This window comes from Tursiops truncatus, chromosome 11 (genome assembly GCF_011762595.2).
Source record: "Tursiops truncatus isolate mTurTru1 chromosome 11, mTurTru1.mat.Y, whole genome shotgun sequence".
NCBI lineage: Eukaryota > Metazoa > Chordata > Mammalia > Artiodactyla > Delphinidae > Tursiops > Tursiops truncatus.
The window spans coordinates 35,334,599-36,488,031 of record NC_047044.1 but is presented as its reverse complement, the minus strand read 5'-3'; the positions used below and the strand labels follow the sequence as shown (position 1 = coordinate 36,488,031).

The following is a 1,153,433-nucleotide window of genomic DNA, read 5'->3' as shown; positions in this document are numbered from 1 at the left end:
CCTATTTGCAACAAAGCTTCGTAAGGACTTTAGTCTTAACCTGCAGTACAATTGAAATTATTATATTCAACGTAATCCCATTACGAGAGCAATACATGTATTTCATTGTCTTTAGTTAAGTTAGGCTAAGCTATGGTAACAAATTCCAAAATTTCAGAGGCTTAACACACCAGAAGTTTTATTGCCCATGAATCAGTGTGGCTCTTCTTCATGCAATCATCCAAGACCAAGTTTCTTTCCATCCTAAGGTTTTATCATTCTCATCAGCCTCTGCAAGTAGTCAAAACAAGAGGAAAGAAAGCATGGAAGAGGCCAACCTACTATTGCAAAAGCCTCAACGGGCTTCCCTGGTGGCACAGCAGTTAAGAATCCACCTGCCAATGCAGGGGACGTGGGTCCGAGCCCTGGTCCGGGAAGATCCCGCATGCCAGAGAGCAACTAAGCCTGTGCTCCACAACTACTGAGCCTGCGCTCAGAGTCCGCGAGCCACAACTACTGAGCCTGCGTGCCACAACTACTGAAGCCCGCGCGCCTAGAGCCCCTGCTCTGTAACAAGAGAAGCCCGCGCACCACAACAGAGAGTAGCCCCCGCTCGCCACAACTAGAGTAAGCCTGCACGCAGCAACGAAGACCCAACACAGCCAAAAATAAATAAAATAAATAAAATTTTTAAAAAACCTTCAGACGAGAATGACACATATTATTTCACATATTTATAAATTTCACATATTTAGCCATATAACTACACTCTAATCACGAGGGAACTAACACAATCTAAATATGTTCATTACTACAGTCTTACTAATATAAAGGGAGAGAATGATTTTGGAAGAAAGAGTCTCTTAAATATTTATACAAAATTTAAACACTATAAACTATACTTAAAAATTGTACTTAAGACCATTCCTTAGAGATAACTACTGTAAAGGGTTGTTACATATTCCAACTTATTGTATTCATATGTGTAAATATATTTTAAATGAGTCCATAGTGTGCCTAACATTTTTCAACTTTAGGATAAAATTTAAAATTCTTAATATGGCTAGCAAAATGCTAAATAGACAACTTCTTGGCTTCCTCTTGCCATCCGTCACTGCACCCAGCCACATAATCCTTTCTTCTGTTCTTAGAACATTCCCATTTACATCTGCAGTTTCTCTGTCTGGAACCTTCCAGTTTTTTCAGGACTAGAGCCTTTCCTTTCTTCAGATCTCAACTCAAAAGTCATCTTCTTAGAGAAGACTTCCTTCAGCACTGATCTAGGATAGTATCTTCAATACATTGACTCTATCTCATCAACCTATTTAATTCCTCTTTAGCATTTATCACAGTCTGAAATTATCTTATTTATCTTCATTAGGAGATAAGTTCCAAAAGAAAAGGATGTTTCTGTCAAGTTTGGTTTGTCTGGTGTATAGAATGGTACCTCGTATACAATAGGTGCTCAGTAAATGAAAGAGTAAACAAATGAATGAGTGGTTCTATGACTTTGTAACAAACCAACTGAGAATTTAGTGGTTTAAAACAACAATGATTTGTTATTTCTCACCACTCTGTGGATCGGGAACTCAGGCAATACCCATCTCAGTGGTTCTTCTGCCCTAGATGATATTGACTAGTTTCATTCAGAAGCAGTTGCAGTCAACTGGAAGCTCATCTAAGAGCTTCTCAACCTTCAGAATGTCTCTCCATGTGCTGCTAATCATTCAGTCATCTAGCCTGGATTTCTTTACATCACGTCTGCTGCGATCCAAGAAGGGGAAATGGAAGCTGCAGTATCTCTTAAAGTTTAGTGTAAAAATCCCAGAATTGCACTTCCACCGCAGTCTGTTGGTCTAAGTAAGTCACAGTCTAGCTCACATTCAAGGAGAGAGAAAATAAACCCCCTTTCTTAGATTCTGTGCATGTACAGTGAAGGGAGCAAGTATTGACAGTCATATTTGGAAGCCATATACCATATACCCCAGTATATGGAAATGCTGGCATAAAAGATATCAACATTTTTAAATCGATATTGCCAAACGGTCTACAGACAGGCTAAAAATACTGTTTTGGAGTCTGCCCTAATTTGCTCAGCAACCCTCTCCTGGATGGAACATACTTTGATTCTTATAGATCAATGAAAAGGAAATTTCAAGTCACAGAAAAACCAAGCTAAATCAAATGTCTTCAACCTGTCTTTAGTCCAAATTAAGCATAATGTACCTAAATTATTTGAACATGAGCACTCTGATTTGGGATTTCTGACTGAAGGTGGGAGTCCACCCCTCTGAAGCTTCCTGAGCTCCAGAGATATTAGAAGGTAAATGAGGAAAAAGGAGAAGAGGTGCTCAGATCCATTATTATTTTCCCTGGACAGAGAGTGATGCTGCCGATGAAATCTAGCCAGGGTCCCCAGCCTTATTCCCTTTAGCCATCTGCTCAAGCAAAATCTCATTAGAGGAGCTTAGCTAAGAGATAAATGCTTTTCTCTCCATTAAGTAAGGTAGGTGGGCAATTTTCCTGAACAGTAGAGACTCGAGAATGGGCTATAGATTTGTTATTCACTCTCCCTATTAGGAGAGGTGAAGATATATACTTATAAAAGAGCTCTCAACCTAGTATATATTAGATTCCACTGGGAAAAATGTTTTAATTAGTAGTGTCTGTGCTCCACTCCCAGAGATTTTTACTTGATTGGTTGGGGGTATTTTCTAAAAGTTACCAAGGAGTTTCTCACATGTAGCCTGAGTGAAACCTCTACCTTAGAGTAAAGAGTTTGGTAACAATTGGAAAACTTCACTTATAAACAATGTCTATAGTATTGTTTTTCTCCAGACCCATTAAAAGAAAAAAAAATTTACACAGCTGACATTAATTAGAGATTCTCCTGAAAAATTCCCCCATAGCAAATATTTGTTACTCCTACCCACTGTGTTTAAAAGTGTCTATTTCCTCACACCCTGCCAACATTAGATATTATTAGTATTTATTTTTGCTGCCTTTTGTTAAACTAAGTAGAGACAACCACTTAAACATTGTTTCAATCTGTAAATATGTATAGAAAATAAATATACACAATAACATTTTTACTCCTTTAATTCTTTTTTTTTTTTTTTTTCTGCGGTACGCGGGCCTCACACTGCTGTGGCCTCTCCCGTTGTGGAGCAAAGGCTCCAGACGCGCAGGCCCTGCGGCCATGGCTCACGGGCCCAGCTGCTCCGCGGCACGTGGGATCCTCCCGGACCAGGGCACGAACCCGTGTCCCCTGCATCGGCAGGCGGACTCTCAACCCCTGCGCCACCAGGGAAGCCCCCTCCTTTAATTCTTTAGGTTAAAACTGATGCTACAAATCTTTTGCTTGTAATAAAGCAACATGACCTTTGCAAGTCACTTAAATTCTCTGTCTCAAATTCCCTGTCTAAAATAAAGGTAATAATATAGATTTCAAAGTGTTGTTACAAACATTTAGTGAAATAATATATGAGAAGTGCTTAGCAGAATGCCATACATAAAGCCAACACCCATTAAGTGATAGGTGTTTTCATTCTATTATTGTTGTTACCTTCTGCTATATATATTATGAGGCACATGTTATCATTTGATAATTCATTTCATATTTTCATAGATAAATGCACCCTAGTCAGGCTTTGTCTCCATCATTTCACAAATACTGTTTATGTCAAAGTCACCGATGTCTTACATTAAACAAAATCCTGTCTGCTCTTTTCTGATCTTATCAAAGAACAGAGCCTAGTATTCAATAAGAATTTGTTCAATGTATACACAAACTTATTAACTCTCTTTATGACAGAAAAACTAAAACTTGAAGAGCTAGTGCAAAATATCTCTGGGCAAAAAAATAAGAGTAATCACTTTCCCTGAAACTTTGCATACATTCTTTTATTACTTCTAAGTAAATTTGTCAATCAATTAATGTTTATTCAATTGCGAATTCAGTGCTGTCTGGAAATAAACAACAAAACATTAGGCATGATCCCTAATATCAAGGTGTTTTAAATTTAGATGAGACGAATAACTATACATAAAAAGTTAACTACCAGGCAGCAAACATTAAATGCTAAAGAATGACACAAATATGAATAAGAAGAAATAGGTTAAGATTCAAATGCATGTACTTCACAGGATAATAATCAGGAGCAGTTATTTTTGTTTTCTTCATTGTTGAAATGTAATTCCATTTTTTAAAGATTTTGATGCCCAACCGAATATGTAATCTGGTAACAAAATTTTGAGAAACCCTTAGAAAACTATTTCAGACAATTCAGGAAAAATAAAAACAAAAATTTTAATGATGCTTATTAAGAAAAATAACTAAATTGAAGTCATCTTCAGGAGGATTAAGTGTTTGGGAGAGGGAAAAGAAACCTGTGCTGTTTTGGGCAGAAATTGACACATTTGGTTGTTCTGCCTCATATACATATTTGAGGAATTATTTGAAAGCTAATTATGTATTTCATAGTTATAATTTTAAAATAAAGAGTTAATTGCATATTCCTAACTGCAGAGATTTCTACCACATATGTGTGTTTCCCAAAAAAATAAATTTTTTTCTTCAGAGTAACTGTCTCTGAAGTCATGACTCTTGAGGTGAGTCTAAATAATGCAAATCAAAAAAGTGATATGATTTTTTAAAAAAATCATAGTGTGGCTAAGCTTATCAGATTAGTTTATTGTTTGTTAGGAAGATCTGAGGTAATATAAGCTCATCAAATGCCTAGAGAAAATGAAGGATGCTGTTACTGGGGAAAAGGTCACAGAAAAGGGAAATGTAAAAATAAATGTTACCTACTTTACACTTTTGAAAACAGCTGGCCTGGTCATCCACCAACAGCAAAGTTCTTTAATTATTCTTGAAAGAAATGGCAGGGAGGGTCAAATTTAAGTATAACCTATCAGCAAAAGACAACAGTCCTCAATTTTCCATGAAAACAATTCAGTAAGATGTAGTCTTGAAGTCATCCTGTATGGCCATATCACCATGGTAACCTCCAGCTCAGTCTGGATGACGTCTGCAGAGCATAAGAACATTCCTTTAAACAGAGAAGAATGCATGCAGGTCACACACATACAAGCACGATGCAAGAGAATAAAAGATTCATTTACAGGGAAGTGCAAGCTGCATGTTGTAGGCGCGCAAAGTTTGGATAATAAAACCTTTCTGAGTCTCTTTTCTTACATGAGGCATGCAAAAATTTAACCCCAACTACTGAAGCTGGGAGCATCTCCGATATGGCAAGAAGAAAATACCTATAAAATAAAATGTGAGTAATAGGGGGATATTTTTCCTGGCTACATAATCCAGAAAGTTAGTTTCCCCACCCAAAACCAAGGTGGGAGAAATCTGATTTCTCCTCTGGAGATACAAAACACCTTTTTTTGGAAGCCATGTACCTCTATTCCCAGGCATTACTGTCTAAGGCATTAGTGAAATATATTTGCACATAAGGAAAGCTGCATTTAATTCAATGTTAACGATAATACATTTATCCATGTGAGAAATAAGCACAGACAAAAATAGAAATAATAACAAACACTTTTATAATGCTTATTATTTAATAGACACTTTACATATATTTACTTTCTTAATTCTTCCATCAACCCTGTAGTATAGGTGCTATTATTTTCCCTCTTTATAGACAAAGAACTAAAAACACAAATAGGTTAAGTAATTTTCTCAAGGCCACGCAGCTAATAAATGACTGATCCAGAATTCAACCTGAGACAGTTTGGCTCTAGAGTCTGTATTCTTAATCACTATGATAAGCCTATATTACCACACAGAATTCTTTTTTCTTTAGATTCAAATGATAAAATGCCTCAAGTCTGCTGTTGTGTTAGTTACCTATTGTTGCATAAAAAATGGTTTAAAACAATAAGTAGTTATTATTTAAAAGTTTTTGTGAGTCAGGAATTCCGGAGTAGCTGGGCTGAATGTTCTGGCTGAGGGTTTCTTCTGAGCTTGCAGTTAAAATCCTAATGAGGCTACAGTCACTTGAAGGCTTGGCTGGGGCTAAAAAATCTGCTTCCAAAATGGCTCATTCTCATGACTGTTGGTAGAAGGTCTCAGTTCCTTACCACCTGAACTTCTCCATCTAGCAGTTTGGTTAGCCTTAGCACATGGCAGCTGGCTTCTCCCAGAGTGAGAGTTTCCCCCAGAAGAGAGAGCAAAACAGTAGCCAAACTGTCCCATACCATCACTTCAGGCATAATCTATTGGTCACACAGAATGCCGTATATTTATGAAAGCCATACACAAAGGTATGGGTATCAGGAGCAGAGGATCACAGGGAACCATCTGGGAGACTGCTGATCATAACTGTAATTTGAATTTATTTGATTAATGCAAGGCAGGGCTGGGACAAAAAAAAGGCAAGTGAGGTGTCTATGGGGTAAAATTTAAGGAGGCACCAGGGGCCTACCCTGCACTTGTGTGACCCAGAGAAGGAGTACTTCTGTATGTTTTGTTCCCTAGGCACCTTTCTTGCTTCACCCTAGTACCAGCCTTGGTACAAAGGATAACAGGTTTCCATGTTTTAATTTACTATTTTTCCAATTATTTAGTACTGTTGGTTTGCACGTTCAGGGGCTTCCCAGATGAAATCCAAAATGGGCCCTCGTACAGAGAGAGCATGGAGAGCGGAAGAAAGAGACAGACACTCCAGATTGGTAGGTGGCGGATTTATTAAGCAAAGGAACGTGAGGATTGACTTGGGCACTGCAGAATGAGCAGATCTCTGCTCCATCTGCCAGAATCTTAAGAGTTTATACAGAGGCCTTAATGTGGTTCAGATAAACACTTGGTCACGTGGTCTCAACAACACATTGTTCTCTCAAGGTTTGCTCCATAAACACTCTAATATTGTGATATTTGAGTTACATTTATGCCAGTTTTTCTGGGGCAGTGGTTTATGATCTTACCCTAAAAAAGTTAAAATTACTTCTTCATCGTGAATTACAGCATAATTTATTCAGACTTTGCAGTGTTTGCTCCTTTGTCCTACAAAACTCTGTCATCATTTTTAAGTGCAAGAATGTGACCTTCATTACTAATTGTAATCTGGCAATAAGAACAAGGACTAAATTTCATTTTTTGAATTTAATTTTGTTTCATTGAACTTTATGAAAAAGGGATAACAAAAAATTTATGAAGTAAACAATAGTATAAAGTAGTGACAACAACAAAAGAAATAGTTTATCCCTACTCTGACATATAAACTTCTTTTTTAACCCATTTTCTCCTAGTCATGGTCTAGTTGCACACAATAAATCCCAGCAAAGATATACTTGTTTGGTTTTTCACTTATATCCTAAATATTTATCTATGTATTATGCACTAACCTTCTCTATATGCACTATTGCCACATAATTCTTATATCATTTCACATCTTGTTTTTAAAAGCGTCTTATTTCAGAAAATTTCAATCACATAGGAATGTAGAGATATTGGTCTAGTAAACCCTTTTACCATAACCCAGCTTTGACAATCATCAGTCACCTAATCAATTCTAAATCAGAAACTGTTCAAACCTCACGAAATTAAATTAGATACTTAACTTGAAAATTAAGTTTTTAAAGCATTTCTCAACTCCATGAGAGACTTTCACTATTTTACTGGTACATATGAGTAGCCTACCTCACCTTGAAAGGATACTTTCCATGGACTGAACTGACAACTAGACAAGAATGAACCAAATGTCTTTGAGTTGCCCAAAAGGCTAGACTGCATTAGAAAATTCCAGACTGTGTTATATATATTTTAATAGATGCAAAATCATATTAGAAGAAATTGAAAGTCACCCCAAATTGAAAAATAGCAAAGCCTCTAGAATCGTCAATTAATGGTGACTTGTTTTTCTTTTTCAATTGCTTCAATCATTGTAAAAAAAATAATTTTTAAAGAAAAAAAGTTTGAGAAATGATAAATCTGGAGAAAAAAAGAAAAAAACAAAATGTATTTTGTTATCTGAGACCTGGGGAGAGGAGCTATTGACTGCCGAGTTCAATTAAGTTTCAGAGAAGAAAGTCAGAATTAGCAAATCCTTAACAAGCCACTCTGGCAGGAAGTTAATTTTTGATTAAATAACATGATTATAGAGTGAGGGAGCTTAATTCATAGGGAGATATTGGATGATATCCAAATATATTACTTATTTCTGAGAATTAAAAAACAACTTGAAATAGCATGAAATGATCTTTTAAATAGCATTAAGATAACTTAAGAATTGATAGCAACTAGTGATATCTACCTAATACTTAAATATTAACTATTAGCATGGGTTTGGCAATGTAATTCATACTAATATATTTTTAAACTTTTGTTTAAAATATGGCAAAGAAGTTTCCATTGTTGATTTGAACACACATAAAATAGGTAACAATGAAACCTACACTCCAGAGAGTTGATAGCAGCTGTAAAAGGAAAACTGGACTAGGTACCAAAAGATTTAGATTTTAGCTTTAACTCTTTCTCTAAATTCTTATATATTTGGACCTCAAAATAGTTTGTGTAAAAAGTATTGACCTGAACTAAGTTAAATAGATGATTAAGCTAAAATTAAAAAAAAGATTCTCTAACATATGCAATATAAAAGGATAATAATTAAATGTACATGGTAGTTCTGTTTAAGGTTCTATTTTCAAATCAGAAATTATAGAAAAGCTCCAAATGATCTGTCTGTGTTGAACTTATATTCAGACAGGGGGAAAAAAGTATATGTTACTGTATAATAATGTTACTATATAATATCAACCAGACAGGCTTTCTTCCAAAGCATAAAAATACAAATACATACTCAGCATAACATAGCCATTCTAATATACATTACTAATTATCAGATATGTATTAACACTGCTTGATATACATTTCGTTGTAAATCCAATTTATATTCTCCATTTGTGATGCAGCACTTATTGAGTCCAATTATTGAACTTTGAGCAACGATTGTAACTAGCCTGGATTATTTGATACACTCTGGGACAAGGCCTATTTCACTACAGATTCTGAGTAGGAAACAGAAAATACTCTAGATCTCAAAGCGTAGTCTCTGGTTCGGCAATCCGGCAACTTCTTATATATTGATATGCTTGGATCCTACCCCCATGCCTAATAAACCAGAAATTCTGGGAGTGCAGTCAGGTCATCTATGTTTTAACAAGTCCACCAGGTCACTCTGAGTCACACTAAAGTTTAAGAACCACTTATTTTATTGTAAGAGTGAATGAAATACAGGTTAGGTGCTTACAGAATCATTGAGAAGGCTACAAGAGCAAGCTCTGAACAGGGTCTCCAGAAATAAAGAACAGAACAGAACTGACTCTATGGGAATGACCACCTCTGGGTCCACTTCTGGAACAACTGATCTCAAGAACATATGCTGTACCTTCAGGATGCTGAAACTCAGAAACCACTGTTACTGTGCCTCTCAGTACCAGAAGCTGTGGAGTGGAGCCTGAGACGCAGCAGCACCTCACATCTCCATGACTTTATTTCTCACAGAATAACAGTCAAAGCGGACAGGAAGATTGCCTCTGCCTCCCAAATCTGACACCAGTGCACATGGAGAGATCCCCTGTGCAACTAGAAACATGGCTACATGGGAATAACTTAGTGCCGACACTGGCATCCAGTAGGCATCATAGTTCAATCACTACCTGGACATGATCTATACTGTTTTGAAGTACGTAACTAGCATTATCATTTGGTTTCATCACGGTCTTAAAGCATAATTTAAGAGCTACCGAGGAAACAAAGGTTTAGAGGCAATTTAAAAGAATTTTAAAAGAATCACAAATAATTTGCTATGCGTCATTATCATCATTTATGAATTTGTACACTTGCATTTTCATTGGCTAACTTGAACAAGTAAAACAATGCCCAGCTTTACCTTGGGAAAACACACCTAAGCAATTTACATAAAGATGACAAATAGATAATTGATTGATAGATAGCAATAACTTACATTTGTATAATATAGTACTTTACTCTCTATACACTATAATTGAGGTAAGTAGAGTATAATATATGCATTTTCATATGAAGAAACCAAGTCTCAAAATTATAGATTGCCACACGATCGTAGCTGAATAATAAGTAAAAGAACGTATGTCTGGGCTTCCCTGGTGGCGCAGTGGTTGAGAGTCTGCCTGCCGATGCGGGGGACACGGGTTCGAGCCCCGGTCCGGGAGGATCCCGCGTGCCGCGGAGCGGCTGGGCCCGTGAGCCGTGGCCGCTGAGCCTGCGCGTCCAGAGCCTGTGCTCCACAACGGGAGAGGCCACAGCAGTGAGAGGCCCGCGTCCCGCAAAAAAAAAAAAAAAAAAAAAAAAAAAGAATATATGTCTTCTAACTCCTAGGCCAGTGTTTATTCCAACACACTTTAATGCCTGACTATATGTCCTCTGAGAATTCTTACAACACACAGCATTATAGAAGAAAATGGGTACTGAGCCAGGGACAGGAAAATAGTGTGAGTGCAGGGCAAACAGGAACAAAGCAGGGGCCTAAGGCTGAGTTTTAAATAACGATCAAATTCAAATGAAACCGTTGCAAATCTAATACAATTCTAGGTATATTTGTATATCCGTCAAGATAGGCTTAGCTATGCTGAGATAACAAACAACCTCAACATCTGAGTGGTTTAAAACTATGAAGGTTTATTTCTTGCTCCATTAAGGGATACATGGGAACCCTAATCTGGCATATCTTCATTCAGGAACTCAAGCCAATGAAGTAGCCATTAACTGTAACACTGTAGATCATCCAGCCAGAGGAAGAGAACACTCCAGAGAATTTCTTACTGGTAGTTAAATGACGCACTTCACTAGATCACACGTCACTGACCAGGAGACAGCACGTGGTCTAACCCAACTACAGCGGAACTAGGAAGTGCAATCCTGTTACATGCTTGCAAGGTGGAAAGAAAGCTGTAAATACTTGGGAAATAGAATGAATGTCTACCATAATGTCAAAGGCAAATTAATAAAGGAAGTTTTTATCAAGAACTTGGAACTGAAGGTCAGAGACAGCCAATTAAGATAGATGAAGCAATGTTGATATAAACTTGGTATCTGTGAGTAACCATTTTTCCATTATGGTCATAGGGAAGTAGGAGTAGCCAGTCTACAAAGGAAAAAAAATGTGAGGCAAGTGTTTAGAGCAAAACAGAGAAAAGTGACAAATTATAGATCAGGGTCCTGATGGCTTTCTTGATCTTGACTATAAGTGATTTGAGACCCCTTAGCTGCTCTTGAGTTCCACTGGGTAACTCAATATATATCATTACAGTTCCTGTTTTTCCTAAATTCACTCAAGTTGGTTTCTGTTTGCAATCAATAGAATATTAATTAAAGCAATCATACTAATTATTTCCATAGTATTTCTCTATCAAGTAAAATGCAATATAGAGTCCAACCAATATACTAGTTTCTCACATTAATGGGCCTTACTTTATTTTCCCTGCCCACAACATACTGATACAGAAAATTATTTTAATCTGGAATTGCTATCACAATATTAAAGAAAGGAAGATAATGGTATTAAAGAATTTGGATATTTTTCTCAAAGTTAAAAAATTGAATTCCATTAATCTATATGAACTCCAATGAAAATAAATTGTAAATTTTTTAAAGTGTTTTGCCAAAACAGAAACAAACAATTACGAGATTTTTTTAAGAACTGACAAAGTGCCAAATGACCAATCAAGTCATCTAAAATTTAAAATATTAAAATAAAATTCATATCAGCCAGAGAACGAACTATTAGAATGTATAATGATATTCAGAGAAATGGAACACTGTTCAACTCAAGCAAACAAAATGTTCAAATTCAGAATGACATGTAAATTACTCCTACCAGTGAAAGTAGAATATATAAGAGAAAATTCCTAAAGTTCCTAAAATTCTTAACATGATTCTTCCAGGAACATTTCGTAACAGCTACATATGTCATGTCCTTGAGTGCAGCTGTGATCTTCCATATATTCTCAAGTTGCAAAGTGACAATTGTGGGACACAACCCTTTTTTTGTTAACTTTATATGCAAGAAAATCATTTGGTTCATATTGTGAAAAAATTAGACAGTCATGAGTAAAGGCTGTCAGATAGTCCAAGCTGTCAACTTGGTCTAAACATTTCTGAAAAGACAAAGTAATTTGACCAGAACTGCCAAAAATGTGCAACTGCTTTAAGTGCATGCTTGAATAAATATGAAACAATATTTGGATTTACTGATCAAAGATAAGATTTTGTGTTACATTTATAAAATTTCATTCAAAAATGTTTTCTCTTAGTAAGATAGCCAACAGTGCTTTTAAATATCAAACACTGGAATCTATTTCTTCAAAAATGCAGCATAAATAAAAGTATGATATTAAACACACAAAGGTTAAGTTTGATGATCTGAAGTAAAACACATACTGCCTATGATAAGATTGTGATTCAATCGTTATATCTTCCTGCATAATCCCCCTAATTTGTAGCAGCAAATCATACGTGTCTAAGCACAGTATTTTACAATATTTTTCTTTTCTATTTACATGGGTTATAAAAATTGTGATTTTCTTATCATTCATCATCTGTAGTCTCAAGTAGATTCAAAATACTGACCAGCCATAAACATTAGTAGACAGAGACCCAGTGGTGAGTGGCTGTCTGCAACATGGTGGTATTGATTTATTTTAAAAATAGTTGAGTGTCTGCTCAGTGCCAGACATTGTTTTAAATGCTTGGGATTCAGCTAGGAAGATGACAGGCAAGGTCTCTACTTTAGTAAATGTTAATAACTTGTTAGAAAGATATTTTAAAACAAACAAAAATATGGGATATAAGTGCTATGAAGAAAAGTTAAAGAGAGTAAAATTACAGACATATAATGCACCAATGCCACTGCTCAGGACTCAAATTGGATATTCCAACAGCCTCTTTTAACCTCACTTCATAACCTCAACATTAGAATATTTGTTTATCTGTAGCGTGTACACAGTAATAACTAGTTTTCCATGTAAAACCATAGCTTAAAAAATATATTTATTAACATTAGCTTGGTTTTTCCTCAAAATGGAGCAACAGAAACTCTTTTATACCCATTTTAAAATAGAGAAAATGAGCCTCAGGGACCTTAAATGGCTGGCCCAGGTCTATGTGACATGCAGGGACTTGAACTCAAGTGCACTGAAGAAAATTTTATTGCAATTCTTTGCTATGTCAGGCACGTGATGGATATTATAACAATGAATATGGCATATCCCTGACTTGAGTGTTTTATCCAGGATATGGTTCACTGTTCTTAATCCCTGGGTACAAACACTAAAATTAACCTGGAAAAAAATCTAACCCATAGAAAACATAGGATCCTCTGAAATAAGTCAGAGGCTTAGTCTCTGTCAGTCTTCCTTCTGGTAGATGACTGTATCACCTCCAAACCATCAGAGATTGCATGCAGAAAATTCAGGTTTTCCATCTTAAGATTGAACCTTCCTTTTTACAATTTATAAATATCACCAAAGATAAATAGAAGAACCAGAGAGCAAGCTCGAGAGAGAACATTAGCAGAGACATCCTTGTTTTCCGCACGCATGACTGACATAGTCACACTGGAAGACTGAGGTGGGGGTTCCCACAGCCCTAGTGGTCATCAGCAGAGTTGTACTCAGCGTCCTGTGCAGGACGACGGAAGTGGCTCTTCTTTCCATCTTAAATGTGATTTGATACAAATAGCTTCTCGGGATCATTGATGTGCTAAATGGCTTTAGGAGAAATGGACTTAGAAAGCTAATTGAGAGGCAGTCCAATAGATTTCCCTAGAGGTACACTAGTAGATTTTCATGATGAACAGTGTTGCTACAAATGGAAGTGTTCATGTTGGTGATAAAAGGCCTAATATTGGCTAATGTCCACAGTAGTACAGAACAATCAGCAAATTTTTAACAAATGCTTTCATTTATGCCTCCAATAATATAGGTGAGGTTTGCAAATCAAGTCTTCCTTGACTCAATGAATTCATGTTATTAATAAACATGAAAGTATCTTTTTAAAAGTATATTTGACTTTATTGTACTCTATATCTCAGGGAAATCTCTTACATATATATCACTTGTCAAAACATTACAAATTGCATAAAACAGCATTTAAACATTAGAATTAAAATAGTAAAAGGGGAATAATTCACTATTTTTAAATTCAATTCTCTATCCTCCTCTCAGAATTATCTAATGGATATGGCTAATTACCTTGGAGAATATGCTTCTATACAGTTTTCTTGCACTAGGACCCTGGTTGTTGGAGATCATTGAGAGGATGTGACCACTGCTTGACCCCAAGCTGGCTCTAGGCAACTGTAGACTCCCCAACCCCTTCCCTGTTTTTAAAATGTCCATTCTGCATACCGTTCCCAGAGCAGTTTTCAAGAACAACGCCTTGAGAGAACAATGTGTTGTTGAGACCATCTGGACCGTGTACCTGACTGAATCCAGTTAAGGCTTCTATAGAAACTTTTAAGATTCTGGTGTGTGGGTGTGGAGATCTACTCATCTTGCAAATACCCAAGACAAGCCTCATATGTAATTTCCCTTGCTTATTAAAACTGCCACCTACCAGGACTTCCCTAGTGGCACAGTGGTTAAGACTCCATGCTCCCAATACAGGGGGCCCGGGTTCTATCCCTGGTCAGGGAACTAGATCCCACATGCATGCCGCAACTAAGAGTTCACATGCCACAACTAAGGAGCCGGCAAGCCACAACTAAGGAGCCTGTGAGCTGCAACTAAGACCCAGCACCACTAAATAAATAAATATTTAAAAAAGAAAAAGAAAATACAGATCTCTCTCAGGATAGCCACAGCTTTATTAAAAAAAAAAATGCCACCTACCAACCTAAGTGCTCATAAATGGATGAATGGATAAAGATGTGGTATATATATACATATATACGTGTACAATGGAATACTAGTCAGCCATAAAGAAAGATGAAATCTTGCCATTTGCAACAATATGGACGGAACTGAAGGGTATTATACTAAGTGAAATAAGTCAGATGGAGAAAGACAAATGCCATGTGACTTCACTCACATGTAGAATATGAAAAATGAGCAAACAAAATAAATGAACAAACCGAACAAAAACAAACACATAGATACAGAAAGCGGAGTAGTGGTTATCAGAGGGGAAGGGGATGGAAGGCAAAATAAGTAAGGGGATCAACTGTGTGGTGACAGGTGGAAATGAAATTTTTGGTGATGAGCACTCTGTAGTGTATACCGAAGTAGAAATACAATATTATACACATATATAATACATAATGTTATAAACCAATGTTACCTAAATAAAAAGTAAATTTAAAAAAAAGAGAAAAAAAAGCTGCCTCCTTTTGTGTGTGTTGGGGCAGGGGGCATTCAGATTTCACCTGGGAAGCTTCCAAAGTCACAAACCAATGCCAGTCAGTCAAGGTACAAGTAAATGAGGACAAGACCCCAGGAATCTGTATAACAATTTTGTTCTCAACAATTCCTTTCAAGGCTCTCATGCAATCCTGACACAGGCCAGACCCTTGTGTGGAGCCTATTGTGCTCAGGGGACATGGCCATGCATGTGCTGTGAGCCTGGTGCATAGAGGATGCTGGTTCTCAGGCAGCCCGAACACAAGCCCCCAGCGTGAGCACCTGTCCCCAAACAGCAAGGATAATCTCCCAAATTCAAACTCATGGCTTAACAGAGCTTGGCACTGTTGGAGCACTCCATGAATACCTATTTAATTAATTAACTAATGGTAAGGGAAAGTGGCAGAATCCAAAAAGTGAGCATAATACTGTCAAATTTTAAAAGCAGCAAAGCAAGAAGAGTCAAGAAAAGATGATGAGACTTTCCTATTTAATTAGGATGCCTTTGATGAATCATAAAATGTGCAATATGCTGAAATCATGTCAGTTTAGACTGACTAAAGGGAGTCTACAGTACATAAGCCCCACTCCCTTGTTCTCAGATAGGTGAATTTCTCAACTTTCCAACAGAATGGTTCTCTCATCTTTTTTCGAAAACCTCCAGGGACAAATGATTCCACATCATCCTGAGCAGATTGACATGAAAATTTCATGAGAATAAACCTAATGGTGTTAGATATAAAATTGGTGATTAATCACTGTGCCATCTTGAAACTTAATTTTTCTTACTCTCCTAGTAAATCCTTTATAAGGACTCTTTCTATTTTTTTTTATGAGTATGTTGAAGAATTCACACAAAAGGTAGAATTCTCACTTCCCTTTAATTTTTACAAATAATCTTAGAACAATTCAGGTAACTAAGGTTTTGGGGGGAAACAGTTCTTACTTGTACATAAAGAACTATTACATGCTCCATTTTTCTGTAAATAATTCCATTGGCTGGATTAACAAACACTGTCACAAAAACACAGAATTTTTTTAAAGCCATAGATCACTGCATATATATTTACAAAAAGCCATAAACAAACATGCATTTCTCCTTATTAGAACTTAAATAGATGTTCGAACATTAAGGCAGTGATGATTCTAAAACATAATGAAATTCTAAGTTAAGCCTTTATGTTTGTTTTGAAACCAATATTCATAGGCAACTGTGACCAAAGCAAACTTTTATCTACCACGTTGAGTTCATCTACCCAGGATATGTTATTTATCCACTACCAATAATTCTTCTACAGAAAGGAATTAGTAGCAACACCATTGATTTACTTTAATGAATTCTTAGGAGTGCTTCTATTTAATTTTTATTTATTTTTCTGATAATAATAGAATTGTAAATATAAAAATTAATATCTATTTTATTTGTAGAAATTTTGGAAAACTGAAAATTATGAAGAGAAAAATAAACCACTTGTATTCCTGACAACCAGCATTCCAGCGCTAAATTCTCCTTATATTTTTGGTATATTTCCTCTTGGACATTTTTAATTCACAAATGTAAGTAAAATTAGGGTTATTTACTGAGGGTATGTGTGTCAGTAGCTATATGTCTATACACAGATACACAACATATGTTTAAACAGTTTTGCATCATCATTCTTAATGAGACATTAAGTCATTTACACAGCACACAATATATACTGACAACAAACAGGAAAAAAATGTGGCGCAAAAATGAAATGGATATATCAAACTCAGAGTAATAGAGTTACCCTGATAGAGCTTTAAACTTAACACTAAGCTTCCTGGCTTAAAAAAGATTTGATACAACAAAATCAGGTCTACCTCTGCTATCACATAACAAGTGGCCCACAGGGCTTTTGTAACCTTTGCTTGATTGAATTACTGCTACTGAGAGATTCAGTGAAGCATATTCTACTTCACAGCAGTCTCCATCATTCTGATATTTACAAATATCAACGAGCAGCAGCCTGCAGACAAAATCTTTCATTGGAATAACAAAGCTTTTTCAAAATATCCAATATAAACTAGCCCCTTTATAAGTTCCTGCTAAATCATCAACCCCCTTTTATCTTACACGTTTGCAGTGTTTTCTAATTTCTTACACTTTAAGGAAAGAAGCACATCAAAAATGTTTAGAAACGTTATTCATTCAAGACTTTCCTGTGTTTATCTGTATGTTCTAGCATTTTTTTTTTTTTTTTTTGCGGTACGCGGGCCTCTCACTGTTGTGGCCTCTCCCGCTCTGGAGCGCAGGCTCCGGACGCGCAGGCCCAGCGGCCATGGCTCAGGGGCCCAGCCGCTCCGCGGCACGTGGGATCCTCCCGGACCGGCACACGAATCCGTGTCCCCTGCATCGGCAGGCGGGCTCAATCACTACGCCACCAGGGAAGCCCCGCTCTAGCATTTTAAATGAGTGCTCATGTGATCAAAAATAAGTGACAAAATACTAAGGTTATTAACTATTCTACAGTCACTTTCTCTGAATTTTTCATGAGTTTGATTTTCAAAAATAAGTTGGAATTACATTTACTCTACTCCATACATTATTTCAGTTTTGTATTATCTGCATTGTATGTATAAATTTATGCCAAAAATTATCCTTGTTCAAAAGAAAATTTAGGTTCTTCTCTAAACTATGTGACTTCGGCTGAAAAATAATAATAAAAATAATAATAATAATTTAAAAGTGGGAATTCCCTGGTGGTCCAGTGGTTAGGACTTCATGCTTTCACTGCCGAGGGCCTGGGTTCAACCCCTGATTGGGGAACCAAGACCCCACAAGCTGCGTGGTGTGGCCAGAATAATAATAATAATAATAATAATAATAACAATAATAAAATTATGTGACGTATGGTAAGCCAACAAATATTTAGGCAAGTTTTGATTATAGGCATAAACTTCTAATAATAAAGATATTTGATGGAATAAATATTTTGAATTCTTAAATTTATTCCCTAAATCAGTAAAAGAACACGTTTAAATAATTTTTAATTCCTCACTAGTAAAACAGTACCTTGTACACCCTCTGCTGGCTTGAAGAAATAGTTTAACTGTAAAAAGACATTCATATATTTGTATAGTAATCTAGCATAGAAAAAACAGAAACACTTTAAAGGTTACATAAAGACTTCAACTATAATAATAATTCAAGTAAAAATAAGCATATTTATTCTATTTCAGGCTAAAAAATTACAGTTTAGTATCATAAGAAGTGAGTGTTGAAAGAATATTAACATAAGATCACAGTAATCAAAACAATTTGAGGCAGGCACAAGAAAAGACAAAAAGTGTAGAGTAGAGCATCCAAAAGAGTGTATTAGGGATTTAATAAATGACAGACATGACAGTTTAATCAAGTGGGGAATGAGGACTTTGATAACAATGAATGGTGACATAATTAGTCACATTTCTGGAAGAAAGCAAAGATTAAACCTTTACCTCTGTACAAAGGCAAGTTCCAGATGAAATTTTAAAACTTTAAATATAAACTCTAAACCCATATAAACACTAGAATAACATTTTGGAAAATTTCGTAGCTCTCGATGGGAAAAGACTTCCTCAACAAGACAGGAGATTCAGAAGTTATTAGGGAAAAGGTAGTCATATTTAACTACACATACATTGTCATAAGAGGAAAACACCATAAACAAAGTCGAAGGCAAGTGATTTGGGGCAAATATGGCAACAGATATGATAGGTAAAGACATACATTCCCTCAGACACAAAAAGGGTTTATAAGTTGGTAAGAAAAATACAAGGAACCTAATAGAAAAAAGAAACCAAAGTCTTACTCCAAGGAAATTCATAAAAGAAGAAATCCAAATAGTCAATAAGCATACAAAAAGCTGCTCATCCTCCCAGGTAGTTGAGAAAAGTGAAAGTGAAATGCAGCCTCACAGCTGTTAGAATTCCTATTATCGAAAGGATGAGGAATAACACGTGTTGGAGAGGATATGGAAAAAAGGGAACCCGCAGACATTGCTGGTAGGAATGTAAATTGGTGTTGCCACAGTGGAAAATAGTATGGAGATTCCTCAAAAAATTAAGAATAGAACTGTTATACGACCCAGCTATTCCACTTCTGGGCATTTATCTGAAGAACAAGAAAATACTAATTCGAAAAGATATATGCACCCCTATATTCATTGCAGCATTATTTACAATAGCCAATATAAGAAAACAACTTAAGTCTTCATTGATGGATAAAAGGATAAAGATGTGGTATATATACACAAGGAAATACTACTCAGCCAAAGAAAGAATGAAATTCTGCCATTTGCAACAACATGGATGGAACCTGACAGCGTTTTGCTAAATGAAAAATGTCAGACAGAGAAAGACAAATACCGTATGATTTCACTCATGTGTGGAATCTAAAAAAAAAAAGAGGAACAAACAAAATAAAACAAAAACAAACTCATAGATACCGAGAAAAGACTAATGGCTGCCAGAGAGGAAGAGGGTTGGTGGGTAGGTGAAATGAGTGAAGGGTGTCAATGTATGGTGGTGGATGGTGACTAGACTTGTGGTGGTGATCACTCTGTAGTGTATACAGTTGTTGAACCATAATGCTGTACACCTGAAACATAAAAAATGAAAATGAAATGCACAGTGAGGGTTACAAGTCATTAATAATATAATTATCTTCAGCCTCGTGCTAATTAGCAAAATTTTAAAATACAGTAACATACAGTGCAAGCTGCTTCAGTCTTTTAAAAAATATTTGGCAATATCTGTAAATCAAACACACACACACACACAACTTTTGATGAAGTAATCCTACTTGGGGGAGTCTATCCAATAAAAATAAAAGTGCCACAGTACAAACATGTCAGGCCATGTGTTTAGTGACATTTAAGGTGATATATTTGTAATGGCAAAAAATAGGGAGCGTTCAAATATCCATCAAAAAACTTTGGTACAGTCGTTCTCTTATGCAGTTATTTAAAGGAAGATGTAATTATATGCATATATATTGATCAGAAAGAGATATGTATTGATCATAATGACTCATTAAGATGAATTTAAGAAAAGCCATAACAGCAATAGGCTTTTTATATACAATTTTTTATGTTTGTGTGAGCATAAAAGACATTGAGGAAGAAAAAGAACTAGGCCCTTTAGAGTAGCTACCAAGTGGTAGGAATGAAGAGGGTGGGAGCGAATTTTAACTTCATTTATATATCTTTGAATTTTTAATTAGTTAAAATGATTACTAATACATTCATAATTTGAAATTTTAATAAAGAAGATAAAATTGAAAAGAAAGAATTAATACGAAGTATTTATCTTTCAGGACATAAAGTACATTCTGTACATATTTAAGTTATAGGCTCTATCTTAATTCCTCTTTGTTTTTCTCCCCTTCCCTCCTCCCCGCCCCTCAAAAAAGTAAAAGAAATTCTATCCACCCAGCAGTGTGTGTCCATGAAATATGGGTGGAGAGAAGTGACAAATGGCAGGGGAATTTCCAGTATGGAGTAGAGGAACAATGACACGCCAAGCACACATATTTGAGAAAACTCCCCAAGGGGTATTGAACCCCAATCCCGTGCTGAGAACTACAGTTTTACAGATTAGGTAGGGAAAACCTTCTCCTCAGTTGCTTACCATGAGTTTCACTGGCGGTGGGTGGGGGGGACTGGCTGTGATCACAGGTGCCAGCAATACTGACTCCCAAATAGCTTCAAAATTTTTCTAGAAAAGTAGTGTAGTATTTTTTTCTCATCTTTGGCTGCACATTAGAATCAACTGGGGGGCAAACAAACAAAAGAATAGTGTGTGCATGCTGGTTGAATCAAAATTTTGGTATTGAGGATTGTTCCTCCTCTGCTAGTACTTTTTAAAAGCTCTCCAGATGATTCTGAAGCACAGGGGGGTTGAGACCATTAACAGGGTTAAGCGCCTTAAACCTAGTGCTGAGACAGTTAACTAGAATCCGCTGCATGCCTCGGCCAGCCTGCCTGAAGGAGGTAAGAAGATGGTTGTTGCCAGATAGAAGAGAATTTGAAACCAGGAACTTTAGACACACTGCTGTATTTTTTTTCTTTCCATTAATTTTTAGAAACAGTTTTACTGAGGTATAATTTGGGGGCTATCGTGAATAATGATTCTTCTATAAACTTTCGTATCCAAGTCTCTGTATGGATATATTGTATATTTTTTCTCTGCTTTTTAAGTAGATACCTTGGAATAGACTCACCAAATTGTATGGTAAGTGTATGTTTAACTTCTAAAAAAACTGCCAAATATTTCCAAAATGTCTGTACCATTTTACATTCTCACCATTAATGTTTGAGGATACTGAGACAATTTTCATGTATCTTTCATGTTTCTGCACATTTTGTGAGCAGAGCAATTGACTGATCTCTTGTCTCAGGCTATCTCTTTTTAAGTATCTTCGTATAGTGAACAGCCTTGAAAAAGCCAGGAGCACGTTTGCTTACTACCTAGCGTAATAAGATAATGTCTTCCTCTGAGGCAAAGATCAGCAGATTTGAAGATTCAATTTCAGAAGATTCAGATTCCCTAAGCTTAGGGCTCTTGAGCTGTGATAAATGTCCACTGCACTCACAGCATCCCCTTGGCCCTTACTGCCATCACCCTGTGGAAATTAGGGCTCAGGGACCTGATGCAGGAAAATAGTACTCTGGCTACCACTATTGTTTTAAGTGATAAACTGTCGTTTGTCTCAGAGTCAAAGGTCTTATGTCTTCTGCCAGCATCCACAAAATGTGGAAGGCTACTTTGTTAGCTTTCATGTAGGGTGAAATCTCAGCCCTTTCATGGTTTTTGGCAGAGAGTTCTAGTTTCTCCACATCATCATCAACCCTTGGCATTTTCCCTTTTGGATTTTAGCCATTCTAATAGGCGTGATTTTAATTTGAATTTTCCTAATGACTAATTAAACTGGGCATCTTTTCATGTACCTATTGCCATCCTTATGTCTACTCTGGTGATGTCTTTATTCAAATCCTTGCTCCTTTTTTAATTGGGTTGTTTGTTATTATTAAGTTGTGGACGTTCTTTATGTATTCTGGATGCAAGTCCTTTATCAGATATATGATCTGCAAATACTTTCTGTGGCTTGTGTTTTCATTTTCTTAATGATGTCTTCCAAAGAACAAATTTTTTCATTTGATGAAGTTGAATTTATCAATGCTTTCTTTTTTGGATCATGCTTTTGTTGTCATGTCCAAGTAACCTTTGCCTAAGCCAAGGTCACAAAGATTCTCCTGTGTTTTCCTCTAGAAGTTTTATAGTTTTAGCTTTTACATTTAGACCTATGAGCCATTTCAAGTTTTATATAGGTCAAGGTTTTTTCTTTCTTTTTCTTTTCTTTGTGTGTGTATATGTGTGTTTGTGTGTGCATATGGTTATCCTATTGGTCCAGCACCATTTATTGAAAAGATAATCCTTTCCCCATTGAATTATCTTGTCACTTATGAAAAAAAAGCAAAACCTGATCATTTCTACATAGGTCTGTTTCTGGGCTCCATGCTATTCCATTCATCTTTATGTCTATTCTTACGCAATTTGCAGCATCAATAAGTGGGAATCTGGTTTTATGGTCTATTTGATAATCTCTCCTCATTCTGATATTTTTGGTTGTTCTAATAATTAACTACTTCCATTCATCAGTCTTATCATCAAATGATAATTTCTTATTTCCTTTCATATTTTCTTGAGGGCTCTGCTATACACTACATACAAAAAATTGAGACAGTCTCAGAGACTCATTGAAAGGGACTATACCAGGTAATCTTTTTAGAGACAGACTCATGGTTACAGCCTTTGGAGTTTAAGTGAAAATTGCTCAGACAATTTTTAGGCAGCCCGGAGGACTGGATTATGATTTTCAGGAATCGTTCTCATTCAGAAGCAGAAGATTTCAAGAAAACAGATCCAGAAGAACAGGAATTAATTACATAGGATCAAATACACTAATGAGGCATATTTACTTGTGGTTATTTCTTTGGACATACTGTTATTATTATTTCTAAATATCTATTTTCTGATGTGTTTATGAGGATGCCTTTCCTTTTCTTATTAATCCATTTCTAGCCCTCAATTTAGTAGACTATGCTCTTGTAAATTGAAATGAAACCTTTAGAAAATGATATCTGAGTCTCACTGACCTCTAGAATTTAGAAAGAGATGCTTTCATTGAGTCTTACTATTCATGACAATTCATTTATTTCATAGGTTCAATAAAAATCCATCTTTCATTTTACCCGGACACATTTGACAAATTGACAGTGCAACCAAGGTCATAATAGAGTATTATATTTGATAATATGTCGCAGAAGCTCACCATTAAGGAATAAGTGTTTCACTTCACATATGGAACCAATGTCCACAACATACTCACACCAAACTGAACTGGCATCTATTATATGAATTACAAGATCCCAGTCCCAAACTGATAAGAAAAGTCACTTCCTGGTAGGCCAGGGCTCTTAGACTATTTGGGTGATTTCAGAAAGAGAGTTCACCCAAATTCATAGGGACTGCAAGAAATCTTATACAAAGAGACTTTTGTGCTTGGTTTTCTAGATTCAAAACAAAAGAGCAAATAAAGATTTTAAAAGTCCAATCCTATATTCCTTATGAAATTTCTAGATAAAAGTTAATTTTCTAAGGGCTTCCCTGGTGGTGCAGTGGTTGAGAGTCCACCTGCCGATGCAGGGGACACGGGTTCGTGCCCCGGTCCGGGAGGATCCCACATGCTGTGGAACGGCTGGGCCCATGAGCCGTGGCCGCTGAGCCTGCGCGTTCGGAGCCTGTGCTCCGCAATGGGAGAGGCCACAACAGTGAGAGGCCCAAGTACCACAAAAAAAAAAAAAAAGTTTATTTTCTAGCCTAAATTTGCTCAACCCTGTATTTTCTATGAGCCTTTATTAATTAGCACTTCTCAGTACAGTAAGCCTATGTAAATAATTAGGTCAAAACACAATGACACCAACCATTTTTGTGGTTAGGCATAGTCTTTGGAGATTACTTATGATCATACAAGGACAATGCTTGAGAAAAACTGTCTAAAATTTGGAAATAAGATGATGGGAGAGCAATATATCCTTTCAATGTCATATTGGAATATTGTTTAACAGAGAAATCCAAAGAATATTTTATTACCCAGAGAAATCAATAATTCTGTTGTTTGTTTGTCATTATCACCTATCAATTAAAGACCCAGACCGTATGATTTTACACGGTAACTTGTGTATGTTTGTCTTTATTTTCTTTCAGTAGAAAATATAATCCCCCAAATTATAGTTTTATTGCTCTGTAGGGTATTAACCAGTTTTGTATCTAACCAGAAAGCTTATTTGGTATTATTTTTCCAATGACAACCCAACATCTGTTCCTTTGAATAAACTTAACCTTCTTGCTAGTTACCTCATTAATGAATTGAATACATTTTTACAAGTATTCATTCGATATTTTATGATAATATTCTTAAACTTTAGAAAAATATACTCTGACATGTCCATGGCACAAAACTAGAACTCTTGCTCTAGCTGATTAGGGAAGTCAGAGAAGTCTGTCCATAGAATTGATAACTGAAATTCATTTATTCATTCAACAAAATATTTATTCAAAAGACAATATATATTTTAAAAATATTTATTAAACATTTACCACATACAAGGCTCTCTTCTAGACATTATAGATACAGTGGTAAATATGGCATACCATTTCCCTGCCTTGAGGAAACTTATAATATTCACCTGAAGAGACACACAGTAAATAAAATAAATAAGATACATGTAAGTTAGTGATAAGTTTTAAAAAATAAGGCAAAGGAGGGAGATAGGAGATATGTATTCGGAGGAAAAGATTGCAGTTTTACTTCTGATAGTCATTGTAGGTGATCTTTAATAAAGACCTAAGGAAAGATGATTTAAACTCTTAAGATTTATTAAGGAAAGAAGTCTTTTACTATACATGGACACATACACGTATATCTCACCATTCACTATATTATAAGTTAAAATCACACAATTTCAAAATATTTATTTAAAATTAATGAATAAGATAGAGAGGCTTACATGCTAACATAAGTAATGCAGTTTGTGAAAAATAACTATTTTTTTAAAAATAACTATTTTCTAAAATAAAAAACAATAAGAAAAATGGCATTACTCCATATTTTTGCAAATCTCTTATTTTTTTCAGACTTAATAAAAGGCAGTTGGGATCCCATATATGTTTCTGTATCCAATTTGTTGCAATATGTTGTTTTGGTTGAAGTATATGAAGGAGTTCCTGCTTCACATATATATATAGTTGGGGAAAGAAGAATTATTTTAATAAAGGCTTTGGGGATAATTAATTTAATTTTTAATAATGGCTGTGGTTAGCAGCCAGTTAAAATTCCACACCTACCAGGCTGGCAGCCTCCTCAGTAATAAATACATTTCTTAGAGCTTTGATGAAGGAAGTATTCTCAAGTATCCATCTTTGGGATATGGTTGGAAGGGGCTGAGTGGATTCATTCCAACGTTTCTGTCTTTTTGAGCCTTCGGACTTCTTCCTTTAGAGTATACCAGCAAAGGTCAGGCATTTCCACGTGTAAAATGTGGGTTATTGATGAGTCCAGGCTTCAATGAGCCAATTCATCAGATTATTAACAACTTTTCACATGCTTAGGCCAATATATCAAATTTCATATTCTGGCTGAATGCATCCATGACAGTGATTCAGCCTGATTATGCCTTATATTTTATCCTCCTTGGTCTAATCCCTTAAAATCCACTCCCACACCCATTCTTTAGTTTCTTGCCAATAAAGATTGGAGAGGTCCTGAACTCCTTTGGGTGTGTGGGCCATCTCCTCATAGAGCAATCCTCGTCCAGAAGGAGTGATGGGTGTGTTGTGAGGGGAGTTAGTTTGTGATGGAAGTGCAGTCATTGAAAGGCTTTTATGCAGAGGAGTTTTTTTTTTTTTTTTCCTCTATGTCTTATATTTGAGTGAATTGATGGTGGTAGTGGGGAGAACATCAAAGTTCCCAGCTTCATCCTTGCTACTCAAATGACCCTTTCTCATGGTTTAAAACTCCACCCCTTCTGCCACCAATACTTTTCTATCAGTGTAAGAGACCTGGCCCACTTGAGAATTTATTTGAATTCTGAAATCCTCAGAATTGGACCTTGGACTTGGTTCTCACCCTCTGGCCATAGGAACTCCTTCGAGACTTCTTTTTAAACTTTCTAATCATCCATGCCAGATATTTTTAGTTTTCAACTGTTCATTTGCCACGTATATACTCTCTAGGGCCATCAGAAAGAGCCAGGTGACACCACAACTTTTATTATTATTATTTTTTTTTTGCGGTACGCGGGCCTCTCACTGTTGTGGCCTCTCCCGTTGCGCAGCACAGGCTCCGGACGCGCAGGCTCAGCGGCCATGGCTCACGGGCCCAGCCGCTCCGCGGCATGAGGGATCTTCCCGGACCGGGGCACGAACCCGTGTGCCCTGCATCTGCAGGCGGACTCTCAACCACTGCGCCACCAGGGAAGCCCACCACAACTTTTATAATCACTGTTTTTGCTATAACAACTGAGTTTTACATCCACTTGAATTCCCAATACTGTTGCCTGCCCATATACTTCATCACATGCTAAAATAAGTGATCATGTGAGTAATCATAATGTCACTGCATGTCATGGATTACCCATGTCCATTCCCAGCACTCCTCAAATATGTGAGCAATCTATTTCCAAAATTTGAAGTTCTGCTTCCTGAGACCAATTTGGGTACCAGTTATTATACCAGTCAAGGTCCTGGCAGGAAACAGGTGACATAAACTGGAGAAGAGGTTCGTAAGAAAACTATGTACACAGGTACAGGCAAGGTGTAGAGAAACCACAGGATATGATTTGATGTCATTTCCAAATTCTTACCCTCCCACCCTGCCCTTAGGACTTCATTTCAGTATGTCACACAAAATACAAATTTGGAAGTCATCCAAGATTATCCCTTTTCTATTACATCCCACTTTCAATTAATTAAGTACATCTAAAATAACTGCTCTTCCCTACAACATTGTTCCTACCTAGTGTGGCATCACGGTTCAATTCTTACTGAATCATGAGAATTTTAGTACAACATATATTGCATATACAGGAGCATCAGGAGAGGATGTTAAAAAATAAGAAAGTAGTAGGTCATGGAGAAATCCATTGTCATAATGAGGTCATTTTCTTTAATTCATAGCAAAAGGAAGAAAACGGGGTTAGCAGAGCCCTTTATATTTTTATATTATTTGTGTTGTCACAGTTGAACACTCAACTTGAGAAAATGCATTAATACAACATCAGCACAAAAGATGTGAATTTTAATATGTAGCACATCCAATTACAGCACTACAAAGAGAATTAGGAGAAAAGCAGCTATAAACATCCAGCTGCAGAGTTTAAGCAGTCTCATGCTGTGACTTTAGATAATGCAAATTTTATGGTCTCATCTCATTTTAGAAAACAAAATGCATTATATTAAAGGTCAATCTGTATTATAACCGGGGAATTATAAACTGTAACACAATTCAGAGAACATATAGACTTTGTTCTTTATTTTGATCAGTATTACTGGGGAAATGTTCAATTGCATTACATGAGATGAAGAAGGCCAACCTGTCTAAAGGTCTCCCTATCTCAAATATAGTACCATTTATTAACTATAAAGTATCGGGGTGAAACATGTCCACAGCTCTCCCTGCCTATGCTGTATTGCCTGTTTATTTATGTTAACTATTATATATATAACTACGTTAACTACAAAATGTGAGGGTAAAGAATAACGATTGGTCGCCTACCTGTGTTGTAGTAACATTTGTTAATATAAAGTGTGGATTGTTACATTACTTACAAATTAAATGTAAGCTAAATTCAAGTTTTTTACTTAGTCCATAAGGGATTCTTCAGGCCAGACAGCCTTTGTACAATTGTCTAGCTTTGGTTCAAAGAGGACTTATCTGTTAGAAGAAAAGAACAAACGTCATGTGTTCCAGAAAAGGGCTCATTAAATCTCAGGATGATAGCTGGACATTTTTGTTATTCTGAAATTAATCATTACATTGTTAATGGTTCTTTATATGCACAGGAGGGGAATAAATCAGACTTAAGAAATACATGGTCCGGATCCCCATTCTTCCTGTAACCTATGCCCATCAAACCCACATTCCTGGGTTCCTCAATTTGGATATCCATTCTTTTTTTTTTTTTAATTTAAGGAACTTATAATTCCAGAATGTCATTTTGAGACCTAATGTTAATTGCTTTCAACAAAAACAAACAAAAAAACATATTTAATGAAAGCATATTTCCTCTCTAGAATATCTGTATAAGATTGAATCTTCTAGAGAACCGAAAGTTTCTAGAAACATACTACAATATATCAGGATATTATTGAAAAGGAATGTGGTCATTATTTTGCTTCTTTTTTTTTTTTTTTTTACTGAAGTATAGTTGATTTATAATGTGTTAGTTTCAGGTATACAGCAAAGTGATTCAGATATATATATATATATATATATATATATTCTTTTTCAGATTCTTTTCCATTATAGGTTATTATATGATACTGAATATAGTTCCCTGTGCTATACAGTAGGTCCTTGTTGTTTATCTATTTTATGTATAGTAGTGTGTATTTGTTAATCCCCAAAGCCTGATTTATGTCTCCCCACCTTTCCCCTTTGGTAACCGTAAGTTTGTTTTCAATGTCTGCGAGTCTATTTCTGTCTTGTAAATAAGTTTATTTGTATTATTATTATTTTTTAGATTCCACATGTAAGTGATATAATATGATATTTACCTTTCTCTGTCTGACTTACTTCACTTAGTATGATAATCTCTAAGTCCATCCGTGTTGCTGCAAATGGCGTTATTTCATTCTTTTTTATGGCTGAGTAGTATTCCATTGTATATATATATATACCACATCTCCTTTATCCATTCATCTGTTGATGGACACTTAGGTTGCTTCCATGTCTTGGCTATTGTAAATAGTGCTACTATGAACATTGGGTTGCATGTATCTTTTCAAATAGTTTTCTCCAGATATATGCCCTGCAGTTGGATTGCTGGCTCATATGGTAACTCTATTTTTAGTTTCTTAAGGGACCTCCATACCATTCTCCATAGTGGCTGCACCAATTTACATTCCCACCAGCAGGACAGGAGGGTTCCCTGTTCCCCACATCCTCTCCAGCGTTTATTATTTGTAGACATTTTGATGATGGCCATTCTGACTGGTGTAAAGTGATACCTCAGTGCAGTTTTGATTTGCATTTCTCTAATTATTAGCAATGTTGAGCATCTTTTCATGTACCTGTTGGCCATCTATATGTCTTCTATGGAAAAATGTCTATTTAGGTCTTCTGCCCATTTTTTATTGCATTGTTTGTTTTTTTGATATTAAGCTGTATGAGATTAATATCAAAATTAATCCCTTGTTGGGATTTTAGAAATTAATCCCTTGTTGGCCTCATTGTTTGCAATATTTTCTCCCATTCCATAGGTTGTCTTCTTATTTTGTTTATGGTTTCCTTTCTTGAGCAAAAGCTTTTAAGTTTAATTAGGTCCCATTTGTTTATTTTTGCTTTTATCTCCATTATTCTAGGAGATGGATCCAAAACAATATTGCTGCGACTTATGTCAAAGAATGTTCTGCCTATGTTTTCCTCTAGGAGTTTTATAGTATCTGGTCCTATGTTTAGGTCTTTTAATACATCTTGAGTATATTTTTGTATGTGGTATTAGAGAATCTTCTAACTTCATGCTTTTACATGTAGCTGTCCAGTGTTCCCAGCACCATTTATTGAAGAGACTTTCCTTTATCAATTATATATTCTTGCCTCTGTCATGGATTAATTTACTATGAGTGTGTGGATTTATTTCTGGGCTTTCTGTCCTGTTCCACTGATCTATATGTCTGTTTTGGGGCCAGTACCATACTGTTTTGATTACTGTAGCTTTGTAGTATAGTCTGAAGTCAGGGCGTCTGATTCCTCCAGCTCTGTTCTTCTTTCTCAAGATTATTTTGGCTATTCCGGGCATTTTGTGTTTCCATACAAATTGTGAAATTATTTATTCCAGTTCTGTGAAAAATGCAATTGGTAATTTGATAGGGGTTGCATTGAATCTGTAGATTGCCTTGGGTAGTATGGTCATTTTAACAGTATTGACTCTTACAATCCAAGAACATGGTATATCTTTCCATCTGTTTGTTTGTCATCTTTAATTTCTTTCATCAGTGTCTTAAAGTTTTTGGAGTACAGGTCTTTTGCCTCCTAGAAATAAATTCCTAGGTATTTTATTCTTTTTGATGCACTGGTAAATGGGATTGTTTCCTTAATTTCCCTTTCTGATATTTCGTTGTTAGTGTATAGAAATGCAACAGATTTCTGTGTATTAATTTTGTATCCTGCAACTTTACCAAATTCATTGATGAGCTCTAATTGTTTTCTGGTGGCATCTTTAGGATTTTTCTATGTATAGTATCATGTCATCTGAATCCAGGTGTTGGAGCTTCATGTTTTTTGGAGCCAGTTACACAAAGTGATTTTTTTTTTCTATCTCCCATTTGTACAAAGTACCATTTCAAATTAATTAAAACAAAATATCCTTTCTTTAAAAACAGTGGTAATTATCATAGCTTTATGATAAAACAATATAATTAGGAGCTTTCATCTTTCAATAAGCCTATGTAAGAAGGAGTTGGAAAAAATAATCATATTTTTTTCACTCTCTTTCAGATCTGAAAGATATACAGTACTCTTTTTCTATATTTTCTTTCCATTAAAATTGAATATTTGTGTGACCCAAAAGAGTTTTTTTAATTTTTTAAATTTTATTTTATTTATTTATTTTTTTTGCGGTACATGGGCCTCTCACTGTTGTGGCCTCTCCCGTTGCGGAGCACAGGCTCCAGACACACAGGCTCAGCAGCCGTGGCTCATGGGCCTAGGTGCTCCACGGCATGTGGGATCTTCCTGGACCAGGGCACGAACCCGTGTCCCCTGCATCGGCAGGCAGACTCTCAACCACTGCGCCACCAGGGAAGTCCAAGAGTTTTTTTTAAAGCACAAAAAGGAATACTTTGTAACATCCACCTGATACACATTATGGCTTAGTTTAACATAAAATGTGTTATGAATTTTTGTATAGATATTTTATGTAAGACAGAAATGTAAAGAAAATTTTATTCAAAAAGTGGTTAAAGGTTTTTATACACAAATTTCATTACATTGTTTTTCATTTTAGGATAGTCATAATCTAAAAGTCAATAATTTGCAATTAATTAGAAAATTATGGCTCAACATTATTAAATATTATTTACCTATAAATAATTAATATAAGGATTTATCAGACTATTTAATGATATAAAAATATGTTTGTAATACAGTAAGTGGAATATAAGACACTATACAGGGAAGATGTATACCAATGCATTAGTAGTTCATAATTTTACATAGTTTTCCTTTATAAAAAATCTGCATTTTCATCTGACTCTAATATTATTTAGGGAAAATCTATAATATTCATTTACTTATACATTTTTTTAAATGTACTGCTGCTTGGCTTATTCTTTAGCATAATTCATACTGTACAAAAATTTGTTGGCCACCAGATAGCTGAGAGAACCCTTTTGTGTATACATCTGATACTGGAAAATAAGAAAAGACAAGTATAGATAGTTCTTAACTATAATTTTTTTAGAAACATGTTATATGTGAGTTTGATAATTTTGACTATCTTTTCTTCATTTTTATAATTGTAAATGAGTCACTGGCTTAAAAGAAACTTTCATCAAATAAGTAATGAATATCATTCCTATTTGGAAACAAGATGCTTGAATCAACTGAAGTGCAATTTTGAAAACTTTTTTCACAAAGAACAAATTTTGAGGAATTTATTTGTGGTGAATACTGTTCTCTGTATGAAATGTATGAAGCATGGATTGCACATCAATTTATTAAATTTGATTAAGGGAGTATATTACAAAGAATGATAATTTCCTCAATGGAAAATGGCAACAATAATAGTGTTTATCAGAGGACTGATAAGGGGAGTAAATGAGATAGTGTATATAAAGATCTTAGTATAATTTTGGGCAACTGACTATATTTTATTGCAAACAAGTTGATTTAATCGATGTGTAACATCTCAAAGAAAAAATGAGATACACAATATTAAAATAATAATTAGGTAACTTACTATGTGTCAGTTACCAGTATAAGTGCTTTGTATGAAATAACTTACTTATCCACTTAAATTACTCTATGATTTACATATTATATCAGGTCTACAATCTTGCAGCTATAATTTTGAAAGGCAAAAGTCTCTGAAAACTTTGTTTTGTTTTGTTTTTCACACAGGCAAAAATCTGACCTGAATTGATATGAGGCTATTTTTATTCTTGAATTATCTCTTAGTTTGAATATTTATTCATTTTGCTGCAGTAATTTTAATACACTGCTTGAATCCCTACTGTGACTGTTATGTAAATATATGGTGTTTGCACTGAATTACCTATCTAAAATCCAAAACATTCTGAATTTGAAACACCCTTGGACCCAAGGGTTTTGGAAAATAAGTTATGAACCTATATTATCATGCTCATTTTACAGAAAGGTAAACTGGGGCACAAAGGCAGTAGTTTTTTTGTAGTGTCACACAGCTTGTAAGGAGTAGACTTGTGATTAATTTTCATGTAAACATTTAACATGGTTCTAAATGGTTTTCTCATCATTTCTTCCTTTTCCACTGACTCCAAAGTCTGCAAAGATTATACTGGTCAACCAAGAAGAGTCAGTTGAGACTAGACATTAATTTATTCAAATGTGTGTGTGTCATGGTTACTCCAAAGTGGTGCAAAATGCTGTGCCAGCATGTACTATCCAAAAAAAACCCAACTGTGGCTTACTGTATAATAATCAGTCTGAAATGTGGAATTACAGGGTAAGCAAATTTTTCAAAGGGCTTAAATATCTGTCTTGATTGAAATTTCACAGATGGAATTTCTAGAGTTATCCATGTAGCAGCTTGGGGTAGATGTTAGGAAATTGAGTTTCTGTCTCTGGCTTAGAAACCAAATCGTTGTGTGACCTTGAGTAAATAAGTAGTATTTTACTTCATAGATTCCCACTTCTAAATTATATTTAGAATTCTGTTTCTATGAAGTATAAATGAAATAAATGTACATGAGTACAGTTAATTGAGCCATTTTTAGTAAGGCCTAAAAGTAGTATTTATTACTATTTCAATGTGTAATCTTGAGGCAGTTTGTCCCATTTCATAGTATCAGAAGCCAAACTCGAAATTGTCATCTACGGTGTGTCCCAAGATTGAACATTTAAGCTAGTTCTCCAACTCTTTAATAACTTTTTAAAAAGTGGCAAAACAATAATTTTGTAATCACAACTCTAAACATAAATTCCATCCTTAGTCAAATTGTAAATATGTAAGTTGATAATTCAAACATATTTGTTCCTGTCATACTTTACATAAATTATTAATGTTCCCTGGCTTTAGGCATTATTGGGACAGTAGAATACTGCGAACTCTTAAACTATTTCAATCAAGAGCAAAGACCTATTCTCTCCTTTCCCACTAGATTAGTGGTTTCTCATTTTGAGAACAATATGTATTCCATTATTGCTAAAACTTCTTTGTATACAAAAAGGTTGTTGTCATGACTCCTGTGGATGGCTTACTTTTTAGGCCACTAATGTAAAAACATTCTATTAAATCAAATAATGTGGATAAGCCTTCAGAGTTGATGATAAGAGTATACACCCTGGGAAGCATATAGAAATATCCAGAATTATGAATTGTTAATCCATATTGCAGAATATATCTCAAAAAAATAATTTTAAAGGGCTAGGCATGGGTTGCTCTAAATTTTAGGCCTCTCTTCTCTGATTCAAAACTTAGATTTGTTTTTTTAATTAATTTGTTAATAAAGTATATCAAAAATAAATTTGCTTGGAAAAGCAGTTTGGGGGTAAATGTAATAAGTGAATTTAGCAGTAGTTTATCACTTTTTAATAAAGGAAGCAGTTATTGTGAATGTTTACAATTTAAAATGATACACTGATACTACGCCAAATTATATGTAGATTAGGAAAGAAGAAATCCAAACTACTCTTCTCAAAAAGCAAGCATAAAATGCAGGTCACACAGATATGCTAATGATTTTAAAACAAAGTCAGGTTTTAATCTACATTTAAAAGCACAAAAAGTCACCTTCAAATCCTACTGCCATGGTATTAACTCAAGCAGAATTTCTAAAAGACTTTCTCATAAGGATGGCAAGTGGGAGTAAATGGTATTAAAGATCTACTTGACTTTTTCCACTTCTATGAAACCAGCTCCTTCTACTAGTTTCTGTATTTCTAGTGTATTAATATTACATATACTATAATAATAGTATATGATAATAAAATAATTTTAGTATGCATATGTATAATAATAAAAGACCAAATATAGGAGGCTCTCACAAAAAAAGTTTGGGGGGATAAGAAATGGAGTTAGGTCTTCTATAACCCTGAGATGGTGAACAGTCTCTGTTCCATATTAGGAAAACAAGATCTCTCAGTGACGTCCATTGGATGGCTATATCTGGATTGGTGGGTTAAGTAAGCCCTAGGCTGGTTAGAGTGTTTGTATGGTGCCCGTTTTAGGATTCCACCATCAAAGCACCTCTGCATTATATGTGATTTCCCCAATTTGGGATTATGGCATTTGGCTGCCTCTGCTTTGTATGTAGTGTGCCCAAGGTCAAAGTTCATCTGTCCCTTCTTGTGGTTATCCCTCTATCCCAGAGGAGAAAGTTTGACCATAGGAATTCAGTCTACTCTGGCATAGAATCATCTTTGAGTGTCACTATATATCAGAGGTTTAGCAAAAGCTGATTCATTAAGATAACAATTTTCTGAAACCTATACAACTGTACTGTATTACCATAAACACAACTGCAAGTAGAAATTTTCCTTGATCCAAGCAAACCTTCTAGCCAGTGATGAACTAATTTTGGTGGATGGACTATTGCTTTGCCTTCACTAATGGATTCTGTACAATCTGTAAGGTTGACATAAGGTAGGCTAAATTTCTAAGCCTAATCAGCTAACAGGTAACATGCAATAAGCCCTGGTTTCACCAACCTGATATAGGGAAGAAGGAGTTACTCAAAATCAAACCTTAGAAAACTTGCACTGAAGACCCTTGGTATTGTATCCCACTATCATTTTTATATTATTTTTTATTTCTTGCTTATACCTGAAAGTGACATGTATTTGTGTTGATCATTATCTATTATTGTTTTTAGCCTCTGAAATTGAGTTGTAACAAAAGTTGTCCCCACTTAGACCTCATGGCCTGTGTGGGTTTTGATCAGGTAAATTGGGCCTCTGCAGAGAAACACAGGAAAGTTTTCCCAGACCTCATATGGATCATGGTCATTGGGGACTAGAGTAATCACAGATGCCTTGCATAATAACTAGAATTACAAGATACTGATAGCATGGAGATATTCAGTAAAAAAAAAACAAACAAATTTCCCATATACCCAAGTGTTTCTGCACTAAATGCTATTGCAAAGGCACAGGCTAACTATAACCATGTATTTCGAATACACCAAGAACTGCATATGGTTAAACTCAACTATGCTGAAAGAAAACAATGATCTAGTGATATTTGGGTTAAATGACCAACAATACCAGAACAATAATTACAAAAAGAGAATGATGGTTTTAAAGAAATTCATTCAGCTTTCTTATTTTGTCAGTTTCAGGCATGGGCTATATATCCATTGTCATCTCCTTGGTTCACAGTTCTTGGGCAAAGTGACTGCTTCTTGTCTGCTTCTGGAGACTTTTTTGACTCAGCCTGTTTAAGGTCTCATGTGAGTAGAAATCCACTGATTTGGTAGTTGGTAGCTTGGTTGGCAGTTTGCTTGCGCTGTGAAACATGAGCCCATAATAAGAACAGAAATGGTGTTCAGTAATGTTGAAAAGCATTTTCAAATTGATATGTGTTATGGATTGAATTGTATCCCCCAAAAAGGATATATTGGAGTCCTAACTACCAGGACCTCAGAATGTGACCTTATTTGGAGGTAAGGTCTTTACAGAGGTAATCATGTGAAAATAAGATAATTAGGGTGAGTCCTAATACAACTGGTGTCTTTATCGTAAGGGAATTTGGAAACAAAGGCATGCACACAGGTAGGACACCACGTGAAGACTAGAGTTTGCTAATACATGCCAAGGAGCCAGAGCTAGAAGAAAGACGTGAAGCAGATCTTTTCCTAGTGCCTTCACAGGGAGCATGGCTCTTCCAACACCTTGATTTCAGACTTCTAGCCTCCATCCCTGTGATGGACAATTCTGTTTTTCAGAAGGTTGGTCTGATTGCTGTGAGTCAGCTGTAGCTGGCTTAAATTGAGCAGTTATCCATCCGGAGGTTTGATGGGGAAGGACGTCAACTTGGTGGGGAGAGAAGCTTCTCATACAGCTGGGGTGGAAAAGCTGCTCATTTAGCATGTAGCCCTGCAAGGACATTGCCGTTGGCTTTTGGTCTGCCTATGTGCTTCTATTTAATAACCATTTTTTTCTTTGTGAGTTTTGAATAGCTTCTACTAAATCATTGATATTGTTCCCACAGTTAGTCAAAATATCTGAAGAAGTCACAAATCCTTTAGGTTTCATGACATTTCAAAATCATGAGCAATTCTAAAAGCATATCTTTTGTCTTTTGCCACAATAAAGGCTTCAGTCAGAGCTATTAATTCTGCTACCTGGGAAGATCAAATATTATGAAATGGAGCCCCTTAATGGCTGCATTTTCAGCAGATACAAAAAAAGAGGAGGCCTTTGTAATTTCTGAAATAAAATCCATCTATAAACCATATTAAATCAAGATGAACTAAAAGGGGTTCTGTAAGATCAGTCCTGGGCATGCTTTCCTCAGTTATTGCTAGAGTCACATGTTTCCCCTTCATCCTGAAAAGAAATCAAATTACAAGAGTAAGGTTTGAACTATGTTAAACAGTGATGTGTAAGAGAGATAAAAAGGGCTTCATAAATGGAAAAGTTGCTGATAGAGGAATCTTGAGTGTTGTGTAAAAGTAACAATGATTGTTCAGCAGGTGCAAACCACAGAGTCAGTGAGAAGCAAACAACATATTAGCAGAGGCTTCAACCAGTCTGACAGCTGCTGCCGAGTTCTGCAAGCATAAAAAGTATGCCTCAGTTACTAAACTAAGGACTAGCTTAAGAGAGGCAACCTACAGGCTCCGGCGAGCTAATACTCCTAATATATCATCCTGTCTCTCGTGAACAAAAGGAGAAGGGTTCGACATGGTTAGGGGTACCCAAAGTGGGGGATTGTTGAAGAGAAGCAGTGAAAGCAGAGAAAGCTGCTTTCACTTCTGCTTTGCATGGAAGAGACTCAGGAATTGTTGCTTTAATAAGTTCATGAGAGGACTGAGCTACTTTTTTTTTTTTAATTGGGCATTTATTGCTCGCAATAACCAGTTAATACCCCCAAAATTCTTTTCATTGTTTTTTAGTTTAGAAAGTTGGTCAAATGGAATCATCTCTGTTCTGGTGAATGGAAAACATCCATGGCTGACAGATTCTGACCCAAATAATTTATACAATTTCTTAACAAAATTATAGCTTTTTTTCTACATGGTTTGTAAAGCTTTTCAGCTGATATTGAAAAGAGCTATATGAAGTCTTCTTGTGAACTACTTAGATTAAGAGGGCACAGTAATCTACATATTGTACAAGGATGAACTCTCAAAGAAAAATTAAATCCTTTGTTTAGACTGACTTGTTTAGATGGAAGGAAATATGAGAATTCTGTAAATCCCTGAGGTATAACCATCTAGATATACTGTTAATTTTCCCACAAAAATAACAAATATTAACCATCTTTATCTATGTGTCTAGTAAGGAAAGCTGCATAGAAACTGACCACTGTGAAATATTTACTTTTTCAGGGACGAAGGACAGGGCATATTTGTGTTGGGAACTACTAGGAATCTAGGGATCACAATTCTATTGCTCACCTTGAGATCCTGAACAAATAGGGGTAGCCTTTTCTGATCGGTTTCGTAACTGGCTGTGTGGGAGTACTGCAAGCACTAAGATGTGGCCATCCTTATTCTAATAGACTCAGAGGAATGAATTTTATTCCTGAGATTTCTTCAAGTTTGAATGGATACTGGGATGACCTCAGTGGGGGTTATAAGGATTCATTTGAATCTTAGTAGGTCATTTTCCAATATTCTACTCACGTCAGTAGAGTCAATATTCTATTCACGACTAATCCAAAAAGTAGAAGGATGCTCACATTGCACCGGAGAGGACGGTACATGTGAATGAACTGCTATAACTTGGGTTGTTCTCATGTGGTGCCACCTGGCAAACCTTTAATTTCATGATGTTGTTACAGAGCAAGTCTCAAGTAAGCTTGCTGGAGCAGAGGCACACAATGGAAATTTGTAAAACTTGCAAGACTAGTAAGATCATAGATTTCAATGTCTTTTGGACGCAACCTCCCCAGTTATTTTATTAGTACTCCAAGGAACAGGTTGAGATAAGTGGTGAGATTTAAAACAGAAAACGAAGCATCCTCATTGAAAGGCCTGCATACAAATAGATATAACGCAGACAGTGCTGTATCTTGAATGTCACTGTTGGGTCCCTAATTTGACTTCACAAGCCCCTTTCTCAGTTTCAGCAGGCAGCCACTTTTCCATTGCCTTAATCTCTTTAGAGATGTCACATTTCCTAGAATGTTTTATACCTACCATGTGACTGAACCATTCCCTCCTAGGCATTTACCCAAGAGAAATGAAAGCATATGTCCACACAAAGACCTATACACAATGTTCACAGTAGCTTTATTTGTGGGAGCCCCAAACTAGAAACAACCCAAATGTCAATCAACAGGCAAATGAATAAACAAATGCTGATGCATCCATACCATAGAGTACTTAGCAATAAAAAGGAACTATTGATAAATGCAGCAACACGGATGAATCTCAAATTTGTCTGACTGAAAGAAGCCAGACAGAAAAGAGTACCCAGTAGATAATTCCAATTTTATAACATTTCTGAAAATGCAGATTATCTATAGTAACAGAAAGCAGATCAGTGGCTGCTAGGGACCCATCTGGGGAGCCCCTGATAGGATTGATGACAAAGGGCCATGAAGAAACTTTTGGAGATACTGGTGATGGATTTGTGATTGTGGTGTTGGTTTCATGAGTGATTACATGTGCCCAAACTCACCAAATTATACATTTTAAATATGTTCAATTGATTATACCTCAATATATCTATGTATGAAACCCAGGGTCACTAGGCCCATGAAGTGTGCATCTCTGATGTAAGGCTCTCAGCTCCGTGGGTGACTCGATCAAGTGTTCTCAATGGCAATTATCCAAATACTTAAAGAGAGCCCAGTGTTAAACTGCCAGTAAAATGCAGATGTCCCACATTTTACTATAAATATTTCCCTTTCAAACTCCTAGGGAGAAAATAAAGTCTATATATTAAATTACCTTTCAAGTTAATGTCCAAAGGCAAAAAACTCAAAACCCCAAATCCAATTCTCTTGCCCTTATAAGGTAAAAGTCCAACAAGTCCCTTCCAGTTTCTTATTTTGTTCACTCACAGCCAGAAATGTTAATGCCTAGATGGATTCCTACAGCAGCTGCAGCCTGTGTGTTTTACTTGGAAATGGATGTAGCTCATTCAGCTCCTCAAAAGTTAATATTAATTCAACATCAAGTCTATGGTGTGTCTCAATTTTTAAAAGGTCCAAAGAACAGAACATCCAAAGTAATTATAACACTTGCCTCACACTCACCAGATTTACACAGCAGTTATCCTGGACAAAACTATGTTCCCAGAACCCAAGATTTGTTATTGTCAAAGACAATTCATAGTACAAACTCTATAGTAGAAACTCATGGGTCTGTAGGAAGGAGAACTGGGGATGGCTTCAGCCTCATCATAATGCCAACCAGTTTATGCCAATTGTCAGGGGTCCATGCCCTGCACACTTCAAATACTGGAAGAAATTTTTCAGCAAGAAGTTAGATTTATCACCATGCATTTAGCATGGCACACTGTATCTTCTCTCTGGCATTTCAAACACTGATAGTATCTTGTATAGATTTGCTGTGGTGCAGCCCCAATCACAGGGTGTCATTTGTGGTCCTGATCTTTCCTATCTAGTATTATCAAAATCTCTTTATATTCAGAATTTGCTCTTTTACACTGCATTTTATGACTGGCATGATTTATTTATTTACTTATTTATTTTAACATCTTTATTGGAGTAGAACTGCTTTACAATGCTGTGTTAGTTCCTGCTTTATAACAAAGTGAATCAGCTATATATACATATATATCCCCATATCCTCTCCCTCTTGAGTCTCCCTCCTTGTACTTTTTAAATGCAGAATGCTCAGTACAGTGGGAGGACTTACCAAAACCCTAATGCAATATTGGGCTGCATCTGTTACCACTTATAAAGGATTGCACGTTACTATGCAATGTTTTACAAATATTATTGCAGTTCTTTTGTTTTAATGATGATAACCAAGCCTTTCTCATTTTACAGTGATTGCAAGGAGGCAGGAGAAGCAGTATTCCAGTTCTTTCGCTTGGCTCACAAACCTACCAACAGAGACAACACTGGTAAGGTCCAGTAACAATGTTCTTACATGATAGGGTCCCGCGGAATCTGGAAAGCTTAATTCCTGCTGTGACACTGCTGGGTTACCATCATCATTCAAAAAATATTACACTAGCAAGCTATGTACATCCACTTAAGGAAAAGATTATAAATATCAAACTCTGCTTTATAAAGACCTCACTATAATATGGTGGGGGCCAAAGGTAGAAACCTGCTTACAGGTTTCTGGAAAGACCATCCCCCTATAAAATGTACTTAATTTAAAATAAATTAAAAAGTCGAAGGGGAGTCTCTGCCTCCTTCACCATTCCATTACTATGGAATTTCAAAACTGTAATAGTTGATTGCTAAATTTAAACATTTGATTGAAATGATTCGTTGAAAGCTCTGCTCCCTTATTTTCAAAACACTTTATTTCATCTGAATTTCATATGGTATAAAAGTTATTACATGCTTGAACCTGTTGCTCAAATAGCAGGTTCTTTCAGTTCCTTTTTTTTTTGGCCATACCAAGCAGCATTCGGGATCTTAGTCCCCCGACCATGGATGGAACCTGTGGCCCCTGCAGTGGAAGCGTGGAGTCTTAACCACTGGACTGCCAGGGAAGTTCCCTCTTTCAGTTTTGAAGGCCAACCTTCATTCAGCAGCAAGAAACAAATCATATATAATGCAGAGCATATATAGAAAATTTTCTTTCAGAAAAACAAAAAATATTTGGACATTTTATATTTAGTATAGCTTAGCAATCCAGTCTGTGTTGACAAATTTAGTTAACTGTTAGGAGGGACAGTACATATACAAGAGAACTCATTAGCCAGCATATATTTTAACCCTTGATTAATCAGGCAACATGTCTGACCTAATTTTTTTCTTGTATTTTTTTTAGAAGATACTCCATTTGTAAATTCAAGTTTGGTTGCCCCTTTTTAGTCTTTTTGCTCAATATTTTGAACACTTCCATTTTCTTCTTTTTGTAGCGCCTTTGAGCTTCTTCTCTCTCTTGTTTTCTCCTCTCAAATTCCTGAAATTATTAACATATATAATTTTCGTTAGTAACAAACAATAGATATTGTTCAATAATTTTGTTGAAATAGCTATCACCATGCAAACACTTCAGGTTTGTCTTATATTTTGCAAAATGTGAGGTGTTACTTGTAAGTGCAGCAGTGTACCCTCTTTGCCGCTATGATACATGCTATGCCATAGAATAATGTAAAGTTAGTAAACAATTTTAATTATTTGTATACAAATAAAATTAAAGCACAAAGAAGGCACATTTATTTAATGGTTTCACATTTAATTAGATCCACTGAAGAGTCAGAAGTGACGTTAGAGGTTATCTAGTCCATGTAACACAAATCATTTCCAGAATATCTGGTATTCTTTTAAATTTGCCATCTGATCCAGATTTAATTCAAGAAGCATTTATTGACTACAAGCTATATATATGTAAAATATTGTGCTAGGTATTATGGTTTTGATTATTTAAGAATTAATCATGCTCATTTGACTTGCTAAGATAAAGACTCAAATTCATTGGAGTTTAAAGAAAAATAATTTGAAGTTATATAAACCTGAAAATCACTACTTGAAATACAATATTCTTAAATATAAAAGTTAAAAATTCTTAAATAATGCAATATGTGAACTGTTTTTCAGTTTCCCCTGTAATGCATATAGCCCCCAAATGACACAGCCTTACATTTGTATGGTGACATAATTAACAAAGTGCTTTCATATACGTCACAGCATATTCCATCCTTTTAAAACTTTTTATGCTAGGATTTATCTTCACCTTACAAATAAAGGGCTGATGCTCAATTTTCACGGTTACAAAGATGTAACATTTATATATACATAAAGGAAGTTTTTTTTGAAACAGTAAATGTTTTTCAGTATAATGGTCCATATTCCATCTGGTATACTATTTCCAAAGGTGGCAGGTATCAGAAGGTTGGTTAAAAAAATGCATAATCTTAACAAACTGTGAAACAAAGGTCCAGTTTTTCCATGGAGAAATGTTTCTGCTTTACTCTAGTCTGCCATCAGTTTAAGAATAATCATACGAATTTTAGATGTTAAACTTCCAGATTTCTTAATTACACGATTTGTAAAGCTAAGACATAAAAGAAATTATATGTCAGCACCATCTTTGGGGTATTTTTGATCGATGTGCTCTCCTTTTTAAAGTGATAGATTAATATAGCTTCAATATAAGAAACAAGAAACCACAAATAAAATAATTTTGTTGAAGCTGTGGATACTTTTGTTCTGCTCATTTGAAAAAGGCTGTTATAATTTTGGGTTTCTGAATGATAACAAAGTGTGGTAACTTTTTGCTAAGTTAATCTAGTAAGGTTTTTAATAAGCAAAACCAACTCTTTAATGTAAATTTATGAAAATCATCTACATTTTTAAAAAATTAGTAGTTCTCAAATTTTATTACGCATAACCTCTTGAGGCACTTGTTAAAAAAAAAGCAACTATCTGGACCTTACTCTTGAGAAACACTGTCCCAGATGCTCATATTATTAACCTATGAGCAGTACCTTAAAATCCTATTCTTGACTACTACTATCACCTCTCAAGGGTAATATAAACAAACAGTCAAGGAATCTGAATGTTGAAATTCTCCAGCTCTTCTCAGATTATTCATTTACTCAGCAAATACTTACAGAGGGCATACTATGTGCCCCATATTAAGAAGAAAAGCTTACATTTACCCTTAGGATAAAGGAACATGAATCTAAATATTTTAAAAGTAGATCTTACTTGTCTCTTAGCAGCACGCTTAGCTTGTATCTGCTCATACTCTTCCTGTGCTTTTTGATTTGATGTTTTCTTTTTATTTTTCTTTGGAATAGTAATGGAACTTTGCAAGATAAATGAAAACAAATCACAAGTATTAAAAATAATATAACCAGAATTATGACACAATTATGTCAGACAGTATTTGTATAGTCAAATCTCACTAATGCAACTTAAGGGGTGGGGGTGAAGAGAATTTGAAAGAAAGAAGACATTAATTTTATTAGTAAAATGTCCAAATAACATATTAGAAATTTTGTTACAGCTTTCAAGATATAGAAAATAGTAAATGGAAAGTCTTGGAGAAATATTTCACCCAGGGAAAATACAGAAAGCTCTGAAAGATCTGAAAATGTTTAAAAACAGGAAACCAGCATATGAATGGTAGAAATGACAGACTGAAAAAGGCATTAATTTGAAGGACGTTATGAAGGACCTTGGGGGTGTACATGAACTTTAACCCCAAAGTTCTTTGACCAACTTGTCTCTATTCCGTTTCATTTATTTTTTTAATTGCAACCAAGTCTATGTCCTCTTGGAAAAAAAAAAATCCAAGTTAATAATAACAGTAGTAGTAGCAGTTAAAACTCATGTAGCACTTCCCATGTATCACATGCCTTTTTAAATACCTATATAAATGAATTCATTTAATCTTCACAACATCTGAGATAGGTCTAAGATACCATAGCGTGTAAATAATCCATTCTGGGGTTGTACAACATGGCAGCTATAAATTACATACTTACTATTATTATTTGCATTTTAGAGGACATTGGGCACCAACATATTAAAGCCAGCTCCAAAGTCCACGATGTTAAGCACTACACTATAATACCTCTCAAAAATTAAATTATTTTTAAAAACATACATTAATAACAGGAGTTAATCATGGTCCAAGTAAGTTAAATGTACTTGAGAGGCTGAAACCTAAAACCCAGGTCTCTTAATTCCCATTCCATTACTTCTTCTATTAAGCCTACCTGACAATTTATAGTCATTTAAGCTAACATGAAAGCCTCCATGAAAATATTTTCACATAATTACCTGTGGCTTCTAATATGCCTTAAGAAAAATCTCAATTAATACAGAAATTGTTCTATAATCTCTTTCCTAAAACCCTACTTACATCTACAATGAAGAATTTCAAAAGATGGTAATACATACTTTATTCTTATGCTACATTGTTCTTCTGGATGAGGCTGCTCAATGCTACAATGTTCTTCAGACAAAGCCTGGTCAGTGCTACACTGCTCTTCTGGCAAAGGCTGATCAACTTGTTCTTCTGACAGAGGCTGGTCAACTTGTTCTAACAAAGACTGGTCAGATTTTCTAAGCTGCTTCCTGAGTCTTTCCTCTTCAGCTAAATAGAGATGTTTCAGATGATCAGGGTACCGATCCGTGAACTGGGATTCCCGTGAGGTTTTAGCCTTCTTTTCCTTCCATATCAATTTCTTGTAATTTTGCTGAATTTTTAGTTTTCTTCGAAATGCAAAGCCTTGTCCTGTTGAAGAATATATCAGTCATGAATTACTTTCTGAGAAAATAATTTGCATGAAAAATGTAGTAGCTAAATTAAAATTAAAAACTTTTTATATCATCACGTTTAGGTGCTAGAATTACATTATGTTTTGCTGTAAAACGTTATTTCAAGAAAACAAGTTTAAGCTAATGGAATGAACAGTATACTGGTCCTTTGCAAAAAGACCAGGCTAACGGTAATTGTGCAGAACTAAAGAATCTCAAAGAAGGAAAAAAGAGTAGAGTGTTGCACAACTCCAACTTATTGTACTCACAAACAGATTTCTTAATTCATCTAAAACACTTAACCTAGGTCTTCACTAAATACCTCCGGGAAAAAACCCTCGCATCTATTACCTTACGTTAGAGAAAATACGACTGATTTTCTAAAGTAATTCAACGCAAACAAGGAAAGACGGTGTATGACTTTCTCAACAGCAATTATCAGAAAACTACCTATTTAAGATTTATACATTCCAAATGGGTTTTTTAAGTACTTACAAACAGCAAGACAAAATGAAAAACACAAACTAAAACGAAGCAAACACAGTAAGAGAAGACTGGAGGGCTCTGGGGTGTTTGTAATCAGCAAGAGTGTGGGGCAGTACATTTCCGGCCTCGCCTTCTATCCTTTACCGTAATACATGCACAAATGGACTCATAGATTCTCTCTGCTTACGGTTTCACGGAGAAAATGTAGACGAAAAGAGTTCTCATTAAAAAATGGGATTAAGTCGAGGAAAATGTTGAAAGATTTAGAGCAACACTGCCTCGCCTCCCCATCCAGAACTCTGAGACGCCCACGGCTTCAGCAGATTTAAGAATAGATTTCTCTGCCCCAAGTACGGCTCGGTCTGGTTCCTAAATCCTTCCCAGCTTGGGCGGATCGCGTATCCTAAAATTTCGCAGGCCCGAGGACTTGTAAAAGGCTGCCTTCTTACATACATACCCTCGCGAACGCTCCCCGCGAAGGCCTGCGGATAATTAGGTCGCCACGTCCTCCGTTTCATATTCTTATTTCTGAATCCGACCAGTGAAACGCCTTCGCCACGCGACCCAAAGCTCCCTGTCTGCCCCCTTGCTGCATGCCTTACCGGCGCCATGGCACACCAACCGCGGCGCCAGAAAACCACAACTGGCGCGGTAAAAAATACGTCATCAGGCAGAAGCAATCAGCCGCCCACCCACAGTCCAGATCGGAATTCTACTTATCCGGCCTATACTTTCCACTGAGCCCTTGCCTTGCGGCCACGTTTGCACCACCTACAGCCCGGGAGGGTGGGCGTCATGGCGGCTTCTGGGCCGCTCCCGGTGACCCAGGACCTGTCCACGTTGCATGCCAAGTTGCAGGGGCTGCTGCGGTTCCTGAGGGAAGCCCTGTCCATTTCCAGTGCACATACGGTGGACTTCTACACAGAGTCCGTGTGGGAGCAAGTGGTCGACTTGCCCCCGGAGACAGTGCTGGCGGTGCTGAGATCGGCGGCGGAGGCGGAGGCCCAGCCCTCGGAGGCGCGCCTCCAGGTGGAAGCCGAGAGTGGATCAGGTGAATGGAGGGTGGGCGGGGCGTTCAGGAAGGCGGAGAGACATCCCGCCCAGTGAAGGGTGGTGTACCGTAGCGGAAGTCGAGCGGAAACAGGTACGCGGCGGGACTGGCACTGGCGGGGCAGGGATGCGCTGCCTGGTAGCGAGCGGAGCCCCTTCTCCGCTTCCTGGAGGCGTGCGGCTGGACACTCCTCCCGAATCCCTTGTCTTCCATGGGTGCTTGTGTATTTCCACAGTTTAAAGAGAGCAAGAAACATTGCTAGGACCTTTCTTCATTTAGTAATTAAACAATCATTTTCTTAACTGGAGGGGAACAGTGCTTATAGATTGCATGTGGAGCACAGCAGAAGATAAATCAACACCTAACAATCAAGATCATTTCAAATGGTGATTATAGCCGAGAAGAAAATAAAACCAGTCAACTGTGATAGCGACTGTGTGAGGAGGCTGCTTTCACCTGGTTGGTCATGAGCATGAGAAGGCGCCGGCTGCAGTGAGCCGCAGGAAGGGATTTCAGGCCCACGGAATCGCGGAGGCCCAGGACAGGAAAGAGCGGGGTGGGTTGAGGTTCAGATGCCTGAGTGGCTAAAGCCAGGTGCCGGGCAGTGGCAGGTGCGGCCAGGGAAGTAGGCAGAGCCGGATCGCGCGGGGCTCTCTGGGCCTCGGAAGGATGATGGGTTTGAAGTAGGATGAGAAAGCTTTGGGCAATTTAGTCAATATAGTGCCTTAATATACTTTACATTTGAAAAGATAACTGTGATAGTTATTTGAAGAACAGACTAGTGGGGCAAATCTGAGAGGCCAGTTAGAAGGCCATTTCAGTAATACAAGGAAGAGATGAGATGATGGTGGGCTAGGATGGTAGTACTGAAGACCGGGAATATTTGCTATCTCTTTTGAAAACTGTTTATAAAATATCTACTACTGAAACTTAGATTCTACTAAGGCAAGTACATTTTGGAAGTAGTATGATGAGAAGACACCAGCAGGATCCTGGGATTTCTTCTACTTTGTTTCCAGGCGGTCCCAACCTTGCCCTTGCTGGTGAACTTTATTCACTTGAGCATTCTCTGAAGGCAAAGCACCGCTGGGGGGCCTTCCTATGATAGAACTTGGTAAATACTGGTTTCTTTAAAGTCACTGTTTATTGTTGGAAAGTTAGGCACTTTTTTTTTTGGTCGTTAACACAGTTTATTATTGGCACACTTAACAGTAAAGCATACATAAAATCCAGCTGTTTTATAATACACGGAGCCACTGTCTTTACACGTATAGAGAAACGCATTAATATGCAAATGGGAAAATTAGTTTTTTTATAAAGTTTCACATAAATACACTGGAATTGCTCCCAAAGAAAAGTCCTCATAAAAGAACCAGGTTAGGGCTTTACAAAATATTATACAGGAAATATACTATGAAAAGAAACAACAGTCAACTCAGATACAACAAGAAAAACACAAAAGAGTTTCAGATTTATTAAACTGCCCACAAAATTAATGGATTACATGGCTTGAAAATATTTGGATCAACAGAAATTTTACAAACGCCTACATTCTCAATGGGCCAAGTGCCTTTCTTGACATAAAAATCTGCCTTGGTGCCTTTGATGACAAAAAGACATTTCTTGTTTCAGCACTCGGGCTCGATTGAACCAACTCAGGATGGAGGACCAATTGACATTAGCTCGGCCATAAATTACCCTGCTGGGCCCTCTTAGCTGTTACCCTATGAAAGAAAAGGTGAAGGGGGAAAAGAAGATAAAGGTACATTTAAATTACTTTCCAAAAGTGGATTTTTTCTTTTTCTTTTTTTACTGAAACAAGTAACTCTCAGATGCAAGTCAAAAAGCAGAAAATATTTTACAATATTAAAAAGTCTATCTGTAGTTGGGTTCGGATAGAATGAGATCCTGAGCACTGAGGGTTTGTTAACAATATGGCGTTTGTTGGATGGTTGGGTGGGGCGGGGGGAATGAAATTAACAAATGTGGTTAAAACCGAGCCAGGAGAAGCCTAGCTTTTGCTCTTATTTTAATTACGATTACTGCCAGTATCTGTGTTACCTGTGAAGGCCTCCAGGGAGGGGTCATGGAAGTTTATTTGGAATGATCCTCTCAATTAAAAAAAGAAAGAAAGAAACTCAGATCCCTGTGGTTTAGAAATAGTTATTTGCATGGAAAAGTTTTAATGTCTCTTCCTTTCTCTGCTGTGAGTAAGGATCTGAAATAGTGATTGTAACTCACAGGGGCTATTGACAGTGGATTCCGGAGCTGGTCAATCTTACTGGGAAGCTTGGGGTGGGGGGTTTTCTGATTTGGTCTCTTGAGTGGTGGGAGGTTTGCTGTTCCATGGGCTACTGTTCCCCAGGGCTGGTGAACTGGTGAAGTCTTCCTCGTCGTCCATGCCGTTGGCTGCATCATACTGCGTGTTTTCTAATCTATTGATTAGCCTTTTGTCCTCATCCCCAAACTCCCCTCCCATCAGAGTTGGCTCTCCTACCACCATCAAATCCTCTGAGGAGGACTGGAAGTGACTCCTTCAGGGCCCCTCAATGCTTCTCCTTAAATTGGCCAGAAGGGGTCACTGCTGTTGAATGACACAGGTCTCCATTCCTCCCAGGGTTGAGGCTGCAGTTCGGGATCGCTCCTAGCCCAGGTACCTGACTGGACAGACTCAGGTTGGCAGCTGGCGTCTTCTTGCCGCCCGTGCTGTTGGCAGTGTTCCCAGTGCTGCTGCTGGAGGTGCTGCTGGTGGAATTTTTTTCTTTTTGTCTGTTTCGTTGTCGGTTGCCTTGTGGGTTCTGGCGGCGCCACCATCCGCCGCCACTTCTGAAACAAGCAGGTCTTCAGGCAGTCTTGTGGACTGAGGTTGTAAGTTTTATGTCTGGACATCAGTTCCTGCATTGGCTCCAGTATTACACACAACCTGAGGTAGTTGACTGTGAAATTTGTTAGCCCCATCCTGGTGTTTTTGGACAGCTGATCCAGGACTTGAGGATCTTGTGCATTTATGGCAAGAATGCTTCTTGGGACTAACTCTCTGTATTGTCTAATGGTAAAGTGCCATGTTTTTATTCTCATGAGATCATCAAAGGTGAACTCCAAGGTCAGTCTGCCTTCTGTACACATCTTCGTAAACATGGGCTTCCCGTGCTGGGTGACCATCGCACGCTGTCTCAGTCCACCGTGATGGATGAGCTGTGGTAAGATTCTTTTGAGTGTTTGAGAATGTAATACAGGTCAGTATTACAAACACAGTGCTAAAGTAACGGGGGATGAGGGTCCTGCCGATAGCTGCTAGTGTTGGAGGGTCTCCTGCGGAGGCAGGGGGTTGCTGTGGCACACTGTGGGGACAAGGACCCTGGCGGCAGAAGTTCTGGGAAGTACTCCTTGGCGTGAGCCGTCCCAGAGTCTGCCATTAGCCCCACCAAAGAGTCGGGTAGGCTCCAGTGCTGGGTCGCCTCGGGCCAAACAACCAGGCACTTCTTCAGTTCACTCTCATAATGCCTAATACCTATGATAACATGGCAACTTAAACTCCAAAAGAGTTTAAGATCGTGTCTGTCCTGCTGTATTCCAGCACCTAGTAAAATACCTAGCATGCATAATTAAATACTCAATGAATATTTGTTGAATGAGTTAACGAAGGACTCATTCTGGCTTCCAAAAGAGTAAAAGAAACTAATTAAATATGAAGCCCAAGACTTTCATATGGGTTTAGCCTAGGCTTCATACAGTGAAAGAATTAGATTGTTTACATATCCTAATAATAACAATAATAGGATTAATTGATATTTACTATTTTCCCTGCAGTGTGTTGTTTGTTTGCATATTTTCCCTTTTAATATTTACATTAGTCTGGCAAGATGGGTTCTGTTTTCCCCATTTGTGAAACTGCCAGTTGAGGAGGTAATATACTAGGGGCACAGCTTGTAATGGAGATGCAAGCCTGGGTCATTGGACTCCACAGAGTCTGAGGTCTTTACCACTGTGATAAAGGTTTTTCTGGATTATTTAAGATTGAAGTACAAAGGGCATTTATTATCAAAACTGATATTTTGATGACATGGATACATTTCTTATGTTTTGTTTTGTTTTTATTGTTTCCCCTTCAAGAATGTAAGAATTGTTTTGTTCACTGTTGTATCTTTAGTGCCTAGAATGGTGCCTGGTCAGAGTAGGTGGTTGATAAATATTTGATGAACAAATAAATGAATAATGCCACTTATTTGTTCTCTCAGGTAGGAACAAAATACATCTTTTGAGAAACACAACCAATTTTGTGTCAACTCAACAATAATGGAATCTAGACTAGATTATTCACTTTTGAAATGTCTCTGACCCTGCCGAATTTTATATACAAGTTATTCAATTGTACAAATGGTCTGCCACCTCCAGTATTAAAAATAATGAATTTTTTATAATATATGCTTGTAAGGAATATTAATTTTTGTTTATGTAAAGATTATGTAAATATGGACATTTTCTCCATTACTATATGAAGTCTATTGTTTGTGTCAGAGTATTTTTTTCTCTTTGACCAGATTTGTATCTTATTAAAGAATTGTTAGTTTCTCTATAAGTATAATTTAGCACTTAATTTTTATACTGTTGAGTCAGACAGGGTACAGATTCCAATTCTACCAGCTCTGTGACCTTGGGGAAGTTTGTTCATTCATTCATTCATTCAGGGAACATTTACTTAGTGTCTGCTGTGTGCCAGTACTTTTCTAGGAGCTAAGGAAATAGTAAATAAAGCAAATAAAAATCCTTATCTTCACCTTGCTTGCATTCTAGAGGGAACAGAGATAATTTTTTAAAAGTGCCACAGAGAAGAATCAAGTAGCAAAGAGAGGAGTAAATAAGGGGATGGGCAGGAGGAAGATACGTTTGCAATTGTAAATAGGTTGTCCTAGCAAAACTTCATGGAAATAACTCTGGACAAAAAATCTAAATAAGGAGAAAATGGAGTCATGAAGCTATCTGGAGGCGGAGCATTCCAGATAGTGAGAACAGGGAGTGGAGAGGCCCTGATGTGGGAGCAGGCATGGTGTGATCAAGGAGCAGCAAGGAGACCTGAATGGATTTCCATTAGGGTCTCACAAGAAGTGTGGTTTTCTGCCAGCTTGATATGAGGAGTTACAAATGCACAGTGTGTGAAAGTACACTAGCATATGTTTGGCATAATCATTTGGTATTTTATGAGACCAAGTTGTTTCTGAAAATCCTCAGTGTAGCCATTTCAGTAGATTTCTCTTGCCAGGTGATATTCTGGCCTGGTCAGAATCCTGAAAGTTTCTTTTCCTCTGTTCATCTAAAAAGAACTAGAGAGAAAACAGTATTAATTCTCCACAATTAAAAAGGAAAGATGGTGAAAATAACTATTTTAAGGGCATAAATTATGGGTGTTGTAGTTTGAATTGTGTCCCCCCCAAATTCATAATTCGAAGCCAAAAACCCCAACGTGACTATATTTGGAGATAGTCTTTAAAGAGGTAATTAAGGTTAAAAGAGGTCAAAAGGGTGGTGCCCTAATCCAATAAGAAGAGGAAGAAACACCAGAAGGGTGCACACAGAGGAAAACTATGTGAGGACCCAGTGAGAAGGCAGTTGTCTGCAAGCCAGGGCGAGGGGCTTCACCGGGAACCAGCTAGCTCCGCCAGCACTTTGATTTTGCACTTCCAGTTTCCAGACTGCGACAGATTTCTGTTGTATAAGCCACCCAGCCGGTGGTATTTTGTATGGCATCTTGAGCAGACTAATGCTATGGGCTTTGCAGACTGACTGCCTGGTTCAAGTGCCGGCCTCACCACATACTCGTTTGGTTAGCTTGGGCTGCAACTCTGTGTGCCTCAGTTCCTCATCCATAAAATTGGGATAAATAATTATAGTACCTACTTGATGGGGCAGTCTGAAAGTTACGTGAGTAAATACATGGCAAGCGTTAAGCGGAATGCCTAACAAAGAGCAGCACTTAACCCACGCATTCACTTGACTCATGTTTACTGAGTGCCTTCTACCTACCAGGCCCTGTTCTAGACCCTACTGTTATGCTACTGAACACAATAAAATCCCTGCGCATGCGGAGCCTATGTTTTAGTGAAGGTTGATACCCAGAAAACTGTATGTACACGCGCACACACACCCCACTCGTTTTCCAGGAAGGGAAAGTGAAAAGTGGTCTATCTGAGGGAAGAGTGTGTCGGGCCAAGTGAATAGCAGGCACCAGGTGGGAACGTGCTGTGTGTGCTGGGAGCACAGCAGAGCCATCCAGGTGAGACTGATCAGAGATGAGGTTTGAGTAGCGGCCTGAGGCAACTTCATGTGGGACTTGCAAACCATACTGAGGGCTTGGCTTTTACTGAGTGGAGTGGAATGCTCTTCAAGGACTTCATGGGGGGGTATGCTGTGTGATTTATGTCTCAGAGGGATGACTCTGGCTTCTTTGTGGAGAAGGTGAGGGTGGAGGAGGTGAGGGTGGAAGCAGGAGGACAGGATAAGGCTATTAAAATAGTCCAGGGTGGGCTTCAGGTAATGGCTGCTTGAAGAGGTCAGGCAGTTCCTCCAGCAGGTAACAATGACAAACACTGACCGGATTATTAAAAACTATTGGAAGGTTCTGGAAGGTGACCAAAGGGGGACAGAAATACGAGCAGAGTTTGCTGTTGGAAAACTGCTACTGATTGGGAAGAACTGTGAACTCATGACTTTCTTGCTGGGGGTGCTCCAAACCCCCCTAGATCTGGCAGTCTGGAACGACATTCTTCCCAGCTCAAGATGGCCACAACAGAGTTCAGAGATGAGAGCAGATGGAAATTTAAGGAGCACATTCTGGAAGGAGGGCCACAGAAGGGCTGAGATCTAAGATGTGAGTATAAACTCTGGCTAAAACCCTGGATGAAGTATAGACACACACCCCCTCCGAAACACACACACACATGTGCACATGCGGGCACGGGAGACTAAGAGAATCCAGCAAAAACACTGATGAAACTAGGGGGATCGTGAACCCTTGAAAGACAGAGCTCCTGGCAAGATGTGCAGACTTGCTGCACCTTTGACAGAGTATATTCCCCAAGCTGTGTAGACAGCTTGGGTGGCAAAAATCAAAAGACTGATTGAATTTCTGTATCAATGGGCAGAATTCAGGGCTGGCAGAGTAACTGGAAATTTAGGCTGGGGAGCGTTGGAAACAAATGTAACCACAGAGAGGATGAGCCCCCCAATCTGACTATCAAATCCACCCAAATCTTCATCTGCCTGCTGAACTACGCAGGCTCAGGGATACCCTCAGGGGGCAGGCTAATCAGCAACTGAGCAGAGACACCAGCTGCTGCTCACTGAGGGGGAGATAGATTTCAGTCTGAGTCCAAGCAAGTTCACTTCTTAGTAGAATAACAACAACAAAATCCTTAGAAAAACAAAATAGATCCACTACAATAAATTATCCACAATTCTGCTTTTCAACCAAAAACTACTAGATGTGCAAAGAAACAGGAAAGTATGACTCATACTCAGGAAACTGATTCCAAGTGAGCCCTGATGCTGGATTTAAGTAGCTGTGTTCAGAGAATTAAAAGAAAGTGTGACCCAAGGGGGGAGAAAATGAGTTAATAGGAGCCGATACTGATTGGGCTCAGATGTTGGATTTAAGTGGCTATCATAAATATGTTCAAAGAAATAGAAGAAAACAGCCTAAGAATTAAGGGGAAACACAGTATTAATATTAATTATACGACCTCCCTTATAATTGTTTTCATTGGAAGCATACACACTCATTGACAATTAAATCGTTACACACGACCTGTTGCTGATAACACGCTCTCACACAGTTTCTGTGGGGTAGGAATTCAGGAACAGATTAACGGATGGACCTGGCTTAGGGTCTCACGGTTTCACAGTCCACTTGCTGGTGGGGCTGCAGTTGCTGAAGTTGGTTGAGGTTGGGGAACTTGCCCCCACAATGTCTCACTCACATGGGGGGTAGTTGGTGCTGCCTGTTGGCACAGGGCCTCAGTTTCTCACCATGTGAGCCTCTGTGGGGCTCCTTTCATGAAGGCCGTTGTGTTTGCACGATGTTCTTGTTTTTGTCTGTGCTCAGTCATGGTTGTGGACTTCGCATGGTCACAGACTTGGTCTGATATTGGTGTACTACTGTAAACGCTTTCATGTTTAATAGGGAAGAGTGTGGTCTGTGTGCCGGCGCCAGCTCCACCCCAGCTATAAGCTGCTATCTCTCTGTCACAGCTGATTGTTATTGTTGTTATTTTTTTCCTTTTTCACAAGTGTATTACCAATCTTACAAAGTTGTAGTAAAGCTGAAAAATGATGTAATGTGGCTCCTAACATAGAACTGGGAGTATAGCATGGATTCAATAAGTTGTGGCTAATAAATGATGAGGGTTGTGGGAATGATGATGTTGGTGGTGATGGTGTAATTAGGTCTTTCTTTCCTTGGAAAAAATAAATTGTCAGGAACTTCTGGAAATGTATGTGCTCCTATAACACCCCATATACTCTCCCATATCAACACAGGTCATCCTGTTGTCATCGTCCACTGGCTTGTCCCTATCTGCAGCTAGATTATAAACTCTCTAAAAACAAAAGTACAGTGTTTGCCTTTTTCAGTTTTGTGTTCTTAGCACATTGAACAGTTTCTGCCATATAGATGAGTAAATTATTCTTGAAGATCGAAGTGAAGCATAGATCTATAAAGAATGTTATTGAAGGTACCCATGGAAATATGGTACTGAACTAGATAGCTATGGTGTGGTTTCTGTCCATATTATGTTTGTCATCATTGTTTTTGTATGACTTGATCCAACTCATAGGTTTTTTAACTTAATTTGCTATTCTTTTCCTGTGTGAAAATGCAGTACTTCATTCAGTACATTGAAAATTACAGAAAGATACCATGAGAATCTGGAGATAAAATCAAGGCAGGCATCATTTCAGGCTAAAATTTCTGAAAGTTTATCACATATATGGGTGAGATTAACCATCTGCAGAAAAAAGCCAGTAGTGATAGCTTCTAAATACTGATAAAACGAACAGTCTCCTATATCTCCTCTCAAGGATTAAGATTTTGTTTTCCCCACTTCAAGGGACCTAGGCTGTGTCCTTAGGAAGTAATGACTACATATATAAATCTGTAACATTCTCAAGTGAATTATCTTTTGGTCTTCAGGAGTTAATTGGTCTTCATAAGTATAGAAAAATCTTCCAAAAGGCAAAACGGAAGAGATTCTGAGTTAGGATAGCCAAAATACTTTATGAAACCAACATAGATCATGACTACACAGGCCACTCAAACAGCTACCCAGCTTGATTAAAATTTTCTTTAAGAATATCTGGCTTTATTTGTTCTAGTTGTAATTCTAAAATTAGGAGACAGTGTCTCATCAAATGAGTGATATGCGTTATCTCAATGTAAAGTAATAAGTTTATAAAGTCAGTTTCTTGTAACTTTGCTTAGAATCAGTTGTGGAAAACCTATTCAGCTCTCAGGAAATCCAGGTTTCTGTGCCTGCAAAGCCATCCTCTGTGACTTTGCCAAAGCCCAGGGCTGCTCTAAGACTCTTTCAAAGCCTCCAGGGCCTCTCTTGACTCTCTTCTTTCAGCTTCTTGAGGCCCATATGCTACTTCTCCTGTTTCTTGTTATCGCAACTTACATGATCCTTACCAGGATTGGGTGCTGAATAAATGTTTAGAATTGGTTCCTTTTGGTGAGCATCTGCATAATTAATTTACTGTCATTTTAATTGAACAACACAGGAAGTTTTTGCCTATGATAGATTATTTTGTTGCGGTTTCTCTTAAAGTATTTTTATTGCACCTCAATAAATTAAATTGCTTCTTGGCCATTCTAAGTATTTTTTTCTTGGTGGTGGTGATGGTGGTGATTATGGTGCATTGAAATTGTGCTCACATTTAATTTGAAACACATGAAGCCAGAAAGCATGTTGGAAATAGAAAGTGAGAACAACAGAGAAATAATTAGTGTCGTCTGTTTTACTCTGTCGTATTTAACTTTTATCCTTTCACTTTCCATATGTATTTTCCTGAACTCTATTTTCCCTTTTTATATTTTTCTGGGTCTTTTTAGCAGACTTCAAGTGTGGAAATAATTTCATACAACAAAAAGATAGTGGCAACTGTCAGCCCAGTTCCTGGGTTGCTACTGTAATTATGGGTAAGGGTGACAAAAATGCAAACAGATCTTTGGGAACTCAGGATAATTTGTCATCATATTTTATTTATTTGATATATATTTGATATATATAAAGTGCTTTCCGATTGTTCCTTTTAGGTAGGGCCATTTAGAACTTGAACTTATATTCTAGTTTTTAATGGTTACCCCCCCAACTTCTGATTTCCCCCATATCATTCAATTATTAAGAAGTTTAGTAAAACAAAGTTCATGAAGATTCCTCTTATCTATGGCAATTTGTTCCCTCATTCTACTTAAATTATGCTTATATTTAGCCAATCAGAATAAATGTGTCTTCTGTTTGTTTAGATATTCACTTTTATGTTGCTTGGTACTTTAAATTATTTATTTATTTTTGTTAGACGGGCATTATCTAAAAAACTCAGACTAGTAACTTAGACCATCAACAATAAGAGAGGATCTGTTTAGTACTAAAAATACTGGAGAGAAAAGTGTAATCTTTTCAAAGTTAGATTAATTTTAAAACTATGAAATTTATATTAAGAATTAATAGCTATCTACCAATGAATAAAAGAATAATTTTACGTTGTTTTAAATATTTAAAATGATCTCTAGAAGCCAGAGAAAAAATACTTAGTTGAATTGTCTGTTACAATATTAACATTGGGTAAAGTAAAAGTTGAGGAAGAGTAAAAGATAGTGATTCTTAATCTCTTAGGTCACAAATCCCATTAAAACGCTAATTCAAATGAACACTATCATACCTCTTCCTTAAAAAGAGGCATATATGCTCACATAGATGTAAAACTTTACAGATAGCTTTCGGTGATTCATAAGCTTCTTTAGCTCTTAGACCTCAGGATAAGAACCGCTGGTTGAAAGCATTATTAGTATTACAAAGCTCTTTGACTTCATCTTGCTTTAGACCAGCGCTTGTACTCATTCTTCTTTTTCTCGTCGCTTTTTGTTCCTTATTATGACATATATTTTCAAACATTTCTTTAACTAATCTTTATGAAGTTCTGAAACTTCCCTTGTGAGGGGAACTGCATTTCCGATATAGCTGCAGAGTATTAGACTGGTATCTTCAGGCAATACCAATAACAATTACTGAAAATGAATTCTTCCCTCTTTCTTTTTTTTTTTTTTTTTTTTTTTTTTTTGGGTACTCGGGCCTCTCACTGTTGCGGCCTCTCCCGTTGCGGAGCACAGGCTCCGGACGCGCAGGCTCAGCGGCCATGGCTCATGGGCCCAGCCGCTCCGCGGCATGTGGGATCTTCCTGGACCGGGGCACGAACCCGTGTCCCCTGCATTGGCAGGCGGACTTTCAACCACTGCGCCACCAGGGAAGCCCCTCTTCCCTCTTTCTTGATCATTAAAATCAGAGTGGCGAATGTAAGGTTTAGGTGGGCATTTTATTTGTTTTTTCTCTATTGCAGTCACCTTAAATAATGGTCCCTAAAGAATAAAATTGATCTGGTTTTTATGAATTATACACATCATTTACAAAAATTAAACAAGTAAAGAGCAAGATCGGAGCAAGATCTGCTGGAGGTATGGTAGGAATTAGAGAAAGTGTATATTTAATGCAAACTCCTCTTGCAGGTTCCTTTTACTTGGCACCTGATTATAACTGAATTCAGTTGAGTAGAATAGACACACATCTATTTTGTGTTAATGTTGGAATGTAAGTAATGGAGTTTAGAATAAGAATAGCAGATGAAATTAAACTCAAGTTAATGAAATGTACAATGGAAAGTACAATTTTAAGAGACAGGTGTGACTTAATTTTACTCTCTCAAAATCCCTTATTAGTAATTTAATTTTACTTACAATTACTGTTTATCTGGGACAAAAAGTCTTTATTTTTCCTGCCTCAATAATAAACAAACTGTAAAGTCTTTTTTTATTCTTGAAAGCCTGGAAGTCTAGGCCCAAGTCAATGTGTGTATAGAAAGGAAATACTGGTCTTCTCAGTAAGAGATCAATGGCAGCGTTAGTTACTAAGATACTGCCATCCTTGAGGCACTGTGGGGCAGTGAAGCCTGCCGTGGTGTTCAGAAAATGGCAGCGAAAATAGGAAATGAGATCTCTGAGGTGGGAACAAGAGAAGAACAAAGAGATTGATTTCATAGCGCTTACTGGTCTGAAATAGGTTCGTTTTTATTCTTTACAATTATAAAGCAATTTTTAAAGTTTTAGAATCTAAAATTTATTTTGTATTTTGCTAACAAAATCATATTTGGTTTATTAAATTGAATTTATTTTTCAGAAAATGTTTACAAATATTTAATTTATTCTTCAGTGCTTCTAATTTTAAATGGAGTTTGAAGTTGTGGAATTTCTAGTAATCTATCTCTTGGTTTTGGTTATTTTCTGAAAATAGAGACTTCTGATGTAGGAAATTAAAACACTGTAGTAAAGCAGACTTGAAACTATATTAGGTCTTTAAGGCATGGTCAGGATTATAATCTATCTACTGAATTTCACTTCAAATTTAGTAAGAAATATCATTGGTAATAAAATTTCTCCCTTGAGCTTTCAAGCTGATTCTAGGACATGGTGTCCACTGCTAACCACTGGGCTCCCAAACACTGAGAAATTCTTGCTTTCAACCTACTTACACTGTAGAACCCAGTGCTGGCTGTTGGACTTGCACGTTGTGTCTCAAGTTGCAGCTTACCTGTCCCTAGTCATGCTTTCATTCTAACAATTGAGGGCTTGCATCCAACTTCCAGAGCCCAAACTTCCTTTCTCCCAGCAGGCCCCATGTTTAGAAACTGAATGTTTGTATTGATCATTATTTCAAGTTCTTCTCTAGTAGCCTATATGGTATTCTGGGCCTAAATATTTGAGTATTTTCTGCCCCACATTCTTCCAACAAAGTCCCAAGTGCTGTGTTAGGACACTCAGTTACTTAATTCGGACTTTGTGCTTTGGGAGTTGCCTCCTATATTCTAGGCACTGTTTTAGGATGGTGTGTGTGTGTGTGCGGGTGTGTGTGTAATTAAATACTTACATGTATATATGTATACGTACATATTTAAATATATGCCTATGTGCATATATATGTGTACTCCTTAAAATACTGTAAAGGAGATATTTGCCCCCATTTAATAGATGAAGATATCAAGTCTTAGAGCAGATAAATAGATTGCTCATGGCCACAGAGGGAGAGGCAGTCTGAGAACCAGAATTCAGACCGAGTTCTTGCTCATTCATTTACCCATTCATTCATTGAGTATGTACTATGACAAGCATCATTCTAGGTTCTCAGGATACAGCAGTAAACAAAAATATGTCCTCTTGCATGTTACTTACTATGTCAGATGGTGATAAGTGCTATAAAACATTGATACAGGATCAGTGAGGAATGAGAGTTGAGTGAGGTTGCAGTTTTAAATAGGGTTGTCAGAGAAGTTTTCACTGAAATGGTGACATTTGATTAAAGACCTAAAGGAGGTGAGAGACAGAACCATGAAACTATCTGAGAGAAGATGGTATCAGACAGAGGAAAAAACAAGTGCAAAGACCTGAGTAAGCGCATCCCATGTGGCATCTCAAAAGAATTCTAACTGGGAATTGCTGAGCCCTCTGGAATCCACACTGAACATTCGTGGCCCACATGCCTTGTAAGTGATAAGACACTGTATCCCGTAGATGAATCATGAGTTGTTAACAAATTAGCTTTATCAGGTTCAGTTATTACCTTGCACATCGTAGGCATCCCAGCATTGTTTATTTTTTAACAAGTTTATTTTTTATATACCAAATCAATTTTCTAAACTTCTGTTTCTTTGTATGATATTTTTATTTTCCTTCAAATTAAACTATGAAAAGGGTTTGTTAGAGTAGTAGTACTGTGGTTAGATTTTCCTGTTTTTATATTTAATTTGATTTCTGTAAAAACTTAGTTAATGTGAAAATGCTTTTGAAATGGTTCCGTGTGATGGAACATTCAGTGTAATGTTAATATTGGCACAATAAGGATATGCATATCAATTTTTGTTAATTATATCATTCTTTCTAAGAGCATGGTTTACATGTTGAGATAACATTCATATGCAGCCATAAATTATGTTGGAGCTTATGCAAAAAGTTTCCTAGCACATAATGGAGTAATATAAATTGACTTATTTTAAAAAGCAACAGTATATATTCTGTTTCTTCCTTAAATAGATTATAGGGTTATGGATATACTTAAACATTCATAAAATTTAATATATCCTATATATAATTTTCATAGTTCAGCAAGACAGCTTTAACTTTTGACTGAAGTCTACTAAACAAGTATAAAAGATTGAAGCCTAAAGTCAACTGTTGGTAGAAGCCAAAGCCTTAAAATGTATAATTAAACTTGCATTGAATATAAGTAGATTTCCATTTTAGAAAACATGTTCAATTCAGCTCAACCAGCACTTACTGAGCATTCTGCTATGGGAGTTCTATTGATAAGGAAAAAAATCACTACTGCAGTAACACTGGTGGTACTAATAGAGTTTGAACCGCGGCGGTGATGGGGGGGAGGGGGGTCCCAAATGAAAGACATTTTTACATTAGGTTTAATGGGTGACTGGATATGTGCATTGAGGGTACAAGGAGCATTTAAGATAATGTAGACTTTTAACTTCGGTACTGAGTGACTGATGACACTATTAAACAGGATAGTAAATAGGAAAAGGGAAAGGTTTGGTGAGCTTGAGAACTTACAGTTCAGTTTTGGGCTTTTTGAATTGGAGACATCTGTAGGACATGTAAAAGTGAGTCCATAACATTTCGGTGTCCTTGTGAAGATTGTTATTAAGAGGGCACTGTTGACTTCTTCTTGAAATTCTGGACCATAGGACATTTTTAGGGTGTGTGATAATAACAGTAGTGACCTTTGCCCTAACCCCTGTAACACAGTTAAACGTCAGAATTTAGCACATAATTGTATTTTATATCACATTCTAAATGTTTTAAATCACTTTTATCTCACTTTGTGATTGTAAACATTAGGGCTGAGATGAGGTTTTATGCTCTTCTAACAGGCTCCGAAGTACTGTTGAAGTCCCTGTAGTGGCCTCAGTGAAAACTACTACCCCAGAATCTTAGAATTTGTTTCTCTCAGTGTATCTGGTGATGCTACAGTAGTAAATGTATTGAGGAATTGCTTTCGTTCATCCCTTCATTGATTCCCTACTTACTGAATACCTGGTATATGCAAGGTATTATTGCCTTACAACTGGGCGTGAAACAGTAGGGATACTTTGTTTCTAGAAATAGATAACTACAACAACATCTTATCATAAAAACTTTTAATTTTCTTTTCAGAGACTTATCAGTTGTTTTAAATGTAGAAATTACTCTTTTTACTTCATGAAATCTTAAAATCACTTCTGGTAAAGAGGGAGGTGTTGAGGGGAGTGAGGGAAGTTCAAGAATTAAGAAGATAAATGAGTTTGAAACTGTCTTAAAGATATTACCATGTATTGATCTCTGCCAGAGGGAATTCTTGTTAGACCTGATTCTGACAGTCAGTCTGCCTAGCACTTTTTTAACTGCTGTCTTTCCTGATTTCATTTGTTACTCACTGCAGTGGCATGTTGATCGAATGTGGGAATTAAGAACAAGGTCTGCCCACAGCCTTGGTTCACATGCCTTGCTACTTAGTGTTTGTGCGAACCTGGCTAAATTGCAGCCTCTCTAAGTTTTGGTTTCTTCCTCTGTAAGTGGGGATATGAGCACGATGTAACTAGCTTATAAGTTCGTTCCATTAAATGTCAACTGTTTGGCACAGTGCCTGGCCCATAGTATATGTGCAATAAATGTTAGCAATAATAGTGGTGAGATAATTGTGAATCCTAACAGTACTCTGTCTTCCTTAAAGTGCTAGATAATATTCAAGTAAAATACCAGACATTTAGTTTTGAAAATTTTTTATTTTAGATGTCAATATTATATATTCATTGATTGTTTCTATTTTATTTTTAGCTTTGAAACATTATTATTCATTTCTCTATCTTGAAATTTTCATAATCCAACATGTGTATGTATAACCTTTCTACCTTTCCTTGTATATTGATCTCTGCTGTAAAAAAAAAAAAAAAAAGCATAGGGATATACTGGTATCATATTTAATAGAATTAACTTCTCCCTTGCCTCTCTGGTGCCTTTGCTCCCTCATGCCCAAATAACCTATCTTGTAAGAAACTTCTGTGGGTGTACAAAAAAATAGGAGTAAATAGAGACAGAGCATGTAATAAAGCAGAACAAGTACTTCCAGTAGAGGGAGATATTGGCAAAACAATCAAACTGCAGAATATGCAGGTGCAATGGGTATCAAATTTAAAAATGAAACTTTCCCTGGGTAAAAAATTTAACTAATTAAGAATTTAAGTAATAAGTTGGGTAACACTGTGGTTTTTATTTTGCTAGTTGCCAAACCCAAACTCAGTGTGCAAGTCTCTGGGAATGCACTATGAGTACTACGGATACTATTACCGTTAACCACGGAACTTTCCTCACATACTGTTTCAGAGATAGAAGTAAAGACAAGATCATTGACACCTCTCATCTCTCTGAATCTCTAAAAATCGCAAGTAATGGAGGTCATAGGCTGGATCATTTGAAAACAAAGTTACAAAAGCTATATTTTCATAATTCAAAAAGATTTTTTTCACAGAGTTCTAGACTATCTGAATAAACTGGTGTAGCCTTAAGTGACATAAACCAATGGACTGAATCAGAACACTATCCTTTTTATAAAAGGAAACATTGTTAAAAATTTAATATCTTTGCAGTTTAGATCTCCAAATTTCTGAAATTACTAGGAGGCCTATAATTAAAAGCAAATTAACAACATTAATTTGGCTTGGATTGGAATTTTTTCAAATATTTTTAGTAGGATAGTTAAATTGATTTGAAGCTTTACTTTTCCAACAGAAACATCACATTTCTTTCTGTTGGCAGCACTGTCCAATAACTGACTACTATAATAGCCCCTCTGCACTTTGAAATTTACTACTCTTATTCTATCACATGCTAAGAAATTGCCGCCCTGGAACTTGGGGATGTTGAGACTGCCCTTAAACCTGAGAGGCTCACTTAACAGTTGACTGAGTTTTCCCCTCTGTATCATGCCTAAATATTTTGATGTGGATTTTATTACTTTTTGGCTGCATTAGTAAATTCAGTTTGTAAAATGTCGAAAGAACTTTATATAATACACAAAATGTATCTTAAATAAACGCACTATAGTAATCTTGTAGTTTAAATTTCTATTTAATAGATTCAGAAATGGAAGTTATACATCTCTGCTGATTTTCTAGTTAATTAATTTGGTAAACATTACTACCATCAACTTAATAGATATTAGCTTTCAAAAGGTACTGTCTTAAACATGTAGTTTTTAGTTATTTAGCATTCTGCAAGCCTTCTTCAATTTTCTTTTAATTTTTGCCAGGGAGCATCATTGTTTTTTGTGTTTAAGTAGGTTTTCATAATTTCATAGGTAACTTTGGAGTTCTTTGAACTACTAATACGTATCAGAATGCCTTTCTTTAAACCTTCATAAATACATTAATATGCATTAAAAATGGCTATAGGAAAATGAAACTGAACAAATAAAAAGCAAATCTGTACTGATGTGTATCCATTAGAGTAGTTAAGATTATGCTACAGTAATAAGCCTAAAAACTCAGTGACTAAAAACAATGAAAGTTACTATTCATGTATGCTACATGTTCATTGTAGTTTGACAGCAGTGATGCCTTTGTTGTCGTCACTTGGGGACTCAGGCTGAGGCAGGTTCTATCTTGACAATTGCAGTTCTGGGCAAAGAAAATGTAGTGACTCTTTTGATATTTTTAAAACTTCTGCCTGAAAATGGCGTAGTTCACCTTGGCGAGATGTAACCACATCTGAGTTCAACAGGGTGAATGATCCTCACGCAGGGAGGGACACTGGATGTTGCAAACAGTGTGGCAGTTTACTCTTCTAAAGTGAGCATTCAGCAACTATCAGCAGTTTCTGTATGAAGCTTAGACAATGTCTGGTTTGAAACTGACTATGGGAAGAAAGTGAACTGTTTTCACCTAATCATAACCAGATTACTTTTAGAAGTTGTATTGACAGTGCGTTGAACACATATACACACACGCCCACACAATTCTACATGGTCCATATGATGCAGGAACTGTTTTACAATAACATTTATACCATTGAGAATATTGCTGTTGTTCTACATGCAGTGTGCACAGGGAGTAACGACATTTGATGGACTGACCTCCTTTAAATTCACAGTTGTACGTCAGCCAGGGCCATTCATAAACTTAATGAGTGCATTACAGTTTAGCACGGTTTTAAATTTCTTTCTTTCTTTCTTTTTTTTTTTGGCTTTTAAAAACACAACAAAAAGGCCAAATTTTAATTTGGAATCTAAGTGTATAATGGTATAGTGTATTAAAGAGAAAACTGGCTGCTACAAATAGCTAATAGTTTAAATAACAAATATAATGGAAGCATTAGTGACATTGCCAAAATTCACACCAAAATGAATATATTATAGTTTGTTATAAGATCGGTGATTTTTGTTTTTTGTTTTTTAAATCTCCAACAAATTAGCTAGTGATTATTTATTTTGTTGCTAACAATTCTTTTGATCTTGATTTTTTAGATATTACTGATTTTCCGAAAATATTTTGTGAAACTTCCCAGAAGCTGGTGAGTGTGGAAGCCTTCGCTCTGGCTGCTAAATATTATTCTGTACAAAACTTGGGAATATGTACTCCTTTTGAACAGTTGCTTGTAGCCCTTCGTGGAAATCAAAAACAGAGAACTGGTAGGTGTGTTTGTGTGTGTGTATGTATGTTTTTTAGGCATTTAGAAGCAATATATTGTTCATATATGTATATATTTCCAACATTTTCTTAATTTATTGTTAGACCTTATATCATGAGCCCCGATAGACTGATTTGTTCTAAATGAGTAGGTTTTCTTATGCACCATATTAAACAGAAAACTTAGGTATACATCTCCATATTTTTTTCCTACATCATAGTCTAGTTATCAGTCTTTTCTTTTGTAGTTAATTGTTTTATATTTCAAGGAACATTTTTAAGAATGTTATATGAGTCTTTTCATTTTATTAATTCAAATTTGATTCATAGCAGCTAAACTAATAGAGATCCATCTTACAGACCACAGTAGGATCTCTATTATTTTCATATTTAATTATAGAAAACATGAGCATCAACTGATGATTCTTATTAAGTTTTGTTTCTTTAGTAGCAGTACTTTAATTTTGTTTTATTTTTGTTCAGATGGAAATGTGAAGCCAGATGAGTTTATGAATTTGAAAAAATCTCATGAAGTTCAGGCAATGTCAGAGCTCATCAGCAGTGTTGCTGATTACTGTGGAATAAAGCAGGTAAGAGTATTTCCCTATATATTCATGTGTTTAAATTATTGCCATTTTGGGGGGTATCATTCAAATTTCCTTTTCTACTATCACCGTCTAGCCTTTAAAATGTCATTAAGTAATAGCTGATGTGAGATGTCACATCACATCTGATCCTTTAAAAATGCTCTCATTTCCCAATATACTGCAATAAAAACAAATTTATACTAAAAATAAGATATGACTGTTAATGTTTTGCCACAAATTTCACTCTCTCCAGAGTAGATAGAAGCTATGGTAATTCTCTTTTTCTTATGTTGTAACTCCAGTTTGAGGCAGCATTATGAAGATGGCATTCTGCAAAATTGTTTACCACTAGGTGTTCTCAAGGACCTGGGTTACCATGCTGTGGTCTGGGGCACCTGCCTCATTATTGTAACATAAAGAAACTTGGATTCTTTCATAGTGTCAGAATTATAATGCATTCCTGTTGTAAAAAATAGCCTTTATGAAGGGTAGTAATGTCTGAAAATAGATGTTAAAATAAAATCAGTGATTGCCTCCATTGGCCTATAAAAATAGTAAGTTATTTTTCTTATCCCTACAAGAACATCTATGGGGGTAATGGAGGATTTTTTCCCTTCTTCAGTTTTTATTAGGTGTTAGAATCTTTTCCATGTATTCTTTCAGACTTGTGGAGAGTTTGAGATTGATTAGAAAATGATCACAGCTTGGGCCAGGCATGCAGAACCACTTATGGCAACATAGATCTCTAGAGTAGGAACTAAAAGGCAAGAGCCGAGGTAATAGTTTTCAACCTTTTCTCCAGTGTATCATATCTAAGCAGTACCTATCAGGATCGGTAACGGGCTCACCATGACAGTAATACTCAACCGGAGTAAAAAGGGCAAGTACACAGTAAAATTTAACAAACTGCTGCTGTACTAACACATGGATGAATATTAGAAACATAAAAATGGTTGGGAAAAATAAGCAATTTACAGAAGACTACGTATTTTATGGTATCATATTTAAAAAGCTCTTAAGCAAAATAATGGTATATTCTTAATGCAAAAAATATATGCAAAAAAACCATTAAAGAAGCAAGGGAATCATAAACAGTAATTTGAGAATAGTTGTTACCTCTGGTAGGGGAAGCAGGGAGATGGGATATGGAAAGACAACATAGTTACATGAAATGGAAATACTAACATTCTAGTTCTTAGGATGGCTGGTGGGTTCATGGTTATAGCAGACGCTACTGGAGGCCTTATTCAGAAACTCTTGGGCCTCACCATTTCATGGTGTGCCGGGCTGCTTTCTACCTGGCAGTTTCTACATTTCTTTTCCTGTGGGTTTTCTCTGTCTGCTGAAGCATGGCACTGCCTGCATACAAGTTCTGGGGATTAATTCCTCCCTGTGAGCATCCTTGACTAATGACTAACACACGTTGATAAACAGATACATCAACTCCTAGACTTTCCAGGTGGGGTGACTGAGGTATGTGTTCTACAGTAGCTCTCCAAGTTTCTCAGTGTGATTAAACCCAGGTTGTCCTAAAGTGGTATTTTGCTTAAGAACATACCATTTATTGGGCTTTCTTCCTTTCTCTTTTTTCTCTTCTCTATTTCCCTGTCAGTGTTTTCTTCACCTCCCAAACAAATCACTTATACTTAAATCTTTGAGGGGTATTTATTATTGTGCTTTATAACTTTACATTTCAACTACATTTATTCTTTTATTTATATGAAATATTACACAATAAATAACTTTAAATTAATAAAGTGGATTTATTTTATTTCTAAAGTGCAGAGAAAAAAATTTGAAATAGCATAATGTTTCATGTTAGACCTTCTCTAAGGGAACTTTTTTCATAGTGATGGAGATTGTTTCTAGTGAGTGAAAAAAACCTGTATTAAAGACTTACAGGGTCTTTCTCTTGAAATTACTTAATAGCAATATTTGATTCTCAAAATAGTTAAGTTTGAAATGTATGACGTGTATACTATTTTTACTTTTAAAAAGCAGATTTAATAAATGTAGTTTTCATGGGGATAGTTGGAAACCCAGATAGTAAAATCTTAACTTTACTAGTGACCAAAAAGAACTAGAGAAGAAAAAAAAACAATTGGTTTTTGCCTCAACCACATTGCTCCCTACATGCCAAAAACCTTTGCCTCTCTCATCCCCATTACCAAGGCTTCTTACTTCTTAATTTTTATTTCTAAAATATGTTCATTCATTCACACTTGGATGCATGCGTTCATTTATTAAATATTTCTTTGGCTCCTACCATGTATCAGGTGCCGTTATAGATGCTGAGGATACAGTAGTAAACAAAACAAAACATATCTTTGCCTTTATGTCATTTATACTCTAATGAGGAGAGATAGATAATAAAATCATTATAAGTATATTTTATTGTATATGTTGATATACTTTAAGGAGAAAAAAAATAAAAAGGAAGTAGCTAATTCAGGGATGGGGTATTAAAGCTTTTGATTAGGAAGAGAGGGGCAAGTAAGGCCTCATTGTAAAGATAGCATTTGAGTTAAGACCTCCTTCAAGAGGTAAGAGAGTTATCCATTAGAATATCCGGATAAAAAATTTTTTAGATGGAGGGAATAACACATTCAGTGGCCCTAAAGCGGGAATATACTTGGTGTATTCTTTCTTTCTTTCTTTCTTTCTTTCTTTCTTTCTTTATGGCTGCGTTGGGTCTTCGTTGCTGCGTGTGGGCTTTCTCTAGTTGCGGCGAGAGGGGGCTACTCTTGGTTGTGGTGTGAGGGCTTCTCTTGTTGTGGAGCCCGGGCTCTAGGCACGTGGGCTTAGTTGCTCCGTGGCATGTGGGATCTACCCGGACCAGGGCTCGAACCCATGTCCCCTGCATTGACAGGTGGATTCCTAACCACTGCGCCACCAGGGAAGCCCCACTTGTTGTATTCTTGAAAGAGCCAAGAAGCCAGATTAACTCCAGTGGTGAGAGCAAGGACAGAGTAGTAGGAGCTGAGGTTGGGGTGGCAAAAGCAGGTCATGAAGTTGTAGAGTCTTAGAGGCCGTTGTGATGATTTGGGCTTTTGTCCTGAATGAGATGGGAAGCCGTTGGAGCCACTGGATCACTCTGACTGCCGTGTTGAGGAGTGTTATGAAGCAAATATTGGGTTGGCCAAAGTGCTTGTTCGGGTTTTTGTAACATGTTACGAAAAACCCGAACGAACTTTTTGGCCAAGCCAATATTTCCATTACCTTTGCACTCTTCGCCATAGTCTTTATAACATTCAAGCTGGTCCTTTTCAGAAATTAGCTCATATGTAAGCATGAGCTTCCAGAGTTGAGGCAAAAAGCTTAGTAACAAAGGAGGTTAGTAGCAGGAGATAAGTTTAGGTAAGTGATGAGAGATTTTACTTAGAGGCGTGGTATGATCAGTCTTTGTTTTGCTCTCTTGAAAATAGACTCAAGGAGGGAAGGTGAGAGCAGGGAGATCATTGAGGAGGCCGTTGCAATAACCTAGACTTAGAGTGCAATTGGTATGAAATACCCTTGGTAAGACTAGGGATTTTTTCATAATTCAGGTGGAGGGTATGAGAGAAAGAAAGGAGTCTTGTTCTCCACCTGGGTATGGAGATACTATTAACTGTGATGGAGAAGATTATGGGAGGGGTAGGTTTTACAGAGACTATCAAGAACTTAGTTTTGAACATGTTAAATTTGAGATGCTTATAAGACATTCAAGTGGAAATGTTTAGGTACACTGTTGGATATGAGTATGAAGTTCATGGTAGAATTCCATACTGGAGTTATAAATTTGAAAGTCATTAGCTTATAATAGTAGTTAGATCTCCAGGTCAGTCAACAAAATATAACTCTCCTATCTGAAGTATAGTACCATACTAATACTAATATTAAGAAATGTAATCACTATGTGTAGCAATATTTCTGTGAGAAAGTCTTCTAAGCAGAATTAGGAAACAAGGAAGATACCTCCCACCAGGTATTACACTGGAGACTCCTCTATCTTCAAACCTATAAGATGATCCAGGAAGGAAAAGACCGTTGAGAATAAGGGGTAAGAGATCAGGATTGTGGAGGTTTTGCTACTCAGATAAGAGAGTTTGAAGGCAAAAATATGTATGATTTATGTAACCTTTAATTGCAGAGTTTGCCATTCTCTTGCTAACACTGTATATATTACTGAAAGGCCAATTTGGAGAGGGATAAAAATCAGTTTGGGTCAGTAAGATATAAGTGAGCTGATAGATTTTTCTAGGAAATTTTGCCTATTACTGAAAAGGGTTTCAGATATTATATTGTGAAGACATGATTCTTAGATTTTCCCCAGCCATCTTGCAACCAGAGGAATTACAAATACGTTGGCCCAAAGGCCATATGTGGTTGAGCCTCTGGTTAGTTCAACTACTCTACTGCCAGATTTCTTAAGTGAGGTGAGAGTTTTCTCAGTGATGGAAATTTGATATTCTGTTACTTGCAGCCAAAATTTTCCTCATTCACAAGTGGAATCGTTATATGCAGATCTGGGAACAAACTCAATTACCTCTTGGTAAGAAAACATCTGTATTGGGGGGAACAAATGTCCTGGTGCTTACAAGCAACCCATTGGTTGCTAGCATTAAGCTGCCATTGGCATCAGTGAATGTATTTTTGTAGAAGGAAGGGAATGGAGAGCTTTGCTTTCTCTAGAGATTCAGATATGGGGAAATTGATTAATAGAATTTCTACTCTATAGCCCTTGTATTCATGAGTATGGTATCTTCAGTTAGATTGTAGTTCCTTAGGATCAAGATATATAATGCTTCTGTATTTCCCATAATACCTAGCCTAGAGATTAACATTAAAAAGGGGGCATAGGGAATTATTTGTAAGCTAGACATCATTTATTGGAGTTTTACCTATGAATTGCAATTTTGCTTGAATTGAAATTTTTGAGGATTTCATTGATGATATGCATTATTTCAAATATAGGAAATTTTCCTTGAGTGGCTCATATTTATGTCAGGATTTAATTGATTTTAGGAATTAAAGATTAGATATGAGATTAGATAATGATTTCCTATGATAATATTTCTGTAATCCATTTATTTCTTATGAAATGACATGACAATACAGTAAACAATCTTGGTTATTTTATATGTCTTTTATCATTTTTAATTTTATTGAGGTATAATTTATATATTCACCAATTCTAGGTGTACACTTTGATGGATTTGGTAATTGTATGCAGTTGTTTAGCCACTGTAATAAAAAATATTTCTGTCACCATAAAAAGTTTCCTCATACCCTTTTGCAAGATATTTCCTCCTCCATTCTCAAGGAATTACTGCTCTGCTTGTGGTTTTGACTTTTCTAGAACATCGTATAAATGGAATCAAATAGTATGTAGATGTTTGTGTTCGTCCTTTAGCGCATAGTTTTTAGAGTCATCAATATTTTTATGTGCATTGACTCTTTATTCCTCATTTTTGGGTGTAGTATGCTGCAGTATAGATACACCACAATTTGTTTTTCTATTCATTGGTTGATGGATATTTGAGTTGTTACCAGTTTTTTTGGCCGCTATGAATTTATTCACATACAAGACTTTGTGGACATGTTTGCATTTCTCTTGGGTAAATAGCCCAGAGTGGGATTTGTAGGTTGTATAGTATAAGTGTATGCTTTAACTCTATGGTAAACTGCTGATGTTTTCCAAAGTGACTGTACCATTTTACATTTGTGTGTATCTCATTATGATTTTAGTTTGCAATTCCCAAAAGAGTAGTGATATTGGGCATCTTTTTATAGTGGTCATTTGTATATCTTCTTCTGTGAAGTGTGTGTTCAAATGTTCTGCCCATTTTTTAATTGGTGGCTTGTCTTATTATTGAGTTGTTAGAGTTCTTTATATATTCTGGATACAAACCCTTAGTCAGATATATGTTTTGCAAATATTTCTTACCCTTTTTAACTATGTATTTTGAATAGCAAAGGTTTTAGTTTTAATGACGTCCATTTTTCAATTATTTCTTTGTAGTTTATGCTTTTTATGTCCTACATAAGAAATCTTTTTCCCTCCCAATGTCACAGAGATATGCAGGAATTAAAGATATGCCTGCTTGGCATATGACATGCAAAAATCTTTTTTTCCCATACAGACATCCAGTTATACCCACACCATTTGTTGAAAAGACTATCTTTTCCTTTGAATTACTTTAGTTGTTTTGTCAAAAACCATTTGACTATATAACTGTGGGTCTATTTCTGGACCCTGTTTATTCCATGGATTTATATATCTATTTTTATACCAGCACTACACTATTTTGATTACTGTAGTTTTTTTCTTATATTTTTGCGGTACGCGGGCCTCTCACTGTTGTGGCCTCTCCCGTTGTGGAGCACAGGCTCCGGACGTGCAGGCTCAGCGGCCATGGCTCACAGGCCCAGCCGCTCCGCGGCACGTGGGATCTTTCCCGGACCAGGGCATGAACCCGTGTCCCCTGCATCGGCAGGCGGACTCTCAACCACTGCGCCACCAGGGAAGCCCTGATTACTGTAGTTTTATATTGATTCCTGAATCAGTGTAAATCCTCAAATTTTTTCTTTTCAAAATCGTTTTGGTTATTCTAGGTACTTTGCCTTCTCATATAAACTGTAATATCTGCTTATGAATTTCTTTTAAAAACCCTGCTTGGATTTTGATTAGGATTGCATTGAATCTATATGTCAGTGTGGCAGAATTGCCATCTTAATATTGAGTCTAACTATTTCATGAACATGGTATATCTTTATTTAGCTCTTTTAAATTTTTCCTATGCAATGTTTTATAGTTTTCAGTGTATAGGTCTTGCATAAGCTTTGTTAAATTTATTCCTAGATTTCTATTTGTATGCTATTTTAATTCAATTGGTTTTAAATTATTTTCTAATTGTTTTTTACTACTGTGATGCATATGTTCTGATGGTTCATTATTCATTTCTAATGAGCTTGTATCTTGACACATTGCTAACTTGACTTACTAGTTCTTTTAACTTTTGTATGCATTCCTTAGGATTTTCTACAGATACAGTCATGTCATCTATGAAGAAAGACAATTTTACTTTCAATATTTATGTCTTTTACATCTTTTCCTTGACTTATTATTATACTGCTTAGAACTTCTCTTAAAATGTTGAATAAAAATAATGAGAGTTGTTGGTTTTTAATAGTAATCTAAAATTAAAAAAAGCATAACAGATTGTATAAATTATACATTCCTTTACTTGCTTTTTAAAAAGAATATCACGAATGCTTTCTATTACCATCTGACTAAAATCCTTTTAATTCATTCTGGTTTTCTTTAGATAATTGACCTGGGTTCTGGAAAAGGCTACCTAAGCTCCTTTTTGTCCTTGAAGTATGGCTTAAAAGTTTATGGAATTGATTCCTCAAATACCAATACTCATGGAGCTGAGGAGAGAAACAGGAAACTGAAGAAACATTGGAAAGTCTATCGTAGGCGGTCAAAATTAGATGTCAATGGACTGGCATTACAAATGACAAAAGAAAGGAAAGTGCAAGATGAAATTAAATTTAAAGCCGATACTGAGGGAGTATGTAACAGCAGTACTGCAAATCAAGAAAAGATGTCGACCTCGGACTTTCTGGAAGATTTTTCAGGCTCTGTAATTTCTAACATCAGAAAACAAATGGAAAACCTACATGTTTACTCACATCGAGAAGAAAATTTGTGTTTTGAAAATACCTTTTCTCTTAGGGACCTTTTGCCTATTAATGCCATAGAACCTACTTCTTCATCCCATATACCCAAGAGAAAAATGTCTGAAGCAAATAAAGAGAGAAGAAAAATGACATCAAAGTCAAATGAATCCAATATATATTCACCTTTAACATCTTTTATCACTGCTGAGTCAGAACTACATGATATTATTAAAGATCTGGAGGTAATTTTATTTTTTTAATTCCTTAATTTCATTTATATATAAAGGCTCTAAGACATAGAATTAAGTTTTAATGGTAGCTTATTTAACCTGCGTATCTTATTTGAGTACATTAATATAAAGGACCAAGAAAATAAAATTATATTCAGGCTTTCATGATTTCCACAGCTGTCAAAATCTGACAATCTGACAATTATGATTTTCCAGAAGGGAGTACCCTCCACTCATTTGTAAGCCTAAATTAAACAGAAGTACTAATACAAAAGCTAGTCAGCTAAGTTCTCGTTATACAATTTATGAGTTGTTAAAATTCCAATCCAAGAAAGCTCTTACATTTTATTTAAATTTGAGGTAAAGATGTACCTAGGGCAATATTATGTTTAATGTTAGCCTTGGTAACCAAATTTGCAATTTTCTTGAGCAAGACCAACTTCTGTGTATTCTTAAAAAATTTGAACTTTTTCTAAAGTACAAGTATGTCAAGTTATGCAGAGATAATATATCTTAAAGGCAATATTGTATGTGAAAACAATATTGTAGAGGAGTTTTTAGAAATCATTTGGCCTGACTCATTGTTTTAAAAAAACAGGGTAGGCTTTGAAGTTATAATATTCTACTCTTGTTAAATTTTTTGAAAATTCTTCCCTAAAGAATGAATAAACAAAACATACCAGAATTCTTTATAAATTTAAATCCTTGTTTGATAGCTAACCAGTGTTTTGTTACTTTGTCATTTTAGAATGGAGAATTTTTCTTTTTCCCTGATATTTCAGGATTTCACTAATTATGGGAAACCGGTTACTCCTCATTAATTGTTTTTCCTATATATGAAATCAGTAATTAAGTTATAGCTTAACCTTCTGTTAGGGTTAAACAGCCCCAATTACTTTAACCTGACTTAAAAATGTATATATTTTTAGAGCTTATTATCATATATTTATGTTTTTAAAAGTCTTCTGGAAAATATATGATCAAAACAATACGCAGACTTTTATAAGAATTTGACTTATAAAAGATATGCTGGAAGATTATTTCTTGGGTCCTTAGTTAAGTAGCAATTTACTAACCAGAATTAACCAATACCTCCCATCTCCTCCCCTCTCCACCCTACAACACACACATACAATACTTAAATATTTTACTGTTAGGATAATATGCTGATTGTGTATTTTTGTTTGCCACCTGCTGGTATTTTTAACTAACCTTGTGTGATGAATACACTGAAAAATGAGGTTAAATATTTTGGTGTTATCTTTAGGGAGAACTAGCCTAAAAGAGAGAGATTTATGTCTTTGTTATCTACCCTTAATTAGCAATAAGTCCTTTCTCTCTGAATTCCTTTTTTATTTATAACATTATAATGTCTAAATAAAACCTACCCAAACTATGTAATCATTGAGAAAAGCAAAATAGTTGCACAACACTCCAGAAATTGTGCTTTGAAGAGAATGTTGGTTGAAGCGACAGAATGTTCTATCAGGTTGAAGCAACTTACAGGTACAGTTATTTTCTTTAGAAAGGTAACACTTCAGCTCTGTCTGTGTCTACATTATATGGGCTAAAATCACATTTTTGGTAAAATAACTTAAGTGAAAAAATTGTATTTGTTCTGAAGATAGTTATAAAAATATACTTGATTACAACTTAATGTCTATTATTTTGAATTTATAACATGATGATGATGATGTAAGAATAGAAGACGTTTACTGAATTTTACTGGATGCCAGAGATTGTACAAAGTCATTTACCAGTATTAACTTATTAAAGTCTTGCAATAACCCATTGAGGTGAGATACTATTATTAGCCTCATTTTACAGAAGAGGAAACTAAGGAACTGAAGAGTTAAAACAAACAAACGGTATATTGATCAAGATTCTGTGAGTCCATGCCTATGCACCCATTCTGTATGTGTATACATCTAAATTACGCTTTGGGCAATTAGGAGAACATTTCATAGAATTTTTACATAAAATTCGTGTTATAAAATTTAGAACAAAAGCTTTATATTGAATTTAATCTTGTCATATTTGATGCAGTGAATGAACTAAGTAAACTTTTGGTGTTGGAATAAAAATGCCTACTTAGCAACACTTAATTTTTTTTTATCACAATGTTTTATAAGTTTCGATGGGTATGGGTGAAGAAGTGAATTTTAAAAATTGACTAGTAAGGTATTAATGTGTCTCAAATCATAAGTTTGTCCTAGTAATGCAGGCTACGTTGTATTGATCCAGCGTTAATTTGAGTAGTCATTAAGCAAATATTAGTTGTAAAAGAAACCAGAGAAAATTCAAATAAGTAACCAAAAACACTAGAAAATCAACTCAAAGTTATGTCAGTTTTGGAAAAAGATCGGTCGTTTTGCCTTTAAAGGCAATAGTTATTTGTTATGAAAATAAAAGACATACAATACTTTCTAGGTAAAATTTCATCATTTTAAAAAGCTCTACATCTTCTAATAAACACTTAAATGTTTTTTAACCCTCCTTTTAATTTCCAAAATTTATTTTTTCTTCTCATTTTTTAAGGATTGTTTGATGGTAGGTCTGCATACTTGTGGTGATCTTGCTCCAAATACTCTGCGAATATTTACTTCCAAGTCTGAAATCAAGGGAGTTTGCAGTGTGGGTTGTTGCTACCACCTCTTATCTGAAGAGTTTGAAAACCCACATAAAGGTACAAGTTCTTCATATCCCATAATTTTATTTATTTGAGCATAATGGCTGCTTTGTATCTCTCCTTTTTTTGTTGTTGACATTATTGTCACTTTGAATTAACATTTGAGATAATATCTGATATTCTTGCAATATTAGAAATGTTACATCAAATGAAATTTGATGAACTATCACTTGCGTTGTATTTCATTATAGATTTTTTAGTCATAGTATGGTCTTAATGAATGCCAAAAACTGCAAATATGTGAAATTTTTGTGTGGTGTATTTTTAGAGAACTTCGGTTTAAAAATATTTGTAAGATATACATTTACTAAGGTAGTAAAGCTAAGTTATTTTGTCATAAATATAGAATGGACAAGGTTTGTTTTCATTTCCAAAGCCTCAATTTTGTAAGGAATATTGATATTTGTCCCCTCAAAAAGTTTCTTACTGTAGTTTGAAGGGTCAAAATACTATGATTTTAAAAAGCTAGAAAACTGTGCAATTGTATGAAAACTGTGCTCCCTGGGCTGAGAAGGTGGCTGAGGAGCAAAGTACAGAGTACGTTGACAGGACTGAAAGCACCTACAACCCTTCATCCAGAGCAGCTCCTGAAATTCCTCTCTTTGATCCATTTTATATGTTATATCTCTTATTAGACACATGGCTTCAAAACCACAGGTTCAGGTTAGATGGTTATCTATTAATATTAGCAGTTCTCTTTTCTGTTAGTTTAGTGAAGTGTTTATCAACATCCAGTGTCCCTTGCTAAGAATTTTTAGGTCAGGAAGTTGTGTGAATATAGATGGTATTGCTTGCTCTTTTTCTCAATTTTAAAACCCAGATGACTGTAAAAATTTCATTATTTGTCATTTAGTCATTTCCAACAGGTAAAAAAGATGAAAATTGCCTGCCTGAAAATTGCCTGGGTGAAACAGGTCATCCTTAAAACTGGCAAAGGTTTTTGGGGAAAAGAGTTTAATTGAATTTGAATTTTTTATGTCAGGGTTCTAAAAAGTATCTTTTAGGAAAAGTACACAGAAGTAAAATTGTCCATATATAGAGATACACAGAGTGAGAGAAAGAAAGCAAATTGGCAAAAAGTTAACAATAGTTTAATTTAAATGAAGAATATATGTTTGTCATGCCATTATTTCCAACTTCTCTCTGAGTAAAAAAATTTTCAAGATAAAAATTGGGGGGAAAAGTGAACCTAAAAAATTATTTATTCTAAAGTATATACCCAAATATTTACATTAGTTTTTAGCCCTTTTTGTGCATCTTTCCTAAAAGAAATGAAAAAAAAATACTTTAATACAATCACAGTTTTACAGCTTTTAAAATATTAAATGCAAAGTGTTTTCCTGGATCAGCAAGCATAAAATTTTGGGTAGGGAAGTTTTTGTTCTTAGTTCAAGAGCTTCCTGTTCTATAGGTACAATGAAATGGGTTTTTTTAATAATTGGCTTAGTTCAGGGTAGGTGTAGCCACTTGGTGTGTCTTTCAATTCAAAGATACTGTCTTACAGTGTAAGATCTTTAATTTCAGGTGCCCGCTTCCTTCTTTCACTTTATCATCATGCCCCCCCAAATGCCTTCCCCTTCCAAAGGGCCTCCCTCTCCTCTTTAGGTGATACATCTTAAGTCTGCCATCTCTGGTTGGGCTGGACCCTTGCAGCCATTGCTCAGTATCGTCAGGTCTCAGACCTAATCTCTGTACTTTACACCATGAGTGGGGATCCTCTCTTTTGGCAGCACGCTCTGTTCTCTGTCACGCACATTTTTCTACATCTGACTCTCCTTCTGGAGTGATCTCCAGAGCTGGTTCTGCTGGCTTGAGATGTTTATTTCTTCACTTACATTTAAATCAAAATGCGTAGTGTGCATGTGGCTTATGAGTAATTTTATCTATTCTCTGTCTGGTTTTTGTTGAGTATGTAAAGAAATTCAGATTTAAGTGGCTGTCGTTATTTTATGACAACCAGGATATGTCACTGGTACATTTTTCATCTGATGTCTGGTTCTTCAGTTCTGTTCTTTAAGGGGGTTGGCAGAAGCTACTTGCCAGGGTAGGAAAAAAATTAAGAGAGTGACCAGTTGCTCCTGTGCCTGTCCATTTTCTGTCAGTCTTTAGGTACCTTTTTTTTCCCTAGTCAAATAGTTGTTTAATATTCTTAATTATACTTACTTATAATGTGTTTTAATAAAGTGTAAACAGACATAAGGGAAGATATATATTTTTAGAGCTAAGTAAAAAGATTAGAGAGAGACGTTTGGGTTATGAGACCACTTTAGTTAACTTTTCTAACACACTATTGCATTAAATTGTTTAGAAGAATTTATTGACCAGGTGTTCAGACTGAAATGAGAAATATCTTTGAATAAGGCATATTCAATAGAGAGGCCTTTGCACGATCTGAAGGAAGAAGAAGGGTTAGTGCATCCACATCTTCAGCCTCTCCCACTTCGTTTCTGCCATGGAAAGATTTGATAGATTTATGAGTAGAGTGTAGACACTAGTTTTTATTCACTTTTGTATCTTCAGAACTAAGCACATTGCCTCAAACATGGTTCATGTTGATCAGTGTTTGTACAATGTGTGTTGAATAGATAATTGAGTGGCAGTTACCTTGTTCACTGCATCGATAGGATGACTTTGGGCCCAGGACTCAGGCAAGAAAAAGTGTTGGAAAGGTTTGTTAATGACAGTGACTGGCAGCCACAAACTCTCATTTTCCCTTCTTACAGGCAGAGTTAATTCATGGAAAGGCCTTCCTGTCAAAAATATCTTAACCATTGAGAATCATTGAGATTTTCAGGTAAACAATACTAAGCTTAAGTGGTTAAAGCTAATAGTAATACCTTAATGTTATTTGATTTCCTCATAAATACCTGAAAAGAACAGAGGGCTGGGAACCTTGCTTGTCAGAAAAGCAAAGAGTAAGCAGGAAGAAACAGGACTCAGTGATATGATGAATTAGGTGAAGATGTATGCAATGTGAATACCGTCAAATACTTTGGAAGGAAAGAGTTGGAAAGCCAAGAGATAGGAGAAAAATAAGTGATAGGAATAACAAAAGCAACCTTGATTCATGTTGCAATTTTGCCTAGCTTTGGACTGCCACATTTTCTCATCTCAAAAACCAGCTGGCAAAAGTCACTCCCTTCTCTCTTTCCTACACGCCTGTTTCCATTTTTCTTGCCTTATCTTGGCTATAGTAAAAGGAGAGAAGATATGAACCATCTCCTGCAATTTGTATAACAGTGTTTCTCAACTCTGGCTGCCCAGTTGGATCGTATATGACAGTTTCGGTGTCTAGATGCCTGGAACCCACTTCTGACCTTCTAATGTATAATCTCTAAGGGTGGGATTTGAATATAAGTATTTTTAAGAGCACTATAGGTAATTCTGATGAACAGCATCATTGAAAACAAGTGTTTGTTATGGTTCCTAAGAAGACAGAATTTTAGAAGATGTTCTATAGAAATATATTCAAGGTTATTCGTAGTTAAACTCTCCCATGCAGAGACTTAGGTGGACTCTGCTCATGTGCTCGTTTGCATATCCAAACCAAAGGCTGAACCCAGAAGGGTCCACAAGGGTATATCAGAGTCTAGAGTGCAAAGTAATTAACCACCCCCCCAAAAGTCCTTGAAGCATAGAGCTCAGAGTGAAAACCCGGGGAAACCAAACGTAGAGGGCATAAATGCACAATAAAGTTAAGGTTTAGAAACTAGACAAAATCAAGGAGAGAAATGTAGAACAAGAAAAGAATGTCCAAGATAATTATTATGAGCACCACTAGAATTTTGATAGCTTAACTTTACTGATGAGCAGTGATGTCTGTGTGTGTGTGAAGGCAGACAACAGCAAACAGTTTGTTCTTTGTCTATTTAGCAGTGACTGTTTGCAAAGATGGAATACGGATGTGGTCTTATTTTGTATATACGGCATATGCTATATAGTCCTAGTATTCCTTGCTAAAATAGAAATCCACCACTGTACAGATCATTATATTAAAATAACTAACTTATAGGACAAGGTGTTCGCATGGACAAGGTTAGAGTATTTCCTGTCATATGTCTAGGACTAGGTTCCATGGAGTTATATTTCTGAATAATCAAGTATGGTATGTGTCTCTCCCTTCATATCTTACACACCTGCCTCTAACCCTCAGTTTGTTTGCACAGCTGTTTTTAAGTTTGGATTGGGGCAGTGTTGCCCTTTGGGATGTAAATTTGAGTTATTAATAGTCCAACATAGTACAGTAGAAAAGTCTGGTATGTACACTGCAACTTTTTATGATGATGTGTACTATGTAAACAATATGTGTTTTACATGAATATGTTTGCCCAGTACGCTGTGGTAGACCATAGAGGTGGTCTGTCATGAATGTTAATTTTCAAAAATACCTCAAAACTCTCTGAGCAATTATGAATACCAAAGTTCTACCATATGTTTTAAAAACTGCTTTAAATATTTATACATTATAAGCCAGTAGTTCCTAGGAGAACACGAAATACCAGAAACAGTATTATTTAATGCAGTGCTTTATAGAATATATATGTTTTCCCAAGCTTGACTTGTTTCAGTGTTTTGTCTTAATATTGATTATCATTATCATAATTAATTTGAAATATTGATATTATATCTTCCCCCTGAAGTTTGAGAGGGAACTTCTTTTGGTTGTTTTTCCCATAAAGGTAGAAACATGCTGAGCAAACACTACTGGTTACCTATCCAGATCCACATCTCTCTTCTTCCTTGCTAACTGAACTATGATTTTGTTCAAGCATCAGTTATTAGGAAGATTGAGCCCTGCTATAGCCTCAGAAATACATGACTCTCAATCTAAATTAGTTATGGTAATTCCATTTATTTAGGAAAGGATATGAGACACAGTTCTTATCAATGAGGAGCATATCTACTAGAGAGTTTCCTGGGAAATTTTTTTTTTTCTGTTAAAAGTGAACACAAGACAGAAGCAGCGCTTTTTTTCTTCCTCTGGACTTTATCACGTGTATGTGTTTTTTCAGCCTAATGTGTCAACCTGCTATGTATTCTGTCAGAAATTGATGTTAGTGCTGTAACTGAGTCATTCAGGCCCAGTCCGAAGAATGAATGGTAATTTTCTTTTCCTGTATGTTTATATGATCATATCTGAGGCCTAGGAGTGTAGCACGAGTAGAGAAAGAGCTGGGGTCCTAGAAAGTCAGATCAGGTGGTTTCATAGAGCTTACTGAGTGGCCTTAATAGGAGCTCCTTCTAGAAGCAGCCCTTGTCTGGGCAGAGACTTGTGCTTGGTCTCTCCCTACCTCTTCCCAGCCCAATGTCAGGGAGTCTGCTAATATCATTAGTGCCTCCAAATACTGCAGATCTGCAGAGTCAAATATGAGTGGTGTAACCCTTGAAAGCCTATGGCCTACCTTCATGTTTACCCCGGCCTTAATGTTTTACCGGGGAATTAAGGTGATCCTCAAGGGGCCCTCCATCTCCTTTTGTTTTTTTAACCAAAGGAGGGCTATAGATCATCTTGTAGTGGCATCTTTCAATCTGGTCCTGCCATTTCTGTATCAAATAGAAATTTGTTAAGGGGATATGATACCTTTCTTACTGTAAATTGTTTCTCAATATGTCACCAGTAGGAATTTTAAGGGAGGAGGCTAGATTCTTATATAGTCATCTTCAGTGTCTTTTAGAATTAACAATTGGTTTCATTGCTTTAAATTTAGAGGTACTTCACCTGGAAAGGTATCTGGATGTTGAAGGAAAATACTTTGAGCATGTTATTTGAAATTGTAACATACTGCTTAAAAATAAATGTATCTTATATTTTGAGATCTTTTGGATATTCAGTATATACTGTTAAAAACTCCTAAGATAGTATTAGCTAGTTATTATCAGCATTACACCATGTATTGTAGCTACAGAAAGGTATGACTAATTTCTTAGTCAAGTAAATAGCAGTGAATTAATCTCATCATTGCAGCAGTGCACACAATTGCTGTCTTTTCAGTAAAGATTTAACAGTATTTTCGATCTCATATAATATGTATTTTATTAATCAAATCTCTCTGTTTGCTTTCATCTTTTAATGCTAGAAGTTTGGAGGATGTAGAAGAATAAAGTGTGGTTTCTTTTTTCAAAAGAGCATGTGCTTTACTTCCATTTCCAGCCGTGTATGATTTTTCTGAGGAACTCTCCTGCTATAGTTCAGCTAGACCCTGCCTAAATTAGAACATGTATTTTTTTAAGCATTGCTGACTCTACAAAAATAAGGGAAATCTCCCTGGATCAAGAAAAATCAAAACTAAAAAATTAAAAGGAGAGAAGGGGAAGAGAGAGGAAGAGGAGTTGAAACTAGAGCAGGGAACTGTGAGCCATAAGATAGCAGATGGTATTGTCTTGAGGCAAATGCTGTTCCCATTGGGATCTAGAGACTAACATTGGGCCCCTACATGGTGGGGGAGCTGGACCTGAAAAGCTCATACTAAGCCATGACCTTGAATGAGACAAGGCAGTCTTCCGTCAGTCCCGTGCCGAAGCAAATTCAAATCTTTGTGGGGGAATACTTCCCAAATTCTGGCCTTTGGAATTTCTACTGATTAAAATCTACCAAATGTAAGCTCAGAACTTAAAAAAAAAAAAAAAAAGGTAAATCACCAAATCTGGCTGGCTAGGTATCCTGCCTGCACCTCACCCCATTCAACTAAAAATACTGAATGTAATTAAATTTCATTTCTTAAAAGCATTGAAATACTGGAAAGATACATAGTATTTATCAGGTCAATATACAGGAGAAGGTAGGAGTCCACAAAGATGATGGAAATGCTGAAGCTACTAAGGGTATTTGTATACCATGGCAAACTTGAGCTTTGGTTTCAAAGCCCTGCAAGGAGTGGGTTACAGATGATAAAACTTGCACTTAGGCAAACACAGAGAGGAGTCCCATAGGACAGACTCTCGTAAGTTGAGACCACAAGGATAAGGACTAAAGTTAGAGCAGCTGTAGTAGAAATAGAGTAGATTGAAACATTTAAGATTATGTAGGGGAGTAGAGATAAAGGAGAAGGATTGTCAAGGACTATTATCAGATTTCTGTTCCAAGCCACTGGGTAGGTGATGGTACAGCTTACATGATGGGAAAAACTAAGGAAGGACCAAGTTTCAGGGCAAAGTTTTGAACATGCTTAATAATTTGAGATAGCTTTATATATGAGTGATCATATTTGGGGGAAGTTTTATAAATACAGACATCTAAATACATGGAAATGGAACTGTTGTAGCATAATCACATAGGATTTATTTTTCTCTTATTTTCCTAGAAAATCTGTAAGGTAGTAGCTGACATTGGTTCATATGGTTCAAGGGTGTGAGGGCCAAGGTCTCTGCAGTTTTATTGGCCTTTCACTATGGTTACATAATGGCTGCTGCTGCTCCAGCCATTGTAGTTCAAATGGAAAGAAATATGAAGATGGAAGAACTTTTCCCATGTGAGACAGCATCCTTTAAAGAACTTCCCTGGAAATTCTACCCAACAAGTTCCTCTCCTCCATAGGCCGTCTCTAGAAGGCTGGGAAATGTAACCTCCTAGATGGGCACACTGCAGCTCCAAATAAAATCAAGATTCTGTGAGTAACGAAGAAGGAGAAACTGGATATTGGTAGGCATTTAGCACTGTCTGCCTCTGTGTGTGTGTGTGTGTGTGTGTGTGTGTGTGTGTGTACACACATGTGTAATATTAATGCATGAATAGGTCCCTGGAAGGGGGAGAGTGGTAAGGAGTGTGGGTAATATAACAGTATTTACATGTAACAGAATGTAATCATATCCATTGTCCTCTTCTTTCTTTTAATAATATAACTCCTCTTAGTTTTAGTAGAGCAAACATCACCGAGACACACAGCTAGAGTCCCTGTCTTCCATGTGAGAAAATTCAAGCCAGTAGAATGTGAGTCAGATAATGTGTGCAATTCATTTATTTGTTTATTTATTTATTTTATTTTTATTTTTTTGCGGTACGCGGGCCTCTCACTGTTGTGGCCTCTCCCGTTGCGGAGCACAGGCTCCAGATGCTCAGGCTCAGCGGCCATGGCTCACGGGCCCAGCCGCTCCACGGCATGGGGGATCTTCCCAGACAGGGGCATCGGCAGGCGGACTCTCAACCACTGTGCCACCAGGGAAGCCCTGTGTGCAATTTATTTAAAAGGGAGCTGCTTGCCCCCCTATTTTTTTTTTCACTCTTCCTACTGGCTAAGGAATAACAATCACCTTGATACTAAAGTTGGTAGCTAACTCTTCAAGGATGTCAGAGCAGCCTGACCCATATGGGTCTCTGGATAACATGCTCTATACTGCCTGCCTCTCTCTGTACTATGACAAGAGAAAAAGATTTCTATCTTATTTAAAGACCTATGTTCTAAGCTCTTTTGTGGTACCCTATCTAGTACAGGTAGATCTAAGGTCTTGTTCTGAATGCTTCTCTTTTGGTGAAACTTTTACCTTGAGACTGTAACTGTTGGGCACTATGAATATACAACAAGCCAACAATAATTGCAACAACAAAGAATAACAAATTTTATATATATGAATATATACGATTTATAAGTGATTTCTTAGAGGTAAGAGAAAAAGAGACTATAAGTGTTAAAAGAGCTATTCCAGCCAGAAGGTAAAAATTATTTCCTGTTAGGAAATCAGGAAGAGCTTTGTGAAGATAGTAACTTTTGAATTGAGCTTTGTGGGGTAGGATTTAGGTAGACAAAAATGTGGAGAGGGCTTCCCTGGTGGCGCAGTGGTTGAGAGTCCGCCTGCCGATGCAGGGGACATGGGTTCGTGCCCTGGTCCGGGAAGATCCCACATGACGCGGAGCGGCTAGGCCCGTGAGCCATGGCCACTGAGCCTGCGCATCAGGAGCCTGTGCGCCGCAACAGGAGAGGCCACAACAGTGAGAGGCCCGTGTACCGCAAAAAAAAAAAAAAAAAAAAAAAATGGAGAGGAGCATTCCAAGTATTAGGAACAAGGTGGGTTAAGGCATGGCAGGGCACTCATTGGAGATGGATGAATATTCTAGGTGATAACCTGATTCATATAAAGTACAGAAGTGTGATATGAGGTGGAAAAGAAAAGCAGGAGTCAGTTCAAAAAGACCTCATATGGAAAGTCCATTTTGGAAATGAGAATTTTGAGCAGAACAATAACATGACCAAAAGCAGAAGTTGTTAAGGCCTGTGATTTTTCAACCATGAGATTCACTGGGACGCTAGCAGTGAACAGTGGGGAAACCTGAAATCGTGGGACCAAGGCTAGGAGAACTAATGCGAGAGAAGCATTCACCGCAAAGGAGGTAGCTAGCTGCTGATGCTGGTATTCAAAAGGCAAACTCCAGTCAGATATGAGGTGACATTTATCATCAAAGGGTCTTATTTGAAAATTGGAGCACATGCAGGAGGAGTTTCTGATCAGATGTAAAACTACACATGATGGTTAATAAATACTATGGCAAGGGCTTTCTCTGGCTCTCCCAGTATATTGACTGACGTTTGGACAGTGAAAATGAAAGAGTTCTACTTAAAAAAAAAAAAAATGATGAGCATTTACTATGAGTGAAAAACTATTTCAAATATAATACTTTACTTTTATTAATTACTTTATTCCTCATAATACGCTGCAAAGTAATACAGTCATTTCTTGGTATCCATAGGGGATTGGTTCCAGGACCCTTGTGGATACCAAAATTCATGGATGCTCAAGTTCCTTACATAAAGTGGCATAGTATTTGTATATAACCTACTCATATCCTCCTGTGTACTTTAAATCATCTCTAGATTACTTATACCTAACACAATGCATATGCTATGTATATAGTTGCCTGGTGCACAGCAAATTCAACTTTTGCCTTTTAGAACTTTCTGGAATTTATTTTCCAAATAGTTTCAATCCATAGCTGGTTGAATTCTGTAGATGCGGAACCCATGGATATGGAAAGCTGACTGTACTGTTATCATCATGTTCATTCTCAGATGAGAAAACTAAAACACAGAGAGGTTAAGTAACCTGTCTAAGATCACACAGTTAATAAGTGAAGGAGTTAGAATTTTAGCCCAGTCATTCTGGCTTAGATTCACACTCTTAAAACTCAGAGCTGGGGTAGACGGATAGGATTTGGCCTCTGGGGAGATTCTGTTAAATTTTAAACCATCAGGGCTATAACCCAGTGTGTTAGCATTCTGAATGGTACCAGTTTTATCAGAGGAATAGAATCTAAATGAGAACCTGAGACAAAATTATAGGCAGACTGTGTGGGCATAAATAGGGGTGAGTAGGGGAAGATGCTCTTCAGGGAGTACACAAATGCTAGTTCTTCCAGGGTACAGAATAGAGGCCAAGCACTAGTTCTAGCCCTCACCTGGCTTTAAGAACAGTGCTCCTTAAATATGGAAAAGCTTGGTTAGTTTGAGTTTAGCAGCTGGGTCGGGACATTGATTTGCAGAGACTGAGACAGTTTGGGGATCGGTAAATGTGTACTGTGGGTTCAGACAGTTCCCGAATCCCTGCCTCCCTCTCTTCAGTTTTGTGCTCTATAACTTGTTCACAGTCGAATAAAGTGACCTGATGCTGTTTTCCTTCTCTGGGATATGGTTAGGCTGAGTTGTCTTTGAGTGTCCCAGCTCTTGTAAAGTGCTCACCTTTCATCTGAAGGAGCAGCATTATCCTTAAAGTCCTTTATTTAGTGTTAAGGTTCAGTAAATATAGGTACTCGTAAGATAAATGTGGCATCTCCCACTTTTTCTATAAGCTGTCTTTTTATGCAGATATCAGCTATTTTGTTTATTAAGATTTTATTAAATTGATGTGACTTTAATAATTCTATCCTATTTTAATTTCTCCTTTCTTTTTTGCTTTATTCCCTGTACTACATAATTAGCTTTTGTTTTTTTACATCTTTATTGGAGTATAATTGTTTTACAGTGGTTAGTTTCTGCTTTATAACAAAGTGAATCAGTTATACATATACATATGTCCCCATATCTCTTCCCTCTTGCGTCTCCCTCCCTCCACCCTCCCTATCCCACCCCTCTAGATGGTCACAAAGCACCGAGCTGATCTCCCTGTGCTATGCGGCTGCTTCCCACTAGCTATCTATTTTTACGTTTGGTAGTGTATATATGTCCGTGCCACTCTTTCACTTTGTCACACCTTACCCTTCCCCCTCCCCATATCCTCAAGTCTGTTCTCTAGTAGGTCTGTGTCTTTATTCCCGTCTTACCCCTAGGTTCTTCATGACATTTTTTTTTCTTAGATACCATATATATGTGTTAGCATACGGTATTTGTTTTTCTGTTTCTGACTTACTTCACTCTGTATAACAGACTCTAGGTCCACCCACCTCACTACAAATAACTCAATTTCCTTTCTTTTTATGGCTGAGTAATATTCTATTGTATATATGTGCCACATCTTCTTTATCCACTCATCTGCTGATGGACACTTAGGTTGCTTCCATCTCCTGGCTATTGTAAATAGAGCTGCAATGAACATTTTGGTACATGACTCTTTTTGAATTATGGTTTTCTCAGGGTATATGCCCAGTAGTGGGATTGCTGGGTCATATGGTAGTTCTATTTGTAGTTTTTTAAGGAACCTCCATACTATTCTCCATAGTGGCTGTATCAATCTACATTCCCACCAGCAGTGCAAAAGGGTTCCCTTTTCTCCACACCTTCTCCAACATTTATTGTTTATAGATTTTTTGATGATGGCCATTCTGACCGGTGTGAGATGATATCTCATTGTAGCTTTGATTTGCATTTCTCTAATGGTTAATGATGTTGAGCGTTCTTTCATGTGTTTGTTGGCAATTTGTATATCTTCTTTGTAGAAATGTCTGTTTAGGTCTTCTGCCCATTTTTGGATTGGGTTGTTTGTTTTTCTGTTACTGAGCTGCATGAGCTGCTTGTAAATTTTGGAGATTAATCCTTTGTCAGTTGCCTCATTTGCAAATATTTTCTCCCATTCTGAGGGTTGTCTTTTGGTCTTGTTTATGGTTTCCTTTGCTGTGCAAAAGCTTTGAAGTTTCATTAGGTCCCATTTGTTTATTTTTGTTTTTATTTCCATTTCTCTAGGAGGTGGGTCAAAAAGGATCTTGCTGTGATTTATGTCATAGAGTGTTCTGCCTATGTTTTCCTCTTAAGAGTTTGATAGTTTCTGGCCTTACATTTAGGTCTTTAATCCATTTTGAGCTTATTTTTGTGTATGGTGTTACCGAGTGTTCTAATCTCATACATTTACATGTACCTGTCCAGTTTTCCCAGCACCACTTAATGAAGAGGCTGTCATTTTTCCCTTTACATTCCTGCCTCCTTTATCAAAGATAAGGTGACCGTATGTGTGTGGGTTTATCTCTGGGCTTTCTATCCTGTTCCATTGATCTATCTTTCTGTTTTTGTGCCAGTACCATACTGTCTTGATTACTGTAGCTTTGTAGTATCGTCTGAAGTCAGGGAGCCTGATTCCTCCAGCTCCGTTTTTCGTTCTCAAGATAGCTTTGGCTAGTCGGGGTGTCTTGTGTTTCCATACAAATTGTGAATTTTTTTGTTCTAGTTCTGTGAAAACTGCCAGTGGTAATTTGATAGGGATTGCATTGAATCTGTACATTGCTTTCGGTAGAAGAGTCATTTTCACAATGTTGATTCTTCCAATCCAAGAACATGGTATATCTCTCCATCTATTTGTATCATCTTTAATTTCCTTCATCAGTGTCTTATAATTTTCTGCATACAGGTCTTTTGTCTCCTTAGGTAGGTTTATTCCTAGATATTTTATTCTTTTTGTTGCAATGGTAAATGGGAGTGTTTTCTTGATTTCACTTTCAGATTTTTCATCATTAGTGTATAAGAATGCCAGAGATTTCTGTGCATTAATTTTGTATCCTGCTACTTTACCAAATTCATTGATTAGCTCTAGTAGTTTTCTGGTAGCATCTTTAGGATTCGCTATGTATTGTATCATGTCATCTGCAAAGAGTGACAGCTTTACTTCTTCTTTTCCGATTTGGATTCCTTTTATTTCCTTTTCTTCTCTGATTGCTGTGGCTAAAACTTCCAAAACTATGTTGAATAAGAGTGGTGAGAGTGGGCAACCTTGTCTTGTTCCTGATCTTAGTGGAAAAGCTTTCAGTTTTTCACCATTAAGGACGATGTTGGCTGTGGGTTTGTCATATATGGCCTTTATTATGTTGAGGAAAGTTCCCTCTATGCTTACTTTCTGCAGGGTTTTTATCATAAATGGGTGTTGAATTTTGTCAAAAGCTTTCTCTGCATCTGTTGAGATGATCATATGGTTTTTCTCCTTCAATTTGTTAATATGGTGTATCATGTTGATTGATTTGCATATATTGAAGAATCCTTGCATTCCTGGGATAAACCCCACTTGATCATGGTGTATGATCCTTTTAATGTGCTGATGGATTCTGTTTGCTAGTATTTTTTTGAGGATTTTTGCATCTTTGTTCATCAGTGATATTGGCCTGTAGTTTTCTTTCTTTGTAACATCCTTGTCTGGTTTTGGTATCAGGGTGATGGTGGCCTCGTAGAATGAGTTTGGGAGTGTTCCTCCCTCTGCTATATTTTGGAAGAGTTTGAGAAGGATAGGGGTTAGCTCTTCTCTAAATGTTTGATAGAATTCACCTGTGAAGCCATCTGGTACTGGGCTTTTGTTTGTTGGAAGATTTTTAATCACAGTTTCAATTTCAGTGCTTGTGATTGGTCTGTTCATATTTTCTATTTCTTCCTGATTCAGTCTTGGCAGGTTGTGCATTTCTAAGAATTTGTCCATTTCTTCCAGGTTGTCCACTTTATTGGCATATAGTTGCCTGTAGTAGTCTCTCATGATCCTTTATGTTTCTGCAGTGTCAGGTGTTACTTCTCCTTTTTCATTTCTAATTCTATTCATTTGAGTCTTCTCCCTTTTTTTCTTGATGAGTCTGGCTAATGGTTTATCAATTTTGTTTGCCTTCTTAAAGAACCAGCTTTTACTTTTATTGATCTTTGCTATCGTTTCCTTCATTTCTTTTTCATTTCTTTCTGATTTGATCTTGATGATTTCTTTCCTTCTGCTAACTTTGGGGTTTTTTTGTTCTTCTTTCTCTAATTGCTTTAGGTGCAAGGTTAGGTGGTTTATTTGAGATGTTTCCTGTTTCTTAAGGTAGGATTGTATTGCTATAAACTTCCCTCTTAGAACTCCTTTTACTGCATCCCATAGGTTTTGGGTCATCGTGTTTTCATTGTCTTTTATTTCTAGGAATTTTTTGATTTCCTCTTTGATTTCTTCAGTGATCACTTCGTTATTAAGTAGTGTATTGTTTAGCCTCCATGTGTTTGTATTTTTTACAGATCTTTTCCTGTAATTGATATCTAGCCTTATAGCGTTGTGGTTGGAAAAGATACTTGATACAATTTCAATTTTCTTAAATTTACCAAGGCTTGATTTGTGACCCAAGATATGATCTCTATCCTGGAGAATGTTCCATGAGCACTTGAGAAAAATGTGTATTCTGTTGTTTTTGGATGGAATGTCCTGTAAATATCAATTAAGTCCATCTTGTTTAATGTATCATTTAAAGCTTGTGTTTCCTTATTTATTTTCATTTTGGATGATCTGTCCATTGGTGAAAGTGGGGTGTTAAAGTCCCCTACTATGAATGTGTTACTGTCGATTTCCCCTTTTATGGCTGTTAGTATTTGCCTTATGTATTGAGGTGCTCCTATGTTGGGTGCATAAATATTTACAATTGTTATATTTTCTTCTTGGATCGATCCCTTGATCATTATGTAGTGTCCTTCTTTGTCTCTTCTAATAGTCTTTATTTTACAGTCTATTTTGTCTGATATGAGAATTGCTACTCCAGCTTTCTTTTGGTTTCCATTTGCATGGAATATCTTTTTCCAAACCCTCACCTTCAGTCTGTATGTGTCTCTAGGTCTGAAGTGGGTCTCTTGTAGACAGCATATATATATGGGTCTTGTTTTTGTATCCATTCAGCCAGTCTGTGTCTTTTGATGGGAGCATTTAGTCCATTTACATTTAAGGTAATTATCGATATGTATGTACCTATTCCCATTTTCTTAGTTGTTTTGGGTTTGTTATTGTCCGGCTTTTCTTTCTCTTGTGTTTCTTGCCTAGAGAAGGTCCTTTAGCATTTGTTGTAAAGGTGGTTTGGTGGTGCTGTACTCTCTCAGCTTTTGCTTGTGTGTAAAGGTTTTAATTTCTCCATCAAATCTGAATGAGATCCTTGCTGGGTACAGTAATCTTGGTTGCAGGTTTTTCTCCTTCATCACTTTAAATATGTCCTGCCAGTTCCTTCTGGCTTGCAGAGTTCTGCTGAAAGATCAGCTGTTAACCTCATGGGGATTCCCTTGTGCGTTATTTGTTGGTTTTCCCTTGCTGCTTTTAATATGTTTTCTTTGTATTTAATTTTTGACATATTGATTAATATGTGTGTTGGCGTGTTTCTTCTTGGATTTATCCTGTATGGGACTCTCTGTGCTTCCTGGACTTGATTAACTATTTCCTTTCCCATATTAGGGAAGTTTTCAACTATAACCTCTTCAAATATTTTCTCAGTCCCTTTCTTTTTCTCTTCTTCTTCTGAGACCCCTATAATTTGAATGTTGGTGCATTTAATGTTATCCCAGAGGTCTCTGAGACTGTCCTCAGTTCTTTTCATTCTTTTTTCCTTATTCTGCTCTGCAGTAGTTATTTCCACTCTTTTATCTTCCAGGTCACTTATCCGTTCTTCTGCCTCAGTTATTCTGCTATTGATTCCTTCTAGAGTTTTTTTAATTTCATTTATTGTGTGGTTCATCATTGTTTGTTTCATCTTTAGTTCTTCTAGGTCCTTGTTAACTGATTCTTGCATTTTGTCTATTCTATTTCCAAGATTTTGGATCATCTTTACTATCATTATTCTGAATTCTTTTTCAGGTAGACTGCCTATTTCCTCTTCATTTGTTAGGTCTTGTGGGTTTTTATCTTGCTCCTTCATCTGCCGTGTGTTTTTCTGTCTTCTCATTTTGCCTATCTTACTGTGTTTGGGGTCTCCTTTTTGCAGGCTGCAGGTTCGTAGTTCCCATTGATTTTGTTGTCTGTCCCTAGTGGCTAAAGTTGGTTCAGTGGGTTGTGTAGGCTTCCTGGTGGAGGGGACTAGTGCCTGTGTTCTGGTGGATGAGGCTGGATCTTTTCTTTCTGGTGGGCAGATCCACGTCTGGTGGTGTGTTTTGGGGTGTCTGTGGCCTTATTATGATTTTAGCTAGCCTCTCTGCTAATGGGTAGGGTTGCGTTCCTGTCTTGCTAGTTGTTTGGCATAGGGTATCCAGCACTGTAGCTTGCTGGTCGTTGAGTGAAGCTGGGTGTTTGTGTTGAGATGGAGAACTCTGGGAGATTTTCACCATTTGATATTATGTGGAGCTGGGAGGTCTCTTGTGGACCAGTGTCGTGAAGTTGGCCCTCCCACCTCAGAGGCACAGCACTGACTCCTGGCTGCAGAACCAAGAGCCTTTCATCCACACGGCTCAGAATAAAAGGGAGAAAAAGTAGAAAGAAAGAAAGAGGATAAAATAAAGTAAGATAAAATAAAATAAAGTTATTAAAATAAAAAGTAATTATTAAGAAATAAAATTTTTTTAGGTAAAAAACAAAACAAAACAAAAAGCGGACAGAGAGAATCCTAGGACAAATGGTGAAAGCAAAGCTATACAGACAAAATCTCACACAGAAGCATACACATACACACTCACAAAAAGAGGAAAAGTGGAAGAAATAATCAATCTTGCTCTCAAAGTCCACCTCTTCAATTTGGGATGCTTCATTGTCTATTCAGGTATTCCGCAGATGCAGGGTACATCAGGTTGATTGTGGAGATTTAATCCACTGCTCCTGAGGCTGCTGGGAGAAATTTCCCTTTCTCGTCTTTGGTCGCACAGCTCCCGGGCCTCAGCTTTGGACTTGGCCCCACCTCTGTGTGTAGGTCGCCGGAGGGCATCTGTTCTTCGCTCAGACAGGACGGGGTTAAAGGAGCAGCTGCTTCGGGGGCTCTGGCTCACTCAGGCTGGGGGGAGGGAGGGGTACGGAGTGCGGGCGAGCCTGCGGTGGCAGAGGCCGGCGTGACGTTGCACCAGCCTGAGGCACGCCGTGCGTTCTCCTGGGAAAGTTGTCCCCGGATCCTGGGACCCTGGCAGTGGTGGGCTGCACAGGCACCCAGGAGAGGAGGTGTGGATAGTGACCTGTGCTCGCACACAGGCTTCTTGGTGGCGGCAGCAGCAGCCTTAGAGTCTCATGCCCGTCTGGGGTCCGTGCTGTTAGCCGCGCCCATCTCTGGAGCTCCTTTAAGCAGCGCTCTTAATCCCCTCTCCTTGTGCACCAGGAAACAAAGAAGGAAGAAAAAGTCTCTTGCCTCTTAGGCAGCTCCAGACTTTTTCCCGGACTCCCTCCAGGCTAGCCGTGGCGCACTAACCCCCTGCAGGCTGTGTTCACGCCGCCAACCCCAGTCCTCTCCCGGCGCTCCGACCGAAGCCCGAGCCTCAGCTCCCAGCCCCTGCTCTCCCTGGCGGGTGAGCAGACAAGCCTCTCGGGCTGGTGAGTGTTAGTCGGCACCGATCCTCTGTGCGGTAATCTCTCTGCTTTGCCCTCCGCACCCCTGTTGCTGTGCTCTCCTCCGTGGCTCCGAAGCTCCCCGCCTCTACCACCCGCAGTCTCCGCCCACAAAGGGGCTTCTAGTGTGTGCAAACCTTTCCTCCTTCACAGCTCCCTCCCACTGGTGCAGGTCCCGTCCCTATTCTTTTGTCTCTGTTTATTCTTTTTTCTTTTGCCCTAACCAGGTACGTGGCGAGTTTCTTGCCTTTTGGGAGGTTTGAGGTCTTCTGCCAGCGTTCAGTAGGTGTTCTGTAGGAGTTGTCCCACGTGTAGATGTATTTCTGATGTATCTGTGGGGAGGAAGGTGATCTCCACGTCTTACTCTTCCACCATCTTCCCCCTCTCCCATAATTAGCTTCTTATTTTATTTCTAATCATTTTCTGTGTGGGCTACATGGGCACTGAGAGAAAGGAGGTTGAGAAAGCTTCAGGATGAATTCTGCCTGTAATGTAGAGGTATGTGACTTCTGAAGAGCCACATCTTGGAAGGCAAGCGAGTGGTTAACCATACCTGTATCAATTTAAATACTTTCCCCTACAAATAATAGCAAGTTTACTTATCAGTGGCATAAGCAATAAAGTCATTATCTCACATAATCAGCAGTCAGGAGGTAGCAGTTCTAGGGTTGGTTCACTGGCTTCCTGACATCAGGGCACTGGGCTCACATCTAGACTTCCCTCTCCGGGCTACAGGGTGACGGCTGCAGTTGTAAGCATCATGTCTTCATGAGAAGTAGGTATGAATTAGAGCCTTTCTTCTCAAGCATCTCTCTCCTTTTGTCAAGGAGGAAAAAAATCCGTCCAGAAATTTCTTAGCAGAATTGCCTCATGTCTCATTGTCTAGACATAATTCACAGGGTACCTTCTGGCTGCAAAGGAGTCTGACAAAGTGAATATTTGACTTTTTCAGTTTCTGTTTTGGGGCAAGCAGAGTAGACAGGCGTTAAAAATGACTGTTGAATAGCTTCTAAAAGGATCTGCAGAAACATCCTTTTTCTTCTCCCCCCACCCCGGCCCACCCTACCAGCAGCTCCTTCCTTCCTTCTTCCCTGTCTCCTCTCTCTGTGTCCTGATTTTGGGGGTTGAGAGGAATAACTCTCTAAAGGAGAGGTGCAGTGATTTCTCCATATATTCTTTTGCTTTGGTACCACCACATTATTCAACCATAGGTTGTTTAGTTTTTCTCTCTCATGATGGACTCTGAGCTCCTCTAAGAGAAAAAGCTTATCTTTAAAATTTTTCTTTTAATGCGTAACACTCACCATAATATGTGGTATTATAGTAAGTGCTCAATTAAAGAAATGGCATGAAATGAAATTATAAATTAAGGAAAAACTGATTCAACACTGTTTAAAACTAAAGAAGGAACAAAAGTATTTGATAAGACATCTTGAGAAAAAATAATTATGTTGAAATAAGTAGTTTGAGAATTAAAGGTATTAGGCTGGCTTTGCCCTTCATAGCAAAGTTAAGAAACAGGTTAGGGAAGTTTTACATTCCAGAGATCACTAGAGCAAAATGATGAAAACACACTACCCTGGTGAGATAGAGGTCTTATTGAACTTTAAACCTCTATAACCTCAGATTATAAATTATAACTCCTCTCTTTATTATTCCTTGAGAAGAAACAAAAAGATTACAGATATTCACCTATTAACTACAATATTTTTTTCTCCCAAGCATGTTATCTTTCACCACAAAGCATATGATGACCACAAAGTTGTAAACCGTGTTCTTGGAAGAAAATTGTATTTGTTCTCTTGATTATAGTAGTGATTCTGCATTTGTTTTACTCAGACCCACATTAAATATATTTTATATCACTACCTAGTATGTATATAGATAGATAAATAGATAAATAATACTGGTACTGAACTTTTATTAAAAAGTACTTTTTATTCTTTTTAGTTAATATTTGTTCTTTGAAAGGTGTGTGTGCTGGTATTCTTTATTCTATTTCTTCCTATTGTGTAAAATATTGATCACAATCCACTAAATTAATTTCATGATCCAGTAGTGGGTCGTAGCCAGTGGTGTGACGCTAAATGTGTTAATGGTTTGCTCCATCCCTGAATAAAAGCCCTAATATGTAGGGTTTCCTGATTTCCATGATATAAATACACCCAGTTTGGCCAGTTTCAAGCTATCAACCTGTTGTCACTGAATGCTGAACTGGGAAGAGATGACACAATCTCTCTCTCTCTGGAGCCAACTTCACTGCACCACTGGCTTTAACACACAGTTTGAAGTAAACATAAATTTATGTTTGTTATATGTAAGTGAATTAGTTGTCTTGTTGATGCGAGGAGAATGTTGCTCTTTATGGTTGAGCAGGTATTCCTGCCAATGGGGGGAGGTTTGGTCGATGCATGATGCAGATACACAATGCACAGTGCAGGGAGAGAGGAGGCCAAAGGACAGAGAAGACTTTTTTATGTTTAACTTTTTCTTGTCTTGCCATAAAATACAAATTTTATTTCACAAGAGTATAGGTCTGATTTACATAGTTGAATTATATTTATCCTTTTAGTTTTAATATATTCAAGAAACTGGTAAGATATGAATGCTTCAGAAATCTGGGCAGTTCACTATAAGTTCAATATGCCTGTTATCCTTAGATAATATTTTGAATACCATATACAGTTAACCTTATTTAAAGGCTAAAATGAATATCAAGAAATTTTCATAGAATTGTGCTATAGCCTTGATGCTTATTTTAAGCTATAACATTCTAAGGTGAGAAATAAGTTTCCGAACTTTTACAACTAAAATTCAAATGTTATCTTTACTTGAGAGTGTGTCAGTCTCTACCTGGCAAGTCTTCAGATACCCTTGAAGAGTCTTTGTAAGGAAGCCTAGGGAGTCTTAGTCAATCCTTGAAAAGGATAACAAGGAACAGAGACTGAACTTCAAAACAAAAGGGTTGGTAAATGATATATATTTGACTTAAAAAACAATTTTTTTGTGTGAGAAACTATAAGCTGCCTATCAACGTAAATTTTATTTTTATTTTTATAAAGCATTATAAAAATGACACAGATGCATGTCATACACACAAAATTAAATTTTAATAAAGTACTTTGTACTGTGAATAAACTAAAAATATTAAGCATTTATTTATTTACCTTTTAACATAAGTAATACATAGATATATTATCATTAATAAAAAAATTCTGACAGTATACAAACATGTGCAATAAAAAGTTAAAGCCCTTTTTTGGCATCACTACCCACAGTGACACTGCCTTCTCATACTTCTTTCTATGCATGTACATATACAAATACATATATGTACAAATATTTAGGATTTAAGATAAATGTAATGATTCACTAATTCATTTGCCTATTCTTCTAACAAATATTTATTGCATGTCTACAATGTGCCAGGTACTTTTTTAGGAGCTAAAGAAATGGAAGGAAAAATGTTCCTGCTGTCATGTCCTGTCATTCGATCCTAGTGGGTAGAGACAGCAGAGTAATAAGCAAATAGATAGATAGATAGATTTATATCTATCTATCTGTCTATCTATATCCTAATATATCCTAATGTACCCCCTGCCCTGCCTTTCCCCTGTGGTAACCATACATTTGTTTTCTATGCTGTGAATCAGTTTCTGTTTTGTAAATAAGTTCATTTGTATCATTTTTTTTTAGATTCCACATATAAGTGATATCATATTATACTTGTCTTTCTCTGACTTACTTCACTTAGTATGATAATCTCTAGGTCCATCCATTTTGCTGCAAGTGGCATTTTTTCATTCTTTTTTATGACTGAGTAATATTCCATTGTATATATGTACCTCATCCTCTTTATCCATTCATCTGTCAGTGGATACTTAGGTTGCTTTTATGTCTTGGCTATTGTAAATGGTGCTGCTATGAACATTGGGGTGCATGTGTCTTTTTGAATTAGAGTTTTCTCCAAATATATGCCCAAGGGTGTGATTGCTGGATCATATGGCAACTCTCTTTTTCGTTTTTTAAGGAACCTCCATACTGTTTTTCATAGTGGCTGCACCAATTTACATTGTCACCAGCAGTACAGGAGGGTTCCCTTTCTCCACACCCTCTCCAGCATTTATTATTTGTAGAATTTTTGATAATGGCCATTCTGACTGGTGTGAGGTGATACCTCATTGTAATTTTGATTTACATTTCTCTAATAATGAGATGTTGGGCATTTTTTCATGTGCCTATTTGCCATCTGTATGTCTTCTTTGAAGAAATGTTTATTTAGGTCTTCTGCCCATTTCTTGATTGGGTTGTTTGTTTTTTTGATATTGAGCTGTTTGAGCTGTTTATATATTTTGGAAGTTAATCTGTTGTCGGTTGCATTGTTTGAAAATATTTTCTCCCATTCCGTAGGTTGTCTTTTCATTTTGTTTATGGTTTCCTTTGCTGTGCAAAAGCTTATAAGTTTGATTAGGTCCCATTTGTTTATTCTTGCTTTTATTTCTTTTGCCTTGGGAGACTGACCTGAGAAAACTTTGGTACAATTTATGTCAGAGAATGTTTTGCCTATGTTCTCTTCTTGGAGTTTTATGATGTCATGTCTTATATTTAAGTCTTTAAGCCATTTTGAGTTTATTTTTGTGTATGGTGTGAGGGAGTGTTCTAACTTCATTGATTTACATGTGGCTGTCCAGCTTTCCCAACACCACTTAATGAATAGACTGTCTTTTGTCCATGTATATTCTTGCCTCCTTTGTTGAAGATTAATTGACTGTAGCTGTGTGGGTTTATTTCTGGGCTCTCTATTCTGTTCCATTGATCCTATGTCTGTTTTTGTGCCAATACCGCACTGTTTTGATTATTGTAGCTTTGTGGTATTGTCTGAAGTCTGGGAGGTTTATGCCTTCAGCTTTGTCCTTTCTCCTCAGGATTGCTTTGGCAATTCTGAGTCTTTTGTGGTTCCATATGAATTTTAGGATTATTCTAGTTCTGTGAAAAATGTCATGGATAATTTGATAGGGATCACATTAAATCTGTAGATTACTTTGGGTAGTGTGGCCATTTTAACAATATTAATTCTTCTAGTTCAAGAACATGGGATATCTTTTTTATTTCTTTGAATCATTTTCAGTTACCTTTATCAATGTTTTATAGTTCTCAGCATGTAAGTCTTTCACCTCCTTGGTCAGGTTTATTCCTACTTTTTTTTTTTTTGACACAATTTTAAAAGGGATTTTTTTTTTTTTTACTTTCCTTTCTGATATTTCATTGTTAGAATAAGGAAATTCAACAGATTTCTGTACGTTAATCTTGTAACCTGCTACCTTGCTGAATTAGTTTATCTGTTCTAATAGTCTTTAGGGTTTTCTATATAGACTATTATATCATCTGCATATAATGACAATTTTACCTCTTCCCTGCCAGTTTGGATACCTTTTATTTATTTTCTTGTCTGATTTCTGTGGCTAGGACTTCTAATACTATGTTGAATAGAAGTGGTAAGAGTGGGCATCCTTGTCTTGTTCCAGATTTTAGCAGGAAGACTTTCAGCTTTTCCCTGTTGAGTATTATGTTGGTGTGCATTTGTCATAAATAGCTTTTATTATATTGAGATACGTTTTCTCTATACCCACTTTGGTGAGAGTTTTTATTGTGAATGGATGCTGAATTTTATCAAATGCTTTTTCTGCATCTATTAAGATGATCATGTGGTTTTTGTCTTTTCTTTTGTTGCTGTGGTGTATCACATTGATTGATTTGTGTATGTTGAACCATCCTTGTGACCCTAGGATGAATCCAACTTGATCATGGTATATAATCCTTTTTATGTGTTGTTGCATTCAGTTTGCTAATATTTTGTTGAGGATTTTTGCATCTGTGTTCATCAAAGATACTGGCCTGTAATTTTCTTTTTTGGTAGTATCTTTGTCTGGTTTTGGTATTAGAATAATGGTGTCTTCATAGAATGATTTTGAGAGTGTTCCCTCCTCTGCAGTCTTTTGGAAGAGTTTGAAAAGAATTGGTATAAGTTCTTCTTTGTACGTTTGGTAGAATTCCTCAATGAAACCATCTGGTCCTGGACTTTTGTTTGTAAAGTTTTTTCTTTATTACAGATTCTATTTCAAGTCTAGTGATAATTGTTCAAATTATCTGTTTCTTCTTGATTCAGTTTTCATGGGCCTTATATTTCTAGAAACTTGTCCACTACTTCTAGGTTGTCCAATTTATTGGCATATAATTGTTCATAGTATTCTCTTATGGTTTCTTTTTTGTATTCTGTGGTATTGGTTTTTATTTCTCCTCTTTCATTTCTTTTTTTGTTTATTTGGTCCTCTCTCTTTTCTTCTTGGTGAATGGCCAGAGGTTTGTCGATTTTGTTTATCCTTTCAAAATCCCAGCTCTTGGTTTTATTGATTTTTTTCTAACTTCTTTGAATCTCTATTTTATTTGTTTCCTCTCTGATCTTTATTATTTCCTTCTTTATGCTGACTTTAGGTTTCATTTGTTTTTCTTTTTCTAATTCTTTTAGGTGGTAGGTTAGGTTGTTTATTTGAGATTTTTCTTGCTTTATGAGGAAGGCCTATGTTGCTATGAACTTCCCTCTTAGGACTGCTTTTGCTGCATCCCATGTGTTTCGTATGTTTGTGTTTTCATTGTCATTTGTCTCAAGGTATTTTTAAATTTCCTCTTTGATTTCATTGTTGACCCATTGTTTTTTCAGTAGCATGTTGCTTAGTCTCCATGTAATCATTTTCTTCTCATTTCTCTTTGTGTGGTTGATCTCTAGTTTCCTGTTGTTGTGGTCAGAAAAGATGCTTGAACTAATTTCTGTCCTCTTAAATTTGTTGAGGCTTTTTTTGTGAAGGGACACTGTTTTATATGAAGCAGTCAGGGAAGACCTTGTTGTTAACATAACATTTGAGCAGACATTTGAAGGATGAGAGAGGGACCAATGCATTTATTCTGGAGAAATAGTGTTCCAGGCAGAGGGAATAGCAAGTAAAAAGCCCAAAGGGAGGAGCTTGCCTGCCTTTTTCAAGGAACACTGCAGACACCAGTATGGATGAAACAAAGTGTCAAGATCAGAAGCTGGGAGATCAGTTAGGAAGCTGATCTAGATGAGAGATGATGGTGGTTTAGATCAGAGAGGAGCAGTAGAAGAAATGGTTAAACTCTCAATATTATTTTTAAAGTATTGCTAGCAGAACTTATTGACAGATTCAATGGGGGTGTGAAGGAAAGAAGAAAGCCAAGTGTAATTCAAAGATTTTTGGCCTGAAACAATGGGAAAATGGAGTTGTCATTTAGTGAACTGAATACGACTGCTGAAAGAATAGAATTGAGGTAGAAATTGTTTAGTTTTGGACAGGTTGAGTTTGACCTTCCTTTTAAAAATTCAAGTGTGGAGGCTATATTATCAGTGGATAGATAATTCTGGGTTTCTGAGGACAAATCTGGGTTAAAGATAAATCCCTGAGTTATTAACATATAGATACTAAGTCTGAGTGAGATCACTTAGGGAGCAGAAATGTTGAAAAGAAGTACAGAGACTGAACCTAGGAATATTCCAAAGGGGTTTGGGAAGATAAGGAGGACCAGCAAGGTGACCTAATAAGGAAGAACAGTACAGTGTTGCTCTCTTACTTAGCAATGTATCTTGGAGCTCTCTCCATTGTTAACATATATAGATTTACTAAATTTGTTTAATACAGGACAAAGTATTCCTTGGAATGGATGTACCATATTCTATTTTGCTTCTGCTATATTGATGGTATTTTTTTTCTAATTTTCTCCTCTAACTATAATTTTTATCTAGTTCCGTAGTCTATCTGGATTATTTTTGTTTATTTGCAAAATGGTTTTATTTTTATATTTTTCTGAATGCTATTTATTGAATAATCCATGCTTTCACACATTGATAGGAAATAACACCTTTCTCAGATAGTGCATTTTTAAGTTCTCTTCTTTTCCCTTAATCTGTTGGTTCCTGTGATAATACTATACTGTTAAAATTACTGTAGTTTATTTGAACCTTTGAAATCCAGTAGAGCAAGTTCCCCAAAGTTCTTATTTTTCAGAATTTTCTTAGCTAACCTCATTCATTTTTCTTTTATATGAGTTTTACTTATTTATTTACTTTAAAAAGAGTGACCATTTTACTTCATTGGTCTGTGTAAGACATACAGATGAAATTTTATATTTTTTAGTGACCAGATATAGGGTTACTGAGTGAGTTTCCCCAAAGAAGAGATTTCAGTCACAAAGGGCTCGCTAACTGCAGCTCATTTATTGTCTGGGCTCAGCAATGGAAGCCAGGATATTCAGTGCACGTATGGTGAACAATGCCAGATAGGAAAGTCGAACAATAAGGCTTTTGTTTCGTATTTTGCTAGAGTTCTTTCTAATATTTCTAGTGTAGATGCGAAAAGGGTAGACCATCTTTTAGAGAAGGAGATAGTTAATATTTAAAAATCTTATTTAATATTAACAATTAGGAAGCATTTTAAAATTTGATGATGAAATATTTTATTTATCCAGAGATCTTGGCAAGAGGAAAATTGAAATGTTGATCACATCAACAATTTAATAAGGCTTAGGTAGAAAAGTTTACTTGAGTCTTCATTTGGGATTAAAGTATATGTGGTTTACAGTGCAAATTCATAGAAAAGTTGCAAAATGTTTTATGCTTAAAAAGAGTGATTTTTAAGTTATCTCATTTTCTTTATAATGTATAGATCAAAATAAACATTGCTGACCAGATTTAAAGTAAAAGCTGATTTTTTTTTTTTTTTTTTTTTTCGGTACGCGGGCCTCCCACTGCCGTGGCCTCTCTGGTTGCGGAGCACAGGCTCCGGACGCGCAGGCCCAGCGGACATGGTTCACGGGCCCAGCCACTCCGCGGCATGTGGGATCTTCCCGGACCGGGGCACGAACCCGTGTCCCCTGCATCGGCAGGCGGACTCTCAACCACTGCGCCACCAGGGAAGCCCTAAAAGCTGATTTTGATAATTTGTGTGTCAAAGGAGTTTTAGAGTCAGATTGTTAAAGTCCATTAAAAAAGAAAAAAAGCCTGTTGGGATTTTTATTGACATGCATTGAACTTAAAGATCATTATGGGAATAAATTATGTCTTTGATATTTTTTTCTCTTTGTAACATAAATTATCTTTTCATTTATTTGGTTGTTGTTTCAGATATTTGTGTTAATCTTGCCCAGTTTTAGTTTGGTTTATTCCTAAGGATTTTGTTGGGTTTTTTTTCTTCATATAAGAAATATTTATTGGGTGCCTGACACATGCTAGTCACTATTCTAGGGACCAGGGGTACAAGATTGATCAAAACCAAGTCCCTGCCCTCATTAAGTTTATCCTCTGATAGAAGGCATCAGGGAATAGAAAAACAAATAAATAGATACATAATGTCAGGTTATAAACAGGAGAAAAACTAAACAGGGAGAGGAGGGTCAGATATGTGAAGAGTAAAGCAAAATCTCTCAAAAATCACTTTATAGGGCTTCCCTGGTGGCGCAGTGGTTGAGAGTCCGCCTGCCGATGCAGGGGACACGGGTTCGTGCCCTGGTCTGGGAAGATACCACATGCCGTGGAGCAGCTGGGCCCGTGAGCCATGGCCACTGAGCCTGCGCGTCCAGAGCCTGTGCTCCACAACGGGAGAGGCCACAGCAGTGAGAGGCCCGCGTACCGCAAAAAAAAAAAAAAAAAAAAAAATCACTTTATATATTTTTTCCCTATCTTTTTTTCCTATCTTTCAATAATAGTCATTGTGGTTTTAAATAAGATAGTCTAAAACCCTCTATATACAAAGGTATAATGTAAGTTGAGATTAATAATTTAGGTGACAAAAATTTGTCTCTAACAGCATAATACATAATAACAGCATAATGTTTATTTTTCCTAGATAAAATTATATGTCAGATTTCATTTAGGTCTAAAGAAAATTTAAAAGTGTGTATTTTCAAAGTAGAGTGAGGACATGTAGATAATCTTGTTTCATCTGTGTAATTCTGTTGATTCAGTTCAACAAAGTTCTGTAGTAGGCAGCAGAGGATGTATGATAAGTGAGATACTCTCTTTCCCCTTAGGGAGCTCATGATGTAGTGAGGAATTTACAAGCAATTACGTAGAACTTTCTTGCTTGTCTGAGAGTGATATATTCGTGACCTATAGATTTTAATCAACTACAGATATGAATTATTGAAAAGATGAATGAAGGAAGTAATGAGTGATGGATGTATAAACGAAATGCTATTAAGACTAGAAGAGAGAGTAATTTTTCATAACTAAGGGATAAAGGAAAGCTTTCTAAAAAAGGTGACATTTGGTCTTCATTTAGAAAGATGAACAAAGAAATTAGGGCCAGATTATGAGAGTCATGAATGCTATACTGAGGTCTCAGAATATTATTCAGTGGAAAGCAAAGTATACTTTGTTCCATAAAAATATTTTTGAGTGTTTAATGCAAAAGAGTTGCATACATTCATTTACATTTCTGAAAAGTAGTAATTTTTCGCATAATAGAAGATAGACTGGCATGGAGCTAGATCAGGACAGGGAGACTGGTTAGGGAGTAGTTATAAGAGTCCAAAGCAAGGATACTTTAAATAAGAACAGTAGGAGGAGACAACAATTTACCAGGCCTTTTCAGAGATAAAACCAACTAACATGGTAACCAATGGTAGGGAAATGTGGTAGGGTCAGGGTAAGGGTGGCAGTGAAGGCTAAAGATGATGGCAAGGTTTTAGGTTGGTTGACTATATAATGATATATCATTATGGGTGAAGATCAGACTTGTGGGCTTAGGAAATGAGTTTATTTTTGCATATTTTTCATTTTAGAAATGTTCAGCAAATAGTTTAAAATTCTTACATCAAAATCCAGAAAGAAGTTCAGACTGAAATAATGTGGGAATTAAATTTAAAGGAGTAGATGTAATTGCCCAGAAACTGGAGTGAGATATCTACAAGCCAAGGATTGCCAGCAACCACCAGAAGCTAAGAAGAGGCAAGCAGAGATTCTTTCCTAGAGCATTTGGAGCAAGCATGATCCAACTGATACCTTGATTTCAGACCTCTAGCCTCCAGAACCGTGAGAGAATACATTTCTGTTGTTTTCAGCTACCCAATGTGTGGCCATTTGTTATGGCAGCCCTCTGAATGTATTACAGGGATCATGAGTACGTATTGAGATATGGACAAGATTGTCTAGGGAAAGAGTATAGATAGGGCAAGAGTTCAGACTAATTTTAGGCAATTTAGATAGACTTAACTATGCCCAAATTTTACTTTAAAAAGCAGTAAGACCAGGCAAATGTGATACTTGGTTACCATACAAAATTTTTAGTACCCATTACATTCTACCTAGCCGCTTCATACTTTTGTTTACCAGATGAAGGCATGTGAGTTTATGAGCCTTTATTCAAAGAAGTATAAAAGGGGCTTGGGGAATGAGAGGATTAAGCCTTAAGAACATTTAATAGACAGAAAATAATGAGCTATCAAGAGGCTGTGAAGAGCATTAGGCCACAAATAAGAGAGAATGATACCATGGAAGCCAGATGAAGAGAATGTTTTAAGGAGGGAGTATCAGAAGCTCTCGAAAATCTACAGTAAGAAAAATACCCATTGGGTTTGGTCTCAGATGCTGGTGATGATGGAAACAAGAGCTGTTTGAGTGGCCTTTGTAGATCTTTTCAGAAAGATACTGTTACTCTTAATATAGAGGAAGGACAAGAAGGCAAAAAGAAAGGGAAAAAGAATTTTTTAGCAGGTATTACATTTACCCAGTCAAGAGCTAATGAAGATTGAAAACGAAAAGGAGATATAATTAAGAGGATGCGTATATAAGAACTTGGAGATTAAAGGAGAGAAGAATAAAAGGTTGTTCTAAAATTCAAACTTGTTTAATTAAGTGGATAATATTATTAACACAAGAAGGAAGAACTAGTAGAACATCTACATTTACAAGAGTAATGTATTTCTAAAGCCAGCAAAGACTAAGAAACTGGGCATATATGCAGAGAAAACCATAATTCAAAAAGGCACATGCACCCCAATGTTCATTGCAGCAGTATTTACAGTAGCCAGGTTATGGAAGCAATTTAAATGCCCATTGACAGACAAATGGATAAAGAAGATGTGGTACATATATGCAATGGAATATTACTCAGCCATAAAAAGGAATGAAATTGGGTCATTTGTAGAGATGTGAGTGGACCTAGAGACTGTCATACAGAGTGAAGTAAGTCAGAAAGAGAAAAACAAATATCGTATATTAACGCATGTATGTGGAATCTAGAAAAATGGTACAGATGAACCCATTTTCAAGGCAGAAATAGAGACATAGATGTAGAGAATAAACGAATGGACATCAAGTGGGGAATGCCGGGCAGGAGGGTGGTGGGATGAATTGGGAGATTGGGATTGACATATATACACTAATATGTATAAAACAGATAACCAATAAAAACAAGTAATATCTCATGTAAAAAAAAAAAGACTAAGAAATGAAATAGAAGAAAAAAACAAGAGGCTTCATCTACTCCAAAATTATCATTTAAAGATAGCATGAAAGTGCTCGTAAAGGAAAGCAACTTGATTCACTGATAAGGAAGTTTAATGCCCAGTTTAACTAGATTTGAATATAAGTATATGAACACAGTTAAATAGAAGACCGAGACTTAACAATAGAAATGGTGAACACAGTGACTTTGATACAGGACGTAGAAGGGAGCCTCATTCTTCACTGCAGTCAGAATGAAGCTGGTGAAATAGATTCTAAAGATTATATTGAATCAGTATATGAAAGGCTTTGTTTGAGGGTGTCTCTCTGTATCAGTTTTTTGCACTTGTTCTCTTACAAATTGAACAGCTGTGAGGCTACTGTGACCTCAGTCAAAGAGGAAACTGTGACGCAGACTCAGAAAACTTCAAGGTGATTACACAATCATTGGGTTGTCCAGAGGAGTGAGTCTTTAATGTGGTTTCACATAGCCCTGAGCCAAGGCTGGCAATTGCTGTAAACTGCCCTAGGACCTTAAAGTTCATGGGTGTTTTGGATAGAGATTTGGGGAGCCATGTGCATGGAGTAAGACTGCCCTTCAGCTGTCCTTCACACTGTTATGTAGTGTTGAAGGGAGAACTTTCTTACACACAGGTTAAGGGCACCCTTCTGTAGGCCTTCACTGTGGTGGCAAAGAGAAGTTTTATGAGCCCTAAGGAAGACAGTAACCCTCCTCCCTACCTCGTCACCTTCATCAACACAAGTTAGGGAACATGCTTGCCATCTTTCAGCCTCCATTTCTCCAGTGACAGCCCTGTGTGCTCAGTTTGTGACTGCTCCCCTGCTGGCTTCCATGCTATATCATCTGAAATCAAGAGGAATGCCAGGAGTCCTGTGTATCCGTGTCTGCATCTTCCCTTTATCAACTGTCAAGGCCAGAACTCTGTATTCCCCTGAAAAATTCCTTCCTCCGCCCCTACCACAACACTCACAGCTTCACCACTATCTCTCTAGGGATGGTAAAGACCAAATCCCATCGTGCCTTTGATCCCCATTCATGTCAGCCCTCACCAGAAACCCTGGCCTCACGATTCATTCCTGATTTCTGGGATTCTCATCAAATGTATCTCTATATGTCCTTTGTTCTGACTAGTCTTCTACCTCTCCTCAATTCCAAAATTTTCTGGAATTTGGTCATTCATTACTAAAAGTGTCTTTATCTGCAGCCTATTCTCTGAAAATTCCTTTACTGTCTAATCAAAACTTAGCTCTTTGCTGAGGAAGCATACTTCCCATCCTCATCGAGCAGTGCATTTTTCTGTCTCAGTTCCCTTGTATGAGGTAATTAGCCTCTCGATTGCTACTTCAAGACTGTATGCATCATCTAATGCTGTTTCAGAAATCACCACAAAACTGAATGGCTTAGAGACAGAATAAATTTTATTATCTCTTACAGTTTCTATAGGTCAACAATTTGAGAGTAACTTTGACATGGATTTCTTAGATTTTTTTTTTTCCTGGAAATAATATACCCCTTCCATTGTAATATATTTTCCAGAAATACTCTTCCCATTTCAATCTAATGATAAGTCATAATTTTTCTCAGTCAGTTTTTTTAGATTATTATTGGCAGAGGAAATTTCTACCTGTTTTCAGACAAGTAGACCTGCTTTTTTCCTGGCAACATAAGGTGAATTGCAGAGCAATGATGGCGCACTAATTATACTTTTCATTACAAATGCATTGCTTGTTTCTTAAGTGGGATTCTTTTCATGTTCTGTAGTAAGTTGACTTTCATTTCTTCTTTTCCCCTAGTAGAAATTTATTTTGTAGGTATTTGGTTGGGATATTATAAGTTGAGAAATTGCTGGCTAATCATTTTAAATGGTAAAATGTTCTGGTATTATGTTTTTGGAGATTAACTGTATCCTGTTGGAAGCACTTTGTTTGTTTTTCATTGTCTTCCCCTAATATTTACATGGCTTGCTTCCTCGTTTAAATCTCTGCTCAAATATCACATCCTCAAAGACTTCTGTATTAATTAGGGCAGAAGTATTCAACTAGTGTGCTGTGGATGCTATATGGGAGTTCCCGGGATACTGCTTCCTTCATCCCATAGGTTTTGCCTCAACACAGTTATCTGTTTATTCCACTGTGATGTACAAAATTTGCCATATTCCCAGAGGGCTGAGCTACAAAAAAAGTTTGGGAAGCATTAAGATAAAGATTTAGGTGCAAAATGGGTTCAAACCCAAAGTAACAGTGACTTCAGCAAGACAGATGGATATTTCTGTTTCAGTCCAGAGGTAGACAGAGTTAGTAAGGGAGCTCTGCACCAAAAAGCCTTCCAAGAACCCAGAGTCCTTCTATTTTGTTGCTCCACCATCTGCTTGCCAACATGAACACATTCGAGGGATGAAGTAGAGTGGAAAGTGTGGGGGAAAGATCATGCCCCCCCCCACTCCTCTTTGAGCATTTGCACACATCATTTCTGCCCTCATCCAGTTAGCCAAAACTTACCCTCTAGCTATCCTAGTGACTGCATGGGAGTCTGGGAATTGCAGTCTTTAACCCGAGCAGCTGAATAGCCAGGTAAAAATTGAGTGCTGTTACTACAAGGAAGAAGGAGAGAACAGATGGGGGAAGGGAAAGAACTAGCTGTTTTATTGGTTAGCACTTTTCCTAACACTCTCAATAAAAGACCACAACCCCATTTCTCTAGCCCCTTACCCTTTACAGTAAAGTTTAGATATTTCTTTCTTCAGTTGTAAGAAAAAAATTGAAGTACTTAGAGTAACCCTTTGATTTAGCAATAATCATGTTTCAGTTAAATCATAAAGCCTTCAGTAAAACTCAAACTGCTGTTTCAAGGCATCTTGGAAATTGACAGAGAAGTAGTCCAGGGTCCCTAGTTACTGGATAGGCTTCAAGGGCTCCATGATTCCTGGGCACTTGTAAAGTGAAATTGTTTATATAGCCTGGTGGTTAAGAGCATGGCCCCTGGTGTCAGACTGCCTGGGTTTAAATTCCAACTCTGCCATGTGCTAGATTTGCAACTTAGGCAGTTTTCTTAACCTCCCTGTGCTCACTTTCTCTATCTGAAACATGAGAATAATAGTGTACCTATTTCACAGAATTGCTGTGGGGACTAGTTAATACATTTAACGCTGTTAGCATTTAAAGCTAGTTATTACATTTAAAGCACTTACAATAGTGCCTAACAATATTAAGTGCTGTATAAATACTAGCATTATTATTATTTATATTCCTAGGGCAGGGTCAGTATCTTCCATCTGAGTATCAATAACGTCTATTGTAAATCTTACTTTAATACCTGAAAGAAATCACTATCACAGGCTTATGATCTGCATGAAATTTAAATTTTCTCTATTTTAATAAAAAATCATTTGACCTTTCATAACACAGAAGTTTATTTAGTGGAATCTACCTCAACAGTATTTTCTTTTAAAGCATTTTCTTGTTTTCTAGTTCCTGTTTTACTTAACCTAATAGAAAATTTATATTCATCTCAGTTATCTTTTAATTGCCACAGTTTTGATAGGCTTAAGCTTTTCTAGACTTTAATTTAAAATAGATATTTTTTTTTTCCTTTTGAGAAACCCTGTGCAGTTAATAGTTGTACATAAGGGGCTTACACATCTGCAAGTTGCACGTGTAACTCTGTTAGTGAGTTGGGCGGCAGATACCTGTGATTAAGCAGAAAATGTTGATTTTTTTGTTGTTACTCGAACCATAAATGCAGTTGAGCCAAACTGAATCACAGTTGAAAATCTTACAGCCTGTCAAGGGAGTGAAAAAATAAGAGCCTATACAGCTGTTCATTTTCTGGAAAGTGAACATCGTGGCTGGAAAAAAAATTGGTGCTTCAACATTGTTAGGAATGAATTAATATTGTTCTATAATAAATTGCCAAATGTCACATTTAATAAACCATTTTATTAGAAAGTCGGGTCAGCAGTAAATGCCCAGTATCTCATTACTTATCTTCTGTAGTTACACTGAACATGCAAAGTATTTCCATTTTAAATTGCTTTTGCTAAATATTTGAGAAATAATTTTGGCAAATTGGTTGGTATCAGACCTGGAGCTTAAATACAAAACAGCTGTTGTTGAGAAAATACCATTTTCATAACATTAATATGCTTTTAATTAACATACTGGAATGAACTGTTAAACATTACCACTTACATGTTTAACTACTGTTTGACTTTCAAATGACTGATTTGCTTTCTCAATAGATTATTTACTTTAACTAAAAGAGGAAGAATTTTATTTAAATAATCCGTATTTTTATTCCGTCTGCAGAATGTACCCAAGAAAAGTGGGGATTTCCAATGTGCCACTATTTAAAGGAAGAGAGATGGTGCTGTGGCCGGAATGCCAGAATGTCAGCATGTTTGGTATGACTGTTTTTTTTCCTGGACTTAGAGTTTTATCCAGATGTTGCAGAATTATATTTATTTATTTTTGGCTTCATTAAATGCCAAATTTTGCAGAGTGTCATAATTAATGTTTTTGTGCATTGCAAATTATGAGGAAGAAAATGACTTACCTTTCCAACATTACTCTGCATGCAGTGTGATAACAATTTATAATTATACTATAATTCTACATTATAGTACTTAATTTCTTAATATAATTACTTTAATTATCATATAAAATGTACCAACAACGAAGTCTTAAACACAGAATTACTGTAGTGCTTTATCCACAGCTCTGTGGTATGTTTGTGTTTGTTTGTAGCAGATCATTTGGCCTCCTAATTTTTTATAAAATGGGAAAAATATTATTAAGCTACCTGGGATATGAAGTAACTATCTAGTTAAGTGAAATCTTTATTTAGCTCGTGTCCTTAGACCTAGAACACTTTAGCCACAGTCTTCTCTGTTTGTGGTGTTATGTTGGTTTAAAAAGGAACAGATGCCAGTTAAATGGTATAAGTGGACTTTGTCATCATAAATTTAAAATATAGCTTTTAAAATAATGTGTGTAATGCCCAATCCCAAGATAAATTAACTATTTTGTAGTCATTATCTCAATATTTTTTATATTGCCAGTAACACAGCAATATAAAAAAGTGTTCTAGTGTTCTGGGTCACATATCTGAGAATTAACTTCGAAATCTTATTTATGCTCAAATAATGATTTCCTTTTGTGAGTCCTCTTAAAATACTTTTCTGGGAATTTGGCTTTCTTTCATTATATTTGTAAATGATACTCATTTAGGGTCTTGTTAGAATGGGAGGTCATTCTTGGAATGACTTGGTTCCCAGAATGCTGGCAGCTTATACCCTCTAGGCAAGAAACTGAAATGGTCTTTTATAGGGAATCTGATTAGCCTAAGAGAAAAGACTAAAGGTATTGGCATTAGGGATTTCACAATGAAATAGGACCTTTGTGGTGAGATCCACAATTAAAAGTCCTCACTCATAAGCACAGTGCTTCTAATCAAGTTTATGATTACCACATTTTAATTATCAAAAAGCCAAGAATCACTAGTTGTCTAAGAAAGTCTAACATGAAAGAAAAGAGATCAGATAAACAAATAGAAGAGTAGCAACTTGGAGGAAATGGATACTATCCAAAGTAAAATAAAATAACTATTAGTATCCCTTAGAAAATAAAATGATATAATATATCCACAAAATAAAAATGTTTGCTATAAAAATAAACATTCAACAAACCAAAAAGAAGAGTTTTTGAAAAATAAATTCCAGAATGTAGAATTTGTCAACCGTGCCACACTTAAGAACTTTGCCTGACCAATGTCAGCTTCTCATGGAATGCCCCTCTCCTAAACTCTATCCCTGTCTTTGCTCACCTTGACTTCTTTTTTTGATGCTAATCTAGGAAAGTCTAAGGAACATATTTCTTTTGGTGCATCTTGTTTTATTGCCTTTTGCTCCATAACTGACCTTTTCTACAAATATTCAAAACTTAAGGGGTTGAGAGAGAGACACACAGAGAGAGAGAGAGAGAGAGAAGTATACCTTTCTGGTGACACTTTCAGATAAATTGTTAAGGGTACTAACCAGAGGGGAAAATTTAATTACATTAGTGCAATCTTGTCAGCATACTTTTAGCCTGATAAAACTGTAAAATATTTTAGATTAGTATGAAACGAACACTTGGTATATTTATTGGCCAAGAAAAATTATTAATGTTTGTAAGAAACTGCTTATCACCTACCTGATTATCTTTTATTATGTAATCAGAATTTATCATTGGTATTTCTAAAACAAACACATCAGCAACACATACCAAAAGTAGTCCTGAGTTATATGAGATTTTTATTGATGCCAAATCATTTACTATTAAAAACTTTTGTATCTTTATTATCGATAGTTCGGCCTTTTAGCAAAGCAAGTAACACAAAAATTTAATCTGAAATGAACACAACCAGTACTGTAAATGAAAACTCAGTGTTTTCTTCAATAACATACTTGTTCTGGGCCTGTTGCTACTTAATTTAATACAAAAATTATATAGTAACTATCTTCTGTATTCATAGCACTCTGGTTCTTGATGTTCATGAAGGTATCCTTGAAGTCAATGGAAAAATTACATTTTTTTTTCTTCAAGAAATTTCTTTAAAGCAAGCTTTTATACCATGAACTCATTTTCTCACTAGCTCTTCATGGTGTGAGGGCATGAGAAGTAAACCGGGGTTCAGAAAACAAGTTTTTAGTTCCTGTTCACCTGCTAACTAGCTGTGCAGCTTGTGTCAAGACCCTGCCATTGTCAGTGACCTCGTGCATCTGAGAAAATTGCACTTGGGATAATCTGCACATTTTCTTTCAGTTTTAAAAGTACACGATTCAGCTGTATCTAAAAAGTATTATTTATAAAGACATAGCCATCTGAAGCAAATATGAGTACTTTAAATGTGAGTAGGAAGTATATGCACTGTTACATTTTACTGTTTTTCTTTATGTTTGAAATATTTTCTAAAGAAAACTTTAAAAATAAAATTTTAGCTAAAATGTTATATCTAATTTAGTTATAAAACAACGTAGGTGTAGAAATGCATGTCTAAAAAATTGAAAGTTTCAGAAGGCCCTATTCCATTTTTAAATTATAACAAATCCTTTCATGTATGTTAGATTATGAGTATTTATGAGAAATATTGGGAAAATTTTATAAAATATTGGGAAAACTTTATAAAATTTTATAAATATTGGGAAAATTTTATAATTTTTTTTTTATAAAAGTGTTTTGAATTTTAAATAAATATCAGTGTAAAAGCAGCTACCTATAAAATTGCAAAAATATGTATTACTTTCTCTTACGGTGACTTGATCATATGTGAATTTGATTTGAATTTGACCATGCAGACCAAAAATATATGTACTTTTCTAAACTAAGATTTCAACTATAATCAGTTCAATATAATCTTGTTTAATAAAAGATGAAATTATACGTTTATAAAAAATTGGAAGAAAGTAAGTTAAAAAGTAGTACGTATATAAATATGTTTATGTATGTCTATAAATAATAATAGTTTTGGATTTATTTGATTGTTTTAGCTGCAATAAAAGTGAGCCAAGAATATGTCATTTTCTTTCTTTCCTGTTTTCTAATTCCTTCTAAAATTCAAGGAGTGTATACAGTTGGGGTGTGTATGTGTTTGTGTGCATGACACACGTCCATATATCAGCCCTAAATTATACAAGTGTACCAGTTAACATTCCTTAATGTTATTAACACTTTTAAGTGTATAAACTTATATGTTATCATTTAATTAATCTTTTTAAATGTCACTTTTACAAGCCCTTATACAGTGTGTTTATAAGTCTTATAAGACAAGACTAAATATATCAGCTGTCTTTGTCTTATTTTTTTCTCCTTAAAGGCACTGGAGCGCGTTGCAGTCGGCCAAGGGGTAAGTGAGCGTTTTTACTCTAATCCAACTGATGAATGTGATAGTTTTTCTCAAAGTACTCTTCATACTTGACCTGCTGATGAACCTAAAACCTGATGGATTTTTATAAGTATCACCTGTTCTTGTCACCTATTCATATTCAAACTTATACATGTTCTGTAAGTTTACTTTAAAAGAGAATTTACTTTAAAAGAGAATTCTCAGGAAAAGTAAATTGAACTTTTAGGAAAACTTCCACATTATACTCTTGTACTAATGTCTCATTTATTCATACTATATTAAACAGTCTATAAATATTTCTAAAGAATGTTATTACTGACTGTCAGGCTTTTATGGGCTTAGTTCAAGCAAAGATAAACAAGGTATAGCATTCAATTTATTTTTTAACTATAGTCCAAACCACACATTTTAGTTGGTTGTTTTTTAACTTTCTTCTTTACTGACTTCATTAGTCATTAGCTGCAAAAACCAAATGGGTTTTTACATATAAACAGATGTTAAGTGTATCCTTCACATATTCATGTAATTGCCTTTTCCTCTACCTTAAGATTTATGAAACATATTAGGAATTTTAAAGTATTTTTTTAAGAGTTCCTTTTAAATTTTTCACAAAAGTTTTCTTATTGCCCTAAATTTTAGAAATTTCTCTTTTGCTTATTTTCAGGGAGGATTAATATGTCAATTTGAATTTTTAAAAATAATAGTAGCATAATAGTAGCAACAAGTATCATTTACTGAGTGCTTTCTCTGGGCCAGACACAATGCTAAGAATTTTGTGTGGTTTTTTTTTTTACTCATTATACCTATCTGAAAATTGATAAAAACTGATTTTTTAAAGGCATTTGAGCATATTGTTTAAGTGTGTAAGCTTTAGTCTCAGACTGCTGGTTTGCATCAGCAGTCTGCTGGTCTTCATCAGTTACTGGCTTAGTGATCAGAGACACATCATGATTTCTCCATAGCTTAATTTATCTGTAAAATAAAAAAATAATAATAAAAAAATAAGAGTAACAATAATACCTTCCTCATAGAGTTTTTGTTAGGATTAAATGAGTGAAAGATGTAAAATGCTTAAAACCATGTCTATCACATAGTAAGTGTTCAATAAATATCAACTGTTGTTACTGTTACAGGTGGTTAATAATTATGATCATGAAAAGAATACCTAAGTTTAACACAGAGCTTACCAAAGTACTGTTCAAAGTTTTCTTCATCAATTTCTTCATCAATTCTTCATCAATTCTTCATCAATTAAAGTGCTGCATACATGGCCTGTGAGATCGGGACTATTATCCCATGATACACATGAGGAAACTGTTAAGTAGTGAACACTGAGATTTGAGTCTCTTGACTCTGGAGCCCTAGCTCTTAACTACAGTACAGATCAAAATAGTGGTTCCTTTGGGGTCTGGAAGAGGAAAGAGCCTTAATCATAATAGTGCCCCAATGCACTTGTGCTCTGTTTTTCAATTTCCCAAGGCCTTGTTCATGTTTACAGTCAAGCTTATGAGTTGGGTATTCCCCAGACTTACATGAGAACATGATATACAGCAGAAGTTTAGTAGTGCATTCTAGCTCAGTTAATTGCAGTGTTCTTTTAGCTTAGTGCCCTTTCCACTAGACCTGTAAAATGCATGTCTAATATATATATACACACACAGACACACACAGACACACACACACACACACACACACACACACACACACACACACACACACATATATACACACACACACTTTAAGGGTGTACTCTTTCTGCTCCCTCCCATTTTAAAATGCATTAAACTGTTAAGTTGATTTATCACTTGTGAAGGAAAGAAAGTAAACTCTGAGCCACATCTAGCTTATTCCTGGAGTAGTCAGGCACAGGCTGCTTGGGGGATGTTGACTTCCTTCCCACTTACCCCCATCTGTATTTATCAGGATGGATAGTCCTAGTTATTCCAGGAATGCACATTCGAAGGCACTTCATAACTCTCCTTTCTCTTAAGAAACAGCTGTAAAGCTCTTATTTACTCAGGGTAACTTGGGAAATGATGATTTTATTCTATCCTGTTTGTGTTCCTCTGTGCATGTTCTCTTGCTTAAAATTTTTTTTATGTTCTCTTGCTTTTTGTATGTTCTCTTGCTTAAAATACATTTCTTGGTCTTTTTTGGTGGCCTTTCTACAATCAGTTTTTTGTTTTTTTGTTTTTTGTTTTTTGCGGTACACGGGCCTCTCACCGTTGTGGCCTCTCCCGTTGCGGAGCACAGGCTCCGGACGCGCAGGCTCAGCGGCCATGGCTCAGAGGCCCAGCCGCTCCGCGGCATGTGGGATCTTCCTGGACCGGGGCATGAACCTGTGTCCCCTGCATCGGCAGGCGGACTCTCAACCACTGTGCCACCAGGGAAGCTCTACAATCAGTTTATAATAACAATATAAATATACATTTATTTCTAAATTATTTGGATACCATTTTACATAATTTTTCTAAAAGGCATGGGAAAGGAGAGCTTTATTTTTAAGAGTTTCTTTGCTTTCCTAAATGAAAGTATATGATAAAAAAATGAATGACACCCTATCCCTGCCAAAGTGTCAGAGAGGCAAAATAGCATCATGACTTGGTACTACTGGGACATCAGAGCTAGGCTTCTTCAGTTCAAATAACAGCTTGACTATTTTTAGGAGTTTCATATAAAATTTACATAAAAATGAAATTCCTCACAGGGAGATCAGCTCAGTGCTTTGTGATGGGGGTGGGATAGGGAGGGTGGGAGGGAGGGAGACGCAAGAGGGAAGAGATATGGGGACATATGTATATGTATAACTGATTCACTTTGTTATAAAGCAGAAACTAAGACACCGTTGTAAAGCAATTATATTCCAATAAAGATATTAAAAATAAATAAAAATCCTACCTATTATAGCTAATCAACTAAAAAGTTAAGAACTTTGTCAGTCATTTATAATACTAATATTTCACTTCATGTAATAGTTTATTTCCCAAAATGCCTTGAATTTCAGTAGAACAGTATAAGAGTAGGTGTTAATATATGAAAAGGGATTTCAGCATTTTTGTGAGAGAACTGAAAGGATTTGGGGAAAGTGGGGAGCAGATGATAGAGATTTGGGGTACTGAAGAAAAAAATTACTCAAGATGAAAAAACATCAAATGGAAAATATATCTAGAGAGAGGAAATTCTTAATGAAATGTTTGGAGAAATCTTCAAGAAAGGAAAGTTTAGAAATCAGATTTTGTCTCAAGAAGTTGTATTTGGAAAGAGATTTTTCATAAGGAGTGTGCCTTTTGAAGGTTATAAAGTTCAGTGTGAGCACTCAAGTATGTAATTGTGTCTGCTTTCATTGAGTTATTTTAGGAGTTGAGTTGGGGACTGTGGTATCCCTAACACCGTTTCCTACTGTAATCACCCTCCTCACTGTTGTGAACATCCAGAGAGGATATAACTTGTGTTGTTCAAAGTGCTCTGTCAAGACCCTACAAGTCAGACATTCTCCAGTGACTTAAGAAGGCAGTGCCATTGGGTGAAGACCCAGGAAATAATTGTTGACCCTCGACTCCCAACTTGTGGTTTTTTGTAGTCTCAGCACCTGGGGCCCATAGTGTAGGAACTTGATGTTAGATGGGGGAAAGGGACAGTAGAGTAGGTTTTCTGCCTGAGCACACAGGCAAAGTTTTATTTTCTGTTAAACTCCACCTGAATCCAGATGTGTTCTTATTGAAAACAAATGGAGATAACAATTTGGGGCTCAGAAGGAGAATAGAAGTTACAAAAGGATAACTCAGTGAAGTACACATTCCACTGAACTCTATCTTTAAAACATTACCCATAGTTGGAGAGTTTTTAGTTTTTAACTTACTTGACTTCTCAAAAGCATTCAGTATTGCCAGCCTCCCTCCATATTTGCTCATTTTTCCTTTTTTTTTTCGATAATAACTTTGCATGGAAGCAAGGTGGTTGTTACTGATATCTCTGTTGGATGGGGATGTGGATGGAGTTTTGGCAACTTTTTGTATTTTCTTAGTTTAAAGGTACCTCTTACATTGCTACAGTGAAGCACTCTTTCTTTTATGTATAGTACTTTTTTACCTTCTACTTTGAAACTCTTATGCGTCATTAGGGACCTTCTCTTCAGCCATTCCTTTTTTCCTACCTCTGCACCTTCACGGACACTTCCTGCCTCTTTTTCCCCAGGAAATGAATTCCTGCTGAGACTTCAGTCTCTGATCTCATGTCCTTTCCAAGGCCCTTCTTTTCAACTCTGTAGTAGCAATGCTGTGATCTTTTAGGCCTCAGACATATTTTAGTATGTCCTTACTTAGGGTAGTACCTTCTCTCTCTGGCTGTGAATCCTTGGTAATATCTCTAATCCACTACCATTAGGAAAGATGCACATTCTTATCTCTTTTGCACACATCCTACATGTCTGCTCTCTTATACAGGACTGACTTGGTTGGTCATGAAGTTTATTTCTACGTTTTTAACTGATAAACACTCCATTTGGGACATTAGCTAATTTTTCTTTGATTATTCCTTTTCTTCCTCATTCACTACCACTTTTATAGTTTCTTCTATTTTCTCAATGAGAACTAGCCTCCAAGTACATTGTAACTTAGAATAGAAAACTTATAAAATTATCCCCTATGTTTAGCAACAAACTCAGGTTTCTAACATTCACTTATGGTTCTGACTCTCAAGTATTGATTTGATTTCTCGTTTTTATTTGTTTCTTATGCTCATATATATCTGCATTTTTTTCAGCTGCCTACTGAATCACTCTTCTATCGTGCCGTACTTCAGGATATTATTAAAGATTGTTATGGCATCACCAAATGGTATGATGATTTCATTTCAATAAGAATAACTATCCTGTATTATAAGTGAAGTGACTTTTAGTTTTCAGGTGAATTCATTCAGGGTCATTGTTATTAGTAGAAGAAGCTTTGAATTTGAGCGTGATTTCAGTAAGTAACAAAGAACTATGCAGCAACCGTATCTTAGGTTAATCATTATTAAAGTAAGGGTTCTAATGATTCACTTTTGTCCTGAAAGGTTGTTGTGATGATAAAGAAATATATGTAAAATGTACTTCAGAATTTGAGAAATATTGAAATGTTATATGTAAGTAATTCAGTGAATATAATATTATAATATGAGCAGAGGTTATATTTAAAATATTTCACAACCACTACAGCATAAACACTTAACTAATTAGAACAGATATCAATCTTAAATAGCCAGTGTGGCCATTCATGTCTCTACTGGTAGAATAGTAGCCTTGCATATGTTTTGTTTCTGTTTTTCCCAGATAATGGCTGCCTATACAGAAAGGCAAGGATTAGGAGAATTTTTCATAATATTTGGTTTAACAACTGCCATACTCAAGCATACATCCGCAGTCCCTTCAAGTTTCATGAATGTTTCTTCGTACTAGTTATCGTTTTAGGATTCTGATTGCCATTTCGTTATAATAGGATTATTCTTCAAACTAAAATAGGGTGGTTTTCAAGTTCTCAAAAACAAATCCAAACTTATTAACAGAAATAGAAGCTATTTTCAGATTAGGTATAATTTCTCTAAGAAAAATAGCCTATTTTTTTACTAAAAGAAATTATGACATACAAATATCTACATATACCATTGATTTTTTTTTTTGGTGGTACGCGGGCCTCTCACTGTTGTGGCCTCTCCCGTTGCGGAGCACAGGTTCCAGATGCACAGGCTCAGCGGCCATGGCTCACGGGCCCATCCGCTCAGCAGCGTGTGGGATCTTCCTGGACCGGGGCACGAACCCGTGTCCCCTGCATCGGCCGGCGGACTCTCAACCACTGCGCCATCAGGGAAGCCCAATATACCATTGATTTTAATTGTCATTTCTATGTAGATAACTCCCAAATCTGTGTCCCTATCTCCATTCTCTTTTCCATATATTAATCTTCAAAATGTCTGAAAGTGAATTTCTCATGGTTTCCTGAAAACTGGTTCCTTTCTCTAAACTCACCCCAAGATGCTAACCTTGTTGGAAAAAGTCACAAAATTGTGCAAATTCATGTCTACTCAAATATTGACTGCCTGCCTTCCTTTAAGACCTCAAATCTGTTCATTACTGTGTTTGTTGTTCTCTTGATGACCACTTAAGATCATCTACACCCTTTTCTGAACATTTCTTCTCACTTAAAAATTCAAACCTCTCCAATCCTCCACATTCCTGCCTGCCTTTATTACTCAGTAGATGTTATTTAAAACTTCTTTGATTCCAGATCTTTATTGAGCTTTCAGCCATATTTGATCATGTAATAATTGTTTTCTCCAAACTCTCTTCCTCATTGTCTTCCATTAAGCTGCATTCCTCTAAGTTTCCTTTTCCTACCTTGAACTCTCATCTGTCTTCTGTAAGCATTTTTCTTCTTACTCATCCCCTTGGTATATCCAGAAATTCTCTAGTGTTTTATACTTAGCTGCTCTCTCTTTATATTTCCTCTTTCTCTTAACAGTTACCCTCACAACAAATAACTTAAATCATGTATCCAGCTCCTACGTCTTTTTTGAAGTTCAAATCTCTATTTCTCAATATAGAGCAACAGCTTCTGAACAGCCTCACTTAAGTACCTTAAGCACCTTAAAAATACACCAGATTCAGCCACAGCCAAAAAACAAAGTCAGCTTCCCACCAATTCTGTTCCTCTTTCTTCTGTCTCTTGACTTCTTTTGTCATTTCTGGGGAATTGCATGACCATTATCAAGCTTTAGAAGTCTTAAAATCATATTTGATTCTTTTCTTTTCTCATCATCAAACCACACATTCTAATTAGTTGCCAAGACTTGCACATGTTATATTTTTTAACCCAGTGGTTGTTCATTGTGGGGCAGGCAGCCTATCAGGTTCTGAATGCATAGGATGTAGTGTCCACACAGGAGTCTTCCATGTTCTAGTCAGGATGGCATGTGCAGAAACCAAAAAAATGATAGAAACCTGTTTCCAGTAACAGCAGACTAAGTAATTAGGGCTAACCCTCCTTCTGAGAAAAACTAAAAATGCTAGAGATGTGTATATATGCAAGTGTGTGGTGTGTGTGTACAAGTATGTGTGTTTGTGTGTATGCAAGTATGTGTGTAGTTAAATTTGTTATTAATTGGTTTGAGAACATCAGAGACTATCAAGGAAATTAAAAATTACACAGCAAATATCTAGGAGAAGATGGAAACCAAGAGAAATGAAGCCAGCTTTTAGGGCTTCATTTTCCCCCAGATGCCATTTCTTAACTACGGAAAAGGGGAATTCCCTGGCAGTCCAGCGGTTAGGACTCAGCGCTTTCACTGCCCAGGCGCGGGTTCAACCCCTGGCCGGGGAACTAAGATCCCGAAGCCGCGCGGCTCGGCCCAGCCAAATTAAAAAAAAATTAAATTAAACAGCAATAACAACAACAAAAAAGAATGATCAATAGCAGCAATGTTTATGAGAGCAAAAGTCTAGGAATGAAAATTTCATTAATAGGAGAATGGATAAACTGTTGTGGAATACTGTGCCATAGTGAAAATGTATGAATTACAACTACATGCATCCAAGTGGAAGAATGTTGTGAATCTAAACGCTATAGAAAAATCCGTATATAATTTGGAAACAAGCACAAACGGTATAATTAATTCAGGAATGTAAATATGTGGTAAACAATCAAGAAAAGCATAAGAATGATAAACACAAGCAATATTCAGTGGTATAGTATCCTATGGGAGGGAGGACAACTGAGTGGACAAAGTGATGAGGTGGGGAAGATGAGGGGCACATAGGAATTTCTAGAGACTGTTAATGTTCGATTTCTCAAGTTTGGTGTTGCATATAAGTGTTCATTTTATTGACATTCTTTACACCTTATACATAGTATTTTGTAAATACTTGTTTGTGTTCAACAGCAGTGAAATTATAATCTCATTTCAGGCAACACCCCAGGGTTAGTTGAACTACATATTATACTCCTAGTATCTGTTACAGTCACCTCATTATAGTAATAAGGAAAATTAAGATAAAGTGGTTAAAAGCTTGTCTTAAGTCATACAGCCTAAAAGAACCAGAGCTAGGACCAAATTCATAGTCCACAAAAGTTTTCTTTTTGCTGTCCCATGCTTCTTTTTAGTTTAAATTCTTTGGGATATTTTTAATATGAGTGGAGTTATAGGTCTCCTTGTATTAGCCTTGTTAACAAGATTAACTTGATTGGAATCTCTGACCAGCAAGATTACTAAAGACAGAAAATAAGATCACTGAATTATTTCTTCTGCATTTTGTTTAGCTTTTCTTGCTAATTAAATAAATTGTCTTCAAGTGATATACTGTTTCAGACTACTTGAAATATTATTCTGAAAGTTTCTTTAAGTTTAATTGTTTATATAACATAAGATTAGAAGTAAACTTTTTTCATGGACTTAAAAACTGTAGCATTTTTACTCTATTGTAATTGTGAATCCGCATTTAACACTTATGTTAAAACTCAATAATTTATACAATTTTTAAAATGTTATAATTAGTCCTTATCTGGAAACTTTCTAAGGGAATAAAATGCCAAAGAAAGCATTTAATGGGATATGGGATAAAAATCCTTTAGAACACTTCAAAAGAGAGCAGAGAAATTGATGTGTATACTTTACTTACTTTATTATTCTCTTTCATAATGAGTACTGTAAACAGCTGTAGAAGAAATACATAAATTTTGATGAATTAGTTTAACTTTCATTTTGATTTTGCAGTGATCAAATAGGTATGTGAAAAACCAGATCATGAAAACTGGCTCACCAAATTAAAGCTACTTATTTAGTCCATAATGTGTGGTCAGATTTTCAGGTCTGTATCTTTTAAATTGAAGAGTATTTTGAAGATTTTTGTAACTTCATTAAGTGATTGCCATTTTCAGCAAAATTTTATGTTAAGTCTTAAGAAATACTTAAAGGTCCTTTAAGTCTTTCAGTAGGTATTAGCGTAAAAAACACAGTAAATAACTTCATAAATATTTTCTGATGATGGAGAAACTGAACTTTGATACTTTCTGTCCTTCATGTGCTTATTTTTATTTAGTATATGTCTACTTTACCTTTCCTATAATTTCCTAAACTAATGTTGCTTCTTTGGAAAATGCTACAAGGAAACCATGTTCTTACAATTGTATTTTGGGGAAAGCATGTGGGTGGTGTTGGATTCACTTGAGTAGAATTTTAATTAGATCTAGTGCATTCACTTTTATTAAAAGAAAGAATACTGATTCCTTTTTAGCATGCTAACCGTGCTTTATTCTGACAGAGGGCCCCCTTTTAATCTGTTCTTCGAGTCCCATCATTTATCTTTCAGAAACAGTTATGTCACTTTTCTCACTTCAAAATGTTTGATAATTTCTCTTCTTTATACTCAAAAACTAAAATATCCTTATTATGGCATTCAAGGCCATTTCTAAGGTGCCACTAATGTCCTTTCCAGACTAATTCACCACCCCATTCTTCCTTCTCTGCACCTCAAGCAGCTGCCCATGCACACTGTTTGTACACTGGATTATTCATCATTTCCATGCAATTATTTTTGGACCTCGTATGCTTCCTTGGAGCTCCTTTGCCTACCTGAAATATTCTCCTCCCCATTTCTGCATCTTTTCTTTCCCTGACCTCTGGCAGGTGAAATCCTAGGCATTCTTTAAAACCCAGTTTGGAAGACACCTCTGGTACCTTTCTCTTCTCCGCCTCACTCTCTCCTCCCATAGTACTTAGTCTGGGATTCACTGCTCTTATTGAATCTAAATGTACAATGAGTTGTTTGTGTCTGCTCCTCTGCCACCTGGTGAGCCCTGGTGGCCAGTTTTCAGCTTTATTAATTGAAGTCGTCTATCATAGTGGTTAAGAGCACAGATTCTGAAAATCCTCTTTGGAACCATTTTCCCGTCCAACTACTATCCCATATCTGTTCTTTCCTTTACTGGAAAACTCCTTGAAAGCGCTGCCAGTTTCTTTCCCATTTCACTTGGATTCCAGTCAGACCTTACTTCCATCACTCCAGCAAACGCCCCTTTTCAGGGGCACTAATGACCCCATGTGGCTAAATCTCCTGGTCAGTTCTCAGTCCTCAACGTACTTAGCCTGCCATACGTATTTCACACAATCTACCACTTTTTACTTTCATGTGCTAGAGAAAGTCCCTCATAAGATAGTCACCTTTTTCTTTTTTTTTTTTCCAGTTTATTTTGCTGACTCCCCTTCCTCTTTCAGACCTCTCATTTTTGGAGTGCTTTTTTCTATCAGTTCCTACTACCTAGGTGATCTCATCATGTCTCATGGCTTTCAGTACCATTTATATGCTGGTGAATCTCAAATCTAGAGTCCAGTTAATAACAAGCGTATTCTTCTAGTTGCTCAGGCCAGGATAACTTTGACCTCTCTCTCTCACACTGCCTGGATCCAGTCCTTCAACAATTTTATAGTCTGTCTAATTAAATATATCTAAAATTCTACCACTTCTTAACCATCCTCAGGGCCACCACCCTGGTCAAAGCCACCATCATCTCTCATGTAGATTATTGTAATAACCTCCTAATTGGTCTTCCTGCTTCTATTTTTGCCCCCTAGAGTCTGTTCTCCACACAGTAGCCACAGTGATCCTGTTAATATTTTTAAGTGAGATCTTGCTCACTGTCTTCCCATGGTTTCTTATTCACTTGGAAGTAAAGCTAATATTTTCACTATGACCTACAAAGCCTTATATGATGGAGCTACTCATTATCTCGCTGATCTCATTTCTACTATTTTCCCGTTTAATGTCTGTACTGCTTTCCTTGGTATTACTTGAAAATACCAGGAACACTTTCTACCCCAGAGCCTTGCCACATAATGTGTCCTCTGCCTGGAATGCTCCTCACCAGATATCCACATGGCTAGTTCACTCTCTTTCTTTAGTTCTTTACTCAAAATTATCATCTCTATGATATCCACCATCACTCCTCTCTAACATTTCTTATCTGCTTTCTCTCCTCTGTCATCAGCTTCTCATTAGCTCATATTGCCATACAGTTAGTCCCCTACATACGAACGAGTTCTGTTCCAAGAGTGTGTTTCTAAGTCCAGTTTGTGCGTAATTGCAACAAAGTTAGCCTGGGTACCCAACTAACACAGTTGGCTATATAGTACTGTACTATATAATAGGCTTATAATACTTTCCACACAAATATACATAAAAAACAAACAAACACAAAAAATAAAACATTGTTAATCTTACTGTACAGTACCTTGAAAAGCACAGTAGTACAGTACGACAGCTGGCATGCAGGGGCTGGCATCGAGTGAACAGGAAAGAAGAGTTACTGACTGGAGGAGGGAGAGGAGGTGGGAGATGGTAGAGCTGAAGGATCATCACAATGGGAGACAGAGGGCGAGCTGCAGTTTTACTCACGCCTGGCGTTGATGGCACAGGTTCTGGTTCCTTGCTGGATTCAATTCTATCTACCCTCTTGAAAAAATGATCCAGTGATGTCTGAGTAGTAGCTCTTTCTTTCTCGTCCTAGAAGACATTATAGGAATGGATCGCATTCTGAACAGCTGATGCAACCTTTGTGTACCATTCTACATTCAGGTCCTGTGCCTCAGAAACGGTAACAGTGTCTCCTCAAATAAAGAAAATCCCCTTGCGTTCCCTGCGACGTGAATCTCTTCAGTTCTTCAGTTACTTCTTCTTCCTCTTGTCACTCCACTCTCGATTATTTTCACCTTTGTTTCCATCATTATCGCTTGGCGCTTCTTAGCAGTACCAGCTACATCACCGCTGCTTTTACACTTGCTTCTGGACATCCTGGGCTTGTAATAAAGATACTGTACTACTGTACTCTATACAGTACTGTATAGTAAAATACACAAAAGCACAACCACTTGTAGAGGATTCACGCACATGACAATGTACGCCAGACACATGAACTAACTTACGTGATTGGACAGGCAGACTCACGTTCAACTCTTTATCGTTTGGTCATGTGACAACCACCACATAGTAGATAGTTTTAGGATATAGAATCAGAAAGAAGTTTTGTTTGGCGTGGGGATTTCGGTTTGCTTGCTTGGTTTTTTCAGACAGAGAAACTTGAGCATTTTCCGATGATAAGAGTAAAGACTCAGTGAGTAAAGAGAAGTTGAAGATACATCAGAGGAGGCAGAACAAGATGGCATCCAGATCCCTGATCTTAGGCATTTTCTTACAGAAAGCAATTATATTAACTATATTAATTATATTAACTAACAGAGAGAAGGATTTCTATTTATCTTCACACACGTCAGCAAAAATTAAGACTGCAGTGATTCTGTGATGTCATAATGTATAACTGTAAAAGGTAGACTCCAAATCTTTAGCGTTAAATAATGAGAAAAATGCAATAGGCACTTACTAAAAATTAAAATTAAAAATGGCATTGCCCCATATTCCATTCATTAACGGTCCTATTCTTTGCTTTTACTTTCTATATAGGTAAGTTTTGAGATTTTTTTTGCACCTGTCTCTTGTTTCTTAATTACTAGAATTGCAGTATTTACCCTTAAAACTATAGACCCTCCTAAAGTCTGATGAGTGAAATATTCTTTTTCTTGTAGCTGCAAAAGAGCAGACTGCATTCTACATCATAAACTCTCTTTACAGCTATTATTTTTAAGAAGGTTGATTTGTAAGACACCCAGACTTTAGAGATTAGTGCCATGTCCTGCAAAAGTAACCTTTTACCTCCTAAAGTTCTAAAAGCCTGATTCATTATACTAAATCTTGTGTTGCTTTGGTAATAACATTTAAATTGACATTCTGTTTCCTGTAAAATATGCTTTTTTTTTCCTAAACCAAAATGGACTTGTTGGTACTTCCCTTCTCCTTCTATACTGTGAAAGTAATAAAACCATTTTTTTCTGAATTTTTTAACAACAGCACTCTATTTTTAAATACAGTCTTACATAGAACCAAATAAATTTAATAAATTTTAGAAAAGGACTTATTTCTTACACAATTATCCTTTTCATATTTTATGGAAAATTGTAACCCTTTAAAGTACCACTTTGGAGTCCTTAAGGAGAACAGTTTTAAAAAAAATTGTTGTAACCTATTTCTATATTTTACATGTTGGCCTAATTTTAGTATGTTACTTTTGTAATTTTATCATTTGTTTTATCAGTTGCTGTTCGCAGTACTGTTGGAAACTGAGACATTTTGAAACTTAATTCCTCCTCTAAGAAAGCTTACCCTAGTCCATTCCAGCAGCTAAAGCACTCCCTACTCTGTGCTGTATTCTGAGCACCATCTTGTGCTTATCACATTGAATTATAGCATTTGTTCACCTGTCTTCCTTTATAAACTGTGGATGATTCTACCCCTAGAACCCAGCACAATAACAGGAAAATGACCTCCATTCACTGATTGTTTGTCAGACACTGAGCCAAGCATGGTACATACATAGACTCTCATCTTCAACCTTCTACTGCTGAACAAGGAGAGGCAAAGAGAGGTTTTTAAGTGGTAAATACGTGGTAGAGCAAGGAAGCACACTTATTTCACTCTTGAGTTCACATGGAGTCTGCCTATTTCTGTTTGTCTATAACACAGATGTAGACATTCTTCATCTGCAGTTTAACAATATCAAGTATAAATCCTGTTGAAGAATTGTGCCAGAGTTAATATTTAATAGTAGTTAATATCCCAGACTCTGAAGCCAGACTTCCTGAATTCAAACTGTGGGCAGTTTACTTAACCTCTCTGTTCTTTAGTTTCACCATCTTTAAAATGGGGATAATAGTGGGACCTACCACATGGAGTAGTAGTAAGGATTAAATAAGTAAATGCAGCAAAGGACTTAGAGGTCCTGGCACATTGTAAACATGAAATAAATACTAACTGTTATTATTTGTTTTGTTTACATTGCACTATTCCTTATATATTTGTTCAGTAGTTCTCTCTATATATATTTTAAATCACATTTGATTATTTGTATAGTTAAGCCTGCCTTCCTAACTCTACTTGATTAGCAGATAGATCTATTTACTGTATTAACGCATTTCATGTTATAGTCTGACTAGATGTTTTTGTTTCTACAAGCTGCAAGAGATATTTATTTAATTATTTAATCCATTTATTGAGATCCTGCTATATTGGAGCATCTATGCTAGGCACAGGGGATATAGTCATGAGCAAAACAGGTGGAAACTCTGCTCTCCAGCTGCTCAGAGCAGTGATCTCAAACATATTTTTAAATTTCACATCTCTGTCAATAAACATTCTTGAGCATGCACCCCCAAAATGAATACTTAATTATTTGTAAGTGATATATGTGTCTTTCTACTAGTCTATTGTATAGATTTTTAAATAAACTGAAAAATTGAAAGTAAAAAGGTAAAGATAAATAGAAATTAAAATTCTAATATTCTCTTTCCCTTGGGGTGTGTTCACCCCTCTTTGGAGTCCACTGACTTAAAATAAAGACAGACACTCAGAGAAACAAAAAAGAGTAAGCATGTGAAGGAATAGTTCTCTGTGTCAGGAGCCTAACTTCATCTGGGAGGCCAGTGAAGACTTTCCTAAGGAAGCAACATTTAAGATAGGATCTGAAAGGATGAGTTTGGGATTCCCTAGGCAAAAAGATTAGGGGTGAAGTGTAACACAAATAGTGTTTATAGACAAAAGCATGATGTGTTCAAGACACTAGAAAGACTGTCATTGTGAATGGAGAGGCAGCGTCCTAGGAGTGTTAGAGAGGTTGTCAGAATGGACCAGGTGGTACAAGGCTTATTATATACTATGTTAAGCATTTAGATCTTAATTCTAAGAGTCATGGGAAATTCTGGAGGAATTTAAGGAGAAGTAACATGATCAGATAATCACCTTTCTAGTTCTATTTGGATGATATTTTTCTCCCTTACTGGTTGCTGCTAAAAACAGGTCCAAAATAGTATACCTCAACAAAGGATTTGAGGGACAAGTCTTATGTAGCAAATTATTGCTTAATACACTAAAAGTAATCTAATAATCATGTTGTGAGATTTTGTAACAGAAAAGGGGTAGTATATTCTGAAAAGAAAAAGTAAGACGAGGGCAAATAAAATTTTAAATGTTTCTCTTATTTTCAAGCAATCTGAAATACAAAACCCAGGAAACAAGTCGATACCACCTACACTTATACTGTCTACTGTCTTTAGCTTACAATGGTTAGCACTTTCCTGTGAGCTTCTCACTCTGGCTCTTTTAACTTTGTAATCGAAGAAAAATCCAAATGATAATTCCAATTATGATAAAAACAACAATCATGATAGCAAAAAAAAACAACTCACATGGTGGCACAGTTGTGAGCACCTTACGTGTGTTACCTAATTTCATCCTCACAGTGACTTTACAAAATTGGTACTATTAATATCCCATTTTTATAAACAGGGAGCTAGTAGGTGATAGAGACAGACTGGAAGCTACACTCTTATCTACTGTGCTCTGCTTTCTCTCTTAAGCTACTCCATTAGGTGGTGATAGATGGTATAAAATAAGAACCAGGGGCTTCCCTGGTGGCGCAGTGGTTGAGAGTCCGCCTGCCAGTGCGGGGGACACGGGTTTGTGCCCCGGACCGGGAGGATCCCGCATGCCGCGGAGCGGCTGGGCCTGTGGGCCATGGCCGCTGGGCTTGCGCGTCCGGAGCCTGTGCTCCGCAGCGGGAGAGACCACAACAGTGAGAGGCCCGCGTGCCGCAAAAAAAAAAAAAAAAAAAAAGAACCAAAATCACTATCTCATGGGAAAGAATTGCTTGCCCCTCTGGATTAAAAAATAATAATAATAAAAGTTTAAAAACCTTTTAATATGAGGAGCAGGAAGTTAATATTAAATGGCTTTTTTTCTTTTTCTGGCTACACAGTTTATCATTTCAATATACTGTGATACATAAGATGTCCATATCGATTATATGATATCTCTTATATATAAATGTGTAAGATCTGAGAATTACACAAAAACTAATAAAAAATATAATTTCTGTTTCCTGGAACCTATACCTTTTCAAATGACTATTATTTCAAAGCAGTTTTCTGAGCAGGAAAGTGGTAAATGAAACTGCTCTTCTAACAAAATAGCATGACAATGTAGGCAGGAGTGAAGGGACAAACATCAGCTTTAATTAGGAAGTAGCTGTAATAATTAGGACATGAGGTAATAGCAAGTGTAATTAAAGTGGCCATCTAGAAGTGGAGCTGAAGTTGTATATTTGAGGTATATTTCAATGGAAGAATTGGTAGAGCTTCGTGTCTGACTAAGCATAGGGATTAATATTTATACTGCCAACTCTGTGGCGGCCTGGAGGGGTGGGATGGGGAGGGTGGGAGGGAGGGAGACGCGGGAGGGAAGAGATGTGGGGGCATGTGTGTGTGTGTAGCTGATTCACTTTGTTGTAGGGCAGAAGCTGACACACCATTGTGGGGTAATTGTACCCCAATAAAGATGTTAAAAAATAAAAAAAAAAAAAAAAAAAAAATATTTATACTGCCAAGAGTAAATGAGCTTTTATTCATTGTTTTTGATACTTGGAGGTGGTAAATTTTTTATTCTCTTGATTTTTACATTATACTTAAATACAACCAAAATTGTGAGATGTGATAGTCCAGCATTGCATTATTTAAATTTAAAACCATCTCATACTTTGTTTATGCTGTAATGAAAATCTGCAGGGCATAAATGAGATCAAGTCAGACCCTACTCAGCAGCATATGGTGCTTTTCCAATGGCTGGCATTGAAGTTCTGTTTGCATGGCTGTTGGATGTCACCACTATTAGCAGGTGTTGCCATGAAATGTGCACTGTAATGTTGAGCCAGTAAAGTGAAAATGTGCTTTGCAGCACAATGGAACCTTTCGAAATACCTATAGTTCCCTTTAAAAATGAGACTTTTTTAATACTAAGTTTACAACTTCTTTCTCATAGTATTGTCTTCATAATATTGTCTTCCACTGTTGTATGGAATTCTCAAAAGCAGATCCCGAATATTTTTGTAATATGTAAACTAAAAGTGTTCACAAAAATATTACTACATTATTATCACATGTGGAGCTTGTGCCATATGCACAGAAGATATTTAAAAATATTTCATGACTGAATTTAAAATCATCTATAATTTAAATTGGAAAAACTAAAGAGTGATTTAATTTTGTTTTGCAGTGATCGGCATGTTGGTAAAATTTATTCCAAATCCTCTTCCTTTCTGGATTATGTCAGAAAGTCTCTAAAGAAGCTTGGATTAGATGAGTCCAAGGTCAGTATATGATTACCCATTGTTTTTATAAGAAACAAGAGAACTTCTATGGGGTTATGAATTGAGATAATACAAAATTATTTGCCCTCTACTTTTCTCTTATTCATGAAAAACATCTAAATTATGTTGAAACCAAACTTCAGTTACCTTTATTCCAGTTCACCTTTTCTGTCAATATTATACAGATAGTTTGCTGTTGTACACCTCCAGAGTGATTCCCCTTTCAGGTTTATTCAAGTAAAACTGTGTCAATTTTCAAATCAAAATAGACTTAAAAAGCAAGAGCAAATGGGAATTGTAAGTACATCAGGAGACGATGGTTTTAATTTTAAACTGCATGTATTTAAAGGCTGTATAACCCATTAAAATTAAAAATCTTAAATTCAAAAACCCTTTGAATGGGAGAATCCTGGAAAGTGGTAATGTCATAGAAAGCCCAGGGTAATAATTGAGAACATATTGTTGAATACACAAAAGGTAAGCTGATGGACTAGTGGTAATAAGTAGTCTAACACTGAGAAAAAAATAACTCTCAACATGATTCAGATGAGTTATTAACTAAAATATTAAGTTGAATCTGGATCACTGTGGTATTTTGAATTGATTATAAATTGAAATAAAGAATAAAATAGTTGGTTAAGGAATGGTGATTAAGGTGGTTAAGGTTTCTTCTTGAAAGAGAAAAATTATACAGATATGGTTAAGTTATATCAAAGCCAGAGGGTATTATTATTTATTGTACCAATTATCCATTTACTCCCCAGTTGCTTTATTACTTAAAGCAATTAGACTGGTACGAATAAGTTTCCTCCTCTGTAAAATAGCTCTGAAAAAGCATTTCTAATTCATAGGATTTAAGAAAAATTAAATGAGGTAATAGACATAAAATGCTGAATACAATGTACATAGTAAGTGCTAACTAAATAATACTAGTTTTTATGATTCTTATCTTTGTATATGTACTACTTATAATAATACAATTGATATGACTCCTATAAACATTTTTATTTAGTCACCAAAATGAAGATCCTTCTAGTCTTGCATAAATAAGAATAGACAGTGTTATCTTAGTTATTTTATTTCTGTTTTTTAAAATATTTTTAATCAGACTGGTCTTCCTTCCAATTAGTCTTTCTTAATGCATATATTTACGTCATGTCTCAATTCCGCATCTTACATTTACTATCAGGAACACAACCTAAGCATAATTTTTACAAATATAGAGCTAAGTTTTTACTTAAACTAAAAATGTATTATCCTTTGTCAAAAACCAAACTGTAAAAATCCAGAAAGAGTGTTACTTATTTTTCGTGATGGCTTTCTCTTCCCAGGTTTGTCTCTAATAATAACCATAGTAAATGTTTCTTAATATGCTTATTATGTTACTGATTAGAATATTAATAATAGCTAATATTTACTAAGCACTTACTATATTATAGTTATTATGCTAAAGACATCATAACATTATCGCATTTACTCTTCACTAAAAGAGTAAGATACTATTATTATTCCCAATGTAATGATCTAGAAAGAGAGGCTTACAAAAAGGCAAGTCATTTTCTCAGCGTTGAAGAGCAAGTGGCAGAGCTGGAACTTGAACGCAGATTCAGCTTACATCAGAACCTCCACTGTCAACCACCACTGTACTGAGAAGTGAAATTAAAAACAAAAGGAAAAAGACTAATGTAGCTAAGTATCACCATAAAATATCAGTCTTAAATGATTACCTTTATTAGTTAGTAAAGACAATTAATAGTGCCCTGCTGATTTTTCTCTTAAAACTATTTAAGTTCATTGAAAGATAAATATGTTGAATAAAATGGGTGAGGAAAAGAAAAGGAACAAGAAACCCAAGCTGGAAGGGGAGGAAAGTACAGAACCTAATAAGGCATTTCAAAGGTAGGGGGGTGAGAGGAAGCAAATAGATGAGTACGTGTTTTGAGGGGTTTTTTGTTTGTTTTTATGTTAAACAAGAGGAATTGAGAGTTGTGTCTGTCAGGCCAGAGTGGTTGGAAATAGGATAAGTTATTAAAACCAAGCTTATAGTTCTGATATAATACAAAATCCTATTATTTTTCTCCCACATTATGAAATATCAGTGCTAAAATGAAGATTTTGACCACAAACACAATAAGAAGAGATTTATGAATAGTTTTATTTAAAAAATGGAATTAATTTTCACAAGATTCTAATTACTAAAAAGTATCAAAACCGCTTAAATTTAAAATATTTGATATACCAAAGTGTTTAAAAGATCTTTGACTAAATTTATAATCATTTACTAACAAACTTTTGTATATAATTGAAAGTGTGGTGACTACCACTGATGTGTTTCTGATCTCTCAAAGCACATCTCTTCATATTCAAAACTATGTAAGCAAGTGAAGTGCCTAGAAACCTCCTAACATGCTCTGATACTTTCTTAGTCACAAGAAATCATGTAAACATGAGGAAAAACAACATTCCCAGACAAATCATCATTCCAAAGACCAGAACAGAACAGCATGTGCTGAATATATAAGTGGTTCATACACAGCTTAAAATATCAATCCATAAGCCCTGTAGTCAGCTGTGACAGACAGCACTGGACATTTTCTCTTAGAGCAGGATTTTGTCAAACTCAGCACATTTGGATAATTCTTTATTGTGGAGAACTAACGTGTGCTTTGGAGGATGTTTAACATCTTTGACCTCTACCCACGAGGTGTCTGCAGTAGCGCACTAATTGTAACAATCCAAAATAAATAAATTTTTAAAAAATCTCCAGACATTGCCACAAATGTCCTGGGGGTCAAAATCACCCCCAGTTAAGATCCGCTGTCTTCAAGCATTTGTCATTTTAGTGATTCCATTAACATTCCCATTACAGACCCCATATTATCTTAAAATGCCATGTTACACCAAGAAACATAGAGTGGGGAAATGGGGAAAAGCAGTGATTCTGTTCTTATATTTTGAAGACTTTATCAAAATGATCCCCTCCTTGATTTTTAATTTTTTATAGCCTTAACCGTTTAAGGGTGATATTGTTTCACCCCTGCATAAGATACAGTTCTGTTTAAGAAGAGTGTTTAGATTTCACAGCAAAGCCAAGCCACTGAAAACAATAAATTGTGGCAGAACATCAGCTACCTTATATCTGCAAGTATACTGTTTATAATAGATGGACTGCTTAGAATGAAATTTTACAGTAATATTCTTTGTAATTAAGTAAAGTTCAATTACTTCTTTATAAAATATTTTAATACAACTTTACAGTTGTCTGAAATAACGAAATCCTAGTGATTAGCTTTACCTAGACCTTAAAAAATATTTTTAAATTTTATCTTCTGTTCCAAACTTTGGCATCTCACCAAATTTCAGAAAACCTTTAAAATTGTATTTAAGTTTTCATATTCATGGTCCACAGCATTTTTTTCTTCTTTTGTATTAATTTTCTCTCTTTCTCCTTCCACATGCATGTACTGCACACACACGGATACATGAGCGTACACACACACACACACACACACACACATACACATCCGTAAATTTTTGAAGCATCAAATTTTAAAAGCAGCAAAACCACTATTGCTTGCTAGACAAAGAACGAGCTGGAGCATTTGTCCATAAGAAGGGGAAATAAAAGGAGCTTATGTTCTAGAGCTTGCATGTATGTGTGTTTGTGTGCTGTATACATATGATGAATATTCAAATAAATATTACTCTCAGATATTGAGAATGAAATAGACAATAAAACTGGTGATTTAACAGGAGTGGGGTGTGTGCTGTTGAATGGACAAAGTTGAAAATCACTAAGATAGAACCTTAGTGGAAGGGATAGAGGATAACTCAGAAAATTATCCTTAAATATTTCTCCAAAACAGGCCAGCAAAAGCAAAACTTTTGAGACCAAAATCATTTAGTTATTCACCAGCAAACATTTATTTTGAAGAATCTCCCATGTGCCAAGAAGAGTGGAAACTCTGGAGCTACAAAGATAATTAAGACATAACCCATGAGAAAAGAAAACAAGTAATTATAGCATGAACTTACAATGTTAGACATATATTAAGTATGTATGCTTGGAGTGACTCACTCTGCCTTTAAGATTTCTCAGAGGACATTGATGCCTTAGCTTGGTTTTGAAGGGTACATAGGAGTTCATTAAGCAAACAAGGTGGGAAGGTAGGGAGCAGGGAATTTCAGGTGTGTGTGGTGGGGGGAATAGCTTGTACAAAACCACAGAGAGTAAGAAACATGATTCTGGACTCAGCACAGCTGGAGCATAAAGCAAGTAGAGGAGACAGTGGTGAGAGATGAGGCCAAAGGACTAGGCACATGTGGAGAGACCAAATAAACTGATCTTTGGACATTAGATCAAAGATTAATTAGTAGTAATCATAATCACTAGGTGGTTTCAATGTAAGTGGGAGGGCAACAAAAAATACAAGGAGCTCATAAACTTCCATGTAGTAATATTCAGTGGTTCCTCGGTATTCATGGGGAATTGGCCCCCCACTGATAACAAAACCCAAGGATGCTCAGGTCCCTTATATAAAATGGTATAGTACCATTTTATATGGTATAGTCAGCCCTCTGTATCTGTGGGTTCCACATCTATGGATATGGAGGACTGACTGTATCCAGAAATGATCTACGTTATATGAGGTCATCTGACCCTAAAGAAACAGCGAATTCCTGATACAGTTTAAATATATATAGGAAGCCTGTCATCTTTGGTGATATGCAAAGAACATGTGCATTATTCCCATAAGTAAGTTCCTGCTGCTTTTTACAGCCACTATAATAACACAGGCATACCTCAGACTGTGGGTTCAGTTCCAGAGCACCACAATAAAGTAAATACCGTAATAAAGCAAGTCACGTGAATTTTTTGGTTTCCCAGTGCATATAGAAATTATGTTTACACTGTACTTTAGTCTGTTATGTGTGCAATAGCATTATGTCTAAAAATATAATGTACATGCCTTAATAAAAAATATTTTATTGCTACCCTCTTGCACTGTTGGTGAGAATGTAAATTGATACAGCCACTATGGAGAACAGTATGGAGGGTCCTTAAAAAACTAAAAATAGAATTACCATATGACCCAGCAATCCCACTACTGGGCATATACCCAGAGAAAACCATAATTCAAAAAGACACATGCACCCCAATGTTCACTGCAGCACTATTTACAGTAGCCAGGACATGGAAGCAATCTAAGTGTCCATCAACAGACGAATGGATAAAGAAGATGTGGCACATATATACAATGGACTATTACTCAGCCATAAAAAGGAATGAAATTGGGTCATTTGTAGAGATGTGGATGAATCTAGAGACTGTCATACAGAGTGAAGTAAGTCAGAAAGAGAAAAACAAATATCGTATATTAACGCATATATGTGGAACCTAGAAAATGGTACAGATGAACTGGTTTGCAGGGCAGAAATAGAGACACAGATGTAGAGAACAAACGTATGGGCACCAAGGGGGGAAAGTGGCGGGGGTGGTGGTGGGATGAATTGGGAGATTGGGATTAACATGTATACACTAGTATGTATAAAATAGATAACTAATAACCTGCTGTATAAAAAAATAAAATTCAAAAAGTAAATAAAAATACTTTATTGCTGAAAACTGCTGACCATCATCTGAGCCTTCAGCAAGTCCTAGTCTTTTTGCTGGTGCAGACTCTTGCCTCGATGTAGGTGGTGCTGACTGAGCAGGGTGGTGGCTGCTGAAGGCTGGGGTGGCAATTCCTTAAAATACGGCAACCATGAAGTTTGACCCACAGATTGACCTTTCACATTTTCTCTGTAGCAGGCAATGCTGTTGGATAGCATTTTACCCACAGCAGAACGTCTTTCAAAATTGGAGTCAATCCTCTCAAACTCTGCTGCTACTTTATAAACTAAGTTTATATAATTTTCTAAATCCTTTTTTGTCATCTCAACAGTCTTCACAGCATCTTCACCAAGAGTAGATCCCATCTCAAGAAACCACTTTCTTTGCTCATCCATAAGAAGCAACTCCTCACCTGTGAAAGCTTTATCGTGAGGTTGCAGCAATTCAGTCACATCTTTAGGCTCCACTTCTAATTCTAGTTCTCTTGTTGTTTCTGCCACATCTGCAGTTACTTCCTCCACTGAAGTTTTGAACCCCTCAAAGTCATCTATGAGAGTTGGAATCAGCTTCCTCCAAACTCCTGTTAATGTTGTTATTTTGACATCCTCCCATGAATCATGAATGTTCTTACATCTAGAATAGTGAATACTTTCCAGGATGTTTTCAATTTACTTTGCCCAGATCCATCAGATGAATCACTATTTATGGCCTTACAAAATGTATTTCTTAAGTAAGACTTAAAGTCAAAATTACTGCTTGATCCATGGGCTGCAGAATGGATATTGTGTTAGCAGCATAAAAATAGCATTTTAATCTCATTGTGCATCTCCATGAGAGCTCTTGAGGTGCATTGCCAATGAGCAGTAATATTTTGAAAAGAATCTTTTTTTCTGAGCGGTAGGTCTCAACAATAGTCTTAAAATATTCAGTGAACCATGTTGTAAACAGATGTGCTATCATCCAGGCTTTGTTGTTCTATTTATAGAGCACAAGCAGAGTAGATTTAGCATAATTCTTAAGGGTCCTAGGATTTTTGGAATGGTAAATGAGGTCAGCTTCAACCTAAAGTCACCAGCTGTTTTAGACCCTAACTGACAAAAGAGATTTCAGCCTATTCTTTGAAGCTTTGAAGCCAGGCATTGACTTCTCCTCTTTAGCTATGAAAGTCCTAAATGGCATCTTCTTCCAATATAAGGCAGTTTCATCTACATTGAAAATCTGTTGTTTAATGTAGCCACCTTCTTTAATTATCTTAACTAGATCTTCTGGATAACTTACTATAGCTTCTACATCAGTACTTGCTGCTTCACCTTGCACTCTTATGTTACAGAGACAGGTTCTTTCCTTAAACATCATGAACCCACCTCTGCTAGCTTCAAATTTCTTCTGCAGCTTCCTCACCTCTCCCAGCTTTCATAGAATTGAAGAAAGTTAGGGCCCTGCTCTGGATTAGACTTTGGCTTAAGGGAATGTTGTGGCTGGTTTGATCTTCTATCCAGACCACTACAACTTTCTCAGTATCAGCAATAAGACTTTTCTTTTCATATCATTCATATGTTCACTGGAGTAGCACTTTTAATTTCCTTTAAGAAGTTTTCCTTTGCATTCTCAATTTGGTACCACATCCACCTACCTTGAGTTCTAGCCAAGGGTATATCAGCAGCCTCATTCCTACCATCTACTGGTGAAAATAAGGTCAATTGCTAACCTATCTTCTGATCAGGTAGTGTGTGGGTAGAATCTCTGAACAACTATGTATCTCTCATCCAATCATACGACCCATTCCCCATGAAGTTGAAGTCTGGTCCACCTTTGTGTACCTGGACCCCCTTATATAGATCTATAAAAAGATGATTTTAATAAATAAATGGAAGAGAAGAGAAAAATCTTCCATGGAAAAGAATTCTAAATAATTTATTTGGATATTGCACCCTCACTCCTTAAGTGTGGGCTGCAAGTTGTGACTTTCTTCCAAAGCATACAACGTGGAAAGGGGAAAAGGAGGAACATTACAGTTAAGAAACCTGACAAATACTATCTCGGCCAAGTACTCAAGGTCAATATCTACAGTGATAAATCATATGGATAGTATGTACCCTTCATATGATGTGAGGAATATCATACTTAATTCTGTAGTCTTCCTCTCAAAGCCCATATAGCCCCAGTCTAATTATGAGGAAAACATCTGACAAATCCCAGTGAAGGAAGATCCTACACTGTGCTTGACTGGTACTCCTCAATACTGTCAAGGTCATCAAAACCAAGGCAAGTCTTGTGAGTCAACTATACTCCAATAAAAAGAAAAAAGAAAAAAAATAAAAGGCGAGTCTGAAAAACTGTCACAACCAATAGGACTAGATACAATGTAATAAACTGGATGGGATCCTGGAACTGAAAAAGGACATTAGGTAAAAAGTGAGAAAATCCGAATGAAATGTAAACTTTAGCTAATAGTAATATATCATTATTGGTTCATTTACTATAACAAATAACTGTATTGTAAAGTGTTAATAATAGGGGAAACTGGATGTAGGGTATATCTAAACTCTGTTATCTTCAAAATATCTTTAAATCTGAAACTTCTAAATTATGTTTATTTTTTAAAAATAATGTGAGCCAAGCTAATGTTTATTGAACCTTTGCTTTGTGCCAAACATTGTGCTAAAAGCTTTGTTTATGTTATCTCACTGAATGCTAAGGATGACTTTATGAAATGAATAGTTATCCTCATTTTATAGGTAAGGAAATTGAGACATAGGTTAAGTGGATTTCTTAAAGCTCAAATCTAGGAAATTGGGGAGGAAGGATTCCAATGCAGTCTGTCTAACTGTAGTGCCAATGCTCCTTTTTGTCATATCCATATAACTTATTAACAGACATTGAGTTCAAGAAGAACGCTTAGCATTTTTCTACAACTAGTGTTCATCAGACAAATAAGCCTACAAGGAAGAATAAAGAGAAAACTCTGTGCTTGCCAGCAGACAAAATAAATGTACTTCTAAAGCAGATTGAAGAATTGAGGTTTGAAATAAAGGCAGAAGAAACTCAAGGAATGATGAATCTACTGAAGCATTTAAAGAAGAGATGCTTATATCCAGAACTTTGATTTTTGAAACTTTTGCAGACAGGATGAAGTTGATCGAGCATTTGAAGTGTGTTGAATCATAGGACATATACTAACACAGGGGTCCCCAACCCTCGGGCTGAGGACCGGTATAGGTCTGTAGCCTGTTAGGAACTGGGCCGCACAGCAGGAGGTGAGCGGCGGACGAGCGAGCGAAGCTTCATCTGCCGCTCCCCATCGCTCCCCATCACTCACATTACCACCTAACCCATTGCTCCCATTACCGCCTGAACCATCCACCCCCCCACCAACCCCCCTCCACATCCGTGGAAAAATTGCCTTCCCTGAAACCGGTCCTTGGTGCCAAAAATGTTGGGGACCGCAGATCTAACACATAAGCTGTATTGGAGTTAAAATGTCAAAAAAATTGTAAGAAAAGTAAGGGAGAAAACCTAAAGCTCCTCAATATGACTGCTCCTTCACTGTCTCTCACCCAGTTTCTCTTTAGGACTGGATATCTCCCTGAACCTAAATGACAGCTCACTGAGCTAAGGCCCTGTTATACAGCTCAACTAATATTAATCCCTTTTTCTCGAGTCTAGGAGATGGGCAGCAGGGAGCAATGGAATTCATGACCAAAACTCCCAACTGCCATTCAATGTGCACTTCATCTTGTAAGTTTCCATGTATGTCCTTGCCTAAGTATGATCTACACTCAGGCACTTCCTCAATTCTGATGCCTCCTTTATCTCTAGGATGCTTGCCCTATCTTGGCTCTTACTGGATTTAACACCCAATAATGTCATCTGTAAAATAAGACCATGAATATACATATGTTACAAATTGATATTAGAATTAAAAAACAGTGTCTTCATAAAACTTCCATAGATTCTCTGATCTAATCTTATGAGATACATATTAATATAATTATATCCACCAAACTTTTGGTGTAAGAACAAGGCCATTTATTTTGTTTTGTTTTTTGCACACAGCTTTGCATATAGTTTTACAAGTTGGATTTCTACCTTAACGTCTGTCCATCAAACATACCTGTAATGCATAGTTTACAGTATCCAGCTTTGGATTAATCAAAGTAAAGCAAAAGACTTCCACTTTTTTTTTTTAATAGAAAAGTAAAGGTGATGTTCTCACCTTTTCTCTTCAAAATTACACAAAAGCAACAAATAAAAAGAGAAATAGAAACACAAACTCCTTTTTGACAAAATCAAAAAGCATATTAAATCTCAAACCATGTACATTATGAAGTACAGTGAAGGTAAAGAAGGATGCAGAAAGATGCCAAGAGAAATTGCCCAGGTTACAGATCACCAACAAAACCAACAATATAGTTCTTTAAAGTAGCATATCCTGAGGAACAAAATCAACAATTCCTAGTTTGGAGCAAATGCAGTTGATGACCAGGGTGGTGCTTCTTGGTTTGACATAAAGGGGAGACAGAATATTGGAGAACCCAAGGAGTCACATTGAAAAACCATGTTTGTAGGAAGCAGTATGCTGATGAGGCAGGATTGAAAAAAGATTGTGAGTTCTGAGTTGTCCTGTAACTGCTGATCTCACATGACAGGACAGAAGTGAAGACTAAAGGCTATAATTCGAACACATACACAATTTTTTTGAGATGAGAGTTTTTGCTGGCTTGAAGTGCAGACCTAGATCTAGTCCAATATACTCTACTGCAAAAATTTGGTCCAGGAGGTACTCATTTGATTCAAAGATGGGCAAAATTTTAAAAAGGGTTGGAGAGAAGGCCATAATCTGCTTGGGTTTTATACCAAAGGGGAGATCTTTTCTGGAAAGCTACACTAGAAATTGGATGAGACGAAGCTTTACTTGTCACTGTTACCTACCCTTTTGTATTTTTTGAACTCAAAAGAAATTTCATGTAATAGAAAAAGAATAGGGGCTTTGAAAAAATATTTAGATAGTTTCAAGGAAATCTGAATACAAATCCTTTCAGATTTTGGACTCTCTTTATTCAGTCTTTCATTTGTTTTGACCACATATAATTTGAGAGCAATTCCTTCTGGTGACGTTCCTTAATCAGGCCTTTCACAGAGGCATTCAACTTATAGAGAAACAACTTTGCCTTTTGTATTTGTATCTCATTGGTTTTGTAATATTTATTCATGTCATATTATAATATAACTGGAATAACAAGTTTAAGAACAAATACAATTAATTCAGTAGGCATAAAGCTCAAGTGGTGGGAACAGAAACATGTAAATGATCTAGAAAGTGGCCTACTAGCGACAAAGGTTCAGTGTACTATGGGTGTCATATGTTTTAGAGAAAAAAACAGCAATGCTTGTTGATGGATTTGTTAAGTGGATGTTAGAAGAAATTACCTTAAATATGAATATATGTCCTCACTGTATTCCTTTTGCCCTTGAGTTATTCTTTAGGATATATAGTTTTAGATATATTGTTTAAATTTTAATTTTGTTCAAGAACTGTTTATTGAGCTCCTACCTACTGTGCACCCCAAGCATAGAAACAAGTGAAAGTAAGCATTTCATCACTACTTGTTGAAATCAAACAAAGTTAATAGGCTGTTATTGGTGATTTTACTTAGGATATACTGAATAACCTATATTGGTACAGAAGATTTAAATGAAAGAATTTAGTTATATTGACTTGTTTCATGGATATCCTTAGAGCTCTTCAGACACCTAAGGTTGTTTTAAATTGTTATGTTTGTTTTACTTTAGGGTATGTTTGATTAGAAAAAAATATTTTTAACTGTTATTAAATTTATTATTGTTATTTTATCTTGAAGCTGCCAGAAAGAATTATAATGGACTACTATGAGAAGTACAAGCCTAGAATGAATGAGCTGGAGGCTTTTAATATGGTAAATCTCAGAATTAAACATACTAAATTGAATATGTTGCTAGACTTGAGTAGGCTCCTATTAAATTTTTTTATGGGGCCAACCAATCTGTGTTGTTTTTCTCTTAATGTAGAAAAACCGTTTTGGATCATTTCCTATTTTAGAACTATATTAGGTGTCAGTAATGTAATAAAGAGAACACATGGTAGATTTCTCTTAAAGTGTATTATAAATGCATGGAAAGAAGTTTTAGAGTTCTTTGAACACATATTGGTCTCAATGCAGTTATTTCACAAGCATTCCTTTTAATGAATTTCGTTCTTAGTACCCCTTTAAAAGCTTTCTATCACATATGTATGATTGCTTTTGGATTCTATCCCAAAGTCACTCAAAGGACATTCTTTTCCTTTTACTGTTAAAGAAAAACTTTTGATCTCTGAAGTATTTATTTTCTGAAGATGTACGATGAGTATTGGAGCTTTGGCCTTACATGAGTTTCTGTAGATACATTTTCTTAAACAAGTGTTAAGCTAGTATTTTTGTTTGTTTTAAAGTACCACTGTCCTATCTTATACTTTCTTTTAGTTGAAAGTTGTTCTGGCTCCTTGCATAGAGACATTGATTCTTCTGGATCGGCTTTGCTACCTGAAAGAGCAGGTAAATTATGTTAATTTTAAATGCATAACAAATATATTTATTAAACCCAGTAATATGGATCTGCTTATAACTAGGATAACATTCTTTCACATAAAACTAGTAAGATAATTTTTCTCATTATATTTTCCAATTCTAAATATTCTTTCCATCTCTTTTGAAACAAAAACATATGTACAACAGATGTTTCCAGCAAAGCTACTATAATAAAGTTTACATTCTTTTAATTTTATGGTAATTACTATACAGTAGACGATGCACACAAACCATCATATATGACATATAGTATAGCTAAAATTAATAAAGCCAAGATGTAAAAGATACCATTTTTATGCTTCATTTTATAAGAATAACCTTTTAATTCACTTTTGAATTTTTGGACATATGCACTCTGCAGTTTAGAAATTTCCTTCTCATCAGTGATAATTGCTTCTGTTTTTTTCACAGTCTTATTTGTTTTATCTTTGTTGAATGACCAAAAAATATGATTTTTTTGTTATCTTTGGGAAAAATGTGTTTTTCAGATTCTACTCTATGATCAAAGTAATGTTTTTGAGCTCTTTAAAATTAAGCCCATTTGTGGATTCAGCCTTGTTTCCAGTATAAACTCTTTATTTTAATAATTTTGTTTTATCATATGGAGAGCTTTATTTCTTTTCAGCAAACTACTTGGAACAGATGGATTTTAATAATTGGTATTTTTATGGAGAAAGGCAATTTTTAAATATTTACATAATTATGTACTTTCCTAAGCTACTAACTAATTCAAAATCACTGGAATCTTTTGGTTCTCAACTTGTTAGTTCACAGAATCAGCCTTATTTTACTAGGTACTCATCATTTCCCTTTCAAAACAATTTCCAGTGACCTAAATAAAATAGGTAGGCAAAACAGTATGCGCCAAGTTTAACAGATTGGTAACGAAGTGATAGGAATCACATAATTGTTCATTTTGTTAATATTTTAAATAATATTTTACTATTATAAAAGTAATATACACTTACGTTAGAAAATTTAAAATGAAGAATATATAAAAAATTGAAAGTAATGACTATCTCACCTTTCAGCATTAGCTGTTAAATTATTGATGTTTTTTAGAGCTTCTAATATATGTTGGTTGCATGTATATGTATAAGCATATTATTTCTACTTTAAAATTGGAATAAATTGTAAATGCAGTTTTGCATCTAATTTCTTTCATTTGTTTTATTTAGAATTTTTCCATCTCATTAAATGTACTACAGAAGCTGAATAATGTTTCATCATATAATTTATTTAAGTAATACCCAGTTGTCTCTAGCCACTTCCAGTTTTTCACAATTGCAGCAAGGAGTAGCCTTGTGGTTCACTCTCTATGCATATCTTTATTTCCTCAACATAAATTCCCGAAGGTGAATTTCTAAGTGTTAATTTTATTCAACAAAGAATAATTTTCTTTTATATAGTTTGTTTTTCATGTAGTTTTTATGTTCCAGTATGTAGTCTAACATCTCTCATTTTTATCTTCAACAAGTAGTTGCCTATTTAAATCACTTACCAATTTGCAGGATGATATTGCGTGGTCTGCACTCGTGAAGTTGTTTGATCCTGTGAAATCTCCCAGATGTTATGCCATTATTGCACTGAAGAAGCAGCAGTGATTTCAATTGAAGCAAGGTATTAGATGTGTCTGTTTGTGGAATCAATTGCTAATTTTGCTTTTCTAAACATTAATGCCATGTTACATAAAGATTTGAAAAAATTGCTATATATTTTAAATAGGCAATAAAACAATAGCTAACAACAGAATGCCTTAATCCATTTTCCATTGTCCAAGCATACATTAATTTTAAAAAAATCAAGAACTCATGAAAATATTATAAAAGGATTTGACCTACATTTCTGAGTTAGTACGTCTATAGGACATTGTAATCTGAGCCTTGTTTCCTGTTCAGTATTTGAGACCCTTGCTATTTGCTGCATATCACATTTTGACTTTTTACCAACTTAAAATCAGATGAAAGGTATAGGTATAGATACAGTAAAACTAGCTGGTCCTGAAGATCATTAGCATTTTCTTTCACATTTTGGAAGGATTTTTCATGTTATCAGGAGAGAAAAAGTCACGCTTAAATAAATACCCAGGAAGCAGGCCAGACATAAAAAGTGCTTAATATAAAGCATATTTTATACTGTGTTTTAATCTAAATTACATAAGGAAATATTCTGTGTCCTTAAAGGAATATGTGTCTTATAATTAGGATATTCACTTTAAGGATTCTTGGGGCTATTTATCTTACTAAAATAAAGGATGGGTTGTCACTTTATGAATCATCTGGTACTCTGTAAAAAACCAATCTAGGAGAAGCAGGAGTGAATAAGAAAAGACCCACACTCTGCCCAGTATGGTACAGAGTCCTTTCATTAGCAGAAAACTTGAGGTTTCTAATACACACAGAAGAGATGGACAACTGGGAAAAAGCTTCCTTGATTCTCAGCTAGCGACTGCATAAAATTCTCCCAGAAGAAGAAGTAACTGCTTTCTTAAATTTTAGAGTCTATACACAGATGAGAATAATTTTTTGCTTTGGGTTGTGTTACTGAGTTTGTAGCCAATATATGTGTGAATGATCAGGTGCTTTGTATACCTAGTACAACACTGGGAAAATTAGCCATTTTTTAAGTTTTTTATGCTGAAAACTTTAAACATATCCAGAAGTGGAGAGTAGAGTATAATAAATCCCCATGTACTCATCACAAACTTCAGTAATTATAAACATTTTACCAATCTCGTTTCATCAGGACACACATGAAAGTGCACACAGACACACATTTGCCACCCATACTCACCTTCCCTGGAGAATTTTAAAGTAAATCTCAAGCAATTTGTTATTTCACATAAGTACGTAAATATATATTTCTAAGTTAAGGATTTCTTTCCATAATAATCTATTACTTACCCTCATTCACATTTCCGTGATTAGCTCAAAATGTCTTTTATATCAGTTGGTTCAATTCAGAATCAAAACAGGGTTCACACATTTGCATTTGGTTGATGCGTCTCTTTAGGTTGCTTATTTTATTCTATTTTATTTCCTTATGTTGTTTGCTATATGAGTATCTAACTCAGGAGCAGAAAACCGTTCCAAGCCTACCTTCTTTCCTTTCATAATTTTAACTTCTATGTAAAATTTTAAACTTTTTTTCTGATGCCCAAATATTTATATAACATTCATTTCTCCTTATAATAAAGAAAAAAAAAGAACCTTATATAGGTAAAGCTCTACTTATATGGGTAAAGAGAAGTGAATTACAAATGTTTTAATACCAAGGAACGTATGTAGTAACTTCCTAGTGTTTCAAAACATTGTCAGAAATTGCATTTACCAATTAGAGCTTTCCATTTTTTATTAATCAGAGACAAATGTGAGATTCCAGCATCTAATCAACATGAGATGATCTGTACAGTCACACTGAGATGATAACATTTCAGCAGAAAGCAAAGAAATACAATATTTTGGTAGGGCTTTATACACGTGAATCCCTGTTGCACTGTTTGTAGACTCATCTCATAAAAACCGCTCTTGGAGAACTCGTTTACAAGTTGAATGAAAGAGTGGTGCATTAGCAGGAGCACCAGTTCTGACAATTACCTTCTGGGTGAGTTAAAGCAAGACTCTTAATATCTCAGAGCCTCATTTGTAAAGTAGGGTTTTATTTAATATTTATTTTATAAACATTTATTGAATGCCTACCATGTGTCAGAGATTATGCTAGGTAGTCACTGGCAGTATGGAGGCAAACAAGACGTGTCCCTGTCCTCAGAGTTCAGTGAAGAAGACAATAAAATTACTAATTACAGTAATTAGAACTATAATTACTGAACAGGGCTGAGAGGATCAGGGCATAGGATTCTTTAGAGTATCTTCAAATCAATAGACTTAGGGGGAAGAAGGACTCAGTAATATTAGTACCGTAGTTTAGATTCATGTGACTTAAGTTGTTTTGTGTCCTTGCCTAAGTCACTTAACTATTCGGTGTGCCTCAGTTTTCTCATCTGTAAAAAATAATGTAAGAATAGAATTTACTCATAAGGTTATTAAGAGGATTAACGGACTAAATATATGTTATTCAACTCCCCCAAAATATCTCCAGCCACCCTGTTAATCAAGCAAAACTAAATTAGAATTCTCTTCAGCAATAGAGGACTTCCCCTTGACAGTCTTGACTGTCTCTGAAGGAGGAAGTCAGGAAAGCATATTTATAAGATTTGGAAGTCTGGGCTCAAGGAGCTTAAGGCAGCTTTTTTAAGGTGGAGAACAGACTGGGATTGGGGAAATTTCATGACGTAAGTTTTATGGTTAGTATCTATAGCAAGGTGAGGGTCTTGAACCAAGTCTTGATAAGTAAACTGTTGCTTGATAAGTGAACTCTCTGCCAAGGAAAGCAGATTGTTTGTCTGAGATAAATTAATATATGGGAATTTCCTGAAACAAACAATGAAGTTATTTATTGGTTTACAGTCTTATCTTTCCTGGGGAAAGTTTTCTTGCAAAAAACAAATAAATCATGTTGAAACAGGTGGTCTCAGTTCTTAGACCCCATAGCTCTGTCACATTATGCAGATGGTTGCGGTTCTCCATGTAAAGTACTTAATTCCTGGCACATAATGCATAATATAAAAGCAATAGTTGTGTTTTTTAAATGTCCTAGAGGGAGAGAAATGGGAACTTATTTATAAGTTATGACATTGATTTTGTAGGGGAAAAAAATGTGTTCTAGATTCTAATCAGACAACTTACAAATGGATTTTTAGTGTCCCCATTCAAAATTTGAGGAATTGTCCACATTTAAAAGTGGATTTGATTACTGGATGAAGAACATTACTTTATGCTCAGTAGTATGTTTCACAGCAATTTTGCTTGCTGACATAATCTGTCATTTTAAGATTAATATTCATTTTTAGATTAATTTCTAACAGTGATTGCTCTGTATCTATAGGTATAAATGCTGAGACTTATGCAAAAGACCTCCCACACTACATGTATCTGTTGATCTTTAATTGGCGTTTCTAGCTACTGTGCATAATAATTATTATTATTATTACCCTCTTTAACATGCATAGTTATTCCAAAGTCTTTGTCATGAGGCATGAGGTTTCTTTTTTTCCTGGATGGCTATGAGCTAAATTGACTGCGTTTTTTTAATACATGTTTGTTTGTTTTTTTTAATTGAGATATAGTTGGTTTACATATTGTATAAGTTTCAAGTGTACAACATAGTGATTCACAATTTTTAGAGGTTATACTCCATTTATAGTTTTTATAAAATATTGTCTATATTTCTTGTGCTGTATATCCTTGTAGCTTATCTATTTTATACATAGTAGTTTGTACCTCTTAATCCCCTACCCCTATCCTGCTCCTCCTTCCTTCCCTCTCCCCACTCACAAACCATTAGCTTGTTTTCTATATCTGTGAGTCTGTTTCTTTTTTGTTATTCTAAACAAAATATAAACTAGTGAACAAATATTCGCTAGTTTGTTTCATTTTTTAGATTCTACATATAAGTGATAACATATAGTATATGTCTTTCTCTGTCTGACTTATTTCACTAAGCATAATACCCACCAAGTCTATCCATTTTGTTGCAAATGGCAAAATGTCATTCTTTTTGACAGTTGAGTAGTATTCCATTCCATATATATGTGTGTGTATACACATATATGTATATGAATAGTACATATATAAATAAATATATGAAATTTCCATATGCTCTATTTTTTTCCTTCCAGTTTCATTGAGATATAATTGACATACAGTACTGTTTAAGTTTAAGGTGTACAGTGTAATGATTTGACTTACATACATCATGAAATGTTTATCACAATAAGTTTAGTGAACATCCATCACCTCACGTAGATACAAAATTAAAGAAAGAAAAAAACATTTTCCTCGTGATAAGGACTTTCAGGATTTACTCTCAAAAACTTTCATATATAACATATAGCAATGTTAATTATATTTACGTTGTGCACTATGTTCCCTGTTACTTATTTATCTTATAACTGGGAGTTTGTACCTTTTGACTGCCTTCATCCAATTCCCCCTCACCCCATCCCCCTCCTCTTGTAACCACAAACCTGATCTCTTTTTCTATGAGTTTGTTTGTTTTTATTTGTTTTTAAAGTATAATTTACCTACAGTTAACACTATGTTAGTTCCTGTTACACAACATAGTGATTTGATATTTCTGTACATTTCAAGATGATCACCATGATGGCTCCAGTTATTATCTGTCACCATACAAAGATAATGCAGTTATTTTTTTAATTGAGGTATAGTTGATGTACAATGTTGTGTTAATTTCTGCTATACAGCAAAGTGATTCAGTCATATATATATATATATATATATATATATATATATATATTTCTTTTTTTATCAATATATTCTCTTCCATCATGGTTTATCACATGATATTGAATATAGTTCCCTGTGCTATACAGTAGGACCTTGTTGTTTATCCATTCTATATATAATAGTTTGCATCTGCTAACCCCAAACTCCCAGTTCATCCCTTCCCCACCCCCCCACCCTTGCCAACCACACTGTACATTTCATACCCATGACTCATTTGTTTTGCAGCTGGAATATTGTACCTCTTAATCTCCCTCACCTATTTCTCTCCCTCCCTGTCCCTGACCCACTCCCCTCTGGCAACCACCTGTTTGTTGTCTGTATCTATGAGTCTGTTTCTGTCTAGTTATGCTTATTCATTTGTTTTGCTTTTTAGATTCCACATATAAGTGAAATCATTCAGTATTTGTCTTTCTCTGTCTGACTTACTTCACTTAACATAATATCTGCCAAGTCTATCCATGTTGTTGCAAATGGGAAAATTGTGTTCTTCTTTTATGGCTGAGTAATATTCCATTGTGTGTGTGTGTCACATCTTTCCATTCATCTCATTCATCTACTGAGGAGCACTTAGGTTGCTTCCATATCTTGCATATCTTGGCTATTGTAAATAATGCTGCAGTGAACACAGGGGTGCATTTATCTTTTCAAATTAGTGTTTTTGTTTTCTTCAGATAAATACCCAAGAGTAGAATTGCTGTATCATATGAAGTTCTATTTTTAGTTTTTTAAGGAATGTCCATCTGTTCTCCATAGTGGCTGTGCCAATTTACATCCCCACCAACAGTGCACGAGTGTTCCCATTCCTCCACACCCTCTCCAGCATTTGTTGTGTTCTTTTTGTTGATAGCCATTTCTGACAGGTGTGAGGTGATATCTCATTATGGTTTTGATTTGCATTTCCTTGCTCATTGGTGATGTTGAGCATCTTTTCATGTGCCTTTTGACCATCTGTATGCCTTCTTTGGAAAAATGTCTATTCAGATCCTCTGCCCGTTTTTGATTGGGTTGTTGGGGGTTTTTCTGATGTTGAGTTGTATGAGTTCTTTGTATATTTTGGATATTAACCCCTTATTAGATGTATCATTTGCATATATCTTCTCCCATTCAGTAGGTAACCTTTTCATTTTGTTGTTAGTTTCCTTTGCTGTGCAAAAGCCTTTCCATTTGATGTAGTCCCATTTGCCTATTTTTGCTTTTTTTTTTGTTTACTTTGCCCAAGGAGACATATCCATGAAATATTACTAAGATCAGTGCCAAAGCTTACTTCCTATGTTTTCTTCTAGAAGTGTTATGGTTTCAGGTTTTACATTTAAGTCTTTAATCCATTTTGAATTTATTTTTGTGCATGGTTTGAGAGAGTAGTCCCCTTTGATTCTTTTGCGTATAACTGTCCAGTTTTCCCAACACTGTTGAAGAGACTGCCTTTTCCTCATTGTATATTCTTGCCTCCTTTGTTGGAGATTAATTACCCATAAAAGTGTGGGTTCATTTCTGGACTGTCTATTCTGTTCCACTGATCTGTGTGTCTGTTTTTGTGCCAGCACCATACTGTTTTGATTACTGTAGCTTTGTAGTATTTGGAATCAGGGAGCATGATACCCCCAGCTTTGTTGTTCTTTCTCAAGACTGTTTTGGCTTTTCAGGGACTTTTGTGTTTTCATACAAATTTTAGAATTATTTGTCCAAGTTCTGTGAAAAATGCCATTGGTATTTTGATAAGGTCCCATATGCTTTAAATTTAAGAATTATACGTCTAAATACCTTTCGAGTCAAAGAAGAAAGTGGAAATCAGAAAATATTTTGAATAATAATGAAAATAATTGAATTATAATTTTTCATTACAGATCATTGTAATTTTCATTACAAATTAGACATCAAAACTTGTAAGATGAGCTAAACCATGATATAAGGAACTATTAGCTGTGAACACATAATAGCAAAGAAAAAGACCGAAAATCAAAAGATTAGTAGTTAGTGGAAGAAAAACACACAGAGAGATAATTAACACCTCTAAAAGTTGGTTCTTAGATAACTAATGAAATTGACACAACTCTGAAAGAGTAATCATTTAAAAAAAAATAAAACAGTTAAATAACTAAGGAATATAAAAGGGAACATCACTATAGATCCTACAAAAATTAGAACGGTAATAAGAATATTATGAACAGCTTTATACTGATAAATTTGAACATTTGTGTAAAAAGGAAATTTTTCTCAAAGAAATGCAATATGCTAAAATTGCCAAAAGAAGAAAAATAAAACATAAATAATCATATAACTGTTATATTGAATCTGTAATTAATCCTCTATTAATTTCCTACATCTCAATAAAAGTACTTTGTGGATGTTAAATGTAATTCAGTTACCTACTATCTTGTTAGTTCGCAACTATGCGACTATAACACTTAAGGTTGGGAGAAAGATTTAAAAGCTGCTGATAGTTCCTAATCTTCAGGAGTTCATAATCTAGTCATTGAAACACATATGAGAGGCATATGGAAGAGTTAAGAGTTAGATAATGACATTTGGGAGGAGAAGAAGAAAGTGTCTACATAAACACACAATGCTTTACCATGAACCATGTCCTAGATTGTTGACTTCTGTCCCATTCTTCCCCTTAATTATAGTTTCCTTTGGGTTGTTTCTAAATGTGGTCAGTAGAATGGCTTGTTTTCGTGGAGGAGAGGACTGTTTAAGAAATAATCTGTTATGTGCTCTGGTTAACGTGTGACCAAAGGAACTGAAAGTCTCCAAACCTTCCCAGATGATTTGTACTTGGCCAGTGATACTACTGGCTACATGTATGGGAATTTATTAGTTGATGTATTTATCTCAGTGGATTTCCTCATTAAGTTTGCAGATGTTTTTTCAATGAAAGACCTTTTTTTTTAATTGTACTGTTTTTATCAGAATTTTCCAATGAACAATCCAGAATAAGAGAGTTAACACATTTCAGCACAGAACAGAGTAGCGTGTATTTAAAATTCATGGGAGGAAAAGCCTTTAATTTGTACTCAGACAGTTATGATTGAACATGTTGGATTTTAGAAAAATAGAGGCAGTATGGAAATTCCAACCTGAAATTCAACACATTGCTTTCCATTTAGTCAACATGGGGTTTGGTGTGCATCAGTTAATCATGTTGAACTAAATGCACATGTATTCAGAGTTAGCTGCCCTCTCAGGAAAGAATCCACTCTTCTAATACTGCCACAACTCTTTTAAGAAAATTAGTTGATGGTGGTTTTCCATCGAGTAAACTATACTCAAATAATGTGTTTCAAGGAAAGATAAAACAATTCCAGATCCATTTGATTATGACAACAGACATCTCTGGTGCTCTGGTGACTTCAGACTATTTCCAATTTTAGTAGACAATATAACTGTGCAGGTAAACCTCTGTGAATAAAGGCATAAGGGACAGATTTTTTAATCATAAAGAAAAAATGTTAGTGCTCTATTTCCACTTTAATCCAAAAGGAAAGGAACTAAAAATAAAATTGAAGGCAAAGGAAAGAGTTCACTTTTAATGTATAGGATGTTGACCATCTTTTTATGTATGTAAACAATGCCTTTAAAGGCTCCACATTTACATTCATGTTACCAGCTTATACTATGTTTGGGAAGTCATCCCTTCACAGCAGGTTTTACTGTACTGAAGAGTGATATTTAGTAGTTTTGAGGATCGGCATTTACAGTGTAAGAACTGAAAGCTTTTGCAAGGTAAATGATTTTCTTGGATAACTTTTCTCTAATTAATAGCAAATACTGTCCGTTTCTCTTGAAAATAGACAGATCTGAATTTTTAAAAGTATGCTTCATATTTTAGATCTCTAGCGCAGTTTTTTTTTTTTTTTTTTTGCGGTACGCGGGCCTCTCACTGTTGTGGTCTCTCCCATTGCGGAGCACAGGCTCTGGACGCGCAGGCTCAGCGGCCATGGCTCACGGGCCTAGCCGCTCTGCGGCATGTGGGATCTTCCCGGACCGTGGCACGAACCCGTGACCCCTGCGTCGGCAGGTGGACTCTCAACCACTGTGCCACCAGGGAAGCCCTCTAGCACAGTTTTAATATACGCTTTTGTTAATGAGATTCTTGGTAATGTGTTTTCATTCTAATAAATTGGTTGCAGATGCTTAGAGAAGAAAGGATTTCATTAAAATTGCTGCTGTTAATAGCATACCTCCTACCTTTAAGATTAATGAAACAATAGTAAATTCAACCAATATCTCCTTACTGTTCTATTATTATGAAAATTAAAACTTTATATCTCTTGGAGCTTTTTTTAGTTAATAAATAAAGCAGTGTTACAGAGCTTCTGAAGGTCATAGTAGCCTGGTGGAGTTACATCAAATACACATTTAATTTATGTCTTGATTTTTAGATTCTAAACTGTCTACAAGATGCAAATGAATAAGAAGGGTAGGATAGCTGTTTGTCAGGGCCAAAATAGAAATGCCATCTAGGAAATAGAAGACGAAATCTCTCTGACTTTTCCAGAAACAGAGTATATGTGTTTCTGATCAAGTAAGACACATAAAGTCCAACAAAACTTTATTGAACATCTATAAACTGGTGTTTTCACACTTAACCTCAATTCTCAGAACAACAAATTAATTCAATAGCATGTATTAGGGATATAGATTGTTAGTATCAAAACAGTAATATACACCCAAGGGGCAAGCAGTAATACTTGAGAACAGTTCACCCATTTTTCATTCACTCTAGGGTTTAATTATTATCTTGAAAGCATAATGATTTCAGTGCCCAGTGTCTGCTTACAGACTTCCTTTTTGTTCTTTCCTTTTGTCTAACCCTGTGATCTCCAGACTTTGGTGGGCCAAAGAATTAAGGTGTATAGTACTATATTCAAAACTAAACAAATAACCATGTAAATGTATTTGCTATAAAAATGTGTTACAGGAAACACATTTAAGAGATCTTTCAGCTCACTCTCATAGACTTAAGAAAAAAAGATTCAATGATAAGAATCCCATTGACATTCCAAATAATGTGTTTTGTTTTTACTACTTTGGATAATAGATTCATACTTGGCTTTTATTGTCTTGTAAGTATATGCTAAGTTAAAATCAGAACTTTGCAATTTAAAGTTAAAAGTGGCAGCCCGAGGCCACTTTTGAAAGAATTGAACACCAATGATAGTGGTTAGTTTGTTTTGTTTTTATATCTTTATTGGAGTATAATTGCTTTACAATGTTGTGTTAGTTTCTGCTGTACAACAGAGTGAATCAGCTATATGTATACATATATCCCCATATCCCCTCCCTCTTGCGTCTCCCTCCCACCCTCCCTATCCCACCCCTCTAGGTGGTCACAAAGCACCGAGCTGATCTCCCTGTGCTATGCAGCAGCTTCCCACTAGCCATCCATTTTACATTTGGTAGTGTATACATGTCAATGCTACTCTCTCATTTCGTCCCAGCTTCCCCTTCCCCACCCCGTGTCCTCAAGTCCATTCTCTATGCCTGTGTATGTATTCCTGCCCTGACACTAGGTTCATCAGTACCGTTTTTTTAGATTCCATATATGTGTGTTAGCATCTGGTATTTGTTTTTCTCTTTCTGATTTACTTTACTCTGTATGACAGACTCTAGGTCCATCCACCTCATTACAAATAACTCAATTTCGTTCCTTTTTATGGCTGAGTAATATTCTATTGGATATATATGCCATTGTATATATATGCCAGATAGTGCTTAGTTTTAACTTACTTGGGAAGATCAGTGAAAACCAAGAAGCTTCCTGCCCATGATATTAATTTTAATTTTAAAATAAATCTTGGGACTTCCCTGGTGGCGCAGTGGTTAAGAATCCACCTGCCAATGCAGAGGACTCAGGTTCGAGCCCTGGTCCGGGAAGATCCCACATGCCGTGGAGCAACTAAGCCCATGCGCCACAACTACTGAGCCTGCGCTCTAGAGCCCGCGAGCCACAACTACTGAAGCCCATGTGCCTAGAGCCCGTGCTCTGCAACAAAGAGAAGCCACCACAATGAGAAGCCCGCACACTGCAACAAAGAGTAGCCTCCGCTCGCTGCAACTAGACAAAGCCCACGCGCAGCAATGAAGACCCAACACAGCCAAAATAAATAAATAAATAAAATAAAAAATAAATAAAAATTTTAAATAAATCTTAAGATAATTACTAAAAATAAACCTAAAGATAATTGCCGGGTGCGTCGGGCTGCAGGAGAAGATGGCGGTCTCCACAGGCGTTAAAGTTCCTCGTAATTTTCGCTTGTTGGAAGAACTTGAAGAAGGACAAAAAGGAGTAGGCGATGGTACGGTTAGCTGGGGCCTGGAAGATGATGAAGATATGACACTTACAAGGTGGACAGGCATGATTATTGGGCCACCAAGGACAAATTATGAAAACAGAATATATAGCCTGAAAGTAGAATGTGGACCTAAATACCCAGAAGCACCTCCATCAGTTAGATTTGTAAACAAAATTAATATGAACGGAGTAAATAATTCCAGTGGAATGGTGGATGCACGGAGCATACCAGTGTTAGCAAAATGGCAGAACTCATACAGCATTAAAGTTGTATTTCAAGAGCTAAGACGTCTAATGATGTCCAAAGAAAATATGAAGCTTCCACAGCCACCAGAAGGACAAACATACAACAATTAATTTTAGTGGATTTAAAACTTGTCTTAAATCAACAACCTTCTATTCATGTTAATGTCTTGATTAAATATCACAATGCAAAATACCCACACATTAAGTAAGATAATTCCAGCTGGTAAACATGACCTGGACATCTGTAAGAGTATATTTAATATATGTACACCCATTATGTTTTCAGGTAACAGGAGGAAAATTCAGCACAGTTTTTTTTCTTGTTAAGGCACCGTCATTTAAGCATGAACCTGGAGTACTCAGAGTGGAACTCAGGTTTCCAGGTGGAAGAACAGCAAGAAGTGTCAGATGGCTGTGCAAGCAGATGTGTTTCTGAAGAGAAAGCCCAAGAAGGAAAACCCAGAATGGCGTGCTCTCGCTTAGTGAAAGAGCTTCCGTTGAAATGGTCTAAAGTGGCAGGTACAATGAATATTGTCACAAAACGTGTTCATTTTCGAAGCGGTATAGGTGCTGACTACTAGTAGTATCAAAAATATGTTCAGGATTGTTTTGATACCTGTATTTATAATAAAATTGTTGTGGGGAGGTGGACGGATTTCCGTTACAAGCTGTTCCTGGGTGTTCCATGTACCAGACGCGGTGAAGAGTTGTTTACAGTCTTTGTTGGACAAACCATGCATTTACATTTAAATGAAATCAACAAAAAGGAAATAGATATATGGATATGTGATTTTGAGATTAACGTTAGTCTTAAATTGTAAATAAAATGTGGAATGTGTCCTCAAAAAAAAAAAAAAAAAGAAAATTGCCAATTATTAAATACCAACTACTTTGACATTTTATATATCATATATACAAGGGCCACCCCAGAAGAATCAGAGAGGGGGTTTTATAAAGAGGCCTGTAAATGAAATTTGAAAATTCCAAAGAAAATTTTAAAAACAGCGAACTAAATAGATGACCACACAGCATAATGTTAGGACAATGACATTCCAAAAAGCTGGTGGGCATATAGCAATGCTTAAAACTTCAACATATGAGTTACAGAGTATATTTCTTAGTTACCAGTACTGATCTTTCTGGACACCAGAGTGATAAGCTAAAATTGTAAGAAATTATTCCAGTATGTAATAACACTTCTTTTTACATTGAAGTCCACGCCAGTGGCATGCTTCCTTGTCCAAAAATTAGCTTCCAGCCATAGAAATAATATGAGAAGCAAAGATTAAGCAGGAGATTCCCTGCATCACCTTTTTTTCCTCAAGTAAGCTGAGCTTAGAGTTGTATTATGCAAAATTGCACTCTGCAGACCAACAGCATCAGCATCACCTGAGAACTTGTTAAAAATGCAGAATCTCAGTCCCTACCCCAAACCTACTCAGTCAGAATAGGTATTTTAAGAGACCCCCAAGTGCTTAACATTTGAGAAGACAGCCTCTTTAAGGCTCCTCTGAGAGAGTTTTATGCCCAAGAACACAGAAGACCCTGCCAGGCCCCTTAGTATCTGCTGCATTCCCAGGTTAGGGAGCATGCAAATCCCGAGGGTGCTCACTCACAGCCCTGCCCTAAATGGACCACATCTTGCCTCATGCTCAAGAGGTCTGTACCTAAGAATATTAGACCTCCCTCTCTTCAGTCACTGCCGAAGAATAAATACAAAGGAGACCAGAATTTCACAAATTCCTTCTGCCTTCAGCTGACATTTTTTAACAGGCATTACTGCAACAGGACTTGTTAATAAATTTGGGGATTGAATTGTGGGGTTTTTTGCAGCCATTTCTCACAACTGACTAAGGCTATGTCTTTTCAATATAATGTAAAAGATTTAGTTTGTAAGTAAAATTTAAGAATGTGAAAATGTTCTGTATTATCTGTATATTTACCATAAAACTGTAACATATATATGAATTAGGAACAACTCTTCAAAAGGCCTTCATGTCTTTTGGTAGATGCTCCACATTTTATTCCGTGTATCTTTTTTTTTCTGTTTATCTTTTTCTGTTTATCTCTGATTATGGTATCTTTCACCCATGCGATCTTTTCATATTAATAAAGATAGCAGACCAGTTGGCATTGGAATTTTCACAGAATTTATTTTAAAAATCAAGATACAGTGAATCTATTGAGGCAAACAAATCAGGTTCCTGGGCTAAACCTCAAATTGAGTTAACATACAAGCTGTCATTTTTACAAATCCATGAAAAATAAATGAGGAATTTGGCTCTCGAATAATATGATCATGCTATTTAAAACTCTTTACTTTCTCTCTTTTGGTTTAAAAAAAAAATGAAGAAAGTATAGTTAAATTACTCACATTCCCACCACCAAGTAGTTATTTTCAGTCGGTCCAAATGCATTTATTGTTTATATCTGCCTTAACAATCAACATACCATTTATATTCTGCCTCTTTTACTTAATATTATGTAAGAAACATTTCCCCATAATTCTATACTGCCTTCATCGTGATCATTTTTAATGACTTAAGAGTCCATCCTAATGACATATACTCTATTTACCCATTATTTTATTGTTGGACCTTCCAACCTCTTGCTATTGTTCCTAAGACTGTTGTGAATACATTTGAGCATATGACATTCTCTTCTTCAATCATTTACACTGTATGACTACATTCCCAGAAGGATAATTGCTAGTTAAAGGTTGATAATACTATTAAGTGTATCATACACATTAACTATTTAGGAACTCTGCTTTTTTCAATCCAGGGCCAAATTTGGATTTAGTTCTTTTCATAAAAGCTGCCAGCTTGGGAAATCATTGATGGTTAAACATAGAATCCACAGACAGCTTCAATAACAATGAACTGCAAACCCTGAATAGGCTCCTGCCTAGATATTTGTACATAAAATATAAGGAAACATAGGCAAGCAATCTACTAATGACTAGACAGAAATCAGTTCAGATAACTGAGGTCTACATAAGTGTGCCAATAAATTAAATTCAAAGATACCCTCCAAAACTGCACAAATGACCATTCACCAAATATAAGAATAAATACAGGGCTTCTCTGGTGGCGCAGTGGTTGAGAGTCTGCCTGCCGATGCAGGGGACACAGGTTCGTGCCCCGGTCCGGGAAGATCCCACATGCCGCGGAGCGGCTGGGCCCGTGAGCCATGGCCGCTGAGTCTGTGCCTCCGGAGCCTGTGCTCCACAATGGGAGAGGCCACAACAGTGAGAGGCCCGTGTACCGCAAAAAAAAAAAAAAAAAGAAAAGAAAAGAATAAATACAAAGAACTTTTCTATGTGCCCCATTTGATTATTAAAAAAATAATAATAACCTACAATTTAATCTTTCTTGTAACCTCTGTTTTTGTCTTCCCCAAAGAATCCACCTCCAGTCTAGTAAATGCTAAAAGCACACAGTTTAACTGAAATTATGAGCAGCCACAGAAGGCCAATTTAAACAGATGTCATAATCAAAACAAATTTTACCCCACTTCCATGTATTAGTTAATAGATGTCAAAATGGCCAGCTTGACAGGAAGAGAAGAAGGAGCCACTTCAGTTACAGATTTCATGAAACCCCCCAATAGTTCCTCTTATATGCAGTCCAAAGGTGTTGCATAAGCCCCTTCCTGGCACGTAGGGATACATCATCAATTTCTCTGACAGTTTTGGAAGTCTACTGTTCAAATTGCTCTTTCACCATTGCAGCCTCCGTGGAAGCTTCCAGTATGTTAACATAATTCCAGATTCACTGTTCTCAAGTGTGTTGGCATCTGAGAGCTCTCTGAAGGAGTCTCCTTGAGTAGCCAGATCTGTTTTTAAAATTTTAGAGGTTACTCCAACTTTATATTTCTCTTATATACCTACGTACCATTATACAGAGTGTCCTTGGCAACTACTCAAATTTTAAAAGGTTTTCAAAACTCCAAATGACATGATGGATTATAATAATAATGCCAACTAAATATTTATTGAGTGCCTACTCTATGCTAGGTGCTGTTCTAAGCACTTTGTATTTATTAACTTACTTTATAATCTTTATAGCAATCCTAAGAGGAAGGGACTGTATTATTTCTGCTGCTTTACTGAAGGGAAAATTGAAATACAGAAAGGTCCAGCAACTTGCTCCGAGTTGGAGGAGGCATGGGAATGGTAAAGTCAAGATTCACATTCAGGCATCTGGCTTCAGAGTCTAACTGCTTAGCCACTACAGATGCTGTCTTACTTCTTGATTATTTGAGGGTCTTCTGTGTTGGTCTTAATGATTTGGTTTCCTCTTGAGACAGTCAAGATATTGGTGGATGCATAATCCTATAAACTTCAAGTAATTGATGATTTCTTGGTTGTCCTGCCCCTAAAGGACAGGTCTCATAATCTACCAGTCAGATGGAACTGTTTTTGCAAATGGCAGGAAAAATATTTGTTTTTTTCTGAGACACCTAAAAAGAGTTTCATTATTAAAATGAAGGGAAATATGTGTACAACTAAAATCATAGGTAAAGTGTTCTTGAATTTTCTGCTCCAAATAGTAATAGATATTTGCTTTATTTTTTTATATTGGAAAATTAAAGCTGAGAGTTAAAATCACTTTTTCCAAAATCATCTAACTAAAACTGGGAGGTACTAAAACTCAAAATAAATGACAATTATAGACAATATTCAGAGAAGGCCACTCAGTGACATGTCTGGAACAAGACAGACAAGCCCATTCTCAACATCTCTCTTCTGGCTAACATGTAATTCCAACTTCATAGCAGTGACTGCTCTCAACCCACTTTAATCCTCCTGCCTTCTATGTTAAAAAAAGAATAAGTAAGACCAGTTATTGAATTTCCCTAGCTTTTTGACAACCTCCAATTCAAAACTGGACCTCATGTTTTTAAATCCTTCCTACAACCATGCATTACAAGCCCAAATCCTATAAGAAGTTCCTAAAAACTCTCTCTTACTGAGACAACCCCCCATTCTCCTGGAGTGCATGCCCCCCGGCTGCGGTCAGCAAAATAAATCTAGTTCGGACTACAGTTTTGTTCTTAGTGCCCTTTGGTTGATGGGCTATAAAAGTTTCTAGATTGTTTCTCTAGGTGGAAGGTGGTGCTAAAGCACACTGAAGAGCAATATTGGGGAGAAAACTAAAAATTCCATTTCAGATATGTTGAGTGCAGGATACTTTTGAGAAATTCAAGGAATATTAAAGAAACACGGGTCTAAAAGGGTCTGTAGAACAAAGGGAAAGCATGGATACAAATGTAGAAGTTATCAACGTATAGATGGAAATTGAAGCTAGAACATGGATGAGATCACTCAGTGCAAAAAGCATAAGGAGAAAAGAATGGAGAAACTAAAACTCCAATATGAAGTTTCTGTAGAGAAGTGTGAACAACAAACGCGGCTGCGAAAGCACATCCAGAGATAAAGCAGAAGGACCAGGAGCAGATCATCATGTGAATCAAGGAAGAGGATATCTCAAGGCCTATGGAGTAACCAATGGTTGGAAGCATTTGAAAGATCCAGTAAGAAGAGAACGGGGAAATTCCCACTGAAGTCCATCATCGACATTTTTTGTGAAAGATTTTTCAGAATTTTGATGGAAGCGGAAGCCAGAATAAATGGCCGTGGGATAAGTATGAGGTAAGCTAAGTGAAGGAAGAAAGAAGGGTCTTCCAGGAGGAGGGACAGAGTGATAGTGCTGTAAATAGTGGTTAAAAGAATGGGTTCTAGAGAGAGACTGAGTTCAAATCCCAGTTGTGTGCCTCACTAGCTGTGTGACCTTAGTTAGGTTAGTTAACTTATTTGTGCTTCAGTTTTTCCATCTGTCAACCGGGGGAAAAACAGTAACCACGTGCAGTTATGAGCAGAAAGAGATCAAGTAATAGAGATCCTTGTATATAGTAACGTCTCAATAAGGACAAGCAACAATTATTGCAAAAACATGAGAGAGCATGACTCCATTAGGGGCTTGAAAGTTGTTTAATGTGAATGGTGAGTATGGAGATAAGACCAGACAGCTTGACAGGGTCCTAGGCCTGGAAGCCGTGAATGACATGCCAAAGAGATACATTGCCTCTCAAGGCATAAAAGGTTCATTGAGGGAGTTTAGGAAGAGAGTGATGTGATTATAGTTCTAGTTTAGAAAAATCGCTCTGACTATATAGCCTACAGGATGGATTGGAGTAGAATCAAGCTGAAGGCTAGGGCAGCAGTTAGGACCCCATTTCAAAAACCTAAATGAAAAGAGATAATGCCTTGATTAGGGCAGCGGAAGTAGAAATGGAAAAGTAAAAAGTTAAATCAAGGAGGTAAAATTATCTTGACTTGGTTACTGATCCTATATTGTAGGTGAGACAGAATGAAGTCTAGGATACTCACCCTTCACCTCCCCTCAAGTTTCTAGCCTGGGTGACTAGCTAAGTAGCACAGCCATTTACTGAGGAAGAAAGTCTAAGAAGGAACAAAGGTCTAAGGGGTTGCTTATTGTTCAATTTTGGATATGCTGTGTCTGATAATACCCACATGTTGAAGATATCCAATATGCAACCTGGAACCCATAGGAAACTTTGAGCTGAAGATCTATTAATGGTTGTTTAAATCATGACCATTCAAGGGGTTACTGAGGAAGAATATCTAGAAAGAGAAGAGTATTAAAAAAATGTCATTCAGAGAGATTAGGAAAATAACATTAGTTGACAACAGACAAATGCTAAATCTTCTTGGGAATTTCTTAGAAGACGAATGATGGCAACTGCTATAGCCAGCTAACATCCAGCTTCTTTTATTCAACAGTGGAGAATTTACGATGAGACGGGGAGTGGGGACCAGGGGGAAGGCTAACCCCTCTCTCCTCCACTCAGCCTCCCAGCCTCTCCTCACGGTCCATGTGATGTGAGAAAATAAGCATCCGGCACTGGAGAGATTGGCAAGTGGTTCCTTGAGAGTTAACCAAGCTTCAGGGTCGTAGGTGTTTGGTGAATAAGGTGATAGTATAAGGTCGTTGGTTTTCTCTAAATAAGGATTTCCAGAAGCCCTCGGTGGAAAGGACCACAACAATGGGGGAATGAGTGAGAAGGGGGAAGAACACAGTAGGTTACATGTAAGAGCATGAGCGGACAAGATGATGGGTGGTGTATGTGTTTTGTCCACTCAGGAAGGATGGCCAGGTGAAGGCATGTAGTCCAAGCTTTTGGTATTTCAAACAGAGGCCATGAGAGGCTTCCGATGGTCACTTTCTGTCTCTGTGCGTGATAATTACCTCATCCCAGGCAGTAGATGTTGCACACCAGCCCAAGTCAAACCCTTTGCCTTAACTTGTTGCCTGGTGAGCTCTGCTCACGTTTCACAACCCATCTGAAATATCACCTTCTCAGGAAAAACCAGGACTCTCATTGAGCACATAATGGATATTGGCAGGATATTAAGCAGTTAGTGGGAAAATGATCACACTGAAACAATAATAATAATAACATTGAGCCTTGAGTTGGGAAGCCTATGTTCTCTTCCTGGTTTTGCCACCAAGTATGTGACCCTGGGCAAGTCACTTCACCTCTTCAGGTCTCAGTTCCTTTATTTACATAATGAGAGAGTTTATATAATGAGAGTCAATGAGAGAATTTACATAATGAGAGTCAATAAGTTCTATGATATTTTATAAGTAGCCCATGACACCATGGCCATCGCTAGGTTGAGGGGCAGAATGCAGACTGAGTGGGCTGCCCAGAATGCTGGTAGGGCTGACAGAAACCCCTGCTAATAGATCAGCATTACAGATCATTCCAAAGAAAGCTATACCATAAAGCAAGCCTACTAGCAGCCTGGCTTTCCTTGGTGTGCTGCCCTCAACAGCAGAACCTGCTCAGTCTTAAAGGACCAGGACAGTTACCCTACTTTGGATTCTCTATGGGATCTTTTTAGGTTATCTCAGAATCTGCAGGATCATTCAATTATCAGTTAACTCTTAGGGAGGAGAGAAGTGAAGGAGTGAAGGGAGTGAAGGAGGAAAGACTTTGCGGAGTGGACTTCAGTGCCCTTTGCCAACCTCTTACCTTTCCTACAATTTACCCACATCACTTCTCCTTCCCTCCCTCCCACGGTCTTATTCAAAGGGATCCCTTCTCCTTTTTCTAAGGCTAGTTCTGTTGTTTGTGTTCATAGGTCCAAACCTACTGCTCCAGTACAGAACAAGGGCAAATAACTAAATAATAATCATATGTTTGAGAAGGAAAGGACAACCACCACTAGACTGTGTCCTGTATCAACATCACCGCCCTTCCTTTATATTATAAAGTTTGAGGTAAAGATCCTGATTAAGGGGAAGCCACAGCTCTATGTCTCCAGTTCCTTCCCTCATTCACTGCCAACTCACAGCAGCCAGATCCCTCCCCCAATCCCAGCAACTGGCAACCACATCACCAGATCCACAGGATCCTTTCTTGACTATACTACCGTGTCTGCCATTGTTGGGGAACCCCTTCCGTAAACTTTCTAAAACTACAGATGTCATTCAGCCTAAGTAACCACATTTTTTTTCTCTTTGCCCATATCTCCTGTCAAAGGGGTGAACACAGACAGCCATGTTTTATACCCAAGACTCTCAGGACTGCAGGTGATGGGAGCATGAGTACACACCTGGTCAAGGCAACCTAGATCCTTGATGTGACCTGAAGAAAGGTTAGACCTATCAGATTCTCCCTTTCTCAGGAGTTTGAAATAGACAAAAGTATGGGGTGGAAGTTGAAAAGTCATGGTATATAAAGAGATTCTAGGGGCAGTGTTTGACCATGTGAAGCCAAAGTTATGAGGGTCAGAAACTGAATGAGCAGAGAAAGAGGTCATTAGAGAGAAGAGATAAAACCAATACACAGAAACAGGAAGGCCATAAGATTCAGGGAGATGGAGAGAACATCTGACCCCCAAGAGTTGCTTCCCAGAAGCCAAAAGAGCCACTGCTCCTAGACTGTTCTCCTTCCACTATCTGTTCTCTCTCTGCCTTCTTTGAAGCCTTTTCTCTATTTGTGCTTTAAACTCTTAGTCTTTTCCATTGAAGGCTCTGTCCTTGGGCCTTTTTCATTCTACACACTTTCCATGGGACATGGTCCCGGCTTCCAAAAGGACCTGTATCTGATGATGCTCAGATCTGAATTTCTAGGCTATCTCTCTAGGCTACCTCTCTCTCCTGAGCTCTAGACCTGTTTATTCATCTGCCTGATGGACACTGCCACTCCCATGGGCATTCCACCAGCACTTCAAAATCAACATGTCTAAAATTAAACTTCCGGTCAAACCTACTCTTCCTCTAATACTCCTTTTCAGTGAAGTAAACTTTCAGCTGAAAACTATAACCACCCTAGTGGTTATAGTTTATATATATATATATAGTTTATAGGTTATAACCACTATACCCTCCTTCCAATCCATTGGAACATTAAGTCATGTTCATTCAACCTCCTACCTTTCTCCTCACTACCTCTCCTCTCCAGTCCCACTGCTACTAAGTTCAGAGCCTCATAACTGCCCTTTGGTTTCCTTGGCATGAGTCTCCTACCCCTGCTTATAACTCTTCTATGGCTTTCCAGTTTTCTGACAGGAAAATCCAAACTCTTAAACAGGGCGTCCAAATCTTCCATGATGCTTCCCTTGCCTAGTTCATTCGTATAGTCTTTCTCTGCACTCCATCTAACCCCAGTTTCAAATGATCCAGACTTGCTGCAACTCCCACGGCATCTCAAGTGTTGCCTCCATCTGGACTTTGCTCTCACCGATCCTTCTTCCAGGAAGGCTAGCATCCCTTTCTCTTCCTGCCAACACTTTCCTGTGTTCTCCTTCAGTATTTATGAGCCTGCCCCCACATTTAAATACTCTTCTTTTATTATGCCCCAGTGGTACTCTGCACAGATGACTGTGACATTTATCGCGCTTAATTTTAAAATGTTTGTATTCCTCTCTTTGACCTAGAAGGGCAGGAAATCGATCATTTTTACTGTTTGCCCTGTGCCTAGCAGTGAAAGCGTTCAGAGCATGCTGGCGAGGAAAGGAAGGAAATGAATACACTGATCCTCCAGGGGGAAGGAAACTAGCCTATCCTCTGAGAGAATCGAATAATGCCCAGTAAGTGAAGCCATGAAATTTTATGGTCATAATTTAAAATGTCCTTCAAAAAGAAAAGAAACAACAAAAAAAAAACCCTCTCCTACAGAGAGCAAGAAAGAGCACCTTCCTCTTCCTCAGAAAGTATAATATCACTTCAGCACCTGGAAGCAGGAACCCCTCAAAGATAGGCAGCCTGTTTCCCATAAGGATAACTGAGCAAGATGAAGGAATTTCCTCAAGTAAACAGAAACCCTCAAAAATATAAAGATTTTTCATCTACACCCCTATCTTACCAAGATGCGTGGGTGGAATTTGCTCCATTTAGACCCTGGTAAACAAAGTGAAAAATGGAGCCCATCACAAAGGAATGGTCCCAGTGCCCCAGCAGACACAGGCAGGAAAGGCTCTGTCCCAGCTGCCAACAGTGCTGGAGAGTCAGTTGGTCCCTCACTAGCTGAGCAGCCCCTGCTGCTGGCCAGCTGAAGAAAGGCTTGAGGGAATGTCTCTTCATAATTAATCCAGGTGGGAGAAGACCTCTATCCCTCTAGACTGGGTCCCGTGGGCTGAAGTGTTGAAGGAGAAACTGGGATGGTGAGTCTGTCCACAGGTGTCCCTCCCATTTGTACCATGGTATCTAAGCACGCTCTCAGGTACCACTCACTAGTCCAGGAGGGAAGGAACCGACTGAAGCCAAGGATGCACACTGAGAGAGCTCTTGGGTGGAAGAGGCGCTGAGGAAGGCACAAGAAGTGGGGAGGGGCCCTTCCGGAAGGGCTGCGTCAGCCAAGGGCTTTGCACCTGGTAACTTCTGTGGGGGGAAGAGGGAGCCTGAGAGAAAGAACTTTCGCCTGCCGGGATAAAATAGTAAATGCAAGCTGAATATTCTCATCAAGAGTGGGAAGCCGCTTGACTTCTGCATGCTGAGAAGGATTGTCTTCCGGACACATCCGGGGGAGTTGGAAGGCAGGCCATGCATATTTCCCCCGTTGGCCATTCCTCTGCCCCAAGGCTGCAGGCAGAGGTAAGTTTCATGCTTGCACAGGTTTCCTCTGTGTGAGTCTCTTCCCATTCTGGTTAATGCTTTCTTGTTCTCTAGGTTTCCTCATATGTGTCAATTCCTGTGAGAAGCAGTGGCTGATATTCTGCCCACACTTCCACCGCCACCCAGGCGAGGAGTAAGAACATCATCTAGGTGGCTGCCATGTGGAGAGCACATGAACAGTACGTTACCAGGCCTACTTCCTTATCTGCCTGCAATTCTGGGCCGAAATGACTCAAAGGCAGGAACCGTGAGAAACACCACTGAATCTCGATTCTGACATGGAGCATTGTTCAGTCTCACATGTTTAATTAAGGTTTATTGAACCTTTATAATACAAAATATGTTATATATCATAATTGTATATGGTATAAGATGAAGTAACCCAAAGATTGTAATATTGCAGTGTTCTAAACTGAAGCATAAAAGACGCTCTGAATGGACCTCTCAGGCTGGACGACAGCCTAAGCAGTAAGTCTATGAAATGGGAATACAGAGGGCAGAGCTAAACCATTTCTGTGCCAGAGACCCCTTGGGCCCCTTCTCAAGCAATGTTTTTTAACATATAGTAAAATACATCATTTGACAAAGGAAGCAAATCATATAGAGATAGTTAACAACAGAGCTTTTAAAAATGATAATTTAGTAATATGTGTGTTTATTACTCATTGAATAACAAGATCAAGTAGCAGTTCTAAAAACTACTATGGGGACTTCCCCGGTTGTCCAGTGGTTAAGAATCTGCCTTCCAATGCAGGGGACGTGGGTTCGATCCCTGGTCAGGGAACTAAGATTCCACGTGCCACAGGGCAACTAAGCCCACATGCCACAACTAGAGAGCCTACGTGCCATAACTACAGAGCCCACGTGCTGTAACTACAGAGCCCACATGCTCTGGAGCCCACTCAGTCACCACAACTAGAGAGAAGCCCGCACGCCAGAATGAAGAGCCTGCGTGCTGTAATGAATGATCCCATGTGCCGCAACTAAGACCCAACACAGCCAAAAACAAACAAATAAATAAATATTTTAAAATAAATAATAAAAACTACTATGATTTTGAAGTAACAATAGATGTGAGCAATATTTGAAGATATTGGCCATAGCTGTAATGTGACATGAAAATATCTGCACCTTCTATTGGCAAGAGCTTCAGGTACTGCCAGTCATACTGAGGTTTTTTGTCCACATTTATAATAGAAGGAAACACTGACTTTCAATCAGAGGTTAGTGAAAATAAAGAAATAGGTTGTCTCCAAGATCCACGATCATGGATGCCCTGAATTCTATCTGTGGATTCCCTGGGTTCAGTGTACCCTCTACCTGTAGAACACAGGAAAACAGACCACCTAAAATAACAACTATGAATAGCAATTCTTCCATATTTAGAGGAATGATATCTCCCCAAATCAGTGTAAGCCTCCACCTACACTATATGATAAACAACTATTTCAGGAGTGCTTAGGTTTATGAAGGATATCAGTATTCCTTTATATATTTAAAATGTAAAATTTTGTAAGGCTTACTATAAAATTATAGTAATCAAGAGTGTGATATTTGTTTAAAGACAGTTAAATAGGTGAATGGAACAAACTAATGAGTTAAGAAATAGGCCCACATATACATAGGTGGTTGATTTTCAACAGAGATGTCAAAGCTATTCAAGGGGGAAAACACTCATTTCAACAAGTGGTGCTAACAAATAATTAGGTATCAAAATGAAAAAAAAAAAATCTCAACCCTTACCACGTATCACATACAAAAGGTTACTTGAAATGGATTTTAGATCTAAATGTAAGAGAAAACTAAAAACCTAGAATAGAATGTAGGAGAAAATACTTTAGTTAAGGAACGGTTCCTTAGGACACAAAAAAACAAACCATAAGCAAAAAATCTGACAAATTGGTCTTCATCAAATTTAAAATGTCTGCTCTTGAAAAGACACTTAAGAAAATGAAAAGCAGGATACAGATTGGTAAGAAATATTTGCAAAGCACGTTCCTGATAAAGAGCTTATCGGCAGAGTATGTAAATATTAAAACAAAAACTCAGCAAAAAGAGAGGCAAAAGATTTGCACAAATATTTCACCAAAGAAGATATGCAAACAGCAATGAACACATGTAAAACTATTCAACATGATTAATCAACAGGAAAAGATGAATTAAAAGGAGATAATCACTACACACCCATTAGAATGGCTAAAATTAAAAGGATTGATAATACTAACTGTTGGAGACAATGTAGAACAACCCGAGCTTTAAAGATTGCTGATGGAGATGCAAATGATACGGTTATTTTGGAGAACAAATTTTCGGAGAACAGATTTTTATAAAGTTAAACATACCATATGACCCAACAATTCCATAGATGTTTCCCTAGGAGAAATGAAAACAGAGGTCCATACAGCAAATGTTAATTGTTGCTTTATCCATAGTAGTCAAAAATCCATCAACAGCAGAATAGATAAAAATATTGTGGTACATTCATACAATGGAATACTTCTCAGCAACAGCTAGCAGTGAACTGCTGGTACCAGCAACAACATGGATGAATTTCAAAAGCATTACAGTAAGTGGCTGAGCAAAATAAGTTAGACACCTGCTGTACATGCTGTATTTATATGTCATTTGTACAACATTCTAGAAAAGTCAAAACTGTAGAAACAGAAAACAGATCAGTCACTGGTTGCCACTGGGCTGTGGGTGAAGGGAAGAATTGCCTACAAAGGGGCATAAGGGAACTTTCTGGGGTGATGAAAATATCCCATATGTTAATTTGGGTGGTGAACACACAACTTGCGTGTGTGTCAAAATTTATTGAACTGCACTTTAAAAGGGTGAATATTATTGCATGTGACTTGTATCTCAATAAAACCCGACTTTTAAAAAATTCTAAAGTTTTATCAAAGAGAAATGATAAATGATATTTTGTTACTAGAGCTAAATTGTCATGTTAAAGAATCCAAAATCAGGATTTTCCACCCAAAATGAAAGGCACTTGTCCGTACTCTAAATACAGAGAGGAACAGATGTATTGGCTCAGTATCTTATTGGTTTTGTATGCCATTTGGAAATTGGATTGTTTTGACAAATTACTTGCTAGCCAGGAAAAGCATTAAGGGATTATTTGTCCACTGTGATTTCAGATTTTCCCTAATGATAAAATCATTTGAAATAAGAGGGCAGCCAAAGTAGTTTTACTCAGGGAGATATTATTTCATACATAGACATGTCAGAAACAGCATAAGCAAGAAAAGGAGATTACTCCAATTTTATTTTAACTTCAAGTGTTATAAATAACAGCAGCAAACAATTTCAATGCTAAATAGCACAAAATTCAGATTTCCTTTTAAGAGCTTCTCAACTTAAAGACTTGAAATCATTTATTAATGTGGGTGTTGTAAACTTCACGTTGCAATTTGAATCTTTACTTCTCAATCCATTTTTTTAATAAGTTTATTTATTTTACTTTTGGCTGTGTTGGGTCTTCATTGCTGCGGGCAGGCTTTCTCTAGTTGCAGCAGGCGGGGGCTACTCTTCATTGCAGTGCACGTGCTTCTCATTGCGGTGGCTTCTCTGGTTGTGGAGCACAGGCTCTAGGTACACAGGCTCTAGTCCATACTTCAGTAGTTGCAGCACATGGGCTCAGTAGTTGTGGCTAACGAGCTCTGGAGCACAGGCTCAGTAGTTGTGGCGCATGGTCTTAGTTGCTCTGCGGCATGTGGGATCTTCCCAGACCAGGGATCGAACCTGTGTCCGCTGCATTGGCAGGCAGATTCTTAACCATTGTGCCACTAGGGAAGCCCTCAATCCACCTTAATACCTACTTTAATGCTATTTGAGGATACCATCAGATTATATATCGTTGATTTTACTTGTTTATGGGCTCTAATGTCTTCCTACTGTTCTACAGAACGTTTTACTTTAATACAATTCTATGTATTTCAAGAATTTCTTTGCAGATAAGTGGTGTGTCCTTCAATAAAGCAAAGAAAAACTTTAAAATCTTCATTAAAGCAATATTCTTCATTTATTTGTTCATAGAACATTAACATTATCTTCCTTATCTAGAAGAGCTTTTTTCTCAACTACAGTTCATAGGATGAAGACCCACCACTTATTTTAAATGAGCTTCTGTGTAAATATCAAATTAAATGAATTAATATTTACCTTTGTGCTTTTTAAAAGTATTGTCATAACATTGGTTGTTTTAATGCACTAGCGGTAGATAGTTTAGTTTATTTTTATATTCTATGGTTTTTTTTTGCCAGAAAGACTAACTAAACTGCTAGATTAGTGCATATTTTTATATTTTTCTGCAGATATACTTGATCTCTGAGTAATTATTTGCTGTATTCACATGAGGTTTATTCTTTTGTATCTCTAGGTCTGCTGCCATCTAACACACTAGCTGCTAGCCACGTGGGATTATTTAAATCAGTTAAAATGAAATGAAATAAAATTAAAAATTCAGTTCCGTGCTCACACCAGACAAATTTCATGTGCTCACCAGCCACATGTGGTCCGTGGCTATCCTATGGAGCATTCCCATCATCACAACAGTTCTAGTGAACGGCGCTGGTCCAGATCAGGGTCAGAAAACTTTCTTCTCGTAGGGCCGGATAGTAAATATTGTAGAGTTTATGAGCCAACAGGCAAAACCGGGGTTACTGTTTAGGCACTTATATAACCATTTGAAAAGTAGATTTATTTTAAAATGGAAAAAACCTTCTTAACTTGCAGGTGGTGAAAAGCAGGCAGTGGGCTGGAGTTGAGCCATAGTTTGCCCAGCACTGGTGCCAGTCATTCAGTCCTTTATCCATTAAGAACATCTTTTTTGAACAGATCTATGTTTTAAGTGCTGGACTAAATATTAAGTTTAGCATAGTGAACAAGAGACATAGTCTCAGCTCTCAAGGAGTCCAGAACGTTAACAGGAAAGGCGCTACAACAAAAATTACACAATTAATTAGTCAATTATTATAATTTAACAAATAAAATGAAGGAGCTAAACAGGATTTTATGAAAGCAAGTAACAGGGGAACCTAAACTGGTGTAAAAGATTGAGTTGATTCTAAAAATTATCTGCAGCTAACATTATAGTTTTAATGTATAGCAACTATTTAGACTTTCCAGCTGACCCATGTGAAGAAAGCACTGTAAAAATTAATAAATCTAGATAATATTTCTAAGTGGGCTGATGTTCAAATATATTAATTCTTACATACCATCTGTTTTATATGTGAATGGTAGAAATTATATTTGCTAATATCACATTTACTGATGTTTGGTATTTTATTTTCCTCTACTAGCATCTTTTATTAGAATAAAAGTGTATAAATTAAATGCTTCCTTGTAACTAGAAAAACTTGCCATGGACTAACTCCCCAAATGGCCCCAATTTTCTATTAATTCTTTATATCAAAATTCAAATTGAACCCGTTGTTAAAGAAAACAATGTGATGCATATAAACCTAGGCTACTTTGACAGATATTTTTTTAGAACATATGACTTCTTTTCATTTATGAGAACTCAGTATACATAATCAGCACAACAAAACAAAATAAAAATATCCACTATACTGTCTTCCCGTATAATGGCAGTGTTTCTCAAGATTATATTTGATTTTCTGAGGTCTTTATGGCACTTTGCAGCTCTTTTAAATGTGGCCTTTTTTATGGTGGTGTCAAGAGCTTGCTGTAAATCTAAATATTTAATCACTGAGCACGTGAGAGAGAGTTGAGTGAGCAGAAGCCATTCTAAATTGAGCACACACCTTGAATGACAAATAGGCCAAACTGAAATTGTTTATAGATTAAATCATGTGCCTTATATCTGCTTTGTTTCAATAAATAAACCCCAAACTTAAATGCAGCTGATTATACGTCAAGATGAGGACAAAGGGGATAAAATATTTCCTAAAACTCCATTTTCATGACATGGAGTTTAATTCTTCAATTTCACTGAAATTAACAGATCCTGCTGACTCAGTTTTAAGCTGTTCTTTTATGATGACAAATGATGTACAGCAAGAAACTAGAATTTGACCTTCCCTTCGCAGCTTCTTAGAACAGTGCATATTAGGATAATGCCAAGAATAGTGGGGTTTAAAAACAAATTTAAAAATCGTGACTGAATCCATCAAGAAAAGATTCCATATGTGACTCACTAGCTGCAGCGCTGCTTTTCTCTCACCTTTGCACAGTTTCAGCGCAGAGCTGCTCTGTTATTCTGTAACGCACTTCATGCAAAAATTAAGGATTCTGGCTCCCTCAAGGCAAATGTCCTCAACTCATGTTTACTGAGTAAGAAGAAGAGTCATATCTATTTAACTCAGAGTGTTGAAGGCCTAGCACAGAAATCAGGTCTTAATGTCATCGGGGATGGAGTCAAATTGACAACTGGCACACATTTTCCTCGTGAACCATGGAACTTCTAGGCACCCAATGGTAAATCTGTAGATGAGCTCCCCCTGTGCTTCCATCTGAGGTTCCTTCAGTCTCCAGGAAGGAGCTTCGCTCTGGTTCACTACACAGCACCATCACTGCTGAACCCGGTGCCCTCTGCTGGTTCCCGTTTGCTTGAACTTTTGACACAGGAATTGGTGCTGGTGCAGAGGTAGACGGGCATCATAATCGGCTGCTGGAGTCATAGGAGGTGATGAAGTAGGAGGAATCGGCCGTCTCAGATCTGCTCCACCCTTCATTTCTGTATAGAATCTGTGTCAGCTGGATCCCGATGTCCCAATCCTGATTCTTGAGATCTCAACCATATCAAAACGTCTTTGGGCACAACTCAGGTTCTCTACTTGCATTTCAAATGTTCCACTGTTATCATCTATCTCTGAGACCCTCCATGTTTCCCTTTGATTCCTCTAGCCCCAGAAGAAAGCTGAAAGATTTGCTAGGATCTCTTTCCCCCAGTAGAAGCTCTCTGGCTCAGCCAAGATCAATGCTCAGACCTTAAAGAAAATGATGGCCAACAGCTGCCAGCTTATTTCAGGAAGTGATTGTCCTCTTTCTGGAATTTTTGTTTATGCCATTTCCTTACTTTCTGATATCTTTTAAAATATGTGCTTTTTTTTTGTAGTTTATTTGCCCTTTTTTTGGTGGTTGCAGTAAAAGTGTTGGTTTGCTGTGACCTACTACATCCTGCCCAAAAGCAGACCTATTCAAGTTACTTTTAAGATGCTGGTATATGTCTACTCGACCTCATTAACACCTCTGTTCTGTACAGCAAAGGGGAAACCTGTGACAAGGTAGCTTCTTTGGTGAGGGGTTAGAAATGAGTATAAAAGTATGCTTTAGGGCTTCCCTGGTGGCGCAGTGGTTGAGGGTCCGCCTGTCGATGCAGGGGACGCGGGTTCGTGCCCCGGTCCGGGAGGATCCCACGTGCCGCGGACCGGCTGGGCCCGGAGCCATGGCCGCTGAGCCTGCGCGTCCGGAGCCTGTGCTCCGCAACGGGAGAGGCCACAGTAGTGAGAGGCCCGCGTACCACAAAAAATATATATATATGCTTTATAGAGTCTGGAAACAAACTCTAATCCTTTTCATTGGTATATATTTTAAAAGATACAACCAAGAGACATAAAACTTCAAAAAAATCAAAAACACACAAAAGAGCCAAAGTTGGGCGTTGTCCAATTACAGTGACCTATCTTTTTTAACACAGGAATTCCTAATGTCTATTTAAATATAATTAATATATTGTATTAATATATTTTATTATATATATTTTTATTAATAGAATGTTTAGGAACTCACTTCCCACACTCATTTCTGTCCTTTCACACTTGGAGTAGCAGACTGTCAACTGAGGAAAAGATGGAAGTATGTTACCTGTGTTCACACATCCCCATCTGTCCCCTGACATATACATACACCACCCACACGTGCATACACAGATGGCACTAATGGCAAGTAAATTTTATCAGCCTACCCTATTCTGTTGTTTGCTTAAAGGGCACAGATTAATACTCTTACCAGTTCTGTGGGTTTTTTTTTCAAGTAAGCTTTTTATTTTGGAATAATTTTAGGTTTACAGAAAAGTTGCAAAAATGAAGTTCCCGTATACCTCTCACCCAGTTTCCTCTAATGTTAATATCTTACATTCAGACCATGCATTTGTCAAAACCAAGAAGCCAACATTGGCACATTAGTATTAACTCCAGACTTTATTCAGATTTCAATAGTTTTCCACTAATATCTTTTTGTTTCATGATCTAATCCAAGATACCATATTGTGTTAAGTGTTTTGTGATTGTTTTTTCAATTGATGTTTTGTAAAGTTTCGCATTTTCTTAATTCAGTGTCCTGTTTGTGCTTCTATATAATCCTTTAGTTTTCATTTGGGAATTGTTTTGAGTGCCAAAGTGTCATGTTTTTCATACTCCAGACTCCTAGGTAGGCCTCTGAAGACAATTTGTCCTTTATTTATGACACTATATATTAAAGTAACTGAAAATATTCAAAATAATGCTTACTTTGTGCAGAGTCCATGAACTCCAACTGGAACACATAAACGTCAAATTTGAGCAATAAATTTTGATTGATTTTGAAATTCCATTTAAGGCACTATTTTTCTGTGTAGAATCTCATGGAAAATATTTTAAAATATTGTTTTATAAAAAATTGTTTCCTATGGGATCTGAAAGTTCTTTAGATAGATTTTTCATAGAATGTCTAAACGATTTAAATACCATTTCAGATTGTCAGAGTGACGGATGTTTTTAAATTATTTTATTAACAGTGATTTATCACTCAAGTTTACAGTACTCTGAACATCATTTTTTTTGCTTCAACTGAACAACTGGCATTTTTCTGTTTTGTTCTTTTCCTTGTTGTGTACTCTACTCTGGAGCACTTTCAAATTTCAAAAAAGAGCTTTTATTTGGGGGCCATCAGTGAATGGGCATGAGCCATTGTATTCAATGAAATAAGCATTGTGTGATTGAAGAATAACTAAGGGGATGGATCATGGTTCCATTAAAAGTACCAAGATACTCCTGGAAAAGCTATGAAAATATGCTCTTCCATTAAGGAAAAGCACTTATCAATGCTGCCAGTCCTGGTAAAGATTGTCTACTAACATAAAGCAGACATTTCTTGTAACATACATAAGGAGGGCATTAGGCTTGATCACAGCATAAGTATCTGACAGGTAGGACTCGGACATCTGAAGGTAACTTTGTAGCTCTCATCAACTACAGTTGACTGCAAAACTTGGCACCAGTTCAAGGGGGCAGCCATGCTCTGATTAAAGGTCTGGGCCTACAGATCCGTTTGGAAAGGTTTCGCATTAAGATGATTTAGCCTAAAGAGAAAATTACTAAAGCATGGGTCCCACACTGGTGACTTGCAATCTTATTTTGTTTGGCCCAGACAGTGTGTTTTCTCTGTTTGTTTTTAATATTTGAATTAATTGCTGAACTCTGAAATGTTGGGAGGTCACACTACCAAAATCTGGATTGCCCTTATTTCTACATGTCAGTAAGAAGCTAGAGGTGACGAGCAGGCCCTTTCTCGATGGGGCACTTCCTCTCCAGCCACACACAGTCCTCACCACACGTGATTGTCTCCTAGCCCTTCAGCTGCCAGTTACCATCACTCCTCACACAGCTGTTTTCCTGTGATGAAAAGGCTCTGTTTCCACGGTGCTCTTCAAAGTAAGAAAAACAGCTGTGTTTGAGAAGGCAGCGTTCCTCATTCAGCGATGCTCCCAACCGGCCCTGAGGATATTTGACCTTGTGACCCTGGGTAAAAAGGTGAGGTCATGTTCACCAGAAGGTAACATCCCACTACCCTGACTTTCAAACTGGAATTGAGATATGAGTCCAAACATGGTGATTTTTACCTTTAAATGACTTTTCCCTTATCGCCTGCAGTAATGGCATAGTGGTTTTATGCCCAGACACTGCAGCTAGACTACCTCGGTTCAAATTCCCACTCTGCTACTTATAATAACGTACGCTTAGGCCAGTAACTTAACCTTTCCATTCCTCAGTTTCCTCAACTATAGAAGGAGGAAAAAGATAGCACCTACATCACAGAGCTGTTGCAAGGATTCCATGAGCCAGTGTGTGGGAGCACTGGAACCAGAGGCCGGTTCGTGTAATGTGGCATTAGGATTAGCTGGTGCAGTTGTACTCACTTTCTGACTGTGCTAACGTGTAACTTATTATACGTGGCTCACATTGCCTCCTAAGTTATAACTCACCCTGGTGTCTGATCTCCACCCACGCTCTGCACCTCCAGGGGTCTGTGCCAGCTCTAGGGTTTGGCGGTGCATTTCCATTTGGAAGGAGGTAAATAAGACAGTGAATAAAATACATTCAGAAATGATAGGGACCTTAGAGACCACCTAGTCCAAGGGCTGGCAGACTTTTCCTATAGAGGGCCAGATTGTAAATATTTTGGCTTTGTGGCCAGATGGTTTCTGTGGCAACTACTCAACTCTGCTGTTGTAGCCCAAAAACCGCCATAGATACAGAATGTATGGGTGTGGCTGTGTTCCAATAACTTTATTTATGGACACTGAAATTTGAATTGCACTTACTTTTCACATATCATGAAATATTCTTCTTTTGATTGTTTTTCAACCATTTAAAAATGTAAAAACCATTCTTAACTCACAGACCATAAAAAACAGGTGGAAGGCTGAATTTGGCTGACCCCCAGTCTAGTCCCAAACTTACAAACTCCAATGCTTTCACCTGGGAATTTTTGGTTGAAATGTGAAGGTACCAGGCCCCCACTCCAAACCCACTAAATAAAAATCTCCAGGTGGTGGGCAGTGGAATCTTTACTGTGAACATGTGTGTGATCCCCACCAGTGTGCCTCTAGGAACCATACTTTGAGAAACTACCCACGGCCTTCCAATGAATATGGAGACTTCATGGCCCTCTTCATAGATCTAGAAATGATTTACAGAGGTTGAATACAACAAGCACCACATTGCAAAAGTGAATGGGATCACTTGTGACCTAAATTATTTAAATGTATTCCTTACATTCTTTTATTTTTTTTTTTCAGAGTCTCCTTTTCACAAAGGTCATTATTTCCTTTTACTGTGTTGGAAGGATGTGGTATCATCTTGAAATTACCCTAAAATCACTGCACATTAGAGAAATCTCATTTTGTGTTTTTTGTCAATGTAAGAACATGTGCATGTTTATTGACATCCTTTGTGGTGACAAAAGAAGAAATCTGAAAAAAATTTAAATGGTCTAGGGAATAAAATCTGGGGATGCTTACTTGAAATTTTATGCCACTATGTAAAGAATGTGGGTTTTTTTTGGTTTTTTTTTTTTTTTTTTTTTTTTTGCGGTATGCGGGCCTCTCACTGTTGTGGCCTCTCCTGTTGCGGAGCACAGGCTCCGGACGCGCAGGCTCAGTGGCCATGGCTCACGGGCCCAGCCGCTCCGCGGCATGTGGGATCTTCCCAGACCGGGGCACGAACCTTTGTCCCCTGCATCGGCAGGTGGACTCTCAACCACTGCACCACCAGGGAAGCCCTAAAGAATGTGTTTGAGCTCACATCCCTGGAGGAGGGATGTTAATCACATACAAAAAAAAAAAAAAAGCAAGAGACAGTAATGTGTACAATATGATTCCACTTTCATTAAAAAAGGAAATACACTGAAGACACTGGTTACCTCAGACAGATAAGAATAGAGGGGGAAATGGAGGATGAAGGACACAACTTTTTCTTTAAACATATCTTTATCGTTTGACTTTTTGTAGGAATAATTTTAAAATAGAAAAAATTTTAAGTGAAAATTGGAAACAAAATTTTGAATAACCTTGATAGCCTGTTTGTTTGGGACAGGAAGCCATTTCCCTGATGAGAAAGAGAGGTCTGCTTCTGAGAGTCACCAACTTGGACAAAGTGGAAAATTTTAATTTATAATGTGAATCTGGCTGCAAAATCACACAGTTATCATCTTCTTTTCCCAACTTAGGTCAGCAGTTCAAGAGATCCTTTGATGTGGAATTCCATGATATAAATCTCATCTAAAGTCAGGTAGAACCCTGACTTTGAACAAACCCCTGCTTTGATTAAACAAGAAAGAGGCAACCCATTCTGCTTTTCTGGTCTTTACTTTTAATAGAATATAATTTTAATACTTTTAATAGAGTATAATTTTAATAAGAAGTCTGTGGTTTGTTCCATTACAGAAAGTTTCTTAGAAAAGTAATCTATCTAAATAATTGCTAATTATACAGCTCCTGTTAGACTTCCACTTTGCCCTGCTATTTTTTCAGCAACAGATTTCTTAAGAATTGTGGAAAGCACTGTTATCAAATGCTAGTCTAAATTATTCCATCTCATTTGGACACAGCTGTCATTTCCATATAATTATATTTGAGCATTAGATAACTAATGCTTTCTGAAGTCGAGAGAAAAATAGATGAATCTAATAAATCTATAAAGGAATTCCAAATTAAATATACTCAAGTTCAAAGTGAAAATTACAAGACAAAAAGGGGAACTTCTTTTTTTAATTGCAACTTATCCATTTGTTCACATGCCATTTATTGAGTGTTCACTATGTCAGGACCTGTGCTAGTAAATTTATATGTGCTATCACTCAAAGGGAACAGCTCAGAAGAGTTAAGTAACATGCAGTCACACGCTAATAAAGGCACAAGCAGTGATTTAACACAGGTATGTATGTACGGACCTGATATTTAACAAACATGGTAGCTCGGTGCCGGGCACTGTTCTAGGTAGTTTATGAATATTAATGTATCAAATCCTCATAATAATTCCAGAGGTAGGGACTTTTTGTCCATACCACTTATAGGTGAGTTCACACACCCAGAGGGAGGCTAAGTGAATGACGGAGCTGGAGCTCAAACCCAGCCCAGACCCCAGAGGCCATGCTCTAAACCTCCCCACTAGATGGCCTCGTCTGTCCTACAGGCTTTGTTGCCCTCTGCACTGGTCTGCTTAGGAAGGCAGACAGACTCATAAGGGCAGAAATGGAGTGAGTTGAGTGCTGAAGTCAACAACAGTGGCCCTGTAGCATTTGGAACTCTGTCATATGAAGTGACTGAAAACCCAACCCAATGCCTTCAGAACAAAAGGAGGAGAGGGAATTTATTGTGTCATGCTTTGGACTGAATTTTATCCCCCCAAAGCTCCTAATGCGGAGACCCTAACACCCAATGTGACTGTATTTGGAGATAGGGCTTATAATTATAAAAAGAGGTAAGTAAGATTAAATGAGATCATAAAGGTAGGGCTCTGGTATCATAGGATTAGTGTCCTTAAAATAAGAGACACCAGAGACCTTTCTCTTTCTCTCCCTCCCTCTTCTCCCCCTTCCCCTACCCCCTTCTCCTCCTCCTTCTTCTTTCCCTCCCTCTCTCTCTCTCTCACTCTCTCTCACACACACACACACATGCAGACACCAGCATAGAGACTGCCTGTAAACCAAGAGCAGAGGCCTTCAGGTGAAACCTACTTTGCTGGCACCTTGATCTTGGATTTCCCAGCCTCCATAACCATAAGAAATAAACTTCTATTGTTTAAGTCACCTAGTGTATGGTATTTTGTTATGGCAGCCTGAGCAGACTAAGACACATTATGGCTCTGAAAAGTCCTAGGGCTAATCTAGTTCAGATACAGATGGATTCAGGGGCTCAAATACTAATATAATACTCTAGCTTTTTCTCTCTTGCTCTCTCACTCTCTCTTGCTGTCCCTCTGTCCCTTTCGCCCACTCTTGTTCTTCTTTCCTCTGAATTGATTTCATTCTTAGCTCAGCATCCTCTACATGCCCCCACCCCTCAAGCTGACTGAGCAATTCTAGGTCACTAGCTGATCCTAATGATTCTGACGCATGATCCTAATGAAATCCCAGGGGGAAGAATGCATCTCTTCACCCACAGTTCTAAACAGAAGGGTTGCAATCAAGCCTTACAGGGTTTGCTTGGGTCAGATACCGATGCCTGCACCAATCACTATGGATTGGCTAAGCCTGAGTTACATATCTCCCCGCCGGAGCAGGCAGCCTGGGGTCAGCCCCTTTTGAACTATTGGCTGTGCGTGGAGGAGCGTGTCTCCCCAGGAGGAAATCAGGATGGCGGCACCAGGAGAGAGAAGGGACGCCAGGCCAGCAATGCCAGTAAGTCCACCACAGTGTTTGTTATTAACCTTCTACTAGCTCACTAATTGTCAACAGAGTCTGTGCAGTGAAATGACTTGGGGTTTGTAAAAACTAGATGCCAGAGGCTTACCTTCAGCAATTCAGATTAGATGCTTTGTTCAGAAGCCTTTTGAGGATGTATGGACCAGAGGCTCTGGTCTGAGATACTCTTCTTTTTTGTTTGGTAACAATGCTGAGATTCAGTCTTTTCAGATACAACTTATTGGAAACTAACAAGAATGTTATGATTAAACATGTATTTGGTCTTTGTCCTTGTTTCTGTCACAAAGCTTCTAAAACTCTTGAATTTCCTAAGTGATAAGGGTGATAAAGGTGTCTTAATATACCTAACAAACCCCTCTCAACCACACCTGAGTTTATGTCAATTAGGTAAATTTTGTAAGCACTTAAAGATGGTGCTGGTTGCCAGGGGAACCAACCCAGTGATTAAAGGGTTGGAGATTTCAATCCCACCCCACCTCTGGGGAGGAGAGAGGGACTGGAGGTTGAATCAATCACCAGTGGTCAGTGATTTAATCAATCACACATATGTAATAAAGCCTTCATAAAAACTGTAAAGGACAGCGTTTGGAGAGCTTCCAGGTTGGTGAACACGTGGAGGCTGGGAGACAGTGGCACACTCGCCATTTCTCCATACCTTGCCCTACACTTTTCTACCTGGCTGATCCCGAGTTATACCTTTTAATTATAAACCAGTAATCTAGCGAGTATTTCTGAGTTCTGTGAGATGCTCACTGGAACTTCCAATCCATAGCTGGTTGGTCAGAAGCACAGGTAACAACCTGGGCTTGTAACTGGCATCTGATGTGGAAGAAGGGGGCTTGTGGGACTGAGCCCTTAATCTGTAGGAGCTCAAGCTGTTCTCTAGGGAGGGTCAGAATTGAGTTGAAGTGTAGGCCATGCAGATGGTGTCAGAGAATTGCTTGTTGGTGGTGTGGAAACCCCCCACGCACACGTTAGAATTGGTGACCAGAATTTTTAGAGATACTCCCAATTCAACCACTTTTTAATGTTTGTGTAAAATTCGCCTATTAAAATGCAGCTGTGTACCAAAAATGACATTCCCTTTCCTAAAAACTAGCAAGTAAAGGAAATAACATTGTCCTTTGAGAAACAAATTATAAGATATACAATCAGTGGATTCGAGTATAAATCTGCAAAGTAAACTAAAGGAGCCAGAACAGAGCTTAAGTCCAGCAGGACAACAAGCATGCAATGCATTCTTATTATTTTACTTTTGTGACTTAACCATTTATGCGTGGTGCTGAAAATATTTACTTGCAACAGGAAAAAAATTACAGTGTGTTTTTCATCCACATGCAACTTTCTCCTCACTGCTAAATTTGCTAACTTTAATGGCCATTGATACCATATCCCTTTATTTCTGGGTATTGTTTCGTTGCCTGTGTGAGAAATAAGCATGGAAACAAAATCAAAATGAAACAGAGCAGAGTACAAAAGAAGAGAAGAAAGAATACAGAGTGTGGGAAAGCTGGGAAACCCCATTCTGCTGAATTTCCTAGCTGAAGAAGCAGCCTGGACATTCATAGAAAAAAAACTGGATCTCATCTGGGATAGCAGTTGTTCAGTTTGTGGGAGTGTCCAAATATGTATGAATACGCGTATTAACAGAGGAGTGAACTCTTACTCTGAAACTGCTGGGGAAAGAAATGGAAAGGAACGTTTAAGTAGAAGTAGGAAAAGAGTTGCGATACCCTCTTAGCCGTTAGCAACAGAAAATAATTCTGGCCTTACATTTAAACAGAAATGGAGTTTTTTTTAATGAATAAAGTTTAGCTCATAGAAGCACCATAAAGCCAAATAACCAGGCTTAGAATGTGGGCAGAAACAAGGTCAGACCAAGGCCGAAATCATGGTACAGGCCGGTGCGACGAGATCGCCGCTGCTGCCTTCATGGGAATCTGGACGGTGCAGCTGGCTCGTCCAGCCCTGCACACTGGGTGTCATTGTCACATGCATTCCGTGGCCTGTTTTACACAGTCAGTGTAAACTGTGACTTCACGAACAGCAACTCCCTCATGTAAAGAAAGTTAATTGTAACCAAATTGTATTTAACATCTTAAAAATGTGCAATTTATCAACATCTAATAAAATGAACATACTTATATTTTATCACCCAATAATTCCACTTTGGAGTATATGCCCTGGTGAAATGCACTGAGTGTGCACAAGTATCTACACACCCAAGGATGTTCATTGGAAAATAATCGTCCTCTTCAATTTTTTTTTAAAATCAGTGCCTTAAATGCAGATTAGAAGAATGCTTATCAAATGGCCAAAGCTGGGATAGAGAAAAAATAATTTCTAAAAATCAGTCTGAATCAGAAGAGAGATTTCAAATATTTTCAGAAGCCTGGAACACTAGGGTAAAACTGACAAAATGGAGTATAACAAAGTACATTTTTTCTTGCTTCACTTTTTAATAACCAGCTGTATGAGTACAGAATAAAGAGGACCTGACTTTGGGGGCTATTTCCTAAGAAAATAACTTGAGACGTCTGAGTTGACCACAAACCTAGTATGCACATTATATGATGGCTAGAGTAGCTCTGCTCTCAGGTTAGATCCAGCCTTGTGTTCAGTTCAGGAGGAGGGAAATTGACAAACCGGAGAAACTGCAGAGGAGGGAGATCAAGATGAGAAGTGTGATACATTATATGAAAAAGAATAGAAGGAGACAGTAATATTTAGACTGAAAATGAATAAAGGAAGATGTAACTGTTTTCTAACATTATGTGGAAGAGAGGAAAAAAACCTGAAAATCACAGAATTTCATGATCTGTGTTCCTCCAGGGGATAAAACATAAACAAATGGATAGAAATTACATGAACGTGGATTTTGTTTTGATATAAGGATAGACTTTGTAGCATCTGTAGGTTTCTAATAGTTTAATGAGGCAGTGAGTTCCTTACTACTGGAAGTAATGATGGCTCTCTTTTTATTGGATCAGAGATTTTAAATATTTAAACTTGTTAATATTCTTTTGCATTCAAATTTTTTACTTTTCAGATAAGAAAATAGGCTTTCAGAGTAAAGAAAAAAGAACACTAATAGCTTGGTGAATATTCTATATTCAAGATTCTTTATCTAACTGATCTTAATCAGAAGCCATCAGATTTAATTACAAAATAACATGGTTTCTGTCTCTCTCTCCTTTTAGTCCTCAGTGGGGCTGTTCCTTTCCCTATTTGGATGGCATCCTGGGCCGGCCTGTGACTTTACAAGTTCTATTTAGTTAATAGTCCTACACTCACTTCAAGTCATAAACACAACCTAATTTATGATTTAAAACATGTTATTAAGTGTCCATTGACAGATGAATGGATAAAGAAGATGTGGCACATATATACAATGGAATATTACTCAGCCGTAAAAAGAAGCGAAATTGAGTTATTTGTAGTGAGGTGGATGGACCTAGAGACTCATACAGAGTGAAGTAAGTCAGAATGAGAAAAACAAATACCATATGCTAACACATATATATGGAATCTAAAAAAAAAAATGGTTCTGAAGAACGTAGGGGCAGGACGGGAATAAAGACACAGATGCAGAGAATGGACTTGAGGACATGGGGAGGGGGAAGGGTAAGCTGGGACGAAGTGAGAGAGTGGCATGGACATATATACACTACCAAACGTAAAATAGAGAGCTAGTGGGAAGCAGCCGCATAGCACAGGGAGATCAGCTCGGTGCTTTGAGACCACCTAGAGGGGTGGGATAGGGAGGGTGGGAGGGAGGGAGATGCAAGAGGGAGGAGATATGGGGATATATGTATATGTACAGCTGATTCACTTTGCTATACAGCAGCAGCTAACACAAAAATGTAAAGCAATTATACTCCAATCCCTGGGGACTCCCTCCCAGATCCCTCCGCTGAAACCCTCTTACCATGGGCTGGGCCGCAGCTTTGACTGAGCCTCTCCATCCTGCTTTAGACATGTGCCTGCCGTCTCCTTTCCCCGCGGACCGTGTACTCGAGTGGAATCCCTTTAAATACAACCGCAGGCTGACCTCACAGCCATAGTTTCTACAACTAGTCCCCACGATCCGTACACCTTAACTTGATACTGGGCAGGTGCAGTTACTGCCCAGAGGCAACTCTCTGCTCTGTTGTCATCAGCTGCTCTCACTCTCTCAGGCACGCTGTGGGCTACAGTCCCTGCCGCCCAGGAACACCTACCGTACTCTCTGAGTGGTTCCAGGGAAGCCCCTCTCACCAGGCTTGCCTTGGGGAGGCTGCACAACCACACCCCTCCCTGCCGGGGGAGGTAAGAATGCAGCTCTCACCCAGGAAAATCTCCTGATAGGCCCTCTCCAAATCCCAGCCCTTTTGTTGTTTTCATATCGCTGCTCTCAGTGAAGGACCCAGGTAAAGGGCTCATAACGTCAGTGGACTCGAGTACTTTCTTTCCAATGGACTCGAGAATTTTGCATTTTGAAGATCTATTATATCTGGTAGCTACCATACCTTGGTGCCCTGGTCAAATTTTTAAATTAAACATCCCTATTATACTCATTTATTCCCCTCGACAAACCCATTTGATAAGCCTCAATATCCACATTTTACGGAGAGGAAAAACTGAGGCACGGAGAGATTAAATAATTTGTCGAGACCATGATCATACAGCTTGTAAATCGTGAGACTGGATACTATAAATGCAGAATCTGTTATCCACATGTGCACCATACTGTGTTGGGTTAGCTGGTTGTGTTGTGTAGAAGAATCAAGCTACATGTATCATTTTCCTTGTGGGAGCAAAGGGAGGAGGATTGTTGCTGCTGCACTGCTGGAACCAAACATCAATTTCTAATTAACGTAGTTCAGTCAGTGGCTGCTCAAAATCTCTCCTTGGAGGAGCAATACATCCTGACGCATGCAGCCAGAGAGCAGCTGCATATGTATGTTATTCAGCCAAGTTAGCTGTTGGATTTATATGACAAAGGATCACAATAAACAGTTACTGAGCACTTACTAAGTGGCACTCACCCGGATTCTTTCATCCTTTCCTCATAACACAAAGGTAGTATGTTTCCCATTTTACGGATGAAGAAAGAGAGACCGGAGGAAAGGCACTGGGAGAAAACACCAAAGACAGAAGCCAGACTTCTCGTTCCTGTTCCATCTCTCGCTAGTGCTCAGAGTTTGCTGATCCGATTCCATGACTTCTTAGGGCCATATTTCTCCTCATCTATCAAATGGGAAGAATAACGTACATCCTATTTGCTTTGTAGGATCCTTGTGGTGTCAAATGGGACAATGGGTGGGGAAGAACTTTCAAAACCAGAAAGTACTGTCCACATTCAGGGAATCATTATGACTACGTGATTCCCAGCCTGCTGCAGGTAAAACTGCAAACTCTGCCTTTGCCAAGGGTGGCAGGACAAGGACCACAGTGCTGTTGTCCAACATGCATGGCAGACGAGAGATTGTGTCCTGAAAGTCGTTTAAACAGAAGGAAAGGTAACATAATTAAAACAAAGCAAACCCCTCAGAAATAGTGTTGTAGGGCTGAGACAGGGCCCGGCAGAGAAACCTTTGGGATACTTGCATTGCTCTTGAGAACTATTACAGAGCTTGAAAATGAGAGCCAGGTGGAGGAAAAGGGAGTAAGGCCACAAAAGATGAGCAGAGAGAGAAAAGAAACACAAGCTCACAAGTTTGGGGACAGTGAGAATAACAATACAGAAAAGTGTTTTTAAATCCACTCAAAAATGACCAGCGATTCTAAGATATGACTGGATGTTTGCAGAACACAACAGCTGCTGCATTCCACAGTCTAGAAGGGAAATAATGGAAACTTTCTTTTCTCTTTTCCAACAAGACATAACAGAGGCAGAGCTGATGTAATTAATGAAAAAAAGATGGCTATTTGAAACAGTGAAGGCGCTGAACAACAGAATGGAATGGAAATGAGGCCCACATTTAGGGACAATTCATTATTTATCTGCTGTTCTTTTTTATGTTCACCACGTTCTGCTAATATTCCTCTCTCCAGGGAGACTACCAAACCAGGTTGGTTAGCGATACAAGCATGAGCAGTTAGACGCTATGATATAAACTGCGGGTAGATGGAGTTATTCCTTGAATATCAATTAACAGAGTCCATCCAACTTAAAGACTCTTACAATTGTATACTTCAACTTAATGGATCTGTTTTCAAATTCCCTTTAATGGCCCTTCTGTGTCCATAATATCTACTTTTCCAGACATCCTTAGTAGAAACCATTATGGACAATGTATGTAGAATCCCCTAAGGAGAGCATATGGAGAAGAGACTGTGGATTGCCAAATTTAGCAGCTCTGGAGAGAGTGTTTTTGAATTAAACTTGAGTCTATGGGGATTACAGTTCATTTATGACTGGCAAAACATATCTTCCGCATTCTGAAAGATAAATCCCACTGATGTACATGTGGATTTCACAAGTGTTTCTCAAAAACCAGAAGACAAAAAGAAATAATCTTCCCACAAAATGTAGAAGTTCTATAATAGTTTGGAATTATGATAAGTCACATGTTATTTTAGCCATAGTCTTACTGTCAAATAGGGGATTTTGTAAGTGCTATACGAACTCTGACCTGAGGAAACTTGGTTCAGAAGTTGCATGCCTGAGATGTTAGGGTAAAATGACCGTTTTGAAAAACTTAAAGGACTGACAAGGCAGTGACAACAGTCTTTGGTGTTTTAAAGATATGTAAAAAAATTTCAAAAGTTTGGGGAGGGGGGAACCAGAGTATTGTCAACTTTTTCTTTTGCCAAATAAGATCAGTTTTAATTTTATTTTTACTTATTTTATTCCATTATTATCTTTTTCATAAAAAAGATAATTGATAACACAAACAAAACGTTTAAAGTGCAGTTCTTTAAATTTAACGTACTTAGCTTCATGAAAAATCATCTTGGTTTATCGTAGCGTTCTGATTTCATGGTGGACCAGGGGAAATACAGTAGCAAACCAGAGATGGTCTGAGGAGCCACAGCTGAAAACCACTAGCCTGACTCACTTCATTAGCACAAGCTAGTTCTCTATCCTAAGCAACCATTAAAATCTAATTCAAAAACTTCCAACATCCAGCAAACTCCTGTAATTTAGGGCAAAGTGATTAAATCTTCTAGTGGATGTTACATTTATTGGAGAATGGTGTTTTATTCTGTACCCATTCAATAAATTTCTTGAAAAACAATTTCTTTTTTTAATTTCCATTTTCAAGGACCTGATATAGCTAGGATTTTACCCATCTTCTAATAGTTAAAACTATTATCTTATCTTGAAATGCTAGTAAACTTTTAACTTATATGCACAAAATACTCTTAATTCTAGCTTTCCTTTTTTCATCCTGAATAAAAAAGCTTTTTTAATACTCTTTTTTATAGGTTAAATCAAACCATGAACTCCATGAAACTACTAAGATTGCTTGTTTTTTGGCATTGTCTTGTGTTTGTGTTAGATGTCTAACATTAAATGTTCCTATGAGTGAAGAATTAAGAAGCCTTATTATTCAGAGTTTTTTTTGTTTTTTTTTTTTTTTTTTTGGCTGCGTTAGGTCTTTGTTGTTGCACGCAGGCTTTCTCTAGTTGTGGCAAGCGAGGGCTACTCTTCCTCATGGTGCATGGGTTTCTCGTGGTGGTTTCTCTTGTTGCAGAGCACGGGCTCTAGGCGCGCGGGCTTCAGTAGTTGCGGCATATGGGCTCAGTAGTTGTGGCTCACAGGCTTAGTTGTTCTGCAGCAGGTGGGATCTTCCTGGACCAGGGCTTGAACCCATGTCCGCTGCATTGGCAGGCGGATTCTTAACCACTGCGCACCAGGGAAGTCCCTATTCAGAGATTTTTGATGTTGCAACATTTCTAAATGGAATTTGGCCTATTTTAAAAATAAGTTTATTAATTCTGGTGGAGCACATTTCTTACCGTGTACTTAATTTTGAAAACCTTGATTTGGGATACTTATATTCAAGCACACTGAGTTCTTTTTCCCACCTGTTTGAAAATTAATGTTAGTACCCCAATACTTTTAGGAGAAGAAAACTAGCTAAATCTTTCCTCTGGCAAGATCTGTGAGCAATCATCTTGAGTATTAAATTATTAAAGGCCAGGGAAGGAGAGTGTAGTTTTTTTCCTCCTTACCCTGTTACTCTAAAAGCCAACATATGCTTAAATTCTATCTACACAAACTAAGCCTAAAATCCCAAGCCAGGTAATCCACACACGAAAAATATTTTTTTCCCGTGGGAAATTAACCTGAATCCTGGAAAGTAGGTCTAGGGAGGGGAAATGCTGATGAAGAGACTTTCACGTTTTTACTGGTATCAGTTCATGAATGTTTGAATTTTTTTTCAACAAGCTTGTCTTCCTTTTGTAATAAGTAAAATTATCAAGAATTGTTTTTGAAATCTGAAATCTGTGTTTTCCTGACTCTATAGCAACTATGCTTTCATTCTCAGAAATAAGTAAAACACAGGTGGGAGGTGAGGGTCAAAACCCAACAGGTTTCTTGAACTGAAGAAATTATTGAATATAGAATTTGAAACTGCATTAAAGCTAGCAGAGATCTGTTACTTTTCTTAAATATTTCCTCTTCAATTCATGCCAGTAATTTTCCCTAGACCTCACAAAAGCAGCAGCTCTTTGCTGAAATTGTCAAAATGACTTTGGCTACATTATTTGAGAACCAGTAGAGGTCGCCATGTACCATGTTCTATCATTTTAGGGGGAGGAAAAGAACTGAAAATCTGATTGGTTGGTAAAAACTGCACAAAGGGGTCAGAAGTTTTCAATATGAAGCTTTTCTCTTGGAAGCTTTGCATAATTGAATCAATATTCAAGTCAGGAAAAAAAAAGTATAAATACAAATAATGGATACAAGATGCTGGTGTTATAGAACTTCAAAACACAGAATTTCTTAGAAATTACATTAAAAATTCTTCTAGTTGACTTAGTTAATACAGATCCTTCTTTATGTCAAAATATTGGGACAAAAACCTCAAAAAGTTATCAGTCCCAACATGGTAAAATCCGTATATTTGTAAGTGGCTTTGTGGGCTCTTTCTACCACTATGTTTGGAATGCTTAAAAATCTCAAATGCTTGTTTTTGCCCCCAAATATCCTGTGACTTTCATTCTGTATGTTAGATTTTTTTTTTAATGTATTAGTTTTCTCAACTAACAATATAAGTTACCCTGTCACAGAGTTAGTATAACTAGTGGCTATCACAGTTTACAAAGAATATTGACGCTTGATATGTAATTACTGCTGCTGGGCTTCCCAAAGATAGTTTAAAGTTTAATTTATTTTCTTTAAGGCATGATTGATTTGTGAAGAAAAGACATAGTTTGGAGGTAGAATGTATAGATATCTTGAAATAATAAAAAATCAGCCCTTGGGAATTCCCTGGTAGTCCTGCGGTTGGGACTCGTGCTTTCACTGCCGGGGCCCAGGTTTGATCCCTGGTAGGGGAACTAAGATCCCACAAGCCACGCAACATGACCAAAAAAAAAAAAAAAAACCAAACCAGGCTTTTGGAAGAGAGGATAAGGGAATAAGTTTAAGCCTGGTAATTCTAGAATAGACAAATAGGTAGATATATAGGGATATGCAACTCAAACTAGGGAAATTTTTTCCTATAAACAATTTTCTCACAGAGAAATGATTGCTTCAGAAGTTAGTAAGCTTACCATTGCTGGAAACTTTCAAACAGATTAGATACTCACTTGGTGAGAAATGTGTTAGTGATTTAATTTCTCAGGTTTGGGTGAAAAGCTGTATTAAACTTCTAAGAAAAAACAATTTTAGTTCTTTAAAAATTTTTTTATATTGGTGACAGTGTTATATTAAAATTGAGTGATATTAGAATAATGCTAGCCGATGTGACAAATAAGTCTGAAAATGTTAGTGGCTTAACACAACCATTTCTTTTGAACTCAGGTACTGGTCCAATGCCGTTTATTGATGGTTGGTGGTTGACTTTCCTCTATATGGAGATTCAGGGACTCAGCTTCTGTCCATCTTGTGGCTCATCATCTCCTAGGGCCTTGAAGTACTTTGCCTCCAGCCAGGGGAAGGGGAAAGAAAGAACAGGGAATGTACACCTACTTCCTATCTTATTGGGGAAATGACACAATTACTCCTGCTCATATTCCATTGGCAAGAGTGAGTCATACAATTCCATATAGATTTAGGGAGAAAGGGACTTTTCCACCATCCATCCCTTTCACCACTAAACATTTGTGAATGCCTTTCTTCTTAGACGTGAAACAAAATCATTACCCCTTCAAGGATGTCAACTCAGAGTTACACTCAGTAATTTCATCCAACTCAAAGTTCAGAAAATTTCAATGACGTATAATCCTCTCCATTAGGTATGAATGTAACTCTTCATCATCCGGTATCTATGTCTGTTTCCTAAAGTAGATTGCATCATTGGCCCAAATCATGACCACTCCTTGCATCTGCATCGTTTGCCATGTAACTTTACAGTGTCCACTCATTGTGGGTGAAAGGTTGCACCCACACTTTGAGCTCAGTCACATGACTTGCTTTGACCAGTGGGACGGTAGCAGACAAGTTGTAAACAGAAGCTTGCCCTCTACTACTAACATGAGAACATGCTCAAGGCTAATCTACACAAGGATGAGCACACACGAAGCAGAGCCAATTGCTCCAGCCAAGGCGTCCTAGGTTATTGACAGCTAGCCAAGCTTCAGATATATGAGTGAGCTAAGCCAAGACAGAGCCACCTGGCTAAACCTCAGCTGATCCTAGACAGGTGAGCAATAAAGATTTAATGCTGTAGGACACTTAGGGTTTTGTAATGGTTTATTGTGCAGCCTTATTGTGGTAATAGATAACGGATAGCTTTCCCACAGTAGACTTTCAGCACTTAGTGAACAGAAACTTTATTGTTTTGTTTTCCTGTTTGTAGTGTGGATAATATCTATTAAAGTGCTTTTCCAAATTGGAATTCAAATTTTTGTTGAGCTCAATTTCATATATCACAAGATTTAGCTAGAGAATATGCTTGAAATAATGTCAAACATAAGCATAAATCACTTTTTATATAGTTCTAGCACTTTTAACTTTTCAAGTCACTTTCAGATCTCCTTTCATTTGATTTTCATAGCAATCCTGATGTAAGGTAAAACAGATATTAATTCTATACTACTATCAAATCTCTGTGACTGAGTGACTTGGTCTGATGACTATGGGTTAACAACAGAACACACTGGAATCCATATCTCCTGGCTCCTAAAATCTGCTCCCACTGCTGAATAGGCCTCATTAGAGAATTAAGGACACAAAATTTCCATTGCTATTCTATGATAAATATAGTTGTGACATTTTTGCTTCATCAGTGGATAGTTTCAAGGGTAAGCTTTCTTCCTTCAGAATGATCCCAGCTTATGCCTGTTCTCTCTAATGGAATGCTAATGCCAGTATTTTCTATACCAATTAGAGGAGCTGAAGAACTAAGTGATTGGTAAACAAGAATTGGATGTAAATAAATTTTGGCCTATAACAGAGTTTTTCAACCTCAGCACTATGGACGTTGTGGGTTAGACAATTCCTTGATCGGAGAGGAGGGGTACCCTGTTCCTTGTGGAATATGTAGCAGAATCCCTGCCCTGTACCTAGTGTATGCCAGTAGCGTTCCCCAAGTTATGACAACTAAAAATGTCCAGATATTGCCAAATATCCCCCCCACCATTGAGAAACATGGGTCCACAGATTAAATGCAACCAGGGTTTTACTAGAGTGTCAGATTCCTTGGACATGAGAGCTGACATCTAAGGGATGAGTTCGTGCAACCTTTTCATTTTATAAGAGAAGAAACTACACCCAAGGGTTATGATGCAAGGCCATAAGCCTGATTAATGCCATGTCTTTTGACACAATTCAATCATTTCATATGCTGTATATCTGCTCCCCTGTACTCTGCAAGTGCAGTCTCAGAATTTTGAATAGCCCATTCAACTTCTCATTCCTGTTCTGGGTCCAGGTGATGATTTATTAGCCTTCCTTTGGGTTTCCATAGGAGCTTGATCCTACCCAGACAAGGTCACAGGTATATTCTTAACTGACTTCTCTTTTCTACCTCTTTAATTCACTCACACACTTGACCATATTTGCCATTCTTCCCCAGGCCAGACCCAAGTAATAGTCTTTTTTTTTGTCTCTTCTTTTCAATCTGTATTTTTAGGCCCAGCTCTCCAGCTGTTCCCAAGATGCTAACTTCTTTGACTATCCCTAGATATTATCTTCTTTTTATCCTTTTCCTCTTTCAGGCCTTCTTTGAAAACAACCTTGACCATTCCACAGTTATAGATCCTGGGGTACCAACTGTCTCAAGGAAAGGCCTCCTACAGCCAAGAGGACCTTTTCGACACAAGATCTGCATATCTCCTTTCATTCCCATCACCCTCCCAAATCCCCAATCAGATATTCATGAGGCATATTTTCACCTTAAAAGACGAATTGTCAATTTGTCCTTGGACTTCTCCATTGCTTTCTTTCTGAATTACTTGTACGTCCTATTCCAGCGCACGAACTCTCCCCTCACTCCCCACTTGCAGCAGCTCCTCTTTCTCGTCATTGCTGTGGGGCACAGGGTGTATTTTCTATCCCAGTCCCTTCTTTTAAACATGTAAATGAGCAAAACAAAATAGCTCTCTATCAAATGTGTATTAACAAATTCAGTCCTTTGGGAATGCTGCTCTAAGAATTGGGTGGAAAACAATTATTTGATAAGGGTGCAAACTACAATAAAAAGTCCATAATTGAAAACTAGGTATCATAGTATTCAAAGAGAAAAATGTCATCTATTTGTATTCAGGAAATTGACTCCTTTCATTCTAGCTTATCCAGAATATAATCTGGTTTCCAATGATTATGTACTAACCAGTTATAAAAATTTGCTACCATGTGGAGTAAAGAGAAAAAAATAGCATGCCACGGAGCATTCAGGTAAAAGGCAGTTGGAAACTATAAACTCATCACTTCCTTTAAGAGGGGTTATTCACTTTCTTTTAAAATTATCTTGATTTATTTAAGAAAAAGATGAAGGTAGGGAAAGATTTGGGAAAGGAAGAGACTCAAAAATCTCTGTAGAGATTTTAGCTGGGGCAAATAAAAACAGAAAAGATTTATAAGTGAGGATGCAAGGTGCTGAGCAACTTCTGCTCCAGAAGGAGCCTTAAAAAAGAAGCTGAGTCCAAGATCTATAAAAATAAGACGGAAGGGGGCTTCCCTGGTGGCTCAGTGGTTGAGAGTCCTCCTGCCGATGCAGAGAACACGGGTTCGTGCCCCGGTCCGGGAAGATCCCACATACCGCGGAGCGGCTGGGCCCGTGAGCCATGGCCATGGCCATGGCCGCTGAGCCTGCGCGTCCGGAGCCTGTGCTCCGCAACGGGAGAGGCCACAGCAGTGAGAGGCCTGCGTACCGCAAAAAAAAATAATAATAAGACGGAGTATATGGGTATATATAGTTCTGAATGTCCCATTAATATGGAGTAGATATTAATAAATATCACCTGGAAAATTTAAAGTTTTAATTCTCAGCTCTGATTTCAAGTTTCATACGGTTTTCTTGATTTCAGGAAAAGTAATTTCCAAGCTTGAGGAGGTTCTTTTGGCTTGCTGTCTGGATTAGAAAGGAACAGTTTTTATACTTATCATATAAGCAAATAATTTTTAATGAAAACATCTTTTCAAAAATGTACTCACAGCTATATGTTTTTAAGATACCTACTAATGAGAATTTTATTTTAAGTAAACATTGTGCCTGGGTCTAGGAAACCACAAAGTGTAGAGGAAAGTTGACAGTGATCAAGTAAATTTAGGCTGTGGTTATGTGTTTGTACGTGAAAGTTGGCTTTGTAAAATTTAGTCGGTTTGCCTGTATTCCTCTTAATGCTTCATGAAAACATGATGGTCAAATAGTATAATTTACTTCTCATTTTTTATTTATTTGTGAGTATTGGCAAGAGAAAACATGGACTAACCAGAGCAGGCCTCTGATTCTTCCCTCTCAGTAGTTGCTAGACAGCAGGAGGCCAATCAGTTACCCATGGCCCCAATATTGCCCTGTAAATAACAAGCAGGACACTTCAGAGAAACATACGACAATAAACATTGATTTCTTTTGTTATGAGTACAGGACTTGGCTGGTGTCTGCAGATCTCAGCTGGGCTCAGCCAATCTGAATTGGTCTTGCTTCTGCTTCTTCAGCCAATTGGAAGGCTAGCTAGGAGCTGGTTCTTCTAGGATGGCCCCAGCAGGAGCCACTCTGCTCACCCCCAAGGTTTTCTCACTTCCCTTTAGCAGGCTAAAGGGACTTACTCTCATTGTGGTGGCAGGAATCCAAGAAAGCAAGCAGAAGTGTACAAGGCCCCTTGAGACCTAGGCTCAGAACTGGAATTACTTGGCTTATGACAACATACTTATGACCAAAGCAAGCCACAAGTCTATAGCCTGGAGCCAAGGCTGGGAGACAGACTCCAGGTCTTCATGGAAGGAACTGGAAAGTCATATCTCCAAAAGGGTGGCAGAGAGACGGGTAGAAATTGAGACAGTTTTTGCAACGAATCCACTACACGGAACAGCAACCCTGGTAGAAATGGAAACTGGAGAGGGAGAGTGTATCTTAAGGCTATATTTTCTTAGCAAGCACCCTGCTTTTATGTACATTATATATTTATTAAGGGAGGTGTGATGCTATCTCCTTTGTGGCACACTCGCTACTGCCACTATTTTATATTTTAAAGCACCATGGAAAAATCAGACAAAGCAGTTTAAGTTTTGGTATATTTTAGTAATTCAGGACTTCATTTATCTAAGCCAGTTTCTCCACTACCACTAGCCTCATATTGTGAATCTTTTCTTTCATTTGTCCTGCGTACATAAAAGTTAGGGCTTTTTTTTTTCTTTAATCTTTCCATGGAGAGCGTGATTATTGTCTCTCTTGTTCGTGTGTATATACTTCCACTAGTACTAATTCTCCTTGGTGATAAAATCTCTTTTTCTGTTTTTTTCCTTCCCTTAAGCATACATTCCTCCTCCTTACGACAGCAGCACTTTGATTTTTCTATGGGGAATTACCCCTCTTCCTTTTCGTGAAGACTGCTTATGGCTGTCAAGATATAGGGACATAACTCAAACCAATGGCCCCTCTGCCCAGGGAATTTTAATACTTGGTTCCTTGGCGCCTTCTTTAATTCTATGAATTACTTCATAGCTTTCCAAGAAATTTCCTTTTGCAGGTTATCCAGATGTGTTTTCTGTTCCTTACAATCAGGGAACACTGAAAAATGCATCTCTTACATTTTACTACATAGGCGCTTTCCCTTACCTGCAGTAATTTACAGTATATTGTTATCACTCCAAGTTCTTATCTATGGAGTATAACTTAGGTATTTTTACCTTTAAAAAAAAGGGCAGAAAGGTATTGAATATTTGGATGGATGAGCAGCCATAGGAGATGTTGGAATGGGGATCATGGTGGAACATATAGTGTCTGTTTATATTTATTGACAATAAAATGAAGCTAGAGATAGTAGAAGGGGTGTGATCTTTGAAGCTAGACAGATCAGGGTTCTAATTATAGGTTAGCTACATACTAGATTACAGTCTTGGGTAAGGTAAAACATTTAGTTTCTTAACTATCAAAGTGTGACATAAGATTTTATCATAGTAATCCTAGTGAGAATTAGAAATAATATATAAAGTGTTTGCCACATTGTAGGTGCTCAAGAATTTATAAGTATTAGTATTAAGCATATACATAGTGAAGAATTAACTTTACCCAAAGAGCAGTCTGTCCTTGTCCCTGCTCCTGGGAAGTAAACTCTAAACCCATGGAATTTCCCGTGTAATAAGAAGAACTTTGTTATTCATGGTGGGTCTCTCAGAACACACCTGATATTCTATGGTAATGAGGTGTCTCCATCACCCTGGATACTTCATGTTAGCAAGATGACTTGAGATGGAGTCTGGGCACACTCAGACACCATCCATCTGATGAAAGGATTGAGACTTTGAGCCATGGGTTACCAGCCTGAACTCTGGGGAGTGGAAAGGAGTAGACACTGAGTACAACCACATGGGCAGTACTTCAACCATACCTATGTAATAAGGTGTCAGTAAAAACTCTGGACACTGAGGCTCAGATGAACTTCCTGGGTTGGCAGTACTTCATGTACAGATTACCACATCTCGATGCTGGGAAGGGTAAAATGTCCCTGAGGACACAGAAGCTTCACTTTTGGAGCCCGCCCAATCCCAGATTCAGCTCTGTGCATCTCTTCCTTTGGCTGGTTTTAATATGTATCCTTTGGCTATAATAAAACTATAATCACAGGTATACCTTCTTCCTGAATTCTGTGAGTCATTCTAGTGAATTATTGAAACTGATGATAGTTTTGGGAAATCCCCAAACTTGCAGTTGGTGTCAAGTCTTGAATTGTCAGTCTGGAAGATTGTGGCCTTAACCTTGAATGTGGCTAATTCTGAATAGCATATTTTATTCAACCAAGTGAAATGAATGTTACCTCCTTGAAACTGAGAAAGAAAATTTGGTTTTTCTTCTAGGCATCTGGGAATGGTAACCGGAAATTAGTTGTATTTAAAACATGCAAATACAAGTATTACTCTTGTAATTTAGTGCATGTAGTATATGTTACCATTGTTTTATTTTGGCAAATGTTTAAAAAAAAAAAAAAAAAGCCAGGCTTTCTAGGCAGGATGGGCCAGGAACTACCCTCAGCCTCGGCTCTGAATTAATTCCCCCCCACCTGGACGGTAGCTTGTGAACCCTCCTTGTGATTGTGGCTTTTCTTGAGAGGCTGTCAGCCCCACCCACCCACCTCTCAGTTCCTGTGCTGTTGGCCGCACAGCTTCCAGGTGTCTGCTCCTCTGGTGAGACGGGGCCAGGAGATTCTCTCCTCAGCTCCTTGCCTGGGTGGGCAAGTCAGGTTCTAGGGCCAGCAGAAATCCTCGTTTGAGGGTTCCATCAAGTTCCCTGGTCAGAGTGCTGCCGCTGAGCAGAGCGGCTGCTTGGGACTACTGCTTGGGCACTGCGGAAAACCTTGTTGGAATGTGACATGTTGTCACTTTGGGACCATTGTCCAGCTGCTCCTGACTTGGCTACATGAAGGCTCAGACTGTCCCAGTCTCTGAACTGAAGAGAACCAACACTATTAGCATATTTCTCACCACTGTGAATGCAAGGTGATTCAATGAGAGTATCAGGAGGACATCTATAAATCCCAGACTGGCATGTGCAAGTTCTGAGGAATGATGGAATAACCCAATGTATCTGGGTGACCTTTGGAGACAGCTGAGACATGGCTACAACAGGGCAGTGGCTGACACCCAACTCAGCCCATCTTCTCTAGCCGTGTGGCTGATAGGGTCTTGGTGCTCTGGCCGACTGTCAAACCTGAGCCTCTGAGCTGGGAGAGCTGAATTCAGGACACTGGTCCACCAGAGACCTCCTGGCTCCATGTAATATCAATTGGTGAGAGCTCTCCCAGAGATCTCTGTCTCAACACTAAGACCCAGCTCCACTCATCGACCAGCAAGCTCCAGTGCTGGACACCCCATGCCAAACAACTAGCAAGACAGTAACACAACCCCACCCATTAGCAGAGAGGCTGCCTAAAATCATAATAAGTTCACAGACACCCAAATCACACCACTGGATGCAGTCCTGCCCACCAGAAAGACAAGATTCAGCCTCATCCATCAGAACACAGGCACCAGTCCCCTCCACCAGGAAGCCTACACAAACCACTCAACCAACCTTACCCACTGGGGGCAGACACCAAAAACAACAGGAACTACGGATGTACAGTCTGTGAAAAGGAGACCTCAAACACAGTAAGTTAAACAAAATGAGAAGACAGAGAAATACCCAGCAGATGAAGGAGCAAGGTAAAAACCCACCAGACCAAACAAATGAAGAGGAGATAGGTAGCCTACCTGAAAAAGAATTCAGAATGATAGTAAAGATGACCCAAAATCTTGGAAATAGAATGGAGAAAATACAAGAAATGTTTAACAAGGACCTAGAAGAGCTAAAGAGCAAACAAAGAAATGATGAACAACACAATAAATAAAATTAAAAATTCTCTAGAAGGAATCAATAGCACAATAACTGAGGCAGAAGAAAGGACAAGTGACCTGAAAAAATAGTGGAAATAATTACTGCAGAGCAGAATAAAGAAAAGAGAATGAAAAGAATTGAGGACAGTCTCAGAGACCTATGAGACAACATTAAACCCACCAACATCTGAACTATAGGGGTCCCAGAAGAAGAAAAGAAAGAGAAAGGGACTGAGAAAATATTTGAAGGGATTATAGTTTAAAACTGCCCTAAAATGGGAAAGGAAATAGTCAAGTCCAGGAAGCACAGAGAGTCCCATACAGGATAAATCCAAGGAGAAACACACCAAGACACATATTAATCAAACTATCAAAAATTAAATACAAAGAAAAAATATTAAAAGCAAGGGAAAAGCAACAAATAACATACAAGGGAATCCCCATAAGGTTAACAGCTGATCTTTCAGCAGAAACTCTGCAAGCCAGAAGGGTGTGGTAGTACATATTTAAAGTGATGAAAGGGAAAAACCTACAACCAAGATTACTCTACCCAGCAAGGATCTCATTCAGATTCAATGGAGAAATTAAAAGCTTTACAAACAAGCAAAAGATAAGAGAATTCAGCACCACCAAACCAGCTTTACAGCAAATGCTGAAGTAACTTCTCTAGGCAGGAAACACAAGAGGAGGAAAAGACCTACAAAAACAAACCCAAAACAATTAAGAAGATGGTAATAGGAACATACATATCCTTAAATGTAAGTGTATTAAATGCTCCAACCAAAAGATATAGACTGGCTGAATGGATACAAAAACAAGACCTGTATATATACTGTCCACAAGAGACCCACTTCAGACCTAGAGACACGTACAGACTGAAAGTGAGAGGATGGAAAAAGATATTCCATGCAAATGGAAATCAAAAGAAAGCTGGAGTAGCAGTTTTCATATCAGAAAAAATAGACTTTAGAATAAAGAATGTTATAAGAGACAAGGAAGGACACTACATAATGATCAAGCAATCAATCCAAGAAGATATAACAATTGTAAATATCTATGCATCCAACATAGGAGCACCACAGTACATAAGGCAAATGCTAACAGCCATAAAAGGAGAAATCAACAGTAACACAATCATAGTAGGGGATTTTAACACCCCACTTTCACCAATGGACAGATCATCCAAAATGAAAATAAATAAGGAAACACAGATTTAAATGACACATTAAACAAGATGAACTTTGTTGATATTTATAGGACATTCCATCCACAGACAACAGAATACTCTTTCTTCTCAAGTGCTCATGGAGCATTCTGCAGATTAGATCATACCTTGGGTCACAAATCAAGCCTTGGTAAATGTAAGAAAAGTGAAATCGTATCAAGTATCTTTCCGACCACAACGTTATAACATTACATATCAATTACAGGAAAAAAACTGTAAAAAATACAAACACATGGAGGCTCAACAATACACTACTTAATAACCAGGAAATCAAAAAATACCTGGAAACAAATGACAATGAAAACACAAGGACCCAAAACCTATGGGATGCACCAAAAGCAGTTCTAAGAGGGAAGTTTATAGCAATACAGTTCTACCTAAGGAAACAAGAAAAATCTCAAACAACCTAACCTTACACCTAAAGCAATTAGAGAATGAAGAAGAAAAATACCCAAAGTTAGTAGATGGAAAGAAATCATGAAGACCAGATCAGAAATAAATGAAAAAGAAATCAAGGAAATGATAGCAAATATCAATAAAGCTAAATGCTGGTTCTTTGAGAAGGTAAACAAAATTGATAAACCATTAGCCAGACTCATCAAGAAAAAAAGGGGGAAGACTCAGATCGATCAAATTAGAAATGAAAAAGGAGAAGTAACAACTGACACTGCAGAAATACAAAGGATCATGAGAGACTACTACAAGCAACTCTATGCCAATAAAATGGACAACCTGGAAGAAATGGACAAATTCATAGAAAAACACCACCTCCTGAGACTGAAACAGGAAGAAATAGAAAATATAAAAAGACCAATCACAAGCACTGAAATTGAAACAGTGATTAAAAGTCTTCCAACACACAAAAGCCCAGGGACAGATGGCTTCACAGGTGAATTCTATCAAACATTTAGAGAAGAGCTCACACCTATCCTTCTCAAACTCTTCTGAAATATAGCAGAGGGAGCAACACTCCCAAATTCATTCTACAGGGCCACCATCACCCTGATACCAAAACCAGACAAACATGTCACAAAAAACGAAAACTACAGGCCAATATCACTATTGAACATAGATGCAGAAATCCTCCACAAAATACTAGCAAACAGAATCCAACAGCACATTCAAAGGATCATACACCCTGATCAAATGGGGTTTATCCCAGGAATAAAAGGATTCTTCAATATATGCAAATCAATCAATGTGATACACCATATTAACAAATTGAGGAATAAAAACCATATGATCTTCTCAACAGATGCAGAACAAGCTTTAGACAAAATTCAACACCAATTTATGATAAAAACCCACCAGAAAGTCAGCACAGAGGGAACTTACCTCAACATAATAAAGGCCATATATGACAAACCCACAGCCAACATCGTCCTCAGTGGTGAAAAACTGAAACCATTTCCTCTAAAATCAAGAACAAGACAAGGATGCCCACTCTCACCACTATTATTCAACATAGTTTTGGAAGTTTTAGCCACAGCAATAAGAGAAGAAAAAGAAATAAAATGAATCCAATTCTTAAAAGAAGAAGTAAAGCTGTCACTGTTTGCAGATGACATGATACTATACATAGAGAATCCTGAAGGTGCTAGCAGAAAACTACTAGAGCTAATCAATGAATTTGGTAAAGTAGTAGGATACAAAATTAATGCACAGAAATCTCTTGCATTCCTATACACTAATGATGAAAAATCTGAAAGAGAAATTAAGGAAACATTCCCATTTACTATGGCAACAAAAAGAATCAAATACCTAGGAATAAACCTACCTAAGGAGACAAAAGACCTGTATGCAGAAAACTGTAAGACACTGATGAAAGAAATTAAAGATGATACAAACAGATGGAGAGATATACCATGTTCTTAGATTGGAAGAATCAACATTGTGAAAATGACAGTACTACCCAAAGCAGTCTGCAGATTCAATGCAGTCCCTATCAAACTACCAATGGCATGTTTCACAGAACTAGAACAAAAAATTTCACAATTTGTATGGAAACACAAATAGCCAAAACAATCTTGAGAAAGAAAAATGGAGCTGGAGGAATCAGAATCCCTGACTTTGGACTATACAACAAAGCTAAGGTAATCAAGACAGTATAGTACTGGCACAAAAAGAGAAATATAGATTAATGGAACAGGATAGAAAGCCCAGAGGTAAACCCACACACATATGGTCACCTGAACTTTGATAAAAGAGGCAAGAATATACAGTGGAGAAAAGACAGCCTCTTCAATAAGTGGTGCTGAGAAAACTGGACAGCTACATGGAAAAGAATGAAATTAGAACACTCCCTTACACCATACACAAAAATAAACTCAAAATGGATTAAAGACCTAAATGTAAGACCAGACACTATCAAACTCTTAGAAGAAAACATAGGCAGAACACTCTTTGACATAAATCACAGCAAGATCCTTTTTGACCCACCTCCTAGAGAAATGGAAATAAAAACAAAAATAAACAGTTGGGACCTAATGAAACTTAAAAGCTTTTGTACAGCAAAGGAAACCATAAACAAGACCAAAAGACAACCCTCAGAATGGGAGAAAATATTTGCAAAAGATGCAACTGGCAAAGGATTAATCTCCAAAATATACAAGCAGTTCAATATCAAAAAAACAAACAATGTAATCCAAAAATGGGCAGAAGACCTAAACAGACATTTCTCCAAAGAAGATATACAGATTGCCAACAAACACATGAAAGAATGCTCAACATCATTAATCATTAGAGAAATGCAAATCAAAACTACAATGAGATATCATCTCACACTGGTCAGAATGGCCATCATCAAAAAATGTACAAACAATAATTGCTGGAGAGGGTGTGGAGAAAAGGGAACCCTCTTGCACTGTTGGTGGGAATGTAAATTGATACAGCCACTATGGAGAACAGTATGGAGGTTCCTTAAAAAACTAAAAATAGAACTACCATACGACCCAGCAATCCCACTACTGGGCATATACCCTGAGAAAAACATAATTCAAAAAGAGTCATGTACCATAATGTTCATTGCAGCTCTATTTACAATAGCCACGACATGGAAGCAACCTAAGTGTCCCTCAACAGGTGAATGGATAAAGAAGATGTGGCACATATATACAATGGAATATTACTCAGCCATAAAAAGAAACGAAATTGAGTTATTTGTAGTGAGGTGGATGGACCTAGAGTCTGTCATACAGAGTGAAGTAAGTCAGAAAGAGAAAAACAAATACCATATGCTAACACATATATATGGAATGTAAAAAATCAATAAAAATGGTTTTGAAGAACCTAGGGGCAGGACAGGAATAAAGATGCAGATGTGGAGAGTGGACTTGAGGACCCAGAGAGGGGAGGGTTGGGCTGGGACAAGGTGAGAGAGTGGCATGGACGTATATACACTACCAATTATAGAATGGGTGGCTGGTAGAAGCAGCCACATAGCAGTGGGAGATCAGCTAGGTGCTATGTGACCACCTAGAGGGGTGGGATAGGGAGGGTGGGAGGGAGACAGAAGAGGGAGGTGTTATGGGGATATGTGTATATGTATGGCTGATTCATTTTGTTATACAGTGGAAGCTAACACACCATTGTAGAGCAATTATACTCCAATAAACATGTTGAAAAACAAAAACAAAAACATTTTTAAGGACCTTCATTGTTCACATGTAATCTAGTCTCCCAAGATTCTATCCTCCTTTTCCTAATGTCTTATATTCTTAAATCCATTAATTCTACCAATGGGATCTTCAGAAATATAACACTTATATATGGAAAAAGACATATTTTCTGGTCTTAGGCTGCTGAGAAGAGTAGAATCTTTCTGAAACTTACCTGTAATAATAATGATCATCATTTAAGTAGTGTCTGTCATACGCCAGACACCATGCTCATTATTTTGTGTGTACATATTCTAATGTTTATAACCAGCCTGGCACATATTTATTATCATTCTTTTTTAAGTTGTTGATTATTGAACCCAAGAGAGACCTTTCTAAGAACCTGTTGATTAAGTGAAGCTAAGTTAATAGACTTACTGCAGTAAGGGAGAACACCACTTTGACATAGTCTTAAAGGAGTAGGGAAGAGTATTTACAGGGTTTGGAGTCTGTGATTAAGTGGTTTAGTGTGGTCTTTCCTTGCAGGAAATTTATTGGAATTGGGCAAAGTTGTTGCATAATAATTCAAAATTAGAAGACACATCAAGATGAAGGTTTTAAAGGAGTCTTTATTTATTTATTTTTTTAGAAATGGTGTAAGGCTTTATATATTTTTTAAATATTTATCTATTTTTTTATTTGGTTGCACCAAGTCTTAGTTGCAGCAGGCAGACTCCTTTTGTTTTGGCATGCGAACTCTCAGTTGTGGCCTGCATGTGGAATCTAGTTCCCTGACCAGGGATCGAAGCCAGGCCCCCTGCATTGGGAGCATGGAAGCTTATCCAGTGCGCCAACAGGGAAGTCTCTTAAAGGAGTCTTAATAGTAAAATTTTCTGATAAATTAGTTGTTTGCTCAGATGAGTAATCTATTGTTCTGTTAGAAGAACTGCTGGCCAGAATAAGCAAACTCTTTGCCCAGAAAACTAATTTGCAAGAATTTCCTAAAGCAAAAAGTGAAATTATACATTAGTTTACATTCTTATCTTCCTGGACAAGAATTACCTGAAATAAATAGTTAAGTCATATTGACAGAGTTGGTCTCAATTTTCAAAAATGAGGAAATTTAGTAATTTTCCAAGGACTACACCCAGAACTCAGTAGGTCTGAAGTCTCTGTTAATTCCACAGTGCTAGGTTTTCCCTCAAAATATCTTTATATATCCCTGAAAATAAGACTGCACGTAGCCACACAACTTCACCACCAAGGCTAAGAACTATTAAAAATGATTAAAGAAGGCAATTTAGGTGATACAAACAAGCTTTATTTAATACTTCATGAAGTGGACAGTCTCCATTTGCAGAGCAGGAAGGCAGGGGATAAAGTAGCAAGCATTTAAAGAGGAAAGAACAAGGGACAAAGAAGAGAAAACTAGAAAATGAATAAAGAACAAAGAAATAAGTAAAAAGCCCAGAGTTGGTTTGGCATTTGAGGAATGGCTTGTTACTGAATCAAACTTGGGTCCCCTTGCCTGCACAGAACAAAGCCAATCTACTGACACAAGATCGTGGTGAAGGAAAGTACAGTGTTTATTGCAGGGCACCAAACAAGGAGAATGGGCAGCCCATGCTCAAAAGACCCGAACTCCCTGATGGCTTTCAGGCAAGGTTCTTTTTAAAAAGTGTTAGCGGAGAAGGTCGTAGAATGTATGATCAGCTTGTGTACCTTATTCTGATTGGCTGGTGGTGAGGTAACAGGGTGATGTTTCAAGTATCTCAATCATCAACCTTCTGATTCCAACCAGTCTGAGGTCTATGTGCTTGTAGGTCAGCATATGATCGCCATTCTCCACCAGGTGGTGGTGGGTCTTAGTTTCTGCCGAACAACTCAAAGATATGCATCCGATCGTTACCTATATCCCTTCAGGAAGAACTATGAGTCCTGTGACTCTATTGTTCTAATCATTAACTGCTTGAGTCTGCTCTTTGGAACTGAGGGAAGGTCTGGGAGACTGAAGTTATTTTCTGCAGACAAGAAATGGGGTACACAGAGGGGCTTTTGTACCTGGGGAGGCCCCATAGGGTCCTGCTCTCTTTCAATCCCCTCTTTTCTTTGCTCTTCCTCAGTTCTGAGGGCAACAGGGATGGGACAAGAAAGGGAGTAAAGTTTTGAATAGAGAGATTAATCATAAACTCAGTGGAGGAGGTCAGTTTTAGGGGGACTTGGTTTCAGACTGACTGGCTATAGTGTGTTTCTGGTCAAGCAGAACATTTATAAGGACACAAAAATTATCCAGATTTTAATTTGCTGACGTGGCATTCTTGGCAGGACAGCTCTCTCTTGGGCCTTGATGGTTATTGCAACAGAACTAAGGTTGCCTACATCAATATTACTTTACTATCATTTTCCAGGAAGATAATGCTACAAACCAGCAAATTACTTCATTGGTTTGTGGAGGAGGAAAATTAATTTTCCTTCTACCCTTCTGAGTTATTGGTTGAGAACCCCCTGTAATAAAAGACAGATTCACATGAGAAAAAACATTTTTTTAATTACATAAACACATAGGGGAGCACCACAAAGATATGAGACTCAACGTAGCCAGACAATTGAGACTTATATGTCATCCTGAGCAAAGGCAAGGGATAGGGGAATGAGGCTTCAAAGGGGGAAAGGCCATTCCTGGAAAGGTGAGAAGAGCAAATATTTGGTAAACAAAAGTTATCCTGCCAAGCAGATAAGTCTCTCAGGTAAAAAGATTATCTCTGGTAATAAGTCTCTTCCTGATACAGGCCCACCTTCTAATGTAAATTTCCTTTATAAGTATAGATTTTCCTTACAAAAGCCTAACTCTACTATGTTTTCAGAGCTTTTCCAGTGTCTGCAGTTTCTTAAAAATAATCAGCACAAAATAATCCTTATACCAAATAAGCATATTAGAGGGGTGGGGGAGGGCACATTCTGCTACTTTTCAGCTTACTTCAGGGACTTCAAGAAAATTCATTCAGAAAAATAAGCTATTCAACCAGTCGCCTTCTTAGGACAATAGCTTGCTCATCTGGCAAGCTGCTTGCTGATGAAATAATCGGTTATTCATCAAGAATCATATTCATCTCCACCTGTCTGTGATTACCAGTCTTAAACTATTTATATCGTGAAGTTTGCCCAGTCCCGAAGAGATCCCTGACTTGAAAGACTAGGATTAAACCACAGGAGCCCAGACTTTAAACCCCTGTAAATATCCATCTCTGACCTCTTCCTTCAGAGACCCTCTTAAGACTCTATCAAGGTGATACTCTCTCTAACAGTAAGGACATAATAATATAATAACAACAGTAGATAATGGCCCAGGTTTGCCTGATCACCAGGTTATTCTGGTGGTTATCTATGTCTTTTGAGAGTTGGCAGTTGACATCCTTCAGGATCTGACATTCTGCCTTATGGGCAGGGGCTGTTTAAATGAATGGTAAATTATAAATAGAGATACCACTTGACATAGTGCACCATGGGTTACAAAGCACTTCAACATACATCACTTGATTTAATCATTAAAAGAACTACTTGAGGTAGATATTGTTATGATGCTTCCTTTAATCCTTAACATTCTCTTATAGGTCAATAAACAAAAGCTCAGAGAGAGAGGCCAAGTGCTTTGGTAAAGATCAAATAGCAAGTAATCAAGATGGGACTTGATGTGTAGATGGCCGTACCATAAAATCTTTTTTCAAGTTGTTTGTATTCAGTGCTCCCATATCAAGAAATCTCTCTTTTGTCCCAATATCCTTGCCCAGTTTTCCACTTCCAGATATCTTCAGAGCACCTGTTCAAAGTTTCCTCACACCGATCTGCTATTTTTGCTTCTTTGACTCTTCTAATCACCTCTTCTCTAGGAAGCTTCCCAAGCAGATCATGGTGTGACCTTCCGTGGTTTGTAGTTAAAAAGTTAACACTTTCTTTGCTTTTTCATATTAATGTAGTTTATTTCTCCTAATCTATTTGAGGTCCTTATCGTCTAAAAGGCAGTCTTCCTAACTAAAAGGGCTGCTATAACTTCCTTGATAAAAGTATTCAGGCTTCCCAAGTCTCTCAAATGAAAACAATCTCTATGTGAACAGGGGTTACTGAGCCATCGACTGACACTGAGATTTAGCTTCCTCTTGAATGTCATGACACATCATTGTGCCACTACCATTATGACCTCAGGGGCCGCTGCTACAGCTTTGTTGGATTATTCTCAGCCAGAGACACAGGAAAAGGTTCTCTAGGTTGTGTTCTGCACATGGGCTCCCAACAAACTGAGCTAATGTTGGTAGAAATACAGCTCACATTCCCCTGGCCAGCCTTACCTGCCCAAAGGGGAGTCCTTTTTCTAATTTGCACAAAGGCAGCATGTAAATTAGTGAGGCTCACATGCCCTGAAATATTTGCCTAAGACTTAACTAAATGAAAATACTAGGGAAAGTAACTTACTACTGAACAATCTAGTACATAAATGTATTTCCAACTTGCACTTTTCTCCTGAAAATCTTCCTCTTGACCTCTGGACCAGGATTCTCAACAAAGACCACATGCCCCTAAAACAGAACAGCATTTCAAACCTTTCTAGAGTCCTTGGGCAAGGAAAATGGGAATAATAAGGATATATTATAAAGACTCTGTGAGAAATATGGAGTTTTTAATATCATGCTTGGCACATAGTAAGTACTCAGGATTGGTAGCTATAATTATGATTCAGTAGCCTTTGACTTCACTTTTCCTCTTTATCATGCCCAACTCCATATTCAAATTCATCAGTGAAAAGATTAGACTTTTAACACTAAACAGAATTTATATGCCTTTAACCTGACTCTTGACCTTGAATCTTAACACAAAGAAATAAACATACCTTTCTTCTAAGAAAATAAAACATGAATAATATTTATAAAATATTTATAGAATACCTATGAAAGAGCATTTTCACATATAATGTTGGAGTGTATATACTAAAAGTACTTACTAGATATACATGTTATTAAAATGCCCATATCATACCAAAACAAAATTTTAAGTGTGATAGATTTTTATTTTAAAAATAAAAGCTCTTATGTGTATAATGCTTCTTTTTATAACTGCCAGCTGTAATCCACCAAGAGTCAGGGTGCCTGGTCATTTACCAGGACAGAATTCAGACTCTCTTAGAAAATATGCCTGTCCCCTTTGACTTAGAGAAGGCAGGCAATCCTTCCAGACATGTCACCAGCCTAGGACTCATTTCTTTCTCCTGCTTGGAAGGACTGATAGCATCTTGTGATTACATTTGCTTGTTGGTGCAGCCTTTTATAAAGAACTAAAGTGTGCCACGGAGTGTCATTTAGACTCAGTCAAGCTGGATTGATATAAAGTAGAATGTGTTAGAGATAAGAATGGAGTGATATTTTTAGATCTTTTTAAATTTAAAAAGCTTTAAGCCACCATTAGCACATTCATTAAAGTAGCATTCAATTATGAGATGGGTTTTTATGCTTATATAATATATCAAATTAAGCAGAAGAAAATAACTTTAAGACTTCTTATTTTAACTGGCTTTACATTTTACAGGTTTTGGAAAAGTAATTCTTAATTTTTCAATTAATCTTTTTATTAAGGACTCCCTGTATGACTGGCAATTCACTGAATACTTTGAGAAAAACTGAGATTAGTCTAAAGTAGTGAAGACATCCTGTAGGGGGTCGCAGTTTTCTTATTCTACTTGGAAACAAGCCTGGACCCCTATCTTCTTCTTCATCCCTATTATCTATCATGGTGTAGATGAGGGTCCCATACCCAAAAGCCCAGGGAAACCAGATAGGTAAATAAACAAAGGGACATGTGCCTGATATCGTAGTTGTTACTTAGTTCCAACCAATTGAAATTAAAGGCCAACCCAGTTTGAAAAATCTGCATATTTATGGAAATTCTTTTCTATTTTTAAATGTTGGCAACTAATTCAAATTAAAAGAAAAAAGTATATTCTGTAGGTCTATTCTGTGTGGGCCAGCACGAAAGTAGCTATGATCCAGAATCAGAGCATAACCTACCAGGTGCAACTCTGACTTAGAGTGAAATGAAATTAGAAGACAGAAATGTTAGAAGCATTAAAAGATAACAGGCAGAAAGAAAAAAAGTATACTGAATTCTTTGGTTACAAATGACATAAAATTCAACTCCAATTGGCTTATTAACGGGGGACCCATTTATTATCTCACCTAAGTGAAAGATCCACATGTAGGCAGGGCTGAATCTAGCAATTCAAACGATGTCAGCATCGTTTCTCTCCAGTCCTTCCCTCATCTTTCCAAGGTGTCTGCTTCATCCTTCAGGGTTTACATGGTGACCTCAGTATATTCAGGCTTGTCCATTAGAGTTGAAAAGTAGCTGCCATGTTCTAAACTTCACATCTTCTACCTACACACATCACATCTTCTACCTACTGAGAGATGATAGGTTCTTTAGCTCCTGCAGAAGAGAGAGTAAATTTCTCCTTCCATAAAGGGCAAAATGTGTCTCTTTGTATGTAACTACCTCCAGTGAGGTTGTGGGCCCTACCTTGGACCATAATGGCCAGGAGATGGAATCACCATTTAACTTAAGCCACTGAGAGTTTCAGGGGCTTCTCTGGAGAACCCAACCCAATAATACATAGCTGAGAATAGCAAGGGTAGTTTCACACCATTTTCTTCAGGGATTACTGCTGTAGGGAAAGGGAAATAGAATCACAAACAGTAATTATACACCAGATTAGGGGGAAGCTATTAAAGAAACTGAAAGTAAAATACAAATTAGTAGGAAAAAAAGTAAGAAAAGTTAGTGCCAATAAATGTGAAATCTTCAATGTGGAAGGTGTGGGATCAAAGGCAATTGCTACAGGGAAAAACCATGTAAGAACAGAGAATACTTACTCTGAAAGTGCTAGAAGAAAACATGGAATAATTTTTACTTTTATAATTTTGAAGTGAGAACTAGTTAACATACAAAATTCAGAAGCAATAAAGAAGCAAAATAAATTTAACTATGTAAAACTACAATAACACAATTTTATTAAAAATAAGGTAAGTAACAAGCTGGTAACATATATGCAACTCCTATGACACACAAAGAAATAATAGCCTTAATCTTTAAAGAATACTTACACATCAAAAGAAAAGATAAACCCAATAGGAAACTGAGTAAGAGGGAAAAAATATTAATGAGTATTAATGAGTGTGATCAATGAGTATTTAAGTGATACCTTGATATTTCACTTTGTAGTAGTTTAACTCCCTTTAGAGGGCAAAGGTGACTTCAGTATACAAATCTGAAAGAAATGCCTTTTTTTTGTTTTTTTGGTAAGACTATTAGTGAAAAAAGTCTAATATTCTGTCTGATAAGAATTTGTATAGAAAATAGCTATGAAAGGTAAATAAGAAATGTAAATCAAAAGAAGCAGATGTTATTTTTTTATATATTAGATCAGCAAAGATCAAAAAAGTTGGTGTTATACAATGTGGCAAAGCTGTGAGGAAACAGACCTCTTCACTCATCCTTGATGGGTGCAATCTTTTGAAAGGACAATTACCAGCATTGCTCAAAATTTAATTGTACTACTTTACTGTTACAAAATTTAACTTCAAGGATTATATGTGTCAATGACTTTCAGTCAGGGAGCACCAGGAATGCACATGTAGTTGAACTGGTTGGATTTATGACTCATTATAGCAAAGTAGAAGGGAGCCACAGGGAGCCATGAGGTGCCTCAGTAAGAGGGTTCATTTCTAACTCCCTGTTATAGGATTTCAGCTTTGATTGGATGCTTTTGGGGAGAGTCAAAGGAAGTGAGACTTTGAACTAGATTGGGTGCTGTCAGAAAGTCAGGATAAGTCTATGACTATCTCAATTAATCTTATCTAGAGGGAGGGCAGACTAGAATGAGGCTAAAGCTATAATTAGTAAAGAAATAACAGCCAGTCTTATTAAGTGGAAGAGAGGCTGCTTGGTATTTTGTGGTGTTTGTACAGTGACCTTGTTTTTGTCTGTGCTTAGAGAAAATTACGAAGTGGTCTTGTTTAGACTAATTTTATCACGGTTTCAGAGTGATCTTGTTTGATGTTGATGTTCCATGAAATTGTTTATGTCCAACAGGAGAATAATATGGTCCAGCTGTGAGTGCCATGCCAGCTTCAAACAACAGAATCCTATCTGTAAGTGATATCTGGGCTTTCTTTATCTTTCTAACTTAAAACTATACTTTTACTTATACAAAGACATTTATGTACAAATATGTTCAATATAGCAATACTTATAGTAAAACATTCTAAATATTTACCAGCAGCAGAAAGGCTAAATCACTGATTATTATAGTTATATACTGGGTCACTATGCAGCTTTGAAAAATGGTGTAAAAATGTGCTGATAGGAAGAATTCTAAAACATTGTTAGGTGATAAAAGCAAAGTATAAAATAGCATTTGTTTCTGTTTGTGTTGAAGGTCATTAGGGTTGTTTGGTAAATATTGTTTCATCCCCCTTCCAGGATAGGAATATATTTCCTGATCTTGTGTTTAGACAGGGCTATGTTACTAGTTCTTGTAAATGAGTTATCAATAAGACATGAACCATTTCTGAACTGTAACATTTAATTGTTCATCTAAGGTCCTTGGTAACTCTCTTCCTTTGTCATGGCTACTGACAATGGTCCAGATGAGGGTCTGGATCCCAGAATAAGAAAACCATGAATCAGAGCCTCAAGTTGACCTGCAATAGAGACACAACATGAGAAAAAAAGCCTTATTGTTTAAGTCACTGAGATTTGGGGATGGTTAGTAACCACAGCATAGTCTAGTCTATCCTGGCGAATACAGTATTAGACCAGAATTGGAGTGCTACAGTGAAAAAGGGGGGTGGGAAGGGCTGTGGGATGAATTGGGAGTTTGGGATTGACATATATACACTACCGTGTGTAAAATAGATAGCTAGTGGGAACCTGTTGTATAGCGCAGGGAGCTCAGCTTGGTGCTCTGTGGTGACCTAGATGGGTGGCATGGGGAGGGGAGGGAGGTCCAAGAGGGAGGGGATATATGTATACATATAGTTGATTCAGTTCATTGTACATCAGAAACTAACACAACATTGTAAAGCAACTATACCCCAATTAAAAAAAAGAAGAATATGTGGCATTGGGTTAGGGGTTGGGTGATGATCAGTGAGAAAACTTTTATCGGAGGCTGTAAGGAGGAGGGTCCATATTATTCAATAACAAAACACATGGTAAAATTGTCATCAAAAAAATTATAAAGCAGTTAATATACCTATTAGAATTGAAGTCTTAGGGGAAGAAGTTGAAAGACAAAATGTTAGTAGCAAGTGTTAGTTTCCATTGACTACATTTGGCAAAGTATTACAAGAAAGACGTAAGCTCAGAATAGAATTAGCTGTTTCATAAGCAGGAATACAGTTGCACTTTCAACAGGTAGTTTCAAGCCATCTTTTGTTTCAGAAAAGTTCTCTTGATTTATATTTTCTAGTATTTTTTATCTTCCATTGCTTTAGTTTTTGTCCTCAAGATCCCCTTTTATATGTGTGTTTAGTCTTCTTTGCTTGTCATCTATAACTATCACTGTCTCTCGAATACTTTTTAACACCTTACTTCTTTTTCATTTTTCACCTTTTACTTTCTATTTCTCTTAAGGCATTCATTGTGTTTATTAATTCCTTCAGGTTTATTCTTCAATTCTGAAATGACTTTTTCATTTATCAATAATTTTTTACATTTGTGAGCTCAAATCACAAATTTTTCTATTTCTTATTCTGTTCTCCAATTATCTAATTTCTAAAATTTTAGAATTAAGATTTCTGTTGTTTCATGGCTATTAATATTTTCTTAAATCATTTTATCTTTGAAGAATTTGGTTACAGTTTTCATCTATTTTTGTGTTCAAATTCTCCTGGCATGCCTTCATTGTCTGTAGGGATATTATTTTGCTCTTTAGTTTCTTTCTTATTATAAAACTGTCTCTTTATAAAAATCCTTTTCTGTTGTGCTTTTCATTTGTTATGCATTTTTCTGTATTAGAAAGGGAGGAATCAAGATAGCTTTCCTAGAATCATAGCTCTAGATTTCCTTCTGTAATATTCAAAATGTGTTCAAAAACAAAAGTTGACATTTTCCTGAGATCTGCTAACTCTGGTTCCTTCTCCCCAATATTTTCTTGAACTTTTTCTTTTAGTTTTTTCCTATTGAAGTTCTCCTCTCAGTACTTTTTACTTGATGCAAGATTTGATACTGGAAGGGAATTTTAGCTGATTACTCTCAAAGGTTTATAAAGCCCAGATTTGTCCAACACCATCATGCATACCATGGTCCCTTAGCTCACACTGTGAATTAAGGTCTGCAGTTCTCCCTCCCAGTTCCAGCTGCTAGCCTCGAATTTTCTTGATGAGTTTACCAGTGAGTACCTGCTGGTAATTTGGATACTTTTTAGCTCTGGAGCCATCAGAAATTTTTGTCTTTCCTCTGCTTTCTCTCATATCACTGTTGAAATGGTGTGAGTCTTCTTGGTGGTTGTGGTTGGTCTTCACTTGCTCATATTCGGGAGTTTATAGTTAACCTAGTGGTAGATGTTGTCCATGTGTTTTAGGTTTTGCTGTCCTAGTCTCTATACTTGTTTATATGATGAGATTTGGGGAAATTTAAAAATTCTGCCACCATCTTCCCAGAGTCCTCTACCTTGAATGTTTAAACACCTACCTTTTTGGTTTTATGCTTTTAAATGTTTTTATTCTTTCTTAAATATATATTTTATCATATTTTTATATGTTCATATATATGTGTATGTGGGTGTGTGTGTATCAGTGCAGTCACGTGACATGTTAAATGGAAAAAACAGTGTAAATTTATGATATGCATTCCAACTTTGTAACTATTGTAGGTGACCCAAATCTCATTTTAATTCTTTAGTATCCATATTTTGATCTCTAATCTATACGCACACATGTGCACACGCGCACACACACACACACACACACACACACACACACACAATGAGGACTCCTTGAAAGGTAGATGATGCCAAATTTTAGGGCAGAAAATAAAATCAGTATGGACCTGGGCCATCTGTTTATTTGTACTAATTTCATAAATAAGGAAACTGAACTCCAAAGGTTGTTGCTAGACACAAGCATGCTTTAAAAATGTCAGCAGAAAAAAAAAAAATGTCAACAGAAGTGCTGAAATAAAGGGAAGCAAACTACAGAGACCCTTACTAGTCAAATTTATACAGTTTGAGCATTAAAATAAGTTTAATGATAATAATTCTTGTGACAATTATAATAGCTAAACAGATTGAATATAAGAAAGTCTAGAAGTTCCTAATAATACTCAAACAAGAAAAGTTTATAGAAGATCACCAAAAGTTATCACAATATACAAGAAGAGTGTGTCTAATAGAATATACTTCATATTTTATTGATCCAAATATATAAGGTGTTAACATACAAAAGTATTAACTAAATATCTATCTATAAAGTTTAGGTATATACTTTCTTTGATCAAAAGAGTCCATAAGAAAGCCAAGTTATCTCAGCAAAAGTAGATTCAGTAACAAGAAAAGGAAAACCTGACCAGCACATGTAATTAATCAGATTCAAAGGGTGTCCACAGCTAATCAGCTTCACTGGTCACATACAATAATCAAGTAAAAGGAGGGTTCAACAGTGTGTTCTAAAATGATAAATTAACCAAATGTACAAAAGAGTAAAGCTGACTATGCAGACACAATCCCTCATCTCCTAGGAGCTGACAATTCTTGATGGTCCAACTAATTAAAATAAAATACTAATAAGAAATATAGAAGATTTTAATAGTTCTGACAAACCACACTAATGTATCAACATGACAAGGCAATGGATAGGATAAAACTTAGAAGAATTCCTTACCTCTTTGAAAGCTACCAAGTCTCAAAAAATTAAAACTTTTATAAACAAAGCAAAAAAATTAAAAGCCTCACAATGTAATGATTAGAATTTTATTAGAGAAAGGAATTTACTCCAGATTAGCAGCCTAGAAATCACCTTAGAATGCTCAGCCAGAGCCATGTCTCAACCAAGAATTAAACTTTTCATAACTCGTAACAAAACCTGATTAGGCTGAAATGATACCATTTTCTTAAAGATCTGGTAAGATTATCAAAACCCCATGTAAGAACCTTAATGGAAGCCTAGGAAGATAAGACAAAAATATAATAAAAAGAAAGACAAAATAATATATTATATCAGATTATACTATACTATATATATAATAAATATAACTTTATTTCTGGCTTTAGAGTAAATATGTTTATTAATTTGTAATCATTGTAGTAGTATGTTGTCTATTTTTAAAAGGTGTTTAAGACATTGAAAGTAACCTAAAATATAGTGTTTGGAAGTATCTGATAAAATATAAAAGTTTGGGGAAATTTGCTAAATTCTTAACTTTGTTTTATTAATTTCTTTAAGTAGTTTTTAGAGGAATTTAAAAACTGATTATTTACTATAATCATAAGATTAGTAAATTAGGTACTAATAAAGCCAAATATTAGTGAGTGTTACTCTCTCACATAAAGGGCCATGATATAATAAAAACTATTGATAATATTCTAGTCAGGGGAAAGCAGAAATTTAAAAAGTAAATGAATGAGTGAGAAAATTTCAGGTAGTTTGAAAGAAGCAAAGTAGAGGGATGCAACAGAGTGTTGGAGATGCATTACTATGGACTGGGGTCATGGAAGATCTCACTGAAGCTGTGATGTTTGGGGTGAGACCTAAATGATAAGAAAACACCAGTCCTGTAAAGATCTGGGGGCAGAGAGTTCTAGGCAAAAAACAGCAAGAACAAGTGTCCTAAAGCAAATGTCCTTTGCTGTATCCAAGACTTAGAATGAAGGCCAGCATGGCTGGAAAATAATGGGTGAATGTCAGAATGGTAGGAGAAAAGACCAGATCATGCAGGGCCTTGTGAGCCACAGTAAGAGGTGGGGATTTTATCCCCAGCACAGTGAGAAGTCATTGGAGGGTTGGCTGCAAAGGAGTCAGGAACCAATTAACTGTTCCTATTTGGGGAATAGATTGTTGGGGAGCAAGAGGGGAGGATGGGAGGTCAGTTCTCTCTTTACCTGGATCCTAGTTCAAGTACTCCCTTGTCCCATGAAGTCTTCCCTGCTCACCTGAATGGAGATAACATCTCTCTTCTTTACACTTGGTAACGCTGCATCACTACTGTCTTATGACATTCATTATGTTCAGTTTTGTATTTTAGGGAGCTGTGATGTTTCATCTCCCCTTGAAAATCTTAGGATATAAGTTCCTACAAGGTAGTGACTATACCCTGTGTATCTTTGCATTTGTAATAGAGCTTAACTTGGTGGCTAACACAAAATGGATATTATGTGAGGATGAAGAAGTAATTTATTTTGCTTATGGCAATACATAGAATCAATTCAGCTACAGCCTATATAACTATTGAAAGAATTAAAAGATAAATGACTGTTGGTTTCTACATTAACAGAGCATGAAGAAGGTGGGGGGAAAATATGTCTCAACTTTTTATTCAGGGCCAAGTCAACATCTGTTCTGGATAAAATAGAGAAAATATAACTGTTTTAAAAACTTAAGGGTTTAATTAATCTAGGTGGGGAAATGGGGTTGGAAACATTACTGTCAGTTTGACTGACAGAGTTCCTTTGGAAAAAAAATGAAGAAAGAAGCAAATAGCTTCTATATTCTATGTTGTTGGTAGAAAAAGAAATTCAGAAAGCACATCATGCAGTATTAAAGGGACAGAATTTCATACATCAGAAGAGCATAAGCTGTACCAGGGAAGGCCAGGACTAAGGAGAGGTATTGGGGTCAGCACAGAACGGTGAGCACGGGTGAGAAGGAAGAAGACTTCAAAAGTGTGTGACACGAGGGCTACTAATCCATTAACCATGTTCCGAATAGAAGCAGAGGAAATGCATCAGGTCTATAAAACCACTAAGTTATAAACTTCTTTACTTACCTGGGGAGAACTCTGTGAAGTTGGAAAAACAGTTTTAGGGGAAAAAAAAAAAGGAATATTAGTTATCTACCTAAGCTTTGTATTTTGTAGGTGAGGAAATGGCATTGTAGAAATATGAAACAACACACTGAGGTCACACAGCTAAGTAGCAGAAATACTGAAATGTGAACCCAGATTTCCTAATTCCAGCTCTTTGCTCTTGCCAGTATATACTCTGCAAATTGGGTGGTTACAATCCATTTCCCCTTATTTTTGTCATAGCACTTTAAATTTTTTGGGGAGGTGGTTGGTGGGGATTCATTCTTGCCCTTGTCTGTCATCTTCAGGGACTGTTGGTCAAGTTGTCCCCCAGCTAGGGCTTGAGTATATGACCAAATGCTGACAAATCAGACTCATTCTCTGGGACTTTGAATCCTGAACACGCTGATTCTAGGACAGGAAAACTGATGGAGCTGAATCATCGCAGAGGTGGCAAGCTGACAAGCCTGTCAGTGAAATTCAGCTACTTGGATCCCTAGAGCTACTTCATTTTTGCTCCCAGTGAGCCCAGTTCTTTCACTTTTCCTTCTGTTTTCAAATTATCCCACGTTATTCACATTTATTATTTTTTTTTATTATATTGTTAAAGCTCTTGCTTAGCATAGCAGAGTCCATTTCTTTTCCTTACAACTCAGAAGCTCTAATTACTACTCTGCTTCTAGGAATATAAACGTGTCAGGACATGAGATGAGAAATTAAAGAAACAGTGAAAAAGGAGAGGAAATGACCGAACTGAAGTTTTACAAATAAGGCTGAAGGAGAATTTCAGATTAGGGTGTACATGTATTCATTCGTGTAGATTTAATACAGTTTTATTAAATATCTAATCTGTGTCCAGCAGCGGTGAGATAACAACCTGTGGGTATCCAAATGAATGGAAATAAAAAGATCCCACAACACGTCAGGGACTCAATATGTGAGCTGGACAGTCAGATGCAAAGAAAGTGGGACCCACGAGTGAGGACTAATAGACTGGGGTCAGGAGCAGTCAGAACAGGATCTACAAGAGGACTGAGCTACTTGGATCCCCAGACACTCCTCATTCTTACTCCTGAGCCTGGTTCTTTCACTCTTCCTTCGATTCTGGAAATTCTGAAATTGATTTCTGCATCTGAGTTCATAAGCAGCATGAAGAACAGAAGGCACAGAGATTCCTTGACTGTCTTTCCATCTCTTACCTGGGCCTTGAAGCTCTATTAAAATGTCACTGGAAAAAATGATCCAAGAGACGTGACTAGAATTCTTGCCTGATGTTACATTTAGTACCCCCGAGCCAGACAGTTAAACTTGCTAGGCCTCAGTTTCCTCTTCTATGCAATGAAGAAACTGCACCCACTCTGTTTACCTCCTGAGTTGTGAGAAACACATGAGAAAATGGATGCAATGGTTTAGTAAATTGAGAAAAAAGACCAAGAGAAAAATGTTACTTTCCCTTCAGCATCGTTTCCAACCATTTCTCTCTCAGCCACGGCAGAGCGAGAAGCTTTAAAAAAACAGTTAGCTAGGGCTTCCCTGGTGGCGCAGTGGTTGAGAGTCCGCCTGCCGATGCAGGGGACGTGGGTACGTTCCCCGGTCCGGGAAGATCCCACATGCCGCGGGGCGGCTGGGCCCGTGAGCCATGGCCGCTGAGCCTGCGCGTCCGGAGCCTGTGCTCCGCAACGGGAGAGGCCACAGCAGTGAGAGGCCCGCGTACCGCAAAAAAAAAAAAAAAAAGAAAGAAAGAAACAGTTAGCTAAAGAAAAGGAGATTGAGATAGTGTTCTGGCTTCAAAGGCCAGCCTTCCGGTTATGTAGCTCCTAGAAACAAGGACAGAACAGAGGCTCTGAGAAGAGTTTTGACAAAAATTAAAGTGCAAGAAAGGTATACCATGACTGAGAAATTGCTGGAGTATTCATTCAGAAAATATGTGTATTGCCATGAGAAATCATTAGTTTGAGGATGAGAATATATCTTTTATTTCTGAATCTCATGTCTCTAGCTTATGTTTATCACAAGTAAATACTCACTGAGTAAATGAATGAACAAAAATTACTCTGGCCTTGACCCAAATGCATATACTTGCCCACTGTGATACTCCTGTCTCTTAAAGTAGTGACATTAATGTGCTGTTCAGAAGGGCAAACTAGTTACAAAGGTTTGCCTATATCCTTCTGGAGTTTTGTAATTTTACATCACTGAAGTAAAATGATAGAAATACAGAACGAGAGAAAAAGACTGGGAATAAACTAGTAACAGTAAAGGTAAGGGACCAACACTTTATTAGGAAGTTCAATTCCATGAAAGCAAGAATGAGGGAAAGAGAAGTAAAGTAGGGAAGGAGGAGTCAAAAATTAAAGTGGTACATCTCTGAGCTGGCCAAACGTTAAATCAGGCAACTGATTTCTTGGCTTCAGAGAGATCTTCAGAGAGGCCATGTGATCTACTATGTCCCAGAACAGTCCATAGTCAGGGAAGATGAGAGAATTATTCTGCTAGCCTTTTCGTGTCTCAGGTCTCTCTGTTCAAGCCCTCCCCACATCACAGCACCTCAAGATTGTGTTACCCATCTATCTGGGAAGGTTCTGGAACATCTATAGGTTCAGTAAAGCTACTTGGTCAGGTTCTTCTTGCCAGCACTGGCACCATGGTTGGGCCTCTTTATACTGTAGTTGTAGCAGCAACTGCAGCAGAGACCTGGCTCTATGACTGTGGGAATGGATTGAGCCATTGGTAGGGGTGATAAGGGCAAGAGGCCAAGCAGATAACTAAGGCACACGGGGAGAACAGAGTGGCTGCATGGATCTGAAGGAGTACTTACACTGAGTCCAGTATAACTCCCGAACTCCTTTTTCAGGAATTTACGTTAGCCCAACAAAGCGAGGGAATAAATGTGAGAGGCAGGAAATAGAGAAGCAAAACTGAGGATTAATGAAGGGGAAGAATGACAGCTACGAAGCAAGGCTGGAGAGCAAACAATGCATAGTGGAGCCGAAAAATGGAGGCCCTTCTATGAAAGATCTTCATAAAAATATGTTTAAGACATGATAAAATCAAATTGTTCAAGAAAAAAAGAAAGGCAATTAGAAATTCCAGAAAGCAAAACCAAATCAAACAGTAAATTCCAATAACTGATTGGAGAGCTAGATATACATTCTAATAACCTTGAAAATCTAAAAGTGAAAAGTGTAAGTGTTAGAAGTTAAGCTAAGGTAAAGATTTGAAGAGATGAAAGAAAAGGTAGTGACACTCATTTTCACCTTACAAACTAGGGATTTGAGATGTTGGTGATCAAAAAAATGAGATGAATGAACATTAAGTAGAATTATTTCAAGTGACTTTAAAAAGTAATTTGACTGTACATTCCTAGCAGGATTTAGTCTAAGAACAAAAGAAAATCATGAAAAAGCATTGGACAGCATTATGTAATGATATTTTAAACTACTAATTATATGTTGAAGAGTAGAGAAAATAAATAATTGTGCTAATGTCTTTGGGAACCAAGGTTTGTAAAATAAGAAAGAGAAATACAAAATCAATGAAATTAACTAAAAGCCAGGTACTGTTTTTATTGGAATGTCAGTACACCTGATTTATTTTTATCTTGTTAAAAATAACAAAATATAACAGCTTATTTCATACCTTTCTATATTGAAGAGGCCTAGAAACAGTGACAATCTATAAAAGAACAACCGCAGTGCCCAGATTTTGGTCTCTAAATATCATCTCTCTAAAAAGATCCAAGGATCCTTTTTAAACTGGTTCCATGTCTGTGACAGGACATATACAAGATGATCCTGAGATATCTTGTTGGACTAAAAGCAAGGAAACTATCCAAGACTACAGGAGTCATGTCAAAAGGTCTCAGGAGCCAACTTGAAGAAGTTCTCACTGGTATAAAATGGAAAATTGGGCATCGAAAAGAGTAATGATCACACTGTTTAAAACAGATCACATATGTTAAAAAAATCCGTGAATCCTTCATGATACTAAAAACAAAAAAAGGCAACCTCATTGGTTTGCTAGAGCACCACCTTATTTTTCTGAAAGTTGGTAAATAAAGGAAATAAATCAAGAACTTACCTGCCTTTCCTATACAAACCATGTTTCAAGGTAACAAATAGTTAATGTGGAAAAATTCTTTACAGTAGAACAGATAATTCAGAAGACATAGGAAAATTAAGAAAGTGAACATTTTATAATCCTTAGTGAAATAACAGATCTGGTCAAAGATCATCAGTGGCTACTAAACCCATTGGGTAAATGTTGATGGGGAACTTTATGATAGATGGAGTAGACTGACATTCCCTGGACCCACTAATTAATCTTCTCATCACTCAAAGAGGAGTCACCAGATCTGACGCCTCTTACTCTAATATGATATTATAGGATGTACACAGCACCATCCATGAAATATTATTGCAAAAAATTTTTTAATATGAATTTAATTAAGCCTGTAGGTCTAACTACCAGTTTTGTAGAAAGCATTTTAAAAACTACTTATTAACAACATTATGACATTACACACCCAATTCAGCTATTTCACGTTTCTGTTTTCTGTTTCTGCATGTGAGGAAAAACTGCTAGTTTGAACTACCATGGAAACTATATAATTATTATTCTCAAGGATTACAAATACTTTGTTCTTGAAGTCCAAAGTGATCTCAAGAAAGGTATCTGAACTTCATTCATTTACTTATTCAACCAAGATTTATTGGCCATCTCCAGGCCCAGCGCTGCACTAAGTGCTATTGATTCAGAAATGCACATCAGAGTCTCTGTCCTGGATTTGCTCACAATTCCCTCAAAATCTAGGACTCCATTTTTAGAGATAAATTAACTGAGCAGAGATATTTGGAAGGGAGTAATGGAGAGAGCTCTGACCTAGTTATCTAAATATCATAGTTGGTAAAGTAGACATTAGACATGACCCAGGGCATTATTAATGAGAACGTTAAGAGTTTTAATTTTGGAAATTGAAACATACGTTTTTGTGTTGCATCATAACATGGCTTATTCTCAATTTGTTCATGGCTTCTTTGAAAGTCACGTTTATATAGAATTGCTGGAATTAAAAGAAAAATCAAAGTCTTTAGCATTTAAACATGAACTGTTTTAAATTGGTTGGCAGGTTATTTCACTTACAGATTTTTTGTTTTAAAAAAACTATTGCAGATAAAGGGTTTGGGGATGAAAGTCAACCAGAAGAGTAATAAATATTTTGTGTCATTAGTCAAAAATGGTTTTCTAGGCGAGTCAGCTGATTCTTAAATTTTTAAAAAGAAGAATAATCGAATCTCTGGAATTTTATTCTCAAATGACAGAATTCAACAAGGAATTTCCTGTAGTGGTTGCTTTCTTCATATCAAGCAAAGAGATTATATGCAAGTTTGTCATGTAATTGGAATAATATGTCACCTTTGTAGAGGGACTTGAGTTGCATCATTCTGTCCAGTAAGCATTTTTCTATCGTCTTGGCTGGGGAGAAAGCTCAGGAGAGTCCCTAGTCTTTGAAATAACTTTGAAAAAGAACTTTTTATATTTTATAGAATACATATTTCAACAAATTAACTAGAGTTATGAGAGTTTGGAAAAATAGGTCCTCTGATATTCCTGGGGTTAGTGAGAGTTTAACTTGTTTTTGAAAAGAGTCTTTCTGTTTTATTGGCCCTCTGTGGGCAGCTTGAAAGACTACTTCTGCACTTAAACTTGTATCAAAGTCTCACTTTCAGAGGAAGAGACCAATGTAGCCATTTGAACCTGGCAAAAAGAACTCTTTAACTTGCCCTGAGGACAGTGGCAAGAAGCTAGAATGTAGAGAAAACAATTAGGACACCAAGAAATGGACTTCCTGGAGATACTCTGAGCAACTGTATGGGAGATTCTTTCAAGAGAAAGCTCTGAACAGGGGATGTGAATATGGTAATATAGATTGAGATTATCTCCCAGCACCCCTGTTCTGGGAAGTTCTTCTTATCTCAGTTCATCCCCTTGGCCCTATCTTTGAGTACCTTGAATCTTAATACTTCTTGGTATCCATGTTTCTTGCTACATACACAAAAACTCAGAGATAACTGGCCAATAGGGGAAAAGGAGGAATAGTGAAGCAGAGGCATAAAAGGAGGAGAGAAAAGACATAGAAAATAGAGAGAGAGTCCTGAATATTGGCATGCTGGACGATGTTTAACAATCAGTTCCCTACTTAATGAAAAAAAAAAAGGGACTAATTGTAGCATTGGCCAAAATCTATGGTATGAATTTTTCTACCATGGCTGATTCAAAACAACTACCAATGGGATGTTACCAAATGTGAGTTGGAAAGAGACTCCTAGTAGCACACCGTTATATAGTATTTCCAACATACAGATACAATAAATCTAAATAATTTCAGGAGCCTATATAATAGTAAAATACAAATAGATAATATTAAAATCAGTAAGAGTAAAAAAAAATTAGGAATTGGTGAGACCCAATTATTTAGTATCTAAATAATGCAATTTACTTAACTGTAAGTTTGTTTAACTTAATTTTTAATAATGACTGTGTTTTACAACCAACTTACAAAATTCCTAAATTTAATAATCGTCTCTGGTGATCTGGTAGGGCTGTTTCTGGTACACCAGTGGTCCTGATGGTATATTCATGCCTGGTTTCAGGTGTCTTGTAAGTCCAGCAACCCCATTTTCGTCCCTGGCTTACCTAAGATAGCTCAGTGCCTTTATAATAGGTCTCTCTCTCTCTGTTACACATAACTCACCTTGGATTTTGGCCATTTGTACCACAGGTAGCTGTTTTACTAGGAATTGCATCTCACTACAATTTTAAAGAGAGTAGGAAAAGGAAAATATATAAAAGACGCCGCTAACAGCGTTTCCTTTTTGCTGATGCCTTGTGTAAAATATTGTGGTTAATATTTTGAAATAAACTAACTTCAGTTTCTTTTCCTCATGGTTTCTCATATGGATTATCCTCCCACCATCCAGGCAGCCACAGCAGCTTTGCTTATGAATGCCCTCAGGGCCATTGAGAATATAACTGAGAAGAAGGCATGGTTCATCTTCAAGTTTCAAATTAGGCCTTTTAAAAAGTCCATGGTTTAAGCAATAGTCTTGAAAACAAGCCTTTCTATTATAGAAGCTAGTCTTTTTTGAGTAATAAAACGTTTTGATGATTTCCAAAGCTTGAGATCCTTGGAGTTCTCAGAGCACAATGTTTATGCATAAATCAGAGAACGAGCAGGGAATCTGTGACAGTGTAAAAGCGATTTTCTATCTCCGAGAGATAGGGAAGTTAGGGTAATAAGGGAGAATTATTAAGGGCATGGCTAGACTTTAGATTGTGGATCCCTGAAGGGTGCTCATATGTTCTACATTTCTGGAATGGGGTTGGGTGGGTAGCAGCATAATGAAAACGGTGATAGAAACCCAGAACATATTTGAGAGGCTCCCAGAATATAAAAGACGACAGGTTTCTGCAACGTACTGAGCAGTAAAGTAGAATGCCTGGGTCTAAAGGCAGCCTCAAAGATTCCCCGAATCCCAAGGAGAAGGGAGGAAATGCTGAGAACAGTGGTTTGGGAAAAGCCTAATAGTAGGGGGAATCGATGTACGACCAAAGTTCAAATTAACCGGAGGCTACTGCAGCACTGAGACTCTGGCAGTGACTGTTACAGAAACCAACTGCTGTTTCCAGACACATTGAATTGCCCCTAGCAGAGGCCAGGAAGAACAGAAGATGGTATTTGGATCAGAGGTAGCAATTTGCCAGTACTGGAGTTACCCCTGGGAACTCATAGTGCTTCTACAGAGTACAGGCGAAAGAGAAAGGGATGAGAAGCACAGTCTGAATTGACTGAGTAACCTCGAGGTGACTGTATTTCACAGTGAAAGTGATGGAGTTCTCCTGAATTGGTAAAATTTTATTATCTACCTTCAGTACATACAGGTCTTGTGAACAAAGTTACATTGTGTTGTACATAGAGAAACTTAGTTTTACTTTTTCACACCTGAGAGTCTTCGAAAATAATTTTTATAAGTACTTCCCACTAAAAATTTCTGGTTCAGTTTAGGCTTAGGAATAGGGATCAGAAGATCTGAGGGGTTTTTATTCTTATTATTTTTTTAATTGAAGTATAGTTGATTTGCAATGTTGTGTTTCAGGTGTACAGCAAAGTGATTCAGTTATACATAAATATATATATATCCATTCTTTTTCAGATTCTTTTCCCTTATAGGTTATTACAAAATAGTGAGTATAGTTCCCTGTGCTGCACAGTAGGTCCTTGTTGGTTATCTGTTTTATATATAGCAGTATGTATATGTTAAGATTTAGAGCTCAGGTATTCCTTGCCCCATTTTATACCTTGAATTCTACCTAAGAAAAAAAGTGGAGTTCAAGAACAACTGAGGCACGCCCTCAGTTTGTCTATGGGATTTACCAGTTGCTGTGAGGCTATATTCTATTCATATAAATATATAGGACTCATAAATACCTGTTGGGGCAACAGTTTTCCCCATACAGTTTTGATATTTCCATCAACATTTGAAGATTGGAGTAAGTCCAAAGTGAAATTTAGGATTTGTCCATTCTAAATATTTTATTCTGAATCCAGGATTCAGACTAAAATTTTGTTTTGCTTTATTTAAAATAATATGAATTTTTTAATATTACTATAATTTCATTTGCTTCACTTTCATATTTTCCTTTATTTAATTCTATATATTCAATCATTTTTATCATTTGTTTAGTAACATAGCATTTGTAACCAAGATATATTTTTTGCTTTAAAGCTAAAGACTGTACTGAATCTCTGTTAAACTCTCAGTTGTTAAAGCCAAATCTCTAAAACATTTCATTTTATAAATACTTAAATATCCCATTTCACAATTTCTATTAAATGCATAAATGAGGTTTTTGCAGTGTTGGCACCAAACACTGTCCATTGAAGTAAAAATATTCTTCCAATTTTCATTATTTTACTCCAAGGTCTTATGATATGTTATTTGATTCTCTACAAAGTTTATTTGATAAATGAGACTAAATAAAAGTTTATCAAGAAAATAAAGTGATTTACATCATCCAGTGACAATTGAATACAGTGACTAACACAGTGCTAAATTAAAACATCTGGAAATTTTGCTAAAATTTTGCCTGGAACTCTCAACTTTCTCCCTAACCTTCCTCTAACATCATCTGTACAAAATTCAATAAGATTTTTATGTCATTTTTCTCATTAAAACTGTTCTTCTCAGGTAATAAAATTAGGTTATTTTAGCTCTTGTTCTTTCTAGCTTTACAAGATCAACAAAAGTACTAATATATATATATATATATATATTTTTTTTTTTTTTTCGGTACGCGGGCCTCTCACTGTTGTGGCCTCTCCCGTTGCGGAGCACAGGCTCTGGACGCGCAGGCTCAGCGGCCATGGCTTACGGGCCCAGCCGCTCCGCGGCATGCGGGATCCTCCCAGACCGGGGCACGAACCTGTGTCCCCTGCATTAGCAGGTGGACTGTCAACCACTGTGCCACCAGGGAAGCCCTAAACTATATTTTAAATAATAAACTTCAGATTTTAAATAAATTATTAAAACATTTTTAAGTGAAACAGTTGAAGCTTCATTAATAATTTAAAATTTTGAAATTCCATTGTCTCAATATATGTTTTCTGAGCATATATTGTTAATTTATATACATACATTATTCACTTAAATATGGATTCAACATAAAGCTCTCCTATTATGAATTTCCTGGGGAAAAATTGTTTCAAAGATTAAATCCCACTGAAAGTTATAGTCTAAAGACATAAATTTAGAAATCAAATTGTTCTATTAGTGAGGTAAATTTCCAAAGAAATGAAAGTACAAAACCTGTAAGTTAAAATCTAAGGGAATTAAAATTTAAAATCAAATGTACTTGTTCCTATGAATTAAAATTCAAATAAATTAAAACTCAGGGTCAAAAAGTTAATAGGATACAGAATATTCTAACAGTTCTAGACCAAACAATTTAGAAAATAAGGCAATCCCCAGGCTTGATGCAGTCTACCAAACCCAGGCTCTAGTGTTATCAAAGACCATAGCAGAAACTCAAGCACTCATGAGGAAGAAAAGGAGATACAGAGAACTTCTTGTATGTTTCAACCTCACCAGGTGAGAATCAATCCAATGTCAGCCACTCACACACAGTCTGTGCCTAGGGTCCTTAAACTTAGTTGCAAGAAATTTCCCATTTAGAGATTAATTTTGGTAGTATGATTATACCACAACTGGCAGGAAATTAACCTATGCATATGATTTTCTCTCTCAGAGAGTGACATTTTTGACATCACTGCCTTTTGCAAGTTCAGAAATTTCTTATGGTGGTAGCCCCAGTTATCAGGTCTTAAACTGAGACCTTTCTGCATGTTTAATACTGCTTAATTTCCTTTTACTCATTGATCCTGGTGTTTTTGGTCCTCCAATGCTGAATTGAATATAACATAAATTGTATCTGCCCACAAAGACTCTATAGCCAATATTTTCAGTCCTGCTACAGAAACTTTTGACAATGCCTCTTGCTGTGGAATTGCTTAAGTCAAAGAAACTTGCCTTCTGGGAAGATTTCTCCTTTATCCTCCGCATTTGTTTCAGCAGAAAAGTCATCCTCAACCTATTCAAATATTGAAGCTTCTCTTGAGTTTATAGTATGTACCTCTTGGGTCTAGGGTAGGGTAAACTAATATCTCTGCTATGTGCTCCCAAGACATGGAAATTTCTCACAATTTTAATGTGCTGAACATGAATAACATTTCTCTTGTTATTATATCTTTTTCTACCTCAATTGTCTCTCAGTTCTTTTCAGGAAGTTGAATCTGCTTTTTAAATAGATCCTTTTCTTCTCTAACCAATATAAAATTAGTACCATTTACAAAATCTCAAGAGCTTGGTTTTTTTCGCTATTACTCTGCTCTCTGGACAGACATTTATTTATCTAACCATTTTTCATAAATTTGGTTCAGTGAGGATCTTTCATAATAAGAAATAGGAAATGAGTGAGCTCTGGTCCTGCCAAAGCAACTATTTTTCAGATAAGTCTTGGCCACCTCCGTGTCTGTGAATTGGATATTCTCACCCAGGAGGAATTCTCCCAACAGACCAACATCTGTCCAAAGCCTGACCTTGGTCTATTATTTTCCAGCTTGGCTTCCCTTGAATAATTCTGTTGCACCTTCTCTTGGAATCTCAATTACATAAATTTCTTAATCTGGTTCCCCCAGGACACAGGCAATAGTTGTTGCTTCCCCACACAGAGTAAGAGTTTCATTTCACTTTGATCCTCTGTAATCCTTTGAATATTTTATGATGGTCCTCTGGTCTTCCTTTTGCAGACCAGTGCAATTTATTTTAACCATTTCGAACCGCTGTCACAATCTTTAAGGGGTAATTTCCAGAAAATTCTTACTGTAGATGCTAATTGTGATTTTAACAGGGTTTCCTTCTGTACTGCATTTTCCTAGATTTCTATCCCTTCTGGGGAAGTGTATTCCAGGAAGCTTTCTGAGAACTTGTCTCTCTTTCTTGGCTAGATTCTGTCATAACCCAGCACAGTTTTCAGTTAATTAGTCAAATATGAGCCCCAATCACATTTTTTTGTTTGTTTGTTTGTTTTGGGTTTTTTTGTTTCTTGCGGTAAGCGGGCGGGCCTCGGGCCTCTCACTGCTGTGGCCTACTCCCGTTGCGGAGCCTGTGCTCCGGATGCGCAGGCTCAGCGGCCATGGCTCATGGGCCCAGCCGCTCCGCGGCACGTGGGATCTTCCCAGACCGGGGCACGAACCCGTGTCCCCTGCATCGGCAGGCGGACTCTCAACCACTGCTCCACCAGGGAAGCCCCCCAATCACATTTTCAGAACGGTTAGAAGCATACTTATCTCCCCTGTGCTTTTATCTCTTTCTGACTTAGCCTTCATCATTTTTCCATTCCTATCTCTCTGCTTTAAAATTTCAACTTCCTCCTAAGGAAAGAGTAATTCTCCCTCTAGCTTAATTCTTGGTTCTTATCTTGCTGATCCCTTTCTGATAATAAGACTGAAGGATGTTTTTTAAACTACTCTGGTTTCTCCTTGATTTCCTGAACAAAACGAGTTCCTAGAACCAGAATATTCCAGGCACAAGACTCTCAGTTACTTTAGTCATTTTAGAAGCCTGGAACTCTGTATGGATACCAAGTACCCCTGTATGTGTGAGTTAACACTTTGTATCTCCAAAATCTAAAGACGAAGTCAGAAAACATATCTTCAAGTCCAAAGCCAACCTGGTACCACATAATTGAAGAAACATTTAAGGGTCTGTAAACAAATGGCTTGAAGGCAAGGAGTTAGCCCATCAACCTGGGGCAAAAATCAGGTTTTATAGGTTCGAAGCTTTATATAATTTTGAGGCCCCCTTTTAAGAAAAGAACACAAAAGTTTGGGCAAAATTAGATAAGAAAAATATATAGCCACTGAGAATGAGAAAAAAATCACAGTGTATAAACTTTTAAAATCTGAATAATGTCACCAAATCTAGAAAAATAGTATATTTTATTAATTGCTTAAAGCATCTTGGTAATAATTTTCTCTGACATTTTTAGTGGCATGCTTTTTGATCGCCTCTTCTTACGATAACGATACAGTCACAGAATTTTCTATAGAGAGTATAGAAAGATAATTCAGCCTATTCTTAGGTTGATTGAATTTTTTTTATTCTTTATAGAACCCATCAAATACTTTACTTCACACACAGGTATATTTAGTATTCATCATACTGCTATGGAGTTGTGGTCTACAGAGAGGAGTTCTGTTTTATTATTTTCTACCTGAATGCCATCAATATAAGAAAAACAATGATTACTAGGTATATTTATGAAATGTATTTCTGATGTTTGGGAACTTCCATTTTGACCAGGGATTAATGAGAAAGGAATAACTGCATCTAATTTTCTATGTTTATAGGTGGAAGAATAGTTCACATGTCAAGCCTTGTTTTTCTTCCTCTGCTCACATGTTTCTGTTCTATCGTGATATGAACTTTGGGCCTGCACCTTTGTATATGTTTGCTTAGTGAGTCAGAACAGTGAGCACTGAAGAACTCCCAGAAGTTATTCCTACCCAGGGATTACAAGCAATAACTTCTTTGAAAGTGACTATGAACCACATAAATATATCTCACTAAATCCAATTCCAGTGTATCTCCAAATCAATTACCCTAAGCAAGACTCCAAAGCAGCCTGCAACAATTTGTCAAAAGAAGCAGTCTCTAAGCAACTGCAGTGAAAATGTCTTAATTCTCAGATTCCATAAAAAGTCATGTGAGCATATTGGAAGGGGCCCATGCAACTGAAGGGCCCTGAAACAAAAACTTAATTAGCTTCAGAATGAATCTGCCCCTCTCCTCTGCAGTTTCTTCCCGGGGTCCTAATTGGCAGTTGAAAGCACAGGAAAATGGCACAGAATCCAGGGCAGCATAGCTTTTCTCCCTTACCCAGGTCTAGCCCAAATGACTTGAAGCTAGAAGAAATAGAACTCTTGTAACTCACAGAAAACGTAGCTGCTGTTTAAAACCCTGGCTTACCTAATTTATCTAATAATGTAAATAGAAAATATTTCTTTGGCCTCTGTTATTCAAAAGTTATTCATCAAAACTCTGCCCAGGCCACACCATCTTAGGGAAGTCGATACCTGCATATTTCAAGGTTAAACCAAAGCAGCCTGAGACTTGAGTGTGCTCTCCTAAGGCTGATTTGGCTGATATTAAAACTGCCTTTGCTGGTGGATAAGGCAAACAAGGCTCAGTGACAAGCCAAGGTGGGAGGAAAATCCTCACCCAAATTCTCGTGCTCAGTATTATTTTGATCCTCAAATTCCACTAAATTCTGTTTCTCAAGCTCCCTGGTTATCAAAGACGCTGGGGCAAAGGAAAGGCATAAAGAGGTCTCGACTTTCTAGCTTCTCTTAGCCTAGGTTGCTCCCTGACAGAAGAGTCTGACATGTGGGTTTGCAGGCAGATACTTCATTCCTGGGAAGTGATTCTAGAGAATGGTAGTGAAGGCTGAAGACTGAGCCCCTGACATGAAGGAAAGTCCATACAACAGTGCTTTTTTTTTTTTTTCCTATATGATACTATTTATATGTGGAATTCAAAATCTAATACAAATGAATGTATATACAAAACAGAAATAGACTAATCTTAAATTGTTGGATATCTAGGTTGTTTCTAATTTTTCAGAATTATGAAAATTCTTGTAGAATAATCTTTGTGCATCCTCCTCAGAATAAAGTCCTAGAAGCAGAATTGTTGAAGAGTGCATGCAATTTTAAGTTCTTTAATATGTATTGCTGTAACAGGGCATTCTTGAAAAGTTCATGACTGGGAGCAAATGGGTCTTGATCTCATTTGGAACATATGCAGATCCATGTAATATACACCTTAGAACCGTGCCCCAGAGAGAAGGAAGTGTTATCTACCAGCTCCTGTTCCCCCATTGGTCAAAGAGCGTTAACTTCCTTGCACATCATGTTGTGTATGCATGAGGGCAGGGCATACGTAATTGGCATGCAAGCTTGAGTGCTAGGAGAGTTTTCTTAGGCATCCAAAGCTGTAGAGTTTGAGAAGCCCTGGGGCAGAGAGTGAGAAAGGAGTACAGCTGAGGTGAATTGCTGTCAGGGTACACTTACACAGAGCTGGTTACTGCGGCATGGCTGGCATAAAAGGAGGGCCAAAAGGATACGAGGCTGCCCACAAGAGGTATCAGACCCACTGCTAAAGCTCTGAACCAAGAAGTAGTTTAGACAAACTGGCTGATGGGGGAAAGCACCACCTTTTTTTTTTTTTTTTTTTTTTTGAGGTACACGGGCCTCTCACTGTTGTGGCCTCTCCCATTGCGGAGCACAGGCTCCGGACGCGCAGGCTCAGCGGCCATGGCTCACGGGCCCAGCCGCTCCGCGGCATGTGGGATCTTCCCAGACCGGGGCACGAACCCGTGTCCCCTGCATCGGCAGGCGGACTCTCAACCACTGCGCCGCCAGGGAAGCCCAACACCACCTTATTAATATTAAAGGTGATACTGAAAAATATGGCTTAGGTGCATGGCCACAATGTACCTCCTTATATTGAACCTCAGACTTAGACACTCACAGGTGACACTTGGCCACCACTGAACTTCCCACTGGGGTTTGCCCCTACAAGACGCAGCACGAAGGAACAGAGGAGAGTGTATGCTTCCTGCAGGCAGCTGTCTCTCAAAAGGAAGAGCGAGATGTCGGAGTTGACTGAGCTGCGCATGCTCGACCCTTTGTCCAAAGGCTCATGCAGAAGAGGGAGTTGTGGGGTTGAAAGAGGGAGAACGTTTCTGCCAGTGGCATTTTCTTCAGGAGTAGGGAAGAAGCATTCCTTTCTAGCAGGGTATTATCCTTGTTTAAGATTGTTCTCCACCAAGAGGAGAGCCAGGTTCACATAGGGTTTAGGAGAGAAGAAGCATGGAGGCACTACCTCTGCCCCCGACCAAGGAAAGCAGTCACCTGCGTGGCTCAGCTTAGCTCAGCCCTGGAGCGCTGCACTGTGCTCTAGGGCCAAAGCCTCAGAGTGATAAGGGCATGCACACAGCATGGGCTTGTCTTCTTGGTGACCTCTAGGAAAGGGTGACTTGTGGAAGGATAAGACGGGGTATTCAGGGTCTCAGGTCCTTCCCTTCTCTTTCTCTGTCACCAACTCTAAAATAAATTACAGCCATCTGACAGTCAATAAGTGGTCAGAATTTCCGGATTAAGGGGGTAAACTCAGAATTATCCTTTAGAAAGAAAGGAGGAAAGTCACAAATATTTCTTGGCCTAATATGTATCAAGAATAATATTAAGTGTTTTACAAATTGTCTCCTTTAATCCTTACAATAAAACTGTGTTTTATCAACTTAATTTTACAAATGGGGAAACTTATACCAGGAGATACTGGAAAACTTAACAAGTGATAAAACATTGAGCTGAAATTAATATTGTTTGACTCCAAAACCTATATTTCCTAAACTTTATTATATCTAATATAGGAACATTAAACAGTATTAGTATGACCTTTTCCCTATTAAAAAAAAAATCCCAAATGGATTCATTATAAAGGAAAGTATCTTTTCCTTTCTCTCTCCTCAAGTTGCAATATCAAATAAACTTTTGACAAAGCTGGAACTCCCATTGCATGGGGTTGTTTCCATATGCAAGAGTCTGGGCTTAACATGCTATGTAATTATTTTCAGGTTCTAAAAATAAAAATCTCGTGCCAGTAAAGCACATAGGGGGAAGTTTTCAGTCTTTAGCATGAGCAAAGAGCCTGAGCACTTAAATGACATCTCCAAAATTCTTAACATTTCCAGACAACTGAAATACTAGTTCATACAGCTCATTTCTAGTTGTCAAAATTTCACATTGCCATTAACGAGAGGCAATGAATGCAAGATTCTTTTCTGAAAATGCTTCATGTGTTAAGAATCACTCAAGAATTCATGACATAGTACGCCCTTGTACTTTTCCGGCCATAGAAAGAAAATAAATTGAATTGTAATGGTAACTATAGCTATCTCTAGCTACATTGTAAGCTTGTCTGCCCTTCTACAAGAAATTTTCACTTTGCAAGAAGTTTTCCAATTTATTTTACTGAACTGTTGAAGCAAAAGCAAGCATATCTGAGCTTTTTATAAAAGTTTAAGCAAATTTATTTTTTTAAAAAGAAGAAAGGAATATTGCTATGAACCTATATTCTCAGAAAGAACCCAAGAAGACAAAATAACACAGCAAAGGCCAAGGAAAACAAAACAAAACAAAACAAAAAGCCTGGGAAAAAGTTTAAAAAAAAAAGTCAGGCACAAGTCCAAAAGCATGATGGAAAGGCAAATTTATCCCTTTGAAGAAATGAGAAAAGCAATAGTTAATCCTCAATTTCCTTTTTCTGACCTGGAGATAAGGAATCACACAAGTATCAAAAAGGCAAACGATAAAAGACTACGATTCATCCCCAGCATCCCCTTCCCTTTCAGTCCTTCCCTGATCTCCCTAAGCAGAACCCACACCCCAGCTTCCTCCTACCCAAGACATGCATACCTCCACAATTGCCAAGAACAAGGCCCTGGGCACTCTTACGTTTGGTGGTCCCACCCCACATTATAGCAAACATTAAAACACATCCAGGGACTTCCCTGGTAGTCCAGTGGTAAAGAATCCACCTTCCAATGCAGGGGACATGGGTTCGATTCCTGGGCAGGGAACTAAGATCCCACATGCCGCAGGGCAACTAAGCCCGTGCACCACAACTACTGAGCTCGTGCACCTCAACGAGAGAGCCCACGTACCGCAAACTACAGAGCCCACATGCCCTGGAGCCCATGCGCCACAACTAGAGAGAGAAAACCCACACACCTCATCTAGAGAGAAGCCCGCGCGCCACAACGAAGAGCCCACACTGCAACAAAAGATCCTGCATGCCTCAACGAAGACCCCGCGTGCTGCAACTAGGACCTGACACAGCCAAAAAAGAAAATAAATAAATGTTAAAAAAAAACACACATCCACATCCTGCAAAGTTGACATGATTTATTAATAGTTACCTTTTTGGAGCACTTACTTGCTGACAGGCACAGTCAGAACACTTTATGCCTGTTCCACTGTCAAACCACCCTATATGTAAGTGTTATAATTACCCATGTTCCACCAGTACGGAAAAAATGACTAAATAACTTGCCCAGGATCACATAACTAGGAAATAAGAGAACCAGGATTTAAGCCTAGGGCAGTATTATTCAAAACATCATAAACTATCACTAAACTATCATGACATAGTGGTATGTTCTATAGGTATTTAAATAAATATGTATTTTAGTTTTGCAGCTGTCTTTTCATAATTTGGAGCCAGTGCATTTTTTTTTCAAGCATCGTAATGTTTCACAGTCCCTTTAAAAAAGCCTATGGTCCCTTTGTTCTGTTCCTATAGTGACTATTAAGTAAAACAACAATACTTCCCTTATCACATCATGTTTTTCTTCCTCACCTGTCTCCCTTTCTAGAATGTCAGAAGTTAAATAGTACAGTGTCTTACACAGAGAGGCATTCAGTATGTGTTTAACAGTCAAACTGAAGAGTGGCGATAGAAGGGAGAAGAACTTAAAACTGAGTCATTTGCTAAGGACAATTTGCTTAAAATTAACTCAGGGTTGGTATTTGGAGGAGGGAAGTGCTCTAGGGAAATGGCCAATTAGCTAATCATGCAGTAATAGGGAAGGGGGTTATTGAGGCAATGGCTTGGATATCATGTTCCCAAATCAAGCTTATAAATTCAAAAGGAAGGTTATATTGAATATTTTCCTAGAGAACTTCAAAAAAGGGAATACATAATCCCTCAGAAGTTGGCCAACAGGCAGATGATTATAATTAACATCTCTCAAGGGGTCTTATATCTCTAATATTTTGTTGTCACATGCTTTGAAATTTATATTATTTGTATAATACCAATATTTAACCCCATAATTGTATTATATCAATTATAAGTGTTTCATTGAGCCCACAAATGTTATATATTATTTATAGCAGGTCATTGTCTTTTCACTTATTTGAAGCCATATCCTATATCTTTCAAACTCAAAGGATATTGTTAGAAATAATTCAGTTACCTTGTTAAGGTAATCATAGAGACTCAATAGTTAAAACAATTTGAGTCGTATTTATTCAGCTTCAACTATATGCTTATCATTGGTTCAGAAGTGGGGAAATACACCTCTTACTATTTTGATGAATGAAAATATATATGCATACCACTCAGTAAAATAACAATGTTAAAACATACCATCACTGTTTATATGAATGCTATAGAAACTAAGGGTCATAGAGGAAAGAGTATCAAATTAGTTGGACTGAAATTATTAAGGATGATTTTCCTGGGGAGAGCAACATTGCAGAGTTTTTTTTTTTTGATTATTCATATATATTCTTATCCTTTTTTTTAAACATCTTTATTGGAGTATAATTGCTTTACAATGGTGTGTTAGTTTCTGCTTTATAACAAAGTGAATCAACTATACATATACATATATGCCCATATCTCTTCTCTCTTGCATCTCCCTTCCTCCTGCCCTCCCTATCCCACCCCTCTAGATGGTCAAAAAGCACCGAGCTGATCTCCCTGTGCTATGCATCGCAGAGTTTATAAGCATATGAATTTTAAAGCCCAAAAGACCTGGGTTCACATCAATTCCCACTACCTATTTTCTTTGTGACTTTGGTCAAAGTTATTTAATATCTCATGTCTCAATTTCCTCACCCATGAAACAGAAATAATAGTCACTCATTGAGATATGATAAAGATTCAAATGCGACAATTACTGCAAAGCACTCAGAATAGAGTGGGGCTCATCCAAGGAACTTATTAATGATGTTGAGGTAATTAATGATTAATGATGTTGAAGTAGTAGTTGCTGTCATAGTCCCAGTCTTAGCAGCAATAGTAATAATAGCATAGCACTGGTAGTAGCAGGAGCAGTATTATTGATAGTAGTAGTAGTAATGGGAGTCATAACAATAATCAGTTGAGCTGAGTTGTGAATATCAGCAAAGAGTAGAGGAGAGAACACTCTAATGGTGACAACAGGATGGACATAGATTAGGAAATAATTATGAGTGTTTATTTTTATCAAAATATAGTTGATTTACAATGTTATGTTAATTTCAGGTGTATAGCAAAGTGATTCAGTTAAACATATATATAACTGGGTGTGTATATACAGGTATGTATATATATTCCTTTTTAGATTCTTTTCCATTACAGGTTATTACAAGATACTGAGTATGGTTCTCTGTGCTATACAGTAGGTCCTTGTTGGTTATCTATTTTGTATACAGTAGTGTGTATATTTTAATCCCAAACTCCTAATTTACCACCCCCCCTTTCCCGTTAGGTAACCATAAATTTGTTTTTTTATGTCTGGATTGTTTATTTTTAGATCAGTGAGTTCACCTGAAGTGTAAAAAATGATTACAAAATAATGGGAAATAAAACTGAATAAGTAAATTAACAGTTGATTGCAAATTAGTAAGACCAGTAATTTTCTTTTGTTTGGAGGTGAGAGTGGGTGGGTAATCATGAAATACTTCCTCTAATAATCTTCAGTTGTCATTGTGATGCCTCTACCTGGCTGAATGGGATGGAGAGTAAGCTATTATCTTGAATGGAAGGAAAGGAATATTTGAGCACAGTTTTGTTATCTCTCACTTAGTAGTCAAAGGAATAAGAAGGAACCTCGAGTAATTTAGGCTGAGGATGCAGGGACATTCTCAACCATTTGGAAGCGTGCTGGTAGATATTTCCTATTATTCGTGTGATATCTTCAAATCTCTTTTGGATCATAAAGATTCCTGAGGGGGAAAATAATGTAAGAAAGCAGGACTTGCAGGGAGCTGGAAGTTTCTAGCCCAGTTAACAAATAACTTTATGCAAAATAACTTTCACACTAACAAGCAGCTTCAAAAGCAGCTGGCAGTGGTTGCCATGCTACCAAAAGTGAGCTCTATGCCTGTCTTCAGTTATTTCTGCTTTGGAGGGTATTTTGTGCCATTTGTGCCTCAAGGAAAACCAGGCAGTCAAGGCTGGACTGGGCTGTTTGGTTCTCTGGGAAAAGAAGAAAAACACAAATCACTGCCCAGGGGAACAGGGCTCATTAGGAGACAAAGGTGACAGGTGTTTGCTCTCTGAAACGACTAGTAGCTATAGAAAAACTCAGCTGTGGTGGATTTCCAGTACATGAAAGCTGTTAGCGGAGGGCAGATAGAACAGACTGAGAAGGCAGGGTGCAAATAGTGTGACCAAACATCCTCATTTGCTTGGGACTAAAGGGTTTCCAAGGATTTCAGACTTTTGATTTTAACGCTAGGACAGTCCCGGGCAAACTGGAATGGTTGGTCACCTAAGTACAAGCCGAGCCTTATTTTCTGGGCAGGTAAAATCTTATTCGATGGGCAGCAAAACCATATGCTGAATGTAGATGTACTAGCAGAACCCAGAGATGATGCATCAAACTAACACTTAAACCATGAGCCATCAGCGGGTAAAATCATAAAGAGTCCACCCGAAGTCACCAGTTGCTTCCTACATAAGAATAAAGAGATGTGTAACATTTATTGATCAGTAATGATGAATCTGAGATAATATTCAAGAACATAATAAATTGTTACTTCTTGATCTTGAACAAAATTGCCCTCAATCACAAACTACCAAGTTACTGAGAGTGAGTCCGTTTTCCTTTTTTGCTAGGGAGGCTTAATATCATAGTGACTGTGCTCATGGGACTTAATATAAGACAGATCTGGCTTCAAATTTTGGCTTTATTGCTTTTACACTGTGTGATCCAAGGTAAATTTCTTCACGTCTCTGTGAATTAATTTCCTTTTCTGTACAATTATAATACCTATTCCAAAGTGTTGTAGAAATTGAAATTAAATTAGAACAGTAAATGGAAAATGAGTAGTCAACAAATAGTGAAGGCTCTCTTGTTTAGTCTACTTTTCTCTTGGCTCTTCTTTAAGTCAGGTTTCAATCACAGATAATAGAATCCCTTAACCTACTATAAACAGAAAGGGGTTTATTTCAGGGAATTCGGTGCTTACAATATCTTTAGATGTACTGAGGAACAGGTTCCAGGCTGAGCCCACAGAGCAGATCCCCGATCTGCAGAATTGTTCTTCTTCTGCTATAATCAGGAAAGCTACCTTCACTTCTGTAGGACAGCTAAAGTAGCACGTTACCTGCTAAACTGGGAAGTTGTCCCTACAGCTGTTGGGTCCAGAGCCAGCCACTTCTGCCATGATCTATGCCTGCAAACTGGCTATCTCACACCCTGATTCTCTTCCCAGAGAATTCAATTCTGATTCAGTGTTTAATGAGAACATTTCGTTGGTGAAACTGAAGTCATGTGAAGAGCCCTAGCTACAACGTTGTCTAAGAAGTGTGGGTTTGTTCAGGCTCTTAGGCATTGGAAATTACTTCAGTTGAGCTAATCCATAGCTTCCACCACTGCTCTTATAAAATGGTTAGTTTTATGTGTCAACCCGACTGGGCTAAGGGATGCCCAGAAAGCTGGTAAAGCTTTATTTCTGGGTGTGTCTGTGAGGATGTTTCTGGAGGAGATTAGCATTTGAATCAGTAGACTGAAGTAAAGAGAGCCACCCTCACCCATATGAATGGGCGCCATTCAGTCTGTTGAGGGCCTGAGCAGAACAAAAAGGCAGAGGAAGGGCAAATTTGCTCTATTTGCTTGAGGTGGGAAGTTCATCTTCCCCTGCCTGTGGAAATTGGTTCTCCTGGTTCTCAAGGCCTTCGTACTCAGACAGGGATGTACATCACTAGTTTCCCCAGTTCTCAGGCCTTAGGACTCAGACTGAATTACATCATTGATCCTTCTGGTTCTTCAGCTTGGAAATGGCAGACTGTAGGACTTCTCAGCCTCCATAGTCACATGGCCCAATTCCAAATAATAAATCTCCTATCTATCTATCTACCTATCTATTTATCTATATGCTGTTGGTTCTGTTTCTTTGGCGAACCCTAATACAACTTCTGTTTTCCACAGTTAATTACACAAATGAGCAAAAACACTTATAACCATGCGTTGGAATTTGAGTAGAACCTTTCCAAGATAAAGCAGTCCTTGGGTTCTTTGGTTTAAATAGGAGAGATTCTTACTCTAAAAACATGTTAAGATAAATTTTTTGCACTGTGCTAGTGTGTGCTCATATCTTTCTGTGATATGGGTTTACTGACTTCACTGGTACTCTTTCTCCCTTGATATTTGGCTGAGCTTTGAGTACGTCAAATCCAAAATTAAGATCAGGGTAGAACTCAACAGCCTTCTGGGAAGCAATCATACGTTCCCAGTAACCATGGTCTTTGTCAATGATAAACAAGAACTCAAGAAAAGAGAATGTAAATCATGTCACCAAAAAACATTTATCTGGCTTCTGTTGACATGAGCATCTTGGCCACTTTTACTGACTAAAGTGGCCTTATCTACAACATGCATTCATGCTGCTCCCCTCTGCAGAAATTATCATCCAGAAGGATTTCAAAGTAAAGAGAAATTTATGTTTGAGAGTTGTAGCATCAGAACTTTATGGGGTTATTTCTAGAGGTAGGAGGTCCTTAGAGATATATTGCCAACAGCAGAGACCTCATACAGAAGTCAGAGAACTCAATGATTAGCACTGTTTTTTATTTGTAGATTAGAGGAGTGTGATGTGAAGTGAAGAAGTCTGTAGGGGTGCAGCTCCAAATTTGCAAAGCAGGGGCTGAGTTGGAGGATAATTGGAAGCAATAAATGTCTTTGGGGGTCCAACCAAGAATGACCACATTTCTAATTGAACCATGAGCCTGGAAGGTACTGTTGGTGTATGTTAGCCATTTTCCTACCTCCCAACCTTCATTATCTTCCTTTCCTTCCAGCATCCTCCTTCATCAGCTTCCTCTTGCTCCAGAAACTTGACTAATCAGGTGCAAAACTATATGGTCGATCAGTGTCTATTTCTTAATAATTATCTGTTGTTGAGTTGAAAGTTCCACATTGGCCAAAGAACTTTGCAACTCTTCAACAAGGTAATTGCCTTGCTAAAGGAGAAGATGTGAAAAAAAGAACAGAGAAATTTACTTTTTCTGAGTAAGCTAAGATCATCATGGAGACATGTAAGAAAGGAAAACAAATGGAAAAAATATATATATATATTTGAGTGACAGTTTCATTCTGAGCAGAGGCATACATTTGACATCCTAAATCACAGTTGGATATGACAATGAGTAGGATTAATTAAGCATCACCAGTCAAGAAAACAATAGGAGCACAAAAAAAATTTTAAGGTTATGCATATCTTCCAGTTAATAAACTTCTCTCTAGTGTGTTATCTATTTAAAGATGTACCCAAGTCTTTTCTTTGAATTCAAAAGAGTCAGTGTTTAGAAATAATGATTCTACAATGCAATGGCTCTTGAGTGCATGTAAATGATGTGTGGTTGCTCCAAAGAACCCTCATACCAGGTGCAAATGACAGACACAACAGGCATGATGACAGAGAGTTTTTGTAAATAGCAACAGGAGGGTTACTTTACTAAGGGTTTCAGCATCCACAGCTGTTTCCCTTCAGCTGATGTGACTGAACTACTTTGTTAACAGACCTTATAATACTCTCTCTGATTATGTTACTCTCTCTCTCTGTTGCATTTTTGAGTATCAGGTTGATACAACACTGAAAAGGGATATTAAAAGATTCTGATGGAACCTAGAAAGATTTCAAACTCAGTGGTGTTTGCTAGGTGCTATGCTTTTCTCTGTTGTTTGTTTTAACTTAAATGAAACATGAAAGTTTCAGAACATGAAAGTCCTTCAAGTGTTATTTTTTACTGTGGAGTGAATGAAATTTTATTTGAGACCTGCGAAGTATACGGTTCAATTGAATTTGGCAATGACACAGTCTTTGTTCAGGGATTTGAGTCAAATCACTTTCATCAGATCGATTGTATTCATGACTGAGATTACTTGAGTTTGCTTTTGTTTCAGTATTTGATACCACGCATGCTGACGTGTTCTCTAGCAGGGTTATTGTTGGCCATAGAAACCTGGGTCAGCGCTAACAATAGCAGACCCCTCTGGATGCGTGGTTGAGTGTGCTGATTCACCATCTGAACTGGTAGAGGCTCTTCACGTACCTAGGACAGCACTTATGTATTCAAAATGGTACAAAGTGAAGAGTCAACATCAACGTTTAAAAACAGCATTTATCATCAGCCAGTTAACAGAATAAAATGCCTAATATATCAGCGCTGACTAAAGCAGATTGCAGTATGACTTGCTGGATACTGATGATTCAGTGACATTTTCCCATGACCTGGTGATGAGTTATTTCTTTGCTAGTTTTATTAAGGTTAATAAAACAAGGAGGATGGATCCCACTGAGATTAAGGCTTTGTGAAGGTGAACAAAAGACCACTAGCTTCTGAAATACTGTGAGCATATATATTATTCTTTCCTCAGTAAATTTATGTTTCAATTAATGAAAAGACCCCAAAAATATTCTTCTTGAACTTAAGCTATTCTAAGATTCAATTCAGTAATCTGATCTTTAATGAAAATTAAAATTTGAACTCAGGAATTCTGAAATATTAAGAAAATATCTGTTCAGTGATGTCCAAGGGATGACTGATGTGTTGAAGACATGTGGGAATATCTATTTTCAATTGTATACTCTTAGTTGCTGGAAAAATGCTAATCAAAATTAAGTTTAAGTGGTTGCTAAGCATCATGTCAAGGTATACACTTAATATTTTTAAGGGTTATAAGGAAATTTTGGACTTCAAGCTTACTCTAAACCCAAAAGGGGGTAATCTCTGATAACAATTTAAGCTTTAGGAAACCATTGACACGCTATAGTCATTTCCTGATACTTTCTTTAGGTTGCCTATAAATTTCTTTGTGACCAGCAGGGTCCAAAGACACTGTAAGATGTTCTATCTGCTTCACAGACACAATCTTTCAAAAACAAGATTCATCATCTTCTTCTCTAAAAGCATCCATCCTCTGAGTTCCCTAGCCTGGTAAAAGTTCTCCAAGTCAGACACCTAGACAGTATCCCCGATTCCACCCTTAATTCCTCCCCCACCTACAATCCACCACCAACTCCTGTCAATTCTAACTCTTAGGTATCTTTTCAGTCTACCCACCTCTCTTAATACCAATGCCCCTACTCTAGGTCACCATTGTGTGCTCCTGGATTAGGGCCACAACCACTTAGTGGATCTCCTTGCTCTTAATATTTTATCCCTTTGATTTTCCACACAGTAACCAAAGGGACTTTTATAAAACTCAAATCTGCCATGCTTCTCTTTAAATTCCTTCACCAGTTTCCCATGTGTCTTAGGACAGGGTCTACACTCATTGTAAAATAAAAGACGTCCAGTACAGCCTGCTACCTTGCCTATAAATGTGAATTTTGGCCTCCAGATTCTTGTCCATGCAATTCCATATGCACAGAAATAATCTCCTCCCTTAGCCTAACTTTCACTAGTCCTTCAGTGGAAGGTGTCAGCTGTATTATTTTTCCAGGAATCCAGCCGTAACTCTTCCTCCATCCCCACATCAAGGTCACTGTCCTTCCATTGTGTATCCACAGCACTCTGTGCTTATTGCTCCCAAGACACTCTGTATGGTAATTACCTGTTTATCTGTCTGTCTTTGTCCGTTTGATATAATCTCTCCAAAGAGAGAAACCTTATCTCCTCTATATAGCTCCAGGGCATAGACATATCTCATACCTTGCACATAATGGGTGCTTAATCGACAATTGTGGAATGAACTAATGGTGTGAAAATTGAGTTGAAACAATTTGTGGTATATAATCATCTAAATAATCTTTTAAAATCACTGTAAATACATAGCAGAATGGAGTAATATAGATTCTTTGAACAAGGGACTTAGGAATACATGGTGTCCACCTCTAGAAGTTTACATTCTAAAGTAAAAATTTGACTGCTAGCCATTCCAAAAGTTTGTGCTTGATAACAAAGCCATCTATGAAAATGGAGTTAAACATATCTAACCAACAGTTGCATGAAACTTAGAAGGGAGCCAAGGAAAGCAATGAACAGTTATTAGAGCACAATATTATCAGAACAAACTGAGTTCATGTCTGGGGCTCTGTTACTTACCAGGCATGTGATATTTAGTTAATTAATCTCTTTTTTTTTTTTTTCTTCTTTTGTGGTATGCGGGCCTCTCACTGCTGTGGCCTCTTCCGTTGCGGAGCACAGGCTCCGGACGCGCAGGCTCAGCGGCCATGGCTCACGGGCCTAGCCGCTCCGCGGCATGTGGGATTTTCCCGGACTGGGGCACGAACCCGTGTCCCCTGCATCGGCAGGCGGACTCTCAACCACTGCGCCACCAGGGAAGCCCAATTAATCTCTTTTTAAACAAGGATATGGTGATCCCTGCCTCATGGATTATGGGCAGTATTAAATCAATATTATGTATGTAGTGTTGACAATGCCTATCTTCTAAATTGGGAACTTATATTTATGTCATAGCACTCTACTTTCTACCTCAAGCACCGAGCCCATAATAGGTATCCATTAAATCTTTGAGTAATATTAAGATGACAAAGTATTAACTTGCACAGAATCCTAAAATTGGTATAAAATGACAAGATGGGGAGGGAGTCACTTAATGTCAGCTATCCACAGAAAAGTTTCCAAAGAAAGTTATAAACTTTCTTGCCATGAATGTCAATGAGAGTATTTGAAATTCTAATTTTAAAATGTTTTCCATTAATTTTTCAGCAAATTTTTTGATTCAATAAGTTTGAAAATCATAGGAACTTTCCAATCCATGGACTGCCCTAATAATTCCAGAGTTGAAGGACAAGCATACACCTGAAAGGCTAGCCATATAGTACAGAAACCTTTATAGAAGAAATATACTCCTTTCTTAAAATGTATTCATTGAACCCTTTTTGTCCTTACATTTGGTCCCAGGCACTGCATTGATGTTAAGAACGCTAAAGTGAACACTAAACATTCTTGTTTGCAGGAACTAACAGTTACATGGCAGAGATGGACAGATATACTGAGAAACACTACCATGTGATAAGTTCAGTGATAAGAGTTATACACAGATGCAGCTGTGTGGCTGTAGGTAACTTGGGAGATACTGCCCTAAGGAAATGTGTCTACAGTGGAGTCCCAGTGTTGTCCAATGTTGTGGAGGGGCACGAGGGAAAGATATTCTGGACATAAGGGGAGGTGAAAATAGTGTGGTGCGTGTGCATGTGTGTGTGCGCGTGCGTGTGGGTGTGCGTGTGAGTGTGTGTGTGCGTGTGCGTGTGGGTGTGCGTGTGGGCGTGGGTGTGCCTGTGGGTTGCATGTGTGTGGGTGTGGGTTGTGTGTGGGTGTGGGTGTGCGTGTGCATGTGAGTGTGGGTGTGGATGTGGGGGTGGGTGGGTGGGGGTGGGTGTGCGTGTGGGTGTGTGGGGGTGTGTGTGTGGGTGTGTGTGTACTACAAGGTATACAATGCTGATGGAGTGGCCAGAGATGAGACTGGAGAGAAGACAGGGGCCAAATCCTGGAGCCCCTCAAACGATATGTGAAACCTTGGACTTTATTCTGAAGGCAATAGGGAACAGTGATATGTTTTATGCAGAGGAGTGTTGCCAAGGACATCTGTGCATTTTAGATAGAGCATGTATTCTGTAAATCAAATGTAGAAGACATTAGAAGCTTCCTCCTCTCTGCTCCAATAGGAATTTATACATAACGCTTATCAAAATATTTTGTAAATCTATTTGCTTTTATTATTTTCCCTAGACCTGTGGTTCTCAAACCTGAGTATAGATCAGGATAACCTGGAGGTGTTGTTAAAACACAGATTATTAGGTAAAGTTGGGAGCCTGATTTTCCATTTCTAATGAGTTCCAGACCGATGTTAATGATTCTTACCCTTGGCCGTATTATGAATATCCCAGTTTTAAACTATGATTTTGGCTTACTTATTATTTATCTTTGTTTCCCAAACATCTAGTCAAATGTCTGTTACTGAACAGGTACTCATTAACTATTTTCAAATAAACGAGTGAAGGAATGAAAAAATTCCAAGTACAGGGTAAATAAATACATTAAGTAGAATAATTTTGTTTTCCTCTTCTTCAGAAATTACCATAAAGGATAGAGGTGCATATGTTAGTATAAACTGTGGGAGAAAAAACAAAGAATAACAATAATAATGGTAAAGAAGAGAGCTAAGTTAGGAATCTGAAGATCTCCATTTGCTTCCAGTGCCTACGTGAATAGAGTATCTTTGAGCAAAACACTTTACTTTCCACAGTACTATATCCGTGCCTTAGTTGGATGATTAAGTGGACATTAGCAATACTTCTTTGAATAGGCCCTTTGAAAAAAATCTCAGAATTTATTCATATAAAGCCTATTGAATTTAACTTTCATATAATGAATAGTGCAAATTGAATAAAAGTTCCAAATGTACTACAGCAAGCGTTCTCTTACATCATGTCCATAAATTCTTTTCTACTTGATAAATTATCTTAAAAAGAAACTCTATATTCATTGTAGCACTGTGCTGTGCTTCATAGGTGAATGCTTCAGTTACAGACTATACTTCATATGGGTGGATTCTGTTTTGATTCAGAGGGTGAAGGACCCACTCTTGGTGTTTCTTTTTCCAGGATGGGTCATGTTTATGTCGAGTAATCCTTTCTTTCTCACTTTATACACAGTGACTAAATTTTCAAGATGACAGGAATGCTTCACTACTGCTATATATAGCCGGAATTTTTTACTTGGTTAAGAATGAAATCTGCTTATCGCATAGTGTATTCCAACTAACTAGAATCAATAAGCAGAGATGCAGTGTAATCTCTCAGTTAAAATATTTTTGACAAAAATTCAAACATCCTCTTGGACATTGGTGTGAATTTACCCACAGTACTAGAGTTCAGATAATATCTCATTCCCTGAAATTTAATCTGGTTCAGGCTCTACCCACCCAGATAGTAGAAAGCCCAACTTAGTCTGTTTCTAGAAGATACTTCCTCTTCTCTTAAAATTATTAAAGAACAGGAGGATTTATAAAATCTAGAAGAGGAAAGACTTTGGGTATTAAGTCCATAATGGTCATGATTTGAGATTCTTTTCCAATCCACTGAAGAGCAGCTCAAACCCACTTCCTCCCGTAATGGCATCCATTCCCAGGGTGCCAAGCTCAACCACTGACCCTAACATCTATGGAGCTGTCCACAACTTCCCCCCACCTTGAAGTCCTTGCGCTTCAGGTATTTCCACAACAGAGCTGACCTACCATCTCTGCCAGATCCTTCAAGTCTCAGGAAATACATTCTACCCTCTAGGATTATATGACTCCCTTTTTCCCAATTTGAATCACCAACCTCCACCTTGCCCTCTCTCTAATCACTCCAGGTTCATTCTCTGATAGAACTAACTCTGTAATAAAGGCTACCTTGTCACCTAGTTCATAGTTTTCCTTTCTTAAGGTGTAAAGCCTTAAGTCTCAAGACTTTCAGTTTCTCGTCTACAGTGAACCAACTTCAACTGGGATTAGTGCAGTGGTCTCCTAGTAGCTCTCCTTGCTGCCTCTCTCTTTAATCTACTGCTCCTTTTGTATTTGCTCTAGGTAATCTGGAAACATAGAACTGATCGTTTTAGAACAGTGGTCAGCAAAACGATGATCAAGTGCACAGGTCAAACCTGGCCTACCTCTTTTTAGATTTTTTTTAAACCATCCTAAGCTAAGACTTTATTTTTACATGTTTCAGTGATTGAAAACACATTTAGTTAAAGAATAACATTGTCTGGGATGTAAAAATTATGTGGAATTCAAAATTCAGTGTCCATACACCCAGTTTTCTCGGCACATAGCCACGTTCATTCATTTGTGGATTGCCTGTGGCTGCTTCCACATGACAATGGCAGAGGTGACTAGTACACACCAGCTGGCATGCCAAACCTGATATATTTACTAACTGACCCTCTACACGAAAAGTTTGCCAACTCTTGTCTTTGAGCACTGTTTGAAAACCTTCAGTGAACCACATCACTCAGTAAATAAAGTCCAAAGCCATGGTCTTCCCCATGAAGTACCATAAACCTGTTTATTACTCAGCCCTCCCTCCTCCTTCCCTCTGCCTTTCACAGTCTCGACATCCAGCTTTCCAGTCACACAGTCCTTACCATTCCAAAAAATGACCTTGATTTTTCATTTCAACTCACTCTTGCAGTGTTTCTTTTTCCCCCCCATTTGCCTGACTTATTTCTATTTATCTTCAAGACTTAGCCTAAATATTGTATTTAATCGAGTTAGAAACGTCCTACTCTCTGATTTTACTCCCTCCTAATTCTATTAGATGACTCATCACATTGAAATACATACAGGTGGCAAACATTAGCTTTGTCGCCTAGGGTCCATTCCCTCGTCTCGTGACATTAAGATCCTGATTTAGGTTTTTCTAGCCTCTACCTCCTTGCCTCCTGTGTAATCCCCACCACCTGGCTAAGCCAGTGGGTGCATTCCATCCACTTAGCCATAACGACTGCTTCAAAGTACACCCAGGCCAAGCAAATCGGACCTAGTAAGGTTCGAGTCCAGGACTTTTGTCCTCCTATGACGTTATTTGGTTTCTGTCAACCTCTCATCTGTAGGACAAAGTAAAGGCAAGCACAAGCCTGAAATCACTGGGGGCAGTGAAACATCTGGTGACATTGTTTGAGCCCCAGATGAAGCCATACCTGAAACCAGAGGGCCCCTTGAACATCTTGGTGACCTCAGTTAAGATCTCAGTAGGAACTCTTTGCTTGAACTAGTTTGGGACAGGCATTCCATCACTTGCAGCCAGAGGAGTGCTAACTGACACACTGTCTGCTTTTTCTCTAAGACTCACCCCTGTATCCCTGGCACATGCTTCTCTCCCTGACACATAGGATACACTCACTACATGTTTGTGAAATAAATTATTTTTACTTTCTTATGTTCCTGACCTGCTTGGAAGTAGGATGGAAATGTCCCATCTCCTGAAGTTACGTGCCGTCACTGCCTTCACTTTACCGCTTATCTACTTCAGTGGTTTTATCTGGGCTCGAGAGCTGACCGGCTCCCGAGTGCTCTCTTAGCTTGAACTTGAACTGCGATTAGTTCAACCTTACTGACATAGGCACAGGTTCTAGACGCTTTCTCTTTCAAACATCATTCCTTCGTTTCTGGTCTCAATGTTATATTCTTATCAAAGCTGTAAGATGCCTAAAGTAAGAACATGGCCTTTAAAAGTGTGTGGTCCTAGGCTGGAATACTGGACTGTTACATAATACTCATGATACCTTAGATATTTCTGACTCCTCCTTGTAAAGTGAAGGGAACTGTATCTATCTTAGGTTGTAACAGTGAAGGGAAGATTGGCACAGGCCTAAGCACAGTCACTGGTACATAGTTAGAACCCAATACATAGTTTTATTATTTTAATATAAAAAAACCTTGCTTTTTATGTTTTAGATGCAAAGCTTGTGGCATGCATTTAAATTTTTATAAAGAGTTAGATTTTTTTTCCTTTGAGAAGTGGGTGTTTTTAATTAAGAATGATTTTGAAAAGGAAAGTCTGATCCCTTTCAGCTTCATTGTATTCAATCACTCTAGGTCATTTTGACATTGAGGCTGATTAATATGCTTACACATGTGAATTAATAGTTCAGGCTCTCGTGTGAGATTGTACACTTTCAGAGTCAAAATAGGTTTCCAAAAATCTAAGTAATATCATAACTCTAACTCCAAATTGTATAGATCTATGCATTGATGCCTTATGAAAATACCTAGAAAAGTTCATTGTACAATATACTTTTAATCACATTTATTCCTCTTTCTCTCCTCTCCTCTCCTAATTTCTTTTTTCTTCCTTTCTACAAAGGATCTGAGGAAGAAGAAAATATTGTAAAATTCTTTAGAAGTATAAAAAATTTCAAGTAGTATTACTTAAACTTAAGTAATACTCTGTAGGCCAGATTCCAGCAAAAACTGCCTCTCAAAAATACTTGCCCCTGGACTTCCCTGGTGGCGCAGTGGTTGAGAGTCCGCCTGCCGATGCAGGGGACACGGGTTTTTGCCCCGGTCCGGGAAGATCCCACATGCCGCGGAGAGGCTGGGCCCGTGAGCCATGGCCGCTGAGCCTGCGCATCCGGAGCCTGTGCTCCGCAACAGGAGAGGCCACAACAGTGAGAGGCCCGCGTACCACAAAAAATAAAATAAAATAAAATAAAATAAATACTTCCCTGGTAGTAAAGTGACCACTACCACTGATCTGGAACCCCTATTCCACTGCTAAATTTATAGAAGGCCAAATCAGCAATTCCACCACACCTTTTCCTACCTGCCACCACGGCAGAGACAGAGTTGTGGATTTTCTTCTTAACAGACACATCCAGCTGGATGTAAATGATTAGCATATAAGTAATTCCAAAGCAAATAAACGTTTTCCATAGAAATTTCATTGGAAAAGAGACCTCTTAAACATTTGCCTTCAAGGGTAATAAATCTTTGAATTTACCAAATCGCTTAGCCAGCATGCATTAAAGGCATTTTTGTTTTGTTTTCATATGTATTATTCTTGCAATGTCTAGGACTGGAAATGAAATATGGATTCCTGCCAAGGATTACAGGGAAGGGGATTGTGTGGGGGCATATATACATGTAACAAGACAAGGAGGTGTTTCAGGTGAGGATGACACGGACCGGATAAAAGGCAGGAATACATTGTTTACCAGAAGGAGATATCTAACCCCTTTACAAGGCTTTCTTCTGAACCAGAAACTGGCAAAAAAGAGAAATAGAAAAAAAGAATACATAAAATTTAGGAGTTGAGTAATCAACAGTCACCCTTAAGTTCAGAAATGCCAAAGCTGTCCAAAGTCAAAGTTAAATGCTATGTTCCATGAAAATAGCTGTGAAGATGATTTAGGAAACTGAGCAAATTATAGAGTTTGTACCCCTCATTTATTCACACTACTATTTGTATTCCATTCCAAGGCCAAATTATATTCCTTCGCACATCAGTTCATTGATGTCTAGACTTTAAAATAGTGCTGGCTTCAAAGCTCCAAAGTTTAGCTTTTGATTCTCAAAGAGGTAAACTATCACAGACTGCCTTGAGTATCATGCATTCTTAAAATTCCCTCTGGTGTGTTTGATTATCCTTTAGTTCAGTGACTGAATATCCTTGTCCTACCTGAGATGTAAATGAAGTCGATATGATGTCTCTTTTGCAGGAGTAACTATAAATGCTGTTCTCTTACATTCAATTGCTTTGATCTCTAATAATTGCATTAAATATGTCCAGGTTATAGAGAGTTAATAAAGAATAAAGGATATAGGAAGCTTCAATAGGAAAAGTGGACTCTTAAAGGCCCAGAATGTTTCTAGTTCATCTATTTTTACTTTGGATCAGATTATGGAAATGAGACCTAGAATCACACAAATATTAAAACCTAGATAAAGCTCATGAGATCTGACCCTAAATCCTTTCACCTCTTGCAAAAATAAACTCAATTTCATAAAGGGTCAGACTGAGCTTATAAAAAACTCCCCGGGAAGCCAAAGATGAATTAGCTTTGGGAAAGTAAAGGCTCTTTAAGACCCCACCACACTTCCCTCAAGGTTTGTTATTGTCATATAAACTTATTTCTTTCCCTTTTCATGCCCTTTCCCCTACACCCTTTCTTCCAAGCCAGACCTTTGAACCAGCTTGCCAGAGAGGAGGTTCGTGTTAGAGGACAAAGAGCAAATGTTGCTTACGTATAATCTGCTTTCTGGGCTTTAGAAACATATTGGAGGAAGGGAGAAGGGGAGAGTGTGTTTTGTATAGTGTGAGGTGGAGGAAGAGAAAAAAGATGGGTGAGAGAGCAAGAGAGAGAGAGAGTGGCAGTGATGCCTGGAACAAGCAAGGCCTTAGTGGAGGATGGTTGAGAAGCAGACTTAGAGGAGCTGGACCTTGGGCTTAGGCCACCCAGCATCAGCAAACCTACCAGCGTTGGAGCCACAGAGCTGCCTGCCTGCAAAAAGCCAAGGGGGCCTGGATGGTGATTTCTAGCTTATTGATGTGTCCTTAGTGCCTAGAACAATGCCTGTCCATTAGTAAGTTCTCAATATTTGTTGACTGAGTGAATGAATGAAATCAGTGGAGAACATCATGAACTGAAGTGAACACTTTAATTTCTGAGGCATTATATGTTTCTTGAATTTTTGTGGGATTCTGAGGAATGACAAGCACCCCTCCCCCCCCCCCCCAAATAGTGACTTATATTGACTTCCTACCATCCTGGCAAGATGGAAGTTCAGAGTCAGATTTAATTTGATTTCTCTCACAACTACAGTTTTGGAGTGGAATGCATACCCATGCAAAGGTGTCTCCATGGTTGCTTCCATGTGCTGGCTATTGTAAACAGTGCTGCAATAAACACTGAGGTGCATGTATCTTTTCAAATTATGGTTTTCTCCAGATATATGCCCAGGAGTGGGATTGCAGGATCAAAGGGTAGCTCTGCTTTTAGTTTTTTAAGGAACTTCCATACTGTTATCCATTGTGGCTGTACCAGTTTACATTCCCACCAAGAGTGTGGGAGGGTTCCCTTTTCTCCACACCCTCTCCAGCATTTATTATTTGTAGACTTTTTGATGATAGCCATTCTGAAATAATGCCATTTGCAGCAACATGGATGGACCTAGGGATTATCACACTAAGTGAAGTAAGCCAAACAAAGACAAATATCATGATATCACTTATATGTGAAATCTTAAAAAAAAAAATGATTAAATGAACTTATATACAAAACACAAGTAGATCCACAGACATAGAAAACAAATTTATGGTTACCAAAAGAGAAAGCGGGGGCTAAGTTAGGAGTTGGGGTTTAACATGTACACACTACTATATATAAAATAGATAACCAACTAGGACCTAGTGTACAGCACAGGGAACTACACTCAATATTTTGTAATAATCTATAAGGGAAGAGAATCTGAAAAAGAATATATATATATACACACACACACACATATATATAACTGTATCACTTTGCTGTATACCTAAAACTAGCACAACATTGTAAATCAACTATACTTCAATTAAAAAAAAAAGAATCATAAAAAAAATGCATCCATGGGACACTAAATTCTACAGGAAGAGTCTTCAGAGCCTCTTGATCGCCCTGGGAGGGCAGATCCAGAATTTTCACTTATGTGGTATTTCTGAGTCTTAGGGTTGGCCATCTAGTTAGAGAAAGAGGTGAGATGAATCATGAAGCTGCATTTGCATAGCATTTCTCCTATGATTAAGGAACTACCAACCATGCATAAAAAAACATAGAAAAGGGTTTGTTGGAAATGGGGAAGGGAGGCTAAAGTTCTCTCAAGCCACCCTGGGGGCCATCAATGCTTTGTCCTACTTCATGGAAAGATACACACGTGTTCTCAAACACACAATCACACTTGAACACATACACATGCACGCACATACAATGGAGTATCAAACCTTTATCCTGAATATTTTTTATTCCGCTATATTAATAAAACCCTGCTGAACTGAACTAATTAAGATGAAAACAGTGTAAATTAGTTTAAGCCTACTTTAAAGATATTTACCAGGCCCCAGCCATGGTGGGGTGGGGCTAAAAATAGTCCCCAAAATGTATACAAATGACCATTTCTCAAGTATTTGAAATGTTTTATTAAACATTAAATTAAATTTATATTTTAAAACTCTCCCCTCCACTTTCACAATATTTTTATTGATGGGTAGCTCAAGTCACCATTTAATGACCACAAATTCTCCACCTGGAATAAGTAAATGAGTTTCCACTGATTTAGTATGTTAAAATTAGTGCCCAGAATAGTAAATAAAGGACTGAGAATCAATGGGTCTTGAGCCAAATATGGTTATCTTCAAATTCTACTATATGTGTCCCATTTCTCAAATATTTATTGGAAAGCATGCTTCTGAATATTTCATTCATGTTATGAAATCCACACATTAACACACATGGACACTGGTTAATTCAAAAACACTGAAAGAATTTATGTTGTGCTCTTTGGTAATCTTTTTTAAAATTATAATTTCCAAATAAAATAGGGTAACACCAGATAGAGAAAGCAAAGATCACTGTATCACAATGTTATAACCTCTGCAGATCTGTGGCTCTCTTTCCTATTACGTAATAATTATGGGATGACAAATCATTGACATACAAGTACACAAGCAATAAATGGATAGATACATTATGTATGCTTGGGTTCAAAGACTAGTGGAAACCCAAGCTAGAGTATGAAACTGGTATTTGTAAATATCAGTAACAAAAATTCAAAAGGAACATGCAATGGTATATGCTTAAAATATACAGCCAAATTTAGACATTCTCTAGTAGGTCATGTACGTTTTTATACAGTATTTTGTTTTCATAAAAAGAAATCTGGAAACACATAAAAATAGGAAGAAAAAGAAAAGAAGGATGTGCATAGCCCTACCAATCTAAACACATCCAAAGTTAATATTTTGATTAATTTCCTTTGCCGTTATATATATATTTTTATATAAATTTATTTATTTTTGGCTGCTTTGGGTCTTCGTTGCTGCGTGCGGGCTTTCTCTAGTTGCAGCGAGCAGGGGTTACTCTTCGTTGAGGTGCGAGGGGTTCTCACTGCAGTGGCTTCTTTTGTTGCGGAGCATGGGCTCTAGGGCACACGGGCTCAGTAGTTGTGGCTCGTGGGCTCTAGAGCACAGGCTCAGTAGTTGTGGCACACGGGCTTAGTTGCTCCGCAGCATGTGAGATCTTCCCGGACCAGGGCTCGAACCCACGTCCCCTACATTGGCAGGTGGATTCTCAACCACTGCGCCACCAGGGAAGCCCCTATATTGTTTTTAAGGCATATTTGTACTTTATGTTACATCTTTTAAAATTTTCTATAATGTAATAAGCATTTTTCACATTATTTATGCTTTTCATCACATTTTAATGGTTGAATAATATTCTGTTTAGTTGATATATCATAGATTGCACAACTATTGTCTTCAGTACTTCATAAGCCTTTTAGAGTTCTTTGTTGTATATATTTCATGTTAAGATGATATTCTCCCTATCTCTCTCTCTCTCTCTTTCTTTTTCTTTCCCCTCTCACCCTCTCTATCTCATTATTGGAATTAACAATAGAATTTTGTGCTCTTTTTGTTGTCTGCATTTTGGTTTCTCACCCGTAAAATGCAAAGGGAAAGATGTGTCCCCTTAGAAGAGAGCTTAACAAACCTCAGTGCATAATAAGCATTCACTAAAGATTGTAGGATAAATAATTGAATGAATTAACAAATTATGACAGGAAATTCCTATTGGGCTTTAATTGTTTGAATTAGGAGATTAGAGGAAGAACAGCATACCAGCATACTTCCCTTATTTCCATTCTGACTCCATCCCATCCTGAGCTCTGTCCCATGGCTGGTCACCATCCATCTCTATACTCACCTCTGCCTTCTCCTATATTCACTTTGGATTTTAGATATATCAATGGGGAACCCTCCAGAGCAGCATGCATGTACTCAGAAATGATGAAGTAAAGTGAATATTGTCCATTCCCTTAAAAAATTAGCTAGGGGCTTCCCTGGTGGCGCAGTGGTTGAGATGCAGGGGACGCGGGTTCGTGCCCTGGTCCGGGAAGATCCCACATGCCGTGGAGCGGCTGGGCCTGCTGAGCCTGCATGTCCAGAGCCTGTGCTCTGCAGCAGGAGAGGCCACAACAGTGAGAGGCCTGAGTATAGCAAAAAAAGAAATAAAATAAAAAAATAATAATAATTAGCTAGATCCTGTCTCTTCTCTTTCCTCCTACCTGAAATCTAAATTCCATTATTTTCTCACTGCAGAGAACATGCACAGCTTTCCACTGGTTGTCCTGTGCTCCTCAAACTAAGATATCAAATGTTCCCCTGATCCTGGCTACATTTCTTTCAGCTAGAGACATTAGACAGGTGATTTGAGTTACTATTCTAAGTTCATAACAAATGTTTTATCACAGTTGCAGCTTCCCCCTTCTTAGATTGCTAAATTATAGCTCAAAGTCCCCAGCTTCATATTATGAGTCACATTTATCATAATAAGCTCCTGTATGTAAAATATGCCATTATATCTACTATTACTTTATCATTTCGAAGAAATTCATGTGTAGGAATTTGGGCCTTCCTTCAAGACGAATTTCTTTATTAGGCTGTGGTTATAAAATGCAATCAATTAGCAGAGCCTGCTATCATCCAACCATTAAAATGTGATGCCCGAGGCTTTTAAATTGGCTCATTATTATCTTTTGATTCCTTTGTAAATACAGTTTGCCATTTGAAGTGCTTTGCTAATTACTGGGAACCATGTTCCATTTCTGCAAGCTGGTGAAATATAGAGTTCTTCACTGAAATGGAAGAAGGGTAAATTTGACTCTTCAGCATTAGGATAAAATTGATGGGAAAGATGACTTGATGGGCTAGTTGCAGCACAGAGACTCTACAGACTGACAGATACTATGCCTGTTCCTCCACATAGACCAATGCTTCTAAAGCCTCATCAAGGGATCAGCTCTCACAGATACATAGGGTGGTTTTCATAATGTACATTTAGGATCTCTGACACCAACCCACTGAATCAGAATCTCTCTCATGAACACGAAGTTTGAAGAATTATTGCAAAAGGATTATAAGCTTACAGGCTCTAAATTGAAAAAAAAAAAAGACAAAAATAAAACAAACCAAATATCCTGTGTTAAAGCTCTTTGGTTTTTCTACCTACCTTTCTGATGGAAGATGTTTGAAGATCACAAACTTATTTTTAGACTCAATTTATCATTGACTCATTGACGATTTTACCAATCTAGAAGGCTAGTGATTATGCCATTCAACTTGTATAAATATTAATGGAATTTATGCACAATGTACAGATATTTAAAATATCTTCAAATACCAAGAGAAGGAAAATGCAGTGTATTTCCTTCTGCTACATATTTTCATGCTGTGTGACCTCAGCTGGGATCTCACAGCAGCTCAGAAATATTTTCAGTCATCTGAAGGATTACCTACCACTTCTCCACAGCTGTTTCTGCCGACTGTTCCTCCATCTCTCTGAGCATCTGTTTCTCTCTCCTATGTGTCTGAGAAACTGGAGGCTGTACCACATGAGTGCTTCCAACTTCCCTCCTCTCCAACCTCAACATTTCTCTATAGCATTGTATTGCCTCTGCACCTTGTGTGCATGGAAAAGAAGTACTGTCTTTCTTTCTTAAGGTTAATCCTGCCAGAATCCTAAAACTTTAAGTCTTTTTGAGATAATAACATATAGGTTTCAGGAGGAAGAATGATTCCTGCTGCCCATGGGCAGATGGAGGCAAGAGAGAGATGACGGAGAGTACTGGGAATAATTGTGGGGTGAGAGGGTTGAGATATCAAAGGAGAGCAGCTGAAGGGACAGGTGTGGATGACAGGGTACCTAGAAACCAGGACGAATCACAGGACTGAGTATGCTAGGATTTGAGAGACCAAGAGAGGCACCAAACCTGAAGCCGTGGAATGAGAACAGAGCTGCAATAGCTGAATCTATAGCCAAGTGGAAAGATATTACAAATCAAGGATGGAAATATGTCTAGCCAGAGCAGCCACAGGGATCAAAGAATATAAGTGTAAATTGTGCTGAAAGCCTTTTTTGTCATTGGTGACCCAGAGGTTTTTGCTTCATCCTTTTAGGTTTTTTAAAGTTCCTGTCCTTATGTGGCTGAAGAGTTTCTTAAGTCCTACAAAATCTTTCTATCTAAACCCTTGACCTCATCGTCTCCTGTCTTTTCCAGGATGCTACACTATGTCTGTAGAATATGAAGAGGATGCTTAGACTACAGGGGATATCTTCTTTTCCTCTTGTTGATACTGCATCCCCTTTGCATAATCCCCAACCCTTGTTGATGTGGTTTGAACAAAATTGGCCTTAGCTCCTGGCTCCCAGGATGAGCACATAAGTCGAGTCTGGCCAAAGTACCACATCCCTCTGGTCCAGTGATGGTTCAAGGATGGTGCATGACTCAAGTTGTGCCAATCAGAGATGATGACCTTCTGCCTCAGGACTTTTTTTTCTTTTTAACATCTTTATTGGGGTATAATTGCTTTACAATGGTGTGTTAGTTTCTGCTTTATAACAAAGTGAATCAGTTATACATATACATATGTTCCCATATCTCTTCCCTCTTGCGTCTCCCTCCCTCCCACCCTCCCTATCCCACCCCTCCAGGCTGTCACAAAGCACCAAGCCAATATCCCTGTGCCATGCAGCTGCTTCCAACTAGCTATCTACCTTACTACGTTTGTTAGTGTGTATATGTCCATGACTCTCTCTTGCCCTGTCACAGCTCACCCTTCCCCCTCCCCATAACCTCAAGTCCGTTCTCTAGGAGGTCTGCGTCTTTATTCCTGCCTTACCCCTACGTTCTTCATGACATTTTTTTTTCTTAAATTCCATATATATGTGTTAGCATACGGTATTTGTCTTTTTCTTTCTGACTTACTTCACTCTGTGTGACAGACTCTAGGTCCATCCACCTCACTACAAATAACTCAATTTCGTTTCTTTTTATGGCTGAGTAATATTCCATTGTATATATGTGCCACATCTTCTTTATCCATTCATCTGATGATGGGCACTTAGATGTTTCCATCTCCTGGCTATTGTAAATAGAGCTGCAATGAACATTTTGGTACATGACTCTTTTTGAATTTCGGTTTTCTCAGGGTATATGCCCAGTAGTGGGATTGCTGGGTCATATGGTAGTTCTATTTGTAGCTTTTTAAGGAACCTCCATACTGTTCTCCATAGTGACTGAACCAATTCACATTCCCACCAGCAGTGCAAGAGTGTTCCCTTTTCTCCACACCCTCTCCAACATTTATTGTTTATAGATTTTTTGATGATGGCCATTCTGACTGGTGTGAGATGATATCTCATTGTAGTTTTGATTTGCATTTCTCTAATGATTAATGATGTTGAGCATTCTTTCATGTGTTTGTTGACAGTCTGTATATCTTCTTTGGAGAAATGTCTTTTTAGGTCTTCTGCCCATTTTTGGATTGGGTTGTTTGTGTTTTTGTTATTGAGCTGCATGAGCTGCTTGTAAATTTTGGAGATTAATCCTTTGTCGGTTACTTCATTTGCAAATATTTTCTCTCATTCTGAGGGTTGTCTTTTGGTCTTGTTTATGGTTTCCTTTGCTGTGCAAAAGCTTTGAAGTTTCATTAGGTCCCATTTGTTTATTTTTGTTTTTATTTCCATTACTCTAGGAGGTGGGTCAGAAAGGATCTTGCTGTGATTTATGTCATAGAGTGTTCTGCCTATGTCTTCTTCTAAGAGTTTGATAGTTTCTGGCCTTATATTTAGGTCTTTAATCCATTTTGAGCTTATTTTTGTGTATGGTGTTAGGGAGTGATCTAATCTCATACTTTTACATGTACCTGTCCAGTTTTCCCAGCACCACTTATTGAAGAGGCTGTCCTTTCTCCACTGTACATTCCTGCCACCTTTATCAAAGATAAGGTGTCCATATGTGCATGGGTTTATCTCTGGGCTTTCTATCCTGTTCCATTGATCTATCTTTCTGTTTTTGTGCCAGTACCATACCGTCTTGATAACTGTAGCTTTGTAGTATAGTCTGAAGTCAGGGAGCCTGATTCCTCCAGTTCCTTTTTTCGTTCTCAAGATTGCTTTGGCTATTCGGGGTCTTTTGTGTTTCCATACAAATTGCAAAATTTTTTGTTCTAGTTCTGTGAAAAATGCCAGTGGTAGTTTGATAGGGATTGCATTGAATCTATAGATTGCTTTGGGTAGTAGAGTCATTTTCACAATGTTGATTCTTCCAATCCAAGAACATGGTATATCTCTCCATCTATTTGTATCATCTTTAATTTCTTTCATCAATGTCTTATAATTTTCTGCATACAGGTCTTTTGTCTCCTTAGGTAGATTTATTCCTAGATATTTTATTCTTTTTGTTGCAATGGTAAATGGGAGTGTTTTCTTGATTTCACTTTCAATTTTTCATCATTAGTATATAGGAATGCCAGAGATTTCTGTGCATTAATTTTGTATCCTGCCACTTTACCAAATTCATTGATTAGCTCTAGTAGTTTTCTGGTAGCATCTTTAGGATTCTCTATGTATAGGATCATGTCATCTCCAAACAGTGACAGCTTTACTTCTTCTTTTCCGATTTGGATTCCTTTTATTTCCTTTTCTTCCCTGATTGCTGTGGCTAAAACTTCCAAAACTATGTTGAATAAGAGTGGTGAGAGTGGGCAACCTTGTCTTGTTCCTGATCTTAGTGGAAATGCTTTCAGTTTTTCACCATTGAGGATGATGTTTGCTATGGGCTTGTCATATATGGCCTTTATTATGTTGAGGAAAGTTCCCTCTATGCCTACTTTCTGCAGGGTTTTTATCATAAATGGGTGTTGAATTTTGTCAAAAGCTTTCTCTGCATCTATTGAGATGATCATGTGGTTTTTCTTCTTCAATTTGTTAATATGGTTTATCACATTGATAGATTTGCATATATTGAAGAATCCTTGCATTCCTGGGATAAACCCCACTTGATCATGGTGTATGATCCTTTTAATGTGCTGTTGGATTCTGTTTGCTAGTATTTTGTTGAGGATTTTTGCATCTATGTTCATCAGTGATATTGGCCTGTAGTTTTCTTTCTTTGTGATATCCTTGTCTGGTTTTGGTATCAAGGTGATGGTGGCCTCGTAGAAGGAGCTTGGGAGTGTTCCTCCCTCTGCTATATTTTGGAAGAGTTTGAGAAGGATAGGTGTTAGCTCTTCTCTAAATGTTTGATAAAATTCGCCTGTGAAGCCATCTGGTCCTGCCTCAGGACTTTTTTGAAGCCAATATAGAGAAAGTAGAGCTGAGATATGGAGAGAAACAAGAGCCACATGAAAATATTTGAGTCCTTGACCTAGTTCTGCCTGAAACCAAGACCTGTTTTTTCTATTATAGGAGCTAATAATTTCCCTCTTTTGCTTAATGAAGATTTAGTTAGGTTTGTTTAACTTGAAATAGAAAGTCATCTAATCAAAATTAAAATGTGGTATAATCCTAGTAAACAACCAGGTATTTTCAGGGGAGGTATAGTCACAGGCTCTCCAGATAATATTGTGTTTCTGTGATTATTCAGGATTATATAATGTTCAACCCTCTGTCTTTCAGCCTGATCTCTTTTGGATTAGAAGGTTTCTTCCTTCCTCTGGTTGATATGTAAAATTTGCATATTGTTTGTTTTAATCCTATGCTATTCATGAGAGACAACCCAAACTAAATGTTGTTCAGTGAATATTTTATTAATACCCAATGTCTCTTTGTGGAATAATTCTTCCTTCCTACTTAGCCCAGTTGTTTTAGGTGGTGCTGACTCTACCCCAAGCACCAGGTGCTTGGGGCACATGACTCAGATCAATCCAATTAGAAATTTCCCTGAGACTTTTGCTGAAGAAAGGATTACCCCATCCTCTGATATTGCCAGTTATAAGTATATGTAAGTCTAAAGCTGTCCGTGGATATCTTGGGGGCACTCAATGCATATATGGGATTGAGCCTATCAGAGAAAAGCAGAAATTAGAGATGGAGAAAAGGGAGTAGTTTAATGAAGACATCTTTGAACTTGGATTTATCAATGTCTAAAGTCATCATTGCTTAGACCTCCCAGTCACATAAGTGAACAAATTCCCATTCTTTGCCCTAACCTGGTTTACGTTGGGTTTTTGACACATGCAACCAAATCTTGACTAACTATACATTGGCATCAAAATGTTGATGCTTATGGGTTAGTGTCAGCTGTCACAAGATTCCAGAAACTCTTGAGAAGAGGTGAGGCTTCTGAAATCCCATGTCTCAGGATTTGCTGAGAAGATACTAGTGACTTGCTGACTTCTATGAAAATACAGTTGGTTGTTACAGTGATGGAAGGATGCAGATACTAAGAGAGGATTTTAAAATATTTTTATATAAAACCTGAACTGGGGAGGAGACATATCTAACACAGCCCTGAAAGTCCTCTGAACATCATGGCATTGCTAGAACCTCTTGAGATCTGAACTACACTGGTCTTGGTTTCTCTGTATTGTGCAAGGATTTGAAAGGGTCAGCGTAATTGTTAAGAGATGACAGACAAACATGATCTTGGGTCTTTGCTAATACTCAGTGCTGGGTGACGAATTTTGGTACCCCCTCAGCCCTCTAGACTGCCACATATACTCTCCAGGGATTTTCCCTCTACTTTGTAACCCTGAAAAAATATAATGCATAAGTAATAAGGCTAGGCTTTTAGGTTTTTTCTTTTCCAATATTTTATTTTATATTTATTTTTGAATTTTATTTTATTTATTTTTTATACAGCAAGTTCTTATTAGTTATCTATTCTATACATATTAGTGTATACATGTTAAACCCAATCTCCCAATTCATCCCACCACCACCACCACCCCACCCCACTTTCCCCCCTTGGTGTCCATATATTTGTTCTCTACATCTGTGTCTCTGTTTCTGCCTTGCAAACTGGTTCATCTGTACCATTTTTCTAGATTCCACATATACGTGTTAATATACGATATTTGTTTTTCTCCTTCTGACGTACTTCACTCTTATGACCGTCTCTGTAGGTCCATCCACGTCTCTACAAATGACCTAATTTCGTTCCTTTTTATGCCTGAGTAATATTCCACTGTATATATGTACCACATCTTCTTTATCCATTCATCTGTCAATGGGCATTTATGTTGTTTCATGACCTGACTATTGTAAATTGTGCTGCAATGAACATTGGGGTGCATGTGTCTTTTTGAATTATGGCTTTCTCTGGGTATATGCCCAGTAGTGGGATTGCTGGATCATATGGTAATTCTATTTTTAGATTTTTAAGGAATCTCCATACTGCTCTCCATAGTAGCTGTATCAAATTGCATTCCCACCAACAGTGCAAGAGGTTTCCCTTTTCTCCACACCCTCTCCAGCATTTGTTGTTTGTAGATTTTCTGATGATGCCCATTCTGACTGGTGTGAGGTGATACCTCATTGTAGTTTTGATTTGCATTTCTCTAATAAGTAGTGATGTTGAGCAGCTTTTCATGTGCCTCTTGACCATCTGTATGTCTTCTTTGGAGAGATGTCTATTTAGGTCTTGTGCCCATTTTTGGATTGGGTTTTTTGTTTTTTTATATTGAGCTGCATGAGCTGTTTATATACTTTGGAGATTAATCCTTTGTCCGCTGAGTCTGTTGCAAATATTTTCTCCCAATATGAGGTTTGTCTTTTCGTCTTTTTTATGGTTTCCTTTGCTGTGCAAAAGCTTTTAAATTTCATTAGGTCCCATTTGTTTATTTTTGTTTTTATTTCCATTACTCTAGAAGGTGGGTGAAAAAAGATCTTGCTGTGATTTATGTCAAAGAGTGTTCTTCCTATATTTTCCTCTAAGAGTTTTATAGTGTCTGGTCTTACATTTAGGTCTTTAATCCATTTGAGTTTATTTTTGTATATGGTGTTAGGGAGTGTTCTAATTTCATTCTTTTTCATGTAGCTGTCCAGTTTTCCCAGCACCACTTATTGAAGAGACTGTCTTTTCTCCATTGTCCTTGCCTCCTCTGTCATAGATTAATTGACCATAGGTGTGTGGGTTTATCTCTGGACTTTCTATCCTGTTCCATTGATCCATATTTCTGTTTTCATGCCAGTACCATATTGTCTTGATTACTGTAGCTTTGTAGTAGAGTCTGAAGTCAGGGAGTGTGATTCCTCCAGCTCCGTTTTTCGTTCTCAAAATTGCTTTGGCTATTCGGGGTGTCTTGTGTTTCCATACAAATTGTGAAATTTTTTGTTCTAGTTCTGTGAAAAATGCCATAGGTAATTCGATAGGGTTTGCATTGAATCTGTAGATTGCTTTGGGTAATATAGTCATTTTCACAATATTGATTCTTTCAATCCAATAACATGGTATATCTCTCCATCTGTTTGTGTCATCTTTGATTTCTTTCATCAGTGTCTTATAATTTTCTGAGTATAGGTCTTTTACCTCCTTAGGTAGGTTTATTCCTAGGTGTTTGATACTTTTTGTTGCAATGGAGAATGGGATTGTTTCCTTAATTACTCTTTCTGATCTTTTGTTGTTAGTGGATAGGAATGCACGAGATTTCTGTGCATTAATTTTGTATCCTGCAACTTTACCAAATTCATTGATTAGCTCTAGTAGTTTTCTGGTAGCATCTTTAGGATTCTCTATGTATAGTATCATGTCATCTGCAAACAGGGACAGTTTTACTTCTTCTTTTCCAATTTGTATTCCTTTTATTTCTTTTTCTTCTTTGACTGCCATGGATAGTACTTCCAAAACTATGTTGAATAATAGTGGTGAGAGTGGACATCTTTGTCTTGCTCCTGATCTTAGAGGAAAGGCTTTCAGTTGTTCACCATTGAGAATGATGTTTGCTGTGGTTTTGTCATATATGGCCTTTATTATGTTGAGGTAGGTCCCCTCTATGCCCACTTTCTGGAGAGTTTTTTTATCATAAATGGGTGTTGAATTTTGTCAAAAGCTTATTCTGCATCTATGAGATGATCATATGGTTTTTATTCTTCAATTTTTTAATATGGTGTATCACATTGATTGATTTGCGTATATTGAAGAATCCTTGCATCCCTGGGATAAATCACATGCTGATGGGTGGGGCTGGGTTCCCTCCCCCGTTGGTTGTTTGACCTGAGGCAACCCAGCACTGGAGCCTACCCAACTCTTTGGTGAGGCTAATGGTGGACTTTGGGAGGGCTTATGCCAAGGAGTACTTCCCAGAACTTCTGCTGCTAGTGCCCCTGTGCCCATGGTGAGCCACAGCTGCCCCCCGCCTCTGCAGGAAACCCTTCAACACTAGCAGGTAGGTCTGGTTCAGTCTCCTATGGGTCCTACCCCTGGGTCCTGATGTGCACACTACTTTTTGTGTGCCCTTCAAGAATGGAGTCTCTGTTTCCCCGATTCTTGTCGAAGTCCTGCAATCAAATCCCACTAGTCTTCAAAGTGTGATTCTCTAGGAATTCCTCTTCTCATTGCCAGACCCGCAGGTTGGGAAGCCTGATGTGGGGCTGAGAACCTTCACTCCAGTGGGTGGACTTCTGTGGTATAAGTGTTCTCCAGTTTGTGAGTCACCCACCCAGCAGTTATGGGATTTGATTTTATTGTGATTGCACCCCTCCTACCATCTCATTGTGGCTTCTCCTTTGTCTTTGGATGTGGGGTGTCTTTTTTGGTGAGTTCCAGTGTCTTCCTGTTGATGATTGTTCAGCAGTTAGTTGTGATTCCAGTGGTCTTGCGAGAGGGAGTGAGTGCATGTCCTTCTACTCCGCCATCTTGAACCAATCTTCTCTCTTTTCCAATATTTTAAATTTCACATAAGTATCTACAGAGCTCTTATTGAAAGACCAAAAGATAGATTCAAATTTATTCTCAATTTTCTAAAATTTCCAAACAATGACACCCTGAACTAAATATGAAACATCATTTGTGAAAATTCTGAGTTTCTATAGAATTTAGATGTTGCTGAATTTCTTAGAGCAAACTTACAGCTCAAATTTTTCATATAATATCACATCTGAAATGGTTTAGTTCCTTGTTAATCACCTATTCAAATGGTAGTTTTTATAATGAAAACTATCATGATAAATTCTGAAATGTCATACACTTGGTGGGATAAATTTTATGAAGTTAAGATTTGGGGGTACGTTTTCATCATTTTCCCTTTTTAATGAGTTTTTTATAAAACGTATGTTATCTTTTTTAAAATAGCAATTATATTAGGAATCAAGAGATGAGTTCTTGCCCTGGTTCTATCAGGTAATCCTAGATGAGAGACTTTACCTCTATGAGCCAGTGTTTTCAGATGTAAAATGCAGGAATTGGACAAATTGAGCTCTCGAGTCTTTTCCAATTTTGAGTCTATACTTTTATGTAACATAAGCAATTCTTACAAATAGGAATTAGCAGCTATTAATAAAAAATTTTTCCCTATGCCATAAAGACAGATTCAGTTCTAAAACTACTTGGCAAATGCATTATTAAAGCGATTGTTTAACTAGAGGGAAGACGTGATAGCAAATGTAAATGTGCTTTGTTGGATGTTACATAAGCTACTTCTGGGAGATGTTTTAATTCTTGGACTTGATGACACCACTAGAGGAGTTGGATCCTTGGCCATGTTTCTGTAAATGAAAGACTGGAATAGACTCCTGCTGTGGTGGGCATGGAGATGTTCTGCCCAGATCCCCCTCCAAGAAAAGACTCACTGCCCAACTGAGGGGAATGAGGTCAGCCAACAGCCTGAGGCCGCCAGCTCCTTCAAGGACAGCCACGGCTGTCTGGAGACACCGTGCCTGTGTCATGCTCCTTCTGGGGACAGATTGACTTGCCTGACCAAGTGGGCTTCTGAGGGCTTCAGGCAGGACCCTCCCCAGGCACCACGTGCCCCAGGGCTCCCTGCTGGGTTGGCCAAGGCTTTTCCTGTGCCTCCATCACAGCTTTTGCCTTTTCTCTTTGCCCATTGCTGCTTCCTCCCCTTTCCCTTCATGAGTGCTGATCCCTTAGGAATATGTTGCTCCCCAAATTCCATCTTAGCCTCTGTTTCCAGGGAACCCAGCTTTGAACACTTGTAATTAATTTAGAAATGACAAATTGATATATTGATCTTTTGTCACACATGAGAGATGATGGGATTAACGCCCAATTCAATATTAACAATGGTTGTTTCTAGGTAGTGGGATTTTTTTTTTTTTTTTTCCCGGTACGCGAGCCTCTCACTGCTGTGGCCCCTCCCGTTGTGGAGCACAGGCTCCGGATGCACAGGCTCAGCGGCCATGGCTCACGGGCCCAGCCACTCCGCGGCATGTGGGATCTTCCTGGACCAGGGCACAAACCCGCGTCCCCTGCATCGGCAGGTGGACTCTCAACCACTGTGCCACCAGGGAAGCCTGGTAGTGGGATTTTTTAAAAACTTTTTTTGTACTTATCTGTATTGCTTCAATTTCTCAAAAATTATGAACAAACACAATTTTTACCAAAAAAAAGTCATTATAAAACAAGAATAATAAACAAATATGGTATTGATTCCACAATGGGATAAGAGAGGTAAGGGATGAATACATAAAAAGAGAATCAGCAGTAGATTTTAAATCAGAATTAAATTGTATTTATTTCTGACTTTTACTACAACTAGAAACTTTTTAAGATTGCTGTAGAGTGTTCCCAATATTTGTATCTCATGTTAGTTTTCTTATAGAAATTAATACTAAAGGTGCTTTGAGAAAACTGCGTACACTGAACCATTTTACCAAGATATAAGATAATCATACATACAGTGTTGCTATGGATGTAAAAATGTTTAAGTTTGACAAAGTACACCTTTCTTCTGTTTATAAATCAAATTTTGTCCATGCTTTGAGAGGGCTCATGTTGATAACTAGACATATTCTACCCAGTGTGGTTGGGCATATCTAATATTTTGAACAGGCAATAACTTTTGAGATTCTACTTATCTCCACAGATTATGGAAAGAAGTTGAACAGAGATAGCCATAGGGATTATATAACATAAAAGTCTTTCTCAGGCAAACCTCAGATGTTTAAAGTTTTCATTAGGATGAAATGATGGCCAGTTGGTCCTCTCAGCCATGATCATGGTTCCTATAACATTCTGGATTTCCAGAATCTTAGCCAATTGCTATAGTCTCAATCCAACCAGGAGCCATTCTCAGCATGACTTTTGAGTGTTTTCTTCACTGCTAAACCAAACATTGACACTGGCAAATGAAATCCTTTGGTCTTAGGTGAGAGTAAGAAGTAAAAATATCTCCTCAGCTCTATCCCTAGAGTGTTACTGTTATCCACTAATTAATAGAAAAAACAAAAAAAACTTTGTTTTCCAAGGGCTACAATGTAGAATTCTGACAATAGTTTGGTAAACAACCATCATACAAACTTTTCTTTCTCCCTTCCTTCACCAACACAATTACCAATGTAACCTTTCTCTCTCCTCCCAACACACCCCTCCCCAGAATGTAAAGGGCACTATAAAGATCAAATTCCCTTATATGAAAACTTCTTATAAAGACACACACACACACACACACACACACACACACACACACACACACACACATTTGTTTGAAATAACATTTGATGAATGGACATTCCCACTACAAAGAATGCAAACTTTCTTCATATTCATTTGTATGAGGTTTTTAACTGCTTGTTAAAAATAGACCAAGTGAGAAACAAAATCTCACTAATCGAAATGGATGGGCTCAGAGCAAGTGTCCATGGTCAGAAACAGTGTTTCCAAAGGCAGGATTTGTTAATGTCTCACTGTAGCCACATTTACCAGGCTGCAGCATGTATGCAACAGCTTCCCACCTTTACAAAAGTCAGAGTAAAGCTGTGCCCAGTGGGGAATAATAGCAATAGTTCCAAGAAGTGGTGTTCCAGAGCTCTAAAGTGTATCTGAGAATTCAATGAAAAGTCCCTACCTACAGGTGCTGCCCTTAGGGCCCTCGCTCTTTCAAGAGCCAGGAAAATGACCAACCATCTACAGGGCTTTGTTTTCCGGGTGTGTTGGAAGACAGTGGAATAATGAATAGCAAACCTTACTGGTGCCAGAGCTCTGTCACACAAGCCTGGCATCTGGGAGTCTGGTGTTTTCACTTGGAGCAGCTGTGTAAGTTTGGAAAGACATTCCAGTTTAACGATCCATTAACCCCTGCTTAGGGCCACATTTTAGTATGAACATTTTTTCAGGGATAAATAAGTGTTGAATCCTGTTGAACCCAAGCCCAGACTGTGCTAAAAAAGAGTTGCACTAAATAATCTTCGAGATTTCACAGACTCACGTACTTCGAAGCTCACATTTTGAGAGGTGCTGGCAGTTATCTTGATAATGTAGTTAGAGTGGTTTGCAATGCTGTGCTTGGTTCTTCTGACGTGTTTGGGGAAGACATTTAAGTAATGCCCTTCACTTAGGATGTGCCTGATCTTTATATGAATGAGGAAATAGTTTTACAGTTCCCGTGAACTATGATACGGAAGACTGTGCCTTTTTAATTCATTCAACAAATATTTGCTGAGCACTTACTATCCCGAGCACATTATTAGGCACCTTGGATTGGGCAGTAAGGAAAACAAAGTCCCTTATTACTCCTATAGTTGCACATACACTAGAAGTGTCACTTCTACACTAGTTATAAGTCATAGGCGTATGAAAAATAGCAACTGGGAATCCTAAAATATTACTTAAGTCCTTCAATTCTTTGGACCCCTTATAAAGAATAAATTTATCTTTTTTTTTTTACTCTTAAATTTTTGCACCTGTTCCTCCTTACTTCTGGAATATTATCATCCCCGTCTTTAATTTTCAAAATCTACTGGTACATCAAAGCCCTATTCAAAACTCCCTGCTCTGTGCCCACCATCCAGATTCCTGAAGGTAAAATGTATTCTTCTTCCTCTGAGCCCTTAGAGCAACTTGTCTGAACATACCCTAGGCATGATGTATTTATTATATATGACCTATCATCCCTCTCTCCTTCGTATCCTCCCAAACATCCAACAAACTCCACATACACATGATCACTGAGACTCAGTTGGCATAGTCCCATTGTTTTGGGTAGATATATCATAACCTTTACACATCAGTCTAGATCCTAGACTACCTAATTATTCTACATAATTTTAGATTGACATTTTGTGCCATGGTTAGAACAAGATTTGGGGCCATCTATGACCTATTCTTTACCATTATCAGTCAGGATGAGTCAGGAAAGCAGAGCCCACATCAGATAGCTTGAGAGTGGGTGTTGGAAGAGCTGAAAGGTCTACAGACGATAGTGAGGCAAACCTGAAAACAGCAATAGCAAGAAGCTAAGGGAAGGAGGTGGGGTTAACCAAGCCTAAGAGTCGATGTCTCCTGATGAGAACCAGACCTTGACAGAGGCTGTCCAACGTGAGCTTGTACCACAGAGCGAGCAGCTGTCTGGTGGGAGCTGCAAATATGGAGAAAGGGCTGTTATTGCTAGAGAAGCTACCTGAGGTAGAGAGGAGAGGGAAAAAATACCCTGGCTTCTTCGTCCCATATGCCGGTCTCTAGCCAATGCCTCCCACTGGTAGAAAGCAGCCTGAAGCAGCTGGCAAGGGAGTCTGAGAAATAAAGTTGGCAGGGTTCAGTTACCTGCAATACAGAGCAAAGCAAAGAAAGGGTGGATAACGGATTTGGAGACAGTCAAATCATTAGCACAGCCTGCTGAATCAAATATTAACTGCATATGCTCTCTTCAAATGATAGATAATTGTTTAGTTTATGAATATTGTGTCTTCCGTTAGAAGCCTATTTGATTATAAGATCTTTGAACACGGACCACTTCTGAGCTATTTGTGAGCTAGACTAGTCTCAGAAAATCATGCAGTCTAGTGTGGGTTATTTCCACTGTTCCTCCATCTTCTTTTTCAAGGTTTTCTATAATTTGGTTTGCTCTTGTCTTGGGTTACTTGCTGTGGTAGTACATACAAGTCTTACTTTGGGCAGATTTGAGTTTTCTTTCTCCTTTCTCTGTCAAACGCCATCTGAGAACACTTGATAGTCTACCGCATAGAAAAATATAAATAGCTAAGTGTTGGTAGTAAGTCTCCTAGATCGCTCTCAATTATTCTCATGTACTGGAATTCACACTCTTGGGTAGTACCATCTGCTCTGAATCAGAGTTCAAAGTGGAAGTGATCATGTGTCACTTCGAAGGTTAGGTCACAAATAGTGAGGCAGCTTCACCATGGTCTCTTGGATTGCTTGCTATGTGGATGCCAACTGTCACACTGTCAGGACACTCATGCAGCCCAATGGCCCATCTGGAGAGGGGCTGAGGCCAACTTGCCAGCCCTGGAATGAATCACCTTGAGTAAATTCTCCAGACCCAGTCATGCCTTCGGATGACTGAATAAGCTCCACCAGAAATTCGATTGCAGCCATGAGAAATCTTAAGCGAGCAGTGCCTGGCTGAGCCCTTCCCAAATTCCTAATCCTGAAACTTTATAAGTATAATAAAGTTTGGGGATAATTTGTTATGCAGCATTAGATAACTGGTGACTTTTGTTACTATTTTCGTGATAGTTCTTCAAGGTTTATAAAGTTGATGCTTTAATAATGTTGATATTCCCCCATCTCACCGTACTTTGCAAGTTGCACACTAAATTTCTTCCAAACAAATTACATTCATTCTTATATTAAACTTGGGAGTTAGGTGTGGTAATTTTTTAAGTTAACGTTGTCTTACATGTGAGGAAAATGATACTCAGAGTTTAAAAACCTTGCCCAAGTTTCCTCAGCTGCTGAGCAGCAGATCCTGAAACCAAACCTGTCTTCCAATCCTTCCACTGTACATTACTGGGGATTTCCAGCACTCGAGCAAGGCAAATATGGAGACTTGGGGTCGGGACTTTCTTTTTGTTTGTTTTTTTTTCTTTGCGGTATGCGGGCCTCTCACTGTTGTGGCCTCCCCCGCTGCGGAGCACAGGCTCCGGACGCGCAGGCCCAGCGGCCATGGCTCATGGGCCCAGCCGCTCCGCGGCATGTGGGATCCTCCCGGATCGGGGCACGAACCTGTGTCCCCTGCATCGGCAGGCGGAGTCCCAGCCACTGTGCCAGGGAAGCCCTTGGGACTTTCTGATGATCCTCAAAATTTAGAATGTGTGTACCTGGCTGGTCCACCTTTGCAAGTAAAGAATCAAACGTGACAACACAATGTGCAGCTGTGGAGCTGACCTATAGCGGTCAGCTAGGCAGGAGTGAGCTCTAGCTGTTACTACACACAACTGCTCTTCTTCATTTCCCTGTCTACTAATACTTTCCAGACCCTCACATCTAGGCATCTTGAAAATCTAGTTGCAGCTTTTCTTTTCCAAGGATTTGGTTAAGATTATAGACATATGTGCTTGGAATGTCCAGACTCTGTGCATGTTACAATGTGTTTCTCATTTGTGATTTTTACTGAAGATTTCTAATATCTAGAACAGTCCCATAGGCTCCAAGACACTTAACACCAAGGCCTGTTTGATAATGAAGACATTTTTTTTCTCTGACAGCCCACAGTAAATGCACACACCAAGATTTTCTGCCTGTTATTCATTTCATAAATATGAAAATTTGCAATCCCTGCAATACATTTAGTTTCATGTCCTTTGTCACTTTCCAACCTTAAATAGCTAATTTCCTGATTTGTTCCAAGTTGGGCACTTTAGACAGAAGTGGATTTGCCACTAGGTTGTGAAGTCCAGTGTGGGTGACACAATTACACTCCATTGCCTCTTCTCCCAATACCCTGAATGCCTTTACTTACAGGAAATCAGATTCAAATAAATATCAAGGGTAGCATTCAAGGGGAAAAGTCACAAAATGATGTCTTGAAAGGATTTTTTAAGAGCAAGGCTTGGCTTAACCCGTTTACTTGGGAATGTCAGTCTTCTTTGCCTAGAATAGTGATTAACCACCTTACCTGCATCTTCGAATCACCTGGGAAAGACAGTACCAAGCAATGATCCGGGTCCTACTTCAAAGCAATTAAATTAATTCAGAATCTTTGCGATGGAGCTCAGGCATCAGTATTTTTAGCCAGTTCTCTAGGTATTTCCAATATACAGCCAGGGTAGGGAGTACTAGCCATAAGTATGGTTCGGGGGTTGACTGAAGACAAGAGAGCCTTCCTACTTTCCCCCCACCAGCTTGCTTTCTGGTGACGATCTGCTTCAGGCAGCAGGCACCAGGGTTGGAAATGACCAGGTCTGTCTCATAGGCATGCTTTATCGTGGGGCCAGTACTGAGCAACACACCAGAGGTTTATGTTTTCTACCTTGCCCCAACAAAGCTTGATCTTGTTGACCTGAAATAGATTGCCAGCTATTTCTCCAGCAAAGATGGGTTCATTCAGGATCAACAAAAAATTGCAATTTGGTGTCTGCAACCATGTAAGTACCCCCTCCCCACCACCCCCTTATGGCAAGAAAAGGAGAAAGCTCTTATAAAGGGGAAAAGGAAGCTGGGAGGACTGTAGCAAAAAGTCCATGGCTTCTCATTGGCTGAGTCCTTGCCAGGGAAGAAGTCTTTCTTCTTCCTGTTGGGCTCTGCTATAATCACAGGCTGTAAGAGCTCCCCCTTTAGTCCCCTGATTGTATTTAATTGAAGTTTCTGTTTAGTGATTTTTTACAGTCTTAAATTTCAGGACACTGTACAAATTTTACTGGCTCTCTTTGCCTTCATTTCCCCCCAGTCGTGTGGATAAAGTTATTGTGAGAACACAGTACATCTTAGTTAACAGGTTGAGGGCAGTGACAATAATCACTGTAGCCTGTGTTCGTTGTGGCCGCATTGTAGAAGTAATTGTGTTTAATGCTGCCCATGTTTTAATAACAGGCAGCCTATCATTATAAGCGAAGTTGATTGTTGCTTTAAAATGACTCCCATGTGCAGGCTCTTGCTGCGGCCTACTTATTTAATCCTGGCAGACACTTACATGCCTGTATGGATCACTTATAGAAACCCCACATTGTTTCCTCTCCTGTGAGAAAGGCTTTAGAGCGCTTTTCCTAAACGTCGCATATGTTATCAGTGGGTTCACAGATAGGTCATCATCCCCTTTGACTTTAAAAGCTCTAAATGTAGTGATCTGTTTTTCATAATTCTTTGTGTTCGAGTGACTATACAGTAATCCGCCCATAACGGATGTTTAACAGGTGCATAAAAGAAAAGCGTGCAAATGTCTTCTGCCTAATTTCCCCTTGTAGATGGGCAGTTTTTCTCCATTAGAAAAAGGCAAGTCTGGTTATAGAATGGCAAGACTATGCAACAGATCCTTTTCTGCATTGTGTCACTTTCCAGAATTTAGGAGAAAGAAACAGTATAAATCCTCGAACATGAAAATTATATAAGCTTCAGCTTCTAAATAAGCCAAAGCATGAGAATGACAGCACGTTAAATGTAGCTGCCTTGGGAGTGCTGTATCTGAACGGTGGGCAGAGATAGTTAACCTCGGCTTATATGCCAGATTCCTTGGGCTAATTTAACATCTTTCAGTGCCTATATTCATTTTGTTTTCCAACTCATGTACACTGGAGACATATTAAAATTAGAAAACTAAATTGTAAATATGGTTAAATATGTTTCCTCTAAAAAATTTACTTTAAAATGTTTAACATTCAAATCCACAAACATGTTTTGGGATGTTCAGGATCATAAACAGAAGTACTAATAGAGATCAAGTGGTGATTTATTACCTTATTCATAGTTTTCACTTTAATATATTAAACTGAACATCTCAGCAAGTAAATATCAATTGCTTTATTTGCCATGCCCACTGCAATCTTACACTATCTGTGTAACAAACATAATAGAAAATTGATTTTTCTCTTTTTTATGAAAAAAAGATCAATAAAGATTAAGTACAGGCTAAATAGATTGAATAACGGGATTTGACTCAGGGCAACCATTAGCTACGGAGAAAAGGAATGTTATATAGAGAATTGTGTAATATAATAATGGTATCCCCAAATCCCCCCATAGCATGGTATTAATGATATTATTCTTGCTTAAATTCACAACTAGAAGAAAAAAAACAGATGAAAAACAACTATATGGTTATGCATTATGGTTAATGGGTTTTTTTTCTGTGTGCCTATTTATGGAAAGTTTTCTGTTTTTCTGATAATAATCCTTTTAAACCAAATTCCTACAGAGAAATATATATATATTTCTTTGCATATCAAAAATCTGGTGGAAAGAGGACATAGTTTTAGAACTCTTATGGTTCTAAGAAAAAGTCTTGTAATCAATGACTTTTCTTGTGCTTGGTTAAAAATAACAGGGGGTAGTTTGTGTTTTAAAGAGATATCACACACACCCCATTTTAAAATTTTGTTTCACTGAGTTACACATATTTATTGAGCACCTACGGGACCAGGGATTGGAGACAGTGAAAGTGCAAATATGGTCCTTCCTCCCATAAATATATTTTCTATAGAGACAAACAATAGCAAGTAATCAAATTTATAAATGAGATAATATCACATGGTGGTAGGAGTTATGACAAATAAAAGCATAGCGTGATGGGCAGGAGATACTATTTTAGATAAGGTGGAGAGGAAAGTCCTTTTCAAGAAGGAGATATTTGGGCTAAAACTAGAATGTTGAGAAGGAGCTGGCCAGGCAAAATTGCAAAGAAGCTTGTTTTCAAACAGGGGAACAGCAAATGTAAGGGCCAGCAGGGAGCTGCCCGGTTCACCGCACAAATCATTGTTTATGATGTCTGTTTGAATTCCATTTGGAATTAGAAGAGAAATGCTGCTGTAATCATCAAAGCATGACTTACCTATGAGGTCAGTCAGTACCTGTCCTGAGAACAGTGATGATTTGCATTTAATTGGCCACTTTAATTTTCATATCCTTTAATTCAGCAGACAATTTGCAATTTTCTGTCCAGCAAAATCTCCCTAACAAATGTAGCGTACATATGAGAGGAAGCTTCTGATTTATCATTCAAGTCATTCAGGGCCCAAATCACAACCTTTTTTTTTCTCCCCAGTAAAATAATATAACCAGTTCACTGCACTGGCTGAGGGCTTTTCAGGACTCCATCCATCTTACAATTGCCCATTTCAACAAGATTTGGCTGTCCCCCATCTGCAATATGCATTTTGTCAGGAAAACAATGCCAATTCCACATCAAACAACACAACCGTGACAGTCATGGAAGGGGACCATACCCCCAACAACTGCTAATAGGTCCTTTGCACTGCTGTTAGAATTTTTCTTAAGAAAGATCACTTTCTAACATTAAAGCCAGAAACCGTAACTCATTAACAAGAACGAGAGACTCATTTGTTTTTTAGTTAAAAATGAGATGAGAATGTGTTTCAAAGGAATGAAAGTCTAAAGTAAAAGGGGGGAAATGCAAATAACAAAGAAAACCTGTCTTCAGAAATTGTAGGCAAGCTGTCTCAGCAGGAAAAGGGAAAATAAGAGAGAATAAAGAATTAAACGTTTTAATGCAGTTTCTGCCATTAAGTCATTACTGCTTGTACTAATTCAACGGTATTATGAATGCAGAGAATTATAGCGTATTTCCTCCATCATAGGTGTGTTGTGACACATAAGTAATGAAAAGTAAAATGTTATTTAGCCACTTCCTAAAACATGGGAGCATCCGCATTTATACCTCAATAATTCCAAATGCTTCAAAAGTAATTAAGGGATATCTATAAAGACATAGATTTATTATTATACTTTCAAAGGTACATTCTCACTTAATGCAATGAATAACAAAGTTCTTCCATGCAGAGTTTATACAAGGGTCCAAAATTTAGGAGTATTTGTAATTAAGAGCATTGATTATGTGAAAAGTCTCATAGAGTATTTATAAAAATTTAATCTTCTGAAATCCCTATATATTTCCTTTATAACCTTAAAACAAATTTGGTTTTGCATTTAGATACATGTAGCAACATACAAAAATAAACTCCAATGCCCATATTTCATAATTTTGAATCTCACCAATGTGAGAATGTCAATCACCACCCATATATCGAGTGGCCGTATTTCCAGAACTAAAATTAGGACAAATAATAGAGTCATAAATATTGGAATTTTGAAGACCTTAAAAACAATTTTTAAGGAGAATAGGTCTAGCTATTAATCAAGACTATTCATCAACCCCCAGGACACATAATAGACACAAAGCAATATGGGGTGCTGACCCTCCATGCAGTCGAAAATTCAAGTATAATTTACAGTCGGCCCTTTGTATCGGAAGTTCCTCTGTATCCGAGGATTAAACCAACCATGAATTGTGTAGCACTGAGGTATTTGTTATTGAAAAATATCTGTGTATGAGTGGGCCCGCACAGTTCAAACCCCTGTTGTTCAAGGGTCAACTGTACTTTAGTTTTTAGGGATTTGACCTACACTTTCAAATTTTCAGCCGGATTGACATACCCTTTCATAAATTCATATTTTTCTATATCCTGGCCCCAGTCACTAACCTTCACCTTGAACTCCTTCACCTAGTGAATTCCTCCTCATTCGTTAAGTCCTGGCTTAAATAGCAACATATGTTAAAATTAGCTCAACTATACTCCAATAAAAATTTTTTAAAAACTAAAAAAAAATAAAATTAGCTCGTCTGCTGAATGGCTACTAAGTGTCCAATGGCTGCTAACATTATCTCACTTATTATTTGCAATAAATTTGTGATATTTCTCCAATAAGAAAATACAATAAATTGTTTAATGCAAGTGCTCTCAAGCTACCTGTGGTAAAGAACCATTTTATTTTTATTTGCAGCCCATCATTAACCAAAACTTTTTAAAATATAAAAGTAAATAAAAATATGAAATGAAAAAGGCTATAAAAATACAAGCCCCAATTTATTTATTATTATACTGAACAGACAGAAAATCTCTCTATCAATCTGCTGTTAAGTTTAGAGATTCTATGTTTCTGTACTTTCTCAAAACTGACTGAGAACACACACTTCTTGGACCAGCTCTGATGCACGGACATCAGAGCAGCCCAGTTCAGCAACGTGTTCTCAAGTAGCAGGTCAGGATTCTTTTGACTCCAAGGTTTTGTTCTGAACTTGTAAACCATAAGACTTCCTTCCACACTTCAGAAATCTGGACAAAACTGTCAATAGGCCCCGGTGAGAAATGCTTTTCTCAGATGCCATTTCACACTAACTCTTGCCTCATTTCCTGTCCCCATGCTAACCTTTCTCTGTGTGAAGGACAGTGAGAACATTAATTAAGGAAGTATTAAGGAAACGCAGCCACAAGGGTGTGGTCCTATGACTCAAGAGAACAAACTAGAGCCCTGTCCTCTAGCCAAGTTATTCAGTCTTAGATAAGCCACAAACGAAGCATCAAGTTCTTCTGTCAGGGTGTCCTCTGGAGTGAGCTGTCTGCCCGCTGCTGTTTCCAATACTCCCCATGACCTCAGTTACAGATTTCCTGTAAACAGTTGCCTGAAGGAGAACACCGACAGTTCTCTGAGACTAAGCAATAATCTATAGCACTGGGAAGATTTTAAAAATGAAAATGTCTCCCAGAGACAACTAAATTGGCAGAAGCCACGTACTCAGTTTACATTTCGAAACAGAACAAATGACTTAGACCAGAAACATCTACATTCAAGTCATTTCCCTGTCTTCAGTATACTGTGAGGGATCTAGTTTCGCAATTTCCTCACTAAAAAGCCTATTGTGGTGTGTGATTCTTTTTCCCCCCAAAGTAAATGTGTGACCTGCCTCAAAGGTAAATACAAGTGTTCAAATTTTAGAAGACAGAAAAGTGTAACATCGTTTACTGTTTGGTTCTTTCTAATCTCACTAACAGTTTTAAAAAAATCTTAAAGGGGCTTCCCTGGTGGCAGAGTGATTAAGAATCCGCCTGCCAATGCAGGGGACACAGGCTCCAGCCCTGGTCTGGGAAGATCCCAAATGCCGCGGAGCAACTAGGCCCGTGAGCCACAACTACTGAGCCTGCGCGTCTGGAGCCTGTGCTCCGCAACGGGAGAGGCCGCGACAGTGAGAGGCCCGTGTACCGCGATAAAAAAAAAAAAAGAGGCCGCGATAGTGGGAGGCCCGCGCACCGCGATGAAGAGTAGCCCCCGCTTGCCGCAACTAGAGAAAGCCCTCGCACAGAAACGAAGACCCAACACAGCGAAAAATAAATATAAAAATAAATAAATACAAAAATATTTATAAAAATATAAAAAAATAGGTCTTTTTTTAAAAAGACCTAAAAGAAGAAATACATGGCGAATATCTAAAAAAAAAAAACCTTAACGTCCTGTTTCAGTGAGTCATTTTAATTCAGAATTTAATACACACAAACTATTAACTTCAGAATCTAATAACTTGCTATAAATATCAATTGCTTCCTTCCCTTGAAACAGCCAAAACCTAAAATAAACACTGAAATATATTTCTGACACATTGAAAAGCATGGTGGGGGATTTATTGTCATTTACACAACTGAATATTATCACAAAAGAAAAGGTCGGTGGATAGATGCAAGTAATTTGATGTGGGTCGCCTGACCTAATGATTAATCAGGCCCTGAGCACGTGTACTGACTACTGCACCCACCTTTACAATTCTGTCTCTGAGCACACAGATCTATACTTCAAATAGAAGACCAGCACAGGGCAACAACCTCCCCAATCATGACATATTTGTAAACTGTGATGGAAGAAGAAGCTTTATTCTGAAGTCAGCTTCAAAAAGACTATTGCTGGCAACAAATGATCTTGTTCGTGGTCTCTATAACTGGGTTACATTTAAAAATGTGGTACCATTTTCACTTATAGAGACCACCAAGATAATTTTAGCATGTTCTAGAATGTTCTTCATTGTTGTTATTTTAATTATGTACATGTTCCACTACCTGAGATGGGGCTCTGGACATGCTACCCCAAAACATGGAACCTTGGCATATTGAAGATTTTAAAATGAAGGAGTTTAAGAAAACAGCAGAAGCAGGAAAGTCAATGTGACCTTCCTCACTACTTCTCCCCTGAAATGGGTCATAAAAACCTCAGGTGAGAGGTGCTCTTCCTATCCCCGGAGGAAAGGAGGAGCATCCTTATCTCCAAAAACAGGACTCTGAGAAGAATCTGAACAAACAGGCCTCGCTAAATGTCTCCAGTTTTTTATATTTACCTTATATTCTTTAACTTATCATATTCCTCCACGACTGTTGCTGATGAAAATAAACAGTCACTAATAAGAATAGAGTTTTATTTGAGCAAACTGAGGACTAGCCTGGAAGCCTGCTTCCCAGATTACTCTGAGAAACTTCTCCGGAGAAGCAGGGTTTTCTGCACAGTTTTTTATCTGGTCAAAGAACGTTAAACACGTCAGGATTATATTTCTTCAAGCTTTCAAAAAAAAAAAAAAAAAAAAGGAACAGTCCAGCATATACACAGTAAGTCAACATGGCCTTGACACCTGGGAAGGGAATCAAAGGAGTACCAGTATTGGCGTCTCAGGAAGAGAGACATTTAATCTTTATTTTTAATATGGACCATCTTTACTTTTGGTCATGTGTTCTTTCCTCTAATAATTAAAGCAGATGTACAATGTATGTTTGATAGGCCACAAACAGGCTATGTTAGCTAGCATAAAATTCAAGTTAGCTCAGATATAAGCCAGAATGACTTCCCCATACCTCAGTATGTGAAAATTTCTTTTATCACTGTCCTTTCTTCATCAAACCTAGCATAAACGCTCATGCCTAACTGCTTTTGTGGGTCTTCATTTCCTATGAAGTCTCCTGTGTCACATAAAACAATTTTTTATGCTTTTCTCCTGTTAATCTGTCTTTGTCAGTTTAATTTTCAGACCCAGCCAGAGACTTTAAGAAGGTCGAGGAAATTTTTTTTCTTTCCCTACACCTGATTATGGCCAAGATGTTGGTTTCAACTTCGGCTTTTCCTTTTTTTCTCTCCATTCTACTACCGCATGAGACAATAATTCCCTCTATCCATTATCAAGTCACTGCTCAGTGACCTGGGATAAATTTTCCAAATTGAGGATTACCCATTCTTTTCCTTTTTCTCTTCTGCTTCGTGTCCTTTCACATTCTAGTAATTAATCAATACTTTCAAAGATCCAGTGGAAAGTGGGGGAGGGGGTAATGAAGTCAATTCTGCTGCTTATTAGGAATTCTCATAAAGTATAACAGAAACCAAAAGCTAAAGTGAGATTTTTCTCTGCACTGCCGCCACATCATTAGCATGAAGAATCAAGAGCTAGCTGAACACTGATAAGTGAGCCAGTAGCTTAGAATTGTCCTGAGGCAATTTTCAATTTTCTGGTTCCTTTCTTTGTAAGTAATTCTCTTCTCTATAGATGCACTTAGTATTGCTTTCACATTTACCCCTCTTTCAGGAGAGTAGGTCTTCATCCTTGTGTAGCAAAGATTTGTAGTATTTCTTTTAAGCTTTTTATCAAGACCTCAAAAAAACTTGCATCTATAACACATATTGTATTAGTTTGGATTTTTTAGTTGTAAGTAACAAAACAGCTTGAACTAGTTAAGGTGCAAAGGTTGATTTATTGGAAAGACACTGAAGTGTCTCCCGAAATGAAAATAACTAAAACAAACAGGATGGCTCCAGAGTCAATGGGAACTAAAAATGAAGATTCTCCTGTAGCATCTCTCTTTTTTTTCACTTTTTCTCTGGATGTTGGCCTTCTTCTTTCAGGCTTTCTCCCTGGAGAAAGGACATGGTCGCAGTGACTTTGGGGGGGTCACACCCTTAAGGTTCCATGACCAGAGAGGACAGGGAACTTTCCCCATAAGATATAATTAGAAAATCTGGGGACGGACAACGTTCTGGTTCAGGCTGGTTATCTTCTCATTCCCAGCCTTATTACTAATCAGATGTTATTGGGGAAGTTTCTTTTTATCCTTATTAGTTGTTTTTTAAAACAACTAATACGGATAAATTTTTTTAAAATATTTTTATATTACTTTTTTTTAACTACAAAGCAATTTTATTTTGTTTTCCTTCCAGTTTTATTGAGATATAATTGACATACAGCACTGTATGTTTGAAGGGTATAGCATAAGGATTTGACTTACATACATCATAGAACAATTACCACAATAAGTTTAGTGAACATCCAGCATCTCATATAGATATAAAAGAAGAGAAAAAAACATTTTTTTCCCTTGTGATGAGAACGCTTAGGTTTCACGCTCTTAACAACTTTCATATATAGCATATAGCAGTGTTAATTATAATTATCATGTGGAACATTATATCCCAAGTGCTGATTTATTTTATAACTGTAATTTTTAATCTTTGATAGCCTTCCTCAAATTACCCCTCCACCCCATGGTAACAACAAATCTTTTTTTTCTATGAGTTAGTTGGTTTGTTTGTTTTTGAAATATAATTGACCTACAATGCTATGTTAGTTCCTGTAATAAAACTTAGTGTTTGGTATTTCTATACATTTTAAAATGAGCATCATGATTAGGTCTAGTTACAAAATGTCACCATACAAAAACATTGCATAGTTATTGATTGTATTCCCCACGCTGTACATTTCATAACTGTGACTCATTATTTGGCACCTAGAATTTTGTACCTCTTAATCTCCCTGGCCTATTTCTCTCCTCTTGTCTCCCTAACCTGCTCCCCTCTGGCAACCACCTGTTTATTCTCTGTATCTATAAATCTGTTTTTGTTTAGCTGTTTTTTCATTTGGGTTTTTTTAAATTCCACACATACAGTGTTTGTCTTTTTCTGTTCAACTTATTTCACTTAGCATAATATCCTCTAGGTCCATCCATATTGTCACAAATGGCAAGATTTCATTCTTTTCTATGGTTGAGTAATATTCCATTGTGTATGTGTATATATATATATATATATACCTTATCTTCTTTATGCAGTCACCTATTGATGGGAACATGGATTGCTTCCATATCTTGCCTATTGTAAATAATGCTTCAAAGAATATTGGAGTGCATGTATCTTGTCTAATTAGTGTTTTTATTTTCTTCAGATAAATCCCCAGGAGTGAAATTACTGGATCATTTGGTAGTTCTCTTTTTAGTTTTTTGAGGAATCTCCTTACTGTTTTCCATAGTGGCTGCACCAATTTACATCCTCGGCAACACTTGTGTTTTGTTGTTGTTTTGATCAAAGCCATTCTGACAGGTGTGAGGTGGTTTTCTCACCATGGCTTTGATTTGCATTTCCCTGATGATTAGTGATGTTGAGCATCTTTTCATATGCCTGTTGGCCATCTGTACGTCTTCTTTGGAAAAATGTCTATTCGGATCTTCTGGCCATTAAAAAAATTTTTTTTTGATGTTGAATTGTATGAGCTCTTTATATGTTTTGGATATTAACCCCTTATTAGATATATTGTTTGCAAATATCTTTTCCCATTCAGTAGGTTGTTTTTTCATTTTGTTGCTAGTTTCTGTCACTGTGCAAAAGCTTTTAGTTTGATGTAGTCCATTTGTTAATTTTTGCTTTTGTTGCCCTTGCCTGAAGAGACTATCCAAAAAAAATTACTAAGACAAATGAGAGTACTTCCCTATGTTTACTTCTACAAGTTTTATGGTTTCAGGTCTTATGTTTAAGCCTTTAATCCATTTTGAATTTATTGTGCGTGGTGTGAGAGAGTAGTCCAGTTTGATTCTTTTGCATGTAGCTGTCCAGTTTCTCCAACACCATTTATTGAAGAAGCTGTCTTTTCCCCATTGTTTATTCTTGACTCCTTTGTCATAGATTAATTGCCCATGTAATTATGGGTTCATTTCTGGGCTCTCTATTCTGTTCCACTGATTTATGTGTCTGTTTTTGTGCCAGTACCATACTGTTTTGATTATTGTAGCTTTGTAGTATAGCTTGAAATCAGGGAGCATGATATCTCCAGGTTTGTTCTTTCTCAAGATTATTTTGGCTATTTCGGGTCTTTTGTATTTCCATACACATTTTAGAATTATTTGTTCTAGTTCTGTGAAAACTGTCATTGGTATTTTGATAGGGATTGCATTGAATCTGTAGACTGCCTTGGAAAGTATGGCCATTTAAACAATATTAATTCTTCCAAACCATGGACACAGTATATATTTCCATCTGTTTGTGTCATCTTCAATTTCTTTCATCAGTGTCTTATAGTTTTCCAAGTACAGTTCCTTTACCCACTTAGTTAGATTTCTTCCTAGGTATTTTATTGCTTTTGATGGAATTAGAAATGGGATAGTTTTCTTAATTTCTCTGATAGTTCATTGTTAGTGTGTAGAAATACAACATATATCTGTATATTAATTTTATATCCTGCAAATTCACTGAATTCATTGATGAGCTCTAGTAGTTTTTTGGTTGCATCTTGAGGATGCTATGTATCATACCACGTCATCTGCAAACAGAGACAGTTTTACTTCTTTCTTTCCAATTTGGATTCCTTTTATTCGTTTTTCTTATCTGATTGCTGTGGCAAGGACTTCCAATACTATGTTGAATAAAAGTGGCGAGAGGGAGCATCCTTGCCTTGTTCCTGACATTAGAGGAAATGTTTTCAGCTTTTCACTGTTGAGTATGATATTAGCAGTGGGCTTGTCATATATGGCCTTCATTATACTGAGTTATGTTCCCTCTATACCCACTTTGTTGAGCGTTTTTATCATAAATGAATGTTGAATGTTGTCAAAAGCTTTTTCTGCATCTATTGAGATGATATGATTTTCATTCTTCAGTTTGTTAATATGGTATATCACATTGATCAATTTATGGGTATTGAACCACCCTTGCATCCCAGGGATAAATCCCATATGATCATGGTATATGGTCCTATTAAATTATTGTTGAATTCGGTTTGATAATATTTTGTTGAGGATTTTTGTATCTATGTTCATCAGTGATATTGGCCTGTAATTTTCTTTTTTTGTGATATCTTTGTCTGGTTTTGTTGTCAGGGTGATGTTGGCCTTGTAGAATAAATTCAGAAGAATTCCTTCCTCTGCAATTTTTTCGTATAGTTTGAGAAAGATAGGTGTTAACTTTTCCCAAAATATTTGGTAGAATTTACATGTGAAGCTATCTGGCCCTGGACTTTAGTTTTCTGGGAATTCTTTTATTAATGACTCGATTTCATTACTGGTAATTGGTCTATTCATATTTTCTTTTTCTTCCTGGATCAGGCTTAGGAGATTGAACATTTCTAGTAATTTGGCTGTTTCTTCTAGTTTGTCCATTTTATTGGTGTATAATTGCTCATTGTAATCTCTTACAATCCTTTGTATTTCTGTGTGTTGCTTGTAACTACCCCTTTTTCATTTCTGATTTATTGATTTGGGCCCTCTCTTTCTTTTTCTTGATGAATCTGACTAAGGGTTTATCAATTTTCCTTATCTTTTAAAAGATCCAGCTCTTAGTTTCATTAATCATTTCTAGTGCTTTTTATCTCTATTTTATTTATTTCTGCCCTGGTCATTAAGATTTCTTTCCTTGTACTGGCTTTGGGTTTTGTTTTTTCTTCTTCTAGTTTCTTTAAGTGTAAATTTAGGTTGTTTATTTGAGAGTGTCCTTATTTCTTGAGGTAGGCTTTGATTTCTATAAATTTCCCTCTTAGGACTGCTTTTATTGCTTCCCATATATATATATTTTAATTTTAATACCTTTATTGGAGTATAATTGCTTTACAATGTTGTGTTAGTTTCTGTTTCACAACAAAGTGAATCAGCTATAAGTATACATATATCCCCATATCCCCTCACTCTTGAACTTCCCTCCCATCCTCCCTTCCTCCCTATCCCACCCCTCTAGGTCATCACAAAGCATCAAGTTGATCTCCCTGTGCAATGCAGCAGCTTCCCACTAGATATCCACTTTATATTTGGTAGTGTATATATGTCAGTGCTACTCTCTCACTTTGTCCCAGCTGCCCCTTCCCCACCATGTCCTCAAGTCCATTCTCTACGTCTGCATCTTTATTCCTCCTATGCCACTAGGTTCAGCATTACCATATTTTTCGATTCCATATATTTGTGTTAGCATATGGTATTTGATTTTCTCTTTCTGACTTACTTCACTCTGTATGACAGACTCTAGGTCCATCCACCTCACTACAAATAACTCAATTATTTTTCCTTTTTATGGCTGAGTAATATTCCATTGTATATATGTGCCACATTTTCTTTACCCATTCATCTGTCATTGGAGATTTAGGTTGCTTCCATGTCCTGTCAATTGTAAATAGTGCTGCAATGAATATTGTGATACATGTATCTCTTTGAACTATGGTTTTCTCAGGGTATATGCCTAGTAGTGGGATTGCTGGGTATATGGTAGTTCTATTCTTAGATTTTTAAGGAACCTCCATACTGATCTCCATAGTGGCTGTTTCAATTTACATTCCCACCAACAGTGCAAGAGGGTTCCCTTTTCTCCACACCTTCTCCAGCATTAATTGTTTGTAGATTTTTGATGATGGCCATTCCGACCAGTGTGAGGTGATACCTCATTGTAGTTCTGATTTGCGTTTCTCAACTGATTAGTGATGTTGAGCATCCTTCCACGTGTTTGTTGGCAATCTGTATATCTTCTTTAGAGAAATGTCTATTTAGGTCTTCTGCCCATTTTTGGATTGGGTTGCTTGATTTTTTTTTTTTTTTCTTGCGGTACACGGGCCTCTCCCATTGTGAAGCACAGGCTCCGGATGCGCAGGCTCAGTGGTCATGTCTCACGGGCCTAGCTGCTCCGCGGCATGTGGGATCTTCCCAGACCGGGGCATGAACCCCTGTCCCCTGCATCGGCAGGCGGACTCTCAACCGCTGTGCCACCAGAGAAGCCCGGGTTGCTTGATTTTTGATATTGAGCTGCATGAGCTACTTGTATATTTTGGAGATTAATCCTTTGTCTGTTGCTTCATTTGCAAATATTTTCTCTCATTCTGAGGATTTTCTTTTCCTCTTATTTGTAGTTTCCTTTGTTTTACAAAAGCTTTTAAGTTTCATTAGGTCCCATTTGTTTATTTTTGTTTTTATTTCCATTTCTCTAGGAGGTGGGTCAAAAAGGATCTTGCTGTGATTTATCATAGAGTGTTCTACTATGTTTTCCTCTAAAAGTTTTATAGTGTCTGGACTTACATTTAGGTCTTTAATATATTTTGAGTTTATTTTTGAGTATGGTGTTAGGAAGTGTTCCACTTTCATTCTTTTACGTGTAGCTCTCCAGTTTTCCCAGCACCACTAACTGAAGAGGCTGTCTTTTCTCCACTGTATCAAAGATAAGGTGACCATATGTGCGTGGGTTTATCTCTGGGCTTTCTGTCCTGTTCCGTTGATCTATAGTTCTGTATTTGTGCCAATACCATACTGTCTTGATTACTGTAGCTTTGTAGTATAGTCTGAAGTCAGGGATTCTGATTCCTCGAGCTCCGTTTTTCTTTCTCAAGATTGCTTTGGCTATTCAGGGTCTTTTGTGTTTCCATACAAATTGTGAAATTTTTTGTTCTAGTTCTGTGAGAAATGCCATTGGTAATTTGATAGGGATTGCATTGAGTCTGAAGATTACTTTGGGTAGTATAGTCCTTTTCACAATGTTGATTCTTCCAATCCAAGAACATGGTATATCTCTCCATCTGTTTGTATCATCTTTAATTTCTTTTATCAGTGTCTTATAGTTTTCTGCATACAGGTCTTTTGCCTCCTTAGGTAGGTTTATTCCTAGCTATTTGATTCTTTTTGTTGCAGTGGTGAATGGGAGTGTTTCCTTAATTTCTCTTTCTTATTTTTCATCATTAGTATATAGGAATTAGTATATAGGAATGTAAGAGATTGATGTGCATTAATTTTGTATCCTGCTACTTTACCAAATTCATTGATTAGCTCTAGTAGTTTTCTGGTAGCTTATTTAGGATTCTCTATGTATACTATCATGTCCTCTGCAAACAGTGACAGCTTTATTTCTTCTTTTCCGATTTGGATTCCTTTTATTTCTTTTTCTTCTCTGATTGCTGTGGCTAAAATGTCCAAAACTATGTTGAATAATAGTGGTGAGAGTGGACACCCTTGTCTTTTCCTGATGTTAGATGAAATGGTTTCAGTTTTTCACCATTGAGAACGATGTTGGCTGTGGGTTTGTCATATATGGCCTGTATTATGTTGAGGTAAGTTCTCTCTATGCCTACTTTCTGGAGAGTTTTTATCATAACTTGGTGTTGAATTTTGTCAAAAGTTTTTTCTGCATCTACTGAGATGATCATATGGTTTTTATCCTTCATTTTGTTAATACAGTGAATCACATTGATTGACTTGCATATATTGAAGAATCCTTGCATTCCTGGGATAAACCCCACTTGTTCATGGTGTATGATCCTTTTAATGTGCTTTTGGATTCTGTTTGCTAGTATTTTGTTGAGGATTCTTGCATCTCTGTTCATTAGTGATATTGGCCTATAATTTTCTTTTTTTGTGACATCTTTGTCTGGTTTTGGTATCAGGGTGATGGTGGCCTCATAGAATGAGTTTGGGAGTGTTCCTCCCTCTGCTGTATTTTAGAAGAATTTGAGAAGAATAGGTCTTACCTCTTCTCTAAATGTTTGATAGAATTCACCTGTTAAGCCATCTGACCCTGGGCTTTTGTTTGTTGGAATATTTTAAATCACAGTCTCAATTTCAGTGCTTGTGATTGGTCTGTTTATATTTTCTATTTCTTCCTGTTTCAATCTCAGAAAGTTGTGCTTTTCTAAGAATTTTTCCATTTCTTCCAGGTTGTCCACTTTATTGGCATATAGTTGCTTGTAGTAGTCTCTAAAGATCCTTTGTGTTTCTGCAGTGTCAGTTGTTACTTCTCCTTTTTCATTTCTAATTCTGTTAATTTGAGTCTTCTCCCCTTTTTTCCTGAGGAGTCTGGCTAATGGTTTATCAATATTGTTTATGTTCTCAAAGAACAAGCTTTTAGCTTTATTGATCTTTGCTATTGTTTCCTTCATTTCTTTTTCATTTATTTCTAATGTGATCTTTATGATTTCTTTCCTTCTCCTCACTTTGGTCTTCTTTCTCTAATTGCCTTAGGTGTAGGGTTAGGTTGTTTATTTGAGATATTTCTTCTTTCTTGCAGTAGGATTGTATTGCTATAAACGTCTCTCTTAGAACTGCTTTTGCTGCATCCCATAGGTTTGGGGTTGTCGTTTATTCATTGTCATTTGTATCTAGGTGTTTTTTTATTTCCTCTTTGATTCTTCAGTGATCTCTTGGTTGTTTAGTAGCATATTGTTTAGCCTCCTTGTGTGTGTATTTTTCCAGTTTTTTTCCTGTAATTGATATCTAGTCTCATAGCATTGTGGTCACAAAAGATGCTTTATACAATTTCAATTTTCTTATATTTACTGAGGCTTGATTTGTGACTCTAGATGATGTGATCTATGCTGGAGAATGTTCCATGAGCAACTGAGAAGAAAGTGTATTCTGTTGTTTTCAGATGGAATGTCCTATAAATATCAATTATGTCCACTTGGTCTAATGTGTTATTTAAAGCTTGTGTTTCCTTACTTATTTTCTGTTTGGATGATCTGTCCATTGGTGTAAGTTGGGTGTTAAAGTCACTCGCTATTATTGTGTTAGTGTTGATTTCCCCATTTATGGCTGTTAGCATTTGCCTTATGTATTGAGGTGCTCCTATGTTGGGTGCATAAATATTTACAATTGTTACATCTTCTTCTTGGATTGATCCCTTGATCATTGTATAGTGCCCTTCCTTGTCTCTTGTAATAGTCTTTATTTTAAAGTCTGTTTTGTCTCATGTGAGAATTGCCACTCCAACTTTCTTTTGATTTCCATTTGCATGGAATATCTTTTTCTATCCACTCACTTCCAGTTATTATGTGTTCCTACATCTGAACTGGGTCTCTCGTAGACAGCATATATGGGTCTTGTTTTTCTATCCATTCAGCCAGTCTGTGTTTTTGGGTTGGGGCATTTAATCTGTTTACATTTAAGGTAATTATTGATAAGTATGTTCCTATTTCCATTTTCTTAATTGTTTTAGGTTTGTTTTTGTAAGTCTTTTCCTTCTCTTGTGTTTCCTGCCTAGAGAAGTTCCTTTAGCATTTGTTGTAAAGCTGGTTTGGTGGTGCTGAATTCTCTTAATTTTTGCTTGTCTGTAAAGCTGTTCATTTCTCCATCGAATCTGAATGAGATCCTTGCTGGGTAGAGTAATCTTGGTTGTAGGTTTTTCCCTTTCATCACTTTAAATATATCTTGCCCCTCCCTTCTGGCCTGTAGAGTTTCTGATGAAAGATCAGCTGTTAACCTTATAGGGATTCCCTTGTGTGTTATTTGTTGCTTTTCCCTTGTTGCTTTTAATATTTTTTCTTTGTATTTAATTTTTGATAGTTTGATCAATATATGTCTTGGCCTGTTTCTCTTTGGGTTTCTCCTGTATGGGACTCTCTGTGCTACCCGGACGATTGAGTATTTCCTTTCCCATGTTAGGGAAGTTTTTGACTATAATCTCTTCAAATATTTTTCTCAAATATAATCTCTTCAAATATTTCCCTTTCTTTTTTTCTTCCTCTTCTGGGATGCCTATGATTCAAATGTTGGTGCATCTAATGTTGTCCCAGAGGTCCCTGAGACTGTCCTCCATCCTTTTCACTCTTTTTTCTTTATTCTGCTCCCTGGCAGTTATTTCCACCATTTTGTCCTCTAGTTCACTTATCCATTCTTCTGTCTCAGTTATTCTGCTATTGATGCCTTCTAGAGTATTTTTACTTTCAGTTATTGTGTTGTTCATCACTGTTTGCTCTTTAGTTCTTCTAGATCTTTGTTAAATGTTTCTTGTATTTTCTCCATTCTGTTTCTGAGATTTTGGATCATCTTTACTCTCATTACTCTGAATTCTTTTTCAGGTAGCTTGCGTATTTCATCTTCATTTATTTGGTCTTGTAGGTTTTTACCTTGCTCCTTCGTCTGTAACATATTTTTTTGTCATTTCATTTTTTATTCTTTTGATGGGTGGTGCTGTATTCCTGTCTTGTTGTTTGGCCTGAGGCATCCAGCACTGGAGTTTGCAGACAGTTAAAGGATAGAGCTGGGTCTTGGTGCTGACTTTAGGACCTCCGGGAAGCATCACTCCAATTAATATTCCCTGTGGTGTGACGTTTTCTGTTAGTCCAGTGGTTTAGACTCAGAGCTCCCACCACAGGAGCTCAGGCCTGACCTCCAGCCTGGGAACCAAGATCCCGCAAGCTGCATGGTGCAACAAAAAAGAAAAGAGAAAGAAAAAAAGGAGCAGTACAATATCAAAAAATAAAAAGTAAAATAAAATTAGAAAGATAAAAAATATATTAGGAAAAATAAAAATATAATTGAAACAACTGCAACAAGGAAAAATAAAACCACAACAGAAAAAGGAAAAAAAAGGGGGGAGGTGTGGGGGGAACAAGCCAAAAGGAGAGAACAATAACAAAGTATAAAATAAAATTAAAAAAATAAAAGATTTATTAGGAAAAATATAAATGAATCAACAACAATGAATCAACAAGGTAAAACAGAATTCCAATCTAAAAGAGGAAAAAAGAAAAAAAAAAAAAGGCTTGGCTATGGGGCCGGAGTTGGAACTTAGTCAGGGGCAGGCTTTAGGGTGTTGCAGGACCTAGGTGGGTTGGGGGGTGACAGAGCGTGGTGACAGGGGGGTGACAGCCAGAAAAGGCCTTGGGGTCAGGACCTAGGCAGGGCAACGTTAAAGTGTGGAGTTGGGCCTCTGCTTAGGACCTGCACAGAAGGGGAGAGGCAGCACATCCAAAGATGGGCCTCTGGAGTGTGGAGTTCTGGAGTTTGGAGGTATGGCCCTGGGTGAGGGTGTGTGGGTGGGGTTTAGGCCCAGCACATTGGAGGGGGTCGCCAAGTGTAGAGGTAGAGCCCTGGGTGGTGGTGTAGGGGTGGGGCTTGGGCTCTACGTGGCAGGAGGGAGGCTCCGAGGGCCGAGGAATAGGCCTGGGAGCCCAACTGGCTCCCTGATGCCTAAGTGGACAGGGAAAACGCTGGCCGCGTTCCCTTCTGTTCCTCTGCACCCCTCCCCCACTGTCTCCCCCAAGGTCTCCCCCATCCCTGCTGGACCCCTAACAGTGGGTAGGTTCTGCTGGGTGTGGGAACTCCTCCCCTCCCCCAGCCAACCCTCAGGGGTGCTGGTCATGGAGGTCCAGCCTTTACTTTTGCTCCCCCTTCCCTCCCTCCCACTCCCTCAGGACCCACGTGGCTGGAGGGGACCTCAGTGGGCAGAGGATCAGGCCCAGGATTTCAGCAGGTTCCTGTGGGCCCAAGAGGACAGGGGAAACCTGGCCACACTCCCTTTTGATCCTCTGTCCTCCCAGTGGTCCCCCAATTCCCCCTTTGGTCGTGGGATCCCTTCCCCTTCGCCAGCCGCTGAGAGGGTGTGCAGAAAAGGGAACCCTCTTGCACTATTGGTGGGAATGTAAATTGATACAGCCACTATGGAGAACAGTATGGAGGTTCCTTAAAAAACTAAAAATAGAATTACCATACGACCCAGCATTCCCACTCCTGGGCATATATCCTCAGAAAACCTCACTTCAAAAAGAGACATGTACCACAATGTTCATTGCAGCACTCTTTACAATAGCCAGGACATAGAAGCAACTTAAATGTCCATCAACAGATGAATGGGTAAAGAAGATGTGGCACATATATACAATGGAATATTACTTAGCCATAAAAAGAAACAAAATTGAGTTATTTGTAGTGAGGTGGATGGACAAAGAGTCTGTCATACAGAGTAAAGTAAGTGAGAAAGAGAAAAACAAATACTGTATGCTAACACATATATATGGAATCTTAAAAAAAAAATTGGTTCTGATGAACCTAGGGGCAGGACAGGAATAAAGATGGAGACATAGAGAATTGACTTGAGGACACAGGGAGGTAGAAGGTTAAGGTGGGACAAAGTGAGAGGGTAGCATTGACATATATACACTACCAAATGTAAAATAGATAGCTAGTGGGAAGCAGCTGCATAGCACAGGGAGATCAGCTCAGTGCTTTGTGACCCCCTAGAGGGTTGGGATAGGGAGGGTGGGAGGGAGTCACAAGAGGGAGCGCATATGAGGATATAGGTAAGCATATAGCTGATTCACTTTGTTATACAGCAGAAACTAACATACCATTGTAAAGCAATTATACTCCAATAAAGATGCTAAAAAAAAAAAAAACCAAAGCAGTGTGCCAATTGAAGAATAAAGCAAGGAAAGAGAAGAAACTAATAAAAATGATTAAAAAAAATAATAATAAAGTACAATAAAAAGGGAAAAAACACAGGACAACAGAAAAGCAAAGCAGAAATGGAAATATAGTAAAAAAAAAAAAGAAAAGAAAAATATATTAATGCAAAAGAGGAATAAAATATAAGGGAAAAGAATGCAGAACAACAGAAAAGTAAAGTAAAAATAGAAATGTATAAAAAATAAAAATATGTTATAAAACATGGAGATCCCAAAATACTAAATAAACAAAAAAGACTAAAACAACAACAAAAAACAAAAGAAGAAAGAAAAACAAACAAACAAAAGCTCGAACCAACAACGGAATGAATCAAAACATAGTAAAATTAATTATAATAATTATGTTTCCCTGGGGTCTCTGCTGTGAGTGTCCTTGCTCACTCTGTGAGCCACAGCCCACCTCCGCCTCCCCAAGAGGCTCTCCTCTGCCTCTGGGCTGGTCTCTAGACCTGCTGTGGGCCCTGTGGGGACCACTCAGACTCTGATCTGGCCCAGTTCCTGTGTGTGCTGCCCCCAAAGTCCACAGCTGCCAGAGCTAGACATTTTTCATTTGTGGGAACACTCATTGTCTACTCAGATATTCTGTAGATGCAGGGTCTACCTAGCTGATCGTGGGGATTTAATCTGCAGCTTGTACAGCTGATGGAAAGATTTTCAATCTTCTTCCTTGGTCACCCCATCCCTGGGGTTCAGCTTTGGTTCTATCCCCACCTCTGCATGTTGTCCACCCACAGAAGCCTGGTCCTGAGGCTGCCTTGGAGGTCTTGGATCACCCCTGTGAGGACCGGATGCAGAGGTGGTATGACTGCTTGGTTCATGGGAGCCCCGGTGGTGCCAAATGCAGGGAAGCTGGCGGTCATGGGCACAAGAGATATGGCCCTACTCAGGGCCTCTTCTGGGGGAGCTTCTTTTATTGTCGTCAGCACGCGCCAGCATGTGAGGAGAGAGAGGCTACAATAGTGGCTCCTCACCCTGCGTGTGACTCAGCAGTAGCGCCCTGCTCCCATGGCAATCCAGTCTTCCTCCACAGGTACTCCCGGCTGCAGATTTCCTCCCTCCTGTCCCCCCAGTCCATCTCCCTACATCCAACCACAGCCCCTGCTCTGGGCCTCCTCTTCAAGCCCCACGCACTACCCTCCAGCCCTATTGCACATCTGAGAACACACCTCCCAGTCCAGGGCACGTAGGGCCAAGGTACGGACCATCTGTGTATTTCCCACCCTGTCCCATCTGCCTCAGATGGGCTGCTTCACCCTCTTCCAATGGCCTCAAATGCTTCCCTTCTGTCCTAATCGATTTCCCTGTGGAGAGGGCGTTTCTGCAAATTAGGGAATCTCTCCTCTGCTTCAGCTCCCCCACCCCCAGTGTGCAGGTCCGGTTCGGCTTCCTCTCCTCCTCCTTCTCCCTTCTTTTTCTTCCGTCCTACCCAGTTTTCTCCCTTCTTTCTTTCCATCCTACCCAGTTATGCAGGGATATTTATAGTCCTTTCCGGCATCCAAGGTCTTCTGCTAGTTTTCAGCCAGTGTTCTGTGAGAACTGTTGCATCTATAGATGTATTCCTGATGCATCCGTGGAGAGAAATGAACTCCACGTCCACCTACTCCTCCGCCATCTTGAATCTCCATCTCCCATAGATTTTAGCTTGTGTGTTTTCATTTTCATTTGTCTCCAGGTATTTCTTGATTTCTTCAGCGATCCATTGGTTGTTTAGTAACATATGGTTTAGCCTCCATGTGTCTGGGTTTTTCTGCAGTTTTTTCTTATAGTTGATTTCTAGTGTTACAGCATTGTGGTAGGAAAAGATGCTTGGTAGGATTTCAATTTTTTAAAAAATTTACTGAGACTTGTTTTGTGGCCTACCATGTGAGCTATCCTGGAGGATGTTCCATGTGCACTTGAAAAGAATGTGTATTCTGCTGCTTTTAGGTGGAATGTCATATATATATATATATATGACATATACATAAATATATTCCTTTTTGGTCTAATGTGTCATTTAAGTCCAGTGTTTTCTTATTGATTTTCTGTCATTCTGCCTGGATGATCTGTCCATTGATGTAAGTGGGCTGTTAAACTCCTCTACTATTATTGTGTTATTGCTTTTGATCTCAATTTATCAATTTTATTCCCTTTTCTATCACAAATTAAATAATGACAATTTAAACTGTGGCACTAATTTCAGTAATATATTAGATCTAACTTATTGGAATGTTTACTGTGTGCCAAGCTTTATGATAAGTGACATGTATATAACCACTTTTAATCCTCAAAGACTATGAGATGGGCCTTAGAGAGAAAGTGGAAAGCAACCAGTTTCCACTGATAATTGGTAGTCAAACAATGGCTTTACTACTGAAACCTCAACTAATTATTGTTGAAGTCTCAGAGCTGAAACAATGATCACATGTTTTTTTTATATAGAGAGTGCCAGGTTTTTAGCTTTTGTTTCATTATGCATGAGGTAAAGACCTCTGGCTATTCATAAAGTTCCATCTCTCTTCTTTGTGGACTCACATGCAGCTAGACTACATTTCTAAGCATTCTTGTAAAGTGTAGCTAAGTGATTAAGTTTTAATACATGGTAAGGGATATGTGCATCTTCTAGACCCTACCCACAAGCCTCCCCAATGTGCACGCTGCTCCAAGCTCTTTCCTCTTCCACTGGCTGGATGGACACAGTGATAAGGCATAGAAGAAGGTGGACCAGAGAAGGACAGAACCCAGAGGACAGTTACTCTGGCTACTTGAGTAGCTGCCCTGGACTGTAACATGAGATTTCAAAATCTATTTTTTACTACAGGCTACTCTACCCTAACTAATTGAACACATTAGAGATTTTACTTTGTATTTTATAATTAATTTTATAAACATATGCAGTTTTTTTCTTGTCACTAACAATAAATAAGTAATAATACATAATTAATTAATTTAAAAAATAGGAACATGTCTGGCTGACTGATTTAGAGCAGTTGTGCTCCACAAGCAGGGAAAGGAATCTTTTAAACAGACTTCTCTGTAATTCAGCCAGCTATGCATTTAGAGAAATTTTCTGCTCTAGAAATGAAGACATGTCTTTACGAAGCCACCTATCTTTTCATAAGCCTCAATTCTTACCATTAAAATATTTGTTTCGAGGAGGAACTGAGTCATATTTTAAATTTCTTCTCAAGAGCAGTATTATTAGCCCCTATTCCACAAATGAGGACACCGTATTCACTTTCTGTTTGTGCTGTAAAAAAATTGCCACACACTTAGTGGCTTAAAAGAGCAAAAATTTATGATGTTACAGTTCTATAGGTCATACTTCTGATGGGTTTCATCAGACTATATCAAGGTGTCTCCAGGCTGGCATTCCTTTCTAAAGGCTCCAGGAAAGAGTCCATTTCCTTTTCTTTTCCACCTTCTAGAGACTGCTCACATTCCTTGTCTTGTCAATCTCTTCCTCCATTTTCAAAGCCAGTAATAGCAGCTTTGAAGTCCTTCTTATACACCATCATCCTGACCTCCTTTCCTGCCTCCCCCTTCCACTTTTAAGAAACCTTGCAATTACATTGGGCCCACATTGATAATCCAGGACAATCTCCCTATTTTAGATTAGCAAATTTAATTCCATCTGCAAACTTAATTCCCCTTTGCCATGTAACCTAACATATTTACAGGTTGCAAGGATTTGAACTTGGACATCTTTGAGGGGCCACTACTCTGCCTACTGCACTACCAGTGTTTAGATTCATTCCATAACTATGTTTGTATCTTTGCTACCTGTCCTTTAGCGCTTCATTGCTGATTAAATTAAGTTCATTCTTCTATCTCTTTTCACTAAGATAAATCTTTTGGTTTTGGTGAAGAATGCTTTGTTTTAAAAGAATTTGATTTTTTATTAAAGTCTTCCTATGTGGCTAACCCAACTTTGTGACACAGATTTGATTAGTACACAGATACTGTGAACCACATCTCTCCAGGCTTTCAGAACTTTTGACCTTTTATTTATTTATTTGTTTGTTTGTTTAATTTTTTGGCTGCATAAGGGATCCTAGTTCTCCCGCCAGGGATCAAACCCATGCCCCCTGCAATGGAAGCCCACAGCTCTAATCACTGGACTGCCAGGGAATTCCCATAACTTTTTTTTTTTTTCCCCATAACTTTTGACATTTTAAACACCTCTTTCCTGAAGTAAAATGAAAGTCTCCATTCCTAACGGGGACACTTTCTCCCCAATGGCAGAAATAGAAAATATGCGCCTATGTCCACTCTCGGCCCCAGATCCAGTCTCTGCTCTTGTTTGTCATGCATTGTTTGTACAAGAAGCTGGCCCCTGTGGACTATAAATCCCCGGCTTGCTTACATTTGGCTTCTAAATGTGTTCAACCAATGGGAGATAAGGGTGGAAAGAGAGAGAGCATAGAGTATTTTTCCCCTGCACCTTCCCTACTTTGGCACTATATTTACATAGGGCTGATTCCACATTCCTCTTTAACCATAGCTTTCACTGGGAGGCCCCTGGTCCGTCTTTTCCCTTTGGTACTAAGGGTAATGGTCTCCAGCTGATGTTGGTCTCTGGCGCATCACCGTCCCTTGTTTGTTTCCTTCATTTGCCCATAGGAACTTCTATGAGAAGTTTTTCAACAAATCTCTCCATTTGAAATGAATCCTGTTTTCTGCTGGAACTCTGACACAATATCCCCAGGCAAATGTTTTTAAAGGGCATTTTTACCTTTTGTTAATGGTAAAACAAATAGATCTGTTCAATGGAGCTGAAAGTTCTACTTTGATGATATATAAAAATAGCCATGAAGAAAGGAAAGGAGGTAGCCAGTAGGGTTTTCTGCACTCTCCCTCTTTATGCATTTTGGCTCTCACCCTCATAGTATGTAGTTTCCTCATAGAGATCAGAACCACCCATTCATTCATTATTCAATATTTATTTGAAATAAAACAGTGGTTTTATTATACTGGTGTGTGAAACAGACAATGCTGGATCTTATAGCTGAGTAGGAGGAGGTGGAGGGAGACAGTCCTCAAATAATCAAACAAATGTACAACTACAAACTGTCTTACCTGTTTTAAAAGAAAAATAGAGGACACTGTGAGCATGGAAGTAGGGGTGCTACTGACCTTGGAAGGGGTCATTGGAAGCTTCCTCATGAAGTGATGTATGTGCCAAGGTTTGAAGGAAGGGAATGGTAACTCAGAGCAGAAGTGGGAATAGGTAAAGCATGTAGTGTGGTTGTAGGAAAGTCTCAAGCAAAGCACAAAATGTACAAAGGCCTTGAGGAGACATAGAACTGAACAGTTTTGAGAAATCTAGAAACCATTGAAACTGGATTGTAGGGAGCAAGGAGAATGGTAAAAGATACATGAGGAACACTGGCCAGGATTTTGCATCCATGGTAAACATTTTGGTCATCATCTCAAGAACTGTTGGAGGCTACTGAATGGTTTTAAACAGATATGTGATGACGAGATGTATGTTTCTGAAAAACTCTGGTTGCCACAGAAAGAATGGTTTGTCAGAAAGCAACAGGCATGAAGCTAGCAAGATAGACTGTTTCTCATCTAGGCAAGTGATAATGGTAGCCTGAACCAGGATGGAGATAGTAGAGATAGAGAAAGGAGGATAAATTTGAGAGATGTTTGAAATTGGCAGGGATTTGTGAAAAATAGAATATGAGGATAAGGGAGAGGGAAGTATCCAGTATGGGCCCTCAATTTCCAGATTATCCAACTGTATGAGGTTTTTAATGAGACAGGAGCAATTGGAGGAAGTCCAGATTTAGAAAGGGGAACAGCGTATGTTTCCTTTAGGACATGCTCCTTCAATATGACCTTTATCATATTGTATTTTTTTCTGTGTGGTAAGAATACTTAAAATGAGGCCTACCCTTTTTATAAATTTTTAAGTGTATATACACTATATATTCTATGTTGTGCAGAAAAAGAAAAACAAAATCCTGAAATTCATATGGAGCCACAAAAGACCGAGAATAGCAAAAGTAATCCTAAGAAAGAAAAACAAAGTTGGGGGTATCACATCCTGATTTCAAGATACGTTACAAAGCTGCAGTAATTGAAAATAATATGGTACTGACATAAAAACAGCTATACAGGCCCATGGAACAGAATAGAGAGCCCGGAAATAAACCCATGTATATACAGTCAGCTGATATTCAACAAGGGAGCCAAGAATATACATGGGGAAATGGTGTTGAATAGTACACATTCAACAAATGGTATTGGGAAAACTGGATATCCACATGCAAAAGAATGGTAAGACTTTTAGACGAGACACCCAACTAGTTGAATCACAAAGTAGAGGTACACAAAATTCTGCCTCTTTGAAGCGAGATCTAAGCATGAGAAATATAAGGATCTTTAGAGAACAAATAGTGGTGGACATTCTGAGTATGGAGGAGAGAGAATAGAATGAGAATTGAAGATGACTTTTAAGAAGTTTAGAGTTTAGCAAAAGTGGGTATTGTGTTTAATCCGGGAGATATTGGATGAAAGACATATGCTTTAGGAAAATTTATTGAAGGTTTTAGTATTCCTTGACTCTCTATCTTTCAATCTTTCACCTAAGTTGTAGCTATACTACCCTTTTCTAAAAAGAAAATATTCTTCTTCTCTTTTTCTGTTCTTTACCTGGTTGAAAGAAAATTAGTCAAAAAAATCATAATTTTTTCCTCATATTCCAAAGAAAATAAGTATTTCAATTTCCTAGCATTTAATTGTTACTTTAGTAAAATAATCCAAATTTTTATTTTCAAGCTTTCAAATGGAGTTTCCTTTGCAGTGGATCTTAATTTTGAGATGTCACGGACCTTTGAGAATCTAATGAAATAGTAGACCCTTGTCTCAAAGGAAAGTGAATATGTCCACCTCTAAAATTTTGTAATCAAATTCATGAGGCTTAGGGATCCCCTGAAGTCCATCATCCAACATAGATTCCCTAGAGATAGAAGATTAAATCCTCTTGCTCTAAGAAACATAGAAAGAGTGTTTTGCTCTTTTTGCCTTAATTTTAATGATACAACAGACTGCTTTGATTTTGGGTACATTAGGTATTTTTTTAAGGACTTGAATTCCTGATATTTTACATATGTTTTGTTTCAGAACTCATGGCTTTTAATGATTATACATTTTGATACTTTTCATGACATTGAACTTCTCCACAAATGACAAAATTGAAGATCAAAGACGTTTTGAAGGGGAAAAAAAAGCAAACCTTGATTTCACAAAAACTATCTCTAGAGAATAACTTTCAACCTGATAAATTTTCCCTTTGGCAAGCAAATTATTTGTTCCTTATGCACAAACATGTTTATTTGATTTTTTCTTATTCTTTTTCCATGGAGGAATACACTGAAACTAAGCTGCACACACAGTATGAGAAATATTTTCTAGACCTTTATCTGAAACATAACAGATTGTAAACACAGTAATGTAAGACATGCAAAATTAATGTCTCTGCTTTTCCCATAATTTTTTAATAGCAACAATTCTTCCTTCTGATAGTCCCTTAACTGAGACTGCAAAGCCACTGGTTTTTATTGCGGTTTTTACTTCTTGGCATCCCATTTTATAGCAATATATTGATGTCTGTTGGCTCTCTAGCTGCAACGTTACTATAGATGTAGAAGATTCTTCAAGATATGCGTATAGTCAGAAATGCTTTATTCAGGTCCAGACCAGTTCTGGCCACTGTTCCCCGGCCCCTGAATAAAGGAGAATTCTATTACCATGACCCATGCCTGGGACACAACAAGCCCTCAAGAATTAATTGCTGCCACTAACCAAGCCACGTGTGACTTGGTGATGGTCAGAAATCTGACTCAGGGTCACAGCAGCAACCCTGTCCTCTCACAGTTGAAAGGCGGGGGGGGGGGGGGGCACCCTGAGAAGCATCAGGTTGGTGAGACCGGCATGCTTTATTAAAACATTTCCTTAGAAAGATAGCCTTGTGGGCTTCCCTGGTGGCGCAATGGTTGAGAGTCCGCCTGCCGACGCAGAGGACACGGGTTCGTGCCCCGGTCCGGGAGGATCCCACATGCCGCGGAGCGGCTGGGCCCGTGAGCCATGGCCGCTGAGCCTGCGCGTCCGGAGCCTGTGCTCCGCAACGGCAGAGGCCACAACAGTGAGAGGCCCGCGTACCGCAAAAAAAAAAAAAAAGAAAGAAAGAAAGAAAGATAGCCTTGTAATTGAAATGAAAATGAAGACCACAAGATTTCCCAGGCTCAGCCTTTACAAAAGGAAGTGGAGGGGCTCTCAGAGTTGGCAAGCAGAGAGCTTGTGAGAACAGCAATGGAGGCAGAGATTCACGGGGCTAAAGAGAAAGCAGAACAAGCTGAATGCTGTACTCTTGACCGCATGCAAAGAATATGCCAACATTTAATTTTCCCACCTAAATATGATAATCCAAACGGAGGGGCAGGCAGAGGACTGCCAAATCCGTCCATATTTTCAACTTTGCTTAAATATGTGTTTTGGGAATCATATACGAGGAGCATAAACAAAGTTCTTTCATTTTTTTGAAAACCTTTAGATTCTTCAAGTGCAGCATTAATGCAAATGCCTGTGGTAAGAATTAAATACAGATCCAGCAACATTTTTGTTTTTTTGTGGTTAGCTCTGAGGGCTATGGAAAGGTGGTCCCAAGAATTTGAATACTGGGGAATTTCGAGACGGACAGATAGTAGATCCAAGCATAGATATGCAAAGTCACCTAAAGTGGTCCATTGTTTCAAGGTACATGTGGAGTGGTGGGGTGGAGGTGGGGGGAGATACCTACAGGAAATACTGACTTTTTTATTTAAAAAAATTTTTGAGGCTTAAAACAGAAATTTATTTTCTCACCATTCTGTAGGCTAGACGTTCAAATTCAAAGTGTTAGCAGGAATGGTTCCTTTTGAGGGGTTGAGAGGGAAAATCTGTTCCATGCCTCTCTCCCAGCTCGGGGTGGTTGCTGGCAATCCTTGGCGTGCCTGCGTAATTCCAATCTCCTTCTGTCATGGCCATCTTTCTTTTGTGTATCTGTGTCTTCACATGGTATTCTATCTAAATCTGTCTCTCTGTCTCTTTTATAAGGACATCAGTTATGGTGTATAAAGTGTCCATTCTACTCCAGCATGACCTCATCTTAACTAATTACATCTGCAATGACCTATTTCCAAATAAGTTCACACACTAAGGTTATGGGAAGGACATGAATTGAGGGGGCAGGAGACACTATTCAGTCCAATACGCGTTCCCTGACTCTCGATTTAAAATGAGGTGCACTATATATTTAGTTATGGAGCTGTATCTATAAACATAGTCACGAGTTATTTATTACTGCCAGTGGTGAGCAAGGTACTTCATTAGACCACATTTCAAGCACTGTACTCAGTTCTGGGCACATCATCCCTGAGAGGGAATGTAATTGAACCAGGTTGTGAACATGGTTATGAAGATTTTAGAAGTAGTGTTATATGGGAAATAACTGGGGTTGCTCTGTTGGAGAAGAGGTTTGGGAAGTCATCATATCTCTCTGCAGTAGGACCCGCCCTTCAGAGGAGAGGTAGTAAGGAAGATCCGATTGTAAATTACATAGATCACAAGTCCGTACTCCTGTGTGTGAGAAGCAGGGTGCCACCTTTTGGGCGGGTGGGGCTGGGGGTTATCCTTTTACATTAAACCAGATCCAGCTTCCATCTCTCAAAGGACAGGGGATACTGACTTTAAATACTAATGTAATTACAAAAAGACTAAGTCAGTCAGACTATGAAGCCACTGATCAAACTTAGAAGTACAGAAAAAGAAATGAAAAAGAAGTACAGAAAAAAGAGAGAAACTGATCATGTTAATAACAGCTAAAGTGTTGAGAACCGAGTGTGTGCAGCCACAGTCCTATTTAGTTCTCATAGCCATCCAATTATTTAAGTACCAAATTAGTCCTATTTTATGGATGAGAAGACAGAGGCTTAGTTGCAGCTAAATAACTTGCCCTGGCCACACAACTAAGTGATGGAGTATGAGTTCTAATACAGACAGTCTGGCTCCAGGACCCATTAGCAGGGCATTCTCGGATAAGGAACAAAGATACCTGCCTTCAAGTGTCCTGTTTTACTGCGTGCCTGTGGTTAGAGTGAGAGAGGTGTATCGGGCAATCTCATCCTGATGCCTCCAGCATATATTTCATTCATCATTTTTTTCCCCAGTTTTGCCACCTTTATTATTTTTTTAATTAAAAAAATTCTATAGTGGTTTACAATTTGCAAAAGTTTCACACACATAATTTCATATAATCCCAAAATAACTTTTTTCCCTGCTACTGCTACGTTGCCCCTCTCTCCTTCCGTGTCCCCACTGGTAACTGCTAGTTTGTTCTCTATATCTGTGAGTCTGCTGATTTTCTGTTTTGTTCACTAGTTTGTTGTAGTTTTTAGATTCCACATATAAGTGTGTCATACAGTATTTGTCTTTCTGACCTATTTCACTTAGCATAATGCCCTCCAAATCCATCCATGTGGCTGCACATTACAAAATTTCATTCTTTTTATGGCTGAGTAGTCTTTCATCGTCTATATATACCACATCTTCTTTATCCATTCATCTGTCGATGGATACTTAGGTTGCTTCCATGTCTTGGCAATTGTAAATAATACTGCTATGAACATTGGGGTGCATGTATCTTTTTGAATTAAGGTTTTTGCTTTTTCGGGTAAATACTCAGGTGTGAAATTGCTGGGTCGTATGGTAGTTCTATTTCCACTCATCATTTTTTATTTACTAATTGACAAACACTATCGAATAACTTTTATGGGCAAAACTGTGCAAATCATTGGGATACAAAATCATGAGTAAAAACAGATACAATTCTTCATATCACGGAGCTTACAGATGTAAGACAGCAATGGTGACAAACGCTAATGGTGAAAAGGTAAAGACAAAGGTAAATGGGGCCAGGAGAGCCTAGACCAGGGCAATTTGTCCAAGTCAGTGAGGCCAGTGAAGCATTCCTTGGGGATGCTGTATGTGAACCAAGATCTGAAAAAAGCTGTGAAGCAGTGACTCCGTGAAGAAGGGATGGTCGCATGAGGGCGCTAGAGAGGAGGAACTGCGCATGCCGCGTTGCTGGGGCTTGGGAAGCTACAGCAAATAAGAGACCCAGAAACACCAGGCGGTGGGAGCTGTGGGGCTGGGGCACGTGGAGGAAGATGAACTTGGAGAGGGCCACTGAGACCAGGTAGAACCTCAAATGGCATTTCGGAGATTTGTATCATGTGTCCCAATAGCAGTGGGAAATCATTGCTGGAGGGGGCGTGGGGTAGTGATAAATGTTCTAATAAACCATTATAATTATAATATGAAGGATCAATTGGAGAATGGAAGCATGGAGATCAGGGAGGCTATTGTAATTGCCCAGGTGAGAGATGAGGGTAATTGAAACACCATTTTGTTGACAGTGATACATTGAAGTATAGACGTCGGTGAGATTTTTTTAGAAGCTAGCATCAACAGGACTTGGAAAAGAACAAATTATGAGGGTTGTAAGGGAGAAAATCTTATCCAGGGCGACTCCTGCGATTCTACATAGTGCAGCCGGATAAAGGCAGTGCCGTTCGCCGAGACAGAACCCTAGGAGAGATGGTTTTGACGGGAAACTTCATGAGTTTGTCTGGGAGATGTGCATATTTTGAGATGCCTTTGAGACATTCAAGGGGAAATGGCAAGCAGGCAGGCAGATAAAGGGGTTGCAACTCGGAGAAGAGGTTGAGGCCGAGATACAAATTTGTGAGTCATCTGCCTCTATTCCGTGATATAAGTTATGTGCGTGGGTGAGATAGCCTGGAGAAAGATACAGAATAAGAAGAGGGCCAGGGAGGAAAGCTGGAGGATGTCCAACATTTATTCCAACCCCCCATCCCTGGTTCCTGCCTTCCAAGCAAACTTCAGATTCAAGGTGAGCTAACTCCAGGGAGAGAAAGCCCTCACGCTGGGGAGATCGAGTGGCCTCAGCCCTGTGCCAGCATTTCCACAACATAAATTCAAATGTTCTTCCTGAGAATGATGTTGATTCTCATGTAAATTTGCACACGAGGGGAGAATGTACAGATTGTGTGAATGAGATGTTTGTATTTTAAATTAGTGAATTGGCACTCTGCTGCTGTCTCCCTTTTGTACATTTCAGATACGGTGAGTCAGTCTCTCAGAGCCCACAGGAAAGAGTCTCAGAGCCTTGGTCACTTTCAGAGGGACACATCTGACCAAACTCTCCCTCCTATAGACCCCACTTTCAGCTCCCATGGTAGTTATTTTCACATCTCAGCTTTCAGTATCCATGGAGCTGAAAGCAAGATGCTGCTCTCTAGAGATTCTGGAGAGACCCAGACCTTGAGTAAGATGGAAATGCTTGGTTAATAAGCATTATATGAAGTTCTAGGGAATCAACACGAGGTATGAATTAGTAATTGCCTGGCAGTAAAGACCCAGTTTAAGGTAGAGATTCTGAATTTGTGGAAAACCTGGATTGCACTATGACATGAACTTCTTCCCCCAAACCAAGGAGGCAAGCTTAATTTCTTTATTGTGGCCTCTAGATGTTCTTTTTGAGAGAAAAGCAGCTCATTGTTAAATAGTTAACAGGGATTAATGTTTACAGTAGGGAAGTATAATGGACAAATCTACTGTATTTTGGTTTATTGTTTTCTTGTCAAAGACATTTTGTTTAAAAAAGCTCTTCCCTAATTTTGGTCTTTAGAACATGAATGTATGTTCATATCTCCATAATTAGGTTCACATTTGACATATTTTGCTTTTAGGCCTTTTGTTTTGGGCCATGCAATCAAATTATATCTTACAAATAAAAGTATAAATAGAAGCAAATGTAGAAAAGGTACTTAATCTCTTTGTACCTCAATTTTCTCAACTCAAACAAGGACAATAATACCTACAGAATGGGGAAAACAATTTTCTCACTGTCCTCACATTTCTGCCTAAAATAAAAAATAGAAACTTCTCTCTCTTAGATATATTGGCTTAAGGCTTTCTGCTCTTCCTTTCACCTTTCTCATTAGCTTGTCCCCACGGGATGAGAAGGAATTTATATAATTGGTGAAATGAAGAGTGTCTGGCATCCACTAATCAACCCATTGTGCTCTGTTGGGCAGGGATAATGTGTTAAAGCTTGGTGTACATATATGGGCTTTCTCTCTCTGCTCCTCTATTTTGGTTAGGGTAAAGCTAGCCGCAGTAACAAAGAGACCCCTGATGTGTGCTGTGGCTCAGTTACAATAAAGGTTTATTTCTCTTTCTATAACAGTCCAAGGCAGGTGTTCCTTGTTGCCGGGGTTAGAGGGGAGTGCATTTCCAACACATCGTGATTCAGAGGTTGAGAATCCTTTCATCTGTGGTTCTGCTGTTCTCTAGCCCTGTTGTTACCTACATCCCACTGGAAGAAAGTGAAAGACAGTGAGGAGGGACAAAAAACCTTTCTTAGAAGCCTTGGTTCAGAATGGCACACCTCAGAGATTTAGGTAAAAATCCAGTAGTTTCTCAGGTTTTCGGCCTTTTGGCCTCTCTGAGCTTGGTGGGCTTTGAGGCAGGTGGTAATTCCCCAGAATGCTCTGGAAGCCCAAATTCATAAAGTGTGAGTCCAGAGATCTACATCTGGGCTGTTATATGAGGAGGCCTCTTCTGGATTCAGGGTTAAATTCTCCAGTCCAACTTCACAACATACTGGTTAAGCGCCCTCTCCTGAAGCCAGAGTTTTGGGGTTCAAATACTGGTCTTCTACTTACTATATGTCCCTGTTTCATTCCTTTGTAGTCAATCTCTCTCTCTCTCTTTTTCCATTTCATCCTCTGTGAAATGAGAATAAAAATAGAATATACCTCAAAGCATTATTAGGAGATTAGTTTAATTAATCCCTATAAATCACTAAGTAAATGCTCAATGAAAATGAACACTTGTTATTACTAGTAAGATCTTGTTTCTCTCTGACTTCTGTCTATAATTTCTCACTTGGACTGAATGCAAAAGGAAGAGAGTCACATCACTGATCATCTAACACTTAACCTTCAAGTATACCTGGCACTGTGCCTGGTACATGCTAGATATGATAAAAATAGAAAATATTACAGATTTTCTGGTTTTTATCCTCCTCAATTTAGGGCCTTAATTTTTTGTTTGTATTTCATTCTGTTTTTAGTCATAACATGTGGTGTCATTCTACTATCATTTGTAGTCTATAACTTCCTCTGTCAGAATGCTTAGACTTTTCAATTTGAATTTAATGTGCATAGATTCTTCACAGATGGCTCTTCACTTGGTTTCTGCATATTTCTTAATTGATTTTCAGCCATGCTTGTAGACTATCTCTTGTATCTTTAGTAGTCGGGGATCACTGAACATGATTTTTTTTTCTATGTTTTAATTGAAGTATAGTTGATTTAAAACGTTGTTTTAGTTTCTGGTGTACAGCAAAGTGATTCAGTTTTATATACATATATATATTCAGTTATATATACATATATTTTTCTTTTTCATATTCTTTTCTATTGTGGTTCATTACAGGATATTGAATGTAATTCCTGTGCTATACAATAGGACCTTGTTGTTTACCCATTCTATATATAATAGTTTGCATCTGTGAACATTATTTTTAACGCTCTTCTTTCTCTGCTGAGTTAACATAAATCTTCCAGGGAAGCCTATTACTTTCTTCTGTGTCAACTCTTCTGATGCACTGCACAGAGTTCCTAATCTCCTCCACACTTAGAATCAGATTCCTCTTATTCTGTACACAGATTCTCTTTTGCTGATTTTCTGGGAATAGCCCAATTCACTCATTGGCTAACTACCAAATATTGATCACCTTGAATGTATAACTTGTGGAGCCATAATGTTATAGGGTGACCTCAGCTTCTTATATTTGTACAGTGCCTCCAACTTCACAAAGTAGTTTATCATCTAGGATCTCATTTAATAACCAAACAAACCCTGTGAGCAAGTACCTCAATTTCTGGATAAGCACACTAGGTATCTAGGAGGTTAAGCAACTTTGTCAAGATCACCACTTTGCAGGAGCTTGGGTGCAATGCGGGAGTCCTAATCCCATGTTAGACATTTCTTTCCATTTAAATACTCTTCCTTTGAAATCGGTAAGCAGACACAATGTCAGATTTCAGCTGTGCTATTTTATTTATCTTTTCCCTCCAGTTTCTGCAACTTTCAGACGGGATTAATAATATTGATCTCTAAAGATTTCTGTGAGGTTGGCCCCTAGCAAGAATTCAATCACTGCATTAAAAGAAAGAAAACAGAAGCAGAAGACAGGTTAAGTCCTCAGAGAGAGAGAGAGAGAGAAACATAATGATTATGAGAGACTGTGCTTTGTTCTTTATAATTTTCTATCCCTTCCCTAGATCTAAGAAGTTATCCAGGGTCTTTGGGCTCCCCTGTCTTAAGGGGAGTTTGTGGGACTAAAAGAAAAGTATCTGAAGACAACTCCCACTTCCTGTCTAAGTAGTAAATTAAAATATGTTGGGACTTCCCTGGTGGTCCAGTGGTAAAGAATCTGCCTTAAAATGCAGGGGATGTGGGCTCAATCCCTGGTCAGGGAACTAAGATCCCACATGCCGTGGGGCAACTAAGCCCGGGTGCCACAACTACTGAACTTGCACGCCTCAACTAGAGCCTGTGTGTCGCAAACTACAGAGCCCATGCGCCCTGGAGCCTGAGCGCTACAACTAGAGAAGAGATAACCCACACGCCACAACTAGAGAGAAGACCGCACGCCGCAACAAAAGATCCTGCGTGCCTCAATGAAGATCCCGTGTGCCACAACGAAGACTCGACGCAGCCAAAAAAATAAAATTAATTAATTAATAATAAATAAATCTTTAAAAAAATAAAAAATTATTTTAAAAAATGTTTGCTGGGCTTCCCTGGTGGCGCAGTGGTTGAGAGTCTGCCTGCCGATGCAGGGGACACGGGTCCGTGCCCTGGTCCGGGAGGATCCCACATGCAGCGGAGCGGCTGGGCCCGTGAGCCATGGCCGCTCAGCCTGCGCGTCCAGAGCCTGTGCTCTGCAACGGGAGAGGCCACAACAGTGAGAGGCCCGCGTACCGCAAAAAAAAAAAAAAAAAAAAAAGTGTTTGCTAAGATTAAAGTCTTATGGGATTAGTAGGGATTCTCAACCATTTTCAACCCACTCCCTTGCAGTTCCTGAAGGAAGTGACAAAATCTTAAAAAATGCATTGTGGATTCTGAAGGTTTGAACATTTGGCTCTGAGATTTGGGCACCAATGAGATTCTTAGGCCCCAAGCATGGCAGAAAGGCTGCTGACCTTCAAGGGCTCACATGGGCTTTTGGCAATGGGAATTACCTGCAGCAACCATGACAGGTTGAACATGAAGAGTTCCTCTTCCATTTCAGACAAACACATGAGCCACGAGATTCCTCAGAGAGCCCAGGGAAAAGAAGCAGCTGTCCACCAAATGACTGTGTTTTAATCTCCAAACAACCCAGTGCGGTAGGACTCCAATTAGGTTTCTTTTTTATTTGAATTATTTAAACAAGGTGATGTTCCTTACATACCTTGTTTGGGGAACTAAGATTCTCATCTACCAAAATAGCATTAGAGGGAGAGGCAGGAGGGAAGAGAGATTTATGCCAAATGTGATAGACCATTGGAAGAGGAGAAAAGTCTTCACCTGAGAGAAGGAGAGAATGCCAAAATATGCCTGAAGAGCAGGAGAACTGAGGGGTTAAATGCCAAAGGGCAAAAGTCATGAATTCCCATGAATCCTTTTAACCCTCCTGAGGGGAGCTACCATAACTTCTGCATAATAGTCACCTACTGGACAACAATTGAGCAAGTGCCTATATTCTTAGAAGATTGGCTTAAGCAGTGGCATCCATGGCAAAGTACCAGAGGGCAAAGATAACCACCTCATTTTTGCATTCCTTGATGATAGGAACTCTGCTACATGATACTCATCTTTATACCGCTAGCATCATGTGAAAGAATGTACTCGAAACTTCCCTAAGCACACGGTGGGTTGAATTATCTAATGAATCCCACTTTCCACAAGAACTTTGGGACATCTCTTACAGATACTTCACTATACATTGAACAATGGCCCAGGATTTGTGTAGCAGAACTAAATGGGCCGAAACTCCCACTATCATTTTATATCTTTGATAATCTGAAGTTGTGTCTTGCTCAGCCTAAGTGATCACTGTTTACAAATCCAAACTCAGAGAATACAGATTAATGTTTATTTGCTTTAAAACAGTCAGCAGGACACAGAACACATAATCACTCTCCATCTGTTTCTTGATCACACAAAAAATAACAAGCGTCCTCCTTTTGAGCCATAGTTCTTTTATGTGCATCTGGTGGTAGAGAAAAGGAATGTGTTGCCCTCTGGTTTATGATTCCATTTTAGTAACTGAAAAAAAAAGTAGGAAGTCTGTGTATAAATAAGTAACTATAGCATGTTTCTCTCCACTGTTGGTACTCATCACTTTCTAATAGAGTTAATGATTTAACATATGCTATTATTAGTATATGGACTTTATCACAGAAGCCAAGTGTTTTAGAAAAAAAAAATCAAGGCTTAAATTGATACTTTATTTTAAACTACCTCTTGTAGAGATAAATGCAGGGAAAGGGTGCAATAATTCAGTCCAGTGAACACTTACTATGTAACCACTGGGTGCCAGCACTATTTTGGGAATTTGCCTTTAACCATCATAAAAGAAGAAAATGTCTGTGTTCTTTTCAGTCTACTTGGATATTTGCAGGCCATTTGAATTTTTTAAAATCTTTATGCTCAATGTAGAGGTGGAGGAAAATGTCAAAAAATATGCATACTTAACTGTGGTCAGAACATCATTCTTATTTCTTCTCTGTCTGGAAATGGAAAAATAGACAAATCATTTTATTATTTAAAGAAAAAAACTATAAAGATTATTTTGTGATCAAAATACCTATTTGGCAACAAAATTTTGGTATTCTTAAAGGCAGGAACCATATATTAGGTAAAATATATTAGCATCATGCTATTAGCATCATGATATATTAGCATCATTCTAACAAAAAGTGTTTAATGTACAGCTTTTGTGGGCTATTTTTATATACACAACACAACTGACAAAAGCGATCAGTCGATAGTGTAGTCATCAAGAGGAGTCTGTCTGATGCCTCTGATGAACATGTCTGGGAAATCTGGAAAGCTCAAAATAAGTATAACCAGGATGTCTTTTGAAAATTAATAAACAAGTTGTGGTAGCGTGAAGGAATATGTTTAAGTAAATGAAGAGCAGTTGGGAATACTTCAAAAGAATGGTTTTATATTTATTTATTTGGCAAATCTCTAACTTCTGCACTGGCATTGTATAGGAGAGTCTCTTTGCTCTCCTGATCACAACTTCTCACACGTCAGACGCAACAGCTGTTTTAACCAGCACATCAACACAACCATTCCTGACAGAAAGTGCATTCGGACAGTGAATGTAATTGAAGCTGCAGAATTTAGAGAGACAGCGTACCATTGACCAACTGGAAATGTGGCCAGAGTATTGCAGGTAACATTTTTCTTTAGAAAAAGGGATATATCGCTGCACAAAGCCACCATCAACTCAGCTGAAGTCCTTCTCTCCCAGGCAGTCCTCTGTCTCTCCTCATAATGTCTTGTCATGGGCTAGGATGGTTCAAAAGTGCCCTGCATGATCTCTGAGTGCCATCTTCTGAAAATGTACATTTTGCATACAGCCATTTTCATAGTTTATAAAACCAGATGTGTACAGGATACACAGGGAAAGATAAATAACAGAACAGATCAAATAGTTGGGTTATAGTATGGTGAAAGGATTAAATAAAATATTTTTATTTTACAAATTAAAAGTTTAAAACAGATCACTTGATAATTGGATGACTTATAACCTTACTCGAGTGATGAGCATTTATAGAGCAGGTGTTATGCAAAGGACCGGAGCAGGAAAGGAATGAAGCTGTCTTTCAACGTTTTTACCTCAAGGGAAATCTCACAGAACAAACAGCAGAGATGGATACTGAGCCAACAGATGACAAGAGGACTTGCTCCATTCTCTGGAAAATATGATGATAAGAAACAGATTTCAGCTGTTCCTTAAGTTTTCCCTCTATTGGACAACAAAGCTGCCAAGAAATGAGGATACACAGATTACAACACACACAAAAACCCTCCACCTGCATCACATCCTGACAAGTCACAGTATGTCTATGATTCAAGTACGGGAGACCTACCCATGAAGCAAAATCATCTTCTCCTGTGAAATACTGTATTCCGTAGAAGAATCAAGCAAAACAAATGAGTATTTCTGTGACATTCTTTAGAAAGCAGCTCAAAATGCCTCTTAACATCGGTAATCAGAGGCTCACATAAACACTACTCTAGAAAGTAGAATCCCACTTTCACCCCCACCAACAAAAACAGACAAATAACAACAACAACCAAAGCTAAGAGAAGTTAGGGACAAAGTTTTGTTACCCTATTGTAAGTACATATTATTTTTCAGTTCTTCTGATATAAAATGGAATTTAGTCCTGCCCCTAACATTCGCGGAGCCCAAGGCAAGAGTATAAATGGAGAATAAACACATATCATCTACCTCTTGAATCAAGCAAACAGTTTTCCTTTTGTGACAAATATACTTTCACAGCAACAAAATTGAAAACTATGTGTAAAGTTCTGTTTTTCCATGTGACTGAAATTTGGCAAAATACCAAAGCTGAATGAATTTAATTACTGTTGCTCACATTGGGTGTTCACAGTGATGTTTTGGTAAGTCATAAAATAAACAATCGTAATATACACATTATTATACGTTTTCTATAATATTATTTCCTTGTATTCGTGTTTCGTCCCAGCAAACTCATTAATTATGTTTTTGAAATCAAGATTTTTACATAATTTTTTTCCTAATAACAGTAATGATCTAAGGAATGAAATATGCAATTATTTTTAAAGTGTACAAAAGTTGAATGTATTTTCATCAAAACTATATAAATTTATGTAAAAAAATAAATACAAATTATTTTGTTTTCAAAGTAAATGATATTTCTTCTAAAATACTCATAAGGAAAAATACAAATTATAATTAGTAAATATAAATACTTTAAATCAAAATGATTTAAATAAATCTCATTAAATAATTTTATAAAAATCAATCAATTAATAATCCCACCATTCAAGGTTCCTGTGGCTGCCAGTGTAAAGAGTCGGTATCACATTTTATTACTATACTTCAAATATAAATATGAAAGAAATGAATTGTTTAATATTCCACAACATTCTTTAGCTGCCATGTGCAAGAGTTGAGACTATCACACTAAATTTGTGAGAATGGCAAATGGAAATATATAAAGAAGCAAGGTGCACTGGGACCTAATCAGCACAGCAAGATTGAAGGTGGTGAAAAAACTGTTACCATGAAACAAAAATTTCCCCCAGCTGTTGGGTGACTTCATAAGGGGACTCTCTTGTCCAATATACAGAGTCCGAAGATGTTTGATGAACTTGGGCTTGATTCCAGCAGGTATGGTTATGCGAGGAGACCCAGTCCGCTGAGTGGGAATACAGCCAAAGGAGTCCATAGGCATCAGGCTTTACTAGAAGTCAAGAGAGGGATGGAACTGTGGTTTCACATGATATATAGCAGAACCTCCTTGAGTAGCGGGAGGGTCCAGGTAACAGAGCTAAGCCTCCAAAGACAATCCTGTCAAAACTAGGCAGGATGTCAGGGCTCCAGCCAAGTGGGCCTGGGTGCAGGGAAAAGTTCTACATCCAGATGGGTTTTGAAATGATGAGAGAAAACCAAAACAGATGTCTGGATACATAGATTCAACCAACATAACCAGGGTGAGGGGGAAAGCACTGATTCAGTAGGCAAATAGAAGGGGTGAAACAGGAAGCATGAGGACCCCAGGTTCCCTCCACTTGCTGATGGTGCAGATGTATTTTCTGCCATGGTGAGAATTGTTCCTGGTTTTGGCTGAGGTCGAATCTGAATGGGAAGCGCATTTGTGATTATCATTGAGTGCAGCTCAAGAAGACATTGGCTGAATAATTTTAAAGTAGTGCCACGGCATGGCATACTTTTTTAAAGTGCATATATGTGATTGTTCGGGAAATTATTTTTTCTGGTTTTAATCTATAGGTCCAATATATTGGTGAAATTTAATTTATTTTTTATTTATTTTAATTAATTAATTTATTTTTGGCTTCATTGGGTCTTCATTGCTGCCTTCATGTGGGCTTTCTCTAGTTGTGGCGAGCAGGGTCTACTCTTCGTTGCAGTGCACGGGCTCCTCATTGCGGTGGCTTCTCTTGTTGCAGAGCATGGGCTCTAGGCACGCAGGCTTCAGTAGTTGTGGCACGTGGGTTCAGTAGTTGCAGTGTGCAGGCTCTAGGGTGCGCGGGCTTAGGTAGTTGTGGTTCGCAGGCTCTAGAGCACAGGCTCTAGAGCGCAGGCTCAGTAGTTGTGGCGCATGGGCTTAGTTGCTCCACAGCATGTGGGATCTTCCCGAGCCAGGGATCAAACCCGGGTCCCCTGCATAGGCAGGTGGACTCTTAACCACTGCGCCACCAGGGAAGTCCCATAGAAGTTTAACTATGATGACAGTTTGACCTGATATTTATGAGTAAATTTCCTATTAAAATATTATACAAGTTTTCATTAATTTAAGTGAATGTATATTATAAAATCAATTTTGTAAAATCTTTATTATACATCTTAAGACCCTTGAAACTGCTTTTCCCTATGAGTCCATCTGGGGTCTCATGAGTTTGCTATTTCCTTAACATGGGTGGCTTTTTTGACAACGTTGAATGGCTGAAATTGTGTGCTGCGTATTTAGTATCAACTATAAAAACATATCTCTATTATGAAACTATGCTGATCCATGGATCAGCTCTGTCCATGAAAATGCAAATTTCTGAATAAAAAATCTTTAAAGAAAGACAAGGTATATTCTTTCATGTCCTGAAAAGTAATTCTAGATTACATTCTAAAGATGGCTTTCAATTCTGTCAGTAATACTGATGTTATATGAGATTTCGAAAAGATCTTTGGATTTGGAATTCGGACTTCAAGGGACTGGCAAGGAGAGTGGAGTATTTGCCTGTTCTTACTGACTTTTACATTCTAAAGGCTTTTTTGTTTTTATATGACACAGGAGAAGCTTAATCAAGGAGCCAAGTAGCCACTTAGATCTGGAGGCTCTGCGCTCTAATAACAAGCGGCAGTTAGTGAATCAGAGGAAATGGAAGCTACTTTTATTGATGTTTTTCCTGAAAAGGTCCTATCATAGACAATATTTTAGCTCCACTGACTGATCTGACATAGGAAGTGATCTCTCCTAAAAAACCACTTGGGTGGTAGCTCTATCTGATATTCAGGCAAACACTTTGATTTTCACTGTAGTTTCATATCATTTCCTGCTAAATGCATTAGAAAAATAGTAAACAGATTAATCTTCCTCTAAATACATGATCTATTTTGCTGAAATAATTCTGCCAACAGTCAGCTTATTGAAATAAGGGTTGGTATTACCGAGATATGCTGTAATGTGTATTTTTAAAATATATTTAGTAGGGTAACATTAAAAAACATATACAGTGAATAGTAATTCTTAATTCCAATAATATCTGACAACTTGAAATGACATTAAAAGAGGTACTCTGCAAGTATTCATTAATTATCACTTAAAGTTGATTTCCCAACATCTCTTTCTTTTTTTAACTGTGGTAAAAAACACGTAACATGAAATTTACCCTCTTAATAATCTTTAATTAATTAATCTTAATAATCTTAATTTACCCTCTTAATCTCTTAATAATACAGTACAGTATTGTTGATTACATGCATATTGTAAGACAGCAGATCTTCAGAATGTTTTCACCTTGCATGACAAACTCTGTACCCATTGAAAAGGAACTCCCCATTGCCCCCTCCCCCCAGGCCCTGGCAACCACTCTCAGCATCACTTTTCATGAATGATCCTTTATTTAATATTATACAGTTCTAGAATTTTCCAAAAGTATCTATGCATATTATTAAGAATTTTTGTTGTTGTTGTTTTGAGTCACTTTTACTGAGTAATTGTTTCCAGAACCTTGAACGCTTTCCAAGGATGGATAGCCAAGTTTTACTTCTTTGTTACCTGTTGTTTCTGTTATAAAAAATATTTTTAAGAGGTGATTTTAATAAGATGAAGAGATAGGAAATGTAATTAGTACATCTTTGTGTATATGTTGTATTCTGTAATGTCTGTATTGGGCCTCAAGGTAAAAGGCTAATTTTTCTCTATCTATAAAAGAGTTTAAATAGGTATTTCTTGATGTCTATCTGTGCAGAGTGACATCCCCTCACTTGGCTCTCAATACTAGATTGAGAGATAAAACTTCCAACAGTGAGAGTTGGTCCATTCTCTGCCTGAAATGGCTTCTTCTTTAAAATATATTTTGGGAATCCCCTGACGATCCAGTGGTTAGGACTGGGCACTTTCTCTGCCATGGCCGGGTTCAATCCCTGGTCAAGGAACTAAGATCCCACAAGTGACACAGCGTGGCCAAAAAAATAAATTTTTTTTTCTTCTAGTTTTTTTTTTGAGACATAAATAACATACAGTACTGTATAAGATTAAGGTGTACAGCATAATGATTTGTCTTACATACATTGTGAGATGATGATCACAATGAGTTGAGTGAACTTCCATCATCTCATATAGATACAAAATTAAAGAAGTAGAAAAAGAATTCTCCTTGTGATAAGAGCTCTTAGGATTTACTCTCTTAACAGCTTTCATAGATAATCTACAGCAGCGTTACTTATATTTATCATGTTGTATACTACATCCCTACTGCTAATTTATCTTATAACTGGAAATGTGTACATTTTGTCTGCCTTCATCCAGTCCCCACTTCCCCGACCATTTGCCTCTGGTAAGCACAAATCTGATCTCTTTTTCTATGAGTGGTTTGTTTGGTTTTGAAGTATAATTGATCTACAACACTATGTTAGTTCCTGTTATATAACTTAGTGATTAGATATTTCTATACATTCAAAATGATCACCACGATAAGTCTAGTTATCATCTGTCACTATACAAAGATATTATATAGTTATTGACTATATTCCCCACATTGTACATTTTATATCCTTGACTCATTTATTTTGCAACTGGAAGTTTGTGCCTCTTAATCTCCCTCACCTATTTTTCTCCCCCACAACCCCGCCGCACTCTTCCCTCTGGCAACTACCTGTTTGTTCTCTGAATCTATGACTCTGTTTCTGTTTTGTTAGGTTTGTTCATTTGTTTTGTTTTTTAGATTCCATGTAAAAGTGAAATTATACTGTAACTGTCTTTCCCTGTCTGACTTATTTCACTTAGCATAATACCCTCTAGGTCCATTCATATTGTCACAAATGGCAAGATTTGTTTCTTTTTTTTTATGGCTGAGTAATAGTCCATTGTGTGTGTGTGTGTGTGTGTGTGTGTGTGTGTGTGTGTGTGTATGGGTACATATATATACATTCCACTGTGTATATATATACATACAATGTAATATTATTATATTACATTATTATATTATTTACTACATTATTATATTACATTATCACATTATTACATATTTGTACAATATATGTAATATTCCATCATGTATATAATATATATCACATTATATTATTACATATATGTGTACATATATACACAATGGAATATGTATATATTATATATATATATAAATATATCTCACATCTTTATCTATTTATCTGTTGATGAGCACTTAGGTTGCTCCATATCTTGGCTATTGTAAATAATGCTGCAGTGAACAACATAGTGGTACATTTATCTTTTCTAATTAGTGTTTTTGTTTTCTTTGGATAAATACCCAGGAGTGGAATTGCTGGATAGTATGGTAGTTCTATTTTTAATTTTTGAGGAATATCCTTACTGTTTTCCATAGTGGCTGTACCAGTTTACATTACCACCAGCAGTGCAGACGGTTCCCTTTTCTCCACATCCTTGTCTTTTTAATAATGCCATTCTGACAGGTATGAGGTGATATCTCATTGTGGTTTTGATTTGCATTTCCCTAATGATTAGTGGTGTTGAGCATCTTTTCACGTGCCTGTTGGCCATCTGTATGTCTTCTTTGGAAAAATGTCTATTCAGATCCTCTGCCCATTTTTTTTTTTTTGCAGTACGCGGGCCTCGCACTGCTGTGGCCTCTCCCGTTGTGGAGCACAGGCTTCGGACACGCAGGCTCAGCGGCCATGGCTCACGGGCCCAGCCGCTCCACGGCATGTGGGATCTTCTCGGACTGGGGCACAAACCCGTGTCCCCTGCATCGGCAGGCAGACTCTCAACCACTGCGCCACCAGGGAAGCCCCCTCTGTCCATTCTTAATTGGGTTATTTGGATTTTTTGATGTTGAGTTGTATGAGTTCTTTGTGTTTTTGGACATTAGCCCCTTATTGGATATAGCATTTTCAAGAATGAATCTTAGCTACTTGGTGTTCTCTGTAGGAATTCACTCCCACTGGTGTTTCTATTTTTTATATTCCAAATTCTTCATATCCTGCCCCATATTCAGTAGCCATCTGGACTTGCCTTCATTTTTTGTTTGTGCAAAACCTAAACGTGGTTGTTTTTGCATGGCCCATGAGTCTATCTCCTTTGATTCCATTATTTCACAAAAATCTCAGCAGAGCAAAGAAAACACTTCGAAGTCCTCCCCAAAGATGTTCTTCATCATCTTACAAAGGGCTTAAAGAAAGAGAGAATCGGAAAAAGTCACTTCATTCTGAAGATGGTTCTCAATATTGTTAATAAAATGGACATCGTATACAATTTTAAAAAAATAAAGGCTCTTGGAACAAGACAGGCATGGTATAGAATCCTGGGTCATCATTTACTATTTGTGCCATCCTCTAGCGTAAGTTATTTGATATCTTTGACCCTCAGTTTTGTCATTTGTGAAAAGACAATAACAATACCTATCTGGTGAGACAGAGAATTAAGCTACCTAGTGTATTTAAAATAGCTGGTATAGTGCCGGTAGACAGTAGGTGCTCAACAATATAAACACGTTTTTTTTCTCTCTGTCCCTACATCAGAAACCCAGTTTAATTTGGCAGTATGTAAGAGAGACAGTAAGGGAGACGGGGAGGAGGGATAAAGAAAAACAACATATTCAAACAAGGTAGAATCATACATGTGGGCAGCCACAGAGCTTGGCTTTTAGTAGTGTTATTTGGGCAGTGGAATTGTCACATGTACCCAGAGCCAGGTTAAAAGATGGGTCAGCCAGGCAGTTGTCCAGTGCTATGATCCATTAGGGATATAAAATCACAACTGAAATAAATTGGAAATGTAGTGCATATTTGACTCCTTTCATAACTGGCAAGCTGTAAAGATTATCCCTTGAATTGCAACTCAAAAATCCCTTTGGGTCAGAATCAGCCTATCTTGAAATGTGTATTTTTGTAGCCTGCTTCTGTAAGTAGGGAACCTGGTGCAATAACCCTGAGACTGAGGTCTGTCGTTCCTGTCAGCCGAAAGGGTAAAACTGACTACAAAACATGATATGTGCTGTTTGCTGAGAACCAGTGATTTACAACTAAAGTTTAGACACTGTAAGATGTTTCCAAAGATGTTGTCTGGTTCTGAAACCTCACAAAAGTAAAACGGATGATAGAACAGGAACCACAGAAAAATGGGAAATGTTTTGTTGGCATGAAAGTGTGAGGGGGGCAGGGAATTTAAATACTAGAAAAAAAAGACTTGTAACTATATCCATTAAATCACTTATCTCTTGTGAAAGTTGGTGATTAGTGCAATCCAATGACAGTATAGATATGAGTGATAATCCCAGCTAGGTTAAAGTGTTGTATCACTTTCAAAGTGTACAATAATTTTTTCATTTGGAACACAGAGAAAAATACATGTTGAACAAATATTTTAAGGATATTGGTTAGAAGGAGTGATACCAGCATATCTTTTTTTTTAAGTTTTTAAAATATTAATTATTTATTTTTAAAAATTTATTTATTTTATTTATTTTTTGGCTGCATTGGGTCTTCATTGCTGCTCATGGGCTTTCTCTAGTTGCGGTGAGTGGGGGCTACTCTTCGTTGCAGTGTGCAGGCTTCTCATTGTAGTGGCTTCTCTTGTTGCAGAGCATGGGCTGTAGGCACATAGGCTTCAGTAGTTGCAGCACGCGGGCTCAGTAGTTGTGGCATGTGGGCTCCAGAGAAGCAGGCTCAGTAATTGTGACGCACAGGCTTAGTTGCTCTGCGGCATGTGGGATCTTCCTGGACCAGGGATTGAACCCATGTCCCCTGCATTGGCAGGCGGATTCTCAACCACTGCGCCACCAGGGATGCCCGATACCTGCATATCTTAATCATACGCTGCCCATTTTACTAACTGGTATCATAGACCATAAGTATTCACTCTACTTCTCATTCAAAGAAACTCACTCAGGAAACAGATACGATTACATTTACATACCTAAATGCCCACATATACCTAATCACATACTAACATATAAATAGAATTAATAAATAAATCAAGAAGAAGCGAAAAAAAACAAGAGCGAAATTATAAGGGCTCATAATAACAAAGGGAAATACAATTTAAAATTTCATAATTAAATAGAGGTAAGGAACAATTTTGAAAAAGAACAGTTGTAAGAACTACACTACCCAATTTCAAGACTTATAAAGCTTCAGTACTTAAGACTGTTTGATATTGGCATAAAAATAGACAGAAGGATCGATGGACAGATTATATGTTCAGAAAGAGACCTACATATATGTCAGTGAACAAAGATACAAAGGCAATTCACTGAGGAAAACAGAATTTTTAACAAACTGTGCTGGAACAATTGGATATCCAAGGGCCAAACAAAAAACAAAACCCCAAAACAAAAAAAAACAAAAACCACCACCAACAAACTTTGAGCCATACCTCATCCCATATATAAAAACTAAGTCAAAATGGGTCATTGATCTAATTCTAAAACCACAAATTACAATACTTCTAGAGGAAAACAGGAGAAGATCTTTGTGACCTTGAAATAGGCAAACATTTCTTGGATCCAACACCAAAAACAAGATCTAAAAAAAAGAAAAGAAAAGATAAATTCAACTTAATCAAAATTAAGAATTTCTGCTCTTTGAAAGACACTGTTAAGAAAATGAAAAGACAAGCCACAGGCTGAGAGAAAATGTTTGCAAATTACTTACCTTACAAAGAACTTATATTTTAAATAAAGAACTCTCAAAATCCAATAAGAAGAAAACAATGTAATTGTTTCAATGGGCAAAAAGAAAAGCAGAGAGATTTGAAGGATATAAAGGACCCCAAGCACCACTGCTCTTTTGTAAATTAAGAGGTCCTCGTGAGAAGGAAGGGGACAGTCTCTAAAAGCTAAGAGGTAGGGAATTCCCTGTCAGTCCAGTGGTTGGGACTCCCTGCTTCCACTGCAGAGGGCATGGGTTCAAACCCTGGTCAGGGCACTAAGATCCCACATGCCACGCAGTGAGGCCAAATAAATAAATAAATAAATAAAAATAAAAGCTAAGAGGCAAAGAAATGGGGACCTCAGTCCTACAACTGCAAAGAACTGAATTCTGCCAACAACTGAATGAGTTTGGAAGTGAGTTCTTCTCCAGTGCCTCCAGATGAGAGCTCAGCTGTCTAAACCATTTAATTCCCATCAAATGAGACCTTGAAATGAGAACACAGTTGAGTCATGCTGGACTTCTGACCAGAAAACTGTGAGCTAATAAATTTGTGTTGCTCAAGCAGCTAACGACAATGAAGAAGGGGGGTGGAGAAGGGGGAGGGGGAGGAGGGGAAGAAGAGGAAATGACTTGAACAGACATATCACCAAAGATGTATGGGTTGAAAATAAGCATATTAAAAGATGCTCAACATCATTAGTATTAGGGAAATACAAATTAAAACTTTAATGAGATACTACTACACACTTAGTTGGATGTCTAAAATTAAAAAGACTGATCCCATCAAGTGTTGGCAAGGATGTGGAATAAATGGAACTCTCTTAAGCTGCTTGTGAGAATGTAAAATGTTATAACTACCTTGGAAAAAGTCTGGCAGTTTCTTAAAATATTAAACACTACCAATCAAATGACTCAGCCATCCCTCTCCTGGGTATTTATCCAAGAGATACAAAAGTTTATGTCCAAACAAAGGCTTCTCATAAATGTTCATTGCAGCTTTGTTTGTAGTAGCCAAGAGCTGGAAACAATTCAAATGTTCATCAACAGATCTATGGATAAACAAATTGTGGTATAGCTATACATATAGAATACTACTCAAAGAAAGAGATGAAAAGAAATGAACTACTAAGATGCACAAAACATGGAAGAATTTCGAAGTAATTACGCTTAGTGGAAGATAGCAACACTCACCCCTGAAAAAGTACATAGTGTTATTTCCATTTATGTAAAATTCTAGAAAACGAAAATCCATCTCTCCTGACAGAAAGCAGATCAGTAATTGCCTGGGTCACACGTTTGCAGTATAAATCGGGGGAGACACTTGGCCAAAATTATCAAAGGTAGTGGATCATAACCTTCCAGCCTAGCACTGGCATGTGATTAACTTCAGGCAGGAGGTGTAGAGGAATGAGAGGCTCTTGACCCAGGTTCCCATTGGTGCTCAGCTTGGAATTGATTAATTCAGTGGTGTCATCATTTGTCCATTTCAATCCAAGGACTGCCTCTCTGGAACTGACTGCCAAGAAAATAAATGTCTTAACTTTGAATCTACCATTGCAGACAACCTGTTTTCTTATTAGTTTATATATCTCAGGGCAAGATCTTCTTCACATGTGGGAGGGTGACTGTTGTTTTGTGCACTGAGATTTAAATCCTTTTGTTGGAGCAAAATATGCAAAAATGAAAGAATAGAATGAAAAGGACAAAAAGAAAGATGAAAGACATAAAGAACATTTGGAAAGAAAATTACAGGATGGTGGAAGGCTATATGTAAGGCCATAAATATATCATTTACTTGTAATTATTAAATTATTAATTAAATTTTAAATTATAAATTAAAAATTATTAAATTATAAATGTTGAGATATTTATTCATTCAAATGGGCAAATTAATTAAATCTATTGCAAAAGTTTTAAATGCATTGATTTTCAGTCATTTATTATTACATGAATAGGCCAAACGGCAAATAGACTTTCTAATTATTTAATAGGAATAATAAGTGGATTAAACATGCTTTATGATGTGCAAATTTGTAGTGGCATTTTTAACATAATAATATTAAGTCACTTTTATAAATGCTTTACTTGGTTTTCCAAATTTTAATTTACATTAATACTTTCATTATTGTGTTGGAGTTTGGGTTATGCTTAGCCCAATTATTTTTCTCATAGATGGTGTGGATTATGTTAGGAAAAAGTCTATGCATGCTTTGAATACATTTATTCTTAAAAATGTATTGTGTGTGTGTATTGTGTTGTCCAATGTAGTAGCCACTAGCCAATGTCGCTATTTACATTTAAATTAATTAAAATTAAACAAAATTTAAAATTCAGTTCCTCAGTCACAGTAGCCGTACTTTACGTGCTCAGTAGCCGCATGTAGCTGATGGCTACCACACTGGGGAGCACAGGTATAAAACCGCCTTTCCAGAAAGTTTTGCTGGATGATGCTGTCTCTGAAGAGTCCATATTGGGCTAAGCATCAAGGCAATGTTCATGAATAACTGGTTAATTTACCTAAGGTCCACCTCAAAACTAGTCTTCTACCTACTCTTTGATTTATCTTTTATTTTACAGAATCTGAGGCTTATCAAAACTCTGTTACCTAAATTCTGTGCCATTTTCAAGCCGTTAGAATATTTTTGATCACTGTTTATACCAGTGCATGTGAATGCATTCAGAGAGATTCTATGAAGGAGGCTGTCCTTGCTTTTCTTGATTGAGTTTCTGAATTCTATCATTAGCCTCATCATCTCTGCAATTATCCATATCTGGTTATCAACATGTTATTTCTACACTCTTCTTCCTCCTCCACCCGGCACCCTGTGAATTGGAAGATTCTTAAAGTGATCTTTATTTTAGTATGGTTTTTTTTTTTTTTTGCGGTACGCGGGCCTCTCACTGTTGTGGCCTCTCCCCTTGTGGAGCACAGGCTCCGGACGCGCAGGCTCAGCGGCCATGGCTCACGGGCCCAGCCGCTCCGCGGCATGTGGGATCTTCCCGGACGGGGGCACGAACCCGTGTTCCCTGCATCGGCAGGCGGACTCTCAACCACTGTGCCACCAGGGAAGCCCAAGCAGCTGGTTCTTAACAGCCCTGGGTTTGTGGCAGCGGCGACAGGATCTCTTTCCATGGTTGCATCGTCGTAATTATATTCCTTATGGATCACAAGTTTGGGGATAAAGCGATGTTACATTTGTAATGTCTACAGGGTAGCATTTTAAGGTATGTTGGGAAACATCGAAAGGTAACATGTGTAGCCGATGCATTTACTGTCGTTAGTTAACCAAGCAGCCCTGGTGACTCTTTCAGCTCCCTGACCCACATTTCATCCACGCTCTGCTGTTTTTCTCCTGCAGGGTTATTTCCTGAGTAAAGCCCAGAGCTTATGAGTCCCCCAACAGAGAGCTCTGTTCTGACCTCCCTGAACAGGCAGTTTTACCTGCTGGGCTAGTGCTTTTCTGCTTCCTAGTCAATCTGTTAAGATTTTAGCAGGAGATTCTTGGATACCTTTTCACAAAACATATGGGAGATTGTAATTACTTTGGCCTGGTACATTTTTAGAACTGAGAGAGCAAGGAAGAGGTGCAAATCTTCTGTTCATAAATAACCAAATCTGTGGGCACTTTAAAAGGCATTCTAGGCAGCAGGAGAATTTATGTGCCACATTTCACCCTTGGCACACTTTACAAATGAATTGTTCAAAGAGAAATTATATTAGGACAAATAGAAATGCCGACCAAGACCAGATGTGGATTTTTAGTTAATATTTATGCAACACCCAAAGGGAAGATAGTATTGCACAATAAACTAAAAATGTCTTAGGCAAATAAGGAAATCTTTACCCCAAGGAACTGGCACTGCAAAGGTATGAATTGTACAACAAAGGGCTGGAAATGCAGAACAAATGCAGGGTAGGTCGGGGCAACTATAAAAAATAATTCACTGAGGAAGTGGTGAGGTAGCAGATGTGTGGAACCTACTTGGGGAAAATAAAGGCTTAGCACTTTTTTGGACAGTCTGGTGTCTAAGGTAGAAAACTCAACTCAGTCAGCCTAATTTCCTTCATCTGTGGAGAGAAACAGTAGCTTTAAATAGAATATATATGTGTGTGTATATATATATATCTTTTTTAATTTTTAAAATACATACATATATATATATATATATTTTTCAAAACCCAGGCAGCAATCTCACAATGGGTAAGTATACCTTAATAAATTAAATAGCAATGTCCTCAGGTTTGAAATAATCTGCAAGGAGAGTGATGACATCTTTACATCTTTAATCTGATTTCCCCCCCAAAGTTGTTCAAGGAAGGTCAAAGATGCAGGCATTGGCTGCTTCTCAGCCCTTGGAGAGCAGTGTGAAAAAGACTAAGGCTTAATGCCCTGGAAGAATATTGAGACCCACGTTAAATTATAGTAGGAAAATTTGTTAAAAGCAGCTGGATTTCTCAAACACAGCTGGATTTTCAGCCTTCCATTCATCAGGGATGGCAAGACGTGCCACTTTGTGGCATTTCTCAGTCTCCTGTGCTTCTAATTTAGAGGAGTTGGGGGGTGGGGGGGAAGAGAAAAGGAGGAGGTGAGGGAGGAGTGTAGCAAATATTTCTTTAAATCTGTTGGCTCCTTGAGAAAGAAGACAGCTCTGGAAAATGCTTACAAGCTTTCAGCAGACTGAACCCACGTGTCTCTCATGCTTTCTTGCCTCTGATTCCTTCCTCTTAATTACTGAAGGGAGCCGCCTGTGACTTCACACCACTTCCACTTTCCTGAAGAGTCAATGCGTTCTTAAGAAGTTTTAACCTACTTCCTCCCTCGCTCCTTTGTTAATACTTTACTATCTTTAACATTGACAGTTAATCCGTTTACCCTATTCTCTCATGATGAAAGTTTGTGGATTTTCAGTGGTTCTACAGTTTCTGCTGAGCACATTTACTTGTTCATTAACTGTGAACTTGTTTTCTTCTACCTGTCCAGATGTTTATAGGTGCTGGGCATTACATGGAAAACAAGACTGATAAGGTCCCTGGCCTCTTGGGACCACAATTCTGGTGGCGATTCCAGATACTAATGTGTACTATGAAGAAAATAATGCAGCCTGATGGGATAGCGATTGCTGGGGGAGAGGCTACTTCCTAAAGTGTGGGCTGGAAAAGCCTTCCTGTGATGACCTTTGAACTAAGACTTGAATGCTGAGAAGGAGCTGGAGAAGGTCTGGCTAGAAGGCATTCCACGTGGGGGAGAAGAAAAGTGTAGATTCCCGAGGAGCAGGACGTCTCTGTGGCTGGAGCACAGGAGCAGAGTGAGACGGGCGAGAGTCATTGGGCCGGAAGAAGGGCTGGCTAGCTGTGGTAAGGATTCGAGTTTTATTTTATGTATAACAGGAAATCATTGAACAGTTTCTTTTAGCAGGGAGATCATAGGGTTTCAAAAGGATCCTCCGTCTAATACCTGACGTTATGACTGGCGAGGGGTGAGAATTGCAGGAGTGGAAGTAAGGAGAGCACTTAGAAAACTTCTGCATTTGTCCGTGTAGGGAACGTGGGTAGCTTGGATTAGGACTGGAGTAGTGTGGATGTGATGGGAGTATGTTTTGGGGGTAAACATCTAGGTGTTAGTTGACAACCTAAAGGATAAGAGGAAGTTGGAGAGAATAATAATAATAGTAGTAGTAGTAATAAATAACAGCTACCATTTCTATTGCATTTAGGACGCTTCTAGGTGCTTTACACATGTTAACTACTTTCATCTTCATAATAATAGTGCCCATAGATAGGTATTATTATCATCACTGTTTTATAGGTGAGAAAACTGAGGCACAAAGAGGTTAGGTGACTGACCAAAGGTCACCCAGATGGTAAGCGGCAGAGTGGGGACACAAACTCAAGCATCTGATTCTAGAGGAGCGTGCCCTTCTTCCAGTGTCCTAGGATCAAGTATCAACATGTAAGTGCAGTGGAGGGACACAGAGGACCTTGATGGGCCAATTGATACGATTTTAAAAACTTTTTTGACAGTGAGCAGAGGTTATGGGGTTAAAAAAAAAAAAGGCAAAAGATCAGTCCCTGCCTTTAAAGATACAGTTCCCTCTTATGTGCGTTTACTTATGTTTTTTCCCAGGGCACAAAAATGGGCCCTTCGTGCATGGCATAATAGGTATAATAAATATTCATAATTTAAAGATGTTGCTTTGTTTTGCAGACACCCAAACCACGGTATTTGCTTTTCAGGCCACTGCCAGACATCCGGGGGGCTCAATTTCTTGCCGCCGTTTTGGAGAGCTTGCTGGTTAGGTGCTGCCTTTGGAGCTATGGCCGAGGTATGGGGGGAAGGGGGGGGAGTCAGCCCTCTACATGTCTCTTTTCCATGCATTGTGGCTGCCATGCAGCAGGGGGCGCTGCAGTAGTGTTCATCGCGGTCCCGGGAGCCACTCGTCCAGCCAGAAAGGGGCCAAGCCGGGAGGAGATGTGGCAGGCAGCCCACGGTCCTCTTTGGTCTTGCAACTTTAGTACCCAGAGCTCGTTCTACACAGACCATTCTTCTACACCATATTTCATCAGGTTGGACGCCTTCCATCCAGTCCTGCATCCGGGCGGAAAGGAAAGGGCATTAGCTTCCCGCCTTCCTAGGTGTAAGGGTAGCGCTGTACTCGGTTGTACAGGCGTCTCTTCTCCGTGTTCTTGGGGTCAGCCTGACAGTTACCTTGAAACCACGAAAAGCTCCCGCTGCTGCGGGGTATGAATGTGTGTGCGCTAGTCTTTCTTTCCTCTTCGGGGGTCCTTTCTTTTTAACCTGACTGCGGGAATATTTCCCTCCCCACACGTCTCTCCATTGACATTCGGAACAACGGTCGGCTCGGAGCTGAAATTTCTCCCTCCTAAGACACCCCTCAAGCTCTCCAACGCCCCCCCCCCCACCCCCCGCACCGTTTCGGTTCACACACAGTGAGGGTGTGTGACAGGTCGCGTGTGTGTTTGTGGCAACCAAGTCCGCAGCACTCGCCAAACCTGTTCTTCCTCTCCCGGTGCCCAGAAGTCTCTCCAGCTGACCGGACCTACGCCTGGCAGCGCTTGGCACACGATCCAGTCGGTGCTAGGCGCCGCCAGGCAAGAGCGGGGCGAGCGACTGCGTCCTCCTCGGTCTCGTTCCTCCTCTAGCTGCCCCGCCCAGGGCGCACTCCAGCTACCTCTTTGGGCTGTCTTCCAGCCGTCGCCCCTGGATTCCCTGGGCTTCCCAGAGTGAAATCGAAGGTGAAAGAAACAAGGGGAGGGCGGGAGGTAGGGAGGAGGAGCCTCCGGCCGGGGGGGAGTGTGGGAGGAGCCTTCAGCCCAGGGGGTAGCGTGGGCGGAACCTTAGGGGCGGATCTGGGTGGAGAAAGGGGCTGGGCAAACCCGGTGGAGGGTTGGCCACGCAGGCGCGGGGGGCAGCTCCGAGAACCCCACGCGGGAGCTTCTGGAGTCTCCAGCCACCGCTTCTCACTTCATTGGAGAAGGGACTGGGGCCGGGAGGGGAGCTAATAAAGAGTGAATGAGCTGCAGCCGCTGTGGCGGCCGGAGACTGCCCGAGCGGCACCGGAGCGGTGCGACCGGGAGGCGGCGAGGGGAGGCGGTTCGCCTTGTCCCTCCCACCCGCCCTTCTCTCTCTCTCTTCCTCCAGCTGGTCTCAGAGCCCGGCTCGGTCCGGTCCCTCTGTCCCCACCCCGCACTCTTCCACCTCCTCCGAGTCCCACTCCTCACCTAGGGCGCCCTGCACTGCCATGGGTTAGGGTGGGGGTGCGAGCCGCGCGAAGGACTAGCCCTGTGCATCCGCCGGGGGGCGCGGAGCCCGAACGCCGCTCGCCGCTCGTCGGCGCAGGGCATGGGGAGCGCGGTGTGAGCCCGCACCCAGGGAGGACGCAGGAGCTGCGGAGACGGGCGCCAGGAGGAGGAGGAGAACGGTGGATTGGAAGGACCCGAGGGAGGAAGGGAGGGTGGGGAAGCGAGGGAAAAGTGAAGCTGGGAGGAGAAGGCGGCGGAAGGTGGGGATTGATGCTTCTGTTTTTTGTTGCCGCTGTTGCCCTCGCGCTGGTAGCCGAGCCGGAGGGAAGGCGGTGGAGAGATGATTGCAGAGTTGGTGAGCAGCGCTCTAGGGCTCGCTTTGTATCTCAACACACTGAGTGCGGATTTCTGCTACGATGACAGGTAAGGGGGTGAGAGGAAGGGGTGGCGGGCTGCTTGGGGACTCCGCGGTAGCTCTGAAGCTTCCTGCTTTAAGGTTCGAAGTGCGTCTTGGGGGGACTGGTCCAGCACCTGAAGGTTTAGGAGACGCGTAAACATCAACACCTAAAGCAAACGCCGGGGACGCGGGCGCACTGGGCGGGCTGAGGGAGTTTGGGTTCCTAGTTTGCAGCAGGTTCCTCTCCCTTGCTTCTAGGCTGTTGGCAGACGCTTAAGTTTCTTAGCGGAAATCACAGCAATTTGGGAAACTCTTTAATGAACGTATTAAAAAATAATCTTAGGTATTCCATGGTGCAACAAAAGCACATTGAGCGATTTTATGTCTGGACTGGAAGGAAGCTGCTCCCCGTCCCCTAATCTTCCCTGTAATGTTTCCTTCTATTGATGGGACACTTTTATTTCCTGAGGTTAAAACACACGTTTGACAGTTGCCAAAATAGTGGAGAAATCGCATTCTATTTCAACTTTCCCTTTTGACCCATGGTGTACTTTACTTTGAGCCAGGATAATGCTGCTGTTCATCTCTTCCGCTCCCCCGCCTCCCTCACCGATCGATGGAGTAGCACTTTATAAAAGCCTGGGTTTTCGTTTCTGTTTGGGAGTTTTACTTTAGACGTTAGCGATTCTTTTGTGCTAATTGGGGAAGAAGACGCCCCTAGAGACTGAAGTTGTCTTCTGCGTTTGGGTTAGTTTGGGTGGCTAATGAGACCTGAACTGTGTTGTCAAAGAAACTGCATCGATTTCTGGGAAATGTCACAGTTGTGCTCGTGTCTCTACCTATTTTTTAAACGTTGTTAGTGTTTAGAAACTGATGAAAAGCTCTAATAGCCATTAGGGAAAATTGCAATTTGTGCCTTTCCGGTGACTTAATCTGATTACAATTAAAACAGATGCATAATTAAAATATATTAGGGAGAACATCACGCCTGGCTAAACTTATTAACCGTCCTGGGGTGTTTCATGCTCCATTGAAGTTAAACCATCCAAAAAGTGAGCACAGATTTACTTTGACAGCTTTTCAGCAGCCTCTCTGGGTTATGGAAAGTGAATGGATCCTCAGGGTCAGGGCGAGGCAGTGAGTGAACTTAAGTGAAGTGGTTGATAGTGAGGGGAGAGGAAGGCAGAATTTTCTCCCGGTGGTGCTTAGCCATATTCTGTATCCTCTCGTGTGCCCACTCTCCAGCTAAAAGCATGTTCATGGATGTATGCCTCCAGTCAGCGAATCTTGGTTCACACCCACATGTCTGTTATGAAATCCCCTGATAATAGGTACAAGAACATCCAGCAAACCCTTCTTAATGCATTTTATGTAGTGTCTATCAGAGACTGGTTGATAGGAAGCCACTGTTACACATAAACTTTTCCTCAACTTTCAAGCAGTGTACACATTTCAGCAGTTTTGCTACGTGCTTCGAGAAGTAAATGGTCTGTGTGTAAGAGTGAGGTGAGCTGCTTCTGTACCCTCCAATTTTGTGTTACTCTGCACCTGCTATTTCTAGAATATTGGCAGGAAAAGCTCTTGCTTCCAAAGTTGGGTGACTTTTCACTAAAGCGAGCTCAGGGAAGAATCTGGGCAGTTACTGGCACTGTTGGGGACAGTTTGAAGAGTAAGCATTTAAACCAATGATTTAGGACTTATATAAAAAAGCAACTTACTGTCATACTGTAACTATTGTAGAACCTTGTGCTAAATCAAGCAAATAGCATGGTGTGGCTATTCTTTATTGCTGTCCAGTTCTTTCAAAAGTACATGTCAGAAGAAACTATCCTAATAAAGATTAAGGCTGGAACTAAACTACATTTGCATGTACATTTCTCTGTAGACTTAATGCTTACTTTGTGTTCTTTAATGATCAGTCAGAAGTGTTAGTGTTGTAACTCGGCAGAATGGTGTGAGTGTGATGATAAATTAGTTGTGCTTTGATAGTTGGCAATTGTTATAAGTTCTTTACCTACTATAGATTGAATGGAGCGTCAAAATTCCTGAGTTATACCTAGCTGCATAGATGAATTTAATGTGATGATTTGCCCGTATCATCTAATTGATAGCATGCGCAATGTGTGACATATAGACAACATATACCATTATGATGTTGAAGACCTGTAAATATACATTATACTTAGTTACAATTTGAAAAGTGTATTTTACTCTAATTTTCTTGGTAGCAGAACTGCATATGCAATCACGTACTCTTGAGAGTATGAGATCTTATAAGTGCCACACTTGGTTTTTATGAATCCTAGAAATTATGAAATATGTATTAATAGGAGCATGGCACATATTTGGTGTCTGCATACCATGTGCCAAGGTTTCTGTCTCACAGCTCTAACTCGCTTGTGTGAGAAGCAGGGAAAAAAGCTGGGGAGTCAAGTGGACACTGTAGGATGATGATAATGTGTTTATTTCCACCACTCCATTTCACACTACAAAGACTCAAGTGTAAAACTTTGTTTGAACTGCATCTGTGGCTTCTGCCGCAACACTGCCCACTCCCCTTCACCCCACCCCCCAACCCCCACCCCCGCCCACCCTAGGAACTTTTGTGAAATATGGTTCTGCAAGGAGAGGGCAGTGCTGGGAGTGAAAGGGCAGTTCAAGGAAGGGAGGTGGCTCTTACGCTCGACTTGCTTAACTAAAGCAAGGCTCTGCATTTTAGCTGAAGAACCTGGCATTTACTGTAGGAGGGCTTTCTATTGCTTCAGCCTAAACATTATTGCTGTGGTACTTCTCCAAGTTATCATTTCTTTTAAATGTAGTGCTCAGGTTTACTTTATAAACTATATATGTAATTATATTCAGTGTTTGATGTAGCTTGGTTGAGATTAAGTGGTAATCTGAAACCTTCTTCTAGCAAAATCAACTTCCCAATGGTAAAATTGAATATTTTACAAGTGTTTCTGTGCTAAATGTAAGACTATGGCTCTGACGTGATGAAACAAACAGTAGAAGAGTAGAATTCATCATATCTGATGAAAAAGCATATACAGTTTCAGCTTCCTCCCCTCTCCCCTTGCCTTCAATCTAGTAAAGACTGTACTGAATCTTAAATTGTGGTTAGAGTAAAATTGGAATTATAAATATGCAGTCTTTGCCAAAGCTGAAGTCATGCTGCATGTGACTTTGTGAAGGACTGTCTCCCTTTCTGGAGAAATTTGATGTTAGGTCAGTGGGAAAAACTTGCTGACCCCGAATTCTCTGCTCTCTTCCATATTTGTCGAGGATAACATTGCATCACTTTCCCTGCATCCTCTTTAGAAGTCCTGCTATGTTTTGCATGAAGATAGCACTAAAAGAAGAGTCAGTTTACTTCAAAGCAACAAAAGTAAACTATAACTGCTGTTTCATAGTGTGATTTCATTTGGCACATATCATCTAATTGACGGCAGGCCCTTTGTGATAGATAAGTAAGGACATAATGCACCGAATACATCTTTTTAGTCTCATGTGAGTAAAATAATGCATTAGTTTAAAAAAAAAAGGCAATTTGAGTTTTTGAAAGTGGGAAATGCGTTTGTGGCTGCTTTGAAATTTTTTTTCCTTATTGCCCATTCTGCAACTGTTAAACTCACCCATGATCATTAACCTTACCTTTAGGTGCCTTAGTTATTGGTGTGCAGTAATTTTGTGAAATTTGGAGAAGCAACTCCACAGCAGGAATTTCTACTCTTGAAATCAAACTTATTCCAAACTTTCAGTAGCACATCCCTGGTTTAGTTATTCATTTAGGTGTAAATGTAAATCTCAGTTTTGTAGAAACACTTCTTAAGGGTTTTTTTTTTTTTCTTAATGTTATAAAGAGTTTGGTTAACAGTATTTAAAATGAAGGAATAGAGGATTTAAGGTGTATTGACAAGCTTTTTAGAAAAACCTTTTTTTTTTTTTCCCTGAAAATATTCAACTGTACTTTCTACTTGGTCTTTTAGTGTTATTATCATTTTGGTTTTTGACCTGGTATAAGAATAGCTTGTGAAATGATCAGTTCCTCTAACGTCTCTCTGAAAAGTTCTCTCTAATAAACTTGCCTTGGACCAATCTGGGTTTGTTATCTTAAAATTATAGTATGTTCAACCACTGAAGGCATGTCTGGTATTTAGTAAAAGCATGTTTAGAAAGAATTACTATAAAATCAAAGTAAATAAGGGAGAAGTTTGCTTTGTGTCCAAGGTTGTCTCTTCAGGTCTTTATTAGAAGAAGGTAACGTGTACAAGAGTGTTATTTTACTCTCATTTCCTTCCCCGTTGATAATGTACTAAAAGAAAGGCCAGTGGGTACAGTTCATAGTTTATGAAATATTTTACGTGACATTTTATTTTCTAGCTAAGTTTTGATTGTTTAATCAAATCTATGTGGAAAAGGTTCATTTTGCTGTTTGAATAAGTACATCTCTTAACAGTAAATTAAAATTAAAATTCGGTGAAGCAGGTATGGACCACTTTTCCTTACCTCCATCGAGCTTGTCACATGGGGTTTATCCTAGCAAATGACCCAGATACAAGCACTGAACGGACATGTGCAAATGCCGTAGGGGAAATTGCTTGCCAGCCATCTGTCTCTTAGTTTTTCTCATTTATAAATACACTGTATTTGGGAGAGGGGCTGCATTTATTGCACATTATTAGTTTACATCATCTCATCATCTGCACTTAGTTTTTCAGAGCTAACGTGTCCCTACAGTAACACTGAATTCCCTGCTGCTATAATTCTGAAATAGCTACAACCTTTTGGATTCCATGTTAACGGCTCTTAACATGAGTTAAGAGCCGTTTGTCTTCCTGATCTCTTTGTTGCTGTTCAGTGCGCTAAAAGCACTTGTTTAAAATGCCCTTGATGGTGCAGCTGTTTATCATAGGCGAAGGGTATGTTTCCTCTAAAACAGGCACCTTCATAATATTAGGAAAGGACAAAGTTTACCCTTAAGGCACTCCAATAAATCTGTGGCTGACAAACCTACTTTCTTATAACTTCATTATTCTCACCCAACATGCTTTCAACACAGTAACATTCATCTCTTAAATTTTTTGGTCCTCTCTCAGAAGCTAAGTCTTACATGAGCTTTGGGTCCTTCCTTTAACGGCTTCACAAAAGTGACAAGTGTGGCAGCCTTGATGGAAAGGACAAGTGGGTTGCTGAATGTAACAACCTTCCCTCTATGAATAGCTGTCCTCATTAAGAGCCTAGCTGAAAAAAGTGGAGAGGCCTATCACCAGGAACTACCTCCTGTTTTTCATGGGATGAAAAAGGCATAATACTTTGAATCATTACAGGTGTAATTATGCACAATGCTAGATGATTTCTTTGAAGATTTGATTTGTATGTGTTTTTGAGGAATAAAGGACTACATTCATTAATTCACTAATTATGAACACCACTAGACATGGGCTTCCCTTATATACGGTGCCTAATACAAACAGCAGCTCTTCCCCGTTGTCAGTAAGCGTCCCTGTCCGTCCTTTCCTACCTGTACTTTACCAGGTACTATATAGTGTTTGAATCTGGGAATCTGATGATAGACATAAAAAAATGCTGATAGCTTGTCCTTTAGCAGAATTTCACTTGCATTGACTCATGTTTGTTTTGATTGATACTCATATTTTTAAACTTTTATTGGGATTCTGTTGGCTTCTTTCCCAGAGCATCTCTGCTGAGGATCCATGGTTGGTGGTTTGAATTGGACTTTTTCTTGATCTGGTGCTCATTGGTACTTCATTCATATCTGTGGAAGCTTTAGAATACCTTTCCCAAATGGCTCCTTCCTAATTGTTCAGGTCAGTTGTTTTCCTTGGAGGTCTGCAGGGGCTGAACCCTTTGAGTTAACTAGATTTGCCTTGACTGGTCATAGGGATTGAAGACTTTTGCCTCAGAGATTATTTTGGTTGTATTTTCTAGGCAGTTAATTCCAACAAGATGCAGCACTATCAAATTTCTATTGATCCCTTTTCCTCCACTCTGACAGTTTAGTTTTTCAGTTACATTTGTCAGTTTCTCTGGTACTCAAGGTTTCTTAGAATAAAAGTTATAGATGTTCGTTTCAGTCTTTTAGAAACTTTTGGGAATTACAATTTTGGGTTCAACCGTGAGCTTTTTTCTTTACAGGTAAGTAGGAAAGAATTGAGTAAGCCTATCTATTCAGGAGAAATTTGAAGAAGGCGGGAACACTGAAATGATTTGCTTTCAAGATTCTACATTAAAAGTTTCTGTTGTGTTTTGAAAGTAATTTATTTTATTTAAGGGCACTTCATAAGATACAGTTAATTTGAGTAACTAGAAATGATTGTTTTAAAGATGAGATGGAGAGAGATTTTGACTTGCTGATGTCTAAAAAATTAATTTGGAAAAGAGATTAGAATTCAAAACCCTAACTCCACCTTTAGATTCCATTTTATCATGGAAATAAGTGAAATTATATGTACATTTACTTATTCCAAGACTATAAACATGCCGCGTTGCTTGAGGGCAGTGCTACTGTATCTGTTTTAAAAGTACCTTAGTACATGGCAGAGGAGATGCTGTTTGCTTGTGATAAACTGGTGTAAGCTTTCGTTTCTTGATTTCTTTGCGGCGGCATTTTGTGATATCAGGGTGAGGCAGGGTCTGAAGCGTGGCACAGCATATAGTTATTGTCAAGGAGACTGACTAAATTACATGATTTCTCAAGTGAAACACACATCAGTGCCCTTGGAATAGCAGCTATGTGGTAGGTACTGTGTCCAAATAAAATGTGTCTTTCCCTTTGTCTTTGATGACTACTCTTTATTTCTGTGGAATTTATTATAATAAATGTGTGATTATTCCTCAGGAGCATCAAGTTAAAAAAAAAAAGTACGAGTTCACTATAGTCTTACGATTATGGTTTAACTAGGAAACAGTTGTATATTGTCATTACAGAGCCGTTTGGGAAAAGGGGGGGTAAGGCTGGCAGCGGTGTTGTTCCCCTGGGGACCATTCTCATTGTTTTATAAACTATCTTTTGTGTGTCTCTGCCCTCCTAGCTTCAGGTTTTTAAAGGTATTATAAATACTGAGACTGCTGCTTTGGGTTGTAAAAGATGTCTTAAGGTAGAATACTTGGGTCCGAATAGTTTGTCAGGTGTACTTTCAGAATAGGATGTTTCTCTCCTCCTCCAAATGATTAACTACAGGACTGCTCTGCCAAAGAAACTGAAAAGAGCTCATTTTGACAAAGCAAGCTTCTAATGGCAAATTTTCCAACTACAAGTTTGTGGAAGAAAAGTTCTCCGATGATGAAGAAGTTTAATCAGGCAAAAAGACAATTTTATTTGCAGAAATAGGCCCTTTAGTGGGAGACAATTACTTCTAACTGATGTGAAAAACTAGTATACCTGAAAGCATTTGGTAAACCTTATTTAAAATAGGAAGGATTTTCTCGTTATTCTATTGAAAGAAAAAAACAACGGAGCTGAGTTTATGTTAAAGAAATAAGGTTTTACAATTTAACCCACTCTTATAGGGATATATAGTGACTTAACCAAAGAAAATGAATTTGAGATTTGAACAAAAATCTATTATAAAGACACCAGAGTCCAGCCTGAAATTACCAACTATAGTTTGCCACAGATATCTAGTCTTCTATTTAAAATATCCTATTTAAGTGATCTCTTTTGGTTTCCTCCACCTCTATATTTTTAAGAGTCTTTGTATTGTTTCTTTTAGAAACAGTGGTGTTTTTGGCTTTCGTTCCATGTTGAACAGAAAATAAAATTTCACTGTTTTAAAACCTCTTGTATGTCATTAACATAAAGTAAACCATTTCTGTGAGAGAGTATTTAGTAGCTACTTTTAAATTCAGGCCTGATATGATACTGAGGATGCCGGTGGTAGGCCAGGGGGCTTTAGACCTGGTCCTCTCTCATAACCCCGCACCTCCACACCCTACCTTCGTCCTTTGATATGGATGATTACCTTTTAGAAAATCTTTTAAAATGCAGTTCAAATTCTCAGTTTCTTTGAACCAGATGGATATTTTGGTACCTCTCCTAAAAGGACATTTTTGAGCTGGGCCTCTTGTTGGATCTCTTTCCATCTATGTATATGTATATATATTTCTAGACCAGCACTTCCCAAACTTCAATCTACCTGCACATCACCCGGGCTTGTTAAAATGCAGATTCTGCCTGGAGTGGGTCTAAGAGTCTGCATTTCTGTCATTCCCAGGTGTGATAGATGCGGCTGGTTCATGCAACGTACACATCAGTTCAGTGTGTTTTACAGATATTCGGAAAAGACTGCCTAAATTCCTGTATTAAAAAAGATTTAGGATAATCTTTTATATCTCAAAAACGTATGAGTTTAGCCATTTTATGTAATCTCTCTGTTTTGTTTTATATTTGTTCAATCATACATCTTTAAATTGATCTTAAGAGTTTAAGATATTGTGTACATTTTGAAAAGGTAGAGAGCCTGCTAAAATCTAGGAGATGCTCTCTATTGAAATATCTGTCACCAACTTGTATTACAATATCATCTTCTTTGTAGTTACTATGGAGACAGATGTTGGATTCTGAGTTTTACAAATAAACTGATAGGCGGTTGCCTTAGGCTTATGACTTGAATAGATGCTGATGCCTAAACTGAGTCTATAGTCAGTGCCTTGATGAGTTTGTACTTTTGTTGAACAATCCCTTGTAAGGAAACTTGGCTTACACTGAAGGAAGATTATAGACGTCAGGCAGGTGGCAAAATATAGGCATTAGGCAGCTGAGAGTAGGAAAGATAAAGATTTATTAATGACATTCAGGCACTGGGCGATGCTACTGGGTAAAGGTATGTCAACATAGTATTAGAAATGCTTGGGCCCTTTGACTTTTTTAACCTGGTACACTATACCTCAGCCTTTGGGCACTTTGGTGGATTTCTGAATAGGTGAATACCACACATATGTGAAGTTTTACATTCCTACTTAGTAGAAATTTTTTTAAAGAACTTATTTTAAAATAAGTTATAATTATTTCTTTCTTTTTAAAACACTGTACTCTGTACTACAGGCAGTATTGTGAAAGAACACTGGGCTAAGATAAAAGAGGAGTCTTGGAAATAACACTTTATTAACTAGTACTTGAGCTACTAAGCCTCTAAAACTTGGTCTTGTAATTGGTCAGGAAGTGCAAATGATGATAACAACTGCCAACCACAGAGTGAGGACCAAATGGAATAGTCTGGTGAATGCTTTCTGTGTGTTTAAAAAGCCGCATGATGTTACAATCAGATGTAGATGGTGTTGGACCAGAGGATGAATGACTCAGTTATCCCCATACATTAGCATCTCACTGTCTTCTCCCCTGAGAACAGGACTGTGTTCTACTCCATGTCCTGGCTCACTTTTTCGCTCGGAGTCAGTGGTTGAGCTCCTTTTGTCTCAGCTTCTGTTGCCTCTGCCCCATCTCCGCTTCTCATCTCTGTCCACCCTTTTGGTCAGCTGTCCCTGGTCTCACCGTAGAAGCAGGTTTTGCTCTCCTGTATTTCTTTTCTGCTGCTTTCCCTTTGTTTCTGGTCTCTGTGCTTATTTTGAATAGATATTCTGGCCAATCTGAGCACTTCTTTCCTTCTGTAGGGTAAAAGGACCAATTGCAGTGCCTCGGGTGTGAATAATCTTTGGTACTCTGGTTCTGCTTGGCAGGGTATATTGTTACTGGGTACTCGTGATCTCTGTCTTCAATGAAACCCCTTTTCTTTTGGGAGTATGTTCAGATTTAGAGCAGTTCTGGCAGTCCAGTGATTAGGAAAGATAGACGTCAGATAAGCTGAAGTTTTCTTGCATTGAAGTGTTTGTGTTAATCAGTGGTGTACTGAAAATCAGTAGCAAGTGTGCTTAGCACATGTACTAGATGGTGACATCTAATATCTAAACCTGGTGATACATTTTTGTAACTAATTAGAAAATGTATTTTTTCTTTTAATCCTTTCCAAGCAACAAGGTGGCAAAAAGTAAAAAGACCACAAGAGTTTTGGAACCAGATAAATTAGGGATCTAATCCCAGAACTGTTACTTGCTAATTGTGTAATTTTGATTGTGTTACTAAAACTCTTCTAGCCTCTGTTCCTGTTCTATAGAATGAGGATAGTAATACCTAGAGTTCTTGGGAGAATTTAATAAGTTTTATAAAATGCCTGGTACGGTGGTGTCTGGGATACTTATTAAGTATTTCTCTTGATCAAGAAATTATTCATTAACTTTATAGCTGATATTTTAAAATCATTATATAATAACATCTAAAAATATTGTAGAGCACTTAGGGAATTTTCTTTAAAGCCAATATTCAAAATTTAAACTTATTTCCAATAATATTTAACTTGGTATTGCAGATAGATTTAGTGTCACTGAAAAGTTCGGTGAAGTATTTTAAATAATTACTAATTTAAAATTTTAATTTTCATCTTGGGTTATAGGTTTGAAGAAATGATGTTGAAATTTAACCATTATATATACACATATGCATGCATACACACACACAAATTTTGCCAATAAAATGTTTGTGGTATATACTTGATTAACTGTATAACTGAATCACTTTGCTGTATACCTGAAACTAGCACAACATTGTAAGTCAACTACACTCCAATAAAATTAAAACATAAAAAAATTAATTGAACAACCAATTTAAAAAAAAGTACATGCGAAAACCAGAACTCAGATATCTCCCATCTTCTTCACTTCAAGTGACTTTCTTCTTTAGATTAGATAATACTTACTGTGTGTAGGAGCGTAGGCAAAATTATGATTTCTTAGTATCTTATAAGAATTGTTTCACTCTCTGATATGTAGCTTAGATTTTTAAGGAAAATCATTGTTTAAGGACATATCTTAATATTGTTATTCCTTATTAATATTAATAAGAAAAATCTTAATGAAAATATGGAGTTGTTTTCAGTTATGTTGCAAAAGATAATGTTGAATAGAGAGTTAGCCCAAATCCCAGGAATACTTTTTATATATCTTTTGTTTTACAGTGAGTAAATTGGATAGAAAAGCTCTGTTCTTTGAAGCCTTTTCTGGGAAGCTTTTTACTCTCTAACTTGCTCTCTTACCAGGACCTACAACTCACATTAGTTTATTTACAGGTAGTTCTGCATTTAAGAATATTGATCTCTTTCTTGATTAAAACAGATCTTTTACATGTTTACTTACCATTTGACACTAACATTTCTGGCTTTCTCCCCCACTCCCCCCTCCCAAAAAAAAAAAAAAAAAAAAAATACTTTCCCCCTCAAAGTCCAAGTAAGCTTAGCATGTTGAAGGTTTACTGTATTGATAACACGGTTTCCTCTTTAAAGTCAGAGTGAGGCTCTAGTGATCCTCCAGGGTCCTTCCAGCTTAAAGCAGGTCACAGTTATAGGGTTTAGGGTTTGGGCTCATTCGCCTATGAAATATATATGAAATTGGCCATTTGGAGGCAATGGATAATGTTTTCAGTAAGTAGGGATCTGATGTTTTACAGTGAAAATGAAAATGAGGCATTAATACAACAAACCATATCGACCAAACGTGTTTTTACCTCAGCCGTGGTCATCATTTTCTTCCTCACGTGTTACCTTCTTATTGGTTGGAATCTTTGTTACTCTGTTCCTATTGATAACTAAATTGTAACAGCAAGTGGCAAGCTCCTGAAAAGGAGAGCACTTTTGGTTCTTGTTGGATAGCAGCCTAGTTTTCTCTAGTGCACATCTGTTCCTTGAACATTTTTAGAATGTTCAGGTGAAAATTCACCCAGTGTTTTAGTAAACCAGATTCTGTTACTGATGGGTTAAAAAAAAAATCCGTCATACTGTTTTAATTTATTAAAGGGAAACGGCAAATGGTTTCTGTACTATGGCTCTCAACTCTCTGGGATTAATTTAAATGAGTACAAGAAACAATAATTCAGGACCTTATTAAACATGCCTCAGCAGTTGATTTTTAAGACTAAAGAAAAGACCAACAGCTGAATTTCTCCAGGGTGAGGAGTTGGATGGAAAGGAGGGGTTATCTACTATGAAGGAGAAGGTTAAGTTTGGCATCCCTATAAATGAACTTTGGTGAAACTGAGAGGAGTTGACTTGAAGAGTATTTTGCCCCTTTCTTGTTTATGATACAGTGCTTTCCTTTTATGGTATAGAGGAGGGATCATTATAGAGAAATTGGGATGACCTTTCTTCGTGTGGGGAGAACAGAGGCACTGCAGTGGAAGATGGGTCATTTTGATTGGTACCTCTGTGGATTGGAACCAGAGCAGCGACTGATTGACAGCTTCTTGAGGTTAAATCAAGACAGTTTGTTAGAATGGAAATCCTCTGAATTCAGCTGTATTTGTGGAAAGTAGGTCTTTGGTGTTTCAGAAAATTCTGTGGTAGATTTTGATTACATGCTGAATTTGGGGTGTGTGCTATAAAATAGCAGTTAGTTTGTACTTTTTTTAAAAGGCAGTTATCATAATAAATACCCAGATGTTCATCTTTGTGTACTTAGAATTTGCATTCTGAGAATTTATGATTTTGGGGAGAGGGTTGGGTTTATTTTTCAAACTAAAGCCTGAGAGAATTAGCAAATTTAATGTTAAATTGGACACTTTATTCGTATATGTAAACCTTGTAGATTTAAGGTAGACCATATATGCTATTTTAAAGTTAATATTGTTTTCAATACTAAGAATAATCTTGAGTTTAGATTTTCACTTTGATTTCTTTTTATGTCATCATTATTTATGAAAACTGGTTGAAAATGAAGATCAAAGATTTCCTGTAAAACCTAAGATGTGACAAGAACGTTATTTACTTTAAAGTTTTCTCTAAACCGGAATAAAAACTTAAACACAAACCAGAACTGAGCCAGAATGTTTTTTCTTGGAACATCACTGGGAATCTCTGTAAAAATAGAGTAAATGCTTTGCATGCAGCTTACCTACTGCATTTGAAGAAAATCTCTTGTGTATGTCTTCAGGCTATTTGTGTGTTCAGAAAGAGTTTACCAGAATCAACTGAAATTGGTAGAAAGTGGCCAAAGTAACACTGTAGCTATAACTTTATTGAAAACCAGAATGGTATTCTCTGTCATAATCTTGAGTAAATGGAAGCTAATGAGTGATTTCTTTTGTGAAATATTATCAGTTTTCCTCCACTTAAAGGAGATTAATTTTATTTTAAGGATTTCTTTTCCCAAGAAAAATCATATCAGTTCCTGCTAACTTCTGTCAGCATTGATTTTAGAAAAAAGGAGATGAATAGAAATTAAGAAAGCAGCAAAACTGGTAAAGAGATAATTTCCTTATACACATACCAACCAAAAGATTTAAGGATACTTAGTAATAACATTGTAAATTGTTTTGTGTATTCTGGTCACTTACCTCAGAGACCAGAAACAGCTGTTGTTACTAGACGTGATGGAGAGAAAGAAAAAGTAAGGGTATGTTTACCATTTAAGTAACCTGATTTCTGCAAATTACAGTATAAAAATATGATAATTCTATTCAAAGTTTGGGAGGAAGATTTGTTGTGGTTTATTTTAAATTCAGGAAATCCACTCAAATAGACATTCGCCTTTGATTTAAAAGTGTTAAGTCATTCTTATCTAGAAGTGTGTTATCTCCCAAGAAAGCATCAGTGTGGGATGCTTTCAGCTCCTGCCATTCCTGTGTTCCTTTAGCAAGCATTTGTAAATGCTTAGCTGTGTCAGGAACCATGTTTAATATGGGGGGCACTGACCCTGAAGAAGATGTAGTCCATAATTTCAAGGATCTTAGAGTCTGGTGGGGAGACCAAGGAAACAGACAGTTTCCCTAACAGGGAGACATGCTTATGATTGTGAGTACGTAAGAGGGGCACTTGACCCAGACTGGGAGGGAGGATGAGGGAGGTACTTGTGAGAACTGATTCCTGAAGAACAAATAAGAAATAGCTTATAAAATGAGGGAGAGGGAGGATTATTTGGGGGAAAAAATGTGCAGAAAGAGAAAGGCATGGTGTCCAAAGAGCAGGGCCTAAAGCTAGAGTAGAGGGAAAAGAGATGAATTGGCAAGGTAGGCGGGAGCCAGATCGCTGGGGGTCTCGTGTTCCCTGATGAAATTTGGAGAACTGTCTGAAGAAGGGTGAAATCCAAAGCAGAGAGACCAGAAAGGGGTCCATTATAGGATTGTATTGGAGGATTTGTATTCCTGTTCGTGATGAGGGCTAAAATAAGGTAGAAACAGAGGTGAAAAAAATTGGGGTGAAATAGAAAGGAAAAGGTGAAGAAAAGTTGATGTCACTTGGTGACAAGCTGAATGTGGAGGGTTGTAGGAGAGGGACTTTTCTCAGGTTTCTGTCTGGAGCAAGTGGGTGAAAAAGGAAGCAGACATGTAGATCAGTTTGGGGTGAAAGATGGTGGAGGGATGTGCTTATTTTCCTCAGTGAGTAAGAAGAAGCAGTGAGATGTCACAGCATGGAGATGCCGTGGGTGCTTTGGAGTTTGGCATGCCTGTACTGCTGCTTTGAATTGCTGCTAAAACATTGTCATCCGCCCTTTACTTTTGCTAGCATGTTTTATTTTGATAATAAGGTTTCAAGTGCCCAAAGCCCAGTTCAGAAAAGGTAGAACCTCTTGCTTGTCTGAACCTAAGAGCCCTGAGGAGGCCTGAAGACTTCATTTCTTTCTCCATCTCTTGGTCTGGCCATCTTGGTGGGCATTGTGGCCAGTGGCAACCTAAGATCTCTTCCCTAGCTCTCCCAGAATGCTCCAGAGGGGATCTTAGTTATCCTGACTTAGGTTACAAGCTCGTCCATGAAACGTACCTCTGGTCTGGCATTCGGAGTGAAGAGGAAGCAGGTTTGCCTAGCCCATGCCGTATGCAGTATAGGAAAGAGGGCGTTGATTAGAAGGAAGGAAAAGGGATTCTGCGAAGAGGGGGAGACCACAGATGTCCATGGAAACCATGATGTCCACTTCCGGTCTGTTCATACCCTTAACCATTTGCGTGCCAACTCGATCATAAATGCAATCTCAGAAGTCATGTGGCCTTACTTAGTTATGAGGTGGTCACACATATGAGGTAGAACGTTGATTCATACGTGTGTGTGTGTGTGTGTGTCTGTGTGTGTGTGTGTCTGTGTGTGTGTGTGTCTGTGTATTCTGGACTATCATCTAAATTGGGAGTAGGCACTACAGCCTGTGGGCCAGTGTCCCCTGTAGCCTGTTTTTTGAACAGCCACACCCATTTGTGGACTTGTCTCTGACTGCTTTCTCTCTACACTGGCAGAGTCGAGTAGTTCCAACAGGGACCTTGGGGCTCGCAAAGCCTGAAATATTTACTGTCTGGCCCTTAACCAAAAAGTTTGCCACCTCTGATCTAAATGGAAACACATACCTTTAAAACTCTTCCAGCAATGATCTTACTGGTCCCTGAGAGCAGGGGACGATCTTACTGGTCCCTGGGCCCTCTCAGGGGTTCCGTGACATTTGATGGGAAACACAGGTCTAAGATACACTTGTTAGGAGTTAAAACTCAAGGTCAGTCTTACAGATGTAAAATGTTACTGACTTCCCTTTCTCTTGGATGACACTATAGTGAGTCCTCACCGGTGATTTTTGATAGAACTTGGCAAACTGCGGCCTGTTTGTCTAGGATAGCAGTTAAGTGACTAGATGGCATGGATGCCACATGTCTGCAGTCGTTTGTGGGTTTTGTCCTAACTCGTCCCTGGATCCTGAGTGAGTTCGTGAGCAGTGGGTTTGCAGGCAACAATATGTCTTTGTGAGCTGGTGCCCCAGCCCCTGTGCAGCCTGGCAGTCCCATTGGGCCTCAAGGAAGCGCCCACTGCTTTCATCTCAGAGCGGCCGCCTAGGGAACGCTGCCGGAGCTGTTTGTGAACCTGGCTCCCCTGCCTCTGGAGCCGCAAGCCTGCCGTTTCCCGGCAGTTGTTGCCCAGCTGTCTGCTGCTTTGTTACATTGTTTCAGGCTTTGCTTCAACCTGCTCTCCAAGTGTTTTGCTTGACCTCCCCCCCGGGTCGGGTCTGGGCCTGGCTTTAGCTCAGCCCTAAGCAGCTGTTTGGTATTCTTCTGGTATCTAGTTCTCATGGGGTCGGCCCACTGGTACTGATTTTCTGTGATTGAGGTTTTGGCACCTACGAAGTGTCTGCGTCACTGCTTGGTTGTTGACAGCCTCGTCTTGATGCTTTTTCATTCTCTGGGCTCCCCAAGGGCACCCTTGATAAACTGTGTTCAGTAATGTGCTGGCTTTTTTCTTATTGGCAAGGAAAAAGGCCGTATGTTTCTGCTTTGAACTGGATTGCCATCTTACACGTTCTTTTAGAGTCTCCACTTGTCAAATGGTTGCGGTTTGGACGTGGTTGTCCTCAGGTAGAAAGATCGGTGTCAGGACCAGGGTTGCCTACTGCAGGATTACATCTGATTCTTGAACTTTTCAGGAGTCTTGTTAACTTGTGAGGCTAGAAGTGTAAGATTTAGAAAGCAGTCATACCTGGCTTTTCAAAATTTGTATCTCGAAGGTTGGTTTGCAAATTTAAAATAATAGATAGATTAATCCTTACTGAGTGGAAAATGCTGCCTTTGGTATTATTTTCAATAGTTAATTTGAAGAATAACTAATTATGTTTGCATGTGAAATGAACTTGGGAGGCCTGATAAGTAAGTAGAATACATTTTAGCCAGTAGCCACCTGTTCTGCTTAAAAACACCACCAAATAACCTGTTCATTTGATTTTCAATAAGGACCTCTTAAAAATTCTTAATTCCTAAGCCAGGTAGTAAACAGTTTCTGTGAAAGCAGACGTCTAGGTAGAATGGTTTTGACCTGGAGCTAGTGAAATCAATTAAAAAACATTAAGCTAGAAGGGACACATTAAATCAACCATATATTGTAATACTTGTTTAAAGGGTATCACAATATTCTGAGTTTGGGGAAAGTTCAATCCTAATGTTAAATTTTATGAGTAGCTATGTAATATATATGCATCTATACGCAATTCTCTACTTGCCATAAGCCAAAGAAGAAACAATCAATTTACAAATAGCACAGAGGCAGTAAATTTGTTGGCAGCAGTTCTAGGCCTGTTGTAATTCTGTAGTTTTTTTCAACATGCAAGTGGTGAATTGATGTTGCTCTGAGCCAAATATATGGTGATATGTGAACGTGTCCGAGCACTTACATTATGTAAGGCTTGGAGGTATTTAGATATCAGTGAAATACTTTATGGGAGTAATAGGAAAATGTGTACTGTTGAAATCATATCCATAAAATCAGTGTTTATATTGAAGTTACCCTCCCAACTCACATTTCAGATTTAAGGGTTTGGCTCGGTGCTGTGTGATCAATTGAGACACAGTTCCCAGCTGGCAGGGGTTCATGTCTGAATCTAGACATCTTATTGGCTCTGCTCTAATCACATTGATCATTTTGAGCTACATCAAGGAGAATGAGGCTTCCAACATGGGTACCCTGTTTTCTTCCACAAAGTTCAAAGTACATTACAGTCTCCCTCTTAGTTGTTCCTCTTTTGATCCGGCTGTCGTAGCTTGGGTTCTTTCTTCTTTTGCTTGGATCCTTGCTTTTGCCAGCATGCTTCTTTCTTTTCTAGGCAGCCCAGTATTTCCATCTCAAGTCATTTCCAGCTCGCCTATTGTGTACTTAACTCAAGATCTGAATGAATCATGATCATTATGAACATAATACCTGAATAATGCATTAAAAAGAGAAATATTTAGAAGTCTATTTAATTCTCCAGGGGAGTAAGAAATTGAGAAAATGGGCTAAGTATTTCTGTTAATAAAGGGAAGAAAAATCAAGTATGATGGCTCATTGACTAGTGGGAGTCCTTGAGTTTATTCCTCAATTTTTTACTCTCTGGCAGTGTTACAGGGGGCAAGTCAGTGACTTGTCTGAACCTGGGCTTGCTCATTTATGGAGAGGACAGTAATTCCTGATCTCATAGGGTTGTCATGAGCATGAAATCCAGTTCAGCTTCATACACTTTGATTTTCTGTCTAATCCGTCAGGTGCTCTGTTAGTGGAATGGCATGCAAATGGCGAAGCGTATGGATTCATGGAGGAAATGTCAGGTTTTTAGAACGATGGAAACTTCAAAACTGTTACTGCGGAGTTTTGCATGTGTCTTCAGCATGGATAATGGTAGATGAAAAACGTCAAGCTGCCCAGGTTGTTGATCAGGAGGGAGTAGGCAGGAGGAAGTAGTGTGACTTAACGTGGGGTTCAAAGATGGACTTATAGTAGTCTGAAGATGGAAACTAGGGTGAGGGCCATGGTGCTCTAGCTGTTAGCTTCAGATCTTCTGGGGCCATGAGTTCTTTTGAGAAGAAAGTAGGCTCTGATTTTGAGGGTTACGTGGAGAGTGGCATCATACTGGCAGTAAAGTTATAGAGAATGGTAAAGCTATGTGGGATATAAATAGTATTTTGAAAAACTCCATAAAGATATTTAGGCATGAAGTAGATTATTATATCTTTTATTTTTTTAAATTTTAAAAAATTTTTGGCTGTGTTGGGTTTTCGTTGCTGCGCATGGGCTTTCTCTAGTTGCGGTGGGTGGGGGCTACTCTTCCTTGTGGTGTGCAGTCTTCTCACTGCAGTGGCTTCTCGTGTTGTGGAGCATGGGCTCTACGTGCGTGGGCTTCAGTAGTTGTGGCAGGCAGGTTCAGTAGTTGTGGCTCACAGGCTGTAGAGGGCAGGCTCAGTAGTTGTGGCACATGGGCTTAATTGCTCCATGGCACGTGGGATCTTCATGGACCAGGATTGAACCCATGTCCCCTGCATTGGCAGGTGGATTCTTAAATGCTGCAGCACCAGGGAAGTCCCTATTATATCTTCTTAAAAATTAAATTATGTGCAAAATATCATAGTAAGTTCTTTACATATTTCATTGCAGTTCATCCTCTCAATCCAATAAGGCAGTTATTATAAACATGGAAACAGGCTCTGTGAGGTTAAGTAATTTGCCTGAGGTCACTGGCCATTAAATGATGAGTGAGATTTGAAACCACACATGTCTGTCTCTGAAGCTCAGGCTCCTGACCCCCTCTATGAAAGCGTCGGAATACACGAGAGTTCGGGAGATCTGAAATTGAATCCTGTTTTTTCCCACTAACTGTGTGAGATTGCACAATTTACTCAAAGAAGTCTTTACTTTTTATTACCCCATCTTGTTATTGCAGGGTACACAGAGATGCATTTGAGTGAATTCTGCTTTCAAAGCAGCTTTTTTTTTGTGTGTCGTGGATCCCTTTGTCCATCTGTTGAAACCTATGGACTTCTTCCTAAAAAATTGTATTACTTGCATAAATTAAACATATAGAAGCCCCCAAATTGAAATATATTCATCAAAATACTAAAATAGCAAGTTATCGTATAGTGAAATATATCCTTCTTTATTAATCTATTTAATAACAAAACCAGGTGGTAGATCCATTAACTGCCGAAGTGGTGATGAGGGTAAATGATCTTTTGAGAAATTTGCAACAATTGTACTGTGATAGAAAAGCATCTGTGATTCCTACTGGTGATGAAATCACTGCCATGGTTAGTTGCCTTTATTCAGAATTAAAGGCATTGCTAAGTTTCTTTACGACTAGTGAAAGCTAAGATGTACTTTTTTTTCCATCCAAGTTCATGGACTCCTTAAATTCTCTTTGTGCATTCCAAGATGAGAACAGGATAAGAAGACACTTATTAAGGTCCTGTGAGGAAACATTGCAGAAAAGAAGGATCATCAGCAGTATTGAGAGCTCTAAGATTTCTTGGGCTTTCATCTCTCTAAACCTGGAAGAGTTTGGCTGGAGTCAGTAGCTTGAAGCCTGGGAAGGGACGTGGAAATTCACAACCAGAATCCACCATCAACTTCCATTAAAACCCCTAAGCTTGGATATGGGGAGGGGGAAGGGTGAGCTGTGTCAAAGCGAGAGAGAGGCATGGACATATATACACTACCAAACGTAAGGTAGATAGCTAGTGGGAAGCAGCCACAGAGCACAGGGATATCAGCTCAGTGCTTTGTGACCGCCTGGAGGGGTGGGATAGGGAGGGTGGGAGGGAGGGAGACGCAAGAGGGAAGAGATATGGGAACATATGTATATGTATAACTGATTCACTTTGTTATAAAGCAGAAACTGACACACCACTGTAAAGCAATTATACCCCAATAAAGATGTTAAAAAAAAAACAACCTAAACTTGTAGTTATCCAATACGGGATCATATAGGCTAACAAAATGTTGAGATTTTGTTTTGTCTTGGGTTTTGATCAATAATTACATAAACTCAGGGGTCTTAGCACTGAGTAGCTTATGTTTGTCAGAAAATCTGATTGTTAGCTTTGATTTTTGGTTAAAATTGAAAGCTGCATTGTGAAAAGACAAAGTTAGGTGTAGAAACTATTTGAAAGCCAGGCCTTGGATTGAGTGCAGGTGGATATACTTAAAGGGCCTGTGGAGAAAGTACTGGAAACTGCTGATTTGGATAACCTCTAATACCTCTTTTTAACTCTGATTCTTTCACCCAAATATCCTTGATATTTATGGCGTATTGAAATAAGTCTAGTTTTCCGTGGATTCTGATGAAAGACGTGAGAAAAATGAAAACAGATGGAGAACCTGAAAAGTAACTCTTGGTTGATTGACAGTTAATGTGGAGAATGCTTTAGAAAGGAAATGAAATGTTGTCTCCAGCAGATGGAAGTGTGTAAATTTTTCTTTCACTTTAGAGCTAGAATCACTGTGAGTGGTATTGTTTCAGAATCAGAAAAATAGAAAGAAAAATGGTATGGTTATCATCACAGGTAGGGGGAACAGAAAGGGTTCACATTGTTACTAAAGGCTCATGCCCAAAAGAAAAACCTCCCCTCAGAGATGTGGATCTTACCCCTTCTTCCTCTTTCTCCTCCAACATCCTTTGTCCTCAGGGAGCATGCATTACCTTTATCATCTTCCATTTTCCCTCCTCCCTTCCTGTCCTTTCATACCCTTTTTCTCTTTCCTCTCCCCATTTCCTCTCGCTGCTTCTCCCTTTCCCACACACCTTCCTCTCTCCTCCATACTTTCCCCACCCCTACCCTTCACCAAAGTCAAGTGATGCTGAACTTGGGCTCAAGAAGAGCCACTTCACTGAGTTGATGGCACTGTGAGAGCTTCTTTTTGAGTATTACCTCATTCAGCTCCGGACAGAGAAGGTATCTCCAAATCATGCTTGGTGATTCATGACCGGGCATCTGATTAACAAAGTGATACTTGAGCTGAGCTTTGGGAAAGGCACATGGCTGTCTCGGGGGTGCTGTGAACTGACTAGCTTGCCTGAAGCCCTAAGACTGTCTCACACATTGAGAAGACCGCAGGTTGTTCAGAACGACCAGTACCAAGGGCATATTTGGGAGACGGGCCAGGGATGGAAATACAGAAGTAGGTAGAAATCAGATTGTGATGGGCCCTAACGAGCTCAACTGAAAGCTGGGGGGGGCCCTTGAAGGAGAGAGAGATGATCAGACTTGCATATTAAGAGAGAATCCTCTGACAGAAGCAGGATGGATTGGAGGAAAACACCACCGAAGGTAGAGAGAACAGGTAGGAAGCTTTTGCACTAAATCAGGAAAAAAAAATTGAGAACTGTGACTAAAGCTCAGGGAATGAAATAAAGAGGCAAATTCAAGGGAGGGAAGAGGACTCTAGAACTTGCTGGCTGGATGTGAGAATGGGTAGGAAAGAATGAAAGAATTTGTGGAAGTTTCTGAAAACTGTCTGGATACTCAGAGTGTTCTCTGCATGAAGAGACTTAGGAGGAAAGCAGTTTTGAAGGGAGAGTTCATTTTTGGACATGTTGAATTTGAGGCTCTGCTGACATAGAATCTGTAGTAGACGCAAACCATAGTAGGGTATTAACTACTTTAAGTTAGCGTATTGTGCCTTTGACATGAGCCAGCCAGGGTTCTAAGCACTTTACGTGGATTATCTCATTTATTCCTTATAATAGCTCTGTGAGATACAGGTAAGATCATTGTGAGGAAAATGAGGCCTAGCAATGTTAAGTGATTTTACGTATTTAGAAAGTGATAGAATATTGTGTGATTCCATTCATGTGAAATGCCCAGAAAAGGCAAATGTCTATAGAAAAGAGAAAGTAGATTAGTGGCTTCTTGGGAGTGGGAATGGGATTAATGCAAATAAACATCAGGGATCTTAAGAAGATTGTGAAAATATTCTCAAACTGATTGATCGTGATGGCTGCCCCACTCAGTAAGTTTACTAAAAATCATTGAATTGTACCCTTGAAATAGGTGAATTTTATGATATAAAGTAAAACTCAATAAAGCTGTAAAAGAAAGTGCTTGGAGTTGGGATCATTATAAATATTTTATTTTAGCTGTTGTTTTCACTGGACTGTAAGAGAAAAGCGCTCTTAGAGGTATAAGGCATGTCAGAGTGCTTCAGAAACGGCGCCCTGAAAATTGTGCCTGGACTTTAAAAAAAAAAAAAAGATGTTTTTGTCTTTTTTTTTTTAATGCCAGTCTTTCAGCTGTTTGCTTGTTTAGGATCTGTGAAGCATTTTCCTGTTGCCTCTTGTGACTTGCTGTTTCTGGTCTCCTTTGGGGTAATGTGCAAGATGGCTTAGCTGGCTTCTGCCTCCCCCAGATTCGCCTGTACTTGCTCCCTTCCTTCTATATTCAAGATCTGTGTTAGGTACTAGGAATTAAAAAAAGAAAGAAAAAGAAGATAATTAAAATATTCTCATAACTGGCATTCTAAAATTAAATAATAAAAATGACTCCGTGGGACTCTGAGTCTTCCCTTAGAGAAACCAGGAAAGATCTCTACAGGATTGCTCCTGTTTATTGGTCTTGGTTTGTTTCTTGTCTCATGGGACTTGAACATAAGTAGGACACAACCTTGTTTAGAAAGTTCACATTCTGTTACCATCAATGCAAAGGGTGCCTCGTGACTCTATTAGTGAAGATACCTCTAAAGGATAATGACAACAAAAGCAATTACTTCCTCCTCTCCCCCTTGCCACTCCCTCCCATATCCGATCACATTATTATCATTTAGTTTTATTTTTGTCATGATGAAAATTAAATTATCCAATATTATGTAAAATTGAATAGAAGAGGGATACTAGGTGTTTTGGTTCTTTTGCTTTATTTCTTTTGGAAAACTCGGTGTGTAAATCATTTTTCTTTTTGTTGTTGTTGGTCAAATGAATCCAGTTCTGAATGCAATAGACTTTTCTGGTAAATCTTTGGCAAATCTGGTACATCTTTGGGCAAAATGTCAACTTTTCGTTATATTTTATTACACAGAATGTAAGTATTGTGTTCTAAGGAACAAGCTTTTACTTCTAATCATCTATTCTTATTTGCGCCATCAGAGAATGGCACAAATTGCTGGTGGTAGAATTAAAAATGATAATGGTGCTATTATCAGAATTAGTGGACGCTTGTCAAGTTTTAATGGTGCATTCATATTTGGATGCTTTGGAATATTTGGTAAATTGTTTCTGCGAGTGCCAGTTACCTGTGGGGACAGACATATGTCAGGTGCCTGGGTTTATCATTGAATCAAGTAGAGTGGTCTTTAAGGCTGTGCACCACAGTACCCTGTGTTGCATCATTCATTACGTAGAAAATGAGGAGGTTTATACGTAGGACCGAGACTTAGTTATTGAAATGCCCATGAGCCTTTTCTGCTTCTCATACAAGCATTGTTCTTTACACAATCTGTTGAGAAATTAACATATTCGTATTTAAAGCATCACAGATGTAAGGGTGGAAGATGAGAGGGTGATTTAGAATGCTGGGGTGTTTGTATCCATGAGGAATTTATCACCCCTACCCTGGTATGCCTGGAAGTTGAGGACCTTAAAGCAATTCAGTGATAAAATTCTTCACCACCTTGTGAACCTGCTCCCAAAGCAAATTTATTATCTGCTGATTTTACTCCTAAGAGTAATAGGTGAAGGGTAATTTTATATTATGTACTTTAAGAGACTTATCTTAGGCACCTAAATTGAGCAAATAAAAATCTGCTCTTTAAAAAATTAGAAACAATTGGAAAATCCAAAGCAGGAGATGAACAACACAAAACACTTTGAAATCTTCAAGGGACCTCTTTTAATTATCCAGAGGGCATTCATTCAGTAAATTGTTTAGCACTGACAATATATCAGGCATTTTGTACATTTCTGAAGTTGTAAATTGGCAGCCTAGTTTTTTGGTTATTCTGAATTGTGTTACAAAAAAATAAAAAGCAAAGGAAAACGGAACAAAACAAAAAAACAGTAGGTAGCCAACATCTAAGAATTAGGACACTTTACTCCCCGGTTCATATTTACACCTTTCTTAATTTAAAAAAAAAAATTAAAAAGAATTTGACAACTGCGGGCTCATATTCCTGCATGGAACCAATTATCAGGAGCAAAAGAGTGGCTGCACCCTCATTACCAGTTTTATAGATGAGACAATTTAAGGAACGCTGTTAGGCAGCATCCCCAAGGACACAAAATGGGTTGTTGTGGAGTTAGATTTCAAACTTCATATAATCCAGTTAAAAACCAAAAAAGCTCCTCTACTCTTTCATGTTGCAGAGTATTGTGGAAGTTGCAAAGCAAAGCAAGATAGAAACTAATATTCCCTACATGTGGCAGTGCTTTAAATATATCTGAGCTTTCCTAGTATATCCCAACAATAAACCTGTAAATCCAGGCCAATGTTTTAATTCCCAGGTTTCAGAACGGGGAACTCTGGAGGCTCAGGGCATAATTTACTTATGGTCACAAGTCTGCTAAGTGACCGTGTTGGATTAGAACCCTGGTCCCCTGGCCTCTGGTGCTGGAGCTCTTGGTACACAATGAAGGTCAAGAGTTGGCCAACAGTTTGAATATAAAGCCTGAACTCAGAAAATGTGTAATTCTTAAGTGTAGTATGAACCATATGGCAGTGCCATTTTGTCTATCAAGAATGGTCAAAGATCAGCAATTTCATGTGGTTTAGTGAGTACTTCTAAAGAGATCCACCTATTTATTGTGATTCTTTTTTTTTTTTTTTGACTGCATTCAGTCTTTGTTGCTGCGCGCGGGCTTTCTCTAGTTGTGGTGAGCGGGGGCTACTCTTCATTGCAGTGAGTGCGTTTCTCATTGCGGTGGCTTCTCTTGTTGTGGAGCACCGGCTCTAGGCGCGTGGGCTTCAGTAGTTGCAGCATGTGGGCTCAGTAGTTGTGGCACATGGGGCTTCGTTGCTCCGTGGCATCTGGAATCTTCCTAGACCAGGGATCGAACCTGTGCCCCCTGCATTGGCAGGCGGATTCTTTTTTTTTTTTTTTAACATCCTTATTGGAGTATAATTGCTTTACAATGGTGTGTTAGTTTCTGCTTTATAACAAAGTGAATCAGTTATACATATACATATGTTCCCATACCTCTTCCTTCTTGCATCTCCCTCCCTCCCACCCTCCCTATCCCACCCCTCTAGGTGGCCACAAACCACCGAGCTGATCTCCCTGTGCTATGCAGCTGCTTCCCACTAGCTATCTACCTTACGTTTGGTAGTGTATATATGTCCATGCCACTCTCTCACTTTGTCACAGCTTACCCTTCCCCCTCCCCATATCCTCAAGTCTATTCTCTAGTAGGTCTGTGTCTTTATTCCCATCTTACCCCTAGGTTCTTCATGACCTTTTTTTTTTTCTTAGATTCCATATATATGTGTTAGCATACGGTATTTATGTTTCTCTTTCTGACTTACTTCACTCTGTGTGACAGACTCTAGGTCCATCCACCTCACTACAAATAACTCAATTTCATTTCTTTTTATGGATGAGTAATATTCCATTGTATATATGTGCTACATCTTCTTTATCCATTCATCTGTTGATGGACACTTAGGTTGCTTCCATGGCCTGGCTATTGTAGATAGAGCTGCAATGAACATTTTGGTACATGACTCTTTTTGAATTATGGTTTTCTCAGGGTATATGCCCAGTAGTGGGATTTCTGGGTCGTATGGTAGTTCTATTTTTAGTTTTTTAAGGAACCTCCATACTGTTCTCCATAGTGGCTGTATCAATTTACATTCCCACCAACAGTGCAAGAGTGTTCCCTTTTCTCCACACCCTCTCTAGCATTTATTGTTTGTAGATTTTTTGATGATGGCCATTCTGACCGATGTGAGATGATATCTCATTGTAGTTTTGATTTGCATTTCTCTAATGATTAATGATGTTGAGCATTCTTTCATGTGTTTGTTGACAGTCTGTATATCTTCTTTGGAGAAATGTCTATTTAGGTCTTCTGCCCATTTTTGGATTGGGTTGTTTGTTTTTTTGTTATTGAGCTTCATGAACTGCTTGTAAATTTTGGAGATTAATCCTTTGTCAGTTGCTTCATTTGCAAATATTTTCTCCCATTCTGAGGGTTGTCTTTTGGTCTTCTTTATGGTTTCCTTTACTGTGCAAAAGCTTTGAAGTTTCATTAGGTCCCATTTGTTTATTTATGTTTTTATTTCCATTTCTCTAGGAGGTGGGTCAAAAAGGATCTTGCTGTGATTTATGTCATAGAGTGTTCTGCCTATGTTTTCCTCTAAGAGTTTGATAGTGTCTGGTCTTACATTTAGGTCTTTAATCCATTTTGAGTTTATTTTTGTGTATGGTGTTAGGCAGTGTTCTAATTTCATACTTGTACATGTAGCTGTCCAGTTTTCCCAGCACCACTTATTGAAGAGACTGTCTTTTCTCCACTGTATATTTTTGCCCCCTTTATCAAAGATAAGGTGACCATAAGTGTGTGGGTTTATCTCTGGGCTTTCTATCCTGTTCCATTGATCTATCTTTCTGTTTTTGTGCCATTACCATACTGTCTTGATTACTGTAGCTTTGTAGTATAATCTTAAGTCAGGGAGCCTGATTCCTCCCGCTCCGTTTTTCGTTCTCAAGATTGCTTTGGCTATTCGGGGTCTTTTGTGTTTCCATACAAATTGTGAAATTTTTTGTTTTAGTTCTGTGAAAAATGCCAGTGGTAGTTTGATAGGGATTGCATTGAGTCTGTAGATTGGCAGGTGGATTCTTAACTACTGCACCATGAGGGAATTCCCTACCATGATTTTTGATATGTTTTCCTTATTGTTTATAGAGATTTAACCTTTCATAGGAAAATGGAAATAGGAAGTTTGGGGCAAGTTTATTAAGATGCAGTTCGAAGTTGTGGATCCAAATAAGCATACAGACTTAGGATTTAGACCTGCAAATACCGCATTCATACCCGTTCTGGATTCTGGCGAGTTTAATCCTGTTGATTACAAATAGGAAGCACCACTTTTCTATTTTGGCATATATATTCAGAATATTGCGTGCTTACTACATTTGGAGTGATATGGAGCTTACTATATTTCTGTGGCTTTTTGATGATTATATTTGAAATAAGCCTGAATCATAAGATACATTAACAAGATAAATAAACAAAGACTGCAAATGAATAAAATATTCATTTAAAAAGGTTTTACAACCATCTCTCTATTTTGCAGATAGTAGACATTCAGGAAATATATTTAAAGAATGAATGAAAATATCATGTAATACAGGTACAATTAACACTGGGTGAATGCTTTTTCCCTGCTTTATACCTAAATTACTCATGTAGTAGTTTTCTTTGGGTCTGATAGAGAGAACATGATTCTGTCTCTTTTAATTATGATGTCATAATGTAGGAGAAAGAGCACAGCTTTGGTGTCAGGTAACCTTGGGTAGTGTTCTGGTGCCATTGGTTTTCTAACTGTGTGACCACAGCAACTTATGCTTTCTCTTAGATTCTCATTTAACTGCATCATGGAAATAAAAACATCTGAATGTTAAGAAAGTTTGAGCTGAAGTGTGTAAGTTTCCCAGCAAATGGTACATGCTAGATAAATGGTAGTTTTTATTATTTTTGTGGTTTGTTGAAAAGATTTTTATGATGAAATTTCTATAATTAAAGTGATTTGAATTTTGAGGTACAATGATTAGTTTACCTGATCTCTAAAATTGCACACTTTCTGCTCTGTTTTCTTGTTTTTGTTTTTTTTGGCAATAGCTTTATTGAAATTTAATTTACATATCATACAATTCACCCATTTAAATTGTACAAGTCAGTGTTTTTCCCATTTCTGTATTTTTAATAAAAATTGTATATATTTTAGGTGTATAATATGATGCCTTGATATATACATACATAGTGAAATGATTACTATAGTCAAGCCCACTAACATATCTCCTCACATATTACCATTTTTGTGTGTGATGAGGGCACTTGAAATCTACTCTCAGCATTTTTCCAGTGTTCAGTACAGTAGTAAGTATAGTCATCATGCCTGTACATTTGATATCTACACTTATTTGTTCTACGTAACTGCAACTTTGTACCCTTTGACCAATAAATCCCCATTCTCCCCACTACCGCAGCCCCTGGTAACCACTAATCTACTTTCTGTGTCTGTGGTTGGACTTTTTTCTTATTTTTGGATTCCACATAAAAGCAAGATCATACAGTATTTGTCTTTCTCTGTCTAGCTTATTTCACTTAGCATATATTCTCAAGGTCCATCCGTGCTGTCACAAAAGGCAGGGTTTCCTTCTTTCTCATGGCTGAATAATATTTCATTTTATACAGATATATATATTTTTCTCTATCCATTCATCTGTTGAAGGGCATTTGGGCTGTTTCCGTATCTTGGTTACTGTGAATAATGCTACAGTGAACATGGGCGTGCAGATATCTCTTTGAGATCCTGATTTTATTTTCCTTGGATATATACCCAGAAGAGAGTTTTTAATATATTCCCAGATCTGTGCAACCCTCACCACAATGATTAGAACATTTTAATCGCTTCAAAAAGAAACTCCAGGGGCTTCCCTGGTGGTGCAGTGGTCGAGAGTCCACCTGCCGATGCAGGGGACACGGGTTTGTGCCCTGGTCTCGGAAGATCCCACATGCCGCGGAGTGACTAGGCCTGTGAGCCATGGCTGCTGAGCCTGCCCATTGGGAGCCTGTGCTCCGCAACAGAAGAGGCCACAACAGTGAGAGGCCTGCGTACTGCAAAAAAAAAAAAAAAAAAAAAAGGTAAATAAAAAGAAACTCCATATCCTTTAGCTATAACCCCCTATGCCCTTATCCCCCCGTCCTATGCAACCATTAATCTTTTTATATAGATGTGCCAGTTCTAGACTAGTCATATAAATAGAATTATATAATATGTAATCTTTTGTGACTGACTTCTTTCACTTAGCAAAACGTTTTCAAGGTTTAACATGTTGTAGCATACACCAGTACTTCATTCCTTTTTTATGGCCAACTAATATTTCACTGTGGATTCCATTGTATGGATACACCAGATTTGCTTAGCCATGCATCAGTTGGTGGACATTTGGATTGTTTCCACCTTTTGGTGATCGTGAATAGTGCTGCTATGAACATTCCTTTACAAGTTTTTGTTTGAGTACCTATTTTCAGTTCTTTTGGGTATATTCTTAGGAGTGGAGCTGCTGGTAATGTGATAACTCTGTTTAACCAGTTAAGGAGCTGCCAGACTATTGTCCTAAGTGGCTGCACTATTTTACATTCCCACTAGCAGTCTGTGAGTGTTCCATTTTCTTCACACCTCATCAGTACTTGTTATTATCTGTCTTTGTCGTTCTTGTCCTTGCCGTGAATGTGAAATGGTTTATCCTGTTGTGGGTTTCACTTACATTTTCTTGATGACTAGTGCTGTTGAGCGTCTTTTTATATGTCTCCATGTCATTTGATTATGACTTGTGAAGAGAGCAAAAACCTAATTTTTGTCTTGTCTTGTCCACCTCCTAATGGCTGAGGTGAGGGTTGGAGGGGGAGGATTTGTTTGAAAGCTCAGCAAAAGATAATTTAATAAATGTTTCTTATCTCTGCTGTGTTTTAGCTGTAAGTAGATCAGGAAAGGAAAGCAAGAATAAAACTAATTGCTCATCAAGAGAGGAGTTAAATATAAGTGGTTCCGATACGCATTTAAATTAGATTACATTTAATGAGAGGTTTTCTAAATGGAGTTAATTTGAAAGGACACACAAGTCATTGGGTTTAATCTGTGTACCTTCCAGCAAAATGGCTAGAATCCCTCCTCTCCCCTCCAGTTTCTGGTAAGTAAAAGTTACTCTCCAGAAGAGCATTTTATTTCTTTGTTTCCCATGCTTTCTGTGAGTGGCAGTGCTGGGTGGGTTCACTAATGTATGCCATCCAGTGAGAAGAAACTCATGCTTGTTTAGTTTTCATCTGGACCAGAAAACATGGGCATTTTGACAAAGGAGCAGAGAAAGTTTTTTTTTTTAAATAGATTTCTGCTTACTTCAGTCTTCATAATAGCTTCAATTATGTTTTTTATTTTCTGTTTCTTATTTTCTGAATTCCACAAATTCTCTTTTGGTACTTTGAGTATTAACATTTAAAGAATTGAGAAATGACTTCTTTATTATAGTTTCCTACTGAATAGAAGCTATGTCTACAATTACGCAATGAACCATTGTCTGAAAAAGACTCTGCATCCAACAGTTGACTATGAGGTAATTTCTAAAAATTGTGAAGAGGACAATTGACTGATTTTAGCAAACTCCTTGGAAAAAAAATTCCAAGTTAATTTTGGTGAGAGTGACAGAAATAGAGATTAAAATATGCAAGCTATTTAAAGTTATATTGAAAAGTCATTGCCTTGCTCTGACTAAATTTCTGAGATTTCTGTGATGATATGTGTGACCATTTATGTAGGATGTAATATTTTTTTCAAAGTGCTTTCCCATCCTCTATAGTGTTTGACTCCTCATGAGAACTGTGTGGTGTAAATAGGCCAAGCAGTTTTTTTTTTTTTTAAACATCTTTATTGGAGTATAATTGCTTTACAATGGTGTGTTAGTTTCTGCTGTATAACAGAGTGAATCAGCTATACATATACCTATATCCCCATATCTCTTCCCTTTTGCGTCTCCCTCCCACCCTCCCTATCCCACCCCTCTAGGTGGACACAAAGCATGGAGCTGATCTCCCTGTGCCATGCGGCTGCTTCCCACTAGCTACCTATTTTACATTTAGGCCAAGCAGTTTTGTCCTCACTTTGGAGATGAAGAAATTGAGGTCTCAAGATGGTAATGACCTACCCAAATCTGTCTTCTGGTTACAGCAAGGATTAGAATCGGGGTCCTCTGACATAATCAGTGCTTTTTCTCACACATTCTGTGGCTGTTTTCGCTTTTGCTGGATTGCTGCTGGAAGAACTACAAGGTTTTTTCCTTTGTGTATTTTGCAAATTGGTCATCAGCTCTCCCAACTCCTGCCATTATAAAGACTCTCCTAATGAATTATGCATCAGCATTTGACTTAAGAAAGAAAAATCAAAGGACTTGGATTTAAGTAGTATTCTCACATGGAAACATACTACTTCTTAAATGTTTTTCTTCTCCCCTAAAATTGTTTGTGAAAGAATGATTTAAATACTAATGTGAAACCTCATATAATGTTGCCACCTCAAGAGGATGTGATTTACTAAGCTGTGGAATAGAGATAGTTTCAAGAAAAATTAACTTCAGCGGCATTAAAAAAGTCTATGCTAGTTCTTTCACCCTGATTTTATCGTGTCAGTAAAATCCATCCTAAGAAACAAAGCACATTTTGACAAGCATCCCTCACTTTCTTCCTCTTGTTATAATCCTTTGAATGTGACATGTTCCATCTAGCTCATCTGTAAGACCGTAGGTTTTTCATGTCCGGTGTTCGTTCATTGCATCTTCATAGCACCTATCACAGAGCCTGATACATCGTAGGCATTCATTAAATACAGGCTGCATGAGTGAATTAGGATTTATAGCCATAGAATTGAAGAGAAATCTATAAATATAGCAATTATGACACCTCAAGTCTTATAATTTGGTGCAAGAGTGGGTTTGAAGCTGAGAGTTTACTGGTACGGTTAACTTACTCAGAAGCGGGATCCTGCTTGTGAGGGGAAAGCTTGTGGCATGGAGGTTTCCATTTGTTTCAATTTAGGAACTCCCACTGCAGTTTTCTGCTCCCTGTTAGCTGTGGTTGTGCAAGGCCTTCTGGGAGATAGGATCTAATATGGCCTTTTGTGCCTTACCAAACCAAAGCACAGGCTGGAGTACATTACAAAGCATCCTAGGACTTTTGAAAACGCACCTAGCCTGCTCAGTGCGCTGAAAGGCAGAGTATAGGCTTTCTTGCCAAGTAACCATTTGAGTGCCAGCCTTTGTCACTTACAGCCCGAGATATTTCAGTTAATTTCTCTGCGGTCTGATTTCCTCATCAGTAAAATGAAGACACAAAGAGCTTCTGGATTTGTTATAAGAATCAATTATTCTTATAATTTATTAGGAGAATTAGTGATAATAAAGGTGAATTGCCCTGGGGAAGGAAAATCTTGTCCAGTTTCCTTCTGATGTAGCTCAGTTTTGAGCATTGAGACATGCAAGCTAGACTGGAAATTTGGAAACAATCATTTATTAATGTTGGAGTCATATGAAAGTGCCGTGGTGTGCATTAAGAATCTATCATTACCTTAATGAGGAATGAAGGGAGATTGGCTATTTACTCAGAGCCTCTCATCTGGCAGTCTTAAATAGGAAGGACATAACAATTACGTTACTTGTTAGACTTGAAGGAAATAAAATTGTTGGATGGAGACTTGGAAAGAGACTGATAATCAATTGTCAGGCTTATATTCCATCATACATCTTTTAGAGGTAGAACTGGTATGACTCTCTGAGAACATACGGCTATTATTGAGTGACGTTATCTCATATTTTGTTTCTTGTAGATAGCAGTATCCATTTATACTTATCTAGGAAAAATATTGAGTGACTTCATGACCTTTGATGGTATTATGCTTGTACAATAAACATCTCTCTGCTCTTGGTGTTGAGGAGATGATACCCGTGAACCATAGGGAATCAGGAAAGGCAAAGGTCATTTTAAGCTAATGAATTTTTGAGAGCTCTTGCTATTAATTATCAAAAATTTCAGAATGTTTTTTTCTAGGGTAGGAGAGCAGGAAGGGAAATTATAAACTAGATTTAGAGCAAGAAGCCTTTTTCTTGATTTAAAAAAATGTTAATAAAATGTCTTTTTAAAAAACCATCAGTAGAAAATATTTTTGGAATACATCCAGATTTAGAAATGGAGTTGGGGGAATTATTTTTTCAAAAGATCTTGCTAATCTGTGTATTCAAAGTAAGTTTTCTTTTTACCAGTCACTTTTCTAGACTTTAATTTTCTGTCAGCTTCCTAATAGCTGGAGGTGTTTTCATTAAGTGTGAATTTATTTGTTCTGAATATTAAATTTTCCTTTGATCAGGTTGCTTTAGAAAACTGAAATTATGATTTATGGATTTCATTTTTTCAATGAGTAGTTGGCATGATTTGTCAAGAAAAATAGTTCTGGGTCTCTTTGCCCTTAACTGGAAGTGGTCCCCAGTTGTTTATAGCGCCCACAGATTGAGATTAAAAACACAGGGAAAGCCATAGATGACTGAACAGTATGTGTGAAGCCTACCTCCCAGATGATGATAATGAGATGGTAATGACAGTGCGATTCTTTTTCCTAGCAAAAAAACATTGAGTTTTTCACATGTGCCAGGTATTGGCCCAGGCACTTTACCTAGACTTCCTAATGACCCTGGCGGAAGGTTCTGTTGTTACCTGTATTTTACAGATAAAGAAACTGAGGCCACCAGATGTAATGTAATTTGCCCAAGGTCACGTAGCTAGAAAGTTGCAAAGGCAGGATTTGGGCTCAGATAGTCTACTTTTAACCAATTATACCATACAACCTTTGAATTGCTCTGTATCCTTAGGAAAGTCCCTTTTCTTGACTGATACACAGTTGAGTGACCTGTTAAATAAGGAAAGTCTGATGTTTTCTTTGTTTGCCCTCTAATTCTGATCTTTTATGTTGGTTTTCTTAAAACAATTTAAAAACAGCACTTGTAACATTTATTTTCTTTTTTCCCAGTCATAATGCTCATTATAAAAAACAAACAAAAAATAGAGGAGTTAAACTGTAATTCTACTACCTCAAGCCTATCATCATTCTTAACCCTCTGTTATATTTGCTTCTAATCCTTTTTATATATGTATTGATTTATCTCTTGCACTAAGATTAAACTACACTACTTATTCAGAGCCATTTGCATTCTGTCTGTTGGGCCTTTGAATTTTCCAGTTTGATTCTCAATAAAATTGGTGTGAACGAATCTTCTCCAGAAATGACTGTCTCATTCTCAACACAGGGGATACACAACTTAAAAAGAAATCTAGTTTTAATTCAAGACTTTACCCAGGAATCTGAGGGGTGGGGGAAAAGATCACTCCATAACACAGCTCCACTTGAAAGCACACCAGTGACAGGATAGTCCAACAAGTTAAAAAAAGGAAAAGGAAAAAGAGAGAAAGGGAGGGAGAGAGGGAGAGTGGGAGAGAAAAAACAAAGTGGCAGAACAGAATATTAAATTACCATACAAGTTATAGCTGTTAAGCACTTTTGTGTTTGTTATTTTGGCGTCTCCTTTTAACACTTGAGGTCGAGTTTTGAGAACCTAAATTAGGAATGTAAAATACCTCACATGGTGGCAGAGCCACAACTAAAGATGTGGTCTTCATTTTCTTTTGATTCCTGCTGGTACCGGGAAGTCTCCAGCATTTGGAACACACACATCAGAATAACTGGAAATACCAGGCCCTCTTGTCCCCTCGCAGCCACCATTATCACTTAGCTAACTGGACTGCCTGCTTCTGGGCTGGCCCGCTGGTTTTGAGAACTTTGGTAATAGAGATGGAGGTCCTGCTCAGTTTCCTATTTTGGGTACCCCTGGAGCCTGTTAAACAGTAGGAACATTATTACTTAACACTGGTTTTGAGATTATTTGACTTGCTTAATTTTTATAACAAGTTTGTTTTTATTAAAGTAATCCTCCTAATTTGAAAAGTCAAAGGTACTGTAAGACTTTTAATGAAAAACAGAGCCTGCCTCATCCACTCCCTGTCTTAGAGTTGTGTTTCCCCCAATCAGCTACTTTCATCTGTTCGAGTTCTTCTCCTGGATGATTATCTGTGCTGGAAAAATAAGAGGGCGGCCCCAGGGCCACTTCTCAGTTATGTGCCCTAGGAAAGAAGTGGTGGTGGGTACCCAGCCCACAGCTCTGTCCACTTAAACAACGTTGTTTCAGCAGCGACAGATTTTCGGGTCTCCAGTAAATGCTCTCAACTATTGCCCGTTCTCTTCAACTCATGTCCACTACAGAGATGAACAATCTTAGCCTATTGATTGTACGGCTTTATATATGTCACATAAATATTCTTCAGTGAAACCATTAGAATTCTAATGGGCACACTTGCAAAGTGAGATCTGCTTGGAAACAGTGAAATAAAATTTTCTAGGGAGGTTAAAAAAATGAAGAAGTGCGGTATACAGATATCCATATTGCCTTTCCAAGTATATAAGTTGTTCTGATTAATGTGTTTGCACATGGAAAGCTATTGCATTCAGAGGAGCTCTGCAGCTATTCCTAGTAGCTTGTGGAGAAGCAGACATCTTCAATAAGGTAATTATTTTAAGTGCATCCGTAGCTATGTAATGCGCACATATGTTCGTAATTACAGTTGGCGAATTTAGAATCAATTCCCAGAGTTATCAGTGTTTATATATTCAACACATGAAAAAACAATCTATTGAATATTGGCTGCTACCTTTACAAATGTGCATTGTTTCAGAGCTTGCAAAGCACAGTACTTGATAGTTGTCCCCACTTAAATTTGCTGTGTAATATGTAGCACAGAAGATTGTGTCGGGCAACCTAACAGGCTTATCGCTGAACTGAGCAAATGTGACTTTGTAGGTTGCCAACGTGGGGCTCCAGAGTGTCTGGCCGTGTGGTGGTAAGGCTTGGCATGTAGGAGTTCAGGGTTTTTCCTCATCTTTTTAAGAAAGAAAATTATATGTTAGTGAGTACAGTAATATTTTCAGTAAGGAGAAATAACATGCTGTCAGGATATAATTTGTGAGAAGTGTTTAGTAGGTCATATACAAATTTTAGAACAGTGGGGATATGGGGCTAAAAATTTATAGCTGTGCTCTTAAAACTGTAGGCATCAGAAGTCTCTATTTAAATCCTTGGTATATGTATTAATTTGTTTACTTATCAATTTGTTGAAAGTTTCAGGCTTGAACTATAAATAATAGGCTTCATTTTTGGCCAAGTCAAGAAAAAGAACAAATGTGGGATTTGGCAAAAGTAATATCTTAGCTATACAGTTTAGTTATGCATGTGTACTGCAATTAGACTGCTGTGTATTCAGGAGCTAGTAAACCAAGTTAAGTGTTTAGCTGGCAAGGTTCTATTTTATGAGGAATAGTGTGTGTAATAAATGACTAAATGGCTCCGCTTTAGTTCTTGGATCATGCTAATATATGCAGAAACAACATAGAGCCAATTCCTGATTAATAGAAAGTTTAATTTGTGAGTCATGAGGGCTTTCTCTTTTTCTTCGTTGTTCATTGCCTCGCCCCCTTCCCCTCTTATTTTCATGTCAACTGGGAGGTAATGCTTAGAAATGTTGGGGTGGGAGAGCAATGGAAATTTATTTGGTAGCAATTGTGGCTGTTATTTTTGGAAGCTAAGAATTGTTAAAATGTTTTGCTGGTGTTAAATTTCAGGATTTATTTTTTATGTATTTGAAAAATTATTCAGCCCTCTTTACCAAAGTCAATTTCAAGTTGACACTGGCTGTGTAATACTGGTTCTGGAAGTTTAAAAATCTCTATCATGCTTTACTATAGATTCTTATACAGATTTTTGTCGCAGTAAATGTCTCATTGGGGCTTTTAAAAAAATTTATTCTGGCTACTGTTATATTGAAGTGTAGCTATAACCTCTTTGCATTTTGGTTCTCTTGATCTTAAAGTCTCAGTGAACAATTGAACGTGGTAGTTACTCACAGATAGATGAGCGCTAATTTAGGTTTTCAGCTGTGTGGAAGCATGGCTTATCTGTATTTTTGTAGGTCACACAATTAAGTAATTTTATAGTTCTAATTCAGAATATTCCAGCACCTACCTAAAACACTGTTAGCTGGAGCTGAGGATATGCTAAAATATAGATTCCTCTTGGGTGCCATCCAAAAAAGGTTAATTGCCCTAAGAGGACCTTGTAAGGGAATTTCAAAGCATGGATACTAATACCAGAATCATGATAGTGGGCTGTATTTACATAATTATAACAATTAAAGGCTTTGACTAATATATTAAAAAAAATCTTAAAAAAATTTTTTTTTTTTGAAAATCACTTTTAAGATGGAATTTATAGTAATGGTCCCTTGTATTAAGGAGCTTTGATCACACTGTTGGTGGGAATGTGAATGGGAACAACGTATTTTCTTTCTTTCTTTTTTTTTAAAAAAAATTATTTATTTTATTTTTGGCTGCGTTGGGTCCCTGTCGCTGCATGTGGGGTCTCCCCAGCCGCGGCGAGAGGGGGCCACTCTCCGCTGCTGCGCCCGGGCCTCCCATTGCGGTGGCCTCTCTGGCTGCAGAGCACGGGCTTCAGGCGCGTGGGCTCCAGAGCGCAGGCTCAGTAGTTGCGGCGCACGGGGCCCAGCTGCTCCGTGGCACGTGGGATCTTCCCAGACCAGGGCTCAAACCCATGTCCCCTGCATTGGCAGGCGGACTCCCAACCACTGTGCCACCAGGGAAGCCCCCAAAATTTTTTGATTTTAATTTTTCTTAGCATCTGTTTAGTTGCTTCACAATACTTTCCACTGGTGAAGCACTTTCCCTATTCATTATGTTTACATAAATGCAGTTAAGAAAGCAAGTTGACTAATAGAAATGCAGTTAAGAAAGAGTGAATATTGGAAAATATCATTTATTTTAAGTGTGCTGAATTATAAATAGTGAATTCATTGCTGTAAGGTGACAGTAGCATATATGTTTAAGGATGACAAAAATCATCACAGATTTTAGTGCTATTTGAGTTCAATAAACATGTATTGACAGCAGTTTCACTTCTGGGTGTATATCCGAAAACAAAAACAAAAACAAGAACACTAATTCGAAAAGATACATGCACCCTAATGTTCATAGCAGCATTATTTACAGTTGCTAAGCTATGGAAGCAGCCTAAATGTCCATCAATGGATGGATAAAGAAGATGTGGTATATATATCTACACACACACACACACACACACACACACACACACACAGGAATACTACGCAGCCATAAAAAAGAATGAAATTTTGCCATTTGCAGCAACATGAATTGACTTGGAGGGCTTTATGCTAAGTGAAATAAGTCAGACAGAGAAAGACAAATACGGTATGATATCACTTATATGTGGAATCTAAACAACGTAACAAGAAATAATCAGACTCATAGATACAGAGAACAAACTAGTGGTTACCAGTGGGAAGACGGGGGAGGGGCCATAATGGGGTAAGGGAGTGGGAGGTACAAACTATCGAGTGTAAGATAGACTACAAGGATGTAGTCTACAGACTACAACACGGGGAATATAGCCAATATTTTATAATAACTGTAAATGTAATGTGTTCAAAAATTGTATAAAAATAAATGAGATTACACACATTAAAAAAAAACATGTATTGAGTACCTACTATGTTACTAGGTATCACGATAAGTATTTGGGATTAAAAGATGAATACATACACAGTGTTCATGCCAGCTCCCTCCTTTGTGTAGAATTTAGGGTTATGGATGGAAGTCAACATTAAGCAACTAATTCAGTGATTTGTTTTTCTTTTTGTGTGTGTGTGGCTTTACCTTTCTAAGAACTGCTTATGGGCAGTCAGTCTAAGTGATTAGGTTTACTTCTTACTTTTTTCTTCTTGTAAATGACATGCCTTTGAACATACTTCTCTTAGAAAATAGTTTTTCTTTCTTTTTTTTTTTACATCTTTATTGGAGTATAATTGCTTTATAATGGTGTGTTAGTTTCTGCTTTATGATAAAGTGAATCAGTTATACATATACATATGTTCCCATATCTCTTCCCTCTTGCGTCTCCCTCCCTCCCACCCTCCCTATCCCACCCCTCTAGGTGGCCACAAACCACCGAGCTGATCTCCCTGTGCTATGCGGCTGCTTCCCACTAGCTATCTACCTTACGTTTGGTAGTGTATATATGTCCATGCCACTCTCTCACTTTGTCACAGCTTACCCTTCCCCCTCCCCATATCCTCAAGTCCATTCTCTAGTAGGTCTGTGTATTTATTCCTGTCTTACCCCTAGGTTCTTCATGACATTTTTTTCCCTTAAATTCCATATATGTGTGTTAGCATACGGTATTTGTCTTTCTCTTTCTGACTTACTTCACTCTATGTGACAGACTCTAGGTCTATCTACCTCATTACAAATAGCTCAATTTCGTTTCTTTTTATGGCTGAGTAATATTCCATTGTATATATGTGCCACATCTTCTTTATCCATTCATCCGATGATGGACACTTAGGTTGTTTCCATCTCCAGGCTATTGTAAATAGAGCTGCAAGGAACATTTTGGTACATGACTCTTTTTCTCAGGGTATATGCCCAGTAGTGGGATTGCTGGGTCATATGGTAGTTCTATTTGTAGTTTTTTAAGGAATCTCCATACTGTTCTCCATAATGGCTGTACCAATTCACATTCCCACCAGCAGTGCAAGAGTGTTCCCTTTTCTCCACACCCTCTCCAGCATTTATTGTTTGTAGATTTTTTGATGATGGCCATTCTGACCGGTGTGAGATGATATCTCATTGTAGTTTTGATTGCCATTTCTCTAATGATTAATGATGTTGAGCATTCTTTCATGTGTTTGTTGGCAGTCTGTATATCTTCTTTAGAGAAATGTCTGTTTAGGTCTTCTGCCCATTTTTGGATTGGGTTGTTTGTTTTTTGTTATTTAGCTGCATGAGCTGCTTGTAAATTTTGGAGATTAATCCTTTGTCAGTTGCTTCATTTGCAAATATTTTCTCCCATTCTGAGGGTTGTCTTTTGGTCTTGTTTATGGTTTCCTTTGCTGTGCAAAAGTTCTGAAGGTTCATTAGGTCCCATTTGTTTATTTTTGTTTTTATTTCGATTTCTCTAGGAGGTGGGTCAAAAAGGATCTTGCTGTGATTTATGTCATAGAGTGTTCTGCCTATGTTTTCCTCTAAGAGTTTGATAGTTTCTGGCCTTACATTTAGGTCTTTAATCCATTTTGAGCTTATTTTTGTGTATGGTGTTACCGAGTGATCTAATCTCATACTTGTACCATGTAGCTGTCCAGTTTTCCCAGCACCACTTATTGAAGAGGCTGTCCTTTCTCCACTGTACATTCCTGCCTCCTTTATCAAAGATAAGGTGACCATATGTGCATGGGTTTATCTCTGGGCTTTCTATCCTGTTCCATTGATCTATCTTTCTGTTTTTATGCCATTACCATACTGTCTTGATTACTGTAGCTTTGTAGTATAGTCTGAAGTCAGGGAGCCTGATTCCTCCAGCTCCGTTTTTCGTTCTCAAGATTGCTTTGGCTATTCGGGGTCTTTTGTGTTTCCATACAAATTTTGAATTTTTTGTTCTAGTTCTGTGAAAAATGTCAGTGGTAGTTTGATAGGGATTGCATTGAATCTGTAGATTGCTTTGGGTAGTAGAGTCATTTTCACAATGTTGATTCTCCCAATCCAAGAACATGGTATATCTCTCCATCTGTTCGTCTCATCTTTAATTTCTTTCATCAGTGTCTTATAATTTTCTGCATACAGGTCTTTTGTCTCCTTAGGTAGGTTTATTCCTAGATATTTTATTCTTTTTCTTGCAGTGGTAAATGGGAGTGTTTTCTTGATTTCACTTTCAGATTTTTCATCATTAGTGTATAGGAATGCCAGAGATTTCTGTGCATTAATTTTGTACCCTATTACTTTACCAAATTCATTGATTAGCTCTCGTAGTTTTCTGTAGCATCTTTAGTTTTCTTTAGCATCTTTAGGATTCTCTATGTATAGTATCATGTCATAACTTTGTACCGGCAATGCTTCTTGTTTCAAACTGATTTTCTCTGGCTCTTCTGAACACTTTCTGAGGAATCATTGACCTCTTCGATTTCTGAGGAGGAAGGACTCTCTACTGTCACAGTCACAGGAAATTCTGATGGGCCTTTAAGATCTTGGCCATGTGATCTGCTCCCTGCCATGTCAGATTACATCTTGTGACGTTTACTCTCTTAAGAGTGATAGAGTTCTTTACACCTTGACAAATAACTGTCTCACCCAGCTGTGGCTGGAAGAAGCTCTGGATACAGATCAGGGGCAGAGGGTGCTCAGGAGTGGCGCCCAGTCCACCAGCAGAGGCAGTCGGCTTTAAGTCCCGCAGGCCCTCCCACAGGAACGCGCACAAGGTGGGCAGAGGCACTGAGTCCTGCAGCGCGCACAGGTCCTCACAGCGCGGGAAGAAGTCGGCCGTGGTGTCGCAGCGCAGCTTCACCGAGTGATCATGGCCCAAGCGTGGCCTCGGGGACGCTGGCTGCGGACACGATGCCCGCACCCACCTGGGGGCCCTGGCTCGTCTTCTGGCCCCTCGGGCGCTCCCTGCCCCGCGGCTTCAGCCCTGCAGCGTGCGCAGGACCCGCGTTGCAGCCAGACGACGCAGGGCCTCGGGCCCCAGCTAGGCCATCCCCTCCATGCTGCGGTCCTGCACTGCCTCCCGCGGCGCATCACCAGCCTTTGGCGCCAGCCTCCAAGTTTTTCTTTTTCTTAATTGAAGTAAAGTTAACATACAATATTGTATTAGTTTCAGGTGTACAATATAGTTATTCAACATTTAAATACAAAATGATCACCACAATAAGTCCAGTAACCCTCTGTCACCATACAAAGTTATTACAATATTATTGACAATATTCCTTATGTTGTATCTTACATCCCCATGATGTACGTATTTTATAACTGGATGTTTGTACCTGTTAATCCCCTTCACCTATCTTGCCTCCCACTCCCTCCTCTCCCTTCTGGCAACCACCAGTTTGCTCTCTGTATCTATGAGTCTTTTTGTTTTGTCTGTTTGTTTGGGTTTTTTAGGTTCTACATATAAGTGAGATCATATGGTATTTGTCCTTCTCTGACTTATTTCACTTAGGATAATACCCTCTAGGTCCATCCATGTTGTCAAAAATGGCACGATTTCATTCTTTTTTATGGCTGACTAATATTCCAGTGTGTGTGTGTGTGTGTGTGTGTGTGTGTGTGTGTGTGTGTAAAACATCTTCTTTATTCATTCATCTATAGATGGACACTTAGGTTGTTTCCATATCTTGGCTATTGTAAATAATGCTGTGATGAATATAGGGGTGAATATATCTTTTTGAATTAGTGTTTTTGTGTTTTTCGGGTAAATACCCAGAAGTGGAATTGCTGGATCATATGGTAGTTTTATTTTTATTGTGGCTGCACCAATTTATTTTTTTTTAAAATAAATTTATTAAAAAAAAGAGGATATTTTGTCTATCTTCTTTGTGGGGCATACAATGCAAAAGTCATTCTATATCTAAAGTTGTGTAGTTCTTTATAGATTATAAATTGAAGGTGAGATTATATCCAAGTAAATATCCCAAGTTTGCATAGTTGTGGAACTGGTCTTTGAAATGTGTGTTCCTTCAATTACATAGCACGGTATACAGTGGCAAAGTTTAGCCCACGAATACTGATTTAGGGCCCATGTTAGACGTAAGTTGCTTCTTTTTCATCATTACTGTCAATACCTTAAATCTTTATTGAAGAACTAGTGTGCGAATTCATTCATCTCTTCAACATCAGCTGTGTGCCTCTGACGTGTCTGGCCTTGGGCAAGTCACACCAGGGTGTGTGGGTTAATCCCTAGGCCTTGATAATAAGGAGCTCAGATGAACAATTATCTAATTGCCATGCTTTGTAATATTATGATGAAGTTATGCAGGGGTTGATATGTAAGTTTTCTATTGCTGCGTAAACAGTTACTGTAAGTCTTAGCAGTCTCAGCTGTGTTCTCTGCTCACAGTCTAACAAGGATAAAGCATAAGAACCAACTGGATTTTTATCTGGAGGCTCTGGGGAAGATCTGCTTCCAAGCTCATTCTGGTAGTCGACCGAGTCCAGTTTCTTGTGGTTGTGGGTCTGAGGTTCCCATTTCCTTGCTGGCTTTCAGCTGGGGGCAGCGCTCTTCAAAGCCAGCAATGGCGTGTTTAGTCCTTCTGTTTCAAATCTCTCTGATATCCTGTGTCACCAGCTAGAGACACTCATTGCTTCTGAAGGAAGGGCTCATGTGATTATATTAGTCCCACCCATACAATCACCCTTTTGCCTTGATCACAGCAGTGACACCAGGGGGCAGAGATTGTGAGGGTCATCTTAATATTCTGCCTACCACCCTTGTTACTGGAAACAGAAGAGGAACACCAAAATCCAATGAGAGAGGTTTAAGAATGGCTGTATGGGGTTGACGATTGCTGAGCCAGAGGAACATGTACTTGGGTTAAAGTCTAGGTCTCTGTTTATTGGCTTTGTCATTATTATCCCACCGATATTTACTGAAGGCCTGTGTTAGGAGAAAGTCACTGTCAGAGACTCGTTTTCCTCAGTCATAAAATGAGAAGAGTTGTATTTACCTTGAAGGGTTCTTGTGAGAATTAGAGGTAATATAAATAAAGTACCTGACAAAGAGGGGTGCTCATAAGTGGAGGTATCAAGAGAGTATATTGGAAAGAGTCTGAGATTTGTTGCAGGTGGCAAGGAAATATTGACATAAGTTAATTCACACATTCTGTCCTTCATTCAACAGTTATTTATTGAATCCTAAACAGCAGGCTGGAACTAGGAGGAAGTGAGGGAGATATTTGCCTCAAGCACAAAATTTTAGGGGCAAGGGGTAGTGCCAAAAACTTAGTAATAAGGTAAATTATACGCTAATTTAATATTTAAAAAATCAAATTAATGCCAAATCAAAATAATGAACCAAATATCCAAATAAAGGCAGAATCAGTAACCACTTGTGCTGAGCCATATTTCAGTCTGAGGCAAAAGGAGAAGTCAGCAGTGTAATACTGTTACTGAACCAAACTTAGGTCTGCTCACCCATGTGCCAATCTACTGACACCAGGTTGTGGTGAAGGAAAGAGCAGCGTTTATTTTAAGGCACCAAACAAGGAGTCTAGGCCGCTGATGCTCAAAAATCCTGAACTCCTGGATGTGTTTCAGGGAAGCATTTTTAAAGACAGGGTGAGGGAGGGGTGTCACAGGGTGTGTGATCCTCTCATGCACAGTTCTCTGCTTGGTTGATGGTGGGGTAAGAGCGTGGTGTCATAGGGGTTAACATGATCAATTCTTGGGCTCTAGCAGGTCTGGGGGCTACGTGCTCATGGTCATCATGTAGTTAACTTCTTCCATTCAGTAGGAGTTTCAGTATCTGTAAAACAACTCAGGAATGTGTATCAGATACTGTTATCTATGTACTTCAGGGAGGAACTAAAGATTCTGTGATTGCCATATGGAGGATTTACTATTTTAATTGTTACCAGTTCTCCTGGCCCAACTGCTACTTTTGTTACTACCTGTTCATATCCTTTCAATCATTAATTCTTGAACCAGGCTTTTGTGACTCGGGGAAGGCCTGGGCAACTAGCTTTTCTGCAAAAAGAGACAGGCAGAGGACATAGAGGGGGTCTGTCCTGGGAAGGTCCTATAGGGTCCTGCTCAGTTACAATATTGATCCTGTGTTTATTTAAACTTTTTTTTTTGCATTAACTTGATTTTTAAAATATTGTGTTAATTCCTTTATCTTGATTACTGAGTTTTAAGTTTTGCACCTGAGATGAAAGCCTTTCTCACCTAACCCTAGCCCAGGCCCTGCTCACTCAGTATAAGTCTTTTCTTTTCCATTGAGGTACCTCGGAAGTGAGTGATAGAACATAAATGGTGAATAAATGGTACTGAAAATTTAATCAAAGTTAAACTTCACTTTAAATATTATTTTGACTACATTTAAATATTATTTTAGGTTAGCATTCTGGCATTCTCAATATTCTTCCATTTCCTCATTTATTAAAATAATTACCAACAATTGTCAAGGTGATTAACTTATTTTTTGACAAACATGTCCTATGTATACAAACAGAATTTCTTTTGTCTTGGAGTTGCTTTAAACATCTTCCAGTATCAATAAAGTACCGTGAGAATGTTCATATAATGAAAAGCCTGCTAGTTTTGACTTTTTAAATTCATCTTTGATTTCAGTGGCTTTATAGTCATCAGTGTTTTTAGCTGTTGCATTCTATTATGCATGCTTTCCAGTAATATAAATGGTGAGGGCCACTGCAACATAATATCAGAATAATTTTTTTTATTACAAACCTTTACCCCACTGTGCTTTTCTTCCTTGGCCTTGTCTGAAGAGGCTAACATTTTCTACGGTCTGGGCATTATTCCCATGATGGATACTTAGTCCCGTGATTGCTATATTACTGCTAGCATTTTAACATTTCTGAGAAGTACAAACCAAGATTGCCACTTGCTGTTTTGACTGTATTCCACACAATAGACTTTACCTAAGAATAGACAGTTGGAAAAGGAAAATATTGGTTGCTTTCAGCTAATCCAAGATGAAGTCTTTAACTTGAAGGAACGTTCCAGCTGCACAGCCTTTAAGATCTAGTAGGGAGATGTATTAATCTCCCTTTTACCTTACAGATGAACAAATGCTCCACTTTTATACACTAATGTATCCGTGATTTGAGACATTCTTAAATCATATGAAATGTAAGCAACTAAAGATTAGTTAGAATTTATGTCCATTCAAAGAAAATGTCCAAGGGGAGGTAATATTGATTGATCCATTTAGAAATTGTGCTGAAGGGTGATAAGCTTTGAATGACTAATGCCGTGAGTCTTTTCCCTAATAAAATTTTGACTAGAGTTGTAAAATTATGGTATTGTTTAATCTCCATCCTTTTGAGAAACTTAAAATCACATTGATGTAACGATAAAGTTGAATGACGGTAAATATAACACTAATTTAGCCAAATAGTTTCTTCCTGTGTTATGTCCAACTGAACAGTCTAACGTGTGTTTTTTTTAAATGTCAGGTCTGAAATGACACTACAGGGAGAGTCAAGTTAATAATTAAAATTGTTATGTGCAACTCTGTTTAGAAATGAATTTGAACCTACACTCAAAGCATCCACACTGGGAGACTAGACAGTTCTGTTTACTGCTTTAGAGCAACCACTCTGTGGGAAACTTTTAAAAATAGCCATATGATTAATATATTTATTTAAAATGGCAGGCAGCTCTGCCTGCCCCAGGAAGGGAACAGGAAGTAGATGCCACTGTACGCAACATAATAGGCTTGCCTCTAGGCTTTGTTTATATACATATTGCAAATAGTTCAGGAAATAAAAATGGTTAAATAGTCAGAAGTTAAAGATGAAAAAAACACAGAACTTTCCATCCACAGATTTGATTGATTGTGAAGAAATTTGAGGTTGATTTAAATCTGTGATGCTCAAGCTTCCTGAGAGTAAGCCACAAGCGCCCTATTGAGCTTTTCTGTATGCATTTTAAAGAGGGAATATATTACTCTCGATACCAGCGCCCAAAGGAAGACTATTCCCTGATGTCCTTCAAAGGATCACATTCAAAAGAAAGCATTTTAGGCAATGATGTGGAATAATAAATATATGTTGGGAGAAGGGAAGAAAGTGCATTGGTGTGGAAAGCAAGCTTTCAATTCTCAACTTTCCTAATAGTCATTTACAGGAGACATTGAGTTGCTCTGGTATTTTTCTTTTTGCCTCTCTTAGAAGTTTCTAAGAGTTCCAAGTTAAATAAAATACTCTAAGTCATTTGATCTAATATAATTAAGTACTTTTTTTTTTCTTTTCTATCCATTTGCAAGTTTGCAAAGGACAAATGGCAAAAATGATTGTGTTCCCTTGAATTAGTACGCCAGGGACGAGCCTATATTATCTTTAGTGGATAAAGGGGAGTGTCTTCTTTATTCATAAAACTACATCTTTCCCCAGGGTGAGTTGTTGGCCTGGATGTCATGGAGGAACTGATTTTTATCCTATGGTTTTAGCTGCTTTATCAGACTTTCTACCTTTCAGTTAGTTTATGAGAGTATTTCTTGTGATTTTGATTAAGAAGCGTGATCTGTTGCCTTTTAAATTTTGTGATCACTTGCTGAATACAGAGACATTTGCATTCCAAATCAACACACTAAGAATTGTTAATAGTTACTTACGTTCTCTCTTAAATAGATATAAGCAACGGGTTGGCTCTTGTGTTCATTTTAGTTTCATAGTATTTTTCAAGTTTTAATGTTGTATGATGAGTTTTATTTAAGACTTGGGAACATTTTCCTCTGACTCACTTGGAATAAATTGTCTTTTGACCTAGTAGGAAAATGTAAGATTGAATATGTTCTCATTCATATGGAGTGAGAATTCCAGGTCACTCACCACCAAATATTTAAACATTTTGAGGCTATTGTGGCAGAGCAGAACCAACTATTATTGTTAGTTATTTTAATGTCAGTGATAGCTGTTTTGATCAGTGATGAAAACAATTAGTAAAATGATCCTTAGTAAGTCTTCACTTTAGTTAATTAAACATGATACATAGAAAGTTAATAAATGCTTGTTGTGTGAATGACTGTAGCAGTGATTGCAAAAATCATAGTGGCCCGTGTCTTAAACAGTGTCAGTTACGTGTTGAACACTTAAATAAGACACATCTCTGCTCTGTAAGAGCTCAGATTCTCCAGACTCTTTGTGGGTAGGTGTGGCCATATGACTTTGTTCTGGCCAATGGGATGTAAGTAGAAGAGATGTGTGTAACTTGATAGACCTCATTTTCTTTCCTTTTTCCTGCTGGCTGGAGTGTAGGTGTGGTGGTAGGACCAGGATGGACCAAAAACCAGATGTTTTGAGTTGAATATAGCAGAGCAGCAGGATAGGATTCTGTCCGGGTCCTGTATTATCAGGAATCTGCCGTTTCTAGCACTGGACCATATATTTATGTAGATGGAATGAGATCCCATCTTGTGTGCGTCACTATTATTTTGGAATTTCTATTTATTTTTGCTGAACTTAAATATAATGAGATACATTTCTTAATCATTGGTCAGGAAGCCATATAGGCTAAATCAACTGAATAATGGATGAAAGGGCCATCTGTTAGGAGTAGCTGGCGTGTAATTAAGGCAAGTGTCCAAGGTTGTCTATCTTTATGTGGATAGGAGAGGCTAGATAGGGATCTAGGAGGAATGACTCAGAAAATCTTAAAGGAAAACAGGGGGTGTACTGGAAAGAGTACAAGAGGTGGCTTTACAAAATGTGTATCATAGAACCAGTATTGTTGCTTACTGTCCTTCGAGCCATAGTTCCTTAAACTATGAAAGTGTGACGGATTGATATAAAGATGAAATGGAACATGTGTGGCAAGTTGCTTTGTAAACCATTTCCTGGCTAATTAGTATACTGAACACATATACGTCATGGGATGAAATCATAAGGCAAATTTAAATTGTGCTTCCTACTATCCATTTAAAATGTATTCATGGGACTTCCGTGGTGGTCTAGTGGTTAAGACTTTTCCTTCCAATGCAGGGGGTGCGGGTTCGATCCCCGGTCGGGGAGCTAAGATCCCACGTGCCTTGCGGCCAAAAAACCAAAACGTAAAACAGAAGCAGTATTGTAACAAATTCAAAAAAGACTTCAAAAATGGTCCAGATTCAAGAAAAAAAATCTTTAAAATGTATTTAAAGGGCAAAGTTTATCCCCCGTTTTTAATCAAAATTCTAGCAAGTCCTCTGACTTTCTGGTACTAGAAAGCCTTATAACCCCTTTGACCTGCAATGAGAGTCTCATTTGGGAAATAAATCCTCTGCCTTTGGTGGACTTTGCTATGGAAGGGAATCTGCATTCTGGACAGGGGGGGTGTGATGAACGTTCATTCATTGCACCTATTAGTTCTAGGCTGAGGATACAGTAAGTAACAAAACAGAGAGGAACCCCTGCTTCTTGGAGCATACGTCTTTCTTCCTTTCTGTTTCTCCTCCTGTCTTCTGTCAAAGACTGTTCTGAAATATAAGAATCGTGTAAAGCGTCCACAGGAAAGTTCTTTCTGTGTGTGTTGTGGATTCACACTGGCTTTGCATACTTGAGACCTAGCAGATACTCAGAGCTGAATCATTTTCTTATGGGTGTGTCTCTGGATCCAGCAGAGCCTTCCCTGCTGGGATCTGCTGACCACAGCTCCCCTGGAGTGTTTTGTGCTTCCCTCTGGCTGACACTTTCCCCTCAGCCTTTGTTTTTTTGATGGTCTGTGTCACAGTCTCTACCGGTGACCCTACCATGTGGACTTCTGAAGAAAATTCAAAACCTCTCCAAGCTGGCTCGTCCTTCTGCCAGACCTGCTGCTGATCCACAGGGAACACTTGCCCATCTTTGACCTCCCTTTGGAAAGGGAAACCATCGGTGCTTCCCAGGTACAGCATTGTCATGCCGCCCCAGGCCGCCTGATATGTCTCAGGTTAGGGACACCACTAAATGGTGACTTCCAACCCTGAGACAACATAACAAGCTTTGAATGTGCCCCTGAGGTTCCTCTTTCTTGAGGTGAAGGAGGCATCACTTTCCCCCTTTTTCTCCTCTCTATTACCCGACACTTTTGTGCCCACTACATCAGGGACGGGTCAGGTACTTCTGTGATGCACACTTTGAAATTTGCATTTTAGTTTGCACCTCCCTGTGTATCTCATATTTATCATCTGGGGCCTCGACCAAAACTTATTTTAATATCCAGTTACACCAGCTTTTCAGAAGTTATTTATTTGTATTCCCCCAAGAGGGCTTTCCTAGGGGTAGCTTTGATTGTTTTTTTTTTTGAATTTCAGTGCATGGTTAAATGACTCAAACTCAGTCCAGATGTGCAGAGAAAATGAGAGCTTTTTTATTACTCTGTTAACTGATCTGGCCTTCCTTGCTTCCTGGATAGTAGGGAAGGGAACCACTACATAGTCAGGTAGAAGAAACTTAGTCCAATGCAATTAAGTCATATCTTTCGGTAAAATGGGAGGCTCTAGGTTTTGCCTTCCTATCTCTCTTCTCATCTTCAAGAAGTCATTTGGAGGGACTTCCCTGGTGGTCCAGGGGTTAAGAATCCGCCTTCGAATGCAGGGGACTCAGGTTCGATCACTGGTCGGGGAACTAAGATCCCACATGCCGCAGGGCAACTAAGCCCGCGTGCTCTAGAGCCCATGTGCCACAACTAGAGAGAAGCCCGTGCCACAACTAGGGAAGCCCGTGCACCACAATGAAGAGCCTGCAGGCTGCAACAAAAGATACTGCATGCTGCAACAAAGATCTTACGTGCTGCAACTAAGACCCGAGGCAGGGAAATAAATAAGTAAATATTAAAAAAAAAAAAAGTCATGTGGGTATATGGGAGAGAAAGTGAGACATTGGATAGAGGGAGAGATGCGGTCCTTAGATCTGTATGGATCTGTATTAGATCAGGAAAAGTGATTGCTAAGATGTAAGTGGTTCTGTCTTTCTATTGAGAGAACCTGGACAGATCCCTTTGTCTGGATCCTAGTACTGTTCTTCCAGTCTACATATATTTCTTAGCATTTGCATTTCCCTTCCTGGGTCCCATAAAATTCTGGGTCCACTGCATACCATGGGGAGGTCATCATGAGCCTAGTATGGCCAGAGGGGATTGTCATGCCCCCAAATGTTTTGACGCTCCTCTTAAAGCACATCCCTTTCCCACTGAGTGCAGGACCACTGTACTTGACTTTCACGAGCTCTTCTGTGCTCTGCATCCTTATGACCAAAATCCTTTAAGATAGAAGCAGACTTTCATTTACTTCCTTCTGGAGACTTCACCTATGTCACGTCAGCTTCCTTTATGTCTTCAGCCTCATGACTGAGCCTAAATGACACAAGGCTAAGCTTAAATGAGACAAAGATGTCTTTCAAGAATATTGTAATATCTAATATTTACATTGTATGCCATCACTACATGGTAGATTGGAACATGAAGCAACTGGATAGTCCAAATGAGACAAAATTAGTTTAGAAATAGCTGACTTCTAAAGAGGATGACTTTCCACTGTATCCTGTCCATTCTTCATTCCCTAGATCCAGTCTGTTTTTATTACCACTCGCTCATCATCCATCCCTGACCATGTGACCACCTTGCCTCTAGTATTTACCCATTCTAGTGTATTGTGCTTGCTTCCTATGTAGACAGTTACCTTTCTATGACTATTTTGACTGTCTGTACCTTTTCACCATCTTTATTATGAAATCTGTTCTGCAGCTACAATAGTTGCTATGTGGCATTTGGCTGGTTAATTCTTTCTGAGCCTTGGTTTACCCACTGGTGAATAAGGATAATAATACCTGCTTCATACAGTTATTGTGAGGATGAAATGAAAGAGCAGATATATAGCCTTTAGCACCATGCCAGGTAAGGACTACCAGGCACTCAGTTAGTGGTAGTTTTTATTATTCCTTTTCATTGCTTCCCAACACAAGCCTTCCCTTTCAGCTGGAGTGGTAGTGTTAGTCTCTTAAACATTTCGTGTCCAACTTTGCCTTTAGAATTCATTGCAAGTCTTATTTATTTTACTGGTGCCTTTCTGATAGTTTTATTTCCCAATAATCTGCCCTTTCTTTTAACTACCTTAACACTATAGAAAACATAACTCTCATAGCACCATAGAAGATAGGACTCCTTAGTCACAGTGCATTGTGACTTATGTATTTCAAGTGTATATTTTGTATTTTTTCTCATTGTTTCCAATTAGTTTCCTGTTTTCCATGGTTTTCCTTAGCTGTTTCAACTAGATAGTATGCTCCTGGAGAGAAAAGTTTTGTTGTCTTTTTGCCCTTTTTTGTAAGTAAGCAAGCATATATTAAGTGCTTGGTAACCAATTGTTCCATAATATTTTTTGGAAATTTTGACTTTGACTACTGTTGACCAGCAATAACTATTAAATGACACGTGGTAGACTTGCATAACCTTCTTTATGGAATATCTATCAAAAATAGTATTTGTGTGTTTGAGAGAAATATTAGCAGATATTATGACAACCTTCTGAAGTGTGAACTTTTAGTACTCATCAAAGGGCGTAAGAGTCAAGTACGGTTTCAGTTTGAAATGCTTTTCTTTGCAAACAATAGGAAACCTGTCTCTGGAGACTTTAAACACATAAGGGGTTTATTTTCCCCAAATAACAAGAGATTCGGAGGCCAGTGCTGGGGGCTGCTCCACACTACATACCAGGGCCAGCCTCTCTCCTCCAGCATCCTTGGCATGTTGCCTTAGATCCTCACCATGTCTCTTCATTCTTGCATGGTGGTTGTTACCCTTCTAAGGGTCAGGTCCATATTCTGGGCAGAGAGAAGTGGAGGGAGCAAAGTGTAGGAAAGGGCACATCTGCCAGGTATTTAAATTTTTTTTTTATTTTATAGAGGCGTCATAAACTTTTATGGAACTTCCACCTGCAAACCTCTACTTACATTTCCTTGCATGGAATTGTGCCACATGGTGACCCTTCACTGGAGGGTGGCTGGGAGCAGGGGGCTGACGGGGCTTGGGGCAGACACCAACAGCATCCCACCCAAATATTAAGCAATAGCTTAAGTAGTTATCTTCCCAACTAAAGCCCCATTTTTTTTTTTTTTTTTTTTTTTTTTTGGGGTATGCGGGCCTGTCACTGTTGTGGCCTCTCCCGTTGCGGAGCACAGGCTCCGGACGCGCAGGCTCAGCGGCCATGGCTCATGGGCCCAGCCGCTCTGCGGCATGTGGGATCCTCCCGGACCGGGGCACAAACCCGTGTCCCCTGCATCGGCAGGCGGACTCTCAACCACTGCGCCACCAGGGAAGCCCCAAAAGCCCCATTTTGAAAGTGCCCTCTACTAGGTATCTCTCAGAAAAAGTAACTTTTTAGGCTAATGAAACTATTAATTTAACTTTCTGAAGGGGCATTTATACTTTTTTGGGGGGGATTCTGATGCTTGTTGGCTTTGTTTTTATTGTCCAAGACTGTCTGCAAAAGATATTGCAATCTCAGGTTTGGATTGGAGAAATGCTTAGAATATAAATCCAGTTTTATTTCTGGAAGGAAAAAAAAAAACCAGTAAGGCATCAGTGAGCATCTTGAAAGACATGACAGGGATTTATTTTCCCTTCTGTTCATGTGTGTGCCCTTTAATTTTTTCATTCCTCAAGCAGAGCTCAGGCAACCCCAAATTAAAGCAGTTCATGCCGTGCCGCACATGATGATTAAATCTGATCTGGCTGTTCTAGAGATGGACAGATAACAGTGTTGCAGAAAAACCTTTTTTGAATCTGAAAAGACGACTGTCACGAAGAATGCTCTAACTCCCATGTGTTACAAGATAAAGTTAAATTAGATCAGCTGAGGTCCTTTGCAGGTAGCGATCCCTTTAATAGTATTTGATATGTGTCGACTGAACAGAAATCGTGTCCCAAGTGAAGTTTCATTATCCATGGGAGCCTGTTGTAAATACCAGGGTGTTGTGATGTGTGTTTAGCTAATTTCATGTCCTTTCGAAGCTGCTCTTCAATAGCTTGAAATGCTTATTACCAGTGTGCATTAGCACACAAGAACCTAGGGAAAACACCACTTGCCCTTTGGTAATGGACAAATAGATAATAGAGGAAGATGGGAATTAATTACCTTTATGCAGATGTCACATCAGCCTGCAAAAGAACAGGATTATTTATGCTTTGGAAAAAATACCATTTTGTTTTCATGAAGATGCAAAGCAGACAAGTAGGGGCTCAAGACTAAATTATTTGAGTTGATATGAATTCCGTGGCTTATTCAGAGCATCTAGGAATATAGTGCATACTTTTTAACCTTCCCCCTTTTTAAATTTAAGAAATACTGCAAAATGCTTCAGCCTTCTGAATTAGGAACTGTGGCTGAATGATTTGTTTCTTTTGTCCTGCTCTTTACTTGGGCCGTCTGTTTGCTTGTCGGCACTATTCAAGGTGTTGATCCTAAATTGTATTACTTATTGGCCCTGGCTGGAGAGGACACTACTGTGCTACTGAAAGCATTATGAATCTTTGTTGAGAGGTCTTGCTTTTACATTAGAAGTTTCTTCTGGTGAAACAAAGAGCTTTAATTATAACGTTAGAAAAAGGTATGGGACACTGGAGATTTGGAAATAACCAGGAATTGTATGTTCATTTTTTTTTTAACATCTTTATTGGAGTATAATTGCTTTCCAATGGTGTGTTGGTTTCTGCTTTATAACAAAGTGGATCAGCTATATGTATACATATATCCCCATATCCCTTCCCACTTGCGTCTCCCTCCCACCCTCCCTATCCCACCCCTCTAGGTGGTCACAGAGCACCAAGCTGATCTCCCTGTGCTATGCGGCTGCTTCCCACTAGCTATCTGTTTTACGTTTGGTAGTGTATATAAGTCCATGCCACGCTCTCACTTCGTCTTAGCTTATCATTCCCCCTCCCCGTGTCCTCAAGTCCATTCCCTACGTCTGTGTTTTTATTCCTGCCCCTAGGTTCTTCAGAACCATTTTTTTTCTTTAGATTCCATATATGTGTTAGCATACGGTATTTGTTTTTCTCTTTCTGACTTAATTCACTCTGTGTGACAGACTCTAGGTCCATCCACCTCACTACAAATAACTCAATTTCATTTCTTTTTATGGCTGAGTAATATTCCATTGTATATATGTGCCACATCTTCTTTATCCATTCATGTGTCGATGGAACTTAGGTTGTTTCCATGTCCAGGCTATTGTAAATAGAGGTGCAATGAACATTGTGGTACATGACTCTTTGAATTATGGTTTTCTCAGGGCATATGCCCAGTAGTGGGATTGCTGGGTCATATGGTAGTTCTATTTGTAGTTTTTTAAGGACCCTCCATACTGTTCTCAACAATGACTGTATCAATTTACATTGCCACCAATAGTGCAAGAGGGCTCCCTTTTCTCCACACACTCTCTAGCATTTATTGTTTGTAGATTTTTTGATGATGGCCATTCTGACTGGTGTGAGGTGATACCTCATTGTAATTTGGATTTGCATTTCTCTAATGATTAGTGATGTTGAGCATCCTTTCATGAGTTTGTTGGCAATCTGTATATCTTCTTTGGAGAAATGTCTAATTAGGTCTTCTGCCCATTTTTGGATGGGGTTGTTTGTTGTTTTGATGTTGAGCTGCATGAGCTCCTTGTAAATTTTGGAGATTAATCCTTTGTCAGTTGCTTCATTTGCAAATATTTTCTCCCATCCGAAGGGTTGTCCTTTAGTCTTGTTTATGGTTTCCTTTGCTGTGCAAAAGCTTTTAAGTTTCATTAGGTCCCGTTTGTTTATTTTTGTTTTTATTTCCGTTTCCCTGGGATGTGGGTCAAAAAGGATCTTGCTGTGATTTATGTCATAGAGTATTCTACCTATGTTTTCCTCTAAGAGTTTGATAGTGGCTGGCCTTACATTTAGGTCTTTAATCCATTTTGAGTTTATTTTTGTGTATGGTGCTAGGGAGTGTTCTAATTTCATTCTTTTCCATGTAGCGTCCAGTTTTCCCAGCACCACTTATTGAAGAGACTGTCTTTTCTCCATTGTATATTCTTGCCTCGTTTATCAAAAGTAAGGTGACCATATGCGTGTGGGTTTATCTCTGGGCTTTCTATCCTGTTCCATTGATCTATATTTCTGCTTTTGTGCCAGTACCATACTGTCTTGATTACTGTAGCTTTGTAGTGTAGTCTGAAGCCCAGGAGTCCAATTCCTCCAGCTCCATTTTTCGTTCTCAAGATTGCTTTGGCTATTTGGGGTCTTTTGTGTTTCCATATAAATTGTGAAATTTTTTGTTCTAGTTCTGTGAAAAACGCCATTGGTAGTTTGATAGAAATTGCACTGAATCTGTAGATTGCTTTGGGTAGTACAGTCATTTTCACAGTGTTGATTCTTCCAATCCAAGAACATGGTATATCTCTCCATCTATTTGTATCATCTTTAATTTCTTTCATCAGTGTCTGATAGTTTTCTGCATACAGGTCCTTCGTCTCCTTACGTAGGTTTATACTTAGATATTTTATTCTTTTTGTTACAATGGTAAATGGAAGTGTTTCCTGAATTTCTCTTTCAGATTTTTCATCATTAGTATATAGGAATGCAAGAGATTTCTGTGCATTAATTTTGTATCCTGTTACTCTACCAAATTCATTGATTAGCTCTAGTAGTTTTCTGGTAGAATCTTTAGGATTCTCTATGTATAGTATCGTGTCATCTGCAAACAGTGACAGCTTTACTCCTTGTTTATCGATTTGGATTCCTTTTCCTTCTCTGATTGCTGTGGCTAAAATTTCCAAAACTATGTTGAATAATAGTGTTGAGAGTGGGCAACCTTGTCTTGTTCCCAATCTTAGAGGAAATTGTTTCAGTTTTTCACCATTGAGAACAATGCTGCCTGTGGGTTTGTCATACATGGCCTTTATTATGTTAAGGTAAATTCCCTCTGTGCCTACTTTCTAGAGAGTTTTTATGATAAATGGATACTGAGTTTTGTCAAAAGCTTTTTCTGCATCTATTGAGATGATCATATGGTTTTAGTTTGTTAATATGGTGTATCACATTGGTTGATTTGCGTATATTGAAGAATCCTTGCATTCTTGGGATAAACCCCACTTGATCATGGTGTATGATCCTTTTAATGTGCTGTGGGATTCTGTTTGCTAGTATTTTGTTGAGGATTTTTCCATCTATGTTCATCAGTGATATTGGCCTGTAGTTTTCTTTCTTTGTGACATCTTTGTCTGGTTTTGGTATCAGGGTGATGGTGGCCTCATAGAATGAGTTTGGGACTATCCCTCCCTCTGCTATATTTTGCAAGAGTTTGAGAAGGATAGGTGTTAGCTCTTATCTAAGTGTCTGATAGAATTTGCCTGTGAATCCATCTGGTCCTGAGCTTTTGTTTGTTGGAAGATTTTTAATCACAGTCTCAACTTCAGTGCTTGTGATTGGTCTGTTTATATTTTCTATTTCTTCCTGGTTCAGTCTCAAAAGATTGTGCTTTTCTAAGAATTTGTCTGTTCCTTCCAGGTTGTCCCTTTATTGGCATATAGTTGCTTGTAGTAATCTCTTATGATCCTTTGTATTTCTGCACTGTCAGTTGTTACTTCTCCTTTTTCATTTCTACTTCTGTTGATTTTAGTCTTCTCCCTTTCTTTCTTGATGAGTCTGGCTAATTGTTTATCTATTTTGTTTATCTTCTCAAAGAACCAACTTTTAGTTTTATTGATCTTTGTTATTGTTTCCTTCATTTCTTTTTTATTTATTTCTGATCTGATCTTTATGATTTCTTTCCTTCTGGTAACTTTAGTGTTTCTTTGTTCTTCTTTCTCTAAAAGCTTTAGGTGTAAGGTTAGGTTGTTTATTTGAGATGTTTGTTGTTTCTTGAGGTAGGATTGTATTGCTGTAAACATCCCTCTTAGAACTCCTTTTGCTGCATCCTATAGGTTTTGGGTCCTCGTGTTTTCATTGTCATTTGTTTCTAGGTATTTTTTGATATCCTCTTTGATTTCTTCAGTGATCTCTTGGTTATTAAGTAGTGTATTGTTTAGCCTCCATGTGTTTGTATTTCTTACAGATTTTTTCCTGTAATTGATATCTAGTCTCATAGCGTTGTGGTCTGAAAAGATACTTGATGCGATTTCAGTTTTCTTAAATTTACCAAGGCTTGGTTTGTGACCCAGTATATGATCTATCCTGGAGAATGTTCCATGAGCACTAGAGAAGAAAGTGTATTCTGTTGTTTTTGGATGGAATTTCCTATAAATATCAATTAAGCCCATCTTGTTTAATGTATCATGTAAAGGTTGTGTTTCCTTATTTATTTTCGTTTTGGATGATCTGTCCATTGGTGAAAGTGGGTGTTAAAATTCCCTACTGTGATTGTGTTACTGTCGATTTCCCCTTTTACGGCTGTTAGCATTTGCCTTATGTATTGAGGTGCTCCTATGTTGGGTGCATAAATATTTACAATTGTTGTATCTTCTTCTTGGATTGATCCCTTGATCATTATGTAGTGTCCTTCTTTGTTTCTTGTAATAGTCTTTATTTTAAAGTCTATTTTTTCTGATATGAGAATTGTTACTCCAGCTTTCTTTTCATTTCCATTTGCATGGAATATCTTTTTCCATCCCGTTGCTTTCAGTCTGTATGTGTCCCTAGGTCTGAAGTGGGTCTCTTGTGGACGGTATATGTACGGGTCTTGTTTTTGTATCCATTCAACCAGTCTTTGTCTTTTGGTTGGAGCATTTAATCCATTTACATTTAAGGTAATTATTGATATGTATGTTCCTATTACCATTTGCTTAATTGTTTTGGGTTTGTTATTGTAGGTTTTTCCCTTCTCTTGTGTTTCCTGCCTAGAGAAGTTCCTTTAGCATTTGTTGTAAAGGTGTTTTGGTGGTGCTGAATTCTCTTAGCTTTTGCTTGTCTGTTAAGGTTTTAATTTCTCTGTCGAATGAGATCCTTGCTGGGTAGAGAAATCTTGGTTTTATGTTTTTCCCTTTCATCACTTTAAATATGTGCTGCCACTCCCTTCTGGCTTGCAGAGTTTCTGCTGAAAGATAAGCTGTTAACCTTATGGGGATTCCCTTGTATGTTATTTGTTGTTTTTCCCTTGCTGCTTTTAATATTTTTTCTTTGTATTTAAGTTTTATTTTGGAATCAAACATGTTCACATGTGTATATTCCACACCATCCCTGAAACCATTTGTTTGGAGTTGGGTAGGACCCCTGCCCTTGCTGTGAGCCTGCAGGGGAGTTACTGGGTAGTCTCTTTCAGATTTGACAATGGCAGGGCAGCAGAAACCTGTCTTAGAACTACAGGGTTTTTCAGTCTCCTCAACTTCTGTTATTTCTGACCTTTGCACTCTTGAATAACCAGTGAGCAGCATCGTTTACTTTCCCTTCCTCCCTCCCTCCGTCCCTATTTCCCCTGCCTCCTTCCCTACGTCCGTTTTCTTTCTTTCTTTTGAAGGCCTGCTCTCCTCTTTCCTGTAACCCTCGCCATCTGTACTCTTCCCGCAGTAACTGCAGTATGTTTCAGTATTGCACTATGCTCCCTCACTCTCGTTGATTCTCACCCTGGCCCTCCGAACTGCATCCCCAGAACTGTTTTTGATAGTTTGATTAATATGTGTCTTGGTGTGTTTCTCCTTGGATTTATCCTGTGTGGGACTCTGTGTGCTTCCTGGACTTGATTGACTATTTCGTTTCCCATATTAGGGAAGTTTTCAACTATAATCTCTTCAAATATTTTCTCAGTCCCTTTCTTTCTCTCTTCTTCTGGGGCCCCTATAATTCGAATATTGGTACGTTTAATGTTGTCCCAGAGGTGTCTAAGACTGTCCTCAATTCTTTTCATTCCTTTTTCTTTATTCTGCTCTGTGGTAGATATTTCCACTATTTTATCTTTCAGGTCACTTATCCATTCTTCTGCCTCAGTTATTCTGCTATTGATTCCTTCTAGAGAATTTTTAATTTCATTTATTGTGTGGTTCATCATTGTTTGTTTGCTCTTTAGTTCTTCTAGGTCCTTGTTAAATGTTTCTTGTATTTTCTCCATTCTATTTCCAAGATTTTGGATCATCTTTACTTTCATTACTCTGAATTCTTTTTCAGGTAGACTGCTTATTTCCTATCATTTGTTTCATCTGGTGGGTTTTTACTTTGCTGCTTCATCTGCTGTGTGTTTTTCTGTCTTCTCATTTTGCTTATCTTACTGGGTTTGGGGTCTCCTTTTTGCAGGCTGCAGGCTCGTAGTTCCCGTTGTTTTTGGTGTCTGCCCCCAGTGGCTAAGGTTGGTTCAGTGGATTGTGCAGGCTTCCTGGTAGAGGGGACTGGTGCCTGTGTTCTGGTGGAGAAGGCTGGATCTTGTCTTTCTCGTGGGCAGGACCACGTCTGGTGGTGTGTTTTGGGGTGTCTGTGGCCTTATTATGATTTTAGGCAGCCTCTCTGCTAATGCGTGGGGTTGTGTTCTTGTCTTGCTAGTTGTTTGGCATGGGGTGTCCCGCACTGGAGCTTGCTGGTCATTGAGTGGAGCTGGGTCTTAGCGTTGAGATTGAGATCTCTGGGAGAGCTTTCGCTGTTTGATATTACGTGGAGCTGGGAGGTCTCTGGTGGACCAATGTCCTAAACTTGGTTCTCCCACCTCAGAGGCACAGGCCTGACACCTGGCCGGAGCACCAAGTCCCTGTCAGTTACATGGCTCAGAAGAAAAGGGAGAAAAAGGAGTGAAAGAAAGAAAAATAATAATAAAATAAAATAAAGTTATTAAAATAAAAAAATTATTAAAAATAAAAAACTTAAAACGTAATTAAAAGAAAGAAAGAAAGAAAGAAGAGAGCAACCAAACCAAAAACAAATCCACCAGTGATCACAAGTGCTAAAAACTATACTAAGAAAAAAAAAGAAAAAACGGAGAGACACAACCCTAGGACAGATGGGAAAAGCAAAGCTATACAGACAAAATCACACAAATAAGCATGCACATACACACTCAAAAAGAGAAAAAGGAAAAAAATTTATGTATCTTTTGGGAAGTCTGAGGTCTTCTGCCAGTGTTCAGTAAGTCTTCTGTAGGAGTTGTTCCTCATGTAGATGTATTTCTGATGTGTTTATGGGGAGGAAGGTGATCTCCACATCTTACTCCTCCGCCATCTTGAAGGTCTCTGTATGTGCATTTTTAAAATTCTTTTTCCTCATTTGCTCAGTTATTTAGCTTTTTATTCTTAGCTGGCATTTTCCTATTGAAACAACTAATACATAGTCAACATTTTATCCATCTGGCTAACAGAGTATCTGCTTTGAGGTCGGTACATCACATTTCTGTTTCATCTTGAGTGCTAGGGCTCAGTTAATGGCAGCATTTAGCATCATGTGTGTTTTTGTCTACAGGGTAGTATTTTACTGAGTTGAACAAATATTTATGGGATGCATCATATTTCAGCACTTATGTGTATAATGGAGATACAAAAAATGACTGTGGCTTCCAGCTTTGTGAAGGGACACACACATGTACATATCAACACACACACACTGTAGGTGGAATTCTAAAGATGGCCCTCCTAGGTTCCCATCCCTTGGCTATTCAGTAAACCGTGAATCCAGGCACTAGTATGAAGGGATTTTGCAGATGTAAATAAAGTCCTAAATCAGTTGACCTTAAGATATGGAGATTATCCAGATGGGCCTGACCCCAGAAGGTGAACCCTTTAAAAGCAGAGAGGGACTTCCCTGGTGGCACAGTGGTTTAGAATCCACCTGCCAATGCAGGGGACACAGGTTAGGTCCCTGGTCTGGGAAGATGTCACTTGCTGTGGAGCAGCTAAGCCTGTGTGCCACAACTGCTGAGCCTGTACTCTAGAGCCCACGAGCCACAACTACTGAGCCCGTGTGCCACAACAAGTGAAGCCCGCGCACCTAGAGCCTGTGCTCTGCAACAAGAGAAGCCACCGCAATGAGAAATGTGTGCACCACAGCAAAGAGTAACCCCTACTCGCTGCAACTGGAGAAAAACCCACATGCAACAACAAAGACCCAACGCCGCCAAAAGCAAATTAATTGATTAATTTAAAAAAAAGAGCATTTTCTCTGGCAGTGGCAAAGGAGGAAGTCAGAGAGATTCAAAGCCTGAGATAGACTTTACTCACCTGGCCATTGCTGGTTTGAAGGTGGAAGAGCCATGTGAAAAGAGGTGTGGACAGCCTCTAGAGGCTGAGAGCAGTTCCCAGCTGACAGCCAGCAAGGAACTGGTCAGTCTTAGAATAGCCAGGAAACAGAATTTGTCTACCAACCTGAATGAGCACAGAAGTGAATTCTTGCCTAGAACCTCCAGATAAGAGGCCAGTGTAGCCATCACCTTGGTTTTGGCTTTGTGTGAGACTCTAAGCAGAGAACCTAGCTGAGTCATGCTGAGCTGCTGACCTACAGAACTGTGAGCTAATATATTGGCCTCATTTTGAGCCTCTGCATTTGTGGTAATTTATGCAACAATAGAAAACTAATACACGTACAGTTAGACAGGGTGGTCCTCTCCTCTGTGCTAGGAGATGTTAGAGATATGGAATTAATTTCAGTTTTCAGGACACCAAAAAAAAAAAAGAATTGGATCACATTATCAGAGTTTTAGATTTACCATCAATATTCTAACTGTACACATGAGGAAATAGAAGTCCAGAGAAGTTATGAGTTTGTCTAAGGTTTTAGAGCTAGCTAGAGGCAGAGCTGGGACAGGCACTCATATCTGGATTCAAGGTTCAATGTTGTTTCCATTATATCTCACTGCGGTGCGTAATGAATTCTAGCTTTAAATTGGAACCAAAGTGCAAAACCAGATAATGGCAATTACTCTGTCATAATGCCAAATGTAAGGAAGGAAAGGAATAGGACAAAAAGGTAATTTCAGGAGACCATTGTTATTTTTTTCCCTAAAGATTCTAAAGCATGGAATGAAGTATAGTGTACATGCTTGTGACTTGTTTGTAAGCCCGCATAAGAACATTGACTCATTCAGTGGAGTAGTGTTCCTTTTCAAACTGAGCCATGGCTGAGCTCTCCCAGTGACTCTGCAGTTATTTGATGTATTTTTTTGCTTTAAACACGTTTAACACTTTCTTTTGAACATTCTCAGTGATGGCAGCTGCTTTACCCTTGAGGGTTTATTTGATATTGTTTCCAAATAGCTTTTGGGTTGGTTCTAATATGACAAATCAGATTTGGTAATCAGTATGAATAATCTAATGAAAATCAATCTGGGTAATACGTAAGAAAATTGGTCTGGGTAATATAAAAAGAAAATACTGCTATCGTGTACTAAGATGGACTTTCCTATTTGTTTCTTAAATCTAACGGACCATAGTTTTAAAGAAAGTTTAAAAGTCGTTCGCAACAGTGTTCACATGACTGGGGTAAGTACCCAGTTGCTTCTGATAAGTAGTTAAACAGAACATGTGCTTTGGAGAGAGTTGAATCCTGACTTGACAACTTTCTAGCTGTAGGATCCTGGGAGAGTAAACCTCTTCAGACCCTGATTTTTTAATATTTAAAATGGAGACAGGAGCATTAACTTTATGTCTGCCACATAGGAGCTACTCAATAAATGAATGAAATGAGTGGATTAAATATTAGTTATGTAAAGCTCTTACATATAAACCTTATGCATAGTTTGTGCTTAAGCATAGTTTGTTTTTCAAAATGTTATTTTTAGTGAAAGTTAAATTATATGTTCAGGTTTGATGGCTAAGAGTAGCTTCTTGTTTTACTTGAACCCAAGAAATAGAATTCCTTTCTTTGTTGATTTGGTGCTGAAGCTGCGTAGAGCCTCTTTGGTGGTGGCCTGACGTGTGTCTGCTCATTATGGGAGGTAGACTGGGCTGTTCTCTGTTTTTGTAACCATCTTTTCCCTCTTTTCCAGTGGACCCGTGTTAGTGTGGGATCATTCTGGCTTCTCTTGAGTGTGCCAAACTCTTTTTTTTTTTTAGATTGAACTATATTTAACATGCTACATTGTGTAAGTTTAAGATGTACAACATTACTGATTTGATGTAGTCATAGTGCAATATGATGGCCATTGTAATGTTAGCTAACGCCTTTATCACATCACATCATTATCATTTCTTCTGGTGTTGGGAACAATTAAGATTTGCCAAACTCTTTCAACTTGGACTTGCTTCCACTTTAGACACAAATATTCATTCATTAATATTACACAGTGGGAAAATACCATCTTTGTTGTCCCCCTCAACTTACATTCTAGTGAGAGAGACAGATGAAAAACCATTTTTTCTTATCACAATCTACCTGCTCAGCCTTTCTCACCTGAGTCTGAAATGTGGGCACAGCTCCACCTTGTACACCTGGTGCTTTTTTTGTGTATGTATAGCTGCTGAATTCCTGACTTTGGGGCCCGGCTTCAGCACAGAGAACTCAGTGTCTCCATTCCTTTCGGCCAGTTCTGATGCTTGTGTGATGTCACCATACACGTATTTGTACTTTTGTTTTCCTTCCCTTTAATCGTATTTGGTTCAAGTTATGAAGTGCTTCCGAAGTTTTATATCATTGAGCTCTAAAAGTTAAAACCATTTTTTGAAACAAAGAATGATGGATGTTAAATACTTCCTGTAATGCTGACCCAATCAGGCAGGCTTCTCTTAGGGACCAGCATGCATGATTGAGATGAAGGAATGAGACAGCCCTTGACATCCTTTCCTCATGTCTTTGAGAGGTGACCTGACCCAGCATGGGGTTTGCCATTTCCTAAAGGACTTAAAAGACCCTCCTGGCAATCATCACCCCATTCTCCCCACCTACCACCCCCAGTGAATAGAGATTATATTAGAAATAATCATGATGTTAATTATTTTATAATAATAGCTGGTATGTATAGAGATTTTATTTTTTTAACCTAAGGCTAACTGCTTTGTATGAATTAGCTCATTTAATTTTCACAACAATCCTGTGAGGTAATTATAGCTATCATCAGCCCTGTGAGATAATAATCACTATTATCAATCCTATGACTTTAGAGCCCTCATCTTTTGAGTGTATGCTTGTTTCTGACACCACACAAAGTGCTTTATCTGTATTATCTTTCTAGCTCCTCACCACAGCCTTCTGAGTTATTATCCCACCAGTGTATAAGCTCTATGAGGCCAGTGACTTTGTTTTCTCCTTCTGGGCTAAATTCTAGGACAGCAGCTATTATAGTGCCTGGTGTACTTAGTAAATAGCTATTGAATGAACAAATTTGTAGTTTTTGGATGAGGAAACTGTTAAAGAGAAGTTAAATAACTTGCCCAAGGTCAAGTGGTGAATCTGGGGTTTGCACCCAGGCAAGTATGACTTCAGAGCTGTGATCTTTACCTGTGTTCTATGAGAGTTATTTTTTGTTAACAGATTTCTGGGATAATGTTAAATTCTGAGGCACAATGTTGCATAATTCCAGGTTTCTGAAATTAAAAAAAAGTATAATGTTTTGGAAACTGCAAAAATTTATTTCATAACTGTCATAAATCATCTCTTAATGGAAAAGTTATGGGTTTAGAAGGACTGATCTTGAAGAAATCATGAAAAATGTGTGTATTGCTTATTTACGGGAAAATAGGACTGTATAGGAATATATTAATATGTATGTGAATGTATATGACTATATCAAGATTCTGTGACACAATGTTTTTAGTCTGTTTAAAGAAGGAAAAATTTAAAGTATAGTTTTAGCAGATTTGCCAGTGTTTTGCATAATTAAATATGGATTTTCAAAATTTATTGATTTTAGCACCTACCATTATTCCTAATGCTTTTTTTTTCCCTTTTAGAAAAAATATGTGGAATTATGAACACTTACATTGTATGGAGTGTGAAATATGTTTTTGATACTTACATATTTAGGGCATCTCCAGACAAATAGTTTTGTGTTAAAGGTTGAACAGAATTCCAAGGTATTTCAGAAACAGATTGCGCCAATTTCCACTGCTTCTAGAATATTGTGAACATATACTTTATTCTAACCAATATTATTGGCTATTGGTTTTCAGAATTATTGCAGTTTTTACAGGGGAAAAATGGCATTCCATTTTAACTTGCAGTCTGTATTTTTTATGAAGTTAAGTATTTTTCCAAATTGTTAACTAAATACACTCCTTCGTAGACTGTCAATTTTTTCATTTATTGGGAGTTCCTTTTTTTTTTAAACTCTAGTTGGTTACCTTAGTCGACATGAGTAAACATCTAGTATGTAGAACTCTAAAGAAACTAAGCACTACAGTAGGGCTTTGCTTTAAATAGGAGCAACGACCTTCATAAATAATAATCTAAGACTTTGGGGAGTAGGTTTAGCAATATATTAAGGTTTATCCCTCTGTCTTCTCTTTATCCCTGTTTGTAGCCGTGCTGTGGGGTAGCACAGCTGGCTCTGAAATCTCCCACATCAGGTGCTACTGTCTTGTTGTCATTAGACACCCAGGTTCCAGGCACCTGGATCATTTGTTCCTGCTGTCCTTGAGGGCTGCGATAGTGAGGGTTTCTCTCTCCAGGTATTTTCTTCACCTTTCTGAATGAGCTCTGTTCTCTTAAGCCAACAAGTTAGAGCCCTATACCTGGTTGGCCCCCTGGCTTTTCTATTCCAGTAGCCCTCAGCTACCAGATATACAGTTGGTCCTGTAGGCAGCTTATCTTTTCTACTCATTACTCGTGCCCTCCTACCCTCAGGAGCCAAGTAACTCCACAGATTAACTGTGTAGAGTTTTTTTGTTTTGTTTTTTTAACAAAATGTGCAAGGAGGAAATCACTTATTGGTGCGGTCTTGATATTGTCATGCCAGTTTGCTCACTGAAAACAGAATAGCTTTTTTTTTTTAATGAAGGAAAGAAGGGAATTCTCTGGCAGTCCAGTGGTTAGGACTTCGTGCTTTCACTGCTGTGGACGCGCGTTTGATCCCTGGTTGGGGAACTAAGATCCCGCAAGCTGAGTGGAGTGGCCAAAAAAAAAAAAAAAAAATTAATAAAAGAATAAAGGAAAGAAGAAGTTTTGTAAAAGCAAAAAGACCAACCATGTGTAAACATTCTTTAAATGATTTCCTCATTTGTGGCTTTACTGAGTGTAGGGTTAAAGTTTAAAAGTAGGGGCTTCTCTGGTGGGGCAGTGGTTGTGAGTCCGCCTGCCGATGCAGGGGACACGGGTTCGTGCCCTGGTCCAGGAAGATCCCACATGCCGCGGAGCGGCTGGGCCCGTGAGCCATGGCCACTGAGCCTGCGTGTCCAGAGCCCGTGCTCCGCAACGGGAGAGGCCGCAACAGTGAGAGGCCCGCATACCGTAAAACAAACAAACAAACAAAAAAGTTTAAAAGTAAATACGATGTTATTATAACAAGTGTTTACGACTAGTTTTATGTATTGGCCACTGTTTTATATATTGAGTGGCTTAGTAATTTTAACTGGAGGAAACTGACTAGGAAAATAGTCATTCATTTCTGTTTGCTGAATTGAGAAGAATCTATAAAACAGGGAAACTTCAAGAGCTCATTTCTTTTAAAGAAGGTTTGAAAACTTTACACATAACTTCTGAAATTTAGGCCTCTCACGTGAGACAGCCAAAGGCATAATACATTCTCTGTGAGACCCAATTGATTGTGTGTAAAGCTGTTCAAATTTTCAAAGGTCTTCTAAAATGCATTTCTAGTTTTTAGATGCAAAAGTTAATTGATTTCAAATGTCAGCCTGTGTCTTGTGTCGATGAAACTGTTTGGCCCTCCTAGGAAAATATAGGTAAAAATAAATTGTACTATATAAATTAGAAAAGCTTGATGGAATTAGAGCCATCATTGAGCAGATTCTCTCGGGAGTCTTAGTAGGTCACGTTTTGCCATGCCGGAATCCTGCAGTCACATCTGTGAAAGGGACAAATGGAGATGTCACCAGAATGAGGAGATTGAGATTTATGCCTGGAGTCCACCCGTTTTTCCAGGAGATACCCCCAGAGAATGACATCTGCTCGTATTTCCATTATTCTGCCTTTTGTTTACCAGATAAATGGAGAGATGATTGAGAAACTAAGGCATTTCTTTGACCGTAGTAATCAAGAGCAATTGCATTGTTTTAAACGCACTCCTTTCTTAGTGGCTTCCAGAAACAAATATTCTGTTATTGATTTTCTCACCAGTAGTTTAATTCACTGAGTTCAGAAAACTGTTATAAAACAAAACACAAAAACCCATGGGGCATTAGGCTTAGCAACTTTGTATTATAAGAAATGGACAGCCCTCAGTTAAAACAATAGATAGGCTTTGCTAATTTATTTGTAGAACAAAGCTTTGTAAATTAAGTATTTGGATTGTACTAGAGATACTTTTCAAAAGTACTTCAGCTGAGTCAGTTCCTGTAATGCTGTATCATTTTGGAATGTAAAATGAATTTATGTGGCCTGGAAGTTGGATTTTCTTGTATTTGATTTTCTCAAAGTACAGTACAATTGCACTTATCTCCTTGTGAACAGGAATGTTTGAGGATGGGTTAAAGGAGCTATAGAAAGCATCCCAGAAAAAAATGTCATGAGAGACATAATTATTTTCCAAGTACTATCTGTAAGCAGCTTTCACAAGTCAAAGCTTCCTCGAAATAAGAGATTACAATCAAAGTTCATCTGTATACTATTGTGTTTGGAGTGCCTACCAACATTCCAACTTGCAGTCGCTTTGAGGGGAAAATTCTTCAGATTCATCAGTGTTGTAAGCCAACGTAATTTAAATTCTGATTACAGAGGCGTCCTTAGGCAGGTAAGTTGAGCTGCTCAGTGCCTCTTTTTTTCCTTTGTTCTTTTAAAGTTTGGAGCAGTGGTTGATTATGGTGGGTATCTATTATTTGTGCTTCTCCAGCATCAACATCAGTTTCCCTTTCTCCTCCTTATAGTATCTGGAATTTCATTTGGGAAACCTCTCCTCGTATATTCTGTGTAGTTCAAGAGGGGCTACCTGCACCCCTCCCCTTGCTATGATGGACAAGGGACCCATCCACTGCCCACAGAGACTAATTGATGGCCAAGTAACCAATATTGGTCAAGTGAGACTCAATTCTTGGGCTTTCTGTTGCAATTTTTGGAAAGGAGACTTTAACTTTTTTCCCTGGAATTTCTTAGCATGTAGTAAGCAAGATAGTCTGGTGTTGGTGGGAGCTCCCGTCATTCCTGAGGGGAAGGCAGAGCTTGAGCTGGAAATACAGACTCCTGATAGCTCAGTCTGAATATCTTATCAGTTATGTGAGCCAGTGAATTCTCTCTCTCTCTCTTTTTTTTTTTGTAAACCAGTTTGAGTTGGGTTTCTGTCCCTTGTACCCCAAATAGACCTAATTGATTCACTCTTATTAATTTAATGTTGGATCCACCTTCACCCTCAAAACTAACTTGGTGTATGTATTGTCAACTGAAGAAAAATGCACAACCTTTAAGGTGCAAATTGTGTTTTATTCGGTACCTTACTGAAGACTATAGCCTGGGAGATTGCCTCTTAGATAGCTCTGAGGAACTGTTCCAAAGAGGTAAGGGAGAAGCCAGGATATACAGGAGTTTTTGCTGGAAAAGAACCCCCCAAAAGCAAAAAACCAAAACAACATAAAGAACAAAAAAATGTAGTTGAACATCAAAAGATTACTGCTAGTCACAAAAACAGACATCTCAAGTTAATGATTTTATTGCTTTTCTATGTATGCAAGAGTCTGGGCTCATTGAAATTATTCCTTAGATATGCATCTTAACTCTCTAGGGCCAGTATACTGGGTTTCTTTGTTTTTTTTGGTCAGTAATTTAATTTTTCTTAAAAAATAAAAATGTGCTTTTTTATTACAATACAAAAAGTAAATTACTAAAGGTAAAATGGCATAATAGAAAAAACCAAAACTCTTACATCCATGCTCACAAGTGACACAGGTGGCCTTTGTCTATTTTGGGAGACAGGGTTACAGTAGCTCATAAAATGAGTGGAGGAAGCATTTCCTCTTCTTCTATTCTGCAAAATAAGTTGTGTAAGAGTGGAATTACTTGTTCTTTGAATGTGTGGTAAAGTTATCTCTAAAACTACCTAGTCACAGCTTTATCATTTCCTTATATTTTCTTTGTTTTTTTTTGTCTTATTTTTCTAACTTCTTAGGTTGGATGCTTGGTATATTTTCTCTATGTACTAATAAAAGTATGCAAGATTATAAAAAAATTGAACAACCCAGCCCTCCATGTCCCTCCCATCTATAATGATTTACAATTCCAAGACTTTGAGGTATATGACACACTTCCAAGGACAGAGTAGTCCTTGATTAACAAGAGTAGCTGGGTTATTAGTCTGTGTCAAAAAGTTAAGGGGAAACCCTGTATTTTCTTTATAAAAGAAGAGGTTGGGTGTGCTTGGAGCAATCATCCTGCCAGCAAAGCTGTGGGAGGATTTCACCTTACTGATGTGGCCTTGCTGTTTTTGGCAGGTATTACTGCTTCCAGATTTGGTCACAGCATGGGACAAAGGGATATACAGACCTCCTTCCTGGCTTTGAATAATTAGCTCCAGCGTAGTAGTATCCTGAACAGTGATGGGATATAAACAAAGCAAGCAGATAAAGAACCTGGAGAGATTTGGCTTTGGGGAATTATTTAGCAATCATCACCAGCTCTGTTGAATGTGGAAAAATTTGTGGATTTTGATAGCATTTTCCTTTGGCCTAACAGCATTTGTTTTTTTTGTTGAAGGGAATCAACCACATAGCAGAAGTGATAGCCCTACTGCTTGTACACACAGATGGGCAACTAGCAATCCAAATATCACACTGTTATAGGAGGATTCATGCAAATGGCTCTAACTTAGCCCTTTGTCTTCAAGGGCTTTTTCCTTCCTGTGAAGAAAATTTGAATCCTTGTGTTAGCGGTGGTAATAAAAACATTGCTATTTTAGAAGCTTTATTTTACTTAAAACCTTGTGTTTTTTAGTCCAGGTTCTTTTCCTAAAACAAACCCTGATTTCCAGGGATAAAAAGAAAATGCATGGCAAACCCCAAATATTCTGAGTTTTGTCCTGGCTTACAGTGTGTAGATGACCTTAACTTTATCTAATATAGGTGTGTTCCTGCAAAGCTGAAAATAAGTCGATCCCATTTTCCACATAGTTGAAGAGCTTGCAGTTTCAATAATTTTACTGGGACTCTATTAGGAAGCCAGTGAGAGCCTCCTCTAGTGAAAGTTGGGACATGCTTAGCAGTCGTCGTCTCTGGGTATCCACTGGGGATTGGTTCTAGGACCCCAGGTGCTCAAGTCTCTTATATAAAATGATGTAATATTTGCATATAACCTACACACATCTTCCCTTATACTGTATGTTAAATCATCTCTAGATTACTTATAATACCTAATACGATGTAAATGCTACGTCAGTAGTTGCCATTGTGGGGCAAAATCAAGTTTTGCTTTTTTGGAACTTTCTGGAATTTTTTTTTTTTTTTAATATTTTCAATGCACAGTTGGTTGAATCCACAGATGCAGAACCTGCGGATATGGAGGGCTGATTTTATTACTCTATTATTTGTTGTGATGTACTTTGTTCATTTGGTTCATTGCTTCATTTGTGTAATTGCCTTCTCTGGCAATTTGCTCATGAATACTAATCTCTTTAAAATATTCATATTTGATTAAATGTGCTTGAATGTTTACAGAGTTTTTCATATAAATTGCCTCGCCTTCTTTATAGCAACGTTAAGGGGCCAGCGGTTTATTAATGTTTCCGTCAGTCAGTCACTGAAGAGCAATTTGAGGCTCTACAAAGGTTAGGAAATGTATTCAGTGCTAGGAATCCAACTTGTACAGTGCTTATTATCATAGTTCCTGCAGGAATAAGGTTGCTCTCCAAACCAAGAAAATGTTTATTAACGATTTGTCATTAATAAATGACTCCTTATTCATGGATCCCTCTCTGCTTAATCCTACCAGCACCTCTGCTCTTTGGCATCAAGTCGATAAGTCTTCTGCTATCTTCTGTGAACATCTCAAAATCTCATGCAGATGCAATGCAAAATGAACACAAATTAGACATCTTGCAAAGTATTTGGGATTCCATGAAGTTAGTGGAAGTGGCTCAGTAAGATCTGAGTGAACACGTAAACCCATAGATAAATGGGGGTATAAAAGGATTGGATCAGGCAATTATCACTACGGATATGACAAGAGAGACCCCTCAGAAGAGTATGATTGAAATATCAAAGGATTAGTCAGTAGTCTCTAGAAGATCCAAATTCTTGACTACTTTGGCAGAAATAGTGTTTTCTAAGATTTTACTGTAGTGTAAAGTAAGACTTGTATGGTACTGTTGTCACTTTAAAAAATACAAATTTTAATAGTTAAGCAACAAGGATATACTATATAGCACAGGGAATTATAGCCATTATCTTGTAATAAACCATAATGGAATACAATCTACAAAAATACTGAATTAATGTGCTGTACACTTGAAACTAACACAATATTATAAATCAACTATATTTCAATAAAAATACAAATTTTACATGATTTTATATTCCTTACAAAGGAATATAGTAAAATATATTTAATTACTGCACCCAAATCCCATATTTCTGCTTTCACCAGGAAGAAAACCCCATCCAGAATTTTGTGTTTATTCTTCTTCTGGTTTTTCAAAAGTAGTTTTATTATGTATGTGTATATCTCTCTATTTACATTTTTGTGGTTTTGAGCTTTATAAAAATGATATTGAGCTCTATAAAGCCTTTTGTCATTTGCTTTTTAAAAACTCAATGTAATATTTTAAAAATCATCCTTGTTGTGATATGTGACTCTCTTACTGATTTATACTACTGTATAATATTCTGCAATATTACTGACAGTACTAAGATTTGGTATGGCTCCGTGGGAATTCATATATTTACAAGTGTGAATATAAATTGGTATAAAACTTTGAAAAACAACTTAGCATTAACTTATTAAACTATTTGTATAGTTTCCTTCCTAGGTATAGATCCTAGATCTAGAATGATAAATTTGAATTATAAATTTTATAAAGTTATCCATGACAGTGTTAATAAGTGTTATAAGTATAGTATAGAAGGTTAGATGTGTGACTTATAACTAATATTGTTAATGTGAAAATAAAACTGTGGAATAATTATTTTCTATTCAAACACCAATTTAAACTCAAAGCATATTATCCCTTATAGTAAAAATAGATTTTAACAATAATAAAACACTGAAGATTAAGATAATTTTGGTTAGTTTAGCATTATTTGATGTAAATATATATCCAGTAGAGCTTCCCATCTGCTAAATATTTACCATGAACTTGACTTGAGAAATGCAAACCGTTGTATAAGATGTCAGTGTAGGAGATAGCGTAGCCATAAGGGATGAATCCTGGATTGGGTGTCAAGAATTGGAATCTATACAAGTGCTTCACCTCTCAAGCTGCATCTGATCTTAACCTCTTAACATCAGTTTCATCATTGGTAAAACAGGCGTGATGATATTAGACTTGCTTCCATGGCTGTATGTCAATTAAGTGAAATAGAATATGGGAAAATTCCTTTAGTGACAAAGTACTGTGTAAACCACTTACTAGTATTGTTACCATCACCGTTGTTTGAAGAACCCTGCTTTAGGAAGCAAATCCAGATCACGTATTTTGAACATTTATATCAAGAGAATATGTCTCAGTGGCCTGGTGTATATTGAAACAGCCTTCTTTAAAGAATGCCTTGAACCCTGCTTAATACCTAATCTTGCTTTTATTTTGTTACATAAAATGAGCAAGAAGCTGTCTTAAGAATTTAAAGTAACTTTTCCTCCTTCAAATGGATTTTTTAAAACTTATTTTAGGGCTTCCCTGGTGGTGCAGTGGTTGGGAGTCCACCTGCCGATGTAGGGGACCCGGGTTCGTGTCCCGGTCCGGGAAGATTCCACATGCCGCAGAGCGGCTGGGCCCGTGAGCCATGGCCTCTGAGCCTGCACGTCCGGAGTCTGTGCTCCACAACGGGAGAGGCCACAACAGTGAGAGGCCCGCGCATTGCAAAAAAAAACAAACAAAAAAACCCAACTTATATTAAAAGAGAGATAAGATTCCATTGTAAATTTTGAATAATTCTTGCTCTTTAGGGAAAAAAGTCCCAAGGATTATACAAAAACACTTTTATGTAGTGAGAATGTACTGTAATATTGAAATCTTGATCCTATGTGTCAGTAGCTATCTGATGTGATTAGTATATAAGCACTGAGTTCTACTCAAATACTGGGAAAATTCCAGTACTTGATTGATATATGATAAACTTTGTTAATAATAATTTAAAAATCTTGCTGTGTGAAAAGCTGGAAATATAAAAAGTTAAAAAAATGGACAAATTTTCCAAGCTCTGGTAACAAATAAGAACCGTGCCCTTTTATAGATGACAACCCCAAAACTAGTTTGTAAATTCTAAATGACTTATAAATGTCAACTCCAGTTAATGCTTGGGTGAATGAATGCCTGTGGATTAGAAACCTGGGAGTTGATAGATAAAGTGATTTAGATAAATGTGAGGGTGTTTAAACTTTTGGTGCTCCTCTATGCTAAATGCAAACAGTATTATTTTAACAGATTTTGGGGTACTTCACTAACCTAATTTTTAGAGAAGTATATCTAAAATAACTATATGGTGAATGGTGATGCCACTGGATTATTTCTTGTGTTTTGTCCTTTCCTAACTCTAATTTTTTCATTATTCAAGTCATTCTATCTCTTCTGTCTAAACTCGGGTCTCAGAATTAGAAAAACAAATTATTAACCAAGTAAATTTGGGACATAACTAATTTATATTTAAAAAAAAAAACCCAAAACCTAGGTTTTCTAGTTATTCTAAAATGTGAAGTCAGCATTTTTGAGGTGTTCTCATTTAGTTGAATCTCTACACAGATATTTGTAGCATCTTCCTAGCAAGATTTCTGACATCATTTGGCATTATCTTTTCAGCCAGTGTAAAAAAACACACAAATGCATATTCTCAGATTTTCATTCAGTAACTATATTTTCATAGCTTTAGGAGAATATTAAATCATCTACTAAAATTATTCCTCACTGGACTCTAGCTTGCACTGTGCCTCACGTTTCTTTGGAGAGCCTTCAATGGCAAATTGGTAGTTTGAAGTCCAGGATTCACCTATAAAAGGGACATCTTAGTTTGAGGATACAGTACAGGGAGCAGTAAGGAACATGGGTTTTTGTCTCAGGAAGATGAGTTCAGGTTTTATCCTTGCCACTTAAGCAGCAATGTGATCCTGATCAAGTTTGGTAACTTCTCTGAGTCTCCATTTTCTAACCTCTGACAGAGGGAGTGTAGTTTTCACTGTACTAAATGTTAAAGGAGATGCTGATACAAAGTGCTTACCTGTCCGCCTGGCATGTCATGATGCTCGGTAATGATTCATGAGGCATGCCACCTGATCAGGTAGGAGAAATTGCAGAGCAGTGAGGGCTGGGGACAAGTACTGTGTTGGCTGAAATGGAGATGGCTCAACAGGGAGAAACGTGCAGTCCAAGCTGTGGCCACCCCATTCTCAGATTCAAATAAGTATTAACTTGAATCCCTGTCCGGCATAGGTTGGAATTCCCTGTGACCTTACTGTCTGTAGGGATTCACAGAAGGCTCACATTTTCCTAGTTGCTGCCAACTCTAAGTTTCTGCTTTTGCTGTGATCTGGATCACATTACACATTGTGTCTCCTACTTGTGGTGTCTCTTTCCCACCCCCTGGCAACCCGCTTAGGTGAAGTGTTCTCTTTATTTCCCAGACCCCTGCTGATGTTAGTGCTCTGGACCTAGACTTAAATGAAGGTTTGATGTGAGCAAGGGGGGTTACAGTACAACGCAGCAACAACTTAAAACGGACCCTTAGAAATATCAGTCTTTTAAAGCCCCTCAGTGATTACTGCTCTGGGAAATGTTCATTCATTGCTTCTTTTGGCTTTGTACTCCGGGACTGGCCATCTACCAGATTGCTGGCCGTCTTCTCTCTCCTGGTGACCTCACTCATCCTCATTCTCCCAAATGCTTGTGCAGGGCTACTGCAGAGCTCTTTAAGTATTTTGTCCCAAAGCATCCTGGTCTTCACCACATACATAACACCAGACTTATTCCCCAAACACTGTCCCGAGGGGAATGCTGTGGCCACTTAACCTCTTTATTTCCTTTGATAAGACTTGAGAGATTGAATATAAGGGACAAAGAAGAAAGAGTCAACAATGAGTACCGGGGGATGAGAAGAATAGTATTGCCTGCAATGCAAAGGGATAACTGGTAAAGGAAGCTGACATGGTATCTGAATATTCAGGAACTCTTGGCCATGTTGGACATTTTCATCAGGCTAGATTTAGAATACATAATTATCTTTACAAGAAGTAGGCGAAAAATGCAACTTTGGAATGGCAGATAGCTGCAAAACCTATTTGCTGTTAATTGTGGTTCCTCTAAGAAGGAAGTGAAGTGCAGGAACTAAGTCAAAACAGTATAACGAGAGTGATCAGTTACCGGGCAGATGTTTGTCTGCTCTTCCCGGCTTAAATAAGGATCATCACAGGAATTGGCACTGAGTCTACACCATCTTTTTTCTTTGGGGCTTTTATTTGTTGAAAAACAGGAAGCTGGGAGAGACCTAGTAAGTTGGTTGGGATTCTTCCCAGCAATAGGAGTGTGTAGTCACGGATAAGAATACACATTTGTCCGGATGTTCCAGGAAGCCTACAGTGTAAAGTGTGCAGCCCGAAGGCAGAAGGAGGGGGTCGGGGAACATCTGAACCCTCCTCAGCCCTGTGATGTAGGAAACTAGTGGAAGGCTGGAGCATTTTCTGAATCAGCACTGAAAGCCCAGACACAGAGAAACTTCTAAGCCTTCGTGATCCAAAGCAGCAAGAGGCTTTTAACTCTAAAGCTGTCACAGAGTCCTAGGCCACCAGAACCTGGGCCGGGACCTGAAGCTCTTTTCTGCATCCAAAGGAAACCTCACCCCGAAGAATCCCTGTCTACGATATTGAGCTCAATGATATTGAGGCCCACTGAGTTTGTGAACATTGTACAGTGTTTGCAATTAAAAATCTGAAAAATCTTGTTTGATAATCTCTTTTTTGAGTGCTTTCTTTTGCTAGTTAGATTCTTTCTAACTTTTCTTCCATTCTTTTTTTCTTGACAAATACTTTTTGAGCCCCACTGATATGACCAGGATGAGAAAATAGTGAATACGATGACAGGGTACCTGCTTTAGGAAGCTAATAATCTACCTGGAGGAAGGAGAGAACCCCTAACATGCTATCTGATACAGACTAAATTTTAATACATATTTATTGAATGAATGATTAAATACCATGATACAGAAAGGTGCTGTGAGTATGTGGGCAAAGTGTGGTCTTTCAACAAAGTGTCCTTGAGCATTTATGCCTCTTTACTGTTGTTTCACTGGGGTTTTGTGAGAGAGCAGAGGTAAATAATGTGTTTTCACTTTGCTGTCTTTAACAAACAGCCTCCATTAAAACAAAAAAACATAACACACACGTCTGTTTTTCTACCTTCACGTGTTGATGTAAAAACTATGCTAATAATTTTCCTATAACTAAATGAATATTGTACCTGAGACTAAAACCAACAGAAGTACCGGGTGATATATTAATACATTGCTAGAGTCTGTATACAAGTGGTTTTTTGTTTGTTTGTTTGTTTTTGTTGTTGTTGTTTTTTGCGATACGCGGGCCTCTCACTGTTGTGACCTCTCCCGTTGTGGAGCACAGGCTCCAGACGCGCAGGCTCAGTGGCCATGGCTAACGGGCCCAGCCGCTCCGCGGCATGTGGGATCTTCCCGGACCGGGGCACGAACCCGTGTCCTCTGCATCGGCAGGCGGACTCTCAACCACTGCGCCACCAGGGAAGCCTTGCAAGTGGTTTTTGTATTTGTTTTCATGAGTGAGATCGGACTGTGGTTTTCTTTGTTTTAAGCCGTATGTGTCAGGATTATGCTAGCATCATAAAACTATTTGGGAAGTTTTTATGTTCTCTGAAATGTTTTATATGACACGAGTATGTGTCCCTTGGGTTTGTATGCATTTATCTATGTAACCATCTTGGCTTGGTGCTCCTCAGAAGGTATTTCATTGACAGCTTTTTACTGCTTTTGTGGCTATTGATCTGTTCAGTTTTATTTTTCTTCTTTAATCATTCATTTTTTTCTTTTTTTCCTGGAGAGTAATTTATGACTTTGAGTGTTTAAAATTTATTAGGATAAAACGGTGAATAGTGTTTTCTTAAACCTTGAGATAACGTTGCCATATTTTTGTCTGTCTCCTTTTTATTGAATTGTTTTATTATTTTATTTATCTTTAACAGACATGAGCTCTGGGTATAAAACATTTTCTTAATTCTCAAAGGGGTGTCCTCAGACCACAGGTATTAGAACCACTGGGATGCTAGTTTAAAGTGGACAGTCCTGACCACTATCCCTTGCAGGTGAGTCTATATACCTTTTTTTTTTGCGGTACGCGGGCCTCTCACTGTTGTGGCCTCTCCCGTTGCGGAGCATAGGCTCCGGATGCGCAGGCTCAGCGGCCATGGCTCACGGGCCCAGCTGCTCCGCGGCATGTGGGATCTTCCCGGACGGGGGCACAAACCCGTGTCCCCTGCATCGGCAGGCGGACTCTCAACCACTGCGCCACCAGGGAAGCCCGAGTCTATATACTTTTAATAATTTCTCCAAGTGATCTCTAGGTGCAGTAAATTTTGAGAACTACTGATCTAGAGGGTTTTCTTTTTCATACTTTTGCTTCATAACACTTACTCATGGTTGTACTAATCAGTTCTACAATGTTTTTTCTATATTCTAATGAATGTCTGCCTTGATTTTTATGTTAGTTTTTTTCTTGTTATATTTCTAATTTCTGTAATTGAATGCTTATTTACCTTTTTCTACTTTAGAGTGCTTAGAAATGAAAGGTTTTTGTTATAAATTTGCCTCACTACTACTTGGCAACAAAGCATAGGTGTTAATTTTATCATTATTTTTTAATGTTTTTTATTTTTATTATTTAATAAAGTAATATTTAATTTGCACGTTTTTAATTTATACATCTTAAGGTAATTTATAGTTTCAATTCATTGTGATAAAGGAAAGACTTCCGTTTTCAAATGTGCTGATTTTTTTTCTGTTATAATACAGGATTAGTTTTAAAAGTACTCCATAACAATCAAAGGTGTACCTTTTATGGCATATAGAACTTAATATATATTTGTTAAAGCAACCTTATCAGTTCTAATATTCAGATTATCTGTATATCCATTTCTTTTGCCTGTGTAAATGGAAAAAGAAAGAGGTCCCTTAATATTTCCTTCCCTCCTATGTTTCTACATTTATTCTCTTTTATTATGTATTTTTAATACTTTAGTTTTTGCTATGTGAAACCTCTCTAATTTGCAAATTTTTCATTCACACCTCTCTAATTTGCAATTTTTTCATTTACATTTACCTACCTTTAGTAGGTAATGCCTACTGCACAGATTTTAGTCATGCTCAAATGCCCTATGTAAACCTTCTTGTCAGTCTTTACATTTGTTCAATAGGATAGATCATACATATGTATGTATCCCCCTTCCTCCTTCTCGTCTTCCTCCGTCTGTACACACGCTCCCCTATTTACCCATCTGTGTGTATGTGTATCTTCATTTGTATTTTATCTTTTCATTCTAAGAAATTGTCTTTAAATATTGGAGTATAAGTCACATATATTGCCTTGACTAAATCTGTGTCTTTTTCTCTCATGTAGTTCAATGCTCTTGATGGATTATTTTTTAAGTTATTTGAGAGGAATGCTCATCTTTTTTAGTTTCCATAATACCTACCTTAAGTTTTTAAAGCACAGGAACATATATTTTTGTATTCATTATTAATATAAGAAAAGATACATTAGTATCCTCTTTTAAAACTGGCAATATTTACTCAAATTTACTCTCTTTTACCACTCTTCTCCCTCTATTTCTTTTTGGCATTTTATTATTCTTTTTATGTTTTCATGTATTTATATTTTTTCTTTAAAATTTTTTGTGTCTTTGCATTCTCTTTTTTTAAAAAAATTATTTATTTTATTTATTTTTGTCTGCGTTGGGTCTTCGTTGCTGTGCACGGGCTTTCTCTGGTTGCCGCGAGTGGGGGCCACTCTTCGTTGCAGTGCACGGGCTTCTTATTGTGGAGGCTTCTCTTGTTGCAGAGCACAGGCTCTAGGCACATGGGCTTCAGTAGTTGCAGCACACAGGCTCAGTAGTTGTGGCTCGCGGGCTCTAGAGCACAGGCTCAGTAGTTGTAGCGCACGGGGCTTAGTTGCTCTGTGGCATGTGGGATCTTCCCAGACCAGGGATTAAACCCGTGTCCCCTGCATTGGCAGGTGGATTCTCAGCCACTGTGCCACCAGGGAAGCCCTGCACTCTCTTTCATGACCACATTTACAATAGCTATTTTTTCATCTCTCTCTTGACTCTGTATGTGTATAAATACCACCTTTGTATACAAATATATAAGGGCCTTTGCATATCTGTCACTTTTTTTTTTTTTCTCATCACAAATGAACAACCTGTGTATGCTAATCTTGAGTTACATACACTGTTGCTTCCTTGGCTTCTGGGAAAGTTTGAAGCCAGTCTATTTGTAGTTTAAACATTTTTCTGTCTTGATGCTTTTAGGATTCTTTTTTTAATTCTTACACCTCAAAGATGAACTAGGATATAGCTAGACCTTGGTTAGTTTTCATTAATTTTGCTGGTGTCAGTCATTACCTTGTCCTGAGTCCTCAGCTTTGTATCAGCCTCTGAAAGTTTCTTCCTCCCAGATGTTTGATATTTTCTTCCTTTTCCTTGGTCTGTCCCTCCAAGGTTACCGGTAGGTTGGTTTCCGTTCTTTCTGTGCCCTACCCAGCTTTCCCTTCTTCTTCATCTGATTTTTCTTTCTCTTTTCCTTGGGATGGAGGAAGTTTGTTTTCACTGATTGATTCTGTTTATTTCTTCCTGTGAGGATTTAAATTCTGGTATTGAATTTTCAGTTTCAATAAACTACTTCCTAAAGAAACCCAACCACCTTTAAATCCTGCTGCTTTCCCAGCCAGTCCTATATAAACTCTCATTCTAGACTCTCAGACCTGGTTCACAAAGACCATGTTTTCTCAAGTGGTATTGAAAATACAAAGGTGAGTTTAAGAATTTGTTACCTGAAGTAATTCTGTTTCAGAAATAAGTTTTTCTTTATGTTTTAAAGTTACTTTGTGTATATATTTTTTCCTGCTGCATTGTCTTTGCAAATGGAGAGGTCTGTTCAGAACCATAGTGTACCTCACTGTCCTGTCCTGTAGGATTTCCATGAGGCTCCTTCTCTGAGAACTTGTGCTGGGGAATGAGGGGATAAAAATCAACACTATAGGATGAAGGTTTTAGAAGTTAAAGGAGAAGCAGAGAGGAAGGTGGAGCTCTACATAGTCCAGCAGAGGAATGTTGTGTCTCCTTCTTTCCCTCTGCTGTTTGCTGTGTCTATAGTGTCCGAATACACACTTAGTATCTGTGTTTTTGCTTTGACCTCGGAGCCAGGTTTGAACTATGACTGTGTCTCACCCCCTTTCTGGTACTTCAGCTCTTTATAGAAGGAAAGGCCCTAGGACACTTGTTTGGCTGTGTGAACAGTGGGCCTCCCAGCACAGCTGCTCTGCGTTACACTGAACAGTGTGTGCCCCATCTGCCAGGGCCTGTCCACACTTCCAGCTCCCAACCCTGCAACTTAAGATGCATCAGTGGAATTCTGCAAAACCTGCTTTGTGTACTTCCTACAGTACTGGGTGGGTGGTTTTCTGGTGGTGTGGCCAGTTTTTTAGGTCTTTAATGTCTTTTTAATTAGGTTCCTTATGCAATATTTCTAGAAGAAATTCTGAAAGTTTCTGGCATCTTGATAGGGGTGCTTCCTTAATTTATAATGTGGATGCAGGATTTTCTACAGTGGTATATTTATTGGTCATTATGGTTGAGGTTCTGAGAGCCTAAAGTTTTTTTCTTTTTTTTAACATCTTTATTGGAGTATAATTGCTCTACAATGTTGTGTTAGTTTCTGCTTTATAACAAAGTGAATCAGCTATACATATACATATATCCCCATATCTCTTCCCTCTTGTGTCTCCCTCCCTCCCACCCTCCCTATCCCATCCCTCTAGGTGGTCACTAAAGTTTCTTGTTTTTGTCTAGATCAGAACCAATCGAGAGAGAGTATGGGAATCAGGTGGGGATCACACTCTGCTTAATTACCGATAAAGCTCTTTGAATGCAGCATAGACTGTGACCATCTGAAGGACTAATACTTTTTCTTTAACAAGGCTTCCACACCCAGCCACAAGCAACATGGGCAATCAGAGACCTATTCTGCCTGGCTGCTGGGTGGCCTAGAGAACATACCAAAATATACAATCTCTGCAGGCAAGTAGATCCCAAAGCAGACCAAGGAAGGACTGACCCACCCATGCCTAGCTCCATCCACAGTTCACCCATCCATCAAGTTCTCTCCATTTCTCTAAGGAGGACCAGTTGAGGGGCCACGAGAGTCTGGCAGTGTTACTCCAGTAGCAGCGAGATGTAGCTGTTAAGTAGCTAAGAGCAACTACTGAACAATTATTATGATGACCTAGAAGTTATATATGTTCAAGCCGTCGTCTTCCCTAGATATTTCTGGAGGGTAAAAGTGAGAAGTGATGTAAGAATATTTATTTTTCATGGGCTAAGTTTTGTTTTCTTTTAACGCAGTCCTTCCAAAATCTGAAGAACCAAGATGCCTGTATTCTGACTTTTTATTGAAAATTATCTATGTTACCCCAAGTATAAAATTCTACTACTAGAGTTTAATTTTGTGTGTGGATGTGAATTCCATTCGCATTTAAGTATCTTTGAGTAATTTATTATCATACCCTTTATAAAATGCGTAACTGCAAGCCAGGTTGTGACTTTTACTTCAGTTTGCCTGGGAAATAATAAACCTTCCAGTCTGTGAAATTTAGTATCCCATTTAATACATTATGACTGCAGTAAATGGTTGGGCAATTAAATTTCTTCAAGGTATGCATTTGATGAGTTGATTTGCTTCTAGTAGCTCTTGGTCCATTGTTTATAAGGGTATCTGAAAGATTTAGGGTTTCAGATTTTCAGATACCTATTATGTTTCACTCTGTCACAGGATGTTGGAAGAACTGAGTGCTCTGTTTTAGTTCAGCAAGATTTTTCTGTCCGTTTGAGGGTTCAATAACTTTCCTCCATAGAGTATAGCCTACAAAAGAGGATATGTTATTCCTCAAAGCAAGGTAAATAAACACAACCACTGACCTTTAGAATAGCTACCCCTGAGCCTTCCCTTGAGGTAATTTTTTCATTTGTTCAAGAAAGGCCAAGGGGGAGATTGATTTGCCCTAAGCACTTAATCTAAATGGGCCCATCACTCTGCCCTACTTTAGGTGGAACCTTATGGTTATCTAAAATTGCCTTATTAATTTGTTTTCTTGTTTATTATTTCTCTGCTCTATCAAAACCTAAATTGTCCTGTTAACCAAAGTATTCCTCGCTGGGTTCACAGTAAAGGGTCTGTTGAATGCAAGAAAGTGAATTTGCCTAGAGCTTATCCCGTAGGGCAGAGATCAGAAATCCATGGCAGGATCTTGCCAGAGGATATTTGTTTGATACATTCAAACTTTTTTTTTGTTTTTTTTATTGTTTTGTTTTATTTTGTTTTTTCCCCTTTGAATTGAATAAGTTAAACATTTATAAATTTGGTTTTAAATAAACACTTGAGTTTCCGGCTTCCCTTGCAAACTTGAAAGAGCTAGCAAGCCTGACCTCACATCACCACGTGGCATCACCAGCAGGACTGGTAGTGACTGTCACATGTTAGACAGAGCACCTTTCTTTTTTTCTTAAACCTGCTTGGCCACTGAAGGCTTAGGAGTTCAGTACCCTTGCTTTCAAACAAGTCCTTAATTTCATTATAAATAAGAACAAATAATGGTTTGGCTTAAATGCAATACTTTTGCATTTGACAACAATACAAATTATATTGACATGGGTAAGAGAAAGATAAATAATTGAGTAGGACAGAGAGGTTATAAATAAATAATGAACAGTAGAAAGTGATAAGCACTATTTTAGTGGAGCTCCATTACCTGCATTTAATTTGCATGAATTCAAACATCTAGAATGTTGCAGGATAGAGAGAGGGAGGCTGGAAGGGGAGTAGGTAGGTAAGGAAGAAAGGTAGGTAAGCTTAAAAAGGGGAGTAGCAGTAGATAAGGAAAGAGGAAGAGATGCTGTTGCATGGGTTCCTCTGTACTGCATTCACATTTGCACCAGAATACCTGTGATTCTCACGTTAGTTTCATTCACATTGTGTCTCTCCCTCTGCTGCTGTCAATTGAATATCTAAATGTGGATTGTTCTTACATTGCGGCCCTTAAATGTAAATATGCTGCTGCATTTGGTGTTTAACAAATCAGGAATGGTGTTGAACAATTGGGAATGTGTTTCCAACTTGGGAGAAAAACTGGCTTAGGAATTACTGGTCTTCTTTGTACGGGATTCTTAGTCATTTTGATGAAACTAAATTTTTGCCTTATTTGCTGACCTAACCCATGCAACTTCTCTCTGTATATTTAAATTGCTGTGGCATACCAGAGGAAAGAGGGCTAACTTCTAGGCTGCAGGATCTGGAAGTATTTCGTAGAGGAGATAGTGTTTGAGTAGAGACTTGAAAGATGGTGGAAATGGAACTCCATCTGGACTTGTGTTTCCAATACGGTAGCCACTGGCCGAATGTTCCAATTAATTCAAGAAATAAGGAATTCAGTCCTCATTGCACTAGCCACATTTCCAGAGCTCCTTAAATTCTCTTGACTAGTGACTTATACAGTGCAGAACATTTCCATTATTGCAGAACGTTCTACTGATGGTTCTGCTGTCTAGTGATGGTAGACATAGGAAGTAGTTTACATCATTGCAGGAGGTAGAAAATTTTGACTTCTGTTAAGGTGAACAGTGAATAATTAATTTAGAGTATTTCCTGTCCCCACCCTCCCTACCCTCAAATAAATTGAATTCTTTTCCCCCTGGAATCAAAAGCTAAGCCAAATAATGCTAATTCCCCAAGAAATTGTGGAATTTTATAAGTATTCAAATTCTCTGCTGGGTCTTTGTTTTCATTAATCATCTGTTGAATTATTCAGCTGTTGAAAGTGATGCTGGGCTAGGTGAGGATATTTCTTTCCTAGGTGTAAAACAAAGAGGCAGGGTAATTACTGATTACTTTAGAAAATTGTCCTTGTATTTCTTTATTGACATAGGTTTGAAAGAAGGTGTTTTTTTGTTTTGTTTAGTTTTAAATGTATTTTGGTATTTTGATGTATGTGTAGATTATAGTTTTTCTTCATATCATTTATATGCCACGTGGTTTTTATTGATGCAAAAATTGAGCCCAAGTGAAAATGTTATATGTTGCCTGGTTGTTTCTAAACTCTCTCCCACACGCTTCTCCCCACAGTTATTCCTGAGTTAGTTATATTGGTTGTCACCAGGGACTACCAGCTTCTGTGTCTTTTTGGCAGTTTTAGAGTCTTGTTTCAAATGATATACAGTTCAAAGCTTGGCAGTGATCTGTTACTGCTCGACCTAACGTTCTTTTGATTGTATTGCAGTTTGTGATAAAATATCTGTTGATTTGTGATAAATAATGAATATTGTTTGGACTGTTGGAGTTTCCTAGGTAGTGGTTGACGTGTGGAGGACGAAAGAAAACTTTTCTAGCATGTAATTTATCCACAGCAAAATGAGAAGGGATATTTCTTTAGCCAGAACATTAATGCTTGAGCCCTGAAGTGGCCCCTGGAGACCTTTTTTTTTCTTTTTCCATTTTCTTAAAGTAGATGTTACCTTTTCTTTTTCCCAGGAAATTTCAGAGATGAGAATTTTAGGGAAGATGTTTCTGTGTCAGAATGAAGAGTAATCCCTTGTTGTGCTGTTATACGTAAATGTATTTTTTAAGTGTGAGAATTGCATTTTTTTAGAATTGGTATTGCCCTGCCAATGGTTAGGAAGAATATTTCTTTCATCCAGGATATCTTTACCTTTTTCCTCTATTATTTTACCTAGAAATGAAGAGACATGAAGAGAACAGTTGATATAGTCATCAATTTATAGATTGAAGGTGCTATTTTATTTATTTATTTTTTAAAAGATCAGTTTATTTATTTTTTTATACATTTATTTATTTATTTAATTTTGGCTGCGTTGGGTCTTCACCGCTGTGCGCGGGCTTTCTCTAGTTGTGGCGAGCGGGGACTACTCTTCGTTGCGGTGCGCGGGCTTCTCATTACGGTGGCTTCTCCTGTTGCGGAGCACGGGCTCTAGGCGTGCGGGCTCAGTAGTTGTGGCGCACGGGCTTAGTTGCTCCGCAGCATGTGGGGTCTTCCCTGACCAGGGATCGAACCCGTGTCTCCTGCATTGGCAGGTGGATTCTTAGCCACTGCGCCACCAGGGAAGTCCCAAAGCTGCTATTTTTAAAATAAGCTGAAGTAACAGTGACCTCAGGGTGATAGAAGTTTATTTTGCTTTTACATAAAAATTCCTATCGAAGGCTGATAGAACTCCTTCCATCCTCAAGACTGGGCTTTTATCTCATTTCTTAGACGGCTGCCATGCCCTCTAGCACTGTGTCTCCACTCAAGGCAGTACTGGGGAAGAGGAAGTGGGTGGTACCACTTTCCTCCAAAGGCAGGACCTGGAAATTGTCCTTATCAATTCTACTGGGTCCCCTTTGCTAGAAATTGATCACATGGGCACAGCTAGCTACCAGGGAGGTTGAGAAATAGTCTTCGAGTCTTCATGTCCTTGGCCCAAACCGGGTGTTCTGTTGTAAAGCATTAAGGGGAAATATATCAGTAACAGCATGGTGCTTCTGCCACAAACCCTCTACTTGATTTCCATTCAACTTCCAAATAAACTGTGACTATTGCGATTGGTAAGATTGACCCCAAAATGCCATTAATAAATAGGATTTTATTTCAGGGTTGATTTTGCTACTAATGAAAATATTAATTTAACCATAAGGAAAAAAATTAAAGCGGGACTGCCTGTTTTTTAGGGCCTGAATCGAATAATTAGAAACAGGATTCCCATACTCAGGAGCCACGGGTGAGGGCCTAGAAGAGTAAACCTTGTGAGAGGTGCAAATGAAGGGAAACTTAAGAGAGAACTTGAGCTGTGATTATAGCTGATTTTAGGTCTCGTGAAGTACATGGAGTTCTAGGTAACTAATAATGGTCACTGAACTCTTTCGCAATCTCAAAAAGAAAAATATTTTTACTGGAGAATAAAAATGTTCTGCTTGAGGCCAGCCTTAGTCTCTAGTAGCAGTAAAAGCCTGTGATGTATAATGATGCTCATATTTCTTCCTTTTTTAATAACACTGTGGTAGGGAATGTAAATGTACCAAGTCATATCTAGTAGAAGGAGACAAAACTCAGCCCGTTTTGCTTTTATGCTTGATTGATTTTTCTCTGACACATTTATAATCTTTCAGTTTCTTTAGTCTCAAGTTGAGGGCTTGGCAGATTTTTCTTTGAGAGGATCGTGTTCTTTCCTTTTAAGAGGAAACATAATTTAGGAAAAAACTGGAAATGGGTTGTCTATATGTGTGTGTTAAACCCTGTTTCTGGTTTTACCAAGAAAATTAAGTATGTGTATGTATAGAGTATCCCATTGAATTGAACCAACTTTTATTGAGTTTCCAGTGATATGTACATAAATATCAATATTAGCTAATGTTTGTTAGGAATGTCTGGGCTTATTCATGTTAGCCTTTCCTATAGTACCTGTTTTATGTTTAGATTTTTTTTTTTAACATATATATGCTAAACATAACGTAGCACGGAGCAAAGAGAGGAAAGGGCCAGTATCGGCCTTCCTGATGGTTCCTGGGCGTTACCAGGTGTGGTTGATACAAGTCCCCACGGAATGCTAGCGTCCTGTTTCCACTCTGGGTGTATCCTAGTTTTGAGGTCACCTGGACATTTTATTTTTGTTTGTTTCCTGCTGGGGATTTAGTTTAGATACTAAAATCTGTGGCACAAAGGTGCGTCATGTAAAATAAGCTTTGAAAAGTATACCTAAAAGTGTCTGAAAGTAGGAGCCAGCCAGCAGGCTTTGATCTCTTGGTTCCCTCTTCCTGTGTGTGACGCAGCTCCAGGGGTGCCGTATTCATAGTGTGAATGGTGCCCCTTAGGGTTGTGTAACGGGAAGTCTTCCATCACAGCCTTGAAATTGCTGTGTTCATTGTAGTATCTTCTAGCTAGAAAGACTTTATCGTTTATTGTCTAAGCTAGATTTTGAGAGTGAAAGGGGGCATAATTAATAACTACAGCAGAATAGCAAACACGGACTCAGATTCTTCTAGAAAACCAGGCGCTCACGGTTCTCCTGCTTGTAGCAATCAGTATATATACCACTTGGTTGGTTATTAAAATAGGATAAATAAGCTGTTCTGTTTGAAACATTTCTGTTGACATAATAAGGCAGTGAAACAAAGGAATCAAAGTGAAATATCCTAGGAATGCGTTCCTCTTTCCATACTGTGTAATGTCTAAAAGAAATCTTCAGAGGGTGCATTTATTTTTTTGTTTTGTGGCCATCTTTACAAAGGATGCAGGAAGTTCCACTCCTTTATGTGTTTAAGTCCAAGTTTCTCCAGCTGCTGAACTGTTAAATTCATGGTGAATCCTGGTGAGGTTTTCCCAATAAAATGTACTGGAGGCTATTATTTAAAACGTCTTTCTCAAATTCTTTAAATCTGATGTTGACTCGCTCACAAGCTGCCAGTTGCAGACTTACATGCTGTCTCGTTCCAAATGCTTTTTCTTGGCTTTGCATCTCTTTAGGTACTGGTTCCCCAGCTGAATGTTTCGCTCTTGCAGATTCCTCTCTTCACTGTCTCCAAAATTGTTGATGTTCATAGTATTTTCATTGTTTTTCAATAGAAAAGCTTAGCTATTTTCTCTCTTTCCAGATCCTTCCCATTCTCCAAATGGTCCCTTGTATCGGGGTCCCTTTCCTCTGTCTGCTTTCTCTATGGGGTTGTACCATGTTGAGAAAGTGAAGTGAGAATGAGTTATATTAGTGTTCTAGAATCATGTCCCAGATCCATCCTAAAAAGAGTTGTATAACCTTTTGACTCATTTTTACTTTCAGTAAGTTGGGTATAATATAAAATCACTCCTTCATTCAGTTACAAGGATTAGATTTGGTAATACATGGAAATTACTATATACATTGTATGATAGTATATACATCTTCATCATTCTTATTCCCGTCCCTTGTTTTTTGGTCACATTTGTTAGTGTCTACTAATTATTTTATGTAGAAGAATCTTACTGCCCCGATGATATTTTACATAGTTTAAAAGCAGAGATGGTATCTTACAATGTTTCATTATCTCTCAGCCATGCCTAGAGAGCTGTGATGGGCACGTTATTAAATATTGAGCATTCTAGGTCTGTCCAAAGTCTTCTCTCTTCTTCAGCTTCATCTTTCTGAAGAAGTTTGAAATAAGGCTTGCTAAGTATTAAACTGGAGAGTTCCTTTTATTGTGGTTGTCAGTCACTTAAGAATTCTTACACTTCGGGCTTCCCTGGTGGCGCAGTGGTTGAGAGTCCGCCTGCCGATGCAGGGGACACGGGTTCGTGCCCCGGTCCGGGAGGATCCCACATGCCGCGGAGCGGCTGGGCCCGTGAGCCATGGCCGCTGAGCCTGCGCGTCCGGAGCCTGTGCTCCGCAACGGGAGAGGCCACAACAATGAGAGGCCCGCGTACCACAAAAAAAAAAAAAAAAAAAGAAAAGAAAAGAATTCTTACACTTCAAGGCTGAGTAGCTCTCCAGGCAAGCAGTGTGGCTGAGGACATTCCAGACAGAGAACATAGCACGATCAGGCAAAGAATCCTAACATCGTGGCAAAGTGGAAAGTGTAAGGAAGTTGGAAATGGTTGCAGTGCTGCATAATTATGTTGGTAGTGATGGGGGCGAGGTGGGAAAGGTTGGCAAAAACCAGATGCTGACGGGTTTATGGTAACCTTGCCAATGGTGAGATGCTGAAGGATTTAGGCAGGGGATGTAAAATATCAAATAGGATCTATTAAATAGATTATTCTAATGTAATCACTCATAGAAGATAGCAAATAAGAATATTTCACATGATAAGCCTTTCAGATGTAACTCACATTTATTATAATGGAGAAACTTAATATTCAGGGCATAGCTGTACATTGTAAAACCTGCCAGGATGAGCTTATGATGAATATCTCTGTTATTCATAAAGTATATACTAGAAGGGGCTTCCCTGGTGGCGTAGTGGTTGAGAGTCCACCTGCCGATGCAGGGGACACGGGTTCGTGCCCCGGTCCAGGAAGATCCCACACGCCGTGGAGTGGCTGGGCCCGTGAGCCGTGGCCGTTGGGGCTGCGCGTCCGGAGCCTGTGCTCCGCAATGGGAGAGGCCACAACAGCGAGAGGCCCGCGTACCGCAAAAAAAAAAAAAAGTATATACTAGCAAGTATAGGTTGTACTGTAATCAAGAATAGTGAAGGTGTGACAATAGATGGGATCTTTCAGCAATTTCACTTAGCGTAGCAATGAAACAAAATAGCCACATTCTTAGGATGTTACATGCAGTAGTTCCAGCATTAATGGAGTCTCACTGATCACATTTCTCCTCCAGAGTAGGGGTTGTTCCTTGAAAGATGGATAAGTTCTTTGTAAGGTTCCTTGTAAGTTCCTTGTAAGGAACTTCCTTTGTAAGTTCCTTTCTGAACCATTTATCTGTAAATATTTAATTACCGGAAAGGTTATTTTGACTAGTTATCTGCTCTCCGTCTTTTCTGTTTCCCTTTTAGCACATCCACACCCACTGTAAGATCATTAATGAATTGAGCAAAGGACAATATAAGCATTTGCCAGTATCTGCTTTTTAAACCTTTATTTTAAGTGTTTAATGCAAAACTGCTGCTTACCTGTCTGCTTTGAATAATCTTAGAGTGAAGGAGAATATCTTGCTCATTTTCATTAATCAAATGAGTTTAACTGATCTAACATCTAAGAAAAGTAGTCTTCTCTAGCTTCAAAGAGCAATGAAATGACTTCATTTTTCCCTTTTGTGAAAAATATAGAGTAGATGGCTTTGAGATAAGTTCCCTAAAATATCAGACTCAGTGCTGTTTTTTGACAGCAATCCCTACCTCTTTTATTGAAAGTTCATATAATACAGATACTATTGAATACATGGTATAAATTCTATGTATTATACTGATACCTTGTGATATGAATATATAAAACGCATAAGTAGCATGTAAGGGAAGTTCGTAAAGTTAATTTGCACATTCTTTCACAGTCAAATGGAATGACGGAGAACGATTAGGAAATGTACTGTTAAAAAAGTATCTTAGAAACATAAACCAAAAAAATAGTGTTTTCCCCAAGAGAAATTTGAACTAACATTTTTCAGTTTTGTGATAAGAATGTATCTGTTTTCTCAGAGAATGCATGGGACACGAAATGTACTTACATATTCGAATAAAAATGTTCTATCTCATCTTCCTTTTTTGTTGTTGATTTTTCAACATATCAGAAGTTTTTTTTTTGTAAGTAGAATTAATGGGCTTTCTGGCTGCAAACAATTGTTCTTAAGTTGCTGTCTAGTTGGAGGAGAAGTTTCTTAGGGTTGTCTCTCATTTGTTTTTGTTACAAAAACAACTTTCTGTTTTAGAAAGTAGGGCTAGAATAATGAATGACTAATGAATGTTACATTTTATTTTGAGTTTTTTGAACTTCTGTTTCTTTTTGTGTTATCTTGGAAAAATTTTGCCTTTACAGTTATAAATATTTTCTGACCTTAAGCAACTTGATGGCTGATATAGAGTCTATTCTCATTCAGGACAGCTAAAACTTTCCCCAAGTTGGCTATGAACAAAAGTAGGATTAAAAGAAAAAAAAAAAACCCAACAAATCAAAACAGGGCAGGGGATTATGGTTGATGATCAGATCAAAGTTAACAGTGTTCCAAATGCTGAAAATATCTCTCTCAAACTTTTCCAAATCAAATTTCTGTAGTTATCTTGCAGTAATTTGAAGAAGGAAGGGTTTTTACTGCTTGGAGAATGAAAAAACCAACAGTCCCATAGTACATTTTGAAAAAGGGGTTCTTTGTCACTTTTGAATAGAGGATGTGTGTGGAGTTTGTTCTTTATTATTTTCTTCAACGGAAAAAAAATTCAACAAGTTGGCAGTTAGCTGCACCGATTTCCTCTTTGTGGTAGAAATACTGGGATGTCGTGGGAGAAAACCGCTGCCCATCTTAACATGGATGCTTAATTGTATTCTCTAATTCTTCTTAGTTACCATTGCAATGTTCTTAGCTGCCTTTTATTTGTTGTTTCTCCTGGACAGAAGTGATTACTAATTATTGCTGCACCGAAGAAGTGGGCCATTTGGTTTTCTTTTCTTTTCTTTCTTTCTTTTATTTTTTAGGAGACAAAGTGAAAGGAGGATTGGAGGTTTTCTGTCCAACTGCTCATCCCCTACATGCCTGGTCTGCTTCCCTAATTTGCATGGGCACCTTGGGCATTGTCCTGTGGGACTGGGGTACCTCGACCTCGTCTTTAGTTTAGTGACCCTTGTCATCTTGCTGTTCATTCGTGGGGCCTGTTTAATGCTAATTAGTCCTTCAACCAGTTGCTGTTTACAACTGTGTGCTTTAGAAAGCAGGGCCGTCTCCAAAGACCACATTGGTGGTCTTAAACTGAACTACTAGGATTGAAGACCCACCACCCCCGGAGAAGAGCCTCTTAACATTTCTATTTATTTTGAAATAAGTAGCAGTCACATCATTAACATAAATAAACAAACAGTGAAGAACTGAATTTTTGGCCTCAATGCTTCTTAATGATGGACAGATGCTCCTTAGGAAGCTGCTTTAATCCTTAGTCTTTAACTCTGGGTTCCTAAAAAATAGATGATCTCAGCCTCCACGTTAACACCGCGGACCATGAATATTGGATAAAGGTATGATAAGAGTGCTGAAAAAGAGAGAGCAGGTTCAATGACCTCAGGTTTAGGAAATATTTACAATATGGTTATCTACTGTTTGATGAAACTGATTGAACAAAAAGAAAAAATTCTGTGGACCTCATGCTTGGTGTGTGTTTGACCTTGGTAAATATAGGCCCCAGAATTTATTACTGGCTTTATTTGAAAGACACTGAATCTGCATTTCAGCTGAGAGTTCTGTGCACCTTCCTGGTGCTTGGCTAATGGAAGGATCAGGAATGCGTTACAGACCTCTTTGACCAGCACTGCCATTCTTATGGACGTCTTATGGACGTGTTGACTGAAGCCAGTGCAGGTCAAAGGCCTCTCCTGCCACCACTTAGGGGTGCTGGTTACAAAGCCACATTCTGAAACAGTCTGAGATCAGTGTTTGGCATAGTCACTGAAGCGCACTGTCTCTGAAAAGAGGACAGTGGAAAGAAATCTGTGTCCTGTGGCCACTGATATTCTTTATCCTTTCCTGACGAAGTATGATGTAGATGGCTGTTTAAAGGGTTGGGATTCAAGGCTTGTGTGATACACAGTACCTCTGAGTTACTTCTGAGTAGCCTCTTTATTCCTAATTTTGATAGTGTGACATATTTATTGCAATGAAATTAACAAAAAATATTGAATGCCCCTTTATGTACAGAAGTAGTATGTGGAGTTTAGGGCGGGGGGGATGCTTCCACTTCTTCTTTCATGAGTGCAGTAAATCTCATGTTGACAGGCTAGTTGGCTTGATAAGCTTGTTTATGCAATTTCTTTTACAATGAAGATTGGGTAATGCTTAATTGAAGCATTTTTGATTAGAAATGCTTCAATTAAGGGCAAATGAGATTGGATGCTAAATGGATTTGAGTAACTTCCTGGATTTGGGGGAAACTTAATAGGCCCTAAAGTAAGTAAGGCAGGTCATGTATTAAATAAAAGTCCTTACTTGGTTCATGGCATGAGAAGACAAATCTATTGTCTAGTTGTAGGGCAGGTTTTTGGCTTTTAAGTAATATTTTGGTAGCTCTTTCTACAAGAAGTTGGATGTGTGAGTGTGTGTGTGTGTGTGTGTGTGTGTGAGTGTGAGTGTGTGTGTGTGTGAGAGAGAGACAGACACACAGAGACAGAGAAAGAGAAGGGAAGAGGGAGAGAGGGACAGACGGACACTGAGTGGTCCTAAAGCCAACTTAAAGATCCTCCCTTGCCTCCTGCCCCTCGGCTTTGTCTCCTTCTCAAATACAAATATGAAGCGGGTGGATGGAGACAGACCTCCTTTTTCGTTGGCTGTGACCTGACACTAGGATATTTGTAGCTCAGAGAGTAGAAGTGTGTCCCATCTGTGGGATTCTTTTTTTTTTTTCCATCCGTGGAATTCTGATTGTGCACTTCCTTTAGTAGGTCACTGATTTTCTTCTCTACCTAAATTCACGTTCTTCTCAGTGAGGGACTGACACTCATGATTTTTAACCTGGCTGGATGAATGGTTATGTTGTTGTGAAAATCTGGGGGAGGAAGGCTCACTACCAAGTTATCATTTCAGGAGGAGTATAATTTACTGTTGTTTTTCCAGCACTTGAAGGATCCTCAAGGAGATGATTTTTGTACAGGGTACAAACCTCTAGCACAGGCTGGGGAAGGGGACTGAATCAACCTCACGTTGTCCTTCCCATTTCTTGGTTTTCTCAGCTGTTAAAAACTGGGACTGCACCCCATCTACCTGCTATGTCACAGAGCTGAGAGAAGTTGTCATGAGATAATGTTTATAACAGTCCTCTGGAGACTTTAGAATGGAATACACAAGGATGAGGCTCTGACTACAGCCATTTTTGACATGAATTACCCTCAGCCGACAGGAATAATATAGAGTAGGCCTGCCTGTATGCTAGTAGTTATTCTTCCCTTGTTTGACCAATTTGCTCTACCATTCCAAAAATATTTTGGAACACATGTACACTATAAATACTTGGAAAATACATTATATACATATAATACTGTAGTAATATATCTTGTATATGACAAGCCTATAAAAATGGAAACTAAAATAAAGAGATACAGATAGAAGCCTCAATATATTTCTCCCATACCTAGTTGATTATCTTGTACCAACGTTCCTCCTTGGGAGTATGAAAACCCCCTTTAAAGGCATTGTTTAGGGCATTGTACCCAGGAGAAGACGGGCTGTGTTGTAGAAGGACTGCATATTTAGAAAGTAGAATGAAGTTGACATGGTACGTTAGTGGTAAGTGTACCCCCTAGGTGGAGTTGGGTGTTCGGTCTGACGTAATTGCTATGCTCCTGTAGCTTGATAAAATTCATGTTTCCTCCTACCCTGTCAGAAATTAATAGAGGGCCACAATTTGTTCATGGGCCCTGGTGTCCTGCTTCACTACCAATGGCCTGGCTGATTTGGTGGACATTAAAAGGAAGCAACACTCTAGCCTTTCTCTCTCTCAAGTATCTTAAGGCCACCTCACTTCTTTCTCCCTCCAGCTGTAGACCAAGGCTGACTTCCTTTTGGATTCTATCTGGAAGTTCGAAAGTGGTTAGGAAATGTGAGGTTAGCGTTTTGTCAGGGTAATTCCATGCTTCATTTATTGGTTTTTGGTCTTTAATTTTCCCAGCAAATATTCAGCTAGAGTTAACAGCATATTAATTTCCTTAGTGGAGAATATCAGCTCTATTGCAGAATTCTGCCCTGGAGCTTTCTGTGTGTTATCGATTTCTCTTCTGCGTGTGTGTGTGTGTGTGTGTGTGTGTGTGTGTGTGTGTGTGTGTGTTTTGTTCCAGTCACATTAGATTTTTCAGAAAATAACCTAGGTTATAATTTTTATGTCTTCTTTATTTTCCATTTCCATTTGGGAATGATAAGAGTGAGTAGTCGAAGGCTCTTACCTGGCACAGAAGGGAAGAAATTTACCCTACCTTCCTTGTGGTTTTTGTTTCTCTTAAACCTGCAGCGATGGAGGATTCATCAAGATACAGGTCAATGGGAAAGGACTCAGTTTTACTTTGCAAGCTCTCCTTAGGGCCTGAAGCTGCTAGAGAACTTCTTGAGCACCAAAACATTAGATGGGGAAGATGCAGAGAACAAATTCCATTTTGCTTTGATTTTTGTCAGAATTGGGAAATCTATTGGAAAAGGAATTCCCCTGTCCTGTGCTTAATCCTGAGCCCTCTTCTTCTTTCTCTTTGTATCAGCTATTTTAATTTTTAATCTAAAAGAAAAAAAACTAGAAACAAAACAAAACAGAACAAATCAGAGCATGTTCTTCTGCACTGGGATGTGAGAATGTAACTTTTCTTTTCTTTGTGTCTTGTGAATATTAGTTGGTTTACCAAGTCACTGGCAGTAAAGCGCTTTGCTTTCAAACAGAGCTGGTTCATTTCTGCAGATGTTTGTTCACTCTCTGATAGGTGGAAGGCCCTGGGTAGGAGTTTATGTCTCTATTTCAATTTGAGATTTATGTAAATATTAAAATTCTGAGAGAAGGCAAGACTGCTTTTTATTGTATCCTCTCTGATTTTTAGATTTCTTTCCAAGTTTTGGTCACTGCAGAGACAGTCTTTAAGGTGTTTCTGAATTTTTTGCCTGTGGAGCAATATAGAAAATTAAGCCGCCCTGATAACCTGACTGTTGTTTGGCTGATAGCTTCTTCTGATTTCCTTGTGTTCTGTTTGCTGAGGTTTCCTTTCTATTAAGAAGCAATAGATCAGATGGTTCTATATGTTTCTATCTCTACGTGTGCAGAGTGTTAGGAAAAAAAAAATAAGCATCTAAACTTCTACTTTCCTTCTTCAAAGGAATTATAATCTAGTTGAGAAATTATGACATATACACCTGGAAAGGTAATTATCTCCCCCTCCCCAATTTTAATTACAGTATAAGGCAATAATGGAAAGATGTCACAAAGTGTAGTACACTAGATATTGCCCAATAAATTGTAGTGGTTCTCACAGTTCAGAAGTGAGGATTATTTTATTTCTTTCATTGCCGTCATTTTATTCATGTTGACACTGAGATCAGTGGTACTGAATTAATTTCCTTCAGTCGGTACTTTGAGAGTCATTTTCACCAGCTGGTATTTCTGATAGGGAAACAGATTTTGGTTACATTTTTGGGGAAAAAATGAGCCTCTGTCATTATTTTGAAGTAGTGCCGATGATGAGTGTTGAAATGTGGACTTTGCTGACTCTCATGTACTGGGGATTCCTTGATTAGAATATTGCTTGCTACATCTCTTCTTTTTGTCTCCAGCAGTGACTTATTCCATCACATTTGAATAAGATGTCTCAGGCCCCTTAGAACTCTTCCTGAGAGATTTTCCTCTGTCTCTGTGAGGACCTTGGAGAGGGAACAACACCAACTCCAAGGGATCCTGTAGATTTTTTTCTTTCTAAGAACATTTTTACTCTTCAGTTATGCTGTAGTTGATTTATGTCGATAGCATTTAAAAATGAATTCCTCGTGCAGTTTTCTTATCCCAAGCTGGAGAAAATGGAAGGTGCTTCATTTTTTTTTTTTATTTGTCCTTATTGTGCTGTAGAAGACTATATAACAATAGAGTTTGTGTTTAGCTCTGATGCTGTTCTGTTTGCCCAGTGACCTTCATCTGGCTGTTTCTTTCTAACACGTTATGTCTTGGTTGGATGGTGGGTTTGTACATTTTAATGATTATACCCAATGAAAACCGGTAAAAATGTGTTTCCTTTTCATATTTTCACTATCTACCAGGCGAAGCAGTTTTTATCATTTTCTGTATTCCTGTGTTTTTTCCTCCCAGAGTTAATTTTAGGTGGTCTGAGTTGCATGGGACGGCTGACGGGTATTATTTATGAAATGTCATTGGACTTATTTTCTGCACTGAATTTCCACTTTATGTGTAATACCTTTTTTTGCTACTTAACTGTTTCTGAATTGGAAAGGAGATACTATTAAGGAATTGTTTATAATGATGTTTAGACCTTCACTCTAAAAGGGTTCGAATAATACAGAATCCATCTGTAAATGTAAATGAATTTATATTTTTCCCTGTAGTGTTAGGATTTGCTAAACCTTCCGAGACTGCTCTTTGCTAGATTTGCTTCTTAAGGTCTTTATCTTTTACAGTTATCTTTGAGCTAATTTATTTTATCATATCGGTACAGGTTTATGTGTATATAATTCTCTTAGCTGATTAAAAACAGGCATTGAACATTACATGTCCTTAGAGGAACAGTGGGCTGAACTTGTCTTTCCTCGCTCCCTTCTGATAAAGTGTGTTTCCTTTTTTAAGAGAGTTAAATGTGCTTTCCCAAAATGGCATTTTGGTGTGAGATAGGAATAGACTAGCCAGTGTCCCAGTAGTGTTCCAGTGATTTCTATACAAAAAGTCTGTCATGGGTTTCCTGAAAAAAAAAAAAAAAAAAGTCAGGTCTGCTTCTGTATTTCAAATATGACTTGATAAAAAAAAAACCCTTCTATTATTATATTATTATGTAACATTTTAGAAACATCTTTTTGGTAAAGTGCTTTTTATTTTGGGAAAGAATAGTTTATAGAAATATTATTCTGGTACAGAGATGACAGGACAGGACTTCTTCTGACCCTTTATATAGATATTTGGAATAAGGAAAATAAGTATTTTCCCACGAATTCAATGAAAATATTCAACATTCTTACATCATCGCAGGTACCTGTAGCTACCAGCAAACTTCAGATTAGATGGCATATATTTATTGAGGACGCAGTTCTCGGGGTTACGGGGTTTGTTTTTAATAGCAACGTTTGGTAGGCTGGGAACTGCAGGAATGTGCGTAGCGGGGTTGCCAGGGTGCGGGATTGGCAATGCTGGGATTGTAAATATATACCCTTTCCCCTTTGCAGTCTACCCACACCCCTCCCACCAGTAGGTCCCCTTCTTACGTGCTCCTTTGTGTCTTGCATATGTCTTTTTACCTTTTTACAGTTTGTTCAATTGCAGTCTCCCTAGTGTGATGAGAAAAAGATTACTAGCTTAGTTTGCTTTCCTTTCCTTCCTCACATCTCTCCCAGAGCCTTTTCATGTTCAAGAACTAATGTCTCCATCTTTTCCAGCTGGCACTGTAGGGACTCTGGAAAATGTATGTTATAATTATGTCCTTAACATCTCACACTGCACTAGCCGTGAGCACTTAACTGCTGTTGGGTTCTTGGCCTATTCTGTGTCTCCTTTGCTTAGAATTCTGAAGTTCTAGACCCCTGCAGCTTTTCCCTCTCTTCCCTTTCAGAGCCAAGGAGCTCTGAATTAACTTTTAAAGGAAAGCCTGTTTCCTATTTCTGTCTGTCACCGGATGTTCCCAACTCACTGAGGGATGCTCCTTTCAGGTGATAAAGCGTTTCCTTGTGCCAAATGGCTTCCTAAAAATCTCTAGATTCATTCCTTTTGTCTTTTTGAAACCAGCCACTGAAACATGGGGTAAACAAAGTTAAGCGTTTTTTTGTTTTGTTTTTAATCTTCCGAATGGCAGGTGTAGGAAGTAGGGTTTTGCCAAATGATCAAGAGCATCCAGAGCAGTCTGGGGAGAAGAAGAATCGCCTCCTTCAGGCTCTAAATATGCGTCTGCTGAACTCCAGAAGTTGTTAATAAAGAGGGAAGATCCAGTAGGTTTACGTATACTATTATGGTCAAGAAACATTTGAAATAAGAAATAAACAAACACGTGTGGACTCTATACATAAATATTACTATGGTATATTAATGGCATTAGCAACAGGAGCAATGAACAGATTCGTTAAACAAACTTTGTCTTTCCATCTAATATGAACAGTATTGACTTGAAGTGCAATGCCATACCTGATTCAAAATTATGTAGAAATATTGGCTGGGTCAGTCTCTCTACTAAGATATGCAAACAACTCTGGTTCTTGATCGCCTCTGAAGAAACAGCAGTGATGAAAGAAGCCAGGGAATCTAAAGAAATCTGTGCTGTTAATACTATAGAAAGAATTCTGACTGATGGGCCTTTGATTCATCTTCCCTTCTTTGAGTGTAACCTTGAGTCTTTTGTGAGATCATGATAGGAATGCGTAAGAGTTTGTGATAGATTATGCTTTCCATTTGCTTTTTATGTTGCATTGTATTTGCTTTTCCCTGTGGAGTAGGCAAGGCAAGTATTATTAATATTATCCTTTATTTTACAGAGGAGGAAACTGCTCAGAAAAATGAGTGAACTACCCAAGGTCATGCTGTCAGGGCCAGAGTACTGTGCTTATTGATGTTGAGCCCAAGACTTTGTGACATTTGTGGCGGGATGGGTTGGGCTGGTAGCAGTTAGTTTTCTCTCTGGCTGTAGTTTCCTGTTCCTGTTTGAAAGATTCAAGATTTGAAATTTCTCTAATATTAGTAGCTCGTTTTGCTTTGGTTTGGAATTGTCATTTGATAACACTTGATTTTTCCCCCTCTCATGGGTCCTCTTTAGAAGAAGGGGATGCTGTGTGACTACAGGTAGGTAGTTCTGTTTCCTTTTTCTCTTGCATTTTTCCCCCTCTTTCTTGAACCTTCCTTCTTAAGACATTGGAAATTGAAAAAGAAAGGAGAGAAAAAAATCTCAACAAGAATAATTTCGGTGACAAAATGATGTGAGTCACTGGGTGTGGCAGTCCTTTGTACAAATATGAGTAAAGTAAGGAAGTGGAAATTAAGTAAATACCATCCTGTCATCATTTGCTTTATGCTTATTTTTTCTCGAGGCTGTCAGGAAGGGTGAGCATATCATTACATACATTCTTGCGTAGAATGTAATTTATCTTCCTCTCCAAATGGTAGGGGCCCGAGAGAGAGATTAGTCTATTCATCCATCTGGCACTCCAGTGAAACACCAGAAATTCTACCTTTCAAATGGCGTTGAAGTTTTAAAGTTTTTTTTTTAATAAAATGATAAAATACTAAAAAAAAAAAAAAAGAAGAAGAAGAAGGGGATGCTGACTTTGCTGAGGAGAAGTAAATTACTGGACCAGGTTCAGTGTATTTGAAAAAGTTCCTTCTTTTCTTTCCCTCCCTGCCTTTCTTCCTTCTTTCCTTCTTTAGACAGACAAGTCGGGAGAGGAATATTATCTTTGATTTTCTAAAGATACAGAGTGCTTGCCATGTAGTATATGCACAATTCATCTTTAAATTATGATAAATTAAAATGTGCTGAGTATCTGAATCAGACCACAAAGCATGGTCTATTTTTTGTCAAGTGAAATTAGTATATAATTTTTTGTCAAGTGAAATTAGTATATGTTGTGCAGTCCTTATAATCCCTTTGTGATTTCTGCAAGTGTGCTGTATGTTTACCTTTCATTTAGCAGGGCGCCTTTTGACTGATAGATACACACGTACATAAATTCACACAACCATTTCACTGTTTAGTTACAGGATAGCTGTATGGGTTAATAATTCTGAATAGTTTCCACGATGTCCTCATTACTTGGTGTTTACACAAATCTGACTAATGGTATGTAAAGGATAAAATAATATTTTCTTTTTTAGGATCCCCTCTCTTTCACCTTCTAGGTCTTGGGTTCTTAAGCTCTCAAAATAATATTTAACATTTGTAAAGGACTTTGTATTTTGTGTAGTTCTTTCATTTACATGTCTCACTAATCTTTATCCCAGGATAATAAAGTGATTGACTCAGTCGTTTTTTTTTTTTTTTTTAATTAAAACACAGCTTCAGTTCTAAATTTAGGCACATATTTACTTTGAAGATAATAACATCTAAGAAGCATTATTTAATTAATGGTGATGGAGTTTTCCAATGAAATGATACAAATTCAATTTATCCTTAATATTTTAGATGCAGAGGAACATGCTTTCATTCTAAATGACTAAATTAGTATTACTGCCTCAAATGACACTTGATTTCCCTTTAAATGTATTCATTGTAATAAGAAATTAACGCATGAGGATTTGAATTTTTACACGCCTTCTTCCTGCTCCCCTTAGAAATGACTTAGGAGTTAGTAATATGTCTGTCGGGGTGGGCATGGGAGGTTTTCAAGTTGGAACACTGGAGCTCATTAGCATCTTCCAAACCCCAATGCTGTTTTGTTTCAGATAGATTTATTACACTGTCTTTCTCCCCAATTCACTGCAGTGTGTGAAGGCTCAATGGGAACAAACAAAAGCGATATGTAACCCCTGAACCAATTAGCATCGCTTACGATGTTCTTAATAGGCTTAGCTACTGTATATGAGACTTGGGAAAATGACTTGACTTTTATGCTTGCTTGATCTCTCGGGGAGGTTTTTCAGTGTCAGCTGCTTTGTAGCCACAATGTAAATTTCACGTGTTTGATTTCCAGCTTTCTGATAGAAAACCTTCTTTACAATTTGATGGCTCCAGGGTGCCATAGTCACTCACTTGCAGCTGTTCACTTATTTGCACAGGGTCTGTTGATGCGTGAGAAGAAGGCACATGTGACTTGGTCCTGGGGCAACTGTCTGCCCTCGGCTGGCGTGTGGGACAGGGCACAGCCCTGCAATTTGTTCAACTAGTGCCGTCGCCTGGGGCGCACGCCTTCTTTCTAGCGCCTCCCTTTAGCCTTTGTCCTCTGGCTTTGGTTCCCCTTTTGTTCCCTAAAGGTATAAATGATTCACGTTTCCCCTCTTCCACTACATCTACCCCCTGACACACAAAAAGGGGAAATAAATTGAGGTATATCGTTAGTGACATTTCAGGAACAGGCCAAGCCCTGCCTTGCCTACCTAGAGAATGTTGATTCCACAGACAAATGGAGGACTGACTGTACCTCCTGTGAACTCAGCTGTTTTACATTTTAAATAAAAGCGTCTACAGTTTTATTTTGTGTTATGTCAAAAGAGTTACTTGTATTCCTACTTTATATAAAGGATTCTATTATGAACATAGGAAAATGATCCTTCAATTACCGTAATATATGATATTCCAATTTGAGGAGGTGAATCTAACCACCTCTTGACAGTATATTTGTTACAAGATTAGAGTTGGAAGACAGACTTGCCTTAGTTACTGACTGGTTGACTTTAGCCACACTACTTAACTACTCTAAGTTTTAGTTTCTCCATCTGCCAGAAAAAAACAAAAACAAAAAACAGTAATCATGGGATTCTCGTGAATATTCACATAAAGCTACTGTTAAGTCTCTGCCCTGTAGTAAGCATGCCAGAGAAGGTAGCAATAATGCCAAGAGAAATCTTTTGGAAAAATAAAAGGAACCTAGGATCCTAAGAAATGTAAGGCAACTTGGAATAGTTCATTAATGAATCTCTTGAAATGGAAGAAGTTGAGAAAATTATATGGTAAGGCAGCCTGTTCATTCCACAAATTCTCTCTACAACTCACCCACATCTTCATATCCTGGTCCCGTATTCAGCCTAGTGTTTGTATCTGTAAGGTCGAGATTGGGTTGCCTTACATGAATGTTGGCTTCCGCAGGTTTATGGCTGGGGAGCATGATTCAATAATTTCCCCTGCTTTCTCCTCTTATGTTGTATCCGTAGATACAGCAGTTTTGTCCTTTCAGAGGTAATAAGATGTGCTAGAATACCAGAGTGTTCTGAGCACCAGAGCAGTGCCAGCCACACAGAAGACACCGAGTGTGTGTATCTGAGATGAGTATGAGAGGCCTCCCATGAGCCTTTTAAGTTGTTGGATTTTAATAAGATAGTACGGAGAGGGTGGTTGTTGGAAGGAGAGGGTGTCTGTAGCCAAGGTGACCTGGCCAGATTCTTTGCCAGTATTTTCTTGAAAGCACTGAACATTAGAGAGGGGTAATGCTTACTGAATAGAGCTGGTTACTAAGGTATCTGGAAACAAGGCTGAAGAATGATTTTATTTGCTATTCAAAAAAAGGACTTTTATAATAGACCGATACCAGCTGAAGGGGCTGGTGGTAAATTGAACTCTTTGGCTTCTGGTTTTACTAGTGAAAAAACTTCAGGGAAAGCTAGTGGGATTTATTTTAATACATATAACGACCACTTATTTCCAGTCCTTTCCATATATTTTAACTTACTCAACGGCCTCCTTTATCGTTTGGTGAAAAAAATTGATAAAATTAACTTCAGCCTCTTCTAGCAATTTAAGTAGTTGGTCTAAGAATAACTTTGTTGGGGTGGTTGGGGGAAAAGCGTATTCTGCAGAGCACATTTAATAAAGTGGTACTAAATGACAGATGTGTTCAATTTAATGTGTCTTTCTGAAGTTAGGCATAATTCTATATATACTAAAAAACAGTATTTTAAGAAGTGATATTTGTAATCTATGTAACCACTGGAGAATAGACTTTAAAATAGTAGCTGGCAAAACATCAAGGTCCTAGTGTATAGCACAGGGAACTATATTCAATATCCTGTGATACATCATGATGGAAAATAATATTAAAAATGCATATATATACTTATGTTTGTATAACTGAACCACTTTGCTATACAGCAGAAATTAACACAACATTGTAAATCAACTATACTTCAATTAAAAAGAAGCAGGTGGCAAAGAATTGTAGAAGAGTAGTATACATTTAGTTGATAAGGCAAACTTAATTTTGTGAGGGAAAAGTGGCAAATCTATTTGTGTTTAATTTTGAGTATACATTAGATATATTTCATTCTTTATCTTTCTTTACTAGGGCCATGTTAATGTAGTATATTTGAATAATACAGTATCATTTGAAAAATACGGCGATTTTATGAGTTAGAGCCAAGGTGATGGGGTGTGCAGGGGTTAACCGAAATCTCACAGCAGTCCAGAGCCATTTCACGTCCCGGGTAATCATTGTGTTCTCTTGGTGTATGGCACAGTGGGGTAATGAAGTCCAGGTCTGGGTTTAGAGCCTGTGCTTCTTAGTAGCCCTGTGACCCTGAGGAATATGATTAACCTCTGAGAACCTCAGTATACTTATTTGTTAACTGTTCATCATAGTACCTGGCACAAAGACATCACTGGGGAAAAAAAAGTTCCTTCTATTTCTACTGTATTAGATAGTGTATTTGAACGTACTCAGTATTTAGCATCTAGCCTAACAGATGCAGATACATAGATGTACATTGAATTCATTTAGTGTCTTACCTTTCCCTGTCATCACTGCCCTCACACACCCTTAATACAGCTAAATACCTATATTTACCAAGAATATGCATTCCACTAGATTGTCAGAGATTTTGTTACCGGAAATAGAAAAAACAGCTTTGGAGTCACGGGAGGACTCCTGCCCTGCAGTCCTCTCTTCTGCTCTGTACTTGGGGTGTCCCTGGCTGACCTCAGGATCATTCCTGTATCTACTGAGGATATGGCTACATCTGGGGGTGCCCCACTGTTCAAAGGCATGCTAAGCCCAGAAAGGCCACCCAGGATCAGTTTCAGCATTTTCTTCAGAGACCTTATCTGAGTTTGTAAGTATCATCCTCATCATCCTCTTTGGTGAAACCTTGGTTGAAACTTCTGCCCAAGCCCCTTTCTTTCTAGGCTATGTCCGTTAAGAAGCAATGTGGCCTAAAAATCCAGAGCAAGTTAACTTGGGAGCCTGGGATGTAACTGCAGGTTCTGCAGCTTGCCAGCTACTAGTTATGACCTTGGGCAGGTTACTCCTCTAAGCCTCAGTTTCCACACCTGTAAAATGGGGATATAGGACTTCTGTGGTGGTGCAGTGGTTGAGAGTCCGCCTGCCGATGCAGGGGACACGGGTTCGTGACCCGGGTGGGAAGATCCCACATGCCGTGGAGTGGCTGGGGCCATGAGCCATGGCCGCTGAGCCTGCGCGTCCGGAGCCTGTGCTCCGCAATCGGAGAGGCCACAGCAGTGAGAGGCCCGTGTACCGCAAAAAAAAAAAAAAAAAAAAAAAAAGGGGATATAAAAGTTTCTGCTTCACAGTTCTGTGAAATTCTATTTGAATCATCATCTGGTTAGCTATAATCAGATCACAATAAAAGTTAGCTTTAATAATAAAAAATTATTATTTAAGATATGTCTGTGTAATAGGAGGCTACATGTTGGTTCATGCTGTGATTTAGATCAAAAGAGTATCTGAAACAATCGATTTAGTTGCCTTTCAAACTCAAACTGTTTACACTATACTGTTCATATATTATATTGTTTATTATCTTCCCTGCTTTGTTTTCTGCAATACTGATTGCTGTTTTTCATAACATTAGAGATGTTCTGCAAGTGATTATGGAGTTTTTATTTTTACCATTGGAAAATAATTTGATGAAATATTACTTCCTGTAAAGCCTAGGTGCTGCTGTGAGGTTTTGTGTTGCTAATTATAATTTCAATAAAAGGGGTGGAGGCTGTCTTCTCATTCGTTGTTCTATTCACGAAGGCAATCCTTATACTTCTGTAGCATAAGGAAGGAGACAGTCACTCTTATGGACTTCAGAGAAATAGGCCTCCTTAACTGGATAGGTTAACCATCCTAACCGACCTCCTTAATACGTTGTTAAAGTGAATAGGCTGGCCAAATTTCTTGTAGAAATCACCATGCGGTAGGCTGATACGTGGTTGTTTCAGCATCACTAGCTGTTTTCTTCAAGTGCCATCATATATGTTCGTTGCTGTGTGAAATAAGGTCTATGGAGACAAAAAAAAAAAAGTCATGTCAGAAACGTACGTGAAAACATGCCTCAGTACCTTTGTTGTCCACTTCTGTGCATTGGACAGTCAATCCACTTTCTAAAATAATAGGCTGTAGTTCATCAGCCTTTGAAGTATCTGACCGTGGCTTGCTGGCTTATTCATATATTTAGTACATGTTTTTGAAGGGTTTTACATAGACAGAACCAGGACAATATTAAGTCATTTTAGGCTCGGTGGGAAGATTGGATCATGTGATTTATATGAAATGCTATGACACTTATAGTTCCTAGGTACTGTGGCTATCTCTAAATTTTTGTTTGCAAAGCATTTTTTTCAAGAGTAATCCTTCTTCATATAACCGATTTAATTTTTATTATTAAAAGATGTAAAGGTTTTCTCCTTAGAGAAATTGTGACTAATGAACAGCTAGAGGTAAAGAAAATATACATTTGAAACAAATCCAAGCAATGATGATATTTGCAGGCAAAATTTTGTTTTCAAGAGCAATGATCTCTGGTTGAGGCACTCAGAAAAGCCCACACTGCATTCGTAACTCCAGCAAAAAATATCATTCCTCCCTGATATAAAACACGAGGTCACTCCGTTCTGTCAGCCTGTGCATCAGTCTAGCTGAAATGCGAGCTTATAAAATATTTCCATGGGAGAATTGCTACCAGGTAATTAACTTATCTGTAGTAGCTATCTGTAATTTTGAAACTTACCTAGACTTACTACACTCTTGATAACACTGATGAGAAATACACTCAGTGGTGAAAAATGAACTCAGTCCTGCAAGCCAGAGTGCAGATTGGTACAGGCTGATGATGCAAAGCCTGCCTTGTTCGGGAATCACTTGGGTCCCCCTTCCAGGGTGCCTATTGCAGGAAGAGAGGCTGTGTCCTGCTGTTTCCCAGAGGTGAGAAGTGAATTTAATATACTAAGAGGCATTTCCTAGGGAATACATGCAGAGGTAGAATGGAAATATGGTCTCTTATTTGCTACTATGGCCACATGTCTTTTAAATTTTTGGAAGCGGGGGGCTGTATTAGTTTCTGAGGGCTGCCGTAACACAGTACCACAAGCTGGGTAATACAGGAAAAAGACACCTAGTTCTAGAAGACTGAAATCAGGCTGTCAGCAGGGTTGGTTTCTTCTGCGGGCCATGAGGGAAGGATCTGTTCCATGCCTCTCTCCTAGCTTCCAGTGATTTGCTGGTTTGCTGGCAATGCCTGGCATTCCTTGGCTTGTAGAAACATTCCTCTGATCTCTGTCTTCATCTTCACATGGCATTCTGTGTGTGCGTGTGTGTGTCCTGATTTTCTTTTTGTATAAGAACACCAGTCATATTGGATTAGGGCCTACCCGAATGACTTCATTCGGGTTGAACTTGATTACCCCTGTAAAGACCCTATCTATCTTCAGACTGGATTGCATTCTGAGGCACCAGGGGTTTGAACTCCCCCATATCTTTTGTGGAATAAAACAGCCCAACCCATAACAGGGGTCCTGATGGTGAAGCCCTCAGTGTTACTTACTGGGGCATTGTATCACCAGGGAGCGTGGAGGAGAATCATGGCGAAACTTTAAGCAGCACACGTACCTGCAGTCAGGCTTGTTTTATGGTCAAGAGTCTCAGGTCAAGTCAAGTTCTCTGGCCTTTTATGAGACCCACATAGGAATAAGTAATAACATAATAACGATAAAGCAAATAAATATAAACAAATAAAAATATAATCTATGTTTGTAGGTATGAAGCAGAGAGGTTAAGAATTTAATGTGGCAACTACTAGCTGTGTGTGATCGCAGGCAAGCAGTTAACTTCTTGAGCATCAATTTCTTCATCTGTAAACCAAAGGTAGTAATAGTATCTTCCTCACTGTGGATTGCTTGCGGATCGAATCAGATAATACTCTTAAACTCTAGGCACAGTGCCTGGCCTGTAGTATGAGCACACTAAAGGGCCGTTCATAAGAAGGCAAACAAAAAGACCCACGGCCCCTGAGGATGCTGGGAAACAGGCATTTCCCAGAGTGGAAGGAAACATCTGGCTTTTTACCTCGCAGCGCTGCTCACCTGCGTCTACTACAACTCCGACTCTGCCACGGTCTCTGTTCTCTTCAACTGTGTGTCTGGGCGCTTGATCTTAGCACTTGGCACCCAGCTGGACAGCAGGCTTCTTCTCTTTCAAGTTGTTTTCTTTGTTGTGTTTTCAGAGCTCATATTTTTGTCATTAAAGCAGATTATTGGAGGAAAAGGGGAAAAAAGTATAAACGTCAGAATTCACTTAAGCTCTTAAAATAGTCAAAACTAGTTAACACTCCCCTCCTCCAAATTTTAGAGTTCCTACACTTGAGAACTTGGAAATGTATGATTCTCATTGATGAAATAATAAAGATGTCATGTCCACACTTTTTGCAGGGGTAAGGAGAAAACAGGGTTTGTCCTTGTTGAATTTTGATTGGTAGAGTCAAATCATATACAAACACATTTTTCCTGTTAGCATTTACTGGGAAATATGGAATGTGTTTGTGTGTAGTTTAGAGCTGTCCCAGTTGGTTGTAGATCATTTTTAAACAACAAAGAGGGGGTTAAATCATAAACACACATTGGCATGGTTAGAAAGCAAGTGCATGGAAGTGCTGGGTACCAGGCTATATTCTTGTAAACTTTGTGTATTTTTGTATCGCTGTATTTATTTTTAAACCTTTTAAAGGGGAAGCAAGGGTTTTGACAACTTTCAAAATATTTGACCATCATTTTTAAGAATCTCTTATATGCAAGGCTCTATGTGCAGGGCGGGGATGAGGACAGCTTGCAATGTAATAAGGGACATAAGGCAGTAGGCTGAAGGCACTTGAAGGAGAAGAACTGATTCCCAAGTGGGGAATTCAAAGAAACTTTTAAAGTTTTTCTCCTTGAAGGATGAAACTGATTTTGACGAAGACAATAGGATGAAAAGGAGGGAATTCCAAGTAAAGTGCATGACGGTACAGAAAAGTGAATTGCTTGGTTTGATGAATAAACGTTAGAGATAATGTTGGAAAGGCAGAATGAGAATGGATTATGGAAGCTTAGAGTGGCAGGCAAGTGGGTTAGACCTTGTGGTAAGGAAATAAGGAGCAACCTCTTTAAGGAGGCCCTGCAGTAGGAAGGCTAGTCTGACAGTGTAGAGAAGATGGTCTGGTGATGCGGAAAGCCTTTAAGGAGCTTCTGTAGTATTCCTGGCTTATAGCCATGAGGGCCTGAATGTTGTTAATGGAAGCTGGAATGTAGAGAGAATGGCAAGGTGTGAAATACTGTAGAAGTATTATCAGCAGGACTTGATGCAGGTTAGAATATGAGACAGAGTCAAAGGTAGCCCCAGTGTTTTGATCCAGGGTGTCTGGGTACCATTAGCAAATGTCAGGAATATAGGAAAAAGATGTTAAATTTTGGATATGTTGAGTTTGAGTGGTCATGATGACATCATGACATCCAGATGCACACACCTAACAGGTTGGAATTAGAAATATGAAAGAAACTCTTTTGGTGGAAAAAATATTAGACTCATTCTCATTGACAAGATAAGACCATTGAGTTCTGTGGGGTGGTAAGTCGAAGAAAACAATATAGTTAAAAGCTTTCTGGTTTAAAGGAGGAAGTGGAAACAGAAGAGAAGAGAAAATGAGCTTCTGAAAGCAGAAAGAGGAGTACAGCTTCACAGAATAGTAGAGGAGAGGCTTTTAAAACAAATATAGTATACAATAGCATTAAATGTTTTTGTGAGTTTAAGGAGGTTGGCCACCTTTTAGAAAACAGTTTTGGCCCAGATGAGGGGGGTCCAAGTCGAAGTATATGGAGTTAAGGAGTCTGTAAATGTTAAAAAAAATAAAAACTGCTTATACTGACTTTTTTTCCTTAAAATTTACAGGAATTTCTTTGGTTGAAAAATCAACCCCTTTCAGTTCAAAACAGAGCCTTAATACATAGGACTGATTGAGATGTTGTTTGAAGCAAACAGGAATGTGAAGGTAGATCTTCAAATTCTAAATAATTAATAGAAATATTCTAAGAGACAAATGTGCTGCCTCACTCAACATAACAATTTTTAAACCTATGAAATATCATGTAAGGAGGTGATTGTGTTCATTGCCAAATGATTTTTCTTTTTATAAAAGGATTCACCCAGGGTTCCTTTAATTAGGTATTTTACCCAGTTCACTTAAGTGTTAGTTTCCAGACCATTAACTCCTTGACAGAAGACTGGAGGGGCAGAGAAGCTTAAACCGGAGTGTTAGGAACAAGCCTCTATGGAGGCTTGTTCATATGGAGCAAAACAGAGGGATAACTAGTTCCTTTTGGCTCAGTGTCGATTGGTGGGAAAATCTTTCCTTTTCGTATCATGTGTGAGTGCTACCTCTATGAGATAAAGTAGATATAGTTCAGTCTCAGTTTCATCTGTGACATACGCACCAAATGTAGGCTTAGATGTGCCAGAAGGGTAATGTGAGGCAAAGCCTATTTCTGTGACTCCATGTAAATAACATTCCATAAATGTGTTCTTGGACCTTAGAGCAATAATATATGACTTCTGAACGTGTGACCAATTGGATGAGGGTACAGAAGCAGCATCATATGAGGCAAAATCCACCTTCCCTGGAATAACTAACAAACAGAAAATACCCAGACTAATTTATTCTAGGAGATCATAAATAGACCAATGACAGAATATTGGTATACTAGGTGTTGGAGTCACCCTAATACATAGATTTATATTGAGATTTAGGCTAGAAAGGAAGTGTATGAATTTATGTGAATATATGAGTGAGTAAAACTATTTAAAATATAGATGGATGATTAAAAGCAGAATTATCCAATTTATATGTGTAGCTATCTGAAAGTGAGTAGCCCATTCTTAACTTATAATGGGCTCTAAGAAATGTCAAGTTTTATTTGATAAAGACTTGGATAAAATTTAATTAGATGTAGAAATTGACATCTCTAGAGTCAGTCTTCAAAAAATGGTTTGTGGCTTCTTTTCTGGGGATTAAAAGGCAATAGAAATTATTGATATAAATTGAACTAAAATTTTCTTAAAATTCTTGATACCTCAGAGATGATTAACTAAATTACCTAAAACAACATGAACTTTTTTGAAACGCTTCAGAAAAAGCAGTGGATGGTAATATAAGTAGTGTACATGTATCCTTTAAATTTTTTTTCCAGAATTTTTGATATTATGCTTGCTTGAAAAATAGTTGGCAATATAATTTTATTTCTACATATAGTAAGATAAGTTAATTACAATAAAATGACTTCTATCTGTACATTGCTTTGTAGTGTTAAAAGCTCTTTTATGTTTATAATCTTATTTAATCTCTAAAATTCCTAGATAAGGAAGGAATTATTGCTGTTGGTTTGTAGATATGGAAACTGAACTGGAAGATCAAATACATTAATCATCAAGCATTATACACTCTCATTCCTTTCTTTGTTTACTTATTTATTGCTCAGATACTCACTGATCACCCTCTATGTGCCATGAGGTTCTTTTTAAGTACTGGAGGCAAAGCTTGTACTGAGTCCTTTATCTAGTCCAGTGTTCTTTTCTGCTGTTATTTGCTGCATCTCAAAGGTATTAATAGTTCAATATTATAATTTAAGTAATCCCTTCTTGTCTATTTTGTTCAGATACTATAACAAACCTTTTTACTAAACAGTTTCTAATTAGTTTTACTTTATAATAGATATATTTTTTTCTTTTCTGTTAACACTTTTGCATATAGGTGTTCTATAATCAACTGTGTTTTTCAAATGTAAATTTGTATAAATCAAAAGTTTTGTCCATTACAATATCAAATTTTACTTAAGCTTTTATATAATCTCTCTCTCCATTTGGTATTAGCCACCACTTTCAAGATTTTTTACTCTCTTTAATCCATTACTCACTGATTTATTTTAATGAAAAATATCTCAATTAACTTTCTATCCTGAATGAGAGAAAATGATTGACTCTGAAATTATTCATTTATAAACCTGCCAATATTTAGAAATAGTAAATGAAAGCATCCATGGGGAGAAGTAAAGAATATTAACAGCTAGTTATCAGTAATATACAGTGGCATAAGTAATATACATTGGAAGAAAATTCCAAATCTCGTTCAATAGATTTTTCTTGAATGTCTACTCTGTATCATGCTAGGTACTTTATAAGATAAATAAAAAGAAAAAGCCTCAGATCTTTCTTTTAATGTCATTATACCCTAGCTGGGAAGAGATTCATTGTATATTATATAGCTAATATTACAAAGGAGAGTGAAACAAGCGCAGCAAGCTTTTTGACTGCACAGAAGAAGGAATGCTTCAGTCCTCTGGGTGCGGTTTTGGTAGGTTTAAGGAGAGAGTTGCATTGGAACTCGTTTTCAAGGAGGAGATTTTCTGTGGGGGAAATGGACACCTTGAGGTGGTGCCACAGAATGAAAAAAGCACGGAAATAGTGTAAAGATATAGGATGTAAATGGATCTAGAAATAGATTTAAAAATCAGTTTTATTGCTTTTAGACCTTCTCACAAACACTTATTCATTTGCATTGTTTCTTACTTTTTGAACCCATGGTCTCTGGGCATAGATAGGGGCTGCAGGTAGGAGTGGATTCTATGTATGTAATCAGTTGCTCCATGACAGTTGCCTGGAGCCTAGTGGTTTGGGGGACTGGAATGTGAGAGAGAGTCGGGGATTCATGTCAGGGGTGAGTAATAGACACGAAGTAATCCTTTCTTACAAACATTCTCTGGATTGGTGACTTTGAGAAGAAACATAGGAATCCCATGCCCGGGATGTACAGAATTTTCTTCAGCTGTCTTTTGTATTGGGTAGAAATGTGTGTGAAATGGGTTTGTATAATTTGTATATTATCTAAATTAGGCCAGTCCTTTCCATGTACTTTACCTTAATCTCTCCATTTTGGAGGAGCTGAAACTGAGAATTTATATGCAGAGTGTTTTTCTGAAGAAACTTGGAATGCTTTGGTCGTGTGTAATGATATTTACCTGTGTATACGAAGAGAAAATGTCGCTCATAATCAAAATCTATACCTGTTTAATAAGAGACAAGTGAAGTATAATCAGTTGTTCTTACATACCACTTTCTTTAAAAAAGTAAAAGTGGATGTTTTTTCCCTTTGCTGTGGCCAAAGGAAGCTTATGCTGATTACTGTCAAATGTTAGAAGATTTTGATTTTCCTTAAAGTATCATGGATAAGATTTTAAATTGTCTTTCATGTAAAAGGCGAGGGTACATGTACATATGAGTTCCACATTACAAGCTGCTTTAGTTTTAAACAACGTAGAAATTAACTATAATTTACACTAATACCAGAACTATTAGGGAAAAAACTCAAACATTTCACACGTAACATATTGATCTCCAAATTGGGTCCATAACATCTTCTTTAAAGCATGGGAAATTTTATATTTTCCAACAAGACTTTTATAGAATGGAAGTCAAATGCTTTTCATTCATTTTATGTAGGAAGTATTTATTGAGCACCGACTGAGTACTTCTACACATTGTGGTACAGAAAAATCTGCCCTCATGGAAGTTATATTCTAATGAATTAGTGAGGCTTGGTCAATTTCCTTTATATTTATATTTCATAAGAATGATTTTTTTTTTTTTTTGGCCGTGCCATGCGGTATGTGGGATCTTAGTTCCCCTACCAGTGATCAAACCCGTACCCTCTGCAGTGGAAGCGCAGAGTCTTAACCACTGGACCACCAGGGAAAACCAATATTTCATAAGAATGATATTAATTTGGCTGCTTACTATACATATTTCTTAAGCTAATATTATGTGTAAATTATAATCAGTGTTAGAAACAATACAGATAGGAAAAATCAGTGTAAATGGATATGTTATAAGGAATACTCAGGGAAAAAATTATTTAAATTATTATTTTCGAACAAAGGACAGGTCTGAAGTTTCATATGTTTGCAAATTATTTTAGAAACTCAAAATACAGTTTTTTAAATTGCAGTGGTAAGAGCTCGTGTACATTTATCTGAATGAAGGAACCATTTATACAATGATATTAGATCCTTGCTATAGGAAAATTACCGAATGTGGGTTTTTTTTTACTTTTATTTTTATTTATTTATTTTTGGCTGCATTGGGTCTTCGTTGCTGCGCTCGGGCTTTCTCTAGTTGCCGCGAGCGGGGGCTACTCTTCGTTGCGGTGCGCGGGCTTCTCATTGCGGTGGCTTCTCTTGTTGCGGGGCTCGGGCTCTAGGCACACGGGATTCAGTAGTTGTGGCTCGCGGGCTGTAGAGCGCAGGCTCAGTAGTTGTGGTGCATGGGCTTAGTTGCTCCGCAGCATGTGGGATCTTCCTGGACTTGGGATTGAACCCATGTCCCCTGCAATGGCAGGCAGATTCTTAACCACAGTGCCACCAGGGAAGTTCCACTGAATGTGTTTTGTCGAGGTCTATTTGAAGTTTTCTGTAGCATGCTCTGCTTCCTAAGCTATTTAAACATATCTGAAATTTTAGGAGATTGTTGATGCCTTAATTTTTCTTCCTCAGTGGCTACTATATCTCCCTGAAACATACTAGAAACAAAATCAGTTATTGTAGTTGTCTTAGACTCTCTGTCATTGGATGTTATTTTAGCTGCATCTCTCTCAGAGTGATTATATGGAGAAAATTGATTCATAAATCCTTAAGTTCCTTGAGAATTAAAGAGAAACTCCATAGGAGGTAAGGAATTACTTTAAAATAATGGCCAAACTGGAAATCTGCATGTATCACAGCTAGTCTGTTTAATGGAAAATGTCAACAGACTTAACTAATTCTTTTGAATGGAAGGGGCATTTAAAGTGACATCAAATCGATGTGAAATGTAGACAGAACTAAAATCAAGTGGAGTTTTATTAACTTAATCTACTGGATATTTTTCTGTATCATGTGGAATAGCTTTGTCAAAGACAGTTATGATAAAATTTTTGAGGCTGTCCTTTATATGTGATAAAAAGTCATCTCTGGGCTCATTGAAATCAATGAACACATTAGATTATAAATCCTTGACTGGCTTGGTCTGTTTCCCTCCCTCCCTTTTTTGCTTTCTTTTATTCTTCCTTATTTCTTTTATAAATATCTTGTAAGCCTGTAGAAAAATATTGAGAATTAGGTGTTTCTTTTATGCAAGAAATGTGACTGCTTTAAGGCATGATTTTTTTATAACTAAGGACAAATTTTAAGAAACAGTGCAATCGCTTATAGTCTCTATCCCTAGAAAAACAGTTTTCATTTTTTATTATTAAATTTAACTGGTACATATAATTTACTTGATTGCAATCGTATTGTATACCCAATTTTATCATTCTGTGGAAACTCAAAATTTAACAGACATATCAGACCAGTACATTCATTTATTCTCTAGCCTCAATGTAATAATGTTTACTATTATCTTTTCCTTAAAATGTGTAGGAACTCAACTACATAGTACTTAGGGCAATATATATACTTTAAAATTTCCTAGCATTTCTGGCAGATGCTATCCAGTTTCTGCTTGAATGCTTATGTGTATGGGGGACTCACTACTTTGTAATAGTAGGCTGATATATTCCTGGGCATCTTTAATAGTTGTTCTATTTTTATTAAGTCAAAAGATTCTTTCCACTACATTTTCCCTTATTAAGCTTTTCCCTGTGAAGCCACACAGAGGTCAGCTATTCCCTTTACAAGTGACAGTCTTTCAGATATTTCAAGACAATGGTCCTATCTGCACTTGAACTTTTCACTTTCAATTTAAATATTCCATTTCCTTTGTTCAGAAGTTTCTTATTTGGCTTTATTTTTATATCCTTAACCATTCTGGTCACCTTTCTCTTGACATATTCCATTTAATCAGTACCACATTTAATTAATATGTGGCCCTAGACTGAGCACTATACCATGAAACTACTACTTCCCTTGATCGATCAACTATGTTTTTGCAGTTTCATAAGTTTTTCTGGCAGCCAGTTTACACTACTGGGCTTGGTAAAATTTTTTCCTCCCAGCCCTACTCTTTCAAGCTATATTTCCTTCTATTATCTTATCTATGTGCAGTTGTGTTTTTAACCATCATTTATTGAACTCCTATGTGCCAGGTATTCTAGTAGGTGCTAGGAGATCATGATGATCCAGATGTAGTACCAACTGTATTTGCTGGTGTCACAGTACACTGATTACACTACCAGAGGGAATGGGGAATGGTGACGATGATGATGACGATGATGATGATGATGGTTGGCAATTACGGCTACTTCCCAGGTGCTGGTACATTTAGCTCTCACAACAATCCTTAAAATACAGGTATTTATTATTATTCCCATTTTACAGATGAAGACACTACGGTTTATAGAGATAAAGTAACTTGCTGATGGTCAGCTAGTGGTTGGCAGAGCTAGCTTTAGAATCCAGATGATTCGCCTGCCAAATCCATTGTCTTAACCACTCTTCTGTAACTCCTTGTTTCTGTCTTAGCAGTTTAAGTAAGGGGAAGATTTTGTTTTTCAGCATGAATGACCAAGGCTTCTTTGAGGAAATTAGCCTTTGAGGGAGATGTTTCTAGCTTAGAAAGTTATCACCAGGTAGAGCTACTAAGATGGGAGAGTACAAAGCATCGAAGGTGGTATCCTGTTTATCTAGTTTGGCTATAATGTGACATACGCATAGGCATGTTGAGGACAATAAGATAGAAAAAAGACTAGAGATCGATTGTTGAGGACCCTTCATGTCAAGCCAAAATAAGTGTGTTTTGTTGGCAAGTAAAAGGAAATTATGGATGGTTTTTGAACAGGTATGTTGCATAGTCATCTCACGCCTTGACGATATAATCTTGATGTAGTATTTAGGGAGGAGTAGAAAGGAAGCATGTAGAAAACAATCAGATGGGAAACAAATTACGGCTATTTCAGTAATCAGACTAAGAGGTAATGAGAGCCAGAATTACCAGTTATTACTGAAAGGAACAGAAAGTAAAGAACAGATACAGAAGACAGGGCATTGCTTGAATTGCTTGATTTTGAAACCAAATCAAATTGGAGTCAGCAAGAACTGAAAATGAAGATGCTGCTCACAGAACTAGTCATATGTGGTTGAGGAGTATTAAAAATGTTGAGTTTGAAGTACTGCTTGAAATCCAGATGGAAAGATCTAATAGGAAATTTGAGAATCAGTGATATGGAGGAAAAGATAAAAGTGGAGATGTTGTTAGTGAAAAAAATTCAATTGAATAAATTTAACGATCCAGTTGGCTTTATTCAATGATTCATGAATTGGTCAGCGTCCCATCTAGAAAGTAGAAATGTGGTCCTAGGAACTATACAAAATGGAAGGCTTTTAGGGATAGAAGACAGAAGGAGGCTGAAAAAGGAAATTTCTAAGAAAAAGTGGATTGTTTCAGGCAAGGTCACTTTCCTTTGGGGGAAGGGCTGGGGTCTGTCATGCAGATTACTTCACTAGTGCTAATCACTTAATTTCAGATTACCTGGTTATAGGTCACATTTCTGGGATAGGCTGAAACTATAATTAGATTAGATATTGTCTTGGTTTGTTGACCTGGGGCTCAGCACAAGTGACTCCATTCGGGACCTGTTATTTGTTTCTTTTTTTTAAACATGTAAACCACTTTTAGACGTAAAGGGGTAGATGTGAAACAGTGTATGAGGGCATGAAGGAGGGAGGGGACATGACAGGTGCTCCTAAACTTGAGATGACCAATGGGATTTTCTGAGAGTAGTATGTGACAGATAACAGCGTGGCCGTTTTCTTAAGGACTTTGTATGTAATTTCAATTAAAGCTGTTCATTCATGCATTTCCTGATTTTTATGCTTCGTTCCATGAGTGGATCAACCTCAAACACTTCATTACGAGGACCAGATGCTAATTCCATTATCTTTGCCAACGTTTCAGATTTTAGTTTAAATTTAACAACCGGATCCTTGTCTTATTATCATTCCTTTCATCACTTGGCTGAAATTTGTCATGGTTATTTCTCTGAACTCTTAACTTTTGTAACCTGTAAATTCTATCGTCTCTTCTGATTCCATATGCCTAATGTTTCCTTTCTGGTTAGCATCTTGTAGCCCACAGTCCTATGTATGCTTTACCATCAGGTAGGCTGCGTCTACTGATTTCATTGAGGTTGCTGTACATGTAAAGCATTGTAGGATATCTGTATGGCAAAATGTAGCTTGATTTATATTGTTTGGAAATGATTTCTTTGGGATTTCTTGTGTGGTTTTCAAAGTCTTAGAAACCCATGGCCTAACGTGCCTCTGGCAACCAATCAAATTTATACTGATTAGTGAGAAGGTTATTGTATTGAAAAATATTTAAAACCATACTCTTAAATACTATGTTTTTACTTTTCCAGTTTTTAAAGACACAATTAAGAATTCCCTTGAGGCTTGATCCAACCTTACATTTAACATTGGAGAGAAAAATGTAGCTCCTCTGACATTTAGGGTCAGGAATTGAATTCTCTATTATCCTTGAATTTTAAGGGGATCATGACAGTCAATCCCCATTGTGCGAAATCTCTCTTTCAAGTTGTATTGATGTTGGCAAGTGTTCTGCTGAAGATAAATACGTTGTTGCTTAGTCTAGTCCGGGAAGAAGCAGGAGTGAAAGTTTGGAGGCTAAAACATTTAATTCATTGCACAGTGAAGGTGTGACCCAGCAAATTTGAAGAGCCCCATATGCTTCAGAGTGACACGTTGAATCAGTCTGAAGGATAATACTGCCCATTCCCAGGAGAGAGGATGGGCTCCATTAGCTTCCATCATACAGGATGATTCTTCTCAGGTGCCTGGGTTGAGGCGGCAGTGAGAGTGGTTTAATTTGAGCAAGTCTTTACCTCCCTTTACTTCCTTAAGGATTCTAATAGACCTATATTAACTTCATCTCTCTTCCCTCTGTAAGCAGATGGTGCTCATCTTTATTTCCATAACTGAGCATAATACTTGATAATAGTAGGCATATTGTATATATGAATGAACAAATTTTGTCTAAAAGGAAGTTGGCCCCTTTAAAAAATTTTGTTGAGTTGAATGTGCTGGTTATGCTTTCTCTAATTCTTCATTTTAGAAGTGAACATGGAAATTTTCCATTCTAGTTGCGAAAGTATTTATAAACCTTAAGACATTAAAACGTTAGGACATCAAGAAAACCTAAATCATTCCAGAATGACCAAACATAGTAGCTCAAATTCTTTTAGTGAAATTAAGCTTTACTCGTGAAGAATTTATTTAAAATTGAAAGGCATTTATTTGATGCACATATGCAATCCACATACTCTATTCCCATCACCCTAGAATCAGGGGTTCCTTTAATACTCATTGACTCCTTGAGGGCCACAGTGTTTTTAAGAGTCCATCAGGAAACCTCCAAAAACCTCTTGATTAGATAGTGCCCTGGTGATGGTTTTAAAATGTTGTGACCTCTGAGACCCAGTATGAGTTTGTAGTAAGTTAGAGTGTATGTCCAGGACAATAGACTTTCATCTTCCTGCAAGTGTGTGGAGTGGCTCTGTTACCTCAGGACCACTAAGAATCTGCTGGCTTTACTTCAAATAACATTAGGCTGAGGTTAAGACATGTTATTTTTAACATGATTAAAGAAGACCATTTAGGTGATACAAACTTTATTTAACACTTCATGAAGTGGAAAGTCTCCTTTCATAGAACTGTAAAATGGGGCAGAAAGTTGGTAGCTTTTATATGGGATGAAGAGCAAGAAGCAGGAAAACATAGAAAATATCTGATTGGCTGAGGTCACATAGTCAGGCTAGTTTGGGGTGAGAAGGCCCAGAATTGGCCTGGCATTTGGGGATTGGCTGACTGGATATACCGAATTTCTGGTCAAGCAGAGCATTTACAGGAACACGAAAGCTATCTAAGTTTGGGTTTGCTGACATGGCACCCTGGGCAGGAGTGGCTCCGTCTTGGGCCTAGAAATTTATTTCTACAGATGAGAGGACTGTTTTGACTGTTTGTTGTTTCTAAGAATGGAAACGGCAGGCTTGCAAGTTAGTAAATTTCCAAGTACTGGAAATATTTAGTAGAGATAGGAAAAATTAGAGAAGATTCTAATTGGAATCTTGTCTTGGAAGAAAGATTGGGTAAGATTTTTCTAGGCAAATAAAACTTTTCTTCTGCTTATTCCAAACTAGAAATAGTTTAGGTTGAATTGCTGAAGTGGACAGAGAACAGTATATGAACATAGGGGCACAAGTTAGAAGAAATAAGAATTTTTCTTTCTTCTATAAAAATCAATTTGGTCCATTTTACCTGGTATCTAAGAAGTTTTCTCCTTTCCCTAAAACCGTCTTGTATTTATTTCACTGTTATGTAATATTCTTTTGGGAATTGAGCCTGTAGTTCAATAATTCTGTATAATACGATTTGGCCTATGTCATGTAATAATTCTTGAATGTGGGTCTCTGTACATGGAATGACAAAAGGCCATGTGTGCTGTTAAAATCTATTGCCCTTGGCAAAGGAAAAAAGAATCACTGCATGTGTGTGTGTGTGGGGGGTGTGTGTGGGGGTGTTTACTACCAGTGACTTGTTTGAATCAAATTCTTCACACTTATCCATTAGGTCATTTGTGTCTTTAGTCATTCAACTTTGTCTTATTCCTCAGTCAGCGTGCACACAGTGAGGTAATAAAAGAAGAAATTGGCATTTCAGTTACTCCATAATAAGGACTCCCTTATTTCCAAATGAACCAAGTTGATTAGATGACTGTGATACTGTTAACTTTTTAAACTCCCGATCAGTTAGTTGCCTTTTGCCTTTCTGCAGTAGAGAAGATAGAAATTCGAGTGTAAAATTTTTCATTATCACAAAGATCAACGTATACATCCAAGAACCACTGGCATGTGCCACCGGGCTTGAGCCTACCAGTGAGAAAATGCAGAGAGGCAAAAGGCAACTGATTCTGGAATTTAAAAAAGCAACAATTACTAGGGTCAACTAATCAATTCAGGCTCATTTGGTAGTAGCGGAGTCCATATTATAGAGAACTGAAGTGTCAGTTTCTTCACTGGTAGGTTCAAGTTTGGTGGCACATGCCAGCCATTCATGGGTGTGTAGGTTGACCGTTGTGATAATAGAAATTTTTAGGACTCTAATTTCTATCTTCTCTGTCTTTGGTAGCATTTTCTGTATTGTATCAAGCAGCACATTTTACTTACATTTACACTTTAAAGGAAGAAATGAACTGGAGCTTGATTTTAAGATGCAAGTAAAATTGCTAATTTTTCCTTGTGTCTCATCATTCAGTACTTGTATCTCATCTTTTCTTCTATTTTCTTCTGAAAATAATTTAGCATTTCTTATAGAGTCTTAAGTTTTAGACTTCCTAGACCTAAGTTTTAAGTTTTTACTTTATTCCAGTAGTTTTCATAGACCTGCTAACTGGCTCCTTTTTATATTTTAAGTTAATCAGTGAAGGAAAGTAGAACTCCAAATACTTCCAGATGATGAATATTATAGAAGAGTAATTTCTTTTGTCCGTGTTCATGTTGTGGTCTTTTCTTCTCAATATAAGTTTTCCGTAGTAAATCTTTGCAAAATTAAAACTGTTTCTTATTTATGGGAGGTCTAAAAAAAATGATGGATGGCTTAACTTTTAACGCTTCCATTGTTTTCAAACATGTAACGAAATTTTGCCTAACTCTTCCCATGTGCTTGGCCAGATGCCGTAGACCATGACCCAGTAGAAAGGTTAATTGCAGGGTTCTCTAGATCACTGGTAACAATGATCGTAGATGTAGGTGAAGTATTTCATGTGTAAGTGTATCGAGAGAAGGACATCCCCCGGGTTGATTGTCAGCATTTTTAGGGTTCTTTGAATCTCTGTAATACTTAGTATGGCAGTGCTCACTAATATCTGCTTAATGAATATGATGTTAAATAGTGTTCTAGTGTTTTCAACCATCATTTATTTGCTCTCTCATGTTCAGCCTCTTAGAATTTTATGATGACAGATCCTGAAAAGAGATCTGTTTTGAACCACATGAACTGCAAGCTAATTTAATTTAATTTAATATGAAAATAAAAAGTGGACCATTGGTTGGCTAAATGTGCAGCCGTAGACTTCATCTCGAATCTGAAATCGTTACAGTGGATAAGCTTTCTTACCACTGTCATGCATTTTTATTATTTTTCACTGTGCTGTATAAAAATAAACTTACAGACCAAATTCACAGTAAGTGTAAAAAGTTAAGATCTAACTTTTTCTAAATAATTCATAAGAATTAGTCTAGTGGGCATCCCACAGTGTTTAAGGAGTGTTTTACATAGTTTTTAGGATTACTTATATTTCATTCTAAATGTGAGGAAAATGCTGGAGTCACAGCATCTTCAGATGGTCACCTAGCCCCTGTTTGCATGCTTTCTTTGAAAGGAAGAAAGGAAGATTACTACTTTAGGACACAATTTTTTCCATTCTTGAACAACTCTTAATTATTAAAAATTTTTATTTCAATTCAAAGTTAATTTTCTTCTTCATTACTTTCAACATTAATTTCTCATATGACATGGTGGCTCTTTTATCAGACTTATCTCTCATTTTCTAACCCTGTAGATAACATGGTTCCTAGATCCTTTATTCTTCTGTTATTCTTTTAGATAATCTCCAGTTTATCATGGTTCCCTTTTTATCCTTGTATTTATTAAATGAACTCATTCGAAGTGGGTATATGAGTGTGTATGTGTGCTTACTTATTCATTTCTTTATATTTAACTTATACTGTTTCTAGGGATGTAAAAAACACTGGGTAACCTCAGTTCTTTTTTCAATTCTGTTTTTTTCTCTTTTTTTTTTTGGTAACTTTTTTTGTCTTTTTAGTAACATTTAGTAACATTATTGGCTTTTATGATACTTCTAGTTTTTCTTTCTTCTCTTTCGTATTTGAATTTTTCCTTTATAAACATTCTTTGATATACTATTCTTAATAGTAGCTAAAATTTAACTAGTTTTCTTCACTCCTTTGTCTCTAGTTTCCTAATTGAATTCAGTAGAGGCTATAGAAGATGAAATTTACCCTGCTTAGCGCCCTTCAGAAAAGTAGATATTGCAACCCCCTTTAATAATTCTTATCTTTGTTTAACAGTTCTCTCAGTAAAGTTTTCCTCATTTCTTTTTTTTCCTTCTAGTTTTATTGAGATATGATTGACATACATCACAGGTTAAGTTTAAGGTGTACAGCATAATGATTTGACTTACATACGTCATGAAGTGATTACCACAATAAGTTTGTGAGCATCCGTCACCTCATATAGATATAAAATTGAAGAAACAGAAAAAAATTGTTTCCTTGTGATGAGAACTCTTAGGATTTACTTAACTACTTTCATATGTGACATAGAGCTGTGTTAATTATATTTATCATGTTGTACATTACACCCCTCATACTTATTTAGCTTATAACTAGAAGATTGTCCCTTTTGACTGCCTCCATCTAATTCTCCCTCTTCCCCATCACCCCCCACCTCTGGTAACTACAAATCTAATCTCTTTTTCTATGAGTTTGGTTTCTTTTAAAGTAGAATTGATCTACAACACTGTGTTAGCTCCTGGTACACAACAAAGTGATTTGATATTATGAAAATCTCCATTTATCATCATTTGTTTTGAAATGTAGTATTCAGAACTAGACACTGCTGATGACCTATTACTAAGAAATATTATTTTTTATATTACATATGTTTTATATTATAGTTATTACTATATATTATATATTACTATTTATTTTTAGTAATTCACCTTATGTATGTAAACAGATTATTTTTGCAAACAGATTATAATATGGATTCTTAATAACCTTGTGAATAATGAAAACACTCATGTTTTCTGCTATTAAACCAGAGCTCCCTTGTCCTTTACTGGTGCATTTGATTTGTGGGTCTGGATTCTAGGTTTTTATATTCAAGGACATTAAATATCATTTTGCTTGTTTTGGTCCTTTTTACTAGTCTGTTGAAAATGTTTTGGATCTTGACACAGCAAACAGGAGAGTGAGAGCCTCCTTAAATGTTGTGCCTTAGGTGTCTCACCCTAATTCTGGCCTTGATTTCCTCTTGCCTTCACCATTTTATTTTCCTGGAACTAGAAGATTCATGACCCCAAATTGAAAATATTGTTTTAGTTAAGTCAATTCATGATACTAGTTGCTATTGCTAATAACTCTTTTAAAGGTATTCTTCTGGTTTTCATATAGTGTTATGAGAAAAGGTATTAGCCTCTTTTTACAGGAAATGAAAATGAGGCTTGCAAGAGTAAGTAACTTCATTTGCACACTCCTCTAATCAACAATATATTCATTCAGCAATTCATTTACTGGACACCTGTTATGTGATAGGAACATGGAAGTTTTCAAAAGTAGATGTGGCCTCTGCCTTGTACCTCTTGCAAGGTGCTATAACATTTTCATCAGAAGTGCTCTAATACAATGGAATGTTATTCAGTGCTAAAAAGAAATGCGCTATCAGGCCATAAAAAGATATGGAAAAACCTTGAATGCGTAAGCGAAAGAAGTTAATCTGAAAAGGCTGTGTGATTCCAAGAATCTAACATTCTGGAAACAGCAAAACTGTGGAGGCCATAAAAAGATCAGAGGTTGACAGGGGTTAGGGAGGAAGGAGAGGTGAATAGGCACAGCACAAAGGATTTTTAAGGTAGTGAAACTATTTTATATACTGTAATGGTGGATACATGTCATTTTACATTTGTCAAAACCCATGGAATGTACAGCACCAAGAGTGAACCTTGATGTAAACTATGGACTTTGGGGGATAGTGATGTCTCAGTGTAGGTTCATTGACTGTAACAAATGTACCACTCTGTACATGATGTTGATGTGGGGGGACAGTAGGTATATGGGAACACTGTACTTTCTGCTCAGTTTTGCTGTGAACTTGAAACTACTCTAAAAAGTAGTATATAGCCTATATTTCTCCCTTTTTTGGGGGGAGGGTCTGCAAAGATCATGAAGGATTTATGAAAGACTAAACTAAAGCTCAAATGCCCTCCTGACAATGTATTCCCTGTGTATACAAATCTAACCTTATCAACCTGTAATACCAAGGAAAATGTTCCTGGATTATTTTGTGACAAACTTGATTTCCAGTGAACATCTTCAAATTCCCAGTAACAAATGGAAAATTTGACAGTGTTACTAAAAATAGGTGACATCTGAAATAGTTTTATTAAAATGCATGTGGCTCTCCTACTGTGGTGTCGCTATTTTGTCCTTTGTACAGCAGAGCACGTTACAGAGTGGGGTGTTTTTATTTTCCATGTGGTGGTATAGCCGTGACCAAACAAATTAGCCTCAAAATCCTTACACAGTCTGAGAGTGAGCCAAAGTCTAGAGGTAGGTGTGGGAGAAAACGTTAGAAAAAGACAAAAAAGAAGGAGGATGGAGGGGGAATCCTAAAAGCCTTCTTTGAAATGATGTTAAAAGAAAGCCTAGAGTATTCTGAGCATTTTTAACTTTTACTTCAGTGTCCTTTTATGGAACTGAAATTAACCTGTTCATCTACCACGTTGTTGATTTTGGGAAATGACATATTCCATAAATTAATTCTCTTATTAATGTTAGCTTTTTTTATTCTGAAACATTAGCAAATTGGTGGGAAATCCTTACAAAATATATTCCACACTTACCATCAAAATTGAAGTATATTGGATTTATTCTTTCACATGACTCAATACCATCATTGTGATCATTGCATATTGTTTTTTGTTTTAATATGTAGACACATTCAGAAACTCGTTGTATGTATAGGAAAACTTTTCACTACACAAAGAGACCCCAGACTGTTAGTTTGATTTTGGTATTTAATAAAAATTCCTTAATACTTTTTCCTTCATAATTATGCTGCCAGCTGTTACTTCTTGCTGTTCGTATGAGTACTATACCAGGCTTTCCACATTTCCTGATTTGTTAAAACCAAATTGCTGTGGAATGAAAAATAAAAGTATTTAGGGCTTCCCTGGTGGCGCAGTAGTTGAGAGTCTGCCTGCTAATGCAGGGGACACGGGTTCGAGCCCTGGTCTGGGAAGATCCCACATGCCGCGGAGCAACTGGGCCCGTGAGCCACAACTACTGAGCCTGCGCGTCTGGAGCCTGTGCTCCGCAACGAGAGGCCGCGATAGTGAGAGGCCCGCGCACCGCGATGAAGAGTGGCCCCCGCTTGCCACAACTAGAGAAAGCCCTCGCACAGAAACGAAGATGCAGCACAGCAAAAATAAATTAATTAATTAATAAAAACTCCTGCCCCCAACATTAAAAAAAAAGTATTTAGTTAGTATTTTTAAGAGTGAGTGGATAATCAGTGGCATAGATATTTTCCTTGGCTCAAAGAAGGATGGGTAAAAACCTGCAGTGGGAGAATATACTATTATTTGTGGATTTGGACCTTTGATAGTTCTAATGTTGGCTCCCTTTCATTATTTCCGCAGAGAAGACACACGTAGCCCTGGCCCTGAGAAGGGGAATGGGTAGCTATTTCTTCTTTTGCTCTGATGTTCTAGTCCTGGGTATCTTCTTGTACCAAAGAAGATGGGTAGATGTTTCTTATCTTTGCCTGTGTTCCAATCTTGAGTCTCTTCTTCTAATTTCCTCGTTCCTCCACTCTGTTTCTCTCTTCCCCCTGTCCTCCCCACAAAAAATAGAGTGAGGAAGAGTAACGTGTAAATATTAAGTGCTGGTCTAGGTGCTAGTTGTCATTCCATTTCTTAAATAACGGGTATTCTGTCTGCATCTTATAATTTCTGTTGCAGAGACTTGACCTTTAAAGAGAGAATACATAACAATTATGCAACAGGCTGGCTGAGTACATTAGCAGAGCCCAAGACCTTTTGCTAGTGAGTTTGGTGGCCAGACTAGGTCAGAGTGTGACCTTGATACACTAAAAATGTACATTATTAATTATAATAATTTGGTTCAAGACTGTTCTATAACTCACCTGTTAAAAGTGTCTGGCACATAGCAAGCACTCAATAAAAATGTGTGAATGAATAGCAGTGAAATGCTAGTTAGGTATTTGGGTGAAAATCAACTTCTGTCACATGTAGCCGTGTCTGCAGAAAAGGAATGCTGCCAGTATTTGATAAAATGAAAAGATACAGAACGCATTACAAAGAAATTCATAGGAATTTCATGCCTGTAAAAATTTGGTGAAATTAAATGGCCTGAGAAATCACTTTCCACTAGGTTGTTAGAAATGAATGGCGTAGATCCTATGTTTTGTGATCGTTGAAATTTGCATTTGAATTTTAAGTTTTCTAGTTAAGCCAGAGGGAAGCTTATTATTGATGAGATTGTTTTCAGGAAGTAATCTATTAAAAATAGATGGGTGATGTAGAAGCCACTGTATGTGTTTCATTATGATTCAGCCCTTCCTTTGACAGAAGAGATAGGAAACTACGAAAACTTTATTTCTTACAGAGTCAGAGTTGTTTTCTGAAGTTGTTTTATTTGAAAAAATTTTGGACTTATTAATAGCACTGGAAACGGAAGATATTTATAATGGGACAAAGACAGTTGGAAATGTGAGGTGGGTTGTCCTCTTTTCTTATTTTCCGGCTGAACCTGAATGGGGAGGGCAGGAAGGACTCCCAGATACAGTCAGCCATGGGAGTAGAGACTTGCAGTCAGTGAAGAACCAAGACACATGGGGGAACAATGCTGCTGTTTTTAAAGTAATATCAATTTCTCAATTCAACTAAGTGTTTTCAATGCTTCACTGTTAGTTTCTCTTGTCACTGGTGCTTCCTTTTCTGCTTTTCACGCATTTTATACATAATTGCTTCCTTTCCTAACCCCTTCTCTTCTGAGAGTCTATCTCTCCAACCTGGTAGGATGAAAAAAACCCTATTATGTATTTTAAAAAGAACCACCACCACAACAGAAGAACACTACCAAATAGATGTGTATATTTACATAATGCTATGAAAACATAGTTATCCAAATCATCGAGATACTCTGAGAAAGACTTAACCTGAAGAAATGGAAGTTTTCCTATAATAAGAAATTTTGTTTATTTTGAGTTTTATATTTAACTTTCCTTAATAAACCTTCCAGTTTGTTCACTCTGTAATTAAAAAACCAAACCGAACCAAACCAAACCAAACAAAAAACCCCCCACCAGGTTGCTGGAGATAACCAGGTTTCTTCAATATTTAGTGAGAGAGTACACATAAATAAATAATAACTAATTGAAAATTTCACCACAGGTTCAAAACACTTATTTCAGATTGCTGGTTGTAGTAAGTTGAGAGGAAGTGGTAGATGATTCTGGTTTTGGGTACATTTACATATATCGAGTTGATCTTCAAACTTCATTTAAAAAAAAGATGTTTAAGCAAATTCATTAATCTACCCTGAAATATAATTTGAATGTCTTTTCATCCCATGAAGGAAATTGGTAAATGAGTACATGTTTCATTGTGGTTTGAGCTTTCATTACAGTACTGTATATCTTATACTCATCCTGGTGTAGCCTTCCTTCTTATGAAGATTATAGATTAAAAAGATAATTATGAAGGAAGGGAGTATACTGACATGCTCTCTGCTTCCGTAGTTAGACCCCTAGAAGACCGTGCTAATGTTGTCCCAATAATGGCTTTACTAAATATGTAATCTTCTGCTTTTTAACTTTGTGCTACCTTTTTATCTTTTTACTCCACATCTCTAAAGATTTTTCTTGTTCGCTGCTAAGTTTTAGAGCCCAGAGTATAATTTTTATGGTCTGCTTAAAAAAGGTATTTTAAATTTTGCATTCCATTTCAAATCACTTACTCACATAGAAAGACTTGCAGAAATGGAGAGCCTCAATTATGTTCATATGTAATTATACAGCAACATTTGCTTCAAATCATTGCACGTCTTTGGTGGGAGTAGAAAGTATTTCTTAATTACTGGATGGACTGATTTTTTTCCTCTGGTTGAATATACGTGGCCTTCCTGATGAGCTATTTGAAATTCTCTCTTACATGGCCATCTAACATGCAATCTTGTTTACTGGGGTTTTGAATATCTTTTTGGTGACCAAACCTGTAAGAAGCTTTCAAGCGTAACGCCTAAAGCCCTGTGTGTATTTGTGAAGTATTAGTGCCTGCAATTTGACCTCCTTTTTTCTGAAAATTTACTTATTAGATCAACATATTTCATCTTAAATCTTATGTATCCATTTTAGAGCTAAAGAAGAGTTTAAGGATTCCCAATTCCCTTACTTTACTGATGCAAAGATTCGAGTGTAATGATGCTTAATGATTTGCATAAAGCAGTTCTTAAAATTGCTGACATTATGACTTCAATCCAACACTGAAATTTTATTATGTGAAATTATAAAATAGTTAGGTCTAGTAATATATCAATAAATAAATGGTCAAAAGGAATATTAGGAGTAAGATGTAAAGTATCAAAGACATTGGAAGTTAGCTAACCATGATGTCTTAATTAAGGAGCAATGTTAAGCTGGTTTGTTTTGTATAGAGTTAAAATCTGTAAAGGTGTAATACCTACTTCTTTTCTCTCTTCTGTAGGGAGGAGGGCAAGAAGGTGGTAAGTCCTATTAACTAACCACTTACCCTTTGTCAAGCAGTTGAGGAAATGGTTCTCAGTGAGTTAAGGAAATGGCCCAAGTTCACTCCGTTAGTAAGGGACCAAGCTGAGAGAGGTCTCGTGCTTGCTGGCATTCAAACTTTTGTTGTTCCTTGCATCGAATGATATGGCCTTTAAATATAAGAGGGAAATATGTATGCAACTTCTGTGAATTTTGGAGGTATGATTTAGTTTGAATAACCCAGGTTAAATTTTATCCTATTGTATTATAGGAGGATAGATCAGAGATATAGAGTTTTATGAGAAGGTGAGGAAGTTTCTTATGGGGGCAAGGTCAACTAGTAACCATGCCTTTGCCTGATATAGCACAAGGATGAACATCTTAAATGCTTTCAATTTTTGAAGGGCCTTGATATACTCTAGGGAAAAATATTCTTTGTAAAATAGGCAAATATTTAAGCATTTATCAATATTATGAATGATAGACTTTACTAGGTTGTTTAGAGACAAAAAACATTATAAAGGGTTTTTTCTGTCCTCAAAACGTTTGCAATTTAATTGGGGTACACTATCAGCACCCATAGAACGCTTGGACCATGCATGTAGCTCCCAAACAATGCTAAATTAGCTAGTGCACATCATGATAGGTGTTTCAACTTGAAAAAAAAATGAGATGTTAAGATAAAACAATCAAGAGACTGAAATTCATAAAGTTACTATTTTCAGGGGCAGTCATTTGGGAAGTTGTGTACTGCCTAATACAGTGATTAAAATACATGCAGAAGTATTATCATTTATTGAAAAGCAGTAGTGTTCTCAGTAATCTTCAGGAAAACAAAAATGGGAAAAGTAATCAGAACTTGTTTTCGAACCAAATTATAGTCATGTGAGTACTTTGATGAATAAAGTTTAATGTGCAGTCCAAGGGTTTATGTTATTTTGACAATAATGTTTTTTAGGTGGCATCAGGATTCTCCAGGTAAGGCAGTACTTCTGAAACACTTAATTTCCTGGCTGCGCTACGGTTTCATCAACCTTCTTTAGTTTTTGTTCTTTTGTTTACGATTGAGAAATCAGAGACCTGATTCAGATAGGCTTTCAGGATCCTCACATAAATCCAGTCAGAACCAAACCTACTTCCTAGTGTCTGGCTTATTTTCATGATAATACTGTAGAAACATAGAGTGATAGAATTCGAAGGAGACTCAGAATCAGTTGTCTTGATCCCTTATTTATATAAAGATAAGAAAAGGCCTTTTCCTACACACCTCATGAGTAGCAAACCAGGGATTATCTGCTGAAATTTTGTTTATTTGAATTTTGTTTAATGAGTGGCATTTAAAAGAGAATTATGCCATCGAAGTTTTTGGTTTTTGTGAATATTTTAAAAAGTATTTTACAAGTGAAGAGATCATTCACTTTAAGAAAAGAGGCATCAAAGCAATCCTAGCTTGGTGATAGAAATCAGTACTAATAAGCATGCCATTAGCTAATTTTGGCAAATATCACCCCTAATTGATCCATATTTTAAAAAGTTATACATAGACAACTTAGTGCTATTTATATATAATTATTATTATTTTTTACTCAACCTCTTAAACCTTAAGATTACATGAGTTCTTTTTTTTTTTTTTTTTTTTTTTGCGGTTCGTGGGCCTGTCACTGCTGCAGCCTCTCCCATTGTGGAGCACAGGCTCTGGACGCACAGGCTCAGCGGCCATGGCTCAGGGCCCAGCCGCTCCGCGGCACGTGGGATCCTCCCAGACCGGGGCGCGAACCCGTGTCCCCTGAATCGGCAGGCGGACTCTCAACCACTGCGCCACCAGGGAAGGCCCTACATGAGTTCTTATTTGTAAAGGTGGAACAGTGCCTGGCACATACCAAGGGATGTAAAGGCTTTGTTAAATAAGTAATTCTGGATGTTAACTAGACTTATTGTGGTGATCATTTTGCAGTATATACAAATATCGAATCATTATGTTGTACAACTGAAATTAATATGTTATATGTCAATTATACCTCTAAATAAATAAATATTAAGTATATAATAGATGGTGATACGTGATCTATGCTTTCTAGTTCTTTAGGGAGAGGAGATAGGAGAAAAAATTTTAAATCCCAATGTTCTGAATTGCCAAATTAAAAAGTGTAATTTAGGGGTTTCCCTGGTGGCGCAGTGGTTGAGAGTCCACCTGCCAATGCAGGGGACACGGCCTCGTGTCCCGGTCCGGGAAGATCCCACATGCCGTGGAGCGGCTGGGCCCGTGAGCCGTGGCCGCTGAGCCTGCGCGTCCGGAGCCTGTGCTCCGCAACGGGAGAGGACACAACAGTGAGAGGCCAGCGTACTGCAAAAAAAAAAAAAAAAGTGTAATTTAGAAATAGTAAAGGGTTGATCTTTTATAATGTACATAGTTACCCTTAACCTTTTTTCTGACCTAATTTTTTTTAATTCAGTTTATGTCATTTGCAAATAGAATAAGATTAACTGTCAGTGGAAATACAGACTGTGTACATATCAGGCATATCAGGACAGAATAATTATAGAGCATTCACGTCATGAATGAGAGTATTTGTAAGAGTCATTTTATTTAATGATGATGATTGTCATAATGTTATATTCATGTTTCTGAGAAAGAAAAGACCAGAATGTGTCCTGCAGAATTTGTACTCTATCGAGGTGCCAACGCTGCATTTGAATTTAAAATTGTGTCTTACTTGGCACTTGGTATTGTTTGAGATTTGTTTACTCAGCCAGCATTTACAGAGTGTCTGCTGTGTCAAAACCTATGACAATTTCCCTTGCAGTATTTTTATTGGTTTTGAGAAGTTATTTGAGCACCTAATATGTTTCAAGCATTCTTCCAGGATATAGGAATATACTGGTGGAAAAACGAAGCATAGTCTCTGCCCTTCCAGCCCGTTTGGTCTAGTGGAGGAGAGGATCATTAAGCAAATAATTATCATTGTGATGGGTGTTATAAACATACAACAAAGAGACTTCATCTACTCAGAAATGTTAGGAAGGTTTCTGAAATCAACTTTGAAGCTGAACTTTGAAGGAGGAGAGGGAGTTTGCAAAGTAAAGGTGGATGGGGTTAAGATTAGGAGGAAAAGCTTTAGAGGGTCTTTAGAAAGATACCTAGGGCATTATGAACTCTGTAAGAGAAGCGATAAAAGTCTGACGTGACTGAAGGTTTGATATTAAGGGAGAACTGGCCTCAGATGTAGCCGAAAAGGTGAGCAGAGGCCGTGTAATCCTGAACTATGTAGACAGTGTTAAAGGTTTTCTTTTTTATCCCAAGAACAATGGGATGCACTTAAAAATATTTTAAAGCATGGAGTTAACAGATGAGGTTTGCAGATCTGCTGCAAAAGCAACCTGACAGCTTTTTTTTTTTTTTTTTACCCTCTAAGGGGAATCTGTTTCCTAAATGTTGAATGCAAGATGGGAAGGTTTGAAACAGCATTTTCACAAGCTAAACTGTATGGTCTCAAATTGAATTCTATTGTGTTTTATAATTGCACCTTTGTGTCTCTGCCTAGCACAGTGGCCTTAAAGTGTTTATCGATCTAGACTTCCCTTAGCCAATATAAATGTCTGCAGCATAGGTGAACTAGCTGTTTAGGGCCTCATTGAGGCACATTATATCTTGTCCTTCAGTGTTGAGAACAGTGTTTTGGTGATACTGACACTAATTTATAAAATAACTTAGAGATAATGTTAGTAGAACATCAGATAACAGCGGTGCTTTCCTAAAGAACAGTATGTCCAGTAGCCTTTTTTTCTTAACATGCCATTTTACCATGCCCTAATAGTCTCCCAGGATATGTACTGTGTGTTTTCAGGTTTATTTTTTTCCCTATCTAGTGCATAATTGGAAGGCTAAGCAATAGCTTTGAGTTTTATGTGTTAAAAAACCATGTCAAGCAAAAAAATTGGAAATGATCTAAATGTCTACCAGTACTCTTGGGTTGTAGAATCTTCATTCATTGAAATGCTCTGCGTAGTTACAATGAAGAAGTTGTATTGATATGGGGCAAATCTCAGACACCTGTTGGTTGAAAATGTATGTTGTAGAATGAAGCTTAGTTTATAATATATTTCAGTAAGTTTTAAGTGTACACAGAACAATACCATCTATTTTACATGGAAAATATTTAAGTGGTAAAAATATAAAAACACGGAAACATGGGGTAAAGAATCATACTGACTTCAAGATGGTGGTAACTTCTGAAAGGGAAGGTAAGGAATAGGCTAGGGATAGGTTAACAGTAAACCGTAATTATATCTTTTTGTTCTAAAGGAAAAGCCTAATTGAAATAAATAATACAAAAATTGAATATTTGTTAGTTCTAGATGGTGAGAGATATATATGAAATATCGAATAGATAAATAAGGCTATTGTCAGTTGCTTTGACTTTGGTAACCAATAACAGCTGATTAAAAGTGCATTAAACTATAATAAGTTTATTTATTTATTAAGAAGTCTGGAGGAAGGTGGTCTCAGGGAAGGTGGTCGCAGTTCCTCTCCTGGTTTTTTTTTTTTTAATATAAATTTATTTATTTATTTTTGGCTGCATTGGGTCTTCGTTGCTGCACGTGGGCTTTCTCTAGTTGTGGCGAGCGGGGGCTACTCTTCGTTGCAGTGGTTTCTCTTGTTGCGGAGCATGGGCTCTAGGCGTCCAGGCTTCAGTAGTTGTGGCGAGCGGGCTCAGTAGTTGTGGCGAGCGGGCTCTAGAGCGCAGGCTCAGTAGTTGTGGTGCACGGGCTTAGTTGCTCCACGGCATGTGGGATCTTCCCGGACCAGGGCACAAACCCATGTCCCCTGCATTAGCAGGCAGACTCTCAACCACTGCACCACCAGGGAAGCCCCTTCTCCTGTTTTAAGGTGGCTGCAGCTCCACACATCACATTCTCATAAGAAGTCACTAACCTGGGAGGGGAAGGGATGAGGAGTGCTTTTCTCTCTTATCAATGAGAAAATATTTCCCAGAATAGTTTATTATGTCTCGTTGACCAGAGCCTGGGCTAAGTCCTCTCATAGTACAAGGCCTGGTAGATTGTAGGTTCTTAATAAATATTTGTTGAATGGATTTATCTTTAGTAAAGGGCAATGGGATTGTCACAGTAATTCTGTGAGGTGTGGGTTTGTGCGTTATCTTTATCTTCAGGCCAAAGTCTTTATCGATGATGTACTTTTTTTCTGAAATGCTTAGTATAGAAATGTTCATAGTTTTTTTGTTTGTTTAAATGAGCCAAAAGGGAGTTGAGAGATCACTGGTCTCAACCTTTTTTTTCCTAGATGAGGGAGTAGATGTTCAAACAGGTTATGGTAGTACTAACAGTGAAAGTCCTAGCCCTCGATTTCTGCTCCAGTGTGCTCTCTCTACCTCTCCCTCCCTCCCTCTCTGTCTGTCTCTCTGTCTCTCTCTGTGGACACTCAAACAAGGTAACTGGCACCGTGAATCTCCCAAAGGATCGTACTGAGAACTTTCAGTGAGGCTGAAAGATGTGTTAAGAAAAGTTTTGAGCTGTATAGAAGTCCTCTTGGCTCCTACAATTATTGTGTCATCACTTGCCTAAAATTGGACTCGTAGCTCAGGGTCACCTTTATCATTGATAGGAAATGGCTTGTATAGAATATCTTATGTGTGCAGTACCCAACCATGACCATTTTGAAGCGACCTAAAGATACGGGTGAGCTCCTCAGGCTGGATAACGAGTTTAATAACCACTTCTCTTCATGGAATCAAACTTGCTTGGTCTTAATTATTTTTTGTACTCGCCATCTAGCCAAATTCATTTCAAGTGTGACGTTACAAAGAAAAAAGATCCTAAAATGTAACTTTGCAAGCTGAGTTGTCACACGGCAAAATTTCTTGCCAGACTTGCTCCATCATTCCTTCGTTTTCATCCTAGCCAGACGTGATGTACGTTTTATTTGAGATACAGTTGCTGTTTTTAATTATGTGTGCAATTCTTTTATAAGTGGAACTTGTGCTACACATTTTCAGGCTGAATAAATAACATACTACTGTGGACTGTTTCAACAGTTATTTTTATTGTAAATGTTATCTTTGTAAGTGGCTTAAAGTACCTCTATGTTTTGTCCTGAGTGATAATTTGTCCTACATTATTGCCTGGGGTATATCTTCTGTAATCCCAACAGCATTTCTTTTGCAAAGCAGTGGTGAAGTTTTATTAAACTCTTATTAATTTATGAGGCTTAGACAAAAAAAAAAAAAAAAAGAAAATCTACTGAAAGGCACAAATCTTCACTACAAATAAATTGCATGCCAGTGGCAGCTCCTAATTCAAAGCAGCTTTTGAAGCCTAGCAAAAAGTTTTAAAATTCTCTGAATTATAGCTTTAACTTAATTTGTCATTCAAAGAAATGAAACCACTTCTTTAAAAGGAGGAAAGAGGGATGGAGGACAGAAGGAGATGTAAAAGGTCTGTCTTAGGAAGCAAATGTTTTAGTTCCAGATTTGCAGTCCCAGTTCCCTGCTGTTTCCAGCCCCAGTGGAAATTGAATATAAAGTTTGGGTCATGGTCAAGGAAGGCGCTGTCCAAGAGATTTAATGCCATCCAAAGACTGTCCAAGATGGCTTCAGTCTAGCACAAAATTCCGTCTAATTGTAGTTAGACCTGGCTGCTTTCTCTTAGTGGAGGTTTTCCTCTTCCCTTTTTGCCTTCTTTTCCAAAATGTCAATAAACTTTATGGAGTAGAACATATAATGCTGCCATATTTTCTAAAGTGTTTTTTAATGACCAAGTTGTTTATCTTTTAAGGTAGCAAGGTGGAAAATGTTTTGTTCCACCACAGCATAATAAATCAGGAAAACCAGCTGGAGAAACATTTGTCAACTAAAGTAGGTGCTAACGCTGGGTGAGAATCCCCATTCAAACCCTGATCATGTGTGAAGAGCCTTTTTTTCAGTTTATGGCAGATAGTTTCAAAATTGCTAGTGAGGCTACAAAGCAGTGTCAACTAAACGTAAGTCTGCTAAAAGCTTCTGTGTTTTAAAATGTAGGTAGTTTGGGCTCTGAGAAGTCTCTGCTCTTTGTTGAGAGTCTCTCAAGGTAGTTGTGGAAGGAAAGCAGTTAGACACATTTCTTTTTCTCAAAATGCTTCTTTATTCATTGAGCTGTTTCACTCTCACTAAATGTATGGGATATTGCCAAATAAGTCTGTAAGGAAAGCGAAAATCCCAAACAAATATGCCAAATATACAGCTGTTAATCTGTTTGCTAATTGGAATATTGATAAATTCAATAATGTATTCAAGACTTTTGAGCTCAACTTTAAGAAAAGTTAATGGTGACCAGAGCTCTGTCTTGACACTTAAGGCTGTTGTCCATTATATGAATAATTGGTTTCCAAAATGTGAGGCAGATACAGCCAAGTCAGTAGGAAGCCTGGGAAATGTTTTTCCATTGTCCGCTCTTAAACAAAGCAAACAAACACAGCAACAATACCACAACTATACCAAAATATGAAAATTACCCACCAGGTCTCTTAAAGGGGATTTTCAAGGCTTAGAGATAGGGGGAAAAAATCTCTAAGTAGAAAAATGTATGCACTTTTGTAACTGAGAACTTACAGCGGTGTGTTTAAGTGTGGTATGTGTGCTTCTGATTTTAGGAGGTATTGACCTAAACATTTGATTTTAATGTTTATTTTAAGGGTTTTTATGAAAAATATGATTAGCATATCAGATAGTCCATGGATATCATTGCTAAGAACAATATTACTATTCTAATATTAACCCTCATCTAATATTATTCTATCATGACCATCTCACCTCTGTTTTTGGACTTCTGTTGATGGAGAACTCACTAACCCCTAAGGTGGAGTGTTCTATCACTAGAGATATATCTAAACCTTCAAGTTCTTCCATGTAGCTCAACATCAAGCTGTTTGTAATTCCATGATCTCTGTCTGTCTTCATGGAAGACTTCATGGAAGTCTAAATTCTTCTTTGGTGTGATGATAATTTGAAGAAATTTATTCTCTCTTCTAAGTTGGAGAAATAAGCCTTTTCCAAAGGCCTTTTTACTTGGAGAAATAAGTCTTTTCTAAAGTTCCCAAAGTGACGCGGTTCCAAGATCCACATGTTGTTTGCGTCTTTGAATGTTTTCTGGTTTTAAGGTCTCTTCCCAAACGGTTCCCTAAAGTTAGGTAACCCTGGGTAATTGACTTAATCATTCTGAAGATGAGGATATTAATTTAAATCTTACAACATCCTATAAAGTAGATGGTGAATTTGAATTCTTCTGTTATAAAGTCTGTCACAAAAACTAATTAGTAAATATCTCTCATCACTAATTTTTTTTTCATTTTTTCTTTTAAAAAGCATTTTATTGAGATATAGTTCACATACCATATGACTCACCCATTAAAGTATACAGTTTAGTGATTTTTACTTGATCGTTCTTATTTTTATTGTTAGTATGTGTAATAGCAACAGTCAGTAGTAATAGTGATAATATCTCCCTGTAATATATAATAATACTGAGATGTTTCGAGTTTATTTTATCCTTCTTGTAGGTACTGTAGCTTTTGATTATGTATTGTATTTGTTTTTACTGAAATCTGAGTTTGCATTTGATTTCCTTTTTCTTTGGTGGCCACCTTACACTGACTCATTGAGTTTTCCTTCTTTCTAAAATCTCCAACTATTTTTCCATGCATATGTAGCTGACTCACATCTTCCCATCCTGTAGCTCCTGGCTTTGAGCCCAACTTTAGGTCTTAGGATCTAATCCTTATCCCTATTAAACTTCACTTTGTTTATTTCAGTTGGTCATCCATTCTGTCAGGATCTGTTTGAATACTGCACTCTGTTAATCTAATCATCCCCCTGCTTAAAATAGTATCAACACATTCTTTTTTTTTTTTAATTAGGCATTCTTTTCCATCTGACTTTATTTCCCTCATTAGGAATGGGATGCATACTCATTGTGGCAATCATTGGCCAACTAAATCACTTCTGTTGAGACGCTAATATTTAGCCAGTTCTCACTGGTTTGACAGTTGCAGTTGATAGATAGCTATTGCCTCCTGCCCCCCTGAGGCTCTTCTCTTCCTTGACCATCTTGTGCCCTCACCCGAGATCACCTGGACCTCCCCAAGGACCAACTACTTAAAGTTTAATGCTGAACATAGCAGAGACCCTATAGAACCCTGTTGCAGTGCTGCCCATTCTCTAGTAGTTGATAATATTTTGAATATCATCCCTGGGTATAACATAACATATGTGAAATCCACAGCCATGAACTGACCACTTACCTTAATTACAAAGTCTAGTCCTCCAGATTGTATTTGAGGCCCAGGAGGGATTTTAGAGGGAGTTTTGAGTGATAAAAGCTGTGTGGAGCTTTGCTATAAAAATTGTTCCTCTCCTTCAAATCAGGAAGAGCTTTGGGATTTTCTTTGTTCTAACCTATCACCCTATTTTCCACTTTACTTTGTCTTATCAGAGTGTTGCTCCAGCCATTTGTATCATGTTTTCCTTTGGTTAGTATAGAAAATACGAAATGATGGTAATTTTTGTCAGTTTGTATGCACATATAGACTGTTGACTTTTGCTCCTGTGTGCCTATGGAGATGGAGTACCGTGTGCACTTTAGTCAGGAAATAATTTTCATCACCTTGTTAATATGCTGGGTTAAGCCTAGCTAAGTGGGACACCGTGGTAGGCAGAATAAAGGTCTCCCCAATATAACCACTTCCTCATCCTCAGAACCTGTAAATATGCTGCCTTACATGGCAAAAGAGACTGTAAGGGTTTTAAAATGGGAGATTATCTTGTGTTATCTGGGTGGGCCTGGTGCAGTCATGAGCGTTCTTGTATTGGAAAGAGGGAGGCAGGAGAGTCAGAGTCAGAGAAGAGAGGATGGAAACAAAGGTTGTGTGATAGAATTAATTGCTGGCTTTGAGGATGGAGAAAGAGCCCGTGTGAGTCCAGGCATGGCTTCTGTCAGCTGGAAAAGAAACTGGATTCTCTTCTAGAGCCTCTAGAAGGAGCACAGTCCTGACGTTGGTTTCAGTCCAGGGCAACCCCTTTTGGACTTAAGTCCTCTGGAACTGGAAGATGATAAATTTGTGATTTTTTTTTTTTGCCCCTAAGTATGTAGTAACAATAGGAAACTCATAATCACATTACATTACGATAACAATAGGAACATAATACAGACACCGATATCACCTTTTTTGCCTATAATGAAGGTTATCTAGCTTCAGTTCTTGCACTGATAAGTACAAGCCAGAGGACAGAAGAAACAAAACCGTTTGACTTGACTACCTTCCTCCATCATTGTTGAGACGGGAATGCTTGAGATTTTGTGTGGCTGGTGTTCCCTCTCGCAAATCTACTCAAAATTTTCTTCTACTCTGCCACCTTTTCCTTTTTTTCTTTTTCCTTTTCCTCCTCTGGTTACTTAGTTTCTAATGTGTGCGATATATACATTAGTCAAAAGGGACAACAAATAAGACCCTGTTAGATTAAAAATAAAAATAGAAGTCAGTTTTCAGAAGGATCTTTTCACAAAAACTCTAATACCTATTCTTGAAGTCCCCCCTTGAGATGTGATTTGGACGCTGTCTGCTTGTCACAGAAGCAGCTTTTATTCTTCATGTGAGTTACACTGGGAAGCTGGCTTGCCTTGGGGTAAACCATCTACAGAGGTCTGCTTGGTGCAAAGTAAGTACTAAGGCTGAAGCTCAAGAAATAGGAGGGATTTAAAAATTAAATGACTTGATTCAAGAAATGTGCAATAGTGACTTCTCAGTAGAGTTTAAAAATTCAATTAATTTTCGTCAAAGTTGAACTCTAGAAGTGGAAAAACTATAAAGAATAGTTTGGCATGATTTTAATAGTCTGTTTTCGAAGTTGTTATTTAAAGACTGGAAGGCTTTTTGGTCAAGAGAAAAGTCAATATATACAGGACGCTCCACGGTGAAATCCTTTCTGTTCCAGACAGCTTTCTAGTATGTTACACTAATTCAGTAGCATTTAGACCTTTTTGTCAGTGCCGTGAGTTGCAAAATAAACGGTGTTGGCCAAAGGGAATTGACTAAAACGCAGTTTGCTGCTTTATTGTACATTATTATTCTTCAAGTATAACACAAGTTTTTAAAACAAGTTTGATTGGTTTTGTGTGTGTGTTTAACTGTAAGTGAAATGGGGACAAGGGCCTCCCCCGTGCAGAAACTTCATGACTGGAGACATTGGAGTTGCAGAAGTAACACTTGAACACTAGTCCAAAGATCTGATTTTTTCCCCTAATTCTGCCCCTTCCTCGCTGTGTGATCTTGGATGAGAGTCTTTAGTTTCTTCACTAAAAAGATGGGAAAAGCAGTTGTGACATCACGTGATGCATATAAAAATACATTGAAAACTAGAAAGCTCTATACATATGTTAAGTCATGTTGGTTCTTAGTAAACTTCCTCATCATTCGTCTCACCTCCTTCAGCCACTTTGGGGATCTAGAGAGAGTCACAAGCTAAGACAGGCTGGTGCAACCAGTATTGACTTTATTGTGGTGGCAGCATGGATGTCACGATGTCCACACACTTGACAACCATGGCTTTGTTTCCTCTGTTATTGCATCACTCTCCTAATATCATTTCCACCCTCAAAACTACTAATGCACTGTAATCAATGTAAAAACAGTATTAGTCCCAGAGTAGCTGTGTGTGAGCATAATGTAGATAATGAAACTCTGGTTTGGTTTGAAAGTTAGGCTTTTGGTGGCGTGTACTTCCTACCATGATGATCATTTTCATGCATGTGGAGCCCATTAAGTGGTGTTGGAGCTGGATTCACAGTTTAATGCGCTAACACTGCATCTGTTTCTACCCTGATGATAACACCTGGATCAGTTTAAAACTGATGTAGAAGTTTAAGATGTGGTGTAGTTAATTTCTAAAACAACTGTTGATCTTTATACGTGTGAACCCCATGGTCTTTTACATTCCAGATGAATTCACTGCCATTTGAATTGATACCTGTGTGTGCTTTCAGAATGGGAAATAAAAAACACATCCCTTCCCCTCTAGGAGCTTTATTTGCACTTAAATTCTGAGAGGTGACAATGATGAGATTATTATATTTTTCCTTTTTTTGAGGGGGATGGAGAGGAAGATGCCTTTATGTTGTCTTCCTGTAACCTATTTCAAATGATGTTCATCCAAAATTAATAGGTGGTGGATGATTTTCCTTTCTGCTTTGTCAAAATGCATGCATACAGATAGTCTAAGACATTGATGATGCCATGAGTAAGTCACTGATTCCTCCTGAGAGCCCTGAGATGCACAGGTATTAAAAATTAAAGTAAGGTGATTCTGTTGCTGAGACTACATGCTTTATCTCTGTGACTGGCTAAAAGCAGAGTGCCAGTTCACTGGAGCTTTGAAAAATGACTTTTCCCAATGACCTATTGCCTTTTAAAGACAGCAGAGTTTGGAGTTCCTTTTTAAAGTGGTAAATGCCCTTGGAGGGTTGTAGTACAGTTATATTCCCATTAGAAAGATTGAACTTCTCTCCAGGATGCCCTCAAAAAAGAAACCATTAGAAGGGAGGACTGATATAGCATTTGGGGCTGCGTATTCTGTTATCCTCCCCAAGGCAGCTTTTAATGTTAGTTTTTCAATGTGAAAATCCATGTGCTCTGAGTGGAGTGACCATGACAGAGTGTGTGACATTGCTTTTTTTTCACAAGGTGATTATATTTCTGATCTTAAACTTTTCTAGATTGTCTTCCAGGCCATCACAAATTACAGCCAATTTACTGCCCACCTGCCTAAGATTGGCTTATATGAAGAATATAAGGGGGACTTTTTCAAATACTATGTTGACTTTTACTTTTTGTTAGCAAAGATATAAATGGTTTAATATATATTGTCCTGCTTTTTAGAAGTTGCTATCTTTGAAAACAATGATGTGTGTGTGTGTGTGTGTGTGTGTGTGTGTGTGTGTGTGTGTGAGTGAGTGATTAGAAATGCCTGGAGTAATCCTTTTCCTACTTTGTGCAAGAAAAAATAGGCCTTGGGAAGCTAAAAAAAAGAAAATTTGCGGATCACATTATAGTTTTATTAGAATTGGTGATCTTTCTGTCCAAAAGAAATACCCAAGCCTAGCTTCTTTGATGATATATAACTGTTGTCCTTCCTATGAGGCTGCTTCCCAGAATATCCTAATTAGGCTGTGCACTATGACATATGTCCCGTGACTCTTTTTCTTTCTGTTACGCTTTTTGGTCCCCTCACTTAACCTTACTGTCATCCATTCTTCCAGACGAGTTAGACCGCTGTGACCATCATTCTTGCGCTCTTAGTTTGGCTAATGGGCTTAACTTATGATGAATACAGGCACAATTTCAGGTGGCTGTGGTGGGGAAGGAGGAACAAAGGACCTGAAGAATATGCTAAGAGAAAAGATAAACGATACTGAATGCTAGATGGAGTGCTCTGTTGTGGAGTGTATGCTATGGGGTCCAGGAAGGCAAGGGAGGTGATTCATTGTGGTAACCGTCATTTCCGAATCAACTACTATGTGTCAGGAGTTAACCTCCTTATCTTATTTAATTATTATTTTATCTTCACCAGGAACAGCAGTTTATAGATGAGAACACTGAATCATACAGTTAGTATGTTCAAGAGGAAGAATTTGAATTGAGATTTGGCTGTCTAAAGTGTGTGCGTGTGTGCGTTTTATACTGAACATTGATTTTAGGAGTTGCTTCAGATAAAAGATGTAGATTATTTTTTTACAGACTGGAGTGAAAAATTAGATCCGTTATGCTTAGATTCCTCTGATTAAATAGTCTCCCATTCTTACACTTAGGTTCTTCTTGTTCGCTTCATTACTTGTGAATTTAATTAGCATGGATACTTATGAGTTGAAAAGAATTTTCTTTTATTGGCCATGGACAGGGTGACAGAAACTATGTTTAGTGAAGGTTTTGGGATGTCTAATCTTGTGGAGGATTTAGCAGTCTTAAATACAGAGGACTAAAACAGACCCTTCTCATATCCAATTCTTCCAAGTTTGAGGATTCGGGTACCATCAAAAGGGTAAAATATAATACCATGCTTAAGAGTCTTAAAGGGACATGTTGGTGCTTCATAATTTGTCTGTTTATAACAAAAGCTCTGAGAGAGCTAACAGTTTCATTATTCATCGTAAGTATTTTGAATGCCTACCGTTAATGATTTATTTAAAGGGCCACAGCAGAAAGTGTCGGGGCTTCCTGAAGTTTGATTTATTTCTTGATCATTAGTTTGGTCAATGAATGACATCTATATTAGAAAGTACTGTATTTTGGAATGCCAATAAATTTTAATGGTGGGGTTAATATCTTTCTCTCCTCCTTCTGGGATGAAATATCTCTTGCCTTCCATGTCAAATTAGAGGCTTGCTGGTGGTTTGTGGACCAAATGTTTGGGTACTTTGTGTAGGCTCATCTGTGTTAGTTTTAAATTAGAGTGTTTTTCCCCTTGCCTATCTGTTTTTCATCAGGGCTCGTATATTCTTGTGTCCAAAAAGACTCTCTGATTTAGCTGTGAGGCTGATTTTATTGTAGGGATGTCTGTGTATCCTGTCATCACAGGCAACCCTGGTGAAACTTCCCATGTTGTGTGTGTGTGTGTTGCTGCAATATGTTTAAAGTCTGATCTTTCTCAGATGTATGTGTGTGTGTATAACTTTTATGGCTGAAAAGGGATGCAGGCAGCAAAATTTCTGACAGAATATGTTTTCTATTATATTTTGTAATATGAAATTATAGGTTCGTTTTTGGCTTTCATAAAGCTGCCTTTTTCACCCGTCACTGGGAGACAAGTAACACCTTCCTTTGACTCACGTTTTCCAAGACTCCTTAGTGTTAAAAGAAGACTTTCTTTTTGAAATGCAGAAATTAAAAGAATATGGCACAAAAACATTTTTTATAGCTTTATTGAGTCTTGAGGGCAGATATATGGATTCCAGACAAAATGCAATAATAGACTAGGATTTTACTTTCAAATCATCTTACAAACACTTCTCATGGGAGATTTATTGTCCGTGTGGAGGCACAGGGCTGCTTTGAAGGTTAAATGGAGTAGTTTGGAGAACAGTGTTCAAGGTCTTTCTCTGCCTCTTTATTTTTTTTAAATATATTTATTTATTTTTGGCTGCATTGGGTCTTCGTTGCTGCGCGCGGGCTTTCCTTAGTTGTGGCGAGTAGGGGCTGCTCTTCGTTGCGGTGCACGGGCTTCTCGTTGTGGTGGCTTCTCTTGTTGCAGAGCACGGGCTCTAGGCACGCGGGCTTCAGTAGTTGTGGCACGTGGGCTCAGTAGTTGTGGCTCACGGGCTCTAGAGTGCAGGCTCAGTAGTTGTGGTGCATGGGCTTAGTTGCTCCGTGGCATGTGGGATCTTCCCGGACCAGGGATCGAACCCATGTCCCCTGCATTGTCAGGTAGATTCTTAACCACTGCACCACCAGGGAAGTCCCTCTGCCTCTTATTAAGTATGTGCTCTTCTTTAACTAACTTAAGCCATCCAGCGTAGTTTTCTATTTTATAGCAGTATTGTGAGGATAATATGAGATAACGTGTGTGTGCTTTGTAAGCTTTGTGATCTCAGTGTAAATATGAAGTAGCACTTGTGTTTTATTACGTGTGTTTAGTTAGAGTTAATGCCCCATTGGCATGATCAGGATTTTTTTTCCCCTCTGGTAAAGCATGTAGACAAATCCTGGCAGAACTAAGAATAAGATACCTCTTAAAGTCCTATTTATACTCACAAAGCAGTTCAACCCCTGTCATCAAAAACAGAGTACCAGGGCTTCCCTGGTGGCGCAGTGGTTGAGGGTCCTCCTGCCGATGCGGGGGACACGGGTTCGTGCCCCGGTCCGGGAGGATCCCACATGCCGCGGAGCGGCTGGGCCCGTGAGCCATGGCCTCTGAGCCTGCGTGTCTGGAGCCTGTGCTCTGCAACGGGAGAGGCCACAACAGTGAGAGGCCCGCGTACCGCAAAAAAAAAAAAAAAAAAAATCAGAGTACCAGACATAGTATTGGACAAATATAGCTTTTGTGTGAAATCTAGTTTCTCTGTAACTCTGAAGGATAAACAGGAGAGTGTATGTAATTATGTACAATGGTCGCTATGGTATAGTAGGGTGTGTTTGTTTCTTAGGACAGCCATAACAAAATACCACAGACTAGGTGGCTTAAACAATAGAAATTTATTTTCTCACAGTTTTGGAGGGTGAAAGTCCCGGATCAAGGTGTAAGCAGGTTTGGTTTCCCCTGAGGCCTCTTCTTGGCTTGCAGATGGCCACCTTCTCATTGGTCCGCACATGTTTTTTTTCCCTTGCACGTGTGCCTCTTGTGTCTCTTTGTGTGTCCAAATTTCCTCTTCTTATGAGGACACCAGTTAGATTGCATTAGGGCCCAGCCTAAAGGCCTCATTTTAACTTCATTACCTCTTGAAAGCTCCAATTTCCAAATACAGTCACGTTCTGAGGCACTTAGAGATTCAACATAGGGCTTTTAAGGGGACACAATTCAGCCTGTAACATAGGGAGGGCAGTAGACAAGGAACTGAAGTTTGGATTCCAGGGTGGGCGGCTCTGATCTGTGCCGATGCAGTTGTCTCATGCAGGACTCCTAACTTGTCACGTCTACATCTGCTTACTCACGGGGCGGTGACAAGGATTCAAGACAGTCGTGAACATGAGCACATTTGGTGAAATAGAAAAGCATGATACAAATGCAAGGTTGTATTGTATCATGGATACCTGTGAGGGATACATTGGCAACATGTGGAAAATTTTAAGTAGAAAAGACAAAGGATCATTGCAAATATTTGGCTAAAGAAACCTCTTGGCTAGTCTGTTTGGCTGAAGGAGAGGCGTGAATAAAGAAAGGTGATTTGGTTAAGACTTAACTCAGAGAAGACAGGAGTTAGGCTTACAGATAAGCCCAACATCTGGATGATGTGGGTGAATATCTTCCCATCTCCCAATGGAGCCTGTTTTCTTAAAGCCTGTTAGTTTCTTGGTTTAAAAAATTTCCCCCTACCTTCCATGGTCTGGCAGTGAGAACTCTTAGTGGGTTTCCAAGCAGTATCATAGCCAGAAGGCACTTTTCCTATTTACCTTAAGTGAAGATTCTATGACACCTCCTCAAGGATGTGATTCTTTTTTGTTTTTTAAGGTAATACTTGAGTAGTTGGGAAAACTTCCATGTACTTCAGGATATCTGTTCTGAAATTTGTACAGCATGTTTACAAACATAGGCAAGTATTTTAATTGAAAAAGTGTATTCTCAGCTTGCCATGCCTACCTATTTAGAAGGCATTTGTGTTCTTAAGCACAAAGCACATCATCTTTTATTCTGTAAAAACACATAGAACAAGACCATGCACAAAATAGGTGTTCTTAGAATCTCATGGTTACACCTGTGCTCTTGTTCTTGGACTCTGGTGTCCAATAGAGCCCAGTCATATTTGAAAGCTACAATCTCATATTCATTTCTCATCTTAAAAAAAGCAAATATTTGTAATATTTTAAAAATAGAATTATAAGGAACCAGTCATACTTTAAAACATATCACTAGTGCTCAAGACCCCATTGTAAGGGAAACCTAGTATGAAATGTAAGAAAACCAAAATTTTTTAATCACCTTTTTATAGAACTATGAATTTATGAAAACCTGTGAAACTGATTGAAATTCATAAATTATATACAGCAGTGTACTAAAGTGGTTCATAAACTTGGAGTTTATGGAGTGAAAAACTTTGGGGAGTGAAAAAGCTTCATAGTACCTCTTCCAGTGGTTACTAATTTCAAGTCTGGAAAACTAGGAATAAAGATATTTTCATTAAGCTTTTAAGTTGAGACTGATTTAATTTAGTACAGCTTGAAGGAGGTGAATTTAAGTATAATATTTGATGTTAGGGTGGCATGATATGGATATAGTGAACAAATACTTGTGTGGAAAACATTAATATTGTTTTTCATCATGTAGATTGCAAGGCAGTGAAAGATATTTCAAGTTGTTAAGAAGCTAATATTAAGGTAGAGGATTATTTTAATCAGTGAAATTAAATGCTTGGAATATGGTTTTTGTGATTATCTCATGCTGTTAGTTTTTGCTTTAATCTTGTCAAATGCTTTTCATATTAATACTTTAAAAACATTTTTAGTAACAGAAGTTTTAATTGTATAATTTTTTAAAAATAATTTTTTTCATTTTTTTTGGCCACACCGTGTGGCATGTGGGATCTTAATTCCCCCACTGGGTACCGAACCCATGCCCCCTGCAGCGGAAGTGTGGAGTCCTAACCACTGGATCGCCAGGGAATTCCCAGAAGTTTTAATTTTAAATCATGAGCTTTCTTTTAAATGGATTATTAATTTGTTCTCAGGGTTACTTAAAGTTTTTTCTTGACCATTTCCTGTAGAAACTCCGAAAATGGCAGCATTGATTTATTTGGGGAACTAAAGACACTTCTTTGGCCAAGGTTCATCCTTTTCATTTTCTCCCACTAAGACAAGAAGAGTGTCTGGGCAAACTCTAGACTTGGGAAGCTCTAGAGAGTGAATCCGAATCTCCAGCAGCTTAGTTCAGCTTAGTTCAGCTGCAGCTGGGGCCACATTTAATCAGAAAGCTTAGTTTTCTTTGTTTGGGGGTGGGGGGAACTGGAGAGGTTGCTGTGTCAGATGTAGCTCATAAAGTTCCTTTATTGCTTACAGGAAAAACTCCTAAAGGGATGGAAGAGGAGTCCACTAAGGATATTCCTTTAGTTACAAGGCTGAGCATTCTCAGACTTACCTTCTCACAAAGCGAGCAGTTACTCGGGGGCCCTGTTCCTTGGAAGTCTGACAGCAGGCTCTTTGTTACTCCTTTGGCCTCTTTTCATTCAACATCTAGACAGTGACAATCACATTTTTTAAAAAGTGCCAGTTGCTTAGGAAGTCATCATCTCTGCCGTTGAAGGGTTTACAATTTAGTAGGAGGAGATCAAGATGGAAATAAGTTTAGGAATGTGTTACATGTGTAATGATAATTTCATGCCTAAAGTATAGTGCCTTCCATTTCTGCAGGGACCAAGAGAGCGAACACCGAAGTTTATTTGCCCTACCTGACATTCCCCTGTGAATCCGAAATGCATTGCTTCTTGCCAGACTAAGACAGGCTGTAAGATGTTACAATATATCTCTCATTTCCCTACCCTGGTAGCTAAGTATTTGCATATTTACTGGAGCTTTCTAAATATAATGGCTTATCCCTAAAGAGAGACTCTAATGGAGGGATTATAGGTTAAGTGGGAAATGTGTGCCAAAGACATTTGGGTAAGCCAATTAACCTGATGGTTTTTCTCAGTTAATTATCATTGAGTGAACAGAGTTTAGTGCCCAGAGTGAGTGAACTACTTTTAGATGCAAGTGATAATTCCCTATATACTTAAAACAATGTAGAATTTTTCTCAAAGGTGAGTGCAGCTTATCAATACCAATCATTTCTAGTTAGAATTCAGTTCATCAAATATATATTGAATGCCTACTATGTGCAAGGCTCCAAAAGATAAATAAGATACTGTTCTGTGTCTTAGGAGCTAACAGTGCATTGGGGAGATAAAGCAAGTCCTAACAAGCTGAATCGGACCTGAAGACCATTGCAGAGCTCGATGTGTAGCCACATGGCTCTCCATCCCATGAAGGACAATAGTCCAAGACAGAGTAATGCCAGTGATTCCTGCCACTCCATCCCTCAAACTTCACTCCAGCCAAACCAATCTATTGCATTTTTTTCAGGTCCCAAGCTCACCACCTTCTTCTCTCCTGCCTCATGGTCCTTGAAAATATTGCCCATCAGTCTGGCAACATCCTAACTCCGTTACTCTTTTGCTTAACCCCTTCCGTGTATGTAGACATGCTTTCCTCCAGGAAGCTCTTGAGCCGCCGACTGTCGGAAGTCTGTTCTGTTCTCCCAAGGCAATCAGGATTTCGTGTCAGAGAGGTATTTATCATACTGCAGTGAAATTGCCTCTACACATCTTTGCCTCTTCTACTAGGCTGTTTCTCGAAGTCAGTGCATCTGTTTTACTCACCATTCTATCTGCAGTGCCCTTTATAGTGTCGAGCCCATCACGGAATGAATGAATAAATGAGTGAATAATTTTCTTAAGACAGAATCAATCCATTTTGTTGAGTTGTGATTTTCAATAGGGTAGAGAAGAGGGACTGTTAAAATGCCCTGATTTCAATGCATATATTTCCTCCTACTCCTTCTGAAATGTCTTCCACATCTCATCCCATGTAAGATCCCTGATGATGGTAGTAAGAAGTCGATGGTATTTTTTCTTTTTTTTTTTTCTTTTTGCGTTACGCGGGCCTCTCACTGTTGTGGCCTCTCCCGTTGCGGAGCACAGGCTCCGGACGCGCAGGCTCAGCGGCCATGGCTCACGGGCCCAGCCGCTCCGCGGCACGTGGGATCCTCCCGGACCGGGGCACGAACCCATGTCCCCTGCCCCGGCAGGCGGACTCTCAACCACTACGCCACCAGGGAAGCCCGAAGTCAGTGTTATTAATGGGAATGTGTCAATGCGCAATGTTAAAATCGAGCCGATTTGCAACAATAACTAGGAGAGATTTTAGGGGAGACTGGGGCATCACAAACGAGCATTGGCAGTTGAAATGTATCTGGACAGATGTAAACTGGTCAAAGAACAGCAATCCAGGCAGAGGAAGGAAAAAAATGATCTGAGCGAAGGCCTAGAAGCTGGGAAGTTCGGTTGACATTAGGATGCATATAGAGGAGTAATGGGAGATTGGCCTAGAAGTCATAATGGGGTTGGCTGTGAATGCTGGGCTGGGAAGGGTGTTTATTTTGGTAAGAAATAGGATGTGATGAGGGATTCTTGTGAAGCAGAGTGATGGTGTTAGGCTTATACTTCAGGAGTTATATTTCAGGAAGTTTCTCTATCCACAGCATGTATAATAGATCAAAAGGGGAATGAAAGCAGGCAGGGATGACTAGTTCAGTTTTACAAATATTTGTTATGTGCCTAATACGTATTGGGCATTGAAGAAAATATACTCTTTCCATGGGGGAACTTTGAGCCTAATGAAAGAAACAGAATAATAAACAGGCGCTTTTAGTAAGCCTGCTAAGCAATAGGGGTAGGAAATGATGGAAGCCTGAATGGGGGCGGGGGAAGGAGAAAAGAGAAGTTAGAGGTGAATTTAAGGGAAACTTGCGAGTTGGATTTTTCTCTGAGATCCTGACTGGCGTCAACATATCCTTAACCAATTTAAAAGTAGATGTAGGAGCAAAGAGAGAAGGACCCCTCATGCACAACCGCGGTGTCAGTGGTGGAAGAATGATGGTACTTAATGAAGGGCTTGTATGAAAAAGGAGGTGGTGTGTAAGGAAAATTATTTGGATTCAGTCTTATTCAGCTGAAGATACTGAAAGGGCAACTAACAATATTGCTTGATAGTTACACGGTGCTATTTTATTCAGCAGTCTTCTGGTTGCACATCTCAGAATCAAACTAGTGTATTGGCTTATTGGCTTATTTAGTTATTGGCTTATTTAGCAGTGTTAGCTTCAGGCACGACGGGATCCAGCTGCACTAAGAATTGCCTCTGTCTCCTTGATCTGGGTTTTTTGTGTTGGCTTCATTCTTAGGCTCTGTCTTCAGGGAATCCTTTAGTAGCCCTAGGATTTCATCTCATTCTTAAAATAAGATGTCCTTTCCCAGTAGATTGTTGGAGCTGTTTTGACTCCAACTGACCTGGCTGGCTGCTAAGTCAGTTCTTGTGGCCAGAAATGAGGATGGGGGGATATAGTACGCTAACTGGCCAAATCGAATGATAACCTTTCATCAGGAGGTGGGGATGACAGCTTCACTCTATGCACATGGACTGAGGGTGGATGTGGCCTGTTCTCAGAAGGAAGAACAGGACACTGTTAACTAAGAAGAAGGGGTCTGGAAAAACCAGTCCATGACACCAGGCTAAGTAATTTTTCAAACATTTTAAGTTAACATTGCCTCATTTGATCTTCAGCACAACAATCTGTGAGAAGCGTTGTTATCTACCAACTGTAGGTAAAGAAGCTGTGCTTTAGAGAGGTTAACTGGCCAAAGGTAAGACTCTGGTGTTAGTAGAGGAACCGGGATTGCATCATTCAGGTATGGCTGTCACCTGGGGCAGTGCAAGTGTAGGCTTGTGAGCAATACTCAGGCTGGAGGCGTCGATGGAGAAAGCATCTCTTGAGTTGCAGGTGTCAAAGATGATGACCACAGAGGTGGAAAGTGTAGAGAGAGGGGAGGTCAGGAGACAGAACCGAGAGAAACATCCACATTTGGGAGAAAAATCTGAAAGAGATGCTAGCCAAGGGGAGTTGGAAAGAAGTCAAAAAAGATAGGAGGGGAATGGGAGGAGTAATGTGTTAAAAGACCCCAGGTACGACTTCATAAATGTTTATTATTTTGTGCTGAAAGTGTCATAAAAGCTTAAAGGAATTTTAAGTGAAATAGGACCATGGTACATAGATTTTTGAAGGCTATATATATATGAAGAAAGAGTACTGATTTTGCACTGATGGCTAGCACTAGTTGTTTGGTGTTAATGGTGATAATACTAATAATGACAGCAGCTGTCATGTGTTACATATATTACATATAACAATGTGCTTTTTGCTTACTAACTCATTTCCTCCTCAAAATGGTCCTATAAGGCAAGTACAGTTATTATCCTTATTTTGCAGATGGAAAAACTGAGGTACAGAGAGATGGAGTAACTCCGGTCCAGTTGGCTCCAGACTCAGTGTTCTTAACCACTGCATTTCACTGCCCTTTCTGGGCATAGATTGGCGTGCTTGGGTAGCACTGAAGCAGGGCAGGTTAACAAAGGCCATGCTCTTTCTTCTTTCTCCTGTGGAACAAATTTCAACCCAGCACCTAAAAGAAAAAAAAAATTTTTTTTAAATATAGAGTTTGGCCTTTACTTACTTTTTAGTAGAACAATTTGAAAGTACTTGGGAAGAGCGTGCCATTTGATGTTTGGAGAATCTAAGCATCGTTCCTCCTCTGAAGGACTGATGGCCATCATTTTTGTGGGTGCTCATGACTGAAAAGGTCGGCGGACAGGAAAAATAGTGCTGAGAGAAACCCACACAAGGACAGTTGGGATTGGCAGTGTCATGTCCTTCATCCGTTTTCCGTTTTACAATAGCGTTGGCCTTTGTCAACATTTTTTAAAGGAAAAATCATGCAGCAAAAAACAAAGAGCCACAAATGAACAAAACTGAACACAGATGAAGGCCTCCTTGAACGCTTGAGAGACTGGATCTTTTTGCTTCAAAAGACAGTCTCTTGGGCCTGTGTTCTCTGGAGAATTCTGCCTACAATTGTTTCTTTTCCACACCTGCTGCTTCAATGTTCTTCACCTTTCCTGGAGTGGAAAATTTCCCAATTCCTTAGTGTCTTTCTGAATTTTCAATACCCACTCACAGAAGTAACATTAGAAATTATATCAGCATGACATTTTGTTTTGAGTTAAGCCTTTTCGTTGGCTGAGAAGTAGCAGGTTTCCCTCTTTCAGTTTTGGACTTGCATAAGAAAACGCAAATAGATGAGTATCTATTATGTTGAGTGTTGAGCGACTACCTTTACTTCTCATTTTGCTGGCAGATTATCCAGATTCCATTAAATCCCTTTTGGTGTGTATCTTTCTTAATATGATGTGAAGGATGCGTAATGCATCCCTTATCACTGACTTGCATGTGTGACATGACTTATGTACTAAAGCCCAGTGCAATTTCGTCTTATTTCTTTTTCTTTTGCCGTAACATTTATTGAGTAAATAAAAACCTGGCTAATAGTAAGATAATGCCCATCAGAGAATTTTATCAGACTGAAGTTTCCCTTAGTGCAGTATATTTTGAACATGGGTGGGATGTTCCTTTGCTCTTCTATTATTTTATTGACACTGTTTGCCTTTAATTCTTTTCTACAGTGTAAATTTAGGGCTGTGCCGCATCAAAGGTTTTTCTCACAATGAAATTATGAGATTTGTTAGTTTTGTTCTTTGTTTTGAAATTCTTGTTTCATGAGAGTTAAACGCATAGTATATCTTGTTGTTGCTGCAGATTACTAGATTTATTGCTACGGATATAAGAAATTCTGGCAGCTTTGAACAGATTTTTAAACGTGTGCTTTTTTTTTTTTTCCTTTCCCTCAAAAAGTCTTTACAGAATTAGTTATGGAGCTGAACTAATAGCATGTAGAAAACCTGGTTTAGGGAACATGCGTCTCCATTCTATAAGGATCTGCCACTGAAAGGGTGAAGTATTGTCCTAAACAAAATGTGCTTTTCAGCTTTTCTCGCTAAATTAGCCAAGCCTTATCCCACAGTGCTTTGCTGTTGAACTTTCTGCTGCCCTGACTTTGATAGTATGAACGTTTCTGCATTGATATTAGAGAAATGCACATCAATATCTAAGTTAACGTTCAGTGGAGGCCAGTTGGCTTTTCATTCTCAATGGCTTGAAATCAGCTCTAACAACACTGGCAGTTTGGCAGTTTTTCATATTTCTTTAAAATTTTAATTATAACCCATCAAGTCTTAAGCAATTACTTCTGGGGTAGACTCTTGATGAATGTCATAACAGGGTGTTTTAGTTTAATGGATCCAGACTAACATCTGTTTCTAATATTTTAAAAGCCAATTTATATGGAAATTCATTTATACACAGTCAATACACGGAGCCTTGTAAAAATCAAAATCAAAATGGAAAATCAAACCACTGTGATATAGTAGGTCTTCTGTTAACAAAGGATTTCACTGATGAGTAGATTCAGCTGCGCTAACACCCAAACTATTGCAGCTTAAACAAGATAGCAATTTATTTCTCATACTCAGGTAGTTTGCAAGGGCTGGCATGGTCTACCATGACAGGGACTCAGTTTCCTTCAGTCTTATTGCTCTGTTGGCATGACTTCTATTCCTAAGGACACCTTGTGAGTCATGATGGCTGCTGGAACTCCAGCTATTACATCTGTGCTCCAGCAGGAAGGGGGTAGGGGTAGGAGAGGGAAGGATACTAAGCTTTTTCCTTTTAAGGATACTTTTTTCTAGTAGTGCATAGCACTCTGCTTATATTCCACTGACCAAATATTAGTCAGTGGCCAAATACTAGTCACAGGACCATATTTAGCAGCAAGGGAAGATAGGAAATGATAATTTTTTTGTCCAGAAGACATGTACCCAGCTAAAAACTAAAGTATGGGAAAATGGAGAACATAGACACTGGAGAACTGTCTGTAACATTGAATACTTTTTAGAACCTGATTTTGACAGACTTTCTGCCTTTTATTGAGCATCTAGAAAAGTCAGCTCGTTTTCATAAGTAGATAATATATACAGAAGGACTAGCATAGTGTCTGGCAGAGTAGATAACCAACTACTATTAATGTATGTTGATGTCTGTTTTAATTCCAGCCCCCAGATGCACCTAATTTCAGAGGTTGTGGGTCGAACTGAATTTTATAAGGGGCTTTTTGTAGATTAGAATACAGTCTTTGTAGAATAATAATAGCAGCAGCTCACAGGGCCAAGGTGTTCTTTGCACTAGGTCTCCAGAACACTCATGTATCTGCAAAGCAGTGTTCTTTGCTTTTTTACACAGTAGATAAATGAACAATTACAAGGGTTAGAAATGTGGAAGCTCGGGCTCCTCCCCAGACCTACTGAATTAGAACCTTTACATGCCTGATAATGAGATCCCCAGGTGATCTGCATGTATGGGAAGCATTGCTCTGGGCACAGATGTTCTACCTAAAATTTATTTCTGCTGGGGGCGGGGCGGCTAGTCCTTGCTGTAAGCGTATCCCCTGCACCAGTATCACCTGAGACTTTCTAGCCAACACGCGGGCAATTGTTTGGCAACTGCTTTGTTGAACCTTAAGAGTTAAGCCTTTAACTCTGCATTTATTCTTCAAAGGTATTTGCATTCAAACAAGGAGGAAAGCTTTTGAGGGAGAGAAATACAACCTTAATTGCGGATCTAGTAAGCCATTAAGGGGAGGATCTGAATTCAATCTACTTGGAAAGCCGGCTCCAAGGCTCGTTTGCATTAATCACGTATACCTGGAATCCCATCATAAAGCCACGTGATGACAAAGCCACGTGATGACAAGGCTACAAAGGAAGGCAGTGTTTTAGCAGTATGTTTTAGCAGCGTATTTCCTTCTCTCTTTCTGCATTTTACATTAGATTTCTGTTTCGACATTTTATTTTTTAGCCGTGCTATCAAGACTAATCAGGACCTTCTCCCAGAAACCCCATGGACCCACATTTTCTACAATGATTTTTGGGGGACGCTGCTAACCCACAGCGGCAGCCACAAGTCCTACCGGCCGCTCTGCACTCTTTCCTTCCGCCTGAACCATGCCATCGGAGGGCTGAATCCCTGGAGCTACCATCTTGTCAACGTGCTCCTGCATGCAGCGGTCACGGGTCTCTTCACGAGCTTCTCCAAGATCCTGCTTGGGGATGGATACTGGACCTTCATGGCTGGCTTGATGTTTGCCTCTCACCCCATCCACACGGAGGCGGTGGCAGGAATCGTGGGCCGGGCCGATGTGGGGGCCAGTCTCTTCTTCCTCCTCTCCTTGCTCTGCTACATGAAACACTGTTCTACAAGGGGCGCCTCGGCCAGGACCTGGGGCTGGTTCCTGGGGACAGGACTGTGCGCCGGATGCAGCATGCTGTGGAAGGAACAAGGAGTGACGGTCCTGGCAGTTTCAGCCATTTATGACGTCTTTGTCTTTCACAGGCTGAAAATGAAACAGATCTTACCCACCATTTACAAAGTAAGTGATTGTTGGTGCTTGAGCATTGGATTACTGAGTCCTCTCCTTGCTTGGTCCCTTTTCCCCATTTAAAAAGCAAATGTGTTCCTCTTCAAAGAGAATTTAAAGTAAGTTACTTTTTGATCTTCGGGAGGTGGAAGTGTCCTCTCTGACCTTTCCCTACTAACTGGGTGTCAGTCACGGATGATTTTATTTCTCAGGTTTCTTATTTTCATGATTTCCAAGGGGCTAGAAGGACAATTCTGCCTTGTAAAGAATATGCATCTTTATTATTTATTTAGTTTTACTCCTCGATTTCAGCCCAAATTCCCTGTAATCCAGTAAATTGCCTCTAAAATGTGTTTGAAAAAAATAACACAGCTGATCATAGAGCTAGATGCTCGACTCTGTCAAGAGGAAATCCTCTGCTATTTGTTAATATTACTTTTCCTGAGCTGACTTTGGAAAACAACCCTCTCTGCAGTGCACTGGGAACTCACATTCTTAAATCATGAGTCATATTCACCTTTCCCTGATGTAGTATATAAGAACCGAAGAGTCAAAACAGAAAGTGGTTATTGTAAGTTTTGCCCTGAGGCCAATTAAGACCTTTGCTTCAGGGCTTAATATGTGTTCTTCTGTATTCCCTTAGTGGTTGCAAAATGCAATGTCGTCTGAAGGTCACGGAAGCACTTTCGGATCCCACGTACTTAAAGAGAACTGAGCAGTTTTCTGCTGGTGTGTTTGGGTGGACCAGCACCTCTTGAGAAACTGCCTCCTTCCCATCTCCCCATCCTCCCTCTCTGGCAATAAACTCACCCTTGGGCTTCCCTGGTGGCGCAGTGGTTGAGAGTCTGCCTGCCAATGCAGGGGACACGGGTTCGAGCCCTGGTCTGGGAGGATCCCACATGCCGCGGAGCAACTAAGCCCCGTGAGCCATAATTACTGAGTGTGCGCGTCTGGAGCCTGTGCTCTGCAACAAGAGAGCCCGCGATAGTGAGAGGCACACGCACCGCGATGGTGGCCCCCGCTTGCCACAACTAGAGAAAGCCCTCGGAAAAAAAAAAAATAAAATAAAAATAAAAAAAAAAAATAAAAAAAAAAAAAATAAAATAAACTCACCCTTGCTTTAACTTAAGTATAAAGGCGGAACTTTGCCAGTGTTTGCAGACCTCAGCCATTTTCTAAATCATGGACCACAGCCAGCTCCTCCATCCTTTTGGACACTCTTAAGCAAGGAATTACGGTTTAGGATACTGACCCTGAGAAAGCTGTCAAGTTTTCTAGTTTTTACCACTTTTTTCTCTCAGTTCTTAATTTTACTTAAAATTCAATTGGGAAGAAATTGAAATAAAGAACAAAATTGAGGGAAATGGAAACATTTATTTATTTTATTTTTAAAATATATTTTTAATTTTTGGCTGCGTTGGGTCTTCGTTGCTGTGCGCAGGCTTTCTCTAGTTGCGGCGAGCGGCGGCTACTCTTCGTTGTGGTACATGGGCTTCTCATTGTGGTGGCTTCTCTCTGTTGGGGCGTATGGGCTCTAGGCGCGCGGGCTTCAGTAGTTGTGGCACGCGGGCTGAGTAGTTGTGTCTTGCTGGCTCTAGAGCGCAGACTTAGTAGCTGTGGCGCACGGGCTTAGTTGCTCCTCGGCATGTGGGATCTTCCCAGACCAGGGCTCAAACCCGTGTCTCCTGCATCGGCAGGTGGATTCTTAACCACTGCACCACCAGGGAAGTCCTCGGAAACATTTATTTTTAAATGACTTTTTTTTTCTTTTACATAGGAGGCAGAGTAATTACTGCTGTGCCTCTGCTCTGCAGGGAACTCCAGTATCAAGTGCTTAATGAAGTTCTTTTGTGATTTCGGTTAAATGCTGAAACTTTAAAAGGGAACTCTGGTTAGAGTTTGATGCTTTGCAAACAACATATGGTTTGAAAGTCAAGCTTTTAATTTCAAATCAATTTTAATTAGTCTCTCAAGGAAATTTAGGGAAAATAATCTTTTTCTTTCCTTTGAAAACCATGCCATCAACAATAGACAGTTTTCTTGTTTTACTGGAAATACAAATAGAGTAAGTGTAAGTCATGGTCCGTGTCCTATGCAGGGTGAAAACTATTTGCGGATGCAGACTGGGTGTTTTAAGACCTTGTGTTGATAGCCTGTGAAACACTGTGGTTTCTCCTACAGAATTTTCATGTTACCATCTCATGAATTAGGAAATTACCTTGGTATGTCAATTCAGGACTTGCTTTTAGGACCTTTGAAGTTCTCTTCTGAGAAATTTTCAGGTCTGTAAGCCTGTTTTCAAGGATTAAGTTGCTGATTGATCTCCTTACTATAAACATGTCCCATGCAGTATTTGGGACATACTTATAAGAGAAGACTATCCTTTGTTCATCTGAAATTAAAATATAACTGGGCATCTCGTATTTTACTTGGCAGCCTTACTCATGCAACTGCTGCTTCAGAAAACGAGACATGCCACTAGTGCAGGGGAGAAGAACTGTTCTCTCCATCGGAGTTCTTTGGCTGGGCTAATAATCAAATGGCCGTAAGACAGATTAACAGGAGAAAAACAGATTTAGTTTTGTACCTACAGGACCCCCTCAGAGACAGGAGAAGCTCCTCAACAGTTAGGCAGTTGAGGTTTCTATGCCATCCTGAGCTAAGGAAAAGGGGGGAGGGGTCTGGAACTTCAGAGGAAGGAAGACGATGCACAGGAAGACAGGACGAGCAAATGTTTGCCACGCCAGACCAAAGAGTCTTCCTTACGTAAAAAAGTTATCTTTGGTAATAACTCTCTTCCTGGCACAGGCTAACTAAATCCTTTTAGGCATTTCAGAGGGAAGTAAAAACTTCTTGAGTCTGTTGGGCCTTAATTGTCTTTCGCTCCGTATAATCCACATGCCAAAGTGGCACATTCTGTGGCAGCCTGCCCCGAACCCCATCACTGTGAAGGAATTCGTAAGAGTCGAGAGTGTGAAGTCCCCCGCACTATGGGAAAGGACTTAATGGCTTTGAATGTTCAGTGTCTTGAGAAGTTTTCAGATGGAAACTTGCCCAGGCTGTCTGGCAGCCACTGCTTGCGGGCAAGGGAAGTGGTCAGGGCAGCAAAACCCTTCATCTGATAGCTGCTATCTCAACTTAGCTTTTTCTTTCACTCTTAGGCTTTGGGCCAGTGAGCTTAATGGGGACATTGGGATAACAGACTTTACAGATCCGTAAGGAACCTTGAGACCATCTATGCCAGTCCCCTTGTTTCCAGCTGAGGTGTAGAGAACCAGAGATGTGAAAGTCACCCAGAAAGTGGTGGAATCACTAGGACTAGAAGACGTATTTGTAACTGTCTAGTGATCTTACACTGTGAAGGTGTGAAGATGAATAAAGAAAGTAGTCAGATGACTCCACAGTAGAAAAGAAAATAATGGGCATTGAATCTTAACGTGCACTGGCTGAGTAACTTTGGACTAGTTCAATGACCTGTTTCTTCATGTAGAAATAGAGATAATTAAGGTTCTCTCCTAGAGATGTTAGGAAGATTATGTGAAACTGTAGAGTGTTCGTTGTGAACTGGGTACCCAATATTTGGAAGTCACTTAAGGCACATTAGTTGAAGGGAAAGAAGAAATATCAGTGGAAATGTAATTCTTTATCTCAAGAAAGAGAAGGCCAAAGGATACATTTCTACTAGTCTTTAAACACGCAGTGGTTTGAAAGCACATGAATTAGGAGTCAACTAAAGCTGAAGCATGAATATTTAAGCAAAAACTTTCATTTCGAATTTCATGACCATGGGGCTTATAAACACTGGCATAGATTACATATGGAAGTTATAGAAAAATTCCATGTTCTGTCTGTAAAATAAATAGATCTCTCTGCCTGGGGTGAGTTAGAAGAGACTCTGAAGGAAGTGGATTAAAAGACGTTTCAACCTTAAACGAATAATCGTCTTAAATGTCTTACTAATTAACTCTGCATCGGAGTTATCATAGTTGGCCACATGAAATAAACTTCCCTGCCTTATTAAAACATAACTTATATATAAACAGAAAAATCCAGTGCACAAATGTTTACCTCTATTAGGCAAACTAGAGAACCAGCCAGATACTCAAAAATCTAAAGATGGTGGTCCTACAAGCTGGAAGTTATTAAAACCAGAGGAGCAAGGCTCTCCATTCTTATAGTTTTGTCCGTAATGTTTTTCTCATAGCAGTCACACTCAGCTTCTCCCTTCACATTTCTTCGGAAACGTCAGAAGTTAGGCCCCAAAGTCAAATGCACACCAGGACCAGGCAGAAGGGCCTGTGGTGAACTAGAGGTTATGCTCTCGCACTCGTACTTCTCTCCATCCCATTATTGCGATAAGAAAATACAGGTTTCAGTTTCGTAGAGGTTAATATTTTTCGTAGAGGTTAATATTTTTCTAATTTTTGTAGAGGTTAATATTTTTCTAATTTTCAGTTTCTAAGGTTAATATTTTTCTTTCTTTTCTGTTCTTCCCCTAAGACAGACATCTGTATTTTCTATGACATCTCCTGTTATTTATTATTGGTTACTAGTTTAAGAACAAATATGCCCCGTTTGGGCCAGACGATATCCTTGGGATGACTGAATCTGGCCAGAAGTCTTGGCTGCCGTTTTTTGACTTCTCAGATTCCTGCAAGGGATACCCATGTCCATATGACATGTAAGTTTTTTGTAGTTCTGCAAAAGAAATACGAAAGTTTTTTCTTCGATGAAGTGTTTGAAAAACAGTAGGTACCCAGAAAATCATAGATATTTTATTTAGTATTTGGTAACCATGTATAGTGTTTATATCTGCCAGGCACTGTTCTGAATATGTCAAAAATATTAACACATTTAACTTATTTAGTAAATGCCTATCAAGAGAGTAATATGACTTATGAAATAATGTGGTTGAATATAATATGAAATAAGATAGTTTTCAATAGTTAGGAAGATTTCTAAGAAAACAATATAAAATCTTCAGGAATGTGTATGAACAAAATTAGAGTTCCTAAGTATTTTTTTGAAAACTGTTAAATGTTCTAGATCTTCACTTCAGCATCTACTTAATATGTTTCCTACATTATTCTTGGCATCTAGTGCACCATTTGGCACATAGTAGGAACCTAGTAAATTATTGAATTCGTCCTTGTTTAAGATTGACTTTTGAAAAGGATGTGCCTGCAATGGTGAAGTGAAATCCTATACTCTCCCCTTTCTACAGTGAGGATTTCATTACTGGTTAGTGAGTTCTGGAAGGTAGGATTGGAAGAAATGCATGTCAGAAAAATGTTGAAAAATGAGTTTTCTTGACCTCTCACCAAATGATTATTTTAGCCTTTCTTAGATGATTTTCACTTACTTTTTTTTTTTTTTTTTTTTTGCGGTACGCGGGCCTTTCACTGTTGTGGCCTCTCCCACTGCGGAGCACAGGCTCCGGATGCACAGGCTCAGCGGCCATGGCTCACCGGCCCAGCCGCTCCGCGCGGCATGTGGGATCCTCCCAGACCGGGGCACGAACCCGTGTCCCTGCATTGGCAGGTGGACTCTCAACCACTGCGCCACCAGGGAAGCCCCTTCACTTACTTTTTGACAGCGTAAAACTAAGTAAGGGGAGTGGGGAACCCTTGAAATACACACTAGCCTTGCAAATAAATGCTAGACTTTTATCTGCCCACAAAATATTTTACAAGTCTCCCATGACCCCAGGAGGTACATGGGTAATAAAATCAGTAAAGGCAACATTTTTCTTACTTACCCAACATCAGTCATTTCTTGCCTAGTGGCCATTTTCTGTGCTTATTTAACATCTGTTAACTGTTTTAATGTGGAAACATCTTTTTCTCCCCCCCTTATTAGCCTCATAATCACTTACTCAGTTACAGGTGGGGAAAAACATTTAAAAAGGAAGGAAATCTGAAAGCGGGTGTAACAATTCTAACTATAGCCCAAAATAATTTGGAAAAATGAAGCCCTTTGAGTTTGATCTTTTTAAAGACTGTCTCTAAAGATGGCTGCATTAATTTTGCTGTGGTTGCTTCCAAGATGTGCATTATCCGGACAGCCTCCTTCAAATAAAATCTTGCTGCTGTATTTCATGTAAACAAGATAAAGAGACTATATTATTAGAGAGGGAAACGGGAGGCATTGCCACTTTCAAAAAACAAGTCATCTCTGTCTAGAAATAACTTTATTTTAATGCGAAGCAGGATGTGTTTGATGGAGGTTGCCTTTGTTGAACAAGTTTACCTTTATCTTGGGTATTATGTAAGCTGGGCTCTACAGCCGGGTGCAGTGATCAGACCCACACTAACAAACAGTCCCATATTTCCAAACCATTTACAGGGTTTATCTTGAGAATGGTTTCCGAGGGTTAGGGCTTATGTTCTGTTGAAGGTTTGGGTTTGTCGCTGTCGGAACACTGAAGACATTAAACGTAGTGCTTCTGTATATCAGACTATTTTGTGTGACTCCCCGTGTACAGAAGAGCCAGCGCATAGCCTGCAGGTATTTGCACATTGAATCCACATGTGTTTTTTTATTTGATTAGCTGCTCGGATGACATTGGTGGAATCTGTTATCATTTATGTCCCTGTCCCTTTTCTTTCTAGACCAGGTTGTGGTTTTACGTAAGATGTGACCCTCATATCCATTGCCTTGAATGAAATAGGATATATTTGCCCTTTCTGGTTGTCTTTAATCACCATCTGTGCCACTCCAAGTAGTGTTCCTGCTTTCTGAGGATTGTCTTTTCCCCCATTTGCCTTACACTTGACTTTGTGAGAATCCAGATATAGCAAGAGACTCCGATTCCGATCACAGTATTTCCTCGCATTATTGAAACTGGAGGACTGTTTGTTATGCAGCTGCAAATGAATCTGGATTTCCTTCAAGTAAACTTGTTGTAGCATTTAATATTCATGACCTGTAGTTCTTTAAAACTTTGAACTGCTGCGAAGACCGCTAACCAGATAACACCACAAATAAAGTCGAGGTTCAGAAATATTTTACAATTCAAAAAGCCAAAGATTAATAGGGTATTTTATTCCTGCAGGTTGGCTTCCTCGCTCAGCTGACTTAAGATGATTCTGTATTCTATTTGTGGTTTAGTTTCCAATTATTTAAATTTGGGAAGCTGATTACCCTTGCAGGTTTCTGTAATGCTTGCATTAGAGTGTTAATACCTGGGACAGTGTTCTATTCACAAATTATGATTGTTTTTTTAAAGATTCATCTTTGTGCAAGGCATGGTGTTAGGTGATGTGGGGAATCAAATATGAATCGAAAAAATTCTGCCCTGAAGGACGTTTGAGAGTAGTAGGAAGTGGAGAATAGTGCCTGCAAGTATAGAACTGAAATTCAAGCTGAAGAGTGGTGAGGGCTGGAGGGGAGGCCCTGGGAGCATTAGGGCGGCTTAGAGGAAGGGGAGGTGACTTTCAGCTGAAGTGCCTTCAGCAGCAAAGGTGTGGGAGGAGGACCCCAAAGGATTCTTGGGATATGGGCATTTATAATTGGACAGACGAGGAAGAGTGGAGAGCGGAGCCTGAGCATTACACAGAGGGACGCTCAGAGGAAGTTACTGAGGAGCACTGAGCAGTCCTTTTGTTAGATACCCAGAGCACCAGGACCTGGAGAGGAAAATGAATCAGGAAAGGTAGACTGAGACAGCTACTGGGTCTAACGACGTCGGGGCCCTTTAAGATGGCTTGTCACCCCGACAATGATGGGAAGTGATGCCTGGCTTTCAAATGTGCTAGCCCTTGGACTGGTCCATGGGAGAAGCCCAAGAATGTATAGGCCAGCTCTTCTTGCCTCTTGGAGAACTTTCTTTTCTGTTCTTCCCCTAAACCTTGGGGAGAGAGGGTCCCTTGGGTGATGAGATTAACGACCAGACTCAGGAGTAGAAGTTGCATCTCATTCAGTGAGTGTGTCTCCTATCAGTGTTTATTTCGTTCTTCAGCATTTAAAAGAAAAGCAGTTATTTTCTGAAGGCTAATATTGTCGTACTTTTTTCTCTGTAATATTTGGCATATTATTATATACTCCTAATGAGAAAAACAGGGAGTCCTTAAGGGCTCTTTCCTATGTCCGTTCTTCCAGTATTCCTGAAACGTGTTCAGATATTACTGTGAATGGCCACAAATACAAATCCCTCTTTGTTTTGTACTCTTTCACAAAGGAAGACAGAAAAAAAAATTTTTACAGGACGGAATAAAACACCCTATCAGCACTAAATTTCAACCAGTTAACTGAGTACACTGTCAGTGAAAATGACACGCAAATTGGACCTTGTGATGAATAAATAATGAGTCTCATTGAAATCATCTCTGCTGTTCTCGTAACACTGTCTGGGATGCATATTACATCACTTGGCTCAATTTTCGATAACCTGCTGCCTCAGAGGAATCCAATTGACTGACGGGATCTCATGACTATCAGGTTACTCATATTCAGCTGGGTTCTGTCAATTTCACAGAAAATGATGTGGTTTGCACAAATTTGAAATCCATTGTCATTGCCTAGAAGTCAGATTCCTGTCTTAAATGCCTGGAACAATGGAAATGCTAATTTAGTTTTGATTTCTCAAATGAAACTTAAGCTATAGAAAGCCTGATTTCCGGAGTACATTAGAGATTCCTTAAAAGGTGTGAGCAGGGTGGGAGGTGGGTTGGATAAAACTGAATATTAAATCAAATTCTTTGATCATTAGAATATCTGTGATATGTGATACTGTGGTAAAGGTTGCATGGTGTGATGTTTTATTTTTTATATCCAGTTTCATACCTATTGATCACAGTATTCCTTTCTTCAAAAAGGAAAATAAGAAATCAAAAGGGAAGAACAGCACTTTGTAATACAAAAGTCTGCAGTGATTTGGTGCTAGGAAGGTCGATGTGCCCTTGCTCTCAGGGTTTGTCTTTACAGCTCTGCAGCACCCAGATGGCTCCTGTATGCTCTGTTGGTCTGATTACAACTCTTGCATCAAGTGAAATAGCATGAATTCAGAATTTAATACATGTTTCCTCGGTAATTATGGCCTTGATTAGTGAAGTCAGTGTTCCTGTTCCAGAGGACACTTTCTTTCTTTCTCCGCATGTTTGTTCATTTCACTTCAGGAAATCAAATAAAATGCAAAGATCATAATGCTTCTCTTTGGTATAATAGGGGAATCTGCAATACTTGCCTTTGGGTATATGGTTGTCGTTTTGCTTATAATTAATATAAGATTCAAAGAAAACAGCAGGGACAATATGAGAAAAATGAAGGACATGTAAAAACAAATAAATGACTCTTAGCTTTTAGTATATGAAGAAATGGACGATATATCTAGAATTTCCGTTAATGTATTGCTGAAGATAACTACATACCAAGTACATTTAATAGTCTTTGATTATATGCAACATCATTTGTGACTGCTTAAAAATAATTAAATTTTATGTATTTAAAAACAGCAAAAAAGAAAAAACCTTAATATTTTAATTTTATGAATTTTGAGTCATTATACCTGTTAGCAGTACCAACCCAACCTTTTGAGGGCATTGTCTTAGTTTTTAATATATAAGACACTGAGTCCCTTCCCCCTATAAAAGGGTGTGTGTGTGTGTGTGTGTGTGTGTGTGTGTGTGTGTGTGTGTGTGTGTGTGTTTTGTGTTTTCTATCAGAATACATGTTTATGTAATGTACTCGGATTATACCAAAGTTATACATGAATGATTTGAGTGTATTTCCATAATTTTTATGAAATGGAAAGCTCCAAATTACATAGGATTATTTTTTTCTAATTTGAAGATTCAGGCAAAAATTTGCCAGTTTACGTGTTCCATCGAGTGAAGTTTTTTTCTTAAAATCTCATGAAAGGGCTTCCCTTGTGGTGCAGTGGTTGAGAGTCCGCCTGCCGATGCAGGGGACATGGGTTCGTGCCCCGGTCCGGGAAGATCCCACATGCCGCAGAGTGGCTGGACCCGTGAGCCATGGCCTCTGAGCCTGCGCGTCCGGAGCCTGTGCTCTGCAACAGGAGAGGCCACAACAGTGAGAGGCCCGCGTACCAAAAAAAAAAAAAAAAAAAAAAAAAATCTCATGACGTAGTGTGATAAAAAGTTAAATATATCTAATACTATAAAAGCAAGTGATGTTCACTTTGAAGAACGACTTGGTGATTGGCTAGTCTTCTCACGTATAGGTGCAAGTAAGGCTATTTTGGAAAGGCTGTAGGACTGGAACATGCAGGTTTAGATTTAAATGATATGATTTTAGATAAAGTACTAAATGTATTGAACATCAGTTACAGGGTCTGTGAACTAGGAATATAACATTTGCCTTGCCAAGTTATTGCCAGATATGAATATAGTAGGTGTACACTCTTCAGCTAAGTTCCTCTTCTATAGTACTATCATGATCATCAGCATTTTACTGCATTTCCACAGCATTCCAATAATAGTGAACTTTTTGTCTGTTGTTTTACAGAGCTCTCAATTAGCATAGCTCCGGCTTTTCTAGTGGGATGCAGGGTGAAATGTCAGTCAACTTGTTTGCTATCCTCTTCACCAATGCTGACAATTTAAAGAATATTGAGAAGAAGACCTTTTTTAAGGATCATTTTTCTGAACAACACGATTTGATCATTTATCTTTTGTTTGATTGAAAATAAGTACACATACTCATTCCTTAATTTTTCTCCGTTGATAATATGTTGCCATCATCTCATACTTTTATAGCCTGATTTTTCCCCTTCAGGCTCAGGATGGTGCTGTTGCTTATATATATGAAAGTGGAGGGGAGCCGGGCCTTTTCTGGTCTGCTCCCCCCGACCTCCCTGTTTCCTGTATATTTCCTTTTGGTAAGGTTTATAGTAAGGAAGATTAGTTCAGTAGCTGCAATAGCTTGCAGCGTTCAAGTCTCATTCTTTGGAGAAAGAGGAAGCAGTTATCACCTAAGGGTGAATGTGCATCTCTTTCCTCCTCCTATTCTTCCCCGGCCTGGCAGCCAATATTGTGGCAGCTGATTCCAGAATCTTTTATAAGAAACCTTTTCAGGGAAACGTTGAGGCTGCTTTTTGCTGCTGTTATTGTTGCTGTTCCACAGTTTAGTTTATTTCCCTACCTCCTAGGGAGAGCAGAGTAAGCAAAAAGTTTTATTTTTAAAGCATTCCTATTTTCTGGCTGCCAAAAATTTTACGAAATATTTCAGACGTCTTAATAACATTCAGACCAAATTATTTTTACAGAAACTTAAATCTGGTAACTTGGGCTTGCTGAGAAAAGTCTATAGGTAAAATTAGTTTTTGATTTCAGAAAATTCAGTATTTAAAAATCTGGTTTAATTGGCAGGTAATAACAGGGCTGGGTGGGGGGTGGTGACTAAAGATTAGGATTCGTTATGGGTTTCCAAACTGGGATGGTCATCAGCCTCTCCTGGGGAAACTGTTTTAAACCAGAGATTATAGCCCCAAACTGGAAGCTACTGAATAATAATATTTTGCTCTGCTTATTTTTAGTTTTTTTTTTTTTTTTTCTTTTCTTGCGGTACGCGGGCCTCTCACTGCTGTGGCCTCTCCCGTTGCGGAGCACAGGCTCCGGACACGCAGGCTCAGCGGCCATGGCTCACGGGCCCAGCCGCTCCACGGCATGTGGGATCTTCTCGGACGGGGGCACGAACCCGTGTCCCCTGCATCGGCAGGCGGACTCTCAACCACTGCGCCACCAGGGAAGCCCCATACTAATTCTTAATAAGTATTATTGAATATTGTTAATTACTAATGATGTTAATGATTAAGAAGGATGGAGTCAGGGGTGAGATACATCTAGATTTTAATCTCGGTACCATCAGTTATTACTTGTGTAAAATTGAGCAGGTGCAGAGTTCTCATGAATAAAATGGAGATTCACTCGCCTATCTCCAAATTCAGGATTAAATAAATTAAATGTGTTTATCTAATATATCTGTCAAGTAGAAGTCCTCAAATAAGTGGTAGCTATTTTTTTTTTTTTTTTGTGGTACGTGGGCCTCTCACTGTTGTGGCTTCTCCCGTTGCGGAGCACAGGCTCCGGATGCGCAGGCTCAGCAGCTATGGCTCATGGGCCCAGCTGCTCAGCGGCATGTGGGATCTTCCCGGACCGGGGCACGAACCTGCGTCTCCTGCATCGGCAGGTGGACTCTCAACCACTGTGCCACCAGGGAAGCCCTTTAGTTTGTTTTTGAGGTGTTGAGGGGGAGCTGGTGGAGAGGTAGCAGGAAAGAAACTACTATTTATTATTTATTTATGGCCGCACCTCACGGTTTGCGGTGCACAACCTTCAGGATCTTAGTTCCCTGACCAGGGATTGAACCCAGGCCCACAGTGGTGAAAGCATCGAGTCCTAACTACTGGACCACCAGGGGATTCCCAAGAAACTCCTTTTTAAAAGTTCCTGCTGTTGTTACCAAACCCAGGTTTGTTTACTTGCCGCTCATAAGCCAGTAATTCAAGAGGCAAGTGTCAGTAGAAAGCAAAGGTGCTCTAATCAGAAAAACTGGCAATCTGGGGAGAAGGTCGACTTGTGTCCAGAGAGCAACTCTGAAGATCCTGCTCAGCCATGGCAGTTTTTATTTATTTATATTTTTAATTTTTATTTTTAATTAAAAAAAATTTTTTTAATTAATTTGTTTTTGGCTGCATTGGGTCTCCGTTGCTGCGCACAGGCTTTCTCTAGTTGTGGCGAGCGGGGGCTACTCTTTGTTATGGTGCGTGGGCTTCTCAATGCTGTGGCTTCTCTTGTTGTGGAGCACAGGCTCTATGTGCATGGACTTCAGTAGTTGTGGCACGTGGGCTCAGTAGTTGTGGCTCACGGGCTCTAGAGTGCAGGCTCAGTAGTTGTGGTGCACGGGCTTAGTTGCTCCGCGGCATGTGGGATCTTCCCGGACCAGGGTTCGAACCCATGTCCCCTGCATTGGCAGGCGGATTCTTAACCACTGCACCACTGGGGAAGCCCAATGGCAGTTTTTAAAGGGAAAAAATGGGTGAGTGGGGGAGAATCTCAGTGAATCGTCAAGGCAGGAGGTTGGGTTCTGCATCATTCTTCATCGTGTGCAGACTGGGTGGCTGTCTCTTCAGATGTTACCTTGCACGTGTGATCTATCTGCAGGATTGCTAAGGGAGCTATTGCGGGTAGAGAGCTAGTCATTTTTTAACATATTAATTCTTCATTCTTCTTTTTAACTAGGAGAAAAATCAACAGGTTAGACAGGGCATGGTGTGCATTCAGGAGAGCATAAGTCAGGGGTTAGTTTCAATTGCTTACTGATCTCATTCCTATAATTAGATTCTTTTACTGTTAAGAGGGGAACAGAAATGGGCAAACAGGAAAAGGGCAAAAGAGCTGATTTCACTGTGATTTTGATGAATAGCTTGGTTTGGGACCCACTGGTGCACATCGAGAATCTGATACCCCATACAATATTATTAAACATTATAAGATATTCATAAAGACACAAGATTTTGTGGCTGGAGAAGGATATTAGAAATTACGTATCCATATGCTACCCCATCTCTTTTCACAGAATTTGGGGCCCACAGAAATTAGTCACAGGATAAGTCAAGCATAGAGTTGGCATGGTACCTCGTCCTCCAGGTCCAGTGCGTTTACCACTGTGCACATTGCTTCCCTGCCTTTAATTTATAAAAAACTTGTTACTATGGAAATACTTTTCTATTTGCCACTTTAGACTAGAGACTTGTAATGGACTGCTATGTACCATCCCTCAAGTATGTCATTAATTAAGACTCTGCGCTTCTTATTTCACCCTAGGTTCTTTCTCTTTTGCTGTGTTAATAATTCCAGGGCACCTTTTGAAATTGAGTTGGTTTGTGTTTTGTTACTGTTTTCCTCCCTGCCAGGCCCATCTTTTTCCTATCCCTGCCCCTTCCTCCCCTACCCCCCTGAACTAGCTTCACTTAAGGGCTCAGATATTTTCCTTTTGCTATTTTAGGGCTCCAGCTTGATTTAAGCTTGCTTTCAATAGGAACACATACTTTTGTAGCTATGAGAAGCTGAACACAAAGTGACTAAAATCAGAGTGTTTTTCTTCCTGATTTGGTTAATTTCCTTTACTAACAGGATATTATGTTTGGAATAGGTTACCCCTCAATAGAGGGATCTTCTCTTTGAGGATGCTGAGTCTGAGGTTGGTCTAGAGGTGGAGAAGTAATAAGTACTGGGGCACCTCCTTTTTGACACCCTCTTCCAACTCTCCAAGGTACCATGGCTCAAACTTGGAGAAGAAAAGTTTTAGGCATTAGCAGTAGCCTCATCAGCTTGGTGTATCATCGTTCACCCTGGTGCTTGCAATTCCAGGAGTGTGGTGGACACAACTTGTGTCTTAAAGATGCTTAAAGTTTCTTCTGACCATATGATATGACTTTAGTTTCTCACTGTTGGGTGAATATTCGAATGAGTGACAACCCTAATGTCAAAAGTGAGGATGGTTCCAAAAATGAAGGTAAAATTGCCAGAAAGGAGAAAATAAAGAGGTGCCAATTGAAAAATGGGCAGGCTGAGTGAGAAAAGGGCTGAATTTAAGCTGTCAAAGCAACAGCCGAAAGTTTCTGGTTCTTGGACAGGGTAATTTGTAGTCTTTGATTCTTTTGCATTCTGCAGTATAATCTTCTCCATGGCTCTGCTGACTTCCATATTCTTTAAAGAGGAAGAGAAATACCCAATTTGAATTCATTAGCCTTCATTTGCATATACACAGAGCTGGTGGTAATTACGATAACAACCACCATTGATCAAGGCTTACCGTGGCGTGCTAGCAAAGTGTCTTCTGTGCATTTCTTTGTTCGATTCTATGAGAGTAGGTATTATTAACCTCATTTACAGATAAGGAAACTAAGGTTTATAGGAGTGAAATAATTTGCCCAAGGATTCAGAGAGTGCCTAGGGGAGAAGGGATCTCCTTCCAAAGTTTTGACACCAAAGCTCATGGTCTTTCCATTATACTGTTTTTGTACAAGTTTGATTAAAATGGAAGATGCAAATAGGATGATGAAAGAATCAACCGCTTTCGTATTACTTGGTTCTAGGACCAAGGCTGTTTACCTGGAATAGCTTTAAATACAAATAACCTGCACTTCCACATGCAATAGCTGATTTTATGTGTGCTAGAAATACAAAGATGGATAATATATTATCCCAGTCCCTAGGAAGTAGAAGACATGTACAAATTATATGACTCTGCCTTAATGCTAATAGAATTTCATATAAAGTGCACACGTGTCTGACAAATTTATTTAGTCTGGTGAGGGAAGAGTCTTGAGTGACAGAAAAGCAGTGGCATCTCAGTAGCTCTGCTCATCCAAGATTTTGTTCTGTTCTTAACTGTTTTTAGAAACATTTCATGTGGGTGCATTTAACTTGGGTTCAGAGTCAACTTCCATTTTTTTTCTCCCTCAATACCTGTCATGTGACTAGAAGTTTGCTAGATGCTTTCTTATTTTTTCATTTTTTGAAAAATAGGTACTGAGTGTCTTCTAGGTATGAGGCACCTTTCTAGATGTCGAGGATAAAGCAGTTAAGAAAACAGACAAAATTTCTGTTCTCTTGGAATTTACATTTGTTTTCTAATTTAACTGTCACGGTGACCCTGTGGGGTCATTATTTGTACCCATTTTACAAGAGATTGAGTGAATTCCCCCGAATTGATTAGCATGCAGTGAAGCTGGACTTCAAAGACAGTGCTAACTGTAAATCCAGTGATCATTTCCAGTGCAGCACATTATCTTTCCTTTGAGTTCCTTCAAGTAAATGTGGCCTGATTATTTAAGGTATTATATGAGTAATACTGATTGTGTGTGTGTGTGTGTGTGTGTGTGTGTGTGTGTAGTTGGTTTAGAAGCCTCCTTTAGAACAAGGGCTGGATACTCTTTTTCTTTTGCATCTTCCTGTCCCAGAAGAGAAATACTCATTGAGTATTCTGAGCTTGATCATCAACATCCCATTGGCTTGCAAGGGCATAGCATGTCCGCCATGGCTTTGTCCTACACTGAACAGATTTGAAAGAGAGGCCTTGTACATACCTCCTTTGAGGTTGGACTGGGTTAGATTTGCTTCTGAACCTCCTTATAGCTCCTCTCCCTCCTCTGAAATGCATGGTGTTTCTCAAAAGCATGCAAAAAAGAATTATCTGGAGTCAGTTCACAGTGAAACATTTGGTTTGGCTCCGAATTTCATATTGCCGCATCACTGCTAATCAACCTTATTAACTTATTTACGCGTATAGGCGATGCATTCCTAGTGGCTTTATAAAAGAAAAGATGAGTCTGTGATACAGAGGTGGTTTTATAATTCAGGTTAAAAACTTTTTCCTGTAAATTTCATTAAAATTATAAAACAGCTTAGAATAACTAGCAATGTTGTGATGCCAACAAGTGCCTATGTGTCTTAGTGGGTCCTACCCTGCACAGGATGTCAGGTCTTGTTGGACGAGGATCGTAAAGAGTGTTTTTGGAATCTGAGCTTTCCTCTATTTCTATAAAAAAGGGCTCTAAGTTCCCTGATGCAATACCCATAACCTTTGAGGCCAGATGTAATTCTGTTTTTTTAAAAAATTATTTGGAAGTAATGGTGCATAAACTCTGTATTAGATAACACCCCCAACATGGCAGCATTTCAAAGTAAGAAACTTTTAGTATTTCTGAAGGGAAATATATGAATATTTACAATAAATGGCATAAAGACTGTAAATAGCCTCATGTCAGTTCACGTTGGGCTTTTTTTTGTATTTTTTGACAGTTTTATTGAGCTACATTTCGCATGTCATAAAATTGGTCTATTTAAAGTGTATAGTTTATGTTGGTTTTGAGTGTGTTTACCAAGTTTTTGCAACTGTCACCAAAATCTTAATTCCATATTTTGAAATTAAGAATGAGGGAGTTTGGACCTGTAGTTACTGTTTTTAAAAGATGTAGGGTTGTTGTTGTTTTCCCTTTTTTTAAAAAAAATTTTTCACGTTTAATAAGATCTGTAGAAAAAAGTTCTGACCTCAGTCCATGTAGTTGATTAAAGTCTGACTGAGACTCCTGCCTGTTTTCACTGGTGTCTTTAATATGCTTGCCTGTCTTATTTACTGTTTAACAAATTGGTTATGGAGTTTGGGTAATCAAGGTGTCTTCCTTGGGGTTATGTTTAGGTCAGAATGCTTAGATCCTTATTTTGTTTTTTCAAAATTATGATAAATTGTAGGCCCCTACATAAATGTAATTTTCTGCAGTAAGAATCTGACATCAGTGTTTGATTGCTTTCTTGACTGTGTGTTTTGTACATGCAGCCCTTGGTTCTTGAATGAGTAACAACGGCTTATCATGTAAATAGGAATCGAGATACTTCTAAGTCTTTTCCATATATTTGCCTCTCAGTGTGTATTACATATGTCTTACACATGCAGAAGTAATTGTGTTCTATTTAAGTGCATGTTATTGACTTTTTTTAGCTGTGACCAGGGGTTTTATCAAAGTGTAAAGGTGCTTTTAAAATCTAAGATAGATCCAATTCCGTACCTTTACTTTTTTTAAAAAAAAGGAAGCATATTTTTAGACAAACTAAACATATTTAAAGATGGAACAGAATTTGGAGTATTTCTTTACCCCTTTAAAGAAATGGCCACCCTAAAATATGTCCCAGCTTATTTCCTAGAGGTAGATTTACTTCTGAGCAGCTTTAAAAGAGAAATAACATCAAGTTAATTATGGGAGAACGATTCTATAAAAATTTAATATGCCATTAAGACATTTGCTGATTTACATCAGACTTAACATAAAGGTTGTTTGAAGCTACACCTTTGCATCCTGCTGGTGGCCTTTTTCTGGGTTAATTACATGCGAGCCTCTGAAAAATGTTAGACATTTGAGAGAAGTTGTGATTTCAGAGAAAAGGGAACACACTGTGAAAAGTATGGCCATGTGGCATAATGGCATAAATCCTGCAGCTCTAATCAGGAAGCCTGGGTTCTCACAGTTTCTGCCACTACCCGCTTGTGTAATTGTGGACAAGTCATTTAACCTCTCCAGGGGTTATTTTCCTAATATGGGAGTTTCTGGGGATGCTTCAAGAACCAAATTATATCACACTATTTTTAATCATAATTTAAAAAGTAATTTTATTGCTAATCTTTTTTTAGTAAAATCATAACTTTCTCTGTCTTTGAAATAATCTGATTGGAAAAATGGAATTATTATGCAGATATTAAGTTCTTCATTCATTGCCAGAACAGAAGATTAGATCCCAAGTACTTATAATAATATTTTTTGAGGACCAAGCATTTATTGCAAACTGAAGTGAGCTCTATGTTTTGTTTCACCTTTCAGAGGAATCTATTTGTATTAAAATATCTTCATATCTCCCTTTTATCATGATGATTTGAAGTTATTTTTTTCATTATCTTCTAAACTCAAATACAGTTAACACTTGGTTTTCTGAAATGGATTCTCCTAGAAGTCCATCATACTTTCTAGTTCTTAATTCCCTATTCTCGTCCACATAATTGTTTCCTTATGTCATTTCACATGAGCAGTACTGTCATTTTAGGCCCGGAATTAGAAATTGGCTTTGATCCTTTTTTCCATGCAAGAAAAAGAGCATGTTTTCTTGAAATAACAAGTTGAATTTGCTATTCTCTATAGGGAAATTTTAAAAGAAAAAAAAAAAACAACTAAAAGAAATAATATTGTCTAGTGTCAAACAGTGATCTAGGGGCTTCCCTGATGGCACAGTGGTTGAGAGTCCACCTGCCGATGCACGGGACACGGGTTCGTGCCCCGGTCCGGGAGGATCCCACATGCCGCGGAGCGGCTGGGCCCATGAGCCATGGGCCTGCGCGTCCGGAGCCTGTGCTCCGCAAAGGGAGAGGCCACAACAGTGAGAGACCCGCGTACTGCAAACAAACAAACAAACAAACAAACAAACAAACAAACAGTGATCTAGACTGAGAGCTTGCCATATTGTATTCTCTGTCTCAGAGGTCAGCAAACATTCAGCGTCAAGGGCCAGATAGTAAATATTTTCCGTCATTTAGACTCCATGACAACAGTTCAGCTCTGCTGGATTACTGCAAACAACTGGATGTTCTGTGTTTTAGTAAAACTTCATCTGAAAAGCAGGTGTGCACTAGATTTGGCCAGTAGGCTCTAGTTTGCAGACTTTATCTAGAACCTTAGCTGATACACACACCCATGTGATTTAAATCATACAGGCTTTCCAGAGAGACTCTTATCCAATTTCGGGATAATATCTTTATAGTGGTATCATTCATTCAATTTCCTACAAGTCACATGCATTATACAAAGGAATTTCACATTCATTTTTATTTTTATCTGGATCTTTAATACTTCTGTCAAGAGGATATTAATCTTCTTCCTTTATAGTGGAGGAAATCTAGAGTGGTGAAGTTTGCCTGAGGTGACCCTGAGAAGACAAATCCTCTCTTTTCCTGTTCTGTATTTTATCCAAGTACCAGAGAGCTCACGGAGCAGATATCTCCTATCCTGCTTTGTGTTCGTGGGCTCTCCTTTACCCTATATTTTGAAAGTAAATTCAAGTCCAAATTTAGCACTCTTGACTATTCTCTGGACACCAAATTCATTCAAATTAATCATGCAAAGTAAACTTTGGTAACAATTCTCCCCTAAAGGAAGCCCAAGTAAGCAGAAGGTGGTTTCCAAGAATAACCAGCTCTAGAAGTTCATAGCAGCTGTAAAAATATATCTTCAGTAGAAATTTAGCTTGTAATATAAGGGTACTTGAATTTTTCTTTTTCTGCATCTTCCTTAATTTTTTTTTTGCAAATTATTTAGAAAGAGATGTTGAGGATATTTATTTATTGCTCTTAATACAAAGGTCAAGCGCTTTTATTGTGAAGGGGAGCTGTCACTGGAAGAAAATTGAGAAGTAAATACTGGTTTCATAATCTTTTTTTCTTGGCTGGTGTTGTTACTGGTGGTAGTGGAGTGATGGTGTATGTCTTACTGTGTTTACGTCCCTAGTAGTTAAGAAGTTATTTGCTTTGGCAGTGATTTTTTTTTTTAAATAACTTGGTGATCGATGTGTTGGTGCCTGTGACATAGTTCAGTTCGGCGGTAGTGGAAAGTTTGACAATGTTATATTTACTGTGTTATATAATTCTCTCATCCCATCTTTTAGAAAACTGGCCATTTCCTTCTGTCTAAATGAGGAGCACTTGGGGCAATCAAACATCATTAGAAGTATTGGTTGAGAATTTTAAAAATCCAAGATAACTAAATCTGTAAGGATCCGTGTGAATTTGGCAACTCTTTTCTTTTCTTTCGAATTCATCAAGCCCAAATCTCCAGTTCTGAATGTTCTGTAAATACATTCTGATAAGTAACGTATGATTGTTCTTTTTGAGTGCAACGTTACATTTGGCCCTTTTCAAGGTTATTTCAGATTTTTTGGCGATGATTTGTAATATTTTCGCCCCTATCTTAATGAGGCAGCTGGTTGCATGAGAGAATGGATAAATAAAGCCTGCTGTTTTAATAGTGCCCTGACCTGGACATTCTGATCCTACCTCTTTGTGTCTCAGTACATCTCAAATCTAGGGTTTTTTTGATGATTGAATGAGTTACTATGTAGAAATCTCTGAATGCCTAGCACACACTAAGTGCTCCATTAATGTTAGCTGGTTTTATTTTTATCCGTTTTAAGACGGTTATTCTTCTCTGCAAATTGGCTGATTTTAAAGTATGTGCCATAAGAACATATGTATGGTTTTTCCTGTTATTTTTTTTTAATATATTTTTTTAGAAGTCAGAGTTCATTAGAGAATTGCAGTAAATGTGAATATTCTGATACTATTATCTAACACTGCAAAGATGTTAGTCCATTTTTATATTCATCATTTGCTAAATTTTGTTATTCTCTATGTATGACACTAAACTAGGAAGTGACTGCATTTTCAACAGGAATGTTTAGAAATGAGATTAAAAATAGCTTCCTCCCTAGGACCATAGTCTTCCATCACTGGGAGGTATGCAGTTACCTAGAAGTTGCTCACATCCCACAGTAGCATCCTTTTGAAGGAACTAACATTGCTGTTTCAAGAATATCCATCCCTCATACCTGTAATGCGCCTTACGTTTGTCCAGTGTTATACTTTTTTTTACAAGCCTTCCTAATACTACAGATCACTTCCTGAAGACCTCAGAAAGGGAAGTGGATATTTTAAGGCCCTTCATTTAGAGCTGATGATGCCCAGAGGTTTTTTTGTAATTTGATTACTTGTCATCTTGTTCAGGTGAACTTACAAATCTAATGATTAAACGTCTTGTCTTCCTGACTCCTTTTCTCCCTGCCTCCTTCTCTCTGTCTCTCCCTCTCCTTTTTTCTTTTCTTTAAGACACTATATTCTTCTCCTATTCTTCATTGATTAAAAAGAGCCCTAAAGATTAGGAACTTGACCTGGCTTCATGTTTCAAATATATTTTAAAAACATTTGAACTTTTGTCTACAGTAAGGAAGACAGGCCTTATTAGCTACTGGGACCTTTAAATGCTTTACCATTGTTCTGACTCCTGAGTTAATATAGTATCCACCAGGAAAAATAAATGGTTTGTTAAAGAAGGTATGGACAGCGACATAAATATGTAAGTTAAAGAAATGAGGAGCTGCACTATCACCTAGCCATGTAGACTTCAAAAAATCCTGGGGTAAAGAATCCCCTCTCCGTATTGTCCTTTATAGATATGTAGACTAGAGAGATCAGATTGGACAGTTTGATCATTATATCAAGATTCTGGTGTATCTAATACTGCACTCACATCTGCCCTGCAGCTCCCTTCAAGACTGCTGTCTTGGTTCATTGTTCTTTTGTTCATTCAATCAGTCATTTACTCAATCACTCACATGCCCATTCATCCATCTAGTGTTGAGTGACTGCCCTGTGCCAGGTGTTGGTCTAGTTGCTGTGGATAGTTTTCTTCAGTGAAGAAAACAGACAAATCCCTGTCCTCTAGGAGCTTGTATTCCTGGGGGAGCAGTGACACTTATTTCTGAAGAGTGTGATAATCATTAAGATTATATATGCTTAGTGTCACTTCGGGCCTTAACAACTTAGACTTGACCTTTACAATATATCTTTCATATATGGTACAAATTTGTAAGACTAGAGAACTTTGAGAAGTCAGGGATTAATGTAGCCAGGAGAAGTTGGGGATGTCTTGTGGAAGAACTGGAATTTAAACTGGAGGTGATGGAGAACATTTAAGATAGTGTAGACATTTAAGACATTAGGTAGATGGATACAAATTTGTTTAATGAGACTGATACCTGGGGGAATTTTGAAGTTTTGAACAAACGAAAAAAGAGATCAGTATTACTTAGGGAGGGAGGAGTCAAGATGGTGGTGTGGGAAGATGTGGAGTTAGTGTCTCCCCACAACTAGGGCACCTGCTGGCCGCTGGTGGGGGACTCTGACCCCCAAGGAGACGGGAGGAACCCCAGAGTGAACTGGTAGGACAGAGGGGGACTGAGGGGGGAGGGGAAGTGGAGGCCAGACAGGATCGGTGCCCCCGAGGGGGGGGAGATCAGGAGAGGTAGGTGGGAGGGACTCTCCAGGAAGAGTGGGAGAGGAGTGGAAGGCGATTGCCTTGGCCCACTTGGGTCCAGGGAGCCTGCTGAGCTCCCAGGCTGATACCCTGCCCTCCAAACCCCCCTCCAGGCCACATGGGTCCTTGAGGGCATAGGAGGGAGGCCAGGGATATCAGGAGGGGCCCTCTGGGAGGAGTGGGAGAGGAACAAAGGGCTATTGCCCCGCCCACTCGGGCACAGGGAGCCTGCTGAGCTCCCAGGCCGGTCCCCTGCCCTCCAAGGCCCCTTCTTCCCCGACCCCTCAGCTGCATTGGTCCTGGGAGCATAGGAGGGAGTCCAGGAGAGGCAGGCCGGAGGGGCTTTCCCAGACACCAGACTGGAGGAGCAGGAGAGGAGAGGAGGGCGTTTGCCCCGCCCACTTGAGCCCAGGAAGTTTGCTAGGCTCCCAGGTGAGGTCCCCTGCCCTCTGAGACCAGGGGTAGGAGGCATGCCGGGGCCCCTTCTGTTCCTTGAGGCTAAGCCCCAACTCCACAGCCCCCAGGGCCTTTTCCAGCCCTGTGGGTCCTGAGCATTGGCCCCGCCCACCACCCAAACCTCACCCTTGCTTAGGCCCCTCTCTCCACAGCCAAGGCCTCCCCCTCCCCCCACCATGCTCTTTTCTTTTTTTTTTCCCCACTCCTCCTCTTTTTTACTATTGTGCTACTGACGTATCTTCCGGTTGTTGATTTATCTATATTTTTATTTTCATATTCTTGCTAACATATTGGTTAGTTTACTAGTCTAATTTTATTTTTTACTTTGTTATTGTTCTCTCTTTTTTTTTGGCCACCCCATGCGGCTTGTGGGATTTGCGAGCCCAGGGTCAGGCAGAAGCTCTTGCCATGGGATCTCTGAGTCCGAAACACTGGACTAACAGAGAACCTCAGACCCTAGGGAATATTCATCGGAGTGAGGTCTCACAGAGTTCCTCATCTCAGCACCAAGACCCAGCTCTACCCAATAGCCTACAGACTCCACTGTTGGAAGCCTCAAGCCAAACAACCAGTAAAACAGGAACACAATCCCACTCATTAAAAAAAATTAAAAAATGAGATGCCAAAAAAATATGTCACAGATGAAGGAGCAAGGTAAAAACCTACAAGACCAAATAAATGAAGAGGAAATAGGCAATCAACCTGAAAAAGAATTCAGAGTAAGATAGTAAAGATGATACAGAATCTCAGAAATAGAATGGAAGCATGGATTGAGAAAATACAAGAAATCTTTAACAAAGATCTAGAAGAACTGAAAAACAAACAAACAGAGATGAACAACACAATAACTGAAATGAAAAACACACTAGAAGGAATCAATAACAGAATAACTGAGGCAGAAGAACGAATAAGTGAGCTGGAAGACAAAATGGTGGAAATAACTGCCGAGGAGCAGAATAAAGAAAAAAGAATGAAGACAATTGAAGACAATCTCAGAGACCACTGGGACAACACTAAATGCACCAACATTCAAATTACAGGGGTCCCAGAAGAAGAAGAGATAAAGAAAGGGTCTGAGAAAATATTTGAAGAGATTATAGTGGAAAACTTCCCTAACACGGGAAAGGAAATAGTCACCCAAGTCCAGGAAGCAGAGTCCCATACAGGGTAAACCCTAGGAAAAACACACCAAGACACATATTAATCAAACTAACAAAAATTAAATTCAAAGAAAAAGTATTAAAAGCAGCAAGGGAAAAACAAAAAATAACATACAAAGGAATCCCCATAAGGTTATCAGCTGATTTTTCAGTGGAAACTCTGCAGTCCATAAAGGAGTGACAGAATATACTTAAAGTGGTGAAAGAGAAAAACTTACAACCAAGATTCCTCTACCCAGCGAGTATCTCATTCAGATTTGATGGAGAAGTCAAAAGCTTTTCAGACAAACAAAAGCTAAGAGAATTCAGCACCACCAAACCAGGTTTAAACAAATGCCAAAGAAACTTCTCTAAGCGGGAAACACAAGAGAAGAAAAAGACCCACAAAAACAAATGCAAAACAATTAAGAAAATAGTAATAGGAACATACATATTGATAATAACCTTGAATGTAAATGGACTAAATGCCCCAACCAGAAGACACAGGCTGGCTGAATGCATTGAAAAACAAGACCCACATATATGCTGTCTACAAGAGACCCACTTCAGACCTAGGAACACATATAGACTGAAAGTGAAGGGATGGAAAAAGATATTCCATGCAAATGGAAATCAAAAGAAAGCTGGAGTAGCAATACTCATATCAGATAAAATAGACTTTCAAATAAAGACGGTTACAAGAGATAAGGAGGGACACTACATAATGATCAAAGGATCAATCCAAGAAGAAGATATAACAATTATAAATGTTTATGCACCCAACATAGGAGCACCTCAATACATAAGGCAAATGCTAACAACCATGAGAGGAGAAGTCGACAGTGACACAATAATAGTAGGGGACTTTAACACCCCACTTATACCAATGGACAGATCATCCAAACAGAAAATAAATAAGGAAACACAGGCTTTAAATGACACAAGAAACCAGGTAGATCTAATTGATATTTATAGAACATTCCACCTAAAAGTGACAGAACACACTTTCTTCTCAAGTGCACATGGAACATTCTCTAGGATGGATCACATCTTGGGTCACAAGTCAAGCCTTGAAAAATTTAAGAAACTTGAACTCATATCAAGCATCTTTTCTGACCACAATGCTACGAGACTGGAAACCAATTACAGGAAAAAAACTGTAAAAAAAAACACAAATTCATGGAGGCTAAACAGTGTGCTACTAAATACCCAAGAGACCACTGAAGAAATCAAAGAAGAAATTAAAAAATACATAGGGACAAATGACAACAAAAATACGATGACCCAAAACCTATGTGAAGCAGCAAAAGCAGTTCTAAGAGGGAAGTTTATAATGATTCCATCTCACCTCAAGAAACAAGAAAAATCTCAAATAAACAATCTAACCCTACACTTAAAACAGCTAGAGAAAGAAGAACAAAGAAAACCCAAAGTCAATTGAAGGAAAGAAATCATAAAATCAGAGCAGAAATAAATAGAAATGAAGAAAACAATAGCAAAAATAAATAAAACTAAAAGCTAGTTCTTTGAGAAGATAAAGAAAATTGATAAACCCTTAGCCAGACTCATCAAGAAAAAAAAGGAGAGGACACAGATCAATAAAATTAGAAATGAAAAAGGAGAAATCAAAAATGACACTGCAGAAATACAAAGGATTATAAGAGACTACTACAGACACCTATATGTCAATAAACTGGACAACCACAAAGAAATGGACAAATTCTTGGAAAGGTACAATTTTCCAGGACTGAACCAAGAAGAATTAGAAAATATAAACAGACCTAACACAAGTTATGAAATTGAAACCGTAATTAAAAATCTTCCAACAAACAAAAGTCCAGGACCAGATGGCTTCACAGGCGAATTCTATCAAACATTTAGAGAAGAGCAAACACCCATCCTTCTCAAGCTCTTCCAAAAAATTGCAGAGGGAGAAACACTCCCAAATTCATTTTACAAAGCCACCATCACCCTGATACAAAAACCAGAAAAAAAGTATCACAAAAAGAAATTAGAGACCAATAATCACCGATGAACATAGATGCAAAAATCCTGAACAAAATACTAGCAGACAGAATCCAATAGCACATTAAAAGGATCGTACACCATGATCAAGTGGGATTTATCCCAGGGATGCAAGGATTCTTCACTATGTGCAAATCAAATCAATGTGATACACCACGTTAATAAATTAAGGAATAAAAACCATATGATCTTCTCAATAGATGCAGAAAAAGCTTTTGAGAAAATTCAACACCCATTTATGATAAAAACTCTCCAGAAAATAGGCATAGAGAGAACCTACCTCAACATAATAAAGGCCATATATGACAAACCCACAGCAAGCATCATCCTCAGTGGTGAAAAACTGAAAGCATTTCCACTAGGATCAGGAACAAGGCAAGGATGTCCACTCTCGCCACTCTTATTCAACATAGTTTTGGAAGTCCTAGGCATAGCAGTCAGAGAAGAAAAAGAAATAAAAGGAATCCAAATTGGAAAAGAAGAAATAAAACTGTCACTATTTGCCAGTGACATGATACTATACATAGAAAATCTTAAATATGCCACCAGACAACTACTAGAACTAATCATTGAATTTGGTATGGTTGCAGGATACAAAATTAATGCACACAAATCTCTGGCATTCCTATACACCAACAATGAAAAATCAGAAAGAGAAATTAAGGAAACACTCCTATTTACCACTGCAACAAAAAGAATAAAATACCTAGGAATAAACCTGCCTAAGGAGGTGAAAGACTTGTACTCAGAAAACTATAAAACACTGGTGACAGAAATCAAAGATGACGTAAACTGATGGAGAAATATACCATGCTCTTGGATTGGAAGAATCAATATTGTGAAAATGACTATACTGCCCAAAGCAATTCAGATTCAGTTCAATCCCTATCAGGCTACCAGTGGGATTCTTTACAGAGTTAGAACAAAAAATCTTAAAATTTGTATGGAAACACAAAAGACCCCAAATAACCAAAGCAATCTTAAGAAAAATGGAGTTGGAGAAATCAGTCTCCCTGACTTCAAAGTATCCCACAAAGCTACAGTAATCAAGACAGTATGGTACTGGCACAAAAACAGAAATATAAATCAATGTTACAGGATAGAATGCCCAGAGACAAACCCATGCACATATGGGCACCTAATTTATGACAAAGGAGGCAAGAACATACAATGTAGAAAAGACAGCCTCTTCAATAAGTGGTGCTGGGAAAACTGGACAGCTACATGGAAAAGAATGAAATTAGAACACTCCCTAACACCATACACAAAAATAAACTCAAAATGGATTAAAGACTTACATGTAAGACCAGATACTATAAAACTTTTAGAGGAAAACATAGGAGAAACACCCTTTGACATAAACCACAGCAGGATCTTTTTTGACCCACCTCCTAAAGTAACAGAAATAAAAACAAATGGGACCTAATGAAACTTAAAAACTTTTGCACAGCAAAGGAAACCATAAACAAGACGAAAAGACAACCCTCAGAATGGGAGAAAATATTTGCAAATGAAACAACAAAGGATTAATCTGAAAAATATACAAAGAGCTCATGGAGCTCAATATCAAAAAAACAAACAATCAAGTTAGAAAATGGGCAGAAGACCTAAATGGACATTTCACCAAGGAAGACATACAGATGGCCAAGAGGCACATGAAAAGATGCTCAACATCACTAATTATTAGAGAAATGGAAATCAAAACTACAATGAGCTATCACCCAGGCCAGTCAGAATGGCCATTATCAAAAAAGGTAGAAACAATAAATGCTGGAAAGGGTGTGGAGAAAAGGGAACCCTCCTGCACTGTTGGTGGGAATGTAAATTGATACAACCACTATGGAAAACAGTATGAAGCTTCCTTAAAAAACGAAAAATAGAACTACCATAAGACCCAGTAATCCCACTACTGGACATATACCCTGAGAAAACCATAATTCAAAAAGAGACATTCACCAGAATGTTCACTGCAGCACTATTTACAATAGCCAGAACATGGAACCAACCTAAATGTCCATTGACACATGAATGGATAAAGATGTGGCACATATATACAATGGAATATTACTCAGCCATAAAAAGAAACGAAATTGAGTTATTTGTAGTGAGGTGGATAGACCTAGCGTCTGTCATACAGAGTGAAGTAAGTCAGAAAGAGAAAAACAAATACCATATGCTAACACATATATATGGAATCTAAAAAAAAAAAAAAATGGTACCGATGAACCTAGTTGCAAAGCAGGAATAAAGAGGTAGACATAGAGAATGGACTTGATGACATGGGGTGGGAGGGCGAAGCTGGAGCAAAGTGAGAGAAGCATCGACATATATACAGTACCGAATGTAGAATAGTTGGCTGGTGGGAAGCAGTAGCATAGCACAGGGAGATCGGCTCGGTGCTTTGCAATGACCTAGAGGGGTGGCATAGGGAGGGTGGGAGGGAGGCTCAAGAGGGAGGGGATATGGGGACATGTGTATGCATATGGCTGATTTGTTTGTTGTGCAACAGAAAGTAACATGGTGTTGTGAAGCAATTATACTCCAATAGAGATCTATTAAAATATATATTTTTTTTACTTAGGGAATTTTGAAGTTTACATAGTAAAGATGGGCCAAATTTTGGACAGCTTTGAATACTAGGTCCACAACGTTGGAATGTAATAATTATTCCTGAATCATTATAGTTTCTTGTTACAGAGTAGTGATTAAAAATAGAAACAAAGGGATCAAGCTCCTTGCCACAAACACAAAGGCAGATGAAATTTGTGGTCCTGACCTCAACCAAATAGCTCTCTGTCCTTGGGGAACACATTTAAACTCTATGGACATCCATTTCCTCACTGCAGAAATAAGCATTGAGGAGATAATTTCCAAAGTTCTGGGATTTTACAAATAGAGATTTCTGATCTCTAGACCTCTTCTAGCATTTACCCATCTGTGGTTTTATGAGCCTCTACTGTGGAAGTGATGGTCTTTTATGTTGGATAACACCTGGAGGTTGGAGAGCGTGAGAGCAGGTTAAGGAACCTGGCTGGTGAAGGACTGGAGATGGTGGTTGAAGAGTGGGAACTGTGTGGTTTGGTTGGGGGGAGGGGGAGGGCATAGCACCCTGGACTTTTAAAGGACGTAACTTTTTTTTTTTTTTTGCGGTTCGCGGGCCTCTCACTGTTGTGGCCTCTCCCGTTGCGGAGCACAGGCTCCGGACGCGCAGGCTCAGAGGCCATGGCTCACGGGCCTAGCCGAGCGGCACGTGGGATCTTCCTGGACCGGGGCACGAACCCGTGTCCCCTGCATCGGCAGGTGGACTCTCAACCACTGCTCCACCAGGGAAGCCCTAAAGGACATAACCTTGAGTCCTAGTTCTTCTACCCATTAGCTCTGGGATTCTGACCAACCCATTTAGTCTGAGTTCCACCTACCCTTTTTTGTTTTTAATTTTTATTATTATTATGTTTTTATTTATTTTTGGCTGCGTTGGGTCTTTGTTGCTGTGCGCAGACTTTCTGTAGTTGTGGCGAGTGGGGGCTACTCTTCATTGTGGTGCGCGGGCTTCTCATTGAGATGACTTCTCTTGTTGTGGAGCACAAGGCTTCAGGAGTTGTGGCACGCGAGCTCCAAAGCACAGGCTCAATAGTTGTGGCCCACGGGATTAGTTGCACCGCGGCATGTGGGATCTTCCTGGACCAGGGCTCGAACCCGTGTCCCCTGCATTGACAGGCGGATTCTTAACCACTGCGCCACCAGGGAATCCCCCACCTACCATTTCGTAAAATACAAATTCACAAAGTTTACAAACAAGGTTTGAGAAAAAATCCCTTGAGATAATATATGTAAAAACATTCTGTAAAATGTTTACTAAACCTTCATAATTAGTGTTACTCCTACTAATAAATGATTTCACCCCGCATTTCACAGTGAAATATAATGACAAAATAGAATGTTGTTTTCTAGGCACTGCTCTCTTCACTAGCTTCCGGGGCCTCATCTGGGAGGGATAAAATGACTTAACAGGTGTTTGAATTCATTAGGCAGTTACACACAATTCTTTCTTTCCTCACAATATCTGGTCTCTCATGGAAAAATAGAATGGAGCTTAGTTTGTACTCACGTTAGCATATCATTTGGATGACCTGCATTTGTTTAGATTATTGAAGGAACAAGATAATGTGGGTTGATTTGATGGTCCAGAATAGAAGAAAAATGGATTTATTGAGAAATATGATCCTCATTGTAAAATATCTGGGGTGTTTAGTTTAGGAGTTGTTACGGAACCTATTCGAGAATGGAATTTCCTGATACTCCTTAAAAGGGAATGCTTGAGTCACAGAGGCTAAATAAAGACTCAAGCATATCCTGTAATTTTTATTATTTTCTGGCTACCAAAAGTTATAGCACAGTGTTACTATACACTGTGGGTTTTATTAATGTTCGATTTGCTCGTGGCATGGGTTGCATGAGTTTGTACACTTCTAAGTGTTGCTGGTTCGTTGCTGTATTGAAGGTGCCTAACTGGTCACATTATGCGGGGTCAGGGATAACTAACGTGTTTGAACAAGGGCATGTTAAGTATGGCGCCGGAAGCTGGAGCAGCCCAGTCAGGTATTTTAACCAGTCCTTTCCACTTGCCCTTTGCTTCATCCACACTTACTGAGTACCAGTCACACACCTGGAAAAAAGCTTCTCGCTTGTCTCCCAGCAGGGTTCTTGGGGCCAGGAGCCAATCAAAATGATTGACAATTTAGTTCGGGAGCATCCACTAAACCACAACTATTAAAGCAAGACAGAATTCCCATAAGACGAATGCTTTTTGGATCTAATCCAATGATAATAATCTATTAAACCAAGTTGTCTAATCTTATGAGTTAACTTGAAAAGAGAAGTGGGTGCAGGGTGAATTGCAAAATGTTTGCACGTGTAAGTTCAATTTATTTAATTTTAAATAATTAGGGCATGGCAATGATTAGTGCTAATTGGAGCTGTGTTGGGCTGAAAGAATTATCCAAATATGTTTTGAAGACTCATTGAGAGATTTTTGCAGTAAATCTTAACTCTAGGATTTTTTTAAATTGATATTGCTAAAAATCAAAGATCTACATCTTAATAAAAAAATACCAGATTTTAACCAGACTTGAAATCTAGTACTTTAGTGATAGCTACAAAGGCTGGACGTGCTTAAAAAGGAAGATTAATGGGGAGAGTTTTAATGGCCCTCAAAATAGGTATTTAATAAATGCAGAATTCTTTTTTTTTTAAACTAATTTGAAGTAAGATCAAACTTTTGGGTTGTATTGAAATCTTATTCAAGTGGAAGACAAATACTGCTATAGTTACGTGGGTTTCACAGTTGTGAAATTCCTTTCTGTTTCAAAATCTTCTTGTGAAGCTACCTGTGAACTTTCTGAAACACCTTAGATCACATATATAATCTTTGAAAGTTAGTATATGATTAAAATTTAATTTCAAATCTCACAATAAAAGAGGGAAAAAAAAGAAATCAGGTAGGTAATATTTACACAAAAATTCCATCTGTTTAGATTGGTAGCCACCACCAATGGGCTCCCAAAATTGCATTGTGCTAAGTTGCTAAGCTTCTGGCAAGAAGACACACTTGGAGAGGCCATCAGAACAGAATCTGAACTGAAAACTTGCTAGTATTTTCGTGTGTTCTCAAACATCTGGCTCATGGCCACTTGGCAGCTATATGAATCATTTCTGTGTCTGCATAACATGAGACATGCAACTAGTTTATTATTCATGAAGTCTGTATAATCGAGGGTCACCCTTTTGATGATTAATTTCAGCTAATAAAATCACGCATTTAAAAATGCTTATTTGATGGTACAAATATTACTTGGTGCTCTTAGAAAAAATCTCCCACTTCTTTATAATAAGTATTGCCATCTAGGTTTACTATTTACTTTCCAGAAGAACTTCACTTTCAGAGTAAAAAGATGCATAGACGTTGAGAGATGACTGTTCTTTTCATGAGAACTCAAATTATATTTTTCGTCTTTTCTCACATCATCCATCCCTAGACTCAAATCTTGTTTTTCAGGTATTTTCAAATAACTAGCCTTAGGTTACCGCTGATATCACTACTTTGCTGCTCCTCACATCTCTTCCTGTATTCAGGGGAACAAACCAAATAGTCCACCCAAAAAAGATTTGAAAGTAGAGGGTTTTTTTTTGGTTTGTTTTTTCTGTAGTAGATTCTAGTAACCATAACTTCCCTTCCTACTCTGATCACTTGAAAATCTGGCATGGGCACTTGTTTATTCTGTTTTCAGTTAGGCAAGGATAAAGGGGAGGAGAGGTGATGACCCCAGTTCTCCTTGCTTAGTAAACCCAGAATGTTCTACTCAGGTGTTCTTATTGAGAATTCCAGTTCTGTTTAATTCTGCTCTGAATGACTAATAATTATAATGCCTAAGTATGTGCCAGAGTGTTGTATGGGAATTTCTGAATGGTTGTAATCACCAGATATTGAGAGATGAATTTTAAAAATTGATGGATGTTTTCCCAAGTGAACATTTTCTAAGACTCTAATTACTCTACCTCAGTTTCCCAATCAAAAAAAAAAGTGTTATTGCATACATCAGTGGGTATTTCGCAAATATAGACAAAATCCACATGAGAATTATATAGATAAAATGCTACATTTTTATTTATTTATTTATTTATTTTGCTGTACGTGGACCTCTCACTGTTGTGGCCTCTCCCGTTGCGGAGCACAGGCTCCAGACGCGCAGGCTCAGCGGCCATGGCTCACGGACCCAGCCGTTCCGCGGCATGTGGGATCTTCCTGGACCGGGGCACGAACCCGTGTCCCCTGCATCGGCAGGCGGACTCTCAACCACTGCGCCACCAGGGAAGCTCCATTCATCCATTTTGACATTGAATTTACTCTTCATATTTAGCAGAAGACAGGTGTAATTATAGAATGGGAACACATTTATTTCTATGTAAAGACATTAAGCATTAAATTTATGCTTATTAACGAACACCTACCTACTAGGTATGTATGTTGTTTTATATATATATGTATATATATACATATATATATATATAAAATCTTCCTTTTCTTATTGGTGTCTTTTGTGTCTTCACAGGAAAACTCCCACACTCATTAAATAGCTGTCTTTTCTCTTTGAGAGAAGATGGATATCTCTTGGCCTCCCCACTGAGTGAAGTCTCATTATAATTTGTCTCTTTATGTTTCCAAAATGCTGGACTCACATGCTTACCTCATTAATGAGACTGGAACGCATCTCATAATGGCTGGTTTGTCTCACTAAAGCCACACAGAGTTAAAAGAATGTTGCTGTTTAATCCATTGGTGCAGGAAATGCATTTGCAATGCAGTTGCCCATTTGAGGAGAAATGGATAGAAAAAGAGGTCCTTTTCCACATTCAATTAATTTGGGGCTCTTTTATTTTGATTTCTCCCCCTATTAGGTGTCATCTTAAAGTATAGGCAAAGGAGCTTAATAAGAACCAAAAGTGTTTTGATAGAGAGGTGTCTTCTTTGGTTTAAAGCTTTTTTTGTTTCTCAGGTCACGAAGACTATTTTCTTCACATATTTTCTTCATAAAGGCTGGATTGTTTCATGGCTAACCTGATTTGACCATAGCGCACTGCCTGGTGGGAAGTGTTAAACCCCTTATTTTAAGCTAAACAAGATTACTCTGAAGGCTGGCATTCAGGGGCTAGCTTTTAGTATAATGGGATAGGGGTTGTGGCACACCCCTTGCAGTTTCAGTAATTGAACTCTTTGGGTACTTCAGTTTCTAATAGTTAGCTCTGGAAGCAGCTTGCCATGGGTACACAAGGAATTGCTAACTGCTTGATTTCCCCATGTTAGCTTAATGAGGAAGACTGGGTCACCATGCCAACCAAAACACCCTAGCTATGTGTTTAGAAGCGTCCTTTCCTTAATATTTGCTTCTTGTTTGGGGGTTTCTAGTAAACTACAGAAGCTGTAGAGTGTCAGACAAAACCCAAACAGGATTTGAAATTGGTATATCATCTCTCATACAATCCATATAAACAACTGTGGTCATTTAACCTGAATTAAATGGTCATTTACTTCATTTTGTTTTTCTATCCTTTTAATTCTGAAGACATGTAAAATGTTAATAGGCACTTATGTTGGTGTTAATTGTCAGTTATTAATATTTCTTGGCTCGTAGGTTTCAGATATTGATCTATCAAAGGCCATCTATTTAATTTTGTTTGGTTTCTAGCAGCTTTTATTCTAGTAACAACCGTTCTTTAAAATAGACTTTATTTTTTAGAACAGTTTTAGGCTTACAGAAAACTTGAGTAGAACAGAGTTCCCGTATATTTCACATACAGTTTTGCCTATTATTGACAGCTCACACTAGTATAGTATCTGCGTTACAATTAATTAACCAATGATGATACGTTGTTATTAAATAAAGTTCATAATTATTTCAGATTTCCTTCATTTTTACCTCATGCGCTTTTTCTCTTCCAGGATGCCATCTAGGATAGCACATTACATTCATTTGTCATGGCTCCTTAGGCTCCTCTTGGTTGTGATGGCTTCTCAAACTTTATTTTTGATAACCTTAACAGTTTCGAGGATTCCTAGTCAGATATTTTGTAAAAATGTTCTCTATTAGAATTGGCTTGATGTTTTTTGCATGATTAGACTGGGTTTATGGGTTTTGAGAGGAAGCACACAGATAAAGTGACATTTGCATCATGTAATATCAAGGATGAAGGGTACATGTTATCAACATGACTTATCACTGTTCAGGTTGACCTTGATCATTTGGCTGAGATAGTGTTTTTCAGGTTTCTCTACTGTAAAGTTATTCCCTCCTGCTCCCCCTTTTTCATATCGTTTTATTATGTCATTTATTTATCAGTATGGACTCATGGATATTTTATACTTTAGGTTATAACCCAATACTAATTTTACTGCTCAAATTGTTCTGGCTTCGGCCAGGAGAGCTCTTTAAGTAAGCTCCTATGTCCCTTTGGCACTTTGCCATATCCCATGGGTGGCTGCCTGAGTGTGTGTGTGTGTGTGTTGAGCACTTTCTTACTTTCTAGCACTACAAGATGCTCCAGGATCATCTTGTATATTTCCTGCTCCAGTCCTAAAATCAGTACATTTCTCCAAGGAACCTTGGTTTCTTTTATTGGAAAATGGTATTCGAAATCAAGATGTGAACACTAGGTAACACCTTTTAAGGAATAAATAAAACAAAATTTTAAGTAAAATTAAGGAGGTGTTTTCAAGTACGCCTAAATAAAAGAAGAATAGATAGTTGTCTTAGGTTTCTTCTCTTTACATCACATTTAAAGACTATTCTAAATGTCCATTTTTACCAATGTTAGCTAGTATCATATATATGAAGAAATATGAGAAGATTTCAAATAGGCTAATAGTTGTGGTTATAATTGAAATAAGAAAAAAATCCTGTTGTTTCTGGTGGCTTTTTACTACCAAATCGATCCAAATATATTTGATTTTAAACTTCAGAATATCCTGTGTCATTCCTTATATCAGATACATGAAATACGCTTCAACACTCTGGATTTTTATATAACTATACTCTCCCTTGATGAAAACCTTGTTGGGTAAGTTACAATCTGGTCTAAAAAAATCTGTATATTTTCATCAGTGAATTTCAGTCTATAACTGATTTTATTGAGATGCTAAATATTTTTCTGGACATGTGAAATACTTCCTGATAGATGGCCAAACTTAACAAAGTATTATGGTATATTGTAGAGTCAGCTTGAATAAATGAAAAAATTCCTTATAATCTAACGTGTTAAGTATCTCACCAACATACTTTTTTTTAAATGCCCTTAGTTTTTAAATTCTTTCCTCGCAAAGACTGGATATGCCCACCCATTGAACCTCTTTATAGCTTTTGAAATACCAAACATTAAAATTCTTTTATCTTGTCTGTTAGTTGGTATGGAAAAAAGTTTCTGATGTTGTATAGAGGGTAAGTATTAATAAGGAAACCCATTTTTCCTTCGAAGGGAAACAGAACTACCTGACAACTTGGTTATGGCAAAACTTTGATTAATCACATGAATATATTCTAGAAAAAAGTTTCTAATTATACTTTTAGCCATGCATTCCTTCTTGTCACATATTCAGAAAAATCTGCTTTTGTATTCGTGTTTTGGAGCGAGTCTCCAGTGAGAACTATTTCAGAAAGGAGGACAGTGAGGAGAAATCCTATATTGTTGATAAAGTGAAAGCTTATGACTTCAGTGATGAATGGTGGATACAAAATAGGGAATGCTCGATTTTTGTTATGTCTGGATAGCCTTTTCTCTCAGTTATTCTTATAACTTTCAGATACTGATTTTTATCTACGTTATTATTACAACTCTACTATCATTGCCAAGGGCTTAATTTGGAATTAAATGGGCCTTATGTGTAAGTAATTTATTTTCATTAGTTTGCCAAAAAGTGAGCCTCATGATGGTTTTAATACTCTAAGGCAGAATGTTTACATTTTTCTTTCATTGAGTCTAAAATAATCCTTTTCAGTTTCCTTTATGTCTCACAAATTGTGAGAGCAGAAGACAGTATTGAAGTTGCCATCATGAGTGGCAGTTTTCCTTGAATAATAGAGAGAGGGGAGCTGTTGTAGTTGATTTTTGCTTTTCTCTTGTATTATTTCTTTAGTCAAAGACTCCCCATAGGAGAAAATCACCACAGGGCTTCTATAAAGACATCACCACTAATTAATATGGCAGGGTCTTCTCATCAGCTTTGCCTTCATATTTCAGGTGATGTGTGGGAAAGACTTTTATGTTCTACGATAAATTTCTCATTATTTGCTTAAGCTGTAGCTACATTCTTGTATTCGATTAGTGTGTCCAGAGAATACAGATAAAATTGTCAACCATGCACTTTATATTCTTAGCGGATTTCCATTCTATGATTGCCTATGTTTGACAGTTCCATAAAAATCCCTGTAAGATTTTGTGATTAGCAATGTATAATTCTTTAAAATGAAATGGAGATTAGGTCTGATTCCCCTTTTTATGTTAAAGAAGAATTTTTAAAAAGATGAATGTATTTGAACTTTTAGAGAAATTAGACTTTCATAAAGCAGATTTACATCATTTTGTAAGTAAATAGTGAATTAAACCATGAAGGAACCCTGTCCCTTCAATAATTGACATAAAATGTGTCTGATAAGAATTTTTTTAGTCGTGCAATTTCCCATTTCTAATTCTACTTTTGAAATGAAGCTGTAGTCAGAAAACTGTTCCTCCAGAACATATGTCATTGCTTTTGTGTGTACTTTTCATGGAGAAAGATTGAAACAGGCAAAAAGTGTTATGCTATAAAGGTGACAAGGCCAAGTTTCTGTATATGATGACAACAAGCTATTTTTAAATAGCCTTGGAGTTGTGCAATATTGTTTAATTTATGAGGCTTCATAAGGGATTAGGAGTGAGGATTTATCATAACAAGATTCAGAATGTGTGCGATGATAGGTATAAACAGACTTTTGGTTTGAGGGTCAGAGTTAGTTTAAGAATAATTTATTTGAATACCTACAAATGTCAGAGTGTGTATTAGCTTCTGGGAATTCAAAGATGTGTCAGTGATTATACCCCAGATATAAAAGAGTGCCTTGGGGTAATATTATCATAATTTTGTATCCCAACTAGAGTGCATTGTGAAATTAAGAGATTTGCTAGCAAAATTAAGGTAAGGATCACAAAATAATTGTAGATAGATTGAATGCGGACACGGAAAAGTATTTTTTAATGAAGAAACAATTATAAAATTATAGCTACCGTAAATACTAAATATAGAAAATTATAGGAACTAACACATCAGATACTTAAGTACCTATGACCAGAATTTAGATTTGTTAACATTATTTGCATATTTCAAAAAAAAATTTTTTTTTAACCCAAGAAATATAAGTTTAGGCACATCGAATTGTCAAACCTTGTTTTTTACAATAAATTTTGGGAGGCTGTGAATAAATAGCAATTACGCAGAAATTTGAAGCCCCCTTTGTCTCTTATCCATCAGTCCATCTCCCTGCCCTATCCTGTCCCAGAGATTTCATCATCTCATGTTTGGTGTAATTATTTCTAGACTGGGAAAAAAACAAAAACAAGCTAACAAAAAACCTTTACATATATATGTATGCATTTGTGAAAAATAGATGGTATTTTTTCCTGAATAGCCAATATGGTTTTATGATACGAATATTTTACACAATGATTATTCACTAGTCATGTTACTTTAAAATGATTTGGTTTGTCTTAATTGCTATATAGCATTTTTCATGTTGATATATATTATATATAGTTTATATATATAGTCTTCCTTTTTTTTTTTTTTTTTTTTTTGGCTCTACGCGGGCCTCTCACTGTTGTGGCCTCTCTCGTTGCGGAGCACAAGCTCCGGACGCGCAGGCTCAATGGCCATGGCTCACGGGCCCAGCGGCTCCGCGGCATGTGGGATCCTCCCGGACCGGGGCACGAATCCGTGTCCCCTGCGTCGGCAGGCGGACTCTCAACCACTGCGCCACCAGGGAGACCCTGGTCTTCCTTTTAATTACCTTATAGATTAGATTATATGGTCATACCATAATTTATTTTCATATTGCTCTATTGAAATTTTTAGCTATTTCCTTGTTTTTGCTTTTATAAATAGTGCTGCATTAGATGACATTGTATTTAGATCTAAGAGGTTTTGTTAGAGAGTAACTAAATCCAGATTACCAAATGATAGGGAATACAAATTATTAATTTAACTAAACACTTCCAAATTTTCCACCCAAATTGTACAATTTATGTTTTTCACAATGTGCGATAGTTGTCATTTCAACACAATTTCAGGGACTTTAATATCCAATTCTTTTTTTTTGTTTTTTCACTTAGGTTCATTTGAAATATATTCTTTTCACTTCAGCTTTCATTTTATTAATGAGATTGAGCATCTTTTCAAATGTTTATTGTTGTCTTTTCTCTGAATTTCCTGTCTGTAGTTTCACATCTGTATTTACTCTTGGATTATTTGCTTTTTGTGGTTCATACTTAGAAGTCTCACTTTTTTTTTTTCTGAGAACAAACCCTCTGTCTTCTGAATGTTGCAACAAGACTTGAATGTTTCAACCCTGAATTCTACTTATTCCAAAGACCTCAATTCCTTTATAGCCTGACTTTCATTTATTATGCTGAGTTCAATTTGTCCCAGAGACTGAAAGCAAGCATTATTTATGTTTCATTATGGTTTCTTCATTTAGAATGAGGAAAATATGCCTTAGACTGTGAAATGAAAGCCAGAGTCCAACAGTGTTTTTAGTGGTAGTAATAAGAATTAGACTTGTGCAAATATGTGATGATTCTCAGCCTTGCCTATATTACAATCTCCTATGGAGATTTTAGTCAGACTAGGGTATCAGTATTTTTAAAAGCTCACAATTGATATTGATGGTCCTTTAGGTTTGAAAACTATCATTGAAAACACTAAGATTTTTCTCCTTTCAAAGTATTTTTCTAGGCAGAGTAGAATACACAAAGCTCCAAGAGCACATGGGCTCTCATTTCTTCTTACAGGTGTATGTCCAGCACATAGAAGAAGAGTGTCTGCCACATAAAGCAGCCTTCATGATGTGTTGAATGAACTGATTATGCTTTTGCTATTAAATTTCAATCATTTTCTAATGCTCCCAATCAAAGGTTATACTTAGATCATGTTTAAATTTCCCAGCCTTTGGAATTCATCTTCTATATGTGGTTTTGGCTTTCAAGTCAAAACTTTACTAGTTTTGACTTTCAAGTCTATGGTGGCAGTTCATCAGAACTCTCATGGCTTATCTTTGAAATAACTGTGTTGAATCTATTTGACGCACCAAGCCAAGAACAAAACATTGCAGAAATGCTAGGCTAATTGTATGGTCACTTGGCTCCTAGTTGTAGCTCAATAAAAAATTGTTAATTTGATTTAATCCATAAATCAGAACGTAAGGATTAAAATTAATAAATAAAATCTTTTCATGCTTTTTTTTTTCACCTTTTAAGGCCATCTCCACAGGAATAGTGAATGTGAGGTTAGAAGAGAGATTTGGTTTTATCAGAATCCCATTTTTATAGGTGATAATTTTAAACAAAATTCTGTGAGAAGGCATTAAAGAGACTTGAAAGTTGCAATTTCAGATTTTGGCTACCACTTTTTTAAAGTATCAGCCTATCACAAGGCTTTAGAAACTCTTCTACTTTAAACATTTCAACATCAATTTTCTTTTACCTGTTAGCTCAGTTTTCCTTTAATAGTGTAATTTATTTAGCCCTTGTAGACTTCACCATTATGGCAGAATGAGTGTATGGAGCATCTCACTTCACAACCTTTATGTCTCTTGATCTTAGTTATTATGTCAGTTGTTTAAATCAGAGACTATATGTGAAAATGTTTTAAAATGTAAAGTACTTCATGCTAGTATTTTATTTTTATGCTTTTTCATTTTTCTCATTTTCTCAGCACTTAGCCTTCTTATATAGTATTTATCGTTGAATAGTTTTCATTACTCACATTTTTGTTTTGTAGTTTAGTATATTTAAATATTCTTCCAGCATTATTAAACTAGAATCATTTTATCATATCTTAAATCTTGTTTTATTTTGATAGAAATTTATTAAAATTCAATATAATGATGCTTTTATTAAAAATTAATGGATAGGGCTTCCCTGGTGGCGCAGTGGTTGAGAGTCCGCCTGCCGATGCAGAGGACACAGGTTCGTTCCCCGGTCTGGGAGGATCCCACATGCCGCGGAGCGGCTGGGCCCGTGAGCCATGGCCGCTGAGCCTGTGCGTCCGCAGCTTGTGCTCCGCAGTTGGAGAGGCCGCGGCAGTGAGAGGCCCGCGAACCGCAAAAAAAATAAAAAAATAAAAATTAATGGATAGGGTAGGTTTGCCTTATGACATTTCTATATTTAGGAATCAGATAGAATTATGTAATTATTAAGGCTAACTTCTTCTGGAGTTTCACGCCAGCAAAGAAACCTGATTAATTTCCCTCCCCAAGGTTCTCTTACTCCCTTGCTTTTCTTGCCTGATTACAGCTTGTTTTTCGTAACGCCTTCTTCCTTCTGCTCATCCTCTCTGCTTACCCCCACCAGAAGATTCTGTAATAGAATGGCCCTAATTACACTTAGAACACTTGGTTAATACTTAGTTACAAAATGGACTTTGGTACAAGTTCAAAGTTGAATTGTTTTCCAAGATCTGTCTCCTTTATGATACCTTGATACCTGGCCTCATTTGTCTTTGACAAATGATGTGTTTCTCTCTTGCATAATCTAAGAATACTCAGTTTCGTGATTGATCCAACAAGTTATTACAACTTTTAACATATGGTTTTATGCGTTTTTTCCCCTAAAATAAAGAAATTTTAGGACTTTTGCTAGGTAGAATTTCAGGGGAGCAAAAGAATAGTTTGCAAAAGTTATTCTTAGATGAAAATGAGTCTTCAAACATTGCATTTTGATAGGGCAGACCTGAAACTGAAAGTTCGGTGATGAATGAACATATTACTCCCCCAACCATTAAAAATTCCATATAACATTACATGAATTAATTTTGAGCAGAAGTCTGCCACAGATGTTTTTAAAACACTGAGGCAGTTAATTCTGTGAATTTAGTGTTACTGTGATACGATATTAACGAACAATTTCTATTTTGGGCATCTTGAGTCTGAGGTACCTAAGGTGTCTATGACTGTGCCCAACAGGCAATTGGATAAATGACCATGGAGATGAAGGAAAGTTAAGGTGGTGTCATTAGTATTTACTAATAAATTTTAAAATCACGATCCTTGCTGAGATTATTCAGTTCAGAGTAGAGATGGAGCAGATAGATGATCCATGAGGAGTTCTGTGGCTTCCAGCAATTAGAGTTGGAGTGAACAAGGGAGAGTCAGAGGAGGAGAGGCCAGTGACAGTTTAATGCAGACACTGTTTCAATAGAACTTGTACATGCTCAAAATATATTGTTTTGTGGACTAAGGTTTTTTTCTTTTCTGGGTGGGTATAATTGACATTTAACATTGTATTAGTTTTAGGTATACTACATGATGATTTGATACATATATGTATTGCAAAATGAATACCACAGTAAGTTTAGTTAACATCCATCGCCACAGACACAAAGATTTCTGTTTTTTTTCTTGTGACAACAACATTTAAGGTCTATTCTCTTAGCAACTTTCAAATTTGCAGTACAGTGTTGTTAACTATAGTCACCGTGCTATACATTACATCCCCACGACTTATTTATCTTATAACTGGACGTTTTTACCTTTTGACCACCTTTATCCCTTCAACCATTTTGCCCATCCCCCCAACCCCTGCCTCTGGCAACCACCAATCTGTTTTCTTTAATCTATGAGCTCAGTGTTTTGCTTTTTTTTTTTTTTTAATATTCCACCTATAAGTGAGATCATACAGTATTTGCCCTTCTCTGTCTGATTTATTTCACTTAGCGTAATGCCTTCAGGGTCTATCTGTGTTGTTGCAATTGGCAGGCTTTTCTTTTTTATGGTTGAATAATATTCCATTGTATATATGTCCCACATTTTCTTTATCCATTCATCCATTGATGGACATTTGGGTTGTTTCTATGTCTTGGCTGTTGTAAATAATGCTGCAGTGAACAGTGATCATGGGTGTGCAGGTATCTTTTCAAGATAGTGATTTACTTTTCTTTGGATAAATACCCAGAAATGGAATTACTGAATCATATGGTAGTTCTATTTTTAATTCTTTGAAGAGCCTCAAAAATGTTTTCCATAGTGGCTGCACCACTTTACATTCCCACCAATAGTGCAAAAGTGTTCCTTTTTCGTCACTTCCTTGCCAACACTTGCTATTTCTTGTCTTGTTGACGATAGCCATTCTAACAGGTGTGAGGTGATATCTCATTGTGGTTTTGATTTCATTTCCCTGAGGATTAGTGATGTTGCGCACCTTTGCCTATACCTATTGGTCATCTGTATATCTTCCCTGGAAAAATGTCTGTTCAAATCCGCTGTCCATTTTTTAAACAGATTGTTGTTTTTTTCTATTAAGCTGTATGAGTTTTTTATATATTTTGTATATTAACCCCTTACCAGACACATGACCTGCAAGTATTATCTTCCATTCAGTAGGTGGCCTTTTTATTTTGTTTGATGGTTTCCTTTGCTGTGCAGAAGCTTTTTGGTTTGATGTAGTCCCACTTGTTTATTTTTGCTTTCGTTGCCTTTTATAGATTGTTTTTTAAACTAAATATTTGGCATATTCTTTGCATGGTTCCAAGCACATTTCTGAATGTCTGAGGAAGATAGTTTTATATAATGCCAGAATGTGTGCAGTAAGAGATCACATTAGCAGTGGATCATTAAAGTTGGGATATGGTGTCCACCCTTCCCCCTTCCCCACTGCTTCTTCAGGACTTAAATTATTTGAGGTCACTAAATTCTTATTCATGTTGAAAGAGTTTGCCAGAAATTTCTCATTAACAGGGATGCCCTTTGGCCTTCCTCTCACAATTTGCTGTCTTTCTCTTGAAATAAGTCCATCATTAAAGTCATTTTATTTTTGAAAAGTTATCGACATGAAAATTTTAGGATTCACGAGGAGTCTTATTAGATGTTTATTGTCACTGATGTCACTGAGAGCACAGGGTAGCAGATGAAAACCCAGTTTATAAATTCTGCAAGGAGATTCAAGACAATTAAATGGGGACTGGCATAGACATACCATGGTTTTTACTATCCGAAAGTAGATTGTTCCTGTGAAACCTTTTGCAAGCTGAAATGGCTTAAAGCAAATAAGCTATTACCTGAGGGCACATCTTGCTAACTGGATGTACCAGGTAAATCAAGATAAAGTGCAAATGCTCACAGAAACAGTTTAAAGCTCTGGCAGCTTGATGCTGAGTATAGCTCCTGGGGAAGGAGCTTGGTGGTGCCACTCAGTGGGGTACGCACTGCCTCTGTAGGTGGCTCCCTGCAAAAACAAATGCTGAACCTACTTTCACTTTTCACCTTTTTTGTAAAAGTGAAAGTCCTCTTTGCATGTTTGTTGTTGTTAATGAACATAGGTACTAATTTAGGTCTTTTGTAAAAGCAAGGTGGCATAAAGTGAGCTTTTGAAAAGCCTGTAGCTAAATGCGATTGAGGCATGCAGAATCCTGTCATACTCCATATTTTTTGGCATGTCTGCTCTTTGTTTTCCCCAGAATCTAAACTATAAAATGAAAGAAGACATTTATTAGATGTCTACTATATCCCATATACAGTGCTAAGTACTTCCACTTTGTAGTCTTATTTTGACCTGACACCAGTTTCGAGAGGGAAATGTATTCAACCCGTTTTATAGAGGTCAAGAAATTGAAGTTTTGGTTATTGGTATTTAGAGAGGAACAAGAAGAAAGGATACTCATCAAAAGTTATATGCAGAGTAGAATTCCTCCATTTTTTTTAAGCTTACGATATCTGTAAGCATGTTTAAAGGAGATGGAAACGAAGTCATGTATTTGAAACCTAATGCTCTGTTTTTAGTTGTCCATTTATAGTATTTTTCATCTCTAAGTGTTGTATTCCTATGTTGTCTTGATGATGATCTTAATTTTTTTCCCCCTCTCTTTTGGTTTCAGAGGAAGAACTTGTCCCTTTTCCTCAGCATTAGTTTGTTAACTTTCTGGGGAACTTCCCTTTTGGGTGCCCGTTTATACTGGATGGGAAACAAACCACCAAGCTTTTCCAACTCTGACAACCCAGCTGCTGATTCGGATAGCCTCCTGGCTCGCACACTCACCTTCTTCTACTTGCCAACCAAGAACCTTTGGCTGTTGCTCTGCCCAGATACCCTCAGTTTTGATTGGTCAATGGATGCCGTGCCTCTGCTCAAAACAATTTGTGATTGGAGAAACCTACACACTGTGGCCTTCTATACTGGACTCCTCCTCCTTGCCTACTATGGTTTGAAGAGCCCAAGCGTAGAAAGAGAATGCAACGGGAAATTTGTAACAAATGGCAAGCAGAATGCAAATGGACATAGCTGCCATTCAGAGGTGGAGTACCGGAACTCAGAGATTAAGCCCAGCTTTCCATCCAAAGTAGAAAATGGCATTAAAAATAATGTGTCACAGAGAACACGGCTTCCTTCTACAGAGAACATTGTTGTTTTGTCTTTGTCTTTGTTAATAATACCCTTCGTTCCTGCCACGAACCTGTTTTTCTATGTTGGCTTTGTAATTGCAGAGCGAGTACTGTATATTCCTAGTATGGGCTTCTGCCTCCTCATTACAGTGGGTGCGAGAGCCCTTTATGTCAAAGTCCAAAAGCGGTTTCTCAAGAGCTTGATTTTTTATGCTACAGCTACGTTAATTGTTTTCTATGGACTCAAGACGGCGATCAGGAACGGAGACTGGCAGAATGAGGAAATGCTGTATAGGTCAGGGATAAAAGTAAACCCAGCTAAAGGTAATATTTTATTTGATGCTTTTGCCTGGACGGTTTACTTTTTCTGCCTTTTTATATCTTTGCTTCTTGCCTTAAAACACACAGTATTAAGGAAGAAGAGGTTCTTTTACTCAATACTTATAATTTTTGGTTTTTTTTAAGCGAGGGAGCAGTACCATTATTTTAGAAACATCCAGCATTCCATATTTGGAATAGGGAAGTGTTTTCGTATGTTTCTGACTATACTTGTCCAGAGGAATTAGAGCTCCTATTGTGTAAAAATACTATCGTAAGAATTTAGAAAAAGGCTTGGTTTCCACATTCTAAAAAACTGGCACGGAGATCATCTCTTTTCATCATGCAATGAAAGTCAGGTTATCCCACATAAGTATAGTTTAGCTCTTCTGTTTTCCAAGCACTGCCTGAGGAAATACCACGAGGCTTACACTGATACCTTTAAAAGATTTGGAGGTAAGGCCACCTCTGAACCTTGACATGGTGTCTGTAGGTATCAGTGTGTGTGCGTGCAAGTGTGAGTCACCCTTAGCTTTGCAGAGACTAAATAATCTGGGTATTGCCAAGCAGTTCTCATATTCTTATCTGAAAGTCCTTAAGTCACTTAAGGAAATAAACTTTTCACTATACAAGGAGAAGATGGAGCATATTTTTCATTACTGCTTTTGATTTAAAAAATTATTTTAGTAAATCTCAGAATCTATTGCTTGAGTAGAAAGTAGCCTTTAAAGCATAAATGAATAGTCAAAAGCTGTTAATTCAGTGATCTCTCTGGTTTAGGCAATGAATGATGAGAGAAGCTAGAGAGCAGTTGAACGAAAATAAGTGTACATTTTAAGTGTAGAAATATATCTTAGTGAATAGTGCCAAAGAGTCTTGTTCTTCATAAGGCACTTTTGAGTGTTTTATCCTTCAAATTATGGTTGCTTGCATAGCATTTGAACTGGGCTTTTTCCAACACATTTCTGTACCAGTTATTCAAATACTGAATGTGTGAAACTCTTCCTAATGAATGGAATGGCCTGCTGATATGTATCAGGATATATATATCCAAAGATCTAGATGCCCCAGAAACAACTCTGACATCCCTATCGATTACCAATTAAGTCAAGAGTTCAGTGAACCACTGCTCATTTCTTTCAGCCAAGGGACTAATTGTTGGTACTTATAATGCTTAATAGATTGCAGAGATGTTAATGGGAGTAGAAACATTAAAATTGAGCTAATACAGAGCATAGAATTTCTCAATTCTCTTGGAAAAATCTTTACCATGTGGCTTTTTAGGTAGTGAGTGCTGCACAGTTTATGGAATGCCTGAACCCCGATCTTGCTGTAAAAATTGTTGCAGTCAGTTCTCAACAGAATGCTTTTGAGCTAGTTTTTCTTCACTGGTACATGTAAATATATAAAACAAAGCTATGTTGCTAGTTTATTTTCCTGCTGTTTGAAAGAGATACACAGTAAGGAATTAAAAGAAAACGCCAGCATATTAATTTCATCACAGGGTTGTTCTAAGGATTTGTTAAATGTATTGGTTAAGTTTCAGGTTAAGCCACTGTAACAAAGAGCCGAGATAACAGTGGCTTAAATAAGATAGAAACTTTATTCTTTCATGTAACAATCTAAGCCTGTGCAGTCCAGCGCTGATAAGATGGCGCCGTGGGTTTTCTGGATCCGTGCTCCTTTGCTTTTGTTCCCTTGCCATCTCAGTAGTGTCACCCTGTCCAAGTGGTCCAAGATGCCTCAGCATCACATCAGCACTTCAGCTAACAGGAAGAGGGAGAGAAAGGGCAAATGGTGGGTGTTCCCATTCTCTTTAAGAGCGTATCACAGAAATTGCCACACCATGCTTGCTCCCAGACTGTTGGCCACACCTAGCTACAAGGAAGGCTGAGAAATGTTATCTTTATTTTGAGAAGCTAAGCACCCAGCCAAATTTTATTAACTCTTGAAGAAGGGGAGGGCAGATACTGAGATGCCAGTGTGATTAGCAGTCTCTGTCCCAGAATAAGCAAAAGCATTTCGTAAATTCCTAGATATTTTCCAGCATTAGCTACTGTACTGCTGACACTATGATTCCGATTTTGCTGAAGTTATTTTGGTGACATGGTTAAGATGACTGATCATTTCTTCATTCATCCATTCACTCAGTAAAACAATTATTTTTTTAAATTTATTTATTTTATTGATTTATTTTTGGCTGCGTTGGGTCTTTGTGGGCTTTCTGTAGTTGCAGTGATCAGGGGCCACTGGTTGCAGGTTTCTCGTTGCAGTGGCCTCTCTTGTTGCAGAGCACAGGCTCTAGGCACGCGGGCTTCAGTAGCTGTGGCACATGGGCTTAGCCGCTCCACAGCATGTGGGATCTTCCCGGACCAGGGCTCAAACCCATGTGCCCTGCATTGGCAGGTGGACTCTCAACCACTGCGCCACCAGGGAAGTCCCCAGTAAAACAATTATTAAGCATGTCTTTGGTTTCTGATATACTTCCATGTCTCCTTCTTAGTACTTAAGAAGTGCTATAGTATTTAGGTACTCCAAATTTTATTAGTTAAATGAGTACACAGCTGACCAATAGTATAAATCTTTTGAGACATCAGAAATTGAATTCCTGAATAATGCCCCCTCCCCAACCTGCGCCCCAGCCAGCTGCTTTACTTACAGCATTTGCCATCTCAGTTGGTGGCAACTCCGTTTTCTCAAAAGCTCTGACCAATACTTAGGAGTCTTCCATACCTCGTCTTTTTCTTTTGCACCCTACCTGCATTTCATCAGCAAATCCTCTGCTCTCTCTTCAAAAGCACATACAGAACTTGACCACATTTCACCACCTCCACTGCTAACATCACGGCCAAAGTCACCATCATCTTTCATCAGATTATTACTAAAAACCTCTAAAGTAATCTCTTTCTTCTATTTTCTTGCCTTTTAGCATGCTTTTATGAAAGTCGGACATGATGTGTCAGGTAATAAGAACTTAGGTAAATAGGCTTAATGTGAGCTTTAATGTTAATCTGGCTCTGAGTTGGGCGTCGGTTTAATGTTTGCTGTAGCTACATGTGCCAGAGGCATTGTATTTCCCTGGTGTCCTTGTTCTTGTCTCCTCTGTTGTCTTTGGGCTTCCCCAACAACTCAGAGTCTGTATTTTGCATCTCTCTCCACTGTAAATTCACCGTTTTTATAATGGAGCCCTGTAAGTGTGTTGGTTAAATGTAGGAGAAGGGAAGTGTCCTCTTATTTGGTGATTAAATCCTGGTGCCTCTGGGCTGTAACCTTTATGAAAGTTTCTTAGCTTGCCCTGTGTCTCCTAATTGGGACAGGAAGGCCAGAGGGGATGGGAGTGATAGGGATGACTGTCCCCCGCAGCTCTGGGTAAGGCCACTCCCCTGGAGAGTAGACCTTTGTTATGGAGGGGGATCAGGGCTTATTTCATAACATTTATATTTCTCCTCCTCTTGTAGAGCCAGGAAGGCCTGTTTCTTGGCTCTTCAATGTGAGAATGCGGGTCCCTGGAGGTAAAACCCACAAAAGAGTAGAAGCCCCTAAGACCGTGGCCTCCAGGAGTTTCTCCCTCTTACTGAAGCTCTTCCACAGCTCAGCTTCCAGCAACTCCTCTCAAAATCGCCAGTTACTTGTTCCTATCAGTTTCTGCTCCAGGTAATCTCATCTCTGCATGACTGGATTTTCCAGTCTCTCCAGATTTCCTGGTGATGGTTTGCCCAGTGACCTCAATTCACTGATGGTTCCAAGAAAAGCCATTGGTTTTGCAGTTCCTTTAGCATTTTTTTTTAAATTTTTATTTTATTTATTTATTTTTTGGCTGTGTTGGGTCCTCGTTGCTGCACGCGGGGTTTCTCTAGTTGCGGCGAGCGGGGGCTACTCTTCGTTGTGGTGCGTGGGTTTCTCATTGCGGTGGCTTCTCTTGTTGCGGAGCATGGGCTCTAGGCGCGCAGGCTTCAGTAGTTGTGGCACGCGGGCTCTAGAGCACAGGCTCAGTAGTTGTGGCACGCGGGCTCTAGAGCACAGGCTCAGTAGTTGTGGCACACAGGCTTAGTTGCTCCACGGCATGTGTAATCTTCCCGGACCGGGGATCGAACCCATGTCCCCTGCATTGGCAGGTGGATTCTCAACCACTGCGCCACCAGGGAAGTCCCCAAGAAAAGCCATTGGTTTTGCAGTTCCTTTAGTGTATTCTTGTTGTAAGAATGGGAGTGATGAGTTCCAAGCTTTTTACACGTCTGAGCTGAACTCCTGCTTCCATTTTTCCATCCTTAGCATCTGCCTGCCATCAGCAGCCCTAATGATTCCTTTGAAACGTAAGCCAGAGTATGGTGTTCACTGCCCCCAGTCCTCTACTGGCACCCATTTCTCCCAAAGTCAAGCACACAATCAGAGACTTGACACTGTACATCTCCCAGCCTTGCCATCACTTGCTTCACTCCAGCCCTACTGGCCCCCTTTGATGTGCCTTCTCTATCCCAGATAAGCCCGTGCCTCAGGGCTTTGGCACTTGTCATTGCTTCTTCTTGGAATGTGTTTCCCAGGACAGTCTCACCTCTATCTCCCTCACCTCCTCTAGGTCTCCAGTCCAGTGTTGCATTATCAGTAAGGTGCTGTATGTAAAACTGTCAACCTTTTGAAAAATTGCAACTACCCCTCTGCTTCTGCCTTGTCTAGCATTCCCTATCCTCTTTCCATACTTTGTTTTTCCCATAACACTTAGGACCGTTTGACATACTATATTCTCCATGTTTCTGTGTTTATTGTTTGAATGCATTGTCAGTGTCCATTAAAATGCACGACACAAGAAGGCAGGGAGTTTCGCCTTTTTTTAATGCTATATATGTAGCGACTAGGACAGTGCCTGGTAGAGAGAGGGCATTCAATAACGAATACACTGACGAATAAACTTTAGTCATAATCCTTCTCCTGAAAGAGTTTAGAGAACCTGTTTCGAGATAAAATGTACGTTCATTAAAGGAAGAGAAAGTGTAAAATACGCTGTTGATACACCAGGTACTGAGGCATGCTCCATAATAAGAGGGATAGAATTGGGAGTGGAGTTAGTTTTGGATTCCACGAGTGCCTTGTGTGACATACGCTTCCATTTTGATACAAGGCAAAACTTTTAAAATCCAGGTTCCTGATTTTTTCTGTTTATAACATGCTAATAAATATAGTTCCGGCTACAGTGACTCCTTTAGCTGTTATGAGACTGGTCGTAATCTTCCTTAAGGTAGATTTTTCTGTCTGTGATGTTATTTGAGCCTAGCCAAAGATTAGAAACCCTTTAAAGCCAGTCTTATGTAAGGTTGTCTGAGATTACAGTTATTTCATTGAGTTAGTTTTTCTTTCCCTCCTTTGAAAGCCTTTGCAAATTTTGGAGTTCTTCAGTCTTCCGTGTACTTTAACAGAATATGATTTTAAGCCTCATGAAGCATTATACATGAAAGCTGCTGCCTTCAGTAATTGGTCCTGCAGACAGCTGCCAGTCATTAACTGATTGGATGCAAATGACGATGGGTAGAGCCTGTCACAGTGACTGTGTTGCTAATTTATGGTTTAAATCTGGATAGTGGAGAAATGATAGCTGATTTGGACTATGTAAACTACAAGTCCTACCTCATTATGTGGTTGATAATGTCAGGAAAATACTAGACATAGTTGATTACCATAGTTTGCTGATTTCACAATAACTCTTTGCATTTTTGTGCTTAGGAAAAAGGAAATTTCCTTTGATGACTGCTTTAATGAGCAAGCCACATAATATATAAAAGGTTTTTTTTTTTGAAGCGTGTGTTTAAAGCACCGTTTTTTATAAACTATTGATTAACATTTGCTTGAAACAAGCATTTCTTAGTTCATTACAAGGTGGTTCAATGTACGATCACTTTCCTTCTTGGCCTCTGGCCTCATCTAAATCCCCGTGTGTCTTTGGCTCTTACAGAATTTGGCACCACTGATTCCTGCTCTCTGGCTTTCAAGGCCACTCCACAATTTTGACTGTCTCTCATTTTCCACAGCTGTCTCTTGTATGGTTTTGTCTCCTCCCCAAACTGATTCATTCTGCAAGGTTCTGTCCAAAGACTGCCTCATTTTCCTTTCTCTATAGAATCTAGACCACTACCTGGGATATAGTGCCGGGTCAATAAATGTGTCATTGAATTTCTAAGTTACCTTCCCCATGACTTCCTATCTGTGTGGGACTTCTCCACCTGGGTGATTTGTCCACATCTCAAACTCTTCACCAGTCTTCCCTAAAACCACCTACTCACTGACGTCCTTAGTGATTCAGATCATAAGCAGAGACTAACAAAGTTATTATAGATAAACAGATCAGTGGGCACATATACATAAAAAAGAATGATAACATATAGGCAGCATAGCTGGTGTGCTAAAAGGCATTTACATTTTTTCAAGTTATAGATTAAAAATCAAATCAGCTCTTTAGAATGGTTGGTTTATTAACTCTATATCAATTTGCTTTAGAGAACACGACTATGCTTTTTAATTGTTTGGAAACAATTTCTTAAAATGATTAGGAACAATGAAGCAGCGTTCATCCACGGAAAATTTAACAAGAAAACATTTACTTTAATGCCTTTTTCTAATGTAAGTATGTGAAATGATAGATATAAAAGATGTGTATATACTGATGCAGGTATTTGAAACTCTTAAGGGTGATTACTCACACATCCTATTATTCGACGCCTCCTTATGCAAATGACAAATATTGCCCATTTAGATATAGAAAACCAGAAACTGAATAGTTGTTTCAGCCATGCAACATTTGACAATTTTTCTTTTTTCCTGGATTTCTGTAAAATTGACACTTCAATTTCAACTTCACATGGTTGCAGATTTCAAGAACCAAGTATGTGGAAGGAATATCATTTTATGAAGAAAACAATTCATAATTTAAGTGAAATCTAAACCTCTTAAGTCATGTGAAACTTGACTAATTCCTTGTGGATTTTATGGTCTAAGTTTTTGGTTACCTCTAATTGACTGTCTTCTTTAACTATGGTAAATTGCAATTAACCAGCTAGCTTTGAGATTGTGTAATAAATCTTATATTTCTTAGCTAATTTGTCATATTACTTCTGAAGATGAAAAATTTTCAAAAGAGGTACAGATTTTTATGAAAAGTAACATGAAGCAGTTAAGTCAGGAAGGAAAACCAGTATAATATCTTATCAGATTGGCTAGCCTGAGTTAAAAAGCTGTAAAATAACAGATTTTCATTTTTAACAGATATGGTAGGAGATAGCTGGGAAAAAGCCCCCTAAAAGGCTGATTGAGAGAAAAACAAGGTGAAGTGGAATCAGGTTTCCAGAGGGTAAAGAAATTCAGTGTTTCTTCTCAATTCGTCTCTTCTGAGTAGAAAAAAGAAATATAAAATAATGGGACTGACAAGAGTAAAATGAAAATGTCTCATTGGCTCAACCAAAGGATTTAAACAAGTAAATCTGCTAAATTGTTAAGGCCCCTTTTAAACATTTGATTCTTGAGGAAATGAATTACGGTTGTTTCTCAGTTGAGATAGAGTAAGTCACAGTAGTTCAAAAGCATGTGGTTTCCTTGCCTCTAAGAATGGAGTAACACATAAATCTTTTCTTTGGTTCCAGCTCTAATGGCTGCAAGTACAGTTGTGTAGGGAAGAAGAAAACAAAAAAATAAAACAGACCACAACAGACTCAGTGAAAATGGTCCTACGGTGTTTTACCAGTGAAGTAGGTGACGTACTGCTGTTTCTTTGGGATTATCCGTAACAGAACTTTTAGAATCTTTATGGGTTTTTGAAAACCCTCAAACCTAAAATTAGTGTTGCCTTAGATTGAATATATTTACCAGTGGTTATATTTCAAAGGAACTGAAACTCACATATAATTAAAATAAGTGTAAAGTTACTTTATTCTGATTTCTGTATTAGTTTTGTATTTGATTCTTAAAATGCTCTAACATTTCTTTGCTTTTTTTTTTTTTTTTGCGGTACGCGGGCCTCTCACTGTTGTGGCCTCTCCCGTTGTGGAGCACAGGCTCTGGACGCGCAGGCTCAGCGGCCATGGCTCACGGGCCCAGCCGCTCTGCGGCATGTGGGATCTTCCCAGACCGGGGCACGAACCCGTGTCCCCTGCATTGGCAGGCAGGCAGACTCTCAACCACTGCGCCACCAGGGAAGCCCTCTTTGCCTTTTTTTTTTAATTAAACATATGTGAAATATTTCATTCATTGAGAAATATATACACATACCTCATATTTGAACTACTTAAAGGATGCTACTAAAACATGCATTTTGCAGATTAAGAGAAAGCTATTATCAGAACCTCCCCCATACCTCTTCTTATTTCACAGTTTTGTTTCTTTCATTTGTGTTCTCTTATTTTATGCTAGAACCCCCATTACAATCTCAAACAAGAGTGATGACAGCAGGATTTTTGTCTTATTCTTGTTTAAGAAAGAATGTTTTAAATATTTCACCATTAATTATGTATATTTTATAGGTTTTTCAGTAGGCAGCTTTTATCAGTAGAGTTTTCCTCTTATTTCTAGTCTAAAATTTCTTTTTAGGAATTAATGTTGATAATGATATTCTCCACTCAATCTATTTATGTTAATAGATTTTCTAATGTTGAACCTACTTTGCATTCCTGGAATAAGCCCCAAAATTACTTATAATGTTTTATCAAATTTATATTCTTCTAAATTTATTTTTCACCCGTGTCCCTGGGTGAGACTGGCACTTCCCTTCAGGGGGTTTGAGTTTGTTCGGCTTCTCCAATTTGACCTTCCTTTTGAAGCCGACTAAACCCTAAGCCCTTTTCCTCTTAGTTTCACAGATGTACACAAGGTGAGTACCATCTTCAGAACTGTTTAACCTTCTGGATTCCTGCTTTCAAGCAGTCTCTAAGCTTAGGGATTGCCCTTACTTTCCCATCAATTAATACATTCATGAACAAATACTTTGTAATTTCTGTCTAGCATGTGTTCTGTGCTAGGAGGCAATCTCTGAACATCGAGTTTCACTGTACTGTCGGAAAGAGAAACACCCAAGAAACATCCTTCAATCTAGCATCTATTAAGGAATGGGTTAGCTACATTAGAAGTTAGAGTTTGAGAATAGAGTTGTTGTTTATGACATAGAAGATAGTTTTGAAATTTTAAATTCTCCTTCCACAAGAGAACCAAGTTGCCCAAGTAAGCTAAAAAGTGTATTAGAGCACTGTCTTAAGCAAAATCAAGTTACAGGTATTTGACCCTTATAAAACACAGAAGGGTAATGTATATTTGTTTTCTGCTGTAATATAAACTTGCAGATAATGTCACAGATACAGCAGATTTTCAAGAAGACAAACACACATGTTTTTTAGTTTTACCCTTATTACACGTGCACACCTATTACTGGTGATGGTGGAAGTAAAAGAAAATTCCAGTTAAGTCTCAAGGGATTATGGAAAAATCTGAGATGTTCCAAGTCGTATAATTATTGAAAAAGACTTGGATGTAGAAGACTGTTTATATATAACTCTATGGGAGAAACAAAGTGTGAGCCCTATTTTTAATGCATATGGGTGTTAAATTAGAAATCTCTCCTCCGTTTAGTGTTAGTTTTTAGTTTAGTGTTAAATTTATTTCTAATTTAAAAATAGGAATATTACCATCCAGGGGGATCTAGTGGAAACATATATGTGCTTACTAAAATATAAGGACCAAACGCTAAAAGATATGATTTAAAAATGATAATATTATTTACCAAGCAAGACACTACAATCCAACTTGATTAAATAGTAGAGAGAAACAAGCACAAACAAACAAACAAAAAACCTTGCTCGAGGGCTGGACTCTGTCAGGGGCTTTGTTGTGTCTTGTATTTAGGAGTCGAAATCCCAATGATGTTAGCTGCTCTGAACATTTATTCAGTCACCTTAAACAGCATAATTCAGTTTCTCTATGTAAAACACCATGGGGTATTATATTAAAACATTAACATCTTTTTTGGGAGTAGTGTAGGCATACATTTTAATTGGGAGAACTTTCTCTCTAGGAATTGGAAGTTTAGAAAGAAGGAACTGGATTAGATATGCAATACAATAGCTGAGAGTCAAATTTTGACAAGAACAGATAACTGAGGTGTCAAAGAACTTTTTTTTCAATTCTTTCCCTGGATGGCAGAGGAAACTTGTAGTCTTGTAATGTTTGGGGCTCTGCATATTACAACTGGGAGTTTGTATAATAAAGAAATGCGATAAACTTTCTTTCTTCTCTTCCTCTCTTTTCTTTCCTCGGGAAAAGAGAGTAAATTTCTCAAATTATGTATCACGAGACTACCAGGAAGGAGCAGGAGGTCTGAGATATGTTGAGATAATATCTGGTTTTACTTTATCAATTGGCTTATTCTTTTTTTTTTTTTTTGCGGTACTCGGGCCTCTCACTGTTGTGGCCTCTCCTGCTGCGGAGCGCAGGCTCAGTGGCCATGGCTCACCGGGCCCAGCCACTTCTTGGCATGTGGGATCTTCCCGGACCAGGGCACGAACCCGTGTCCCCTGCATCGGCAGGTGGACCCTCAACCACTGCGCCACCAGGGAAGCCCGGCTTATTCTTTTTGAGTTTTACAAATAAGCTTTGGTGGTTTGCAAAACTGGTATAGAATACCTCATTTCTCTACTTAGTCTGTTTTCATATTATCTGAATATTTCCCAAGGACAGCTTCAAGTCGTGTTCACTCTAGTGGTTAAAACTGAATGCTGTTGTCCATATTCATGTGAGTGTTGAAAACAATTTTCAAGTAGAGGTAAGTTTCTGGGTTTACATAAACAAAGCATGAGCATATTAATTAATGCTATTGTCCAAATCCATGTGTTGTGTGTTTTTCTTATCTCCAATCACTATTTGAAATTACTTTTGCTCTTGCAATTCTATTATTAGGAAGCAGTGGCACAAGATTTTAAAAATCTCTTTTGCTTTTACAGTATAAGACAATGATTTTGAGAAAGTTTTTTTGGGCAGGTGATACAGTCACTAAAGTTCTTTCTGTGCCATACATTTGGGCTCTGTGGTGCGATTCTAGAACCAAGAGTCTTAAGTGGTACTTTGATCAGAGACCTGCCTTGCTTTGATCATGGCTGTTGGTTCCCAGCTCATGTCTAAATTGAGCCTGGAGTAGATATTTACTTTTGAGGTTTTTAAGTTAAAAGTTTAGACTTAAAGAAGTATATCCTAACCCCGATCCTGATGATTTCATAGGGAAATACAGCTTCTCTGTGGGTTTTAATCAACCTAAAATGTAAATCCTCTGAACGTCAACACCACTTAGGACTCATGGATGGAATATAGGGGTTTATGCCTCTGAAACCACATATCTAGTCATAATTTCTAGTTGGTAATATTTATTAAACACTAATATGTATCCAGTAGATGTGTTTGGTGTAAAAGAGTCTTTAATGGCCTCTGAAAATTCCCTGTTGGGATCCAGTCCAGTTAAGATTAGAGCTTCAGGAAAGTGGGCCAGCCCTTCTCTTTCTCATAGTGCTCAACTGATGTGAGAATGTCATTTTAGTGCATTCACCCTTCTGGTTCTTCCTGTTTATTTTACCCCTCTATGTACTAGCTTCCTTCTGCTGTTTGGAAGTAGACTTTCTGAGTTGTACGTTTAAGGCTGTTAAATGAGTAACATCATCCTTTGTTTCAATATTGTTTCTCAAGTGATGCAAAAATGCCTCATGCAAGTACTGGCTGCACAGCCTTTGAAGAACCCTTATCTATTTGTCCTGTAGCAGCAAAAAAGGCAAAGAAAATTAACCTCCCTCTTTTTTTCTGTTGTTCGTAGTTAGCTGAAAGTACAGAAGAAAATACATTAAAATAATAGTTGCCCAAGATTTGTGCATATAGAAAGGTAGTTGATATTTTTAGAAATTTATTTAATAGCTAATTTTTCTTCTCATTAGCATTCGTAAGTAAATATTTTTCTACTCACATAAATATTTTATTCTTGATACTTGTTCTTACTGATCATTTTTCACTTTTTGAAATGCTGTTTTCTCTAGTTATTAACTCTACTTTTTCCATGTTCAGCACTAGGTGCTGAGTTAAGAGTGACTGTTAAAAATTAATATATTGGACTTCCCTGGTGGTGCAGTGGTTAAGAATTTGCCTGCCTCACGGACCAGTACCAGTCCGTGGCCCGGGGGTTGGGGACCCCTGCTGTAGTGGACTTTTTGTTTATAACAGCCCCTCCCAACTTTCCCTTCTCCTCAACAAAAAGTTTCCTCTCCTTTCTTTGCTGGACTCGCATGTGGTTTGCTATAGTTGTGTGTCTCGAATTGCAGTTGTTTTCTGCTCCCAAATAAACTTGCTTTTGCTTTGCTGGTATTAAAAAAAAAGAATCTGCCTGCCAATGCAGGGGATACAGGTTCGATCCCTGGTCTGGGAAGATCCCACATGCCGAGGAGCAACTAAGCCCGTGTGCCACAACTACTGAGCCTGCGCGCTGCAACTACTGAAGCCTGTGCGCCTAGAGCCTGTGCTCCACAACAAGAGAAGCCACCGCAATGAGAAGCCCGTGCACCGCAATGAAGAGTAGCCCCCGCTCGCCATAACTAGAGAAAGCCCGCGAGCAGCAATGAAGACCCAGCACAGCCAAAAAATAAATTTTAAAAAATTAATATATTGAATATATTAATGTAATATAGCGTATAACATGGTGTCCTGATGGATGTTTGAGATATACTGCATGTTTATCTTAGGAACTGATTTATTTTTAATAAAATGTAATCTTTGATTTTTATTATTTTTCTCTTCTTAAAACTGGCTTTGAGAGTATTTAATGTTGCTTTGAGATTTGTTTTTCTTGGCCTGGATTTGCTTGGCAGTGAAATCCTCAGTAGCATGACCATAGATTCTAAATACAGGAGATATGCTGTTAAAGGGTGTATCTAACTTGTTATGCTTTTTATGGAGGATGATCTATTAATGACATATTATTCCTTTTCCATAGTAATGTACTTTGCAGAGTTCTATTTTCTTATTGTCTCAGTGATGCTGGAGTTTAACTTGGGCAAGCATTGTTACACCTGTTTTACAGATGAGAAACTAAAGGAGGGGTAGAATGCTTAGGGAGAAAAGGCATGGTAAGTAGGACAGATTTTGCAGTAAGGTAGATCGGGGTCCTAATCCTAACTCAGACCATGAATAGCTGTTATTATCATCCTTAGAGTGTCAAGTGGCTGATCTGTATAGTGAGTATAGCAATACCACTGTGTGGGACAGAGTGTGTGTAGCACCCTAGCCCAGGGTTTGGCCCATATTACATGTTTACTTACTACTGTTAATAAGAAATAGGAGAGTCCAGTAATTTACTTCAGTGTACCCAAATCTAATTGTTAACAGAATTAGAACTAAAACCTTAGGTTTGGGATATTTTGGTTTATGTCTCCACATCAAATTTCCTTTTAGTGACACATAATAGGAAACTAACCTGGGGCCGTTCGATGGCAGGGACCCATCCAAATGATGACAGGATTCACTGTGAGATAAAGTAGATTATGAGATTGGAGTGTAAAGGAACAAAAGAGAGAGCTAAAGAAAAAAAAAAATCACTTCTCTGTTTTCCCCCTGGAGTTGTTTAGAATTCCTGAACTCTTGCCCTTTCTAAAGGTTGTTCGTCTTTTAGAGCTGAACCAGACTCAAATGATACCAAATATGTCGGAGACAAACTCTAAGAGATTCTTTGGTTCTATTATGTTCCTTATATGAAATCAGAAGTAACTCAACTACTCTGTAGAATTTACAGTCAACCTATGGTAGTGATTGAACAGCCTCATAGGCTAAGAGATCAGCCAGATGTGAGGAATTTCTGATGAGTCTTTACTGAATTGGTATGTCTTTTGTATAAATAGGGTCACTCTATACCAGTTATATATTCACCAAGTGTTTTAGATTGACAGTGTAATAGGCCAAAAAAAGGGTCTGTTGGTAAGATTTGAGGAGAGCCTCAAAGCTCAGATGATTGTAAATTCTTCCTTGTCCAGTCATTATATTTGCAAATACAATTGTATTTGCTGTCTTCATGTATAATGCTGTGGGTTAGTTAATCAGAAACTTCACAGAGAGCACATTGCTATCAGATAGGAACATAAAGAGATTTGTTTTCTTTTGATGGAGAGGCAATGGGAAAAATTTTGAGCACAGTTGGGAAATGAAAGAGTGAAGGCTTCCACAGGTGAGACCCAGCTTCACAGACCATGTGTGGTACTGATAGCAGACACTGAACTGTGGACCTGGGGCTGGCTCATAGTTAGTCAGAATACAGTAGAGATTGCAGATGGTAAAACGCTAAGGAATAACCCTAGATATGTTAAAACCAAAAAACCTGCACTGAACTGTATATGTGGATATTACAATATGCACATAGATAGCGTAGTGACTAACAATGCTGTGAAGACAATGTTAACATATCAGTGGAATACTAAATTTTATCTTTTCATTTTTAATACTTTTTTCCCTTATTAGGAATAAACTTATTTTCAGGTCCGTGTGAAGTAACCAAAGGTAGGGAAATGAGAAATAATTGCATATTATAAAATTGCTCTAATTAGAGTGTAAAAGTGTATAGTATGTGTATTCCGGTATCATATGAATCATAATCTTTAAATTATGTGTACTTTTTCCACTTAACATTTTAGCCAGGCAGTTTTTTTTTTTTTTACCCACTTTATGTTCGTTTCTATAATAATCCAAGGTATAATTACCAGGAAAAATAAATTCTTGTAGGCTTATAAGGGCTCATATTTCCCTGGAGTCACTATCATACAATTAGTAAAAAGCCCAGGCTACAAATGTTGACTCCCTTACAACGTTTGTTAATGGATAGAATGAGAAATCATTCTGGTTAACAAGGAAAAAAAAACCACATTCACATTAATTTTAAGTTTCATGCAGTTGAGTGGCTCTTTTTTCCCCTCCTTCTACTTTCTTTCTCTTCCCTTTTCACTGAGATTAGAAATTTTAACGTAATTATCCTTTATATTTTAAAATGACATTTATTTAACTTATATCTTTAGTAACACCATTTTTGGAACATATCTGAAGTCCAAGTGTTCCATAGTGATTAAAACAAGGATTTTGGAACCAAGCAGACATAACTTTTAGCTCGGTTAGCTTTTAAGTGTCACTTTCTCTGAGGCACAGTTTCCTCATCCAGTACAGGTACACTAGGCACTCCTGTATTTATTTCCTTTTGCTGCTGGCCTGGCTTAGATAACTGGCAAATTTCAATGTTTAAACCTTTTTTGGGGGGTAGCATTCTGATTTCAAACAAGTAACTTAGAATTGGAGGAAGCAAAATTTAGGATTTATCACCTTATTTTTTTTTTATTTTTATTTTTTGCGATACGCGGGCCTCTCACCGCTGTGGCCTCTCCCGTTGCGGAGCAGAGGCTCCGGACACGCAGGCTCAGCGGCCATGGCTCACGGGCCCAGCCGCTCCGCGGCATGTGGGATCCTCCCGGACCAGGGCATGAACCTGTGTCCCCTGAATCGGCAGGCGGACTCTCAACCACTGCGCCACCAGGGAAGCCCTATCACCTTATTTAAAACAGTATTAAATGTTTCAATTTTGCCAGATCTTTACATAGAACTTGGTGTTGATATAGGGACTAAAGACATATATTAAAGTTCTGAAGTAAAAATAAATTACAGCTGAAGGCAGAAGTCAAAAATGGAGTCCTTGCTGATTCTGGTGGCTGTGTTCACTGCACCAATGGAATGGAAATGCTGGTATGATAGCCCTGAGGCATGACTGCATGCCTGAATGTTAAGTAGCTGAAATTTGAATATTAAGAGATTCATTCATCTTTTTCTTTTAACATCTTTATTGGAGTTTAATTGCTTTACAGTGGTGTGTTAGTTTCTGCTTTATAATAAAGTGAATCAGCTATACATATATCCCCATATCTCCTCCCTCTTGCATCTCCCTCCCACCCTCATTCATCTTATTAGCTAATTTTTCAAAGAGTAATGCATGCCGTAATCATAAAATTATTTAAAATTTTTTATAATCAATGAATATAAATATCTCCAAACTTTTAGTGTAAAGTAAAAATATCCTTGAATGGCTTCCTTGGTGACGCAGTGGTTGAGAATCCGCCTGCCAATGCAGGGGACACGGGTTTGATCCCTGGTCCGGGAAGATCCCACATGCCGCGGAGCAACTAAGCCCATGCGCCTACAACTACTGAGCCTGTGCTCTAGAGCCCGTGCTCCGCAATAAGAGAGGCCACCGCAGTGAGAAGCCTGCGCATGGCAACAAAGAGTAGCCCCCCCTCGCCACAACCAGAGACAAGCCCGCGTGCAGCAACAAAGACCCAATGCAGCCAAAAATAAAATAAGTAAAATTAATTAAAAATATATATATCCTTGAAAAAATTGCTCAAATCTCCCTGCATTGATTTTGTGAAATATATCAAGTGCTATGAAATTGCAGTAGTTAATTTACAGTAAGTTTGAATTACTTTATGAACTTAGAACTGCTGTATTTGAATGAGGGCTTTGAAAAATATTTGGAGGGATTCATTGCTGTAGATCACTTAACATTTCCAGAAGGGGCTCACATTTGATTTTCTCTTTAGAAGAACTTTTGCAAGATGGGAATATTTAATTGTTTTTCTGCCTTTCAAAGAACATAAAATGAACTGTGGCAGATTGTGGACGAAGTACAAGAGAAGCTTTCCTTGTGAGTTAAGGTCAAGTTTCTTAGTAAGTGGATACCTTTTAGATGCAGTTAAATACCAGTGTGAAGGGCCCTTGAGATATGAGTTATTCTTGCTTCTTTGCTTCCTGACTTTGTTTAAAAGAAAAATTTTGTTTTCTTTTTGAAAATAAAATAACTTTACAGATGAGATTTCCTAAAGCTTATCCAGTGATACCTAGAAGCATCTGTTTGCTTTTCCTTAATATAATCATCGTATATGCTTAGTCCTAAGAACTAAGTCAGGTACTTGTTAAACAATGCTTTTTAAATCTCTTGTCACATGTAAGGCATCTTCAGGGCACTTAGGAGTCCTTGATAAATGTACCTAAATCCGCAGTATCTTTGAGCAACAACCATTTATTTACATAGGTAGACTCTGTTCTCTTTCCATTGCATTAACTAGAAAATGTGACATTTAAAATTCCATTCCCAAAGAAATGTAAAACACTTAATGTATTGTTTGGCATTCATTTTTCTGTTGTATAGAAAATACATTATGAAATATGGGTACTAAATAGCTTAGTTTGTTGTTCCTGGAGTATTTTGTCCCTACCAGTTCTGAGGGGATGACTCATTTGGATAATTTATCTTGGTTCCGTATTATACTCTAGTCCCTCAATTAAATATGTGTAAATATTGAGTACTATAATACGTGATCTACTTTGTATTCTGACTCAGTATTGAGAGGGTGAGATTTCGATGCCTGGAAACAGATCTGGTTCTCTATTGTCATTAACTTTGCAATTTAAAAAATTAACTTCAGTTCATACATCAATGAAATGGGTATAGTAATGGACCTCAAAGGTTATTTTTGTGTTAAATAAATTCTGGACCCTGTCAAGCATATAGTAAACTTTAAATAAATGAAAGCACTGTTATTTTTATTTTCCCAATATACATATATTTTTATTCCTTCTCCACCTCCCCTTCTCCCTTCACCTTTTCCTTCTCTTTTTCTCTACCTAGGCTTGTAGTGGTGCACATTAAGCCCATGAAATGGGACAGTAGTCCCCCAACAAGAGCAGCTTCTTATAGTATAAACTGTGTCAAAAATAGGAATAAAATGAGTATTCTGAATATTTTGAAATACTGTTTGTTGGGAAAAACTTTCAAAAATTACATTGAGATTTTAGGATAAACTGATTACATTTTTTTAAAACTTCAAATAAGTGCTTTATTATCTACAGTGCTTTAATGTGTGAATTGGATTCATCTGGGCACACTATTAAAATATAGACTTTGAAAACCTAGATACATTTTTTTAGGCTTCACTCACAGTTTCTTGGAAGAATTTCAGGGATTTTATTCCAATCAAACTGTAGTTTTAAAGGTCACTACAGTGAAATAAATGCATCAATAAAATATATGAGATTAAAAATTTAAAAAGTATAAATGACATTAAATATTAATGAAAATACAAGATCTTTAAGTTATGTTGGTCCAAAGTATAATTACCAAGTGAAAATTTGAAGATAATCTCAAACATCTGTTTCGAATTATCGTAGTACAAGAAAAAGTTTAGTGAATGTTAAAACCCTTTATTCCTGAAGTAGGGTATAGAATAACCCCATCTCTATTTTAAAAGAATGTGAAGTGTGACCTTCATTTTCCTTTTGTCCATTCTTTCCTATCCTCCCCTCCCCTCCATTCTCCTTTTCGTCCCCTGCTACCCAGCTGCAGAAGTTAATTATATTCCTCAGTTTGCAGCCAGTTTTCAGGGTGATCCCTACAACTTTCCTCTCTTTTATTTATGTATTTATTCCCTTTTATCTCTATTCCTAACTTGAATTTCCCTTTGCATCATAGGTAACGGCTCTAATGTACTTGATTTGCATCCTTAGATTTATAATGTACCCTTGTAAAATATGTAGTGATATTTTGGGTGGGAATGAATTTTTAATATTTTTAAAAGAATGCATTAGATATTTTGAATCTTCGTAGGCTTTTCAAGGTCCATTCATGTTACAGTATTTACACGGAATGTGCTGGTCCTCACTGCTGTATAGTAATCCATGAAGTTTATGTCTCACATGATACTCCCATGATGGACAGGTCGATTATTTCCTACTATCAGCCAACACTAAGAGGCTTGCATTAAACATCCTCTTAATGTTCTCTTAGAATTTCTCTGGGAGTGGGATTGCTGGTCAGGGATTATTCATGACGTAGTCAGTAACATTTGCTGATTTGACAGAGTAAGTACTGTCAGATGGCAGAATGCAGTGGTTTCCCCAGGCTACAAGGCCCCCGACAGTGCACAGGGTCCATTCCACATGCCTACCAGTATTCGGCCTTATCCAGTTTTCTCATTTTTGCCAATCTCAAGTCTCATTGTTATAATTTGCATTTCTCTGGGTTACTAAGGAATTTGAGTATTAGTTAAAATTATTTAATGTATTCTAGAATTTATTTTGGTTTCCCCTTTTGTAGATTCCTGTTCATATCCTTTGCCCATTTTTTTCCCCCGCTGTTGGATTTCTTATTGCTTTGTTTGGAGTTCTTTTTATTTCTAAGTACAGTTCCTTTTTGTTTAGATGTTTGAAATATCTTCTCCTGGTGTATTAATGCATGTCCCTAGTGTCCTTCAATAAGTAGAAATCCTTCATTTTGAGATACTCAAATTCATCAATTGTTTTCCTTTTTGAGTTCTGTTTGGAGGTCTTTTTAAGAAGCCACTTTCCCTTCCACAGAGATAATCTATATATTCTTCTGTTAGCTTTACTTTTTCACATTTATCTTTTAAAACCATCTGGAGTTTACCTTTGTATATGGTGAATATGCTATAAAGACCCAATTTCATTTTTCTCTTCTATTATGGTTATTAGAATACATTTTTTTCTTGTTAATAAATTATGCTAAAATATTGATTGGAATTATATAGAATTTATAGATTAATTTTGGGAGAATTGACATCTTTATAATGTTCAATTGTCCCATCCGTGAGCCTTGGAATATTTTTCCATATTTTTTGAGTTTTGGTTTGGGTACTTTCAAGTCATCAGACCAGCTAGGTGTAAAAATGGATCTGATATAAAACAGTTGACTTGGTTGATATGATCAAATTTGTCAAGTAATAGGAAAAAAAAAAAAAACCCTAAAGCTACAGTGATTAATTCTGTAGGTTAATTATATAGATTTGAAATCATCACATTAGCCCTTTTAAGATGTACTTTTTATAGTTTATTTTAATGTATTTTCCTTTAAATTATAATATATCTGTAAAAACTAGATTTTAACTGGTTTATATGTCAACAATGGTTTTTTTTTCCTACTTTTTGTTTTATCACTGAAACATGAACAACTTTTGTGAAAAGGTTACTATTTAGTTGACTACTAATAGGATTTTTAATTTTAGGTTATATTCTGTAGGGTAGCTTTATATTTTTAGAAGTAATCTTTAGGTTAGCATTGGGTTCTGGTAGCATTGAAGCAAAAATCAATAGTATTTAAATTTAAATAGGCTTAGTCTTGTCAGCTCTTACTTAAAAACCTAAACTCTCTTTTGGTAAACACAGTACTAAAGAGCAATTAGGAAGAAGGGGTTTTGAAGAAGAATTGTTTTCATATTTGAATGTGATGAAATCCTCTATGTCGGTGCCTTGCAGGCAGAGACCAGAAGGAACACACTGGTAGTAAGGAAGTTGGCTTAACTACTCCTTGCACTGAAGGAATCTCATTATATGCCCTGTCATTGGATTTGGATTTTGGTTGGGTGATTTGGGAAAGGGTCTCAGGAAACAGGGGAGTCCTCTAGATCGGATGCTGGGACAATTCTATCTATGCCTGGTTAAAGAAGTATTCGTTTAGCAAGAGACGGGGTTGTTTGGTATTTTGTGGGTTGTACAGTGCCCTTTTTCTTTTTTGTGTTTAGTAAAATTACGAAGTGATCTTGCTTGGTATCATTTACCATGGTCTCAAAGTAACCTTGTCTCCAGCTGTTTTCCTGTTGTATATGTACAACGGAAGAACAGAATGGCCTGTTGGTGAGTGTCAGATGAGTTCAGGACATCAAAGTCTACCCTTTCTTTCCTCTCTCCCCTACTCCCTCTTTCATCCATAAGCAATTAAAATTGTTTAAAAAATCCGTACTTAATTTGGGAATTTTCTTCTTTTTGTAGTTACCTAGGGCAATGACTTAATCATAAATACGTGAGTGATTTCTGTTTGGACAAAAGAAACTTAGTAACATGCTGTGGCTTTGCCACAGATAACTTTACTGATGATTTTTAATTTATAAGTTGTACTCTTACTTTGAAATAACCATCTCCTCTGCTGCCTTTCCCTGCGGAAGCCATCTTAGATTCTTTGCTCTTACTTTTCCCCCTACCTGGAATCGCTGGTCTTTGCAAGACTGCTTCCTTATCCTCAGTTTTTAGAGATAACACCCATTTCCCTATTTCTAAGATATCCCTGTTTAAATTAGCCTCATTCCCTCCATCTTACTTTGTTTTATATTGTTTGTAGCACTTATCACCTGAAGTTAATTCATTTCTTCTATTGTGTGGTCCTCCCATCCCCACTCCACTCCCCACTTCAAACATAAGCTGCGAGTGGGTGAGAACTTGTATGTATGTACAGTTGTGCCAGCCCCCAATAATGTTTCTGGCACAAAATAGGTGCTTAATAAACAAATACATTTATGAATTAATAAATGAACCACTAACCAAATGAGTAAATGTATATTCTAGACATAATTATGTATTTGTTGACTATTAACTATTAATTGGGCTATAAGTACTTGAAAAAATGTCAATCAGTTTCTCTGGAAATATGCCTTAATATTCAAACTAATTTCTTGCTATAATTTTTTTTCATCATCTGTGTTCATAGACTATGGGTAAGATGGGATAGCATTATAATGATGTTTTCCTGGTGCTTAAATTACCAGTTGGATGCATTGGCTATTAGAAGTTTCCATTGAGCCATACTTTGTTATGTTGGTGGTGGGATGGGGGGGTTGGATATAAAACACATAGGGTGTTTTGCCTATTAAATTTAAAGATAATCATAATTCATTTTACTATATGTTTTTCATACTTTTTATTTTTTTAACTTTTATCTTTCAAAAAGATAAGGATTCAATTTTCTATGGACTCATAGTGCTAAGGCCTATTCGTAGCATGTGAATGTTGGTTTGCAGTGAAAGATGAAACTTAGTGTGAAAATATTTATTGAGTATTTGCCACGTGGCAGGCACCATCTTAAACACCCTACATATACAAGCTCATTTAATCCTTGTCAACAAACCCAGGAGATATTATTCTCCCCCATATTACAGATGAGTAAACAAAGGCACAGAGTGTTAAATTACAGGCAAATTTGGGATCGAAAGAGGTACACATTTTTATGCATTAAAAAGAGATGTCTCAAAACCCCTTTCATTCTTCATATACAGCTATTAATTACCCAAATAAATAGATCTTGGCACACATGAGCCTTCTCATCCTCATCTTCTAGTTGGGAGGGACTCTGATTTCAGGACCCGACACTCCATCTCCTTATGGGAAAGAAAGAAGACAAGAGAAGCACCCAAGTTTGAGGGATAGGTCTGTTTGAGAGCCATGCTGTGTGGGCAGCTGTTAATGGAGTGTCTTCTAATATTGAGAAATCATGATTATTTGGAGTGAAACGTAAAGGGTGTACAGAAAATGTCAATTTTTAAGTGTAACTGTGTGTGAAAACACTGTTACTGATTTTACCATGTATGAATTTATTAACAGGAAGGGTATAAAAGAACATTATATGTGAATAAACCATATATACTTCACTGTTTTAAGAAGCATAGTGTTTACTGATACATTCTGATGACTATTAAGCCTTTTTATAGCTTTGATATACTTGTTATCTTCTTTTTATTCCCAGTTCTTCTATGTCATTTATCAGTATTTTTGTATTTGAATGAAGTCTTTATTTTAAGATGATTTCTTACAGTTTCTGGTTTAGTAAGTGTACAATAATTTCAGTCCACGAAGACCCCTACCAAGATTTGAAAGAGCTTCAAGTCTTTGTAGGTGATCTTAAGATAACATAGTTCTTGGCCTTATGATGAACTGTATGTGTATATCAGCTTTGAGACATAGTTTTGTTTTAGGCTTTCATTGTATTTAATCCCCTAGTTTGATGAAATGTTGGAGTACAAAGGAAATAAATTTGCTTTCTTAAAAATGTTTTATGAGAGTTTTTTCTCTCATTGTGGTACTTCCTGACGGCCTGATATTATGTCATATATAATTGGAATGACACTCAGCCTGAATACTTTTTTCTCTTTTTGGCAGCATGGGGTAACCTTGGAAATGTTCTCAAGAGTCAGAGCAAAATTTCTGAAGCTGAAAGCGCCTATAGAAATGCTTTGTATTACCGAAGCAACATGGCTGACATGCTTTATAATTTGTGAGTATGCGTTGCTTTCTCTGGTTTGGTTCATCTTTGAAACATGTGGCAAGAGGGGCTATTGATTTAACTGCTGGAAATGGAGATGATGGTAGCTGATATTCTGAAATAGTCTTTTCATGAATCATGCCTCTGAGATCAGTAAATGGATGGTATATGTGATCTCTGTTTTGGGCCACATCATTGATATTCATGTGTATTGATATAATATGGCTAGGTTTTTTTTTTTTTGAAGTACTATGCCATATAACATAAAAATTGGTTTAAATGCTTTTAGCTTTTTGTTTTAAAAAGTTCACATCATTAGTACTTGGTTGTGCTCATAAAATAAGGCTGCTATGTATGATACTCTATGTAATTGATATCTTGATTTTTAATAATAGATTTTATCCTCTGTTAAAGAATTGCTGGTGTCAAAGTATATATAGAACATGTACTAAACCTGGGGAGTTATCAAATAAGATAATGTTTTTCTTTTATTTTTCCACCCCCTCCTTCAACGGTAGTGAAAATTAGGTTGGGATAATGGGATAATTTAGAATGCCTGTGTATGTTGGGTTAGAAAAATCCCTGGGGAAAAATCTGTTCTGTTATTTGAATGGAAAGCCTCAGGGGGTGCAGTTAGATGTGAGTGGATAAATGCAAATTAAACTGAAATCCTTTTTCTGTCTCTTGTATTTATGACACACTTTTATTTATTAGTAATAGAAACTTAGTCTAAACTTGCTTGAACACAAAAGAGAATTTATTAAGCCTCCATAACTGAAAATCCTTGGGGTTGACTAGATGAAAGCACAATTAGATCCAGGTGTTTTATTATGTTTCGGGTATTTGTCTCCATTTTGTGTCTTTGGTTTCTTTTGGGTTCACTCCTTTCTCTGTGGGACTCTAAGTTAATGAAATGACTCATGCACCTTTATGCATATAGACTCAGTCTCTGAAGGACTTGTCTTGGTGTCTATATTAATCCTGGAAAAAGATCTCTGACTGACCTTTCTGGGATCATGGATCGATTCTTAAATGAAACTTTGGGCCGTGTGTCCGGGGCTGTAAGAGCCCTCCATTGACAGTGCCTCTGGGGTTGGAATAGAAAGGAGGAGGACCAGTTCCCTGTAGGAAGGGACCAGGCATATAAGATGTCTACTGCTTGTGTCTGATGACTGCTATGTAATATTGACAATATTAAACTAATTTGTCAGCTTCATTTTTTTTTTTTTTTTTTTTTTGCGGTACGCGGGCCTCTCACTGTTGTGGCCTCTCCCGTTGCGGAGCACAGGCTCCGGACGCGCAGGCTCAGCGGCCATGGCTCACGGGCCCAGCCGCTCCGTGGCATGTGGGATCCTCCCGGACCGGGGCACGAACCCGTGTCCCCTGCATCGGCAGGCGGACTCTCAACCACTGTGCCACCAGGGAAGCCCCTGTCAGCTTCATTTTTAAGGTGCCTTTGTGTTCTGGTTATCTCTAATCTTTTGTACTGGCTAAATCTAAAAGTGCAGATGTAAAAAAATTTTTTTAAAAAACCACCAAAATATCTAGATTTTTAAGGGAAAGCAGACAAGATGAGCTCAGTTTAACTTCCTGTTTGTACATTTACCTTTTCTTTAACTTCCTAGACTTTAACCCTGGGGTCTCAGTCTCCTGGCCTATAGTCTGAATTAGGTCAGCATGTGTTTTGTGTTGACCTGCACAGTGTTCAGTTTTCTCTTTTTTACCTGGGATGCCTTCAGGTGGAGCACTCCCTCTCCAGTTTACACACCCCTGATAATGGGATGTGTTTCATACTTCATCATTTTCCCCGGTCTGCTATGTTTCATACTTCATCATTTTCCCCAAAGTAATTTGAGATTGCATCTTTTTCTTTATTTGAATGGATATATCTAGATACAACTACAAAGGCTTTCCCCCCATGTCTTCTTCATGTAAATAATGTGATGTTCCTATATTATTGATTAGTATTGATTATTGAATAGTATTTTTATTTCATGAAAAAGAACCTTATCAGTTTGACAAATTTACACAAACATTCTTTTTCTTTTTTTTTTTTTTTTTTTTGGCCTCTGAAAGTAATGTTGTCAAAGGGAACTCTTGCCTTGCAATATGGGATGCCAGTTTGCTTCTGGTGCCCATTCTTCATACATTGTCAGGGGAGAAAGTAGCTGAACAACCAACATCTCTTCTTTGAACTTGTTTTCCTCTCTCTCATCTATAGCCACTGGTTGAAAAGTTACCTACCTTCTGGTGTTACTTGTTGGGCAAGGGTTGAAAGAAAAAGGAAATGTGTCCAACCAGGCTTATTCTTTGCTGAGAAGAGAAATTTATTCAATTAGATGAATATACTTTACATGTAATTTAAAAGCTGCATCTTATAACTTACTCTGTGGATGCATATGTAAACTGTGAAAGCATATAGATACATCTCCCTAAATCCTAATGAAAAATTCTTGCTGAAGAAGCGGTTATTAACAATATTTGGTTTCTTCCCCCCTATTAGTAGGAAAAGGGATATGGCATAATGCCATTTATAGTTTCAAAATCATTTTACTACTGTGACAGGTTTTTTTAACTAAACTGTTGGCTCAAGTAGAGAGGCCTAAATTCCACAAGAAATGTCGGCAATAATTTTGAAGGATTACATAACCCATGTGGTTGACAGAATTCTGATACATAAATAATTATGTTTCAAAATAGGTGAGTTATTCAATGATTTTTTTTTTTTTTTTTTTTTTTTGCGGTACGCGGGCCTCTCACTGCTGTGGCCTCTCCTGCTGCGGAGCACAGGCTCCAGATGCGCAGGCTCAGCGGCCATGGCTCACGGGCCCAGCCTCTCCGCGGCATGTGGGATCTTCCCGGACTGGGGCACGAACCCGCGTCCCCTGCATCGGCAGGCGGACTCTCAACCACTGCGCCACCAGGGAAGCCACAATTCTACTCTTAATAGCAATAGATGTAGTACATTTATTGCATAACCTTATATTTAACCTTTTATTCATATTATCAAATTTATTAAAATTCAGTAGTTCCCACAAGTAATTTTAAGACCAGGTTTGACAGATCTGCCTTATGATGTTGGTTTCTCTTTTCAGGTATAATAAATTCTCAGGGACAAAGCAGATGGACCACCACTCAGTGATTTACACTGTCAGATCTTATAAATACGTAGTCAACTTTCAACCTTTTAACTGCACCACCCACTGCCATTTGAAATACAATTGATTTCTCGTCTGAAAAATGCTCTGTTCTTTCACTGTTATAGATTTGTCCCAGTCAGTCTGTTCCAATTGCCACCTAAACAGGGAATTCAATAGAGCATTGAATATTTCATTAGGCATTAGATTTCAGAATGCAGATGATAAATGTAATGTGGTTTAATCAATTCTTGATTATCTTACATAACAGATGGGATTATTTCTGTGGATAATAGAGATTTTGCCATCATAAGTTGTCATTTTTGTTCTGTGAGCATCTAAGTAATCATCTAATCTGAGAAGCTAGGAAAGGAGCAATACAATAAACTAATAAATGTAAGGGAAGTAAAAAGAAAATGTTAATGAAGTAGAATATGGAGAAATAATGGGAAGTAATGAATAAATGTAAGAGCTTTTTCTTTAAAAGATCAACAATATATGGCAAAAGTAATGGACAAAATAGAAAATCTCAAATATACAATACAGCACTGAGAATGAGAAAGGGCCTGCATCCAGACGTGTGGAAGCTTAAAATAACAAAAAGTTATGTATATGAAAGTCTTAGTAATATGAATACTTTTCTGGGAAAATATAAATGATTAACATTAGCCCAAGAAGAAATAGGCATTCTGAATCAAAAACCTTGGAAAAATTTGAAAACCATATTAAAGAATTTTCTCTCCAAGGAACCAAGTTAAGGCATTGGAACAAGTAAGTTCTATCAAGTCATTAATCAAACGGTATTTCTTGCATTAGTTACACTTCTCACTTATTTTTGTGAAGCTAGATAAAACTGACAGCAAAAGGTCTGATGATATATAAAACCAAAACACAAAAGAATAACGACAACAACAAAACTCAAAAAACAAAACAAAAAGCAAACAAGCAAGAACAAATAACAGAACCGAAACAGGCCAATAGACTTATGAATATAAATGTAGACATATCTTAAAATTAATATAGTGGATGCAACAGCATATTAAAGATTAAAACACTACTATCAGATGAGATTTATTCTAAGTTTTATAGTGGAGTATTCAATACCACAATTCAATTGCTATACTCTTTCAATTTAAAAAGTCAGAAGAGGAAAAAAATTATCTTTTCTAGAAGTGCCAGGAAGGCTTTCGATCAACATCTGCCTCAGAGAACAAGACATAAATAAACTAGGAATAAATATTCTACAACATAAAGATTATCTGTCTAAAGTTATAGAAATACCATATTTGATATTAAAGTACTATGGTCATTGCCATTCATATTCAGCTTCATGAAGTAGTGGCAGTTTCTTATTGGTCATTATATCTCTCCATATCTACAGGAGTTCTGACTATATTTGTTGCTTTTATAAATGAATTATGAAATTCATATCAGAGCAGAGGAGATTCCATTTGTCACTATAAGTGGTAAGATTAGTAATGGGTATTAGCCACATTCTTTGAATTGTGTAAGTATATGTTGATCATTGTCATTAAACAATTCTGGGTTATGACAGCCTTCTTGAATTAGGTGTCTAGAGTTGTTATCTTGAAGTTTCAGAAACAAAGACATTTATGTTAGCGTTAGTTTGTGTATTAGTTTCCGTAACAAAGTACTGCAAATTAGGTGGTTTAAAATAATAGAAATTTATTATGGCACAGTTCCGGAGGCTAGCAGTTCACAATGAAGGTGTCCACAGGGCAAGCTCCCTCTGAAAGCTTTAGGGGAATCCTTCCTTGCCTCTTTCCTGTGGTTTGCTGCCATTCTTTGGAGTTCCTTGGCTTGCAGCTGCATGACCCCAGTCTCTGCCTTTGTCATCACATGACAATCTCCCTGTGTAACTTTGCCTTCACATCCTCTTATCTGGATACCAGTCATATTAGATTAGGGGCCCACCCTTGTTATCACATTACATCTGCAGTGATCCTTTTTCCAAGAAAGGACATATTCTAAGGTATGGGGGTTACAACTTCAACATACCTTTTTTGGGAGAGACATAATTCAACCAATAGCTGCCTATTGGGAGCTTCATTTTAAGAGGCAGAGTGACACATAGTGGTACCATTCTATCTATCCCCAGTACCAAGCACAATGTCAAACACATGAGTTTTTAACGGGGGGGTGAGGATTGAGGAAGCTAAACATTTGCATAGAATTTCAACAAGTTTATATATCTCATGATGCCGAGAACTCTGTCTTCAAAGGAAGTAATATAGGAGGATAGAGCAGTGAGGGAATGTGGGGTGCAGAGTTGTCACCATAGATCTAGTTCTAATGAGAGATTTTTTTGTTTGTTCAGGACCAGCTTTTGAGGACCCTTGAGAGGTTAGAAGGATCAGAGGTTACAGGGTGGAAGTGGTGGGACTATCTGATAATGGGGCGGAGCCATTCCTTGAATCCCCGTTGAAAACAAGGCATGAGACGCCTGTGGAAGTGAGGTCTGTAGAAATGAGGGGGAAAGTAACCCTTGGCCAAAAGGCTAGAGTTCAGGGCAGGGTTTCCTGCCAAGTTCCATGGATGTGTGTATGTATGTGTATAAAGGATGGAGGGAGGTGTTCAAAGGATACCAGGTAAGCAGACTGGTCTCCCAAAATAGACAATTCAGGAGAGGCTATCAAACAGGAGGGCCAGGAGGTGCTTGCCATGTCTGATATCAAGTGAATGGGACTGAGAGATTTTGGTGAAATTCCATTGGCTTGGGGTCACCAGAGATCTGGATACACAACTCATCTGGCCCTTTAGTGATTCCTGGAAGGAGGTGAGACAGCTTGCAGGTACCTACCTACCTGTTCACATGGCAAGAGCAAAGTCTAACACTTACTGCATACTTTCATTTTGTTTTAATTGATCATTTTTACCACTTAATAGAATCTTGTTGAAAACTTTGAAGCAGTACTGAAGAATAAGCAATAAAGCATAAAAATTATTATTGCATTCCTTACACATCTTTTTCCCTCCTCTAGTATATTTTCACTTTTTTCATAAGCATTTCTATATGTAGTTACAACATGTAGTTATACAAGCATCCTTTTAACTTTTTCCCCTGTGTATGTCAATCACCAGTGATTTTTTTACTTCTGGATGTATATACTAATGTGTCATAATTTTCATGACCGTCTCTGCTTTCATTAACATTACATTGTTTCAATTGGGGCCGTTACACAGACAGCATTAATAAACGTCCAATGGAATGGTTTCAAAACTATGTTGCTTCAAAACCGTGTTTCCGTAATTACCAGTGGAGTTTATTTTGTTTATTAGCTCTTTGTAATTTTCCTGGGAATTAATTGTTCAGGTTTCTTGCCTGGTTCTTTATTGAGAAGTTTTTCTTGTTGATTTGTGGGGTTTAAGGTGAAAATGGGTCCCTCCGCCGCACTTACATGTATAACACAAACATCTTTTCTGCAGGTATTTTCTCCTAGTTTTTGCTTGTATTTTTACTTGTCTTATGATAATCGTTATTGTATATAACTTGAATCTCTCTCTCTCTATATATATATATAAAAAAATCCACAGACCCTTTCCTTTAAAACCTCTGTAATTTTGTGTCTCTATGAAAACCATTCATAGGCTAATATTTTCTAAAGTTATTGTCCATTTTTTGAATAGTTTTAGAATTATTTTTGGTTTTTAGGTACTTAGTCCACCCTGGATATATTATTTTTTGTATTAAGGTATTTTTTTTTCCAAAATGAAAACTAATGTCCCCATAATAATTTATTGAATGCTTCACACCTAGGCCAAGTTTGTATATAACCCTGGAGTCATTGTCATGGGCTTTATTTTGGTCTTTCGGTAACCCACACCGAGAACAATTTGTTTTATTTACTGTAATTTCTAGTATATTTTATATTTTAAGGCAAGTTTCCCATTCTTCTTATTTATTTTCAAGCAATTCTTGATTATTCCTCTGTGTTTTGTCTTTAATATGAACATGATCATAGCCTTGTTAAATTGCATTTTAAGTCTGGAGTTTTAGTTGGTTTTCCAGTGACTATATGTTCAAGTGAGGTAAACTGACGTGGTTATACTCTTCAAGTTTCCCTTCTAGATATGTGTATTTTTACATTTATTTCAATTTTTAAATTTCCCATATTGAAAATACTGTATTTTGGTTCAAAAAGGCCTCACATATTTGAGGTTGATTTATTCTTTTCTTTTTTTAAACATCTTTATTGGAGTATAATTGCTCTACAGTGTTCTGTTAGTTTCTGCTGTATAACAAAGTGAATCAGGTATATGCATATGTATATCCCCATATCCCCTCCCTCTTGCGTCTCCCTCCCACCCTCCTTATCCCACTCCTCTAGGTGGTCTCAAAGCACTGAGCTGATCTCCCTGTGCTATGCAGCTGCTTCCCACTAGCCATCTATTTTACATTTGGTAGTATATATAAGTCCATGCCACTCTCTCACTTCGTCCCAGCTTACCCTTCCCCCACCCCATGTCCTTAAGTCCATTCTTAACGTGTCTCTTTATTCCTGTCCTGCCCTTAGGTTCAGCAGAACCGCTTAAAAAATTTTTTTTCAGATTCCATATATATGTGTTAGCATACAGTATTTGTTTTTCTTTTTCTGACTTACTTCACTCTGTATGACGGACTCTAGGTCCATCCACCTCACTACAAATAACTGAACATTGTTTCTTTTTATGGCTAAGTAATATTCCATTGTATATATGTGCCACATCTTCTTTATCCATTCATCTATCGATGGACACTTAGGTTGCTTCCAAGTCCTGGCTATTGTAAATAGTGCTGCAGTGAACATTGTGGTACATGACTCTTTTTAAACTATGGTTTTCTGAGGGTATATGCCCAGAAGTGGGATTGCTGGGTCGTATGTTACTTCTACATTTAGTTTTTTAAGAAACCTCCATACTCTTCTCCGTAGTGGCTGTATCAATTTACATTCGCACCAACAGTGCAAGAGGGTTCCCTTTTCTCTACACCCTCTCCAGCATTTATTGTTTGTAGATTTTTTTGATGATGCCATTTCTGAATGGTGTGAAGTAATAATTCATTGTAGTTTTGATTCCATTTCTCTAATGATTAGTGATGTTAAGCATCTTTTCATGTATTTGTTGGCAATCTGTGTATCTTCTTTGGAGAAATGTCTGTTTAGGTCTTCTGCCCAGTTTTGTATTAGGGTTGTTTGTTTTTATGATATTGAGCTGCATGAGCTGCTTGTATCTTTTGGAGATTAATCCTTTGTCAGTTGCTTTATTTGCAAATATTTTCTCCCATTGTCTCTTCATCTTTTTTATGGTTTCCTTTGCTGTGCAAAAGCTTTTAAGTTTCATTAGGTCCCATTTGTTTATTTTTGTTTTTATTTCCATTTCTGTAGAGGTGGGTCAAAAAAGATTTTGCTGTGGTTTATGTCATAGAGTGTTCTGCCTATGTTTTCCTCTGAGAGTTTTACAGTGTCTGGCCTTATATTTAGGTCTTTAATCCATTTTGAGTTTATTTTTATATATGGTGTTAGGCAGTGTTCTAATTTCATACTTGTACATGTAGCTATCCAGTTTTCCCAGCACCACTTCTCCACTGTATATTCTTGCCCCCTTTATCAAAGATAAGGTGACCATATGTGCGTAGGTTTATCTCTGGGCTTTCTATCCTGTTCCATTGATCTATATTTTTGTTTTTGTGCCAGTACCATACTATCTTGATTACTGTAGCTTTGTGGTATAGTTTGAAGTCCAGGAGCCTGATTCCTCCAGCTCCATTTTTCTTTCTCAAGACTGCTTTGGCTATTCGGGGTCTTTTGTGTTTCCATACAAATTGTGCAATTTTTTGTTCTAGTTCTGTGAAAGTGCCATTGGTAGTTTGATAGGGATTGCATTGAATCTAATCTGTAGATTCCTTTGGGTAGTATAGTCATTTTCACAATATTTATTCTTCCAATCCAAGAACATGATATATCTCTCCATCTGTTGGTATCATCTTTAATTTATTTCAGCAGTGTCTTATAGTTTTCTGCATACAGGTCTTTTGTCTCTTTAGGTAGGTTTATTCCTAGATATTTTATTCTTTTTGTTGCAATGGTAAATGGGAGTGTGTCCTTAATTTCTTTTCCAGATTTTTCACCATTAGTGTAGAGGAATGCAAGAGATTTCTGTGCATTAATTTCATATCCTGCTACTTTACCAAATTCATTGATTAGCTCTAGTAGTTTTCTGTTAGCATCTTTAGGATTCTCTATGTATAGTATCATGTCATCTGCAACAGTGACAATTTTACTTCTTCTTTTCCAGTTTGGATTCCATTTATTTCTTTTTCTTCTTTGATTGCTGTGGCTAAAAATTCCAAAACTATGTTGAATAATAGTGGTGAGAGTGGGCAACCTTGTCTTGTTCCTATCTTAGAGGAAATAGTTCCAGTTTTTCACCATTGAGAACGATGTTGTCTGTGGGTTTGTCATATATTGCCTTTATTAATGTTGAGGTAGGTTCCCTCTATGCCTACTTTCTGGAGAGTTTTTATAATAAATGGGTGTTGAATTTCTCAAAAGCTTTTTCTGCATCTGTTGAGGTGATCATGTGGTTTTTATTCTTCAGCTTGTTAATATGGTGTATCACATTGATTGATTTGCGTATATTGAAGGATCCTTGCATCCCTGGGATAAATCCCACTTGATCATGGTGTATGATCCTTTTAATGTGTTGTTGGTTTCTGTTTGCTAATATTTTGTTGAGAATTTTTGCATCTATATTCAGTGATATTGGGCTGTAATTTTCTTTTTTTCTAGTATCTCTGTCTGGTTTTGGTATCAGGATGATGGTGGCTTCATAGAATGAGTTTGAGAGTGTTCCTCCCTCTGCTATATTTTGGAAGAGTTTGAGAAGCATAGGTGTTAGCTCTTGTCTAAATGTTTGATAGAATTCTTCTGTGAAGCCATCTGGTCCTGGGCTTTTGTTTGTTGGAAGATTTTTAATCATAGTTTCAATTTAAGTGCTTGTGATTGGTCTGTTTATATTTTCTATTTCTTCCTGGTTCAGTCTCTGAAGGTTGTGCTTTTCTAAGAATGTGTCCATTTCATCCAGGTTGTCCATTTTATTCACTTATAGCTGCTTGTAGTAATCTCTCATGATCCTTTGTATTTCTGCAGTATCAGTTGTTACTTCTCCTTTTTCATTTCTAATTCTGTTGATTTGAGTCTTCTCCAGTTTTTTCTTGATGAGTCTGGCTAATGGTTTATCAATTTTGTTTATCTGCTCAAAGAACCGGCTTTTAGTTTTACTGATCTTTGCTATTGTTTCCTTCATTTCTTTTTTATTTATTTCTGATCTGATCTTTATAATTTCTTTCCTTCTGCTAACTTTGGGGCTTTTTTGTTCTTCTTTTCTAATAGCTTGAGGTGTAGGGTTAGGTTGTTCATTTGAGATTTTTCTTGTTTTTGAGATAGGATTGTATTGCTATAATCTTCCTTCTTATAACTGCTTTTGCTGCATCCTATAGGTTTTGGGTTGTTGTGTTTTCATTGGCATTTGTTTCTAGGTAGTTTTTTATGTCCTCTTCGGTTTCTTCAGTGATCTCTTTGTTATTTAGTAGCGTATTGTTTAGCCTCCATATATTTGTATTTTTTTTAGTTTTTTTCCTGTAATTGATATCTAGTCTCATAGCGTTGTGGTCGGAAAAGATACGTGATACAATTTCAATTTTCTTAAATTTACCAAGGCTTGATTTGTGGCCCAAGGTATAGTCTATCCTGGAGAGTGTTCCATGAGCACTTGAGAAGAAAGTGTATTCTGTTGTTTTTGAATGGAATGTTCTATAAATATCAATTAGGTCCATCTTGTTTCATGTGTCATTTAAAGCTTTTGTTTCCTTACTTATTTTCATTTTGGATGATCTGTCCATTGGTGAAAGTAAGGTGTTAATGTCCCTTATTATTATTCTGTTACTGACGATTTCCCCTTTTATGGCTGTTAGCATTTACCTTATGTATTGAGGTGCTTCTATGTTGTGTGCATAAACATTTACAATTGTTATATCTTCCTCTTGGATTGATCCCTTGATCATTATGTAATGTCCTTCTTTGTCTCTTGTAATAGTCTTTATTTTAAAGTCTATTTTGTCTGATATGAGAATTGCTACTCCAGCTTTCTTTTGATTTACATTTGCGTGGAATATCTTTCTCTATCCTCTCACTTTCAGTCTGTATGTGTCCCTAGGTCTGAAGTGGGTCTCTTGTGGACGGTATATGTACGGGTCTTGTTTTTGTATCCATTCGGCCAGTCTGTGTCTTTTGGTGGGAGCATTTAATCCATTTACATTTAAGGTAATTATCGATATGTATATTCCTATTCCCATTTTCTTAATTGTTTTGGGTTTGTTATTGTAGGTTTTTTCCTTCTCTTGTGTTTCTTGCCTAGAGAAGTTCCTTTAGCATTTGTTGTAAAGCTGGTTTGGTGGTGCTGAATTCTCTTAACTTTTGCTTATCTGTAAAGGTTTTAATTTCTCCATCGAATCTGAATGATCATACCCATTCAGATGGTATGATCTGAATGGGTATGATCCTTGCTGGGTAGAGTAATCTTGGTTGTAGGTTTTTCCCTTTCATCACTTTAAATATGTCCTGCCACTCCCTTCTGGCTTGCAGATTTTCTGCTGAAAAATCAGCTGTGAACCTTACGGGGATTCCCTTGTATGTTATTTGTTGATTTTCCCTTGCTGCTTTTAATATGTTTTCTTTGTGTTTAATTTTTGATAGTTTGATTAATATCTGTCTCGGTGTGTTTCTCTTTGGGTTCTTCCAGTATGGAACTCTCTGTGCTTCCTGCACTTGATTGACTACTTCCTTTCCCATATTAGGGAAGTGTTCAACTATAATCCCCTTAAGTATTTTCTCAGACCCTTTCTTTTTCTCTTCTTCTTTTGGGACCTCTATAATTCAAATGTTGGTGCGTTTAATGTTGGCCCAGAGGTCTCTGAGACTGTCCTCCATTCTTTTCGTTCTTTTTTCTTTATTCTGCTCCGTGGCAGTTATTTCCACCATTTTATCTTCCAGCTCACTTATCTGTTCTTCTGCCTCAGTTATTGATTCCTTCTAGAGTATTTTTAATTTCAGTAATTATGTTGTTCATCATTGGTTCTTTGCTCTTTAGTTCTTCTAGATTCTAGTTTAGTGTTTCTTGTATTTTCTCCATTCTGTTTCCGAGATTTTGGATCATCTTTACTATCGTTACTCAGAAGTCTTTTTCAGGTATGTTGCCTATTTCATCTTCATTTATTTGGTCTTGTATGTTTTTACCTTGCTTCTTCATGTGTGACATATTTTTTTGTCGTTTCTTTTTTTTTTTTTTTTTTTGGTGGGTGGGGTTGTATTCCTGTCTTACTGGTTGTTTGGCCTGAGGCATCCAGCACTGGAGTTTGCAGGCAGTTGGATAGAGCTGGGTCTTGGTGGTGAGGTGAGGACCTCCGGGAAGCCTCACTCTGATTAATTTTCCTTGAGGTCTGAGGTTCTCTGTTAATCCAGCGATTTGGGCTCGGAGCGCCCACCACAGGAGGTTGTGCCTGACCTCCTGCCTGGGAGCCAAGATCCCACAAGATTCTTGGTGAGGTTAAAAAAAAAAAAAAAAAAAAAAAGAAAGAAAAATAGGAGCAGTACAATATCAAAGAGGATAAAACAAAATAGAATTAGAAAGATAAAAATTATATTAGGAAAAATAAAACTATAATTGATACAACTGCAACAAGGTAAAATTAAACCACAACAGAAAAAAGAAAAAAAAAAGTGGGTGGGGGGAACAAGCCAAACAGAGAGCACAATAACGAAGTATATAGAATAAAATAAAATTAGAAAAATAAAAGATTTATTAGGAAAAATAAAAATATAAAAGAATCCACAACAACGAATCAGCAAGGTAAAACAACTCTAATCTAAAAGCGGAAAAAAGAAGGAAAAAATTAAAAAATAAGCCTTGGCTATGGGGGCGGAGTATAGGCGGGGGTGGAACTTAGGCAGGGGCAGAGTTTAGGGTGGGGCAGGACCTAGGCCGGTGAGGAGGTGACGTTTGAGCATGGGGCGGGGCCTTGGCTCAAGACCCAGTAGACGGGAGAAGTTCCTGGGGGCGGGGCCTAGGCTGGGTGACATTCAAGCATGGCGTGGGCCCTCTGCTTAGGATCTTCGCAGAAGGGGAGAGGCAGCACTTGGAAAGGAGGGCCTCTGGAGTGTAGAGTTCTAGAGTTTGGAGGTAGGGCCCTGAGTGTGTGCGGGTGGGGTTTGGGCCTAGCTTGTTGGGGGGGGGTCTCCGAGTGTAGAGGTGGGGCCCTGGGTGGGGGTGTAGGGGCGGGGCTTGGGTTCTGCGTGGCAGAAAGGAGGCTCCGAGGGCAGAGGATTCGGCCTGGGAGCCCAACAGGCTTCCCAGGGCCTAAGTGGACAGGGAAAGCCCTGGCCCATTTCCCTTCACTCCCCTCCCCCACCATCTCCCCCAGGGTCTCCCCTGGCGCCGCTGGACCCCTAACCATGGGTGGGTTCCGCTGGGTGTAGGAACTCTTCCACTCCCCCAGCCACCCCTCAGGGGTGCAGGTCCCTGAGGTCTGGCCTTTACTTTTGCTCCCCCTTCCCTCCCTGCCACTCCCTCAGGACCCACGTGGCTGGAGGGGGCCTCGGTAGGCAGAGGATCAGGCCCAGGATCTCAGCAGTCTCCCAGAGGCCCAAGTGGACAGGGGAAACCTGGCCACGCTCCCTTTTGATCCTCTGCCCTCCCAGTGGTTCCCCAGTTTCCCACTGCAGGCGTGGAATCCCTTCCCCTCCCCCAGCCATCCCTCAGGGGCCCAGTCTCATCCTGCCTCCACTTCTCCTCCCCCTTCACTCCCCCCAAGCCCCACTTCCTACCTGGTTGCTGGGGTTTTTTTCCCATCCCTTCAGGTGTCCACGGTCCCCCTGTGGTGCCTGGTAGGTGCCCTAGTTGTGAGGAGACGCGAATTCCATGTCCTCCTTGTACGCCATCTTGACTCCTCCCTGAGGTTGATTTGTTCTTAATTTTTTCAAAAAAGTATTTTCGCTAATGTGAATTAGAACTTTTTTTTTTTCCCTCATTACACTTTAAACTGGTTGAACCTGATTATTTAGATTTTATTTTTTCAAAAGATGCCTGGTTCCAAATTTTGTTGTTGCTCTATCATATATCTGATTTTTAGTCGAAGGTTCTTTCTTGGAATTTTCCTAAATATGTTATATTCTTATTTGCTGGGAGGCCTCTGCACATGCTATTTGTTTTGCCTGCAACATTCTCTACTGTTTTCTCCTCGTATGACCTCTTTATACCCTACTCCCTATCCTTGTTGCCTAGCCTGATACTTATACATATCTATATACTTCTCTGGAAGGATTTCTCGATACCTTTCCTATTTTCAGAGTTGGAAGAAAGACAGTTGCTTCCAATTGTCACCATAATACTAATACTAATGTCATCATAAAACTAATACTTGGCTCTTTTTAGTGTGGATCATATTTACATATGCGCTCCCCTTAATCACAGTGTAATCTCTTTAAGGCCAGGGAATGTTTAGGTACCATTCCATCCCTAGTACCAAGCACAGTGCCAAGCACATGAGCTTTAAATTATATATATGTTGATTAAGAAAGTAATAAGTCAGTTAAACTATGATTAATAAACTAATGAATGAGTTAATAAACTATTAAATGAGTTGATTAATGAATTCACTAATGAATGAGAATAAATCAACAAAGTTCAAGTTGGCTCGACAGCATTTCCTGCCCATTATATGTAGCCAATCCACTTCCTTCTCAGCTCATGTTACTGGCCATGTTCACATGTTTGACTCTTCATATTGATTTATTCCACAACTTTTTCCATTATACATATCTATGAAAAAAGTCACTGTCCAAAAAACATAAGAATAGTAAAATTCCCTCCTATCGAGCCTGGTTATTGTATACATACTGATGTGGGATAAGGATTCTGGAATATATCATCTGGTATCAAGACTTGAGTTCTCCTTCCCTTTCTCCCACCAAACCCAAAGTATTTTCTTTGTTACAAACATATTGAAAACTGTTTTTCAGAATTGGTAAGAGAAGATCATGGATGTTACATAATTGGATAACCAGCCAAGGGATGTTTCAGCACAACAACTTCTGATCTTTTCATTTGTTAATCAGAAAAAAATTAAATAGTAACTAATGAAGCCTATACGTCTATTCTGATTTATTAAAACTGTGGTGCTTCATGGTTCTTAAAATAGTAATAGTCCCTTTACAATCCTACTTGAGATGTATATAAGTGGCTATGCAACTGATTTCTCTTTATAGAAACACATTATTTAAATGTGTCTTTTAGTAATTTTCAATTCTAATTTGTAGACTTCCTGTAACATTACCATGTCTACAGGAAAAGTGGATGAACTAAGTATATAAGTGTAGCCTTTATTGAGAATATTTTCAAAAGTAAAAATTAGTAATTATTTGAAACTAGGGCAAATTAACCATGCTTCATGATTTCATCAACCGTTTATATGCATTTGAACATGTAAATTCTTGAGTATATTTTAGCATTAAATTATCCATTCTTGAATTTTGGCCATGCTACACTATATTCAAGAAATTTGGCCAAGCCTATCAAGATTCCAAGATAGATTAAGGCAAGAGAATTAATATATGATGACCTGCACATCTGTAGGATGGTAAAGAGGAAGTCAGAAATAATTTAATTTCATAACACATCCAGGTCAATTAAAAAAGAAAAAAATCACAAGATGAAAAATTTTTTATTGCAGGTTTTATAGTGTAAAGCATCATACGTAATTATTAGTTCAAATTACAAATTGTAGGTAACATGAAGGCTCATTTTACAGCATTCAAATATCTAGTGAGTTTTTTGCAAGTAGTTTGAGGGAAGGAACAATCAGTTTAGGTGCATGGGGTGCTTAGTTGCCTGGGGTGATCAGTCCCAGAGCAACCTACTTATATAATAAAAACACACAGAAGAGTGACAGAGTTCCCCTGTGGTAGTAGTGTTTTCATGGGATTTCCCCCACTATACTGTCACAGGTGCTAGAAGGACTCAGAGTCCAGTCAAATCTGCATGAGAATCATAAGTCTGTTCGGTAAGCATATGTACCCATGTGTTAAAATTTGTTAAAATTTAAAATTTAAATTTAAATTAAATTTAAATTTAAAATTTGTTAAAATCCATGTGTTCAATTTATAAGAACATCAGGCTAAAGAGTATTGGATGGATTAATTTATAATGACATTAGTCTAAGACAGCCTGATGCTATGAAACCTCTTGGCTGAAGCTCTTCCTTCCTTGGAAAGTGCTGGAATAAGTGCTGTTGGCATTTGCCTCTGTAAATCCCCATTTACAGACCTTTCTTCCAAGTCACACCACCTCTCTTTCATGAAGACTTTTACATTTTGTACTCAGTGGTTGTGTTAATATAGTTAAACAAGTAAGCACTTCATACCTGCTAGCTTCATGGCCATTTTCTTTCCACAGTTCATTTTTTGAACACTGGTTCTCTGATTCATTGTGAGTTGATTTTACAGTCTAGCTTTCAAGGTGAAATCTGTTTTCTTGGCACTCTAAAATCCCCAATGCTGATAACACCTATGTCAAACATCACTAATTTTCACCCATTTATGAGATGTAATGACCAATTATAAAGTTTGATTAATACTGATTATATTTTCTGAGTACATTTGTATATATGAACACATTTGTAAGTTTGTGTATTGGAAATAAGGATTCATTACTTCATTCAACAAATATTAGTGCCTTCAGAGTGACAGGTATTCTATTAGATGGTAGGAATAAGCTGACAAAGAAAGTATAGTTTCTGCCCTCAAGTAGCTTGAAGTTTGGATTTAAAAATATGTTAAGTAATATAAAGTAATATCTCTTCTAAGAGAGAGATGCTTATATTATTATGAGAAGGCAGGGACTTAACTCAGGCTGGAGAAAAAGGAAGAATAATAAAGAGAAAGACAAGAGGAATCACACTTGAAAGACAAATGAACAAGGTTGTTTAGGGGGGAAATTGTACAGTTTTGGCTACGTAAGTTTCAGATGACTCTTGGGCATCCACGAAGCAACTAGAACGTGTTTCTGCCACTCATGAGAGCATTCTGAGGTAGAGGATGTGGATTTTGGAGTAATTATCTAAGTGTGTAAATTGAAACTGACTGTCAATAATATGTGTGTGTGTGTGTGTGTGTGTGTATGTAATATGTATAAGGATAAAGGAAAGAAGGACCATGGATGGAATCCTGGGAAATACGAATATTGAAGGAGCTTGGTAGAGAAAGTGGAACCATAAAGTGTGCTCAAGGAGAAGGAAAGAAGCCCAGGGTACTTTGATGCCATTGAAGCTGATGGATAGGACAGTAAGAAGGGAGAAAATGGCCAAAGATCATGTACTGTAGAGAAGTGAATTATTTCTATGAGGTTTTTGTGTCCCTGTGGGGGAAAAAAAATAGTGGCATCAATCATGGGTCTAGAAACTTGGAAATATTATTCACTTCTCCTGAATGTAGTAGAGAATAACATTTTGCCATCACAAAGCTACAAGATATCCTAGAGAATAATTTTATCCTATGAAATCCATGGACACAATGACCAAAGAATTGAAATTCACACTAGGAGCTCCTTAGGGACTGGGGATGTAATTTATTTATGTCTTTATTTCTAGCACATAGTGAAGTCCTTGACACCTTCTTGGTACTAACAAGTGCTTTTGGATAGAATTGAATTAAACCACTTACTATTTCACACTCATTTCTTTTATAGCAGTGGAAACTACACATTGTGGTACTGGTGTCTAGGATTGCTTGCTGGAACTAACTGTTAAACTTTGCCCTCCCCATTGCAACCCAAAGTAAAATTGAGGGAAATCAGAATCCTTTTAGAAATTGGAGTCTGGCAAAGCGAAAGAAGGAGATTAAATCATTCCTATGCTTGTTTGTGTTATAGGTTTTCTATTACAAATGTAGTTTTAAAATGGCATTGTATGGGTCATGCTTTTCTATGTAGAAATACTCATTCAAAATTAACTGTATAGAGAGAGTTAAACTATTTTCCATGTTGGAAAAACGATGAAAGGCATTTTTCTGAAATCTCATTAAAATGGCCTTTAAGGGACTTCCCTGGTGGTCCAGTGGCTAAGACTCCACGCTCCCAATGCAGGGGGCCTGGGTTCGATCCCTGGTCAGGGAACTAGATCCCACATGCCACAACTAAAGATCCCACATGCTGCAACTGAAGATCCCGTGTACCGCAACTAAGACCTGGCGCAGCCAAATAAATAAATAAATATTTTTTTTAAAAAAATGGCCTTTAATTTCATAGTCATTTTTATCCAGAGCACTGCAGGTAAATTTGAAGACATGTATTAGAAAGCCTATAAAAGAGGTTTATTAAGAAATTCATAATTGCATCCTGTTTTAATGCCTTTTGTTTGGTTTAACTTTAAAACTGATTAAAAGTTGCTCAAATGGCCAGAAGCATTTTTGTTGTTGTTCCTAAAATTATGTTCATGTGGAAAGTGAAGGCTGATAGGCAGCAGAATTTCAAATAAATTAATTTCAGTTTTCTCAGAAGGAGGTTTTGCACTATGAAAAAAAAAAGTGTCTTTTTTCCTCTACTCCTGAAAAAACTGAACAGATGTAAATTTGTTATTTGAGTAGTTCCGATCAGTCCTCTGCAGATTTCCAATTACTATGACTTAAGAATTATTTCCTAGATACACCAGGAAATACAGTAATATTGTCTTCCATTTAATTTATTTTTTCTCTTACACAAAACATAACTGATTTTGCCTGTGTTTTGGAGAAGTTGCTTAAAGTATAATTGAAGTTGGAGGCCATCTGGGTATTCAGATGATGGTGAATTTTAAAAATTAATATCTTGTCATCTGCTGCTTATTTTTCTCTTATATGTTATTCATATAAACATGTACTAAATTATTACTGTGGCTAAATTATATCTCATATCACTCCTTTCAATTCTTTGCTTCAAACAATTGCATGGGGCTCCCCAGATGCACTATTTAAACTGCAGCCCCTCCACTGCTCTCACACTCCTGTTCTCCTTTACTTAATTCCTTTTTTTTACATTACATTTATCACCTTCTAGTGAACTTTATAATTTCCTATTTAGCTCTGTATAATGGTATTAAAATAAATACAAATGTATAGTTTATTTTGTATATTGCTAACATGTAAGCTCCCTGAAGACAGGGTTTATATATATATGTCTCCTAAGTGCCTAGCACGGTGCTTAGCTAACAGAAACAAGCTCGATAAATATATGTTGTATGTATATTTATGTGTGCTTTCCACGATTTAGGTACATCCATTTTCCTTAAGCTCTTTGTGTGTGAAGAGTGCATCAAGGATTATTTCAGAGACTTGCCTCCCTGCTTTTTCTTTCTTCCTCTGTCCCTGTTTACCTCTGTAGAATCAGAGACCGAAGGATGCCCTTTCTCTTTACTCCTCCATTGCTTGCAATTACAGTGCCCCTAAGTTGACTTTGCCCCAGGCACCCTTGTAGTTGGAAATGACTAGATAGAGGTTGGATGAATGGCAAGAGGAAGGAATGATCCCATCTTGCAGTTCTGATAATAAGGAGAACACTGTGAGGAAATGCTCGCCAATCATCTAGAGAAGAACAACCAGATCCAACCTGGTCAGTGTAACCACATCTCATCATCAGACTCAGGAAATGACAGGCAGACACTTTTATTAGAGAATAGAAATTTCAGGTTAGGGGATTAATCTGAGCTGTCCTGAAGTCTAAAGGTAGTCCAATTTTGAACGCCGTTTATATTCTGTGAATAGCCTTTGGTTTTTCATTTTAATGACTGTGTGTGTGTGTGTGTGTGTAAAAAGCAAGTGGCGTTGAAAGTATTCACCCATTTTTCTCTTCATTGAGCACCTCAGTCCCCAACTTTTCATCATTCCGTTCAGATCTTCTGGCGCTCCGCCAGCTCTTTTTCGTTGTCTCCAGCCACTAATTTGCCTCTGGTTCCCACTGCTAGGACCTGTAAATGATGACTCCTGACACGAATAGATCCTTGCTCTCTTGACCCTTGAGTTGGGTGAAGGGACATCTCTTCTCAGCAGCAAAATTAAACCTGCAAGGGCAGTTTTAGGAACATTGTTATAAATGGTGTTTTCTTTCAGTTCTTCAAGTACTGCAGGATAAGCCCATGAGTGAATTGTTTCTAGGTTGTAAAATCTATTCCAGGCCAAAAGAGATAGGCTAAGACTTTCGTTTTTGGAACTGCTCATGCCTGTTCTTAAGTTAGAAACTGCTGGTTTGACCTAACACCTATTCCTGCTGGTCTGTGAGATACATGATACCTTTTCCTCTTTCATAATTTATTGCTTCAACAGCAGACTTTTGTTAGAGCCCTGCTGTTAAGGGACAAAGAAAACACCCACTTTGTTGAACATTTATGTTTAAAGTGAGTGCATTGCACTAAATCACTGTGTGCCCATGGGAACATCTCTAACCCAAATTATAACCATATCTGTGACGGAATCAGGCCCTGATTTTTTTTGGTAATATTTTTTTGAGTGTGTTGATTCCTGTGGAATTCACAAATGTTCTTTTTTTTTTTCCCCCAGTGCCTGAACAAACTAGTTTTAAGTTAGGTTTCCTTCTGTGGACTTCCACAGTGCATCAGACTGTATCATGGTACCCTGTACACAACTTTGTTACTGCTTTTTAAATTATCTCTCTTTTCTGCCAGTCATTAAAATCTCTATAATGGCACTTTCAAAATATATTTTGAATGAATGAATGAACAAATCAAGAGTCTAATTACATTGACTTTTACTGAGCAGGTCAAGCTTTGGCGTACTCCTGTATCCCAGCGTGGGGTTCCTCCACAGTGATTGTACACCATCCAACTGATAAATATCTCTCCTTCAAAAAATGACATAATAATTAGTCATCGATTTTGGATAGCCCCTGTAAATAGCAAAGAATAAAAGCAAGTCTGTATATAGGTTTAAAGTTCCATCACTGGTGGTCAATGCCTTTGTCTTAGGTATGCTTTAGTTCTTAATTTTACTTGTTTCAAATCACAGAATTCTCTTAGAGAATGAGGAAATATTTGAAAGAGATTTGACTATGGTCCCAGAAAATATATATGGACCTACCTGAATAATATTTGTTTTTGTGGGGAGAAAAGGAGTGGGGAAAAGGGAAAAGTTTCATTTTTTTAAAAATTTAACTCTCACCTTTGTACCACGGAGGCAGCTTTGTGAAATATTAAGGGCATGGGTTTTGGCATTAAACAGACTTGGATTCAGATCTCCCATTTATTGGTCCTGCACTTGGTCAAGTTGCTTAATCCTTGTTCTTCATCTGCAAAATTGGGCTCTGATATCACCTAGTGTTGTAGCAAGGATTAAATAAAGTTCCTGGAAACTTGATATAATTGTATAATAAAAAACTAAAGAGTTTGTTAGCTGTTAATTTCATTCCGTTTCTAACAGCTCACAGCTCTCTTGTGTGAGGATACTGCTCACACTCACTGGTAAACATTTCCATTAAGAGAAGTAGGTCTTGAGCACAAGAATAACTCAGGGAAACCCCTTTATAAGTTGTATTAATCAGAGTCTCCAGAGAAACTGAACCGCTAGTGTGTGTGTGTGTGTGTGTGTGTGTGTGTGTGTGTGTATGTGTGTGTGTGTGTGTGTATGTATATAGTAAAGAGATTTATTGTAAGTCATTGATTTATGAAATTATGTAGGTTGAAAAGTCTCATGATCTGCCCTCTGCAAGCTGGAGACCCAGGAAGGATGGTGGTGTAAATTCCAGTATGAGTCTGTAAGCCTGAGAACCAGGATTACTGAGGGCAGATCAGTGTCCCAGCTGAGACAGAGAGAAAGAAATCTTCCTATTCTCTTTTTTGTTCTATTCAGACCCTCAACAGATTGGATGATGCCCACCTACAATGGGAAAGACAATGTGCTTTACTCCATCTGCTGAATACAATGCTAATCTTCCTGAAACATCCCCACAGACATACTCAGAAATAATGTTTAACTAGTGTTCTGGGTCTCCTATGATCCAATGAAATAGACACATAAAATTAACTATCACACCAAGTATATTGGTTATGATGCATTTCTTGGTGAAGTTGACTTGGCATTGGAGGCTGTAGTTTACCCACCTTTGAAGCAAATCCAAGATGTTTATATATTGCGATGGGCATGTATAAATACAGAAAGAGAGAAGAGAAATTTGTTGATACAGAAAATGGAAAAGCACTGGGTATATGAGCAGGAGAGAGAGGGCAATTATAAATGCTTAAACTAAGAACAGGTACATATTCCCAGTGGACTAATATGGGAAAAGACATGGAAAGACATGTGAGTTGAAGCCTGGCAGCTCTGAATTTGAGTCTCATCTTAAGACTTTCCAGTTGTGTTATCATGGGCAAGTTGTTTAATTTCTATCTCTGATGTTTTCATATCTCTAAAGTAAAAAGAGTAATAATATTTTAAATTGCTAATTTTAATTATGAAAATAAATAATATGGAAAACACACATCGAGTGTTAATTCTCTTTCTTACTTCCTCTTAAGTGCTATTTTTTAACTAGGAAATTATATTCACACCTATTATTATTGTATGACATGTAGAGGAAAATATAGCCGTAATTATATATTCGGAAGACAGGTATAAAGTGAATTATGCATATATTAATATACAGTGTAGTCTGTGTATCCCAGATCCAACAAAATTAGCTATGTAGATTTGAGTAGCCATTCCGATTTGGGGGCTCCTTATTTGTAAAATGGGGATTATACCTTTATAGGTTTATTGAGAGAATTACATAAGATAATAATCGTGAAGCATTTTGTTCAGGACGTGTTACAGAGTAGAAGTGGACTTATATGGGATAAAGGCTTATTTAGATGGCATAGTCCAGGCTCTAACTCAGAAGAAATATCTTCGTAATGAATGCTCCATTTAACTGAGTCTTCATCTATTTTTCAGACATGGTACTATAGTGAGGATACATTTCTCTTTCTTTAGACCCTAAGCAAAAACTAATTTTAAAATAAAGTTAATAAAAGCTACAACTTGTTCATTTTCCCCCTGATAGGAATTGATGAGGTTTTTAGTAATGTGTTGGAAATATAAAACAGTTTTTTGATTGGATGCCTACTGCCCCATATTTGATAGGTTAGAATAAAAAACAATCATCTTTATGAAATAGGATGTCATTACTGTACTTTATTCAGTTGTCAAAGTCTAAACAAAATCCAATTTAGAACAAATAAACAGGTCTGTGTCAAAAGAAAGATACCAGAGAGGAGGCTTAACTGTATTTTCTGAAACTGTATTACTTGGCAGTTCTGTGACACTTAGAAATGATACCCAGTGAAACGGGTTTCAGCTTTGGGGAGCTACGTAATAGAATCCTGTGTGCGCATCTGTCTAGTTCACGTCACATGATTGTTGTCTTTTTCTCCATCTCCATTTCCATTCTTCTTCATGCAATGAAAGTATGGAGCAGGGAAACAACTTGCTCATTGCTCAGTGGGATTTAACCTTTTCAAGAAGTGACATCTTTTTATTTTGCTCAGAGTACATACAGTATATAGTTATCATGTATAATAACTTAGCAGTAGTTTAAAATTAGTATCCAATTAAATTATGCTTTTTGTAACAAACATATTATTATTCTAATAAATTGAAATTGTGTGTTTTAAGTAAAAAGTTAACTGTTTATATTCCCTTTCTCTCTTAGTGCTTTTCTAGTTTAATTAAAGAAAAGGAGAGAAGGAAAGTTGAGTTTATGATTTGAGAAAAAAAAATATGAGTAGAGGGAATTCTTTTGCGTGGTCCTCAAATACAAAATCTGTTATCCTAGGGTGACCTGAAAGCCATAGATGTGCCATGTGAGACCAGAAAATTTATATAGCTTTGTCTCTGGAATCTCCCGTGGAACTCAAATTCAATCACTTATATCTCACTTATATCTTTTTTCTGAGATTAAAATCCTACCTATTTCTATTTCATGTGATAATGCCTATGAATTTGCTTCTTTCTAGTTATTTGAGGATTGAGAGGATTAACTGAAATGCTTTTATATTAAAAAATGCTACTAATGTCATCACTTTTTTGGACAAAGAGTGATAACTCTGACCACTCTGATGTCTAGACATTTAATTTAAGAGTTCTAATTTCATGCCCCTATTACACTCTAAAATTGTATAAGTTTAATTGAATATTTTAATTGCAAATTTCATACTTGGCAAATTGTCTCATCTGGTTATCACTCAAAACCAGACAACACATACTTTATATTCATTCAAATATAATTAATAGAAGTTTTCCTTAAAATTCTCTATAAGAGCCATACTTGATATTACATATTTTAGTTTTTAAAAAAACAAAAGAAAAACTAAACAAAACAATGCATGTGCTTTTATATGTATCTATTTTTTAAATTTTATTTTATTTATTTTTTTATACAGCAGCTTCTTATTAGTTATCCATTTTATACATATTAGTGTATATATGTCAATCCCGATTCATCACACCACCACCCCCCGCCGCTTTCCCCCCTTGGTGTCCATACGTTTGTTCTCTACATCTGTGTCTCTATTTCTGCCCTGCAAACCGGTTCATCTGTACCATTTTTCTAGGTTCCACATACATGCATTAATATACGATATTTGTTTTTCTCTTTCTGACCTACTTCACTTTGTATGATGGTCTCTAGATCCATGCACATCTCTACAAATGACCCAATGGAATATTACTCAGCCAAATAAAGGAACAAAATTGGGTCATTTACATGTGCTTTTTTATCAGTAGAGAAGAGGATAAGAAAGTAAGTGGTAAGAAATCCCAAATAACATTAGCTTAAACTAGTTAAAATTGTATTCTCTGTACAGAGAAGTCCAGAGGTGTGCAGTCCCAAGGTCATGGGAAATTTTTATAAAGGGCTCAGTTTCTGGGCTCCTTTCAGTTTGCTCTCTACCATCTTCAGAACAGGGCTTTTCTCTACCATCCTCAGAACTGGGCCTCCACCTATAGTCAGCAGGACAGAGGAAGGGTAAGGGAGAACATGCTCCCTCCTCTTTGAGGACTTTTCCTAGAGGGCCTCTGGCTACTGTGCTTTCATTTCATTGGATAGAATTTAGTCACATGACCAAGACTCCTGTACTGATTGATTCTGGTTCTTTGTATGTATTCAGTGGCTTGTGCATATTAGATACTTAATTTCTAAGCTCTTGTGTCACCCTAAACCTTGGCATTACTGCAGTTGATTCAAGTAGTAGTAATTTATTCATTTTACTTACAGCTTCTGTTTTTAAAAAGGACTTTGAGTTTCATTCCAGGATAGTCACTTGAGATTTTTGCCTGATACCTATTTTATCAAGCAAGATTTGGGGGCATTTGTGTGTTATGAGTTTGACATGCTGTAAATTATCACTTCTGTCTGATAATAGAGATTAACGATTTATGTTTCCAAATATCCTATTATGAACATAGACTAAAAGTAGGCATTAATCTTGGAAAAACAGAAGAAATGCAACTGTAATGCCACTTCACAATTAAATTATATAAAATCTCATTATTAGAGTCATCAGCTGAATTAGCAAAATCAGTTATTAAATGTGAATTAATGCAAAGTTTGAATATGATGCCAAGCCAATGCCAATTAATGTCAGTTGGGAAATTTCAGAGGCATGAATACTTTAGGAAAGCATTGAACATCTAAAACATATAATGTCTTATCTCTGAGGAAAGAAATCTTAGTTTCAGAGTACCTACATGTGTTAAAAGATAATCAAACAAAATAAAGTTCAGAAAAAATGTCTCAATTTAACATGAACATGATGTTTTTGTTAGTATTTGGACCTTAAGGATTATCAATTATTTTGTGAACCATTGCCTGTAAACATTAAACTATCTGATTTATTTTGATGACTAAGAATTTTTGCCCAGGGAATAACCAAACAACTTATTACTGAAATATTCTCAATAACATAATCTTAATTTTAAGTTGTTTTAGCTTTTCAGTTTCCAGAAGGCTTCTAACATAGATCGTCATTTAATTTCCATGAAGCTTGTCGCTACTGCTACTGGTAGATTAAAATGCTATCCTCTGTAACTTTGAGTTTTCATAAGCATGGCGGCCTGATCTGTCTGGAACTCCATTCCCTGCATGCTTGCCTTCCCTACAAACCTCACCTGACCTGTCATCGTGGAAAAGTGTCCCTTTTGTGGGTTCCCAGAACACTTTATGCTTCGTTTACACTGTATTGTGAGTGTTTGATCATCTGTCTTCACCATGAGATAGTTCATTCAAAAAATATTTACCTATTGTTTGGTAATCTTATTCTCAATGTTTAATATGGTGTAGGAGTGCCACAAATTATGCTTTAATGAAATTGAAAGAAGAAAGAAAGCTACTATCCTTTAGTATTTCCCTGGTCTTAACAGCTCTTGGCTCTGTAAACCACATCCTGTTTCACCCATGTTCTGAGTAAATGTCCGCTTAGTTTACTGCAATTCATATTCTTGAAAACTATACTTTTCTTCTGTTTACTGCAATACATATTCTTGAAAAGTATACTTCTGATGTGCTTTATTAATACCAATATTCGAACATGTCGGATCTCAACGATTTTTAAAGACCTTTGTTTGAACCTGAGGCAAAAGGTAGGTCTACTTGAGGATTTGTATGTTTTGACAGTTCTGTATTGAGGGCAACCTTCTACAAAGAGCCACTGACATTTTGTTTGTATGTACTGACAGCAGTGGGGAAGGGCATGCTTTTTAAAATAATTTAGAAAATTTATTTTGTTGCCTTTTTAAATGAAAAGTCAGTAGAAATGATGATAGATTAGATTTTTATTGAAAAAAAATAATTTATTCCCTGTAGTTTGCTTTTTTGCATTCTGTATTCTCTACATAGTTCATGTATGTGGTTAGCAGGGACATGAGGACCTTATGTTCTGAACAGATATGTTGCAGTTAGTATGTATGAAATGCTAAATGTGGTTTCTTAACCTCAGCACTATTGACATTGGGGGCCAGATAATCTTTGCTTTCGGGGGCTGTCTTGTGTCTTCTAACATGTTTACATATTTAATGGCATACCTGGCCTCTACCCACTAGATGCCAGTAGCATCCACCCACTTGTGACAACCATAAACGTCTCCAGACATTGCCCAATGTCCCCTGGGAGACAGAGTCACCCCTGGTTGAGAAACATTGTACTAAAAAATGCTCCCCTTCTGTCTCTGTCAATATTTAGAATCAGCTAGGGATTTGTCTGCCTGTTTACACTTAATGTTTGCATTTAACTCTGTCCAATCCACTGTTACCATGGGTTTGACTGGTTTTCATTTATCAAGTATCTGGAGTATTGTGATTTTTATTTTTAATGGTATTTTAGAGAAAGGGTTGTTAGGGGAGATTGGGGTAAAGATGGGCAAAACTTTTGCAAGAAAAAGAAATTCTACACACTTAATGGTAATTCCTAGAAAATGGTCAAAATCAGGTTAAAACAAACTGAAAGGATTTAAGGGAGGGCATTTTGTTGTTTTTTTCTTGAAGTAAAGTGGTCTTCTGGAATTTAAGTGTTACAGTGAATAGTACTTCTTGTATCCAGATGTGTTTTCTTCCTTTGACTGTAACAAGTATTTATTCTTTCTGTTTCTCCAATTTGTATTCTTCACTGGCTGCTTAATTTCAGTGACTGTGGTTCTGAAAGATAAATCACTGGGGGAGAAATATGAGAAGTAAAAGATTTGAATCTATTAAAATACACTATAATATATCCACCTACACACAGATACATAAAAGTGACCCAACCATTTATTATTTAGAGATCAATAACATTTTTTCAATTTCTCCCCCAAAAGACACTTCGAATTCACATTCATCTATAGCATGGGCCAGTTTCCTTAATTGTAAAGCAACTTCACATAACATGAATAACACTATTTCTTATTAGATTCTAGCTTGATGGTATATTAAAATGTGTTGTTGTTTTTAATATACATAGAAACCAGAAGATTTTATTGACATGATCAGCATGTAAACAAACTGTGTCATCAATTTTAAACAGCTGTGGAAAAGCCTTTGGTATGAATGGTCTATTAAAATACAGATCTTCCTTTACAATCGGATTGCTGGGCTTGAACTGTGGCACACTTCTTGCTAGCTGTGTGTCCTCTGGTGTGTTGCAGAACTTTTACTTGCCCCAGATTCATCATCTGTAAAACGAGACTTGTAATAATAACCTACCTCATAAGATTATTGATGAGTAATAAGTTAATATATGTAAATTAAGTTAATATATGTAGCACTGTAAGTGCCAAATAGGTTTAGCTGTTGTCGTTGTTCCTATTATTACAACCACAACTATTACAATGTGAAGGGTTTCTATCCTTCTATCCAGTCTTCAGTAAAGTAAAGAATGGGTTCTATAAATGTGGAGAACAGCAGTAATAGAAGCTTCATTGTTACAGAGCTAGAATTGACCCAAATTCATCCTGAGCTGTCAAAATGGCGTTTGGATTCCTTTTCAGAGCATTAATTCAAATTCATATTATCCAAAATCTGAAGAATTTTAGAGCAAAAGGAAACATAACCTAGTACATATGCATCTAGACTTGAATTATCTTCTCTCTTCTCTTCTTTTTTTCTTTTAGAAAGAGCATGGGATTTAGTATCAGAGAAACTGTGTTCCAGTCCTGGCTTTGTCGCTTGTTAACCATAAAACCTAGGGTTAGTTGGTAAATTCCCCGTGGACCTCGCTTTCTTCCTGTGTAACATGGGGCTGATGATGACACTCTCTACTGCTGCTTACTTTCAAGCCTCTGCCCAATGGCACTTGCACTCCGTGAACCTTCCTTTGTCCATTCCTGAACTAGAGCGGTGTTGCTCCTCTGTGCCCTATCATAGTAATTTTCCACACCATTTATTTTCTTATTTGTCTCCCTCAATAGATCGTGCATCCACAGGAGAGTGCATCTGTCTTGTTCACATTTGCAGTGTGCATACTAGAGCATAGTTGATGCTCAATTAAATCCTTAGCCATGAGAAATTGGTCACAATAGCCGTCTAACTTGGACTCATTCCGTTGCTAACTTTATTCAGATGATACAGAGGATGATGCTCTCTAATTCAAAGAGCCACTTTATATATAATCCTGGAGACTTAGCTGCTCCATCCCTCTGTGTGACTAGTTTCTTCCAAAGAATGAGGCAGGCTGGACAGGATTGTCTAGGTGTGGTTATCATGCTGTATCTTATGAGGTAGAAAATGACAGGACTGTAATACATCAGTATGAGGGAGCCCATGAGGCTGAATACATCATTTTCCAGGTTTATGGGCTTTAGGTACAGTTTCAAAGATATACATTCATCTCCTCATGTTCTTTTTGTCTAGCCTAACAGCATATTTGTCCTTTAGGAATGCCATTATGTGCAGACTAATTAGTGGGCGATTGCAGTTATTTAGGTGACAGGAAAGGTAAAAAGGGCTCTGCCAGATCTGTAAAAGTGAACCTTGAGGGGCCAGAGTAAAGAGCCTTAGAAAATAAAATAAGAATTGGTAGGCTTTGGAAACTTTTTAAACCTGGGATTTTGAGGGTAAGTGAAAAGTCACGAGTGATAACCAGGTTTCTGATTTTAGCAACTGATGTAAAGGATGGTTCTAATTGTTGAGGAAAGATTTTTTTCTTCTTTTATCTCTTTCATTTATCACCTTATTTTTGAGTGGGAAATATTGCTTTCAATTTTTGGATGTGTTGGTTTTGAAATTCCAGCTAATAAGCACCTAGATTGATGTGGTTGAGTAAGCTGTTGAATTTTCAACAGATCTGGATGTCCGGAGAGAGATCACTAATTTAGAATTGAGAACGGTCAGCATATGAGCTGCATGTATGCATGTTGTCATGCAGAGACAGTACTTACCAAGAAGGAGAAAAAAACAAAGTCCTGGGAAATACCGACTTCTTTTAAAGGAATATATGAATAAAGATACACATTTCTTCATTCTTGGAAGGATAGTCTCAGGGATAGAGAATAAGGAAGACTGGTTTTCCAGAAGCCGAGGAAACACAAGAGTTTCAGGAAGGAAAATGGGTTTAATAGTCACAGATGCTACAGTTGAGTAGGTGATTCATACAAGCAAACTATTTTGGGAGTTTGATAATTAGTGGAAATTCGATTATGACATTTCAGCAGAATTCTGGGAAAGAGCCTAAACTGGATTTAGGGGTAAATGGGATTTGAGTCATTGGACATGTGCACCACAGACTATCCTTAAAGGAAATCTGACTTTGAGGGGAAGAACGACAGTAAGAGGTAGTTAAGAGGTGGATGCAGGAATGATAAGGTGGTAGGGTTTTATCTTCCGCTCTATGCTAAGAGGCACACAAACATTTTTGTAGTCTTAAGGGAAAGGAAATTGCAGTGGGGAAAAAGATTAAAGATATTGGATAAAAAGGGGCTCGTGGAAGGACTTTAGTTCCTAAGGAAAGTAGGAAGACTCGGATTAAGATGGATTTCTCCTCTGATGACATTGGCCTTGTATCAAAGAAGAAACACCTCTCTATCTGAACCTCAAAGGAAAGTGACAAAGACAATTAAGGTTGTAGATATGTTTCTGAAATGAGATAATGTGTATGAGCTTAGCTAACTGGAAAGCATTTTGTCAAAATTATTTTTATAAAGAATATTACTCCTTTTTGGAAGATATGTGAGTGTTCTTTCTCTTTATCAGTTTTACTTGCTTCTAAAGACAACTGAACTTTTTCACAGACTCTTAAATGCAGCAGGAATCCTGCTTTGTTTTTCCTTGTTCCTAGCAACTGAAAAGTACACTTAACAGCAAAGCACATCAATTTCATTATCAAATTGTTGCTCTAAATTTTCTACAGATATGTACATTTCTGTGTATATGTAACTGTTAATGTGGTTTGGAACAGTTTCATTTATTCAAATGGCTCTTTTAACAAATAATAGAAATAATGAGGTTAATATATGCTAATGACACAAGTGAGCAAACTTTAATTTCAAAATGATTTACTTCATTATTTTTCAATCATGCCCATTAAGTAAAAAGCTGAGTACTTAGAAATACTCTACAAAATGATAAGTTTTTATCAGTGGCCTTCTCATTTTGCAAACCTCCATTTTACCGCCTTTTGGAGGCCTCAGGAGCTGGCAAATGGAATCTGCAATTTGAGGTTCATGACAGTAGTACTCGGGTCCAAGAGAGGTGCCAAATGTCTGTAAGACACTTTGCTGATTATATGAGAATAGGGATAGGCCAGAAAGCCCTCCGTGAGAACTTTCAGAACTTAGTCCAGTTCCTTGACACTGTATTTTCACAGACATGCTTATAATTGATTCTCACTTGTCATGAGGGCAGGGCCTGGAAATGCTGGGATAATCCATGTGGCCACGCACTGCCGGAGGAGCCTCCTAGGGAGGCCCAGAGTCTGAGGGTCTGTAGACCAAAGCATGTCTCACAACAGTGAACTGAAATTCGCCCAGTGTTCTGATATTTAAGCTTATTTGACCAAATCCAAATAATAAGGAAATAACAATGTGGTTGGTCTTCAGTCTTTGATGGAATCTGATAAGATTCTGACTCTATACTATTGATCCAGATTACCTTTTGCCTTTCAAGCAGTCATGGGCCAATATTTCCCAAGCAATATGGCCAGTGGGAGAGGCGTCTCAGGTTTAAATGTATATATGTATATCAGGGCCTTAGACAGGTTTCCTTTCTGAAGTGATGAAAAACTGCATGCTCCAAGGAGAAATCCAGGTGGTTTGTAATTCTAGTGGTAGAGAAAAGATTGCTGGAAAAGGGAAATTTCAGTAGGGGGTAAAGAGCTTTTTGAAATTACTTCTTAATACTTTCTAATGTAACGTACATGCAGCTGATCCCTCTCTAGTATTTTCTCTCCTGAGTAATCATTTCCTTCTATTTAGAATTTATTTTTATAGTACCTCATCATTTTTATGGCCCCATTAACCATTTTTATTTTTGAAATATAAAATGAAAATTTGATTTTATGTATAGTAATACAGTCTTGTCTCCAAATTTCTGTTTTGCTCATGCAGAGGGTTACTTCTACAAGAGAACAGCAGGTTTGCAGAAGCACTACATTATTATAAATTGGCGATCGGGAGCAGGCCTACGCTGGCTTGTAAGTAACATTCAAGTCCTTTTAAAATATCCCTCCCTTCCCCTCCCTTCGTGAAAATGGTGATTTAAAGCCTCACAGATTAAAAAACGTGGTAACTCTATTTCTGAATACTTGCCAATCAAATGATGAGACTTTAACAATTACATCTCTCTCAATTTTAGTATTTTGGTGCCTGTTTATCATGTTAATATATTAAGATAAATATAACTTTTATTCATCTAGATATTAAGCTCAAAATATTCTGACTCCTTGAAGGCAGAGACTCTTACATATTTTTTTTCAGTGACACCTGTACTTCTTACTACATTGTTGTTCTTTTGTATATTTGTTCCCTGGGTATTTATTTCTTGGTTTTCTTTTAAAATCAGAAATAATGCATAGAAACAAAACGGAAGTAAAGATAACTTTATTGTTTCCATAGTATACATCATCTTCTCAACATTTGTATTTCCACTTGTCTCCCCTCAGCTGCATATTTAAACACCGGGATTATTCTAATGAACCAAGGAAAGACGGAAGAAGCTCGACGCACGTTCCTGAAGTGTTCTGAGATCCCTGATGAAAACCTAAAGGACCCTCATGCCCATAAGAGCTCGGTCACCAGCTGTCTGTACAACCTGGGGAAACTCTATCATGAGCAGGGACACTATGAGGTCAGGCCAAAACCTCTGCCTTATTCCTCCCCCTTGTTCTGATCTAGTCTCAATGTTTTCTACCTACAATCTCATTGTAGGGACACTGATCATTTAAGAAGCTCATAAGTGTTTTTATTAAAAGAGTTTTATGGTGAAATTCTTTTGGAAAAAAACTCTGCTCAAGCAAAACTTAATGGATTTCTTCACTGTGAATTTCTCAGCGTAATTATGACTCCTCAGGAAAAGGAAATAACATGCATTGCAGCTCAAGCTTGTTTGCTCACCATCTCTTTGATTTTACAATTCAAGACACATTATTATTTTTATCTATATCCATTTTTTGATGTTAAAAAATACATTTTTGTACTCTGCGTATTGAGTAAATGATTTGATATAAATCCTACTCGTTTCTTTTCATTCTTTTTAAAACAATAACCCAGTGAAAACTAATTTTATTGTGTTTTTAAATTGGGGAGGGGGAAAGGTGATGGAGACAGGGTCTTGTGTGGGAAGTTGGGAGGTTGACCCAGTCCTGTGTTCCCTGTCTCTCTCACGAAGCCTGCCTGCATGGGTTTCTTCTCTCCCATTCAGTATGGCTCCTCCCTCCTCAAATGACACCCACACACACTCTTACACGATGTATTAAGATTGCAACATGAGGGTGAAAATAGAATTTTAAAAATAATTGCATTTAATGATCTCAGTAGGTCTCAGTAGCTAGAAGATTCGTTAGTCGATATTTTATTTAGATCCTACTTGATTGCCTGACTTGAAGTACCTACAGATTTTAGATGACTGTGGGTGACTTCTGGTTATTTTATTGCATAATCTATGGGAACTGAAAAATTTATATTGAGAGAACAATAGTAACATTTGACTCCTTGTTAAACTGATTTTTATATGACCTTCTTCACGGACTGGGTTGAATATTTTTATTCATGAAATGGAGGCAGTATGATATCAAAGGATGGCTTAATTATTTTCCTCTGAATACCATTTAGAAAGAGCAATGGAAGATTTTAATTTTGGAAGGATGTTGTTATTTTATTTTCAGTGACTAGCCCTGTACTTTAGCTCTTTTTCTGTTTCTTAAATTAGGATGCACTTAGTGTATACAAAGAAGCAATTCAGAAAATGCCAAGGCAGTTTGCCCCACAGAGCTTGTACAACATGATGGGTAAGTAAAATAGTAATATTTTAATTGATATTTCAGGGACCTATGGAAAAATTGAAACCTGTAATTCTGTTAAATGGAATTCTAATGAATCATTTTGTTAATCTTCACTAAAAAAACCCTGTTCACAATTGAGTGTCACATTCAAATTTTTACAAAGCATACTTATTCTAAGAGAAATAAATGTGTTAACATAGTGATTTTCAACAATTGGCTGGATCCCAGAGTTGTTCAAAAGGGGCTCAAAAACTGAAGCGGGTTTTGAGTGTTAGCTAGACCCTAGAGATTGAAAATGATGAATAAAGTACATGTAGATTTTAATGAATTTATGAAATTTGTGATAATTTTTGATCATGTTATTTTCTTAATCATAATGTCCTCCTCAAAAATAAACATTGCTATGATGTAGAGATTCATGGTTTTGATGCTTATAAAAAAATGTGAGCAACTGAGCCAACTTGTATGGTTTTCGCTGATAAAGGCTTAGATCTCAAGAGGTTTTTTTCAGGGTATTATTTTAGAGTAAAAACAATACTGTGAAGAGTGTAAATATCCTACTACAATTATTCCTTTTTCTACATTGAATAATTAGCTTAATTTTCTTATTAATCAGAAAGTATGTACGCTAGGGCATTGATTTTTCTAGGTACAAGAGGTCAAGAACTAGAATTTCTAGTAAAATAATCTGCCTATTACCTGCAATTGATCCGTGGCAGCCTTATAGGAAATTGTTACCACAGCTATTTGATGGTGGACACACCTGAAAATTGCCTATTCAGTATGTGATTCTTGAAAAGAATCCCTAAAGTTTAAGATGTTCTGCTGATTGATTAACTCTGCTGTTTCCAGATAAGGGGTTACTTTTGTCCTCAAATCAAATATTTCTTTTTCTCCGAACAACGAATCGCAAACTCAGATTTTCCTTTTTCATTAAACTTGGTTAACTTGCTTAGTATTTCTAGGCCTTCCTCATGCATATAAACTAAATGTGACTACATGATCGCTAGGATTATTTTATGCTTTTATATTCTGTGATTTGAGGCATTTGGTAGTAGCTGTATGGCTCTGAGTACACATATAAAATCCCAAGTCCTCCCAAACTAGAAAATATATGCCTGGCAAGGACACTCACTTCTACTTTTTTTTAAATAACAGAAAATTCAGAAATAGTTTAGAGCTATAACAAGGCACAGGTCAGTAAATAGAAAAAAAAAAAAGATTTGGGAGAGGTTTATATATTCATTCCTTGTCTCTGGGAATCCTGACATTTAGCCTGGACAGCAGTAGGGTGATTTAACGCTCGTGTTAAAGACGACACTGGAGTAGTTTTAGTTGCTATTTCTTTTTCTCTTTGGTATAATTACTGAAAGGTAAAATCTAACTTCCTTAAATGTACTTTTGTCTTTACCCTCTTATGAATTAAAACCGCGCCTTTCACTATCTAACATTTTACCATCGATCTAGCCACTCAGGTGAAATTTACATGTCCATAAAGTGTGTACCTAGATTTATCAGTTGAATTAACCTTCTGTGTTAGTGCTGGATGGTTATTCATTTCAAAATGAATATTGAAAGAACTGTGTTCTCTAGTTTTGTCTGAGCAGGCACAGTGGTTTTAGTTTATAATTTTACTTTTAACGCTAATGCTTGGGAAGGACTTTTTCCCCAATTTTCCTCGGTTATCAGAGAAGACATCTTTCTTTAAATTAGGAAAGGATTCAGATCCATGGCAGCAGACTGCATATGGCATTTTTATTGTTAATAGGAAGTGTGGTATTCACTATAGTTAATGATTTGAGAAAATTCATTCAATTATTTTAAGTAAATACATTTGATTGAAAATTCAGCTGGTACCTTGAGATCTGTGTCTCATGTGGTTACACAGATGCTGAGCACAAACAGGCAGCAAAAGATAAGTGTATCCCTGGGGTGATTGCTTAGTCCTTTGTCTTATTTTCCATTATAGAAGGAGGGAGCCGCTTTGCCCAGACTCTGCAAAGCCCTCTAACAACTTGCAAGGGGAGAATCCCAATATAATTTATAATTCCAGATTTCTGCCATAATTATAGTGGCTGCCTTCTGTTTAATTTTATGTGACGGTCTGTCAGCTGACTAGGTTTTGTAGTTTCAGTTGTTCACAAAACTGTAATTTTCTCCGAGAATGAGTTCACCTCCTAATCAAATGGGTGAAATCCTCTGAGTGTTGGCTTTAACTCCTAATACATTTTGATTAGCCTCCATTTGACAAGAAAAAAAAATGGCCCAGGAGATAAGCCGCCCTATCAGTTCATCATTTTCATTAGTCTGTCAACATGTGCTGATTATCCTATCAAGTTTATCAACAGCCTTGAATGTGTTTTCTAATTCTCACATTTGCATATTATTGGTGCCCTTTAGGGATCAGTGATGGATTATAACGTCTGGTGAGATTTAGCCTGCAAGTATTCATTTTTCTCACGGCTCATTCATTTACCCCTTCAAGACCACTACCCCCAAGCACTTGCATGTATATCTGCAAACATTGTTTATTTTCTTTTATTTGGAAGTTAGGAGACATAAAGGAATAGGTATGAAAAAATACAATTATATTTGAATGTTATTATTACTTTAATAACTCAATTCATTGCAGCTGCTTAAAAAAACAAAAAAAACAACAAAAAACCCCAACACTCCAGCCCTTTGCATTTTCCCTTCCCTTGAACATTTTATGAAAAACATATCACTCTATGCTGCATGCCAGTACTTGACTTACCCTGAACATCGAATGAGCCTATTTTTCGCATTTGTGTATTAATAGAAAATAACAAGTTTGATTATCGATTATTACTTGCTTCCCAACTTAAATTTTTCTATATTTTATTGTAAGACTTAGTTTTTATTGTGATAATTTATAAGTAAACTTAAAAGTCTATTTAAAAATACATTCTCATTATTCTCTTTGATTTCATAGGATCAAGGTGATTGAGTAACAATAATTGAGGAGTATCGTCCCATCCAAAATTAAGTGAATTTGCAAGCATGTACAAATCATATTTTAAAAGACACTATATATCACTTTTATAAACAAAAATTAAAGTTTCACCTAGGTGGCAGTTATAATTGGTAAGGTATGAAAATACATGAAATGTTAAGAGGCCAATCACACAATAACTGTTAAAATTGCTCCTAGCCAGTTGTGGACCTCAGTTTCCTCTTGAGAGAATGGGTTGGATTCAGTGGAGATTCAGTATAGTCTGAAGTCAGATAGCCCAGGTTCAAATTATGGCTCTGACACTTAACAGCTGAGTGACGTTGGGCAAATTACTTAACTGAAGCCTCAGTTTCCCCATCCATAATGTGCTTGTAATGGTAGTGTCAGTTTGAGGATTGAGTGAGATAATGAAGGTAAAGCATGTTGGACCAAATGCCCAACCTAGTAAGTGTTTCGTGACATTTACCTTCCGTTGTAATCATTATCCTTTCTGTAGGCTTTAAACTCCAGAAGTCACTCCTTGTATATTCTCTGGCAGTTCTTTCTGTATTTACCAATATAAATCTGATTTCTCTATAGATACAGTTTTGACGTACTGATGGCCTTGGAGTCACCAACAGGGATTCTGTTTAGTTCTGTCCTGTCTAGAATTGCTGCGTTTTCTCTCGAAGTCCATTTCCCTTTATCTCTCAACAACCACAGTCAAAATCCATCTTTTATCATTAACTGCATTAACCAAAAGTGAAACAGCGTACTTAGTTAATGCCCAATTAATTTAATTCCATTAATAGAGTATTCCCTTTAAATTGAAATCGTCATATTTAGGTTAGAGTTTCTTCTCCTTTTCCTGTCATGACATACTTTTCCCCTAGACTTTGTCAAAATTATTCTTTATTCTGACACCTATTGTAGGCCTTTATTGAATCTCAATTTCTCCTCTTTTCTTCTCAAATTGTAAGTGATTTTTAGAATCATAGAATGTTAGAGACGGAAGATTCGTATCTTTAAAATCCTCCTAACATAATCTTTTTACAAGCTAGAAATTAACACTCAAAGAGTTAGGTTGATCTGAGCCTGAACCAAGATGGCAGAGTAGAAGGATGTGCTTTCACTCCCTCTTGCGAGAACACCAGAATCATAACTAGCTGCTGGACAGTCATCGACAGGAAGACACTGGAACTCACCAAAAAAGATACCCCACATCCAAAGACAAAGGAGAAGCCACAATGAGACGGTAGGAGAGGCACAATCACAGCAAAATCAAATCCCATAACTGCTGGGTGGGTGACTCACAGACTGGAGAACACTTATACCACAGAAGTCCACCCACTGGAGTGAAGGTTCTGAGCCCCATGTCAGGCTTCCCAACCTGGGGGTCCAGCAACGGGAGGAAGAATTCCTAGAGAATCAGACTTTGAATGCTAGTGGGATTTGATTGCGGGACTTTAACAGGACTGGGGGAAACAGAGAGCGCACTCTTGGAGGGCACACACAAAGTAGTGTGTGCATCAGGACCCAGGGGAGGGAGCAGTGACCCCATAGGAGACTGAACCAGACCTACCTGCTAGTGTTGGAGGGTCTCCTGCGGAGGCAGGGTGTGGCTGTGGCTCACTGTGGGGACAAGGACACTGGCAGCAGAAGTTCTGGAAAGTACTCCTTGGCGTGAGCCCTCCCAGAGTCTGCCATTAACCCCACCAGAGAGCCCAGGTAGGCTCCAGTGTTGGGTTGCCTCAGGCCAAACAACCAACAGGGAGGGAACCCAGCCCCACCCTTCAGCAGTCAAGTGGATTAAAGTCTTACTGAGCGCTGCCCACCAGAGCAACAGTCAGCTCTACCCACCACCAGTCCTTCCCATCAGAAAACCTTCACAAGCCTCTTAGATAGCCTCATCCACCAGAGGACAGACAGCAGAAGCAAGAAGAACTACAGTCCTGCCGCCTGTGGAACAAAAACCACATTCACAGAAAGATAGACAAGATGAAAAGGCTGAGGGCTATGTACCAGATGAAGGAACAAGATAAAACCCCAGAAAAACAACTAAATGAAGTGGAGATAGGCAACCTTCCAGAAAAAGAATTCAGAATAATGATAGTGAAGATGATCCAGGACCTCGGAAAAACAATGGAGGCAAAGATTGAGAAGATACCAGAAATGTTTAACAAAGACCTAGAAGAATTAAAGAACAAACAAACAGAGATGAACAATACAATAACTGAAATGAAAACTACACTAGAAGGAATCAATAGCAGAATAACTGAGGCAGAAGAACGGATATGTAACCTGGAAGACAGAATGGTGGAATTCACTGCTGTGGAACAGAATAAAGATAAAAGAATGAAAAGAAATGAAGACAGCCTAAGAGACCTCCGGGACAACATTAAACACAACAACATTCGCATTTAGAGGTCCCAGAAGGAGAAGAGAGAGAGAAAGGACCCAAGAAAATATTTGAAGAGATTATAGTTGAAAAATTCCCTAAGGTGGGAAAGGAAATAGCCACCCAAGTCCAGGAAGCGCAGCGAGTCCCATACAGGATAAACCCATGGAGAAACACGCGAAGAAACCCAGGAATCAAATTGGCAAAAATTAAAGACAACGAAAAATTCTTGAAAGCAGCAAGGGGAAAAACAACAAATAACATACAAGGGAACTCCCATAAGGTTAACAGCTGATTTCTCAGCAGAAACTCTACAAGCCAGAAGGGAGTGGCATGATATACTTAAAGTGATGAAAGGGAAGAACCTACAACCAAGATTACTCTACCCAGCAAGGATCTCATTCAGATTCGATGGAGAAATCAAAAGCTTTACAGACAAGCAAAAGCTAAGAGAATTCAGCACCATCAAACCATCTCTACAACAAATGCTAAAGGAACTTCTCTGAGTGGGAAACAGAGAGAAGAAAAGGACCTGCAAAGAGTTAATTTGATCTGTTTAGGATTACACAGTTTGTGTTAGAACCAGAAGTGTAGTTTACTGATTTAAATTTAAATGCTTTTTGTATTCAGTCCTTCTGTATTGCCAAAATTGGCACATTCTTCACTATGTCAATATAGCTTATCTTTACCCATTTAAAAACCAGCATATATATCTATATGTAGATATAGATATATAGATATATGGATATAGATATCATTCCTTGTCCAAATATATATTAAAAACCTTTTCATCTTAAAAGAATGAAACACCTACAAAATTGTGGTTTCATTACAGATGCATGAAATGCAGGATATTAAAATTCTTTTAATGTAGGTTAATTTTTAACCACCCTCATTTTTTCTCTTCTTTCTTTGTAATTCTTTATTTCCCTTACTATGTATACTTAAGCATTGCTTTTGAATAATCCTAAGAGATTATGGGAAACTAAAATAGGCTGTAGCTTTCAATTTTATCAGTTTGAGCCATTCCAATCCCAAAGGTCATTTTAAGCCTATTTACTATTTAATATAAAATTACTTGGCTTTCTCAATGCAAAGTGATTGTTGGGTTTAATTATAATATATAAGCAATTTAGGCCATTTCGTCTTGGTAATATATCTCGAGAACAAAAAGCCACGATGTATTCATGGAGTAAGAATCTAGAGTTACAGCCTTGGCGTTGCAGTCTGCAATCACTGTGTTTAGAATAACCTCTGTGTGCAAAAAAAAAAAAAATCTTTAAGTCACAGGTCCTGAGTTAGGGGGGGCGTATAGTGGTGGCAGGATGAAATGGAAATAGTCCATATGGTTTCTGCTCTCATAGAACTTTGTAAGTGATTTCACAGTTTGTCTAGTGCTCTTTAGTATCTTTCCTTAATAAGTAAATGCCTATAAATGAAATGGATAATTGTATTACTCTAACCTCGAGAATATTTTGTTCATAACTTTGTAGGCCTACTATGTTGACTGGACCAAACAAACCAAAACAAACAAAACAAACAAAAATCTCAAGCTTTTTTTTTTTTTTGATGTGACACTAGTGTCACAATTTGCACATATATTTATATATCCTTGTTCTTTAAAAAATATGTGTCTATGGGTAACGTGCTTTTATCTTAGGGAGAGGTTACATTCTTTCAGGGGAATTCCATGATAATGATCATTGCTATTTATTACCTCATTTGCCTTTATTTTGATCTTACCATTTGATTCTCTTATTTCTGATAATTCCTAAATCTTTTTTTATACACATCCCTGTTACTTATGAAATCCTAGCTCATTATTAGAAAATATATTTTCCTCCATCAGCCTGCAACTAACAAGTCTTTTACTTACATAGGTTTAAAATTGACAAGATGCTTTTTCCTCACATTCTCTCATAAGAAAGAAGGACTCTTTTGACTTAATTTTCAGTTTTGTGAAAACGGCTCTTCAATTATGAGAGATTTCCCCAATTTCATTGAGCTAGTTAGAGAGAATGGTGAAAGAACCAATAAATAGGAGACACAGTGAATTTATTATAACGATTTTTAGAGTAAAGCGCTTGTCCAAATTTTAGAATTTGTGTTTTTGAGAAAGAAACTTGTGGAATGAAAAAGTTTTGTCATGAATGGCTACCAGGGACCTTTAGATTCCTTACTCTCATTTAAGTAAGAACTGACAAAGAAGATGTCAAATGTACCTCCTGACAACAAAACACAAAAATTCTCACTTGTAAATTTATCCTAACTCTACTCGAAGGATGTATACTCTATGCTGAATTCAGTTTAGTAGGTTGGCTGTCAGAGAAGTCTGCTTTTCTCTCAGCCTCTGTATGGTTGGTTTTTTAGTGCATAATTTCTTTTTGTTGGATTTTTCTAGTGTGCACATTTGTGTGTGTGTGTATGTGTTGACCTCACTTTGTTCCAGAATATATTTAGAATAGAAATATTCAGAGTAAATTTTTGATAGGTCAGTTACATGCTTAATGTCTTCTTCTATGACTGGTGGTTCTAAAGTGGATTGCTCAAGGCATTTAGCATGCTGACTGTGAAAGAAATGGTTTTTAACTGTGTGAGATTTGAACTTCACATCTTTCAAGTGTGGAAGCATTAACACTCCAGTAGTGTTAAGCTTTTTATACCACCTGCTTCCCCTATTTTGAGTTCTGGTGATTTTCCTGTGATTGCTTCCATTGGCGCTCTTGAAAATCTGTGCGTCAGCCCTTCAAGTATGATACGACTGTATAACTGGATTAGCCATTGATCTGTGTACCTCTACAAGAATATTAACTTCTAATTTTTAAGATAAACCTTTTCACTGCATTTTCATGTTTCATTCGTCAGAAAGGACAAGACCAGGAGAAAGGATAAGACCAGGGCCAGGAGATTTTAGAAATTCATTTTGTAAGATATGGAGTCAATAAGATAAGGAAATATGAGCTTTGGGCTGTATATCAAAAAGAATAAATATATGAAATGTATGTACACAATTTGCTCCTAAAAGTTCATTTCTCATTATAAAACTGTAGTGGTTTATTTTTTTTTCTTTTTACCATTCACGCTTGATATAAATTCTCCATTATGTACTATGGTTACAGACATTAATTTGCTAGGCATTACATACACTACAAAGGCCAGCCTCCAGTTCAGCTGCATTAAATAGGTAATATATTTTGTTTAAAGTTTCAATTAAACCCAGGACCAGAAGATATATGGTCCCTGTGGGGAGTTTGAACATTTTCATGCCAGTGCTGGGATTGCCTAAGGATCATGCTTAGGTCTAGATGTTGCTTGCTTTCCTGGAAATACGATATGAGACAGTTGATTATATTTCACTGCTATTAAAACCACACGAGCCCACCTGTTACATTAATTGATACTTTTGCCAGTTTAGTGGTAAAGGAAAAGATTGAGACTTAAAAACTTTATTTTTAAATTGAGTTATAAGGAAATGAATATATTCAAATTAATACCTAATTATATCCTTATTCTCTGATTCCCAAATAATTTCAATATGTTCTGCTTGAAAAATATGTTTTCTGAGGCTTCAATAGAAATAAATGAGAAAAAAAAAGTGTATATTTTACTCTCTTATTGGGCACTATCCACGGAGTGAATCTTTTACTCGGTAATAAATATGGGCTGGATTGTTCTCAGAAAATTAAAGTGATGCTATGTTATACTTGGAAAGTTAACTAAATTTCGAATTCTGACATTCTTAAAAGATGCCAATTTTGATGACATTGAGATGAAATGGACATAATCATGAGGAAGAAGAAAATCTTGTATGAAGGATACAATCTTGAAAATCAATGTCAAGAAAACAATAAATTGTTGCACATATTTAGAATAGGCCAGTAATACAAATGAAGTTAAAAATTAAATACATTACTAATTGTACATACTTTGCTCTGTGTGTATTTATATCGGCTTTTCCTAATAGGTAGGGAAAAGTTGTTTCCTACATGAAAATCTTATTTAACTCCCACATGAACTGTTACTTAGTTGTGATTTTATTTACACTGAGTGAAGCTATTGTCATATTCAAATTGAATAAAGCATTAAAATAGAACATGCAAAGTTTTGTTCCAGATTACAAGTCTTTTTTTTGCCAACATGTAAATTATGAGTATGGGGTTCTGTGAGCTGTTGTAGAATCTTATTTTTAAGTATTCATTAAAAATAGAATGAATTTTTAAATTTTTGATATATCTTAGTAATTAACATTAATATAAAAATTTATAAAATATATTATTCATTACATATTATAGAGACATATTGCTTGATCCAGGAATACATATGAAATGTAATCCTAAGAAGATGTGTATAAAACTGAAAATGCTTTTATTATTCTATTCTGATGTCTTCCTGCAAATATTTATATCCTATTTCTCTGAATACTATTATTTTCATTAATTCTTTCCAAGCTAGTATAACATTTACTCATTCTTTTTTCTTTTTTCTGGTGTAAGCTTTGGGTTTTTCTAAACACAATTTAGAAATTCCTTGCATATATTTTTAGTATTCCCTAAATATTTCAGTTGTATTAAGCCGTTTTATTTTATTGCATTGTAATTCTCTTGACGACAGTATTATATTTTTTGGGAGCGGATCATCACCTCCAACATACACAGGGACACACAGACACACACACACACACACACACAGTCTCACTTTCTCTTTTTTTGGAAAATCTGAACATTTTATGGGATTGTCTCCAACATTTGTTGACTGATTGCTCTTAGTGATTTATTTCCTTGAAAACATAAAGGAAATTGATTAGCCTAGAGAACTTCAGGATCCCGAGTTGCAAAAAGAGACATAGTAACATAGGCTTCTGGCTATTTTCCAAGTTAAATTTTGATGGTACATCAGATGTTTCCGGTATATAACAGTAGGTATTAGGAACCTTTTTAACTTTCACTGAAGTTTAACCTCTTTCTTCATGATTTGTGTTTTTACTTAATGAAACACATTTTCATTTTTTTCCCCTGCATTTCCTCTCTTTGCTTTAAAACTACCCTTTCTGGCTTCAAGGGTTTCCCCTTAAGTTTGGTGCTGTAAGAACTTGCTAAAGAATTACGTATTGAACCTTTTCATAACCCTCAGTTTAAGACTTGGATTATATTTCATTTACTTCCAATCACTCCGCCCCAAAGGAAGAAGTTATAATTGTTAAAGTCTGTTGTCAGATACTAAGTAGCCTTCCTAATTTCTGTAATCATTTTAATTTTTGTCTTTGTCTTTGCCTGCTCTGTTCACTACCTCTTAAGGATTTCCAATCAGGACTAATATATCTAAGGTAACTGGACTCTGTCATCTTTATGATACCATAAGGCTGAGGAAGATATTAGGATGGAAATACAAAAGATTCACAAAATTTGACAGCCAATAGTTACAGCAAGTTTATGACATAAATAAATAAAGGCCAGACTCCCTAATGTTTCTATGTTAATGCTAATACCGTGAAGTAAAAAGTGAGAATTAAAATCACAGCAAGTTAAACTCTTGACATAATAGGCTCCTGATGTCATGTGGTTCTGTCCAACCTATAGATTCTAGAAAAAGAAGTTACTTGGAAATTTTTCTTCAGTGACATACTAGGCAAAAATGTAACATCTAAATTCAAGTTGATACATAATGTGATCAATTATTTCTCAGATATTTATCAAGACTCTGTGGAGCCACTTCTGAACTTAGGTTGGAGGACAGATAAAGAGATGAAGTGTTTTCTCTTGGGCTCTACACATCTCATAGTCTAATTTAAGATCAGGAAGATTATAATTGGTGAGGTAAGTCCTATAGATACATTAAAAAGATGGGGGACAGACAGGAGTTGGAATAAATGAAGAATTAAGTATAATTTTAAATAGGAAAAGTCAATTTTGTAAAAACTGCCATCTTTACTTGATCCCTGGATTATAATTCAATAGCAATAAACATCTCAAAAATGTATCAAAAATTTGACAAAATCATTCTAAAGTTTATCTGGTAGACTTAACAGGAAAATAGAACCAAGAAGGTTTAGAGAAGAATAATGGGTGAGACTTGCTGTACTTGATATTAAAATATTAGTATCAATAGAAGCTACAGTAATTAGAGCAGTGTTGTCCTGGCATAAAAACAGAAAATCTGACTAGTAGGACAGAATGGAGACCCCAGAAACAGACCAAAATTTACTAAATCTTTATAGATAATAGATGTGGAATTAAATATGATTGAGGGAAGGGAGTTTTTATAAAAGCTGATCTGGGAGAACTGATTAAATGTTTGGAAACAATAAAATTAGATATCTGCCTCACACCATATGGTAAAATGTATTTCATGTGGAATAAGTAGCTAATTTTAATAACAAAACTATATAAGTAGAAGAGAATGTATGTCCCTATAATGGAGAATAATTTTGTGCAAAATAGATAGTGATTAAACTACAAAGGAAAAGTCAACTTGATTTGCATATGTAAAAATTAAAATAGTCTGAAATGAAAAGCTATTACCATCTTTTGCCTATTATAGGGAAAAGATAAATGTCTTAATTAAAAATGGTTTAAAAAATGGTTTAAAACCATTAAACAGTGACCCACAATTTTAAAAAATTGCTGGTTAAAATCTTATTTAAAAAATTTGTGAAAATATATGCATTTCATTAGTTCAAGAATTCTATATATGTATTCTAAGATAAGATAAAAATTTTTTTAAAAAAGAAGGATGATAATTGCTGAAGTAGGTGTAGTACCTGCAAAAAAATTGGGAGGGGAATTTGAATACACAAAAAATTGATCTTGAATGAGAAAATACAATTTTGGAAAATTTATCATATTTTTTAATATAGTTTTAAAATGCTAGAAGGAACCTAAATATTTAAAACTAGCAAAATATTTTACTTATAATTGATTTTTTTCAAAATATAAAATAAATTCTGGAAAAACACCAAAACTTTACCAATCACTATGAGTGATGGGATTCATCTGATTTAATAAAATTATTATCTTTCAGATTTTCTACAATGAGTAGATATAATGTTAATAATTAGATAATAAATATTTTTAAAAAATTAAAGGATTAATCAGGACTTGGGCTAGTCAATCTTGAGTAGATCATCTAGAAAATCCATGAATATGACAGTTCCTTTTTAAACTAACTAGGATATTGTCACTGGTTTATGAAATGACTGTAAATTCCTGGACAGTGATGAATCTACAAATGATTATATAATTTAGGGGATTAAGGAGTTATTTAGTCTTAGCCCCTCATTTTGTGGATGATAAACAAAGGTCTTGTCAAATAACCTGTTTGTCTATAACCATACAAAGTTTTAATGCAAAAGTAAGAATTAGAAACCCAGACATCTAATTAGTCTTTTGGTATATAATTCATAATTCTGTGCTACATCATAATTATAAATAATTTCAACAGGTAGATGGACAAACCAAGTTAATCAATCAGTTAATTAAAATGTGTTTATTTCATTTTAAAATTATGTGGCAAAATTAATTCCTAAGGAAAGAATTAAAAGTAACATATAAAAAAAAATCATAAACTTGAAGATGGGTAAAGTGCTCATTAAAAGAAAAATGACCAGCACAGAAAAACACTACTTATAAAAACCATCAATATAAGACTTGCCTGGTGGCACATTGGTTAAGAATCCGCCTGCCAATGCAGGGGACACGGCTTCAAGCCCTGGTCCAGGAAGATCCCACATGCCGCGGAGCAGCTAAGCCTGTGCGCCACAACTACTGAAGCCCGCGCGCCTAGAGCCCGTGCTCTGCAACAAGAGAAGCTACCACAGTGAGAAGACTGCGCACCACAACGAAGAGTAGACCCCGCTCACCGCAACTAGAGAAAGCCCGCGCACAGCAACGAAGACCCAATGCAGCCAAAATAAAGAAAACAAAATAAACCTGATATCTTAAATGGAATAGAAGCATTTCTTAAAAATGGAATGATTACGTGAGTGACCAGCCAAGTCCTTAAGCTGGGAGAGCTTAGAAATTAGATAGATTACCATAGAATGCCTGACCTTCAGGCAAAGTATCCTAAAACACTTGCAATATTGACAATCAGATGCTTTCACCATATCAGCAGCAGAAAGCCTGCTAGAAATCATGCAGGGCTATTTTCTGAATGCTCCTATTCTTTACAGGCCAGAAAAACGCTATAACCTATGTGAGCCCTTTTACAAAGGTAGCATTTCTCCCCAGTGTGCTGGTGTCACTGTATTTTACAAACATTCTTCTGAAACTTTTAGAACTTCTCAATTTATAGCTAGGCACATGCAATTCAGTGTTGTTCACACCTTTTGCACTCATGTTCCATTGTTCACTGTGATTTTGCTCATAACCACTTACCATCTGTTTTATTATTTACTTGATAATTTTCTTCATTCTAAAACATATCTATGAAATCACATTTTTAAACACAGATTAAATGTAATTTATAAGTACTAAATTAAAAAAAATTTTTTGTGTTTCATGTGCACCTAAAAATCAAACTTTGGAAAAGACTGATAAATATATTTCTCTCAGAAGATTGTAAGTACCATGAAGGCAGGAATGAATGATACCTCATTAGCCTTTAGGTTTACCATCATATGCATTATCCATGTTGGCTAACCTAAATTGATATGCAAGATATGCATTTAAGAATTTTTTTTTTTTTTGCCTGAGACATGTGGCATGCGGAATCTTAGTTCCCTGACCAGGGATCAAACCTCTGCCCCCTGCATGGGGAGCGTGGAGTCTTAACCACTGGACCACCAGGGAAGTCCCTATTTAAGCATTTTTAAAAAGAGATTTAACAATTACTGTAAGAATTGAGAAAGGGGTGATTACTTTTGGTACATGTGGTCAAAAAAATTGTAAGTTGGGGAGGAGGGATAGATTGGGAGTTTGGGATTGACATGTACACATTGCTTTATTTAAAATAGGTAACCAACAAGGACCTACTGTATAGCACAGGGAACTCTGCGCAATATTCTGTAATAACCTAAATGGGAAAAGAATTCAAAAAAGAATAGATACATGTATATGTATAACTGAATCACTTTGCTGTACACCTGAAACTAACACAACATTGTTAATCAACTATACTCCAATATCAAATAAAAATTAGGGCTTTCCTGGTGGCGCAGTGGTTGAGAGTACGCCTGCTGATGCAGGGGACACAGGTTCGTGCCCCAGTCCGGGAAGATCCCACATGCCGCGGAGCGGCTGGGCCCATGAGTCGTGGCCGCTGAGCCTGCGCGTCCGGAGCCTGTGCTCCGAAACGGGAGAGGTCACAACAGTGAGAGGCCCGCGTACCGCAAAAAAATAAAAAATTAAAAAAAAATAGGGAATTTGGAGGGTGGAGGAATTGCATAAGGTGGTCAAAAGATACAAACTTCCAGTTATAAGACAAAGACATACTAGGGATGTAATGTACAGCATGATGACTGTAGTTTACACTGCTATATGACGTATTTGATTAGGGAGTACATCCTCAAAGTTCTCATAACAGGGAACAGAGCATTATTTTGTATCCATCTGACATGATGGGTATTAACTGACCTTACTGTGGTAATCATTTCACAATATATATGTCAAGTCATAATGCTATACACCTTAAACTTTTACAGTGCTATATGCCACTTATATATCTAAATGAAGCTGAAAAAAAATAGGGAATCTAAACTGAATCTTAACATAGAAATATATTCTCTTGAGCAAGGGCAGGAGAAACAAAAGGTAACACTAGCAGATAGGGGTAGTATGTACCCCTACATGCTCTATTCTTTATCTGGTAGCTGGAGCTGTCCAGTAACCTGAAACATGAAAATTGGTGAGATCTGGACTCTTACATCATCAATAATCCAGCTTTCTTTCCTTTAAGGAGTTAGTCTTTGCCTGGGTTATTTAGATTCAGGGCTTTTTAGGGAGGAAGAGTGACATTATTTGTTCTACATCTGAAACTGGTTTATATCTGCCTGAAGCCAGCCTGGAGACATCGAAATCCCTTTTGTCTGTGAATGAATTGGAAGTAAATCTGGGTGATGAACCTGATCACTACATCATCACACTGCAGATCTTTGAATTCTTACGAAAGTACCTCTATTATGTCATTTTTGTGTGTGTGTATGTAGGGTGAGAAAGAAAAATAGTCATCATTGCTTCTTTCCTCCTGGGTAGTATAAACATTTTTTTTTCTATTATTGTAAGTTAAGAAGAATTATAGTACCAGAGAAGATGACTTAACCCTCCTCCCTCTACCCAATTCCCGATCAAGTATCTTCATTCCCTTTCTTATTGAATTTACTGAACTTTCTTTTCCTGTGGCCATTTCCTTAATGGAATTTTTATGATTTTAATATTTTAATCAAGCTTGAAGGATTACATGTATACCATTCTCTCCTAACTGAATCCACTGATGGCATTTTTTGCAGTTATTTTATCCCTTCTCTAATTTTTATAGTATTTGGACAGAGTGGAATAGTAGAAAGAAAAAGAGAGGATCCAATCTAAATCCTGAACGTGTCATTTGCTTGTTTTTGAACACTGAGCAAGTTGGTTAAGCTCAATAACCCATAGTCACTTCGTTTGTAAGATGAGACCAATACTAATTAGAGTGTAGGAATAATGTAAAAAGTATAAAGATAATGGGGGGGGGAGTGGGATGGAGGCCCAAGAGAGAGGGGATATATGTATACATATAGCTGATTCACTTCATTGTACAGTAGAAACTAACACAACACTGTAAAGCAACTATACTCCAAAAAATATATATAATACTTTAGTAGGTATTCAATAAGTAATAAACTTTATATAGTAGGTAGCTTGATGCATTGGCAAAAAGTATGGGCTTTCGAGGCATTCACACCTTTTAAGATAGGATTGTTAACTGTTCAAGTGACTTATTATTCCTGTACCTTCCTCCACATTCACAAATGAGTGTTCTAACCCCTTGTATGAATTAGAAATGAGAAATATGAGGATCCTACCTTGGCAGTGCCAGGGAAATAGCAAGTACTTGGGCTTGTATTGTTTGTTGCCTGAATCTTTATTGAGTTGCATTTTAAACACATTTAAATTCATCCATGATCATTTTCTTGCATTTTAGGTTTTGCATCTTGATTTTATTACCACTTTTATGGGCTGTTTTGTGTTAAGGTTAACCTTAGGACTAAAGTACATCTTATATGCTACATATTTCCATCTTAATAATTGAATAAAGTATGAGGCAGAAACGTTTTTAAAGGTCAACCATGGATTATTATTGCTCTTCCTTATTCCTTTAATTCAATAGAGAAGCCCAAGGCAAAGTGAAATGAACTTGATGGCCAGTGTGTCATAAGCTAGAAAACAATTTTCCGTGAGTGAGGCAGAATATAATTTTCACCTGAGCTGGAGACTTGGAAAGTTTATGACTGTTCACTACCAACAGGTTAGCAATGCACTGAGGTCAGGTCGTCCTGGGTTTGAATTGCAGTTTTACCACGTTCTACATTTATGGTTTTGTGTGTTTGATTTAGCCACTGTGCTTTTCAATTTTCTTATCTGTAAAATCCAGGTAATTAAGGATGTTCCGTAATTTAAAAAATGAGATACATAAGCAACTAATGTAGAGATTGAAAATATGTTTCATCTCATAAACCTAATTTGAAAAGTTAGTTAGTACTGGCTGAATGAGGGTGATGCGTTAAGGCCCCTTGTGGGGCTAAGTGAGAAAACATTCTGTGTGCCCAAAGGTATAGAGTGGGAGGAGTGGCTGCCTGTAAGTCAGACATCTGCTCCCTATAGCTTGCTACCCTATTTTGTAATAAACATTCAATGAATGTTATTGTCAGTGTTATCACTGAGATGCACTGAATGGTTACATGAAGTTTTTCTAAGTTGTAATGAATAGTACCTAAGTAAGCTAGTTATTTACATTTTTCATATACTTGCCAAGATGCATTATGGCATTATATTTCTTATTTGTGGTCCTTTGGTATTTCCCCACCTCAAAAGCTTTACAACTTAATAAGTTACTTGTGAGTTCTTACTGAACAAAAGAGTTCAACCTAAGTAGTTAGCAAATGAATAATATTTCATTTCAAAATGAGTTTTAATCATGATAGATTTCTGACTTGGAAAAAAATAGTGCACTTTCTGAAATGATTTTTTAAAAATCAGACACTTAAATATAAAGATATGAATCTCGAAAGCACTCTGGAATTGGGGTTCTCCTGCACTCTCTTTCTGTAGAGGTAGCTTACCTGTTACTATTCTACAAGTTAGTTGAATTTTTAATAAATGAAAAGTAGAAGCCATATTAAATGCAATGATTGTAGAACTTCTAAAAAGTGATCTATGAGCACTTGAAGACCCAAAGTAGAATTTCAGGTCAATTCCAAACAGAACCTATAATGCAGACCCATCTTTCAGCTCTAACTCTGAAATTAGTATGTGTTTTCTTCTGGCTTTAGAATCCCTTTTAGAGATAAATAGTTGGATTTGGTTTATCATTAATTGCTTTACAATTGTGCATCTTTTCTGTTATATAAATCATATCTAGTATCGTTTTAGTATGAAGAAGTGGTTCACTCTCCCTAAGGAAAATTACTATTTGTTTTGTTTGGAAATATTTATTAGTTCAACATGCCAAAAAGAAAATTTATGACATTGTTTCACTTATTAGGAGATATTATAATTTAAAAATATAATTATCGCAGAAACATGTAAAAAATTTTTTAAATCCATGCCTAATCCTACCACTCTAACAACTATGAATATTTTGTATATTTTATTCTAGTTTTTGGTCTTTGCTTCAGGATTTCTTGCATCTCACCCTGAGCATTTGATTAAATCTAACCAAATTCTTCTTAAATGCGAACACATTTTAAGCTTTAGGAAAAAAATATTTTTTTGAGCTATCATTTTTATGATAATATAGTTTAGTGACTTTTCTCAGAACTAGAAACACATAGATGTGTGTGAGTGGTACCTACATTTTTATGCATGTTACATATAATTTGTCACCAATATTTTTACTAACCGGTCAAGCAAAGGGCACTCAAAAGGTCAGGAGATGCAAATCAATTCAATTCATCAGACATATTTCTATTGACAGCGCTGTGCTAATGCAAAAAGAATTTGATTAAAATAAAAGGAAGCTAGCTCTTCCTTTGAAGCAAAGGTGTACAACCAGTGTGGGTAACACATTTAGGAAAGCCTCTGATTATTCCTCTAAATGGAAAAAGCCATGATAATTATGATTAGTTAAGCTATAAAAGTCTGCTTGAAAAATAATGCAGGTCACCAGTCTGTTGCCTGGTCTCAGAAATTAAGTAGCTTCAACATTTGCAGTGTTTATTATAACTATAATATTTAACTTAAATACACAAATCATCTTAAAATATACTTTTACCATCAGGTGTATATTCTTCCATACTATGAGCATAGAAGTGAGAGGGGGATGATAATAAGCGGGCAACTGATACACTTTTGGCTTTATTTCCAATTTTTTTCTCTTGCTTGGCTGTTAGTGAAATGCTATTTGGTGGGCAAAGTTTGTGTAATTTGAAAGTAACAGCTGATGGCTGAAAGGCCCTAGACTAGCTTTGCACATGGTGATGGGCGTGCTAAATAACTGTCATATATTCACTGGATTTTCCAAAGGAAACTGGTAAATTTTATTTACTCATTAAAATATAAAATGCAAATAATTTCTGAAAAAAACTAAAATCTAGCACCAATGCTTAAACCCAAATATTTTTAACTCCTTCATTTAATCTTACTTTTCTCAACAAGGGTGTCAACCTTAGAGGGTAGGACCTTGAACTTCTGTTGTCTGGGTCCTGCATAATACTCTCCAATTAGTAGTTATTCTGTAAATACTTGAGTGTCTGAAGGAATGAATGAATGTGAATAAAAAAGAACAAATGATTGTACATAAGAAAGACCCAACCTTAAAAATAAAAAAGAAACGATGACAAAGCACATATTCTTGGGAGTTAGATGTTTCTAAGTTAAAAAAAAAAATCAAACCTTTATCATGTACTGCATTTTTGACTTTTAGGCATTTCACTTAATTTCTCCAAACACAAGTTTTCTCATCTGTGAAATAGACATGATGGTGACTTTTGGGGAATCAAATGAGGTAACGGATGAGAGTACTTGCCACAGAATCTGAAAATGTGTGGAATATAAACAGGATGATGTGATCTGTTGCAAATGTTCTTGCAAAGCTGTATCCTCATACTGATTTTCATGATTCTCTTGCCAGGTGAAGCATACATGCGACTAAGCAAGCTCCCTGAGGCAGAGCATTGGTATATGGAATCACTGAGATCCAAGACCGACCACATCCCTGCTCATCTCACCTATGGGAAACTGCTTGCTCTAACAGTGAGTAACTCCCTTTCTCACCCTTTAGAAACTGGTTCTGCCTATGCAGACTGAGACAGATAGGGTTTGAGGTACTGGTTCCTGGCCAGTTAACCCAGATTGTTAGGATTTCATGATGATAACACTAAGTTAGAACTCTGTACAGAAAAATATAGAAAAATGCATTCCTTTGGCTATGGGGTTTGCCATAGATAAAATATGATATGTATCCTTGATGTAACTTAATTGAAATGTATAAATGGAGAACTCCAAATGTGTGATTATATAATGAACTTGTCAAAATAACAATATTTGTGTAACGACTATGTTCTCCAAGCCAGTGTTAACCCCAGATTGGCTATAATGTGGAATTAAGTCTGATTCTTTCCAAAAAGCCAGCATTATATAAGATAACTGCGTGTGTGTCCGTCACTGTCACCTAGAATTCCTACTAACTGGAAATCATCCTGTAAGAGAAGTGGAGCCATCGTTTGGCCACCCACTATGTGACAAGCTCTCTTGGCCACATTTCTGTGAAAGTGGTATTATTCGAAGCATAAGAAATTGTTGATATTCTACCTTTGTGACTTACAAAATCTGTAATTTTATGTGCCGCAAAGCAATGTTAATGTTTTTATTTTATACAATCAGGGATTGTTCAAAATATTTAAGTAACTTTTCACCCAGCTAATAAATGGTACAACTAGCCTCAATCCTGATATGAATCTCTTATCTGTGTTATTTTAGTTATATCCCTTAATCTCTCTCCAATATTACTAAAAATAAATGAGCACTAGCAAAACGTAGAGCAAACGGTCAGGAAAGTGATTGCTAAGTGAATTCATAGAAGCGTGTCTTATAATTATTTTAAAATAATAACATTTTTATTTCCCACAGAAGATGATAAGCTAAACACTTAAAAGTATTATGGATCCATTCTAAGATACCACTAAAATGTTACTAAAGAGATTATATAGGCAGACTAAGTAACCAGAAAACGTCCCACTAAAACATATCTAGATATGCCTAATGAACTGCAACAGATATGCTCTTCATGCATGGCTGAGCTCAAGGTGTAGAAAGAGAATTTCCAGGGGATGGAAATGAAGCAGTAACTAAACACCGGAACAGTAAACAGTAGGCTGTTCCTACAGCTGATTTGGGGTAGTTTACCAGTTGCAACAACCCATGGGAAGGAGCTTATTGTTTGTTTTCCTTCTTGTTGGAATAAGAGACAAAACCTTGGACCAACAGAAAGCCAAGATTTAGATGCCTAAATAAAGCAGGAAAGTTCATATCCTCAGTGAAAGGATAATGTAGAAAAAGTTCACATACTGATACAAGAGGGCAGCATGAAAGTTTGTCTATCTCAGCATGGAATCTGAAATCTTTGCAGAGAATTTGTTACTATCATCCTCCCTTTGCCAGGCTTTGGGTTTTCGAATTTACTTTACTTGAATGATCAGGGAATTCCTAGGCCAAGAAATTAAAGTCAGTCCAGTAAAATCTCTAGCTGAAGACATTACTGAAGGTGTCCTCTGAAAGAACACAGTTAAATCTAGAAGGAGTTACTAAGTGGGGAGCAAAAAGACTGGGGAACAAAGAAATGGTGTAAACTTTTACTCAATAAAACTATTGAGAAGGAATAACCTCACAGGAACAATCAGAATGGGAGGGGAGATGAAATTTAAGCTGATTTTTGGAAGTCAGAAAGTAGAAAGAGGTATTACAACTGATTCGTCAGAACAGAGTAAACCACCATCTAAAGGGAGTTTGGAACGGGGTAACAGTGAGAAGAAAGCTGGAGAGACTCAAGACGTGGCGGCAGCTGGCATAGAAGAGAGTGAGTTAAGGAGTATAAAATAGGGTAATCAGTTCTAACTTACATATGCGGCAGTCAGGTTTCTCCCCATGTGCACAGTGCTAGCCAGCAGGCACTCACCTCTAAGTGGGGAAGGGATGCTCACGGTGGTGGAGCAGTTGGGTGAGAGAGCTCCATGACTCAGGAACAGCTTGCCCAGTCAAAGGTGGAATGCAGAGGGGACTGAAAAGAGGATTGACTGAATGTTTTCCAGTGGAGTACTCAGATTGTCAGTACCGCTCCCCTGGCACCCACAGAACACAAGCTACACAAAGTTCATACCCCCTCAGCAACGCATATACACACACCTCCCCTCCCAAGAAATGGTTGCATTCTTATCTGGAGAAACTGAATCACTGTAGGGAAAAGATTTCCGTATACCTACCTTTGGAGGTCCCTGAAAATGAGTAGCTCCCAAACCAGACAAACAAAAGTGACTCCAGTCCAGAAAGCGTACTTATGCCTAAGGAGTTCATTCAGCTCTTATTACTTTTAAATAACAATGGGCAACCAAGGACCATCAGTCATATTAGGAAAGCCTCAAATGTAAAAGATTGGAACTGAAACAAATGATTAGCAAAAGGAAACTGAAGGAAACAAAAGAAAAAAAAATCCTTAGAGATGGTAATATAGCATTTTGTGAAGTGCAGGATGACATAAAAAATAAATAATGAAAAAACAAGAAAGAACTTTTAGAAGTTAAAAAAAAAATGATGGCAAAACAATTGTCATTTGAAGTATAAGAAAATAAAGGTGAGTAAATGTTTTCATACCTAAACATAAAGATGAAGAAAAAATATATGAAAGAAGAAATTATGAAATAAATTAATATGGGGGCCCCCAAAAAGAAGGAACAGAGAAAGGGAAAGAACATTACTTAGAATTGGAGGGTATAAGTTGCCGTTTTGGCCGTCTATAGGATCATGATATGTCTAGTTTAATCAGTTAGAAAAAAAATATTTTACCTTATGAAAACCTGATAGGCTGATAATTCGCACAGCTCCATATAAAAATGGAATTCATATATAACTTGGGCCTCAACTACTGTATTTGAGATGTCCTTATAGAATTCAAATGGAAACATTTTTGATTAGATTGAGAAATGGCCACCTTCAAAGAAACTAAAAGTTTCAAATGCCTGATTTACCTCCCCGCCAAAAAAATCATTTAGGAAAAAAAAAAAAAAAACTGAATGCTTAAATGTACTTAATTCTGAATATACCTAGATTGTGACACTAGTTTGGATATAGAAACTACATGTCTTTTAAAATTTTTTCCTTCTTCTTTACACGCCTGAATTATTTAAGTTTCCTGTACCAAAAATATGGTTTTCCAGGCTGCTTTATTTTTCAGAAGGTATTTTTAAAAACAAGATTTAGCAGTTTTAATTTACTGAAACATATGGAAGGAAGGGAAGGAAAGACATGTATTACAATCAAATTTTAATCCCTCCCCCCCCAATCAAGAGAACTTTCATAGTTTCCGACTTGCTGATTAGATGAAATACAAATCCTATTATGGAATGGCTTAAACTCAAAATGCCAAAAACTCCACAACCATCCTTAACAGTCTCTTTTTGAATTATGAGATTTGGCAAATTTCTGATCCCAGTGGATTGCTTTTGTCTAATTTTGGGTTTCTTGGCCTGATAATATGCCATTGACTTAACATGGAATTGGCAAGGTAGAAAATGCCACACGTTTGACTTCTGAACGCTTTAAATATAAAATATTATAAAATGGAATTGGCTATTACTCTCAAGGGAAGAAGAATAGAAATGGGATTGTGTTTTTACTGTTCCATCAAAACTGACCAAAGGCAAAATATGTAAAACTGACGTGCAACAAAATTAGACTTAGACTATAGAGTAGGACTTCATATAAAGAATTATATTTTTCTGAGACAAATTAGACAAAAAATTGATTATTGGTGCTTTTATTATAGCCAGTGGAATGATTCACTCAAAGCATTTTTGTACAAAATTTTCTTTAAGAATTTGTAGTATTTAGAAAACTTCAAAAAGATTTGGAATTTCCCAGAATGCTCTGACAAATTCCATAGATCAAATCCTTTTTTATTTCTTTGGCAAAAATGTCCCTTTCCTCTCTCTACCTGTTCAAATTTTATTTCCTCTGTGAAGTCTTGCCTGAGTCTTTCAAGCAATTATTTTTTTCCTTTCTCTGTGCTTCCATGGCACTGGTTTCAGTATCTCTATAATAGCAGATTTTAGATTGAATGGCAGACATAAATCTATGTCTTTTTACCCTGGACATGGGACAGGGACTAAGTCTTAACTTACCTTTTTATATCTTTAGCATATGGCTTTCAGTATCTTGATAACTATCCCTGTACCCTCCTTTTGCATTTCCCTTGTTAAGTTACATAAGGGCTGGGCATAGGTCATTTTTCCCCCCCAGTTTTATTTAGATATAATTGACATATAGTACTGTATAAGTGAAAGGTATACAGGGTGCCTGACTTGAATATTTCTGTTTCCCTAGCCTGATTCTCATGTCCTCATTAGTCCCTTCATTTTGTCAACACATGTATTGAGATTTGTTAATCCATGCTAGGCATCACTCTAATTCCCAATGATATATACTGAATAAATGAATGAGAGTGGCATGATTGTAGAGTGGATACAGTGTAATCTTCTAAGACCCTGGAAGGGGAGGTGGTCACAAGAGGATTGTACATCTCTTGAGTGCCTGTGATTGATAAATGTTATTTCATGAAGCTTTACAACGAGTACTGTCCTCTTTTTATAAATGAGGAAACTGAGCTTCAGAGATTTAAGGAATGTCCCCCAAAATAAATAAGCTACTAAATAGTAGAATTGGATACGTCCTCAAGGATTTCTGAATTAGCATCATTAATTTTCATTCTATATTAAATAATTTTGTGTGGAGCTTTTTCCCCCCTTTTATACTTGATCAGAGATTCTAAAAGGAAGTTAGTGCTCCTGCCTCCCCATTTTTTTTTTAACTAAATTTATTTTTTATTTTTTGGCTGCGTTGGGTCTTTGTTGCTGCACGCAGGCTTTCTCTAGTTGTGGCGAGCTGGGGCTACTCTTCATTGCAGTGCGTGGGCTTCTCACTGAGTGCATGGGCTTCTCATTGCGGTGGCTTCTCTTGTTGCAGAGCACGGGCTCTAGGCACGTGGGCTTCAGTAGTTGTGGTGCGCAGGCTCGGTAGTTGTGGCGCACGGGCTTAGTTGCTCCGCAGCATGTGGGATCTTCGCAGGCCAGGGATTGACCCTGTGTCCCCTGTATTGGCAGGCAGATTCTTAACCACTGTGCCACCAGGGAAGTCCCATCCCCATTTTTTATAGCTTATTTTTGGACATTACCTCTAAATGCTAGTTTAGTTTGAATGGGTAAATGCATTTTTATTATTAGGCGTTATAGGTCATTAACTAAGAGTTTTGGCTATTGGCAAAACTTTTAACTTTTAACATTAACTTTTGTCTATTGGCACTTTGGGGTCCTACATTACAGCTCAAACACAAATGTTCCAGGGTACCCTAGAGAATAGTTAGTTCTGCTTTAGGGTCACTGGTAACCTCCATGGTTACATATAGTTGGGCCTGGGTGACATCTCTTTAGAATATATGGAACTTTCATACCAATGTCATATCCAATTAAAATACTAAATACAAGCTGTCTTTAAAATTGATTTATTCCTTGTTTGAACTTTGTTACCTAGGGCTAGTGCCATGAATTTAAAATCGGGCATGCATTAAGAGAAAAGAAGGAATAACATTTCCATTATTATGGTGTTTCAGATGGTTTTATAGTTGTTTCTAAACCCGTGTGTGTTCTCTAGTTGTGTGTACATCCTTACTTTGATTTTTTTTTTTTTGGTCCTCCTTCCTTTTGTCTTTGTTCAGTTTATTTCAGCCAAATATTTTACAGTTTTTGTGAGCCAGTAAAATTAATATTGACTTAAATTGTAATAAAAGCAACTTGGCTGTTAGCGTATTTTCCAGATTTAGGTTAGTAAAAGAGAAGGAAGGATATGGGAGACTCTGACAGTAATTCTTGATACAGCAAACCTTTATTTTGGCTACTGTATGGAAATACTGAGCCAGATTTCTGTGTCTAGCCAAAGTTAATTGGGCTACATAAAACTCCAGTTGTGAAAGTACTTGAAGTTCCATGGAAAATTTCCATACCCCAGGCTAAAATGGTGTCAGTGTAGTCTATCTGGAGCGCAGCGCTGTGTGTTTCCTTGGGCCTTTTGTCATAATCATTACTATTTAGAGCTGAGATTATTTTTCCATTTGCTCCTCTTTAAAGCAAAGCTCTTCCCATTTTGCACGTTGACTAACATTTAGGTTCCTTTGTTTTATTATAATCACTGCACAGTCATGTTTAGATTGGAGGGAGCAGGGAACAAAAAATTTTCCTGTGACTCTCACTGAATGATTATTACGGATATATACCATTGAAGTTGCAAATTTATTCCGTGAAAAAAGAAGGCATATATCACATATATCATGCTACTGAAATACTGGATAACATATAGGAGAAAATTTAATTTAATATAGTGCTCAGCTAAACATTTTATATGAAATTGCCTCATCTAAACTAAATGATTTAGCATTCTGGACGTTATCATTGTATTATTTTTACTCTGAAGCATAATGAATCTGATAGTTCTTTTTTATGCATTTTGATATACAGAATCAATCTTTTTTTTTTAATTGAGGTATCTTTATAGAATCGATCTTGTAATTACACTATTTGTTGCCACTGAGTGACCTAGGAATCCAAGTATCTCCAAAGTATTCCAGAGTTTTATTCTGCTTTTTATGTCAGTTACTAAAAGTCATTGTTACAGATATTTTCTTTTGCCGGAAGTAACATTATGCTCAGAAATAATATTCTCAGAATAATAATATTCTCAGAAATAATAAAATCAAAATACTCAAATTCTCAGTCATTGAAGGTCATGTGGAATAATTCTACCTGCTTTATATCTACATATCATGATGCTATGTTTGAAAAGAAATGTTAGCTTTTTACTTAGGGGTAGATAGGATGCTGCTGCTTTGAAACTAACTTAAACTTCATTGTTATTTTGTTTGGTTTCTGTATTTGGTCTGTAGTTAACATTTAGTGCAATTTAAATAGCCCAGCAAAAATAAATAAATAAATAAATAGCCCAGCAGACTCAGGCCTCAAAATCCCCCAGGACTGTGCTATCCCATGTTATTGGAGAAGCCGTATGCCCTTAAATATAGCTTGGCTTTCTTGCAGGACTCTAAAAAGGCAATCCTTTATAAAAACCTGAATTCAATATACATTTTCTGAACCTGAACGTTGTGTCATGTTCTGTAATAAACAGTGGTGATACAAAGACCAGCAGGGCGTTTCTTTGGTCTCAAGAAGACCTCAGTGTATTCTCTTTAGGGGAAATTATAACAACTATCTATAGTTGCTTCAGTGGTGGGCTACCATGCTTAAGACTGGTGGAAATAGTTTTTGTTTCAGAAAGGACAATTATGTAGGTACCTTAATGTTGTTTTCTTTTTAATTTTTATTAGAGGCATGGGATTCCACACCACTTAGTAGGTATAATTCTCCCACTTTGCAGTCCTTTAATTTGTTACATGAGCCCATTGATACACGAAATGACTTGGCGTCACGATTTCCAGCTTGTTATCCTTTCTGCTACATCATGTTGACTCTCCTGTCATGTAATCAAGCATGAACACATTTTAATGTGAGCTAAACTCTGTTTGTAATTTATGTTTTATATTTTCCTAGTTCGATCATTGTTTAATAGAAGACATTTTGAGTATCTTTCCTTGTTAAAACAGCATCCTTGTCTAAGCCCCTGTTTACCTTTGAAAAAAGTGGTACTGACCGCATACGTTTTCAAAAGCAAGTATCTTTCCTCCCAAGGGGTTGGATCAACACTTCACAAAAAAAAGTTGCCTATTTTTTCCTGTAGCCTCTGGTTGTGTATACATATATTCATACACACAGATATACACACACACACAGAGGTATATATATAAAGGAAACCACGTGTGTTCTAAGATGTGACAGTTTTCATTTTTGCAGCCTCGTAAATAGGTTTATCAGCCCATCCATGAACATGTTTACAAACCCATGACATTTTGGTCATTCCCCCTTATATTCATCTACATTGCATATGAGGCCGCTTGGGCCTCAGCAGCCTGAAGCATGACATCTGCAGACTTGTAGATTTTATCCTTAGTTTTTTATTAAAATTATACTTCTTCCAAACAATAGTTCATTCTGAGTTCAACTTTTTTTTTTCCCTGAGACCTGAGCTTCTAGGACCATCTGAATTTCTCATTCATTTCCTATCTCCCTTGACATCAATCCTCATCTCTTGCTTTCCTACCTAAAAAGAATTAAATATTACCTACAGGGTGGCCCCTGACCCTGCCGCTTCTGTGATCAGGTTAATCACAGTATTTCCTGTAGTTAGCTCGTACTCTTTATCATGCAGTAAACTAGACATTGTGAATATGCTATTCTAATATTTCTCACATAATCCCACGATCTAGGTACCTACTCTAGAGATGAGGAAACTGTGGTTCACAGAGGTTCAGACCTGTGTCCAAAGCCTCTTGCATTATACTCGGTTTTTCTGAAAGCTGTACTTAAATTTCTCTTTAACCTTTTGTTAATTATGATCAAATATGGATATATGTTGCCTTGTGCGCATAAACGCCTAACTTCAAAATGTGTAAAAGTTGATTTTTAAAGAAAATCTTTATTCAGTTTTTAGATTTTCTTATAATGCAGTTCTGAAGTGAAAAGACAACTTCTATGTATATCATTAAATTAAAGAAGGATTTTAACATGGGTAATTCAAAAAAGGATTTAGGTATCTATATATGTGAAGTAACAAGAAAATAGTAATAGTGAAGTTGAAAGTTGAATTTTTAATTTAAATACGGTTTACATGGTGTACCTTTTATGGTGTATAGTTTCTCTTGTATTTTAAGTCTTGAAGGAAACATTATGATATTCCAAACTGAAGGGGAGCACGAGGTCAGATGCCTGAGTGAAGTGACTGCTGACCTTTACCTGGTTAACTTTTAACTGGTAGATAGTGAGTTGAAGCCAGAACACCTGAGCACATACCGGCCTACAAATTTATTTAATAAATGTATTTATTTCTTCTCACAGTGAAAAGCATAATTCCTTTAAAAGACTTAAAATTGCAGGACTCTTATTTCTGAGGTGTAATTGAGGCTCTTTGTCAAAAGTGACAGGATGGCGTACGTTCTTGAGCTGACACTGTAATTCAGTGTGCATTGTAGTAACAGTACTTTAGGTGAGAGATGGTAACATGCAGGAGGATTGACACTTAATATGACCCTTTGGTCCCTTTGACATTAACCATGTGGCACTGGGTTTAAGATGGGCACTGGCCATTAAATAATGCCATGTATTATAATGCCATATAATGGAAAAATAGGTAGTGTAATTGGTAGATGTAATGGTCAGTCTGGGAAATTTTTGTCCCTGAGCAATGGAACTGAAAGATATTATCCACTGTAAAGTTTGTTCTATTTCTCATCTGGGGGGATGAAACAACACTAGCTAGAAGAAGAACAGAATTTCCATCTGCTTGAATCAGAAATTTACTCACTTTAAGCAGAAAATTACTGATCAGGAGTATTTTATTTTAAGGTATCTTTGCATATCTCAAGGAGATTACCTCAGTAGAGGTAAAGGATTAAGTTGAAATCTATTGCTTTGGCTAAAGGTAGTTTTCCTGAAGGTGTCTGTTTTTCTCTTTCCACCCAGGATGTGCATTTGCCACAAGTGGTAATTATCTTCTCCACTCTGTTTCTACTTGTATGGAAGAGGGGTCCTCCATCCTCTCCCCCTCACCACTTCAACAGTTCTCAACCTATTTATATAAATAACTGTGTATACATGGCACTTATTAAATTTGATACCTTTTAATTATAACAAAGCTGATTCAAATAGTAATGCTACATGACAAGGATTGCTTTTACTTGATTATAAGATGGGGAATTTCAAATATGGTGAAGTTTAAGGGTACCAAGAAGATTTTACCACTGCCATTATTGCTTTGATAGTTTCTATTAAAGCAGTATTCCCAGAAGGTACAAAATACGTTCCCCGAGTGTATTCCATAGACATTAGCACGTCTAGGTTTTCCTTAGAAAAAATTAAGTAAGCAAATAGTGTGGGAGAAACTGTAATAATTTTCCTAGCTCAGAAGTCTTCTTTGTCTGAAATTAATACTCTAGCTTTCTTTTGATTAGTGTTAGCCTGGTTTATCTATATCTGTCCCTTTGCTTTACCTATCAGCATCTTTATATTTAAAGTAGATTTATTGTAGACAGCATATAGTTGGGCCCTTTATTATTATCATTATTCACTATGACAATCTCTATTTTTTAATTGGTACATTTAGACCATTCATATTTAGAGTGATAATTGATATATTTGAATTAATATCAACCAGGTTTGTAACTGTTTTCTATTTGTTACCAAAGGCTTCTTCCTTCTCTGTTTTTTTTACCTTATTTTTTTTATTGTAGTAAAAAAAGAAAAAAATTTCTATCATAACCATTTCTAAGTATATAATACAGTAGTGTTAAACTGTGTGCACATTGTTTTGCAACAGATCTTGCAAAACAACTTTTCATCTTGTAAAACTGAAACTCATTACCCATCGAACAAGTTTTCAGGTTTTCACTGTTGAATATGATGTTAGCTATAGGTTTTTCACATATGGCCTTTATTATGTTGACATAATTTCCTTCTATTACTAGTTTCTTGAGTGTTTTTTATCATGAAAGGTTATTGAATTTTGTCAAATGCTTTTCCTGCATCAATTGAGATGATCATGTGAATTCCCTCAGTTTTTATTTGTCCAAAAAGTCTTTATTTCTACTTCACTTTCTAAGGAAAATTTTGCTGGATATAAAATTCTAGTTTTGTAGTTTCTTTCTTCTCTCAGCATTTTCAGTGTTTTACTCTACTGTCTTCTTGCTTGATGGTTTCTGATTAGAAGTCCAGTGAAATTCTTAACCTTGTTGCTCCATTGGTAAGGTGTTTTTTTTTTTTCCCCTCTGACTTTAAGATTTTCTCTTTGCCTTTAGTTTTCTACAGTTTTTACATACTCTGCCTAGGCTTATTATTTTTGGAATTTATCTGGCTTAGTGTTCTCTGAGTTTTCTGAATCTATGGTTTAGTGTCTTTCATTAATTTTGGAAAGTTCTCCACCATTATTACTTTAAATATTTCTTCTGCCCTCTTGTCTTTCTTCCCCTTCTGATATTCTAGTTACTCACGTGTTACATGTTTTGAAATTTTCCTATAGTTCTGGGATGTTCTGTACGTTTCATTCATTTTTCTTATTACATTTCAGTTTGGGAAGTTTATATTGACCTATCTTCAAACTCATTGATTCTTTCCTTGGTCATGCTGAGTCTTCTGTTGATCCCATCAAATGCATTCTTCATGTCTGTTATGATTTCTAGCATTTCCTTTTCATTCTTTCTTAGAATTTCTCTCTGCTTACATTACACATCTGTTCTATTTTTTTTTTTTTTTTTTTTTTTTTGCGGTACGCGGGCCTCTCACTGTTGTGGCCTCTCATGTTGCGGAGCACAGGCTCTGGACACGCAGGCTCAGCGGCCATGGCTCATGGGCCTAGCCGCTCCGCGGCATGTGGGATCTTCCCGGACCGGGGCACGAACCCGTGTCCCCTGCATCGGCAGGCGGACTCTCAACCACTGTGCCACCAGGGAAGCCCTACACATCTGTTCTTGAATGTTGTCTACTTTTTCTATTAGAGTCCTTAGCATATTAATCATAGGTATTTTCAGTTCCCTGTCAGACAATTCCAACATCTGTTTCATATTCCAACATCTTATTATGATTCCCATGCTAGCTTTGTCTTTTCGGACTATGTTTTTCTTTCCTTTGGTCATGCCTTGTAATTTTTTTGTTGAATGTTGGATATGTTGAATTTGTAATAGGAATTCAAATTATTAGGCCTCTAATATGAAGATTTATGTTAATCTGGCTGGGATTTCAGCATTGTTTAGTGTTTGTTGTAGCTATTGGTGCTAGCAGCTTCAAATTTCTCTAGTGTCCTTGTTTGTATCTCCATCTTGGTGTTAGGCTTTCCTTAATACTCTTTCTCAGAGAGACTGTGTGTCTTGAAGCTGTTTCAGGTATACTTCAGTATTATCATACTGGAGCCCTGTCGTGGGGGTGTTAGGTATGGTGGAGGGGGAATGTTCTATAACCATTCAGTTAAATCTCAGTCTTTGATTCAGCCTGTGTCTCCGTCCCATGACCTTCACACGTTTTTCTGCTTGTAGAGCTACCCCCTCTCACCACCTTAGATGAGACAAGAAGGCTAGAGGAGGGCGAAGTCAGAGAGTGCCTTTTTGCCACAGCTCTTTGAAAGGCTCTAGTAAAGTCTTTTACCTTGGAGAGTCAGGCCTTTGTTATTGAGAAGGCTCTGGATATATTTCACAAGGATTACTCTTCTTCCCTTGCCCTCACCAGGAGGGGATCTTTTTTCGTTCTCCACTATGAGAACCTGGTCGGGTTCTTGGAAATAAAGACCATGAAAGAGTGGGACCCCCCCCTGCCCCCTCAAGACTGGCCTTCAGGAATTTCTCACTCAAGCTAGTCCACAGTCTGCCTCCAGCAAGTCATCAAAAGTACCCCTTAAAGTATGCCTACCTGTTCATGGCTCCATTGGTTGCTGCATCAGATAAGCAGATCTTGACTGTGACTGTCTCTCTATTTCTGTTTCTTTATCTCAATCTATGTCTGAATATACTGGGAATTGCAGGCATTCATGGGACGTGTTGTGTAGTTTTGTCTTCCTGTGGCTCGAAGAATAATGTATGTAGTAAATGCTCAGTAGTTATTTTCTTAGTATTTCAAAGGTATAGAAACAGATGTTTAGAAAAAGATATTTGATCACATAGCTTGCCTCCCTTCTCCATTAGCACTCCATCACCTTAGAGGGGATGCATCCGTAATATATGAACACTGGCTCCAGATTGCCTCGCATGTTCTACCACTCATTAGCTCAGTGATCTTGGTTATGTTATTTAACTTCTCTCTATCTTATTCTGCCTGTTTGTATAATGAGGGCAAAAGTATTTCCTTCTTGAGAGGGTCCAGAAGTTAAGTGAGTCTAAATGTATTATAAAAGCATTTAGAATACTGCCAGGTGTGTATGTTGTAAGGATTCAATAATTGTTAGCAATTAACAGTAAGAACAATATCATGATTCTTATTCAGTAAAATCTTTATGTCTTTGTGTGACATGGAACATTGTTTATTATTTGGCCACAGCCTTTCTCATTAAACCTCATCAGCCATTATCCCCCCACAATATAAAACTTCTAATGGCTCCCTAAGTATGTTAAGAAAGAATCTATTCATTCTTTGTCTTTTCCAAGCATGCCACTTGCTGCCTTGGCCTAGAATATCTTTTTCCTTTATCTCCACTTGGCAAAGCCCTATCCATCCATCCAGTTTCATCTTTAACACTACGTTCCATAAAACAGTGACTGATTCTTCCACGCAGCCTTCATGCTTCTCTTCCAGGGTTCTTACTGCACGTGAATATCTGGGATAGCTGAATACTAATGTATTAGTATTGGTTGCTTTTTGTAGGCGGTGAGAGTAGAGACCCTGTCTCTTCATTACTATTACTAGCTTGGTGCTTGGCATATAGTTATTCAATAAATATTTATTGGATGGATGTAGATGAAATGACTCTGAAGCAGAGATTGGCCCGGGTCACATAAAAGTTTTCTGTCAGGGCATAGCACTGACACATCACTACCCTTCCCCACTGACTTGATTCTTCTGTTATCTGTGCTCTCATGAAAGTGGCTCCATCACCTTCTGTTACTGTTAGTCATTTTCATGTCTGTCTTCCCCACTAGACTGAGAGCAGCTCGGTCTTACTCATGTTTTTCAGATGCCAAGGGAGGGTCTCGTACAGCAATAACTATTTGTTGGACACATTATTTCAGTGTTGCACGGTGGAAGGAGATGGTGAGAGAAAGGAACAATAAAAGTTTGAAGGAATAAATGGCAAGGGGGTTATACAAGTAATTAAGAAGGAGAAAAAAAGTGATGTTTTAAGTAGCTTCAAGTGAATAAAAAATATAAGAACTTATTTTTTGTTCTGTTGGTTAAAAATGTCAAAGTCCTCAGCCTTAAAAAGGGATTAAAGAGTGAATTTAAAGGGTCAAATAATTGGATAACAACATTTTGGGGAGTGAAATTTCTTTCTTTTTTTTGTCTCAGTAAAAATGATATGGTAATCCTACGAATATAGAAATCCTGATTACTGTTGAAAGATAGAAATGAAAAAACACAAAATTGAATATATTCCTTTATTTTTTTCTGTTTGGTGACATAGTGTAGCATGATCTTCTGGCTATGTGTTTTGCTCTGATAGCCTTGGAGTGTAATCTCAGTAGAGTGCATAATATAACTCATTCATTTCAGGGGACTTTGTAGAATTTCATGAACAGTGATAGTGATGATAATGAATATGTGCTCTTCTGACAGGTATAATAAAATACAGATAATCCTTTGGTTTTTGGGTTTTTTTAACTATTGAGTATCATGTATGGCAGCCAGGAATAATAATATCTTTTATATAAACTATCATAATATCTATAATTTTAGTTGAAGAGGCAGCTTGATACATGAATTTGATTGGGCTGGCGAGCAATATGAAATATTTTCACTGAGAACTGATTAGGTTGAATTTACACTGATGATGACTATAAAAGAAGGAAGCTTTTCTTTTCATGGTTTTGCTGTAGTTTTGTTGAACTTCACTTGTGATGTTAGAAAGTATTAACACAATCTCACTTATTCAATTTGAAACAAATAGTAAAATAGCTACTGTACTAAAAGACATTTAAGAAATCTTTATTTGAAACTCTGAGGAATTTTTCTTTTCATAATGACATCTCAGATATCCAAATATTTGTGAAATGAATGGATTACTATTATTCTTGTAAGCCTCCCAAATCTAAAACAGTCACTATCCCAGAAAGACTGAATATTTCCTGTTGTATAAATCTTTCTTAAAGGTAGTATGATTTATTTTAAGTGACCCTTGTTTAGGCACTTAACTTAGTCTCCTTATGCTTTTCTAACTTCATTTGATCATTAATCTAGTAAGTCCAGCAACACCAAAAACTGTCTTTTCTACTCTGTGTCTTGCTTATCCTTCAGTACAAAAGCTATTTGCTGAAAATAATGTCTTCTCTGGGTGTTGTCTGTACTTCCTTTTATTTTCCCTCCATTGCCTATCCAGTACTTCTTATTTCATTATTATGTTTTTAGAAACAAAATTTAAAAATATTAATATGATAATCTTTGGCATTTACTTTGAAAAAGAAGTGTGAAGAAAGACAGATCTGAATAAAATGATATTTTGATTAACTCAAGTTTTGCTTCCTGGAAATACCAGGTATCTGAATATTGCAATAGTGAAGAATCAGCTATAATTCTTCTACTTTCTTATTGTTCTAAGATTGGTAACAGCTTAAGCCACACTAACTAGTTAACATGAGCTTGCCAAATCATGTCAAGATTTCAAAATGAAAATGGACCTTTTGGAAAGTACATATTTCTGAATAAGGGGAAATATATTCTTAAACTGTCGCCAGTATTTATATGGGTTTTCCAGTTTGATCAGAAGTGGTCGTAAGTACTTTTCACTGTAACTTCAGTTTCGAGTATTTTCCCTGTTTTCGCTTTTCTTCAAATTCTCTGAACTCAAAGGCAGTTTTTGCCTGTGATATTCTAAGACATTCAAGAACAAGAGATAATTTGGTTGTTAGCAAAGTATTCGGGATCACAAAGTTCTTAATGTGGGTGTGTTACAAGAATGCTGCTTAAAATACATGAAAAATAGTCATCTACTTCCATGAGCCACCTTTGAGTAAATGGATTTAGGTATAAGAGGTCTAGTTAGGAGGAGAACTTTTTCTTTGAGTGCCAACAGTGTGTTGCTGTGCTATGCTTTTAAAAATGTATTTTACTTTGTTTAATCCTTTTAAGATATTGCATGAGAGCTACCGCTGTTCCTGTTGCACAGTCATCATGACAGTTTACATTTGTTGAGCACTTATTATATACCATGCGCTGTTGTAAAAGCTTGACATGTACTGTCTCAGTTATAAACCTTATCAGGAGGTATCATCTTTTCTCTATAAGGTGCTGAATTTCTGGAGACATTAAACAATTTGCCCAAGTAGCCCGGCTATTTTAGGGATCGTTCTTGAGGAGATGATCAAACTCAGGCCTACCTGATTCCTAAGCCCGCAATCTTTCCTCTATGCTGTTGCTTCTCTTTTTATAACATATCTATGCTTATTGAAAAATTAATACCACTTTAAATGATTTAGTAATTTAATAGCTTATATTTTCCCCCAAGTCTTCAAAGTGCCATGTTTGTGTTTTTCATGGCATGGGACCATATACCCCAACGTGCACATGTATTCCATTTTTAGAAGTTGAATAGGTCAATATGTTTCTTCCAAAGGCTGCTTTGTATTTATAGCAGTCATGCAAGGAGTGTTCCACCACCCTCCTATAGACTTCCGCATGACTTTTAAAGATGCTCTTGTGATTGGGAGTGTCAATTCAGCCCTTCTTGAATCTCACAGATAAACCTGTCGACTCAGGTGTCAATTACACAGCAGACTGTGACGAAGACAATTTGGGAAGTTGATGTCTAATGAGTTCTATGCAGCCTTCATGGCACATTTTTCCTACCAAGGTCAAGAGGGTCTGAGATGTTGACAGTGATAATTTAGCCCTGAGCTGAACCACTATTAAATTTTCTGTCTAGAGGCAAAGAAGTGCAGACTTTCTATTTTCCATCTCCATGTCACCTCTGTACTCGATTTTTTCCTGTTAGTGACCCACATCTTCTTGTGACATTATGCATTTTCTCTTACTGTAAGAAACAGAAAGAGAGAATCTTATTCTGTGATAATGCCAAAACCCAAGTGTGTGTGCTTCTTACTTGCACAGTATTCTGCTAGGACTTGGGAAAGATCCAGTTCGGCGATATGCTTGTCATATGTATTTATACATACAAACTTGTTCTGCTGGTAATGTGCCAGCCTCTGACCATTTGCTCTGTGTGTGTGTGTGTGTGTGTGTGTGTGTGTGTATTTTTCCCATTTTTGCCTAGATTAAAGTTTCCTGTAATTGTATATGTACTACCTCTGGTCACTTCACACTCTAGAAATTAAAGTGAATAAGCATTGCATACTAAACAATGCTGTTTTCAATAGATCTTTCTTTCTTTGTAAGTCACAGATAATTATTATTCACAGAAGGTGGCTCAAAAATCATTAGACTGACAGAAGGTAGAAATTTGGTAACTGGAGTTGTTAAATAACCTTATTTTCTCAAATAGATGTGTTTTGAGTTGGTTGATATCAAATGAACCTTTGTAAGCTACAGGGCCTTTTAATGTTGTTAAAACAAGGAACATTTTCTCCATTAGACTGACTTTCTAAACAATATTCTTAATTTGGATCTTGTAAAGAGAACTTGTAAGTCACCAGCACTTGGACTTAGCAGGTAGTCTGTTGTCTTGATGCTTGGCCAACTTTTCCTCCATCTGTGAGCCAGCTGAAGTATGCCACCTCTTTTACGAGACCTCCCCGAACTCACTCAGGCACAATAGATGCCTTGGTCTCTGTTTTCTCCTTATGTAGGTTGCATATGTCTAACGAGAGCCCTTTCGAGTATGATCTTGCGATTGGTAAACGCCCACTTCCAGAGTTATCATATTATTCAGTCTAAAGAGTAGGAGTCCTTTCATTATCCAGTGCCTGACACAATGCTAGGCATATAGTAGATACCCTCTGAGTACGTGATGAGGGATGGATGGGTGGGTGCATGAATGTATGGGTGGACCTACTCCATAAAGCTCATCTTTAAACAACGTAATGATTCCTGGTAGTAAAGTTCTGAACCAAGTCGATAATGCAATACCACAAACTGTGAAGCCGGATTGTCTCTGTTTGAACCCCAGCTCTGCCAAATCAAGCTTCTGTGCCTTGGGCAAGGTACTTAACTCCTGTGTCCCTCAGTTTCTTATTCTGTAAAATGGATAATAATAATATCTCAGGTGTAATATGAAGATTTAATGTGACGATACAGAGAAAGCTCTTGGAACAGCGCCTGGCACATAGTAAGCTGCTCTTATAATGTTTCTGTTCTTATCATATAAGCTGTAAAGACAAAGTAAAATTGCAATGTGCTGGGACAACAGACACCCAGAAAAATCTGTTTTGGGGAAGCAGAGATGAATGGAAATTTCATTACTCTTGACAAAGATCACATGGTCTTGTGCTGTGAAAGGATGTCTTTGTTCATGCCTTCTTTGTTAGGAGTGGGGCAGGGATAGAAAGCTGAGATCTCACCGATGCTGCTGATGGAGCCTCCTGGTTTCATCTTCTGGGACATCTCAACGTCATAAAGCCATTGTTGGGCTCGTCTGATTTAGGTGAATACTTCTGAGAGGGAAACAAGAATTAGGGTAACTATAGAATATATGTTCAAACCAGGAAGGGGGTGCTGTTATTTTTCCACTGGAACAGTGGACATAGACAGAATAGTTTCAGGCAAACCAGAATTACTTCCAAGAATTACTTACAAAACCAGAAGCACAGTATACACAATCAATATGTATGTGGTCTAATTGGCGTAAGAACCTTTCTAGGACATTCTGCCTTTGATAGGCATCTTTACCTTGAAAGTCCTTTCAGAAGAAGATAAATGGATCATTTATTCCAACTACACTTGTAAGTGTAGTTGGAATAAATTAGTAGTTGGAATAAAATAGTAGTTGAAGCTACTATCCCCAATCTCAGTGTCGGCTGCCTGGATCTGGGGGAAGGCCAATTCCTTTTCTCTGTCATGGATTGGAAGGCAATGGAGGCAAAGGAGTATGACATGAATTAAGAGCTTGACTCTCCTTTAAGCTGAATTTTTAACCAATGATGACTTCCCTGAATTGAATTCCATTTTTTAAACAGAGAATCGTAACCAGTAGAGTTCAGTTAACCCAGGTCCTTTGATTGGCAAAGGAGAAAAATGAAACCTATCCAAATTAGGGGTTTTCTGTGGTGGTTCACCTTCTTGGTATGAGAACCAGATTAGAACTCAGGTTTCTGTGACTGAATCCAGTGCTTTATTCAGCACCCTGGTTCAATCACCAAAGAATTTTGCGTCTAAATAAATTAAATAACCCTCTATGTCCTTTACTGCTGAAGATTTCTACAAAAAAAAAAAAAAAGTATAAAATTAGGGAATTATTTACATCTGGCTTTATCCTCTTGCGAGAGCATTTGCATTTGAGAGCCAGTGGCACCCTGCCAGTGACAAATGGAGGCACAGAGATTGCCTTCCCATCATCCGCTACCTTTTATGGTGTCGAGGGATTGCTTGCTCTCCTTTGTGACCCAGCTGCAAAGCAGCTGTTGCTGGGGCTCCTGCTTTTCCACTCTCACAGCGCAGCTTTCCTGACTATCCCCATGGGGTTTAAACTTCTGCAGCACGAGTGTCAGCCCTGAGCTCTGTGAGCCAAGGCCAGCTCTGTGGGGACCAATCAGCATAGCCGCTTTCCAGGCTGTTGCTAAGCAGTTTGGGCTGGAGTGATCCAGCAAATTCTCATGACAAGCAAGAAGCACCCATTTGCACAAACAGCGCAAGAAAACGGTTGGCGCTGTTGCTAATAGCTAAGATTCAGGGGCTTTCCAATGGCACTAATTCCCTAAATGGTGATCACGTGGACCACTTTATCCATCTAAAGTTTCCTGTTGGAAACTATTTTCTACGAACTTGTGGTGCCGTCTTATGGACCACAGAAGGCTGATAAAAATTGTGGCTTCTTTTTTTCCCCTTGTATAGAGGAGGTGTTGACAACAGTGCCAGGGATGACATTCTGGGTATCACTCGGGCCTCATGATGTAATCACATTTACCCACTGAAACCTACGCCCTCATTAAGGCAACAGGACTTCCCAATGAGAGCATGCGTTTATGAAGTGCGTTTTGAGTGTTTGCTTTTCCAAGATATTTAACGTTTTCATGCATTTATGACCACCTACTATGCATCTGGCCCTTAGCGAAGTGTTGACTAAACAATTCCCCTAAAATGGTTTACAATTAGAAGAGATTACATGTGGTAATTAGAGTACATATGGTAAGTGTCACAACAAAAGCAGGAATCAAGCGCTGTTAGGGCATCCAGGAGGAAAAGACACAGTTTAAAGAATTCTGGACTGGTTTAAATTTGGCCATGACCAAATTGGAAAGTTACCTAAGAACTCTAGAAATGGAATTTTGAGGTTTTCTCTTCTAATTTTCAATTAAACTAAGAGGGAAAAAAAAAGCCCTACACATTAATTTTTATGCCCAGTTGTGATTTATGTTTTGACTTTCTGTTTTCTTTTTCAAAACACTCAATATGTCTCATTCCCTTCTGCTGACATGGTCACTTTCCCTCCCCTTCAGAGCCAGACTATTGACTGAGGGTATCCATTTCCTCGCTCCACTCCCCAAATTCCCCCCCACTCCTTCAGGCTTTAAGACCTATTATGCCATAGAAATACACCTTACTGAACTTACCAGTGATCTCTGTGTCATTAAATCCACTGGATATTTTCAACAATTGACATAATTGACTACTTCTATCTTCTTGAAATACTGTTTTACCTTACCTCAGGCCTCTTGAGTCAGCCTAACAGACCACATCTTTGACAGCTCAGATGTCTCAAAGGTACCTCAATCTCTACAGTTCTCAGAATTGAGCTCATGATCTTCCCCCCCTTAATCTGGTCTTTCTTTTTCTATTATTTACCAGCTTTGTCTCAGTTTCAGAATCAGAAACCTAGGGGTCATCTTTGTGACCTCTAGCTCACACCCCATCCCTCTCTTATCCATCATGTAATCCTATCTGTATCACCTAAATATCCCTCCTGTCAGTCCACTAAGCTTCATCTCCATTATCAGCCCCATCACTCTCTTTTAAAAGCCTGGATTAATCTGCCCGCATCCCTTCCAGTTCCCATTACAACCGTTATCCACTCAACCCTCAGAGCGATATTGACAAAACAGATAAGGACAAATTCCTTCACGTAATCTATTCGCCAGGAGGGCTCTAGCCCTCCGACCTTTTCACATGGCCTACCTCTACTCCTTCTCTCTGTCTCCCTCATCCTGGGCTCATGCAGTGTTTTTGCTACAGAGGTTTTACCCTTGCTGTGTCTCTACTTCAGATACTTTTGTCTACCCTGCAACTAGATCATACAACTAGTTAATCATACACAGCTCTCAGATTGTTAGAGCAAGCAGGAGTTCTTTTGGAAACCTTTCCTGAATACTTCAACTAGTTCTAAGTGAAATGTACAGCCCTTATTTGTGTTGTACTCCTAACAGCTACAGTTTTGGACTCTTCATGAGGGCAAGGGTTATGTCCTTATTCACCATTTTCATACTAGTGCTTAACACAGTTCCCAATAAATATTTGTTGGATTAAGGAAATCAACGAATAAATTTAATGAACTGCTGAAAGTTCATTGTTTTAATTACAAACAGATATTTTTCTATTTGTGAGTCAAAGATAAATTTTGTGTATTATTCTGAAGTCTAAAAATAGCTGATTTTGATATTTAAAAATGATTTACATAATTTTAAAGTAAATTTTAGGATACATTTATCTGCAATTTAATTACACATTTGATCCAAACAAAATTTCTACTTACTTCACTGCAACTTCCTTAGACATTTTAATAAAATATCTGAATTCCCTTCTCATAAATTGATATTATGGATGGAGAAGAGTTGTGGTAAGATGTTGTCTTTAACTTGACTTTGACTTTAGTACAGCAATGCAATGTAACAGCCTAAGCAATTTGCCCAGATGGAGCTTAAGATGTGGTTGTAGCCTATCAAATTAATTACCTTCCACTGAAATGTTATTACAGTGTGTGTGGATGACCTCTTTAAGCTTGAAGGGAAAATATACAAGTGAACAGATGTAGAAAGGAAGTAAAAACTTGTTATCTAACAAGAAATCTGAATAAGTTAAACACCTTCAGTTATATAATGTTTCAGAAATTAGCTATTTGTATTTATACCTTAAAATCTAACTTTTAACTCCTAATGTCAAAGCTGGGTAGAAAGCAACATAGAATTTAATTTTTATTAATCAAATATTTTAAATATTTATGGAAAGCAAGCTACTTATTTTAAATAGCTATTTAAAATCTTTTTTCTTCTTTTATTGAAAACATGATTGAAATAGAAGAGTTTTTTGTTTCTGCCCTTTTTTTGCTTTCCTCTTGGCATTCTTCCAAGTTTTCTTTTCCTTTCTTCTCAGGGAAGGTACTAGATATCTGGTGTTCTTGCCAAGCCTTGGTCTGTGACCTCCTTTCTGGCCAGTCTTTCTAAATTAGTCCTCCATACTCTCCTGCCCTAGCATTTCAATCAAACAGAACATACCCAATCCATCAGTCACCTATCTGCGAGATATTCCGAACCTAACCACATCTCACTGTTTCCACTTCTTTCACCCTAGTCTTAGCCATGGAGTATTAATAACCTCCTACGTGGTCTCCCTGTTTTCTGTGCCCCCTACAGTCAGTTTTCCAGCCAAGATCTCCAGTATTTTTGTAAGAATATGTGAGATCATGTTGTACCTCTATTTAAAATCCTCTGTCGTGTTCCTTCCTAGTCAAAAGAAATTACAGGGCTTGCCTCAGCAGCATGTACACTAAAACTGAAATGACACAGAGAGGATTAGCATGGGCCCCACGCAAGGATGACACACATTGATGAAGTAAGCGTTCCATATATTGTGCGGTTCCCAGAGGCCGTTTGATGCTTTGCTGGTTAATACCAAGGAAATGATATGAGTCAAAGCAACATGTGGCATCCGATGTTGAAACTGTGATTTTTTTTACTACCGAAAAAAAAAAATTAATTCCAAACTCCTCACAGTGCCTACTTTGCTCTGCAAAGTCTGGTCGCTTCTGTCTCTCACACTCATTTCCTGTGATTCTTTGCGGCATTTACTGCCCTGCCGCCATATTGGTTTTCTTGTTAGTCCCTGAAATTCCAGACATGCCAGATCTTTGCATGGTTCACTCACTCCCTTTACTTAGGTCACTTCTCCAGTGTTACCAGAGGCCTTTCTTGACTACTTTATCAGACACCATCCCACCCCAGTGTGTGTTGCTCTCTTCCCTTAGCCTGTGTTTTTTATTTGTTTTTTTTGTACCAACTACTTTAGACAGACAGTGTCACCTGCTCGTGTGTGAACTATCATTTCACCACCAGAATGTGAACTGCGAAAGGGCAGGAACTTCGTCTTGATTACCAGGATCTGGAATACAGCCTGTTACATAGCAGGAGCTTAATCCATTTCTGTGGAGTGAAAGTCACATCTCTGAAGCATTCTCTTTCCCTTTTCAGTGGACTAAGTTGTTCTGTGTTCTCAGGACACTTAGTTTGACACTAACACAGCACTATTTTTTAACAGTCTAATCTAGAAGTGTACTTCCCTCCCTGTTAGTCTTGAAATACTAAAGGACCAACCCCCTCATTTACCTTTGAAATCCTACAGTAAAATAAGCCAGGGATACAGGTAGTGCTAACCTCCTTTTTAAAATATTCTTTTTGTTTTTTAAATGCAATTAGGACATAAACAGAAACTTACAACCTGCTTATTTCATTTAGCAACAGATCATGGAAATCTCTTGTAGTTTCAGTCATTTCTACAAAATCATTTTAGTAGATACATAATATTTCATTGAAATGACATTTGGTTAACCAAGTCTATGCTGATAGACACTGAATTTGTATAAACAATACTGCAGTGAAAATAAATAGCTACCTCTCGGTATTTACAGATATTTTCTTAGGACAAATGCCTAGAGATTGAACTGTTTGGCCAAGATATACCTATGACTTAAGAGCTTTAATGAATATCAAATTGCTCCCAGGAAGATCTTATTATCTTTTACTATATTTTAGCTATGTGTTAGCTGAGTGCTGGTTTTTATGAACCCTCAGGAATACTGAGTTCTATAATATTGGGGCAACTTCACTGATAGATGATTAATCACATCTCAATGTATTAATTTACATTTTAGGTAAACTGAATATTGAGTAAGTTTAATATGTTTTTACAGGGATATCGAACATTATTTTTTGGTATTTGCAAACTGCTTATTTGTGCCTATTGCTCATGTAACGTGTCTGACATTCGAGCCAGAGCCCCAGCTGCACGCAGATGATCCACTTTAACTTCTTTGAGGGAAATTCAGTCTACTGCAGTCTTTCATCCCGCTTGGTCTGCCATTTCATTTCAGCCAGTGTTGTGGCCTCCTCCCCTTCCCAAAGTTCACCTAAATCTGGGAGGCTTAATGGTGTTCAAAAAGCTGGGAAGGAGGCTGCCCTGGGCAGCTCGGTCTGAGCAGATTTCTTCACCTTGAAGTCTGATGGCTCTGCAGTAGGACCCAGGACGGGTTTCAGAGAAGCTTTGCTCAGGTTGGGAGTTGCGGTTCTGGGGTCCAGCCTTGCTCTAGGTGTACCCCAGAGCCATGCCTCCCTGCCGGGTTCTGTATGCAGCCCCTGGACACTGAGGGGGCACTCCCTGTCACCACTAGCTGCCCTCAATGTCATTTGACATGCCTTTTCCGTGAGCTTAGGTTTATGACAGTATACTCCAGGTATCTTTCAGGCAGCTTCTGCTTTGGGACGTTTAGGAAAAGAGATCAGGAAAAGGCCTGACATTTATAGAAAGTGAAACTTGAGGGACATTTCAGGGAGGAGAAACACAAACTGTTATCAGTAAGCTACTTAGCCACATTCATTTTTGTTTATGGTAGCCTTATTCTGTTATATTTCAAAGCTTTCCAGAAGAAATGCTATTCTGTCCCTAAAAAAAAAGAATGTCATGGTCAAGTTTCAGGCCCCTGATAATTTGATGGGAAACATTTTAGTAGTATGGAGATAAAGTATTTCATCATGAAAGTTACCACTGCCCCTGTCCCTTCACTTTGCCTCTAAGGTTATCTCTGGCTGATTATATATAATGACTTGGAGGGACTTTAGAACTAAATGGTTTGATGTAAATCATCTTGATTAGTAAGAATTAGTTCAACTGTTAGATTTTTTTTAATGATATTTTTCTTGTGATGAGGAAAACCTTTTTTATCCTGAAGACACTTTGCGTACAAACACTGTGATGTTAAGATAGACCATGAAACAACACTTCTTCTATTTGTAAATGGTGGCCTTCACAAATTAATTTTTCAAGGCTATTAGATTGCTTTTCCTTTTGTACTCATTAAGCTATAATGCAGCTGTAAACAACACATTTACCAAACTACATATAAGCTTTGGACCCATTTTATTGGCTGCTTCCCTTTCTGATTTCTTATCTGTGTAGATACATTCTTGAATGTGAAATGAAGATGTGATTTTCGTTGGTTGTGAAAAATGACTGACATTCACCGTCGTCAGACTTTCCCCCAAAGTAGACACTAAATGTATGGGAGTGACTGCTGCATACACAATTGCAGAAGGAGACTCTTTACGCTAAACTTACAGCAGCCTCTAAATATGAGTGGGGCCACCTGAGGGAAATCCTCTGGTTTGTTCTTTATATTATTCTAACTGGTGTTCCCACCAATGCTGAAGACACAGGTGGTCCCTTATTAGGATATAAATATTTGGTTGAGAATCAGGCTACTTCTGAGGAACACTTTTTATAGTTTTATAGACCTTGGTTCATGTGACAGTTTCCAGAAGTAAAGTGTAGAAATCACTGCTTTATTCATAGCTCTGTAGTTTACTGAAAACATGTTACCTTGTGAACTAAATAACTAAGGAGTAACTATATGCTATTAAATTGTATACAAGAAAACAGTGGTAGCCTGTTCATTTGTTTGACTGGTAATTATATTTATAGAACACTTGGATGGCTATAGATGAAAAAGTAAAGTCTTATGGGAGTAATCTAGTTTAGAGGACAAGATTAATACACTAATTATATTATATATTTATAATGCAATGCAACAATGCAAAGTCTTGAAGTTTTTAGGTTATTCAATAAAATAGCAGTTCTGAGCTGTGGCATGGAAACACACTGTGTGTAGGGTGGTAGATATAATGAGTGATTTGTTACCAAAAATAAGTACAAAATTTGGTATATGGTTAACTTTTAAAAATAAGACAATTCAAGCTGAAGCCATTAATAGTATAACATTTTCTCATGTTTAATATTCCCGAGCGCTTCCTTAAGTAGGAGCTCCAGGTTTGGGGGGTGTGTGTGTGTGTGTGTGTGTGTGTGTGTGTGTGTGTGTAAATATATAAGTATCTATTTTTATATTTCTTCACTTTGTAGTTGGAAAAAACGTTGATCAGCCCTCAGAAGAGAAACTGTTTGCCTTGTATACCCGCTCAGGTGGGCACCTCTTTCTGAACAGGGACAGTAGCATCCAGTTTAATTAGAAAACAAAATAAGTGTGCTGAAAACTAATCTTATGCTGTGGAACAGGCTATCTGAGCTTTACTGAATATTTATCTTACATGTGTATGTTTTATTGCTGCCAGTCTGCAGAGGACCTGACCAAGCCTAGTCCTGATTGAGGATGCTTTTTTTCATGAGTTTTAATGATATTAATCTTGGATCTGTTTTTAATATTCAGTAGAGTGCTACAAATATTATACGAATATAAGGATAAGTATATTGATAATCTCAAATCCCTAACCCCCTAGTTACTCATGCAGCCCTTGCCAGGAATATGTCTCTGCACTGGTTCCATTCAGTTCTCCTCTTTTCTCATCTTTCTAGCGCTTTCCCTTCATCCCATAGTCATCTATGCTGCTTCAGATCCAGCCAGTTAATCCTTCATATCAGCACTAATATGCTAACTGCAGAGGATGTCTAATCTAGAATTGTTCAAAGTTCTGATGGTAAAATTTCTAAAGTATTTGCCAAGTATTCCTGTAGGTCTGTTTGATATTGACTTTCTAATCTTTTCCACTGTCAGTTGCTCTTTGCTTCCACATACTGGGTTTTTGCTGTTTTAACTGACTCCTGCGTGAATACACCAAATTGTTATATACAAACTGTAAATACTTTCCGAGAATTAGTTTGCAAATTTGAAATTCTACTTGCCAACCACCTTAGTTTATAATGAAAGCCCTTGGTCTGGTATTTTAGGGTTCAAGTTGTGTGACTCCACTGTGATAGTAATGACTCTAAAAAAATAATCATATAAGCACGATTAAAAGAAAAGGGAAATTACTGGGAGGTGGAGCCATCACAGAGGGCTTTATAAAAAAGTGGGATTTCAACCAAGGCTTGAAGCATAAAATATATATGAATGAATGAAAAGAAAGAATAACATTACAGACCAGAAGAAATAATTAAGGAAGAACATAGGAGCTACAGTTAAGGTAAGGTACATAAGGAAATTGGCCTGATAAGGTACAGGAATTTATCCAAGAAGATTTGAACTAGATTGTGAAATAGTTTGAAAATTAGACTAGTTATTAGTAAATAAAATGAGTGGAAACAGGGTGCTATTAAAATATTTTTGAGCAGTGGCACAACATGAAAAGAGTTCTGTTTAAGTATTATTAAGCTGGTAAAATGAAGTTCAGTGAGTCAGGAAATCCGAAATCTATTGTAGCATTCAAGATGTGAGCCGGAGGCTTCCCTGGTGGTGCAGAGGTTAAGAATCCGCCTGCCAATGCAGGGGACACGGGTTCGAGCCCTGGTCCAGGAAGATCCCACACGCTGCGGAGCAACTAAGCCCGTGTGCCACAGCTACTGAGCCTGCACTCTAGAGCCCACGAGCCACAACTACTGAGCCTGTGTGCCACAACTACTGAAGCCTGGGTACCTAGAGCCAGTGCTCCTCAACAAGAGAAGCCACCACAATGAGAAGCCCCTGCACTGCAACAGAGTAGCCCCCCTCAACACAACTAAGGAAGGCCTGCATGCAGCCACGAAGACCCAAAAATAAATAAATAAATTTATTTTTTTTAAAAAATATTAAAAATAAATATGTGAGCCGGAAGAGCCTTTTATTGGGGGAGGGGGAAGTATTGCAAATGAGAGACATTTTATAGGAAAATCGTGAAATTTAGTTTCTACCATGACATAAAATTCTGCAAAGGATTTTTGAATTTTGGTAGCTGGGAGCCAGACAGTGGCATTCAAGGTGGAAAGAATAAAATTTTTTTGAGGAGACAGATGGAAGAAAAATCAAAGAATGTCAGAGCTCTCTATGCCAGGTCCGAAGCTAGTTATTTCTCTTTGACTTATGATTTTAGCAACCCCTCAAAATTGGTATTATGTTCATTTTTCCAAATGAAGAAAAAGAGACAGAGTCACACAGCTAAATAAGTAGAGGCAGCAAGATTCAAACACAGGCTAGTCTGGCTCTGGCCCGGTTCTCTCAATGAGAATTGAAGAAATTCATTGTTAGCCCTCAGTGCTCTTATGACTGATCCCCTTGCTTACTGGGTTATTCGTTTGCTATGGGCCTCCTGCAAGTAGCACTTGCAAGTGAGCAGTCTGTGTTGTTCAGTTATATGGTTATATCCCCAGTACTTAGAACAGCGCAAGGCATCCGATACAAGTTTTTTACCCTGCAAAAACAAGTGAACATGCAAATAAGTCATAGACCTGGCAGTGGAAACCGAGCCTCTCCACTCACATTCCCCTTATTTGTCACAGCTGACCACAGTCCCTTTTTCTTGGTTTTCTCAACCACCACTTGTGTCCAAACATCCCAACCAATATACAAAATGAATTTAGACTCATTGTCTTTAATAACCTGGTTCGTTTGAGTAACCTGAGACTACTGGCCTTGGCCTTGGAGTTGTGATTTTTTTTTTTTTTTTTTTTTTTTTTTGGTGATACGCGGGCCTCTCACTGTTGTGGCCTCTCCGGTTGCGGAGCACAGGCTCCAGACGCGCAGGCTCAGTGGCCATGGCTCACGGGCCCAGCCGCTCCGCGGCATGTGGGATCTTCCCGGACCGGGGCCGAACCCGTGTCCCCTGCATCGGCAGGCGGACTCTCAACCACTGCGCCACCAGGGAAGCCCTGATCTATTTTTTAAAGCTATATACTATTGCTTTGCCAGTGGACTACACATAAGAATTTTACTACGCTGTTTACTGAGACATTGACAAATGAGCCACTTTCTTCTCTTCTGTCCTTAAAACTTAAGTGGAAGAAAGTGCATAGACCCTTTTATATTTTTGCATATAACATTTGTGCAGACTCTTTACCAATGATAGTTTTCATTTTGCATCTTTCTTTTATCATCTTCTGCAAGTTCTTTGTACATTATTTTCCAGTGGTGATTTAAAGGCTAACCATGTGTTTTGAGGCTGTGTATATAATAAAACATATTCTTTGTCATTCAGAACTCTGCATTCTATTGCATACTATATATGTGTATATATATATGTATATATATATATACATATAAATAATAGTTAACATTTATTATAAACTCAGAATATGCCTATGTACTGTAATAGCTACTTCATGTGTGTCCTTTCAGATAATTCAGTAATCTTATGAAATAGATTTTATTATCCTCATTAAAAAATAATAGACTTTATTTTTAGAGCAGTTTTAGGTTTACAAAAAAGATATTGAGCAGAAGGTACAGAAATGGCATATACTCTCCCACCCTCCTATTACAGCTTCTCTGGTTGTATCAACTTGAGCTCATGTTGTACATGTTACAATTAATAAGCCAATACTGACACATTATTATTAATTAAAGGCCATAGTTTACATAAGGGTTCACTCTTTGTGTTGTATATTCTATGGGTTTTGAAAAATGTATAATGACATGTATCTGCCATTACAGTATCATGCAGAGTAGTTTCATTGCCCTAAAAATCCTCTGTTCTCCACCTGCCCTCTTTTCTGTAACAGAGAAAATTATAACTAGGAGATGAAATTATTCTCCAAGGTTCACATAGCTACGTAAGTGTGAGAGCTGCTCGGCCTCCTGGCATCTGTGCTCTTAACTGCATGATCATTTAGAGAATCCTAACTGGCTAAGAGTCTTGCTAATTCTTACTAACTTCATCAACGTGTGAAATGTGTAGCAAGTATTTTGCCTGTGCTTTCCTTTGAACTTAAAGTGCGGTGAGAAATATCGCAAGAGATTTTTGATTTTTAATTATTGGAAATTTGACAAGCCTTGTGAATTAAAGAGGAGCTATTGACTAGAGTAGCATTAGTAAAATGAAAGAGGGCAACAGAATGAATTTTTTAAATGAACGACTAGAAAGGAGAAGTCATATGGAGAAATGAGTCAAAGTTGCATGAAATGTAGAATATTAGCTTAACCATACACCTCTATCTTTGGAAGAATTATCTCCTTAAAAGTGATTTAAAAAATATATGTGAAGGGGAAAGAAAAACATCACCTGAAGTTTATGTGGTAGATAGCGTTTAAATTAGAAGGAAGAGACAGATAAGATTGTTTCTCTTTACTCTAGACCCACAGCTTCTGAATACCACCCTGTGCCTTGCTTCCACCCAGTTAACATAGATCTTCATTTTAACCTTGCAGACCAAGACAGAACTGTTTTAGGAAAGGTCTTCTTTGGGTTGTTCTCCTACCTTGAGTCACCCCTTTTTGTTACTCTGGAGTCAATTTTGGTGCAGAAGCTATAGCACAGCAAAGAATGTCTAGTTTTAGAATCTGCCTGGATTATGATATTATTTCATGAAAAATCAGTTTATTGCATATAAGCCTTTGCCCCTACTTTTTGCTTATTTTTTTTCTGAGAATTACGGTAATGTTTACTTAAAACTGTAGCTAGGGAGAAGATCTAGCTTTAGATTAAATCCTGATTTAGCAGTATTGTAGTCCTGAATGACAGCAGCAAGGATAAGCAGTAGTTGCTTGAGAGTCAACAAATTGTGACTTAGTTTCTTCCTATATAAAGTGAACATTAAAAAAAAATAAAGAAATAAAGTGAACATTAAGACAAAACCATCTCAAAGCTAAAATAGTCATCATTCCTTATAAGGAAGAATGAATGAATGAATGAAGAGAAACAGATCAAAGGGAGAAAATAAAATAGAAAATGAAAATATGTTTCCCACCATTCCTGAAAACTCTCTTATCCTTTTGGTTTCCGTGAAACCATTTTTTCCCTTTTTTCTCTTGCTCTCCTGGTCTCTTCTCTTTGACGTCTTTAATGAACTCACTCTCACTGTCTCTTCTAATCTTGATGTTTCCCAGGATTCTGACCTCAGTCTTCTCTCTCAACATATTCTCTTTGATCATCCTCGTTTAGATACAAACAAAACACTGTTTTTTGATGATGATTACTAAGTAGACATTAGTCTACTTCCTTTGGGCCCAGGAGGTGAAGAATCCCTCATGATCCGCTGCTGAATCATCCATTTTCTCTGTTTTTCAAGGGTCGTAAGAGTGAGGCTGAAAAATTCTTCTTGAAGGCTATTGAGCTGGACCCCACCAAAGGAAACTGTTACATGCATTATGGTGAGTGGTTGATAGTTTTTTTTCCCATGTCCCCCACGTTTACAATGAATGTTGATACGAGATTTAGGTTGTGCTGGCAAAGAACATTTTGAGAGGACATTGACTTTGCTGTTGTAGATGTAGCCTCATGCTATAGTCTTGCCTTCTTGTTCAAAGCAGTCACGTTAACAAGGGCTATGCCTTATGGTTACTTCTAGTAATTTTCATAGGACTTCAGTGGGGCAAGGTATTTTCACAGTTGTGGGGTTGTTTTGTTTTTTTTTTCAAGTTCAGTTTGGAGTTTAAATGAGGTCTCGTCAGAAAATCATCTTGCTCCTTGCCTGATGCGTGGTATATAATTAAAATATTAGCTCTCTTTTCATTCTAAATGTTAATGTATTGCTCACTGAATGTATCATTTTGAAGTTTTAGAGGCTTACATTTTGGCCTCAGGGTCTTGCTTTCTGGAAGATACGGAGTTACCCCAGCCTGTTCTCTAAATGCCTGAGATTGGGGTCGAGGATAAAAACTGTAAAGGCTGTAAAGGATGTGTCTCTCACTCGGTTTATCTTAATCAGTCTGGAATGAAGTTACATAACAACTCTGTCACACTCCATGCTGTCATTAGTAGTGAGTCATGTGTTCAGTGAGGCGAAGTATATAGCTGGTTTGGTGTCGGGTAAGATGTGCTGATTTCTACCATATTTTCATTTGAACTGGCTTTCAAGGAGCCTAAAAGCATTTACTTTTGCTGATCCCTTGGAAAATAAAAACAAATTTTTGACCACTGTTGTCTTCGATGTGTTTGTTTTATCAAGTAGTAAACTTAAAGATGGATGAAAATGAAAAATCTTGGGAAAATAAAGCTAATATGCTTGTATAATATTAAATTTCTTCTTCCATTTCCCAACTGGTAAAAATAGATCAGTGACAGGCTATGAGTGTGGAAAATGGAAATAAAAAAATGGAGGATACACTTAACCAACCACCGGTCCATTTGTTTATATTGTGTGTATATGTTTATAAACCTAGGGTTGTGATACTTTATCTTTCCAGCATAACACAGCATGTAATTTCACACAACTTATTGCATCACCACTCCTGATTTTGTTTCACAATGCAGTTTTATTACCATGTTAAAATAGTAGTCAACTAATTTAAGTTTGTTGCAGAATTTAGTTTACTTCTTCAGGTTTTCTTATATGAAATATTTTAAATTAGGATTTTCTCATGCATATTATTTTGGGTGCCCCTACTGAGCTGAAGTAATTCCCTGATTATTTTCTATGAGTGCTAAAGGACCTCTTGTCATTTTATGAAATAGGATTTTTTTTATCCTGTCTTGCTGCTTGCATTTTCTGTACCTCAGACTAATCCTACCTACTGCATCTTCTAAGCTTGTTTCCCATAATTTTATTATACGCTTTAGATTTTTCACATTCATTTCCTTTAAACTTCATCATTGCTTCATCTGAAATGCCACTGAAAAAAGTCACTATTTATTAATTTTAAGAGTTAGCCCCCTTATTTATTATTCTGACTTGTCTATCTTTACCCACTTCTATCTTTTTATTTATTATTGTTTTTTGTATTACAGTATTCTCCGGAAAATAATTTTTTTTCCAGTGGTAGTAATAGGGAATATTACTCCAATGAGAAATTTTGGGATTTAGTTTTAACAGAAAGTGAAACAAATCTTTATTTTGTATGTTATTTGGAAAACAGTGATAGATGTTCTGTAGATGCATGTGTAAAACTGATTCTTCTTAGTACTCGGGGTTATTTTAATTTTTTGGCATATACCTATTATTAGAAGTACATTTATTTTCCAAGGGAGGAATGAGTTCATAATTCAATATATTTTTATGAAATAGTTTCAATATTTTTTCCCCACTCTGGAATAGGAAATGGAAAGGACTGAAGATGAGGCATCAAAAAGTAGTAGTTAAGGCAAAATAACCTACAAATAGACAGGAAGCCGATAGCTGAGGGCCTCATATTCCTACCTCACTGTCCTCAGGTTATTTAAAAATGTACATTTAAAGGAATATTAATGATTTTTATTTGGAAAAAGTCTGCTTCAAATGACTAAAATTTAGAACTGAAAAGTTCTTTTAAAATTATCTAATATAACCCCTGTTGTACAAATAAGTAGATTGAAACCAGGAGAGATGAAGTTGATTTGCCCAAGTTAGCTGTAAATAACTAAATTTTGGGTCCCTTGATAACCATCATTGCTTTTTCTTCTGTAATATATATTCCATTTCTTTCACAACACTGTAGATAGACAGACAAGTAGGTAGATAGGTGGCTGGGTAGGTAGATAGATATTTTTGATTAGTCAGCCCTTCTGTGTAGTTTTAGAATGTCAAATTCATACAAATCATAACTTAGCTTAAAATTCTTAAGGAAGGGTTTTTATTAATTTTAATATGTATAAGATGCAAAGCACTGTTCTCTTTTCAGAAAGTGAGTCTGTGCTATGTAGGCAATAAATAGGATGATGTCATTTTTAGAAGATGATGTGGTGGGCAGTAGGGTACTTCTTGAAACCAAATAGTCAGGTTAAGCATCTTTGAGGAGGTGATATATGAAATCTTAGCTTATGCCAACTCTTTGAAGAGCCAGATAAGAGCATTTAAGACAAAAGAAACAGAAAGTTCAAAGGTCGCAGGCAAGAACAAGCTTGTGTTCACAGCAAAGAAAGAGGCAAATGTGACTGGAGCATATTAAACCTGATGGGAAAGTGGGAGGAGATGAGCTTGGAGAGGAGGCAGGGCTAGAGCCCAGGGGCCTTTGTAACCAAGCTAAGAAGTTTGCATTTTATTTTAAGAGCAATGGAAGGGACCATGTGGCAAGACAAGATGAGAGAAAGGTCAGAGTAGAGCGAGGGGAACCCTATTGCTGTCTCACAGGCAAGAAAATGGTGGTGGCTTAGGCCGGGGAGTGTTGTGGGAATGCAAATATTTAAATTGAAATTATACACTTACCTTCCTTAGAAAATTCTAAGGTAATTTTTGCACCATCAATATCTAGCATATTGCCATGTCACAGTAATGTGCAATAAATGTTGAGCTCGATATATTCTTAATTTTAGAATTGGATGGAGGTTCCAAAACTGACTGAAAGTTTGTTCCGTTAGAATTTGTTTTACTCTTTGTCCAAGAAGATGCATACTATGATTTTTATATCAGTTCTTCTCCAACTTACTGGTTATGGATATTCTTAGGGTATTTATGCCCATGGATTGAATGAATAATAACACTTCTTCAGCTTAAAAATAAATGTTTAAATGAAATGTTAATGTTAAATGAATGTTTATGTAACGTAAATGAAATGGTAAATGTTGTTTTGAGTCTTTTTTTTTTTTTAATGTTTTTGCAAATGCCAGTGAAAATGCCAGAGTCAGTGAGTTTTGTTCTATGGGAAATTCACTCTGCTGGGTGATGGTGTGCTTTTCATTTGCTTGTTAATGATACAAGTGACTTGGAATATGCCATTCAGTTGGGAATAGACAGGAAATTACACGAATTTATACTGGCTGCAATGGCAATTAGAAAGCAGTATTTAAAAGTACTATTAGTTATTTTTGTTTTGAATCCACTAGTTTTATGTCTTGGGAGAAGGGATTGCATTAGAGATTGCCTTTTTTTCTTCATGTTGGCTTGCAAGAAAGAAAGCAAGGCAGGTTTTTAAAACTGGTTTAATAAGTTTGTTAAATGTAGGCCTCTGTGGTACCTATAGTCTCTGGGATTAAGATTCCCCATCTCTAAAGTGAAAGGGTTGATGTGGGCTTCCATAATGTTTTCCAACTCATATTTCATGTTGTGTCTAATATATACTTAATTTCTCACTGGTCTTTCATCAGAAATTTTAAGGAATGTATAAAAAATAGGTTTCAAACTATTTTATCCATAATAGTATAATGTTGTATTCATATCTCATCAAGCTTACAGTGTACTCCCACGTCCATAAAAAACAAATCATGTCTAGTCTTTACAGAATTTAATTTATAAATGTCAAAGGTGAACATTTGGTGCCCTGATGTCTCATGTGGGCCTGTTGTTCAAGGGATTCTCCATGAATTTCCTTTTGGCTCCAGTAGAAAGCTTCTGCCAAAAGAATGAAAGTCAAGACAAGTCCCTCCTTGTCTCTTTGTCTTCCTTTGTTTTTTTTTTGTTGTTGTTGTTTTGTTTTTTTGTTTTTTGTGGTACGTGGGCCTCGCACTGTTGCGGCCTCTCCCATTGTGGAGCACAGGCTCCAGACGCGCAGGCTCAGCAGCCATGGCTCACGGGCCCAGCCGCTCCGCGGCATGTGGGATCTTCCCGGACCGGGGCACGAACCCACGTCCCCTGCATCGGCAGGCGAACTCTCAACCACTGCGCGACCAGGGAAGCCCCTTCCTTTGTTTTTTAAAGAATTACTGGAAAAAACATTTTTTCAGAAAGAATATATTATAAATCGTTTCTTTATATGCATAGTAGTAAATTTGATATAGACTGAAACAACTAAAACCAATACATATTTGTTATAAGGTACCTACTATGCTTAAATCTGGGGCAGATAGAAGGTCATTAGATATTAAGCAGCAAAGGATAAAAAGTTAAAAGGGAGCAGGTTGTGACAAATGGTAATGAGAAGAAGTACTCTTTTATGTAGATGTTGGATGGTTCTTCTTTTCCCATCTACCTCTTAACCATAGTTTCTAAGAGCAAAGACTTTATTGTCTTTTTCTTCATTATTGATCCTCTCTCTGGGTGATGTTCATTTCCAACAATAGTGACAAGTCCTGATCTTCTTCCTCCAGTTCAATATTTAGCAAGCACTATACTAGATGTAAGTGTACCAAAATCAAGTCCAGCTGCTCGCTGCTCAAAAGCCAATACTCAAGAGGCAAGTATTGGTAGAAAGGAAAAGTTGATTTAATCAGAAGGCCGGCAATCTGGGGAGAAGGTGGACTCATGTCCCAAAACTAACTCTGAAGATTCTGCTCAGCCATGCCAGTTTTTAAAGGTAAAAATCTCAGTGAATCATCAAGACAGGAGGTCAAGCTCTGCATCGTTTTCCATTGTAGGCAGGCTGGCTGACTCCTCATGATCTTTCTTCAGATGTTATCTTGCCCATGAGGACTGCCTGCAGGATCGCTAAGGGAGCTGCTGGGGGTGGAAAGCTAGTCATTCTTTAACTACTTAATTGTTCATTCCTACTTCTTTTAATTTAGAGAAAGAATCAACAGGTTAGGCAAGGTATTGTGCACATTCAGTAAAGCATAAGTCAGGAGTTAGGTTGAATGTTACCTAGTGATCTCATTTCTATAATTAAGGTTTAAGGGGAACAGAAATAGACAAACAGGAAAGGGGCAAAAGAGCTCTTACAAATCCCCATTTGTCAGACATCATTCCATTTCTGTGGGATTAGGGATGAAGGTCCATCTTCTATAACTTCTTCATGCTGGCATAGGGCACCATATTCTCAGAGTAGAAGATGTTGACATGACTCTGTAGCATCTCTTTGCTGACAATTTTAGTTGCCTGCTTACATATATGGACACAGCAAGCTACAATTATTTTGATGCCGACAAAGATATAGATTATTATGAGCAACAGTGTTAATCCCATTCACTTGAGGCCAGTTCTTGGAATTGTGCTACCAATAGATTCAGTACTGCTCAAGATGGAGCAGCTTATGTCATGGCTACAATCTGGTCATCATGCAGTTAGCTTTTTCCCCTCTGGTAGTAATTACAGTATCTGTAAAAAAAACTCAGGAATGTGCATCAGACACTGAAAGATTCTGTGACGCTCTTGTCCTTATCATTAACTACTTGAGTCTGCTCTTTTGTGACTTAGGGAGGCTTGGGAAACTTCAGCTTTTCTACAAACAAGAGTCAGGGGACATGGAGGGACCTTTGTACTTGGGTGGGAATTGGGGTGGGGAGCCACAGGATTCTGCTCAGTTCCACAGGGAACAAGACAGGCTCCAATGTAGACTGCAGACTGAAGAGGGAGGCACAAATTATAAAAATAATGATTTAATTACAATTACAATTAGTTTTTAAAAGGAAACACAGTATCAACTAAGGGGCCTTGACCCGGGTGCCTGGGGTGCAGGAGAGCCGTCCCTGGTGCATGTAAGCTTTATTTAAATGATGAGTAGGAGTTCTCCAAACAAAAGTGTAGAACTGAGGGGATGCAATAAAGAACATTAAAGCAGAGAAAATGCTTGAGGCAGAAGGCACGGCATGTGTCTGGGGAATAGTTCAAGGACAGAACTAGGACCATAGTTAGATGCTAAGAGAAGATACATAGAATGTACATCCAAACTGAGGAAATTCAAATTATGAGAGCTGATCATTTTTCATCTTGGGCCCACAGAGAAGTGTGGACTTTTTTAAACTATAATTATCTTTATTATTTTTTAGAGGCATTACTATCAACAAGATTAGAATCCTGAAAACTTCTTACTACATTTATCAAACAATTTATGATCTAACCCAGTGTTTTCGGACCCTGATCTTCTTTGGTCATTATCTAACCCCTGTGAGGTAGGAATGGATCCCAATACATTTGACTAAGATAATAGAAGTTCAGAATTTTCAAGTGACTCTTCAGATCAGAAATTTTCAACATATGTCTGTAGTGGGAGAAGAACTTGAAAATCCAGCTCTTTCAACTTTTTAAGTCCAGAACTTTCTGTTAATGTTGTAGTCTGTTTTTCTCCAGCATGGTTTATATATATTAAATTTCATTTTAAAAAGTAGTTACTGAAGAAAATTGTTAAAATATTGGGTTTGACTTTTCATCAGTGAACACTAAAAGAAGCAGCTTGAAAACTATATAATGGGTTGAACTGGTGAGAGACCTATGGTTTTTATTGTTTGTAATTAAAATAGAATATGGCAGTGAACTGAGGTTGGTTGTAACATTTCATTTTTAATCACGTCAGAAATTGTAAGAGTAATTTTAAAAATTAAATAATGACCTAAATCGTGGTATTTCCTTGATTAAAAATGAAAATATATTTTTGGCCTTTGCAAAAATTACATTGAGATTCCAGTTATATTCAATGCTTAGGACGAAAACATTTTGCTAAAATATCAGTGCTTTGTGTGTTTTTACTGCTCCAAGGACAGTACAGGTAGTTTACAGGGGTATAATTAGAATTGGATTTTTCTAAATGTTGTTCCAAACTATTTCACTTTTTGCCTAGGATTTTTATTTTTAAATTCCCTCTTATAACAATGCATTTAGTAATTTAATTTAATCTTCCTACCTGTGTGTATTTTACATGAGATACTTTCCAGAGACGTTTAGAGTTAAAACTTTCCCATGAGTAAAATGGGAAGAAATAGGGAAGGAATTAGCTAAGCTTACAAGCCAAAAATGAAGGGAAAATTAAATGATTAATTTGTTTCAAAGAAGGGATGTAGTTAAAGGACAAATAGTAAAGTGATAGGAAATAATTTCCTTAAAAGTAAAAGCTAAAAGATCAGGCTACTTAAGACATGAGAAACTCTATAAAACTATGAGGAAAATCGAATACAAAGACCAAGGGTTACGAACAAACAATTCCCAAAAGAAGAAATGTAATAGCTTTTAAAAGATAGGTAAACATACAATTTCATTAGAAATCAAAGAAATTCAAATTCAAGTAAAGAATTCAATGAATTCTTTTTAGCTGCTCTAGCACTTATTCTGAGTAATTCTTCACTTGGTAATATATCTTAAGTAAATATAATGTTTTTCTATGTTTACCAGCAAAGATAGTAGTATTGCTATTTATTAGAGGCAAAAATTTAAAAAGCATCTAAATGCCCCAAAAAGGAAAATAATTAAATAAATTATGGTTATCCCCTTTTGAGGAAATATTATAAACCCTAGGTTAAATTTATAAAGAATAACAACAGCAGAGGCAACTATCTATGTTACGGTACATGAAGAATGATTAAATTATACAAAATAGCTATATCATTAAAAAAGCAAAGTAAAACAAGTAAACAGTGTTAAGAATGGATATTTTAGCTTTTTGGACTTTTACAGTCAGTTTTTTTTTGGGGGGGGACAGGCTTAATGTTTTCTATTTTATGTTTTCTTTAATGAGCATATTAGTTTTGGAAGGACTAAATTCTTTAGCAAAATGTGAAAGTACAAGCATCTTAATCTATTGCTCAGTCTGTAGAAAAGATAGGAAAATTATTATAGTAACCGAATAATTATCCAAAAATTATTTAACAGAACTCAACATGTAAAACTTAAGATAAAAATTAAGTGAGAAAGGAATAAAAAGTAGAGCAAGGCATCTTGTCTGAATTCTCTATTAAATACTGTATTTCCATGATGAATTCATCAAATATAATAACAGTACAAGCATTTACTAAGTGCTTTTGTGTCCTGAGAAATTCGCATTTGATCCCCTCAAAAGCCAGGCGATGAGATTACCTGTCTCCATTTTACAATGAGGAAGGTGAGGTCATCAAGCTGTAGGGTAGATTATCTAAGATTTCAATGCCACTTAGTATAGAGGCAGCATTTGAACCAGAACAGTCCTGACTGCTGTGTTGCACTGTCATCACCTCTATGTCAGTGTAAGAGATGAACACAGATATTTTACATCCATGGATGCTTTATTGGTGGATGATACAATATATATCAAATACACTGAAAGTTGGGAATCACTCACCTTTTATTATCATTCGGGACATTTAGAGGTAGAAGACTATTTCTATTTATCTTGTCAAACATGGACAACTCATTTAAGGTCCAAGCTTCAGTGAATGATGAGGTGGTCTTTGTTCTTCTGTTGTTTTTTACCTTTTTATTCTGAAGCCATAAAAGACTTGAAAATAAGAGGGAGAAGTCTTTATGGAATTCATGCATTTACGATGAATATTCCATTCTTGGTTCTATCTGAATTTTCTTTTGAGGAAGGAGAATAAGTAAGAATTTTGTGTACATATAATATTTATTATTTTGAATCTACTACTTATTGGCCTTTTAAATTTCATTTCCAATAACCTTTTATAGAAAGTATAGTATAAAATACTACTTAAAATATAAACACTTTATATAAAGTTTTAGTTTTCACAGTACAACTAAAACTCTTAATATATTAAGTACATAGTATATCAATCTATAACCCCTATGCAGTGTATACTTGAGCCTTGTAAGCATTTTTCATAAAACACATTTAAAAACCAACTCAGGGCTTCCCTGGTGGCGCAGTGGTTGAGAGTCCGCCTGCCGATGCAGGGGACACGGGTTCATGCCCCCGTCCGGGAAGATCCCACATGCTGCGGAGCGGCTGGGCCCGTGAGCCATGGCCGGTGAGCCTGCACGTCCGGAGCCTGTGCTCCGCAACGGGAGAGGCCACAACAGTGAGAGGCCCACGTACCGCAAAAAAAATAATAATAAAAATAAATTTAAAAAATAAAAACCAATTCATTATGGTGATAGCAATCAGGCATCACGCAGCCTGGCACCGTTGTCATACAAATGGCCACTTGTTAGTAGTACAGCTGTAAGCAAATGTCTTTACCTCTCCGCGCTCCCATTTCCCCATATGGAAGATGCTCATAATACCATACTTCTGAGCTTCCAAAATGACATAGGTCTGACTCGCTGTCTTAGTCCGTTCAGGCTGCTGTAACAAAACACCACAGACTGAGTGTCTTATAAACAACAGAAATTTATTTCTCACAGTTCTGGAAGCTGGAATTCTGAGATCAGGGTGCCAGCATGGTCCGGTGAGGGCCCTCTTCTGGGTTGCAGATTTCCCCTTGTATACTTGCACGGTGGAAGAAATGAGGGAGCTCTCTGAGGCCTCTTTTATGAGAACACAAATCTCAGAGCCCTCGTGACCTAATCACCATCCAAAGGCCCTACCTACTGACACCCTCACCTTGGGAGTTAAGATTTAGACCATAGCGCCCACCAAGTTTTATTATATTTATTATATTTCAAAAAAGAAATGAATACTATTGTTATAAAATGTACAAGGATTATAAGGTGCTTCACAGTACTAGAATGATTAAATCAATTCAAGTAATATGGCGTGGGCTGACTCCAGAGTGTTCAGAATTTACATAAAGGAAAGTGCTTAGTGTCATGCCAGGCACATATGTATCCATTAATGCTAGTACTCTTATTATGGAATCTCAGTGTCAAACAGTTACATTTCTGACCCAGTGCTGGGTGCTTTTATGTACAGTTTGTCACTCCAGTAATCTAACCCTGTTAGATCAAAATAACATTATCCCTGTTTTACAGATGCAAGATTTAAGGTATCAAGAGTGTAAGTGACATATCGAAGGCCCTTATGCATAGTAACTTGGAAGAGCAAGGATTTGAACCTTGTCTGATCTCCAGGCCGTGATATTTTTATGGTTTGCCTGGTGCTTTCACAGTGTCACTCTTAGGAAATATGAGCCTGATGGGTCTTCAAATGTGACACAGATCCAGAATGCTGAGATTTTGGAGGACTGCTGGTGGAGAAACCCACGGAGCTCTCATAATCATGTACTTGAAAGCCTCAGGAAGGAAGGGCAGCTTGAGGTCATCAAGATGGGGAAAGAGCCTGACAGGGGCAGATGGAGGGAAGGAGCTTAAGTAGAGGGGAGTGAAAAGAAAAGACAGGAGGCAAGGCACCAACCCCCACCGTGGGCAGTTTTATTCATGCTGCCTTGTTTATTCCTTCTGATAACACAGTGAGGTTATCCTTGTTTAAAAAGTGAGGAACCTGAGGCTCAAAACCAGAGAATCTTGAAAATAACCAGGTGGCCCTTCTCCAGCACTGAACACAATACCTCACACAAAGAAGGTGGTCAGTCAATATTTTGTTCAATAAAAGAATGATTAAGGGAGGATAGACTGGCTTTCAGTTGGTTTTACTCTTTCCTTTTCTTAACTCTGCTTCCATTTTTTGCATGGGAATATAATCTACCTTGTTTAAATCATTTGTGACCAAATCTTGTTTTGCTAAGAGAAAGGTACAGTTAAGTTCTTGTCTTAGTCCACTAGGGCCGCTATAACAAAATACCATAAACTACATGACTTACGAACAACAGAAATTTATTCCTCACAGTTCTAGAGGCTGAAAGGCCCAAGATCATGCTCAGGTCGATTTGCTGCTGGTGAGGCCCGCTTCCTCATTTACAGCCATCTTCTATCTGTGTTCTCCTGTGGTGGAAAGGAAAAGGGAGCTCTCCGAGGTCTCTTTTATGTGGGCACTGATCCCATTCATGAGGGTCCCACCCTCACGAGCTAAGCACCTCTCAAAGGCCCCACTTCCACATACCATCACTTTGGGGGTTAGGATTTCAGCATATGAACAGGAGGAAGGCACAGACATTCAGACCATAGCAACAATTTACATATATTCTTTTGAAGATTTTGTATAGGACTCAAAAAGCTATAAAAGCAAGATGACGAGAACTGAATTAAGTTTTGGATTAGGGCACAGAAAATGCACTGGATTTCGGATGGCAGATCTTGGATTTTGGAAGGAGGCACACCCAGCCCTACTGCCGATTATCTCCTTGAGCATGTTCCACCTTCCGCTAGCCTCTCTGCTGCTCAGTTTCTTAATCTGGAGATGATTGCTACTGCCTCAAGTTGTGAGGATTCACTTGCAATTTCATAAAATAACTAGCATGTAATAAATGCTCAGTAAATTGTAATAATGGCCATTTATTCTTTTAAGATTATAGTGGAAACCATACTAATGTCCTGGAATGAATGAATTGTATAGAAAAATTTTTGGATAAGATACATAAATAAGGGACAGAAATTAGGGGAAGAGGAGACAGAATAAAAACCTAGGAATTAAGAAAAATAATAAATCCTTACCTGTCAACGTGCAGACAGGACCAGAGAGAAAGGGAATAATTGCTTATAAGAAGAAAGAAGATTATAAGTTACAAGTAATTGGGAACAGGGAAAGAAAGGGTGGGGAGGAAAGAGACAGAGACAGAGACTGTTTTTCCAGTCTTAGCTATTTGACTTAGTGACCGAATGCACTTGGGAGATTCTTGTTTGCATTCTGCCTCTGCTTAATGAAAACAATTGTTCCCAAAGGTACGTTCGTGTACCCTGCCATTGACTCCTCCGTGCCTTCGTGGATGCATCTGTAAGTGAATACCTCCACAAAGCCCTTAGAGATGGTGTGGAGCACAGTGAGAAGACTCTGAGCTCTTCTTAGGAAGAGGATGTAAGCTCTTTGACCACCTCTCTCCATTCTAATTACCACCTGCCTTAACTTAGTCTCAGAGGCATGTTCCTTTCTGTAGTGACTTCGGTGTCTGCCACATCTCTTTCCTTACAGCTGCTTTGTCTCAGGTTACACAATATCCCAGAACAAAGTGAGGCTGCTTACCTCTGTCTTTGATTAGGTTGTACCCCTCATTTAGTTATGTCTTTCTCTTCATCTTTAGGTGATGAAACTCAGATTGTTTCAAGTCTTAGCATGAACGTCTCACTCTTGATGAAGCACACTTGATCTCTATTGAATCTATGTATTACTTAAACTTATAATGGGATTGGGTTGCTTCTCCCTCTGTGCCCCTTCCCCCACTCCTCCGCTCTCTCTGGTCTCTTCAACTCCTCTCCAGTCTCCTCTCTTCTCCTCCTTGCTCCCCGCTGCTTCCCATTCCCCATCTGACAGTCTTCATAACTCCATCAGTTTCATAACCCTTCTGGAAAGAGTCAGGGTAGAAATAAATGCAATAAAGCAATGCTAACCTTCCTGACCTCCTTTTCAGGTGAGCACAGAGCCCTGGCCTGCTGTTCTTCCACTCTCCTTTGCACTGGACACCTTTCATGCCACCTGTCCAATTCAGGGCAAATTCTTGGCCTCATCCATGTCCCTGGATCTTAGGGACAGATCCAGGGCCTTCCAGCCTCAAAGTGAGCAGTCCAGATTGATCTACTGGGCGTCCTTTTCCTTGTTTCCCCGGCCCACCTGTTTTCTTAGCCAGTAACTGTGGCGCATTTATCACACTGAGTCTGTCTCAGTAAACCAGAGCTTTTATTAACTCAGGCAGCCAATGCACAAAAACATAAAGCAACAAAACTCATAGAAGGGCAGGGGAGAGAGATCGGTTTGAAAAGTGAGAGCATACCTCACTCAGACATTCAGCAAGCTTCCCTTCCGAGAAGCAAGAGGGAAGGTTGTCCTCCATAATTTTATTTCTCCCAGGCATAATGAGCACACATTAACAAGTAGCCTGTCTTCAGCAGACTCTCTTTTCAACAGCTCGTCTAAATCCTGACCATTGGGTTATCACCCGCACTGTCTTACCAGGAATGCATTACTCACCTCCCCTAATAGAAGCAGCCCATGAAGGGCTCACCTCAGCTCCACTTTACCCACTCTTCTTGTTATCATTAGATGTCACCAAAAGCAGTCCGCCCAGATCCTTCCACTGTGGCTTTTTCCTTGTTCCAGTCATCTGAATCTTTGGAGAAAGCCCTCAGGCATAGATTGCTTCTGGATACTAGTAATGTTCTTTTTCCTGATCTGGCTTCTGATTATATGACCATAGTCACTTTGTAAAAATTCACTTACTTGTGCCCTTTATGTATATTTAAATTTGATTATAAGTTGAACAAAGCCAAACAATGCACCTCCATCCAGAAATGATGCACTTAGCTTGATACCTTGCACACCTCCCTTTCAAATTTATATCCGTTTATAACTAGTTAAACTATCTCCATAATCTCCTCTTTCCTCTGCTAGATGGGAACTATTCCAAGGATCAATGTTGCATTTATCTTCATATCCCCCATATCTTGTTTATACAAGGCACAATGTACATATCTTGGGTTGGATACTTTAACCTACAGTTTCTTCTTTTCCCAAACCATTCAAGTGATTCCATAGTACAATGGAATATAATAAACTTTAGCCACCTTAGGTAGTTTGAACTGTTCTGGAATTAAGATATCTTTGAAGGTATAATTGATGTCTGGATCACTTGTTGTATTCCGAGGGAAATTCAAAGCTCTAAAGCCATGGCCACGGCCACCATGTTGCTCAAGTCCAAGAGACACATTCATAGAGACATCATTGTGAATGGCACCCTTGAGAATTGTGCAGTGCCCAGCATGTGTGGCCATTCACTGCAGCCCTCCCTGAAAATCACTGTGAGATGAGAGGCTATGAATAGGCAAGTGCCTGGTGACCTGGGCTAACTAGGTCCTAGCTTGCTCTGGAAGATGAAGCAGTATGATTAGTTAATTCAGTCCTGCCATCGAATATGTATCTATTAAATCCCCACCATGTGCCAGGAAGTAAGAGAGTGAGCCACTGTGATATATGGGGAAAGAGCATTCCAGGTAGAGGGAATGGCAAAAGACTGTGGAGCATGGGTCTTTGTTACTCTGGTGTGTTAGATGAACAGCAAGGGGCTAATATAGTTAAGTAACCAAGAGGGAGAGTAGTAGAAGACAAAGGAGTTGAGGTCAGAGAACTGATGTAGAGGTTGGGGGGAGAGCCGCGTGCTGGTCATATCAGGCAGTGTAGTCCAGTGTAATGACTTTCACTTTCCCTGGGTCAGCTGTAGAATGACGGGATCTGACAGGATCTCTCTGCTGTGCTGAGAATACCCTGTAGAACCAAGGGCAGAAGTGTGGAGACCCATGAGGACGTTATTGCTGTAATCCCGGGGGAGAAGATGGTTTGAGACAGGGTGGTATCAGTAGAAGTAAGACAATTCTGGATACATTTTGCTCATCTGATGTCCTCTCTAAGGGGAACTATTTTAACGCAAATGTTATGTTCTAGCTGTTATTTTATAAGTAAGATTTTCATTTGCCTTTGACCATTTTTAAAGCTATATATGAATGATTTTTTACTAAAGAGAATTGGATCATTATGACACTTATTACAGATCATTTTATCTCCTTAATTTAGTAGCATTGATCATAAGAGTGAATTTTTCAGAGTATTTTAGTAAGAAATGACAGTTCCACTAAGCTAGGGAGTTTATATGCAGAACTTTTAAGCAGCATTTGAGCCTACGGCTTAAGGCCAGCTTACAGTTTTATGGATTTCTACCTTTCAGACAGCTTTTTAAATCCAGGAATTAATGAAAGATTGATCTTCACAGGCTTGTCATATCGATATGTTGGTAAAAATCTACCAGGTAATTTAAATTGTTCGGTTAGAGAATTGTCCAGAGAAGAAGTGGTATCCCTTTAATACTGAAACAGTTGAATCCAAAACTGTTGAATGCTTTTCCCCTTTTCCCATGTTAGCCTGTGAGGAGACTTACGCTCTTTGTATCTGGACCTCTAGAGAACGCTTTCTCTTTTTATATCCTCTTCTGTTTTTTCCTATTCAAACGTCTTTTTTCTTTCTTTCTTTCTTTACAGTTTCTCATCTTGTTTTTTTCTCCCTTTGATTGGAGAAATGAAATAAGATGATAATAATTAACTTGGGTAAGACAAATTACAAACCAAAGAAATAATGATAAAGTGTGGTAGCACAGTACACCCCGGAGAACAAAATGTATTTTACTTAAATTTCTGTGGTTTCTTTATTTGGAAGTCTACTCAAGTATCAAACACAAAGAATGTGTTTGTCTACTATATCTGAAAGAAAAGTGATGTCTCAGAGATCTAGTCTGCAAATGAGGGATAAAACTCTTAAATCTCCTTATTTCGAGTTTGAGAGAGTAAACTCATATGTAATGAGTATATCTTATTCACACACATATGTATTTCTAGCTACACATGTATGTGTAACCTGGTCATCATGCCAGTAATATGAGGAAGGGCGTGCCACATGCAGTTGATTTCCAGAAAAGTTCAGTCTAACTGGTAGCCAATCCCAGACATGGAGTCCCGAGTATGGTGCAAAACATTTATTTTCTTGTTCCCATAAGACAACTGGTTCTCAAACTGTGGGCACCTGACTGGCAGCATCAGCTTTAGTTGGAAACTTCTTAAAATTGCAAATCACAGGCTCTGCCCCAGACCTGCCGCATCTGAAATTCTAGGGATGGGACCTAGCTCTCGGTTTCATCAAGGCTTCCAGGTGATTGTATATGCCCTAAAGCTGGGGAACCACTGGGAAAGGCAACCTTTCAGGTCTTACAGAATCCACCAATGTGGATGGACTCCCCAAAGTGCCTGCCCTTCTCAAATGTTCTTGCTTTCCTTTCCTAACACCTTTCACTTCGCACAGTGTCCTAGCTCCATTGTGTCTCAGACTGAGGTACCCTCAATCTCAGAGCCCCAGTAGCAGCTCCTACCCACAGAACTTCAGGATCTGGCTCTGTCTTGGTGGGCGCAACTGTCGACCTTTATATTCTTCAGTGAAGAGCGCCTCTGGCTCACTTGCTAGTATTGATCACTTCTCCTAAAACTGATTCAGTACCTTATTGTGTAAAACAGTTCACTTCCCAGTAGTAATCAAGACAGGAGGATTGCGATCAACAGCCTGTCACATATGCTGTAAGTGGGGCAGCGGTATTGGGACAATTCTGGTTTATTCCCCCTCGTTCCAGCACAGTTGACAATACCATTCTCTTTCACTCTTTTAAGTACTCTAGTTTAGATGGTAAATCAGAGTACAGTGAACTTAAATCATAAGCAGTTCTACCACTATTGGAAAGTGGTCAAAGAAGGATTCACCAAGAAGGAAATGTTTTAGGGCATAAAAATGAAAGATATCCAAGAGGTAGGCAAGACAGGCCTGGAGCTTGGGGTGGGACAAGGCAGAGAAACCTTAGAGGCTGAGGGTTCAGGACAAATAAGGATGTGAAGCAACAGGTTACACCAAGGGAAGCGGAAGTAGTTCAGAGTCTGGAGCCAGGGTCTGGTGGGAGCAATAATAGAAGAAGCTGGTGGAAGAGGAGCAGTTAAGGTCATCTTTTTGTTTGTTTGTTTGTTTGTTTGTTTCTTATTCCCCCAACAGCATATCAATTTAGGCTCTTTGGATAATTATTTAGAAGAAACCTAGTATGTCTTTGTTTCCTTATCTATGTTGGTTCTATGTATTTGAAATGCTTATTGCTCTATTTTCCATCAATTTTGGGCCCTCTTTCAAACCAACGATGACTATATAAACAGCATAATAATAACATACTTTCAACTTTGGTTCAGATTTTCAAATTCACTTTAAAAAGACATACCAAATGATTCACATTCCATAATGTTTTGTGGCTTCATCATAGCAAAACACTAACCCTGGACTGTTGAGATCTATGGCCTGTCGAGAACAGAGTGCAGGGAATTATGCAAATACCTTACTAATATGCTGTGTTCTTGTTTTTCTGAATGTTAATATGATGATTGAATCCTCCTGTTAGAAAATGATCGTATAGAAATTCTTTCTGTCACCATTTGCAATACACAAATTATGTGTTTCGTGTAGTTTTGTGATCTTGGAAACTGCTTACAAAGTCTATGTTCTGTGGCAAAGCTTACCTAAACCATAAGGAAGTGTTTTTAAATATTTTAAAAACTGTATATTTGATTTTACACGATTAGTTAATGTTACTCTTTTTTTGTTGTTGATGAATACAGAGATGTGTTCGGCATTAATAGACCTCGGAAGGCTTTGCCCTGGACATTGCATATCAACTGTCCTCTTAGGCCATTGAGTATCATTGTCTTCATCACATAGACTTCTTGTCACTGGCGGTCTCTGTTTCTGTATGGACAGTATAGATTTCATTCCCTTCCTTCTTTCTTTTTTACCAGAGCTAATATTATCTCCTTTTCCCTCTACCATCTGGAGTAATAAATTTTAAGAAAATAACCTTCATTATTCCACTAATTGTTGCATTTTCCTACTGTTAATACAGAATACGTTTCAGGATTAATAGCTGTCTAGAAAGGAAAAAGAACAATTGATAAATTCCTACATTATCCTTTGTTTAAATAGCACATAAGTAGTATATTTATTAATACATTTAGTTAGGTAAATAGGCCTTGAGGACAGGTAGCAATTAATATTATGGGGTTTTTTTAATCAATTTATTTATTTATTTATTTTTGGCTGCATTGGGTCTTCATTGCTGCACACAGGCTTTCTCTAGTTGCGGCAGATGGGGGCTACTCTTTGTTGCAGTGCACGGGCTTGTCATTGCGGTGTCTTCTCTTGTTGCAGAACACGAGCTCTAGGCACGTGGCTGCAGTAGCTGTGGCACTCAGGCTCAGTAGTTGGTGGCACATGGGCTCAGTTGCTCCACGGCATGTGGGATCTTCCCAGACCAGGGATGGAACCCATGTCCCCTGCACTGGCAGGCGGATTCTTAATCACTGCGTCACCAGGGAAGTCCTAATATTATGTTTTAAATTTTTTTTTAATCTGTAATAAGTATAGCTAACTGAAATATGGGTTTAGCCTGGTATCCTGTACTAAGATATATGTGAGGGGATGTTAACTTTTCAGCATGCCAAAGACTGTCTAATTTTTGTTTTACTTTTTTAAAACCTCATATACTTTAAATTGTGTCTCATATCAACATGTCTGTAGGGCTAGGGTCTACATGAATTTCATAAGTAATGTGTTTTTCTGTTTATCAACAAAACCATTTACAACTCTGTTTTCTTAAAAATTTTCTGACCCAACAATTATATTTGTTTTGGGAAATGAGAAAGGTACCAAATGTTAGGTGACAAACTAAGAAAGTTATGTAAAACTTTTTGTAGAAAGAACTGAAGGATCTCCAACTCCCGGTCTGAAAGTAGGATTCAAATCCTAGGCCTATCTTTACGCACCACTCTTTACCAATTGAAGTTTAGAAACGGTTAAGTACAAGCAGTGGCTGTGGCTTATTATAAATCTTTAAAAGAGAAAACTTCCCCTGTATTTTAAGAACTGGTCCTTTTAGGTCAGAAGACAATTTGTAATATTTAGTAGGTAAATGCTAAGCGAGGGACCCACCATTTTTAAAGTTTTTCAGTTTCCATGTATGCCTAGGACTTGCAATCATTTTTGTAACTATTTTTCATGTTGTTAAAGTCTTGAACTTTAAGCAAATAGGAATCTGAAAGCAAAGAGAAATTATAAATAGAAAACAATTCTATAAGCCTGTCAATTGCATGGGTGGTTTCTACATATCTCTGTCCTCCCTTGATTTGGCTTTCATTTGATTATCTGTATCAGACAAGGCTTAACATCATTACTTTTGCTGCTAATAAATCCTTAGCTGTGAAAAAGCAGCCTGCTCTCTCTGTTTGCATGTTTACAGCCTTAAAATTGGGCCCAACTTTTATGCTGTTTTCTTTGCCTTTACAATATGATTCTAGGATAGCATCATATAAACAATTCTCGAGATACAGTTTTGAAGAATTGTATGGCTCTATCTGCAATAATTCTAACCTTGCAAAGCTGACCTGAAAGTAATCTCAGAAATCTGTATGTGTTAATATTCTTCCGTGTTTATTAGTCAATCTATAAGTTAATGCTAAACCAACCTTTCTGTGTTCTTCCAATAATTTTAGTGTTACTTAAATATAAGAAATAAATATATCTTAATATGGGTAGCCCTGTTTGTGAATGTGCATCAGAGACAAAAACTGTTTTAAAGGACCAGTAATTAAAATCAATTCAAGTTATATTTGTCATATATCTTTTTTTCCTACAAAGCAACTCCCATCTTAGGATCTCAGAGGTTTATAGCTAATAATTACATTTTATACTAGTGACGCAACATAATGATTATAGTGACTTATATAGGTGGAACAACTAATGTTTAAACCAGTTGATGGGTGACTTACTGAAATATATCGCACCCGAGCTGTAGATTCAACAGAACTAATATAGGGCCTTAATCCCCAAACTCTTTGACCATCAGAAAACTAAAATCTCCCCTGTAGTCTTTTTTATATTGCTTTACTTTTTAAAAACATTTTTACATATCTGTAGTATAGCTTTAAATTTGTTCATTTTATTTCTTGCTTCAATAGTCTTTGGAGGATTTTTAAGGAAAAAAATTTGTTACTGTACCAGATTAGGTACATTGCGATGCCCTGCAATTAAGGGAAATGTATATAAAATATGACTAAATAATGAGCACGTAGATGCACGGTACACATAAATCTTAGCTTCGTATCACCCTTACCACTGTTCTTACGTTTTTCTCTATAGCAGCTTTAGTTGTTTCACAGGATTATTATTTTCCAATTTTCAGCTCACTTGACTTCATGCTTTGCAGGTCAATTTCTTCTTGAAGAAGCTCGCCTCATAGAAGCAGCTGAGATGGCAAAAAAAGCGGCTGAACTGGATAGCACGGAGTTTGATGTGGTCTTCAATGCTGCCCACATGCTCAGGTTAGTTTTTGCTACTGTGCCTGAGAAGACCAACACTGTCGCTTTATTCTTATTAAATTAATATAATATAATTAAATCAATAATACTAATTCCCCTTATATGTCACCTTATTCCATATTCTAAAAGTGAATTATGCTGCTTAACCATGTTAAAATCAGTCAGGACTATTTAATTCATTATAGTTTATGCGCATAGTATATAGGGTATATGAACTTTTAGGACTCTGAAAATTATTCAGGCCCCTTTTCTCTTTCCTTCAAAAATTATTGGCCATAAAATACAAAAGGAAAATTGCAAAACTGAAATTAGTAACTGTCTAATTAAATGTTTCCAAGACAAAACATTATGTCAGTTAGTCAACTGCATCTCAATATTTGTGTTTTTGTATTAATTATATTGAATGGGTCATGTGGGTACATTTTATTACGCTTGGTAGTAGAGAGGATTATCAAATATAAATATACTTAAGGCCTATCAGATTCTCAAAATGGCCCTGTAATTAGCACTGTTGCTATGTGTTAAAACAATATGTTTTTAGACCATTAGTGCATCTGTTTTCAGAAAGACTATTTTGAAGGCTAATTACAATAATAGCAAAACAAAAGGCAGATGAGTTTTTTGTGTGAATATAAAATGAAAGTGAATGCATTAAAGGAGGATGTTTTTAAGAAACTCGAATGATTTATACAGTTGTTTAAAAAGCATTGTTTGTTCTGTTAGCCATGCGTATACCCCTTCGCACATGCTGTTACCTGAATTTCACTCTATTAAATCTCCACATAAATGCTTCCTTAGGTGACATTCACACTGTGGGCTCTGAACTTGGCTTCTAGGGGCAAGTTTCTAATTATGTAGATTACTCTTACATGGGAAGAAAAATAGCAGAGAATTGGTCCACATTTGGATGGTTTTAAAACATGGACTTTTTGAGAAAAGTAGAGGAACATTTAAAGAAAATTTTTTTTGAGATCATTGTAGATTTGCATGCAGTTAAGAAATAATACAGAGAGATCCCTGTACCACTTATCCAGTTTCCCCAGTGGTGATATCTTGTAGAACTACCATACAGGATCAAAACCAGTATTTTGATATTGATGCAGTCCACTGGTTTTATTGGGTTTCCCCAGTTTTAGTTGTACCCCTGTGTGTGTCTGTGTGTTTTTAGTTTTGTGCACTTTTATTACATGTATAGGTTAGTGTATCCATCACTCAGTCAAAATACAGACTATTTCCATCACCACAAGCATCGTTCGTATTCTCCTTTTATAATCACATACCCTCACCTACCCCTGTCCCCCAGGAACCAATATTTAAAGCAAGTTTTGTAAATTACCTTGGATTTATAATTTGAGATTATTACTGTAACTGTATCTTAGTGGTTTACTCCTTGGCTTTTAATAAGTTTTAAATAAGAAATTCGAAGTCTGTTTGAGAGGAAAGAGTGTACTGTGAGGTTTCAGTTGAATATCCTCATTCCATATCAATGCTTAGCGTTCCTAAAGCAGGTACCTACAAAGAGAAATCATGATTCAATAGGCTATTGGTATATTTTAAAAATAAACTATAGCCAGTTCGCAGGAACCTTCAATAGAAGGATAATTTTTTTTTTTTTCCCTGCGGTACGCGGGCCCCTCACTGTTGTGGCCTCTCCCGTGGTGGAGCACAGGCTCCGGACACGCAGGCTCAGCGACCATGGCTCACGGGCCCAGCCGCTCCGCGCCATGTGGGATCTTCCCGGACCGGGGCACGAACCCATGTCCCCTCATCGGCAGGCGGACTCTCAACCACTGCGCCACCAGGGAAGCCCTAGAAGGATAATTTTTAAAAGATACTTTAATTTGCATGAGAAGGTTAGGTGCTGTGTTGGGAAGAGGACTTTTTTGTTCTTCATGAATAAAACACTGTGCTTTTAGTTACAATAAACCATTTAGAATGTGAATGCACAAGTTTCTAGAAACTAATTTATCTTAATCATAATAGATACTTTCATCAACAAGGCATTTTGCTATATATTAAATCAGTATCTGAAATTCAAGGTCTACCAACAGAAACTTAGAAACTCGTTACAAGAACATTACAAAAAACGTCCTTGTTAAATATATAGCTTGTAACTTTTCCTTAGTTACCATAGTGCTAGAAACCAGTGGAAAGTTTTTGTTATACATTGGCGACGTGGAAATCTTTAGGATTTATTTTTCAGAACATTCTCTCTAGCTTTCTACAGTCTGCATTCCTCATTAAGTTGCATTCAGTTAGCGCCTTCCTATCTTGATTGTGAGTATGACCACAGCAACCTGGTCATATCCTTATTCAACTTGGTGGCAGTACGTATGAATGTTTTTACTTATTTTTTTAGCTCTGTCAAATTCAACAATTTCTTGAATGCCTATTGTGCAAGCTGAACACCAGCCTCTTTCCTTATTAATCAAGAGCATGTAGGACTTTGTTTGCTAAAAAGAATAAAAAAGGTTATTGGTTTTCCCTTGAATGCAGCCTTATCAAAATGGTTAGCTGTCAAGATTTTGCTTATTCGGTGTTACATCTAACATTTCCCTTGAGGCAGCCAAATTGTTGTAAATTGAGTTTGATATTAATTTTTTTCCTTCAAGAGCTCTGTTCTTTCCTAAGATATTTAGGAGACAAAATTGGCAAGGTTTGGTGATCAGTTCGATGGGAGGGAAAGGGCAGATGTCTCCCTGGCTGTGTCTCGGTTAGCTGGATCAATGGTTGACCTAATATACAAAATCATCAATTTAGGAAATGTTATAGTTCAAGATACAATTTGAAGCATACTTATTTAACTTCCCTTTCCTTGGGTAATTCCCAATGAATTAACACAAAGAATCTATTAATAAGGAAAAAACTGCTTATCACGAAAGCCAAAAAGAAAAAGGAAAAGAAAAATCATTCCGCCAGAAGAGACTAGTTTGGAAGAGCCCATCAAGGGGCAAATCTTTAACTTATTAGGACCTTCAAGAGGCTTGAAATTGGAGAAATGTCTAACAGATCCATTTTAATTCTCAGTAATGGAGAAAGATCTCTTTCTGTAGAATTAGAATATTTCTAATTCCTGTTGTCAAGGTGAGTCACAAGAACGCTGTGTGAGGTAGAAGTATTAATGCTGTTCACCAAATATATTTGGCCTTCCCACTTCAAGAAACATAATAGGATTGCACTTTCCTGCCTTCTTCCAAGTTGAAGACCTTCCTGGGTCTTATTGGGTCGTTGAATGTGTGTGAACGTGATGCTTGTTATTTCTGAGCCCAAATTGTAAGAGTCAGTGCTTTTCCCTTTTTCTGACTTGGAAATTGTGGAAATAGATCCAGAAATAAGCAAAGGGAGACAAACTTCCCTTCTCACCTGCATTGGATGGGATGAATGAATGCAAAATAAATTTTGTCCTAATTCACTGAGATTCAGGATGTGTCTATTATTGCAGTGTAATCTAATAACCTATCCTAACTGATCAGAATATATCTGTGAAAATAAAATACATAGTTGGAAAGAGGACCCATATAACATGAGAAAAGATTAAGCAATTAATAGTATCTCTGAGTTTATAACTACAGTGGAGGCAATATAAAATTGATAGATTGAAATTTAAATAGAAATTATATATATTTTCCCAGAACTTAATGAAAAATACTAAAGACATGAAAATGATGACTGAAAGGATAAAAGATTGACGAATAGATTGAGAATAGTATATATACACTAGTAATTTTATTTATATATATATATGTTTGTATAATTATATATAGTATACAACTATGTATATATAGTTATATATACCTATATAGTATATAGGTATTGTTTATGTAATATGTGATACTTTTGTCTCTGTATATATAAATATGTATATATAATTATGCTGTACTTATGTGTATGTAGTTAGATATGGCATATATACATATATAATTTTATTTGTTGTATAAATGTTAATATAAATAGAAAATTTCTGAAGGAGAACATAGCTCAGATGAGCAATTATCAACAAATAGAAAAAATTTCCAAGATAGGATGGAGGTCTTTAATCATCATTATTAAAACCAAAATTAATGAAAATAGATCTACTCCTAAACTTGTCTTCTTGCATGGGTCACCATTTTTAGTTGCAAACTAGAGAATCCACTCTTGCCAGTTTAAGCAGAAACAGGTTTTATTGTAGAGAATTCTATAGCCCACAGACTCTCCCATAGGCTTGAGAGTGCTCTACATAGCCAGAAATAATTCCCACCACCTAGCTTTCCTTGGTGCTCAGCAGCTTTTAGAATCCAGAGCTCTGACACCATCACCCACAAGGAACCAAGAAGAATAAGCACCACATTCGTTAGAAGATGAGTCTTCTGAGTGCAGCTGCCTACCCATTATACTTACTTCTGATTTTCATTCTCTTGAGGTTGCATCTGATTGATAGAATCTGAGTCATGTACTGATACCTTGGCTGGAAGAAAGTTGGAAGATGAGGAAATTTTCAGCTTCTGCCTTGTTTAGGAAGACAGGATGCACACTGTGGCTAATTACTAAATATATTTCCAGGGAGGGTGATCACAGATGTTGAAGGCCTCACATAATGAATGGTTGACTACATGTGTTGACATTTTTAGTACTTCAAATAAAATGGAAAAAGTACTGGATATTTCCAGATGAGAGCATTAAAAAAAAGCAGATTGGTTATCATCAAAGGAAAATATCAAAGGAATTTAAAATACTAAAACTCAGTAGAGTTATGTCTATAGAGTTGTGAGAGGAAAGTATTGAATCAATTATTCTATTAGAAGCACTTTGTATGAATGGATTTATTCAGTGTTCTTCCAGACCTGGAAGCTAGAAAGCACACAAAGGTATTTGACACCTGAGAGGAAATCTCGAGGCACTGAAAACAAATTTAACTCATTCACAGCATTCATGGGCTCTGGTGGAAAATTGTTTTTTTCTTTTATTTTCTTTTTTAAAATCCATTTACAGGGTAATGAAGGAAAAAAGGTAGCATTTATTCAAACATCTCCTGTCTACCTAGCACCGTATTTTGCATTGTATATGTCACCCTCTTAGTTATAATTTCACATATATGAAATAGACACTAATATTCCCGTTTTACAGATGAAGATGCTGAGGCTCAAAGAGAGTTGGTATTTCCCATACTTGGTAACGCTGGGATTTAAACTTAGCATATTCTTGCCAAGTATAATACCGTTTTCACTGTGTCACATTGGCTCCCTCATAGCTTTATAACTGAGTGATTACCTAGAAGCTGTGATTCCTGAATTTATTGATGGAAAAAGGATTTATAGAGAGTGACAGGTTTTCAAATGTATAAATCCTAAATAGTAAGATCCTTCCAGTATTATTACATTACCCCTTTGTGGTAAATTTTAGAAAGTAGGTATATAGTCATAGGAGTGAGAACTCCAAGTTTGTACTCTCAAAGGAACATTAAGTTTATAGACATACCATCACGGTATATTGTCTGACGAAGGACACACTGCTGAGATAAGTGTGCAGTTTCCTTTTATCCAGGCCTAAGGGCCCAAGTTGTCACTGCTTCCTAAGGTAGTAAGGAAAGCAAAACTGTACTGTACCAACTGGTTCCCAATGCTTCCCTAATTTCTAGAGAGCAGAGTGAATATATGAGAAAAAATTATCTTTCAGTTTTCATTCTCAAATCATTTCACTGGAAATGACATAAAATAGACGTTCTTAAGGAATAAAGGAACAAAATCAGATTATTTTCTCAAAGCAGATTGTGAATGTACACACACACACACACGCATACATACGTTGGATATTGGAGAGATATATATATATCTCCAAGACCCTGTAAGTAATATACTTTCTTCTTTAGCACTTCCCAAATTACCAAAGACCGCTCAAAAAGTTATTGGGTTTTCTACTTATAAATTGTACATTACTGCCAAGTTTTGGTTAAGAGGGGCGTATTTCAACTAGGCTATAGTGGGATGTAAGGTCTTTAAAGCAAAGAGGTGTGGCAGATGAGGTTAAAGGTAGGTACCTTCCTCCTCTGTGCCTTTCCAACATTAATGTTCATGTGAATCACCCGGGATCTTGTTACATCACATGTTCTGATTTAGTATGTGTGGATGGTACCTGAAGTTTTACTCTTCTAACAAGTCACAGGTGTTGCTTATGATGTTGGTTCTTGGACCACTCCTGCAAACAAGTTCTAGTTTGCCTTTCCTCTTGTAATCCCTCTCAAACCCTGCTCCCCACCCAAGCACTACCACTTGAACATAAGTAGTAATTTACTATATAGGAATATTATAGTGGACATTACCGATAGACATTTCCTTCCTTTTAATTTTTCCAGTACATTTCATTATGTAATCTTTCCAGATACAGGCTTAACCTGTCCTTAGCAGCCCTCAAAGATTTGAGGCCATGAAACGATGGGCTCAAATTCTTACGGGACATCAAGAAATGTCTAACTTCAAGGAATCATTTTGTAAAACTTACACCATCAGCGTAGTCTTTTCCTCTGTTATTGCTACATTTCCACTATGCCTCTCTATCCTTTATATTTAGTATTGAGACAGATGCCTACAGGTCTTGAAGCCATTTTTGATGTCTTGGTTGAGAAGTTTTCATTTAAGAAGCCTTGATGACCATAAATCATTTATTCTAGGAGTTTCATTACAAGGGATTTTTTCTACTCCATTATTTTTACATATATGTGACTCTGGTTTTGCTATTTTAAGATTTTCCATACATTTTTATGTCCTTGTTTATTTCAGTTCTACTTCTATTACTACTGTACAGTTTATCAACTAGAATTAAAATTTACCTCTGCTTTGAGTAACTTAAAGCTAAGTGTAAGTTTAGCAAGTTGGCAAGAACACAGGAAACATCAGCTACTGTTTCAGCTTACTTTCATGATACAGGAACAAACGGCTCTCTAGTTAAAAAAAAAAATCCTCATAAGTTATCCTTGAAAATGATCACCAAGAATTAAATAAAATATTGTCTTTCGTATGAGTCAAACAGTGGTTATCATCCATATTAAATAATTTTAATTCAAAACTGACAATTCACAACCATTAATAATTGTAGTTAAAGAGAGTCTTCTAAATGCTACTTGAGTTTTTATTTTCTATATTTTTTCAATTTAAAATTTACCAACCTTTAATTTTATAATTCTCACAGAATACATAAAAATGTAGGTAATTGCAAATGATTCTTTTAATCAGAATCTCCTCAAACATTTTACGGGGTGTATTAAGTTGTTTCATAACGTAATTGATTCCCAAATTTCTTTTATATATCTTTTCTTGTAAGAATATTGGGCCCTAAACCTGTGTTCCAAAAGATACTTTTATGTCATAAAATAATACCAAAGAGAAGAATTAGCTGTATGAAATATATTTCTATATTTTTTAACAGATGTGTTTCATAGTCCCATGTGCAAAAATGGAATTCTGTAGTAATCAAATGATGACATTTGTTTGTGACTTTTGTTACTATTTGTTTTCACTCTGAACCTACTTTTTCACTGATGGCAGAAAAACTGAATCTAAAGACTTTAAAAATATAATCGGGGGGCTTCCCTGGTGGCGCAGTGGTTGGGAGTCCGCCTGCCGGTGCGGGGGATGTGGGTTCGTGCCCCGGTCCGGGAAGATCCCACATGCCACGGAGCGGCTGGGCCCGTGAGCCATGGCCGCTGAGCCTGCGCGTCCGGAGCCTGTGCTCCGCGGCGGGAGGGGCCGCAGCAGTGAGAGGCCCACATACCGCAAAAAATAATAATAATAATAAAGATAAAATATAATCGGTGCAACCCAGTGATTTTTTCAGAAGTTAAGGTTTACTTCATAATCTAGTTTACAAATACCATCTGGCTTTTCTACCTCCTTACCTTTTGTGGCCCTGAGAGGCCACAGATAATATGCAGAGGGAGAGGGCCTTACATATGTGATGGACAGGAGTTAATAAGAAAGGAGCCACTGTATCAGTCTCCAGTTGATGTCTATTGTTGGCATGGTGATTTAATCTTTATTCTTTAGATAAGGGACATAATGTTGACTCAGGGTGACATGTTAGATGAGGGTAGTCACCCATCTGGACCCAGTGTAGTTTCCTGGTAAGAGTAATTTTTCTTACCATCTCATTCCTGGCTTTTGTAAAGTATATTGTGGCCAGAACACAAGGTTGTCTACATACGGCCTGGGAGATCTCTTGGCAGAGCCAACTACTTTGCCCTTTACTCACCTTCTGAGTCTTCTACTTGGACACGCGGGAAACTTACGGTCCCCTTCTCTGTCTAATTGTGACCACCGCCCCCTCAAAATAGGAGATTTGGGGGGTAATAAAGTTAAGTATCCAAATACTCTTCTTGCTTTTTCTCATTCCCTATTTCTTTGCCTTTCCCCTGAATTCCTACTCTTCCCCTCCTTTATGGGAGACGGTGAAGTACATGTGGCAAAATACTATAGTGCATTTCACTGTTCTTTTTTTTTTTTTTTTTTTTTTTGGGGTACGCGGGGCCTCTCACTGTTGTGGCCTCTCCCGTTGCGGAGCACAGGCTCTGGACGCGCAGGCTCAGCGGCCATGGCTCACGGGCCCAGCCTCTCCGCGGCATGTGGGATCTTCCCGGACCGGGGCACAAACCCACGTCCCCTGCATCGGCAGGCGGACTCTCAACCACTGCACCACCAGGGAAGCCCCTCACTGTTCGTTCTTAAAACTATCCTCTGCTCAGCTGGGTCTGGTGAAGTTCACTTCTATCAGTTTGGGAGTTAGAATTGGAAGGATGTAAAACCTGTCATTGCAAATATTCTCCCCTTTTCTTTCTTTTTTTTTTTTTCATATTTTCCCCTTTTCAAATCTCATTCCTTACTTTAAATCATCGCTTTTAAGCATAATAATCAAGAAGCATGTTTTATTGCTTTCTTAATATTTGATGTAAGAATTGTTGTGGTCATCTGCCACAGAGCAATGTACCACATGTCATTCTGATACATCCGGCGCTCACAAAGATAGCAGCATGATCCTGTGATTCAGATATTTTATTTTAGAGCCCTTGATTCTGAGCTCAACCACTTACCAGCTGCGTTGCCTTGGGGGACTGTCAGCTTCTCTAAGCCTCATTTTAACCATCTTTGAAATGTGGTTAATAATAGCAATAATAGCAATAGATTCATAATATTGTTGAAACTGGAAAATAGAGTAATCAATCCATGGAATTTTGTAAGTGATACACAGAGAATTTACTATCTCAGAAAAGAAATAGTGAACAAAGAAAAGAAATACGGGCATTCAGGAAAAGTATATTTTATCAGCTTCTTTAAATAGTTTGATCCCAATAGTCTTTGGAACCTGAGTCCTGTAATCAATCTCTAACAATCCAGTGGTTGAGGTTCTAGGGTGTTTACTAGAATCCCCTAAGCAACTGGCAGGATATTGCTAATTTCCTCAGTTTTCAAATGCTGACTAATGGCTCAATCATTTTTGCATTAAGATTTATTAAGTACTCCCAGGATGCTTCTTGCAGAGGGGGGAGTATGCAATACAGCTTACGCCATAAAGTAGACATTGGACAGCTCCTCATGAGTTTTCTCTGTAGAGAGTAAAACAAGGATATACAGGAAGATTCAGTGGGTAGAACTGACATACTCTTTTCCCTACAGTTTTCCATGTGTTGCCATAAGTGCCTAGTAGTCAGTAAAATCCGTTTAATATTAGAAAAAAAGTCCTAGAGTCAAAATTAATTTTCACAGTTATATGACAAATATAATAAATTCTATTTGTATTTTCTTATTTCATTAGAATATCATCAATTCTACTTTTAGCTTAAGAAACTAAGTCTTCTAAACTAGATACTTCCTTTGGGAATTAAAAAGACTGAAGACAGTGAAGGCTTGAAAAACTAATAACCTTTTTAGGGGGAAAAAGCCTTTTTTCAATTGCATTGATTATTATTTTAAAGGCATTTTACCTAGTGAATTCCTGAGTTTCTTTTTTGATCCTTATCTACCTCCTGAATCTGAATGTCCATAAAGATGAATATTAATAGTCACCATACTTTCTATGTTAAACATTTATTGGTTGATCTTGCTTCAAAGTAACTTACTTCTTTGTAGAATTAAGTTACTCTAATTTCCTACTCCATGCCTTTTATTTTCCTCTGGAGAAAACCTTTCCAGGGCACGACCTAATGAATTCTGGTTCAAATTTCCAAATGAATCTGAACCAAAGTGATTCTATAGTTTGGTTTAGGGAACCTTCATTAAATACCCTAGCGAGAGAATTTTTACTGTTTCATACCAGACTGAAGTACTTTTCTTGACATATTGAAATTGAATTTCAACATTTATGAGAATATAAATTGCAACAGCACTTTGTAACATGTTGTAAGTCCAGTAGAGTCTTAAGTCAAGGACTTTTACTTTCTCTATAACCCCATTAAAAATAGCAGTGTTTCTAATTATTTTTCCTTTAAAAATTAGAAAAATATGTCCTGCTCTCCAGAGAAATGTTATCTTCACTTATTCCTGTAGTTTATATGGTTGCATGCCATATGTATTTATAGTTTTTATGTCACTTGACCAAAGTGCAAATTCAATTTTATAGGTATGGCTAGTTTGCCTTCTCTTTTAAAGAGAGAAGTAGTTTTCTAATTGAGAAAGTTAATTTTTGTTTCTCCTCTTTATTCCTGACCTCTTTGCAATCATCTTGTCTCAAAAGGTTCTTCACATCACAGTTTCAAGAGAAGTCTCCATTTTAACTGCAGGACCGCACGGCTTTAACTACTATTGTTCACACTATAGTTGTCTGAAGTTGAATTTGTTCTTTTTCTATAGCATTTCGTTTCTACACAGATATGGTCACCAGACTACAGTGTAACCTGCAAGAGCTTCTAGCTTTTATTATCTACCATCTTGGAAGGTTTTCAGAAAGCAGCATGGCATGATCAAAAAGCATAATGTTTTGGGGCTTCCCTGGTGGCGCAGTGGTTGAGAGTCCGCCTGCCGATGCAGGGGACGCGGGTTCGTGCCCCGGTGCGGGAAGATCCCACATGCCGCGGAGCGGCTGGGCCCGTGCCATGGCCGCTGAGCCTGCGCGTCCGGAGCCTGTGCTCCGCAACGGGAGAAGCCACAACAGTGAGAGGCCCGCGTACCGCAAAAAAAATTTTAAAAAAAAGTAAAAAGCATAATGTTTTGATGGCTAATTGGCTGGGCTTCTTCGGGACTCGAGAGATTTGATTTCTTCTGTTAACCAATTGGCTGAACCAAGGAGTTTACTGTGAATTGCAAGAATAGACAGTGCACAAACTCATCTATAAAGTTTAGTCTGCATCTTATTTGTATAAGTCACTTGTGCCACTCATGGTATTTGATAGTAATTAAGAAAAACTGACTGTAGCTATTTGAAGGCTGTGGGAACTACAGAGTTCACTGTAGACTGGAAGACATAGCTTGAACTGGCAGGAAATAAAGTAGCCCCAGAGTCTTCCTGCAAAGAAGCAGGACATCCAATAGCAGTTCTTTACAGGAAGACTCTGACCAGGATATGGCCCTGTTGCCTCCACCACTGTGACTGTGAGCAAATTCTAGCCATCCTCTCATCTTTCTGTCATTTGCTCAGGAATCAAAGTCCTAAGCAAGAACATCCCGTTAGCTGAGGCTACATCATATGCCCACCCTGGTGACGAGAGAGCAAAGAGAGGGAGAGGCTGGCCTTTTTTTTTTTTTTTTCTGGATAAACAACACACAATGGAAAGTTCCCCTCCTGGACTGTAAAGAAAGTAGCTTTCTAGATAGATTTTTTTTTCTAAAACCTGAAAATGTTTACTATTTTCATAAAATAAAAGCAACTAAATAGTGATCTTGACAGTTTATTTTTAAGAGTTAAGACTTTTCTAGGACATCATACTGAAGCAGGAGAACCCCAACCCTGTGACATACTATCTACATTAGCTTGGAAAAGGAAACTAACATTGCGAATTCCTAATGTGTACATTTAAAATAATGCCTACTGAGTAGGATTAGGTTGAGATATTTCCAGTGCCTTAAAGATCATGACAAGTACATTGTGTGCCTTCAATTTTCACTGATCTTTTTCTGCTTAGTCACCTTATTATTTGATTGGCATGATTGTAATCTTTAAAAAGTTAATATTATTTTGCTACATAATGATTCTGTTCACCTCTCTGAAATTTTAAAATAAACGATTTTGGTTTCGTTTTTGTTTTCTTTAACAGGCAGGCTAGCCTCAATGAAGCCGCCGAGAAGTACTATGATCTGGCCGCCAAGCTGAGGCCTAATGTAAGTACCTTCCTAATGAGAAGTATTATTCAAAGGGATGGACTCACAGCATGTGAGAGTTTTAGACATAGAAGCCTTGTGATACTGGTGTTTTTCTCTCTGATCTCTTATTTTGTGTTAAATGGCTGATTCAACCATAAAATATGCCCGTCTCAAGCTTCTTTCTTTTTCCAGAGGTACAAATGCCTATTTACTACCGTGTGTGAAGCACCATACATTTTTATCATTTGAACACAGGTTTTAGCATTATTAGATATTTTGCATTTGGATGACTTTTAAAATGAGTTCTTTGAAAGTACTTTTGCTGTGGTGTTACATGCCTTTGGACTTCCTAACAACTCAATGGTTCTTATGTGTTGTCAAACCTCAAGCTGTGTGCCTCTTCCCTATTCCACAGTACTCATTTCTAGTAACTGTGCTTTTCAACTTTATCAAGTATTTTTTATTAGACTTTTTCCCTGGGTAGTCACACTTCCATAAATCAGATCGTTGCTATTGAAATAGAGAACCATTTACGAGAGAATAAGAACTGGTTTTGTATCGGTCTTCTCAGCACTTTTTTATTCACAGTACATCATTGAATTCCAGGGCATTGCTTTTATTCTCATCCACACTGCTCTGCGTCACTCTGCAGCACTAAAACCTCTACCCTGCTCTCTGGATCTACGCCGTCTATTGAGAAATGTAATTTTCAAACAGTAATGAAAGTGCATGTGTGATGGGACTACAAATAATGGAATCAGTCCCATTTCTTTACAGTAACTCATCTATTGGACAAAGGTCTATAGAGTACCTGCTTTGTGATAGGATACAGAGATTTCATACCCTAAAAGACCACACAATGTAGCAGACAAGACTGAACATAATCAACTAATTGAAATACAGTGTGGAACAAGGGGAGGATTAATGCTTCCTGAAAGCAACCCACCCAGGAAGTAGCTTTTTTGATCAAGAGACTCAACCACATGTAACCTTAGCCCTTGAATCTAAATGTCCCAGTTTCATTAATTATGAGGTACTTTAAGAATCGGAAAGCTGTTTGCAACAGAAGAAAATAATTTAATAGTTGTAAAAAGAATAATAAGCATAAAATTTATTAAACACTTGTTTAAACAAGTGAATTCTCTCATTTATTTCTCACAACAACCCACAGATACTTCTGTGATCCTCATTCTGCTGAAGTTCAGAGAAATGAATAACTCACCCAGTATCACAACTAATAAGTGGAATCACATTGTAACCCAGGCTGTTGTGTGTATAAGAGAAAGCTTTATGGAAAAAAATGCAGTTGTATCTTAGAAAATGCAAGCCAGAAGTCTAGAAAAACAAAATAATAATGGTCCTGTCATTTATTCATTAAATATTTACTGAGCATCTGTTAAGTGCCAGACACTATTCCAGGCACTGGATACACGCCAGTGAACAAAATTGACAAAAGAGTCTCTGCCCCTTGGGAGCATATAGTCTAGTGGTGAGGAGACAGAACAGAAGCAGATCAATAAAATATATAGTATGTCTGACAGCAGTAAGTGCTTTGGAGAAAAATGGAGCAGGAAAAGGAAATTAGAAGGTGCAGGGGGAGGTATGCAGGAGGCACAGCTTTGTAAATGCCTGAGTTGGGCATCTTGTGTAGCATTTCTAAGAAAAGGGTTGGACTTGAGACCTTAAACTTATAAGTTCACTGAAGACAGAAATCAGGATTTTTTGTCTGACTGACTGCCTTCCTTCCTTCCTTCCTTATCCTCCTTTCCTTTCCGTTCCTTTCCTTCCTTCCCTTCTTTGATTAATAGAATTGATTGATAGAATCAATAATAGAATGATTAATAGAATGATATAATGCTCTTACTATATATACTAAATGATGGTAAGTTCAACCTTTGTTCATTGAGTAGCAGTCCCTTGAGTGTCACTTTTATTTTTGTTAAGTGGTTGATCAGGTGGCCGTCTTCAGCACATTGTAATGGATTAGGGAGAAAAGGGCTCTCTGACCTGACCTCAAAAATGAAAAAGAAAATGAGGCACCACAAGACTTAAACCTGACTTACAAGAGTATTTATTTTAAAGACTGGCCAAATCATAAAATCAATATTTAATCTCCAACTCGAAACCACTTTTTCTGAAACCCCAAAAAGTTTCTTCATAAACACGCCGCAGATTGCTTTTGAAAAATGCATTTATTCAAATGATATTTCTCTTATCTGGTAACAATAAATTAAGTATTTTATAGACTTGGATAAGATATGAAGTCTATATTTAACAATAAGAAAATGATGTTACAGTTGATGATCAACAGATGTGATCTTTCCCTAATCTGTTTTATGAATTGTGTTTGGTTTTCTGTACATAATTTGGTAAGTAAGACGCCACCAAGACAAGACTGATAAAATGTAAACCTTGACAATAACACAGGTTTGTATTCTGAAATGAAGAGACCTATTTAAACAATAGCCCCATGTCATGAATTATTAGCAGTTAGCATGTGATCTAAATTAAAACATCCATCTGACATTTATCTTGCTCAGAGCTGTTTATTCCCTTTGTCATAAAAACATTCTTTGTTATTTCTGTACTTACTAAATAAATTTCAGTTACCTGTTTATATGAGAACATGGTAAACAGACCTCAACTCTTATTGCCTGTTTAAGTAGTTTCACTATCTTTTCTATTTTTCTTGTCTACATGGTAACCTAATCTTATTCTTGTTTTTCATAAAGCATTTTCTTCTGTTGTTTAGTTTCAACTACAGCAGTCTGTAGCTGTACGTCGGGGTCCTCTGTGGATTTTTCAGCAGTGCTCATGTCAGATCATGACTATGTGAAGTAAAATTTTTTATTGCAACCCTGTGTACTACCCACTTACTATATTAAGAAGATTGCTGATTATCTGTGAGATGAATTCCTCTCTTAGTAAAATACCTATTCCATTTCTTCAGTATGTCCCATGATGAATTGCTTTATATTTTTTTCTTCTACGAAAGTCTTATTTTTCCATACAACTTACTTGAAAATTATTAATTGACTTTTAGGGTTATTCATATTCAAAGAATTCCAGTGACCAAATGCTAAAATAAAGAAATCTAAATTAGCAGAGGCATATAACTTTATTTATTTTTTTAACGTCTTTATTGGAGTATAATTGCTCCACAAGGGTGTGTTAGTTTCTGCTGTATAACAAAGTGAATCAGCTATATGCATACATATATTCCCATATCTCCTCCCTCTTGCATCTCCCTCCCACCCTCCCTATCCCACCCCTCTAGGGGGTCACAAAGCACCGAGGAGCTAATCTCCCTGTGCTATGTGGCTGCTTCCCACTAGCTATCTATTTTACATTTGGTAGTGTATACATGTCAGTGCTAATCTCTTACTTTGTCCCAGCTTACCCTTCCCCGTCCCCATGCCCTCAAGTCCATTCTCTACATCTGCGTCTTTATTCCTGTCCTGCCCCTAGGTTCATCAGAACCATTTTTTTTTCAGATTCCATAAATATGTGTTAGCATATGGTATTTGTTTTCCTCTTTCTGACTTACTTCATTCTGTAAGACAGACTCTAGATCCATCCACCTCACTACAAATAACTCAATTTCATTTCTTTTTATGGCTGAGTAATATTCCATTGTATATATGTGCCACATCTTCTTTATCCATTCATCTGTCAGTGGACACCTAGGTTGCTTCCATGTCCTGGCTATTGTAAATAGAGCTGCAGTGAACATTGGGGTACATGACTCTTTTTGAATTATGGTTTTCTCAGGGTATATGCCCAGTGGTGGGATTGCTGGGTCGTATGGTAGTTCTATTTTTAGATTTTTAAGGAACCTCCATACTGTTCTCCGTAGTGGCTGTATCAATTTACATTCCCACCGACAGTGCAAGAGGGTTCCCTTTTCTCCACACCCTCTCCAGCATTTATTGTTTGTAGATTTTTTGATGATGGTAATTCTGACTGGTGTGAGGTGATACCTCATTGTAGTTTTGATTTACATTTCTCTGATGATTAGTGATGTTGAGCATCCTTTCATTTGTTTGTTGGCAGTCTGTGTATCTTCTTTGGAGAAATGTCTATTTAGATCTTCTGTCCATTTTTGGATTGGGTTGTTTGTTTTTTTGATATTAAGCTGCATGAGATGCTTGTATATTTTGGAGATTAATCCGTTGTCAGTTAGCAGGCACATATAACTTGAAATGTTAGACTCTGATATTGTTTCTTCATCAGGGATATTGAATACATCGTCATTTACTGAAGTGCACATTTAGAGAAATATATTTATTTAAGTGCACATTCAGAGAAACATTTTCGTAGTGGGAAAACTCTTTACCAAAATTGCCGTTTTAATTTTTTCCGCTTTCAGTTTTCCATTTTTATAAATAAAATTGATCTTTCTGTGGAGGTTACTTTAAAAAGACAACACTTTTCTCTGTCTTCTCTCCCGTTTACGCACATCAAAAACTGCCGACTCTTGAGGACTAGAAGGAACATTAAAATGAAATGGTTTTGTTCCTCCTGTGGGAAGTGAGCCAAATTCTGCATTAATTTATAGGTTTTTAAATTTTCCGTAAAATGCGAAGAATGGGGAATTTGCATAGTACAAAGTCACCCGGTTCTACTTGGCTTTTAGTAAATGCCAAAGTTAGAAGAGGGTAATTCCTAATAATGAGGAACTATATTTCTTTATATTTTGTATTTTTCTGCATGTAATTGTTTTTGGTCTGAATTCATTCAACATTTTTATTGTTACTATTAAGTTCTAACATAGTGTAAAATTCTACGCCAAGTGCAGTAGGATCCAATTTGTGAAAAATTAACCCTGACCTTGATGCGGGGAGAAAGTGGGGGAGAGAACCAAGGATCCAGATGCTCATACTTCAAGGCAGTAAAAGATGCTGTATATTAAGTGCTCTGTGAGTGATAGAAGCTAGGTGCTGGAAAAGTGCACAGGAGAAAAAAACTACTTTCAGGACCTTCCTGGTGGCACAGTGGTTGAGAGTCCGCCTGCAGATGCAGGGGACACGGGTTCGTGCCCCGGTCCGGGAAGATCCCACATGGCGCGGAGCGGCTGGGCCCGTGAGCCATGGCCGCTGAGGCTGCGCATCCGGAGTCTGTGCTCCGCAACGGGAGAGGCCACAACAGTGAGAGGCCCCGCGTACTGCAAAAAAAAACAAAAAAAAAAACTTTCAGCGGGACTGATCCTAGAAGACATTGAGTCCCAGTTGACAAACTTAGAGAATCTTGAAATGACTGGATGTTTATAGGTGAAGTTTTTAGCGAAAGAAGAGAAAAGAGAGAATTCTGGCAGGTAGAGGCATATGCATGAACAAAGACATGAGCTCAGAAAGCATGAACTATACCCAAGGAACAGTAAGCAGATATGGTTAATATTGCCCATGGTGGGGGGCAGAGAGGAAGAGTGGGGGAAGATAGAACTGAAAAATAATATAAAACCAGATGAAGGGCATTGAATACCATACTGTGAATGAGGAGTTTGTATTCCAGGATTGTGTTCAGCAGGATGATGTAATGAAAGTGGTGATTTATCTGATGTGATGAAGAATGTGTGTTTCATTTGGGAAAGTAGAAATGACACATGCAGCTTTGAGAAAACCAAATAAAAAGTCATTGAAATAGTATAGGCAGGACTTCCCTGGTGGTGCAGTGGTTAAGAATCCGCCTGCCAATGCAGGGGACATAGGTTCGAGCCTTTGTCCGGGAAGATCCCACATGCCGTGGAGCAACTAAGCCCATGCACCACAGCTACTGAGCCTGCGCTCTAGAGCCCACGAGCCACAACTACTGAAGTCCACGCACCTAGAGCCTGTGCTCCGTAACAAGAGAAGCCACCACAGTGAGAAGTCCGCTCACTGCAACTAGAGAAAGCCCACACGCAGCAACAAAGACCCAATGCAGCCAAATATAAACAAATAAAATTTATTTAAAAAAAAAACAACTTGCCTTCTCTCTTTAAAAAGAAAAAAAAAATAGTATAGGCACAAGGCATAATATAGATCCAAAAATACAGAAACACAGTAGAATGGAAAAGAACATGCAGGGAGAGTAAGCATATTATTTGATAGGATATGAGTAGGAAAATTAATTGGCCCAATGAGTGTTCCAAAATTTTAAATTAGGTAACTTGGAAAAAAAGAAATCCCCTAAACAGAAATAGGACAGAAAAATGTGTTTATTTCTAGAAGAAAGTGTTAAGTTTGAACCGAGCAGATTCTAAGTGAGAAGGAAGATATTCTAATTTTCTACAGGACATTCCTATCAAGTGGCAGTTGGGGGAAAGGCCACCGTTAGGCATAGAGGTGCAGGAGTCATTTGCAGAAACTGCATAGTACCAAAGGAGGATAAGATCACCGAGGGAGGGAAAGTACAAAAGGAGAGAAGAGAGCCCATTTCACAGCCCTGAGCATCCCTACATTGGGAATATAGGGTAAGGAAGGCATAAGACAACAATAGGATGTAGAAATCAACATTGGTGAGCAATTTCCACTGCTGCTAAACAGTAAAGAAAAACAAGGACTGAGAAAGTCCTTTGACTTCAAAGGATAAGATGAAGGGCTACCTTCGTGAGTTCAGTTTCATGTGAGTGATATGGGCGGAAGTTGTTAAGGTGTTAAGGACATGAGAATTGGGAGCAGAGCGTGTAAAGTGAATCTTCAAATAAGTGTGGAAGTAAGTGAAAGAGGGCAATACCAAAGAAATATTAAGTATGTGTTTATTAAATATTAAAAATAGGTGTTAGGGCTTCCCTGGTGGCGCAGTGGTTGGGAGTCTGCCTGCCGATGCAGGGGACGCGGGTTCGTGCCCCGGTCTCGGGGGGATCCCGCGTGCCGCGGAGCGGCTGGGCTCGTGGGCCATGGCCGCTGGGCCTGCGCGTCTGGAGCCTGTGTTCCGCGGCGGGAGAGGCCACAACAGTGAGAGGCCCGTGTAACGCAAAAAAAAAAAAAAAAAAAAAAAAGGTGTTAAAGGGTATGGGTATGTGTGTGTGTTTAAATACAAGATTTTAAATGTGTCCAAGTAGAGGGGAAAGCAGAGGAAATATAGAAGATCTTAAAGGATTATTTCCTCCCCAGGGACTGAAAAAGAAAAAGTAGACTATGAAGATATAAGGAGGAAAAACAAAATTAGAAATAGAGCATGCGTAGGTAGTAATTTACTAATGTCATCTTTATTTGGCTGTCCGTTGGTCCTGTGGCAAAAAGGACAGAATTTGAAGCCAAAGGCCTGTGGATAGAGCTGAACATGCCAGGCCAGGCAGTAGATAATATTTGCCATAGGTCTGTACCATCTATATATGATCAGTAAGTGCCAGGAGAAATTCTGGCCTTAAGCCCTTTGTCATCTTGTGATAATTCTCAGTAAAGTTCTGAAACCACTGGTCGATTGCTTCTAGTTTTGATTCAATTCTCTGACTTTTACACTGATTGTTGTATTCACCCTTTATATTTCTAGTATGTATAATATTTTATAAATGTTTTCCAGTGCACATTCATTACATATGAATTCAAGGGGAATGTGTTCCTGGGATTGGACTGTCCAATAGAAAATTACATCCATGCATTATACCTTTCCTAGGCACTTAGAACATAAATTATTTCAGAGTATTATTATAAAATCAAAGCTGATGTTATGCATTTGGGGCTCTTTGGCAATGATTATATGTCAGAGCAAATGAGAAATATGAGATTCAAAGAAATGAGCTTACTGTAAGAGCGTGCAGCTGTGTTATGAGCTAGTACATAGATTCTACAATATATTCCTTTCAACTTGGACTACCTTTTTATGGTAAATATGGTTGTGAGATAGGGTAGGGAGAGATGGCTGTGCAGTAGAAATAACCACTAAGACTAGAATCTGGGGGAAAAGGGTAAGAATTAACTTCTGATGGAAGAATTACCTTCTGATAGAAGAGAGAGAAAATATTCTGAGTTATAGTTATTTTCTGATGGGGAAGATATTCCTCAACCCTAATTAGAACAAGAGACCATGAAATTCAGTTAAACAGGACAGATTCAGATTTGACCATATAGGGGATTTTGATGGGGGAAATTGCTGAGATTGCCATCTCACTGGGAAAAAAAAAAATAGGGTAAATAATAATTTGTCTGGGAAGCAGTTAAACCACATTTCTGCTTGTAAACGGAGGAAAAAACATATGGCCTTTTCCAAAACTTTCCACAGGCTTCTGTGATGTGGGAAAATTACATACCATGTGTCTCTTGACTTTCAGGCATTAATAATATATGGATCCCAGAATCACCAAATTGACTTTATGAATAAAATGCATTTTAATATTGTAAATATATTTCCCACTCTCACTAGTCATTTCAGTTTCAAATACCTCTATATATTTTACAGTCAAAAATAGAGTAAGTTGACAAACCCAGAATAAATAGGTTTCCATCAAGAGAGAAATTGCCATTAGTTTCCCTCTGTATTTTATCTGGTTTCATTAAAAGGGCCCAGAGATATCATTGAAACAAAAACTGTTGGTTATTCACACATACCCAATTAAGTCAACAAACCCTAATTCTACTTCAGTTCATAAATAGACTTAATCCTTTCGATGTTATGGACATTTATGCACACAGCCGTAGAAATCAAATATCTAATTCTTCATGTCTGATTTCAGCAAAATAGATGCTCACTTCCCTGAGAGCTTCAGGTATGCCAGGATCGATTTTAGCCCCAATTTTAGATATGAGAAGACACTCATATCTGTCTTCAAACTCCTTTCTACTGTAGATCTTCTTTCCAAATTATTTAGATGTTGCTTTTCTTCTAACAAGTTACAAAGTCGAGTTTTTGGTGCATTCATTTCTCTCTGCTTACATTGTTGCTTTGTGTTATACTTCTATTTCGAAAATGTGAGATAAACCAGAAAAAATGTATTTCTGAAGTGATTACTGTTTTTGTTTATCATCTGTATAATTCTTCATGCTTAGAAGACAAAGATGGTTAGTATAATCCACTTGTTTACTAGCTGTTGATGTGGGCTAGTTGTTGCCTAGACTGGGATTAGATATTTGGACTCAACTAAGCTGAATTTACAGTTTTTCCATGCTTGGGGTATTGTTATTCATCACAATCCACATGCAATCATGTTTGAGCACTATTTTTTGAAAATGTATGTATGTGTTGTGTGTGTGTTTTAGATTCACAACCAGAAAAGGATAAGGGGGTGTGAGACGTGTGCAGGAACTTACATGGCTCTTGGCTATAAAGAAAATCAACCTGAGTACTTTAGGGTTGAGGAACATCAAAAACTTTGGGGAATTCCACTTAATTATGTTCTCTGATTCCAAACGTGTTTATTTTTACTCACATTTCTTTGTGAGGGTATCCTTTGCATCAATTTATAGCTATAATTGTTTGAACTGTGGGACCACACACTAAAATTACTTTTAGTCCCTTTTCTTCCAGAGAAACTAGATTCCTGTTTTGTTTTGTTTTGTTTTGTTTTGTTTTGTTTTGAACTCAGCTAATCTAACCACACTGGCCCATGTTCCTACCTGGGAATAGCAACTAGGGTGGACCAGTAGCTGCTACCATGAGAAGGATATGACCTTCCCTCACCCCCAGTCACCACATTCTTCATAATCCCCTTTGGTTATTTCCACAGCTGGCCTCTCTCATTTCTTTTTTTTTTTTTAATTTTTTTTTTATTGAAGTATAGTTGATTTACAATGTGTTAATTTCTGCCGTACAGCAAAGTGATTCAGTTCTACACATATAGACTTTTATTTTTATATTCTTTTCCATTGTAGTTTATCACAGGACGTTGAGTATAGTTTCCTGTGCTATACAGTAGGACCTTGTTGTTTATCCATTCTAAATATAATAGTTTGCATCTGCTAGTCTCAAACTCCCAATTCATCCCTCCCCCGACCCCATCTCCCCTTTGGCAGCCACAGGTCTGTTCTCTATGTCTGGGAGTCTGTTTCTGTTTTGTAGATAAGTTCATTTGTGTCATATTTTAGATTCCACATATGAGTGATATCGCATGATATTTGTCTTTCTCTTTCAGACTTACTTCACTTAGTAGGATAATCTCTAGGTCCATCCATATTGCTTCAAATGGCATTATTTCATTCTTTTTTATGGCTGAGTAGTATTCCATTGTATATAAAATTTCTCCCCCATTTCTATTTCAGACATTTATGTTTCTCATCCTTGATTGGTCTTATGGGGCCATGTTTTTTCTAAATATAACTGAAACATTAACAAAAAGCCGTGTTTGTGTATGATTCTTTATCCCCTCCCTCTTCTGAGTTTCCTGTAACATTCCACTCCTCTTTTTTCTATTTTCTTACCTTTCTTCTACTCTTAACTCTTTGTTATCTACCTGAACTCTCATTTACATCTACAGATAAAATTATATTTTACTTTACCCTAGAGACAAGTAAAAGTTGGGCAGATCCTGAAAAATTAGTAGATTGATAGAATAATTTCTTATTGAAAGTCCTGTGTCTTTGTTAAAGAGAAAAAAAATTATTCTAATGCTTTTGTAAAAAAAAAATATTTATTTATTTATTTTTTTGGCCACACCATGCGGCACGCAGAACTTCCCCACCCAAGGATCGAACCTGTGCCCCATGCAGTGGAAGCACAGAGTCTTAACCACTGGACCACCAGGGAAGTCCCCAATGCTTTTAAAAATAGTCATGAAGACTTTATTCAGGACTATTGTGATAAGTTTCATGACTATGGAAATAAGGGAGACAGATCAGGTTCAACCTGGCATACAGCAGAGACAGCAGGGGGTGGTCAGTGGATGGAAAATTACTAAGAAGAGGCCTCAAGGGTAGGAGGGTTCTTGGTAAACCAACTTACATAATTCTTGCTGGAAGACAAGCCAATATGATCAGATAGCGAGGGTGGGGGGATTCTCGCTAAATTAACTTATCAGAATTCTTGATACAGCTGGGCTAGGCAGGCGTAAGAAAAGACCCAAGGATGAGGCCTAGTCAAAAAGAGGACTCAGAGGAATGTCTTCTTTGGTCAAGGAGAGTCTGTGTCATTCTGGATGAGGTTATTTTCCCAGACTGAGTTGTTATAATGTTAAACTTCTTGTCACTAGATAATTCAGAATCAGGAGTTTCCCTTTATCAACTTGAGAAGGATTTGCTTAAATATATTGCTGTAACATCTTTGCTAACAAACCCTAGAAGAGAGCTGAAAAGAATGACATCTTTAAGAGAGGGAAAAAATTGTGTATGCTACAAAATGTCTCAGTCTTTGTCTTACGATCAACTGTTACTTCCTTAGACACCAAGTGCCAACAAATGGCCACTGTGGTATGGTATTCAGAGTTTTATCAGTTGTCTGAACCTGCATTGTGATTACAGCAAAAAATAAAACGATAGAGAACTCAATTTTTTAAGAATAGGACCTTTATATTTTACTTACTCTCATTATTTCTGTGTGGTTTTCTTCTCCGTTTTGTTGTTGTTTTTGTCACTTTCTTAAATGAGATCTGTAGCGAAATAACTCCCAGAAATGCAGCTTTACCACATACTATGACCTACTGAGACACTGCCCTTTTGAAGAGTAAATGGCAACTTAAAGAGGGCAAATGTCATGCCATTAAAGGTTTTGTGACGAGAGTTTGAAATGGTCAATTCACCGAATTGGTTTCATTTTAAAAGTAACTTCTTCAGATTAGGAATACTGAATTTTAAAGAGAGAAGCAATTTTGAAAAGATTTGTTAGAATGATTTACGAAATATATATTTATATATTTACATATATGTATATATACATATACAATTTGTACTAAAGAAAATAATTGCTTAAATTACATGTGGAAATAATCAACTATGTTTTTGATAGTATCATATGATAGATCTTAACAAGCTCAAGAATGGATAGATGTAGAACATTTACTGCTACTGCTTTCAAACACTTTTTTTCCATATTCTCCAATCTAAATTACTCTATCCTTAACTGTTCTACTTAACTGTTTAATCCTATAAAAGATAGCTGGATCTTCCCCATGGAATCTATATTTGTACTACAGTTTATTTCTTGATTCCATCTGTAATTTTTACTGGTTGTTTATATACAAATCCTAATAAAAGCTACTAAAACAAATGAATAAAAATCCTCAATATGTATTAATTTAGTTTTCCTACAAGACAAATTATTTTTCTTAAATATATAGTGCATTTTCCACTATTGGTTTACAGAAACCAATGGTGGTTTTCCCGTTTTCTTAACAAGGTTCAACTATCTTTTCCCAAAGAGTCATACTATTTGTTAAATTTTTGTAGTCATAGCTTTCATCTGTTTCAACTAGCTGAGCTTTTATTTGTAACCACAAGTATGCTAATGTACATATCTATCAGCAAATCAAAGCTACTATAATAAATAAATCCTTAATATGCACTGCTACTTTTCTTCATCCATGATTACATGCATTATTTTTCTTTTTTCTTTTTTTTTTTTTTGCGGTACGCGGGCCTCTCACTGTTGTGGCCTCTCCTGTTGCGGAGCACAGGCTCCAGACACTCAGGCCCAGCGGGCATGGCTCACGGGCCCAGCCGCTCTGCGGCACATGGGATCTTCCCGGACCGGGGCACGAACCCGTGTCCCCTGCATCAGCAGGTGGACTCTCAACCACTGTGCCACCAGGGAAGCCCTACATGCATTATTAAAATGATACCAGAAATTGTGAAAAACTGTATTTGAAAAAGCGTCAATATGAAAATATTGAAAGAACAAAGGATTTTTAAAATGCATTTCTGTAGGTCACTCTACTTAAATGACACACCGCAAATACATGGATATCTGTGCTTATTTTCGAATTTTCTTATGGAGAAAGATTCCTATGTAGAATTTATAATTTCTCACTTATGTTTAGTTGCTTTTCTCCACTTTAATATCTTCTTTTTGAAATAGTTTTCTTAGGCTCGCATTGAGAGCAATAGATTCCATTAACTGGAAGATGGAATTATTTTGCTGCCGAAGGAAGATTATGTACTTTGATTAGCCTTGGAAATCTTTACTGGATACATGCACAAATGCTTACTTTTCCTTTCATTGAGTAATATAACATTATCATTTTCTAGTATGCTGATTGACACAGTAACTCCTAAACATTTCCTACTTGTAGGGAACTTTTATGGTGAACAGATGATGGATTATACCATAAGCACTGTAGTACCATATGATTGCTTTAAATCCATTAGTTACATTTGAATTTGTATAAACTGTGTCTCCATGTTTGGAAGTTAGGAACCTTTTTTATACACACTTAATGATGTAAAACAGAGAGCATTCACCTAAATGTAGGTGATAATATTGAATGGGTTAAAAGTTGATAAACAACTGTTATAGGTCCATATTTCTGCTTGTATCTATTATGAATTATTACCAAAAAAATTTTGTCTCTGTAACTTGTAGAAGAATAAACATGATAATGTTGAGACCAGAAAAACGTCTTTTTTTAAAAATTAGGAAGCGTCAGCCTAACAACATCTACACTAGTTAAACATTAAAAGTTAAATTCTACCCCATTTTTACAGATGGAGAAACAGAGGCAGGGTAGTTTGTCTGGGATCTCACAGGTAGTGGTAGAGTCAGAATACAAATCCAGGCAAGCAGAGTGCCTATTATATGTCAGTATCTAAAATGAATACCAGGGATATAATGAGAAACAAGGAAGTTGTGATTCCTACTGTCTCAGAGATGTAGCTGATGCAGGCTTAGCATTTAATTGTTTCTTAATTTTTTTCATGAGTGGTTTATATAGTTTATGAGTCTTGAAAGTTTGCATCTTCCACACCTTATACAACAGTTCTTAAAAATTCATGAATTCACTGTGTTATCTTCAGAGAATATTCAGGGACTTCAAGAAACATAGCAAACAAATTACTGTTTTTGTATTGCTTGAAATGTGTGGATTACTTTGTCTTGGGCTGACTCATGCAACGACAGTAAATCTGCTCATTTTTTCATAAAGGTAATTTATTTCCTTTCCTTTAATAAGCTGAAGCAAGCAAAATGATTTAGTGAAATGTTGGTTTAGGATTTGGAAGGCCAGATACTTTGGACAGTAGACTCTTACTTACCTGACAGTTTCTTTGTGAAGTTTTGCTGTTAACTGAATTTGTGTTCTTTAAATGAGAGTTATGGTAGAATGACGTGCAGGTATCACGTCAGATTTTATTTTATTCCTACTATATGTGTATTACGGTCTAGAGATGTATTTGACAAAAGTTCGTATTAGTTAAGGTTATTGTGATTTCCAGTACAATAATGTTTAAATACACAGGAATCTAAAAATTCCCCCACATATAAATAAAGTAATATTAACATTCTCCTTTAAAAAATCCCTAGAAAAGAAAAAAAAAACTACTTAGAAATATGCTAAATTGATTGTAGGTTTTTAATCTGTTTAATGACGTGTTATGAATAGAGTATTACAGCAAAAAGCTTTCTTTGAGTAATTCGGGATTGATCTTTTAGTCTTTAATTTATCCAATCCTAGTACTTCTCATGTCTAAACTGAAACTGCTGGATATGGTGAAGATGTTTATGTAAAAGGAACTACAGCATGAAGATATTATATGACTCAATTCTTTTTAAAACTTGGTTTGAGTTTTCAACTCTGCTTTAATGGAAATTTATTATCTCCTCAAATATGTGCGTGCTATAGCACTTAAAGTGTTCTAGAACATGCTAGGCTCTGGGAATAACCAAAGGTCTGCCAGATGCGTGTTGGCAATAGCCTCAGAACAAGTCAGGATCCCTAGTGAAGGCAGGAATGGTGACAAAGCATGATACACACCATCAATAAAGTTGATAGTCAAAGGGCAATTCATGACGGCAGGTTTTGAAAGCCTATTTTGAACTAAATGTTTTCATAAAATTACAGTGTATAGTGCTAAATGATCCTTGATACAGTGTAGATTTTATTTAGTGGAGCACCTTCAAATATATATCAAGTTTTTATTTTAACATGTTTTCCAGAACCTATATCTATTCCCACCCTACCTGGTCTGGCTTATATATGCTATATCTCAAAAAGTGTAGCACTTAATCATGAATATATATTTTGTGTACCTTGATGGCATCAAACCGTTTTTAATGTTTAGGGATAAAGTGTATTCCGCTCATATGGCAGCAGTGAAAAAAGGATACCTACTTCTAGGGCTTCCCTGGTGGCACAGTGGTTGAGAGTCCGCCTGCCGATGCAGGGGACACGGGTTCGTGCCCCGGTCTGGGAGGATCCCACATGCCACGGAGCGGCTGGGCCCGTGAGCCATGGCCGCTGAGCCTGAGCGTCTGGAGCCTGTGCTCCGCAATGGGAGAGGCCACAACAGTGAGAGGCCCACGTACTGGGAAAAAAAAATATATATATATACCTACTTCCAGCATGATATTTCACAAAGAAACTTTGGGTTTTGCTTTCCTGAATGTACAGAGACATGGGTAGCACATAGGGTTTGTCTGTTTACTAGATGTTGCTATAAATAGCATGCTTTGGTGACTTCCCTGGTTTGGGAAGAGCAGTCTCTGCAGTGAATTTCCAGTGGAATCATGCCATTTTCACAAGCCCTGGTAGGCAACATAGCTTAGCAGTGTAGGCTCTGGAATTACATGGCTTGGGTGTACTAAACAGGGCTTCACCTGCCTCTGGCTCTGAGATCCTGGGTGTGTTGCTTACATCCCTAAGCCTCATTTGCTCACTCTGTAAAGGGAGGTAATAATAACTACCTCAGAGCGTTTGTTATGGAAATGCAACAATACATACAGAGCACTTAGAATTCTACTTGGTCCAGAGCTACTGTTAAATTATTTACATTGCAGGAATTTGTCTATATATTCTTTACACAAAGAGAATAATTTTTAAATAAGTCAATTCCACTTGCCAGGTTACCTAAACAACGAACAAATTGGTGTTGCCTGTCAACAGACTCGAGCATGCTCCTTCCTCCGGGCTTTATAATCGTACTTTTTCCTCCAGCTGCTGTGCTTTTCCTCCGGATAGCAGCATGGCTAGCTCTGGCACTTTCTTAAATATCTGCTCAAATAGCAACTTGTATCAGTAAGATTTCCCATCCTGCTTCATAGGAAACACCTCTGTACCAGTAATATACCCTACCTCTTTTATCCTGTCCTGCTGTACGTTTTCTCCTTGGTTTTTATCACCATCTACAGCCTATGTATTTTCTTACCTACGTGCATTATCTGTGTCCGCTCTCCAGACCACGAGCTCTGTGGTGGCAAGGACTTTATTTTCTGTACCTCCGCTTTCCCCAGCACATGTGGTGGTGCCTGGAAGACATTAGGTGCTCGGTCAATGTTGTGAAGGGATTCACAGGAAGCTTCTGTCCTCTCAGTCTGTGTTGGCTTCCTGTCCTTTCCTAGCGTGGACATCTTGCAGCACTGAGTATGGTTCTCGTGTTTGAAACATGTTATGTTCAACGTGTCCCCTCCCCCAGTGAAATTCAGCCTCTAAATGCAAGCCAACCACAACATGGTCTGCTCAGCACAAAACACGTTGATCTTTTACAGTGCTGGAAATAAAACCAAAAGCAGTGAGACTGGCTGCCAGGAACACACTGAGAGGCTGGACTGTAGTTTACCTCAAGAGCCATCCAAGTGATTTTTTAAGAGAGATGTTTAAGAATAATGTTGATTTTTTTTTTTTTTTTTTTTTTTTTTTAACTCTCGCTGAATGGAGAACCTTGAAATCTTCTCTGTCTACCCGCAGCTTGCACCCACCCTGGGTCTTTTGGTTCTCTCTACCTGCGTCTCAGGAGACAGTGATCACAATGAACTGGAACTCTGTCGAATTTTAGATGACTTCATCCTCTCAGGAAATGCAGAATCGCTCTTGATAAGTGTTTATATATTCAGATTCTGAAACTCAGCCTGTGGTAGAAGTGACAGCAGATCTCACAGAATGAATAGCTATAAACCTTTGGAGCAGCTTCTATAGTGCTATGATCCCAATGAAGTATAACCCTTAAACTTCTCTGTTTGACCTAATGGTACGCCTGCCTCCTTGACGGGCCTCACTTCCCTCTGCAAAACACACAGTAAACCATATGGTAGAAGCTGATTGTATAAATCCATTCAGACCTTATTGAAAACTGGCCAGTGATTTTCCAAAAAGTAGCCCCTTAAAGGGCATATCTCCCTCTCCCCAGCTAATTTACCTTATATAAGATTTCCTTTAAAAAAAAAAAAATGACAAATATTTCGATGCTAAAAATAAGAAGGGTATGTGAGAAAACTTAAAATAAGAATAATAAGCCAAAAAGTTTTCCTCCCCGTTAGTCAATTTTATGAAGGAAAAAAAAAAAAGACTAGATTTTGTGGTTTATTTCCCTGTGCTGTTGTCTGTGGATGACCTGTTTTGATATTGGGAGCCACAATCGGAGGAAAATACCAGTGAAAGGGGAAATGACAAGCAAACAAAACAAAATGGTGAGGCACCTATGCGGAGAGGGGGCAACAGTGCCAAAACCTAATATGACAGGCCGCAGCCCTGGGGATCAGTGGTTTGTGTCAACCATAAGAATGAGCGAAAGGCCAATTTTTCTCCGAAAGAAAAATTGCCTGCATTTCAAGAAACCTGACTGTGGTTAAGAAGTAATTTTAAACACAAAAATAACAAATTGGCTAAACTAGTATGTGTGCTTTCCAGGGAGAGTATTTTTTTTTTCCCCAGACTCTTCCTGCCATCACTGTGTCTAGCCTGGTAGTGAGTCTCTTGGATCAGGAAGCAAGGGCCAGGCGTGTTGACCACACGTCCTATGTCGGGATTTGGTGGTGATGTTCTGTTTTTAATGGGGTTGTTGAATCAACACTTCATCATTGGAAAAGAGCACTCAGTTTGAGCCCCCTCCACAGTTTACATTTGCTATTAATTCTTCTGTGAGTTCCATCAGTTGAGGAAAAGTAAAATAAGAGTGGAAAACCAAAGAATGCACTTATATTTTTTTTTAACGATGCCTTTGAGAAAAGGTCTTGGTGGGGCCAGTATTTGTCCTCACTTCCCTCAACAGGTAAGGTTTACCAAGCATTATCCTTTTTCTACCTTACCTTTTTCTCATAGCCTTTCTCTTTGCCCTGGAGAGAGGGCATAGTTTGTTTTATTTACTTTTTTAATGGCTGTCCATAGACAGTTTCCATCATGCTACAAAAAATTTTGCATCCCAGATTTCTCTTTGGGACTTCATTTGTTGTTTGAAATCCCATTCACGAAACAGTAGTAAGATAGTGGTATGTATTCACTTGGGTTGAGAGGAATATTTCTCATACCTTGAAAATATTGCCCTCTGTGTGTATCAGAAATAAGTGCCATGAAAAATGGAACCCCCAGAATGAAATGAACACTTTAGAAATTAACCATCTATTTGAGCCCAATTGAAAAAAGATCCTGCAAGGCCTCTCCTAACATGGTATTCCTGGACTATTTCTGGAAACGATAGAGTGAATTTACTATCCAATTAAACCTGATAAGAAAGTCAGCTTTGACAGCCGTTAAATAAACCCAAGATTCTGTATTCACTCTGGAACTCTGTTTTAAGTTATCTATAATGTTTTTGTTTATGATCAATGTTAATAATTTTCTAACACAGCAAAGGCAATAGTTCTATTATTTATTACTGAGTTTTTAATCTACCTCCTGCCATTGACCTTGAGCCCAAATGTTATTTTCTGAGAATAGAAACGGTAGTGTTGACTTTATGTTGTACAGTGGTTCTCGGCCCTAGCTGCATTAGAATCACCTAGGGAGCTTCCACAACATCCTGAGCCCTGCGTCTCACCAGACACTCTGATTTTAATTGGTCAAAGGCAGAACCCCATCATCCTAGTTTTTAAAGCTACCCAGTTGATTCTAATGTGCCATGAGACTGCGGACCCCAGTTTAAAAGCTAGCATTCTTTTCTCGATTGGCTTTACTTCCATCAGCCAGTTCCAGCTAAACCATTTACTTTGTGACCTCGGGTATGTTCCTTAACCTCTGTCTTTCAATTTCCTCTTCTGTCAAATGGGGTATTAGTAGCACTTAAATCATAAAATCATTTTGAGAATCCAAGGAGTTCATAGATTTTAAGCATTTAAAATAGTGCCTGAAACATACTAAGTGTACAGCAAAGGTTAGCTGTCATCAGCATTATCATCTGTTTTTAAAATTAAAATGATAACAAAAAATTAAAATAATAATGAGCCTTTGAATTGCTTCCTTCTGTATACTTCCCAGCTTGGGCTCTTCTGGAACATCTGCTCATCTGTGCTTTCACTATATTATAAAACTGAAACCTTTGTTCTTATTCTGGTTCAGCCACTTACATGTTGCATTGCCTTATACAGATTGACGCGAATTCCTCATTTTATTTTTCACCTCGAGTTGGTGTGAGAATTAATTTTAAAAAATTGAAGGGTACATCATAAGCATTCAATGAATGTCACTTATTATTATTGTTTTTATTAACCTTATGGTACTGTTGCTATTATTAGCTGTGGTGTTTCAGAAGATAACGAATTCACAATACAGCAGACACATTTTTGTATTTTTGATGTGCTCGTAGCCAAACTAAGTAATCACTTGGGCCTGGTAAGCACTCTGAAACTGAATCAGACAAATAACTGTAGCCTGATCTGTAGCCAGCATGATGCCTGTGTCAGAAGTGTAGGAACAGAAACATAAGCCGTAATATCCTTAAATTTTAAATTCTTAAAATCTTTACAGGCTCATCGTGAGAATCTCAGTTTGAAATATGGCATGGTAGTGAGCAAAAGAAGCTCCTTTCAACTCCAAATGCTGACCTCTCCTAAGTCATGACCTTTCTGTAGGCAGTGCTGACTTGGGGGGTTTCAGTGATGCATCTTGACTTGATAAAGGCAGAGCAAGGGGTTGGCTTGATAGTGTAAAAACCAAAAGGCGGATTTTTATGTTCTTTTTTGTGCTTCTGTGCATGTGCTTTCTGCTTCCTATATTTTGCAGAATTCAATGCATATACCCTAGGTTTACAGTCAACATGGGCTCATGGGCTCAAATTTGAGTTGTGATAGAGGACATGGAGAGAAAAAAGCATCTTCCTGTCCCCATGTTTAGCGTTTTTTATGCCTTCCTTTTCACATCAAATCCCTAATAAGTTGTAAAGACTAGGTATAGTCATAATATACTGTAAGATTGTTACCATGGTTTAGATGTTTTAAGTGCGGCATTAAAATATCTAATTTTCAGAAGCATTAGAAGAGAAAGGTTAGATGTAGATATATTTTCCTGGATTTAGTCTGTGTCTTGAAAAAAATTTCTTAAATCCATGTGTTGAGTGAAGGAGAAAAGAAAGAAACGAATTACAGTTGGAGAAATCAAATGAAATATAATCACTGAAGTACTTTGTTCTACCATCATATCCTGCTACGAGTGTCACTTCCATGCCCTTTAGAGAGAAAACTCATTTGCACTAATTTAATATTGAAGGTTCTATTTCCATTGTTATGCATTAAGAGTCATGCAGCTGACACATCACAAGTGTCTGCAAAAAGTTAACTTCTTTGGATAAGATAGTTTTCTGAGATCAGCTTTTATCCCTGAATTCCCAGAGTATAGGAACGGGGCCATCATCTGCCCCGGCACTGAGCAAGAGGCATAGAGAGCAGCAAGTCTGCCCTTTTGCTAGGCATTCCATCTCTCATTTCTCAAATCTGTCTTCCCTGCTTTCCATCTCTTCCCACATTGCCCTTGTACAGGCCCTCAAGGATGATCCTACCATTGCATGAGTTATCCGCTTCCTTCTTAGATCCATTTCCTGGGTTGCTGCCGAGTGGTATTTCTGAAATGTAAATCTGTTCCTATTACTCACCTGAATGAAGTTCACACTTGTTAGGTTGCTCTTACACCCAGCACTCCAAGAGTTCTCCCAGAACTCCAAGAGTTCCTCTTGTGCTCTACTCCATTGAAGCGTTGGTAGATCAACTAATACATTCAGTCATATCAAGTATAACCCAGATACCCCCAAACCTCAACATGTGACTGCCAAATAAAGTCACATTTCCTTAATATACAGATTTCAATGCTGAACTTAACCATTCATATAATTTTCAGGTTTTCCCCAAAGAATGGCTACATGTTCTATAGAAGTGTCTGGGTGGTTTCCTAGTCACCACAGTAAGCCCTTCTCTGTCCAAACCCGCTTTGTTCTAAAGCTCAGCACATCATCTTTGCCCTCCCTTCACTGCTTTTCTCCCAGCATACTTTGCCCCAAATTCCCTTTTTAAACTCCCCTTTGCACAGGTGACACTAATATGTGGCTTTAAACATTTTAAGATGCTAGAGTATAACTGAAGGTCATTTTAAAGAAGAGTAAAACTTCACTAAGGCATTACCATCAGTTTGTCAAATTTTACCCTATTAATGAACGTTTCATTTGCTCCTTTTTTTCTCCCTTTCTCTAAATGCTGTTATAAGCAGTGCTGCAATGCTCCTTTTACATAGCTCCTTAAACATTTTGTTTTTACTTCTCTAAGATAAATTCCTAAGAGTATGGTTGCTGAGTCAAAGAAGATGAACATTTTAAATGTTAATAGTTGCTGTACTGCCAGATTATTTTCCAAAAAAGTTACAGCAATTCACATTCCTACCAGCCCAGTGGCCAGATTGGAGTAATAGCCATCTTTTATAATTATCAACAACCTGAAGACTAAAAATTGCTATTTTGTTGTTTCAAGTTGCACCTTCCTGCCTACTCTTGTGGTAACACAGCTTTTCAAATGTTTTATATATTAATTATTTGTTAACAATCTTCCGTGAGACTTGCCTATAATACATCTTTTGCCCACTTTTCTACTAGGTTTTCTTGTTACCAAGATGTCTGTCTTCTCCACTATGGCATGTGAGTTTACACACACTTAGAGGAAGGGGGATGAAAGAATATGTGTGAGAGAATAAGTACCAACATGTATATGTTGGTTTGGATGGAAAGGAAGAAATGGACATTATGAACCTCCTTTGGAAAAGTACATTTGCGTGCCTTTGAGAGCCATGCTTCTGCTCATGGGGCATCCCTAACTGGCCTGCTGCCTTCATGGTTGCCACTGTGTTTTAGAGATGATCTTGCTTTCTCCCAAAGGGTATACTTTTGCAGTATTCTCGCCTAGACAGAGCCAGGCCCAACTCCTCCCAGCCTCCAAGAGAGTCTAAGGGACTTCTCCTTCCATTCTGTCCTGCCATCCCAGAGACCATTAGCCTCTTCTACATGGTCGCAACTGATTATAGGCACGGCTCTGTCCTCATGTGTTGGAGGACAAAAGAAAGGAACTTCAGGGTAAGGATTTCCTTTTACACAAGTTACAGACATCCATTCTGCTTGCATTTCATTGGTGAGAATTTAATCACATGACCAAGCCTGGCCACAAGACAAAGTGGGGAATATTGTTTCTAGCGGGTAGCCCTGTACCCAGAAAGAAGAGAAAACTAGATTGTACTGGGGGAGCAATCAGCAGTCTTCATCATATTATTTATATTGTCTTCATCATGTACTCTTACCTTTCTAAATACACGTCTCTATTTATAATAGGTTGTCTTGCATAGTTCAGTTAATTAAAAATAGCATCCATGGGCTTCCCTGGTGGCGCAGTGGTTGAGAGTCCGCCTGCCGATGCAGGGGACACGGGTTCGTGCCCCGGTCCGGGAAGATCCCACATGTCGCGGAGCGGCTAGGCCCGTGAGCCGTGGCCGCTGAGCCTGCGCGTCCGGAGCCTGTGCTCCGCGACAGGAGAGGCCACAGCAGTGAGAGGCCCGCGTACCGCAAAAAAAAAAAAAAAAAAAAAAAAAAAAAATAGCATCCATGTTCTTGCTATCCCCATGATTAAAAATGAACCTTTATCATAGGTCCCCTATCAGGCATCCCTCTATCAAGCCGTATCAAGTTGTATTTACTACAACTATAAAGAGACAAGCAAAGCTTGGATGTCCCTTGTCTTGAGAAATAGACAAGTGGCAAAGTTAAATAAAAGCATACCGTGTTCTTCCTCCAGCTATTTGCACATAGGTTTGAAATTTAATGGTGGGAATGTGGAACATTTTTAAGATACGAAATGTTCGGTATTGAAGTACTGTTATGCTTCAGAGATCCCCATACTATCTCTTGGGAGGCATGCAAGGAACTCTGTTGCCTATTCAGGGTGTCACTCTGTGTGTGTGTGTGTGTGTGTGTGTGTGTGTGTGTGTGTGTGTACACATTCCTCTATCAGAGTCTGTATTACTTTAGCATGTGGAATAGCCCAACAAGATAATGAGTAACAACGTTAGAGAGGAAAATCCTTGCAAAGGTAAGATACAAAGCTAAATTTCTTGTGATCAAGTCTGTAAGTGATATTTTACATATTTTTATATTTTCTGCCCTGGCTGAACTTCACCAAAAAAAGAAGGAAAGAAAAGGAAAAACACAGACATCTGCAGACTTCTCCTTTTTCTTTGTGTCTGCGAGTTACAACTGCCAAGTTCAGTGAATGAGACAGGAACTCCAATGAATTCCCAAAGGTATCATATAAAGCAGGGAAGAAGAGGCACCAAAATATTTTTTATAACTCTTGCTTCAGACTTTTTTCTGTGTATTAAATAAGTTGTCAGCTTGTTGGGTTTGTTTTTGTGAGAGTCTAGAAGGTAGCGAGGGATTGCAGTAGGTGAGTTTATACTAAGTTTGTACCTGCCGCATCTCTACAGAGGAACCTCCTCTCCTGCCCTTCTTGCCTGAACAAAGGAGATAAATTGAGGTCTAAGAAACGAAGAGAACACTAATAAGCTCCCTTAAACTAGGGCAGTGGTAAGTAGGAGAGGGAGAAGAGGCATATTTGAGAAATATTTAGGCAATGAAATGGGCAGCATTTGATGATTCCTTAAAAGGGACAAGGAAGTAAGGAGGAGGGAGGAGTCTGTAGCTTGGGTGATCAAGTGGATTCTGCCACTTGTTATTTAAATAGGGGATCCTGAAAGATGAGCATTCTAATAGGCAAGACAGTGCATTGATGTGGACTGCTGGATGTCCTTGATGCCTATCAGGCAACTGAATGCAAGCCTGAAAATTAGGGGAGAGAGATCAGGGCTAGAGATACAGGTGTTGAAGTTATTTTAAAAACCCAGAGAGAACAAGTAGAATAAGTGTTTTAAACCTAGAGTCCATGGAGAGATATCAGGAGGTTTTGTGATTCCCAAACTTGACATATTAGTGCCAATTAAAAGTGAAGTTTACAAAGGTGACTAAGAAAAATTTCTTGAAGAGGTGGGATGATCGTGGGTGTGTGTATGAGTGTCTGCGTCTGCGTGTACATAAGTTTAAGCAGAGCCTACAGTATTGGCTGATGGATTTGATGTACGGTGTGAGAGAGAAGAGTCGAGAAGATTCCATGGTTTTTGGCTTGAGCAACTTTCATAAGGATGGAGTTGCTATATCCTGAGATGGGGAAGACTCCCCAAGGAGCAGGTTTAGTGAGTGAGTGAGTGAATGAGTGAAAGAAATAGAGAATGAATGAATTTTAATAGAAAATGCAGCTTTATAACTTTATCACAGTGACTTAACTAATGATAGTGCGTTTCTAAGCCTTATTAGACCATTGTAATGAACAAACTAATTTACATTTTGTAGCTTCTCATTTGCATGTAAGCCATGTATTGTAAAGTGGTTGGCCTTGCACGGAGGTTAAATATGCCTCTAGGAAACCCTCTCCACAATATTAATTTGCTTAACAAGCTCTTTCTTCTTAAATATTAGAAATGGAAATTTACACTCAGATGAGGAAGACTGCTCTAGATCTGAAGTCATGACTGATGATTTCTTACTATTATAAAAATTTGACATCATGAGCATGTATGTGATTGAGAGAAAAATCTGACAAATGTCACAGATGCATCCCTTTTAACCAACACAAACCAAGCTGCTTTTATTCAATTCACTTTACAGATACTTTACACATTATTCAAATATGCCTTCTATATATGTGGAAGAGTCTATGGTTTTTAGAGACACTGTTTGGAATAGTAAGTTTTCTGCCACATTCAGGAAGTTTTCTATACCTACACCAGAGTATGCACGGTGTTATCAGTGGGAGAAGCTACCAGGGAAAGGCAGCATGTGGGAGCCCTTCATTCACTAAGCCCTTAAGGTGGCCTTTAGCCCCTCATGATACGGTCTTGAGTGATCTTTTTAGTCACATCTCACATTTCTCTCTCCTTTGCTCTCTGAGCGCTCATCAGACTGGTTTTCTCTCAGGTTCTTACACATGCCGTGCTTCATCCCAACTCAGGAATTTGAACTTCTGCCCGTACCTCCCTCATCTGTGAATTTCTACTAATTCATCTGATCTCAACTTGGCAATCATCATCTAGGGAAACCTCCTCTGAACTGCGTTTGCTCCCTACAATTTGCCTCATTTTTACAGTTTGTATCATAGTTGATCTTCATTTAGTTGTGTGATGATTTGATTTTTCATTCCCCTCGCAAGAGTATAGGTTCCGTTGAGAGCAGGGTCCCACAGTATCTTTCCACGGCAAACGCTTAGTAAATAGCTATCAAATAAAGAGATGAAGGTGGGTAATCTGCCTGAAGTCATACACCTAACTAGTGGTGCAGCCAAGGTTCCAATTCAAGCTACTAGCCATTGAAAGAGAAATCAAGGAGAGATGAGTTTTAGTTTGTTTCTGTGTCCTGGAAAGGATATAATGAAGTTACTTAAAAGTATTTATTATGGGGATGTCGTTCTTTTCAAACACGCACGCACACACACACTCTCTCTCTCTCTCTCTCTCTCTCTCAATCTCTCAATCTCTCAATCTCTCTCTCTCTCTCTCTCTCATACATGCAAACACAAGTAGTAGCTTAGCCTACCAGATATAAATCAATCATTGTACAACTGTTCCTAATCCCTCTGTTTCTCTAGGCTTTCTCTTTCCTTTGGGCTCAAAACTACTTTCGAGCCATATGCACATAGCTGTGCCACGGGGCACTTCAGGCACACCATTTATTCTTTCATTTACCAAATATGTATTGAATATCTAGTCACAGTCAGCACTGCCCTAGGCCTTAGGAATGAACAGTAACAAGGGAAATACAGTCCCTTTTATTTACAAAAAGGATTTTTATTCTGGTCATGGAAAGGACATAAAAACATGAAATATTATTGAATGATGCATGTTATGAAAAAAAAAGCATAAGCCATAAAAAAAATAAGAGTAATTTGCGGGCCACATACTGTAGTTTGGATAATCACTGTTTAGCATATCTAAAAAGTGAGATATAATCTGGGACTGAAATACCAAGGAGCTAGTCATGCAAAAAACTGGAGAGGAACAGCTTGTGTAAAGGCCTGAAGACAAGATGGGAGGAAGCTTGGAGCAGAAGGAAAACCCATGTGGGCAAGGAGCATATGGGGGGGGGCAGGGACAGGAGTCGAGGTTGGAGAGATAAGTAGGGGTAGGCAGGAATGACTTTGGTTTTAAGTACAGTGGGAAATCTCTTGGGTAATTTAAGCGTGAGGAAAATAATTTTATTTATATGTTACAAAGAGGTCTGGCGTTGCTGCATGGAGAATGAATTATAGAGACCAGCTGGAAGCAGAGAGACAGTTAATCAGCCATTGGAGGAGTCTACCCTGTAGACAGTGATGGCTTAGTCCTAGGTAGAGATGGGAAAAATGGACATATTTTGGACAACTGATTCCATCCTTCCGTCCCAGCACATCTCTTCCTCATGGATTCTTCACGTCAGTTATCACATTTACCCTCACTCAAGTGGCCAAGCTAATAATTTTCAAGTTAGCTTCACCTTTCTTTTCTTTTTCCACCCCCCTCTCCCAGGAGATCACCAAATCCTATCAGATAACAACCAAAATGGCTCGCTGTCATATCTCTTCTTCATCTCTCTTTTCACTGCCTTAGCTTAGGGTTCCGCAATTCCTGGCATGACATTTTCAAGAGGTCTCTAACTGCTCTCTCTGCCTCAAATCTCAGGTTCCTCAAACCGATCCTCTAATTTAGCCACGAGAACTGCATCTAAAACACATTTCTTTCCAATTACAAATATAAATACTCTTTGACCTCTCATTGCTGATAAGACTTCTCATTGCTGATAATAATCTTTTCCCACACTTTTTGGGCAGAAACAAAATCCTTTTTCTAACAGAAGTTTTATCAGAAGCCAAAGATGTAAAAGATGAGCTCACCTTAGCAAGCGCGCCCCTACCCAACGCCGGCAACCCCGGCGCTACAAAGCACTTCATTTTACTACCTCCCGATCTCCCAGTGCCACCACCATCCACGAACGCAACATGCTGTGAAATTCCATGCACTTTACCCTTTCATTCCCCTGAAGTTCTTCTCCTGCCCATACGTCCTGCCCTGTGCTTCTCCCTGGCCCCAGGAATTCATCCTTGAAAATCTATATCAAATGCCATCTCTGGGTACTGCAGCATTGTTTCTAACAGCAAAGAAAGTAGAAGCAACCTAATACCCACTGAGAAGACTTGTTAGGTAGATTAGGGTATGTTATACCCTTTTAAGGAATTTAGAGTAAATTAGAGTATGTCAGGGCTTCCCTGGTGGCGCAGTGGTTGACAGTCCGCCTGCCGATGCAGGGGACACGGGTTCGTGCCCTGGCCCGGGAAGAGCCCACATGCCGCGGAGTGGCTGGGCCCGTGAGCCATGGCCGCTGAGCCTGCGCGTCCGGAGCCTGTGCTCTGCAACGGGAGAGGCCACAGCAGTGAGAGGCCCGCGTACCACAAAAAAATAATAATAATAATTCTTTTAATGAATATGCTATACTAAGAAATCTATCTCTGTTGCTGGAAGAGAGTGATTTTTCTCCATAATCATCAGATTCTCTTAATGCCAATATCCTCCTATAAAGGTCCAGTATTTTTTTCAGGCTTTCCTACTTTGCAAAAGAATGAAATATGATGCCTCCTCCTTCCCCAGCTGTTTCCCAGGGAGCTCCTAATTTCTTGATTAAAAGCTTAATTTCGTTCTTTTTTCTTACACCATAGGTGTTATTCTTTAGCATTTATGGTTAAGATTTATAGCAGGAATGAAATTTTCCAAACTAAATAAAAACAACCCCATAGGCAACCAGATGAGTTCAATTTAATTTTTTTTCTCTAGTAAGATTCTTACTGTGCACAACATCCACAGTCCCCTCACACTGGATTTTAAATGTGCACTTGTGATTTAAAGCCGAAGTTTAACCATATGCTGCTTTGAATTTCCTTGTGCTACCATTAGTATAGTTTGCTTTTTTCCCAGAGTCCAAATTCCTCCAACATTAGGAAGGAAATGAAATATACTTGTATATATGCTCTATGCACATACATGTACATCTCCTCTGATGCCTCTTGAGAATAAGCGAGATTAAGAGATTCTCCAAGGCTTATCATTGTTCTCCTTCAACTGAAGAATTTACAAAACAGAATTTTCCCCCACAAATTAAAAGAAGAAAAACGTTAATTTTCTTTCAGTTTGGGGTTGGTTAGCTTACCCATATAACTAATGTATTTTCACCCTTGATCTAGTTTTTTTCTACTAAGACAGTACCATCTGGAAGTTTGCACATTACCACTGAAATAATACAGCTTTTCTTTTGGTAACATGCTATAAAATAATATCTGACATTTCTGTAGGGTTTTATAAATTTGCAAATTGTTTGTGTGCCTACTTTATTATTCCTCATAATATCTAATGAGAAAAACAACAGCTATTTTTGCAGGGGTTTTTTTGTTGTTTTTCATTTAGGAAACTGACTTAGCAATGTTGGGTAATTTTTCCAAAGTCATATAGGTAGGAATGCTAAAGTAAAAATTAAACTTTGGATCTTCCTACTATTGATCCAGAACTGTTCCTACTTGCCATTTTGGAGATGTACATACATATATATTGTTTTGGCATATTTGTCTGAAAACATTTCCTCCTCACTGGGGAATAACTATATCAACACCTTTATAATCTGAGGTCTGTTTGTTATTTTCAGCAAGAATGATCTGTCTGAACAAAATATAATTATGTAGATCAGACAGCTTGGGAAAAACCCCCACTGTAATGCATCTTCACCTAGATAATATACATGGTGCTAATTCTATATTTTACCTGTCTAGAACACTATTTTTTTTCCACTAACAAATACTAGCAAGAATGGCTGCAGTTAAGATGATCTTTCTACTTCTAATAACTAATAAACACTGAAGTAAGTATTACAGAATCTCTGGAACCTTCTTCCAGAAAGTAAGTGTGGCTCTACCAGCACATCCTAGATGCTTCTAATTGATTAATAGTTATTTTATTATTGAATTGCTTTGCAGTTCGTGTTTTATAACTAGTTTTCCCTGTACTTTGGTGGCTAGCTAAGAACAATATTGATCGTATTTTTTATGTCTTCATTGAATAGAACTTGATAAATGAAAATTAAATTTATAAATCAAATAAATTAAAACAGGCATTTAGCATGATTGCTCGTGACACGATTTTGCATTCAAAGATAAAACTTCAATAGAGTATTTGATGTGATTACATAATCTTAGACAACAGTGTTTTGTTTTTAAATATCAAAGCATTATAATTTTAACCCTACTGTTTGTGAGCAGTGGGCCAATTATAAAGATATAAATTTTGTCTTTCTTCAAGTAGATAGTGATTTATCTTCACTCTTTAGAGTACATGAAGCAAGAAGTAAAGGCTAATAAATTAAGAATAATTTCATTGACCCCAAATACTGTTTCGGGTGTTTCAGAAAAATCATAGAAAATTCGTGCTGGTGCAAATGGATTCGCTGTATCTGTCAATACCTCTGTCTCTCCATCTTCCAGTTAGCCTTCTGCCCTTAAATTATAGTTACCGGATATTGTCAGTGCAATCTATCCAAATGTTTGTGACAGACATTGTGAATCACTGCCAGTGTTTACCAAAATGAAAACAATCCCCGTATCACCATCATAGTAAGTTGGAATAGTAGAGTGGAAATAGAGTGGAGAGAATTGGGTTTTGGACCCAGTAGTACTGATCACTGGCTGTGTTACTTTGAAAAGCTGAATCCTTCAGTTGTATATGTGCTTTGAAAAATTTAAAACTAGCAAAAAAAAAAAGAAGTACCTGTAGTATAAATAATGGAAGACAGACTTTCAGACCCATTAAGACACTAAGACTAAAAATAAGATCTGGGAGCTTTGTATATACAATACCTTTGAACAAAAAATTGCACTGAGGATGAAGATGATTTGTCATGCTTAAGGTGAACAGTGGGCTAATGCTGTTTTCACTAGGGAAATTGTACTCGAAAGCAGGTAACAAATTCATATTACAAAGATAATTCAAAAACTTGCAGTTGACAGCAAAGTGTATGTGACTAGCTTACGTATTGACATTAGCTCCTTGCAACTGGGTAGACCTTTGCGACTTTCAAGCCATGAGGGTGCAGATATTCCTGTAAGTGAGGTTGTACCCACATGAGAGAAAGCTTGATCTTGGATAGACAGCAAGAAAAGTAGATATACGAGTCCTTCATCCATCCCGTGAACATCAATCCTAGCAGCATGGAAAGTATGCCACGTCTTACTTTTTCTGTAAGTGAAGAAAGGAACAAAATATATTTGGTCACTAGTCTAATTTGCTACTTAATGATGAAAGGAGAGAATAGAGGAAGGAAAGCAAATTTCTTCTCATTTTGTGGGGATGAAATTAGACTCTATCTTTGCAAGAAGTCGAATTGCTCTGCTGACAACACGATATCAAACTGAAATATAAGAAAAGGGTTGTGTCAAAATGTAAATCAGTCAGTGTTCTTTATAGGAAAAACACTGCATACTTCTGATAAATAAACTGTGGGTTGTGTAGTGGTTCTCAGTAGTAAGCTGAACAAAGTGGAGTACTGCCAAAAGTGGATAACATTCCAGGAGGATGTCAAAGTGTTTCATCAGATGTCTGTGTACTTTTATTTGTTTATGTTGCTTATCTGTATTTGCCACTTCCTCCCTTCCCTTGAGTATGAAAACATTTTGAGAGCAAGATCCACTTTCCTTTTTACTCCCCGTTCCTTTGAATGGTCTTCACAAGATGCAGACTCCGTAGTTGTGTATGTTCTCCTTCTGAAATGCTGTTGGGCTTTTAAGATGGAGATGAGAACCACTCTTCTGAAGTGGGGAGGGGTAAAAGAAATAACTGCAAACTGGAGTTGGAGATTAGAGAACTGTGGTTACCAGGAGGGAAGGGTTGGGGGGAGGGATAGTTAGGGAGTTTGAGATTGACATGTACACACTGCTATATTTAAAATGGATAACCAACAAGGACCTACTGCATAGCACAGGGAACTCTGCTCAACATTATGTAACAACCTAAATGGGAAGAGAATTCGAAAAAGAATAGATATATGTATAACTGAATCACTGTGGCTGTACACCTGAAACTAACACAATATTGCTAATCAACTATATTCCAATATAAAATAAAAAGTTCAAATGAAATAAAATAAAATTTTTAAAAAGGAAAAAAAAGTTATCCTAACTAATGCCCCTCCTTGCTAGTATTTGTTAACAAAATTGTTGTGTCATTTTTTTTCCTTGGTACCATCGGGACAAATCTCAGTCATGTTTTCTATCCCTGCTCACAGAAGTCACCCCAAAAAGGCCCCATCCTCACAAGTCATCCCTCTTCCCCAGACTCCCATAAGATTCTATTTCCCTCCTTTGCCTGCATCACCCATCAATCACTCGCCAACTCTTAAAATACTGTATTAACTTTGGTCTGTCAAGAGAGCCCTCTTAACTAGTTGCTCTTTTCTCTACCTCCATGGTCTCATTTCAGACAGCCTAGTACCTGCCTACCATCTCTAGCTCTGGCACCAATATCCCAAATGCTCCGGCCACACCCAGGACCTACAGTCCATTGAAATCAAGAGTATTTCAATGTTCTTGGCCATTATACCTCACATTCCTCTTTATTGAGATTACATTTCAAGGTCAATCATTATCACTCCCTTGCATGCAACCTCAGCTCCTTCACTTCTTTTTGCCCATCATACTTTTCGGGCGCAATCAACACCTGGTTAAATCCATCTCTGCCTGTTCTGTATCTGCATCTTGAAGCTAAACGTAACTCGAGAAGAAGACAACACACTTTAAGCTCAATATCACTACTTCAAGTGAGACCACAGTGCTGGGTGGCAAACCTACTATAATTTTCTAGTCTGTTCTGTCTGACATTTTTCTAGATTACTGTTCACACTTTACTGTCTCACCTGAAATTTCCAACAGCTCTTCTTCCATCATCACACTCAACTGATGGCCTTGCTTCCTCTTTCACTGAGAATATAGAAGTAATCAGAGAGAACTTCCACAGAATCCCATCACAAAATCTAACCATCTATTTGCATCTGTGCCTTTAAATGCTACCTTCCATTATTATGGATAAACTGTCCATACGTGTAGCTCAAACCAACCTCTGCATTTCTTCACTGAATGCCTCTGTTCTTAACTGAAGGATGTTCCGGATCCCTCTTCCTCTGTCTCTCCTCCCTCCCTCCGATTTTCTGTTTCTGTATCTCTGACTCTCTCTTATATTAACAAATGTTTTTCTCTCTACCAGGTTTTCTCCATTAGCATTTAAACATGATATTATGGGGCTTCCCTGGTGGCGCAGTGGTTGAGAGTCCACCTGCCGATGCAGGGGACACGGGTTCGTGCCCCGGTCCGGGAGGATCCCACATGCCGCGGAGCGGCTGGGCCCGTGAGCCATGGCTGCTGAGCCTGCGCGTCCGGAGCCTGTGCTCCGCAACGGGAGAGGCCACAACAGTGAGAGGCCCGCGTACCGAAAAAAAATAAAAAAATAAAAAAGATATTATGTCTCCCAAAATTGAAAAACAAAAAGCTTGTAAAGCCCATTTCTACCTCTAACTACCACTCAATGTCCCTCCTTCTGTTTATAGCAAAACTTTCTACTTTCATTTGGACCTACTCCATACAGGCTTTTTCCCCAATGATGTCACCAAAACTCCTCCTGTCAAAGTTACTAGAACAGCACAGAACATCATTAAATCTGTTTGTTCTCAGTTTAACGTTATTTGTCGTATTAATCGCGTTTGACACAGATAATTACTCATGCCTCCTGGAAGCACTTTCTTCACTTGGTTACCAGCACACCCTCTCTCTGCTGCCTCCTAAATCTGATCCGTCTTATCACGCATTCCCTTGGCCGATTCCTTCCCAACCATCCAGTCTCTTAACCTTTAAGTTCTTCTCTTTTTGAACAGCTTCACTCTTCTCTGTATACTCAGTCTGTCAGAGATCCCAACCTCTCTCCTAGCTTTAAATACAGTGACGACTCCCAAATTTATATCTCAGGCTGAGATCACTTCTTTGGACTCCAGACTAATCTATTCAATGTGTACTTAGTATCTCCACTTGCAGGGACCCCCTCAAGCAACTAGTCCGAAACTGAGCTCCTCATCTTCTTCCCACACCTTCTTCTCACATGGTCTTTCCCACTGCAGTAAATCATCTCATTCTTCTAGTCGCATAAGCCAACTTCCACTGCAGCTACCCTTGTCAAAGGCAACAACGTCGCTACTGACCTATAATACTAAACTGGAGTCCTTCATTAGTCTGCTTTCAGCACAACATTCAAAGCATATGTCAGATCATGTCACTCCTTGAGAAGCTTACATCTTCACCTCCTTCAGTTCTTCAGTCAAGTACCATCTTCTCTTAAGACCTTTCCTGATCTCCCTGTTTAATATTGGCACACTTTGCTTGTAGCAGACCAGATGGTAAATATTTGAGGCTTTGCAGTCATAATGCCTCTGTTTCAACTATTCAGCTCTTTGCATGCCTTTGCAGCACGGAAGCAGCCGTAGACAATACGTAGATGATTGAATGTGGCTGTGTTCCAGAAACATTTTATTTATGGGCATTGAAATTTGAATTTGATGTAATTTTCATGTATCATAATATATTATTCTTTCTTTTGAGTGTTTTCAGCCATTTAAAACATGTAGGTTTTTAAATGGGCCAGCAGTGGGCTGGAGATAACCCACAGACTGTAGTTCGTTGACCTCTCTCCTTATATACATTCCTTAAACCCTTTTTTTGTTATATTTTTATATCATATATTGCAATATAACATGCTATATATTTTACTTATTTTTGTGTGTATGTCTTAGAAGTAGCATTTAAGCTCCATGAGGCCTGAGATTTTTGAACTGTTTTGTGAACTGCTGAATCCCCAACATAGGTGCTCAATAATTAGATGAATGAACAAATTTCATTAAAAATGAAAGTAAAGAAATTTGGCTATAATGGATGAGATCACTGAAGAATTCAAACATATTTTAGAAATGATAGTCATAGAACTACAGGAGAGATATTTTAACCATTTGCAGCTTACAAGTCTCCTTTAGTGACTTTTTTCTTGAAATTTTAATTATTTCATTGTTATAGATTTTTTTTTCAACCTCCCTAAACCCCCATTTATTTAGTAAGAGATACTTAATGCAGTGATCTACTTACACTTGGGATGGCCATGCTTCCTGTCCTGCTATGGTTTGTCGACTGAAAAAAATTACACAACCTGAAAGTAGAGAGTTATGTTTTATTCAATGGACGTTCTGAGGACTTCAAGCCTGGGACACAGCATCTCAACGCTGAAAAACCATTCCCAAAGAGGCAAGGGGGGATCCTGGATATATCAATATATGAGATTTCGCAACAAAAGACCAGGTAATCTAGACATTTCTTTTATTAACATTAGTGTTAATAAAAGAAAACCAGATATCTCAAGTTAAAAATTCAGCACTTTTCTATGTATAGGAAGATGCAAGAGTCAGGGCTGACTGAAATCATTCCTTTGATATGCACTTCAGCTATCTGGAGCCAGTATCCTGTGTTTTCTCATCCTGAGTTGCCTCAGGGTACATCTTCGGAGGTGGTTGCAGCAGCTGATTTCTAGATTGCCTTGGCAGTGAGCAGCCCATTTGTCTCCATCCTGAGTTCCCTCAGGGCTCACTTTCCCAGGCAGCTGTAATGTGATGGCTTGATGGCTGCAACATTCTTTATTTACCGATGTGGCAGGCAATATTTTGGTTCACGGGTTCTTCAAGTTCTGGCATTAAAAAACCTGTAGATTCACTACACGCCCTCCTGCTTCTCTGCTGGACGCTGCCCTTTCACGTGGCTGTCCTGTTCACTTAGCATCCAGGACTTAATTTTCTAAGAATATTGCCTTCATAATTACCACTTAATTTCTTCTTCTCTTGGGTGAACCAAAGAAGGTCACAAAGTTCTAAAACTTCTGTCTTTGACTGAAGTAAATAAAAGTGTTAAATTATAGGCATTAGAGTATAGCTTAATTTCTATGAGCCATTTCAACATACTGAAATTGGATTTAGTTATTCTATGTAATGGACATTAAGCATTTATGAGACAAATGGCCTATAATTTAATTAGATACTTAGTGAAGTATTCATAAGATACTTTAAGACTAGCTAATATGTGATAGCAGAAAAGGATCTTGCCTCTAATTTCTTACATGAAATAATTGAGATGTGCCTCTCTTATACTTCTAGAGAAGTTCTTTTTGGTTTCTTGTTCAGATACAAATCATAGGTCGAGATGAAATGTAGCCAAGTTTTTTCTGTAGTCACATATCAAATCACTATTCACGGTTGTTGCATTGTCAATACAAAATTATGTTTTTTGAGTAGGTGAAAATGTATTTGTGATTTTGTAGACATATTTGACATGTATCACATATTCATTATGGTTCCCTAACTCAGTATTGAAGATGAGTCTAAAAGAAATCAAAGTTGGCATATGAGAATTAATCGTTGGAATAATTTATTTTGCTCTACCTTCCTTTTCAAGTATGTTGGTTGCTATTTGTGAGTATGGGTGAATAAGTGTTCAATAAACATATCTGAGGTTCTCAGTTGCTTGGACTCTTGGTCTGTGCAGTTGCTTTATTGATGGCTTATTATTTGTTTGCTCGCTCACTTGTTTTATATTAATAGGTTAGACCAAGGAAGGGAGTCAAGAAAATAAGTGTGTAGCATTTTCAAAAATAGAGTTGCTCAGAGAAGAGATAAGATTAGGTCAAGGTGATACAAAATCTGTTTTATTTACAATTTTGGAAGCTACTATGCAGAAAAGTGTCATCAAGCCGGTCTTTAATGCCTTCCTATAATGTGCTGACTATACAGGCTTAAAGTTAGGAGGTTCAGTCTGAACGTGACAGTTTCAGGTAACGAACGTTTCAGAAATAAAGGCCAAGTGTGCAAGTGAATGCAGAGATCTTGAGGGGGAGATGTGAGCTTAGACTACGTGAGTGGCAGAAGTTCTGCCATTCAGCCTCCCTTGATTTGCCATGAGTGTAGATACACACAAGCCATGTTTATTTTTACATTTTCAGCAGGTGTGACACTTTGGCCAGTGTAATGGCTTGGAGTACAGCATGGCTTCACCTTGATTGGTGTGTCCTGATGGAATATTTTCTGAAATGATGTGTGAAGACCTTGCATCATTATTTTTACAAGCATGTATCAACAAAGTCTAGGCCCTAGGAAAGTGCAAATAGAATGCCATGCAGCAGACAGTATGTTTACATTTTATTTTTAGTCCCTGGAAAGATTTATAGTTTCTGGAGGGATTGCTTTACTCCTGCTCATTACGTTTGATCTGGTCATCCTAACTTAGAGCATTCACAAAACTTTCCACTTGCTGGGTGCCTGAATTCTCCCAGGGAAATGTGTTTCTTCCTATTCAGTCTGTGGATGTACAGTTGCTGCCTTCTGATGTCACGTTGAAATGTGATTGCTCTGAATGACACTGTCAGCCTTGCATTAATCCTGCTTGTTCACACCAGGGTCCCCATCTGCTTTGTGAAAGGGAAAAAAAAAATGTGTCATCCATCTTTAGAGAGTGTATGCCTAACCTAAATTTCATCTTAATCCACTGTTCTAAGGTCTCTGACATGCTTATTTCCATAATAAAAAACGAATATTTTCAATTAGCCCCATTCAGGAACAAATCTGTCATTTCCACAACATGCAAACTACTGTCTCCCAGTTGACCTCCATCAGATCAAAGCTGTGTATTGCAAACATAGAAGTTAATTATGAGAAGTGATGTACCTAGGTTAAAAATAATCTCCTGGATCTGATTGTTGTGGCATCTGTCAAGTCTTTATTCCAGTATAACTTTGATTCTGTCAATGTGGTATGTCCATACCTCTTGTTGTATTGTATTTTTTTGATCAGACCAATTTACAGAGCAAAAAAAAAAAAAGAGGCCAGCCGCCGGCCCCCCCACCCGGCAACAAAAAAGAATTAGCTCTCTGCTTCCATCTTCCATGGCAGTTGAGTGCTTAAATGTTATAAGTCTAAATCTCGACTTCCAACATGTCTCTGAAAATACATTTTAATAACAACATGATTGTTCCAGTGACATGTTTCAACTCCTTGGAATGAGCAGTCATTGTATTAGATATATTCAAACTCATGCTTCACACATACACACTTGGATGGCCTTACAGCTGGAAATCCTTCTGTGTAATATGACTATGATTGAGAAAGCATGCACGTGTTCCTCCCTCCCCTTCATGCTAAAAAGAAATGCATAAAGTGTAGAGTGAATTATGTTGCTTAAATCATATTTGGACTAGAAACAGGCAAGGACTTTGGTTCAAAGAAAAGGAGAAGATGCTATGGGCTTTTGTAGCAGCTCTCTAGATTAGTAAGAGAAGACAGCTCTTGGTGTTTGAGAGACATAATGTTTGCCTACCGTGCAGATCTTTTTCTAAACTTCTTTCCTTCATTGTTTTTAACCTTCAATAAATTCTTCTTACTTTCATTTTTCTAATCTTCATGGATTTTAAGTCATTGTATATTTTCTCACATAGGTAGAAATTTATTTAGTCATTTTCCTTCAAATGATGAGCTACGTGCTTGTTGCAAATCAAGATAAAGTATGCCAATTGCATTTTTTAAATTTATTTATTTATTCAGTTATTTAATTTTTGGCTGCATTGGGTCTTCGCTGCTGCATGCGGGCTTTCTCTAGTAGCGGTGAGCGGGGGCTACTCTTTGTTGCGGGGGGCAGGCTTCTCATTGTGGTGGCTTCTCTTGTTGCAGAGCACAGGCTGTAGGCGCACAGGCTTCAGTAGTTGTGGCTCGCGGGCTCTAGAGTGCAGGCTCAGTAGTTGTGGCACACGGGCTTAGTTGCTCTGAGGCATGTGGGATCTTCCCGGGCCAGGGCTCGAACCCGTGTCCCCTGCATTGGCAGGCGGATTCTTAACCACTGCGCCACCATGGAAGCCCCCCAATTGCATTTTATAAAAGCTGTGAGTGAGAGATAGGGGGAGAAGAGGGTTATTATGGGACTGTATGAAATCATGTGTGTGTGAAACTTTTGAAAACTGTAAAGCACTATACAATTTAAATAATTTTTCATTCAATTAAAAAAAGTTAAAAAAGAAAAAAGCTGTGAGTGAAACTTAGGTGGCCTGGGATCAAGGTTTTCCATTTGGATCATGTGAGAGACTTCCTGTGAAATTAAGGACATAAGGAAAACCATCATAGGATCATCCTCAGTGAAGAATAATTTCTGAGGTCATATCCTTAATTTAGTAGATGTACTTTAAAATCTGTTAGAAATTGCCACCACCTTTGAAATGACTTTGTTACAGTCACTGTTTGCTATCCCCCAAACCACAGCTGTTGGCATTTTGATTGCTACTGAAATGAATAGCACTCCACACTGTGGCAATCACACCCATCATAAAAGTTAAACGAACATTCTTGTAATACCCGCTGGGATGGAAGGCCATCCAAGTGTGTATGTGTGGTAGGAGATAAGGATTGAGCACACAGGATAAAATATGTCACTGACAAATTGAAATTACTGCCTTAATACAGTGTCGTGTCTTGCTTGTCACCTATATCTGTTTTGTTTTATTCAAAACTATTTCAAAAACACAAATACTGTGTTGAAACAGAATCAGAATGAATCATTTCTGTTATCTGTCAGAATTTGCCTTGCCTTTGCTAGACTTCCTGTGTTGTTTTCCCTTGCTGGATGTACAGTTTGATAAATCTTTTTGCAGAGATGCTTTATTCAAAATATGACTGTAGTCAGCATATGACTACAAAGAACTATCATTTCTGAATTGCGAACATTGCATTGGTTGTGGGGTTTTTTTGTCATAAAATTTTGTGAAAGACCTTTCATTTGTTGTATTAATATTTCATTTTTTAACAATTTTTTTTCCATTTTGGTTTGGTCTCAGAAGGGTTAACATCATGGCTGTCACTACTAACATCTGAATCTCCAGACTAATTGAAATGCAGACCCTGCTCTGTGAAGGCTTCTCTCCACTGCTGGCTCTGCTCTCCACAGTTTGCTTTAAAAAGTAACAAACTGATTTTGATATGACCCATTCATTTCAAAAGTTTCTATATCATTCTTATTTCAGAAGAATAAAAGATTTGAAGCAACCTGATCATTTATCTTGTCTAAAAGCTTCACACCCATAAGGAAGGAATCTCCCTTTACCCCTTAGCTCAGTCTTCGTATGCCCTTTGTAGACATGTCTGATTCTTCTTTGGCGTAGAAATTTGTATTCATGCCCTGGACTATAAACTCCTTGAGGGCGGTGAAACCTTCTTCTGTACAATGCCCTATAGTTCTTAAAACAGGGCATGGATATCAGTTTTGCTGACCTCACAAATTTCAGGAGCATAAATGATACATAATAGAATGTACACCTCCTAATAGTTAGTGATAAATGCCAAGTGTGCAATTAAAGTTAGCTCAAGACACATACAGAGCAAAAAAATATATTGTTCCTTTTCACCACTTAATATAGCATATCTGGCAGCAACCTTGACATATAGTAAGTGCTTCATAAATGTTTGTTAAATTACGCTAAGATTGGACTAGAATTTACCTCTCCTAGGTCACCTGTTTTTGCTAAACCATACGAAGTTTCCTCCTTTCAGAAAGCATTCACTGAGAGTTTCTTTCACATGCCAGAGCCTGGCACTAGCACTATGAAAACAAAGTAAATTCACTATCTTACCTTCCAGCATAGAAGACAGACACAACAAGTAGATATAATTCATTGTGGTAAGTGTTGCAATTAATGTATGTAGACAGTACTATGGCAACAGAGAAAGTAAGCTATGAATAAGAGATTGTTCAGTTCGTTTTTGTGGCCTCTCCCGTTGCGGACGCGCAGGCCCAGCGGCCATGGCTCATGGGCCCAGCCGCTCCGCGGCATGTGGGATCCTCCCGGACCGGGGCACGAACCCGTGTCCCCTGCATCGGCAGGTGGACTCTCAACCACTGCGCCACCAGGGAAGCCCTGTTCAGTTCATTTTTGAAATGAACAGAAGTCTGTAAAAAAGAGAGTGGAAGAAGAGCTTTGTCAGAAGAGTAGTTTGATAAGAAATGGATGCTCAAAATAGCACACGGCAGAAAAAGAAGTTTCACGTGGCTCATGAAGGATGTATATGGAGGGCTTATTTGGGTGCCAAGTTGTAAAGGGTTTCCTAGTACTGGGATGAAAGTGGATTCTTTTCTGTCGGCACAGGCTGACCCTCTAAAACCCCACTGTGCTTAAGAAAGACAGATGGTCAGGTTGAAGGTATTGGATTAAGGAAGAAATTGAAAGTGTGGAGAACAGGAGGCTGATAGCATTTAGGAATGGGATGAGATGCTAACCCAGGCAGTGCCAGTAGAAATGGAGGGCAGTAAAGAGAGGAAGAATATGAAACATATTGTTCACCTTAAATTTGCTTGTGGCCCCTGGGAAAAGGAACTAAGAAGCCAGAAAGCAAGGCAGCTGAATAGAGACAGAGAAGCAGGCCATAAAGGAAAGTCTGTTCTGCATGCTAGAGCACGAGCAAAATGCCATCCTTCTCCCACATACAGTGGTCCAGGCCCCATGATCACTGTGACACATTTTGGTGGCTCCTGCTGTCCCTCTCGCTGCCCAGATTTCTGTTATCCTCCTCTCACCGCATTGAAAGTGCACCTATATCAAGGATTTTCCATTTCATGTATAACATTTTTTTTTTTGTGGTACGCGGGCCTCTCCCTGTTGTGGGCTCTCCCGTTGCGGAGCACAGGCTCCGGACGCACAGGCCCAGCAGCCACGGCTCACGGGCCCAGCCACTCTGCGGCATGTAGGATCTTCCCAGACCGGGGCACGAACCTGTGTCCCCTGCATCGGCAGGCGGACTCCCAACCACTGAGCCACTAGGGAAGCCCCTATGTATAACAGATTTTTCACCTTAGAAACAGTGGTTATCTAGTTGTTAGCCTTGAGAAAGTGACTCTGACCCGGAAAACACCAGGCCAGACAGTCTTATTTACCAGCTGTTCTGAGGTGATGGGAGCCCTGAGTAATTACCTTTCAAATATCACCATGTAGTTGACAATCCTTACAGAACATATTCTGTCCAAATGTTAAAGAACAGGTGGATCGGGCTTCCCTGGTGGCGCAGTGATTAAAAATCTGCCTGCCAGTGCAGGGGATATGGGTTCGAGCCCTGGTCCGGGAAGATCCCACATGCCGCGGAGCAACAGAGCTCGTGCACCACAACTACTGAGCCTGTGCTCTAGAGCCTGCGAGCCACAACTACTGAGCCCGCAAGCCACAACTACTGAAGCCTGCACGCCTAGAGCCTGTGCTCCACAACAACAGAAGCCACCGCAGCGAGAAGCCAGCACGCCGCAATGAAGAGTAGCCCCCACTCGTCGCAACTAGAGAAAGCCCACGTGCAGCAACAAAGACCCAACACAGACAAAAATAAATAAATTAAAAAAAAAAAACAGGTGGATCACTGAAGAGGAAATGTAAAAAGCTAGTAAGCTTCTGAAAATATTATTAACCTCTCTAGTAATCAGGAAAAAAAACTTAAGCACAGAATAAGATACAGTTTTCCAACTCTCAATTTGCAAAACTTAAAAAGCCAGACAATACTAAGTGGTATTAAGGATAGGAAACAGAGAGACCCCTGTTACATGTTGATGCTAATGCATTTTGCTACAACCACACAGAAGAGCAATTTGGTGATATCTGGCAAAGTTGAAGATCCCCCATGTCTAACAACTCCAGTCTTAGAAACTCTCCCATAAGTACATGTGGAGATATTCACAAGAATATTGATGGCAGCCTCCTTTTTTTTAAGATGAGAGGTTTTTTTTTAATTGAAGTATAGTTGACTTACAATGTTGTATTAATTTCTGCTATACAGCAAAGTGATTCAGTTATACATATATATATATATATATATACACACACACACACACACACACACACATTCTTTTTCCTTTATGGTTTATCACAGAATATTGAATATAGTTACCTGTGCTGGACGGTAGGACCTTGTTGCTTATCCATTCTATATCTAATAGTTTGCATCTGCTAACTCCAACCTCCCAATTCATTCCTCCCCCACCCTCCTTCCCCTTAGCAACCACAAGTCTGTTCTTTATGTCTGTGAGTTTGCTTCTGTTTTGTAGGTAAGTTCATCTGTGTCATATTTTAGACTCCACATATAAGTGATATCATATGGTATTTGTCTTTCTCTTTCTGGCTTACTTCACCTAGTATAATAATCTCTAGTTGCATCCATGTTGCTGCAAATGGCATTATTTCATTCTTTTTTATGGCTGAGTAGCATTCCATTGTTTATACGTTCCACATCTTTTTTATCCATTCATCTGTCAATGGACATTTAGGTGGTTTCCATGTCTTGGCTATTACGAATAGTGCTGTTATGAACAAAGGAGGGCGTGTAGCTTTTTGATTTATAGTGGCAGCCTCTTTTAAATAGTCTGTAAGCCTATCCTTCAGAAAATGGGTAGTCATTCAACAGAATTTATGTGAAACAACAAAACCTTACATATATCAACAAGGATAAATCTGAAAAACAAAAAGATGAGCAGAAATTTCAAGTTCCGAGTGAGTGCTTGTCAGGATGGCATCCCATGATGGATAATGACATATGTGTAAAATTAAAACTTATAAATGTATAAGATCATACATTTGCTATGGGTACACAAAAAATAAAAGTGTGAAACATACATGGGAATGATAAATACCAGCTTCAGGATAGTGGCTTTCTTGGAAGGAAGGGGGGTTATTTCACTGAAAGATATTTGGGGGCTTCAATTGTCTTTATAAAGTTTCATTTGTTAGGCAGGTACACAGTTTTTATTGTATTCTCTGAAATTCTTGTATGACTAAAATACTTACAATAAAGAAAAAACCCTGCCTATGGCTTTACTTGTGTGTTCATTCATTTAACCTGTCACCCATCCGTCTTTTCAGCTACCCATTCATTTATTATTCTTTTCTGTCAAAATAATTTTATTTAAACAATCTCAGAAGTTGATCACGGCTTAAACCAAGTTGGGAGAAAGGAGCATAATTATAATTGAAAGACAGATTTAAGGGAGATTTGAGGGTGAAGTTGCCAAGACTAAACAACTGGATGAATATTTATGTGTGCGTGTGGGGGAAGGTATTCATTCCCCAGGAATCAAGGGTAATGTATTGAGGTTTCTAGGTTGGTATCAGCCCACTGCGCATGCCAGTGGGACCAAGGAGAAGGAGTGATATTGGAACCGAGGGGAATAGGGTATCTAATTTTGTCTCAGTCCATGTCACACTTTTTTCCCATAAACCTGATAGATAATCTTAAAAACTTTAATTTAGTAATTATTTATTAAATGTTTGCCATATACAAGGCACAATAAATATAAAGAGATCCCTTAAATGTATGCAGAAATACTCTTTTTCATGAATATGTTTCTTTAAAGTTTATACCATTCATTCTTAAGCATCATGTACAGTTACTGCTCCGGTAAATTAAATTGGGTAAGCAATTTCAACTGAATCCAGTTGAATGGCAGTAGGCAGCCTTCATTAAGTTATTGGGTAACTATTTGAAAAAGAGTGAGAATCCATTAAAAACTTCAGACTGTGCAAACTCATTTAAGTTTGCAAATTCAGAAGGGAAGTTAAAGGTGGTTATCTTGAAAACATCCCCCAGATGTGTAGTGTATTAACTGAATAACAGCTGGGTAAGGCTAACTCTAGACGTTCTTTCTTAAAAGTTATTTAGTTCTTACAACAGTAAATGTACAACTATATGGATAATTTCAGCAACACTTTGAGTGAAAATTGATATATTTATAAAACTAGAACTATTGGTCTGTTATCTCTGTCTTCATCTTTTTCAGAGCTTCTCTTGCCTGTTGATTTATTTTCAGAAAAGGGAAGTGGTCTCAGGGACTAATGGGATACAGAGAGGCCAGTTACTGTGTGGGTTTACAACTTCAGAACATTTCAACCAAGTCCTTCTTTTCCTTTTCCTAGGCCTCACCCATGTCCTCTGTTCAAAGTTCTATATTTTAGTCCTTTTCCCAGTAGAAACATGGATTCCCAATCTTAAATCCCCTTATGGTCTCACTATTCCTCCTCCATAGATATCTTTCCAAGACTATGTATAGGCAAAGGCTAGGAAGATGATTTTGTGTTCCAGTGCTGTGTGATCAGCTGGTTTCCTTGGGAGCCTCAAGGGCATTAGATTAGAGTAAGACCTTCATAATCTTACCTTTGCTCTACCCCATCCCAATATACATCTACATATATATTCATTTTAATTTTGCTTATTTCCTCCAATGTTAGAGAAGTAAGCCAACGAGCACAGTAAAGTAACAATAAAGGCATAATTCCCTAGAGACTTGGAAAAGCCATCATTCGTTGCCTGATTATGGCTGCTAGTCAGCCCCTTTGATGTAAAGCATCTGTCCTCTTCAAGGAAATGAGAAAGGTCTGGTTTTCCTTTCTAGTCTGTGAGGAGCCACAAGCCCCATGTTACTGGGTTGCAAGCTGCTTGCCTGCCTTTGTTAACATGCTGAAAATTTCATCGGCTGTCTTTAATAAAAGAGGATGTGTGTGAGGGAAGACATCAGCAGATGTGGTTGGGTTTCTGTTCCCCAGTCCATGAGTCATAGCTGGCAGAGAGCAATGACACTACTATGTAATCAGACAGCCGGTCAGTCACCTGGACTTCTTGCATTTCAGTTACATAGTGAGGCAGTCTTTAAATCTGTTTAGAAACCCTTACATGCTCTTCTTTGGTTATGAAAAAGCTTTTCATTCCCTCTCCTTCTGTCTAACAATATTTAGTCATTTATGGCTTCTGTTAATAAAGTTTCATTTGAACATTTATTACCTTAAATAATTACATGGCCAAGAGAAGAATTCTACTTTATGGAAGGATAGACATGTGATCTGATACACTTTTGCTCTGTAGGAACTTCATCTTCTCATAGGAAACTTCATCTCAAAACCCCTAAAAGGACATAATCTAGAATCTGGAAATAACCTCTAGAACCATGCTTCTCCAATTTTAATAAGCATACAAAGCATTGGGAGACCTTGTTGAAATTCAGATTCTGAGTCAGTAGGTGGCAACTGAAATTCTGCATTTCTGTCAAGCTCCCAGGTGATGCCAATGCTACTCCTTGCAATTTTTGTAGCAAGGCTAGAAGACCTGAAGGCATTCAGTCCAATGGGCATCCACTAAGCTACCCTGGTCATTGCTGTGGAGGAGAGACATGACAGGCTTCAAAGATAAAGAAGCCCTTGTCTTTGAAGAGAGAAAATAACCCTATAAGAAGAAAGTCTTTTATATCTAGTTTTATTCATAAATGTTTAACAAACACATGAAATTTTTTATCAAAATAATGGTTGATACTATCAAAGCCGTTACCTAAGGCAGTGATACTCTTATGTCACATTTGAGCACACCAGTATGTAAATTTCATCAGTTTCTATTTATTCAAATAAGAAGCTATAGTGATGCTTTAAGCATTACATAATGTATGTCCATAGGCTTTTAAAATTTTTAAAAAAAACTTTTTTTTTACTCTATTAAAATAGACATATCTAAACCAAAATGTTTCATCTGAATGTAGAAATCTATAGCTGCTTAAAAATATTGAATGATGTTCTTAAATATGCACATTTTTAGTTTATTTGGATTTTGACACTTTAGGGGACACAGTTAATGAGTATATGTGGCTTTCAAGAGATCAGTTATCCCGCATTAACTTCATAATGTCAATTTTTTATTATTTTTGTTTAATGAGTAATACTAATGTGGATAATGCAAAAATAGAATCATTCCAAACACCATTATAATTAGCATTCCGAACTCATTTTGATAACAGATATAACTTCCTAATTGTGTTTTCTTCGAATAATATTAACTTTTTTTCATCACTTGATAGCAGAAAGGTGACTTCAAAGTAGTCTAAGGAGAGATGGACCCCAGGCTGCAATTTAGTAACAATAGTAAAGCCTATTTATGTGGCTTGGTATGTACTTCACCACCTGTTTTCACAGTTATCTTTTCCAGGTTTAACCTAAGAAAGGCTACACACCTAGTTTAGGCAGAGCCAGTTCACACATCCTCAGCATTTGGACTCAGTGGTCATTCAGGCATATTGACAAGAAGATCCTACTTTGTGTGTTTGAGATGATGAGGAGACAGAAAAGGAGAGGGGAAAGACAATAATTTTGTATCCTCATGTAATCTCATTAACAACCCTGTGAAGCAAGTACTGTTCTCATCCCGTTTCCAGAAGAAACTGTGGTCTCAGTGCTTCCTAGGTGCACATGTCACTGGGGCAGAACTGGCATTGGAACCTGTGATTCTGTAACCTCTTGAGTGTTTTTAATAATCCCCTTGAGTTGCAATTATAGTTAGGTACAGACTCTGATAATAAAGTGGTTCAAGAAATAACCACTACCCCACAGAGCCATCTGGTTTCTCTCAGCCCCATCACTGGGCCTTTTCTATTTCTGGTTAGTAGGGAATGGTCTCCAGCCGTGGTTCTCCCTCCCCATTTCCTCTCTTCCCACTCAGGATAGCAGGAAGTCTGAACATTTTATCTACTTAGCATCTCCAGTAAGTCAGGCTGTGAACACACTTCGCCTTCAATTTAGTAGCTGTTTATTGACAGTCATGCTAAGCTCTGGGAGTGGAGGTAATTCAGAAATGTGTCCCAGCATCAAGAAACTCAGTATAACAATGGGTGGTATGATAACAAAGTTCTTTTAGGAAGACAGAGTAGGTGGTGTTATTTCAAGTTTCCAATGTGGAGCTATTCACTGCTCATGTAATTTAGAGCTATGTTTATTTGGATTGGTGTTTAAAATTAGAAGTTGACCATCTGTATTTTTCTTGATAAGTATGGAGTCATCCTAACCAAAAGGTTTTCGAAGGTCAGGAATAGCTTATATTTGCAACATTGTTTTTGGAAAAGAAAAAAGGATACAGAAGAGTCGGAAAAAAAAAACTTTTTTTTTACTCTATTAAAATAGACATATCTAAACCAAAATGTTTCATCTGAATGTAGAAATCTATACCCAGCAGTTGAAGACTTAAGACAACTTTGGTATACATCCAAAGAGACACGTTTTGCAGCCATTGAAATAAAAATTATAAAGTATGTATAACAACATAAAAATCATAAACATGCATGTGCTAGACCTCAAGCAAAATGAGACAAGAAAAAGTGAACTTGTTGACATTTATAGAGTGTTTATTATGTGCATGTATCAATACTGTGCTACATTTATTTTCTCATTTTATCTTTCTAACAACATACAAAAAAGTTGATGTTTATTCAGTATTTCATAAATGAAAGAATTGGGACACAGATATGTTAGGGGACCTCACCAAGGTCACAGCCGGTGGTTGAGCAAGAACTCAGATCCAGGGCTTCCCTGGTGGCGCAGTGGTTGAGAGTCCGCCTGCCGATGCAGGGGACACGGGTTCGTGCCCCGGTCCGGGAAGATCCCACATGCCGCGGAGCGGCTGGGCCCATGAGCCATGGCCGCTGAGCCTGCACGTTTGGAGCCTGTGCTCCGCAACAGGAGAGGCCACAACAGTGAGAGGCCTACGTACCGGGGGAAAAAAAAAAAGAACTCAAATCCAGTACTCTTCAAATCCAAATCTGATCATCTTTTCCCAGCTGATATACTCTGAGCTATTCAACCCTCCCCCCAGCATTGTTTCTGATTCAGAAATAATTGTATTTACAATAAAGAGTGGAGTCATATGAATTCAGCTGAAAAAAATGCTTGCATTGTGAAAACACTAAACCATAAAAATAATTGTGAATCATTTTAGGCTGTATCCTAGTTGCCAAGACAATTAATAGTTGACACCATTTGTAAAATGAAAATATAATCTTAGCATAAACAATTTTAGTTTTATCTGATGTTTGAAGTATGCATTTATGTAACTGCCAAGGTATCAGCTGCCCTTTGTTAGCCAGAAAGTTCCAGGGACAAGACAAGAACAGAACAGCCCTTATTCGTAGATAACAAGCAAAGTGTTTTTTCCTTTGGGAAGGCCTTGTTGTCGTTAACTAATGTTTGAGAATTTGGGTATGGAAACCCTTGTATTAAACTAGTGCTACATACTATATTGCTATATTGATTGTAAACATCGACCATTAGAAGTTTAAAAGCTGTTTGACTTAAAAATTAGAACTTTATCTCGTGAAACTACATGAGTTAAATTTGGAAAGCATTTTAGTGGTTGCATTTGAATTTTTTTCAGGGTTTTCACCCTGAAAACATCAGTAAAATTTTACAGTATATTTTACTTATTTATATATGTTTGCAGAAATGGCCTAGAATATTGATTGCTAAGGAGAGAAAGCAAAGAATGGGTAGACATAGATTTGTCAACTTTTCCCACTTAATTTTTTATTTCTTGGCATTGAGTTGAAAAAAAGTTCAATTCTTTCCATCTAAAATTGTATCCCGTTCAACTTTTTTCTCAAGAAAGTACAGGGTGACTAGGTTACTAGGTCTCCATAGGTAACCTATACTTTCTCATTAAAGAAAAAGCTATTTCCCTAACTGCCTGCCCTCTTTAAGGCACAAAGTACACAGCAGCTGTTTGAAAACCTTTTTTTCCCTTCCTGTTTTATCTACTTGTATAAATTGCTACACTGCTTCCATAAAATGCCTCCAGACATAAGGGAGTCATTTGCATAAATGGATGAAGATTTTTGTCTTCCATGAAGGAAAGCTTGCCATGGCCTCTTAATCGTTTTCCTTCCTCTCTCTGGTTCCAGTATCCGGCTGCTCTGATGAACTTGGGAGCCATCCTGCACCTCAATGGACGACTCCAGAAGGCCGAGGCCAACTACCTGCGGGCGCTGCAGCTCAAACCAGATGACATCATCACGCAGTCCAATCTCCGCAAACTCTGGAACATCATGGAAAAGCAAGGCTTGAAGACCTCCAAGACTTGACACGGGAGGGCCGTACCTCATCCTCCCCCATATTTGAAAGCCGGCCTCATTAACGAACAGAACTTCCCAGCAGTGCTATGACAAGAGTTAGTTTGGACTTCAAGACAGGGGGGCAGAGGTCACTGAGGTCACTGCCACTTCTGGGAGTATCCACTTTGCTGTGGGCACAGCCATTAACACCAAAAAGAGGAACATTGGAAACCTCCTGCAGGATATAATTGTTACCCGTAGAACCGTAAACCAGAGCACTTAAAACAGGATCTTTTGGCATTCTTAAAGGGGGGAGGGAAGCCTATGTTTCAAATTTTGTTCAATTTTGAAAGCTAACTTGGAAATTATACTGTTCCTTAAACACTGTGAGAGGAAGTCAGAATTTCTGTTCAGCCACGGTAAACTATTACGGTCAAGTGTTCACACGCAGTGATTCAAGTGTCGTGTGAATCCTGGTGAGCTGGCCGGTTGTCCTGACGCTGCTGTCTTCCCTCTTTGGGACAGCCTGCTTATCCGTGTCTAAAACTTAGAAAACTTTATTTTTTTTTTTAATACTGTGTCAGGATCTGTCAGAGTCTACATTTGTTTCCTGACTAGTGCACGCAACGTTTTATTATTTAGATGTCACCATCATGTGGGCATCCTTTGCTTTTCATGTTCTGAAAAGGGTATACAGAACAGAGCAAACCGTGTTTCTCACTGGTGTTGTAGGAGGGACTGGGGAGGCCTTATGTGTTCCAGGCAGGCATATTTTACTCTGACGTCACTGACGTTTTCCCACAACTGCCTAGGAGGATTCATTGTATTAATTCTTAGGCTTTTGAAATTGCCTTTTAAAATGGCTATTCCTGGTTAACGCTCATGCTAAGGCAGTAAATCAAAAGGAAGCTTAACAAATGGTCTAGTTCCAATAACTAACCAGCAGCTATTAGACAAAAGGGAAGATGCTTTGTGCCTTCCAGATGTTGCTGGGTTAAAAATCAAGTCTGTGCGAGGGTGTATAATGATGGCTGCCAACGCTTTTATATTCTGGAAAGAGTTGGTATGAAATGCTAATCACTTTCTAATAGGTACCTAAACAGCAGTGCTGATAAGTTTTTGAGGAATTATTTTTAATCATACTTTGTTCTTCCCAAAAGACATAAAAAATGACTTATTTTAAGCTGCAGGTAGACTATAGCATTAGCCCACGTGTTTCTAGGTCTCCTGCCAAGTGCTTTTCACAGTTGAAAACTCTTTTTCACTAGCAAATTTGGCATTTTATTTCATTACCTATTAGTAACCACTTCAGTGATAATTTCACGAGTAAAAGACTATAAGGGAAGTAGAGAGAAACATTTACTGAACATTTTTTGACTTGCAGTCAAACTTTGCTACTAAAAATTAACTTTGTAAAAACAACGATCCACTCTCAACTTCTTCCTAGAGAAAGTAGCTATACAATACCCAACATATTTATTTATTTATTATTCTACCATAGCAAAATAACAAAACTTGATTCATTAAACCAGTTCTTTGCAACTTAAAATTAGCTTTTTTTCTTGTCCTTTCACATTCAGTGTATATATGGTCAGCGTCCCCATTTAAGGGAAGCTGGACATGCAAATAGATCATATTATGTTTTCTTCATATTTTATATGTTTTGCTGCATATCTGAGTAAGGTGGGGTAAAGAATTAAAGTAGTGTTCCTATGGCATTAGTGTTTTGGTGAGAAGGGCAACATAGTGAGAGAGATTTGTTGATGGCATTAAAAGAAGGCCCTCCTAATATGTATATTATTTGGTAAACATTTCATTGAAGGGCCAAAAGTTAAATTATAATTAAATCACTGTGTTTTCAGAATGATATTTAATGTTTAACAACAACAAACACGTGGTCAAACCAAAAGCGTGGGTTGAAGTATATTTTTCATCTTCTAGTGCATTGGCAATTGCAAAAAAAATAAAGGCAAAAAGGAATTTAATATAAGGATATAGAGGTGAATTCAGTGTCTAACATTTTTATTTATTTAAATAGTTATTGACCTATGATGACTTCCTAGTCTTACCATTTTGTGTCTTTTTATTGTTATTGTTCTTCTTTTCACACACTTGGTTCTTGGTAGGTTCGCTGATGGCACAGCAGAGGCACTTCATGTTGACCCAGTTCCCAAGTAGCGTTAATAATTGGGCCTGTGTCATAAAATGCATGGATCATTAACAACTAAATGTCCCTGACACCTTTCACTACAGGGCTGGGCTTAGTAACTGACCAACTTGGGGGGAGTGTTGAGGGGGTCTACAGAACATGGTCAAAAAATGTCTCCGCTCAGGGATTTATGGTGGATTATTGCAGACAGTGCTAAAAATATAGAGCACAAGTTTACTAAATTAAAATTTTATTTTTTGAGAAACTGTTGTTTGTATAAATTATCAAGATTTGTAGGCTTTCCTTTTGTAGAAATAATTGTTTTATGTGCCAGAGAATTTCGATTTTGTTTTCAACAATAAAGCATTGATAACAAATACGTTTATAAGCCTTTTTAAAATCGTCTACAGCAACAACACTTATACTGTCTTGGATTTTAACAGGCCGATGAGAAAGCTGGAAATCTCCAGAAACTTTTCCCAAACACCATTTTAGATATTAACTTTGTAGATTCCTTTAGGTTTTTCTTAATGACCTCATCAAGTTGTCTCACATATTTGGAACTTTCTCATTTGATCCACGATTTACTGGCTAAACAAAAGCTCTTCACTCCACTCTTCGGAAGCAGACAATGAACTAACACAATAACATCAGAGAGCAGTTGTAAGAAGTTGGGGGAATGTTTTGGAAAACTTACGAGGAAAAACTTCACAGAAATTTCAAGTGAACGAGACGCTTCAAATTCCAGCAGTACCCCAGGGGGCAAAATACATCTCAAATCTCTATGGAATAACAACATCAAGAGGTCAATATGTGGTGAAGTGGCAGAGGGAATGAAAGCCAATTCAAAGTCTTCTCTGATTGCATTCTGCAGGAAGACCACCCAAAATCACACTGGAAGAAGGTCAAAATCCTGGTACGCGCCTTTCTCTACTACGAAACTAAATATAACAGAGTTACCCTGGTTGCGTTGCCATTTCAGCTTGTGGCAGTTCCAATGATTAAGCCAAGTTTTCTAGCAATACCCCTTCATTAAACTGAGTTGAGTGTTAAATAGTAGGAAGCAAATTCTGTAGTATTGGAAATAATATTTAAATTAAGTGAAAAATCATATTCCAAAGGTACGTAGAGATGAATTGGAATGATTACAGTTCTTAAATTATCCACAGAAACCCAGTTTTTCCCTGGTAAGAGAATAACCAAGGCTTAGATGCATTTCCTTTCTTTGTACTGTAAATGTATACTATGTGAAAACTGTCATCACTTTCATTTGTGAAAACATCAAATGAAGTCATTGGATCCCCAAATCTCAACTTTTTAGAAAGTGATTTTCAAAAATATCATGTTGATCATGAGCAAATAGTAGATGTAATTTTCATTTATGGTCTATTTTTTTTTTTTTCATTTATGGTCTATTTTATGTTCTTCTACTCAACAGAGTGCCAGGCTAGAAAAACAATGTGAGAAAAGAAAGACATGGCCCCTGCCTTCACTGGTTTCAGAGCGTAGTGCCTCAATCCAAGTTAAAACTCTACCCTGATTTTAGAATAGAATCAATTATGCAATATTTCGTATACTAAGATGACTTAATATCTGACATTTCTGTCAGATATTAACAGTGTATAACTGCCACTAAGTAGTTTTGGGAACTTGGTTAAATCACTTACCTTGGGGGCCTTATACTCCTCAGGTGGAAAGTAAATGGCTTTAGTTACATGTTCACGGAAGTCTTGTTTGGCTCTCACAGTCTAAATTGTTCAGATGTTTTTCATGCCTTACCTGTCTTAGTCTGTTTGTTTGGACAGCTATAACAAAACACCACAAGCTGGGTAGTTTATAAATAACAGAAATTTGTTTCTTACAGTTCTGAAGGCTGGAAGTCTAAGATTAGGGTGCCAGCAGAGTCGAGTGAGGGCCCCCTTCCGGGTAGCAGACTTCCTGTGCCCCCTCACGTGATGGAAGGGGTGAGAGTTCTCTGGAGCCTCTCTTATAAGGGCATTAGTTCCATTCATGAGGGCTCTGCCCTCATGACCTAATCACCTCCTAATACCATCACCTATGGGCGTTAGGTATTCCACATATGAGTTTTGGTGGAATGTAGATATCCGGACCATAGCAACCTTCTTTCATCTTCATGATCAATCTGTAGTAAGAGAGGTAGAGAAGGTGATTTGTGGGAGATGGAATGGCTAGAGAAATACCAAAGGGGGCGGAGAAACCACCTCCGGACTCAGGTTCACTGCCTGAGTGCTCTCATGACACAGGACATGTGAGCATAAGGCAGCATGGGGACGGTCTTGCTGCTTGCTAGCTTTGGGACATGGACAGGTTATTTCATACCTCTGAGCCCTGGTTTCCTTATCTGTGAAGCTGGAACATAACCTCACACATCCACAGGGTGTTTGGCATAAAATAAAATCCTTATATCTAAATTTTATCCTATAATCAAGGAATTAGGCAATATATAATTTTGTTATTATATAAAAATTTTAACAAGATAATCGAATTCTCTGTCAGTTTTTACCTTGTCTACCGTATTTTATGTTCTACTCAACAACAACTCAAGCTTTCCTTATAACTGACTCCTGAATGTGCTGTACCCATGTCTCTCAGCAGAATAGAGCTGTGCTTTCCTCCAGGATCAGAACTAGAGAATCGGGGTCTTCTAAATATGGCCATTTTTACCAGAACAGTGTTTGAAGTAGGGAATTTGGCCCTGCTTGGGATAGTAACACTTTTCTATAGCTCACCAATAAAACAAAACTATGTCATCTTTTCTGTACACAGAAAATCTGATGATATCAGCAACCCTTATTATAACTACTACAAATTAATGATTATTATTGATTATACATTAGCCACAATGTGTCTCTTTTTGACCTTCAAGCTCTACATTTTTGAGAAAGCCAAGGTAGAGAGAGAAAGGATGGGCACTTGGGAAATGGACAGTTAATTGCCATTAGAAATAATTAAGTTTTTGTTGTAGAAGAGGAGAAGTTGATTGGAACAGTTCGAGACTGTGTCCTTTTTGGTTGCTTCATAACCTGCCAAGATTGAGCCACTGTATTATACGGGGGAAAACATTTAACAAAGAAGAGAATGGATAGAACAACCACAGGAGAGGTTGGAAAAATGTTCAACCAGTTTGAAGTTTAGACTAGAACTGTCCATCTATTCTGATTTGAAATATATTTAATTTCTCTCCTACCTCCTTTGGATTTGACAGGAATATCCCTCATTCAAGACAAAGCTACCAGCCATTCTCAAGTCAGATGGAGAGAATAGAGTTCTATATTTCAGTAATAGCTCAAGACTCCTAGAAGCACTTTTTCTAATAATTTTCTATCATGTATCTTTCTTTTCCATCCCAGAAGACTCAAAATAACTCCTCTGAGAACTTTCTCTTGACAACATCATTGAGCAGCTAGAGACTATAATGAAAGTTTAAAAAACATATTGAGAGAGAAATCAAGCAAGTAATTTCTTTCCAAAAATACTAAAATGTCATAAAAGAATTAAAATGCCTTTTTTTTTTCAGCTGGACACTCCTCTAGTATTGTGTAAAAGATCATTGTTACCAGAGAATCAGAATTGGTGAGGGAGGAGAGGGGTGAGTTTGTGTGTGAGGAATAGAAACAAGTGATTACCTTTGATTTTTTAAAATTAATTAATTAATTTATTTATTTTTGACTGCGTTGGGTCTTCGTTGCTGCGCACGGGCTTTCTCTAGTTGCAAAGAGCGGGGGCTGCTCTTTGTTGTGGTGCACGGGCTTCTCATTGCGGTGGCTTCTCTTGTTGCAGAGCACGGGCTCTAGGCACACAGGCTTCAGTAGTTGTGGCGCACAGCCTTCAGTAGTTGTGGCTCGCGGGCTCTAGAGCACAGGCTCAGTAATTGTGGCGCACGGGCTTAGTTGCTCCACGGCATGTGGGATCTTCCCAGACTAGGGATCGAACCCCTGTCCCCTGCATTGGCAGGTGGATTCTTAACCACTGTGCCACCAGGGAAGTCCCTACCTTTGATTTTAATGTAGGCCCTTTTCTAATCTCGTTTAGCAAGTAATGGCCATATTGACTCTGGCGATAATTAGCTTTTTAATTCTGCAGACATCAGTTTATTAAATTACATGAAGCCAATTAATAATCTCAATATGTTTTCATTTTTAGTTCTTTTTGTGTTATTTTTAAAATGTTGTTATGCTTAATGTCTGGATATTTTATGTTTCCTTTGCAATAGACTATCATTCTGTAAATGTTGCTTTGCCTATACTTTGTGATGATGGCTATTTGGGAAATTTCACTGGAATTATGATATTTTAAAGTATCTTTTTAGAAATCTGTCCTATACCACCAAGTGTTTAGCTGTTACTACATAGTATTCTATTAAATTTCAATTGAATAATTTTGCATTAAATGATATAGAAGGGTACATCAATATTAGGTTTTATTATATCCCATTGGGTCCATTCTCCCAATTCCCTACTGATGATATTAATAAAATGTGATTATACTGGCAAAGCATATCTCTCTATATTGTGAGTCAAGGAACTTTATCAGTTAATTTTTTTTTAGCATTTATTTATTTATTTTCAGGAGTAGATAATTTTCATGTATAAGTTTAAAATATATATATTTGTTTTGTTTCTTAAATTCCACATATGAGTGAGATCACATGGTATATGTCTTTCTCTGTCTGACTACTTTCACTTAACATAATACCCTCTACGTCCATCTATGTTGTCACAAATTTATTCTTTTCTATGGCTGAGTAATATTGCATTATATATATATATATATATATATATATATATATATACACACACACACACACCAAATCTTTATTCATTCATCCATTGATGGACATTTAGGTTGCTTCCATATATTGGCTATTGTAAATAATGCTGCCATAAACATAGAGGTGCAGATATCTTTTTTTTTTTTATTTTTTATTTTTTAACATCTTTATTGAGGTATAATTGCTTTACAATGGTGTGTTAGTTTCTGCTTTATAACAAAGTGAATCAGTTATACATATACATATGTTCCCATATGTCTTCCCTCTTGCGTCTCCCTCCCTCCCACCCTCCCTATCCCACCCCTCCAGGCGGTCACAAAACACCGAGCCAATATCCCTGTGCCATGCGGCTGCTTCCCACTAGCTATCTACCTTACTACGTTTGTTAGTGTGTATATGTCCATGACTCTCTCTCGCCCTGTCACAGCTCACCCTTCCCCCTCCCCATAACCTCAAGTCCGTTCTCCAGTAGGTCTACGTCTTTATTCCTGTCTTACCCCTAGGTTCTTCATGACATTTTTTTTTCTTAAATTCCATATATATGTGTTAGCATACGGTATTTGTCTTTTTCTTTCTGACTTACTTCACTCTGTATGACAGACTCTAGGTCTATCCACCTCATTACAAATAGCTCAATTTCGTTTCTTTTATGGCTGAGTAATATTCCATTGTATATATGTGCCACATCTTCTTTATCCATTCATCTGATGATGGGCACTTAGGTTGTTTCCATCTCCGGGCTATTGTGAATAGAGCTGCAATGAACATTTTGGTACATGACTCTTTTTGAATTTTGGTTTTCTCAGGGTATATGCCCAGTAGTGGGATTGCTGGGTCATATGGTAGTTCTATTTGTAGTTTTTTAAGGAACCTCCATACTGTTCTCCATAGTGGCTGAACCAATTCACATTCCCACCAGCAGTGCAAGAGTGTTCCCTTTTCTCCACACCCTCTCCAGCATTTATTGTTTCTAGATTTTTTGATGATGGCCATTCTGACTGGTGTGAGATGATATCTCATTGTAGTTTTGATTTGCATTTCTCTAATGATTAATGATGTTGAGCATTCTTTCATGTGTTTGTTGGCAGTCTGTATATCTTCTTTGGAGAAATGTCTATTTAGGTCTTCTGCCCATTTTTGAATTGGGTGGTTTGTTTTTTTGTTATTGAGCTGCATGAGCTGCTTGTAAATTTTGGAGATTAATCCTTTGTCGGTTGCTTCATTTGCAAATATTTTCTCCCATTCTGAGGGTTGTCTTTTGGTCTTGTTTATGGTTTCCTTTGCTGTGCAAAAGCTTTCAAGTTTCATTAGGTCCCATTTGTTTATTTTTGTTTTTATTTCCATTACTCTAGGAGGTGGGTCAATCAGTTAATTTTTTGTCACTTCTGTTTATAGAACTAATTTTTGCTTGGGCTTGTATTCATTCCAAAATTTTGCTCTGTGAATGACACTAAAGATAAGTTAGTCTGCTACTATTTCTCAAGTGGCCACAAAGTGATATTCATGGAAATCATGACAGCAATATGAACCCACGTGCCGCAGAGCAACTAAGCCCACGTGCCACAACTACTGAGCCTGTGCTCTAGAACTCGTGAGCCACAACTACTGAGCCCTCATGCCACAACTACTGAAGCCCGCACACCTAGAGCCCATGCTCCACAACAAGAGAAGCCACCGTAATGAGAAGCCCACCCACTGCAATGAAGAGTAGCCCCCGCTCGCCGCAACTAGAGAAAGCCCTCACGCAGCAACAAAGACCCAATGCAGCCAAAAATAAATAAACAAATAAAACAAATTTTTAAAAAAATTCTAATATTCTCTCCTGCCCACTAGCAGGAGAGAATATTAGGTTTGACCTCTGCACTTTGAAATGAAGAAGCTGTAGTTTATAGCAGTCAAATGACATAGCTTAGCTTACACATTCACAGGGATCAAACGTAGCAGGTAAAGTGTCGAGTCCTAGCTACAGGTTACATCCTACATGGCTCAATGCCAACCATCTAGAGTTTGTGAAACATCTCTTCTTTGGAGGAGAGGGTAGACACAAAGCTCACCAGCAAAGGTTTGCTCATGGATTATTTATGGTTTGCATACGTGGAAGATATTACTACCTGAAACTCCTAATCACTAAACTCAGTGTGGGTCCCTGATTTAAGAAATGAACTCTTCATTTTAGGATAAATTTATGAACCATGCCTAACAAAACACAGCTGGTCTAAGTAAAAGTGGTACAGAGAAGCATTAGGGTCGATTAAACCATTTCCAAAGATCCATTCCTGTCATCTGATGACACTGCTTGGTTATTTCTTCTGACCTGGCCATGATGGATCAGTGATCCAAAGTTCATTAGCGATTTCAACAGGCACAATGTGCAAGATTTCAGTAGACATAACCAAATTGGATGTGATCCTTCATGATGAAATTGGCTAGCATTTTTTTAAAATTTATTTATTTTATTTATTTTTATTTTTGGCTGCATTGGGTCTTTCTTGCTGCATGCGGGCTTTTCTCTAGTTGTGGCAAGCGGGGGCTACTCTTCATTGCGGTGCACGGGCTTCTCATTGTGTGGCTTGTTGCAGAGCACAGGCTCTAGGCGTGTGGGCTTCAGTAGTTGTGGCACTCGGGCTCCGTAGTTGTGGCTCACAGGCTCAGTAGTTGTGGCGCACGGGCTTAGTTGCTCCGCGGCATGTGGGATCTTCCCAGACCACGGCTCGAACCCGTGTGCCCTGCATTGGCAGGAGGATTCTTAACCACTGCACCACCAGGGAAGCCCCTGACTAGTGTTTTATCCTTTATTTTACTTGAGGCTCTTCTATTTGGAGTGCACTAGCTAGATGAAAGCTTTTTATAGGCCAGAGATAATTGTAGAATATGAATAATATGCCATTTCCCTGTTGCAGTATAGCAACAGTAAATACATTTGCTACAAGTCTTTATGATCATTGACTAATCTGTGTGATTCCCTTTCACCAACCTTGTCCACCTTCTCTCTGTTATACACACACACACACACACACACATGCTTGCACACACGTCCATGTACACACACACACACACACACACAGTCTCACTCTAACTCACTCACTGTGTGGCTGGAAAGTCTACAACTAAACTTGAGTTCAAACATAAGTGTCTGTTCATTTGATCCTCCAGGAGAGGAAGTCATGAGGATTGAGACATACTTTGAAATGTTTTGATTAGCGGAGGAAATAAAGTGAGATCAAAGCTTTTGTCCTTCAGTGAGCAATTTAAATCCAGACAAGCAAGAGTCCAAAGGAGATGAGGGCAGGCACTTCTTAAGCTACTGTTGTAAACACCTTGGCGTATCTCTTCACACTCTCCTCTGTACCTGTCAGCAACCAAGCTGAATCACTCCTCTATCTAGGGCACTTTCCTGTCCTCATTCTGGAAAAGAAATACCACTCAGATCATGAGAAGACATGGCAAATGTAGACTTGTTGCTCTCCATTTTCAGGATAAGAGAAATTGCCAAAATGACCTTTACATATCTTAGTTTTAAACGTATTTCATCTTGGAGACATTAACCAAATGATTCAGCAATATGAATTCTCTAGTACAGGAAGCAACACACTCAGTAATTCTAAGCACTGCTGAAAATGAGGTGACCACTGGAGCACCCCAATTATATCACCTTTCTCCATTGGCTTTAGCTCCCCGGGTGATGTTATATGCCATACATGGCATTCAACTTGCTCCTTGGAATTGCAGGGCAGTGGGGTCCTTCCCATAGATATAAATCTGAATGAAGAGAGTTAATTATTTCATTTTTTCACTCTCAAGATTGTGTTCCTGTTGTAATCATCTTTTTTGCATGCAGAGCGTTTTGCAGTTTTCAAAAGGCTTCATATTATTTTTATACTTAGCTCTTGAAAACAATTTGACAAAGTAGACAAGAGAATCGTAATTACCCTCAAATCCAAACTCCAGATGAGGATTCAGAAGCTTAGAATGGCCATACGACTCATTCAAGATCACGTTCAGTACAAAAGCAGGTCTTTCTCCTAATTTTATGACTTTAGTCTAAATCCTGGGCAGGCATTAATGGGTATGGACACAATCAATACACCATTATTCCCTTAGTCTCTGAGGATCAGATGTGATTGAGGAGTGTTTCCATCTGAAAGACTTCCACTGAAAACTAGAGACCAATTCCACCTACATCCCTACATTGTGAGAGAGTAGAAAGAGGAGGAGAGGATCATTCAATTGTGCAACAAGAATACATGGGTCACAAAAATAATTTAGCTTTTTTCCAGTCACTTTGTTCTCTTTCTTTACTTGTCTGTAGTGAGGGGTTGGCATGAATTGCTTCTAATTAAAGTGTACCGGAACATATGTATACGTATAACTGATTCACTTTGTTATAAAGCAGAAACTAACACACCATTGTAAAGCAATTATACCCCAATAAAGATGTTAAAAAATAATAAATAAAGTGTACCAATTGCAGCTTTCTCCTGCAATTCAGGTGTCAGCTGAGCTCAGCTGATGTTTGGCCTCCCCATCTTCTATGGAATGTTTGGTGCAGTTCCCTAGTTCTTGTGAATACCTGCCTGTCACATCCTGAGACTCTGAGCCTGGGCTTCCACTCTTCTCTCTTGGCTTTTTCTTCTTACTGCTCTGCCGTTCAGAGCAGACTCTTTCCTGATTTCCCCTAAAACCATTTGCATTTGTGTATGTGGCCAGCTTTAAAGGTGTTGGTGGCACAGTGGTTTTAATCAAACAACTTAAAATTGAATATGAACATCCTTGTTTCTGTATTTCTCTAGCCTCTCCCGGCAAGTGGGATTTCTCACTGGTTACCTCTCTCCGTGGGTTTCAGTCCCCTCTCAGGGGGTCCTCTCTCCTGTGCTCATCCTAATCGCAAAACTCCCGTTACCTGCTTATGCAAAGGCCTCCAGACCTGTCCTCCTATAAGGAAAGCTGATTATCCAGGTGTTTTTCGTAAAACAGAGTTTGAAAACTGGCAGCCTGTAGACTGAATTTAGCCTCCACACATGTTTGTTAAAGTGTGAACAAATATTTAGGAATCTAGAGTTTTAAAAAAAATAAAAACAAACTTGGGTTTCTGGTTTTCCTTGAAATACAAAATATCTGGCAACTGGGACCATATCTCTGTGGGCAGCTGCTGTTCCATTTGGATAGGACTTTACTCGCAGGTGTGTCACGGTCCCCACCCCCACCCCTGCACCCCGCTTCTGCTCAGTCTCTAGAGGCACTTGAGTTCAAAACTCCTGCTCTAATCAAAGTCAGTTCCTCCCTTACCAGGTGACTCTGACATCTGCTGTTAATATTTTTTTCTCCACTACATAATCTTATAAAAGTGTACTCGAAATGAGAGAAGGGGGTGGTGGTGGTGTAATGAATTGGGAGACTGGGATTGACATATATACACTAATATGCATAAAATAGATAACTAGGGCTTCCCTGGTGGCGCAGTGGTTGAGAGTCCGCCTGCCGATGCAGGGGACACGGGTTCGTGCCCCAGCCCGGGAAGATCCCACATGCCGCGGAGCGGCTGGGCCTGTGAGCCATGGCCGCTGAGCCTGCGCGTCCGGAGCCTGTGCTCCGCAACGGGAGAGGCCACAACGGTGAGAGGCCCGCGTACCACAAAAAAAAAAAAAAAAAGTAGATAATAGGAACCTGCTGTATAACAAATAAATAAATAAATAAAATTTTTTAAAAAGTGTACTCGAAATGTTCAAAGATGATGATTTACCTAGAATTTTTTAAATATTTGAAAATTTCTTTAGGACTAGGTTCTATCACACCATTTTAAAAAACTGAGTTGTTTCCACATTTTGGATATTATGATTAGTGCTGCTACGAACATCTATGTACAAGCTTTCATGTGAACACGTGTTTTCAGTTCTTTTGGATAGATACACAGGAGTAAAACTGTAGGGTCATAGGACCATTCTACATTTAGTTTTTTGAGCAACTGCCAAACTGTCTTCCACAGTGGCTGCCCCACTTTACATTCCCATCAGCAATGAATGAGAGTCTGCGTCTCCATGTCCTCATCGATGCTTGATATGTTCTTTTTTTTTCATTATAACAGTCCTACTGGGTGGGAAGTGGTATCTCATTGTGGTATTTATTTGCATTTCCCTGATGGCTAACATCATACCTTTTTTTTTTTTTTTTTTTGTGGTACGTGGGCCTCTCACTGTTGTGGCCTCTCCCGTTGTGGAGCACAGGCTCCGGACGCGCAGGCTCAGCGGCCATGGCTCACGGGTCCAGCCACTCCGTGGCATGTGGGATCTTCCCGGACCGGGGCACGAACCCGTGTCCCCTGCATCGGCAGGCAGACTCTCAACCACTGCACCAACAGGGAAGCCCCATCATACCATTTAAAAATTTTTTTAATTTTAGTAACAATGAAGTTTGCAAACGAATTGAGGAAATAATTGACAATATTATGGAAACTTTTTCTCTCAGTTTGCTTTAATGTTATTAACTAATTCAAATAATGCCTGGCTTATAAAACTTAACTCTTTGTTGGTGTTTGACTAATGGACTGTTGCCATTCATCATGCCAGAAAAAGACCCCTCCTAATGTACCATATTGCCTCAGAACAGAGTTATTTTTCATATCCCTTATCTTGCAACCTTATCTATTCAGCTATAGTTATACAAATAGTTTTAAATGCCTTCTACTAACGAATTTAATTTTGATGGATGGAGACCCAGTCTCAAACCTACAAAGAGTGTGATGATGAGGGAACCAAAAAAATGAGACGGATGTTTAAGGACAGGCATATTCTGTTTCACCTTTTAACTTTAACTGGAGATAATAAATGAACACCAACAAAAAAGTCCATATGCAAGAATTTTGCTCATGAATTTGGCATATTCATTGGGGTTTTTTCGGTTAATAACAAGCGGTAACTTTTGAATTCATAAATACCTGATATCGAATTTGTAAGTTGATTAAAGTTAGTTTACTTCATCACTTTCTATGCAGAAGTCTATGCCAAACCCTATTAAAAAAGTTTCATCAGTTTAGGAATTTCTTATCTGAAGGGTCTGTTTGCCCTCTGTCTCTCCATAATTGTCTTCAATAGACTGAACGTGATTAATGGGCTGTTTCATTTTTCAGGATAAAGCTTTTTCCTTTTCCCAGCAATGCTAGCAAATTACTTGATTAATATCAAAAAGCTCTCATTCACACATAACCTTTGAATAAACAAGTTGTGATACTTTTGGCAACATGTGAAGAGGTATTCCTGTAAGTAGGCTATAAAGGAAATTGCCTTTGTAATTAACTATATAAAGAGGGAGCCGATTTTTTGCTTGTTACACATCTTTTTTTTTTCTTCTCTCTTATAAGTGGAGAATGTATAATGAGACTGGGCAAAAGCAGAATGCAGGATCTCTTTCTCTATGCTAGGTTTCCATTTGTATTTCCCTCACCACTGGAAGCCAGGAAGAAAACTGTGAAACATTTATGAAACTTAAATAGGGTTTCTAGTTCATAAATTTTAGGGCTCTTTAGCATTCCGTTAAAGTGCAGCAACAGGAAGTAATCAATCCCTTGTTGACTGATAGATATCCCGCGCCCCCCAAAAAAATTCCTGATATTAATTCTTTAAAAATCAGAGTCTGGATAACAGCTGTTTTCATGGAGCAGAGAAAAGGCCTTTATGAATAAGAAAGAATTTTAAATGAAAATGGAGGAAAGTGAAAGGAACTAAAATATGTCCTCATCATACAGTAAATACTTTATATACATCCTATTTCATATAGAAAATTAAAGCTATCCTTTATTGCTGCATTGTTAGTTCCCTATCCAGTAGTCATTTCTCTAATAGTTCAACTGTTAGAACACCAACTTTGTCATAGATTTTTGCCCAGATCCGGTTGATGGGTTATCATTGGTCCAAGCTAGAGGTCAGCAAACTATGGTCTCCTGGGCCAAATCAGTCCCACCATCTGTTTTTATACAGCCTGTGAGCTCAGATTGTTTTGTACATTTTTGAATGGTTGAAAAAAATCAAAAGAATAATATTTCATCATATGTGAGAGTTATGTCAAATTTCCGTGTCCATAAATAAAGTGCTACTGGAATACAGCACTCAGTCATTTATAGATTGTCTATGGTGGCTAGAATGGCAGGATTGAGTGATTACAGCAGAGACTGTATGGGCTACAAAGCCTAAAATATTTACTATCTGACCTGTTACAGAAAAAGTTTACCAACCCCTCGTCTAAGCGAATTGTGATAGTACTGTCTCTGGCTTTTCCAGGCTCCAGTCCAGCTGGCAGTGCCCATGTGACAATGAAATGCAAGCAGAGGTCTGCTAGGCGGAATTCTGGAAAGGCTTTGCTTTCTTCAGAAAAGGCTGGCATATTAACTGCCCCTTCAGGTCTTGAATAGGAAAGTGAAATCTGAAGGTGAGAGCAGCCATCTTGCAACCATGGGGTGATGAATATAAAAGCCAAAGCCGGCACCTTAGAGCAAAGGAAAAGACCTGAGTTCCTGATAAAATTGTTAAGCAGCTGAATCAAGGCCAATACCTGCTTATTGCCAGACTTCCTGTTATGTGAGAAAAATCACCCCCGTCTGTAAGGCAGTCTTCACTGGGCATTTAGTCACTAGCAGGCAAATGCCTTTCTGACTGACGTGCCCTCTTTCTTTCCTTTAGGCCTAGAACCTATTTGGCCTCAGTTGTATAAGAAGAGTTGTGGGGGCCAGAAGACCCGTCCTGGCATCCGTTCAATAGGCAGGAAGTAGGTAGCCATCTAATCTTTCCACCGGTAAGGTTGCACCTGAATTTGCTCATCCTAACAAACCAGTGTCCTCAGCAGCATTATCTTGGTATTTGGGGAAATGGTTATGAGAACAGTCTATTTCCCTTAGTTACTACAAGTAGCTCACAGCAGAAGGTCGTTTACATTGCTGAGGGTGGTAGCCCCCCTCCCCCTCCCTCCCAGTTAGATAGATGTTCCACCCTCTGTCCTCCCATAAGGTTCAGGTTAGAATGTTATTCCACTCATGACACCATATTCTGAGTATTATGTCAGTTTATTTACTCGGCTCCAAGTGCCTCAAGGGCAGCATCATGTCTTATTCGCTCTGTCACCCTAACCTCTAGCACAGTGCCTCATACATTATAGGTGATGAAGGGGTGAATGGAAGGAAAGTGGGCAGTACTGTTGTCAGATAAAAGAATGCAATGAGGAATAAAACAAATATATTCTTTAATTTATCAGATATTTATTGAGTCTCTATTATATGCCTTTTTCTGGGCAATGGGAATGGATAAATTGATGAATAAAACCAGCATCATTAGAAAAGCTAACATTTACTGAGTGCTTACTAAACGCCAGATACTGTTCTAAGCACTTTATAAGTGTTGGCTTATTTAATTGTAACAAAAATCCTGGTGAAAAACCTGAGGCACAGAAAGGTTAAGTAACTTGCCTCCAATCACACAGTTAAAAGGGATTGAATTAGGACTGGGATTCATGTCCAGTAGGTCTAGTTCCAGGATACTACTTACTTACTTACTTACTACTATACTTTCAAGCTACTTTTCTCATGTATTAGGTGCAGAGAATATAGTGTGAAGGCTACTGCCCTCCATTATGGAATTCCAAAGCAAAATAATATAAGCTACAGTTTGCATGATGGAGATCTAGGTCCAGCCTGCTGGGTTTCAAGTCCTGGCTGCAGCATGAATTTGGCTGGCCAAAATGTTCGTTCACGTTTTTCTGTAAGATGTTGCAGAGAAACCCGAACGAACATTTTGGCCAACCCAATATTTGAGTATGTTAATTAACCTCTCTGTGCCTCAGTTTCCTTATTTGTAAATTCGAATCATAATGATATCTAACTCACAGGTTTGTTGTAGGGATTGCATGAATTAATACATATAAAGTACTAAAGACAGTGCCTGGCATTTTTTTAGGTGTAAAACAACGGTTGGATGTCATTACTGTTGCTGTAGTGGGTAGTTTGGTAATTACTACATTGTAATAATACTAACAATAGCTATTGCTATTGTAATACACTCAGGGGACATGTAGTCAGACCATAAATGATCTCACAAATAATTTATAAAGTGATAAGTAGTGATTAAGTGTTGAACAGGTATATTAGAGTTCTCCCAAGAAACACAACTAGAATGAATAGGATATATTGGCTTATGAGGAGAATTGGCTCACAAGATTGTGGAAGCTGAGAAGTCCCAAGATCTTCTGGAGACTTAGGGGAGCTGATAATACCATCAGCTGGAACAATACCGTTCCAGTCCAAGTCCAAGTTCAAGTCCAAGAACCAGGAGTGTGAAAGGTATAAGTTCCAGTCTGAGTCTGGGTCCAAAGGCAGCAGAATAGTTATGTCCCAGCTTGAAGACAGTCAGGCAGAGAAAGCAGATTCTCCCTTACTGAACCTTTTGTTCTGTTCAGACACTCATGAAGTTCACCCATGGGAGGGCACTGTGTTTTATTCAGTCTATAATCCAAATGTTAATCTCGTGCAGAAACACCCTCAGAGACACATCCAGGATAATGTTTGTCCAAATGTCTGAACACCCCATAGCCCAGTCAAGCTGACATGTAAAATTAGCCATCACAAGTTGTACACACACACACACTCACACTCACACAAATATCCATACCAAAATAAGGAGGAAATACTCATGACAGTACAGTCCATGTTTCTGTAACTGGTCACATGGTTGTAGCTGATATTTATGCCTATCTTCTTCTACCACCGATTCTGTATTTTCTTTGCCTTCAGCAAGTACCTCAGCTGGTCGTGATTCTTTACCTGGTGGAGTGACCCAAACCTTTATTCCTGAAGCTTCTGAGCCATTAGTAGTGCTGCCTGGATTAGGTTGTTGAAGTTTTACATTGATCTTAATCACAGAGCATGGTAATAGTAAGAGACGCCCTACAGGGTCTCCTGTATTCTAGACATGCTCTTCCTTACCTCCATTATAGAATAATAGTCCAATTTCCCTTGATAGTCAGGGTCAATCACCCCAGCCAACACCATAATTCCCTTCTTTACTTGTTGATTCAGAGGCATGAGGAGTATAAAGTGACCAGGTGGCAGTCTTAACTTCCAGTTCAATGGAATTATTGTGTCTCCTGGTAAAAACATTCTTCTCTCTGGATAAGACCTCTAGGCTGGTAGGGCGTAAGGTCAAGAGAACAGGAACCAAAAACTTTGCCAGTGGGTCACTAGGAGTAATGATGTGTAGTGAATTTCCCTTTTTCACCCTTTGATTCCTGGGCTCATGAATCCTGGCTATTGGAGAGAGAGCACCATATATTGGATGCTGATTCTGAGCATATACAGCCTTCTGGAGAACCTAGCTGCAGTCCTGCAAGGTATTGCCATCTAGCTGTCACTGTAACTCAGTCTTCAAAAGGCCATTTCACCCATTATCAAACCAGCTGATTCAGGATGACCAGTGAATTACATGAGCATGGGCCCATTGCCAATCTTCACTTGCTGTGAATTGAGTTCCTTGATAAGAAGCAATGTAAAACATGGCAGTAGATAAGGTATTCTATAAGTCCACGGGTGGTGGTTTTGCAGAAGCATTTCAGGGAAAGTAAATCCGTATCCAAAGTAAGTGTGTATTCCAATAAGAAAAAAATGCTGCCCTTATTATGATGCAAGCCATCCAATATGGTCAACCTGCTACAGGTAGCTGGCTGATCACCCTGAGGAATGGTACCATATGGGGGGCTCAGGGTTGGTCTTTTGTGGCTGGCAGATTGGGCACTCAGCAAGGCCATAGCCAGATTGGCTTTGGTGAGTGGAAGTCCATGTTGCTTACACCATGCATGACTTTTATCCTGGCCACCATGGCCACTTTGTTCATGAGCCCATGAGGTGATGACAGGGGTGGCTGGGGAAAGCGGGTGATTCGTACCCACAGAATAGGTCATCTTTTCCCACTTAATTATCAAAATGTTCCTTTGCTAAGTCACCTTTTGGTGAGCATTCACATGGGACACAAATATCTTCACATTCTTGCCCACTCAGAGAGGTCTATCCAAATATTTGTCATCAATTGTCGCCAGATTTCCTTGTCATCAGTTTTCCAATCATATTCCTTCCTGACCATCCAGCCAAACCATTGGCCATAGTCCATGAATTGGTATATAACTGCATGTCTGGCTAATTACCTTTCCAAGCCAAGTGAACATCCGGGTACACTGCCTGAAGCCCTGCCCTCAGCGAGGATTTCCCTTCACCACTGTCCTTCAGGGATGTCCCAGCGAGGAACTGTGATCCTGCAGCGTCCACTTCTAGGAGGTCCCTGCATATTGTGCAGAACCATCTGTAAATCAGGATTCTCTTCCTCTGTCAACTGAATATAGGGAACTCCCCGTGAGGCCATAGATACAGGCTGAGAGAGAAAAGGTGGTGTAGCAGGAGTGGGCACCATGAGCATTTGGGAGGCAAGATAGGTGGCACAATACACTTCTACTTCTTTTCCCCTTGAATTGAAGATGATCCCTGGTGCTGTGTGATCAAGTGGTTAGCTATGTCTATTACACCCACATCAAAGTTATTGCTCATATAAAGACTTTCATTTTACTTTATGGCCACATTCTTTACCAACCTCCTGGATTTTTAAAAATTGTGCTTTGCATTGTGTTAATGTTTACTATGCTGAGGAGACCATATAATGTTGGAAAGACGTGGATAAATTCATCACTGCCTTGGGGAAATATGTCTGATGAACAGGGACGAACAGTCTTGGCTTGAACACATTTCCATTGAGCAGAGAGCAGGATTTTGAGACCTGGGGGCTAGGCCAGGAGAGGAATGGATCCTGAAGGAGAAAGGAGAAGAAGGCTCTATATGCTTCAGCGAAGGCCTGGGAAAGCTGGGAAGACCCAAGCCCGGAGAGTCAGACTTACTCAGCCATCAAGTCCAAGCACTGGAGGTAGAATCAAAAGCCAGCATAAAGAGCCCTAAGTTAGAAACTGGATCCAGCCAAGCGGTGGGTGAAAAGGCCTGAGCAAATCAAGGTGGTTCACGCCATTGCTGTAAAAATTCCTGAAGTGTTCCTGGTTACTTCTTGTGGACCTCAGCCTGGCTGTACTTCTCCAGGACATGCAGTGTATGATGTCCATGCAGCACATGATGCTTTAACAAATAGAGGAGAGTGAAGTATAGGGCAGAGAGGAGAAGAAGCATCATTTATATTCAAAACATCACATTTTTTAGAGCCCTAAACTATTTCATTTGCTCATGCATTTTTCACTTCTCTACAGGGCTATTTATACTTCATTCATTCATTCCTTACCTATCCCTTAAGTTATGGAGAAGATTTAAAAGGCCCTATGTAACGAAAAGAAATAATTCAATGGAATTAGAAGTGGAGAATTATGAAAAAGAAAACATGAACACAAATGGAAAACTGAAACCAAGTAGCAAGTCAGGGAACCATGTTTGTGTTTAATTCCTCAATATAAATGAAAACCCTCAAGAAAAATATGATGGAAGCCCATCTCATAATATCTTAATGGGTGATACGGTCAAAATGCAGACTAAATTGGGTATTCAAGAGCCGCGATGTCTCATCCCAGCTCCGTCACCCCCTTCCAATCAACGACGAGCCCTCGGTTTCAATTACCTCTCACATAAAACAATAATCATTGCTTAGTGCAAAGAGCCAAGGTTAAGAATCAGCAGTGTCTAGATCTTTCTCTGCCACCTGACCTTGGAAAATTTATTAAACCTTTCAGATCCTCAACTTTTTCATCTGTTCAATGGAAATCATATGGAATTTAGACAATATGTGATGCGTGTAGTAGAACACACCATGACATTTGCAAATGTTCTATCATGGTGGCTGTTTAAAAATAAGGTATCGAAGCAAGTGATCTTGAAGGTCTCATATAGTTTCAAATGCAGATTCTTTGAATTAACTCTTTATCATATGAAATTTTAATAACCATTACTCTTTTATCAGTGTTTGCTAGAAAAATTTATCTGTGAATCACACAACCGATTATATTCTTGGCATAACCACTAGGGAACTCAAGAAAAATAAATGCAAACTGACAGCAAAACTGACTATAAACGTTTGTAAATCCTCATAAAAGAACAGGCTGCAGATGCAAAGCTTTCCTTGGTTTCAAATGAAACTAAGTTTGAGACAAAAATTTATAAACCAAAATGCTGCGGTGTAAAGGAAAAGCACATAAGAGCTCTTTAGCTCTTATGGGAGATGCTTTCTCCCATCGTCTGTTTTGCAAAATACAATAATAATCCTAATAAAGAATTAATTGGAAAGCTACTTTGGATCACAAGGAATTATGACAAAAGGATAACTTTTCCAATGAATGTCATTGAAGTTTATAGGAAGAAAAACCACTTTTTCTAGGGGAGATGCTGGTTTGTGGGGGGATGGGCTAAGGAATACTGGTTCAGAGAGAAGGAGTCTGCAATGAATGGCCTGATAGCTTCTTGGATGCTGCCAGAAGAATAGAAAAAGAATTGAAGATGGAATAAAGACAGGATATACCACGTATTAAAGACCTATTTAGTGATCAAAACTGCATCAGAAGCTTCACTTTGATTTCTTACTTAAGCCTTACAATATCCTAAAAGGGTAGTTCAGTTCTTTTTAATCTAGTAGGAGGGAATCAAGATTACAAGAATTACAAGGATTGAGTAACTGCCCAGGATTCAACTGGTGGTAGATAAGCGATAAACCATGATTAGAAAATGAGCTTGTCTGACTATAAAACTTATGCCGTTTCCCCTCTGCCAGGCCGAGAGAAGGTTTCTCTTGGGAAGCCAGCTGCAAACCTATTTCAGCCGGGCTGGACTACTATTTATCACCACCACAGTAGCTGCCATCCTCATGATTGGGATACAAAGCATGTAGCTGACCAAGCTCAGGGAATAGTGTACATCTGTTCCTTTATCTCCTTGGGGGGTGCCGAGGAGGGGAGCAGCAGAGGTGAAAACCATCTGAGTCAGGGCACAAGGGTGCCTGTGGATGGCGTCTTACCATTCCTTTCTCTCAACTTCTCTGAAGAGAGGGGAGAGGTTACTGATAACAATAATGTTAAAAATATCTTTACACAAACAGTATTTTTATTATTCATAGAGAACGTCCGAATGTATATGGAATGTATCCACATTATTATATATATTTATATATATTATTTATGTACACATTATTTTATTTATATGAAATACCTTATTTTATATATGAATATATATAATATATATAAATATTCATATATAAAATAATGTGTATATATTATTCATATACATTATTATATACATACTCTATTCTATTCCTCTTCATGGCCATAATTTGTAGTTATGAAGAGGATATGAAAACAGAGAAATCTGAAGTCTAAAGTGCTAGCAAGTGACAGACACAAACACAAACCCAGGTCACCTAACTACCTTCTGTTACAATCCCAGCACTCACTAGAAGATGTCTGCCTGTTTTAATATAATTTGCCATTTTCACGGGGCAATTGCAAAGCTGACTTCCTATTTGAAATTAAGATTCTTTACTTCCTCAGAAGAAAGCTTCTATATACAAAATATAATGGCATAGTAATGAGCTCCCCTGAGTGTATCAACCCTCTATGCCCACCCTCAAATATTACCCCTCTTTTGCTTCCTGTAGTGTCCAAAGTAAAAATCAACAGGAATAGTTGGTGGCTGGGAGAGCATAGAAATTGGAAGTTCAAAACAGTTGAATAACGTATAGGAATAAGTCCTCTTGAATGGTGAAATCTTGGTTTAGAAATACTTCCTTTTTGGGAGAGATGCTAGGGTGGGGAGAAGGACCCTGTTATTTAGAGACAGACTGGGGACTATGAACAATCTCTCCTTTTCAGTTTCTTGTCTTTGAAAATGTGTGATGCTGCTAAAATAATTCTCAGCCAGTTGAATATCCATTGAACAAAAAACATAGATGACATTTTTTTAGATGAAGCCTCTCTGTTTCGTGCTAATTATATCTGACCACCGATATCTTGAGAGCAGTGCAAGGTATTCATGGGCGGTGTATCAGAAGTTTGGTGTAAGAAATAATTTCTATCCACCTTGTATTTGCTGACAACAGATGAGAACACAAACACAATAGGAAAATTCCTTTGGGGACTCCTGATCAATCATGTAGTAAAATGTGGGATTTGTGTACAATAATTTATTCATGTTTATTTCTTTGTTGAAGAATATTAAACGTAAAAAATTGGAACATCAACGCAGTTCATCTTAGATGTTCAAAATTATAGAAGTGGAGAAAAGAAAACATCTATGGCAATGATTCTGAACTAGTACTGAATCTGAAACATTGCTTGATCTCAAATTACATCTTTTAAATCAACTTGGGAAATGACATAGCCATATTTAATTCCCCCGAGAAGAATAGTTCAGTTCCAACCATCTGCTAAATTAAGCAGCAGTGATTATAATGAACATTTACAACAGGCCTGATACAAAAGGGGATAATAACTTTATGCATAAGACAAAGTCCTGGGAGGCTACTGCAATCTCAAAGATGAAGATGGAAATTAGGAGAACAGATTTTACAGTGTACTGGAACTCTAGGAGTGGTGAAGGTCAAAGTGCAACATCACATTTCCTTAAATTTTTATTTCATTTTAGGAAAAATGGTCACCAAAGTCTATCAAACTACCAGTTTTCCAGATTTTTCTTTTACCATGTCTCATCAGATCACTAGTTTTTCTTTTTCCTGGTGGTAACGGAGATTTTGTTTTCTTGTTTATTGTCCCTTCCTCTGTGCAGGTACAAAAGTTTTCAGCATAACTTCTAACAAATGTAAGAAGACCAAAAAATTAAAATAGCTGGTCTCCTAAGGACCAATAACCCTGGAAGATGTGTCATTAATGAGTCTAGCCGTTTTCTTCTTTGGTCCTTGAATGGATGTTCAATGTTTCTGCAATTTTCTGGCAGTGTTTATTTACGCGTGCAGGTCCACACACATTTTCCATGAAACTAGTTGCCTCAGACTAGTATTATTGAGGTGAAATAGTAATAATAATAATAAGTTTTTCAGCCTTGCCTGCCCTGGAATGTTGCCTATGTTTATTCTTCAACCGGAGAAACTGTTTTCATAGCACAGGATCACATTATTAAATATTAGCAGGGACTCCTCATCAAAAAAGAAAAAAAAAAATTGTATTTGCACGTGGCTCCAAGTTCACAGAAAATAAAATGCCTTAGAAGTTCTTTTTCCTCCAGATGCCAACAGAGCTAATATGATAGGGGCACTAAGGCATCTGGGAGAGAGCTAAGTGATGTTTTAGATTTTCAAAGACATAGTTCTGATCGTGTTGCTGCCTCCACCACAGGCAGGATTTGAAAGCTTGAGAACAGGGGAACCTCCCTCTCCTTCCTCACGCACACGCCCACTGCCGTGGAAGATATGAGTCTTCCCAACAGTCTCACTCATGAAATGCCTTCCCTGAACTTTACAGTCTATGGAACAAAGAGGTCTGGAAATTGATTAAAGGCACTAATTATTGTAGTTGCATTTAGAGGTGCGATTGACAGGGCAGATCCCAGGGAAAACACAAATAGTCTCTCCTACTCTAGCAACTGCTCGTATGTTCATTTACTAGAATTAAGCATGTTCAGATTACATAATGCAAATAATATTCAGTTTAGGAACACTAGTGAGGTTAATATACACAGAGGTCTTAAAGGGCCTTTCTTTTTTTTTATATCACTAATTTTACCTAGCAGTCTTTAACAAGGCTTTCTTCTTTCTTAATGCCATTTTGTAGGGATATTGGGATGATTCATTTCAAATAATATTGAACTCTGTGAAACCCAAAGACCCATGAGAAGATGTTTGCCCATCACCCATTCATTTATCCATCCATCCATCCATCCATCCATCCATTTATCCATCCATCTATACATCCATACATCCATCCCCTAAACATTTATTCACTCATCATATATTTCTTGAATCACTACCATGTTTCAGGCACATACTGAGCAAGAAAGATATAGTTTCTGCCCTCATGTGGCTTATATTCAAAATAGAAAAGACAGCATATTGAAAAGAATGATTGATCGGGTATTTTTGAGAGACACTGTGTTAGGTTTGGCAAAGAGGCAAAGATTTCCCTCGGATGTCACTCCCAAGGATTTAATATCCTAGGTACATGGCCTCCTAGCCTTTGTAAAGTTTCCCACGTTCCAGTAGTGACTCTGAGGCAGAAGTCTCCAGACCCGAGAGACCACATGGGCTAGTCCAGCTGATGTCTCTGTGGTAACCAGGGAGGACAGATGCCAGACTTAATGATAAGCAGGAGTGGCGAGAAGAGAGAAGTGCCCAGAGAAGTGCCCAATGCTGGCAGTGTGCCAAAGCCACACAGATGATCACTATTTTTGCAGAAAGGTACAGTATGCCTCACGTGAGAAATGTTAAACTGAATACAATTCCGCTTGCTTAAATGGCAGGGGACAAGGATTTTTACCTGCTCTTAGTGAGGCTAACTAGAGAAGCAGTGAATGCACGTCAGCTGGAGAGGAGGAAATAGGTGACACGCTGATTCTGGATCACCCTCACCTCTAGAGGCCACAGCCCTCTGGGGGTTTGGCTTCCTCCCTGGGCCATCACAAGGAAGTGCTTGTAGGATCCACAAACTTCTCTTCACTCCCCAGTCTGTGGGTTCTCTCCCTGCCTCTCCCACCCTGTGGTTGCAAATGCTGCTCTGGAAGACAGCAATACAATCGCAAGTTAGCAAGCATGTACAATCTACTTTAATGTCTGTAGACTAAAATTTGTCTTTCTACCTCAGCCTTCCCAGTAGGTGCTCCATGTTGAACTAGCTCTTCAATTTTGAGGCAATATTTGCTCTGTCTTGAAGAAGAACCAGGTTCATAGCCGAGTGCATCTTCTGGAAATGAATGCATTCAGTGAATTATTTATCGAGACTCTTGGGTATATTACTGCTGCCTTGACAATAGCTTTGGGTTTTGAGTGAATTATGGGGTCTAGGGTACTGGCCCCAGAGAATGTCTTAGGAGGTCAGGAAAGTAATATGTTTTATAACATCACTAAGGTACTGCAAGAGGTGTGAGAGAACTGGTGGATTTAAAGAGTTGCTTCTTCAGACAGCTTACGTTTTCATTTTCTATGCCAGGTTTATGTCAAAAATGATATTTTGGCAGTGAAATAACAGAATAACTAAAGCAACTAGGCAAAATGTGGGAATTCAGTCAATTCAGTGATTTAGGATCAGGTAGACAAAATAACTCATTTTTAAAAAATAATTTTTGAAGGGAAAGATATTTCTGGATGTTTTATTCAACTCTGCACGTATACATAGCATAAATAAGGATTTTCTTAGGAAGTAGATGACTTGCAGCAACTGATCAGGTACAAAGTTAAAAACAGATGTTTTATTGAAAGCCATAGATTGTTTGCAAACTTGAACTCTCTTTGCCTTAGATCTGCCCTTACTTAAAGACCTAACACACTTTATATTTCTGTATTTTAGATAAAACTAATAGCGTAGACCTACGATTTCCAGCTCTGCCACGTCACATAGAATTATGAAAATATTTCACTTATCTAGTCTTCATTTTGTGATCCAGTGACAAAATAATCAAGTGTTTGTGTGATAGAGCAGCAATAATAATAAGAGTTCTTTGTTTCTATGATTCTGCCCCTACTCACTCCGTGATAAATTGATACCTTCTCGCAAGGGCTTGTAACTGTAGAGCTCCTGACTAAGACACGACATTCTGCCATTCTGGTCACTTCTCTGATCCTCCCAATGATGTCTCCTGTCCCTCAAAAGTCTAGTGTTTGGTTCCACATCTGGTTGGTCTTGCTTGTGGCTCAGACCATTGTGTGTCCCATTCTTTTTTTTTTTTTTATGCGGTACACAGGCTTCTCACTGTTGTGGCCTCTTCCGTTGCGGAGCACAGGCTCCAGATGCGCAGGCTCAGCGGCCGTGGCTCACGGGCCCAGCCGCTCCGCGGCATGTGGGATCTTCCCAGACCGGGGCTCGAACCCGTATCCCCTGCATTGGCAGGCGGACTCTCAACCACTGCGCCACCAGGGAAGCCCGTGTGTCCCATTCTTGTTCCATCCTGCACCAACTATCACACCAGATGTGGAAAGTTGACTTAACATCAACCTGAACCACATGTATTCATATGGGCCCCAAGGTCTTGCTGCTTTATGCCCTCAGTATCTCACAGGTCTGTGGCAAAGTGATTCTCATTTTATTATTATTTTTTTTTAATTTCATGCCCCTTGCCCTAGATCTCCACAGCTCTATTGAGGCTTGGGAGCTGGTCTGGAGCATCCCGCATACCCTGCCTAACACTGGTTCTCTGACACTTTCATTCTCCAGTGACTATTGATTCAACATGTATGTGTTTAGCATTGTGCTGGGTGCTGGAAATAGAGTTTTGAGCAAGACAGACACAGTTTCTGTCCTAAGGGGGCTTAGAGTCTAATGTGGGTGATAGGTGCAAACAAGTAAATCAATCAATAAATTATTGTTTAAAGATAGATATTGAAGAAATAATTACAAATGTAAGGGATGTTGCAAAATGGGAAGTAAAGAGTGGTATGAAAGGGTATATTGAGGGGAAATTAAACAGCCTCAGAGGGTCAGGAAAGGGTTCCTGAGGAAGTAACATTTAAGCTGAGATCTGAGAGCTGAGAAGGAATTAAATAAGTAAGTGACCATGGGAAAAATTGGAGGAAAAGCAATGGTGCCTCAAGCCATGTTCAAAAATGATATTCTGGCAGTGAAATAATTAACAGAATAACTAAAACAACTAGCTAAAATGTGGGAATTCAGTATATTCAGTGATTTAGGATCAGGAAAATATGTGAAGACCCTGCATTCCCAGAGATCCAACTCCATTTGAAGAGGTCAAATGAGAGCACTGTGTTTTCTTTAATGAGACTGGAAATACCAATGAAAACCAGATCAAGGGGGGCCTTGTAAGTCACAGTAAAAGGCTTAACTTTTATTCTAAGATAATGAGAAACACTGAAAGCTTGATTTAAAATATTTTAAATTATTAAATATTGTAAAAGGACGATGTAAAAAAATAATACATTAAATACCTCTGTAGTCATCATCGAGCCTAGTATTTTGCATTTGCCTCACAGAGTTTGAAGAAATAAAATATTTCACTTCAGCTAAAATCCCAGACTCATGTCCCTTCTTCCTCCCTGTCTTTCCAGATAACCGCTATCCTGAAGTTGGAGTATATCAGTCCTATGTAATGACGTAGTATCTAGTGAAGCTCAAAAAGTGCGATCCCCATGACCTTGCATTTGTCTTTTAGGTATCTATTTTAGAGACCTCACATATATGCACAAGAGACATTTTCAAGAAACTTAATCACAGCATTTTTTATTACAGTGAAAAAGTGGGACTAACATAATAGTCCTCAGTAGAGGGGTAGATAAAGAAACCCTGGTTTAGTCATACAGTGGAACCCTGTTCATGAGTTGAAAAAAAGTGCCTTGGAGCTTATGAATTGTTGAGGATAACATTTAAAAAATAAGATGTTTAGTTAAAAAGGCACATTCCAAAGGAATATCTAGGATATAGTTCATGTATAAAAAATTTAAATACATAAATAAAATGGTATCTATTATTTATGGAAGCAAATATATATAGTAAAAATGTAAAAAAACATTCAAGCTTCTAAGCAGGGAGATATACAGTAGAAATTGCATTTTATAAGCTCAGTCTGGCTTCAGTTTTAAGAATGCAATCACAAGGGTATACCAGTAGAGTATATTATAATATATTACTCTATTATATATATTATAGAGTATATTACAATATATTACTCTATTATATATATTATAGAGTATATTACAATATATTACTCTATTATAGTCGAGTAGTTGAACAATAACTGGAACTTTGATTAGGGAGCAATGTAGACAGATTCTAGAGCTATTAGAAGGTAGAATTTTTAGGATACATGTTTGGCTATGAGGGTGTGAAGGGTGGAAAGGAGGCAAATGACTTTCGAGTTTCTGGCTTGAATAACTTGGTCACTTGTGCTTCTATTTACTGATGCAGGGAACAAGGATTGCATTGACAGCTCTGGGAATGAGTGGAGGTAATAAATGCAGTGTTTGAAAAGTGAATTTGGGTTGCTTTCTTCAACTAGAGAAGTCAGGGATAGATGGGAAATGGACCTGATGGTCAATAGAGAATTCTGAAATGGAGATAAAGTTTGAGGAGGTCATTCAATTTGTAAGAGTAGGTAGAATTGATTAGACACACAGGATGAGAAGAAAATATGGCCTAGGACTGAGTCCTGAGAGACATTAAAATGTACTGCTGTCAATGGAGGCGGAGAGGGAGAGGCCATAGAAATACGGGGGGAAAAGAGATGGGAGAGAATATGGAATCAGAGAAGCCAAGGAAGCAAATTATTTCCAGAAAAAGGGAGCAGCTAACAATTTTGAATGCTGATGATACTTCAAGCAAGAGAAGGGGTGAAAAGTTGGATTTGGGGATTTGCTGTCTTGAATTTTGCTCTATAGAAGTCATTAGTGATATAAAAGTGAGCATATTCAGAAGAATGGTTGGGCTGAAAGCCATTTGGGGTGGGTTGAGAAGTAAATGGAGGAGTAGAAGTGGAGATAAGCAAGAGGAAGCGACATCTTATATGAGTAGTTTGGGAAGGAAAGGACAACCGTGGGTAAGAACTGGGGGACTAGGAAGCTAGGGTGAAAGGAATAACTGTTTTGTTTTTGTACATTTGTTTCTTTAAGATGAGGCAAATTTGAACGTGTTTAAATGCTGCTGGGAAGGATTCAGTAAGGAGGAAGAGACTGAAGATATAGAAAAAAGAGAAGATAACCAATGGGTGAGTTTCCCCAAAGAAGGTGAAATTCAAAGCATTCTACAATGATTTATTGTTGAATTAATTGATGCATGAATAGGAAGAAGGATGTCATTTCTCCAGAAACAGCAGTAAAGCATAAAAAAATGGCCATGGTCATCAATAGGTTTACTGATTTGGGTAGCAGTGAACCGAGGGTTTTGATACCTGATCGCTTTTGTTATCTCTCTGAGGTGGGAAGTGAAACCATCTGCCAAGAGAAAGGAGAGGGGTAGGACATGGAGGTTTTAGGAGAGCAGAGTCTGCGATAGTTGTGGAGTGTTGGAATGAATTCTGGATCAGGAAACAACGTAGGATTTCTGTCACTTTTTAGTTCCAAGTTGAGGTTGGAAATTGTGAATTCATGTTGGTGCAATCCTTGGACCACACTTGTGTATCTACGCTCTATTCCCTTTGGATTAATTCTTTCACAAGAGTCTCCTCATTTCTTCCTACAGACAGACTCCCATTCCAGGTGTGCCACACATGTCTGAATTTGCAGTCAATGTAAGGCATAGGTCAGTTTCAAGGAGCCAATGCTCTTTTCTTAAACTATGTCCAGCATATTTGAAAGAACCTTATACAATGGCAACATTCTAAGGCTTAGCTATCTATAACTGTGTCAGAAGCATTCATGGACTCCCAAATTTGTTGGGTTTTTAAGCCCTGAAGGAAGAATTGGGTATTTAACATTTTAGCTCTCTATAAATGACAATGTGAGAACAAAGAGTTCCATTTTTCACGGACAATTTATATAGTCTGTGACACAGGTTTCATCAACCCTGGACTGGAAATACAGAACCTGTGGTGTGCCTTCTTAAGTATGGCAGTGTTTATGTTATGCAAATTTTTATCGTTGTTGTCATTTGGTCATAGTCTTAGTATGGGAAAATGTCATAAGTATTCAGAAGTCTGGGAACACTACAGAATATTCTCGTATGGTTACTGTGGTCTGATTGAGTCAGCAGCATATTGACACACATTCGCTTTTCCATAGATTCAAAAGAACCAATGTTTTCTTTTCATAAGTGACCTCATCTTCCATCGTAAACGTCTCTACTCTAAGGCCTGCTGAGAGAATTCCTTGGAAACCAAAGAACATTCAGTCATTTAATGTGTATGTGGGTGTTTTTCTCTTTAATTTATGAAGTCCTTTGAGCGAGTAAGTTAAAAAGTGGTGTGCTGGTATTCCACAGTTTGTCATTTTTGAGGCGAGTTTATTTCATTAGCAAGTCTATAATTTAAACAGTGTTCGTGATCGTCTATGAAACTTTTACTTATATCTATGCCATGCAAACTGGTTGAACCGTTTTCACATGATTTTGATCAGAAGGGTATAGAGCACTAGAATGATCACCAGTTGTGGAATAAGAACTCTTGGGTTCCACTTCTAACTCTGCTCCTAACAAATATAATCTGGAGTAACTCTTTATCTGAGCTCCAGTTTCCTGACCTGTGAAAAGAGGAGTTTTATTAGGTGATTTTTACAATATTTTCTAGATCTTAATCTCAGTTTTAGAAGTTGACACAGCTGTTTGGCAGCATGAAAATAAAAAGGCTAAACATTATTAATTCTTATATGGTACAATCAAAAATATGCATGTTCAAGCCTGGGGTTTAAGTTCATAGGATTTATTCATTCATGCATATTTTTTTGACAGCTTTATTGGAGTATAATTGCTTCACAAGGGTGTATTAGTTTGTGTTTTATAACAAAGTGAATCAGCTATACATATACATATATCCCCCTCTTGCGTCTCCCTCCCTCCCACCCTCCCTATCCCACCCCTCTAGGTGGTCACAAAGCACCGAGCTGATCTCCCTGTGCTATGTGGCTGCTTCCCACTAGCTATCTATTTTACATTTGGTAGTGTATATATGTCCATGCCACTCTCTCACTTTGTCCCAGCTTACCCTTCCCCCTCCCTGTGTCCTCAAATCCATTCTCTACATCTACATCTTTATTCCTGTCTTGTCCCTAGGTTCTTCATAAAGTTTTTTTTTTTAGACTCCATATATATGTGTTAACATACAGTATTCATTTTTCTCTTTCTGACTTACTTCACTCTGTATGACAGACTCTAGGTCCATCCACCTCACTACAAATAACTCAATTTCGTTTCTTGTTATGGCTGAGTAATATTCCATTGTATATATGTGCCACATCTTCTTTATCCATTCATCTGTCGATGGATATTTAGGTTGCTTCCATGTCCTGGCTATTGTAAGTAGAGCTGCAATGAACATTTTGGTACATGATTCTTTTTGAATTATGGTTTTCTCAGGGTATATGCCCAGTAGTGGGATTGCTGTGTCACATGGTAGTTCTATTTGTAGTTTTTTAAGGAACCTCCGTATTGTTCTCCATAGTGGCTGTATCAATTTACATTCCCACCAGCAGTGCAAGAGGGTTCCCTTTTCTCCACCCCCTGTCCAGCATTTATTGTTTGTAGATTTTTTGATGATGGCCATTCTGACTACCTCATTGTAGTTTTGATTTGCATTTCTCTGATGATTAGTGATGTTGAGCATCCTTTCATTCATGAGTATTTTTATTCAACAATGAGCATCAGAAATGTGGTGGACAATGTTGAATAAGAAACGTGCCGGTCCTCAGGGGGTTCACATTGATGCATGGTACGGATATGCCAGCAGGTTATCGGAACAAATATGATAAGTGATCCTGCTGTAATGTCTACATAATGTTCAGAACTTTCAATCCCCATGGATACCACTCTGGTCCAAGCTACCATTATGTCAATACCTCGTCTAGACTGTTGTAAGAACCTCCTTATTGCTCTCCTTACTTCCATTCCTGTCCCACTCCAACTTATTCTCAAAAGGCAGCAAAAATCAACATACTAAAAATATAAATTTAGTCACGGCACTTCCATTCTTGGACCCTCCACTGACTTCCCGTTGTATCTCAAATGAAGTCCAAGAATTGGCACAATCTGCCCCTCCCTACATCTCCAACCTCATCATGGTGCTTTACCTCTTGGTCCTAACAGTCAGCCATGCTGGGTCAAGTTCTCATACTTCAGGTTTCAACTCGGAGATCTTCATCTCAGAATGACTTCTGTTACCATCTAAATAGATTGTACATCCTCATTTCTTTTTCTGTTTCACTACCACTTGCTCTTATTTTTCACAGCACTTACAGCAACATTTAATTTGATTATATTTTATTACCTTATTTATTGTTTAACTTGCCCACTAGAATGACCTCTCCATACGGGACAGGAATTTGTCAGTTTTACTCACTGAGCATCTAGCATAGTCCTTATTATCTAGCAGAGAGTGACCCTGTGATTCAAGCAAATCCATTGGTATAAGAATTTCAGTGGGTCTGCATGTAATAACTGCTCAGTTTAGCTCTTAGCTCTACCTATGTCTTCAATAGGAATCAGATAGTATTTTTCAGTTACTTTCTGACAATGAAATCTGGGAGGATTTCCATCTCCCAAGAGTTCAGCAATAGTGGGTTACTTCTTAAACTTTTCCCATTAGCCTTGTGGTCTAGTTCTAAGCGAACAGTGCCTGAGTGATCATGATGATCTTGCTTTCATCATACTTCACCATATTGAATGCAGATTCCAGGGCCCAGCCTGGCTCTGAGGAGCCTTTGGAATTGGGTTGGAAATTGACCCTCCTGCCTGGGGGCCTCAGTGGTCAGGAAGCCCACCTCAGGTCTCCAAGGCAGGCCTACAACAGCTTACTGCACTGGTGCTTCACATGATTTTCTTATTCTTTCAGAGTAAACACCTTCTGTTCCTTTCCCTCTTCTTTCTGATTTGGTTTCACTCATCTGTAAGAGCTGTACAGGCTCTGGGGAATCCTAAGCTTTTTCAGTCCCTTGTGCCAATGTGCTGATATGTTGTTGACTCTGCCTTGTTCCAGTCATTTCCAGTTCTTTAAACTACACTCCACATAACCTTCAAATCTTGCTACCAGAATCTTTTGATCCTGCATAAATATTCAGGGCAAATCTCTCTCTAAAGTTTACATATGCTTATAAATATAAGAATTTGCACATCTCTCCATCTTTTCTTAAGCTCTTTTGAATGAAGTGCAATGTTCTTCTATAGACCTAGAGCTTTGGGGTATTAAGTTCTCATATAATTACAGCACTGAAATTGTCTCAACTCCTAGGTCATCTCTGTTACTTATCTACTTTTGAGGCTTGATATACAATACAATACTCAGAAGTATGTTCTAATCATGACTCAGAAGGCAGCATCCCATGCATGTGTGTATTTTCACATTTCATGGTTTTAGGTGTGTAGCATACTAACTATAAGTATGTTACATACCTAAAATAAATTTTTGCCTGAGCCCCAGCGTTTCTAGTTAGTCTATACCAGATAATAACATCCCCAGTGACTTCAGTGTTAAAGATCACTAAATTATTCTACAAAATGAAAGATAAGAGACACCAAAGGGGAAGATTTTGAAATGGCAAAGAGACTAGTGGATCAGTGCTTTTATTTATTTATTTTTTTTGCGGTACACGGGCCTCTCACAGTTGTGGCCTCTCCCGTTGAGGAGCACAGGCTCCGGATGCGCAGGCTCAGCAGCCATGGCTCACGGGCCCAGCCGCTTCGCTGCATGTGGGATCTTCCCAGACCGGGGCACGAACCCATGTCCCCTGCATCGGCAGGCGGACTCTCAACCACTGCGCCACCAGGGAAGCTCGGATCAGTGTTTTTAAAACTTACTTCATAATATACCCCACAGCTTCTCTTTCCGAGAGATCACTGTTGAGCAGGTGAAGCGTAGCAAGGCTGTGAACCAGCGCAAACATGCCTGCCTCAGGCCTACTAGTTTGTTAGCGCCCGCACCTATTGACTCAGGAGAGACAATGGTGTGCAATTATTTGTAACCCTGCCTTCAGTGACATCATGTTAGTGACAATATCAGTGTTGAACTTGGCCATGGTGGTAGTATTTACACCGCAGAAATCGGCAAATGTATGTTACAAGTGAGTGCTTTTTTTCTTTTTTTTAATATACTTTGTTAACACATTTGCCGGCATATATCAGCTTATACCTGATCTTTCTTTGATTTTCTTTTCCAGGAAATAATATAATTTATTAAGACACACCATGTATGGAAAGGTTGGGTTAAACTGCAATTTTCAGTCTAGAATTTCACATGGATTCCCTTGGATTATTTTATTAGAGTGAGATTTTATAGCATTGTGTTCATCTGCTTTTTCAATGGAAACGGCCAGTCCTGAATACTTCCTTAACTCTCTAACCTGTGAAAAACTGAAAGCTTGATTGAGGGGTGTTTTCCACTCTCTTATTTTACATTTGATGTGGTCTGTCATCACACCTCTTGTCAGTTCAATATCCACTGACTTGCCCTTCACAGTCATTACAGGGATGCAATGTTGCCTCAATTCTAAGTTGATAATTCAAATTGAGTTGTGGCTGTACTTGCATTTTAGGGTAAATATTCTAGACAGAAACCCTCAAGGGTTAATCTGAATGTAATTGGACTGACTTGGAAACTTCTGCTCTTGCCCTGTGCTGCACTGAGACCAACTTGCACATCCAAGGAAACAAACAAAGGAGAACATTAACATAAATGAAAACATACACACATATACCTACTAAACCCTGAAAGCACAAATAACCAGTGTAGACCTTTATCAAAAGGTTTGAGATTAGGGCTTCCCTGGTGGCGCAGTGGTTGAGGGTCCGCCTGCCTGATGCAGGGGACACGGGTTCGTGCCCCGGTCCAGGAAGATCCCACGTGCCGCGGAGCGGCTGGGCCCGTGAGCCATGGCCGCTGAGCCTGCGCGTCCGGAGCCTGTGCTCCGCAACAGGAGAGGCCACAACAGTGAAAGGCCCGGGTAACGCAAAAAATAAAAGAAAAAAAGAAACCCTAGATTGGAGGGATATGGACCTTATAAAATATATCACTTTATAAAACTTCCTTAAAAATCCATTTTGGAAATTCCCTGGTGGTCCAGTGGTTAGGACTGGGTGCTTTCACTGCTGGGGTCTGGGTTCGATCCCTGGTCGGGGAACTAAGATCCTGCAAGCCATACGGCGTGGTCAGAAAAAAAAAAAAAAAAAGAATCCATTTTAATTACCTCTGCTCTCTGTCCTTGGCAGCTGTCACATCTATTTCCACAACTCCAATCTTCTGGCTGACCCACCCTTCCTCTCATAAAATTCACACTTCCATTTCTTTAGAACAATTTAACAGTGGTTTATTTTTCTTCTCACCTCCTGTCTCCCCTTCATTTTCCAAAATTATCGTTACTTGTCACTCTACTCAGGAGGGCAAATGAGTTTCCCTAAGATCTATTCTCCTTAGAGAGGAAAAGAATTAGGAAGAGTTGTGAATAATAAACGTCGTTTTCCTCTCTCATACACGGGAGAGCTAAGTTAACTTGAGAACGCATGAGTAATATCTCTCTTAACTTTAAATTCACTTTTTCTATTTAAGTTTGTCATGCTTTCTACTTTGTTCTTTATTGGGGTAATTAAAAGGTAGTAACTCAGCAGGTGGATTTTTCCCAGCTGTCAGAATTCCTGCTAAAATATGTTTTAGAACACCTTGAATCAAAAACGACCTGACAATTAAAGTGGTCTTTTAAAGAACTGCACAATGAATGTGCGTCTTTGGAAAGTTTATTTTCCATTCATTACTATACTTTGAAGTAGAATTACTGATTGTTATTCCACAATATTTCATTACAGTTAATTGGCTTCCAGCATTTGAAAATGATTTTCTCCCACTGCTCCAGAAGTTACTACTAGTAGCCCCTAAATCACAACCTTGATGGGAGAGCTTCATGTTCTTTCCTGATAACATTGTTTTTGCAGTTCCAAATTTAACAAGGTGATTATATCCTTGAATTTTTGTACTTTGTGAATTTTTTTAGGAGGAGTGACAGGGTCATGCTAAAAGAATCCTATTTTTTAATTGGAATCTTAAATCTTCATCCCTCCTAAAAGATATTCCCCAATTTTACCATTCAAATGGTCTCTGGGAAAATCCATGCAGAGTTTTACAAGGGCTTTTATACATGACCACATGAGTGGTTATAAAAGCACTTCAAAGATAAATTAGCTTCCTCCTAGACGACTTCATCCACAACTCATGGAAATCAAATGCAGAGTTATGTACTCCAAAATCACTGGAAACTCTGGCGTCTTCTAAGGAAAAATTAAGTAAGCAGACACTGGAAAATGGAGCAGTTACTATCCTTTGTTAATAACACAATCGGATTAAGCTATGGTTCTGACAGATCACTTTACTTGTTGGAACTTCTGTAAAGTTGGAACATAGTGTTTGCCCTTATTCTCTCCCAGTGCTGTGTGGATGATTTGGGGAGCTCATTATTCTCTTAATAAATATTTATTTAAAACCAAGCTTGTAATAGACCCTACAGTAGATAAAACAGATGTGTTGATGAGCAAAGATGTCAAGGTCTTTGCTCTTTTGTAGCTTTTACTATCTAGCACTCTGCCATTGAAAGAGCAGTGCATACTATAACATTGGCATCCTCCTGAGCTTGTTAAAAATCCAGAATCTCAGGCCCTCCTCAAGCCTACTGAATCAGAATCTATATTTTAACAAGATCCCTAGGGCTTCCCTGGTGGCGCAGTGGCTGAGAGTCCTCCTGCCGTTGCAGGGAACATGGGTTCGGGCCCCAGTCCGGGAAGATCCCACATGCCACGGAGCGGCTGTGCCCGTGAGCCATGGCCGCTGAGCCTGCGCATCCGGAGCCTGTGCTCTGGCACAGGGGGAAGCCGCAGCAGTGACAGGCCCGCGTACCGCAAAAAAAAATCAACAAAAAACAAACAAGATCCCTAGGTGATTCATATGTACGTTAAAGTTTGATGAACATTGATCTAGCAGATATTACAAAAACGAATTCTAAAGTTAGGAAAGTGCTATGCAAATATTTTTAAAAGGGCAGTTGCTCCTAAAACTAAATACAAACTGTATTAAAATTTCAAAGAAATATATGCACATGTGCTTACTTGTCAGATACTCTCTGTTAAAAGTATAGATGAAAGATAAATTGTAATTATTATTTATATTATTATTAGACCTTTTAGCAGCAAAGGAGTTCAAGAAAAATGTCAGAAAAAATAAATGAGATTTCCGGAGGAAACTATCCATTGAAGTTCACATATAAGAAAATAAGAAGGATGGAACTTCTGGTTCAAATCAGTTGAGCCATGGACTCATCCTTAGGTTATTCTTGGAAAACAGTATTTCATAATACTTGCTCTTTGTGGAATCATAAGGAAAAAACATAAAAGAAAAAATGTCTTTTCTTTTGGGAAAGAAAGTACATTTAAGGCAGAGAATAAGGAACAGAGGGATGAGTAAGGAAATAACAGAGTTGACTTGAGACAAGAAATGAGTCTGAAAGGGAAAGAATCAGTTAAAAAGTAATTAGTGTGTCTCTAGACATCAAAAAGAGTAGAATATATGTCAGGGCTTGATATTCCTGAACAATCAGAACAGCCACAAACTACTGTCAGTAATTTAGCAGAGACATTATGTCAAGAACAAAATCCACACCCACAACCTCATACTCAACCAAACTGCATGCAATTGCTTATGACAAGTCCTTGCTGGAATCCTCTTATCATGGCAAACGTCCTCAGTGTTCTAAACAGTGTCATGAAGCAAGAAAAAAAAAAAGTCTGAGACTGGGGCACAGATTTTCTGTGGAAACAAGAAAAAACATTGAATGTCTCTACAAGAAACTGTTGTCCACGTGCAAAGATGGTTGTAAATTTTATAGATACTATGCATACAAAATACACACGTTCAAGCATTGTTTCCTAAAAGGTATATAAATTAGACAAAGGTGACTTTTTTTTTATTACAGAGCAGTCAATTTCAGTTTAAGGATTGAGAAGATTCCAGAACTAACCCTCCTATTACTGATTTTTTTTTTTTCGGTACGCGGGCTTCTCACTGTTGTGGCCTCTCCCGTTGCGGAGCACAGGCTCTGAATGCGCAGGCTCAGCGGCCATGGCTCACGGGCCCAGCCGCTCCGCGGCATGTGGGATCCTCCTGGACCGCGGCACGAACCCGCGTCCCCTGCTTCGGCAGATGGACTCTCAACCACTGCGCCACCAGGCAGGCCCCCTATTACTGATTTTAAGCTTGCTAGAAGAACACAGTACTGGAACACAGCCAAAGGATTGTGCCAACAGTGTAGGATTAAACACTTGCCAAATTCTGCTACTCAGACAGTATACTATTCATTGATGGAGTGCTTAATAACAGAAGAGAATTGAATCCACTTCACCTATCCTTGGGAGGTATTTACAGTGTGATACCAATAGAGCTTCAGTCCGTTTATTCACCAAATATTAATTAGGCCACTAATATATACCAGTCACAGTGATTTGAGGAAGTTTATAACCAAATTGAAGATATGAAAATGATAGTAGCAACTGAATGAATGTGAATCATCCATGTAGAAACTAACCCCAGACTTATTTTAGTTCTATTCTATAACTGGCCTCTGTAATATCTCCATCAGTAATGTTATTGCCTAGACGTCACCAGTGGAGAAACCAGTTAATTGTAAGTCTATTGCATGGCTGGAGTGTTGTATATACAGCACTGACATGGAATGTGGAGGTGAGAACAATCTCAAATAGGGAAGGCAACAAGTGATTGAACAATATGGACCTTCAAACATTTGGGGGTCAACTGTAACAATAGTCATTGCCGTTAATTCACAGAACAATGCAAACTGCAAACTCCCTGACCGCAGAAAAAAGTGATAAGATAAAAAAAATAAATAAAAGCATTGCACACTATATTTCCTTTAACATACAGCTTGCCACACTTATTGTAGGGTAACTTCCTATTTTATTATTCATCTTCTCAATCGTAAGCTCCCTGAAAGCAGGAATTGTATTTATATTGGTTGCCATTCTATTTGTAGCAAGTAGCATAATGCTTGACATTTATTCATTCTAAACCTTTAGTAAGCATATGTTATGTGACATCATTCTCCTAGCTGTTACCCGAAAACTGGGCTCAATTCTTGATGAGTGTCAAACCAGTAGGCACAACCAAACCAAAGATAGGGAGAAGGAAGGATTTATTATCACTTGCAGCAAGTAAGGAGAACACTTCCCAAAGCAGTGTCTCCCCAAACAGCGAAATTGGGGGAGTTTTAAGCTAAGGGTACATGCATATTCATGAAGGGGCCTGAGCAGAGGAAAATTCAGCGTAGAATTGAGGCAGAGGTTGACATTGTCCAAGCTTTAGTTGATTGAAGTCAGGGGGATCAGAAAATAGACTTTAATTTTTAGAGCAGGTTTAAGTTCACAGAAAAATTGAGCAGAGAGTACCGAGTTCCCATGTACCCCCTGCCCCAACATATGCACAGCATCCCTCACTATCAACATCTTGAACCAGAGTGGTACATTTGTTACAATCCATGAACAATCTATATTGTTCATACTCACCCAAAGTTCATAGTTTACTCTTGGTGGTGTTCATTCTATGTGTTTTGGCAAATGTATATTGACAGGTATCCAGCCTAATATCATACAGAACAAAGTAGTCTCACTACCTTAAAAATCTTCTGTGCTCTGACTATTCATTCCTCCCTCTCTCACAACCCCTAGAACCACTTGTTTGTTTGTTTTTTTTCACTAGATCCATAGTTTTGCCTTTTTCAGATGTCATACGGTTGAAATCGTACAGCATGTAGCCTTTTCAGATTGGCTTCTTTCACTTAGTAATTGGCATGTAAAATTTCTCCATGTCTTTTCATGGTTTGATAGCTCATTTCCTTTTAGTGCTGAATAATATTCTCTTGTCCAGATGTACTGGGGTCTTTTTATCCATTCACCTACTGAAGGACATCTTGGTTACTTCCAAGTTTTGACAATTATGAATAAAGCTGCTATAAATATCAGTGTGCAAGTTTTTGTGTGGACATAGTTTTCAACTTATCTGGCTAAATACCAAAGAGACTGATTGCTGGATCGTATGGTAAGATGTTTAGCTTTGTAAGAAAGTGCCAAACCCTCTTCTGCAGTGGCTGTATCATTTTCCATTCCAGTTTCTATTGATCCACGTCCTCATGAGTTGTTAGTGTTGTCAGTGTTTTGGATTTGGGCCATTCTAATACATATATAATGGTATCTAATTGCTTTAATTTGAACTTACCTGATGACATATGATGTGGAGCATCTTTTCAAATTTTTATTTGCCTCTATATATGTTCTTTGGTGAGGTGTCTGCTACTCTTTGGCCCTTTTTTTAGACAGGATGTTTGTTTTCTTATTCTTGAGTTTAGGGATCCTTTATGTATTTTGCATAACAGTCCTTTATCAGATATATCTTTTGCAAGTTTTTTTTTCCAGTCTATGGCTTATCTGCTCATTATGTTGACACTGTCTTTTGGAGAGCAGAAGGTTTTTGTTTTTTTTTTTAATTTATTTATTTATTTTGGGCTGTGTTGGGTCTTCATTTCTGTGCGAGGGCTTTCTCTAGTTGTGGCAAGTGGGGGCCACTCTTCATCGCAGTGCACGGGCCTCTCACTATCGCGACCTCTCTTGTTGTGGAGCACAGGCTCCAGACGCGCAGGCTCAGTAGTTGTGGCTCACGGGCTTAGTTGCTCCGCGGCATGTGGGATCCTCCCAGACCAGGGCTCGAACCTGTGTCCCCTGCACTAGCAGGCAGATTCTCAACCACTGCGCCACCAGGGAGGCCCGAGCAGAAGTTTTTAATTGTAACGAAGTCCAGCTTATCAATTATTTCTTCCATTGATCACAACTTTGGTGTTGTATCTAAAAGTCATGGTCATACTCAAGGTCATCTAGGTTTTCTCCTATATTATCTTCTAGGGGTTCTTATAGTTTTGTGTTTTACATTAGGTCAGTGGCCCATTTTCAGTTAATTTTTGAGAAGGGCATAAGGTCTGTGTCTGAATTCACTTTTTTGCAATATGGATGTCCAGTTGTTCTAGCACTATTGGTTGAAGATACTATCTTTGCTCCATTATATTGCCTTTGCTTCTTTGTCAGAGATCAGTTAACTATATGTGGATCTATTTCTGAGATTTCTATTCTGTTCCATTGATCTATTTGTCTGTTCTTTCACAAATACCACACTGTCTTGATTACTGTAGATTTATTATAAGTCTTGAAGTCTGGTAGTGTCAGTGCTCGAGTTTATTCTCCATTCATATTGTGTTGGCTACTTGGGTCTTTTACTCTCCATATAAACTTTAAAATCAGTTTGTCAATATCCACAAAATAACTTACTGAGATTTTGATTGGGGTTACATTGAATTTGTAGATCAAGTTAGGAAGAACTGACATCTTAACAGTACTGAGTTTGCTATACATGAGCGTGGAATATCTCTCCATTTATTTAATTCTTTGAGTTTTGTTTTGTTTTGTTTTTTTTAGCAGAGCTTGATTGTTTTTCACATATATATCTTATCCATATTTTGTTAGATCCAGCAGTATTTTTAAAAATTTAGTCATTCAATTATTTCTAAAAATTTAAAAACTATCTACCTTTCCAGCTAGACTGTTAACTGCATGAGATCAAACCAATGACTGCACTGTTTAATACTATATCTCTAGTGACACATAATAGGCACCTAAGATGAGAAGTATTTATTAAATAAATTAAATAATGAATACCATATGTGCTGAAATATGTAGTAAATACTAGAGTTTTCTCCCCAGCATCCCTACCCCCAAATGAATAGGCTAGCCACATGGTATTAAATTACCCCTTGTCAGTGACTTGTTCCAAAAAGAATATGACCATTCTGTCTCATGAAATGTTAGAAGTTCTGGAGTATTCTAGGGAAAATATTTCTTACTCTTAAAAGAGCCTTCTTTGTAGGCATGTTGCTGGATCTGGATCCAGCACCTGGAAATTACGCAGCCACCTTACTATGAGCTCTAACATGAAGACAACATGAAGGATGGAACTACTGAAAGGTTGAGAAAAAGATAAATCCCAAACTGAGCCTTAAAAAATGTAATTGTGCTGTTGAGTCAACCAGTCTGGAGTCTGCTTCTCCTCTGGATGCCATGTTATGTGAGATAGTCAATATTCTAGTTTAAGCTAATTTTAGTCTCTAGATTATCAGAAAAAGTGGGACATTTAAAAGTTGTTTTAGTTTGAAATGTACCTATTTGAGGTCTACTTAAACTAAAAGCAAATATCCCCAATTATATAGAAGCATAAAGATTCTGACACTTCCTTGCTGACACTATTTGATATATTCACCTTCTTCTCACATCCACTTCCAAGAATACACTGTGTGCTTTAGTTCTGCCCTAGGTCATCTTTGTAGGTATCTCACTGGATTCTACTAGGTAATTAAGTAGGTATTTTTGTTTATCCAAGTGTAATGTTTATATATATATATATATATACATACATATATATATATAATTTTTTTAAATCCAGGATGTAATACTCAACACCACCTTAAATTATTGAGGCATAAAAATAATTACCTCAATTTCAGCCTTCATAAAAAATGTATATTTAGGGCTTCCCTGGTGGCGCAGTGGTTGAGAATCCGCCTGCTGGTGCAGGGGACACAGGTTCGTGCCCGGTCCGGGAAGATCCCACATGATGCAGAGCGGCTGGGCCCGTGAGCCATGGCCGCTGAGCCTGCGTCCGGAGCCTGTGCTCCGCAACCGGAGAGGCCACACAGTGAGAGGCCCGCATACCGCAGAAAAAAAAAAAAAAAAGTACACACACACACACACACACACACACACACACACATACACACACACACACCACCATAATCTCTCTCTTTCACAAAAACTCTTTTAAACTCCAACAGTTATCTTTGTGCTGCCTGTATAACTTTAAAATGAAGGGAATTTGAACTGGTAAGTGGATTAAAAGGTTAATTGCCTAATCTTAGTTTCATTCCTGAAAAGACTATGTTGACCTATACAAGTTTCCTGTCTGGAAGCTAGGAATCTTTTGAAACCTACTTAAATGAATCAGTCTTATCTCAAAGGTTAACTACTTTTAGGTAATTATTCTATTTTCTTGGCAACTGGTATTTTTCTTGTTATGCTATTATGTTTGGAAAACTATGATCTCTAACCTTTGTTTCTATTAAATATTTTGAGAAAATGTTTTGGAAAATATCATAAATATTTGAATAAACCTTGTATATTTCCTTCTTTTCAAGATGCTTGCACTCTGAAAATAAATTAAAATATCTGAAAAATTAGAGCCATTTCAGAAATTATTCTATTTCTATTTTTATTAAATAGTTAGGATGACAAAGTGGCCCTTCAAAGGTGTTAGAAAAATATTTCATTTGGAATAGCTTGCATAAGCTATGAAATATCCCAGTATAGTTCTCAAAACTGCTGGTGAAAAATCGCAGTTATTCTCAGCATACCGTTAACATTTAAGCATCTCACATTCAGTAGTGGGAATTTGAAATGTTTCATGTCTTAAATTTCCCCAATGTGTTATTAGCTTGAATGTTCACACTTCGCTTACATGATAAAAATAAAGCTAGTATTGATTTTATTGGGCTCAGTTCCTTGAGTTTCATCATAAATTATCATACTTTCATTTTTATACATTTGATATCTTTGATTTGGATTCAAGGATATGTAAAATATACTGTTTCTTAGTGATATTAAAGTTCCATGCTGAAGAAGTGACATTTAAGGTTTTGGCCATTGATTCCACTCCGGTATAATTTTTAGGAACTTATAAAAGTAGAGAAAAACCTGAGACAGGGCTTTCAGAGTTAATATCCTCATTAAATTATTTTTTTCTTTTACCAGTTCAAAAGACAAGGTCCTTAGTTAATGCATTTTAACTCTTTTCTTTCTAAAGTAATCTTCATTTAGAAAGAGACCTAAGTCAATGTTTAGACATTTCCATGAAGGAAAAGTAATGGAAAAAGCACTAAATGGGATTGTCAGCAAGCGAAGAAGAAAGCCACAGTGATACAGCCTGAAGGCATAAAGGCAGGAAAAAGTGAAATAATAAGAGAGAAAAGAGAAACATACAAAATCAGAGAATATCTAGATAGCACAAAGAAAAATGCCTGTGTTTTGATGTAGGAAGTTTGCTAAGCCAGGGTAGAATTCATCAGCGGATGAGGTGATGATTAAAGAGGAGCAAACGGGGTTGACTGAGTTAGGCTGGGAATAGTCATTACCTCATGAGAACATTTATGTGGCTTGTCTCTAAAGGCCAATAAACTAACACATGACCTGGCTGCCATGGAGCATAATGGGTCAATACATCACAACAAGTCTAAGTAGAGAATTGTTTCATTTCCGGTATCTTTGGTCTTCTAAAAAAACATGAAATATATAAAAATACAAAAGAGTAGGGGCTTCCCTGGTGGCGCAGTGGTTGAGAGTCCGCCTGCCGATGCAGGGGACATGGGTTCGTGCCCCGGTCCGGGAAGATCCCACATGCCGCGGAGCGGCTGGGCCTGTGAGCCGTGGCCGCTGAGCCTGCGCGTCCGGAGCCTGTGCTCCGCAGTGGGAGACGCCACAACAGTGAGAGGCCCGCGTACCGCAAAAAAAAAAACAAAAACAAAAACAAAAGAGTATATTAAGAGTGCAAAGCAATGTTTCTCAAACCTAGTTATGTATTAGAATCACTTGGAAAGCATTTGAACACAAACACCTCAGGATAAATCAGCCGGTGCCAGGGCATGAATTTTGGAGTTTTGTTCTCGGTTTTTTAACTCTTTAGATGAGTCCAAAGTGCAGCCTGGATTGAGAGCCACTAGCAAAAAGAATGACAATAAGATTAATACTCATATATGCATCATAAGCTTAAGAAATATAACATCACCAATTCCTTTTGTAAGGTCGGATCTTAACAAACGGCACCGCGAAACAGAGGAAAGCTTTAAGTGAGCTTTATTAGGGAGCACTCCCGGGCGAGGTTCACTGGTCCGAGAGAAAGGGGCCAGAGAAGTCGCACCCGGGAGAGGGTTGGGCAAGATTTTATAGGGGAAGAAGGGAAAGGGGTGTGGTGAATCTGGGAGGGCGCAGGGTATTCCTTATTTGGTGGTCTTTTCGGGTATCCTGGGGAACCGTTAGTCCCGCCCCTCGAAAGGCGGGAAGGCTGGGCCGGGTTCAAAATCCCCAGGTCAGTTCCTGGAACTGGGTGGTCCGGAATGTCTCCAGGGCAGTTTCTGGAACTGGGTGGTGCGGAGAATTTCGTTCTGATGCAACCTGTGAATCTGATTGTGTTCCCCTGCCTCGGGCCAGTTGGCCTTACACCTTTGAAGGCCTCTGTGTTTCTCTAACAGAATTACGGCCACTGCTCACCCCACATGTACAAAAGCATACATATCCTACACTTTGTATTAATCATGCCTTGCTTTTCTCTCATGGATCTCCAAATATTTTAATTTTTAGCTTTCTGGCCTTAGAAGTTTTTATAAGTGGAGTTATACTAAATATACTCTTCTACATAAAGTAGTTCAACGATTTACATTTCCTAGATGAATCTATTTGATGCATGTAGTTACCGTTCATTCATTTTCACCGTTGAATAGTATTCTGTTGTATCAACATAAACCATTTTACTGTAATATCTTGTGGTATCTTATTAATATTGTCTGTAAACCTGGCCTATGCTTTTTCTTGTCAATTGATCATTAAGGAAATCTTATGAGGCTGTAAGTGTGGGTTAAGGCAGAAGGGGCAATGCAGCAGGATTAGTTGCTGCAGACATCTGAGCCATCTGGTCATTCAACTTACTTGTGCCTTTGAAGACTTGCTTTAGCTTGACATCTTTTATACCATTTCCACTTGGTTTTGAGTTGCTGATTTGCATGACTGAAGTAAAACTTGCTAAATTAGTTTAAAAAAAAAACAGTCCATGACATGTTTCAAGGTCTCTGGATGCTCTCTGGTGGGATATTCAGTCTTTTCCAGGACCTAGTAGCAAGCAGAGTTGCTGTTTGCAGAAGAGGATATGGTTTTACTTCTATTGCTTGGGGGTTTGCAATGTGATTCTCCTATTTGGGTTGGCTAAAGGCTGTGTACAGAGCCCTCCTTGCCCTGGACAGTTTAAATATCATTGGACTTGCTGGGTCATAAAATGCAATTGATAAACACATTTCAGACTTAATGCAGAGTCTTCTTTTGCTTCAAGCCCCATAACTCTCAGACTTATGGTTACTTGTTTAATGGATCAGAGCAGAACACTCAAATGTGACTTTTGCCTTCAAAATCCAAAAGTGCCTAGTAATCATTATGACTCTTCTTCAGTGCTAAGTGGAGCTGGGACAATTTTTCTTAAAGGGAATTTCCTAGCACTTTGTAGATCATTGAACCTCTAGAAATTTGACTAAGATGCTGGGCCTCAGAAATGGTATAGAGTTTATTTCCTTCTGGTACTGATAATCTCCCAAGGTGCTAGCTATATCCTACTCAGCAGAGCCAATTGGCATGATGGCCACAACATAGTGAACCAGGGTGGGATGAGAAAGTGAACAAGTTCGCTGTGGGTTGATTATGGTAGAGAATATGAAAATTGAAATAGCTTTGAGGCAATGCAGTGACGATGCACTAGGCCTATAACTGGGGTGGGCTATTTGGAAGTCCTCCCCTTCACACTGCTGACCCCCAGCCCACATTGAATATTCCAGGAATTCTCTTCTTCCTGTAAGATTTCTCTAGCACCCTGCACCAAGAAAGCTTAACATCAAGCTCATTTTAAAGGAGAAAATCTTAAAGGAATCTGTTGTTGGTTACCATGCGTATATTGAAAGGGACATTCAGAGCTAAGAGGCGATACATGGAAAACTGACACAGTAGGCATTAAACAGCAAAATAGACAAAAAAAAACTTGATGCCAGCCAACCTCTGTCACCCACCATTCTGCTACTAGCACAGTGGGCTCAGACATGAAATAACAATGGTGGCTAGGATGGAGTTTGCATGGGCTCCCATTCACCAAGGGTGCTACTGGTGAATGAATGTTTTACCTGCCAGCAAGAGACCATTGTTGTACCTCAGTCTGGCCCCATTCCTGGAGGAGACCAAAGAGTTCATTGGTAGGAAATTGAGTACACCAGATTCCTTACATCTTGAAAGTCAGTGATTTGTCTGGAAATGACATGTATTCCATACTCCTGTTTGTTTAACTTGCCTGCAGAGAGCCTTAGGCAGCACCCCTCTATGAGGGTTTATAGTTGTTTGATTCACTGAGAAGATATGTGATATAATGTGCCTCATACTAAGAACCCCTCTAAAGCAGAGGAGTTGTAGCTGTGAGCACATGACTTGATATCCACTGGTCCGATCACCTTCCAAACCACCCAGAAATTTTTGACCTGCTATAGCAATTGAATGGATTTTAAGGGTACGACCTGAGTACTGCCTGGAAGATGGTATTCTACAAGGATTGGGCCCCATCCTCCAGGACACAGCATACACCCTAACTAGCAACCATAAAAAGGTGCTCTGTCCTGAGTAGTTAGAATGCAAGGAACTAGAACCAAGAACTGGAAACAGGAGTGGCCTCACTTACCATCACTCTCGATGATTTACTTGGGGATTTTATATTAACTGAACCCCCAATTCTAAGTTTATAGAGAGCCTGGTTCCCAGGGAAGGAATGCTTCCATCAGGGGACACAGATTCCTAAGAACTTTTATTCCATGGCTGCCATCTAATCACTTTGTGTTTCTCATTCCAAGAGACCAGCAGACAAGAAGTCACTATATTGGCAAGGGTAATTGACTCTAATCCTTAGGCGAAGTTAGAGCTTCTGTTACATGATGAAGGTGGAAGAGACTATATTTACCACCCAAATGATCTAGGTGTGTGTCCTTTGTCATTTCTTTGCCCAATGTTGATGGTGAATGGATGAGGGCAGCAGCCACGGCTAGAGAAAGCCTTAGTGAACAGATGCTCAGAATAAGTATTTTTCACCCCACACATAAAACACTTAAACCAGTAGATGGGGTAGCCAAGAGTGAATCTGGAATGGTCAGTAGAGTAGACAGTGAATGTCAATTATATCTCCAGGAACTGTTGCAATCGTGAGGGCTGTAATATGTCCACTAACTTTGTCCTTGCAAATTTACACAGGAAAAGAGATAAACCAGAATCCTGGAGTTGTTTCCAGGGAGGTGAACTTATATGAAGCAGGTAGCTCCAAGTGTGGGTAATCCTAGAGGCTATGGGGAACCAGCTTCTGGTGAATCTAGATGCCTCGCTCATTCCCCCAGCCGCTAGGAATGTTGACTTCTGACAACTCACAGCTGAGGCCCTGCTCGGCATGGCTGGCCGCCAAAGAGAGCAGCTTTGCCCAAGTTTATGGCTCCTTCGCGGAGGATACTGCATTCAGTGACAGGTGCAACATGGAGGTTAAAATGCCCAGCTTCCTTGCCTCAATTTGGGACATCTCTGAAGGGCCATCCCAGTTCCAAAACTTCTACAGGATTGACTAAGGCCTCTCTTGTAATTGAATTTCAGTTCAATTTCTCCCTCTGCTCAATCATGCTTAGCTTCCTAACAATGTTTTTCGGGAGAGCTCTCATTGTTAAATGTCCTGAATGCAAGTCTTTTCATCAAAGTCCTTTCTCTGGGGTACCTGAGCAAAGACAATGTCCCACAGTCTTTTACATTTTTATATGTGTGTGCTTTCTCATACCTTTTTTTTTTTTGCTTCAGTTTTTTAAAAACTAATTTCTAGTTCACTAGCACCTAGTTCTAGTCATTGTTTTCAGCTGCGTTCAGTCTGCTGTTCAACTCATTAATTACTTAGCTTCAGATATTTTCTTTCTTTCATTTACGGAATGTTCATTTCATTCTCTTTTATAGATTTTAATTCTCTTTTAAATTCTCCACCCTTTGATCTACTTTGCCTCTCTTTTTCTCCGTTGTTTTTTTTTAACATTAACCACAGGTTTCTGAAAGGCCTTGTTTGCTAACTCCAGTATCTGGCTCATCTCTCCTCTCCTTTGCTCATGAGAGTTGGTCATAGTTTCTCGTCTCCACACTTGTAGTAATTTCTTGATGCATGTTGGACATTGTGCTATAACTCTTGAGGCTCTACATTATGTGATGTTCCTTTGTGACATTCTGCTATAACTCTTGAAGCTCTACATTATGTTATCTTCCTTTGTTGGTAAATAGAGCGAGGCTTGGAGCACCTGAATCCAATCAGACGTTAATTAAAATTGGGGCTGGGTTTCTGTTTTATGTAAACCCAGCCTACTTCTGCTTTGCGCCTGCTCATCATGTTTGCTCTGCTCCCTCTCTGCCTGCAAAGGGTTTTGATTCTAAGTCGGTGAGTCTCTGTCTCCTCCAGTTTGGAAGACTGCAGAAAATTTAACTCTACGTCCTTCAGAGATCTCAGCCCAGCTCTTCAGTCTTCCAGCTTACCTTGCTTCAAAATACGGCCAATTCCTTGAAGGTAAGACTGTAGTATATCTGAGTTAGGTTATTTCCACAAGACTTCTGGAGATTTCACTTTGCCTTCAGGAAGCTTTTGGCCTAGTTCTTAGCTTCCTGTATAGCACCAAAACTTAGCAAATGTTCTGCGAGGAGCAGCAGTTGCGAGTTTGAAAACCCTCAGGTTTCCAATTTGTTCCACTACTCCTGCAGAATCACTAAAATTTTTGCTAGTTTCTCTTTTCTGTAGCCAAGGGCCTGGCTGATCAAGCCAGAGCCTCCACGAGCACCCAGAGTTAGAAAATGTCTGCAGGAGAAAGAAAGAGAAAAATCCTTGCTCACAAAAAGGAGTTTTTCTTCTTTCTGGAATTTTAGTTTGTTGCTTCTGAAGTTCTCTGATGCTTTTAAAATATGATATTTATAACTTACCTGGTTTTGTGCAGTTTTGCAGCAAAAGTGCTTTCTTGTCCTGATGTATTTTAAAACAGAACTCTTGTCATTAGTTCTTAACTACATCAGTTAAACATTGTTAATATTATGGTTTGGTAAAATCAAGCTTTCAATGATTTATTTGAATTGAATTTATTTATTACAACTTAGCTTCTGGGTCAGTTTCTTCTTGAAGTACTTTCTTTAGAAGTTCCTTTAAGGAGTGTTTGTTGGTGGTAATATTCTTAGTAAATGTTTGCATAGAAATGTCTTTAAATCACCACAATTCTTGAAATATGGTTAAATTGGGTATACACTGAATTTTCTCGCTTGAAGATGTAATCCAACTCTCTTGCCTTCCATTGTTAAGAAATATATTGTTGGTGAAATGTAAGCTCTTTGTAAGTTGTTCTGTTTTTCTGATGGGCTTTAAAATCTTCTTTTTACGTTTGGTGTTTTTCAGTTTGCTTGGATGGCTCTGACTATAGATTTATTTATTTTATTGTGCTTAGGATGTATTTTGCTTCCTGAATCTAGAATAGGAGTCTTTTATCAATTCTGGAAAATTTTCTTATGTCTGAATATTCCTCTGCCCTTTCTCTCTAGGCTTCCTAGAAGTCCAATGAAATGTTTATTATATTGCTTCACTACTTGTTCTAAATGTTTTACTCTCGTCTGTATTTTGCATCGTTTCCCCCAAGTTTCATTAGGAATAATTTCTTCTGACCTACCCACCAGCTTACTAGTTCTTTGTATAACTCTGTCTGTTCTGCTGTTAAATTGATTCAAAGAGATTTAAATCTCCAGAGTTTCTGTTTGATTCTACTTCCAATCACTAGGGTCAACTTTTATAAACATATTTTAGAACACATGACTATCTTATTTTCTTAACCCTTCTTTTATATTTTATATTTTTTTCTGTGCTACATTCTAAATATTATTTTTATATCTTTTCAATTCATTTATTCTCTCTTCAGAATTTAATTAGTATCTAATCTGGAGTTTCTAAATTCAATTATTACATTTTTATTTCTAGAAATTACATTTGGTTCTTTCCATATCTGCATGGTACATCTCGAAACTCTGTTACTGTTTAATTACAATTTTAATGTAGCATTTAATATGGTATTTTATTAATAGAAACATATTATCCCTGTGATAATTTTAATAATTGTTGCTTTTGCATTTCTACTTCTGCAGTTTATTTTTTCTGCTCTCTTGTGCATGGTGGCTTGTCTCCTTCTGTGTTTTATTATTTTTATTTGTAAAATAATCCTGGAATTGTATCTTTGAGAATATTTGATCCTAGATTTAAAGTTTATTTGCAGAGAGAGAATTTGTGTTTCATCTGCAGCGTAGCTGGGGGCTCTAACAATTTGAGGCCACTCTAATTTTTGTTTGGACTCTTTTTTTTTCCCCCAACACAATTGTGAGTATTAATTTCAGCATCCTATCCTATTGAGGGCAGGTATTCCAATTATTTCTCTCTGTGGAGCAAGTTTTTTTTTTTCCCTAGTTCAATTATTTTAATAATCAAAATTATCAGACTAAATGTAGTTGAAAGTAAACCCCCAAATTTCAGTGGCTTTAAGAGAATGAAGGTTTATTTTCCTCATGCCAAGTCTGATGTGGAGTGGGCTGTCCTCTCACATTTTTAAACTGTACTGTGTGGAATACATTACCTCTAGAGGGCCAGGTCTGGATATAGAGAACATCATTTCCACCCGCATCCTACTGGCCAGAATGCTGTCACACAGTCCCCAAAAAACTGCAGGGGAGGGTGGAAAATGGGCCTTCCTCTGTGCCCAGGAAGAGAAAGGATTATGATCAACATATAATACTGTTTCTGTCACATCCAGCAAAGTTGAATGCTTTTCTGGTGTCCAGCATTAGGTGGAGGTCTCCATTCTGACTTCCCAACTTTCAGGGGACCTAAACTTTTTTTTTATGCTCGCCTTAAGTCAGGCTTATGGTCAGTTAAAATCAAATCCTTGGGAATGCCATTTCTAGTGCTTCAGGGCTTTATGTGTTTGTACTTTGTTGACAATTCTGGCTTCAAAGAATTGCCCTTATTTTTCTGCCAGCTCATCAGTGAATATTTTTAAGTGTTTTTGGTTTGTTTGCTTTTTAAATTGGGGTATAGTTGCTTTACAATGTTGTGTTAGTTTCTGCTGTACAACAAAGTGAATCAGCTATATGTATACATATATCCCCTCCCTCTGACACCTCCCTCCCCACCGCCCCATCCCACCCGTCTAGGTCACCACATGTACACTCTTCTTAGGTATTGTGTACCAGAAGATTTCTTAGGACTAGTCTGACATATTGCTAAAAATGGAAGTCAACCTCAGTCTTTTTGAGAGTTTATTCTGGGCCCAACTGATAGCCCAGAACACTGTGATTTCTCAAATGGAAGAAGAAACTTGGTGGTTTCTTCATTTTGAAAGTGTATGAAATGTTAGGGCTGCCAGATAGCTGCTTCCTAGTCATACCGCCTCTCTCAATTTTATACTTTATGTGAGAATCCAAGTTATTCCCAGACCAAGTTATTTGAATTGTTTCCAAGGGGCTGCTGTTATCTAGCTTTCATTTAAATCAGTCCTGTGTCATCTTTCTCATTGTTCTTCTTTCAAGATGTCCTTCAGGGACATTTTTTTTTTTTATTGTATAATTCCATTTATGTGAAACTTCCAGAACAGGCAAATCCATACAGACAAAGTAAACTAGGGGGTGCGAGGGGCTGGGGGGCAGCTGCTAATGGACGTGGGGTCTCCTTTCGGGGTGATTCACAACACTATGAATGTACTAAATACCCCTGGATGGTACACTTTCAAATGGTCACAACGGTGAATTTTAGCTCAATAAAAAAAAAAAAAATCTTTAAAATAAAACGCACAGGGCTTCCCTGGTGGCACGGTGGTTAAGATTCCGCCTGGCAATGCAGGAGACACGGGTTTGAGCCCTGGTCCAGGAAGATCCCACATGCCACGGAGTAACTAAGCCCCTGCGCCACAGCTACTGAGCCTGCGCTGTACAGCCAGTGAGCCACAACTACTGAGCCCATGTGCCACAACTACTGAAGCCCATGCGCCTAGAGCCTGTGCTCCACAACAAGAGAAGCCACCACAATGAGAAGCCCCTGCTTGCCGCAACTAGAGAAAGCCCATGTGCAGCAGCAAAGACCCAATGCAGCCAAAAATAAATAAATTTATAAAAAAAAATAAAAATAAAATAAAACGCACAACAGATGCTCCAGCTCTGACGTGTATATCTCTGTCATAAAAGAGAAAGGCGGTAAACAATAGCGCCAGGGGCAGGGGCTGAGCAGGCCCCGTCACGTCTCGGGAGCGGAGAGCCGGGAGCCCAGAATCCTGGGGCCGCAGGGAGCCGGAGGCGCTGGGGCCGCGCTGCTGCCACATCACCGGATCGTGTACTTGTCCCACTTCTTCTCAGGGTCGTAGGGCTCCCAGCGGCTGGCGGGGAAGATGTGCTTGTTCTTCTCGTACCAGCTCCGCAGCACCACCTTGCCCGCGTGCGACTCGTCCTTCTCCACGGTGGCGTCGCTGAGCAACCGCACGTCATCGTGAACGTCGAAATTGAAGAGGGGCCCGCTCTTCCCTCACGCCTTGGTGACGATGAAGTCATAGAAGCTGTGGTGGTGGGGTATGATTAGGTCCTCCTTGATGTACATGAGCTTATCCACCCCTGCCGACCTTAGCTCGCTGAAGTCTTTGCGCAGGCTCTCGAGGGCCTTCTCCAGGAACTGCTGCATAGTGTTGCCCTTTTTCATCTTGACTGTACGCCGGTGCCCAGAGCCATCCCAGTAACTGAAGGTGATCTCGATCTCCTCGCTCTTGATCTTCTCCTGCTTGGCTTCCCACTCCTGCCGTAGCTCCTCCCGGAGCCGATTCTCCTCCTCCTCCCGGTCTCGGTCACGCAAGAAGCTCGTGTCCACATCTGGGTTCTTCCCCAGTTTCCTCTTTTTTGTGATCTCTTCCCTCTTCAGCTCCTCTTCGTTGCCTGCCTCATCCTCTTCCTCCAGGGTGAAGGACAGGCTGGAGATCTTCCGCTTGGCCTCCTTCTGGCGCTCCTTCTCTCGCAGCTTCTCCAGCTTCAGCTGCAGCTCCTTCGACTGCTCCTTCTTGGCCAGCTGCTTCTCCCGCTCCTTCACCAGGGCCTCCTGCTTAGCTTTCATGTCGTTCAGGGTCACAAGACCCACGGTGCTGGACTTGAGCTCCGCCTCCACGGCATCGTAGTGCACAGAGAACTTCTTGTCAATGTTGGATTTCATTATGTTCTCCTCCGCGATCCTCTGCTTCATCTGCTCCATCTGCTCGTGCTGCTTCTCCCGCTTCTTCATCAGGTGCATGGCGCGGCCTGCCTCGCTTGCGGCACCCTTGTACTGCGCCATGGCGGCAGCGACAGCGACAGCGGTCCGGCCGAGTCTCGGGCTGCAGCGGCTGTGGAGGCGGGCAGTCAACTGACCCCAGCGCCGTGACGTCGGCTACTGGCTACCGGCTACTGGGGGACTCGCTGCCACCGCGCCCCGCCCCTGGCACGTGACTGCCCTTCAGGGACATTTAATCTGTGGGGAAGAAGAACTAATTTGATAACAGAAGATACAGTTGACACTTGAACAACACGGGTTTCAACTGCATAGGTCCATGTATACACTGATTTTTTTTCCATAGTAAATATGACCCAAGTTGGTTGAATCTGAAGATAAGGAGGAACCCTGGATACCAAGGGCTGACGATAATAAGTTATATGAGATTTTCGATTGTTCAGAGGGTCGGCATCCCTAACCCCCAAATTGTTCAAGGGTCAGCTGTAAATTCATAATTACCCACATTCCAATTACAACTAAGTAATATAAATGACATCAAATATTGAATTTATAGTTAGCATTTCCTTTTTAATAAAACTTTAAGTAAAGCTCCCTTGTAGTAAAAACACACTGAAAACTCAAGAATTAAGATGTGGTCCAATCCAAGATTATTTTATTGTGAGTTGTCAGTTATAGATCATGAACTAATTTAAATGTCATGTTTAATTACCTGTGAAAATTATTTTGTATTTTCTTCAAAAAAAAGATTACTATGGCATAGTTGATTTTATTTGTGTTAAGTTGTTATTAATCAGGACTATATATTCTCATATAGTGTTAAACAAATTTCTATTGCAAAAAATGCTTTAAAATTACTTTTGAAAAATTTTACAAACCTTAAGAGGCAACATTGGATGAGCTCAATTTAGGATTTTAGATCGAAATTGGCTTTAATTCATTCAGTGTCTTGATAAAGTCTCTTCTGTTTTTGTTACAATATTTCTAAAAGAATTTCAAATCTAAAAGAATTTCAAAGCCCCAATTTTCTTTTTTGTTTTTGTAAACTGACTTCAGGAAATCCACCATAAATGTTTGCTAAACAGTAGAATCAGAACTACATAAGGCAAACTTAAAACTTTTTCAAACTCTTTTTCTCAAATTATATCTTTCAGCTTGTCAAATGATATTCCCTGTTAAAGATTGATATTCCCCATTAAAAATTGTTTTTCTATATTGCTCCCTTTAAATGTTTTACTTTTCTTTCAGTTATCAAGAAAAGTTGATTTTATGAAGCTAATTGATTTGAACTTACCTTATTATAGTCTCAAATTGTCAAATTCATGACATGTACTCTAATACCATTGTCATTTTGGTTATAGAAAGTAATTGTTGCTTTTAAATGTTATTATTCTTGACACTTTTTCTTGTCTTTAAATTTGATAGATAATATTCCCTTGTTTCACTCATTTCTTTCCATGGCAATATAGGTTGTTGCATGAATAAGACACTGCAGCTTATAAACAGTACCTTTAAGTCCAATGAAAAGAGAACATGTATTAGTTAAACAAAATTCAGCTGAGTAAATTTGAAAATCCAACTGGCTTTATCCAATGATTTATGATTCTGGCAGCAACCCACCTAGTAAACAGGTGCTCCGAGGAGTTTTGCAAATTGGAAGGCTTTTCTAGATATAAGGTGGGACAAAGAGGTTAGTAGCAAAAAACAAAACAATCAAAAAAGAATTGCTTCAGGCTGAGTAACCTTTCCTTAGAGGGAAGGGCAGGGAGTCTTATCATGCAGATTACCTCATTAGTGCTGACAAGCAAATGCCACACTGATTGGTTTAAAATTCCATTCCTGGGAGAGGCTGAAACTGCATTTGGGTTAGATACTAAGTCTAGGTGAGGTTTAGCAGAAGTGACTCCTTTCCAGGCTTGTTTCTTTTTAATGTAGTGTTTGCACTAAAAAAAGAAATCCTGTTCTGTAGCTATTGTGCAGGTTTTCTCTCAAACATTGCTTTGACTTTATTCACGATTCCAGCAAGGTTTCCAACCTGCATCTTATAAGTATTACAAAGGTGAAGGAATATCTGCTAATGAAAGCTAAACTGGCAATAGCTGGATATGGAGTATAAGCATCAGTTGGGCAGCACAAACTGAAGAAAATAGAGTATGTGAGGAACAGATGACAACACTTGAATTGGAGAGTTCAGGAAAGATCCAAGGAGGCTACAGGACTTGAAATAGTCTATTACACTTATTCTTCTTTTTCCTTCTCTATGTTAAGCCCTAAGCTTCTAAACATTTTATGAGTGACTTTTTTCTTTCGTCGTGGGACTGTTTTACCAGATTAAGTTGAAAATGGAAACTTTTATTCATATATCTAACATCTGGAAAAGCACATTCTGTAATTCAGTTAGGTAGATTTTTTTTTTTTTTTTCTGGTACCCGGGCCTCTCACTGTTGTGGCCTCTCCCGTTGCGGAGCACAGGCTCCGGACGCGCAGGCCCAGCGGCCATGACTCACGGGCCTAGCCGCTCCGCAGCATGTGGGATCTTCCCAGACCGGGGCCCGAACCCGTGCTCCCTGCATCAGCAGGCGGACTCCCAACCACTGTGCCACCAGGTAAGCCCTCAAGTAGGTAGCTTTTTATACCTTAAGGGAAGTCTTGTCAGTAGATCCCATTGAGATTCTTTCACCAGAGAAATTTCTATATACCCAACATTTTACAAACAATATTTGAGTGTTTTTGGAATTTATGCATTGATCCCAGGCTAAGAATATAATATTTCACTACCAATTCAATCAAATTTGAAAGTCTTAAGAAGGAAAAAGTAGACTACAATGATAGTGAATGATTCAGCTACTTGACTAGTTTCTACCACTTTTTCTGTGTATTTCTATAGCTTTGTGTCTTTTTGTTATGCAGATTTGAAGGGTTGAAAACTGTACTCCATGTATGACATACCCTAGATGAAATAAAGTATTTAGGGAGCCAGGTAGGTTAATGAGTTCATTGAAAAATAGTAAGACTGGTCTGAAGGGATTAGTTGTCTAAGGAGAGGAACGAGGAGGAGGAGGCTGGAGAAGTTTCCAGGGATCCAGAATAAACAACTTCTGATGAGAACTGTGTGTATTAGTCTGTTTGCACTGCCACAGTAAAATACCAAAAATTGGTTGGTGTCAACAGAAAAAAAAATGCACAGTGTGCGAGTTGTGAGTTAAGTTTTATTTGGAGCAAAATGAAGACTGTAGCCCAGGAGACTATTTTAGGTAGCTCTGAGAAACTGCTCCAAAGAGGTGGGGGCGGGGGGGAAGGTCAATATATATGTGATTTTGGTGAAGGGGGAGTACATGCAATCAAGCACATATGTTTTGCAGACGTTTTCTGCTAGTCTCATGAAGGTTATTGCTAGTCACAAGGAGCAGATATCACCATGAAGGATTTTAGTGCTTTTCTAGATATGAGGAGATGCAAGAATTGGGCTCATAAAATCTTCTTCTGAAAATATCTATCTGAAAGACCTGTTCTGCCAGTTTTTCCCAGAGCACAGAGTGCCTCATTCCCGATCTCCACCCTGAACTCCTTTCAGGGGGTGTTGGTCAGTAGCTGCAGTGGCTCATAATTTGATCCTTGTAGAGGTAGATGGCAAGTGCCAATTTGTAGGTGACAGTGGCTTCAAAAAAAGAAATGTATTTTCTCACCGTTCTGGAGGCTAGAAGACCAAGATCTGGGTTCCTTCCAGCTCATTCCGTTTCTGGTGAGGACTTTCTTCCTAGCTTACAGACAACCTCCTTTTTGCCATATTCCAAAATGGCCTTTCCTAGGTGCACGTGTGGAGAGTATATTTCCTGGTGTCTCTTCTTATAGAGACATTAATCCTATCAGAGCAGGACCCTACACGTATGACCTCATTTAACCTTAATTGCTTCCTTAGAGGCGCCATTTCCAAAGACAGCCACACTGAGAGTTAGGACCTCAACATACAAATTTGGAGGGGAGGGAAACAATTCATTTCATAACCCTGTGTGTCTCATAGTAGGCTGTAAGCCAATAAGGAGTAGCCGAGGGCGTTTCTCAAGTTCAGTTTCTGAGCCGTCTCTGTTCAACTCATCTGACCAAATGCAGATTCAGGGGTTTCTGAACTCACATATTTACTGAAATAAAACTTCTAGGATTGGGGCAAAAATATCAGTTTTAAATAAGACCAGGTAATTAATTTATACATCAGATATTAAGATTCATAGCCTAAAGTACTTAAAAAGAGTTGATACTAGGAGAAATCAGTAGTTTCCATCAGAGAGGCTATTTTATTGAGCACTCGTTAGACTTCTACTGTGTATAAATGGAAGTGTTGATGAGGACAACATTTTTTTCTTCCCTTTTAAGTTCTTCTGGCTGGTCTAAGAATTAAATTTACATGAGACAGATTAACAGGAGAAAAAAAAATTAACAATATGTATACGTGGGAGAGACCCAGGAAAACTGAGTAACCCCTGAAAATGGCCAAAACCCTCACCTTAAATACCGTCTTCAGTTAAAGACTAAAGAGGATGTTGGGGGAAGGGGTTTGGGACTTCAGAGGGGAGGAAGGCAGATCACACTGAGATGGAACAGCAAATTTTGGGTAAATGTTTGTTGGGCCCTGCAGAGGCAATACGGTAGAGTGGACTTTGATCCTAGGCCATGTTGAATTTCCCTACCATACCTGCGTCATATTCTCTATAGATATCTCTCTGATAGCTCTTATCTGGAACAGGCCCTTTATCTATATTCTTTGAGGCAGTTAAGAAGGATGTAACAAGAAAAACTTTCTGAGTCATTGTTATTTATTTATTTATTTATTGAATATTTATTTTAATCTAATTTTTAAAAACTGAAGTATAGTTGACTTATGTTAGTTTCCGATGTACAGCATAGTGATTTGATAATTTTATAGATTACACTCCATAAAAAGATAATATTACTGACTCGATTCCCTTTGATGTACATTACATCCTGTGAATTATTTATTTTATAACTAGTAATTTGTACCTCTTAATCCCTTTTACCCATCCCCCAACCCACTTCCCCTCGGCAGCCAACTGTTCATTCTCTATACCTATGAGTCTGTTTCTGTTTTATTTGTTCATTTGTTTTATTTTTTAGATTCCACATATAAGTGAAAACATATAGTATTTGTCTTTCTCTGACTTATGTCACTTAGCATAATACCCTCTAGGTCCATCCATATTATTGCAAATTGCAAAATTTCACTTTTTTTATGTATGAGTAGTGTTCCATATTGTGTGTGTGTGTGTGTGTGTGTGTGTGTGTGTGTGTGTGAGAGAGAGAGAGAGAGAGAGAGGTGTATAGAGATTTTATATATTTAAATATTAATATATATTATTATTATCCATTCATCTGTCCATGGACATATGGGTTGCTTTCATACCTTGGCTATTGTAAATAAGGCTGCTATGAATATTGGGGTGCATATATCTTTTTGAATTAGTGTTTTCATTTTCTCTGGATAAATACCCAGGAGTGGAATTGCTGGATCTTATGGTAGTTTTATTTCTAATTGTTTTAGAAATCTTTATACTGTTTTCCATAGTGGCTGTATCAATTTACTTTCCACCAACACACCAACAGTGCATGAGGGTTCCCTTTTCCCCACATCCTCACCAACACTTGTTATTTCTTGTCTTGTTGATGATAGCCATTCTGAAATGTGTGAGGTGATAGCTCACTGAGGTTTTGATTTGCATTTCCCTGATGATTAGTGACAGGTGAGCATCTTTTCATGTGCCTGCTGGCCATCTGTATGTCTTCTTTGGAAAAATTCCTCTGCCCATTTTTTAATTGGATTGTTTGTTTTTTTGATGTTGAGTTGTATGAGTTCTTCATGTATTTTGGAAACTAACCCTTTATCAGGCATATCATATGCAAATATCTTCTGCCATTCAGTAGGTTGCCTTTTCATTTTGTTCATGGTTTCCTTCACTGTGCAAAAGCTTTTTAGTTTGGTATAGATATCCCATTTTTTTCATTTTTGGTTTTGTTGCCCTTGCCTGAGGAGACATATGAAAAAAATAGGCTAAGAGCAGTGTCAAAGAGCATACTGCCTATGTTTTCTTCTAGGAGTTTTATGGTTTCAGGTCTTACATTTAAGCAGTTTATCCATTTTGAGTTTCTTTTTTGTACATGGTGTGACAAAATGGTCTAGTTTCATTCTTTTACATGTAGCTGTCCAGTTGTCACAGCACTACTTTTTAAAGAGACCGTCTTTCCCCGTTTCCTATTCTTACCTTCTTTATTGTAGATTAATTGACCACATGTGTATGGATTTATTTCTGGGCTCTCTAGCTCTCTAATCTGTTCCATTGATCTATGTGTCTGTTTTTATGCCAGTACCATACTCTTTTGATTACTATAGCTTTGTAGTATACTTTGAAATCAGGGAGTGTAATGCCTCCTGGTTTGTTCTTTCTCAAGATTAATTTGGCTATTTGGGTCTTTTGTGGTTCCATAAAAATTTTAGGATTATTTGTTCTAGTTCCGTGAGAAATGCCATGAGTATTTTGATAGGGATTGCATTGAATTTCTAGATTGCTTTGGATAGTATGGCTATTTTAATATTAATTTCAATCCACAGCACAAAAAATTATTTATTTGTGTTGTCTTCAATTTCTTTCACCAATGTCTTAATGTTTTCAGAGTACAAGTCTTTCACCTCCTTGGTTAAATTTATTCCTAGGTATTTTATTCTTTTTGATTTGATTGTAAATGGGATTTTTAAACTTTCTGATAGTTTATTATTACTGTATAGAAATGCAACACATTTCTATATATTAATTTTGTATTCTGCAACTTTACTGAATTCATTGATGGGGTCTTGTAGTTTTTTGGTAACATCTTTAGGATTTTCTATGTATAATAATCATGTCATCTGGAAACAGTATTTTACTTCTTCCTTTCCAATTTGGATTTATTTTATCTCTTGTCTGATTGCTGTGGCTAGGACTTCCAATACTATTTTGAATAAAAGTGGTGAGAGTGAGCCTCATTGTCTTGTTCCTGATCTTAGAGGAAAAGCTTTTAGCTTTTCATCATTGAGTATGAAGTTATTTGTGGGTTTGTCATAAATGGCTTTTATTATGTTGAGGTATATTTCCTCTATACCAACTTTGTTAAGAGTTTTTTCATGAATGGATGTTGTATTTTGTCAAATGCATTTTCTGCATCTAATGAGATACACATGTGATTTTTATTCTTCATTTTGTTAATGTGTTAACTTTTAGAGTTGCTTTTAGAGTTGTTGCTTTTCGAGTTGTTCTATTTATGGTTGTAGTTTTGATGTATCTGTGAAGAGTCTTCCTACTCTGCCATCTTGATCCCACCATTTACGAGTCTTCTATTTTTTAAAAATAATCAGCCTAAATTAATCTTAATGCCAAAAGGACACATTTTGGGGTGGCAAATTATGCTCCCCTACACTCCCACCTTTGAAACTTCTCCAAGAAATTTCACAGTCCAGAAGCTGAGTTGGTAGATTGTTCCGTGTTATTGAGTCACTTAGTCCTGACAATAGGTCAGTCCAGTTAAATTCATTTCAAGAGGTGCTGATGCAGGTGGGCTCTCAGAGTTAAGCCTATAATATGCAAGCAGTCAGGATTTTAATAAGATGCATTTCTATGGGTGAAAGAAAAACAATGGTTAATGATTGGAACAAATTATAAAACCAATCTCTGGATCCTGAGAGCTGCCAGATGAGATTTCTAGATGTCAGGGTCAAAGCATCTTCAGCTGGAGTGAGGGCAAGCAGCGACAATCTGACAGATTTTCCTGTTTTATATTTTAAGTGTCTCTGATGATGTCATCGAGTGTTTGGGTAAATTTTCTGAGTGGCTTACATAGCAACAGGCTCAAATATTGTCTAAACATGGACTGTTGTTGTGGTCTCTCTTAAGTCTATATCAAATCGTTCAGCTTTTGTTTGCAAGGCTTCAGGAGAAGGACAGCTTTTTCTTTCAATCATTCTAAGTAAAATGTGGGTGAAATATTGGAAACACTAGTTTGGAGAGTTGTAGCCAAATATTTGAGGAAACTAGAAATAGGACCAAGTCCAGTTTACAGGTAGAAAAATGAAGATGATTTATGGAACTAGAACTTAATATCCACAATTGTGTATTGTAGTTTCTACTGAAACACATTGTTTTTTTCCTCTCTAAAATCACACTTATTTTTACCAAAGAGAGCCAAATTGAGGCTAATCTGTTTGTAAAATAAGTCTAGCTTTAATAAACCTGGCCTGATTACATAATTCCAGCAAGAATAGTGATTGAGCATATAGACTCCATTAACAGTGCTTTGCTGGAACTTTTCATAAGGACTCTCCAGACTGAACTTTTAAATGCCTCTGAGGCCAGGAATCCAAGTCAATAACTTGCAGCAGACTCATCTGTAATACTTATGGATTTGGGACAACTCCTCTCTTCTTGAGGTCCCCCAGATTTCCTATGGTTCCTGTACCTTCCAGGAAGTGACCTTCTTTAATCACCTGGTAAGTCTGCTTACACCCTCTAAACAATGTACCAGGCAGTTTTTCCAAGGGACTTTTTGACTTCATAAAGTCAATCTTAGCTTCTTAAATCTGTCTAGTCACATGTGATTCAAGGCACATTCTCAGTTATGACATTCCAGTCAAATCTTTGGTAATATAATCAGTGTTCCCAATTGTGTCCTGTTACAAGCAGAACAGATTCTTAGTGAATTTATGTAAAAAAGTATATCATCATGAAAATAAGAATATTAAAAGTTGCCAAATTCTAGAGGGATCAGGTAGGGAGGAAAGATAAATGTTTCAGTTCTGTTTATAAAAGTATAATTTGCCAAATTTCTGCAAGTCATAGCATAAGGTGAAAGGTTTCTTTATATATGGAAAACAAAGATTAAACAGCAGTAATATTTCAGACAAGAAGTCATGAAAATTGTAATCATATTCATTAGTTCATTGACTCCCTTGTAAGTAGGTCTTGTTGTTCTTGATCTGTTTTTAACAATTTTATGAAGCCATCAGTTTTCCATTAGAGTTCTGTATTTTCTTTCCAAGTTCAGTGGTATAAAATGAAAGTTTTCAGAAACCTATATTTGTCAAAAATCCTTTCTATGAATCTTCTTGAAGATGAAACATTTTTGCAAAAGTGTCAGAGTAAAAAAAGAATTGTCTATAAATGCCAAAAGCATAGTAAAGATCTGATTCATTATAATGCAATTGACAGGTAAATTTAGTTATTTCTGCAACACATAGAATTTGAAGATAAGTAGAATTATGACTGATAACATTTTACTGTTACATTAGCAGAATTTTAGGAATTTCATATAATTCCTAAAACATTAGAAATGTTCTTACAATATAATGTAAGAAGGTTATTCCTCGTATTTTTCTTACCAAAATATACATGTACGTGCTTTACATACAGGTATGCTTTCCTTATTTCTAGTAGATTTAATCACATATTAATTAGATTTCTTAACCCTTAGAAACTTTTAATTTCTAGTGAAAAGTAAGAGGTAAACAATTACGAACTGTCTTCTTTTTTTTCTTATAAATGTATTTATTTATTTATTTATTTTGGCTGCGTTGGTTCTTTGTTGCTGCGTGCAGGCTTTCTCTAGTTGTGGGAGCGTGGGCTACTCTTCATTGCGGTGCGCAGGCTTCTCTTGTTGTGGAGCACTGGCTCTAGGCACGTGGGCTTCAGTAGTTGTGGCACATGGGCTTCAGTAGTTGTGGCTCGCGGGCTCTAGAGCACAGGCTCAGTAGTTGCAGTGCACAGGCTTAGTTGCTCCGCGGCATGTGAGATCTTCCTGGCCCAGGGCTCGAACCCGTGTCCCCTGCATTGGTAGGTGGATTCTTAACCACTGTGCCACCAGGGAAGCCCTATGAACTGTCTTTTAAATTAGCATTCTGTGGATTGGCATACTTGTAAATTGGGTTGGCCAAAAATTTCGTTCGGTTAGTGTATAACATTGCTCAATAAAATTCTTGGTGAAAGTGAAAAATGTCTTATTTTTACTTAAAACCGAATGAACTTTTTGGCCAATCCAGTACTTCTTAGAAATATGTGCTTTCTCATAAAAAGTTTCTCAGTGCATCATAAGACATGCTTAGTAATAGACCCAAATATTTTAATTCCTCTGTAAAAAGAAGCAAACAGTAGTTAAACCTATATACAATAACCAATGTTTCATTATTTAATCTTATTTGGAAATGATCTAGATATTCAATGAGGTTGACTTAATATTTAACTTAGCAAAACTTTAAGGTTTCTAGTAACCAAAAAGATTTTGGAAGTTATTTTTACATGCACACATACCGTAACACATAATTATTATTAAAATGTTCACCTCAAAACATTTTATCCTGCTTAAATCTATTTAATTTTACTTGTTCTGTTACGGAGTCTAAGCTTGCTCTGCTTGTCACATGACAGGCCAATGAATCAGAAGCCGAGGTATTGAGGCAAGGAATGGGATTTTATTCAGAAAGCCTGCAGACTGAGAAGATGGCAGACTAGTGTCTCTGAAAAACCATCTTAGCAATGTCTGGATGCCAGTTTCTTGTATAGAATCAGAGAGGGAGAGGTGGTGAGGAAGTAAAGTAAAAGGGCCATCAGTCTTGCATCTCCTGGAATGACCAGCCTCGGTGGGTGAGGGGATGTGTTAGTTTCTTCTTTCTTGCAGCCATCCACAGGTGAGCAGGATCAGATTGTCTCCCGGTGAGCTGAACTGCAGAGGGGAAGGGCTCCCCGAGGCAGGCCGTTATGTATGATCATAATAACAAAAGCAACAAAAAGCAAAGGTTAAAGTCAAAGAAAAAGATCTAACATGGAGTCCGATTTAGCTCTTCGGTGTTACAGTTCTTTACAATTATGTTTAGATTACCTATTAAAATTTGATGTGTCAAAGTCAACTATCATCTTAAGCTGTTTTTCTTTTTCCTGACACGTTTTGTAACAGATAATATGAGCTTATTTGACTTTTAGTAGACCTAGGTAGAATAAAAGAATTGTACTTAATGCTTTTAACTCTAAAGACATCTCTATTTTAATTAAACCAAAACCTTAAACTTGTTTTAATTTACTGAAGTTTAATTCTAGATCACGTGAACTTGAAAAACAGTTGGCTTAGTTTCTATTATACTTCTGAGATTTAGAAATGTTTAATTCATAAGTGCTTACTTTTAAGCTTAATAAATAGAGCTCTTTTATAAATTAATTTTAGTGATACCATCTGTGGGATAAAAAAACTATTGTGCATCTACAATAGACACATAAAAACATATAGACAGATGCAAACAGATCTTATAGCTTTCATTTAATATATAAAATATATAAAAAAAACCTTAGGTACGATAGTACAAAATTCACTAGTTTATAAATAACAGTTGGAATAAGTTAAGTTTATCTATTCAGATAGCTAAGGCTTTTTACTATTGGTGGAAAAAACTTGTATCATTTGTATTTGTCCTTGACGTCTAATCTTGAATTAGATTTTGAGTGAGGGAGCCTTTCACTAGTTTGTGCTTTTAAAAGGTCTCTTTCCCCCTCTTTTTTTCTTTGGCTTTAGGTTCTACTGCTTGAGTTAACTGGGCTCAGTCTTAGGAGATTGTGGGCTGTGTTTACATTTCTGATTTTGTATAGGTTTGCCAGATGGAGGTAGTTGCTTCCGTTAACCCTTGAACATTGGCCCCAAGCTTCTACCTTACACTATGTGAGCTCAGGCAATCCCACTGGTTCCCTTGAGCATTTGTTTAACTAACAAAGATTGAAGGGGCAGAATTACATACTCTGTTTTATAATACCAGGGAGGGGAAATGTTCCCCAGTGAGACATGACACCCATCCTGATAATACAATCATGCAAAAAATAGGCAACCACATTACATAAAGCCCATTCAAATAATTTCACCTCACTTCCATCAACTCTTATACTTTTAACCATTGCCTTCACTAGGACCCCATCAACAAGTCTTGGTCTTACAACACTAGATAGGGGAAGTGTTACTGGCCAGACAGAACATCCATTCCCATAAAGCATGAAGGCAATGTTGACATAACCTCCTCACATAACACCCGCTTAAATATTCCAACCTTTATAATCTTACCAACCCTAATTGTAGCCAGGCCCCACCAATAGATTTTGGTACCAAAGCTCATGGGGTTACTGCATCAAGGAATCCTGGAAACTTCTCCTTTCTACCTCCAGGCCCTTTTACCTACATTTTTGTAAAAGGCCTTAGGTCCCCAGTGAGGGGTCAAACCTAGGGACCCAGGCTCTTTTGTCAATCTTTAGTTAGATTAGTCAGCCTAACTGCTGCCCCAAGCCATTGCTGGTTAGGTTTCTCATTGTAAATTTTGCCTTCTGCATTTTTAAGTTTCTCCAAACTGGGGTAAATAGAGTGCATTTGTTTGGGACCCATTAGTGTTAGACAACCAGCAAGGTGTCCCTTTGACCCACCCAACCTTCAATAGTGCTGTATTAAAACTTTTGTTTTAACCCCATCAATGTCTGTTTTATTCATCCCATTTCTTAATAACCATCTAAAAATTTTTACCCTGCTGGGGTGAGTCCCATGATTCTTCCCTTTCTGATATCTACTTTATTTACCTTATTTCTTAATAACCCTTCAAAAATTTTCGACTTGTTGGGAAGAGTCCCTTGGTTTCCCCTTGGCCTCTTCCCATTCTTTTGTTAATTAACCTAATTAGCATCTGTAAGGCCCATGAGGAGAAGCTGAGAGGCAAATTTGATGAGATTTCCTGAACTGTTTTTTTTTTAATCAAGAGAGTTCTTAAGACTAGCTATTCTATTTCTTTGTATCCACCTTTTAATTTGATCTTTTCCTAGGTACCAAGAAAATCAGCTGTTTGTAATGAGAGCTCTCTGAAAAATTTACCAGTTTAGAAGTTTTTCCAATTTAAGGGACTCATTGGCCATTGATGAGTAGACTCTTAATAGTGACTCAAATGAGAAGCTTTTTTATGGCTTAATCATTGTCACAAGAAGCATACCCAAAGGAGAGTGCAAAAAGATGCAGCCCTCAGATGGTCCAGAAAGTCCACTCCCAAGAATAACAAAGTTGCACAAGCGTACTCACAAAGCAACAAAGGCTGAGATGACAAAGATCCCTTATGGACTGGGACCCCTTATGACAAACTCCCTGAGAGCTGGCATGGGTAGACAAACAGATGCCAGTCGCTTTGTTACCTACTTCTGATCAACTGGCTACAGCTGCTTAGATCCCAGTCTATTCAATTGACCACCAAATGCACGTATGTGCACCTTCCAGATGGCAGAGACCAGAAAGTATATTCTCACTTGTCATAAAAGTCAAACTCTCAGGATATAGAACAAGACAAAAAAACACAACAGAGACAAAGAAAAACAGTGACCATCTCCAGGAGGGAAATGATCAATTAAGCCATAAATTACTCTGAAATTTACCAGAGTTGCTAAGTCCAAGGAACCAGTTCCACAAATATTTTCTCCTGCTAATCTAATTTTAGAAGAAGGAAAAAGTCTTAGCAGGCATTCTCCTTTCCAACAGGACCTGCAGGCAGAGATCAGGGAGACTGACACGGTAAGAATTCTTACTTTCTGCTGTCATTTGTCTCAGGATCTCCTCTTGGCTGTAGCAGCCTCGGAGAAAAGCTGAATCCTGCCGACTACACCAACTGTTTGCAAGGAAGACATTTTCCTCTGCTTTGTTAGGTCCTTCTGGCTGATCTAAGAATTAAATTGACATGAGAGAGATTAACAGGAGAAAATTTTTAAAGTTTAATTACGTGTATACATGGGAGAGACCCCGGGAAGACTGAGTAACTTGCCAAAATGTCTGAAAACCTCACCTTAATTACCACCTTCAGGTAAAGGCAGAGGAGGATGTTGTGGGTAGTGGCTTGGGACTTCAAAAGGGAGGAAGAAAATTCACATGGAGGTAATAAAGCAAATATTTGGTAAACAAATGTATGCTGGGCCATGCAGAGACAGTGGGACACAGAGTAGACTCTGTTGTCTAGTGCCCGCCACCACACCTAGCCCCATATTCTTGGCAGCTAACTCTGGTGATAGCTCTATTCTGGGAACAGGCCTTTTACCTCAATTCTTTTAAGCAGTTAAGAGGGAATTAACAGAAAAATTCCTGAGTTTTCTGCTTCTTAAAAATAATCAGCCTAAATTAATCCTCATGCCAAAGAGACACATTTTTGGGGTGGTAAATTTTGCTTCCATAGACAAACTTAATAAGTACTCATTTTAATAAATAATTTTGTTGCACCAAAATAACAAGAATGGTTTTCTTGTCCTTTGATAGTTTGCTATAATGTTTAGCAACATAGTTAATTTGATGAAGAATCTTGTCATCTGGACCCATTTAAAAAAAAAAAAACCTTGTTCTTAGGTGTTGTGGTTGGCATAAATTCCAAAGAGTGATTTATTCAAATTCAGTTAAAAAAATTGAGGAAGGTAACTGTAAGGTCGGATCTTAACAAACGGCACCCGAAACAGAGGAAAGCTTCAAGTGAGCTTTATTAGGGAGCGCTCCCAGGCGAGGTTCACTGATCCGAGAGAAAGGGGCCAGAGAAGTCGCACCCGGGAGAGGGTTGGGCAAGATTTTATAGGGGAAGAAGGGAAAGGGGTGTGGTGAATCTGGGAGGGCGCAGGGTATTCCTTATTTGGTGGTCTTTTCGGGTATCCTGGGGAACCGTTAGTCCCGCCCCTCAAAAGGCGGGAAGGCTGGGCCGGGTTCAAAGTCCCCAGGTCAGTTCCTGGAACTGGGTGGTCCGGAATGTCTCCAGGGCAGTTTCTGGAACTGGGTGGTGCGGAGAATTTCGTTCTGATGCAACCTGTGAATCTGATTGTGTTCCCCTGCCTCGGGCCAGTTGGCCTCACATCCCGACATCTTTGGTGTAATGGGGCGGCGGCGTTCTGCTCTCCGGCTACTTCATGCTGAATGGGGGCGTCGAAAGGGGAGTCGGGCGACCAGAGGTCCGAGGCTTAGGGGAGACCAGTGGGGGGTTCTGTAGGAAGCAAGGTGTAAGGGCCGAGGAGCATTTGGTTTGTGGCCACCCGGGAGACTTCCTCCATGCGCCTGCGAAGGAACCTGAGAAAACAGGGAGCAAACGTGAGCAAGATACAGATGAGAATTAAGGGGCCTAAGATTGGTGTTAGCCAGGTATAGAGGGTGGATCGCCACCAATCGGGAATTGGGGAGGCGGCCTGTTGGTGTTTGCGTTGGAGTTCTTCTCTTAAGCGATGGAGGGCTTTTACGTTGTCTTCGACGAGTCCTGTTTCATTGATGTAATAGCAGCATTCCTCCTGTAGGAAGAGGCAGGTACCTCCTTTGTCGGCCGTCAGGAGATCCAGGGCTCGTCGATTCTGGAGAGTGACTCGGGCTATGGAGGTGATTTGGTGCTGGAGAGAGGAGATGGAGCCGGCGGAGGCGTCAATGGCTAGCTGGAGTTTATGTTCTAAGTCGCCGGATGTTGAAACACTATGTGTTAGAGCTCCCCCGCGAGCGACCAGAGAGGAGGTGAGAGAGATGCCTGCGAGCAGAGGAAGAAAGATAGCTCTTTTTCGTCGGGTAAAGGGCGGCGTGATTAGCGAGGAAAATTCGGCTTGGCTATACAGTGTGAGTTGTGGGACGAGAGTAACGGGGATACATGGGAAGGGGGAGGAAGACTTTTTTTGTTCCCTCTTTTGTGAGGGAACCATTGCACCACCAAAACATGCCTGGTGGTGCTTCAATTGATGTGCTTACCGTGAGGGATGAGTTACAAAGAAACCCAGTATCAGCTAGATTTGGGCGGCTGCCGTAACAGATGGTGAGATTTTTTGAATCAAGAAATATGGGGACTTTTAACGGGGAAAAAGGTGGGTTTTGGGAGGTGTGGGAAGTAGAATTGAAGGGCTGGTCGAGTGGGACAGCAGCCAAGGGTGGCCAGCCAGGCGAGGCACATAGAAAGCAGTCGGAGATGTTACGTATTCCTGTGTGGTTGAGTATCTGTACTGCTTGACGGATGAGTGTCAACCAAGAAAAAGGATCCTCTTTGTGTTCGGGGTGAGGTAGTTGTGTCTTAGGGCTTGTTCTGTTTCCTGGATGGCAGTGGCTTGTTCGCTCAACTGTTGGTTAACTTTGGGAATCAAACTGATATATGAGCGAAAGACCCTGGTAGAGCCCACGGGGTAGGCATCAGTTGCCCATCGGTAGATTTTTCCTTGTACCCCTTTTACCCATCTTGTGTCCCAGGGATCTTTGATGTTGATGAATAATTGACCCTTGCCATTTGTGGTGAGCAGGTGGGATTGTCGGAGAGAGCTCCTAGTATCTAGTTTTGCCACATGGATGTTACATGAGTGATAGGGGCACCCCCCATAGGTCTCATTCCACCATTGACAGTAGTCTCGGGTCTGATCGTAAATGAAGCAGACAGCGGGGGTGGACCATCCCAGGTGAACACCTTCTATGTTAGAGATGGGGATCTGGACTTTTACCAAGGCCTGGCACCCATCTGGTGTGTAGAAATTCGGGGCCGTAGGCCTCCTTGTGGGGAGACGGATGCGCAGGTTTGGCAGGCCATGTGAGTCTTTGAGATGGCCTCTCTAAGTCCTGGCAGATGAAAGAGGGGGTCCAGAAAACGGAACATTGCTTTTGGACCAATGTGTAAGGATTTATGGATGTCTGATAGGAGGCTGGCTGCTTGCACCAGAGGTAGGGCAATTTTGTTGTCTATAAAAATCCATCCTTTGTTGTCTTTGTGTCCCCCATTTTGATAGTAAGGCAGCTTCCTCGTGCGGGGTATATGTGGGTTGGGTAGGACTGGTAAAAAGTAGGAGTGGAGCTGGAGGATCCCCTTTTGTAAGGTCTCGGGCCACGGAATCGGCCTTCGAGTTACCTTGTGCTATTGGGTTGGTTGGGAGTTGATGACCCCTGCAATGGATAATTGCTACTTCTTTAGGAAGCTGGAGGGCCTCCAGGAGTTTTGCAATGAGGGAAGCGTTGACCACTGGGGATCCCTTAGTGGTCAGAAATCCACGTTCCCTCCATAGTGCTGAGTGGCTGTGTGCAATGAGAAAGGCATATTTAGAGTCTGTGTAGATGTTAACCCTTTGGTCTTTGGAAAGGTTAAGGGCTCGTGTAAGTGCGATTAGCTCAGCCTTTTGGGAGGTCCTTCCTTCTGGAAGGCTGTTAGCCTCGATAATAGTTGAGATAGTTACCACCGCGTAGGCTGCCCGTCGGCGCCCGTCAGGACCGAGTATCGAAGTACCGTCCACAAATCCGGAGAGTGCGGTCCGGATTTGAAAGAGGGGTGTCAAAGAGTCCCTCTCTTGGTGGTTTGAAGGCTTCTATGACATGAGGGCAGGAATGGGATGGAAAACCCCCCGTGCCAGAGATAGGCAGGAGGGAAGCCGGGTTCAGGCGAGGGGAGAGATCAAGAGAAATAGCTGGGTTTTCAATGAATAGTAGGTGGAACTCCTGGATGCGGGAGGGGCCCAGGAGGGAGAGAGACTTGCGGCCTAGGAGGTCGACCAGCCAGTGGGAGGAAGGTGGGAGGAAAACACGGTTAGTGGGTGGGCCAGAGTCAGTTTGAGTGTTTGTTTGGTCAGTTCCGGCTGCCGCTGCTAAGGCCCGAAGGCATGGTTGCCATCCCCGAATGGTTGGGTCTAGCTGTTTGGAGAGGTAAGCCACGGGGCGGTAGGAAGGCCCTACAGGCTGGGCAAGGAGTCCAGTGGCTATTCCGGCCCGTTCATCCACAAAAAAGTGAAAAGGTCGGTTTGGGTTAGGGCTAGAGGAAGCAGGTCGAGCCATGAGACACGGACCTCAAGGGACAGTTTGGTAAGGTGGTGTTTTAAGATCCCATTGGCGCGTTCAACCTTACCGGATGATTGGGGGTGGTAGGGGATGTGGAGTTTCCAGGTGATCTGGAGAGCCTCTGATACCTGTTGAACCACCTGAGAGACAAAGGCGGGTCCGTTATCCGACTGAATGGAGACCGGCAGACCAAATCGGGGGATGATGTGTTGAAGCAGGATGGTGGCGACTTCTCTGGCCCCTTTCTCTCGGACCAGTGAACCTCGCCCGGGAGCGCTCCCTAATAAAGCTCACTTGAAGCTTTCCTCTGTTTCGCGGTGCCGTTTGTTAAGATCCGACCTTACAGTAACAGATTTTCTTATTGTGTAAAAGAATACCGATGCATGATTAAAAAACAAAACTTTTCTTTGAATTGTAAATATCCATCTGAAATTGCCAAATTTACTGGTGGGGAAGATGAAAGGGAAACCTGTCTTTTATTCGTGGATTGATTATTCCTCTGTCGGATGTCCAGGGGCAAAAATCAAGCAGAAGAAACAAGTTGCTATTTGCAAAGTGTTAAAACAACAGCCAGATTGTTTCTTCTTCACTTACTGTGCACAGTATGGGCTGGCACCCCTGTGGTAGCTTAGAAATCTCAAATGCTGTCAGGAAAAAACAAACGCAGCCCTGCAGGTAGAATTAAAGGGTGGAAAAACAAGCAAGGAGGAAGACCAAGAATTTATTGGCAGCTAACAAAAGAATGATATATTTGCTAACAGAGTGGTGGAAACTGCTCAGAGAGGAGGGAGTGATCTCAGGAAATGTCTTTCTCCCATTTTGCTGTCTTTGTTCCTGCCTGTAGCATAGATGTTTATTTAATTACCAGTGCATTCTTTTAAGACGTAAAATTTCCTTTATGACCCTAAAGCCTGTATAGCCTGCATGATGGTGTCGACTTGAAGAGTTCATATATTACTTAGATACTTATTGAAAGAGTGTCTTAGGAAGCTTTTTCAGTGAAAACTGGGTGGTAGAAAAAAAAATTTTTTTCTTTTGTTACTAAACTAGTTTTAAGCTATTTACCTGGATTATGTGCAAGGCAAACACTTGTGGTAAACAGTCTGTTTCTCTCTCTCTCCCCCCATAAGAAATATTAAATTTCTGGAATTTTGGAGTCATTGTAATATCAATCACCGATATTGTATAGACAATTTTAGCATAAATACGTGTTTAAATTGTTAATGATAGTCTGGTCACAGTGACTGAAAAGATAAACTAATTCACTCCAAAAAATGGAGTCCATTAGCCAGTTTTACTGACAATGTGTGTTGTTTGACTGAAATGACCAAATGACCAATTTTATCTTTTCTGTTGTTTGATTGGTTTTCTGCATTTCCTCGTTGTCTTTTCTTACTCAGTATAAATCAGATTTTATCCTGATCATTTTCATAGCATTTTTAGGGAGGTGGAATGGTGGTAAGAATCTGTCTGTTCCTCTAAGAGTGCTCCAAACTGATTTTCACTTGCAGTTCAGCGCGTCATGTGTTTTAACTTAATAACTGGAGATGGGGAAAGGATTGCTACCACTAAAACATTAACTATAAATACTTACCTAGAAATTTCTTGGTCATGGACTCTTTTGCTAAATAATAAATTCCTCAGGAAGTAAAAGATACCATGTTAAAAAGTTTTAGCCACAAGATGACTCATCTGGACTATGGGATAATCATTTATACTTGTATATCATTTAGACATTTAGAAAGAGTTCTTTCTAAATGAACTCATAAAAGATGATAGAAAAAATGGGAAAATGATTGTAAAGTTAATGAACTGGTTAACAATACATGTTCGTATGCCAGTTCTGCTTGTGTTACCACAAGTGTAAGATTCTAAACTTAAGGACTTAGTGAAAGTTGTAATAGTTAGATTTCTGTGAATAAATGCACACCCTTCAATCCTTTTCAACCACTAAATCAGGTATCAATAAAGGGAACCAGATCAGAGAAGGGAAGTAACTCAAATTATTTTATTATTTTACCGTGTATGCTTACTTCATTGTTTTAGCACAGTTGTCTTGAAACCTGAGGTTATCGAATGTTTCTGTGTTCAGCAGACTTTAACTGATTATGCTTTTGACTAGTAAGTAGATGCTCAAAAAATTGTTCTTGAAATAATGAGTGAATGAATAAATGAAGCCTCTTAAACATCTTATGAAGAAAAATGTGTACATATTATTACATATGTCTGATATGTATTACATTTTATATTATATATATTTGCTAGTGTCTAGTAATTTGAATTGACTTTATATTTTTGTATCTCTTTACTCATTTACATTCCTGTCATTTATGGACATAAGTCCCTCTGATTACTTATCCCCTTCAGAACTTAAATTCTTATTTGCTTTCCTCTATCCAAGGTTCATTCTTCCATTTCTAATTTTTCACACAACTCTTTCTATTGCTCCCATACATGTTTTACCTCTTCACAGAATGCTTCTCACATTCTTTCTCCTAGTTGACTTAATTTCCTTTGTGCATTGAAGACACTTGGTCGATACAGTCATTTAAACTAAATGCTGCTCATTCTTCTACATGCCCATGTCTTTTTAGATTTACTATATTTTTTTAGATCAATTAAGCATTCTTTAAATATTTTTTGAGTAATTATAGAGGTTATCATTCTTCCATCTCTCTGTAAAAACCCATTCATTATTCCAGGCTAATGGAGTCCGGTTATCTCTCCTACTTTTAAACATGGCTCTTTTCTAACATCAATTACTCCCCCATGTATATTAAGAATTTTGGCGATTTGCCTTAATCTCTCTTTTCATCCCTTCCCCTGCTTCAATATTCCTGTTGCTGGCCCAGCTGATGCCTTCAGAGTTTGCTATTCCATTCCAATCCATGTAAGCTATATGCTTCTACTCATTACATGGTCAGACCATAGATTTTTATATCATCTGAAATTCTACAACATCTGAAATTCCAAACTTCTCCAATCTCTTCCATAACTAATCTTCCAAACACCTCATCAGAATCCTACCTTTCTCATTATATTATAGCCACTCTACCTCTTAAAAACTAGCTCTATTTTTCCTTAGAGCACTTATCACTATTAAGAATTATACTATTTATTTGTTTGCTAAATAACTTTATTTCTCTCTTGAGAATGGAAACTCTTGGAGGATAGGAGTTTTGTCTTGTTCATAATACATGCCCCAAGTTTACAACAATGTACAATGTAGAGTGAGTGTTAGATAATATCTGTTGAATTGATGAGTGAATAAAATAATTCTAATGAATTAGGGAGTCATTTTTTTTCCTTAAAATATTATTGTATATCAGATTAACTATGTCTTTCAATCATATCTACAAGATGTTTTCCCTGAAACCATCTCAGAAGCATGCACATTTTGGGGTAAATATTTCCTTTAGAGTAAGTTTACAAATAATGAACTATAGTAAATTAGGCACATTATCTTTTATGATGGAGTGACACTTGTAGACCTGTCTACTTACTTTGATCACCCTCTGTAGAAAGACTGTAAACATTAAAGTGCCAAAAGAACAACACATTTAGTTCTTTGTGACCAAAAGTAGGATTTGGGAGTGTATATATATATATGTGTGCGTGTATATATATGTGTGTGTATATATATATATATATATATATATGAGAAAAATTTAAAACAAAGCCTAGATCAATAACATATGAAAACTTCTTTTACATTTTACCCAGAAACAAGAACTCCCTCTAATGCATTTTATTTGGGGTCATCAATATAGGTTGCTTTATTTCCTTCCTTTTGCATGTTAGGATGTGACTCTACTTAAAAGAAAAGAAAGCACAATTGTAAACTGAGAATTAAGCAATGATATAAGCTTTCTATCAGTGCTGCTATTACTTATTTACAAAGTATTATGTAGAATGTAATTGAGAGGGATAACATTGTGTTAATCTTTGCATCGCTCCAAAAGCAAAACACTGTGTCTAACATTTGGCAGGAAACAGTGCTTGTAAAATGATCAATCCGATTGATTATACTCTTGAGAGCTGGTATTTAATATGAACTTTTATTCATTTTCTGAAAATTAATTTTTGCTTTTTTGTTTGTCCTTTGTCATTAAAGCCTATGATAAATTATTATGTAATTATGATCAAATAATACATAGCTGTAAATTCATAGTCTCATACAAAGAACATCTTGAAACCAGAATTTTAGGGCTAGATGGGCCATTAGAAATCAGCCATTCCAACCATTTTATTTTACAGATGGGCAAAAATGTTCCTGAGAGGTGAGTTGACTTGCCTGGGATTTTACAACTTTTTAAATTGGATTAGAATCTAGGTCACTCAGTGCTGGGCTATTTCCATTTTATTAGATGATTGTGCACCATAAAGCATGTTCAGAAAATAATAAACCTATGTTGTGCAACATTCTCTGTGGCAGTGATTCCCAAAATTTTGATAACAGACACTAATGAGCAATTTTGAGAATACTCTTAGTATATCTAAAATTGTTTAATAATAAATTACTTACTAAAGTACAATATATATAATTTTATAATAGAAATTTAAAAGAATAATATAGAGTAATAACATTTTAAAATAATTTCATTCATTTTTATTATTAACACAAACATCCTTTTTTGTTTTCATCCAACATTATTTTTAGTAACATTGCAGAGAATATACTATGTTTTAATAGCTTTATTATTTTTGAAAATCTTTGTTTAAATGTCATTTAAAGTGATTTAAGAGTCAGGTTTTGAATTCAGTTTGATTCTTTGTTTTAATGGCTGTCATAGAAGTAGGATATTTAAATGGAAGAAATAGTGTACAAACTTCCAGTTTTAAAATGAATAAGTTCTGGCAGTCTAAACTACAGCATGGTGACTATAGTTAATAATACTGTATTATCTGTTTGAAAGTCTCTAAGAGAATAGATTTAAATGTTTTCATCATACACGTACATACACAAAGTGGTAATTAATTATGTGAGGTGATGGAGCTGTTAACTAACCCTATTGTGGTAATCATTTTGCAATATATACATGTATCAAATCATCATGTTGTACACCTTAAACTTACACAATAATATATGCCAATTATATCTCAATAAAGCTCGAAAAAAATTTAAAAACACGTGTAAAGAAAAGGAAGAAATAATTCATTGGCTGCAGCTAACACAACGTGATATTCACTTTTAAACTGCTTTCACTAATTATGCAAAGATTCCTAGACTGAATTCATTTTATAAATTCTAATTTCTCCCGGGAGTCAATAATTTATTCTTGCAAACAAAATCTAGATTTCGAACAAATGGCGTAAATATCTAAAACCATTTCTTTGAATGAAAGTGTACAGACATAAACTTTTCTTTTAACATATTGATATGCACACATTTTCGCAGTAACTGCACATCAGGAGAGAGATTTCCCAAAATTTTTTTTCTCCAAAACGTTCTCTTCATAACATGAAGTTATTTTGGAAACTAATTGCTTTCTCACTCATTGTTAAAGTCACAAACACTCTATAAAAATGTTCATTGTAAATAATATACGAATTCACATTTCAAAAGCCTTCTAGATAATTTCAACATTTTGGGCAGCTTCTTGTCTGATTTGATTCGATTATCATTATTTATCTTTCAATGTGGCTGATGAGGAGCTGGTACTAGAGATTAGAAGAAGTTTTAGTCTGCCATTCTTTATTCAGTTCTACCTCTTCCCCATATTACCAATCCATGATGTTTTACAAAAATAGTCTGTAGTTTTGTACCCATTTAATGAGGATTAGTTTACTTACAACTGGATAATATAATACACAAATCTCCTTCTTGGTTCCCCGTCCACTGAAATACGATACTCTCTGTTGAAAGCAAAAGGATGAGCGGGACCACTATGTCAAACTCTCCATTGTGGAACTTCTCTTTCTTTGGGAGAGAAATCCCACATGACATGAACTTATCTGAATTACGTAATCTGATATAGACTGAGTGAGGACATCAGTATGAAATCATATTAATAGCTAAGTACCAGTAAATATTGGTTTTTCTCATTCTTTAAATTGAAAGTGTTAATAGAGATCCCAACGTTTTTTTTTCTGTCATTCTAATAGATCATTTTGCATACACAGATGGGTGCCTTCACCCCTCTTTACAGATAACTATCTTTTGTGAGGCTGTTTACCCGGTTTGCCTAATATTAAAACTGGAATCAAGACTGTAACAGTCTAGAGAGAGTTTGCTCTGAGTAGGTACCTATCCAGTTATAACTATGATTATCTCTATTGAAGTTCAGTCTTGAATTCTCTTTGGGAGTTGCCTATTTTGCTGATGCTTTGAGTGTCCTGCTTTGATTTGTGCTAGGATACTATTTTCTTGAATTGAGATTAAGTTACTATTTACAAAATAATTAAGCTTTTGACATTTGTAATTGCTCAAAGTTTGTTTCATTGATACTTAGATGCACTTTCCACAATATGGTCAGCAAAATACCCATTTCTAGTTGTTTCTTAAGGGATTGCTTTCTTTCTTTGCCATTATTTTGTAGTCTCTCCGCTGTGAATACTCTGTGAGCTGCTTGAGATTATGTGATCTGAAAGGTGATTAGCTCAGACTGAATGAAGTGCTAATAATATGACACTCCCTCTGTAGCTGTACTATGTACATGTCATTTAGGATAATTTCAAAAAATTTTAAACACTTAAAAATTACAATATACATTTTTTCCATTTTCCCTTATGTAAAACTGAAAGTTATTATACTAAACCTTTGGTTAGAAGAGATTTTATGTATAATAATGTAGATCATTTGGGTATCGGCTTCAACTGTCTCATAGTTTATTGCATTAGTATTCCAGAGGGTGTATTCCTACTTTGCGACATATACATACAAATAAATTTAAAACAGGGCACAGACTCAAGTGTAAGAGCAAAAACTATAAAATTCTTGGAAAAACAATAGGTGTGAATCTTCATGACCTTGGATTAGGTAATGGTTTTTAAAATATGCAGCTAAATCACTTCTCAGCCTTTTGGTTAAGATCAAGTGTAAAATATGACAGGTAAAGCATAAACAATTGAAAAATAGATAAATTGGATTTCCTAAAAATTAAAAACTTTTGTGCTTCAAAGGACATCATTAAGAAAGTGAAAAGACAACCCACAGAGCGGGAGAAAATAATTTCATATCACATTTCTGACAAGGGTCTTTTACTCAGGATATATGAATACTATTAAATCAAAAAAGCTTACTAAAAATGGACAAACAATCTAAATAAACCTTTTTTTCCCGAATAAGATATGCAAATGGCCAATAGCACATGAAAAGATGCTCAACATCATTATTCATCAGGGACATGTCTATCAAAACCACCATAAAATATCACTTCACACCCACTAAGATGGCTATAGTTAAAGAAAAAAAAGAAAGGAAATAACAAATATTGCAAAGATGTATAGAAATGGGAACTCTTGTACATTGCTAGTGGGTATGTAAAATAGTGTAGCACCTTTGGAAAACAGTTTGGCAAATCCTTAGAAAGTTAAACATAGAGTTATCATTTGACTCAGCAATTCTCCAAAAGAATCGCCAATAAATGTTTACAGAAATACTAAGACACAAATATTCATAGTATTATATATGAGTGCCAAAACGTGGAAATAACCCAAATGTTCAACTGATGAATGAATGAACATAATGTGATCTATCCATACAGTTGACCTGAACAACATGAGGTCAATCCGTGTATTGCTTACAGTTGGCCCTTCATTACCACTGTTCCTCTGCAGCCACAGATTCAACCCACCATGGACTGTGTAGTACTATAGTCTTTACTCTTGACAAATACCTGCATATGAGTGGGCCCACACAGTTCAAAGTTCAGCTGTAATGGAATATTATTCAGCAATAAAAAGGAATGAAATACTGAGACATTCAACAACATGGTTAAATCTTGAGAATTGATGAAAACTGTCTCTTCTCTCCCCAGAATAAAAAACTTTCCAAATATACAGACACAAAAACTTTACCACACATTTCTGGGCGTTTATGAGCTTCCTTAAACACCTCATGAAATCTTAAGGCTCATTGACCCTAAGCTAAGAATCCCTGGTTGGCAAGTTGCTGGCTGAAACGATATGATCATAAATAATTCTGGCCCCTATCTTTATAGTAGTTACAACATTTGAGTGATATTAACAATCAAAAGAGCTACAACAATAGCAACCACAAAAGTTGGCATTTATTGATTATTATATGTTGGGCACTGTACTTTATAAGCATTTTCTCATTTAATAATCCCTACTCTCTATCCCACAAGTTAATTGTAAAATATATAATGTGAACAAGGCATTGGAGTAGAAGTGAGGAGTTCCTGGTATCAGTTCAAACTGATTCTGCTATCAATTAACTTATATAACTTTGAGTAGTTACCGAGTTTCTTGATATCAGTCGCTTTATCTATAAAATGAAAGCATGGTTAGCATGTTATTCTTTTAATTTCCTTGCAAGCTATTGTATGTTATTCTAATTTAACTTAAATTTGTGTTTGTGTATAGTACAAGCACATGTGATATTTAAAGCAAGGAATTATTATTGTTAAAATACACTTAACAAATATATTATTTTCCAAATCAAGCTACTTTTCAGAGGATATTTTAGGGAGGGATACTAAAGATATCACACCTGTATGGGCTCCAGGGTCAGCACATTGTGGGGATTAGAGATGGTAGGAGTCCAAGATAAGAAAGTAGCTGCTTTGTAGATCTAGTTTATTCTTCCACGAAAAATGTTTTCCCCAAGGTGGGAGACAATTAGTGCTAACCATTTGTTTAAGCACCAGAGGGACTCTGCAAAAGGATTAGCTCTAGAAAGTTTCAAAGGAAGCTTAAGTGACTTTTGAATATATTTATAGAATAAAAGCAAAATTTAAACTGGGCTATTCCCATAAAATCTTATTTTGTGAGGGAAAATTTGCCTTGACTAAGACTTTTGTGTCTTCCTTCTCTCTGAAAGCTTCCTAAGTCACATGTTGAGGCAGAGACAAAATATCCAGCTGGAAAACTGGGTCCTCTCTATGGGCCCAGTTGGAGTAAAAGGAGAGAAGAATTCATGCCTTTTTTTAAAGAATAAATTCTTTAAAATTTAAAGTTTAATTAAAGTAAAATTAAAATTTAATTTTTTTAAAATAAATTTTAAAGAATAAAAGTCTCTCTGAATTAAATTTACTTCCTCTGACAATTGGACAGAAGTGCTCTGGAGGTCAAGTTGCACCCAATCAGATATTTTGCTACTGAGATAGCAGTTACATGGTTAGAAATGGAGAAAGATGTGTCTAGATAATTGAAGAGTAGTTGTCAAGAAAGGGTCCAGAGAAAATTCAATTAGGAAATGGGGAAGAATATAAAGAGCTGAAGGAAAAAGGAAGAGAGATCAGAGACACTGGTAGTTTTTATTTAGGGAGTAAATTGCATCTTACACAGAGATTGAGGGAATAGTATAGTATTATAGAACATTTTAAATAGAAGATCTAATAAGCATAGTCTTTTTCTCTTTTGTTTACAAAAAAAAGTTTTCCAGTTTTAAAGTATTCTTGTTTTTGAAATAAGAAAGTGTAAATGGAAGACCTCTTTCCTTGGCTTGATAAACTACCACTTCAAGTATTTCAAGACCCAACTTGTTTCCCTTTCCCCTGACTTTCCGCTCTCCTACTCCTGTAGGATTGACTGCTGTCCCCTTATGCTTCTGTTACAGGTGTATATTTCAACATTCTGTGTATATCTCTAGTATACCATATGTCACATTGTATTAGCAATCATTTGCTTAACTGTAGGTTTCGTGTAACAGAATATGAGCCCTGTGAGAGAGGATCATGCTTGTTTTATGAGCACCTAGCCTGGGTCCTGGTGGAACTGCACAACTCAGACTGGGATTCAAACCCAATTGCACCACAGTTGGGACTCAAACCCACAATTCCAGGCTTAGGAGGGGACTCGAACCCGCAATCTCCCAGCAGAAACTGCACACCTGGTCACAGGACTTAATGAAGCTCAGGTTCTTTGTGTCTCAGTACAGAAGGAGTTCAGCAAAAGGCAAAGTGATAGGTAAGAAGCAGATTTATTAATAAAGGATGCTTGCTAAGGATACAAGCAGGCAGGCAAGAGGGCTCTGCCCCAAGAGCTAAGTGGGAAAGTAGGTTTATTTAGGGAGATACAAACTCCATGGACAGAGTGTGGGCCATCTCAGAAGGCGAGAGGCCCTGAAATATGGGGTGGTTAGTTTTTATGGGCTGCGTAATTTCATAGGCTAGTGAGTGGGAGGGTTACTCCAGCTATTTCGGAGAAGGGGTCGGAAATTTCCAGGAACTGGGCCACTGGCCACTTTTTGGCCTTTTATAGTCAGCCTCAGAACTGTCATGGCACCTGTGGTTGTATCACTTAGCATATGCTAATGTATTACAATGAGTGTATAATGAGTCTCAAGGCCAACTGGAAGTCGAATCTTCTGCCATCTTGGGCCTAATCGATTCTAACCAGTTTTTGTCATATCCTCAACAGCTGTGTCATTCTTTTAAAGGTTGTACACTGCCCCCTTCCCTCCTGTCTCACTGGCACATTACAGTCAGCCAGTTGGCTAGATGGTTTAATGAAAATTCATAACCCATGGTCTTTAAATTTTAGGAACCACAATCTTGATAGTGGCCGTGATGTGATTTTTGTCATCTCTTTAAAAAAAAAATCTTTATGTTAATTCTGAGCCTCCCACAATTGCAGGTCTTCTAGAATTTCATCTTCTTTGGAGGCTGAGGTGGCTATTCTGCTCTTCTAAGAGGCAGCAGAAGCTCATATAGTCTAGAGAATAGGATGTCAAAGAGAAAAGAAAGTATGTATTTCAGAATTTTACAAAAAGATGATTCACACAAAGTAAAGAAACTTAGTGAAGTCTCAGCAGGAGTAGGATGAGGATAGGCTGTGGGGATGAAAGGATATCACACAGATTCCAACTTGGAAATAGCATAACTCTGCTGGACTTGTGTGTTAAAAATGGGTCACCAACTGTCCTTCCCATTCTCACTTTCTTTGCCTGCCTTATGTATCAAGACAAGTGAAGATGCAAGGAAACTTTATAAATAGAGAAAGATTTGTTGTTGACCTAGATCATTGTGGTTCTTGTAGATCAGAAATAATAAAATCAAACCATAGGGGGCTTCCCTGGTGTTGCAGTGGTTGAGAGTCCGCCTGCCGATGCAGGGGACGCGGGTTCGTGTCCCGGTCCGGGAAGATCCCACATGCCGCGGAGCGGCTGGGCCCGTGAGCCATGGCCCCTGAGCCTGCGCGTCCGGAGCCTGTGCTCCGCAACGGGAGAGGCCACAGCAGTGAGAGGCCTGTGTACCGCAAAAAAAAAAAAAAAAAAAAAAAAAAAAATCAAACCATAGGAGAACAGAGGAGAGTTTTCACTTGAAAACTTTAGTGAAAGGGAGAGAGACATAGGAGAGCAGAATGGTTGGGTCAAGAAAACGATATTCTTACTCATAACTGAGAAAATGCTTTCAAGTTTGAAACTCCCATGAAGAGACCCATACAGGTAGTAAAAAGTGAGCAGGGAGATAATCAAAACTGAAACTTTTGGAAATTAATTTTTTTTCAGAAAATATATTTATCTTTCTTGTAAGATGAAATAGTCTTGTGATAACTAAGACCTATGTCAGTGGTTATCGACTTTACCAGTAGTCATTATGACTTCCACTTGTTCTTTCCTCCATTGACCTTACATTTTGAAAAAAGAAATTGCTAGTTCAATTACATTTATTAATAATCATTTCTCATTATATATTATAATAAAAGGCAGTTGCAAATCAGAGCTTCTCATGAGCAGGAAAAGCAGCATCACACCAATTTATTAAGAATTCAACGGAAAACAAAATAAATTTAAATTCTGGTTAGCTTGTGCATTGTGATCTTAGATAACACATATTTTATTCAACTTTTAAATGTTACTGAAATGTACAGCAGAAACTAACACAACATTGTAAAGCAATTATACTCCAATAACGATACAAAAAATAATAATAAATAAATGTTACTGAAAATAGTTTATATAGAGGAGCAAAATTTGCCACTCCAAAATGTGTCTCTGACATGAGGATTAGTTTAGGCTGATTATTTCTAAGAAGCAGAAGACTCAGGAAGTTTTTCTTGATACCTCCCCCTTAACTGCTTAAAAGAATTTTTATAAGGGATCTGTCGCCAGAGTAGAACTATCACAGAGGTATCTACAAAGAATATGGGCAAGATGTGGTAGGGGAAACTGCCAGGACCTAGGGATCAGAGTTCATGCTATATCCCATTGTCTCTGCATGGCGCAGCAAACATTTATTTACCAAATACTTGCTTTTCCATCACCCTGTGAATTGTCCTCCTCCTTTTTAAAGTCCGAAACCACTACCCCTCACTTCCTCTTTTGTCTTTAGCCGAAGAAGGTATTTAAAGTGAGGGTCTTGGCCCTTTGGTGAGTTACTCAGTTTTCCTGGGTCTCTCTCATGTATACATATTGTTAAACTTTTTTTGATTTTCTCCTGTTAATCTATCTCATGTCAAATTAATTCATAGGCAAGATAGAAGAACTTGAAAGGGTAGAGGAAAATTTCTTTCTGACACAATATCCATTGCTTCCTTTTTGTGGAGTTTCTCAACAATGGGACTTTTGATATTCGTGGTCTCAGAATTACTTATTGTGGGGGACTGCTGTGCATTGTAGGATGTTAAGCGCTGTTGCTGGGCTCTACTCAGTAGATGCCAGTAGCGCCCTCTAGTGGTGACAATCAAAAATAACTCCAGGCATTGCCAAATAATCCCTAGGGAGCAAAACTGGCCCCAGCTGAGATTTGACAGAGACAGGTCTGGGGTCCTGGTTTGAGAACCAGAAACAAATAGCACATAGAACCAAATAGTGCAGCTAAAGGAGGAATAGAGGAGATTGCCAGAGGGAACTGTCCATTTTCTTTCACAGAAAGCCAACCCTGGTTATAAGAAGATTCCCAAGCTGGACTGTTATCTTTCTGGTATCTGAACTGGGGTGTACTCTGCATAGCATCAATTCACATAAATTCAAAGTAAGATCACACACATTGGAAAGTACGGAGGATACCTCTTTGAGATCCTCCAAACTGATCGCTTAATTCAGGAAGAAGCAATTACAAAGAAAAAAGTAGGCAACTGTGGATTCATCGGTTCAGATTGTTTCTAATTTAGTGGAAAGTGCTATCACAGTTTTGCAAAAGCAGAGGACTAATAAGAGTTCCCAAACTTTACAGTCCTGTTAGGAACAAACTTTAAATTGCTTGATGTGCTGTCCAAATGTTAAAAAAAAAAAAAAAAAAAAAAGGCCTTTTGCAATAATGTGTGTTGGGAATTTTCTTTCATTCCATCACTTTCTGAATTTGAGGGTTGAATTCTAATCAAAATCTTTCCTCCCATATGGTTCTGTTATACAATATAGATATTGTTTAGCAATTTTTAAGTCTTTAGCTACAATTATGGTGACTGGGCAGACTTAATAGTGGTTGTCAATGCCCGATTGTATGTTTTGCTACAATTTTCTGCAGAATTAAATATTGAGGCTTGGTCTAAGACAAGCTATAAATTAAAACTGAATTTGAAATTTTGTTCATAATCGCTATCATTCTATCAGCTGAGGAGTGAATTACTGGGGAGTGTGACCCTAGCTAGGTTTGGACATGGAGCAGCCCATCTGTCACAAATGGGAAGACTGGCTTAAGCACCACATTACCTGAGACAAAGTAACTAGGAGTGGTCTCGGACTATGTGGTTAGGCCATTAGTTTTAAGGTACATTGAGGGAAACTGGAATTGTCTAAGAAGAATGAACTCAAGGCTCTGACACCATAATTCCCATATACAGGAATGGGGAAGAGAAGGACTGGTTAGCTCAGCACCACTGAACTCTCTTTTTACATAATAAAGGAAGAGTGCATTCTAGTGTTACTAGCAAAGTAGTTTACTACTAATGCTACTACTATTAACTACTATTACTACTATTACTGCTACCACTATTATTACTACTAACAACAAGAAGAGCAGTAGTTTTAATCAATTTAGAAGCATCTACTCTATGCCAATGCTTGACATTCAAAATCATTATTTCAGATCCTCCCAACAAACTGTAAACTTGCACTATTTCCAATCTCAAGAGTAAGAAGTTGAATTTTGGAGAAATTACTGTCCTCAAGTCAAATTATGTGGTAGAGCCTGGATCGACCAAGTTTGATTACCTCCAAACCCCATGTTTTGTTTTTGTTTTTGTTTCTTTGGTTGCTTTAAATACATTGCACAGAATCTATAATAAAGTTCCTGTGATGAAGACGAGAAAGGAAGCAAGAAGAATGTCAAAGAACTAGCCTGCACCCCTGGCATTTCACAGAGGATCACGAATCTTCTGCTGCTCCAGTCTACCTACCCAGCTGAATACTTGGGTGGAGGAGTTTTTTCTTTCCTTTACTTGTCTCTACTTGTTATATGCCCTTTTTCCTAAGCCCATTCATTCCTGGCAATGAGATCATACAGATAATTCAACTTTGTGATATTTTATTTAGGTTTAAGAGACCAACTGTTTGCTAGTCCATTGTTCAGTTCCTTTTTACCCTTAGAGACTGATATTACTGCATACATTAATGAGAAAGCTTGGAATTTTAAACCTGTTCTATTCAGTTCTAAAAATGAAATTTGGAGTCCCAATGGAAAAATGACAGTCATCCTCAACCTCAGTGGGTGCAAATTTCTATTTTTAAATATAATCTTTGCGCCATTACAGCATAGTGAGGGAATAGTCAGTTTTGAAGAGAATGCGAATCATAAGCACCGTTTTTCTAATAAATGTATTCCTCTCTAAAGCAGAAAGATCATCTAAATGATAGATCCAACTGGTACATGATTTTGGTGAAATTAGCCAAGAATAAAGTCTTGGCTTTAAAGGCAAGTTTAAATTCTTTAACTCTTTGTTCTTTTTGCGGCTTTGTATATTTATGCATTGTCCTTCTCTGACAATTTTGAAGCTAAGGCCAATTAATATTCATTTTTAAATGTTCAAGCTCATATTTTCTTTAAAAAATTTTTTTTTTCTATTTCTTTATTTAATTTATTAGTTTTTTGGGCTGTGTTGGGTCTTCATTGCTGCACACGGGCTTTCTCTAGTTGCGGTGGGCGAGCGCGGGCTACTCTTCGTTGCGGTGCGCAGGCTTCTCATTGCGGTGGCTTCTCTTGTTGTAGGAGCACGGGCTCTAGGGGTGCAGGCTTCAGTAGTTGCAGCACGCAGGCTCAGTAGTTGTGGCTTGTGGGCTCTAGAGCGCAGGCTCAGTAGTTGTGGCGCACAGGCTTAGTTGCTCCGCAGCATGTGGGATCTTCCCGGACCAGGGCACGAACCCGTGTCCCCTGCACTGGCAGGCAGATTCTTAACCAGTGCACCACCAGGGAAGCCCCAAGCTCATATTTTCTTATAACTACTTTTGTAATATTCAACATTTCTTATTGTGATAAATGTACAACCCTGCATATACATGTATAATTTTATATTTATTTTACTTGTTGATTTTTGTCTATGATAAACATAAAAGGCACTATGTAAAGGTGGAAGGAAGAATATACCAGTAAACTATCATTTATGTAGCAATGTCTAGGAAGTGGCTACACTGTCCCCAGCGAGGTGCTGTGAATAGCAACAGCAATCCGGTTCCTGCTTTCATGGGACATTGGTTGGGGGAGCAGCATATATGTACATTTCTTTGGATTTGTTTCTTCTACCTCTCTTTCCTGGTCTATCTATCCTTCTGGAATACTCTGAAAGAGCAGAAGTCTCAGAGTCAGACGGAATTGTATTCAACCTAGCTAGTTCTGAGCTTGCTCTGAATCTCACTTTTCCCATTTGTAAAATGGGGGTGATGATATCTTCTAGTCGTCAGATTACATGCAATACTATATATAAAGAATGCAGCATAGTGCCAGACAGGGAGGCACTTAATATTAGCTTTTATTACCACCATCTCTGTTTCTTTCTAATATCTACCTCCCTGCCATTGCATGCTATCCTCTGTGGCACTCTTGTCTGTGAAGTCTTAAGAGATAAGTACCTGTGGATTCTAGGACTACTGATCCTAGCACTGAGATCCAAGGACTTTGGATTAGGAAACCAAGTGGCTTGGCTCAAAGATCACAAACAGGGAGATCAGAAGATCATACCTAGGGACTGAGGATCCTCAGCACGATGAGGCGTTTAGGTTTACTACTTTATGGAGGTATAGTTTTCCATCTATGTTTTAAAGATACAGGCATACCTTATTTTAATGCACTTTGCTTTATTGTGCTTCATAGGTCCTGCATGTTTTTTTACAAATTGAAGGTTTGTGGCAACCCTGCATCCAGCAAGTGTTAATTTTCCAACAGCACTTGCTCATTTCATGACTCTGTTTCACATTTTGGTGATTCTTGGAATATTTCAAACTTTTTCATTATTATATTTGTTATGGTGATCTGTGATCAGTGATTTTGATGTTATTATAATTGATTTGGAGCCCCACTAACTGTGCTATATATTGACAAACTTAATTGATAAATGTGTATGTTCCACTGATCAGCCCTTCCCAGTCTCTCTCCCTCTCTTCAGGCCTCTCTATTCCCTGAGACGCAATAATATTGAAATTAGGTCAGTTGATAAGCCTACAATGGCTTCTAAGTGTTCAAGTGAAAGGAAGAGTCGTACATCTCTCACTTTAAATAAAAATTTATGATTATGATTATGCTTAATGAGGAAGGCATGTCGAAAGCTGAGGTAGGCCAGAGCTGGACCTCTTGCACCAAACAGTTAGCCAAGTTGTGAATGCAAAGGAAAAGTTCTTGAAGGAAATTAAAATTGCTACTCCAATGAACACACAAATGGTAAGAAAGCAAAACAGCATTACTGTGGATGTGGAGAAAGTTGTAGTGATCTGGATAGAAGATCAAACCAACCGCAATATTCTCTTAAGGCAAAGCCTAATCCAGAGCAAGGCCCTAACTCTCTTCAATTCCATGAAGGCCAAGAGAGGTGAGGAAGCTGCAGAAGAAAAGTTCAAAGCCTGCAGAGGTGGGCTCATGAGGTTTAAGGAAAGAAGCTGTTTCCATAACATCCAAGTGCAAGGTGAAGCAGCAAGTGCTGACGTAGAAGCTGCAGCAAGTTATCCAAAAGATCTATCTAAGATCATTAATGAAGGTGGCTACACTAAACAACAGATTTTCAATGTAGATGAAATGCCTTATATTGGAAGAAGATGCCATCTAGGACTTTCATAGCTAGAGAGGAGAAGTCAATGCCTGGCTTCAAAGCTTCAAAGGACAGGTTAACTCTCTCGTTAGGGCCTAATGCAGCTGGTGACTTTAAGTTGAAACCGGTGCTTATTTACCATTCCCCAAATCCTAGAGCCTTTAAGAATTTTGCTAAATCTGCTCTGTCTGTGCTCTGTAAATGGAATAATAAAGTCTGAATGATAGCACATCTGTTTACAGCATGGTTTACTGAATATTTTAAACCCACCATTGAGACCTAGTGTTCAGAAAAAAACATTTCTCTCAAAATATTAATGCTCTTTGACAATGCACCTGGTCACTTAAGAGCTCTGATAGAAACATATGATGAAATTCATGTTGTTTTCATGCCTGCATTCTGCAGACCATGGATCAAGGAATAATTCTGACTTTCAAGTCTTGTTATTTAAGGCTAACATTTTCTAAGGCTATAGCTGTTATAGATAGTGACTCCAAGAAATTCAAGTGACTCATTTTATTGTGATATTTGCTTTGTTGTGGTAGTCTGGACTCAAACCCACAGTATCTGAGGTATGCCTGTATTAGTAAATTGAAGTCATTATTAAGCAAAACATACATAGCTAATGGTAAAAGAAGAACCATTAATCAAAAAAGGAAAAAAAATATTATGTGACTAAATACCTAGCTCTAATAGGACCCAAAGTTTTTTTCCTCCTCAGTTAGTTTTTTGGGTGTTGGTAGTAGACATCAGAAAGCCATATATACTTGGCAAACGGTTTATGCTCAATATATATTTACTAAACAAGCAAATGAACAACCAAAAAAAGAAGTGAATGAATAGCTCTGCCCTTGATTAAATAAAATTGTGAAAGACACCCTTAGAACAAGTGGTTTATAAGAAGTAGGCAAATCAGTTAACAGTTTTGAAGTTTATTGGTACTGGTGAAGATTAGAAACGTGTACTACTTCTGCTCAAGTTAAACCTTTTGAAACATACATGTTAGTTTTCAGAGCTTTCAACCCAAGAGCACAGAGGCAGTAATCTTTCTGTAGAGAAAAAATTTAACTACCTTACACAATTAAAAATTTTCAGAGATATACTGTACCAAATCCCATATTCTAATCTACAATGACACTGTAATACCTGAATGAACTAACAGAATTTCCTTCTATTAACATGCAGTCCTTGTTGTTTGAAAACATTAATCAGAAAAACGTGCTACCTTATAAAAAGAAGCATTATCCTTTGGTTTAGGAAGTTCTCCAAACATGATTAATTCATAAAAATCTTTTAAAATGTTATGTTGCTTTGTCATTCAGTTTGTGATAAAAAGGTTCTTGTTGAAATTTATTCTGGTTAAAAGTCATTTTCTCATGAAAGATAATTGAGAAATGGCCAATATCCCCTCATTCCATGATCTCATCGAAGTTCAGATTATGTTCAGGGTAGTGTTTCATTTAGTTGGATAATGATTTAGAAAAAAAAAAAAAGCATTTGTGCGAACACGTATAAAATTAGAGACTTCTAGGGAACCTACAGAACACCTAGTCCAAACCTGCATTTCAGGAACCTAGAATATTGAAAAAGAGGAAAAGGTGTTTGGTTCCAGGTTGGCTCAAGGTGTTTGGCTCCAGGTTGTTCACTTTGATTGGCAAAGCACTGTTTTTAATGGAATCATGATGCTTTATCCTGAGGGTAACTTCTCTTTCAGGTAAACAAGTTTATGTTAGTTTACACATGTTCTTAACTTTGAGGTTGGCATATTTTTTTTTAAGTGTATTTACTTTCTCTTAGTTAATTAATTGGCCTGCCTGTTTTTCTGTGACCTATGAACATCCTTACAAGAAATGTTTTAAAGAAGAAACTGTGAAATAGAGATAGGTATCAAATGTTGGCTCTTCTCCCAAGTAACTATCAGTTGATTGTTTTTAGCACTGACCTATGCTTTATTCTACCCCTAGTAACTATTCCTAAGACCCTCCTCTGTTCTTCCCTAAAATACCATGAAAAACTAATGCAATGACAAGATAGCATTGGGTTTTTGTTTTGTTTGTTTTGGTGCATTTATCCTTTAAAATTCTGCCAATATTTCATCTATACCCAAGGTTTTTTACCTTCCTTAATGGCCATTGAATAGAAGTATACTTTTTTTTCCTATTGATCCATCAATATGGATATGTGTATAATCTTTCCATATGCAGACCCTCCCTTTAGAGAAACAGCAACATATAGTAGATAAAATAATTTATGTGCCTGATAACCAAAGAAGTCATATAGTGGGAAATCGGGTGATAAACATTAGTAGATACTACCTTACTCAGATAATTGAGCCTCTTTGCCTGTTACAGTACCTGACAATTTTGTTCACAATGATAATAGATGGAAACTTAGTTTATTTTTGTTAGAAATAGTCACTTCTTTCAGTGATGTCATTCATGGCAAATTGTGGTAGAGCAATAAAACAAAATAACAGAAACATTAAATTGTTGCTTGTCTTTATCACAAACAATAAAATCCCACGACAGTCATGTTTCTCTTGTTCCTTATCACTGCATCTAGAGAGGTCCTATTTTGGCATTTATTTCTTAGGTTTTACTTATGATTTTTTTCTGGAACATTCTTCCTTTAAAAAAAAATTCTATGTAGCATAGTACCTGCCATCTGAATGTTCTCGGCTTCAGGGTCCTCATCTGTAAAATTAATGAGAGGATATTCAGACTTTTTTAAGGTCACTTCCAATACTAAAAATCAGATTCTATTATTTACTTATACCACATGAAACAGTTCCTCCCTGTTGAAACAGATGTATTTGTATGTAAGTGATCAGAAGTCCTATCCACAACGGACCTATTTATTCATTCAAATTTTAGCCAGTGTGTACTACCTGCCTGATAACTTGCACTCACTGATATAAATCAAGGATTGCAAACCAGGGTCCCCAGACTACACGTGACCTGCCACCAATTTTTGTGAATAAATCTTTTTAGAACCTAGCCACACCGTACTGGTTGCCTCGGTCTATGGCTGCTTTCATCTTACAGTGCAGAGTTGACTAGTTATGAAGGAGCATATTGCCCACGAAACCCCAAATATTTACTATTAGGCCTTTTACAGAAAAAGTCTGCAAAACAAAAATATTCTTTTTTTACTCATTTTATTAACTCTGTTACAGATTTTTACTGATTGAGCTAAAATAAGGATTTTTGTTGTTGGTACTGTTCTCGGGTTTGTGTCTGTGTGTGTGTGTGTGTATTTGGTCTTCCTGACAGTAAATTGCACCTTTGTTTTGTTCATTTTTCAATCTATTGCTTCGTTCCATGCGAATATTTCTATTGATTTTACATTAAGTAAACAACTGGTGACTTTTCATTTCACTTAAAGGCTAGTAAAGGATAATTGTCCCTATGCTATTTAAAGGTGACAGAAATAGCTTAAATACAAATGTATTTTTGTTCTTGAAAAAACACTGTCAATGAATTGAAGAGCCATTTCCAAGTTCTGTCACTATACTCGGTTGCATTGGAGTATTTCCTTTTTGTGACGATCAGAAAAGAATATGCAAGTTATAATCTGTCACAGATTATTTTAAATTTGATATTTATAGAATTTTGGGTAGATTGAAAAGTAAATCCCATTTGACAAAAGAGAGGATTTTTCAGACTGCTCTTTTCTCTCTAAAATGACCTTTTTATTTAAGGGTCGTTTTTGGTTTTATCCTTGATTTTGTTCTTCCATAAAGCATGGTGGGGAGAGGGGAAGATGGGGAAAAAGAGAAAACTGCAGAAGCCATAATAGTCAGAGGCATGTGAAGAAAGGGCCTTGTTTCAGTTGACATTTAGACCTGCTTCATGGTTCCTCATCGTCTCTTCAGGAAATTAGCCTTAATACAATTTTTTACAGTTGACTCTATTATATGAGAGGATGATTAATGAAGATGACCTTTACCCTGATTGCTGTGCTCTTTAGAAAGATATTCTCCATGAAGAGCTCGCGTTTCTAGGCTCCAGATGGAGAGGACATTCTTTGGGGAAAAAATACAGTTGAACTCTGTTTCACTAACCACATTTTCACGTACAGATTCCTATCGTGGCCTTCTTGTCAGACTCACAGAAGAGAGAGATTTTCTTTGAAGTACAGTACTCATCAGTTTCTGAGCCCTGAATTACATGACCTCCTTCTCTTTTGCTTAAAGTTCATTGAAGATGCTAACATTCTGCCTTAAATTAAACTGAATTGTTTGAAAAATTCCAGGAAACGTTTGTTGGAAAAGGTTCAAAGCTTCCAATTGTGGCTTAAATTGGTGATTCAGAACATGAATATCTAAAAGCAGTCAGGGTTTGCATCCCATAAATTTACCTTTCGGGTCTCACAAGCAGGAGGACTATGCAATCTTTCAGGAATTCTGAGATCCTTGTCCTTTGGAAGTGACATTCAGCCATTTTTGCTCATCAATATCTGCATAAAACACCTTAGATCTGTTGTGGAGTTATTGGAAGCTAAATGGACAGGAAATAGTGCTAACCTAATTGCTGTATAATTCTGTAGATTCAGAAGGCAACATTGATTTTGTCCCAGGGGACAAGGAAAGGGGGAACTTGTCTGAATTTCTTCCCTGGAGAAGCAGATACTCTGGTTGCTGGGCGTGGACTAGATTTGTTTGTTAATTATAAATCGAGTTTCTCATACACATCAGACACTGTATTTGTTCTCATGGAGCTCAGAGTCTAAGTGAGCCCCAGAGGCATTGTCTGAGCTACCATGTAGGCAGGAGAGATCCACAGGACTGACTTGAAGGCCCTAGACTATGATAGCCAGTAGAATCTGAAAGGTAGTTTTGAGGGAACAAATCTGAAAATGAAATTTGATGCAGGTAGTCCAATGAGGCATCATTCCAAAAGGACAAGGCAGAATCTAGGTATGAGCTCACAGATCTAGACCAGAGTTATCAGGCAGACACAAGAGGCTTTGTGTTGGATGATTTGATGGAGAGCTTGGACAGGGGCTGTGCAGAGGGGCAGGGGGTTTATTCAGAACACTGAGCTATCTAGGCAGAACTCACCTTCTAATAAACGCAGAATAATCCTGGGGAAGAGCCTCTGAAATAAAGAGCAGACACAATCACAGAAAACTTGAAGGAAATGGTTTTATTACTTTTAAGTATGTCTTTGTTGTAGTATCTAGGACATCAAAGTTATTGCCCAACAGTAAACCCTTAGGAACGGTCTTAAGAATGAGTGCCATGGATTTGTAATTAGAACATAATGTGATTTCATATTCTTTATTGCTTCTAACGTACTTTATTTTTTTTAATTTATTTATTTATGCCTGTGTTGGGTCTTCGTTTCTGTGCGAGGGCTTTCTCTAGTTGCGGAGAGCGGGGGCCACTCTTCATCGCGGTGCGCGGGCCTCTCACTATCGCGGCCTCTCTTGTTGCGGAGCACAGGCTCCAGACACAAAGGCTCAGTAGTTGTGGCTCACGGGCCCAGTTGCTCCGCGGCATGTGGGATCTTCCCGAACCAGGGCTCGAACCCGTGTCCCCTGCATTGGCAGGCAGATTCTCAACCACTGCGCCACCAGGGAAGCCCTCTAACGTACTTTAAAATAGTTTTTCCCTACTCAGGTAAAATGTTTTTCCTTGCAATTGCATTTAGGCTGTTGCTTAGTTAAGCCTTTCTCTATGCGTTGTGAAAAATCAACTTTCTTTCTGTTAGTGCTGTAATTACATGATCACAAATCTCAGATTTCTAAAGTCCAAAATGAACCTTTCTTAGAAACATTCGTTTGTCACGCTACATTAGGAGAAATGACAACTTTTTCTTTTTCATTCTACTCATTGTTAGTTACATCTGGGACTTTATCTCACTGGACTGAAAAATTATAGATCAGCAAGAACTAACGTATCAAAATAAATTTAGGAAGATCCTACGCTGAGTGTTGTTGGTCTGCTGAGAATATAAAGAGATTCAAAGAAAAGACCTGTCTTCTTAAGGAGGTGAATGAATTTCCTCAAATATATTTTAATATTTTAATATTTCTAGCACCTGGATGAGTCTTTGGTTACAGAAGAATGTTGCCAGTCACAATTAAATCTTTTTTAATCTTTTAAATTTGTCAGTTAATTGATGATGTGCCTTACAACTGAGGGTGTTTGGGAAATAAGAAAACATGGCTTTTAAGATTCTCTGATATTCTCATATTTCAGAGGTATCTGCTCTTTTGGATCTAATTTCAGCCATATGTCTGATAAGCTTTCCCTTCTAACCCTAGTAAAATAATACGCTTCTATTCACTTCTTCTTTTGCCCTTTTTAAAAACACTTTTGCTTGGCAACTTTATCCTTTTACAATTCCTTTTCCTGTTTCTGACATAAACCATTACCATTTTCCTTAAGCTCTTCAATCCCTCCTTGAGCCTTCGCTGTCAAAAGATGACCTTTTGGTCTTGATAGAATAAAATGGGCTTGCTCAAATTTTCTCCAAACTATACTTTACCAATTTTTACTTCTATTAGTCCTGTCTAAGAAAATGCTCTTTTCATCCACTCCCGTCTCTTTTGTGGCTTTGCCCCATTACTGACTCCCTCTTTCTATAACATCTTCCATTTTCTTTGTATTGATTCCTTCTCTTCAGATTCTGACTATAACTGACTCTCTCATATAACACAAAATTATGCAAAATAAATTTTTTTCAAAAGAAAAAAAAAACCCTTGACCTACATATGTTCACAAGTTTACTTTCCTTCTTCTTACCTCTTAAAAATATCAAATTCACCATCACTGTTGACCACCTCAGTCCCTTAGTCATTCCTCAACGTATAGTAATCTGAATATACCTTTCCGTTGAAATTGCCCTCAGTGATCAACAACTCTGCTCTGGTTACAACATCTAACGATCTTTTCTTAAAATTTATCCTTTTGACATGTATAGAATTTATAATGATGACTCCCCTCAGGCAACTGCTACTCCTATTTCTCATAAGAATTTATTCTCAGCATCCTCAACATACTGTTTTGAATCTGTTCTAAATTGTTGGTATTTCCCAGGTTACCACATCATTCTTCATCTCATTTTGCTTTCTAATTTCCTTCCCACCCATTACTAACTCAGTATATCAAATCAACAGTGAGCCCTCCTAATTCTACCTTAGAATGTCTTTTCCCGATCTATCCTCTTCTTTCCATTCTTATTACCAAATCTTCAGTTCAGTTTCTCATTGCCATAAAAAACATATTTGAATTCCTTAACCTGTCCTATTTCTAACCTATCCTATTTCAAATCCTATTTCAAACTGATCTTTTCAGTGTATTCTCTTGATGCTTTCCGACCATTCTTGCCACTGTGTGTCATATATCATCTTCTGAATAATAATTTAAGGAATAAGATGTTGATGAAAAGCTTACCACTTGTATGTTTTGATCATTTTCTTTCTTCTGCTTTCAGTGCCTGTCTTTCCTTTATGGCCTGGTAAAATTCTACTCAGTTATAAATCCCTATACATGTGTCCTCTTCTTTGTGAAAACTTCCCTACTTTTGTGCTCAGGCAGAAATAATCCCTCCCTTCTCCATATCTCAGCTGTGGCTATTTAGCTTTTTTTTTTTTTTTTTTTTTTTGGCGGTACGTGGGCCTCTCACTGTTGTGGCCTCTCCCGTTGCGGAGCACAGGCTCCGGACGCACAGGCTCAGTGGCCATGGCTCACGGGCCCAGCCACTCTGCGGCATGTGGGATCTTCCCGGACCAGGGCACGAACACGTGTCCCCTGCATCGGCAGGCGGACATTCAACTACTGCACACCAGGGAAGCCCTATTTAGCTTTTAAGTAATAGAAACATAGTCACATTAGATTAAATGGAGAGAGATTCCTGGGGAAAGAAAGATAAAGTGTCCTTCACATACATTAACCATTTGTATTAGTAAGCTATTGCTGTGTAACAAATTAGCCCCAAATATAGTGACTTAAAACAATACATATTTACTATATCACAATTTCTGTGAGAAAAGAAACCTGGGCATGGCCTACCTGGGTCTTCTACTTCATGGCTTAATGATTAATCTCCAAAATATACAAAGAGCTCATGCAACTCAATATCAAAGAAAACAGACAACCCAATCAAAACTGGGCAGAAGACCTAAATAGGAATTTCTCCAAAGAAGACATACAGATGGCCAATAAACACATGAAAGGATGCTCAACATCACTAATCATTAGAGAAATGCAAATCAAAACCACAATGAGGTATCACCTCACACCAGTCAGAATGACCTTCATCACAAAATCTAAAAACAATAAATGCTGCAGAGGGTGTGGAAAAAAGGGAACCCTCTTGCACTGTTGGTGGGAATGTAAATTGATACAGCCACTATGGAGAACAGTATGGATTTTCCTCTAAAAACCAAAAACAGAACTACCATATGACCCAGCAATCCCACTCCTGGACATATACCCAGAGAAAACCATAATTCAAAAAGACACATGCACTCCAATGTTCACCGAAGCACTATTTACAATAGCCAGGTCATGGAAACAAACCTAAATGTCCATCAACACAGGAATGGATAAAGAAGATGTGGTACATATATACAAGGGAATATTAGTCATAAAAAGGAACGAAATTGGGTCATTTGCAGAGATGTGGATGGACCTAGAGACTGTCAAACAGAATGAAGTAAGTCAGAAAGCGAAAAACAAACCAACCTACCTCCTCCTTGAAGCCTGCAGTGGTCATTCAACATAGATTTATAAAAAGTGTGTTGTATATGAGCCAAAGAGATGGATATTGATGGCACTATGAATATGGTGGTTTCTGCTCCCCATGAATTCTGTCCACTTGGAAAGACACGTTGGTAAAGAGGTATAAAACATTGGTAGATGTATGGCATATTTATAGGAGAGATAATCAGAAATTATCTCTTTCCTTCAAGGTCTAAAGTATATGTTTTTATTAGTTATAGAAATATTTGCCTTAAATTACTTGTTTTAGTTGTTTTTGTATTTGCCTTATTTCTTATATTAAATAAATTGCTAAAGAGCATGTAACTGAATGAGATTGTTTCCTTCAACTCTCAGCTCAAGGGTCTTTTTCTAGTATGCTTTCTCACACTTCCCCCTTCATATGCCTCATATTCCCAAAGCATCTGGTTATATCTCCATTTGCTTCTCTATACTGTAAATACTTTACTTTATTGAGCTAAAATTGACATATAACATTGTATTAGTTTCAGGTGTACAACAGAAGGATTTAATATTTGTATATATTTCAAAATGATCACCACAGTAAGTCTAGTGAACATCTGTCACCATGCATAGATACATTTTTTTTCTTGTAATGAGAACATTTCAGGTTTATTCTCTTAGCAACTTTCAAATATGCAATATAGCATAATTAACTATCATCATGTTACTGTATATTACATCCGCATGACTTATTTATTTTATAACTCGAAGTTCGTACCCCACTTTCAGCAATTTTGTCCATCCTCTAGCCACTCTGTCTGGACCACCAATCTGTTCTCTGTATCTATGAGCTTAGTGTTTTTGTTTTTTCACTCCACATATAAATGAGATCATATGGCATCTGTCTTTCTCTGTCTGACTTAATTTCACTTAGCATAATACCCTCTAGGTCCATCCATGTTGTTGCAAATTACAAGATTTTATTTTATTTTTCATAGCTGGGTAATGTTCCTGTGTGTGTGTGTGTGTGTGTGTGTGTGTGTGTGTGTGTATGTATTTATCCATTCACCTCATTGGTGTGCATATATCTTGTCTAATTAGTGATTTTTTTCTTCATATAAAAACCCAGGAGTGAAATTTCTGGATATGATAGTTCTATTTTTAATCTTTTGAGAAACCTCCATACTGTTTTCCATAGTGGCTGCACCAGTTTAAATTCCTGCCAATAGTGCACAGGGTTCTCCCTTCTCTACATCCTCACCAACACTTATTTCTTGTCTTTTTTTTTTTTAATAGATCTTTATTGAAGTATAATTGCTTCACAATACCATGTTAGTTTCTGTTGCACAGCAAAGTGAATCAGCCATATGCATACTCATGACCCCATATCCCTGCCCTCTTGAGCCTCCCTCGCATCCTCCCTATCCCACCCCTCTAGGTCATTGCAAAGCACTGAGCCGATCTCCCTGTGCTATGCTGTTGCTTCCCATCAGCCAACTATTTTACATTCGGTAGTGTATATATGTCGATGCTACTCTCACTTTGCCCCAGCTTTGTCCTCCCACCCCATGTCATCAAGTCCATTCTCTATGTCTGCCTCTTTATTCCTGACCTGCAACTAGGTTCATCAGTACTATCTTTTTTTCCCCCTAGATTCCATATATATGCGTTAGCATGCAGGATTTGTTTTTCTCTTTCTGACTTACTTCACTCTGTATGACAGACTCTAGGTCTATCCACCTCACTAAAAATAACTCAATTTCATTTCTTTTTATGGCTGAGTAATATTCCATTGTATATATGTGCCACATCTCCTTTATCCATTCATCTGTCGGGGGACATTTAGGTTGGTTCCATGTCCTGGCTATTGTAAATGGTGCTTCAGTGAACATTGTGATGCATGTCTCTTTTTGAATTATGGTTTTCTCAGGGTATATGCCCAGTAGTGGGGTTGCTGGGTTATATGATAGTTCTATTTTTAGTTTTTTAAGGAACCTCCATACTGTTTTCCATAGTGGTTGTATCAATTTACATTCCCACCAACAGTGCAAGAGGGTTCCCTTTTCTCCCCACCCTCTCCAGCATTTATTGTTTGTAGATTTTTGATAACGGCCATTCTGACCGGCGTGAAGTGATAGCTCATTGTAGTTTTGATTTGCATTTCTCTAATAATTAGTGATGTTGAGCATCTTTTCATGTGCCTCTTGGCCATCTGTATATCTTCCTTGGTGAAATGTCCATTTAGGTCTTCTGCCCATTTTTTAACTGGATTGTTTGTTTTTTTGATATTGAGCTGCATGAGCTATTTGTATATTTTTGAGATTAATCCTTTGTTTGTTGTTTCATTTGCAAATATTTTCTCCCACTCTGAGTGTTGTCTTTTTGTCTTGTTTATGGTTTCCTTTGCTGTGCAAAAGCTTTTAAGTTTAATTAAGTCCCATTTGTTTACTTTTGTTTTCATTTTTGTTACTCTAGGAGGGGGGTCAAAAAAGATCTTGCTGTGGTTTATGTCAAAGAGTGTTTTTCCTATGTTTTCCTCTAAAAGTTTTATAGTGTCTGGTCTTACATGTAAGTCTTTAATCCATTTGGAGTTTATTTTTGTGTATGGTGTTAGGTAGTGTTCTAATTTCATTCTTTTAAATGTAGCTGTCCAGTTTTCCCAGCACCACTTATTGAAGAGGCTGTCTTTTCTGCAGTGTATGTTCTTGCCTCCTTTGTCGTAAATTAGGTGCCCATATGGGCATGGGTTTATCTCTGGGCATTCTATCCTGTACCATTGATCTATATTTCTTTTCTTGTGCCAGTACCATACTGTTCTGATTACTGTAACTTTGTGGTATAGTTTGAAGTCAGGGAGCCTGATTCCTCCAATTCCTTTTTCTTTCTCCAGATTGCTTTGGCTATTCAGGTTCTTCTGTGTTTCCATACGAATTGTAAGATTTTTTTTTCTAATTCTGTGAAGAATGCCATTGGTAGTTTGATAGGGGTTGCATTGAATCTGTAGATTGCTTTGGGTAGTATTGTCATTTTGACAATATTGACTCTTCCAATCCAAGAACATGGTATATTTCTCCCTCTGTTTATGTCATCTTTGATTTCTTTCATCAGTGTTTTATAGTTTTGTGAGTACAAGCCTTTTGCCTCCTTGGGCAGGTTTATTCCTAGGTATTTTATTCTTTTTGTTGCAGTGGTAAATGGGAGTGTTTCCTTAATTTCTCTTTCTGATTTTTCGTTGTTGGCGTGTAGAAATGCCAGAGATTTCTGTGCATTAATTTTGTATCCTGCAACCTTACGAAATTCATTGATTAGTTCTAATAGTTTTCTGGTGACATCTTTAGAATTTTCTATGTATAGTATCATGGCACTGGCAAACAGTAACAGTTTTACTTCTTCTTTTCCAATTTGGATTCCTTTTATTTCTTTTTCTTCTCTGACTGCTGTGGCTAGGACTTCCAAAACTATGTTGAATAAGAGTGACAAGAGTGGACATCCTTGTCTTGTTCCTGATCTTAGTGGAAATACTTTCAGTTTTTCCATTGAGTATGATGCTTGCTGTGGGTTTGTCATATATGGCCTTTATTATGTTGAGGTAGATTCCCTCTATGCCTATTTTCTGGAGAGTTTTTATCATAAATGAGTGTTGAATTTTGTCAAAAGCTTTTTCTGCATCTCCTGAGACGATCATATGGTTTTTATTCCTTAATTTGTTAAAGTGATGTATCACATTGATCGATTTGCATATATTGAAGAATCCTTGCATCCCTGGGATAAATCCCACTTGATCATGGTGTATGATCCTTTTAATGTGCTGTTGGATTCTGTTTGCTAGTATTTTGTTGAGGATTTTTGCAGCTATGTTCATCAGTGATATTGGTCTATAATTTTTTGTGTGTGTGATATCTTTTTTCTGGTTTTGGTATCAGGGTGATGGTGGCTTCGTAGAATGAATTTGGGAGTGTTTCTCTCTCTGCAGTTTTTTGGAAGAGTTTGAGAAGGATCAGTGTTAGCTCTTCTCTAAATGTTGGATAGAATTCGCCTGTGAAGCCACCTGGTCCTGGACTTCTGTTTGTTGGAAGATTTTTAATTATGGTTTCAATTTCATTACTTGTGATAGGTCTGTTTATATTTTCTAATTCTTCCTGGTTCAGTCTTAAAAAATTGTACCTTTCCAAAAATTTGTCCATTTCTTCCAGGTTGTCCATTTTATTGGCATATAGGTTTTTGTAGTAGTCTCTTATAATCCTTTGTATTTCTGCAGTGTCAGTTGTGATTTCTCCTTTTGCATTTCTAATTTTATTGATTTGCATCCTCTCCCTTTTTTTCTTGATGAGTCTGGCTAAGGGTTTATCAATTTTGTTTATCTTCTCAAAGAACCAGCTTTTAGTTTTATTGATCTTTGCTATTGTTTCTTCATTTCTATTTCATTTATTTCTGCTCTGATCTTTATGATTTCTTTCCTTCTACTGACTTTGGGTTTTCTTCGTTCTTCTTTCTCCAAGTTATTTTCAGTGTAGGGTTAGATTGTTTACTTGAGATTTTTCTTGTTTCTTGAAGTGAAATTGAATTGCTGTAAACTTTCCTCTTAGAACTGCTTTTGTTGCATCTCATAGGTTTTGGGTTGTCGTTGTCATTTGTTTCTATGTATTTTTAAATTTCTTCTTTGATTTATTCAGTGATCTCTTGCTTATGTAGTAGCACACTGTTTAGCCTCCATGTACTTGTGTTTTTCTACAGTTTTTTTCCTGTAATTGATATCCAGTCTCATAGTGTTGTGGTCAGAAAAGATCCTTGATACAATTTCAAATTTCTTAAATTTTCCGAGGCTTGATTTGTGACCCAAGAGTTGATCTATCCTGGAGAATTTTCCATGTGCACTTGAGAAGAAAGTGTATTCTACCACTTTTGGGTGGAATGTGCTATAAATATCGATTAGATCTATCTGATCTGTTGTGTCATTTAAAGGTTATGTTTCCTTATTTATTTTTTGTTTGGTTGATCTGTCCATTGGTGTAAGTGGGGTGTTAAAGTCATCTACTATTATTGTGTTACTGTCAGTTTCTCCTTTCATGGTTATTAACATTTTGCCTTATGCATTGAGGTGCTCCTATGTGGGTGCATAAACATTTATAATTGTTATATCTTCTTGGATCGATCCTTTGATCATTATGTAGTGTCCCTCCTTATCTCCTGTAACAGTCTTTACTTGAAAGTCTATTTTATCTTATATGAGTATTGCTCCTCCAGCTTTCTTTTGATTTCCATTTGCATGGAGTATCTTTTTCCGTCTCTTCACTTTCAGTCTGTGTGTGTCCCTAGGTCTGAAGTGGATCTCTTGTAGATAGCATGTATATGGGTCTTGTTTTTGGATCCTTTCAGGCAGTATGTGTCTTTTGGTTGGGGCACTTAATCCATTTACATTCAAGGTTATTATCGATATGTATGTTCCTATTATCATTTTCTTAATGGTTTCAGGTTTGTTTTTGTGGGTTTTTTTCTTCTTTTGTGTTTCCCACTTAGAGAAGTTTGTTTAGCATTTGTTGCAAAGCTGGTTTAGTGGTGCTGAATTCTCTTAGCTTTTGCTTGTCTGAAAAGCTTTTGACTTCTCCATTGAATGTGAATGAGATCCTTGCTGGGTAGAGGAATCTTGGTTGTAGGTTTTTCTCTTTCATCACTTTAAGTATATCCTGCCACTCTCTTCTGGCCTGCAGAGTTTCCACTGAAAAATCAGCTGGTAACCTTATGTGGATTCCTTTGTATGTTATTTTTGTTTTTCCTTTTCTGCTTTTAATATTTTTTCTCTGATTTTAATTTTTGTTAGTTTGATTAATATGTCTTTTTGTGTTTTTCCTAGGGTTTATCCAGTATGAGACTCTCTGTGCTTCCTGGACTTGGGTGACTATTTCCTTTCCCATGTTAGGGATGTTTTCCACTATAATCTCTTCAAATATTTTCTCAGTCCCTTTCTTTTTCTCTTCTTCTTCTGGGACCCCTATAATTCAAATGTTGGTGTGTTTAGTGTTGTCCCAGAGGTCTCTGGGATTGTTTTCAATTCTTTTCATTGTTTTTTCTTTATTCTGCTCCTCAACAGTTATTTCCACCATTTTGTCTTCCAGCTCACTTATCCATTCTTCTGCCTCCGTTATTCTGTTATTGATTCCTTCTAGTGTATTTTTCATTTCAGTTATTGTGTTGTTCATTTCTGTTTGTTCTTTAGTTCTTCTAGATCTTTGTTAAACATTTCTTATATTTTCTCAATCTGTGCTTCCATTCTATTTCCGAGATTCTTGATCATCTTTGTTACCATTACTCTGAATTCTTTTTCAGGTAGATTGCCTCCTTCCTCTTCATTTATTTGGTCTTGTAGGTTTTTACCTTGCTCCTTCATAATCTGTGACATATTTTCATGCCATCTCATTTTTTTTTTTTTTTTATGAGTGGGATTGTGTTCCTGTTTTACTGGTTGTTTGGCCTGAGACTTCTAACACTGCAGTTTCTAGGCTATTGGGTATAGCTGGGTCTTGGTGCTGAGATGAGGACCTCTGTGAGACCTCACTCTGATGAATATTCCCTGGGGTCTGAGGTTCTCTGTTAGTCCAGTGGTTTGGACTTCGAGCTCCCACTGCAGGAGCTTCTGCCTGACCCTGGGCTCACCAGCCAAGTTCTCGGGAGCCACCTGGGGTGGCAAAGAAAACAAACAAAAAAAAGAGAACAATAACAAAGTAAAAAATAAAATTAGATTAGGAAACTAACAGGTATGTTAGAGAGAATGTAAAAATAAAAATTTAGATGAATCAACAATGGAAGATACTTCAGTACCACAATAGTGAAAAAAGAGGAGGGAAAAGAAAAAAAGAAAGAAAAAGGGTGGGGGGAAAGGCCTTGGCTGTGGAGAGCAGGACCTAAGCAAGGGCAAGGTTTGGGGGGTGGGTGGGGCCTATGCTCAGGACCCACAGGGCTGGAAAAGACCCTGGGGGCTGTGGTGGGGGGGGCTTAGTCTCAAGGAACAGAAGGGGCCCAGCTGTGCCCCCAGGGCTGGTCTCAGAGGTCAGGGGACCTCACCTGGGAGCCGAGCTCCTCTACTGCTCCTCTGGTCTGGGGTCTGGGAGGGCCCCTCCCACCTGCCTCTCCTGATCTCCCCAGCCTCCCTCCTATGCCCCCAGGAACCACATGGCTTGGAGGGGGCTTTAGATTGCAGGGAAGCAGCCTGGGAGCTCAGCAGGCTTCCCAGCCCCAGTGGGCCAGGTGATCACCCTCTGCCCTTCTCCCACTCTTCTGGGAGAGTCCCTCCAACCTGCCTCTCCTGATCTCCCTGGCCTCATGGGCGCTGATCTTGTCAGCCTCCACTGCTCCTCCACCTCAGTCCCCCTACATCCTACCGGTTCACTCTGGGTGCCTCCTGTCTCCTTGGGTGTCAGAGTGCCCCTCTTGTCTTTTTAATAATAGCCATTCTATCAGGTGCGAGGTGATATCACATTGTGGTCTTGATTTGCATTTCCCTGATGATTAGTGATGCTGAGCATCTTTTCATATACCTGTTGGCCATCTGTATGTCTTCTTTGGAAAATTATGTATTCAGGTCCTCTGCCCATTTTTTAATCAGATTGTTTTTTTCACTATTGGTAGTTGTATGAGTTCTTTTATGTATTTTGGATATTAGCCCCTTACCAGATATATTATTTGCAAATATTTTCTCGCATTCAGGAGGTTGGCTTTTCATTTTGTTGATGGAGACTATAAATTCTTTATGGAAAAGAATTTCATTTCTTGTATTTAACCTTAAATCTTTTGGTACTATACTAGGTCTTGGCTACTGAAAATGTGAGTCTTAGACTGACCACATTGTCATCACCTCTAAGTTTGTTAGGAATACAGGATCTCAGGGCTCACCTTAGATCTATTGAATCAGAATATTTTATCATTTTCTCCTGATGAATGTGTGCACCTAAAATTTAATTAACACAGTGCTGGGGGATATAGTGTACCATAGCACAAGGTTTCTCAAATGTAATTAAAGGATCATCAGTAGTAGAATCATTGAATTCGGATTAGCGTGATTGTTTGGTAGTGGTGGCAGTAATGATTGGTGGTGGCTTATGAGTTTGTAAAAATTCACTTTCTGTGGCCTCATCTCAGAATGTGCTAAAAATGATAGCATTCATGTTTCTGTTTTTTTTTTTTTTTTTTTTTTTTTTTGGGTACATGGGCCTCTCACTGTTTTGGCCTCTCCCGTTGCGGAGCACAGGCTCCGGACACGCAGGCTCAGCGGCCATGGCTCACGGGCCCAGCCGCTACGCGGCATGTGGGATCTTCCCGGACCGGGGCACGAACCCCTGTCCCCTGCATCGGCAGGCGGACTCTCAACCACTGCGCCACCAGGGAAGCCCCATGTTTCTGGATTTTTAACAAGTTATTCAAGTGATTCTTATTCTAATAGAAGTTTAAGAAGAGTCTGGGTGAAGTGTCCAACCTCCTTTATAATAAGGGATAATGATAGTACCCATGTATTTGACTTACAGAGCTGCTAGAAGGGTTGCATTAGATCATGTATGCACAGTGCTTAGCACCTTCCTTGATGCCCAGTAATCATATGGTGATATTAGCTGCTAATAGCTGGAACACATACTTGTTCAATAAATGCATGTCTGCCTTATAAAGTTGCTGGCAATGCAAAGATTCTTTTCACTTTCTTTATCATCTTCTTATTTACTCCTTTGCCCAAAATATATTTTGTTATTTTTTTCTTCCTCTTTTTCTTCCCTAAGACTTTTCTTTTTATGTATCCTTTGTAATATCCTCCATAGTGTTTAGTGTGAAGAAGTTTCTTGATAAACTTGGTTGCATGATACATTTGCTGACTTTAGTAATGAGATATGAAGGAGCAGCAGGGCAGAGAAAGAAAATACTGTGACCCTGAGAGCAGAAGTGTAAGGAAGACAATGTGTAGATAATAAAGAAGCATGCTTTTGTAGCCAGTTTCAAGAGGTAGCCACAAATCAGTAGGCTCTTAGAGTCAAGGTAAAGTGGACGCAGCATTTTTGTAGTCACCTAGTCATGGAAACTAACAGTCTGGACTGAACTTAAAATCTTTTGACTCGAGTGTGCTTCCAACTATATTTTTCCTAAATTATTTTCAAAGGTCATGTATTTTAGGTCCTCAGACTTTCATATCATTAAATGTTTAGTTGGTATAAAAGTCAAGGTTTCCACATGGAAAGAAGTTGTGTGCCACAGAGAAGGAAAAGTGCAAGGTATGTTTTAGCAGAAACTGTAAAGTAATTTTACTAGAGCAGAAGGTTCAAAGTTAAGAGTAGATTGATTTAAAACAGGTTGGTTTGTATCACATCCTTATCTAAATACATTTGAATAGGTTAATCTTGCATTTGTAAGAAAATCTGAACTCTCTCCTATCCCAACAAGGCCTTCTGGATGGGCTTCTGCCTACATTTCCAACCTCATGTCTTAGCACCAATTCCCTAGTTCACTACTCTAGCCAGATCTCCTTTTCAAGCCTTGGGCAGACCATGGGGAAGTTACTCAATAGACACTTACTAAATTAACTGATTGCATGGATAAGTAAATGCATGATAAATGGGTGAATGTTATGTAAAATGAATGAAAAGTGTTTGCTTTATTTTTTAAATATTCACTTATTTATTTATTGCTGCACCTTGCAGCATGTGAGATCTTAGTTCCCCAACCAGGGATCAAACCCATGCCCCCTGTAGTGGAAGTGTGGAGTCCTAACCACTGGACCTCAAGGAAATTCCCTGTTTTGCTTTATTTTTCCTTTAACTAAATCTATGTCTACAGAATTGAATTTGAATAAAACTGAAAACAAAAGCATTTGCTAGTATAAATAGTGATATTGATAGAATTGGAAAGCTTTGTCTGTAAGACTATATCATTTTCTCTGTAACCAAGTCCCCTTTTATGAATCTGAGCTTCGGTTTCTCATTCTATAAAAATAAATCTACTTTATTTAGTTAATCAGTTTCCTTCCAAAAGAAACGTTTGCTTGTTTCAGTTATTCCTTGTTATTTTTGATTGAAACTCAGCTAATTTTCAAGAGTATCTAGATCTATACCTAAATGCATTTCAATTGGATATTTTTTATTAATTTGTGTAAAAAGGAGGAAGAAACTTTTTTCTAACTAAATTCATGGAAGGTTTGAATTGACAATTAGAAAGTTATTTTAGTGTTCTTCAGTTATTTTTTTAATTAGCAGCCTCTATACTGGCAACCTCAGAATGTTAAACATGGAGATTTAAGCTGCAAAAAAAGGTCTGGTTTTAGCTTTGAATGAATCCAGAAATATCAACAAAGTATTTTTTTTTTTTTTTTTTACCACAAGCAGATACTTTATCAGAGCCAATTCTATTGGACTGTCCTTTCTTCTTACCTTATACATTAATTCTTCTGGTAGATGACCTGGTTTGGAAACAACGTAAATAAAAATAATCTTTATGCTTGTTGGATCAGCCCTTTATAAACAGATGATTATGTAAGCACAACAGGGCATGCATTGCTAAACTTTAAGCTAACTGTGGTAAGTCTCTAGAACTTACTTTGTGCCAAAGGCAGCTGGCCCATGGCAAGGGTATTTTTATCCACAGAGAAGTATATCTACAGAAAATGTTCACATGTCACTGAAAACTTTGTTTTGTGCTGCTGTCCTACAGTTGGACACCACAAATACAAATTAGGAGACTCTGTAAACCAGATGTTCTGACTCTGTGGTAGTATTTAGTGGTCTGTGGATGAATGTTTGAGGGTCCTGGAAACCTCTGCAATTGTATACTAAACTTTGGTATAATTAGAATATGCATTTCTTGGAAGGGAGTCTATAATTATTATCAGATTCTCCAATATCTTAAATATCTCTGCAATTGCTTCTGCGTCAAATGTGGTTTACTTGACTGTACTCCTCACTAGACTCTAATCACCATCAAACACAAGGCTTACTCATTGTTAAAACCCTGGTGCCAAGCTTAGTGCTTAGTACTGAAAAAGGCACTCAGTGTTAATGAGTAAGTGAATAAATGACTGTATGGTTGAGAGAACAAACAAACGGACTGTATCATCTGTTGCTAGCATCTAGTGTCTTGTTATGATGGTATGGCCCTTCCATTCCATTTTTTCACTGGCTTGGAGAATGATTGTCTTCAGATTGGTTTTACTGCCAGAGTCCATTTAATAGGGTGTTTATGCTCCTAAAATTTCTATAACAGAGCTAAGAATAACTTTTAGCATATTGTATAACAAAAACCATTTAAATTCTTGTTCTTATGAGAATTAACAAAGCTGATAAAGTTTTCCAAAGATATCTTCCCCCCAAAATTGTTATTGTATTTTTTTTTACCATGCAACCCATCATTAAGTTGATATCTGATTTGTTGTTTATTATATCAGTTAAGGTAGTTTACATGTGGGCTATCTTTCAGACTTCAGGGATCTGGTCCTCTCCTCCTCTATGACACATTTGTAAAACACATGATGAAAACACGTAATATAATTAAAGCAAAATATTCCCAACATTCATTATTTAATTGATACCCCATAAATTTAATGAGGACTTGATGAGGGGACTAACTGGGAACCAAAGTGCATTCTTGTGTTTATCTCTATATTCAACTCAATAAATATTTGTAAAGCAATATTTGATACCAAACTATTTTGCCAGTTCAACAAAAACTTTGTGAGTCCAATGGGAGAAGGGTGTGTGTGTGTGCAGGGGAAAGGAAGGTGGTTCAGAGTGAATACTTCTGATTGGAACCAGGCTCATATCCAGTCTTGGAGGACTTCAGTGGTACATCAATTTCTTTACGGTGAGAAAAGGGAGAACTCGTCATCTTTCAAACCTAATTTTGCTGTGTTCTCTTTATTAGAGACAAGTCACTAGGTTCAGCTCATGCATCAGGATGTGTGAGTACCAGAAGATAGGGATCACTGGGGGCCATTTTAGATGCTGCCTGCCACATTGACCAAATTCCCTTGCTCTCTGCTCTTATAGATCAGTATATCTCCCTTTGTAGGACTTCAGTGATTGTAATATTATATGAATGGAAAGATGGATTGAGGGAGAGGCACTAGGTTGGGGTCTTGTTCCTGGGGTTCTCATTTGTATAGTTTTTCATAATGGCTCTCTCCCTTGACTATGAGCTCCATGAAGACTAATGTCTTGTCCTGCTAATCCCTGCCCCTCCCCCTCCCCCAGCATATACACTATTATATTTCCAGACCCTCTCAGAGTTAATGGCACTCACAGGAATATAATATTTAATGAATAAATGATTGTATTGTCCCCAGAAAATATTAGCCTTGAATACAAATGTCTGCTGGAGGCAGAAATCTGTACTAAATCAAAAGCCAAGATAAAGAAAGTTCCATAACCCGTTAGAATTCTTTGGTGCCTTACTTCATTACACATCAGACACCCCATCTAGCATATGTTCACATACCAAAAATCATTATAAGCATGAAATTTATGCTTAAAAAACAAGCAGACTCTTGGGAGCAAGGATAGACTACTATTTAATCATTCACCCACTCATCAATCAGTGCAGAAATTTTGAAGATGTTATGTGTTTTGAGGCTTAGTCAATGCTTTATGTAGTCTGCAGTTAAATGTGCAAAATGTTCCCTGAGGCAAAAGAACTTATTATCTAATCATTGAATTAAGACTAATGTGTGAAAAGACAATGTTGTGTATACATTTCAAGTGTCAAATGAGTAGGAAGGACAGAAAGGTGAAAGATGGAAGGGAATTTTCCATTGAGCTGATCGACGAAAGCTTTACAGTAGTTCTGGTATCTTATCCATATCTTTAAGGATGGTGAAGATTTAGATGGCTAAGGAGGGCAGGGGAGCAAGAGCTTTTTTTAAAGAAAATCCTGTGAACAGCAAAGGAGCTGACGTAGGAAAGCTCGATAAATTTTAGAGGAATAATGAGAAAAAAAATGCTTAAAGGAGATGCAGTAGCATTAAGGTTCTTCTTACTGGTTTTATTTTGAAAGGCAGAAACTTAATGGTCATGGAAAAAAATTTTTTTTTAAAGATCTTTAACTCTGGCCTGTCTCTAAGGTGCAGGGGATAATATGGCCAATCCTAGGTAAATTTTGGTAGAAGTCCCTATATCCCTAGTATGTTTCTTTCTTTTTTTTAAAAAATTAATTTATTTATTTTTGGCTGCGTTTGGGCCTCGTTGTGCATGGGCTTTCTTTAGTTGCGGAGAAGGGGGGCTGCTCTTCGTCGCGCTGAGCAGGCTTCTCATTGCAGTGGCTTCTCTTGCTGCCGAGCATGGGCTCTAGGTGCACAGGCTTCAGTAGTTGCAGCATGCACGCTCAGTAGTTGTGGCGCATGAGCTTAGTTGCTCCACGGCATGTGGGATCTTCCTGGACCGGGGCACGAACCCGTGTCCCCTGCATTGGCAGGCGGATTCTCAACCACTGTGCCACCAGGGAAGCCCCCTAGTATGTTTCTGAATTAAGATCATGTTAAATTATTCTCCGTATCACCCTACTAAAGATCTTTTGATTCAAAATTATTTTTTTCTCCCTCTTTTCCTCAGATTTCAGTTATTTGAGAAAGCAGAGCACAACAAATTCAGACTGAGGTGTGAATGACTGATATTTCTAAAACTTTCCTGAGGTATTTAAATTAAAACAACAACAACAACAAAACATCCCAGGAGAGGGATTATGCCATTTATTACTTTGGGAAAATGAAAGTTTGCCTTGTATTCTGCAGGTTTGGAAAGCAAGCCAATGTGTGTGTATCCACCTCTTTTAGATTTTTATTTAGTTTCCTCAAAGGGACCTTATTGCAATTTCTGCCCAGTCCACATATCATACCAGCTCCATTCAGTTGAAACCAACTGTGCTTCCTTCACTGCAACTTTTACAGGCCCCTATCCTGACCCAGAGCCAGGACTGGACTGGTTTGTTTGTTAATGAATTGGGGAACAGTGTCTTGGAGGGTATATTAGTCTGCCAGGACTGCCACAAAAGAAAACACCACAGACTGGGTGACTTAAACAACAGAATTTTTTTTTCATAGAGTTCTGGGGGCTGAAAGTCCAAGATCATGTTACCAGCAGGATTGCCTTCTCCTGAGGCCTCTCTCCTTGGCTTGAAGACAAGTCCCTTTTCACTCTGTCCTCGTGTGGCTTTTTTTCTGTGTGTTTGTATTTTTGGTGTTTCTTCATCTTCTCATGAGGACACCAGTCATATGAGATTAGTGACCTCGTGACCTCGCTTAACCTTTATTACCTCTTTAAAGGGCCTACCTCCAAATACAGTCATATTGGGGGTTAGAGTTTCAACATATGAATTTTGGGGAGACACAATTCAGTCCATAACAGATGGATACCTTTCACTAGGTAACTTCACAAGGAAGAATCTTAAGGTTATACTGTGTAGTAGCGTAAAGAAGTACTGAGACAAGACACAACGTTGTTCAGTTTAATAAATATTTATTGCACACTTTTTGGGGACTGAGTACTAGGCTAGGCCTTAAATATTCAAAGGCAATGAAGACACTCTCATACCCCTTGCTTCCTCAATGTAACAGATGAAATGGAGCTGTAAGTACATAATTACAAGGTGTGATGATTAATTTTATGTGTTAATTTGGCTGGGCCACAGTGCCTAGCTATTTGGTCAACCATGACTCTGGATGTTTCTGGGAAGGTGTTTTTGTGTGGGTGAGATTAACATTTAAATCCACAGACTTTGAGTAAAGCAGATTGCCTTCCATAATGTGGGTATGTCTCATCTAGTTAGTTGAGGTCTTAACAGAAGAAAGACTGACCTCCTGAGCAAGAAGGAATTCTGCCAGCAGACAGCCTTCTGACTTGAACTACAACACTGGTTCCTATCCGGGTCTCCAGCCTGCTGCCCCACCTTGTAGATTTTGGACTTGCAGCTTTCATTGGTTGTATAAGCCAGTTCCTTAAAGTAAGTCTCTCTCTCTCTCTCTCTCTCTCTCTCTCTCTCCCCCCCCCCGCCTCCCCCCCGCCCCTCCCCACCCCCGCCCCTCCCCACCCCCTCCCTCCCTCCACACACACAGACACATACACATTCTATTGGTTCTCTTTCTCTGGAAATCCTTGACTAATACACCAGGTAACCTTTAAGAGCAGAGTGTACTCTGTTCCTTCAGTCACCTGCCCTCCCCTCTATGGGCTTCACCTATTCAGTGTGTCTCCTGCGGGATGTTGGCACACAGGCAAGGAGCTAGAATGTCAGTTTAATTGAATTCTCTTCAGACCACTAGCCAGAATGAGCCCATGAGGCCTGGTTTTCATACTGTGCAGTTTGATTTTATGGTTAGGAATTTACAACTTTACAAAAAGCAGAATGACTAGATGATCAAACTATTCTTCTTTCCAATCGAATTGGGCTGGATGTAGGGCAGAGACTTCTCTGTGTGAGGGGCTAATGAGAATTGTGCACATAGATACGGTACAGCACCGTTGGGAGGGGGCTTGTATGTTATACAGTGCAGGGCTGGGCCAGGGCTATGCAGTAGGCTCTGTGTAATTTCATTTCTAAAAGTAGCAGGTTTGTTAGTAGTCAGAGGCTCTGTGTCTCTAGAGCACCTTTTCTGGTATCTCACTGATTTATAATCTTTTCTCGTTAGCTTCCTAACCTTGCCTGAAGGGGATCAGTGATAAGCATTATTAACTCCTTAGTAGCATCTAGGGATACTAAAATGCGAGGAAGAAGGTGACCTGCCATATATCATGCTGCAGACCTGGGAGGGGATGCTGCTGCACAGAGCTGTCTTCTCATGTGTTCATTCTTTGAAGTCACTGCTGGGGTCTGAAAGGTTTTTCTTTGGTTCTGTGGGAAATCTCATTGTTGTCATTTGTGGTATGTAAGTAGAGGGCAAAAAAGCTTCTTAATTAGTATATAAATGGATGTTCCATTTTTCATTCCTGAAATGGCACGTCAACCAGTGGAGAACTGTATTGACTTGAAACAAAATAAAAAAGGGCGCTTGAACATTGTGGTACATGACTCTTTTTGAATTATGGTTTTCTCTGGGTATATGCCCAGTGGCAGGATTGCTGGGTCGTATGGTAGTTCTATTTTTAGTTATTTAACGAACCTCCATACTGTTCTCCATAGTGGCTGTATCAATATACATTCCCACCAACAGTGCAAGAGGGTTCCCTTTTCTCCACACCCTCTCCAGCATTTATTGTTTGCAGGTTTTTTGATGATGGCCATTCTGACTAGTGTGAGGTGATATCTCATTGTAGTTTTGATTCGCATTTCTTTAATACTTAGCAATGTTGAGTCATCTTTTCATGTGTGTCTTGGCCATCTGTATGTCTTCTGCCCATTTTTGGATTATATTGTTTGGTTTTTTGGATATTGAGCTGCATGAGCTGAATGTAAATTTTGGAGACTTATCCCTTGTTGGTTGCATCATTTGCAAATATTTTCTCTCATTCTGTGGGTTGTCTTTACGTTTTGTTTATAGTTTTCTTTGTTGTGCAAAAGCTTCTGAGTTTAATTAGGTCCCATTTGTTTATTTTTTTTTATTTCCATTACTCTGGGAGACAGATTGAAAAAGATATTGCTGTGATTTATGTCAAAGAGTGCTCTTCCTATGTTTTCCTCTAAGAGTTTTATAGTATCCGATCTTATATTTAGGTCTTTAATACATTTTGAGTTTATCTTTGGGTGTGGTGTTAAAGAATGTCCTAATTTCATTCTTTTACATGTAGCTGTCCCATTTTCCCAGCACCATTTATTGAAGAGACTGTCTTTCCTCCATTTTACAGTCTTGTTCCCTTTGTTGTAGATTAATTGGCCATAGGTGTGTGGGTTATTTCTCCGTTTTCTATCCTGTTCTATTGATACATATTTCTGTTTTTGTGCCAGTACCATACTATCTTGGTTACCATAGCTTTGTAATATAGTCTGAAGTCAGGGAGCCTGATTCCTCCAGCTCTGTTTTTCTTTCTCAAGATTGCTTTGGCTATTTGGGGTCTTTTGTATCTCCATACAAATTTTAAGATTTTTTGTGCTAATTCTGTAAAAAATGCCGTTGGTAATTTCATAGGGATTGCATTGAGTCTGTAGATTGCCTTGGGTATTATAGTTATTTTGACAATATTGATTCTTCCAATCCAAGAACGTGGTATATCCATCCATCTGTTTGTGTTGTCTTCAATTTCTTTCATCAGTGTTTTATAGTTTTCAGAATACAGGTCTTTGCCTCCTGAGGTAGATTTATTCTTAAGTATTTTATTCTTTTTGATGTGATGGCAACTGGGATTGTTTCTTAAATTTCTCTTTCTGATCTTTCATTGTTAGTGTGTAGAAATGCAAAAGATTTCTGTGTATTAATTTTGTATCATGCAACTTTACTGAATTCATTGATGGGCTCTAAGAGTTTTCTGGTAACATCTTTAGGATTTTCTCTGTGTAGTATCATGTCATCTGCAAACAGTGACAGTTCTACTTCTTCTTTTCCAGTTTGGATTCCTTTTGTTTCTTTTTCTTCTCTGACTATCGTGGCTAGGACTTCCAAAACTATGTTGAATAAAAGTGGCAAGAGTGGGCATCCTTGTATTGTTCCTGATCTTAGAGGAAATGCTTTCAGCTTTTCATTGTTGAGTATGATGTTAGCTGTACATTTGTCATACATGGCATTATTATGTTGAGGTAGGTTCCCTCTATGCCCACATTCTGGAGAGTTTTTATCATAATGGGTGCTGAATTTTGTCAAAAGCTTTTTCTGCATCTATTGAGAGGATAGCATGGTTTTTATTTTTCAGTTTGTTAATGTGGTATATCACGCTGATTGATTTGTGGATATTGAAAAATCCTTGCATTCTTGGGATAAATCCCACTTGATCATGGTGTATGATCGTTTTAATGTATTGTTGGATTCAGATTGCTAGTATTTTGTTGAGGATTTTTGTATCTATGTTCATCAGTGATATTGGCCTGTAGTTTTCTTTTTTGTGACATCTTTGTCTGGTTTTGGTATCAGGGTGATGGTGGCTTTGTAGAATGAATTTGGGAGTGTTTCTCTCTCTGCTATATTTTGGAAGAGTTTCAGAAGGATGGGTATTAGCTCTTCTCTTAATGTTTAATAGGATTCACCTGTGAAGCCATCAGGTCCTGCTTTTGTTTGTTGGGAGTTTTTAAATCAGAATTTCAATTTCAGTACTTGTGATTGGTCTGTTCATATTTTCTATTTCTCCCTGGTTCAGTCTTTGGAGATTGTACCTTTCTAAGAATTTGTCCATTTTATTGGCATAGAGTTGCTTGTAGTAGTCTCGTATGATCTTTTGTATTTCTGTGGTGTCCATTGTAACATCTTCTTTTTCATTTCTACTTTTATTGATTTGAGCCCTCTCCCTTTTTTTCTTGATGAGTCTGGCTAAAGGTTTGTTAATTTTGTTTATCTTTTCAAAGAACCAGCTTTTAGTTCCATTGATCTTTGCTATTGTTTTCTTTGTTTCTGTTTCATTTATTTCTGCTCCAATCTTTATGTTTTATTTCCTTTTGCTGACTTTGGGTTTTGTTTGTTCTTCTTTCTCTAGTTGCTTTTGGTGTAAGGTTAGGTTGTTTATTTGTGATTTTTCTTGTTTTTTTTGAGGTAAGATTGTATTGCCATAAACTTTCCTCTTAGAAATATTCTTGCTCCATCCCATAGGTTTTGGATCATTGTGCTTTCATTTTCATTTGTCTCTAGGTATATTTTGATTTCATCTTTGATTTTCTTCAGTGATCTGTTAGTTGTTTAGTAGCATATTGTTTAGCCTCCGCATGTTTGTGTTTTTTACAGTTTTTTTCTTGTAGTTGATTTCTAATCTCAGAGTGTTGTGGTCAGAAAAGATGCTTGATATGATTTCAGTTTTCTTAAATTTACTGAGGCTCACTCTGTGGCCCAGCATATGATCAGTCCTGGAGAATGTTCCATGTGCACTTGAGAAGAATGAATGTGCATTCTGCTTCCTTTGGATGTAATGTTCTATAAATATCAATTAAATCCATCTGGTCTACTGTGTCATTTAAGGCCTATGTTTTCTTGTTGATTTTCTGTCTGGACGATCTGTCCATTGATGAAAGTGGGGTGTTAAAGTCCCCCACTATTATTGTGTTACTGTTGATTGCTCTGTTTATGGCTGTTAGCTTTTGCCTTATATATTGAGGTGCTTCTATGTTGGTGCATATATATTTACAATTTTTATAGCTTCTTTTTTGGTTGATCCCTTGATCATTATGTAGTGTCCTTCTGAAGACAGCTTCTATTATTTTGTGATTATTGTTATTTATTGTTATTATTATGAGCTTTTCTCCTTTGATCTCTTTTCATATAATTTTTCATCCCCTCTGTCTTTTTTGGCAAAACCTAAAATGTAGACTGGAAGAGGGAAATGTTGTGGTCAATATAAAAGCTGGGGGCTGTGGTGTATCCCAGGGGTCAAAATTGACGTACCCAAAAGAGAATCATCTCTGCTTACTCTCCCGCAGATAAATGAAACAATAGCACCAAAAATAATGGAAGTTACCAATTATTAAGTGCTTATTCTGTGCACTTCAGTTTTACTTACAATGTTTTATTTCTTAAGCTGGTAGGTGAGACTTCATTTTATTTTCCTTATCCTTTTTTTTTTAAAGATTTTTTTTGATGTGGACCATTTTTTAAAGTCTTTACTGAATTTGTTACAACATGGCTTCTGTTTTATGTTTTGGTTTTTTGGCTGCGAGGCATGTGGGATCTTACCTCCCCAACCAGGGATTGAACCCACACCCCCTGTGTTGGAAGGCAAAGTCTTAACCACTGGACCACCAGGGAAGTCCCCCATTTTCATTATACTTTTGAGTTACTTAACTATTTCATAATATTAAAAAGAGTTAAAAAGGGGGTGGGTGGGTAACTTCAGGACGATCATTAGGAGGATGAGATATACGAAGAAGAGGAAAGGAATGACCCGACTATCTAACTACCAGCATATCTAGTTAGAAGAAACCATCATTGAAGAGAAGAGCTCAGGGAGAAGATAAATATCTGTTTCTCTTTTCCTGTTTGAGAGTCATAGATTCTCGCTTCTGGTTGTCCTTAAAGTACTCAGCAAAGGGGCAATTATAACAGCTAATGCCATATAGGAGATTTTTAACATACTGTGTTCCACAAGACAATATCCAATAGTTAGTAACTTGGCTACTGTACATGACAGCTGCTCTCCCTTCTTGGGGAGGGTGTTGGTTTTAAATGTGTAGGGTTGTTTTTTGGTTGTTATATTGAGAGGGGAGCAATACTGTCATTTAGTGGGTAAGGACCAGGGAAACTCCATGTCCTACTGTTCAGCACTGCACAAAATGCCAAAGAGCTCCTCGGGTGGGGGTGAGGTGAGGGCAGGGGTGGAGATACCGGTAGAACTACACTTCATCTGATACAAGAGGTGTGTGTGTGTGTCTGTGTATGAAACACAAGGATTTTATCACCTTAGAACTTTATTTTCTATCAGAATGACAGGAATATAAAGGAATAAAGGAAAAACTCCGTAAACTCAAGGAAATTATTACACTCCCTTCTACACTAAAGATGTGTACAACTAAATTTTATAGACTGGTTTCACATAGATTTTGTTCACCCTGACTTCTTGGTCTATCCCATAAGCTTGTAGTTTCTAGAGACCTAAATTTCACTCTTCCGTGTTCAAAAGAAAAGATAAAAACAGAAAAAAAAAAAATCAAAGAAGACTATCCACATAAACCATAAATTTATTGAAACCATGTAGATTTGATTTTATTAACCCCTCAATGACACTTTAAATTTTCTGCCATGCTAGCTTTTTACATAACAAATGATCTTATAGTACTAACATTTAGAGCAAGTGTTTAAAAACCACTCTTTGAAATAAACAAGAGATATTTGAATTGGAAACTTTATCTCTTAAGTGTTGCCTGAAAGTGAGAGCTGTATGGTCGAAGAGTCTATTATTGTTACCAGAGAACTTTAAATCTGCAGAAAGAGCAATTTACATTCACTGTGGCTGCTACCATAGTGGCTGATTCTTAAATTATTTATGCAAGGAAGCAAATTGTTCTGTTCTTTACCTGAAATTAGGCCGATTGCGTGCTTAACAAGGCTAAACTTTTTACTGAAAATTCAGCTTCATTTTCAAGCTCGTATTTTTTATCTTGTCACTAACTGTTCACACCGAGAGAGATGAATCATGAGCACATAGCACAATGCTCTACCCAGACTCTTAAGAGAGTAATAACTAGAAGCTGTGATAGCAGATTCCATAAGCAAAATCTAACAGGTTCATACTGGGCTCGTAGGGCTATTAATGTGTCTTGAAGTTATACTGCTGAATAAACAAGCTTGGGACATTATTATTTTTGCTCAGCAGAATGTATTCTCAGTCAAAAAAAAATTGGAGGTTAAAAGACTGTCACCCAAAATCCGTTTGCTACAAAACTAATGAACTTTATGTGCCAAAGAAAACTCAGACATATCAGAGTTGGGATTTGGTTTACTAAGGAAATAGAAAGGAATGTAGCCCAAGTGGTTTATAAGAAACATAAAATTTTAGAAAATTAAAATTATTTGGGACATTTATCACCAAGCCCAAAGCAAACCAATACATTGACAATTTTATATACGCTAGGTATTATGCTCAGGGCTTTTTACATAAATTGTCTCATTTATTATTCTCAACCCTCTTTGTGGTAAGTATGACTGTCCAGACTCAGACAGGAGTGATGGCTGAGACATGGCCAACAGTTAATTGATCATGGAGTAGAAATGGATCTCTGAAGTTTTGGTACAATGGGCCTCTGACACCCAGCTTGAGAAATTTTCATTTCCACTGTTTTCTGCAGTACAAGAAAAAAGTTTAATATATTTTTTATTTTTGGTATTTCTTAGTATCGTTAACAGGATATTAATTGGTACCAATAAGTACTTTCTTTGGTTACTCAAACTGCAAGTGTGGTTAGCTCTTTACCATAAACTGTGTAATCTCTTGACAATGTAATTTTGGCTAAGCTCATATCAGGAAACAAAATACTCTTCAGAAAAAATAAAACAGAATTAGTCTCCCTGGGTATGATTGGGCAGTCCTTGCTTCATTTTTTCCTCTTATTTGCTTTCTATGCCAGCACCAAATAGTTTTCATTTCAGTGGCTTTCAAGTACACTTAAGTTGTATCTAAAGTAAAGCTACCTACTTTCATCCTTCTTTTGATTTTCTTTGTTTCCCTCTGAATATTCTAAACCATTTTTGCTAAATTTATTCTTCTATGTTACATTGAAGTTTTCAAGTTTTAAAAACAAGGAAGTAAACAAATACACCTTAGGTTTATAACTGACATTACATTAAATTAATTTGGGGGAGAATTGGCTTTTTCATTACAGACCATCTCACCCAAGGACATGATATTTCCAATTGTTCAATTGTTCTCTCATCCTTCAATAAGAGTTTATAGATTTTTTTCACTCTTGCAAATTGAATATTTAATATCATTTCCATTTCTAACTAGCTATTGCCATTAGGAATATATTTTGTTAATGTATCTACCATCATCTTTATTATCTTATTAAATATAGTACTTTTGCTAGAGACTCAGGAATATAGAAGAAGGAAGGATTTACTGAAGGAACTAACCTAAGCTTTGAGATATCATATATGACAGAGGAGGAATCTACTTTCAAGAAGTAGATTTTGGTCAAGAGTATTACATGTTTTCAAGAAGTGAAGGAAATTGAAGACTTAGAAAACAAGAATACGATCAGACAACCAGAGTGAAGTTTCCATAATATGTCAAATGCATGTGTTAAAGAGTTAATTGTTTTAAAGAATTCTATAAGAATTCTTAAAGTGGGATGAGAAGATATGGAATGGCTGCTGGAGAGTGAGCTGTATCAAATGATGGGTTTTTTTTGGGGACGGGTTCTTAGGTAGAAGGATATGAATCTGTGGAGAGATGAGATTGAAGGTAGGAATGAGAGGAAATAACTGGGCAAGCAAACGCTTGAAGGACAAACTGTTGTCAAAATTTCTGTAGTTATGCTTCATAAGTGTAAAATAATTTATATTAGGTGTGTCATGTGATACCACCCTCTCAGTCCAACCTGTATATGATCTGACCTCAATTTTAAACTTGATTCTTCCTGTTGGAAAATGCATCAGACATACTCATATTAGGTTCTTATATTAGTTCATTGATTATCTCTTGACCTATTCAGATTGATTTCAATGGTGTTTTGCAAGAAAAAAATTTCATGCAGGTAACTATTTCTCACATACAGGAAGCCAAGTAATACTTTGATCATATTTGAATTTTCTAATAAGTTGTTTCAGTGTCACCTGGGAGATTTCATTTAAACTACAGACCATCATCTTCACTTCCACGGGGCTTCTTAGGTTCCAGCATGTATTCTAGTGCATTACTGTGTACTATCTCATTTAAATTTCATAGCAATACTGTGAGAAAGATAATATTACTCTCCTTGTTTGATAGGAAAACTGAAATACAGAAAAGTTAAGTCAGGTGGTCAATGGTTCATAGCTAGTAAGTAGCAGAGCAGGCATCTGAACTGCTGAAGTCTGGTTCCAGCCAATCTGCTTTTCCTTTTTTTTTTTTAAATTTATTTAAATTTATTTTTTTATACAGCAGGTTCTTATTAGTCATCCATTTTATACACATGAGTGTATACATGTCAATCCCAATCTCCCAATTCATCACACACACAGTCCCCGCAGCTTTCCCTCCTTGGTGTCCATATGTTTTTTCTCTTCTTCTGTGTCTCAATTTCTGCTCTGCAAACGGGTTCATCTGTACCATTTACTAGGTTCCACATATATGCGTTAGTATACGATATTTGTTTTTCTCTTTCTGACTTATTTCATTCTGTATGACAGTCTCTAGATGCATCCACGTCTCTACAAATGACCCAATTTCGTTCCTTTTTTATGGCTGAGTAATATTCCATTGTATATATGTACCATATCTTCTTTATCCATTCATCTGTCAATGGGAATTTAGGTTGCTTCCATGACCTGGCTATTGTAAATAGTGCTGCAATGAATATTGGGGTGCGTGTGTCTGTTTGAATTATGGTTTTCTATGGGTATACGCCCAGTAGTGGGATTGCTGGGTCATATGGTAATTCTATTTTTGGTTTTTTAAGGAACCTCCATACTGTTCTCCATAGTGGCTGTATCAATTTACATTCCCACCAACAGTGCAAGAGGGTTCCCTTTTCTCCACATCCTGTCCAACATTTGTTGTTGGTAGATTTTCTGATGATACCCATTCTAACTGGTATGAGGTGATACCTCATTGTAGTTTTGATTTGCATTTCTGTAACAATTAGTGATGTTGAGCAGGTTTTCATGTGCCTCTTGGCCATCTGTATGTCTTCTTTGGAGAAATGTCTATTTGGGTCTTCTGCCTATTTTTGGATTGGGTTGTTTATTGTTTTAGTATTGAGCTGCATGAGCTGTTTATATATTTTGGAGATTAATCCTTTCTCCACTGATTTGTTTGCAAATATTTTCCCCCATTCTGAGGGTTGTCTTTTTGTCTTGTTTATGGTTTCCTTTGCTGTGCAAAAACTTTTAAGTTTCATTAGGTCCCATTTGTTTATTTTTGTTTTTGTTTCCATTACTCTAGAAGGTGGATCAAAAAAGATCTTGCTGTGATTTATGTTAAGGAGTGTTCTTCCTATGTTTTCCTCTAAGAGTTTTATAGTGTCCAGTCTTATATTTAGGTCTCTAATCCATTTTGAGTTTATTTTTGTGTATGGTGTTAGGGAGTGTTCTAATTTCATTCTTTTATGTGTAGCTCTCCAGTTTTCCCAGAACCACTTATTGAAGAGACTGTCTTTTCTCCATTGTATCTCCTTGCCTCCTTTGTCATACATTAGTGGACCATAGGTGCATGGGTTTATCTCTGGGCTTTCTATCCTGTTCCATTGATCTATATTTCTGTTTTTGTGCCAGTACCATATTGCCTTGATTACTGTAGCTTTGTTGTATAGTCTGAAGTCAGGGAGTCTGATTCCTCCAGCTCGGTTTTTTTCCCTCAAGACTGCTTTGGCTACTCAGGGTTTTTTGTGTCTCTATACAAATTTCAAGATTTTTTTGTTCTAGTTCCGTAAAAAATGCCATTGGTAATTTGATAGGGATTGCATTGAATCTTTAGATTGCTTTGGGTAGTATAGTCATTTTCACAATATTGATTCTTTCAATCCAAGAACATGGTATATCTCTCCATCTGTTGGTATCATCTTTAATTTCTTTCATCAGTGTCTTATAGTTTTCTGCATACAGGTCTTTTGTCTCCCTAGGTAGGTTTATTCCTAGGTATTTTATTCTTTTTGTTGCCATGGTAAATGGGAGTGTTTCCTTAATTTCTCTTTCAGATTTTTCATCATTTGTGTATAGGAATGCAAGAGATTTCTGTGCATTAATTTTGTATCCTGCTACTTTACCAAATTCATTGATTAGCTTTAGTAGTTTTCTGGTGGCATCTTTAGGATTCTCTATGTATAGTATCATGTCATCTGCAAACAGTGACAGTTCTACTTCTTCTTTTCCAATTTGGATTCCTTTTATTTCTTCTTCTTCTCTGATTGCCATGGCTAGAACTTCCAAAACTATGTTGAATAATAGTGGTGAGAGTGGACATCCTTGTCTTGTTCCTGATCTTAGAGGAAATGCTTTCAGTTTTTCACCATTGAGAATGATTTTTGCTGTGGGTTTGTTGTATATGTCTTTATTATGTTGAGGTAGGTTCCGTCTATGACCACTTTCTGGGGAGTTGTTATCATAAATGGGTATTGAATTTTGTTGAAAGCTTTTTCTGCATCTATTGATATGATCATATGGTTTTTATTCTTCAATTTGTTAATATGGTATATCACGTTGATTGATTTGCATATATTGAAGAATCCTTGCATCCCTGGGATAAATCCCACTTGATCATGGTGTATGATCCTTTTAATGTGTTGTTGGATTCTGTTTGCTAGTATTTTGTTGAGGATTTTTGCATCTATATTCATCAGTGATATTGGTCTGTAATTTTCTTTTTTTGTAGTGTCTTTGTCTAGTTTTGGTATCAGGTTGATGGTGGCCTCATAGAAGGAGTTTGGGAGTGTTTCTTCCTCTGCAAATTTTGGGAAGAGTTTGAGAAGGATGGGTGTTAGCTCTTCTCTACATGTTTGATAGAACTCACCTGTGAAGCCATCTGGTCCTGGACTTTTCTTTGTTGGAAGATTTTTAATCACAGTTTCAATTTCATTACTTATGATTTGTTTGTTCATATTTTTTATTTCTTCCTGGTTCAGTCTTGGAAGGTTATACCTTTCTAAGAATTTGTCCATTTCTTCCAGGTTGTCCATTTTATTGGCATAGATTGGCTTGTAGTAGTATCTTAGGATGCTTTGTATTTCTGTGGTGTTTGTTGTAACTTCTCCTATTTCATTTCTAATTTTATTGATTTGAGTCCTTTCCCTTTTTTTCCTTGATCAGTCTGGCTAATGGTTTATCAATTTTATTTTCTCAAAGAACCAGCTTTTAGTTTTATTGATCTTTGCTATTGTTTCTGTTTCATTTATTTCTGCTCTGATCTTGATGATTTCTTTCCTTCTGCTAACTTTGGGTTTTGTTTTTTCTTTCTCTAGTTCCTTTAGGTGTAATGTTTAGATTATTTATTTGAGATTTTTCTTTTCTCGTGAGGTAGGCTTGTATAGCTATAAACTTCCCTCTTAGAACTGCTTTTGCTGCGTCCCATAGGTTTTGGATCATCGTGTTTTCATTGTCATTTGTCTCTAGGTATTTTTTGATTTCCTCTTTGATTTATTCAGTGATCTCCTGGTTATTTAGTATCGTATTGTTTAACCTCCATGTGTTTGTGTTTTTTACATTTTTTCCCCTGTAATTGATTTCTAATCTCGTAGCATTGTTGTCAGAAAAGATGCTTGATATGATTTCAATTTTCTTAAATTTACTGAGGCTTGATTTGTGACCCAAGATGTGATCTATCCTGGAGAATGTTTCGTGCGCACTTGAGAAGAAAGTATAATCTGCTGGTTTTGGATGGAATGTCCTATAAATATCAATTAAATCTATCTTTTCTATTGTGTCTTTTAAAGCTTGTGTTTCCTTATTAATTTTCTGTTTGGATGATCTGTTCATTCATGTAAGTGAGGTGTTAAAGTCCCCCACTATTATTGTGTTACTGTCGATTTCCTGTTTTAGAGCTGTTAGCAGTTCCCTTATGTACTGAGGTGCTCCTATGTTGGGTGCATATATATTTATAATTGTTATATCTTTTTGGATTGTTCCCTTGATCATTATGTAGTGTCCTTCCTTGTCTCTTGGAACACTCTTTATTTTAAAGTCTATTTTATCTGATATGAATATTGCTACTCCAGCTTTCTTTTGATTTCCATTTGCATGGAATATCTTTTTCTGTCCCCTCACATTCAGTCTGTATGTGTCCCCTGGTCTGAAGTGGGTCTCTTGTAGACAGCATATATATGGATCTTGTTTTTGTATCCATTCAGCAAGCCTGTGTCTTTTGGTTGGAGCATTTAATCCATTCACGTTTAAGGTAATTATCGATATGTATGTTCCTATGACCATTTTCCTAATTGTTTTTGGTTTGTTTTTGTAGGTCCTTTTCTTCTGTTATTTTTCCCACTTAGAGACATTCCTTTAGCATTTGTTGTAGAGCTGGTTTGTAGAATTCCCACTCTGTGGTATCCTCATCCTGTGGGAGAATATTCTGTCCCAGTCCTTCTGAATACAGGAGTGGTCTTGCAAGTTTCTCTAGCCAATGAAATATGGGTGAAAATGACTGTGTTAATTCCAGGCAGAAGTTTTAAGAGCCTGTGTGTAGTTTTCCATATTTTGTTTTTCTCTGCCAAAGATCATCCGTATTCCAGATAGAGACGTGAGTTCTGGGAAGAGACAACATGCAGCTGAGCTTTAAAATTCTTGACATATACATAGCTTGGGTGAAAATTGACCTTTGTTGGCATAACTCACTGAGATTTTGGGTCACTTGTTATCTAACTTATTCTAGCTGTTTCTGATTAATAAAGTGTTATAATTCATTGATGTAATTGTTTTAAATTAAAATTACTTTTTATGTCATTACTGAGAATATTTCTGAGATGACTTTAACTTAGGTGACCTAGTTTCTGAGTGTATTTCAGATTTTGTTCAGACCATTAAACAGGTTTTAAACCCACAACCAATATTGTCAAGATGATGAAATATCCTGAAGGGACATGTTTATATTGTTTTTCATTTCTAGTGTCTTAGAGTCTTAGTTTACCAAAGAGACTTTAGATTGATCTACTTCATTTTCATGTTTGTTTCTGGTATGAGATAAAATTCATGGTTGATAAAGTTTTGTAAAAATATGTAAGTGCATTTACACATCTTGTTTTTCTTTCTAACCTAATTTGTCTCACTTAATTCCCAGAAGCAAATTTTTTTGGTGAATGAATAAGCTAGAACCAGTGTGTTTAGACATAAACTTTATGTCATCTCTGGGCAGTTAATAAATACTTTGATCACCAGCTCTCTCTCCATTGTTTAGAGGAATCATCATAAACTGGGTGTAGCAAATTCTGTTGCTGTTAACTTTTGAGCAATACCAAGAGTTCCCCATTTGAAAAAGACTCTGATAGCAAGCTATTGCCAATTCCCAATGTCGGCCCTTATAATTTTGACCTGATGCTCCAATTTAAAACTATCTTGTTTTCTCTGACTTAAGATGTTTGGATGGTACATATTGATCGATAGTTCACATGCCGTACCCTTGACACCCTGCAGGATTGCCTATCTTTGGGGTGCCTAACATGGACATCCCAAGAGACATTTTTGCATATGCTAAAGAGATTATACTTCAGACTTCAAAAACCTCAACTTGGGTGAAAATCTACCCAAACTTTTTTGTTTTCATGCAGTAAAAGAACAACAATCAAGACATGACTTTTATTGATTAAGGATGTAAATATAGAGATAGATAGGGAGTTAGATAGATAATTGATAGTTGATGATGTTGTTTATTTCAAATAGATGTATATTGCCTTGTTAAAAATTTCCATTTAGGACCATCAGTTTAAAGCTACTTAGGATATGTGGTTTGATTTATACTTTAGGTTTGATAAGAAATGGAAATTTTGATTTTTTTTTTGCATTGCTTTATGAAATTTATTTCTTAGATAAAGTAGATAGCAATCGAGTGTGAAGGGAGAAAAGACAGCATCTTGATGCATTTATCACAAAAGAATTCAAAAGCTTTATACACAAGAGAAATGACAGAAAATGAAGTTTTCTATCATAAGCAACTCTATGTATAGCTTCAAGATGAATGGTTATACTTCACAGCAATATTTTAAGCTCTAAAAGACATGAAGGACATGACATGGGGAGGGGTAAGGGTAAGATGAGACAAAGTGAGACAGTGGCATGGACACATACACAACACCAAATAGATACCTATTAGGAAGCCACATAGCACAGGGAGATCAGCTCGGTGCTTTGCGTCCACCCAGAGGGGTAGAATAGGGAGGTTGGGAGGGAAACGCAAGAGGGAGGAGACATGGGGATGTATGTATATGTATAGCTGATTCACCCTGCTATACAGCAGAAACTAACACACCATTGTAAAGTAACTACACTCCAGTAAAGATGTTAAAAAATAAATAAAACAAATAAATAAAAGACATGAAGGACTTTCTATATACAAACTAGCAGGATATCATATGATTATGATCATATGATTAAAAATACAGAACAAGTATAAATCTGAAACCAAGGATTTCTTCTTCCTACATGAGCTAGGCCTTAAATTTTTAGCATCTTCAAATCAAATGTCTTGGGGAGAGTCCCGCAAGCTTATCTCACTGTGAAATGGCTTTCCAATGTAGTCTTGCTTCCCGACCACACATTAATCCAGTGATGATGGAAATGTTGTCTGAGGAGCAGCATTGCCACCACCATCATCACCTGTGGGCTGCTGAGGGACAAATTGTTGGGCTCCCGAGCCAGGCATCTGCTTCAACAAGCTTGTTAGGTGACAAGTTTGAGGCTTGCTCTTCAGTCTGTTATCCCACCAAGGTTCTTTGCATAAAGCTGGTAATTAAGGGCCTTAAGACTCTGGCAGTCACTTTTTTTTTTATAGCAAACAGGGCTTATAATTTTCTTTTCTTTTCTGTTTATTTATCTATCTATCTATCTATTTATTTACGGCTGTGTTGGTTCTTCGTTGCTGTGCGTGGGCTTTCTCTAGTTGCAGCGAGTGGGGGCTACTCTTCATTGTGGTGCTCAGGCTTCTCATTGCGGTGGCTTCTCTTGTTGTGGGGCACAGGCTCTAGGTGCTCGGGCTTCAGTAGTTGTGGCGCGTGGGCTCAGTAGTTGTGGCGCGTGGGCTCAGTAGTTGTGGCACATGGGCTTAGTTGCTCTGCTGCATGTGGGATCTTCCCGGACCAGGACTCGAACCTGTGTCCCCTGCATTGGCAGGCAGATTCTTAACCACTGCACCACCCGGGAAGTCCAAGGGCTTATAATTTTCTGCCTCTACAGAAATGATGACTTGTGTTTCTTGGTTGTAGGCTGATCTTCTTTCACAGCTCTCATTCATCAGGGGACAGATTTGCCAGTGTTACTTTACAGTTCATTCAATCCCATGTAATTAATTCCTGTTGATCTGGATGAAGTAATCAGGTTTTCCATTAGGTTTGTCATTTGTTACCCAGTCCAGTGATATTATCTAAAGGCCTCCAAAATCTAGCCTGTCAACTCATAGAAGTTTGTCGGTTCCTTGCTTTAACTGCCAAACACTGGGGTAACCAGTGCTGTTTCAGGGAGTTTTGAAGGCAAGATCCTCAGGACAAATGGTCCCGGCAGCTGCTAGGACCTCGCCCCAATATTCCCTGACCAGGGCCGGCTAGCCACGAGCAGCAAGGCTCCTGGCTGGCTAAGCCACATTTTTTGCCGAGTCCAAGCTCGCTCTGCTTGCTCTGCTCACTACACAACAGGCCAATAAATTGGGAGACGAGATGGTGAGGCAAGGAATAACGACCTTATTCAGAAAGCTGGCAGATCAAGAAGATGGCAGACTAGGGTCCCCAAAAAACCATCTTCGAAAATTTGATTTTTATACTTTAGGTTTGATAAGTGATGGAAACTTCTGATTGATAAATGGAGTGGCAGGAACAGACTTTCAGTCTGAGACTCATATTCTTACTAACACCCTACACTCTGTGCTATTTCTTATCCTTAATTTTGCATGTTGTAAGTAAATAACACATATTCTGTAAGCAATTTCTTTTCATTTTGAACAACCATAAAATGTTAGAGCTAGAAGGGTTAGTGTTTACCTGGCTGAATCCCCTCTGAAACTGAGACACTGAAGGACTTGTCAAGTATCGCATAACTAATTAGGGGCCTGATTCTTAGTCTAGTGTTCTTTCTCCTCTGCTACTAACCCACGCCCCTGTATAGGCTGAGAAATTTAAGAATAATGAATCATTGTTTGCATTTGGATGGTACTACAGGAGTATTTTTGAAAGAAAGTAAAATACACAAGAACATAGTGAGGAAATTTGTTATTGCATTTGACTTTCAATGAGAAAAGCAACTTGCCAAAGGTATATAAGAAAACATCTCATATGTATGCAAATATGGCATGGGAGGAACAGAAGGGACAGGGTCGGGAGGGACAGGGCTTGTCTCTTAGTTACAAAACCACAGTGACTCTTTGAGAGAAAACATAAACTGGCCTGCAAATATCTGTATTTAAGGCTGCTTTTCCCAAAATATTAGTATGTAACAGATTAGAAAGAAGCAATTCAGTCTAGATATGTCATATATGACCAGAAAGAGTAAAAGACTAGAAACATTTAAAAATAACTCCAGACCCTTAACATATATTATATTTTTAAAGTGAGGATACAAAATTATAGGAATTCTTGAATTTGGAATGGATCTAGACATACAGTGGAGTGCTGTTATCCTCATGTGAACACATGACTAAATGGCCCCACCTAGACAGTTATTATAAGTTGGTTTATTTCCTAACCTCTAATATTGGAGTAAAAATATACACTTGATGTACTTTCCAGGGCCCTTGGGAGGTCAGGATGAGCTAATATCTGAGGTGGTTCTGAAAAAGGCGTAAATGCCTGTAAATTTTAAGTAGGTGTTTTGTAAATAACAGTACGAAGGAGTTTACTGCTTCTGTAAGAGCTCACAGTGGCTCTACCAGGGGTAGAAAGTGAAGCTGGCAGGTTGTTTATAGTTTATCTCTTTAAAGGCAATTTTTTTACACTGCATAGCCCTTGTCAAGAATGCTCAAAGCTATCCCTGATATATGCTATGAGTTTTTCATTACATATTTTACATAAATTTATAAATATTTCTTTTTTTTTTTTGCGGTACGCGGGCCTCTCACCGCTGTGGTCTCTCCCGTTGCGGAGCACAGGCTCCGGACGCGCAGGCCCAGCGGCCATGGCCCACGGGCCCAGCCGCTCCGCGGCATGTGGGATCTCCCCGGACCAGGGCACGAACCCGTGTCCCCTGCAGGCGGATTCTCAACCACTGCGCCACCAGGGAAGCCCCAAGATCTTATAAACTTTTATGATGCTTTTTTGAGATATGTTTATGAGACAAAAAATTTGATAGCAAGCCTGGTGATATGAAAAACATAAATTCTTCCAGTTGCTATATGGCTATAAAACAAGCGCTAACACATTATTATTTTTTTCTGTTTCTACTAGAGACTGATTTATATGGGTAGAAACTTCTGTATATATTGGTCATAGCATTTTGAAAAGGCATTTAAAAATTAAGATTGGTATTTTCTGTCTAGAACACCACACATAATAAAATTTTCAGCTCTGCAAAAAGTGACTTATTAAACCATGCTGGTTTTCATAAAGTAGATGAATATATAATATATATGATGGGCATATGTAATAAACGTGGGTGCCATTTTTATTAGGACATTCCAATTTACTTTTCTGTAATTAGAGCTACCAATAAAACATGCATTATATATATTTCTTTCTCTACACCCACATACACACAACGTTGTAAGAAAAACATTCTTCAGCTTTTAGCAATTTGTTATTGAATTCTGTTTGCTTATTTATTCCTCAATCCATGTATCTATTTGTTCAAACATTAATTCATTTATTCATTCAATATGTATTTATTAAACATGGATATTTGCTCTAAAATTTCTAAATTTTACTTGTTTTTATTTTACTGAATTTTTGAGTGAAAAATTTTTGTTCTCTCCTTATCTATTCCTGTCTGTATCATGTCCATTCACGTCTGTATCATTTTCCAAATTATTTGTACATATGAATTCTAATACATGTGAATTTTCATTAAGATAACATTGAATCTTGATATAGTTATTCTCTGCTGGATTCTGGAAAATGAGAGCTTTTTACGGATGGTGGGTTGGGGGAATCAAACTCAAAAAAAATTTGGATATTTTTCTGGAGGGAAAAACAAAACCTCAGGATATATAGCGTGCATCCACTGTGTTATACGGCAGTTTCCTATCGGATCTTACTATCAAACTGTCATTTCACAATTTCATCTAGTATTAAGGTCTTTCATAAAAACATACACTTTAAAATTACATGCATATATGTAATAGTCCCCCAAAGATATTATATGTATATTTAATTTTCTGTTCCAGATTTTGGTTTGAAACTTGATGCTTTGTAATTCCCTGAAAGCTTTTACTGACAATTTGTCTGCTGTCAAGGTCATTCCCCCTGCAGGCATCTCCTAACCCCCTTTTTTTACAGGTTTGTTATATATCACTTATTTTATAATTAATGCTTATAGAATGGATTCTTCTTTCCATAGGCAGTAAATTCCAGACATACTTCTATTTTCAAAATAGTAGACAGGCTTATTGAGATGACTGTGAAAATATCCATGAAAAATTCAGCTTTTAAACATTATCGAAGTGTCTCAAATTTCCTTGGAGACAGAAAGGACTGAGAGAATCATAGAATTTAAAAGTTATGATTAATTGAAATTCCAGTAAGAGTCAGCAGGGCTGGGTGTCATTTATCACGCTGATTTGATATGAGGGACCTGAGACTTCAAGGTTAGGCAAGGTGAGGTGGGAATTTCAAGGGAGCAGTGCTTTCCTTTACTCTCTTCTGAATGCAGGTTGACAACCCATAATAATCAAAAGGAAAGAAAGCCAGTCTTTAAAGAGGCTATACTCTATGATGCCAAAGCCTGTCTTTGGTTCATCTTCTAAATTCATTCTTATTACTTTATTAAAATGTCTTTGAACCTTCATAGGAAGAAAAAAACGGGACAGTAGAAAAAATGTTACTTAAATATCTTAAAGTCACAGTGCTTTGATAAGAGGATACTTGTACATTTTAAAAAATTAAACTGCCATATTATTTATCAAATTGAAAAGAAGATTGATGCGGTTGTTGGTGTCTTGGTAGGTCAAGGCATAACACAGCTCCCTCTGCTTGTATTTATCTGAGAAACAGATATAAGAATTATGTCTGGAAATCATATTTGGAGAAATGTGGCTTGACCTGTACCAAAGAAGCCCTGCTATTGCTTCATGTGTGAATTTAACCTACCTACAAAGTCATGGGCATTGATCAAAAGCCTCTGACGTCCTGTCTGGGCACCTGACTGTGTAAAACTCAGGGCAAGGAAAAGCAGTGATGATCTGCTTCCTGCAGGCAGCTGCCTCTCAGGAAGAGAAGGGAGAGATGAAGGACCATGCTGGGTTCTGCCTCCCAAACCTACCAAGCAGATGAGGTTTCCTTCTTCCTGCAGGAAAGTGAATAAAGGGTAAGGCTACAGGCCAGGAATTTTTTCCAGCAAAGCCCCTCCACATGGAAACCTGGGGGGGTGAAGAATGTATGTATGCCTTTAATATTTTAACATCTTGGAGGTCTGAAATGCATTCAAATTCATTAGTCATTAAATCATGTGTTATATTGTGGAAGGTAAATAAAGTCACAAGGAATATTATTAATTCGTATCACATTAGATCTAGAAATAATTTCCTTCAGTTAATATAAAAGGTACAGCAACGTTTCAAAAAGATGGAATTTTTGAGCTTGTTTCTCTTTGTTTTATTTTTTGGGTGAGAATAAAATATTTGCAATAATAGTTATTAACGTGGAGGGAAAATTTTCCAAAAGAGAAAAAATCTAAACATTTCAGGTGCTATAATTCTACCAGAAGTAGTTTAAGTCTTACCATTAGACTTTATTTCCAAAACAATTGGGCTGATCTTTCAAGTGTGTGTTTGTTGTGAGGGTAGATATACAAATAAATGTCCTTGCTTTGTTTATCATAAAATACCAGAAAAAGTCTCTGCCCTCAAGGAACTGATATTTTGGTAGGAGGGGCACATAATAAACATAAATACATGTATCAAGTAGTGATAAGTGTGTAAGGATCGGAAGATGGCAGGAGGTGATGCTATTATAGGTAGTCGGATTGCCAAGTCTTCTTCAAGGTAGAGCTTTAGGGCAAAGTCCTGAGGAAAACCATGTAAATGTCTTTGTGGAAGAGAATTCTGGGATAAGAGAAGAGGAAGTGCAAAGGCACTCAATGGTTGTCAAACATGGTGGGTGTGCTCAAAAAGCAACAAAAAGCCCATGTGGCTGGTGTGGAATGAGAGAGGAAAAGCAGAAGGTAATTATATTAGATGGTGTCCAAGGGCCAGGTCACCTAGAGCATCGTAAGAACTTTGGACTTTATGATAACTGCAGGAAGAAGCTATTAGAAGGCTTTGAGCCCAGTAACCTGATTTACATTTAGAGTTATCTCCTAGCTGCTCTACTGAGTTGAGCCTTTTGGAAGATACGGGAGGAAGCAGGGAGAAAATTCATTCATTCAGAATATTAGTTTAGAGTCTATTATATGCCTACTCTAGGAACTGAAGATACATTAATGAATAAAAAAGAAAAAGTCCCTGCACTCATGAAGTTTATGTAAAAAATAAATGTGATCTATTACATGTCAGTATGTAGAAAACTAACATAAAGTGTAGGGATGGAGAATGGTGGGGGAGGTGTACGGCCTACTTTATATAAAGGGCCAGGGAGAATGATCCAAGTAAAGTAACATTTATGCAAAGACCAGAAGGAAATAAAGATATTTGGGGAAGAAAGCTTGAGAATGAGGAAGGATCAAGTGCCAAGATCCTGGTGGAAGTGCCCCTGAGATGGGGCTGGATTGGAGGGAATGAAAAGGAAGTTGTTGAATGAGGTCACAGGGAGAGTGAAGGGAGGTGGTAGGGGCTTCTAGGCCATGGAGTTGTATGTTGAGTGACATGAGAAAGTATTGGAACAGAGGAATGACATGGTCTGCCTCACATTTTATTTATTTATTTTTATTTATTTATTTATTTATTTATGGCTGCATTGGGTCTTTGTTGCTGCATGCAGGCTTTCTCCAGTTTCTACTTTTCGTTGCCGTGTGTGGGCTTCTCACTGTGGTGGCTTCTCTTGTTGCGGAGCACGGACTCTAGGCACACGGGCTTCAGTGCTTGTGGCACGTGGGCTCAGTAGCTGTGGCTCGCAGGCTCAGTAGTTGTGGTGCACGGGCTTAGTTGTTCCGCAGCATGTTGGATCTTCCCGGACCAGGGATCGAACCCCTGTCTCCTGCGTTGGCAGGCAGATTCTTAACCACTGTGCTACCAGGGAAGTCCCTGCCTCACATTTTAAAAATAACGCTGGCTCCTGTGTGCAGAATAAATGGTAGAGGAGTAACACTAGATGGTGAGGAGCAAGGATGCTCTGGAAGACGGAGATTTATGCTACTCTAAGTCCCTTTTAGAAGGGACTCACTGCCCAGCTTGAAGCGTGTGGTTGGCTGATAAGCTCTAGTTGTGAGCTTCATTCAGGTTCTGCCTCATTTTTTTTTTTAACATCTTTATTGGAGTATAATTGCTTTACAATGGTGTGTTAGTTTCTAAAGTGAATCAGTTATACACATCAGTTATTCCCATATCTCTTCCCTCTTGCATCTCCCTCCCTCCCACCCTCCCTATCCCACCCCTCCAGGCGGTCACAAAGCACCGAGCTGATCTCCCTGTGCTATGCGGCTGCTTCCCACTAGCTATCTACCTTACATTTGTTAGTGTATATATGTCCATGCCTCTCTCTCGCTTTGTCACAGCTCACCCTTCCCCCTCCCCATATCCTCAAGTCCGTTCTCCAGTAGGTCCGTGTCTTTATTCCTGTCTTACCCCTAGGTTCTTCATGACATTTTTTTTCTTAAATTCCATATATATGTGTTAGCATACGGTATTTGTCTTTCTCTTTCTGACTTACTTCACTCTGTATGACAGACTCTAGGTCTATCTACCTCATTACAAATAGCTCAGTTTCGTTTCTTTTTATGGCTGAGTAATATTCCATTGTATATATGTGCCACATCTTCTTTAACCATTCATCCGATGATGGGCACTTAGGTTGTTACCGTCTCCGGGCTATTGTAAATAGAGCTGCAATGAACATTTTGGTACATGACTCTTTTTGAATTATGGTTTTCTCAGGGTATATGCCCAGTAGTGGGATTGCTGGGTCATATGGTAGTTCTATTTGTAGTTTTTTAAGGAACCTCCATACTGATCTCCATAGTGGCTGTACCAATTCACATTCCCACCAGCAGTGCAGGAGTGTTCCCTTTTCTCCACACCCTCTCCAGCATTTATTGTTTCTAGATTTTTTGATGATGGCCATTCTGACTGGTGTGAGATGATATCTCATTGTAGTTTTGATTTGTATTTCCCTAATGATTAATGATGTTGAGCATTCTTTCATGTGTTTGTTGGCAGTCTGTATATCTTCTTTGGAGAAATGTCTATTTAGGTCTTCTGCCCATTTTTGGATTGGGTTGTTTGTTTTTTTGTTATTGAGCTGCATGAGCTGCTTGTAAATTTTGGAGATTAATCCTTTGTCGGTTGCTTCATTTGCAAATATTTTCTCCCATTCTGAGGGTTGTCTTTTGGTCTTGTTTATGGTTTCCTTTGCTGTGCAAAAGCTTTGAAGTTTCATTAGGTCCCATTTGTTTATTTTTGTTTTTCTTTCCATTTCTCTAGGAGGTGGGTCAAAAGGATCTTGCTGTGATTTATGTCATAGAGTGTTCTGCCTATGTTTTCCTCTAAGAGTTTGATAGTTTCTGGCCTTACATTTAGGTCTTTAATCCATTTTGAGCTTATATTTGTGTATGGTGTTAGGGAGTGATCTAATTTCATACTTTTACATGTACCTGTCCAGTTTTCCCAGCACCACTTATTGAAGAGGCTGTCCTTTCTCCACTGTACATTCCTGCCTCCTTTATCAAAGATAAGGTGGCCATATGTGTGTGGGTTTATCTCTGGGCTTTCTATCCTGTCCCATTGATCTATCTTTCTGTTTTTGTGCCAGTACCATACTGTCTTGATTACTGTAGCTTTGCAGTATAGTCTGAAGTCAGGGAGTCTGATTCCTCCAGCTCCGTTTTTCGTTCTTAAGATTGCTTTGGCTATTCGGTTTTTTTTGTGTTTCCATGCAAATTGTGAAATTTTTTGTTCTAGTTCTGTGAAAAATGCCAGTGGTAGTTTGATAGGGATTGCATTGAATCTGTAGATTGCTTTGGGTAGTAGAGTCATTTCACAATGTTGATTCTTCCAATCCAAGAACATGGTATATCTCTCCATCTGTTGGTATCATCTTTAATTTCTTTCATCAGTGTCTTATAATTTTCTGCATACAGGTCTTTTGTCTCCTTAGGTAGGTTTATTCCTAGATATTTTATTATTTTTGCTGCAATGGTAAATGGGAGTGTTTTCTTGATTTCACTTTCAGATTTTTCATCATTAGTGTATAGGAATGCCAGAGATTTCTGTGCATTAATTTTGTATCCTGCAACTTTACCAAATTCATTGATTAGCTCTAGTAGTTTTCTGGTAGGATCTTTAGGATTCTCTATGTATAGTATCATGTCATCTGCAAAGAGTGACAGCTTTACTTCTTCTCTGCCTCATTTTTAATTGGGGTCACACTCTTCTTGGAGTGACTGCAGCCAATTACTAAGCAAGGTGGTGGTACAAGGGTCTTGCCATTTCTGCTCAATGTGGGACACCTCTAGTGGGCAACCTTTGCTTCAGACCCCCATCTTGGGCTGGCAGAGACTTTATCAGGTCATGATGTGAGCATCACTGTACAGCAGCAACTTCTGCCCAAGGCACTTTTTGCATTCCTGATTCCATCTCAGTGTCTGCTTGCTGGAGAACCCAACCTCCAACATATGGGAAAAGGGAGGTGAATTAAGAGACTGTTGTGGTAATTCAGGTAAGAGATCATGGTTCTTTAGATTAGGTTAGTGGGAGAAGAGATCTTGAGAAAAAGGTTGTGGATGTACTTTGAAGGTGAAATGTACAGTAATTGTTAATGGGTTGAATGTGGGATGTGATAGAAACTTTGGAGTCAAGGTCGACTTCAAGCTTTTGTCTTGAAAAACTGGAAACATGGAGTTGCTTCTCTGCCAAAATGGAGAAAATGACAAATAGAGCAGGCCTGGGGGAGCTTAGAAAAGAAAATCAAGAGTTCAATTGTAGCATGTTCCTTTGGCCAAATTGGATTTACAAGTGTGGATTTTGGTGAATGGGCAGTAAGGGAGGTATGCATTTGGACATTATCAGCCTATTGCGGTATTTAAGACATAGGAGTGGATGAGCGCACTTAAGAAATGAGAGTAGATAGAGAAGTACCACATTTTAGAGCACTGCACAGTGTAGAGATCAGAAAAACTAGAAAAAACCAGTGAAGAAGTCTGAGAAGACATAACCAATGAGTTAGTAAAAGGGGCAAAAGAGCATGTACCAGGGGCCAACTGAAGAATGTATTTCAAAAAAAGGAAAGATCATCTCATCTGATTCAAATGCTGCTGAAAGTTACAGCATAATGAAGACAGATATCACTACTGGATTTGGAAACATGGAGCAGTTGATGACCTTGGTAAGGGTGGTTTTAGTGTGGTGGTGAAGACCGAAGACTGGGTGGTGGGATTTCAAGAGAAAATGCTGGGTATGAAAGTAAGGGCAGTGCAAACACAGCACAGCTCTTTAGATAAATTGATCAATACCCAGAGGCGGGTGTATTGCTAAAGGGATTTATTTACGTGATTACTATTATTTTAATAAACCCACCTATCAGTTACAATGTGCCAGACATTTTTCTATGTGTTCTACAGACATCTAATTTTTTTTTTTTTTTTTTTTTTCGGTACGCGGGCCTCTCACTCTTGTGGCCTCTCCCGTTGTGGAGCACAGGCTCCGGACACAGGCTCAGTGGCCCAGCCGCTCTGCGGCATATGGGAACTTCCTGGACCGGGGCACGAACCCGTGTCCCCTGCATCGGCAGGCGGACTCTCAACCACTGCGCCACCAGGGAAGCCCCAGACATCTAACTTAATACTCTTAACAACTGTAGGATGGAGACAATATTGTTATTTCTGTTTTAGTGGAAATTTGAGTACAGAGATGTTAAGTATGTTGCCTAAGGTCACACAGCTAGTAAGGTGTGCAGGTGGTAATTCAACCCAGGTAATTAGAAACAATAGCATTCTCCAGGATCAATCCTTCCAACCCTGTTGCTATGGTAGAGGATGTTTGGATGTTGGAGTTCACAAACTGATGGGAATGTTAGGATGAGGAAAATTTAAGGATGTAAGAGGGAGAAGGAGAATCATAGAAGCAAATTCCATGAGTATGCAAGAAGGAATCTAAGTGCAGTACATCAATGGAGAGTTTGTCCTTAGGAGCAGGGATAGTTCATCCATTGTGATAGGACAGAAGGCTAGATATTTGCATGCAAATGCAGGTAAGTGTTAGTTTGGTGCTAGGAGAACGAGGAAGTTCTCATCTAATTATTTCTCTTTTCTAGTGAAACATGAAGCCAAGCCTTCAGTTGAGAGTGAGAAAGGGGTAAAAGTAATGGAGGATTGAAGAAAAAACAGATGGTGTAAAATAGTGTTTGTGTGTGTGTGTTGTGGATGGGGGAATTAAATAACTAGGAAAATGGGAAAGGATGCCTTGGAGTGGTGAGAGCCTACCTGATATTTCATGTCATAAAAATAAAGTGAGTCCAATCAGCACAGTCTTCAGAGGTGTTTTCCTATAGCCAGTTCAGCTACTGATTCATGCATACAGATAAAATAGGTGAAGAATTATATGGGGTTGGCCAAAAAGTTCGTTTGGGTGTTTTCCTTAATATGTTACAGAAAAACCTGAGTGAACTTTTTGGCCAACCCTATATTTAACCAGGTTTGAGGTTTTGCCAGGTGAGTGTTACAACAGGAGAAAAGGATGAGGGACTTGAGTTTTTACAGAAGGGACCTTAGGAATTTCACTGGTTAAGGAAGGAAGTGAGGAAATGAGGGAGCTGGTAGATAGTGACAGGTGTGTAAGTCACTGGACCAGAGGTCCTAGTGTTGGCAAGTAATTGATGGAAATGGGCGTATTAGAAGAGTGAGTGGACTTGAAGGCAATAGTAGTAAGTCCAGCAAAGAGCAGACAAGATCCACTCATAAAATTAAAATTAACTTCCAGAGTCATTAGAAACTATTTCTTTAATTTCTGAGAAATGCAGTTATTTAATCTCAATAAATAGCAATTCTACTGGAGTCAATTACTGTGTTTTACATTTGGTGAAGTTGTGGGAATACATCTCTGTGTGTTCAAAATATGAAGTGATTCTACTGCATGAATATTTAGTACTCACTAGTGCTGATGGTGTCACGGGTAAAGCCATCATTTGTCTATTTTGGTGTATAAGATTTAAATATTTAAAAAATAACTATCATAATTGCATGTAATACTAATAAGCACTTCTTATATGCAAGCAGTGGACTAAAGCCTTAAATATATTAATTCATTTACTCCTTTCAGTAGAACTATTATATCAGTTTTGCAGATAAAAAAAACAAAGACATAGTAAGCCATAGAGCAGTTTATTGGTTAGGATTCTGTCAACAAGGCACAGAAACCAAAAACACTCACAAGCTTTTTGGCTTATGTAGTAGGTGTGTCCAGGGGAGTGTTGTCCAGCACAGCTGAGTTCAGGCTCTTCAAAGAGGTTATATAACACTTACATTCTTCTCTTTGCTTCCCTCTGAGTTGGATTTATTCTTAGGGTGGCCCTTTCCCAACTCTCCCACCTCCCAAGCCTTTCCCATGGTGGCTTCTGGTAGCTTCAGACTCATATCCTTAGAGCTTGTTAACCTTGGTGGAAAGAAACGTTCTCTTTCCCAGTAGGTGCTACACAAGTCTTAGGATGACCTGGGAAAAATGTCCCTGAACTGATTGCTAGAACCAGTGGGATGGAATTCACTTATTCGTCAAACTTACATCAAGAAGGGGGTAGTATTGGTTCAACCTGAATTTCATAGACTAAAAGTTGGGGAGGGATTGCTTCTTAAAGGAAATTTGAGATGCTTTTATTACTTGAAGGGGGATTGGAGGCAAGGCAGGGCAAAAATGAAGGTCCATTGTTTGTTTTTAATTTTTGATTAATTAATTAATTTATTTTTGGCTGTGTTGGGTCTTCATTGCTGCAGGCAGGCTTTCTCTAGTTGTGGTGAGTGGGGGCTACTCTTCATTGCAATGCGCAGGCTTCTCGTTGTGGTGGCTTCTTTTGTTGCAGAGCATGGGCTGTAGGTGTGCGGTCTTCAGTAGTTGTGGCACACGGGCTCAGTAGTTGTGGTGTATGGGCTTAGTTGCTCTGCGGCATGTGGGATCTTCCCAAACCAGGGCTCAAACCGCTGTCCCCTGCATTAGCAAGCAGATTCTTAACCACTGCACCACCGGGGAATCCCAGGTCCATTGTTTTTAATTGACTGTCTTCAGTAATCTCACAAGGTCATTTATCAGTTCTAAGGTCATCAAAACTAGCCTAATGAAGGATCATGGAAGGTTTGTCAAGACTGAGAGCAATATTTATGTTCTTGGAGGTAGATGACTGGTTCTATCTGAGCAAAATTATCAAAATTTTTACTTGTTCTTCCTAATACTTTTTAGTCATCTTCTGAACATGTGCCAATTTGCAAGGTTTGGCTCAGTTTGTTTTACAAAATTGTGTTCCACTTTTATTTAACTACAACTTGTACTTACATAATGACACCACTGTAGGAAGCATTTTCAGTGGTGTTTAGAATAAATAATAACTATAATTTGATGCACATGGGGACTGTTCTCAAAGGTTAAATAATTCATTTCCAGATTCACATGGGCTGCGATAGAAATAGAAACTCTGTTTTGGTTTCTTATTTTGCTTGTTCTTCCTTATTCCTATTTTCCCTTCGTGATGAATTTTTCTCTAGGGAAAAGTTGAAATTTGATTTATTAATATGAATGATCATGATGCCATTAGAAATCTAAACTAGGGTATAAAATACATGATTCTGTTTGATGCTAGGCAAAGCTTTTAATATCAATAGGTATCTGAAAAAACTGTGAGATGGAATTGTCTCATCCGACAGTTATCATGTAAGGTGGTTTTGCAATTATTTTTATGAAAAGTTTCATATATACAAATCCTAATTATATTATAATGAACTTCCATTTCCATATTACTCAACTTCAAAAATTGTCAGCTCATGGCCATTTCTTTCTTCTATGTTATGGTCAAATTTGCACTTTATAGAAGTAACACTTTTTAGTGATAGTAACTCTAGTAGAAATGGTTTGAGATACAGTCAGAAACCATTTAGGTTAGCTATTGTGTTGATCTAGGGAAGAACCTGAATTTAAGTAAATGAGAAATTGGATTTAAAAAGTACATACGGAGAATATAGAGAATCTACCTAATCTGGCCATGGATTGAATGAACAGTATTCTGAAATATGCTGATAAGGGAAATGTTGGTGTCACTTGATTCTTTAATCAAATGATACCAGTTTAAACATTATCAGTATGCTACTAAACTATCTTGTGGTAATGTGTAACTCTCCTTTGTGGTAGTGAAAATCATGATTATATATTAATGTAATTTTCTGATTAAAATTTATATTCAGATAAAAATTTTTATAAAATTTCCTATTTTTTGAGAGAGGAAGCAGAAATGCAGGAATGTACCTGACACAAAATAGAAGCTTAATAAATGTGCTTTTGGAAACAAGTAAATACATTGCACAAGAAATAGTTTAAAAGTGATAGTTTATTTTTCATTTTTATTTTTTACATCTCACCTACTTCTAGAAATTGTTTGGGGTATGTTTGTAGTGAGAATACAATAGAATATTTTATTTGTCAGTTACACCTCAATAAAGCTTAAGAAAAGAGAATACAATAGAATAAGACTGTAAAAGTACAAATTAAAGAGGAAGAAGCCCAACAGAGAGAAGGAAGTAAATGGATAACCCTTTGCCTTGGTTGGTTTAGTTAAGCTCCTGTGACAAGTCAGAGGGCTGGGCTGATTCTATTATTCTATCATCCTGTGAGTAAAACAAAAAACCAAAAAAAACCTTTTAATTAAATGCAGTATATATATAATCAGTATTCAGTGACTCAGGAGGTTAAGCTGCAGCAATACTTGGTTTAACACTTAGATATCACAAAGAGAAAAGAGAAACATGCCTTTGATTTCTAAAATTTTTATTGGCATCCATATTGGCATTTCAAATACAACAAACCATGAAAAGTGACTCCTCTCCTACTCTAACTTCACCACTTGTAACAATATCAGGGAGGAAAAGAGAAATCCTGTGCGTTGATCATCAAAATATAGCATCTGCATAAATTGAGCTCTTACAGGATGGCATTATGGGAGTTGATACTTACAAAAACACATTGGGTTAGATAAAGTGCAAGCTTATCTTTTCACCTTGGAAGTTGCTTAATTCCCACTGTAAGAAAAACTCTCCCCATCACCTTCCCCTGCCCCCACCCCAATACTCTGAAGAAATGTAGAACCTCCGGTAACATGTTTGGTTACCAAACTGCCAGGAATTGGAGTGCAACTCTTTTTGTATACAAATCTGATTAGTATTCTTTGAAGAGTTATCTACTTCATTGGTTCTACTCTGTCTGAAAACAGATGGAGTCATAAAGTGAGACTATTCTTATTTTTTCTTTTTTTATTGAAGTATAGTTGATTTACAATGTTTGTTAATTTCTGCTGTACAGCAAAGTGATTCACTTATACATATGTGTACATTAATTTTTGATATTCTTTTCCATTATGGTTAATCATAGAATATTGAATGTAGTTCTCTATGTTATACAGTAGGACCTTGTTGTTTAGAGACTATTCTTATTTTTTAAAAGCATAACTTCTTCTGGAAGATGTTTTCCTTTTAATGAAGTGAGTCATCAGGATGTAAAAGAATCTTTTACTTGTCTCATGATGAGTATGCATGGATAATTGATTTCCTCATGTGAAATACATAATAATACTTATGAAATCATGTTTTTCTCCAAACTGTGTGCAACGATTTATTTTAGACTTTAAAATATGATTTGTTATTGTTTTCCTTTTAATTTAAATTGTGTTAATGTTTTATGAGTCCTTTTACTCGGAACATGCTGCTCCCTCTGAGTTGATTGTTTTGCGTGCTTTTTGGCGTCCAGGGAAAGGCAAGTTAGATAAATCATGGAAGGGATCCTTTTAAATTAGAAATCCCATCCAATGCAAAATCCCCTTCCAATTCCAATAAATTAGCAAAACTTTCAGGTTTCCTGTATCCTTAAACACTTTTTTAAAAGTCATAAGAGTAGTGGGCATACAGCAATGTGATTCTTCATTTATATTTGCAAACATTAACAAAAATAGCTATATGATGACGGCCTTTCAGTTTGGTTAAATATACTATTTTAATTAAGAAATTAGAGCTCCAGAAGAGACACAAGCATTTATTTATTCACTCCATTTTTTAACTCAATAAATGTTTATTATCAATAATGTGTTATGCCCTGTGTTAAGATGCTAAAACTTAAAGTATGGATAAGATACATTCATAAATTATACCATACATATGCCATAATTAAGTCTAAAATATAACTGAGTGTCATGGCAAATAAGGATTTCATGTGTTTGGGGACTTAAAATAGAATTCCCTTAAAAGGAAATAAATTGACTTAGGAAGCATCGTGTCAATGAAGTTTCTACAATAATTTGATAAAAGTAGTGCTATAAGCACACTACTCAAAAAGAACCTGTGACAGTAGCCTACTCAGCTTTTCAGCAGCTGTCTTACCATATTCCATTTCTGTTTGTACTTTTTCTTGGCAGTAGTTTCATTAACTAAAAGAGTGACCGATACACAATAAATATTTGTTAAATGAGTGAATGAAGCAGTAAATTACCACCATCAACTGTAAATACTCATCCGAAAAATTTTCATTAGGCAGCATTTGTATTTTGGATAGATGGTTTCTCTTGCCCAAAATTAAAGAATCAAGTTGACAGGTGACCAATTAAACTCATAAATATACCTTTCTACTTTAAAATTCAAAACTGGTGATGTAGTGTCAGGAATACAGCACGATCTGTGACATTAAATGATATTATCAACTGAATTTTAATGGTTATGTGGTCTTTTCCATGCCTAATTTATGAGTTTGTTTTGGTCTTATATGAGTTAGCATAAAGCATTTATAAGTATCTGTGATTGTTCAATATTATTCTCCTAGAAGGAATGAGAAAACTAACCTGTCCAGACTCACTCTTGGAGGCCACAGCAGATGGTAAATGGCAAAGAGTGACATTTATAGTGAGTGCATGAATGGACTGGAACAACCTTTAGAGGTGTGGGTGAGGATAGAGAAAACTCAATAGGTTATTTTACTGTTTACATGATCTACTTCTGCATCCTGAAAAACACTGGAAAATTCCTTTTTTCCTTCTTAGTTTTCAGAGGTTGCATAGACTGAGAGCAGCAGTGAACATTTTTCCTTATTGTTTGATTATGATCAGAAATATCAATTTGGAAATGGAGATTAAAAGCATTGCTTATAGTTGGGCTTCCCTGGTGGCACAGTGGTTGGGAGTCCGCCTGCCGATGCAGGGGACGAGGGTTCGTGCGCCGGTCCGGGAAGATCCCACATGCCGCAGAGGGGCTGGGCCCGTGAGCCATGGCCTCTGAGCCTGCGCGTCCAGAGCCTGTGCTCCGCAACGGGAGAGGCCACAAAAGTGAGAGGCCCGCGTACCGCAAAAAAAAAAAAAAAAAAAAAAAAAAAGCATTGCTTATAGTCAAAAGTACTCCAAACTAAAGTACAGTAATCCAAAGAGTGCTTTTCATCACCAAATAGGAGCCTGCCACAATTGTAGGCACTTGGATTCAGCAGTGTCGACAACAAAACCCCTAACCTTATGGGATGATATTCCTTTTTACTTGAGGACAAAAGAGTGGAAAGAAGACTGGAATGGTAAGTTGCAATTGTAGTGCTGCTCAGATGATAATTAGCTTTTTGATATGGCAGACATTTTGCCATTGCTTCCTTGTCCATAAAACGTTATGAAGTTGGACTTTGTCTTTTGAAATAATTTCCAAGTTATAGAAGAGTTCTAAGAACACTATAGAAAACTCCCATAAAATGCTTTTTCATAAAATCAATTTCACCCACTGTTACAGTACGGTCTTTTACAGTAAAAGGATCCAATCCAGGATCCCATGTTGGATGTAGTTGTCTTATCTGGAACTGTTCCTCATTCATTCCTTGATCTTCATGACCTTAAGATATTTGAAGATTACAGGGCAGGTATTTTGTAGAATTTGGCAAGGTCTGGTGTTTCCTCTTACTAGTGTCAGGTTATGAATGAAACAGTAGTGATTCTGTGCCCTTTTCACTGCAAGACATCAGATGGCTCTTTGGGTTGCTTTGTCTCATCACTGGTAACCTTAACCTTGATCACTTGAGTAAGGTGATGTCTTCCCCTGTAAAGCTATTCTTTTCTCATTTATAATTAGTATATATTTTGTGGGGAGATACTTTACATAAATATCCTATTCTTCATTCACCTTTCACCCACTAGTTTTGTTGATGTTTCTTGCCTGAATTATTATGATTATGGGTGACAAATGGTAATTTTCAAATTTCATTATTTCTTCTACATTTATTTGTTGTCAGTTTACTATACGGTAGACTTTGCTATCTATCTGTTTCTTTCAGTGTGGACTTACGGATTCCTATATTATTCAGTGGGATATGATTTGTTACTATCACTAAGTCTTTTGATACAATATTGTCCCAGATTATGCCAGTGGGGACAAGCTGTGTCTGTCTGACATGTTTCCATCATTCCTTGTGCATTTCCATAATTGCTGGCATAACATTTTCCAGGCTTATTCTGTGATTTTCTTGCCCTAGCTCTAGAATTAGTTCTTTAATCCAAGGAGCCCTAGTAGGTTTTAGTGAGTGTGTGCTGATTGCTATTGGGGTATCACTGTTCCCAGACACTCTCACCCTCCAGAGCTAGTGGAGATATATATCTTATAAATAGATAAATATATATCTATTTATCATCTAGGTTTCCCTTTTTTCATGTTTACGATTTTTTTCTCTTTCAGTGAGAAAGCTCAATTTATTTATTTATTTGTTCAACTTCCCAGTCCCAGTGGGCTGCTATCCCACTTGGAAGTTTCCATGACCTCAACCCCTGCCAGGCTTTTCTCCTTCCTTGATTGGGACTGTCTAATGGCGCTTTGTCTGAATTATTAAGGAAAGAAAGAAAGAAGGAGGGAAGAAAAGAACTATTAATTTTGCACAAGGAAAATAGTGGCTATATAGATTATTTTGAAGCTAAGGTAATATGATACTTTATCAGGGTGATGTAGTGATTGGATTGGATTAATAAAGTAAAGTACAGGATATATTTTTAGTTTCCATATGTGTACCTTCAGCTGGCTTGTCCCTTAAAATCTAACATTCTTCTTTAATGGCAGTAGTAGTGTCTTTGGACTCCACATTTGCTGTTTACACCATTTTTCAGTGTAATCTTCGAGGGGGAAATCTTTGAAGGGGAAAGGAATGATTACATGGATTTCTTGATTTCATTTGGCTAACGACCGAGAGATATGCTGTCCAATATTCTTTTTAAATGAGCATTTTTAATTAAAACAGTATGAGTAAATTAAAAAGAAACTCTCTAAGGAGAAAAGAATCCAGAAATTCCCAATAGTTTGTGAGCCTTGAAAGAAGTTAAAAATGGAAATGCCCCGACATTCTTATTTTGAAAGGTTGAGCTTAAAAATAAAAGTGACCTGACAAACACAAACCTTGATTAGATGTTGGACCATAACATTACAAAAGCAAGTAGGCTGAGAATAGATATGTCTGAAAAAGATAGATCAGTGCGCAGAGTCAGGCAAGATTCTCCTAAGGAAAAAATAATGAATGGGGGATAACTGTATTTCAGTGGACATTTATGAGGAGATAATACTCTGGGGAGGTGGGAAGGCATATGTATTGAGTGTTCTAACTAACCATAGAACCGCAACTTGAAAAACTTGCTGTTTTGATTTTCTCAGCTATTATTTATTCCCACAATCTTTCCAACACCTGGAAACACACAAGTTTTTAACTTATGGGGCATTTTGTTTTCATGGTTTTTCCATGGTCATTTCTAAATCTTCAAATTCTGGTTCTTAGTTTTTTTAAAAACCTCATTTTAAAATACATAGTGAGTTTCTCCAGCTGCTTCCAGCTTCTCTGTCCCTGATTTTTCCCTCTGCCGTGATCATAAGATTTATCACAGGCTTGTTCGTGCACTAGCTAGTGGGTATCAAGTTTCTCGAATGAGAAAATGTATTTAGTCATCGAACAGCTGCTTTTTTTAGCACCTACTGTGTGCAGTGATCCCGTTTGACATCACTGCCTCAGAAAACATACTTGCAGTCATGGAAAAGATTTGAAAATGCATAGTAACTAAAATATCTCAGAATTCTTGTTGATTTGGCTATTTTAATCAGATTCGTAGTTGTAAGTAACATTAATGAATTCAACTTAATTTAGAAAAGGAAGAATCATGGGAAGAATCATTGGAAAGTCTAGAAAATCCAGTTGAGGAAATCAGAAGGGAACAAATGTGGCTCAGCTGTAGGATACACAGCTAGGATCTGGATAGAGCTGATCTGGATAATGGGTAGCTTATACAGAGAGAACTGGATTAGGCAAGGAGGCAATAGTGTGATTATAGGCATCTAGAATACCAGCCCCAGTTGGCTTGAGATAACTGTGGTTTTAGCCCTGAAAGTCCCATGTTCTAGGTAACTCCCTAATCCTTAGGGTGGGTTGATATAAAAAGAAGGATTTATATCACTCTTTCAGTACCATTTGGCTGAAATTCTATCCTTGTACTAGAATGAGGTTTAAATATCTCAATTAAACTCATAGAAAAGGATACTACATAGTCAATATATAAAATCCCGAATCAGGAGGGTAAATTCTGTTAAAAGAATAATCTAGCAGGTGCTTTAACTTAATTGGTCACTGTAGTTAACCTTATTGATTCATAATTCTGTGTAGGCACAGCTACAGTTAAATTTGTATAACATTTCTCCACATATTTCCTGATCCATGTTAAGCTCCCCATTCACCTAACAGTCTTCGCTGGAATCTTTTACCACAACTATTTGTTAAATCAAAATATAGACATTACATGGTCTCTAATTTGCTGGTTAATACCTTCTGACATTTAATTCTCACAAGAACTTTTTGAGGTACTGTGGTGTCAACATTTTGCAGATGAAACAATTGACTCTGAGATGTTTACCTACTTGCTCTTGGTCACACAGCAGAGCCCAAAATTAGATGCATATTTATTTGACTCCAGAGTGCATGCTATATCACAATTAGCTCCCAGTGGTCGCTGACATTTTTTTAACTATTATCTTTTCAGAGAGATGGTAACACCCTGGAGGGCAGGTCATATTTGCTGCAAGAGCTGTATATTGAATAGGGCAGCATTTGTCAAGCTTAAGGAGCCTTTCAAAGTATTGCTATCTAGATTTTCCCCACAGAAATTCTGATTTTGCTCATTTGGTGTGGATACTGACCATTTAATATATTTTTAAAAAATCTCTACCACGTGATTTTTATGTACAGTCAGACTTGAGAAACCACTGTTACAGTGTAGTAACTAATATCTTTCTCACCACGAGGCTAGGAACCATTGAGGTCAAGTAACTGATCCTAGGGAAGTTTAAGCTGGCTTGAAAGATCAGGTAGGTATCTGAATAAACTTGTTTCATTTTAATTTTGATATTTAAGCTAAATCAAGGTATACATAGACATATGTATACATAGGCTTAGATCACTTCCTTGCCCAAAGCCACATGGACAGGCAAAAATCAAGCTTATCAAGCTCTTCATCTCAATAGATAGATTTATAATTTTTAAATGCTTTAGGCAGAAAAAGATGTTAACTTGAAAATTGTAGGCTCAAATCATAGTTTAAACATATATATTATGGAGGATTTAAATATCATTGAACAAATAGCATTTGGTTACATCAAGGTTTTTCTGAAAAATAATCGTCTTTCTTTTTATATCAGTACCAACTGTATTTATTTCAACTGCTTTTACATTTTTTCACATCCATTCCCTTCGTCATCCACTGTTTAAATAAAAATGCATAGACCCATTGAAGCAAAGCAACTTATTAACAAACTACCATGTTGCTCCCTTAACTTAGATATCTTCCCTAAATGAAATTGCATTGTATCTCATAATGATTGAGCATAGTGAAAACCACATCCCTAACTTTGATTTCTAAAAATCCAATTCCAGGTTTGAACTTTTCCCAGGTAAAAGAAAAGTAATTACCAAGAAACAGAACAAGGAGAGGATTTTATGTCTAGACAGCTGGGAACTGAGAGAGAAATCAAAATTCCAGGCAGATAAGAAGGTGATATATAGTCACTGAAATAGAAGGCAAGATAAGTAGCTAGAAAGGCAGCAACAGTCGCTTGAAGATTTTTCGTAACTGGTACCCTCTGTCCTAGGACAGTAGCATGTCTGGAATCCGCTTAAGGCAGGACCTGATTCTTAATTTAGCTAATTTGATTGTCAGGTTGAGCACTTGAGTGCTGTGGTCTGAGAGGCAGTAGGAGGGAAGTGATTTTTGACAACATAATGGATGACCCCAAATCCTTTTTGATTGAATTATGTCAAAGTTAAAGATAGGGGCATTATATTCTCTTGAAACAATTAACCAACTTAACACTAAATTATCTGCGTAACTGTTGATGTGTCAGAGCTCTTAGTGGTAAAAAAGAAAGAAAAGCACATTGAATTTTTGAATGTTTTCCTTCTAGATTTGAAATGACCACATTGAAATCTGAGTTGAAAATACTTTCTAGTATAGGACTATATATATATATATATATATCTCACTTTACAGGAAAAACACAAACTCAGTGTGAAAGCAGATGTGGTACTTCAGAATAGCACCAACAGGGTAATATAGTTGTTAAATTGGCCCCAAACACCAGCACGTACATTAAAAAAAAAAAGCTTGACACGGAAAACATATCTCTCGGGAATGCAGACTAGACCATCTGTCAAAGGGAGAATTGAAACCATATTTCTGTTAGAGGTGGTCATTGATCATTTGGTGAAGATTTCTGTAGACAAATTGCATAGACTATGTCATCTTCCACTATCTTATCTTACATGTACAGCCCTCAGACATTTTTCAAGGAAAGGCAATTTGGTTTTCAGAATTTGAGCAGGATTGTTAAAAATGTGATTCCAGGAAAGGCTCTCTGTAAACATCAGTTGGAGAAAAAGTAGTTCGAGAAAACAGAGGCTGTGTGTTGGATCTGGGAACCAGTAAGTCAGCTACAGTACTCTATAAGGCTGAAGACGAGGAAGTAGCTTCAGTTTTAAAAAATGAAGAATTTGATTTATTTAGTTGGTAGATAAGGGGATAAGAAAAAATCCTGTAAATGAATTAACTTGAAAATCGATAAAGAAAGAAATCAGTAATTTTTTTGATGGGAAGTCCTAGAGATAAGCATTGCTATATTAATAGAAATACTTTGAATGGCTTTTTTCAAATATAAATATGCATACAGGTAGTATATTATAGCATTATTATCCTTGAACATTGATAGTGAGCAACAGAAAAAATATATATCCCTTCTCAGAAAATGGAATGACCTGCAAATTCCTACAATAAGTTTGGGGCAATTTTTTGGAAAAAATCATATAAGTCCTAGCACTTTCCACATGTTAAATCTCCCATAGGTATGATAATAATATCTCCCTTAGTATCTGCATAGTATTAGCATCTTAAGTTTGTGTACAGGCCAAATAAGAAATAAGGTTTATACTCATCATTATTAACATACGATTACCATTTAACTTTCCCCATGGATGTATTTTGTTGTCTCTCTAAGAAGACGCAAACTCCTTGAAGGTGTAGATTGTATGATATGCTTCCATATATTCTCTATTTTATTTAACACAGTGTTAGGCATCTAGTTAATGTACACACTTATTTGTTAATAATCTATAATATGCAAGAGGAAAATATGTATGAAAAACCTAAAGGAGTTTTAAGTACTCAATAAATATAAATTATTAAAGTAATTGTTAGTTAATCCCATTAATTCACCTCTTTTGCTGTAGCAAATACCCTGAGTTAGTAAACTAAAGAGACTGTGCCGTTATTTGGGAGCAGTACACAAACATTTTTATTTCTTTCTCTTGCTATTGAGCTTTAAAGATAACATAAACTAACATTTGCTAAGCGCTTTTTGTCTTGATTAGTTGTCTCAAAAAACATTTACCCAGTATTTAATGTCTATATCCTACTGTCAGTGGACTTGTAGCACAACACATACGAGGAAGAACACCTTTTTACCTGTGAACACTATAACTTGCTAACCTCATAGATTCCCACTGAGAGTGGACACAAGTCTGTTCTTTTGTGGATCTTCAGCTTGAACAATTTACATTACCCATGTCTCTATGTACAAGAGTAGCCAGGGCTGTGTGTATTGAATAAAGTAGGAGCTAAAGGTCAGGGGTGGGATGAGGTCAGAAGAGGATAAAAAGGGAACAGTTACAGCATCTTCCTATGCTTGCTGACCATGAACCCTCTTCCTCTGTCTACCCCTCTGGGTTGTGACTGACAGGGTTTAAACTGCATTCCAAATGTTTTTAATCTTTGCCATATTAAGAAGCATCTTGGAGATAAATGTTTCCCAGTTGGCTTTCCGTGATTAGTCTTGCTTGCATATATTCATCATGTCTTCATCCCTTGGTAAGTCCCAGTGTATTAGCTTAGGAAAAATAAGGAAAATGCATTTAGGGTCAAATACAACGGTAATGTAGAAACACTTACCTGATCATAACTTTGACCTGGAGTGTCAGTGTAGGAGGTTTCAAATTATTCAAAGTCAAATATTTTAACTCATGCGGTTATTTTCACAAATCCTATGATATGGACTGCTTCCTCATTTCATTCTGCATAACTTTTTACCCATCTGCATATGCATAAAAACCATGAATTTTCAAAATGTTTATATTTTACAGAATATGAAAATCTGGACAATCGCAGTGTCAAGAACTCTTGACACTGGCATTTTCTATTTAATTATTAAGTGGGTCTTTTTTTCTTCATATTTGAGCATTTATGAAATGAGCAAACTGATCTTAAAACATTGAAAAAAAAAGATTTCAGCACGTATCCACCTTTCCTACGTTGACTTTAGCAAAAGCTTTTCTAATTCTAAAAAAACTTTTGACAATATGATAATTTCCATTGTCCCCCAATTTTATAATAAACTATAGACCTTAGTGATTAATTGGAGTATTTTTAAAGGTTGTTCTGATTATAAGATTACCTCTTACTGTGAAATAAACTAAAAAGTGGTTAAAACTCCTCCCCAAAATGTTTAATTATTTTCCCGTCTTATTATGAAGAACACATTTCTAATTAACTTTAAAAATTCCTTTTAGCTCATTAACTCCTGTTTCTTAACTCCTACCACTGGCTTTTAGAGAAAATCTTATTTTCTAACACATCTTTCTAACATATAATAATGCTGGAATATCAGGCTTAGTGTCTGTTTTAAGCTCAAGGATGTATTTTACATGGAAATCGTTCTTTAGTCCTTCCTGAGAATGACTCTGTACAGTTTTAATCAAATCTGACTCAAAGAATAGAATCTCCCTGATGGTTACTTAATACAGTTAAGGTGAGTGAGAGTCCAACTGTAGGAAATGTAATATGAATTTCATTTACATTTTCATACAGCTGCTCCGACTATAAAGAGTGATTCTAAGATAATGTAAAAAGCCAAGGATTTAAAAGTTTTCAAAAATAACCTAACTGAAGACAGTCATTCACTTAGATATTTAAAAAGAAAATCATTTAATTTATAGTTTAGAGCTCTCCTGAGTATGGTTAATTGTAAAGAAAGGAACTTTAGGAAAACAAAGCATTATTATTATTATTTCCATTATAGAAATGCCAAATCTAAAGATACGTTCACACAGTCAGTCCAAACAGCATTTCACTGAATGAACAAAGACAAGGCTGTCATGGCATTTCTCTTTGGGGAAAGGCCTTGCCACTGCTCAGGCGAATACATCACATTTTGAAAGGCTAGATCCTGAGGATAGAATAAAGCAATAAAACATTACTGGGAAGAGCCTTTTTCTCATGCTGTTATTAACATCCATCAAAAACCCAGAGTCTTTTTTAATACTACTTTCAAGCGGACTTCTTCCCATCAAACAGAATTACGTATGACTTCATTCACGAAAACAGGCTTTTGGTTTCCTGTCAATAAATGGCAACATGTTTTTGCCAACCCAACCAAGAAGTCAGTCTATTTTCCATTTGATATAAAATGCAGTTTCAGTCAGTGAAATCATTTATAGGTATAAGGCAAGGGAAGAAAGCTTAAAGTAGACAGGGGCTAATTATATTTAATCCACCATGTATACTGGGCCCTCCCAATGGAATCAGATGCAAGTATTTCCCTCACTAAGCCTTCCTTCACCATTTCAAACGGAGCTATGAAGTATGTTTATTATGAACTTTTGAACTGTCTGAACTTATTCTATCCACTGAAATATTGCCTTGAAAATGCCTTTTTCAACTAGTGACATGACAGCTAAAGCTGTTGTGCTCTGTATCATTCAGCTGGAAGATATTACCCCGAGAACTACATTTCCTAGCATTAGCCCAGGTTCCCTGAAAATGGTAAGCTGCATGGTGAATAATTAATATTGGCAGAGTCATTATAAATCTCTGTAGATAGACTCTATCGTACATATCCCGAGTACAAAGCAGCTTTGATTTAATTCATTGTCCATTCCACATTTGTTTTTCTTTTACTAACCTACCCTCCATTCTATGCAAGACATCATATAAATAAAATTACTGTTTCTGGCTTGAATCATCACTAGACTTGAGTTAGTGGTTGCCTGAAAGGCTAATTTAAACAACAGGCAGGGCCACTGCCTTACATAGAAGACAGGAAGGAGCTCTATCCACGACCGTCCTTGGCAGTAATGCTATGTCCAATTAGAATGAATCATATTCACATTATATGTAAAATATATCATACTAGGGTAAACGAAAAATTTGCTGTTACCAGGTCAAGAATGAAAGAAATCTTCAAAGGTCATTAGCCTGTCCTCTGGCTCTCTGAGGGCTACAATTAAAAAGTCCTTGAGAATTATCTGCCAAGTCCTTAAAATTATTCAGACAAGTAGGCACCACAGTCTCCTTCTGTAAATCATTACCAGGTCTGCCAGCCTTTATAGTCGGTAAGATCTGCTTGCTATTTAACCCAGCCATGAAAACAGTCTCTGGACGAAATACAGTGGTCCCAGAAAGAGATAAGCAGTGGATTTAATTTTAAAAATGGGATGGGAATAAAAAAATTAATTTTTTCTTGCTCTACTTTCCAGAACTTTTACCTTTGGTTTTCTTGGTTATCAGCCTTTTTGAAAAGTCTTAACCTGTTAAACTGGTGAGGCAGTTTCTTATTACAATGTGGAACTTTTGCCAGACCGAACTGGGCCCCAAATCAAAACATCTTCCTTGAAGAAGAGCACAGAGTGATGAACAGCCAGCCTGTAACACAAACCCCTGTCCTATTCCCCAGATACAGCAAAGTAATGATAATTTACATTTATTGAGAGCTTACTATGGATTAGGCGTCGATTTAAGACCCTCCAATGTATTAAATCTGCAATATCCCATGAGATGAGGCTTCCCATTTGACAAGCGAGACCATGAGGTTCCGAAGAGGTAACTTGCCTAAATCGTCCAGTAGTCAATGGCAGAACTTGGGTCTGAACTCAGGCGTTTTGGAGTCAAAAATCTGTATCTAATCTTAACAAAGCAAATACCATTTGGTATTTAAGAGTTTATATATTTCCAAGCTTTTGGAGTGAAAAACCGAGATAAGAAGTACAGAGGAAAGTGTAGAGGGTCATAGGAAATATTAGGAATTTGTGAAGGAAGACAATATTTACATTTCTGATAGAATTATTCAATATGGTGGGAAGCCACTTGTCCTGTCTAGGCAGGAGAATTCTAAGGAGTATTTCTGGCAAACTGTAGCTTGCCATTTATTTTTACTATCACATTCCTGAGCTGTATAATTGATTGAAATGGACTGTTCTAAGGTAAGGTTTAAAATAGGATGATGAAACTTTTTGTGGTTTCAAGGAGGAATATCCCAACAGGGAGTGATTCATTCTTTTTTTCTTTTTTAATTTTTATTAGAGTATAGTTGATTTACAATGTTCTGTTAGTTTCTGCTGTACAGCAAAGTGAATCAGTTATACGTATACATATATCCACTCTTTTTTAGATTCTTTTCCCATATAGGTCATTACAGAGTATTGAGTAGAGTTCCCTGTGCTATACAGAAGGTCCTCATTAGTTATCTGTTTTGTATACAGTAGTATGTATATGTCAATCCCAATCTCCCAAGTTATCCCTCCCCCCTTCCCTTTTGGTAACCATAATTTTGTTTTCTACATCTGTGACTCTATTTCTGTTCTGTATTTCTGTTTAGTTCATTTGTACCATATTTTTAGATTCCACATATAAGCGATATCATGATATTTGTCTTTCTCTGTCTGACTTACTTCACTCAGTATGACAATCTCTGGGTCCATCCATGTTGCTGCAAATGGCATTATTTTGTTCTTTTTCATGGCTGACTCATTCTTGAATTAGAAATCCCTCTACCTGCTAATCCCATCAGTGGGTTACTTTACAATGTCTTCAAATAATGTCTCCAAAAGTTTGTTTGTTTCTCAAGTCAGCAGTCTTGTACTTAATTTCCACAAAACATGATTTTAAACGTTCTCCATTCTCTTCAAACTCCTGAGCCCCCTTCAGTTTTGGCAATGGCTGTATATCCTATTTTAATGAGAACATGATGATGTAAAGTAGCAATCGTTAAATGACAAACACACTCATCTCTGATTTTCACTCCTCGTTTCCAAGACTAATCCTTCCACTTATTTTCCTAGGAACCATATTCTGTGGAGTCCTCCCTCTCTTTTTCTTTTCCTTCCTCTGCTTCCCTTTTTCCTTTGCATCAATCTGTAAATAGGACTGTCTCTCTTATTATAATACTAAATAAGCGAAATAAAATAACATTCTTTGACCTACTGCATACCTCCTGTCACCTCCCTAATTCTCTCTTTGCAGGCAACTGTCTTGAAAGAGTTGTCTACTTACTTTTTTTAAAAAAAAATGTTTCTTTCTTGGTTTATTCTACTTGCCTTCTTGGCTTGTTAACCTTCTCATGCATTTCTCTTTTAATGCCATCTGATTTCTGTCCCCCAGTGTTCCCATTACTATATCTGTTGTCAAAGTTACCGCATTTGTTTTAGAAGCTGCAACGGGTATTTCTCAGTTGCCTTTGGCATCATGTACTACTACTGAGTTTGCCCTTCTTGAAGAAGCCCTTCTATTTTCTGGGCTTCTATGACACCATACTAGTTTGTTTCTTATTTCTTTGCTCTTAGACAGTTTCCTTACATGTTTTTCTTCCACTTGGTACTGCAATTTTTATGTTCCATTCTCGTCTCTCTTGAGGGAAAATTCCCCTGAAAAGTTGCATCCAACTTCATGACTCTAATTCCCAGCTCCATGCTAATGATTTCCAAGTAAATAATTTTAACCGGATACTTCTCATTAGCATCAGATCTACTCATCCAACTTCCTGTAGGATACTTCATGAAGTTATTCTGTCTGACTTTTCAAGTTTAACATACAACAAAGTAAGCTCATAGTTTCCCTGCAATTCTCTTCTTCCTGTGTTTGTACCTCAGTCAATGATCGTGGCAAATCCTTTACTCAGTTGCCCAACCGTAAGCTTTGGTGTTATTCTTGACTTCCGTCTTCTTCATCCCTTATGTTCATTCAATCTCTGTGTTCTGGCCGTTTAGTCTCCTACAAATCTTTCAACCCAGTCAGTTTTTCCCCATAGCTGCAACTCAGATTTGGGCTACTACCATCTCTCACATGGATTCCTGCAACAGTATCCCCATTTGTTTTCCTTTAATGTTGTCCCATCCCGTTTTCTGGATTGCACATTTCCCAAAGGCATCATGCCATACTTCTGATTAACATTCTTCAGTGGGAATCCATTGTACTTACACTGAAGTTCAAATGTATTAACAGAACTTCCTGATCAAGCCCTTGCTCAGTTCTCCAGCTTTGCCTTATGCCAAACTGAAGTGCTTTCAATTTCTCAAATGCATCGTGTTTCTTTGAACACAGGGCTTTTCATTCATTGTTTTCTTGAACTTGGACAGTCATTTCTCTAACCTTATCTGGCCTTCTTTAACAAATCCCTTAGAGAAACTTTTCCTTGAATTTTTAATAAGTGAAACTTTGTCTCAATTATTAAATCTGGGTTAAGCATTGTTGCCGTGGGTTTTCAACAGCATCCAAGCCTTCCCTCATAAGAGATTTTTTTCCCCTTCACATTTTTTAATTTATAATTATGCTATTTTAAATTATAAGCTAAATGAAGGCAGGAAACTCATTTGGGTTTTTTGTTATAAATTCAGGATATTATACAGTTTCAGGCAATCTGTAATTACATTTACTTGTTCAGTACAAAACTAATAAAAGCAACTGCATTTTTGGACAGTAACGTTTATTATTATAGGGAAAATGTATATGCTTTATTCTATTTGTATTTTGAATTTATTGATAATTTGCAATATGATATGTGGATTTGGACTGCAATCATTTGAAACTTTACATGATGTACCATCATCATTTATATGATCCTGTGATTCTAAAGTTTAAATCTCACCAGGTGGAGATGAGAATTTTCCGAAGTCATTTCATTCTGGGTGTTTGGCTTCTCTGAAATATGTGGCTGGATCCCTGAGAGAAGGACTTTAAGACAGTTGGACTGCTATCCATTCATCTCTTTTCCCCAGAGGAAAACAAAAGGAGTCCTATTGTTTTGTCAGCTGGCCCTCTGGGTAAACAGACTAATGATATTTGTTAGGAAGAAGAAATGCCTTTTGCAGGATATCTCTGGCAAAGAATTACCTATAATTCTTGGAAAGTCGAACCCATGTTCTAGAGACAAGGCTCCTACGAGAATGCCATGTAAACCATGCGCTTCTCTGGGGTATAAGATGAAGATGTATCATAATTGAAACCTAACTGAAACACCTCTAGTTGTGTGAAGCACACAAGAACCTCATTTAGAGACCACATCCATTCTGGGCCAAAATACCCACATATGATACGAGAGAGAAGGACCTGAGGAACTGCTATCAACGTCCTAAACCTCTCGCTGCTGCTTCTGAGCCTTTCGCTATTATTTTCTATGGGTAAGAGGTCTGATTGTTCACAACTGATTAGACAATCTGATCCTATGTGGTAGTGATCCTATGCAGATTCAGTGCTCCTTCAGACAAATTTAACAGTCTTCTGTTGATATTTATAATACAGTATGTATTATAAACGTAGCTGGATTCATAGTTCTTCTGTCTCCCTCTAAATTCCCTTGAGCAGAGCACTTGAAAACACTTTAGTTTTCCCACCTGATTATAACATATTTGAAGGAAAATTCAAGGTCAGTTTTACAATCCACTGGTAACCCTAAGAGTCTGTGCATTTTAAACAGATTTAAATTGCATTCATAAGTTTTATTTCAAAAACCATATATCCTCTTTCAGAGAACAATGCTAAGGGTATTAGGTAATTGCTGAACTGAGTATTAGAGTTGGGTAATTTCATTAGATATTTTAATTGGGTATCTGTGAATAAAGACTCCATCATACATTGTACTTAGCCTTATAGTATCAAAAGGCTAAGTATCCATTTATTACAAGTAGACTGTGGTGACATTAGCTGTTCTGGGAGTTGCTGGAAATATGGTTATTGTATCTACCTCTTAAAGGGAACAATTGATATTTACTGCCTCAGAGGCTCTGATGAGTGGGTGGAAGAAGGGATGGAAGAGGGAGAGCAGGCGCAAGTTATGAGAACAATATATATTGCCATGTTTGCAGCAAAGGCAGATTGAGCACAATGAGTCTCAGAAGATAACATATAAATCAGGATATTCTGACATAATAATATAGGAGAGGTCTTTAAATGGAACTGATTTCATAGTCTTGGTGAGTCATAAAAAGTCTATTTGAAAAACTGCAATAATAATTAGACATCTGCCAAGTTTTCAGTTTTGACATTTGCTGGAGGATTGAAAACTTTCCTGAAATCTATTCTTTTAAGACATTTTCTCAGCTAATCACAAGTTTTTTTTATCAGAGTATTCTGTGTGAACCCTTTAAACAAAAAAATATGAACACTCTGAGAAGGAAGGGGAAATGTGACACAGTTCCCTCTTAGAATTCCTGCCCCCCTAAAGAAGCCAGGAGAGATTTCAACTCTATCAAAATGCAGTTGAAATTTAAAAACAGCCAAATTGTTATAAGCACTTTAGAAGTTCTTGTGACAGTCTCTAAAATTTTGCTTTGTAACAATCAAATTGGAATTGAATCTCACAGAAATAACTTCTAAGAAATTAGCAAGCAAGAGTGGAAAGAAACATATTTGTGCAATTCAACACAACAGAAAAATTTATGCTAAAGGCATTAAGTTTTGAGAAGTGTGAAAATTCCATTTTTGACATCCCATCAGCAGAATATTTTCATTCATCGCTTTTTAAAAAACGAATAGATTGGACTTTTCTGAATTGCACTCAAGGAAGGATCTTGAATTGGAGCCTTGTGAAATAATTTTTTTTTCTCTGCCTGATCACGAGCAATTACCATTTTATTTTAGCAGCATGTTTTGATTTGTACATATGTGTGTATACCACATAGTCAGAGATGGTGAAAAATATGCCTTATAGTAGTTTAAGAAAATTCTGTGAACTTAAGAATATTTCTTTGCCTCCAACAAAAATGCTGGAGAAGCAAGTGTATAAAACTGGTGTGTTTTGGACTACAACTGAATCTTGAAATGCATCTTGAGCACAGGATAGCTGTTCAGTTCACACTCTTTCTTTCTATGACTTTAGTCTAAAAGGCCCGAGCAGGTAATTAAAATGAGTGAAGGGGGTCAGGTGACAGACAAAGGAACAGCTTCAAGTGGTATCTAAAGGGTGCAGTCCTTACTCAGCTCCAGCTGATGGTGGATATACAGGAGTGCCAGCCCAGTGGGGGAGAATCTTCTGTTTCAAGAGCACTTGTGAATCACTACTGATGTGTGAATTCTTTCAATTTTAAATGTTGGCCAGACAAATCATGAATGTAGATTATTTGTGTCCCAAGATCTGCTAGTTTCCATATCTAATACAGGAAGTCTATATGCTATATGTCCCTACCAAGCTAATAAAACCTGAAATGTCTAAACCAAAACTTAATTAGCTTATCTTCTTGAAGTAAAATCTTCACTGAATTATGTTTAACATCGTATATTTATTTCTCATTGAGAATTGATACGTAAAACAACACTATGAAGAATATACCTGAGTAAGCTATAAAACTTGTCAGGAGATGTGGTATATTAGGTGTTAAATGTCTGTCACTTGTGTAAGGATTTATAAGACAAATTTATTTTAGAAGTTAATACGAGTAGAACATTTTTTAAAGATAATGAGCATCGCATAACACATACCGTACTTTAAGCATAAGCAAATAAACAAGGAAGTGAACTCAAAATTCAGTCTCAATCATGGTAATTATATGCATTCAGAGAGTGATCATTTGTATCTTTCTCAGTGTATAGAATTTTGGATTTCTTGTTCTGTCTTATTTTTAATTTAATTTAATTTTTTTTTATATAGTAGGGTCTTATTAGTTATCCATTTTATATGTATTAGTGTATATATGTCAATCCCAATCTCCCAATTCATCACACAACCCCCACCCCGCCATGTTCCCCCATTGGTGTCCCTACATTTGTTCTCTACATCTGTGTCTCTATTTCTGCCCTGCAAACCAGTTCATCTGTACTATTTTTCTAGGCTCCACATATATGCATTAGTATACGATATTTGTTTTTCTCTTTCTGCCTTACTTCACTCTGTATGACAGTCTCTAGATCCATCAACGTCTCTACAAATGACCCAATTTCATTCCTTTTTATGGCTGAGTAATATTCCATTGTATATATGTACCACATCTTCTTTATCCATTCATCTGTCAATGGGAATTTAGGTTGCTTCTATGACCTGGCTATTGTAAATAGTGCTGCAATGAATATTGGGGTGCGTGTGTCTGTTTGAATTATGGTTTTCTATGGGTATACGCCCAGTAGTGGGATTGCTGGGTCATATGGTAATTCTATTTTTAGTTTTTTAAGGAACCTCCATACTGTTCTCCATAGTGGCTGTATCAATTTACATTCCCACCAACAGTGCAAGAGGGTTCCATTTTTTCCACACCATGTCCAGTATTTACTGTTTTTAGATTTTTTGATGATGGCCATTCTGACTGGTGTGAGGTGATACCTCATTGTAGTTTTGATTTGCATTTATCTAATGATTAGTGATGTTGAGCATCCTTTCATGTGTTTGTTGGCAATCTGTATATCCTCTTTGGAGAAATGTCTATTTAGCTCTTCTGCCCATTTTTGGATTGGGTTGTTTGTTTTTCTAATATTGAGTTGCAAGAGCTGCTTATAAATTTTGGAGATTAATCCTTTGTCTGCTGATTTGTTTGCAAATATTTTCTCCTATTCTGAGGGTTGTCTTTTTGTCTTGTTTATGGTTTCCTTTACTGTGCGAAAGCTTTTAAGTTTCATTAGGTCCCATTTGTTTATTTTTGTTTTTGTTTCCATTACTCTAGAAGGTGGGTCAAAAAAGATCTTGCTGTGATTTATGTCAAGGAGTGTTCTTCCTATGTTTTCCTCTAAGAGTTTTATAGTGTCCAATCTTACATTTAGGTCTCTAATCCATTTTGAGTTTATTTTTGTATATGGTGTTAGGGATGTTCTAATTTCATTCTTTTATGTGTAGCTCTCCAGTTTTCCCAGAACCACTTATTGAAGAGACTGTCTTTTCTCCATTGTATATCCTTGCCTCCTTTGTCATAGATGAGTTGACCATAGGTGCGTGGATTTATCTCTGGGCTTTCTGTTTCTGTTCCATTGATCTATATTTCTGTTTTTGTGCCAGTACCATATTACCTTGATTACTGTAGCTTTGTTGTATAGTCTGAAGTCAGGGAGTCTGATTCCTCCAACTCTGTCTTTTTCCCTCAAGACTGCTTTGGCTATTCGGGATCTTTTGTGTCTCTATACAAATTTCAAGATTTTTTTGTTCTAGTTCTGTAAAAAATGCTATTGGTAATTTGATAGGGATTGCATTGAATCTTTAGATTGCTTTGGGTAGTATAGCCATTTTCACAATATTGATTCTTCCAATCCAAGAACATGGTATATCTCTCCTTCTGTTGGTGTGATCTTTAATTTCTTTCATCAGTGTCTTATAGTTTTCTGCATACAGGTCTTTTGTCTCCCTAGGTAGGTTTATTCCTAGGTATTTTATTCTTTTTGTTGCAATGGTAAATGGGAATGTTTCCTTAATTTCTCTTTCAGATTTTTCATCATTTGTGTATAGGAATGCAAGAGATTTCTGTGCATTAATTTTGTATCCTGCAGCTTTATCAAATTCATTGATTAGCTCTAGTAGTTTTCTGGTGGCATCTTTAGGATTCTCTATGTATAGTATCATGTCATTTGCAAACAGTGACAGTTTTACTTCTTCATTTCCAGTTTGGATTCCTTTTATTTCTTTTTCTTGTCTGATTGCCGTGGCTAGGACTTCCAAAACTATGTTTAATAATAGTGCCAAGGTTGGACATCCTTGTCTTTTTCCTGATCTTAGAGGAAATGATTTCAGTTTTTCACCATTGAGAATGATGTTTGCTGTGGGTGTGTCGTATATGGCCCTTATTATATTGAGGTAGCCTCCCTCTATGCCCACTTTCTGGAGAGTTGTTATCATAAATGGGTGTTGAATTTTGTCAAAAGCTTTTTCTGCATCTATTGAGATGATCATATGGTTTTTATTCTTTAATTTGTTAATATGGTGCATCACACTGATTGATTTGCATATATTGAAGAACCCTTGCATCCCTGGGATAAATGCCACTTGATCATGGTGTATGATCCTTTTAATATGTTGTTGGATTCTGTTTGCTAGTATTTTGTTGAGGATTTTTGCATCTGTATTCATCAGTGATATTGGTCTGTAATTTTCTTTTTTTGTAGTGTCTTTGTCTAATTTTGGTATCAGGTTGATGGTGGCCTCATAGAAGGAGTTTGGGAGTGTTTCTTCCTCTGCAAATTTTTGGAAGAGTTTGAGAAGGATGGGTGTTAGCTCTTCTCTACATGTTTGATAGAACTCACCTGTGAAGCCATCTGGTCCTGGACTTTTCTTTGTTGGAAGATTTTTAATCACAGTTTCAATTTCATTACTTGTGATTTGTCTGTTCATATTTTCTATTTCTTCCTGGTTCAGTCTTGGAAGGTTATAACTTTCTAAAAATTTGTCCATTTCTTCCAGGTTGTCCATTTTATTGGCATAGAGTTGCTTGTAGTAGTCTCTTAGGATGCTTTGTGTTTCTGCGTTGTCTGTTATAACTTCTCCGTTTTCATTTCTAATTTTATTGATTTGAGTCCCCTCCCTCTTTTTTCTTGATGAGTCTGGCTAATGGTTTATCAATTTTGTTTATCTTCTCGAAGAACCAGCTTTTAGTGTCATTGATCTTTGCTATTGTTTTCTTTATTTCTATTTCATTTATTTCTGCTCTGATCTTTATGATTTCTTTCCTTCTACTGACTTTGGGTTTTGTGTGTTCTTCTTTCTCTAGCTCCTTTAGTTGTAAGGTTAGGTTGTTTATTTGAGTGTCTTCTTGTTTCTTGAGGTAGACTTGTATTGGAAAAGCCATATATTTTAATAAGAATATTTATTTTACATCCTGAAGGAATATGAAACAGAGGTAACACTCTACAGTATCTGAGAAAATACATGAAGTGTTTATAGACATATAAACACTGGTTTACTTTGTGTTGTTACCTACATAGCTTTAGAAAGATCAGCATGTTGAGGAAAATTATATTTACTGTTGAAGATAATTATGTGGAGCAACCTTAGCCAGAAAAGAAATCTCCCAAGAAAATTTTGGAATTTTAAGATTGCATTTGCTTTAAAATGAACTTTTTCCATTTGTTTAAATTCACCAGGTAAAACTTTTTCATCAGGATCATATTTTGGAGGGGGCAATTTTATGTATGATGACAGGTGGGCTTAAATTTTGTGTTTGGGGACAGCTTCAGCATCTTTTTCATCTTTGTATCTTAAGAACAATAGCAGACATGTTGTCTATTTTCTATAAAGGTTTGTTGAACTCTATTAAAGATACACTATTAAATAATTTTGAAAAAATAGTGACATCAGGAAAATATTTTGTGCATTGCTGTATACTTTTGATTTAAGCCTGACGTAAGTTTTTGTTGATAAACTTTATTATTAATATTTCATGTAGAAACAAAGTTTCTGGATGGTTATTGAGTAATTGCCTCTTTTTTACATTTTGATCATAACCAATGGAATTAGATAAACATTGTGTTAAATTTTTATATTTAATATGACCAATAAAGATTAATTACTGAAACATTCATAAAATATAATAAGAATGCTATATATTGGTCTTGAACAATATTAAGAAATAGCACATTTCCAAACTTGGATCTAAATGTGTACATTTAAAGCACTTTTATTTATTTTACTTATTTTTGCACATGTTTCTGCTGGAATCACACTGATCCTCTGGCTTTTCAATGATTCCCGAAGGAATGTTTTCTTTCAGTGGTTCAGAGAAAGTACTTTCCCTAGTAATGCTAGTCTAGCACAGTAAGATAGGGTTTTCTTTTTTTTTTTTTTTTGTCTAAAAGAATCCAAATTCTCTAAGGTTTTATTCCTGTCCTGAGTGAAAAATGGATTAAAAGATGGACTTGGCAGCCTCCGTCCTCAGTCCCCTTCCCCAGTTCTTACTCTTCACTGTAGGAAGATATATACTTAGGAAAAAAGCTCAGTAGTCATAAGTTTGTGTTACTTTTTAGAAAGTTAAAGTACATTACATTTTTAGATTTCCAAATGGCATCAACTTTGAGTATTCCAAGGGAAATTTTGGAGTGAGTGTTAATGAATTTATCCCTAATGCTACTTGTCATTGAGACCTGTTGAGATGAAGACCTGACCCTCTCTTCACAGAATAATTTGCAGTGTTCTTTTATTAGTTCACCTTGCTGCTGAGCTGTTTACTTATATTCACACATTATTTGAAGAATACTGCACTTTCAGTTCTCTATTCAATTCCACGTTTCTCTGCCAAGTCTCATCTAGGCATCTGACATACAATGAGCAGCTACATAATTGTGCAGTCTAATAGCTAATGAATAATTACTTATTCTCTTCATTCAGTGTAAGGAACATTTCTATGGTAAAAAACATGCTACTGTTGTCAGAACGTAATAACATATTGTGTGGGGGAAGGGAAGCAAATGCATGGATTTGTCATGAATATCTAGGGGTGTTTGCCAGTTAAGCTAAGAATTTTATTGTTCGTTTAGGATTCTGGCTGTGCAGAACTACCATCTTTGTATACACAGTGTTCACCTTTCCATGTGGTACAGTGAAAGCGTCAGATTGTCCACTGAAGATCTATAGTTTCATTTCAGCTTTGCCTTTTTTTTACTACTATCTTTGAGAACTTAAAGAAGTCACTTGACCTCCACAAGCTTTTGTTTCCTCAGTCTTGCCAGCCTTCCTTCACAGAATAGAACAGGAGATTCAAATGAGATGATATATGTAAAATTTTTTTTAGTCTGAAAAATAGTATATAAACATGTCAGGGCTTTTGCTACTGTGGTTAATTATTATTTGTTTGACTCTCTAAACATTGTGTGAGATAATCAAGGCAGATTCATTCATTTATTCAACAAATAATTATTTATCACCCACAGTGTTTTCAGTGCTGATCATTCAACAGTGATTAAATTAAACAGGGACTGCTGCCTTCCTAGAGCTCCTATCGTAGTACCAGAAATAGATACCATCTGGTTAAACCAGTCCTCAGTGAAGATCATTTTAATCACATATACATGTAATGATGAGAATAAAACAGCGTGATGTGTTAGTGATTGCTTAAGATATGGACTCAGAATGTTCACTCTGAAGAGTGGACATTAAGTGAGATTTGAGTACTGATTGGGAACCAGTTACTTGAAGAATTGGAATAAGAACATTTCAATAAAGGAAGGGCCCTGAGTGATCAAGGAATAAGAAAAAAAAGGCCTGTGGAGCTGAACATGGTGAGCTAGGGGGAGGATGGAAGGAAATCTTCCTGGTACCGCAGCTTCTAGATCTTCTTGAGCTTCCCTGTATGCATTCCCACTAGAGCTCCTGTTTCTTCTATGATATCACATGTAACTGTAGTTACTTGTTTAGTTGTCTGTTATTCTCATTTGACTCTGAGTTGGGAGAAAGCCAGGAATATTTTTTCTTGCTCATTATTGTATCCCCAGCACCCTAGTGGATGCAGAAAATTATTTGGTGAAATGGAAAAATTATGCAATCAGTTAATAAAGTATTGTCATCATCAGCTAGGTTTATCATCTTCAGAATATTTAGGCCAGTATTCTTTCCACTACTTCTTACTACCTTCATTAGGAGGAAGTGATCTCTATCTTAAAGGTCTGACCAATATTTTCTATTTCCTAACCTAATATAGACTAGTGAGGCTGTAAAAATATTTGTTAGTGAAATGCTTGAAGTAAAGGTAAAGGCTTGTTTCAGTTAGGGTGGCACTTGTGGAGAACTTCTGTGAGATGAGATAAGAGATTTGTAGAGTTTGTGTGAATTAACAATTATTATTAAGATGGGGTTTCTTTTATATGTTATGAATTAATTTACATAGCGTCCTTTCATCGCATTTTTAAAACAAGGAGCAGAGTGGTTGAGTCACTCCTTTGAGTGCATAAAGCTGCCAGTTGTCCACGTACGTTTCACACCTAGGTTTGCTGACTTTAGTTACATTACTGTTTTCACCCCACTTGCCTATGCTGTCCTTTGTATTTGCTGCTACTGAACCATCATCAAAAGGCCACATGTTTTGTGTCTTTGTTTAGGATTACAGATATGTAGATGTTGATTTAGTTACTTCCACCCTCTTGCTTGCTTCTCTACTTAATTTTTAAGATGCAAGATGACTGGGTCCAGAGAACTTGGGAGGATTTTAGCCACAAATGCAAACAGACTTCAGTGGAAAGTGACCCTTACTAACATTAAATTCTCATTAAAGAAAATGTGGAAGACAAAAAAGATTTAAGTGCATATAAATGGAGACAAAATTTTGACTTATTCTTCCAACAAATAGGACATGGTGCTGAGATTTTGAAAGAAACGCAGAAAGAAATATGTTACTAATTTGTTTTGTTTTCTGGTTGCTACCAGGCCATCAGTTTAATGTTAATCCTTTACGAACACACTATAAAAATAATTATTTATATAATAAAGTTATTGTTTTTAACAATCACCTCTCAATTCCTTTTTTTGTGAGTGTTCATTGTAACAAATTTGAATAAGTCAGAGAGGTACAACAATAAAAAAAGTTTTCTTTGTTCCATTAGCTCCAACTGTTTAATTACAAATGTTTTTCACTTTTGCATTGTCTTTATTTATAGAAAATTCTTTCTCTATATGTAGTCAACTAGAAGAAGGAAAATTGATTTTAGAGGACAAGTCTTGAAATTTGGAAAACATTGATATGGAATTCAGAGCTATGAAATATTAATATTATAACTTACTCTTATTAGGTTTTAGAAAGTAAAATGGAGAAAGATATACATAGTAGCTAACAATAATAATATGTATGAAACATTTTTAATGAGACATTTAAATTAACTGTTGCCTTTTTTGATATAGTGATTTATCAGAGTAGTTATAAAATAATAATGAATATGATCTTTATAGTTTTTAGGAAAGCAATTTTATTTAGGAAAATTTAGTGTAACATAATATATAAAATATAATGACAATTCAGACTATTGAAATTATTTTGGATGATAAAATTACTGTCAAGTAACTGGTATTATAATACAATATAAAGCATTTTCCTAAAAAGTTCTGCTAAAAATGCTTTCAACCAAAACCTATGATTCACAAATACTAAGTAAGAAAGGACGAAGGATGAAAGTCCTAACCATCTTGCGTGTGAGACAGAGAAATTATACAGTAAACATCAAAGAGATTGAAGCACACGTATTGAATGGGAATTTTCCAATTCGTAATTGCTGATTATACTTCAAAATACAGCCACGAAGTCTTCTAATTTAACTTATAGTCACAACTTATAACCTATCTTTCTCATACTTAACAACTTTATACCATGTTCTGTTCCATCTTGTCCCTTGTCTCTGTGTCTCTGTCTTACCTGAAACTATAGTTACAGGCCAGACATACCTCTCTACTGGTATTGGACCTGCAGCTCTTCAGTAAGTGACTGGCCAAATGCACCTGTGAGGGTTAATTTTATGTGTCAACTTGCCTCCACTAAGGGATGCCCAGATAGCTGGTAAAACATTATTTCTGGATGTGTCTGTGAGGGTGTTTCCAGAAGACATTAGCATTTGAATCAGTAGACTGAAGGCACAGAAGGTTGCCCTCCCTAGTGCAGATAGGCAATCATCCAATCCACTGATGGCTCCAATTGAACAAAAAAGTAGAAGAAGGATGAATTTGCCCTCTGCTTGAGTTGGAACATCCATCTTCTCCTGCCTTTGGACCACAGCACTCTTGGTTCTCAGGCCTTTGGACTTGGATTGGGACTTATACTGGGGCTTCCCTGGCTCTTGGACATTTGGACATGGAATGAATGACATTACCAGCTTTCCTGGTTCTCTAGCTTGCAGACTTCAGATCCTGGGACTTCTCAGACTCATTATTGTGTAAGCCAATTCCTATAATAAATCTCCTATTACATGTATTTATATCGCTATATAGCCATATTTATAGCTACGTCTGTATATCTATATCTCTCTCTATATCTTATCTATCTTATCTATCTCTATCTCTATATAGATATCCTATGTATGGATATATCTTATCTATCTATCTTATCTATTTTATCTATCTATCTATCCATCCATCCATCCATCCATCCATCCATCCATCCATCCATCCTATCTATCTATAGATCCCATTGGTTCTGTTTCTCCAGAGAACCTTAACTAATACAGCACCCATATCCAGTCATGAGCTCCTCGCCAAGGAAAAGATGAAGCAGAGGAGGCTGATGTGTCACGGTGCAATGACGGTGATAGCTGGCAAATGTTCAAAAACATTCCCTCTAAAAATCCATGTCCTGATTTGTAGGATTTACCAGTTTCTCCCACCATGGTCAATTTCAGACATCATTTAATGAAAAATTGGGGAGAGGTGTACAGTAGTCTTTCATTATATATCTGTTTCCATGCTTACAGATGTAATAGTTATAGATAAACTCAAGACCACAGAAAATAGTAAAATGTAGCAAAGTGGGAAGTGGTGAGATATGCATATTTATTACCTTTATTTTAAATATAATTTATTTCAGTGTAAGTTTATGTTGATTTTTAATACTTTGTTAAAAACCAGCTGGCACAATTCCTGAAAACTTAACAAACCACTCTCAGAAACTGTTACAAACTGACTCCAGCACACAACTGGTGGGAGGGGCAAATGGCAGGGATATCATGGAGGAGGGTGTTGCCTTAATCTAGACACAGAGTAATGAGAGCTTGGACCATAATGGTGACTGAAACATGGAAATGTAGAAAAGCTCAGGAGATGATGCAAGAAAGGATCAAGAAATGACTCAAGGGAAGGGTGGTCTATTTGAGAGAAATTAGCACATTTTAAGACTTGGTAAAGTATAATCAAATGCAAAGAAGAGATCTGGAATTGGGAGCAAAGTCAGAAAGTCCACTTGGTTTGGATCAAAGTGTTTTTAAATTTCTGAGTTTTGGCAGAATGATAACATAAGATTGAAGATGGTGGTTTAAGGAGGGAGTCAAGTCTAATCATTTAACCATATTGGGAGTCAAGGCTATGAGAGGGAAGTTATGAATATAAATCTGACTTTCAGAATAATGCATGTATTGAAATGGAGGAGAGATTTGAATTTAAGAGAAAAAAAGGGAAGAAACCAATATAGGAAGTGATGTTAAGGTAGCAGTCTCATAGAGTGGTACAGTTTGCTGTGTTTTGAATCTAAGTTTTCTATTGAGAACTGAGGAGATAAAAATTAGTGCTAAAATGAGCTCTTTTGAATGTGATGTTTTATCATTTGAAAATGCAGTAGCTAATAGGAACTCCTTATTAAAAAGGACAAAATTAATGCCCAGAGAGATTGGAAAAGCTGGCCTAGTGAGCACACTTTATTCTTCTTCTTTTTTTCTTTATACTTTAAAAGTATCTCTTTAGGCTTACCAGGTTAAAGTGGGCTCAATTAAATTTGCTGGCTGTTAATTTATAATCTGTTCAGTACTATACTATTTCTTAAGAGAGATCTGATATTTTAGCTCATTTTGAGATTTAAGAGAATTAAAAAAGGACTCAGAGCGGCAGAGTCATTTATTGGGTAGCACTTCAAAAACAAAATGCAATTTCTTTTGGTACCCTATTGTTGAGGAGCCCTGGAGACCTGGTGTGTTGTGAGGTCATCTGTCTTCTTTCAAAGACTGATGCTCCACATCTCTCATGATTGAGCAAGAAAGTGACAGCAGGCCTGTTGTAAATTTACAGGTCAAAAGAAGCTCAGTGGTGTAAATTACATTACTTTGAAGTCTACCTCTTTTGCTGATGCCTTTGAAAATCTAAGTTTACTCAATAAATCCCTTCCACCATACAAATATTATTTTCAAGGAAAAGATGGCATGGCTTTAGAAAATAGACCTGACTATATAGTAGGCTATAACAAAGGGAAAAAAAAACTAACTTTATTCTAACTTTGTGTTTATTCAGTGGTTCCCAACAGAGAGTTAATCTATACCCAAATGAGTATATGGATATTTTCCCCACCCTGAATAGGAGGATGAAGACCAGAGCAAGGAACTGTATACAATTAGAGATTCCATTAGAATGTGGAATAGGATTGGTTACTTAGCAATTAGTGTCAAGAAATTACTGATTGAGAATTTTGTATAGACACAGATTATTCTTTTTCCTTTCTCTATGCAATGATTTTCATTTAAAAGTGGTGCAGTGCAGTTCTAATTGATATATATATATATCAATTATATATATATAGATATATATATTTATATATATATAGATAGATATATATAAAGATATATATATATATACACATATATATATATCTATCTATCTTTGCAGTGAGGGTGTTAGCTGTGTTGACTTCTGATGACGGAAAGCGAGAGGTAGAAGTGTTTGTAGGCCATACTCTCAAAAGTCCCTACTCGTAGTTTTTTTTTTTTTTTTTTTTTTTTAATTAATTAATTTATTTATTTAGGGCTGTGTTGGGTCTTCGTTTCTGTGCTAGGGCTTTCTCTAGTTGTGGCAAGCGGGGGCCAGTCTTCATCGCGGTGCGCGGGCCTCTCACTATCGCGGCCTCTTTTGTTGCGGAGCACAGGGTCCGGATGCGCAGGCTCAGTAATTGTGGCTCACGGGCTCAGCCGCTCCGCAGCACGCGGGATCCCCCAGATCCGGCTCGAACCTGTGTCCCCTGCATTAGCAGGCAGACTCTCAACCACTGCGCCACCAGGGAAGCCCCCTACTGGTAGTTCTTGCAAACTGCAGGGAGGGACCCAGCAAGAATGTTTTGGGTAGGTTAGGGAATATAGTAGGCCGCTTCTGAGATGTGTCCCAATGAGGCCTGCCTCCTCATTTTCCTGTCCATATATAATCCCCTTGCCTTGACTGTGGGCTGAACCTAGTAACTTGCTTTTGATGAGTAAAATATGGCAAAAACAATGAGAAGTCATTTTAGAGCCTGGGTTACAGAAAGATTCTGTCTCTGTCGTATTTGTCCTTTCTTATTCTCTCATTTGCTTCCTCTGTTGCCAGCTGCTATGTGTGAGCTGCCCTATGGAAAAGTCCATATGACAAGAAACTGAGGGTGGCTTCTCACTAACATACAAGTGAGCTTGGAAGGAGATCCTCTTTTAGTCAAGTCTTAAGATGACTGCACCCTCGTTGCCAGCTGGATGGTAGCCTGTGAGGGACCCTGAGCCAAAGGACCCACCTAAGCTGTACCCAGATAGGTTACCCAAAGAAACTGAGAAATGTTAAATTTTTTTTAGCTGCTAAATTTTGGTATAATTTATTGCACACAATAGATAACTAAAACTGAGGCGATCCCTTTTTATTTCTATTTTATGTACCCCATATTTGCACAAATAGGCACCTCATAATTATATATTGAATCAAATTAAGTCCACCGAATGATTGTATCAGTCAAGGGCAAGATGGGAAGTAGATGACATCTCAAAGAGTTTAACTAACAACCATTTAATGAAGGAACTATTTAGAAAGGGATGGGAAAGGTTATGACAACCAACAAAAAAATAGAGAAATACTAAGAAACTAGCCTTAGTGGGAAGCTGTTAACACCGCCAACCTAAAAGGGCCAGAAGAGGGAATGGTGTTATTGGAGTCCAGAAGGGACTGGAGTTATGGAAAACTGGCCACCCTCTAGAAGCTCCAGCCTTAGGATGAAGCTGCTGCTAAAGCAACAGCAAAGCTGCAAGAGAATAGGGGAAGGGAATCAATACATTGACCTCTTTCCTCCTACCTTTAGATCTTCTCTCTCCGTCTTCCACTGGATAAACCCAACGAGAAACCAAAGGGCAAGCGAACCTAGGGGATGAAGCCCTAAGATCAGTCTCTCAAGGCACAGCTCAGGACAGAGAAGGGTGCATTGTGAATCCCCAGGGGGTGTGAAGAGAGACTAAACTACACAAGTGATAGTCAAAGTTGGAGATTTGCTGTACCCTAACAATAGGAAGATGGTGGTTGCTAAAGAGTTGGTGGAGTATATTTGGGGGAAGTCGGATGCTACTTTTCAAGAAAATATATGGCCTCTTCATCGTGGGAACAAACTATGCTACTATTCCTATCCTGTTTTGCAATTAGGTATGCCATATTACAGAGTTCCGGCAATGGAAACTGAGTAAACTCAGACCACTTCTAGATCTGGCCTATATAAACCTTGTTAAGTACTTTGTTTTCTACTTCCCTTTCTGCTTCGTGCTGTGTTGCACGGCGCCCCTGCAAGAATACTTTGGAATTCAACTACTGAAGATGGTAGACTGTTCCTAAAGACATGGATCGCTAAATGACTACATGGAACAGAGCTAACTATCAACCAGAACACTCAGAAGAAAGCATGGAATAGATGATTATTTTTTAGAGACATTATATTTTTGAGGCTTTTTTCCTCTTTCATCCTAGCTGAGCTTTACTAACACAAGGGAAAAGGGGTACATTTTTTTGAATAGGGCTTCCTATTACCTATAGGAAGTCGCTGGCCACTTTACCTCCATGTAAGACTGTCTCTACACCTATATATACTTAGTATTAGCTAAGCTGGATTAAGATTCTGAAGATTGAGTCAAAACCCTTCAGTTTAAAATGACCAAATAAACAAACAGAATCCCCAGTATGGCTGATCATATTTTCCAAAAGTGCCTTAAACATTTTGTACAATCCCACAAGCTAATCTCAAAATTTATCTTTAACACAGGTGTAGGGGCTATGGTGTTCCCTATTCTAAAATCTGGAGAGCTTGTGACTATGACACAAATGACGCTATGTGGTTTCCAAGGCTAGGTTATAAAAGGCAACACGGTTTTTTCTTAGTTCTCTTGGGACACTCACTCTTGAAACCCAGTCACCGTGATATAAGGAAGCAGGCTGAGAGAACGACTCAGCTGCCAACATGGGCTGTTTCTTATAGAAAAGGAAGACTTGGAAGGCAAAGTCAAAAGCCCAGAAGGTAGAACCAGGAACTTAGAGGGAAGAGCCAAGAGCCATAGAGAACATCTCTCAGGCAGTAGGACTTAATTTAATCAAGAAATGTGCTAGATTTCAAAATAGCTGTAGGACAGTGCTTGCTGTGTGTCTTCTGTTTTCACCGCTTTTAAACGGGAGTGTCTATAGCAGTTATCCTATGAATGTCCCACCACCGTATGTTGGGTGTGTTTAGGGCAGATAACTTTAGTTTGCAGTTTTTCAGATTGACAGAAATGGTACTGAAGGAGCTGTATCCACGTAGTCACATTTAAAGAGCCCCATATGTATTTGGACCTGATTTAGATAATAAGACCCTTAACTTTGAGGCTTATGCTATAATTGGATTAGATGCGGGGATTTTAGAGGGAATTAGGAGCACATTTTCCACATGAATATATGAATTTGGGGGCCTAATGGGCAGACAGTGGGAAATTGTGTTTCTCAAAGTTAGTTGCAAATATATTTACCTCCCACGTGCTCTTCTTAAAATGTGTCCTTGACACTCCTCCCATTGAGAAGGAGGGGATCTATTTTCTTTCCTCAGTGAATTTGGGTGCACTTGTGATTGCACTAGAAGTCACATGCATGTCACTGCTGAGTGTAGGTTATAAAAGGCAGGAAAGCCTGGTCCTCTTGGGGTTGATGCTCTTGGAACTCAAACAAAATTGCGCTACCCAAGGTTGGAGCCTGCTGCCTTTATTTCCTATCAGAGCTCCTATATGTGCCTATATGCCTTCAGATGATTTCAGCTTCCAGACATTTTGGTACCTCTAGCCTTTGAGTTTTCCTAGGTAAAGCACTAGACATTGTGTCTATGTGGAAACAGAAAAAGAAAAAAGCTCTCCTGGCTCTGAATGCCTAACCAAACAGAATCTGTGAGCATAGTACAATGGTTATTTATACCACTAAGTCTGGGGAGGTTTATTTTGCAGCTATAGCCCAATTCTATAATAGGCTGACTTCTGAGTTATCCAAAAGTAAAGACCTTAGAAGTTTCAGCAACTTCCCAATCCTTTGGTCGTTCTTAGCCATCTGTCTACTAATGCTGGATTGCAAGGTGACTAGTTACCAAGACCATCATCTTAATTACTTTACTTTTACCTCTTCATCAATTATTTTTTTTAATAAATAAATTTATTTATTTATTTGGCTGTGTTGGGTCTTCATTTCTGTGCGTGGATTTTCTTTAGTTGTGGCGAGCGGGGCCACTCTTCATCGCGGTGCGTGGGCCTCTCACTATCGCTGCCTCTCTTGTTGCAGAGCACAAGCTCCAGGCGTGCAGGTTCAGTAGCTGTGGCTCACGGGCCCAGTTGCTCTGCAGCATGTGGGATCTTCCCAGACCAGGGCTCGAACCCGTGTCCCCTGCATTGGCAGGCAGGTTCTCAACCACTGCGCCACCAGGGAAGCCCTTCATCAATTAATTTTGTGGGACTGCTTGACTCTCACGAGCATGTTCATCTTGAGTATACAAGCTAAGTAGGGTAGCCTTGATGAACTCCACATACCTAGGGCTTTATAGATACCACCCATAAAATCATACCATTATTAATCATATCTGTATGTATGTATCTATCTATATATTTATGTGTATGAGAGAGAGAGACTCCATTAAGAAGTGAAGGACAGGGGCTTCCCTGGTGGCGCAGTGGTTGGGAATCTGCCTGCCAATGCAAAGCGACACGGGTTCGAGCCCTGGTCTGGGAAGATCCCACATGCCGCGGAGCAACTAAGCCCGTGAGCCACAACTACTGAGCTTGCGCGTCTGGAGCCTGTGCTCCGCAACGGGAGAGGCCGCGACAGTGAGAGGCCCGCGCACCGCAACTGGAGAAAGCCCTCGCACAGAAACGAAGACCCAACACAGCCATAAATAAAAAAAAAAAAAAAAAAAAAGAAGTGAAGGACACATAAATGAATACCTGTAATAAAAAAATGGTGAGAAACCAGAAGACTTGCATTTAGTTTGTAGTTTGAAGATGTTCAAAGTACGCAGAAATACTACATAGGTAGTACAAACATTAGATGAGGGTGGTAAATTAAATTTACTTTTAATGACTTTCCCAGCCTGGAGGCTTGTTGTGTAGCATTCTGCTTGATAAAACTAGGATTCACCCCAAACAAGAAATCAGTTTATAAAAATAATGCTGTGTCTTCTCTGAGATCCTGCAAATAGGTCTCTCCGTGCAAAACTCACTGAAGTATTATAGCCTCCATCAGCATAGCAATGCTGAGGGAGGGCAAGGGGAGCTGTGACTCCACACGATTGCCTTATTGCCTGTTGTCCCAGAGTGAAAGAAAGATTTTTGTAACTCTCAGAAATGTGAGAATTAAATCATCAAGTCAGCTCTATAAATTATGAGTCATCTCATTTTTCTCCTTGTTCTGTGACAGTGTAAAAATCACAAGATTTTTCTCTAGGTAGCAAATAAAGAATGATGAATGCCATTTCATGAAGTGACTCTCACTACTGTATCGTTTTCCTGCATCCTGAGCGACAATTTTTCGTTTGTATTTGCTCCTCTTTGTAGAAGGGGAACATTCTCTTCCTTCCTTAAGGATGCCCTCTGTTGGTTAGAGCAACTCTGCATTTTCTTGCCTTGCTGTGAGCTCTGTGCATTTCAAGATGATGATTTATGGGGCAAAGCCTAGTTAGATAATAGTTTTGTCTCAGGGACAAAACTGAAGTTGCTAGTTCAAAACGTGCACATGAGTATAGGTTATTAATTATGATTCTCTGGACCAAGGGATAGCCTGTAGTTTGTTCAAAGTATAGGTAGGTAACCAGATGTGAGAAGCTCAGTTGTGTCTGTTGCACCTAGATTCAGACTATTTTTCTTCCAAATTCTAGTCAGTGTGCAATGGCTGAACATAAAAAGCCATGCCTCATTTCATCTTATTCTCTAGTGGGAGATCCTGCTTGAGTTTACAGTATTTAAAAGACACGTTGAAATTGTACATGAGGGGCATATTTGCAGGCATGCTGAAGGAACCTCCCAGGAAAGTATCTCATGCTCAAGAAAGACAGAGTCAAGGTGCCCAAGCTTGCTCAGGGCACAGGGAGGGACCACTGTGGAGTGTAGTATCAGCTGTGACTCTTTCAGTCTCAAATATCAGAAACTCATTTTCAACTAGTCTTCATCTCTCAGCTAAACTCAGTTGTGTGCTGGAGCTGACTGGTATCAGCACATGAGAACTAACTTGAATTATTAGGAATTTGGTGAACTAGTCGCTAAACTATTGGTAGCTTGAAATTGGCCACCGTGGGAGGTTTTATACCACAGAACTTGCTGAACATACAAATACTCCTTTCCTCCTCTCGTAGCAGGTTGCAAACCTTTACTGGAATACCACTGGTTAGACTTGACTCCTTTCCCAACTTAATTACCACCATAATGGTCATGATGATGATTTTTAAAAATTAGATGATGTAATTCCACTGCTTAACACTGTCCAATAACTTCCCATGATACTCTTGTAGTAGTGTTGCACTGTGTCAACTAAGTTGGGACTGTGACCCCCAGAATTCCTTTCCCTATATGGCTCTGGGCTAGCATTGGCCACAAAAGAGTTTGTTTGAGACTTGGAAGAGAGAAGTGAAGCAGCAGCTGTTTTTATGATCCAGAGGTCAATGTAGAGAGAGGTATTGCTGCCACAGCCTGCTCAGTTTGCCCTTGCGGTGTCCAGCTCAATCTTGGTCATCATCATTAAATCCAATTTGTCCTTTTACAACCTTACTTTATGCCTATCTTTTCCTCTCAAATATTTCTTCTAATAAGCTCAAGCTCAGCCAGACAGAGAAGCAACAGCAAGACAAACTGTTTAACAAGCTCCCACAAATGCACTAAGATCCCTTGTATTGTATCATTTCTAGTGGTTCTGCTTCTCTGATTGGCCCAAACTGAAGCAACTTAGAATGGAACCAAACTTCTCACTCTAGCTTAAAAACTGTACTTCAGCATACTTCTGCAACCATCTCTGACCTTGTGATGGACCACTTTTTCCTTTACCCCCTATTTTGCCAGACTGGCCTTCTTTCTGTTCTTAAAACTCATAGTGATTCTTACAACCTTAGGGCTTTGTCTTAGCTTTTGCCTTTGCCTGATCTGGCTGACTCCTTTTCTTGAGCTCTCAGTTCAGATGTCATCTTCCAAGACAGACTTTACTTGTCCATCCAATTTACAGTCTGAGTCAAAGCCTACTGTAATTTTGTTTTTGTTATTTTTTGCAAAGCCCTGGTCATTCTATAATATTTTTCTTTTATTTATGTGTTATTATCTTTCTTCTCCCAGCAAAATCTAAATGCCCTGGAGGCAAAGATCTTTCTGGCCTGGCCAGCAGTACATGCTCAATGCATGCTAATAAGTTTTATATTTTTGTTTTACATTGTGTGGAAAACATAGTGAAGGTAATTTTTGATGAGCAGAAGTCTTCTTGGAAAACAGTATTTCTTAGTAAAAATGGCTTGATGGCTGTTTGGGGTGAAGGAGGTAAAGAGAGAGATGAGTGAGGGAAGTTGAGAGAAAGGGAAATACTGTTATGTTATACATATAGTGTTATGTTATAGGTAGGAATCTCTCAGATTCCTACCTATGTCTTCATTAAAGATTAACTCATTAAAATTGATTGAAGAAAATTTTTCTTCCTAACTTGAGTTTGAGCTCAGTTTTACATACATGATAACAAAGAAGCAAAACAAGATTTAGAGATAGTAGAGCCCAGAATCAGAGGGAACCACGGGAACCCAAGCCTCTGGGAAGCTAAAATTATCTGCAACGGTTTCTAGACCTACAGGGGCACAGCTGGGGATATCGAGGGAATCTTAGTGTACTCTCCTGGGGCAGGGAGACTTCAACTAACAACTATATCTCAGAAGTCAGGAGGAATTTTAGCTTAATAATTAAGTGTTTTCAGATCCAAATTTGGATCCATATTTTCTCCACCATTTACTGATTCTGTGACCTTAACTATCAAGTTATTAGTACCCTCTATGCCTTCATTTCCCCATCTGGACTTTAGGACTAATAAAAGTACCTACCTCTTAGGTTTATGGTGATGATTAAGTAGATGAAAATATTTCAAGCACTTATAATAGTGCCTAACACATAATGATCAATCATTGTGTTAGTACATTTTAAAATCTGGATTAACAGGCATGTCTTTTTCTCTAATCAGAATACGTTTCTTGAAGGTGGATGTATTGTAAGTCTGTGTTCTCCATATCTAACCCAGTTCTGTTTCCATATTGGCCAGGCAGATGCTTATTAAATTGTATGTTTTAAAATCAACTTTACTGGTTTTAGCCTGTGATCACTATACCATAGTTTATAATTAGCTATTATGTCAACAAACTATTTTTCCCATGTAACATGAAGAAACATTTTGTGCATTTGATAAAAGTAAATGGTAATGATTTTGTACCATAAAAAACTCTTTGCTGGTATGATCTAGACAATATTTTTTCCCCAAATTTTAAACACTTTAATTATTATCATTTAAAAAGAGATAGATAATACCTGTATGTGTTATAAAATTCAGAAGATAAAAAAGGTCTTACAGTGAAACATCAACTTTCCTCTCATACTGGTTTTCTATGTCTTGATTTCTTTCTTCTGACTGTACAACCAAAGTTACCTTCTGGAGACAATCTGTGCCTCACAGGAGTATAAAGGCAATGACTGCAAGACACAGGCTTTTGCTTCCCTGACGTAACAATGAGCAGCTGACTTTAGATGTACAACCACATGTTCACACATCCCATTGAAGGCTCCTTAAAAGGAGGAGCAGCCAGATAAAAGCATCTGGGGTCTTGTTCTGCTTTAAACACGTGGAAAGTTAAAAACTAAAAATATCAACAACAAAAACAACAAACAAAAACTGCTCAACATTAAATCCAGCTGTTTTCTATGTGAGCTTTTCAGTTAAATGATAGAGAAGAATTTCTATAAGCTCTCAAAGAAGGAACTGAGAAACTTGAGGTTTATCCATTTCAAATTTTAATAATTATACATTATCATTCAATTATTTCTGTGCAATATAAATTATTATGTGTGAAATGGAAATAAAAATACATTAAAATAAAAGCTAATTTTGATGTGTTAGATCAAATTTTTCTGTGAGCACTTCTATATAATGTGGTAGGGTAGATTTATCACACCATCTGAACTGTTTTCTATAGAAACTTTTATATTTCATAAATGTATTTTTATTGAAAAATTATTCACCTGAAAATTTTAATTCCTCTATTTTTTCAATAGATGTGTGACTCTGTAACAGGAATATATACGAGTGATGCACACACATATACACACTCCTGTTACACATTTTTTAAAACATCATTTTAATGACTACATTCACCTGAGATGTTGTTTCACTTGATGTTCAATAGCTTGGCTTTTAAAATCCAGTACATCTGGATTCATACTATGGCTCCACAATCCTCTAGCTGTCTGATTTTGGACAAGTTATCTAATTCCTGGAGATAATAATGGTTCACCTTTATTGAATGTTATTTGCCCCCCTGTTCTAAGTGCTTCACATGCATGAAATCACTTTTTCTCTTTTGACAAATGAAGAATTTGAGGCATAGATAAGTTAGTAATTGCTTAGTGATGTAGAGTTAGAAAATGGTGAAACCAGGCTCACACTTCAGGTAGTTGGCCTCTACAGCATGTGCTCTTAACAACTGCATTATACTGGCTCCTTGTATTAAAACAGATGAACCTAGGGGCAGGGCAGAATAAAGATGTAGACATAGAGAATAGCCTTGAGGACACAGAGGGGTAGGGGGAAGCTGCGGCGAGTGAGAGTAGCATTGACATATATATTCTACGAATGTAAAATAGCTAGCTAGTGGGAAGCAGCCCCATAGCACAGGGAGATCAGCTCGGTGCTTTGTGACCACCTAGAGAGGTGGGATAGGGAGGGTGGGAGGGAGGCTGAAGGGGGAGAGGATATAGGGATGCATATGGCTGACTCACTTTGGTGTACAACAGAAACTAACACAGTGTTGTGAAGCAATTATACTCCAATACAGATCTATTAAAAAACAGAAAACCCAGCATACCTCCCAGAGTGAGTATAAGGATTCTAAATGGGAAAATGCACAGGGTAAACACACCTTAGATAATACTTCATGGTTTACTTGTTTAAAAATTTTTAATTGTAAAATTCACATTACATAAAATTTACCGTCTTACTCATTTTTACGTGTGTGGTTTAATGGTATTAAGTATGTACACATTGTTGTGCAGTCATCACCACCATCCATCTCTAGAACTCTTTTCATCTTCCAAAACTTAAACTCTATACCCATTTAACAATAAATTCCCATTCCCCTCTCACCTCAGCCCCTGGCAACTGCTATTATATTTTCTGTCCCTATTAATTTGACTACTCTAGAGACCTCATTTATGTGGAATCATATTGTATTGATCTTTTTATGACTGGCTTATTTCATTTAGCATAATGTCCTGTAACGTGTTAGAATTCCCTTCTTTTTAAAGCTGAGTAATAGTCTGTTTTATGTATACACTACACTTTTTAAATCCATCTGTCCATTGAGGACAACTTGTGTTGCTTCCTCCTTTTGGCTACTGTGAATATGAGTGTACAACTATCTCTTCAAGACCCTGGAATTTCTGGATTACATAGTAATTTAATTTTTAATTTTTTGAAGGAACCACCATACTGTTTTCCACAGTGGCTGTACCATTTGACAGTTCCACCATCAATGCACAAGCACTCCAATCTCTCCAGATCCTCACCAACATTATACTTTTCTTTCTTTTTTTTTTAATAGCCATCCTAATGGGTATGAAGTGGTGTCTCATTGTGGTTTTGCTTTGCATTTCCCTAATGATTAGCGATGTCAAGCGTCTTTTCATGAGCTTTTTTGCAATTTGTATACCTTCTTTGGAGAAATGACTATTCACGCCCTTGACCTACTTGTTAATTGGGTTATTTGGATTTTTTTGTTGTTGTTGAGTTATAGGAGTTCTTTATATGATATAGATATAAATGCTTATCATATATACAACTTGCAAATGTTTTCTCCCATTTTATGATTTATCTTTTCATTCTGTTAATTGTGTCCTCTGATACACAGAAGTTTAAAATTTTGATGTAGTCCAATTTATCTATTTTTCTCTCTTGTTGCTTGTGCTTTGGGTGTCCTATCTAAGAAATTATTGCCAAATTCAGTGTTATGAATTTTTTCCGCTTATGTTTTCATCTAAGAGTTTTGTAGTTTTAGCTCTTACATTTAGGTCTTTTATCCATTTGAGCTAAATTTTGTATATGATTTAATGTAAGTGTCTAACTTCATTTTTTTGCATGTGGATATCCACTTCTCTCACGCTGTTTCTTCAAAAGCTGTCCTTTCCTTACTGAATGGTCTTGGTACCCTTGTTGAAAATCATTTGAATATGTATGTGTATGTGTGTGCGTATGTATTTTATATGTATATATATTTATTTCTGGGCTCTCTATTGTGTTCTATTGGTCTATATGTTTGCCTTTATGCTAGTATCACACTGTCTTGATGACTGTAGCTTTGTAATAAGTTTTGAGATCAGGAAGTGTGAGACCTCCAACTTTGCTCTTCTTTTTCTAGATTGCTTTGGCTATTCAGGGTTCCTTTAATCCATATAATTTTAATCCATATAAATTTTAGGATGGATTTTTTTTAAAATTTAATTTCTGCTGAACATGCTGCTGGGATTTTAATAGGGGTTGTGTTAAATCTGTAGATCACTTTGGGTACTATTGACATCTAGAATTTTAAGTCTTCCAACCTATGAACATGAATATCTTTCCATTTATTCATATCTTTAAATTCTTTCAGCAATGTTTTGTAGTTTTCAGTGTACAAGTGTACAAGTCTTTCATCTCCTTGGTTAATTTTATTCCCAAGTATTTTATTCTTTTTGATGGTATTGGAAATATATCTTCTTTTCTTCTCAGTTTCTTTTTTGGTTCATTGTTAGTGTATAGAAATGCAATTAATTTTTGTATGTTGACTTTGTATCCTTCAAATTTGCCGAATTTATTTATTAATAGTTCACAACTTTTATTTTTATGCACAACCAAAATTTATCTAATAGTTTTTCTAATTTTTAAATAAATATTTTCCAAATAAACATTTTGTTATTGTAAATAATGTTGAAACAAACATCATTGTAAATATATCTCTCACTATATCTTTAGGACAAATTCCTAGAAGTGAAGTTATTTGGGCACATAGTCTGAAAATTTTTATGACTGTTCGTAACTGTAGTCAGCCCTCCATATCTTCCTGGGATTGGTTCCAGTCCCTCCGCAGATACCAACTTCTGCTGGTGCTCAATTCCCTTAAAATGGCCTATAGTTAGCCCTCCATATCCCCAGGTTGGGCATCCATTGATAAAAAAGACTAGCTGTACTGCCAAATAATTTTCCAGAAAGGTTTATTAATAAATTTTCAGGAAAAGGTAAAATCACAACTTTCACACAGATGTAAAACGAGTACGTATTAAATAATTTATTTATAAGAAATGAGGGAAACAGGCAAATGTTATAACTATTTCAAAGGAAATGTCAAAATAACACAAATGTATATGAAGAAGTAAATGAATCCCTAACTGAACAGCAAATTGAGACAACACTGATTTTTTTTTTTTTCACAGAGAGGGTGTAAGGCAATTAAAATCACTAGCAGGATAACATTTATATATCTATATTAGTTATCTACAACTTACATAGAGTTGCAAAATAACTTCAAGACAACAGACAGGGCTAGAAAATGATAATCCATAAGAACGTGCTATAGCAGATACAGTTTTCCACTGAAACACAAAAAATTTTTCTTAAGGGTTATACCAGTTTACACTTCCAATAGCAGTTTATATTAGGTCCTGACTCACCTTCTTATCCTGGCATTAAATATTATCATTTAAAACATCTGCTCAATTAATAGAAAAAGTGTTATATAATTATTGATTTAATTTATATTTATTTGATGACTGCTAGGAGAGCCATTGAAGATTTACATAGAAAAGAACCTTAAACTAGAAATTAAATTCTGAAACTGCTATTCCAAGCTCCTGTATCTCACTTTCTAAAAGAAAGATAATAAGATAAATAAATTTAGAAAATATTTTTATTTATTTTTTTAACATCTTTATTGGAGTATAATTCCTTTACATTGTTGTGTTAGTTTCTACTGTATAACAAAGTGAATCAGCTATACGTATACATATATCCCCATATCCCCTCCCTGTTACGTCTCCCTCCCACCCTCCCTATCCCACCCCTCTAGGTGGTCACAAAACACTGAGCTGATCTCCCTGTGCTATGCAGCTGCTTCCCACTAGCTATCTATTTTACATTTGGTAGTGTATATATGTCCATGCCACTCTCTCACTTCGTCCCAGCTTATCCTTCCCCCTCCCTGTGTCCTCAAATACATCCTCTACGTCTGTGTCTTTATTCCTGTCCTGCTCCTAGGTTCTTGAGAACCATTTTTTTTTTTTTTAGATTCCATATATACGTGTTAGCATACAGTATTTGTTTTTCTCTTTCTGACTTATTTCACTCTGTATGACAGAATCTAGGTCCATCCACCTCACTACAAATAACTCAATTTTGTTTCTTTTTATGGCTGAGTAATATTCCATTGTATATATGTGCCACATCTTCTTTATCTATTCATCTGTTGATGGACACTTAGGTTGCTTCCATTTCCTGGCGATTGTATATAGGGCTGCAATGAACATCGTGGTACATGACTCTTTTTCAATTATGATTTAGAAAATAATTTTTTGAAAAGTATGAAACACTTGTTTATAGTTAAGTGGCTGAGAAATTTTTAAAGGTAAAATTAAATATTATAAATCATAAATGTTTATTAAAATATTTATTTGCAACCAGAGTTTTTAAAAAACAGTGCAATGCCAGTTTGATTATCCTTGATATTCTCTCTTGATAAAGTATACTCCCTGGAAAGTATACTTTATCCTGGAAAGTATACTCCCTCCAAATAAGGCAAAGAATTTCAAATGTTTAGTGAAAGAAAAGCTTTCTAAACCCATTATTAAGAAATGGCTGTAACAAAAGCCACTTTCAATACTGTGTACTCCTATAATATATTCTAAGTTTGTTAAAGGAGAAGTGCTTTCTCTGGAATTTTAATCTTTTCTCTGCTGTTTTTAAATTATGTGAACTTTGGTGAAGTCACTGGACCTTTCTCTTTATTAGTACAAGTGGTTGCTCTATCTCTATGTAGGACTGTTTGAGAATCAAATTAATCAATGTATATGAAAGCACATTAAAAATGGTGCTTAAAAGAGATATGAGAAAAGATTTTAATATATTTTTTCAATTCTTTTTATTAACCTCTTCTCTTTTCCATGTGCAGTCACCTATCTGGCCTGCCCTTCTCTCCCCAATGCCATTCAAGCAATAATGTGGAAATGATGGCTTCCTTTTCACTGCTGTCACATAGGAACACTAGAGAACCAACAATGAATTAAATTCTTGACTTTTGATCCCTTAAGAAGATTACAGGAAAGATCTAGAAAAGGCCTTGCACCAAGAGCCCTGGTGTTCAATTGTATAAGGATGCCACTGTCTGCTGGGAGAAGATATGGTTGTTACCCTGTTTTTGTTTGTTTGTTTGTTTTTTTGCGGTACGCGGGCCTCTCACTGTTGTGGCCTCTCCCGTTGTGGAGCACAGGCTCCGGATGCGCAGGCTCAGCGGCCATGGCCCACGGGCCTAGACTCTCCGCGGCATGTGGGATCTTCCCGGACCGGGGCACGAATCAGTGTCCCCTGCATCGGCAGGCAGACTCTCAACCACTGCGCCACCAGGGAAGCCCTACCCTGGTTTTAAATTCCAGAATTTTTGCTTTAAACTTCCAGCACCAAACCCTAAAGAACCCAGAGCTTAGAATAGACTCCATAAACTGTAGAATGAGAAACACTTTTGATACAAAAGCCTCCTTTTTTTCATTAAAAAGTGGTAAAAGAGTCAGAGGGAAAGTAATTGGGGTTTATTGGTTTAAGAAAAGATCTAGTGTCCTATTTGCTATGGTAAATTCTGAAGAAAAGCAGAATGACAGAAAGTTCAAAACACCAGAGAAGTTAGGGGAACCAACTTCTTTAGCACACAGACCTGTTGTCTGGATAAACTTGGTGTCACCTGGTCATGTGGAGATGATGTTGGGATGGCCAGAATCCAGCATGTCTGAGAGCAGCATCCCAGAGCCCACTCCACATCCCATTGCTGTCTCTAGGAGGGGTCTAGAAATGGCTAGGAGGGTGGGATGCCTGGAAGGAACCTCACAATGTGCTTGTTCCTGATGACTGGAGCTTATGGGCTACAGCAAACATAACTGTTTTAGTTGGGGCCGATGACTTAGCCCAACACCTAGGGTAACAAAGAGCAACTCAGCAGAGGCCAGAAATGGCAGAAGACCATCCTGGGCTAAATGTAGAGATAGTGCATATACAAATGGACAGTGGCCAAACCATATATAAAAATGGAACTCTGACCCACAATCCCTGAGACAGCCCGTCCAGGAAGCCAAACCACGTTCTCCATAGCAATCCGCCCCCAAAGTTTAATACTTGGGTTAAGGACTGCCAGCTTCCCAAGTTTTTACACCCCTGTGCTCCCCTAACCAATCACATTGGGTGCCCTGCTTCTAGTTAGCCCACCTCTACCTTCCCTATGCCAACAATTCCCAATCACAGCACACCTGAAGCCTCCCTGTTTTCTGCTCTAAAGCTTTCCAATTCCCCGTCTGCCTTTGAGTCTCTAACAAGTGTGAGTGATGATGGCTAACTCCCTTGCTAGAGCAAGCCCTGAATAAGTGGCCTTTGCTTGCTCTTATTTGGGTGGTCTTTATTGATTTCCACAATGTACGTCCCCCCTCCTTGGTGCATGAAATTATATGTAAACTTATTCTAAATCTAGATGCCGTCTAGGGAAAAGGCAAGAAGCAGCAGCAGTGGGAGAATCCTAAATTGACTAAAAATTAATTTAGGAAGACTGAGTTTTAAACCAAATGAGACTGATTTTTTTGGTATTTGTAAGACATTTTCTAAAACCAGGCATAAATGGGAGAATATGAGATAAGTTTAGGTAAGAAGACATAAATGTTATATATTTTTGGAATGTTCTGGTGGTATAACATGTAGTATGTTGGAGAAAAATTAATTTTGTTGGGCATTATTGCCTTATTTACTTATATGAAACAATAAAGGTATAATATTCATTCTTCATTCATTCATTCTTCATTCATCAAATTATTTTTTTTAATTTACTGTTTTCTGGATACCATTGATACAAAGAATGACAATGTTTAATAGGGTCACTGGTACACATGTAACACAGGAGTAAACAAATGATATATGTTAGTAGTATTATTTATGTCAGAAGGTGCTTACCCCATACCTCAGAGCTATTAGGAGATGTGGGGAGGTCCCCCTGTCCAAAGCGACCACACCAGCTCTGACATTAAATTCCTTAGCAGCTCCAATATTTAAAACTTTTAGGAAACCAACACTTTTTTCATGAAACCATCTCAGTAGGTACTAGTGCAACAGAATATATGAAATTTGGGGTTCCAAACATCTAATTGGAATAACAACACTTAAGTTGTCTGTTCAGCTAGCAATCTTTTTGACAGTAAATTTAAGATGAAAAGCAATTTAAGGAGTTATATTATTTCCCTACTGTATTTAATCAAAGGTAGCAGTCTAAAATAATTAAGGAACAGAGATGTAATTTACATAAAACCTGCATGTTTTTTAAAAAAGCAGATTTTTTTAATGTGCAATTTATTTCCTAAAGAGCAATGAGATATTTAAATTTAAGATTTGGAGATTATACTCCTTCTTACCCCTAACTCAGTCTCATTTCACCAGGTGCTATGGGTTGCGTTTCTCTTAAAACTTTTATTTTCTCCTTGACTAGCCCCATGTCTTTCCCCATGATGTCATTCTTTAGAATAGAAAATTGTGAAAAGATAGGAGATGGCAGATTTCAGTATAAGTCTCATATCCTGTAGGGATTGAGGAAAAATGGTTAAAATAATATAAAATTCTGTATGTTTAAGTGTATTTCAACTGTTCAAGCACCTAATATATACCAAGCACTGAGCCAGATCCTGAGGGAATACAAGTACAAACGACCTAGCCCCTATTCTCAAGGAACTCATAGATAGGAGAGAAAAAAGAACAGTGGTTCTATTTCATCATCTTTAATTTCTTTTAAAGTTTTGCACATATTTCATTAGGTAGTCTTAGGGTCTTGGTGACTTTTGATGCTATGGTTCAAGGTATTATTAAAAATTCCGTTTTCCATTTGTTTATGGTCAGAATATAGAAATACAATTGGGGGCTTCCCTGGTGGCGCAGTGGTTGAGAGTCCGCCTGCCGATGCAGGGGACACGGGTTCGTGCCCTGGTCCGGGAAGATCCCACATGCCGCGGAGCTGCTGGGCCCGTGAGCCATGGCCGCTGAGCCTGTGTGTCCGGAGCCTGTGCTCCAAAACGGGAGAGGTCACAACAGTGAGAGGCCCGCGTACAGGGAAAAAAAAAAAAAAAAGAAATACAAGTGGTTATTGTATACTGACATTATATACAGAGACCTTGATAAATTCACTTATTCTATAAACTTTTGAAATATAGAAGATGCCTGTAGAATTTTTTGAATCATGTTATCCGTGAATAATGACATTTTATTTCTTTCTTACTGATCCTATGCCTTTTATTTCTTTTTATTGTCTTATTACACTGGTTAAGAATTTAGTTTATATCAAATATAAAATTGATAGTGGTTGGCATCTTTACTAGTTCCCACTCTCAAGGGAAAGTTTGCAATATTTTACCACTGAGCGTATGTTCCTTATAGTTGTTTTTTTCTTTTTGTAAGCATTATTTATCCTATTAAGAACAATTGTTCTTTTCCTAAGCTTGGAGCAGTCTAGATATTTTAAGCAGAAAGGACTGTAATAATGTGCTTACAAAATACTGTGCTTAAGTAATACTGTGTGTTATGAAATTTTTGAAAGTACTGGAGGAGCTGGATTCAGTGGGCTAACACTGGAGGTATTGATTTCCATAACTAATACAATGTATATATATGTGGAAGAACATTTCATATGAAGGAAAATGTAGGGAGTTACTTCCATCCTCGTTTTTATAACTGGTCATGAGCCCATAGTTGAGTTCTGTAACTTTCTTCTCCCTGACTCATTCCACGCACTCTTTCTCATTAGCTAATACCTTAGACAGTTTGGTTGTTTTCCTGGTGTGGGGACACATGTCTTTTGTTCCTCAGGGAGCTGAGTGATTTTGGATCTGTATTAGATTGCTGTAGTCTCCTGTTAACATTTAATACTGGTCATGGCAAATTTAGGAAATGTCAGATATAAACTGCTCTCCTTTCACCCCTCATTTGTGTCAATGATGATATTTATTTATGATATTCAGAATCAAATTCACCAGCCACTAGAGTCATCTCGTTTTGGTTGTTGGTTTATTGGCATGTGGATCCAAAAATGACCAGGTGGCAGCCTTGAATTCCAGCAGTGGAATAATTGCTGTGTCTCCAGGAGGTAGTCAGGTTTCTAAAACCTAAAATTCAACCGGGCAGAGTCCTGTGGACAGGAAGCAAAATTGTGTGCTGGCCTTATTGGGTGCAATGGTGAGAGGTAGTGTTGTTATTTCTACCTCTTAATTCCAAGTTCTGTGTGTATTCTTGTTATGTCCATAGCTCCACCATAAGTTGATAACTGATGCAGAGCAAATTGCGGTATGTAGGAAAGCACGCAGCCATACAAGGTGCTGTCCCCCAGTTGCTGTAACTGATTCATCAACAAGACCTTGAACTCCAGCTGTTTTGGGGTGTCGAGGTGTATGCTAACATCATGAGTCTTCAGGGCATCATACTATTGGCATACTTATGCTGTCTAATAGGTCTCAAAGTCAGAATGCCATGAAGATGAATAAGGGATTCATAAAGTTCTCAGTTGTTGATGGTGGCAAAGGCATGGCAGGCCTGTTAAGCAAATGCATACCTAGAATATTTCTATTTAAATGAGTACAAGTTGCTATATTCTCTGTGAGTTGTTCCCAAGCCTGGGATATGTCAGCTTTGCCATGATACCTAGGGTACTTTCTGATCATTAGCTCCAATGAGCATGATATTAATGTAGCCAATCAGGAAAATGGTATTAGTCTCTGAGAAGTAAATTATGACAAAGTTTAAGAGAGTAGATATAGTCCTGAAATAAGACAGTGGAAATGACCTGTGGTTTTTGTCAGGTGAAAGTAAACTGATTCTGATATTCTAGGTTTATTTTTTTATTTTATTTTATTTTAAAAATTTATTTATTTTTGGCTGCGTTGGGTCTTTTTTGCCGTGCGCGGGCTTTCTCTAGTTGCGGTGAGCGGGGGCTACTCTTTGCTGTGGTGCGTGGACTTCTCATTGCAGTGGCTTCTCTTGTTGCGGAGCACGGGCTCTAGGCATGTGGACTTCAGTAGTTCTGGCATGTGGGCTCAGTAGTTGTGGCTCGCGGGCTGTAGAGCACAGGCTCAGTAGTTGTGGCGCACAAGCTTAATTGCTCAGCGGCATGTGGGATCTTCCCGGACCAGGGATCCAACCCCTGTCCCCTGCATTGGCAGGTGGATTCTTAACCACTATACCACCAGGGAAATCCCTCTACGTTTATTGAGGTAGGAAAAAAAAAAAGTTTTTTTTCTGATCTGTAGTTGCATACCAGGTTCCAAGGAAAGATTTGAGTAAAGAGACTATACCTAGAATAGCAGCAACTGAAATTGGAGTCACTAAATAGTTAAGTTTTTGAAAACTGATTGTAATTCTCAACGATCTGTTCATCCTCTGATAGGGCAAACAAGTGAGTTAAAAAAGGTTATGCTAGAAATCATCTGCATCTTTGAAGTCATTCCTAGTGACACTGTATTTGATTTCCACTGAAGATTATATACATATATATTATATATATGTGTGTGTATTGATATACACACATATTCATATACATACATATATTTTGGTAGAAAGGGCACTTTCATGGACTTACATATGGCTCTTCTGATTTTCTGATCACTGCAGCTCTCACTTTCACGGATCAGAGAGTCAATGTGGTAAACCTTCCAATTGCTGAGCAAGCTCATCCCAACCATACACTCAGGTATTGGGGAAAAATTACAGGGTAGTTTTTTAGAGTCAGTTAACCTATTATGAAGATAAATTAATTTCAGAACTGCATCAATCACCTGACCCACATAATTTGCTAGTTTTAGCAACCCATGAATGCCACATTATTTGTGGTAGAGTTACCAAATTCTTTTTTCTGGTTCTACAATCACTTTCATTTAAGAGAAATATGCAATAACGTGGAAAAAAGATTTGGATAAAGGGCTATGATTTTTCATTGTGTGAAATCAAACAAGGCCTCATTTTCTTAAACCTAGACTTTGTGTTTGTCCAGATCCTACAGCCCTCCCTTACCCCGCCCCCCTTTAAATGCTATCCATCTATTTCAGTGTTAGGAATTCTGTTCTAGTTTTCCTTTATTGCATAACAGATTGCCACATACTTGGCCATTTAAAACAACACACATCTATTATCTTACAGTTTCCATGGGTTAGGGATCTGGGCATGGTTTTGTAGCGTGTTCTGCTCAGGGACTCACAGGGCTGCAGTAAAGATATCAAACAAGCTGTACTCACATCTGGAGGGTCAACCAGGAGAGAATTCACTTCCAAACTCATTCAGATTGTTGGCATTCTTTCCTTGTAGCTCTGTGATTGAGGGCCCCAGATTTTTTTTCTGGCTATCAACTGGAGCTGCCCTTGGTTACTAGACGAATCCTGTAGTTTCTTGATTTGTGGACTTCAACAACCTGACCATTTGCTTCATCAAAGACCATATAGTGAGTCAGTAGCGTGTCTTCTAGCAAGATGCAATATATTTATTTATTTATTTATATTTATATATTTATATAATGGGAGTGGCTGCCCATAACCTTAGCCATATAATGTATAACCACCAAAGAGACATCCATTACCTTCACTATATTGTATCTGTTGGAAGCAAGTCATAGATACCATCCATACTTATGGGGAAGGTATTACACAAAGAAATGAACAGCAGGAGGTGGGACTCATTAGGGTTACCCCAGAGTCTGTCTGAAACAGATCCCATGTTGAATTAGCCATCACCAAAGACAGTGCAGATAGTATCCATTTTGTGATCCATAAAGGCAGAATGGATCCCTGTGCAATTAATAGGTAGGATGTTGAGTCTGATGACATGAAGGTCTGTTCTGCGGAGGACAGTGAACTTCTCAAGGCATGCCTGTGCTTCCCTCCCCTATTAGCTCTCAATGCTTTGATAAGGAAAGTCTTCTGAGCCATCTAGGGGATGCGTGACTAGGTCTTATATGGTAAATCCCTGTCAACAATCCTATCTTCCTAAGTCTTTGAATTCTTTCATCTACATTTTACCAAAGAAGTTCTAGAACCTCAATTATTAAGCCTAGGCCTTGGGTGAGTTGATTTCATGCAGTCAGCTGAACAAATATCAGAAGTGTGCTCAGTTGCTCTAACACATTCAATCCAGAATTCCTGTTAAGTATAACTGTATAGATAACTTTGGCCTAAATTTATGTTCTTCATTCCCTGGACTAGCATTTTTTTTTAAATCCATTTCTAGGTATTTTATCTACATTTCTATGATTAATATTAGTAAACTAGTATAGCTGTTTTGGTTTATAAATTTTAGGACAAAATTTGGCTATAGGCTGAGGCAAATACTCTAAGGATTGCATAGTAAATGTAATAATATATTAAATAGCAATATATGTAGGCACAGTGACAATGGGTAGCAGAGGAAGAGTGAGGCCATTGACTTGAACAAAATCAAGTATGTGAAATTTTTCTTTCACTAAAGATCTTAGTGAAGTTCTGAGAAGAGGAATAAATATGCAACGTTTTCCGTACTTTTCAGACATTAGCACCTGTTTCTCCCTTACCAATTTATAAAACCTTGGCAATAACAAAGTAGTGAAAAGAGAAGAGCTTTAGGTGTAAGGAGACCCTAATTTAGCCTTGCTTGGTCACTAAACATCTGATTTTGGATAAGTCACTTTACCTCAATGTGCTTTGTTTCTTTCATCTATAAATTGAAGAGTGCAGATACATGGATTCTAAAGTGTCCCCTCACCTAAAGTTACATAATTAGAATGTTTCTTAAAGCAGTCAAAAATTATTCATGAGTCTTTTTGATATTCATCTATATTAAGTCTTTTCAGTTAAACATTTTAATAATAATAAGTGAAGAAGGATAGAAAAATCTGACATTTTGTTAAGTTTTGTAGTATATGTAAGGGACAGGAAAACCTTTCCACATTTGCGGATAATTCAATTACAGACAACTGGGGGGAAGCAAAAACCTAAATTATTTTTTCTCAAGCCTTTACTAGCTTAAGATTTGACCTGTTTATACTCTTATACAATTTAACCCACATGCTGGAATCAAATACTTAAAATCAGTAAAATGATTTGTAAGAACTGTTTGAAGTCCTAAAGCTCTTTGAACACTCTTTAATCAGCTAAATTTTCTTTCCATTAGATGCTGAAGAGTATGTTTTTATCCAAATTAAATCAATATAACATATTTCCAGTCACTTGGCTTAAGAAGTAAGATTCTGAAGTGATTCTGAGTAGTCTCTTGGAAGTTCTTTTCTTTTCCTTGTTTGCTAACCAGAGCAGGCATTTCTTTTTATAAACTGCTCAATGAAAGTAGCAGTAAAAACCCTTCTCCGATTAATCTAGAATGAGAGTCTTCAACTTGTTAAAGTACCTAGAGATTGCTGACAGTAATAAACTTATCACTAAAGATAAGGAATGTGAGGTCTAAAGAAAGTAAATGAGGTTCCAGGTCATGTACCTAGTTAGTCAAAAACTTAAAACTAGAATCTAAGTCTCTTTACCATGGTTTTATAAATGCTGCCTATGACGAACAAATAATCCCCTGGCTATTAAAATATCCTGCTTCTACCTAGAATCTCTTTTTCATGTTTAGTCAAAAACTAGAGATTTCAACCCAGAAGTTTTTTTTATTAAGTTTATTTAAGGTTCTATGTTAATGTTTAATAGGAGCTTTTCATTTTTTACATTAGATTGAGTCATGTATTCATAAATTTTAAAAGACAAATCTAATTTCTATAGTTGCCTCCTTCCAAACACTGAAACTTTGCATTTTCTGCATTATGACAGGAACGGTGAAGATATATTTACTATACCTGATGAAATCCTTGATTCTTATCACCAGCTTTGGCTTATATCTAGTATGATCTGAGGGAAAAGAACAATCATTACGAGTGCCCTGAATTCTGACAAAGCTTGACCTCTTCTGAGAAGCACAATTGTGAAAAGGAAAGGCATGGTAGGCGGGAGTGTTCGTCACCACCTCCCTTGATGTTTGTAAAACACCTATCTTAAGAGCTAGGGTTTATTCAGTAAAGGAAATGGCTCTAACTGGTTTCATAAGTATAAATAAAAGAGTAGACTGAAAGAAATTGCTTAACCTCCAAAGGAGGAGCTTGGAGGGACTTTCTCATAAAACTTTTCTTAAAGTAACTCCATATTTGGTTACTACTCATAATACATTCTTTTTTGTAGCATCTTGTAAATGAGCAAATTGGACCTAGGAGGCATACGATGGTTTGCACTTGGTCCAATGTGTTCAACAAACAAGCCATCTGATATGGAAATGAGCATTTTAAGAGATAAGCTTTCTGATTTTATTGGGAGTCAGAATTGGATGATCCAGAGAAAACATTACTCTAAAGATCTTTGTTTGAAACTACATTTTCTGATCTAGTGAGAAGAGGTGTCAGCCCAGGCCAAATGTTACTTTGTTAGTATTAGGACCAGGAACAGAACATGGATAGTTATATTTTCCATTTATCTTTGGGACTGAATTCGGGCAGAAAAGAGTGTTTGTGGCACTGAGACACCTAGTTGGGAACATGGTGTACCCAAGTACACCACTGTTTCTTTAAGTCTGCTGTGTAATTTTCTTTTTTTTTTTTTTTATCAGTAGTTATTAGTGCTATTTTATTTTATTTTATTTTATTTTTTTTAACATCTTTATTGGGGTATAATTACTTTACAATGGTGTGTTAGTTTCTGCTATATAACAAAGTGAATCAGTTATACATATACATATGTTCCCATATCTCTTCCCTCTTGCGTCTCCCTCCCTCCCACCCTCCCTATCCCACCCCTCCAGGCTGTCACAGAGCACCGAGCCAATATCCCCGTGCCATGCGGCTGCTTCCCACTAGCTATCTACCTTACTACGTTTGTTAGTGTGTATATGTCCATGACTCTCTCTCGCCCCGTCACAGCTCACCCTTCCCCCTCCCCATAACCTCAAGTCCGTTCTCTAGGAGGTCTGCGTCTTTATTCCTGCCTTACCCCTAGGTTCTTCATGACATTTTTTTTTTTCTTAAATTCCATATATATGTGTTAGCATACTGTATTTGTCTTTTTCTTTCTGACTTACTTCACTGTGTATGACAGACTCTAGGTCTATCCACCTCATTACAAATAGCTCAATTTCGTTTCTTTTTATGGCTGAGTAATATTCCATTGTATATATGTGCCACATCTTCTTTATCCATTCATCCGATGATGGGCACTTAGGTTGTTTCCATCTCCGGGCTATTGTAAATAGAGCTGCGATGAACATTTTGGTACATGACTCTTTTTGAATTTTGGTTTTCTCAGGGTATATGCCCAGTAGTGGGATTGCTGGGTCATATGGTAGTTCTATTTGTAGTTTTTTAAGGAACCTCCATACTGTTCTCCATAGTGGCTGAACCAATTCACATTCCCACCAGCAGTGCAAGAGGGTTCCCTTTTCTCCACACCCTCTCCAGCATTTATTGTTTCTAGATTTATTGATGATGGCCATTCTGACTGGTGTGAGATGATATCTCATTGTAGTTTTGATTTGCATTTCTCTAATGATTAATGATGTTGAGCATTCTTTCATGTGTTTGTTGGCAGTCTGTATATCTTCTTTGGAGAAATGTCTATTTAGGTCTTCTGCCCATTTTTGGATTGGGTTGTTTGTTTTTTTGTTGTTGAGCTGCATGAGCTGCTTGTAAATTTTGGAGATTAATCCTTTGTCAGTTGCTTCATTTGCAAATATTTTCTCCCATTCTGAGGGTTGTCTTTTGGTCTTGTTTATGGTTTCCTTTGCTGTGCAAAAGCTTTGAAGTTTCATTAGGTCCCATTTGTTTATTTTTGTTTTTATTTCCATTACTCTAGGGGGTGGGTCAGAAAGAATCTTGCTGTGATTTATGTCATAGAGTGTTCTGCCTATGTTTTCCTCTAATAGTTTGATAGTTTCTGGCCTTATATTTAGGTCTTTAATCCATTTTGAGCTTATTTTTGTGTATGGTGTTAGGGAGTGTTCTAATTTCATTCTTTTACATGTACCTGTCCAGTTTTCCCAGCACCATTTATTGAAGAGGCTGTCCTTTTTCCACTGTACATTCCTGCCACCTTTATCAAAGATAAGGTGTCCATATGTGCATGGGTTTATCTCTGGGCTTTCTATCCTGTTCCATTGATCTATCTTTCTGTTTTTGTGCCAGTACCATACTGTCTTGATAACTGTAGCTTTGTAGTATAGTCTGAAGTCAGGGAGCCTGATTCCTCCAGTTCCTTTTTTTGTTCTCAAGATTGCTTTGGCTATTCGGGGTCTTTTGTGTTTCCATACAAATTGCGAAATTTTTTGTTCTAGTTCTGTGAAAAATGCCAGTGGTAGTTTGATAGGGATTGCATTGAATCTATAGATTGCTTTGGGTAGTAGAGTCATTTTCACAATGTTGATTCTTCCAATCCAAGAACATGGTATATGTCTCCATCTATTTGTATCATCTTTAATTTCTTTCATCAGTGTCTTATAGTTTTCTGCATACAGGTCTTTTGTCTCCTTAGGTAGGTTTATTCCTAGATATTTTATTCTTTTTGTTGCAATGGTAAATGGGAGTGTTTTCTTGATTTCACTTTCAGATTTTTCATCATTAGTATATAGGAATGCCAGAGATTTCTGTGCATTAATTTTGTATCCTGCTACTTTACCAAATTCATTGATTAGCTCTAGTAGTTTTCTGGTAGCATCTTTAGGATTCTCTATGTATAGGATCATGTCATCTGCAAACAGTGACAGCTTTACTTCTTCTTTTCCGATTTGGATTCCTTTTATTTCCTTCTCTTCTCTGATTGCTGTGGCTAAAACTTCCAAAACTATGTTGAATAAGAGTGGTGAGAGTGGGCACCCTTGTCTTGTTCCTGATCTTAGTGGAAATGCTTTCAGTTTTTCACCATTGAGGATGATGTTTGCTGTGGGCTTGTCGTATATGGCCTTTATTATGTTGAGGAAAGTTCCCTCTATGCCTACTTTCTGCAGGGTTTTTATCATAAATGGGTGTTGAATTTTGTCAAAAGCTTTCTCTGCATCTATTGAGATGATCATATGGTTTTTCTCCTTCAGTTTGTTAATATGGTTTATCACATTGATAGATTTGCGTATATTGAAGAATCCTTGCATTCCTGGAACAAACCCCACCTGATCATGGTGTATGATCCTTTTAATGTGCTGTTGGATTCTGTTTGCTAGTATTTTGTTGAGGATTTTTGCATCTATGTTCATCAGTGATATTGGTCTGTAGTTTTCTTTCTTTGTGACATCCTTGCCTGGTTTTGGTATCAAGGTGATGGTGGCCTCGTAGAATGAGTTTGGGAGTGTTCCTCCCTCTGCTATATTTTGGAAGAGTTTGAGAAGGATAGGTGTTAGCTCTTCTCTAAATGTTTGATAGAATTCGCCTGTGAAGCCATCTGGTCCTGGGCTTTTCTTTGTTGGAAGATTTTTAATCACTGTTTCAATTTCAGTGCTTGTGATTGGTCTGTTCATATTTTCTATTTCTTCCTGATTCAGTCTTGGCAGGTTGTGCATTTCTAAGAATTTGTCCATTTCTTCCAGATTGTCCATTTTATTGGCATAGAGTTGCTTGTAGTAATCTCTCATGATCTCTTTTATTTCTGCAGTGTCAGTTGTTACCTCTCCTTTTTCATTTCTAATTCTATTGATTTGAGTCTTCTCCCTTTTTTTCTTGATAAGTCTGGCTAGTGGTTTATCTATTTTGTTTATCTTCTCAAAGAACCAGCTTTTAGTTTCATTGATCTTTGCTATTGTTTCCTTCATTTCTTTTTCATTTATTTCTGATCTGATTTTTATGATTTCTTTCCTTCTGCTAGCTTTGGGGTTTTTTTGTTCTTCTTTCTCTAATTGCTTGAGGTGCAAGGTTAGGTTGTTTATTCTAGATGTTTCCTGCTTCTTAAGGTGGGCTTGTATTGCTATAAACTTCCCCCTTAGAACTGCTTTTGCTGCATCCCACAGGTTTTGGGTCGTTGTGTCTCCATTGTCATTTGTTTCTAGGTATTTTTTGATTTCCTCTTTGATTTCTTCAGTGATCACTTCATTATTAAGTAGTGTATTGTTTAGCCTCCATGTGTTTGTATTTTTTACAGATCTTTTCCTGTAATTGATATCTAGTCTCATGGCGTTGTGGTCAGAAAAGATACTTGATACAATTTCAATTTTCTTAAATTTGCCAAGGCTTGATTTGTGACCCAAGATATGATCTATCCTGGAGAATGTTCCGTGAGCACTTGAGAAAAATGTGTATTCTGTTGTTTTTGGATGGAGTGTCCTATAAATATCAATTAAGTCCATCTTGTTTAATGTATCATTTAAAGCTTGTGTTTCCTTATTTATTTTCATTTTGGATGATCTGTCCATGGGTGAAAGTGGGGTGTTTAAGTCCCCTACTATGAATGTGTTACTGTCAATTTCCCCTTTTATGGCTGTTAGTATTTGCCTTATGTATTGAGGTGCTCCTATGTTGGGTGCATAAATATTTACAATTGTTATATCTTCTTCTTGGATCGATCCCTTGATCATTATGTAGTGTCCTTCTTTGTCTCTTTTAATAGTCCTTATTTTAAAGTCTATTTTGTCTGATATGAGAATTGCTACTCCAGCTTTCTTTTGGTTTCCATTTGCATGGAATATCTTTTTCCATCCCCTTACTTTTAGTCTGTATGTGTCTCTAGGTCTGAAGTGGGTCTCTTGTAGACAGCATATGTAAGGGTCTTGTTTTTGTATCCATTCAGCTAATCTGTGTCTTTTGGTGGGAGCATTTAGTCCATTTACATTTAAGGTAATTATCGATATGTATGTTCCTATTCCCATTTTCTATATTGTTTTGGGTTCGTTATTATAGGTCTTTTCCTTCTCTTGTGTTTCTTGCCTAGAGAAGATCCTTTAGCATTTGTTGTAAAGCTGGTTTGGTGGTGCTGAACTCTCTCAGCTTTTGCTTGTCTGTAAAGGTTTTTATTTCTCCATCAAATCTGAATGAGATCCTTGCTGGGTAGAGTAGTCTTGGTTGCAGGTTTTTCTCCTTCATCACTTTCAGTATGTCCTGCCACTCCCTTCTGGCTTGTAGGGTTTCTGCTGAAAGATCAGCTGTTAACCTTATGGGGATTCCCTTATGTGTTATTTGTTGTTTTTCCCTTGCTGCTTTTAATATGCTTTCTTTGTATTTAATTTTTGACAGTTTGATTAATATGTGTCTTGGCGTATTTCTCCTTGTATTTATCCTGTATGGGACTCTCTGTGCTTCCTGGACTTGATTAACTATTTCCTTTCCCATATTAGGGAAGTTTTCAACTATAATCTCTTCAAATATTTTCTCAGTCCCTTTCTTTTTCTCTTCTTCTTCTGGAACCCCTATAATTCGAATGTTGGTGCGTTTAATGTTGTCCCAGAGGTCTCTGAGACTGTCCTCAGTTCTTTTCATTCTTTTTTCTTTATTCTGCTCTGCAGTAGTTATTTCCACTATTTTATCTTCCAGGTCACTTATCCGTTCTTCTGCCTCAGTTATTCTGCTATTGATCCCATCTAGAGTACTTTTAATTTCATTTATTGTGTTGTTCATCGTTGCTTGTTTCATCTTTAGTTCTTCTAGGTCCTTGTTAACTGATTCTTGCATTTTGTCCATTCTATTGTCCATTCTATCTCCAAGATTTCGGATCAACCTTACTATCATTATTCTGAATTCTTTTTCAGGTAGACTGCCTATTTCCTCTTCATTTGTTAGGTCTGGAGCATTTTTATTTTGCTCCTTTATCTGCTGTGTGTTTTTCTGTTTTCTCATTTTGCTTATCTTACTGTGTTTGGGGTCTCCTTTTTGCAGGCTGCAGGTTCGTAGTTCCTCCTGTTTTTGATGTCTGTCTCCAATGGCTAAGGTTGGTTCAGTGGGTTGTGTAGGCTTCCTGGTGGAGGGGACTAGTGCCTGTGTTGTGGTGGAAGAGGCTGGATCTTGTCTCTCTAGTGGGCAGGTTCACGTCTGGTGGTGTGTTTTGGGGTGTCTGTGGCCTTATTATGATTTTAGGCAGCCTCTCTGCTAATGGGTGGGGTTGTGTTCCTGTTTTGCTAGTTGTTTGGCACAGGTTGTCCAGCACTGTGGCTTGCTGGTCGTTGAGTGAAGCTGGGTGCTGGTGTTAAGATGGAGGTCTCTGGGAGATTTTCGCCGTTTGATATTATCTGGAGCTGGGAGGTCTCTTGTGAACCAGTGTCTTGAAGTTGGCTCTCCTACCTCAGAGGCAGAGCCCTGCCTCCTGGCTGGAGCACCAAGAGCCTTTCATCCACACGGCTCAGAATAAAAGGGAGAAAAAGTAGAGGGAATTAGTAGACGTATGAGGAAAGAAAGAAGGAAAGGAGGGAAGGAAGGAGGGAAGGAAGGAAGGAAGGAAGAAAGAAAGAAAGAAGCAAAGAAGGAAAGAAGGCAAGAAGGAACGAAAGGAGGGAGGGAGGGAGGGAGGAAGGAAGGAGGGAAAGAAGGAAAAACAAAAAGAAAGAAGATACAGTAAAAATAAAATAAAGTATAATAAAGTTATTGAATTAAAAAATTCTTAATTAGAAAAAAAAAAAGGACGGGTAGAACCTTAGGACAAATGTTGGAAGCAAAGCTGTACAGACAAAGTCTTACACAGAAGCGTACACATACACCCTCACAAAAAGAGGTAAAGGGGGAAAAATCATAAATCTTGCTGTCAGAGACCACCTCCTCAATTTGGGATGATTCGTTGTCTAAAGGAGGGAAGGAAGGAGGGAAGGAAGGAAGGAAGGAAGGAAGAAAGAAAGAAGCAAGGAAGGAAAGAAGGCAAGAAGGAACGAAAGGAGGGAGGGAGGAAGGAAGGAAGGAGGGAAAGAAGGGAAAACAGAAAGAAGATACAGTAAAAATAAAATAGAGTATAATAAAGTTATTGAATTATAAAAATTCTTAATTAGAAAAAAAAAAAAAAGGGACGGATAGAACCTTAGGACAAATGTTGGAAGCAAAGCTATACAGACAAAGTCTTACACAGAAGCGTACACATACACCCTCACAAAAAGAGGTAAAGGGGGAAAAATCATAAATCTTGCTGTCAGAGACCACCTCCTCAATTTGGGATGATTCGTTGTCTAAAGGAGGGAAGGAAGGAAGGAAAGAAAGAAAGAAAGAAAGGACGAAGGTAAAGTATAATAACGTTCTTAAAATTAAAATTGATTATTAAGAAAAAAAATTTTAAGAAAAAACCATGGACGGATAGAACCTAGGACAAATGGTGGAAGCGAGACTATACAGACAAGATCTCACACAGAAGCATACACATACACATTCACAAAAAGAGGAATAGGGAGAAAAATCATAGATCTTGCTCCCAAAGTCCACCTCCTTAATTTGGGATGATTGGCTGTCTGTTCATGTATTCCACAGATGCAGGGTACATCAAGTTAATTGTGGAGCTTTAATCCGCTGCTTCTGAGGCTGCTGGGAGAGATTTCCCTTTCTCTTCTTTGTTCTCACAGCTCCCAGGGGCTCAGCTTTGGATTTGGCCCCGCCTCTGCGTGTAGGTCGCTGGAGGGCGTCTGTTTTTTGCTCAGACAGGACGGGGTTAAAGGAGCCGCTGATTCGGAGGTTCTGGCGTACGGAGGCCCGCGGCGGGGAGGGAGGGGCACGGAATGCGGGGCGGGCCTGCGGCGGCAAAGTCCGGCGTGACTCTGCACCAGTCCGAGGCCCGCCGTGCGCTCTCCCGGGGAAGTCGTCTCCGGATCCCGGGAACCCGGCAGTGGCGGGCTGCACAGGCTCCGCGGAAGAGGGGAGTGGAGAGCGACCTGCGCTCGCACACAGGCCCCTTGGTGGCGGCAGCAGCAGCCCCAACGTCTCCCGCCCGCCTTGGGGTCCGCGCCTCCAGCCGCGGCTTGCGCCCGTCTCTGGAGTCAGCGCCCTCAGCCGCGGCTCGCGCCCGTCTCTGGGGTCCGCGCCCTCAGCCGCGGCTCGCGCCCGTCTCTGGGGTCCGCGCCCTCAGCCGCGGCTCGCGCCCGTCTCTGGGGTCCGCGCTTTCAGCCGCGGCTCGCGCCCGTCTCTGGGGTCCGCGCTTTCAGCCGCGGCTCGCGCCCGTCTCTGGGGTCCGCGCTTTCAGCCGCGGCTCGCGCCCGTCACTGGGGTTCGCGCTTTTAGCCGCGGCTCGTGCCCTTCTCTGGAGTTCCTTTAAGCAGCGTTCTTAAACCCCTCTCCTCACGCACCAGGAAACAAAGAGGGAAGAAAAAGTCTCTTGCCTCTTCGGCAGGTGCAGGCTTTTCCCCGGACTCCCTCCCGGCTAGCTGTGGTGCACTAACCCCTTCAGGCTATGTTCAAGCCGCCAACCCCAGTCCTTTCCCTGCGCTCCGTCCGAAACCGAAACCCTAGCCTCAGAGCCTCAGCTCGCAGCCCCGCCCGTCCCGGCGGGTGAGCAGACAAGCCTCTCGGGCTGGTGAGTGCCGGTCGGCACCGATCCTCTGTGCGGGAATCTCCCCGCTTTGCCCTCCGCACCCGTTGCTGTGCACTCCTCCGCGGCTTCGAAGCTCCCCCCTCCGCCTCCCGCAGTCTCCGCCCGCGAAGGGGCTTCCTAGTGTGTGGAAACTTTTCCTCCTTCACAGCTCCCTCCCACTGGTGCAGGTGCCGTCCCTATTCTTTTGTCTCTGTTTATTCTTTTTTCCTTTTGCCCTACCCAGGTACGTGGGGAGTTTCTTGCCTTTTGGGAGGTCTGAGGTCTTCTGCCAGCCTTCAGTAGGTGTTCTGCAGGAGTTGTTCCACGTGTAGATGTATTTCTGGTGTATCTGTGGAGAGGAAGGTGATCTCCGCGTCTTACTCTTCCGCCATCTTCCTTTCCTCCTATTAGTGCTATTTTAAAGAGGCATTTAGTGGTTTGCCTAGCTAAAAATCACCAGACTTCAAATTCACGGAGGTCCTTCCTTTAATTCACCACTCCCCACCCACATCACGGACTGCAGCAGGAATTATGCTGTGTAATTTTCAAAAGTGATATTGTTTGAATTAAATAAGCTAAATTATAGTTTGAAATATCCAAACTTTTAGTCCCAACACTACCTAAGGTATTTGTTAGAATGCAGATTCCTGAGTTACATGACAAATCTATTTAATCAGAATCTATGGAGTCCAAACCCTAAAATATGTATATGTAGAGAAGACTGTTGGTTTTATTGTACAGATCTTCCTTGACTCATGATATGGTTATGTCTTGATAAACCCATCTTAAGTCAAAAATGTATTTAGGAACTTCCCTGGTGGCGTAGTGGATAGGACTCCACGCTCACAGTGGAGGGGGCCCGGGTTCGATCCCTGGTCGGGGAACTGGATACCGCGTTCATGCTGCGGCTAAGAGTTCGCATGCCACAACTAAGGAGCCCATGTGCTGCGACTAAGACCCTGTGCAACCAAATAAATAAATAAATATTTTTTAAAAAATGCATTTAATACACCTACCCTGCCGAACATCATAGCTTAGCCTTGCCTACTTAAATGTACTCAGAACACTTACATTAGCCTGTAGTTGGGCAAAATTATCTCAGACAAAACCTATTTTATAATTAGGTGTTGAATATCTCATGTAATTTATTGACTATTGTACTGGAAGTGAAAAGCAGAATGGTTGTATGGGTACAGAATGGTTGTGAATGCACTGGTTGTTTACCCACATGACTGACTTGGCGCTGTCAGTCACTGCCTCTGTCTAGCATCACAAGGGAGTATGGTACCATATTTTGCTAGCCTGGGAAAAGGTTGAAATTCAAAATTCAAGTATGATTTCTACTGAATGAACACATATCGATTTTGCACCACCATAAAGTTAGAAAATTGTAAGTTGAACCATCGTAAATAGGGGACTGTCTGTACTTCAAAGTTTGTGAACACTTGCCTAAAGGTCTATTCTGGCATGCTTTTCAGAAAAGCCTTTCGAAAATTCCTCCCTTTCTTTAAGAAATTACTACTTTTTTTAGTTCATATTTTTTTTCCTGAATATGTCATGTTCTTCTTCTATACTGTGATCATCCTTGCATCATGGAAAATTAATTCTAACTTCTCACTTGATGTGTTGAACAGTGATAATGCTATTGATGATGACTATGAACACTTTATGTAAAATTTTACCTGGCACTTTTTTCCTTCTTTTCTGGAGTTTTTGTCTGTAGGAAAGCAGAGATAAAGACCAAGTATGATAATTTGACAAACCAATAGTGCTTTTGAAAATTTTGTTTCAAATAAAAATAGGGAAATAATCATCATGAGAAACTTCATAAGACAACATTTTTTAAAATTCTATTTAGAACTAGTTCATTTTTAAATAGGTCTTTATCTTTTTTTTTCTTTGAATTAAGGTGGACAAACTCCACAAAATTAAAACTTGTGTCTAAAGTTAGCATGGCTCTATGAACATCTGTTGAGAAGTATGCAACATTTGAGAAAGTACACATTATATTTGAATTTTGACAAATTAACATGAATTCCTAATACTCTCAAGCTTAACTACAGATAGCTGAGATTTTTTGAGATTAAACTTTGCTTCTATCTATAGATTCTGAGGACTTTCTTTGCACTGAGAAACTCAGAAAAAGAAAGCTAGAGAGAAGGGGGTTGAGGAGAAACAAAGACATACCCTCTGTGGCTTGAGTACAAGATATTGAAGCATTAATGATAAGTCATTTGTCTTACGGCTGGTGGGTGAGGATTCATCCTGAAGTAAATTGTGCAATTTTTGGTTCTTCACTCTCCATAACAGGTCTGTTAGCAAAAGTAGTCTTTTTAATTGTTGTCATTGATTGGTTGTGGGACCAAAAGATATGGAATTACCTGGCCATTGTCTATTGTTTCCCAATATTGTCTCCCAAACTAGGTTAAGTTCAATCACTGGGGGTACATGTTAAAAAGACATATTTCTAGGTTGCTCACCTTCCGACTCTGATTTGCCTTGTCCATGATGGGACTTTAGGGAATATGGATTTTTTTTTAATTATGTAAGTTTGGAAACATTTTTCTAGTCTATTTTCTTCTTTGTCAGAATTGTCCCTTTTTTTTAAAAAAAAGGAAGATTATACTTCAGAATTAACTAATTCTTATAATTCTCATTTCAGCTTTCTACTTCTTCAAGTTATTGCTGTGGGTAAAAAATAAGGAGGTCTGGTTCTATTCCTGCTTCTGCCACTTAATATGAATTAAGACAAATCATATAATTGTTTCCAATTTCCTTAATTTTATTCCTCAAACATCTCCTTACTGTCTCTTACATGCTGGACATTTATGAAAGGAAGGAATTAGGGAAAACGATCTCCTTGGTTCTTTCCAGGTCCAAGATTATATTTATAGAACTTGTTTTTTTCTATCCTAGTATCAGTTCCTAAGATAGAATGAGCTTCACCTTTTCTTTTCAATTGGCAGGGAATGCCATAATACACTCTTGGCTTTTGAGTTACGGTTTATAATGTTTCAGTGATCTTATGTGTAAATAGTCCAGTAACCTTGAATGGAAGTACTCCTATAAGTAGGTTATCTTTTGGACTGTAAACATTTTGTATATCACAAAATCTCTGGTTGCATACAACAGCTTTAAGAAATCAGTATTTTGGTAGAGTGTTCTTTAGTCGTTGGAAGGATGCTCAGGTATAATCCAGTTTCTGCCAGTGACAGAATAAAGGGTAAAACCTGGAGTCAGAGAATTTTACAGCCCAGACTTTGTTGTACAGTATTTTCATCATTTAAAATAAAGCAACTTGGTCTCAAGATTTGGCCTTCTTGGAAGTGACCAAAAAGGAATAATCAGTATACTGCATTTTCAGAAGTTTGCTTCATAAGAAGCAATCCTCTGGTGTGTTTATTAGCAAGAAAATGAAATACTTTTTGATTCTTAAATTTGATTTTTATTCCACAATCTTCCCAATTCAACATACTACCAGATATTTTGAGTGTCTTCTCTGTGCCAAATGTGCTGGGGGTATAAGAAAGTAAAACACAGACGTCCTCCACCTCAAATCCCCATTCTTAAAGGGAAATCAGGCAATACATTAAAAACTAAGGAAACTATATAGTAAGTTATAAGGTATACGGTCTCTTAAAGAGAAATAAACAGAAGGGGAGGGGAGGGAGTGCTCAGGGGTAGTTAGGTAAGTTGCTAGTGGCACTGGATATTTTCACTGAAAAAATCTACTCAACAAAGACTTGAAGAAGGTGAGAGTTTGAGCTACAGTGATATACCTGTGGCACGAATGTTCCAGGCAGAGGGAAGAACAAGTGCAAAGTCCTGAGTGGGAGTATACTTGGCAAGTTCTTAGAGCTTCTAGCATTGCAGTGGGACTGGAGATGGAAAAGCAAGGGGTGTGTAGAGGGTACAGGGTCACAGAACTCATGGGGTCAGATCATGTAGGATATTGTAGGTTGTTGTAAGAATTTCGACATTGACTCTGAGGGACATGGAAACCCACTGGAGGGTTTCATGCAGCTCTCACTCAAGCTTGCTAGTCAGTTAACAAGATTGAGAGGGCGAGTGTTTGCCCTGGTTCCTCCAGTGTTTCTTTGCCCCAGTCTCTGTTCTCCATGACCCTGTTGTTCCTTGGATAAAATGTGAAGCTGGCTAATGACAAAACTTTACAGGATGGTTCTAGTCATGTCATAATGATAAAGTCGTGTGATAGTGGTGAAACTGGTGACATTAATAAATCAGAGATTTTCCCTTTGCACAAATAACCACTAATGCATTATACACATATGTATGTGTACATATATATATATATATATTTTTTTTTTTTTTCGGTACGCGGGCCTCTCACCGCTGCGGCCTCTCCCGTTGCAGAGCACAGGCTCCGGACGCGCAGGCTCAGTGGCCATGGCTCACGGGCCCAGCCGCTCAGCGGCATGTGGGATCCTCCCGGACGGGGGCACGAACCCGTGTCCCCTGAATCAGCAGGCGGACTCTCAACCACTGCGCCACCAGGGAAGCCCCACATATGTATATTTATATACATGTGAATTTATTTTTATTTTAATGACTCTATTAGGTTGCCACTAATAAAGATGTATATTTTTGTACTTATATTTTGCTTGTATTTGGTTACTTTGGGGATTAGGAAATGAGAAGATAAAACAAAAAATGAAAACCTCTAAAATTTATTTTAAAAATAAAAACACTTCTACTGTATAATGTTTTAAATGTTAAATATTTGAATAGTTTACTATTAGGTTCAGTTTTGAAAGTTTTTAATACCAGATGTTACTAATGGTAGGAAATTCAGTCAGATTAATTTAGAGAATTTTTCATCTTAAATACTAGCAGAAATTTAAGAAGATATTTCATTGCATCCGCAATATTCAAACTAAGGATAAAAATTTAACATTCATTTAACATTGAAGTTTTTTCTTTTATTTGAAAAATACCCTAACCACTACTTTCTTCATTTCTTAGTAAGCATTTGCAAAGTCATATTAAATCTAACATAAGCTACTGGATATATTTTAAAATTGGTAGAACAATAAAACTTTAATATATTTTGCAACATGAAAAGCAAAATCTTATTTCTATATAAAATTTAATACAAAGGATTCTTATATTGCATAGAATGGAATCATTTCATTACCAGGTTTCTTTCATTTTTTACTAGGAACATCTTATATAGGTTTGAATAATGACATTTAATTATGAAAAAAAATCTTTGTGAAACCTTGTCTTTATTTATGAGCCATCCTAAGTACTAAAACATATAATAAGGTATATGATACTATTTTTAAATTAAATCAAACATTCAGGGAAACCTAGAAAGTTTATAGGCTTCATTTCTGTTGTTTAGTTTTAAAGAATAGCTTTTCTTTCATCTTTTTTTTTTCCTATGGATATTAATCCCTCTTGTTTTCAGCCTGATCTTTTCCCAAAAATGGATATAGGGCATATAAATTAGTAGAGCCTGTCCGTAAGGTAAACTGATTAAACTATATATACAAAGATATAGTCATTTTCTAGGGATACATCTTGTTGCACAAATATTGTCTGATTCCACCATATGTTTGTTTTAAATGCAAAGCACATTTTCCTGTCTGACATTTCTTAATCTTACTACAACAAAGTCGAATGCTTCCAATTTTTATAGACTTCAGAGAATATTGTTCAGAAACACCCAGTCATTTATTTTTACATTATTTTGCAGTACAGCAAGATTACCTCACAGATGACTTCGTCTCCACACAGTTTGCTGTTATGTCATCAAACACAAAAATACAAAGAAATGCAATAAGAAATGTATATTCTTTTCTCTCATAACATTTATCACAATCAGTATGGTATTGGAGTAATGCTAAAGCAGCCGTGGTCCTTTGAGGCTGAGAGTGTTTGTAGTATAGCAGTGGTGCTATGAGCTGGTGCCAGGACATATTCATGGAAACACTTAATGATAATACTGCTTCAGTAGAGGCAGTAATGGTATAAACAGGGCAAAGGAAATACCAAGATTGCAACAGATGCAATTGATTATATGCCTTGGGGAATATTCCACTCATTTATTTTAAGTCCTGTTCATGTAAATCAAAAGACTGTGATGTTGTCAGGAAGACAAATCACAGATGTCATAATATGCTATGACAGTGCTCCCGCTTTACTGACACAGCGGATCAGGCCTTTGGACATGAGAAGCTGTCTGAAGCCTAGCTCTTGCACTGTCAACCGTAGAAAATAATGTGACTTAAGCATCTGAATCACTGTGAACTGTGATACAGCTTGGTCCAAAAGTAAAAGGTGATATGAATGCTTTGGGTAAAGTTAACTTATGTATTGGAACCCAGTCTTAAATCTCTCACAAAAAACCCAATAATTTTCAGTAATACTCCTTGTTGTCAGTCTATACTAGAGCAATAAATTTTAGGCATCAAAATAGTCGACTATGGAAAATAACTCTAGAATCAGGATTTCAAAAGACATGTTCTCTTGAAGAGATGCTTTCAGTACAGGAGAAGTTGCTTCATGAAGACTAAGCGACTTTTCCTTACTCTTTTCCAATCATTAAGTGAGTACTTTTGGAGTGAAAAATTTATCTCCCTCTGTCAGAGATACAGGTTGTGCCAGACTAAGAAAGTTATGCAACATTTCTCTAATATGATGCTGGGAGAGCACAGAGATTAGGAAAAACAATTTGCATTTCCTTTTCTCTCTTACTGATTGAAAGATCTATCATACCCCAGATTCACCTTGAAAGTAAGAGAATGGCCAAGTGGTTCTTTGAAAGCTGGGACTTAAAGGGAATCGCTGGGCATTTTGATAGATGAAGGAATTGAACGTCTTATAATTAATGATTAATATATGGCCTCACGTCTATGAAATTACAGATTACATGCACATTAATTATGATTATCATTCCTTCAATGAATAGCAAAGGAAATCATAATGATTTGTTACTTATTCTTCAATGCTGTCACACAGTCTTTTGTAAAGAATGGGCTTGGCTTTCTCAATAGATAATAAAGGATGCTAAATTTCAGTATTATGACTCCTTTCACTAGATAGTTCATAAAATACACAAGTAGTGTATCATTTAGCTTCAACTCTGCTCCTTTGAAAAAAAAATCAATGTGGCAATTTAACTTGTGACTTTGAAAAGAAACCTATCATTTTCTTTAAAGTGGAAAATAGAATGCAATCATATCTTTATTACTACCCTTCTACATTTGATCCAAAGACACAACATAAGCTCTCATTCAGTCTTGCAACAACTTGGGAATCATGGAGATAAAAGTTTGGAACTTTTCATATGTGTTATGAGAATGCTTCTCATATGCAGTCATATTGATATTTATATTACATTTTTATAAGTTATGAGTCATCATCTATAAATTCAGATGAGCAAGAAATGTCATACATACACGCATATACGCATATGATTAAGTCAGACTTGTAAAATTAGTCATTTGATTATTGGGGGCACGCTCTCTTCTTGGTGGTGTACAAAAACCTGGCAAATAGAAGATGGTCCTCAGTCTGTCTGTGTAGCTGCTGATACACTGCTTGTTGAAGCTTGGGGATAATCATATCTGTTGCTTTTATATCAAATGTGGGGACGGGTATCTTTTCCAAGACTATAGTCCATGTGGTAGGTCCAGCTTCCCTAATGCAGTCTCCAGCTGAAGTCCTGCCACATAATGGGGTGTTGCCAGAGATAGGAAATGTGTTCCCAACTATTCAGGAAATGTGTTCCCAACTATTCTCAGGATACAGCAACCTCCGTTACCCTTAGTTGTGATGGCTCTCAGCATTTTCCCTCTCGTTTTTGCTTTTTGCTTTTTCCAACATTTGTCAAAAATATTCTTGTTCCTCTTTACCCTATCATTACCTTCTCATCCTTGAAATCTAGTTTTCAAAACACAAAAGCTGAGAAGGGAATCTGCAGGCAATTAATGCTTTGAGCCCTGTAACCACAAACCTCTTTTGAGTTAAAGGGGCAAAAAGATCCGGATACCTGACGGGAATGTGGGGATGGAAGAATTCAGTGAGAACAGAATACAAATTAATAACTCAACAAATTACCCTGCCTCACTGCTTGAAAATTCCGCATGGAATTTTTAATGTCTCTGTACCCATAGTTCGGTTTGGAATTCTACATTGAAAAGAGAACATGGAACACACACAAAGGGAAAAGTGTGCATTGGTTCAGTCATTTCCAATCCAGAGGTTTTGTGTCTGATTAATCATAGAGAAATGTCAGCAGGCGAGCGAACCACGTAGGAGGTGTACGTTGTGCTGTTTCTAGTACATGCGTATCTCTAAATGAGTTGTACCTTTCAACAATCCTGATTTTATCAGCAAGTTCCTGGCTATTGAGCCACATATTATTAAATCTAGTAAATAGTCTGCCATCCGCCTTCCATGTTACTCAGACATCTGCTAAAAAAAATTCTTCCTTTGAGACAAATTTGGTTTCACAGCGCATATAAAACTTAGCTGCCAGCTTGATCTGACTTGACTTAATGCTGCCACCCACCACTGTGGCATGATGTCCCTAATACATTTTCACTCCTTAAAATAATATTCAAAGCACAGGATTGAGACTAGACATTGGGGATTGGAATAAATGACTGCCTGAGGGTTCTGTCAGTTCAGTAGAGTTGTGCTAACAATGATGATAATTGCTAACACTTCCGTGGTGCTTGCTATGTCCTAAGATGGTTTTAAGAGCTTTATAGGCATTAACTACTTCAGTGCTCCCACAAGTCAATGAGGCCACTATTATTATTATTCCCACTTTACAGGTAAGAGAACTGAGGCAGAGACTCTCAGTGATTGTCTGAATTCACACAGCTGATAGGAAGCTGATTGGGATGGGAGCCCGTAGTTTGACTACTGAATCACTCATCTTACCCACTCCACTCAACACCATAATTTCTTAGGATGGAAAGAGGACACAATCATCTTTATTCCCATCTTTCCCCAACCCAACTGATGTAAAATATATTCATAAACTTCTGTTTCAAAACCAAAATAAGTTAGTAAGCTTATGCTTATCAAGAAAAATAGCACGCAGAAGCATTTAAAAACAATAATTTCTATTTAGTGCTTATATATTAGGTACATCTAATAGCTAATATATATTCATATTGTGTAAAATTAAGATCATCAGTAAGCACAATGCTGAGGTCCACTTTTTCATTTAACTTTACATCATGAGAATTTTCCTCTTGCAAAGTCCTTAAAATATAAGCTTATATATTATATTATTTATATAAAGTTTTGGATTGTTTCCAACCTTTCACAGTTCTAGATAAAAATAGTAAAAAATATTCTTATGATCAGTTTCCTGAAACACACTTTCCAAAGTGAATCTATGGGATAAATCATAGAAACACTTATAAGGTCTTGAAACTCTTTGCCAGATTGTCTCCCCAAAGTAGTCTTGCTTTATAGTCCCACAAATAGTACACAGGTGCCCTTTGTAATGTAAGCTCAGCAGCACTAGGTATTCCATTAACATGTCTTTGTTCCTCGTAAGGGAAAAAGGCTTTGTAATATGTTACAGCGTTGTTTTAATTTATTCTGTGAATATCTATTTTCCTTGACATAGGAGGTAAACATATTTTTCTTATTTTTTTCCAAGTACAATTTCCATAGTGAGAATAAGCAACCTTTGGCTTTCCCATATGTTACAAATATTTCTTCCTGGTTTGTTGTCTGTATATATTTTGCTTAACATGATTTTTAAATAGGAGTTTTAAAATATAGTTTAAATACATCAAAATTTGCCTTTGTGGTTTTGGTTTCTTTACTTTCATGTTGAGAGTAGCTACCCTAACTTTAATATTGGAGAAATAATTTTCTATCTTCTTATTTTTGGTTTAATCTTTTAATTTTTCATGGTGTAATTGATCTGGAATTTACTCTGGCCAAAGTTAATATGGAATTAATTTGCATATAGTGACATCTTAATATTGTATTTTCTCATCAGTTTATTAATGCTTTCTTTTGTTTCTCACTGAGTTTTCATAGTTTTATTCATATGAAGTCTATAATTTCTTTTAAATTTTATCTTAAGATATGTATCTTGGATGCTATTGTGATAAGGTCTGGTCTTCCAACGTTTTATTTTATTCTAAAATATAAGCAAGATATGAATTATTACATATACTTGGTCAGCTTATTGAAATCCCTAATGAATATTAATGTTTCTTTATCCTACTTTTATATGTTGTATGAAAGCTGTAGGTTATAATACAAAAAAGATGGTCATAACCATCTAAAAACAGATGTTATTTTCTTCTTTCTAATTGTTAGATGTCATTGTTTTGTTTTTTAGCATATATAGAACTCCTGGAACAATATTACATAGTGATAAAATAGGTATCATTTTCTTGTTTTTTATTTTAATTGTTCACTTTTAAGCAGAATATTGGCTTCTGTTGAAGTAGTTTACTCAAAAATATTTATTAGGCACCTAATATGGGCCAGGTAAACTTGGAGATTGTAGAGGAAGAGGCAGAGAATAAATAAGATAAATAAGTAGATTTATTAAGTTAGTCAATGGAAAACATTAAGGATAAAAAGTACCCAGGCAGGGCTTCCCTGGTGGCTCAGTGGTTGAGAGTCCGCCTGCCGATGCAGGGGACACGGGTTCGTGCCCCGGTCCGGGAAGATCCCACAAGCCGCATAGCGGCTGGGCCCATGAGCCATGGCCGCTGAGCCTGTGCGTCTGGAGCCTGTGCTCTGCAACGGGAGAGGCCACAACAGTGAGAGGCCCGCATACCGAAAAAAAAAAAAAATACCCAGGCAATGGATTGAGATGTTTGGATGGGTTGATTTTAGATAGGGTAGCCAGGGATGAACTCACTTAGAGTAAAGACCTTGAGGATGTGAAAGAGTAAGTCCTGGGCTAAGATTGTTTCTGGAAGAGGAAACAGCAAATGTAAAGGCCCAGAGATAATAGTTTATCTGGCATATTTAAAGAAGAACATGATCTTCAAAGATCTGAAAGCTAATGGGGCTTCAGACCGTCTAGCCTTAAACTTCGTAATAAGCAGTTTAGTTTTTATTTTGAGTGAGGCAGGAAGTTGTTAAGAAGGGGTTTCTTGAAAGAACCTTGATTAAGAGTTTTTTTTTTAATTAGGAAGAGGTATTGAATCAACCTTAAAATGAAAGATTTTATTAAGAGGGTTTGCACAAAAGGCTCAAGTATTTTCTGTATCTGTCTTAGAGTAAAAAGAAAAATGGAAGTCAATTTTAAGTGGGTTATTTCACCACAACAAAGGGCAGTGCCCTTAAGGGAAAACAGCAATATACTCACCTTAAAGATTATTATAATATTTAAATGAAATAATATGTACAATATTCAGCTGACTCTTTGGCAAATAAATAGTAAATATCCAAGCATGTTAGCATAATATTATTAAAGTTATTTGAATATGTTATTATATGGCAAGAGCATTGACATAAGAATATATAAAATATGTATAATAAACTTAAATTTGACTTTTGTAATGGAATTAAATTTTATTGATCAAGTCATATACACTATTCCTTTAAATTTTCAATCATGTAATTTTAGGATTTTTCTCAGTAAGCTTACTTTAGCCTCACAGAAAACCTGGGTCTGCCTGGGGATAAATCCCAAGTACTTTTTATTTTTTAATAAAAATTTTTAGAGCAATTTTAGATTCATAACAAAATTGAGTGAAAGGTAGGGAGATTTCCTCTATACCACCTACCCCCACACATACATAGCCTCTCCCATTACCAGCATCCCTCACCAGAGTGTTTGTTATAACCGATGAACCTACAATGACACATGATTATCACTCAAAATCCATAGTTTACATTAGGATTCACCTTTAGTGGTACCTTTTATGGGTTTGGACAAATGTGTAATGGCATCTATCCTTCATTATAGTATCATACAGAGTTAGTTCCACTGCCCCCCAAATCCTCTGTTCTCCACCTCTTCATCTCTCCTTTCTTAACCCCTGGCAATCACAATCTTTTTACTGTCTCCATAGTTTTGCCTTTTCCAGAATGTCACATAGTTGAAACCATACAGCATGTAGCCTTCTCAGACTGATTTCTTTCAGTTAGTAATATGTAAGTGAATAGGTCCCTCCATGTCTTTTCATGGCTTGATTGCTCATTTTTTTGGTGTGTGTGTGTTTTCGTTTTGTTTTAGTTTAGCATTAAGGAATATTTCATTTTCTGGATATACCACAGTTTAGCCATTCACCTGTTGAAGAACATATTGGTTGCTTCCAAGTTTTAGTAATTACAAATAAAGCTGCTGTAAACATTTGTGTGCAGGTTTTTGTATGGACATAAGTTTTCAACTCCTTTGGTTAAATTCTAAGAAGCACTATTGCTGGACTATGGTAAGAGTAAATTCAGTTTTGAAAGAAAGCACCAACTGTCTTTCAAAGTGTTTATGCCATTTTGCATCCCCACCAGCAATGAATGAGAGATTCAGTTGTTCCACATCCTCTTCAGCATTTGGTGTTGTCAGTGTTTTGGATTTTGGTTATTCTAATAGGTATGTAGTGATATCTCATTGTTGTTTTAATTTTCATTTCCCTTACGACATATGACATAGAACGTCTTTTCATATGCTTATTTACCATCTGTCTTTCTTCTTTGGTGAGGTGTCTCTTAAGGTCTTTGGCCCACTTTTTAACCAGTTGTTTTTCTTATTGTTGAGTTTTAAGAATTCTTTGTATATTTTAAATAAGTCCTTTATCAGATATGTCTTTGGCAAATATTTTCTCACAGTCTGTGGCTTGCCTTTTCATTCTTTTCACAGTATCTTTCACAAAGCAGAAATTTTTAATTTTAATTAAGTCCAGCTTATTAATTCTTTCTTTCACAGATCATGTCTTTGGTATTGCATCTTAAAAGTCATTGCTGAACCCAAGGTGATCTAGATTTTCTCTTACTTTAACTTCTAGAAGTTTTATAATTTTTCATCTTACAAATGGTCTACCATCCATTTCAGATTAATTCTTGTGAAGGATGTAGGTTTGTGCCCACATTCTTTTTTTTTTCTTTTTCTTTTTTTGCATATAGATGTCTAGTTGTCCAGCACTGTTTATTGAAAAGACTATCTTTTCTTCATATATTGTCTTTGCTCCTTTCTCAAAGATCAGTTGACCATATTTATGGGGTCTGTTTCTGGGTTCTCTATTTTATACCATTAATCTGTCTTTTTTCCCCCCAATACCACACTGTCTTGATTACTGTAGCTTTATGGTAAGTCTTGTAATCAGACAGTGCCAGAACTCCAACTTTGTTCTATTTCAATATTGTGTTGGCCATACTGGATAATCCTAGTAGGTACTTTTGAATATTAAAATATGGGTAGCGACACTAGTCTTCTTTTTTTTTCTGGGCATTCTTTTTTTTTAAATTAATTTTTATTGGAGTATAGGTGATTCACAATGTTGTGTTAGCTTCTGCTGTACAGCAAAGTGAATCATTTATACATATATCCACTCTTTTTTAGATCCCATATAGGTCATTATGGAATATTGAGTAGAGTTCTCTGTTATACAGTTGGTTCTTACAGTTGGTTCTATTTTATATATAGTAGTGTATGTATGTCAATCCCAATCTCCCAATTTATCCCTCCCCACCCCTTTCCCCCTTGGTAACTATAAGTTTATTTTGTACATCTGTGACTTTATTTCTGTTTTGTAAATAAGTTCATTTGTACCATTTTTTTAGATTCCACATATAAGCAATGTCATATAATATTTGTCTTTCTCTGCCTGACTTTAGTCTTTAGCACTAAAAACTGTGCATGATAAATCAGAGATGTGCTACCTCATTGTTTTTGAAATCTTCCCTTACATTGTACTGGGTTGGCCCATAAGTTTTTTTGTTTTTTTCTGTAAGATGGCTCTAGTAGCGCTAGTTGTCTTTAACTACATTCGAAACAATTTTGTTAAATTGTATTGTGACAGCATCATAACAGCATGAATTTTAAAAAAACTTATCAAAATTGGTGAATTTTTGTGCAAGAAAGGTAAAAACGCAACTGAAATGCAAAAAAAGATTTGTGTAGTGTTTGCAGAAGGTGCTATGACTGATTGAACATGTCAAAAGTGGCTGGCGAAGTTTCGTGCTGGAGATTTCACACTGGACAATGCTCCACTGTTGGGTAGACCAGTTAAAGTCGATAGAGATCAAACCGAGACATTAATTAAGAACAGTCAACATTATGCTACGCGGGAGATATCCAACATACTCAAAATATCCAAATCAAGCGTTGAGAATCATTTGCACCAGCTGGGTTATGTTCATCGCTTTGATGTTTGGTTTCCACATAAGTTAAGAGAAAAAAGCCTTTTTGACTGTATTTCACCATGTGATTCTCTACTTAAACATAATGAAAACGTTCCGTTTTTAAAACAAATTTTGACGGGCGATGAAAAGTGGATACTGTACCATAATGTGGAATGGAAGAAATCGTGGGGCAAGTGAAATGAACCACCACCAACCACACCAAAGGCCGATCTTCATCCAAAGAAGGTGATGTTGTGTATGTGGTGGGATTGGAAGGGAGTCCTCTATTGTGAGCTCCTTCCAGAAAACCAAGCGATTAATTCCAACAAGTACTGCTCCCAATTAGACCAAATGAAAGCAGCACTCAATGAAAAGGGTCTGGAATTAGTCAAGAGAAAAGGCATAATCTTCCATCAGGATAACGCAAGACCGCATGTTTATTTGATGACAGGCAAAAACTGTTACAGCTTGTCTGGGAAGTTCTGATTCATCTGCTGTGCTCATCAGACATTGCACCTTCATATTTCCGTTTATTTTGGTCTTTACAAAATTCTCTTAATGGAAAAATTTTCAATTCTCTGGAAGACTGTAAAAGACACCTGGATCAGTTCTTTGCTCAAAAAGATAAAAAGCTCAAAAAGATAAAAAGCTTTGGGAAGATGGAGTTATGAAGTTGCCTGAAAAATGGCAGAAGGTAGTGGATCAAAATGGTGAATATGTTGCTCAATAAATCTCTTGGTGAAAATGAAAAATGCGTCTTTTATTTTTACTTAAAAATCAAAGGAACGTTTTGGCCAACCCAATAATACATGGATTCAAAAGAGAGAATATAGCAAGCTTTTACAGGAAAAGTAAGAGATGTTTGTTTTTATTAGCATTTACACAACATAAAATGTGATAAGGGCTACTTGTATTATCTGCTGTCTAGTGTGGAAGGTCTTTTGCTGAAAGCTAGTTTAAGCTGAAAGTGACAAGAGGCCTGATCTCTTGATCTCTTATCTTATGCCAGATAAGAAATATCTTTAGTTATGCAGGTGTCCAGAAATTTCTCGCAGTGTTCCCCCAAAGGAAGAAGATCTGAGATAAACAGTGGTCTCTCACTATAAGCCTGAAAGGATAAAGAAGTAGTTATTTTTCCAGTTGTAAAAATACTAAGAAGAGGGCTTCCCTGGTGGCGCAGTGGTTGAGAGTCCGCCTGCCGATGCAAGGGACACGGGTTCGTGCCCCGGTCCGGGAAGATCCCACATGCCGCGGAGCGGCTGGGCCCATGAGCCATGGCCACTAAGCCTGCGCCTCAGGAGCCTGTGCCTCTGGAATGGGAGAGGCCACAACAGTGAGAGGCCCGCTTACGGCAAAAACAAACAAACAAACAAAAAAAAAAAAACTAAGAAGAAAATAAGGATACAAAAAAAAAAGAAAAGAAGAGATTATCAGAAACAAAAGTACACTCAGTAAACTTCTTTTCATTAATAGGTTCAAGCATTTCAAATATTAATTGTATGTGTTCTTGTTAATGCAAAGTGACCAGCCCCATATATGAAAGCCAGGCTCTTGTATCCATAGAACTTGTTCACTGAGCTGTGTTTTAATGTTAATGAAAGTTGGCATCTTGTGAAATTCTGTTGCTCTCTTTGCTTTTTGAATAATTTAAGGTTATGTCCATATGACCACTTAAGGTCGTGGAGTTTAAAGCAGCATGTAAAACATTTTCTTTACACTTTAATCCTATCAACAAAAAAGACTTTCTGAGATATAAGTAAATGACCACATTATTCTCCTTTCACTTTAGTTATCAAGGAGCTTAAATACAAAAAATGAAGCTGAGTTTTATATACCCTGTTATGACTTATATATTGGAATTCTTTTTGAAACTTGATTTTTCTAACAGTTTTTTGGTTTTTTTTTTAACATCTTTATTGGAGTATAATTGCTTTACAATGGTGTGTTAGTTTCTGCTTTATAACAAAGTGAATCAGTTATACATATACATATGTCCCCATATCTCTTCCCTCTTGCATCTTCCTCCCTCCCACCTTCCCTATCCCACCCCTCTAGGTGGTCATAAAGCACTGAGCTGATCTCCCTGTGCTATGTGGCTGCTTCCCACTAGCTATCTATTTTATGTTTGGTAGTGTATATATGTCCATGCCACTCTCTCACTTCACCCCAGCTTACCGTTCCCACTCACCATATCCTCAAGTTCATTCTCTAGTAGATCTGCGTCTTTATTCTCGTCTTGCCCCTAGGTTCTTCATGACCTTTTTTTTGTTTGTTTGTTTAGATTCCATACATATGTGTTAGCATACGGTATTTGTTTTTCTCTTTCTGACTTACTTCACTCTGTATGACAGACTCTAGGTCCATCCACCTCACTACCAATAACTCAATTTCGTTTCTTTTTATGGCTGAGTAATATTCCATTGTATATATGTGCCACATCTTCTTTATCTATTCATCTGTTGACGGACACTTAGGTTGCTTCCATGTCCTGGCTATTGTAAATAGAGCTGCAATGAACATTTTGGTACATGGCTCTTTTTGAATTATTGTTTTCTCAGAGTATATACCCAGTAGTGGGATTGCTGGGTCATATGGTAGTTCTAGTTTTAGTTTTTTAAGGAACCTCCATAGTGTTCTCCATAGTGCCTGTATTAACTAGAACAAAAAATTACACAATTTGTATGGAAACACAGAAGACCCCGTATAGCCAAAGCAATCCTCAGAAAGAAAAATAGAGCTGGAGGAATCAGGTTCCCTGACTTCAGACTATACTACAAAGCTACAGTAATCAAGATAGTATGGTACTGGCACAGAAACAGAAATATAGATCAATGGAACAGGATAGAAAGCCCAGAGATAAACCCACGCACATATGGTCACCTTATCTTTGATAAAGGAGGCAAGGATACACAGTGGAGAAAAGACAGCCTCTTCAATAAGTGGTGTTGGGAAAACTGGACAGCTACATGTAAAAGAATGAAATTAGTTTTTTGGTTTTGATCCTTTAATTTTATTTCTATATCCTTGTGTGTTAAGTATCTCAAATTTGTGAGTGTGAGTAAAAGTTGTACATAAGTGAATGGATGAATAAATGTTGTGTGCCAAAACTTTCTAACTTCTTTAGAAACTTTTCAAAGCTTTGGTGCTCTTAGTCAATAAGTCTATCACAGAAAATTAAACTTGCTGGAGATAGACTAACGATTAGTCAGAGTTCTGAACAAAAAATTAAGTTAGGGTAGTTTGTCTGCCAAGTCAAAGCTGAAGTGTATCAACATTCAAAATCCGTTCACAAAGCAGTTATAACGTGACCAATGATTTGAAAGTTTTTTTTGAAAATTACATTTTCCAGTAAGCTATTGTATGATAAGGAACATAATAATGATTTCCCACAGATTGACACTTGGAAATGCAAAATAACCTCTTGTATAGCCTTTGGTTTTTTTTTTTAATGTTAAAGGAATACCTTTATAAATGGTTTTGTATCTTTGGTTTTAAAATAATATTATTTTAACATCAAAAACTTGTATATATTTTAATAATTTCCAAAAGAATATAATTCTATTTTCCCTTCTAAAAATCATTTTTTACAAGATCTTTGAAAGAGAACTTTACCTAAATATTGTGTCCAGTTTAAAATCTTACATTTCAGGAAATGAGGAAACAGGGTAGAGAGCATTTATTGTGATTAGAGGTGTGGGGAAATTGTTTTTAGGCTAATAATGTAAAGAAGTTGTCGTTATTTATTCTGGAAAGATAAATCAAAAGCGGTAAATGAATAACTGTCTTTGAATACAAAAAAAAAAAAGCTATTTATAAGGTGGCATTCTTTTGCTTACTTGTTCTTCATCTTCCCAGGTGTGGACTGAGAAATAAAAGGGACTTTATTTGTTGTGAAGGAGGAATTCACACATAGGGAAGGTGTCTTTGCTGGTACGGTAGATCAAATGCTGACCTAGGTTGCCAAGCGTTGTTAGGTTGCTGTGAATTCTTAATTCCTAGGGAATCACTAAATTTGATAGACAACTATATGATTTGAATGATTTAGGTAGTGGTGCCTGGTACTGAATCCCTTGAAGAGATGAAAGTTGTGGTGTGTTTCTCATTTATGGTTCCATGATTTTATTGAATCAGATATTGCGTATTCAAATAGGGATAAGTTACTTCTTCCTAAATTAAGCACAGAGACAGATAATACGTTTCTAAGAGTTTTATTTATTACACGGTCTTCTGATATCTTCTTAAAAAATTATATTTGCCTTCCAGTGGGCTCCTATACCATTCTGCACATGCATCCATTGAAGTATTTAATATGTTGCATTGGGGTATATATTTATTTCTTTCACTAGATAGTAATTTTCTGACAGTTAAGATCATGGTGAAAATTGTTTGCATTCCTGGAACCTAGCACAATGTTGCACATGATGCCTGCAATTACAATGTGGCAGATGAAAGGAAAAAGGAAGAAAGCAAATAGGAAAGAAAAAATTTCTGGTTCGTGTCTTAAAAAGCTGATCCTGTAATTTTGGCTTGTAGCCATAAGGTGGCAGAAGTGTGCCACCATGAAGAAATTCATTTATTCACTGTTTCATCCATTTAATCACGTTACACACTATTAGGATATGTCCTTTTCTTTTCCTCCAGGGCCATAATCTTTCTGGAGTCTTGATGACTAGAGAAAACAGTGAATAATCTGAAAAGCATCTCATACAATACATATTTGTCAGTTGAACAGCTGAAATCTTAGCAAGGTGAAAGTATATTGATACTAAAATGGAACGTTCTCTGACAAATTTTCTCTCACATTCTTGCTTTTTAGTTTCTATATACACTTTTCTTACTCTGAGAGCCCTAATTTTAATTAATAAGAACATTTCAATTTAGCTGAAAGTATTTCTGCACTTTCAATGTTTCTCTGCTTTAAAATTTATGCATATTTTCTCTTGATGGGGAGGCAAAAAAACCCCTTCCATTATTACAAAACTAGCTATCATTCATTGTGTTCCCATAAGATATCACTACATACATGTACATTATTTTTTCTCTTGCTTTTAAATTTGATTTAATACATTCATTCACTTTTTAAAGATGAGGAAACTGAATAACCAAATATTTAAAGAATTTGCTTAATGTTACACATGAAGTTATGGGAAGAACTTGGGATTTGAACCTAGTTTGGCATTCTCATAACTTTGGGCCCACCCATCAGAATTTATTCATGTAGGATATTTTTTAAATTCATGTTTGCTGATGTCACAGATTTCATTTTTGTTTCAATTCACAGTCAATGTAGAGATGACCCAGCTGAGGAATATCTATTAGAATTCTTATCACAGTGTATTGTAATTGTTCATTTACTTGTCTGCTTAATAAAAACAATTGAATTCTCTGAGGGCAAAGTTTGGTCTTCTATCTGTGCATTCCCAGCATCTGGTAAAAAGTATAATATGTAGGAAATACTCCATGTGTACATTAAATAATTTAATAAATAAGCGTTCTTTTACCAAAGCTTAGGTTTCTTTTTCCCCTGCTCCTTTCCTCCATCCAAAGGCTCAGAAATAGTTTTCTTAAAGTGAGAATATTCTTGCAACAGACACTGTTGCTTACAAACCTCACTTTCTCCTATAACGTCAATTTTGTTTAGGTGTCAGGATGCTTAGTGTTTCAGGGGAGTATGACACAGAGAGGGAATCAGTCAAGGTAACTTAATCCCCTTGTCAGCGGTTGAGTTCGGAGTGTGTAAGTGACACAACACAGAATGCAAGAAAGTCTGTTGGGAGCTTACTGCAAGAGTTTTTCTTGCCTTTAAAAAGCAAAGTAAGGAAAAGATTTTTCTTCTTCTGTTGCATGTTTCAGTGTGAGGATATGATGGTTGGGAGCTGCTTCAACCATTTGAAAGACAAAAACCAAAATAATTAGAATGGCAGAAAAGAAAGATGGAAGAGCTTGACTACATTGTAATTTTCTGAATTAATAGCCTTTGAAATTTCCTAATCCCTTCTGTTGGGATAGGTGATTCAGTCAGAGCAATTACCATATCTACCATTTGTTCACCTCAGTTTATTATAAACTTTCCTGTACAGTCAAATGTGGGCACGCTGTGATAGGGAAGATTCCTTCCCTTAACTGGCAAATATCCAGGGACTTTGGTAGCAGTTAGGAAAGATCTAGATGCCACTCACCTGGAGGGGGTGACTTAGCTGCTCCATACAAGTCCAGAACACACTTTAAAAAGCTACTCACCAGCTATGTTAGGACAAGATAGGGACACAGAATCTTTGGTGTACTGGTAAAAATTTAACAACTGGTTTCCCTACGATAAAACAAAATGGTGCATATTTATATATTTATTATAAATTTTACATATATAAAGAATGTATAACATATGTTTTACAAATAATAATAAAGTATACAATACTCTTTATTGTGAGTACAATCTAGCCAATTGATTCTCACATAATGCTCTGTTTGGTTTTTGCCCAATTTGTATATCCACATTCAAGCTATAGTTGCAACCAATGAATGCCTTTCCAACATGACCGTTGGTTGATATTTTCATTTGCATTAAGAATAAGACAAAATGGGCTTCCCTGGTGGCGCAGTGGTTGAGAGTCCGCCTGCCGATGCAGGGGACACGGGTTCGTGCCCCGGTCCGGGAAGATCCCACATGCCGCGGAGCGGCTGGGCCCGTGAGCCATGGCCGCTGAGCCTGCGCATCCGGAGCCTGTGCTCCGCAACGGGAAAGGCCGCAACAGTGAGAGGCCCGCGTACCGCAAAAAAAAAAAAAAAAAAAAAAGAATAAGACAAAATGAAACTACAAAGACGTATGTTGGAATTTCACTCATTTGCTAATGACATTACCAAGTTCTTTGCTGAATCAGATAATGGTTTTCAAATACTGGAAGAATATTTCCTCAGTATTGTGTGCTATTCACAATGGAACAGATACAGCCATAGTATAATTTAAGTTTACCCTGCAACATTAACATTTTCTCTATTACTTAAGTCTGGGCCATTAATAAATCAATTAATCAAGCCTTGGTTTATAGGGTTTGCCAGTTACTCCAGTGTAAATATTCTTGCAATGGCTGACTTCAGGATACCAACATGATGACAAAGCATGAAATTGGGAAGACGTGTGTAGTGGCACACTATGTTTTTCTGACATATAGAAATAAGAGAGGTAAATAATATCAAAATCAAAGATAATTGTAAGATACACTAAGATAATTAGGAAGTGATGAGGTTTGAGCATTTAATACATATAAAATTTACTGAACTGTAAATTTATATGATGTTATTTTTAGTAATAGCTGTGTTTAACAACCAGCTTGCAAAATTCCTGAGAATTAATCAGTTTTTGTGAGTTGGTATGGGCCAGCTCAAGCACACTGTTGCACCATGTTTCATCACAGAAATAAGTGATTCATTTTCCTGGTTCAGTTTAGCTAAATTTGAGTAACAAATTGTTTAGAACCCCCTGTTGCTATCAGATGTATTTGTTTTTAGGCAAATAATTCTACTGGCAGACTGTTTTTTTCCTTTTGAGAGTTAATGCCAGTATAGACCAAATAAAGTAGTTGAGGACCAAAATCTAATTATTTTAATATGCTCATGAGTGCCATTTTGCCCAAATTTACCAAAATTTGGTAAATTTTACCCCAATTTACCATAATTTAAACTATTATGACTGCTATTATAAGTAATAATTGAAGTCCCCTTCAAGAAATATGTCAGTCAAAACCTTGGAATTGGGAATTTGTTGTTTTGACGGTTAAAATTTGTTAGATTACTTTTTGTGATAGTGGAATAAATATGTCTTACTTAAATTATGTTATTGTAAGCCTGAAACGTCATATAATTTTACAATTTTTGTTTACAGATCAATTCAGGACTTCTTGTTAAATCTGATGAGTATGTGTGAGTGATTTTCTTTTCATTCAGTCCATTAAGTTTAGTGATTTAAGATGAATATAGCATGGACTTTTCAGGTTTATTTAAGTCAGGGAGCAAAATAAAGGGGTTGGAAAATGATATCAACAGTTTTACAATATTGTCCTATAATTTGTCTTCTTCCAATTTAGGTTCAGAAATAACATCTCATTACGTTCCTATTCCTGTAGAGAATTCCTGATATTTATAAAACTTTCCTTACTGGGGATGTTTTTCAAAGTCTTGATTGTATGCACCACTTCATTTGTTTTGTTTTAAAATACATCAATGGAAAGAAAAGAAACTACAGAAATAATCTTTCCGTCTTTAAATTTCATATTAAATAAAAGAGGGTTTATTTTTGAACCTGATCAACCAGCTGGTGTAGAAGAAAGGATACATAAATTTGGCATTAGATAAAACAATAATTCTGCTCCAAGCTTTTGAGAAACACATGGGAATTAAGTGTCACTGAAACTGAGCCCTCTCTTATCTCAGTAGGGTCAGGAAACAGAGAAATAATTCTTTTTTCCATAGCTCCAGACTGGGATCTAGCTGAATTTGCCCATTCTGGCTTACTGGCTTGTGTTTACAGATACATCGCAGTTGCATGCATGAGCAACTACCTACATGGATTTTTAAATAGGAGAAAAATAGTTTGGCTGTACTGTCATGGATGTATTCCAATTGCTATAGACATAATACTGTTAATCTTGGCCAATTTGACACAAGTGTCTGGGCAATTCAAGAACAATCTTTTCTATTACCTAATTATTCACATAATTGAGGAAAATGAAGTTATTATGCTGACCTCTGTATTTAAACCCACCCTTTCATTTTGTTGGTGTTTGCAGAGAACTAACTTGAGAAATTATTCTTAATATTGATTGTGTACATGTTTTCTCAACTTATGGTCTTTATAAATATACAAAACAGATCTTTTTTCCTAAGAATTTTTCTGCTAATATCTCTGTACTGAAATCATTATGAAATGGTTAGGTATTTCCTCAGTAATAATTTATAAATATCTCAATTTGAGAAACTTTTAAATACAAACTGTAAGATTCAGAAGTTCTATCTTTAAGTATTTCTATTGATTATTAATGCTTAATGAATATGCTTATTTTTTCCAAAAAATATATTAATAATTTTAAAGCCTTTCTCCCCAAAAATGATTCCTCTAGAATATGTCTAGATTAAAAGAATATACATCCTGGACCTATTTTCACTTGTCGGACCAATGATATGTGATGTGCATATAATTTTTGATAATTTCTGAGGCATTTAAAAAGAGAATTTTATTTACCAATACATATTATTTGCCACATAATGAAACAGTAGAATGTGGTACACTGGAGAATCCTCCACACACCAAACATGAAGGAGAAAAAGACATTTTTAGGACTAAATGCTGAAAAGTCTTTTTCTTGCTGATGGGTTGATGCAAAATAAGCCAAAAGCAGAGCTGATGACTTAGGGAAACACTCCAATATATTAGGTTACAGAACCTGCCAAACTGCCTTTCTCCTTTCCTCTCATTAAAAAACCAGAAGGCTGTATAAATGGCTAGATTTTATTTAACACCTTGGTTGTTATTTTTTGTACCCTCAGGATAGCTGCTGTCAATTTTTCCTCTCACTCTGCAACACAGCCATAGTGACTAAGAGCATAGATATGGAATCTGTGACGATGAATTTCATGTGTCAACTTGACTGGGCTAAGGGATGCCCAGATGGCTGGTAAAACATCATTTCTGGAGGTGTCTGTGAGGGTGTTTCCAGAAGAGATTAGCTTTTGAATCAGTAGACTGAGTAAAGAAGATCTGCCCTCTCCAATGTGGAATCATATCGTTCAATTTGTTGAGGGCCCAGATAGAACAAAAAAGGTGGAGAAAGGGTAAATTCTCTCTCTCTCCTTGAGCTGGGTCATCCATCTTCTCCTGCCCTTGCACATCAGAGCTCTCAGCTTTTAGGCCATTGAACTCTGGTACTTTCACCAGCAGCCCTTCTGGTTCTCACACCTTTAGTCTTAGACTGAGAGTTACACGATAAGCTCCCCTGGTTCTTTGGATTCAAAATGAATTATATCACCAGCTCTCCTGTTTCTCCAGGAGATTGTGGAACCTCTCAGCCTGCATAACCATGGGAGCCAGTAATGTGAGCCTATAATATATCCCTGTTTAAGAGATCTCTATATATCCTATTGGTTCTGTTTCTCTGGAAATAGCTGACTAATATAGACTTGGACTGCGTGGCTTCATATTTTTACATATTTGCTTTTGTATTTGTTCTTTATTTATATAGTGATTACTATGTGCCAGGCAATATATTAAGCACATTTACAAATATTAAGCCATTTGGTCATCATAGCAGCAGAGCCAGTATTCGAAACTAGGCAGTCTATCTCAGAACCACACCCTCAACCTGTTCTCAGCTCTAAGATGTTGGGCAGGTGCTGCAATTTCTGTAAAATGTAGATAAAAATAGTATCTTTCTAATATGTTTTGGGTTTTATTTATTTATTTAATTTATTTATTTTCCTTATTTTTTTTGGCTGCGTCGGGTCTTAGTTGCGGCACACTGGGATCTTTGTTGAGGCATGTGGGATCTTTTGGTTTCGGCGCGCGGTCCGCTTGGGTTTCTCTCTAGTTGTGGTGTGTGGGTTTTGTCTCTCTAGTTGTGGCGTGCAGGCTCCAGGGCACACGGGCTCTGTAGTTGTGGTGCGTGGGCCTAGTTGCCCCACGGCATGTGGGATCTTAGTTCCTCGACCAGGGATCAAACCCTCGTCTCTTGCATTGGAAGGCGGATTCTTCACCACTGGACCACCAGGGAAGTCCCTCTAATATGTTTTTGAAGAACAAATGAATTATACTACATGTTAAGCACATATAGGGTGGTGGCTGGCCCTTAGTAAGTAATGTGTCACCGTTCCTACCCTCCCCCACCTTCCATCCTTCCTCCAGGTCAGCATCAGAATAGTGACTTGATTACTCTCTGGCCATCATCAACAATTCCATTTCTTTTTTTTTATATGATATTTTGTTTCTGTCTTTTTGCCTTTTCTAAAACCTATTGGCTCTCTCTCTAAGTCATACATTCAAACTCCCTGAGAAAGAGAATCCCATTGATTTCATTGATCCATCAATCTGTATAAGATTGCTAGCTTTTGGGTCAGCTTTTGAGTGATCTACATAGATTGCTAGCTTTTTAGTCTGATATCCAACCCTGGACCCGTGAGCTGTGGCGAGGGTGGCAGAGTCATGAAACAGCTTTTCTTTAATAGGAACAAATGTATAATATATTCTATCATTCTTCACTATGAAGATATATTGTGTGCTACATTTTTAACTATGCCTGACTTATACTCCTTTCATGATAAATATGCTTTATCCATCAATTTAACTAATTGTGTTGCTTTCTTGAGATCTGGCCAAAGTATGCTCAGCCAGTGACACTCTGATCTACCTCAACGTATAATTTCCTCATTGCTGCAGATTGCTTTGGCCTGTTTGCAAGGTAGCAAGCCTGATACTATTTTAGATTAGATTCTTGTTTTTTTTAATCGAATAATTTTATTTATTATTTGTATTAGGCAGGTAGAAGGTAACTTTTTATACAATCAAATATTACTCACTATTTATATGCATCAGTCTTGTTTCTTAAAGTGATATATATAAGCAGAGCAGAGTCCTCTCTGAGGCAAAACTGTCATTCGGAGTTGGGAATGGGTGATAAAGTGGTAGGACAAATGGTTTCCAGGCTTTTATTTGGATGCATTGATTTATTTAGAGAAAGAAAACTGGAAAAGGTAAGCTCCTGAAGACAGAGACTGAAGGAGGGTGGGTATTTTCTATCCCAACTCTCAGGGGTGCCTATAAGCCTTATTAAAACAGAGATGGCAAGCAGAAGGTGAAGATTCTAATTTTTATAGGGGATCTGAGGCAGACACACAAACTGTATGGCCTTAATGGACAGATAATGAGAGATGACACAGACCTTCAAAAAATTGGGTATTTTCCCCATATCTGTAGAGGACAAGACAGCTCGGCCCAGTGAGGATGAAGTGCACTCAGTTCCCTTTTCGTCACCTCTTTCTTTGGAACCTCTGGGGACAAATGGGAGACATGAATAAATAATCAGAGTTGTTTCAAAATAGATCAGTGGAAGGAGTTTATGGGAGGCAACATCCTCAAGCGGTAAATATTAATGAAGGGACTTAGTACATGCAAGGTGCACAAACATATGTCTGGAATGAATGATGAACTGAGGCAAAATAGTGTCAATGAACACATTTGAAATACCCCTAAGGATGAGGCGTTTGATAATGTAGGGATGGGAGTAGAGATCAGGGACTAGACAGGTCGTAGCAACATATGATTGAAATTTGAGTTATTGTTTATGTGACTTATTTTGAATACAAAGTTTGGTCAAACCTGAGAAAATATTAGTTACATATTGATTTCAAATAGGGTATTTCTTAATAACACTGAGAAAAATGTGTAATACTACAAAAATGAGAGATTATAATCTCAGAGAGCATAAATGGAAACAGTGAAGTAACTTCTGAGGCTGGGTAATATGTAAGTCAACTATTTATTTTTCATTTTACTGTATGCCCCTGTTGGATTTTTCTTGCCTCAATATTGGATGGATTTATAAATCATATAATCAACTTTTTAAGCTTCCTATCGGTATTGTTTGTTTATAACACATACAGAGTAAAAAGTTAACTCACATATTTAACATTTATTAAATATCTAAATACCTGGTAAAAAAGAGTTTAAGTATAAACTTTTGCATCATGAGGATTATGATTGAAGCTGTTTTGCACATTTGGACTTAGACCCTTCTGATATAGAAAAAAAGAGACAATATTTGATGAGTATCTCTATTTTTGGTATTTTCCAAGATTCACTCCACTTAATGAGTTAAGATGTCCAGGACTTATTCTCATTCTCTCTGTAGCTATGACTCCTGGAGTTTTAAGTTAATGTAAATTAAAGCAGAAACCAGGTGGGTGGAGGAAAGTTTGATGACGATTATGAAGCTGACCATGATTTAGCCACATTTTATATGGCGCCCTAGAGAAGTTAAGCAGAGATTCATTTAACAAGTTACCGTAATTTTTTCAGTCTCCTCCTTCCATAGTAGTCACTAGATTCATATGAAAGAGTGAGGGTAGAGGAAACACCTTAGGAATTTGTTGTTTCAGATTTCACCTTGTATCTTAATAGGTTTCAGATCCTTTCTTTTCCAGTTACCGTGTTCACTGTTTTCATTTTCCAAACACAGCATGACTTGGTATCCTATGCCATACCTCTATAACATGAAACACATAGGGAAAAGCATTCTTTACCTCTTCCAGTAACCTATGGGTTTATCCCTACAATATGCAGGCAAGTCAGATCACAGCTTGGAGATAAGATAGCAGTTCTGGGGAGCTTTAAACAAACAAACAAAAAAAACAAACAACAAAAACAGTGTCGTAGGCACAACCCAGATTAATTAAAATTAGCAAAATAGCTAACCTAAAATTAGTTTTAGATCAATGAGCAGCAAGTTAGAGACCCACTCAGCTGTGGTCTGAGTAGTCCTTGAAGGTACCACTTTGCTTTTTGATTTATCTATGATTCCATAGCTGACCAACTCTTCTTCTAATTCAGGCAGACTGTGTTTAGATATGTTAATAGACTTCCTGACTTGGAAGTTATTCAGAATTCTTAAGGTGACTTTGTATATGTCTGTCCGGATTTAATATGAGTTGATTTATAGACTTATCTTAAGGAGGAAACCTTGTTTTCTTTGGGGATAGTTGATGGGGGGGAGAAGGGGTGTATTTATGTCATCAGTTGTAGAAAAATGTAGAAAGATAATAACAAAAGTATACCACCACAGGAATTATTTTCAAGTAATATGAAAATGAATGGTACCTAGAACATAGTAGGCTCTCATTAAACTTAATTCCTTTACCTCCTAGCGGTAGAATTGGCTGAGTAGATTTTAGGGAGAAACAAATTTGCCTGATATTTGTCTTAATAGAACTCTTTACATTGCTCTAAAAATACTTGACATTTGCAATTTCACAGGGGAATATTAGGGGTTTCTAGAACTTTCAAAAATTGTGTGGTTTGTGCAAACAGGACAGAACATTTGGGTCAGATTATTTATGATCTCTTTAGCTGGCCATCTTAAAAGACTTAGACCTGTGAAAACAGCTCTGCTACTTGGGTGGGTGGCTATGCAGACATTATTTCTCATCACAGAGGGGAAACTCTGATCCATTTTCTCACTAATGAGGTCTTGAATATCCTTTCTTTGTTCTTGTAACTTTCAGGATTTATTTTTCTTTTCATTCTTTTGGATAATGTAGTCTAATAGAAATTTTTATTAGTAAGTTGGGGAATTAGGAGGAAAAAAGTATAATATTGAATTGTTTGAAAATTCTCTGAAGTTATGGAAAATCCCCCCCCCCCCCCCACATTTTAGACAGTTCAAAAGCTATTTAAACTTCCATTCAATTTCCAAACCTTCTACACAGGGGGCATTTTTATTTTTCTGTGTAATAGACTTCATAGCTTATCTTCAAAGAAAGTTGGCTTTGAGGCACTTTATGTGGCTGCTTCAGAAGTATCCTTTTATATGTGTTGACTTTGATGTTTAATTATTACAAAGCAATTAAACACAATTAAATTGAGTGACATGGACATATATACACTACCAAATGTAAAATAGATAGCTAGTGGGAAGCAGCCGCATAGCACAGGGAGATCAACTCGGTGCTTTGTGTCCACCTAGAGGGCCGGGATAGGGAAGGTGGAAGAGAGATGCAAGAGGGAGGAGAAATGGGGATATATGTATATGTATAGCTGATTCATTTAGTTATACAGCAGAAACTAACACACCATTGTAAAGCAATTATACTCCAATAAAGATGTTAAAAAAAAGCTATTATAAAAAAATTGTGTGGGTGTTTTCTTGAATTGTTTACCTGCTACTTTCATTGATGTTCATTCTAGTTCAATTATCATATATCAATGTTTAGTTGTATCATATGCTTTTTATGTCTGTTACTGTTATGGGAGGTATATTTTATCACTTAATTGGAAAAGTTTCCAGGTGCTCTTTCAGGCCTTTTAAAATTCTTGGTTTTAATTAGTCAAATGTGTGAGGAATGCAAGAGTTATGCTCTTCGGGGTAATATTAATGGGGCAAATTATCAGTCAACTCATTTCATCCTAGGTTAAATAACAATTAATTTAACTGAAAAACCCAGAGCTTCACTCACTTCAAGCAGGGCTTGATCTAGTGTCTGGTAATATCATTGAAGACCAAATTTCTTTCTGTCACTCTGTCTGTTTTGGATTCAAATTCATTGTAAAATTGCCTCCCTTTGTGGCTCCAAGAGGGTTATCAGCTACTCCTAGGGTTGCATGATTCCTTAAGTATGTCCATAGCATTCTCTGCGATGGCTTAAGATTCACTATGAATGTCCAGTTTAGGTCACATGTCTAATCTAAGCCAGTCACCGTGCATTTAGGTATGAAATATACTGATTGCTTGCCTAGATTGTGAGCCATTGATCTACCCCTGGTTCCAATGATGGTATCAGCTTCCTGGGAACATTACTGTACATGGTATTAGTGATCTATTGCTGTTTTAAAATATAATTCAAACACTGTTTTGAAACAACCACATTTATAATTTCACAGTTTCTGTGAGTCAGGAATATGGACATGTCTTGACTGGGTTCTCTGTTTCGGAGTCTCTCACAAGCTGGAATTCAGGTGTCAGTGGGGACTATAGTCATCTCAAAGCCCAACTGGGAAAATATCTGCTTCCAAACTCACTTGGGTGGCTGTTGGCAGAAGTCAGTTCCTCATGCATTATTGGCTTGAGGGATCCTTGTTAGCTATTGGATGTATGCAACCCTCAGCTCCTTGCTACATGGGCCTCTGCAACATGTCAGCTTGTTTCATCAAAGCTGCAAATCAAGAAGGCAGTAAAGAATACCAGCAAGAGGGAAGTCATAGGATTTTTACAACCTAATAACAGAAGTGTCATTCCAGCGTTTTGGTCATATTCCATTTACTAGAAGAAAATTACTAGGTCCAGCACACATGCACAGGAAGGGTATTACCCAAAGGGATGAAAATCAAGAGGCAGGGATCCTTGTGAACCGTGTCAAAAGCTGCATACTATATTGCCTAAATTCACCTTGTCTAGATCTTAGCTCTTTTACATATGATTGACAAATAATGTTGAAGTTATGTCCACTCATAAACTCAGTTTATACATACTTGAGTTAAAAATCTCAGCTATGTGATTCCTTTTAAAGTAAAAATATTTATCTCTTTTTCTATCAGGCATGCATAGGTTAAACAGATGAATTGCAACAAGAAGAAAAGTAATCATCAAATTACTGAGGGCAGTAGGCTTGGAAAATAGATTTTATTTCATTCAGTAGTGTCTAAGTTTTAAATTGCGAATTGTGAGTACCTAGAGGCCTTTTAACTGATCCTAGGCAAATATCCTAAAAATTGGACATGTTCTTTTAATTACTTTAGGGTACCCAAATTATAGCAAAATAAGTGATTGATCTATGAAGGGCAGTAACCCTGACATCTATCAGTCATCTCTGATCTGGAGCCAATTCTGGCAATAGAGATATGAAAATGTTTCTTCCTTAGCATTTAATTATCACCAGTAGTTGAGGTTTGAGGTCTGCATGTCTGTTAGAGAAGTGAGGTAGAATATTTGAATTCTAAAGACCTCCCAGCCCATATCAGAGGAAGTATTTTAATGATTTCATAAGTAAATAAAACCACATGCCAATGTTAGCTTCCTGACTCCCCGTGTTCTCTGACTTTTCCTGGGACTGATTTTCAGTGGGGATATTGAGGTATGTGAACTACTCAAATTAAAAACAAAACAACTCTCTATCATGGGAGAGTTCAGAACCACCCTGTTGGAGGCTTAGAAATGGCTTCTTAGAGGTATGGCTGAGTGGATGACGCCATTGGCCTGAATGTGTAGCTCTGATTTCCACCGTGACCGGGTAAAGCATATAGCCTCTCTGCATATACGTTTTCTCATTCATAAAAGAAAGATGCTAAAACATCCACCCTCTTCACCATGACTTATCAAACTTTTCTGAATCAAATATGAGTGTTTAAGGAGTGAAAAGGACTTTTCAGTCCTTTCAATGCAGCACTGAGATTTACAAGAACCATTTTTTCTTTTCCAGTTGAATTTCTACCCGAATTTGATACATTTATATTAAATTTTTATGTAGATGAAAATTTCAGCATCTTAATTGCTGGCTACTTTTAGTAATATTTACTAAACATTTATTATGTATATAAGTGTTTTTCGAATTCAGTACATTGGCTTACAGTCTAGTGATGAAGGAAAAAAGCTGTCAAAGAAAGAAAGGCAGTTCAAAGCAGTGAGTCTTAGGTTTATGAAAATAGAAGTCACATTTGTTGCATGACTTGAAGTATAGGTGGATTTTAAAATGTGGAGATGATGGGATGATGGGTCAGAACTTTTACTTCAGAGGGAAAAATAGGAGCTAAATATGGATGGCAGAAATGCACAAGAAGTGAGCACAGCCAACCCTCTCAATCTGACTTGACTTGCACAGGAGGTACATACAGTAAAGTCCTAAAAGTTAAAGTTATTAAGTGGGCTTGGAGTCAGGCTCTGGGTAAGCTTGAAGGCCAGATGATGGAGTTTCCATGTTATTTTGTGAGATGAGAGTGATTAGGGGTTCTGAGTGACACAGTTGAAAGGGGAGAGGCAGAGTTAAGAGGCTGGTGTCATAGTCCATAAGTGGGCTGCTGTACTAAGTATGGTTTTCCATACAGGCAGCTGCTCAGTTAAAAATAAATAAATAATGGAATGACTAGCCCTGAAAATAACTTCCAGCCTCAAGTAGCTGACATCACTTGAAATTATTTTCTCATTAAATTTGTATCTAATAGGTCAATTGCAGCTTTCAAACTATAGTCTTTCCTGTTGGAAAAACTCAATATTTTGAAAGAAAAGGTAATTTTTTGGTTGTTTCCTATGTCTTCCTTGTTCTTGCTACAGGATTTTTTGTTTGTTTGTATAAATAGAGCTGTATTCTTTCAGCCAAAGAAGATTTTCTTTTCTTTTTTTTTTTCCACCATCAGACAGTGAATTTATTATCCGGTATTTGTGACATTGTGTGTCTGTTTCCATGGGAATGAATGTAATAGAGCATATTTAGCACTATGGACTTGATCCAGCTAAAAATATTTGTTAGAGCCTGAAATATGAGGCAGTATAAAGCCATGGGTTTTGGCTCTGCCTGGGTGTTGATGTCTTCATTGAAAAATGCCAGCTTTTGGTGAAAGTCAGAAAGCAATTAAAATGGCGTAGAAAGGGACAACCCTACAGAGGTGACTGTAGGGACACCTGAACTAGGTTGTTCGGTTTGTTCCTAAGGATGCTTAGGAAGGTATGTATGTTACTAACTATACCCAAGTGAGAAGATCCTTCAAGCTCCCTGTTTCAGAAGTATGATTTTAACTGCAGTAGAAAAAGAAGGAAGGAATATTAGCATGGAGAAGAAGTAGCGTTCACCTTCTGCTAAGAGCCTGTTGCCTTTAAATTCTTGTTCAAGCACACACAAAAGTTACAGAGAGACAGGGTTGCACTGTTTACCAAGAATAACATTCTCTAACATGAAGTGCAAACTAGCCCCAAACTAGGGGGCCAAACTAAACCCCCAAAACTAATTTTTTGGTGATATGGAATACTTACATGGTATACCAATATTTGAACAAGAATAGTATTTCAGTACTTTTATATTTAGTTCAAGTAATTATCCTTGAGAATACATTTAATGATTTTTTAATGATTTATTTTCCAGATTTATTGAAATATAATTGACATATAACATAGTGTAGGTTTAAGGTGTGCAATGTGATAATTTGATACACTTATTACTGAGAAATTGTTACCATAGTAGGGTTGGTTAGCACCTCCATCACCTCATGTAATTATCGTTTCTTTTTTCTTTCTTTTGTTAAGAACATTAAAGATCTATTCTCGGGCTTCCCTGGTGGCGCAGTGGTTGAGAGTCCGCCTGCCGATGCAGGGGACGCGGGTTCGTGCCCCGGTCCGGGAAGATCCCACATGCCGCGGAGCGGCTGGGCCCGTGAGTCATGGCTGCTGAGCCTGTGTGTCCAGAGCCTGTGCTCCGCAACGGAAGAGGCCACAACAGTGAGAGGCCTGCGTACCGCAAAAAAAAAAAAAAAAAAAAATCTATTCTCTTAGTAACTTTCAAGTATATAATACAGTACTGTAACTATAGTTACCATGCTGTACATTAGATTTCCCAGAACATATTCACATTCTTCTTATAACTGGAAATTTGTACCCTTTGACTGACATCTCCTCATTTCCCCTCCTCCCTGCCCTGGCACCCACCATTCTAATCTCTGTTTCTCTGAGTTTCTTTTTTTTTTTTTAACAAACACTTATATAGTGATATCATATCGTATTGGTGATATCATATAGTATTGCTTTTCCTCTGTCTGCCTTATTTCACTGCATAATGCCCTCAAAGTCCATCCATGTTATTGCAAATGGCAGTATTTCCTTCTTTTTCATGGCTGAATAATACTCCATTGTAGCCATCTGTCTGCCTATCTATCTATCTATCTATCTACCTATCTATCATCTGTCTCCCATCTTCTTTATCTGTTCACCTGCAGAGGGACACTTAGGTTGTATCCATGTCCTGGCTATTGCAAATAATGCTGCAGTGAACATGGAAATGCAGATATCTCTTCAAGTTTCTGATTTCTATTTTCACTAAATATCCAAAGGTAGATTGCTGGGTAGTATGGTAGCTCTACTTTTAATTTTTTTAGGAACGTCCACACCATTTTCCATAGTGACTATACCAATTTACATTCCCATCAAGAGTGCACATGGGTTTCCTTTTATCCATAACCTCTCTGATACTTTTCTATCCCTTTTTGATAATAATCACCTAACAGGTGTGAGGTAACATCTCATTGTGATTTTGAGTTGCACTTCTCTCATGATTATTAATATTGAGCATCTTTCCATGTACCCGTTGACCATTTGTATGTCTTCTTTGGGAAAATGTCTATATAGTTATTCTGTCCATTTTTAAATCAGATTGTGTGTGTGTGTGTGTGTGTGTGTGTTTTCTTTATATATTTTGGGCATTAACCCCTCATCAGATATGTGATATGCAAATATTTTCTCCCATTCTGTAGGTTGCATTTTTTATTTTGTAATTTGTTTCTTTTGCTGTGCAGAAGCTTTTTAGTTTGATGTAGTCCCATTTGTTGATTTTTGCTTTAGTTGTTTGTGCTTTTGGTGTCATATCCAAAAAATTACAGCCAAAATCTATATCCATAAATATTTCCCTATGTTTTCTCTTAGGAGTTTTATGCATCTGAGTTTTCTGTTTAAGTCTTTAATACATTTTGAGTTAATTTTTGTGTATGCTGTAAGGTAGGGGTCCAATTCATTCTTCTGCATGTGATTATCCAATTTTCCCAACAGAATTCTTTTTTAATTTTCTAATGGAGTATAGTTGATTTACAGTGTTGTGTTAGTTTCTGCTGTACAGCAAAGTGAATCAGTTGTACATATACATATATCCACTCTTTTTTCAGATTCTCTTCCCATTTAGGTTATTACAGAGTATTGAGTAGAGTTCCCTGTGCTATACACTAGGTCCTTATTAGTTATTTATTTTATTTATATTTTTTGTATTAAAAATTTCTTTTTCTTTATTTTTACAGTAGGTCCTTGTTGGTTATTTTAAATACAGCAGTGTGTACATACAAATCCCAAACTCCTAATCTATCCCTCCCTCCCCATCCTTCCCCCAATAAGTTCATTCTCCAAGTTTGTGAGTCTGTTTCTCTTTTGTAAGTAAGTTCATTTGTATCATTTTTTTTAAGATTCTACATATAAGTGATATCATATGATATTTGTCTTTCTCTGTCTGACTTAACTTCACTTAGTATGATAATCTCCAGGTCCACCCATATTGCTGCAAATGGCATTATTTCATTCTTTTTAATGGCAGAGTTAATATCCCATTGCATATATGTACCACATCTTCTTTCTGTCACACATCCACATCCGTTCATCTGTCACTGGACATTTAGGTTGCTTCCATGTGTTGGCTGTTGTAAACAGTGCTGCAATGAACATTGGGGTGCATATATCTTTTCAAACATGTTTTTCTCTGGATAAATGCCCAGGAGTGGGATTGCTGGATTATATGGTAGCTCTATTTTTAGCTCTTTAAGGAAACTCCATACTGTTCTCCATAGTGGCTGTACCAATTTACATTCCTACCAACAGTGTAGGAGGGTTCCCTTTCCTCTACAACCTCTCCAGCATTTGTTTATAGATTTTTTTTTTTTTTTTTTTTTGGCTGCACCGTGTGTCTTGCAGGATCTTTGTTCCCCTACCTGAGATCAAATCCATGCCCCTGCAGTGGAAGTGTGGAGTCCTAACCACTGGACTGCCAGGGAATTCCCTATTGTTTATATATTTTTTATCATGGCCATTCTGACTGGTGTGAGGTGTTATCTACTGTAGTTTTGATTTGCATTTCTCTAATAGTGATGTTGAGCATCTTTTCATGTGCCTCTTGGCCATCTGTATGTCTTCTTTGGAGAAATGTCTATTTGGGTCTTCTGCCCATTTTTTGATTGGGTTTTTGGTTTTTGGCTATTGAGCTGCATGCGTTGTTTGTAAATTTTGGAGACTAATCCAACTTTCCCAACAGAATTTATTGAAGAGATATGCCTTCCCCATTGAGAATTCTTGGCTCCCTTGTCAAAATAAGTTGACCCTATATGGGAGAACTTACTTCCGGGCTGTTGGATTCTGTTCCATTGGTTTATGTTTTTATTTTTATGCTAGTATCATACTGTTTTTATTTGTAGTATAGTTTGAAATTAGGAATTGTGATGGCTCCAGCTTTTTTCTTTCTCAGGATTGCTTTGGCTATTTGGGGTCTTTTGTGGTTCTACATAAAGTTTAGGATTGTTCTTTTCTATTTCTGTGGAAAAACACCACTGGGATTTTGATAGGGATTGCATTGAATCTATAGATGACTTTGTGTATTATAGGTATTTTAGCAATATTAATTTTTCTGATATATGAACATGGGATACCTTTTCATTTATTTGTATCTTCTTTACTTTCTTTCATGAACATCTTGTATTGTGGTTTTTAGTGTACCAAGCTTTCACCTTCTTGGTTAAATTTATTCCTAGAAGGTTAAATTTATTCCTAAGTAATTTATTGTTCTTAACGCTATTGTGAATGGGATTATTTTCTTTATTTTTTTCATATATTTTATTGTTATTGTATAAAAATTAATTTGATTTCTGTATGTTGATTTTGCATCCTGCAACTTTACTGAATTTTTTATTAATTCTAACAGTTTTTTTCATGGAGTCTTTAAGATTTTCTACATATAATGTCATATCATATGCAGACATATAATTTCACTTCTTCATTTCTAATTTAGATGCATTTTATATCTTTTACTTGACTAGTTGCTCTGGCTAGGACTTCCAGTATTATGTTGAACAGTAGAGGTGAGAATGGGTACTCTTGTCTTGTTCCTAATCTTATAGGAAAAACTTTAAAACTTTCACCATGGACTGGCCATGTATGGCTTTTATAATGTTGAGGTACCAAATTTGCTGAGAGTTCTTAATCAACAAAGGATGTACTTTTTCTGCATCTTTTGAGATGATCATATGATTTTGATCTTTCATTCTATTAATGTGGTGCATCACATTTATTGATTTATGTATGTTGAAACATCCTTATATACCAGGGATAAATCCTGCTTGATCATGGTCTATAACCCTTTTAATGTGCTGTTGAATTTTTTTTTTTTTGCTACTATTTTGTTGAAAAATTTTACATCTATATTCATTAGGGACTTTGGCCCATAGTTCTTTTCTTATAGTGTCCTATCTGTCTTTGGTATCAGGGTAATGCTGGGCTCATAAAATGAGTTTAGAAGTGTTCCTTCCTCTTCTATTTTTTGGAAGAGTTGGAGAAGGATTGGCAGTATTTTTTAAATGTCTGGTAGAATTCACCAAGGAAACTATCTGGTCCTGGGCTTTTCTTTGTTGGGAGATTTTTGATTACAGATCAACCTTCTTACTTGTTAATGGTCTCTTCAGATTTTCTATTTCTTCATGGTTAAGTCTTGGTAGGTTGTATGTTTCTAGAAATTTATCCATTTCTTGTAGGTTATCCAATTTGTTGGCTTTTAATTGTTCACTGTTGTCTCTTATGATCCTTTGTATTTCCTTTGGTATGTCATAATGCCTTTTCTTTCATTTCTGATTTCATTTATTTGAGTCTTCTTTCTTTTTTTCTCAGTAAAGGTATCTAGCTAAAGGTTTGTCAAATTCGTTTATCTTTAAAAAATTAACTCTTAGTGTAATTAATCTTCTGTTGTTTTCTATTCTCAATTTCATTTATTTCTGCTCTGATATTTGCAGTTTCCTTCCTTCTACTGACTTTGGACTTTGTTTGTTCTTCATTTTCTAGTTCCTTGAGGTAAAGTTAGATTGTTTATTTAAAATCTTTTTTTGGGGCTTCCCTGGTGGCGCAGTTGTTGAGAGTCCGCCTGCCGATGCAGGGGACACGGGTTCGTGCCCCGCTCCGGGAAGATCCCACGTGCCGCGGAGCGGCTGGGCCCGTGAGCCGTGGCCGCCGAGCCTGCGCGTCCGGAGCCTGTGCTCTGCAACGGGAGAGGCCACAAGAGTGAGAGGCCCACATACCGCAAAAAAAAAAAAAAAAAAAAGAATGTAAAATCTTTTTTTGGTCTTAATGTAGACATTTTCCCCTGTAAACTATCTTCTTAGAACTGCTGTTGCTACAACCCACAAGTTTTGGTATGTTATGTTTTCATTTTTTCCCAGATATTTAAATTTTTTCTTTTTTATTCTTCTTTGACCCACTGGTTGTTCAGAACTGTATGTTTGATTTCCACATATTTGTGAATTTTCCAGTTTTCTCCTGTTATAGATTTCTAGTTTCATACGATTGTGGTCAGAAAAGATACTTGGTATGATTCCAGTCTTCTTAAATTTACTAAGACTTGTTTTGTGACCTATCACATGATCTATCCTGGAGAATGTTTAGTGTGCACTTGAGAAGAATGTGTATTCTACTGCTATAGGATGGAATGTTCTATATATGTCTATTAGGTTTATTTGGTCTAAAGTGTAGTTCTAGTCCAATATTTCCTTATTAAGTTTTTTGTGTGTATGATGTATCCATTGTTGAAAGTGGGGTATTAGAGTCCCCTAATACTGTTGTATTGTCTATTTCTCCCATCACATCTGTTAGTAGTTGCTTAATATTTGTAGGTACTCTGATGTTTGCTGCATATATATTTATAATTGTTGTATTCTCTTTATGAATTGATGCCTTTATTATTATATAATGACCTTCTTTGATTCTTGTTACAGTTTTTGGCTTAAAGTATATTTTGTCTGCTATAACTATAGGCATCCTCACTGTCTTTTTGTTTCCACTTGCATGGCATGTCTTTTTACTTCCCTAAACTTTGAGCCTGTGTGCATTTTTAAAGTTAAAGTGAGTGTCTTATAGGCAGCACATAGTTGGGTTTTTTGAAAATTTTTATCCAGCTACTCTTTGCCTTTTGATTGGAGAATTTAATCCATATACATTTAGAGTAATTTTGTTAAGTAAGGACTTACTAATGTCATCTCAATGTTTTCTTGCTGTTTTGTAGTTCATTTGTTCCATCCTTCCTCTCTTGCTGCTTTCCTTTGTGAATTGCTGATTGCTATAGGGATAAACTTGATTCCCTTCTCTTTATCATTTGTGTATTTACTGTAGGTTTTTGCTTTGTGGTTACCATGAGGCTTACATAAAACATTTTATAGTTATAACAGTCTTTTTATGCTGATAACAACTTAACTTTGATTACATGCAAATGTTTATCCTTTTATTCCTCCCACATATATTTTTGATGTCTCAGTTTTCTTCTTCTTTATATTGTATATTTATTAACAAATTATTGTAGCTATAGTTATTTTTAATACTCTTGTCCTTGAGCTTTTATGCTGGAGTATATGTGTTTAATATACCACTATATTACATTATTAGAGTATTCTGAATTTGACTATATACTTACCTTTACTGGTTTGTCATATATTTTAATGGCTTTTTGTTAATTTCTTATTGAATAAATTTAACATGTAACATTGTGTAAGTTTAAGGTGTACAGTGTGTTACTTTGATACCTTTATATATTATAATATTGCCAGTGTAGTAATATTTATCACATTACATAATTATACCATAATATTATTGTCTATATTCATTATGCTGCTCATTAGAGCTCTCTGGCTTAATTCCTCCTCATTACAAAGTTGTATCCTTAAACTCCATCAATCTTTTCCCTCCGTGGTAAACACCATTTCCTCTCTGTTTTTTACAGTTTTGGCTCTTTTAGATTTCACATATAAGTGATATCATACTGTACTCACTTAAAATAATGTGCTCAAGGTCCATCCACGTTGTTGCAAATGGCAGGATAACCTCCTTTCTCATGGCTGAATAATATTCCAAATAATGGTATTTGTTATTGTTAATAACGCAAAAGCCTGATTACAATGAACATATTAATAACTGTACTGAGTATTGACCACTTAGTTTATATCTGACTCTGTTCTAAGTTCTTGATGTAAACCATCTCTAACTCTCATAATAATCTTCTGAAGAAGTGAGTGTTATAAACCCTACTTTTCAGATGAGGAAATGGAAATTCAGTGAGTTCAAACAGATTGTCCAAAGTAATACAACTACTAAATTGCAAAACCAGCACTGCCCAGGTCATGTCGAAATCAGTGTTACATGCTGAACCATTTGTATGGTTAAAGCTTAGAGAGTACTTGAGGGATAGGGAACTGGAAGGGTAGGACCCTATGTTGTCAGTTACATAAGTCAGAGACAGCCTCTCATTCACCCCTTTACTTCTGATACAATCCTCGCACAGGTTCCAGAGAGGAGGAGCTCAGTAATTATCTGCTGAATAAGGAAAAGGAACTGGACCACACAGACGGGCAGCTCAGTGCTGTTCCATCACCCTAAACCTTGGAGTTGGCCCCTCATTACTAACCTTACCTCTCAATTTGCTGCCAGCATTCCAACAGGAGATTTTTTTCTTTTTAAAAAATATTTTCATATATTTTATGTTACTGATTGGTGTCCTTTATTTTCAGCTTGAAGAATTCCTTTCAATATTTCTTATAAAGCAGGTCTAGTGGTGATGAACTCCACCAGCTTTTATTTATCTGGGAAGTCTTTATCTCTCCTTCATTTCCAAAGAAAAATTTTGCTGGTATTCTGGTTGGTAGTTTTGTTTTTTTTTTTTTTCTCTCAGCACATTAAATTTAGCAGCCCACTCTCTCCTGGTCTGTAAGGTTTCTGTTGAGAAATATGCTTATAGCTATATGGGGGTGCCCTTGTTAGGTACAAGCTACTTTTGTTGCTTTTAAGATACTTTCTTTGTCTTTGATTTATAGTAACATGTCTTGGAGAAGATCTCTCTTTTTTTTTTTTTTGTTTTGCAGTAAGAAGATCTCTTTAAATTGAGTTTGTTTGGTGACCTATGAGCTTCATGAATTGTGGATACCAAATCTCTCCCCAATTTGGAAAGCTCTCAGCCATTATTTTTTTAAAATAAGTTTTCTTTCCCCTTCTCCCTCTCTTCTCCTTCCTAGGACTACAATAATTTGAAGATTATTACTTTTGATGGTATCCTATAGACCATGTAGTCTTTCTTCACTCTTTTTTATTCTTCTATCTTTATTCTCATCTGATTAGACAACTTCAAAGGTCCTGAACTCTAATTCACAGATTCTTTCTTCTGCTTGATTCTTCTGTTGATGCTCTCTATTACATTTTTTTCCTACTTCAGTCATTGTATTCTTCAGCTCCAGAATTTGTGTTTGGTTCTTTTTCATGATTTCTATCCCTTAATTAAACTTTTCATTTTTTTCATGTATCATTTTCATTATTTTATTGAATTGTTTCTGTGTTTTCTTGTAGCTCATTGACTTTCCTTAAAGCAGATATTTTGAATTCTTGGGTAAACTGCACATCTCCATGTCTTTGTAGTCAATTACTGGAAGATTATTGTGATCTTTTGGTGGTGTGTTCTTTCTTTGATTTTTCACTTTTCTTGAAGTCTTGCGTTGCTGTCTTCACATTTGAAGTAGTGATTATCTCTTCTAGTCTCCATTAACTCACTTTGGGAAAGAAATACCTTCTATTTGGGAAAGAAATACCTTCTATCAACTGCTAGAAACTCTGAGGCTTTCTCAGACCTCCTGTGGATATGCCTGCTTGATGTTTCTTGCTCACTCTTGTGACAGAATACTTAAGCTTATATACCTTTTCTCAGTTCTGCAAAGCACCAGCCTGGGTGCTGACAGCCTCCCTTTTACTTTCCCAAGGGCAGAGGTAAAGCTCAAGTTTGTTGTTTGTCCCTGGCCCACAGATTCTGGCTGGATTTCTGAAAATGCTCACTAGGTGTCTGTCAAACCTTGCTGTAATTACTGTTGGTAGCATGCATAAGGAGCTGGCTACAGGATGGCGGTATATATGAGTAAAATGTATAGAGCACTGGGGGTGCCCATTGCCTGGTTGGGGGATCTATGCACCAGGCATCCCCAGTGGCTCATGAGCAACCTTATTAATAGAGTCTGTAATGTAATTTGTAGGATCCATGTGCATTTAACACCTTCTGAAGGTCCTATCTGCTGCTTTCTCAGTCTTTCTCACTTCCCAGTTATATAACTCATGGATGGGGTGAGAGAGAAATGGGCCTCTTTGGCAAGATCCTGTACAGCTGGGGAAGCCAGATACTCACTCACACACTTTTACCTTTCCCTGCAGGAGAAATCACAGGCTGAAGTGATCTCTCTTGGCACTGAGCAGTGCCATGTCGGGGGAGAGGATAATGCAGATAAAGTCAAACTCTTCCTCTTACTCTCTCTAATGTGTCCAAACTTATTTTTTTTCTCCAATGGTTTTCTGAAACTTCTACACTGGAAAGCTATACTTCCACAAAAGCTCTTTGTCTGTGGGTGATTGTCTAAGACAGTGTTCTCCAAAGGCTCCTGGACTGTGGCGGAGAGGGGCTGAAGCCAGTTCATAAGACACTGCAGGGTCCACAGCTAGGACTGAGGTCTGTGTGCCTGTTACCCAGTGCATGGATGGGCAAGTCTCCTTCTGGGTCCTGTGGCATATTGTGTTGAATCCTGTAGCTCCCACAAAGGTACTTTTATCTGCGGATGGATGCCAAATTATTGTTGGGGAAGGGATACAAGAGGGTGTTTTGTTCAGCTCTGTTGCTGACATCACTCCAAGGAGCTCTTTGATTCTGGATTTTTAAAAAGGAATGTGGAAAGATTATTTAAGGACCATTGAAACTTTACTATGAAATGAACAACTATTTTATTTGTTACCAGTTAATCATGGTGAACACCTGTGAATCACTGCTTCTTACAGATTTTCCTTGTTTTCTTGTAGCCATATCTTGAATTCACTCTGGAAAATATCCTTCCCATCTAGTCAGTCATGTAACTTAAGTAAGATTGTGTCCATCCTCAAACCTTTCTGAGGGTTCTCAATAGTAGATCCAAACATATAACCTAGTGATTGCTTCAGGGATAGGTAAGGATGGTAGATTATATTATTTTGACAAGTACTCACACCCTCATACCCACATTCAAGGAGTCTTCTGCATATCAGTGATGTCCAGCTTGGTCATGTAATATGTTTTGGCCAATGCCAATGGTATGTGAAGAGTGATGATCTATGCCGCATCCAAACGATTACTTTAAATGTCCTGTCTGTTAGAGAATGGGTGTATCAGTCAGGATTTAAAAGGGGAACCGTTACTATGAGTTTTATAAAATGAGGAATTTATTTTAAGAATTAGAACCTACCTAGTGGAAAGAGATGAAGAATTGAAGATATAGACAGAGATTTTGAGTATCAGAAGTTAAGTATCTCAGAAGTTAAGTACATCTGGCCATAGAAGGGGAAGTTTGTGGGGAGGTCTTTTGCCATGTGCATCTACAACCAAATATTTACTGGTGAGTCTGACACCACTATTGGTCAACAAGATGACATTCAGAAAGGGTACTTAAATGCAGAGCAAAAAAGAGCAACAGTAAATTACAGTGCACCCAGTCTATCCGTAACTAGTCTATCTGTATTGAGTCCATAAAGTTTTGACTTCCTCATCTATCCATCTATCCATCTTCCTTTGATGTTCTGCAGAGAGTAATGGCCACAGTTTCACTTCTGCTTTGCAGATATAAAGCAAAATCTTCTTCTGGCCAACTCTAGTATCGAGCTTTAGAGGGAAGTAGATTCTGGAAAACAGTTCTCAGCTTAACAGATGAATAGTACAAGGCACTACAATGGGTATTTGCCAAATTGGGACTACTCCTTCAACCTGAATCAGAATAAAGAATACGTGGAGTGGAACCACAGCTAAATAGAGCTTCAGACAACCAGCAGCTCTTATGTAACATGAACAAGAAAAATATTAAGTCATTGAGATGTTGAAGTTGTTTGTAATTACAGCACACTTGACTCATAGGGAAACTGATACTGGAAGTGAGGGGCTACCCAAACCCAAAGCCAAAAATATATATCATTTCTTCTATTGTTAGCTAGGGAAGAAATAGGAATCTGGAAAAGAGTGACCTATGTTTTCAATATTTCATAAAATGCACAATGGATAACTTGGAGGACAAATAATGAAATAATAAATTGTCCTAGTCACTCCAGGAATGCAAGGGAAAAAAGAGACATAATTAGAGACTGTCATACAGAGTGAAGTAAGTCAGAAAGAGAAAAACAAATACCGTATGCTAACACATATATATGGAACCTAAAAAAAAAAAAAGAAAGAAAAAAAATGGTCAGAAGAACCTAGGGGCAAGACGGGAATAAAGATGCAGCCCTACTAGAGAATGGACTTGAGGATACGGGGAGGGGGAAGGGTAAGCTGGGACAAAGTGAGAGAGTGGCATGGACATATATACACTACCAAACATAAAATAGGTAGCTGGTGGGAAGCAGCCACATAGCACACAAAGATCAGCTCGGTGCTTTGTGACCACCTAGAGAGGTGGGAGAGGGAGGGTGGGAGGGAGGGAGATGCAAGAGGGAAGAGATATGGGGACATATGTATATGTATAACTGATTCACTTTGTTATAAAGCAGAAACTAACACACCATTGTAAAGCAATTATACTCCAGTAAAGATGTTAAAAAAAAAAAGATTGGAGTGGAAGAATTAAAACTCTCTATATAAATAGACAATATTATGTAGAACATCACAAGACATTTCTAAAACACTCTTGGAATTAGGTCAAATTAGCAACCCACAGGGTAGGAGGCCATTATGAAAATAATAGTATTTTTAAATACTGCAACTAAGAAATAGAAAATCAAATATATAGAAGCATTTCCAATAAAATAAAAAGATATAAAATGTGTAAGATTAAACAAAAGATGTTCAAGACCTGTGAACTGAAAACTACTAATCATTGCTGAGAGAAGTGAAAGAAAACACAAACAAATGAAGGGATATACCAAATTCATAGACTGGAAACCTCAACATTATCAAGATGTCCATTCTCCCTCAATTCATCTGAAGAGTCAAGGGAATAACAATCAAAATTCTAGCAGATCCTTTTTGTCCTTTTGGTAGAAATTTGAATGATAGTTTTAAATTTACATGAAAATGCCAAGGACCTAGAATAGCTAAAACAATCTTTACAAAGAAAAAAAAAATGGAGTAGTATTTCTGCTTGACCTATAAGTTGATGGAATAGAAGAGCAATTCCAGAATTAGACCCACTCATGGTATATTAACTGATTTTCAACAAAGTTACCAAGGTAGGTCTTTGTAAGAAATGATAATTTTCAGCAAGTGATGCTGAGACAACTGAATAGCTGAATTAAAAAAAAAACACAAAAAACCTTGACTTAATGCTTTACAAAGAATACATTTGCTATTGGCTATAGACATAAATGAAAAAGCAAAATAAATATAGTTCTAAAAAAAAATAGTAGAGATTGTTTATAACCTTGGAGTAGGCAGATTCCTTTGGTCACATAAAACACTAAACATTAAACACTGATAAATTGGGCTTTGGTAGAATTAAACCCATATAGCCTTTAAAAAACACCATTCTACTTATATTACAGCACTCTATATTATTTGTAATATATATGTTATAGTCTATTATTTTTAGTAGCCAAAACTTAAAAAAATACAAATTTTAATCCATAAAGGATTTGATAAACAAATTGTTATATTTATACAGTGGAATACTACTCAGCAATAATAAGGGGTGAATAATTGAAACAACATAAAGATATGTAACAACACACATGAATCTTTAAGGCAAGCTTAGGGACAGAAGCCAGACACAAGGAGTTGATGCTGTATGATGAGGATTGCAACATTTTTCTGTAAAGATTGTAAATACTTTAGGTTTTTAGAGTCACATGGTCTCTATGGAAAGAATTTCTAGAATGCTGTTGACCCCTTCTTCCACCTTGAAGAGGCTGTTTCCTCCTTACATAAGCCCTAGAGGGGCTTCAGAGACAAATTGAAGAATTTCACCTGTGTCTCCAGTTGGCTGAATGAATATAGTTTCATATCTGCACCTGAGAAGGCCCAGATATAAGAGACTGTGGCCAGGGAGCGGCTCTCATAATAGAACAATGAGACATAGTAGCTTTGGGAACACTTGTATGCCCAGAGTTATTCCAGGCCAAGGATGATCCATTTTCCAGGAGAAATGTAAGCTTTTGTTCAAGAGGAATGAGGTGACCCCCAAATAAAATCTTTTTTATAAAATCTTGAACAAAGGGCATTCACCCACAGGATGAAGAGCCTTGGCTAAGGCTACTGCTAGTGAGAGCCCCCAGCAATGGAAGTGCTTTGAAGAACCCATAAATAAGCTCCTGTAGAAAGAATATTTATATATACTTTTTTGCATTGGCAAGCCTAAGGGAAACCAACACCAAATTCTGTCTGTGCCAGTCAAGGGAGGTTTTTTTTTGTCCTTTGCCTCTTTTTCTTCCCCTGTTTCAATCCTGAAGACCTGGATACAGCCTATGGAGTGGGGAAGCAGAAATGAGAGCCTCAGATGGAAAAAAATAAGAAACTGACCACATCACCTTTTGTATTGTGACATCCAGCCTGAAAGCAGGCCCACTTTGAAAATTCAAGATAATTAGACTGTAGACATTTTTTTAAAATGTTATTGAGTTTATGGATTTGTGAACCTCTTGTAAAAACCTTGCCCAGTTCCAAAGATCTGTGGCCTATAGGTTGGGAATCACCTCTTTGAAGAATCTGTATTTTAGTTTAATCCAAAGGGCTAACTTTCTAGTCATTTTTTAAGTAAATCAAAATGCTTTAAGCCCTCTTGCCTCTTCAGCCTTATCTCCTACTCTACCTTGTCATTTCTTGGACATATCAGAATCATTTAAGCCCTCCTATAGCTCTATTCTTCTTTCTCTTACTATTCTGTTAAATAATTCTTCAGATCCCATTAAGCAGTTCTTTGCTGTTCCCTGTATTCATCTGGTACTTAATTTTTTGCTCTTTTGTCATTCCTTTTGAGGGTCTGTTGAAGTACTCTCTACCTTTTGAAACCCTACCCATCTTTCATGGCCTATTTCAAATATTACTTCCTTCATAATGATTCTTATTATTCAGTCAGAATTATTCTCTCTCTTCTTTGAACCCTATTACCACATTGCTTGTAGTATTTAACATGTTCTGTGTTGTAGTAGAACTATTTTGGTTTTTTATTTTTAATTAGTAAACTAACATATGCATGCTTTCTTTAAAATTCCAACAATATAAAAGTATAAATAAATCTACCTTACTTGGGTACTCACCCTCATCCCTATTTCCACTCCACAGTGTAATATTGTGGAAACATGGATGTTTATCTTCAGGTTCCATATTTATTAAATAGTCCCACATAGTCACAAGGTTGATAGGAGGATTAATTGAGATAATATATAAAAAAATATATAATACAGTACCTAGCATATAGTGATTACTTGATCTTAGTTATTTTTATTATTATGCTTATGTTATTGTTAACATCCTTTCAGATTGTTCCCTATGTATTTATAAAATTTTTAATAACATGCATATATGTATATGTACATAATGTTTCTTTTTGAAAATATAACAATACAGACAACCTATATATCATGGGCACATTGCCATCTCTTTGTCATCCATTGTCAGACATGGAACTTTACTGTTCTGATGCTTTCCTGTAAAAATGTTGCGTTGAATCTACTTTTATATTTTTCTTTCTGTTTAAGTATTTCTGAAGGATAGATTCTGAGTAAGAATTTGTTATGTCAGAACATGTAAGTATTTTAGATTTTGATAGGTACTGTGAAACGTTACCTGTTGATGCCTATTTCAGTATACCTCTACCAGCATTGGGTATTGGTTTTTTTAATTTTTTTTTTTATTTTTTGGACGAATTGGGTGGAAAAATGATATCCCATTACTATTTTAATTTGCAGTTCTCTGATCACTGGAAAGTCTAAGGATCTTCTATATATTTCGTTTTCTGCAAATTACCTTTCTGTTTAATTTTCCCAGTATTAAATAGGGTTGTTTTCTTTTCCCTGTATCTGGAGTGTTGTCCCACATTATCTAGTACAGCTATGTATCAGCACCATCTTATTAAGTTTTACAAGAAAATCTCCTATGGATTTTAATTATAATTAGATGGATTTATAAAATATATAAAGTATAATGGAGAGAATTAACTTTTTGGTAATATTGAGTCTTGCTATCCAGATTCAGAGATTCTCTATTACTCATCTATTACTTAACGCCATGCCATTGAATATTGCCTAGCATTCTTGATTACCTGAATTGTATGAAGTGCTATATGTCCTGGCTTCTATGTGTGTGTGTGTGTGTGTGTGTGTGTGTGTGTGTGTGTGTGTGTGTGTGTTTCTAATTTGGAAAATTCAGTTATTTGAGCTCTCCTCTTCTTTTGTTTAAAGGGAAGGAGGATAAGATATTAAATTTTAAATGTTGGAAACAATGCTTTTTTAAGGCTTCTAACTTTCCCTCCAAAATTAGAATGGGGGAAAAGATACATTTGGTGAGTATGAGTGTGAGAGAACATTATTGGTGTAACAATTTTAACTTTGGCATGATTTTAAATGAAAATATGGCTGTTCCTTTGGCGTCTACGTCACTTGTATAATAAAGGTTCAGCTACTCAATATGGCTGTGTACTATGGAAATATGAAGTTCTGAAATCTCATTTCTCCTTTCCATTGTTTATGTGTGTAAAAAACTTATAATAAAATTGAATAAATGTGATAATGTTCTGTATATAAAAACCATTTCAATAACCCTGTTACATTATGAAAGCATGAATATCATTTTAGTGACATCTAAATATTTTGAAGCCTCCTCTCCTTAAGTTTTGATGGCTGCTTGAGGAAACAATTGTAATGGTAATAGTCAGATGTTTTCCATCTTTTTAGTAGAAGGTGAAAGATCTAATCTCAAGATATACCATAAATGACTTTGAATTGACAACTTGAGGAATTTCCTTGCCAATGAAAGGATGATTCTCATGAAGGTGTTTCTGAGCACCTCTGCTCCTGGCAAAAGAGCTTGCAAATACATTATTTGGAAGCACAAGTTTTCTTTGACTAATTTTATGGGGATCCCCATAAAGCAAACAATTAGATCAGAGCAGAAGGATGAATCTTTTCATAAAAACCTTCACAATTTGGGAATGTTTGAGAACTGGCCCTTCTTTTTCAGATCACCAACTTTAACAAAACTTGGATAGTTACAGGATGGGAAATTTCATAAATAAATAAAAACTGCATCACACTAACCTACAGTCTGGAATGGTTTAAAATATTTCCTTTGATATGATTCCCAAATTCTATATAAAAGTAAAGTAATAGTGCAGAAATAAAACATAATGTGGCATGTCTAGAACTTTTATAACTAGCCTGACTTTGAGTGAAATGAGTAAGAGATCAAAGCTTTAATGATTTTAGTTTTTCTCTTTTTTTTTTTTCTTTTGAAAAGTCTGATGTTCTATGGGGAAATTAGAACAATCTACACTTCAAAATAAAATCATATCTTTAATCAAGTATATAATATTGATCCTTCTCATAGTAAAGATTCATAGGTACTATGAGATGGATTTTTATTTTTATTTTTTATAGCATTAGTCAAAGTAGTTTAGAAACAGTTGGCTAGGCCTGTGCTGAAAAAACAAAGTCTAGGAGAGGAGCAATTCTGAATATAATAATAATAAAAGATATATTTTTTAACATCTTTATTGGAGTATAATTGCTTTACAATGATGTGTTAGTTTCTGCTTTAAAACAAAGTGAATCAGCTATACATATACATATATCTCCATATCTATTCCCTCTTGCATCTCCCTCCCACTCTCCCTATCCTACCCCTCTAGGCCACAGAGCACCAAGCTGATCTCCCTGTGCTGTGCAGCTGCTTCCCACTAGCTATCTGTTTTACATTTGGTAGTGTATATATGTCCATGCCACTCTCTTACTTCGTCCCAGCTTACCCTTCCCCCTCCCCATGTCCTCAAGTCCATTCTCTACATCTACCTCTTTATTCCAGTCCTTCCCCTAGGTTCTTCAGAACCATTTTTTTTTTTGATTCCATATATATGTGTTAGCATATGGTATTTGTTTTTCTCTTTCTGAGTGACTTCACTCTGTATGACAGACCCTAGGTCCATCCACCTTACTACAAATAACTCAATTTCATTTGTTTTTATGGCTGAGTAATATTCCATTGTATATATGTGCCACATCTCCTTTATCCATTCATCTGTCGATGGACACTTAGGCTGCTTCCATGTCCTGGCTATTGTAAATAATGCAGCAATGAACATTGTGGTACATGACATTTTTTGAATTATGATTTTCTCAGGGCATATGCCCAGGAGTGGTATTGCTGGGTCGTATGGTAGTTCTATTTTTAGTTTTTTAAGGAATATCCATAGTGTTCTCCATAGTGGCTGTATCAATTTACTTTCCCATCAACAGTGCAAGAGGGATCCCTTTCTCCACACCCTCTCCAGCATTTATTGTTTGTAGATTTTTTGATGATGGCCATTCTGACCGGTGTGAGGTGATACCTCATTGTAGTTTTGAGTTGCATTTCTCTAATAATTAGTGATGTTGAGCATGGGCTTGTTGGCAAACTGTATATCTTCTCTGGAGAGCTGTCTATTTAGGTCTTCTGCCCATTTTTGGATTGGGTTGTTTGTTCATTTGATCTTGCAGTGCATGAGTGGCTTGTATATTTTGGAGATTAATGCTTTGTCAGTTGCTTCATTTGTAAATATCTTCTCCCATTCTGAGGATTGTCTTTTCATCTTGTTTAAGTTTTCCTTTGCTGTGCAAAAGCTTTTAAGTTTCATTAGGTCCCATTTGTTTATTTTTATTTTGATTCCTCTAGGAGGTGTGTCAGAAAGGATCTTGCTGTGATTTATGTCATAGAGTGTTCTGCCTATGTTTTCCTCTAAGAGTTTTATAGTGTCTGGCCTTACATTTAGGTCTTTAATCCATTTTGAGCTTATTTTTGTGTGTGGTGGTAGGGAGTGTTCTAATTTCATTCTTTTCCATGTAGCTGTCCAGTTTTCCCAGCACCACTTGTCTATTCTCCATTGTATACTCTTGCCTCCTTTATCAAAGATAAGGTAACCATATGTACATGGGTTTATCTCTGGGCTTCCTATTCTGTTCCATTGAACTATGTTTCTGTTTTTGTGCCAGTACTGTACTGTCTTATTTACTGTAGCTTTGTAGTATTGTCTGAAGCCATGGAGCCTGATTCCTCCAGCTCCGTTTTTCTTTCTCAAGATTGCTCTGGCTATTCGGGGTCTTTTGTGTTTCCATACAAATTGTGAAATTTTTTGTTCTTGTTCTGTGAAAAATGCCATTGGTAGCTTGATAGGGATTGCATTGAATCTGCAGGGCTTTGGGTACTGTAGTCATTTTCACAATGTTAATTTTTCCAATCCAAGAAGATGGTATATCTCTCCAACTGTTTGTATTATCTTTAATTTCTTTTTTTTAATATATATATATATATTTTTTCCATCATTATTGAAGTATAATTGCTTTACAATGGTGTGTTAGTTTCTGCTTTATACCAAAGTGAATCAGTTATACATATACATATGTTCCCATATCTCTTCCCTCCTGCGTTTCCCTCCCTCCAACTCTCCCTATCCCACCCCTTCAGGCGGTCACAAAGCACCAAGCTGATATCCCTGTGCCATGCGGCTGCTTCCCACTAGCTATCTACCTTACGTTTGTTAGTGTGTATATGTCCATGACTCTCTCTCGCCCTGTCACAGCTTACCCTTCCCCCTCCCCATATCCTCAAGTCCGTTCTCCAGTAGGTCTGTGTCTTTATTCCTGTCATACCCCTGGGTTCTTCATGACATTTTTTCCTCAAGTCCGTTCTCCAGTAGGTCTGTGTCTTTATTCCTGTCATACCCCTAGGTTCTTCATGACATTTTTTTTTTTAAATTCCATATATATGTGTTAGCATACGGTATTTGTCTTTCTCTTTCTGACTTACTTCACTCTGTATGACAGACTCTAGGTCTATCCACTTCATTACAAATAGCTCAATTTCGTTTCTTTTTATGGCTGAGTAATATTCCATTGTATATATGTGCCACATCTTCTTTATCCATTCATCCGATGATGGGCACTTAGGTTGTTTCCATCTCCGGGCGATTGTAAATAGAGCTGCAATGAACATTTTGGTACATGACTCTTTGTGAATTATGGTTTTCTCAGGGTATATGCCCAGTAGTGGGATTGCTGGGTCATATGGTAGTTCTATTTTTAGTTTTTTAAGGAATCTTCACACTGTTCTCCATAGTGGCTGTACCAATTCACATTCCCACCAGCAGTGCAAGAGTGTTCCCTTTTCTCCACACCCTCTCCAGCATTTATTGTTTCTAGATTTTTTGATGATGGCCATTCTGACTGGTGTGAGATGATATCTCATTGTAGTTTTGATTTGCATTCCTCTAATGATTAATGATGTTGAGCATTCTTTCATGTGTTTGTTGGCAGTCTGTATATCTTCTTTGGAGAAATACCTATTTAGGTCTTCTGCCCATTTTTGGATTGGGTTGTTTGCTTTTTTGTTATTGAGCTGCATGAGCTGCTTATAAATTTTGGAGATTAAGCCTTTGTCAGTTGCTTCATTTGCAAATGTTTTCTCCCATTCTGAGGGTTGCGTTTTCATCTTGTTTATGGTTTCCTTTGCTGTGTAAAAGCTTTGAAGTTTCATTAGGTCCCATTTGTTTATTTTTATTTCCATTTCTATAGGAGGTGGGTCAGAAAGAATCTTGCTGTGATTTATGTCATAGAGTGTTCTTCCTATGTTTTCCTCTAAGAGTTTGATAGTTTCTGGCCTTACATTTAAGTCTTTAATCCATTTTGAGCTAATTTTTGTGTATGGTGTTAGGGAGTGATCTAATCTCATACTTTTACATGTACCTGTCCAGTTTTCTCAGCACCACTTATTGAAGAGGCTGTCCTTTCTCCACTGTACATTCCTGCCTCCTTTATCAAAGATAAGGTGGCCATATGTGAGTGGGTTTATCTCTGGGCTTTCTATCCTGTTCCATTGATCTATATTTCTGTTTTTGTGCCAGTACCATACTGTCTTGATTACTGTAGCTTTGTAGTATAGTCTGAAGTCAGGGAGCCTGATTCCTCCAGCTCCGTTTTTCGTTCTCAAGATTGCTCTGGCTATTCGGGGTCTTTTGTGTTTCCATGCAAATTGTGAAATTTTTTGTTCTAGTTCTGTGAAAAATGCCAGTGGTAGTTTGATAGGGATTGCATTGAATCTATAGATTGCTTTGGGTAGTAGAGTCATTTTCACAATGTTGATTCTTCCAATCCCAGAACATGGTATATCTCTCCATCTATTTGTATCATCTTTAATTTCTTTCATCAGTGTCTTATAATTTTCTGCATACAGGTCTTTTGTCTCCTTAGGTAGGTTTATTCCTAGATACTTTATTATTTTTGTTGCAGTGGTAAATGGGAGTGTTTTCTTGATTTCACTTTCAGATTTTTCATCATTAGTGTATAGGAATGCCAGAGATTTCTGTGCATTAATTTTGTGTCCTGCTACTTTACCAAATTCATTGATTAGCTCTAGTAGTTTTCTAGTAGCATATTTAGGATTCTCTATGTAGAGTATCATGTCATCTGCAAACAGTGACAGCTTTACTTCTTCTTTTCTGATTTGGATTCCTTTTATTTCCTTTTCTTCTGATTTCTGTGGCTAAAACTTCCAAAACTATGTTGAATAAGAGTGGTGAGAGTGGGCAACTTTGTATTGTTCCTGATCTTGCTTTCAGTTTTTCACCATTGAGGATGATGTTGGCTGTGGGCTTGTCATATATGGCCTTCATTATGTTGAGGAAAGTTCCCTCTATGCCTACTTTCTGGAGGGTTTTTATCATAAATGGGCGTTGAATTTTGTCAAAAGCTTTCTCTGCATCTATTGAGATGATCATATGGTTTTTCTCCTTCAATTTGTTAATATGGTGTATCATGTTGATAGATTTGCGTATATTGAAGAATCCTTACATTCCAGTAATAAACCCCACGTGATCATGGTGTATGATCCTTTTAATGTGCTGTTGGATTCTGTTTGCTAGATTTTGTTGAGGAATTTTGCATCTATGTTCATCAGTGATATTGGCCTGTAGTTTTCTTTCTTTGTGACATCCTTGTCTGGTTTTGGTATCAAGGTGATGGTGGCCTCGTAGAAGGAATTTGGGAGTGTTTCCCTCTGCTATATTTTGGAAGAGTTTGAGAAGGATAGGTGTTAGCTCTTCTCTCAGTGTGTGATAGAATTCGACTGTGAAGCCATCTGGTCCTGGGCTTTTGTTTGTTCGAAGATTTTTAATCACAGTTTCAATTTCAGTGCTTGTGATTGGTCTGTTCATATTTTCTGTTTCTTCCTGATTCAGTCTTGGCAGGTTGTGCATTTCTAAGAATTTGTCCAGTTCTTCCAGGTTGTCCATTTTATTGGCATAGAGTTCCTTATAGTAATCTCTCATGATCTTCTGTATTTCTGCAGTGTCAGTTGTTACTTCTTTTTCATTTCTAATTCTACTGATTTGAGTCTTCTCCCTTTTTTTCTTGATGAGTCTGGCTAAATGTTTATCTTCTCAAAGAACCAGCTTTTAGTTTTATTGATCTTTGCTATTGTTTCCTTCATTTCTTTTTCATTTTTTTCTGATCTGATTTTTATGATTTCTTTCCTTCTGCTAATTTTGGGGATTTTTTGTTCTTCTTTCTCTAATTGCTTGAGGTGCAAGTTAGGTTGTTTATTCGAGATGTTTCCTGCTTCTTAAGGTGGGCTTGTATTGCTATAACTTCCCTCTTAGAACTGCTTTTGCTGCATCCCATAGGTTTTGGGTCATCGTGTCTCTATTGTCATTTGTTTCTAGGTATTTTTTAATTTCCTCTTTGATTTCTTCAGTGATCACTTCGTTATTAAGTAGTGTATTGTTTAGCCTCCATATGTATGTATTTTTTACAGATCTTTTCCTGTAATTGATATCTAGTCTCATGGCGTTGTGGTCAGAAAAGATACTTGATACAATTTCAATTTTCTGAAATTTACCGAGGCTTGATTTGTGACCCAAGATACGATCTATCCTGGAGAATGTTCCATGAGCACTTGAGAAAAATGTGTATTCTGTTGTTTTTGGATGGAGTGTCCTATAAATATCAATTAAGTCCATCTTGTTTAATGTGTCTTTTAAAGCTTGTGTCTCCTTATTTATTTTCATTTTGGATGATCTGTCCATTGGTGAAAGTGGAGTGTTAAAGTCCCCTACTATGAATGTGTTACTGTCGATTTCCCCTTTTATGGCTGTTAGTATTTGCCTTATGTATTGAGGTGCTCCTATGTTGGGTGCATAAATATTTACAATTGTTATATCTTCTTCTTGGATCGATCCCTTGATCATTATGTAGTGTCCTTCTTTGTCTCTTCTAATAGTCTTTATTTTAAAGTCTGTTTTGTCTGATAGGAGAATTGCTACTCCAGCTTTCTTTTGGTTTCCATTTGCATGGAATATCTTTTTCCGTCTCCTTAGTTTCAGTCTGTATGTGCCTCTAGGTCCGAAATGGGTCTCTTGTAGACAGCAAATATATGGGTCTTGTTTTTGTATCCATTCAGCCAATCTGTGTCTTTTGGTGGGAGCATTTAGTCCATTTACATTTAAGGTAATTATCAATGTGTATGTTCCTATTCCCATTTTCTAAATTGTTTTCGGTTCGTTATTATAGGTCTTTTCCTTCTCTTGTGTTTCTTGCCTAGAGAAGTTCCTTTAGCATTTGTTGTAAAGCTGGTTTGGTGGTGCTGAACTCTCTCAGCTTTTGCTTGTCTGTAAAGGTTTTAATTTCTCCATCAAATCTGAATGAGATGCTTGCTGGGTAGAGTAATCTTGGTTGCAGGTTTTTCTCCTTCATCACTTTCAGTATGTCCTGCCAGTCCCTTCTGGCTTGCAGAGTTTCTGCTGAGAGATCAGCTGTTAATCTTATGGGGATTCCCTTGTGTGTTATTTGTTGTTTTTCCCTTGCTGCTTTTAATATGCTTTCTTTGTATTTAATTTTTGACAGTTTGATTAATATGTGTCTTGGCGTATTTCTCCTTGGATTTATCCTGTATGGGCCTCTCTGTGCTTCCTGGACTTGATTAACTATTTCCTTTCCCATATTAGGGAAGTTTTCAACTATAATCTCTTCAAATATTTTCTCAGTCCCTTTCTTTTTCTCTTTTTCTTCTGGAACCCCTATAATTCGAATGTTGGTGCGTTTAATGTTGTCCCAGAGGTCTCTGAGACTGTCCTCAGTTCTTTTCATTCTTTTCTCTTTATTCTGCTCTGCAGTAGTTATTTCCACTATTTTATCTTCCAGGTCACTTATCCGTTCTTCTACCTCAGTTATTATGCTATTGATCCCATCTAGAGTCTTTTTCATTTCATTTATTGTGTTGTTTATCATTGTTTGTTTCATCTTTAGTTCTTCTACGTCCTTGTTAAACGTTTCTTGCATTTTGTCCATTCTATTTCCAAGATTTTGGATCATCTTTACTATCATTATTCTGAATACTTTTTCAGGTAGACTGCCTATTTCCTTTTCATTTATTAGGTTTCGTGCATTTTTATCTTGCTCCTTCATCTGCTGTGTGTTTTTCTGTCTTCTCATTTTGCTTATCTTACTGTGTTTGGGGTCTCCTTTTTGCAGGCTGCAGGTTCGTAGTTCCCGTTGGTTTTGATTTCTGTCTCCAGTGGCTAACGTTGGTTCAGTGGGTTGTGTAGGCTTCCTGGTGGAGGGGACTAGTGCCTCTGTTCTGGTGGATGAGGCTGGATCTTGTCTCTCTAGTGGACAGGTCCACGTCTGGTGGTGTGTTTTGGGGTGTCTGTGGCCTTATTATGATTTTAGGCAGCCTCTCTGCTAATGGGTGGGGTTGTGTTCCTGTCTTGCTAGTTGTTTGGCATAGGGTGTCCAGCACTCTAGCTTGCTGGACGTTGAGTGAAGCTGGGTGCTGGTGTTGAGATGGAGATCTCTGGGAGATTTTTGCTGTTTGATATTATGTGGAGCTGGGAGGTCTCTTGTGGACCAGTGTCCTGAAGTTGGCTCTCCCACCTCAGAGGCACAGCACTGACTCCTGGCTGCAGCACCAAGAGCCTTACATACAGACGGCTCAGAATAAAAGGGAGAAAAAGTAGTAAGAAAGAATTAGTAGAAGTAGGAAGGAAGGAAGAAAGAAAGAAAGAAAGAAAGAAAGAAAGAAAGAAAGAAAGAAGGAAAGCAAGGAAGGAAGGAAGGAATGAAGGAAGGAAGAAAGAAAGAAGAAAAGGAAAAGGAAAGGAGGGAGGGAGGAAGGAAGGAAGGAGGGAAGGAAGGAAAAAAGAGAGAAAGAAAGAAGCTACAGTAAAATAAAATAAAATAGAATAAAGTTATTAAATTAAAAAATAAGTATTTAGAAAAAAAGGGACGGATAGAACCTTAGGACAAATGGTGGAAGCAAAGCGCTGCAGACAAAATCTTACACAGAAGCGTACACATACACCCTAACAAAAAGAGGTAAAGGGGAAAAAATCATAGATCTTTCTCTCGAGGTCCCCCTCCTCAATCTGGGATGATTCGTTGTCTATTCATGTATTCCACAGATTCAGGGAACATCAAGTTGATCGTGGAGCTTTAATCCGCTGCTTCTGAGGCTGCTAGGAGAGCTTTCCCTTTCTCTTCTTTGTTCTCACAGCTCACAGGGGCTCAGCTTTGGATTTGGCCCCGCCTCTGCATGTAGGTCGCCGGAGGGCGTCTGTTTTTTGCTCAGACAGGACAGGGTTAAAGGAGCCGCTGATTCGGGGACTCTGGCGCACTCAGGCCGGTGGGGGCGGGGGAGGGAGGGGCATGGCTTGCGGGGCGGGCTTGCGGCGGCAGAGGACGGCATGACGTTGCACCAGCTTGAGGGCCGCCGTGCGTTCTCCCGGGGAAGTTGTCCCTGGATCCCGGGAACTTGGCAGTGGCTGGCTGCACAGGCTCCCCGGAAGAGGGGTGTAGGTAGTGACCTGTGCTCGCACACAGGCCCCTTGGTGGCGGCAGCAGCAGCCTTAGCGTCTCCCGCCCGTCTCTGGGGTCCGTGCTTTTAGCCGCGGCTTGCTCCTGTCTCTGAGGTTCGCGCTTTTAGCCACGGCTGGCGCCCGTCTCTGGAGCTCCTTTAAGCAGGGATCTTAATCCCTTCTCCTCGCGCACCAGGAAACAAAGAGGGAAAAAAGAGTCTCTTGCCTCTTCGGCAGGTCCAGACTTTTTCCAGGACTCCCTTCCGGCTAGCCATGGCGCACTAACTCCGTGCAGGCTGTGTTCACGCCGCCAACCCCAGTCCTCTCCCGGTGCTCTGACCGAAGCCCGAGCCTCAGCTCCCAGCCCCGCCTGCCCCGGCGGGTGAGCCGACAAGCCTCTCGGACTGGTGAGTGCCGGTCGGCCCTGAGCCTCTGTGCGGGAATCTCCCCGCTTTGCCCTCCGCACCCCTGTTGCTGTGCTCTCCCCCGCGGCTCCGGCGGCCGAAGCTTTCCCCCTCCGCCACCCGCAGTCTCCGCGTCTGAAGGGGCTTCCTAGTGTGTGGAAAGCTTTCCTCCTTCACAAGCTCCCTCCCACTGGTGCAGGTACCGTCCCTATCCTTTTGTCTCTGTTTTTTCTTTTTTGCCCTACGCAGGTACATGGGGGGTTTCTTGCGTTTTGGGCGGTCTGAGGTCTTCTGCCAGCGTTCAGTAGTTGTTCTGTAGGAGTTGTTCCATGGGTAGATGTATTTCTGGTGTACCTGTGGGGAGGAAGGTGATCTCCGTGTCTTACTCTTCCGCCATCTTCCCGGAAGCCCCCATCTTTAATTTCTTTCATCAGTGTCTTATAGTTTTCTGCATACAGGTCCTTTGTCTCCTTAGGTAGGTTTATTCCTAGGTATTTTATTCTTTTTTGTTGTAGTGGTAAATGTTAGTGTTTCCTTAATTTCTCTTTCAGGTTTTTCATCATTAGTGTATAGGAATGCAAGAGATTTCTGTGCATTTATTTTGTATACTGCAACTTTACCAAATTCATTGATTAGCCCTCGTAGTTTTCTGGTAGCATCTTTAGGATTCTGTGTATAGTGTCATGTCATCTGCAAACTGTGACAGCTACTTCTTTTCCGGTTTGGATTCCTTTTATATCTTTTTGTTCTCTGATTGCTGTGGCTAAAACTTCCAAAATTATGTTGAATAATAGTGGTGAGAGTGGACAACCTTGTCTTGTTCCTGATCTTAGAGGAAATTGTTAAGAGTTTTTCACCATTGAGAATGATGTTGGCTGTGGGTTTGTCATGTCTGGCCTTTATTATGTTGAGGTAAGTTCCCTCTATGCCTACTTTCTGGAGCGTTTTTATCATAAATGGGTGTTGAATTTTGTCAAAAGCTTTCTCTGCATCTATTGAGATGATCATTTGGTTTTTCTCCTTCAATTTGTTAATATGGTGTATCACATTGATTGATTTGCATATATTGAAGAATCCTTGCATACCTGGGATAAACCCCAGGTGATCATGGTATATGACCCTTTTAATGTGCCATGGGATTCTGTTTGCTAGTATTTTGTTGAGGATTTTTACACCTATGTTCATCAGTGATATTGGCCTGTAGTTTTCTTTTTCTGTGACATCTTTGTCTGGTTTTAGTGTCAGGGTGATGGTGGCCTGCTAGAATGAGTTTGGGAGTGTTCTTCCCTCTGCTATATTTTGGAAGAGTTTGAGAAGGATAGGTGTTAGCTCTTCTCTAAATGTTTGATAGAATTCACCTGTGAAGCCATCTGGTCCTGGGCTTCTGTTTGTTGGAAGATTTTTAATCACTTTAAACTTCAGTGCTTGTGATTGGTCTGTTTATATTTTCTATTTCTTCGTGGTTCAGTCTTGGAATATTGTGCTTTCTAAGAATTTGTCCATTTCTTCCAGGTTGTCCACTTTTTGGCATATAGTTGCTTGTAGTAATCTCTCATGATCCTTTGTATTTCTGCAGTGTCAGTTTTTACTTTTTTTTCATTTCTAATTCTATTGATTTGAGTCTTCTCCCTTTTTTTCTTGATGAGTCTGGCTAATGGTTTATCTTCTCAAAGAACCAGCTTTTAGTTTTATTGATCTTTGCTATTGTTTCCTTCATTTCTTTTTCATTTATTTCTGATCTGATCTTAAGATTTCTTTCATTCTGCTAATTTTGGGTTTTTTGGTTCTAATAAAAAATATTATTAAATGAAATATTATAGAGTATATTCTTCAGTTCAATATGAATCTGCAGGAAAGTATTGCTACATGTTATGATAGAACAAAACTTTATCAAATACCTTCCTTTCCCTGGGCATAAAAGTTCTTCTTGTAATATAGCAGATTGTGTGTTTAGGAGGAGGAGTTGGCAATGGGTAATTCCAAAGAGAGGGAAATAAAAAATCAAATTGATTTGGTGTTATAAAATACTATTGACATTGAGTTTTGTATTAAATTTCTCTTCCTATATCTTTTCAGGAGGGTCATTTCTAAGAAGATTGCATTGTTTGGTCATGGGCAAACTGAAGTATTTAATTACCCTCTGGAATGATCCAATTAGGAGTTTTGACTGAGTCTCTTTTCTCAAGAAGCTGCTCTCTCAGATCTTGAACTGAATTCAATGATTTCCCTTGCTTGTATAACACTAGCTATACCAGTGGCTCTTAAACTTGAGCATACATCAGAATCACCAGGAGAGCTTGTTAAACCGCAGACTCAGGGGCTCTACGGCAGGAGTAAGTGATTTAGTAGATGAGGGGGAGAGCCAGGTGACTTGAATATCTATCAGTTCTCAGGTGATGCTGATAGAGTAGCTTTGCAAACCGTTGGTTTATATACCGTGTTTGGCTTGTAGCATCTGCTTTCTCCTTTTCTTCAAACCGGGAGGTGCCTGCTTCTGAATCTAATGGTTTGGAATTTCTTTGTATTTTCATCTTCAGGACCAATGGAAAGCTAAGCAGGAGGTGTCGTCCTCAAAAAGTCATTGTTAAGTCCACTACGACTCTCAATTTGGCTGACTTGTGCTCCGGTTCCAAAGGTAACTTTAAAATTCTTTATTTCTCTCAAGTGCACCAGATTTTTTCCTCGACAGTCTAAGTGATAGACTCCTAGTGTATCTCCTGCTTCTTTTCATAGATTTTATAAGTTTTAACCAGATGAATTTTCCACAACACTGCTTTGCCTATACCACTCTTTCTTGAGTGATTTAAGTGAAATAACATATATGAATGTTTAAGAATTTGAATGCCTCATTTAAATTGTCATTATGCTTAAAATCCTGCAGTTGCTTTCAATGCCTAGAAACATTCCCCAGCTATTGACCTATGAGCTAGGAAGGTGATAACATTTTCCAGAGTGAACCCACTCTTTTACCTCTTAGGTCTTGTTGTACTTGTTGTTCAGATTGTCTCCTCGGCCCAAGGAATTTGGATTATTTACTTGTTCCTATTGGAACTAAGGTTTGGAAATGTGGGTTAAAAACAAACGTCTAAATACTGAATGTGAAATCTGTCTCCCTCTACTTTGCCTTTTACTTCATTCTCTCTTTCTATTCTCTTCTCTGGAGAGGCTGGGTTTTTTTCTCTTCCGGACACATTTCTAAATCATTGTTTAATTTGCCCAGGTTCTAATCTTTCTTTAAACTACTGCACAATCTTTTACGCTGGAGCCCCTGTGGAGTTTCTCCTAAGCTTCCCCACAACTCCAAAAACGTCTTCCTCCACAGCTGTGCCATGTTATTCTCATGCAGTCCTTCAGGACTTAGCGTCTTAAATGTTTCTTTATATTCTCTGTATCCAGTAGAGTGAAACTTTGTGTCCTTTACACGTTAGAGCTTCTGTGACTGCTATTGTAGCTGATGTGTCTTTATAAATAATATTTGGTAGTGATTTTAAAAAATATTCTAAGTAAACAAAGCAACAGTGAGGTGGCATCCTATTGAAACACAAAATGAGAACCAAAATTTTGGGCTTTTGTGTGTAAAGTTCTCAGTTGGTGCTGTAGTAAGTTTGAAATGGAAGAAGGCTAAGAGAATAGCTTATGCTAATATTCTTTTTATTGTCTCAGGAGATTGGGTTAGTGTTGATGTGGTGTGACCACCCTGATATCTAGATATCAAGCTGGTGATAAGTGAAGCAGGCGTGATGTCTTACACAGCCTTCCTCATGACTTTCTCAGGCTAATATTACAGGAGTTACAAGTTATGTACATTTCCTTTGAAATTTCCTATAATACAAGAAACAGTTTTACTTGGTATGTGCCTATGATTTCTCTTTCTTATTTTATCTCATCACTTCTGGTTGGGGAACTGCTAACTGTGGTGCTCCAAGGACAGTGGTGCTTCAAGGACAAAGGACGACCCTGCCTGAAAAAGTTTCAGCATTACACCCCCTACTGGACTCTTAATAGCCCTCCCCACCATGTTGCGATGGTTAAGAAATTCCTGAGCCCATCTGGGAGACGCCCACCTGGGCAACAGGGCCTGTCCCAAATTAGGAAAGGCATATGCCCTGTCCCACTCCCACCCTATAGAAGGAAGGTATATGTGCCTTGACCAGTCAGTAAATGAAAATTTCACCTAGGACCATTCTTTTGTTTTCTGCCTATAAAAACTGATCAATAGCACATGCTCGGTCTCTACTCTCCCAGACTACTAGGAAGTCGGCCTGCTTTTCTGGCAGCCACCCTTCCCTCTAATAAATTCTATCTTCTTTACATTCTGCCTTGTGTCTGGAAATTCTTTTCCAACCCACATGTGGACGACACTAACTATATTATTTTAATGGTTACGACTCATTTTTATTATTTGCATTTTTAAATATTCATATATTATTAGAACACTAAAAAAAACCTAATTTATATTTAGTTAAAATTTACTCTTGAGTTTAAATTAAGATCTTAATAAAAACTGCTTTTCTCAGTTTTGCATCTTTTTTTTCAACTTAGGGTTGATTCCTATTATTCATTAGTGTTTTCACTATAAAATTTCTCTGTTGCCTTTTTCTTTTGAATGGTAAGAATGAGCTGGTTGTATTAAGTGTGGATGATTATTTTTCTGCTTTTACCTCATTTAAATGTAATGAGAATCAAGAGGAGAAGTGAATGAGAGACAAGTTGGGCAGTGCTCTAATAGTGTAGATTGGGGGGCATCAATATTGACAGATGGTTTAACTAGTTAGACTGACTTGACTCGTCAAATTAGATGGTAAAGGAAGAAGCAAATTTCAGAAAGGGTTAGTGTCGTTTTTCTTGGTAGTCAAACCTAACTACGAGACCACAAAGTCCAATCACTATGAATGTAACACATTCAGGAATATGTGAACGATTGCATTTAGGGATTTCCTTTTTTTTGTCAAGGGGAGTAAGAAAATCAATTGTTAGCTTTCCCTTCCTCCCCTCTTGCCCTCTCCCGTGTTTAGTGTTATATGTGAAAAGGCTGCAATTTTGGCACTAATGTGTATGATCAGTCTCAATTACTGGTCTGAATCTTACTCTGTCCAAATCTTGAACATTCTGAGGGCATACGTGTCACTCTTAATCAAAGCTCTTAGTCCCAAAAGGGAATAAGATAATGATAAGAATAGTACTGCTAAATTTATCTCACAACCTAGCATTTTAGAATCTCTTCTTAAAGTCAGCCATAAGCAGAGACTATCTCAGCAGTAAGATATTCTATAATACTGCATTTCCTTACATATAAATAGAAATATGTAAAGGTTTTATGATTTCATTGTTTCAGATGTGTTTGAATATCTAAGTAGACTATTAGAAGTCAATGTTACTTTTTTAATCGGTGTTTCCCTTGAACACAGCATATGCCGTTCACTATGGCTGTAACTTCTTGGTAAAAGTCGCTAGACACTGTGTAAAAGGAATACCAGCAGATGGCCAGTGTTCATGGACTTAACTTTTAAGCAGCATCTTTTATGTAGTTCTGACATGTTCAGGCTCAGCTTACTAAATTCATTGATACCTGCAAGGTGGTATTTGTTCAAGTTCAAACAAGGTTCCAGTTAGCCTATTTCCCATAAACCCTTTCTAAATAATTCCCTACCCAAGCTATCCTGGTGTGCTTTTGACGTGGCTGCCATACTTTCCAGCCTGAAACAAAATTATAAGGAAGGAGAAAACCAAGAAAATGATAGTTTTCTTTATATTTACCTTGGGATTCATGTATATATTACATACTCTCTGCATTATAGATATATCAATAGCTTCGGTTCTGATTCAGTTCTACTAGATGCTGCAAACTTATACAAATTAGTGACTCTTCTGAGCCTCATTTTTCTTATTTATAGGATAGAGATCTTCTAGAATGATCATAACAGGGTTTTATGTTGTTTCTTTTGTATGAGAAATTGATAGTGCTTTAGCACAGTACTGAGTAATTAGTAGTTAATATGTGATCAATAATTATTGATTATTCTAACCATTATAAGGATTTTTTATCAAGCAAATATTTATTGAAGATTTATTATTGGTGAGACGGAACTATTGGCCAGAAAATATCTTGGGGATATCAAAATGAACAAGATGTACTTTTTTTTTTTTTTTTAAGAATATATCTGTCCTGTCCTGCCCTTAGGTTCATCAGAACGATTTTTTTTTTTTTTGAAGATGTTGGGGGTAGGAGTTTATTAATTAATTAATTAATTTTTGCTGTGTTGGGTCTTCGTTTCTGCGCAAGGGCTTTCTCTAGTTGTGGCAAGTGGGGACCACTCTTCATCACGGTGCGTGGGCCTCTCACTATCGTGGCCTCTCTTGTTGCGGAGCACAGGCTCCAGACGCGCAGGCTCAGTAGTTGTGGCTCACAGGCCCAGTTGCTCCGCGGCATGTGGGATCCTCCCAGACCAGGGCTGGAACCCGTGTGCCCTGCATTAGCAGGCAGATTCTCAACCACTGCGCCACCAGGGAAGCCCCCAAGATATACTTTTTAGCTTCAATGAGCTCACAATCTAGTAACGCAAGTGTGTGTGTGTGTGTGTGTGTGTGTGTGTGTGTGTGTATAAAATTAGTTGCCATATGTTGTGACAAGTGTTATACATAATTAAGGCACCTAAGAATCACAGTCGTCACCCAATGAATGGAAGAGTTAACTCTGTTTTGGAGATGGTTAAGGGAGGTTTCCAGAGGACATGAACTTAACTCCAAATCTTGAAGTGTAAGTAAAAGTTTAACATAGTTGGATATTTAGGAAAAGAACAGTTTCAGTTGGGGCAATAGTATGTGCAAAGCATAGAAATAGAACAACATACTGAAGTCAAGGAAATGCAAGGCTGTTAAATTGACTGAGGTGTAAGTGACATTGGGGAGAGTTGGGATGTGAGGCTGGAGATGTGAGCTGAGGCCAGCTCATGGAAAATCTCTTAAAATAACACAAAAGAGTTTAGATTTGATACTGTAGGTGATGAGGTATATTGAAAGGTTTTAAATTTTTTATTGAATTTTACATTAAGGTGTTTTGAGCAGGAGTTTCAGAATCATGTTAGAATTTTTCACGATAATTATAAATGCCACAACAGCTACAGTTATGTTCTTGGCATTCTGCATGCTCAATCTGAAACTTTACAATGTGTCTTCTAAATAAGCATTATTTCCCTATTTGAAACCGAGGCTCCAATAAGTCAAAGGTCCATAGTAACAATAAGTAAGTGAAAGAGTAAGAAGACATAATCGGAATGTTTATTTTCAACTTCCTATTTTCATCACTACACATCGTACTCTTTCTAAGAATACTCTGCAGTTTGTAGGATAGGAAAGAGATGAGATAGGGGATGAATCGGGACAAGGAGAACTGTTAAGAATGTATTCAGTGTCACAAGAGGGAACAAGGGCATCTCCTCACTTCCCATTTCCCCTTTTTTTACTGTCTTCTACTTCCTTCCTGGCACAGTCAGTACCGCAGCCAAAGACATGGAGCAAGGAGGGAGGACTGTGGAGCTAGATGAAGAATCAGTTCAGAGTTGAGGAGCTCCATGGAGGCATGAGATAGCAGGCCTGGAAAAAGAGGACATGGGACCACATGGGGCTGCTGCAGGGGCAGCAACGGGAGGAGATGGTTTATGTGTTGGAAGATGGGCTACATCAGACAAATAAGTAAATTGAGCAGATGAATAAATATACTGAGTCAAGTTTCTCAATCCTCGAGGAGATATAATACAATCATGCATATGGGGAAGACTTGGAAGAACTCTTGGTTGTTAGATGATAGTATGGGGCGTCAGGTAAACTCCTAGTATGTACATGTATTACATATGTGATATTATATAGTTGTAATTATATAGATGCCATACAAATGTTTCCTCGTTCTGAGAGGGCTTAGAAACAATGATGTCTCAGGAGCAATGAGTGTCCCAAGTGGCCAGTATTTGCTTTCTAAGTATCATCCTCCCTTAAAGGAGAAATGGCTGATGATAGGTTGGGGCAGAGAAGGTCCAAGATGTGCCTTAAACATGTTATTCAAAGAAAGTTAAGTCCTCAAAAATAAAATGTCTCAAAGTGATAAAATAACCAGTTTGAAGGCACTCTCAATAGATGAATAGAAGGGGACTTGAGTATCAAAACAATGATAGTCATTAATTATTTTAATAAAATAAAATCTATTAATGTATGCTAATATATATTAATTAAGCAAGCAAGTAGGTAAATGGCAGAGCAATGGAAAGCTATTCCTCAGAGTTCCAGTAAGTGTTGGAAGTAGAGAATCACCATTTGACAGCCATCAGATGAGGTTGATTCAGTTGGAAATTGTCCATGGATGCTAAGGCTGGTAGGTAGAATTTGAGAAACAGGGTATTAGTGTAATCTTGGAATACCTAATCCGTTACAATACTAATACTAATCCATTACAATCAGGAAAATTGTGAATTTAAGGTGGAGAAAGCTGTTAGACACCACTAAGACCAGGTCATCAGCATTTATATCATTTGGGACAGGTTAACATTGTGTGCTTCCTGATGTTATATACCACAAAGAGCACAGCATCATTTCTGTAGTTTCCCTCCCAATGCATGGTCTGAGTCTGGTCATGAAGACTCTGTAGATGGGCCCAGGCTAAAAACCATCTACAAGCTGTAAGACCTGTTCTCTTCAAAACTGTAAGAGTATGAAAGACTGAGAAAGACTCAAGAATTATTCGAGATTGAAGGAGTCTATAGTACACAATACCTAAGTATAAGCATATTTCTAGGATCTTAGACTAGCAAGAAAAGGGACATTGTGAGGTGTTCTATCTATTTCTGGGGAAAAGTGTTCCCCGTAACTTAGTGATATAAAGCAAATGCCATTGTATTATATCTCATGATTTTTTTTAGGTCAGGAGTTTGGCCAGGTTTACCTGAACAATTCTTCTGTGCGATGTGGTATTGAACGTTGGCAGGTGGGCAGAAATGGAGGGCCCACTACAGCCTCAATCATATTTCTAAAGACTTGGCAGGGGAAGACTGGGCTCAGCTGGGGATTTCAGAGGGACAGCTTACCTGTGGCAGCTCCAGCATAGTAGTCTCAGGAAATCAGACTTCTTTCTATGGCAGCTCTAGACACCACACACAGTACTGATGAGCAATCATTAACGTCAACTGATTCAAGGGTAGAGGAATTAGACAACACATCTTGATGGGAGAAATAGCAAAGTCATTGCAGTCATCTTTGGTCTACCACAGTGGTACAGTAAGCAAATTTGGAATGGGGTCTGAAAAGGTGGCAGTGTTACCAGTGCTGAATAACTGATTAGGAGGGTTATATGGTATTTCATATAGATGTGTGTTCTAGTTCTAAAGAAATACACACTGGAGTGTTTGAAGTATTTAAGGATAATGTGGTATTACATCTGCAGCTTACTCTCAAAAGTTTCTGGAAAGGACTTAGACGTATTTGTGTGTATTTATGTACATGTATATATACATATTGTCTATGTGTATATACATATATGTATACAGAGGGTAGCACAATGGGGCAAATGTGGTATAATATTAACAATTGGATATTCTGGTTGAAGGCGATATGGGAATTCTGGCTGCTTTTCTGTATGTTTGAAATTATTTCAAAATATAAAATTTAAAGAGAAAGGAAAATTTAAATTTAAGGAAAAAAATGATTAGAGTCTCAAGTAAGGTAGCTGCAATGGACATGAAGAGAAGAGGATGAATTGATGATAAACAAGACTTTAATAGACAACTGGATGTTAGATTGAGAAAGATGGGTTGCTTGGAACACTGTCATAAGCACAGAAGTTCCATTGGCTGCTCATTTACAGAGAGAAGCAAACTAGCAGAGCTTGCCAATAACACTTTGCACTGACATTTTGCTTTGTCCTTTAATGATCACCCTGGAAAACAAACAATCCGCCAAGTTTAATTTTAAAAAGCAGTGAGACTGTTTAAACAGAGTCAGATTTACTTAAATGTATAATGGATTCCTTCATTCGTAATAAAATCTGTGGCTCTTTCTTATCTGATGGAAAAATTCTTCTACGTAAGCATATTCCAAATGGATGAATAGACTAAGTATGAGTAATGTGGCTTAGTTTGTGCATAGTACACACTTCCACAAGAGAAGAAATTCTTTCATAATAAAAGTATATCTTAAAATATATTTTAGGGTTAAAACAATCTTATTTATTGTATGAAATGCGGTGTAGAGTGAGTGTGTGGTGGATTCCATATGAATTACTCAAAGGTCAGAAAGAAAAGGTATAAAGCAATGAGATTTAGAACAAGGAATCTGAGGACAGTGTTATAAAGAAGTTTATATGAATAAATAAAACCTTTCTTAAGGTATGACATGTGGAATGAATGTTACCTCACAGTATTTTGAAGCCTTAAAATAAATATCCCAATCGTTTTCAGTATCTCTGCTCAGGGTGTAAAGTTGACAACCATCTCCATGGGGGGTGCTGACATTTTGCTGGAACGTTATGAAAAGAGAGCTCCTGCTGTGGATAGGAAACAGTATTTCATCAAAACTAAGAAATCAGAAGTCAAATATACTGTAAAGGGAAGTTCTTATCAGCTTTATTAAATGTAGCCATTTTTTTTCTCTGAATTCTTTGACAGCAGGTATGTAATTTTATTTCACAGGTTAAAAAATAGGTGGAATTGTGGCAGGAATTATTTAGATTAGTTTTCATGAGTTAGGATGGTTGTAGAAAACAACAAAAAAGGGCAGATTTTTTCTAAATTTGAATTATGATGTGAATCATCTCAGGTGCTTCATAAAGCACTTAACCTATATCCAACAGCAACAGTAAATCTAGCTAGTGATATAGCATGCTTCTCCAGTGTGTGTGCCCATGTATGCACTTGTGTCTGCATTGCAGGAAATGAAAGTGGACATGTTGAAGGGAATGAACTGAAGATGAAGAAAGGTGACTGTAACTGAGAATTAGAAAGCCTTATAGATGAGAATTAGAAAGCCTTATCAGAGACTTTAGCTCTCTGAATTCACTTTATTTTGCATATGTATGTGTACATCTGTGTATTTTTGTTAAAAATCATAAGATTTCTGATATTGATTCTTTTTTTTGTTTGTTTGTTTTTTGCGATACGCGGGCCTCTCACTGTTGTGGCCTCTCCCGTTGCAGAGCACAGGCTCCGGCCACGTAGGCTCAGCGGCCAAGGCTCACGGGCCCAGCCGCTCCGCGGCATGTGGGATCCTCCCGGATCAGGGCATGAACCCGTGTCCCCTGCATCGGCAGGTGGACTCTCAACCACTGCGCCACCAGGGAAGCCCTAGATTTCTGATATTGATTCTTAAGAATTCTATACTAGTCTTTTGTTTCTTACTTGATAGTTGAAGTAATCACTTAAATATAGCATATTAAATAATCATGTCTGTATTAGTTATCCATCACTGTATACCAAATTACCTCAAAACCTAGCAGCTTCAAACGACATTTATTGTCTCACAGTTTTGGGGGTCAAGAATCTATGCACAGCTTAGCTATATGCCTTTGACTCCAAGTTTCTCACATACTTGCAATGTAAGGGACAGGCTGGGGCTATAGATATTTCAGTAGGGGAGCCTCCAAGCTCACTCACATGGCTGTTGGCAGGCCTCAGGTCTGGCTGTTTGTTGGTGGGAAACCTCAGTTGTTTGCCGTGAAGACCTCTGTGTGGAGTTACTAACAACACGGCAGTTTATTTCCCCCCACAGTGAGGTGTACATGTGTGAGAGGGAGAGACAGGGACTGAAGTCAAAGTCTTTCTGTGTCTAATCCTGGAATTGACATCTAATCGCTTTTGAAGTATTATTTGTTAGCAGCAACTCCCTAGGTCCAGTATTCACTCAAAAAATGATGTTACACAAGGATATGAGTACCAGGAGGTAAGAATCCCTGGGAACCAACCACCATGATGTTAAAAGTTCTTGGTCACTCCTGGATCATGAATTTCTCCCTTTGCAGCTTTCTGCTGGACTCTGACCTATTGCCAAGTTAAGCCCTTGCTTCTTTCCTTCCTGCTTCTCTTCTATTCCCTCTTTTATCAGCTTTCTCCAATTCCCAAAATTTATGTTTTAAATCAGTGGTCATCAAACTGAGAATTCCAAAGAATTACATAGGCAATTTCTACATCAACTTTATGTTCTCTTTCCTAATATCGTTCTGCCTGAGATATTCCTGGACTCACAATGGCACTTTTCCTTTACAGATGTAAAATAATCCTCAGTCCTCTGACCATCCCTTTTATTGCTCCTCAATCTTGCTACGGAGCATTGCTCCTGTATATATAAACCTCTGGGATACAAACAAATGAGAGGTATCCTTCAATGGTTAATTAAGGTAGCCTAAAGTCTGAGTGCTTCCCCATTTTTCCTTTCCTTGTGTATTATCTTTTTCAGAATGAAGCATGATTTTTACAAATTGGATATTTTGGTCTTTTGAGGTATTCTGTATTCAGATATATGGTCATATATGGTCTTGAATATTAAGGACAACTCTCTTTTTAAATATTTGCCTCCTTATCCTTACCTCCATCCCCATTTCCACCATTTTAAAAAACTTTTTTTTTTTTTTCTGGATGGAAGAGTCCTTGGGAGCAAAAATTACTAACTGCTAAAAGTGGCATTTTCAAGTATTTAAACATAAGCAATTCTTAACTATTCTAGACCCTAATCTCTGGGGTGTATAATTAGTTAGAAATAAAAACAGCCACAAAAGTTAAAGCAGAATAGGTTAGTTTAAAAAAAGCTCACTAAAGTATTTTCTGGGAGTACAAAAATAATCTAGGTATGCTGGATAAAATCCAAAGATAAAACTTGTATGTTTTCTTTTTTCAAGACCTTAATATGTATATTTTTAAAAGGTAGCAAAAATTGATCTTTATCAAATCATGTGTAATATGTCCCAATCACAGTCAAGCTTCACGTTATTTCCTTCTACAAAATGCTTAATATTTTATGCCTTCCCCCCCATAAATTTATTTATTTATTTATTTTTGGCTGCATTGGGTCTTCGCTGCTGTGCGCAGGCTTTCTTTAGTTGCGGCAAGAGGGGGCTACTCTTCGTTGCAGTGCATGGGTTTCTCATTGCAGTGGCTTCTCTTGTTGTGGAGCATGGGCTCTAGGCACACGGGCTTCAGTAGTTGTGGTGCAGGGGCTTAGTTGTTCCGCGGCATGTGGGATCTTCCTGGACCAGGGATTGAACCCATGTCCTCTGCACTGGCAGATGGATTCTTAACCACTGCACCACCAGGGAAGCCCAATATTTTATGCTTTTTTTGACAAATATCTTTAACCAAAAATTTTTTAGCTAGTAGACACAATATTCAGCACATTATGCTTTTTTCTTTGGTTAAAAACAGAAAACTAGAATATCTAGACAGATCAATAAGGAAACAACATACTTAAATGATAATATAGACAAATTGGACCTAATAGACATATACAGACCATTTCACCCAACAGCAGAAGAATGTGCATTCTTAAACATCTATGCAACTTTCTCCAGGATAAATTAAATATTAGCTCACAAAACAAATCTTAACAAAGTTAAGATTTTAAGAAGATTGAATTTAAGAAGATTGAAATCATACCACGTGTCTTTTCTGGCCACAGTGGAGTGAAACTAGATATCAATAGCAAAAGGAAACTGGAAAATTTACAAATATGTGAAAATTTAACAACACACTCTTGAACAACTGTTGGGCCAAAGAAGACATCAAAAAGGAAATTAGAAAATACTCTGAGGCAAACAAAAATGAAAATACAACATAAAAATCATAAGAGATACAGCAAAAGTAGTACTAAGAGAGAAGTTTGTAATATGTGCCTACTTAAAAAAAAAAACCTCAGACAACCTAACTTTATATGCCAAGGAACTAGAAAAAGAACAAACTGAATCCAAATTTATCAGAAGGAAGGAAATAATAAAGATTAGGGCAAAAATAAACAAAATAGAAAAATAATAGGAAAAAATCAGGAAAACTAAAAGTTACCTTTTCAAAATGAAACAAAATTGACAAACCATTAGCTAAATTAAGGAAAAAAGAACACATAAAATCAGAAATGAAAGAGGAGACATTACAACTAATACTACGGAGATAGAAAGGATCATGAGTGACTATTACGAACAATTATATGTTAAAAAATTAGATCTCTTAGAAGAAATGGATAAAATCCTAGAAATATACAATTTGCAAAGATTAAGTGATGAAGAAGTAGAAAGTATGAATAGACCTATAGCTGATATAGAGAATAAATCAGTTATCAAAGCTGCCCAACAAAGAAAAGCCTAGGTTGAGTTTGTTTCACTGATGAATTCTATCAAATATTTAAAGAGTAATTGATGCCAACCCTCTTCAAACTCTTCCAAAAAACTGAAGAGGAAGGAACTGTTACAAACTCATTTTATGAGGCCAGTATTACCCTAATACCAAAGTCAGACAAAGATGCCTCAAGAAAATAAAATTACAGGTCAGTATCCCTGAGGAACATAGATGTAAAAGTTGATCACACACCATAGCCTAGTGGAATTTATCTCTAGGATGCAAAATTGGTTCAACATATTAAGATCAATTAATATGATGTACCATCCTAACAGAATAAGGAATTAAATCACATTTCAGTAGATGCAGAAAAAGCATTTGACAAAACTCAACACTTTTCAGAATAAAAACTCTCAAACTAGGATTACAAGGAAACTACCTCAACATAATATAGGCCATATATGAAAATCCCCCTGCTAACATCATACTCAATGGTGAAAAGCTGTATGCTTATTTTCTAAAATCAGGAACAAGATAAGAATGCCTACTCTCACCTCTTCTATTCAACATAGGAGTAGAAGTCATAGCTGGAGCAGTTAGACAAGAAATGGGAAAGGCATCCCAATTGGAAAGGAAGAAGTAAAATTGTCCCTGTTTGCAGATAACATGCTTTTATATATAGAAACCACTAAAAACTCCATAAAGAGACAAACTCTTAGAACTAATAACAAATTGAGTAAAGTTGCAGGCCACAAAATCAAAATACAAAAATCAGTTGCATTTCTGTACACTAACAACAAACTACCTGAAAAGAAATTAAGAAAATAATTTTATTTTCACTAGCATAGAGAAGACTAAAATACTTAGGAATAAACTTAACCAAGGAGGTGAAAGACATTTATATCGAAAACTGTAAAACATTGATGAAAGAAATTAAAGAAAACACAAACAAATGGAAAGACAACCTGTGCTCATGAACTGGAAAAGAATATTGTTAAAATGTGCACTACCCAAAGTGATATATCAAAATTCCAATGGCATTTTTTTACAGATAAATAATTCTTTATATAGAATCATAAAAGTTCACAAATAGACAAATCAGTCTTAAAAAAGAACAGAGCTGGAGGCATCATGCTGCCTGACTTTAAACTATATTACAAAACTATAGTAATCAAAACAGTACAAGACTTGAATAAAAAGAGACATATAGACCAAAGAAACAGAATAGAGAGCCCAAAAATAAACACAAACATATAAGGTCAACTAATCTTCAACAAGAGTGCCAAGAAAACACAATGGGGAAAGGATAGTCTCTTCAATAAATGGTTGAAAAAAAACTGAAAAATCATATGTAGAAGAATGAAATTGGGCTCTTACACTATACACAACTCAGAATGGATTAAAGACTTAAATGCAAGACCTGAAACTGTAGAACTTCTAGAAGAAAATGGGAAAAGCTTACAGATTTTGGTCTTCGGAATGGTTTCATGGTTATGAAACCAAAAGCACAGCAACAAAAACAAAAGTAAGCAAGCAGGACCATATCAGACTAAAATACTTCTTCACAGCAAAGGAAACAACAGAGTGGAAAAACAACTTAGGGAGTGGGAGAAAATATTTGCAAACCATATATAAGGGGTTAATACCCAAAACACACAAGGAAACCTGACAACTCAATAGGGAAAAATTTAGAATCCAGATTAAATAATGGCTTATGGATCTGACCATACATTTCTCCAGAGAATATATACAAATGGCCAAAAGGTACATAAAAAATGCTTAATGTCAGTAGTCATCAAGGAAATGCAAATTCATACCACCGTGAGATATCCATTCATCCCTATCAGGTTGGCTATTAGAAAAGCAAAAAGTGATGACCAGGATGTGGAAAACTGGAACCCATGCACATTGTTGGTGGTAATTCAAAATAGTGCAGTTGCTATAGAAAATAGTGTGGAGTTTCCTCAAAAAGTTAAAAATAGAACTGTTGCATAGAACCAGAAATCCCCCTCTGGGTATTTATGCAAAAGAATTGAAATCAGAATCCCAAAAAGATATCAGTACTTCCATGTTCATTGCAGCACTATTCACAATAGCCAAGAGGTGGAAACAACCTAGATGTCCATGAACAGATTAATAGATAAGGAAAATGTGGTATGTGCATATAATGGAATATCATTTTGCCTTAAAGAAGGAATTCTGACATATAGTACAACATTTGTGAACATTATGATAAGTGGTATAAACAAGTCACAGAAAGACAAATACTTCATAATTCTATTTATATGAGGAATGTAAAATAGTCAAAGTTATAGCACCAGAGTGAAATGGTGGTTGCCAGGGGCTGGGTGAAGGGGGAAATGAGTTACTTGTCAAGGGGCATAAAGTTTCAGTTAAGTAAGATAAACTCTAGAGATCTGTGTACATGGTATGTATAGTCAAAAATAATGCATTGTACACAACAATTTTAAGAGAGTAGATCTCTTGTTAAGTGTTCTTACTACAATAAAATAATGAAACTAGGAAAGTAGAGTCATCATGTAGAATGAAATTGATAGTTAATTTTTGTTCTTGTTTCTTATTTAATCATTCATAAAACCTCAACTCCAGTTTTGAGGAATTTATGCATATGCAAACAAATACATTCCCAAAGGAATTCCTCACTTCATAAATAACTTTTAATATTAGCTACTCATTGTATTGGTTTATCATAAAATAAGAAACAAGATATTTATATATTAGTTTTCTAAATTGTAAAAATTTAACTGTATTAGATCTGTAATACTACTTTTAACATAATGCCTTTTACTACTATATTTTATCTATCTGACTACATCTAATTATTTTGGTGTATTTTGTAAAATTCATTAAACTTGAATTGAAAAATAAAGTTAGCATACTTTTTTCCTGACATAAAGTAAGATTGACTGATTTTACGATGTGAACTTGTTTTGCCAACTAGATTATACAGTAAATATTTAAAAATGTACTAAATCTGCAGAGGCAAGATTTTGATTAAAATGTATTTGTTATATTAAACATAAGAGATACAATGTCTGTTTCCTCCCTCAATTGTAAGTTTATCAAGGGTAAGTTGCATTCATCATGTTGTTATATTCAATGCTTAGTGTGGTATCTAGTATAGATTTTCTTCTGTTGTTGATTTGTAATTTAATTGCATTGTGGTTGCAGAACATAAATGGTGTGAGGTCAGTTCTTTTAAATTTATTAAAGCTTGTTTTCTGACCTAGCATATGATCTCTCCTGGAGAATATTCCATATGGTCTTTTTTTTTAAATTATTGAATTTTATTTAATTTTTTTTTATACAGCAGGTTCTTATTAGTCATTAGTTTTATACACATCAGTGTGTACATGTCAATCCCAATCTCCCAATTCATCACACACCCACCCCCCACAGCTTTCCCCCCTAGAATCTGAACCATTTTCTAGGTTCTACATGTATGTGTTAATATACGATATTTGTTTTTCTCTTTCACTTACTTCACTCTGTATGACAGTCTTTAGATCCATCCACGTCTCAACAAATCACTCAATTTCGTTCCTTTTTATGGCTGAGTAATATTCCGTTGTAGGTATGTACCACATCTTCTTTTTTTTTTTTTTTTTTTTTTTTTTTAACATCTTTATTGGAGTATAATTGCTTTACAATGGTATGTTAGTTTCAGCTTCACAACAAAATGAATCAGTTATATATATACATATATTCCCATATCTCTTCCCGCTTGCGTCTCCCTCCCTCCCACCCTCCCTATCCCACCCCTCCAGGCGGTCACAAAGCACCGAGCTGATCTCCCTGTGCTATGCGGCTGCTTCCCACTAGCTATCTACCTTACGTTTGGTAGTGTATATATGTCCATGCCTCTTTATCGCTTTGTCACCGTTTACACTTCCCCCTCCCCATAGCCTCAAGTCCATTCTCTAGTAAGTCTGTGTCTTTATTCCTGTTTCACCCCTAGGTTTTTCATGACATTTTTTTTTTTTTTTTAAATTCCATATATATGTGTTAGCATACGGTATTTGTCTCTCTCTTTCTGACTTACTTCACTCTGTATGACAGACTCTAGGTCTATCCACCTCATTACAAATAGCTCAATTTCGTCTCTTTTTATGGCTGAGTAATATTCCATTGTATATATGTGCCACATCTTCTTTATCCATTCATCCGATGATGGACACTTAGGTTGTTTCCATCTCTGGGCTATTGTAAATAGAGCTGCAATGAACATTTTGGTACATGACTCTTTTTGAATTATGGTTTTCTCAGGGTATATGCCCAGTAGTGGGATTGCTGGGTCATATGGTAGTTCTATTTGTAGCTTTTTAAGGAACCTCCATACTGTTCTCCACAGTGGCTGTATCAATTTACATTCCCACCAACAGTGTAAGAGGGTTCCCTTTTCTCCACACCCTCTCCAGCATTTATTGTTTCTAGATTTTTTGATGATGGCCATTCTGACTGGTGTGAGATGATATCTCATTGTAGTTTTGATTTGCATTTCTCTCATGATTAGTGATGTTGAGCATTCTTTCATGTGTTTGTTGGCACTCTGTATATCTTCTTCGGAGAAATGTCTATTTAGGTCTTCTGCCCATTTTTGGATTGGGTTGTTTGTTTTTTTTGTTATTAAGCTGCATGAGCTGCTTATAAATTTTGGAGATCAATCCTTTGTCAGTTGCTTCATTTGCAAATATTTTCTCCCATTCTGAGGGTTGTCTTTTGGTCTTCTTTATGGTTTCCTTTGCTGCGCAAAAGCTTTTAAGTTTCATTAGGTCCCATTTGTTTACTCTTGTTTTTATTTCCATTACTCTAGGAGGTGGGTCAGAAAGAATCTTGCTGTGATTTATGTCATAGAGTGTTCTGCCTATGTTTTCCTCTAAGAGTTTGATAGTTGTACCACATCTGCTTTATCCACTTGTCTGTCGATGGACGTTTAGGTTGCTTCCATGACCTGGCTATTGTAAATAGTGCTGCAATGAACATTGGGGTGCATGTGTCCTTTTGAATTATGGTTTTCTCTGTGTATATGCCCAGTAGTGGGATTGCTAGATCATATGGTAATTCTATTTTTAGTTTTTCAAGGAACCTCCATACTGTTCTCCATAGTGGCTGTATCAATTTACATTCCCACCAACAGTGCAAGAGGGTTCCCTTTTCTCCACACCATCTCCAGTATTTATTGTTTGTAGATTTTTTGATGATGGCCATTCTGACTGCTGTGAGGTGATACCTCATTATAGTTTTGATTTATATTTCTCTAATGATTAGTGATGTTGAGCATCCTTTCATGTGTTTATTGGCAGTCTGTATATCTTCTTTGGAGAAATGTCTGTTTAGGTCTTCTGGCCATTCTTTGATTGGGTTCTTTGTTTTCTTGATATTGAGCTGCAGAGCTCTTTGTAAATTTTGGAGATTAATCCTTTGTCAGTTGCTTCATTTGCAAATATATTCTCCCATTCTGAGGGCTGTCTTTTCATCTTGTTTATGGTTTCCTTTGCTGGGCAAAAGCTTTTAAGTTTCATTAGGTCCCATTTGTTTATTTTTGTTTTTATTTCCATTATTCTAAGAGATGGATCAAAAACGATCTTGCTGTGATTTATGTCAAAGAGTGTTCTGCCTATGTTTTCCTCTAGGAGTTTTATAGTGTCCAGGCTTACATTTAGGTCTCTAATCCATTTTGAGTTTATTTTTGTGTATGGTGTTAGGGAGTGTTCTAATTTCATTCTTTTACGTGTAGCTCTCCAGTTTTCCCAGCACCACTTATTGAAGAGACTGTCTTTTCTTCATTGTATATCGTTGCTGCCTTTGTCATAGATTAGTTGACCATAGGTGCCTGGGTTTATCTCTGGGCTTCCTATCTTGTTCCATTGATCTATGTTTCTGTTTTTGTTCCAGTACCATATTGTCTTTACTACTGTTACTTTGTAGTATAATCTAAAGTCAGGGAGTCTGATTCCGCCAGCTTCGTTTTTTTCCCTCAAGACTGCTTTGGCTATTTGGCGTTTTCTGTGTCTCCATACAAATTTTAAGATTTTTTGTTCTAGCTCCATAAAAAATGCCTTTGGTAATTTGATATGGATTGCATTGAATCTGTAGATTGCTTTGAGTAGTATACTCATTTTCACAATATTGATTCTTCCAATCCAAGAACATGGTATATCTCTCCATCTGTTGGTATCATCTTTAATTTCTTTCATCAGTGTTTTACAGTTTTCTGCATACAGGTCTTTTGTCTCCCTAGGTAGGTTTATTCCTAGGTATTTTATTCTTTTTGTTGCAATGGTAAATGAGAGTGTTTCCTTAAATTCTCTTTGGGATTTTTCATCATTAGTATGTAGGAATGCAAGAGATTTCTGTGCATTAATTTTGTATCTTGGAACTTTACCAAATTCATTGATTAGCTCTGGTAGTTTTCTGGTGGCATTTTTTAGGATTCTCTACGTATAGTATCATGTCATCTTCATACAGTGACAGTTTTACTTCTTCTTTTCCAATTTGTATTCTTTTTATTTCTTTTTCTTCTCTGATTGCTATGGCTAGGACTTCCAAAACTATGTTGAATAATAGTGGTGAGAATGGACATCCTTGTCTTGTTCCTGATCTTAGAGGAAAGGCTTTCAGTTGTTCACCATTGAGAATGATGTTTGCTGTGGGTTTGTTGTATATGGCCTTTATTATGTTGAGGTAGGTTCCCTCTATGCCCACTTTCTGGAGAGTTTTTATCATAAATGGGTGTTGAATTTTGTCAAAAGCTTTTTCTGCATCTATTGAAATGATCATATGGTTTTTATTCTTCAGTTTGTTAATATGGTGTATCGCATTGATTGATTTGCATATATTGAAGAATCCTTGCATACCTGGGATAAATCCCACTTGATCATGGTGTATGATCCTTTTAATGTGTTGTTGGATTTTGTTTGCTAGTATTTTGAGGATTTTTGCATCTGTGTTCCTCAGTGATACTGGTATATAGTTTTTCTTTTTTGTAGTATCTTTGTCTGGTTGTGGTATCAGAGTGATGGAGGCCTCATAGAATGAGTTTGGGACTGTTCCTTTCTCTGCAATTTTTTGGAATAGTTTGAGAAGGATGAATGTTAGCTCTTCTCTAAATGTTTGATAAAATTCGCCTGTGAAGCCTTCTGGTCCTGGGCTTTTGTTTGTTGGAAGATGTTTAATCACAGTTTCATTTTCATTGCTTGTGATTGGTCTGTTCATATTTTCTGTTTCTTCCTGGTTCAGTCTTGGAGGGTTATACCTTTCTAAGAATTTGTACATTTCTTCCAGGTTGTCCATTTTATTTGCATAGAGTTGCTTGTAGTAGTCTTTTAGGGTGCTTGGTATTTCTGGGTGTCTGTTTTAACTTCTCCTTTTTCATTTCTAATTTTATTGATTTCAGTCCTCTCCCTTTTTTTTTCTTTTCTTTTCTTTCTTTTTTTTTTTTGCGGTACACGGGCCTCTCACTGCTGTGGCCTCTCCCGTTGCGGAGCACAGGCTCCGGACGCGCAGGCTCAGAGGCCATGGCTCACGGGCCCAGCCACTCCACGGCATGCGGGATATTCCTGGACCAGGGCACAAACCTGTGTCCCCTGCATCGGCAGGCGGACCCTCAACCACTGCGCCACCAGGGAAGCCCTCTCTCCCTCATTTTTATTGATGAGTCTGGGTAATGGTTTATCAGTATTGTTTATCTTCTCAAAGAACCAGCTTTTAGTTTTATTGATCTTTGCTATTGTTTTCTTTGTTTCTATTTCATTTATTTCTGCTCTTATCTTTATGATTTCTTTCCTTCTGCCAGCTTTGGGTTTTGTTTGTTCTTTCTCTAGTGCCTTTAGTTGTAAGGTTAGATTGTTTATTTGAGATTTTTCTTGTTTCTTTAGGTAGGCTTGTGTAGCTATGAACTTCCCTCTTAGAACTGCTTTTGCTGCATCCCATAGGTTTTGGATCATCGTGTTTTCATTGTCATTTGTATCTAGGTATTTTTTGATTTCCTCTTTGATTTCTGCAGTGATCCCTTGGTTATTTAGTAACGTATTGTTTAGCCTCCTTGTGTTTGTGTTTTTTTCATTATTTTCCCTGTAATTCATTTCTAATCTCATAACGTTGTGGTCAGACAAGATGCTTGATATGATTTCAGTTTTCTTAAATTTACTGAGACTTGATTTGTCACCCAAGATGTGATCTATCCTGGAGAATATTCCGTGCGCACTTGAGAAGAAAGTGTAATCTGCTCTTTTGGATGGAATGTCCTATAAATACCAATTAAATCTATTTGGTCTGTGTTGTCATTTAATGCTTCTGTTTCCTTATTTATTTTCATTTTAGATGATCTGTCCATTGGTGTAAGTGAGGTGTTAAAATCCCCCACTATTATTATTTTTATTATTATTTATTTTTTAACATGTTTATTGGAGTATAATTGCTTTACAATGGTGTGTTAGTTTCTGCTTTATAACAAAATGAATCAGTTATACATATACATATGTTCCTATATCTCTTCCCTCTTGCATCTCCCTCCCTCCCACCCTCCCTATTCCACCCATCTAGGTGGTCACAGGGCACTGAGCTGATCTTTGTGTGCTATGCGGCTGCTTCCCACTAGCTATCTATTTTATGTTTGGTAGTGTATATATGTCCATGCCACTCTCTCACTTTGTCACTGCTTACCCTTCCCCCTCCGCATATCCTCAAGTCCATTCTCTAGTGGGTCTGTGTTTTTATTCCCGTCTTGCCCCTCGGTTCTTCATGACCCTTTTTTTTTGTTTTGTTTTGTTTTTTGCTTAGATTCCATATATATGTGTTAGCATATGGTATTTGTTTTTCTCTTTCCGACTTACTTCACTCTGTATGACAGACTCTAGGTCCATCTACCTCATGACAAATAAATCAATTTCATTTCTTTTCATGGCTGAGTAATATTCCATTGTATATATGTGCCACATCTTCTTTATCTATTCATCTGTTGATGGACACTTAGGTTGCTTCCATGTCCCGGCTATTGTAAATAGAGCTGCAATGAACATTTTGGTACATGACTCTTTTTGAATTATGGTTTTCTCAGGGTATATGCCCAGTAGTGGGATTGCTGGGTCGTATGGTAGTTCTATTTTTAGTTTATTAAGGAACCTCTATACTGTTCTCCATAGTGGCTGTATCAATTTACATTCCCACCAACAGTGCAACAGGGTTCACTTTTCTCCACACCATCTCCAGTATTTATTGTTTGTAGATTTTTTGGTTATGGCTCACTATTATTGTATTACTGTCGATTTCCTCGTTTAGAGCCGTTAGCAGTTGTTTTATGTATTGAGGTGCTCCTATGTTGGATGCATATATATTTATAATTGTTATAGCTTCTTCTGCGATTGATCCCTTGATCATTATGTAGTGTCCTTCTTTGTCTCTTGTAATAGTCTTTGTTCTAAAGTCTATTTTGTCTGATGTGAGAATTCCTACTCTAGCTTTCTTTTGATTTCCATTTGCACGGAATATCTTTTTCCATCCCTGCAGTTTCAGTCTGTCTGTGTCCCTAGGTCTGAAGTGGGTCTCTTGTAGGCAGCATATATATGGCTATTGTTTTTGTATCCATTCAACAAACCTGTGTCTTTTGGTTGGAGCATTTAATCCATTCACATTTAAGGTAATTATTGATATGTATGTTCCTATGGCCATTTTCTTAATTGTTTTGTCCTTGTTTCTGTAGGTCCTTTTTTTCTCTTGTGTTTCCCACTTAGAGAAGTTCGTTTAGCATTTGTTGTAGAGCTGGTTTGGTGCTTCTGAATCCTCTTAGCTTTTTGCTTGTCTGTAAAGCTTTGATGTCTCCATCGAATCTGAATGAGATCCTTGATGGGTAGAGTAATCTTGGTTGTAGGGTCTTCCCTTTCATCACTTTAAGTATATCACACCACTCCCTTCTGGCTTGTAGAGTTTCTGCTGAGAAATCAGCTGTTAACCTTATGAGAGTTCCTTTGTATGTTATTTGTTGTGTTTCCCTTGCTGCTTTGAATAATTTTTCTTTGTCTTTCATTTTTGCCAGTTTGATTACTATGTTTCTCAGTGTGTTTCTCCTTGGCTTTATACTGTATGGGACTCTCTGTACTTCCTGGACTTGAGTGGCTATTTCCTTTCCCATGTTAGGGAAGTTTTCAACTATAATCTCTTGAAATATTTTCTCTGGTCCTTTGTGTCTCTCTTCTCCTTCTGGGACCCCTATAATGTGAATGTTGTTGTGTTTAATATTGTCCCTGAGGTCTCTTAGGCTGTCTTCATTTCTTTTCATTCTTTTCTCTTTATTCTGTTCTGCAGCAGTGAATTCCACCATTCTGTCTTCCAGGTCACTTATCCATTCTTCTGCCTCAGTTATTCTGCTATTGATTCCTTCTAGTGTAGTTTTCATTTCAGTTATTGTATTGTTCATCTCTGTTTGTTTGTTCTTTAATTCTTGTAGATGTTTGCTAAACATTTCTTGCATCTTCTCGATCTTTGCCTCTATTCTTTTTCCGAGGTCATCTTCACTATCATTATTCTGAATTGTTTTTCTGGAAGGTTACCTATCTCCACTTCATTTAGTTGTTTTTCTGGGGTTTTATCTTGTTCCTTCGTCTGGTACATAGCCCTCTGCCTTTTTATCTTGTCTGTCTTTCTGTGAATGTGGTTTTTGTTCCACAGGCTGCAGGATTGTAGTTCTTCTTGCTTCTGCTGTCTGCCCTTTGGTGGATGAGGCTATCTGCCCTCTGGTGGATGAGGCTATCTAAGAGGCTTGTTAACTTTCCTGATAGGAGTGACTGGTGGTGGGTAGAGCTGCTCCATATGGTCTTGAAGAATGTGTATTCTCATATTCTTGGGTGGAGCATAAGTAGTCTGTTAGTGTTAGTTGATTTATAATGTTCAGGTTTTCATTTATTTCTTAACTGTATTTTTATAAAATACTGAAACTGAGGCTTTGAAGTTTTTGTTGTTTAATTGTCCATTTCTCACATCAATTATATTGGTTTTGCTTTATATTTTGGGGTGCTCTGTTGTTAGATGCATATATGTTTTTAACAGAATATTTTCCTGATGGAAAGACCCTGTGATCATTATAAAATATCCCTCTTTTCATACAAAAATTTTTGTGTTAATGGCTATTTTGCCTGATACTAGTATAGCCACTGCCATTTGATATTTATTTTCTGCATGTCTTCTGTGTTTTCACCTCTCTATTTCTCAATTCTTCCTTTGTTTGTATTAAATAGATATTTTCCAGTGTATCTTTGAAATGTATTAGGTGTTTCTTTTTTAAGTGTTTTTTTTGTTTTTGTGGTGTTTTTTTTTGGTTTCTTGTTGCCTTGGGGAAGATAATTAGCATCTTAATCTAGTTTGGATTAATACTAACATATATTCAATACTACAGAAAAATTTAGCTGTAATTCGTCCTTCCCACATTGTACAATGTTCAAATGAATTGCATCATTAAAAGTTATAAATCCATCAAAAAATGTTTTAGAGATACCTTCAAGATGGTGGAGGAGTAAGACGTGGAGATCACCTTCCTTCACTTCCTATGTATCAGAAATACATCTACATGTGGAACAACTCCAACAGAACACATACTGAACGCTAGCAGAAAACCTCAGACTTCCCAAAAGAGATATATATTTTTTTCTTTCTCTCTTTTTGTACGTGTGTATGTATATGCAGCACATTAAAAAGATCATACACCATGATCAAGTGGGGTTTATCCCACGAATGCAAGGATTCTTCAATATACACAAATCAATCAATGTGATATACCATATTAACAAATTGAAGGAGAAAAACCATATGATTATCTCAGTAGATGCAGAAAAACTTTCGACAAAATTCAACACCCATTTATGATAAAAAACCCTCCAGAAAGTAGGCATAGAGGGAACTTATCTCAACATAATAAAGGCCATATATGACAAACCCACAGCCAACATCGTTCTCAATGGTGAAAAACTGAATCCGTTTCCTCTAAGATCAGGAACAAGACAAGGTTGTCCACTCTCACCACTGTTATTCACAGTTTTGGAAGTTTTAGCCACAGCAATCAGAGAACAAAAAGATATAAAAGGAATCCAAATTGGAAAAGAAGTAAAGCTGTCACTGTTTGCAGGTGATATGATACTATACATAGAGAATATTAAATATGCTACCAGAAAACTACTAGAGCTAATGAATGAATTTGGTAAAGTAGCAGGATACAAGTTTTATGCATGGAAGTCTCTTCCCTTCCTATACACTAATGATGAAAAATCTGAAAGAGAAATTAAGGAAGCACTCCCATTTACCATTGCAACAAAAAGAATAAAATACATAGGAGTAAACCCACCTAAGGAGACAAAAGACCTGTATGCACAAAACTAAGACAGTGATGAAAGACATTAAAGATAATACAAACAGACGGAGAGATATATCATGTTCTTGGATTGGGAGAATCAACATTTTGAAAATGACTATACTAACCAAAGCAATCTACAGATTCAATGCAATCCCTATCAAACTACCAATGGTATTTTTCACAGAACTAGAACAAAAAATTTCATAATTTGTATGGAAACACAAAAGACCCCAAATAGCCAAAGTAGTCTTGAGAAAGAAAAGTAGAGCTGGAGGAATCAGGCTCCCTGACTTCAGACTATACCTGAAAGCTACAGTAATCAAGACAGTATGGTACTGGCACAAAAACAGAAATATAGCTCAATGGAACAGGATAGAAATCCCAGAGATAAACCCACGCCCATATGGTCACCTTATTTTTTTTTTTTTTTTTTTTTTGCGGTACGTGGGCTTACTCCCGTTGCGGAGCACAGGCTCCAGACGCGCAGGATCAGCAACCAATGGCTTACGGGCCCAGCCGCTCCGTGGCCCGGATTGGGGCACGAACCCGTGTCCCCTGCATCGGCAGGCAGACTCTCAACCACTGCGCCACCAGGGAAGCCCTGGTCACCTTATTTTTGACAAAGGAGGCAAGAATATACAATGGAGAAAAGACAGTCTCTTCAATAAGTGGTGCTGAGATAACAGGACAGCTATATTTAAAAGAATGAAATCAGAACACTCCCTAACAGCATACACAAAAAAAACCTCCAAATGGATTAAAGATCTAAATGTAAGGCCAGACACTATATAACTCTTAGAGGAAAACATAGGCAGAACACTCTGTGACGTATATCACAGCAAGATCCTTTTTGACCCACTTCCTAGAGAAATGGAAATAAAAACAAAAATAAACAAGTGGGAGCTAATGAAACTTAAAAGCTTTTGCACAGCAAAGGAACATATAAACAAGACAAAAAGACACCCCTCAGAATGGGAGGAAATATTTGCAAATGAAGCAACTGACAAAGGATTAATCTCCAAAATTTACATGCAGCTCAATAACAAGAAAACAAACAACCCAATCCAAAAATGGGCAGAAGACCTAAATAGACAGTTCTCCAAAGCAGACATACAGATGACCAAAAAGCACATGAAAAGATGCCGAACGTCACTAATCATTAGAGAAATGAAAATCAAAACTACAATGAGATATCACCTCACAGTGGTCATAATGGCCATCAAAAAATCTACAAACAGTAAATGCTGGAGAGGGTGTGGAGAAAAGGGAACCCTTTTGCACTGTTGGTGGGAATGTAAATTGATACAGCCACTATGGAGAACAGTATGGAGGTTCCTTTAAAAACTAAAAATAGAATTACCATATGACTCAGCAATCTCACTCCTAGCCATATTCCCTGAGAAAACCATAATTCAAAAAGGGTCATGTACCACAATGTTCATTGCAGCTCTCTTTACAATAGCCAGGACATGCAAGCAACCTAAGTGTCCATTTACAGATGAATGGGTAAAGAAGATGTGGCACATATATGCTGTGGAATATTACTCAGACATAAAAAGAAATGAAATTCCGTTATTTGTAGTGAGGTGGATGGACCTAGAGTCTGTCATACAGAGGGAAGTAAGTGAGAAAGAGAAAAATACCATATGCTACCAGATATATGTGGAATCTTAAAAAAAAAAAAAAAGTTTCTGAAGAACCTAAGGGCAGGACAGTAATAAAGATGCAGACATAGAGAATGGACCTGAGGACATGGGGAGTGGGAAGGGTAAGCTGGGACGAAGTGAGAAAATGGCGTGGACATATATACACTACCAAATGTAAAATATATAGCTAGTGGGAAGCTGCAGCACAGGGAGGTCAGCTTGGTGCTTTGTGATCACCTACAAGGGTGGGATAGGGAGGGTGGGAGGGAGACATAAGATGGAGCAGATATGGGGATATATGTATATGTATAGCTGATTCACTTTGTTATAAAGCAGAAACTCACACACCATTGTAAAGCAATTATACTCCAATAAATATGTTAGAAAATGTTTTATAACTATGCAATTATCTTTTAAAATAGAAGAAAATAGATACAATGAGAAATATATTTATCCTTATTGTTATAATACTTATGCAGTTACTCTTACAGGTACTCTATTTGTTTGTCTGGATTTGAATTAGCATCTAAATGCCCTTTTGTTTCAGCCTGAAGGACTCCCTTTAATATTTCTTATAGGGCCCATTTGCTAGCAGTGAATACTCTGTTTTTGCTTATCTGAGAGTGATTTAATTTCTGCTTTATTTTTTAAAATTTAATTAATTAATTAATTTATTTATGGCTGTGTTGGGTCTTCGTTTCTGTGCGAGGGCTTTCTCTGGTTGTGGCAAGTGGGGGCCACTCTTCATCGCGATGTGCGGGCCTCTGACTATCACGGCCTCTGTTGTTGCAGAGCACAGGCTACAGACATGCAGGCTCAGTAATTGTGGCTCACGGGGCCAGTTGCTCCACGGTATGTGGAGTCTTCCCAGACCAGGCCTCAAACCTGTGTCCCCTGCATTGGCAGGCAGATTCTCAACCACTGCGCCACTAGGGAGGCCCATCTGCTTCATTTTTGAAGAAGAATTTTTCTGCATATTGAATTCTTGATTGACAGTTTTTCTTTCAAAACTATGAAGATGTTATCCCATTTTCCTCTTGGTTCAATGGTTTCTGATGAGGAGTGAGCTATTAATCTTACTGAGGGTACATTGTATGTTATAATTCATTATTTTCTTGCTGCTTTCAAGATTCCCTCTTCGTCTTTGACTTTTGCCAGTTTGCCTAAGACCTGTGTAGGTGTGTATCTCTTTTATTTTTTCACACTTATTGAATGAGTAGACTAATATTTTTCATCAAATTTGTGAGCTCTTTAGCTATTATTTTTCAAATGTTTTTTCTACTTTTTTTGTCTTCACCTGGGATTCTCATCAGGTGTATATTTGTATATTTGGTGGTAACCCATAGATTGCTGAGGCTTGGTACATTTTTACTGATTATTCTTTGATTCTGTTCCTCAGACTGAAAAGTCTAAATTGACCTCTCTTCAAATTCAAAGATTCTTTTTCTACAAGTTTGAATCTTTTGTTGAGCCTCTCCAGTGAACTTTTCAGTTATTGTACTTGCTACTCTGGAATTTCTATTTGGTCTTTTTAAATAATTTTTAGGACTGTTTTTTGATATTGATATTCTCTATTTTGACAAGATGTCATGATCCTACGTTCCTTTCATGCTTTAGGCATTTCTTTAAAAAATATCTAAAACATGGTTATAATAGCTTATAATAGTCTTTGTCTACTAATTCTGATATCTGAGCTTCCCTCTGGGACATTTTCTTTTGGCTGCTTCCCCCCATTGCTGTGGCATACTTTCCTTTTTTTTGCATGTCTCATAAGTTTTGATTGAAACTGGGCAGTTTAGAAATGTATCAACTCTGGTATGAAATTTCTCCACTCTCTAGCACTTCTTATTGTTGCTTTTTTTTTTTTTCCCGTGTTGCTGCCTATTGTTTAGCAACCTTCCTGGACTAATTCTTTTGCTTCTGTATTCCCTGTGGTATGTAGACACTGAGTTTTCTACTAGCTTTTTGTTTTTAAATTCTTGTTTTTATTTTTAAGCCTGCTTTCTAGAGGCCACACCTAGGTCAGTATAATTTAATGTTCTGTCAGTCATCAGTCAGTTTTCCTTAAATGCCTTACCTGTATGTTTTCCACCCTTTCCCAAAGGGTTCTGTGTAAGACGGTTCACCTCAAACTTCTCACATTTTACAGGACAGTCTTAGCTTTTCACAACGATTGTGCAGGCCTCAGTATCAACCATAGGTGAGCAGTTGCCTCCTTCTTCTGTCCTAGGTCTCTCCTAGACATGTGTACATCCTTTCAGTACTCCAGAATGTGTTCTGTTGGAGATTTTCAAAGTTCCCTAGTCATGTAGTTCTCTAGGATTTCCTTTCAACTGTACTGTTGACCCTTGAACAGCATGAGTTTGAACTGAAAGGGTCTACTTTTACACAGATTTTTTCAATAGTAAATATGATAATATACAATTCATGTTTGGCTGAATACATGGATATGGAACTGCAGATATGAAGGAAGCACATATATGGAGGGCTGACTATAAATTATGTGTGGATTTTTGACTCTTCAAAGGGTTGGCACACCTAACCACCTCATTGTTCAAGGGTCACCTGTACTAGTCCATTAAGGCTACTTTGTCTATAGTAATGGAAGTTGCAAAATCATTAAAACAAGCCAGGCCTATCTCTTGTTAACATTTATGTTCAGCACTTATAAATTTGTCACAACTCTAGTTTCTATGCCTTTTCACTCTGGGGTTCAGTATGAAGGAGCAGTCTTCTTTCTATGACGTGCTGCTTGTGTGGCGAAAATAGCATATACTTGCAAATGGCATAGATGATACTCATTTGTTGGCCAAAGTGAGTGACATGGGCAAGCTTTATTTTGTTAATAGAGTGGGGAAGTACAATTTTCCCATGGGAAGGGTTCCTACTAAGTACATAGTCAAGTCTGATTTTGGCCATCCTCAGAAAGGGAGGGGCAGCAATAATAGAGGTTACTGGCAATAAAAGGCCTCTCCATGGTCCCAGAGTAAGAGCTAAACTATTTCACTATTTTCCCTCTGTGTATGAGTTAGGGTTCTCCAGAGAAACAGAAACAATAGGGTGTGTGTGTGTGTGTGTGTGTATGTGCATGCACGTGCGTGCACACATGGGTGTTTGTTTTAGGAATTGACTCGTTTTTATGTAGGCTGGCATGTCCAAAATCTATTCAAGCTCAAAGTTCATCAGTCTGAAGACTTAGGGAAGAAGACCTACTGCAGACCTACTGGCAGAATCTTCTCTTGCTTGGGGGATGTCAGGCTTTTTGTTCTATTCAGGTCTTCAACTGATTGGGTGATGTGCACCCATATTATGGAGGGCAATCTGCTTTATTCAAAATCCAGTGATTTAAATGTTAATCTCTTCTAAAGACATCCATACTGAAACATCCAGAATAATGTTTGACCACAAAGCTGGGCACCATGGCCCAAACAAGTTGACACAAAATTAACTATCACACTATGTATATAGTTATCTTAGCTCATTTATTTATATCATATCATGAACATAAGTCAGCCTTACCAAAGAGTTATTGGACGTTTATATCAATTATGATATTATGCTCAGCACTAGAAGAGAATCAAGATATAGGAGATGGTCCTTTCTTTTTCATATGGGCAGAGCCTATAGTGTTTTGTTTCTTGCTGCATTCCTAGCACTTAAAACAGTTCTTTGTGACATAGAACATGCTTATAAAGATTTCATTAATGGATGAAATTTAAGAAAATTATCTGGATATCCCAAGAAGTAGAAGAATATCCAAAATTATCTGGATATTTTACAAATAATTGTAAAAGAAACTGGGCTGTGTTAAGTGTCAAAATGAAAAGTCAACCATATTCTAAGGAGAGTCAAAAAAATACTATTATACAGTTACAGAGATTAGTAATATTTGAGATACCCTGAAAGACATTTAATAGAACATCAGGTAAAGAAGAGAAGGGAGGGAATATTAAATGCTGTGTGCTTAAGAAAGCAGGTATAAGGATATTCACTATAGCGCTGTTGATATACATTTTGAAATGACTAAATGCTCACCAGTAAGAGAATAAACAATAATATATCCATTGTATGGATTATGATGTAATAGTTGAAAAGAAAGGGGTATTGCGATAGATCTCTAAGGCTTTGTTTTGTTTTTTCTTTTAAACCCACATAACCATACTATGTATTTTCTATGGGTGCATATATGGGTATAAATGCACAGAAATACAATAGAATATCTATGTAAAAACTGATGGTTACCTCTGAGGAGTGGTATGGACAATGATATGAAGGGGATTTTAGTTTTTCTGTAATATTTCAGTTTTTTATGAGAATGACATTCATGTATAATTAAAAGAATAATTATGCAGAAGGAAAACCAGTGACTGGAATAGTAAAAAAAATATGTTAATCTAGTAGGGACCTTATAAAGCAGAAAAGAAACTGAATTTAAATCTCTCAGGCAGTTATTAGAGATAGTCTCTATTATCACTTTGTATCAAGTGTTTTAAAAAGAAAAATGCCATGTGAAAGGACAATCATGGAATCAAAATCAAAGAAATAAAAGCAAATTTCAAGTAGCAGAAAGAGTTGGAAGGAAAGAAATGGTAAATTATTGGCAAATGCAAATGTGAATTTCTGAATTCTAATTGGACTAGTTCAGTTAGTTGTAATTGACTAGTTCAGTTAGTTGTCAAGGTGGTTTGGAAAGAGGAATAATATTTTAGAGTATTCATGCTAAGTGAAAAAACTACAGATGTCCTTTCTGGGGCACATAACATTGACAAATCACACAAAAAATATTTAATTATGAGAGCACAAAGAGATATTTGTTCCATTGTTTGCCAGTTTTGACCTAGAAAGAATTGCTATGATTCATGAAACAATTTCAACTCTTGGAAGTATGTTAGTGCAATGGTTTTAAAATAGAGAACATTATTCTTAAACACAACCTAGGGTAGTAATAGTATTTTCAAAGCTACTAGATAAGAAAACACATATAGTAAAATCTAGTTTCCTAGAAAAGAGTTAAGCATTTATTACATGACATATGTAATATAACAAAATAAGATAACATTGTTTTTTAAGGGGAGAGTTATACTCTTGTGAATTAAGCAGGAGTCTATAGAGATAATATGGAATAATTTAATAGAATCACAAAATCTCAGAATCATAAAGGTGATCTAACATACTTTGCTACTCTTTTGCTTTCACTTTCATCCTCAGTTTCTCCATCTTCTAGGACACTTTGTTTATCTGCACTATATACTTGAATATCTCTAGTCTGGGGGAAATTTATCCTTAGTAGTGATAATTCTGTCTTTCAATTCTGTCTTTGAATAATCTATGTTGTCATGAACGTTTTACTTATTTAGTTTTCTCATGCCTTGGTTTTGACTGAGGAAACTGGGGTGATTTTACTTTTCTTTCTTGAAATATCTTTTTATAAGGTTTATGTGAATAATATGTAGTGATGTATAAATATAATTTAAATTCTTTATTGACATTTTAAATGTAAATAATTCTTTAGGACTATTTATGTTTTATCTAGTGTAAAGTTTGGAGCCAGTAAGCCAGTAGAATCTATGATAAAAAGTAAGAATGCTGAAAGCATAAATAAATATGACCTTCTAGTAGGAAATGAACCTGGTTTTAGTAAAATGAACTCATGCTTGACTACTATAGATCTTTGAGTGGGTAACTAAAATAATGAATTAGTGAGGGTTAGGGAATATGTGTTATTTAGATTTCATTTAGATTTTGGCAAAGTTCCTCATCAAGGGCTATTTTCTAAGAATGTGAGTTACTATGAAATTGAGGTGGGTCCAGGGAGAAATTGTTTAGTCATGGATAGGCAATTAGCTTAATGACAGAAAACAAGGATAAACAGGCACTTTTCTACAAGGATAAGAATAAATAGTAGAGTCTTCCTCTGAAGCTGCTGGGCCCAGATTTACTTAACCTAATCTGGGAAAAGGGCAAGACCACAAGCACTCCCAATCTCCATGTGTTCTGGACTTCCTCTACATAACAAAATGCCCTTTTAATCAGTGTATAGCTGCAGAAAGAGCTCCCAAGGCAGGGGGAATAGAGCAAAGTTTCATAAGGCTTTACATAACGAGCAAGGTTAAGGAAAAATAATCTGGATTCTGTATATATTTACAAGAGAGTGAGCCACAAACTAGCTTTATGACAAGTAGTTTTGCAATAGCCTCCATGTGAAAAAATTATGGAATTTCCACATATGTTATCACCTGCATATAATATTAGACTTTCAGGGTAAGAAGATACTAGCCTCATTTTGAATTCAGAAAAATTAATGCTGTGATTTTAAAGCTTCTGCAGATTTCTGTTATAGACTATTCTCGTAGTGATTCCTTTTGCTATTACAGATAGGTACCAGAGCCATAGCACAGCTTAGAAATAGGTTTATTCAAAATGGTATACTAGGTTGAATAGCACCCTCCTCACCACCAAAGTCATATCTTTTCCGGAATTTCAGAATGTCATCTTATTTGGAAATAGAGTTGTTGTAGATATAGTTTTCTAAGATGAGGTCACACTGGATTAGGATGGGCCCTTTATCCAATATGATTAGTGTCCTTATAAGAAGAAAGGAAGAGACACAAAGACAAATACACACAGAGGGAAGAACACCATATGACAAAGGAGGCAGAGATCTGAGTGATGAATCTACAAACTAGGAAATGCCAAAGATTGCCAACAACCAACAGAATCTAGGAAGAGGCAAGAAAGGATCTTCCTCTAGAACCTTCAGAGAGCATGGCCTTGCTTGACATCTTTCAGCTTCTAGAACTTTGAGAGAATAAATCCTATTGTTTTAAGCCACCCAATTTCTGATAATTTGTTACAGCAGCCCCAGGAACCTAATACAGATGGGTAGTGATGGAGTCTAACGTCCCTCTGCATAACATTATAGTGATATTGTTATTGTTGCCTTGTTGTTCAGGTGTGTGTTCCTCTCAATACAGACCTTAACTGTTTAGCCTCTGAACATTGAAAATAAATACTTTTCTTTCAGAGATGAATGGCGGGGTGTGTGTGCACATGTGAGAGAGACAGACAGACAGACAGACATTGTTCTAGGCCTAGGGGATGCAGTGTGAACAACACAGACAAGATATCTTCCTTAAGCAACTTAAATTATAGTGCTGTTGAAGTAGCTCAATAGTATTTACCAAAATGTCATTTTCAAAATGTCTTTTTAAGAGTGGTCTTTAGTGAGGTTATGGAAAATGGTACCAAACTAATTGTTTCTGATGTCAATCAGAACTTTCTTGATAAGCACAGGTCCAGACATTGTGTTAGATCCTGGAAACAGAAAATAAGTGTCATTAAGAACTTATTGAGTAGGAGAAGGACAAATTTAAGTATACAACTCAGTGGTTTATGTAAGAGGGTAGAAACGTATCCTGAGTTTAATGGGGCACAAAAGCAGGAATGGTTGACTTTACAGAACAGGTTGGAATTTTATGAAGTTGTTCCATAGAAAGGATGACACTTGAACTGAAAATGTGAACAAATAGAAAAGGAAGCAGAGAAAATAAGTTGAAGTACAGAAGAGTGAAACAAGTAGCACATTCATATTCTCTTACTTTGGCATCTATATTATTGCCCTTCCACCTCTGTTCTGACAAATTCTCTATATTATAGCCAGAGTACATTTTTCCAAATGAAAATATGATACATGTATGTCTTCCCTTAGCCTTAGGATAAAGCCCCAATTCCTTATAATGCTTTCAGAGGCCTCTGAAGTTACGTGAAGTATGAAGTTTAAGGTATTTATGTATCTATGTTGAGTTCTCTTTAATTACACTCAACCCTTGAGTTTTTACTCAGCCTCTTTGGAGAAATGCTAATTCATGAAATACAGCAGTACAGTCACATAATGTGAAAATTCCAAGTAAATATTTCCCTGAAATACCTAAACAATGGGGCAGAAAGATTTACATTTTTGAGCTTTAATTATCCAGATAATTACTTCAATTCTCCACTTTATTCTGGAAACTTTTATACATAACATTAGTTTGAACTTTTATACACAACATTAGTTTGATATTTTTGGTTTTAATTTAGTTGTTAATTTTTCCACTTGGTTGGTTTTCGTTTCCTAAATTAAACTGGCCACTATCTGTTCCTCCATTATTATCGTTCTGAACAGGACATTAAATTTTTTCTTGGCCTGATACTGTTCATTCTATAGATATGGCTATTTTTTTTAAATAAAATTTTTAAGTCAGTTTATGTGATTATTACATACTTCTTGATAGGCTTCTTTTGGACAAATGCAAGGTTTATTTTCTTAAGGCAGTTTTCTGGTATGTTTTGCTTTTATGAGATCAATAACATTTCTGTATATTTTTGCATACATCTTGATATTTTTCTTGCCATTTAGGTTTAGTCCATGCTTGGAAACTTTTGACCTCTGACTCTGTTACCATTGTGGAAAGAATTGTTCAAATCCCCCAACTACCAGGGTAGACAATCCAAGAAAAAGAAAACATATACAAGCTGTAAGAAAAATAAATTCCCAATCATAATTTTTTTTTTGCCACAGTTACTAAAAAGTCTGAGAGACTATATTTATGTGAACTCTACTGAAGAAAATATTTCATGTAAAAATATGTCTTTATGCAGGACTTTGTGTGTGGGTTGACTTGATTAAAATCCATTCAAAATTGGAAAGGATCTTATTTTATATTTTAAAATCAGTGTTTAAGTATGTGTGTAGTGTACTAAATATTAGAGAAAACAACACATTCTAAATGTATCTATAAATATAGACATGTTTTTGTTGTTGCTTTTTAGAGGGAAAATTTAGACAGTACATATGCAAGCACAACTCCCTTTGAAATTACTGAGAGCTTTACCTGTGCATCTTAGGATAGACTATTTTACTAAATTTGCATTATTTATAAGGCAAGAAATTAAATTATATTAAATGATTTTTATGTAAGCCAAACCTTTCTTACATCTCTTTGGTGTGTACACATTTATTTTGGTGTGTACACATTTATTTTATCCTCTCCCATCATTCCATTTTTTTAAATGGGTGTAAGTGCCTTTTTTGATAGAAAGCACCAGAATTTTATGTTTTAGGTTTTTGAATTACTAAAAAATAGTTAGTGTTGAATTTCATTTTATGCCAGGATCTAGTATAGCAAAGTTGGGTTTTATAAATTCCCAAAAGAAAATATAATTTATCCCTGGTGTCATCTCTTTTCTTTGCTATTTATGTCCCCTTTTAATTAATATACAACTTAAAAATACTTAGCTTTCTTATTGATATGTTTTTGAACAGGTATGTAATGAATATTTTTATCTTAAAATAGAGAGAAGAGTTACAAAATTTTGCATGGAATTTAGAATTCAAGTATGTCTCGTCTGTATTACCTTTCTATGCTGTGTAACAAATTACCACAAATGTGATGACTTAAGACAACACATGTTTATTATCTCACAGTTTCTGTGGGTCAGAAGCTTGGGCATAGCTTAGCTGGTTCTCGTTTGGAAGGTCTACTAAGAAAGGATCAGCTTCCAAGATCCTTTCAGTTGTTGACAATATTCATTTCCTTGTGAATATAGGATTCATGTTAGCTTGTTTTTTCAAAACCAGTGACAGAGACAGAGAGGGAACTCCTGAGACTTGAGAGTGAGTTGACTAGTAAGACTGAGTCATATAATCACAGAAGTGCCATTCCATCCCCTTTCCCATATAAGGCTACCTTATCATGGGAGCGACATTATATCACATCTGCCACATTCTGTTGGTTAAAAGCAAGTCATACTCAAGGGAAAGAACACTAGGGATGGAATCAAGGGGACCATCATAAAGTCTGTGTTCTCAACACCACATCAGTTATGTCGAGTACAGTAAGAAAAATAAAAATATTTTGGCTTGATACATTCACATCTTTCCTTATTTTCTGTTTCAGTTGTCACAGTTGTGTGATATATACACCATTAATTCCTGAGCAGAGAAAGAAATAGTAAATGGTATTAAATCTTACTCCCTCTTCTATAGTAGATTGATTTCACCTTGACTTAGGCTAGAAAAAAAATAGTACTTCCATGTTTTGTTGCTTCTATGTCTTTATTTTTTTTAAATATACCTTTATTATAAATTTAAGTACATGTTCATGGTAAAATATTTAAACAGTACAGATGAATATAAAATAAAAAGTATGCCATTAAATGAGAAATTGTGAAAGTAACCACTTCACTATTTCAGCAATTTTCTATACAAGTCTATGTAAATATGTATGTATATAGATTTTAACATTTTTGAAGTGGCACTATAATATACTTTTGTTTCTAGAACTTTATTATATCCTGGATGTGTGTCTGTCTATGGAAATATCTATAGCTGTATCTTATTATCTTCAATAGCTGTTTTGTATTCCATTTAAGTATGTCATAATTAAAATTCTCCACAGAGATGATTTTTTTTCCATTTGTGTGCTAATATACTATATTTTTATTGGGATTTCTGTTGTAAAGTGTTATAGAAACCCAATTAAAATTGGCTTAAACAAAAAAGGAAATTTTTGCCATCAGAGCTCAAAAAGATCAGAAGTACAACTGACTTTGAGTGTGTTAGGGTCTATTAATATTAATTCAATTAATATCATCTGTAACTTGTTTCTTTCCATCCTTTGGCTTGCCTCCCTTCTGGGCTGATTCTCTCATTAGGCTGGCTCCCTTTTCAAGATGGCAGAATGGCTGCCAGCAGTTTTAGACTCAGAGCCTTGTCCCAGGAAACCAGCAGAAAAGAGGGACACTCTCTTCTGTTTCCTCAAGCAAAAGTGATAGAAATTACTCAGTTTGGGTATGACTCATTCATAAGCCTTTCTCTTGACCAGTTGCTGGGGTCATGGAAAGTGATTCTCTGATTATTCAATTTTGGGTCATATGCTGCTTTTGGGGTATGGATGTCAACCCTACTGAAAGAACATGAACTAAGATGATAGATGGAACAGGAAAAAAAATGCTTACCAGTTCCTTGTAAGAAACTGGTAAGTCTTGTAAATTTGTGTATTTTGTACACAAATCTTTGTAAATTTTTAAATTTGTGTATTTTGCTGTTTGCTACATATATTATTAGAAGTACTAATGCTGGGTAAATGTATATATACATTTTAACTTTTCCTGGATATTTCCAACTTTTTCTCCACAATGAGTACTTCAATTTATACTTCAGCCAATAATGCACACTTGTGTCCATTGTAGGTTTCATCAAACTTAATGTTTTCTAATCAAATATGTGAAAAATTGGAATCTCGTTGTTTCAAGAGGTATTTCCTTAATAATGACTACAGGCAAGCACATTTTTTTCTATTTATCATGTGTGCTTCCTTTACTGTAATCTCCCTTAATATATGGTTATCTAATTGTGCCAAAACAACTGACATGATGGAAGTGCTAAAAATAAACTTAGATATATCTAAATTTTATTTAACTTGAAGATAACTTTGCCAATGCAAGGGTGAGATTAAGTCTTGGTAACCAGATGAGACGGAGGGGCTATAGGAAGGAAGCAAGTTATTTCCAGGCCCACTTTTTTTTTTTAAATGACATCTCACTCTTACTAGTATATTACTTTATCAAGTAAGGAAAACTAAAGGTTAAAATGGAGCGATGCAGTGTTACAGTCTGAGCAGGCTTGATCAGTCACTAAGAGGCTTGATGTAGACTTTTCACTGCATGGCAAGGGTAAGTATAGCCAATGTTTTCAGGAAGCCCAGAGGAAGACAGGTCATGCAATGGACATAAGGCTAAGGTTTCATCCTTTTGAAGACTGGAAACCCTGAGACCTATCTCAGGATAAGAGATGGTCAAAGACAAACTTCAAAGTAAATATAGTAAAAAACAAAGAGCAAAAAAAAAGAAAACCCTGTGATCTAAAGACTAAAACATCCTTCTGCAGAGCTCAAGTATGCAGAGGTCAAGAGAAAGTGTGGCAATTTCAACAGTAACAACAGTAACATAGAACTTTTGCTTGAATTTTAGAGGCCTTTAAAGTAGAACACTGGTACCTCTGAAAGATCAGATGTGCTCTGAAACCCTACAATGAAAGCCCCTGATGCTGCATAAAATACAGAAGCCCATGTTTAAGGATAAAATTTATTAAAAGTAGAGAATAAAGAGAAAATGAAGTGTAAATGGATCTGGTGATTCATGGCTAAAACATTTTAAGTTTAGTAAGAGTGAATTTAGGATTAAAAACAAGAGCATAGTTACATAATAAAATATAATTCTTTACATGTATATCTGTGTTAATCATCAGTGAATGATTAATATCTGGTTAAAGCAACCACAAATTTTTTTCCCATAGTCAAAGGAAAAACAAAACCAGATGTATGCATGTTTAAGTGTGAGTTTGTAAACGCAATTCAAACAAAATTTCTTGATTCATTAATTGTTTATTACACATCTACTGTGTCCTGGATATTACATTTGCCACTGAGTTTACAATGATATAAAAAAGAACACACATAAATATACCCTACTTAATAGAGTTCTTAGTCCTCTGGAGGACACGGACTATAAACTAAAACAAAATAAAGCCAACCAAAAAATGAGTAATAGAAAATTGTGAAGTGCTGTGAAGAAACCTAACATGAATTGAACGTTGACACAACAGTGCCAGAACCAGTTCTCATTAATCTTCTCAGTAATCTAGAAGGTAGGTACTATTGTCATTTGTGCTCTAAAAATGAGGAAACAGAGGTACAAAGAGGTCAAGTGAGTTGTCCAACATTCTACAGTATGAAGAGGTAAAGCTGGGATGTGAGCTTGGGTAGGACCTGTCATCTTCATGCTTCAGCTTATCTGACTAGAGAACTTTGGTAGAGCATAAGGGCATAGACAGGGTGGTTAGGAAAGGTCTCATTGATGAGGTGACGTTTAAATTGAGACTTGAAGGATGTGACAGAGCCAACCATGTTCAGAACCTGGAGAACAGTAGCATTTCAGGTACCATGAAAAATAAGTACTATGTCCCTAGTTAGGGAAGAAAAGTGATAAAGTGACTATTCTAGGAGATGAAGTGATGCTAATAGTAATTAAGAAGATATGTAAAATCGGAGACATAATCAAGAGTCAGACTTTTCAAAAACTTGTAGGCCAACATTGGAACATTTGATTTGAAGGGCAATGGGGAAATGTTAAAGGATTTTACAAAGAGGCCTGACCTGATCTGGTTCATGTTTAATTGGCTGCTGTGTAAGAGTAGGATGGAGGAAGACCGTGGGAAAAGCAGAGACACCAGTAAGGAGGCTGTTTTAGTAGCCCTGGAAGGGATTTCAACAAAGGTGGTAGGAGATTAGCTGAAGAAAAGCAGACCTAATCAAGATATATTTTTGAGGCAGAAATCATGAGATATGCTGACAGATTGAATGTGAGTGGTGAGGAAGAGGAAGGAATTTAGGATTACTCCCAGTTTTCTAGTATCACCTACATGATATCACTGTCAGCAATTTGGGCATGTGATGGTACCCTATATACCTAGAAAAGACTTGGAGAGAACAATTTGCTGAAGGCTGGGTGATAAGAGTTTTGTTTGGGACTTATTTGAGATGGCTGTGAAACATTCAGTTAAAAATACTGTATAGAAAATGGGATATGAGTGCCTGGAATCCAAGGAGAAGTCTTAATAGGAGATACGGTTTTGGAGTTGTCAGCATAGAGATAATATTTAACACTATGGGAACAGGTACAACTACCAGGTATAGGGCTCACTACCAAACACAGGGAAACTCGATAAAGTATTTAGAAACCTCCCTTAAAAAATTAATATATCACAGAAGAGAAAAGAGTATTTCAGGGAGTAGGGATTTGCCTTTAGGACCAAACAGTTTTGAGATATCTTATAAGCTGAGGACACAATAATCTATATACGTACTTGATATCTAAGCAGCAGCTATCTTATATTGACTCTTTCAGGCCATAAATTACAAACCAATAAGCAGCAAATTAGGGCATGCCCTTGAGTTCATATGCTTCAGTTTGTTTAATTGCCAGTCAGTTACTATCTGATATATTTCATTTCTCTCTCCTGTAATTCACTGCATTGTTTCCCTCTCAAAAAAAGTCAACACACAAGCAAAAACACAGAAGCTATGAAATATTTGTGATAAATGTAAGCTAATGCTATCAAAATATCAGTCAGTGAATAATGAGTCCAAGAGAGCAAATATTTGGAGCCCTTTTACGAAGTCTCCAAGGAATTGGCTTAGAGACTTAGGATTCACATTCAAGAATGATACTGATGGAATCAAACAAAAAGGGGTCAGCACTTTCTGAGCTAATTGTTTAGAACTAGATTTTTGCTCCAGCTGCTATAAATTGAAAGATGGATGATGTGAGAATTTGTAACTTAAAACTTCATGAACCATAAAACTTTCTGGAGACTTTGGTCAGTCAGTTGACTTACTAGAAATGATGAGACCACCATAATCCATAAACTGTCTCTTTTCCCACCACTATGGCAATGAAATAGAAGAGAAAAACATGCAAATTGCTCATTTATGGTTTTTTTAATTTCGCTTTCCAAAATTACTTCTAAGCTTGCTGAGTCGGATTTCTATAACATCTTTAATTATGATGAAGTCTTGGCTTAAAAAAAGAAAAATTGTTTAGTTAGAACTTCATAATTGGCAACGAAACATTTAACCGAAGTGCCAGCTCTCAGATATTTTATATGTTGTTTTCTATTTGGACTTTGGGAACAGCATCATGGAGACTCGTAGAATTTGACATTGAGACCTTAAAACGTTAGTATGGAGATTTGTAAAATAATTCCAAACAAAACTGAGCATTATGTATGTATAACAGTTCAAATTGCAAAGCATGGACAAAATTCTGAATGTATTTAAATAATACAATAAATTGTAATATAATAAATCGTAAAATATCAGAACAGCAATGGATTATATAGGTTCTGCTCTCTTTTAATGGGAGAGACAGTGTGATTTGTGCTGCAAAATCAGCCATTTATGAAGTATCCAGCTGTTCAATTAAGAGCTTTTACGTCTGTAAAGTGAGGAAAACCAAAGGGGATTCTTTTGAAAAACTATGAATTGACTAACACATGACACATGTGGCCTTAAAACATTTTCAATAATGAATTATTTTATAATAATCTCACAAATATTAATGAGGAATTAGCATTCCAGTGTTCTCACACTAGTATTTAAAATAACTGATTTTTCTTCATTTTTAATAAATTATTAAACATTAAAAAATAAGGACTTAGATTCTGAGAAGAAACGATTCTGATAAGTCCTATTGTTTCAATAGGGGCTGTAGTAAAATCAAAGGAACAACTGTTCTTGTCCAAAATTTGCCTTCCAAAGATGAAGCAAAACTAAGGTTTCAAAGGCTGTGGATAGAACTTACACTTTGCTCTTTCTCTTTGTTCAAACATTTGAGATTAAACATACTATAAATTCCTTATAATTCCTCCTATTTAAGTAGAATGCTTTTTCTCAATCCAAGATGATTCATACCATTCTGATTTCTGAAACCTTAATCCTGTTTCTGAGGAGAGTCACAATGTCCTGATGACTTATTCTAATCTGCTACAGGTGATTAAGGCACAATTCAAGGCTCAGAGTAACTTGTGGAACTTATTTTTCTCTTCCTCTCTCCTTTCCTCTTTCTCTTCCTCCCTCCTTCTTTCTCTTCCTTCCTCTTTTTTGTGTTAAACAGAGAACAGAACCCATAGCTGACATAGGAACCATTTTATGAGAAGGTACTTTAGTGTTTCTAATTACATATTGATAATAAAGGCAAATTAGATTTTTTTTAAAAAAAGAAATTAAGCATTAAGACATACATTAATTGTGTTAGAGGGCAGACAGAATTGGCTTGTGTTTTGTTTTAAAAAAAACAGTCTTGAATTAGTGTTTTTTCCTCTAAAAGATAAACTGGTCTCTTTGATTCCTGGTATTTCTTAAGTACATTTCTCCTGTAAGTGCTCTCCTAAGTTGCTGACATGGGGGACCTTTCACAAGAGGTGATCTCCTCCATCTTGTATTTGCCAAAATATGAAACTCTGGGTGGATCACCGTATCCTCTTTGTGAAAGGCCTATGTATGGTTCAGAGCCGAAGAACTGTTCAGGAAGTAATTTGGTTGTAAAGATAAGTCCAGATACAGTCAAGAGTAACGGTATCTCAAGTTTACACCTAATAAGGGTCTGTAATCTTAATTTCTTTCTAGAAAATCCAGGGGTTTTATTTTTGAAAATTGTGCATGTTTAATGCTTATTTTTAAGAGTTAGAAATTGTTTCCTTCTCCTTTTTGTCTCTCTTATGAAACTTCTCGATGATTCTCAGAGCTTGTTGATAAGTGATAAGTCTTGAGTGTGTTTAATTCCTTCACTTTATACCGAATTTCGAATCTATTTTTTATTATACTATCTGAATTGCTCATTAGTATTCCCTGATTTAATTTATTCACCTTTTAATCTATATGGCCTCTTATATAATGATAATATAAAGCTATCTTTTCATTTACTTAACCTTTACGATTATCATAAAAATTAAATAGCATCTTATATATACAACAGACCCATTTAAAACCTAATATTATGAGTTACAACAAACAAATAACATAATTTTATCTTAAAGAAAATTGATGGCTTTTTACATATGTCATTTTCTGCCATATCCTTATTTTGAAAAGACAGAAAATGATTCCTAGTTGTCTATAGTTCAAAATCAATAATTAAGAATCATTTAAAGTTTACCTGATCTTGAAAAACATCATGAATGTAGAGCACAGTAAATTACTTTATTTTGGATATCAAAAGCTTCTGAAATATATGGATTTAATAGTTTTATTTTATTATTTTTTTCCTGTTATTTTTTTTAACATCTTTAGAGGAGCATAATTGCTTTACAATGTTGTGTTAGTTTCTGCTGATAACAAAGTGAATCAGCTATATGTATAGATAAATCCCTATATCCCCTCTATCTTGTGTCTCCCTCCAACCCTCCCTATCCAACCCCCCTAGGTGATCACAAAGCACGGAGCTGATCTCCTTGTGCTCTGCGGCTGCTTCCCACTAGCTATCTATTTTACATTTGGTAGTATATATAAGTGAAAGCCACTCTTTCACTTCGTCCCAGCTTACCCTTCCCCCTCCCCATGTCCTCAAGTCCATTCTCTACATCTGCGACCTTATTCCTGTCCTGCCCCTAGGTTCATCAGAACCTTTTTTTTTTTAAATTTTTAGATTCCATATATATATGTTACCATATGATATTTGTTTTTCTCTTTCTGACTTACTTCACACTGTATGACAGGTTCTAGGTCCATCCACGTCATTAAAAATAACTCAATTTCATTTCTTTTTATGGCTGAATAATATTCCATTGTATATATGTGCCACATCTTCTTTATCCAGTCATCTGTTGATGGAAACTTAGGTTGCTTCCGTGTCTTGCCTATTGTAAATAGAGCTGCAGTGCACATTGTGGTACATGACTTGTTTTGAATTACGGTTTTCTCAGGGTATAAGCCCAGCAGTGGGATTGCTGGGTCATATGGTAGTTCTATTTTTAGTTTTTTAAGAAACCTCCATACTGTTCTCCCTAGTGGCTGTATCAGTTTACATTCCCACCAACAGTGTAAGAGGGTTCTCTTTTCTCCACACCCACTCCAGCATTTATTGTTTGTAGATTTTTTGATGATGGCCATTCTGACTGGTGTGAGGTGATACCTCATTGTAGTTTTGATTTGCATTTCTGTAATGATTAGTGGTATTGGGCATTCTTTCATGTATTTGTTGGCAATCTGTATATCTTCTTTGGAGAAATGTCTATTTAGCACGTCTGCCCATTTTTGGATTCAGTTGTTCGTTTTCTTGTTATTGAGCTCCATGAGCTGCTTGTAAATTTTGGAGATTAATCCTTTGTCAGTTGCCTCGTTTGCAAATATTTTCTCCCATTCTGAGGGTTGTCTTTTCATCTTGTTTATGGTTTCCTTTGCTGTGCAAAAGCTTTTAAGTTTCATTAGGTCTCTCTAGGAGGTGGGTCAAAAAGGATCTTGCTGTGATTTATGTCATAGAGTGTTCTGCCTACGTTTTCCTCTAAGAGTTTGATAGTGTCTGGCCTTACATTTAGGTCTTTAATCCATTTTGACCTTATTTTTGTGTATGGTGTTAGGGAGTGATCTAATCTCATACTTTTACATGTACCTGTCCAGTTTTCAAAGCACCAGTTATTGAAGAGGCTGTCCTTTCTCCACTGTACATTCCTGCCTCCTTTATAAAAGACAGGGTGACCATATGTGCGTGGGTTTATCTCTGGGCTTTCTATCCAGTTCCATTGATCTATATTTCTGTTTTTGTGCCAGTACCATACCGTCTTGATTACTGTAGCTTTGTAGTATAGTCTGAAGTCAGGGAGCCTGATTCCTCTAGCTCCGTTTTTCGTTCTCAAGATAGCTTTGGCTGTTCAGGGTCTTTTGTGTTTCCATAAAAATTGTGAAGTTTTCTGTTCTAGTTGTGTGAAAAATGCCAGTGGTAGTTTGATAGGAATTGCATTGAATCTGTAGTTTGCTTTGGGTAGTATAGTCACTTTCACAGTGTTGATTCTTCCAATCCAAAAACATGGTATATCTCTCTATCTATTTAATTTCTTTCATCAGTGTCTTATAATTTTCTGCATACAGGTCTTTAGTCTCCATAGGTAGGTTTATTTCTAGATATTTTATTATTTTTGTTGCAATAGTAAATGGGAGTGTTTTCTTGACTTCACTTTCAGATTTTTCATCATTAGTGTATAGGAATGCCAGAGATTTCTGTGCATTAATTTTGTATCCTGCTACTTTACCAAATTCATTGAATAGCTCTAGTAGTTTTCTGGTAGCATCTTTAGGATTCTCTATGTATAGTATCGCGTCATCTGCAAACAGTGACAGCTTTACTTCTTCTTTTCCGATTTGGATTCCTTTTATTTCCTTTTCTTCTCTGATTGCTGTGGCTAAAACTTCCAAAACTATGTTGAATAAGAGTGGTGAGAGTGGGCAACCTTGTCTTGTTCCTGATCTTAGTGGAAATGCTTTCAGTTTTTCACTATTGAGGACAATGTTGGCTGTGTGTTTGTCATATATGGCCTTTATCACGTTGAGGAAATTTCCCTCCATGCCTACTTTCTGCAGGGTTTTTATCATAAATTGTTTTTGAATTTTGTCGAAAGTTTTCTCTGCATCTATTGAGATGATCATATGGTTTTTCTCCTAAAATTTGTTAATATGGTGTATCATGTTGATTGATTTGTGTATATTGTATAATCCTTGCATTCCTGGAATAAACCCCACTTGATCATGATGTATGATCCTTTTAATGTGCTGTTGGATTCTGTTTGCTAGTATTTTGTTGAGGATTTTTGCATCTAGATTCATCAGTGATATTGGCCTGTAGTTTCCTTTCTTTGTGACATCCTTGTCTGGTTTTGGTATCAGGGTATGGTGGCCTCATAGAATGAGTTTGGGAGTATTCCTCCCTCCGCTATATTTTGGATTGTTTGAGAAGGATAGGTGTTAGCTCTTCTCTACATGTTTGATAGAATTCGCCTGTGCAGCCATCTGGTCCTGGGTTTTTGTTTGTTTGAAGATTTTTAATCACAGTTTCAATTTCAGTGCTTGTGATTGGTCTGTTCATATTTTCTGTTTCTTCCAGGTTCAGTCTCAGCAGGTTGTGCATTTCTAAGAATTTGTCCATTTCTTCCAGGTTGTCCATTTTATTGGCATAGAGTTGCTTGTATTAGTCTCTCATGATCCTTTGTATTTCTGCAGTGTCAGTTATTACGTCTCCTTTTTTATTTCTAATTCTATTGATTTGAGTCTTCTCCATTTTTTTCTTGATGAGTCTGGCTAATGGTTTATCAATTTTGTTTATCTTCTCAGAGAACCAGCTTTTAGTTTTATTGATCTTTGCTCTTGTTTCCTTCATTTCTTTTTCTTTTATTTCTGATGTGATCTTTATGATTTCTTTCCTTCTTCTAACTTTGGGGTTTTTTTGTTCTTCTTTCTGTAATTGCTTTAGGTGCAAGGTTATGTTGTTTATTCGAGATGTTTCCTGTTTCTTGAGGTAGGATTGTATTGCTATAAACGTCCCTCTTAGAACTGCTTTGGCTGCATCCCATAGGTTGTGGGTCATCGTGTCTCCATTGTCTTTTTTTTCTAGGTATTTTTTTAATTTCCTCTTTGATTTCTTCAGTGATCACTTGATTATTAAGTAGTGTATTGTTTAGCCTCCATGTGTTTGTATTTTTTACAGATCTTTTCCTGTAATTGATATCTAGTCTCATAGTGTTGTGGTTGGAAAAGATACTTGATACGATTTCAATTTTCTAAAATTTACCAAGGCTTGATTTGTGACCCAAGATATGATCTATCCTGGAGAATGTTCCATGAGCACTTGAGAAAAATGTGTATTCTGTTGTTTTTCGATGGAATGTCCTATAAATATCAATTAAGTCCATCTTGTTTAATGTATCATTTAAAGCTTGTGTTTCCGTATTTATTTTCATTTTTGGATGGTCTGTCCATTGGTGAAAGTGGGTGTTAAAGTCCCCTTCTGTGATTCTGTTACTGTTGATTTCCCCTTTTATGGCTGTTAGTATTTGCCTTATGTATTGAGGTGCTCCTGTTTTGGGTGCATGAGTATTTACAATTGTTATATCTTCCTCTTGGATCGATCCCTTGATCAATGTGTAGTGTCCTTCTTTGTCTCTTCTAATAGTCTTTGTTTTAAAGTCTATTTTGTCTGATATGAGAATTGCTACTCCAGCTTTCTTTTGGTTTACATTTGCATGGAATATCTTTTTCCGTCCCCTTAGTTTCAGTCTGTATGTGTCTCTAGGTCTGAAGTGGGTCTCTTGTAGACAGCATATATGTGGGTCTTGTTTTTGTATCCATTCAGCCAATCTGTGTCTTTTGGTGGGAGCATTTAATCCATTTACGTTTAAGGTAATTATCGATGTGTATGTTCCTATTCCCATTTTCTTAATTGTTTTGGGTTTGTGATTGTAGTTCTTTTCCCTCTCTTTTGTTTCCTGCCTAGAGAAGTTCCTTTAGCATTTGTTGTAAAGCTGGTTTGGTGGTGCTGAACTCTCTCAGCTTTTGCTTGTCTGTAAAGGGTTTAATTTCTCCATCAAATCTGAATGAGATCCTTGCTGGGTAGAGTAATCTTGGTTGCAGGTTTTTCTCCTTCATCACTTTAAATATATCCTGCCACTCCCTTCTGGCTTGCAGAGGTTCTGCTGAAAGGTCAGCTGTTAACCTTATGGGGATTCCCTTGTGTGTTATTTGTTGTTTTTCCCTTGCTGCTTTTAATATGTTTTCTTTGTACTTAATTTTTGACAGTTTGATTAATGTGTGTTTTGGCATATTTCTCCTTGGATTTATCCTGTATGGGCCTCTCTGTGCTTCCTGGACTTGATTAACTATTTCCTTTCCCATATTAGGGAAGTTTTCAACTGTAACCTCTTCAAATATTTTCTCAGTCCCTTTCTTTTTCTCTTCTTCTTATGGAACCCCTATAATTGGAATGTTGGTGCATTTAATGTTGTCCCAGAGGTCTCTGAGACTGTCCTCAGTTCTTTTCATTCTTTTTCTTTATTCTGCTCTGCAGTAGTTATTTCTACTATTTTATCTTCCAGGTCACTTATCCTTTTTTCTGCCTCAGTTATTCTGCTATTGATCCCTTCTAGAGTATTTTTAATTTCATTTATTGTGTTGTTCATAATTGCTTGTTTCATCTTTAGTTCTTCTACGTCCTTGTTAAATGTTTCTTGCATTTTGTCTATTTTATTTCCAAGATTTTGGATCATCTTTACTATCATTATTCTGAATTCTTTTTCAGGTAGACTGCCTATTTCCTCTTCATTTGTTAGGTTTGGTGCATTTTTATCTTGCTCCTTCATCTGCTGTGTGTTTTTCTGTCTTCTCATTTTGCTTATCTTACTGTGTTTGGGGTCTCCTTTTGCCGGCTGCAGGTTCGTAGTTCTCGTTGTTTTTGGTGTCTGTCCCCAGTGACTAAGGTTGGTTCAGTGGTTTGTGTAGGCTTCCTGGTGGAGGGGACTAGTGCCTGTGTTCTGGTGGATGAGGCTGGATCTTGTCTTTCTGGTGGGCAGGTCCCCATCTGGTGGTGTGTTTTGGAGTGTCTGTGGACTTATTATGATTTTAGGCAGCCTCTCTGCTAATGAGTGGGGTTGTGTTCCTGTCTTGCTAGTTGTTTGGCATAGGGTGTCCAGCACTGTAGCTTGCTGATCATTGAGCAAAGCTGGGTGTTGGTGTTGAGATGGAGATCTCTGGGAGATTTTCGCAATTTGATATTATGTGGAGCTGGGAGGTCTCTTGTGGACCAGTGTCCTGAAGTTGGCTCTCTCATCTCAGAGGCACAGCAGTGACTCCTGGCTGCAACACCAAGAGCCTTTCATACACACGGCTCAGAATAAAAGTGAGAAAAAGAGGAAAGATAGAGAGGGATGGAGGGAGGGAGGGAGGGAGGAAAGAAGAGAAAGAAAGAAAGAAAGGAAGAAAGAAAGGAAGAAAGGAGGGAGGGAGGGAGGAGGGAAGGAAGGAAGGAAAGAAAGAAAGAAAAATAAAATAAGATAAAATAAAGTTACTAAAATAAAAAATAATTATTAAGATAAAAAAAATTTTTTTAAAGAAAAAAAAAGGTTGGATAGAACCCTAGGACAAATGGTGGAAGCAAAGCTATACAGACAAAATCTCACAAAGAAGCATACACATACACACTCACAAAAAGAGGAAAAGGGGAAAAAATAATAAATCTTTCTGTCAAAGTCCACCTCCTCAAATTGCGATGATTCGTTGTCTATTCATGTATTCCACAGATGCAGGGTACATCAAGTTGATTGTGGAGCTTTAATCCACTGCTTCTGTGGCTGCTGGGAGAGCTTTCCCTTTCTCTTCTTTGTTCTCACAGCTCCCAGGGGCTCAGCTTTGGATTTGGCCCCGCCTGTGCATGTAGGTCGCCGGAGGGCATCTGTTCTTTGCTCAGGCAGGACCAGGTTAAAGGAGCAGCTGATTCGGGGGCTCTTGCTCACTCAGGCCGGGGTAGGGAGGGGTACGGAGTGTGGGGTGAGCCTGCGGTGGCAGAGGCCGGCTTGACATTGCACCAGCCTGAGCCACACCGTGCGTTCTCCCAGGGAAGTTGTCCCTGGATCCCGGGACCCTGGCAGTGGCGGGCTGCACAGGCTCTCGGGAAGGGGCGTTTGGATAGTGACCTGTGCTTGCACATAGGCTTCTTGGTGGCGGCAGCAGCAGCCTTAGCGTCTCATGCCTGTCTCTGGGGTCCGTTCTTTTAGCCGCGGCTCGCGCCCGTCTCCGGAGCTCCTTTAAGCAGCGCTCTTAATCCCCTCTCCTCGCGCACCAGGAAACAAAGAGGGAAGAAAAAGTCTCTTGCCTCTTCGGCAGCTCCAGACTTTTCCCCGGACTCCCTCCCGGCTAGCCGTGGTGCACTAACCCCCTGCAGGCTGTGTTCACGCCGCCAGCCCCAGTCCTCTCCCTGCACTCCAACCGAAGCCCGAGCCTCACCTCCCAGCCCCGCCCACCCTGGCGGGTGAGCAGACAAGCCTCTCCGGCTGGTGAGTACCGGTTGGCACCGATCCGGGAATCTCTCCGCTTTGCCCTCCACACCCCTGTTGCTGTGCTCTCTCTCCTCTGCGGCTCTGAAGCTTCCCCCCTTAGCCACCCGCAGTCTCCGCCCGCGAAGGGGCTTCCTAGTGTGTGGAAACCTTTCCTCCTTCACAGCTCCCTCCCACTGGTGCAGGTCCCATCCCTATTCTTTTGTGTCTGTTCATTCTTTTTTCTTTTGCCCTACCCAGGTACATGGGGACTTCTTGCCTTTTGGGAGGTCTGAGGTCTTCTGCCAGCGTTCAGTAGTTGTTCTGTAGGAGTTGTTCCACGTGTAGATGTATTTCTGGTGTATCTTGATGAAGAACACCGCGACGCCAGTTCCTGTTGTTTTTGGTGTCTGTCCCCAGTGGATAAGGTTGGTTCTGTGGGTTGTGTAGGTTTCCTGGTGGAGGGGACTGGTGCTTGTGTTTTGTTGGATGAGGCTGGATGTTGTCTTTCTGATGGGTAGGAGCGCATCAGGTGCGTAGTTTTGGGGTGTCTCTGGACTTATTATGATTTTAGGCAGCCTCTCTGCTAATGGATGGGTTTGTGTTCCTGTCTTGCTAGTTTTTGGCATGGGGTGTCTAGCACTGGTGCTTCCTGGTCGTTGAGTGGAGCTGGGTCTTAGCGTTGAGACAGAGATCTCTGGGAGATGTGTCTCCAGTTGATATCATGTGGAGCAGGGAGGTCTCTGGTGCTCCAGTGTGCTGAACTCAGCTCTCCCACCTCAGAGGCTCAGGCCTGACAGCCAGCTGGTGCACCAATAACCTGTCAGCCACACTGCTGAGAAGAAAAGAGAGAAAAAAAAGAAAGAAAAATAAATAAATAAATAAAGTAAAATAAAAAAGTAAAAAAAGTATTAAAATAAAAAAAGTAATAAAAAAAAGAGAGCAACAAACCAATAAATCAATCCACCAGTGATAACAAGCCCTAAAAACTTTAACTAAGATAGACATAAAAATAAGAAACTAGTCAGTCACATACAGCAAACCCCGAGTCTGCAGTTGCTCCCAAAGTCCACTGCCTCTATTTTGGGATGATTCATTGTCTATTCATGTATTCCACAGATGCAGGGTACCTCAAGTTGATTGTGGAGATTTAATCCGCTGCTCCTGAGGCTGCTGGGAGAAATTTCCCTTTCTCTTCTTTGTTCGCACAGCTCCTGGGGCTCAGCTTTGGATTTGGCCCTGCCTCTGCGTGTCGGTTGCCTGAGGGCGTCTGTTCTTTGCTCAGACAGGGCAAGGTTAAAGAAGCAGCTGATTAGGCGCACTGGCTCACTCAGGCCAGGGGGAGGGAGGGGTACGGATGCAGGGCAAGCCTGCAGCGGCAGAGGCTGGCGTGGGCGTGACGTTGCACCAGCCTGAGGCGTGCTGTGTGTTCTCCCGGGGAAGTTGTCCCTGGATCCCGGGACCCTGGCAGTGGTGGGCTGCACATGCTCCTGGGAGGGGAGGTGAGGATAATGACCTGTGCTTGCACACAGGCTTCTTGGTGGCTGCAGCAGGAGCCTTGGCATTTCATGCCCATCTCTGTTGTCCATGTTGATAGCTGTGGCTCCTGCTCATGTCTGGAGCTCGTTTAGGCGGTGTTCTGAATCTCCTCCTCTCATGCACCCCGAAACAATGGTCTCTTGTCTCCTAGTCAGGTCTAGAGTTTTCCCCGGACTCCCTCCCAGCTAGCTGTGGCGCCCTAGCCCCCTTCAGGCTGTGTTCATGCAGCCAACCCCCGTCCTCTCCCTGCGATCGGACCAAAGCCCGAGACTCAGCTCCCAGCCCCGCCCGCCCCGGCAGAGGAGCAGACAAGCCTCTCGGGCTGGTGAGTGCCGGTTGGCACCGATTCTCTGTGCAGGAATCTCTCCGCTTTGCCCTCCGCACCCCTGTTGCTGTGCTCTCCTCCGCGGCTCCGAAGCTTTCCCTCACCCTCTCCCCGCCCCGCCCTTTCTACCAGTGAAGGGGCTTCCTAGTGCATGGACACTTTTCCTCCTTCACAGCTCCCTCCCAGAGGTGCAGGTCCTGTCCCTATTTTTTTATCTCTGTTTTTTCTTTTGCCCTACCCAGGTACATGGGGAGTTTCTTGCCTTTTGGGAAGTCTGAGGTCTTCTGCCAGCGTTCAGTTAGGTGTTCTGTAGGAGTTGCTCCATATGTAGATGTATTTCTGATGTATTTGTAGGGAGGAAGGTGATCTCCACGTCTTACTCCTCTGCCATCCTGAAGGTCCTCTCCGATTTAATAGTTTTAAATTCATGTTTCTTTTAATCCAAAATGCCATTAAAGTATAACTTCATAATAAAAACAAAAATAATTGTAAAAGACACAAACACGTTTAATTCTCAGAGATTCAATGCTTAATAATTTGAACAAATATGTATCTATAATTTGGTAAAAGGCAGTCATACATTAGATATCTTGCTAATGCTGTTTTCTTAAGGGATTCTGAGGTAGTTACCTTGAAAAAATGATATATTTCTAAAAACAGTGATTATTTGGATAGAAACCAAAATGAATGAAAAAAATTCTATAACTAATAGTACAGATATCAAATTATATAAAACCTGGTTCTTTTAAAAGATGCATAACCTAAACAAACTACTTGTTCATTTGATTAATCAATTATGAAAGAAATGAGAAACCTTAGAAATGAGAAGAAAAACATAACTCCCAAATACAGAGAAAATGAAAAGAGTTAGAAGAGGCTACTACAGTCAAATCTATTTTGTAACCTAGAAGAAATGGATGATAGCCCAGCAAACTAAAAAATAATTGCCCAAGAAGATGTAGAATACTTCAGTAAATAAATTAACCTGGAAGATAATGGAAAGGTGATTCAGAATCAAGCAACAAAATGACTAAGTACGTTCACTGCTGAGTTTACCTAACTTTAAATGACAGAGAAATCCGTACATGCTTACACGCACCCATGTTCATTTTTTGTGTTCACTTCGTGTGTGGTTATTCCAACAAACAAAAATATGGAATGATTCATACCACTAAACTCTTTGGAGCGAGATTATGTGACAAGGAGAGGGAGACGAGAAGAAAATAGAAACATCATAACACATAAAAGATCAAGGTAATTTCAGATGGTGATAAAACAAGTGTCAAAAAAAAAGGGAGGAAAAGGTAGCACAACATTTAAAAGTAATGTGAATTTTAATGTTGTGTTTGTTAAAAATTTATATCTATATCTATCTATGTCTATATATCTTTATATCTATATGTATATGAACAAATGAAAGAGAAAAGAAGGAAGGCATGAAGGGAGGAAGAAAAGGAATGAAAACAAGACTGCAGCAACACTTCCTTTTCCCAGGATAAGGCCCACATAAGATTCTCTTTTATGGGGGCAAGAGAGAATAGTAAAATATCTCTTGTGAAGTGAATTTCAGATGTAAAAAGTCTGAACCCTTTTTATACTTGAACTACTCACATTTTCTGTTTGAGCCAGGGGGATCCTCACCTGCACAAAAAAGTATCAGAGTTGATCTAAGTCTTCTCCTGTTCTTAACATTCCCTGAATTTTTTTCCTGTGTCGCACTTTGCTGGGGGTGGGCAGTGGGCAGGAGACATATGATTGGTTTGTGTCGCCAGGACTCTTAACCTTGTAGCTTTAGTGACATGCCACTTATCTCATTTTATGGCTTTCTTCCTTTTAAAATTTTGATATCTATAAATCTTCACTGACAATCATGGATAATTTGAGAAAAAGGCTAGTGTACATTTAAAAATAAAAATGCTCAAATCAACCATCAGAATTTCTTAAATTGTAGCTTACCTTTAAAACAGAGTTGTATTACAGACTATAACTTGTGAAAGGCAAAGTCACTTGTAAGTAAAGATAATGAAATTTGTTTTACCCCTGAAGAAAGAAAAATGTGCCAGTGACTTGGGAATCTCTGGAGGAGAAAAAAAATCTCTAGATGGCCTAAAAATTGTGAATTACATGTTTATCTTGCTAATGCATTTAGGTTTGAGCATGCAAAAAAGTCTTCATTTTATTTTAGAGAATATATTGATGATGAAATAAGCATAGGGAAAAAAGTGAACTAAGAAGAAAGCAAGTAACAAATTCTTTTTTATGTACAATTAAGAGATTTATATGATATGAGTGGTGGTTTGATTCTGTCTCCTGAGAGCTGACAGTGTTATAATTTAGACACAATAAACTTTCCCAACACTTCGTACAACTTTTTTCTTCATAATTTGATCATTCACTTGTGAACATTAGTCCAGTTGGCCCTTGATTAAGGGCAAAGTTTTGGATAACCTACTCGATTTAATGTTTTCTCAGTAGAAGCAATACTTTCATTTCCCCACTTCTGTGAAGTTTAATATAATAATTTACTATCTTCATATAGTTTCATATCTCATATAGTTTCATAGCTAATCCTTTTAAAATACCATTGCATGCCAGGCATTGATCTAAGAACTTCTTTACTTGTATTAACTCATTGAATTCTAACACAACTGTATGAACTACTGCCCATTTAACAAAAGAGGAGATGGAAGCACAAAAAGTGAAGTAACTCACTAGTAAATGACAGAACTGGAATTACTGGAATTAATACCCAGACAGAGCTGGGCCTTAATCTTATATGTCCCTTGTCAAAACAATGAGATTTCATAAATTATTCAGATACACATTTCTCTGAAAAATGGTCACAGCATTTATATTAAGATGTTGATTAACAGACAGAATCATCATTTCACAACTTGTGGTACTTATCATTTGATTTATAAGAGTCAGAATTCTGGGTTTTTTCCCAAAGTATTTAAGGCATTAAACTATGTAATGTTAAAAAGTGGGAGTCTGAACAAGAGACATATGGTTCGAATGTACAAAAATGTCAAGGGCTGCTTACAGACCATATTTTAGGACTCTGTAAGAAAGATAAAATGTTCCAAAAGTTCTCAAGCCAACAGATTAATTAAATTTAGATCTCTATTCACTACAAATTTGAATAGAGCTTTTTAACAATGCCATTTTTAAGTTGGGGTGCTGAATAAAATAAGACTTTTACACATTTCAACTAGATCTTTTTTCCTTCTAAGGTTTTAAATATCTCTCATTCTGTCCATCTCTCAGCAACAGATCATTTTACAGATGAATTCTAGTATATATCACAAGAAACTATGAATAATAATTATCATTATCCTTTTTGCATTTATAGAGCATGTTTCCTCTGAAAGTGTGTGTGTGTGTGTGTGTGTGTGTGTGTGTGTGTGTGTGTGTGAGAGAGAGATGTATGGCATAATGAAGAAAGTTAGTGTCTAAAGGAAAAATAAATTATCTATGTCTTTCAAAAAATTCTTCATAGTTTATAAGGCAAGGAGAAAAAAACAGTCCAACAGCAGAATTCCTGTTAAAGACAGAAGTATCATTTAAGGAAAAACCTTGAGGTACTCTTATGACGTGGCAGCTATGGGGATAACTGATTTCGATTTCCTTTGACAATCCTGTAAAAGGGGCTAAGGTGATAGAAGAGGATTAAAGAAATCAGAGTGCAACATTTCTGAATGCTAAGAGAACAGTATGAACACTCCCACCCCCCAGGTGGGAATGGCCAACGTCCTTTGGAACAGGGATGACCATTATTAAGTTTGAAGTAGCTGCAATATTACTCCTGTTTCTTTCCTATAAATAAACAGTCTGTTACAATTACATATAACTGTTGGGGGGGGGAGGAATTTGAGAGTGCATTTGAAGAAAATTAAGGAAAATGTGTTCTTTTCTAATTGGGGAGGAAGTAAAAAAAGTCAGAAGGCAGATATAAGTGAAATTAAAATTTAGCAGAAGCAATAAATTAGGGCAAACTGACTTGAAGAAACATGAACACTAAAGGTTCGTGGGAAAGGGCATGAGGAAAAAGAAGGATTCTTAGTTCTCCCATTACATATGGGACATGGACATCTTTTCCATGAAGGAATATGTGTTCTATTTACACTTGAAGGAGAAGAATGATTTTATAGGACTAGGTGGACTTGGGAACATTGGAGTGAAATTAATCATTATAACTTTCTCTTGCAACTATAAGTTTATATTTGATTGAAATACTGTATCCAAGCAGACAAGTTTGGTGAAGTTTAGTTTGAACTGATTATTTGTATATTTTATGGCTTTAAAATCAGATTGTAATTTTTAAGTACCTATACTGACAATTAGAATTTAAAAGTGTTAGTCAAGTGATCTGGCCTCTGTCCCCCTCTCTGAATTCATCTGGTACCTTTCTCCCATTGGTCACTTTTTCCCAAGCTTGTTGCCACATCACTTCAAACTGGTTCCCTTCCCTGTGGATACATTCTTCTACTGTACCTTTACCTGTAAGGTTCAAATCCTTCCTCCTTAGGGAGATGTTGTGCCCTGACCAGCCAATCTAAAAGAGAGCTGCCTTTTGCCTACCTAGCTCTCTGGGCCCTCTCCAAAACATAACTCTGTTTTATCACCATCTGAAATTACCTTGATTTTTAAGTTAACTTGCTTATTGCTTGTCTGTCGGTACTAGTGTGTAGGCTCCTTCATGGCACAGGACTCTAAACCGTGCTGGCCGGGACTGTATCTCTAGCACCTGAAATTGTGAGCATGTAAAAAAAATATATGTGAAATGAATGTATAAATCAGAGGATGTGTTACTTAACAAAGAGAATAATTATAAATTTTAAAATACATGTATAGAAAGTAATTTACATATAAAGGCAAACACAAATTGTATGCTTACATAATATTTAAAAATCATTACAGTCATGTTTCTACCATGACTTGCTTCAAAATTTCTTCAGAACTATTCAGAACTAAATGCAAAGTTCCTTTTAACATGAAAACATGACATTCATAGGCTCCAGTGATTAGGGCATGGACATTTTCGGGGGGCAATTCTACCTACCACAGGAAGACATTAAATATTACTACTCCAGACTTCTCTAATTTAGAAATTATGATAGACATATATGACCCAACTACCATTTACTTTTGAATAGTTCTGAAGAAATTTTGAAGCAGGCCATGGTATAAACACGACCGTAATGATTTTTAAATATTATGTAAGCGTACAATTTGTGTTTGCCTTTATATGTAAATCACTTTCTATACATATATTTTAAAATTTATAAGTGGTATGAATACTTCGATAAACCTGTAAGAGCAATACTTAGGAGGCTAACTTCTTTCAATTAAAACAATGTGTGCAACTCCAACAACAAAAGGGAACTTTGCAAATGTAATTAAGGTGTAATTAAGGTTATGAACCTTAAAGTGGGAAGATTATTCTGGATAATTTGGGTGGGTCCAACTTAATCACATAAGCCTTAAAAGCAGATAATTTTCTCTGTCTGGAGTCAGAGAGATGTGGTGGAAGAGAAGGCAGGAAAGATGTTGCAGAAGGGGAAGGCAAAGTTTCCGAGTGAGGATTCGAAGCACCATTGCTGGTCCTGAGCTATAGGGGGCCAACTGCAAGGACCAGAGAGAGGCTTCTGGGAGATAAAGTTAGCCCATAGTTGGCAGTCTTCAAGGAAACAGGGACCTATTTCCTATAAGTACAAGGAACTGAATTCTGCCAACAAACTAAGAGAGCTTTGAAGTGCCTCCAAAAATCTGCCTCTAGAAAGGAACACAGTCCTGCCAACATCTTGATTTGGTTCTTGTGAGACCTGGACCAGAGGAACCAGCTAGGCCACGCTGTGCCCAGACTTCTGACCCATGGAAACTGTGAGATAAAAGGATGTTGTTTAACGAATGTTGTTTAAGTTGCTATGTTTTTGATAATTTGTTATGGCAACAGAAAACTGGTACAGTGTCTAATACTAATAATCATAAGAATAACAAGTTCCTTACTGTGTGTAAGGAACTTTGCTAAGGATTCCAGGAGCATTTCATTTAATTTTTATGATAATTCATGAGATAGTGTACTTGACCCATTTTGCGTCTATTTACCCCAAACCTTTTTACATTGAGAATCGCCCCTCTTGACTCACACATAGGCGTGGGCCTTTGGCAATGATGTTAGTATTTTGTGATCTCATTGCTTTGTTCTAAAGTGGACAAATGGTGAACATTTAGCCTAAGATGGGTCAAATAGATTCTATTCCCTTGAGTTGGAAATTGCAATTGAGAGATGTTATTTTCTTGAACGTGAGTGTGTAAAATCCACCTGTGGAGTGGATGGAAAGATAGAATAATGCACATGTACAGAGATAAGAGAGATTTTAAAAGTGGCTTCTTAGATTTTAAATGACTTTTCTGATTGTTTCTATTGCTGCTAGAGAGACAGGTATTTTCCTGGATTACCACTTCATTATGGAAAATTTCTCCATTTAACTTAGTGTAGCTTCAGTGAAGTTTTGCTACTCCCAGCCAAGACAGTGTTAATTAAGACGGGTAGTGGTATCATGCTTTCATTTAAACAGATGTTGTATTCATTTGGGTAGGCTGAACTGATGTAACAGATACGTTTAAGTTCAAAGACAGTGCACTCAAGGAAAAGTCAAAGTGATGGCCTTGGTCTGCAGGTGACTGTTCTCCTTGTGGTGATTCAAGGAACCAGGCTTGTTCCATTTTGTTTCACCATCCCTCGGAGTCTTTATTGTCATCTGAATCTGTATTTCAGTCTGTACTGAAAAAGGAGAATGGAGGATGAATACTGGCTTCTTAACATTCTTAGCCCCAAAGTAGCATCTGTTGCTTTTCTGTTCCATTGCCAATATTGGGCAGATGAGAGATATAGTCTAGCCAGAAACCGAGAAGAAGTAAAAGTCATTATGGTGATCAGCTGGCAGCCTCTGCCAACAGATGTTCAGTAACTTGTTCAATATCCTACAGCTGATATTGGCAGATGTGGGGATTGAAACACATCTCTGGTTCAGGAAGTCTAGATCTTAACCATTTTCCTCTACTACATTTTTGTTTTACCACATGTCTTCCATTTGATTAATTAGTTGATTTAAAATTCTACTCACCCTGTTAGCTAGCCAGCTCATGTGTTCTATCTCTGTTGATTTACTTTTAATTTAGATAATATCAGAGAAAAGAAACTCAGTACTCAGTATGGTCGGAGAGAGACAGTGACAAATTACACAAGAACAGCTGTGCCCTCAATTAGGCTACTCACCACGAAGCTCAGAAATAGGACAACCTGCTAGACGATTTAATGACAAATGGTAGCCAAAAAATTTGAAACCCGTAACCTTTCGTATGAGTGCTTCTGATAGTTTAATAATATGGAGTCATTTGTTTTCACACTATTGGTATGAAACAATTTATTGGTAGTCGGTAATCAACTCAATTTGATGTTAACTGACCTAAAATACAAAGACTGTAAATATATTCTAGCATTCTTGATTTTGTTCTGTTATTTTTTTGAGTTCTTTAATGATGTATTGATGAAATATCCAGGATCAGGGTCTGGCACTAAACCTGTATGTTTGGGTCTTGTGTTGAGCACATAGTGGGAATAGGTATGGCAATGTTGATGGCCTACTTGAACAGGGAAGTTTACTTACACACACAGACATTCTGTTGGGGGTGGGCTGGGTGGATTCCACAATGTACTAGTCATTCACTTTTATAGTTCAGGTAAAATAATTGACAAAGAGGTTCCAAGATGAAGAAGTGGAGTATGAAGAAAGGAATCATGGGTAATCTAGATAGGTGTGCTGGAGCTAGTTTTATCTGCCCATGCCAGCCACCAGTGCACAACTCTGCATTCAGTAATGATACAGTGATAGATTTAAACTGGCCAGGGTAGGAATATTTACAGAAATATAATACAAATCATGATGTGATAATGGAGGCTGAGATGTTCCACGATCTGCCCTCTGCCTGCTGGAGGCCTGTGAAAGTCTGTGGTAAAATTCTAGTCCAAACTCAAAGCGCTGAGAACAAGGAGAGCCAAGTCTAAAGGCAGGAAATGATGATGTCCCAGTTTGAGCAGGGAGCAAATTCACCCTTCCTCTGCTTTTTTGTCCTATTCAGACCCTCCACAAATTGAATGATACCCACCCAAACTGGTGAGGGTGATCTTTTTTATTCAGTTGACCAATCAAATGCTAATCTCTTCTGAAAGCACCCTCACAGACACACCCCAAAATAGCATGTCACCAGTTATCTGGGCATACCTTAGCCCAGCTGAAACATAAAATTAACCATCACACCTGCATATCACTGGTGATACCTGTAATCCAGGTAGACTAACAGAGCTCATCTGAGAAGGTTTTCTTCATGTGACGTTGTTATTGCTCTGGGTCAGGGTTCAGAGGCCGACTTGCTGACGTTAAGAGTAGGGGCCTGACGAAAGCAGGTAAGTCTCAGTGGGCTACTAGAATCAGAATTGACAATCAGTATGGCATTAGAAATTCTCCTGTAACAACTGGGTAAGGTTGATTTGCACCCCATTGTCAGAATGGATTACCACCATGTAGGTGGTAGAGTAGAAGGTAATGCATATGGGCAGTTTATACAGAGATCTCAGAGCTGGTGGTAATCCATTATCCCAGGAGAATGATGCTTTGATACTAAATTCTACCTTATGTACTACTTAGAAAGCATGGGGAGAAAGTAAATCCACCTGAAATAGTGGCCTGAAATGAAAGCCTTGTCCTAACTACAGAGTTGGCTGGGAAGTCTTTGAGCCGAGTCAGCACCATCCCCATTAATCTGGGGGGTCCTTCCATGATACACAGGTATAACCTTGCCATGTGCCAGGTAAAAGCTGTAGGCCCTGTCTCTTTTGGTCTATCTTTCCATTTTCTTCTTAGGTGATTTACACATCTGCTCACCTTTCAATGTAGAAAGTCCTGAGTAAAACCTGAATTACTTCACAGTAACATTACCTCTAAGCTGGAATTAAACATATTTCTCCTTCTTTAGCACCAGGTTCATACAGGAATAATGCATAGGGATAAAGGTCAACTTTGATGTTCACATTTCTGGTGATAGGAATAATGACCAACTGTGAATAGGATCTATGGGATGTTGCAAGCATCATTAAAATCATATTAGACATGGGTACTTAGGAAGGCTGTCCCAAAGGGAGTAGTTTCTATGCAATTAATTATCTACCTTGTGTGCTAGCCTATTGAAATAAAGAGGGTTTGTTGGAAGCTAGTCTGGTCCAATAAAAAGTGATCGGATTTTTCCTCATGCATCCTTTAAAAAAGGAGAGAGCCTCAAGGCAGGTAATCTGGAGGAGTCGGAAAATACTTTGCCAAACTGATGAATGCATCTTGGCTTCAGGATACTTATTTTCTCTTTTACTGGAAGAAACCATAACCAAAAGCTGGGATTGGTTTCAGGAGATCCTGTCCCAGTATCAGGTCAGGGAACTCTTGAACTGTGACCCAGCATGTTTTCCTCAGTTGTTGCTAGATACAGAAGTAGCGGAGTTACAAAACTCTGTACTTGACTGCTAGGCCAAATCAAAACAAATCAAAAAAGCAAGAAAGTCAGTAAATGTGGCAGAATGTGTAAATGCTTTCAATTGGGCATTTTGGTGTGTAGAGAGCTGGAGGGCAGTTCTAGCTAATTTCTTAATAACTTCCCAGAATGCTAGGAGAAAATATGTCTTTGCAACCTAAAAATTCTATGGAATCTGGATATGAGTTCAAATGTTTTTTTGGATCAGTTCCTAGCTCATGCTTTTCCAAGTAAATTTCTCTATCTAAAAAGTAGAGTATGACTGCTCCCCCTCACTCTACAATTTCTTTTAGTTGCTAAAGCTGATCAAGGAAGGCAAGGAGGCAGAAGTTGAAGGCAAGCTGAGAGAGGGTATAAAAATATTCCCTAGAAGGGTGTGTGGAAATAACACTGGCCAAGATCTAAACCTACTACTGCCAATGAGAATATATCAAAACAAATATAAGTTCCAATAGTGGTGTTACGTGTCTTAAGATAGCCCAGGGGAGATACTTGAGGTATAGCACCTTGATCCATGATCATGGACCCAAGTAGTGACGCAGTATGGTGACAGGGAAGAAACTCTGTGGTCCCAGAGAGCAGTATTAGTTCTTTCAAAGACATGAGAGACATCTCCAGATTTAGACTTTGGCTTTATTTTGTTTTTCTTTCTTTCTCTCTCTTTCTCTCTTTATGCTGAGATTCTGGAACCCGTCCATATCTAGGTAATGGTATCATTTAATTGGAATTTCCCTACCAGATAATAGCAGCATTCAGTAGGTAGATACTGCCTCACTTATATTCCCAGACTTGGAAAGAGTTCAGAAGCATAGACACTTCTGATTTCAGTGAATTCCAACATTATTTTTTAAGTTCAACTCTTTCAGCAGCAGGAAGGCATCCAATAACTGGATGCCCTTTCTTTCCACATTCTGTGTACTAATGCAGGAGAGGCAGAACAGATAGAGTAGTCATTATGTCCTAATTCACTCTCATCCTGGGTGGTACCTAGAGTATTCCCCATACAAAAGCCTAAAAACTGATTTTGGAAGGCTCCTCAGTACGTTCAGAGTGGAAAGAAAATCTATGGGAGACGCTCCAAGACAGAAGAAATGGCTTCTCTTTCCATGGGGAAACATAGGATGAATTTGAATAAACTTAGGAAATCTGGGGAGAACTTTAGGGATATTGCATTGTCTGAAACCAAGAAGGTGAAGAAGCACATTGAAAATTTGCAGTTTAGCAGTAAAATCTCCATTGATGGTGATACAGGAAAAAGAATCAGGCAAAACAGAGTTGCATTAAAGTGAATGAACACATCACACCCTAAATTTAAGATGCTTTGAACTCTTTACTTGGGAACCAGTAGCCAATGTTGGACTTAAGTGATTTTTAGCGGATACCCAATGGCTAGTAAGTACAAACAAGCAAACAAAAACTTCCACTACCACCACCAAAAGAACTTCCTCTTATAATTTAGTAATCGAAATTTTATTAATTTTAATTTTGAGATATGAATTTTTTGAAGTATTCATTTAAATAATGTATTCGGTAAGATACTAAAACACAGCAAAGATGTTACAGGTGCTAGCTTACACGTGGCATATAGGTTTATGATGTCTGTAGACTTAGGCATGGATTATTCCATTGTTCCATGAAAGATGGGGTTGATAGTATCTAAACACTCATTGAGCACCAACCCTTAAAAATATACACCATCACTAACTGATACTGACCTACTAATTACAGATATTTCAAACATTTGGGGGATTAGTGGCTACTAAGGGAGCTTTGGGGAATATAATTTGAACACTAAGCGATTCAATGACTTACCTCAGAACTATGAAAAGAAGGCCCAGTGGCATCTAAGAAAGAAAATACTGTGTTCAAGACCTGCAGATCTTTTTGAAACTTGGGAATGGATGGAAGAAGATGCCGACAGGCGTTTAAAGTATGGGAAGATTGTGTTTTAGATGCTCTGGTTTTGGCTTCCATGGATCTTACTAACTTACCATTATTACAGATGGCAATTTTGAGAATGTAGAGAAGTTGACGTCCATTAAGATGAGGCTGGGAAATGGGTTCTTTTAGATTTTGCTAATTATGATCAGTCTGAAATTAAGACTGAGTTCTTTACTTGCAAGTTAGAATTATTTACCGTAACATGGACCATTACAGACAGATTTCAGAAATTTGTAAATTGAATTGCTTTTTGAAAAATAAACTACAATAATTCACTTACAAATAATCATTGTCCATTCGGATACTAAGGTTCAGTGATGAATGGCCATAAAAGCAACTTTAATTTCAATATTCATCACAGGTCATGTCTTAGCAAACAAAATTTCTATACATTTTATTTGTCTCATTAGTTGGAAAGGAGTATCAGGTCATATGATATGCAAAGAAAATAAAAAAGGTACTCATGGTAAAAGAGACATGGCCAGAAGCTGTCCCCAAATAGATGTCAATTAAATGGGGCATGGAAAGATGGACCTTTTATTTCTAGGATCAGAGAGATAGTAAGTGCTTCTTCAGCACTGAGTTATCAATGAATGAAGACTGCCAACCACCAATGGCTATGCAGTGTCTGCCTAGTCTTTGTCTGCCATTCCTGATTGACATATGATTTGTGGACCACATCTTATCCAATTATCTGAACACAAGTAAGCTCCATGAACACAGTATGTTTTGGTGAGATTGGAAAGCCTCAGCACCACTGAAAATGGGATTGGACAGAATACGGTGGAGGTAGGTACTCTACGAGTTAAGGCAGCAGTGTATATGCAGCTCATACTATGCCCCTTATTACAAGGAATTGTTTTCAAACAAGTGAGCCATCCAATTATAAAATATTATCCCAAGCTTCAATTTTATATAACAATTTGCAGTATCAATTTTCTTAGGCTGGGTCCTCTGGAAAATTGTGTCTAAAGTAAGGATTAAAGGACCGATAGGTATCTGGGAAGTGCAAACCCAGAGTACTGACAAGGAAAAAGGAAAGTCAAGTCAGTAAAGGGAAGATGTTATGCATTGCCTCTAGGTTCCTATCTCACAATAAGCTGGAAAGAGAGACAGCAGGCCACTCACTATGCGTATTTGCTTGGCAGTCAGAACTTCATCAGGGTGCAAGGAGAAATTGTCACTGGGAGTAGTCATCAGGAAAGTAAATCTCTCGTTTCCTGTGGTCAACATTTACTCTTTTCTACTCCCAGAGAGAAAGTGCCTTGCTAGTTAAATCAGAAAACCAGATCCTATAAGCCATGGTGTGATGTTTCATCTGAGTCCAGTGTGGTTTGTAGGAGAGGAAGAATGAGGCAACTGAGGGAATCTGAGAGTATTAAACAGTGTTTGTGTCCCAATACAGGGCCATAAACAAAGTGAGTTATCTGAATGCTCCTAGATTCCAGGCTCGTTTGACAACTTTGCATCCACTTGTCCTAGGTTGTTTTCAGACTGATCCAGAAATCTCTTCATTGTGATGGCTTCTGCCTGGGGAAGATCAGTTGTTCCTTAGAATGAGTATAAAGATTTGATGGTTGTGTATCAACTTAAGTATAAATATATACATACAACAAAGATAAGCAGTGTACTTAGAGTTCTTGTTTCAGTATTCAGTTCCTTGACTTGAAGGGAAGAGAAAGGTAGTACAGTGAAGTGGGCAAGAACAAGAGCTCTGGGATCATACAGATTTGAATTTGCACATTGGCACAGGTATTCCCTTACCCTTTTGTGCCTCAGTTTCTTCATATGAATAATGAAGAAATTGCACCTAAGAGGGTTTCTGTGAGGATTAGCATAGTTCCTAGCTCATATAAATGTTAGACTTATTTTTAAGGAAGGATTCAAATGCCACTCTGATCAAGGGTCCTCTTACTGCTTTCCAGTCTCAATTATTTTTCAAAGCACTGATATTTAAAAATAACCCTCAAACTTATAGTTGTCCCACCAGGAACCAAATTATATTTCACAGTAAGCATTTATTATTGTTTTTGCCAGTGTTTAAAGTCTAACTCGCATTGACTATTTTTTGTTTTCTATGAAAGACTTTCTTCCCTCTGATATGTCTTATAAAATACTGACTTCCTGTTCTATTACTTGTTAACCACAATTTCTCTCTGCTAACTCCATTCTCTGTCACAGAGCGGCAAAAGGAAAGCTTTTATTTTTGCTCCATTTGTCAAGGAAGAGATGCTTCTTTTGAGCCCCCAAACACAATACAGGTCTCCTATGCAGCAACATCAGTATACTTCCAAGGGTACCAATTTGCATGTTTCCCGCTCGGCAATGTTACAGTTGTCCCTCAGTATCCAGGGGGGATGAGTTCCAGGACCTTTCTCATATACCAAAATCCACAGATGCTCAAGTCCCTTATATAAAAAGATGCATTTGCATGTAAGCTATGCTTATCCTCCCGTGTACTTTAAATCATCTCTAGTTTACTTATAATACCTAAAAATGTAAATGCTACGTAACTATTTACAGGTGCATGGCAAATTCAAGTTTTGGAACTTTCTGGAATTTGTTTTCGGAACATTTTTGTTCTGTGTTTCGTTTTTGTCCACAGATGTGGAGCCCAGGGGTACAGAGGTGCCCATGGATACAGAGTTTGCCATTGGGTGTATTACCCCAAGAAGACCAAGAAATATCAAAGTTTTAATCAGTTAAGATCTTAATAACAGTCTATATAGCAGGCATTCAAAGTAAAATGCCCCAGGACCAAAGCAGGGAATCTAAGTGAATGAAGCTCACGAGAAATATTTTTTTTTCCTCTTTACTGTAAGGAAAATAACACCGTGACTATGATGGTAGATGGCAATTAATACTCAATGAACAAAGTCGAGCAGCTACTGTAGAACTGGCCAGTGTAACTGCCTTAGTTGGAAAACTGACAAAGGTGTTTCCTTGGGGGAAAATGTGCCTAGCATTGCCAGATGTTCACAGCTTTCAAAACAAGGCAAACAAGCAAAAACAAAAAAGAGTATTTGTCTTTCTCTGTCTGACTTATTTCACTAATCACAATGCTCTCTAGATCCATCCACACTATTGCAAACGGCAGAATTTCACTCTTTTTTGTGGCTGAGTAATATTCCATTGTGTATATATACCACATCTTTATCTATTCATCTGTTAATGAGCACTGTATATATATTTATATTTTATTCAATTTGATAGTTTCTATCTTTTATTTGAAGGGTTTTAAACCACTTACATTATATGATAATATTATTGTTATTTTTTAATAACATTTTTAGTTAACCCAGAAAATCTAAAATATTATCCATTTAAAATATAATCCACATCAGAATCATGAATAAGTTGTGTTAGATTTTTCTTCACAATGACCTTCAAAATCCAGTATTTCACAGTTGCAACATGTGCGATTAGGAATTTTAGTTAAATTTAATCAAACATATCAGATTTCATAGGTTTTTATAAAAGTTTCAGAAAATCAATTTGCCAAAACATACTTTGAAAAATCTTCCAATAACTTAGTCAAGTATTATGTTTATAATTTATTTTAATTTTTTGATAAAAACTGTATATGTTTAAGGTTTACAGAATAATTTGATATATATATATAAACATATGCATTGTGAAATTATCACTACAGTCAAGCTAATTAATATATCTTCTAACATAGTTACCATTTGTGTGTGTGTGTGTAATGAGAGCACCTGAAATCAACTCTCAGCAGATTTCCATTATTCAGCACAGTATTGTTAATTATAGTCATCACGTTGTACATTAGATATCTAGAATCATGCCTTCTACATAACTACAATTTTGTACCGTTTGAGCAACATCTCCCCGTTTCCCTCACCTCCTTGTTCCTTGTAACCACCATTCTACTCTTTGCTTCTATGTATTTGACTGTTTTAGATTTCACATGTAAGTGTGATCATGCATTTTTTTCCCCCTGTGTCTGACTTATTTCACTTAGGATAATGTCTTCCAGGTGCATTCATGTTGTTGCAAATAGCAGGATTTTCTTTTTTAAGTTTGAATATATATATAACATTTCTTTATCGATTCATCTACCAGTGGATACTTAGGCTGTTCTCATATCTTGGCTATAGTAAATAATGCTGCACTGAACATGGGAATGCACACATCTCTTCAAGTTACTGATTTCATTTCCTTTGGGTATATACCCAGAAGAGAGATTGCTTGATCATACAGTCATTCTATTTTTATCTTATTGAAGAACTTCTATACTCTTTTTCACAATATCTGTACCAATTTATATTCCCAGTGACAGTGCATGAGGCTTCCCTTTTCTCCACATCCTTGCCAACACTTGAATTTTTTTTTTTTAATAATATCCATTCTGACAGGCATGAGGTTATATCACTTCACTGTGTTTTTGACTTGCATTTCCCAGATGACTAGTGATGTTAAACATTTTTATTCATATACCTGTTGACCATTTATATGTTTTCTTTGGAGAAATGTTTTGCAAATCCTTTGCTAATTTTTTAATTGGGTTAGTTGTGGGGTTTGTTTTTTGTTTGATACTGAGTTGTATCAGTTCTTTGTATATATTTTGGATATTAATCCATTAACAACTAAATTGCTTGCAGATATTTTCTCCCATATTGTAGGTTGCCTTTTCACTCTGTTGATTATTTCCTTTGCTGTGCAGAAGCTTTTTAGTTTGATGTAATCCCATTTGTTTATTTTTGCTTTTTTGCCTTTTTTTTTGGTGTCATATCTAAAAAATTATTGCCAAAACCAAAGTCTAAGAGACTTTCCCTATTTCTTTTCTAGGATTTTTATGGCTTCAAGTCTTATGTTTAATTCTTTAATTCATTATGAGTTGATTTTTTTTAGTGTGATTTAAAATAGAGGTCCAGGTTTATTCTTTTGTATGTGGTTATCCAGTTTTCCCAACACTATTTATTAAATGACTCTCCTATCCCCATTGTGTATTCTTGGCACCCTTGTCAGAAATTAGTTGACTGAATATGCTTGGGTTTATTTCTGGGCTCTCTATTCTGTTCCATTTGTTAACGTGTCTGTATTTATGCCAGTACCATACTATTTTGATTACTATTGCTCTGTAATCTAACTTGAGATCAGGAATTTGATGCCTCAGGATTGCTTTGACTATTCAGGGTCTTTTGTGGTTCCATACATATTTTAGAATTTAAAAAAAAAATTTCTGTGAAAATGCCATTGGAATTTTGATAGGAATTGTGTTGAATCCTGTATCATGTTGGGTAGGATGGACATTTTAATACTATTAATTTTTCTGGTCCATGAACATGGGATATCTTTCCATTTATTTGCATTCTTCTTCAATTTTTTTCATCAGTGTTTTACAGTTTTCAGTGGATATTTTTCATCTCTTTGGTCAAATTTGTTCCTAAGTATTTTATTCTATTTTATACCAACATAAAATAGGATAGTTTTTTTGATTTCTTTTTTGGATAATTATTGTTGGTGTAAGAAAATACAACTGATTTCTGTACATTGATTTTTTATTCTGCAACTTTACTGAATTTGTTTATTCTAACAGACTTTTTTTGGAGGCTTTAGGGTTTTCTACATATAGAATCATGTCATTTGTAAACAGAGAATTTGCTTTCTTTCTAATTTGGATGCATTCTATTTCTTACCTGATTGCTCTTGTTTGGACTTTCAGTACTTTTGAATAGAAGTGGCAAGAGTAGGCATCCTTGCCTTATATGAGATCTTAGAGGAAAAAGCTTTCCGTTTCCCCATTGATTATCATGTTAGCTGTGAGTTTTTCATAACATGGCCTTTATTGTGTTGAGTAAGTTTCCTTCATCCCTATTTTTTGAGAGTTTTTATCATGAATGGATGTTGAACTTTATCAGATTATTTTCCCTGCATCTATTGAGATGACCATGTCGTTTTTATTTTTTAATTCTGTTAATGTGTTGCATCACATTGATCAATTTTTCCCTATGTTAGACTAACCTTGCATCCCAAGGGGTAAATTCCACTCGATCATGGTTTGATGTGTTGTTGAATTCAGCTTGCTAGTATTTTTTTTGAGAATTTTTGCATCTATGTTCATCAGACATATTACCTTGTAATTTTCTTTTCTTGTGGTGGTTTTGTTTGGCTCGGGTATCAGGGTGATGCTGGCCTCATAAAGTGAGTTTGGGAGTATTCCCTCTACTTCTCATTTCTCTCTCACTGCCTTAAAGTTTTTTCTCTCTTTATTTTTCAGAAGTTTGACTAAAATATGTCTTGGTGTGGATTTCTTTTGGTTTATCCTGCCTGGGGTTCAGGTTTATGAATCTCTAGGCTTATGTTTTTTTGCCAAATGTGCAAAGGTTTGTCGTTATCTCTTTGAATATTTTCCCCATCCTGCCCCCTTTTACTCTCTATTACCCAAATATCACAAATGTAAGATCTCTTATTCTAATTCCACAGGTCACTGATGTTCTGTATCTGTATTATTTTCTCTGTTGTTCATGTTAGAAAATTTCTCTTCTGTCTTCAACATCGCTGATTCTTTATCCTGTCTATTCTATTGTTAATCCCTTCCACTGGGTTTTTGTTTTTCTATTTTTCAGTTGTAAAATTTCTATTTATTTCTTTTTACTATCTACTATTTTCTCTATTTTTTGATAATACTTTTAATTTTTTTTATTGAGAATTTCTGTTTTTTTCATTTGCTCTTAAGCGTGTTTTTGTTTGCTCGTTGGAGCATTTGTATGATGGCTGCTTTATATCTTTGTCAGCTAATTCTGAATTATCTGTCATGTAGTCTTGGCATCTATTGATTTGTGTTTTTTTCCTTCAGGTAGAAATTTTACTGGGTTTTGGTATGACAAATGATTTTCAATTGGAATCTAAATGTTTTGTATGTTATGAGTATCTGGATCTTGTTTAAACTTTCCATTTTAGCTGGCTGTCTCTTAACTTCAGCAGGCAAGAGGGCATCACCTCATTATGCAACGTGAGACTTACAGTGAAGATTCCCCACACAGCCTCTTGACACAAAAGAAAATGTTTCCTAATTATTGTAGCATGGAAGTGGGAGTTCTGGCTCCCCTCTGGGGCCCCATTGGTATCAGCCTGGCTGGAGAGACAGGGGTTTCTTGTTACTTCTCCTCCAGTGGTTTTCATTGATACCTCTTTGGATGGAGGCTTTTTACCACCTAGAAAGGATAAAAGTCCTGGCTTCCTACTTGTGCTTCTCTGACACCACCCTGGCAGTGGGGAGGGACTGGGATGACTCATTACATCCTGGCTAGGTTAGAAGTCTAGATTCTGCAATCAGCCTTTCCTGGAGTCAGTGATATGTGACCACAGGTTTTTTTTTTTTTTTTTCTCTCATGTTTGGCTGGAGTAGAACAGTTATTGTGTAAAACTTTTCTGTCTTAATAGGCTGCCCCTTTTCTCTGCCTTATCATTAGAACACACAGACTTTCTTTGAAGCTGTGTGTGTGTGTGTGTGTGTGTGTGTGTGTGTGTGTGTGTGTGTATGCAGGTATGTGTGTTATCACACTTAAACATCTTTGCCACTTGATGTCCAATGTTCTTAAAATCACTGTTTCCTATATTTTGACTGTTTTTCACGTGCTTTTCTTTTCTTTTCTTTATTTATTTTTTTGCGGTACGCGGGCCTCTCACTGTTGTGACCTCTCCCGTTTTGGAGCACAGGCTCCGGACACACAGGCTCAGCGGCCATGGCTCACGGGCCCAGCCGCTCCGCGGCATGTGGGATCTTCCCGGACCGGGGCACAAACCCGCGTCCCCTGCATCGGCAGGCAGACTCTCAACCACTGTGCACCAGGGAAGCCCTTTCACGTGCTTTTAGGTAGGAGGGTAAATCCAGTCCCTGATACTCCACATTGGCCACAGACCTAAATCCCTTCTTACTTTTTCAAAAATAATAACTTTCTACATAAATATTCTTTCTGTGGGTTGCTGGCTTCTATAGCTCCAAGTTTGTACTGTTATAAGGCAAAAAGAAAACCCAGGGAACTCACCACCATGTCATTCCTTGGGTCCCTATTTCCCTACCCAGTCTGACTTTTCTCTACCTTTCAAAGTCTTTTTATATTTGTTTTTTATATGACATTCAGAGTTTTTAGTTGTACTTAGCAAAGGAATAAAGAAAAGTGCTTCTACTGCACCTTCCTGGAAGCAGAAGTCCAGTTTTCTCTTTTAAGTAAATTTACAAAATGAAAAAAAATCATATGTATTTACCAACATAGTATTTCTAGTGCTCTTCAATATATTGTTTAGATACAGACATTGTGAATTTCACCTTGTTGGATGTTGGTATTTTTTTTTATATTCCTAGACGTATTCTTGAGCTTTGTTCCTGTGATATAGTTGAGTTACTTGGAACACTGATACTTTTAGGTCTTGCCTCTAAGATTTATTAGGTAGAACCAGAGCAGTGTTTAGTCTATGGCTAATTATTTATTCCCCACTACGGAGGCAAGATCTTTCCGAGTATAATCTCCAATGTCCTGTGAGTTACAGGTTTTCATTTCTGGCAAAAGGATACACATTATTCCTGTTCCTGTGTGTGCTCTGAGTACTATTTCCTTTAATCTTTTTGAGTGGTTCTTTCCTGGCTTTGAGTAATTTCACACACATGTGCTGCTCAGTACTCTGTGGAATATTCAGATGTTGGGGGCGGCCTCTGCAGATCTCTGGGGTATTTATTCTTTGCAACTCTCCCCTCACCAGGAGTCTGCCCTGTGAATTCTAACCACTTTGGTCCCCCTGGCTCTCAGCTCCATTTCCTCAATTTAAGGAGACTGTTGGGCTCCATCTGGATTACTGTCTCTGTGTCATGGTCTGGAATGACTCTGAATATAGTATGTGGATGCAATCCTGGGGCTCACCTCATTTGTTGCTCTCAGAGATCACATTGTCCTTTGTCACTTGACGGCCAGTGTTTTAAAAATACTGTTTCCTATATTTTGCTTATTTTTCATGTGGTTTTAGACAGGAGGATAAATCTAGCCTCCAATACTCCAAATTCGTCAGGAGCATAAATCCCACCTTATTTAAAAAGAAATCTTTCTACGTAAATGTTCTTTCTTCTCAACTTGATTCTATACACTTTGTGCAGCAGTGACTTTTTTTTTTTTGCATAAATTGTCTTGTATATAGATCATTAGCTATTTGTTGTTGAACCTGAATGTAGGAAATATTTACTGACCATTTGAATAAATAACTTTTAAATAATGCTATATCAAACTGTTGAAGTCCACTTTTCAACACTTTTCTGTTGGTCCATGTTTTTATTAACCTTCCCTCTAGCTAAGACGGCTTTACGTTATTTGACTACAAACATGTTTTGAGAGCTTATTTGCTCAAAATGTAAAATATGATGCTAAATTTCAAATGTAATGAAGGAACTGTACTGATTGATCCTCGATGCAGTTATGTATCTGTCATCCTTCATAAATCTTTGAGAATTTATCCTAATGTGACTTTTTCAAGTTTATTTTTAGTTTTCTTGTGAAAAATAATAATGTGGCTTTATCTTATATAAGCTTTTATCATTCAATTATTAGGATTTCAGCTTGAGATTTATTCCTATTACTTTTCTAGGTATGATAGTTCTTTATATGTTTCTTTTCCTCTTATTTCCTTTTGTCTTTCCTTCCTCCTTTCCCTTCCCTTTTCTTCCCTTCGTTCCACCCACTTCTAATTTTTAGGGTCCCTTCCAGCTTAGATTCTGTACTTCTCAGAAATCTGAAAAACCTATTGTAAAACTAACAGTTTACTTATCATAATTCTGAAAAAGAACTTAAAATTTGTTAACTTCCAGAAAATTAGTCCTGGAAAAATACTTTTTACTCCTAAATTAAGTTAGCTTTAATTTGTAACATAAATCAGAGTATATGCATTTTCATATTTTAGTTTTAAAACAATTTTATGACATATTCTTACCACTTCCTTAAGAGACAGTTTACTATTTTCCTTTTACAGGTGAGGAAACTGAGTCTTAAGAAAGTTCAGGCAAGGTTGGCTCCAACTCAAGAGCTCATCCTCACCTGCCTGCTAAATAATACTGTTTATGTTACAAATCAAGTGGCTACAAAGCCAAGGATACAGCTGGCCTTTCCTTGAAAGATAAATAAATAAGGGAGGGATGGACTGAATTCAGAACTACTGACCTACTCTCCTCCTTCTGACTGAAGACAGTTTCTGAAAGGAGACATATATTCATGAGAGATGGAGTCCCAGGGAAAAAGCTATTCATTGGTTGACCTTCTATGCTATTATCCAAACTTGAACACTTTTGATAATGAAAGGGGAAGTGGTTAATATTTTTATTCCGCTACAAGAGGCATAAATTATGCTTCTCTCAGTTGACTCAAGATGTATGGTCACCACTGATAACAGCCATGAAGAGTCTGATCTAAGTGAATGAAAGAAGTAGATTTTGCTGTCACTTTGGTGTTCTCTCACAATCTTTGAAAGGGGACTCATCTGTTGGTAGGAGATTTAGGTGTGAATAATCTTGGAAAGTAAAGATAAAAGTTCTTCCTTTCTTTCAACAAATTAATAAATAAATATGGAGCGCTTACCATTGGAAAGTCAGTAGAAAGACATGGGCTTGGTTGCTACAGCGTGCTCCAGTTATATGAAGATTAAAGAGTGATCAAGGATTTTGAAAATTATGGGGGAGTTGTGACATATGATTTTGTACATCATTCATGAAAAAAGCTATATTTGGCTCCTGATTTTTATTCCTTGACTTTCTGTGTCAGTTGCATTAATTGGAAATTTGTCATTTTTCTCTCTCACTTTTCACATTATATACAATCTCTTTCAGGGGAAAGAAAAATCTACTTCCTATGACTGTCACAAGAGTTAATGAGTTAGTTAATGTTTATCTCCAAAGAAATAATGGCAAAGCCAATATCGTGCTAAAAGAATAGAACAACAGGTAATTAGTCAATGCTATAACCATTATTTTTCCTCTCTTAGAAGATAACTCACAGGTTAGAGGTTGGTCATGTTCAAATATACGGTATCTGGTATTCTCCAGTGTCATCTAGTTCCTATATCATCATTCATAAAAGATCCTTTACCCCTTCAAATATTTGTTTTAAAATTGAATTTATATAATACCACACTAAGGTGGCATCTTTTCAAAGTAAAGCACCAAATGGACGCAATTTCCTTACATATTTTAAAAATAAATACACAGGGCTTCGCTGGTGGCGCAGTGGTTGAGAGTCCGCCTGCCGATGCAGGGGACACAGGTTTGTGCCCTGGTCTGGGAAGATCCCACATGCCGCGGAGCGGCTGGGCCCGTGGGCCATGGCTGCCTAGCCTGCGCGTCCGGAGCCTGTGCTCCGCAGCGGGAGAGGCCACAACAGTGAGAGGCCCGCGTACCGCAAAAAAAACAAAACAAACAAACAAAAAAACCACAATTGCTGATATGAGCCCATTTTGTTATATGGATATAGATGTACCTAAAGGTATTCTGTATCAAAAAGACTTGAATCATGTTTGCAAAAAATGATAATGGAAAGCTGGATGACTCAATCAATGTAGACAGCCAATCTGAAAATGTTCAACTTCAAACCTCTGCTTTTTCTTAATAATAGGGTGTGGCCAGATAAGTGGCTCAACTCTGTGTTTAATTTAGACCTGTTCTTACAAAGCCTCAATGTCAAAGAATCTGTACATTTCACTTAAAACTAGAACACATCGAAAAATGTATTAATATAATAATTAAGGATCCTGGGCACCATTATACTAACTCTTGCTACATATACAAAAGGGACATTAAAATGTTTCAGCTATTCAAATAATCAGCAAAAGCTGCCAAAAATTTAAATATTAAGCACACGTGTATGCATGTGCGTGTGCACGCACACACACATCACTTGAAGGAATAGCTGAAGAGTCTTGGGAAATTTTTTTATACCTTCCCAAAAGCTATTGTGTAAATAAAGCTAGTTCTTTTGTTTGTTTGTTTGTTTGATTAGTTAATCTATTTTTAATTGAAGTATAGTTGATTTACAATGTCATGTTAGTTCCAGGTTTATAGCACAGTGATGTAGTTTATACACACACACACACACACACTTTTTCAGGTTGTTTTAGTTATCTGTTTTATATTTAGTGGTGTGTATATGTTAATCCCAACCTTCTATTTATCCCTGCCCCGCCCCCCCATCTTTCCCTTTGGTAACCATAAATTTGTTTTCTATGTCTGTGGGTCTATTTCTGTTTTACAAATAAGTTCATTTGTATCTTTCTTCTGGATATAACTGATATCATATGATATTTGTCTTTTTCTGTCTGGCTTTCTTCACCTAGTATGGTAATCTCCAAGTCCATCCATGTTGCTGCAAATGGCATTATTTCATTTGTTTTTTATGGCTGAGTGATATTCCATTATATATATATATATACACATACATACCACATCTTCTTTATCCATTCATCTGTTGATGGACATTTAGGTTGCTTCCATGTCTTGGCTATTGTAAACAGTGCTGCAATGAACATTGGTATGCATGTATCTTTCCAAAGTATAGTTTTCTCCAGATATATGCCCAGGAGTGGGATTGCAGGATCATATGGTAGTTCTATTTTAAGTTTTTTAAGGAATATCCATAGTTTTCTCCATAGTGGCTGTACCAATTTACATTCCCACCAACAGTGTAGGAGAGTCACTTTTTTTTCCCACACCCTCTCCAGCATTTATTATCTGTAGACTTTTTGATGATAGCCATTCTGACTGGAGTGAGCTGATACCTCATTGTAGTTTTGATTTGCATTTCTCTAATAATTAGTGATGTTGAGCATTTTTTCATGTGCCTGTTGGCCATCTGTATGTCTTTGGAGAAAAGTCTACTTAGATATTCTGCCCATTTTTAGATTGGGTTGTTTGTTTTTTGATATTGTGCTGTATGAGCTGTTTGTATATTTTGGAAATTAAACCCTTGTTGGTCGTGTTTGAAAATATTTTCTCCCAGTCTGTAAGCTGTCTTTTCAAATCAAGCTAGTTCTTGTTTTCAGAAAATCAGAAGAGCAAAGGTTTCGGGAAAAAAATGGAAATAAGCTGAAAAAAGCACTTTGGGTGAATTATATTTAAAGTAACATATTTTTTTCATTATCTAGGATCTAATTTTCTTTGTGTTTCAAATTTTTAGGAACCCAAAACTACTCTAAGGCTGCATAAGATTTCCATAACAGTTGTCTATTTCTGTGTAAAAACTCACCCCAAACTTAATGGTTTAAAACAACAGTGACTTACTATTTCTCCATATTATTTGGGATGAATGAGAGTTTCCTCTCTTGGTTTCCTCTAAGCTCAATAATGAGGCTGCAGTCAGCTGAGGATTGGCTGGGCTACAAAGTACGGGATGTCCTTACTCATAAGTCTGTTAGCTGGGGCATCTAAGTTCTCCTCCACGAGGCCTCTAATCTCATAAACTAGGTGTGGTTTCTTCAGGGCATGGTGGTTTTGGAATTCTAAAAGAGCAAAAGCAGAAGCTACAAATTGTCTTAAGACCTAGTCTCAGAAGTCATAGAATGTCACTTCTGCTGCATTATTCTGGTCAAAGCAAGTCAAAAGGCTAGCAAATATTCAAAGTTCTGATATAGACTCTATTGTTTGAAGGAACTGAAAAGAATTTTTGGTTCTATTTAAGATATTATACTTTAAAAATATCTAATATGGTAAATATACACAGACATAACTCACATGTTAAAGTTCTTTGAGGTCTTCAGTAATTTTTAAGGGTGTCGGGGGTCCTAGGACGAAAAAGTTGGAGAATTTTTACTCTAGACCAGATGATACCAGATACACAGATACCAGCTTTATCCGTTGCTGGGCTAAGATATTTCCAGGCAGGTTTAGAGCTTATATATAAGATGTTTAGGCATCTTATGCATCTGAGCATTTATATATAACACTATATTTTAATTTTGTTTATATGCAATTTGTTTTACATTTTATTGCTAACAGTTAATGTAAATAATGCTAAACATTTATGTTGTAATTGCATTGTTTTGCTTGCCAGCATCTACCCCTGTATTGAGCAAAGTAACTCAATCTTGGGAAGAAACTTGTTCCAAAGAGAAAATCAGATACAACAGGCTTAGCTCTTTAACACAGTATCAGGGTTGTGGGGTAGAAAGATTTTGCATAGAACATAGTGCTTTTCATTTGGATTTCTCACAGCACAGCAGCTCATAGACTCACTTAGAGGTTAAGAAAGGGCTTTAAATAAAAGCTGAAAGAATGTTTCATGAAACCTCTGTAAATATTTAGAAGCATGGTTCAGAAGCTGAGTTTTGGAGTCAAACGTAGGTAGGGAAATGAGCACTGCTGCTTACTGAACAATTTACTCAATAATTTTAGCTTCAGATTTTAATTTTTAAATAATGAACATTGGATGAGATGATTTAGCAGAGTGCCTAGCACATTGTGAGTGCTGAAATAGTGATACCTGTTAAGCATTGCTCTAGAACTTGGCTCAGAATGTAACACTAATGGACATTCTCTAATTTTGTCTTTTTGTCACAATACCTGGAACAGATAGTGCCTGACAGGTTTGATACTGCCCACGGGGAATCATAGCTGTGTCTAAGGGTAACTGGAAGTAGAGCCAGCAGTCGAGCTGGCTTTGATGACCACTGGACTTTAAGGCATACAAAGGAAATAGTGGTGTCCAGAACAGGTTAACAGTGCGTGGTGAGAACAGCGCCACCTGAAGGATTTACAGTGTAGCCACAGAAATTATGGGTAGAAAGTTCCTAAATTTGTTTGATAGATGGCCTCAGCTACCTCTTGGGAATTCTCCCTAATTCTGCATGGAGAGTAAGCCTGAGGGAACCAGGGTCTGCACCTTGGTATATGGTGGTAGCAAACAAATGAATGGAGCTTTTTACTGGTAATAAATCCCCGTATCAATTCTTGGGCTGGTGTAGCTTGAGGCGACAGTTATTTGTACATGGCTGGCCATTATGTACTTACAAAAAATTATCTTCTTAATTAAACTTTAGGAAAGAGTTATACCATGAAACACTCCTAGGTGAAAGGTAAACTGAGGAAATGCAGAGAAAATCTGAAAATATAGACTTAGGTTTTATAAATGTTCAAACACATCACAACTTCCTACTCATATAATTGAGATGCACAGAGTCCTTCTTTGCAGTAATATTGAGCTGTGGAAAGTTTTTCTTGTTTCATTGACTGGAAGGCAAGGTTCTTCACCTTCACTCCACCCAGCTAATGTAGAAAATCACAATATTGCCACAGAGTAATTATTTCTAGTACAATTGCTTCTCTGAGGTGATAATCTCTGGAGAGAAATTATAAAAGTAGATTACTTATAAAAGCACCATGCTAAATATACACCTTGGTAGAAGAAATGTATATCAATAGTAAAGATAATTTTTTTTGTTATTCAGTTTTCCTTTTATTGAGTTATCACTTTGTGTTATCTATATAGGATACGTGTATTCATTTATGCTGGTATTCTACAAATGCAAATGCCAATATATCCAGAATATCAAAATGATGAGTGGCATTATTATTAACGAAAATAATAACCCCAAAGCATATTGTTTTGAAAATAATACTTAGGCAAGATTAGCAGAATTCTTTCAAAGTGAATATAGATTGTGACCATTTAAATTTTGAACAATTAGCAACAAATTATGAGTCATGATTTTTGTGTCAAGGTAAGCCCTTGTTACTTTAAAGATATTTTGTATTTTAATTTCAGAATAATCCTTTTAGAAAATAATTATGAATCTTATTTTGCAGTGAAAAAAGGAGAAATAAAATGATCATGTTCACTTGTGTGAGCGTATATTTACATAACACTATATTTTAATTTTGTTTATAGGCAATTTGTTTTACATTTTTATTGCTAATAGTTAATGTAAATAATGCTGGACATTTATGTTGTGATTGCATTGTTTTCATTGCCAACATCTCCTCCTCTATTGAGTAAAGTAACTCCATCTTAACTGTAACTTGTGGTCCAAATGAGTACTAATATTTTTTCTATGGAACTTGCCCCCTGGTCATGGCAGTGGTTTGAGAAGTGGCCATGAACCTAAGCCCAGTCAGTCATACCCCTTCACTGGGGTATTTCCAACTTTTGATGGAGTAAGAGCTCTTTCAGTTATGTCACTAAGATGTGAAAATTTGAGCCCAGTATTTGTTAATGCCATGCCCCTGACTGGCAGAAGGTTTATCTCAGCAGCAAGAGGGAATTAAGCCAACATGCAAAGGAATGCAGAGACGAGAATGAAGGAGGCAACCCTGATGGTTCCAATACCTGAGGCCTGCAAAATTGTCCTAGCTCTCCTGACTTGCCAAGAATCCAAATATTACTGACATCACAACCAAATCATTTACATACTACATACAATTTTATTTTGACATAACAACGTACAAAAATTTAAAATACATATGTAAAATATATATGTAAATTCTCAGTCAATTTTTCCTGCATAGTTTGAGGAGTGATTCTTCTTTTTATGACAATGATTTGCAATTTTTTTTTCATGTATTCCATAAATATAAATACTCCAGACTTTCCATTCAGGCATCAAGTGAAAGGAAAGACAAGTGATAAAGTATCATCCCAAGGCTCAGATGAATCACATCATTCTCTTCCACTAGAAAATGATTATAGTGGAAACAGCCCCCATGTAAAGTGTATAAGGACAGTAAAATACTAATTTTGAAAGAAAACATCAGAATTAGGTACCAGGTATTTGAGGAAGTCAAGGAATGGAAATAAATCAAAGCTGATGTATTATGTGCAGATCTCAGGCTTTGGAAATCAGAGCAAAACACATCTCATTCTCTGTATATTTTCAGGCCTGGGGTTTTACTGTATTTTTCAAAGACAGTCTACTGACATTTTGCTTTATCTTCTTTGACAAAAGAACTTCCATGTGGTTTAACATTGATGGTTGATGCATTTGTCTCTCTTTTGAATTTTCCAATAGAATTAAAATCCAAAATTTTTAAAATTCCAAAATCAAGAATTAAAAAAACTACTTTGTGATCTGTTATTTCACAATAGCATTGATGACTATAAGAATAGTTAACACCTTTGCATCACACTGTATGATTTTATTGCACAGAATCATTTTATTGCATGATTTTCTATTTATTTGATTTAAACCCTTTTGCAAGTCATGTAATTATCTCAGCTCCAATTTTCCAGTTTTAGAAGTGAGTATAGTAATTAACAAAGACCCTTACGGGGACTTAGGAAAACACATTTAAAAGAAATTGGGAATTCTGATATACACGTACATGTTCTACAAACAAATACTTCTCATACTATTTATATAGGTTGGTAAATAAACCCATGATTAGAAACATCTGTGATAGTATGATAGCCTCTTATTTGATTTAGATATTAAGAACTGAGGGGTGAATCATGCATCACAAAGAATTACTATACAGCATGATGTTTTGTTCTCCTAATCCCAATGTCTGTGTTGTTATTTTAACAATATGTTAAAGGCAAAAAAGTACTATGTTAGACACCTCTTCTTTTTCTCCTAGTAAATTTTGTAGTTTCAGAGAGGTCAGGATCTATCCCTGTAAAATTCTCTCACTAATTTACACATTCACTCATTTATTTGTTAATGCCTTCATTTATTTTTTTATTCAAGAGAGATTTATTTTGTTCCTTTATGCATCAACTACTGGACTGGTCTCTGAATCAATGTGTTAGATTCAACCTCTTAATAAAATATGTATATACATATATACATGTATTATATATATATTGCTGAATGATGCTCAGGTAAATTTAAAATGCAGTTATTCTGGAATTTTTTAATCTAAACTTATTAGCATATGAGTGAAAAATGATTCATGTAAAAAACACTTTGTTTCTTAGGATAGCAGAAGACCCTTTTCTTGCCTTTATAAATATCTCAAATTGTTTCAGTATGCTAACATTTTTGTGAAATCTATGGTTAAAGGCAAGGAGAAAAATCCTATAGGAAGATATAGCTTTGTCAACTTAAAATGAAATCTATAATTTAAAATTAGTTTTCCTTGTCCATAAATGTTCTAAATGTCTTTAGCAAGATATTATTTTGTGGCCCTTTATATATGATGAGTACAAAAGATTCTGCATCAGATTAGGTGGAGAATTGTACATAACAGTATTCCATTCCACAGGGTTACACATGTCAGCCCAATACAAGTTGAAGTTGACCAGTAATTTTGAGGATTCAGACAAAATTATGATCACACAGACTTTGTTGGTACCAGATGTCTAGGTATTCAAAGTGTTCTAATTCAGAAAAAAAGGATAATGAAATGATTTTTAGCACATGTATATCAGAGGCCATTCTAAGTTAATGTTTTTAAAGTTAACCCTCTCTGGGTGACCAAAGGCTGTGGGAAATCATGTTAGCTGCAAAGTAAAGCAATTTACCTACATTATGATAACTCAACATTTTAACAATTGTTCTTGGTTTTCATAATAGTTTCTAAACGGAGTCATTTACTTGTCTAAATGGCAAAGCCCTTCAAACTATCATAGAAGGATCATAGCTTCCTGGGGTGTTTAGTTTTCAGAGTTCAAGTTTTATATCAGTACAACAAATTGAAGTGAATCTGTTGACCAGTTAAGAAGAATGATGGCTTTGGGGAATGTCAGATTTGTTTTGGAGCAGGAATACCCCTGTGATTTTCTCTGCCTTAGAGGGCTTTAGTGATCCAGAATAAAAACCATAAAACCTGAAATAGGCAGCCAATAAAATAAAAACACAGTACTTTGCTTTATGTTGAAAATAAACTATGACATAGTAAGTTGATAGTGAAAAACTGGAAACATAATATGTTTTCTTTTGTTAAAAGTATTTATAGGCAAACTGGATTTACCTGTACATGTCATTTACATTTCCTTTATTTAAAAATAGTGACTCTTTTACCTTGCTTAAAATATAATTCAGTCAAATATTTAAACAGTTAAATAATTCTTTAATAAATATTCCCTGCTAGCTCATTATGTGTAGGGCACAGTGTTATATTCTGTGGGGGAAAATAGGTCTGTTAAGCTTAGATCTTGCCTTAAGGAGAGCTTTATATCCTTGGAGAATTAACCAATATTATCTCCTCGTCGCTCTGAAATTATGCTGATCTATGTTTGAGATGTACTAATTGCCCTTGGTGACTCTTGAGATCCGTGCACTTTTGCTCTTGCTAATTGGGATGTACGCTCACCAAAAATCAGTTTTGTGCGTTCCAAAATCAGCTGTATTTATTTTAGTAATATGGTAATTTAATTTAGAATTACTTTGTGTTTTGAGTCCCTAAGATTGCTCCCACCTCGGGTGATTTGCTAGAAGGACTCAGTATATAGTTGTAATCACAGCTAAGATTTATTACAGGGAAGGACACAAGGCAGAGTAGCAAACAGAAAAGGTGAATGATACAAAGTTAGGAGACCTGGCACAAATTTCCAGGAGTCCTCTCCCAGTGGAATCACACAGGATACACTTAATTTCCCTTGAAACTAGTTGTGACAACCCATGTAAAGTGATATCTACCAGGGAAACCTATATGAGCCTAGGAGTCCAGGGCGTTTGAAAGTCAGTAACAGAATCCTCTACCTAGCATACACCACAATTGCAGACTCTCAGAAGGAGAGCAAGTGTTCACCATAAACTACATCATCGGCACAGTTTAAGCACAGAGAACCACTTTTACTATTTCGAGACAACTTTATACCAATGTAGAGAATCGTTTCCCTGTCAAGCACCCTAACACCAGCCAAGGGCCAGCTTTGCAAGCAGGACTTTCTAAGGAGAGCAGTCTCAGGCCTGCTGTTATTAAGTCTTTTTTGCAGATTCATATACAAATGAAATATGAGTGCAGAAAAAATAGAGATCAAGAGAGAAAGTAGTTGTGTCTATGAAAACTAAGCTCAATATTTTGAAGAGATTTAATAAAGGTAGTTTTTTAAAAATTGCAGTTGAATTGGATAAGTGCTAGACCATTATTTAGCCAAGTTTTATGTTTACAAGAATCACTTGGAGATTTTGTTAAAGTATGGATTCACATTAAATTAATTTTGGTAAAGATCTGGAGATTATGTGTTTCTAACGAGTTCCAAGATATGATGATGAGGGTGTTGGTTCATAAACTATACTTTGAGCAGCAAGATTCTGGAAGATACTAAAAGACAGAAAACTGATAAACTTTCAAAGATTTTTACCTTGAGATTTATATTACAGGTTTCTTTAAGTTGCTGCTCAATATTAAGTAAAATTGAGACGAGTAGGCAAAGCATTATGAGCATGGTTTAGGAGAGAGCATTATGCAAAAGTTTAATCAATAGATCCACACTCAAAGAAAAGGTCTTGGCCCTACACTAAAATATTCATGAATGTGTAATTACATATTTTAATTTACTATAAAATATGATGTGAATGTCTCAATGTTAAAAATTCCACATTTTTATAGACCTTTTCAATTATTTGACTGATTACTGGACAGTTGTATTGAATAATAGGACCTCTAGGGAATAACATAGAAATAAAAACTTACGGAGAGATCAAAAAGATAAATAGTGGAAGATGGAGAAATTATTCTAATCAGAAAAGTTCCTTTTTAAAGGAGGTGGCATTTATCCTTGGAGGCCTTGGAAGATGAGAAGATTTTGATAAGCAATGACAGAAGTAATGGGAAATGATGACAGGATCTTTTCCTAGAGAATTAGGATTTATGGAATAATGTTGTTAAGTCTGGAAGGTAGATTGATTGGTTCCAGGTTGTGGAGCTTGGATGGACAGCGTAAAAGCATTCTTTAATAACAAGAATAATGACTCACTGTCCTTCTACAACCACTATTCAAAACCATCCAATGACTTTTCCTAACACTTAGGAGGAAATTCCAAATCTTGACAAGGCCTCTAATGGATGCCCTACCTGATCTGGATGCTGGCTCCCTCTCTGGTAGCCACTCTGGCCTTTTTCTTTATATTCTTAAATATGTCAAACATAACACCACTACAGGACTTTTGTATCTGCTGTTATCTCTGTCTGGTAGGGTCTTTTCTCAGGTATTCTCTTGGCTTTCTCTCTCTCTATGTAATTTTTACTTTGTTCAGGTGTCCCCTGGTCTATCAACTTGGATAGATCCGTATAAAATAGCACCTACCCATCACAGTCTACCCTTTAATTCTGCTTTAGCTTTTCTGCATAGCACTTATAGTAACCTGGAATTATTTTTATATTTATTTCATTTTTGTCTATAACTACCACTGAAACGTTAAGCTGAGTTTACTGAAATATCTCCAGAGCTTAGAATAGTGAATGAAACATAATAGGCACTCAATACATATTAGATGAATCAACAAGCATCAAAGGTATTATGTATTGAAATTTTTCTTATGTCAGAGCTGATTTAATGTGATATGGTAAAAAGTCCTTTGAAATAGATGGTTTTAGTGATACAAGGTTTCTTCCCAGAGCTAGAACAGTTCTTGATGTACAGTAGGTGTTCAATAAATATTAGATGAATGCATAGTTATCCTAATTTTTTATGCATTGAATTTTCCATTTCCATGTCATAGGTAATTTTATGCAAGTAAAACACAGCCATGTGTTCAGAAGGGTTGTATAGCTCTTCAGTGATATTCTCAGGTTTTATATCTCAGGCCATTGAACTATTTCTTGGAGTACTGCATGGTCCAACAGGAAGAGGTGAAACACAATGGGTGTACTAGAAAGTAGGAAGGTAGACTTAGGGAATAAAGAGGGAGGTTACATTGAAGAGGCCAAAGTTTTAATCTATCAGTGTGCAAAACAACTACGACTACGTGCGTTGAGTGTTTGTGTGTGTGTGTATATATATATATATATATATATATATATATATATGTATATATTATACCTATATATACTGCAGCTCAGTACCTATTTACACACACTTTATTTATATCACTGTTAAACATGAACATATGCACCAGATATTCCCTTGGGTAGCCTTTAGATTTCCTAGGTACTGGCTTTACGAAAGCCCATAATTGCTACTGGAAGGAGGCACTCCAGGTTGAAGAGATAAATTAAAAACGTAAGATCCTGCAGTTGATGAATCTGTGGGTGGTAGGATAGGGCTAATTAGCTTCCTTTGGCCTCTAGCTTTCAGGTGGGATGTCAGATGTGAAGATGAATGACCTCTCATTCTGATTCTGGGCTCAGTGATATGATTCGCTTTGGCTAATAGAATGAGGCAGAAGCAGAGTTGTGCCTTTCCAAGCCCAGGCCCCAAGAGGCCTTAGATATTTCCACTTGGCTCTCTTTACCTCGGCCACTGAACAAAGAGGACATGTTGGCTAACCTACTAATCCCAGGGAGGAGACTGAGAGACACGTAGAACAAAGCCAACCCACAGATGCATGAGGGAATAAGCAGGGATCAGCCAAATTCAGCAGACAGAGCAGCTGAATTCCACACACATGAGAAATACATGTTTCTGTTTTAAGCCATTGCGATCTGGGGTGATCTTTTATGTGGCAAAAGCCAGTTGATACAGGCAGGATACCAACTGTATATCCTCTTTGTGTTGATATCTCTCCTTCCCTTCATATTCATTGCACTTCTGTCTTTCTACTTCTGCAGCAATTATTTACACAGCTTCCTTCTCAAGTTCCATTTTCCATTCACACTACCACCACCTTAACTTCAGGTGCTGTCTACACTTTGCGCCTTAATTTTTCCCTTTTGCCTCTTTCTTATACTGTTTTATAAGATGCTAACAGGAATATAGTAGTAAAGTGTTCTATTCTAAAAATATATATATAGGAAAAGGAATTCTTAAACCAAAATTAAATGCTATTCTTTAGTGGTATTCCAAACGATTTTAATATGCTGTAATGGGTTGAATTGTGTTCCCTAAAAATTTATTTGTTGATATCCTAATCCCTAGGACCTCAGAATATTAACTTATTTGGAAATAGGGTTATTGCAGATGTAACTAATTAAATTGAAGAAGGTCATCCTAGAGTAGGAAGGACCCTTAATCCAACATGACTGTGTCCTTATAAAAGGGAAATTTGGACACAGACATGCACACAGGGATAACACCATGTGATGATTGGAGTGATGGTGCCACAAGCCAAGGAACTCCCTCCCAGAAGCTAGGAGAGAGGCCTGGAACAGATCCTACCCTACACCTTCAGAGGGATCATGGCCTTCCTGATACCTTAATTTTAGACTTCTGGCCTTCAGAGCTGTGAGACAATGAATTTTCATTGTTTTAAGACACCCAGCTTGTGGTACTGTTACAGCAGCTCTAGTAAAGTAACATATTTGCTAATATGCATATTAACCTTTAGGAAAGAAGTGTAGAACTTTCCATGATTTCATTCACTACTGCACCCCTCACATGTATTCTCTTATCATTGTCTTCAGGAGGAATGTTAAGTAGAATTCCAGGTTCATCAAATTATGGACAGGTAACATAGATTTCTTTTCCAAGGCTTCCTATCAAATATTTGCTTGATGATGTATGTAATACTTGGGTGATATTTGATGAAACCCTTGAGTCTAAAATCAAAATTAAAGAGTGGTTAAGAGTGAAGGTTTCTTCCAAAACCCTTTTAGTACTAAGTATGTGTCATCCTTCTACCTTTTATAAAAATATAGCATTATTCATATTCAGTGTCTTTAAAATATAAATCACAAAGGCTGAAGTCTTTCACATAGTTTTTTCTCACAGAGCTCTCAGAAAAAGAAATCATCTTTTATTTGAGCAAAATCTCCCACCATTATTTCCCATTGATGCTTTTGTTCACGTAGCCTATTAGGAAAGAGAAAATAGATGTGACTCTTGACCTTTCCATAAAGGGAGAATTTTGTTAGCTTTACCACTGCTTGACTGGAAATGAATTTTAGAGAAAGAGTGGGATGAAGTCCCCTGCAGTGCATTTTATATAACTTTTCTTTTTTATCATCAAACATGAAGCCTACACTGTTAGATCACCCAGAATTTATAGTGCCCTTTGTGTTTAATAGGATCCAACCTAGGTAGGACCAGCAACTGACAATCGTTTTAAGTTATTAAACAGAAATTGTTGGTATAACACTAATATGTTCTTCTTGAGCAAGCATTGTTTGAAGATGATCGTAAATTACAATACCTGCTATTCAGTTGGCCATGACACCGTGATTCTCAAGGAGGCAGCTTCTTACACATTCTCATATATCCAGTAACCCCACTACAGAGGAGGTATCCAATGATATCTTTCTAAGCTTGTTTCAAGGTCTTGTATATTTTTATTTTGAAGATTTCACATATGTTGCTTAGGAACAATAATGTCTGGATGCAAGGTGAAAGAATTTTTAAACTATTTAAAGTAGTTGGTAGCTAAATGGATAAATGGATTCCAAGTTGGGAATACATAGGCTCCAATCCTGACATGGGAGTAGACTTTGAACATCTTACCTAACCTCTGAGGCTTCACTTTTCTTACCTGTAAAAGGAGAGGATTGGATGAGATAATTTCCAGCTGTAAAATGTTACAGCTTGAGCTGAAGTAGAGCTTGTGGTTAAGTCTGAGGTATGTCTGAGTATATCTAGTGAAGCGGTCACACAGACCCATCAAGAATATATCCCATGAGCTGATGGGGGTGGATCTTTATGGGAATGTTTGACTATGGAACCTTAGAGGAAAGACAGTCGGTGGTCAGAGTGCTTTCTATTTCTCAGCTTGATTGAATGAATTGGTTTTCAGTGCTCCATGAGAGCTGTAGCAGGCAGAACTTAAAAGTGGTGTCTTCAGAAGGGACTGCAATATTTCCTTCCACTTAAGAAGCCATTCTTCATCACAAACACTATCAATAAAAAGTTTTCACAGAAAACAACTTAAAAGGATGCACTGCATTAAATTTACATATCAATGTAATAGACATCCTGATTTCAGAGCCATAAAATATGAAGGCAACTTGTGACTCAGATCGAAAGAAATGGGACATTTGAGATATGGAGCCCAGGCTGTGCCATATCACTATCTAAAATCATAGATTTGTCAAGTATTATCATCTCTCGTCTCTCTTATATTTAAATGCCATGAGAACAGGTACCTTTGCTATCTTGTGCATTATTTTACCTTTACTGTTTTGTACATTGTTTGATCTCCAGTGACTTGAGCAGTGTTTAGCACCTAGAAGACATTCAACACAGCTTTGTTAATTGAATACATGAATTAATGATGACAGTGTCTGTCATTTATTTGGAGAGAACAGAGTTCCATTTTTATATGGAAAACAGTAGAGCACCTGAACAGTATTGACTGAAGGGAACCCAGTACTGCTTTGGTAGCTTCAGGGTTTAGCTTTGGGAAATTAATGCCCTAAGCAAGAAGACTGTGTCGTTGTGAATGGTAGCCATAATGTTCCAACAACGTGCAGCTTCCATCTCAAGTAATTTTTATATGAAGGCAACAGCAACACTGTTTATGAGTCCATGTGACTCATCACCATATATAACCACACACCACAGTAAGAAGCTGAAATTCCTGCAACAGATAAGTAAATAGAGCAGACCACTGACATTTGGGTTATAACTCTGAATATGATCTCCCTGGGGAAATCTAGGTTTAAATTCAACCATTTCATTTATTCAACAAACATTTCTTCAGTGCTTAGTATATAAATTAACTTGCTAAGTACTGAGAATACAAAATGAACAAGAAATAATTTCTGTTTATCCTACCCTACCGGATGCTGCCAAAAGCTCACTGGAGGGAGGACAAATAGATTTTTATAATAATATTTAAAATAAATATGATAAATGTATTACAAACAATGTTTCATAGAACCATAGCAAGATGAGGGCTTTATCTTATATCTTTTAGGAAACAAAAGGCAAAGAAAAACTGGCCAACTTGTTTCTCAAAGAATGTTTACTCTATCACCTTCCAAAAGTTAAGTCTGAGTCCATTATCTATAAGAAAACTGACTAGTGATGCTGAAAATCTCCTAGAAAAGCAAAGTATTGATAATACATGTAACTATAAACAAAGTCAGTGTTTTTTTTTTTTTTCCTGAAAAGAGTAAGACCTTGACATGATTATAAGAAACCTGCAACTTCAGAGGCAAACACTCTTCCACAGGGCACCTATGAACCAAAGCTTCTGTGCAGTCATGAGAAGCAAGGAGGTGCATATTGAAATACCGCAGTATTTGAAGGGTTCCCTAGGTGCACAGTTACTGAGCACCAGCCTGATATGTGTGAGAAAAAACAAGAGAAATTTGAGAGGACAAGGTACATGCAAATGTTAATCATTTCCACTAATAATTACCTTATTCTGGTAGACAAATACTGCATACTTGCTTTTAGGAACTACTACATTTGAAAAGAAAAAGGTAGTTTTTGCCTGTATCTAAATGTGGTAGAAATGGCAATGTTTTGTATTTTTTCCTTAGTTGATAGGAATTAAAGGTTTTTCCAGGTTCTAAAAGCACTTATTTCCATCTGCACTGAGTAAAGGAAAGAGATGTCAAAACAAATAAATCAAGATTAGCTTAAATGTTGAGCAATGGTGATGGGATGAATGAAGGACAACATAACTGACTAAACTCTGGAAAATTTCTGTATTATTAGAGCACTTGTTATAGAAAGCCATTAAGTGGCATGGCAATCATTTATAAGTATCCATACCTGGGAAAATCTGAAAAAGCCAATCGTCATGTTGAAGAGGAATGAAATACAGAGAATTACATGCTGTTTTGTATAATCCACCTACCCCTATAGATTAAAGTATAATGTTAACCAGCAGATTTCTTTACAAAAGGTTAGATTTTCAATAATATAATTAATCATCTCTTAAAATTTCCACAGATTGTAATAAGTACTCATTTTACTCTCAAAAGTGGGAGGAGGGGAAATTGGATAGGGAACAGAAGAAAACTATTGCTTCATCCCACAGCTTTCATCTCTCTAAATTGGAAACTTTCTGGGCACGTATATTAAAATGTTATGACTATATAAGCATATTTTGTGCATCCTATCTTCCTATGTCCAAATATGCAATCAAGCGAGGTTAACCCCAAGGATAAGCCTAGCCATGTTCTTTTCCTTTCTTCTCTTTCACACACAATTAAACGTGCTCCACCCTCTCTATTTGTAAACTGGTTCAAGGGTTGGCTACATAATTTGTGGAGTCCAGTGCAAAATTAAAATGCAGGACCCCCTGTTCAAAAAGGAGCAAAAATACAATTAAAGGTAACAGAACATGAAGCTTTTTCTTTTCTTCCATAGTCTCTCTCTTGACTTGCCATTGTGTTTTGTATTGGTTATTTAATGTTATTTTAAGTAAAAAAAAAAAAATTAAAATTTTAATTATTAGTTTGAATTTTACTGCTCATATTTATATCACACAATGCCAGTTTATAACGTAGAAATAGCAACATATTTAATTTGTTAGAAATACCAAAAGTATACAATTCATACTTCATACATATGGAAATGCGGCACAAAATTTGTTCTTATATTACGTTTTGATAGGCACACATTCTATTAATCTTACTGCCTTCAGCTCTCTGGTGAGTAAGGAAGTAAAAAGGAACTACAGGTTGCTCTACCTTTCCCTTTTTTTCCGTATGTCATCATTTTCAGTGTAAACGTGTAGCTCATACATGGAAGTAACACATATATGAAAAGATACTGTAGGAGGTCTTGGTTTTTCGTGTTTTTTAGAATACGATTGCCTTCTGTCTTCATTTGAAGCAAGTTCTTGTTCTAATGGTTAAGTGTGACCTCTCAGGTCTGGCGTGCTCTGCTTATTCAGTTGTAGATGTAACACAGGTATCTTGTGCTAACTTTGAGTCTTATGGAACTCACGTGCATTGTGTGTCCACCAGAATTCTGTGTCATGAAGTATGGCAAATGGCGTGAGCAGGAACAGAGATGCACATGTGCAGTGTGCATATCTTTTCTGGTAACATGCGTGCTCCATTGTCCCATCAGTTTTCACTAGCAAAGCACAAGTTCAAAGACAAAATTATTAGGAATTTGAAGAAGGCAGCAACAGAGCATTAAAGCATGCTCAGTCCCTTCAGAGAATGAGGCTCTTTGTGATTGCCCAGGTCACACACTATGAAGCTAGCCCTGACTGGTTGTGTGTGTGTGTGTGTGTGTGTGTGTGTGTGTGTGTGTGTATGTGTATTTATATGTGTATATTTATATATTTTAACATGTCTTTATTTTTATTATCATTATTATTTTTGGGCTGCGCCGCGCCCCATTCAGGGATCTTATCTCTCCAACCAGGGATCGAACCCGCGCCCCCTGCAGTGGAACCACGGAGTCTTAACCACTGGACCGCCAGGGAAATCCCATGTATATTATTTTTACTTCGGGAAAATTAGAGGCTCTGTTTATGTCTTGAGCCCACATCAGTCATATCTTGTCTTGTTATTGTGACATATGTAATCTCAACATTGTACTGTGTGTATCTTTAAGGAAGAGGGGTGGCTACACAGCTATTGTTCCCTGAACCATATAGCAAATAATAAGATCCAGTCCTCCACCATTAATACCATCTAATAACTAAATATTTATAACTACTGGAGTTATAAATAAATAACTCCAATGACTTGTTAGGTAAGACATAAGCCTCAGAATAATGACCACAAGAGATCACAGCCCATCTGATAAATGAACCAGCCTGTGCCAAAGCTTTCCAACAGGTGAACTCAAGGGCATAGAAAGGGGCCCAGTGTGGGTAATAGGATCTAGTCTATCCTTGGCTATTTGAATATAGCCAGCTTTCACATATATGCCACAGAGATCTTATATTCACCCAGATCTCTCTCCTGTTGAACTGCTTTTTCTGATCTTTTTTGGTCATCTTGTTCTGGTTCTTTTCTATCCCAGTATTTCATTTTGCCTTGCTGCTGTTATTTGTGTCCATCTCTCCTTGTTTTATAATCACAGTGACCTTTTGCCAGTTATCTCGGCCCTATCCACTGAGGCTCTGAATGTTCTCTTTGCATGTTGTAGCAATGTAGAATGTTCTCTTTGCATGTTGTAGACTCTCAAGAGAGGCACGGTGAGAATTTGACTGAAGTGTATGTCTATGGTAGAGAGGTTGAAGAAATAGAGTTAAGTGAAATAAAGAGTTGAGCATAGCAAAAATAAGTAGGGGGATGAGGGATCATGATGAGGTTGATATTAAAGAATTGGTAAAGGGGAAAGACAAGAAGTCATGCTCAAAGGGGGAAAATAAGTTTGAGATTATAGAGCTTGTAATGAAGATGAGGTTGAAGATGTGACAACGTAGGTGGGTTGGCTGACCTGGATTGAAAGGGTAAAGCTAAGTGGGGCAAAGAACTTTTATTTTATTTGATTATTAGAGCATAGAGAATGCTTGTCAGAAGTTTTAATAATCACTGCAAGGTTCTTTAAATCTTGAAATGTTTTTCTTCAAGCATTCAATAGGCAAGTTTGTGCTTAAAAGCCACCCCATTAAGAGAGCTATTATCTTACCTTCTCAATGTCCTAATCACTCACAAATTGAATTAAAAGCACCAGATGCCAGATTTTCCTTTGGATTAATCATAATTACCCAGCAAGTAGTTTTCAAAAATCATTAGGCTGCAAAAACAGTGTTTGGTTTGTACAGTTTGCTTTAATTTCATCCACATTTATTAGTCAGCTGTGTTTCCTGCTGATCCCCTTTTGTATTATAGAGCAAGCTTGTGTAATTAGACTTACAGAGCAAGAACATCTTGTAGCATACACTGTGTCCATGTCTTTGTGTCATCAAAATAACTGTTTGAAAGTATAAAAAATTCACTCAACTCCTGTTTGAACTTTAAGGTTTTAAAAAGTATCAATTTTCTTGATTGTTCTAATAAATGAATTATTTTACTTATGGTTTTCCCTAGAAGTTTTCTACAAAGACTAATCAGAAAGTAAATATTATGAATGGAGTAATTTGTCTTAACTGGGTTGATCTGGTGCTGTTTCATTAGTAACATTAATTTCTTTGGGGGACACATTTTTTTCCCTGAAGGATCGGTTCAGAGAAAATAAAGATGTTTGCCAAATACATATTAAAAGTTAACATACAGGGCTTCCCTGGTGGTGCAGTGGTTGAGAGTCCGCCTGCCGATGCAGGGGATACGGGTTCGTGACCCGGTCCGGGAAGATCCCACATGCCGCGGAGCGGCTGGGCCCGTGAGCCATGGCTGCTGAGCCTGCGCGTCCGGAGCCTGTGCTCCGCAATGGGAGAGGCCACAACAGTGAGAAAAAAAAAGTTAACATACAGTTTTACTCTAATGAGTTCCATAGAAAATGCATATTCTTACAAGATATATTCATTATATATTGAATAGAGGAATGCCATTTTGAAAAGTAGCACTATATTTGTACCACTAAAATTTTTAATATCTGGGCATATTTGAGAAGTAACATTAAAGATATTTTCTAATTTTTAATCCTTTATATTTTTTAGCACTTTAAAATAATATGTCCACTTAAGGTATTTCATTTCAACTTTGTGACAACCCTAAAATATAGATACTGTTTTCAATCATAGGTGAATAAACTGCTTAGAGTAGAGAAATAACTTCACTTAAAATAGTTTAAAACAGGCTTAAAGTATTTTATTTCATGAAATGAATTTGTGGGGGAGGGATACTGGACTGTAGATATAAATTTAGGAATTAGCAGGATATAGATGATACAAAATCATGAGACAAGAGGCAGAGCCCAAAAATTACACCCAGGAGAACTCCAAAAATTAGAATTTGAGAAGATGAGAATCTGGCAGAGTAAAATGCTAAGTCAAGGAACTGTTGTGAGAAGGAGACCATGATCAACTGTGTCAAATGCTGCTGCTAAAACAAATAAGAAGATGACCCAAAGGACAACCACAGTATTTAGCAACAATGGAGATAACTGCCAAGTTTGTCAGCTATTGTTTCAGTGGAAAGCAAAGATGAAAGCCTGATTGGATTCAAGAGAGGATGAGAGAAGTAGAACAGAGATGATAAAAACTTTTAAAATATTTTTTTGCTAAACGAGGAGCACAGACACTGGATGTTGTCTGAAGGAGAATATGAATATCAGAGGAGGTTTTTGTTTTGTGTTGATATGGGGGATATTTCAGAATGTTTATCTGGGGGAAATGATCCCAGACAGAGGGAAGCATTTATGATTAAGAAGAGAGAGAGGATGGGTAGGATGAAGGAAGATGTGGTGGTAGAATGTAGCATAATGGTGTGTCAGAGGTACTGAAGTGTTCGTAGAGTCTAGTAGTTCCCTTGGTCACCTGATGAAGTAATGGCACATGGGAAAGTGTATTATGAAAAGCAGGAACAACACAATTCCCAGTAGACTATATTCAATAGACCACAATCATATTCTGAAGTGACATTGACATTTTGCCACAGATAAGCACGAGGAGGCAGCACGACCTGGTATATTAAGTCATCTGTATCTGCAGTACTCCCCCTCCCAGACCGCTCCTGGGTGACGGTGGAGCCGAGGAGACCTTATGTGTGGCCACTATTCTCTGCCTAGAAGTGAGGCGATATATTTTCATATTATTCGAAGACAAGTGATATAGGAGCTGGCTATACACCTTATCCTTTACTTTCTCTTAGAATGGGTTTAGTGTTTCTAAGGCGGTTAAGGCAGAAATAAAACACACAGAGTTAAATTCCATTTATCCAACCTGGCTGAATATTGATACCTTGCCCTATTTTTATGTCATCCATGCAGAACAGGAGATTCTAGATGCTCTGCTGGGTGATTGACAGAGTATTGCTCAAGCCAGATGCACCTTGATGTACTCAGACATGCTTAGGATCATCTGAAAAAAACATTAGGCATCCAGGTGTAATGATGAGGAAGAGGGAGAATGGGGAGAAAAGAGAAGAGGAGGAGTGGAGGACAAGAGGGAGGGAAGGGCTTCCCTGGTGGCGCAGTGGTTGAGAGTCCGCCTGCCGATGCAGGGGACACGGGTTCGAGCCCTGGTCTGGGAGGATCCCACATGCCGCAGAGCAACTAGGCCCGTGAGCCACAACTGCTGAGCCTGTGCGTCTGGAGCCTGTGCTCCACAACAAGAGAGGCCGCGATAGTGAGAGGCCCGCGCACCGCGATGAAGAGTGGCCCCCGCTTGTCACAACTAGAGAAAGCCCTCGCACAGAAACGAAGACGCAACACAGCAAAAGTAAATAAATAAATTAATAAACGCCTACCCCCAACATCTTAGAAAAAAAAAAAGAACCGATATATTAAGGGCTATTCACAATGAACATTAAAAAAAAAAAAAAAAAGAAGGGAAGAGGGAGGGGCAGGAGGCAGAGAGAGGAGGGAAAGGGAAAGAAAGAGAAGGAAAAACCCCAAAGCTCAACATGACCTCTTGTCCTCCAAGGAGCCTGTGGTAAGGAACCAAAGGGAACACTTACAGCATACGTGTTGAGACTGTAATATCTATGGAAAAAGAGAAACTCCCTTTTTCTCTGCTCAGGTTTTCTTCTTTACACTGAGTACCAGGGCTTCTGTGAGTGGAGGTCTGGTGAACTCCTGATGAAAGGTACTGACAGAGGTCAGAGAGTAATCTTGTTCAGAAAGAACAAGACTCTACTTACCAGATAGGATAGGTAGTAATTCTAGGCTTCCCCATCCGAAAACATTTTAGGCTGGATAGCCTATTAGCCTGTGATTTCATGCAGATGGGGTGTCACATTTGAGCAGGCTTTGCAAGGGGAAGGAAGGGACAGGTTGTATTTGTAGCAGAAACCAGGGGTACAGAAGGGGAATATTCTTTCTGTTTTGGTTTTGTTTATGAAGAGGGTAGAAGAACACCGGGAGATGGAGATAGACAGTAGGAAGCGAGGGTCAGAGGCTCGGTGACAGAATGAAGATGAATAGGAAAGGAGAAGGAAGGATAAATATCATAGTGTTGCTAAGGAAGGGTGGATAATCATGGTGATAGTGATACTAGCTCACGTAATGAATGCTTCCTATATTGGTTTGCATGTATTATTGTGATCTTTACAAAAACGGAGTAAGCAAGATATTGTGATCTCTGTTGTGTAGAGTAAAGGAATGGGGCTGAGAGAGGTTAAGTAATTTGCTCAAGGTTAAGTAATTAGCTCAGCTAGTGACATAGCTGGGCCTTGGGTGGTTGTCTAATTCCAAACCTGTGATCTAAACTGCTGCTTTCAAGGTTGGAAGGCAGGAAAATAGTGATACCATTAGCAGAAACAGGAGAACGAATAACTACTATGTGAGTGGAGGGTAAGAAGGGATGAGAAGAGAGACTGAGGTTGATTGCTTTTATTACCATAGTGATGCATGCACCTTTTACAGATCATTACTGCCTTCATATCACAACTAAGATTACTTCGAGTGTGTGTTTGCAAGTATTCTTTAATTAATTAATTTTTGCCTAGAATACATATTTTATTTTTAACTTTTTATTTTATATTGAAGTATAGGTGATTAACAGTGTCGTGTTGGTTTCAGGTGTACAGCAAAGTGATTCAGTTATACATATACATGTATCTATTCTTTTTCAAATTCTTTTCCATTTAGGTTGTTACATAATATTGAGCAGAGTTCCCTGTGCTATACAGTAGTTCCTTGTTGGTTGCAAGTATTTTTTTTTTTTTTTTTTTTGTGGTACGCGGGCCTCTCACTGTTGTGGCCTCTCCCGTTGCGGAGCACAGGCTCCAGACGCGCAGGCTCAGCGGCCATGGCTCACGGGCCGAGGCGCTCCGTGGCATGTGGGATCTTCCCGGACCGGGGCACAAACCCGTGTCCCCTGCATCGGCAGGCGGACTCTCAACCACTGCGCCACCAGGGAAGCCCCCGCAAGTATTCTTTATGCATAAAAAATAACCAGTGATCCTTCCAAGAAAAATTAAGCATCAAACCTAAAAGTTCTTCAACTAAACCTATTCTTATTTATTTCTCTAAACATAAATTAGCGGCCTGCCACAGCTGACATCTGTAGAAAATCACTAGGACAATATGTCTCTTCCTCAGTATTATTTAGCAGTATTTGCTACTTTTCACAACACATTGGGGAAATATGTTTTTCCACATGGCATATTTTTACTTTGATGCTTATTTTTATAGTAGATTGTTTTGCTCTCCACCTAACCCATTGTTCTTTTCCTTCAATTTTTCTTCCAAATAAACAATATTGCTTTTCTGAAGTAGTATTTTCAAATCCAAGACTAACTTCCCGTGCGCCTTGGGGTACCTTTTAAAATATGCCTCCTTTGAGATACTTTCAGTGGATGCATGTTTGGTCATTCACTTCTTTATTTATCTTCTGACTCTGTCACTGAGATGGACAGAAAAACTGTGCTGATCATAGTCATATGTTTAGGCAATTTAAGAAAAAATAAAACAAAAAGAATACAGAAGCATGTCGAAAAGTTGAATCAGCAATGAGTATAATAGTCTGAGTGAACTATTGTGAGATAAAGGCATACATTTCTCCAAGTAAAATTTCTGTGACATCATACAGAATGAAAAACAAAATACAGTTGACCCTTGAACAAAGTAAGTGTCAGAGACTCTGATGCTCCCTGCAGTTGAAAATCCAAGTATAACCTATAGTTGGCCCTCCTTATACACATTTCTTTCCATATCCATGGTTCCACATCCATGGATTCAAACAACTGTGGATTGTGTGGTAGTGTAGTATTCACTATTGAAAAAGATTCACTTCTAAGTAGACTCGAGTATTTATACAACCCATGTTGTTGCAGGGTCAACTGTATTTCTTTTGAACTTTTGGATTAAAATATAGCAGAGCCACCTTTGAAAATACTGTTTGAAAATAATGCCAAAAAAAGACTTGAAATCATTCATTTAGTCCCATATATACATTATTTTTTTAATCAGTACCACAATTATTATGTTTTGATTGTCATTTTAAGAGCATAGTGAGTCTATTGCAGTGACCACATTTCTGATTGTGCGCAAAAATAATGAGCGACATTTTACCCTCCCTTGCTCCCCGATAGAACTATGCATCACTCCTTGAAGCATTCTTATGCTTTCTACCATGTTGTGACATGTGTCATACTTGTTATTAATTGTGCAGTGCTTCCTGAGAGCAGTCTATGCATTCATGTCTAGTTCACTGTTATTTATCTACCCACTGGCTAGAACATCTGAAATGTAAGTAGGTATTCAGAATATGTGTAGAATGAATTAATGAATGTGAGGCATTGGTTGAGAAGATTATATACATAAACACAGTAGCTCTGAGTGCAGATAAATATAAGATAAAAATCCTCAAGCTGTGGCCTTGAAATATGTGGTTATGTTTCTCATAGGAGTTTAAACCTTAACAGGAAATGAAGTTTCCAGTCTGAATTACCTTGTGTTTATTTTCTGATGCAAAGCCTTACTAAATCTTTAGATACATTTAAAACATGTGACTCATGACCAATATTTTATGATCATTTCATATTGAAGATAGTTTATGGAATTAAAGTTGATATTTACTAATTGCATGCAATTACCAATTGCATGTATTTCTACTCTTAATAATTATAATTTAAAAATTATTTATTTATTTATTTTTTATTGGAGTATAGTTGCTTTACAGTGTTGTGTTAGTTTCTGCTGTACAGCAAAGTGAATCAGCCACACTTATACATTTATCCCCTCTTCTTTAGATTTCCTTCCCATTTAGGACATCACAAAGCACTGAGTAGAGTTCCCTGTGCTATACAGTCTGTTTTCATTAGTTATCTATTTTATACATGGTAGTGTATATATGTCAATCCTAATCTTCCAATCCATCCCTCCCCCACTTGGTATCCATACGTTTGTTCTCTACGTCTGTGTCTCTATTTCTGTGTTGCAAATCAGTTCATCTATACCATTTTTCTAGATTCCACATATATGAGTTAATATACAGTATTTGTTTTTCTCTTTCTGACTTACTTCACTCTGTATGACACCTCTAGGTCCATCTACATCTTTGCAAATGACCCAACCTCATTCCTTTTTAATGGCTGAATAATATTCCATTGTATATATGTACCATATCTCCTTTATCCATTCCTCTGTTCATGGACATTTAGGTTACTTCCATGTCCTGGCTATTGTAAATAGTGTTGCAATGAACATTGGGGTGCATATATATTTTTGAATTATGGTTTTCTCTGGGTATATGCCCAGGAGTGGGATTGTTGGGTCATATGATAGTTCTATTTTTAGTTTTTTAAGAAACCTCCATACTATAATTAAAAAATAATCTTAATGTAGCATTTCTGGGAGTTTCTTTTGCATTCACAGAAATTGTACTGTGTGTCCTTCTAGTTCTTTTTGCACAGGAAAAAGTTATATAGGAAAAATCAAAATTTATCTACATATTCATGTGATTAGTCCATGATAGAGTTATTATTATTCATTTTATATCTTAATAAATATAAACAAGTATGCTTAAGAAACACGCCTCATGTGTTTTCTGCATAGACCTTAGTCCCTCTAAACTGCATATAATCTCAACCCAAGTTAGAATGTTCAATACCTGTAATTAAACACTGAATTTGCATGTATTAAATCTTTTCTCCAACCCCCCTTCCCTGTTGCAAAGGTCTGTTTCAGACTGGAAATTATCAGGAAAAAGGGAGCAGGGATGATCAGTGAGACAGGTTTCTCCTTCTAACAATTGCTGTTTTGACCTCAATAAGGGGAAGGAAGATTTGTTCAGGGACTAGGACAAGAACGACTTTCATTTGGTGTGATCTGGTAATAAGCGCTGTCGTGCACCATGGCTTGCACAATGGGGTATGCTTTTGGGTTCCTCCCAGGTTTGTTTCTGGTCCCCCTTTTCTGTGGAGGAAACCTCTCTATTGAGAAAGGTCCCTTAGATGACTTCTTTGGCCTCTGAGCATCCACTGCTACAACTCTGGCCTCTTTCTCCAGAGGTCTCTGGTCCCTCCAGACAGCCTTATAGGGACAGACCCAAGATGACTCCTCGCCTGCTCTTTTCCTGGTATGGCCTTCGCTTGTCTGTAGGTAACACTTTTTTTTGGATCTCGTGACCTATCACACTCTGAAGTGCAAGCTGATCCTTCTAAAGTCTCACTCTCCTGGCTTCATCCTTTAAGCAAAGATGGAGCACATCTCTTATAGGGAGGAGCCAGATCCCATTTATAGTTCAGACTTCTCAAGCTTGAGCCAAGTACCAGCCCTCTCTGTATCCAACAGTTTCAGCAAACATATTTCAAAAACAGTTTTCCTAGGTAGGGGACTTGAAGCCCTATCTCCTCTTACTAGTGCTAGGAGTTAGAAGTAGGATTTCATGACTTTTAAGCAGCCTTCCCTTCTCTCCTCTTTAATAAATATCTTTGATCTGGGTCAGGGGTCCCAAGGACCACAGAATAGGTTCTCTTGCATTCCTATTTTAAAATCCCTTTGGGTGGGCGGTAAGGTGAGTCTGACCCATACTCATTATTGGAGCCTCAGCTGAAACTGAGAACCAAGTACATTCTAATATCTTGTTACACTAATAATTGAAAGTATGAGGAATGAGGAACAACTAGGTTGAACCACATAAAAGTGTTGATATTGGATTATTTTGATCTACACAAAGAATAATTTCATCAATCTAATATTATACTCTTTTAAATCTGCAGTTGTATAATTTACTAAATTATAAGGGTCTATCATTCCTTATCTGAAATCTTTGGGCTCAGATGAGTTTCAGAATTCAGAAGATTTTTAGATCTTTGACTTAGATTTTTTAATGTAATCCAGCACATATTCTATATATTACATATCTTCCCAGTGGGTCTGGATTACGAAGCTCTCTGATTTATGTATTGGGAGTGTTTGGTTGTGGAAAAATCTGTTTTATTTATAATGGCAACTGTGGTTTCAGGCTTACAGTTAGCATTTCCTAGAGACATTTCAGTCGTCTGATGAGAAGTCTAGGGAATATGTGAACTATAGGCAGAGGATACAGCATATTCTGCTCAAGGTATTTTTAAAGCTCAATACTATGATGACATCATCATAAGACCTCTGTCATGAATTCATTTCATTTCACACGGTCTTAACAACCTATTTCACCCTCCAGTGTGTGAACACACTAGTTTATAAAATCGTAACAAACAAATTGATTACATTTTAGAGGTTTAATATTGAAAATAAAATGAAACAAGCAGGGACATATCATAGTTCTCAATTTGCCCCTCATTCATTTGCTACTAGGAATATGATCAATATATAATAGTCAAAACTATTTGAATTTCTGGCTGCTATACCTAGATTTTCCTCTTATGCTAGTTTAGACTTTAATTCTTTATCAAGAATTATTCTGTAAGAGCACGCACAGAGAATATGTATATTGTTAAGTTGTGGGTGATAAGAATTTTTTTCCGAGGTAATGTTTACCTACATGTGGCTTTCACTTAAGGCTTTGATTTTAGAAAATGACCCTTGCCTCTACCTAAGAGTTGGCATCACCCTGACAGGCCCCCTAAGTGCAATGATATAATCAATGATCAGTGTGGACTTGAATGGCAACTCCTCTTTGTTAGGTGTACATAAGCAGCTGCTCCTCACAGGCATGTGGCTTCTCCTTCTAGGTGTGCTGTAAGCAGGGACATCCATTCGGCTGTATGTCATTACACTTGGTATTGTAGGACCTCATTTATCCTGCTTTCTGTAAATGGAAACTGTATAAACTTTGGGAACTGCTTAATAGGAGAGGTGTGATATGAACAAAAGAAAACTGTCATCAGGCATTCAGGAAGCCTGTTCCATGTGCCTGCCACTATTAGTAATGCCATCTTAGGCAGATCACTTCAAGTCTGCCTTTTTTCCTGAAAAGGCATAATGCCATGTGTGTGATTCACAATAAATATTACATGAAAACGAATGAACATACTGTGCTGCTTCCATGTTGTTTTTTGGTCATGTCTGCATTAGGATGGCTATATGGATTCCTTTAATCTTTTCTATTTTTGTTCTGTAATTTATGTCACCATTAGTTCCTTTATGTAATTTTATGTAGATATACAGTGATACACACACTCACAACGAAAAGTACTCCAATCACAAAGATACACAGGTGGATAGAATTTTACTAACTGAATACAGCATTTAGAAGCATCTGGATCAAGAAACAGGCCATCAGTAGCATCCTAGAAGCTTCCTCCTGTCCCCTCTAGTTCCTACCTTCCCTGAGAGTAACCCATATGTTGACTTCTAACATCTCAGGTTAGTTTTGCCTGTTTTTAATTTGATAACAGAAGAATGCATCAGATAACGCACCAGGTTCTGTTTAGTACTGGCTTCTTCCCCTCGACAGAATACTTGTGAGATTCACCTTGTTATGCATGTAGTGTTTACCCTTTTTACTGTTAATGGACATTTGAGTACTTTTCAGTTTTTTGCCCACTACCAAGAATATTGCTCTGAATTTTCTTGTACATACTTTTTGTGAACATATGTATGCATTTCTTTTTTGGTGAATGTCTAGGAATGCTATTGTTGGGTCAAAGGAGATGCATATATTCTACAGTTTAGGGGGAAAATTGTTTTATTTAGTTTTCTTGTCTTCTGCCAATCAACAGTGATTTGTCATTTTAACTGTATTCCGATTTCCTTTTGGAGAAAGATCCACCATCAGTACATAGTTTTTTTTTAATGCAATAAATCAAGTTTTCCTACTCCAGAAACAGAAGGGGTCTTTGGGGGCTTTTTTACTAGGACTTAACTAGAATTCTCCTTTCTCTAGGAAAAAGATAGAGGTCTGTAATCTAAGCTTATTCAGCCAGATTCTCTCTCTCTTTTGGGGGGTGGGGTGGATTTGAAACTTGAGCAGAGTAATTCAAAACAGAACAAATGATTGGCATTTGATCCTAGTAGCAGCAGTGGTGACTTGGAAGGTCTGGTAGGATTTGTAGTTGGCTGTTTCTTGTCAGTTTTAAATCTGGTTGTTTACCTTCCCCAGATCTTGTGAGCTCTTGTATCTTCTTCCAACACATTCCTTTTTTCATTAGAATGTCCACGTTGGTTTCTGTTGCTTGCAACCAAAGAAACCTGTGTCATATATAAACTCATATACCACACATTAGTAACAACTTTTACAGTGCTATAAATAATGTTTCATCTTCCTATGTTGAGTGTGGTAGATTTCAAAGTAAACTTGGCAGCTTCATACAGATGAAGACAGCCATAAAAAATATGTATTTATGGTTTCTGGACATAGTGGAAATGCTTCCTACAAATGAGGCCTAGGGGAAATGGTAAAGATTAAATCCCTATTCTTAGCCACATGGGAGAGGTGGATAATCAAAGAGAGGGAATTTGGTGGTACAGGAAATTTTGTCTTCTACAGTTGGCGTTTACTGACTGTAATCATAACTACGTTATTTTTAATGTTATGTTTCAGAGTAAGTGCATTAAATGGTAGTGTTCACAGTATCACTTCTTTATCAGGAGTGATGAAAAGAGGTAAATAAGGGTCATTTGCCATGAAATTTAATAGAAAAATTCCTGTCAAGTATTCTGAGATGTCTTTCACTTGTCCAAATTATGTTAAATTTGCTTAACATTATGTATTTCACCTAGTTCTTAACTTTTAACGTTGTCTGCTAAAATTTGAAGCTTATGTTCTTTTTTTTTTTCCATTTCAACTCTACACAAAGAGGCATTGTGAGACTCTGAGGATTTTATGTTACAGTTGTTTGTAAACTTTAGCATCTTTGGAGTATGCATTTTTGGATTTGAGTAAAGGTTGCTTCAATTTATAACTGTTGAATATCAGGTATCAGTCCTAAACTAAAAGGGAACTTCAGATCACATTTCATAGGATTATGTGAAGAGAGATGATGACTGCTTGAGACACCTTAGCTTCAGTCGTTTCTCGGCTGGCTGACCATGCCATCAACTGTCACCCTTCTCCTGCCCTGCGTTTCCCAATTACATCTCAGCACACAAAGAAAAGAGCTTAGTTGAAAAATCCTAGGGATATTTTCTAGAAAAGTTGTGTCCTGGTGCTGTTATATTAGGCCTGGAGTTCCAGGCCAGACAGGATAAATCAGAGTTGAGCTATAGAAGGCAACATAAGCAAAGGCTGAAAACAGAGATAATGGAGAGAAAGCCTGCTAGAGTCCAAATTCTGAGATCATTCATTAGCTTTGTGTTCTTAGGCAAATTACTTAACCCGTTAAGATTCGGTTCTTGATCAGTGAAATGGGGACTAGGATTGTGTCTGCTTTGCTGTGACAATTAAATGAGAAAACATCTGTAAAGCACTTAGCCCAAGTTACATTGGCTATTAAGCATTATTACAGGTTCCCCCCTTGCAGTTTTGAGACGCCTCAAAGAATGTGGACTACTGATTACAAAACGTGAAACCTCAAAAATCGGGCAAGATTTTCCTGGTTGCTCTTTCATAAAGCCACTTATACATATTTTTAATATACTTATCACAATGTTTATATTCCTAATGTGGTGAGGGTTGTTTATTTTGATGTCTGGTTTCCTAAGATTTAAGTTTCATTAGGGCAGAGATTATGTGTGGGTTTTTTTGTTGTTGTTGTTGTTGTTTTTTGATAATGAATGTGTGCTTAATACCTAGACACATATCTGGCATGTATCAAGTGCCAAATCAACATCTGTAGAATGAATGCATGGATGAACCAATGGATGGATGGGCTGAAAACAGTCATCCATGGGAGATATAGACATACTAAAAGGCCATGAAAACTGAAGAGGATTAATTTATTTACACATCAGACTCTAATTTTGCTCACATTGTACCCTCAGTGCCTGTAACTGATCCTCACACACAAATGTGATTGAATAAATGTTGAATTTAACAATATGAAATCACCAATATTCAACTACTTCTGCACTACAAAAATGACAATTTCATATAGTTCAACATGATATTTGTAGAAGATATTAGTAAGTAAATGTTTCAATCCTTGAGTAATTCTCCTTCATGGCTTTAATTTAAAATACATATTTACTTGTATTTGTGTATCTTAATTGTGTATCGCAGACAATTGGGAGCCATGCAGTAAACATTAGAGTGCCATCCCATATTTTTAATCTTAAAATTTCTAGTACTAAATATTGAAACTTGGTATTTTAAATAAAGCTTTATAGTTCTTTCTAAATTCTTCAGATACTTACCAAATACGAGAACCACTAATCTTAATTTTGTCATTTGTGTATCATCCAGACAGAGTTAAGCCTGCTTAAGATGGTCTTCTTAAAGAGTATTTACCTTTTGTTATTATATTTTACTTCAGGTTCAAATATTTGGGAACAGCTAATCTAACTCATGGAGATTTGTATAGCAATACCTGGAGAGTATTTTTTTTCTTCTTAGATTTAGGATTTATTGAAGATGACAGAAAGATTTGTTGGCAATGACTGAACCCATTAAGGAATAAGAAATAAGCATATTTTCTACTCAGGTATCACGATGAATAACTAGGCGTCTATAGATTGGGATTTTGAAACCAACTTCTAGTTTCCTCTCACCTGGAAAGTACTTATAATTCTTAACCTCAGAACCAAGGGACTGGTCCCAATTCTGGTATGATTGAGATTATTCTTCTGAATTCTACTTTTTCCTCTTCTGAATCTCACAACTATGATTTTCTGGACTGGGATATCTGCTTTTGAATTTGGTCCATTATTAATAATCATGTTTAAATTTTGTATTATTCTTATGTATTTAATAAATAAATACACATTAATAAAATAATGAGACATTATTTGTAATTTATAAAAAAGACCTTGTGTCCCTCCTATCAATGTGCATATCACAAAGGCTGGGAGCTTATTTTTTTAAATGTTTACTTTATATGTGTTTATATATGTATTTATTTTTTAATGAATGGTAATGGCTGTGGCTTCCTGGATGTGTATGTCTGTCTCTCTCCTTGACATAACTGTGCATGTCTGTGTTCTTTCTTCTCACTAACAAACAACTTTACTTCTTTATACTTCTGCCATGATGAGTGAGAAGAAACACTGGTTCAGCTGGAATTCAGAATCAGGTTCGCTGACGCTAAATTCCAAGTTTTATTTTTTGGAATTGCAAACATATTCTAAGCAGTCTGGTGAACAACTTAGCATTTTTGAAAGAACTGTGTTCCAGCTATGTCATCTGTGAAGACCTAGTCCGTGCTAAAATCTCTCTAAGCAAATGATTCCACAACTTAAAGTTAGTCTTGTGTTTAACTATCCTCATTGTCAAAATATTTCACTATATGACCATCTTGTGCTATTCCTTTATCTTATATTTTGTTCATTCTGCAATCTACTTTAGGAACAATTTTTCATGATTCTCTGATGTATTATGAAGTCTTTTTAATGTCTTAAACTCTTATTCTAGGTCTTTCCTCTGACTCCTTACTAACCCTTGTATGTTTTTCTTTGCTTAGGTAATTTAGAAAGCTTCACTTTACATCTGCACTGCTATTCTAAATACCGTAAAAGCACCTCCGTAACTCATTAGCTTTAAAAGCTGAATCACACTATTGATTTATATTTATTTAGCATGTAAATCAGCATGACCTTCCATACATCAGTTTCATTTGGGGAGATTTACAACACACTGTTCTTCTTATTTATTGCTTGGGTATTGTATTTGATATGCATTCAGTTTCATTTCTGCTGTCTACTTGTGTGTTGTTTGCTAATCCAGTTAAAGTACCAAATGCCTGCATTTTCACACTGTAATTTAGCACTATGAAAGTATTAAATCTTAGTATAAAATATAAAGTGAATTTTATTCTTGCTTTTCACTCTTAAAGCTTACATTACTTTTTTGACCTTCAAATTTATAAATATATAAACAGTTTTAAAATTTAGAGACAAGCATCAGCGGGTAGTGTATACATTGAAATAGTTATGCTAAAGTCTTTTTTTTCCCAAACTTTCAAGTAATATGCTCACTTAAACATGAAAAAAATGCCCCTTTATGACCTTGTTCTGACTGAATGTTTCAAATCTATCCAATAAGACAGTGTTGTTGAACTTTAAGAATGGCAATAGAAATATATTTTGGAAGACTGAATTTTTAATTTAGTAAATAACCTATAACTATTTTATTTGTTTCACTTCTAGTTTAGAGTTTAAATCAAGGAGTGTAACACAACATAATAGCACATACTAGATTTTAGGAGGAACTAGCTAGTTGCTTGAGAATAATTGCCCTCTCATAAAATATTTTGAAAAAAACAAATGAAATCCATTTTAATAGAAAAATCCTCTTGATTTTTAATCATGTAAATTATTTACTGTATTCAATAAAGAGCATTCATTGCAGAGATCTGTAGAGGGATAAAATTTATGTAAAGGAGAAAAGAATCCTCTGAAAAATAAAAATAAAATAGATGAAGAAACATTAACATAGATGCTGACATTAGTTTGAATTTAGTTGTTTTTCTATCTCTGACTAAATTTTCCAAAGAGCATAATATAAAATTATGCTAAGAAGTATGTCATATTGACCTATCAGAATAAATACACAAACTTGTAATGAAACATAGTCAGAAACAGAACCAGAAATATGATTTACAAAGTTTGTAGCAGAGAGATAAAGGTGCTAGATTTAAGATGTACAGAGATCTGGCAAATGGCAGGCAGTGGTGTTTGACTATCAAGTAAGCATTTGGTAGATAAAGGAAAGTAGGCAAGTCCCCGGAGGGCTCCTGAATAAAGAGAAGTTGGCAGATCTCTGAGGTAGAAAGGTAAGCAGAATTCAGAATCTGAGGATCAGATATTCAGAACCTAATATCATAACCAAGTAACACTGGCAAGTTTTAATCCTAGAACTCCTGATTTTTTTTTCTATCCTTGTCTACCACACATGTTCACAAAATAATTTATAGTGAGGAGGAAGCCAGTGTCCCCAGAAATATTTTACCTTAAGTCAGGGACAAAGCAGTCAGGACCTTCTGAAATATATGTGTAATAATACCTGACATTACTTGAGTGCAAGTTGGGGACCAGGTACTATATGTAGGTACCTTATATGCATTATATCTCTTAATCCTTTGTATTATGGGAATTTTCTCCATTATACAGATGAAGAAACAGACACAAAGAGGTTAAATCATTTGTTTAAGGTCACACAACTAATAATGAGTTAAGTCTGTATTGGAGGTCAGGTAGTTTGACTCAAAACTACAATGAAATACTATTCTAGAACAAGGGCAGGTGAGACCCTAGGGTGAAGGTCGTTATATTTGAATGGGGTTCATCTTTGAATATCACGCTAAAGTAGTGAGACTAAAGAAACTCTAGACAACTCCTATATTTGAAATTCATAGTTAATGATAAAAATACTAAAGAACATTTTACTTAAGCCACAAAGGATGCACTACTTATGACACATGAGAATAGGTAATAGAATCTTAAATAGAATAAGTTTGAATTTTGTAATGGATTTATCTAAATTCATTTGTTTTATCGTCATTCGTTCATTCAATACATAATTATTTTGCTCTCACTGTGTGCCAAGTACTGTGTTAGGGATAAGGGAATTAGCAAGACAGAGAGTAAGTCCTTATGAGTCTGTAGTCCATTGGAGGAGTTAGTCAATAAATAAGCGAATATGTAAATATGTATACTATTATAATATTTCTTGGAGATAAGTGTTATGAAGAAAAATAAAGCAGATTAAAGGTAGAGAATAAAAGGGGAAGGTTATTTTAGAAAGGATGTTCATGAAAGGATTCTCTGGGGAGGTAAATTTGACAAAAGACCTTAATAAAGTGAATGAACAAGTCTTCTCAATATAAGGAAGAAAGGAATTTAGGAAGAGGAAATAAGTGTAAATAGGTTGAGTTCAGAAAATAGGGGAGGGGCATTAGGAGATAAGGTTAAAGGGACAGGTGAAAGAGAGGTCATAGAGGATATACTAGACCATAATGTAAGGTCCCCAAGGTGAACCAGATGGGAAGCCTTCGGGAATTTTTGACATAAGAAGTGTCATAATCAGATTTTTAAAAGATTGATATCCCTCCAGCTACTGTGGAAGGTAATATCTTAGAATAAGGTGCTAGCAGTGGAGGTTAAAAAAAAAAAAAGTAGTCAGATTCACGTATATTCTAAAGACTGAGCACACTGTAATTGTTCATGATTTTACTCCAGAGTTTTTGGCCAGAGCAACTTGTGGTGCCAGGTTTGAAGGGATAGAAATAATCAAATATCTATTTTAGAAACGTTAAGTGTGAGATGTCTATTAAAGATCCAAGTGAGGAGAGAGATTTGGCAGTTAGATGAACAGTCAAGAGATAGTGGGGGCATTCTAAGATGAGGTTATAAATTTAGGAGTTATCAAATTATATAGATGGTTTCCAAAGCCCTAAGACTGAATGACATTACCTAAGAAGTGAGGGTGGATAGAGAAAGCAGAGGCAAAGATTGAGTTCTAGGTCATTCCAGTACTTAATAGTCAGGAAGAGGAAGAAAATACAGAGAATGAGTCTGAACAGAAACAGTAAAATAAAAACCAGGATTATGTAGTGTCTTGTAATTGAAGACAAGAAAATGTTTCAAGAAGGAGGAAAGATCTAGTCAAAAGCTGCTGAAACGTTGAGTAAAATTAAAACTACATATAGACCATATAACCATGGAATTTACCAACTTGGAGACTGTCATTATCCTTGAATAAAACAATTTCAATGGAATGGTTGTGATCAAAGCCCTAAGAGATCAAAAGGAGGCAGCAAATATAAATAAACCCTTTGAGAAAGTTTGCTAAGATGCAAGCAGAGAATTTAAGCAGTGACTAAATGGCACATAGGTATAGTTTTCTTTTTCCTTTAGTGAAACTTATTATAGAACATTGCTGTGTAAATAGAAACCATTCAATAAACTGAGAAAAAATAAAATTTATGTTTGAGAGAGACGTGATAACTAAAGGAACAAAGTCTTTGAGATGGAGACAAGTTTGAAATGCATATAAGTGAATGGGTTGACCTTAGATAGATGTAGAGATTTGTCATCCAGTGTAACAGAAAGGATCTTCAGGATTCATCAATAGAGACATAGGCATGGGAGGAGGAGATGGTCTGTTTTGGTTGCTTCAGTTTGTTCAGTGAACTAAGAATGTGGTTTTCACCTGAGAGTAGGGAGGAGAAGTGGGTGCTGAAAATTTGAGGAGATGCAAAGTGGTATGAGATAATCTTCGTAATTGGGAGAGTAAACTCACTGGGGATGTATATTAGAATTCCAGAGCACTACTGAGGTCCAGAGTGAGATAAATGGTCCCGAATGTAATGTGAGACTAGCCCACGTGATTGTGTGTGCTTTCTACAGTCATGTTGAGCAGTGAGGGTACAGGCATGGTATGATAAGAAAGTTGGATTTAATTAGGATTGAGGGTTGGTTTTTTTCTTTTTCTTCAAGTAAGTACAGGTGAGGGCATAAGTACAGGAGCTCAGGTTTTGTTCAAAGACTAGATGAGCATTGTGGACCAGGAATCAAAACTGGGTATTTAAAAAAATAAGAAAATGAGGGGCTGGTTGCCAATGAAAAAGTGATAGATTAATAAATTAGTGGTCCCAGTGGGTTGAAGAGTTATTGGAGTGGGACTAATGATTAGAGTTAAGTGAGCTGGAAAGATAAGAATTTGTGTTTAGAGGTATGAACCCATCTAAGACATAAGCGCTTTGAAATAGAAGAATACTGTAAATTAGCTATTACAGGATTCTAAGTCATAAGCTGCTGGACTTGCCACTGCAGCTGCCTGCACTGAGAGGTAACAACATTCTTCCTTCTCATATTAATAATTTAAAAAGATGAATGTGCAATTCACATGTCATATGAACCTTGTTTTTGAGATGGCATTTGTATACTCAAAATAATGATAAAGGTAAAAATTTATACTCTCGTGTAAATGGCTCTTCATTGAGATATTCCGTATTAATGTGATTTTAAAAAATCTAGTCCATAACTCAATTTTGAATAATTTTTTACTGAAGCCATAAAGGCTTGGAGGATTAATGTGCAAAGTTGTCTTTATATATAGGACCCTGCAAAACATTGACACCCATGAAGGCAATACAGTAAGAGATGATTTAACGAGTTTCTATAATTTTGAGACAGTAGTTAAGCCAATATCCTATCAGTGCAAAATGATTCTTAGAATTGATATGATTTCTCCTGCCTAATTTTATTTTGGTGATCTTTATAAATTAGCCTTTGGCCTTGCCTATAGCTTTTATGCATTTATAAGCTTCAAAAGTACATTTAAAAATTTTTGCTGTGACTCTTGATTTTTGCTCTAAAATGCATTCTCAGTACATGGAAATAATTGATGAAATATTAAGAAGTTATGGGAGTTTGATGAAAATGTTATGGTGTTATCACTTATTTTACCTACATGTGTATACATATATGAGCATATAAATGGTACTTTTTGCAGAAACTAAATGGCAAATTCATTGAACTTTGTTATTTTGGAAAAATACTCTAAACATTCCTTCTTGATACTAAACAAAATAGCTTAGTTTTATTTCAGAGATTTAAAAAAAATTAACGTAAATGCACATTTATTGTAATTTCCTAAATGGCATACACTTACATCAAAATAATTTTAAATATTTAGGAATCATAACAAGTTCTTGGCACTAGTTTGTTCTTATGATTCAAAGCATATTTTTTTATACAAATAACATATCCGATGTTTTTATATGACTGCTTTCCTAGCAATCATATGGTTGGATATGGTTTATCAAGTAAGCAAATCTTAACATTGCCAACCAGTACTTTGTGAATGCCTTTTGAATTCAGTGAATTGTAAGATGGTTTCTAGAATATATATATATATATATATATACACACACACACACACACATATATATGTAATATATACATACACATATATACACACACACATATATATACACAAATTAATCTTTTTTTTCCTGACATTATCAATGATAGTTTCACTCATATGAAAGTTTAAACCCCAAATGGGAAATCTGGGGAATTTGGTAGAAAAATATTGGTGTAGAAGCCCAGGTTTCCCTTCTATGACAGTTTTGGCATGCTTTTTGATCCTAATTTGGTTGTATATTGCAGCTTCTCTGAGCTTCTTAGTATTAATGGGTTATGTATTTGAATCACAGACTGTTAAAGGTTGAAGGATGAGACTCAGAATCCTTTCATTTTACAGAGGAGGTAACTGTAGTCCAGAGTGAGACTTGCTCAAGGGCCATATAACTAGCAAAGGGTGAATTCTGAACTCAAGTTTTCTGACTTTAAAAGTTGTGCCCTTTTCATGTTGAGCTGGAGTGGGCCTTGAAGGATTGGATGGGTTTATTGAAGGAGGCTGTTCCAGAAGAAGTTCATCTAGGAGAGGAAAGCAAGAGTTTTATGGCATGCTGCTAGGGAAAAAGCAAAATAAAATGCAGTGTCACTTGCAGTTTGGAGGGAAAAAGAGTGAATAAAGTATGGATAACATTAAAAGAACATCATATAAGGCTGCTAGTACATCATCCATAGTGTTTATTTTGAGCAGTTGGTGACATTTAGAAATAAGTGAGGGTTCCAGCCATTTTCAGTAGGTGGTCATTTTGACATTTCTGTATAATGCCTCTCTGGGCTAATAAAACTTGTCTATTACTGCTGGTTCCCTTTTCATTTTATTATTTCTGTTCTTTTAAAGTAACAATTTAGTAAATCACAGTATATAGGCAAATGCTGGAAGTCAAGTATTTAGATATACTAACATTTTTTCAGCCTGGACTTTTTTTGCATAACAGATGGGAGAAGTGTGAGTAATTTCACTGGAATTCTGTAGCCTTAGTTTTCAAAAAACTTTTTACTTTGTGACATTTAAATATTCAGTTTATATCTAATAACACAAATAATATTTTTAAATAAGCACTAGAGTTATTATCAAAACAGAATCATGTGGTTTGGCAACTAGCATATAACATGGACATCTGTTACTAGGGAAATAAATTAAACCAAAATAAATTGAACCATGGTGAATGTTGCTATAATTTGGTAATTAAAGATTTTTAAACTACAAATTTATGCTACCTAATTTCAGCTGGACCTTTGTAATATGTCTTATTTAAAGCATGTCACATTATCCGAGATTCCCTAAATTTCTCAAACCCCAAAACACAGACCAGCCATCCTCCCAGCACCATCTTCTCATAAATTATCTAGTCTCCTATATTTATGTGAATATATTGTTAGTTCCCTCACTTTCCTTATTTGCTCCTCTGTATTTTAATTCCCCTTGATTCCTTCCCACCTCAGAAGAAGCATGTTCCTGCTTCCTTATATGTGACTTTGACATATACCTTTGCTCTTGATTAGATTGTCCCTCCTAAGATCTTTTTACATCAATTGTCCTCTTTTTAAAAAGTGTAACTGGAATAGATTTCAACGCTGCCCCTGTTGGGGAGTGTGGGGACTCTGGAGCTGGCTCTGCTTATCCCCCTCCAAGCCCAGGGGTGTATGGAGCTTTGTCCTTCCCTCTACTTTCCAGTGCCTCTCTGGTTATCCAGGACCGTATCCTATTTGGAGAGCATATCCTATTTGGAGAGCATGTCGGTGTTGTAGGACATTGAAGAACAGCTTGTCTAATGGAAATAGTTGTAGTGGGAATTTACCTGGCTGAAGATTGGCCAGCATCATGCTGGTATCTATAAAGGCTATCTTACCCTTACTACCTGCAGTATGAAGGACTGCTTACATAGCTCCTCAGCAAGGCAATGTCTCCCTCTTACCGGGGCTGGTATAGATAGTACTTGCTCTTGGAAGAAGTGGGGATTCCCTAACAAGAATGGTCCACTTTGGTAGGGGAGACTCTCCCTTTTCTGCCTTACGGGTTTTCCTGGGCTTTCAGTCAGAACTAACACTATCAAAGAATAACTATAAAATATTGCTCTTCATCTACCTCTTAAAACTATGTTTGTGAATCAAGTTAATGCTATGTTCCTTCAGGGCTTTGATTTTTGATCCTCGATCCTCATCCTGTTTTTCCTTCTTGATGATCTCTGCTGTTGCAAAATAAAAGTTTTTTTGCTGTTACTTGTCCCTCAATGAAATGAGCTTCACAAGACAATTTGAAAGGCAAAGCTGTTCATTAACTTTTTCCTTTCGTTTTCAATTTTAATTCTCTCCAAGATACTTGTGGTTGAATGGAGGAGGGTCAAGCACAAGGATTGACACATGAGAAAAGCAAGCTAACCTATTTAAAAATCCCATGTATCTAAAATTGCACCACTAATATTTTTATTGCATTCTTCATCTTTTCATGCTCTAACTGTTCCCTCTGAAATGCCCCAACAGCAGAACAACAATGATGAGGACAAACAACAAAGAAAAGTCTTTGAACTTCTTAATCAGTAAAAAACATCAATCTGTTTCTCCGTCCCAAATATCTTGAAAAGTGAAGTCTATTTATGGCTACAGTCTTCCACACTCATATTCATCCGCATGCTCCTAGAAAACTCCCATTTTATTTCTTACTATAGATATTTTAAAATAGATAATGATTTAACTATCACCAACACGACAATGTGTGTGACTTTTTTTTTCTGAATTCTTCTACTGCCATTCCTGCAAGGCAACATCCACATCCAAATCCATCCATACTTAAAAGTTTTCTATGCAGATGAGGTATTTCTCCTTCTAGTCAAGGTTAATTTCTATACTTTATCCTCTGGCTCCCATGACTAAATCCCTTTCCTCTCCATCTCCAAAACACTCCTGAATCAACCGATTCCTTTTTTTCTCTGTATCTTCAAACTCGCTGGCCCTCTCTACTGGCTCATTAGCTTTGTCTCCTTTTCTGTTTGTTGTTTTGTGTGACCCCTAAAAATAGTTTTCCCCAGATTTCTCCTTTCACCTCTTTTCTCACTATGCTTTTTTCAGTTTGTCTAAGGGTTTGCATTTACTTTGAAGGTTTTAATGATCATGTACTTAGTTGGTCGCTCCCAAATCTAAATCTAAAGTAATAATACTTTAGTAGTATTATTTAAACATTACTTTAGTAGTAGTATTAAAGTTGTAACGATACTAAAGTAGCTTAGAATGTTAAGAAGAGGTTTAAAAGAAAGCACACACAAAACCCACGCATTTTATTTTCTCCCTTGGAGCAAAACAATTTGCTAACTGAGGCAGCCAGTAAAACAATATTTTAATTTTGCGTTTATGTTTTTGTATCTTCTAGTTTGAAAACAAAGCACATGTTAACTCTAGATTTCAGTCTGACTTACAGCAATATGTTGTATAAAATGCTTTTTGAGCTATTCTTGAGCACAGCATGGGAGTTTGTTATTAACATTTGCTTACTATGGATTTAGACCTTCATAAATTATTAAAGTACAAGTGATGTCTCCAAGGTACCATTTTAGGATGTCGCTAGAAATTGGGCTGTTTTTTGACCTTCTCTTTCTTTTCACGCAATGTTAAATATCCTGTTAGATTCTAGAAGTTGTCTTACTTGTAGAATCATCTTAAGGAATTCGTTAGCATTTTTGATTCAGGTATTGAAATATGAAAAGTGAGCTTCATATCTTTACTTATAAAGAAGAAATAAATTCCACCTTTGCTACTGCTGAATAAAGGTTGTCTTTTTCAAGCAATGAGTAAAGCAGACATATTTCTGATTTCCATAAAGTTATCTATGGCATAAATTAATTATGATTTTAACATAATAAAGTTAATCCTTTCATTAGGTAAAGATAGTGAAATTAATGGAGATAAATAGATATGAACTGACACACCTTAATCTTAGTGGAATTTGTATGCACATGAAGGAATATGAGTAGGAATGTAAAATGAGAAGATGAGAGATTAGTTAATGCTTGACTTTGAAAAGCCTACAAACTTGCCCAAAGTCACACATTAAAATATATCCATTTTTCTTAAAAAAACAATAATTCGGCGAGTATTTCAAGAAAGAATAATTAATAAGCAATATGAAGTAGATATGGCATTGTAGAACCTCATCTTTAGACTGGACTCAATTTGCTTAAATTCCACTATAGGAAAGGAAAGTTACTAAAAGTTATATCTATAGACATGTAAGGAGTTAATTAATGTCGAGTTTTACCACATGGAGAGAAGAATATTCTCAGTAGAATTACATATTGTACTATATGTTTTTCAAAATAGGAGGGATGGTAAGAATTAAAATGTTTCAGAGTTCATGTTTCTTAGTCTTCTAAATTCCTAGCAATATTTACTTAATTGTAAAACATATAGCTTTTTTAACCTTGTTTTTTCCATGTATTATTCCTAGAAGGAACAAGCAAAACCTTAGATATAAATAAAATTATAAAACTATATTTGCATTTGGGGGGAAGTGGGGAGGTAAAATCAAAACAATGAAAATGAACACTGACTTCACAGGAAAACTTTCTGGTCCCGTTAGAGAAGACAGCATTCATTTCTCAAAGAACAAACAAAAGAACATTTGGCAGGGCTTGAACGGCAGGAACACTGAGACAGTGCTCATAAACTGATTGAGAGCTTGAATGCTTGAAAGTGCACGTTTTAAAGCCTAGAAATAAATTATTTAAATTGATGGAGAAATTGGAATTTCAGATCTCAGTAATAACAGATGATGTATTCTGATTCCACAGGCTTAGTGAGGAAGTTACTGTTTACACTAGGGGGTGCTCAAAAATTATGCCACATTATTTGGTGCTTGGCTACCTCAGTATCTGCAGATCAAGCATTTTTGTATATGGATGGGGTGACATCTCAGAAGAGTGCTTCTGTTATATCCTATCTTTTGTTAAATCATAGGTTCTGATTCAGTAGCAGCAGTGCACACACACAAATTCCTCAGGAAAGACTATTCTGCGGTTTATAAATAGTTTCCCATGGAACTGGTGATGGCATAACTGTATCCATTCACTGTGAATTTAGCTTGCAAGATTTGAACACATAGTTTTGCTTTTATTCAGTATAAATTCACTTAGCAATTAAAAAGGGGACATGTTTTAGATGAATTATTAGGTATTATAGGTGATACAAAGTTGAGTAGGCCACAAGAATTTTTTAATATAGAAGAATTAGACAGGAACAATACTTCTATAAATAGAACACAAAGTAGAATCGTTTTGTCCAACACTTTTACACTATTGCCTGAAATAGTGTCTATCCCATAGTCATACTCAATATATATATATTTGTTGGAGAATGGATATGATAAATATTATAAGAGAATAAAAGTGTTCCAAGTGTTCAAAGGGTGGTTGGAAGTGTACAATATTTGTGGAAAGTTTTGGAAGTCACATTCCTGGCCATTGCTCAGTGTTACGTTCAGTGGTGCTGAATTTAAAACCCTGTGACGCATAGTAAGCAGGATGTGAGACATTGCATTTCTTCCCTCCCCCACTGATTTGTTCATTCATCATTCTATGGTTTATGGAACACTTCCAAGGTGAAAAGACCAGAACACAGAAGTAAAAGATAAGATCTGCCAGTAGTGAGGTCTCTATGTTTTGGAGGAGACAGGCAAATAAATAAGCACTTAAATGATTATGATAAATGCTAAATGCTCTGATAAGTTATGAGAGAGACAGACAGAGACAGAGACAAGGAATAGGCAGTGTGTCAGGGTTTGGTGCATATGATTTTTGTCTCCTGACTTCTGAATTGAATTAGGATAAATGGGAATTAGTCTGTTAAATTTCTCTCTCAGAGGGACATTGATCCTCAGTTTAGTCCCAGTTCCCCTCTCAAACCACATAGTTAACATAACTATTACACATTTTACGTTGAATGGATACAGTTATCCACAACACACTCCACTTTTTGATTTCTGATTGGGTGAACCACAATTAACACTGCATTCCATACTTTGTAAGCTCTTTGATTGGACCTGTAATGCCTTTACATTATGATGTATCTGTCTTAATAGCAAATATGGAACTTGTCTTGTAAATTGATCTTGTGTATCTTTGTAAACCACATTATAAATGTCCTTTGCTTTGGGCTTTGCTTTGACACAAGGTAGGAAATTGACTCAGTTTTCCTTTCGCTTGACATTTCTGTCAGTTTTTCCCTTTTCTCTTGTCAGGCGCACCTTAAAGTTTTCCTTTATGTGTTCTGTGAGCTGCCTCAACAGTATATGGCAGATTCCCATACTGACCCCATAGACCCACCTATCTTTCATTTCAAGCAAGCAGTTTTCCACAATTTTCATCAACTACCACAGTCCCTATTCAGTTATTTGAAATAAATATTTGATGGTTCCTCAAACTAGGGTAAAGGGCTATGTATTTTCGGCTTCAAGGATAATCTAAGAGGCTGAACTTTATAGAGATCCCTAACATGCCGTTTAAAGTCGGGCTGCCTGCGTTCACATCATATCTGCCGTTTACTTGCTTTGTGAGTTAAGGTCATTGACCTCTGTGGGTCTCACCTTCTTCATCTGAGAGCTGGTGATCATAATATTACTTACACAAAGTTCCTGTGAGGCGTACACGCATTAATATCTGTGAAATGTTTAGAATGGCATTTACTAATATTAGTTTTTATCTGCATGTTCTAACCAGATTATTACCCTCTATTGAAATGATGGAGATGCTATTGACAATAATAGTGGCTAATATTTAGAGATGGATTTGCCATGAATATCATAAAGCTAAATCGTCAGGATCCCTCACTTGGACAGGTCCCTTAAGGGTCCTGAAGTTTTGGTAAGATTTTCAAAAGTAGTATAATAACTACAATCATTTGAGACCATTGTCTCTTCACTACATGATTTTCCCCTCCAGTACACTTCCCCTAGCATAGTACCTGTGGATTAGCCACAGGCTTATTGGGATATAGTTAAGGGAAAGTTGAGTTGGGGATAAATGTACTTTGGGTACAGGATGTACTTGAACAGTTCGTGGTATCTTTGGTGTATAGCTAAATAATGGCTAGCTGTGCCAGGTATGAATAGCTTTCAGGAATATTACTACTCCTCATTATACAAATCTGCTAGAGCATCCTGACAGGGTTAGAGGTTGTACTGAAATGTGAACTCATACTATGGCTCTCAGTGCCCCCCAAAAATGTGTATAGTAGAGGAAATACAAAGTTTGAAATGTGTAAAGGCAGAAGCTAGTTTGTGGAAAATCTAATCATAGAACATATAAAATATATGGGGAGATTTTATGTCTTTTGTCTTGTTAAACCTGTCAATAATAAGAAAATATGTTTTAATCAATTATCTTTCTAATCTTTATAGAAATACTACAAAATAATTTTCCTGTAAAATTGAATTTGTATTATTTTATTTTTCACTATAGTTCTCCAAATTATATAAACTTAGTCCCTTAATTTATATCTCCGATCCCTATTTTAAGCACCACCCACGAGGTCATTTATATCTTAGTTCTTTGGTTATCAACCTTCAAAATATGTTAAAATCACTCAGGGGGCTTCAAAAAATTCAATATCCAGGCAATATCTTAGACCAATTGAATCTGGTGGTAGGAACAATATATCAGTATTTTTTAAGAGTTAATCCAATGTGCAGGGAGGTTTGAGAACCAATAGCTTGGTTTAAAAATTTGCGTTTTGATTTGGGGTGAAAATAGAAAATGGTTCCCTGAGGGGGAAGAAAGCACTCAGCGTAAACAAAACAAGACAAAACAAAACACACGCACAAAAAACAAAACAAAAAAACTGTGCAGAGTACAGAGTCTAGGGATTTCTAAGAAGAGAGCTCTGCTTTATAATAGCTAGTGCAGAGAATGAGGGCAGAGATGTGAATTCTGGCCCCGTCATTTTACTAGTTGCAAGAGCTCAGAGAAGCCATTAGATTCTGTGTGATCTCAAGATCCTTATTTATAATATGGGTGTAATAGGTAACCTATGGTTGTTGTGAAGTTAGAGATATAAATGTAAAATAACTGTTGATTAAAATTAACATAGTATTCTTATGTTTATTCATTATAAAGACATAGCACATAGTGGTTGCTTCAAGGCAGTTGTAACTCTTAATTGCATACAATTGTATAATACTCTCTAGTGGTAGAATTCTCTGAGTTGTCTGAGGGCCAGGCCACTTCTGTCTTGTTCATTGCTAGGATCGAAGCTCCTAATAAATAGCCTGATACAGGCTATGACTAAAAAGTATTAAATGGCAGACAGAGAAAGACAAATACTGCCTGATATCACTTACATGTGGAATCTAAAAAATACAGCAAACTAGTGAAGATAATAGAAAAGAAACAGACATACAGATATAGAGAACAAACTAGTGGTTACCAGTAGGGAAAGGGAAGGGGGGAAGGACTTGAAAGGGGTAGGGGTTTAAGAGGTACAAACTACTATGTAAAATAAATAAGCTACAAGGATATATAGTACAACACAGGGACTATGGCCAATATTTTTATAATAACTGTGAAAGGAATATAACCTTTAAAAATTGTGAATCACTATGTTGTACATCTGAAACTTATATAATGTTGCACATCAACTATACCTCAATTAAAAATGAACCAAAAAATTTATTAAATAGGTGAGTAAATTCATGTGTAATGTAATTTAATTTCATTGATCTAAAATAGAAGAATAACACCAGGTTATATATTTCTTTTGTGCTCTCCTACAATCTCTCTTACTTGAACAGAAAATTAATAACAATAATAGCTTACTATATGTTACATACTATTGTAAGGACTTCGCAAAATTAGTACTTATAATACCACAAATTAGGTATTATCATTATTTCCATTTTGCAGATAAGTAAGGTGAAGAATAGAGAGGTTAGGTCATTTGTCTAAGTCACAGAGCTAGACAGCTGTTGAGTTGGGATTTGAATTTCTGTAAGTAAACTTAAGAAAAAATTCTCTTGTTAAACTTCCTGCTGCAATCATCACTTTTCCTATGTCAAAGCAGCCATTGCTATGAACTACTTGAAGTTCTTGAACCAATTGTTAATTCCTTTTCTCGACGTTACAAACAAAGTCTTACCCTCTAGGCTTCTTGGGGACTAGTCATAACTCTGAGGGGAAAGAATACATTGTGTAAAAAGATATAATCATCATATTTACTTGAGTTGGAAAAACAGTTTTTACTTTGCAAAAGTGATGTTATTAATTTTTGTTTGGCTTAGACAAAAACACATGGACTCAAATCAATACAACTATTACTTCTGTTATGTTCAGATATTCTACTGCTGGAAGCGATGATAAATGTAAACTTTTCCTCTTTAGTATTATGTCACAGTTCATTAGAGAGTTAGCAGTCATATTTAACAGTCTTTACATTGGAACATTAGGTTTTACTTATTAAAAAATGATCATTACTTGTAAGGTATTTACTAAATAAAAGCTTACCAAGTTTGATTTTCTCCTAAAAAGTAGTGATAGGAAGGTGTATGCCATGGGTTATGCAATTCCATTTCCTTTTAAAACTCTTTACAAGATAAAAATCAGGTCAAGATAAAACTTCTCTCTACAGCCACAGAACTCAAGAAAACACCAGATGTATTTCTAACCTTTAACTTATAATGAGAAAAACCTCTTCCAAATCTGAAGTTATTTTCAGATGGATAAGTATCAATAAAAAGGTCGATTGCCTTTTATATTGTAGGTATTCTCTTTCCATTACTCTATTTGTAATAGTTTTTAACTGAGTTATGAGTCTATCTTACCCCTGTCAGTTTTGGGTTGTATGAATATAGGCAAATAAAAAGATTATAGAATTTCAAAAAACATTTTCATGTATCTCAGTAGAACACAATTGGAGTTCCAGGAAATATTAAGGAAATTGTTGCTCACTCCTAATAATATAAATATATTTGTTTAAGATGGGTGGTAGACGGTTTTGGTGATGAGCCATTGGCCTTTGTAAGATTTGGAGAAATAAAATGGCAGTCTTTCTCCTTCCAACAGCAGATGTTTCTCTGCTAATATTGAAATAAACATTTCCCTTGGAAACATCTGTCAGAGTAATATGTCTATAATTGAAATGAACACTGAGCATATTAGAATGTGCCAGTTAAAAAACCCACTCATTTACTGGAAAATATGTCATTTAAAAAAAACAGACTTTGGGATAAATTTCCACTGTAAATCTCAGTTAACCGTCTTTACCATGAAATGTGTAGAGTATTGCACCACACGGTAGGCGCAAAGCTACTTTTATGTGATATTTAACTTGAAATGCTGAATATATCTATTTATGGATTCTGTTTGTATGCCTTGCCAAACAATATCACTAGTCTCTCATTTTGCATAGTTTTGACTTAAAAAGGAACTACAACATTATCTATGAAAAAGTGTAGGAGAGGTATTTAGTATTGCGGAAAGTAGGATTTAAAATAAAGAGTCCTCCTTTGCAGGTCTAACATGAAGCTATAGCTCCACAGTGGCTCAAACTAGAAAAAAATAAATTTAATTTCCAAAAAAAAAGAATGTTTTCCCAGAAGTCACATTAAATGATGAACAAAACTGAAGAAAAGAACTTGGATCCCTTCAACCAGTTCAATGTGTTGATCTCATTTATCTTATTGGCAGAAATGCTTAGTTAATATGATTCATATTTACAAAGATTAGTTTAATACTAATATACTTTAAAAATTTTATCTACTCTTTCCCCATATGTATCAAAGAATTATAAGATGCTGTTTAAACTTTGGCTTTTTCATGTACACACACATTTTCAAAATCCCCACCTATCATCAAGTTTTCACGGTCACTTCCATTCTGCGGCTCAGGTTCACATCACAATTCCTCACCTCTTAACCAAACAAAATGTGGCAGAGATTCTGTGTGTTCACCTTTTACTCCTAGGCACACAAGTAGACTATATTTTCCAACCTCCTTACAGTTTTACACAGTGGTGGACAAGGGTGATTCTTGTATGTCATTTCAAAACCCAGCTTCTAAAAATCTTTCATACACAATACTTGACTTTCCTGATCTTTATTCAGCAAATAAATGGAGATACTGGACATGGTCTGAGCAAGAAGATATAAAGTGCCTGCCCCTGAATAATCACCTGAAGTGCTTGCCAACAGGAATATTTGCATTGGAGCAAGGAATACATGTACTGTTTGAAGCTGCTAAGATTTTCAGATTTGTTATTACAGCAGCTAGCATCATTTACTTTATTTCAGGCACACCAGTAAGATAATTACAAATTTTCTCTTCAATCTTTATCTGTATAATATAATGTTAATTAAAATTCTAAAGTCTCAAAACAGAATCTTAACATTCCCCTCAAATCAGTTCTCCTTTGCAACATTTCTGTTTTCCTGTTAACAACATCATTCCAGAAGTTAGTTGTCAAAAAGAAAATATGATGTAACTTCTCTAGTTTGGGATTTTGGTGAGACTGAGAAGAGGGGCATTTCAAAATCTGACCATAGGAGAATTAACTCTTTTACAGGTATTTGATACATTCAGTTGTTAAATTTTAGCAGATATGATTTGGCAGCAAAATCAAATTCCTTATTATAATATTTATACTATAATACATCGCTTTAGAACTTGGCAAGGTAGCTGGCTAAGGCTACAGCAAGCTACTCTATGGTCCAGCATAATATGATTTGAAATTTGTGAGATTATTGTATTAGTTCCTGCTCATCAGAATTCATCAGAATAATTTATTAGTATCATCATGAAAACTATCCAGATATTCATTTCCTGAGTTCACAGCAGTGATCACTCATATGGATATCATTGGGTAGTAAGATATGTAAGAAAGCCTCCAGTCACAAATGAGTCATGCCACCTCAGCACATGTAGGAGATATACGTAATTCTCTCTCTCTCTCTTGAAAGCTTATTACAAAGGACTGGTAAGTTTCTACCACTGTGGCAGGGCTGGCAGCTGGGCTACGGTGCCAAATTCTACAGTGAGAGTGCCAAATCCCAGATGTGGCATGATTAAATCCAGTGTCTAATCATTTTGTTATAGTAAATTCATAAATCAGCCTGATTACAGCATGCCCTGTCTTCATGGTGGTTCACGTGTTACAGATTTGCTATAAAATTACTAGTGTGAATTTGTAACCAAAAAGTATTGTTTACAAAAGAATTTTTTCCTCTTCAATATTTTAAAAACTGATTTACATATTCCAATATACCTATTGGAAAAAGCCATGATGTTAATTGGACTTTTCACTATTTTACTATTAGCTTTTTGCTTTCTTATTTAGCTATAATTTTATGTTTTCTGGGGTTTTCTTTTTGGTTACTGTAAATTTCTTCTACCTTAGAAGCAAAAGTCAGCTGTTTGAAATTACAGTGCTCAAATACCATTTAGGACAAATATTAATTAATTAATTTTCTCAAATACAAATATTAGAGTCGTTTAATATGTACATTTCAACAAGTTTACAAAAATTGATTCTGTGGCTTTAGGCTATAATGGAAGAAATATTTAGAGTTACAAGTTATTTTAACAACTTGGCCAGGAAGATATATAGAAACATTTAAAGAAAATATATTAAATCATTTTATTTGTTTCTGCATACTCTATTAATGGGCAATAGAGCACATTTATTAAACTTTCTTAACAATATGTAATACATTAAATAAATCATTAAAGCTTGGCTGTAGATCTATGGGTTTTTGTAAGTGTTTTTAAATTAATAATAGTATATTTGCCATTAATATTCTCTTCTAGCCCTTTGCCACATAAAAAAACATACATCTAAAATTTGACTATTTTTCCTTTGAGGCAGTTTTCCTTCCCTATTTTGTCTTTGAATTAAAGTGTTACCAACCCTGATTAATTGGTAGAAAATCTCTGAATTTTTGCAGTTCACTGAAAGGTAATCATGGAAAGAAAATATGAGGTCCTGTTGATCTCATAATTTATCAAACTAGGCAGACACATTTGTGAACAGAGTCACACATGTGAACAGATGTCAACAAATATTATTGGGTGCTTGCCTGAAATCCTGCTCTCTAGTTTCTTGGTGAACATTTATTTTCACACCAAAAAAGTTCGGTATCTCCCTAATTACTTACAAACTCTTTCCCTCCTTTCCTCCTATGGATTGTGTTGTCTTCAGAACTTTTCTCTCTTAAATCATGAATTCCTCCCAATTTTTCTCACTAGTCTTGTCTTTCCCCTCAGCACCAGCATGATATATCCAACTCTCTACTCGACATCTCTACTTGGATGGACAAATTTAACATGCCAAAATTGACCTCAATATCCCCTTCCAAGCCTGCTGCTGCCATACTGGTTCCCAGCTCAATAAAAGGCACTAGCAGGTTTGCAGTTTTTCAGCCCCCAAACCTATAAGTAATCCTTATATCCTTGTTCTATCCCACTTCACGCCCAATCCATCCATAAATTGTTAGTTTCACCTTTAAAGTACACCTATAAGCTGACCATTCCTCTTATCTCATCTGCTGCCAATCTCATCCAAATTATCACCTACTCGTTTTGACCTCTACACTAGACTTCTAAATGGTCTTACCTTTTTTCTACTCTTGTTACACTTAGAGCTTCTTCACACAGCAATTAAGTAAATCATGTCAATTCTCCCATTGAAAAATTTCCAATGAGTTCACAACAAATTTGTAATAAAATCTGACATCGTGGTGATGTCCTCAAAGCCTTACATGATTCGGCCCTTCCCTCTGCTTCTATCTCCTACCTTCTCCCCTTTGGCTAATTTGCTGCAGCCACACTGGCCTTCTTGCTGTTCTTTGAAATGTATAAGTTCAGTCCAGTCCAAGGTATTTGCATTTTTCTGTTTTCTCTGCCGGAATCTATTATCCCCAAACTGAAGTCTACATCCCAAACTTCATTCCTTTTTCTGTTTAAATATTCTTCTTTTCTGCTCATCCATCATTTAGTTCCAGTCATCACTAATCCCTTACAAAGTTTTCTTTATCACTCTTACCACTCCCTAAAATTATACAATATTTAGTTTTTCTTTCTTTGCTATGAAGGAATTCAGAGCATATCACCCCAAAATATGCTGCTTTGGCATAGTGATTAAGTTAAAGGCACTTGAGAAACAGCAGGTACAGGAAAGGTACTCTGACCCTCCTTTCCTCTTCCTGAAAGCCAGAGATAAAACTCCCATGTGAAAGGTACCCTTCCTGTACCACAAGGAAGGAAGACATTTTTATCACTAGACATGGGGAATTGAGGCTGAAAAATCTGTACAAACCAGCCTTGTTAAATTAACCCTTACTTCCTGATCACTTCTCAACAGTTTATTGTTGCAGGCCAAACTCCTTTGTCATGTCAATTTTTCACAAATTTATTTTCTTTGTCTATAAGGCATAAAAGCTTTCTGTTCTGGTCACTTCTTCAGGTCTTCATTCTCTTGTAAAGGCTTCCATGTGTACGTAAAACTTTGGTTAAACTTGTATGCTTTTCTCCTGTTAATCCATCTTATGTCAGTTTAATTCTTAGGCCTAGCCAGATACTCAAAGAGGATGGAAGAGATGTTCTTTCCTTATACCTACTAGGATTTGACTTTATGAAGTAAGGTCTCTGTCTTCTTGACTGCAGTATCCTCATGGTCTAGAAAAAGTTTCAAGAAATATTTGCTGAGTAAATAAATGACTATATCAAACCATAAATAGAAATTTATATCTTTTCATCATAACTAGTTGATAATGATCCTTTTACTTATTCTAATTAAAGTATAATTTCTCCTTCTACCTCTGTGAGCCATTTGAATAAACATCAGGAAAGGAACTACAGTACATAGGTCTAGCTTTTTCACTGTTTCTCTCTTAATTAACCATGTTGATTTATTTCTAGATCATTCCTCTGACTCAGCCACTAACTAGCTTTTATACATGGAGAGTTAATTTGCTGAACATCATCTACAGCAGTGATTCTTAAACTTTAACATGTATCAGAATCACCTGGAGGCTCATTAAAACAAAAATGGCAGGACCTCAACCCCAGAGTTTCTAATTTAGCAGGTCTGGAATGTGGTTAGAAATTTTGCACTCCTCACTTACCCCCAAGTATTACTTTTTCTGCTAGTCTGGGGCACAATTTGTGAACCACATATCAATAGAATGTCTGGATGATGGCCATCTCCTTTTGTTGTTTGACTTTCTTCCAGAGAGACCTTGGGAAACTGGGGTGACAGTTTTCTATAGAACAGGCTAAGGGGTGAGACCTGGGCCTTCCTAGCTGTATATACTAGCTGGAGAAGTGGGCAGTTGTCAGAGAAACTGTCCTGAAGTGTTTTCTGGGCAATATTTCATACTTAAAATTTGACAAAATAAGAAAGGAGTGGCAATAATAAAAGAGGTAGAGATAGAGACAAAGGTAAAAGAATAGGGAGAAGGACAGGAAGGAGGAGGAAGAAGGGGGAGAGGATTTGGAATAACTAGGGTGCTGACATTTGTAGAGATTCTAAAAGTATACAGAATGCCTGAAATGCCTGAAGGAACCAGCTGAAGCTGATTTGGAAAAATTGGTGTTAACAGTAAATTTTTCTATTGTATTTATGGATTCAGATTTAGAGAGGATTACAATTCATCCTTGAACAATGAGAGTGTTAGGGGTGCTGACACCCCCACCTCATGTGTGGTCTAAAATCCACATATAACTTTACAGTAGGCCCTCTGTATCCGTGCTTCGGCATTTGCTAATTCAACCAACCCTGGGTCATGTAGTACTATAGTATGTATTTTGTGAAAAAAAAATCCACATGTAAGTGGACCTGCACAGTTCAAACCTGTGTTGTTCAAGGATCAGCTGTATTGGGGGCATGAGAAAGACCTAAAGAAACTAACACAAAGCAAAGATCTTCCATCTCCATTGTGTTTAGAGGTCTTTATATAACAGGCAGATTCTTATAACCAAAATATGTATTAGTTTTCTAGGGTCATCTTGATCAAGTGCCATGAACTTTGTGGCTAATACAACAGAAATCTATTCTATTATAGTTCTAGAGGGTAGAAACCCCAAATCAACATGGGGGACAAGGCTCCTTCTTCGCCTTGTCCTAGCTTCTAGGTTGCCTGCAACCCTTGGCATTCCTTGGTTTGCAGTTGCATCACTCCAATCTCTACCTCTGCCATCACATGGCATTCTCCCTGTATCATTCATTTTTCATGTTGTTTCTGTGTCTTCTATTGGTGTTATTATGAAAGTTAAGTTGAAACCAAAACTCTTTTGGTAAAAATCTCTTATGTGGTGAAGGAACTAGTTGGGTCTTCCTTTCCTTTGGGTGTGATTCCCCCAAAGCCTAGCTTTTCGCAAAGGATCATTTGTGATCTATTTCTTAACGTCCTCATGTTGTCTCATGTGTCTGCTCTATGTTCTTTACTCTTTCATTAATCTAAAGTTGAGAGTTTTCAATTCTCTGTCACAATTCTTCAGTAAAGCAAAAGTGTCAACAATCAAAATTAATAAATTAATGGACTTTGATGGAAATATGTAAGCTCCCCCACATCCCCGCCATTAACCATAGTAGCCAAACATTTACATATATTTAATGCTTGTTACATATATTTAATGTTTGTTACACTACTAAGTGTTTTATATGTTAACAACCTGATTTAATTTGTCTTCTTGAAATGATGCCCCCTCCACCCCAGCTTTGTTATCCTAATCCCAGAGTGGTGTTAATAGCAATGTTGAAAGATGAGAAAATCAATTTGTTATTCAATAAATGGAATAGGAAAAATATAATTCTGCATCTGTAGATGTTTTGACATTTTTCAAACAGCACTGTGGAGGTGGTTGTCCACCCTTTTTTATTGCGTGCCTTTTTGTTTAAATCACTTTTATTTGTATCCTCCTTATATAACAAAATTTATATGAAACAATGGATGAAGAGGGGAATATTTAAGAACATAATTTTTATTTTGCTAAAAATATGACTTAGTTTCCAAATTTTGACTACGTTTGTGTATGACTGTGTGTGTGTTAAGACATATCATCTTTAGAAATTCCTGAGTTTAATGAAACTATATTGGGCAAAAGAGTCATTTTTAGTAGTAGACTTTTTTGTTACAGCAATAAAATCAGTTATAGCATAAGCCATTTTAAGTGACTCCTGGTTTCTGTCAAATGCTATTGATTTTTTTTGACTTGATGAAAATATTTTAAATTTTGCAGAAGTTTTTCCACCGAGAGCCATTTGAGTGCCACAGCCTGCCTCTCATATGTTAAAGCTCTTTATAGCTATGTATAGTATAACAGCTTTATTGGAGAGTCTGAGCTTTATAGGGTACACACTTGAAAAGGATTTATATTTTCTCTAATCATTGCTCCCAACTGTGTGATGTCAAATCTTCCTTCTCTGCTGGGTAGCAGATTTCTTAATGATGTCTTGGGAAGATTCTAGAACTTCTCTCTAAGTTATTAAAAAGTCTAGTTTATAGCTCTAATCTCATATCCTCTCCCCATCAAAATTCAGCCCTGGTTTGGGGCCAAAGGACTTGGAGTGGGGAGGAAGTGTGGTCTGCTCTCTCATTTTCTTACTATCACCAGGAGTCAAATGGAAGGTGATAGTATGTCTTTTAGGATACCTCCCCACCTTCTATCTTATGCTTTTATGTCTCTAGCTGCTCTAGGAACAGAAAATAAAGAGACAAGTCTCTTTATTGGGCTTGCATGAGCAGTGCTCTTTCTTTTACTGTCACCTTCCTTAAGGCTGATGGGTCATCAAAGTCCTGTGTGACAGATATCTAACTGTTGGCTTTCTAATGAAGCACATGGATAAGTTCCTTGGAGGGTCCCATTGTAAATTTCCGTTATTTATTATTATTTATATTTATTTAACACTTAAATAGCTCTTACTCTGTCTTATAACCTGTTATACATGGTTTATAAATATTAAATGATTTAACTATCTGGAGAAACTGAACCACAGTGAAACTGAGGAACTTGTGCAGGATCACATATTTAGTAATCGGCTGACTTGGGATTTAACCCAGGCAGTCTGGCTCCAAAGCTCTTAACTACTATGTTAAACTGCCTTCATGTGGTTGTCTCTGACTTGAGACAACAATTTATAGGAAATTGGTAATAACGGTTTGGAGCTAAAAGTTTTCTAGACTAAAGATATAATTACAGGTTTTGGAGTCATCAATTTATATTTTTTTATTTTTGAATTATGATTTTTGAATTATGAGAGCAGATGACATCTCTGAAGGGGAGGACCCAACTGGGGAAAACAGTAATATTTAAAAACATTAAAGGCCCCAGGGAAGAAGACTTTAAAAGACCAGGGAGATCTGAAGATTTAGCGTCTTCAATACAAGACAATAGCTGGATGTCTATTCCAATGTCACTCTGTAAGTGGCTGTTTCTCATTTATTCAGAGAAGAGGCTAAATCCTTGAATGGGAAGATGATGGAAAAGACATGCCTCAGTTTGCCTAATCCTCAGCAAAACAAACCTTGGAGTTTAAAAACCTACCTCTGTAAAACATTGTTTATGAAAGGTGAGTCAAGGAAGAATTTCCCTCAGACTCAAGCAGTTTAATCAGTAATATACCTAGGGAATATCTTGGGAGTTAATTTTTCTACATTTTAGTGTTCTTTATATACTGGCATCTTGAACAGGTAACTGTCTGCCTGGCCTGAGTCTGCATCGAACACTGAAGTCCCTGAAGCCAAAGATTAGAGGGTTTCAAATGGAAATGAATAGCTGTAAAATGTTCACATATGTCCAGTGGTTCAAGAATTAGGAAATGGGATTCTGTAATTAGGTCATTCTGGTTTTGCAAGACCAAATTAGGGGCATTCATTTCACAGCTGTACCACATGCCATTGTTAAAATTTGACATTTCAGTATTTGATTCATTTTGAATTTTTTTCTAATGTATGATATGAAATACAGTTCCAAATTTATTTTTGTATTGATGGTTACCCAGTTTTCCCAAAACCTTTTATAGAATGAGCTATTTTTTTCTTTACTAACTTGAGATCCAAATATTTTCATGTATTAAAATATGTTCATGTTAGTGTGTGTATATTTCTGTATGTTTTCTTCTACACCAGTAGTCAATGTACTGTCTTGTTTTAATTATGAAAGCTTTATATTATATTTTATATTAGTGGGCTAATGGCCCTAATTGGCTTTCTTTTAAAGAATTTTCCTGGTTATCCATACTTATTATATTTTCCATCTGAGCTTTAAAACAGCCTACTTAGTGTTTTTTTTTTTTACATATAATGAATCAATGTGATGCACCATATTAACCAATTGAAGGGTATACAACATATGATAATCCTGATAGATGCAGAAAGATCTTTCAACAAATTTCAACACCCATTTATGATAAAAACTCTTCAGAAAGTAGTAATAGAGGGAACTTACCTCAACATGATAAAGGCCATATATGACAAACCCAGGCCAACATTGTTCTCAGTGGTGAAAAACTGAAAACATTTCCTCTAAGATCAAAAAAAAAGACAAGTATGCCCACTCTCACCATATTATTCAACACAGTTTCGGAAGTTTTAGCCACAGCAATCAGAGAAAAAAAAGAAGTAAAAGGAATCCAAATCAGAATAGAAGTAAAACTGTCACTGTTTGCAGATGACATGATGCTATACATAGAAAATCCTAAAGATGCTAGTAGAAAACAACTAGAGCTAATCAATGAATCTGGTAAAGTAGCAGGATGCTACTTTAATTACTGCACAGAAAACAACTAGAGCTAATCAATGAATCTGGTAAAGTAGCAGGATTCTACTTTAATTAATGCACAGAAATCTCTTGCATTCCTATACATTAATTATGAAAAATATGAAAGAGAAATTGAGGAAACACTCCCATTTACCGCTGCAACCAAAAGAATAAAATACCTAGGAATAAACCTACTTAAGGAGACAAAAACCTGTATGCAGAAAACTATAAGATACTGATGAAAGACATTAAAGATGATACAAACAGATGGAGAAATATACCATGTTCTTGGATTGGAAGAATCAACATTGTGAAAATGACTCTACTACCCAAAGCAATCTACAGATGCAGTGCAATCCCTATCAAACTACCAATGGCATTTTTCACAGAACAAGAATAAAAAATTTCACAATTTGTATGGAAACACAAAAGACCCCAAAGTGCCAAAGCAATCTTGAGAACGAAAACCAGAGCTGGAGGAATCAGGCTCCCTGACTTCAGACTATACTACAAAGCTACAGTAATCAAGATATTATGGTACTGGCACAAAAACAGAAATATAGGTCAATGGAACAGGATAGAAAGCCCAGAGATAAACCCACGCACATATGGTCAGCTTATCTTTGATAAAGGAGGCAAGAATATACAATGGGGAAAGACAGCCTCTTCAAAAAATGGTACAGGGAAAACTGGATAGCTACATGTAAAAGAAAGAAATTAGAACACTCGCTAACACCATACACAAAAATAAACTCCAGATGGATTAAAGACCTAAATGTAAGGCCAGACACTATAAAACTCTTAGAGGAAAACACAGGAAGAACACTCTTTGACATACATCACAGCAAGATCCTTTTTGACCCACCTCCTAGAGAAATGGAAATAAAAACAAAAATGAACAAATGGGATCTAACGAAACTTAGAAGCTTTTGCACAGCAAAGGGAACCAGAAACAAGAAGAAAAGACAACCCTCAAAATGGGAGAAAATATTTGCTAGTGAAGCAACTGACAAAGGATTAATCTCCAAAATACACACGCAGCTCATGAAGCTCAATATCAAAAAAACAAACAACCCAATCCAAAAGTGGCAGAACATCTAAATAGACATTTCTCCAAAGAAGATATACAGATTGTCAACAAACACATGAAAGGATGCTTAACACCACTAATCATTAGAGAAATGCAAATCAAAACTACAATGAGGTATCACCTCACACCCGTCAGAATGGCCATCATCAAAAAAAATCTACAAACAATAAATGCTGGAGGGGGTGTGGAGAAAAGAGAACCCTCTTGCACTGTTGGTGGAAATGTAAATTGATACAGCCACTATGGAGAACAGTATGGTGGTTCCTTAAAAAACTAAAAATAGAACTACCATATGGCCCCGCAATCCCACTACTGGGCATATACCCTGAGAAAACCGTAATTCAAAAAGAGTCATAGGGCTTCCTTGGTGGCGCAGTGGTTGAGAGTCCGCCTGCCAGTGCAGGGGACACAGGTTTGTGACCCGGTCCGGGAGGATCCCACATGCTGCGGAGTGGCTGGGCCCGTGAGCCGTGGCCACTGAGCCTGTGTGTCCGGAACCTGTGCTCTGCAATGGGAGAGGCCACAGCAGTGAGAGGCCCACGTACCGCAAAAAAAAAAAAAAAGAGTCATATACTGCACTGTTCATTGCAGCACCATTTACAATAGCCAAGACATGGAAGCAACCTAGGTGTCCATCGACAGATGAATGGATAAAGAAGATGTAGCACATATATAAAATGAAGTATTCCTCAGCCATAAAAAGAAACGAAATTGAGTTATTTGTAATGGGGTGGATGGAACTAGAGTCTGTCATACAGAATGAAGTAAGTCAGAAAGAGAAAAACAAATACTGTATGGTAACACATATATTTGGAATCTAAAAAAGAAAAATGTTTCTGACAAACCTAGGGGCAGGACAGGAATAAAGACGCAGATGTAGAGAATGGACTTGAGGACACGGTGGGGGGAAGGGTAAGCTGGGACGAAGTAAGAGAGTAGCATTGTCATATATACACTACCAAATGTAAAGTAGAAAGCTAGTGGGAAGCAGCTGCCTAGCACAGGGAGATCAGCTCGGTGCTTTGTGACCACCTAGAGGGGTGGGGTAGGGAGGGTGGGAGGAAGATGCAGGAGGGAGGGGATATGGGGATATATGTATATGTATAGCTGATTCACTTTGTTATACAGCAGAAACTAACACAACATTGTAAAGCAATTTTACTCCAATAAAGATGTTTAAAAAAAAGAGATTTCAGTTGCTTTTGTCATCAGAGTTTCAAATTTTATAATGGTGAATAACAATATACACTTTGTGAAATGAAATGTGACATTTAGAAACCTGTAGTCATTTATTTTGTATTGTCGTATGAAAAAGTTCATAGTTGTGAAATGTATTTCTGACTAATTCTTCCTTTTTTACTCTTTACCAGTATATTTTCTCACTGAGGTATAGAATTAATATGAATATTCAAGACACTTTATTAGTGGTTCTTTAAGACTTATATTACACTTGCAGGTGGAAATGCTTTCGAAATTATTTATATCAAACATTATCTCTGTGCTACTCTCTCGTGTGTTGCTATGTTGTAAATGCCATATGGATCTCTTACCATGGCTATAAAGAATTTCTTTTATTAGAGTATAGTTCCTTTACAATGTTGTGTTAGTTTCTGCTGTACAGAAAGTGAATCAGCCACATGTATACATACATTCCCTCTTCCTTCGATTTCCTTCTCATTTGGGTCACCACAGAGCATTGAGGAAGAGTTCCCTGTGCTATACAGTCTGTTCTCATTAGTTATCTATTTTACACACAGTAGTATATATATGTCAGTCCCAACCTCCCAATCCATCCCATCCCCCATTTCCCCCCTTGGTATCCATATGTTTGTTCTCTACATCTGTGTCTCTATTTCTGCATTGCAAGTAAGTTCATCTATACCATTTTTCCAGGTTCCACATATATGCATTAATGTATGGTATTTGTTTTTCTCTTTCTGATTTACTTCACTCTGTGTAACAGTCTCTATGTCCATCCACCTCTCTATAAATGACCCAATTTCATTCCTTTTAATGGCTGAATAATATTCCATTGTATATATGTGCCACATCTTCTTTATTGATTCCTCTGTTGATGGACATTTAGGTTGCTTCCATGTCCTGGCTATTGTAAATAGAGCTGCAGTGAATATTCCTGCATGTAATTTTTTGAATTATGGTTTTCGGGAATATGCTCAGGAGTAGTATTGTTGAGTCAATGGTAGTTCTATTTTCAGTTTTTTAAGGAACCTCCATACTGTTTCCATAGTGGCCATTATCAATTTACATTCCCACCAACAGTGCAAGAGCATTCGCTTTTCTCCACACCCTCTCCAGCATTTATTGTTTGTAGATTTTTTGATGATGGCCATTCTGACCGGTGTGAGGTGATACCTCATTGTAGTTTTGATTTGCGTTTCTCTAATGATTAGTGATGTTGAGCATCTTTTCATGTGCTTTTTGGCCATCTGTATGTCCTCTTCGGAGAAATGTCTGTTCAGGTCTTCTGCCCATTTTTGGATTGGGTTGTTTGTATTTTTTGTTATTAAGCTTCATGAGCTGTTTGAGATTAATCCCTTGTTAGTTCCTTCGTTTGCAAATATTTTCTCCCATTTTGAGGGTTGTCTTTTCGTCTTGTTTATGGTTTCCTTTGCTGTGCAAAAGCTTTTAAGTGTCATTAGGTCCCATTTGTTTATTTTTGTTTTTATTTTCATTACTCTAGGCAGTGGGTCAAAAAAGATCTTACTGCGATTTATGTCAAAGAGTGTTCTGCCTATGTTTTCCTCCAAGAGGTTTATATTGTCTAGCCTTACATTTAGGTCTTTAATCCATTTTGAGTTTATTTTTGTGTATGGTGTTAGGGAGTGTTCTAATTTCTTTCTTTTACATGTAGCTGTCCAGTTTTCCCAGCACCTAAATTATTTTGAATGGTACTTTAAAATAATGCCAAATATAAGTGATACAACTGGAAACAACTTAATATTGTGGGAGTTTAGTACTTTGCAGTAGGAATGTGATAATATTTAATCATTCACTCTTTTCTTTTAAGCAATTTTAATTGAGATCACCACTCAGATATCATTTCATCCACAATATTACTCACCCTTGAATTTTTATATCTTATCAGTAACCACAAATACCATTTATGTGGTGCAGTGCTATTCAGTTTTCACAGCTAGGTTTTTAATATTTTTATGTCAGTACCGTGGTGTATCTCATAGAGATGCTTCAACAACTATCTAGACACAATATAAGGCTGATAAATATCCATTATCTTTAGTCATTTCCAATGAAATTGAACAGCTGAACCAAGGGCTTGGGTTAAGAGAAGCAAGTGAATATATTGTACAGCATCATTTTTTATTTCTTTTCAGTTTGATTTTTCTCTGTGATGTGTAGTGAAATAGATTAATGGGCCCAATTCCATTACTGATTAAATGGATTTGATTTGGGCCTTTAACAGGAAATTCACAGTAGCAGTCAATTTCAGATCAAAAGCTTTAAAATAAAAATGAAGGACGTTTTCAGGGGGAATGTGAACTACTAGGCAGTAATATGGAGGGAGACTTGTTTAAATTCAAATGGACCATTTTATTAACGCAAGGATCATGCTACTACACGTTGCTGATAAGCTGGCATATATAAAGTAGGTATGTTAAATTATGGAAACGCCTCATTTTTAAACCAACTGTTTTTTATTCTTCAAATATATTTTAAATATTTACTGTGTGTCAAACATCACCAACTGTTGTTATGGGTTGAATTGTATCTCCCCAGAAAGATATGTTGAAGTCCAAATCCATGGTTTCTATGGAATGTGGACTTATTTAAAATAGGGTCTTTGCAGATATAATCAAATTAAGATAAGGTCATTAGGGTGGGCCCTAATTCAGACGACTGGAGTCCTTAAGAGGGAAGTTTGGACAAAGACACACACAAAAAGGAGGATAGCCATGTGAAGACAGAAACAGACAAGGAGAAAGCCATGTGACAACAGAGGCAGAGATTGAAGTAATGCACCTGCAAGCCCAGAAACACTATGGATTAACGGCCACCACCAGAAACTAGGAGGCAAGGAGCGATTTCACCCTTACAGGTGTCAGAGGAAGCATGGCCTTGTTGACACCTTGATTTTGGCCTTCTTTTTCTCCAGAACTATTGAGAGAACAAATTTCTGTTCTTTTAAGCCATGTAGTTTGTGGTACTTTGTTACAGCAGCTCTAGGAAACTAACATATAATTATGTATTTTAATATTAGAATACATACTGTATATTTTAATAGGCCTTGGAGAAAGCTAAATGGTTTGATCAATTTATGAAGTAAACTGATGTAATCTCTCATTCAGATACAATCATGGCTAGTGATAAATACAGGACTCAGACACAATTACTACATTTAGGGAACTTAAAATATTACTAAAGAAATATATAAGAAAAAAACATATAACAAGAGTATTCCAATATAAGTCTGAAGTTTTCTACTTCATAACAGTGGTACAGATATGACACCATAATAATTTCTAGTGAAGAAGAGACCATCTTGAGTATTTCTGTTGACTAGAGATGCTTCATGGAAGAGGTAGCATTTGACTTGAGCTTAGAATAGCTTGGATTTGACTATACAAACCTGAGGGAAGAACTTGAGGGAACCCTGTGAACAACTACAGAGGCAAAAAGCACATGTGATTGGGCCATTAAATACCCATGCTCTTGAGTCTAGTCTAAATTACCTTGACAGTGGCAAGTGCACTGGGCAGAGTTTTGATATTGAAACCAAGTTTTTCCATTCCTTTCTCATGGGCTTAGCCTCTGAGGCAGCAGGAAGTGTTTCTATAAACTGTATCTTCAGGACAGAGATGATAAGAATAAAACAAAAGGGAAAAAAAAAACAAGGAGTCAAATTCTTCATCTCTCAATGTCTGAAAACCTATGGTGGAGACAATGTTTTGAAAAGACTGGATTTTAATTGCAAGAAATTTGTGCTTGAGGTAGAAATGTGTATTTTTCTTTCACTGCCAGAAGCTTCCATTTAAGTATGAAGAGCCAGTGCCTGATGGAATTTGAGCCAAGAATTGATATGTTAGGGTAGGAAAGTGAGGTTTAGACTGATTAGCTTATGGCAAGAGAGATCACAAAGGAATGTGACTAGACCTTAGAAACAATGTTTCTCTGGGAAATGCCCATCCCCTGAGTTTTGGACCAAGCCCCAAAAAGTGGAGGAGATGAAGTAAACCCCCAGAAAAGACTAATTACTTGACTTCCCACAGTATAATAAAGAAATCAGCAGGTTTTATGGGAAAACCCACTATCCAAATTTCACCCAGGATTAGTGTAGCAGTGATTGAAGGAGATTCTTAGTCACATCAGTATGAGTTCAACTATATAAAGTCATGAACTCCCAGAGTAGTGTGGGACAATAACCAATGTTCCTGAGCAACCAATCCCCACCAAAGGTTCAGCATTGTTGGGAGGATCAAGGTACCAGAATAAGACTTATGTTTGGGACAAAGACGATGTGCATTATATGGTTCTGACAATTAAAACAGTGTTATGGAGACATGAACTGGATCAGTGAAGGTAATAGAGTAGTGAGGGCCAGATAAATGTAAACTACGTTTCCACGTAGACCAGAGAAGCCAGAAACTGGCATGAGGACCAGATGCCTCGCTTCCAATGCTGGGATGATACATAGCTTCACCCTAGGATTTCGATGACTCAGTGAGAAATTAAGGCGAACCACACCTCTGTATGTTTGTGTGTGCTTGGTAATGGTGGTGGTGTGTGGGGGTGGTGGAATTCTGAGAGACTCATTTTTAAAACAGAAATAATTTAATTACCATGAATTGGTAGAGTTAAACATTTTTGATATCCATGGAATTGGGATCTCAATAACAGTAACTGCAGTTATAAACAAAGTTGTATTTTACGTATCTGATTTTGTGAACTTTTGACTGTATTCAGTATCTACCATGAAAGAAGTTGACACGGAAAGTGCAATAAATGAAAATATACCCAAGGTCCCTTAAATATGTTCCAGTACCCAAATTTAAAGAACACATTGTTTCTGAAAAGGAATCTGGTTCTGCCTGTAAAAATGAGCAGGTAATCAATCCATTTTGGTTGCTATGGTCTTGATACTACTGATGTCAAAATCTACCTAATTCAGGAAAACAACCAAAAGGTTTTGATGATTCTGTCAAAATCGTAAGGTGATTTTGAGTAAGAAACAATGATCATGCTTAATATTAATAATTATGATTATAGCTCAAACAAAACATGGCTGCAGTATCACACGCCATAAACCATGTTTCCTGTGAGTTCTTATCATGTTTTGACTATAGACAGTTATATGTGTCCCTGGCATATTTAGACCATATTTTCCAGATTCAACAGATGCTTGAGAAATTTCAAAATATTAAAATAAGATACTGTAGCATTTTCTTGGAGAAAAATACAAGATAGAATTGTGTAGTTAATGTTTTTATTACTAATAAAATCGTTTTAGAGATTGATATTGTGAAAAATGAAGTCAGGATAAATTTTTTCACATTATGCCTGTTATGATAAAATATGGGTAATTTTATATTTTAGAGCAGAATTATTTATATTGTTGATATCCATACTTCTACTTTAAACAGCTTCTGTTTCTGGTTAGTAAAGAACACATTTTAAAGTGACTTGTGTGATTATTTATTTTTTCCTATTCAGGAATATAAAACATTTGGTGATAATTATGGAATATAATTTGAAAACAAGTACCCATAAAAGGCTAGGTCTATCTTGCTCAGCTCAGCATAGCCGAAACGTTGATTTGAATGCTTGTTTTAAAACTTTTTTGATCTAATTTTTCAGTCTTAATATTTCCTTTGCTCAAGTTCTGCATTTAATGGATAAATATGTGGAATACGTTTTTCCATATTTATGTAGTCTTAGACCATATCTATTAGAATAATTCTCAATTTTTCAAACTCCTGCAAAGTTATTTTTTAAAACATGCATTTTGCTACTTAAGGTGAATATTAAAATCTAAACTTTCCTTTCAGTATTAATGCTTAAATCAGTATGTTTCTAACTTGGAGAAAAGTAAGTTAATATACTTTATGTCTAGAAATGTATGCATACTCAAAACTCTCTATTCCCTGCCTTTAAAAATTATCTTATCTTTATTCCCAGGGATGGAGTTCTGCTAGGCTTCTTGCTGGATAAGTGACCACAGCAGGCACAGTTCCAAGGAGCAAGGTAAATCATATTTGGGAATTTTGGTCATTGGGGGAGTAATGTTTCATGTCAGATATGAAAGTTGAGTATAGAGCAACCAATAGTACGTGAAGCAAGTGATAAAATATCAAATTGACTAGAAGTTTCAAGAACTCAAGGGAAGAATAAGGAAAACACCAGGACTTGGCCATGAGCAAGGTAAGGAGGTCAAAACTCTTCTCAGTGGATTATGATTTTGAAGCAAGGGTCCATGTCAACCAGGTCATAGGTAGGTTTAGAATAGAAAAGTTATTTGGAGAAAAAGAATCTTCAAAAGGTTATGTATGGCCTTAGATTCTATACTGATAAGTGACCATTATAAAAAAAGTTTGTGTTGCTATTTTGGCTTTGTGGATCATGATTCTGTTTTCTTAAATTAAAAACTTTGGAACTGCACTTTTCCTTTGCAAAATTTTCTAGTATGACAAAAGACATTGTTATAAAATAGGAACTGAGAAGTATTTACTATGCTTCACACAGGTAAGTTAGCTCATGGCCACTTATCAGTTTGTCTTGTTTGGTGAGAGCAAAATCTTCTAAGATGGTCACTCATAAATTATTCTTGTAATTTGTAAAACAAGTAATTCTGATTCCTGAGAATTGACCTTACTGTGAAGAATGACAGATTGTTGAAATTGATTCACTAGAAATTAGAGAATATGCTCTGAACTGCTGAGCTCAGTTCAGATTATATAAAATAAATTAGGAAACCAAACCATTTTTTATTCCATTTATTCTTATATAAGTAAGTACACTGATATTTTTAGTGACCACAATGTATACCACATTTTGGGCCATTCATAACCTGCTTAATTGACACCTGAATATTTCATGTGAGCACACTAGAAAATTTAATAATAATAATACTATATATAATACATATTAACTAACTATATATAATGTCTTTTAAAAATGGAAACTAGATTTTTTATTGAATATATATCTAATTTATATGAATAATGATGCTTTAAGAAATGATTATTTATTCTGTTAATAACAGTAAATTTACAATTAAGACATATTCAAATTCCCATAAAGCGTAATTTATCTCTCTTCAAGGAATGTTTATTTCTGGTATTTACAATAGTTCATTTCTTCAGCAAACAGTAAATAATGGGATGTAAGCATACAGCCATGTTAGACAGGCACTTTTCCTTAATTTATTAATACAAAGGAAGAGATTTTTCTCAGTGTCCATATTAGTCCTTGTTTCATATAGGTGCTTTCAGATCTCAGATGAAATGTACTGAAATTTATTCTTTATTACATCCACTTACTTCATTATTCAGTATTACTTGAGCAGCAATAGACATTAGAGCAACTGTGACGTATTGGTATTATAAAAGCAAACAATAGAAGGCCTTTGATCCAAGGAGCTCATAGTATAGTAGACTATCAAGACCTCTGTGTTAACAGCTAACAGCTGTCATGCTACCTCCATATTAACATCTAACAGTTGAGTGTTAAATGCTTTACATGTATTTATTCCTTATTACAATCCAAAAAGGTAACCCTTTTAATATGTCCCTAATTTTACAGATGAGAAAAGTGGGTCACAGAGAGAGTAAAATAATTAGCTTACAGGCACACAACTAATATCAGAGCCAATATCTGAACCCAGGCAATCTACCCAATGTCTGTGCTTTAACCCATATACAAGAGAGGAAAATGCACAGGATGCTATTGGAGCATAGGGAAAATCCATACCAGTCAGATTCAAGAAAATCTTTACAGTGGAGATTCAGTTTAGTTTTGAAGAAGGAATAGGAAGAAGAGCTCTCTGAACAGTGGGAACTATCCGTGTGATAATGTGAGGAATACAGTCTATTTGTTTGAGAACGGCAAGAAGTTCTGTGGGGTTGATTGGAAGTGTTTACATGGGCAAATGGCAGGAAACAGAGCTAGGATTTTAGGGCAAGCATCACGACATGATGGACCCTGGATGATAATCTGATAAATTTGAACTTTATTCTGGAAGCTAGGGGCAACTATTGAAGGGCTTTGAGCAAGGCAGCAATACGATCATGCTTGCCTTTTAGAAAGTTCATCCTGGCAACAGTCTGGAAGAGAATTGAAGAGAGGCTAGTTAGGACAAAAGTGAAGCAAACCAGGCAAAAATTGATGAAAACCCGAACATAAGTATTGATAGGGGAAGGAAAAGGAGACAAGGCTAAAAAATGTCTAATTTTAGTATTTAAAATGACTCTCATTTTAATAAACACTTTACAGTAATCTAATTTGTAAGAAGCTCTATGAGAGAGATTTTATTAGTTATGTTTTATGATGAGGTAATAAGGGCTTAGAGAGGTTAAGTAGCTTACTCAGGGTTTACAGCTAGTCATTGATAGATTTGGGATTCAAATCCATGGCTAACATTCCTTCTAGTCTAAGATGCTGCTTGCCATAAAAGTCTTTAAGGACAAAACTTCGCAGATTTCAAATCAAACTGAGAGTAGAATAGTAAATTAGAAGTACGAATCTTGATTAATACTCATGTTTCTAACATGGGTATGAGTTTTGGTGTCATTTCACCAAAATATAGAGCAAGAAAATCCTAATACAGTGTTCTCAAACGAGGTGTGTATGATGCTGCATTCATTTATTATCTTTCTCCTCAAACTGATCTGGCATCAGGCACCTCATCTCTACCAAAACAGTTACTGAGAAGATCAGTAATCACATTCCTGTCTCTAAATCCAAAGAATATTTTTAATACCCTTCTTAGTCTGCTTCTCAATAACATTCAGCTCTATCTTCTACTTTCTTGCATTGTGAAATTCTCAACTTTGGAATTTCTTGCAACAGTACCGTTTCATTTTCTTCCGACCTCACTGTATCTGTTATTGGGCTCATCACTATAGGCCATTAAATATTGAAGTTCCTTAAGCTTAATGGTAGAATCTCTCCTGTTTTCACCTCTTATTTTTTCATTCACCTTTATGACTTCAATTATTATTAGCTATACAGAGAGAACAGATGCACTTACCCAGGCCCCTTCTCTGATACCCCTTTTTGGCAATCTCAAAATCACCTCAGATATAGGATATAAAAAATAATAAACTCATAATATTCTCCCTCAGTTCTATTCCTTTCTCAGCTTTCCTGATCTCCATGAATGGCACTTCAATCCTTTTATTTTTACAAGCAAATAACAGTTGTCATCTTGGACACAGCATTCTTCCTCACCTTCCATATCTAAAGCATCACTAGGTCCTGTCAGTCACATTTCCTAAATACATCTCAGATTTTTTTTTTCATGTGCATGGCCAACACAACATTCCCTTCTGTACTTATTGCAATCGTGGGATTCTCAATAGCCCACAAGCTGATTTCCCCAAACTTCTCTAAACTTTCCTTTAATCCATTCTCCATACTGTATTGCAGAGTGATCTGTCCAAATACGTTTCTGATCATGTTCCCCCCTCTGCTTGCTACCCTTTAATGATACATACTGCTTTCAGGATAAAGGGTAGAATTCTTACCATGGCCTTCAGCACCCTGTGTCATGCAACCTCTACCTCCTGCTCTAGCTTCATCTTGTACCAGTCTTCCTCTACTTCCTCTCAGGCAGCCCAATTGGCTTTCTTCCCGTTCTTCATACTCACTATTTGTATATATTGCTCCTTTTGCTTTGAACACTCATTTTTCCACTCTTAACTAGATATTTTCTATTCATCCTACAACTCTGAGTTTACATATCACTTCCTCTAGGAATTTTTCTCTGACCTCTTCATGTCAAATCCCTCTATTAGGGGACTTAGAACCTGAAGAGAAGGTCAAAAGAAGTTCTTTATCTGTTATAATTTTCATTGTGCAGTTTGACACATTTAGTATACAATGCCAGTGGATTAGGTTTAAAGAACACAGATTTACAGATTAAGTTTTCTTGAACACATTATCTTTATTGTTTTTTTAACATCTTTATTGGAGTATAATTGCTTTACAATGGTGTGTTAGTTTCTGCTGTATAACAAAGTGAATCAGTTATACATATACATATGTCCCCATATCTCTTCCCTCTTGCATCTCCCTCCCTCCCACCCTCCCTATCCCAGCCCTCTAAGTGGTCACAAACCACTGAGCTGATCTCCCTGTGCTGTGCGGCTACTCCCCACTAGCTATTTTACGTTTGGTAAACGTTACGTTTGGTGTATATATGTCCATGCCACTCTCTCACTTTGTCACAGCTTACCCTTCCCCTCCCCATATCCTCAAGTCCATTCTCTAGAGGGTCTGTGTCTTTATTCCCATCTTACCCCTAGGTTCTTCATGACTTTTTTTTTCTTAGATTCCATATATATGTGTTAGCATACGGTATTTGTTTTTCTCTTTCTGACTTAGCTCACTCTGTATGACAGACTCTAGGTCCATCTGCCTCACTACAAATATCTCAATTTCTTTTCTTTTTATGGCTGAGTAATATTCCATTGTATATATGTGCCACATCTTCTTTATCCATTCATCCGATGATGGACACTTAGGTTGCTTCCATGTCCTGGCTACTGTAAATAGAGCTGCAATGAACATTGTGGTACATGACTCTTTTTGAATTATGGTTTTCTCAGGGTATATGCCCAGTAATGGGATTGCTGGGTCGTATGGTAGTTCTATTTTTAGTTTTTTAAGGAAACTCCATACTGTTCTCCATAGTTGCTGTACAAATTTACAATCTCCTCAGCAGTGCAAGAGGGTTCCCTTTGCTCCACACCCTCTCCAGCATTTATTGTTTCTAGATTTTTTTGATGATGGCCATTCTAACTGGTTTGAGATGATATCTCATTGTATTTTTTTTTTTTTTTTTTTTTGCGGTACGCGGCCCTCTCACTGTTGTGGCCTCTCCCGTTGTGGAACACAGGCTCCGGACGCGCAGGCTCAGCGGCCATGGCTCACGGGCCCAGGCGCTCCGCGGCACGTGGGATCTTCCCAGACCGGGGCACAAACCCGTGTCCCCTGCATCGGCAGGCGGACTCTCAACCACTGCGCAACCAGGGAAACCCTCATTGTAGTTTTGATTTGCATTTCTCTAATGATTACTGATGTTGAGCATTTTTTCATATGTTTGTTGGCAATCTGTCTATCTTCTTTGGAGAAATGTCTATTTAGGTCTGCCCAGTTTTGGATTGGGTTGTTTGTTTTTTTGTTATTAAGCTACATGAGCTGCTTGAAAAACTTGGAGATTAATCCTTTGTCAGTTGCTTCATTTGCAAATATTTTCTCCCATTCTGAGGGTTGTCTTTTGGTCTTGTTTATGGTTTCCTTTGCTGTGCAAAAGCTTTTAAGTTTCATTAGGTTCCATTTGTTTATTTTTCTTCTTATTTCCATTTCTCTAGGAGGTGGGTCAAAAAGTATCTTGCTGTGATTTATGTCATAGAGTGTTCTGCCTATGTTTTCCTCTAAGAGCTTGATAGTGTCTGGCCTTATATTTAGGTATTTAATCCATTTTGAGTTTATTTTTGTGTATGGTGTTAGGGAGTGTTGTAATTTCATACTTTTACATGTACCTGTCCAGTTTTCCCAGCACCACTTATTGAAGAGGCTGTCTTTTCTGTATATTCTTGCCTCCTTTATCAAAGATAAGGTAACCATATGTGCGTGGGTTTATCTCTGGGATTTCTATCCTGTTCCATTGATCTATATTTCTGTTTTTGTGCCAGTATCATACTGTCTTGATTACTGTAGCTTTGTAGTATAGTCTGAAGTCAGGGATCCTGATTCCTCCAGCTCCATTTTTTGTTCTCAAGATTGCTTTGGCTATTCGGGGTCTTTTGTGTTTCCATGCAAATTGTGAAATTTTTTTTCTAGTTCTGTGAAAAATGCCAGTGGTAGTTTGATAGGGATTGCATTGAATCGGTAGATTGTTTTCGGTAGTAGAGTCATTTTTCCAATGTTGATTCTTCCAATCCAAGAACATGGTATATCTCTCCATCTATTTGTATCATCTTTAATTTCTTTTATCAGTGTCCTGTAATTTTCTGCATACAGGTCTTTTGTCTCCTTAGGTAGGTTTATTCCTAGATATTTTATTCTTTTTGTTGCAATGGTAAATGGGAGTGTTTTCTTAATTTCACTTTCAGATTTTTCATCATTAGTGTATAGGAATGGCAGAGATTTCTGTGCATTAATTTTGTGTCCTGGTATTTTACCAAATTCATTGATTAGCTCTAGTAGTTTTTTGGTAGCATCTTTAGGATTCTCTATGTATAGTATCATGTCATCTGCAAACAGTGACAGCTTTACTTCTTTTCCAATTTGGATTCCTTTTATTTCCTTTTCTTCTCTGATTGCTGTGGGTAAGACTTCCAAAATTATGTTGAGTAATAGTGGTGAGAGAGTGGGCAACCTTGTCTTGTTCCTGATCTTACTGGAAATGGTTTCAGTTTTTCACCATTGAGGACGATGTTGGCTGTGGGTATGTCATATATGACCTTTATTATGTTGAGGAAAGTTCCCTCTATGCCTACTTTCTGCAGGGTTTTTATCATAAATCGGTGTTGAATTTTGTCAAAATCTTCCTCTGCATCTACTGAGATGATCATATGGTTTCTCTCCTTCAGTTTGTTAATATGGCGTATCACATTGATTGATTTGCATATATTGAAGAATCCTTGCATTCCTGGAATAAACCCCACTTGATCATGGTGTATGATCCTTTTAATGTGCTGTTGGATTCTGTTTGCTAGTATTTTGTTGAGGATTTTTGTATCTATGTTCATCAGTGATATTGGCCTGTTGTTTTCTTTTTTTTGTGACATCTTTGTCTGGTTTTGGTATCAGGGTGATGGTGCCCTCGTAGAAGGAGTTTGGGAGTGTTCCTCCCTCTGCTATATTTTGGAAGAGTTTGAGAAGTATAGGTGTTAGCTCTCCTCCAAATGTTTGATAGAATTCGCCTGTGAAGCCATCTAGTCCTGGGCTTTTGTTTGTTGGACGATTTTTAATCACAGTTTCAATTTCAGTGCTTGTGATTGGTCTGTTCGTATTTTCTATTTCTTTGTGGTTCAGTCTCGGCAGGTTGTGCATTTCTAAGAATTTGTCCATTTCTTCCAGGTTGTTCATTTTATTGGCATAGAGTTGCTTGTAGTAATCTCTCATGATCTTTTGTATTTCTGCAGTGTCAGTTGTTACTTCTCCTTTTTCATTTCTAATTCTATTGATTTGAGTCTTCTCCATTTTTTTCTTGATGAGTCTGGCTAATGGTTTATCAATTTTGTTTATCTTCTCAAGGAGCCAGCTTTTAGTTTTATTGATCTTTACTGTCATTTCCTTTGTTTCTTTTTCATTTATTTCTGATCTGATCTTTATGATTTCTTTCCTTCCGCTAACTTTGGGGTTTTTTTTGTTCTTATTTCTCTAATTGCTTTAGGTTCAAGGTTAGGTTGTTTATTTGAGATGTTTCCTGTTTCTTAAAGTATGATTGTATTGGTATAAACTTCCCTCTTAGAACTGCTTTTGCTGCATCCCATAGGTTTTGGGTCGTCGTGTCTCCATTGTCTTTTGTTTCCAGGTATTTTTTTATTTCCTCTTTGATTTCTTCAGTGATCATTTGATTATTAAGTAGTGTATTGTTTAGCCTCCATGTGTTTGTATTTTTTACAGATCTTTTCCTGTAATTGATATCTAGTCTCATAGTGTTGTGGTCGGAAAAGATACTTGATATGATTTCAATTTTCTTAAATTTACCAAGGCTTGATTTGTGACCCAAGATATGATCTATCCTGGAGAATGTTCCATGAGCACTTGAGAAAAATGTGTATTCTGTTGTTTTTGGATGGAAAGTCCTATAGATATCAATTAAGTCCATCTTGTTTAATGTATCATTTAACGCTTGTGTTTCCTTGTTTATTTTCATTTTGGATGATCTGTCATTGGTGAAAGTGGGTGTTAAAGTCCCCTTCTATGATTGTGTTACTGTCGATTTCCCCTTTTATGGCTGTTAGTATTTGCCTTTTGTACTGAGGTGCTCCTATGTTGGGTGCATAAATATTTACAATTGTTATATCTTCTTCTGGATCAATCCCTTGATCATTATGTAGTGTCCTTCTTTGTCTCTTCTAATAGTCTTTATTTTACAGTCTATTTTGTCTGATATGAGAATTGCTACTCCAGGTTTCTTTTGATTTCCATTTGCATGGAATATCTTTTTCCATCCCCTCACTTTCAGTCTGTATGTGTCCCTTGGTCTGAAGTGTGTCTCTTGTAGACAGCATATATGGGTCTTGTTTTTGTATCCATTCAGCCAGTCTGTGTCTTTTGGTGGGAGCATTTAATCCATTTACATTTAAGGTAATTATCAATATGTATGTTCCTATTTCCATTTTCTTAATTGTTTTGGGTTTGTTATTGTAGGTCTTTTCCTTCTCTTGTGTTTCTTGCCTAGAGAATTCCTTTAGCATTTGTTGTAAAGCTGGTTTGGTGGTGCTGAACTCTCTCAGCTTTTGCTTGTCTGTAAAGGATTTAATTTCTGCATCAAATCTGAATGAGATCCTTGCTGGGTAATGTAATCTTGGTTGCAGGTTTTTCTCCTTCATCACTTTAAATATGTCCTGCCTCTCCCTTCTGGCTTGCAGAGTTTCTGCTGAAAGTTCAGCTGTTAATCTTATGGGGATTCCCTTTGTGTTATTTTTTGTTTTCCCTTGCTACTTTTAATATGTTTTCTTTGTATTTAATTTTTGATAGTTTGATTAATATGTGTCTTCGTGTGTTTCTCCTTGGATTTATCCTGTATGGGACTCTGTGTGCTTCCTGGACTTGATTAACTATTTCCTTTCCCATATTAGGGAAGTTTTCAACTATAATCTCTTCAAATATTTTCTCAGTCCCTTTCTTTTTCTCTTCTTCTTCTGGGACCCGTATAATTCGAATGTTGGTGCGTTTAATGTTGTCCCAGAGGTCTCTGAGACCGTCGTCAGTTCTTTTCATTCTTTTTTCTTTATTCTGCTCTGCAGTAGTTATTTCCACTATTTTATCTTCCAGGTCACTTATCCGTTCTTTTTCCTCAGTTATTCTGCTATTGATCCCTTGTAGAGTATTTTTAATTTCATTTATTGTGTTGTTCATCATTGTTTGTTTCATCTTTAGTTCTTCTAGGTCCTTGTTAAATGTTTCTTCCGTTTTCTGTATTCTATTTCCAAGATTTTGGATCATCTTTACTATCATTCTGAATTTTTTTCAGGTAGACTGCCTATTTCCTCTTCATTTGTTAGGTCTGGTTTACCTTGCTCCTTCATCTGCTGTGTGTTTTTCTGTCTTCTCATTTTGCTTATCTTACTGTGTTTGGTGTCTCCTTTTTGCAGGCTTCAGATTCGTAGTTCCTATTATTTTTGGTGTCTGTCCCCAGTGGCTAAGGTTGGTTCAGTGGGTTGTGTAGGCTTCCTGGTGGAAGGGACTGGTGCCTGTGTTCTGATGGATGAGGCTGGATCTTGTCTTTCTGGTGGGCAGGTCCACGTCTGGTGGTGTGTTTTGGGATGTCTGTGGCCTTATTTTGATTTTAGGCAGCCTCTCTGCTAATGGGTGGGGTTGTGTTCCTGTCTTGCTAGTTGTTTGGCATAGGGTGTCCAGCACTGTAGCTGGGTCTTGGTGTTGAGATGGAGATCTCTGGGAGATTTTCGCCATTTGATATCACATGGAGCTGGGAGGACTCTTGTGGACCAGTGTCCTGTAGTTGGCTCTCCCACCTCAGTGGCACAGCACTGAGTCCTGGCTGGAGCACCAAGAGCCTTTAATCCACATGGCTCAGAATAAAAGGTAGAAGAAAGAAAGAAAGGGGGGGGAGGGGGGAGGGAGGGAGAGAGAGAGAAAGAGAGGAAGGAAGGGAAGAAAGGAAGGAAGGAAGAAAGAGGATAAAGTAAGATAAAATAAAATTATTAAAATAAAAAATATTAAAAAAATCAAAACAAAAACGGATGGACAGAACCCTAGGACAAATGGTGAAAGCAAAGCTATACAGACTAAATCTCACACAGAAGCATACACATACACCCTCGCAAAAGGAGGAAAAGGGGAAAAAATAATCTTGCTGCCAACGTCCACCTCCTCAGTTTGGGATGATTTCTTTTCTATTCAGGTATTCCACAGAGGCAGGGTACATCGAGTTGTTTGTGGAGATTTAATCCGCTGCTCCTGAGGCTGCTGGGAGAAATTTCCCTTTCTCTTCTTTGTTCGCACAGCTCCTGGGGTTCAGCTTTGGATTTGCCCCGCCTCTGTGTGTAGGTCACCTGAGGGCGTCTGTTCTTCCCTCAGGCAGGAAGGGGTTAAAGGAGCCGATGATTTGGGGGCTCTGGCTCACTCAGGCCAGGGGAGGCAGGGGTATGGATGTGGGTCGAGCCTGCGGTGGCAGAGGCTGGCGTGACGTTGCACCACCCTGCGGTGTGCCGTGCGTTCTCCCGGGTAAGTTGTCCCTGGATCATGGGACCCTGGCAGTGGCGGGCTGCACAGGCTCCCCGGTAGGGGGGTGTGGATAGTGACCTGTGCTCGCACACAGGCTTCTTGGTGGTGGCAGCAGCAGCCTTAGCGTCTCATGCCCGTCTCTGGGGTCCGCGCTGATAGCCGCGGCTCGCGCCCCTCTCTGGAGCTCCTTTAAGCAGCGCTCTTAATCCCCTCTCCTCGCGCACCAGGAAACAAAGAGGGAAGAAAAAGTCTCTTGCCTCTTTGGCAGGTCCAGACGTTTCCTCGGACTCCCTCCCGGCTAGCCATGGAGCACTAGACCCCTTCACGCTGTGTTCACGCCGCCAAACCCAGTCCTCTCCCTGCGCTCCGACCGAAGCCCGACCCTCAGCTCCCAGCCCCGCCCGCCCTGGTGGGTGAGCAGATAAGTCTCTCAAGCTGGTGAGTGCCCGTTGGCACCGATCCTCTGTGCGGGAATCTCTCCGCTTTTCCCTCTGCACCCCTGTTGCTGCGCTCTCCTCCGTGGCTCCGAAGCTGCCCCCCTCCGCCACCCGCAGGCTCCGCCTGCGAAGGGGCTTCCTAGTGTATGGAAACTTTTCCTCCTTCACAGCTCCCTCCCACTGGTGCAGGTCCCATCCGTATTCTTTTGTCTCTGTTTTTTCTTTTGCCCTACCCAGGTACATGGGGAGTTTCTTGCCTTTTGGGAGGTCTGAGGTCTTCTGCGAACGTTCAGTGGGTGTTTTATAGGAGCAGTTCCACGTGTAGATGTATTTCTGATGTTATCTGTGGGGGAGGAAGGTGATCTCCGCGTCTTACTCTTCCGCCATCTTCCTCAACTCCTCTCGAACACGTTATCTTTTAAAGCTAAAAAATATGTTGTTTTTCTGCCTGCTCTTTTTGGTTTGAATTCTGTTTCAAATTTACCAAGACAAAGGTGTGGGGCGTTGTGTATATGATAATGCGTAAATATCATTTTTGAGTTAAATCAGTGGCAAAAAAATATCAGAAGGCAGAGGTAGTAGCGATGAGAGGGAAGATACTTGGAGAAGGATATATTTATGTTCAAGGGACTTGGAAAAGATCAACTAGGGCAACCAGGGAGGAAAAAGACACAAAGAGAAATGATGTTGAAGTAATGAAAAGGACAATAACTCTAACCCCAGCCAATATGAAATAAAATATTTTAAGCTTGTTGTAGTGGATATACAATTTATTCCAAATATATTTAAGCTTGATTTGGTGGAGAGAGGCCTTTCTAGGCAGTGGTTCTTTGATGCCCTACCCTGTGACTTTGAATTGCCTAGCCAGCTTCAAAGGAATGGCCTAAACTTGCTCTCATTCTCTTTTTATTAATTTAAATTTCCCCTATGGTTTTTATAAGCAAAAGTGTTTTTCTTTGTCCTGCCAAAAACTTTAGAAACAATAAACACCACTAGACATCTCCCTCAAAACTCAGACAGAAACAAAATAAACTCCTTTTGGCTGAGAACTTTTTTTTTTTTCCATTTAGGATGAGAGTTTTTTTAAAGGAGTGTTAAGAGAGGATAAAATACAAGTATGTGGTGCTTCCTGCCCCACACAGAAAGAGATCAAAATATCACAGATAAGCGTTTCATTCACACTTCAACTCAGTTTTTATAATTCATATTATCTAAATTGCATGGATAATTTTCTGAGGAACCTTTGTTCGCTTCCCAATTAAAATTATTTTAATTATTAATACAGCCTAAACTCAGATGATAACAATGGACTCTTGGTCACTCACAGATAAGTGCATTTGAACTGGAATCGAATTCTAATACCTTGAACTTTGCAAGGCTCTCTGACTGGTAACCCAACTGAGTTTTCTTCCAATTATGGAAAATCTAACTCTTGGATTAAGAGGGAGCTAGCAAGGCATATGAGATACCAAGGTGAAGCATAATGCTGGATATATGTTTATGTTTTGAAATAAAAATTCTGTACTTATAGAAATAGTCATATTATGGAGTAAAATGAAAGATTATATACAGTTTTAAGATCAAAGATTGACTTGAAAAAAGTTTGATACTTGTGGTGGGTCCTGGGTTTACCTTCTCACAATCCTTTGATGTCCCAATGTCTTGACAGAAAATTTTAAGTAGCCACAAGTAGGCAATCTCCAAGGTTTCTTTAAAATTTAGTATATGGATTGTTTAAATATTTTAAATAGAATAATACAAAGGCAAGTGTAAATATGGCTGTGGTAAGTCACAAACATTTTCTTAATTCCTTAACTCCTTCCTGACACATCCAACTGAATACCATCTCTTCCTCTGGAAAATACACAGATTCGCATTGTGACTAAAAGGGATATGGCATAGTGAAAGAATGTGGGTTGAGCTCGGTAGCTCTGGCTCCAAATCTTCATACCATTACTCAACATCTTGGATAGATAATTCTAGCCCTGTTTCTTTGTCCATTAAATGGAGATAGAAATCCTATATTTCACATTGCAAGAACAGAGACTAAATGTGTACATTGTAAAGCAAATGGCTGTTGCTACACATAAGGTGGCCATCATCATAAATACACGTTATCCCTTTTTTAAGTGGATTGAAATTCTATTGATAGTAGTTGACTGTGTAACTTATTCATCTTGGTATCCTTAGGGCATGATAAAATGGTATACAAATTGCTCATGTTCAAAGAAAAGTTAGGTCTTAAGCATAAGAACACATAAAGACAATTAACACACTGTTTTGGTCATCCTGGGTAGGTGATGAATACTTGTTGAATCTCTCTCTTCAAGCAGCTCTACCTCCAATTCTCCCATTTTGGTTAATGAGGGTTAGTGACAAAGAAATCATTAACCAAAATGGGAAAATTTTGATTAAATATATTTAGTTCACTAAGACATTAAAGAAGTAAAGATCATCATAGAAGACAGAGAAACAAGTAGAGCAGAATCTGGAAAGTATGCAGGATTTCAAAAGATAGAGATAAAAGAGCAGTTTTTCAAAGTGAAGTTCATGTGCAAATTAAATAGAGCAATGAAGACAACAAGTTACTATTTTCAGAGCATTTTCAACATACGTTTTCATCAGTTCCCTTGTACATGAACTCCACACACATATATACTGCTGCTCACTCCCTATTTGTTTGAATTATATGTCATAATTCTAAGATCCTCACGGTCTTTTGGGCTACTCCTTTTCAATATACTTCACAAGGGCTGCCTCTTCTGGTAATTGTTGGAACAAACTTCTTTTACTTTTTCTGGAGATTATGAATTGCCTACCATTAGCACTGCCTACGCTTTTCCTTAATAATAGAAGTGGCTTTGAGTAGCAATGTGCTGAGATCAAAATACAGTGCTTTCCTTTCTTTCAGGTATAGTCATATGATGATTTTGGTCAATGAAGTGTATCTTAGACTTTTTGAAAAACATATTTTCCTTTTCTTATATTGGAAGTGCCTCTTTCTCTTTTGTTCTGTGTAGAATGTGGGTATGAGACAGAGGGGCAGTGCCATCTTACAACCATCAAGAAGCAAGTGTGAACATGAAATCCAACACACTGGTAGATTCAGAGTAGAAACATAGAAACAAGCTAGCTTCTTGAAGGTGGTGTTAAACCTTTGCAAAACCCCTGGAGTGGTTGTCTCTGGATTTCTAGTTATGTGAGAGGAATAAGCCTTTTTATTTTATTTTTTAATTTTATTGACGTATAGCTGATTTACAATGTTGTGTTAATTTTTGCTGTACTGCAAAATGACTTGGTTATACATATATATATTCTTTTTCATATTCTTTTCCCTTATGGTTTATCACAGGATATTGAATATAGTTCCCTGTGCTATACAGTAGAACCTTGTTGTTTATCCATCCTATATATAATATTTTGCATCTGCTAATCCCAAACTCCCAATCCATCCCTCCCCCACCCTTGGCAACCACAAGTCTATTCTCTATTTCTGTGAGTCTGTTTTTGTTTCGTAGATATGTTCATTTGTATCGTATTTTAGATTCCACTTATACGTGATATCATATGGTATTTGTCTTTCTCTTTCTGACTTATTTCGCTTAGTATGATGGTCTCTAGGTCCATCCATGTTGCTGCAAATGGCATTATTTCATTATATTTAATGGCTGAGTAATATTACATTGTACATATATACCACATCTTCTTTATCCATTAATATGTCAATGGACATTTAGGTTGCTTCCATGCCTTGAGTACTGTAAATAGTGCTTCTGTGAACATAGGGGTGCATGTATCTTTTCAAATTACAGTTTTGTCTGGGTGTGTGCCCAGATCAGAATGGCCATCATCAAAAACTCTGTGAATAGTAAATGTTGGAGAGGGTGTGGAGAAAAGGGAACCCTCCTACATTGTTGGTGGGAATGTAAATTGGTACAACCATTGTGGAGAACAGTATGGAGCTTCCTTAAAAATCTGAAAATAGAGCTATCATATGATCCTGCAGTCCCAGTCCTGGGCATACATCTGACGAAAACCATAATTCAAAAAGATACGTGCACCGCAATGTTCACTGCAGCGCTATTTGCAATAGCCAGCACATGGAAGCAACCTAAATGCTGATCAACAGAGGAATGGGTGTATGCCCAGGAGTGGGATTGCTGGATCATATAGCAACTCTATTTTTAGTTTTTTGAGGAACTTCCATACTGTTTTCCATAGTGGTTGCACCAATTTACATTCCCACCAACAGTGTAAGAGAGTTTCCTTTTCTCCACACCCTCGCCAGCATTTATAATTTGGATACTTTTTTTTTGTTTGTTTTGTTTTGGTTTGGTTTTTTGCAGTATGCGGGCCTCTCACTGTTGCGGCCTCTCCCGTTGCGGAGCACAACCTCCAGATGCGCAGGCTCAGCGGCCATGGCTTACAGGCCTAGCCGCTCTGTGGCATGTGGGATCTTCCCAGACCAGGGCACGAACCCGTGTCCCCTGCATTGGCAGGCAGATTCTTAACCACTGCACCACCAGGGAAGCCCCTTGGATACTTTTTAATGATGGCCATGCTGACCAGTGTGAGGTGGTACCTAATTGCAGTTTTGGTTTGAATTTCTCTAATAATCAGTGATGATGAACATATTTTCATGTGCCTATTGGCCATTTGTATGTCTTCTTTGGAGAAATGTCTATTTAGGTCTTTTCCCCTTTTTTCAATTGGGTTGTTTGGGTTTTTGTTGTTGTTTTCGTTGTTGATTTGATGAGCTGTTTGTATATTTTGGAAGCCTTTTTAAAGGTTACTATTTATTGGGTATCCTATTATGTTAGTTGTTGCTAACCACATTCTTAAATGATAACATTTTCTTGGTTATGTTCTCTTTTCATTCTGTTTTCTCCAAATTACCTTTCATAAACCCCATATGCTAATAACCTCATATGCTAATAATCTATATTGCCACCTGGGTCCCATCTTCCAATATCCAAAATGATCGTACTGAATAGCTCTTCTTGCATTTACTTAAGCATTTGAAAGTCAGTAGCTTTATTCACGAACTCATTGTATTTTCCCCACATTTTTCCATTTCTCCTTATTATGCCCATAGGCATTGGCATTCAATCAATCATACATAATGAAATCTAGAAGTAAGCCGAGACTCCTTCCTCTGATCAAGTCTTATGTCACCTCCTAAACATCTCTTAAAATTTAACTCCTTATCAACGCTGACTTGTCCAGACTCTCATCATTTCTCCTTTGGGCCTGGGAGTAGTGTTCTAATTTTCATTACTACACTCTCAGTCCCCCAAACCTTCTATCCCTCATTCATAAAGGAATTAAAATGATCTAATATTGAAATCTGATTTTTCAAGCCAGCTTAAAAACTGCAGTTTTTCCCTATGGCCTTTGCAATGATGCTCAAACTCTTTAGCTGGCATGTAAGGCCTTAAATGAACTGTCCTCTTCCTGCTTGTTTTACTGCATTTCTGCCAAATCTTTCCGCCAACTGTGTGTTTAGTTCACCAGTCATGCCAAATTACTTACTGTGCCCCATGCACACTCTGCTAAATGCTTTGCCCATGTCAGTTTCTTTCTGTGAAGGACTCTTCTGCATGGGCCACCTGATGGACTTCTAACAGTGCTTTAGAATTCTGAAATTTATGCAACCTCCACTAGCATGCTTTCCTTCAAGAAAAATCGATCATTTGTAACTTTATTTCAGCTTTGCAATAAGCATTGGTGTTCTACAGGTTTTAAGGTAGAAAGACTTGTCATACATGCAAAGGCTCCCCACCAGAACAACACTCAGGACCTCTTGCTCCACTTTTACTCCTCCTCATGAAGGAGTGACTTTCTTAGTTGTGGAATGACAAGCATCAGTACATATTTTTCACTTAGATAGAGCTAACGTGTGTAAAAATTATGAGCATTATGGATTTGGTCTCTGACTTCTCTTTCCACCTCAGATTAGTGTGAGCAGCCACTCTGGCTATGTGCATTTGCTCTATGGAGCCAACAGTTCCTGTGGCTATTTTTAAATTGATGAGCGTTTCAAGAAGAGCCAGCTAACCCACATGAGTCTCACTGTTCATGTTCTCCAACAACTTAATAGGAAAAAAGAATATATATTGAAGTTTATTGTATTTCTCTCCCAATTGGTTGTGAAAAAAGATATTATTTATTTCCAACATTTGGTATATTCACTATAACATTTGAGAAATAGACATTTTTGAATTGTTTGTATTTTGTTGTTGAGTTTTAAGTGTTCTTTATATATTCTGGATATTAATCCCTTATATTATTTGCAAATATTTTATCCCATTCTGGAGATTGCCTTTTATTCTGTGGATAAATTATTTTTAATATTCATAAAGTCTATTTTGTTATTTTTTCTTTTGTCACCTGTACCTTTGGTGTCATATCCAAGAAATCATTGCCAAATCAGTATCATGAAGCTTTTATCCTATATATTTTTTTAAGTGCTATATTGTTTTAGTCTTACATTTTAAGTTAATTTTTATATATGGTGGTAAGTAAGGGTCCATCTTCATTATTCTGCACGTGGGTATCAAATTTTCCCAGCACTGTCTGTTGAAAGACTGTTCTTTCCTCATTGAATGGTCTTGGCACCCTTGCCAACAATCATTTGACCACTGGTTTGTAGTCTTTCTTTCTTTCTTTCTTTGTTTCTTTCTTTCTTTCCTTCCTTCCTTCTTTCCTTCTTTCTTTCTTTCTATTTCTTTCTCTTTCTTTCTTTCCTTTCTTTCTTTCTTTCTTTCCTTTCCTTTCTTCCTTTCTTTCTCTTCCTTCCTTCTTCTTTCTTTCTCCCTCCCTCCCTCCCTCCCTCCCTCCCTTCCTTTCTCTCTCTCTCTCTTTCTTTTTCTTTTCTTCTTTCCTTCTTTCTTTCTCCCTTCCTTCTTTCTTTTCTTGTATCAATAGTAGTTTTCTCTGGCTTTGGTATCAGGGTAATGCTGGCTTCACAGAATCAATTAAGATTTGTTTCCTCCTCTTCAATATTAGAAATGTTTGATAAGGATTGGCATTAGTTCTTTAAGTATGTTGTAGAATTCTCCAGTGAAGCCAGTGGCTTTGTTGGGAGATTTTTGATTACTGATTCCATCTTCTTACTACATATGCATCTGTTTAGATTTCCTATTTCATCATGATTTAATCTTACAGGTTTTGTTTTTCTACGAATTTGTCTATTCCATCTAGGTTATTCAATTTGTGGGCATACAAATGTTCATAATACTTTCTTATAATCTTTTTTTATTTCTGTGGAAATGATAGTAACAACCCCAGTTTCACTTCTAATTTTAGTAATTTGAATCTTCTCTATCATTTTAGTCCATCTGGCTAAAGGTCTGTCAATTCTGTTGATCTTTTTGAAAACCAACTTTTGATTTGACGGATTTTCTCTACTTTTTTCTATTATTTTCTTCCTTCTGCCACTTTTGGGTTTTGTTTGTTCTTATTGTGATTCCTTATGTTGTAAAGTTAGGTTGTTGATTTTAGATCTTTCTTATTTTTTAATGTAATCACTTACAGCTATAAATTCCCCCTTAGTGCCACTTTTACTGTGTCCCATAAGTTTTGGTATATTTTGTTCTCAATTTCATTTCTCTCTCTTTGATCCATAGATCGTTTAAAAGTATGTCATTTAATTTCTACAATTTTCTACTTTTCATTGTTATTGATTTCTAACTTTATTGCACTGTGATTGGAAAAGATACTTTGCATGATATCTATCTTTTTGAATTTATTGAGGCTTTTACATCTCAATATTTATTTTAATTTTTTAAATGTTTAAAATATATTGAGGGCTCTCATGAAAGTGTCCCATGTACACTTGAGAAGAATGTGTATTCTGTTGTTGTAGTGTAGAGTTTTCTCTATATGTCAGCTAGTTAAATTTGGTGTATTGTGCTAAGTTCTCTATTTTATTATTAATCTTCTCTCTGGTTCTTCTATCCATTACTGTGAGTGAGATATTGAAGTCTCCAACAATTATTATAGCAGTGTGTATTTCTGTCTTCAAATCTGTCAGTTTTGCTTCATATATTATGATGGCCTGTTATTAAGTTCATACATGTTCATAGTTGTTATATCTACCAAACTCTGTCTTTTGATAGGAGGGTTTAGTCTATTTATATTTATAGTAGTTTCTGATAAGTGATTTATTTCTGTCATTGTGAAATTTATTTTCTATATACTTTATAGCACTTTTCTGTCTCATTTTCTGCATTACTGTCCTGCATTTATGTTTGGTTAATTTTTTGCAGTAAAATATTTAAATTGATTTCTCACACCCTTTTGTGTACATTTCATAGCTATTTTCTTTGTGGTTTCCATGGGGATTATAATTAACATCCTAAAATTATAATACTCTAATTTGAATTTATACCAGTTTAACTTCAATTACATACGAAATTTCTGCTCCTTTATAGCTCCTTCCCCAACCCTTTTGGTTATTGATGACACAAAATTACATCTTTATACATTATGTGCCCCCAAACATAAACTAATAATTCTCTTAAATGCACCAGTCTCTTAAATTATGTAGAAAACAACGTTTGGAGTTATAAACCAAAATTACAGTAATACTAGCTTTCACACTAATACTTTTTTTTTTCCCCATGTAACGTATCAGTCTCTTAAATCACATAGAAAACAAAAGGCACAAGTTACAAACCATGGTTACAACAATACTAACTTTTATAATTGTCCACATATTTACTAAGATAGCTATTTTTCCATATGGCTTCATACTACCGTGCTTTCATTTCATCTTGCAAGATTTCCTTGAGCATTTCTTGCAGGGCAGGTCTAGCAGCTTTCCTCAGTTTTTGTTAATCTGAGACTGTCATAATTTCTCCATCACTCTTGAAGGACAATTTGGCTGTATATAGGATTTTGGGTTTATATATTCAAAGTGCTAAAATAAAAATCTGTTGGCTTACTGTCTTCTGACCCCCAGAGATTATGATGAGAGTTCTGATAATTATATTGAGGATCCCTTATGTATGATGATTTGCTTCTCTTTGGTGCTTTCAAGATTCTCTCTTTGGTTTTTCAAAGTTTGATTATAGTGTGCCTCAGTGTGGGTTTCTTTGAGTTCATCTTAGAGTTTGCTGAACTTCATTCATATCTTTTGTCACATTCGGTAAGTTTTCAGCCATTATTTCTTCAATAATTCTGCCCCTTATTCTTTCTTCTTCTGAGATTCTCATGATGAGTATGTGGTCTGCTTAATCGTATCCTACAGTTCCCTTAGGCTCTATTTACGTTTCATTCTGTTCCTCAGGCTCAATGTTTTCCATTTTTCTACAAGTTTTCTGCTGCCTGCTCAAATTTCCTTTGAATCCTTGTAGTGTATTTTTTATTTCAGTTATTGTACTGTTGAATTCCAGAATTTCTTTTTCATTCCGTTTTAGCTTTTGTGTCTCTTATTGATATTTCCACTATGTTCACATGTCGTTTTCTTGACTTTATGTCTTTGGTTTGAGTATTTTAAAGGTATTTGTTATAAAGCCTTTATTTTTAACGTCTTTAACATCTTTATTGAAGTATAATTGCTTTACAATGTTGTGTTAGTTTCTGCTGTATAAAAAAGTGAATCAGATATATGTATACATATATTCCCGTATCTCCTCTCTCTTGCACCTCCCTCCCACCCTCCCTACCCCACCCCTCTAGGTGGTCACAAAACACTGAGCTGATCTCCCTGTGCTATGCAGCTGCTTTCCACTAGCTATCTATTTTACATTTGATAGTGTATATATGTCCATGCCGCTCTCTCACTTTGTCACAGCTTACCCTTCCCCCTCCCCGTGACCTCAAGTCCATTCTCTACGTCTGTATCTTTATTCCTGTCCTGACCCTAGGTCCATCAGAACCACTTTTTTTAGATTCCATATATAGGTGTTAGCATATGGTGTTTATTTTTCTCTTTCTGACTTACTTCACTCTGTGTGACAGACTCTAGGTCCATCCACCTCACTACAAACAACTCAATTTCATTTCTTTTTATGGCTGAGTAATATTCCATTGTATATACGTGCCACATCTTTATCCATTCATCTGTTGATGGACACTTAGGTTGCTTCCATGTCCTGACTATTGTAAATAATGCTGCAGTGAACATTGTGGTACATAACTCTTTTCGAATTATGGTTTTCTCAGGGTATATGCCCAGTAGAGGGATTGCTGGGTCATATGGTAGTTCCATTTTTAGTTTTTTAAGGAACCTTCATACTGTTCTCCATAGTGGCTGTATCAATTTACATTCCCACCAACAGTGCAAGAGCGTTCCCTTTTTCCCACAACCTCTACAGCATTTATTGTTTGTAGATGTTTTGATGATGGCCATTCTGACTGGTATGAGGTGATACCTCATTGTAGTTTTGATTTTCATTGCTCTAATGATTAGTGATGTTGGGCATCTTTTCATGTGCTTTTTGGCCATCTGTCTTCTTTGGAGAAATGTCTATTTAGGTCTTCTACCCTTTTTTGGATTGGGTTATTTGTTTTTCGGTCATTGAGCTGCATGAACTGGTTGCATATTTTGGAGATTAATCCTTTGTCAGTTGCTTCGCTTGCAAACATTTTCTTGCACTCTGAGGGTTGTCTTTTCGTCTTGTGTATGGTTCCCTTTGCTCTGCAAAAGCTTTTAAATTTCACTAGGTCCCATTTGTTTATTTTTGTTTTTATTTCCATTTCTCTAGGAGGTGGGTCAAAAAGGATCTTGCTGTGATTTATGTCAAAGAGTGTTCTTCCTAAGTTTTCCTCTAAGAGTTTGATAGTTTCTGGCCTTACATTTAGGTCTTTAATCCATTTTGAGCTTATTTTTGTGTATGGTGTTAGTAAGTGTTCTAATTTCATTCTTTTACATGTAGCTGTCCAGTTTTCCCAGCACCATTTATGAAGAGGTTGTCTTTCCTCCATGTATACTCTTGCCTCCTTTAACAAAGATAAGGTGACCATATGTGCGTGGGTTTTTCTCTGGGCTTTCTATTCTGTTCCATTGATCTATATTTCTATTTTTGTGCCAGTACCATACTGTCTCGATTACTGTAGCCGTGCAGTATAGTCTGAAGTCTGGGAGCCTGATTCCTCTAGCTCCATTTTTCTTTCTCAAGATTGCTTTTGCTACTCACGGTCTTTTGTGTTTCCATACAAATTGTGAAATTCTTTGCTCTAGTTCTGTGAAAAATGCCATTGGTAGTTGATAGGAATTGCATTGAATCTGTAGGTTGCTTTGGGTAATATAGTCATTTTCACAAGGTTGATTTTTCCAGTCGAAGAACATGGTATATCTCTCCATCTGTTTGTATCACCTTTATTTCTTTCATCAGTATCTTATAGTTTTCTGCATATAGGTTTTTTGTCTCCTTAGGTAGGTTTATTCCCTGGTATTTTACTCTTTTTGTTGCAATGGTAAATGGGAGTGTTTCCTTTATTTCTCTTTCATATTTTTCATCATTAGTGTATAGAATGCCAGAGATTTCTGTGTGTTAATTTTGTATCCTGCTACTTTACCAAATGCATTGATGAGCTCTAGTAGTTTTCTGGTAGCATCTTTAGGGTTCTCTATGTTTAGTGTCATATAATCTGCAAACAGTGACAGTTTTACTTCTTTTCCAATTTGGATTCCTTCCTTCTATTTGTTTCTCTTTGATTGCTGTGGCTAAAACTTTGAAAACCATGTTGAATAATAGTGGTGAGAGTGGGCAACCTTGTCTTGTTCCTGATCTTAGTGGAAATGGTTTCAGTTTTTCTCCATTGAGAATGATGTTGGCTGTGGGTTTGTCATATATGGCCTTTATTATGTTGAGGTAAGTTCCCTCTATGCCTACTTTCTGAAGAGTTTTTATCACAAATGGGTGTTGAATTTTGTCAAAGCTTTTTCTGCATCAGTTGAGGTTATCATATGGTTTTTATCCTTCAGTTTGTTAATATGGTGTATCACATTGATTGATTTGCGTATATTGAAGAATCCTCGCATTCCTGGGATAAACCCCACTTGATCATGGTGTATGATCCTTTTAATGTGCTCTTGGATTCTGTTTGCTAGTATTTTGTTGAGGATTTTTGCATCTAGGTTCATCAGTGATATCGGCCTGTAGTTTTCTTTTTTTGTGACATCTTTGTCTGGTTTTGGTATCGGGGTGATGGTGGCCTCATAGAATGAGTTTGGGAGTGTTCCTCGCTCTGCTACACTTTGGAAGAGTTTGAGAAGGATAAGTGTTATGTCTTGTCTAAATGTTTGATAGAATTTGCCTGTGAAGCCATCTGGTCCTGGGCTTTTGTTTGTTGGAAGATTTTTAATCACAGTTTCCATTTCAGTGCTTGTGATTGGTCTGTTTATATTTTCTTTTTCCTCCTGGTTCAGTCTCAGCAGGTTGTGCATTTCTAAGAATTTGTCAATTTCTTCCCGGTTGTACGTTTTATTGGCGTATAGTTGCTTGTAGTAATCTCTCATGATCCTTTGTATTTCTGCAGTGTCAGTTGTTACTTCTTTTTCATTTCTAATTCTGTTGATTTGAGTCTTTTCCCTTTTTTTCTTGATGAGTCTGGCTAATGGCTTATCAATTTTGTTTATCTTCTCAAAGAACCAGATTTTATTGAACTTTGCTATTGTTTCCTTCATTTCTTTTTCATTTATTTCTGATCTGATCCTTATGATTTCTTTCCTTCTGCTGCTAACTTTGGGGGTTTTTTTGTTCTTCTTTCTCTAATTGCTTTAGGTGTAAGGTTAGGTTGTTTATTTGAGATGTTTTTTGTTTCTTGAGGTTGGATTGTATTGCTATAAACTTCCGTCTTAGAACTGCTTCTGCTACATCCCATAGGTTTTGGGTCATCGTGTTTTCATTGTCATTTGTTTCTAGGTATTTTTAATTTTGTATTGGATTTCTTCAGTGATCTCTTGGTTATTTCGTAGTGCATTGTTTAGGCTCCATGTGTTT

General features: G+C 37.6%; 4 protein-coding genes, 1 long non-coding RNA gene, 1 other non-coding gene and 2 pseudogenes across 14 annotated transcripts; 4 read left to right on the top strand and 4 right to left on the bottom strand.

Annotated features, from left to right (window-relative positions):
* Positions 1-39,296: 39,296 nt before the first annotated feature.
* Positions 39,297-46,640, bottom strand: CCDC59 (coiled-coil domain containing 59). Its single transcript, XM_004329755.4, has 4 exons — positions 46,396-46,640; positions 45,093-45,429; positions 43,893-43,992; positions 39,297-42,141 (listed from the first exon to the last, which is right to left on the bottom strand). The coding sequence occupies exons 1-4, from the start codon at positions 46,547-46,549 to the stop codon at positions 41,980-41,982; spliced, it is 753 nt and encodes a 250-aa protein (XP_004329803.2). The 5' UTR covers positions 46,550-46,640; the 3' UTR covers positions 39,297-41,979.
* Positions 46,641-46,684: 44 nt separating this feature from the next.
* On the top strand, positions 46,685-174,008 carry METTL25 (methyltransferase like 25). Of its 7 annotated transcripts, XR_012324275.1 has the most exons (14): positions 46,687-46,989; positions 65,814-65,978; positions 66,460-66,566; positions 73,871-74,470; positions 76,997-77,144; positions 111,610-111,704; positions 115,157-115,186; positions 119,948-120,021; positions 132,363-132,456; positions 143,932-144,006; positions 144,571-144,642; positions 146,187-146,295; positions 168,786-169,199; positions 173,116-174,008. XR_012324275.1 is itself a non-coding variant. In XM_073788373.1 (13 exons), the coding sequence occupies exons 1-12, from the start codon at positions 46,734-46,736 to the stop codon at positions 146,277-146,279; spliced, it is 1,809 nt and encodes a 602-aa protein (XP_073644474.1). In that variant the 5' UTR covers positions 46,687-46,733; the 3' UTR covers positions 146,280-146,295; positions 168,786-174,008. The 7 variants fall into 7 exon arrangements, 3 of the variants coding, with proteins under 3 accessions (XP_073644474.1, XP_033722175.1, XP_033722174.1); XM_073788373.1 differs by having other exon boundaries at positions 168,786-174,008; XM_033866284.2 differs by lacking the exons at positions 168,786-169,199; positions 173,116-174,008 and adding an exon at positions 157,910-159,720.
* Positions 49,535-55,091, bottom strand: LOC101320224 (LIM domain-binding protein 2 pseudogene; annotated as a pseudogene).
* Positions 157,187-159,720, top strand: LOC117314187 (ubiquitin-conjugating enzyme E2 variant 2 pseudogene; annotated as a pseudogene).
* A 154,227-nt stretch (positions 174,009-328,235) lies between the features above and the next one.
* Positions 328,236-330,923, bottom strand: LOC117314128 (uncharacterized). The gene is made up of 2 exons (XR_012324059.1): positions 330,694-330,923; positions 328,236-330,268 (listed from the first exon to the last, which is right to left on the bottom strand). It is a non-coding gene; the product is annotated as an uncharacterized lncRNA (long non-coding RNA).
* Positions 330,924-331,119: 196 nt separating this feature from the next.
* On the top strand, positions 331,120-990,113 carry TMTC2 (transmembrane O-mannosyltransferase targeting cadherins 2). Of its 3 annotated transcripts, none has more exons than XR_012324274.1 (13): positions 331,120-331,866; positions 488,138-488,708; positions 533,575-534,403; positions 557,417-557,531; positions 589,791-589,876; positions 590,345-590,529; positions 591,610-591,688; positions 611,296-611,417; positions 642,797-642,878; positions 663,022-663,136; positions 675,348-675,411; positions 754,445-754,539; positions 990,016-990,113. XR_012324274.1 is itself a non-coding variant. In XM_073788371.1 (13 exons), exons 2-13 carry the CDS (start codon positions 331,784-331,786, stop codon positions 724,753-724,755), a joined length of 2,511 nt encoding a protein of 836 aa, XP_073644472.1. In that variant the 5' UTR covers positions 331,121-331,622; positions 331,757-331,783; the 3' UTR covers positions 724,756-727,318. The 3 variants fall into 3 exon arrangements, 2 of the variants coding, with proteins under 2 accessions (XP_073644472.1, XP_073644473.1); XM_073788371.1 differs by lacking the exons at positions 754,445-754,539; positions 990,016-990,113 and adding an exon at positions 724,576-727,318 and having other exon boundaries at positions 331,121-331,622; positions 331,757-331,866; XM_073788372.1 differs by lacking the exons at positions 488,138-488,708; positions 754,445-754,539; positions 990,016-990,113 and adding an exon at positions 724,576-727,317 and having other exon boundaries at positions 331,122-331,866.
* Positions 634,068-634,172, top strand: LOC117314339 (U6 spliceosomal RNA). Its single transcript, XR_004529090.1, has one exon. It is a non-coding gene; the product is annotated as a U6 spliceosomal RNA (small nuclear RNA).
* LOC101323906 (protein FAM50A) lies at positions 778,632-779,837 on the bottom strand. The gene is given in 1 exon segment (XM_019952095.3): positions 778,632-779,837. A coding segment is annotated over 1 exon segment (993 nt). The 5' UTR covers positions 779,800-779,837; the 3' UTR covers positions 778,632-778,806.
* Positions 990,114-1,153,433: the final 163,320 nt, after the last annotated feature.

Bases quoted from the DNA above. Each gene is read 5' to 3' on its own strand.
- TMTC2 (XM_073788371.1), top strand. From the start codon at position 331,784: ATGATTGCAGAGTTGGTGAGCAGCGCTCTAGGGCTCGCTTTGTATCTC. The intron at 611,418-642,796 runs GTGAGTAACTCC...CTGTTTTTCAAG, and splicing joins GGAAACTGCTTGCTCTAACA to GGTCGTAAGAGTGAGGCTGA. The intron at 642,879-663,021 runs GTGAGTGGTTGA...CATGCTTTGCAG, and splicing joins AAACTGTTACATGCATTATG to GTCAATTTCTTCTTGAAGAA.
- CCDC59 (XM_004329755.4), bottom strand. From the start codon at position 46,549: ATGGCGCCGGTAAGGCATGCAGCAAGGGGGCAGACAGGGAGCTTTGGG. The intron at 45,430-46,395 runs GTATGTATGTAA...ATTCTTCAACAG, and splicing joins CGCGGGGAGCGTTCGCGAGG to GACAAGGCTTTGCATTTCGA. The intron at 42,142-43,892 runs GTAAGATCTACT...TAATAATTTCAG, and splicing joins AGCGTGCTGCTAAGAGACAA to GAATTTGAGAGGAGAAAACA.
- METTL25 (XM_073788373.1), top strand. From the start codon at position 46,734: ATGGCGGCTTCTGGGCCGCTCCCGGTGACCCAGGACCTGTCCACGTTG. The intron at 46,990-65,813 runs GTGAATGGAGGG...TTGATTTTTTAG, and splicing joins GGAAGCCGAGAGTGGATCAG to ATATTACTGATTTTCCGAAA. The intron at 144,007-144,570 runs GTAAATCTCAGA...ACTTTCTTTTAG, and splicing joins AGCTGGAGGCTTTTAATATG to TTGAAAGTTGTTCTGGCTCC.